This window comes from Marmota flaviventris, chromosome 7 (assembly GCF_047511675.1).
Source record: "Marmota flaviventris isolate mMarFla1 chromosome 7, mMarFla1.hap1, whole genome shotgun sequence".
Taxonomy (NCBI): Eukaryota; Metazoa; Chordata; class Mammalia; order Rodentia; family Sciuridae; genus Marmota; species Marmota flaviventris.
In genome coordinates this window covers 84,661,612-85,815,044 of record NC_092504.1, presented here as the reverse complement: position 1 = coordinate 85,815,044, position 1,153,433 = coordinate 84,661,612, and the positions used below count along the sequence as shown (strand labels likewise).

The 1,153,433-nt window shown below is 36.7% G+C and overlaps 7 protein-coding genes, 2 non-coding genes and 2 pseudogenes across 28 annotated transcripts; 6 read left to right on the top strand and 5 right to left on the bottom strand.

The window, feature by feature from the left end:
• Positions 1 to 26,559: 26,559 nt before the first annotated feature.
• Trnaa-ugc (transfer RNA alanine (anticodon UGC)) lies at positions 26,560 to 26,633 on the top strand. Its single transcript has one exon. It is a non-coding gene; the product is annotated as a tRNA-Ala (tRNA).
• A 15,310-nt stretch (positions 26,634 to 41,943) lies between these two features.
• Positions 41,944 to 78,996, top strand: Ap1ar (adaptor related protein complex 1 associated regulatory protein). The gene is made up of 10 exons (XM_027935437.2): positions 41,944 to 42,365; positions 61,227 to 61,275; positions 63,230 to 63,256; positions 66,188 to 66,213; positions 69,159 to 69,255; positions 70,383 to 70,481; positions 72,458 to 72,516; positions 73,316 to 73,389; positions 74,380 to 74,508; positions 77,135 to 78,996. Exons 1-10 carry the CDS (start codon positions 42,283 to 42,285, stop codon positions 77,398 to 77,400), a joined length of 909 nt encoding a protein of 302 aa, XP_027791238.1. The 5' UTR covers positions 41,944 to 42,282; the 3' UTR covers positions 77,401 to 78,996.
• Positions 78,997 to 81,508: 2,512 nt separating this feature from the next.
• Positions 81,509 to 93,072, bottom strand: Tifa (TRAF interacting protein with forkhead associated domain). Of its 3 annotated transcripts, none has more exons than XM_027935465.2 (2): positions 92,883 to 93,072; positions 81,509 to 86,800 (listed from the first exon to the last, which is right to left on the bottom strand). In XM_027935465.2, exon 2 carries the CDS (start codon positions 86,777 to 86,779, stop codon positions 86,225 to 86,227), a length of 555 nt encoding a protein of 184 aa, XP_027791266.2. In that variant the 5' UTR covers positions 86,780 to 86,800; positions 92,883 to 93,072; the 3' UTR covers positions 81,509 to 86,224. The 3 variants fall into 3 exon arrangements, with proteins under 3 accessions (XP_027791266.2, XP_027791265.2, XP_027791267.2); XM_027935464.2 differs by having other exon boundaries at positions 92,913 to 93,072; XM_027935466.2 differs by lacking the exon at positions 92,883 to 93,072 and adding an exon at positions 92,648 to 92,683.
• Positions 93,073 to 104,310: 11,238 nt separating this feature from the next.
• Alpk1 (alpha kinase 1) lies at positions 104,311 to 232,588 on the top strand. Of its 4 annotated transcripts, XM_027935383.2 has the most exons (18): positions 104,311 to 104,465; positions 109,784 to 109,884; positions 119,383 to 119,445; positions 167,631 to 167,752; positions 168,645 to 168,824; positions 173,727 to 173,881; positions 197,825 to 197,899; positions 205,031 to 205,229; positions 211,665 to 211,724; positions 212,470 to 212,556; positions 213,422 to 213,498; positions 214,380 to 214,475; positions 215,825 to 215,929; positions 217,069 to 219,178; positions 223,632 to 223,785; positions 227,887 to 228,049; positions 230,502 to 230,688; positions 231,929 to 232,588. In XM_027935383.2, the coding sequence occupies exons 5-18, from the start codon at positions 168,704 to 168,706 to the stop codon at positions 232,126 to 232,128; spliced, it is 3,789 nt and encodes a 1,262-aa protein (XP_027791184.2). In that variant the 5' UTR covers positions 104,311 to 104,465; positions 109,784 to 109,884; positions 119,383 to 119,445; positions 167,631 to 167,752; positions 168,645 to 168,703; the 3' UTR covers positions 232,129 to 232,588. The 4 variants fall into 4 exon arrangements, with proteins under 4 accessions (XP_027791184.2, XP_027791183.2, XP_071470568.1 ...); XM_027935382.3 differs by lacking the exons at positions 109,784 to 109,884; positions 167,631 to 167,752 and having other exon boundaries at positions 168,593 to 168,824; XM_071614467.1 differs by lacking the exons at positions 167,631 to 167,752; positions 197,825 to 197,899 and having other exon boundaries at positions 168,593 to 168,824.
• Positions 232,589 to 279,635: 47,047 nt separating this feature from the next.
• Neurog2 (neurogenin 2) lies at positions 279,636 to 280,451 on the bottom strand. Its single transcript, XM_027935371.2, has one exon. The coding sequence runs from the start codon at positions 280,449 to 280,451 to the stop codon at positions 279,636 to 279,638; it is 816 nt and encodes a 271-aa protein (XP_027791172.1).
• Positions 280,452 to 301,789: 21,338 nt separating this feature from the next.
• Positions 301,790 to 384,345, bottom strand: Zgrf1 (zinc finger GRF-type containing 1). The gene is made up of 27 exons (XM_071614466.1): positions 384,308 to 384,345; positions 377,875 to 377,961; positions 375,452 to 375,532; positions 368,376 to 368,435; positions 365,304 to 365,489; positions 362,635 to 364,900; positions 358,095 to 358,168; positions 355,303 to 355,353; positions 350,768 to 350,953; positions 344,347 to 344,467; positions 341,771 to 342,396; positions 340,183 to 340,321; positions 337,950 to 338,134; positions 335,147 to 335,343; positions 334,002 to 334,141; positions 328,270 to 328,413; positions 326,884 to 326,998; positions 324,846 to 325,108; positions 322,855 to 323,014; positions 317,895 to 317,972; positions 317,307 to 317,454; positions 313,698 to 313,825; positions 311,947 to 312,070; positions 304,136 to 304,312; positions 303,867 to 304,001; positions 302,923 to 303,184; positions 301,790 to 302,743 (listed from the first exon to the last, which is right to left on the bottom strand). Exons 2-27 carry the CDS (start codon positions 377,893 to 377,895, stop codon positions 302,586 to 302,588), a joined length of 6,225 nt encoding a protein of 2,074 aa, XP_071470567.1. The 5' UTR covers positions 377,896 to 377,961; positions 384,308 to 384,345; the 3' UTR covers positions 301,790 to 302,585.
• Positions 384,346 to 384,538: 193 nt separating this feature from the next.
• On the top strand, positions 384,539 to 405,492 carry Larp7 (La ribonucleoprotein 7, transcriptional regulator). Of its 3 annotated transcripts, XM_027935485.2 has the most exons (14): positions 384,539 to 384,684; positions 391,267 to 391,285; positions 393,036 to 393,233; positions 393,373 to 393,473; positions 393,551 to 393,634; positions 393,728 to 393,892; positions 393,996 to 394,089; positions 394,164 to 394,511; positions 394,617 to 394,758; positions 396,412 to 396,563; positions 397,018 to 397,136; positions 400,088 to 400,247; positions 400,411 to 400,502; positions 405,274 to 405,492. In XM_027935485.2, the coding sequence occupies exons 3-14, from the start codon at positions 393,038 to 393,040 to the stop codon at positions 405,352 to 405,354; spliced, it is 1,734 nt and encodes a 577-aa protein (XP_027791286.1). In that variant the 5' UTR covers positions 384,539 to 384,684; positions 391,267 to 391,285; positions 393,036 to 393,037; the 3' UTR covers positions 405,355 to 405,492. The 3 variants fall into 3 exon arrangements, with proteins under 3 accessions (XP_027791286.1, XP_027791285.1, XP_027791287.1); XM_027935484.2 differs by lacking the exon at positions 391,267 to 391,285 and having other exon boundaries at positions 384,540 to 384,684; XM_027935486.3 differs by lacking the exons at positions 384,539 to 384,684; positions 391,267 to 391,285 and adding an exon at positions 384,977 to 385,109.
• A 41,710-nt stretch (positions 405,493 to 447,202) lies between these two features.
• Positions 447,203 to 1,100,098, top strand: Ank2 (ankyrin 2). Of its 13 annotated transcripts, XM_071614452.1 has the most exons (51): positions 872,879 to 873,013; positions 903,256 to 903,357; positions 933,093 to 933,191; positions 935,614 to 935,712; positions 960,536 to 960,634; positions 964,810 to 964,995; positions 965,431 to 965,454; positions 968,701 to 968,799; positions 970,177 to 970,275; positions 977,644 to 977,742; positions 983,159 to 983,356; positions 985,444 to 985,542; positions 985,703 to 985,801; positions 990,723 to 990,821; positions 997,435 to 997,632; positions 1,000,493 to 1,000,591; positions 1,001,126 to 1,001,224; positions 1,004,453 to 1,004,650; positions 1,008,349 to 1,008,447; positions 1,009,149 to 1,009,247; positions 1,013,220 to 1,013,318; positions 1,014,250 to 1,014,348; positions 1,023,201 to 1,023,273; positions 1,024,537 to 1,024,590; positions 1,031,195 to 1,031,339; positions 1,038,371 to 1,038,473; positions 1,039,015 to 1,039,118; positions 1,042,517 to 1,042,552; positions 1,048,968 to 1,049,192; positions 1,050,715 to 1,050,813; positions 1,051,799 to 1,051,953; positions 1,056,442 to 1,056,653; positions 1,056,957 to 1,057,161; positions 1,059,265 to 1,059,361; positions 1,061,914 to 1,062,142; positions 1,062,998 to 1,063,123; positions 1,065,661 to 1,065,783; positions 1,067,900 to 1,067,932; positions 1,069,980 to 1,070,001; positions 1,072,796 to 1,079,038; positions 1,080,595 to 1,080,669; positions 1,082,870 to 1,083,001; positions 1,083,992 to 1,084,135; positions 1,086,510 to 1,086,780; positions 1,088,407 to 1,088,698; positions 1,091,234 to 1,091,326; positions 1,091,815 to 1,091,898; positions 1,092,020 to 1,092,184; positions 1,093,165 to 1,093,347; positions 1,094,693 to 1,094,784; positions 1,097,814 to 1,100,098. In XM_071614452.1, the coding sequence occupies exons 1-51, from the start codon at positions 872,879 to 872,881 to the stop codon at positions 1,097,995 to 1,097,997; spliced, it is 12,525 nt and encodes a 4,174-aa protein (XP_071470553.1). In that variant the 3' UTR covers positions 1,097,998 to 1,100,098. The 13 variants fall into 13 exon arrangements, with proteins under 13 accessions (XP_071470561.1, XP_071470563.1, XP_071470562.1 ...); XM_071614451.1 differs by lacking the exon at positions 965,431 to 965,454; XM_071614454.1 differs by lacking the exons at positions 872,879 to 873,013; positions 965,431 to 965,454; positions 1,024,537 to 1,024,590; ... (2 more) ...; positions 1,091,234 to 1,091,326; positions 1,094,693 to 1,094,784 and adding an exon at positions 447,212 to 447,812 and having other exon boundaries at positions 1,097,814 to 1,097,918.
• LOC114092804 (ubiquitin-conjugating enzyme E2 E3 pseudogene) lies at positions 512,323 to 515,357 on the bottom strand (annotated as a pseudogene).
• On the bottom strand, positions 632,492 to 632,635 carry LOC114092799 (large ribosomal subunit protein eL39-like; annotated as a pseudogene).
• Positions 932,695 to 932,767, top strand: LOC114092919 (small nucleolar RNA SNORD103/SNORD85). Its single transcript, XR_003582826.2, has one exon. It is a non-coding gene; the product is annotated as a small nucleolar RNA SNORD103/SNORD85 (small nucleolar RNA).
• Positions 1,100,099 to 1,153,433: the final 53,335 nt, after the last annotated feature.

Here is a 1,153,433-nt window from a genome sequence, read left to right as displayed (position 1 = left end):
GGATCTGGCCTTGGAGGCCAGACACATCCATCATGTCCTGTTCATTAAGAAGTGAGTTGTTAAACCCGGAGCGGTGGTGAATGCCTGTAATCCCACCACCTCCAGAGGCTGAGGCAGGAGGATCTGAAGTCCAAACACCAGCCTCAGCAAAAGTGAGGCATTAAAAAACTCAGTGAGACTCTCTAAGTAAAATACAAAATCGGGCTGGGCAACTGGATCAGTGGTCGAGTGCCCCTGAGTTCCACATCTAGTACAAAAAAAAAAAAAGTGAATTTTTAAGTGCTGTTCACGCTCAAAATGGGAGAGGGATTAGAGGAATGAATTTCTTTCTCTTTAGAAAAGAAGAATGACAAATTTGTGGCTGTATTTAAAAATCATCACAAACTCTTTTGAAAACAGTTGTTTGCTATAAGCACAGTTAATACTTAAAAATCAATCTCAGGTGTGTAGTAGTTCCAAATTTCTCTTAGTTAGAAGCTCCATGATGAGATTCAAGTTCTCTTGTCTGAGAGTTTTCTCCACTTAATGAGTCTTCTTTCTCTGTAAGAAAAAGCTAAGGATTAAAAATAAAAGCAATGTGACAGAAACTGTTAATTCTCATCAGATATTTATGTGCTTTTGTGTATTTCATAACCTTCCTAGAGTCAGGTTGGGGCCCTTTAGCAAGTTTTTGGCAAATAAAATGTAAGTGGAGTGTTTCCCCTGTGCTGAAACAGGAGCTAGGTTGTCTTTCCATCCTCCTTTTCCCCTCCATTGGCAACCTTGAACAACACATATTCCAGTTGGTGGATCTACAAGAAAAAAGAAAAAAGAGGGTGCACAGTCATTGGTGGAGTCTTAAAGTGCTAAAATGTGGGGATTAATTTTTCATTCAGCCTAGCATTGCATAAAGTTACTAGTTATTACTGCTACACTGTACTGAAATGTTTACAAGTAGAACTCTCTTATATTCTAAACAAATGTTGTTCTCCTTATTAGAAATTAAGATTGTCTCAAACAAATAATAATATAGCAACTGAGATGAGAATATTCAAATCCAGTTAGTGAGCCTCATTCTGGAATCCAGATATCTCTGATCTAAAGGTATAGACCAAAAGAAAAACAACCTCAGACACAAAGAAATTTTAAGGAAGAATTAATGGTAAAATTAAGTTCATGATCTTGTGTTGAATTCACTCTAAGTCATAGTGGTGAAAGCAACTCTAAGGCTTAACAATTAATTAAAGGAAGAAAGAAGAAGAAAACCAAGTAAGCATATGCCTAACCCCTGGAAGCTGAAATCTAAGATTAAATTGTATGTGTGACAGGGCCTAGGGCTATGTATATACCAAATATTCCATAATTGAATTCCTAGGTCTATTCTTTATTTTTTGAACAACTTGTCGCATGTCTTTGGTGTTCTGAAAGACTGAATGTAGGAAGTGAAGAGGACACAGTGTTCTTCAAAAGAATAAGTTAAAGACTTGGGAATTAAGCAAACTTAGACAAAGAAAAAGCAGGAAAGACTCATAAAGTGGTTGGCAGAAACAGGAGGTAAGATTATTTTATGTAAATAAAAACAAATAGTGATAAGGAATTCCATTCCTTGAAGGGAGGAAAAAAAGCCTAGTGAATTTATTATTTTACCTTTTTACCTGCCTGTGGCAGCTTCTGTTAAAGTCACTTTATAAGGATAATGTTCCTATTTCTGTACCTTCTTGGTGTAGGCAATCCTGAGGACTGAATCCCACCTGTCACCTAGGGAGAAAAAAATGCCAAAGTTATATTTTAGACACTTCTCAATATGATGCTAAATTAGAAATTTTTCAAAGTAACTTTGATTCTAAGAAAAATATAAAATGAATAACTTCCAGGGTATAAACAAAAAAATATCAGACATATATTTTTTCCAACATAGCAATATAACAATTCTCAGTTAACTTTTTGAACTTTGTAGTTGTTTCTTGTTTTGATTTATTTTATTGTTTTTGTAAGTTTTTAATTGTACTGTCTTTTTGGCCAGATCATAAAAGGCTAGAGTTGGGTGGATGGGACAGAGAATTATATTAATTATATAAAAAATATTCAGCATACACAAAGATTACTGTGGATTTTTTCAAAGACATATATATCTCTAAATAAGTATTAGGACAGTGTATTGAAAGGTCATTCATTCTAATGTCTGTTGCAGAGAAGAAATGGGATTAGAAATAGAAGCTGAAAGAAGAAAAATAGTAAAATACATTTAGATTTATTTCAACCATGTTATGGTTTTAGTTGCTTTTGTAAATAGTATTATATTTCAATTTTTAGTTCCTTGTTCTTAGCTTACAGGAATATGATTAATTTTAGTATATTGGCCTTATACTCTGAAATTTTGCTACATTTACTTAGTAGAATTTTTGTGGATTTAGTGAGATTTTTTAATGTAAATAATTATGTCATTTTTAAATAAAGACAAGAAATGTCCATAGCCAATTCACAGACTTGTTTTTTTTTTTTTTTTTTAATTTTTCTTGCTTTATGTCACTGTCTAGGATTCCTAGTTTAATAGAAATGCTGAGAGCAGACATCTTTGGCTGTTTCTTACTCTTCCCAGGAAAGTAATCGCTCTTCCATCACTAAGTATGGTGATAACTGTAAATATTTTATAAGCTCCCTTTATCAGGTTGAGAATGTTCCCATTGTAAACATTTTTACAATGCTTATATATCAAATTTATTGAATGTTGCTTTCTTTCTTTATTGATAGCATCATGATTTTTCCTTTTTTAGTCTACTGATATGGTAGATTATACGATTAATTATTAACATGAACCAACTTGGCATAATGTATTATCCTTTTTATGTATATTATTGGATTCAATTAGCAAATAAATATTTGCTGAAAATATTTGCATCTATGTTTATATGTTATGTTGGTATTTGATTGTCTTTCCTTGAAATGTCTTTGTCAAATCTTGAAATCAGAGCAATGCTGATTTCTATTTTCCAAAGGAGTTTGAGTAGAATTGTTACATTTCTTTCTTAAATATTGGGTTCAATTCACTGGTGAAGCCACCTGAAACAAGTTTTCTTTGTGAAAAAGTTTTTAAACTAAATTATAGCACTATTCAAGTATCTCTTCTTGAGTGAAGAAAATTTGTGGCACAGATTTTATATAAGTTCTCAAATACACTGGCAATATTCACAATGTTTCATACTTCAAATGTCTGTGAGATCTGTAGTGACTCTTTTTGACTTTTGTTCTACTGTATTTATCAATTAATTACTCAAACAGGAATGTTGAAATTCCAGCTATATTAGTGGATTTGTCTGTTTCTCCTTTCAGTTCTATCAGTTTTTGCTTCAGTATTTTCAAATTCTGTTTTGAAATGTGGATGCATTTAGAATTGATATGTCTTTTATTCATTGATCCTTTTATTTTATTATGTTTCTTTTCCTTATCTCCACCCCTGTCCACATGCTCCTCACTGTTATTGATTGGTGCCCCCTCTGACCAGACATCTGTTCTCTCTCTTTTTTTTTAATATTTACTTTTTAGTTCTAGTTGGACACAATACCTTTATTTTATTTATTTATTCTTATGTGGTGCTGAGGATCCAACCGAGAGCCTTGTGCGTGCTAGGCAAGTGCTCTACCACTGAGCCACAACCCCTGCCCCCAGACATCTGTTTTCCTATTGGATCCCCCTGCTTAGGAGCATGAGTAAGACCATGTCTGTCTGATTGGGTCCCTAACTTGTGTCCATGAGCACTTCTGTCAAGCAGGACGTTGACCTCATCAGAAGACTGTCTCCATGCTCCTTTGTTCTGGTCCTGCACCCCCCCACCTCCTCACTCGCCATCTTGCTCCAGCTGCCTAAACCCTTCTCTATATGTCCCTCATTTATCCATTCTAAAGTCGACTTTCTCTTATATTAGTATGGCCAGTAAAAGCTTACTTTGAATAAGCTAATGCATAGTTTTTCTCTTAACAGGTCTATATATTCAAATTTGAAGTGAGCTTCATGTAGGCAGCACATACTTGTATCTTGTTTTCATATCCAGTTTGTCAATGTTTGCCGTCCAAATGGGATATCTGATTCATCAGTATTTAACATAGTTATTTTAGGACTGGATTTAAATCTACCACCTCGCTATTTGTTTTCTGTTCCCTAGCAGTAGACTGTCATTGCTTGTTACTAGGGGGGGTATCTTAGGGTAGGATGAAGAATGTTCTCTTCCATTTTCAGCCTTAGGCAGGCCTTAGTACGTTTTTTTCAGTTGTTTCTGCCCTAGGGGAATCAAAATCTTGGTAGTCTTGGGCAGAAGCGTTTTCTACCCTCTCTCTAGCAGCATTACTCTTCTAGTTACTCAATGCAAGAAGCATGGTAGGGGCAGAGGTGTTTCCATTCCTCTGTAAAGCAGATGGCTTTTACTTCTACCCATCAGGCAATAGCATTGTATATTTGTCTGGGCCTAGGGAAGGAGGACTTCCTCCTCTCCTCCAGCAGCAGGCGATTTTTGCTTTGAATCTTTCCACTGAGGCAATAGATGTTTCACTGGGGGTAGAATACGTTCCTGACTCCTCCAGAGATTTTGCTTTGCATGTGAGAAAAGTCCAGAAAATAGAAAGTACACCAAGTGGTGTACTCTCTGAACTCCTGGCCTAAACCCAATCTTTCTTGTGCACACTTGATGGAACGCAATAGAAAATCATTGACAAACAAATGAGTACTGCCCTTGTGTCTAGCCCTCCCAAGGATCCCAAACTATCACACTAGTCCACACACTCGGCCTTTAAGAATTTGTTAAAATTTTAGCTATTTTCTTCTTTTTGCTCTTAACTCTGCAACCCCTTTTGTGCTCTGCCAAATGTGGAACAGATTGTAAATGCCATTTCTCCTTGAAGGGACTTGTTATCCTTCAGAATTTATCTAATTGCTTTGTATTTTCAGTTCTCTAACACCTCACTAAGAGTCATGATTTTTTTTTAGATTATCTGGATTTTTCTTGTTAGAAAGGGAGCAAAATTTTTTGGTGGTATGGAGTATCTTGGGAGATGAATGAAACAAGATGAGCAAAGTATAGATAATTGATAAATCTGAGTAATAGACAGATGGAGATTCATTATATTCTTTTCTAAATTTGCATATGTGTAGCAATTTTTAAAATAAAAAGGTTTGCAACAGTTGCCTGAAGATCAGAACACTTTAGATATTAGGCTTCATATTCTAGAGATTACTTTAAATTAATGTTTGTTCCCAAATAGAATAATCTATGACAAACTGGGTTTACAAAGGAAAGGATTTCACCTCTGAAAGCAGAACATATTGGAAACGATAAGCTGTGATTATTGCACTTCCATCCCATGACCTCTACAATTGAGCAGTCTTCTTGTTTGCCAATGTTGTTAGCTTCCCTCAAAAGTTAATTTTCTTATCAAATGAACTTTTACTAAACCATTTTATTATCTTTTTTTATTATCAGCTATTGTAGATACATCTGTAGCTTTCAATCCTATTTAAAAAAAGTACTCAAATGATGAAGGAATGTTATGAAATGTTTCCTGTCCTTAATAAAAAGATTCTCCTGCCTTTTAAAATCTCTTTCATTGGCCTTTTCTTTGCATAATCCTCTGTTTCTCAATTTCGATTCATTCTTAGCATTTTCCATATATAAGGTGTACAACATGTGCCAAGCCCAAGGACAGATACTTTATGTTAATTCCTGCTGTTTTGGGTATCGTCTAAGTGTTCTCTCAAGGTCTATTTTGATTAAAGGTTTGGTCCCCAGGATGGCACTCTTGGGAAGTTCTGGGGAAACTTTTGGAGATGGGACCTAGTGAGAGGTCTTTAGGTCACTGAAGGTATGCCCCCCAGAAAGTAGTTCTCCCAAGAGGGTTGTAGTAGAAGCTTGAGTTTGGCCCCACCCAGTCCTCTGTGCTCCTAGTTTGAGATGTTATCTCTTGCCTGCTCCCATACTCACTTCCACCATTGCTGTCCACCATGATACTATATAGCCAAGAATGTTGCCCATGCCAGCGCCATGCCCATGAACCTACAAAAATGTAAGCTAAATAAACATTTTCTCTGTATAAGTTATCTGGTTCAATTTATTTCATTCTAGCAACAAAAAGCTGACTAATCCAATTCCCTTTGCACCACACAACTTATCTGTTTCCACAAGTTTTCTTATTGGCCTCATTTTCTACTCTGCCCTCACTCTCAGTTCTATGTCTTTAGGCCTCACCTTCATCCATAGGTCTAATTTTATGTCTTCAATAACCTCCTGAACTTTTTCATGTTGTCATGTTGTTTTTCATTGGTCCCTCAAACTCAATATGTCTGAAAAGGAAAGCATACAATTCAATCCAATCCAGTTCCCATCCTATGTCACACCAGAAAATACATGCTAGAAAATTACCATGGAAAATAATGTAGCCTGAACACTGAAAAAATAAATCTGTATACCTTATACTATATAAAATTGTGTCTTTATGTGACATTTTTTTACCTCTGTCACTGACCATGCTAGGAAAACAAACTATATCACCTTTGAGCAAAAATGGTTAGAGAATCATCACAAGATATAATACTTATGATGTTGGCCAAATTATATTGTTGTATTGTGCATGTACAAATATGTAACAATATATATGTGTGTATATATATATATATATATATATATATATATATATATGTAAAATAATTACCCCTGAAAGCTAAAAACAGGATAATACAATACCTAAGAAAAATGAACTAAGGTGAAGAGTAAATAAAAGTCATTTTCTGAGTTAGTTATTTAAATGTTATTGATAATATGGGGGCGTTCTCCTAATTCAATTAAAAAGACTATAACTACTCCTTAATTTTATCAAAGAGAGTAAATAAGAAATTTCAGAAATTTTTTTGTTGTTATCTACAACACTGAAATGCTACATAGCTGAATAATAATGATCAACATGGGGTATGAAACAAGAGAACCAATGAGCAGTGTTTGTCAATGTTTATTTTCTTTATCCATAGCAAGCTTTCTAGTTGAATTTTTGTTTTGGTTTTTTTGTTTGTTTGTTTGTTTGTTTTTCTGTACTGGGCATGGACCCCAGGGCCACATGCACTTCACCCCTGAGCCACATCCCTTGCCCAAAGTTTCCTAGTTTCATGACAACAATCCACAGACTCTGTATTTACTCTTCATATATACTAAGCAACTTTTTTATAAACCAAGTGGGTTTTTTTACTGGGAAGAGTTATGCTCAAAAGTCAACTTCTGGATAACTAATAAGTTGAACCCCTGTGCCTCAGAAAATGAGACCTGGACCTTTAACCAGATGTGACTGAGCTATGACACAGCTCCTCCCTATGGCTGAACAACAGCATCTAATTTCTCACTGTCTACATCTTATGTCAGCTTCCTTTGTATACAATTTTGCTTGCATGACCTAATGATCTATTCCAATTTTTATTATAGGCTGAGAATCTTATTCTCCATTCACAAGGTAAATATGTTTGGTGATGCTTAAAGTACTTGGAAATGGTTTTTTTTGTCGTTGTTGTTGTTGTTTTTGTTTTTAAATATTTATTTATTTATTTATTTTAGTTGTATTAGGACACAATACCTTTACTTTATTTATTTATTTTTATGTGGTGCTGAGGATCAAACCCAGGGCCTCGCACATGCTAGACAAGTGCTCTACCGCTGAGCCATAGCCCCAGCCTCTTAAAAAGGTTTTTAATAAAAATATTTTCATGAAAATTTTAAGAATTCATATCAATGCCTTATCTAAATCCTTGAACTTGGACAAGAAGAAAAATTTATTTATTTTTTGTTTGTTTTAATGTAGCTATAACACTTTTTGTTTTCCCTTCTGGCAAAATTGCCTTACCAAAAGGTTACAACAGTTGACAACTCAGCAATGATATACATCCCATAAAGAGCTGATAGTAAATATTCTAGGCTCTGTAGACCATGCGGTCTCTAATGTAGCTTTTTGACTTTGCTGTTGCAGTATGAAAGCAGCCAATATGGAATGAATGGTCATTGTTCTGCTCTAATAAAACTATTTGTGAACACTGAAATTTAAATCTCATTTAATTTTAATGGATCAAGAAACATTCCTCTTTTTCCCTCCATCATTTTACCAATGCAAAAATTAGTCTTCACTTGTGAGCCAACCAAAAGTGGGCAGCGGTCTAGATGTCCATGGCCATAGTTGACCAGTCTATTTGAAACAATATCTCTGGTTTTGACCTATATCCTGAGCTCTACAGCCACATTTTCAATTTTTCTCTAGTTATCCTATTATGAATATCCCCAAAGCACCTCAAACTAAAGCCATTTAAAACCTAACTCAGAACATATGCCTCATCCAGACCATCTGCCTGCTTGTCTGAAATCCACTATTTCTGTTCATGGCACATCATCTTCTAGGCATCCAGACCTGAAATTTAAAATTCATTGTGGACTGACTCAGTACCCTTATCAGGTTCTATCCTGCTTCACATATGTCTTCACTTTCGTCCCCACCCCTAGCATCTGAGTTAGGCCTTCATTCTCTAGCCTACCTTGTTGCTGTGGGGCCTGTAATTGGTTTCCCTACTCCAATAGCTCCAGCACAGCTGTTCTCTAATACTCCTGACATCCTGATACTGCTATCAGAATAGATTCCTAAAATACTGCTCTAATTATATCACTATACTATTTTAAAACTTTGTGTAACTCTATTGCTTACCTAATTGAATACAAACTCTTCCAACTGACAATTAAGACTATCCAAAACATTGCCTCATTTATGTTTCTAGCCTGTCCTTATTTTAAACCTCATCCAACCAACATTAATGAACATTATTAGGCACCATGCTGGATACTCTGATATAATGAGCAAAAACAACATGACCTGCACTAATCCTACACTTTGAAAAAATGCATTAGTTAAATAATAAAAGATATAAGAATAAAACTGGCAGGCAAGAATAACATGAAGTAATCCTTTCAAAAAATTGGAAGAACTTTAAATCTAGAATTGGTTCTGATCCTAACAAAACTATAAACTATTATCTAAGTAAGTGGCTGAAATATAAGCACACTGACATGTAAGCCATCACAATATTTATTATACACAGAGCTTCCTGAAAATTCTACTGGAAGAAGTACTCCAACAATAAAACATATTTCCAGTGGCTTCAAGATATATAGGAAATAAAGTTAATCTGATAATAGGCTGGTAATATTTTTGCAGATGTGTACATATGTCAAGTCTTATAAAGTTGATTGCTTCAAACGTGAACAGCTTATAATATATCAATTATTCTTGCCCATCTCCTTCATGGGGAGGGAGTGGGTAACTCTTGGAGGTGTGGGATGGCTGGAAAGTAATGTTAAGAAATAAAGATGAAAAACTCAGTAAATTAATTGAAGCAGGGGTCTGATGGATGGAAGAGACCTGATGGTTCTGATCCTAACAAAAAGAAAAGTCCGGGAATGCCTTATTTATAGTGGTACGCACCAAAGGGATTCAGTAAGGAGCTTCTTGAGGAAAATAGGGTAACAGTGGGGGAAAACAGGTTGTTCAGAGTTTGGCAGGTTACACTGATCTCCAGGCGCCCATCTCCAGGTGGCTGCATTTGATCCTAGGCTGTGAGCTCAGGCAGGGTGCCAGAGTGATCTGGGCTTTCTCCAACCCAGGAATTTCACCCAGGAGTTCCCAGAAAAGCAGCTTCCCTGCCTTAATGGCTCAAACAAAATCCATAGTTCGTATACGGCTTCCAACAAATTACATACCAATAAAATGTGCACAAATTTTGATAGCAAATCATTTTTTTAATTTTGTAGTTATAGATGGACACAATACCTTTATTTATTTATCTTTTTATGGTGCTGAGGATTGAACCCAGGGCCTCACACATGCTAGGTGAATGCTCTACCACTAAGCCACAACCCCAGTGCCAGCTAACCATTCTTTTCAAGAATAAAATGAACACCTGTATAGTAAATATGTAAGTTTTAGGGTGGGAGTCACATAAATAATCATAAAACAATGTGACTAGAACTATGAAAAAAAAGGTGGAAAAGCCTAGAATAAAAATATTTGACTTAAGAAAGTTAGGGGAGCCTTTCCTGAAAAAGTGTTGCCTGATCTGGGAACCAATAATTGACTAATAATATTAAAATCCAACACTTACCCAGTAATGTTATGTGGCAACAAACCTATTTTGTATGTTTTACATTCACCCATTTAATCCTCACAATAGTGTCTTATGTTTTTTTTCTTTTATTATCCCCATTTTATATGTTGCAAAATTGAAGCCCAGAATAGTTATGTTTCTTGCCTAAGTTCTCATAGGCAGTAAGAAGTGGTACCATTAATCAATAAATGGACCACTGGAAAATAGGTGTGAAGTGTGTCAGTGCACTTGGTTGCAAACAACAGAAACTAGTTTTAGCAATCTGTATTAGTTTAGGTTTCCTAAAGCATAACCTGAGATTAATTGGTTAATATATTTCTTTAATATTAATTAATTAATTAATATTGGGGAGTTGAAACCACAAAGCAGGACTGATAGATGTTGCAGAGTAAAATGGGGAAGATAAAAAAACCTTAGTATGAGTGAGACCCTGGGTCTTCAGTGCAATCCCCAGCACCACTCTCTCTCCCCGCCCCCGCCCACCCCCGCAAAAAAAAAGAATAAAGGTGGATTATCGGGTCTTCTTTGTGGGAAATGTTTGCACCAGGACCTTCTGAAAAGTTATGGAAGTATCTGCCTGAATGTCAGGAGGAAGAAGCATTTCTCTATCTGCTATCTTACCCCTTTGGTTGAAGGTTATCCCCAGAAGCAATAACCCCACACTTTTAGGTCCTGCTGTATGTGAGCAAACAGATTCCAGTAGCATTAGAAAAGGTCCTTGGATAGAAAATTATGAAACAAGTGACTCCTCCTTAAGGGATGTCATAAAGAGAATACGTACTAATACAGAAATGTTCAACTTGGCTGAAGCTGACATCAGAGGTGGATTAAGATGATGTGCTATGGGATACTGGAGCATTACCTGTAATTTCTTAAGGAAAATGACCACTAGGGAAACAATCCCATTTACAATAGCATCAAAAGTAATAAAATAGGAATGAACTTAACTAAGAAATTAAAAGAATTGTTCACTGAAAACTACAAAAATATTGATGAAAAATTAAAGAAGATATAAACAAATTGAAAGTCATTTCATGTTCATGGATTGGAAGACAACATTGTTTAAATGTCCATACTATCCAAACCAATATTCAAATTTGATGTAATGCCTTTTGAATTCCCAATGGCACTTTTTACAAAATTTTTTTTAAAAAATCTAAAATCCATATGAAACCGCAAAATATCCCAAATAGCCAAAACAATCTTTAAAAGAACAAATCTAGAGGCATCAAAATCGGTTGCAAAATATATTACAAAGATGAAATAATTTAAACAGTATTGTACTGTTATGAAGACAGAAATATAACTAATGGAACAGACTAGAGAGCCCAGAAATAAATTCTGATCTTCAACATAGAAGCCAAGAAAACACAATGGGGAAAGAATCATTTCTTCAACAAATGGTATTGGGAAAATGTATAGTCACAAGCAAAAGTATAAATTGGATCCTTATATTATATACAATAATCAACTCAAGATGGGTTAAAGACTTAAATGTAAAATCAAAAACTATAAAGCTTCTAGAAAACATAGGGAGCAATCTTCATGACATTAACCTTGGCAATAGTTTCATGTATACGATTACCAAAATCAAGGACAAAAATGGACAAGTGGAACTATATAAAACCAAAAAAGTGGGGCTGTGGGCTGTGGCTCAGTGGCAGAGCACTTTCCTAACATGTGTGAGGGACTGCGTTCAATCCTTAGCGCTGCATACAAAAAATAAGCAGACAAAATAAAGGCATGCTGTCCATATACACCACAAAAAATATTAAAAAAAAAAAAACTACAAAGCTTCTTCACATCAAAGGAAACAAGAGAGCAAAAACACAACCTATGTAACAAAATTGTTTTCAAACCATATATCTGATAAGGAATTAATTTCCAAAATATATAAGAAACTTATTTAACTTAAAACAAATAAACAAATCAAAGTCTAATATCCGATTGAAAAATAGGCAAAGGGTTTGAATAGACATTTCTCCAAAGAGGATCATATAAATGGCCAACAGAAAAATGAAAAGATATTCAACATCATTAATCATCAGGGAAGCATAAATAAAAACTACAATGACATATTACTTTACCCCTATTAGAATGGTTATTATCAAAAATAAAAATAAAGAGACAAAAAGTGTTGTCAAGAATGTGTAGGAAATCAAATGTATGAAATATGATATGTCAAGAGCTATATAATGTTTTGAACAACTAATAAAAATAAAAAAAATAATGTGTAGGAATTGGAACATTTGTATGCCGTTAGAAAGAAAAAAAGGGCCCATTTACTGTGCAAAACAATCTGACAGTTCCTCAAAAGGTTAAAGATAAAATTTCCCCATAATCCAGTAATCACAGACATGGGTATTTATCTAAAAGAAATGAAATCAGGATTTTGAGGAGATATTAGCACTCCATAGTCATGGAGATATTATTCACAATAGCCAAGATGTGGAAATAACCTATACATCCATGGATGAATGAATGGATTAGAAACATGGTATATACATACAATGGAATATTATTCAGCTTTAATATATAAGGAATTTTTGCAATATGCAGTATGAGACATGAACCTTGAGAATAAACACTATGTTAAGTAAAATAACCTGGTCCAATAGGACAAATACTGAGTGATCTCACTTATATAAGGTATTAAAATAATTGAACTCATAGAAGTACAGAGTGGTGGTTGCCAGGAGCTGGGGGAAGGATAATAGGAGTTGCTAACCAAAATTTCAGTTATGCAAGATGAATAAGTTCTAGAGTTCTACTGTACACTTAAAAATTTTGTTAAATGGTAAGAGTACTTATTGCAATAAAAAATAAAATTAATAAAAATAAAGAGAAAGATTTGGGGAATTCACAGAACATCTTATTCTTCTCAGGCTGCTATAACAGAATATCATGGGCCAGCTAGCTCACAAATAACAGAAATCTATTTTCTCACAGTTCTGGGGATTGGAAAGTCCAATATCAAGGTGCTGACAGATACTGTGTCTGACAATGGCTCACTTCCTGGTCATGGTTATCGTCTCACTGTGCCCTCATATGACAGGGAAGGGTAAGAGAGTTTACTGGGGTGGGTCTTTTATGAAGCACTAATTCCATTTTTGAGAGCTTCACTGTCATGACTCAATTACCTCCCCAAACTCCACCATCCTAAACCATCATATTGGAGGGAAAGTTTCTAAATATGATTTTAGGGAGGACAAAAACATTTCAGTGAATAACAGAATGTAAGATTATAAGACCAGACTTGAAAACAGAAAAAAAAAAAACCAAGGCCATTCCAAAAGCACAAGGAACAATAATTGCTACAATTTATTTCTGTTAGCAAAAGTCTGGCAAGTGAGCTCAGCCTCCACAGGATAACACTGCTACCACAGCTTGATGCTGTTGGCATTGCTGGTACTACTGCTGGTTGATGCCAGTATCACTTCATATTACTTCTAACCATTCCTCCATCCTTTCCTCATTTATTCCAGATTTGAAGTCCTGATAGGATTGTATCAGTGATGGAGTCTATATTATGTGTCTACATTTTTTTTTTAGAAGACATGATCAGAGGAGGATTGGCTTCTATAATTTCTACGCTTACAAACAATTGGAACCACCGACTGCCACTGAAGAAAAAGATAGTCATAAGGGTAAAGAGCATGTGTTTAATTTTGGATGTGTTGAGACTGAAACATCTGAACTGAGATGTCAAGAGACAGCTGTATATACAGGTCTGGAGTATAACTTCCTCAACAGCCTCTGTGAAACAGGTTCACTAATTACCAACCCCAAGGAGGGCACCATTACATGGAAGATAGCAAAGACCATCAACTCTGACAGCCACCAGGAATAAGAATCCAAATATTTTAGCCTGCTTCATCTTGAGCTACACTTTATTACTCACCAGAATCCAGTGAGATAGAACATGCACGCACAACAAGTTACATGAAATAGGTTGATTATTTGCAGATAGGCAACAAGGGAAAACAGAATCCCAACATTCATAATAAGCCAGTTCCAGAAGGATCAGGAAAGCTACTCAGGGTGGATTGAATTTCATCTGCACATGCTGTACTGCAGCTAAGGAATCCTGAAAGCACTTCACTCTGGGTTTTACACTAGGTGAATCCCTGGACTAAAGTATTGTAGACAGACTGCTCTTGGAGGGATAGAAAGGGCCTGGGCTATTTTAGGCAGTTCATCCCTATCTCAGACATTGCATGTCCAGTTCATGCTAGCTATTCTGAAAACCGTGGGCAATAAGAAGGAGGAAAACCCTATGCTACCCAAGACTATCTGAGACCCATTCTCCAGTCTCCTGTGCAAAAGCAGCTCCTTCTCCTTCTCCTTCTCCTTCTCCTTCTCCTTCTCCTTCTCCTTCTTCTTCTTCTTCCTGTAGATGGACACAATACCTTTATTTTATTTATTTATCTTTTATGTGGTACTGAGGATCGAACCCAGTGCCCCACGTGTGCTTGGCAATCACTCTACTACTGAGCAACAATTCCAGCTTGTGTATAAATTCCTTGAGCTGAGGGACAACTCATTCACCCATCACCTACATAGTGCTGCCTACATAGTTATCACTAAATGAATGACTAGCCCATATTAAATTATTTTCCCTGAGCTTCCTTACATGTTGCATGATATTCCTTTGGCCATCAATGAGTTGTTTCACTCTCTCCATAGTTAATTAAATAGTATTCAACTTGTGTTGAAGAATGTAGTCTCCTTTCCTATACTACCTCTTCATAAAACTTTAATAATTTCCAATGCAGGTTTTAATTGTCTCTACCTTTGAAACTTCCTAGTTGGTTATTTATACATATAATACTTAATTCGTTGTTTTCTTCTCATTTTATCCATTCTTCTTGAGCAACTATTTTTATGGCTTAAAATAGACCTTCTTAATTTGCTTCCAAATTATATAACTTGGTGAAGTCCTAATACATTTGAAAACCTACAGCTAGAAATAAAATGTATTCAAGAAGAAACTTGAGAAGTGTTAAATCATAGCCTTGCTACAAATCCTAACTTGAAGTGAGAATATGAAAAAAGGATAAAATCAATCTCACAACATAATTTTTATAATTTAAATAAAATAAATTAGACCTACTCCTTTATTTGGACATGGAAGTAAAATCTAAGAAAGCAGTTACTTGTTTGGAAATATTATGTGTGTGTGGTAAGGGAAAGAAGAGATGAATGTGTGTGTGTGTGTGTGTGTGTGTGTGTGTGTGTGTGTATATATATATATATATATATATATATATATATATATATATAAACTTATCTACATTCGTACACATGCATAAACACTTTATATATGTATGTGTGTTTGTGTATCTTTGGTAAAATAGATATCTCTGTGTGTGTGTGTGTGTATCTTACCAAAGATACACACATCTGTGTATATGTATATCTTTCCAAATATATAGATATATATACATAGATATGTATCTTACCAAAGATGCATACATCAGTATGTGTGTATATATATATACACACAGATATATATATATATATATATTACCAAATATATATAGATATATATACACAGATATATATCTTACAAAAGATACACATATCTCTTACCAAAAAAGCTACTTGTAAAGAGGATTTCTATCAGTAAGTGTCAAGTATTTTATGAACTGCTGAACACAGGGTTATCATAAGTATATTCAGGCAAATAATGATGCAAAATTTTATTTCAAGTAACCATGTTGTTATTGATTATAAGAAAAGTAGTAGCTAGTGGTGCTAGATGAGGCCATGTTACAATCAGTCTATCACATCAAAGTTGTAATTAAAGTCAGCTTGCATAATCAGTGGGTTGATAAAATGTAGGAAGTAAGGTCAACTGGAAATAGAATATCTTATGGCAAAACCAAAAAATATTTTTCTAAATTCTGTTTTAATTAGAGGCAGACTAATATTGAAGGGGATGGATGTACTCTGAAACTGTCAAGGCAGTGGTAGCATAAACACACATGCACGCGCGCGCGCACACACACACACACACACACTCATGCAGAGGCAGATCTGTCCGTTAGAGAAGCACTGAACTGAAAGTAAAATAAATTTTATCATAGGGATTTTCACAGCATGACTACTGTGAAAATTAGCATCCAAAGCTTAAAAGCTTTTGTGGTTCAAAAACTCAACAAAATGTCATATATGCCTCATAGGTTTTTCCATTTGCTATAAAAATATTCTGGGTCTCAAGGAGAAACTGCAACCATATAATAGACTGTAAACCTAACCCAGCTTATTCATATTTTTTAATTCATAATTGGATATGAATGATTCATATTAAATCTCAAGCAGCAAAGCAGTTTCAGAAGACTATAAAACCATATAAGCTCAACAATATACATTAGGAATTTATACATAAGCTGGGCATAGTGGTGCATGCCTATAATCCCAGCAACTCTGGAGTCTGAGGCAGGAGGATGGCAAATTTAAGGCTAGCATGGGCAATGTAGTAAGACTATCTCAAAAACAGTAAAATAAAAGGGGCTAAGGATGTAGCTCAGTGGTAGAGCACCCCTGGGTTCAATCCCCAGTAACCACAGAAAGAAAGCAAGTTGAAAGAAAGAAAGGAAGAAAGAAAGATAAAGGAAGGAAGGAAGGAAGGGAGGGAGGGAGGGAGAGGAAGAAGGAGGGAGAGGGATAAAAAAAGAATTAAACTATGATGAAAAATGAGGGCAAAACCAATATTCAGAATTCTAGTTCTGTTGGTGGGACAGAGAAAAATGTGATCAGAGAGGGGCAAAGAGTTGTTCTCAAAGGCATTATAATGTTCTATTACTTAACCTGGATTGACTAATAACTTGGAATCATGGTTTCTTATATTGCTATAACAAATTAACACAAGTTTTGTATCTTAAAACAGCATTAATATATTAGCTTGCAGTTTTGAAGATGAGAAAACTGAAATGGGCCTTTTGGAGCAAAAATCAGTGTTAGCAGAGCTGAGAGCTTTCTGGAGGCTCTAAGGGAGAATCCATTCCTAGCCTCTCCCAATGTCTAGAGGCTGCCATGCTTCTTGGTTTAGGGACCCAGCAGTCCAACCTCTGCTTCATAATCACATTTTTTCTTACTCTTATCCTATAATCTACAATAATCTCCCCATTTCAAGATCTTATTGAGTCACATGTACAACATCCCTTCTGCTATGCAAGGTAAGAAAGCCACTGAGTTCCAGGAATTGGGCATGTACAACTTGGGGTGAGGGCAATATTCCTTCCAGTACAATGAGTGTTTGTTTTACTCTATATGTCTTATTTATTCATTATATACATTTATAGTGGACCCTGTGGGCTGCCACATGATCCCACTTCAGGGTTAGGGCACTCAATCTCCTGGCTTCTCAGAATATGGGCAGTTGACAATTCCTACATTAGAGACTCACTCCAGGGCTGGGGATATTGCTCAGTTGGTAGAGTGCTTGCCTTGAATGCACAAGGCCCTGGCTTCAGTTCCCAGTACCACACACACACACACACACACACACACACACAAAAAAAAAAATAATCAGGTTAAGAGACTCACTCCAGGAATGGTCTGAAACCAAAGAGAGTCACCTCACCCAAGGTCTTACTCCTTCCCCAGGAGTTGCCTGCATCCAATGACCCCTAGCTATAGGACCACAAAGGCCTGGCCTGCAAAGCAGCTCAACCTTCCTCTGCTCAGTCTCACTATGGTCCCTCTATAGGTGTTGATCCAGAGAACATGCCCCAATGAACTCCCTGAGCTAAACTCGTCCTCCTAGGGTACATTTTTCTGATATAATAAGATAATATTATTTTATAAAGGTAATATATTTTGTACATTTTAAGACAATTTAGGGCACTTTCTAAGTAGTAAATAAATTCACAACAAAAAAGAAAACAAACAAGAAGATGGAATAAAAACTGGAAGCATGAAGTCCAACCTAAAATATTATAGATATCTAAAGGTATTAAAATGAATGCTTGGTTTAAGGAATTAGTGAACCTTAAAATAACTAGATTGATTCTGCACTTTGAAACAAATTTCAATAAAAATTAGCAACTAAACTATTCAGGGAAGTCAAGGTTAACATAATTAATCTGGACTTTTATATTTAGTCCTATCTCCACATTTCACCTTCTTCTGATGTTAGATTCCTTATCTATGAAATAAAGTAATTGGTTGTGTAGTCTTAAGGAGTTTTTTAACTCAGTCACAAAAAATACTATTCATACCAGTTAGAAATTCTAAGAAATATAAGCAGAAGTAAACCAATAATTTCACATTAGAAAAAAATTCTGTATCTCTTGTTCTGTTAGCTATCAGGTACTCAACATGGTTCCCATGCTCTGGGGAAAAACAAAACAGCATGGAAAGGCCCAGCATTCCTCCTTACTGATAAAAATCTAAACAGACCCTGACTTTCATATTTTACAAATGTCAGATATAAGTTAATTAATAATCAATTGAATATATTCGTTTATCCATTACTTCATTTAGAATATTGATATTGTAATACTTCCTGTTTTGTAGCTCCATGAATGTATGTGTTCGTGTCATATCCTATTTTGGAATACCTTTCATATCTATTATGTCTTTAGAAAGAGTAAATAGCCAAGCACCTATAATCCCAGCATCTCAGGAAGCTGACACAGGAGGATCTCGAGTTCAAAGTCAACCACAGCAACTTAGAGAGGTCCTAAGCAACTGAGACTGTCTCTAAATAAAATACAAAAAAAAAGGCTGGGGATGTGGCTCAGTAGTTAAACGCTCCTGAGTTCAATTCCTGGTACCAAAAAAGAAAGGGGTGGGGAAGGGAGGGAAAGAAAGAGAGAGAGACTGCCATCCAAGCCAGCCATTTTCCAGGAAGTTTGGGCTTCATCTTACCTGGTCTCACTGAGCCTGTTTTCCCATCTGTAAAGTGAGGTCCCTGCTGGGAACCACAGAACATTCCGAGTTTTAGAGCCATGGTAGAGCCCAAGTTGTCCTTCAGCACATGAGCAGCTCAGTTTCTCATATTGAAAGCTTTCCTGTCTGACCTGTCAGCAAGACTGGGCTTCATTAATGGGATCCTGCTAAGTTGTTGAAGTTGGCCTAAAACTTGTGAATCTCATGTCTCAGCCTCCGGAGTCGCTGGGATTACACACTGTCGCCATTTGCATGGGATACCACCATGGCAGAGAACTGATGTCACCAGAATGCGGCGGAGGAGATAACTCCATTGAAACCAGCGGCAACAGGTGTGTAACCCCCTAGCCTTCCCTCTCCACACAGCGGGGAAACCTTAAGGGCCCCTCCCAGCTCTCCCATAAGGGCCCCTCCCAGCTCTCCCGTGAGCGCAATAGCCAGACAGAGGGAATCAGGAGTGGCCCGGGACCCGCTGTACGGAACTCCCGGCTACCGCTCCCACCACTGCTGACAACTGAGGTCTCTTGCACCAGCTACCGGGGTTGTGGCTACCGGAGGGCAAGCAAAATTCGCTGAGGGTTCTCAGCCCCAAGCTCTACAAACTTAGGGTCTGAGGGAATGGCAAACAGGGAGAGTGTGCCCAGTAGTTCATGAAAATAGGGCTCCTGGGAGTAGCAGACCTGGCGTGTAGCCAGTATTGTGGTGAGCGTCACCGGTGAGCGGGGCCTGGCTTGAGGAAAAGTGGGGAAGTGACTAGACACAAGAGAAGGCCCTAGGCACACAGGATTGGAGACCCGCCCAGTCTGGGAGGAAGAACTGCTGCACAGTGATTGGTTCCCGCATATTGAGAGGAGAAGCTTGGCCCGGTGGACACAGCTGAAGAGAAGTTAATCAAACTCTAAGACTGCATTTATTAATTTTTTTAATTTGTTTTTTTTTTCATTTTCATTTTTTTGTTGTTTTTTAAATTTTTTTTAATTATAATTTTTTTTTAAATTTTTTTCTTTTTTTATTTTCTATTTTTTTTGTATTTTCATTTCTTTTCAATTTCCTTATTCCCCCTTCCTGGAATTCTACTTGCTTACTCTCATTCTCTTTAGTGACTTCTTCCCTTCCCTTCTAATACCTTTCCTCCCAAGCATCAAATAAATTTATAGGAGTAAATAGTAACTCAGCAGTCAAACAGAACAATAAGTAACATGAGCAGCATGAAAAAGCAAGGAATAAAAGGAGTACAAACAATGAAGGACAGCCTAAATATTCAGGAGGACCTAGAGGCATCAGAAAAATGGTCAAATAAAGAACTCAAGGAATACCTTAGACAGATGGAATGGAACCTTAAAGAGGATATGAGACAGCAAATTCAAACAGTGAAAGAACACATTAAAAATGAATTACATAAACAGATAAAAGAAGAAATTAAGCATCTTTATCAGGAGATAGAGATTATAAAAAGAAATCAAACAATAATTCTAGAAATGAAGGAAACTATAAACCAAATTAAAAACTCAAATGAGAGTATCACTAACAGAGTGGAGCAAGTAGAAGCCAGAACGTCAGATAATGAAGACAAAATATATCATCTTGAAAAGAGTCTAGCCAACTCAGAAAGGCTGGTAAAAAAATCACAAGAAAAACATCCAAGAGATATGGGATAACATAAAAAAACCAAACTTAAGAGTCATCAGGATAGAGGAAGGTATAGAGGTTCAAACCAAGGGAATGAGCAACCTGCTGAATGAGATAATTATAGAAAACTTTCCAGAAATAAAAAAGGAAACAGATATACAAATTGTAGATGCATACAGGACACCGAGCATACAAAATCACAGTAGACCAACGCCAAGAAACATTGTTATGAAGATATCCAATATACAGAACAAAGAGAAAATATTAAAAGCTACAAGAGAAAGGAGGCAGATTACATTCAGGGGTAAACCAATAAGGTTAACAACGGATTTTTCATCACAGACGCTGAAAGCAAGAAGATCCTGGAACAACATATTTCAAACACTGAAAGACAATGGATGCCAACCAAGAATTTTGTATCCAGAAAAATTAAGCTTCAGATATGACAACGAAATAAAAATCGTTCATGATAAACAAAAGTTAAAAGAATTTGCAGCCAGAAAACCAGCATTGCAAAGCATCTTGAGCAAAACACTACACGAGGAAGAAATGAAAAACAATAACCAAAACCATCAGTGGGAAGTGCCTGAGTAAAGACAGAGGGCGGGGGAAAGCTAATCATGGATAAACAAACTAAATTTTAAAAAAAAAAGATAAATAATCAAACATGGCTGGAAGTACAAACCATCTATCAATAGTAACTCTAAACGTTAATGGCCTAAACTCTCCAATAAAGCGACATAGGCTGGTAACATGGATTAAAAAAACAAATCCAACAATATGCTACCTCCAGGAGACACATCTGATTGGAAAAGACATACACGGGTTGAAGGTAAAAGGTTGGGAAAAAATATACCACGCACACGGTCCTCGTAAGCAAGCAGGGGTGGCCATCCTCATATCAAATAAAATCAACTACAAGACTAAGTTAATCAAAAGGGATAAGGAAGGACATTATATACTGTTAAAAAAAAAACATTCACCAACAAGACGTAACAATTATCAATATTTATGCACCAAATAAGGGTGCTGCGATGTTCATAAAACAAACTATCCTCAAGTTCCAGAATCAAATAGACCACAACACAATAATTATGGGTGACTTCAACACACCTCTCTCACCATTGGAAAGATCCTCCAAACAAAAGTTGAATAAAGAAACTATAGAACTCAATATCACAATCAATAACCTAGACTTAACTGACATATATAGAATATATCAACCATCATCAAGTGGATATACCTTTTTCTCAACAGCACATGGATCCTTCTCAAAAATAGACCATATATTATGCCATAGGGCAACCCTCAGTAAATATAAAGGGGTGGAGATAATACCATGCATTTTATCTGATCATAATGGAATGAAACTGGAAATCAATGATAAAAGAAGGAAGGAAAAATCCTACATCACATGGAAAATGAACAATATGTTACTGGATGATCAATGGGTTACAGAAGACATAAAGGAGGAAATCAAAAAATTCTTAGAGATAAATGAAAATACAGACACAACATATCGGAATCTATAGGACACAATGAAAGCAGTTTTAAGAGGGAAATTCATCGCCTGGAGGTCATTCCTCAAAAAAACAAAAAAACCAACAAATAAATGAGCTCACACTTCATCTCAAAGCCCTAGAATAGGAAGAGCAAAACAACAGCAAATGTAGCAGAAGGCAAGAAATAAGTAAAATCAGGGCGGAAATCAATGAAATGGAAACAAAATAAACTGTTGAAAAAATTGACAAAACTAAAAGTTGGTTCTTCGAAAAAATAAATAAGATCGACAGACCCTTAGCCATGCTAACAAAGAGAAGAAGAGAGAGAACTCAAATTACTAACATACGGGATGAAAAAGGCAACATCACAACAGATACTACAGAAATACAGAAGATAATTAGGAATTATTTTGAAAACCTATATTCCAATAAAAAAGAAGATAGTGAAGACATCGATAAATTTCTTAAGTCATATGATTTGCACAGACTGAGTCAGGAGGATACACACAATTTGAACAGACCAATATCAATGGATGAAATAGAAGAAGCAATCAAAAGACTACCAACCAAGAAAAGCCCAGGACTGGATGGGTATACAGCAGAGTTTTACAAAACCTTTAAAGAAGAATTAATACCAATACTTTTCAAGTTATTTCAGGAAATAGAAAAAGAGGGAGCTCTTCCAAATTCATTCTATGAGGCCAGCATCACCCTGATTCCAAAACCAGACAAAGACACCTCAAAGAAAGAAAACTACAGACCAACATCGCTGATGAACCTAGATGCAAAAATCCTCAATAAAATTCTGGTGAATCGGATACAAAGGCACATCAAAAAAATTGTGCACCATGATCAAGTAGGATTCACCCCTGGGATGCAAGGATGGTTCAATATACGGAAATCAATAAATGTTATTCACCACATCAATAGACTTAAAGATAAGAACCATATGATCATCTCGATAGACGCAGAAAAAGCATTCAACAAAGTACAGCATCCCTTTATGTTCAAAACATTAGAAAAACTAGGGATAACAGGAACTTACCTCAACATTGTAAAAGCTATCTATGCTAAGCCTCAGGCTAGCATCATTCTGAATGGAGAAAAATTGAAGGCATTCCCTCTAAAATCTGGAACAAGACAGGGATGCCCTCTATCACCACTTCTATTCAATATAGTTCTCGAAACACTGGCCAGAGCAATTAGACAGATGAAAGAAATTAAAGGCATAAAAATAGGAAAAAAAGAACTTAAATTATCACTATTTGCAGGGGACATGATTCTATACCTAGCAGACCCAAAAGGGTCTACAAAGAAACTATTAGAGCTAATAAATGAATTCAGCAAAGTGGCAGGATATAAAATCAACACACATAAATCAAAGGCATTTCTGTATATCAGCAACAAAACTTCTGAAACGGAAATGAGGAAAAACACCCCATTCACAATATCCTCAAAAAAAATAAAATACTTGGGAATCAACCTAACAAAAGAGGTGAAAGATTTATACAATGAAAACTACAGAACCCTAAAGGGAGAAATAGAAGAAGATCTTAGAAGATGGAAAAATATACCCTGTTCATGGATAGGCAGAACTAACATCATCAAAATGGCGATATTACCAAAAGTTCTCTATAGGTTTAATGCAATGCCAATCAAAATCCCAACGGCATTTCTTGTAGAAATAGAGAAAGCAATCATGAAATTCATATGGAAAAATAAAAGACCCAGAATAGCAAAAGCAACTCTAAGCAGGAAGTGTGAATCAGGCGGCATAGCGATACCAGATTTCAAACTATATTACAGAGCAATAGTAACAAAAACAGCATGGTACTGGTACCAAAACAGGCGGGTGGACCAATGGTACAGAATAGAGGACACAGAGACTAATCCACAAAGTTACAACTATCTTATATTTGATAAAGGGGCTAAAAGCATGCAATGGAGGAAGGATAGCATCTTCAACAAATGGTGCTGGGAAAACTGGAAATCCATATGCAACAAAATGAAACTGAATCCCCTCCTCTCGCCATGCACAAAAGTTAACTCAAAATGGATCAAGGAGCTTGATATCAAATCAGAGACTCTGCGTCTGATAGAAGAAAAAGTTGGCTCCGATCCACATATTGTGGGGTCGGGCTCCAAATTCCTTAATAGGACACCCATAGCACAAGAGTTAATAACAAGAATCAACAAATGGGACTTATTTAAACTAAAAAGTTTTTTCTCAGCAAGAGAAACAATAAGAGAGGTAAATAGGGAGCCTACATCATGGGAACAAATTTTTACTCCTCACACTTCAGATAGAGCCCTAATATCCAGAGTATACAAAGAACTCAAAAAATTAAACAATAAGATAACAAATAACCCGATCAACAAATGGGCCAAGGACCTGAACAGACACTTCTCATAGGAGGACATACAATCAATCAACAAGTACATGAAAAAATGCTCACCATCTCTAGCAGTCAGAGAAATGCAAATCAAAACCACCCTAAGATACCATCTCACTCCAGTAAGATTGGCAGCCATTATGAAGTCAAACAACAACAAGTGCTGGCGAGGATGTGGGGAAAAGGGTACTCTTGTACATTGCTGGTGGGACTGCAAATTGGTGCGGCCAATTTGGAAAGCAGTATGGAGATTCCTGGGAAAGCTGGGAATGGAACCACCATTTGACCCAGCTATTGCCCTTCTCGGACTATTCCCTGAAGACCTTAAAAGAGCGTACTACAGGGATACTGCCACATCGATGTTCATAGCAGCACAATTCACAATAGCTAGACTGTGGAACCAACCCAGATGCCCTTCAATAGATGAATGGATAAAAAAAATGTGGCATTTATACACAATGGAGTATTACGCAGTACTAAAAAATTACAAAATCATGGAATTTGCAGGGAAATGGATGGTACTAGAGCAGATTATGCTAAGTGAAGCTAGCCAATCCCTAAAAAACAAATGCCAAATGTCTTCTTTGATATAATGAGAGCAACTAAGAACAGAGCAGGGAGGAAGAGCAGGAGGAAAAGATTAACATTTAACAGAGACATGAGGTGGGAGTGAAAGGTAAAAAAAAGGGAAATTGCATGGAAATGGAAGGAGACCCTCATTGTTATACAAAATTACATATAAGAGGTTATGAGGGGAATGGGAAAAAAGAAAACAAGGGGAGAAATGAATTACAGTAGATGGGGTAGAGAGAGAAGATGGGAGGGGAGGGGAGGGGGGATAGTAGAGGATAGGAAAGGTAGTAGAATACAACAGTTACTAATATGGCATTATGTAAAAATGTGGATGTGTAACCGATGTGATTCTGCAATCTGTATTTGGGGTAAAAATGGGAGTTCATAACCCATTTGAATCTAATGTATGAAATATGATATGTCAAGAGTTTTGTAATGTTTTGAACAACCAATAAAAAAAAAGAAAGAGAGAAAAAATAAAATACATTCTATGCTGCATATGGCTACTATCTATCCTGCAAAAATGAGATCTTATATGGCAAAGAAAAATAAATGAACTACCAAACATGGGCAGATGTTCCCTTCAACCATTTGGTTTAGAGCCAGGCCTAGCAGCAACGATCTAATTGTACCACAGGTCCCTGGATTGGAAAGAAGTCCATTGTCATTTATCTCCAAGTGTGTGCAGTGCAGTCTACGTGACAGACATTGTGCTTCATCTGAAAATCCAGCCTTGGCCCCAACATAATTTTGGAGCTCACTCGATATGGTGAACTAAAAATAACCATTCCAAAGCCAGAAACCCGAATCAACCTCCTAAGATCAGGAAGAGCACTAGCACTAATTCAGACTTGCTCTTCAATTTCTCATGTCCAATTTGATGTTAGCCCCCAGAGCTATTAAATAATATGTAATTTGGGGCCCAAATCAAAACATTGCCATATGTTGGTTTTATGAACTTGGATGGTACCTCTCTTCACTTCAGCTTTCCCATCCACAAATCTAACTTAGCTCCTTGAGAAATAAAAATAAAATGTATCATGTGGAACTACTTAAGGATTCTGAAGGGATATGCAATGTCTTTTTGTTCATGGTGGGGTTAGTATTTGTTCATGGTGGGAGTGATGGTGTTACCACCTTATCCATAATCATTAAGGTCAAGACTTTAGAAGAAAAAGAGCGCTAGAACAGTGACATGGAGAAGTTTGCTAGCATCTGTTCAATCAATAACCAGATAAGCAAAAGGTTAATACTGGGATAGATTACCAAATCATTCCACCTTCTAGTCAGCCGTCCTATTTAGCCAGTAAACTTAGCCCTTCTTCTCATATTTTTAATACATCAAACATGTCAGTCTCATAGGAGACAATTAACCAAACAATGTGTCCATTCTCATATATACCAAACAACAACAGGACTGGGGATATAGCTCAGTTGGTAGAGTGCCTGCCTTGCATGCAGAAGGCCCTGGGTTCAATCCCCAGCACCACAATAAACATTAAAAAATAGAAAGCATTAATTTGGTATTTTCAAGATAATTTCTGATAATTACAGAAAAATGCTAGACAAGAGTTTATTCCTTTCTCCTTGTTAATGATTCCCATCAAAGCCTTTAGTTCAATGAATAACAAACTGAAGGAAAGAAGAAGAGAAGGAGCTAACTTGTAATATTATAAAGGACACTCAACTACTTGTCGGTGACCTGCATCCACATACTAGCTCTTGCATAAGTGAATAGTTTCACTTTGAATAAGCCACTTTAAATGGCTGGGCTTCTGCGAGTTACAAATGCATTTATTATTCATTAGTTTGATCATTCCACAAATATTTATTGATCATAATCTAAGTGCCAAGCACTGAATTGGTAATTAGGGATTCAGTTGTGAGCAAATATAGATGTAATCCCTACCCTAAAGGAATTAACACAAAATCCTGTTTCACTGGATTATTGTGAGAATACAACAGGTATACTTGAAAGTATTTTGTTATAAGGAACTAAAGGTAGAATTTTAAAAGCCTCGGTGTCCACTATACTTAATTTTTCAGCTAAGCCATCAATGAAGCTTAGAGAATAACACAGCAAGCCTGAGGGTACCTGTCCTCCAGCTCTAATTACTATTTTCCCTTTTTGTTTAGACGCACCTCTCTCTACTTCGTCCTCATCTTATTTTTCTTCCTTCTTCTCTAATCATAATTACTATCCTGAATATTGTGTTTGTCATTTCAGTGTGAGTGTGGGTGTGTGTGTTAATTTGTTACCTAAATCATTACTTGTATGGAAGTGTTGCATGTTTTGGAATTTTATCTTTCTGCAGCATGATTTTTTTTTCATCATGATCTTATTGGAGATCTGAAAATGTGAATATAGTTCATTCATTTATTTTTAATGCTGTATAGGAATCCTTGGCAAACTTTGTCTATCAAGGGTCAGACAGAAAATACTTTGAACTCTTGCAGCACAATAGTAGACATAGATAACACAAACAAATGAGAATGACGACATTCTCAATAAAACTTTATTTACGAAAATGGGAAGTTGCGGGAGTTTGACAAACTCTGCTATGAAACAGTGATTCTCAAGCCTGAAAATAGCTAAATCACAACTAAAGATGGATCATAATACAAGTCAGTTTTTTTTTTCAATTTCTTTTTCTCAAGAACTTCCAATGTGCTATGAAGAGCATTTTACAATTGATAGGATGACCTAAACTAAAACAAAAATTAATATACAGATTTGAAGATGAACAATGTATTTCATGTTGTCTTCTAAAAAAGCTAAACTATTTTATATAGCAATATAAAACTACTTTGTTCTTAAGCTCATGAGGGCAGTAATGAAAAGGGGGGGGAAGGGAATTATTTGTATTTTTAATTTATTTTTGTGGTGGTGGGGATCAAACCCAGGGCTTTGTACATGCTGGCAAGCACTCTACCACTGAGCTACAGCCCCAGCCCCTTGTACAGTATTTAATGAAAAAAGTTATTATATGGAGATCTCCCACTTTAAATTGTATTTTTCAAAAGAGAATCCATATCAGCCTTTGTTACATAATAAACCATTCCTAAAATAAAAATTAAAAAAATACTTTCTAATAATCTATATACTAATTTGTTTCTGTAATACAAATTACTAGAAAGTAGTAATAATATATTAATTATACTAATTAAATATTAAATTATATTTAAATGTTACAATGTATATGATTCATCAAGAAATTCTAGTAACTTTTAAGTCACTTACCAAATTTTATATTTGTTGTTGAAATCTTAGATTTGACATAGAAGACCCTAGCTAAATGATGCCCCTCTTAGCTATGATTTGATATAGGGAAGTGTGTGAAACTATTTCCATGAATTCAGTAATCAATCAATAATATTTAGGTGACTTGTGGTCTCAATACATTCAGAATTTCTCCTAATAGTAACTTTACTTGTTAAAATATTGACCAACATTATATGATTTTATTTTTTTACCAATCCTCCTATTACTGAGATTTTCACATTGTAACTATCTCTAGTATCCCTTGCTGGAATATTATATTTAATTTTTAAATAACCATATTTAAATAACCATATTTAATTAGATTGAACTTAATCCCACAACACAAAAGAAAAATACAATAGTATTGCAATGATTATGACTGGCTTTGTGTCTAGGCTTCCTGGGTTCAAATTGCACTCTTCAACTCAAGTTTTAAAAATTCTTTTTAAGCTGGGTGCAGTGGCACACACCTGTAATTCCAGCTACCTGGGAGGCTGAGGCAGAAAGGTCACAAGTTCAAGGCCAGCCTTGGAAACTTAGCAAGACCCTGTCTCAAAATAAAATAAAAAGGGCTGGGGACGCAGCTCAGGGTTGGATTGCTTACATTGTGCAAGGGTTTTGATTTCAATACCCAGTACTAGAATAAATACACAAATAAATACTCTTTATTATGTTTTAATATCATCACTTGTAATATAAGAGTGATAGTGATAATTCTATTACCAAACTAAGTTAATACATGTTTATAATGATGCTTGGAACAGAGAAAGCCCTATATAATTTATTTTTTATTTTTAATAGTAAGATGAAATTGTATGCCTGTGATGGAGGGAATAAGATGGATCTCAACATAGTCATTCTATTTTTAAAAACTGAGAAATCAGTAGGAGTAATAAAAAGGCATCCTCTGGCCCTAAACCATCCAATAGTTTTCCCCTCCTCCACATCCTCCTGTCATCTAATGTCTTCTGTTCTAGAAAAACTTATACCCTCTGACCTGGGACAAAGGTGGACTCCATGACTATCTGATAACTGATTTCTGTGTTTTTCCATAGCTCTCTCAAGTCAAAGTCCTCAGAAGATTACAGTTTCCACAAGACGCCATTCAAAAACGTATCCAAAGGAATATCCAACTACAGTAGGTGGCCACAACATTAAGTTGGGGGTCAGACTGGTCCTGGGCATTTGTCCACCAGGGTGTAAGCACTGCTACCAGTTAGAAGGCCATTTTGGTTGGTAGAAGAGTGTGTGATTGGAGGCACACTGGGTCCACAGCAACCTGGCTTCCAGGCCTCTGGGTTAGCAGGCACCTACACAAACTCCCAATGATGCCCTCACACCCGCCCCAAACAGGTGACAGACTCAGACAAGAAGTAGGCCAGTCTTTTGGATGTTCCCTGGGACAGCAGGTGGCAGCGCCCAGGAGGTAGAATTTGGCAGATGGGCAAGGACCAATCAAGCAAAAGAGACACCGTTCATAGGGCTGGCACTGGATCCTGGAAGCTCTCTATATGCCAGGTATTAACCTTTTAGCTGCCGGATTTTAGAGAGATGAAAGGGAAGGCCCTAAGGGAATGGCAAAATTGTGACACCACAAGATGATGAGGACACCCAAAGGGCTTAGGGCCCCAAATATTTATTAATCAATGTGAAAGTATTTTAAGGTCTCAAAGGTAGTAGATGTCATAGTTGTGCCACTCCCTAAATGGCAGAGTAGATATATTTATCTTTCTCTCATTATTGAACAATTTTTTGGTTAGAAGTTTTGTTTTGTTTTTCCAGCACTTTGAATATATTCTTTCATGGTCTTCTGGGTTTTATTGTTGCTCTTGAGATTTGCGTTGAAAGTCCTTTATTTCTAAAAATATATTTGTTCTCTCTGGTTCTTTTTGAGATCTTTAACTGACTTGGATATTTAAAAAATTTTCATATGATGTATTTTCACATGGATTTGTTTTAATTTATTTTCCTTTGAGAATCCATATCTCATCAAATATCGGATGCTATGTCTATGAATATTTCCAATCACATCCTTCTTGGTTTTCCTTCTGGAATTACTATTACACCTTCCCATTCTATATACCAGTCTATTAACTGCTCTTTTATATTTCCATCTTTATATACTAAATCCTGGTTAACTTCTTTATAAATTTTTGTTTTAGTTCATAAGTTCTATTTATCTTTTAATTTTTTTTTTTACTTGAGGCAGGAAGGTTGTGAGTTCAAAGACAGTCTCAGCAACTTAATGAGGCACCGAACAATTTAGTGAGACCCTGCCCAGCAATGACCCTGTCTCTAAATAAAATATTAAAAGGGCTAGGGATGTGAGTCAGTGGTTAAGCGCCCTTGGGTTAAATTCTTGGTAATTTTTTTTTACTTGTATCAAGACAGTAAATGCAAATAATTATTTTTACTGGTTCCCTTAGTTATGACTTTCATATGACCAAGTAACATGCTTTTATTTATAGTTCTTATTTTTCACACATAGATATTATGTCCATTTTGTATTGTTATATAATCAAAAATTTAGTGGCTTAAAATCATGTATTATTTCTCACCATTCTGACAAGTAACAACTACTTCTTCTGCTTCATATTGTATTAGTTAAAATTCTGGACAATGAAAGCCCCTGTGACCTCACTTCCATAGGTGACAGTTTGTCCTGGCTGCCAGCGGGAACTCAGCTGTAACTCAGCCAGAACCCTTGGTTCTCCTTCACAGTGTCTTTGAGAGGGAAATTGCATACTCAGAGTCAATTATTAGGTAAAAATTTCAGATTATTATATCTTCTTGAGTAATATGCTTTCTTATCATAATAAAAACACCACTAAAACATTTTCATTTACCTTAAAACTTGACCATTTTTCTGCAGACTATCAATCCCTCCCCCCCCCAAAAAAAAGCAAAAAACAAAAGTCAAATGTTTTCCCTCATGTGTAGCTACTAACACACAGAAAGGAGCAGGGAGGAAGGATAGAAGTTCAGTGGATTAGACAAAGGGGACTAAAGGGAAGAGAGCAGAGATAGAATAGAAAAGACAGAGGAATGAATCTGACACAACTTTCCTAAGTACATATATGAATACACCACAGCGAATCTCAACATTGTGTACATCCACAAAACTGGGATCCTAATTAGAATAAAATATACTCCATGTTTGTATAAATATGTCAAAATAGACTCTACTGTCATGTATAACTAAAAAGAATAAATAAAAATTAAAAAGAAAACAAATTGCCATTTTCACTGGTAATGCTCCTTGGATTGATGTTTAATTGATCTGATGTTAGCAAATCATAACAGTTCTGTGACTATGATTCATGTTTGTATGGTTATATAATTTTCAATCATTTGAATCCATCCATATCATCATATATATAATGTGAATCACTTATGAACAATGTATTGTTGGGTCTTTCTTTCTTAAATCCAGTCTGAAAAAAGTCCCTGTCTTTTAATTATTGTGTTTAGTCCATTTACAGTTAAGGTAATTATATGGTTGGTTTAAAAGCCTCTCATCTTTTAATTTGTTTTTTATTTCTCCCATAAGTCTTTCTTATTGTTCTTGTTTATTGATTTCTTTTGGATAATTTATTATTTATTTACTTCCTTGCTTTTAATATTCTTTTACATATTGTATTGACTTTATAACTGCAACGTGTGTGTGTGTGTGTGTGTGTGTGTGTGTTTCCTTTACTATGTGTCTTTTAGTGATTGCTTGAGGGCAGTGTTCCTCAGCAGGGGGCGATATTGAAATCCAGACAACATTTGGCAATATCTGAAGAAATTTTTGGTCACACTAGAAAAGGTATATGCAAATTTAATCTAGTGAAAAGAGGCTAGAACACTACTAAAAATCCTGTAATGAACAGGGTAGACCCCTCAACCACTACCCACACACATACACAAAGCGAAGAATTATCTGGCCTAAAATGTTAATTTGCTGAAAGTAAGAAATCCTGCTCTCGGGAGTAATATATATTCTTAATTTGTCACAGAATATCTTGAAATTACATTAAACTATTTCCTTACTAATAGAAAAATGTCACAATTGCATATTTTCATTTAACCTCCTCCTTTCTTTGTGCTATTATCATATGTTTTACTTCTGCAACTCCCACAATACACTGTTATTTTTGCATTATAAGGCCAATTTTCCTTTGAAAATTTTAGAGAAAAAATAGTGTTTTGTATTGATACACATTTCTAGTGCTCTTCATTCTTTCTTGTAAATCTGGGTGTCCATCTGGTATTGTTTCCTGAAGCCTGAAGAGTATCCTGTAGCACTTTTTTTTTTTTTTTTTTTTTTTTTGGTAGTAAAAATCTGTTGCATTGAATTCTTTCAGCTTGTGTTTTTCAGAGAATGTCCTTGTTTTGCCTTGATTTTTGAAAGCCATGTTCCCTAGATTTTAGTTGACAGGGTTTTTCTTTTTTTCTTTAAAGATTATATTTCCTTAGAAACATTGTTGCATTGTGGTTTCTACTCTTTCTGAGGAGCATTTATTTATTTACATTGCTGGGGACCAAACCTAAGGTTTCATGCATGCTAGGCAAATTTTCACCATGATCTCACAAATAGCATTCTCATCCTTGTTCTCCCATAATGGATCTCTTGGGGTTTGCCCGATACATTTTTTTTTTATTTTTATAGGTTTTCTCTTTATTTTTTGTTTTCAACAATTTGACTATATTATGGTGTGATGCAGATTCTTTGTATTTATCCTATTACGATTTGTTTGGGATTTGGGGGATCTGTAGTTTGAGGTTTTTTACCAAATGTAAATAATTCTTTTACCATTATTTTCAAATACATTTTTCCTGTCCAGTTCTTTCTTTCCTCCCCTTCTGGGACTCAAGCACATATATACTGTACCACTTAACAGACTCTCATAGGCTACTTAAATTCTAATATTTTCCCCAATCTTTTTATCTCCAGATTGGTTAATTTTTACTGAATTATTTTCAAGTTCACTAATCCTTTTGTTTGCATTTTGCAAGTTGCTATTAAGCCCATCTGATACATTCCTTTATTGATGATCTTGCATTTTAGAAGAAAAATTTTACTTCTAATTTTTTTTTTAGTGTTTCTCTAATGAAATGTCATATATCATGGCCTATTATACTCAGATTTTCTTGTTTATGCTTTCACCTATTTATAATAGTTTCATTAAGGGTCCTACAGAGTCAAATACCAGTGTCTACATCTCTAGATCTACTTTATTTGACTATATTTTATATTGATTATGGGTCTCATATTTCTATTTATTTTCATGCTCATTTAAAAGTTAATTTGTAGACATTGTCTGTAAAGCAACAATAAAAGTGGAGTATAATTTTTGTTTTGTTTTCTTTTCTTTTAGTTATCTCCAAAGAGTACATGCTCTTTGTGAGGGTGATGGTGACTTTTCAGATTTTTCTTTCATTCATGTTGAATGGAATCATAGAGTCAAGCCATACTTTTTTGTTTTTAATTTGAATTGAATCTAATTAGCCTATTTCTCAATAAATTAAATGTCTGATTTCTTTTTTATTCCAACTGGTACACAGTTATCTTATAATTTCACATATTTTTGACTCAGTTTTAGGTTTTGTCAGGGTCAAGAATACAAGCACTTTGAGGATATGCAAGAATATATATTGTATCTATTTTCCAACCTGCTCTCCACCATTCCTTTTTTGGCAATTCTTGTGAGTAGTATTTTGGAAAGAGGATTTCTTTTCAAATCTGGAGTTTATTCAGGTTATTTAATGTTCTATCACACATAACCCCCAATTTAGCAGTTTAATATTTGAAATGAAAATATTCAAATTGAAATAAAACTAAGATTTGAAATAAAAGTGAACCCTTCACTATGGTCAAGGATTATGTGGATTAAGTTGAAGGTCAGTCAATGACAAAGAGCAGGAATTATCTGGAGGCAGCTCTGATCACATGCCTCCTGGCTGATGTTGACTGTTGACTAAGGATGACCCAGAACACCTGAATAAGCCCTCTCCTCACCATGGCGTGCAATCAGGTTGCAAAATTATGTATCCCAAGAGAACAAGGTAGAAGCATTATCACCATTTTTGACTTAGTCTCCAATTTAGCCTATCATTCTTTGTGCCAGTGTCACAAACTTGACCAGATACAAGGGAATGATCTTGGACCCTACCACTCATTGGGAAGAATGTCAGTGTCACAGTATAGGAAAGTGAATATAGGATGGGAGATATCATTGAGGCCATTCTGGAAAACTCAGTCTACTATAGGCTTCTTCTAGATTCCAGTGAACTCCATGAACCCACACTGCTAATACCTGGCTGGTTTCTCCTTGTCTTCCTCTTTGGCAGGCCCACTCTCCATCTGCCCATATTAAGACCAGGCACCTAATACTGAGAAGAGAGATGCTAGGACCTTCTATTCATGTCTTTGAAAATTAGTTCAATTTTCACGTCTTTTGTTCACCACTCCTTGCTGACCTCATAGAAAATATGATTTTAATTTTGTTGGAGGGTTTTCTTACTATTACCAAGTGTCCGTCATGTCCTTCTATATCTTAACAGGAAGCAGAAATTTTTCCCTAATTTAATTTCAATGCTCTTATTTTAAATTTCTACTAGTTATATTTTAATTAATATTTCTTTTGTATTTTCTCACTTTCTTTTAAATGACACTATTGTAAACATGTTTGTTTATAGTTTCCATCTGACTGTTTTACTATATTTATTCTATAAAATTCGTAGGGTACTTTGTCTTGCTGCTATTTCTTAATTTCTTCCAATAAGCATGGCACTTTGTTTGTAATATGTAATTGCAGGTTAATTATCAATGTGGTTTGATATTTGTAGGAATCCTGCACAACCTAAATGGAAGTTATGCCCCCGACACAGAATGAATTTGTTTTGCTTTCCAAGAAACCTCAACCACGACTCTGCCCCTAAGCCACTTTTTTTGTTCATTTCTTGGCCTTGGGTTGCAAAACCCTGAGATTAATATAATTTCTAGATCCATAACTAGAAAGAAAATAGGGCCTTTTTCTAACCCAGATCATATCATTATTAACAAACTTTCTTTTTTATCTACCAGTGTAGCGTGGGACTTTCTTCTACTCCTACCCCCACCAATCATTTCATTAAGGCTCAGTGAAATCCTCCGGTGTTTTCTGGCTTTACACAGAGTCCTGCCTCAACTCCTATCCTTGTATGGGTCCATGGTTTTGTCCCCAAGAGGATGTTAAAACCTGGACTAGTTCTTACCACCCTTCTTTGCTATGATCTTTGATGTTAGAACTGAACTCAGCGGATTCCCTTCCTGTAACTGGCCGGCCCCATGTTAGAGTCTTCTAATAAAGGGTTCTGTTTGCAGAGACACTACAGGCATGGAAGCAGTGACATTGTTTTTCCAATGTTTTAAGTCCTGGTCTGATTCGCACAGTGGCCATAGCCCGTCTGCATCAGAGGCAAGTGCTCCCTAACCCACTCAGGTGATTCAAAGAGTGCATCTTCTCCGTTACCACAGTGGCAGCCAGCGTGTTTCTATGGCATCCATGTATCTTCCCAGAAAATGAGAAGAATCTTCCTCTAAATTTCTAAATTCCTTCCTTGTTTACTTTTCCTTATTTTCAGGAATGGTAGCTACTCCCTACAGTAGCCATATCTATTTGACCTTAGAGTTTTCTTCTCATATTATTCACCATTGACCTACTTCATAAGTAGGTTTTCTGTTCAAATTTAGTGCAGTTTCTGAATGGGCATGAGAGATTTGGAACACGCTCCGCCCAGTGGGGACACTCCATATCAATCATGTAACTGTTCCTATTAATCCCTCTCTTTGTGAAATGTCATTGTTGTGTGAGCAAAGAAGGAAAAAAATCATTTTGTGTGCACTGTGTTCAGCAATATTGACCAACTAATGAAACTCAGCACACAGAAATGGTGATTGAGCGAGGAGTTAGGTAATTTCCCCCTTGTACTTTAAGCACAGCATTTTGTGTCTATTTTCTTGAAAAAAATCATCCATATGGTCTATGTAGCCATTAAGTTATGCAAATGTAAAGTAAAAGATCTTCATGAAAAACAAAGGGAGTTGAGAGTAGTAATTTTAAGGAGTCAAAACACTGATAATGTAAAGAGCTATTTGCACTATAGGTAGAATTGGTCCTCTTGGACCTTTCTTTGAGAAATGTTTGGTAGTTTTTTTTGTTTTTTTTTTTAACACAGCTTATTCATTTAAGCTGTGATGTGTCTGAATGTGTTACTTACATTTATGAAAATATCTCTTATTCAAGCCATTCTTAAGTGCTAAGGAGGTGAAACTAATTTAGTGCACTTGAATTCCACTTTATAATGTAAGTAAATATGTACAAAGGAATTAGCTGGGTCATTTTAAACCTGGGCTGCATTATTGGTCTTTCACATGGTATTATTTAAGATTAAATAAACAAGACTTTAGGATAATGATACCAGATTGTTGGGTTAAGATGAAGATTATTCCATTGAGTAACTAAGACTAGACACTGATAATTGGTAAGGAGGCAAGGTGTCCTCTTTACTCCAGGGATATTCTTACTTTCAACCATCTGCAAAGGGGAAGATGGGACAAACAAGGCCTGAGATTTGAGGATTTTTTTCCTCTATCTGGGCCACATGTCTTAGAGCCTGAATTCAAGTAGTGGTGTGGAGTGTGCCTGGAGACAGTCCTGAGCAGCGGAAGTTTTTAAAATCTAGCATTTTTTCCCCATAGGATGCCAGGGATATGGCTACAAAGGAAAGTATAACTTGCTGATGAAATCCCTTCAGTGTGGATAATAATAATTCACATTTATATTTGTGGTAATATAATTATAGTAAAAGTATATATAGTACATTATATGTATTATAGTACCTTATACAAGCACTTGACAGATGCTTGATCATTTATCCTGAAAACAAAGGTAAGTAAGTTTTATTATCTTATTACTTCTATTTTAGATTGATAATATCTAGCACTTTGTCAATTTTGTTAATCTGAATTATGTAGTGAATTAAAAGGATGAGTTTTTGTGTCTGTTTGGACTAGTGTGATAATGGAGAGCACAGAATTCTTCCCCTTACAGGGACTACCTATCATATCAGACCAACCTGATAATAACAGTTGATCTCAAACTGAAGACATGGTTAACAGCTCTTAGAGGATTCTGAGCAAACAAGAGAATCAAATTTGGAACCACATAAGCCAGAAGATGGTTGGAAATGCATCCTGATTGACTCCTTGAGTGTCTATGAGGGAAACAAACAAACAAACAAACAAAAAAAAAAAAAAACAACCTTCCCTTGACATGATAAAATACTACAGAAGGGACTTTTGAAGGGGTTAGAGAAGAGAAGTCTTGATACCAGGAAGCTGGGGTAGCAAACTGACTTTAAGGGGTCATCAATGCAGATAGTCTCTTACTGCTAAGATAGTCTCGAATATTCTCCTGGACCAATTATAATATAAACAAACTCTCAAGTTGTGATGAATTAAACACATAAAACTTGAAATACTCTTGACTATGATCTTTACTGGTTTTATACCTCTGCCCAAATTTAAGTGTTGGGGGAGTCTTACTGTCAGAAATGGTATTCTTTTTTTTTTTTTAATCACCCACTTCCAACACCTCTTCTCCTCTTACTGAGGCCCCAAAGAGGGTAAAGATGCCTCTTCAGATGTAGATTAGTGACATAGCTAGTGAAAGCTTACTTTCAGGACTTCTCACCTGCATGGGTGCCTTCCAAGATCCTGTACCTAACTACGGTTTTACACTTAGAGATGCCCCCCAGGTTTTATGAACTTCAAGTCCACAAAACCCAGATATACCTCTGGATATGGTCCTTGCTGAAAAGCCAGCGTGGGGGCTGGAATTCAGTACATGAAGATATTGTAATGGCTTACTTCCTTTCAGATTTTCTGGTCTGGAAAGCTAAGCTACCATACTTTCCTCAGAATTCCAGAAGAACTGGGTGTTCTTAATGTTACACTTTTAATCTATTATATGACCTTGCACAAATTATTTAATTTCTTTAGGAACTCTTTCTCATCTGTAAAACAAAACAAAGTACATCTACTTCACAAATATCCCTTATAACTGTGGGGTTTCTTCCTGGCAATTTTGCTTAACCAATAGCAGATCATCATTAAACTGAATGTTTACAAAAGCTACATTACAATGAAGATAAAATTATTAATATCAAATTGGTGAAATTTTGCAAGATGATAAATTCCAAAAACCTCTTATATTAGCATGGTAATTTAATACATTTCTAAAACTAAAATGTTAAGTCGTTCTCCTCAATTTATTATCCACCCACACTGAAGTAAGATATCATCAGTTTCTAAATGTCTGCATTTGTTATCAAACTTTAATTGAACTGGTTATTCACTAATCTTTTCTTCTGATGAAGCACATTAAAAGTTTACTAAATATTAATTGATCATTATAAAAAACTGAGAAAACAAAAATTAGGGAAAAAATCTCCCCAAATTCACAATCTTGAAATAACTCCTTTTAATATTATTTTTATCAGAGCATTATAATTATACACAGCATTTGGGTTCATTTTGACAAATCCATATAGGAAAGAAATTTTATTTCAATTCCTATGCCCCCTTTCTTCCTCTCTTCCCTCTCCCTATTCTCTCTCCTCTACTAAACTTCCTTTTTTCTACATACACATAAAGGTGAAATTTCCTTTGATACCTTTATATGCATATAACATAATTTTGTTAACTTCATTCCATTATCTTCCCCTTTCTCTTCCTTCCTAACTCTCATTCTTCTTCTACTACACTGATCTTTCTTCTAATGCATTCATCTATTGACAGGCATTTGGGTTGACTCCATAATTTGGCTGTTGTGAATTGTGCTGCTATAAACACTGAGGTGATTATATTGCTTTGAATAAATACCAGGGAGTGGGAAAGCTGAATCATATAGTGGTTCCATTCCTAGTTTTTTGAGGAATCTCCACACTGCCTTCCAGAGTGGTTGTACTAATTTGCAGACCCACAAACAATGTAAAAAGGTTTCTTTTTTACCTATGTCCTCACCAGAATTTATTGTTATTCGTGTTCTTGATAATTGTCATTCTGACTAGAGATGATATCTTAGTGTAGTTTTGATTTGCATTCTTCTCATATTTTCATATTTACCAAGCCTTTATTTTTCCTTAGGAATATATATAAGAAAGAAGTATGTGCTTTGATTTAAACATGATTTGTTATACATATATATACATATATATATATGTGTATATATATATAAAATTTTCTATCCTAACTTAACTTTTCTCACATATTATTCAGAAAGCTTTTTCTATATTACTAGTTTTTCAAAAAACATTTATGAGACTACATAATAAGAACATAGCAGCAAATTTCCCTATCCTTCTATGGTGAAGCATTTAGTTTGACTCTTGTGAAATATTTCCAAATGATTTTTCAGAATGAGTTTCACTGAACTCTTGCAAATACTTAACATTTCATTTGTAATTTTTTTTTTTAACTTGACAAGCGAACAATGACTTCTCATTGTTTGGATTTACATTGTTTTGCTTAGTGGAATCCTTTGAAAATGTTTTAGTCATTTATATTGCTATTGAAGATCATATCCTTAGTAAGAAAGCATATTTACTTTTTAAAAAAGATTAACTTTTTATAAGGTTTTACAGCTGTGAACTTTTAATTCAATATTGTGCATGTGTATTAATGAGACTTGAACCCAGGATATTGTACATGCTAGGCAAGGTTTCATTAAGTTGCCAAGGCTAGCCTGGAACTTGCAATCCTCCCCTCAGCCTGCTCTGCCACCACACCCAGGTACTTGAACTTTTTATTTTGCAATAACTGTGGTGTTACATTCAGTTTTAAGAGACAATGACTTAATCTAGTTATCCTCAAAGGGAGTATCTTTAAAAAATATATAACAGTGTCACAACCAGGATATTGATATAGCCAAATACAGGCTTTCATCACTACAAGGATACTCCCAACTCCCTGGGTACCAGAAATAGCCAGCACTCTGTCCTCCCATTTCTATCATTTTGTCATTTCTAGAACGGACTATAAATAGAATTATATACTGTGAGCTTTTCAGATTGGCATTTTCATTCTGCATAATTTCCTGCAGATTCATTGAAGATGTGTTCATCGATAATGTATTCCTTTTTATTAATTAGTATTTCAGAGATGTACCAGTTTCCTTAAATATTTATAAACTTTACCGACTATTTCATTAATATATTTACTTGATTCCAGAGACCAGGAAGGGCAAAGAGAACAGTCACTATTTAGGAAGTCATTCAGTCATTTCACCAACACTCATGGAGTGAGAGCAGACCACTAGGCGTACACTATCCTATGTATTTGAATACAAAGCTGAGTAAATTCCAAATAAAATTAGTTAAGTGGTGCTAATACTGAAATCCAAGGTGGCCTAGATTTCAGGAATAAAGTAATTGATCAAATCAAATAACATTTTATCATTAATATCAATTTTCTAAAATACAGCAATTTCACTAGGATTAATTAAAACATTAATTTATTGACATATCTCTTTAGTCAATAAAGCATCTCGCTCACTGAACTAAGCATTCACCAAGCCACATCTTGTGTATGATTTTAAGGCAACCTGCTGACAAAAACCTGCTTTTTTTAATGTGGCATCTGAAACACAGTGCGATGGCTCACGCCTATAACCTCAACAAATGGAGAAGTTGAGGCAGGAGGATTACCAGTTCAAGGCCAGCCTCGGCAAATTAGCAAGAGTCTGAACTAAAAAAAATAAAAAAAGGCTGGGGATGTAGCTCCGTGTTTGTTTGAAAACCTGGGTTCAAACAAACAAAAACAAAAACCATGTATTTGAACAGGGATGCCACAGATCAGGAAGCTTTCCCTACACTCCTCTCCAACAATTCTGGGCAGATCATTGGCAAGGTTGGTGACCCTGAAAGATCCTAGCACTCTTGCAGATTTCCTCTGGATCCCAACTTCCCCACCTGGCCAGTAGTGCACCATTAATAAACTCCCTTAGTACACTGACAGTGTATGGAAATTGTGATGAGATCCAGAAAAAGAAATCATTGGTGTGCACAGCATAATTTCAATCCATTTCTATTCCCAACGATGGTTGTATATTAACAAAAACGAAGCATATGCTGCAGAGAAATGCCTTTCACATTCATTGCTTTCCGGCCTGGGGCTCTAGGGAGACGCTCCCAGGGCTTTAGTACAAAGTTCGAAGGCTGAACCTTAACCATACGACACTCGGCGCGCTCGGGGCCCTGAGTCCAGAAACTGCAAGAAGAGAAGGAAACTTTCTAGTCCGGTCAAGGTCCGACAAATACAACACCTACACCGAGCAATCGAGCGGGTCAGAGGCTGAGGCTGGCGGAAGTGAGGCAAGGACCGGTCGCCGGAGGAGGCGGGGCTGCCGAAGAAGGGAGCCCAATCGGGGCCCTGGAGCGGCCGGGGGTGTGGCAGCCTCGGCTTCCGAGCTCGGGCCTGGCTCGCGGGAAGGCGGGGCCTGCGCGCACGACTCCCAAGGACTGGCCTACTGCGGCGGCCGGAGGCGGTCACTCGTCTTGGGCTGGGGGCTGAGGCGAGAAGGCCATGCTGCTGGCCAGGCAGTCGAAACCCCGCAGCCCGGCGCTCCTCTCTCGCGCGGCCACGGCTTGGGGGCCTCTGGACTAACCGCCGCCTTTGTTCCGAGCGCCTCGTCCCTCCCGTTGCCCCAGCCCCTCACGCTGCCGCGCTCCGGCCGGCCCGCCCTAGCTCCCTGAACCCACCTTCGGCTCGTGCCGCGCGGATGCGGCTGCCGGGCCTGGGTTTGGGCTTTGAGCGGGAGGAGGAGGAGCAGCGGCGGCACCTGGGCGGCATGCGATGGGGAACTGCTGCTGGACGCAGTGCTTCGGGCTGCTCCGCAAGGAAGCGGGGCGGCTGCAGCGTGTAGGAGGCGGCGGAGGGTAAGCCCGCTAGGGGACTGGCCCAGCCCGAGAGACACCTCTCCAGCTTCTGGCGGGGAGCCCTCTCAGTGTTGCCCATCTGTTAGGAGGGTCTGAGAGCCTTGCTATCCTTACAGCTTAACAGGCGTCGAGTAGGATGATGGTCGTGGAGGCCCTGCTAGGGGGCGGTCTCTGGGCCTCCTAGCGAAAGAGGTTGAGGAGGGGGCGGGGTGTGGCTCCTGCCACCTCCAGCAAGACTCCTTGTCACGCGGGGAAGCAGTCACGGGAGGCATCATCTCGAGGAAGCTGGTGCACTCTCAGACTGATGGGCAGGAGGACCGGCTCTACAGCTACCTGGACACACCCTACATTGAGTTCGGGTTTAATTCCAAAGTCGGTATTGCTGTATTTGATCTCCTCTTTAGTCCTGACAGAGGAGGTGAGAATTTGGCTCGAAAGTTAATGCCTCAGATGGATTTTAAGTAGAAGTCATCTGGATGCAGAAATAAAATAAGATTCTAGGCACTGGTGAACTTTTTGATAGAAGGAGTTGCTAAATTGCTGAGTTTCCATTGGGCATTCAGATTTTTTGGTACTGATGACAAGAGAGACAGTATGTCATTTTTTTCACATTATTTTATTTTGAAATTTGGAGAGGAATGCCATGCAGTGACTGCTACCCACACACACACTAGGTAAATCCAAGTGTTTCTGAACCTCACTCCTTGAGTGAAACTGCGGATATGCTAAGGTTTTTCTATCCACACCATAGAGTAAAAATTTTTATATTCCATTTTTGTGTTTTATTTAATAGAGTATTTAGAAAATTGGGGCAAATCCCTTTGGAGTTGACTTTGTTGTTGTTAACTATCTCTCAGGAATCCAAACCTACAATTGGAAAATCTGAACCAAGCCACTTTAAGGAATAAACTATTTTGCACTTTTTGAAACATTGCTGAGTTTTCAGCATCTGCCCCACTTAGCCAATATTATTAAGTAAGATGTTCAGCATAAACATGCGGAAATCAGATGATTATAATTTGAGCCATTGGGCAATGAAGGTCTCATAAAATATAATATGATTCACTTATCAACCAGACATTGTATCATCTCACTGATACAAAGTAGTTTAAGGTTTTACTCTGAATGTCCCAGGAATGGAAGTTATAAGGATTTACAGATTTTTCTGCCTGATTTAGTCTTTTGGTTTCCCTGAATTATTACTATCACTGTTAAGGGGAGCATGATTGCTGTTTTATCTTGTCATCCACAATCTTCTAATTTACCTCTAACTTTTGTGTGTGTGTGTGTGTGTGTGTGCACCCATAGAATTACGTTGTTTAAATAGGCTTCCCTAAGGACTACATGCACACAATAGTAGGATATTTGCCTTTTTTATTGTTTGTCTTTGTGTTGAGGAGGTTAAATTCTAACCTTTAGAAAGGAAGGAGGGTCTTAAATCTGAATGGGTAGGCAAAAATTACTGTTTACCTTTGGACTACATTATATAGATTTTGTGGAATTTTTGTTTTATCACAGAGATTTTACAAACTAATTATGTATTAAAAGTGTAGATTCTGGTCCCTGAGTACATGAGCTGGAGGAAATCAGTGAATCAGTGTGTTAAATGTCCATGTTTAAATGTCATTGAAACATGGGGTTTTTTTATCTGGGTCTTGTAGATGCTGTCATCTGAAACCATACAATCAATATTGATCCTATTTCTTTTAATCCAAAAACACAAGTTTTGACAGTTTCCTTACTTGAATCCTTTGATAATTTACTGTTTAATATTAATCTTAACATTTTTCTAGCAGCTTTTTGTAAACATTTAGACAGGTAGATATAATTATTTACACAATAAGGTTAAACTTTGTCTCTCGATTTGGTTGCTATTTTTACCCACCTAGTAAGTTTTGATTTTCCTCAAGGCATAGTTAACAAAAGCTTGATTTGGTTTTATATGTCATGGTAGTGACCACAGGTAGAAAAATAGGGCTTGCTGGGTTTTCTTAGGCTGATTCAAACTGGACTTCACAGGAGTGCTTTATGATGCAAAGCCTGGTGTCTTACTCTTGCAGATTTCCCAGGAGTACTCAAAATCAGATCACTCTTATCCAGTCTCAAAACCAGAGTTAACCAAGAATACTACAGAATTCTAATATTTTATATTCTAGAATATCTGTTGACTAATCAAAATATTAGTATCAGTGTTGAAGTATATATATTGGAAACCTTACTTCTAATAAAGTTATTTGGTGATAAAATAGGGTTTTAAAAAATATCTTTTAAGAAATAAAATTTAGACATAATGAGTTATCCTTCACTGAAATTTAGCCTGCCAACACATTCTAGAGAGCTCCACCTGCTGGTTAGTTGTTCTGTTTCTTTGGGCAGTATTAGAAACCTTTCATGGAGACTTTGTGTCCCTTTCTTAGTTTTATTTTTTCTCAGAGACCCCAGTTATGTTTTATTGTATTGTGTTTTAATTCCCATCTTTACTTTGCTTTATAATTGCTTTACTTTGCTTTATAATTTGCTTTATAATTGCTTTATAATTCCAGTTCTTATGTTCTATAGTTTAAGGGTACGATTATGTTCTTTATCCTCCTCAATATTTAACAGTTGTTCGCCCTTTTGGCTGCAAGTAGCAGAGTTACCTTAGGCAATAGTTTCCATGATTTCATGGTTTTTCCTTTCCCAGTAAAAATAACATTAATAATATTTCACTCATTACTTGTATGCACCAGGCACTGTTCTAAGTACTTTATATTTCCTCATTCATTCCTCATCATGCTCCTATGAAGAAATAAGTACTATCACATATTGAGTATCCCATAGCCAAAATGCTTGAAACAAGAAGAACTTCCAATTTTAGATTTTTGTAGATTTTAGGATATTTGCATACACATAATGAGATAATTTAGGGATGGGATCCAATTGAAAATACAAAACTTATTTATGTTTCATTTATACCTTGTACAGATAGCCTGAAGTTAATTTTTATAGTATTTTTAGTGCATCTGCATTTTGACTGCTGCCTATCATGTGAAGTCAGGTGTGGAATTTCCCACTTATGACATTGTGTCAGAGCTCAGAAAGTTTCTGATTTGGGATCCTTTCATGAAATATTTAGGATTTTGGGATTAATTATTTCAACCTGTACAAGTATTATAGGTTAAAAACTGAAGCTTAGAAAGTTTAACTTGTCTAATAAGATAGAAGAATGGGATTGCAGCCCGTTGAATTCAGATCCCTTTTCCTTTCTAAGGAATATCTCATGACTCTTTATTCTGTATATAATCATTTGGTTGTTATCTCTCCACACACTATCTTGTACTTTGTTACTGGAAGATCATTGAACATATCTCAACAACCTGACTTTATTCTGTGTGACGAGCTATTGAAATTGTGCTCTTGACCTCTGTAGCATCACTTTTATCTTTTTTTTTTCCTTCTGATCCTCTCCTAGCTATTCTTACTGTATCTACTTATTAATAATATGTAGTTTTCCTGTATTTTCCCTTTATTGATTCCCTTCACCTGTGTGCTAACATTTCCCAGAAGAAATTTCATCCATTTCTACAATTTTGAACAGCTATCACTTCCAAATCTCACCTGCATTCACCTATTTTCAGTTGCCTACTGAAGAGATATTCCTGCAGATATTCTGTTCAATCTCTGCAGAACTTGTTTCCTTCCACTGCGCTTGTGCCTTAAATATTGCTCTCCTTTTGCCTAGTTAGTAACTTCCAGGCTGCTTTCCTTATAGTATCTCTCTGCCCATCTTCCTTTTCTGTCATTGGAGTTAGGTTTCCTAAAACCCATATTGGATCATGCCAGTCCATTATTTATAACTGCTTTCTGCCTCCTGTTTCCTACAGTTAAAATTTCTCAGTTTTTTTTTTTTTTTTCATCCTGTGACAGCCATGACGAATTGCATAGTATTCAAATATGCAACGTAATGTCTGTTGGTATACTCAGGATGATGGCAGTTGTGCATTAGGGTATCTATAATCTTTGTCTTCTCGTTTAGAAAAATCATGTCAATACAAATCAGTGAGAAACAAAAGAATAACCTTGAAGCTATTCTAATTCCAAAAAATTAGCTCCTTCAGAAATCTTAGTATTTTAACTTTGTTGATTAATTATTATCCTTGAATTGAGTAATATCAAGTTTAAACTTCTGAAGAGGTAACTTAACTTTACCCTGTTTTGCTAGCCTTATTCTTTGCTGTTTGCTCACTTGCCACATCCTCAGTCTCCTCTGTACCAGATGAACTGTGAGTGTTCCTGTTCTCTTAAAATACAGTGTTCTCTCACCCTATGCTTTTATATGTGATATTTCTTCCTTCCTCATTTCCTGGTTTGGGTGCACATTTACTTATCTTTAAGTATTACTTTTCCTATAAAATTTGCTCCAGCCCCACAAGATAACATTTTCTCCCTGAGGAAATAATATTTTCTTCAGGTTCTACATAAGGGGTTGGTAAACTTTTCCTGTAAATGGTTAGATAATATATATTTTAGGTTTGGCAGACTGTACAGTCTCTGTTGTAATTTCTCAGCTTTGCTGTTTTAGTGCAAGAACAGCTGTAGCAATGTATCAAGAAATGGGTAGTGACAATATTCCAATAAAACCTTATTGACAGAAACAGATAGTAGACTTGATCATGGACCATAGTTTTCCAATTCCTGGTAGGTAGCAAGATATTGGCCGAGAGTCCTTACATTCCAATACTGTATTTTTATCTTTATCTCTTTTCATTCTCAGTATCAAATGTTTGTTGAAAGAATAGCATTATCTGTGAACTTATAGGATCTACAAAACAGAGATTTCTTCTGTCCTTCAGTTTCTTTTTTGGATCTCGAGATAATTCCTTAACTTTAGCAAAAACACCCCCATATACTCATGCCTCTTTATGTTGACTCTTTAGGAGACCATTTAGAGTCACAATGAAAAATTTAAAAATATTTTAGCATAATGTATGTCACTGAAGTACAGTAATTGATAGTGTTAGTTATAAGAGATTCATGTTGGTGTTTTTGCATGTTTACTAGCTTTGAAAAATACGAAAGTGTAAGACGTTTCTGTTGAAATCTTAGAAGTTGGGAAAGAAAGCAGTAGTAAATTTAAATGGATATGAATATCTTGTACTTTCAGGGTTATAGCTTAAAGATTCCCTAGGGCTCTGTTCTGAACCTTACTATATTCTTCCTTAATGTGTTTTTCTCTTTAATGTGCCTTTTGGGTAATGGTGTGAAAACATATGACTTTACCTCTACCCATATACTAATGAGCTCAGTCATTTCATGCTGAGCTCTGAAATATATAATTACCTCCTGAATATTTCCACTTGGGTATCAAATATAACTTTCAAAATTCATTTTACAAAGCCGAACTGTCTTTATTTCCTTCTCATAACCCTTTTCTCTTTGTAAGCCCTAACATTATGACTTTGTTTCTTCTCCTGAGTGGTAAACATTCTGTGAGCCTGACAATCATATTAAACTCCTCCCTTTCATTCACCCTCCAAACCCAGGGTATAAAGTCCTACAGATAATTCCTTCTGAATGTTGCCTACATCTTTCCATCCTTTCTGCCTCAGTAAAGATCTTGCTGTCTTCCGTATTGTAGTTCTGCACTTGTGGTGGTAACTTTTGAGCTTGTATCTTTCTACTCCAAAAAACAAAGAGAAGGAACCATTAGAACTTGGAACCATTAGAACTTAGTTAGATCTAAGTCTCCTGCCAGCTGTTTTCCTATCTGCTACGTCTTCCATTTAACAGCTTAAGATTTGTCTTGTCTTGTCTTCATGTTTCCATTTTCTTCTCACTTAGTCTTCAAGGTAATCTAATGTTCCCCTTTCCTGCTACCTCTTTCCTTGAATCTCTGTCCCCTGTATATGTTTATTTTCTTCTCAGTCATTACATATTGGAGTCCTTCAAAATGTATTAGACTCTTCTCACTGTCTGTACTCCTCAGGGTCTAGCGTGCATATAGCTGCTAACCTAGAAGTTGTCTTTGATGCTGCTCCACATCATCCCACACTTCCAGTCTATCTTCAGGACCAGGTGTTTTTTTGTCCTTTCTAAATAGCTTTTTAATCCACCCACTTCTCTTTCTGCTGCCATCTTAATCCAAGCTGTCATCTTGTGTTGCCTAGATTTCCAGTATCCTGTGTTAAAATAGCACTCTTCCTCCTTCACCATTCTCTGGCTGTACTTAATTTTCTTTGGTAGCATTTGCCATTCTATGACTTTGTAGACTGAGTACTTATTTGCTCTTGTCCGTTGCTCCCTGTAATAAGTGTATTAAGCCGGAGGTAGAGACTTTGTTTATTCCCGTATCTGCAGTACTCCACCAGTGCTTGCCACATAATAGGTCCTTAATAAATATTTCTTAACTGAGGGAATAAACTACCAAGTGGATCTACCCACATCTATTCCTGACTTTTTTCCTGCATCCTGGAGTTTATGAGATCTTAAATGCAAATCTGTGACACAAGCACAGCACAAAATTATTTTTAAGGCTGTCTAAAGACTGAAATCTTTAGAATCTTTAATGTAACATCCAAGACTCTACATTGTCTATTCCTTGCCTACTTTTGTTGTTGTTGTTATTATTATTATCTGTGTCACACTCTGCCTTGAATCCATTTTTATTTAAGTAACTTCTACTCTCTCTTCTCTTAGATGCCAGTTTAAGAATTATTCCCCACAGAAGTCTTTCCATTCCCAGCCCCTTAGGTGATAAGAGTTCACATTATCATGGAATGATGTTTTCTTCTGAGTATTTCCTCAGGTTATGATTATCCTTCAAATGATAAGATTATTTAGTTAATGTCTATCTTCTGCTCTCAAAATAAAGGAAGGAGTTAATGCTGGGTTTTGCTTACCCTTAAACACTCACCTCCTACTTAAGTGCCTCATTGGTAGTCCATTTTCAGTAAACAGTTGTTGATTGAATTAGTGAATACAGTTTTTTGAAAAGTGACGTTCTTTTCACTCCCCCTTGCTTTTAGTCCTTTCTCTATGATCCCCTCTTTCCCTTTCTTGGGACCTATCTAAATTCCTCTTCTTCAGTGTGATTTTTTTTTTTTTTTTTGGTATCCTTAATCTAAACATTTCCCTCTCAAAGCAAAATAGTTATTGATATATCTGCATGACTACCCTGTTCGACTATAAGCATCTTGGGCACATGGATCAATTTTTATTCATTTTTATATTTTAAATTCATAGTTATGCCTGTCATTCAGTAACCCAGTGAAAAATAGGAATAAGATTTAAAAATTCAGTATCATAGATGCATAAATGACAACAGTTTTCAAAAGAAGAAAGTGGTGAGTAATATCAGGTGCTACACACAGATTGTAGAAGGTGAATGAGAAATAAAAGACCTTTAAGGTCCTTTCTAGTTACTAAATTCCTCTAAATCAGGCTCTTAAAAGGCAATGACTAATTTTTTTAAGCCCATTCTCTGTCTTTGATATGTTCAATGAGAAGATTTGCTTTCTCTCTTTCAAGGCATAAAATTGATTTTCTGAGTATCTGTTCTTCCTAAATTTGTCTTCATTAGGAGGAGCTTATTAAACAGTAAGTATTGTTACTTTACTCTTACCACATATGTTAGGGTTTTCCAGAAACCAGAACCAGTAGGAGATACCTATATATCTGCCAATAGCTGTACCTTTATATGGATATAAAATGAGATTTATTATGAGGAAATGGCTCATGCTGTTGTAGAGGTTAAGTCCCATTGTCTTCCCTTTGCAGGCTGAAGACTTTGGAAAGCCAGTGGTCTAAGTCCCAGTCCATGGGCAGCAGAAGACCAAGGAAGGTCTTAGCTCAAGCAGTGCAGGAGAGAGAATTCAACCTTCCCCCACCTTTTTTTTTTTTTCTATTCAGGCCCTCAGCAGATTGGCTAATGCCTACCCAAATTAGAAAGGACCTTTTCCTTTACTAGGTCCACCAATTCAAATGATAATCTGTTCCGCAACACCCTTGCAAATACACACAGAAATAATATTTTAAACATACCTGGGTATCTGGTAGCCTAGTCAGGTTAACGAAATTAACCATGACACCACCTATGTTGATGCTGTTCCTGCCTGGAAAACTCTATTGATCTTATCTCTTTAGATTTGATTGGTTAAACCTCCACTGAAGTATTTAATAATTGAAAAATAATGTGTCCATCATTATCTTTCTCATAGTTTTTGCCAGGCATCTGATTTATAACCTTTCCAGTCTTTTGTTCAGGGGGGAAAAAAGGAGTCATGGGAAGCTTTTAATTTTTAATAAACTTTGGAACCATTTACCCTGATTCTTCATCATTTATTTATACTGTCAAATAGAAGATATAGGAAAAGACTTTCTTCCTGTATTTTAACAGATGCAGTATAGAAGAATGTGAAGAGAAGGAACAATAGCAATGTAGAATTTTTGAGAAATTTTTAGTTTTACATTAAAAAAGTATTTACCTGCTATGCAAAATAACATGAGAAGCATAAAAAAACTATACTTTCAGTCTGTTCTCAACAAGACAGATTTTAATCTTAAAAAATTATCTTGTTATCTACCTTGATAACATCGATAAGTAAATATGTTTATAAAAATCTCCACTTCTGTACCATATCATTTTCAAGCTCTTCCAAATTTTTTTATATGCCACCATTGATTAGAGGATAGGCCCCAGGAACCAACCATTACCTCTCTTTTCAACTCCTCTAAAATCCTTGACATGTTTTAAATACATTTTCACATCTCAGTAGTAGCAAAATGGATATAAAGAAACCTGTTTCATTTCATTTAAAGACAGCTCTTGAGGACATAAGGATTATATATAAATGAATGTCTATGGATGATTTTGGAGAGTTCCTGACTATTAATAAAAGGAAAATGCACTTTTACTTTTCTTAAGTCATTTTTGGAAGCCTTTTAGTTTCAGTTGCTCAACATTTACCCCAATTGACAACTGAATATATATACTCTAGAATAGAATGGTTAGTTGTTGCTCACATCATTTCTCACCTTCCCCTACCCTCCAGGGCATGTGACTGAATTCCTGAAAGTTAAATGTAACTAACTATACCATGTGACATTACCATTTTCTTCACAGCTGGCTCTTGTGATATGGCTATATTTCTAGAGGACTCTCTAGCATCTCACATCACTTTATATACCTTGTCCTTTCATTTCTGGAAGTGGTATGTCTTGGATTTACCAAATTTATTTTTCTCTTGTTCTTCCACCCTAGACTTCTGCTTTCATATTATATTTCTGTTGAAATTCTGCCAATGCTTCACATCATCTCGATTTCCATTCCATCCACAAAAACCTCATGATTTTTATCTTCTCATTTTTTTAATCTATCCACTTTTCTTACACCACCCTAATCCAAGCTGTCATCATTACTTACCTAGCCTCAAATTTGATTGCATACATTATTCATGCATTCACTCTATGCATTTATGCCCACTTATTTATCTAGGACTCTTGTGGTTCTTGGCACTTGCCAGAGCAACTAACTACTAAGGCTGGTTTATTCTCCTAAGTTGAAAGAAAGAATTGTATTCCTATTTTTCTATAATTATTCAAATACAATAAACATTGGTTTTATTTGCTCTATAGGATTATCTTTGATCAAGGATAGTGATTCTTACCTAGAGTGTTCATTCACAATTCCCATTTTCATGTGTATAGTTCCAGTTCATTTACTTATTTCTCTTCCTGTGTAGTGTTTCATAACATGAGTAAACCATAATTAGTTTATCCATTCTCCTGTTGATGGGCATTTCTGTTATTTTCAGGGTTGGTTTTTGTTTGTTTGTTTTTTGCTATTACTGCTTCAGTTAACATTCAAGTATATTTGTACTAGATTCCTTAGGTATATATAACTACAAGTAGAATTTCAGAGTCATAGCTTATACACATTCAAATGTACTAGAAAATGCCCCCAAACTTTTTCAAATTATACCAATTTATATTTTCACCAACAATGGATTTCCGTCATTCCCCTAACATTTGATATTATCAGAGAAGACTTCTTTTCTCCAACATAATTAATGTGAAATGCTAGCTCATATTTCCATTAAAACTTTATTATATTCCTATATACCAGCAACAAACAAATAATGCATATTTTTAAATTCTATGATAACAAGGAAACTAGGAATAAATTAGTGATAGACTAGAACAATTTTTTTTAAATCCTATTAAATAAATGGAGGGAATACTGTGTTCATGGTTAGAAAGACTCCCCATGCTTAAGATATTCTTTATCAATTGACCAGAAGTTCAGTGCAATTCCAGTGAAAATCCTAACAAACTGATTCCACAGATTTTGAAGAAGGTAGAATTGTCCTATCAGTTAACAAGTTCTAATAATTAAAACCCTGTATTATTGGCACAAATATAAACACATAGGTGAGCATAATAGAATATAGCCCCTGAGCTCTGTGTCAACCTGAGGGTGAATCTCAATAATATTCATTTTTAACAAGGTGATTATTTCTTACCCAACTATGTGAATGACTTCTTTATTAAACTAGAATTGTTAGGACTAAAAAATCTATTAGTTGAGATATTTTTATATATTGTATGTAGTTCAGGGACTCATACTTTTTTTTCCCCTCTTTTTCTACCTGAACTGCTAAAGGTATCACTGATAATAACTTAACTATTGAGTTTTGCCCAAGAGTTGGGGCTGGATGCCTCCCTAGATTTACTATTGTCATTTTCTTATGTTACTTCCTGCAATACTTAAAACATTCACACCTCCAAGAATATCTGGTGTAATGAACTTGGGAGTTTGCAAAAGGCATTGTTGTGTTATCATAGTGAATAAAGATTCAGTAACTTTAGTCAAATGTTACAAATATGAATCCAGAGAATAGGGGGTTTTAGCTTTCCATTTTTATTTTTAAGCAATGTTTACATAATAGAAAAATCTTAAACTGCTCTGTGCTAATAATTATTTTAAGTAAATTTAGGGAGCTTCGTACAGTATGACCTACTTATATGCTAACAATAGTTCTAAGAAAGTAGGATGGCTATTCTCCTCTATTTTTAGATCCTAATCAGTTATGATTGAAAATATTAAACCAGATTTTCTTTTGCTAATATTTTGTGAAAAACTCTTTACAAATAATAGTCATTTTATGATTAATAAAAAAATCATAAATGTTTTGTATATAATACAAAATGATTTTCTTTTAGAGTAGGCTAAGCATATGCTATGACCAGTCTTACATATAAAATGAGCATACTTTTAGATTCTAAACTGTATTGGAACATGCACAGCATTGTTTTCAGCTGCTGAAGTGTGATCGATTAAACTTGGAGAGAGGATTAATTGAAGAAGATCTAAAAGTTATTTTTCTGTATTTGACTATAGAATATATTAAAAAGAGCTTAGAGTTATTGGAGTTAGATATTTTACATTTTTTTGTACTCAGTCTTCAAAATCAGTGTGTTTTTGAAATGTATATAAAATACAAACAAAAAAAAATACAAAAATACCCTTTAGTTTCTGCCCCTTTTTAAGGGCCTTTGTAAGGACTCAGTAATGTAAATCTCTCTTTGCTGTCCATTATACTAATAGCTTGTTAATTTGATTTTTATAGCATCATATGTAGCTGAAAACATCAGGTCAATAAAGTACTGATTTTTTTTCCTTTAAATTGAAGAAAGGAAAATGTTCTTGTTATTTCTGTGAACTAACAATAATCAGGAGTCAAGTTTTTGCAATAGATATTGTACTTTTACTCATTTTGATTCCAATTTTTCCAAAACTCACCTTTCATTGAAGACCTGGGAGAACTGAATAAGAAAAGTCCTGTGACCCACCCTGCCCCAACACACCCAATAGCCAGTTTTGCAGTCCCATTTAAACTGTTCTTCTATTTCCTCTTCATAATGAAATTTTAAAGAAAGATTAACTTCTATTTTCATTTAAGTCTTAAAACCTAGGAGTCTTAAACCTTTTTCTTTAAGGTAACTTAGAATGCCAAAGTTATGGATTCATTAGGTATTGTTTAGTTTTAATTTTTGCTTATTGTTCTACTTTTCCATAGTGATTAGCAATAAAATCCATAAAAATAGTAAGCATTATGTATTTATTGGTGATAATATGAAGTATATGTATGGGAGGGGGAAAAGTGCTGACATTGCCATCTATGCAGTCAACATTCCTTGGGATAGGAAAAGAAAAATAAAGATGAATTTCCTGTGTTTGATGTTATTTATTTATTAATTGGCATGTTGCTGGGATTGAACCCAGTACCTTGCACATGCTAGACAAGTGTTATACCACTGAAATTCACCCCAAGCCAGGTTTTCTGGGTTGAAGCAAGGAGGAAAAGAAAAGTGCTTTTATTGATCTGGAATTGATAAGTAACACCAGGGTTAATTATAGGAAAGTATTATTAAGGAGTTTTGGGACTGATATTTATGTTAATTTATAGGTTTGAAATTTATTGTTAGAGAACTGTTACCCAAACTCTAACTTTGTAACAATGTCAGGCTCTAGGTATCCAAAACTACCTCCTTTTCTAGCCTTTCTCAACTCTGTAAATGATAACTTCACTCTTTGAAGTATTCAGTCCAAACATTTAGGAGACATCCTTGTTTCTTTCTTTTTACAAACACTCCTATCTAATACATTAGCAGATTCTATCAGCCTTGTTTTCAAAACTACTTATTACTGCCACTATTATTACTGTGATCCAAGCCACCATCATTTCTGTGCTGTACTGCTAACATCTTTCTTGTGGGTCTCTTAAAACTTGTCAGTTCATCTGTTCAAGATCCTCCAGTGATATTCTTAATAGAGCTAATAAATTACCAAAGAATAACAGAATTATAAAATCATGTTTTTTTCCATTTAATGATACAGTGGAGCTGAGCAATGATTATCAATGGATGCCATAAAACTATTTGGTACAAAGTTGATATGGATCTTTGTGATGGATGCTGACAATACTTGAAACTACACATCAATCTTAACATCAATAGAAGTAGGATAAAGTTCCTGGTCTGATCCAGTAGTAAGAACTGCATATGAAAAATTCTTGCCTGTAAAAATTGAACTCAGTATATCAGACTTTTAAATCAAATTATCAATTTTCAAGAAATATCAGGAATAGAGAAAAAAGTTAAACAACACCAAGAAGGAAAATATCAGCCAAAACCAGAAAATGAAAAATTACACAAAACAAAATGATACAATTTCTCTAAGGATATGAAGAAAGGCAGGGAGGAGTACAGAGTGTATTAGGGCTGCTAAAGACTAAAAGGGGTTTAAGATATCTAACAAGCAGTGTGTGGTCTTTGTTTGACTCTGATTCAAACAAATGATGCACAAAAAGATAATGGGGGTTGGGGGGGCTGGGTTTGTGGCTCAGTGATGGAACATTTGCTTGGCATGTTTGAAGCCCTGGGTTCGATCCTCAGCACCACATATAAACAAACAAACAAACTAGATATTAGATGATACTGAGGAATTATTTTTAATTGTGTTACATATGATAATGTGATTAGATTTTTTTAAGGTTTTTAATAATTAGAGATGCCAATTGAGGCCAGGATAAGATAACATGTCGAGTTTCCTGTAAGGTACTCTACCCAAATGAAATGAAACTAAAGAGATATAAGTGAAAGAAAAAATGGAAGATGGTAACTTTTTAAACTGGGTGAAGGATACAAAGAGGTTTGTGATACTCTACTTTTGTGCTTTTTTGAAATAACTCCTGGTAAAGGTTTAAAAAAAAAAAAAAAGTGACTGCCAAAACCAAACATCTCTTTTCATCTAATTAAGAATAAAATCCGGGCTGGGGATGTGGCTCAAGCGGTAGCGCGCTCGCCTGGCATGCGTGCTGCCCGGGTTCGATCCTCAGCACCACATACAAACAAAGATGTTGTGTCCCCCGAGAACTAAAAAATAAATATTAAAAAATTCTCTATCTCTCTCTCTCTCTCTCTCTCTCTCCCTCCCTCCCCCCCACTCTCTCTTTAAAAAAAAAAAAAAAAAAAAAAGAATAAAATCCAAAATACCTGCAAAGGCTTGTTTGTGATCTGACCCTCGCTGTTTATTTCTCATTTCTCATTCCTCATCTCCCTTTTTCATTCTAGCCATTCTGACCCCTTTGCTTTCTTAGAATGTGCCAAGGACAGTTTTGCCTCAGTGTCTTTGCATTTGTTTAGAATTTGTTTCCTCCAAATATCCTGGCTGGTTTCCTCATTTCCTTAGGGTCTTCATTCCAGTTCTACTTTATTTACTTATTTAGATACTGGAGATTGAACTGAGGGACACTTTACTGAGCTACATCCCCAGCACGTTTTTATTTTTATTTCAAGACAGAGTCTCACTAAGTTGTTTAGGGCCTCACTAAATTGCTGAGGCTGGCCTTGAACTTGATATCCTGCCTCAGCCTCCAGAGTTGCTAGGATTACAGGCATGAGCCACCTCACGGAGGTCTGATTCAACTTTAGCAAAAAGCCCTTCTCTGGGCACCCTGTATAATATAACTTCCTTCCCCCTGGCTGAGCCTTATTTTTCCCCAAATCTATTCTGCTTTTCTGTTTATCTTCCATTATAACTTATTTCTGGTTCATATGTCTCCTTTCTTGGCTTTCATGGCTAGTGCCACCCTCTGATGCATTCATTATCTGTGCATTTATTATCATTCATTCCCAAGAGTGTTCTCAAGGCCTTTATGTATTTATTGACAGTTATTACATTGCCAGCACTTGGAACAGTGTCCAGCACTTAGTGAAGGTACTGATAATGATAAGTTTAAAAACTTAAGCCTGCTGAGCACAGTGGTGAATAACTGTAATCCTAGTGACTCAGGAGTCTGAGGCAGAAGGACCTCAGCTTTGAGGCAGCCTCAGCAACTTACTAAAAAAAAAAAAAAGAACTGGAAATATGGCTCAGTGGTTGAGCAACTGGGTTCAGTTCCCTGTACAAAACAAAACAAAAATTTACTGATTATGTTTCTCCATTTCCCACCCCAGTTGTTCTGCTTACCTTTCACTTAGTTTCATCTTTACCTGCAGCAAATAGTGAAGAATTGCCAAGAGCCTGCTCCTCCCTTTAGAACAAAATCATGAGGTAGAAAATATAAAAGGTCAGGAATACATCACAGGAAACACTAAAAAGGTTATATTTCAAATTTGTTGGACTTTTAAGGATCCAGTAATATTTTAGTCTTAATTTCTTTCATTAGCTTTTTAAGTAGTTTAGAGCTCTCAGACATTTGAAATGGTACTTTCAAACAGTTGGCTTTCTAATCACTTTTAAAATATGTATCGTGAGAAAATAGAAAATACAGGAAAATATGGAAAAAAACTATGATTTTTATATGGCTGAAATTTGGCAAAATATCAGTGATCAAATTTAATATTTTTTAATACTTGCTGCACATTTGGGGGTTCTATACAGGTGCCAGCAATGTTCAAACAAATAAAAACAGACATCTATAATTCATAAAAACATATATATAAATCAATATTATTATATTGACCTTATTTTCAGATATATCTCAAATAAAGCTTCTTTGATAAAAATGTTGCCCAAGTTTGTCAAATTGAATATTTATTTGAACCTATCAATATAATCTTAGCATTTATGGTAATAGGAATCAATGTATGTGTCTTTGTGAATGAGGTCTCAGTCTACTTCAAAAGGAAAATTTGAGGGTTTTTAAATATTTTTTAACATTTTTAACATTCTGCTTTCTGGTTTATTTGTCATGGTATCTCTTTGAATCATGTTTATTTTTTAGTCAGGACTTTGTAGGAACAGAAGCCCAGATCAAACATTTTAAGCAAAGGAGTTTATTACAGAAATATTAAGTTTCTCAAGTAGTGAACTGTGAGCCAGGCAGAGATGTACCAGCTCCTTAGAGATGACTTCAGTGCTATCGGAGAGAGCACTCTTTCAGTTGATTTCATTCCTCTTGTTGCAGATTAATAGGAATCATAATCTCCAGCAGCTCTTGAGGTCTTTTAGGAGCACATTGTCTCTGTCTCTGAATAACCCCAAGCCAATCAAATGAGATGTCGGGGACGACTAGCTGGGTCAGATATTCAGAGGCAGAGCCATGTAATGACATGATTGTCCTCTCGGGTGCTGGTTGTGGATACAGGGGATGGATAAGGGAGACATTTACAATGAACACCACCTTTGGCTTCTACTAAAATTACCTTATGTATGTAAAATTTGAATAGAATAGCATACTGCCATCATATGTAAATGTAGTTGAGTAATTACTTCCCTGAGTTTTGATAGTGTTCTACATAAGCTTTTTTCGGCTTTATTTCATACTGATTGATGCCTTATATTGATTGGGCTACCTAGTATTACTGAACTTCATTTCACTGTTCATTTATACAGGTTGGTAAACCTGGAAGGGGAAATAGATTAATCAGAGACAGTCTTCATTCAAGGGAATAAAGTGAAGGTTGCAGGGAGAGAAGCTTATGTGACCCAAAGCTGGAATCCTAGTGCCAGAATACAGGGCTACTGGGAGGCTCAGCTCATTTATGATTTTGTTTGAGAATGAAAAAGACAGGAGTGGATGCACTAAATAGTAAGAGGATTAAGGATATTATGTTTGTATTTGGTATGTTCCAGAAGATCTGTGGAACAATACAGAATCTTCTACAGTTTACCAGTGATCTCTTGAGTAGACAAAAAAGAACTGTTTTGCATCTATCAGCAGATAAAGATTGTCACCAGAAAAAAAGAAGAAAGAAAGAAAAGATACATAAGTATAATTTCATTGCTACTTTTATCCTTTAGTCATGACAATATGACATTCTCTTTCACTGAACCTACTAACTCTTATACAAAGTATTCAGATTGGTCATCCCAGGGTCCTCCCCATTTCTTGAAGGGGAGCTTTCTGTCCAAAAATGCTGACTAATTAGCAATCCTATATGTGAATATGGATCCATGTATACATAATACAAAGCATTCAGACTGGTCCTCACCCCAGGGCTCTCCCCATTTCTTGAAGGAGTGTTTTCTGCCAAAAATTTCTTGACAAATCAGCAACCCAGGTGTAGACATGGATCCCCATAGGGAGCATCCCTCTCCTTCATCCAGTTTTGGTAGCTATAAAAGGAATCATAAGTGAAAGTTTTAGTTTCCTGAAACTTCCAGTAATAAAAGAATTTGAAGACTCTGTTCTAGACCAACTTTGATATTATAGTAGTTACAGTGTAGACAAATTGTTGGAGCAAGTATGATAATAAAGATGTTTATTTGACCATATGTAAGTTTCTGTAATAGAAGCAAAAGAGAATGATTAAAGTCAATAGTTGGCCCTACTTGGAAAATTAATGTAAGGAATTGTTTGATTGACATGTGTAGGCATTGTTTTTCTTCTTTTATTAATGAGGGCATAGGAAGAAAACACAAAGCCTGCATAAAGATACATGACTCCATTATCTAGAGATAACTTCTTTAGCATATTTTCAGAAATACCTTTTTAGATTTTTGATGTTTTACATATTTTAACAGAATTTGAGGACATACTTTTTGTGTATTACTTAACAGTATTTTTTTAAATTTGGGGGGTTTTTCTAGTGGGATTCATTATGCCATATTCATTAGTCTCCTTCCCCATTATCTTCCTTTCCCTCTTTCCCTCCCTCCCTATGATCTACTTGCTTTGCTGTACTGATCTCTCTTCTATTATTATTATTTTAATTAGAGTACTATGATTATATAAGTGGGATTCATTGTGATATATTCATATATGGACATAGCATAATTTGGTAGATTTCATTCCCTAGTACTTCCCCCTCCCCTCCCCTCCTGCCTCCCTCTCAGTCCTCTCTCTATACTGAATTGGTCTCCATTATCATGAGATTCCCCCCCTTTTTTTCCAACTCATTTTTTCCCCGTTTTTCCCACATATGAGAGAAAACATTGGACCTTAATTTTCTGAGTCTGGTTTATTTCTTATAGCACACATGATGTTTTCCAACTTCATCTGTTTATCAGCAAATGACATAATTTCATTCTTCTTTATCTCTGAGTAGAACTCTATTGTGTATATATACCACATTTTATTTATCCATAGCTGGTTCCATAATTGGCTATTGTGATTTTACTGCTATAAATATTGATGTGTGTATATCACTATAGAATGTTGATATTTCTTTTAGATGAATACCAAAGAGTGGGATAGCTGGGTCCTATGGTAGTTCTATTCCTAGACTTTTAAGGTATCTCCATACTGCTTTCCAAAATGGTTGTACTAATTTGCATTCTCCCAACAATGTATAAGTGTACCTTTTTTTACACATCCTTTTTGGCCATTATTGTTAATGTGTCCTTAGTGATTGCTGTTCTAATAGGAGTGAGTTGAAATCTCAGTGTAGTTTTGATTTTCATTTCCCTGATTGCTAAGGATGTTGAATTATTTTTTCATATAATTAATGGTTATTTGTATTTCTTCTTTTGAGAAATATTTGTTTTAGCTTATTTGCCCATTTATTGATTGGATTATTTGATTTTTCCTGGTTAACAGTATTTTTAACAAGATATTGAGACAGTAATAAAAAGATAAATTTTAAAAATGTAATTGTAATCTGTTTCATGTAATAATGACATAAACTAATTAATTAGTATAAGTTTAGTAAGTATTAATACCAGGAAAAAGAAATATCTGTTGACTAAACATTTAAACTCAATAAAGTTTAGACTATATTGTTTGGTAAATTTGTTTGTTCCTTTTTGTGAATATAAGGTACTATATAGTTGAGAATTTAAAGTTGCTCTTGAGGAAATATTTTTATGCCATCACTTTAATTCAGTTTTAGGGTCAGTTTTGATTTTTACGGTTGTTTTTCCGTTTTCCTTCCCAGATCCAAGTATTTTAGAACATGCTCAAGAGGTGAGCACTTAACTATAGAGGTAAGTAGAATCATGAATTTGATTGGATTAAAAATGCCTTCAGAAGAGCAGAAGAAACGTTCAATTAGGGAGAAATAATCTAGACCCAAATTTAGTTCAGACTGTTTACACTGCAATATTATTGATTCTAGTGAAGAGGGGGAAAAAATGGGCAACTAGGAAGAAGAGTGTGTAGGGAGAAGTTTATTCTCCTAATAGGTTTGTTTTCATTTTACCCTATACATCTCAGAGAAAGGGTGCTGTCCTATCAGTGATAGTGGCTCTGTTGACCTGCCCTATCAGAGAGAGATGTAGCAGAATCAAAGTAGCAAATTGGTTTTTAAAAATTTTTTTAATTTGTTTTAATTAGTTATACATGACAGTAGAATGCATTTATGCACTTTGATATATCACACATAGCAGAAGCACCGAGTGCTTTTTCTTTGCTTATAAAAATGCAAATAACAGTAGAAGCTCCTGAATCTCCTACTATGTACCAATCACTTTCCATATGGTTGAGAAATGTCACTGTACATAATTCTTACTATAGCTCTTTTGTAAACATATGATAGTTATCCTCTTTTATGGATGAGAAATCAGAGGCTTAGACAGATGAAAAAATTGGACTATAGAGTGCTACCTGGAAGTGGCAGAAAACAAAATCCAGTCCTAAACTACCTTGCTCCAAAACTTGAAAACTATTCTTCACTGCTTTCTATGTTAAATAAGGAAGTGTGTAAACTGAATTAGTTTTTTTAAAAATATCACAAACCAATACAAAAAAAATAATTTTTAATAGTTTTCTTTTCTTGAATTGTTTCTTCTTGATCTTTAAACAAGACAATGTTAACATTAAGACTTTTCTCTTAAGAGGTTATATATCAAAGTTTTTTATATTTAAATTACAAATATTAGTGTAGTTTAATAGTAATGACTTTCATTAGGTCACTTGACATAATAGCATTTGTCACATTATAATCAAATTGTTCACATTCCTGCCTCTATGTAAGGATAGTGTTTACCAATAATTTTTCCTGAAAATAATTATACAAATAAATAGATGGATAAATGTAAACGTTTAGAGAAATTCTTACTTGGGTATTTTTTTTGTCCCTGTTTCTTGAGTAATTTTTCTTTATGACATTGAGTAATTTGTTCTTAACTAAAGTAAAGTGAAAAATTCTGGTAGTATATATTTAAAATACCTACATAAAACTGCATAAGGTAGGAGGATCGTGAGTTCAAGGCCAGCCTGTGCAACAAGGTAAGACCTTGCTCAAAAAAATCATAATAAATAAATAAAAATAAAATACCTGTATGAAATATTCAAGTCAGGTGAAGATATAGTTTAGAATGTAGTTTCTCCTTTATATTTAATATTGCTATAATTCTCTTTTTATTTTTATATAGTCATAAATACAAATAGTATATGTTTGCTTGCCCATTTTGTAGACTTTTGAATATATTAAATGAGCTGATGTATAAAAAGGCAATTGACTAAAGTATCTTATTAAAGTATATTATTATTTTTTTCTCATGAATAGATTTGAAAACTAACAAAATAATTTTTTAAATTTTTATTTATTTATATATAAAAGAGGAATGCATTACAATTCTTTTTTTTTTAATGTTTTGTAATTGTAGATGGACAGAATGCCTTTATTTTATTTGTTAATGTTTATGCGGTGCTGAGAATTGAACCTAGTGCCTCACGCATGCTAGACAAGCGCTCTGCCACTGGGCTACAACCCCGGCCCCATTATTACAATTCTTATTACATGTAGAGCTCCATTTTTCATATCTCTGGTTGTATACATATTATACTGACTCCAATGATGATTGAATGTGATGATCATTATTATCTAAAGTACGTGTATAAAGTATATTATTTTTAAGGTGAGGAAATTACAATTTCTTGTGAGATATTCACCTTTGACAGGTATCCCTCTTAACACTTACTTTCTTGTTCTTTCAGTTTGAGAATCTAGTAGAAAGTGATGAAGTAAGTATTTCCATATTAGTATAACACTCATATTTGTTTGTCTCTTGAATCATCTGTTTACTTCTAATAATTATTTTTTAAATTTTATTTTAGAATATTTAGTTTTACTTTTTGTCCCTTCTATATCATTTCCTTCTTTTACTAATTTATGTCAGCAAAGAATTTAGAATTTTTTATTATATAACCCACAATATAATACCACACATGCACAGGTTTTAAAGCTTCTTGTAGAACTCAAGGAACTTCAGAAAGCAAAAATTCTAACCTCTTCACTTAAGTATGTAAAATACTTCAGCAATCTAGAATGGAACCTTTCTTTAAAATATTTTTCAAGGATTTCTGAGTATAGAATTCTATAATTTCTACAAAACATTCTACAATTTCCTTTCTACAATTTTCCATAACTATTACCTCTTTTCAGTTATTCTTAATATTGATCTTCTGTATTTCATTTTGTCCAAACTCAAATTTAAAATGTTTTGTAAGTACAGAAATGTTAAAATATGGAGAAAAAAGCATTCTTTAGAATCAGCAAAATGTAGTGTATATTTCTTATACAGGTATAGTTAGTTGTGCTAATTTTCAGCTTTACTAAACTAATTGTATGAGTTCCTACAAATTACTTAACCTCCGAGGGACCAACTTTCCACATCTCTAAATTTTAAACTATAAAAGCACAGCAAGCTCTGACTTTTTGTCCTTTTTATTTTCTAAAGAAAGAGGAAAATGAATCATACCTTTTCTTTAAATTTTTAAGTTGTTCTTTAGCCCAGCATTTCCCAGAGTATATATAAAATACTAGTCTCAAGATATAAATTGGCATATTAAAGATTCTGAAGACTGTTGTTAAACAAAATTATTTAAACCTGTTTAACTTAGAATTTCCCCAATTAATTTGCATATAAATCCTTCTTAAAAATCATATATATTTATCAACTTGTAGGACAAATTTGGGGAACTGTCTACCATTTTTTTTTTTTTGCCAGTAAAATAACATCCGAATTTCATGAACCTAGTTTCCTTACCTTCTCAAAGGTCACTTTCACCTCCATGTCTTTCCCTTTTAAAAGTTTACACAAACACAATACAACATTTTTAAAGCTTCTAATAAATAAGAGTTCTTTCCGCCTTCACAGTAGTTCATCTCAGTATTATATTGCTTTTCAAAAACACTTATAGTTTCATGTGTACTCCTAAGGTACTTTTTATTTGGTTGGTTAAAGGTTTTTTTGTTTGTTCTTATTGAACAATATTAACAATAAAATAGTTTTCTTTCAAGTGGTTATTGTTACTTATTTAAAAATATAATTTAATTGTTATAATGCCATATTAAGTACAGAAATGTTAAAATATGAAAAGAAAAAAATACACTTTAGAATCAACAAAATTTGTATATTTCTTATATATAAATATAGTTAGAAGAACTTTAGCTTTTGTGCTAATTTTCAGCTTCACTAAACTAATTGTAAACTAACTTTCCTCTCATTTCACATTTTCTATTTGTTGAAAATCATCCTGTTTTGTAGTGCTGTTTTCTAAGTTTATTTGAATTATTTAGAATTTTTATTTCTCATCTTGGGTAGTCATGTGTTTCAGTTGTCAAATATGACTAGTTTAAAAGTGTAAGATAAGCCAGGCATGGTGGTGCATGCCTATAATCCTAGTGATTTAAGAGACTGAGGCAGGAGGATCCAAGTTCAAAGGTAGCCTCAGCAACTTAGCAAAACCCTAAGCTATTTAATGAGACTGTGTCTCAAAACAAAAAATAAAAAGGGTTGGGGATGTGGTTAACCTAGTGTTTTTTTTTAAGCACTCCTGGGTTCAATTCCCAGTACCCCCCCCCAAAAAAAAAGTGTAAGATATATTCATAAGCCCAAATTAGTCTTGAAAATAATTATGGTTTACTTTGGAGGAAAAAGCTGTAGGTGGTTTCATAGCCTTGCAAAGGAAAACAAAAACAGTCAGATCTTGTCATCTGTTGTAATTGTGTTCCTTGAAGTCCATGATGCCACATTAGTGCATATTGAAGCATCATTCCTAGAGGAATAACGGGAGTAAATCCTGAGACCCTCTCGTCACACATGTTTTCATCAACCAGTCACTATATAACTATATTATATATGTTTCTCTTTAAAACATCTTATTAAATATGTATTGTTGACTCATTAACTTTGAACTCACTGCCACCAGCAAAAATTTATGCCTAAGTGAAGCTTATCTAATGAACTTTACTTTTTTCAGTAAGGCACATCACAACCTTCTTGCACTTAAGAACAATAGGACAGCACTTAGGCACTAGAGGTAGTGTTCATTTTGAAACAATGAAACCATATACAAAACACAAAAATGCAAACTACTTGGCACCAAATAGCTATGAAAGGTCACTTGTTCATAGCCTGAAAGTTGCAACGAGAATGCTGAGGAATGTCCTGTTCTACCTGTGCCAGGCATATGCATTGTTACACACACACACACACACAAAAAAAAAACAAATTTGCTGTTCTGTGCATATCTCTGAATGGCCAAGAAAGCATAGAATATTGAGTATTGATTTGGAGTTACAAATACATTTTAGCAGATAGGTAAATTTATGTATTTGGATTGAAATAATGAGGATCAACTGTAAATGATGAAGATGTTGTCTATCCTGATTGCAGAAGTTTACTTGGTATCTTAGAAATGTTTGTTGAAAAAAAAAAATTAAGAAATAAGCAAATGGCTGCTATATAACTAAATATAAATTTTAATTTTGCCTTTGAAAAATAGTAAAATTTTCAAGATTTTGTTTCAAACACTTTAAATAATGAAATTTGTTTGCCATGATAAAATATGTAAGTAGAAAATATTAATTAAATAAAAATTTTATTGGCTTGCCTTAAATATAATTCAGCTATTGAAATTTCTTTAATTTTCGAATTAATTTTTGTACAGGGGGAGAGCCCAGGAAGCAGTCATAGGTAAGCCTTTAAATAAATAAATAAATAAAAACTTCTATGTGAACTACAAGATGCTGTCTGAGAATTCAGGCTTTATTATTTGCTGTCTTTGAGACATTGAAAAGTTTACATTACAGAATGTTAGTTTTTTCTTTTCAGGAAATTGAAGCAAATAATGTATTTCTCAAAAGATTGTTTTGAACATAAAAGAGTTTAACAGTTGTCACTGTCTAGGTACTTTCCTAGTGAAGACTTTTTAAAAAGTTATTTAATATTGATAAATTTCTAAGTTTTTCAGTTTTATCCCCCTTTCTTTCTTTCTTGACATTCTAAACTTGTTCTACTAAAAGAATTTGACATCTTTCAACAGTAACTAGAAGCTCAATACTATAATTTTTTGAAGTAGCCTTTTAATGTGCAGTTCAAATTACATGCACTATTTGAGAAAGAAGCATACTGGGATTTAAAAACCAGACATGGTCCCTACATGGAAAGAAAGAATATCTTGGTCCAGGAAATAGATCTTATAAATGACATTTCAGTATAAGGCAGGAAAAGTCAGAAAAGAGCAGTTACAGAGAACACATTAGGAAACCCTAGAGAGAGGTCCTTTGCCCAAAATGTATATGGAGAATGTATTCAAGATACTCTTTAAGGTGATTATACCTGCACTGATTCCCAAAGGACTGGTTAGTGGTTACTATCTAGGCAGAGGAGAATGTGTCTGACTGGAGAAATTGCATACAGAGTGAGAGAATTGTTTGGAAGGGACCACAGGAAAACTATATGGGGTGATGGAAATGTTCTGAATCTTGCTTTGGGCAGAGGTCACATGAGTGTCTGCAGTTGTCAAAATTTTATGAAGTGAACACTAACGGAATTAGGAGATATTACCTTATACATGGCTCATTAGCCATGATAAGTATCTAGATCACTTTTAAGTCCAGGATTGAGGGAGAGATAAAGTAGGGTAGACAGAGCACAGAGGGACTAGGGGTTGAACAAACAGAAGAGTAGTCTGAAGATAAGCAAGTAGTCATCAAAAAGAACAAGGAGAGCAAGGGAAGCCAAGGGAGGAGGTAAAGACAGAGACAGATGGGCTAGAAGGAATGGTCAACAATGTCACCTGAAACATTGGTAATAAAATAAGGACTTAAATTTGTCTATTGTATTCGGCAACATAGAAACCAGTGATTAGCTTTGCTAGAGTTACTGGAGTGATGGGAACAGAGGTAGACTGTGGTTAGTTGTGAGTACATGGAGGTAAGAAAAAGAAGGCAAGAGAAGCACACCGTTGAGAACAAGTTGCTAGACAGACCTCCTGGGATTAAATTCTGGCTTTGCTTTATACTACTATGTTACTTCCTTAGACATGCTCTTAATCTGTCTTCATCCCACTGCCCTAATATGTAATTTCTCTTTATACCTTATAAGGTTGTTGAGGATTAAAATTAGTTAATGTGAGTAATATTAGTTAATATGTATAAATAATTAATATGTGTAATATTTAGAGGAGAGTCTGGCACTTAGTGCTGCATATGCTATCTATAATATTATATGTTTTAAGTTTAGGAATTTTGGTTTAAAAAGGAAAGAAAAAGGAAGCAGTAGCTAGAGGTAGAATCAGGACAAAGGGTTTTTACTCCTTTTTTTTTTTTTTTTTTTTAATTTTTTATTGTTGGTTGTTCAAAACATTACAAATTTCTTGACATATCATATTCCACACTTTGATTCAAGTGGGTTATGAACTCCCTTTTAACCTCTCTTTCTTTATATGGAAAAGAAGTAAAAATAGACAGAAGGGATAGGTTAAAGATAAGAGAGGTGCTAATTAATGGAGCAAAGTCCCATGGAATTCTCTGGAATGAGGGAAGGGAAGTGGCACTGGTGATGTTAGTCAGGAGTGTAATAAGCATAATGGTTGACCTTAAGCAGATTAAGGAACACTCGCTCTTTAGAAGATGGGAAGAAAACCAAACAGGACATACTTAAGTAAGTGGAGGGATGGAAGTGGAGAGAACTTTTATCTTTTAAGAGAAAACCATTTGAGAGCTGGGGTTGAAGCTCAGTGGTAGAGCGTGTGCCTAACATGTGAGGCACTGGGTTTGATTCTCAGCACCAAATATAAATAAATAAAATAAAGGTCCATTGACAACTAAGAAAAAAAATTAGAAAGAAAACCATTTGGGTAAAAAACTTACAGAGTATGTAAAGATTTTGAAGTTAGCATAGGATGTGAGAGGGAGTTGACCTTGTATGAGTAAATGAATTGCTTGGGGCTGAGAGCCAATGATGTTAGATTTTCTATAGTCTCACACAGCAGAAAGAGCAAATCATGGGAATGATCCAGGATCAGAATGTGAGTAATCTGAGTGAATGTGGTGTGTATGATACAATGATAGGAGTGTAAGAAGGAAAGTATTTTGGTTGGAAAGTAGTTCAGATCAGGCCCCCATTGGTTATAAATGAAGTGAGGCCAGGAGATTTCCTGGATAGATAGACTGGAAGGAAAGGAAAGGATTAAGGGCCTGGGAATGCCTGTGTGATTGAGCAGAATAAATAGGAAAGTTAAGAGTTCAGAATATCTGAGGGCTGGGATTAGAATTCGTGTACTAGAGTTTATATTTTATGATGAACATTTTGGGGTACCCTCCAGGGTATATATTCACAGGTTAGATGACTAGAGTGGACCCTGTGTAAGGTATGCTCACAGTTCTTAAAAGGTTCAGCAAAACCAAACTCAGATACTTCATCATCTTATTCAGTTTAAATACCAAAAGATAATGTGTTAGAATGTATACTTTTTACTCTTAACAGTTGAATCATAGTATCAATTGCCTTCATAACTTTTTGAGAGTAATGTTCAGAATTTCACTGGGTTTTATTGTTTGTGTGATTTTGGATTTTGTGTTTGTTTTTGTTTTCCTTTTTCCTGCCACCCTCCTACCCTCTCTTCTTTTCTGTAGGCCTCTTACAGAAGAAGAAATTGTCGATCTACAAGAGCGGCATTATGATTCTATTGCTGAAAAACAGAAAGATCTTGATAAGAAAATCCAAAAAGAGGTAAAATCTTTTATGTTACTTAAATGTGTTATCATAAAACCTCTTGCTTATAGGGGATAGTTGTCATTAAATAATTTATTACATATAGTCATTGTACCTATATTTTGATATATACAGTTAAAAATTATTTAAAGTAAAAACTTATTTCAAACTGTTATAATTTTTTTTTTATTTTGGTTCAGTTTATAGGATTATGTGAACCAAAAAATGAAGATGGTACATTCTTAACTAATCTTAGTTCACAGATAGGGATGTTAGTGAGAACATCTACCTTTGTGTTTAAAATGAACTTTTAAAATAATTATTCTGTTTCATAATAAGTAGTGTTTAAATTTTTGTCTTGGCTTTATTTGTTTTCAGTGAACCAAGTAATTTTAACAACTATAAATGTTTACATAATGTATTTATAGGAGTAGACTGTAATTATAATTTTGCTATCACTAAACAAAATGAAATTATTCATACTTCTTTATATATTTATTAAGTGTTCTTAAGGGTTTATACCAATTAGTGATTTCAAGTGCATTCACTTAATCAACACAGTAGATGCTAATATTAGTTTTTTAAAAAGTATAAAAATCTTTTTTTAACTTAGATTTGACATGCAATAGCTATCATTAAGTAAGTGTTATGAAAGGCAAGAACTTAACTTTGAAAGTAATTTTAAGATTACTAGTAATAAAATTAAGAAGACATGTGCATTGATGTCGATTAGATGCAAAGACATGGATTTGTGAAAGCTTAGTTCCCTTTTATAGAGAGTGATATGATCAGCCTTGGTATTAAAGATTTTTTACTTAAGAGAGTCAGAACCATTAAAACAGTCAGGGTGATAGGTGTTGGAATGATTGTTAAAATGAAGATCATTGCATATTCTAGAAAAGGATAGATTGGTACTTTTACAAATTATAATTCAGTTTCTAAAGAATTCCATAATGTCTTTCATATCATCTGGGTTATTTTATAAAAGGAGAAACTAAAATGAACAATCTCAAAATATCAATTTTGATGTTTTATAGATCACTTATTTTTAATGATTTATTTTTTATTTTATAAATAGAAACATTTTTAGAGCAGTTAGACAGGTTCTGATTTTTGTTAATCCTTATCGTTTTGTTCATATACAGTTAGCCATACAAGAAGAGAAGTTAAGACTAGAAGAAGAAGCTTTATACGCTGCACAGCGTGAAGCAGCCAGGGCAGCAAAGCAGCGAAAGCTCTTGGAGGTGAGGGGAAAAGACCCCAGCGAATATTAGGGTTACTTTTCTCCTTATTTTCTCTAACAAATCCTAATTAGGACTTTTTTCCCCTAGAATCAAGGGCTTCTTGTTTAACAACAAATGTATTTATGCATATTCTTAAGAATCATAAAGGCAAATTGGTCAATCTTTATAACAGCTAAGAATAATATAAAATTACATGCTTGATACCAAATCTTGTTTAGCTTTAGATTAGCAGAAGCTAATTTCTGTTTATTCTAAAGATGAATTTTAGTGCTCCAAAATTTAGAATTCTTTTGGAAAAGTAAATATACTTTTTGAGGGAAAACTAGTCTTGAAATAGAATTTCCAAAGCATTTTGTAGTGTATTTTTGTGAGGTTTTTTTGTTTGTTTTGTTTTGTTTTGTTTTAACAATTCTTTAGCTCCTCGAATTTTTTTAAACTTCCTAAAATCATACTAATTTTTCCCCAAAAGAATATTGTTTACTTCTTATCTTTACTCTTGTGTCTTTGAAAGATTAAAAGTTTAGGTCTTGAAAAATCATTGGCATATTATAGGGAAGGTAGCAAATGTACCATATCTTAAAATGCCATGTGGAAATGAGGCATTATCACAATGCCTCACAGTTATACAGTCATTTATGAAGCCCTGACTAAATGTCAGGAACTGTTCCAAGTAGTTTATTTGTGTTTAATCCTCACAGCAATTCTAGAGAACAAATTGTGTTGTTAATACCCATGAGGCAAGATGTTAAGTAACTTTCTTGAGATCCTACAGCTGATATATGGCAGAGCCGGAGTTCAAGCACATCAATGCTTAGCCAGCATACCTGTTTAGTATCTTCCTCCATATTTTGCCTATATGTATTCACTACTGTAGTGTTAATTGAAGCATTCCTAAGATCATCTCACATACTAAAACTAGAGGAACTGAAAAGTCATATCTTTGATATTGTTATGTGATTTGTGGACTGTGTCCTTTGTCTTTCTCTTCCTCCCTCTGTCTTTCTCATTCTCTCTTCCCTTTTCCCTCCCCTGCTCGCCTGGAGGAGAAGAGGGTCTTAACAGATAAACTTTATGAGCAAGTGTCTTTTTTTTTTGTTGTTTAGTGCATCCTAAATAATGGAGAAGTTTTACAGTTTCACCTTCTGAAAAAAAAAAATGATTTGGGGGTTAATGTAGGTACTTACTTTACAATAATTAAGTCTCTACTCCTTGCTTTTTAGAGACTAATAGCATTCCATATTTAGCACCCATTTGGGTGATTTTCTGAGTTAGCTGAGTTTTTCCTTCCCTAAGTATTTGTTATAGGTCCGTACAGCATACACTGATACACAAACATACCCAGACACGCACCACTTCATTTGCTTTCCATAATAACCCTATATTTGCTAGGACAGTAACATGCCATCTGTAATACACAGATGAGGAAGCAGAAGGTAAAGGCCATGCCAGGGACACACTGCAAATAACTATCAGAGCCACAATTCTGACAGGTCTTCTAAATTCTGTCTGAGCCCTAAATAATCAATCGCCTTTAATATTTGAGTCAGCTTAGCCAGGCCTTATAAATGCTTTGTTTGATTACTACTTATTTCAGACAGAATAGAATTCCAGGTACTGATTAAGCTATTCCTTTCCTGCCTCTCATCTTTCATCAGTTACTAGGAAGTACTGAAGTGTACTAAGAATAGACACTGGTACATATTCCTTTTAAAAATTATCTTTTTACAATACCATGAATATTCTAAGCACTGGGAGATTACACACCGGTAAATTCACAAAAATTCTACCCTTAAGTAACAAGGTATAGAAGTTGAGTATTGGTGAATTGAAGTAAAAAAAAAAAAAAAAAACTTCAAGAGAATCACTTTTTTTATTTTTAAAAACTAGGAAAAAATATTTTTCAACATTGCATGCATGGTTTTAAAAAGTATAATTTTCCAACAGAATGATTTTTGTATTATATTATGTTTCCAAAGCAAGAAAGGCTGAGAGTTGTGCAGCGGTATCATCCTTCTAGTAATGGAGACTATCAAAGGTATATATTGACATCTATTTCCTCTTCCCTTTGTGGTAGACAATGGTATTTCCAAAGAGAGCACTGTTTATAACAGGATATATGTGAATGTATTCACATTTATTTGATCCCTAAAAATGGTTGCTTCTCCAGGCTGGGCATGTAGCTCAGTGGTAGAGCCTATGTGTAGCATGCATAGACCCTGGGTTTAATCCCTAGCACCAAAAAAAAAAAAAAAAAAAAAGAAAAGTATCATTGCTTCTAAGACTGTCTTGGAAGAATACTGAGAGCATTTATTTTCTTTAAATCAGAAAGTGACCATTTATTTAAATTGACTTCAGGGCATTTTTAAGAGTAATCACATCTTTCATGTTGAAAGTGATGACAATAGCTTAATGCCTTTGGGTGAGTTATTTATAGCTTTACTTGTTTGTGTTTTCCTTAGTCTATCTCCTTTCTTAGAAAGTTAATGTGTTTTTTTGTTGTTGTTTTTTAGAAAAGTCATTTCAGTGTCATCTTTTCACAAGTAGTCCTGCTCATTCAAAGAACTAAATCATGCCTTGTTATTATAATTGTAAAGCTGGACTTATAACTAAGCTCTAGAGATTTGACTTCAGAATTAACTTGAATCTTATGTTTTCAGTTTCATGTTAGCATTAAGAAAATTAAGACCTATTTTCATTAGTTATATTGACTGTATGGCAATTACGAATTTTTGAAATAGGCCTTCAAACCAAAATGCCATCAACTTATGCATTTCTTCTGTTGTTTCTGCTATGCACATACTATGCATTTACAAAAAAATTCAATTTTGTTACAGTTCAGGACCAGAAGATGACTTTGAATCTTGTATGAGAAATGTAAAGTCTCAATATGAAGTTTTTCGAAGCAGCAGTAAGTCTTTTCACATATTCTTTGTTCATTTTAGTTTACTTTATGCCACATTAAACAGATAATTGGAAATCCTGGCTCTTTTTCTATAGAACTCCCTACCCTTCAATTTGTATTTTCCAGATAAATTAGTTAAATAGCTATTCATTATACAACATTATCTTTCCTTTTTAAAAAGGATTTGAAACAAAGGAAAATCTCAGACTATTTCTGTATAAGCCACATAGGGAGTCCAGCACTGCTTTTTCCATTTCTGTTCTGATCCTACCCCTACCCTTCCCCAGAAACCAAAGGAAAAGTGGGAAGAAATAGTAGAAAAGTGTACTTATTATACTTATTACAAATTGGTTTGTAAGATTAAAATGTTTCTTCAAGTATCAAAAGTTAAAACTGTGATGTTTCTTCAAGTCATCTAGTTGTGATGGTGCACACCTATAATCCCAGCAACTCAGGAGGCTGAGGCAGGAGGATTGCAAGTTTGAGGCGAGCCTCAGCAACATAGTGAGTCCCTAAGCAGCTTAGTGAGACCCTGTCTCAAAATAAAAAGAGCTGGGGATGTGGCTCAGTAACAGAGCATCCTTGGATTTAGTATCCAGTACCAAAAAAAAGAAAAGAAGTTCAAAAGTCAACTCCTATGCTTCTACTCCTGGGAAGCTTGGGGAGCTTAGGAGTGGTTCCTTTGGAGAGTATAGGCTGTCTTTCATGTGTTTTAGCAGTGTTTTTGTATTAGAAATATTACATACAGCTTGTTTATCCTATTTACAAAGCTTGTAATTAATTTAGATTTGCATGTTTGCTGTGCTTAGATGGCAAAAAAAAAAAAAAATGTACTTTTCTTAACAGAAACTTACCAATGTAATATTTTCAATAATTTATGTTTTGAAGTTTAAAGGAATAGTAGTATTTAGAAAAATACAATTGTTGCAAAAGAAAATGTTGTGGTAAAAGAGCACAGGTGGCAACATGTAATTGTATTTTATATATGTATTCTAGGACTGTCATCAGATGCCACAGTATTGACACCAAATACAGAAAGCAGCTGTGATTTAATGACCAAAACTAAATCAACTAGTGGAAATGATGACAGTACATCCTTAGATCTTGAGTGGGAAGATGAAGAAGGTATTTTATAATTCACAATTTTACCTTAAACGTTTAATTTGTTCTGTGTTGATTTGGTATTTTACTTTATTTAAACTGAATAAATACAAAGCCTTGCAAAAAAATCAATATAAAAATTTTCTGTACAGTTATCATTTGTTGATAAATGGTTTAGAAAGTTATTTAATTTTTAATGTTTCTTGAGATTCAGAAAATAAATGTTAATTTCTTGAAAGTTTTTATAATTTACTTCGTGAAATTACTCAGTGTAAAGGATTACTGCCCCCTTGTGGGCAGTCTAAAGCAAAAAGTCATTTGACTTTTTGGGTTAATTATAAATTAACAATTTAATTTTTAATATTTCTTTGGTGTGGAACAAAAGGCATTACTCAGATATGAGCTTGAATTTTAACTGCTGTGTCTTCATAGCTGTTGCAATTTAGTCCATTGTAAAAAAGGAAAGATAATTTTTCACTGTTAAATTTACTTGGGAGTATAAAAATGCTTGGCACATAGTAGGCAATCTATAAATATTTGAACAGAGTTGAGATGTGGTTGAGAGCTTACCAGCATTTATGAGATCTAGGTTCAATCCTCAGCACTGAAAAAAAAACAATTATTTGAACAAATAAAGGAATATTGTGAGGATTGAATATATAAAACACACAGTCCAAGGTGCATCACACATACTCAACAGTAGCTAAAATATTTTTCGTTTGGTTTTCTTTTTGTAAAAGCTATATCACTAAACAAGGCCTAAGTTTTCATTTTCATGTTAAGAAATAGGCAATCCAAGAAGGAAGACTCAATTATAGAACTTTAAGAAAAATAATAAGCATTAAATATTTTCTTAAGTTTTGAAATGGAATGGACCTTAGCTCTCCTCTAGTAATGCTGATTTGTGGTTCTGTCATCCACACCAAGCTAATAATATTTGTAGGTGGCACACCCATAATCCCAGCAGCCCAGGAAGCTAAGGCAGGAGGATTGCAAGTTCAAAGCCAGCCTCGGCAATGGCGGGGTGCTAAGTAACTCAGTGAGACCCTGTCTCTAAATAAAATGCAAAAAGGGCTTCAGATGTGGCTCAGTGGTCAAGGACCCCTGAGTTCAATCCCTGGTACCAAAAGTAAAAAATATTTGTAGCTAATTGACTTTCTAGGTTACTATTCAAGTTATTGAGAGAATTGTTAAAACCAAGTATAGGAAAAAGTCTACTAGAAACCTACTTTTTCATAGGTGTACGATCCTGCTTCCTTTAGACATAAATCCCCCAAAACAAACTACCAGCTACAAATCTACAAAATTAAATTAATATCCAGGGAATGCTTTTATATGAGCTCTTATCTGTAAAAATAACTGGCTTTACTGGATTTGGATTGAGTCTGTGCTTTTCAGGAACGACAGATAACAGTGATTCAAATTTAAATACTGTGGGATCTAATTCTTAAAGGTCAGAAAATGAAATTGTCTAGATATTCTCTTTAAAGTCTCTTTATCAATCCATTCTAATTTTAATTCTGTACCTACAAATTCAGATTTCTTTTCTGTGTTCTCTACCTTTAATTGCCAGTAAAATGACATTTTTTTACTTTAAGATTTTGACACTTTTCATTTTACCCATTTATTTCTGTTCAGAGTTAGATCTAGAACAGCTTCCTCTAGAAACATTGCTACTCTTTTGTGGTAGAGAGTAAGAATACTATGAGAGCACAGACTTTGGAGCCAAACTAAGTGAATTAAAACTCTTATTTCAGAGCTTGGGATGTAGCTCAGTAGTAGAGCAGTTGCCTCACATGCACAAGGCCCTGGGTTCCATCGTCATCACTGACCCAAAAAAAACTCCAACCATACCACTTTATAACTGTGGTATCCTGAGCAAATCATTTACCTTTCCAGTTTCCTAAACTCTAAAGTGGAGTTAATGATAATAATAATGTTAATAATGATGTAACTTAACTTCATAAAATTGTTGAGAATTAAATCAACATATTTTGAAGTGCATATAATATTAGCAGGAACCTAGTACGTTCTGGAAAAATATTTTTGTTATTATCATTGGAGTGATTGTCAGTCTCAGGGAAATGCAATTATCATCTAAGTAAGAAAGAACCTTATATCAGTTACACTGATTTAACAAGTAAGACTAATATCAGCTATGCGCAGTGAGGCACTCTTGTAATCCCAGCAACTTGGGAGGCTGAGGCAGGATCATAAGTTCACAGTAAGCCTCAGCAACCTAATGAGATCCTATATCAAAATAAAAAATTAAAAGAGCCAGGAATGTAACTCAGAGGTAGAGTGCCCATAAGTTCAATCCCTAGTACCCCCCCCCAAAAATACATTAGCAATCAGAAAACTCAGTGTTTGATTTATGACTCTTCAGAAATTTCATCAGATGATCAATGTTGTATCCAGACTGTCCTTTAGAATGAGGGAAGTAGGAAGGGAGGAAAAGCTGTGGGAATCTTTAAATATCTGTGGTGTTATCTCAGGATTAGACCCCAAAAATGTCCCATGAGAAAGCTTCCATTGGACTGGCTCCTTAAAAATTAATTCACAAATCAAGTTTGATAGTAAAAACCTGGGAATCTTTTAATATAGCTTTTTATGTTAACTGAGATTTTTTTAAACTGTGCTCAAATCCTAGGCATGAATAGAATGCTTCCAATGAGAGAGCGTTCCAAAACGGAGGAAGACATTCTCCGGGCAGCACTTAAGTGTAGCAGCAAGAAGACTGGAAGTAACCCCACATCAGCCTCTGATGATTCCAACGGACTAGAGTGGGAAAATGATTTTGTCAGTGCCGAAATGGATGATAATGGCAACTCCGAGTATTCTGGATTTGTAAATCCTGTATTAGAACTGTCTGATTCTGGCATGAAGCAGTCTGATATAGGTCAACAGACTCGATAGGGTGAAATTGTGTAACCTGATTATCCCAGTTATGACCAAATGTTAAAAACCAACTAGAATGTATAAATGATTGCATTGCGCCTTTTTGTAAAGAGGAGGTTAGAAACCACAGTGTAAATGATTATTTTGTTAGAAAGGAATAGGAATGATAGATCTGAATTGCTTCAGAATTAAGTGCAATTTTATCATCTGCCTTCTGCTTTTCAAGACCTATTTAATGGTTTTGTCATGTTATCAATTTCCTTTATTTTAACTCGTTATAGCATTCCTGTTTACTCTTATAGATTTACATATTTTAAAAATGTTCATTACTTTTACTTCAAATGCTTTACTAATAAGCCTATTCCATTACTGTGAAAATATTAAAAGTATTTTTTGTTAATTCTCAGCAGATGTGAAGGGAGCATGACCAGGGATTGTCAGATTTAGAACAGTATCCATTTTCCAGCATTATTTACTTCTATGACTTCTTTGGATTTTATTAACTAGTATTAAGCACAATTAATTTGCATAGATGACCCTAAGAAATGCTGAAATATCAGTTTCTTTCTGTATTTATTGTATAACTAGTATGATGATCTTGATTCAATCTGAACAAAAGATAAAAACAAACTTTCAGAGTTTGGACATTTAAATTGGTAATAAAAAATGATATTTAAGGAAATATGTATAATTTAGGTTTTTCACTTCCTTTTACATGCTACTATATTGACTTTAAATTGATATATTAAGTTTTTAGGTGTCATTATTTTTTAAAATTCTATATTTCCAATGAATGATCTTAGATTTTACAGAACATTCTCTGAATGATTTAAGAAAAGGAAACATAAAAAGAGTAATACGGGTATTTCAAAGTAAATAAAATCCTTTCTGGTATGAAAGGTTCTATTGATTTTATTACACTTTTCTTTGCCTTGTAGTACAAGGTACTTCAATGGGATGGAACTAAGTCTATCAATATGTATATATATATAACTGCATTTTGTGATAGTTAACTTTCCTTCTCATTGAAATTTGTGTATCAATATCAAAAGCCAGGGATATAAAACATTCCCTAATTGCTTTCTTTGATTTTGCTGAGGATGGAGTATGATTTAATAACAAACCAATTCTTTTTTTCCTTAGTGTATTTTTCTTTTCTTTTTCTTGCAACACGTGCATGTTCTCAAAAATATAGGAAGGTCCAGATATAAATAGTAACTTAAAGTTCCTGCTGTATTTAAAAAAAAAAAAAAAAAAATCATGTGGTCCTTTCAATATTTGAACTGCTAGGCAATGAATCTGTAGTTTTTTGTCCTTTTTTTAATCTCATAGAAATAAATATGATAATTTAATATGTAAATATAATACATTAGGAAATGCTTTTATGTACATCTGTCAATATAATTTGAGTTGTAGCTATGTCATTGAAAATATTTTAAAGGTACTCTATATTCACATTGCCTGTGTTAATGCTTTTTAAAGTTTATATACATCAGATGTATATTTTTGGTTTGGCATAAGCTACTATTGTAATTTTTCTTGGCTTTTTGTTCATAAAAAATTTTCTGAAGGAATGGTAACTTCTCAAGGATTGTGAATAAACACATTTTTACATTTAAAGATAATAAATTATTTGATTATTACTGATTTTACTTTATAAAGATACAAATATTATGACTCAACTTAAAATTATTAAATCTGATGTGAAAACAAAAAGGAGTAAATTAGGAAAGGAAGATGGAACTAAACTTGAAAATACGTTTTAACTTCTAAGAAAAAGAATGTTAATTTTTGTTTTATGTTTATAAAATACACTAGAAATAACTTATTTATTGAACAAACATTGGAGAGTCTGCAGGGTCTAGGAGAGTGTTAAGGACCTAACAGTAAAAAAACTTAGAAAGTCCCTGCTCTTGCTTACTTACCATCCTGGTGAGAAAGACAGATGATAATAAATAAATATAAGCAAATCAGTTAGGAAATACGCAAGGTGTGAGAAGTCAGATAACTGAGGGCCAGGTGACTACCTTTGATAGGTCAGAGGAATCCCCTCTGAGGAGACATTTAAGATGAGCTGGAAGCAAAAAGGCTTTGTGAAGCATGTTATAATCAAAGGGAACGGCAAGTACAAAGTGTCTGCAGTGGGAATGAATTTGGTATGCTGAAAGAATTAAAAAACCATTGGAACTGAAAGCATCAAGAATGAGAGGAGGAGTGGGATGAGTTGATGTTGGAGGGATAGTTAGGGGGCCAGATCATTCATATGCGGCCTTCTAGGTCATGGTTAAGAGCGAATTTTATTTGATGCATAAAAGAAAGCCATTGGCTTGTCAGGATGTATAGTGATCAGATTTGCATTTTCCAAAGATCAGCTGCTATGTAGAGAATGAATTGTAAGAGGACAGGAGTGTATGTATACAACTCCCAAAGGGACATGGTGTGGTTTGGAATTATGAATGGATGCAGAAATTAAGAGCAAATTGAGTGGTAGAAACTGTAGGATTTTCTGATGAATTGGATATGAGGATAACAAGACTATCCTATTCATAACTGCATATAAACCACACAGGCAAAAACTCTGATTCTTCCTGGAACATGCCAAATAGTCTTGGAGGAGTTGTCAAAGGGCAATTTGTCACCTGCCTCCCTTTCTTGAAGAAGGCTGCCATGAAGTAAATTCCTCATGCAATTCCATGGTTCCAGTGAAGAATGAGACTCTACCTCACCCCTACTTATGTACAGAAATAGGCTAGTAAACTGCTTGGCCACAGTTAACAGTGCTCCCCAATAACAGAACTACCCTCAGCTACACTTATATAGTCTGTCTTCTCGTTCCTTTGGTTCAGTGTCATCTCAGGGACATTTCTAAGGACAAGGGATTCAGGGAGATGACTGTGCTGCTGTTGTTTTTGCTATCAGTGCAAGTAATAAACTATCTAAATTTGTTTGAGCTCAGAGTCTCCCTAAAGGCCAAATCTGTGGGAGTGTGAGAGCCAACATAGCAGTTGTAACTGTCCCTCACATTAACTTCTTGGCTCTGACTTGACTCAGTAAATGTAATGGAAGAAACAGGCTTGGGAAAGTGGGGGACATGAAGAGTTCTGTTTGAAAGTTGAGTTTGAGCTGCTTATGAGACATTTGAATGAGGATCCTAGGGTGTATGTCTATAGCTCAAGGAGATCCTATGGTTGTAGGTCTATAGCTCAAGGAAGGAGGTCTAAGTGAAGTTTGGGAGTCATTAGTAGGTTAGTGGTATTTTAAGTCGTTCCATTATCTGAGTTTGCCCCAGGGAAGCATAAAAGCAGAGAAGGCCAGTTTCTCTAAAGTTGACCTTTAAAGAGAAGGAGAAACAGCCTAAAGAAGATTCAGAAGGAATACAAGTGTGGTATCATGCCAGGAGATGGGGTTCACCAATATCAAATGCCCCAAGAAGAGGATGGGTGAGTTAGGGTTGGGTTTGGGAACATGAAGACTGATGCATATCTGTTATACAAGTGAGGGGATAGAAACGGAGGAGGTAGGGGATAAAGAATGAAGAACAGCCGGTGTCGCCATTTTTTGAAAAGTTTTGCTCTCAGCAGAGAAATGGGGTAGTTGGAGCGGGTATGGAGTAATCTAAGGTTTTTATTTAAGATACCAGGAATACTTTAGGTACGTCTAAAATGATATAATTTGAAATTATTCCTGCTCTTTTTCAAGATAATATAATAATAATTTTGATATATTTTTTAAAATTTTGTTTTTAGTTGTATATGGACATGATAACTTTATTTTTATGTCGTGCTGAGGATTGAACCCAGTGCCCTACATGTGCTAGGTAAGCTACAACCTAAGCTACAATCCTAGCCCAATAATTGGATATATTATTTTAGTAGAGGCCCAAATTATCATTTTGCTCTATATAAAGATGTCCTAGTCATAAGTTTTTAACATAGCCATCTTAAAAAAACACACACGTGATATCAAATATATTAATGGTATCCTATATTTATTTTCTTGGTCCCTCTAGTTAATTATCTGATTGGTGAGATCACACAAGAATTATCTAAGAAATGGATTTCCTGAATCTAATTCTTATATCCTTAGGTAATATTAAAGGTAAAAATAAAATTAAAGTAGAAAAATATTAATATGAATATTTTTATTATTACAATTTATTTAAATGAGTGAATATACACTAACATCCTCTGTAGTTCAGAAATCTTTTATATGTGACTGTAAATATAAGGAGCTAACTGTGCTCAGTGCTATTCACAATAACATGCTGTGTGGAACACTGATAAGGGACCATATAAGTGTACGCAACTGATCTAAACAGAGACACTTAGAGGGAAGTACTATTTTAATCCTTATTTTTCAGAAAAGGATCCTGAGCTAGTGTCAGGTTACACGAGAAATAGATAAACTGAGGCAGTATGATTGAGAGCTCACTCTCAAGACTATAACTTCATCCTGTAGAAGTTAGGTCAGTATTATTTTTTAAGGGGTCTGGGAAGTTTGAGTTTTATTTGCTTAGCTGAGTGTTGAAAAATTGTTTAAAGATACCCAAAGTGATACTGTCATAAAAAGACACTTTGACCTAAAGTGAAGTTCCATTGTTGTACCTTATCATGACAGTCAGAAGTTTTCTTTTTGGCTTTTAAACAACAATGACAGTCAACAGTACCAGACTGGTTCATCTCTATCCCTGTGGCCTTCCATCAGTAACAAAGTAGTGAGACCATAAACAGCTGAAATCACTGTTGTCCAATTTTCTTCAGAGCTCCTGACCCTAAATTCCTCACTTAAGAGGTAGAAGTAAATATTTTCATGTAGAATGAATAGTTGAATAATGAGTGATTGGTTTTAGAACAACTCAAAGCAATTAGAAGCCAAATAAATTCCAATCACACTTTACATAGCTCTCATCCTTGGTCACCACCTGAAATTTAAGCTCTCTGATGGTTTCAATCATGGTCCACACAATAAAATAGTAGCCACAGTTATTTTAACACAAAACAATTAATACAAGGAATTAATTAAACAAGTGTTGACTGACAAAAAGGGCCCTGAAGTAACATGAAAGCAGCTACCACTTACACACAAAAAAATGTTAACAGTTATCCCCTGTTAGTAGGAGTATGGCTAATTTTTCTACAGATATAAATAATTTAAAGTACTGCATATCCCATCTTACCTTCATAGAAATGAATACCATCATTCATATAAGCCTAAAAGTTAGGCTTCTATAAGTCAATCCAGACATCATATAGTACACACAGAATTTTCTAGAAAATGGTTATAGAATCATATGGCATGAGATTTCACCAGTGGAAGGCACAACCATGTCGTGAAACTACAGACTCAGAAGTTACTATAGCACTGGCACAAGTTAACATACCTCTCAACTTGGCACAAGAAAATTCAATTCCTAGGGACAAAGGAGTCTTTCAGGTATATGTTGAAATTTTCACAGTTCAGCTGCAGAATATCAATATTTTGTTTGTCCCCACCTAGTCCACTGTGGCACTTTTGGTTTTGTTTAGAAAATGCTTTTTTTACCCACATGGTCACTGACCAGAGCAGCTATTATATGTGACCATGTTACCTAAGGAGAGTTGGTTGTGGAGGGGTAACAAGCTGACTTTTCCCTGGAACTGGAATAAGGAGATCAGTTTCTCTTTGAATGATCAATAACATGTAAATCTTGGAGTTATGCATGGTCTTGTGCCACCATGTATTAGGAGAATGGAGCTGATATTAGTTGTGGGGCAGAGCTGCAGGCATTTGAATCCTGACTAAGGTTTGCTGGTTTCCTTCCATGTGTTCCGTGAGGTACTTCAGCTTGCCTGTAACAACCCCTATTTGTGCTCAGGTAGCTCTGGCAGAAATTTTATGCTTTGTAATCAAAACAATTTTAATACTAACCAATTACTCCATTATTACTAAAAGAATTGGTCTATGGAAAGTTTCTATTATTTTGAGAATAGTAGTATTACTATTTAGTAACCCTCTCTTTTGCCAATCTATTAAGAAAAAAAACTTTTTTTAATTGAAGCTTGTATTTCTCAAATCAAACAAATCTTTTGCAGGTTAAACATTAGGAAAAATCATTAACTAGTTTATATGAACATAAGGTTTTTTCTGGATGTATCTCCTAACACATTTTTGGGTTCAGTAACAATGATACAGAAATTTCTTAATATTAAAACTTTGTATTTTAGCATTTAGCCATCAGCCTCAAAGACAAGAAACAAGTAGAAAGTTCTTTCAAAATGGCTGAATGTTATATAACCTACACATTAGAGTGTATACACTTTGCTTAGAGACAGCTTGTACCATAAGATCATTTGCACTATGAATAATTCTAACAGCCTGGGTGACCTACTTTGTAAATCCACCTCAGAAAGGAAGTTACAATCCCAGAAAAAGATAAAATAGTAAGCCCGGCGCCGTGGTGCATGCCTGTAATCCCAGCAGCTCGGAAGGCTGAGGCAGGAGGATCATGAGTTCAAAGCCAGCCTCAGCAAGAGCAAGGCGCTAAGCAACTCAGTGAGACCCTGTCTCTAAATAAAATACAAAATAGGGCTGGGGATGTGGCTTAGTGGCCCAGTGTTCTGAAGTTCAATCCTCGGTACCCCCCAAAAAAAATTTCTTTTAAAAAAGATAATATAGTAAAGGCAACTTAGTGATTAGAAGAGATAGTAGATAAATAACTTCAGGTCAGAGTATTTGCTGCTATAACGAATTATTGCAATTTAATGGTTCACAACAAATTTATCATCTTCAAGTTCTGTAAGAAGTCAAACACAAATCTCACTGGACTAAAATCAAGGTATCCACAGGATTTCATTGCATTCTAGAGGTTTCTCTGCCTTTTTCAACTTCTAGATATCAAGTGCATGATTTCTAGCTTCTAGAGACTACCTGCATTCGTTGGCTCACAGCCTCCTTCCTCCATCTTCAAATCCTGCACCAGCAGATCAAGTCCTCACATTTCATCACTCTGACATCTTGCTCTGCCTCTCCTATTTGTAAGGACCCTGTAATTATTAGGTCCAGAATAAGCTAAGACAATCTCTCTATTTTAAGGTGAACTGATGAGCAAACCTAATTCCATCTGCAGCCTTAATTCCCATTTGCTACATAACAACACATTCACAGTTTCAGAGGTTAGCACATGGACATCTGCACATCTTGGGCCAAGCCATTACTCTGCCTACCACAGGGAGTAAGCAAAAAAAAAAAAAACAAAACAGGACACAGGAACTGAAAGTTATTTGGGCCACTTTAAGTAGGGACAAATAGTTCTCTCTACAGCAATAGTTCCAGGGCTGAGGAGGAGCCGAGGTGTTGGACATCATCTTTTATAGCCAGGAGAAACTGATGGTCTGAAACAACAGAAGGTGTACTTGGGCTAACAATCATTGGAAGGAGGCCAGAAAGTTTAAAATATTATTAAAAATATTTTAGAAAGGCTGTTACAGGAATATGTTTATTTTTTTCAAAATTGGACCTGTTATAGCAGGACATTTCATTAACCTGGAAATTTCACTTCTTCTTTTTTTTTTTTAGTTGTCAATGGACCTTTATTTTATTTATTTATATGTGGTGCTGAGAATCTAACCCAGTGCCTCACAATTGCAAGGCATGTGCTTTACCACTGAGCCACAATCCCAGCCCCGAAATTTCACTTCTTAATGCTAGAATCTAATTAATCAAATGGTTCTTATTTAGGTAACATTCACTTTAACTTAGCTAAAAGAAGTGAAATGTGAATGTTTTAAATAAATACAACTTTATTTAAAGCTAAATTTTTAGAAATGTTTAAGCATTTATTATAAATATTTACATATATTTATTTATATAGAACATCCTAAGAATAATTATTTCCCTTTTTTCAAAAGTTTCAAAGAAATGGTTAAGGAATTAAACTTTGATTTTTATTATGTCCATGAATGCTGTTAAAAATTGAAATTTAAATTGGGCTGTGGCACACTTGTAATCCCTGTGACTCAGGAGGTTGAGGCAGGAGGATCACGAGTTCAAAACTAGCATCAGCAATTTAGGGAGGCCCTAAGCACCTTAGTGAGACCCTGTCTCAAAATAAATGATAAAAAGGGATAGGGATATGGCTCAGTGATAAACTGCCCCTGGGTTCAATCTCTGGTACCAAAAAAAAAAAAAAAAAAAATGAAATTGAAAAGTTATGTAAAGTACATAAAAATCAAACTTCAACTTTGGTAAGAAAGTAATTCTAAACAGTGGTTTTTAAAAGTGTTTAAATATTAGTTTTAGATAATGAATACAGACAAGGAGACTAAGGAGAACTGTTGTCTTAGGAACAGAATATAATTCCATAAAGAAAAATCAAGGTATTGTTTCTCCTTATATTTAAGCCACAATGACGTGCAGACAGAACTCTAGAACTCATTCCAGTACTCTGATTCTACAAGTACTAACAGGCTATAGACACCAGTTAATAACCTGCCTGGAGCTTTGACCTTGAAAATTAATGGCAGCTGTGAAATGATGTGACCAAACCAAGATATAATTCCTTACAAAAGCAAATCCCAACCGATATCAAGAAGAAAAAGAAAATATATGACCTTATTTTGAGAACACAATTTCATCACAAGGATATTTTTACACACTAACCCTCACAAATGTACACTTAATTCTTCATAGATCCAGAAGTGCAACAGGTGACTAAGACGATGAGTAACAACACGATGATAATAACAAATCCCAAACTTGGCAGCCTAACAGATGACTATGATGTACTAAACTAATAAACTTTTAATAAGCAGAATGTCTCCAATCTGTTCTTCGTCCTTCATGTTTCTCCTCTTAGACCCTCAGTTCACAATTCATTTTCATCCATTTCTGTAGGAAGAGGGCTTTGGGTAGAACAGGATGAACAGCTGCCATTCTCAGGTATGGGTGTCTGTGCTGGCCAGTTTTCCTGCAAAAGCGGTCTTGGAGAAAAAAGAAATCGTGTCTCAAACCATTCCAGTGACTCTCCATCTTCCTTCTCCAACAGGAACTGATACTCACCGAATCTGATCATGCACCGGTAGGGCAAGTCCATTTTATTTAGGTAGCCTAGCACCTGGCTGTCCACAATCAGACTGGTCTTCCTGCTCATATTTTTAATTTCAAAAGAGAGAACTGCGCTGTTAAATTGTTTAAATGGCTGCAGAGAAAACTGAATTCGTGAAGCCTGTTTGTCCTGAAAAACATAATGACAGATGTTGGAATTCCGTCCAAATTTTATCACTTCGGTGGAGGGGAATTTCTTTCTATCATAAAATGTTATGGATTGAAATATTCCACTTTGCAACTGGCCAGGGTGATAAACAGTCATGTGGAGACAAGTTACTGTCTCTTCTGTGTCGGCATCTTCAAAAGTGGACATGATGTGCACCAGAAGATCAGCCTGCAACAGTTAAGCCACCAGAGTTAGTTCATATCGCTGAGAACTTTGATTCTAGTATTCTGATGGAAACTTTTTATAGATCATAATACACAGGACCCTCTCAATTAGCTAATGCATGTGTGAAATCTTACACCAAGTCCTATCGGAATTGGTGTCTTACCTTTTGCTATCTCTACTTTTCATTTCTAGTTTGACCCTAAGACCATACATATAATCTGGACATCAGCAAGTGATGATTATTGACAACATGGTGACATGGAAATTTCAGATCCATTCTCATTGAAACAGAATAACTTTAGCCAAGATAAAATATGACAGTTGTACTTTAAAAAGAAAATTGGGAATTAAAAAAATCTCTGGTTTGAATACCCTGAGAGGACCCTGTACCCATAAAACCTACACTTTATTAGAAATTTGTTATAAACAAATAATTGAAATATTGTTCCTTATATCCTCACTTAGAGTTCCAATAGTTAAATGACTGAAAATAGTAAATGCTTTCAATGGTTATCATATTCTTTAATTTTAAATTTAGACATTACACACTTAAAATAAATCTCCACAAGGTAGTTCTAAATATCATGGTCTGCACTGGTACTGGAGTTGTTTATTTCTGTGCATGGTTTTTAGCAACTGGATGCTTTTTGGTCATTAACCACAAGCAACAAACCAACTGCTGTTAACCACATCCTTATAGCCCCGAGCCCTCGGGTGCCCCCCAACTATACTTCCCTATGTTCACTTTTGATAATCAGAGTATTTAAAGTAGTATAACCAGAGAAGAGAATTAACTGCTAAAATTTTTATGACATTATTTTAACATGAAACTGCCATTTCAAAACTAGTTTAGTTTTAAAATTACATGCATATGATATGAAAATTCAAACGATAAAACAAGAATTTAGAAATCTCTTTTCACACCCTAACCCTTTGTCTTTCTCTCCTAGAGTCTATCAAGATTGCTTTTAACCTTAAAAAAGTTGGTTCTTGACAGCATAAGCATACACACACACACACACACACACACACACCAGCATGAGCATGCACACATATGTGCCACATGTGCATGTTTCTCCCTAAGGTCTTTCACAAATATAAACATAGTAGATTTAGTTCTGGACTTTGCATTGTTTCCTTAAGAGTGCACATGGGTGATTTTTTTTCCACCTATACCCATCTCAATATAGCTCACTCCTTAACAGCTCCATAGAGTTCCTTTCATCTGTGTTGTGATGAGGTGTAGAGATATGCTAAGCATCCCCTGCTTTTCTTGTGTGCTTCTTTCTTGTATTGCTGGACCTCTGCTTATACTAGTTTGGGGTTTTGACACTAATAATCTTAAGTGAGGTTGATTTTTAGCTTAGATTTCATTATTTTTTGTTTGCCATCTACATTAGATGTTGGTATCAAAACTATACTGATCTGAAAAAGAAAAAAAAAGAATACTTTATTCCCTTTCTGTTTGTTGCTATTTACTTTTTAAATATTTATCCTTAAGTTTTAGGTGGACACAATATCTTTATTTTACATTTATGTGGTACTGAGGATCGAACCCAATGCCTCGTGCATGCTAGGTGAGCACTCTATCACTGAGCCACAACCCCAGCCCCCCACCTGCTATTTACTTTTAAAATAGAATCTTTTCTTCTGTTTTGCAATGTTATGCTGCTAAAACCAAAATTAATTCACTTCATTATTCAACAAGTGGCAGAGCTGAGCAAGATTACTATTTTTTACTTGGAAATGCATCTTTATCTTTACAGTTTCATTCATCACATAGTTCTTAGACATTGTAACATCATATTGGACTACCCAAAGAGAAAAGAAATGTCCAGTTATAAGTAGAAAAAGTGAGAGGAAACCCTCAAAATCTTGGGCCAAGAGTGACAAAAATAATCATGAAAACAAAGCCAGCAAGAATTAACACACAATGAATAGAACTGGTTGATCCATCCTACACTGTGATTTGAAGATGCTTTAATTAGGATAATAAAGTCTCATTATTCAAGAAGTAGACAGCATGAGAGAATAATTATAATAAGTCATGGGATGGTGCAATTAGAAATTGACAAGAAAAAATGTGCTATTGTGCTATCTGGGTAATTTTTACTTTCTTCCTAGGTTTTCCTGTTTGTTTTAAAATTTTCCACAATAAACATGTATTACACTTGCAATATTTAAAAATCAAAATTAAAGAAAAAAATTTAAAACAAAGAATTTGCTCTTAACATTCAGTAAATAAAGAAGAGCAAGAATCTGTCCATGACCTCCAGCTCTGTCTGGGATAAGCTGCCATTATTCATTCCTGGGCTTTGGACAGTTCAAAAAAAAAGAACTGGATTTAAACATTCTGTATTCTGGATATAAACAGACTTTTTGTAGACAGCCAATTTTTGGTTTTGGATTTCTACATAAGCTATTAGCTTCTAATTCTGTCTTTTGAGCAAATTCACCACCAAGAAAAGTTTGCTCCATGTAGGCTTTTACACCTTGTACCCAGGGCAGATATATTATCCAAGGGAAAAAACAGGCATTCTGGTTTGTAAATCAAGGTCTATAAGCAGGTCAGTGTGAATCAATTCTTATAGGGTTTGATGAACCTATGAGCACCCAGTAGTGACTTCTTCCAACACAGACTGTCAAGTATTTGCTACCTCTTCCTCCCAGGCCTACCCCTCCCAGTTCTGATCCATTAGAAAGATGACTGGTCTACTCCTTCAGAATGGTGATTCACCCCTTAAGAACCATGTCAACATGAATGGAAACATGAGTGGAAATTTAACGTTCAAGAAGAATTTGGGGGAGGGGAGTACCGGGGATTGAACCCAGAAGCGCTTAACCTCTGATCTACACTCCCAGCCTTTTTAATTTTTTATTGAGATGGGATCTTACTAAGTTGCTTAGGGCCTCACCAAATTGCTGAGGCTAGCCTCGAATGTTCAATCCTCTTGCCTCAGCCTCCAGAGTCCCTGGGATTACAGGTGTGCACCACCAGGCCAGGCTCCAAGCAGAAGCTTTAAAAGCTACTGTATATTTGCATCTTCTCTCTTTCCTTTGTTACATCAGAAGTTTCTAAAAGTTAATGATCAACCTGGGTCCTGGAGGGAAGGGCTAGAGACAGATACATAAAGAACATAAGCAAAAAAAAATCAACCCTTCTTCTCTGAGATTTTTGGGGTTATTTGTTACTGCACCATAAAGTAGCCTGAGCTGACAAATGCATTTACCTATCTTTCAAAGGTAAGAAAGGACTGACAACAAGGGTTCTTACTTACTATATATGTCTTACATGTGCCAAGCACTGTGCTAAGCCTCCACTTCATCTTCCTAATGTGCAAAAGAACCCTATGATCCATCACTTCACAGATGAGGGACGTGAATCTCAAAGGATTTAAATACTAGCCTATTCACAAATGCAGTGTCAAGGGCAGGTTTCAAACTCTAATGCTCCCTCACTTACCATTACAAGCTCTGCCTCCTTGGTTACCAGTTCCTTCACAAACTATAGCAGTTAATCTAAAAGGAAGGAGGACTTAGGAATGTGTGTTCTATAGCCAGCAAGCCACCAACCTAGACTCTAGTTTTGGGAAGGGAAATATGGTTATTAGCACTGCCTCGTTGGAGGAATATGCTCTGAAGCACCAGCTTACCATCAATATCAGTTATTCTGAAACCTGTGTGTAAACAATATGAGCATGGACCTAGTATACACCAGCAACTGTGGCAGGTTGTTTGGGGAGCACCAAAGTTGCTCTGGTCTCTGATCTAATCTGATTGAAGCTGCTCTGACCATAGTCTCTGATTTCAAGGAACTCAGAAACTAATATATTTGTTACAAAGTGGCCTGGATCCCTGGCATTTCAAAGTAGTCAAAAGGAAAACAGAAAAGGCAGAAACTAACAAATAACTAAAATAATAAATTTTAGATTAGTGGATTTTTACAAAAATCTCCTGTGCAGATGGTCAAAAAAGCTTTTTGAAATCTGCGAGACTACCAAATGAACAGAGGACAATGGAGCTTAGATAGTGAAAACAGTGGAATGGGTATCTCTAAGGAGGGAAACAGGTCAAGGAGACTTACTTTTCACCATATACTTTGAAATTTGGGGATTTTACACTAAGTGCATTAAGATCTATTCAAACACAGCCCAGCCAAGTGTCACATGCCTGTAATCCCAGTTGCTCTGGAGGCTGAGGCAGGAGGATCATGAGTTCAAAGCCAGCCTCCATAAAAGTGAGGTGCTAAGCAACTCAGTGAGACCTTGTCTCTAAATAAAAAAACAAAACAGGGCTGGGGATGTGGCTCAGTGGTCGAGTGTCCCCAAGTTCAATCCCCAGTACACACCCCCCCAAAAAATTCCACAAACTATTCAAACATTAACAATTTTTTTCTTTACAAAAATCATGAAGTCTTAGAATTTTAAGGAATTTATGGGAATTGGAGATTAGCAAAGCATCATTAATTGGCAAACTATGAAATCTGACATCACAAAGTTGAAGAACACTGATGATGTCTGACAAAGAGTATTATCTGTTTTAACAAAAGAGCTACAATAAAACAGGGCATGTGGGTTGCATGCTTGAGTGTCAAAAGAAGAGCTGACCCCAGCTGGACACCAGGAAGTGTACACTTAACTGGAGGTCTTAGGAGGGGGAAAGAGGGTTATATGCAGTTCAAGAGAAGGCTTCTGACTCCTCTGAAAGAAAAGAAGAATGGATATGTGCACAGGCCTTGAATGAAACAATGCTGTGGCCATCTCCCAACTCTGACCCCTCCCATACACACCCTACCCCCAAGGTCCTGCAAAACCAGTGAAGTGACATACTACCCTGGCATTGCAGAAGGATGTTTGGCCTTCAAATGTCATAAATAAAAAGATATTCAGAGATTTATCTTTGTTTCTTTTCTTTTTTTTTTTTTGCTAGAAATAGCCAGGTGTCCAAGCAGTTTAACAGAAAGTTTGGCACCCCTGGGTGGTCATGCATGCCAACAAAGTTTCTCAAGTTTTAAGAGTTTGGTCAAAAAACAAAACAAAACAAAGTTGACCATAATAATGGAATTCCTTGTGGATGATGTTAGGAAATGTACCCCTCTAAAATTTTTGCCTTCTTCTCTCTCTGCCTCAACTCCTCACTGATATTCTGGAGAGAATATGTGATTAAAAGTAGGAAATTCCCATTATTTTCCAAGTCTTTTCTCCCTGACAAATACCCCACTCTAAGCTTATAGGAGGGGAAGAGAAAGTTGGGAGCAAAGCTAGACAGTTTTCCTCCTGCCCAACCCGCTCGGCGGTCATCACCCTGCAGCGCCCCTTTGAAGCCATCAGGGAGGACCCTACAGTTTAGCAGAGCTTGTCAGCAGAATCAATATGTGCTGCGCTCACAGACCTTCCAAAAAGAGTGCTGAAAACCAGACTCAGAAGGAGCAGAACCTTAGAGAGCTCAGCGTTCTCAGGACTGTGCCTTCTTCCTCCCAGGCCGCTGGACTGGCCTGTCCCCTTGGAACCTGCGCGGCCACACTTGTCCGAGGCTGCGGACATCCGCTGTGAACAGTGTGAATTCAGGATTCCAGGGGATTTGGGAAATTCCGATTTCTGCTCTGGAAGCTGGGGAAAGTCCCAGAAAGCAACGGATATACTTTCCTAACGAACCGAACTGAAACAGGCAGGCAGAGGAACTCGCGCTCCGGGGAGCCTCGGGTGCCCGCAGAAAGGTCCCGCCCCCCAACGAGAGCGCGGGGCGGGGGCAAGGGCAAGGGACTCGGGCAAGGATGCTCCGTGCTCCTGCCACCCTTATACATGACACTTTTTTTGCTTTCTGGTTAGGAAAAAAAAAAAAAAAACTTACAAAATATAGGAAAGTACAAAGAAGGCAACCCACATCTCCAAAACTTTCCAGAAACTCCCCATTTTGTAAGTGTCCATGTTTTACAAGGCTGGGCTCAGACTATCATTTTTCCTTAGTGTTGTAAGTGTCCGCCTTCAAACCAAGCCAGCAGGCGCGTCTGGTGATGACTTCATGCGACACCCGAAAACTTCCTTGACAAAGCTGACATCTTTAAGGGATAAACAAGAGTCCCCACCTCACCCCTGGACTGCTGACCAGCAGGTACCTTGGGACTCAGGGGTCCGTGAACTTTCTCGAGCGGCTGCGGCGGGAGGGAGGCTTGGGATAGCTGTCCCCGGGGCCAGATGTGAGACGCAGAGGGTGGGTGTGCGCGACAGGCCGAGGCGCCGGGACAGCGCGACACGCCAGGCAGCGGGTGCGAGGGAACCCGGGCAGCCCAACCTCCCACCAGCGAGTGCTTATAAAGCCTGGCGGAGGCGGGAAGGTTTCAGACTCCGCCAGCCCCTCGCCAGCCCCTTCCTTCTTTTGGTCACCTCCGCCAATGACGTTCCCTGGAGAAGCCCGCCCCCGTTACCGCCTGAGTTCTCGTGACCCGGTTGGAGGCGCTGGGTGCCAGCGGGGACCACGCCTTCCCCAGCAGCCCACGCCAGAGAGCATGTGACTTGAGAGCTCGGTTTTGAAAAGAAGGGAACTAGATCACTTCAACATTAAGGGCTACTTCTCCCCACAAAGGAGGGTTGCCCTGGGGTCACAGCAGGCTGGGAACAGAACTCACTTTTTGGTGACTAAGCATAACAAGCAAGCTAGGAATGCAGGATCACAATCCCCAAGGGAGAGTAGGTCTCCTTCGCAACTGAGGACCCGCGGCAGGAAATTGACGAAATTATGCTGTGTGTATCCATGAATAGATCACAGTGAATTCCACCTTTATGTATACCTAGAAAGCCCCAGTTAAAATTTAGTTCAGTGGTAGAGTGCTTGCTTAGCATGTGTGAAGCCCTGGGTTCGAACCTACCACCATAAAAATTAATTAATTGATTAATTAATCAATAGAAGGACGATCTGTAGAGTAAGGGGAATAGGGGGAGGGAGGGAGGGAGGCACAGGGAAAAAGGAAGCCCTGAGGTTGAAATGGAGCAAAATATATTCCATGCATGTGTGATTGTGTCAAAATGAATCCCACTAGTAATGTAGAACCATAATGTACTAATGAAAACTTTTTTCTAAAAAAAAAAAAAAAGCACAGAGGATTCCAACCTACTCCTCTGTGTCTGCGCCTTACACCCACGCAAACAGGCCCTTCCTCTCCAGCCACATCCTTATGAGGGGGCTCTTCGCTTAATACCCAAGGGCTGGGATTCCGCAGGGAAAAGCTGGTACATGATGAAATGAGAAGCATCCCCTTAGAGTTCTTCATAATTTAGAGTGAAGAAGGTAATGCTTCTCTGCCCCCAAAAAGGTTCAGAATGAGCTAATCGTGGAGAAGGGCTAAAGAGGATAGGTGTCAATATTGGGACAGGAGCCAGATTCTGTATAAGGAGAGAATGGATTGAGAATACTGGAAGGAGGCCAAATTTAGCATGACTGAGGTCATCATAGCTACTTAACGTTTTGCGAGACGATGCACTGATTCTCATAGTCATCAAATGGAAGCCACTCGTCTGGATTCTCTGCTTGATTGTGGGTCATTTTCACTGGCAATAAAGTGACACGAAAGCATGCTTGATGCTTCCCGGTCTGAGAGGCGGTGTGGGAGGAGTGAAGTTTTGAACTTCTCTGACTGAGATAGGGATAGTCAGGAGCGTGATTATGACCAAGGGAGGGGTGCATCTACAGTGAAGTAGATTCCTGTAAGAACTGAAATTTTGTTAATCATCAACATTTATTATTTCTTGTTAAGAATAAAGACAGCCAGTGTATCCTCTTTCCGTTGAAGAATAATTAGAGCAGGTGGTAGATAAGAAGTGCAACTTGACTAGGCCAATAAACACATAAAATAAAACAATGTTATCAGAATTGGACTTTCTGCTGCATAATTTTTTAGTATTTTTTTAGTTGTAGTTAGAAACATTACATTTGTTTTATTTATTTATCTTTATGTGGTGCTGAGGATCGAACCCAGGGCCTCACACGTGCTAGGTGAGCGCTCTACAGCTGAGCCATAACCCCAGCCCCTGCTTTATAATCCTGAAAGGTAAATCAAAGAGGATGTGATAATATTTTATAAACTGCAAAGAACCAAATAAGTAGGTGTTATTAGTAACTGATAGAGAAAATGCAACAATTGCTAAAAAAAAAAAGTACAAAATGCTAGAGATTGTTCTGTTTCTCTTAAGATGATTGACCTATTTGATTTACTAAAGGACTCACAATGATACTTTAAATAAGCTATTATTTATGTGTTATAATCGAATTTCATTAACAGTCATTTCCCTCTGGCAACTGGTTAAAAATAATGGATCTTCAACCTGAAGATTGAGGGAATTGAAAAAATGTCAAAGTGTGCACTGGAGAGGCTTCTATTCTTTGTGTTCTTTGAAGACTTGAAGGGACACTTGGCAGAGTTCAATGTGATGCTTATCTCCTTTCAAATAGTGGGTATGGTCATTCCATCTTGGTTTTCCGGACTTCTTGAAAACTGAGAAAAGGTCCAAAAAAACTTCTAAAAGCTTGAACAGGGTCAGAGCCACAGAGAAATGTACCTATTTCCATAATTTCAATTTATTGAATTTTCTGAAGTTCCTTGGGAGTATTTACAAAAGAAGCAATTTTAAATCATTCATATCTAAATTAAGTCATTTGTTTTCATTGCTATTTCTGTTTGTGTAAAGCCATTAAAACAGTTATTTTTAAATGAAGAGCTCATTTTACAGATTTAATAGATTTTACTTGTTTATTTTTATTCAGAGTCAAATTTAAATAAACAGTAAAGATCATTTTTAACGGAAAAACCTAAGCATCATTCTTTGATCATGAAAATGTCTTCACTGTGAAAGGAACACAGTGGGACTTTATGCAATGAAAGTTTACTAAGCAAATGACTAAAATGTGAAAGTCCTCCAGCAGTCACATTAGACTGGAGAAATGTAAAGCTCTCACCAGGTGCTGCCATTACAAATCTGCTGATGAGAAAATGCCTGCTGGACTGCACTTTTGAGGCCTTCTTATTTGTAGTTTCCTTTTTTGAAAAGGAACAGAAAATTGATTCTTTTAGTTTCAATGTGGTCGTGTCATTTTAACAAACTTGTCCTTCGGTCCTAAAGTGGCTTCAAAGAATAAAACTTTCTCTTGCATTTATGGGCTGCTAACACCTTGTAAATTAGAGGTTAAACCACTTTTTTGTGACTTTCATGAAGACTTCAGCAGAGGGCTGGGGATGTGGCTCAAGCAGTAACGCGCTCGCCTGGCATGCGAGGGGCACTGGGTTCGATCCTCAGCACCACATAAAATAAAATAAAGATGTTGTGTCCACCGAAAAGTAAAAAATAAATATTAAAAAATTCTCTCTCTCTCTCTCTCTCAAAAAAAAAAAATTAAAATTAAAAAAAAGTCAAACCCTCCCAGGGGTGATGGGGTCATAGGAAGTACACTAAGTACTTTCAGGAAGATTTTAAAAGGAACTCTTTAGGAAAATGGATACCCCCAAAGTTGGACTTGGATTGTTCAGCAAATCAAAACAGAAGAAAACAATGGATATAAATGTTCTTGGTACAAAAATGAGAGACTTACTGTTTGAACTATCAGTAGCTAATCATTTAATTTGAAAATAATATAAAATGCCCACAATCTAACATATTTCTATCCAGCTTTGAACATTTTGAAATTACCATGTTGTATTGATACTAAAAGTATTTTTCCCCTCAGTTCTTCTATTCAATTGTCGTATTCCATAAATTAACTTTCCCCACCACCGTCACCCTCATCCCTATGATATGGATTCCACATAATATCTAATTGATACTTGGTTGTTTCAGACTACAAAAATATTTTTCCATGGAGAGAATCTTCAGAATAGTTTTTAGATACTTTCTCAAAATCCACAATTAAGTCCACTTTTTTCATTATAATTAGAAATAAAGGAAGCTGATTTATGGTAATACAATGACATCCTATAGAAAAAGTAAGACAGAGTTGCTTGTCTATGTTTCTTGCTGGTAACTGGGTTATGGGATACCTGCTCTCTATTCAGGATGCTCTTTGCAATGAAGATAAACCCTCACCTGACTCCCTTGTCCAACTCAGACCTTCAGATTATGTGTAACTCCACTCAGGGCTGCTATGCTAGTCTACAAAAACATTTGGCATTGTCTGAGATAACCTCACCTAGCTCTTCTTCCATTAATCCCAAAATGAGTGACAGGAAGAAACCCAAATTGTTTGCATGGAAACCCAGAAGTCTTAGTTTGGACTTCTTTTTCTTTTCCTGCAGTAAAGTTGCTGGAATTAAAACGGACAATTTAGATTTATGTGGAAAGAACTTCAGGATGCACTACTAAAGAAAAAACAAGTACAGAACAAAAATGCTACCATTTGTAGAAAGATGTATTTGAATGCATGAACTATCCGCAGAGATCCATGGAACTGATAATATTGATTAATCTGAGAAGAGCATGGTGGAGAGAGGGGTAGAAGGTGAGAGTGGGAGAGAGATTTCTCATTGTGTGCTTTTTCAGGCTGTTTGGATTTTATAATATTTTGCACATATTACATTTACTTACTTATACACACACGCACACACACACACATACTCAAACTTGATAAAAAGAGACAAGTAAGAGAATCTTTCAAGAGAGAAATCCCAGTGCTTCAGAGCCTCAGTATTTTTCATATGATGGAAGACTGATAAAATTCAGGGTCTCCAGAGAGTAGTTAGTGATAAGGAGAAAACTGGATGCCCTAGAGACAGGGTCTGTGGAGGGTATAAGGAGGTAAAAGAGTCAGCCTGTGTAGGGCCCTCAGTTCTCCCTATGGGCAGTGTGGGACAGTTGCTGTGGAAGACAGAGTTCTAAGATGGCCCCCAGACTCCTGCCCACTGGTGAACAAGTCTGTATCAGCTCCTCCTCTGAGTACAACAGAACCTATAGATGTGATGGCATGCCACCACTGTGATGGGTCCTAATCAGTTGTCTTGGTTTCCAAAGAAAGAAGATCCAGTTGGGCTGGACCTAAGAAGGTGAGTTTTCTTTTTTAATTGGTGCATTATGACATGTAATAGTGGGCTTGGATGTTACATATTCCTACTAAACTGCAAATTTTATATTGGATCCACAACAAACAGCCAGCCTCCTATATGCACATAACATAATTTGGTCCATTTCATTCCCCACTACTTCCATTTCCCTTCCCTCCGCACTTCTCAGGTCCTCCTACTCTACTGGTCTCCCATCTATCTTCATTAGTTTCCCCAGCTGCCATTTTTTGTTCATTTTTTTTCTCTCTAGTTTCCACACGTTCTCGACAAGCTGGTGAGTTCTTAAGAGGACAGATCTTTCAATGAAGTCAGAGGCACGTGCTCCTGGCCTGGAAGCAGGCAAATGTTTCACCAGAACTCCTTGCAAAGGCCACATGGCAGGGAATTTTGGGTGCCATCTAAGAGTGGAGAGCGGTCCAGCCAACAACTAATGAGAAAATAGGGACCTCAGCTCTACAACTGCAATTCTGTCAACAACCCAAATGGGCCTGAAAGGGACCTGGAGCCTCAGATGAGAACTGAGTGTTCTCAGCAGTAATGTGCCAGATTTCTGACAGAAATCTTGAAATAAGAATGGGATGTACTAGGGGCACTTGGCCACTGAGTCACATCCTCAGCCCTATTTTGTAGTTTATTTAGCGACAGGGTCTCACTGACTTGCTTAGCACCTTGATTTTGCTGAGGCTGGTTTTGAACTTGAGATCCTCCTGTCTCAGCCTCCTGAGCTGCTGGGATTACAGGTGTGCACTTGGTGCCTGTTGGGCACTGTGGTTTTTGTTTGTTTGTTTGTTTTGTATATCATAGAAACTTTATTATTCCTCTAAATTCTTAAAAACTTTAAAAAGTTCCTTGCTCTACTTATGGTACCATTTGTAGACATTTAAAATGCGTTTGCATTTATAAATAGTTTGCAGATAATTTAATGGATGCTGTTTTAAACTGGTCGGAATCCATGGCACCATGTTTTAAACAACAAACAGAAAACTAACAAGAGTTGCTTTTGTTACGGGGTCCCAGTCTATTATGAAGTTCGCCAATGGCCCTGGGGCTCCCAGTCACCCACTATCAGTACCAGAGGCCATGTAAGTAAGGAAAGAAGATTTGGGAGGTACACTATTTTGCTTGTCATATGTCTCCTAAACCAAGTAGCAATTTTCCTTGTTGATTCTAAATTTCCTCAAAAAGTACTCCTTGTCATCAGAAGAAATTTTTAGTACAAAAAAGAAACTTCACCTTAAATATTATATTTAAGTATTTACTTACTCAGCAAAAAAAAAAAAAAAGAAAAGAAAAGAAAATCATGGCATATGCAGGTAAATGGATGGAGTTGGAGAAGATAATGCTAATTGAAGTTAGCCAATCCCAAAAAACCAAATGCCGAATGTTTTCTCTGATATAAGGAGGCTGATTCATAGTTGCCGCAGTCTGGCTGGGCACAAAATCACGAGCCACTCTAGCAGGAACAAACTTTATTTTTGAAACTGCCGCCAATGCCCCGTAGGCTCCTAGGAAATATGCCAACCGTTTTCCCGGCCCCAAAAGGAAGTCCCTCCTCCGGAATTCCCTCCTACCGCACTTCCCCAGATTGTACAGTATTCCATCATTGTTCTCTTCTGCCCCTCCACTGATTTGCTCCTGTTAAAGTCATCCTGACCTTCTTCCCAAACCCATGGACACATTACACATTTCTGTTTTCATCCAGCTTCACTATTCTTTCCCACCCCCTTCCTTTCCCCTCCCACCCCTTTGCCCCATCTAAAATTCCTCCATTCCTCCCACGCTCCCCCCACCCATCGCCATTATGAGTCAGCATCCTCATATCAAAGAAAACATTCGGCCTTTGGTTTGGGGGGATTGGCTTTATTCACTTAGCATTATATTCTCCAACTTCAACTATTTACCTGCAAATGCCATGATTTCATTCTCTTTTAATGCTGAGTAATGTTCCATTGTGTATGTATACCAAAGTTTCTCTATCCATTCATCTACTGAAGGACATCTAGGTTGGTTCTAAAATTTAGCTATTGTGAATTGTGCTGCTATCAACATTGATATGGCTGTGTCCAAGGAGTGGGATAGTGGGTCAAATGGTGGTTCCATTCCCAGTTTTCCAAGGAATCTCCATACTGCTTTCCATATTGGCTGCACCAATTTGCAGTCCTACCAGCAACATGTGAGTGTGCCTTTTCCCCCACACTCTCGCCAACACTTATTGTTGTTTGTATTCTTAATAGCTGCCATTCTGACTGGAGTGAGATGAAATCTTAGAGTAGTTTTGATTTGCATTTCTCTGATTGCTAGAGATGTTGAACATTCTTTCATATGTTTGTTGATTGATTATAGATCCTCTTCTGAGAAGTGTCCAGTTCCTTGGCCCATTTATTGATTGGGTTATTTGTTGTTGTTTGTTTGTTTGTTTGTTTGTTTTTGGAGTTTAGCTTTTTGAGTTCTTTATATACCCTAGAGATTAGTGCTCTATCTGATGTGCTTGTGGTAAAGATTTGCTCCCATTCTGTAGGTTCTCTATTCACCTCACTGATTGTTTCTTTTGCTGAGAAGAAGGTTTTTAGTTTGAATCCATCCCATTTATTGATTCTTGGTTTTAATTCTTGCAATACAAGAGTTTTATTAAGAAAGTTGGTGCCTAATCCAACATGATAGAGATTTGGTCCTACTTTTTCTTCCATTAGGTTTAATTCCTAAGTCCTTAATCCACTTTGAGTTGAGTTTTGTGCATGGTGAGAATAGCTGGATATAAAATCAGCACCATAAATCAAAGGCATTTTTGTACATCAGTCAATTCTGCTGAAAGTGAAACTAGGAAAACCACCCCATTTACAATAGCCTCAAAAAAAAAAATAAGATACAAATTTAACAAAAGAGGTGAAAGACCTCCACAATGAAAACTATAACATGCTAAAGAAAGATATTAAAGAAGACCTTAGAAGATGGAAAGAACTACCTTGATCTTGGATAGGCAGAATTAATATTGTCAAAATGACCATACTACCAAAAGCACTATACAGATTTAATGAAACCCCAATCAAAATCCCAATGGAATTCTTTATAGAAATAGAAAAAGCGAGCATGAAATTCATCTGGAAAAAATAAGAGACCCAGAATAGCCAAAGCAATCCTTCGCAAGAAGAGTGAAGCTGGTGGCATTACTATTCCAGACCTAAAACTATACTACAGAGCAAAAGTAATAAAAACAGCATGGTATTGGACCAAAATAGACCTGTAGACCAATGGTAGAGAATAGAGGACACAGAGTGTAGCCCACATAACTTCAATTATCTCATATTAGACAAAAGTGCCAAAAACATACATTGGAGAAAAGATAGCCTCTTCAAAAAAATGGTGCTGGGAAAACTGGAAATCCACATGTTTTTTCTACATCATTCTAGGGAATATCTCCCCAGCCTCTCTGAGGACTCCTCTTTTTTTCTGTATAACTCCTAATATTACTGAGTTTCTTTCTCAATGATCTCTTTTCATCCTGTCTATTCTCACTCATTAATCTCTAACTAGTTAGTTTTTTTTTTTTTTACTAACTCTAAGTCATTTATCCAAATTCCTATGTGTCTTACCTAGGTCTGTTATTCTTTCTCCTAAATATTTCCTTCCCATTCTTTTTATTTCCACTATTATTGTTTTTAACTAAGCCCAGTCATCACTTGTCTAGAACATTACAGTAATCTTGTAACTCTTTTCCTTAACTATCTTGCCTTCCAATCTACCACCTACTGATATAAACCTTGCCTCATAATTCAATTTTCCCACTACAACAAGCATTCTCTCTCTTTTCTCCTTCTCCTCCTTTTATTTATTTATTTATTTTTTTTTTGCAAAACTTCATCCCCAGCCCTCAAGGTTACCTTCTAAAAAAAAGTTAAACGATTTAGTTACCATATACCTATAATTTCTTGTGAGTCCCCAGTGTTTTGGACACAAATTTACACACTTCTTAAAATGAAACAGATAGCTCTTACATTATGAGCTAATTGCTGCCTATTTTTCAAGCTAATTTCCACTGATCTATCTATCATTGTGATGGCTTTAAGGATATTGATTATGTGCTCAGTCTGGTCGGAATCCATGGCACCAAAAGAACACTTGGCACAAAGCAGATACTTTAAACTTGTTATTTATATTCAAAATTATAAAACTCAGAAAATCAAAATGAACATGATGCTGCAATCAGTCCTTCTCAGTGTGTCCCAATGCACTTCCTTCATAGGTGCACATGTCAAGCTTCTGCCATGGCTGAAGCTTGTGCTATTAAATTTTCACCCAAGGAACCACTATCTTTGCAAACTTCCCCAAACTGAATATGGTGATCACAAATGAGATATTATATGTGTGTTTCTGCGATTCTGGGGACTCTACCAGGAAATCTTATCAAAGACCAACTTGACTGTTCTCTAAGTATCTGGAAGATAAATGACTCATTAGGTCCCTCCTCTTCCATCCATACCCTTTCTTCTTTTCCAAGTGTCCAATGCTCTCTTCTAGGCTCTCAAATACCCAGTCCTTCTCCCTAAACACTCATTTTCTAACATTTTTACTCACTTACCTCACAAACAATTCTGCAAAACCAATTAGTCCCTCACATGTTTTTAAGTTGATATGCATTGTTTATCATAACTTTAAATAGTTGTAGAAGACCTTTAAGAAACAAAACTTTAACATATTCTAAATGTGCTCAATGAAAATGATATATCCCAGTGATTTGAAGCTCCCTATCATCCATTTAAAAACACATGTGCAAGTTCTTCAACAATAGGAAATTTTACATTATTCCTTTATCTCCTTAAAATTCTGTTTTCATTTCACTTTCTCCATAAAATTTTCTCCTAATATAAAATAGTTTATATGCCTCAAAGTTTGGATTGCATTTTTTTTTTCTTTTTGGTACTAGAGATTGAACTAAGGGACACTTGACCACTGAGTCACATCCCCAGCCCTATTTTGTATTTTATTTAGAGACAGGGTCTCACTGAGTTGCTTAGCACCTCACTTTTGCTGGAGGTGGCTTTGAACGAGAGATCCTCTTGCCTCAGCCTCCTGAGCCGCTGGAATTACAGCCATGAGCCACCGTGCCTGGCTTGAATGCATTTTTAATATAATGAAAATATGTGTATGTTGAAACTATTTTTGCTTCTTTTGACATTAGACAATAAGTATTAAGTTTTTTAAGATAAGTTATACCAATAATACTCATTCAGAATAATTATTCATTCAGAAAGACAAAATTATATAGTTTGATTAGTATTAAACAGAAAAAAAGTTTTATTTAAAATGCATTTTTCAGTGAGATGTATGGGGATTTTAAAAATTAGTTCATGGATGAATTTTATTTACAGTTAGAATAAAACAGTATTTCACAAAAATGAAACTCTGTTTAGAAATAGAAAGAGTTTTGTTATACAATGCTTTTTAGTTATGTGAACTTTTTCCATGGGCATTTATTAAGAATTATGTAGTCCTCTCTCACAAACAGTTTTGTAAAGTGATCTATCTTCTAACTACTCAGTTCTTTCATTCTGTTTTTTGGGGAGGCAGAGCTGGAAACCATGCAACTTGCCTGAGGTTTTCTTACCTAGTTATTAAAGTCCTTCACTCTCTCAGATTCTGGGAAGTACACCAAAGGCTTTACCAAAATGTTTCAAATTACCATTAAAGAAATCTATTCCTCTTCCATTCACATAAACTTCTTCAACCCAGAAGACTCAGAAAGGATTAAGAAAGTTTAAATATCATTGCCTTCAAAAACTTTTCCAATAAAATGCACTTTTTAAAATATTTTTTAAGTTGTTGGACATGATACCTTTATCTATTTATTATTATGTGGTGCTGAGGATCAAACCCTGTGCTCGCCCATGCTAGATGAGGCTCTACCGCTGAGCCCCAACCCCAGCCCCCAATAAAATGTATTTTGATAAATAATTTAAAATTTTCTCTTGTATTTTTGATTTGTTTTTGTTTTTTGGTCAAAACTTGGACTTTAGATTGTTTCATGGAAGGACAGTGCCCACCATATAACCCAGTTAAACCATCCTCACTATCAAACCAGTCAGCCTCACCAGATTTTCTATCAGAAAAATTCTAACTTCATTTTTGGTGTAAATAAACCAGGTAATGCGTGTGTCTCTGTGACATCAAGCTCACTTCTGCAGTCTGATTCTGAGATGCAGCACAGAAATGCAGTCTTAATAAGATTTTGTCCTTTAATAATAAATTTAAACAATGTCACATTCATTGTTTCTTACTGATCTTCTATTTTCTTGTAGCTCAAAGGACTCTCCATTCTGATTTAGTCCAAATAAGGAGCTTTTTGCTCTTTGATTAAGAGAAGGAACTTTCTGTAGTAATACAACTCCCAGCATACCTTTCAACAGAGTAATTCCTAAAGGGGTGTGTCTTGTGACAAAACTGCCGGGTGTTGAATTACACAACCGTGTTCTGAGACAGTGACAGCATTTGTTTTCTTTCAGATTCCAACTTCCTGAAACCAAGGCTGTTTATGAGAAACAGTATATTTCGGAGACGTTGTACTGGAATTAATTCTTTCCAGAGTCAGATTTGCTGGATCTTAAAGTGTTTTTCCTCTTCTTTGAGATAAAAGTGAGTATCAGCCTTCAAATGAGTAATTGCAGTAGATGTTGTTTATAAAGGATGGCATTATGTGTACGGAAGTACTTCCTCAAATTGTAAATTACTGTATACTTGCTGACCCTATTCATTAACATATCTTGTTTACATTTAAATGACTTTGGTACTCTAAGAACATCTACACTTCTGAAAATTCCTCAGAAGTGGGTGAATGGAGGGATGGGATGGAGGAGGGGTGAGGGGAGGTGGGGAAGGGCTACTTACCTACAGTGATAAACTTCAGTATTGTGAAGAGGAGAAAATGAGTAAGTTTTTTTTTTTTTTAAATAAGGCTTAATAATAAGGTGCTTACCTCACAGAGCTTGTTAGACCTGCTAATGAACATCTGACCTTATTTGTCACTGAATCAAGATGTTTGATTAAAGCTTTAAAGAATTGTTGAGATTACTTAGTTTAAAAACCAACCTTGGTACTTTTGCTTAACTACATAAGAAGTAACCTTAGAAACAACTTCTTTTTTGATGGAATCAATAACTTTGCTAAGAAGCATGTAGATAAAAGTTACTCTTGACACATGGGAAGAACTGGCAGGAATTCTGGATGTGGGCAAGCATTACGTAGTGAGAATGAAAATCTAAATTCCTTCCTGTGTCTAGTTAGAAGAATCCTTTCATTGAAGAATTTTATCATTTGCCAGGTCTGGTGGCCCCTGTAATCAGGAGGCTGAGGCAGGAGGATCATGAATTCAAAGCCAGCCTCAGCAAGAGCGAGGTGCTAAGCAGCTCAGTGAAACCCTGTTTCTAAATAAAATACAATAAAAGTGGGTAGGGATGTGACTCAGTGGTCAAGTGCCCCTGAGTTCAATCCAAGATACTCACCCCTCTAAAAAAAATTTAGAATTTGAATGGAGGACTCTAGCTTACTTTGGAAAGCCACAAATTAAAACCTTTAATATTATTTGAGATTTTCAGAAGGCTTATGGCAGAAGCAGGACCAGAAAACAGAGGACTTTATGACACAACCTAATGGCATCTCTATTTCTAATATTTGCTTTTATCTCCCTCTCGGTTTTTGTTTTGTATTTTTACTTAGCGTCTCTAACATTTTTACATATCGACTTTGGGTTGGGTGATATATCATCTTTAAGAACACTTTAAATTTCTCTTATGTATTCGCTGTCACTGTCCAAGCATATACATATACATATACATATATACATATACACCATCTCCCCAAACATGATGGAGAGAGCAAGTGTAACTGTGCCACAGATCCCAGAGGCCTCCAAGTCCGGGTGGTGTGCCACGGATTTCATGTCTGTAAGGTGTATATACTTTCTCATGGGGGTGGATGTCAGCAAAATTACCTCCTGGGGGACACTCCAGAAATGAACAAATGCCAAGTCAAGTCATTATGTCTGCTGAACCAACAATTAACTTCTCTCATCTCCTTCCCAACTCTGTCAACCTCCAGCCTGGAAAGGAGCAAAATACTTAAAATTATTCTAAAAATAACTTCCTCCCCACTTTAAAGATCATATGAATCTGAGATGGATCTAAAGTTCTTCCCCCCATAAGACACCAAAATGTTACAGCATCCCTACCTGCACAAGAAGGAAGCCAATAATTAATTTACATTTAAAAAATGTATTTAAAATTATTTTTTCAAAAACTCATGTAAATCAAATGACAGATGTTATAAAATCTTACATATGATAATACTGAGTGGTGAGCATGGCTGATCTGTTAATCTGGAATGGTACTTCTCCTATAGGATCTAGTTTGGGGTTTCAAACCTGGAATTTTCCTTAAGAATACATGTGTGTGTGTGTCAAGATATTTCTGAATTCCATGACTCCTACCATTCTAAAGAATTTTACAGATCCCTTTCCCCTGAACACACACATATCCTGCCTTTTCTGTCCCTTAATTTTTCAATAGAATGATGTTTGGGGGCATAAGCTGTTCTTTGTAAAGAGTTTTTCTTCTTGAAATTTTAAGCACCTAGAGGCTGAATAATTTACAGGAACTTGCATTCACATTTCTGGTACAAACACAGTCCCTATGCTTGTTATTGTCATTGACACCTCTCTAATCAGGGGAGTCTTTGTTTCTTGATATTAACTGTGACATCTTGGATGTTGCTATTTGCTTTATTTATAGTGTCTTAAGGATAAACAAACTTAAAAACAAGACTATTAGCTGGTGCTATCATTCTGTGTCTGAAAAACAGAAAGAGATGATTATAGCCTAAATAGCAGATAGATACAAATACAGTTTCTCTAAAGTATGACATACCTACTACTAACTATAGGTGACTTTTTTAACCATTAAAAATTTGAATTACACATTTAGTTTGATGTGAGCAAAAATTATAATTACTTCATAAAAACTCTGATTTATAGATATTATTGGAAGACACTAAATAAAAAAAAACTGAGATGATTTACTATTGATTTAAGAAACAAATAATACTACAAGTAACATGCAGATACAGCAAAAACAGTGACACCCAAATGTAGCTATGTTGCCCTAATGCATTTGAGACGTGGATATTTTCTAAACCAGTGCAGTGTCTCTGAATTTCACTGGTCTTGGGTTACATCAACCAGTTGATAATATCACCTGTCAAATTTCCTAGTTACAGATGTAGAATATATTTGATGAATAAAGAAGTACTACAAAGTGGCTGGGGTTGTAGCTCAGTGGTGGAGTGCTTGTCTCTCACATGTGAGGCACTGGGTTTGATACTCAGCACTACATAAAAATGAAAATATTGTGTCCATCTACAACTAAAAAAAATTTAAAAAAAGAAATGCTACACATTTCATTTTGAATTATTATAAAACTGATGGAATGCAGAAGGTGGCCAATATTTTTTGAAATAGAATCACAAAAATGGTGAATTGTCCCAGAATGAGAGCTATGGCTCCCTTCTGTTGGTCTGATTAAGACACACAAAGACCTCTACATTGAGGGATGGGGAACTCCAACATCATCTGGGTCAAGCACCATTGATGTATCTTATGACAAAGGTCATTGAGAAAATGGTCGTGTCCAGTAATTCTATTTCTGGGAATCCATTCTTGGAAGGAAATACTTCTAAGTAGGGAAAAAATTCACACAGGTATTCATCACAAAGGTATTTATAATAACCAAGAAATTCAAGCATTCTAACAAAGGGGAAAGTTTAAACAAATTATAGTCTACCTGTAAACCATGCTGGAATGAAGGATAGTAGTATCAGCACAGGAAATGTTGAGTGAAAAATTGATTAAATATCAACTATTATAATTAAAACTTTTAAATACATGCATAAAGTGGCACAGATAAAAATTCAGAAATTTATATGGTTGTTGTAGTGACAGATAATTGTTTTTCTTCCTGTCTCTATTTCTCTGAATATACTATGATTAAAAAAACTTTTGGGGCTGGGGATGTGGCTCAAGTGGTAATGTGCTCGCCTGGCATGCGCAGGGCACTGGGTTCGACCCTCAGCACCACATAAAAAATAAAATAAAATAAAGATGTTGTGTCCACTGAAAACTAAAAAATAATAAATATTTTAAAATTCTCTCTTTCTCTCTCTCTCTCTTAAAAAAACTTTCATTGGATTTTTAAAAAATGCTTAATGCATTTCATCTTCTATGTAAGGTTATTGGGCATATATAATTTTTTTAAAAAATTTTTTATTTGTTCTTTTTAGTTATACATGACAGTAGAATGTATTTGGACATATTATACATACATGGAGTACAACTTCCCATTCTTGTGATTGCACGTAATGTGGAGTTACACTGGTCATGTATTCATATAGAAAAGTTATGTCTGATTCATTCTACTGTCATTCCTATTCCCATCCTTTTCCCTCCCCTACATTCCCCTTTATCTAATCTAATGAACTTCTATTCTCCCCTCTCCCATTATTGTGTGTTAGTATCCACATATTTGGATTTTTGGAATTGGGTTATTTCACCTAGCATGATAGTCTCCAGTTCCATCCATTTACTGGTAAATTTCATTCTTCTTTATGACTTAATAATATTCTTTTGTGTATATATACCACAGTTTCTTTATCCATTCATCTGTTGAAGGGCACTTAGGTTGGTTCCATAGCTTAGCTATTGTGATTTTAGCTGCTATAAACATTGATGTGGCCATGTCAGTATAGTATGCTGATTTTAAGTTCTTTAGGTTTATGCCAAGGAGTGGGATAACTGGGTCAAATGGTGGTTCTAAGTTTTCTGAGGAATCTCCAGACCCCTTTCCAATAATAGTTGTACCGATTTGCAGTCCTACCAATGTATAAGTGTGCCTTTCCCCCCCACATCCTCACCAATATTTATTGTTACTTGTATTATTGACAGTTGCCATTCTGACTAGAGTGAGATGAAATCTCAGTGTAGTCTTAATTTGAATTTCTCTAATTGCTAGAGATGTTGAACATTTTTTAAACGTATTTGTTGATTGATCATACTTCCTCTCTGTGAAGTTTTTGTTTAGTTCCTTAGCCCAGTTTTTATTGGGTTATTTGGTTTTTTTGTGTTAAGTTTTTTAATTTTTAAATTCTTTTTATATCCTGGAGATTAATACTCTGAGTTGTGGAGGGCAAAGATTTTCTTCCATTCTGCAGGTTCTCTCTTTGCATTCTTGATTGTTTCCTTTGCTGTGAAGCAGCTTTTTAGTTTGATACCATTACATTTATTGGATCTTTATTTTCATTCTTACACAGTAGGAATCCTGTTGAGGAATTAAGTTCCTAAGCCAACAGATGAACATTTGGTCCTATTTTTTCTTCTACTAGGCACAGGGTCCCTGATCTAAAGCCTAGGACCTTGATCCACTTAGAATAGAGTTTTGTTCAGGGTGAGAAATAGGGGTCTAATTTCAACTGGCTACATGAGATAACTGTATTGATGTGGGTTTATGTCTGTAAACATTGATCTTCACGTCTGTTTTGGTACCAATACCATGCAGTTTTTGTTACTATAGCTCTGTAGTATAATTTAAGTTCTGGTATCTTGATGTTTCCTGCTTTACTTTTCTTGCTGAGGATTACTTTGGCTATTCTGAGCTTATTTTTCCAAATGAATATTATGACTGCTTTTTCTGTTTCTGTGGAAAAAAATCATCAGAATTTTATATATATTACTCTTTTGAAAAAGCTAGTAGAATGCATTAAGTAAAACTAAATATATATAAGTAAAACTAAAATATATATAATATATATATATTTATATATATATAAAATATATATAATATATATTATATATATATATAAATATATATATATTATATATATATAATTAAAATATAAAAATCCATTGTAAGGAGATACACCGTGGATTTTCAAGATGGTGGAAAGAGAAGGTGGCTTTCCTGGCTATTCCATGGCATGAAATCAAGCAAGCAGATATGCACTTCTGAGCAAGGTAGGTGAAAAAAAAAAAGAGTGTGTATGGGGGGTACTTTACTGGAATTTAATACTGAACATTCAAAACAGATTCGGGACTCAGGAAATTGGATATAATAAAATAAGAAATTTCCAAAAGCACAAGAAATAAAATCAAGAATCAATAAATGGAATAGATTCAAACTAAAAAGCTTCTTCTCAGCATAGGAAACAATCAATAATGTGAAGAGAGAACCTACAGATTGGGAGAAAATCCTTAACACATGCACATCTGGTAAAGCTTTAATTTCCAGGATGCAGAAAGAATTCAAAAAATTTAACACCCCCCCAAAAAAAAAACCCAAATAACCCAATCACTAAATGGGCTAAGGAACCAAACAGACACTTTTCAGAAGAAGGTATACAATTGATCAACAAATATATGAAAAATGTTCAACATCTCTAGTACTTAGAGAAATGCAAATCAAAAAATACTCTTAAGATTTCATCTCCTTCCAGTCAGAATGGCAGTTATCAAGAACATAAGCATTACCGTAGGTACATGTATGATTGCATAAATGGTGTATACATTGTATACAACCAGAGAAATGAAAAGTTGTGCTCCATTTGTGTACAATTAATCAAAATGCATTCAGCTGTCATGTATAACTAATTAGAACAAAAACATAATAAAATGGTCATATTTAAAAATAAATAATAAGTGTTGGTGAAGATTTTGGAGAAAAGGTACACTTGTACATTGCTGGTGGCACTGGAGATTGGTGCAAACACTCTGGAAAGCTGTATGGAGATTCCTTAGAATACTTGGAATGGAACCACCAATTGACCCAGCTATCCCACTTCTCGTCTATACCCAAAGGACTTAAAATCTTCATACTACAGTGACACAGCCATATCAATGTTTATATCAGCCCAATTTGCAGTAGCTAAATTGTATAACCAACCTAAAGGCCCTTCAATAGATGAATGGATAAAAAAACAAACAAACTGTGGTACATATACACAATGGAATATTATTCAGCATTAAAAGAGAATAAAATCATGGCATTTGCAGGTCAATGGACAGAGTGGAGAATATCATGCTAAATTAATCCCAAAAAACCAAAGACTAAATGTGTTGTTGGTAAGTGGAGGCTGATTCGTAATGGACGGGTGGAATGGGAAAAATGGAGAAATTTGTATTGAGCAAAGGGGAGGGAGGGGAAGAAGGAGCATGGGGGTAAGAAAGATGGCGGAATGAGACTCACTTCATTACCCTAGGTACATGTATGATTGCACGAGTGGTGTGTACGTCCTGTACAACCAGAGAAATGAAAAGTTGTGCTCCATTTGTGTACAATGAATCAAAATACATTCGGCTGTCATGTATAACTAATTAGAACACAAAAACAATAAAAAGGTCTATTTAAAAATTTAAAAAAAGAAAGAAAGAATAAAAGAAGTCCCACAGCTGCTGTTGCAGATGGAGGCACCTGCCAGAGTGGTCCCTCCATGAGCAAAGTGGAAGGATAGTAGAATTAAAGGAACCCACATTTTTAGGAGTCCTGAGGTGTGTTTGGATATGGAGAGTCTAGAGATCAAAGACATTGCCTGACTAAACTGAAAGGCACACTGCATAAAATCTTTATGCAGGAAAGAAGCCCAACTATCCCGACTGCATGCAGAGGACATTAGAAGGAAGCATTTTGCAGCTACAGTGAGGGGCTGGCAGCTGAGGGAGCTGAGTCCTGCAAAACCCAAGATTGCCCCAAAATATAGGCCTGGCAAACCCACACTGCATGGCATAGAATGCACCTAAGCAATCAGGATATAATCAAACATGGAAAGAGGTTTAAACAGGGGAAACTGGTTTTGGAAAGCCCCCCAGATCTCCCCTCCCCCTCCAATCCAGCTGCTTGCAGGACTGGCTGGGAGTGACACACCTGGCTGGGAATTTGAAAGGGGGTGGGAGAAACTGTTTTTAGAGACTGAGCCTGAGACAGGTGACATGGTGGACTAAGAATTGACTCCACCACCACATGAGTGGAACCTGGTGTGCAATTTTCCAGCATGCACGGGCAGTTGCTGGGTCCTGGAGTTGTGCTGATTTTATCTCTAGTTCAATTGGCATTCAGCAAAGAGCCTGGAGCCCACCTAAGCTTAAACCCCACCTCCAGGAGTTTTACCTAAGGGATTAGCTCTCCCACTCTAGCAACTTGACCCTGAGGGTGAAGCAAGCATCATACTCTAGTCAACCCCACCTAACTGCTGAGAAGGAAGCTGAGACTCTTTCGAACTCCGATAGGAACAATTCTTTAACTTTTCATCCAGATCCCCCCTTTTTTCTTTTTCTTTTTAATTGTAAAAAGGCTGGCCTTCCTTTTTTATTTTCTTTCTCAGCCCACTTCATACATTCCGAATCTGCTTTCCACCACTTTTATTTCTTATTCTTTCTTTTTTTTTTCCCCCACCACTTTTCTCTATTTCTGTATGATTACCTCATAAAACCATTGGGCTAAATTCCACCCAGATGCTCAGGCTGAACACATGGGGATCACCCTGGATCTCTCATTTCTTAACTTAATAATACCTAATGGATTTTGAAGTCACATTGATTCAATTCTCTAGATATCTTTTGACTCTACTCATACATGTCAGTTCTCACGAGGTTCAGGTCCTCAGCCTCTGATCTCAGCCCCTAGTCTGGGTTAGGGCTGTGTTCAGCAGTTTATATCACATCATCTTATTCAGATGCTTCTCATTTCTTCTGCACTTATTTTAATAGGCTTCACGATCTGCCAGCTGCATTTTCTCCAGCCATACCATTTACCTCTCTCCAATACTCCAGAAGAACCTGAACACCAGGGTGCTTGTTCTCAGACATGTCACACTCTTTATCACCAAATGCTTGGAAGACCATCTCTTTCTTATGTGACCTACTTTTTTTTTTTTTTTAAGACCCAACTGATGAATTCTTTGGGGAAAACTTCATTTACATTACTGCTCTCTACCAGAGTGGATGGCCACTTCATCCTGTTCGGTTGGCATTTCTTGGGAATGATAGCTTTCCTTTACCCCAGAATATAATGAAGTGATTTGTGATAATTTCTTCTTTGTCCTTGTACACACTTAATTCTCTTTGAGGACCAGGTTATAACTTTTATCTCAGAATCCCTAATTCATGAAACATTGTAGATGGCCAATATGGATTTCTTAAATAAAATTTCATCAATCTCTATTGTTCTGCCCAGTTTATTTATTTTTTTTAAATGAGACTTAGCTGAAGCTCTCTAGCTCACAAAGGAAGACATTTCCCCTAAGGATTAAGTAAAAACAAAAACTCATAAATTCATCAACCCAGCACTTAAAGAGCTGCATGGAAGTCTAGCAGGGAAAGGTAACTTGCACAAATTCATAGAGCTGATGTGACAGAGTCAGGGTTAGAATCCAGGTCACCAACTATGCCATGAGTAGAAAGAACCTGGGAGCAAGAAGTTGGGATCCAATAGGAAGTGATTAGTCACAAAGCAGAGAGAATTCCTGAGCAGGCAGCATCTATCTAAGGTAACAAGTCAAGGAAGTGCCTGCCTCTCCAATGATACTCCATCTGTTCACCTGTGCTGAATAATAACAGCTAATATTACAGTCCCCCCTTATCCATAGGAAATACATTAAAATACCTTCAATGGATACCTGAAATTGTAACCAATACAAAACTCTATGTATTGTATGCTTTTTCCTATATATACATACCTATGACAAAGCTTAATTTATAAGTTAGTCACAGTAAGAACTAACAATAGCTGACAATAAATAAAACAATTTTAAAAATATACTTTTGTGTGTGTGGTACTGGGGATTGAGTCCAGGGCTTTGTGCATGATAGGCACATGCTCTACCACTGAGCTACAGCCCCAGGCCTTTTTGTTTTAATTTGAGCCAAGTTCTCATTAAGTTGTTCAGGATGGCCTTGAACTTGCAATCTTCCTGCCTCGGCCTCCAGAGTAGCTGGAAGTACAGGTGTGCATCATGATACCCAGCTTACAATATACTTTTATAAAAATTATGTAAATATGATCTCTCTCAAAATATCTTACTTTATTGTATTCACTCTTCTTCTAATGATGATATGAGATTGTATAATGCCTGTGTGGTGAGATAAAGTGAGATGAATGATATAGGCATTGAGGTATAGTGTTGGGCTACTACATAAGGGTTATTTGAACACTAGCACTGATGTCCTGAGGGTTGATCTGATAACCTAGATGTCTACTAAGTGACTAGCAAGTGGGTAGTATATACAGCATGGATATGCTGGACAAAGGGATGATTCAATATCCTAGGCAGGACAGAATAGGATAGATGAGATTTTATTACACTACACAGAACAGCATGCAATTTGAGTCTCTGAACTTCTGGAATTTTCCATTTAATATTTTTGAACCACAGTTGACTATAGGTAACTGATGTTGTATAAAGTTAGAACTGTGGATAAGGGGGACTACTGTAATAGTAAACAGCATTTATTATTCATTAATAAACATTAGTTGAGCAGGTTCTATGGGTCAGCCTTTCTGCTACAAGTCGTACATGCTTCATCTTGCTTAATGTTCACTACTGTTCTATGAGTCAGGTACTATTATTAGCGTTTACTCAATAAAGGAAAGTGATTATTATTTCTCCCTCCTTGCTCTGTTAGGCTATTGGTATGCTCCACCTCCTCCATCTCTAATACCAGCCACTTATCAGAACTATGCAATTGCCTGTTGGCATCTCCTTTGAGATGACCTGCTAACCAGAACAGAATTTCCCTAGTACCTGCAGATTGTCTGCCCTGCAAAGTGCCTTACTGACTTGAGCAGCTAGCTCCAGACCTCATCCTGGCCTTATCTACTCTCCTCCATCCTGCCATCAATCACATGTTGCTGCACTCTACCTAGATATGAGGGATTGTTTCCTGACTTTGATAAAGGCTAGCACTCACTGATGATGGTTTACTGTGGGAGTCAGTCATTTGTGTAAGGGAAGGTGGGAGACAGGCACAGTACAGAGATGTCCAGTTCTAAAACAAGATTGAAAGAAAAACAGAAGTTAGTACATGCAGAAGTCATCTTTGAGTTAACCATAGAACATGAGTGATAGAGGATGCACCACCAAAATGATCACAATGCCACCAGTCTTGCTAAATCATTTCTGGATACACCTAGGCATCTCAACTTAAAGGCAAAAACCAGACTGCTCAATTATTATCAGACAAAGATTATTTCATTAAACTTTAAAAGCTTTCACTTTATAAAACTTCATTATGAAGAAAAACAAAGACATAAATTTTTTTAGAGAGAGGGAGAGAGAGAGAGAGAATTTTAATATTTATTTTTTAGTATTTGGCGGACACAATATCTTTGTTTGTATGTGGTGCTGAGGACCGAACCCGGGCCGCACGCAAGCCAGGCGAGCGCGCTACTGCTTGAGCCACATCCCCAGCCCAAAGGCATAAAAATTTTGTGATATTTATTTCTTAGTGGACCGTAAAGAGTTCTTACTCTCTTTTTTTATCTAATTTTTGTCTGCAAGTTTTCTATAATAATATTTTTATAATATAATAATACAATGTTTTAAAAATATGCATGTGTGTGTATGTGTGTGTGTATATATCACACAAAGAATCTTTATGACTTTTTTTTTTTTTTGGTGCCAGGAATTTAACCCAGGGACACTTAACCACTGAGACATATCCCCATCCTTTTTATTTTTTTAATGTATTTAATTATTCTAATTTGTTATACATAACAGCAGAGTACATTTCAATTCATAGTACACATAATTTTTCATGTCTCTGATTGTACACAAAGTAGATTCATATCATTCATGTCTTCATACATGTAGTAGGGTAATGATGTTCATCTCATTCCACCATCTTTCCTACCCCCATTCCCTCTCCCTTCTCCTCCCTCTGCTTTGCCCTATCTAAAGTTCCTCCATTCCTCCCATGCTCCCCCCCACACCCCCATTATGGATCAGCATCCACATTCAGCCTTTGGTTTTTTGGGATTGCTTACTTTACTTCACATGATATTCTCCAACTCTGTCCATTGACCTACAAATGCCAAGATTTTATTCTCTTTTAATGCTGAGTAATATTCCATTGTGGGTATATGCCACAGTTTCTTTTTCCATTTATCTATTGAAGGGCACAATTTAGCTATTGTGAATTGTGCTGCTATAAACATTGATGTGGCTGTGTCCCTGTGTACCTGTATGCTGTTTTTCAGTCCTTTAAGTATAAACTGAGGAGTGGGATAGCTGGGTCAAATGGTGGTTCCATTCCAAGTTTTCCAAGGAATCACCATACTGCTTTCCATAGTGGTTATACCAATTTGCAGTCCCACCAGCAATATATTAGTGTGCCCTTTTCCCCACAGCCTCACCAATACTTATTGTTGTTTGTATTCTTGATAGCTGCCATTCTGACTGGAGTGAAATGAAATCTTGGAGTAGTTTTGATTTTCATTTCTCTAATTGATAGACATGTTGAACATTTTTTCATATATTTGTTGATTTATTCCATTCCTTTTTATTTTTTATTTTGAGACAGGGTTTCACTAAATTGCTTAGGACCTTGCTAAGTTGCTGAAGCTAGCTTTGAACTTGCAATCCTCTTGCCTAAGCCTCACTAGCCCTTTCATGTTTGAAATGCTTCTTTTTAACCCTTTTCAGGAGCCTGGAAGCATTTGGTTGTCTGGCAATGCCTTTCTCTTTCTTGCAAGCCAGTAGCCAGAGTATATGTAAAAGGAAATTGCACTTAAAAAAACAAGCATTAGTTATTGTGCCACAGACAGACAGCAGAAATTCCACAGTGTCTCAACAGAGCCATTTCCCCTAAATCACAGCTGACAGAGGAAATGACTTTCTGGTCTGCAAATGCAGGTGCAGGAAGTAAAAGCTGAGTGCATGAACCAGCCCAGGCCAAGTTCCTTCCACAAGGTGCATCCCTTCAGGTTGTCCCATCTGCTCCTTCTCAGCAAATTCACAGCTCATCCAAGGGCTGACCTTTTATTGCACTGTGCAGGGAAGGTGGAGTCAGTAATTGAGACCAATCAGGATTTTAATCGGGGTGTGTTGGGAATGTAATGTTTATTTGGTGATCAAAGTGCAGATACCAAGCTAGAGTTGAAAATATGTCTCTGAAATTCAAAAGAGTTTGGGGAACGATAATGGTCAATGAATATGTGGTATTTAAAACCATTAATTGAATGAAAGGAGTGAGTGTAGAGGAAGAAGGAAAGAGAACTTGAGACAGAACTTTTGCATATTCTAACAGTAAGGAGTTCTAGAAGAGAAGAACAGCCAAAAAGGGTAAGAAGGGGTGATCTGTGATAGGAAAACCAATAGAGTATTGTGTCCTGGGATAAAAGAGAGAAGGGAGGGCTAGGTGCTGTTGGTAGGTCCTCCCCATGAGTGCTGTCTGCTGGGTTTGTCCATCTTTGGTAAGGGCAACCTCAGTGGAGTCATGGGGCAAAACTCTTAAGCTTGTTAAGAGGAAATGAGAAGACACAGTTCAAAGTTTGAGTAGAAACAATTTTCTCAGAAATATTGCTAAGAAAGGGCAATCACTGCTGATGACAGTGAATTCAAGAGAATTTCTTCTGAGATAGAAGAAAGACTGTCATGTTTATAAATAGGATTGAGCCAAGGGAGAGCAAAAAACTTAATGAAGGAAGAGATTTGAAAGAGGAGGGAGAAAGGCTGACGCAATATTCTCAAGTAGACAAGAGGTGGAATTACTGCAAGAATGGAGTGCTTGGTTTTAGATGACTTGTGCAGTTCAGCTCTGGTATCAGATGACAAGGCACAGTATGGGGTGCAGCTGCTGTTAGATTGAGAATGGTGAGTGAGAATGTGTGGAAGTCCTCTTCTGACTGCTGAGGATGGGAGTACAGGAGGAAGGGAGAGAAAATGCAAATACTTCACATGAGTGGGAGGTGAACGGAAGTGCCCTGTGATTGCCTGGGAGCACTAATAGCACATGAATGGTGGAGGTTCAAGTTCAGGAATTGAAAGTGAAGTCTGGGAAATATGGTTATTTCCACCTGCCCGCCCCCCCCCCGCCCCCGGCCTTCCCCTGGCCCAATATTTTTATCTGTGCCAAATCTAGATTTAACGAGACTAGTGATTTTGCTAAACAAGTACCACAAATGAAATCCAGGCTTTCGAAGACTAAAGGGGGGAATTTGAGAATATGGAGGAGTGAACATTGTTTGTAGTCACAGCTCAGCGTGTATGATCAAGGGAGTGAGTGGCATGGGGTGAAAGATGCATCTTGGAAGAAAGCATTTATAAAAACAATGTTTTGGATCACTGCATGGTTATTGAATCTCCAAGAACAGGGTGGGATGCGAGTGAGAGTTTTAGCAGTGACACAGAAGCTAAATAATGCCCTGAGAGTTGGCCCTTGACAGCAACCATGAGGGGCAGAGGGTAACATAATCTGGTGATATGAGTTTCAAAAGTGGGGAGAGGGGAGTGTGGATTAAACAAGAAGGTGAAAGCAAGGTCCAGAGTGGCCATGAAGACCAGGAGACTGCTCACCCAGGGGCTGGAGGAGACTAAGCTGCCTCTTGCAAGGGCTGCAGAGAGGCTATAAATGTAATCATTGTGAAAGTAATGTGATCAAGTAAATTCAGTGAAAATAAATAATTTTTTTTTGTATAAATATCATAAATGATTCCCTATATCTGGTGAGCCCAAGAGTAATAAATCGATTTTTTTTAAGTCAGTGAGTCTCAGAACATGCAGAGTCAAGTCTCTTCATTCTCTGCATAACAAAATGATCAGATATTATCACCACTGATGGTTTAGATTTCTGGTGGTGAGATTTCTCTCCTACAGAATTGAACTGCTTCAAAAGTTGAAGGAGAGTTTTGGAACTGCTTCCTACTTAAGGGGGTGGCGGGGGAGACCAAAAAGCCTTTGATGTGACATTCCTCCTCCTTATATATCTGAAATAATGGATAGTGATGATACCAATTGCAACTTCACTCCTATTTGACCCAATTATGAGAAATATTGTCCTATTCATTCTCTTTTTATAAAAAGTCTTCTGTGTTTAATGGCTTTATCTTGACCAGGAACTTCTAAATAAGTAATGAATTGAAATCTAATGGCCACAAATTTTGGTAAGTTTTCATATAAGAATTTTGAACTGAGTTTTTTTTCTAATTATATAGTAATACATAGTCATTATGAGAAATATGAAAAGACAGGGAAATATTTTAAATACCTTTTAGAGGAAAAGATGGTTAACATTTCATTGTATTTTTTTCTGGTTCTTCTTGAGTGATATTTTAAAATTATAGTAAGATAAACATAACATCAAATATACCATCTTAACCATATTTAAGTGTACAATTTGATGGTGTAAAGTACATTCAAATTATTGTGCTACTATCACTGTCATCTATCCACAGAACCATTTATAACTTGCAAAATTGAAACTCTGTAATCATTAAACAATAACTTCCTATTTCTTTCTTCCCAGGGCCTCCGGGAATCACCATTCTACTTTCTGTGCCTATGAATTTGATTACTTTGGATCTCTCATGTAAGTAGAATCATAGAGTATTTTCCTTTTGTGACTAATTTCTTTCACTCAGCACAATGTTGTCTATATTAATCTATGTTATGTAGCAAGTATCAGAATTTACTTCTTTTTGAGACTGAATAATATTCTATTGTATGTCTGTACCAATTTCATTTGTCTGTTCATCCATCAATGGAAGCATGAGTTACTTCCACCTTTAGGCTATTACAACCAATACTGTTGTGGACATGGTTATACAAATATCTCTTTGAGACCCTGCTTTCATTTCCTTGGGGTATATACTCAGAAATAAAATTGATGGATGCAATGATACTTCTGTTTTTATTTTTTAAGGGAAATTTCACACTGTTTTCCATAGCAGCTGCACCATTTTATTTTCTTTCCAAGAACATACAAGGGTTCCAATTTCTCCATATTCTCTTCCACACTTGTTATTTTCTGTTCATGATGGATGTGAGGTGGTATCTCATGGTGGTTTTGATTTGCAATTCTGCAGTGATTAATGACATGGAGGATCTTTCATGTTCTTATTAACTATTTTTCTATCTTCTTTGGAGAAATGTCTATTCAAGTCTTTTTTAAACTGAGTGGTTATTGTGTTGTTGAATAGTGGATGTTCTTCATGTATTCTGGGTATTAACTTCTTATCAGATATATGATTTGCAATTCTTCCCCATTCTACAGGTTTTTTTCTTTTCACTCTGTTGATAGTATTCTTTGATGCAAGAGGGCTTTAGTTTTGATGTGGACTATTTCTTTTCTTTTATTGTTGTATCCATGAAATCATTGCCACATGCAGCATCAATGAGTTTTAAAGTTTTAGCTCTTACATTTGAGCCATTGATCCATTTAAGTTATTTTATTTTATATGTTTTGAGGTAAGGGTCCAACTCCATTCTTTTTCATGTGGATATCCAGTTTTGCCAATGCCACATGATGAAAAACTGTTCCTATTGAATGGTTTTGGAAATCTTGTTAAAAATAATTTGAATATATATGAATATATATGTTTTATTACTATATCTTTGTGGTAAGTTTTGAAATCAGGAAGTGTAAGTCCTCCAATTTCCTTCTTCTTTTTAAAAATTGTTTTAGATATGCAGAGTCCCTTGAGATTGCATATGAATCCTATGATGGATTTTTCTAGCTCTGGAAAAAATGTCAGTAGTTTTTCATAATTTTTTACATAGTTGCTATTACAATATATGAACAATTTTATATTCTGCTTTTCTTACTTAACATTATTGTATATTTAAACCGTTAAAAAGAGAAGAGGGAAGGGGAGGGGGGATAGTAGAGGATAGGAAAGGCAGCAGAATACAACAGACACTAGTATGGCAATATGTAAATCAATGGATGTGTAACTGATGTGATTCTGCAATCTGTATAGGGGGTAAAAATGGGAGCTCATAACCCACTTGAATCAAATTGTGAAATATGATATATCAAGAACTATGTAATGTTTTGAACAGCCAACAATAAAAAATTTAAAAAAAAATAAAAAAATAAACATTATTCCTTTTTATTCAAATACTTCATAAACATACTTTACAATCGACTATGTAAAGAGAAATGTACAAATGGAAGTATAATGAAAGCTTTGCAAATATTTTGCCTCAAATCACATGATTTCTAAATACTTTAAATGCTATAATTACAAACATGAGAAGAATATGATTCAAGGCATCTCAGAATATGAGACTATAATATTTATAAGTAGGAAGGAATAACAAACAGTGGTACTACTTTAAAAGACTTCGTTAAAGTTTATACTTATATTACTTTTAACTAATTGTAACTCTAGAATGTGTTTATTTACTCAATGAATATTAACTGAATCTAAAGATTTTTGAAGCTCTGGGAATCTATACATAAATTATATAGGGTCATCACCTGCTGGGAAAGTGAATGAATACCAAAATGTAACAAAAGTCTGTGTCATGAACTTTTACTTTCTTATTTAGTCTTTGCATAAGTCCTATTGGGAAGTGGTATTAGCCACAATAGGGATGAGGAAATTAAAGTTCACTTCCAAAAAGCTGACCAAGTCATTAGAGGTGACACAGATAGTGAGTGGAAAGAATATAAGTTCAGGGTTGTCTGACTCCAAAGCTCATGCTGTTTTCACTCCTCCAGTTTGTTTTAGGCACTTATGATCTCATACACAGGGCAGAAGCATAAATAGCTCTCTGTATTGTGAACAAAATACTCTAATAGCAATTATTCTGCCTTATTTGAGTTAAAAAAAAGCTTTTGAGAATGTTTTAGTTAGCTTTTTTGTCACTGTGACCAAAAACCTGGAGGGAACAATTAAAGGAGGAAAAATTTATATGGGGCTCTTGATTTCAGAGTTCTCAGTCCATAAATGGCCAACTCTATAGTTCTGGGCCCACTGTGAGGCAGAACATTATGGCAGAAGTTCAGGAGTTTGGATTTGGTGGCAAAGAAAAGCCACTCAGAATATGGCAACAGCAAACAGAGAGTGTTCCGTTCACCAGGGTCAAAATATAAACCCAAAGGCATGGCCCCAGTGACCTGTCTCCTCCAGCCCCACCTTGCAGTTACCACCCAGTTGATCAATAACTGTGGATTAATCCACTCATAGTTCGAGGCTCTCATCACCCAATCATTTCACCTCTGAAAATTCTTTCTTTGTCTAACATATGAGCTTTTGGAGGATACCTGGTATCTAAACCATAACAGAGAAGCAGCATTATAACCTAAGACCTGAAAACAGGATTTCATTAGATAAAAATTGTAGAGAAGAACATTCATTCATTCATTCATTCATTGTCCATTAAGAAAAAACTTGCATTCAGTTTCTGCAGTATGCTAGACACACCATCAAATGCTGAGATACAGAAAAGAATGTTCAAAACACTGTGGAGACAGTTAAGTACCTGACTTATAACAGAGGCTGGTATCAAACTCTGGCACAGAGTTGAAAACTAATTGCCGGGGACACTCTTCCAGGGTACTAAGAGCAAGTTCACCATGGCAGAAGCTTCCTGGTGGCAGGTGGTGCTGAGCATAACAGATTGGACCCTCCATGTTGAGTTCAGGAATTTGGATTTCAGCCTCTGGACAGTCAGCCAGCAGCAATAAGTAGGGAAGTGACTGTCAGTTCTGGTATCTTAAGAAGCTATCAGGTAGCAAATAAAGGATAGAGTATGAGACCTGGCAAAGAGACAGGTAGCAGGAAGTTAAGAATCCAAACTGGAGACAGAGCTAGGCATTGTGGCATATGCCTGTATTCTCAACAGCTTGGAAATCTGAGACAGGGGGATAGCAAAGTTCAAAGCCAGCCTCAACAACTTGCTGAGGCCCTAAGCAACTTGGCAAGACCCTGTCTCAAAATTAAAAAAAAAAAAAATTTAAAGGGCTTGGGATGTGACTCAGTGGTTGAATACCCCTGGGTTCAATCCCCAGCACCAAAACAAAAAAACAAGAGATAGAACATGGAAGAATCAGCAAGAAGAGGGACTGAGAGAGCAAAACCATATTTGCAAGGTAAAGTTGATCAGTTTTGTCATCTGTAGGATGTGTGCTGAGAACAATAGAGATAAGAGAACAGCATGAACAATGGCTTTGGATCTGTCCACATCTAAAAACACTGTATTATTATTTTGGAGCAAAAGATCCATAAAGCATTAAGTAAAATATAAGTCTATTTTGACTTATCAGTATTTTGTATAGTATATTTAGCCATTCTAAAATACTCTGAATAGTTTCACTGACACCACACACACACACACACACACACATACACAGTTTAAACATGCCCCACAATGACATTGACACTACCCATTTGGTTAGCAGGCTCTTTCTCCATAGAAAGTACAGTTATAGCTGGGTATGATGGCTCACACGTGTAATTCCAGCAACTTGGGAGGCCAAGATAGGAGGATCACAAATCAAAGGCCACCCTAGAGAGACTCTTGACAAGTTGGCAAGATCCTCTCTCAAAAAACAGAAAGGACTGGGGATATAGCTCAGTGGCAAAGCAACCTTGGGTTCAATTCCCAGTAATAACAACAACAAAATACATAATGACAAAATCAATTTTGTCATTACTACATTGAAGCATAGTTTTTGAGACAGTGGACTAGTGAATTTTTTCTAAGATGAAAGTCAAAAGGATTATTTTTACTGAAATTAAGTTCCAAAAAGATTACTGGTCAGGTAAATAATATGTTTTGCTATTTTCATACTTCATGAAGATTTCCATTCCTTCAGGTCTTTACTAAGTCTTGTAAATTATTTAGACCTGTTTTGCTCTGTAGAGTTCCTCGTTTGTTTTCTTTTTTATGTAATTTTTTTCCCATTGTTTTCATTAATAAGTAATATACATCTAGTTCAAGGTGTTATTGCTGGTAATGGTGCTAATGCGTGCCACCAGAAGAGGGCAGCAGTGAGGTGCTTAGAAGAAGAACTAATTTTTTGGCTTTGAAATTGCACACCAGCTTTAAGACCAAGAATGATGTGACAAACAAATTTAGTGCTGACATGGTAATTTACATCCAGAATTGACTTATTTTTTGGTCAGAAACTATCTCATAAACATTGCCACAGAATTTTAAGAAAATCTAATGATATGCTTATAATGCAAGAGGGTAATACATTTGTGGAAATTTTTCTGCTGTCATATATAAATTTAAAAAAAAATTTAAAAAGATCGATGAAGATTGACACAAAGAAATGTTCTGAAATTTTTACATTCGACTGAAGAGGAAAGATTGGAGATGCACTAAAATGAAGCATGTTGTTTCTTGTCACTTCAAGAGTGTAGGCTGATAATTTAATACTTTACATAGATAATCAAAATATCTTTAAATATATTTTATCTTTAAATATAATTATCTTTAAATATAACTTTAAATATATCTTTTATCTTTAAATATAACTATCTCTAAAATGAAATGAAGTATCTTTAATTTGTCAATAGTAAGCAATGCATAGAATTTATCATCGAAGAGAAGTTTCCCAAATTCATCCTATATCTGCTATTATAAACATTTAACAACAATAAATATTTTTTGAGCACTAGTATATGCTAGAACTTATTCCAGGTACTGAGGCTATAGAAAAGAATCAGCTCATTCCCTGACCTCTTGGAGTTTATATTATAATAGAGAAGATAGACATTAAATCAAACTGTGTGATCATTGTACAGTTATAATCAAGAAAAACAAACAAAAAAGGAAAACAGTCTACCATAGGGACCCAAATAAAGGAGTCTGGGCTCAACTCCAAAACTGGAAATTAAGTGGAATTGAAAATAAGACTCAAGAAAAACTCAAGTTCCTGCTGGGGTTGTAGTTCAGTGCTAGAGTGTTTGCCTGCTATGAGCAAGGTCCTGGGCCCATCCTCAGCACCATAGCATGTGTGCGCGCACGTGCACACACACACACACACACACACACACACACTAAACAAAATACACTTAAGTTCCTTTTTAAGATGTTGATGGGCCTTTCTTTCTTTCTCTCTCCTTCCTTCCTTCCTTCCTTCCTTCCTTTCTTCCTTTCTTTCGCTGAGAATCAGTGCCTCACACTTGCTAGGCAAGCACTCTAACACTGAATCACAACCCCAGCTCCCAACATACTTAAGTTTTTAATGGCCATTTTTTGTGTTTCTTTCCTCTGGTAAAAAAAATAAATTGGATAAAATAAAATTTACAGATTCATGAAAATAGCATTGCCAAAGACAGTTCAGGTAGTTACTGCATGGCATAAAAACATGTTGCCACAACTTAAAGTGATTTACAATGTCATAGACCACCTGAACTGGACTAAACTTCAAGTCAGTCATCAACCGGTGACAACCTCAGCTGAGAATGTGTTCTCATGTGATCTACTGTAAATGCTGACGCCAAAGCTGAGAAACACCTGTGTAAATACAATTCCCTGCCACCTCTTGTTCACCCACCCTTACAGGCATTTCCACCATCCCTGATTCCCACTTGGCCCAGTCTGTGAGCTCAAATCCATCCTCAGTAGCCTTCCAAGTCTAGACTCCTTAGTTAAATAGGTTGCCTATCATTTTGATGAGAACTTTAGACTTTTGTTTGTCTCTTTTTCTTCAATCACATGCACTTCCTGGAACTGGGTTCCCAGCCAAAGCTGAGACATTTCCCAGCCGACTATGATCAGACGAACCATAGCTGGGCTTTCAGTGATGCACATCAATTCTTTTATTCATGCTTAATTGGTTGTCTTTCCAGTTCTCCGGAGCACCTGTTTCAACCCAGGATCCTTCTTTTCAAGCTTCATTCCTGCTGCCCTAACTCCCAGATTTCCATCTATTTGATTTAGGATACTGGGTTATCTATGGAGAATTCTCAGATTTTCTCAATTCTTTCCCCTTCCCTCCTGCTTCCAAGTTCCGGCTCTAATCCAAGCCTACTTTTTTCTATTTTCTTAAGCCTACTCTTTTCACCTCTTTTATGACTTTTTTCATTCTTCATATTTTCTTTCCTTCCTTCCTTCCTTCCTTTCTTTTTTATTTATTTGTTTTTTATCTGTTCTAATTAGTTATATGTTGACAGCAGAATGCATTTCATTTCATTGTACACACATAGAGCACAACTTTTCATTTCTCTGGTTGCCTTTCTTCCTTTCTTTCTGCCCTCTGACATCTCCTTAGCCTACAGAAATATTCAAATCTAATAATTCTTAGGAAATATTCATTGCCCTTGAGATTGTTAGTCCATCTTTTTACTTAACAGCAGAGCTTCTAAAAAAAAAACTAGTATGTATATTTATTCTTTTCACTTACTTGTTTAGGGACTAATTTCTTCTGGTCTGTCCTTTCATGACTACATACAAGATCAGCAAGAGCCTTCGAATCCTCTTATCTGGTTGCCTCTTCCTAGCCTTTTCCCTGGGTCTCCGGTAGAACTGGTTGCTATGCACAGTATCAAGTCTTTGCAATGTCAAGGTTCTCACATTTCTAAGAGATTCCTTTGGAGACTGCTTCCTTACTCTCTGGGCTTTGTGTAGAGGAATTCTTGAAAAGTCCATCTCTTTTTCATATCCCATCTTTGCCTCCTTTGATCTCAGATATTGATCCATGGATATGAATCCTAACTTCATCTCCAATTCTAATCTTTCCTGAGCTTAACTCACATTTCCCACCTCTTCAGAGAGCTCAGTCTCTCTACATGTTCCCATGGGGACCTTCAACAGCCTGAGTTTGAACTCATCATCTCTGAGTGGGGATTCCAGGTATACTGCATTGCGGTCATGAACTGCAAAACTCTGTGCATCTGCTTTTGCTGTAGTCCCACCAGTCCCGTCTGTCTGACATGCATCTCTTTGCACAGCCATCCCTGTTCTGTAGATCTGGTTTTCCCCAAGCTCACTCTTTGGAGTCCCTCCATCCCTCAGTGTTTAACTCCTATCTGGTCTTCTGAATAAGGCCTAACTTAATTACACCTCTTCTTCCCTGAACAATTAGTCATTCTTAGTCTTGTCTTAAAATTCAACTGTACCTGATCACCTTTAGTCTCAATTTTGAGATACACATGTTTCTGTCATCTCTGTTAAACCTGAGCACTAAACGTTCTGGTACTCTCACTCATTCTTATAGCCTTTATGGACTTTGTACAGAGGATGCAAGTACTGAGGAAGGTTTGGTTAATTTATATTCATTGATATTAAATTAATTTAAGAATTTATAATTTTGAACAGTGTGGAATTTATAATACGTAGGCTATAAATTTGGGAGACTATAGAAAGTTTTAAAAAAAAAAGAAATAAAAGGAAAGAAATTTATACCAATTAAATTGACATTCTTGTTTTGTCCTATTTCAGTTGAGATGGATATTTAGGGAATTCATGAAGTTTGTTTTGTATGATGCTTATTTAGGGTGATGAAATTCTTGGAAATTAAGAGTAAATTTTTCAGAGTATGGGGTTTGATTTTTACTCTCCTCACAAGCCAGCCTTTTATTGTTTCATGGATGTTGGCAAAAAACACAAGCCTCCTTAGTCAGAGACAAAGGACTTTATTACTCATAACAACAAGCAGCATAAGATACCATGTTGATGTCGGCTCCCCTTGTCTTCCTATTCTGTAGGAGTGATAGTGGTCCAGTGGATGCTGTGCGTGCCGGAAGTGGGTTTGTGTTGCAGCAGAGAAACATTTAGCTTTGGGAACCTGCTGCTTTTATAGCAAGCTTGTTCTTTGTCCCAGAGGGAGGCATTACCTTATCCCAAAATTCTGCTACAAATATAATCCTAATAAATGACTCAGAGAACAGGGCAAGAAGTTGGGCCTGGCATTCTTGACACACCCCACAATTTTCAGAGATATTCATGATGAATTTCCTAGCCCAAAAACATTCTGTGAGTGTAAGGATTGTGGTTTCCTGACGCATCAGAAGGACTAAAATACTTGTTGAATCACGTCAATTAATTAATGAAAAGGGGAACCACTGAAGAATGCCCTCCAAATAAGGGCAAATAGGGTGAATTCCTTAAGGGAACAATTCCAGATTTCAGACCTGATCAAGAGGAAAAATCAGAAGGATGATAAGAAGTACCTGGTTTTATAACAAAGTATCTAACTTCATGGCTGGTTTGTCTAGGCCTCTCTATGAGAAGTACTCAGTGATTAAGTCCAACTAACCTCACTAAATTAGTACTGTGGTAACTATGGTTCTCTCTATATGCAACTGTTTACCACTGAATTCCAAAAGTGGGCATTCGGCTACTTTACCTGAGTCTCAACCTTTGGGGACAGGGAAAGAGTAGAAACTGAAATTTAATGGAAAATTCAAGAATTATCCTCCAAAGTAAAATTTGATGGCCTTCTTAATTTCTGAAGGAAAATATGACAAAATCCTAATACACAGACGCAGGCATTGTTGATTAAACATGGCTTCATTTAATGTCCACCCAGAGGATCAGTTCTGATCAGGTAGCATTTGCCAACCTAAGCTCCAGGAAGAGGGTAAGTTTCACGTAGGGCTTCTAAAATGGTGATGGACTAGGGAGTGGCAGGAGACTTTTTTTGCAGTGTCTGGCTGTATTCTGGGTTATTGTGCAACAGATGGAGGGAAAGGATCATCTTTCCTGCTTACGAAACCAGTAGGGAAACACTCCCATGTATTCACATAAACTTCAAAGTGAGAAGGATGGAAAGTTGAAAAAGCCATAGGCAGTCATTTTATAGACAAGTAAAATATTTGAAGCCAGTAAAGTGAATTTGCCCAGAGAATAGTTGTGAAGTGAGACCCATCTGGATTCCAGTACCAATTCTGCAGCTTCCTAGCTAGCTCCATATCCTTGGTTAGACTGCCCGATCTCTGGTAGCCTCAGATTTCTCATCTGCAAAATAAGAAGAACAATACTTCATACATTTGCTCTACGTAGTAAATCAGAAAATATCTGTAAATTTTTTAGTTCAATCATAGAAAGCTAAGTACTCAGGAAATGGTGGCTATAATTAGGATTGTTACTGCTTTTGTAATGCAAACATTAATGAAAAGTGAGATCTATTTATGTTAATCAGAAGGGAGAATGGTTTTTTTAAATTTAAGAGACATAGCACTAAAATATATATTTAATAATTCTTTACTATTCTTTTTAAAAAAATTTTTTTTGTTGTTGTACATGGACACGATGCTTTTATTTTATTTCTTTATTTTTATGTGGTGCTGAGGATCAAACCCACTGTCTCACATGTGCTAGGCAAGTTCTCTACCACTGAGCTACAGCCCCAGCCCTACTGTTACCTTTTTAATATAACTTCCCGAGTGGTAGAGAAATTTAAGAGTCTCATAAATACCTAACCAGACAGTGGGTATGCAGTCAACAGTCATTGATTGTGGCATCAATCATCAGCAGTGTAAACTCCCAAGTAGGAGGCACCTGTGAATGAATCCTCCCATGCGATCTGCAGAGGACCTTAAATGCAATTTGTAAGCTGTATGGCCTGTAGATGGCGAGCTTGGATAGAGAGAATACTAAGCAATGATTACCTAGAGAAGAATGTGGGTTTTGATTTGTCGAAGAAAGGACTAATACTGATACATTAATAAAGACTGTTCAAGAGTCCAAGGGTTTGGGGGAGATGCATGAAGTTCCTTCTCTGATAGGAACTGTCAATCTATCTGTTGAAGTGAGTCCTCCCTCAGTCGTGCATGCTGTCAAGCAAACTGCATTAGCTTCTAGTCACTGATGCAAGAGAAAGGAGTATGGAGTATGGAGCATAAGCAGCTTTTCCCAGGAGTCTCTGGGAAGGTTCAAAAGCGCTACCTTCTCAAAATGTGCATATCCAGCACCGTTCATCATCTGAACCCAATCTACATGTCCAAAGTATCTACGCCTTTTTATCTAGATAAATAATCATACCCTTCCTTGCTTGCTCGTTGCCAGCATTGAGTATTCGTTCTTCACACTCTTCTTCACACTCTCCAAGCAACCCTTTAGGGACCAATTACCATCCTTCATTGACGTCATTTTACGGGCTGACAGAAATTTCTAGAGTGTCATGCTGGGCTTTCAGGAGTCCTCAGAGAGCTCTTTAGTACATGTGTATAATCTATGTGCCCTACTAGAAATGTGAGGATTATTTTCCCCCTTAAAATTCTACTTTGGAGTACCAGTTTTACCATCCCAGGACCAAAACTACATATATGTGGATTTGTGGGGAAATTAGAGTGACTTTCCAAAACTGCCTGTTCGTGCAGTGGCCTGAGAGGTTTTGCTGGTTCTTTCAGCCGTGAAAGAGCCCATCAGCTCACCCAACATGATAGATTAATGACCTTTTGCTGCATTATAAAGCGGGGTCACTATTCCCAAAGAGCCTCTCAGCTTGTGGGTCAGGTGAAGGGACATCTCTAGCCTTCCATGGTGCCTCTGCCCTGTCATTTATCACAAGGCTGTAATTGTTATCCACACATTTGGCTCCCATGAATGTGTGCTTCTGGAGTCCAGAACCTGCCGTATTCGTTCATTTATCTTTAGCATTGTGTCTGACATTTAGTAGGAACTTTTAAAATGCTGAACAAATGAAAAACTAAATATAAATCCTGAAGACGAAAAAGAATGCAGGAGTGAGAAAAGCTCAATTCAGGAAAAGAAGAGGGGCCTAGGAGCTAACCACTTATGGGGAACTGTATCTATAGAGTTTGGGAGATTGCAGTAGTTTGTATTCACTTTCAGTTCTGCCCTTGTCCAAATCTGAGTATTTCATGCGTTCATTTCCAAACAAAGTCCTTAGCTCTCAAGATAAGGTCATTTGGGTTTTCAGATAGCTTCTGAAAGTTATGAGGTTACAGTTAACCTAAGATATGGGAAGTTATCGGGAAATTTGGAAATTGTTAGTTTTTATCTGAGAGTGGATTTGGATTTAAAGACATCCTTAGTGAAAGGCAATTCCAGGGATGGGAGTAGAAAATAATTGGAATTTGACTCTGAAGGACACTCCAAATAAAAGCAACAATGCATACCCCAAAGTGTTCCCCTGGAGTTGACAGTGAGCCATTTGACATGAAATAATTATGATGGTCAAGGACACAGGATATACATAGCAATAGGGTACAGGACTGTTGTGTGTGCCCATGGTAAGCACTCAATAAATGCTGGTTGAACAGACAGGCTATTGTGTGGCTCAGCTGCTAAAGGGAGCCATGAACTGCCTCACTAAAGGCAAGGTTTATTTACTTAGGTATTTCCTTAAGTACTGATAAAAAGATATTGAAGTGACCTGCATTATTAAAATATCCATAAACCAGTGAAGGAAAAGCTAAAATGAAAAACTGATCACAAATCATTTAGAAGAAAAGAAAGCAATGTCCTAAACATGACGTGAGCAAATCAACATCACAGGGCTCTGAGCTCTCTTCTGACAACCAAGCCAGAAGAGAAACATGCTAGGTAGCACACTCCAAAATTCATCCATAAGTGAACACTCATTCTTGGAGCTTAATTCCAAAAAGAATTCATAGCCTATATGCTTAAAAGAGAAAGAAGACATTTGGTAACAGTTTTATAAAAGCCATTTACATGCTATTCATGAAATAAACTGTAAAGGTGATCAGCACCTATATAAATATAGCCTATATAAAATAATAGGTGATGAGTGGGGGCAGGGATAACTGAGTTAATATATGAATAATATACACACTACTGCACAAGCAAGAAAACATGAACATTGGCAACCGTCCCTATTTTCACAATTGATTATCAGGCTAGATTTATAGTCTTAAATATAGTACTTTAGTAGGGAGCAGGAAGGCAGGAAGAGGTTCCACTTCTACTTTTTCCTTGATTTCTGGGCCCATGTGATCTGTCTTTTAGTAAAACAATTGCATGTATGGATTACAGATTCAGAACATATACCATTTTCTTTGACCACTACCCTTGTTCTCCAGCTGGCTCTAAAACTGAGTCTTCAGTAGACTATTGGACTGCTCTGTAAGACCAGCTGCTCCTGGATTATGGTAAAACCAATGAATCCCATGGGAAATGGCCTGTAGCATCAGTGGCCAGAAGCAATGCTATATGATCACTGTGGGTGAATTAAGCTTTCAGCAACTCCACAGAAGGTATTGCTAATGGAAGCCTAGCAGGGAAGTCAAATATAGATCCAGAACAAATATCTATTCTAGGATGAAAAATTGCTACTAAGTCCATTATAAAAAGGGTTCAATAGAACCAGTCAATATTCAATAACCTGCCCCATTTCCCAGGTTTAGAGCTGTGTGGGCCATTCAGCTTGGAGCCTGCTGCTGGCATCCTAAACATCCAACAGTGGTGATAGCCATATCTGTTTTGGTAAAGGAAATTTGTGTGGTTGAGCCCTTGACTCATCTCCATTGTTGTTATCATAGTCACTTGGTTCTTACACCCACTAAGGAACATTAGTGAGACCTAGGAAAGAAGAAAACTCACATTGGCAGTACTATCTCCTTGCCCATTCTCTGGGCAAGCTTTCTTCTGCAGTGGGAACCCTTGGTGAAAGTGTACTTGGAGCACAAATTTCCTCACACCAGGGGCCTTTTCTGAGAAGTCCATGCATGACTTCTAAATGTCTTTGCCATCAATCTTTTATTTTATTTGTTCTTTTTAGATGTATATGACAATAGAGTCTATTTTGACATACATACATGGAGTATAACTTATTTCAGTTAGGATCCCATTCTTGTGGGTGTACATGATGTGGAGTTTCACTGGTGGTGTATTCATTTATGAAAATAGGAAAATTATGTTGGGTTCATTTTACTATCTTTCCTATTTCTATTTTGCCACCAATCCTTCAGTCTTGTTCCTTCCAGTTTCCTTATCATCTCACCAAACCTTTAGGCTCTATAAATGAGTCAGAATTATGGGCATCTCTTCTTAGAGGCAAAACATACAATTTGAGGAACTCTCCAAGTTCTGCTTATTGTGAAAACATCTTTCACTTGTCCTTCATGGCCAACAGTAAAGAGAGTTTTATCCTGGGTCAATTTACTTATGAAAGATACTATGCATAATCCTCTGTAAATCAGTTTTGAATTTTTTTTCTTCCCTGGCTAAAGAGAAACCTCCATTAGGCTATAGATTAGGTGCCGTGAGAACTTGAGCCTCTTTCTTATAAAACTATCTTGCACCTTTAGAACTTGATCACATCTGATCTTTCATATGCCACTACAGTTTTGGTTGATGGAGAGCTCCTAGGCACATCCAAGTTTAAAAGCCAGTCCTTCAAATATCATCTGATTCAGATGGGCAGCTCAGGTATCATGTAAAACCAGTTCATTTCCTGTTGACCAGATACTCATTCTCTACCAGAACCCAATAACAAACCCCAGGATATGATTCTCAAGGAAAGTAGTCATTTTCTAGAGAGATGGCTTTGCTCTCAATTCTAAGCTCTCTACTATAATTATTTTACTAGGGAATTCTATCAGCTCAATAAAATATCCCAGTCTGCCACAAACACTGTATGTACATTAGATTTCCTTGGTCACAAGGTCTAAGTGGCAAGGGTGGCTTATTCTTTAAACTAAACTGGCTGAAGAATATTCTTTTGTTCGGGGCCTTCCTTGAATATAGAAATCTTATGGTTTATTAAGTAAGTAGGAAGGAACAACACCTATGTAATATTATTTTGCTTATAACATTTTACTAAAAGTCCACCAAATATTTGTACCTGGAACTGAATGCAAAGTGCAGCAAGTTTTCTTTCACTGTGAAGGGATATCACAATATATCCAGATCTCTGGATTCCCCTAAACATGGGTGAATTAAAGACTTCTGAACTTTCATGGAATTTCTTTTTTCCTTAGTCACATGTGTCTTACCAAGGCATAGTATGTATTTGTTGCTTTTTGCTAGTAGATCAATTGACAAATTCATCAATAACCTGGCAATTAAAGTCCTACAAAATGGCAAAAATCATCAAGGTCCCTGAATATTAAATTATGACACAGACCTGTCAGAGAGTCAATGGAGAATTCTGCCAGTTGCTGAGCAGGTCTTCTCTAACTCTATACACAAGGACTTGGAAAATAAGCACAGGATGATGTTTGGATCCAGAATGACCATTCTGAGATGGATTTGGGCTCAAACTCCATTTACCAGCCAACTCCCTAAAGTCTTTATTCTGATTGTTGGATTATAGTGATGCTGCATGTTCCTAGAGTTAACTGTAGCTTGGAGACAACTGAAATGATCTCTAATATATAGAGAGATTTTCCCTAGAATATTACCACAGACCACTTTTGAGAATGCTAAAGGGAAACCTCATGATAATTTTCAGGGAAATTCCTCGAGGATGCACAGCCTCCCCTTCATTGAAGGCGCTCTATATCTATGAACTAAGGCCAATTCTAGGAAATGGGAGACAGTGATCCTCACGGTGCTCATACAAGTTACACTTCTATTTACCAGAACAGAATTTTCAATTATATTATACAGACTTATTATATAGCTAAGTGTTCCTGGAACACTTGATGTTCCAGGATGACATGGTAAAGTATTGAGTGAGTAGATCATCCCCAAAAAACCATTCCCATATTCTACCTTTAAGTGTCTGTATTTCTTCTTCTACATTACATTAATTTTTCAGGCATCTTTACTTCATTTGCTATAGGCTGCCACAAAGTCCAAGCATCAGCCAATCAACTGAGCAATTATTATAACCAAACCAAACCAACACAATGAATCTCTGGCAAATGAACCAATATTAGTAAGGAGCACTGTTCCTTTCTTCCTCCTCACTCTTAACTGTAGAATTCATTTTCACAAATATTTTTAAACTGGTTTTTGAAAACATAAATTAGGAAAATTCCTACAATTCTTTCATGTGTAAGTCCCCTCTCCTCTGGATATAGGTTGGCCACACTGTCCTTCCTATATTCAAATAGCCCCACAGATATAAGCGGGAAATTCTTTGAATCTCATTCTTTCTCTCTTTTCTTCTCTTCTTCTTTCCTTTTTTATTTTCGGGACAGGCACTGGTAAACACCATATATTGGCTTATTTTTAAACTTAACATACAGTAAAATTGATCTTTTGTTTAGTCTTTATTTTATAATTTTATAAAATTTATATCTATATAATTTATAGACCTTTGTAACAAACACCTCAACCAGGCTACAAAACAAAATTTCCTCCAAGCATCATTTTACTGACAAATGTCCTGAAGAAGAACACAGTTCCCTGTTCAGATGGCCAACAGGTGAAACTTTGTGAGGATCTTTGTGACAAGTGTCTAAGCAATACTGATTAGGATGGTATAGATCTTTAGTGTATAGGCTTTTAGTTTTAAAAAGTGGTATGCTTGCACAATTCACAATAGCTAAACTGTGGAACCAACATAGATGCTCTTCAATAGATGAATGGATAAAAAAATGTGGCATATATATACAATGGAATATTACTCAGCATTAAAAGAGGATAAAATCATGGGATTTACAGGTAAATGGATGGAGTTAGAGAAGATAATGCTAAGTGAAGTTAGCCAATCCCCAAAAAATAAATGTGAATGTTTTCTCTTATATAAAGAGGCTGATTTCATAGTGGGATAGGGAGAGGGAGCATGAAAGGAATAGAAGAACTCTAGATAGGGCAGAGGGGTGGCAAGGGAAGGGAGGGGGCAGGGGGTTAGAAATGATGGTGGAATGTGATGAACATTATTATCCAAAGTACATGTATGAAGACACGAATTGGTGTGATATACTTTGTGTACAACCAGAGATATGAAAAATTGTGCTCTCTCTATATAATAAGAATTATAATGCATTCCACTGTCATATATAAATTTATTTAAAAAAAAACAGTACGCTTGGTTCTCAATAGGGGATATATATCCCATAATGGAAAGTCATGGGAAGGAGGAATATTTCTTATCTTAACCAGGATGCTCAGAGGTCTTTTTATGTTAGATCAAATCCATGTGCTAAAGGCTTCCTTAGAATATGAAGTCTGGATTAAAAAAAAAAAAATCCTGGGATAATTTGTTTTATAAAATCCCAGTTGCTGCTTGAGCCAGGGAAGAAGACTGGATGATGAGGATCTTATATTTGCTTTTGCCACCCTGCCCCATTCTGGGAGGACTTCATACTAGTTACGTGAAGATTCTTTTTCAGTCAGAGCAGTGCAACTATTTGCCCTTGGAGATTTATTCTTGCAGTTCTAATCACTGAGATGTAGTCTTGTATAAAGGAAAATGTAACTCAAATGATGAAGATTCTTTTACTTTTGCAAAATGGACGATGATGATGCCTTTGAAGTGGGGTGTTTGGGTTCCTGGTTCCCTGTAATACTGGGTGCTCTCAGCAGGAAGTGGAAACTTGGAGCCATTTTGAGAAAGAAGAGTGAGAACTCAGTGGAGTCCTATTTGAGGGAATGGGGCAGGGTGGAGGAAGTGTCAGTGTGCAGTGAGTGGAGTTCTGAGTCCCAGGCTTTGAGAAACCTATATAGTGGATGTAGTATAATTGTCAAGAGGCAAAAATACAGCTCTTTATAGTTTTCCATGACTTCATATAATCTCTTGCACAGTATGACAGTTCACTTAGAAAAGTTTAATTTAAGTTCAAGCATATTCCAGTAATACAGGCTTTTCTCTGTTAATTCTGGGGTTTTACTGGACTTCTTCTAAAGAGGACAGGTACAGGGCCTTCTCAGAGAGATGACAGTCTGACATCTCTCCTTCATCCCCAGGATCTCTTGGGATATTTAATCTGAATTGATAGGAGAAGAACTTATTGCTTATAACATAAGTTCTCCGCTATAAGTCTTTCTCAGAATTTTGCATTTTGGAAAAATTAATAAGCAAATATAAAACCAAAGAACAAATCCATGCCCTTGTCTCGACTCTCACAAAACTATTAAATCAACTTTGCTTACTGCTGTATCCTTAATGCCTGCAATAGCATGGTGCCCAGTAAGTATATGTTGAATATCTAGATGAATGTACAAGTAAACAGATGAATGAATCAAAAGTCTGGATTTTTTCTTGTTCTTTTTAGACATAGTGACCCCAGGAGAAGAGCAATCAAATAAGTAATCACACACAGTGAAAATGGATAAGAAAGCCCTCTGGACAACAGGAAGTTGATTCATTTTATAATGAGTAAAGTGATTCAGATACGTGTTATTTAGTATTGAATCAGGGGAGGACAGGCAGGCAGAAACTGCATTTTGAGGTATGAATTCTAATGCTTTTTTTTTTAAGTTTTAACTGTAAGCAAGGTACTCAATATCCTTGAGTTTCATTTGCATCTCTTATAATGTGGATGAACAAAATTAATAAATAAAACTTGGCTGAATATAATTTTGACATCTTTATTGAAATATAATTTACATACGATGAACTTACCTGTGTTAAATATACAATTATTTTTTTTTCAATACATTTATGGAGTTGTGTGACTATCACCAAAATCCATTTTGAGAATATTTTAGTCACCCAAATAAGATTGCTTATTCTAATTTACATTAATCCTTGTTTTCATCTCAGCCCTGTTTTCCCACCCCATTCATATACTTTGTCTCTATTGCTTTGATTTTCCTTTTTTTTTTTTTTTTGGTACCAGGGATTGAACCCAGTGGCACTTAATCACTGGGCCACATCCCCAGCCCTTTTTTTATTTTTATTTTCTAAATTTTGAGATAGGGCATCACTAAATTGCTTAAGGCCTTGCTAAGTTGCTGAGGCTGGCTTTGAATTTGTTCCCCCCCACCCCGCCTCAGTCTCCTGAACTGCTGGGATTACAGGCATGTGCCACTGTGCCAGCTGCCTTTTCTTAAAGATGGAACCACAAAATATGTGGTCTTCTGTGTCTGGCTTCGTTTATTTATCATATTCTTGAGGTTCATCCATTTTGTAGAAAGTTCTTTTTTATTATTGAATAATATTCTATTGTATGTTCATGCCATGTTTTATTTAGCCATTTGTCTGCTGACAAACCATTTGAGTTGCTTCTACTTTTTTGGCTATTACTATAATGCTGCTGTGAACATTTATGGATAACTCTTTGGATGAAAGGATATATTAATTTCTCATGGATGAATCTGCAGAAGTAGAATTTTATGGTAAATTTACATTTAAATTTTAAGAAATTGTCAAACTATTTTTCAAAGTGACTGAATCATTTCATATTCCCCCAGAAGAAAATAAGGGCTCAAATTTTCCACATCCTTGCCGACATTTGTTATTTTCTGTCTTTTTTAGTGAAGTGAATATAAAATATAATGAAAAAACACATATTTATGCCAGTTTTATTAAAAATAAAGCAATGATGGCTAAGAAGATTGGGTTTATTTAAATTTTTGTAACAAAGTTTATAAAACTTGAAAAGAAGCAAAAGCTCACTACTGTGTACTAATCTTCCTAAAGTTTTATTTATTTCTAGGCACTCTTCTGTTGGAAATTTTTCATTGTTCCTCCTGGTGATATGCTAGGGTTTCTTGTATTGGTTCAAGAGATCCAATTATTGAATTTTCAGGAATTTTGTGAGCCATTTGGTAAACACAACCATCATTAAAAATTAAATATATAAACTTTAAATAAATTGCTTTAAAGGAAATACAAAACCTATTTCCTAATTTTTTTATGGTGTTCTATTATCTATGATCTTGAGGTTGCGTACACCTATTGTATCTCTGTGGTGGACATATCATGTAATGGTGGGTTGCAGCCCATTTCTCCCCAATTCCATTTTATCCATCTCCCATCAGTGGCTTGAAATCAGCCCAGTATAGGAACAATTACACCTCAGAAATGGGCCAGTGCTATTTTTTTCCTTCCTTTCTAGAAAACTGGTTGCTAAACACCAAGCAGCTCTAAATTTACCCTGTGGGTATGTTGTATTAAGTTTATCAAAGATGTCTTTAATTTTTATAAAGTTCACTAAAATTTATTAAAAATGATAGCATCTTTAAAATATTAAGGCTTTAAATCCAGGAATATTATCTGGATGGAGGTTCTTCTATGCCCCTCAGTAATGCCATTTTTTATTACATGTGTATTGGCAGTTTATGTTTCGGAAATGGGTGGGCTCTGTATTTATGTTTTTCACTGTCAGATCAGATCCCATCTTAATAACAGTACTATATCAGCATCATGAAATGAATTATGAGGTCTTTCATATTTTTCTAGTTTCTGTAATAATCTAAATTACATATATCTAGAAGTTTTGGTGGAAATTAACTGTGACAGAATCCAAATCTTTCTTGAAAATAGTGGACAAATTTTTCCATAGTTTTAATTATATCTTGCTTTTTTTTCTTTAACCTGTTTTTAGTAATCTGTCAAAAATTATCCTAGAAAACATATTCTTTCTGCAAAATTTCACACTTTTTACATTGGGTTTGTATATAATAGTCTGTTATACTTCAAAATTCTTAACCACATTCTTTACCCTTGGTTTAATAATAATAATGTTTATATCCCTGTTCTCATTCCTTTTTTCCATTAGATTTTTCCAAAACTACCTTACTGAACTTTTAAAACAACTAGCTTTTTATCTATTTTATAAATTATTATTTTTTTTAAAAAAATGTTTATCCATTCCCCCTGACTTTTAAAGGCTTAGATTGCTGCTGTCTTTCTAATTCTTTGAGATGAAAGCACAGTTCATACTTCAATTTTATCATGAAAGATTATAAAGCTATGAATTTTTGTCTGACCATAGTTTTGGTTGCATTCCTTAAGTTTGGAAATGTATTGAAAAATGACAAAGAGATGATTTCTGAGTGCTATTGAAATTTCCAAGTGACTTGCTTATAAAATTTTAATTTTTATTAATAATTCATGGTTTTGCATGCATCGTGGTCAAGTAAATTTTTTTCCTTTGGGGGATTTATGAAGTTTCTTTTGGGTTTGCCATATTATTAATTTTCACAAATGTTCAGTAGTAGCATGCATTTAATATATATCAGAGCTGAAAGGTCTGAATTTTAAAATCATCTTGATTAATAAGCTATTTAATATATTTTAATTTTCAATAAACTCATATTCAGTGTTTTTTTTCTAGGAAGACCAGTTTTTGAGTAAGATATCTTAAGTAATTATAAATATATTCAACTTCCTACTTCTTTTCCTACCTTGTTTAAATTAGAAGTATGGGAGAAAGGCGGTACTAAGCAGTAATCAGGGAAAGGTGTAAGAGGGAAAGGGAAAATCTTACAGAAGAGATGGATGAATTTCTTTTAAGGTGGCACAGCACCTGGAAAGGTTATTTTTTAATGTCTGAATGCCTGCAATCAAGAGCTCTCTCAGAGTATATTTTCCTTTGGAAGGAAGTAGAACATAAGAGCAAGCAGAGGATGACATTAATCATAAGTGAGACTTCAGCCTAGAGTTATATGTTGCCAGCATTAAAAAGGGGGCTACATGAAAACTGGCAGCAAAGTTTCTGTTTCATTACTAGAAATGCCAAAGTGACCCAGAGGAGCAATCACCTGCCCCATGGTCACCCCAGGAGAGCAGGTAAAAAGTGCCTGCCATGTAGCCAGCAAATCTACTTTACTCCCAACCCTGTGTGCTTTCCACTGTGCTGTAAACTCTCTCTAGCATATACTTGTGAAGAAAATGAACAAATTAAATAAATAGCATTATTGGGAAATGTACTTCAACTTGCACATGCTTTCAAAAGTATTTGAAATTGCCCACAAAGAGAGGCACAGATGTGTTTAGCATTATTAAACCAAGGGTAAAGAATGTGGTGTAAGTAAATAGGATCTGGATAACACCATTTGTACAATGGCATCTAAATGACAGACACCCTTGGAACCAAGCACAAAATCTAATTCTGAGTTTCCTGGGAGTAAAGGCAAAAAGGGACAATATGAGATTTAGGTGTTTATAATTGAATAAAAAGAAATATATCCATTTGGCATGAAAATCAAAGGGTCTCTTGCTTTGAAATCATAGGAGAATTTGCTATGTGGGGTTTTAAGTAAAATAACAAAAACCATGTAATGGACACCTTCAGTAGCAATTTTTATGTATAATTACTTTATAAAATGATAGTAAATTTTATGTAATAACTATTTTCAAAATTATAAACAATTTAGAAACCAATGATTTATTCATAAACTAGTTACCATAAAATAAGAAAAACAAAATCAGTTTTGTTTATAATATAATGATTATGTTTTGAAAGCACTCAAAGCATTATTAAGGGAGTGTTATCAGAAGAATAATGAACTTCTTTTATTTACCTTTGTTTCTAACTAAAAAAAAAAAAAATCCATAATTTTTCTGCAAGGTTGCACAATTTCTAATTCGCTTTACCTTGTTGAAATGACATCCCTGTGTTATTTAGGTGCCACTTAGTTGGATGACATCAGCTGAATTGTCTTTGTGGACAATGAGCTACCTAACAAATTCCTGCATCAAATGTTTAATGCTATCCTGTAAAAATGAAGCAACAGGGAAAAAAAAAAAAAAAAAAAGACCTGTGACATCACTGAGTCCCATTCCCTGATCACCCAGGATCGGTTCCCTAGACAGAAGATGTGGTTAGCACTTGATCCTAATCAAAGGACCAGAAATACTTGGATCTAGTTCATTTTAATCTTAGTTGAAAAGGTTGTGGATAGACACTTAGAAAGAAGTGAAATCAGCATAATATCTCCCCTTTGAGCGGAGACCAGCCTTCAGCATGCTCACGTGGACTTGAGCCTCGCCGTAATTCTCCTTGATGCAAACAGAGGATTTCACAGCACAGAAAGCAGCGGTTTATGAGGCTGGGTCCAGACAGCCGCACAAGGGAACTCTGTTCATCGTCTTCAAAGTGCTCAGCGATGGCACGGCTGCTGCTGTGGCCACATGTAATATAGCCTGTAGCTCTTTAAAGAGGATTAGCTTTAGCGCGCTGGGAGCATTCAACGCTGGATTTCACGTAGAGCCGAATATGCTAATGAAATGTTAATGTCTATGGCAAACATTGCGTAATATCGAAAACCCTCAAAACTCAGCTTTGTCTCTGGCACAGTGGGAATCCGAACTTTACCACAGCAGAAGAACAAGTAAAAATGAAACAACCTTGCACTTTTTTTTTGCCTTATGTGTCTGCTTCGATAAAAATGAAATTAAACATATATTTATATACATACATATATCCATACACACATACTTAAACTCGATTAAATTTCAACATCAGAAGAAGAAAATTGAAATTCACTCATTTCAAAATACATTTACTAGATCTGTTTCCGGAGTGGGTGTGAAATGATCCATCTTTATAGAAAATAACATACACATAATATTAATGAAAAAAAAAAACTATTGTTAGGATTATAAAGGGTTGTAGAGTTAGGTTTTCCTCCCATTTCAACCTCAAATTCTTTATTTGCAACTTGGCACTTTTTGCCTGCAAAATATTGGAAAAAGCTCTCTCTTTCTGATAATTTTCCAGATAGTATTTTTACTACCTCACAGGAAAGCCAATATGAGATTTGATCAGTTCCTTAAAACTGCATGTGTGCTTGGTTAATGTCAAAGTTCTTTTCGCTGGAGCATTAGAATTTCAGGATGCATTTGTCACTGGGAAGGTGAATTCATTCTTAGAGTGTGATTTGCAATCCATGTAACGATTTGTAGCATCTTTAAATACACATCTACATACACAGTTCCCAAAGATTGAAAGCCCCCTGAAGATTTCATCTCAATTGCTGGGAAATAAAGATCCCAGCAAATACACAGAACCCAGTCCCTCTGGCCTGATTTCCAACGCGTGATCTCTCATTAGTTACTAGCATTTCACTACACTCAACTGAGTAGCTTAGGCTCTCTTGGTTTTTGTTGGCCGGTGGTGTGTGTGTGTGTGTGTGTGTGTGTGTATGTGGGTTTTATATCTCAGTTTTGAAGGGTTTGTCTCTGTAGACACGGAGGGGTGGTGATACATATTCATGAAAGAGTGCTCTTTCCCGTCCCTGTTAGCTGTGACAAAGCCTTAGCTGTTTCACACAGCAAGCTGACTGAGATTGTGTGTGGGGGCGGCATGGCCAGATTAGTGCAAACAGCAAGCCCACTCCTCTGCTCGTTAGGCCTTGCCTTCCTCACAATTTCCCCAATTGTCGCTTGTGACAAGGCTGTCATTAGGTGATGGCTTCTTTTGGCCATTTTCAGATAAAGATAATTTCCTTAACTTCCATTTTATTTGACAACAAGCAGTTTGGGAGAGAAAGGAAGTGCCTCGGTAGTTTATGGATTAGGGTTTTGTCACTTCAAAGGCATCTTTGATCTAAAAATATGTGCTGTACCAAATTCATTATGTCTCTCCTTAAAGAGCTTTTAAATTTATTGATCTTCTCCTCAATTATTCTCCTTTTACGTCCAATAATGATGTGTGAGATGGCAGTGTTGGGAAAAGCCTAAGGAGGAGTGTGGGGGAAATGCAGTCAACTGGTCACTTCTAAGGTCATTACAAGAACGAAACAACAGGTGCTTTTGTTTAGCGTTGATTCTCCTCTGAGTCCCAGTGCCACAAAGACCTCTCTGCTGTTTATTGCTCAGCAGAGTGATATTGGGACCCACAGAGTAAGACAAGGGTATATTGGGCACAGCAGCTCAAAAAAGGAAAAAGTTCACTGTTGGTATCAGAAAAAAAAAATTGTTCTCACATCATTTTCACCTTCACCCTTAAGTCCCAGGGGGTTCTGACGCCAGCATATGAGTAGAAACAGAAAGTGACTTCTTTGTTGACCAACAATGCGGCTTCTCTATAAGCAAACATGCATGTGCTGAGGCTCAACTTGCTTCACTTCTTGCAAAAGGATCATTACAAGACCATACAGAGCCAAAAAAAAAAGAGGATAAAAATCTATGTGTGAAAATTTGTTTTAAAATTTACTGCGTGGCTAGTAGGTTCTCTCATTAGAAGGTCTGATTTGCCCTCCTTTTGTTGGTGGCATTTTGAACAATGTTTATACGGTATCACTGTGTTTTAAACAACACCTTGGACAAAGGGGTAAAAGGTTTACATTCAAACTACTACAACCAACCATCATCTTCTAAAACTTCACATATAATAATCAATTTGGGACCAAACACAACTTATATCCACTTCCATTCTGGCAATTAAGAAATGGGTTCAAACAAAAAGCTTGATTTTATTTTTCTTCATTTGAATGCATTTCTTTTTCTTTTGGTTGTTGTTGGTGGTGGTAAGTACTAAGGATTTCATGCAGAGGTGCTTTACCATTGAGCTACACCCGCAGCCCTTTTTTATTTTATTTTGAGAGAAGTTCTTGCTAAGTTACCAAGGCCACCCTCCCCGTTCAGCCTCCCTAATCACTGAAATTGTAGGCATGTGCCACAGTGCCCAGCTTTTACTTGCTTCTTGACAGTCTATCTTACAATTTAGAAATATCCTGATAATGTTGGCTTTGTTAATTTTAGCAAACAGAATTTCAAATCTTATATACATTAAAGGAAATATATGGTTTTTAAACATTTTGACAGTACTGGCGATCAAACCCAGGGCCTAACACATGCTAGGCCAGCACTCTACCACTGAACTGCCCCTCCACCCCCTGTTCAGAAATATCTAATTTTTAAAGCATGACCTCAGGCTACTAAAAATAACGACAACTGCTTCTTTGGGGGGGCGGGGGGAATCAGTTTTTTGAATTTCCAAAAACATAGTGTTGTGTAACATAATGCCTTTCATTTTGAAAAACTAGCTTAGAGCTTCCCATCTCTACTTTAAAACCCTTCATCATAAAATCAGGATAAAAATGCTCTCACAACCCTGTCAGAAAAGTTTTTCTATGTTATGTCAATTCTTCACTAAGAGATGCTCTCGTTAGCTTAGTTTACAGATGAGGAAATTGAGGCCCAAAGAACTGAAGTGACTTGCCCATTGTCTCAGTTCAGCAAGTGACAGAGCAGGATTCAGATCTGGGTCCCTTGGAATCAAGGTTCTGTGTTAATGCTAGGCCCTAGAGACAGACAGGACCTGGAATACCAAAGCAGGAGTTTTCTGATTCCTGCTGGTACTAAAAAAATAAATGCTAGTTCCCTGTTTACCCTCCTAGCCCTCCAGTTTCCCATTCCTGGTCCAGGCAAATGGACTGAGAGAGTACAGAAAAGGAAGAGATGGCAAAGAGGAATCCGATCCTCTGCCTCGGTTTCTCTAGCTTTCATTCTCCCTGCATGTTAAACACAGGGGAACTGATGCCCTGAAATCTGCCAAGTGTGGACCATAGGTTTCGTGATTCACAGTGCTGCGTCTTTTAAAGAAACCCTCCACCAATCACTCCATTAAAATGTCTGATATAATTTCCTTTGAGTTTATTTTAACTGAGAAATCTTGATTTTGATTTTCTTGTGAAATCAAAACATGCCACTTTGGAAGAGGAAAGAGATGATTTTAAGGAAGACTGTTTTAGGGAAAGATCTGTTTCGTCTTAGAAGTCACCTGCTTTGTGCCATGTGAATGCACCGCAGAAGCTGGCAGACAGCAGCACCCTCAGCCTGCCTCGGAGGAGACAAAAGTAAACACTCGTCTCAAAGAGATTGAGCTGAAATATGATATCAGCTGCAAGAGAGGGCCATCTCCTCCGGTCAAATGAGAAAAATCATATTATCCTCACTGTGGTATACAAATGGCTTGTAAGCCACATTCCCCATTTGAATGATGACAATAAAGTGGTAACCTCCCGGCTGCGGGCCAGCCTGATCCCATCTCCAAACACAAACACTTCTGCCTGGGTTTTGGCTGGGGGCTGTGCTGTGGCCTCCCAACCCCCACCTTTCCCCCCCTGTTAATTGGCTGAGACCACCAGAATTTGGAGGACACAGATGTCACTGATAGTTTTCCTAGGGAACACATTCATGCCCATCTGTTGCAGCCTAGAAGGCTGTTCATATATCCACAAGGCCTTCATTTAATTCTTGTCAGAAAGTAATGTAAATCCAGTTTACCTCAGAGGTCGCAGCCGAGATTTATGCCAATGAGCCCCCTGCAATTTACACACACTGTAGTTGTATAGGATGAAAAGAAAGCCTTTCATGTTGGTGCATATTAACAAGAAAGCCTGCCTTCCGAGAGAGGCTTTTTGATTGAGCTTTCTCCTGATTTTAATACAGCCCATGCCAGTTGGTATACCCAGCTTTAGAAAAAAAAAAAAAAAACTAATCTTTAAACTAAAGTTTCTTCTTTTATAAGAGGTGAAAGAGAAAGAGAGAAATCCTAGCAAGTGGCACTGCCATGTCTTTAATTATCTGTTAGGAGACAGAACTCCTCTGCACTTGGAGAAGCTAGAGTGTGACAGAGAGAGTGTTCCAGCCTGAATTACTGCTAGTCTAGGGGGAATGCTGTTGAAAGCAATTATCTTTCAGTGTGAAAATAGTAGGATTGACCAGTTGAATTAGTCTTCTGACTTGTCAGCTGTCTCTTTCTAGCATAGTTAGAAGAAACTATGGAATATGATTAACTTTATTAAAGACCAGGCTAGGTAGAAATTGATCTGGAAAGTGAGAGTGTATATAGAGAATTATTTTATTGGACATCTAAGAGGACATTTAAAAGGACTTCTGTTGATCCTCTTTTTCTATGCATTGATAGATTTTGAAATATTTACCAGTAGGCTGGAAGGCAAATGGTTTTGAAAACACCCCTGAGGTCCAAGTCTTCTTGAGACTCTGAACTCACCCTTTTTAAAGTATGTGACCTTGGACAAATTACTTAACCTCCACTACCCTCAACTTATCTCTGGAGTGGGGATAAAGACTACATCCTAAGATACTGCATCAGAGGTGCCTAACACAGTACCTAAAATTAAGTATGTAGCCAGTGACAACTGTCCCTCTTCATCTAATCTTTTGGTGGTACCTGTGATAGCAAACTGAGAGTAAAAAGAATTAACTAAATTCACATACTCCAAGCATTCCAACCACCAGACTACTTTTTTCTATTAAAAAAAAAAAATTTTTTAAAGAGACTAAGTTAGACATTCTCTTTCTCACAATTCAGAATTTTTGTTCTCAGTTGTTTTAACTTTTTGGTTCTGTCAAAAGTAGGATGATAGAAGTGTGTATGTTTTGGTAAGAGCAGGCCTGGGTTGCTCTGTTCATTCACAGTTGCAGCCTCTAATTTCCCAAGATGGTGTTTATAGGGGGCGTGCTTCTGGGGGTTTTGTGGACTGAGCTCATTTACTGGTGCTAATTAATGGCTTTGAGGTATATGGTATGATTATTTTTGCACCACACTTAACATTTTGCTTGTATTTTGTTTAAGATAATATTAAAATTCAGTTGTGATTTCTAAGCACACACTAACAAACAGAACAATGCAGCAGAGTAGCCTAGCAGTGTTATATGGTGGGGCTGTAGGTAGAATGGGGCCCTGATTTTAAATACAATGTTTTGTTGGTGACACATGAAGCAGATACTCCAAATGTGCATAGTATGGACTTATTTGCAGAACTGGAGGAAGCTGTAGCTGTGCTTTGCTGAGTACTAGTCATGTTAGGGAGGCTGTGATTTTGTCAGTTACCAAAAGCAGGGGCTGGGCAGACTTAATTTCAGAATGGTCTCTTCCTATTGTCAGAGGTCACCAAAACCATTCATTTTCATTTCCAGTGCTCCAAATATGTTTTTAAAAAAATTATATTACTAGGACTGGAGTTGTGGCTCAGTGGCAGAGTGCTTGCCTCACACATGTGAGGAATTGGGTTTGATCCTCAGCATCACATAAAAATAAATAAACAAAATAAAGATATAGTGTCCAGCTTAGCTAAATTTTTAAATTGTATTACTATATGTACAAAAACAGAGGCAATATAAGGATCCTTACATACTATTTAGCTTCAACATTTAAGGATTCATAGCCAATCTTGTCTAATTTTTTTACCCTTTCTTCCCATCTCTCTCTGCCCCAAATTATTTCAAAGCAAATCTCAGACTTTACGTCATGTCATCTATAAATATTTTAGAGTAATCCTGAAAGACATGAACTCCTTTAAAACATAGCCATAGTACTATTACCCACCTTAAGAATCAACATTTACTCTTAATATAATTTATTATGGCTTAATATCATCACAAAACAGGAATCTTTTTTAAAGGAATTTACTGCTCTTATAAATTAGTTATTTTTGCTTCCATGACACACGAGTTTTACAAAAACTCTTTTGTAACCACTTCATAGTGATTGTATGTAGTTGGTATATTTTATAATAGATGGTAGTGTCTTTTAGAATGAGAATTTATTATCTTACTGGAAAATAAAAGTCACATCATTATTATACTCCTTCCCTGCCTTCATTGACTCATTTGGATAAGTATTTTATGACTTCTTGGCTTCAACTGAAATTATATGTGGAAGGCCACCGTCCATAGCAGATGGAAATGAGACTGCTCAGGGGACCCTGCTGCCAACCACTCATTTAGTCCAGCCATTCATTCCCCACGTGAGGTATTGCAGATTTGGGTATGTGAAATGCATTTTTTAAGGGTACACATTTTCCTAGTATCATTTAGGGGCAAGATGGGTTGCTACTTGAAGCAGCATAGAGAATGGGAGAGAATGGCAAACAAAACCAACGTGGAAAGAAATGACCATACTGTACTTACTCATTAAGCTTCCTGCTAATAAAAAGAATGTTTCACTTAAAGGTATTAAAGTGTTTATTATAATGGGAAAAATCCACTCTACTCATAAATTATGACCCCAGTCCTTTGCTGACTACACTGGGGGCTCCAGGGAGTAGATACATTTGCCTCCTGTCAGAACCAATCTATAAACGCAATCACCACTTAGACCCCATCAGTCATTGATCCCCCTTCATTGGTCCCCCTGGAATCATATTGTAGCTTGAATTAGGCCAAAATTAGGATGTCTTTACCCCACAAAAAATACAGCAGTTATTATTTCAGTGCTTTAAAATTTGAGATTCAAGCAGAAAAGTTATTTCTTTAAATCGACTGAAATATACACTTCTGTCATAGAATCAATCATCTACCAAGGTACTACTTTCTGTTTTTCAGTGTGATTATTGGTTTCTTCCTCACAAAAATTAGAACACAAGGCGATGTTTTATCAAACTGCAGTGGAGTGGATATTTAAAAGCTGTGTCTAACTCCTGACACATAATTCTAGTGAGCTGCTGTTTGACCTTGGACAAATCATTCAAATCATTGAACTTTATCTCCTCATTGGGACCATCTCCCTTGCTGTCTTCCGCGAAGGAATTGTATACCAGTAAAATAATAAACCCATTCTTCTATCTTCTTTGTCAGAATCTACTTAGCAATATTCTTTAAAAAAAGACAGTATAATAGCAGGAAGGACGGAATAAATTCTCCAACTTGTCTAACTTAAGTAAACTCAGTAAACTCGTCCTGTGGGTCAGACTGTTGTCTAGAATTTTTCACAAATTGAATTATACCCTTACATTTACTTCCCAAATGACAGTCTTTGAGAGTTGAAAATGTTTATTTTGATTCTTTGATTACCTTCAAAAATATAGTAAGCCATGAATACTTAATAAATGCTAACTACCATCAATAAATTTGCAAATACAGTACACCTTACTTTATATTTTAAACTTCTAAGTTAGCTATTAAAGTCAAGCATTAAGGAAATTATAGGGAACAAGTAATTATTTTGCAGATAATAGATTGGGTAAAACTAATGTGTATTATTTGCCCATTTTGATTTATCCATTCTTAAAATATTTTTCTGTTCTTGAGGAAAATGGTGCTCAGTCACAGAGCAAATATGCTCAGAGTGTGGATCTTTGATTTGGAGATGACTTTATTGTTTTTGAGCCACACCACGTACTTTTTTTGGCAGCTCCTCAAGTGGAAGAATTCTCATTTTCTCCTTTCTGTGACAAGGAAGATGGAGCTCTAAGACTTAGGATTAATTCTAGCTTTTGCTTTTAGCTAATAAAGGAATATTTGCCAGGAGTAGAATTAATACCAAGTCCCAGATCACCATCCTCTTTATCACAGAAAGGAGAACAGAACTCTTAGAGAAAGTATAGAATCCTGCAATTCTAAAGCTGTACTCATTTTCCATATCAAACACAAAGCTGCAGGTTATGGAGACAGCAGGATTAGGCCTGGTTTTCCAATCAAGTCTTTAGCTCTTAAGATGAGCTGTTTTCATACTATGATGATATAGGTGCCCCAGTGTTTATAGCAGTGCAATTCACAAGAGCCAGGTTTGGAACCAGCCCAAGTGTCCATCAACAGATGATGGATTAAAAAAAATCATATATATATATATATATATATATATATATATATATATATATATGAATGATGAAGTTTTACTCAACCATAAAGAGAATGAAATTAGAATATTTGCCAGTAAAAGAATGAAACTGGTGAAATAAGCCAGACTCAAATGTTTCTCTCATTTATGGAAGCTAGTGCAAAATAAAGGGAAAAAGGGAGATATAGATCTGAGGAAAATAGAAGATCAGTGGAAGAGAAGAAGGAGATATGAGGGGGAGGGATGAGAAAAGGGAGGAAATGCAGAATTAATTTGATAAAATTATGCCATGTACATACATGAGTATATCACAGTGAATTCCACCTTTGTGTATACCTATAAAGTGCCAATTTTTAAAAAATGATACATAAATAGAAAAAAGACTAGTAGCCTAGAGGAAGGGAAATGGGGAGGGGGGAGAAGCAGCACTGGGGATTGAAATGAAGCAAAATAAATTCAGTTCATGTATGATTATCTCAAAATGAACCCCACTATTATGTATAAATATAATGCACTAATAAAAGCATTTTTTAAAAAAGATGAGCTATGTTAAAGACTCTACCTTTGTGTATAACATGGAATGCTTAGGAGTCATAATAAGAGGTATGCTATCTTTTCTTTGTAGACACTTTATTTTGGGGGGTTCTTCTTACATCACACAGGAGTAGTAAAATCCTGCTACAAATTCCTTGTCCAATAGAGTCCCTGTCACTGGGCCGAACTTGGTTGTCACGAAGTTAAAGTAGTTTAGTGGGTTGACATTGGCCTCACAGAAATGTACTTGTACCTATGCATCCTGAAGAGTTATGGAGATGCACATGATTCTCCACCTTAGTCACCTGCAGCTCTAGACATGTAAGTCCATTTTTGTTCCCAAGCCAGTAAGAGGCTTCCTGCCAAGATCCATGTTTGTGGTGATGTACACACGCTGTGTGAATCACAGAGGCAAATGGAGGATTTTGTTATGTCAGCCCAGGTTAGTGTGGACTGCTGGTCCCTAGTCCAGAGGCCCATTTCTGGGCACCTTTGACATTTTAAGTATAAAATAAATAAAGAGCTTTGTGTGTCAGAGAGTAGAAGATGAGGGGTTGGGGGTGTTTCTGTCTAATCTATAATCCATCCGACATCCTTCTTCCCTCTCAGCCACCTCAGCCTTCATTTCCTGACACCTCAGACAGGGGCCTGAGTACCTGCAGGCAGACAGCTGATTAAACCAAGCTGGCTGGGCTGGGGCTCTTTTATTTAAGCAAATAACCTTCATATCTCTCTATTTATCTAATAGGTCATAATATTTCAATTCTCTAACAAAGTTTCTATTCATTAATTGAATGTGGATTGGAGAATTATTTATCATTTTTATCATTATCTGGATTTACACTGGAAAAGCAAGAAGATTTTGCATAGCCAACTGATTTTCTTTCCCCAAAATATTAATGGTAATGAAGCCAACAAGGAAACCCAAATCCAAGTAGGGTAAAGGAAGGAGAAACTGGGTCCAATTAAAAATAAACATTATTTCTTGAAGATTTTATTGATGGCAATAATGAATATTTGGGAAGCTCTTATTACATGCTAGGCAATTTTTGGTGTTTTACAAATATATTAATTCAATCAACTTTTATAAAACTCTGTGAGATTGATCTGTTATGACTCCTTTCAGGAGACTGAAACATAATTTGCCTAAAGCTACCAATTAGCAAGTAGCAGAGCTGAACTTTAAACCTAAGAATCCTCACTGGAAGGAGCAGTTGCTTAACTCAGCTATCTATTGATGATGAAGACAGTGAAAGCACAATTTTTCATTTCTACATCTTTATTTTTCTGTTTCTATAATTTCAGAGCTTCCTTACCCCTTTTCTCCTTTTCTGCTCCTTTATGGGCTATCTCTAACTTCAAAATCTGCATGGTTCTGTACAACATAAATTAACTATCCAGACTGTGGAAATTATAATTATTGACTTGGAAACCCTTTGTTGCAAAACTAACCTTAATCCTCACATTTGCTGGCTTTGCCAAAATTATACAGTGCCAGCCAGGTGCAGAGGCACAGCCTGTAATCCCAGTGACTGAGGAGGCTAAGGCAGAAGGATTGCAAGTGCAAGGCCAGCCTAGTCAACTTAACGAGACCCTCATCAAGTGAGAGAGATCCTGTCTCAAAATAAAAAATAAAAATGGCTGGGATATAGCTCAAAGGTAAAGCACCCCTGGGTTCAGTACACAGTACCAACAACAACAACAAAATGTGGTGTTTCACAGCCCTGGTAATTTTATATCAGAGTGTGCTTCATGCCATTTCCATGTGTGTACCACACCATAACCAGGTTTCCTCCTATTCCATTCCTGGAGGCATGCAACATTTTGCCATTCTGATTTTGTTGGTAGAGAACATTCCCTTTGCCTCACCCATTGCAGCAAAGACTAAAGAGTCAAGGCTATTCCATTTCTTTCTCGGAAGATGAACTATTTCTCTTCCAACAAAATTACTCTTGCTGTATTTTCTCCAGAACTCTGATGCTATGTAATAGGAAGCAAAATGGCCATGTGTCTTGACGATAATTCAGAACCCTTAACTCTTACCCTGACTTCCTTTGCTTGATGTCTTTGGGAAGTCACTCAACCCCCTCTTCACCTCCGTAGCTCAATTTTCCCTTCCTCTGGCCCCCCTCCCCCGCTTTCTCTTTCTTCCCTCCCTTTCCTTCTTTATTTCTTTTCTTTTTTATCTTGTGATGCTGGGGATCAAATCCCAGGTCTCACACATGCTAGACAAGTTCTCCACCACTAAGCCACACCCCTGGCTTATCAAATTCTTCACCTAGAGTTTGGGTGGACAATATCTGCCTCTCAGAGAGTATGCATCAAATTAAAGGCCCTTCAAAGTTTGCAAAATCTTTTTTCTTCCTCTATGAATGCCTTCCTGTCCTCATAGAAGCTTTAGATTTGGGGACATGTGGAGTGAGTATATGTGAGTGCTCTTTTCTCATTTGGGGTGCCAAAATGCAAAGAAAATGCTCCTGGAAGTACCATTTTGAAACCATCAGTGCAGGAGCCTGGAGCCAGAACCAGATGGCAGGCTTGGCTCACCTTGACCTGAGATGTCGCTCTTCTAGCCATGGGGGCCAACCTAATAATTCATCAGATGTCACCATGGCTGATGGAGTGGGTAACTGTAGTCGGAGAACAGCAGCAACACCCCAGCAAATGTGGCCTTTTCTTTTCCCTCTTGTTTCTTCCTGAGGCAAGCAGATAACCCGTTAGTGACCCGAGCACTCTCATTGCACTTTCTGGCACAGTCAAGTTTGGTAAACACATTCAGAGCAGGGAACTAGAGAGGGTGGGGTGCAGGCAAGACAGAGGGAAGGGACAGCTTTGGAATCCAGTTTCTCTTTGTAATAAGCTGGTGGCCCTCTGGGCTGGGCATCTTGATATGAAAGAGACATCAATGAATTCTACTTTTATTTATAGAATTTCCTAAAATATAATTTGCTGGGTTTTTGAAACGATCAAATCATACTTCTTCATTTTCTGTGTAAATGGAATGAAAGTACAAATTAAATTTCCTAGTAACCTAGAGTTTGTCAAACTAACAGTTCAAACTATTTCATCAATGATTTCAGTAGCCTACGCTTACTCATGAATCCCCAACATGAGATGAGTATGGTCTCTGTTCATGTGGTTCCCCATTTCAAATTTGTTCCTCACTTTTCCCTCCAGCTAGTAAACTCTACCCACTCTAGAATTTTAAAGGAAGTGTCCCTCCCTGCTCTGAAAGGCTATATCTCTTACCATCTTTTAATGGAGTCACTGGTTCCAACCCTAAGGGCAGTAATTAATATCTCTCTAATACTCCTACTTGAATCCCTATTTTATTCCTTTTGATGTTTAAATTAAGTATCAAATAAATATAAAAATATGCTAGATGTAATATACGTGGAACATAATGACTACCCATAGAACAATCAATTTAAGTAAAAGAATGAAGCTGATGTGCATCTTCTTCCCATCTTCTTCCTTCTCCTTTAAAAAAAATCCATGGTTTTGGATTTATAGTTTATCTTTCCCTTACTTTTCTCTCTTAAAAATTTATTACTGTTTTTATTATTACTATTATTTTGGTACTGGGAATTGAACTCAGGGGTACTCAACCACTGACTCACATCCCCAGCCCTATTTTATATTTATTTAGAGACAGGGTCTCACTGAGTTGTCTAGCACCTCGCTTTTGCTGAGGCTGACCTTGAACTCACAATCCTCCTGCCTCAGCCATCCAAGCTGCTGGGATTACAGGTGTGCACTATCACACCCAGCAAAATTTTTATTTCATACAGATATATGAGTACAGTATGATAATGCTATGCAAGTACACAATGAATCCTTTCCTTTGTTACTATACCATATATATTTGGACCCTATCATGTTAGGGTCTGTAAACAAGTCAAGATGGCGCCTGGCATTTTGCCAGAGGGAGTGGTTTGTGAAGTAACGCCAGCGAGCCATTAAGTGTGGAGATTCCTTATTGGTTGACTGCTGTATCTAGTTTATGCTAATTAAGATAAGCTGTGTGTAATGTATATATACCCCTCCTGTCCTACAATAAATGGCTCCCACTCCTGCTGTATCAATCTACACAAGTTGCTCGTCACCCCCCGGTTATTTTGCTGCAGCCGGACTGCGGCACTATCACAATGCATTTTTTAAACTATCAGTTTGTGAATTTTATGCATGTATTATTCATCTGTGACTTGCTTCTTATCATTTCTAAGGTTCACCCATGTTGTTATGTGTAATTGTAATTCATTCATTCACTTGCTTATTCTATTCTAGTGTATGAATTTTCTAATCCACTCTGCTGCCTATAGATATGTGGATTCCTTCCTTTAGTTTGCTTGCAATTATAAACTGTGTTCATATGAACATTATTTTATATATATCCCCTCAGCAAAGATCTGAGAGTTTCTCTAAACTGGATTATATACCTGAGAGTGGACACTGGATCATAGTATATATATTTGATTGTCCTAAATAATGCCACACTGTGGATTTCAGTAGTGAATGGGAGTAAGCAACACTCACTATTCTTTGACAGTTGTTACTATGCAATTAAAATGTTTATACAACCAAGAAGTTGAAAGTAGTTTTTTACTATGGTAGGAACTTTTATTTCCTGATTATGAATGAAATTAGATACTTTTCTTATGTTATTAGCCATCCTGTTTCCTCTTGTGTTAAATAGCTGTTCAAGTCTTTTGTACATTTTTTTCCTACTGTGTAGTTGATCCTTTTCTCGTTGATTTATACGAATTCCTCATATATTCGGACAGAAATTGTTGGTCAGTTTCCAAAGTTAAAAATACTTTCTTCCAGTTTGTAATTTGTCTTTTCACATGCTTTATGGTATTGCCTTACAAATCAGAAGTCAGTCTTTTAATTAATTAAGTATATCAGTTGTTTCCCTTACAATTCACTTTTTTTTTGCTAATTTAAAAAAATTCTTCCCTAAACAGAAAAGATAAGAATATTATTTTTTAGTGATCTCTTTGAGATGTTGTATTGTTTTATCTTTTAACTTTAAGCTATGAGAACTGATTTCTTAAAACTAACCAATTAGTTCAATGCCATATATCAAGTTCTATTAAAAAAAAATCAAGTTTCCATAATGCGGGTCTCTCTTAAGATTCACAATCTTATCCGTAAGGTTGATTGTGTTGGTGCCAATGACTTTTGTATAATTTAATATAACTTTGCATTAATATTTGACATATAGTATAACACTCTTGTGGTTAGTCAGCTTCTCATCACAGTGACCAAATACTTAATACAACTTAAAGGAAGAAAGATTTATTTTGTCTTATGGTTTCGGAGGCTTCATTCCACAGTCTTGACAGACTTCTTGCTTTTGACCTGAGGAAAGGCACAATATCATGACAGAAAGGCATGGCGGAGGAAAGCTGCTTACTTCATGACAGCCAAGAAGCAGAAAGAAAGAGAAACAGGAAGAGTCCCAAGGGAATGCACCCAGTTACCTACTTCCTCTAACCATGCCCCACCATCTCCCAGCATTCCACTCAGCTATCAACAGATTAATCCTCTCATGATGTAATGCCCTCATGATCCAATCACTTCCCCAAAGTCCCACCTCTGAACATTGCTACACTGGGGACCAAGCCTTCAACACATGAGCCTTTGGAGGACATTTTTTATCCAAAGCATAACAAATCTCCTTTCCTTCTGTTATTTTTTATATGATGTGCCTGTGCTACTTTTGAACTTTATTTTTCCATATAAATTTTCTTTTTCTTTTCTTTTTCTCCTTTTTTTTTTGGTGGGGGGGAGGCAGTGCAGGGGGTAATGGGGATTGAACCCAGGGACAATTAACCACTGAATCAAATCCCCTTGTTTTGTATTTTATTTAGAGACATGGTCTCACTGAGTAGCTTAGTGCCTTGTTAAATTGTTGAGGCTGGCTTTGAACTCACAATCTTCCTGCCTCAGCCTTCTAAGCCACTGGGATTACAGGCATGCTCCAGCTGTGCCTGGCCTCCCTATGAATTTCGGAACCAGCTTGCTAGGTTACACATGAAACACACATACACAAACACACACACACACACACACACACACGTATAGCCCAGTTGAGATTTTGATTAGAGTTGTATTAAGTTCCAGATTAATTTGGGAAAATTTGATATCATAATAATATTGTGGTTTTGGCCACAAACATTGAATATCTCCTTAGATAATTAGATTATCTTAAGTGTTGTTCAGGGTTGGGATTATCTTAAATGTCTTTCAGGTAGTTCAGTGATAGAGCACTTGTTTAACATGAATTAGGCCCTGGGTTTTATTATACTTTATGTATTTTATGCCTTTGAAATAGTTTATTTTTATTAAATAACCTTCTTAGCCATTTACTGCTTACTATTTTGCCTAAAATGGGATTTTTGGTTTAATGAACAATTGACAAAAATTTATTGCTCAAGCAACATGTTCCCAGTGTATTTTTTGTAGGAAAATTTTTTTAACTACTGATTAAATTTCTTTAAGATTATAGAACCAGATGAGTTTCTTATTTCTTCTTGATTTCTTTTCTTTTTTTAAAAAAAGTGTTTTATTAGTTTTTGATAGACCTTTATTTATTTATTTGTTTATATGTGGTGCTGAGGATCGAACCCAGTGCCTCACACATGTGAGGCAAGTGCTCTACCACTGAGCCACAACCCCAGCCCCAACTTTTCTTATATTTTATAGGATTTGCTCATTTTATTGACCTTTTCAGTACCAAATGTTTCCAATATTTTATTAGCTCTGCAAAATATCTCTCTGTAATGTCTTCTCCACAAATTTTCACTCCTATTTGTGTCCTCTATCCCTAGATCAAGTTTGCCAGTAGTTTTCTGAGTTCCTTGCTGTTTTGAAAGAGTCATTATCTTATTTTGTTGATCATCTTATTAAATGTTGGGCTTTTTATTTCATTCATTTCTGTTCTATTTATTTTCTTCTACTTGGTTTTATTTTATTCTTCTATTCATTTTCTTACTTTTGTCATCTGAACTTAACTCAACTTTCCATCATTCCTGATTTATACTGTAAGTATGCATGCTATAAATTTCCTACATTCCACTTTAACTGAACTCTACACATTTGATGGTAGTATTTTTTTATTGTTTTTTAATAAGTGACAACAGAATGCATTACAATTCATATCACACATATAGAGCACAATTTTTTATATCTCTGGTTGTATATAACGTATGTTCACCCCAGTTCATACATGTACTTTGGATAATGATGTCCATCATATTCCACCTTGATGATATAATTCTGATATCATATGTTCTAATTTCCCTAATGATTACTTCCTTGACCCACAAGTTATTTAGAAGTATATTATTTCCATGCATATGGAGGGGTTTTTTTTCCAGGCATTTTTTGTTATTATCAACTTAATTGCTTTTTGGTTATACAGTGCCATCTGTACAATACTAATCCTTTGACATTTGGTGAGATTTTTTTACTCTTGTAAATGTCCCAGGTTTGCTTGAAAATCATGTTTAATTGTTGGGGATATTATTCTATAAATACATATTAGATCAAATTTACTACTTGTGATGACCAAATCAATTATTTCATTACTGAACTGTTTTTGTTTGTTTTTTGGTCTGCTTTGTATTTTAGTTTGTATGAGAGGTGTATTGCATTCCCACTATGATTATATATTTGTGTGTCTTTCTTTATAATCTTTTGTTTTTGAGGTGAGGTTCTCACTATGTTGTCCAGGCTGCCTTGAACTCCTGGGCTCAAGTGATCCTCTCTCCTCGGCCTCCCCAGTAGCTGGGACTATAGCTATGCACCACCATACCTGGCTTGTGGCTTTATTTTATTTTGTTTTTGCTGTTTTGCAGTGCTGGGGATCATGGCTTTGTAGATGCTAGACAAGCACTCTAACTGAGCTAACATACCCAGCCTGTGGCTTTTCAATTTTCACCTCCGATAAACTGCGGTTATACTACTAGATGAATACTGGGTTAGAATTGCTATGTCTTCCTGGCAAATTGAACCATGTATCATCATGATCTTTTTATCTCTGGTAAAACTTTTTCCCTTAAAGCCTATTTTGTCTGATAGTGATATAGCTACTTCACTTTCTTTTACTGTAATTTTTCTTATTCTTATATGTCTCTTGTGTATTTTTTGTATTCTTTTGGTATCCTTTCCATATTCTTATATGCTAGCAAAATCTATGTAGCTCTTTTTATATCTTTTAACTATAGAATTTAGTTCATTTGCATTTATTGGATTTAAAACTATTCCTACCATCTTATTTTGCTCTTTATATTCTGATTCTTCTTTATTATTTTTTCTTTTTTTATATTGCTTTGTTTTAGAATATTTTGTTTCTTTTTCTTTTTTCTTTTAATAGTTTCAAAGTTACATGCTTTATCTCAGTTTTAAACAATTTTGTTAGAAATCTTATCTCTCCCCTTCACCTGATTAATTTAAAGATCTTTTAGAACAATTTAACTTCAGTCATTCTCTTCATGACTTATTTGCATTTTGTGGTTGTATGTACATTTTATGTTTTTCAATTTATTACTTATTTTTAAAATTGCAAACAAAAACTCTATATATTTTCAGTGCTCAACATGGTATTTTTGTAGTTGCCAACCCCCAAAGATTTATTTGAAATTTATTTTTAAATATTTGGTTATTTGTTATTATAAAATTTGAGAATGCAAATTATACTTCCAGTTATATTATATTCAAATGCATTCAAAGATGAAATCATGCATGCATCTCATATTGCATTCATAGATATGCATTCAAGTGTAATTTGAAACTCACAAAATAACAATATTACATGTAAAACTAGACATAAAATAATTTTTTCAAATTGTATTTATTCAGAAATAATTTTCGTGGGCTTGGACTCAACTTGCAACATACTCTTAGGAGCACAAATCCAATCTGGCATACAGCTCACATAAACACCACTCCTTCCAGTCTTGCTGGTAGTCCAGCCACACAACATGTACATATGGAGAACTCATCCAGGGAGCAGAAAAATCAATCCTGCCACCATCAATGAAGCTAATCAGATTTTTTTTTTTTTTTTTGAGAACTGGTCATGAACTCTGTCTTCTACAACTACTGCTATTTGTTCTTGAGGCATTAATTTGCCACGAAGAGAGTCACACTGGCTCTGGTTTCCAAACATAATTTTTCTGGGATGAGGATAAATGAGATGATGTGTACTGGAACACTCTAACAGGTTGATAGTGTTGTCAACATTCATGTTATGACTTGCTTCTAGAGGTTTTTTTTCCTTATTCTTGTACTCACAAGAATACAAGAATATGTTATGCCAGTATGTTGAAAATGAGCAGAAAATTCATCCACAGTATGTTAGGCAGCTTTTAATTGCTGTGACCAAATATACCTGACAAGAACAACTTAGGGGAGGAAAAATTTATTTGGAGCTCACAGTTTCAGAAGTCTCAGTCCATGGTCAGCCAACTGCACTGCTATGGGCCTGAGGTACAACATGGTGTTTTGAAATAGGTATACATTGGCTAAATCAAGATAATTAACACACACATTAGTTTACATACCTATTTTTTGTGGTCAGAACACAAGTTTTCTTAGCAATTTTCCAGTTTAAAATATAATATTATGAACTATAGTCACCATATTTTATAGATTGCTTGAGCTTTTTCCTCCCTCCTTTTTTTTTTTGTAACCTTGAGCTAACATCTGCTCAAACTCCCCCACTACCAACCCCTGGTAACCACCATTCTTCTCACTGCTTCTAGAGTCCCACATGGTTTAGATTCCACATATAAGATAAATCATGTGTTATTTGTCTTTCTCCATCTATGTAATTTCATTTAATGTAATGTCCTCAAGCTTCGTATGTATTGTCACTGATGATGGAATTTCCTTCTTTTTTTTTTAAAGCTAAATATGATCCTATTGTACATGTGTGTACATATGTATATACCTTTTTATTGATTGATTGATTGATTGATTTTTATACATTATTTTCTTTAGCCATTCATCAACGGATACTTAAGTTAATTGCATATCTTGGTTGTTGTGAATGCTGCAATCAACATAAGATTACAGACATCTCTTCAATATATTGCTCTCATAGCTTTATACACTCTACATTTGTTTATATTTAACCAATCTGCTGTTTCTATTGCTTTTTATTTTTCCTTGAATTCCAAGCCCTTTGTCTGTGATAATTTTCCTTCTATCTATCTGAAGTACACATTTTAGAGATTTATTTAATAAGGATCAGTTGATATTTCTTTCAAAATATCTTTATGTTACAGGGTATTTCCCCCCAGTATTATTGAAGATACTCTTCCACTGATTTTGTAGTTGTTGTTTTGTTTGTTTGTGGGTTTTGTTTTGTTTTGCTTGGTTTCTACTGCTCTTTTTAGGTCATTAGCTACAAACTCACTGCATTTCTTTGGTGCTAATCCTTTTTCTCCAGCTGCTCTCAAGATCTTCATGTCTTAGGTTTTTCTAGTTTCACTGTATTTGTAGGTAGGGATTTTTATTTATTTGTTGTCCTGCTTAAGGGTCATGGATTTTTTATTATTTCATTATTCTGTTGTAGAAGCTCTTTGTCACTGTTTATCCAAATATTTCTTATGTCTTCCTCTATTATTCCCATCTGGGACTCTCGGTCCTATGTTACATCTTTTGTAAAAATAATTTCCTGTTTCTTAAGCTTCCTTCTGTATTTGTGACACCTCTGTCTTTTTCTTTTGAATTCTGGGTGATATGTTCTAATATATCACCCAGTCCAAAAAGTCTATCTTAAGTGAGAGCTAAAATTGATCAAATCTATCCATTGATTGAATTTAATTTTTTCAGTTACTACATTTTTCCTTTCTAGAAATTCTGGTTCTTACTCAATTTGCTATACTTTATTTATAATTTGTAGCTCTTTACTCATACTTTCAATATAATTGTTTAGTTTGCTAAACAATTTTAAATTTTTAAAATTTGTTCTTTTTAGTTATACATGACAGTAGAATCTATCTTGATACATTTATACAAGCATGGAATATGTCTTATTCCAATTAGGATTCCAGTCTTGTGCATGTATACAATGTCGAGATTCACTATGGTGTGTGTGTGTGTGTATGTGTGTGTGTATATATATATATACACACACATACATATAATAAGTCAGTCCTCCAAAAAACAATGGCAGAATGTTCTCTCTGAAGCTAACCCATAACAAGGAGCAGTGGGAAGAATAGAAGTTCAGTGTATTAGACAAAGGGGAATGAAGGGAAGGGAGGTGGAGAGGAATAAGAAAGAGAGTGGAATGAATTTGACACAACTTTCATACATATTATATATTTCATATATATATACATATTTATTTCATATATTTCATATATACATATATATGTGTGTATATATACACACATACCTTTGGTGTTATTTCATACTCTCCTATTCTCCAAAACAGTGAAAGCCAAAGTTTAAGTTCATGGAGTTTGGCAGATACCTCAAGGCAAAGGCTACCTTCTGTGTTGCAGTTAAACTTTTAGGTTTGAGTTTTCATTTGTCTTCTTTGCTTGCCATTTCATTGATACATTCTAAAGATTTAAAGATGTTTTTCAAATAATTTTAGTTGTTTTCTGTGTGTGTCAGAGAGTCTTCGTATTGCTAGAAACAGAAGTCTCTTCTTTGGTAACTGAGTAGTTTCCTTCTTCTTTTCCCTGCCTCCCCTCCTCCCTGTTTATGCAGTTTTAAAATGCTAATAAATGGCTGTAACTCGAAAAACATCTGAGCCCCACATTTGCCTTACCCTCCAATCAGATTTCTCTTTCTCCTTATTTCCCCATTTCTACCCTCAATCAGGGCAAAAGCATCATGGTAAGACTTTGTGCACACAGTGCCCAGGAGAGGGGGGGAAAGGTAGAAAAGGTTAGATTGTCATTGTTCATGCCTGATTAAAGAAATTCTTTTTTTTTTTTTTTTTTTTTTTGTACCAGGGATTGAGCCCAGGGGCACTTAACCACTAAGCCACTTCCCCAGTGGTTTTTATTTTCTATTTTGAGACAGGGTCTTGCTAAGTTACTTAGGGCCTCATCATTTGCTGAGGCTGGCTTTGAACTTGCCATCCTCCTGCCTCAGCCTTCTAAGCCTCTGGGATTACAGGTGTACATGCCTGGCTAGAAATTTTATTCTTACTGTTGTAAATTGGAGACCTGAATTCATTGCCTCACTGAAAAAAATTTAATAAATGATTTTAAATGTAGATGAAAAAGTAGTTTTAGAATACTTATTCATGTATATATGAATTACATAGGTTCTGTGTATTTGCTGGAGAATTTAACTAACGATTAATTAAATTCTAACACAGATAATTTAAATTGAGCTTTTGGAATATAATCATGTGTAATATGCCTTATGTAGTTAAGCACATTTGTGTCTTATCCCTCTGCTATAGTTTGGACCTTGAATATCCCCTGAAGTTATATCCCCCCAGGTGTTAAAGGCTTGGTCCCCAGGGTGGTGTTATTGGGAGGTACTGGAAACTTTAAGTGAGGTCTAGTGGGAGGTCTTTAGGTCATTTGAGGTGTGTCCTAGACAGGGATTGTGAGACTCCCAGCTTTTTCCTCTCTTTCTCTCTCTCTTTCCTCGTAATGAGGTGAGCATTTTTGCTCTGCATGTACCCTGCCCTGGTGGGCTGCCTCAACACAGGCCTAAAGTACAGGGGCATATCAATTATGAACTGGAACCTGAAAAAGTCTGAGTCCAAATAAACCTTTTCTCTGTACAAGTTAATTAACCAAAACATGTTTTCTGATAGTCATAAAAAGCGAACATACCCTCAAATTACAAACTCCTTGACACTATAGTTCATATCTTATGCTTTTTTATGCTTTTCCCACATCTTTTAGTTTGGGGATTCAGTGGATGATGAAGTTTTATAGAGGTGGCCGTCAGTGGAGCATGGAACTCCTTTGGAGTCCATTATTTTCCCTGATCTACTCCCTAATGGAGGAAAAAGTCTAGTGAAAAAGACTCAAACATATATGCCCAAAGAAATAAGGTTTTGAATAATCTACTTCCCCCTCCTCCTCCTCCTCCTCCTCCTCCTCCAACTCCTCCTCCTCCTTCTCCTCCTCTTCTTCTGTACTACAAATTGAACCTAGACTACTTTACCACTGACTTACATCCCCACCTCCTTTTAATTTTCAATTTTGGGATTAAAATTAAGAGTTGCCCAGGCTGTATCTCTAACTTGCGATCCTTCTGCCTCAGCCTCCTGAGTCACTGAAATTACAGACTACTTGCTTCTTTTTCATGATGGCTCATTTGTCAGTTATCCTATACTCAGCCACTCAATTGAACTCTAAATCACCAATGGAACTGAAGAATGCATATGTCAAAGCCAACCACAGACTGTATGAACACATGACTATTCAGCAATGCACGGCATGTGTACCTTAGGGTGTATGATTCTAACTTTGTTGGGTATTTAATGTTTTTCTAGAGTTTTCTGAATGTTTGATTGCTCTCTCTGGCCCCTTTTGGTGTGATTTTTATAAAAAACACAAGCATTTTAACACACACACAAGCATGTGTTAAAATATAAAAAAATAATCCATAGGTTACAAAAAATTACTGGGAAACTTCTCTTTGATTTTTAGAACAATGAACAGCTCACAAAAATGCCACAGTTCAGAGGAGCAAAAATTGTCTTGTGTTGAAATTGAAAATGATTCTTTTATAAATGAAGTTGATCAAAATTTCCAGCAGGACCATTGCCTGGAGGAAAGTGTCCTGGGCTCCAGCCTGTTATGCCTAACAATGAACCATACAAGTCTGGACAGATGGTCAGATTCCAAAGTGTTTCTCATGTTACACTATTTTCTTCCTATTAACTCCCCTGAATTGTGCAGGGGAAAGGGAAAATGCTGTAACATTTGAAAAGTATAAAGAATATCTTCAGTACATTTTGGAGAGTCACAAATATTAAACATTATCTTAGTAAACTCTTCTTTTTTAGAAATGTATTCTTGGGCAAAATATGTTTGCTTCCTGTGGATAGTATGATTTATCTTCCTTCTACCTAGAAATATAAAATAGAAGATGTATTTCTGTCGTTTACTAGACTGTCTCTTCTCTGTTTCCTTCTCTCAATATTAAGTAACATTATCCATTCGGTTTTGAACTCCAGTGAGGCAGAAAACCTGAGACTCGTTTTTAACATCTCACGCAGCATCCAGCATCAATACTGCCCTTGCTCCCTAAACAGTTCTCAGATATGTCCAATTTTCTACATTTCTAATACTATCATTCTGGTCCAAAGCCTGACAGCTCTCACCTGGATTATTGCAATAAGTACCAGTCTTATCTGCCTGCAGTGACCTTCTCCCATTCGCCCATCTGCCAATATGCACTGCAGCCAAGACACAGCGATCTTTTCCAAATGCAAATTTCTGGTCATGGGTCTTATGGCCATCAGAAATTAACATTATCACTTTTAGGGTCAAGACAAAATTCCTTACCTGGTGCACACAGCCCTGCATGGGCCTTCCTTACCTCTCCAGCCCCACCTTTTAACTCTAGGCTACCCAACACATCCCTTTTCTATTCCCTCTGATTTTCCTTCTCCAGAAGGGTCCTTCCCCACTGTTTTCAACTTCATTAAGCCCTATTCCTCTTTCAGAGAGTAACTCAGGCATTACGTCCTCAGGGAAGCCTCCCCTGACCTGCCCTAGCTTTATTCAAATAATTAGGTCAAGTCCTGTTGTTTGCCCCTATGGAACCACATATCTTATCTTTCACAGCACTTGGACAAAAAGGAGAGATTTATGATGCTTTGCCTCAGGACTGGGGGTTTCAAGTGAGGAAACAGGAGCAAAAGAGTATATTTATTTAATAATCAGCCCCCTAAAATTCAAACCATTATTTCTAAACCACAAAGAAAAATATACATAAACATATTGTATTTAAGATTTCTCGGGCTGGGGATGTGGCTCAAGCGGTAGCGCACTCGCCTGGCATGTGTGCGGCCCAGGTTCGATCCTCAACACCACATACAAACAAAGATGTTATGTCTGACAAAAACTAAAAAATAAATATCAAAAAAAAATCTCTCTCTCTCTCTCTCTTTAAAAAAAAAAAAAGATTTCTCAAAAGAACTAGGACAGATAGGGTTGGGGACATAGCTCAGTGGTAGAGCACTTGCCTAGCACATGTAAGACCCTGGATTCAAGCCCTTGCACAACAAATAAATAAATACATGAAATGGAATAAAGCCCTTCAAAAAAAAAAAAGCTAGGGATTTTCAATAAATAGCAGAAATTCTTCAGCAATAAATAAGTTCATCTGTCTGCATTGTGACTGAGTATATAATTTAAGAACAAGAAGCATCTTAAAAATTGTTTAAACCATGCCTCCTTGGAAAAAAATATATGAGAAAGGTAAATCTCAAAATTGACTCTCATGGGCCTCACAATTCAATGACAGAGTATGAAGCGGAAGAATTAGTCAACAAACTATTGAGCACTATTGTTTGCATTGGTATCCTTTTTCTATGTCCTCTTTACTATATACTGTCCCTGCTTAAACCATTTACATAAACACAACAATTAAAATGTAATTGTCCATTAATTATAATTTTGTTTTTAATTGACAAATTGAAACCATATGTTTCCTGTGTACAACATTATGCTTTGATTGTATTTATACACATACATCGTAGGATGGCTAAAACAATCTATAATATGAATTTACCTCACACACTTAATTTTGTGGTGAAAACACTTAAAATATCTTACTAGTTTTCAACTACACAATATATTATCATTAACTGTAGTTACCATGCTGTATAATATTGATCTCTTAAACTTATTTCTCCTAATGAAAATTTGTATGCTTTGAACAACATGTCCCCAACCCCACCACCCATCAACTCTCAGTACACACTTGCCTATCTACTGCTTCTATGGGTCCAACTAAAGACTGCTTTCTACCCTAAGAGGATGATACAGTACCAGTAAAACTTTACTGAGAGCCTTTGAACAAAGGGATGATGTGCTATTGAAATTATATTAGAATGCAGTCTGATTTTTTTGGTACACAAACCAGCTCTTCATATTCCTTTATTTCACCTCTCTTTGTATATTAATTCCTAAACAAGAGATACTAGGAAAGAAGAGTCTTCTTCTTATTTTAAGGCTTGAAGAAAAATGAGTGTACAACTCACCCACAGCACATGCCAAGAAAGTTTGTTCATAACTTTCTCAAACACCAGATGCATTTCTCAGTCTCTGGACTGTCCTCTCATTTAACCAGTCTCCCTCTTCCAAGGATCAGTGAGAATGGGACATTATTGTTACATGGCTGCTTGCCCACTGAGTCCACTAATAAGCTCTTTTCTTGGTAACTGTAGTACTCAGAAGGGATGGACATGTTCTCCTGTTCTTTGCAATAGCAGTACAATAATAAAATTCCATCTACCCTTTCTATTTCGTTCGTCTTATAACTAGGCAGACTAATGGCCAGATTGCAGCACAAAACTTTGTGACTTATATACATTCTAGTTAAAAGGGTCACTGGAAACCATTCAGTCCAACAACTCAATTTGTGCAAGAATGCTTTTCGAAATACCCTAAACAGAAAAGAGATTAAATTTATACTTATGCTTAAATCCTTCCAGTAACTAGTTCCTTGTGTGAAAGCTCTTTAAGGTAACAAGCACTTTAAATTCAAGAACTCTGCTTGTGTTCAACAACAAATACATGATGATTTTTAACAAAGCAAGCCTGTGATATCCTCAAGCTTTATTTTGGCAGTAAAGTGTATATAAATTCTTTAAAACCAAGGCCATTGGGTAACAGTGTACTTTTTAACCTTACACAATAATTCACTGCTTGTATATTTTCAGTGATTACATCAGTTACAAGGGTTAGCTCAGAAACAGAGGGACTGAAACCATCCAGGAATCTGTTACTGTCTTCTTTTTCAGATTCTCATACTTTGATAATTCAATTCTATGTGCACTAGAAGAGTGTCTAAAGCAGACAGAAGCTCCCCTATCCATTCTGGGAAAGTCAGAGAGAGGATAATTTCCTTTGTTCTGTTTACAAGGTACTACTTTAATTAATGAAGATGAAAAAGAGATTTATTAATCAAAGAACTTTTTTCTATTTTTTGATCGAGAATTTTTGTACTTTCAGTGAGTTATTTTGGTCTCAAAATTGCTATGACTGCAATAGTTCATTACATCACACTCATATTTACATGACAAATCTCTCCAATGTTTATAAGTTACATGGCAACATAAGTAGATTCTTCCATCTATACGATCGATTTACCCATAGGATAGTACTAGGAAATTGGGTTTTCTGGGATATCACTTCTTTATTTTACTTGGCAGTGTGCCTGGCAGTGAAGAGCTTTAAATTCGACATCTGTCATTGCCTATCTTGGTCCAAATTATATAATGCTAAATAGCATGAAGAAGTCTGCACAGTCAGGAAGTCAGTAGGGGGTTATAAGTGGTAAACTTCATATTACTACATGCTTATGGGTGAACATTAGAACTGTCAGCCAGGTGCTTCCTGTAGATTTCCAGAAAGGTAGAAAGTGTAGTGCCATTGGGATCCAGAGGCACTGACATACATGAAGAATGCAGAAGATACATAAATCATGGCAGACATTCATTTCATTTGGCCCCATGTGATTCCACCGACATCACTGTGGGTAACCGGGGTCTGCATGGGGACCCTCTCCCTTCTGCACTCGATGCTTCTGAGGTGCTGCCAATCTAGACCAGACCCCGCAGTCATTTCACACACTTCCCTAATAACGTCCTCAGGGGCTGTCATGTATTTTCATGCGTTTGCCCTATTATCCCTCCCTGCTTGAGTCTTACAGATAATTGATGATACTTCAGTTAATCATCTTTCTCCCTCTTTTGTTCACCAGGTACCTCAGCCTTCAAGGGTCTCCTTTATTGAGAATCGATGTCTTCTCCTAGGTAATTGATCACCATAGACCCAGGGACACTCGATTCATCGTCCAGGAAGGGTAATCATCATGAATAATCAAAAAGCTGTAGCTGCACTACTGCAAGAGTGCAAGCAAGTGCTGGACCAGATCTTGTTGGAGGCGCCAGATGTGTCAGAGGAAGACAAGAGCGAGGACCAGCGGTGCAGAGGTGAGGTTCTGCTGGGAGGCACCAGGGGAGAGCCAGCAGGTTCACTCTCCTCTCCCCTGCCTGCATGACACGTTCTCATCTCTGCCCTATTTTTCTTCTCTTGGCAGATGACCACCGAGAGATGAGTGGATTTCTAGGGCATGAATGGGATGTGGGCTACAGGCGGACAGGCAGGGGAGGAAGCCCACTTTGTCCCAGTGAATTGCTGTCAGTTCTAATTTTAGGCTTCAGTAAACACGAGGCTACAAGAAACAGTTTAGTTCAAGAAGAACAAAGGGTCCAAGTTGGCTGGTGCACGTAAATTTCAATTATTAAAAAATTGAAGCAACTTCTGAATGGTGGCACATACTTTTTTTCAAACAAGGATTTTGTGCTTCATCAATTTCCATAGACTTCTACAGTTTCCATAAATATGTCATCTCACCAGCCCAATCTCTCTTTTCTTGGTCACCAACACATAGTAAAATAAACCCACTCATCTCTACAAATAGCAATTGCATCATGCTCAGGATTTAAGATTTTGGCTTTGAGCTCATTTTGTACTTTGTTCTCTTCATCGTTGTAGATAAGTCATCATTTGGGAAGTCTCAATCAAAGTCTAGAAAGTTAAAACAATCTTTAGTTCTTCTTTGACCCATTGTGGAGAGGCAGCTCTCTGTATTTAGGTTTCCTTTTTATCATATAATTAGATTCTGATGAACTTTTCATATTTTTTGTATTTTTTAGGGTCTTGCTATTTCATGCAAAAATAAGATTCCCAAATGAAATGCACAGTCACCGGGTCCTTTTGTTGTTCATTATGTAATGGAGAAATGTTCTGAATGCTTTCTTCATCACTTTCTTGTATAAAAGCACATTTTACAGGGGTGCTTTAAGGCTCCTGTGGGATCGTTTATGGGTTTCCTTTTGTTTTACTAGCCAGGTGCCCCCACGTGTGACTTTGCTTGCAAGTGGCTTAGCCCGGTATCACCAACGTTTTTCGGTGTCAGACCCTTGTCAGGGAATGGCAGGTTCCTGGGCATCTACTGAAGATGCCTTGTTGCTGGTCCTAGTTCTCCCCCCGCCCCCCACGCCGGGGGCAGTGCGTGGTGAGGAGTCATTTCTTCTACTCAAGTTTTTCTCTTGACCAGTTACCCCCATCTCACGCTTTGTGTTCTCAACCCAAATTCCCTTAAGCTTTATGTTCTCCCTAGTAAAGACTCTGAGCCCCCTGATCGGGTAGCATTTTCTTCCCAAGTGTCACAGAATGGGAGAAATAATCAGTTTAGTTACAGATAAGGCAAATCACGGCTGTAAAATCACTAAATTAGACACGGTCCTCCAGGTAAGCTCCGTGGGGAGGTAAGTGATGGCAGAGGCAGAGGCAGAGGCGGCGGCTACCGGGGCCGGAGCTGACAGTCTGGTGATGGCTGAATCTGGTAAATCCATGGAGAGGAATCTTCCTGGGCAAAGCCACCCAGGACCGCAGCTTCCCCACCCCCGCGGCCGAGCCGCGTGCTGCACAGCAGCGCAGGCGGTTGACCGCGCGCGGGGCGGAACGCGTGCCCTTAGCCTGGCAGGTGGTTTCTGAGCATCTCCAGCAGGCGGGTCCTGCCACCACCGATGTCGTCAGCTCTTGTGCCCCCGAGAGAAAGGCATTAGTACAGGGTCACTTATGGCGGCAGGGCGAGCCAGCGGGCTCTGAAACACAAACAGTGTATTTTATGTTTCTCCCTTCCACCTCTCAACCACATCCTTCTCCCGGGGATGGAGCAGAAACTGAAGTCCAAAGAGATAATATTTTACAGATGTATTTTAGAGGCATCTTTTCTTTCAGTGTGTTCCACTGGACTGCTCATGGTCTGGCATGATCTGTAGGGAAGAGGTGGGGTGCAGGAGGAAAACCTGAGCTGTAAAGAATAAGCCTTCTCCATTTTGATGAAGCAATTTGGAAAGATTAAAGTCCAAAGGGCGATGAAGATCTGGGAACCCAGAGATTACATTTCTGCTGTCATGAGGCGACTTATGTTCATCACAGTGTCCAAATAATTTACCAAACTGGGACACTTTGGGACAGAAAGGGACACTATTGATAAGTACCCTAGGACGACGCAGGACCCTTCTAAGCAAACAGGACTGAATGGTCATCCTAATACCATTGAAGAAATTTTCTCTACACTTATGTTAGAAACATTTTCAGAAGCTACAATTTGGTCTGTGGCAGTAAGAGCCAGCTTTGCCAGCAGACTGTGATCCCATAGGTCCCAGATGTCAGGGTTCCACTTTCAATGTGGGAATTGCTGTTGCAGAGTATTGCAGAGTAGATGCTCAGGAGCCCCAGGCTGCTGAATACCAGGAGTGGGGGGTGTTCAGAGTGACACTTATAAGTCATTATAAGTGTCAATCAGTGCAGATAATTCACTGGTGTGGCCTACATGATATCCCCTTCAATGTCAAGCAGTCCTTTCCTGACAGGAAACTTCCTTTCCTTTGCCTAGTTGGCAAGTTCAAAAAAAAAAACATCAAGAACTAAGGTACAGTTAGATTTTCTTCCTTCTCTTCTTTTGGTTTTTGTTCTCTCTGTCATATCTCTTTTGCCCTATTCAGCATGCCTCATGTAGACACAACAGTAACCACATCTTTTAACCATGATGGTCTTTTACCCATCATGATGTGATTTACAAAAGGAATGGGACATGAGACATGATATCTGTTTGCAGGAAGCTCCCAGCCCAGTGAGACAGACAGGTGTAGTTAAGGAGGAGGTATGAAGGCTGAAAGGAGCAAGCACCTGTGGTTTAAGAGCACAGAAAGGTATTTTCAAGTCCTCTTTGAGGTTATGGTAGGCTGGAAAATGACAACCTTTGCATTGAAGACTGAAGGTAGTGGGTCTGAATTTGATCATCAAGGCATTGAGTGAGAGGGATACAGTCAGAACAGGATGTACAAAATTCAAGAATTGAAGAATTTTATACAAGACAATGGCCTGATCCATCTTGTTTTTAGGGGAAAAAGTGGGAGATCAAAAATAAAGAAGATGATCCAGAGAGGATATGGAGAAAAGGAATACTTTTACATTCTTGTTGGAATTGTAAAATTAGTACAACTACTATAGAAATCAGTATGGAGGTTCCTCAAAAGACAAAAAATGGAACAACCATAAGATCAGGCTATGCCACTCCTCAGTATTTATCCTAAAGAATTAAAGACATCATTCTATAGTAATACATGCTTACCCATGCTTATAGCTGCACAATTCACAATAGCCAAACTATGGAACCAACCTAGATGTTCATCAGTGGGTAAATGGATAAAGGAAATATGGCATATGTATACAGTGGAGTTTTAATCATAAAGAAGAATGAAATTATTTCATTTGCAGGAAAATGGATGGAACTTGGGAACACTATGTTAAGTGAAATAAGTCAAACTCAGAAAGTCAAGAGTCATTATGTTTTCTCTCCTATGTGTCAGGTAGAGAGGAAAAAGGAAAAGAAAAGCAGGAAGTGGGAAGGAATCTCAGGAAAATCCAAGGGAAATCAATAAAGAAGAAGAAAATAACCACGGGGAGGAAAGAAGGGAGGGAAAGGGGAAATACTGGGGAATAATATTGGCCAAATTATATTGTTATATCATGTCTATGTATGAATATGTGGCAATGAATCCCACCACTATGTATAGTTGTCGTGCCCCAATAAAAAATATGGAAAAATAAGGAATATTCGGTGAAATTATAAACAGCAATTCAAGCAAAAATTATTGAAAAAGAAGAGGAGGAAATGAGTTTTAGAAATGACAGGATTCAACAACCAGTTAGATTCAGGGAGACAGAGAAAGTAAATGTCTAGACTGATGTCTGGGCTTCAGACTTGGGTGATTTTGTGCATGGTGGTACCATTCATCAAAAAAGAGAATATGAGGGGAAATAAGTTCAGAAAAGAGCTGATGGGCTAAGTTTTGTACGTGTTCAGTGTGAGATACCTGCAAGATAAGTACCACGAGATTTATAGCTGGCAATCATGTATATAGGACCATGGTCCTTTATCCAGAACCCTGAAGATCACAGATACTTCAAAATTCAGACTTTTCCCAATGGGAGGAGGGTCTTTGGGTACATATGTTTCTATTCATTGTTGAAACAGAAGGTAGGGTGGCAGCTAAGACAGACATCAACCTTTTTTTTTTTTTTTAAGCAAAACTTCTAAGTAATCTCACTCAGTAGGATAATTGGGACTATAAATTGCCCTACCCAATTCAAGTCTAGTTTGGATTGTAAACATAAGGAAAATTTTCTACTTTCCAGAGATTTGGGGGTTTCTGGATTTTGGATAGGAGACTGTGAACCAGTAGAAATAGATTTGGTGTTCACTGAGAGATTTAAACATAGCCACTAACATGAAATTAAGGCTGTTTCACATTTAATTGATCTCTCTTCAAATCTCATCTGTGTTTTTCATATTTATTGTCTGGACTCAAGTGTTGTCCATGGTAAAAGAATGAGATGGGGGTCTTAAAGAAGCAAAAAGAGGTTGAACAAACTTACGGTCTACATTACCCAGCTGCCACAAGCCCACAATACCATTCCATTCCAGTCCCTTTCTCATTTTACAGGGAAAATAATATTTCCTCCATTCCTTTCTCTGATTCTTCATGCAGAGATAGTCACTGAAGTGCTTTACTTCCTGCTAAAAACCTTTCTTAATGCCTGACTACTCCAATTTACCTGTAGGGCAAAGGAGAGCAGGGCCACCCCTGACAGATAGCTCCTTGCTATTATTCTTTGAGTCAGAACCAACAGCTCAGACTAGCCACAAGAGCTAGGGAAAAGTGTTTTTGCTACTGAGGTGCTTCATCATAACACGGGGGAGTTCAACAGCCTTTTCTTTGACTGCAATTTCCTTACCTGAACTCTGACCTCTGCAGCTTCACTCCCCAGCGAGTTAAGGACCCTGATCCAGGAGGCGAAGGAAATGAAGTGGCCCTTCGTGCCTGAAAAGTGGCAGTACAAACAAGCCATGAGCCCAGAGGACAAAACAAACCTGCAGGATGTGATTGGTGCCGGGTTGCAGCAGTTACTGGTAGGAAGAGCTCCACCACCTGTCCCTCTGACATCCCCAAGTGAGGCATTTAGTCTCTAAGTGGTCTAATAGATTAAATTTCTTTGAAGCAAAAGACAGTCCCTATCTTTATGGTCTGCTCTGCCAGATTGACTAATGTAGGGGAAATTGCTGTTCGAAAAGCATCTGCCTGTAAGATCTGATGCTGGAAAGGCATACCTAGTAAAAGTGAACAAGGGCGGTGGGTGGGTCCAATATGAAACCTGTCATCCTGAACCATTTAGGCATCCTTGGTGAACCAAAGCAGTTTTGATTCCACTATGCCTCATAGCATTCTTATTTTAAAATGCCACTTTCTAAAAGTTGGGTAGCTTTAAAAAAATAAATTATTCACTGCCTCATCAAGGTGACTTGCTGACTAAACTGTTGAAGTTTAACAGTAATTGAAAACATAATTTAAGCCCTCCTAATTAATCATAATTTAATAGAGGCGATCAAAAACATATAATTCAAGTCCTTCTGTTAGAATTTTATTTGACACTTTTTCAAGCCTCAGGATATTTCAAAACATCTTTTACTATCTCTGATGGTATTTATGCTCAACATTCTTTATAGCAACAGGATTTCATGGTTTATATGAGATTGTTGGCTCTATTTTCTTAACAGTGTTTCTCCAACACCAATTGAATTATTATTATTCATCTAATCACCACTTCGGTTTTGAAGTCTCTGCTTGGTATTAACACTTGGTTGATGTAGTATGATTATTCTTGTATGTTTCTAACTATTGATGAAGGTCAGATTCACTTAGTATTAAGTGGTACTATTGACTTCCATCCAGTTTTCATAAAATCTGAAAGAGAATAATAAATGTAATAGTAACTATTTATTAATATTATGTTATCTATTCTGTTTGTCTCTGCCATATTTTGAATCCCATACCTAAATATAAAATCAGGTCCATATGAATATGGATTAGTTTATATCCCTTCCCTGGATTCCATTTTATTTGTTCCCTTAGCTTCTCATGTTTAAGGCTGTTTCGGAAGCATCAGGTCAAAGTCATTGACATGCTTATCCTCAACTCATCTATCAGAAATGAATTGAGTGGATACCTCTACCCCAGATAGGAGAGAACTTCAGGAACAGCATAGGAACCCTGGTTAGGGCTAAGAATTCAGGCTTAGATTAGGTTCTGGGGATTTTTTTTTTTTTTTTTTTTTTTGGTGGTGGTGATACTGGGAATACTAGGGCCTCATTAATTATTTTGTTTTATTTTTATTAAAATTTTTTTTCCTTGGTGGTACTGTAGATTGAACCCAGGGGCACTTTACTACTGAGCTACATTGCCCAGTCCTTTTTCAAAATTTTATTTTGACACAGGGCCTCACGCAGCGGCCGAGACCATCCTCAAACTTGAGATCCTCCTGCCTCAGCCTCTGGAGTAGCTGGGATTATGGGCATGTGCCACCATACCCAGCCCATTTTCCTTTTTAGTGACATTGTTTTTGTGCCTACATTCTTTCAGGAGGTTGTCAAGGAATCCTACTGGCTTGTAGGTATTTTTTTCATCACAAAAAGTTTCCTTTGTTTGGAGATCAGGCATTAGAACAATGACAACATCCTAAAATTTTTACTCTCTCAGTTTACATGGGATTGTGTTTTGGGATCATCCCAAAAATAAATGTATAGAAATTGTCCTTAACTGTTGAAGCAAAAATCTAGGAAAGACCCCTTGATCTATGGACATTCAACAGCACATTTAGGGACTTACCAGAAATAGTGAAACCTCCACTTCTCTCATACCCCCGACAAAACTAAGCAAAACAGGTTAAGCAGACTGGGGATGGCAAGCCCAGGAAAGTGAGTACTTGGAAAGAATGCAGTGTTGAGCCAGGAGTTTTAAATAAATGTGGTTGGTATTAGTAGAGAAGTGGAATGAAATAAGTATAATTTTTTTAATCACTATTGAGTCTGCAAAGTGTTTGCATGTGCATAATCTCATTTAATTTCTCAAGATAGCCTTATGGTGGTTATCACCGTTATTATCTTCATTTTACAAAGGAGGCAACTAAGGTGCAGAAAGACAAATTTGTCCAAGGGAATGGAGGAGTATATGGGAGAGCTTTGACTTTTAGCCTCCTCTTTTTTCCAATCCCAGTTTTCCATCAGGAAGCCCTGAGATGTGTTCAAGCAGACTGTTCAGGAGACCTCCTCTAGAAGGAGTCTGTCCAACAAGACAGCCACTAGTTGCATGTGGCTCTTGAGTACTTCATATGCTAGGCGATATATGATTAAATGGAAAACAAAAAGTTTCCCCCTTTTTCCCCCTGCAATACAACAGCATTAGAATATAAACTACCAATGAAGAGGAATTAAAATTCAAAGCCTAGAGGGAAGAGAAATGCAGTGTTTACAAAGTATTTTCCATGAGACATTAGAATGGATACTCACCCATCATTTATAGTTTTATTGACTTTTTATTAATTCCTATGAAGACAGCCACATGTGGCCAGGGCCACCATTCTATTGGACAGTGCATCTCTACTTCAATGCTTTTTACAGCGAGACCTCCCAAGCACAGTGTCAGAATCCCACGGGAACTTGGAAATTCCATATCAAAAATCCTCTACACAGTCAAAAATCCTGGGAGTGGAAACTCAGCACTTAGCATTAGACAAGGGCTCCAGATGATTATGAAGGCTGAAGTTTGAGAACTGCTGCCCTGAAGAAAAAAATAGAGGGGAGAATGAGAGAGAAAGGCAGATCCTTAATGGAGAGGTGAGGACCAAAGGGACAAGGTAAAAACAAAAGGAGAATCCCAAGTGAAAACAGAGACCAGCCAGGAAAGACATCTCTTCTCCATCAATTCTGGGAGTTGTTGCTTAAACGGGAGCTGCTCTGGAAGAGCCTGCCATAGCTTCCCTTGCTAAGGGAGTCCTTGTATGATTAGGCTGGTGGCACAGGGAATGCTACAAGCCTTCCTGGGAAAGTGAGAGCAGAGTGGCTGTGCTGGAAGCAGCCCCTGCTTTGACCATTGGGCGAGAAAGTTTCTCTGACTTGGAACATAGGGTGAAGCATCTTTGGGATGTAGCACATCACTGTTACCAGGCTTTTACTTCTCTGGTTTCATCCTGCAATCACCAGTTTCGCCTCCCTGTTTCCAAAGTGGGTAGCAATATTAGTTGAAAAATTGAAGCTGATGTTTTTAGACTCTTGAGTCTCGGTGCATCTGGGGATTAATGTGAGCTGGGAGATGAGCTGTTCAAGGTTGTTGAACTGTTTTTACAGCACATTCATCACTCTCTCACTATTCCTCTATGTATTTCACAACTATGGAAACAGAGGCACCGAGAATTGAAGAAGTTTGTGTCCGGTTCACAAGGTCACTCAGTGGCAGCTCTAAGAATCAGTCCATTAGGCCTCCTTTAGTCCCTAAGGTATTTAATCTGGGAGCTTTTTGAACTCTGAGCATCATTTTCTTTAGCTTACCCAGCAAGCTATAAATTAGGAACCACACCTCCTAAGACTTTTAGGGCACTTTCCTATTGTGCCATACCCCAAGTGCACAATTGCTAAACCACTCTGTTTGTAAATACAGAGAACTATAGCGCCCTGTGGGCCAGGCTCTCTCCAACTCTCACTGCTTTTAATATCTTAGCTTGTTAAAAAAAATAGCTTGAATAAATTCCATGGCTTGTTTTTGTCCCAGTACACCATCAGTTTCAACCTCACAACTTAATGAAGCTGAATGGCCAAGTTTTAATAATGGACAAGTTGTGAGTTTCCACTCTGACATAATAGTCAAAGGCCCATGAGTTGGTCTTTTCAGTCCTTATTTTTTTCTTATAGTTTGTTTATGACTTTGTGTTTTGTTTTGTTTTTAACCTTGACATGGAATCTTTCCCATAAAAATCCCCCTCCTTTAAAAAAAATTAATATTACACTTCGAGGATAAAATACTGTGTCATTCAGTTAATTCCACAAATAACAGTAACATAAAATACGTAAGAAAAAGGTTAAACATAAAATACATAAGAAAAAGGTAAATCAGAACTCTTTTCCACAGTTACCGAACTGGTGAATTTCATGGTCATTTATAATGTTCTCGCTCAGCCTGAACTTTATCAAGAAAAAAAAAAAATTTATGTGTTTTGTGCTTTGGCTTTCTTCTCAACACCCCTCCCCAGACCCTCCCCCGCCCCCACACCCGGCTCCCTCCCTCCTCCCCCACCCTCCAATCTTTTTCCCTTTGGTGTGTGGCCACAGACAGAAATTTATGGCAGGGGTCAACCTCCTTTACACTGCACACAAAGCTTGCTGACTTGAGAGAGTTTGTCCCCCTCTCCCAGAAAAAACACCTGCAGTACGCTCCCCAAGAAACCTGGAGAGATGGGAGATTAATGTGGCTGTAATAGCCGGGCAGTGTTCTGGGTATTATGCCCTCTCCCCAGGTAGATGGGTCTTTTCCGAGATGATACCAATTATTTATTGCTGAAACATCTGTTGATAACTGCAGCTGCCCTTGTAAAACAAAGCATATCGTAGGGTCACAGGCTATGGGGACCTAAAATCCTGCCTCATGCTAGCTTCAGTCTATTCAGCAACACCCCCGAGTCCGTGGGTTACCATCCTCTCTAATGTCTCATCGTGCCATGGAAAATACTTTGTAAACACGGCACTGCCCTTCCCTATAGGCTTTGAAGTATTATTTCATCTTCATCGGTAATTTATATTCCAGTGCCATTGTACTGTGGGAAAAAGAGGGGGAACCTTTTTGTTTTCCATTTAATTGTATATCGCCTGACACTTTGACCTGTATTATTAGTATTAGTCAGAAAAAGGATTTTCTCCCTCTCTTATTTAAAAATAAAATTTCAAGGGAAAGTAAGCACTCCTTCAGCTCTTTTCACTCAAAACAATGTTTACACTCTGAGAGGGAAAGATGAAAAGCAGGAGCAACTTTTTTCAAGTGCCGGAGAAGGGCATTTCAGTTTTTGAAAGAGAACAGTAAGGCCCTTATAAATATCATTCAGTAAAACCTTTGATGGATTTTTCAAAAAGTACTGAAGGCAGTTAGCATGGTTTCTAAGCCAGGCTTTGGGCTGCAGCCGTGCAAGGCTAACTAGTAAAGCCCATCCTACCTCCGAGGTGCCAGGGAAGGAGGGCACCAGTCTCCAGGTGGATGAAGAGGAAGTCTCCACCTCTAGGATGTTTTGCAATAACTTTCACTCTTCTGAAAGGAACAGTTCCTTTCACAATCAAAAGGAAATCTGAAAACAAAGCTTTTAAAAGGGCAAGAAAAGGCGCATTTGGGTTTCTATGTATATAGCAATTGGGAGCAGAATTGTTTGATAGACCTCAATTTTGAAATTCCTTCACAGAGTTGGGGGTCCTGAGGCTGGCAGGGGACTGGTGTTTCTCCCCAACCTGTTTCTTGGAGGAAGAGGCCTGCTCTAAGGCAGCCCTGAATTTCCTATGGCGCCTCCTCAAGGAAAAACAGAGGAATTAATGTCTATGATCTGACACAAAAGCTCATCTGAGGTGAGGGGAAGCAGGATCAGAATGAGGGTACTTTTTTCCACCGCCTTTTCTATTTCTGGAAATAAGTAATCTGCTGGCCTATGTGCCACAAATATTCTTAAAAAGTTTTTTTTTTTTTTTTTTTTTTTTGCTACCTAGAAGGGATTTGAATAGCGAATTCCCCTCCACATACACACAAATTAATATGTTTAGTTATTTTCTTTTGCTATTTGGAGTGGAAAGCCTTTGTGGATAAATACATTTTGATAAGTTCAGCTTTCAGAATATTTTTCTAAGGTGCTTCTTTAGATAACCTTGGTCCTTCCAACTTGATATTTTTATTTTAAACTACTTAAGATATAAAGGGGCAAGTTTAAAGCATATATAAGTGTGAATAAATATATGAGTTGGCCCATTGTAAGACTGCAGGAAAATGCTTCCCAAATGTCTAGTGTGACTAATTTGGGAGCTGAGAAGATGGAGGAAGACCTTCAGCAAAAGAACAGAAGTATGAACTTATTAGAAAATGAATGTGGATGACATGAGTGCCCATGACAAGAATGTTGTAAGCTTCTGAAAGAAAATTGATATGGTGAAAGAAGCTTATGTAACCCTGATCCTTACTTAAGCCATTTTCTGCCCCCAAAATAAGTCATGCTAGGTAAACCACTGCTTGACTCTACTTCTGAATACTGATAAAGAAAATATTGCCAATGGGAAAAAAAAAGAAAATGAAATGTCAAACTGAAGAAAGATGGTTACATGGTTGTGAGGACTAGGTAAGAATGTAAGACATTATCAATGGGGTCTAAAATCCTGCCTCATGAATAAAATACTTCCCATGAATAAGCTCTTGATTAAAAGATGTTCTTAAAACCAATGTACCTCATTTATCCCTGGTGCCAGTCTTCATATTAGTAATAGAGGATTCAAAAGCAGTAGCAGGTGCCATTTGGATTATGATTCATTCAGTAACTGATTTTCTCAAATGTGTTTCTCATTTTCAACTGAGTGACTTGAGGCTATAATAGGGGATGTAAACCATATATTTATTTATCCATTCAGAAAGATTTCATTAAGTGCCACAATGTGCCAGGTGTTTGATATAGAGTAATGAGATAAATGTAAGAAATGGAAGATACAGGTCATGTTATGGAAAAAAATCTACAAAAATGAAGAGAGTGGGCAACCCTTGCCCAAACCTGCTTATTAAAATAGTTATTCCCAGCATTTGTTCAACAGAGGGTTAATTATCTCTAAATGCCATTTTATCTGGGCTGATGGACACCCACCAAAAGCCAATATTTCCAGTATTACTCACACAAATGTAGCCATGAGACTAAGTTTATCAGAATAAAATGTGAGGGGAAGTCACATGTGCAACTTATAAGTTACTCACTCTATAGAAGATTGCTTGCCCTACATTTTAGCTGTGTCCCGCTTTCTAAGAATGGGAATGAGGATGTGGAGGTAATACATTTTCAACCACATAGACAAGACTTAGGGAATGTTAGAGCAGTACAAAGAATGAAACCAGAATTTAAATGATTTCATGAGCTGGGCATTATGACAAACACCTGTAATTCCAACAGCTCAGGCAGGAGGCTAAGGCAGAAAGATCTCAAGTTCGAGGTCAGTGTCAGCAACTTAGTGAAGCCTTAAGCAACTTAATGATACCCTTCCTCAAAACAGAAAATATAAAGGACTGAGAATGTAGTTCAGTGGGAAAGTGCCCCAGTATCCCTCCCCCAATAAAAAATAAAATAGTTGTTTCCATTTATTGACTATATAATATGTGAAAGGCACTCCATACATGTTCTAACTCTTAAAATGCTATTATTCCCTTTATATCTAAAAAGAAAAAATAAAAAGTTCAAAAAAGTATTGTTATTATTCCCTGTTCACAGTTAAGAAAATTAATGTTCAGAGAAGTTAAATAACTTGTTCCAGGTCATGACTTGAACTTTCCACCTCTCTAAGGACATCTCTGTTCTTCCCTCTAAGGGACACACCTGTAGGGCCATGCTGGCTTTTAAAACATTGAGACATCAGAGATTGGGATAGAGGGTACAGGAGGAGGAGCAGGTGTATTCCTGCTTGATTTCTCCTCTTGGACGTCTCACAGACACCTCAAACTCATGGTCATCTTCTGCCCTCTTTACAGACATGGTCTTCCAGGGTCCATTGAGAGGAACCACCACCATCCACTAGCACAAACTAGAAACTTCAGAGTCACCTCCCCTCCCTTGCCTACCTTATCCACACCATCACAAGTTGGGTTGGCTACACTTTCTAACTATCTCTCTCTCCAGTTCACCTCCACTACCATCACTATCTGTCTGTTTTGTGTTGCTAAAATAGAATGCCTGAGTATTTAGAAACAACAGAGGCTTATTTGGCTAATGGTTCCGGAGACTGGAAAGTCCAAGAACATGGTGCTAGCATCTCATGAGGGTCTTCAAGCTGTGTAATCTCTTGGCAGAAGGTGGAAAAGTAAGAGAGGCTGAGAGCAAGAGAGGGTCAAACTGGCTTTCATAACAAATCTACTCTCATGATAACTGACCTACACCCAAAATCATGACATTAATCCATTCATGAGGGCAAAGTCCTCATAACTGATCACCTATTATTAGGCCCCACCAGCCCCCTACACTGTTGTACTGGGGATAAAGTACAGCACATGATCTTTAGGGGACACATTCAAGCCACAGTATTATCCCTGTCCTCATGCTGTTATATTCACCTGGCCTCCTGTAATTGCTTCCTGAGTAGTCTCCCAGGTCCATGTTACTTAACTCTTTCACATCCTTTCTCCAGGCAGAAAGTGGTTTGTGCAATCTAAAAAACATAGTCATGTCACCCCAGTATGCCTAGAAATGCTAAGTATGTAATGAGGCTCACAGCCCTGCCAGATTCAGTCCATCCTTCTGCTGTGCCTACCCTGCCCTCTCTAGCCACATGTGTCTTTCAATTCACATTCTAACCATGACACTTCCATGCACATAGCTTTTCTCCATTCCTAAGACACACTCCCCTCTCCTCTTTGATTAATTTCTCTGTATCTTTCATCTCTCAGCTTAGGTTTCCATTCTTCAGAGACTCCTTTTCTGACCTATGTGACTACATGAAGTCACATCATATGGTTTACTTTGGTGTAGGTTTGTGGAACTTTTCCAAGTTCCTTCCCAATTTTTAAAGTTATTTTGTGGAATTTTTCCAAATTCCAGTTTGCATTTGTATGTGGTTCTTTATTTATTCCTGTCTCTTTCCCCCCATTGACTGTAAGATCCATGAAGACAGGGGCTTGGTCTGTGCTTACCTGTATGTCCCTCATACCTAAAATAATAAATCTTCAATTAACACTCTTAAATGAAATAACAAATATGGTATTTGATATGCATGCATAATGGCATAGAAATGAGGCTGTCCTGGGTGTGGCCCACACAGACACCTGGCTGGGCAGTGGCCAAGGTAATAGTGGCCACACAGCTCTCAAAAAAGGCATTTAAATAAATGCCTTAAATTATTCCTGATAAACAAAATAATAACGGAAGAAAACAACTTTATTTGTTGTGTGCACATTATGAGTTGATCTTGGGAGATTCTGTGTTTGTGGAGTACACTGAACTGATTAGGAGAGAATGGCCACATGGGAACACATGGAAATGTTGGGCTTGAGAAGAGAGAGGAAACATATGTAGAAGGTGTTACAAAAAAACAGCTCGAGGAATATGATCATTAGAGGGAGGAGCTAGGTTGTGTTATTGTTGCCACGTAGCCTCTGCTGCCCTGTGATCTGCATGCCTTCTTCTCAAAGAGATACACCTTCCCACACTGTTATCAGGCTTGGCCACATGACCTGTGTCAGCAAATGAAATGTGATTAAAAATGACATCCATCAGTACCAGGCAGGAGATTTATAAGCCATTGTGTGGTTCAGCACTGGAAATTTTTTCTTTCACTTCATGAACAAGATAGGGATTGTTCCCTCTGTCTGGATCCTAGAAAGGGCAAGACACGTACAGCAGTCTCAAGATTGTAGCAATGTTGCAGCCAAAATGAAATACGGACGACCATGAAAAATTTTTGTCATTAAAGCCAATAAAATTTGGGGTTATCACAGTTTCACCCATTGTTATAGCTCATGATGTGTAACCACCTGGTTACCCAAATCAAGATGTAGAAGTTGTCTTTGACTCCGTCTTCTCCCAACCCCTCATATCTCATTTAATTGCCAAGTGCTACTAATTTTCCTCTTAAAATTTCTCAGATGTATTTTCTTTTTCTCAATCATAGCTATACTGGTTCAGACCACATCATCTTTTCCCTACATTTTATCTAATTCCTCTCTCTCTCTCTCTCTCTCTCTCTCTTTCTCTCTCTCTTTCTCTCTCTCTTCATGGTCAGATGCCCTGTATTAGTAATGTTATTCTGCTGAAAAAACAGAAAAATAAAAATTCCCAAACCTTAGGGGCTTAGAGCACTGAATGTCCATCTGAGGTCAGTGTGGAGGCTGTGCTTTGTCACTCTCTCTCAGAGATTCCAAATTGAAGGAACACATGCCATCTAGAATATCACTGGTTGCTGTCAGAGGGAGGGAGCAGAAAGGAAGCACTGCACACTGGATCATAAGACACTTCCATACAGGTGTGACCACTGATCAAGAGAAGGCACATGGTCACACTTTTCTCTCCCCGAAATACAATCCTACCATGTACCCAGAAGAAGAAGACCAGGAAATATGTTGGCAGACAATGCTCATGAGCATGATGGCCTGCCAACTTTTCTCCACAATACAACCAATGCATCAAATAGCAATTTGACATTTTTTCCCCCGCACCAAATTCAGAAGGGGGATGTCAAGTAATTTTTTTAAAAAAGCAAAGTAAAAAATCATATAGATCTTACAAAAGCTCCTACCACTAATCCTGAACAAGAAAAATCTTCTAAACAAATTTGGGTGAACATTTTTATTAAGATGATGGGATTACTAGTTACTTCTTTGATTCTTCACAATAAACATCTGTTACCATTACAATAAGGGAAAGGGAGATAAGAAATGGGAAAGAGAAAACTGCTAAAGAGTTTCTGTAAATCTAGACAGGGTCAAATGTTCGAAAACAAACTCACCACTTCTCTAAGTAAAAATACTGAAGTTACCTTAACAATGGAGAAGCTAAAGTCATTAATTGACTCAGGCTATATTCATCTTTACACCAAGTAAAGTAAGGATTTTGCGTGCAGTGTTCTTTTTTCTGATTCTTTATTCTTCCCATTTGGTAACTTACTATAGGTTAAGTATCATTATCTCCCATTATCTTTTCAGAGATCATTTTAGCATGCATGTGTGCACACCTATACCCACATGTAAGTGTATATAGAATTAGTGCAGGACACAAATCATTTCTCTATCAAATGATAGAACTTCAAAACTGGAGAGGAATTAAGAGAATCTCTTTTTCAAGTCCATTGTTGGATACGTGGGGAAACTGAAATCTAGAAAGAATAAGAAGTGGCTCACCTGGTCATGAAGCCAGTTGGTAGAAATGACAGAATAACGACACTCAGGTTTCTTAATCCTAAATTTGGTGTTTCCTCCCTGAATCTTGACAATCCTATGATTAAGTGAGTCTTTATGCAGAGCTGTTGTAGGACCGGGCAGCCTTCCCTTTGTTGGACTCCTATTCTCTCTGCTGCCTCATAACCCACCCCTCTGCCCCTTCTGTTAATATAATTTGACTTTATTCAAGGCAGAATTAATTAAAACAGAAGTTTTAGAATTTCTAATCATCAACATTTAAAACTTTCATTTCTTCTACTGAATATTGTAGTTCTTGTTTTAAACAGAAGTCAGATGAAAGGTTCAGCTTTTTCAAAAATAAATTTCATTTAATAAATGAAAAGTAGGTGCCAAGAGAATGGAGCCTCGGGAGGATAAATATTAGCCCCAAGGCTATGTACTTTCAGACTTTAAGATAAGAGTATGATTAAAATCACCAAGGATTTAAACCCTGCTCTAAAACTCTGCCAAAAACTGTCCTTTTAATACGGTACTTTCAAGTTTCAATGGAAGATAAATTAAAATGGTGGCTTGTCCTTAAAATTCTACCAACAAAACTCTGGTTGCCCCAGCATCAGGCATGCGAGTTATCCCTTTGATGAGGGCTAACCCTATGGCATGAATTTCATGTCTCCCCATAATGAGGTCTGAAGGCTGAGCCAAGTCCTGGAGGAGTTGATTTGACTAAGACCTGTGGGCAGAGCAACTAGCAGAAAATGAACAAGTTGAAGTGTCGGGCAGACAAAAGAAAGCCATGACCTTCAGAAAATATGTAATCCTAAGGATGCTTGCCAGCAAGGAAGAATAATGTCACCCTCGAAATTTTATGTATTAACAAATAAGGAGCTTAAACATATCTATCTGACACTGTTTATATTGGGTCGAACCATATGGAAATGTTACCTGTGGATGTCAGCAAACATCCAATACTGACAATTTCATGATTCCATCTGACAGATTCTTCACAACATAATCTGAATGACAACCCTGCAAAATAGAATTCATTATGCCCATTTTATAGAGGAGGTGATTGGCTCCAAAAGCTTAAGAGAGGTTCCTGAGGTACGTCACAAAGTGTAGTTAAGCTGGGACCCAACCTCAGCTCTTCCCTCAGGCCTCCCCCACCCCTGTCTCCTGCTATCCTTTTAACACTCATTTACACCTTCACCTGCCTGCCTCATAAAACAGATTGGCCTCACTCACAAGGGTAGAAACTGAGTATTTTTAAACTCAGCCTGGTCTTGAACTCCTGAGCTCAAGAGAGAGCTTCCCACCTCTGCCTCCTGAATGCTGAGATTATAGACCTGCACCAGCACATTCAGCTTCCACTAGGAACAGCTTTTATGCAAAAGTTACACTATATATATTTACACTATATATACATACATACATATACATATATACACATATATGCTCACATATATATAGTTTGCTACTTTTCTATTTTATTATATGCATGTACTGTACATTGTTATTTAGAGTTCTATAGAATCAAAAATTTAAAATAATGACATGAAGATTAAATGAATATTTTAAAATAATTTTAAAGGTTGCACTACTGGCATGAGAACCTTTTTGTTTGCATCAACATTGTGATTGAATATGTTTAATTGTTTTTAAAATCTTGACTTAATACTTTGAATATGAATATTTCAATATGTACTTTTTTTTTTTTTTGTATCAGGGATTGAACCCAGGGGCACTTAATCACTGAGCCACATCCCCATTCCTTTTTATATTTCATTTAGAGACAAGGTCTCTCTGAGTTGTTTAGGGCCTTACTAAATTTCTGAGGCTGGTTTTAAACTTGAGATCCTCCTACTTCAGTCTCCTGAGCCACTGGGATTATAGGTATGCACCACTGTGCCTGGCTTTGTTTTTAAAGGCTTTGTGACTGAAAAAAAAAAATAATGTGCCAAAGATATGTAGATCTAAATAGAAATGGTCAGCTCTTTTTACTCATTATTCTATTTATATTTCAACCTATCCACTATCCATAATTATGAAAAATTCATTTGTTGAAATGCAGCTAGTTAGTCTACACATTGGTTAACACCTATAATCTCAGCTACTCAGGAGGATGGAAAGTTTGAGGTCATCCTGGGCAACTTAGATAAACCCTGTCTCAGAAAAAATTTTTAAAAAGGATTGACAGTGTGGCTCAAGGGTAGAGTGCTTGTGCAATGTACCGGGTTTAATCCCTAACATGCTGGGGGAGGGCAGGGGGAAAGAAGGAAGGAAGGAAGGGAGGGAGGGAGGGAGGGAAGGAAGGAAGGAAATTTTCACCTTCCCTAATGAAAAACTGCATGTTCTGCAAGTTAATAGAGGATACTATTTTTTTAAGGGGTATCAAAAATCCATTCGAACCATTTGGAAGATTTTTAAACAAGTTTCAAATTCCCCATTTGCAATTTTTTGTTTCTATGCAATACATTATTTTTAGTGTCAAAAATCACAATGATGCAAACACTTTCAGTCCTCATTATTTGAAAGATATTTTCCAAAATATCTGTTGGGTAGCACATTGTTGTCAGTTACTTGTCATCACTGAAAAGACTGGCAGATTTGGAGTACTTGTCTTTTTAACAAAGAAAAATGTCTAACTCCCTACATTTGACCAGTTTTGAAAGGTCTTTGTCTTGATTTTTGTTGTTTTTATTCCTCTCATTATGAATTATACTAAAGCATCTATAATTTGTGGGAATATAATCTGTAAATCTATTTAACCAGTTACTACAAACTATAATACACTACACTGAAAACAGTCTAATAAGAGTTCTCAAGTCAGTGCCTCCAAGATGAGACACCCTCCTGTGCCATGGATACCATCACACAGCCAGATACTGGTGTCAATCCACTTTCTAAAATGTTAGCAAAGCTTAATTTCTTTCTCACTTGTAAATTTCAGTTGAAACTTTTTGATTTTCTTTCCATTTCGAGATCTCAAGAGACCCTCAATCCACTCAAAATATGATTGTTATAATGTATTGAACAGCTAGTAAAGTACTTAATCTTCTCAGTAATGGTGTTAGTATTATTCATTTTGTAGATGAGAACACTGTGATCTAAAAGTTAAGTAACTTGCTAAAAAAATTATGTAGTGCTTCTTTGTAGCCAAAACCCCTTTTCTTTTTACTTTCCCACAATTATGTCTGTGTGTAACTGATTGGACTGGCTTCTTCATGAAAGTGGACTCATTGAATTGCCTTCTTTTTCATATATATGGACAATCTGTCACATTTTGAAAGTATTATCAGCTCAGTTCTGGGACTTTTTATATTTATTCACCATGTAAAAGCAAGAGAGGTTCATGACTATTGAAAACCTCCTATTGCATGAGGCAAGAATTACTTCTGGTCTTGGACATAAAACTGAGATCTCTGGGCCTTCTGGACTCATTGCCAGGTGGAATTGTAAAAGGGCTTAAAGGGTCAGATTCCCAATTTTTTCTCTCAATAGCTCTCCCATTTTTTTACCCAGGAACTGTGACAATTATCCTTCACTCTTTGTATAAAGTTAGACCTTTAGCTAATAGGTTTAAAGTGCATACAATTTAGGTCTGTTTATGACTAATGACTTATGTCAAAGATTTCCAGTGCTGGCCAATGGGCTGATTGAATCAGAATTACCTACGATGTATGTGTGCTAGCAGGAGGGAAGAGGAGGCAACTTGTAAAAATATATATTCTCAAGTCTTACCACGTCTAGAAACTCTGATTTAGTAGACCTTTACTGAGATCCAAGAATCTGTATTAAAGAAATGTCGCTATTGATTCTAATATATAACCTGTAACCTGTTTAAGATAGCACTACTTTATTCTCCCCTTTAATCTCTTGTCATTAAAAATTCACAATTGAATCATGCTATAAACAAATTATTGAATCTTTTTATTTATGAATCTTATATTGAGCCTTTCCACCAAATGAAACATTTTGGGACTTAAGTAGCCATTCCATAAGGAGATACTTCCTAGTTTAGTAGTTCTAAGATTATTTTTAATTTGAGGTTTTATTAAAGCAAAGCCTTCATTCATTGATTAAAAGCACGTATTTCCTCTGTGCTCATGTGAATGTGATTCTAAAGTGAGAAGTCAGTTCCATGTGTTTCTCTAAGTATGCCTGAATGTTAAAATGACAAGAGTCACAATTCACCCTTTGCTATCCTTTCAGTGACAATTACTACTTTAAGAACAAATAAAGATCCTTAGAGAAAATAGGGAAGAAACAGTTCTGTTGTATTTTATATCTGCCACCATCCCAGTGTGTGCTTTTCATACCCATGACAATCTGGATAAATTTAAGGCAGTATAGATAGAGATTAAGTAAGTCGCCTTGGAAATTAGACTATTAGAATTTAAATCCTAATGCTGCCCATTTGGCTTCCATTTTCCTATCCATTAAGGAGAGTAGTAACATTATTTATCTTATAGATTGTTTGGAGAGTTAAATGAGTCGGAGTTCACAAGGAATGTTTAGAACAATGCCTGGCACTCACAGAGTGGTGACTATTATTACTGCATGAGTAATTGACAAAAGAACGTGGTTTAGAGCCAGGTAGGATTGTTCTAGTCCTGAAGTAAGACAGACAGAAGTTGAGATCAAATAGAATAACTAAGCCTCTAACAGAATATTGCTATCAATAGCCAAAAATGACTGATATAATCTTAAAATTATTGATTAACATGTTTAGGCAATCTTTCAAATGATGAAAACAGCATTCCAAATAGTATACCTGTGAATTTGACTGTTCAAATTATGAGTTTCTTCCTCAGTACCAGAGAGAGAGAGAGAGAGAGAGAGAGAGAGAGAGAGGATTACTCATCACTAACATATCTATGGCAGAACCCCAGATAGCAAAATTCTGATTGCTATCAGATTGTCACTTCCTCTATGGTGATTACATTGACAGTCCCATTTGGTGGTAATCCAGTGCTCTGGGTTGTTTCCTGGAATGCCTCTGGGGAAAATACCGAGATCCTACTCTTGACCCTGACAGCACCCACTTGTTATTACAGGAATACTATTCATGTAGGGTGGATTTAGATCCCCCCAAAATAGAAAGACTGTCATCTTACCATCAGTTACAAAGGTCTTCTGATTACATATTAGATTTTTTTAAAAAAGGATTTTAGCCTTTCGATCTGATTTGGTACTCTTTGAAAGGAAGGCCATCGTCCCAGGAGTCCAAATGGTTGGGTATGTACTACATCATTCTCATCAGAAAACTTCTTATCTGGGGAGCTATATTTTTGGAACAATAGCCAATAGGTTGATTCAGATTAAAATCTAAAACCTGAGATCCACATATTAGCTTCCTATTTCCAACTCTGACACTAGTGTATTTTATAATTTCTATATTCTTCTCAATTCATTTAAGCAGGAACTTTTGTCTTCAAAATGTTTACAGATTAGATAATATCACATATGTCTTGATTATTAATTTATATCCAGTGTCTTTCAGATACATCCAGAAGATACTAATATTTTGTCAAATGAATGAATTCTCATTAAGTCATAGGCCTAGCATCAGTGGCTACATTGTAAAGTTTCAAGGGCAAAGTTTTCCCCCACCAATGGAATATATTGCAACAGTGAGTTCTCTCTCATTTTTGAGATTAATGCTCATGGCTCCAAGTGAGTTAGTTCTGCCCTCAGCAATGTGTTATATGAACTAACACAGATCTTTGATTTTGTTTTCTGTTTGGTAGTTACGTTCAATGAAGAGACCCTCAAAGATATAGTTTTCCTGTGGATTTATAGGCATATTCATAGTTAGAAAAATTCTCTAAATTTTCTTTGTATAATGCATATAATCATGAAATTGCCATGAATAATAAGTACAAAAAGTCTGTACTTTTAAAGCAAGCTATGTTGGAAAAACAAAATCATTTCTGTTTTCCTTATTGTCTGTTTTGATCTTCTTTAATTACTTGGTGTTTTACTGCCTGAGTTGGGGGACTTTGGTCCATCAGTATTTTCACTTATGCTTCATATAATGGAGAAATCATGATCTAAGACTAAAGTATCACTGGGACAGCTATACGTACATGTGTGAAAATAAGTGAATCAGCAAAACAACTAGAGAGCCATGAACTAATTCATTTTTTCACAACTACTTGCAACTTAAAACCTTATCTTCAAGGCATTGAGGTCCAGTGGTGAACAAGTCAGAGTGCCTGGGTGTTGAAACAATGTAAATGAAAAGCTTCCTGTGGAAAGACAGGAAATGAACAGATGGAACACACACACACACACACACACACACACACGAGTATATTGTATAATACTGTATATTATATGTATTATATATACATATATAATTTTAATAATATTTTATATGATGTTAATGATATATAATTAAATATTGGAGAGCATTAAGTGCTATGAAGAGAAAAATAAGCAGAGTCACAGGATAGCGAATGCTTGTAGGTGTTATTTGGAGGAATGGTTACAGAAAGCTTCTTCTAATGGGTAATTGGACCCCGGATTTGAATGGAGAAGCCATGAAAATAGCAGGGAAGGAGCACTGCAGATGGAGGAACAGCACAAGGACCATACTTCAAGGACACATGCTTGACTTGCTGGAGGCTGAGCAAGGAGGCTGGGGAAGTATAAGAAACCATGAGAATGGGAAGAAGTAGGTCAGTGAAACAGTCAGAGGCAATATCATGTAAGATCTGGTTGGCCATAAAAATAGATTTAAATTCCATTTTTAAATGTGATGGGAAGCCATGTTAAAGTGGAGAGCAGGAATCAACAATATTTAATTTACATTTTAAGGGGATCACTCTGGGTGCTGTGAGAGGAATCGACCAGAGGAAGAGTGACACCAGAGGCAAGGGCAGGGATTCTAGTTAGGAGGCTGTGGCTCATACTCGCGCAAGATCATAGTGGCTTGGACTGAAGTTGTTGCTCTGGGAATGAAAAATGGTCAGCTCTTGGACATATTTTGAAAGTTTTGCTATGGTTTGAATGTAGAGTATGAGAGTACAAGAGGCACAAACGTGGATTTAAAAAAATCTAAATTTTGTCTTAAATGAGTATATAACATGTCATTACTGAGCTAGAAAAGCAAGTATGGGGGATAATATGAAGAATTCTACTTTAGGGCTGAGGTTGCGGCTCAACGGTAGATCGCTCACCTAGCATGTGAGAGGCACTGGGTTCGATCCTCAGCACCACATATAAACAAATAAAACAAAAGTATTATGTCCATCTACAACTAAAAATATTTTTAAAAAATTTAAAAAGAATTCTACTTTAAACATGTTAAATTTGAGACCCTAGTTAGGCTGTCATGGGCAATTCCACATACAAATCTGCATTTCAGGAAATGCAGTGGGTTTTAAATTCATCATTCATCAACAAAATGGTGAGGCCATGAGGCCCTAAGGCTTTAGTTAGAGAACAGAAGCAGTTTTAAGACCTGGGGACATTTTTCCTCAGGGGAAATAGGGTGATCCAGGAAAGCAGAGTGAGAAAAGAGCAGGAAAAAAAACCAGGAGAGTATGTCATGCCAGAAGCCACATGAAAATAAAAGAGAAATCCACTGGCTTAACCAATGTTTCTGGGGTCTGGATAAGTTGAGGATTATTAGATGATCATTGGGTTTGGAGGTTGTCGGTGACCTTGAAAAAAAATGGGTTCAGTGGAGCATTGGGGGTGAAATTATGAGAAAGTGGAGGCAAGGAAGTGAAATCGGGCAGTGTAGATGAGTCTTCTTAGTGTGGCTATAAAGGAAGGCAGAAAAATGGGACAGGAGCTGGAGAGAGACTTGTGGCCAAGACAGGACTTTTTAGAGATGCAAGATATTATATGTTTGTATGGTGATGAGCTTGATCTAGGTGAGAAGAGGAAATCAGTGATGCTGAAGAGCTAGGAGGTCACAGGGCTCAGTAACACAGGCCTGTAAGCCCAGTGGCTCAGGAGGCTGAGGCAGGAGAATAGCTAGTTCAAAGCCTGCCTTAGCAAAAGTGAGGCACTAAGCAATTCTGTGAGGCCCTGTCTCTAAATAAAAATATGAAATAGGGCTAGGGATGTGGTTCGGTGGTTGAGTGGCCCTGAGTTCAATCCCTGGTACCTCCCCCCACAAAAAAAAAAAAAAAAAAAAAGAGAGAGAGCAAGGAGGTGATTACAGGAATAATGGAAGGAAGGGATAGTACTGGCTATATCTTTACCAATAGAAGGATGAGGGACCCGTGGGTTCTGATACAAAAGTATCAGTAAATGTCGGTACAAGAATAAGGACAATCTCTTCTCATTGACTATTTTATCTCAGTGAAATAAGATACAAGGCCATTAATAGACAGTGAGGAGGTGAGAGAGGTTTGGGCAGCCTGAGAGGAGAGCAGAAGGTGGAATAGTAACTGGGATGGCCAACCCATGCTGGGGCCAACTTCAGGTCATGGTCATAAATTGATGGTGTCATGCTTGTGTATTTTTCTCCAGCCAAAATCATTTGCTTAAGTAGAAGCTCAGGATAGGTAGAGAATATGATATAACATTGGAATTTTAACTGTCAATGAATAACACATCTTACCCCCTTGTACTCAGAATCAATTAAGAAATTGAAGCAAAAAAAAAGCAATCTTTATTATTATAAAATGGTCAGGATGTAGCTTCTGATATTCAGCCAATTCTTCACTCCAGACTCTTTCTGATGCTGGCAGGCACCTTCCTTCATGCAGAACAGGCCTGCCTTGCTCATCAGAAAACTCATTTTATCTCCAGAGGGGAGGAGATACTGAAGGTGGGGAGAAAGGCTGAAAGTCAGGAGAGCTCAGGGTTCTCAACCCTGGCTGCACATTGGGATTGCCTGGGAATCATTAAAAGAAACTGATGCTTAGGTACACTGCCAGGGATTCTGATTTAACTGGTTTGGGGTGCCATCTGGGCATCTGGAATTTTGAAAGTCCCCCGTAGGTAATTCTAATGTGAGGCCAGGGTTTTCTCCTAATAATAAACATGGTTGGAATTTTCCAGATAAATATGACACAGGCAGAAAGGGACAAAGGAACAAAGAATGCTTTTTCAAAAGTCATTACATTGAGGTACCATGGAATTTAAAGAGACAAGTGAGGATATGAGAGAATTGACGGAATAGCAAAAGAACGTAGGGTCTAGGGATTGGTGGATGTTTTGGAAGCTTTCCAGAATTGTTGAAGTTGGGCTATAGAGGAAGGGCATTAGTAGGACAGGAGATTAATATCAGAGAATCAAATGATTGAATTTAAATTCTGAGATGTTAAAATGGCAAGTTCTAAGGTATGATGTTATCTTAGTCCATTTCCTGTTGTTATAATCAAATACCACAGACCAGGAAACTTATAAATAATAAAGATTTAGAGTCATGCATGGTGATGCACTCCTATAATCCCCCAAACTCCAAAGGTTAAGGCAGGATGATTGCAAGTTTAAGACCAGGCTTAGTAACTTAACAAGATCCTGAGCAACTTAGCAAGACCTTGCTCAGTGGTAAAACACCCCTGGGTTCACTCCCCAGTACCAAAAAAAAAAAAGATTATTCACCTCATGGTTTCACAAGTCCAAGATACCACATCTCATAAGAGCTTTTTTTTTTTTTTTTTTTTTTTTGCTAGAGGTGACTCTACAGAGTCCCAAATTGGTGTAAGGCATCACATGGCAAAACATAAGGTCCCAGCTCAGATTTCTCCTCTTTCTTCTTATAAAGCCACAAACCCATTGGATTAGGACCCCACTCTTACAGCCTCATATAACCTTAACTATCTCCAAAGTTCACACCTCCAAATACCAGGGTTGAATTGTTTTTACCCTTCTAAGACCTGACATTGGGGATCAAATTTCAACACGTGGAGGACATTCAAACCATCTCAAGTGTAGAATGAGATCACTAAAGAGAAAGAAGGTCATGGGCAAGAGAGAGTGATACACTGGATAAATCATCAATGTGAATATTAAAAAAAGCAAGAGTAATGACAGGAACCAGGATGGCCGTAGCATCTGGAGTCCAGAGAAGCAAGTCGAGCAAGTCTGAGGTTCACAGCAGCCTTGAGGTTCACCAGTGTCCTGGTTAGGTGATCTATATTGGTACAACTTTCTGTGTCCTTTAACAGACAACCAATTCCTTCAACCATAGATCTGAGAGAGAGAGAGAGAGAGAGAGAGAGAGAGAGAGAGAGAGAGAGAGAAAGCCAAAAGAGATGACCCAAAATGTGATGTTTAGGTATAAAGAAAAAGCTTACAACTGTTTTCCAAATATGCTTGTATTTTGCATTTTCCATTGGTAAAAGTGAAGGAAAGACCAATATAATGTTTATAGGTCTTGGACATAAATCTTAAGAAAGTTCATTTTTCTCCCTCTTCCTTCTCCCATTTAGTGGATGGACAAACATGGAGCATGCCTTGCATGGGCTCCCTTTGAGCTTGAGCAGACCAGTTTGGTGGGTTCTATTCTTACTCTTTTACCATTGATGCATAACTATGCTGGAGTCAATCACTTTTCATTTGTCTTATTTTGCTAATTCCTCATCTCAGGACATGCCCCCCTTCTTCCAACTTTCCCTTCCCTTTTGCAATCTTCCAATTTGCTATGCAGCAATAATTTCCCTTTACACTGCTCCTGCCAATTGCAGTGCCAGATGGCTTTGGTTCTGAGCCCCCTCACCCAGCCCCCCTTGAGAACAGCTGCCATTGTCATTGCTGTGAACACGTCGTGGCTTTGAACCCATAGCGCAGGGACCCAAACTTGATGCTCGGCATTGGGAGGGGCTGGCACTAATGCAAGGAACCATGAAAACCGCACACACTTTTTCTTGCTGCTGTTCAGCAAAAGCCCTTAGAAAAGGCTCTTTAGCATTTTTTCAATCATCTGTGTATCGAAATCTCATTGTAGAGTTTAATTCCTTTATCACCTGACTCAGCTTCCTAGCCATGAAGTTCTCTTTTGTGCTTTAAACTCAGTTAGAATCCCGTATTTCCTATCCTGAAAGCAGATGTGAAAACACAACAACTGGGGGAGGGGGGTGTACGTGTGTGTGCACACCTGTGAGCACATGTGTACACCAGCCTGTGTGTTGGTGTGTTTGCATTTGTGAACCCATCTCTTTAGAAATCTAGCACATTCTCTTATCCACATCCAAATATTTGTGTTTAAAATTGATCACTCAACAAGAAAAAGAGTTTGGTGGCTTTCTGGACAATCTTTCCCTTAAGTCACCTTCTGAGGAAAGAGAAAGGAATAGAAATTCATGTTCGTTTTTTATCATGAGATGTACTCTGTTCATCCCAACACTTAAAATTCTGCTACTGTGACACAACTTTTTAAAAAATCATAATTTTGAGTCCTCTGAAATGGCAGGTTGGTGGTGGGCCTAAAGACCCAAACAAAAAACCCTGAATCGAATTCTGTGTGGACAAATATGCATTTCAAAGACACTGCCCATGTAGTCAGTGGGTTAGGGTTTTTGTGTTGTTTTCTTTTTCATTCTCTTTTGGGGCTGGGGGAGGGCGAGGGGCTCCCTTTCATGTTAATCTAATTGTGCACAACCCAGGCACATTTTGCCATGTAGGGAGACTTTCTTTTTAGTGTCCCTTCCCTACCACACACCCTGGCCTCTTTCATTTCTCCCCTTCTGAGGTCAGAGTGCTCCCCGGGGCTGTACATTTCGGGGAGATTCCCAGAATGGTGATGTATTCTGTGTTGCTGCCGAGGAATTTACTATCCCCTCACTTGGCAGCAAATGAAAGTGGGTATTAATTTCTCAGAGTGGCCGGTGGAAACACGGGAGAGAGGCCGCAAGAATGATGCTCACCTAAATCTGTATGTAGCACACAGCATGCGGCCAGTTTCAAAAGAGAGACAGCCAAGAGAATGAAAGGAAAGAAAAGATTCTCCTGAGTTGACTTCTCTGCATTTTGCATGGTTAGGTTTTGGAGAGAGATACGAGAGATTTGGGCCCTGAACTGGAGTTAAATTATGCAGCTGCGGAGATGCCAGGTCCTCCAGAATAGGATGCTTCGTTTAGATTTTCCACAATGCTATTGAAGTGCTTATTTTCCTCCTGAAGAGACACAAACAGATGCAAACTTCTGTAAACACTTTAGAAATGAATTCAGTGAGTTTGGCCTCTCAGCAGTGCTCAATAGCTGACAGAAAAATGTCTAATTAGTGCAAGTGGAAATAATAGGGCCACTTGGATTCCTTCCATCCTCCTCCAAGTCTACTTTTCCAAGGAACTCAAAGGCCCTTTTGTTTGGCGGGTCACCCTCTCTCAGGCTTTTGTGCTCCGATCTATTAAGAGTAGAAGGGGGAAAAATAGATTAGGCAATGTTCTGTGCTCAAATATATGGCGTGTTCATGCGGGGTGCAGAATAGCGTGTTTGCAGCCTCAGTTTACAGGTGCCTGGGGAGGGATTCCTGCGTTGGCAACAGCCAAAAGCAGCGCACACGTGCGTGCTGAGAGGGCTGCTTCCCTTTGAAGAGCAGCTTCCCTCCACCAAGGGCCATGGAGTGTGCTCGTTTCCCTTTTTCTTTCTCAGTTTCCGGGAACCTCAGTCCTCAGAGTTGGTGAAGGGGAAAAAAAAAGAGATTAAAAGAAGTTAGAGGTTCCCCCATTTTCTGAGATAAGCCTTATGGATGTGACCTGCATTATCATTTCTGTTTCGCTCAATTGAAAATTCCACTGAAACTTTTTTGGGGGAAGCCTGGCTTTGCCTATGGATATTTTTGTCATACAAGAAAGAGGGAATGAGTGACTGATTGCTTTTTTCTATTTTTTTCCCATCATACTCCATGTCATTTATTAAGCATTCAATCTGTCCAACTCTGTGCTGAGCACTGGACCCAAATAGCCTCTAATCTTGAAACAGCACCACAAATAAATATTATCCACATTTCACAGATGATGTCATCGAGACTAGAGATGTCAAGTGACCTGGCATGGGAAGAAATTAGTGAAGCTGGGAAACAAACCCAGGTATCGCTGATGTTATCTCAGATCTTATATATGTTTTTAATCTCTGGAAGTTTTATATCTTCCATATCTATACTTCATATACATAATTTCTATTCTACCTCATAGAACATGTACAATAAAGTTATAACTGTCATTTGGGGTCACTTTATATAGATTATTTATCTGTGCAATATGGGCTTCTTTCCTGATTGTTTTTGGGACTTTTGTTTGTTTGTTGTAACAGAGATTGAACCCAGGGGCACTTAACCACTGAGCCACGTCCCAGACCTTTTTTTAATATTTATCTAGAGACAGAGTCTCACTGAATTGCTTAGTACCTCACTGAAGCTGTCTTTGAACTTGTGATCCTCCTGCCTCAGCTCCCCAAGCCCAGCTTGATGGGTAATTTTTGATTCTATGACAGATATTGTAGATTTTGTCTTATTGTATAACAGATATTTGTGTGCCTTTGAATATTCTTGAGTTTGTTCTGGGACTCAGTCAAGTTAGCAAATAATTTGATCCCTTGCTTCTAAACTTACAGAGTTGGATAAATCTGAGGCTAATTTTGAGTCACTACTGAGGCAATTCCTTCCTTAGCACTTGAATGATGAGATTTTCTGTTGTGGCCTGTGGAAACACAAGCTCCCAGAGGCCTGAGGACTGTTTCCCCTGGACCTTTCAGATAATTCTTTCCCCAGTCTTGTGTGTTTCTTCATGCATGAGCTCACCTGTATTTGGCTAAAGACTCAGCCGGGGGACCCTCTGCAGAGCTCTGAACTTCTTGTTTTGTGCAGCTCTTTTCCTCTGATACTCTGCTGTGTGAACTCCACCTTGGCCTCTCCATTGGTGAACTCCACCTTGGTCTCTCCATTTTCTCATTTCAGGGAGACCACCCCACAGAGGGTACCCTGGACTAACACTGCTTCCTTTTAACTCCATGGGAGGAGAGACCAACTGGAGGAACTCCCCACTAATCACCAAATCATCATTTGCTCTCATGGCACTAACTTTTTTTTATTATGTTTTTAATACCTTTAATTAATTTATTTTTATGTGGTGCTGAGGATCAAACCCAGTACCTCACATGTGCTAGGCAAGTGCTCTAACCTAGCACATGACTAACTTTTACTAGAGAATTTCAAAGCATTGAAATTAAGGCCTCTCCTGGGAAATTTTCTTTCCTTTCTCTTAGCTTTAAATACATAACAAAAACACTCTTTTCATTGGAAGTTATTTTTCTATTTCTTCTTTTTCTGTCTTTCTTAGAATTTTCCTATCATAGTGAAGGATATGAGGTCCCAAAAGCTACTATTTAGACTCAGTAGTGGATTCAACCCAAAGACCCACTATGTCACAATTAGGCACTGCTCCAAATTACCTTGATCAACCACAGAGGAGAAGCAGAAGATGAAGTGAACCTCAAGAGACTTTTATTCCTTAAGTTTGGGCAAAGATGTGGAAAAAATGGAACTGTTGATGGGATTGTAAAATGGTGCAACCTCTATGGAGAACAGTATGGCGGTCCTCCAAAAATTAAAAATAAAGCTCACATGAGCCAGAAATCCCACTTCTGGGTATATATCCAAAAGAACTGAAAGCATTTCAAAGAGATATTTGCACATCTATATTTGTGGCAGCACATTCACAAGAGCTGATGGTCACCTAAGTGTCCATCGATAGATGAATGGATAAACCAACTGTGGTATACACATACAATAGACTAATAGTCACCTTAAAAAGGGAGGAAATTCTGTCACCTCATACAATATGAATGAACCCTGAAGGTCTCATGCTACATGAAGTAACCCAGTCATAAACAGACCAGTGCAGTATGATTCCACTTATATGAGGTACTTAAAGTAATCAAATGCATAAAAACAGAAAGTAGAATGGTGGTTGCCAGAATTTGGGGGTACAGGAGCTGTTTACTAGAAATAGAGTTTCAAATTTGCAAGGTGAAAAAATCCAGGAGACCTCTACCACAGCAATATAAATATGTTTAATACTACTGAGCTGTACACTTTAAAATGATTAAGACAATAAATTTTATGTTTTTACCACAGTACTATATATACTTACTTATATATACATGCATACATAATGAAAGAGAGAAACTTGAATTCTTGCCTGACTCTCACCCTTTTAATTTTGTATCTTTGAGAAGCCAGTTAGCCTCTCAGCCTGTTTCCTTTTCTTATTTAGACTTTAGGGTTACAGTAGGAATCAAACAAGCTCATGCTTATGAACATTTTTCATAAATTCGATGGTGCTACAAAGATGGAAACCATTATAATGAGGCAAGAGTCACTTCTGGAGAATAGCCTGCCTTGGAACATCTCATCCCAGTGGTAACTGCATCTACCTCAGGTGGAAGAGAGGCCCCAATGAGAAGGAGAGCAGGTCAAGCACCAAAGTGCAACATCAAAGAGAAGGCCCTCATTGGCTCGCTGAGTGCCATCCAACGTACACAGCCATGAGCAGAGCGAGAGGAATGGAGTTGCTCTTTTTAAGCAACCGTATAAGAGGGGCCGGCAGTGGAAGAAACTTCAAGTTCTATGGATAGTAAGCCTAAGTTGTTTACTTCAAGTTCTATAGATAGTTTGCCTGAGTTGCAAACCAAATGAATATACTTATGTAGTGCCCCATAGGTAGGACTCTTACTAAGAGACTGGCCTTCTTAGACAGAGCTGGGCACATGTACTACCAACAATTTGCTTTTCCACTTTTGAGTTCACATTTTATGAATGTCAAATGACTGATATTCATCATGAAACTGCATTTTCAGATTAATGATTTGTTTGACAAAACTCAATAGAAGTTTGAAGTATTTTAATTTTAATTAGGCTATATTTAGCTGGAAGGAAGAGAAGCTCAATCAGGTAGACTCATAAAAGGGGTGTACATTATCATGAAAGTAAATTTGGGACAGTACCGGAGACACATGACTCTAAGAATGCACCCAGGGAAGGTAGAGTTTGCTGTGGAGCCATTATTTTTTGATTTTCCTTCATATTGCCCATAAATGTGGCTCAGCCACACTCCACTTTCTATTTCTTTCTATCTTGCAATAACAAGCAAATTCTTTCTACATCTGTTAGTCAATTTTTTATTGTTGAAACCAAAATACCCCAAAATAACAACTGAGCGAAGGAAAAACTTATTTGGATTTATATAATTTCAGCCGTTCCGTTCATGGTCAGTCAGATCCATTGAACATAGCAAAAGAGCATGATGGAGGAAAGCTACTCAGCTCATGACAGACAAGAAGCAGAGAGTAAGAGGAGCTGGGAAAAAAATATATGATCCCATAGGCTCACCCTAACCCACCTCCTCCAGCCATGCCCCACCTGCCTACAGTTACCACACAGTAATCCATTCAAATTATTTATCCAATAAGTGGATGAATCCATTGTTTAAGGTAGTCTCTCATGACCTAATCATTTCATCTCCTCCATTAACACAGAATCTTTGAAGGATACCTCATACCCAAACCATAACCATGTCTTAGTTCAGATTGATAGGTTCCTTTTTTTCAAGCCAAGCCACAGAGTCATGGAGCCAGGTTTGAGAAGGCAAGGGGTAGAGAGAAGGTGTCAAGGCGAAGTGGCAAAATACATGGCTGCTTCAAAGACAGGGGCTGTGGGTTACTGTGTGCCTTAGAAAGGCAAGGATCTTGGGAGAGGGTCCAATGAATAAAGCTCTTTATTTCCCTAATCTGAACAGACTGGGAAATAAAACAGATAGGTAGACAAAAGATCAAATATTATCTTTAACTCTGATAACGAGTAAGTTGAATGATAAACCTTCATATTAGAACATAGCTGACCCCAGAAGTATGCAGACTTCCTTCTATATCCAGTCACAGTAATTTCTGGGCCAAACAGAACATCTCATATAAGATGGCTTTCTAGATAAAACTTAGAGAGACTGGGTTGTAGCTCAGTGGTAGATCACTTGCCTTGCATGCTTGAGGCATTGGATTCGAAACTCGGCACCACATAAAAATAAATAAATAAAGATATTGTATCCATCTACAACTAAAAATATACATATATAAAAACTTAGAGAAGAGCAGAAAAGAATCCCTGTTTTATTAACACAGTGTTCCCAAGAGGAAAAGGGAGGAGTGAAGCCATGCATGCCCAGCTTATTCTTCTCAGTACGATTAGTCACTCCTCCTCCTGTGTGGTGGAGTGGGTAGTAGAGTAGAGAGGCCAGGGGTGCTACAGTAATCCAGCCCCCTTTACATGGAAGGGAGCATCAAGAGGAGAGAAGGGATATCCTCCTTAACAATTGGCATCTCCAGCACAATAAGAACATGTATTGGCTTAGAACCACAAGATAGATTCAATACCTAATAAACACATTGATGGTTTAAAAATCTAAACAAGTTAAGACATTATCTCTTTGAAACAAGAAGGCTTATTGTGCTGGTTATCAATAGGCGTTACCTGATTAATGAAAATGCCCACAAAGATAAATGTTATATTCTACATGCAGTATATGGATCATTAGGTAGAAAAGCATAAACTAGAAATCAAATTATATGAACAAATACCATAGGTAGAATACAGAATGGGCCAGATGTGAAAGTTGAGGCCAGTTTTACTTAGAGATATGCTGATTATTTTAGTCAGCTTTCTAACACTGTAATGAAATACCCAAGATAACTAACTTATGAAGAGAAAAAAATGTTATTTTGGCTAACAGTTTTGGAGGTTCCAGTCTAAGATTGAGCAGGCCCATTGCTTTGGGCCTCTGGTGGGCATGTTGGATGGCAAAGGTGCAGAGCTCATGGTGAAGCACAACAGTTCACCTCATGACTGGAAAGCAAAAGGAGGAAGACAAGGTTGGGGTCTACAATTCCCTTCAAGAGCATTTCCCCAATTACCTGAGAATCTCCCACAAAGTGTCACCTCCTAAAAGTCCCCCTACTCCCAATGGTACCACTCTGGGGTACCATTGAACACATAGCCTTTTAGATCATTCAGCCTCCAAACTAGAGCATGAATTATTAAAACTCTAAAAGAACTGTACCCAATATATTTCAAGAAGAAGAGACTACTCTCTCCCAATGGGAATGAATACATTCTTTCTTATTTTGATAAGAGGAATATTCCAAGATGTCCTAAATTTAATTACGAGGGCTAGAGGACAGAAGGGAAGAGAGATGGAGGAGGTTGGTCAGTCAACATCTACAGGCTGAAAAGAACAAAAGACCATCTTGTATTCCTGAATGTACATTAAAACCTTAAATCAAATCCCATCACAACCCCCTCGGTGCTACAGTGGCTTACTTACAACCCCAACCAATCCAGAAGCAGCAGCTGCTTCTCCTTATGGACAGCATTCCTATCCCGGAACTTTCCCCACTTTGCTTTGTCCCATCCCTCTCATCTATAACCAGTGTGGGCTCAATGGAAACAGCTCGTGTCTTTCCACCTCAGATTTTCATTATAAAAAATAGTCTTAGCTCTGGTCCAACAAACATTTTCCAATAGCCACCTAGAATTGCTGCTAGAAGTGACAGGAGCTTGTCCCAGACCAGGTCCTCTTAAGCATCTATAATGGCTCATTAAACCTTCTATTTCAGAGACTCCCTCCTTCTCAAGAGTTTGTGTATAACACTTACAGTTTTTTTAATTAAGCCATGCTTAGACCAACAACTGCAATATTGACTGCACTCACTGTAACATCACTTAGTGTCCGATAATTGATGTCTAACTCCTGCAGCTTTCCTAATGCAAAGTGGGCACAGCAAGGCTTGTGAGCAGGGTAGATCTGAACCTGGCCCTCATGCTTGCACCTACATCCTGTCATGTGACCTTGGGCATGTTTCTTAACCTCTCTGAGTCTCTACAAATGGAGGTAATAACAGAACTTGCCTCGGGATTGCTGTGAGAACTGAGGGAATTAGTGAATATAAAGCACTAAAACGAGGTACACTGTGCTGTGTACCTAGTTTTGCCAGACAAGTTGAGTACTTGTGATTACAGGTGAAGAAAGCAGGGACTAGTACAGAAGTGCTGTAGTAGGAAAATGCTTGCAGGGCAGAGTAGACTTCATCTGTGGACAAACATGCTTAGAAAACACTCAGTTTGGCTTAGTTTAGCAGATGAAGGAAATCGTACTGGGGGACAGGCTCATTCATGCAGTTAGTTGTATGCCCACTGAATCAAAGACCTTGAGTACAACACACGGACAGATGATGTTTGTCCACAGAAGTTTGCCTCATTTATTCTTATTTCTTATTCACTTATACTTTCATTTCATGCCTATTTTCTTCCTTTTCTTATTGTGTTTATTAACTATATGTATAAAATGATAATATAAATTAAATTAGAATTGTCACCCAAAGTTCTGTGTTTCTTCTGAATTAATGTGTATGCAATAAATGAAGCAGGGTGTTATGAACTGAGTGGAAAGTTCTCCCAGATGTAATGATGACTGAAAGAAGAAAATGCAGAGTAACATGTTGCGTGTGATCTCATTTATGAGAGAGAGACAGAGAGGAAGAAAGGGAAAGAGAAAGCCAGCCCCCCCCCCCAAAAAAAAAGACTCAATTAGTGTCTGAGATTACATCAAAGGGTGCAAGAAATTCTGGAAGAATCTCTCACAAATCCTTATGGGGAAAGTGGGAACAAGATCAGGGGAAGGATGGGATAAGTTTCAGGGAAACTATGGGCTACATTTTGTTGTTGTTTGTTTTTAATTGTAGATGGACATATATCTTTATTTTATTTATTTATTTTTTTTACATGGTGCTGAGGATCCAACCCATGGCCTCACACATGCCAGGCCAGTGCTCCACCACTGAGCCACAATCTCTATTTTTAATTTTTACCCTAGATATATACCTATTGTTTGAATTTTTAACAACAGGAAATACGCATTTAGCACTTGGAACAGTTTGAGAAATATAGTGGGGGAAATGGAATGAACAAAATATATTCTTTCAAATGAATTGAATTTTCCTTATTTTTTCTTCTGTGATTTAGTTATCGAATACAATGTACTCCTAGATATCAGTTTGATGGTTATTGTTTGAATGAAAATGTCCCAAAGGTCAAGTCTGGGGCTAAGCCTGCCATCTTTGTCCGCGGGCTGCTGTGCCATCGGGTCCATTGGGTTCCCTGGCTGTTCCCGCAGGTGTCCTTGCGAGCCTCCATCGTCGCTCAGGACTGTGCCGCCGCGGCCGCTCTGGTCTTCTTGATGGACCGCTTCCTGTACGGGCTAGACGTCTCCGGGAAGCTCCTGCAGGTGGCCAAAGGTCTCCACAAGTTGCAACCAGGGACGCCAATCGCCCCGCAGGTGGTTATCCGTCAAGCCCGGATCTCGGTCAACTCAGGTGGGTTCTCTCCCGCGGACCCGGCTGCTCGTCCGTGCGGGCGTCGCCTGGTACTTACTCAGCTGCTCTTCGCTGCGACTCTCGGCCAGCCCCGCGCGCAGCCCGCGGGCATCCGCCCTGCGTGCCACCTCTCCGCGCCGCCCCGCCCCGCGCCTGCCCTTCCACCCGCCTCTTTGCCAGCACAAAAGCCCTGGCATAAAGGGTTTCAGAGCCAAAAGCAGTAGAGAAAATTGTGAAAGGGTGTGGAAAATACTAATTGGAGCTTTTGTCTTCTAACAAATCTGTCCTGCTGCTTTCAAACAGGGGTATCTGAATCGCTATACTTCGGACCAAGAGCCTTTAAAAAGCAGATTAGAATTCTACTATTTTCTCTTAGCGCTCCTGTCTCCTTTCTGTAGGGCCACTTGACTAAGCTGACAATGGACCTGACAAACCCACTGAAGCAATTTGAGGGTTTTTTTCATCATTCAGAACACCGGTACAGTACCTGATTAGGTCTGAAAGTATCTTTTTTTCCCCCCTGTCACTTTGAATGAAATGAAAAAATGAGGCTGACAGTCCAACTTAAGATGTGGAGCGGAGGGGGGAGTGAGAGGGGAGGGGGCCCTGCTATGTGTTACAGCATAGTCCATTTCCAGGGAATTCTTGAATTATTTAAACTACTGATAACCATTCCACTTAGGAAGTGGAATGCTATTCTCATTTCCAAATCTGAAAGACTGAAGCATGAAAAGAAGACAGGTTGTCCCTTCCAGAACAGGACTGGTTCCTTCATGATTGGTTTTACAATTTATTTAAAAAAAAAAAAAAAAAAAACCTCTGGTCTGTTAGAGGTTAAAATCTCTTTAACTACTTCATTTCCTTTGAAAGGGAACTGTAGTAATCAAACTAAGTAGGACAATCACTGAATGCCAAAGCGACAGATAAAAGGACATGGGAGAAATGGGTTTGTGGAGGTTACCTTTTCAAAAGCTCAAGTTCACTCACTTTCAAGTTCTGGCAACTGTGCATTAATTGAGCCCCGCCCCCCCCCCATCTTATTATTGACTTTTCTAGAGTAACTGTAGGGATAAAGTTGAACTTAGGAAAAATGTCTTCTTTCAGTTGTCCCTGATAACATTTATAATGTTTGAAGCTTGAGGGGAATCAAACAATTAGTGTTCCCTCTGGTAGTGTCAGATGACAGTGACATAAGCAGAGCATTCTCTGGGGAACAGAATGATTAGGCCTGGCATGTGCCACCAGGCTTGCAAGGTGAGTTCCATCAAAAAGAACTTGAAATAGGGCTGGGGTTGTGGCTCAGTAGTAGAGCACTTGCCTAGGATGCGTGAGGCACTGGGTTCAATTCTCAGCACCAAATATAAATAAGTAAATAAAATAAAGGTCCATCAACAACTAATAATTAAAAAATAACTTGAAATAGAATTACATCACATATTTACATATTTTGCAATATACAGAGCTGCTATGATGTGGCATGGAAATCCAAATCAAATGATAAGTGGGTATGTTTATAGTTTTGCTTTCACACAGCCACACTAAGTTGCTAAGTTTTCTTTTGTTGTTGTTGCTTTTTGTTTTGTTTTTGTTTTTGTTATTTCTCTCATATCTCTAACCAAGATGGTATAGTGGTTTTCTCCTGATAATGGACAAGCCTTGATAGCATCATGAATGGTACGCTTTTCTGCTCACATTGTCATGTGCCTAAGATGAAAGTCCTGGATCTTATTCCCCAATAGTTGGGGTTGGCTTTTCATCAAAGACACTTCCAAAAGTGTCACAAGAAGAAAAACTCAGCCTCAGAGTTAAGTCTTCCTTCTAAACTTCTGCCCCAAAATATCACTGAAGTCTCCACCTATACTGCATGTATGTAGGGATGGGGAGCTGGATTAGGGCTTGAGTGTAGAAAGGGTAAGGATGTGTAGGGGTAAAGGAAGAAGGTAAACAGCAAAGAGGGAGAAAGATGCTCAATCCCAGCCTTTGGGAATCTTGGAGTAGATAAATGAGAGGGATATTGCATTACAAGGAGTAAGAAGATCAATAAAAGGTGATAGGAGAGGACAGCAGTCTTCCTATGAGCCCCTTTGATCCAGCCCTTCCTGATATCCTCTCCGCACAAGTAACCAAGACAGCAACATAATGGGAGGTCAGAGTCAAGAGAAGACTCCCTGGGCCTGCCCAGCTCACTCTCACCTGAAATTAGGAGACAACCCTTTTAAATCACAGTGAGAAACAAAGGCTCAGACTTTCAATTCCATGAACATGAGCAGGTGCCAAGTCTTCTCCCACTACAAATACATAAATGATATATGTATATTGAAGATATATATATATATATATAGAAATATATATATATATATATATATATATATATATATATATATATATATATATATATATTTTATACCAGGAATTAACCACTGATTCACATCCCTGGTCCTTTTTATTTTTTATTTTAAGACAGGATTTCACTAAGTTGCTTAGGGCCTTTCGAAGTTGCTGAGGCTGGCCTCGAACCTGCTGTCCTCCTCACTTGGTCTCTCTCTCGAGTCACTGGGATTACAGGCATGTGCTATCCTACCCAGTAGGTGAAGATATTTTTTAAGTACCTGACCAAAGGTGTTCAAAATCAAAGCAGTAGACTACTGCAGGTGATACTTGTAGCCATAGGGGTTTGCAATTGGATATAGTCCTAAGGGAAGAGACTGTCATTTTAATCCCCGTGCAGAGACATGAGGCAGGGTGCCTTGGGCCCACATGAGGTGTGAAATACTTGCATAAAGCTGGAATTCTTAAATGATTGCATAGGTCATGAAAGGGGACCCAGATAGGAAACAAAACAAAAAAGCCTCCTAAAATAAAGAAAAATTTCAAGTCTATGCCAAATGTCAGTGTGGAGTATGAATTTACCTTTATCACAAGGCAAGAAATCCCCCACCAAATAATTAATTCTAAAAAAAGATTTAAGCCTGAAATTTCTGGGGCTCAGGGGAAAATCAAGTATAAACTATGCTCTGGAGAAACATCCTCACTCTTGGGTGTAGGAATCCCATTGGAAGATATTCTTGGCAGAGCAGGGCACTGTGGTGCATGTCTGTAATCCCAGCATTTTGGGAGGCTGAGACAGGAAGAAGACAAGTTCAAAGCCAGCCTCAGCAAAAGCGAGGTGCTAAGCAACTCAATGAGACCCCACCTCTAAATAAAATTCAAAATAGGGCTAAGGAAGTGGTTCAGTGGTCAAGTGTACCTGAGATCAATCCCCAGTACCAAAATATATATATATTTTTTGACCAAAGATGATCTTATATTAAATATTTTATAATTATATTATTATATTTAATATTTTAATAAGCAAAGAAAGAAACAAAACACGAGAGCAGCATCTTATCCTACACACAATGAAAGTGGGCTGCAACATTAAGGAAAGTACCTGCAGAACAACTTGACAGACTCATGGAGCTTTAAAAAATAGTATATTTAAAAGACTAAAACACAAAAGAAAAATAAATGAATTTATTCATGTGAAAAAGAACTGAACAGAACTTTCAGAAATTAAAAATACAATTGAAATTGCAAATTGAATTTATAATTGAAATTACAAATCAATGTGTTTCTCAGAAAACAATGGTCATGGATGAGGAATTATCCCCATAATGAGAAAGCATACAAGTTGTTGATGATGTTGTTGTTGTTGTTATTGTTGTTGTTGTTGTTGTTATTATTTTGGAGATACAAGATACTAGAATTTATTTGCAAAACTATGGATAGAGACAGCCAGAAAACCCAACAGTTATCTCACTGGGTAGGAAAAGCTTCCAGCATTACCAGTACTAAAAAAATAATTGCTTCATTAGGGTGAATACAATAAAATAACTCATTAGAAAAATGAATTAAAAAGATATTAAAATGCTGCTTTGAAGTATTTATTAGTGGCTTCAAACATTATAAAATTATCTTGATAAATGACTGTAAACATTTCTCAATGCTCACTGTCAGTTTTTCATTTAATCTCATCTCAGGCCATTAACAAAAAGGCACCTTGAGGAGCTCTCTGGAGTGGTGCTTCCCAATTTCCATGGGTCTGTGAATCCCCTGGCAATCTGACTAAAAGTCAGATTCTGATTCCTAGGTGTGGAGGAGGCATATAGACTGCATTTCTAGCCAGCTCTATGACCTGGCTGCTGCTGTTCGGACTTCACTTGAGTAGCAAGGGACCAGCTAAAGAGTCTAACAACGTGCCTGCCTGCCCACCTGGTACATATGACTGGCAACAACCCAAAGATCAGCACAAGTTTCCTGGGGCCTATCTCATAGGTGTGCAGTTCCCTACTGACCTACCTGAAAAGTATTGCTGCAACATATTTAAGAGCAGGAGAGAAGATCATGGGACTGGAAATTGTATTTGAAGAAAATATTGAGGCCAGGCACAGTGGTGCATGCCTGTAGCCCCAGCTGCTCAAAAAACTGAGGGAGCAGGATAAAAAGTTCAAGGTCAGCCTCAGCAACTTAGCAAGACCCTGTCTCAAAATTTAATCTTGTTTTAAAAAGTCTAGGGATGCAGCTCAGTAGTAGAGTACCCATGAGTTCAATCACCAATAACATGAAAAATAAACAAATGCCTGAGAGTAAAGCAGAGTTAAGCAGATGAGTGAGTATATAAAAGAAATTTTAAGCTCATAACCCACTTGAATCAAATTGTGAAATATGATATATCAAGAACTATGTAATGTTTTGAACAGCCAACAATAAAAAATTAAAAAAAAAAAAAAAAAAAGAAATTTTAAAAGTTCAAATAGAATGAGGATACACTTTTAAGACTTCTAGGAAGAACAAATAGATTTAGAACTGGAGAAAACCATAATTCTTTACGTTAAAGAAATATATCTAGCCTTGAGGAAAAAAAAGACCCACATTTAAAAAAAAAATCTATACCTGGACACTGTGGAAAAACTACAGAAAATCAAACAATAAGAAAATCTTAAAGGAAAAAGAGAAAAGACAGATTTTAGATTATTAATAATAATAAAGATTTTGTTGGTAATAACAGTCCAGAAAGCAATAGAATCTACATAAAATTAAGAGGAAATGACTTTCCACCTAGAATTTTATACCCAGCAAAAACATCATTCAGAACTGAGGATAAAATAGACATTTTCAGACACAACTAAAAACATTTATTACTCTGAGACATTGTGCTCTGTTGTAAACATACACACACACACACAGAGGATGCATTTTTGTAAGGAGGAAATTAAATCTAGAAGATGGACCTTCTAAGGCACAGATCAAACAAGGTACATTGTGTCACTTCTGCCATATACATTGGTCATAAAACAGGTCATAGTGCCAGTTCATGTTCAAGGACAGGGGAAGTAAAATCTAGATTGCATTCCTTAATGAAGGCCATGCTGCAAAAAAGCTGTGGATAGAGGCTACTGTTGGGACCTTCTTTGGAAACACAATCTACTCCAGGCAGGGTGTATGTCTGTGTGTGCAATTTGAAATTGTGTGGGCAGGAACAGCCCACACAATTGGGAGACAGTGAGATTTGTTCAAAGACCTGAAGAGATATTTGGGATCATGGCATTCCAGGCTGAAATAATTGTAAGTATGAAGACTATGATGGGGAGGACAAGCCTGGCTGGCTCCGGGGACAGTAAGGAGTAGTACTGAAGTAGAGGGAATGAGAGGGAGGGGCCAGGTCACCTGGGGTTTAGAGCTACCTGGAAGAAAGGAGGGTAAAGGGTAATTGACTGAGATTCCTACTTATGGAAAACAGCTGTTTATAGACAAGGCCCCTCCCTAGTGGTGGCAACCAAAATAAGTCAAAAGCTTTTAAAAACCCCAAACTTCCCCACTCTTGCACAAAAATCCCTTTGTGATAAATCTGTAAATAGTCCTGTTCATGAGCAATTCTATCAGATACAGTGTTCATAGAGAGGAGCACACACTTTTACAAAGGTTTGCCTCTACTACTTAAGCCCCCCTCTAAAGGAATATATATATATATATATATATATATATATATATATAGACATGTATGCATATATATGAGAAATTCCATATATATAACAATAGTCTCTCTAAATGTGTGTGTATATACAAAGTGGAATGAAATGCCAATTATATTTGTTTATATACATATAATCATACATACATTCACATGCATATATATATATATATATATATATATATATATATATGAATCTAATTACCATTTCAGATACTCTGTAATCACCCATCTTACCAATTTTTGAAAACTTCAGCTTTCTTTTTCAGTTTTATATATGAAACAGTTATTGTTTTTAAGTTTTAAAATAGAATATTTTCCAGAAAGGCGATGTTCTCTGTTACAATGCATCAACTTTAGAGCATTTGTAGTATTTAAGTACATGTTCAGAACTAACTGTGTAGCATTTGGTTTCTTCCTTTCAGGGAAACTTTTAAAAGCAGAGTATATCCTGAGCAGTCTAATAAGCAACAATGGAGCAACAGGTACGTACTGTCATGTTTCCCCAGGACTCTTACCATCAGACCCTATGAGAGTTCTAGTTTAATAACAACTTACTGACCTTAATGTTTGACCCCACAGGAGCTTAACTACTGAGGCACATTCCCAGCCTTTTTTATTTTTTATTTTGAGACAGGATCTTACTGTTTTTTAAGGCCTCGAGAAGTTACTGAGACTGTCTTTAAACTTGGGATCCTTTGCCTCAGCCTTCAGAGTTGCTGGGATTACAAGCATGTACCACTGCACTCAGATTTCAGATCCCATCCATCCTCATCTCCTTTTGCCCCACACCAGAGAGGTTGAATTTTTTTAAAGGGCTACTCATCCATACACCACAGCCTGACTTGTCCAAACCTTAGCTGTGTCACTAGTTCCTGTGGAGCCTTGTGGTTTGGACTTATTCTAGAGACAACACTGTCTCTCAAATCTGTGTCATAGTGCCCATGAAGGCTTCTGGGGAAATATGTTTATTTAGCCAGGCACCAGAGAACATGCCTGTAATCCCAGCAATTTGGGAGGCTGAGGCAGGAGGATCATAAATTCAATACCAGCCTCAGCAACTTAGGGAAGCCCTAAAATAAAAAAATAAAAAGGACTGGGGATGAAGCTCAATGGCAAAGTGCCCAGGGGTTCAATTCCTAGTACCAAAAAAAGAAAAGAAAATAGGTTTATTTCAGCAGGCCGTTTTCTTAATAAACCCAGGAAATTTTTTTCCTTCTTATATTTTAGGTACCTGGATATACAGAAATGAAAGTGATAAGATCCTGGTACAGTCAGTCTGTATACAGATCAGAGGACAAATTCTGCAAAAACTAGGTATGGCATTCCTCTCAAGGCTGATTTACAAAGTCTGGCTACAAGATTTTGCTGTGGAATTTTCTTATTATATATGGCTAAAATGTTGATCCCCACTTCCCTGAGTTTACTCATTGAAAAGATTATGACATTTCAAATCTCAGGAGCTGAGCTGGTGGTGGTGGCACAAGCCTGCTGTCACAGCTCCTTGAGTGACCAAAGCAGGAAGATCATCTGAGCCCAAGAATTCTAGACCAGCCCAGACAGCATAGCAAGACCCTCAGCTAAATAATAACAATAATAATAATAATAAAACCTGGAAGTGTTAAGAATATTAATAAAATAAAATATTTTTATTGATTTTGTTAGAGAAATTTACAGTTGTATATTATACCTGTTAGTGACCAACTTCTCAGTATTATTCCTAGCCTCTGACTCAGTTCAGCGGACTTGGTATATATAATTACACATCGTCTCAAACCCTCTGTAACACCTTATTTGTTTAGTCTTTGGGGCAGTCATGAATTTTTTCAAGTAAAGTTTATGGACCCTAATTATATTTTAACATGCAATTTTAAAGTTAAAAATTTGAAAAAAAAAATTAAGAGAAGATAATAATTAGTATTATTGTAAGTCAAGGAAAAAACTATATGTAACATGTATGAATATTAACATTTTATATTCAAAATATATATATAAGAAAATGGGAAAGTTTTCTATATTAAATCAACTGAAAAGACAAATTGTTGTGTCAACCTAATCTAGCCCTGAGTTTTCCCAACAGAACCTGACAAATCTTCTTTCTGTATTAGTTTTTAAAGGTATCTTCTAACACCAGAGCACAGGTATAAGCTGCTTCTCCCTGTTCCTTCTTTTTCTTTTTCAGGCATGTGGTATGAAGCAGCAGAGCTAATATGGGCCTCCATCGTAGGATATGTGACACTTCCTCAGCCAGATAAGAAGGTCCTTTGTCTCATGTTCTTTTTCTTCTTTCTCATAATTTGTCTTTGGATGATTATGTCCTTATTTTCCATTTAGCGATTCTATCTGTGTTGTTTGTATTTAGTCTATATGAGCACAAGACCAGAAAATTTAGTAACTTGCATCTGTATCTTGCTCTGTCCTTGCTCACAGTGAGCTCTTGGCATATATTTAGTGTCTCTGTAATAATTTATAACCATCGGTTTATTTCTCTCTCCTGGTCCATTCATCTGTTATTGTGCATTTAGCCTTTATTTGATTCCATAGCAAAGTTCAGCTGGAAGTTTGCTGGGGCCCCTTCGGCTGTGGCTCTCAACACCCATGCCCAAGCTGCTTATATGTAAAATCATTCTTTGAGTTAAGTGGGCACAGACTTCAATGAATTGTTTATGTAGCATCTTTAAGAAGTTAAGATACATTCTTTGCTCTCCGATTTGACCTTTTCATTTTCAATAATTTGGGGGAATATTCTCCTCCTTATCTGAAGCCTCCGGTTATTTATTCCATTTCCCTGAGCTGGGTCAGCAGTGTTGCTGCCTATGCTTTTACAACATGGCTAGGATCTGATGTGAGATCCCTTTCTTGGGCCAATTATTCGGGCCAGCAGTATAAGCAAGTATGAATCATGTGAAACCCAACTAAAAATAATTGTGTTTACAGTCAGTCCCTGTGTCTCAAGAGGTGATGGTCTTTCAAGCCCAGTGACATTCAGTTCACAAGTGTCTTCAAGGGCATAGTAATAATAATGATTATTATTAAAATAATAGACAAAGGTTCATATGGAGGGATCATTGTGGTCTGTAAGCCATGAGATGAGAGCCGCCCTGAATTCTAAGTCTGATTTGTTTGTGATTTCTTTACAGGGCATTTCCACATCACTTGGAATACTGGCAGACATCTTTGTTTCCATGAGCAGAAAAGATTATGAAAAGTTTAAAAACAATCCACAGATTAACTTGGTAATTATCATATGCCAAAAACATGGCTCAGACTGGCACCATCTAGGCACTGCCAATGTTATTCCTGGTGTTAAGCACTTTCTGAGGAGACTGAGGGTCAAGGAGCAGAGAATCTCCTCTTGGATTAACAGGAGAAGTCCTGGAGACAGATCCAGTGGTGTCTTGTTCAGCTTTATTATCCCAGCACCTAGCATAGAATCAGGAAACACAAGGTACTAAACATTTTTTTTAGTGAATGAGTAGAATGAATATCCTCAAAGTGATTTTGAGTCCAATTCATTTCATTTAAAATTATCACAAAATTCAGTTTCTAAATTTGGGTCATCTTGATGATAAAGGGGTACATATTTAAAACCCATCACTATCCATTCAAATCAGTTCACCCATCAGTCATTTAATCCAGGCTGTTATCATTAATAATAATGATGACTAATATTTACATATCACCTTGCAACTAAAAAAAAATGTGTATAGCCACATAAACCCAATGAGATAGAGCACAATGTATCATTCCCATTTTAAAGAGAAATAGACTGAGATTCAGAAAAACTAAGTAACATCTGCAGTTTGCACAACCAGTAAGAGAATGAGAACAGAGCCTGGGTCTCTGTCATCTGGAGCATTGGTGTTGACATTGAACTTCTCTCCAGGCAACATTGAAATGAAGATTTTTTTTTACAATTGCCATTTCTACTAAATACCCAAAATAACTATTTAAAACTGCAAACTTCCTTCCCAATCCAGACCTCTGTAACCCCTTCTCTACTTGGTTTTCCTCCAGAACTCTTATTATCTCAGACACTAGGCATTTTATTTGCTTTTTGTGTTGACAAATCCCTCCTCCCAATAGAAAGTAAACTCACAGCAGGCTCCCTGTTCTATGCCTCCCTGAGTCTAGAACAGTACCTGGCCTGTGCAATTATTCAATACATCTTTCTAAAATGAGTGAATGAATCCTCGTTGCTGTGAAGGTCTCTTTGCCAAGAACAATGCAAAATGCCTCAATTAACCTGACTGCAAAATATAAAGAGTTCATGCAAATGAAGAACTGCCCCCATTTTAAGGGCATTTGATTCACTTACACAGGCAGACACTATAAGTATTTTCACATCCTAGGCCCTCTCTGGAGTGGAGAGGTGGAATATGGAGAGTGTGTCAACCTGGGGGAAAGGACGATCAGTACCCTGGGGTCTTTAAATCCACTTACTCTTTCTTGGCCTGTTCTAAAAGGTTTGTGATGAGAAGCAAGGGGCCCTCAGGATCCTAAAAGAAAAGTAAAGGAACTCCGCCACCTGTTTTTGCTAATGGATAAATCATCACCCTCCACTTTGCCTCCTGTGTTCTTGCAGGGCTTGCTCAAGGAGTTTGACCACCATTTGTTGTCGGCTGCGGAAGCCTGCAAACTGGCAGCTGCCTTCAGTGCCTACACACCCCTGTTCGTGCTCACAGCTGTGGTAAATAGAGTGCAGCCCCCGCCCTAGTTCCTTTCCCTGGGGTGCTCCCCTCTGCAACCAGTGGGAGGGAAAGGTGTAGGCTTAAAGTAGGCAGTGTGCCTCATGATTGGCAGCTGTGATGAGACTCGCCATGGGAAAAAGCGCTCAGTTAGAGTGGCCACATCCTGATGGGAGCTAAATTATCCAGCCCAAGCACAGAATGTTTTCTGTTCTCGAATAGTGGTTTCCAAGCCTGACAGCACATTAGACTCACCCAAGGAGGCTCTTCAAAATGCATACTCTTGGGCTCTACCTTAGGTCCATTAAATACAAATCTATGGGACTGATATCCAGCAATCTTTCACTTTGAAGTACAATTGGTCCTCCATGTCTGTGGGTCCCAAATCTGCAGATTCAACCAACCTTGGATCAAAACTATTTATGGGAGCAAAAAGTTGAATCCATACTAAACACATGCAAACTTTTGTGTCCTTGCCATTATTCCTTAAATAATGGAGTACAGCAAGTATTTACATAGCATTTACCTTGTATTAGGTATTGTAAGTGACATAGAGATGATTTAAAGTACGTGGGAGGATGGACATAGACTATGCAAATTCTGTGTCATTTCATATAAGAGACTTGAGCAGGCACAGATTTTGGTCTCCATATGGGGTCCTGAAACCAATCCACCAATACGGAGGGATGACTCTTATTGCAAAGATGATTCTAATGCACAAATGGATTTGAAAACCTCTATTGTTTGGGCTATTGTTAAGTGAGTGATGTGTTAAAACAACCTTACTGCATAGAGAAACTTATTATGTCCATATTCCATGTATAGATTGTTTGTTAAAACAGCAATGGCCATACTTCTGCCATCTTTAATCAAAAAGTATCAGGGCTACAGTAGGAGGCCTTTAAAGCTAATTTCTTATCCCTTCATACCAGCTAATCCCTTACCTCCCCATCCCTTCTTCTCATTCACCAAAAAGACATCGGTCCTTAACTCAAAGTGTGCATTTGCCTCAGAAGATGTGCGTCATCTGTTTATTGTCCCATAATATTTCAAATGATTATCTTCTAGGAGGGAAAAGTTTATCCTGATGTGCTTCCAGTTTGCAACTCAGTATCTGATTCTGTGTTTGTATTTTCCACAGAATATCCGTGGCACATGCTTATTATCATATACTAGTTCTAATGACTGTCCTCCAGGAATGAAAAACTTGTATCTGTGTGAAGCCAAAGAGGCCTTTGAGATCGGCCTTCTCACCAAGAGAGATGATCAGGTAGTCACCGGAAAACAGGAACTTCATAGCTTCATCAAAGCCGCCTTCGGTCTCACCACAGTGCACCGGAGACTCCACGGAGAGACGCACGCAGTCTGTGCCGCGAGTCAGCTCTGTAATGAAGCCATGAAGAAGCTGTACACTTTCAGTACTTCCTCCAGAAGTCAGGACAGAGAATCTCTGTCTCGAGAGATCATGTCTGTTATCAGCCAGGTGAAGGATCATTTACAGGTCCAAAGCTTCTCAAATTTAGATGACAGATCTTATGTCCCAGAGAGTTTCAAGTACGGATTGAATAAACCTATCTTGCATGGACAAGTGGATTTCCATAAAATCCTTGAAACCTATTCACAGCACCACACCTCCGTGTGTGAGGTTTTTGAAAACATTTGTGGAAACAACAAAAATAAACAAAAAGACATAAAAACAGGAGTCTGTATCACTACTTTAAAAACAGAAACAAAAACCACAGATACTATGACTGCTACTCAAGACAAACCACGCTCACAAAAAAGCAAGGGTCCAGAGATACTCAGAAGGATAGGAAGGAGAAACTGGACCCATTCTGAGGCATTCCGAGTCTCCCTGGATCAAGATGTGGAGACTGAGACTGAACCGCCTGACCACAGCAATGTGGGGGGAGATGTCTGCAACAAGTCTCTGAGCAACAGCCAGAGCTCCAGTACTTGGAGCAAGTTATCAGGGCTTAGTTCTTCTTCAAGCTGGGAGGAAGTGAATTATCCTATCGATGACAGATCAGCTAGAAAAGAATCTAGCAAAGAAAAACATCTTGTGGACACCCAGTGTTCCACTGCCCCGTCTGAGGAGCTGGAGAACGGCAGGGATCACAGAGCTGTGCGGTCATTGTCTTCAGAGCTTCACAATGTTTCTCTCCAAATATCCCCAGATGACAGTTTAAAGCCTTCTCAGGGTCAACCACACAAACGCATGCCCTTAACAACCTTCTGTCCTCACAACACAACCAACACATGCTTGGTCTCTGAAGCAGGGCTATCAGAAGAAGCTCCAGAAGTTGTCCAGGAGGTCCAACTTGCAGGACCTGGCAATACTTCTGCTCACTTCCAACCCTCATGTGGTTCTGCTTCTTGGTCTTCTGATTCTGGTAGATTCAAGCACATGGCCTCATGTCCTTCAATCCAAGAAGAAGAAGACTTTGAAATAATTGATGATTTTCCAGAAACCAACTGTGACATTGAAGACAGACATGGGGAAGAAAAGGGAAAAGAACTCAATGAAAAATATGTGGGCCCTGTATTTAAAGAGAGCTTCTTCTGGGTGGACCCAGAAGGAGAAACAGAGGAAAGCGCAAAAGATATGCCTTTAGACTCTCGTGTAGTCGTGGGCAGTTCTCAGGGCCACAGTTCCATGTTAGCATGTAGCTCTTTCACTTATCAGCCTGATCAACATCCTGACTCAGAGAAGGTGGGTGGTGGCTCAGTCAGGAAGCAGGGCATTGACCCTGATGCCCCTACAGAAGATGAGGAGGGCCACCTCTTTGATAGCACAGATGTCTGCTCCTCAGGTGGACATGACTCTCCTAGACCGTGCACCATGGGACAGCCACCTGGTCAGAAGACTGAGACCCCCAGTTCCTCTGTTAACAGTAACATTCCCTTTCCTGTGCTCAGCGAGGATGGTGCCACCACAGAAGAAGGAAATGAACCGGGACACATGCTAAACTGCAGCCAGAGCTCCAGCTCATCCCTTTCATGGTGGTTGAAGTCACCTACATTTTCCAGTGGTTCTTCTGAGGGGGAAAGCTTATGGTCTTCTCTGAATTCCAGTGGAAGTTCTTCTTCTGTCTCATCGCTAGGAAAAATGAGGAAAGAAGTCCTTGAGGCTCGTACCCTGCAGCCCGATGACTTGGACAAACTCTTGGCAGGAGTGAGGCATGATTGGCTGTTTCAGAGACTGGAAAATACAGGCGTTTTTAAGCCCAGTCAACTCCAACGAGCTCACAGTAAGTGCGATCTTTTCAGTCTATACAGATGTTGGAATCACCTACTTCTGGGGCCCTCTGAAAATCTTGTTGTATAGACCACTTAAAGCTCATGACAGGGCTGAGTTGTGGCTCAGTGGTAGAGCACTTGCCTAACACATGTGAGGCGCTGGTTTCCATCCTCAGCACCACATAAAAATAAACAAAGGTATTGTGTTCATCTACAACTAAAAAATATTTTTTAAAAAACCTCATGACAAATGTTTTATTCTTTGTTGTACTTTGTGAGTTCCACAGAGAAATGTAAACTGCAGGGGCCTCCCTCACCCTTTGTGTGACAGACCTTAATGGTGACCAAGAATAGAGATTTGCTCAAGCTTCCTTCACATGCTCGAGGTTTGCTATAAGGACACGTGAGGCAGAAAGGGAGACAGGAATTTCAGAGGCCTTAACACAGCTATCATTCAGGATTTAAAACTGCTCTGGATAGTCAATCATTCATTCAGCATCTGTCTCCTCTTTTACTTCTCTTTACCAACCAGATGATTTCTTTTTTCCTTATTCAAATTCAAGAAGAAGGAGACTGAAGCAGGAGGATCTTGAGTTCAAAGCCAGCCTCAGCAACTTAGCGAGGCCCTAAGCAACTTAGTAAAAGCCTGTCTCAAAATTAGAAGGGCTGGAGAGAGATGGTTCAGTGCTTAAGCACCCCTGGGTTTAATCCCTGATACTTAAAAAAAAAAATCAAGGATAAGAGTCTTAGTTAAATATCATCTTTCTTGTGGACAGAGATTTTCACACTTGTCCACCTAAGCATTTTCTTGCCAGCCAAAGAATTGATTATGTGCCCCTTTCTCTTAGTCTCTTTGGGCCTCCATAATAAAAACTGTAAACAAAGGAGATTATAAACAACAGAATTTTATTTCTCATAGTTCTGGATCCTTGGGAATTCCCAGTGTCCTCATAAGGTGGAAGGGTCAAGGAGCCTCATTTATAAGGTCACAACCTCATGGCTTAATCACATCCCAAAAGCTCTACCTCCTAATACCATCATCTTGTGGGTTAGGATTTCAACATTAGAATTCTAAGAGGACACAGATGTTCAAACTATAGGACCCCTATGGTTGCAATTAGCAAAAACTTCTTATTAAAGTCATTTCCTACAGCAGGGACGCTGGGCTGGAGCCACCAGCAGTCAATATGTCTATCACAGCCTAAAAGAGAGACTGGGTGAAAGATAGCATGAAGGTTCTTCTTTCAGCCCAGAGAAACATAGTATATAATGCCTTTCCAATATACAGAAGAATCATTTGAATGAGGAAAAAAACTATTGTAAAGTGCATCTCAGAAGAAATAAGCTATGTTGATTACTAAATACTAGATATGAAGTAGTAGTTCTTAATCAGGGCAATGCAGTAGAATCTCCTGGAAGCTTTTTAAAACTTCCTATGCCTCATCCCAGACAGCCCCATCCAGTGGGTCTGGGGAATGAATCCAACCATCAGGATGTCCTGGGAACTCCCTAATGATTTCATATAAAGCCAATGTTGAGGGCTTCTGCTTGAAAGCATTCTAATATTTTGCCCACCCATGAAGGCACCTTGAAGTCAGACTAAAATACACATCAGGTTGTTGCTAAAAAAGCAAAATTTTGCTAATGATAGGGTTTTCCCTACTACTGTGAGATGCTGCAATTTCAGAATCACATTTCTTCTAATTAGGTAATTGCCTTATTGTTATTTTTCCCTCGTTTCATTTTGTCTTTACTTTTTACAATAAACTTAATGCATGTATCCAATACAACCTATTTCAGATGTACAGAACTGACAGTTATAAAGCAAAACTGTATATAGCATACACCCAGGCCCTCCGACCCAAGGGCTAGAACTTTATTCATTTAACTTTAACCTGCCTGTGTTTCTGTCTGTCCCCATTTATTGATCCTCCTGTGGAAATCACTGAGATAAATTTTGGTTTATCACTGTTATCTTTTTTTAACAGTACAGTTTTATATACATACCCAGACAATATGCTCTTTGGTTTTGCTTATTTTTGAGCTCATCAAAGTCCTGTCATAAAGCTTCACATACCATGTAATGTCATGGAAATTGGTTTTTTTTTTCATTAACATTTGAGATTCATTCTTATTGCAAGGTATAACTGTAGGTCATTCACTTTCATTACAGAATATCACTTGGAGTAAATATACCTAATTTATGTATCCATTCTCCATAGACAGATGTTTCACTTTTTCTAGTTACAAGCTATTACAAATGTCACTATGAATATTCTTGCATATTCCTGCATACACCAAAGCACAAAACTTTGTCATGAGTAGGAGTCCAGAGCTAGATCACAAGGTATGCAAAAATTTATGTCAGCGAAGTGTAACTGTTTTCTACAGGAGTTGTGTCTTGCACAACATGTGAGTTCCACAGATCTTCTCTAACCCCTGGTATTATCAGGCCCAATTTTTGCAAATCTTATGGCTATACAATGAAATTAAGACTATGGTTTTAATTCATACTTGCATAGTCAGTAATGCCAGGAACATCTTCCTATTTGTTTATAAGCCCCATGTGAAATGCCTTTTTATGTTTCTTCTATTTTTTCAAAAATAGAAACTATATAACTAATCTTTTGTCAGTTGTTTGTATTGTAAATATATCTTCTCTAGTTATAGTCTGTCTCTTCACTTAAATTATTTGCATAATATAAGTCCTAAGTTTGGTTGAGTTGATTTAATCATCTTTTATTTAGGACTTGCACTTTGTGTATCGAGAGATTTGTTCCTGCCTTGTGGGGTTTTTCATACAAACATTTACAATTTCTGCTGTCTGTACTTTTTATTATTATTATTGTGTGTCAATTTATGGACAAAAACCACCATAGAGGAGAGAAGGCCCAATGTTGCAGAAACATAAGTCATAAGCTCCCTCCTTTCTTCCCTCAAGTGACCACCCTCCACGAGTATGGACAAGCATCTCACCCTTTGTTTCCATCCCGGTTTCTCATTGAGTCATCAAACCCTGGACACCATCTCCACTAGCCCAGAGTCATCCCCTTCCATACCTGTGGGTTTATCTTAAATATCTTCTCTCCCAAGTTTTCCATTCATTCTTTCATTGTCACAACCTAGACACACAGGAGGTCTTTGTTCACTGAATTTTAACTTGGATACCAAGATGTTGCATTTCTTTCTTAGAGTTCATATTGGTCTTTTCCCTAGAAGAGATACTTTCTTTCCTAGCACTGTTCTTCCTGATTTTGTTTTTTTTTATTTTTTTTTTATTTTTATTTTTTTAGATAGGGTCTTACTAAATTATACTAGCTGGCCTTAAATTCACCATCCTTCTGTAGCTGTCCAGGTAGCTGGGAATAAGGCACACAGCATTGAACCCAGCATTCTTCTTCCTTTCTTTAAGATGGAAACAACCCTGGCTTTTTGCTCTAATCTTTTTTTTTTAAGTGGAGTTTGCATCTTTGTAGGGTGGCTACAATTTCTTAAGTAATTCCTAGACCTTCCTGACTTAAAACAAGAGAAAATAAGAATGCCGTTTTATCTGTAATCTAGAATCTCTAGAGTTGCTAGGAGCCTTTCAGGTAAAATTATTTAGTTATTTCTGTTTGTTCTGACAAAGGAAGTCAGCTCTTCTATGTAGGATTCCCAGATTGGATGAAGTTGCAAACATACCTCTTATCCCAACATGCTCTCTGGGATCTAGCTGCTTTAAAAGCCCCTCTATTTTCCATCTCTTTCATACAGAAACTCTGATCTTATCTTAATCATTTGCCTTCCCAAGCAAGAGATTTTGCAAATCAAAGGCTATTCATTCTCGAATAGCCTGGTCCCAGCCTATGAGAATTGGACCCAAAGTCCCATGAAAGAAAGTACCACCAAAGAAAGAGGCAGACAGATCCAGGGTTTAACAGAATGCAAATTACTGGGAGCTTATTTACAAAAGCATGGTTCTGGGCAACAGTAAACCAGTGGATCCTCACAATTTAGGGCAGAAGAGTTGTGCTTATGAAGTGTTCAGGAAAGGAGACTTCATCCCACCTGGTTTCTCTCAAGCTGATATCAAAAATTCCTGGCATTGAGAACACCAAGGTCCTGTCATAAAGCTCCACATACCACTGTGAGAATAGTTTCACTTATTTCCAGTATGCTGGGAAGCCTCCCAGGGTTGCTCAGGGGCAATCTTGACAATTACCAAGGTGCCTACAGTCTGCTCAAGCTGAATGCCTACACCACTCTTCACTGCAAAATGTGAAGTGTTACCTTTTTATAGTACTTCACTAACTTTTTAATAGTATCCATAATTTGAAAAGAGGCAAAAATTTGGGAGAAAAAAAAGTTTAAAAAAATTGAAGATTTCTGATGGGTTGCTTTAGGACTCATGTTTCTTCAACTTTATTCATGATTTGTAACATTCTTTTAAAACTTAGCTCTACTCTCTTCTTATCTCTTTTCCAGATGCTCTTTTGTTAAAATATTCCAAGAAGTCTGAACTGTGGACAGCCCAGGAAACTGCTGTGTATTTGGGAGATTACCTAAATGTGAAGAAGAAAGGCAAGCAAAGAAATGCCTTTTGGGTTCATTATCTCCATCAGGAAGAAACTCTGGGAAGGTATAACTGAAAAAAAAAAAAAAATACCTATGTCACCAATGTAAAATGGGCTCATCTTCCCATTCTGCTAAGTACTCATTCATGAGATTTTTGAAAGGGCTGGGAAAATGGCCAAAATGTATGTTTTCAGATTTCTACCCTTTTCTCTTTTTATCACTAGTTAGTTAATGGCAGCTACCATTATTGAAGATCATGTTATATCAGCCATTTTGCTGGATGTCCTATATTCATCATCTCAAATTCACTGGGAAACATTTTTAGGCCCACTATGCAGATAAGAAAAATGGAGTTCCTGGTCATATGGTAGGCCAGAGAGCCTTACTCACTAAAAATGCTGGCAAAGAGGCTAAACTGTGGAAACCACACTTTTAAATAAGTAGGTGAGTCTACAGAAAGAAAAAAAAAAGGCAGGAAGATTCTCTATCCTCTGGCCAGTAAAGAAGCATGTCCAGGGATGTAAGTATTCACTGGACCATTTAGGTACCCTCTATAGGAGTTTGGGGCAGGGTGGGATGGGGGACAGTTAGAGACAAAAGATATACACAAAGAATAGTGAGTTTAGAGACCACTCATGGAAAGCAGGGATTCAGTGGTGGCACTTTCTCCATGGAATGATTGTCTCTTTCTTATTTTTTTCCATTTTTGGTACTGGGGATTGAACCAGGGGTACTCTACCACAGGGCTACACCCTGAGTCCTTTTTATTTTTCGTTTTGACATAGGGTCTCACTAAATTATTGAGGTGGCCTCAAACTTGTAATCCTCCTGCCTCAGCCTCCTAAGCTACTGGGATTACAGGTGTGTGCTACCACTAGCAGCTTTCAGAAATATTATCTTTTAAAAATTCCACTCGTGCTGCATGCAGGGGTACATGCTTGTAATTCCAGCAAATCCAGAGGCTGAGGCATACATGCTGATGAGGATCACAAGTTTGAGGCAAGCCTCAGCAACTTAGCAAGACCCTAAGTAACTTAGTGAGATCCTTATCAAAATAAAAAAATGCTCAGTGGTTAAGTGCCCTTGGGTTCAATCCCTAGTACCAGAAAACAAAAAATAAACAACAAAAGTATGCACTCCACTTCACTGAGGAAAGTGTCTAAAAAAATTTTCTACTTGGCCTTAGTTATTTTTTTGTTCATAATATTTTTATACCTTTATTTTCTTTATTTATATGTGCTGTATGTAGCTTAGTGCCAAGCACTCTACCACTAAGCTACATACAGCCTCAGTGCTGGCCTTAGTTCTTGATGAAAACTTCAAACAGAACCTCATCTGAAAAATTAGTTCATTGATTTTAAGGCCTAACTTTATACTATTTATATTCTTAAATGACCTATAAGCCAAAACTTTAAAAAAATTTGTCTTATTCTTTATTTATCTAAATCCAAATAATGTAAGAAATAAAATGGGAAAAGCCGAGTGCAGTGGTGCACACCTGTAATCCTAGTGGCTCAGGAGGCTGAGGCAGGAGGATTGCAAGTTCAAAGCCAGCCTCAGCAAATTAGCAAAGCTATAAGCAACTCAGTGAGACTCTGTCTTTAAATAAACTACATAATAGGCCTGGGATGTGGCTGAGTGGTAGAGCACCCCTGGGTTAATCCCCAGTCCAAACCAAAAAGAAAAGAAAAGGGGAAAGAGAAGAGACACAGAAAGAAAGAGAGAAAGAAATAAGTTGAATGCCTCTTTAAACAGTAAAAGTTGAAAATTCTTGAAAAGTTGACTATTATAACAGTAAACATGCAAATGCACTTAACCAGGTACCAGGCCCTATTTGAAGTGGTTCACGGACTGATTCAGTTAATCCTCCAAAAACCTAATGAGGTAAATGCTATTATTGTCCCCATTTTATACATGAAGGAACTGAGGCACAAAGATGTTTAAAAACTTACCCAAAGTCACATATGTAAGTGGTCAATAAAGGCATTTTAAGCTGAACTGTATCCTGCAAACACCTTAAAAATCATATGTTGAAGTTCCCAGTACTCAGACTGTAAATCAAGTCATTTCAGAGGCAGTTAAGATGAGGCCACACTGGGTGAGCCCCTAACCCAGTGTAATTGGTTTTTTTAAAAAGGAAGACATCTGGAGATAGGTGCACACACAGAGAATACCACGTGAAAATTATAGTATGCAGCCACAAGGCAAGGAACTTCCAGAAACGATGAGGGGGGCCTGGAACAGATCCTTCCTTATTGCCTTCAGAGGGAGCATGATCCTACTGGCACTTTGACTTTGGACTCCTAGGCTCCAGAACTGTGAGAAAATCAAGTTCTACTGGTTAAGCCACTTAGTTTGTGTACCTTGTTACATCATTCTTAGGAAACTAATGTACCCATATATATCCTAGGAGGATCCAAGATGAGAAATAAATTGAGACTAAGAGACGTGGAGAATGGAATGAGAAGGTTTAATATGCACCTGATCAGAAGGAGATAACAGAGCCAATAGAACAGAAGCAATGTTTGATTAGAAAATTTCTGGTAATTTTCCAGAATTCAAAAAACACTAATCTTCAAATACAAGAATCACAATTAATCTCAAGGAGTATAGAAACAGAAACAAGAAGGAAGGAAGAAAGAAATGAAGGCAAGCAATCATAAATCTACTTCTGCATAATGGTCCAACTTCAGAATCCCAAGGACAGATCTGGAATGTAGAACATTCCAGTGGTAGAACACCTTTCTAGTATCCATAAGGCCCTGGGTTCAATCCCCAGCACTGAAAAAAATAAATAAATAAATTTCAGAATACCAAGGACAAAAAAAAAAAAAAGACTCTTAAAAGCAGTATATACTGGGGCGGAGGGCAGGGGGAAATGGAGTACATACAAAGAAATGTCAATTAGATACACATCTGATTTTGCACCAGCAACAACAGAAGTCAGGAACTATGGAAGTCATGCACTTGAAACTGTCTTTCATGGAAGGCAAAATAAAGACATTTGCAAATTAAAAGAAAAGTGACTGTGAGAGTCTACACTAATTCTCACCAAAGAGAAATGATTCCAATAAAATGGTTCAGAGTCCAAATGGAAGGAAGGAATGATTCTGTGCTCCCAGATTGGTGATCCCACACCTAGAGTTGGAGGTCCCCTGGCAGAATATTCAGGAAATACTTCAGTACTGGCACCCATAGGTTTTACCCCTTTGTGCACATCTCTATCCACAGTCACAAAGCAAAATTCTGAATTGCTCCAGATCTTTTGCCCATCTCGGGTTCTGTCTAGAGCAGAACTACATGAAGTACTGGACTACGGTGCTATGACCGCTGCTCCTCTTTGGGCTGCTTTCTCGTGTCATGAAGGCTGCTCTTCTGCAGCCTCCTGTCAGAGATGTTTCCTGATCCTCAGGAGTTTGAATGGCCCAAACTGTTGCTTCCTTAGATTCCATTATATATTGGATTCAGAAATTTCTGGAGAGTTTACTCTCATTGAGGTCTATGATTCTGACAATTTCCTTTGTTTTTTAGAGGTCATTCCAGACACATGTGAAATGGCTCATAAATCCACATCAGCTGATAGCGTGTGTAAGCTACAGTAAAATGTAGTGCTTACTGTTTTACTTAATCATTTACTGACTTGTACCTTTTTTCTTCAACTGTGATGTGAGCCCTGGAAGATCTACAAACCATGTCTCACACTTTCAAAGCACTTAGGACTAGCATAATGTTGTGAATGTAATAGGTGTTGATAACCAGTAAGTGTTCATTGGGATGAAATACGCATACAAGAAAGGGATAGAGAGAGGCTTTGAATTGAATAATTGGTGTGTATAAGGCCACACTGCAGGTACTGAAAGATCTGGCTCCAGAATCTAGACAACTTTCCCACCTACCATGTTGAATACCTTGGCTTACAAAAGAATCAGAAGACCCCCATTAAGTGGACACCTTTTATAATTGGTATTATTCTGGGTATTATTCTAGCATTGCTCAGGTGGTTCTGACAAAAGCATTTGAATAACAAAGTAAGTCAAGATAATTAATATTGACCAGATAAGAGAGAAAAAGTAATATTTTTGAGATCTCTTTTTAATCTTCTCAATTTTATTCTGTAGTAAAAAATATCACTTTACTATGTTATGTGGATTTTCTCTATTCATAGATATGTTGGGAAAGAGTATAAAGAGCAGAAGGGGCTCTGGCACCACTTCATTGATGTGGAGCGGCAGATGACTGCACAGTACTACGTGACAGAGTTTAACAAGAGACTCTATGAACAAAAGATCCCAACACAGATATTCTACATCCCCTCCACAATATTACTGGTAAGGTTTTTAAGAGAAAGGGTTGTGTTAAACAGACCTATAAATACATATTATGTTAGCCAGGTGCAGTGGTACATTGCATGGCTGTAATCCCAGCTACTTGGGAAGCTGAAGCAGCAGGTGATCTCAAGTTCCAGGCCAGCCTGATCAACTTGGCAAGTCCCTGTCTCAAAATAAAACAAAAAGGGGGCTAGGGTTGTGGCTCAGTGGTAGAGCGTTCAACTGGCACGTGTGAGGTTCGATCCTCAGCACCACATAAAAATAAATAAATTAAATGTACTGGGCAGGGGATGTGGCTCAAGCGGTAGTGCGCTCGCCTGGCATGTGTGCGACCTGGGTTCGATCTTCAGCACCACATACAAACAAAGATGTTTTGTCCACCGAAAACTAAAACTAAAAATATTTTAAAATTCTCTCTCTCTCTCTCTCTCTCTCTCTCAAAAAAAAAAAAAAATGTACTGTGTCCATCTACAACTAAAGAAAACAGGCAGGGAGCGGGGAAGTGGGGGGGTGAGGGGGTGAGGAGAAGGGCTGGATGTAGATCAGTGTTAGAGCACTCACCTAGCATGTGTTAAGTCCTGGGTTCAATCCCCAGTACCACAAAAAATAATAATAATAATAATTTTGATTTTTATTGCCAATCTGTCTACTTCTACCATGGTTCAGGTAAAAATCCAATAAACTCAGATTTCTAGAATCCTTCGTCTGTTTCATCAATTTCATGTTCTTAGACAGATATGTAAGAAATGTGACCCTCCATCCCCATCAGTGCATCATTTAGATCTTCCAAGTCACATTTGTATATCTGTTGATCCTGGTATCTGATCCCTCATGGTCAAGGTAGCATTTTTAGTAGACTTTCTTGTTGTACTGTCTCTTACTTTCAGAGAAAGAAGAGACCCTAGATATCATACCTAATGAGTTATCCCCTCAACACTACTCATAAATCCCATTTTACTTCTGTTTGTCCCCACCTCCTTCAACCAACTGATATCAAATTATAGCATAAACATCTTTATTTTTTAAAAAAATAATTATCCTCCTTTTGATTTAATTTAAATAATTGTGAAAGCTATTAGACTTGGCCCAAGTCTGTCTTCCTCTGTTTTCTGCCCATGGCTGTACCTTCTGGGGCCATTGGGATAACTCTCTTTTCACTAAATAGTCCTTGAAATAGATAAAGGTGGCCAGCATAATGGAGCAAGCTTTAATCCCACTATTCAGGAGGTTGAGGCAGGAGGATCAGAAATTTAGGGCCAATCTGGACAGCTGAGAAAGACCCTGACTCAAAATAAATTTTAAGAAAGGCTGGGAATGTATCTCAGAGGCAGAGCACTTGCCTAGCATGGGCAAGGTCCTGGGCTCAATGCCCAGCATTGCAAAAATTAATTAATTAATTAATTAAGGTAAATATCCCTACTGAGTTTTCTCTCTCTCTCTCTCTCTCTTTTTTTTTCAGTTGGCAGTGGACCTTTATTTTTATTTTTTATGTGGTGATGAGTATCGAACCCAGTGCCTTACACATACTAGGCAGGTACTCTACCACTGAGCCACAACTCCAGCCCCTGAGTTTTCTCTTCTTCGAATATAGAATATCCTCCTCCCTAAATATATTAGATTCTTAATACATTCATACTTACCATGATTTTTTTTCCATTTTGCCAGAGATATTTTTAACCTCTTTTATTGTTCTTAATAATTATAGCCATTGTCCAATTTTCACCATCTTTAAGTCACATACTGTACCAGGCATTTTGCAAACATTAACCTTTAAAACAACTCTGCAAAGTAGATCACATCACTCAGAGATGACCGAATTGATATTCCAACCCAGAGTCCCATAGCATGATCTGTTCTTATACCCTGGCAAGCTAGCCCCAAGGGTAGGTCACTTCATGATCTAATTTTTTTTTTCAAGTAATCCCAGCTATTCAGGAGGTTGAGGCAGGAGGATCAGAAATTTAGGGCCAATTTATTTATTGGTACCAGAGATTGAACTCAGGGGCATTCTACCACTGAGCGATATCCACAGCCCTGATTTGTATTTTATTTAGAGACAGGGTCTCACTGAGTTGCTTAGCACCTCACCATTGCTGAGGCTGGCTTTGAACTCACGATCCTCCTGTCTCAGCCTCCAGAGCCACTGGGATTATAGGTGTGTGCCAATGCACCTGGCTCTTCATGGTCTAATTTTTAAGTGAGCACTTTACTATATGAACAATAATAAATTTAGGTTCTGTTTTATACTACATACAATGCTGAGCACTTAACCACATTTTATCATGTAATCTTTTTAACAAAACTAAAAGGTAGTTATTGAATGTTAATAGTATACACTTTAGAGGTGTGGAGACTGAGGTCTAGAGAAGAAAAGTAACAAAATCCAAACTGAGAGCTATCCACCTCCAGAGGCCATGGCCTTAACCATACTGCCTCTGCTTCTATTTTTCAGATTTTAGAAGGCAAGACAATAAAGGGATGTATCAGTGTGGAGCCTTATATCCTGGGAGAATTTGTAAAATTATCAAATAATGCCAAAGTTGTGAAAACAGAATACAAAGCCACGGAATATGGCTTGGCTTATGGCCATTTTTCTTATGAGTTTTCTAATCATAAAGATGTTGTGGTTGATTTACAAGGTATGAGAAACTGGGAATAATGTTTTATTCCAAATATTACTTGCTTGTGAATGTAAGTTTTTGAAAGTTTTCCCTAATCATTTTAAGTAGATTATTCAGTATATAGGACATTATTTGGAATTAATTCATTTTACTATGTGTAGTAAATGATTCTTGAAAGAACACAATGTATGATACTTCTATAAGTGTATATTGTATCACATAATCAATGAGGAGGTCTGACTCATATTTGTTAGTTTTAATTCCAGGGCAAAATCCAGAACAGTATTTTTTTTACTTCACTCAAGCAGATTTGCACAATGTAGATTTCTTATTGATTTTTTTCACATGTCAAAATCATTTTTCCATTTTTATTTTCTCCAGCTCTTTACCCTTACTAAAAGGGTAGTGTGGAGTATCATAATTGGGACCATTATGGAAGAGAAAGCTGTGTGTACTTACATCCGACTTCTTTTAAAATCTGTACTAATGTATTTATTTGTCTGGTATTGCACTCATCAGAGGTCTTATTCTACACTTAGTGTAAATGGCAAATGTGATTTATAGTTCATAACCCACTTGAATCAAAGTGTGAAATATGATATATCAAGAACTATGTAATGTTTTGAACAACCAACAATAAAAAAATTTTTAAAAAATTATTTTGGTAATGCCCACATGACCACCTCAAGACCTTCCCTATTCTATCTCCACATGATTTCTTACTTTGTCATATTAAATGTTTTAATTATTTGTAGTTTATCAATCTGTCCTCCTTCACGAGATTGCTCGCTCAGTGAATACAAAGATTGTTAGCTTGTTCTCTGCCATATCCCCAGTTTCTAAAAACGATGTTTCACACAGAGTTTTCACTCAGTGAATATCTGTGGCCTAGACAGATGACTACATGAATCAATGACTAAGGCACTAAAGAAGCTTCCAAGTCATCAAAGTAAAATGCGATATTGTGATTGTCATCATTATTCTAAGTGTTTTATGTTGCTCTCTAATGCCTAGAAATTGGTGATCTCATATGTCAACTTTAACAAAAATAATTATGCAATATTCAGTTCTTCTTAAGCCAAGCATTGGATTATGCAGCCCAGACTCCTTAGCAAAAACTTACTAACATAAACCATAAGATGACCAAATTTTAAAAGCACCTCTTTAAGCATTTGTGTGTGTATATGTTTTTCCCCTAAAATGTTTGATTGGTATTTGTAGGGAATTTAATACTCAGATGCATCCATTTCTCTTTTAGGTTGGGTGACTGGTAATGGAAAAGGACTCATCTACCTCACAGATCCCCAAATTCACTCTGTTGATCGGAAAAATGTCACTACCAATTTTGGAAAGAGAGGAATTTTTTACTTCTTTAATGACCAGCATGTGAAATGTAATGAAATATGCCACCGTCTTTCTTTGACTAGACCTTCAATGGGGAAACTAAACAAGTCATAGACTGTGGATTGGCAAAGAGACAGACCTCTGTACTCACCAACATCAACTTCTCCTCTCCATCTAGGCAACAGAACATGGCACAGCCCCTCTCCTTGAGGCTAGTTGTGGCCAATGGTTTGTGAGAGGAACTGATGAGTATCACTTTCAGGCCTAGATTTAATTCTAGTACAATATCCTTCAGGGTTTCCTTTCTCTGTCACAGTTACCAAGAATGTGTCAGGAGGTAGCTACTTATGAACACAGGTCAGAAACAAAACACTGCCAAGAAATAAATTTGGTGCTTAAACCATTGAGATTTTGGAGCTTGCTATCACTGTCTGTTGAGACTGACACTATTGACTTTTTTCCTATTGATTTAGGCATGTTATATATGTTTAAAAATATTCAGGGCTTTGTGATATGAATTCAACATTTTGTTTGTATTTTGACATTTGACTTTGCATAAAACATTTGTCTGCAATTTTTTGTTAATGGTTGAATTTATCAATCTTTTCTTTGATAATTTCTTGGCTATAGATGATACTTAGAACTTTCTTATACTCTGAGTTTCTTTCCTTTTAATTTCCCATGTTTTCTTCTAGTGTATTAATAATCTGTGAAAGATATGACAGAGAATGGTAGATTATCATGGCCACCACAGTCCCCCCCTTTGCCCTACACAGATCTATGTTTTTACTCAGGTCTAGGCTGCAGCTTTTCCATGGTCTCACTGAAAGAAATATATAGAAGGGACACTGGTAAGATAAAACGATTCCATTTCACTTCCTCTCTGGGACCATAACTAGTGCTCACTCTCTCCCTCCTCCACTATTCAATCTAAGTTTCCCTCAGCCTTAACTACTATATCAGAAAGTGCGGATGCCTTACCTCATGGTGAGACTCTCTATAGATGGAGAGGTTGGGTACTTATTCTTCTCAGTTTGGGGTTGCTGCCCCTGTCTCTTCACAATTGCAGTTGGAACAAGGCAGATCTGATCTGCTCCAGGGAGCACTCTGACTGGCACTCCCATCTTCCACCCGGCTGGGTCTACCAGTGTTCCTGGGGAAGCCATGTTTTCCCTTGTATTCTCAGCCCACAGCCACGCATGGCAAGGATACTAGTCTCAAAATTCATCTAACAGAGGACTCTGGCACAAAACCTTCCTATTGACTTGATAAAACTTTCTTATTACTGCTGTGGTACAAGATTCCCCTTGCCCTATCCTCCTTTCTTTGTCCTCTCTTTTCACAGGTGTTGAGCTTGTTGCAGTCTTCTTGCCAACTCTAATGCCATCCTATTGGTTCTCTGTGATCATTTCACCCAAAAAATATCTTACATGTCTAATCTTTCCCTGGCATATACTTCTTGGAGAACATAAACTAATACAAGTTTATTTTTTAAAGTTTTATATATATATATATATATATATATATATATATATATATATATATATATATTATATATATATAATATGTATACATATATATTATATGGATATGTGTGTATACATATATATTCATTAATCTCATTATATATATTCATTCATCCTATTAACAAAATAAAGGGAGGAAATAATAATTTCAGCAGATGCAGAGAAGTAATTTAATAAAATTCTAGATCATCTCATGTTAAAAAAAAATAACTGAAAACTAGGCATAAAGGAAAACTTTCTGGGTCTGATAAAGGGTTTTTTTTAACTTGAAAAGAAAAGCAGCAATATTATCATTTATAGTGAAGCAATTTAACCTTTCCATTTGAGAAGGGGAACAAAAATTTTCCCACTATCCCAACTCTATTCAGTATTATAGAGGAATTCCAACTAATAAACATAATAGAAGAAGTGATAGAAGAAGAAAATCACAACTTTGCATCCTTTTAATGAAATAATTGATCTGGACAAAACATTTTAATAACTTCTAATACTATTGGGAGAAAGGTTGAAGAAGAACTTTATAATAGAGTTATTAGGCTAACACTACTTACATCTCAAGTCAATTTTTTTTTAAAGAAGGAAAACATCTTTGGACACTATTTTTATATTTATTTTATTAAGGCATATTATTTGTGCATATTAATGGAGTTTGGTGTGATAATTCCATACACGCATATAGCATGCCTTAATCAAATCCACCCACCCTTTTTCCATTGTCACACACACACACACACACACACACACATACATTTCCCAATCTCTAGTAATCACTAGTCTACTTTCAGATTGATATTCTTTCAGCTTCCACATATGAAAGAGAACATGTGTTACCTGTCTTCCTGTGTTCGCTTTATTCCATTTAACGTAATGTCCTCCATCCATTTTACTGCAAATGACAGAATTTAATTCTTCTTTATGACTAAATAATACTCCATTGCATATATCATCAATCCAATCACTAATAGTGGAATAACAAGTCAGTGACAAAATAACATTTGGGGAACAGTTGTGGATTTTTAATATGTGTTTGATGTTAGATAAAATTGGTAAAGTAATATCTTAAATACTCAAGCCAGAGATAGGGATGTATTTCAGTGGCAGAGCCCTTGTCTTGTACAAAGTCTTGGGTTCAATCTTCAGTACTCTAAAAATAAAATAAAATACTCATGCCAAAGCAAAAAAAAAAAAAAATAGGGCTAGAATTCAATTTTTGTGATGATGTGGAACCAGTGTTATGGTCTGGATGTGAGGTGTCCCCCAAAAGGTCATATATGAGACAATGAAGAAGATTCAGAGGAGAAATTATTGGGCTGTGAATCTTAACCCAATCAGTGAATTAATCATCTGATGGGATTAATTGAGTGTTAATTGAAGGCAGATTGGGTATGGCTGGAGGAGGTGGGGCATTGGGGTGTGTGGATATATATTTGTATTTGGCAAGTGGAGATCTCTCTCTCTACTTCCTGATCCCTCATGTGAACTGTTTCCCTGTGCCACACTCTTCCTCCATGATGTTCAGCCTCACCTTCAGCCCCAAGGAATGGAACTGACTGTCTATGGACAGAGACCTTTGAAACTGTGAGCCCCCCCCACCCCGCCCCAAAATAAACTTTCCTCCTCTACAATTGTTCTGATCAGATCTTCTAGTCATGAGGTGAAAAAGCTGTCTAAAACAACTGGGAAAATGCATACTTGAGAATTCATTTTACATGTTTTTCTGCTTCTATACATATTTCTAAGTCTTCATTAATTTTTTTCTTAAATATAAGGTAATAGGGAAAAAAAGCAAGTAAATCTTAAGAACAAAGAGAGATGATGAAAAATCAAGATCATATCAAACAAATTTGTCAGGAAAGAAATAAGGAGAAGTGGTCAACAATGTAAAATTCTATAGAAAAGTTAGAGAATTTTTCTAACAAGAACTGAAGACAGAGAAAAGAGGTTGCTGACAAAGCAGGTAGAGGCCATTAATTGACAGAGTGATTTTTCAGATGCCGTAGAACAGAAATCAGCAAAGTAGTCCATGGGCCAAACACACTATGAAAAGTCATCTGTTTTTATAAATGAAGTTTTATTGGAACACAGTTTACCTTTGATTGCTTTTGTGTTACAATAGCAGAGTGCAGTGGTTGTGACCTAGGCTCCAAGTGAAAACTATTTTTTCTTTGGAGGAACATAAAAAGTTCATCAATCCCCATTGAAGCAGATAAAATGAGGGGGAAAAAACAGGATTTTATATTTACAAAAGAATCCGGATATTTATTTATTTACTTATTTATTTATTTGACACTAGGCTTTGAACCCAAGGGCACTGGGTTACCACTGACCTACATCCCCGATCCTATTTATTTATTTATTTATTTAGAGATAGAGTCTAAACTGCTGAGGCTGGCCTCAAATTTGCAATCTTCCTGCCTCGGCCTCCTGAGTCACTGGGGTTATAAATGTGTACCACCACGCATGACTAGGAGTATAGATATTTCTTAGCCACATCCACAAAAGAACACCAAAAAAAAAAAAAAAAACACACAAAAGAACAATCATGGGTAAAGAAGTTAGAAATTGGATGTGATAGAGACATAAATTGATGGAAAGCACATATAAGAACATGCTTCTCTGTGAAGGCAAAAAGCTTAGATCTCCATCTGAAGTCCCTGCACTAGGGAGGCTGGAAACTGAGCCAGGAGGATGGCTTGAGCCTGGGATTTCAAGGCCAGTCAGGGTCACCAAGTCAGACCTATAGCTAAAAAAAAAACCAACTAGGATTTCTGCTAAGTCAGATGAGACTGACAGAGTCAGGAATATAAGGAAATAAAAGCTTTGTAGCAGTGCACATCTCTGTATTATAAAGAACAGAAATAGAGAATTTTTTTAAAAATCTCTTTACATTTGTATCTATGCAAATTCCCATCATCTTAAGAAATTAAATGTTGTTGAAGCCTCCAACCCTGATCTACCCCTTCCTCTATTCAAGAGGAGACCACGGCCCAGACATTGTGGGTCATCAATCCTCTTCATGATATTACATGATGTCACTTTTTATTTTATTTAATGTTATATATTTATATATCATATAAAGTAACAATAAATAACCAGTATTTTTAAATATTCTTAATAAAAAATCAAAAGTATTTTAAGCTTCATGTAAGTATTAAAAGGCCAACTGGGTTTTTTTTCTCTCAACATCAAAAATTTATTAAAATAGAGAAAACTTTTCTTCCAATACAGAAAATATAAATAATTGCCCTTTGGAGTGAGTTTATTGAGTGTTAGGATGTTTAATTTTTACTTTATGGGGAAAAATTCTGTCTTGATACAATAGCATTTTCACCTTCTTAGTTCTTCCAACATAGTATATATATATATATATATATATATATATATATATATATTATTCTTAGTCTTACCTTTAATATCATATAGACACAAGCCACTGATATTATTTGTCCTTCAACACCAGGGATGTCATAAATTCAATTTATAACATGTAGAGTCAATATTCTATTTTTAATCATTTTTAATTTAATTTTTTAGTTAGCAATATAATTTTGTGGGATTTCTATTTTTCTATTTATGTTTATTTGTTTTCATTAGCTATATATGACATTAGAATGCACTTTGATACCTCAAAAAGCCACATTATTTTCTAAAAAATGAAAAACACAGGCATTTAAATTTATAACTCAATAGAAAAGTTAAACTGTGGATTAGGCATAGTTCAACAAATAACTGTTGAAGTAAAATTTAAAAATGAATAAAAAATGCAGCACAAAGAAAAAGGGATGTGTTAAGGTCTGTAAACAAGTCTGGATGGCGCCTGGCATTTTGCCAGAGGGAGTGGTTTGTGAAGTAATGCCAGCGAGCCATTAAGTGTGGAGATTTCTTATTGGTTGACTGCTGTATCGAGTTTATGTTAATTAGATAAGCTGTGTGGAATGTATAAATACCGCTCCTGTCCTACAATAAACGGCTCCCACTCCTGCTGTATCAATCTGCACAAGTTCCTCGTCACCCCCCGGTTATTTTGCTGCAGCCAGACTGCGGCAGGTATGGAAAATACAAAAGAGAGAATGAGACAAGGAGGAAAGAAGATTTGATGTAACTTGGAATTTTTTAGAAGGAGGAAAAAAGAAAGAAGGAGAGGAAATTCTGAGTCAAGTATATAGAATTAATTAAGGAAGAAAAGATGGGCTGTGTCAGATGGTATTCGTGGATGAATAAGACGAGGACAGTGAACTAAATTGTTCAATTCAGCATGATAGAGTTCACTGGCGACCTTGATGTGAACAGATATAGTGGAGTCGTGGGAGCAAAAGCCTCACTGGAAAAGGTAATAGTTTCCACGGCTGCATATCTCAAACTTACCACCTTAAAACAACTCATATTTATTATTTTATAGTATCTTTGGGCAGGAGTCTAGGCACATCCCGGTTGGTCCTCTACTCAGACTCTCAATGACTGCAGTGACAACTGGCTGGATTATATTCTCATCCACAGCTGGAAAAGGGAAGTGTCTACTTCCAGGCCCAGGCTATTTCAGAATTCATCTAAATAGAAAAAATAATATACAATATATTGAAGTAGTCATAATGTTTTCCCTAGTGAATTCTTGAATGTGGATTTCATTTCTTCTATATCATTTGCATTTCCAAAAATTTTTGCAGTAATCATGTATTACTTATATCCAGAACTGTTAATAAGAACTTCAAATGACTCTCCTTTCCAGTAGAATGTAAACATTATTACATGAGCTCATGTAAGCTGCTTTTTCCTTGACCCATCACTTCTATTCTTGTAATAAACTCTGTAAGACAGAACTGACTATAGCTTAGTTTATGACCCACCTTGCTTCTCCAGCACACTATAAGATGCTTTATCATTTGTGACTATTTGTTTTTAGTACCTATAGAATAATTGCAGCTTCTAGCTTGTCATGCTTAAGAACCTTCCTGAGTCAACACTTCCTTCAAGAAATATTCCCTAGGGCTGGGGATATAGCTCAGTTGGTAGAGTGCTTGCCTTGATGCACAAGATCCTGGGTTCAATCCCCAGCACCACACACACACAAAAAAATATTCCCTAATAACCTTTATTCCCTTTTTTCCCTATCCTAACCTAAGTAAGACCCCTCCTTTAATCTCCCCCAAATAACTGTGGCTATCATTGCACAGTTATCATGAAAGCTAACATGGCCAGGAATGGTGGCACTGACCTGTAATCCCAGCTACTTGGGCAAGAGGCTGAGGCAGGAGGATCATAAGTTTGAGGCCAGCCTTGGCAACTTAGAGAGACCTTATCTCAAAATTTAAAAATAAAAAAGTTGTAAAGGGCCGAGGAAGTATCTCAGTGGTAAAGCACCCCTGAGTTCAATCACCAATACCACAAAAGCAATGAAGGAAGGGAGGAAAGAAAGAAGGAAGGGCAGGCAAGCTAATATGCAGTTGTTTCATATTATCTCTACTGTAGCTGAGTTACAACTATCTTTAGTATTATTTATCTATTACTGCATGATAAATTTCTCTAAAAACATAGAGACTTACAACATTATCACCCAGGCATGGTGGTGCATGCCTGTAACCAGGCTGCTCGAGAGGCTGAGGCAGGAGGATTACAAGTTTGAGGCCAGCCTCAGCAATTTAGCAAGATCCTAAGTGACTGAGTGAGACCCTGTGTCAAAATAAAGAAAAATACAAAGATCTGGGGATGTGACCCAACAAGCACCCCTAGGTTCAATCCCCAGTAGCCACTCCCCACCAAAAAAAATCATTGTTATGGTTTAGATTTGGAATGTCCCCCAGAGGTTCATGTGTTGAAGGCTTAGTCCCCAGTACAGCTATGTGCAGAGGTGGGGCTTTTAGAAAAAAAATTGGATTATGAGGATTCTAACCTCATCAGTGAATTAATCCGTTTGGTGGATTAGTAATTTGAATTGACTATTTGGGCATGGTGGAAACTACAGGCAGATAGGGCTGGTTGAAGGAAGTGGGTCACTGGAGGCATGACCTTGGGGGCTATATCTTGTCCCTGGCCCCTTCTTCTGTCCTTCTTCCTGGCTGCCATGAGTTGATCAGCTCTTCTCTACCACACCCCTGTGCCATGATGCTCTGCCTAGCATTAGGCTCACAGAAATGGAAGCAACCAAGCACAGACTGAAACCTCTGAAAATTTGAGCCCAAATAAAACTTTCCCCCTTTAAATGATCCATGTCCGGTATTTTAGACATAGCAACAAAAGCAGACTACACACTTATTATCTTGTAGTTTCTGCAGATCCAAAATTGGAGGAAGGTGACTTAGTTTGGCATTTTTTTTTAATTCCTTTTTTTTTTGGGGGGGGGGGTTCTTTTTAGTTATACATAACATTAAGATTCATTCTGCCGTAATTATAAAGGCATGAACTATAATTTGCTCTAATTCAGTCCCCAGTACTTTCCCTTTCCCTTCCTTCCTCCCTCCCTGTGTTTCCTTACCTCTATTCTACTGGATCTTTCTGCTATTTACTTACAGGGTTTTTTTTTTTTTTTTCGTTTTTCTTTTTGTTGTTGTTGTTTGTTTGTTTGATGGCGAGATTCATTGTGGTATATCCATATATATATATGCATAAGAAGGTTAGGTCAGATTCATTTCACTCTTCTTCCCTTATGCTGTTCCTCACCCACCCACCCCCCAATCCTCTTCCTCAACTCCACTGATCTTTCTTCTATTTTGATAAAATTCCTGCCCATGCCCTTTCTTTTCTTTTCTCTCTCTCTTTCTTGATTTTTTTTTTTTTGGACTAGTTTCCACATATTAGAGAAAACATTCAACCTTTGACTTCCTGGGTCTGGCTTACTTCACTTAGCATGGTGGTCTCCTGCTTCATTCACTTAGCCGGCTATTTCTGACTTAGAATGTCTATTATGGTTACTGTCAGGATGTCAGCTGGGATTTCAGTCATCTGAAGGATTGGCTGGGACTGGGGGATCCGATTCTATGCTCTCTTGTGTGGCTGTGGGTCAGAGGCCTCAGTTTCTTATCACATGGCCTGTCCACAAAACTACATGACAGCTGGTTTCAACCAGAATGAGAAATCCAAGGGAGAGAGAGAGAGAGGCCACGATGTCTTTGGTAACCTAGCCTCTCGAGCAACATGCCATCACTTCTATATTCTGTTGTTCACACAGAGCACCCTTGGTATAGTGTGGGAGGAGAACAAAAGGACATGAGTGGCAGCAGGTGGGGATTATTGCAGGCCACTTGAATATGACCCTGTCCATCTTCACCAGCCTGAGCTGGGCCTTGTGCCTCTTCACATCCATCAAAGCATAGTACATTTCTGTTCACGTGGATGAACGACTAAATGAATAAGGGAGACACCAGGGATAGTTCTGTGCATTTTAGATGCTCAGTAAGTGCTTATTAAATCCCTAATTCTTGCTACATAAAGTGACAGGCAAGAAGGAGAGAATGTCTGAACTCTTCAGGCTTCAAAAAACCATCGGCAGCAAGGTGGGATATGGGTAGATCTGTGGATGAACAGAAAGATGGAAAGTTAGAAGGAGAGAAAGAATAGAATTGTCTCAGTCCTACCCCTTCCTTATAAAGAAACTCCCTTTGCTCCCTTGTGTTTAAACTTTTCTAATTTTCTCCCTTCGTTCTTTAATATAGATTTCTCATAGCAAAATGGATATTGAGAATTTTTCAAGGAATTCTTAGGAAAACCACATTATCATTCTTCTAATTAGAATGAAATAATCCATTTTTATTTTTATTTTTCGCTTGTGGAGTGTGTAGAGTTGTGAAATGACAGTATTTAGAATGCTAAGTTTCATAAGCTGAATTCAAGCGAAGGAGACTTAATCTTTGTCCCTTCAGAGATCAGAAATGTCAAGCTTTTGTTATTGTCTTTCAGCAGTGCTATTGTTTTGAAGATGATGTTTGTTCTGTGTAGTTTGGATATACAGATGTCCTCTGCCTCAACAGTTCCGTAGAAACTAGGTGTAAAGTGTAAGAAGAGAGAGTGAAAGAAAAAAAAAAATAAATCTCTTTATTATGGTGCCTAAACCTTCAGTGTGAGGGAGCTTTGCAGCTGCACAAGGAGAAAATGCATTCAAAAATATAATGCAAGTGTGAATAATCCTTTCTCAAATGCTGCTTGCAGACTGCTCCAGCTTTGTCAGGTGAACTTGAACCGGGCCATCAGATTTGCCCCCATTCCCATTGCACACTCTGTCTATCACCCCGGGGCATTCACCATCTTGACTGTTGTTTAAAGAGAACAAGCAATCCATCATTGAGCCAGGGAGTCACTTTCTCATAGAAAAGTAAAATCAGCATGTGACACTACTCAGCCCTAGTGTTTTGCAGATTAAAATGATACATGGCGACTCACGTGTTACTAGGAAGATTAAGTCGGTTATCTTGTTCCGCTGCCCAGACAAAAGAATTCCCCTCAAGCAGTTAAGTGGGAGTTTTACAGAAACTGGAAACGTTGGACTCAACTACAACGGTGGTAAGACAGAATTTTAACAAGAGAAAAAGAATGTTTATTTTACATCTAAACATCATTTTTATTCCCTGCATGAGATGATAGAAAGGACAATTCACCCCAAAACGGGAGCTATTAAATCTTTGTCGAAATCTCTGCTGTTTGAGATGCCAAATTTATTACCAGAGATGGACACAATTTATTGTCTGACCGCCTCCACAATTGATTTAAATATGGTGAAATAAATGAGCAGCCGTTGGCCCTGGGGCAGTAAGCTTCACCAGCTTAGGTCGCAAATCCTGCAGCTACAGTATCAACTTATTAACACTGTTATTCCACTGTGTGATCTACACAGTAATAAAATTTTAAATGAATCTCATAAAAAAGTGAGTTCATAATAAAAGGCTAGATAGGATACAGCCTCTAATTCATGAAGCTGAGACAAATATTTATCATTACAGAAAATATTCTATATAATTGAACATTTGTTATATTTGTTATATTTGTTTTTAACAGCGATTTCCAAAAGGAAGAAGATAAAAATAAGGATCAAAGTATTTCATTTTATATTAAGTAATGCATTAGTTAAAATTAACCTAAGTCCATTTCTCTCTAGTTAACTATTTTTTAATTAGAAAGAATTTTAATTCATGTTTAACTTGTGTTTTTCATTTAAACATTACTAGGAAAGAATTTCGTGTTTTCTTAGATTCCCATTCATTTTAGAAATTCCTTCATTATTTATATTTTCCCCTTACTTTGCCATGCCAAGTTCTTTTAAAAAATACAAACCCAATTTTACTAGTCAGAGATTTTAAATCAAAGAGTGCCCTATTTTGTTTCTTTTGCCTATATTTGCAAATACCCTTTCTCTTAACTAGCTGTATGTTCTAGAAGTGTACTGTAAGAATAAGGAACAAAAGTGGAATATGTACATTTTCTTTGCTAAGGTCAAGCACCAGATTTAACTTTTCCTACACAAATCACCAAAAAGGAGATGGGGTGTTGAAACACTTTTGTTAGACATTTGACATGGTCATTTCCAAATAACAGAAGGACCCACAATGACTGGCTTTGAGGGGCCATGTTCCCAACGTGATTTCAATAGGGAACATTCTCTCTGAACTGAGCACCTGGATCATGCGCCGTGTTCCCTTGGGCTGGACAGCAGTCACTGAGCCACCTGCATCGGAGAGGATGGAAGATCAGGGACAGGAGCCTCTGTCCAGCTGTATTCTTCCCCAGCCTCCAGGGCATGTTCATGCAGAGGGGCCAGGACAGCACACAGGCATCCATCCAAGTTGCCACCCCTGTGCTCTACTGTTGACAAGTCAGCCAGATCCTTCAGTAGGTATCAATAAAGGTAAAGAGCAGAGGAGTCAAAAACTAAAGTCTGAATGTTCTCTGTTATGCGGATGCTAACACACAACAAGGGAAGGGGGTGGATAAAGTTCTGTGGGTTAGACAAAAGGGAGTGAAGGGAAGGAAAGGGGCATAGGAATAGGAATGACAGTGCAGTTAATGTGACGTAACTTGCCTATGTTCATGTATGAATACACCACCAGTGAAACTCCATGTCGTGTACAACCACAGGAATGGGATCTAATTAGAATAAGATAGACTCTGTGTATGTATAATATGTCAAAATACACTCTACTGTCGTGCATATCTAAAAAGAACAAATAAAAATTTTTAAAAAGGGCAGGGGAGTCATGAAACACGCCACGTGCAAAGGCTCTACAACTATGAACTGTTTTGACAAAGGCAATTTAAAATGCCGAAGACTTTCAGACAAGCACCATGAAAGATGACGTGAGATCAAACTGGATCTTAAACAGAGCTCTACAATTCAACACAATCTCAACAACATGATGCAAAATCTACCTGAGTTCTTCCCCGGCTACCCTTCTCCTCTCACCATCCTGCCATGCAGCCTCTGCTGTCTGAGCTGACCTGGGATACAGACTCAATAATCAAAACATTTTTCCTAAGTATCTTTAGACATGATCACATACAAAGATGAATTAAACGTGACTTCTCTAGAACTCTGAGTTGCCAAGTATCAGCTTTTATTATAGTCAACTCTTGGTTACCAGAGAAGAGAAGGATATGCAAATAGTCAAACAGGAGACTATTGTGTACCCCAGCCTAGCAGGTACTGTGTACCCAATAATAACTTCTGTTGTTGTTTGGTGACTGCATAGCAGCCAATGACTGGGAGACAGACAATTCCAATTTGCCTTAGATGATAAGAGAAGGTCAGACTCTGTCACCAATACCTAAAAAATTGGATTAAAACATAGCTCAAGATGAATTAAGTACATTAGTCAGTTATACATATATATATTGACTGTTTTACTTCCTAGATGGTTTTTGTAGATATTTCAAAATTGCAACCCTTAGAATATCTTCCATCCAGTATGCTTATCAAGTGCTAAAAAGATAAACTGAACAAGGTACTTGAGTTAATTTAGCATCTTATAAATGTTAACAATCATTCTAGTTACCAAGAAAATAATGTTTTCTATTAGGCATGGTGGTTCATGCCTGTAATCCCAATGCTTGGGAAGCGAAGACAGGAAGATACCAAGTTCAAAGCTAGGCACAGCAATTTAGTGAGGCCCTAAGCTACTCAGTGAGACCCTGTCTCTAAATAAAAAATAAAAAGGGCTGGGGATGCAGCTTAGTGGTTAAGAGCCGTAGGTTCAAGCCCTGGTACCAAATAATAATAATAATGTTTTCAGGAAGCATTTTATAGTTTGGTACAACTAAGACAGGCAATTACTAGAAGGAGGAGACCTGGCTAAGTGCCTGTGTATTTACTGTAATGTTTTCTGTTGTAAATACAATTACACATTTATTCCCATTCTGATAAAAATCACTTCCCTTTTGTCCAGGCAACAGAACTCCACCAGAGATTTTTTTCTTTCAGACCCTAACAAAATTATGTTCCTTATGGAAAGAGTTAAGACTCAGAGAGTTGCAGGCATCTCTGTGTAAATTCAAAGTGTGATCTGTAAGAAAATACACCTACTTTTTTTTTTTTTTTTGAGAAATCTGTTTTAAGATACAGGCTGAATGGTTGCTTCTCAGTTGAAAAGGTCACTCTGAGTGCACTGTCCACAACATTAACCAGAAATGACCCTTGTCATCACTCTCAGCATGTGGGACTGAAGGAACAAATGAAAAGGCACACCCGAAAGATGGTTTCTAGAATAGGCCACTTGGATAATGGATGAGATGCTGTGCCCAGGGATCACATGGAGGTACTGAGACATTGTTCCCCTGGGGATCGTAGTGTGCTGGGTGGCTTCTAGATTACAAAACCATCGGGAACTCTAGAGTCTCAACTGGACCACCACCCCAATGTGATAAGAACATCATCTAACTTCAAAATTTAAGAACACTCCCTTAGTAACATGTTTCAAATTTTCATCTTGTACTATTTTGTTCATTCCTTCAGGTGCACATCAGATGGGGGAACAAATTGAGGAAACTGCTTTCATCCTGTGATGGCCCCATTTCCCCCCTCCCCATGTAACTGTAGTTGGGAAGGACTTCACAAGCAGAATGTGCTTTGTTCTTGCCACAATAAACAAAGGGTTAAATTATAGAGCCAGCTGGTTCTTTTGCACTGGAGGGAGCCTGCCCTGCCTTCACTTTTCTTCCCATGTTAGGAAACTGTTTCTTATATCCCCACCCCCATCTTCTACATCTTGTTCTCTTTCTTCCTTCCCAAAGCAAACAATAAATAAATAAATAAATCCCCTAAAACTGAAAAGCCAGGAATTCCACAACTCTGAATTAATTTTTGAAGCTACACTCATTTTCTGGTATTTTCTATTCTGGACAATAGCTGTTCAAGTTCATTTATGGTCCTCTCTAGGTCTTGCAGTTGCTCTCTTAGGTCTCCTTGGAGGGGAATGTACAGAAGATTAGACAGAAATTGGTCCTAGTTCTACTACTGACTAGCACAGTGGCACTGAGCAAGTCACCTGACTTCTTGGAGCCTAAGGTTCCTGTATGTAAAAGGGTATAGAAAGACCCACTTTGGGATGTTGTGAGGATTTGAGATAACATCTATGAAGAGCTTAAGGCAGTAATTAGAACATTTTCTGTTCAATAAAAGATATTGGTTTGGTGCTGGGGATGGTAACTAGAACCTGGCACACGCTAAGCGGATGCTCTACAACTGAGCCAAGTCACCACCCCAAGTTTAGGGTATTTTCATCAATATTACCCCAGGTCTTTCCCCACTGTGATTCTGCTGAATTCACTTTCCTACTCCCACAATCACTAACTGTGGCAGGCAAGATTGCTTAGATGAATGTAAACTTAGAATCTGGCCCAGACACAGAGAACAATCCCGGTCCTAGGGAGAAGCCATTCTGATGGGATGGGAAGTCGTAAATACAAATAATAGTCACAATGACCATGATAATAATAATAGATCATGTGCATGGAGTGATAATAATGCCCATTCATTGTTATCACATCACCTTGAAATATTACTTAAATTGCTGGGGTTTTTTAAGAAAATAGTCTAATATCAACAAGTCCATCTGAATCTACTTAAATGATTCTCAAACCTGATTCCTCATTCCATATTGCTGAAGTTTCATCTCCAGGTGGTTCCCCATCTTCCCACTGACATATGACTACAGTTGCCCAGATTTAGACTATCTTCTCCTCCCTCCCCTGGGAAACTTGTATTTGTCCTTCAAGAGTCAACTCAGGTGACATCTCCTCAAAAAGACTTTCCCTAATTCTCCTACTACCAATCCCCTCTACTCACACATTCTCTCTCTCTCTCTCTCTCTCTCTCTAACACACACACACACACACACACACACACGCTCCATTACACCATTGCAGACCTTTATGGCGGGACCTCAATTGCACAATAATTACTTGTTTATGTCTCTGCCTCCCCCCATTAGATTGTGAGCACGTGAAAGCAGAGATTGTGAGTTCATTTTGGCAGTCCCAGTGCCTAGCCTGGCACTTCGTTGTTAATAAGGCCTTGTTGAATGAAAGAATTAAATCATTAAAAATTGCAAGATTAATTAAGAGTGTAGTTTTATGATTGGCCCATTGTGGTATAACTCTTAGTGTAATACAGTATTTAACATTGTGCCTTGAACATAGCACGTGCTCCATAAATGGTTGTGAACTGAATGAATGAAGGATGGCAGGTGAAAAATCTCTTAATTAGATCCAGAGGGTCCTCTGTATTTGTACAATCCAAATAAGAAAGGCGTTCTCAGACCCTGAAAAAAGCCAAGCCGACATCTTTGTTTTACAAAAGGCTCATCTGAATGATAATGAGTGTGGAAAATGGATTAGCTCCTGGGTGGACAGGTTTTTTTTGTTTGTTTGTTTGTTATTTGTTTTTGCTTTTTTGTCTAGATAAAAATGCAAAAATGCTTGAGTGCTTCATTGCTTAGGAAGATTCTTCCTCCATGATTTTAATTTTGGTTCTTATTTAATTAAAATTTAATCATGTGGTACACGAATTAAAATTGTAGTAATAATGGTTACTATTATTGTTGAATTTTATCATTCAATATGCAAGCCAGAGAACTCTAAAGAAATTGGTTACCATCTGTTCTCAGACTTTAGTGACATGGCACTATTATCTCTAGTATTCTAGTATTGTGTGGCCAAACTGCACTAAAATCTAATTTTTTGAGATGATTAGTAAATGCTACCTACATTATGTGTATTACTATATGCTATGCTTCAGATAAAGTGTGAATTATTTTAAAATAAATGATAAAGAAGCCCTAATTTATTAGTTCTGGCTCAGAAACCAAGTATTTTAAGTGCATTAAGAAGAGTATGATTCAAATTTCACATTAAAGAGTGTGGTTCCTCCTTTATATAGAACAGCTAGGGATTGAAACTCCAAGATTAAGAGGACATAATAGGGCTGAGGGTAAATCTCAGTGGTACTGCACTTGCCTAACATGGGCCCTGGCTTTGATTCCCACAACCACTGTACCCCAAAAAAGGCACATTATGAAACTAAAATAGACACTTAAGGGACACACCACCACACCTGGCTTTTTGTAAGAATTAGAAAGAGCACATTCAAAGTTACCAAAATAGTGACTGGCACAGAGTAGATGTTCCATTATTCAATTTAACAAGTGGTATTTGAGTGAAATTAATAATACAGGCTCTCAGATTCTCAGGAAGTGAAGTTGAGCTTTGTGCTATGAGAGATCATCTATCAGTGCCTGTTTCTACACTGGCAAAGCAGGGATAAGAATGCCACTTAACACAAATGACTACTTTGAAGGTTAAATAAGATGATCTGTAGAAATCCTAAAGAGAATGTAACTGTAGTCAGGCCTGTACCACCATGCCTGACTATAATCCCAGTGACTTGGGAGGCTGAGGCAGGAGTGTTCAAGACTAGCCTCAGCAACTTGGTGAGACCATGTCTCAAAAAATGAAAAAGGCTGGAGGTGTGACTCAGGGATTAATAAACCCTGGCACCGAATAAATAAATTAAAAGAGTTGAGGCACTTAAGTGTCCCTGGGTTCAAGCCTCAGTACTACTACCACCACGATTACTAATATTACTACTACTAATAATATAATGATACCTAACATAATAATGTCTCATCATTGAAAATGAAAAACATTACATATCCTTAACCCCTTACTATAAAAGGAACTGCTCTTTTCTGTTTGTGCTTCTTCTTTGTTATAATTCCAATTTTATAAATTTCAAGGTCTATCTTTGAGAAAATATAAATCTTTAAAACAACCACAGTTTTAAAAAAAATTATCAGACAGGAAAGGAGTAAATGTCCCTTTCCCTACTCTTGACAGATACACAGAGAATGGAAAACACTGTTCAATTTTGCATATATGTTCAAAGAACACGATTAATGAAGTGCTAAATATTAACAAGAAAAAAAAAAGAAGTTCCATTATTCATGGTAGTGGCTGTTGTCATTATTACTATTATTTGTCCACCATATTTTCTTTTTTTTTTTAATTTTTTATTGTTGGTTGTTCAAAACATTACAAATTTCTTGACATATCATATTCCACACTTTGATTCAAGTGGGTTATGAACTCCCACCTTCACCCCATACACAGATTGCAGAATCACATCAGTTACACATCCATTGATTTACATATTGCCATACTAGTGTCTGTTGTGCTCCGCTGCCTTTCCCATCCTCCCCCATCCTCCACCCTCCCCCCTCCCCACCTCTCCCCTCCACTCCCCTCCTCTCTCTCTACCCCCTCCACTGTATAACCCTGAGGGTCTCCTTCCATTTCCATGCAATTTCCCATCTCTCTCCCTTTCCCTCCCACCTCTCATCCCTGTTAAATGTTAATCTTCTTCTCCTGCTCTTCGTCCCTACTCTGATCTTAGTTACTCTCCTTATATCAAAGAAGACATTTGGCATTTGTTTTTTAGGGATTGGCTAGCTTCACTTAGCATAATCTACTCTAATGCCATCCATTTCCCTGCAAATTCTATGATTTTGTCATTTTTTAATGCAGAGTAATACTCCATTGTGTATAAATGCCACATTTTTTTTATCCATTCGTCTATTGAAGGGCATCTAGGTTGGTTCCACAGTCTTGCTATTGTGAATTGTGCTGCTATGAACATCGATGTAGCAGTGTCCCTGTAGCATGCTCTTTTTAGGTCTTTAGGGAATAGACCAAGAAGGGGAATAGCTGGGTCAAATGGTGGCTCCATTCCCAGCTTTCCAAGAAATCTCCATACTGCATTCCAAATTGGCTGCACCAATCTGCAGTCCCACCAGCAATGTACAAGTGTACCCTTTTCCCCACATCCTCGCCAGCACTTGTTGTTGTTTGACTTCATAATGGCTGCCAATCTTACTGGAGTGAGATGGTATCTTAGGGTGGTTTTGATTTGCATTTCTCTGACAGCTAGAGATGGTGAGCATTTTTTCATGTACTTGTTGATTGACTGTATGTCCTCCTCTGAGAAGTGTCTGTTCAGGTCCTTGGCCCATTTGTTGATTGGGTTGTTTGTTCTCTTATTGTCTAATTTTTTGAGTTCTTTGTATACTCTGAATATTAGGGCTCTATCTGAAGTGTGAGGAGTAAAGATTTGTTCCCAGGGTGTAGGCTCCCTATTTACCTCTCTTATTGTTTCTTTTGCTGAGAAAAAACTTTTTAGTTTGAGTAAGTCCCATTTGTTGATTCTAGTTATTAACTTTTGTGCTATGGGTGTCCTATTGAGGAATTTGGACCCCGACCCCACCGAATGTAGATCGTAGCCAACTTTTTCTTCTATCAGACAGCGTGTCTCTGATTTGATATCAAGCTCCTTGATCCATTTTGAATTCACTTTTGTGCATGGCGAGAGAAAGGGATTCAGTTTCATTTTGTTGCATATGGATTTCCAGTTTTCCCAGCACCATTTGTTGAAGATGCTATCCTTCCTCCATTGCATGCTTTTAGCCCCTTTATCAAATATAAGATAGTTGTAGTTTTGTGGATTGGTTTCTGTGTCCTCTATTCTGTACCATTGGTCCACCCGCCTGTTTTGGTACCAGTACCATGCTGTTTTTGTTACTATTGCTCTGTAGTATAGTTTGAAGTCTGGTATCGCTATACCGCCTGATTCACACTTCCTGCTTAGCATTGTTTTTGCTATTCTGGGTCTTTTATTTTTCCATAAGAATTTCATGATTGCTTTCTCTATTTCTACAAGAAATGCCATTGGGATTTTGATTGGCATTGCATTAAACCTATAGAGAACTTTTGGTAATATCGCCATTTTGATGATGTTAGTTCTGCCTATCCATGAACAGGGTATATTTTTCCATCTTCTAAGATCTTCTTCTATTTCTCTCTTTAGGGTTCTGTAGTTTTCATTGTATAAGTCTTTCACCTCTTTTGTTAGGTTGATTCCCAAGTATTTTATTTTTTTTTGAAGATATTGTGAATGGAGTGGTTGTCCTCATTTCCATTTCAGAGGATTTGTCGCTGATATACAGGAATGCCTTTGATTTATGCGTGTTGATTTTATATCCTGCCACTTTGCTGAATTCATTTATTAGCTCTAATAGTTTCTTTGTAGACCCTTTTGGGTCTGCTAGGTATAGAATCATATCATCTGCAAATAGTGATAATTTAAGTTCTTCTTTTCCTATTTTTATGCCTTTAATTTCTTTCGTCTGTCTAATTGCTCTGGCCAGTGTTTCGAGAACTATGTTGAACAGAAGTGGAGAGAGAGGGCATCCCTGTCTTGTTCCAGATTTTAGAGGGAATGCCTTCAGTTTTTCTCCATTCAGAATGATGCTAGCCTGAGGCTTAGCATAGATTGCTTTTACAATATTGAGGTATGTTCCTGTTATCCCTAGTTTTTCTAGAGTTTTGAACATAAAGGGATGCTGCTGTACTTTGTCGAATGCTTTTTCCGCATCTATCGAGATGATCATATGGTTCTTATTTTTAAGTCTATTGATGTGGTGAATAACATTTATTGATTTCCGTATATTGAACCAGCCTTGCATCCCAGGGATGAATCCTACTTGATCATGGTGCACAATTTTTTTGATATGTTTTTGTATCCGATTCGCCAGAATTTTATTGAGGATTTTTGCATCTAGGTTCATTAGACATATTGGTCTGTAGTTTTCTTTCTTTGAAGTGTCTTTGTCTGGTTTAGGTATCAGGGTGATGTTGGCCTCATAGAATGAATTTGGAAGTTCTCCCTCTTTTTCTATTTCTTGAAGTAGCTTGAAAAGTATTGGTATTAGTTCTTCTTTAAAGGTTTTGTAAAATTCTGCTATATACCCATCCGGTCCTAGGCTTTTCTTAGTTGGTAGTCTTTTGATGGTTTCTTCTATTTCCTCAATTGATATTGGTCTGTTTAGGTTGTCTATATCCTCCTGACTCAATCTGGGCAGATCATATGACTTAAGAAATTTATCTATGCCTTCACTATCTTCTAATTTATTGGAGTATAAGGATTCAAAATACTTTTTGATTATCTTCTGTATTTCTGAAGTGTCTGTTGTGATATTGCCTTTCTCATCCCGTATGCTAGTAATTTGAGTTCTCTCTCTTCTTCTCTTCGCTAGCATGGCTAAGGGTCTGTCGATTTTGTTTATTTTTTCAAAGAACCAACTTTTAGTTTTGTCAATTTTTTCAATTGTTTCTTTTGTTTCGATTTCATTAATTTCAGCTCTGATTTTAATTATTTCTTGACTTCTACTTCTTTTGCTGTTGTTTTGCTCTTCTTTTTCAAGGATTTTGAGATGAAGTATGAGATCATTTATTTGTTGGTTTTTTCTTTTTTTAAGGAATGAACTCCAAGCAATGAATTTTCCTCTTAGAACTGCTTTCATTGTGTCCCATAGATTCCGATATGTTGTGTCTGTGTTTTCATTTATCTCTAAGAATTTTTTAATTTCCTCCTTGATGTCTTCTATAACCCATTGATCATTCAGTAACCTATTGTTCATTCTCCAAGTGATGTATGCTTTTTCCTTCCTTCTTTTATCGTTGATTTTCAGTTTCATTCCATTATGATCAGATAAGATGCATGGTATTATCTCTACTCCTTTATATTGTCTAAGAGTTGCCCTGTGACATAATATATGATCTATTTTTGAGAAGGATCCATGTGCTGCTGAGAAAAAAGTGTAACTGCTTGATGTTGGGTGGTATATTCTATATATGTCAATGAAGTCTAGGTTATTAATTGTGTTATTGAGTTCTATAGTTTCCTTATTCAACTTTTGTTTGGAAGATCTGTCCAGTGGTGAGAGAGGTGTGTTGAAGTCTCCCATGATTATTGTATGGTGGTCTATTAGACTCTTGAACTTGAGAAGAGTTTGTTTGACGAACATAGCTGCACCATTGTTTGGGGCATAAATGTTTATGATTGTTATGTCTTGTTGGTGTATGGTTCCCTTAAGCAGTATATAGTGTCCCTCTTTATCCCTTTTGATTAACTTTGGCTTGAAATCTATTTTATTTGATATGAGTATGGACACTCCTGCTTGTTTCCGAAGTCCATATGAGTGATATGATTTTTCCCAACCTTTCACCTTCAGCCTATGTATGTCTTTTCCTATCAAATGCGTCTCCTGTAGGCAGCATATTGTTGGGTCTTGTTTTGTGATCCATTCTACTAGCCTGTGTCTCTTAATTGGTGAGTTTAAGCCATTAACATTTAGGGTTATTATTGAGATATGGGTTGTTCTTCCAGCCATATTTGTTTATTTCTGTTACTAAACATGGTTTGTTTTCCTCTTTGATTATTCCCCCCCCCCTTTACTGTCCTACCTCCCACTGTTGGTTTTCATTGTTATTTTCCATTTCCTCTTCCTGTAATGTTTTGCCAAGGATGTTTTGAAGAGATGGTTTTCTAGCTGCGAATTCTTTAAACTTTTGTTTATCGTGGAAGGTTTTAATTTCATCTTCCATCCTGAAGCTTAATTTCGCTGGATACACAATTCTTGGTTGGAACCCTTTTTCTTTCAGTGTTTGAAATATGTTATTCCAGGATCTTCTAGCTTTCAGAGTCTGTGTTGAAAGATCAGCTGTTATCCTGATTGGCTTACCCCAAAATGTAATCTGCTTCCTTTCTCTTGTAGCTTTTAAAATTCTCTCCTTATTCTGTATGTTGGGCATCTTCATTATAATGTGTCTAGGTGTGGATCTCTTATGATTTTGCACATTCGGCGTCCTGTAGGCTTCTAGGATTTGGGATTCTGTCTCATTCTTCAAGTCTGGGAAGTTTTCTCGTATTATTTCATTGAATAGACTGCTCATTCCTTTGGTTTGGAGCTCTGTACCTTCCTGTATCCCAATGACTCTTAAGTTTGGTCTCTTAATGTTATCCCATATTTCTTGGATGTTCTGCTCAGGGTTTCTTAACAGTCTTGCTGAGCTGTCTATGTTCTTTTCCAGTTGAAATACTTTGTCTTCATTGTCTGATGTTCTATCTTCTAAGTGTTCTACTCTGCTGGTAGTATTCTCCATTGAGTTTTTAAGTTGGTTTATTGCTTCCTGCATTTTAGGATTTCTGTTTGTTTGTTTTTTATAACCTCTATCTCCCTGTATAGTTGATCCTTTGCTTCCTAGATTTGTTTGCGTAATTCATTGTCGAAGTGATCTTTCATTGTCTGATTTTGCTGTCTAATGTCTTCCTTGATACTCCAGATCATCTGAAGCATGTATATCCTGAATTCTTTATCTGACATTCCATCTGCTGCAGCTGTTACCTCTTCTAAAGTTGCGTTGACCTGCATTGCTTGTGGTCCTTTCTTTCCTTGTCTTTTCATACTGCTTGCGTATCTTTCCTGCAGGCGTGGGCGGCGGCTCTGCTCTCTCCTTATTCCAATTGGGGTGTCGTGACTACCACGCCGGCAGGTCACTGGGCCTGTTCTGGGCGCTGGCGGCGGCTCTGTTCTGCCCCTACTCCAATTGGGGTGACGAGTGTACCACGCCGGCAGGCCACCGGGCCTGATCCACCGGTCGGTTGCAGGTTTGCCTACCCTGCAGGCGCGGGCGGCGGCTCTACTCTGCCCCTACTCCAAATGGGGTGACGTGTCTGTCGTACCGGCAGGCCACTGGGCCTGTCCCGCTGGTCGGTCGCCGATCTGCCCACCTTTCGGGCACGGGTGGTGGTTCTGCTCTGCCCCTACTCCAACTGGGGTGTCGTGACTACCCCGCCTGCAGGTCGCTGGGCCTATTCCTGGCATGGGCAGCAACTCTGCTCTGCCCCTACTCCAATTAGGGTGGTGTGTGTACCACGCCGGCAGGCTCCTGGGCCTGATCCGCCGGTCTATCGCAGGTCTGCCTACCTTGGAGGCGCGGGCGGCGGATCTACCCTGCCCCTCCTACCACGCCTGCGGACCGCTGGGCCTGATCTGCAGGTTTGTCACAGGTCTGCTCACCCTGTGGGCACGGGTGGCGGTTCCGCTCCGCCCCCACTCCAATTGGGGTCACGTGACCACTACACCGGCAGGGCCTGATCCGGGCGTGGGCGAAGGATCTGCTCTGCCCCTACTCCAGTTGGGGTGACGTGTGTACCACGCTGGCAGGCCACTGGGCCTGACCCGCCAGTCTGTCACAGGTCTGCTTACCTTGCAAGCGCGGGCGGCGGCTCTGCCCTGCCCCTCCTACCATGCCCGTGTACCACTGGGTCGCGGGTCTGCCCACCTTGCGGGCGCGGGTGGCAGCTCCGCTCCGCCCCCTCTCCAATTGGGGTCACGCGGTCACCACGCCGGCGAGCCGCTGGGCCTGCTCCGGGCGCTGGCGGCGGCCCGGCTCCTCCCCTCTGGCTCGACGACAAATCGAGAGAGACTCTGGTGTCTGTGCCTCACCCCCCCACCAGGAGACCAACTGTTTCTGTCGCCGCTGGTATTGATGAAGTTCTCTCCTCCGCCACTTTCTGATGACATCAGATCTCTGCCATGTTGGTATCCTATGCGAATAGCAGCATTTCGTTCCCCTTGCCGGGCAACCAAAGCAACGGGTGAGACCTGACCGGCCCTCAGCAGGACCCGGACCAAGAAGCAGTTTCCGCGGGCTCCTAGCCCTGGGCCAGGGCACGGCCTCTCCATGCTCGGTGTATGCTCCGATAAGAGCAGGCTCCAAGAAGCAGCCCCCGCGGGCTCAGTTCCGGGAGCCGGAACTCGGCCACTCCATGCTCGGTGTATGCTCTGATAAGAGCAGGCTCCAAGAAGCAGCCTCCGCAGGCTCCCCAGCCCTGGGCCAGGGCGGTTCCGGGAGCCGGAACTCGGCCGCCCCGCGCTCGGTGCTCGCTCAGATAAGAGCAGGCTCTAAGAAGCACCCAGGCACTGAGCCCGAGCAATCTGTCCGCAAGCCGCAGGCGAATGGCAGCCTGAAATTACCTGTTCTATGGCTGAATGAGCTGCGGTCAGTCGAAAACAGGGATGGTGACGTCAGCTCTCCAACATGGTGGCCGCTGGCCTCCTCTGTGGTCTGACCGGTGTGGAGAACCGAGATGGACCGCTTCCTTCCCCCGTCTCAAACCCAGAATTCAGCCCTGAGTACAGTGCTTGCACGGCTGGCAGAAACTGCAGCGCTGCATCCCTGCGTTGCTATCTCCTCGTTTCCCAGCGCGCGCGCTGCAGACTCTAGCCGCGGGGCGATTTGCTGAATAAGCAGTGTTACCCTCCGTGCGACAAACCTCTCGCGTTTGAGTCCCCGTAGCCGATCCTCATGCGATGGAAATCCTTCCTCCAGGTTCCGGAGCACCCCACTATTGCTGGAAATTCCTAACAAGATAGCCTTTAGCCGTCCTGACTTGTCATACTCCCACACAGTGAAGCAGCACACGGGGGCAATGCACTCCCCTGGCCGCCATCTTCCTCCTCTCATATCTTTTTTTAAATTAAATTATTTATTTATTCTAATTTGTTATACACAATGGCAGAATGCAGTTCATTTCATATTACACATACGGAGCACAATTTCTCAAGTCACTGATTGTACACAAAGTATTTTCAACATTCGTGTCTTAAACATGTACTTAGGGTAATGATGTCAATCTCATTCCACCATCATTCCTACCCCTTTGCCTCTTCCCCTCCCCCTCCCTCCCCTTTGCCCTATCTAAAGTTCCTCCATTCCTCCCATGTTCCCCCATCCCATCGCCATTATGAGTCAGCATTCTCATATCAAAGAAAACATTAGGCCTTTGGTTTTTTGGGATTGGCTTTCTTCACTTAGCATTAAATTCTCGAGCATCTATTTACCTGCAAATGCCATGATTTTATTCTCTTTTAATGCTGAGTAATGTTCCATTGTGTATATATAACACATTTTCTTTATCCATTCATCTACTGAAGGGCATCTGCGTTGGTTCCACAATTTAGCTATTGTGAATTGTGCTGCTATAAACATTGATGTGGCTGTGTCCCTATAGTATGCTGTTTTTTAATCCTTTGGGTATAAACTGAGGAGTGGGATAGCTGGGTCAAATGGTGGTTCCATTCCAAGTTTTCCAAGGAATCTCCATACTGCTTTCCAGATTGGCTGCACCAATTTGCAGTCCCACCAGCAATGTATGAGTGTGCCTTTTCCCCCCACATCCTCATTAAGACTTATTGTTTGTATTCTTTTTTAAAATTTTGATTTGTTATATATGACAACAGAATGCATTACAATTTATATTACACATATAGAACACAATTTTTCATATCTCTGTACACAAAGTAGAATCATATCCTTCTTGTCTTCTTATGGGTTCTTAGGGTAATGATGACCATCACATTCCACCATCTTTCTTACCCCTATGCCCCCTCCCTTCCCTTTTCCCCTTTGCCCTATTTAGAGTCCATTTAATCCTCCCTTCCCTGCCCCCCAACCTATTTGGCATTTGGTTTTTGGAGACTGGCTAATTTAGTTAGCATTATATTCTCTAGCTTCATTCATTTACCTGCCAAAGCCATGATTTTATTCTCTTTTAATGCTGAATAATATTCCATTCTGTATATATACTACATTTTCTTTATTCATTCATCCACTGAAGGGCATTTAGGTTGGTTCCACAGTTTAGTTATTGTGAATTGTGCTGCTATAAAGATTGATGTGGCTGTGTCCCTGTAGTATGCTGTTTTTAAGTCCTTTGGGTATAGACTGAGGAGAGGGTTAGTTGGGTCAAATAATGGTTCCATTCCCAGTTTTTCAAGGATTTTCCATACTGCTTTCAATATTGGCTGCACCAATTTGCAGTCCCACCAGCAATGTATGAGTGTGCCTTTTCCCCCACACTCTCGCCAATCCTTATTGTTATTTGTATTCTTAATAGCTGCCATTCTGACTGGAGTGAGATGAAATCTTAGAGTAGTTTTGATGTGCATTTCTCTAATTGCTACAGATGCTGAACATTCTTTCATATGTTTGTTGATGGATTGTAGATCCTCTTCTGAGAAGTGTCTGTTCAGTTCCTTGGCCCATTTATTGATTGGGTTATTTGTTTTTTTGGTGTTAAGGTTTTTGAGTTCTTTGTATACCCTAGAGATTAGTGCTCTATCTGATGTGCTTGTGGTAAAGATTTGCTCCCATTCTGTAGGCTCTTTATTCACCTCACTGATTGTTTCTTTTGCTGAGAAGAAGCTTTTTAGTTTGAATCCATCCATTTATTGATTCCTGATTTTAATTCTTGCACTATTGGAGTCTTATTAAGGAAGTTGGGGTCTAATCCACGACATGATAGAGATTTTCACCAAGATCATATCTATAGTGGAATAGGACATGCCTGACTGACAAGCAATAACCATTACTGATTTTTCCACCTTCATAGTCCTTAATCAGTTTTAATTTCATTTCTAGGTCAATTACTCAACATGGCCTCTTACTGAAAGCATTAGCAATGGATTTTGTATGCTTATGGGCCATGATGAACAAAACAATATGAGATTAAATTAAGTAAAAAAAATAATATGATCAAAAGACAATAAACACCGTATGTCTGAGGTAATTGCTGGTATAATATGGCATATTGTTTTACAGTAAATCTTAGAAATAGCAGGAATGTCCTTTAAAATAATAATGAAAAGCATAGTAAATTCATGGACAGCAACATGGTCATTTAGTATCATTATCAAATATTTTGTACCATACATAATTGTATGTGTTACACTGTCATATGACTGGCAGAGTGGTAGGTTTGTTTACACCAGCACCACCACAAACATGAGTGATGCCTCGAACTATGACTTTGGGACAGCCACAAATTCTGTCTGATGGAAATGTCATTATAGGGTGCATGACTGTATTTTTTTAATCACAATACCTTTATTCTATTTACTTATTTTTATGCAGTTCTGAGGATCAAATCCAGGGCCTCACACATGCTGGGTAAGTGCTTTACCACTGAGCTATACAGCCCCTGTCTGGTGCAGGACTGTATTCTTAGTGAATCCCATGATGATCTCTATTCATTGTTCTCAGAAAGAAATAAGAATCACAACACAGCAGCAAATGAAACACAAAGCTTACAAAATTCTTTTGAGTGATCTTTGTTCAAAACGTACCAGCTTGGCCAGGCACCATGGCACACGCCTGTAATCCCAGCAGCTCAGGAGGCTGAGATAGGAGAATTTCCAGTTCAAAGACAGCCTCAGCAAAGGCGAAGTACTAAGCAACTCGGTGAGATCCTGTCTCTAAATAAAATACAAAATAAGACTGGAGATGTGGCTCAGTGGTCAAGTACCCCTGGATTCAATTTCTAGTACAAAAAAAAAAAAAACCTTATACCAGCTTATTGCTTATTCCACCAAAGAAGAGAGAGTTGTGGGCTGGTGATGTAGCTCAATGGTAAAGCTATTACTAGCATGTGAGAGGCCCTGGGATCTGTCCCCAGCAGTGCATACACACACACACACACACACACACACACACTCTTACCTTAATTCAAAAGAGGTAATGAAAGTGAAATTGAATGCTATCATTGCCCACCTATTTGCCCAAATGGAAGGGGTGGAGTTGGCTATAGCTCAGGGGTAGAGTAATCGCCTAATGTGTGTAAGGCCTGGGTTTGATCTCCAGCACCACAAAAATAAAACAGAATCTATTTCCCCAAATGGGGACTTAAAGGTGATTTTGAAGCAGATGCCAGGTTGAAGCAAAAACCTACCAGGAAGTCTGGATTTGTTTAGATGAATGGAAAGGGAGAAATCTCCCAAGCAGGGAATGAAACTGAAGCAAGCCGAAGGTTGAGAAGCAGGAAATATATGGGGTAAGCCAGAAAGCCCCTTCCTTGGCTGATCTCTACGTCTCATGATATCCTGAAATTTCTGCTTTTGTTTTTAAATATTTTTTTTAGTTTTCAATAGATCTTTATTTTACTTATTTTATGTGGTGCTAAGAATCAAACCCAGTGCCTCACCAATGCAAGGCAAGTGCTCTTCTACAGAGCTACAGCCCCAGCCCTCTGCTTCTTTTTTGTTAAAGAAAAACCAAGCCCAGTTTAGAGAAAGGAGTCCCTCAATCTGGCAAGTGCCAAATACATACTTTGATAGAATCTTGAAAGGTTTGTAAATCATATAGTATTTAATGTTTTATGTTTTTTTTAATTCCCTGGGTAATACATACTTCTAAAATTTTATACTCAATCTTATGTAAACAATTCAAAAGAATCAGATCTCTTAAGTCAATCTCATTCCGCAGTGACTACTGTTACCATCTATTATATACCCTTTCTTAAGTTATTCTATATTTGTATGAACAGATAGATATGTTTTAATGGTAATATTTTTATTAAAATTGGATGGTGCATAATATAAAATAGTCTATAAGTTGATATTTTCATTTATTAAAATATTGTGAACAATTTTTCTCTGTCCAATTTTGCTCCAGACAGCAGATATTTTTTCCAGGACTCATAAAAATAAAAGCATGACCCCCCACTAATACAGCCATCCTTTCAAAAAAAAGAACAAATTTCATATATATATATATATATATATATATATATATATATATATATATATATATATAAAATAAATGTTTATATATATAATGTTTATAAATATTTATATATGTATGGATATTTATATACATATATTTTTATATTATATATAAAATATTTATAAATAATATACTATATTTTATATATTATATAAATAATATATAAATATATTATATATTGCATAATATATAATATAAACATATATATTATATACATATATACATATTATTATGTACTTCCAGATGACCTTGCTTAAAAGAGCATAACTATATACATATACATATTATATATGTTATATAAATATATGTGTACATATTATATATGTATATAATTATACATTTTAATTAATAACTTTTTATTTTACAGGGTCATGTGTGTGCACATGTCTGTGTAAGTGCATAAAAGCAGAGAAAGAGGGCTGGGGTTGTAGCTCAGTGGTAGAGTGCTTGCCTAGCACATGTGAGGCACTGGGTTTGATCCTCAGCACCACATAAAAATGAATACATAAAATAAAGATATTGTGTCCATATACAACTAAAAATTAAAAAACAAACAAACAAACAAAGATTTTCTGTAGGATAACTTTCTAAAAACCAATTACTTGCTAGGCCCCAAGGTGCATGCTTGTCATTCCAGCTATTCCAGGCTGAGACAGAAGGATCCCAATTTCAAAGCCAGCAACTTAGTAAGACCTATCTCAAAATTAAAAATGAAAAAGGGCTAAGGATGTAGCTCAATGGTAGAGTACCCCTAGGTTCAATACCTAGGACCAAAAAAAAAAGGAATATATTGTTTGAAGAATATATATTTTCTTAAATTTTTGAAACATGCCCTCTATAACCTCTCTGTAACACTGTAAAATATTATCAAAAAATGAAGTATTTTGGGCTGTGGTTGTGGCTTAGTGATAGCATACTTGCCTAGCATGTGTAAGGCACTGGGTTCAATCATCAGCACCACATTGAATTAAATAAACAAAAGAAAAAGGTATTTTTTTAAGATTAATTTCTTTCTTTTTTTTTATTGGTTGTTCAAAACATTACAAAGCTTTTGACATATCATATTTCATACATTAGATTCAAGTGGGTTATGAACTCCCATTTTTACCCCAAATACAGATTGCAGAATCACATCGGTTACACATCCACATTTTTACATAATGCCATATTAGTAACTGTTGTATTCTGCTACCTTTCCTATCCTCTACTATCCCCCCCTCCCCTCCCCTCCCATCTTCTCTCTCTATACCATCTACTGGAATTCATTTCTCTCCTTGTTTTTTTCCCATTCCCCTCACAACCTCTTATATGTAATTTTCTGTAACAATGAGGGTCTCCTTCCATTTCCATGCAATTTCCCTTTTCTCTCCCTTTCCCTCCCACCTCATGTCTCTGTTTAATGTTAATCTTTTCCTCCTGCTCTTCCTCCCTGCTCTGTTCTTAGTTGCTCTCATTATATCAAAGAAGACATTTGGCATTTGTTTTTTAGGGATTGGCTAGCTTCACTTAGCATAATCTGCTCTAATGCCATCCATTTCCCTGCAAATTTAATGATTTTGTCATTTTTTAGTGCAGAGTAATACTCCATTGTGTATAAATGCCACATTTTTTTTTATCCATTCATCTATTGAAGGGCATCTGGATTGGTTCCACAGTCTAGCTATTGTGAATTGTGCTGCAATAAACATCGATGTGGCAGTATCCCTGTAGTACGCTCTTTTAAGGTCTTCAGGGAATAGTCCGAGAAGGGCAATAGCTGGGTCAAATGGTGGTTCCATTCCCAGCTTTCCCAGGAATCTCCATACTGCTTTCCAAATTGGCTGCACCAATTTGCAGTCCCACCAGCAATGTACAAGTGTACCCTTTCCCCACATCCTCGCCAGCACTTGTTGTTGTTTGACTTCATAATGGCTGCCAATCTTACTGGAGGGAGATGGTATCTTAGGGTGGTTTTGATTTGCAGTTCTCTGACTGCTAGAGATGGTGAGCATTTTTTCATGTATTTGTTGATTGATTGTATGTCCTCCTCTGAGAAGTGTCTGTTCAGGTCCTTGGCCCATTTGTTGATTGGGTTATTTGTTATCTTACTGTTTAATTTTTTGAGTTCTTTGTATACTCTGGATATTAGGGCTCTATCTGAAGTGTGAGGAGTAAAAATTTGTTCCCAGGGTGTAGGCTCCCTATTTACCTCTCTTATTGTTTCTCTTGCTGAGAAAAAAACTTTTTAGTTTAAGTAAGTCCCATTTGTTGATTCTTGTTATTAACTCTTGTGCTATGGGTGTTCTATTAAGGAATTTGGAGCCCAACCCCACAATATGTAGATTGGAGCCAACTTTTTCTTCTATCAGATGCAGAGTCTCTGATTTGATATCAAGCTCCTTGATCCATTTTGAATTAACTTTTGTGCATGGTGAGAGGAGGGGATTCAGTTTCATTTTGTTGCATATGGATTTCCAGTTTTCCCAGCACCATTTGTTGAAGATGCTATCCTTCCTCCATTGCATGCTTTTAGCCCCTTTATCAAATATAAGACAGTTGTAACTTTGTGGATTAGTCTCTGTGTCCTCTATTCTGTACCATTGGTCCACCCGCCTGTTTTGGTACCAGTACCATGCTGTTTTTGTTACTATTGCTCTGTAGTATAGTTTGAGGTCTGGTATTGCTATACCGCCTGATTCACATTTCCTTCTTAGAGTTGTTTTTGCTATTCTGGGTCTTTTATTTTTCCATATGAATTTCATGATTGCTTTCTCTATTTCTACAAGAAATGCCATTGGGATTTTGATTGGCATTGCATTAAACCTATAGAGAACTTTTGGTAATATCGCCATTTTGATGATGTTAGTTCTGCCTATCCATGAACAGGGTATATTTTTCCATCTTCTAAGATCTTCTTCTATTTCTCTCTTTAGGGTTCTATAGTTTTCATTGTATAAATCTTTCACCTCTTTTCTTAGGTTGATTCCCAAATATTTTATTTTTTTTGAGGATATTGTGAATGGGGTGTTTTTCCTCATTTTCTGTTGGAGTCTGTAAACAAGTCAAAATAACACCTGGCATTTTGCCAGGGGAATGTTAGAGTTCGTAAACAAGTCTGGATGGTGCCTGGCAAAATGCCAGAGGGAGTGGTTTGAGAAGTAACAAAAGCAAGCCATTAAGTGTGGAGATTCCTGATTGGTTGACCGATGTATCTAGTTTATGCTAATTAGATAAGCTGTGTGGAATGTATAAATACTGTTCCTGTCCTGCAATAAACGGCTTCCACTCCTGCTGTATCAATCTATACAAGTTGTTCGTCACCTCCCGGTTATTTTGCTGCAGCTGGACTGCGGCAATTTTCATTTCAGACGTTTTGTCGCTGATATACAGAAATGCCTTTGATTTATGCGTGTTGATTTTATATCCTGCCACTTTGCTAAATTCATTTATTAGTTCTAGTAGTTTCTTTGTAGACCCTTTTGGGTCTTCTAATTGTAGAATCATGTCTTCTGCAAATAGTGATAATTTAAGTTCTTCTTTTCCTATTTTTATGCCTTTAATTTCTTTCGTCTGTCTAATTGCTCTGGCCAGTGTTTCGAGAACTATATTGAATAGAAGTGGTGATAGAGGGCATCCCTGTCTTGTTCCAGATTTTAGAGGGAATGCCTTCAATTTTTCTCCATTCAGAATGATGCTAGCCTGAGGCTTAGCATAGATAGCTTTTACAATATTGAGGTAAGTTCCTGTTATCCCTAGTTTTTCTAATGTTTTGAACATAAAGGGATGCTGTACTTTGTCGAACGATTTTTCTGCGTCTATCGAGATGATCATATGGTTCTTATCTTTGAGTCTATTGATGTGGTGAATAACATTTATAGATTTCCATATATTGAACCATCCTTGCATCCCAGGGATGAATCCTACTTGATCATGGTGCACAATTTTTTTGATGTGTTTTTGTATCCAATTCGCCAGAATTTTATTGAGGATTTTTGAATCTAGATTCATTAGAGATATTGGTCTGTAGTTTTCTTTCTTTGAGGTGTCTTTGGTTTCGGAATCAGGGTGATGTTGGCCTCATAGAATGAATTTGGAAGAGCTCCCTCTTTTTCTATTTCCTGAAATAACTTGAAAAGTATTGGTATTAATTCTTCTTTAAAGGTTTTGTAAAACTCCACTGTATACCCATCCGGTCCTGGGCTTTTCTTGGTTGGTAGTCTTTTGATTGCTTCTTCTATTTCATCCATTGATACTGGTCTGTTCAAATTGTGTGTATCCTCCTGACTCAGTCTGGGCAAATCATATGACTTAAGAAATTTATCGATGTCTTCACTATCTTCTATTTTATTGGAATATAGGTTTTCAAAATAATTTCTAATTGTCTTCTGTATTTCTGTAGCATCCGTTGTGATATTGCCTTTTTCATCCCGTATGTTAGTAATTTGAGTTATCTCTCTTCTTCTCTTCGTTAGCATGGCTAAGGGTCTGTCGATCTTATTTATTTTTTCGAAGAACCAACTTTTAGTTTTGTCAATTTTTTCAATAGTTTCTTTTGTTTCCATTTCGTTGATTTCCACTCTGATTTTAATTATTTCTTGCCTTCTGCTACATTTGCTGTTGTTTTGCTCTTCCTTTTCTAGGGCTTTGAGATGAAGTGTGAGCTCATTTATTTGTTGTTTTTTTCTTTTTTTGAGGAATGACCTCCAGGCAATGAATTTCCCTCTTAAAACTGCTTTCATTGTGTCCCATAGATTCCGATATGTTGTGTCTGTATTTTCATTTATCTCTAAGAATTTTTTGATTTCCTCCTTTATGTCTTCTGTAACCCATTGATCATTCAGTAACATATTGTTCATTTCCATGTGATGTAGGGTTTTTCCTTCCTTCTTTTATGATTGATTTCCAGTTTCATTCCATTATTATCAGATAGAATGCATGGTATTATCTCCACCCCTTTATATTTACTAAGGGTTGCCCTATGGCATAATATATGGTCTATTTTTGAGAAGGATCCATGTGCTACTGAGAAAAAAATATATCCACTTGATGATGGTTGATGTATTCTATATATGTCAGTTAAGTCTAGGTTATTGATTGTGATATTGAGTTCTACAGTTTCTTTATTCAACTTTTGTTTGGAGGATCTGTCCAATGGTGAGAGAGGTGTGTTGAAGTCACCCATAATTGTTGTGTTGTGGTCTATTTGATTCTTGAACTTGAGGAGAGTTTGTTTTATGAATGTCGTAGCACCCTTTTGGTGCATAAATATTGATAATTGTTATGTCTTGTTGATGAATGGTTCCTTTTAACAGTATATAATGTCCTTCCTTATCCCTTTTGATTAACTTAGTCTTGAAGTCGATTTTATTCAAAATGAGGATGGCCAGCCCTGCTTGCTTACGAGGACCGTGTGCATGGTATATTTTTTCCAAACCTTTCACCTTCAGCCTGTGTATGTCTTTTCCAATCAGATGTGTCTCCTGGAGGCAGCATATCGTTGGATTTGTTTTTTTAATCCATGTTACCAGCCTATGTTGCTTTATTGGAGAGTTTAAGCCATTAACGTTTAGAGTTACTATTGATATATGGTTTGTACTTCCAGCCATGTTTGATTATTTATCTTTTTTTTTTTAATTCAGTTTGTTTCTCCATGATTAGCTTTCCCCCCGCCCTCTGTCTTTACTGAGGTACTTCCCACTGTTGGTTTTGGTTACTGTTTTTCATTTCTTTCTCGTGTAGTGTTTTGCTCAAGATGCTTTGCAGTGCTGGTTTTCTGGCTGCAAATTCTTTTAACTTTTGTTTATCATGAAAGATTTTTATTTTGTTGTCATACCTGAAGCTTAATTTTGCTGGATACAAAATTCTTGGTTGGCATCCATTGTCTTTCAGTGTTTGAAATACGTTGTTCCAGGATCTTCTCACTTTCAGTGTCTGTGATGAAAAATCCGTTGTTAACCTTGGACAGGGTAAGAGGCAATAGTCATATCTTTCTGTATGCCAGCGCAGCTGAAGAGGTCAGAGACTTGATCTCTCCGTGCCCGCCGCCATGTTGGATCTGAAAAAAAAAATTTAAGTGAAGTATTTTGTTTCACTTTTTCAAAGTATTATATTAATTAATTATATACTTTAAAGTCTATAATACTGGCACTGTGGGGACAGGCCATGCTGGCCACTGATGCCCTCCAGTCACCCCAAGTTCTGAGACTCAAGTTCAGCTGTGAGGCAGTCTACCGTTAGGCGGTGATGTTGGTATTCTAACGTGGATGTGAGTCTTCTACACTCGCTGTACCCCCGGGTGTAAACAGGAACCCACTTCTGTGCCCAGGTGCAGACCCCGCCCAGGGTGAGCGTCTGCTGAGAGAAGCTGCGGTCCTGAGCATCCCGATGTGCGTGTGATAGCTTTCTTGTGGCGTGTTCCTTCACTTAAGTGCTTATTAGAAAAACAACTCCATATAATCCATGTCCTGACTTTTATTTAATTTTTTAAAGAGTGCTTTTAACTCCTGGAAACAAACATCAGCTCATTTTGTACATAAGAACTTTTTTTTAATCAAGCATCACCACCACCAACAATAAAAAGTCTATAGTACTAATGAATATTCTAGATTTCCTAACTAACCTAGATTTTTTTCTAGGTTACTTCAAGACAATTGACATTATTTTTAAAATAACTAAAAATATATATAATAGTATATATATACATATATATATATATTTATATAAAAATATATAATATATATTATAAATTTATATATAATTTTATATATATAATATAATAAAATATAAACATATATTTATATTTTATTATATATATTATATATTATGTATATATATAAAATATAATAACTAAAAATATATAATATATTTTATATATATAAAATAACTAAAAATATATATAATAAAAATATATAAGGCTATATAATATTTATACTTAAAATTCTATGTAGATATGATACTCACCTATGTCATACAAATTATTACAAAAGCAACCTTTTATTAGGGTTTACTAGGTACCAAACACTTTACATGTTTTAGTTTATTTATCTCTATTTATAAATAAGGAACTAAGGTAAAACTGAGGTGTTTCAGACCACAAAGCTTATAAATATTAGAAGTGGGATTTGAATCCCAGACAATTAACTCACAAATTCAGGTATGTAATACTCAAAGTATCAAGTTTAACTTTTATTTTCTGTTATGATAGAGCAAAGTGAATGGAGACTCAAGTGTATTACAAATACAGAAAGATATGACTATTGCCTCTTACCCTGTCCAAGCAATTATGTTTATAGAATATATTCTGACCCTAACTCTTACCTCATCCACTGCTTCTCAGTAAGATTGCAGGTGCACTTTTCTGAGCTTTAAAAGATTCTAGGTGCAGTTTGCAAAGACAAACTATCATATAAGGAAGATAATTAATTGTTTGAACTTCCCCCCGACCCCCGGTACTGGGGATTGAAGCCAGTAGTGCTCTACCACTGAACTACATTCTCAGCCCTTTTTATTTTTTCTTTTGATACAGGTGTCCCTGGCTGAGGCTGGCCTTGAACTTACAATTCTCCTGCCTCAGCCTCCGGGATTACAGGTGTGTGCCATTGTGCCCAACTAAGCAGACCCATTTAAGATGACATCCACTTATGATGGGATTCAGAGGAAGCTGAACACTCCACTCAGCTACTTTTTCTTGTCAAAGTAAAAACAGGTCACTGAAAAGTGGTTTTTAAAAAAATATTTTTATTTGTAGATATATTTTATACATTTATATATTATATAAATAATATATAAATAAAATATACCCTTATTTTATTTATTTTAAGTTTACTTTTTCTTTTTTTAAAAATTTTTTTAGTTGTAGGTGGACAAATACCTTTTTATTTTATTTATGTGGTGCTGAGGATTGAACCCAGTTCCTCACACATGAAAGAGGAGTACTCTACCAGTGAGCCACAACCCCAGCCCCTGTTTTATTTATTTTTATGTGGTGCTGAGGATCTAACCCAGTGCCTCATACAGGCTAGGCAAGCGCTCTACCATTGAACTGCAACTCCAGCCCTGAAAAATGTCTTAGATGAGTATGCATGTAAGTAGGATTTTAAAATTGATTATTCTAAGTCTAGAAAACATATTTTCATTATCTACATTTACTCAAACATTTCTTGAGCTCCTACCATGTAGGGGTATATTACAGATGCCTGAGTTAGCAGCATTTGACAAAGCGCAGGGACACACTTGTCCTCCTGGAGTTTACATTCTAATGCAGGGGAACAATAGAAACAGAATAAATTAATAACATGGTATGCTTCTTGGTGACAGTTTGAGAAAAATAAAAGATGACTGGGCATTTTCAAAATAATGCACATCATACCTGGAACAAGAATAAAAAATGTGTATATATTAAGTACAATGTCTCCTACCAAATTAATATCTTCTACAAGGCTATAAGCTTAAAAAGGAAAAAGAGATCATTTGTTGATTCAGATCTCTCAAAGTCTCTGTATCATGGAGAATATCAAACTTCCTGAGAGATCCATGCTTCTACAACTTTTCGTGAAGTTCGGTGACTTTTTATGAAGTACATTGGGTCTTTACAGGAAAAACAAAGCAAAATTCTAAGTTGGCACTAAGGAAACACTGGCATAGGAGTGAAGTAGAAATCCAAAGTGCCATTGCTTGGTGTTGGTCCTTTCGTATTTTACTAGCTCTCTGCTCTACAACTCTGCTCTGAGGCCACCCTCTCCCCTCCTCAGCACACCAGACCATCATGTTAATAAGAGCTGATTTGTAAATAGCGTCTCTCTCAACCCATCTCCACCCCCCTTTGGCCAAGCTCCTACTTTTCTGCTCAATGGCACAGATGCGGCTTTGAGCTGACTGGAACCAGGCAGCTATTAGCAGCAAATCCAGTGAGAGAAATTAATGAAGGGGACAACTAATAAAAGACAGCTCAGGACAGCCAGACTAACTTGCTCCCAGCAGTAATTAACTTTTTTTTTTTTTTTTGGTAGCTCATGAAGGTAAATATGCCATCGGCACTGGTCCAATCTAACTCTTCTTTATTAAAAAAGAGCAGAGCTATTCATGGGGAGCTGAGACTTAATCTATTTTTACCCCAAGAAGAACAATTTTAAATTACTGTGTGATGTGCTTAGAGGTCCATGATGCCCAAATCAAGATACATCTTTAAAAATCAGAAAGGAGATAGATGAAGAAATATGAGTCTCTGAATAAAAGAAATCATCATCCCCTTCCTGGAAGCAGCATAAAGAAAAAATTAATTTTAAAGATTTGCCTTTTCTCGGCACCTAAAATGATTGACCCCTGTGTAGTGTATGTGCTAAACAGAAAATAAGACTGAATTTAAAGCACATGTCAGTGTTAAATATTAGCCAAGTTTGAAGGACATTTCAGTTGCCTTCCTCAAGTTTCCAAGTTTCGTTTTAAAAGACATAGTTGTAAAGGAAACTTAAAATTGTTTTCTCAAGCTTTTGTTCTTGTTTTGTTTTGTGTTTTGGTACTGGGAACTTGCATATGCTAGGTAAGTGCTCTACTACTGAGCTACATTCCAGATCTTTTTATTTCATTTTATTTTAACATAGGGTCTAGCTAAAATTGCTCAGGCTGGCTTCAAACTTGCAATCTTCCTGCCTCAGCCTCTCAAGAAGTCAGGATTACAGGCATGAGCCACTGCATCTGGTTTCTCCATGTATTTTTTTAAAATCAATACGGATTCTTGGAAAATAAAATTTTTCTGAAAATAGGGTTGTGATGTAGCTTAGTGATGCACCACATGCTTAATTTGCAAAGGCCCTGGGTTCCATCCACCAAAAACCTTTCTGAAAATAATATTAAAATGAAACTGTTATGCTGTGTCCAAAAGTGTTGCTAGAAACAAAACTATTGTACTTTATAAAAACTTTGAAATTCAGAAAAGAAACTTTGGAAGTACTTGGTCTAATCATGAATATTTGGTCTAACCTTAGGCCTACCAGGCTGAGACTTACGGATGGCCATACGGCCACTCAGAACAAGGAAGGATTCTAACAATGAATTTAACCTCTTGACTCAATCCAGTGGTCTGGTTTCCCCAGAAAGCAAAAATAAACAAAACAAACAAACAAAAAACCTCACACTCTAAGTTAATAAGCTAATTATAGAGTGCTTTGGTTTAATGTGAAGTTTATTCAGTGTCCTCTTGTGGGCTTGTGTACAACAAGATTAAGACATTATCACAGTGAATTCTACCCATGACATCCCAAAACTCCATTCACTCTTCAAGAATTGGCCTTCAGACCTATTGTACTACCTCAGGCCCATTCTTTTGGCCAAAAACATAACTACCTATAGGACTTTCTTGGAGGAAGTGGCTTCATTTAGGAGAGACAGGGACACAGATATTGAGTGACCTCTTGCAAAACTTTTCTCAATGAATCAATAACACTATGTAAGAGAACAGACCCCCAATACTGTCAATTATTTCCCACAAGTAGCAGAAGAGCTAGGTGTAGGTAGAACTTTATACATGTTAATTTCTATATCAGTAGTATGGAAAATTAAAGTTTATTAAAATGAAATGGGAGAAAAATGGAAACAGGAACCCTACCATAGTTTGAAAATAATAATGGCTTCTATTATATGAGATATCTGAAGTAATCAAATTCACAGAAATCAAAGGCAGAATAGTCAGGGAGGGCAGAAAGTGAATAGAGGATCAGAATTGTTGTTAAATAAGTATAGAATTTCAGTTTTGCAAGATTTAAAAAAAGAGTTCTGGAAATCTATAGTATATGGTATATATGAACATACTTTGCACTATTAAATTGCACTGTAACCTTAAAATAGTTAAGATGATTTTATAGTAAACAAGTTTTTTTTCTTAGTTTTAAATACAAAATAAAAGCAAAGAATACACATACTTTTTAAAAGGTTAAGAAAAAAATAATGCCTACGTGGTAAGATGGCTCTTAAAATCACTCTTAGGATAGCTATAGATTTCAAGGCATCAAAGGTTTCTTGCATGGTCCAAAATTAAAATAAAAATCTTCAGCCAGGCACAGGTAGTGCACTCCTATAATCCCAGCAGCTTGGGAGGCTAAGGCAGGAGGATTGACAAAGTTCAAAGTTCAAAGCCAGCTTCAGTAAAGTGAGGTGCTCAGCAACTCTGTGAGAACCTGTCTCTAAATAAAATACAAAATAGAGCTGGGGATGTGGCTCAGAGGTTGAGTGCCCCTGAGTTCAACCCCTGGTACTCTCATTGCAAAAAAATCATCAGAGGTAGGCCACCAGTTTGGGCCAATGTATAAGACTTTATTTTCTTTTTTCTTTTTTTTTTTTGTTCTTCTCTTTTTTTCTTTTATTTTTTGCTGCAAATAAGTTACACACTCCTGAAGTAACTATATATTGCATTAATCAAGACAGACTAAGTAATTATGCAATAACAAGTATCCCTGAATCCAATTTTTATTTCCCTCACATAACATCCACTCTAAGTATAGGCGACACATGCATGAAGATTGCTGCTCTTTATGTGGTCACTCAGTCCAACTGACTTTGACATTTTGACCTCATTCTCAAGACAAGAGGAAGACAGAGAAAAGAGATGGAGCCTCAGCAGTTGTAGGAGGTCTGAGCATGCCCAGAAAGATTAAAAATCAGGTATTGATAAAGACTATCAATATCCTCCACAATATTCAACAGTAGCGTTTTGTTAGAAGGAATGTAACTGAACATCATGGAATGAAGTAAAATGGCAAGCTTTAGAGTCAAAAGACACTGTCAAAAGAATTGTGTTTCCTAGAACATGTAAGGACATAGCTTAGTGTGTTTGGGAGAACACTGTTAGGATATTGTTATGGTGCTGAAGGACAACTAAGTGAATGGTTCTGTGGCTGCAGATCCTGTAGACACAGACACTCTATGCTGTGATCATTGCTACCTAGTTTAATGTTGTTATAAAACTACTAACCCCTCAAATTTGCTGAAAACTCTTCTGGAACTTGAAAGTGCATCATGAATACAAAAAGGGTGAGAAGCTCTTTATGAATGCTCTCCTCTAGTTCCTCACCAAAAAGATCTGGCAATATCAGGGTCAGAAAAGCCCTGGGCAGGGTTTCACTCCTTTTACTGGGATAAGAACCTGGAAATCTGACCAGTAATTACCACAGAAATTTGCTCCAACCTCCTTTGTAATGAATTATGGTCCTCATGCTCCCATACATTTTGTTTGGAAATGTCAGCAAGATTCAGAGCAATGTGAAAGACAGGAGGTACACTGGTTCAACTTTACCAGTTCACCTTCACTTCCTGTAATGCGGAACTCTAGGACATCTGGAAAACTCTAGAGGTTGGAAAGCAGAAAAGTCTAACAGTTCCACTCCAGAAAATCTAAAGCCTTTTTATATTATTTGCTCACAAATGATAAAACACATTTTTCACCATACACTTTCTGACACTTCCCAGACTGAAGATGTCAGATGGAGTCTCCTAGATATAAAAATGACAGCTGCTAATAAGAAACTCACTGGAAATGTTTGCCTGTACACATGCCCATTGTCATGCAGTTATGGTCCCATATCATCCCTTTGTAGTTCAAGGGATACTCTGGATTTAAACCCAGGACCTTCAAGCTGCTTTACTGCTGTATCAGCAATCATGTTTCTTTCCTATCTGCTTTCAAGCCATTGCCAGGATCATTTTGAGTGTTAAGAAAAATACTGTTAATTTGGTGGGTTTGATTTAAATTTTTTTTAATCCTCTTCATGTCCTAGGAAACACAATTCTTTTGCCTCTTCTAGGCACTGTGACATGAAAGAAATATGAATGCATTCATATAATACTTATCTAAAGTTTATGGTTAGCTATTTTCCCAGGTGAGTTTGATGTTTCACCTCACTTATTTTCCAAAATTATCTAAAAAGTAAGGCAAGAAAATAAACACAGCCTCACATGGAATCAATCTTCTTGTATTTGCATGTGATTTCAGTAGATGTAAAAGGTAGAAAAAACACAAAATTGAAATTAAGTTATCCCAGAATTCTTCATTTTTAATTACTTAATGCATAGCAAGATTTATGTATTGCAGGAAAAGGGGAAAAAAAGCAGTGGCAAGCCTGTGGGGTTACTCTTTTGTCACATTGGCACTAGTTTGGCTTCTTTTGGCTATTCTTATGCCAAGGAGGCAATAAACCCCCTTGAGAGTCATAGAGCTGCACGTGGAGCCCTGACAGTGCAGAGAAGCTTTTATGCCAAAATACAATACACAAAGGGATCATAAACACGTTTGAAAAGGAAGATGACCTCTTTGTCACTTGGAATTAGGCTTTATTGCAAGTTGCTGCCATGGAAACCAGCCCCCAGTTCTCTCTCTGTTTTAAAGGTTCCTGTGTCCATTTTTCATGAACTTTAGCACTTTTATTTGCCTCTACACTAAATAAAACAAGTGAAAGGTTTGGTTCTTTACTCATTGTTTAACGTCCCCAGGTATGCCTCCAGCTACAGAGCAAAAGGGAAAGAAAGGGTGCAAATTTGGGTGCAAATGGACAAAATGAAGAAAAACAAATAGAAGGAGATGATGGAGTCATTAGAAAAGAAGGGGAAATTTGGGAAAACACTAATAATAAAGTCTGCTGTACAATCTGATACAAATCCATCAAGGACATATATACTACTTATTCCATCTTTTAAAGGCCAGCAAACAGCATTCTCTTGGAGATGTGTCCTGGGAAGTAACTAACTTTTGCCTCTTCATTTCTTACATCTTTGGAATTCAATGTGAATTGAGTGCCAAGTAAGTTGAGTCTTGAGTCTTAAGAGTTGCTTCCAAAGCCAAACCCTCAAAGTACGCCTACAGTGGGAAGAATTGTGAATCCAAAGTCCTTTTATTTCTTAAAACACCTGAAGAATCCTCCCCCATCCCCGCCTCGCTGTCAAGTTGGAGAGTTGCTGGCTGCCGAGGGGAAGGAATGGTTACAGAAGTATTTTGAGGAACCTCCTCCTTTCCTGCTTCCACCTCCTATTCCCGAGAGGCCAAGGGCCGCTCACGCAGGTGACAGCTACCCAGGGTGAAGCCTCTGTGCAGGTGCTCAGGATGGTCCAACCTTTTCACAGGGTGTCGCTAGTTAGTAATGCAAGTTGGCATCCCCCCTCCCCCGCTTTGCGCTCTGAGCAGCTGGAGAAGATGAGAATGCGTGCGAAAGCAGACAGAAACACCCCCATCTCCCCTCTCCCGACCTTGGCACCGAGGGCGGGGGGAGTCGTTTGTTGTAGCGCATACACCATCAGGATACTTTCCCACTCTGTCCTCGCGACTCACGCCACCTTGCAGGAAAATAATAGCTCCGGCCTCGCTGGCTTTAGCGTTCTGCTTTCCGGATGACTGGATTTCTTTGCTTGCTTCTCCTGTCGGGGACCCTCTGAAACTGGCCCCAAGCTGCGTTCCCAGGGAACTCCCCCCCACACACCCTCAGATTCCACTCGGGGACTAAAGAGCGACTCACTTCAGCGTTCTCCATAAGAGGAGCTCCATCCATCCTGGCTGTATAAACCAAACTGGGAAAAGAAAACTGGAAGAGGGGATGGGGGGCGAGAAGAATCTCTCCTGCAGACCTCGCCCCTCCTCGGCCTTGGGGGGACCCCTGCGGGTATCCACTCCGAGCCACGTGGGGCGGCCCCGAGGGAGACGCACCCCACCCCCACCTCAAACGCTTTGGAAAATAAACTGCAGAGAACAATAAACTCTGAAGGACAGGGAGACGTGGAGGGGGAAGAGAACACTTGTCTTTCACCGCCACCCCCTTTTGGACATTCCTTAAGTTTAATCATTAAAGTGGATCCTTTATAAAGGAGGCAGCAGCTTAAGGCTGCCGTTTCTGACAATCTGCCCCACACACTGTCAGTGAAGTGAAAGACCTGGATCTAGCTTTGTTGCTTCGCTACCAATAGCAGACTTGGAGAGACCAAACCTCTGATTTCTGGCCACATCAAAGCACTGATTATGCAAATACCCATTTTTTAAGAATAAAAGAAAATGGAGGGGGAATTATTTATCACACAATGAACCCCCTGCTGGGGCGGGAAACAATAGATCAGACCAGATAGCCCTTGTAGCCCCAGGCTTGGGGGTAGGCGGGAGGGACGGGTGATGGAGCCCTCACGTTTTATTGGTCTAACCTAATTTCACTAATTCTCTTTTCACACATTTCTTTTGCTGATTCGGAGGCCGGGACTTTCACGCTCCCAGGAGCGCCCTGCACTGGTGCGATTCAAGGGCTGCCCGCTTTATTTAATTAATACATTCAAAGCTCGTCTGGGAGCCCGAGGGGGTGGAGAGAGACCAAGGCCGAGGGTGAGGAGAAGGCGCTTTTAACTGGTTCCAGGTGTTGGTGCCCAGAAGTCACAACCTGCCCAAGGCTGGACAATGCAGGAGGTGTGTACCCGGCGGGTACAGTCGCCTCAGTTCCCCACCTTGCCTGCTGGCCGGGTCCTTTAGCAGCCCAGAGACCCTGCAAAGCCAACCCGCGAGTGAGCACCGCTGAAGCCGGCCTTGGGCCCGGACGACTTTCCTAGGCCATGGGAGTAGACTTTGGGAAGGACTGACTGGGCCCTCGATACCTGTGTCCAAGGCTGCCCGGTTCTTCCGGTGACCTCTCCTCGGTCGGTGCACTAGGGACCGCGGAGGCCTCAGTCACATCTTTCGCCTCCAGTGGGGTCTGGGCCCCGCTCCCAAGGCTGGCCTCACGGTTGGCAGCAGGCTTCTCTACTTTTCTCCCCTCCTTCTTGGCCTGAACTGGCTGTATTTAAAATCTGATGAAGGAAAAACGAGCCATAACAAAGCCTGGGCACTTAGAACACATCAATATAACCAACGCCGGGTCCCTGGTGACGCTAAATCCACGCTCCAATGAGTACAGGACAACCCTTGCGCCTCTAGGCGCTCAGCCAAATGCGCCTAGCCAAATGCGCCCTAGAGCACCCACTGGCACTGGAAAGATCTATCAACTCTGGTAGTGTGAATTATCATCAGAAGAAAATCTCTCATCAAAGAGCCACCAGAGACAGAATGGTGTACTCAGAGGCCCAATGGTCAAAACGTGGGGAGGGAAATGTATAAAATAGAAAAGCGAAATTGTTCCCTATTGCAGAAGACTTGGTTTCTACCCTGTAATTGTACTCATTCCTACCGAAAGGCTTAAAGGACCACTGGGCCTCAGTCCTTTAGGCTGAGGAGGTTCTGGGGGGTTGGGGAGAACTCCCAGGGCTAAGTGAGCAGTCTGTTCATTCTTAACTGCTGAAGATGATTAGATACCATAAAAACAATTGCACTAATTTAGTGTAAAATGAAGTGCACTTAGATGGACAAGGGAAAACCTGTAGATTGATCTCAGATGTAGACAGAACCCCTGGCATGTATGACATGCTTCTGGTGTGTATGAGGACCTGCAAGTTCTGGCTTTGAAAAGGTGGACAAGTCTCTGGTCTTGGAAAAACTGAGTAGAGATGGCTACCAGATGCTGCTAAACTGGGGGTTGAGTCATTAGCTGTATTACACTTAGTCAAGGCTAAGATTATTGGGTCATCTACCCATCCCTGCCTCTCCAACTAAGTCATTAAGATCACCTGTTTATAGGTTGACCTCACCAACTGGAGAGTATTTCCATGGCTGGAAAACTAACTACCCCCAGGATCTGCCCCAACAGACTTGTGCCATGAATTGTTTCATGAGCAAGTTTCCAGAGGAAGCACAATATTTCATCATAAGTATATTAATGGAACAGGCGTGGCTTGGCATCAAAACTGATGTTTTCAAACTTTCTTAAGTCCTTTGCTTGCTTGACTTGGATTTTAAAACACTTAAAACATAAATGTGAATAACAGAAATATCACTTTCTCCCCATAACAGATGATTTATTGTTGGCTGAGAATAAGTCTATCTTTAAATTAGAAGGGATTTTTCAACAGGTTCCTCTTATATTCAGTAAGAAAACTAAACAAAAACCTTGAGTTGTTTCTTCCTTTGATAAAAATTGAGTCATTAAAATATGAAACATTGAATATTTTCCCTATGGATGGAAAGAAGGAGCAATCCCAGATAGATATCTCAGGAAAAAAATATCATTGCTTTATGCAGAGGAGTGGAGGATTTCGTTCAAAGCAGAAGTAGATCTTCATGGGTAGTTGAGTACCTTGAGCTACCATCACTTTTTTTAATAATATGTTTTTGTTTTGTTTTGTTTTTTAAGTTGGTGGTTTCATAGACACCCTCCCCCAAGCAACCTAATCCTAGAATTGTACTCAATCCTAGAATGTGGTCCACTTTAACTTGGTCATTTTTAAACCAAGGTCAACCAAAGGTCATTCATTTCTGCATTGGAGATTAAGATGAAAGTTACATCATTTTTGCTTCCTCCTTTAAGAAGTTTTGAATACGTAATTACTTGGACAAATATTAGGGAGCAGAGCTATTTCTTTCAGATGTATTCTTTTTATTCAAGCTCACTCTTTCCTCCACCCCAGGAGTTTGTTTTTGTCACACCAACTAGCTTGTTAAAATAGCTAATGCAAAATCAACTTCCAATAATGAATTTATTTGTTCCATTGTGGATAATAGAGCTGGAAGTGGGATGCTTAAGCATCATTTTCCAATCAGTACAGTTTACAAATGAAAATTGAAGCCAAAAGAAGAGTATGAGCCAAATTTCTACACTCTCCACCAAGAAATTTCAACTTCATTATTTTTTAAAGCCAAGATTCTGAACTGTGGGGTTTATTGTGACTTAATTATCATTCAAGTTCTTCTCTACCCTTTTTTGCTCACTTTGTTCAGAAATCGATTTCTTATAAAGTTTGTGTTTGTATTGGGAGTAAGGAATAATGTTATTTCAGCTTCTCATAATTTCTTAGTGAAACACCACACCAAACATTGCCAACAAATACAAGTGCTATATTCAATTAACAAGGGGAGAAATTCAGGGGGGAAAAAACCCACAACTTATTCTGTATGTAAAAGTCACATAAGCCAGAGAAAGTTAGAATATAATACACAAAACTTATGAAAATTAGATACTTTATTTATAGCTTAATCACAAGAACAGTTTTCTTGTTCTTCAAGATGTAAATACATACTAGAATAAACTCTGTAGAATATACAAAAAATACATACTTTTCCCATGAAATTTTTCTTTATAATAAATAGAAGAGAACACGTGTGTGGCTGATTCAGATAATGCTCCGTGTCTGCTTAGGTTTTCAGACTGTTGATTTATTTCTAATCTCTTGAAAGAATGGAGGAGTTCCTTCTCCCCTAAAAGGTCGAGATAAATAATGCATGAAGCAATCCTCCCTCCCGATTTTTCCCTTTTCCTCCACATTTTTGCTTTTGATAGAGAGTTCAGCCTAAATTTCCACGCTTGCATTCAATCATTACAAAGCCTACAAATTATACAATGACTTCTAACCTGGCCCTCTAACAAAACAAGTTTTTCCCCCCTTATAAATCATAAGAGACAGATGGCAAAATGGGGAAGAAAAAGGAAAGAGAAGAACGGAACAATAGGCATTGTGACGAATCTGGGGAAAAGAACAAAGTGCACATCAGAAAGGGAAAGTTTGGTTTGACAGGTGAAATTCCCACAGCCTGCAGACAGCAATGGGAATAAAGCAGATGCCAGCCATTGCAAATCTGTGGATAATATTATTACCGATAAAATCATTCAGATGCTAAGATCCATGTCTTTTTACTCGACATTAACATCTCTATGTGGAAGCAAAGGTGAAGAGATCACAGGAACCAGTTGCATTCCCCTTGGGAGATTCACACGAACTGCACCGAGTTGCCCCTCTGGCGTTTCCGAGAGAGGGGAGGAGCGTCATTCCGCTCTACAAACTCGTTAGATATGCCACCCTCATCTCTTCACAGCGTCCTTTTAGTCTCAGGAAGCGCCCCCAAACGCCACTATCCTCTTTGACTCATCATACCTTCAATAAATCAGAACCCGACTGAACGAAGTTAACCCCAAAGCCTAGGAATGCAACAACCAACCGAGAAATCACAACGGCTACATCTGCTCTAAGTGAGGTGGTTTCCAGGGAGTGAAAAGTAGGGGCAAGGAAGAAATGGGAGGAGGGCTTGGTTGGAACCAGGAAAGAGAACCCACTATGGCCCTGGCGTGGGAAGCAGAGATGGCAGCTCTAGATACAATCCCTGGCTATGGGGAGGTGAGGTGCATAGCGGTGCTTGTCGGGAGGTGGGGGCTGCCAATAGTCCATGTCTGACCCTGTGGGGCTGGCGGGAGATAAAGTGCAGCTGTAAGGAGAGGTGGAATTGGAGGACGAAGAAGAGGACGGTGCGGGGCTGTTGGTGCAACTCCACGTGGAAGAGGGCGATGGGCTGTCTCCGCTGCTGCTCAGAGCGGCGCTAGCGCCTCCGGGACTCAGCAGCACCGCCTCCGAGAAGAGCGCCCCCGGCAGGCCCCCGCCCCCGCCCCCGCAGTGGTCGGCCAGGCGTAGGGTCTCGGTCAGCGCCCAGATATAGTTGTGAGCAAAGCGTAGCGTCTCGATCTTGGTGAGCTTGGCGTCCTCGGGGAACGTGGGGAGCACCTCGCGCAACGCATCCAACGCCGCGTTGAGATTGTGCATGCGGTTGCGCTCGCGGTTGTTGGCCTTCAGTCTGCGGGTCTTCTTGATTCGCTGCACAGTCTCGGCAGTTTTGGCGCCGCGGGAGACTGCCCGTGATCGGGAGGGGCGCCGCTTGCACTCGTGTACCAAACCCAGCAGCCGTGCGGGCCTGCAGCCCTCGGCACCCGCCGCTAAGTTGCCCCGCGCCCCCTGCCCGGCCTCGGCCCCAAGCTGCAGACGAGCCCCTCCCGACGCGCCCAGCTCCTCCTCCTCCTCCTCGGCGCTGGACGACAACGGGGTCAGGGAGGCTGAGGCTGGGGAAGCCGAGCCGAGCAGCACCAGCACATCCTCCTCCTCCTTCAACTCCAAGGTCTCGGATTTGACGAACATCCTACGGAAGAGAGCAGGGAAGGAGGAAAAGGCAAATGAGATGTATATATACAAACGGACACGTTCTCCCTGACACTGTGCGTGCCGGGTAGGCGCACCCGCAATGACAGGCTCCGAAAGGCTCAAAGGAGGAACATAATTGGGGGAGGAAACCTAATCTGTGCTCTTCCGGACCCAAGTAGAACTGCAGCCTTAGCAACAGAAATACTGCGGGGAGTAGAGGGCTTGCAGGCGTGGTTCGACTAAGTGGAGGAAACAGCCTCCGAAGTTGGAAGCCACGGCGTGGATACTTACCTAGTTGGTTCTAATGTGCTGCAGCGTAACTATTACTTTGGCGTGTGCCTGGAATCTCCCCGCACTCGGGAGCAACGCTGTGTCCTTCTCTACGCTGGAAAGAAGCGGGCCTGGCGCTACTGTGGCGCGGCTCTGCAGGGGACCTCTCTGACGGGCGAGTTTGCCAAGAGCCCCGGCGGCGGCAGCGGCAGCCCGCCCGGGTCTCGTGTGTTGTGGTGGTGGTGCGTGTCTGTCTGTCAGTCAGTCCCTGGCGGTGCGGCTCTTGGCACGCGACTTCCAGGCACTCCAGTTAAAGCGAAGCTGCTTGTGGTTCAGTGGCTGCGTGTCTGGCACACGACTCTCCTTAAAACCCCTTATATACCACCAAGAAAACAATCAGATCTGCCCCCGGGCCCCCACCTCACCGTACCCTCCCCCCTTCGCCGTCTCCTCCTCCCTCCTGTCCTGACCCCCCTTATCCCCCGCTTTTCCCTTCCCGGCTTATTCTTTTCATTGCATTATCATCATTCATTTCTTTCTCTTTCTTTAGCCCCTTCCCCTCCTCCCCCGGCCCTGCCATCCATCCTCCTCCTCCCACCTCCCCCGCCTCTCCTTCCCCCCTTTATCTAATCAGCATAAAATGGTTCTAAAGCTCCTGTTGGAGCTCCAGGCTGCATCCCGAGCTGCCGAAGCCGCGGCGGCGGCAGCGGCTCAAGCTGCGGCTGTTGTCGCGGCCGCTGTCCATTGTGATTGGTGGCTCGCGCTCGGCTGGAGCGTGCCGCTAATTTATTAATGAATGGAGGTCGCGAGGCGCAGCTGGCCAATCAGGGCGCCCCGGACTCCGGGAGGCCTTCGAGCCACGCGCACCGGAGCCCGCTCCCTTTCAGCAGCTCATTAGGGGCCCGAGCTCTGGGGGCTGATGGGGGGACCCGGGGTACCACCCCCGCCCCTGTCTCGCGGCCGCCACAGCTACCCCCGCCCGAACGCGCGCGCACACGCATCCCACCCAGCGCTGCTAGGCCTTCTAGCTCGCAGGCGATGGGAGCCGAGGAATTAGTTAATGGGGGTCAGAATCCCGGGGAAAGCAGTTAGCCTTGTGGTGCTGCCTGGAGTCTCTTGGCAAAGCCTCTTAGGGGCTGTATCAAATGGTCCACGATTTTTTAAACACATTCATTTTGCCAGGAAAGGAAAGGGATATGGATGACAAGCTGTGGGCACTTTGTGAGCAAGGAGTTTGGGGTCCAGATAAACTGGAGTGGGAGGGTGACGTGAGAGGACATTGGGAATTCACAGAGGCGTCTCCTAGAAGGGAAGATGTAGTGGGAGCATTTGATCAGCATTTAGAGAATGCAAGAATCAAGAGCATTCATGTTAGAACCTCTTTTACCTGAGGCACACTGAGGCTTCTGTCATTAACATAGTTTTTTTTTTTTTTTTTTTTTTTTTTTTTTTTTTTTTTTTTCTTGAGAGGGGAGAAGGTTAACCTTGGTTTAGAGAGAGGCGGGTAAGTAAAGGAGGCTTCCTGCGTGGGTGGTAGCCAGCAGAACAGGAGGAGTGGCGGAGCTATTGCTCCTGCGAGCGAATAGGCTGCGCTGACATTTCTGTGACCTCTGGTCCGCGCTGGGGGGCGTTGTAGGGACATGGGGCCCTTCCTCCCAATTCTCCCTCTTTTCAATGAGAAAAAAGAGCTGAAGGGCTACTGGACTTAGGAGGAAACTTGTTCTAAATTACACTTAGCCCTCCCCTATTCCCCCTAACTCAGGCTCACCCTCTTGTCACCGTGGCTGATTTTTCTTAGAGGCAGAACCAGAGACCCCTTAAATGTGCGTTGGAGCCAGTTTTACTTAGCAGTTACACTAGTGGCGGGATAGATCTGGACTCCAATAAACTATAGAGTCATCTCTTGAGATCCCTTTTGCAAATTAAGTTTACAGGAGGGGAAGCTGGAGTGTTAGAAGTCCAAGAAAGGCAAAAGAATACTATTTTCTGATATTTGTCTCCCTGGACTTGTAGAACTTGAAAATAAGTTGTGTTTCAGTGGGTTTTTAGTGTTTTTGACGTGGTCTTCTCTTGTTTAATGTTTCTGCAGGGAAGTAATGAGCAAGATTGGAAGGCACAAAGTGCAGAACATGAAAATTGTAATCTTGTGAAAGAGACAGACTTCTGTCTTGAAATTGTTTGAAAACTATAATAATTTTCAATTTGCTCTTTCATATTGATGTTTTCAATTCCTCCTCTTTTAAAACAAATTGCCTAAATTTAAAAGCATTATTTTCTCAGTCCTTCCTTAAATCCTTTCTGAATAGCTTGATTTCATTTGTTATAAGTGCTCAAATGAAAAGGAAGACACATTTAGTCTCCTTGGCATACAACAACTGCCTCTCTCAGAACTTCATAAAGAAATTTGATCAAGCAAAAGATAGGTCAGGAGTGAAAGATGGCAGAATTGTTTTACTTAGTTGCATGTACACATGAGCATTATTTTATAGGCAATGATCACTGATCCCAAACAAACAAATACTCTTCTCAAAGCCCTCCTAAAAGAAAATTGACCAAGGGTGTGGTCTTGTCTAGCCAAATAAGAATTGAAGGAACTTGTTGGAGTGAATGCAGGGTTTTTGTTTGTGAATTTGAATGAAATAAAGGATGAGAAAGCTAGTTTCTGAGGAAATGATCAAAGACTGCTAAAAATAAATACTGGGATAGTGGGAGGAACCATGGTGTGACAGTCTTTGGATATCTACATCTCTCCACAGGGGCTGCCTGCAAGGAGAGACAAGCCAATAGATTAATGCAATAGAAAACAAAGGAAGGTTTTCGTTAGTATCAGTAGAAACATATCTCTTTGGACAGGTTGCTTTCAAATTTTGATTTATCTAGGAAGTGCTAGGTTGATTTAATGACAAAATATTAAGAACAGAAAGAGCAGAACTGGAATCCAGTTAAGTAGAGACTTTAAAGGGAAGCCTCGGGAGACTTATATAACCACAAATAACAATGAGATCAAACTGGTTCTAATGCTTAGTGCTACTGAAACATCCAGTGGGTTTCTTTAGTTGACTGTTAACTGTATTTGGGTGCCTGACTCCTCAGTTTATATATTCTCCTAGGATTTTATGTTTTCATGATTCACTAAAAGGGCACATGCTTTCCTTTGACAAAATTCACCTTCCCTGCCATATGTGAGAAGTTAATAAAGCATATATGAGGGGCTGGGGTTGTGGTTCAGTGGTAGAGTGCTCATCTGACAGGTGTGAGGCACTGGGTTCAATTCTCAGCACTGCATATAAATAAATTAATTAATTAATTAAAGGTCCATTGACAACTAAATATATATATTTAAATAATGTATATATGAATGCATGCTGTGCAGATGTTTAGAAATAGGAAAATAGTATTAAGATAGACTGTACATTTCCTATTCTGGAAGTTTCCCTTAAAAGGAAACAGTATTCCAACACTGTAAATAACAAACAAACAACAACAACAACAAAAAAAAAAACCCTAGGGCTTTGTATGTATTCAAATATTGGTGTAAACCAATCTTTAAATCATTTAGCTACAAAGATATTATGTTTCATAGAATTTTTTTAAAATAACGGCTTCTTTGGATATGCACTGGAGTACTTTAGATTACTGTGGAAAGTACAGATGTAAAAAAGTCACCTTCAATATCAGCATGGAACTCTTCTGTGTTTATGCTGCAGCTTTCAAGAGAGCTGCCTCCCTCTTGATACTGGAACACTTCGGGAAATATGTACCACTATGCAAAATGCATAAGAAAAGAAAAGAAGCACAAGGACAAACTAATACCGTTCATGCAATCCAGAGACCAACCTTCCAGGCTCAGTTGCCTAGCTAGCGGAATTCTATTTGTTCAGCATTTTGCTCAGTTTTACTTGCAGTGGTTGGGGGAAAGATTTCGATTTGTACTCAGCTTTGCGAAGACGTGACCAACACCAAATATCCTTAGCTGGACCCTTCTAGCACTCTTTTAACTTAAATAAATTCAAGAGGCACTTGTGTGGTCTAAAAGATTGTCCAGATGAAACGAGGCTGAAATGTTATGTGAAGTGGGAGGGGAGAGCGTGAATAGCATCAGCGAGGATGGTGACCGAGGGCCGCTCCTGTCCATTGCGTGAACTGTCCTAAAGGGTCAAACTGTTCATCTTCAGCCCCTCTTTTCAGTATGCAATCCTACTTTAAGAGAACAAAAGCTCAAAGCAGGCGGTTATCAAGAAATGGGAGCACAATGATTTAAACTCATCCCCTAGCCTTAGAAAGAAAGGGGAGGCGAGTTCGTGTAGCAAGAGAAAAGTGAAGTAAGAGGAGGGGTGAGGGGGTGGAGATCTTTAGAAAGTCTTTGTTGCTTCTAAGAAGCTTGAACTTTAAGACGACCCAAAAGCCCTAAAGTTTAGGGTAGGTGTTACTGTGGGGCCATAGGCTACATCCCATCCACACTTCGACCTCACAAGTCGCAAAAGAGGCCAACTGGTCCCAGCCTTGCTGTTGCAGGTGAATATCTGGGGGCGTCAAAGAGGGCGCCCTTTCTCGAAAGGACAACAGCAAAGTTTTGGTTGCCTTCCCAGGATACAAGAAAAGAGTATGTCTGTTTAAAGAAGGGCTGACTGACGTTCCTGCACAGCTGGAGTTCATAACCTAAATCCTTATCCTCCGGATGATCTTTCAGACAGGCGCAAATATGGCGAGAAAATTCTCCCCTAGCCACTAGAAACGCAGTTTCCAGAGCAGGGAGGCTGGGGTGGGAACAGCCTCCCCTGTTTCTCCATAGAGTACCCCTTGCGATTTGGGGGTTCCTTATTGGTGATGTTAGAACTGGAAGCGAACGTGATTTGGGATTTGGGGGAAGCTCCAAGGAGCCAAGGAAACTAATATAAACTAACGCCTTGCCTTGGTCTAGGTCCCCAGAGGCCGCTACTACTTGGAACTCTTGGTCTCACCCTCGCTTTTATCCATGGATCCTGTCCGGGGAGGATTCGGCGTGGACTGAATTCTGGAGAGATCCGGGGTAGATCCCTACGCTAGCCCTTCCGCTTGTTGGGAGTCCCAGCCTGGGAGGAATCAGCTAGCGGAGATTGAGGGTAGGCAAGATCATCTCCCAGGCCAGAGCCCTATTCCGGAGACCACTGACTCAAACCGCACAACAGTTTCTGGTGTCCCAAGACAAACGTGCAGGGACTTGGGCTTGACACCAAGATCGGATTGATAGCAGGATCTGCCCCGCAGGTGCTGGGAGGCTCCCTGCTTTCTTCATTGACCTACTTTCTCCCTTGCCCCTACTGCGACCAGCTACCCCAAGCGCCCTTCTTTACCTCTAAGGAAAGAAAATCACTGTAGATTATGCCAACCTGGACTAGCTTTCTCATTGTTCTCCTCAGGTGAGGTTTGGAAAAGAACAGCCGGTGAGTGAGTGGGAAGCTGGGGGCCCACTAAGGAGGGAACCTCCTCTCCAAGCCTCTGTGCCTGCAAAAAGGGACATTGGCTATCCAGGGGAAAGTGCAAGAAAGAGAGCACTAATCGCTGAACCAGGAGACAAACACGATTACCAGCTCCGAGCCTTGAGTCAGAAAGTCTCATAGACTTTAAGATGTTAATCCCCAGCATAATCCTTCCTTTGGCGTGTAGGAATAGTGCAACCACAAGAGTTGTTTTGTTATTTATATTGGCGTTTAATAAAACTCAGCCAGTGGTGAATGGGCTGCCCACTCTCCAATGGTAATTAATTCCCTATTTCAGTGACCCAATTGTCCTGGGACAGAGCGGTGGGCCCGTCCCGGTGCCCCGATCCCCCTTTGTGCGGATACACTGCCCTCGTGCTTCAACAGCTATGGAAACTCATTCTTTTGATGTCATTCAAGGAGTTTTCCTTGGGCATCTTCTAAACTTCAAGGACCCTTTTCTTTCTCCGTTTCATGAAAAGCAGTGCGGGCTTGACCACCTCTGTAGAATTTAATGATTTGGTGAAAGGGCCCTTTGGGGTTTGTGTAAGGAGTTAGACAGAGAGAAAGAAAATTTGGCAGCCTGCTCCCTCCCAGGGTCTGTCCCGAACCCGGAAAACACAAAACTTATTCAGAGAAATGGATAAAGATCTTGAAAGCTGATTTCCCCCTCTCCTCTCCCCACTAAAAACAAAAAAACAACAACACTGAATTCTTTCCTGGAAATAAACGAATTGTTGTTTCTCACTGATATGTCAAAGGGCTGAGATTGAGGTAAATTCGAATCTTTAACAGAGAAACTTTCTTAGTCTATACTTTTAGGAAATGAAATATCAATTTATTACTTTAACTTATTATTTGACTCATCCCTCCTTCCTGCCCTTAAAGGAGCACCCACTGCGTGCCAAGTATTGTACCAACCCCGGAAACACTGCACACAACACAGGCGCGATTACTACCCGCATACAGCTTACATTCAAATAAATCGACTGAAAAAAAACAAGTTATGTACATCAGAAAACCAAGTATTGTGTAGACAATAAAAGAATGTAATTCAATACAGTGAGAGGGCAAGGATGCAGTCCCTCCCCCACCCCGCCCCACCTGCCCCAAGGGATCCACAGGTCCTTTAGAATGCATTCAAGGTCGATCCTTGAAGCGGAGTTATTCTTTCTTGAATCCCCTTCCACCCCTCCCAGTATTTCTCAAGCGCCTACTAGGTGCGAGGGGCCTTGCCAGGCTCACAGTACTCGCTTCCAGCGAACCACACTGCTGTGCCCTTCTCGGTTGTCAGTCATAACCTTGTGATAATGCGATTGCTGATATTACCCTTGGCGGAGGAGCTAGGGCTGGGTCTCCCGGCCGGGAGGGGGCGGCCGCGGCGCGTCGGGCAGCGCTCCTTGCACAAGTAGCTCTTCTATGTCTTTATACGCACTTCCAAAAAAACTTCGCAAGTCACAGAAACAATTCAGAATTCAACTAAGAAAATACAGAGTGAACCATATGGCCTGGGTGGCTCGAGTCGGCTGCATTTTCCTCCAGACAAAGAAGGGATTGAGAGTTGAAGGAAAGGAGAAAAAAAAACCAACTTTCCGGCTGATGAAGCTGTTGTCTGGAGGCAATGATCCCAAATCTGAAGGCTTTATTCCGGCTCCGACGGAGACGTGATATGTCATATGATTAGCATCTTTCATATTTACAAGAGTGGTATGGGCTGCCAGTCTTGAGAGAAAGGCGAGAGAAAGAAGGGGGCATATGCTGAAATGGATTTAGCATTTGAAAGAGAGAAAGGAGATCGGATAAATACACTTAAACGAGGATTTAGTTTTACTCCTGTTGAGTTCTAATGGATTGTTGATTGAGATTTTAGGGGCCTGGAACCGAGGTGTCAGCAGTAATTTAAAGAAGATATTCAGTCCGGGGCGCCTCTTTTCTGCATTTCCCCCGCCGCCCCTCCCACCCCTCACTCATTTACGCCTTCGAGCAGTACCAGGGCGGAGACAGCTTTTAACACAAAACACAAAACACGGTCTTACGCTAGGGCGGTGACCAGGGGAGCCCGAGCGCGAGGGGTTTGGAAGAGACACCCCTTGCAGCCGGATGCGCTTCTAGGGTCGCTCTCCCTTCCTGGCATACCTGAGTGTTTTGTGGACGTGCAGCGGGTCCAGGACTGGGAGCGCCAGAGGGTACCAGCCTTCTAATGGAGTGAAGTGAGGTCCTGGCGCCCCCTGGCGGGGTGCGGCGAGGCCTTGGATCCACCGGGAAACTCCTTGGCCCGCAGTCAGCAAACACCACGGTGGGCTTGGCAGCGCTTCGCAGACCCTCGCTCCCGCAGCTTTCACCTGCGGCTCCAGTTACAAACTCGCAGCGCCCAGCTGCTCCCTGCCTTACAGATTCAAAAGCGTCGATTGTGAGCGCCTTAGAGCCGAAATGAACACACAAAACATCTCTAGTGGTTCCGATTGCAGCCAAGTTTGAGAACAACTGGATTTAGTCCTCAAGACTTCTGAGAATTTCGCAGTTCTGCTAGAAGTGACGCCAGGAACCAATAGGCCGTGAACAGGGGCTATATAACTTATCTGAATAGTGTGTGTTGTATGTATGCACCCTGAGCCTCGTTCCAGATTCATCTTCGAATGTTTGTTCCTCCCCTGGTTCATTTTTATTCTCTTCCGGATTATATTTGATGTTTATTCCTAGCTAGGTGCCATGTGTATAAAATGTGGGGGTCGGTGAGGAACACAACTCACTTGCCTTAGGCCTCACCCCTGTATCAAGGCACCCAAATTCCTATCTGCCCCCCATTGTCATCTCCTTTCCAAATGTACTTGTCCTTAACTTTGTCAGAGAAATTATTGTGCTTTCCCAGGGGTCAAAGATAGTAAGTACAAGGACGTAATTTAGCGTTTTACCTGTGAGTCAGAACGAATTCAAGTTGTCCACTTTTATCAACAGTAGAGACAAACGAATAATAAATATTTTAGTAAATATTGTAGTCAGTATACCTTAGTGCCATTGATACCATAACATAAATGTCATGATGACTTCAAAATCACATTTGACAGACGTTTGGTTTTTTTGCATTTCGTAATGTTTAGTATGAGCCCAATTTGTTAGATAATATTAATATCTGAATGATTACACAGACATATAAGCACCCACATCCTGGAGACAAAATTATTTATAGTGGTCATCATTTTGGCATTGGGTAGTGGTAATTTAAATTTTTAATCAGACATTGTATTTAAAATGCTGACCTTGGGTGGTTTTTTTTTTTGTTTTTTTGTTTTTTTGTTTTTTTTTTTGGTGGGGGGAGATATTTCTCAAAGATTGGAAGGAAATTACAGATCAGGGATGTCTGAATTGGGTGAATTATTCCTTACAACTCATCCCCAGTTAAAATTAAGGCCCCAGGATTTGGATCATTTATTGTCACAGAGGATACTGGAATCTTAAAACAACCATTTAAAACTTGGTCTTGAACGATCTATGTCAACATTGTTTACAGAAACAATAAAGAGGGTAGAAACATACAGTGCTGATTTCAGTATTTTATTAAATGAAAATTCCTAGGGCTGAAAAGAGAAAGGAAAGTTCCTTTATGCTATTATTTTCTGTCTTCTGGATAGATCACATCTGTTTACAAAGTCGAGCCCAAATGGCAGGGTTTGGGTGGATTTCTAAAGAAAAGATTTTTACCAATGTCTCAGAGTAGTACACTTGCTAACAGGAAATCCCTTTGGGTCTAATCTTTCTTCCTGGCCTGACCTAGCAATGATAAAAAAATTTTTTTAAATAAAAATAAATAAAACTTTGCTCCTCTTTCTTTCTGTGCTTGAAAAAGTAGCACTTATAGCTTCTATTTTAAAATAATCAGGATCCAGAGAATAAATAATTCTGAGTTTCGTTTTCTTGTGTTTTCAGGTTTTAGGCTTTCTCTGCAACAGGAGGCATCTTATCCTAGAGGAGGCCACTGTGGGTTTCTTAGATGCATTTTTATAACACTAATCACCACACTGAAAGTTTGTTGTGTTATTGTCCATGCATGAGACAGCAGGACTGAGAATCAGAGAAAGGAAAGGATTTGCAAGAGGATAATGGCATTCTTTTCAGCAAATTCTTTTTCTCTGGGGTTTTTTATTTTTATTTTTTGAGGATTCAAGAGTTTATTTTCTCTTGAAGGAAGGAAAAGACTAACCTCATAATACAAGATCTTACTGGAAAATCAAGAGATTTTTTTAAAGTTCTTCATGGTAAAAGTCCACTATACGTTTTTTGAAAAAAATAATAGGTAAGGAATAAAAATAAATAAATAAAACTCTATGTCAATATTATCCCACCCCCAAACTCCTATTAATGTCCTAATTAGAACACAGCTCTTCCCCTCCCCTCACTGGGAAGAATACAATGTGCCACTAAAAATTAGAGAAAAATGGAGTTTTGTTATTTGCATGAATCTGGGACTTCCAGCCTTGTCCTAATGACTCCTCAAGTCCATCGAATTATTTGAGTTATGTTGTATTTAAGACCAATGAGATTTCTCAGGAAATGAGTGATACAAAGTGTTAAGGCAGTTGCTTTAGGACTAAGGACAGTTTCTCGAAATAAATTGCTATCTATTCCCAAAGAATCACATGGTATTTTGGTTTTTCCTCTGTATCTTCCTTTGTGTCTCAATGTATCATAAAGCTGGGGCATCAATAATGCATATTTTTTCCATACTAATTCTTGGAAGAAATTCATTTGTTCAAAATATGCTAATTTAAAAACAGTGTCTCATTGACACTTCTCCTTCCCTCCCATCCCAAAAGCTCAAAGTGCTTTTTTTCTCCCTCACAAAATAGAAATGAAATAAATCACATGAAATTTTGAAATAATAAAACTAAAAACATATGGATGCAGTCCCATTAAAGTCAGTAGTGTATTTCTTGGCTTCTTGCATTTGGCCAAGAAAGAATATTTAGATAGTAATTTCAATCACAATTTGCTGGCAATTGGGGTTTCTCTCTAATTTGATTTGGAAGAAGAAATACATCTATAACTACAGAACATAGTGACTTTTCTTTAATCATCACAGTAATTTGTTAAATGGTGAAAACTCAACCAAAATTTAGGACAGAGTTGTATTTATGGAGATGAGGATGGTAACTTTTTTCTCTTCCTCCTCTTCATCAATTAATATTGATAGGACAGTGCTTCGTTTATGGCTGTGTCATGCCTGTGTCATATCAACATCATTGTCCTCTAAAGGGATGGTTTCTTTTGAAAATTTCCTCCACTTAGTCTTTCCCTATATTTGAGGTTATATACAGTAGCTTATTTCATTTGCTCTTCACATGAATCTCAGGGGCAACATTTTTGTCATTACCATTTTCACAAATAAAGAAATTTTTGCCCAAGAGCATCCCAAGGGGCCAAGACAGAAATTGCAGTCTGGACTAGTCATGCTGTGTACCTAGGCTTAACAATTCCAACCTTGTACCCTTCCCTGGAGTAATGTGTTTACCCATCTGAAAAGTGAGACCCTTTTGTGGCCCCATCAGTGTAGACTGTGGCTATTGTTATTATGCTGTTATATAAAGATGTATAAACAGATCTTGCTATATATTCCTTATGTTTTTATTTCTTATACAACCTTGACAACAAAATCTACAAACTAAGCATAAAGGCAGTTCCATCCAAATTAGTATCAACTTGATGTGATAGATAATATTATTTTCTAATGACCTAAAGACATGACATAAATTTCATATAACTTGCTGCTGTGAAGTACTCCTTGAAGCCAACATGATCAGAAACATAAATCTAAACAGGGTGCTAAAATTCCATGTTTCCAGTGACTACAGAGAACAGCTCCATTGACTGTCCTTAGTTCCATAAGCTCCACAGCAGAGCCGGGGCCCACCCTATGAACTGATGGTTATTCAACTCCTTGAGTCCTTCAAGACATTCAAGGATACACACACACACACACACACACACACACACACACACACACACATATATATATCTCCATGCAGAATAAATGCAGATGAATACAGATACCTGTAAAATGAACTAGAATGGAAGAGATTGCTAATGGCCCTGTACTAGGCATTTTCTCCTTCTTCTACAGTAACAGGATCCCCCCACTTTTAGCTGGGCACATACAAGGCTGACCAGAATAAAGACTGCATTTCTCACTTTCTTTGAAGGTAGGGGCAGTCAGTGCAACCCAGTAAGATGCAAATAGAAGTGGCATAAGCAACTTCTGTCCTTCAGTGAAGGGCTATGCCTGCCATATTCCCTTTCCCTCCACCCTGCTGCTTGGAATATGGATATGAACTCTGCATCTCCAGATGGTGTCAGTTCTCCATTGCTTACTTTCAAATAAGTATGCCTAAAAGAAAGAGATTTTACTTGTTTAAGTCACTTTACAATGGAATCAAACACCCACACTCATGAAATGTAACAAAGACAAGGAGATCTCTTTGCTTCTATCCCAATCTCATTTTGATTCCTAGATAATCACAAGTGGCAATCGTGGTAATAGAAGGTAAAGTAAGGAACATCTTAACTAGTCCCTCATAATTCTAGATTAGACATCCAGTATACCTAGCAGATTGTATAACCAGAAAGGAGATAAATCACTTTAATGACCACTAATAACAATCTTTCTATCTTTTCATCATGTGAGATAAAATTTAAATGGTTAGTTGATTGAATATGGAATCAAAAGGAGGCAAAGATAACATTTCCCCATTAGAGGCACAATGTTGGAAATGAGTATAGTTGAATCTTAGAAGAATAATGGATATAGTGACATTGTGTTTTGACTTTTTAGCTGAATCATAATTTATGTAAAATAATTCAATTTTTATGCTCCAGTTTTTATGTGAAGTTCTGTGAGTTTGGGCAATTGTCTGCAGAATTACAACGACTACCACAATCAAGATATAAAACAGTTTTATCACTTCAAAATATTCTCCCATGCTCCTTTGTCAACAGTCCCCCTAATCCCTGGCAACCACTGATCTGCTTTCTATACTTATAATTTTGCTTTATCCATACTTTCATGCAAATAGAATCATACACTATATAACCCTTAGTTTACTGATATTATTTTCATGAATGAACTTTGATAGTTGCAGTTTTCAGAGAATTTTCCCATTCAACTAAATGGCTGGACTTACGCATGATGTTTTGTGTATTAAAAAAAAAAAACTTTTATTAGTATTGTTGTTGTTTTCTCAATCTATCCCCACTCTCCCTGACAACAATTGTCCAGACTCCTTGCTTTGACCAGTTGGAAGCAATGAAGGGACACTGAAAGGCAAGAGGTTGGTAGATGCCAACTTTGAGCTTCAGAGCAGTGTTTCTGGTAATGGCTGAATCTTCTTCATGTTCCAGCTCCAGTTGTACAACTAATCCAAGCTACCTTCCTGCCAGATTGCTTGCAGCGGCTCCCACTGAACAAACCCAACACTGGAACTCTGGGTCCTTCTTTTGCTTTGCTTTGATTAATCTCTGTGTTGCTTCATTGTTCTGCTTGGCTTTTTCAATTCTCACAATATCTTTGTAATTAGTTCTCCCTTAAATTCTTCTATTGGATTTCCGGGCTTGGACTGTATGTTCCCCCCTGACTTATGGATTTGATTTTAATTAAACTTAAAAATTAGAATTTTGCCTGATTCTTATTTAAATTGTTCATTAAGTTCAACCTTAACAGTACTTACTACTTAATAAATTAGAAGGGCCCTCTAATTGTACAAATGAATGTAATAATGTGGTATTTCTCATTCACACTTGTACTTACAAAATAAAGGGAATATGCAATTTCCAAAAGATATGCATTCATTCAAGCCATCATGTACAAGAGTGAGACTTTTAGCCCCACTCTGAAAGTCTCCCCGCATATATATACCTAGATAGCAATAGAACAACTAAATGGTCCCAGAGAAAGCACCTCCTGATATAGTCCTACAAGAGCTCCCAGTGAACATCTCGCTTTTGACCTGATGACCTGAAAGTGAAGCCTGGTGGTTGACCAGTTCTCCCCACAAACACTCCCACTCCCATACAAGAGCTTCAATCAATATTTCAGTATTTTTTTTCCTCTTGAATATGATTGTAAGGTTAAGAATCATTATATAGCTAGTCATGATGGTGCATACCTGTAATCTCAGAGACTCAGCAGGGTGAGGAAGGAGGATCATAAGTTAGAAGCCATCCTCAGCAACCTAACAAGATCCTGTCTCAAAAATTTTTAAAAAGGCTGGGGGGGGGGGGGGTGGGAAGGAATGTAGCTCATTGGTAAAATACCTTTGAGTCACTCCCCAATACAAAAACAAAACAACAACAAAAACTAATCCACAATTGTGAGAATGAATTAGTGACTACCTTAGGTGGAGGAGGGGTTGGTTCTATATCTTTATTGGAGTGATAGCTATAGAGATGTACACACAATATGCAAAATATACACTTGGCATATTTACTGTTGATATCTCAATAAAAATCATTTTTAAAAATAAAAATAAATTTCTTAGGATAAGTGACTTTGAACTTAGTGGTTCTACTACAGGTGGACGAATGGTCACATGTTGAAAAACAAATTATAGATGATGAGGTGCCATCAAAAAATTCTAGTATGGGGCTGGGGATGTGGCTCAAGCGGTAGCGCGCTCGCCTGGCATGCGTGCGGCCCGGGTTCGATCCTCAGCACCACATACAAAGATGTTGTGTCCGCTGAAAACTAAAAAATAAATAATAAAATTCTCTCTCTCTCTCTTAAAAAAAAAATTCTAGTATGATCTCATTTGCATGTTAGAAAAATCATTCTTGTGGGAAGAATGACTGGAAACAATGAGTGGAAGAGCTTATTAGAAACATGTAACTTCTGGGCATATGGGACATGTGAGATCAGTTATTGTAAATGTGTTGTGGCACCCATCTGCACATTAGTATAATTTTCTCTAGAGCACCCAGCATCCCAGGTGGACGAAAATGGAAAAAGATGTTTGGCCTAATCCATGGTTAGCTTTATCAGCTAGAAAAAAAAAATTCAGCAAAGCAGCAATATGCCAATGTAGTTGAGAATGGTTAAACAGGATGGTGTCCAGGCAGATAGGAAAACTTAACCAAGCAGATAAACTGGCAGAATAGTAATGAGTTGGAGGATGAGAGATCAGGATGAAGCCAGAAAGCACATATAGGAAAAATGAAGGAGAGGCTGTGGTTAGTAGCATGTTGAGATATTAATGATGACAACAAATCTTAGATATATCTATTTTTTTAAAACTGTAGACAACATGATTGGCACAGTGGCACACACCTCGTATCTCAGCAACTCAGAAGGCTGAGGCAGGAGGATTGCAAGTCTGAAGCCAGCCTCAGCAACTTAGCAAGACTCTGTCTCAAAATAAAAAACAAAAAGGGCTGGGGACGTTCCTCAGTGGTAAAGTGGTCCTGGGTTCTATCCCCAGTACCCCTCCAAAAAATGTAGACAACATTCAATAGTGCTCTAGAATATAATTTACAAAAATTATGTACTGTAGGTTACCTTGTTGAAAGTATTTATATGCGTTTACCTGTGTATTAGTAAAATATTTCTGAAAAAAAAATTTAAGAACTTTATTACACTGGTTGTGTCTGAAAAAAAAAACTGGGAGACTGGAGGATACAGGAGGGAGGGAGGGAGTTTTCACTGTATTCCTTTTTGTTACTTTTGATTATTGAATCATGTGAAAGTTATTATTTATTCAAAAATATATAGATAATATTAAATAAAAATAAGGAAAAAATACATGTGATATAATAAATAAAAACAGAATACAGAATGAGGCATCTATGCTTCAAGTTTATAAATTAGGCACATATATATGAACAAATATTAGGAGGTAAGAAAAAAAAAGCCCAATATGATTTGCTTAAAAATGTCTAAAAGAAAATACACAATGATTAAAAAAAAAAACGGAAAACAGATCATCTGGACTTTCCAAATTTTTATATCAATGGACAAACACTGAGCACCCCTCTGCTGGTGCCAATCCCAAATTATAAATGCAAAATATGATTCTGAAGAGCCATTGGCACTGAAGAAATAAATGTAGTTCCTTTTCCAATATATTGTCTGTCTTGTGCTTGGTCCCTAATATTTAGTTAGCGTGCCTAAGCAGCATGCATGGCACATAAAAGCAAGTCTCATATGACAATGGCTAGGCTTAGCAAATCTCCCTGGACTGCTTGCTGTTCATTAGACTTTGCTAGATGCCCTGGTCCTGTATGCATATGATGTTGCTCAGGGAGATCATCATCATCCATTCCAAATAATGGATGAGCCTATGATATCTAAAAGGAGTCACAGACCAGTGGGAGATGTCATCTATATTTGGTTACACAGACACACACACGGTGCTGAGAGACCTGGTACCTTTTCACACCTCAGAATTTGCCATTCAAATGGTTTAGTGATGTGTATACACATCCACCCTTCTACCTCTCACACCCTTAACTGGTCTTCAAAAATCTAGCCTTTACGTCATACCTCATAGTTCGACATTGATTCTAGAGTTAAGGAACCTGAGGCTGTACAGGTAAAATTATCTAAGTCCCTGAGGACATCATGGTATGTTAGTTCCTGGTTTATTAGAATTGCACATTTTTAAAAGAGCAGGCAAGGCAAAGGAGACCAGTTTTCTTACTTCAAGCATGTCCCCAAGTTTCTTCACCAGGGAGTGCTCTACCTTCTTCCACGGCAGGATAGGGTAGTACATAACTAGCCCTACACTCCATACCTGAGCAGACACATAAACCAAGCTGCATTTGTTATAGAAGACTGAATCAGCCTGCTCTCTAGTTAACAAAGGACTAGCTAGAGAATAGATGCTCAATGAATGCACCGACTTTAATTGCACCAAAGAAAGAAGTAGTTCTTGTTATGTCTTAAGAAAGGCTGGGTACTGAACTTTCACTTAGGAGGTCTTCTCTACTTGTTCTTTAGCCTGCAAGTTGACTACTTCCTGCTTTCTTTCTCTCCCCCTGCCAGCATGCGCCGCCCCCATCTCTCTCTCTCTCTCACACACACACACACACTTGTTCAGATTTACCTAATTAGAAAGTAAAATAGAAAAAGCAATAACTTAATGACTAACAGAAAAGTTTTTTTTAAATTATTAACTAGTGTTTCAGGACAAAAGGAGCTCAGGTTTGCAGAAGTATTTGGTCTATATTTTTCCTCTACTTTATAATCAACTCATGCTAATGTAAACCAAAAGCACAACTCAAACTAAATATAGATTTCACTCACGAGTAATTACAAAGCAGGCATTTCAAATCAGTGTTGATCTAATGTTTTTAGAACATCATTTTCAAGTCCAATATCTGCCAAGTAAATCACCAATTTCCAGTTCATTCTTATTTAATATAAAAAATCTTATTAGTATAAAGCTATTTCACAGCTGTCTTTAAACTAAACCATAGTCAAGAACATGAAGCATTTGGGGTTTGCCTTGGTAACTCCAAATTAAATATTCTTTTTTGTCTAAATATAAAAGAGCAATAATTATGTTTTATTTTGAAGTTTTAAGCTGAGCTAATCTCAGATTTTATTATTTTTCAAAGACAACTCCAATTTTGAAATAGATGTCCCTAGCACTGTAAAATAAAAAATTAAAATTAATAATATAAGTAAAAATAAAATTTTAAAAATAACTTTCCTTGCATTAAGTAGCATACCAGATCCAGTAGCGAATGTAGATGTTCAAAGAGCTTATTCTTTGTCATATGGATTGTTCAAACAAATTGTTACTCAATCATTAAATCCTAAATTAACCAAGGTAAAGTATCAGAACATGAGTTTGATTGGGTCAAAGAGGATTGTCAGATTTTTGGTGCCATGTCTATCACCCTTTGATAAATGCAGGTGGTGAGTTGTAGCTTCACCTCCAAGTTGGATTAGCCTGGGTTCCAGCCTTGCCTCATACTAGTTGTGGAAGATTAAATGGATCACTTCAATTTCTCTGATTTTTTTTTAATCATTATGAATTGCAGGAAATACTTGGTGGTTTGGAAAAAACCAAACCCAAAATATATACCATATAAAGGCAATTGAAGATGAATAGATTAAAACAAAGCCTAGAAATTTCAGTTTTGCTATGTGATGCATAAACTAATACTTTTTCTATAAATAACAGCTTCAGAACATTCTTATATAATCCTATTGTTTATTGAACACAAGATGGTAGGGTTTCAAGATTTTATTTATAGCTATTTAATGGCTATTATTGTAAAACTGACTTATTATTTTCAATATATTGTAACTCACTAGAGACTTTAATGTTTTGATTGTTCATTGAAAGGGATACCCCTTAAAGTTCAATTTGTGTATATCCAACCTTGGAATTTCAGGCAAAAGACATAAGGAATGTGTTAGCCTGGATTGGGGGTAGATTTTTCTATGTCAAATACTAAGGTCTTTTTCTTCTTGAAAAATATAAATAATAATATTCAGGGCTCAGATAAGTACATTTTCACTCAAAATACATGATAAACCAAAGACAACTCAGGAATAGTCAACACTACCCAGTCAGAAGAATGTTTTGATTTATTAATCTCTAAGAGTAATAAAGTAGATGAGCCAATAGATCCTCTGCTTCTAACTGGGTGTTTGAAGAAATGAGCACCCTTACCTCATTTCTATTGTAATAGTCCTGGGGAAAAGGAATGAGTGAAAGCTTAGGTTCTGATAGACAGGGAATGAGACAACATCCCATTGCACGATTTGATCACTAGGTATAAAGCAAGGCCTGCTGCAGTAGACATTACACCTTGGGGTAACATTCTGTAACCGAATTCTACTAGTCTCCCTGCAGGATGGAAGAGAGGAAAACTGAAATCACCAATACCATATCCAGTATAAGACAAGTCTACCTAGAGAGTAAGGAAGCCTGAAGAGCAAATCTCTACCATGAGGTAAGGGAATGGGGGAGGCAAAGGAACAGGAACTAAGCCATTTTCATCTTTTCCCTCACTCCCACCCCCATATCACCATTACTTCTTTTTTCCTTCTAAAGTGTCTAGTCCAAAAGAGGGCTTGTTATAGTGACTATGTAAGTGGACTAGAAAGAATGAAAAGGTTTAGGCCAGAAGCAATTCTGAAAGACTTGTTGTAATTATACTACAAAATAGAAAAAAGGAAAAAACAGATATGTAGTCAAAAGATAAAACCCATTAGCACAAATTACAGTATATTATCAATTTCTTGGCCATCTACTACAACATATTTGTATTAACTTCTTATGTTATAAACAAGAATATTGTTAAGTGGGATATTCTTTTAAAGATTTCAATGTGTTCCCATTTTAAAAGGTTTCAGAAAGCTAGGCATGATGGTGAACATCTGTGATCCCAGCTACTTGGGAGGCTGAGTCAGGAGGATCATGAGTTCAAGACCAACTTGGGCCAACTTAGTGAGACCAGACTCAAAATAAATTTTTTAAAACAGGATTGAGAATGTAATTCAGTGGTAGATCACTTGCCTACCATGTGTAAGACCATAGGTTCAATACCCAATATTGAAGAAAAAAAAAAAAAGATTTCATATTAAAAAAAAATGAAGACACATAAGATAAATATATTTGACCTTTATAGCTGATCTATTGTTACAAGTTGAGAGAAATAATCATGAATTGCCTGGAGGATGAATTGAAAACAATTGGTGGACTACTTGTACAATGCCATCAGAAACAAAGCAGGTATATGCTTATCTAAAAATTTTAAAAATGAAACAAATCAAAATATCCCTTGTTCTTCTTTTTTAATTGTTGTGTGGATTTAAAAAAAAAAAAAGTTTATACCAACTAAAACATGGAGGCAGCCATACTTTTAAGTGCAGTTGCTTTTGCCTCCCTCCATTCCAGTACTGGGGCTTGAACTGAGGTGCTTTACTCCTAAGCTACAACCTCCACTCCCACAACCTTTTTATTTTGAGGTAGGGTCTTGCTAAGTTGCCCAGGCTGGCCTCAAACTTGTGATCCTCCTGCTTTCACTTCCAGAGTGGATAGGATTGCAGTCATGCACTGCTGTGCCTGCCCAGTTGCTGCTTCTTGAGACAGATGGAATGCTGGGCCCATTGGCTCTACACCAGGATATTTGGCAATATCTGAAGACATTTTTTTCATTGTCACAACTTGGGTGTAAGGAGCTACTGACAGCTTGAGGGCAGAAGCTGGGGATGCTGCTAAACAACTTGTGAGGCACAGGACAGATGTCTACAAGAATCATCTGGCCCAAAATGTCAAAAGTGCCAAAGTTGAGAAATCCAGCTCTATACCATCAAGACCTAAATTGTTCCTAAAATGTTGTACAAACTGCAATTTCTGGAAAATTGACAAAACAAGAGGCAGAGGAGAAGGAAGAACAGCACAAGGGTGAAAAATCTTATTGGTCTTTGAGCAGTTCTAGATAAGCTGTGCAAACAGCTGTACAGCTACAGATGCAAATTCAACTCTCCTCCAAATGAACAGAAAATGAGGCCAAAGATATTCTCAGTGTTAAGACAGTTCCCTTAAGTATATGTAACAGAAATTCATCCTCAGATGTACAAAGGCTCAAAACAATATATCATCTACACAATCTTGTTGGGAAAACAATACCTTGACACCTCACTCGAGCTGGCCAAGAAGAGACTCAAAATTAAGAAATAAAGAACAGGAGAAGTTTGGGCAGCAAAGCTTGGGAATCCACTTTCAATATCCATTATTGTACAGCTCAAAGGGAAACCATGGCTCTGACACTTCTTTCACCTATTCCTTACCCACTGGAAGAACTTGCTGAGAATTACATCTTTGACTTCACTGTGCTCAGCAACACATTTGACACAAGGTTTAGAGAATTACCAAACCACAAGTTTTGTTTGTTGAATTAATTTTTCTCCCTACCATAAGAGTTCCCTGGAAATAAACAGGTAATTTTTTATTGTAAAGTAACTCAAGGAAGCAATTTTCTGCATCTTTAAAATTAATACTGAATGGCTTAGGTCACTGAGTTTTTGTTTTTTTTTTTTAATTGGTAAAGACAAATACTTGATTTTAACTATAATCAAGAACTTTCCTTTTTTTTTCCACCTAGGGTATATAAATGTTCCTTTGTTAATGTTGTCTAAAAATCAGTATGAAACCAGGCACAGGTGGCGCATGCCTATAATCCAAGCAGCTCAGGAGGCTGAGGCAGGAGGAACACGAGTTCAAAGCCAACCTCAGCAACGGTGAGGCACTGAGCAACTCAGTGAGAACCTGTCTCTAAATAAAAATACAAAATAGGGCTGGGGTTGTGGCTCAGTGATCGAGTGCCCCAGAGTTCAATTCCCAGTACCAAAAAAATAAAAATAAACAGTATGAACTTAAGGGGCTTAAAACTACATATATGTATATACATGTATATATACAGATATATGAAGAGAATATAAATATAGAAAGACTGAAGCATTATGTTAATCATTATCTCTGAATAGTGGATTAGTGAAATTCTAAGTAATTTTGTTCCCCCTTGAATACTCTTCTGTATTTTGTGAATTTTATATAAGGAGAATGTTATTTTTATAATAAAAAATTTTAATCCATATATATTATATACACCAATAACTACTGTGCAAGTAAATGTAGAGGGGAAAGACCAGAAGGAAGTGAGTCAAAGGCAGTCTTTCATCATTCATTCATTCATCTAATGGATACCTATTAAGCAGCTACTCAACCAGGTATGGTGCTGGGCACTGGCTACCTGGTTCACATCTCCAACTGTGAACTTTTGGTGTTTTTCTTTCTTCTCTTTTGTACTTATTAAAAGTGTAATTGTGAATGTCTTTGTTTTTAAAATGATGGATGTTGTATTTCTAAAAGATGAGAATACAATAATAGTTCAGAAAAGGGTGTGTTGGTGTATTTGTACAGATGCGTCCAACAGATGAACTTCTGAAATATTCACGTATTTCTGAAGTGTGTTGGCACTCCCCAGGAAGGCTTCTTACTACCCCTTGCAAAATTCCTTTTTTGTTTGTTTTTAGTACCAGGGATTGAAGCCAGGGCTGCTTAACTATTGAGCTACAGTCTTAGTTCTTTTTATATTTTATTTTTAAGACAGGGTCTTGCTAAGTTGCTTGGGGCATCAATAAATTGCTGAGGCTGGCTTTGAACTTGTGATCCTCCTGCCTCAACCTCCCAAGACCCTGGAATTACAGGCATATAACACTATGCCCTGTCAAAATTTATTTCTTTTGCAAACAAAGCATTTATTTGAGTATAAGTAATGCATGTTCTTTTTTGCAGAGTGAATTTTTAGATGTATTTACTTAGCATGTTTTTAAGATATTATAGAGATTTTTTCCTACAAGAGTTTTGAAAATGAATCAATTTACATTAATACAAAATTCCTAAATTATGTCTTTTTGTGAATGAGATTTATCTTTAGATTTTTCTTTTTCAGTCTTTTTCCTCCGTTTTTCTTCTGCTTGTTTTTCAAAATAATCTTTAAGGAGCTGGTTCAGGTGGGGTTCATACTGGCTTGCATGTTGCAATCCATTTTCACTTCCTTAAAAAGATACAAAACAGGAGACAATTATTCTTTATTTTATAGTAGTCTGCATATTATCATACCAGTTCTCTCCCACAATGACAAATCTAGAGCTATTCCTGCCCAAACCATCCCACACATTAACCCACAAGAGTTTTAATTAAAAAATGCTTGAAAGAAATACATTTCTATTTTACCTTCACAATGTTGGATCACACGCCCCCATAGTCGGTTTTTTCTCAAACAGGCTAAATTTCCCACAATCAACAAATGCCTCTTTCCTCTGGTCAATGCAACATTCATTCGTTTTTCTGAATCAATGAATCCTACTTGTCTTGTCCTTACACAGGAAAGAATAATGATCTCCTTTTCAGCACCCTGAAAAGCATCTACTGTGGACACCTGCACACTTTTAATATTAGGATGGTCAAAGTCCACAGCACTGAGTAAATGACAGAGCTGTGGAGGAAAGAAGGCAAGAATCATGCAGTGCAGAGACAGTGCAAAAGGTAAATCTACAGACCTACTCACAGCCACCATCTTAATTAAACTAACATTTCTCTTTCATGACTTACATAGACTTGGCTAGATATTTTCTAAAATGATAGATAAATGACAATGTTAATTATGAAACAAAACAAAATTACTTATCTATTGCTAGGAAACTCATTTGGATATGCTAATTTAGAGCTCATAAATAAGCAAACAATGAAAAAGAAAAAATACTAAAAGAAAAATCTACTTAGAAGTAATTGGCTCAGGTGTACATTAATATCTAGTATCTACCTTTGACTTACTGGTAAATGTAGTAATAATGAGAGAACATTTTAGAAAACAGATTCAATCCGATCTGTCTCAAAACACAAAGCATACACCATATTTTCTTCCCTCTAATTTGTTTATTTGCATTTTGCCCCAACAGCTGTAAACTGAATTTAATTAAACCTTGTTAGGTTTACATTTAATTATGCACAAAAAAAGCCAGGCTAGAAAAAAAAAATCAGAATGTTTCTTTTTTACTATATAAACTACAGTCACAAAAGTTTTTTAAGCAAACCAAACTACTACAAATGTAATATTAAATATTGTCATATATAAATATAATGCTTAACATGTGACAAATATAATATGTAACACAAACCTTATACATCTGGGATTTGTATAATGTTATCACTCCAATCATAGGGCTGGCGATTCCACTTGCTATCAATGATTGAATCAACTTGAGAGTAAAAGCAGCTTCTGCCACATTATGAAAGCTGTTATCTCTTTCAATCTGGAATAAGAAACAGAACCAAAATTATATTTCCCAGAAAGGCTACGGAAAGACCAAGTAAACCTACAAACAACAATAAAATTAAACGGAGAGACTAAATCGTGTTGACTTCCCTCAACACTAATGTCATTTACCTGTTCCAGTCCTTTAACATTATAGAAACACAGGGTGGGTAGCCACTCTAATAAAGGGCTCCTCTCTGTCTCTGAAATACCATTCAAGAGGTTTCCTTCATAAAATAGATCATTGGCAATAGCACTGATTGCAGGATGACAACGATACTGGGTTCTCAACAGAATTGGCTTGTGACCCTGAAAAATTTAAATGTAGAAAAACAAATTAAAACAGCATTTTTTCTCTTAAAAATGATAATATTTAAACATTTTTAAATACCACTATATTATATTCTTAGAGGATGAATTACAATCATGATACAATAAACCACAGATAAAAATATAAAAGAAGTTACTAGGAGATCTAGTTTCATGGTAGAGGGCTTGTTTAGAAATGTGTGAGGCTCAAGTTTGATCCCTAATAATGAAGAAAAATAAAAAATAAATTCATGGTAAACTATTACACTATAAAATTATAAAACATCAAACACATCAAATCTTCAACTTATGATTATCTAATAAGTTTAACACCTAACATGCTGGAATAAACCTAATAGTACAATTTTAAAATATATTTTTAAAAATTAGAAAATGCTATTGGTAATTTTTTTATTTATTAACTTTCCTCTGTGGGTAGAGCCATTTTTTCAATCTGAATCTTCAAAAATGTTTCAAATTTCATTAATGCATCATAATATCCAAGTCTCTTCCAATCTTCCAGATCATGTCCTTTATTTGCAAAAAGTTCTGCAGTATTGCTAGAACATACCAAACACCTACAAGGAACTCTAATAATAATACTTGTATAATTAAAACAATATTGATGACTACATGGACAAAATATCTTCCATGGGGGAAAAACACATAAGAAATCAATCCTAACTACTCTATGGGGCACAGATCTGTCTACATTGATAAGTCCAAATCAGTAGGCATGTGAAACTCTTAGCAAAAATCATTACGTAAAAAAATGCTCAAAGGATCATTATTTGTAATAGAAGCAACCAAATGTTCAATGTTAGAGAAGTGACTGAATAATATCCACACAATTTAATATTTAATGATTCTATATATTTATGACAAGAGATGGTTATAAAACTAATAATAATAAGGGGAAATGATTGAGTATAGTAGAAAATTTAAAAAGGCAGAATAGAAATTATGTTTATTTTGTATGGTTTCAACTGTGTAAAAATACATACATCTGATATTTGCATATAGCCCTAGCATAAAAGATGGAAGAGAAAAATAATAAAATATTACAAAGGGTTTTGTCTTGGAGTGGTGAGGTTATAGATGCATTATTTTTATCTTTACTTTTTTGCAATTTAACACTTCCTATAATGAATACTAGATATTACCTATTTCTTTTACTTTAATTATGAACTAGCTTACATATACAGAAAAGTAAATTAAATAATATGACATCCATGTGCCAAGCAACCAGACTTGTTATTAGCTTTGGTCATGTTTGCTTCACAACTCTCTTTGGTTAAAAATAAAGTATGACATATACAGCAAAATTCCCCCCACATTATTTTGCTCTACCACTTTCCCCAGAAATGATCTCAATCCTGAATTTGTTTTGTAGCATTCCCATGCACTTTTATATGTTGTGTATTACACTGGTATATGTCTATAAATAATATGTGTCATCTGACGTGTTTTTGAAATTCACATAAATGGCATTTTCAATAAGTATCCCTTTGCACCTTGCTTCTTTCAACATCCATTATATTTTTGAGAATTATCTGTATGGATCTAGTTCATTCATCTTAAAATTTCTATATTATTCTACTTGATGACTAAATCATTTTTCAGTCTATTCTTTATTTGCCCTTTAAAAATTTCCCCAAATAAAAATATACTTCACATTTTAAAAGGCATTAACAACAAATAAGTGGAAAAACAAAAAGCAGAAGAACATATATGTTACCATTTTTTTAAAACAAATGGGAAATAATTTATGTATTTGCTTCTACTATTATAAAATATCACTGGAAAGATATAAAAAAGGGATGACTATTGCTGTGGGGAAGAGAAATAGTGATTGAGGGACCAAAGTAGAAGCTTTCACAGCCTCCATACTTGTGGTTCTTATTGAATACTGAACTAAGTAACTAGTGCCTACCCCAAAAATGCTTTTAGAATTTGAAAATTATTTTTAAATTAAGATTTTTTTAAAAAAGGTTTTTAAAAGTCTGGTTCAAAAGAAGCCATACACTTATAGGAGGGATAGAAATTTTGAATCTTATAATTAAAAGCTCAAGACAACTGAAAGCTTGGTTCTTTAGAAAACTGACTACAACTCAACTAAAAATTCAATGCAGTCAAATGTGGCGGCGTACACCTGTAATACCAATGGCTCAAGAGGCTAAGGCAGAAAGGACAGCAAGTTCAAGGCCAGCCTGGGCAATTTAGCAAGATCTTGTCTCAAAATAAAAAATAAAAAGGGGTGGGGATATAGCTCAGTGGTAGTCTTCCTGAGTTCAATTCCCAGTATGGCGGGGGGACCTCAATGCAACCTAAACCACAAAAGTAAAGGGGAATTATGAATTAAGAAAGAAAAAAAAAAAAAAAAACACTGCCTTGAAGAATCCATTCCCTAATATCTAAAGAAACAATAATAGAAAAATAAATAAAAATAAAAACAAAACTAATAACAGTAATAAAGAACCAAATTTAGCAGTTATGCAACACAAAAAGGTACATGGCTAATCTAATGCCATAAACTTTAAAAAAAGGGCTCATCATCAGGAGTTAAATAAGATTCAGGGGTAAAGGGGAGAACTCAGCACCATGAGATTCCTAACCTAAGCTGCAGTGATATAATGGAAATGGCTCCTAAGTATAATAATAAAATAATAAATAAAATAAGAGATCCCCAAATCCAACCACTTGGAGTGAATTCTAGTACAGTATATTTAATGAAACCAACCTTATATACAAGAGTGCACACATAAACTAATAAAGACAGCTGGGTGCAGTGGTGCACACCTGTAATCCCAGTGGCTCAGAAGGATGAGGCAGGAGGATCTTGAATTCAAAGCCAGCCTTAGCAACTTAGTGAGATCCTAAGAAATTCAGCAAGACCCAGTCTCTAAATAAAATATTAAAAAGGGCTCAGGATGTGGATCAGTGATTAAGTGCCCCTAGGTTGGTTCAATCCCTAGTACCAAAAAACAAAACTAATAACGACATCACATATGGCTAGCTGTGGTGACGCATGCCTGAAATCCCAGTGACTGAGGAGGCTAAGACGGAGGATCATAAATTCAACGTTAACCTCAGAAATTTAGCAAGAGATTCAGAAACATAGTGAGACCATATCTCAAAATAAAATACATTGGCCGGGCATGGTGGTGCACGCCTATAATCTCAGCAACTCGGGAGGCTGAGGGATTATAGCCTCCATACAAAGTTCTGGAGTTCAAAGCCAGCCTCAGCATTGACAAGGCACTAAATAACTCAATGAGATCCTGTCTCTACATAAAATACAAAATAAGGCTGAGCATGTAGCTCAGTGGTTGAGTGCCCCTGAGTTCAATCCCCAATACCAAAAAAAAAATTTTTTTATTAAATAAGATACATTGCTGCTGGGACTGCAAAATGGTGCAACCACTCTGGAAAGCAGTATGGAGATTCCTCAGAAAACTTGGAATGGAATCACCATTTAACCCAGTTATCTCACTCCTTGGTATAAAACCAAAGAACTTAAAATCAGCATACTACACTAATGCAGTTAATTGATGTGGATATATTACATTGACACATTGATATGTAAATGTTTAGGAGAAGCTCAGTCCACAATAGCTAAGCTATGGAATCAACCTAGATGCCCTTCAATAGATGAACAGATAAAGAAAATGTGGTATATATACACAATGGAATATTACTCAGCCATAAAAAAGAATGATTTTACAATTTTGCCAGTAAATGGATGGATCTGCAGATTATCATGCTAAGTGAAAAAAAGCCAATCCCAAACACCAAAGTCAAATGTTCTCTCTGATATTTAGATGCTAACACACATTAAGGGCAGGGGGAGAATAGGAATTCACTGGTTTAGACAAAGGGGAATAAAGGAAAGGGAGGGTGGATAGGAATAGAAAAGATGGTAAAATGAATCAGATATAACTTTCCTATGTTTGTATATGAATACACCACTAGTAAAACTCCATATCACATACAACCACAAGAATGGGATCCTAATTAGAATAAGTTATACTCCATGTATATATAATATGTCCAAATATACTCTACTGTCATGATATCTAAAAATAATTAAAAAATAAAAATTAAAAATAAAGAGGGCTCAGGATGTAGCTAGTTGTAAGGGCCCTTGGGTAAAGTGCACCTGGATTAAATCCCTAGTACCCCCAAAAAGAAAAAAAAAGATAGTATATACATTCTTAACCTAGTTATCTTTCAATCCAACTTTAAACCCTTCTGCCACCAGGGTATCATAGAAATACAGAGAATATAGAATATAAATCTGAAAAAGCTTCCCTCCCCCGCCAAAATACTGTCTTTGTTGGCTTTATGCTATTATAACAGACTATCTGAGACTGGGTAATTTATAATAAATGGAAATTTACTTCTCATAGTTCTGGAGGCCAGAAAATACAAATTTAAGTTACAGCATCCAGTGAGCAACCAGTTTTTGGGGGTGTCGGGGGGTTACCAGGGATTGAACCCAGGGGTACTCAACCACTGAGTCACATCCCCAGCCCTTTTATTTATTTTGAGACAGAGTCTTGCTAAGTTATCTAAGACCTCACTAATTTGCTGAGGATGGTTTTGAACTTCGATTCTCCAGCTTAGCCTCCTGAGCCACTGGGATTCCAGTGAACAATTTCTTGATGCATTTTCCCATGACAGAAGGCAAGAGGGTGAGGGGTTCAGGGTGCCAAAGGGGGCCATACTCCTTATATTAGTAATCCAATCCTATGATAATAGCATTAATCCATTTATTCAGATACAGCCCTCATGACCTAAACATCTCTAAAATGTCCTACCTCCCAACACCTCCACATTGCAAATCAAATATCCAGCACATGAACTTTGGGGGACACATTCAAATCATAGCTGATACATTCGGAATTCATCTTAGACAAAGGCATAACCAAGGAACAGAAGAAAAATATCCATAAGTGTTTAAACATTAGTATCAAATCCAAATATAATCCAGTAAAACAATCTCAGAAGTAAGATAATAAAAGGGAAATTTCAACACTAAAGAAATAGATTGGTTTTCAAGACAATAACTTTAAAGAACTAATTAACTGGGGCTGGGGTTGAGGGGCAGAGGTAGAGTGCTCACCTAGCATGCACAAGGCACTGGGTTCAATCCTCAGCACCACATAAAAATAAAGATATTTTGTCCATCTATAACTACAAAACAAATATTAAAAAAAGAACTAACTAACTAAAGGAAGCCAAGAACAAATATAATTTTTTCACAAAAAAGTCACTACAACTCAACTTAAAATTCAATGATGAAGTCTCACACTTCTGTGCCTTAACATGTAAAATTTATTATGTTCCTTTTCCTATTAAAAAAAAAAAAAAGAAAGAAACCTCAAAGCAATTTGAAATTGAAATGTAAGAGAACAGAAATTAAATTTCTGATATAAGAGAAAGGTTCCATAGATAATGCAGATGAAAAATTAAATATAAATAAAAGACAGTTAACATTGGGGGAAATCTTAATGATATTGGATTTGGCAACAATTTTGTGGCTATGACATCAAAAACACAAGCAACACAAAATATATATAAATTGGACTTCATCAAAATTAAGAACTGTTCATCAAAGGATACTATGAGAAAGTGAAAATACTACCTTTAGAATGAGAGAAAATATTTGCAAATCACATATTTGATACGGAATTAATATCCAGAATGCAGAAAGAAGTCCTACAATTCAACAAGAATTAAAGCCAATTAAAACATGGGCAAAGGACTTGAATAAGCATTTCTTCAAGAAGATATATAAATGGCCAATAAATGCATGGAAAATGTTAAATATCACCATCATTTGGGAAAACACAATGTAATACCACTTCACACTCATTAGGATGGCTATTGTGAATAGAAAATAACAAGCACTGCAGAGGATGTGGAGAAAGTGGAACCTTTGTGACTACTACCAAGAACATAAAAGAAATGTAGCTGGTATGAAAAACAGTTTGACAATCCCTCAAAAAGTGAAACAGAATTATCACATGACCCAGGAATTACACTTCTGGGCAGATACTAAGGAACTGAAAGCAGGGATTCAAACAGATATTTGTACACCAAAGTTCACAGTGGCTATAAATAAATAAATATATAAATAAAATAAAATATAAATAAAAGTTCACTATTATTTACAATAGTCAAAAAGTGGAAACCCAACCCAAATATCTATAACGAAATGTAGAATATACATACAAAGGAATGTTATTTAGCCTTAAAAAAGGAATGAAATTCTGGCACATGGTACAACATGGATGAATCTTGAAAACATGCTAAGTTAATAAGTCAAAGACAAAAGGATATATATATATATATATATATATATATTTTTTTTTTTTTTTTTTTTTTTTACATGAGGCATCTAGATTAGACAAATTCACAGAGACAGAAAGTACACTAGAGGTTACTAGCTAGAGAGTTGGGGAGGGGGAATAGAGAATTATTGCTTAAAAATTACAAAGTTTTGTTTGAGATGATAAACAAGCTGTGGAAATGGATAGGTGATGCTTGTACAACACAAATGTACTATAGGGAAAAAAAGTAAAACATAGTCCTGATCTATAAGATGGTGAACCCCAAAGACATTGTACTGAGTAAAAGAAGCCAGTCACAAAAGATCATATATTGCATATTCCATTTATGTGAAAAATCCAGCATAGACAAATTCATATAGACCAAAAGCAGAATTGTGATCACCAGGGGGCAGGAGAAGAGGAAAATAACTGCTAAAATAAGACAAGGAAAAGTTCTGGAACTAGAAAGAGGTGATGGTTGTACAACATTATGCATGAACTAAACACCACCGAATTATTCACTTTCATGTTATTTGAATTTGAATTATTTACTTTTATGTTATTTGAATTTCCCCTCCATTTTAAAATATACTAATTATTTTTTAAAGAGCTCCACATGGATAACAGTAGCATTAAAAGTTTCTTACATTTTAAAGCAAGAGCAATGTACTTACTACCCACTACTGAAGTACATAGGGAAAATATCCTTTCTATAAAGTCATGTTAAAATCACAGGATTCTAGGTATATTTAAGATGATACTTGTCTGGGGAGCCCCCTTGAACAGGAGCTATGCACACACCTTTAAATCCTGAGTAAAGAGGAACTGGTTTGGTATTGCACCCTGCAATGCACGTGGACTTTACCTCTGCTTGGATAAGAAAGTTGTAGCTCGGGGAGTGGGCGTCACCGGATGGGGTTGACCTGTTTGTTGTAATCCTACCCTTTTGCCCTTTTTTGGATAGAATATTCCATGGATTAGCTCCCCCATTAATAAAACCTGGGTTTGAGGCGCATTCTCTCTCTTTCTTGCCTGCCTTGCCTCTTTTGTGGGAGTTGGGTCAGAGGGGCCATCACAGAATCCAAAGAAAAAGGTATTTCTTTGTGTGTTATTATTTCATGCCAGCCCAGTTCACATGAAGTGACCCTAATTGGTTTAGTCGTGTGTCACGACAAGTACTTTTAAGCTACTCCAATTATAAACTAATTAAGAAAAAGAACCAGGTTTTCTAATATTTCCATTCTGCTGTACCATGTATAATCATGTGTGATAACGCTGAAAGTACTTAGCAACATGTACCATTATACAAAGTCGATCAAAAAGAGTTTGTTCCAATCCATTTTCATGAACTGCATCAGAACCTTGAATAGTAGGAGGCAGCTGTTTGGGGTCTCCAACAAGAATCAGCTTTTCACATTTAAACCTTAAAAACAAAATTTCAAAAATTAATCTAAGCAATGAGAAAAAGAGTATATTGACAACATTTATTGGATTTTCCAAAACGTATTTTAAAAATAAAAATCCTAAGATGTGTATTGAGACCTGATAAGGCTAATAGTGCTAAAAAGTAGATTAAAGGCTTTGAAATGTTATCCATTAAAGAATCTTTTGCATAACTTATTTTTTTCCAAATAAACCCTAAGGAATATCCCTTCTCTCTGCATGGAGTTAGTATTTCAGAGAATACATACAGAAAACAATTATTTTTAGAATCCATAAACTCTTAGAATTAGAAGCTTTCTTATAATTGATTTTGCTTGTTTTAGAGGTGAGGTAAATTAGGCTCTCAGAAGCAGTCTTTCTAAATAGGAGTAAGATACAGTGGGAAAGAATCCAAGCTTTGTAAAGAAAGCTATTATTCAAATTTTAACTGTATAATATTCTATGGACATAGTGATTTATTTATTCTCTTTATGCTTCAGTATTCTTACCACTAACCTTATCAGTAATAACATCTTGCATGGCTGTTATAAAGATTAAATAAAGTAATAATGTATTCAGTATACAGTAGGTGCTATATTACCCCACTGTTCTCACCCAGGGCCTCATGATTCTTCCACCCCTGGCTCCTGGGTAGAGTGACCAACTCATTCTGGTTTGCCTTGGACTATCATAGTTTGAAAACACAAACCCCCATGATTCAGGAACATCCCAATTCCCAAGCAAACTCTGACAGCTGGTACCCTACTCTCTTATTAACTGGGGACTGAGCAAGGCCTACTGAGTCCTGAGTCCTAATCTGGTACTCTTTCTACTATCTGTAGGACTCCTCAAGAAGAAATGCTTTTTTTTTTTTTTTTTTTTTGTGTGTGTGTGTGGTTTAGACTATATCCCCTTCCCCTAAAGATGCTTTAAAAGCACAATGTTTTTCTTGGCTAGGACAGCTTAGAAAATTTCATAGTCTTCTAAATTTTAGGAGACAAATTTTCGTTTTCAACTTGTTCTTCTTTATAAACTTTTATACTCTTTCATAACCCAAAAAATATTTTCAAAATCTAAACACTTGAATTATATCTGAGTAAGGGAACTAAAAGACTTTCTTCATTGGAATTGGTTTCAAACTATGACTAAAGAGGAACTTTTAATCTGGTAGAGAAATCTGTAACATCCTAGGAGAATCCTAGCACTAAGGCTCTCAAGGCTTTAAGGGTTATGTGATTCAAATTTCTAAACTATACACTATCAAAATTTTGATGCATTTAATTTACTTAAAAAAAGTTTGCCTCTGTACTATTTTTAAAAATATGTCTATGTACTTGAATTGCTAGGAATTTTGACAAAATTTTGGTAGGAGTTTGAACTCAGAAATTTTTTTTTTTTTTTTTTTTTTTTTTGAGAGAGAGAGAGAGAGAGAGAGAGAATTTTTTTAATGTTTATTTTTTTGTTTTCGGCGGACACAACATCTTTAATTTGTATGTGGTGCTGAGGATCGAACCCAGCGCCAAGCGCATGTCAGGCAAGCATGCTACCGCTTGAGCCACATCCCCAGCCCTCAGAAAATGTTTGAAATAATTTTGACATGTGAGTTCTTTTGGAATTTTTTACGTTACCTTGCAATGGGAAGGAGAGCGGCTGGTTCTGTTATTTGACTACACTCATCCAGCACAACCACAGGGAACTGAAGGTCATTCATGCATGGGAATGGGCAGGCTGCACAGGTAACTCCAACTACTCGAACCTTTATTAAAATCAAAATGCTATTAGTTGACAACTATTAAAAGAAAATAAGAGAATATATTTACCAAAGAACTTGTAGGCTAAAATCAAAAATCATTTTATTTCTACATTTTTTATTATTCCCAATACAAAATGGAAATCACAGAATATAGGCTACTTAACTAAAAGCCCATTAATATGAACAAATAAAAGGTCCAGTTTGATATCCAGAAGGAAGGTATTATAAAAATCAATGATTTAAAAAACATCAAGGATGATGTATTTTACCTTCTAGATGAGCTTCAACAATACAACATGCATTATGACAACAGAGGCCAAAGTTCTTCACAAAGAACAATGAACATGCTAGTAAAATATCCTCTGCTTAACCTTGAAGCACACTAGGTACTTGTAAACTTTAGTATATTTGAATCTTGCAAATCTTAAATATTAAGCAGAATGCCATTATTCTCAAGCAAAAAGCCTGAAAATCTAATATTTAATCTCTATAGTTAAATAGAAAAATCGTTGAATTGTTTAAATGATGTGGCCATTGGTCTTGTAGCTTATTAGCTGTACACATGCACATACATGAGTACATAAATTTGTGTGTATGAGTATAAATATGTATATATGCATATTCCCTTCTAATAATCTCAAGTACAATTACACTTCCTCATAGCAAGGGCAATCCATATAAACTGATCATCTCTTCTTTCAACAAATGTGATTTACAAAAATATGATTTACAAATTACATATTGCTTCCACAAAGCCTATGAAACAAGAAAATAATATAAACACTTAATTTTCTTAATAATAAATAACATTACACAAAATAGCTCTGTAACAGGTTTACCTTCTTTTGTCAAAAAGAGAAACAAAGGGCTGGGGATGTAGACCAGTGGTAGAGCACCTACATAACATGCACAAGGCCCAAAGACTGCAAAAACCAACAACTACAACAAAAAAATCCCCAAAACAAACATCCTAAAGTCATACTTATATTAGAAATTCCACAGGATTTATTCAGTTCTTTCAGAATGTTCAATCCTTGAAGCTCATATTTTGCTTTTGGCACCACTTTGAAATATCATTTGTTGTCTAACTCTTGTAACTACATCTAACAACTTTAAAACAACTTTAAAATAAGGATCTTAAGTTTATAAATCAAGAAGCATTTTTTTAATGCTTTAATTTAAGGAAACATCTATGATGGGAATGTACTTAGTGGTAGATCCCTTGCAGAGCAAGGCCCTGGTTAAACCCTTAGCATTGGGGGAGTCGAGGGGGTGGAAAATACACACACACACACACACACACACACAAACACATATTTATACACACACAAATATATACATGAAATATACATACAAATATATATTACATGTATAAATACAAAAAGCCTAATTATGATTTTTCTTTAAAGAATTGTATTACTTTTATCTTTTAATTTATTATTATACTACTGAGACTCAAACAATAGAAGAGATTTTGTTATTGACCAGGGGTAGTAAGTAATTACGAAGCATTTTTATAAATTAGTTTTATTGTAAAGACATATCACTTTAGAAATGTGTCAGGCCTGATTGCTTTATTAGACTGAGAAATTTTAGCAAAGTATTTTTAAAATACTTCCTCTAAAATAGTTTTCATTGTACATAGGTAATAGCAATGAGCAATATATTATTATAACTGGACTTTTATTTAGAAAATTACCAAAGAAACCATTAGCAGTTATTCTGATATATCATTATTATATTGGGGGAGTAAAATGGTAAGAAGATTACATAAATGGTTAATTTGTATTCGCTGAACACAGACAAACTAAGCCCCTCTGGAATTAAAGAGAAAGCGGTCCAGAGTCAACCCTAAAATTCAGATCACAAAAAGTTAGTCTCAAGTCCTCTGAGAACTTTTAGACCCAAAACTTGTGTACTGGTTATTACTCCCAATATGTCCCTTCCTCCCCATGAGATTAGTCTTACATAACCATACCCTTTGCTGTGTGGCTTTGCAGTATTTCCCACTAGAGAGGTAGGCAGAATGTATTTCCCTACCTCATTGAGGTTGAACTTGGTTATATGACCTGTTATAAGAAATAAAATATTGGCAGATATGATGTGAACAGAAGCTTTAAATGTGATCTAATTTATCCTCTGTTGACTACTGCCATCTGTCAAGAGAACATCTATCATGCTGTAGGGCAAACCCAAGAAGACTATAGTTAGGGTCCCTTGTGGAGTCTTCCAGCAGGTTATGTTTTTAGTGTAAAGCCAAGGTCATGAGCACCCTGATTCAGCATATGCAGTCAAGTTCATAAGCATCTGCTTGTAAGCATGAGCTCACTTATGTAACCTGTTGGCAATGTGCTTTCTTTGGTTGCACAAAAAGAACGGCCTTGGGGCTGATGGCTGCTTCCACCTCTGAATAAAGCATGCCATGGGCAGTTTTCTAAGAATGAGAGACCAAAGCTGAGATAACACCAGTTGACCTGTAGAGTCAAAAGCTGTTGTCTTAATTTTGCCGGGCATGTTGGCATAGTCCCATAACCCCAGCTACTCAGGATGCTGACAAAGGAGGATCATCAAGTTTAAGGCCTGTGTGGAAAAATTAACGAGACCCTGCCTTGAAATTAAAAAAAAAAAAAAAAAAGGTATGGGGATGTGGCTCAGGGGTAGAGGGTAGCTGCACTGGTACTCAATCCCTAGTACCACACACACACACCAAAAAAGTATTGATAATTATATTTTATTTATTAAGTAGTATTTTAGAAACAATTATCTAATACAGGGTCTCAAAAGCAGGATGTCTTACAGAAAGTGACCAATGTTTGTGTGGTCCAGGAAACCAACAGTTTTCTTTTTCTCCAGTTTCCTTTCTTTTCCCTATGTTCTTTCACAGGAGAAAGCTATTACTACTGGGGGAGTAACAGCTAATGCCCAGGCTACACTGATGAGAACTTGATTAAGAGGATGATGCTCCTTGTTAAAGCTTGGAATCCTATGTGGCCAATTTTGGCTCCCAGTGCCTGGAAGCAAGTGTCTGTGCCTCCTGGATTCTTGGATATAGTCAGGCCCTGGAAAGCCTTGGCTTTCTAGGAGAGCATCAAAGACAAATTTTCACTTTGATAATTTGCCCATAGTCAGAACTTTTCTTTACTTCTAGAAAAACCAATTTCATTGAACATGCCAGGAATCTATTCCAAAACTCTTCTCTTTCCTGTTCAAGTTTATAAAAAGATATGCAAATAGGAAGAAGAAGAAAGAATGACTCAGGCCTAGTAAATAGAGTCTGTTCACAAGTTTGAAGACTGCTTTGTGGCAAACATAAAACATGCACTGGGTCAACTGCATCCAAGGTTACAGATATACAAACCTAATTGAATCTAAGCTACCATGTCAGTGTGTTTCACTGAAGAAAATATTCTTCCATTAACAGAAATTAGGAGAATCTGAGTAGTGTCTATAAATTAAGAAGCAAACTAAAGCTATTTCCCCTTACCTGCTTCAGCAGGGTTTTGTTGGTCCCCAGTTTATGCTGCTCAATACTTTTTCTTACATAGACTCTTTCCACAGGGGTCAGATCTTCTTTCATTAGTGCATGTAGTTCTTTTAACTGTTCATTTTCATTTTCTGAACCAGCATGCAAGCTAAAAAAAGAATTACATAAAAAAGTACTTCTTTTTTTTTTTTTCCCTACCAGGAATTGAACCCAGAGGCACTTAACCACTAAGCCACATCCCCACCCCTTTTTTATATATTTTATTTTGAGACAGGTCTTGCTAAATTGCTGAGGTTGGCTTTGAATTTGTAATCCTTCTGCCTCAGCCTCCCGAGCTACTGGGATTACAGGTGTGCACAGTGCCCAGTAAAAAAGAGTACTTCTCTTTATTTCATTTTTCATATATCACAAAACAGCAAAATATAGATTTGATATTCTAAGTTAGATTTTCTAATTAGACTTTCTAAGCTAACCAATGAAAAGATAAGGCTTTCCACTCTTATTTAAAAATCAAATTTAACGTAAGAATTATTTAAAATTATCATAATTCTCTGAATATCCTGTGGCTTTCAGAATTTAGCATCTTACCTATAAGGTAAAATTGGTTTGGCAATCTTTCTTACACTCCCAACTCTGATAAACTTTTCAAATCCAAGGCTGAGAAGGCTTTAAAGAAACAAAATAAAATAGATATTATTTACAAGATGAAATATAAAACAAGGTTTCATATAATACTTATATTAAAACTTATTTGTATAACAGTATATTTTAGGGTTATATAATTTAATGTAAAATTACTAAAGTCAAATCAAGTAAATGCTACACAGTTAAAAGAATTCTTTTATAAAACACATTTTATAGAGATTTCTGTTAATATATATATATTTTTTCCCTTTTGCAGTGATTGTGATAAAACCCAGGGATTTGTGCGTGCTGGGCAAGTGTTTTTACCCCTGAGCTACATCCCCAGTGCCATTTTATAGAGATTTTTTAAATATTTATTATTTTCTGCTGAGGGCTCATTTAATATTTGTAAAACACCAATGTCAGTATTTGTCACAAATAAAATTACCCCTGAATATAGTAATATGGAAAGCAACAGATATCATATATTTAGCATCAAGATTTAATAAGAAGAGCTTCATTACATATGTTATCTCAATTAATACTCACTACTGCTCTACACATTATCTCATGTTAAAGATTAGGTCAATGGCTGGGCACAGCGGCGCTGTAATCCTAGTGGCTAGGGAGACTGAGGCAGGAGGATTGAGAGTTCAAAGCCAGGCTCAGCAACACCCCATTTCTAAATAAAATATAAAAAAAGGCTGGGGACGTGGTTCAGTGGTTAAGTGCCCCTGGGTTCAATCCCTGCTATCAAAAAAAAAAAAAAAAAAAGAGATGAGGACAATGAAGCTCAAAGTTAAAATAACTTTACTGAGGCCACATCATTAAAAAGTGAATTCAGCCATGATTCAAACCAGGCTGGCCTGTATATGTCCACAGGCTATGATCTTATCCTATATACATTATCCATGACTAGGGCTTTGTGCGGAAGGTACCTTCATCTACCCGTCCCTCTTACTTATAACTATAGCTGTATGCTAAGAACAGAGTTGGTGCTCAATTAAATATCATATCCTCTAAGACACCTCTACCACCTCAAAGTGAGAATTTAAAGATCTGGAGGACGAAAGCAACTATAGCCCTCCAAAAAGAGTTTTCAAAAATAACACCAAAAAAACAAACAACCCAATCAATAAATGGGCTAAGGAGCTGAACAGACACTTCTCAGAAGATATACAATCGATCAACAAATATATAAAAAAAAGATTCAACATCTCTAGTAATTACAGAAATGCAAATTTTTAAAAAAATAATATTTTTTAGTTGTAGTTGGACATAATACCTTTATTTTATTTGTTTTTATGTGGTGCTGTGGATCGAACCCAGGGTCTCACACGCGCTAGGCCACAACCCCAGCCCCAGAAATGCAAATTAAAACTAAGATTTCATCTCACTCCAGTCAGAATGGCAGTTATCAAGAATACAAGCAACAATAAGTATTAGCAAGGATATGGAGGGGGAAAGGCACAATCATACATTGCTGGTGGGACTGCAAATTGGTGCAACCAATCTGGAAAGCATTATGAAGATTCCTTGGAAAACTTGAAATAAAACCACCATTTGACCTAGGTGTCCCACTCCCCAGTGTATATCCAAAAGACTTAAAAACAGCATATTACAGGGATGCAGCCACTTCAATGTTTATAGCAGCACAATAGCTAAACTGTGGAACAACCTAGATGCCCTTCAATAGATGAATGAATAAAGAAACTGTGGTATATATACATAATGGAATATTACTCAGCATTAAAAGAGAATAAAATTATGGCATTAACAGGTAAATGGATGGAGTTGGAGAATATCATGCTAAGTGAAATAATCCAATTCCAAAAAAACAGGGGGCAAATGTTTTCTCTGAGAAGTAGATGCTAATCCATAATGGGATGGGGGGTCATGGGCTGAATGGAGAAACTTTGGATGGGGCAAAGGAGATGGGGAGAAGGGGCAAGGGGGTAGGAAAGATGGTGGAATGAGACAGACATCATTAACCTAGGTACATGTATGATAGCATGAATGGTATGATTCTACTTCATGTACAACCAGAGAAGTGAAAAATTCTGCTCCATTTGTGTACAATGAATTAAAGAACTTTCTACTGTGATGTATAACTGATTAGAACTAATAAACTACTCATCATCATCTGGGAAACACTCCCAGTGAAGGATTCTTTTAGGCTTATATTTTCTCCATCAAATGTTTACCACTTCTCCTCAGCACCTAATTTGATTTTATTTCTGGTATTTTATTTCTGCCAGCTTGCCTTTATTGAGTCTTTCAAAGTATTTATCTTAGTTTTATTAGAAATAACCTGTTACATTAACATTTCTCTGGTTTATACATTTCATTAAATCGGGTGATAAAAAATAATAATTATGAAGAAATTTATTTAGTGTCAATACATAAATAGATATCATTTTTTTTAATTTTTCATAGTCCTCATTATAAAGAAGTCAGCTACTTTCAGTCTGAAATACTAGTTTACATTGTTTTTAATATGTTTATGTTAAATCTGTAACAATAAAGGGCACAGTATCCTCAACCTACTGCTACCACAGGGTAAAACATATGTGTATTTACCCATACTTCTTCATTTCTTCTCAAGAAACTTTGTCCTATCCTGTCCATTACAATAACAAAATATATTGTCTGTTCAAATGCACAACAAAAATGTTATCTTACTGTGAAGAGATACATAGGTTCAGCCTATCTGTGGCTGAGGCAACAATTCTAATTACAGACTTACATTTCTCAGGTCCTTTTTAAAGACTCAAACATTAAAGAATCTCTTTTAAGTGTTTCCTTTTAGTATTTAGTACTTACCCTTCATTCTAACTTCTTGACTTTTTTTTTTTTTGGTTTTCTAACAGTCTACTCTGATATTTTCATTGTAGGTTTAGCAATGTAATGTTCTTTCCTGTGTAGTCCCCAGATAACTTCTCAGTATCTTAGAAGTAACAATGTCATACTCAGCTACTCTTTTTTTTTTTAATATTTATTTATTTTTTAGTTTTCGTTGGACACAACATCTTTATTTTATCTGTATGTGGTGCTGAGGATCGAACCCAGCGCCTCACGCATGTCAAGCGAGCGCGCTACCGCTTGAGCCACACCCCCAGCCCCATACTCAGCTACTCTTAAATTTCTCATAAACCTACACAATGGTAGAACTTTTCTGAAGGGCAATTTTGCAAAATTTATTAAAAAATTTAAATATGTTCCCATCTTTTATTCTTGGCTTAGGCTTGTTTCCTAAGGAAAGAATCAGAGTATGATAAAGATTTATATTGAAGGATCATTGCCACAATATAATTTATAATGGTAAAAATTTGGAAAGAACTTATTGATCAAAATTGTTTAAATGGTACAAGAAAATCACTGAATATAATAGAATTATTAAAAATTATGTTTTCTAAGATGTAATGCCACAGAGAAATAACTTTTAAATAAAAAAAAAGTAAGACACAGAACACTGCATATTGTTAGATCCCACATTTAGAAAGTGTACATGTATAAAAAAAAATTGTGAAGAAATGTAACAAAATATAAACTACAAAATCTGCATATTTTAACCATAGCATTAATTTATGTGATTATAAAAGTTAAATTTTTAGGACTCAGGATGTAGATCAGTGGAAGAGCGCTTGTCTAGCAGCATGCTTGAGGCTCTGTGTTCAATCCACAGTACCATAAAAACAGAGAGAAAACAAAGTTAATTTTTAAGAAGACTAGACTTGTAAATAATGGATTATTTCTCCTATTAAAACTCATAAAATGACAAAGTTTTTTGGTGAAAAATTAAAAATGTAAAATATTCTGTGTAATTTTCTTTGCATTTTTAAAATCTTATGCAATCACAAAAATTTGATATCTGCAGAATAGAATGCTACTGTATTCTTTGGATCCCTCTCACTGAAATTAAAAACATAATCTACTTAAACTGTTCAGCTTTGTTAATAGTGTATATTTTAAGGCAGATGAATAAGATATTGTTGAATCCCAGACTGTTGGTTCTGAGATTTTAGTCAACTTCTAAGGTAACAGACCCAAGATTCATGGGTCAGAAAGGACTTTTACCCATGGCACAGAAAGCAATGTGGATATCATAGTATTTGAATCCCTTTGTCCCCAAGTTTCATAGGAAGATGAAGAGTATCCCCATGGATAACTGCACCTGCAGTGGATTGAGTTAGAGGACAAGAACACTGAGATGGGAGATCCACTATCTTTAAAAACAAGTAGTAGGCAAGTTCTTAGTCCTGAAGGATGATATTAACTCATCAGTTAAAACTGCTTGCTATAAAGACTACCCTGAGAAACGCCCATGGTGGATTACCTCCCCCGCAATACAATGTAGCCCTGCGTGTTCTTAATTGAAACTGAATTTTTATATGAATACCCCATCTTTTTTATTTTTTTTTAAGTTGTAGATGGACACAATATCTTATTTATTTATTTTTATGTGGTGCTAAGAATGGAACCCAGTGCCTCACACATGGTAGGCAAGTGCTGTGTCACTGAGCTACACCTCCAGGCCCATGAATATCTCATCTTGATGCCAAAATTATCAGGTTTGGTATTTGATTTTATCCTACTTATTTTTTTTAGTATTTATTTTTCAGTTTTCGGTGGACACAACATCTTTATTTTATTTTTATGTGGTGCTGAGGATCAAACCCAGCGCCCCGTGCATGCCAGGCGAACGAGTTACCACTCGAGCCACATCCCCAGCCCAATCCTACTTATTAATTAATAGTTTAGCTTGTTACTTAGCACAGATGCTAGCTTCTGGGTATAAGACAATAGCCTTGAGTACTTGGCATACCCACCAAGGATGTACATAGAAACTCAGGGCCTGTGGTGGATTGCCTCTCTCAACAATAACCTAAAACATCAGCTACTCAAATACACTTGTCATACCTACCCAAGAAGTACTCTGTCAACAGCTACATTAGTGGAAGAAGAAATCAGAAGTTTCCATGGCCTTGTATTTGCAACTGTAAGAGCTTCAGTCTTTTCAAATAGTTGTACAAAGAACAAAATCACCACTGCCAGCAAATAACTCTTCCCTGCTCCAAAAACACCTAATTATTTTAAAGAAAGAGAAAAAATTAAAGTGATATAATAAACACATTACTGAAAGTACAAGAAATATTTAATCTGTCACATTCTCCTTTATTTAATTATTTGAAAAAATTGACTGCCCACTATGGAATGACTAAATAATTAACAAAATACTTCTACCTTTAATGAGACCACAGTCAACCTAATAGGATAAGCAGATAAAGAGATAATACAAAAGAATATGGTAACACTGTTATGGGATCAGAGAAAGAAGAACATCTCCTTTGGTGGAGAGGGGGATGTTACAACAGAGTTCGTAGCTATTAAAAATTTTGTAAAAGAACTTTAAGAATTTCTATAAATAGCAAACAGGCAAGAGATGAGGCAAGGGACAAATCACAAGAGGTTAAACATATGTTTTTTATGACTGAAAAACCTGAATCTTAAAGGTTAGTGGAAGTCATTGAAGGATTTTAAGCAATATAACTGACTTATCAAATTGTGTGTGTGTGTGTGTGTGTGTGTGTGTGTATGTTTAGCAAGTGCCCTACACTGAGCTACATCTCCAGCCCTCAGATAGTTTTTGAAAAACTATTTGGAGCCAGGCATCATGGTGCATGCCTTTAATCCCAGCTACTCTGGAATTAATGGAGTCTGAGGCAGGAGTATTTATTGCAAGTTAAAGGTCAACCCTGGCAACTTATTCAGACCCTGTCTCAATATAAAAACAAAAAGGGCTGTGTACATAGCTCAGCAGTAGTATTAGAAAAAAATAAATAAATAAACAAATACAGAGAAAGGAAACCTAAAGGTGGATCAATAAGAAAATTGTGTGAGATAATCCCAACGTAATAAATACTAAATTTACTAAGCGTATTCCATTGTGCCAGATACTGTTCTAAGCATTCACTTACGTTGAGTTATTTAATCCCCCACCCCTCTGAGGTAGATGCCGTTATCATTTCCATTTTACAGAGCAGGAAATTAAAGCTAAGAGATAAGTGATGTGTTCAAGATCATATAGCTAATAAATGAAAAAGCCAAAGGCAGAATTCTAGCTCTAGAGACTACCCTCCACCGAGTAGGCCACGTGGAGATCTGATGATGGACTGGAATGTGTGGATTCAAGTAAACTGGAAGGAGAAAATCATTATGAAGGATGGATGGCAAGCAGTCAGATGGGACCCACCTCAGTGATTGTTCTGATGTGGAAAGATAAACAGTAAGAAAGTAGAAGATTAAGTAGAGAACTAACCTATGGAGAAATGAGCTACACAGAAGCCAAAATACAGAGAAAGGTATTAATTCTGAATAGAAGAAAATAGAGCTCCCTTCACCTGGACAGAGCAAAAAAAAGGGTAAGAATGAGTCTAAACTTACGTAAATTGAAGGAGCTCAGGACATTAAAAGAAGTTTCTGTTACAAATTTAATTCCTATTTTAGAGGCAAGATCAATTTCAGAGGGGTGGAGGAGGGGCAAGGATGGGGTTATGAGAACAAGGAAGTTCTGGAATAGCTGCTGTGGAAGATGAAAGAGTAAACAGAGTAGGAATATAAGCTTTGCTGATAAGGATTGAAGTCCAGTCTAACAGAAGAATACACAGATATCTAGACCAATCTGGACTCTTTAGCAATGACTAAATAATGCTGACCATTCATCAGATATGCTACCAATTTTTCGTTTCAAGGTAGTCAGATGTGCTCTAATTTAACAGTTTACTCAAGTGGGTTCTGGGTTCAAGTTTAAAAGTATTTACTCACAGTTATTCTGGACTAGGATATTACGAAAAGATTACTTTATATAAGTTTACATAAAAATATATTTACTAGGACTGTTTTCTTGCTTCTTACCATGTATGACTGTGATAGGGAGGGTATGGGTGTGCAGTTCCTTCCCTTCTTCAACACTTTCACGGGATGCCATCATTTGAGCTATCTGAATTAGAGCTGTAGCTTGGTCCTTGTTTAACTTGTGTGTCTGAATTAACTCACTAGCTAACTGCAATGTTTCTCCCAGGCTAAGTAGTTCAAATTTTGTACTGATATTTGCAAAGGCTGGTGGGATAAATTTTCTCTTATTTTCTCTCTTGTTGCTAACTGTAGTTGACGGAGACCTAGTAAAAAGGCAACAAATCACAGACTTATTCACAACTGGCCTTCATTTTATAAACACCACAGAAAACATTTTGTGGGTAAGATGGGGAGGACATATGGATACCAGCCTCAACTTAGAGGAGTGTGCAAGAAGACTAAACTTTGTTCAATATTTCCTATCTGTGGCGTGAGTCTACATATTTTACACATTACTTTATATAATCTTCAACAACAAGAGGAAGTTAATTATTTCAAATACAGATAGATATATACAAATATTAAAATGTTTTCCCAAAACTCAGCACTGTTAAGAATCAGATAATTAACAGTGTTTATTTCAGGTAAAACTGAAAATATATAAATGCTTGTATTTCTATTTCTATAAAGGTTCAATTCATTTCAATTGCACAAAAAAATAATGGAACCATAAGGATATTTTTTAATTAACCATAAATCTCTTTTGTTTTGACTAGGATATTACGAAATATAATATTTAAGTAAATTTAATTAAACTTGCAATTTTTAATATAATTTTTTTATTTTGGAATTTTTATTTGCTGGAGTTCCAAAGATAACAGAGTATTCCTAAATATTCCTCACCCACTTCTTCCCCTTATGTTAACTTTTTACAGTGCCAAGATATATTTGTCAATACCAAAAGACCAACATTTGTTCATTACTATTAAACTACAGTCTTCTTTCACATTTTATGTTTCCTAACTTCAATATCTTATTCTACTCTAAGATCCAAGTCAGATTATCATACTACATATAGTAATCCATAAGGATATGTTTTACCTAGAATTTCATTGGCATGAGAAAAGCAAAACACTCCAAATGAGTAATAACAATCCAAATTGGAAAAATGGACTTTTTCTATTATTTGAATGCATTTAGGACACTATAACTTTCCATTTTTTAAAAAGGATCTTGGTGTTTGAAAAATTAACTGGTAATGTTAAGAATAAAATCAGGGCTGAAGTGCTTGCATGGTATGTTTGAGGGCCTGGGTTTGATCCTCAGCACAGCATATAAATAAATAAACACTAAAAAAAATTAAAATTAAAAAACAAAGAATAAAATCTAGTCAAGTTGGTGGGGCATGCCTATAATCTCAAAGGCTGGGGAGGCTGAGGCAGGAAGATCACAAGTTCAAAGCCAATCTTAACAAATAGCAAGGCCCTAAGCAACTCAGTGAGATACCTTCTCAAATAAAAAAAATTAAAAGGGCTGAGGATGTAGCTTAGTGCTTAACCACCCCTGAGTTTAATTCTTGGTACCAAAAAAAAAAAAAAGAATAAAATCAGTATTGACATATGCACTGTATGCAAGCTGTAAAATAATTCTTATAAATGCCAAATAATATACAGTATCAAACTATAGATGAATTATTAAATCATCACTCCAAAGATCTTTAGAATATTATCCCTTGATACAGAGAAAAAATTCACAGTACTTATTTATTAGCCCAAACCACAATACATAAATAAATAAATAAATGGTAAATTTTGCATATTTCCCTTTCTCTTTTTATTTTTTCAAATTTTGTTTATTTGTGTGGGGGGATGTATTGGAGATAGAACTCAGGGACTTGTGCATGCTAAGAAAGTATTCTATCATTGAACTGTGTCCCCTACCCCCTTTCTCTTCTAATTAATGACAGTAATTTCATATTCTAAAAAATAATTAAACTTTTATTTGTAAAATTTAAATAATGTACTTTTATTGTATTTTTATATTCACTTTCAGTTATCATTTTTTAATACCAACAACTCAAAGATAAATGATGACTTACATTGTTAACAAATATGGCATTAGAGGTAAAGCAGCTGGATTAAAGTAGTCTTGAATATTTTTCAAAGTCGTCAGCTCTGTGCTAGCATTACAAACTAATAATGCATGGACCACTGCTATAAAGAAGATGAGAAAATGAACACTTGATGAAAATAAAATGACACATAAAAAACTGGATTAAATGTCTTTATACCTCAGAGTTCAACTACTAAATTAATCATGACATAAAATAAACCTTTAAGTACATGCAGAAATGTCTGTGAACTTCTATCCATTGAATTACTATGCTATCTACTCATTCTCTTTCTATGAGTATACATAAATTGCATAACTTAAATCAAATTTAGAGTTCTGCATATCAGTAAATGAATAAGAACACCTGTTTTGAGTTAGTGCACTGAGGCACTGCTTGATGGCCAGCAGTTCTCTTTAATCAGCATACCAGTTGAGCTGTACGGAAGTACTTGTGTAATTTTAAAATATTCTCTTGCATGTCTTTCTTAATTATTTTATTAAAATATATGGAAAACAGGAAATTAGCATGCTGATACTGGTAAGTAAATAACTGCAACAAATATGAAAATCTCCATATGAGAAGGATAAACGTTTATTAGTTTTTTATTAGATTTATGCTGGTTGGACTAGGTTTGTTCAGTTAAAAAAGGAAAAATCAAAATCTAAAAGCAACTATGAAATAATATGAATATGTCATTAAATGCTTTGTCTGGATCAGTTATGAACCAAATTCAACTATTAGAAATCATTAAGAGATCAAAATGTACAGATGAGTTTACAGATTCATAGAACTAAATATGAATTCAACTTACTAAAAGTTTCTTTATTACAAGAAAAATTTGGTGGGTAGCCTGCCTTATTAATAATTTTTCAAAACAGATAAGATATTCTCAAAGCAAAAATCATACTCTTCTGGCTCAATTCAACCTAAAATCTTCAGGACCTTCCCAAGGTGAAAATAAATTATTCACTAAATATATTTTCAAATAAACCATAAGGATTAGAACTTGATGCAAGAAGTTCTTTGAAAAAATTCTCATTTGTACGCCTATTGTTTGTACTTTTAAAAAGTCAAATATAAACTTGTAAAATTCAACTTTAACCTAATGCTTAAATGAAGATTCAAGATTTCATTATATTGCTTGCCCTATGGGACTTGAACCCCAGAAATAATGATGTATTAAATTTTCATACACATTTTCAGGAACTCATTGCATATAATAGGAGAAACCACTATAGCTTTAAACACCATTGGTTTGTTGGCTTTAAACAAACAATCCCACACACAGTTAGTTAGCATTAGTGCTCAAAGTTCATCATATGTCTATCAACCTTTTAAAATACAAATTAAGATACACATGGTAATACTTACTGTTAGTAGGCCAATTAGAAGGGAAATAACCTTTCAAGGGCAGTAGCTCCACCTCATTGAGAGATGATGGTCCAAAGAAAGCACTGCATGCAATAAAAGTATCCAGTTCAAAGTCTAGGGTTTTTGAAATCACCCAAAGATCATCTAAAAAAACAAACATTTTACCCCCAGCTTTATTGAGGTCTGAGTGACACAAAATTGTACATAATTAATTAGGTTGTATGACATGTATTCTTGAGGTAAGTAGGCTGCTGGGGAAAGAACCCTGGGCCTCACAAACGCCAAGCACATGCTCTGTCACCAAGCTATGATCCCAGGCACAACGTGATATTTCCACATAAGTATACCTTGTGAAATGGTTTCAACAATCTAACTAATCAACATGTCCATCACCTGACAGAGTTATTTTTGTGTGTGTATGTATAGTGAGAACTCTTAAAATCTATTCCCTTTGCAAACTTCAAATACATGATATGCTATTATTAACTATAGTTATGCTGTATATAGGATCTCTAGAACTTGCTTATAAGTAAGTTAGCACTCTTTGACTACTATCTCCCCATTTTCTATATCTCTCAGCTCTTAGAAACCACCATCAGGTGTTTCTCTAAATTCAATTTTTTTTTTTTTTGGTGGGGGTGTGTTTTGTTTTTGTTTTTATACAAGGGATTGAACCCAGGGTGCTTAACCACCAAGCCACATCCCCAGCCCTTTTTAATATTTCACTAGATACAGGGTCTACCTGAGTTGCTTAAGGCCTTGCTAAGTTGCTGAGTCTGGGTTTGAACTTGTGATCCTCCTGCTTCAGCCTCCTGAGTTGCTGGGATTACAGACATGTGCCACTACACCCAGCTAAATTCAATTGTTTAAGATTCATATATAACATTGCCAAATTTGTGTCTGCTTATTTCACTTAGCATAAAGCCCTCCAAGTTCATACATGCTATCACAAATATTAGAATTTCCTTCTTTTTCGAGACTGATGTATATTCCATGGTATAGACATATATATTTGTTTTCTTACTGAGTTGTTCTAGTTCCTTATATATTTTGGATGTTAATTCCTCATCAGATATATGGTTTGCAAATATTCTCTCCCATACTATAGGGTGTCTCTTCATTCTTTTGATTGTTTCCTTTGCTATATAGAAGATTCTAGTTCGACATAATACATTTGTCTATTTTTTTTTTTAGATGTCCATGCTTTTGAGTTCTTACTCAAAAAATCTTTGCCCATTGGACAAATACCTTAGATTGATTGTTCTTTGTTTCATAGATGGTGCTTGTTGCAGTGTCCTCACATGGTAGAAGGAGCAGAAGGCCATGTACTCAGATGGCAGAAGGGACCAAAGGGGCTAGGATATTTCTTTTTTATTTTTTTAGTTTTAAGTGGACATAATATCTTTATTTTACAATTATGTGATGCTGAGGATGGAACTCAATGTCCCTGCATGCTAGGCAAGCACTCTTGCCACCATTGAGCCACAATCCCAGCCCCTGGGATATTTCTTTCATGGGACTTAAGTTTCAATATATTAATTTGTGAGGGGGACACATTCAGATCATAGAAACTACTTTAGGGGAGTAAAATTTCTAATCAAGAGGCTGAACTAACTACAAAATGGGATCCTAATTAGAATAAATTATACTCTATGCATGTATAATATGTCAAAAATATATTTATCATGTATATCTAAAAAGAACAAATTTTTAAAATGGGGGGAAAAAATGAGTCTGAACTAGAATGATTGCTGGCTGCCTTCCTGCAGGGAATAGAGAGAGAAGTAGAGAAACCCTATGGAGCTGGAATGTTGTTTTGAACTGGAGTGCCTAGAGTGTATCACTGATGATTCTGTCCTCTTCCATTTACTACTCCTCCTTTTTTTTTGTGTGTGTATTTGGTGCTGGGATGAAACCCTGAGCTTTGTGCATGCTAGGCAAGTGCTCTACCACTGAGTTACAACTCCAGCCTAAGATTCTGTTCTTACTTTCCACTGGCCCTCTCCCCAGGCCCCAATGCCCTGGAACAAATAGTACCTTGCTATCCATAAGTTAATTCACATTTCTGGTCTAGAAATCCTCTGTGCTACAGTTTGGATACTGAATATTCCCCAAAGGTCTATGTGTTAAAGGCTTAGTTGCCAGGGTGGTACTACTGGGAAGTAGAGGAACCTTTGAGAGGTAGGACCTAGTGGAAAATCGTTAGGTCATTGGGGGCATGCCCCTAAAGCAGATTTTGACAACAGGATTCGTCTTTGTTTTTGTTTTTATACAAGGGATTGAATAAAATTTTTTCTGGCTCAGGAGGTCAATAGTTTATTTTTCTGTGTGCTCCTGCCTTGATATGCTGTCTTGTTAGAGGCCCAAAACAATGAAGCCACTTGATCACAGACTGGAACTGCCAAAACAATGAGACAAAATAAATCATTTCTCTTTATAAGTCAGTTTTCTCAGGTATTTCATTACAGTGATAGAAAGTTGACTAATATACTCTGGAAAAATCAGGGCAACAACAAAAGCACTGTGCTGTAATGAGCAGACAAAAACTGGTGGTAACTAACTGATCACAGGGCAGTCTCCATCCCACCTCAATTTCTCCAAACTCTGAGGGCTAAAGAATTTTGTAATACAAAAATATTATTCTATTTAATGTTGCTTTTCCCTTGAACCAAACCGTTTACACTTGACCTTATGGGTTATTTCATGGGTGACTGTGGTTTTCTGGTGGCTAGGTCTCTCCACACTATAGTTCAACTGCACCCCTGATTTCTGGAACTCACTGAAGCTGACAAGTTTGGGGTTGGTCTTCCCTCATAAGAATTTCCAGAAAGAAAAGCAGTATGAAAAAATAAAATAGCATGAAATAGCTCATAATGTTTACATTAATTACACATTGAAATGATATTGCTTTGAATATATTTAGGTTAAAGTTTATTATTAAAAATTTTAAAAAGAAAGCCTTATTGAGGATTCTCCCAGAAGGAAGGAAAAACTAAAACACAGAATATATAAAAGTTAAGCAAGCTAGAGGATAAATTCAGAGGTGCTAACATCTGAATAATAAAAGACATACAAAGAAGGAAGATTATTTGAAGAAATAATAAAGATCAATTTTCCAGAATTACAAAAAAGATTAAGAACCTCAGAGTTAAAAGTCTTATAGTGTGGCCAAGAGAAGAAAAAAAAAATGAAAAATCCACATTTAGACACAATTATCAGGAAATAAAGGTAAAATCATAGATAAAATTTTAAAGTTTCCTTCCCAAAAGAACAAATAACAGAAAGAAAGAATCAAAGTACCCTCAGAGTTTTCAACAGTAACAATGGATTCAAGAAGACAACCAAGTACATAATTACTAGGTTAAAACATATGAAATTGTAGTTTTTGTAGGTCACAAGTATTTAAGGGAAAAAACTCAGAGCCTAGAATTTTATTTCATTATTTTATTTCTTGCAGTGCTGGGGTTAAAACTCAGGAATTTGCCAATGCTAGGCAAGTACCCTGCCTCTGAGCTATATCCCCAGTCAAAAGTGAGAACTTTATAAAAAGTAGTCGGAGAAAGATAGATAGTAAATAGATCCACACTAACTCCAAAGTTACATTAGCACTACTCAAAGTAGCCTGACCTGAATGGTTCGTAATTGTATGCCATAAGTAACTTGTGCTAGAATGTAATTCAACAAATCAACTGTTTTAGTCAGCTTTTTCACTGCTGTGACTAAAGAATCTGATCAGCACAATTGCAGAGGAGGAAAAGTTTATTTGAGGGTTCAAGGTTTCAGAGGTCTTAGTCCATAGAAAGCCCGTTCCATTCCCTGGAGCTCAAGTTGAGGCTGAACATCATGAAGGGAGAATATGGCAGAGGAAAGTGGCTCATATGGTGATCAGAAAGGAGAGAGAAACTCGCCAGATACAAATACATATCCAAAGCCACGCCCCAATTCCCTCCTCCTCCAGCCACACCCTACCACTTCAGTTACCAGTCAATCCCTATCAAAGGATTAAATCACTGATTGGGTTAAGACTCTTACAAGCCAATCATTTTTCCTCTGAACCTTCTTGCATTGTCTCACATGTGAGCTTTTGAGGAACACCTCTCATCTAAACCATAGCATCAACATAATGTTTCTTCACTGAGAAAGTCTTGCAATAAATAAGACAAAATAACTAAACAAGTTTGCCTAATGACATAAGTGATTTAAATACTGAAGTAGCTGTTTCCCTCTGTTGAAAACTAGTAAGTTTGTGGATTGGAACCAGCTGCAGATGATACTCCAAATATTACTAGTCTAAATAATGTCACCCTAAGGAAAAAGGAAGATAGAAAGTGAAGGAGAGCATCTAGAGAAGAACAAAGGATTGTGAATGTTTTCTAAGAAGTTGTTTTACTGAAGGAAAGATTAACTATCACTTTTTAAGATGGCAAAAAAGGATTTAAAAGAGCAAAGAAAGAGTGGGATAAACGAATAATTTAAGATTGTAGGAACATATACAAATGTATCAATGATTATAATTTAAATCTAACTATTTGGGCTTGTTCTGTTTACAGGTCAAATTTTTTATAATTGACACATACAGTGTTTACAAGGAACGTACCTATGAGAACACACAAAAGTGTTCAAAAAAGATTTATCAAGTACATATTAGCAAAAACATACCTGGCATGTCTATATTAATAAATTCATTTTAAGAAAAAGGTATTAAAGTTGTAGAGGGTCTCTATATGATAATAAAATTTCAATTTATCAAGAAGACAAGAGTAACTTAAAACATATGTGCACCTAATAAAATAAGCCTAATATATGAAATGCAAAAAGTAAGAAAATAGCAAGAAGAACGTGAACCATTGAAGATTTCAACTATCACCCTGAATTGCTGATAGATGACTAACCAAAAATTGGCAAGACTAGAGAAGATCTGGAGAAAGCAATTACTAAACTTGATTTGTTTAAGAGCTCAGCATCTAATAAAAAGAGAAGGCATATATATTTCTCATTTTCTATACCATTAAAAAAACATAGATGAACTTTAAAGAATACTATTACGAAAACCATAATCTGCTAACTAGTAAGTTTGTAGACTGAAATCTGCCTGCAGATGATACTCTGTAGGTTAAGTTAAAAGTTAATATAGAAATTTCCTTAAAAACATGCTTACTAACTTGTATGCTAAAGATGAAACTATAATATAAAATTTAAATAAAATTAATTTAAATGAAAAAAAGTACTTCACAAAAGTAGAGTGGTACTTTGAGGGAAATTTACAATCCTAATTTTATATTAGAAAACAGAAAAAATCCTCAAAATTAGCAAGCTACATATCTGACTTAGGATGTATGAAAAAGAAGATTACACTAAAACCTAACAAAATAAGAGAGATCTTAAAAATAAGAGTGGAAGACAAAAAGAAACCAAAACCAAACCAAAATAAAACAAAGATACTTGCTGATCTTTTGATCCACAAAGGCAAAAGGTTGTTCTTTGAAAAAACTAACCAAATAGGCAAGCCTTAGGCATGTATAATTATATCACAATGAATCCTGTTATTATGTATAATCATTAAGTACCAATAAAAAGTTTTTAACAAAAATTTTAAAGTAAATAAATAAGCACTTGAAATATAGCTTAGTAGTAGAGGGCTTCTGGGTTCAATCCCCAGGAGGGGGGGAGGGAATTTACAGAGATATTCAGCTGTTTGTAAATGCATCATCACCATGATCAGACCAACTTACCTTTGCTATAAACCGAAGAACTTTCTTTCCGACTCAATTTAAGATAAAGTTTGCTTTTCTTTTCACTATAAAATTCAGGATTTACAGCAGTAAACTTTTTTAGTTTGCCGTACTGTTTTCTCTGAAAGTCAAATCCTTTCCTGAAAAAAAGAATAAAAATAAAAATAAATTTGAATATTAAAAAATTTTTAAATCTTTTTTTAAAACACAACATAAAAAGGAAAGGATCAGAGTTCTGTGCATTTACATACTTTCATACATGCATATGAAAAATAAATATATTCCATCAAAGGAAGAAAACAGCAATATCACAGAATTGTCATCAATTGATTGGACTGATTGCAGTGCTGGGGATCAAACCCAGAACCTTGTACAAGCATTCTAGGCAAGCACTCTGCCACCGAACTACATCCCTAGTCCCTATCATCAGTTTTAAAAAGATGAAGATAGGAAAAAGTATCTAAAAAATAGAGAATATCAATTTCTATCACAGTAAAATAAAATTAATACTTGTCTCCACTATCTCCATATCTTATAGGTTACTGTGATCTTATAGGTTACTGTGATGATTAAATGGAATAAGACAAAATACTTAGAAGAAAACCTAGCATCTAAAAATTCCCAATAAATTATTATTAAGTTACCATGCATATGGCATTTATACTTTTTTAGTAATCCTACTTCTATACCAGACATGCTTCTAAAATGTACCATTCTATCATCCTACAGGCTATACAGTTCAAGATTGTGAAAAATTATTATCTGGCACTTCCAAAAAATTATTCCTATGATTTGTTCAACAGAGTCCCCTGAGATTGTGAAGAACAGCCCCAACTATGCATAAAAATGGTTAGAAAAATAGCCTCCTTCCAGTTATTCTGATATTTCTGAAACTGCTTGATATTTAGAGAGGGTTAAAATAACCTTACAGACTCCTTTCATTTTAAACTTATAAAAACTAAAGTATTCTCTCTGTTAGATACTTTTCCATCTCAATCTCTTTTAAAGCTGTTGATAATCCTGTGAGGGTTGCTATCTTCTGATTTATATTATTTATTAATATATATTTATATATTACATATTTATTAATGTATATTATTTTCTGATAGTAATTACAGGCAATTATTTGGTACCATGAAACATACCTCACCAAAAGATGGCATTCCTCATAGAGTGGTATCTTTTGACTTCTTAAATATAAGGCAATACTCTTAATATCATTTAAAACCATGCTGGGTTGAGACTCTTCCTGTGTTAACCATCCAGGAGTTACTTCCTCAAGCCACTTGAAAAATTTACATTGATCCACTTTGGGTCTGTCACATGTATAAAAGAGACGACCCTAAGGAGGAAAAAAATATATTAAAATTTAGGGCTAGGGGTGTAACTTAGTGGAGGAGTACTTGCCTAGCATGCATGAGGTCCTGGGTTCAAAGCACAATACTTAAAAAAAAAAGAAAGAAAGAAAGGAGGAAAAAAAAAAAGATATTAAAATTTAGTAAGAAAGATATTTTTATTTTTATTTTTTTTAATTATGCTTGTCAACACTTATGAAGACTGCTTGGCCTTACTAATATACTCTACAAAGTCACAATACAACTTAATTTTTTAAATACTTTAAACAATATGATAAAACTTAAAACCATGTACTTTTCCATGTTTTCTCTTTATCAAAAAGAGAAAAAGATTATATTATTCTGAGAATGAAAACTTATTTGAAATTAACAATAAATTAAAATTTATTATTTCTTTGATAAAGTGTTCATTATAGACAATTTGAAATCTATCCAGAAAGAATAACAAGCAATATCTCTGCATTTCTTTTCCAGCTTTTTCCTCACTTACACAAAGACACATAAATGTATATAGTGGTCTTTTTAAAAAAAAACTTAGATGACACATTTTCTATTCTGTAATCTAATCATTACACCCAACAATATAGTATAAGCATGTACCCATGTCATGAAATAATCTTGAAAAGAAAACAAAGATTTTAGTAGCTATATGATATTTCATTCTTTATGGCTATGATATTAGTTATGAATTCTTGCTTTTGGTAACTAAATTTAAAATCAACTTTATATAATTAATGAAATAGGATATGCAAACAGGTTAAGAAAAAATAATAGGTTAAGAAAGCACAGTCTTGCAAATGAGTACAAGCTATCAATCAATACACATTTTACTAACCTGACTTTTTCCATGGTATTTTATCAGCAATATACATTAGGTCAATCTGATTTTCTATTCTTCTGGTGTTGTTAGGATTACAAAGTAGACTGATTACAGCTTTCAATTCTTTCTTTTTTAAATTTTTATTTATTTATTTATTTTTATTTTAAGGGCAGAAATACTGTGAATTGAACCCAGGGGTATTTTACCACTGAACCACACCCCAGCCCTATTTATTTGCTTTTTGGTTGTTTGTTTGTTTGTTTTAAGGCAAAGTTTTGCTAAGTTGCAGAAGCTGGCCTTGAGCTTTTGATCCTCCAGCCCAGTGTCCCAAGGATGGCATGTGCCAATGTGCCCAGACAACCTTCATTTCTTTCAGGCCCATTCCTGCATTCTTCTAAACCCTCATGTGGAACATATTCTCCTTCTCAGTGGTATCACTGTATCTTAGGCATATCCTCCCAGTTTACCAATTACAGTAATATAAAAAATTTTCTTTCATGTTATCTCTGTGTTCATTACTATGAGGTGAGTTCCAAAGTAATTTGAAAGTTAATCTTAACTCATATTTTTGTGTCCCAGAATACAGCTCATTCTTTTCTTTTTTTTTTTTTATTTTATTTTTTTTTTATTGTTGGTTGTTCAAAACATTACATAGTTCTTGATATATCATCTTTCACACTTTGCTTCAAGTGGGTTATGAACTCCCATTTTTAGCCCATATACAGATTGCAGAATCACATCAATTACACATCCATTGATTTACATATTGCCATACTAGTGACTGTCGTGTTCTGCTACCTTTCCTATCCTCTACTATCCCCCCTCCCCTCCCCTCCCCTCTTCTCTCTCTACCCCCTCGACTGACCTTCATTTCTCCCCCTTGTATTATTTTTCCCTTTCCCCTCATTTCCTCTTGTATGTTCTTTTGTATAACCCTGAGGGTCTCCTTCCATTTCCATGCAATTTCCCTTTACTCTCCCTTTCCCTCCCACCTCTCATCTCTGTTTAATGTTAATCTTCTTCTCATGCTCTTCGTCCCTACTCTGTTCTTAGTTACTCTCCTTATATCAATCAACAAGTACATGAAAAAATGCTCACCATCTCTAGCAGTCAGAGAAATGCAAATCAAAACCACCCTAAGATACCATCTCACTCCAGTAAGATTGGCAGCCATTATGAAGTCAAACAACAACAAGTGCTGGCGAGGATGTGGGGAAAAGGGTACACTTGTACATTGCTGGTGGGACTGCAAATTGGTGCAGCCAATTTGGAAAGCAGTATGGAGATTTCTTGGAAAGCTGGGAATGGAGCCACCATTTGACCCAGCTATTCCCCTTCTTGGTCTATTCCCTAAAGACCTAAAAAGAGCATGCTACAGGGACACTGCTACATCGATGTTCATAGCAGCTCAATTCACAATAGCAAGACTGTGGAACCAACCCAGATGCCCTTCAATAGACGAATGGATTAAAAAAATGTGGCATTTATACACAATGGAGTATTACTCTGCATTAAAAAATGACAAAATCATAGAATTTGCAGGGAAATGGATGGCACTAGAGCAGATTATGCTAAGTGAAGCTAGCCAATCCCTAAAAAACAAATGCCAAATGTCAGCTCATTCTTTTCATAAAAACTGAGTTTACTCTATTATTAGTTCCTAATGCTCAAACAGAAGGCTCCTAAATCAAGTCTCATTCTTCAAGCTTGCCATAAAGCAACAGTTACCCAATTATGCATAAGACAAGTATTAGGTGTGTGGAGGAACAATACCTTATTTGGACCTTCCTTTTTAACCATGACAAGTTTTGCAGGTTGATCATGATGACAGGATGGCAAATTATTTTCTACAGTTTTCATTTTCTCTCCTTTGAATGATGTGTAAAACGATATGTCAACTTTTGAAAGAGCTTTGTGTAATCTTTGTGCCAACTCAAACAGCAATATATTTAGATGTTCTAGAAAAAAGTAGATATAGTTGAAATTTAAATACAAAATAATTATGTGTTGTTGGAGGGGAAGGGAGGGGGCATGAGGTTAGAAATGACGCGATCATTATTATCCAAAGTACATGTATGAAGACACAAATTGGTGTGAATATATTTTGTATATAACCAGAGATAAGAAAAATTGTGCTCTATATGTGTAATAAGAATTATAATGCATTCCTCTGTCATATATAAATAAAAATAAATAAATAAAATATTAAAAAATAAAAATCCTTCTTTATAAAAAAAAAAATTTGTGTTTCTATCACATGTGCTCTATATTAGCCAAAATTGATAATAGCCTTTAAATAGAATCAAAATAAAACATAATACAAATATCCTTTGTTGTTATGGTGGTGGTGGTGGTAGAGGTACTAGGGACTGAAGCAAAGAGGATTCTTCCTCTGAGTTTCATTCAGGAATGTAACTATGAGACAGGGTCTTGCTAAGTGGCTCAGGCTGACTTTAAACTTGCGATCCTCCTACCTCAGTGAAGTGGCTGGGTTTACAGACATGAGCCAATCCAGTTTTTTAAGGTGGATTTGCCCTTGTATCTTGAAGCACTCAGACCTAATCATACATCATACTTAAATTTTTCCATTTAATTAAACAAGTCATGGAACACTTCTTTTTTGACCATATTTATCTCTGGTTGAAGAAGTTGCAAATGATTTTCCCCCTGATTTATACTTCTACATATGTTAACAAATTGCTGAAATGAACACAGAAATTTTATAATCATAATATCAATATCTTTTTTTCAAAAATGAAACTGAACAAATCAACATTAAGGGATCAGTTTTTTTTTAATTTTGATTTGTTATATATGACAACAGAGTGCATAAAATTCATATTACACATATAGAGCACAATTTTTCATGTCTCTGATTGTACACAAAGTAGAGTCACATCCTTCATCTCTTCTTACGTGTACTTAGGTTAATGATGACCATCGCATTCTACCATCTTTCCTACTCTTTTCCCTCCCTCCCCTTTTCCCCTTTGCCCCATCTAGAGTTCATTTAATCTTCCCATCCCCACTGTCCCACAGCATATTATGGATCAGCATCCTTAAATCAGAGAAACCATTCGGCATTTGGGTGTTGGGGATTGGCTAAATTTCACTTAGCATAATAAAGGAATGTTTTAAATAGACAAAAATAGAAGCTAAACAAGTCACTTATATTGTTATAAAAAATATTTGATTTTTCACAATTTTGCATCACCCAGGGCCAAACCACTACAGAAAGCCCTCTCTCAGTCAGAGTCCTGCTTTTCCATACTCTCTGGAAATACTTCTATTTTAAAAAATGAAAAATTATGAGGTTGGGGCGGTAGCTCCGTGGCAGAGCACATGGCTAGCATGTGTGAGGCACTGGGTTCGATTCTCAGTACCAAATAAAAATAAACAAATAAGCTGGGCACAGTGGCTCAGGAGGCTAAGATAGGAGGATTGCCAGCCTCAGCAAAAAGTGAAGCACTAAACAACTGAGACCCTATCTCTAAATAAAATACAAAAAAAAGAGCTGGGGATGTGGCTCAGTGGTCAAGTGCCCGGTACCCAAAAAATAAAAAAATAAAGGCCTGCTGTTCATACACAACTACCAAAAAGAAAGAAAAACTATAATTTTAAAAAGATAATTTTTAAAATTTTATAATTTTTCTGGTTTTTTTTTAAAGAGAGAGAGAGGGTTTTTTTTTAATATTTATTTTTTAGTTTGCGGTGAACACAACATCTTTATTTTATTTGTATGTGGTGCTGAGGATCAAACCCAGCACCTAGTGCATGCCAGGAAAGTGTGTTATCGCTTGAGCCACATGCCCAGCCCTCATTTTTTGTTTTTAAAGCTCTATTTTGATCAAAAGTTAGAATAATGGTTACTGTCAAAAACAAGTAAACACATGGAAAACAAATCTGAAGTGGAGAATTAATATACCTGAAAATTCAGAATACACTTTCCCATAATTCTATTACACTAAGTGGCCATCAGAATAAAATAAAAATATAACAGTCATACCTATGATGCAAGAGGTAAAGGTTTGCTTATAATCAGCTGGAGACTGAAAAACAGTTGGTATGTGAATCTGCCTTTTGGGAAGATAAGCACATTTTACTTTTTGTCCACTTGGGAAGCATAGCTCCGAGCGGTTTATCTCCTGAAATGAAATGATTCAATTATAAAAGCTCCAAAAAAAAAAAAAAAAAAAAACAGTTTATCATTGAGGAAATTATTTTTTATAGATATGTTTAAGAGGGCTGGGGATGTGGCTCAAGCGGTAGCTTGCTCACCTGGCATGCGCGGGGCGCTGGGGATGATCCACAGCACCACATAAAAGTGAAATGGAGACATTGTGTCCACCAAAAAACTAAAAAATAAATATTAAAAAATTCTCTCTCTCTCTTTTGTAAAAAAAAAACAGATATGTTTAAGAAAATATACTAACTTTACTTTTGGTTTCTTGAGTCCATGAAAATTGTTTTCTAATTTTAAATGAGAATACAAATAGAGCCAGAATAACAATGCATAAGACTTTTAATTTTAAATAACATTTTTGGCTACCTCTTAATAAGTCCTTGAATTTTTTTTTCTCTCTCTTTTATTTTTTATTTTTTTGTTTATATATAACATTAGGGTTAATTTTGACATAACTATAAAGACATGGAACATACTTTGCTCTAAGTCAGACCCTAGTACTTCCCTTTCCCTCCCTTCCTCTCACCCCTTGTTCCCTTCTCTCTACTCTACTGATCTTTCTGCTACTTACAGTTGCTGTTTTTTCCTAATTAGTGACTTGTATAATAGTGAGATTCACTGTCATATATCCATATATGTACATAGTAAAGTTAGGTCAGATTTATTCCACTTATCACTTATCAGATTTACTCCCTTATCATTTCCTCAATCCCCTTCTTCTACTCTTCTGATCTTTCTTCTATTTCGGTGGAATCCATCTTCCTCTTTACCCACCCCCCCCTTATTTTGATTAGTTTCCACCTTTCAGAGAAAACATTCACCTTTAAATTTCTTGGTCTAGCTCATTAATTTTTCAATTTTTTTTTTTAGCCAGGAAAATGTAACTGAATGGATCATTGTATATCTCTATTTCTTGTTATAACTATAATAAGAATTATAACAAGGGGCTGGGGATATAGCTCAGTTGGCGGAGTGCTTGCCTCGCATGCACAAAGCCCTGGGTTGGATCCCCAGCACCACACACACAAAAAAGGAATTATAACCAGTGTATTATAAATGTACCATTACCCTAACAATAATCCAATTGAAAAATTGACTTCATAGTCATAAATAAAAACAAGAATGGTACTATTTATATTGGAAGTAGTCATTTCTAATACAGAAATAAGAGCTAAATTTATCAAATACTTATTATATGGAAGACATAGCACCAGATAATTTCAAACATACAATTTCATTTAACGTTCACAACTAGTAGGGAAGACTTTAAATCAAAGGAGATGACGTAACTATAGCTAGAGCTCTAGATCAAAAAATCCATATATTCCAAAGGTGAAATTGCACCTGTGTTTCTTTTGTTGAAATTTAGGCAGCAACTATTGGAAAAAAAGAGACTGGTGCATTTCCTCACCTGTAAATCCTGTGCACTGTAGTTGTAGCAGGTGGACTTTCCTAACACATTTTGACCCTCCTCAGATTTGGAAGTCTGCTTTAAACTCAAAGAAAGTGCATTCTTTCTGGAAACCAAATCTTGACTGCTAAAACCTTGCTGCTGTTGATAGAGCATGCCTTTTATCATTTGCAAATGCACAGAGTCTAAAGAACTTTCATTCAGAGCTTCACTCTGCCCTTCACAGGAGTCACTAAAATGCATCCCAGAAATAGCCTCATTGAAAAAGCCATCTGTTCCTAGATCAACTCTGTTTGGAGTAGTCAAGTTACATTGGGATGTATTTTCATATTTTAGCCACTTGCTTTGAGATTTTGTATTGAGCAGTGAAACATCCCCTGGAGTCATTTTCATAGCTTCTTCAGAGAAAGTTTCACTTTGGTCCTCAGACCCAAAGCTAAAGGGAAAAACTGCTGACTCTTCCTGCAAGTTGAATGTGGGGAAACCAGAAGACTCTGATGTGTCACAGTTGAACACAAATGAATAAGAATCTAAGTTAGGCAGTTCAGGAGAAGGAACTCCGGCTCTACTTACTAATGGGGGACGTTGAAGGTTTTTATTCTTCAGAGAACTAATTTTTTTCATTCCTGAAAGAAAATAATGCTGATGCTGATTAAATAGAAAATGTACTACCAGTCATCACCAAGGCTAAAGTACCAACTTGCTCTATAAATAATAAATATATATATATATATGCATATACACTTAAGTATATGCATATATATTTTTATTTCATTTAAAAATGGTTTTAATCTCAAAAATAAAAATTTCAAAGATATTTTATAGATTTTAAAACTTTAAGACTGATAAACTTGAAGTACTATTTTTTTTTAACTAAGGATTTTTTTCCTAAAATTCTGATATTATATTTATATAGAACTAATGGTTTCAAAGCATTTCAAAGCCAAGAAAGGATATATCATTCTCATTTTACAGATGAAACCAAAGGGGCCCAGAAGTAACTTATCTGCCAAGTGGCAGGATCATGATAAGAACCCAGAAAAAGGTTTTAATATTTATTTTATATTCATTCTCCAGAGACTGAATTTCATAGCTCACTTATGACTATGTGATTGTAACTTCCTTTATATGTTTATTATATTCATGAATGATCATGTTACTCTTCAGCATAAAGATTTTAGCTTTATTTTGATCTATTAGAATATTATAAGAATACAATTCTGATAAACTCATGGCAGATTTTTGCCTGAATGAGTTTTATAATTCCTCCTATCATCAGCTTTGGTATAAAGAGGCTCCTAGAAATGTAAGAAGCAATTAATATTTGTTGAATACTTAGAAATATAAATAATACTGTGTGGAAACTATGAAAGCTTAAAGTTTTCATCTGACAATGCTATAGATTCTTGTTGTATACTAACGTACCTTTCAGACAACATTTCTGTTTTGTGGGAAATAAATTCTGGAGATCATTTGGGAAATAGTAAAGCAGTAGGTGAGTCAATGAATATTCTTTTATAAACTGCTGTGTTGTAATTCTAACAAGTTGGTCAAACAATACTGACAGAAAATTTAAAACTCCAATAAGGAAGTGAAAGATTGATGGCATAACTATAAAAATCATGTTAATCCCTTGCCATTACACTTATTGTAAAATACCTGCTCCTTCCATTCTGACTCCAAGCCACCTACTCATTCACATAAAACTTTTTTCCTCTTTATATCACCCACTTATAATCAAAAAATTTAAATATAACATCATCCTCACCCAACATAACTTCTGAATGAAGGGAATATATATTGATGAGATGATAAGAAAAGAGAGAGGAAGCCCAGCACAGTGGTGCATGCCTGTAATCCCAGCAACTCTGAAGGCTGAAGCAAGAGGATGGAAAGTTTGAGGTCATTCTGGGCAACTTATGCTCTATCTAAAAAATAAAAAGGCTTGGGGATTTACCTAAGTGAAAAAACATCCCTGAGTTCAATTCCCAGTATCATTTTTTAAAAAAGAAAAGGAAAGGAGAAAGAGGAAAATAAAAGTTAGTGGAAGACCTATAGAATAATAGTATACTTATTAAGAAGCAGGAAAGAATTTACAAGAATCAAAATATATGAAAACACTGAGGCCTGAGAGTGCAATGATGATATCAGAAGTTGAAGAGTTTCTTGATACTGCCAGAATCCCAAAGGAAACTAAGGTTATGCTAAGGTCAACCATCAGTGTTGAGGAGACATTTGCAATGAGTCATTCCTCCAAGAGAAAAAGTGGTCATAGAGAGGTTACACTGTGGAGTTACAACTGCGAGAAGTGTCAAAGACATTTTCAGTGGCATGTGATAAGACAGTTGGAGTGAGAAGTAAGAAGGAACTAGAAGGGAGTATTGTAATTGAGACCACTATCTAAAATAGAAAAAGTCAAAAGAAAGAAAAGATGTGGGAAGGCTTCAAGGGCTATGATACTGAATCTAGTTCCAAGATATTTTTGGTTAGTAACTATCTCTCAAATAAAAACTTCACTACATGGACTAATAGTGATTTGAGTAATATAGATTCCAAGCAGAGAAAGTCAAGGTCACCAGGTGAAGTTCCTGCTTTCAGGGACTCTTCAGAGAATTCTAGAACATCTTCATTTCTTGAGTTCAAAGAAAAAGTAGAAACAGGACTCAATGTAGAGAACTTTTGTTCTGGTGACTTCACCTATTCAGAAAGAAGAAACAAAATAACAGACAAAAATCTTAATACATTTTTTCCTTATAGTTTGAATGAATTTTAGTAATTTACATTATAAAAATAATGATTTCAGGGGCTGTGGTTGTGGGTGTAGCTCAGTGATAGAGCACTTGCCTTGCATGTGTGAGGCACTAGGTTTAATCCTCAGCACCACATAAAAATAAATAAATAAAATAAAGGTATTGTGTTATCTACAACTAAAGCAATTTTTTTAAATAACAATAATGATTTCAAGCACATTCTAAAGCTATGGTGAGGGCAAATTATCATAAAACTTCCTTCAAAAAGGACAGGATAATTCATTAAAATCAATAATAATAGAAGTAAAACAGAACACAGGGGCTGGAGTTGTAAACATGTGTGAGGCACTGGGTTCAATCTTCAGCACCATATAAAAAAATAAATAAAACAAAACAAAGGTATTGGGTCCATCTACAACTAAAAAAAAAATTAAACAAACAAACAGAGAATACAAAGTCTTCAGATTTATTTGAAGTGGGTCCAATTCTCATTAAGAGAGAATTGGGTTATGAGGATTTGGTTCTAAAGATCAGTTACTACCGTGAGAGACTCAGGTTTCATATTTGGACTTGTGAAAGTTTAAATTCCTACACATAGTTTTCTCTTATGTCCTCAGATCTGGGGTTTATCTATACTTGACTGAAACTTCAACACATTGTTCCTCAATAAGTGACTTTTTAAATATATCCCAATTCACTATTATTTTCATTAGATCGGCCTTTAATTTTGCTGATGCTAATTCCAGAAATAAACCATCTTAAAAGCTAATATGATGATCATATTTAATATGTTTGTATAAACAGAATTTAAAAATAGACATTTAGAGATGTTAGGAGTGGATTCTGATAGGAGTGGGATCAGAGGCTGTTTTACTTGTAATTTCATACTTTTCTGAATGGTTTGAACTTATAAAAATAAATATGCTTGTATGTATGTATGTTCATTTTGTTTCTTTTTTAATAAATATACAATATACATTTATACATTTAGGGTTGGGGTGTATCTGTGCTTGCCTGGCAGGTGCAAAGCTCTGAGTTTAAAAAGAATGGCATATTTAGTCAGTCATTCATTTAGCAGACATTTCTTTATGTTACACTATCAAGATAAGCATGTGAATAAAACAGGTAAATTCTGTCCTCATAAAGGAGGAGTAAAAGGAGACAGACAATGAAAATATACACTACTCAAGGTTTTGGGTGCTGAGGAGAATCATATAGCTATGTAAGAAAGTTAGGGAATGCAGGTGAGGATGGAGTTCTATTTAAGTAGGTAAGGTCAGGCCTCTTCAGTAAGATAACACCAAAAAAAAAAAAAGAAAAAGAAACCCAACAAAACCAGAAACTACACACACACACACACACACACACACACACACATATGTACATATACATTTTTTTAAAAAACATTTTCTTGATTAGCTACTGGGTTTGGGGTGTTGTGCTAGGAAGTAAGAATGAGAAAATGAATATTCATGGTCTCCACGAAAGGGGCTCATTCTAGTGAAAGATACAAACAAATGGGAAATTATAACTTGATCAACATGACAATAATAGCTTTTCTATATTATCAAGTTCTTACTATGTACCAGGGACTGTTCTGAGCACTTGCTATTGTTAACTTTAATCCTTACCATAGCCATATGAAGTATATACTCTTATTTCCCTTATTTTGCAACTGATGGAACTAAGAAAAAAAGCAGAAAACAGTAGACTTGCTTAAATTCATCCAGCTTATACACAGCAGAGTTGGGAATTTAAAACTGGGCAATTTAGACTGCATTTCCCATTGGATAAAAATTACAATAAGAGAAAATGCTGATTGAATATTCTACCGTGTTCCCCTACTCCTACTACCTTCTCCACAAACTTGCCAGAATTCTTTTTAAAATTTCAGTTCAAGTATTTAACCTCTCTGATCAAACCCTCTAATGGCTCTCAGACTCTTTCAAAGTACAAGGCAGATCTTCAAGTGTCCTCTGTGGCCCTATCTGACCAGTCTACTTTCTACTCTTTTGTTGGGGGTAGGAGGTGGTGTCAGGGGAAAGTACTGGGGATTGAACTAAGGGGTGCACAACCACTGAGCCACATCCTCAGCCCTATTTTGTATTTTAGAGACAGGGTGTCACTGGGTTGTCTAGTGCCTCACCATTGCTAGGGCTGGCTTTGAACTTGTGATCCTCCTGCCTCTGCCTCTGGAAGCGCTCGGATTACAGGCATGCACCACCAAGCCCGGCTTCCTGCTCTTTGACCTCACTTCTACCACTCTCCCTCTCGCTCATTCCTAACTCACTCCACGGCAGCCCTGCTGTTCTACAAACTGACCAGCCTTCTCTTGCCTCAGAACCTTTGCATTTGTTATTACCTGTGCCTGGAATATTCTCCCTTCCTTCACCTAGTTCTCTACTCCAATGTTATCTTACTGAAGAGGCCTGACCTTACCTACTTAAATAGAACTCCATCCTCACCTGCATTCCCTAACTTTCTTACATAGCTATATGATTCTCCTCAGCACCCAAAACCTTGAGTAGTGTATATTTTCATTGTCTGTCTCCTTTTACTCCTCCTTTATGAGGACAGAATTTACCTGTTTTATTCACATGCTTATCTTGATAGTGTAACATAAAGAAATGTCTGCTAAATGAATGACTGACTAAATATGCCATTCTTTTTCATGAGTTTGCCATAATGTCAATTTTCTTACCTCTCACTCATTCTTTGTTTCTCTAAACTGTTTTTTACAAAACCTTACCATTTAAATGAAACTGATCTTGCCAAGGTCACCAATGACCTCTGAGTTGCTAAATGAAATAGGATATATTTCTGTTCTTATTTTATTGGCTATTTCAATATTTTATTGATCTGTCTCCATTCTGAGAATGGGAGATAACCCAGGCTCTCTACTCTCTATACTTTTTAAATAAATCCATCCATTCCCATTGCTTTAAACTTTTCGTTGTGCAAATAAATGTACAAACATCTTCTCTGGAACAAATCCATGTACTCTAATATCTCTACTTGTCTTTTTCACAGGCATTCCTTATCTCTGTCTACATACTCACCAAAGCTGCTGCTCCCTACTATGGACAGAATTATGTGCCCCCCAAATTCACATGTTGAAGCCATACCTCTCAATGTGACTGTTCTTAGTGACAGGGCCTTTAGAAGAAAGCTCAGGCAAATGAGGTCATAAGTATGAGACCCTGATCTGATATCAGCAAAGACATCAAAGATCCCTTACTTTCTTCTTTATATGTGTTTGCACACATGCTCTCTCTTTCTCTCACCCTCCCATTGTTCTTCTCTCTCTGCCCTCTCCAAGGCACACAACAAGGAAAGGCCATGTAAGGACACAGCAAGAAGGCAGCCATCTGCAAGGCATGAAGAGGTCCTCACCAGAAATTGAGTCATCTGGAACTTTGACCTCAATCTTAGGAAAGTCTCTTCAAAAAATGATGCAGGAAAATGGATATCCATATACAGAAGAAAGAAACTAAAAACTATGCAACTGGTAAAATAAAATGGGAAACATTGTGGAACATTGGTTTGGGCAAAGTTTTTTTTGGATATGACCCTAAAAGCATAGGCAACAAAAGAAAAAACTGACAAATGGGGTTATATCAAATCAAAAAGCTTCTTCACAGTAAAGGAAACAAGAGAGTGAAGAGAAAACCTACAGAATGGAAAAAAATATAAACAAACTATTTATTCAACAAGGGATTAATATCAAGAATATATTACTCAACAGCAAAAAGTAAAATAATCTGATTTTAAAATGGGTAAATAATCTGAATAGACATTTCTTTAAAAAAAATAATAATCCAAATGGCCAACAGGTATATGAAAAAATCCTCAACTTTATTAACCATCAGGAAAACAAAAATCAAAACCACAATGGCATATCATCTTTGCCCCAGTTACAAGGGCCATTACAGAAACACACACACACACACACACACACACACACACACACACAAATGCTAGAAGGATGCAAAGGGGAACTCTTATCCACTGTTAGTGGGAATGTCAATTAGTAAAACTATTATGGAAAATATTAGAACAGAACTATGAGATAACCCAGTGATCCTATTACTGGGTATACAGAAAAAGGAATTGAAATCATTATGTCAAAGAAACATCTGTACTCCCTAAGTACTGCAGCACTATTCATGATAGCCAAGATAGGTATATACTGATGGATGGATGGATAAGGAAACTCTGGTGTACTCACACAATGGAATATTTTCAGCCATAATAAATGATGAAATTCCATCATTTGCAGTAATATGGATAGAACTGGAGGACATTATGTTAAGTGAAAGAAGTCAGGTACAGAAAAACAAATAGCACACATTTTCACTTATATGGAAACTGAAACATTTATTTTATAGAATTAGAGAATGCAATAGTGGTTACCAGAGCTTGGGAAGGGTTTGGGGGAGAGAAAAGGGGAGATGATGAGAGGATGGCTAACGTGTACAGAGGTACAGCTAGACAGGAGAAATAATTTCTAATATTCTATAACACAGATGATGATAATAGACAAATTAATTGAATATTTCAAATAGCTAGTAAGATTCTGAATGCTTCTAACACAAAGAAGTGATAAATGTCTGAGATGACAGATATGATAATTACTCATTATATATCGTATACATGTAATGAAATGTAACGCCAAACCCCATAAATATGTATAATGTCAATTATAAATAAAAATACATTTTCAAAAATGAATCAAAAATAAGTCTAAGTGAAGATGAAGAAGTTTTAGAGATCTGTTTTTAAACAATGAAAATATGCTTACTACCACTGAATTGTATACTTAAAAATGGTTAATATGGCCAGATGCAGTGGTATAGGCATGCAATCCCAGCTAATTAGGAGGCTGGGGCAGGAGAAGAGAAAGTTCAATACAAGCCTAAGAAATTCAGTGACACCCTATCTCTAAATAAAAAGGGATGGGGATGTAGCTCAGTGATAGAGCACCTGCCTATCACACATGAGGCCCTGGGTTTAATCCCCAGTAATACCAAAAAAATAAAGAAATAAAAAGAAAGGCATAGCAAATAATTATATAAAATGAAATAATTTAAAAATCTAAAACTGGAAAAAAGTGGTTAATATGATAAATTTTATGATATATGTTTTTGCCACAATAAAAAGGTTATTTTAATGTTTTTCAAAGTCTAAATAAGGGCTGGGAATATAGCTCAGGTGGTAGAGTGCTTGCCTCACATACACAAGGCCCTGGGTTCAAACCTCAGCACCACCAAAAAAAAAAAAAAGTTGAAGTAATAAGGTATTCTATAATGTTTAACTGACTACTTTTCTTCTGAGTGCCATATAATGATAGAGTCTTAAAACGATAGTATTTTGGGGCTGGGGTTGAAGCTCAGTGGTAGAGCACTTGCCCCGCATGCATGAGGTCCTGGGTTTAATCCCCAGTACCCCATATAAATAAACAAATAAAAATAAAAGATATTTTTTTTAAAAAAATGATAGTATCTTAGAATTTGATGAAACACAGAATATTTTTTCAAGTTCAGAGACTGCTATATGTTAGTAATACATCACACATATTTAAGAAGGCACTTATCTCTCTTGGCAGCTTTAGTTATTTTGCTTGAAAACATTTTTTTTATAGACTTAGGATATTTAACATATAACCATAACTGGTATTTGTGAAAGTAGTAAGAAATAAAACAAATGGGCATAAGTTTCTTTTTCAATATAGAATACTCTAATTTATTCATCTGTCAAAAAACAGACAGATTGAAAAACAGAAACTCCATCTTTGATTTATGGTTCCTGTCAATATACTCCTGTACTACTACTAGTACTTCTTTTTTTTTTTTTTTTTCTTTTAATTTCTTTTTTAGTTGTAGATGGACACCTTTGTTTATTTATTTTTTTAATGTGCTGAGGATCAAACCCAGTGCCTCACACATGCTAGGCGAGCACTCTACCACTGAGCCATAACCCCAGCCCTGCTGTACTTCTTTTTCTTTTTAATATATTTTTTTAGTTGTAGATGGATACAATATCTTCATTTTTATTTGTTTATTTTTATGTGGTGCTGGGGACTGAACCCAGGGCCTCATGCATGCAAGGCAAGCGCTCTACCACTGAGCTACAACCCCAGCCCATCTTGTACTTCTTTTGTACAAAGATTTAACTATAATCTCTTTATAAAATAATATTGACATAAATAAAATAATTTGCCAAAATACAACCATAAAAATATCTTTACCTGCAAGAAGTCAGTCTGCATACAAGTGCTAAGCAACTCTGGTGTCAAAAAACAAGTATCTGGCATGAAGTTTTGATATTCCATGCTACCTGGAAACTGGCTGTATACTAGCTGTGAGCTCTGTCCTCTGACCATTACACCACTAGTAGCTGATCCTTTCAGTTGGTGTCCTTGAAACTCAACAGGCTATAGGTAAATTGTTAAGAATAAGTATATATCAACATATATATTCACAATGTATTTACACAGATAACAACATATAACTCAGATTTTTATTAAATATTCTCTATGTAAATAAGTACTAGAGAGGACTAATTTTAAAAATTAGGATATACTCATTACTCTAAAACAAATGTTAAGGATAGCTAATTTAAAGAGCGTAGATTTAAAACTACATTCAAGTAAATTTAAATTTACACATAGATTTAAAACTACATCAATAAGTATGAATTTTTCATTATTATAGAGTATAATGATGAGAATGGCTAACTAAGCCAGAGAGACTATTTCTTTCTCTCTGTTTCACTATACATCACACAAATATGCAACACACACACATTATATATAACACATTATATATAACGTATACATGTTATATACTACAGTGAAGTTTTTCTGCATCTGTATATTAATATACTCTATTGAGAGCAAAGACCTTTTTTGCTTTATCTAGGTGTAACCTGCATTTATAATGCTTAGCATACAGGGAGCAATCAAACATATAATAATAGAAAGGGAAGAAAGAGAAGAAACACAGAAATATTTTCCTTTGCTTGATGGATTTGTAGACTATCAGGCTTCACTATAAGATGAAAAGTTTGTACCCTGCATCCAGCAGAAGATCCAGTCTTACTGCTCTCAGAGCAAAGGCTTAAGAGTATGATTCCAATGGAGACTTGATTCTCAGAGTCTTTGATCTCTTCAGAATTGTATGCAAAGCTTCAAATAACTCTCTGCTGCCCTCCTGAGGGTGTTAGCAATTTTTACTCCAAACAGTAACAAACCCACCCAGAATGTATGTGAAAATTGCTAATGGGGCCAAAGAAATGTCCATGAAGAGTTCAGTTATTTCTAACAATGAATTAACAAAATAACAATAATACATAATCTAAGTATACTGTTATTCAAAAATGAACATTCGAATCACAATTTAAAAGGAAAATCAGGGTTTTAGCTCAGCAGTAGAACGCTTGCCTCATACATGGGAGGCACTGAGTTCAATCCTCAGCACCACATTAAAAAAAAAAAAAAGAAGGAAAATCAAAGCTAAATGCCCTTTTATATAGTGTTTTTGTTGAGATATTCTTCTGAATTTAAAAACATACATGTTACAACTGTTAAAAATCCTGAATAGTTCTGCTTTGTTTGATGGGGAATATCCATTCCCCACAAGGAAACAGTTGCTTTGTCTACTATGTTGCCATACAGATCTCTTTCAGAGTTTTTAGAAAGTACACTATTTTGAAACCCAATCCTTTACATGCTATTGTTGCTGCTATTTTTCCCCCAGTACTGGGGATTGTCACTTTAAAATTAAGCTATATCCCCAACTCTTTTTATTTTTTACTTTGAGAGAGGGTCTTGCTAAGTTGCTGAAGCTGGCCTCAAACTTTTAATGCTCCGGCTCAGTCTCAAGAATAGCCTGAATTACCGGTGTATGTCACCATGCCTGGCCTGTTTCTGCATATTTTTGATGTAGAGAAGGTACACTACTTTTAGAGCTTGGACTACATGTATCTATATATCCAGTCAAAAGTAGAAGTGGAAGAGTGGACTATATGTTAAAGATTCTTGTTTTGTATGTCATAGAAAAGCCTTAATGTACTGTACCTAGCCTTAGGTTCATCCCCTAGTATATATTTATGGATACTGCTTACACTGTATTATTAGCTCATTAATATTACAGAGAAGGCTCAAGACAAAAAAAAGGAGGCAGCCAAGGAATCATTAAATAGTCTTTTATTATTAAAATCAGGCTAATTTATTATGTCCACTAATCTGCCTATAAAAATTAATACCTGCTTAACACACACACACACACACACACACACACACACACATATACACACCGGGAAAAGACAGAGTTACACAAATCAATGTTCTTCACAAATTTTACCTAGGGTCACAGGTTTTTCTTTCTATTTGTTTAGGAATAACAGCTAGAAATGCAATCTCTTCTTCACTTCCCAAGGAAAAGAACTAAGATAAAATATCAGTAAGTTCTAGTTATTTATCTAGTTTAGTAGACTAGTTCTGCAGGTGGTTCATAATTTTGATGGTAAAATACTTACCTAACTTAATGCTAAGTTTTTTTTCTTTGAAAATACAAACTATCCCTGGCAAAAAAAAAAAAAAAGGTTCTAACAGATAAGATACTTTGCCAATTAATTTTAAAACTCAGCATATTACAAAAGTCTGGTCTTAAATTTTTAATTAAATCTATTAATCCTATAAAGAATTATTAAGTATATAATAAGTTACCTATCAAACCTACTACTATGATAATATGGATCATTTAATTTAAAAATTAGTATGATCCTACCAGGAACCATGGTACATGCCTATCATCCCAGCTACTCAGAAGTAGGATCACAAATTCCAGGCCAGCCTGTCTCAAAACTAAAAAATGAAAAGGTCTGGGAATGTAGTTAAGTGGTAGAGTACTCCTGGGTTCAACCCCTACTGCCACACAAACAGAGAAAACATTTTTTCAATAGAATAGGTTAAATAATGTGTTTTTCCAAATAATGGTCACTCTTCTTTGCTAACACAAAGATAAGCACAATTGCCAAAAGAGTAGTTCTTAAAAATATTCAATTACATTTTAGAATCAGAATTTTCTGACAGTGAATTTTATTTATTTCTTATTTTACTTTTTCCATATTTTTAACTGGTACATTATAATTATACATAATGATGGGATTCATTGTAACATATCCATACATGCACACAAAATGTAATATAATTTAGCCAATATCATTCCCCAGTATTTCCCCTTACCCTCCCTTCCTCTTTCCCCCTCTTCTCTACTTTTTCCCTCTTCTCTACTGATCTCTCTTCAATTTTCATGAGATTCACCCCACATCTTTCTCTTCCTTTTTCATCTCCTTCTCTATAGTTTCTATATGTAAGAGAAAATATACCACCCTTGATTTTGACTCATGTGACTTAACATAATGTTCTCAAGTTCCATCTATTTTCCTGCAAATGACATAATTTCATTCTTCTTTATGGCTGAATCAATTGACATAGTGAATTTTAGAAATCAGCATAGTACTTTCTCTGATGAAACAGCTCCATTACTATGTGTAGCCAATTATATAGAAATAAAGAGGTGGCAATAAGTGTATCTTTGAAAAGAATCAAGTTTTAAAAGTTCCTTCTATCACGAACATACATGAAAATGTTATTTTCAGACAGCTGTAATAAGAGTCATTAAAAAATACAAATGAAGCTGGGCCCAGTGACACATGTCTATAATCCCAGTGGGTCAAAAGGCTGAGATAGGAGGATCCCGAGCTTAAAGCCAGCCTCAGCAAAAGTGAGGTGCTAAGCAACTCAGTGAGACCCTGTCTCTAAATAAAATACAAAATAGGGCTGGGGATGTGGCTCAGCAGCAGATTGTCCCTGAGTTCAATCCCTAGTACCCAGAAAAAAAAAAAAAAAAAAAAAAAAATGAACTTCTATTTAAATTCTAAAAACAGATTAATTTTTTTTTTTTTTGCTGTGAAAGACTGTAAGATCTTTTTCATTATTACTAGATCACTACAGATTTTTTTAAATGTGATATATTTATTTTAAATGGAAACTCATTCATGGGAAAAATAGTGATAGTGTTTATATGCAGTTTATACTTTGTAAAACTCCTTGAAAAGATTTAAAACTATTTTTTCAAGGGAAAAAAATAAGCATGTTATCATTTGTTAGCTAAATTACTAGTTGCTAGTTGTTCAAGATTTTATACATTTATCTTGTTATATAAAGGCGAACAAAAAATGGTAAGTCACCAAAACACAAATGTTTTTGTTTTGCTTGTTCTGCTTTAAGCAAGTGAGCTGCAGGTGCGATTATTAACAAAATTCACAATGCTTATAAAAGTAACTTTGTGAATTTGTTATTTAACCAAATGTACTGATTATGTGGAACCTTTATACAAAAGGCAGCAGGTTCATCTAACAAGTAAAGGGTAATTAATTACAAATGAATTTGAACACTGAAAACATATAATGCAAACTTAAAATATATGCTATACCTACTATACAAATATAATTTCTGAAGTTGGGGATGTAGCCAGTGGCAGAGAGCTTGCCTAGCCAACACAAAATCCTGGATTCAATTCCCAGTACCACAGGGGGAAAAAATATACGTGTGTGTGTGTGTGTGTGTGTGTGTGTCCCTGAGTTCAATCCCCAGTACCCACAGAGAAAAAAAATACAAAAAAACATATGTGTTGTATATATACATACATATATACGTGTGTGTGTGTGTGTGTGTGTATAATTTCTGGCTGTTTTACATTATAAAAGATAACTCACCTGCAGAGACCGAAATGGTTCACTTGGCTCAACTTCATCTTCTTTTAATATCTTAGAAATAGAATAATAACATAAGATTAATTAAAGGCAATAATAATTTACCAAAAAAATACAATTTTCTATGAGCATAAGAAATGCAAAATAACACCATTAACAATAAATAAAAACCAAAATGTTGGTAAACGGTATTTTCACTTAGCAAAAATTTTAAATTCTTTCACAGTAAATGAAGTGGAAATAAATATTCTAATTGTAAAACATTCAAGATTTTCATATTTGACAATATGAAGAAACTAAGAAAGTTGTTTCCAGCCTTCTAACTAATTCCATTTCTAGGAATAAATCCAAGGAAAGAACTTAAAGTGCACACCAGAAATGTTTTGTGAAATGTTATTTATTTATTTTTGAAGATATAGAACACTTTATTTCAAATTTTTTAATAGACAAGGTATGCATTATTAATAATTAATAATTTATAAAAGTCATATGAATAGATGATAGAACTGTAGAAAAATGAGGAACATGGTCATGAGGTGCTGCCTAAAGACTATCATTCCTCTTTAGAATTGCTGTACTCTTTACTCTTCTATCCTAAGACATTATCAATGATCTAATACAATGGAAGACAGACAATGAGTATCAACCAACCTTCTCCTTCATAAACCCTTTTGCCAGAGCAGCTAAAAATTAAAAATTAGAAGTAAAAAGAAGAAATTGCTATGCAAAGTACATGTATGAAGACATGAATTGATGCAAATATACTATGTATACAATCAGAGATATGAAAAAATGTGCTCTATATATGTAATAAGAATTGTAATGCATTTTGCTGTCATATATAAATAAAAAAATTTACTTAAAAGGTATTGTGTTCAACTACAATAAAAAAATAATTTTTTTTTAAAAAAGAAGAAATTGCATTTCTTTATTCTTGGTGTAAAGTTGAACTAATAATAATACCTACTTCATAATATTGTTCCAAGGGATAAATATTAAATACATTTTATAAGTGTAAAGATTAGAAGAGTATCTAGTAAATACTTCATGTATATTATAAATACCAATATTGTTATCATCATTATAGTCTCCACTTAATATGTTTATAAGTATAAATGGTGTCCTCTGATAATCTCCTTGTCTTTAGTCATGTACCCTAATAACCTTTTCTCCCACCTCACCACCAGAAACTACATAAAATACAAATACTATCATCTTTTATGCTCCAATTTTTTGAACGGTACTCTTACCCACAAGAGGCTTATTCTGGATCTACAGTATTGCTTTGGATCTAATCTAGGCCTTTAACTTCTATTCTTATTTCTACTGCTCACCACAAACTCCCTTTTTTTGTAATTTTTTTTTTATTTTGATTTGTTACATATGACAACAGAATGCATTACAATTCATATTATACATATAGAGCACAATTTTTCATATCTCTGGTTGTACACAAAATAGAGTCACATCCTTTGTCTCTTCTTACATGTACTTAGGTTAATGATGACCATCGCATTCTACCATCTTTCCTACCCCTATGCCCCTCCCTTACCTTCCCTCCCCTTTTCCCCTTTGCCCTATCTAGAGTTCATTTAATCCCCCTCATCCTCAGTGAAGTGTTATTTATTACTAGCAAAATGCTAGAAAAAATCTAAATGTCCAAACCAGTGAACAGTCTGTTTAAAGGATAGGAAATCCATACAATGGAATAATTAGTAACCTTTAAAATGTATATTTAAGAAGATTTTTTAGTAATGTAAGATGCTACAAAATGACATCAAGGATTTATTTATCTAACTGTATTTTTTTAAATGGACACACAAAAAAGCTGGAAATGATAATAATCATCATCTCTGGAAGTGGTACAAATTTAGTTTTTTCTTCGCTGTTTTCTGTATTTAAAAAAGAGAAATATCAAGATTTTTAAATAGGGAAAATATGGATCAGTAACATGGAAAATAAAGTAAAATATAAAATGAGGGCAAATGAAACATTCATTTCTTTTCTTCTAAAAATGTCTGCCATATAAAGAAAGACTTGTCCCTCCAAAAATGCAAAGTGCATCCCCATTGAGAAACACTTTGTTTTATTCTAAAACATTTATTTTAGAATTTTAATTTACCCTAACTGGTACTATTATTTCTGAAACTGCTATCATGGCTCCTAAACTATGCAACAAGGTATTTTAGAAAACCACAGCACAGTAAACTCACAGGAGTTCCATGAGATTTTTTTTCTTTTTTTTTTTTTTTTCTTTGTGTGCATAGTGCTGGGGATAAAACCCAGGGCCTCATGTGCTCAGCAATCACTCTACCACTGGGCCACATCCATAGTCCCACAAGTTATTTTATACTTAAGTAAATACAACATCACTGAACATCTGTCAGACATGAAAGGAACAAATTCAATGTAGTTCAATTTCAACATCAGCTCTCTGTGATGCTGTTTCAGAAACTGTTATGATAAAAAAGCAATTATCATGAGAAAAATCAATTTGTCATATAATCTATTCCAAGGTTAGAGAAACTGTGTAGTGCCCAACAGGGGCAAACATTCCATTAGTAGCTGTGTTTATTTTAAAATAAAATGCTTACTAAATTACTAGAACTTAAATACTTAGTGTTTAATGATACTAACTACTTAATAAATGCACTTGTTAGGTATTTCTTTTGACTGAGGAAATAAATGAAAAAATTACTGAGCTACACAGTGATTACAAACCAAGATAGCTTGGTACTCTGTTTTACTACAATTCTATTACAAATACAGCCATAAAAAAAAATACATATAGGTACCTGTTGAGAATCCTGCTTCTGATCAGGACACTTTGGTATTGTTTGTGAAACTCCTATAGCAAATGGTTTCCTAGCTGTAATGGATAAAATAAAAACAATTTTATGCATCACATGCATCCATATTGATCTAAAAATATTTAAACTTATTTCTAAGACTTAAAGAAATAAAGAACATAAGAAATTCAAGATGAAGCAAAGTTTTGATAATTGTTTAATCCAGATTTGGAGTATTTAAGGATTCAGTGTACTATTCGGTGACGGTTGGAATATTTTCATGATAAAAATTCAAAAATATTTAGAATAATAGCCTCTTTTGTTACTTTCTAAGTTAACAGTAGGAATGTCTCCTTGTACTTTTATGTTTTTTTCAAACTAATTAAAAAATAAATACTAAGCTAAAAGCTAATCACCTATATTAAAAATGTGCAAAATGAAAGTTCAAAGCCAGCCTCAGCAAAAAGCGAGGTGCTAAGAAACTCAGTGAGACCCTGTCTCTAATAAAAATACAAAATAGGGCTGGAAATGTGGCTCAGTGCTTGAGTATCCCTGAGTTCAATCCACAGTACAAAAAAAAATCCTATCTTGTCACAAGGTAATCTAAAACTATGTTAAGATAAAAGATTTTTTATTTTCAAATCATTTCAGTTAACTGTTTCATAGTATGTCTACTACTTAAATAACTTTACTTTTTGGTCAAAAATAAATATTATGCCTTTTGAATTAAAAAGTAGTGGCTTCCTTGAAGTAATACAGCCTAATCTCCCACTTAGCTTTTGTTTTCTATACAATAGTGGTATAAAACTAGTCTAACTTCAGTTTACTTTCTACAATGGGATGTGTGTCACTTGTTAGACAAGGAGATTCCAATCCCTGGAAAATGAATTCATTACTAAATGTAGTTGGAAAAATAGATCTATATTAAAGACTTAAAATAATTACTAGATTTTTTAAAATTGGTGGTTTACAGATATACATAAAGGTGGAATTCACTGGGTATGTATGTAGTAGAATTTTGTTAATTTCCTTCTGCTGTTTCTTTTGATGTGTGAGAAAATGAGGTTACTCTTACCTGGCATTGTATCATATGCTTGTCAGTAATTGTTGCTTTTTTTTTTTAATAATCCAAAATAAAATGCTGAGGTTTTTTTTGAGAAAAAAAATAAATAAAAATGTGCAAAATGAAATATTGACCAATTATAAAGAGCATTAAAGTCAAGATAACCATCATATGGTTGCACTGTATTACCATAGAGAAGGAACAGAGCACCTAATGGTATTTCTAAGTCTATCTTAAATTCCCTACTATGGCACAGAAAAAATAATTTATTCATTTAATTTTTTTTTTTGTACCAAAATTGAACCCAGAGGTGCTTTACCACTGAATCCCCAAGACTTTTTATTTTTATTTTGAGACAGGGTCTCACTAAATTGTTTAAGGTTTCCCTAAATTGCTGAGGCTCCTCCGTAATCACTGGGATTATAGGACTGTGCCATCAAGGATGCGCAATGATTAGTTTCTAAGAGCAGCGTGCCAACACTGGGGAAACAGCAATGAACAAGACAAAATGCCTTGAAGCTGGTCCAGTGTGTACCTGTATTGTCAGCTACTTGGGAGACTAGAGTAGGAGAATTCAACCTGAGCAATTTAGCAAAACTGTCTCTAAATAATTTTTTTTTTAAAGGGTTGGAAGCCATGCACAGTGGCACACACCTGTAATCCCAGCAGCTCAGGAGACTGAGGCAGGAGGAGCAAGAATTCAAAGCCAGCCTCAGCAAAAAGCGAGGTGCTAAGCAACTCCGTGAGACCCTGTGTCTAAATAAAATATAAAATGAGCTGGGGGGATGTGGCTCAGTGGTCAAATGGCCCTGAGTCTAATCCCCCATACCAAAATAAAAAGGGCTGGGGATGTAAGCTCAATGGTGGAACACCCCCACGGTTCAATCACCAATACCAGGAAAAAAAAAAAGTCACAGGAATGCAGTGTACCCAAATCCTACCTCAGGAGACCGAAGCAAGAGGATCACAAGTTCCAGGCCAGCTTAGACAATTTAGTAAGATACTGTCTCAAAACTGAAAAAAGGCTGGGGATACAGCTCAGTGGTAGAGTGCCCTTGGGTTAAATTAACAGTACAAAAAAGAAAAAAAAATTCACACCTACCAAATTAGTGGTAAAATTGATTCTTCCCTAATTTTGTATTAAGCTTCATGATTATTGTTAAGCTCCAATGAATTTGATTCTCTCAAATTTTATGAAGAAAACCAACTTATTCATTTTTTAGATAATTTGTACAAAGACACTTGTTAAAAAAAAAGTCAATCCTCATGGATTCTGCCAACTCCCTAAAGTTTACTTGTAACCCTAAAATCAATACTCATAGTGCTTTCATAGTCATTCAGACAAGCACTGAGCAGCAAAAACTGAGCTGCTTAAAGGGCACATTCCCCAAAAGGCAACACGTAGCCTTGTCTTAGCTCTTACTGTAAACAAGTATCTTTATGGTGGTCTATTTAGTGCCATATTCTTGCATTTGTGTGCTTTTTTATTGGTGACTTCATATTTAAAATGTCCCCTAAGAAGAGTGCTGTCTTTGTAAGAAGGCTATGATGACTGTTGTGAAGAAAATAAATGTATTAGATTAAGTTTTATTCAGACATGAATTAGCACTATTTGTGAGTCCAGTATCAATGAATCAACAATATATACTAGATAATTTCTGTCTTTAAACAGAAACACACATAAGTTATATGTTGATGAGTTCACAAAAAATGTTTTGACCAAAGGCTTGCATTTCCCATAGGAGTACATCACTAGTTTGGGATTTGTAATGACTTCACAGAACATAATTATTGCAAACAATGAGAATCAACTAATCCTCTTCCAACTTGATCAGAGAAAAGAGTAGTTTTTTCCAAAACTAAATTTTATAATTTCTAAATCTTAATATTAAAATTTTACATTCTTATATAGCATTATGTATTACCCATATTTATTTTCATTAAAGATTTTTCCTTATTATTAGCTTTTTAGAAAATAAACTATGCTGATGTGGTAGTGTACAGCTGTAATCTCAGTGACTCAGAGGCTAAGGCAAAAGGATCACAAGTTTAAGGCCAGCCTCAACAACAGAGAGGCCTGAAGCAATCTAGTAATATCCTGTCTCAAAATTAAAAAAAAAAAAAAGCACCCCTGGGATCAATCCCCACTACCAAAAATACATAAATAAACTGTAACATTATCAAATTTAACTACATTTCAAAGAATCACTTTAGTGGATACAATAATTTATTTATACTTTTCTCAGGAATTACTTGGGATATTCAAAGAAGGGTTCAATTTTAACTTTGAGAATATCATAAACTGCATTGTTCATTTACATTCATATGCATAATTATTTATCATTACATTCTTAAAAAGGACAAGGCTGTTGACAACATATCATAAGAAAAGGCAAAAGATCAATGACATACTGAAAAAAATATTTGCAACAAATATCATAACTGGTTAATACATCTAATATATAAATAACTTTCAGCCAGGCATGGTGGTACACATCTGTAACCCCAGCTAATCAGGAAGCTAAGGATTTAAATAAAATTCTTAGAAAGGGCTAGGAATGTAACTCAGTAGTAGAGAGTATGCTGAAATGTGCAAATCCCTGGATTCAATCCCCAGTACCACCAAAAGCAAAAGATAAAAAACATAATGCGAAGAGAACAAAATAATGCTTGAATATAAGAAAACATGCTCAATTGCATCTATATTTAAAAGTGATTCAGACAAGATCTGTGAACTTCACAAATTTGTAAAGGCTCTTAGTAGAAGTGATATTGGTATGCTAATATGGACAATCTGGTGTATACTGTAAACTGTGTAAGTAAATATAGATGTCTTAAGAGCTAGGGTTCTTTCATACTATGGGAATAAAGAAACATAAATTATACAATGGAGGGAAGAGAAGAATACTGTGGTGTAGAACCAGGAATAAAGGTATAAATATATAAAGGTTTATGTATTTAAGCACAACATTTTCAGATTAAGAATGTTTAACCTGCTAGATGCAGTGGCACATACAACTCAGGACAGGCAAATGTCAAGCTTGAGGTCAGGCTGTACAATTTAGAGACTCTGTTTCAAAATAATAGTTTTTAAAAAGCTGGGTATAAAACTCCGTGGTAGAGTCACTTGCTTAGCATGTACAAGGCCCTGGATTCAATTCCTAGTACCCCCTCCCCAAAACATAGAAAGCCTAACCTGTATATACATTCATTTACATGTGCCAATATACACACAAACCATACAGAGTATTTCTCCAAGTGTAGCCTAAGAGACTGCAGCTAATTCTGAGAAATGGATTGAGGTATGGTGACAAAAAGGACACTTAATTTTTCTTATATTATCCTCTATTAGAATTGGTTTTACCAAGTACATGTACTGTCTACTTAAAAGACTATGTAGTTCTTTAAAGTAGCAGAAAGCAAATATCTTCTCATCCTTCTAGCTACAAAGAGAAAGATCCAAAACAAATACATCATTCTAACCTTCAGGACTGCAATCTGGATCATATGTCTGCTGAATTCTTTGTTGTTGAAAGCCAGTATTTTTGTTTTTCAGTGTTTCCAAGCTTTCTAAAGCTGTACTGTGTTCAGACAGTGACTTTAAAAGAGAAATGTTATTTATTACACCAGAAAGTTCTGAAGAATTTCTAGAATTATTCCAGGATTGTTTGCTTTTTCTGGCAATTGCAACTTCAACATGGTCTTGGGGTAACTTTCTAATTCTTCCCAAGTCTTCAGATTCAGGAATATATACTTCATAGTCTTTTAAAATAGAATGCTTTTTTCCCAGAGGATAAAACAAATAATTAGAATCTTGGATATCTGATCTATCAAGTGTAACATGTTCACAGTGATCCTGATTGGTATTTAATAGTTGGATACTTTCATCACTGCTAGAAACTGGGAGTAAAATCTGCTCATCATTTTTGTCTAAGTCACTTCCCAAAATAAAAGTCTGAGGTTGAACATCTTCTGAGAATAGGGCACCATTTTTAGGACTCTGATTAGTGACTATGTCTAAAACTTGAGGAAAATGTAAATTCATGTTTATACCTTTTGACTTATCTGAAAGTGAAGCAAAATCATAGTTAATTCCAATTTTTTTGATAGATTTATTAGCATCTTCTTTATTATATACATATACATCATCATTCCATTCTAAAGATGAGTCAAAATTGCTTAATGTGTTACTATATTCTTCCTCTATTTCTTTTCCAGTGTTTCTATCTTTATAAGGCCCCATGTCAAAACCCACACAAGTTTTATCACAAAACTGTGATACAGTCTCTTTAATAGGAAATATCTCTGTAGGTTTGCTATCAATAGATGTTAAGAGTGGCAAACATACACTGCCAATTTCTTGACAGCTTGTATCCTCACTTTTCTTTTGAACACATAAATTGCCATCGTGAGACAAAATTTCCTTTACCCATCTCTCTGAATCCTGGGAAATTTTGTTTTCCTGTGATTCCTCTTCTGTATCACTGGTCTCAAAATTGCTCAGATTAAAATTTATCTCTAAAAATGGTTCTGTTACATTACTTATAGATTCATGAACATTATTTAGACTTTCACTATCACTACTACTTTTAGAAAGCACATCTGCAATGCCATCAGAGATCTTAGAATTGTTACTTATAGAAGATTCAATCTGTAGATGTTCTGATTCCAGCAGAGATGGCATTGGTTGATTATGCTCCTGTTGTGTTTTACCTGTATTTACGACCTGAGCACTTTCTCCAACGCAAACTGATCCTTCCAAGCACATCTTGTCACTTTGATTAACAGGTATTTTATTATTTCCTTGAATGTAAGATTCTGATAATAACCCATCATTGTCTGCACTGCTACAACTACCCAGTAAGCTGCTGCTTTCACAGAAAGAAAGTATTTCTACTTTTTCTTCCTGATTCCAGGATTGATGGGTATCATCTACTAGCTGGACTTCATTTCCCTTTTCATCACACGTTTCAAAGTCCTGCATCCTTTTTTGTACCAAAAGGTCTTTCAAATTCAAACTCATATCATCCTCACAAGATTTAGGTTCCCTTTTTACATCGCTCTCACCTATAGCAGAGGAATGTACGGGTGAACTCTGTGAGGATAAATACATGGCCCACCGGCTTTTATTTCTCATGGTATTTTCTGATTGATGCTGGTCATATAAATTTTCTGTGCTCTTCATCTCAGCACATGCTTCCGGTTGAATTAAGCACTTTGGGTTCACAGGAATGTTTAAACTTCCTTGTGGCTGTACCTGAGGTAAATGTCTTGTCATCTCAGAATTTAGGTCCTTATGCATATTGGTTGACTTAGATTTCAAAAGAGCTAATATCTGGGCTTTACTTCTAATATTTTGTGAAACTCTCAGATAGTGAGATGCCAAATTGTCTCTTCTTAGGGGCTCATTGTTCAGTGAAGAGTCTGAATGCTGACTTCCAGTACTGATAGGAGAACAAAAATAATTTTTTTCCCCTAGCATTTCTGGGTTAATCATGAAGGATGAAGTAGAGACAACTGAAGACAAAGGCATGCTATTTCTCTCTCTGTTCTCATAAGTAACAATATTTTCGAGATCTCTTGGTATAGTACTTATATCTTTCTTGCCAACAGTAGAAAACAAAGAAGGTATGCTGTTGAATGGAGAAGAGAAAGTATGGCCAGGTTCCTTAGACTCAAGTGATGCAGCTGATTCACCATTTTCTGTAACAATCATTTTCGCTGGGACCTGACGTGGTGCTTTAAAACCCTACAAATATTAAAACAATTGTTAGTGCTACCATTATCTATAAATAAAGTGTGAAATAAACTGGCTGAAAAATAATAAGGAATGTGTGTGCTTTGTCTAAGGTAAAATAATAAAATTTAAAGCTTGCTAAATTAAAATATAAACAATCATTTGTTAGCAAGATTTTTCTCTGTAGGATTTATTTTTTTTCTACATAAGTAGATTATGAAGTACCATAGGGTACAATAACTTTAAAATTCATTACTTTTGGAAAAAAAAATTTTTTTTTTTTAATGTGGTGCTGGGAATTGAACCCATGGCCTTGTGCATGTGAGGCAGGCACTCTACGAAATGAGCTATATCCCCAGCCCAGAAATATTTTATAAGTATATATTGATGTATTATTTTCCACAGAGAAACTTACAGGAAACTTTCTTTTTAAACCAGCAGGCTGACATCCAAGAGACCGGCCAGAGGATATGAACTTCCATGAATCTGACTGTGGTGCTTCTTTAATGATATTCTGTTTAATAGTTTTGCTTCCAGAAACTTTAACCTCCTCAACTGTGATTAAGTATCGTTCGCTTTCTAAGTCATCTCCAGGTTTCACCTAAATATTAAAAAATAAATGTTAATGGGCTGGGGGTGTAGCTTAGTGGTAGAGAGCTTGCTTAGCATGTGAAAAGCTCTGCACTTGATCCCAAACACCACAAAAAGAAATAAATATATGTTAAAATCTCATACATCTAATTATTTGATTCTATATGTGTTCAATAAACTCACTAGCACTTAGCAACACAAACACATATTCAATAAATAGAAGTTAGGTGAATTAATCAGTAAATAAATTCTTCAATTATTTATTATTGTGCACTAGTTAACTACCAACCACAAAAAAAGATAATACAACAAAACAATGCCACTTATTTGTTCATTCAACAATACATACTGGGTTCCTACATAATGTCCTCTGTTACATGCTAGGGATACAAAGACAAGCAAAAAACAAAAAAGCTTCCTCTCAAGTAATTAACTTAGAATTCATACAACTAAATATACATAATATTTTAATTAAAGCTATAATTATTAATTATATATTTTTATAAATAAATGTAAATTAGCCTGGCATGGTGGCTCACACCTGTAATACCAGCTACTTGAACACCCAATACAGCAAAAAAAATTTTTTTTTAATTAAATTAAAAATTAAATGAGAAGCTGGGTACAATGGTGCACGCCTATAATCTCAGCAGCTCAGGAGGCTGAGGAAGGAGTATTATGAGTTCAAAGCCAGGCCCAGCAACTTAGCAAGGCCCTAAGAAACTCAGTGAGACCATGTCTCTAATAAAATATAAAACAGAGCTGGGGATTTGGTTTAGTGGTCGAGTGCACCTGAGTTCATTCCCCGGTACCAAAACTAAAAATAAATAAATAAATACAATTATAAACTATTAGTTGCTTAAATAATCACATTCCAAAAAAGTATTTTTAATCCCTTTAATGAACAAATGTAGCTCTTGCCACCACTTCTAACTGAAGCATAACATTATGAACCTAGTTTGAAAATATACAAAATCTATCAGATTAATTTTTTACTAATTAAATAATGTAAGATGATATAACAACCATCAATTAAGCATCTACTAAAATAATCTTCTCAGCCCACATGGTGGCACATGCCTATAATCTCAGTGACTCAGGAGGCTGAGGCAGGAGAATACCAAGTTTGAGTCCAACCTCAGCAATTTAGTGAGGCCCTTAGCAATTTAGCAAGACCTTGTCTCAAAAACAAACAAAAAACATTTTTAAAACGTGGGGATGTAACTCGATGGTAAAGTGTCCCTGGTGTCTATGCCCAGTACCACACACACAAAAAAGGAATCTACTCCTCTACCTGGCCTGGTGGTGCCACCTATAATCCCAGCAATTTGGGAGGATGAGGGCAGAAGGATTACAAACTCAAGTCCCATCTGGACAAGTTAGAGCGATCCTGCCTTAAAATTTAAATAATAATAATAATAAAGGTGGATAGGGATTTAACTCTATGGTAAAGTGCCTCTGTGTTCAATCCCCAGTATCGCCAAAAAAAATAAGTACAACCACTATTAAGGTCATATAAAATACCAAAATGAATTAAATATAATGACCAAATATCAACATAATGACAATAAAAATATGCATTTTAACATCTTTAGAATCACTGTACTGAACTACTAAGTACTTTATTTCTAATCTTCAAACCAATCCCATAAAGTCTGTCTATGACCTAAATTTCACAGTTGAGAAGTTAGAGTCAGGCTAAGTTAGCTAGAAGGTGTCTGAAAGCAGGAAACGAACCCAGAACAACCAAGTCTGATATTCTTACTCATTTTTTTTTTTTTAACATTTATTCCTTAGTTGTAGGTGGACACAATACCTTTATTTAGTTTTTACATGGTGCTGAGGATCAAACCCAGTGCCTCACACATGCTAGGCGAGAGCTTTTTCCTCTGAGCCACAACTAATTAGAACAAATTAAAATATACATAAATACATAGACAAAAAGTTTTCCCATTTATAAGAACAAATTTCAAAAATACATCAAATAGAGCCTTTATGATAAAATTTACCTTTAGTTCCCTCCCTTTCCTTTTTCTAATAGGAAAAAAAACAAAATTAATACTTGAAAAAATACTTAAATGGAAATAATCTCAAAATATTTGTTACGGTTTGGATACTAGGTGTCCACCAAAAGCTCTTGTGTGAGACAATCCAAGAACACTCAGAAGTGAAATAATTGGGTTATGAGAGACTTAACCCAGTTGATGAATTAATTAACTGTAGGCTGGTAGGGTGTGGCTGGAGGAGGTAGACACTGGGGACATGCCTTTGGGGTATGTATTTGGTGAGTTTAGCCTAGTCTCTCTCTGCCTGCTGATCATCATGTGAGCAGCTTCCCTCTGCCACATTCTTTTGCCATGATGTTCTGCCTTACCTCGAGCCCTAAGGAATGGAGCCAGCTATATTATGAACTGAGACCTCTGAAACCATGAGCCCCCAAATAAACTTTCCCTCCTTAAAATTGTTCTTGTCAGTTATTTTAGTCACAGCAGTGAAAACACAGTGAAATATTTCCCACTGTAAATCTAAGCCTATCAAAAATTCATGTAACTGGATGTGGTGGAGGGTAGGGTGCCTTATAATTCCCGCTACTTAAGAGGCTAAGGCAGTAAGACCAATTAAGCCCAAGAGGAGTTCAGGGCCAGCCTGGACAACATAGTGAGGCCCTATTCTTACAAAAAAAAAAAAAAAAAGGAAAAAAATTCATTTCTTGAATTTGAATTTCAGCCTTCCACCATAACTCAACAATTGTGTTGCACTCTTAGTTTATGTTCAACAAATACCACCTATCATTATTAGTATTGGTACCAAGACTCTACTATTAATAATGTTAATAAAGGAAATATTTAAAGAGATTTTTAAATTACTTAAAAATAATATGAACACATTCAAATACCTCAAGACACTTAAGAAATAGATTTTCCAAACATACTCCTTTGTCATCATATAAAATTGCCTGTGTAAAAATAAAATAAGAATTAAAAAGGAATAGAATATAATTCTGCTTCTCTTAAATATCTTTAATAGTAAAGACCAGTATAACCCTACATCATGTACAACCAGAAGAATGAGAAGTCAAACTCTACTTACATATGATGTGTCAAAATGCATTCCACTGTCATGTATAACTAATTAGAACAAATTAAAATATACATAAATACATAGACAAAAATAGTTTTCCTATTTGTAAGAACAAATTTCAAAAATACATCAAATAGAGAATATTGTGAAAAATGCTATAAGTAAACCATGTAATGAAATGATTATATTATTTTATTTTACTAGATTTGAAATGAATATTTCAATGTTTATTATGCACCTACAGAGTCTGTACAAGAGAATGAAGGTATTCACATAAGAAATTCAAGATCTTGGGCCAGGTATGGTGGGGCACGCCTGTAATCCCTGTGTCATGGAAGGATGAGATAGGAGGATCACAGGTTCAAAGCACCTCAGCAAAGGTGAGGCACTAAGCAACTCAGTGAGACCCTGTCTCTAAATAAAATACAAAAGAGGACTGGGGATGTGGCTCAGTGGTTGAGTGCCCCTGAGTTCAATCCCTGGTACCCAAAAAAAAAAATCAAGAACTTGGGCTAGGGCTATGGTTCAGTGATAGAATGCTTGCCTAGACCTGAGTTTGATTGCCCCGTACTACAGTGGAAAAAGGGAGGTTTGGAACTGAAAGGAAAAAAAATTCAAGAATTTAATTCTTACCAGGAGGATCTTGGAATTGAATTGGGAAGGAAAACAGAACTGGAACACATTAGAGGGCACAAACAGAAGACAAGATCAATTAAAAGATTACTGTATTCTATGAAGAACTGAGAAGATTAGGGCTTGAAATAAGATGCTGTCATGGGGGATAGAGTTGTTTATGAGGGACACTGAATTAAATTTGTTGAATGTGAGGGTTAAGGAAGACAAAAGAAGCTAAGATAATCATCATCTTCTAGCTCCTTTTCTGTCCCTAGTCATTTCTCTTAGTAATTTCTCTACTAGCCCCTGTAATATTGGTATTTCCATCACTTTGAAAAACAGTTTGGCAGTTCCTTAAAAGATTAAACATAAAGTTATCATATGACCCAGCAATTCCACTTGTAGGTATATAGCTCAAAAGACATAAAAACATGTGTTCATAAAAATTTCCACACAAATGTTCACAGCAGCATTATTGATAATAGTAGACAGTAGAAATAACCCAAATGTATATCAACTGATGAATGGATAAAGCATGATACAATATGTATATACAAAGGAATACTATTCACCAATAAAAAGTAATAAAGTATTGATACATGCTTCAACATAAATGAAACTTGGAAATATTAAGCGAAATAAAATAGTCATATACAAAAGATTATATAATTTCATTCTTGTGAAATGTCCAGAATAGGCAAATTCATAAAGACCATGAATAGATTCATATTTGCTTAGGGATGTAGGCTCACTACTTAGGTTGTAAGCAGTAACTGTTCCTGGATATGAGATTTCTTTTAGGGGTGAAAAAAATGTAATAAATTTAGATTGTGCTGATGGTTGAAAAATTATAAATATACTAAAAATTACTGAATGGGTGAATTTTAAAATGTTTAAGTTATATGTCTAAAACTGCTGAAAATTTCATATTTTTAAGGACTCTGTTCTTCTTCCTTTATCCTTTTCATTCTACATTTTCTCCCTGAGCAATATCATCCATACAAATTACATATTATTACACATCCGCTTAAATCATTCTAATAGGAGCTGGGGTTGTAGCTCAGTGATAGAGTGGTTGCCACTCACTGTGCGAGGCACTGGGTTCAATTCTCAGCACCATATATAATAAATAAAAATAAATAAAGTTCCATCAACAACTAAAAAATTTTTTTCTGAATAATTCTAATGTCTCCATAGCTTCCTAAGAACAAGTCCCTATAATAGCAAATAAGGCTTACAGAATCCCTCTTTATCTCCATTCTCGCCCTTGTTCACTCTACTCCAACAGCTCTGATCTCCCTATTTGTCTTTTTTTTTTTTTTTAAAGAGAGAGAGAGAATTTTAATATTTATTTTTTTTTTAGTTTTCGGCGGACACAACATCTTTGTTTGTATGTGGTGCTGAGGATCGAACCCGGGCCGCACGCATGCCAGGCGAGCGCGCTACCGCTTGAGCCACATCCCCAGCCCCTCCCTATTTGTCTTATCCATGACGTACATATTAATCTAATTTACTGGTCTCTCTCCTCCATGTTATTTCTACAAAATCAGTGATTTATGTGTTTTGTTCCCTGCTGCATCCCTCAGAACAGGCATTGAGAAACCAAATAACTTGCCTAAGATTACAAATCTACTAAATGAAGGGCTAGGATTGAAACTAGGGTATATTTGTTTTTGATGTTAACTGCTCTTCTACTCTGCTTCCATGTGACATTTTTTTACTTTTCCCACTGGCTTCAATAAATACACATTTATTGATTGATGCCTCAATTAATAGAAAATAAATATCTGACAATTTCAATAGTTAGATAAAAGGCATTACTAAAAGAAAACAGTACAAGCAATAGGTTGGATTTGAAATAGTGCTATTTACAGTAAGATGATTAACTTTCCTAGGACTTTTCCTAAATTTCTGGAACTAATTTGAATTTCTCTATTTTCTGGTAAACTAACCTGTATGAGGTTTATAATGGGTACTTATATGCTATAGTTAAGTTCAATAATAGTACTAATAGGACCATAACATTATGATTTAGAACCAGAAGAAGTTATGAAGAGCCAGACGCTGTGGTGTATGTCTGCAATCTCAATGACTCAAGAGGCTGAAGCAGGAGGATCACAAGTTCAAAACCAACCTCAGCAACTTAGTGAGGCCCTGTCTCAAAAATGAAAAGGCCTGGGGATATGGCTCAGTGGCAAAAAGTGCCTCTGGGTTCAATCCCCAGTAACAACAACATAAAGTTATGAATGATATGCAGAATCCAAACAGATCTATCTTTTTTTTGTTTTGGGAATGGACCAAGGATTGAACCAAAGGGCCTTTTACTACTGAGCCACACCCCCAGCCCTTTTTATTTCTTTGTTTGTTTTGAGACAGTGTCTTACCAAGCTTTTAGGACATTGTTAAATTGCTGAGGCTGACTTGGAAATCCCAATTCTCCTCCTTCAGCCTCTCATGCCACTGGGATTACAGACATGTTCCACCACACCTGGCTCCGGTCAGATCTCTCTTTAAGATTTTGAAGATTGTTAAAAATCTTTAAGATTTTGAAGGCTTTGGCTCTAAACAAATAAGAAGGATATAAACAAGGGCTGAGGCTGTAGCTCAGTGGTAAAGTGCTTGCTTCATATGTGTGATGCACTGGGTTCAATCCTCAGCACCACATAAAAATAAAAAAAGATACTAAGTGTTCATCTACAACTAAATAAATATTTTTTTTAAAAAGTCTATTCCTTCAATCCAAGAAGGATATAAACAAAAAAATAAATAAATTTTTATATGTGTATGTGTGTACAAGGGATTTAAAAAAAATATAGACGTGGACAGGACCATACATTCATTTATTCAAAGAGGAAAATTTTGATGATATGACGTAAACACAGAAATTACCAACTCTGAGACCAAATCCTTTTAAAAAGCACAGATTGAGATCCTGTTGTTACTGCAACTGAACACAAATTTCAGCATTTCCTTTGATGATGGTAGAGTTACCCTGATTATCAATATCTCAAGGTCTCAAGTTCCAGCCCAAAATGTTAGCAATCTCAGGCTTTTCTTATAATGAAAACCCTATTTACTGAGATAGAAACATTTTCTTTATTCAATAGGAAAGTACCTTTAAAATCTTGAATCCTTTAAACTGGATATAGTAATAATAAAGTAATTCAAACCAAGAATAGGATCATAAATAGTTTCAATAACAAGGCAATCTGATGTTGGAAATTATAATCTGATATTTAAATATCTTCTGTTACTTTTAATTTTAAAAAGTTTTTATTTTGAAATGGAAGTGTCATTTTAGGCAGTTTATAATTTAAATACATCTAACAGATTATCTTTATGATTTCAATTTAAAATGTGTAATTGAGAAGTTGATTTTGAATATTCAACTTTTTATTTAGTTTTGTTGTTTTGTTTTGTTCTTGTTTTTTGCTACTGGGCATTGAACCCAAAGGCACTAGTCATATTTATTTTTTGTTTTGAGACAGGGTCTCAAAACAGCCCTGCTAAATTGCTGAGTATGGTTTTGAACTTGCAATCCTCCTGCCTCAGCCTCCCAAGCCACTGGGATTACAGGTATGTGCTACTGAGTCTAGCTTATGTAGTTATTTGTTTACTTACTTTGCAATGATAGTGGTTGAACCCAGGGCCTTGAATATGGTAAAAAAGTGTCTGCTCCAGTGCTATAACCCACCCCACTCAACTTTTTCATTGAAAGGAAGAGTAAGTAAATTTTACTAGGATGACAATATTAAACCAGAGTGGTGAAGCAACTCAGCAGACTGAGATAGGAGTATTACAAATTCAAGGCCAGGAACTTAGCAAAACCTTGTCTTAAAATAAATAAAAATTTAAAAAAGCTCTGTGAGGGAAGAATAGAAGTTCATTAGATAGACAAAGGCTAATGAAGGAATGGGAGAAAGAATGAAAATAGGAAAGACAATAGAATGATTGGACATAACTTTCTGATATTCATATATGAATACACGACCAGTGTTAACTCCACTCACGTATAACCACAAGAATAGGAAGCTGCCAGTCATGGTAGTGCATGCCTGTAATCCTGGTGGCCTAGAAGGCTGAGACTTTGTGAGTTCAAAGCAGCCTCAGCAACAGCGAGGCACTAAGCAATTCAGTGAGACCCTGTCTCTAAATAAAATACAAAATAGGGCTGGGGATGTGGCTCAGTGGTTGAGTACCCCTGAGTTCAATCCCTGGTGCCAAAAAAAAAGAATGGGAAGTTATACTCAATGTACATATAATATATCAAAGTACATTCTACTGTCATGTATTAAAAAGAATTAAAAAATAAAAATAAAAAGCTCTGGGGATATAGCTCAGTGACAGGGAAAAATAGCATATTAAAAAGACTTTAAGGGGGGCTGGAGATATAGCTCAGTTAGTAGAGTGCTTACCTTTCAGGCACAAAGCCCCATCACCACAAAAAAAAAAAAAATTAAAAATTAAAAGAGAAACTGTATTCATTTTAATCTATTAGAATTACAATAAGGGCTTAAGTACTTGGAAAGAATTTGTTAGCAACAACTAAAACATTAAAGAAAGAAAAATCAAGGCCCACACCAGTGGCTCAGGCCCACCCACAATCTCAGCAACTCAGGAGGCTGAGACAGGAGGACTGCAAGTTCAAAGCCAACCTCAGCAACTTAGCAAGTCCCTTAGTAACTTAGCAAGACAGTCTCAAAATAAAAAAGGGTTGGGGATGAGGCTCAGTGGGAAAGCATCCCTGGGTTCAATCCCTGGTACCAAAATAAATAAATAAAACATTAATTTTTAAAAAGAATTGTGAATAACCTCTACTGAAAAACTTCCCTCAGTGAAAACCTCACAATGACTGATAGAATAAGGATGAAATATGGAGATGTTAGCTGGTAGACTGAGGAGGAGGAACTTCATTCAGGAGGTCACAGAGGTAGTCAATGTATTATATAATAAGTTATACTCCATGTATGTATAATATGTTAAAATACACACTACTGTCATGTATATCTAAAAAGAATAAAAAATGTATTATATACTATCATCAATTCAACTGTAATAAAATCATTTTATTAAGTTAATAACATTAATAGACAGTATTACCCTAATACATGTATGATTATATGACTGGTGTGACTCTGCACCATGTAGAGACAGAGGAATGAGAAGCTGTGCTCCATTTGTGTACAATGTGTCAAAATGCATTCTGCTGTCATGTATAACTAATTAGAACAAATTTTAAAAATAATATTAATAGAGACAGTTAGAACATGGGCTCTGAGCGAGAAAGCCTAAATATGACTCCTCCACTCTCAAGCTGTGAGATCCTTGGGCAAGCTACTTCACCACTCTGTGCCTCGGTTTTATCCTCACTAAAATAAAAATTAAAAATAGTTTGAGGCTGGGGAGATAGCTCAGTTGGTAAAGTGCTTGCCTCGCATGCACAAGGCCCTGAGTTCAATCCCCAGCACCAAAAAAAAAATAGTAATTCTTGCCAGGCACGGTGGTGCACGCCTATTATCCCAGCGGCTCAGGAGGCTGAGGTTGAGACAGGAGGATCACGAGTTCAAAGCCAACCTCAGCACCAACAGATGCTAAGCAACTCAGTGAGACTCTGTCTCTAAATCAAATACAAAATAGGGCTGGGGATGTGACTCAGTGATCGAGTGCCTCTAAGTTCACACCCTGGCACCAAAAAAAAAAAAAAAAAAAAAGTAATTCTTAGGAGAATTATGCAGACTAAGTAAGTTAATATATTTAAAGCATTGTGCCTGACACAGTAAGTATTTAATGAATTTTTTTAGTCAAACAAATTAATACTTTTACTGTGTGTGTGTGTGTGCGTGCGCTTGTGTGTGGTGCTGGGGATTGAATCCAGGGCCTTGTGCATGTTAGGAAAGCACTCTACCAACTGAACCATATCCCCAGGTCCTAAATAATACTTGTTAAACTTTTATAATGTACAAATTACAGGGCTGGGGATGTGGCTCAAGCGGTAGCGCGCTCGCCTGGCATGCGTGCGGCCCGGGTTTGATCCTCAGCACCACATACAAATAAAGATGTTGTGTCCGCCGAAAACTAAAAAATAAATATTAAAAAAAAAAAGGTTTAAAAAAAAAAAATTACATACTGCAATATGGAAATCATTTGAAAATTTCTGTTTTCACATTATTAGTATATGGATATACCTAACACTTCATCATCTACAGTTTTCTTAATATTCAATAAAAAACCAAGAGCTTAGCTCTTAGACTCTGTAGTCAACTGCTCTGCACTTACTTTGTTTCCTAAGTGAGTGATCTTCAGAATTCCATCTTGCCACACTTTTGATTTCTTCATCTTTTGATGAGTATATAGGACCTTATTTCCAAAGTACAAAAGAAAAGAAACAGATTCTTTTTATATATTCAATGTCACATATTTTATATACATTTCCCACACATAAAAAATATTTAAGACACCTTTTTTCTTATTAGTGCAGTATCACAACAATATCAACATTAATGAAAGAAAGAGACTGGGAGTATAATTAAATGGTACAGTATGTGCTTAATATGTATGAGGCCCTGAGTTTTGTTTTTTTGAGTTAAAAAAAGAAAGAGGAGGGGCTGGGGTTGTGGTTCAGCTGTAAAAGTGCTCACCTAGCATGTGTGAGGCCATGGGCTTGATCCTCAGCACCACATATATATAAAAAAAAAAGGTCTTGTGTCCAACTACAACTAAAAAATAAATATTATTTAAAAAAAAAAAAGAGGGGCTGGGTGGTATTCTCTGGGTGGTATAGCTCAGTGGTAGATTGCTTGCCTGACTGAGTGAAGCCCTGGATTCAATCCCCAGTACCATAATAATTAAAGAAAGAAAAAAAAAAGTTAGCTAGAGGGGTAGATGATAAAAAGCAGAAAGAACAGGTAAAATATAAGGGAGAAACTGAAAAATTAATAGTACCAAAAATAATTCTGAGCTTTCAAGTAATCAGTTGGAAGGGGAAAATTACTGGGTACTCAAGATTCCTGTAGCCAAGCTAGGCACAGAGGTGCATGACTATAATCCCAGGTGACTTGGAAGGCTGAGATAGGATTGCTAAGTTTGAGAACAGCTTCAGCAACTTAATGAGACCCTGTCTCAAAATAAAAAATTTTTAAAAAGAGCCTGGAGATGTAGCTCTGTAGCTCAGTGGTAATATACCTGCATTCAATTCCTACTACTGGAAAACAAAAACAAAACAAAACAAAAAAACCCTCATGCACTTCTTCAAGTGAGGTTCAGAGACTTGTGGAGGTCTCCAGGACTTTTATAAGCATCTGTGCGGTCAAAACTATTTTCACAATGATTTTGTCTTTCCATTCTTATGCCTGTAGGTGCGGAATGGGTTTCTCAAGTTATATATGTGCAATGCTGCTAGATTAAACTGTTAAACAAATGCAGAAAAAGAGAATCCAGTTGTTTTCTACTAAATCAAATGTTAAAAAATTTGCAAAAAAAATGTATAACAATACTAGTCTTCTCAATGTTTTTTCCTGCAATTGTTCTTGTTCTAGAAAAATTAAGTATTTTTAATTTAAAATGCTATTCATGCCGGGCACGGTGGCACATGCCTGTAATCCTAGCGACTCTGGGAGCTGAGGCAGGAAGACTGCAGTTCAAAGCCAGCCTCAGCAAAAAGCTAGGCGCTAAGCAACTGAGTGAGACCCTGTCTCTAAACAAAATAGGGCTGGGGATGTGGCTCATTGGTCAAGTGCCCTGAGTTCAATCCCTGGTACCAAAAAAAAAAAGGGGGGGTGGGGCTGGGGATGTGGCTGGATGGTCAAGTACCCCTGAGTTTAATCCCTGGTACCCCCAAATAAATAAATAAATAAATTTTAAAAAATAAAACATTTTTTATGTTAACATGTAATGAGTTTATTATTATTACCTTTTAATGAATTCAGAGGTATTTTGTTTCTGTTTTAACTTCTGTCTTCCTTTCTCTCTTTTTCCCCCAATACAGGCACTGAACCCAGCTTTATTGCTGAGCAACATCCCCAGCTCTCCACATTCCATCCTTATTCTGTCTATAGCTGGGTTTATAGGCATGTGCCACCAGGCCTGCCTTGTTTTAACTTCTAATATTAAAAAAAAAAAAAAAATCAACATACAATAACTCTACATACAAAAGTTCTTTGGAGTCTGAATTATTTTTCTAGAGTATAAAAAGTTCCTAACACCATATAATGTGAGGAGCACTATCTAGACATAAGAGGCATATCAGGTCATCAAGAGAAACAAATTATTTCCCAGACCCCAAGCTTCCAAAGAATATGTTACATAAGGCTTTGTATAATCAAAATAGTGCAGTATTTTAGACATAACTAGAAAACTATTTATTTGAATTCAGACATAACTAGGTGTCTTGTTTCTTGTTTTGTTTTTTTTTTTTTTTGTTTGCTAAAACTGGCAACTCTGGGCTGGGGATGTGGCTCAAGCGGTAGCGCGCTCGCCTGGCATGCATGCAGCCTGGGTTCAATCCTCAGCACCACATACAAACAAAGATGTCGTGTCCACCAATAACTAAAAAAATAAATAAATATTTTTTTAAATAAATAAATAAAACTGGCAACTCTAGCAAGACATTTGAGTAATGTCAGGAAGGAAGGAGGGAAAGAAGAAAGCAAGGGAGGGAGGAGGAAAAAAACAAAAAAAATGTAAAAATTAGTAAGACTTACAATAAATTCTTGGTTTTCCATTTTTTCTTCTGAAGTTATAAACCAGTTAGATCCAGAAAATAATCAGTACTTATGCATTTATACCACCTAAAATAAAAAATGAAATAGAATATTAAACCTTGGTAAAAAGAATAAGTAGCAAATATAAATCTTTCCAATAAACACTTGACCAGAGGCCAGAATTAAAGATTCCCAAGAATAACTACTAAGGGAAAGAGAGGTGCATCAAATTATCTGTTACTAGGGACACAGAGTGATATCATGTTGTAAAAAAAAGGACCTACCAAGTCGGACATGGTGGCGCACACCTGTAACCCCAGCAGCTCAGGAGGCTGAGGCAGGAGGATTGCGAGTTCAAAACCAGCCTCAGCAAAAGCGAGGCACTAAGCAACTCAGTGAGACCCTGTCTCTAAATAAAATGCAAAATAGGGCTGGGGATATGACTCAGTGGTAGAGTGCCCCTGTGTTCAATGCCCAGTACCAAAAAATAAAAATAAAAAAAGGATCTGCCAAATAGAGAAAATGAAGTAGAACATATAAACATTGCTTTATATCTTAATTATAAGAGTTTACAAACAGTACTCCTGATATAATGTCTATCTAGAAATGGATTTTTCTTTCCACATAAAGAGTTTCCTCATAGCCTGATACCTTTTGTGAAATTTTCTGAATTGCTACAGTCACCACAAGATGGCCCCCTTGTGTTTTAAATTTTTCCTTTTACAATTTGCCCTCAGTGTCCAGTTGCCACTGATTCCGGGGACCCCCTCCCCCGCCCCTGCCACAGATACCAAAATCTGTAAGTGCTTAAGTACCTTATATAAAATGGTATAGATTTTGCATATAACCTATGCACATCCGCCCATCCACCCATATATTTTAAGTCATCTCTAGATTACTATAATACTTAAAACAATATAAATAACATGCAAATAGTTGTTAAACTGTATTGTTTATAAAAACAGTCCATACATATTCAATAGAAATGCAATTTTTTCTGAATATTTTCAGTGTGCATTTGGTTAAATTTACAGAGATAGAACCATGGATATGGAGGCCTGACTGCACATTAAGGTCAATATAACTGAGTATCCTTGGACCAAATATATATTATATAATACTTCTGCAAGGAAAATCTTCAATATTGCTGCAGAAGATACTATAGCTACTCTGTTTTACTGGATGAAATCATGTTGGCAAATTTGGAAAACGAAATCACTGATGGAGCTGGATGTAGTGCATGCTTGTAATTCTAAATACTCCAAGAGCTAAGGCAAGAGAATTAAGATTTTTTTAATCATTGTTTTAATATTTTTAGTGGTAATGAAGTGCTGAGGATCGAACCGAGTGCTTCACACATGCTAGGCAACCACTCTACCACTGAGCTACAATCCCAGCCCCAAGGCAGGAGAATTAAAAGTTCAAGGCTTGCATTGCCAATTTGGCAGGATCCTGCCTCAAAATAATATTTTTTAAAAATATTTTTTAGTTGTCAATGGACCTATTATTTTTATTTATTTATATGAGACACTGAGAATCGAACCCAGGGCGTCACGCATGCCAGGCAAATGCTCTACCACTGATATAAAATTTTATGAGCCAGGCATGGTGATGCACAACTGTAATCCCAACAGTTTGGGAAGCTGAGGCAGGACGATCTCAAGTTCAAAGCCAGCCTCAGCAACTTAGTAAGACCCTTTCTCAAAATTTAAAAAAATAAAATAAAAACGGCTGGGGATGTGGTTCAATGGTATAGTATCCCTGGGTTCAATCTCTGCCAATAATAATAATAATAATAGAATTTTATGAAAGAGCTGGGGATGTAGCTAAGTGGTAGAGTGCTTGCATAATGTGCAAGGCCCTGGGTTCAACCCCCAGTACTGCAAAAACAAATAACTAATGGTGAACTGAAGAAATAGAGATGTCGAAGGAAGTGTTTCCAAAAGGTATGCTCTCTGGACCAGTAACATTACGTAGGAATTAGAAATGAATATTCTCAGGTCTCACTTTTTTTTTTTTTAAGTACTAGAGTTTGAATCCAGGCATGTCCTATTACTGAGCTACATTCCCAGACTTTTTCTTAATATTATTGTATTTTTTATATCTTTATTTAATTAATTTATTTTTTTACGTGGTGTTGAAGATCAAACCCATTGCCTCACATGTGCTAGGCAAGCGCTCTACCACTGAGCCACAACCCTAGTCCCTCCCAGCCCTTTTTATTTCTTGAGACAGGATCTCACTAAATTGCCCAGGCTGGCCTCAAACTTGTGACCCTCCTAGTTTCAGCCTAACAAGCAGCTGGGATTATAGACATGCCCCACTGCATCTGCCTTCAGATCCCACTCTTGACCTATTAAGTCAGAAAGTCTAGGGTGAGGGCCCAACAGTCTATACTTTTGCAAGCCCTCTAAGTGGTGGTAATGCATGCTCAAGTTTGAGAATACGGTCCTAAAATAGAGGGATTCAATAAAACAAATTTGTGATTCTGGATTCAGTTCTTCCCTTCCATACATAAAATATGCCACCTACATATTATTTGTAAATTGGGTATATTTATTCAAAGCTTACTAAGTGCCATTCATTGTCTAGATTGCTATTAAATTAATGAAATGCTATCCCTGATCTCAAGAAATTTTCACTAAAGCTGAGTGATTAAAAAAAAAAAAAAAATAGAATAAAATGCAATAGGAATTAGGACAGAAAGAGTGTGCAACTTGGTCTAAAATATTAAATAGTTTCCTGAAGGAAGGGATGTCTAAGATATAAGCTGAAATAATCATTAACCAAGGAAAAATGGCAGTGAAGATCTTCCCAACAGGAAACAAGATGTATAAGGGCAAGCCTGATCAGAAAACTCCGGGTAGTCTAAAGAGAAAAGTGCTAGAGTAAGTGTTGAGAGAACAGGCTGGATTCAGAGAACTTTCTATGTTATGCCAACGTGTCTGGACTTTTATTGAAGACAGCAGAAGATACAGCAGTTTTTTAAAAAATAAAATGACATAATCTAACTTGGATTTCACAAAGATCACTCTAGTTGCTGAGAAAGGATGGCATAAGAGGTAGGCCAATGGGATATGCATACTTGCCTCAGGAGACAGGTCACAGGAAAGGACCCACTAACCCTAACTTTCAGAAATATGTTTGTTAGGGAGAACTTGACTTGGGCAACACCATTTTGGGTTTTGTTGTTTGATTTTTCATTTGTTTTACTTAGTTATACATGACATCAAAATGCATTTCGATTCATTGTACACAAATGGTTCACAACTTATCATTTCTCTGGTTGTATATGATGTAGAATCGCACCATATGTGCAGTCATTCAAGTACCTAGGGCAATGACGTCCATCTCATTCCACCATCTTTCCTGCCTCCACCATCCCTCTTTCCTTCCTTTCCCTCCCCTTTGCGCAATCAAAGTTCTTCCATTCTCCCCAGGACAACGCCATTTTGAAACATATCCTCCCTCTTAGAAAAATGATCACCCCACAGCAACTCTGACCCAGCCTAACCTAACCCCCAAACAATACTCCATCATTACACAAAAAAGGGAATCGTTATCTGGGACTGAAATCTTAAGATAATACCTTGTTATACATGGACTAGGGTCTACCACAAAGAATGAAGGTGATGACCAAAAGGACCCTTCCCTGACAACCCCTAAGCAATGGCCTAGTCACAAAAATTTCCCCATTCCCTCACTACTCTATAACTTCTGTAGGCTATAAGATGGGTTTGATCCTCCCCCTGGAATCCCACCGGCAGGTCTGTCCAAAATAAATCTGAGTTAATGTTCAGCTGCCTCTCCTAGCACCTTCTTTATTTCCTTTGTTCAGTTCTTTCCTTACAGCAACTTCTTTTATACCCCTTTCCTTCAGCCCACAGGAATTACTACATATCTAAGTATGCTAACAAAATTTAAGATTCAGAGAGGGCTGGGGTTATAGCTCAGCGGTAGAGCGCTTGCCTCATGCATGTGAGGCACTAGGTTCAATCCTCAGCACCACATAAAAATAAGTAAAATAAAGACATTGTGTCTTAAAAAAAAAAAAAATTCAGAGAAACATATCCCTGGTGGTTTTGGAGCAACTTGCTCCCACCACGAGAAGCTGTATATTATATGTATACAGATGATAAAATACACAGTATGAATACAGTGCATGCAGCAGTTAGTATATAGCAGTTATTAATATTGAACTCTTTAATAATAGCTATTATTATTCAGTATAATTATATGCTAGACACTGTTAAAATGCTTTAAATGTGTACAGCCTTATGATATAGATACTATTTCTGTATCCATTTAACAAAGAAACTGAAAGACATAATAATTGAGTAACTTGCCCAACATTATAAATGGCACATTTAGAATTCAAAACAAAATTGTGTACATCAAGTACAACCAGAGAAATGAAAAGTTGTGTTCCAATTGTGTACAATGAATCAAAATGCATTCTGTCATATATATCTAATTTAAATACTTTCGTTAATAAAAAACACACACAAAAATGTGTAAACATTGGTGCTCAAACTCATAAATACTAACTTATATAACTATTTATTAACTACCTACATGTTTTAGGCAGGAATTAGACTAAACCTTACATAAATTTATCAGTCTCATCATCCCAAACATTAGATACAAGAGGTAGGACAATGACTAACTTAGCATTCATGAAATCTTCTGTGCACCAAAAAAAGTAAGCATTATCATCATGATTTACATATTAGGAATTTAATATTCACTCTTTTAGGATTACTTTTATGCTATTATACTAGAAATTCCCCAGTATTGCAAAATAAATTCCCTACTATTTTCCTAAGTTAAAGTTAATACTTCTGGGATTTTTTTCTCCCCAGTGCTGGACATTGAACCCAGGGATGCTCTACCACTGAACTATATCCCCAGCCCTTTTTAATTTTTACTTTGAGACAGGATCTTGCTAAGCTGCTTAGGGCCTCACTAAGTTACTGAGATAAGGCTAGAATGTGGTATCCTTCTCCTCAACCTCCCAAGTCACTGGGATTATAGGTATGCACCACCAAGCCCAGGTGGAATTTATTCTTAAATTTGAATAAATATTCTCCATGTTTGTATAAATATGTCAAAATATATACTGTCATGTATATATAAAATGAAAAAAAAATTAAAGAGAATAAAAAAGAAATTGTGACGATTCAAATTCTCTAACAAGGTAAATTAGATTATGGGATTAAACCTAAAAGAAAAGCTAACTGGATTTTAAAATATTTAGAAGAGTCCTTATACTTATATTCAATGAGGGTCAACAACCTTAACTTGCTTTTTTTTTCTTTTTTGCTTTTTTTCTTTTTTTGCAATGCTAAAGATACAACCCAAAACCTTGAGCATGCTAGGAAAGTGCTCCATCACTGAGCTACAGTCCCAGGCCCTCCTTTCTTATCTTACCATCAAACTGGGGGAACAAAAAAAAAATGGTTTTAGCCAACAGCATTATATTCAAGTGAGATACAAGGGTAAAATATTTTCTCAAAGTGTTAATCTGTCCAAATTGTTCAGACAATTCAACTGTTGACCATCCTCTAGTAGGTGAAAGATTAATCTGAAAAGTTTTTAAAGTTGCTGTGGAAACTACAGATGTTCTCTGACAATTAAATATGCTCATACATATAAATATACATTTTTGTGCTGCTATATATACAAAATTACATATCCATGTTCTTAGTAAAATATGGACCATTCTTCCTATTATGACGAGATGTTTTGGGGGCTTTTTGTTTATGAACAAGCAGGATTTTCCAAACCTAAATGTGGGCCTCTAAGTAATTCAGGCTGAAAAGTTTCAGAATCAGGAACTCAACGGAAAGACAAGATTTCTGTTAAGAAACTATCCCAGCTGGGGGCGCAAGCCTTGCAATCTCAGCAGCTCAGGAAACTAAGGCAGAAGGATCATCCCAAATTGGAGGCCTGTCAGGGCAACTTAGTGAGACCCTACCTCATTAAAATAAAAAGGCTGGGGATGTAGCCCTGGGGTAGATCGGCCCTGGGTTCAATCCCCAACACACACAAAAAATAAGAAAATTAACATTCCAAATAACAACAACAAATCCATACATTTCATTAGCCAAGACTACTATGAAAAAAAATTCCTGTGTCGCCAAATTGACAATGAAAACTTGGTCACTTGATCTTTTGGCAGTCCTAAAATCAAAGAGAAAAACTCTCTCTGATCCTCATACTAAGGACCAGAATTGCAAAGCAGGGCCTAGCAAAGAGATGAAGATGAGGCACAGATTATTGGTAGTTGAAACAAGCTGTGTCGACTACCACTTCAATCTTGGTTTTCAAACAACAACTTCCCGATCTGCTTCTGCCTCGCCCCTCATCGTTCAAATTCCCCTGCCTGTCCACCCTTCATTCCCCGGGAACCCCAAGAAACACTTCATTTCACCTGTCCCATTGCACAAAATCCACTTTCGAATTTCTCCCGCGAACGAGTGTGACGTCACTAACCTGGGACCGCACCAGCTGAGGACCCAGTCCTTAGCCCGCCCACCACCGTCTCAGCCTGAACTGCCGTTTTCAATCGGCCAATCAAATTCTTCATTGGCTTCGCGCCTCCTCAGCTGGCCGTGCTTCCTGAAGCCCCACCTCCTTGGAAGCAGCCGTCACCCGTGACGTCTGCGACGGACTCACGGCCTCCGGCGGGGGGACGCGAGAACGGTGTCGCTCGTCATATGACGCGAAATAACCACGACTTTAAGGCTCTGGAGACGGAAAGGGCTGAAGGACGCAGTCTCTGACCCTGTATTTGGGGAATTGATCCGAGTAAGTGACAGGTGGCGTTTAGGGCGCTCAGGTTGGGTGAAGTCTAAATTCCTGTCAGTCCTTTTTCATGCCGTCTATTGTATCATCTGTCTCCTTCCTACCCCGCCCCCTCCCATCAGTTCGCTTGGCCTTGTACCCTGTGCGCACGCGCAGAAGTCCTGTGGCGGCCCACGTAGTTCCCGTTTTCGAGCTATGGGGGCGCGCAGTGACTGGCGTTGGGAGGGTTGGGGCACGCCCCACATTTGGCGGCGTCTCTGCGGAAGTACGGGTGGCGAGAGGAGCAATAGGGAAAGTGACTTATTTGCGGACGCTGGAGTTGACTTTTGGCTGCCAAAGGATAGCAAATATGAGGACTTGGGGGCGTGTGACTTCTTTTCGAAATTTCTAGTCCCTGTCTTCGGAGAGGTGAAGAAAAGAGCTAACAAGTAATAATGATAGAGTGTACTGAATCCTTTGGTAGAATTACATAGGGAAAACAAATGAGGAGGAGATGAGGAAAGACGTAGTGGGCCACAAGAGTAAGACGGCATTTAAACAGCTTTGGAAATTGAATAGGGATTTAGAAAACACCTTAGGCTGGAAGACTCATTCAAGGCAAAGACACAGGCCACTAAAGTGTTTTTGTTACCACTGAATCGGCTTTGACTAGAACAGTGATTCTTGACCCTTTTTGGCACACGCGTTGTTTTGAAAACCAGGAAAAAAGTTATTGATGAGCGTCCCAGGAAAATGTGTCTTTGAAAAAAACTTTTTGTGTAGAATTTCATAAGGAAAAAAAATTTTTGGCTGATTTTTGGCAAAAAGAAAAAAGCCTATCAACTTCACTGGTCCAAATACTATGCCTTTCATTGTCATTGAGTAATTTTACAACTGTGTAACTTGTAGAGAACCATAAAAATGGAAATTGGGTTTAGTCAAGGATACCATTAGTAATTGCCTCTGCTTGTATATGTTAATATTCATTTTAATGTACCTGTATGGGTGTTTGGTTTTTTGATTTGGTTAGGTTTTTGAGGGGTTTTTTTGGGGGGGAGGGGGTCCTAAGCAATAAAGGCTCTTGTTTCCTCTCATATTTTCCATTGGTGTATTATAATTATACATATTGGAGAATTCATTGTTAGCATATTCATACATGCATACCACATAGCAGTTTAATTTGACCTTTATTGTGTCCCAGTATATCTCCATTTCCTCCCCTTCTCCCTCCCTCTGGTTCCTGTCCTCTACTCTATTGGTCTTCAGTATTCATAAGAACACACAGACACACTTTTCCTTTTTCCACTCTAACTTCCACAAAGGAGAGAATGTATGACCCTTGACCTTCTGAGTTTGACTAGTTTCACTTAACATAATGTTTTCAACTTCCATCCATTTTCTTCAAATGACATAATTTCATAATTATTTATGTCTAAATAAAACCCCATTGTGTATATATATACCATATTTTCTTTATTCATTCATCCATTGATGAATACCTCTAGGCTGGTTCCATAGTTTGGCTATTGTGAATTGTCCTGCTATAAACATGAGTGTGCATGTATCACTATAATATGCTGACTCTAATTCTTTTGGATAAACATCCATGAATGGTATATGGGGTTCCATTTCTAGAGTTCTGAGGAATCACCATACTGATTTCCACAGTAGTTGTCTAATTTACATTCCACCAACAGTTTAAAGTATTTTTCACCACCTCTGTCCAGCATTATTATTGTTTGTATTCTTTTTTTTTTTAAGTTGATAGACCTTTATTTTATTCATTTATTTATATGTGGTGCTGAGAATCGAACCCAGTGCCTCACACATGTCAGGCAAGGCTCTAGGGTTGAGCCCCAGCCCCAGCCCTATTGTTTGTATTTTTAATGGCTGCCATTCTGACTGGAGTATGATGAAATATCAGGGTAGTTTTTTATTTGCATTTCCCAAGTTGTTAAAATTGGTGAACATTTTGTTTTGCATATTTCTGGACCATTTATATTTCTTTTATTTTTATATAATTATTTTTTTAGTTGTAGTTGGACACAATACCCTTATTTTAGAGGGTGGTTGCTTAGTTTTTTGAGTTCTTTATATATTCTGAATATTAATCCCCAGTCAGAAGAGTAGTTAGCAAAGATTTTCTCCCATTCAGTAATTCTTTCTTCACATTCCTAATTGCTTTTTTAATTCTTCATTGAGTTGCTTTGTAGCATGTAAGTTTCTCTCATTAACTAAGTAAAAGCTCTACCAGGTATTCATGTTATATTTGTACAAGCATCATGATTTACCCTTCCTTTAAAATTTATTATTTAGCAATTTCATGGATTCATAAGAACTCTTGAAACACACCTAAAGTTCCACAGAATTAAGGTTAAGAATCTATATAGATCAGAAAATACCATGTATGATGGCAAATTTCAGGTTTTACTAAAAAGTAGGCAATGTGAGACTCAAATATAACACGACACATTAACATTGCCATCTTTAAAAAGCCAAGTTCCTTAACCTTTCAGCCTCCATTAAAAGAGGATGGAAGAAACTACCTGATAGGATTGTGTGTATTTAGAACAGTGTGTTTAAAGTAACTGACATTGTTACACAATAACTTATAATCTTTGTTCAAAGCTCATGTTTAAAAGCCAGTTAGACTACTGGTTTACTTATATTTTTTAAATATAAATTATGTTACTGAGAAGTGATAAGGAATTTCTGAAGTTGCAAGTTTGTTTGTTTTGTTTTGTTGTGTTTTTGGTACCAGGGATTAAACTCAGGGGCTTGAAATCTCTGAGCCACATCCCCAACCCTATTTTGTATTTTATTTAGAGACAGGGTCTCTACTGAGTTGCTTAGCGCCTCTCTATCGCTCAGGCTGGCTTTGAACTCTCCATCCTCCTATCACAGCCTCTGGAGCTGCTGGGATTACAGGCGTGTGCTATTGCGCCAGACTGAAGTGGCAAATTTTGACATCAGCATCACAGAACCCTATCCATGTTTTGGGCAAGTTGCACATAGTTTTCTATGAAGAATGGATGATTTCCAGTAGTTTATAAATTGTTGCCATATTCTAGTGACAATAGTTGTGGAAAACACTGGAAATGAGAGCTCTTTCAAAGATTAAATTGAATGTGATAGATTGGTAAATAATGTGGTTATATGTTATTGAATGTTTTTTATAGCAGCAGTTTGATGTTCTTTATGAAATTTTGACTAATCCTTACAACCTTGTTTAGGTATGATTTTTTTCTTTAATCATCTTACTTTGCTTTCTGTTTAATCCATATCTTCCCTAAATGAAAGGTATATTTCATCATCTGAATCCTTAGAAGAATGAAGGAGGGTCTCTGGGCTATGATACAAGAAATATGGTTTCTGGGAGAATTGTGACTTTCTGTGCTTTTGTAGTTCTATCCACTATTCCTTAGATGGTAGGCTTCCATCAGGAAAGGAAATGGAGAGTAGGCAGCTAGCCCTTTGTAATGTGGAGCTTCCCTCAATGATAAGCATAGCCTTTTGTATTATATTTCTATCCTAGCACCTTACAAAAGAATTTGAAATACTTCACTTTACAGGTAATTTTGGTGTTTTGTTTTTGTTTTTGTCTTTGTCTTTTTTGGAACTGGCAGTCGAACCCAGGCTTTGCAAATGCAAGGCAGACTTTGCCACTGAGCTACATCCCAGCCTGATACTTTTAAATATATTTATTTATTCAACAAATTCTTAGGTAGTGATCAAGGTAAAGTCCCAACCCTTATAATGTCTACATTCTAGTAGGGTAGATAGACAATAAAATTATAATTCCAGGTAACATAAGAGAATATATAGAAAATAGTGACTGGTGGGTTGATAGCTTTCAGATTGAAGGGGAGTTCATTTTTTTCTTCCACATTTGTTTTTAAATTTTGTTAGTTGTCAATGGACCTTTATTTATTTATGTGTGGTGCTGAGAATCAAACTCAGTTCTCACACATGCTAGGCAAGTGCTCTACCACTGAACCACAACCCCAGCCCCTCTTCCACATTTTTTATTGGTGCATTATACTTGTATATAATGATGGGATTTGTTACATATTCATACATGCAAAAATTACATAATATAACCTATAATTTGGCCAATATCAGTCCCCGGGATGTCCCCCCTCCCTACCTTCCATTTCTTGGTCCCTTTCCTCTACTGCTCTCCCTTTGATTTTCATGAGATGCCTACTCTTCCCCGTACTTTTCTTGTCCTTTTTCCTCTCCACCTTCTACATGTAAGAGAAAACATACCATGCTCAACTTTTATTTCACTTAACATAATGGTCAGTAGTCCCATCCATTGTCCTGCAAATTATATAATTTCATTTTTCTTTATGGCTGAATAAAACTCCATTGTGTATATATACCACATTCTCTGCCTGTTCCATAGTTTGACTAGTGTGAATTGTGCTCTGATAGGGAATTTTTAGATTGGATAAAAAAAGAAAGTCTCGGGACTGGGGTTGTAGCTCAGTGGTAGATCTCTTTTGCCTTCCATGCATGAGGCACTGGGTTCGAATCTCAGCACTACATAAAAATAAACAGGTAAGGATATTGTGTCCATCTACAACTAAAAAATATTGGAAAAAAAAAAGAAAAGAAAGAAAGTCTAAGATAGTGACATTCACAGACATCTGAGTAAAAAAGGAAGTAATCCATACAGATGTGTCAGGGAAGGTAGAGAGCAGAAAAAGGAGAGCCCTTGAAGTAGGAATGGCCATAGCATGTTTAAGACATCTAGAAATGGTGTTATAATCAGAGTGATCCTGCTGAAAGGAATTGTAGAAGTTAGAGATCCTCCGGTGGGATCACATAGGGCCTTGTAAACAGTAGGGCTTTTTAATTTTGAATGTAACAAGCAAATCTTTGGAGAAGTTTGTACAAAGAATTGCCTGATTCAGTCGTGCATGCCTGTAATCCCAGCTGCTTGGGAGGCTGAGGCAGGAATATCCAGAGTTCAAAGCCAGCCTCGGCACCAGTGAGATGCTAAACAATTCAGTGAGACCCTGTCTGTAAATAAAATACAAAATAAGGCTGGGGATATGGCTCAGTGGTTGAGTACCCCTGAGTTCAATCCCCTGTACCCTCCCCCCAAAAAAGAATTGCCTGATCTGATTTGCATTCTTAAATTACTATTCTATCTGGAAAATTAGTTATAAGGAAAGAAGAGTAAAAGCAACTTTAAACCAGTTAAGAGGATCTTGCAGTTCAGACAAGACATGATAGTAGCTTGGACCAGGTGGTTATGAAGGAGGAAATGAGAAGAATTCACGTTCAGAATGTATTTTAAAGGTAGAGCTAATGGAAGTGCTGATGAATTGACTGTAGAGTATGAGGAAGAGCAGAGTTAAGGATCACTGTCATGTTTTTGCCCACAACAATTTTTATATGGTGTTTCTGAGATGGGGAAAACTAGGACAAGAAAGTGTTTGTGTAAACTTCAAGATTTCTTTTTGTCTCATATTAAATTTGAGATATTCTCTGGGTAAGCAATTGGAAGTCATAAGTGGATAGTGTAAGATTGGAACATGGAGCTGATAAGAGAATATATAACTTGTGAAATAAACCCCAAAAGCTTAAAGCCTCGAAGAATGAATGAGTAGATAAGAAAGGAGCACAAGACTCAGTCCAGTCATAGGCAGCATGTATAAGTATAACACATTCTAGTAAAAGAAAACTTTCTTGGAAGCCACATGAATAAAGTATTTTCAAAGCAGGAGTTTCTAGCTCCAAATCTTGCTGAGAAATCAAATAAACAATGGAATTCACTGATAACTTTACAGTTTCACCTGCATGGTAGGAAGGAAAGCCTGCCAAGAGGGATTAAAGTGAGAGTATGAGATGAGCATGTGGTTATGCAATGCTAAATGACATTTCTTATTTTTCTAATTATTAATTTATATGTACAGCTGCATTTTATGTTTTAAGCTAGCATAAACTAAATGTTTCATTACTTTTATCTTTTTAAAATTGATACATGGCTGATCAGCTGAAGTCTACTCTGAAAAATGCCAAAATTCTCTTCTGTTGCCAATGGTAAGAATGTATGTTTAGTTAGAGATTTGAGGTTAAATGCATGAAGAACTTTGCATCCCCTTACTGAATATCAACTTAAAACACATTAATCATTTCTGTTACTATCTGCAGCATCACTGTACCTGATTCTAGTAGGCACTCAGACTCAGGAGACACAAATAGGCTTTAATCTAATACTATATTTACTTAGCTTTAAAGAAGGATACATAGCAAAAGATAGAGTAGGTACAACAGCTTCATCTCATGCAGAGGCTCAGACCTAGCATTTACCTGAATACAGCAGTTACTCAAAACTTTTGTTTTTGTTTTTCAAGTATTTTCTTAGAATTTCTTTTTTCTTTTTTTTTTTAATTCTAATCCAATATAGATGACAGAATGTTCTTTGACTCATTGTACACAAATGGACCACAATTTTTCATTTCTGGGGGTATGGAGATAGGAAATATGGTGGAATGAGATGGACATCATTACCCTAGGTATATATATGATAGCACAAATGGTGTGACCCTACTTTGTATAAAACTTCTGTATTTTTTTGCCCCTCCCCAACAGGTATGCCTGACTTCCCTAGGTAAGTGTTAAGGTGTATGTAGGCCACCTTCACAGGTAAAAAGCTTTAGCTCATTTTGCCCATGTTGCCTAACAATCTTTTATGGCATTCTGGTCACCTAGGCCCAAGGCCTGCATGCTTATATTATAGGTTCTCCAACCCAGGTATAACAGAACAGACATTTACAACTAATCCCATTTGTTTTCACCCTTCTATTTTCTAATATGAGACTGAGATTATTTTCAGGCAGGCCTGCATCAGCCCAGGCTTGATTTTTAATCTTTTGATAATGCACTCATACATATATATATATATGTATATATATATATATATATATATATATTTGTATGTACCTCTGGTGATTCAGTTCATTCAACAGATTTTATATACAATTTGCAATTTGTTCAACAAATGTTTGAGTGACTAAATAGCCAGGGATGGGGATGACTCCATAAACAAAACAGTCACAGCTGGGGATTTACCTCAGTGGTAGAACATTTGCCTAGCACAGTGAAGGCCCTGGGTTTCATTACCAGCCCCCAAAAATCTGAGCAACGGGGGGAAAAAAAGAGAAATCTCTTATTTCATTAATCCTACATTTTAGAAGGATAAAAAATAAATAAATAAAAAGCAGGGCCTGTAATCCCAGTGACTCAGTAGAAGACACTGGGGCAGTAGAACAGCAAGTTCAGGGCAGCCTGGGCAATTTAGCAAGACTCTGTCTTTAAATAAAGAAGAGCTTGGGATATAGCTTGGTGATAGAGTGCCCCCAGGGTGCAATCCCTAGTAATACAAGAAAAATGGTAGGATAAAGAATAAAGAAAAATTAAGCCAGGCAGAGTGACGTACACCTGTAAGCCCAGTGGCTCAGGAGGCTAAGGCAGCTGTATCTCAAGTTCAAGACTAGCTTCAGCAATGTAGTGAGGCCCTAAGCAAATTAGCAAGACCCTGTCTCTAAATAAAATACAAAAGAAGGGGGCTGGGGAATGCAGCTCAGTGATTAAGCTCCCCTGGGTTCAACTCCTGGTACAAAAAAGAAAAAGAAAAAAAAAAATCACATAGTAATGTTAGAAGGTGATAAGAACTAGAGAAAAATAAGGCAGAGGAAATATCAAATATCTGTCCAGAAATTTGCTTTTTAAATATGATTGCCAGAGGAGACCTCACAGAAGTGACTTTTGAATAAAGACAGAGAGGTAAGAGAGCTCGCTATCTTATTTCAGGAGATATGTTTCAGAGAAAACAACAAGTTCAATAGACCCAGGGTCTAAGTTTTAGAATAGCTAAAATCAGGAAGATTGTAAGTTCAAAGCCAGCCTCAACAGTTAGAGAGGCTCCAAGCAAGTTAGCCAGAACCTGTGTCTAAATAAAAAGGGCTGGGGGATGTGGCTCAGTGATAAAGAACATCTGGGTTCAATCCTCAGAACAACAAGTGAGGAAAGCAAAGGAACAGAAGCATGAGGGAATTGCCTCCCAAGAAATATTCTACTTCTAGAAAGCAGTAATTGGTAAAAGTCAAGAATCAAATTTATATTTGGAGTTACTTGTGAATCTTGCACTTGCATCCACTGACAGTTTTCGGCGGACGCATCTTACTAATTAAAAACCCAATGCTTCACACATGCGCTACCACTGAACACAACCCCACTGTGTTGATGTTTCTGCAGTTTAAAAGGAATACAGGAGGTACATTATGTGCAAGGCCCTGGGTTCAATGCTCAGTACCAGGCAAAGACTATATATAATATACATTTTACTTTTTTGTCTTCAGATATGGAAACAGACAGTGGAAATCAAAAGATAATGGAAGAAAGCGCTGAGAAAAAAAAAGATGTAGAGAAAAAGAAACGGTCTCGGGTGAAACAGGTGCTTGCAGATATTGCTAAGCAAGTGGACTTCTGGTTTGGGGATGCAAATCTTCACAAGGATAGATTTCTTCGAGAGCAAATAGAAAAATCTAGAGATGGATGTAAGTTTCTGTTTCTATTACCTAAATTCCCACAAAGGCTCCCAATTATCACCCAGGTCACATAACATGTGACCCACCATTCGCAAATGTCCATTGTGTGTATAAAGAGGGAAATATGCTTATTCTACTTTCTGTCTAGATGTTGATATATCACTTCTGGTGTCTTTTAACAAAATGAAAAAGTTGACTACAGATGGGAAGTTAATTGCCAGAGCACTGAAAAGTTCCGCTGTTGTCGAGGTAAAAAATTAAAATTTATTGAATTGTTATGAATTCCCATAGCAATTTTTATTAAATTAAATGTATTCCTTTTAAAGCTGGACTTAGAAGGCACCAGAATCAGAAGAAAAAAACCTCTCGGTGAACGACCAAAGGATGAGGATGAGCGCACTGTATATGTGGTAAGACTTTTATTAAGGGGAGTACACAGAAGGACTTTTATTTTAACATTCATGTTAAAGGTATAGAATTTGAAAGCCTTTTTATTATCACAGGAGTTACTTCCCAAAAATGTTAATCACAGCTGGATTGAAAGAGTATTTGGGAAATGTGGCAATGTGGTTTATATAAGTATACCACATTATAAATCTACTGGAGATCCAAAGGGATTTGCCTTTGTGGAATTTGAAACAAAAGAGCAAGCAGCAAAAGCTATTGAGGTAGGTAGGTCCAAACCCTAAGGAGAAACAGAAAAAGCAAATTTAATGTTGTTGCAAAAAATAAATTACATTTACAATTATTTTATTAATTTTTAAATTTCAGTTTCTTAACAACCCCCCAGAAGAAGCACCAAGAAAACCGGGCATATTTCCCAAGACAGTGAAAAATAAGCCTATTCCAGGTTTAAGAGTAGCTGGTGAGTAATTTAAAGTTCATCAAAAGTATAATGTTACATGTCACATTACTTTTATACTTTACTTTTATTTACAGAAGAAAAGAAAAAGAAAAAGAAGAAGAAGGGCCGAATTAAGAAGGAAGACAATGTGCAAGCAAAAGAGTTAAATATGGACACAAACAATGAGAGTATCTCTAAGATAAAAAGGTCAAGGACAACATCCGAGGGCTCTGAAACAGAAACACCTGAACCTCAAAAGCAGCCCACAAAGAAAAAAAAGAAAAGGGAAAGAGAAGTATCCAGCTTACCTGAAGGCAAAACAGGGAAGAGGAAGAGAAGCAGTTCTGGAGATGCAGAGTGCTTAGCTCCCAAATCTAAACTGAAGAAAATGGCTCAAAAAGACATTATAAAAGAAGCTTCTGAAGTTTCAAAAGAAAACAGAGGTATTAAGTTTACAATCAGATATGCTGAAATCTGTTTGCGTTTAGATTCAATGGAAACCTGTTTCAAATACATTTACAGTTACAAATCCGTTTACATTTCTCTAGACTTAGAATTCTCTACAGAAGAGGAAAAGGATGGTGGAGACATAAAAGATGGTTCTCTAAAAACAAAGAGAAAGCATAAGAAAAAACATAAAGAGAGACATAAAATGGGTGAAGAAGTTATACCACTGAGAGTACTGTCCAAGTAAGTAATTTCCTAGTGTGAACAGACCAACACTCCATCACCATTGCTAAAGTGCAATTCCAGTTTATATTCAACAGAGTTGCATGTTAGCAACAGTGATGGCCTGTAGTCCCATACCTAATTCAAGCTGGTTTCTGTATGTGCAGATTATGTAGGAACCACCACACTCAAACATGGAAGCACTTATTTTATCATGTCACAGCAAGTGCCTCCATGTTAAAGTAAAGGTGACCCCTGAACAGATGTAAATATACTTCAAATGACAGTTTGAGTACTCCATTTTAAGTTACTGAATTGTAAAAGGAAGACTTACCATCACCAAAACATGGAAGCACTTACTTTCCCAGTTTCAAAGCAAGTACATCCACGTTTAAGTGGTGGGGAGCCCAGACTTAACACTATTAACCTGTAGCAAAGGTAAAAATGAATAATAGTCTTCTAAAATGCAAAATATTAGTAGTCGTGCCGTTCTGGAGACACCTCCACTGAAACATGGAAGCACTTACTTTGTTTCACACAGCAGGTACCCCCATGTTAAAGCAAAGAGGACCCCTGCAAAATCTTAGGGCTAAAAAGTCCCATTCTGGTGCAGTAAGTTGAATTCACTTCTACTGAAACATGGAAGCACTTACTCTTTTTTAAAAAGCACAGAAAGCACCTCCATGTTAAAGTTGAAGGGAGTCCACTCATACAAGAACTTCTCTTAGTACCAAAAAATTAAAAGCTGAAGAAAAAAAACAATTTAGAGGAAGTTTGTTTTTTTTTTTACCTTACGTTCGGCACCAGTTTCCAAGGAGTTCTGTCCTCATCTTCTGGAGTAGTAAAGAGAAGGACTTTGGCACTTCTATTTATACTGTTCTTACCTCCTGAATTCCTTTTGCTTTTTTATCTCAGAGAATCATTACAAGAGCCTTTTGTTATTTTAATGTGTCAGCTCTCAGGGAAAGTATGATCCTGGGAGGGTCTGGATACTTTTTTTTTTTTTTTTTGAAGTATACAGATGTCAATGTTAACAGTTAAAACCATTACCACAAGATATCCTCCTCTTGGGAAAAAAAAAAAAATCTCCTATCTGCTTGTTTGATGGCACAGATTAGGGTAACAATTGAGTACTCCCACAGAGCCAGGAGATGCATTGTGTTTTTATCTGGAGGAGCTCTCACAGTTTGAAGAAACATCTCCATGTTAAAATGTATGTAAATAAATTGCTTCCATGGGGTGTTTTTTTCTTCTCAGAAATTCCTCTTGGTTCAAGTAAGTACTAGAAGAATGTTATCTCCCAAATTGGAAGAAGTTTAACAACCTTTAAATTTTAATCTCTCACTTTTCCCCCAAAATAACTGATCTAGTAAATGTTACTAATTAATGAATTAACTCTAAAATTTGACATTCATAAAATGTTAAAAACAGTAATCTAATTTGGAAACTTAAAACATCTCTTCTGAATGCTGGGGCAGGAAGAACTCACTTTGATTTGCTAGATAGATTTAGGAACTAAGAAATAATTTGCCGCTAAGGCTTGTAGACAAAGAGAAAACCTGGGAGGAGTATATGCAGGACTCATTGTGAATGTACTTGTTTACGTTAATTTATATGTTTAAGTAAAAAAGTCAACTGTTGTCCCTTTTCCTACTTCACTTTTTTACCTTACAGGAGCGAATGGATGGATTTAAAAAAAGAGTATTTGGCATTACAAAAAGCCAGCATGGCTTCTTTAAAAAAAACTATATCCCAAATAAAATCAGAATCAGGAATGGAGACAGACAGAGGAGTTCCTAATAACTCTGAAATGAGAAATGAAAAAGGTAAAAATCACTATGGTACCAGAAAAGTATATGAGTTATATTTGATTTTGGCGGTTTATTTTAACAAATATTTGAGGAGCTGGGAATGTAGCTAAGATAGATAAATTTTCACATTTAAATATATTTAAAATATTCTAATGTAATACCTGTGATTATTTATTTATTATAATTCTTTTGTTCATTCATGGGAAAACATGTTTAAGGTTTTTACAAATGCTCTTCTAACATTAACAATTTGCATTGACAGTAACTATGTAGCATTCTATATTTTATTTCCTGGTTATCTGAAATAAGCAGTATGACACAATATAGCCTCCACAATTAATTCATTACTCCTTTTAAAATTAAGTGAATTGTAAATTGATTATTTATCAGCCAAAGAAATCTTGTTCTAAGAGTGGTCCTAAGTGTTAAATTATTAAGTGTGAGAATGTTTTGCTTTTCAAATCAACAGCTCACAGTCAAGAGAATCACCCTCAGGAGAAGGTTAATGCTCCAGGACCACAGTTTGTGAGTGGAGTGATTGTGAAGATCATTAGCACAGAACCTCTACCTGGCAGGAAACAAGTTCGGGTAATAACTTTTAAGCCCTTAAACTATTATTGGTTCCTTTCTCTTTTTTTTTTAACTTCCCTGTGTGAACATGTTTTATAATATAGAAGACAAAACAAATCAAATTACCTTATCTGAAGAATTTTGTTCTATGCTAACTGATCTTTAGGTTTTGCTTCAAGTTAAGTATAACTTAAAGTATAAGTATAACTTTAAGTATAACTTAAAGTATAACAGTCAAGACCAAAATTCTTGACTGACTCAGATTTGCAGTGATCACAGTTTGAACATCCTTCTTTTACAGGAAAATTACAATTTGTGTTTAATTTTATTTGTGTCGATAATGGCTGAGTGCTCTATAGTTTAAAGGAAATGTATTAAAGTGCTTCCCTAAGTTTTTTCCTGTTTTGTTTTCTGTGAAAACGTGATTTAGACAAATATTTCAGTACTTGATGCTATATTGTTTGTTTTTGAAGAATTAACTAACATTAGAGTTTGTCTAAATTTTTCTAAAAATTATAGTCATCTGATTGTCTGGTTCTGAAGCAAGACAAAGATTTTCTGAATTTGTATTATTAGCACTCTTAGCTTTCAATAGATACCTAAATTGTTTTGTTGCCTCTAAAAATAAAGCCAAAATAGATATGGAATAATATTTTAAAATACTTAAATAATATTTAAAATATTTTTTTCACTTTCCATGGATTTAATTTATTTTTCTCTTGATAAATCATTCTTGGAAATATGAAACTTAATTTTTGAAGAAATTAAAGATATTTTCAATCTGTGTTAATTACTTACAATTACAGAAAAGTATAACCTGTTTTTGAAGAGCTACAAAATGGACTTGGGCAAATCAATCCCATCATTGTATATAATTTACACTATCAATTGCTATGCATACTGGTATATAATCTGTTTTTCCTCCATACAATTTATCATTGTTCTGCAGCTTTTTATACCAGCAAAGATAGCAAAACTTCTTATTAATGAATGCCTATTCCTCCATATAGGAGTATCTTATTTACTCTTACCCTGTCACTCATTTCACTGAGAAGCTTTATTTTAAACTGTAAACAATATTCTGTGATGCACCAAATATTTTTGAAGTTCTGTCATAATGATATTCAGTACCATGAGGTGTTTTCTTTGGGTTTTTCATATACCCATGCCAGTCAGGTTTTTTTTAACTTGAAAACCAGTAAGGGTATAAAAGCACTCCTTATCTAAAACTGTATCTTTAAAATTCTGTAGCCCACACTGATATCAATTTAGTTTCTCTTTCCAATGTTGCTGAGGGATTTGGCCAATCCAAAAGGCTATATTACCACCTTATATTTAAGCAGTAGTAGCAATATAGAATTTAGAAGGATAGGCAAAAAAAAAAAAAACATGGGAATATAAGTGAATGTTTAGCATGTACAAGTGTTTGCATTCAATCCTCAGCACCAAAAATAATTTTTTTAATTAAGAAGCTTTTATTATCAAAATGGTAATTAAAACAATTGCATATTCTTTATTTGCAATCAAAATCATAAGACAACCTCATTAATAAAGGTAGGAGTTACTTACATTTTGCTGAAGGAAAAACTGGTAAGATGGTAGTTACTGCACTATGACTTGCCCCTGTGATTACCAGGCTAATTTGTCATTATAAGGGTTTTAAATTCTAAGGGTTCTAAATCAGGAGGTTAACCTGACATTATAATGGATATTTAGTAAATATCTTTTGAATTGTACTAATTTAACCAGTCTAGAAAATCAAGTATAAAAGTGAATGCATTCAAATTATAGCAACTGAATTGTTTTTCTTGCTTTATGTCTAAATTTAGTTGCAGTCACTAGATAAAGAAATGGAAAGAATTGGCATGTATATTTGTCTACATTATCTCTTTTTTGTTTTAATTGATTCAGCAAATATTTACAGTCCTCAGCTTCTAGAGATTCAGGGGGTTTTACTCCCTATTCTTTAGTGTATGTTAATAAATTATTTTTTGTTCTACAACGAAATAATTTCCAAATAAACTCAATTCTTTCCATAATTTAAGTATCTAAAAATTCACCATTTAAAACTAGTATTAAGTTATTTGTGGGCTGGGGCGGTAACTCAGTGATAGATTCCTTGCCTAGCATGCATGAGGCACTGGGTTGATCCTCAGCGCCACATAAAAATAGATAAATAAAATAAAGGCATTCTGTTCCTCCACAACTAAAAAAAAAATTTAAAAAGTAAATGGAAGCAATATAAATGTTTTCCAGTTGCAAATCTCCATTTATTTCTTCAGCTTTAGGTAAGGAAGTTGATGAATTAAGAATTAGTGTAACATTCCTGCATAAATGCATTTAGGTACTCCCTACTACCTACTGTGAAAAAAACTTGTTTAAGAATGCAGGAATCTTGCCCTCACAGCAGGCATTATAGGTAAAACTTTTCCCTTGCTGTTGACCAAAACCTGTTTAGAAGAGGTTATTTAGATATTTTTTTCAAAAACTGAGAGCTTGTGAGCTGTGTTCCAGTACAACTACTCAAGAACTCCCAAGAATTTGTAGGTTCAATAAAACTTTTTTCATGAATGTTATAAAAAGTTGAACAATTGTTACATGTATTTTAAGTCATGAATGATGATGTACAGGTGAGTGAAAATAAACTTCCACCAAATACTGTTTTTCTTTCCTTTTAATTTTATTTCTCATTTCTTATAATAATTGCTCCCAGACTGTTTGGTGGAGGTTGGGGGTGGGCACCTTTGTACATTCCATTCCACAAATATATATATATATATATCACTGAATATAAAATGATAAGAAAAGTAATGTATTTTTAATAACAGCTTTGTTTTAGAAGAAATGTTGGACATGGGATACTTAGTCTCTGTAATGGTATTTTCATATAAAATATTTGATAACCCTTTGAATACTTTTCAGATTTATTTTGAAACATCTTAAATTATTGATTTTAAATTCCAATGCAGGATACTTTGGCCGCAATCTCAGAAGTTGTTTATGTTGATTTGTTAGAAGGAGATACAGAATGCCATGTCAGATTTAAAACTCCTGAGGATGCTCAAGCAGTTATGAATGCATATACTGAAATTAAAAAAAAGCACTGCTGGAAACTCGAGGTCCTTTCTGGTAAAACTTAATAATTTTTAACAATAATTATTATGGGTAATTCTTTTATATTTTTCTAATAGAACTAGTATTTTTTTTTCCAACTAGTTTAGTTCTGTTGATTTGGATTTTGTTTTTTTATATGACCTTATATTCAGTGCTCAATTATTGTTTTGTTTTTAAGGTGATCACGAACAGAGGTATTGGCAGAAGATTTTGGTAGATAGACAGGCCAAACTTAACCAGCCTCGGGAAAAGAAAAGAGGCACTGAGAAGGTAATCAGTTCATTTTTATGTCTTATGTGCTAAACTTTTTTTGGAGGTTGAATATCTTCTTTAAGTCACTAATAGATGACTATAAAATAAGTTTTGCTTTGCTATTGAATAACAAAGGTTTTCCCCAGTGTTGTGTTTTTTAGAGCAGTAGGGAAATGCTCATTTCTCCTTTTTTGAAACATAGGAAATTGGAATTGGAATTGGTTCGTACAAGGGTACATAACTTCAGAGCTTTTTTTGTTTTGTTTTTTGTTAAATTTACACAATCTTGATTTGGGCTGCTGTGTTTGTATTCTGGTGGTAAATGATTATAGAAAGATTGTCTTGATGGTAGAAACCACAATTTATTTAGAGTGTAACTTATAAAGACACTTGATTCACAGATAAGATTGAGATGTCATTTTTATTTCTTTTCCTCTAGTATAGTCAGCAAGTGTACTAGCCAGCTTAAATATTTCATGTAAGCTTTTTTTTTTTAATAATTGTTTTGGTGATAATTAGAAAGATATTGATAGTATATAAAATATTTTGTTCCATCAATCTTTGAAGCTTATACTTTGAAAACAAATAATAATAAAAATTTTAGGAAAACCTAAAAAGATGTACATCCTCTTAATTTGATGAACACTTTGAAAATTATACTTCACATATTCTCAGCTTGCTAATTTGGGGTTATATTTATACATATTATTTATTTATACTTAAAAATTGAGTGTTTTTCACCAGCCTTTCCATTGCCTGACATTTCTTGGAATTTATGATGATTTATGGGTAGGTTGCCTACTGGTCTTCCTTTGTTTACTTGAATGTTGGCCCACCTTATTGAGATGGGGAGGACTTCCCCTTCCTCCCTTCCTAAAGACTCTTTCAGGTGTTAATTTCAGCGAGCCCATTTGTGATTGTTTAAATGTTAAAATTATTATTCTAGAGCTGACACCTGAAATCTGGTTCAGTTTGTTAACTAATACTAATCCTTCTAATTAGTACAAAAGTTATTTAAATTGTAGATATTTTGAAAACTAGGAAATAATAATTATTTCTTTTTTTGTTTTAGAAATTTAGAAAGGTTTTTTTTCCCTTTGGAAATTTAAGGCAGTGTTGCATTCTTGTAACTGGTGGTACAAGCATGAGTAGCAAACTCCCCTGCTTTCGTGAGGCTTACAAATGTATAGTATAGGTGGATAATAATCAGTGCTGTGTAAAGTCAAGTAACTTTACAACAAATGGTGTTCTGTGGGCAGTTCTGTCCACAAACATAACCTTAATCAGAGACCTTAGGAAAGTGGGCCAGCAAGTCAGAAGCATTTAGCAGTGTATCTTTCCAAGCAGGAGTAATGAGAATTAAGTGCTTAGAAAAAATTAGGTGAATGTCAGTGATTCCGCCAAAAGTATGACATAAATAACTTACTAACAAGACAGCCCGGTTTTCCCATATAGTATTTAGTCCATCCTTAAGTGATTGGAGAAAAAAAAAACTAATAAAAAATTCTGGTTATTAGTTTTTGTGTTGTGGTATAGAACCAATACTGGAAACAATCTCCTGTGCCCTGTTCAGTTTATACAGAATTAAATGGGGAAAAATGAATTTATGTTATTTTCTACATGTAGTTTTATATATAAAAATCAGATACTAGTAAATTAATGAGTTCTCACAGAAGATCATTAAGTTCTCCCCACCAGGGTATCACTTATTTTTTCCTATCTCAAATCTTTTGTTCTGCTATTCTGAGGATTAAACCCAGAGCACTCTCTCAAACTATTGCAAGCACTCTACCACTGAAATACATTCCCGGCCTTTTTTTCCCCCTTTTATTTATTTATTTATTTATTTTTGAAATGGGGTCTTGCTGAGTTGCTGAGCCTGGCCTCAAACTGGCAATCCCTTCCTCATCCTCCCTAGTAGCTAGAATTACAGTTGCACACCACCACTTCTGGCTCTATCTAACCCAGATCTTTGTAACATATACTGTCACTTTTTGACCACCTCCAATGCTTTGATCAAACCCAGGGCTTCATGCATGCTAAGGAAGCACTTTACTTTTGAGCTACATCCTCAATACTTCCATGTTACTTTGAGCACATTGGTAAAAGTACTTATGTTTCTGGAGACAAAATGAAACTGCTTTTGTTTCCCTTCAGTTTCAAAACCATTTGAATTCTGTGAAGGTTTGGGGGTGCTGAAGATTGAACCCAGAAGCACTCAACCACTGAGCTACTTCCCCAGATCATTTTATTTTGAGACAAGGTATCACTGAGTTGCTGAGGATTTCACTAAATTGCCCGGGCTGGCTTCAAATTTGTGATTTTCCTGCCTCAGTCTCCTGAGTTGCTGAGATTACAGTCATAAGCCACTGCACCTGGCTGAATTTTTTGTTTTATCAACATAGTCTTTCTTTGCAAATTACTAATGTCTGAAATTCAGCAGGTCAAAGCAGAATTCATAAAATTAGTGAACAGGATCATAGATATTGTAATGTTCTAAACATCTGTGATTTTAACTTACCTCAATTAGAAAGAATCTTAATCAAATAGTGACTTTGTGAGTGGTAAATGACATCAAACTTTAAACTATTTCAACGGGGGTCTAGGGTTGTGGCTGGGCTGTAGAGCTTTTGCTTAGCATATGTGAGGCACTGGGTTCAATCCTCAGCAACACATAAAAATAAATAAAATAAAGGTATCATGTCCATCTACAGCTAAAAATATTTTTTAAAACAAACTATTTCTGTGAATATCCTTTAGGATCAAATTTTTAAAGAAAATGATTTTTCATTTACTCCAAAATAAGGTGTTTTAAATTTATACAAACATTTTAATCAGTTTTCTTTTGCTTTGCACATAATTTCACTTGCCCTTTTTTTTTTTTTTTTTTTTTTTAAGTTGTTACTCTTTAAGACCTTTATTAACAGATGCTTGCTGGGGTTTTTTTGTTGTTGTTGTTATTGTTGTTTTTTTGAAAAACAATAACGTTTCAAGTTGTAATGTTATTACAAATTAAAAATGAAGTTCCTGGGCTGAGGTTGTAGCTCAGTGGTAGAATGCTTGCCTGGCATGTGTGAGGAACTGGGTTCGATTCTTAGCACCGCATAGAAATAAATAAAAAATAAATATTCATCAACAACTAAACAAAAATATTTTTTTTTAAAAATGAAGTTCTTAAAATTTTTGACTTTTGGGCTGGGGATGTGGCTCAAGTGGTAGCGCGCTTGCCTGGCATGCATGCAGCCCCGGGTTCAATCCTCAGCACCACATACAAACAAAGATGTTGTGTCCGCCGAAAACTAAAAAATAAATAAATATTTAAAAATTCTCTCTCTCTCTCTCTCTCTCTCTCTCTCTCTCTCTCTCTCTTTAAAAAAAAAAATTTGACTTTTAAATTATAACCTTTAAAATGTATGTTGAAAAAACAGGCTTTTTTTAAAACACAAAAGCCTGGTTTTGGTTTGTCATTATCCAAAAGAGACATTTTTAGGTAACAATAATAAAAAAAAATACTGTATAGATAATGCCAATAGTTCTAGTTATTTGGTCAGTGGGCAAAAGGCAAGCTCTAGGGCTGGGGTTGTGGCTCAGTGGTAGAGTGCTTGCCTAGCATGTGTAAGGCACTGGGTTCGATTCTCAGCACCACATATAAATAAATAAAATAAAGGTCAATTGGCAACTAAAAAATATTTAAAAAAAAAAAAAAAGGCAAGCTCTAATGGTCTTCAGGTCCAATCTTTTGTTCATTTTTTACTGCGGGAATTTTATTTTCAATTATTGTTGGATGTCTTAAACTGGATGGTAAATAAGCCTGCATTTTACTTGCCTTCTTTTTTTTCTTCTTTTCTTCTTCTTTTTTTTTGTGCTGGGCATCAAACCCAGGGCTTCACACATGTTAGTCAAGCACTATGATGCAAGCTACACCCCTGGCCTCCTTTGTTGTCTTTAAAAAATATCCAAGAATATGGGCTGGGGTTGTAGCTCGGTTATAGAGCCCTTGCCTTGCACATGTGAGGCCCTGGGTTCAAAGTACTACATAAAAATAAAGATGTTGTATTGTGTCCATCTACAAGTAAAAAAAAAAATAAATAATTATCCAAGAATGTAACATAACTTATTAATAGAGCATTTAGATACCGAGTGCGTGGCACATGCCTATAATCCTAGCAGCTCCAGAGGCTGAGGCAGGAGTTTAAAAAGGCAAGGCACTAAGCAACTCAGTGAGACCCTGTCTCCAAATAAAATACAATACAAAATATGGCTGGGGATGTAGCTCAGTGTTGGAGTACCCTTGAGTTCAATCTCAGTACCTTGTACCAAGAGTACAACAGTTGAGTTAAATTAAGAATATCATTAGGTAATGTCTTAGTAATTATCCAAGTCCAAGGGGATATGAAACAACAAATATAGGTCCTGAAGATTCCTAAGAATTACTAATGTGTGGGTTGGGTATTTAGCTCAGTGGTAGAGGGCTTGCCTAGCATGCACAAGGCCCTGAGTTTGGTCCTGGCCCCTGAAAAACAATTACCAATATGGAGTAGGTGTTCTTAATTAAAAGATTTTAAGCAATGTATAGCTTTAGTGGGGGAAGGTAGTAGTTCAAAGATTTAATATCTATTATACTTAATGAACCATAATCTTAGCAATTTTCTTTCTGATTGATTTGACCTAAGCATAATTATCTAATTTTTCTCCCACTCCTCTTTTGTTTGAAAAAAAAAAATTTTTTTTAAACTTAAGAGTTGTGAAATATCAAATACATTCTGATTTCTGATTTCTTTCTCCATAGTTAATCACCAAAGCTGAAAAGATCAGACTGGCAAAGACTCAACAAGCAAGTAAACACATTAGATTTTCCGAATATGATTGAAAAAATTAAAGTTCACCTCTTAATTTCACTGGATACTTACTTAAGTGATTCTGGGAAAATCCATTTTTATTATGGTAGTACTATATAATGAATGTATTTCTAAAATCTGCATTTAATTAAAAAACTTTGATCCTTAAATTGTGTAAATAAGCTTTTTTTTTCATAGACAGAAATGCACTATATGCCACAATTTATCATTAAATGCTTTATTTGTTGAAATTACATAAGTCAGCCTCAACTGGTTTCATAAATAAATGTTTTGGACATTATTGTTAATTGCTTTTATTTACAAAACAAATACATACTTGCAAAAATAAAAATAAAAGTACCTGAATATAAAGTTCAGAAAACTGTAGTATGCTCACTGTACTTACTATTTTGAACAATTTATTTTTCATTTCAAATACCTTGGATGTCTTTTCATGTTGATGCATGCAGACATGTATGTGTAATAAGTGAGTGTATTTATTGTTCTTTTCCATTGAACAAAAGGTCATTATGAACTGTTTCTAAAAAAAATATTGAGTTTGTTTTTCATAAATATGTGCTTAATTTGATAAACAAAATAAAATATTCCAGGCTTTTCATTTTGACTAAACAAAGTAAAAGGTACCAGGTGATATGGGGAAAGATCTAGGAATCAACCTTAGACACAACTGAGGTCTGTCATTTTCTTAATCTCAGTCAATTTAGAATTTTCTCTTGAAGCAGAGTAAAATTGGGGCTGAGGATGTAGGTCAGTGGTAGAGTACTTGCTCACATGCAGAAGATCCCTCCAAGTTTGATCCCCAGCACCAAAAGGTTGAGTCAAAATTCTGGGGGCTTATGCATTATTGCTTTGGGGGAACCCATTGCCCTCAAGTCACTGAGAAGGCCACCATTCAAAATAGTTCTGAATCAGGAGTTCATTTCAAGTGTGAGTGTATGATTGATATATATACACACACACACAATAAATAAAATATCACTTGTGCCAGGCACAGTGGTGCACGCCTGTAATCCCAGTACTGGGAAGCTGAGGAAGGGGGATCCTGAGTAATTTATAGAGGCTGCAAGCAACTTATGGAGATCCTAACCACATCCCAGCCCTATTTTGTATTTTATTTAGAGACAGGGTCTCACTGAGTTGTTTAAGCACCTCGTTTTTTAATGACTCTCCATCCTCCTGCCTCAGCCTCCCCATCTGCTGGGATTATGGGCATGGGCCACTGTACCTAGCTAGACCAGATTTCTAAATAAAAAAGAAAGAAAGAGCTAGAATGTGGCTCTGTGGTTAAGGTGCCCCAGAGTTTAATCCCTACTATTAAGAAGAAAAAAAAAAGTTTCCATTGTTCCTGCATAGTTGGCTTTTTTTTTTTTTTTTAATTGGGGATTGATCCCAGGGGTGCTTTGTGAGTGAGCTACATTCCCAGCCCTTTTTTAATTTTATTTTTTATGTTGAGACAGGGTCTCAATAAATTGCTGAGACTGTCCTCAAACCTGGGAACTTCCTGCCTCACCTTCCCAAGTCACTGGGATTACAGATGTACACCATCACACCTGGCTCTCATGGCACTTTTTTTTTTTTTTTTTTTTTGGTACTGAGGATTGAACTCAGAGGTGCTTCACCAATGAGCTACATTCTTTTTGTTTTTTATTTTGGGACAGAGTCTCATTAAGTCTTTCTTTTTTGGGAGAAGGGGATGTGAGAGGGTTCTGGGGATTGAATTTAGGAACACTCACCACTGAGTTACATTACCAGCCCTATTTTGTATTTTATTTAGAGACAGGGTCTCACTGAATTGCTTAGCATCTCGCTGTTGCTGAGGCTGGCTTTAAACTCGCAATCCTCCTGGTCTCAGCCTCCAAGCTGCTGCTATTACAGGGGTGCTCCATCGTGCCTGATTTTGTTAAATTTCTTAGAGTCTCACTAAGTTGCAGAGGCTGGCCTTGCTATCTCGATCCTCAGCCATTCCATTTGCTGCCATTACAGGCATGCACTACCATCCCAGGCCCTCATACTGCTTCTGGACCATGCTCAGGACACAAAAATAACTTGGGACTTTTTGTGATGTGGTGTAATTTACTGGGCTCATGGTGATTATTGATTCATTTATTTTCACCTGTCATTCAGAATAGGAATGGTTTTATACAGAACCCAGGAACATATTTAAAGAATGAAGTATGTGCCAGCATGGTGGTGTACGCCTGTAATCCCAGTGGCTCCGGAGGCTTAAACAGGAGAATCACGAGTTCAAAGCCAGCCTCAGCAATGGTGAGGCACTAAGCAACTAGGTGAGACCTTGTCTCTACATAAAATACAAAATAGGGCTGGGGATGTGGCTCAGTGGTCAAGTGCCCCTGAGATCAATCCCCAGTACCAAAAAAAAAAAATGAATGAAGTATGTTAGAGCAAGTGAAAAAGAAATCTTGTTATGAATCTTGGTTGCAACAAGTAGAAACCAAAGGCTGGGGGTGTGGCTCCCTGGTAGAGCACTTGCCTTAACAAGTGTGAGGCAGTGGGTTCGATTCTCAGCACCGCATATAAATAAAGTCCATTGAGAACTAAAAAAAAAGTAGAAACCAAAACTAGATGAAGCAAAGGAAAAAAAATATCCTGAGAATACTAGGGAGACAGATGAAATATAAGGGAGAACAATATCAATAATAAACCTCTCTATTTCAAACTATTTCACAAAGAGAGCAACCTTTTTTAAAGAGACCAAAGGTTAATTCAGCATCTACCCCACCAATACTTTTATAAATGTAAAGACAAGAAAATAGTTTAGGAGCCCAGGCTGCTGTAGACCTCTCAATAGAGTTCCTAAAGAGGCCACCTTGAGTTTCTGAGCAGTTGAGTTATCGCAGTGTTCTCCAAACTCACAAACTCAGTTTAAAATTCCTAAATTCCAGTCAGGTGCAATAGCACATGCCTGTAATCTCAGCAACTTGGGAGGCTAAAGCAGAAGGATCGCAAATTCAAAGCCAGCTTCAGCAACCTAGTGAGGCCCTAAATAATTTAGCAAGACCTGTCTCAAAATAAAAGAGTTAAAGACATATAGCTCAGTGGTTAAGGACCCCTGCGTTCAATCCCCAGTACCAAAAAAAAGAAAAATAGGACAGAATCTGAAGGATCAGGCCTGGGGCCCAGAGCATGATCAATGTGGCAAGAAAAACAGGCAGGGTCTCTGAGTACCCTTAACAGGACTACAGATTTTTGAATAATTTTTTTTTCTTTTTTTGTGTTGTTTTGGGGTTCAGGGCCTTGTGCATGTGAGGCAGGCACTCTACCAAGTGAGCTATATCCCTAGCCCCTTGAGTAATTTTTTTTAAAGGAGAGCAAAGGTTAACTCAGCATCTACTCCACTAATACTTTTATACATGTAGAGATAAGAAAAGAGCATATGTTGATCCCCAGTGCAGCAAAAAAAGAAAGAAAGAATGTTAAAGGGGAAAAATAGGTCAGTTTCAGAACAGCATGAAGAATCTCCGCAGCTGAAGAAGGCTGGTTTAAAAAAAGGTAGGAAAAGACAATGGGATAGGTTGAAGTATCAATCTATAGACACTATCATGATATCATACAACAGACTTAGGAATTTGCCCCTAGGCCATTGAAGGTCTTAACCCTGGGAACAATATCTTAAAATTTCAGTCTAATAAAACCAGCATTAAAATATCACTATTTAAAGAAGAAACAGGTATCAGTAAAGCAAGATTGGAAAGCCATTAGAGGTCTGGGTGTATAGGTCTGTGGTAGAATACCTGCCTAGGATGTGTAAGGTCCTGGGTTAGATCTCTAGCACCAAAAAAAAAAAAAAAAAAAAAAAGCCACTTGGATAATTCACTCATGAAAAAAATAGATTTCTAGTAAATATACCAATAGGTAAGAATACCTGGGGCTGGGTTGGGGTTGTAGCTCAGAGGTAGAGTACTTGCCTAGCATGCGTGAGGCACTGGATTCGTCTATCCTCAGCATCACATAAAAATAAAGTAAAGGTATTGTGTCCACCTATAAATAAATAAAATGTTAAAAGAAAAAAAGAATTTACCTTAATGAGTTATTCTCACTCCAGGGGTGTACATAGATACAGTATAGCTCACAAACAGTGAATCACTTCCTGTGGTCCCACTATTCTTACCAGAACCCAAAGAAAGAAATAAGGGTTAAAGCTGCACATGGTGGTATAATGTCTGTAGTTCCAGCTACAGGTTGAGACAGGAGGATTATTTAAACCCAGAAATGGAAACTAGCCTAGGCAACATAGTGAGACCCTGTCTCAAATAAAGGGGGGTAGAGTGTTATATATGTGTGTTCAAATGTTTGTGCATGAGAGATTTTACTTTTATAAAATGTATATTTATGTAAAAATGTTCAGTGAGGCTAGGAAAATTGTTCAGTGGTATAGAGATTGCCTAGAATGTGCAAGGCCCTGGGTTAAATCCCTAACACCACAAAAACAAATAAAATTGTATATATTATTCCATTGCATGTGAGTTGTATATAAATGTGTGTGTGTATAATGTGTTTGTATATTTACAAACATGAGTATCGAAAAACATTGATTTTTATGTACACCATTCACTGTGATACTGTGATATGTTCATTTCCTTTTTGTTTTGTTTTGTTTTTGGTGGGGAAGTAAGGTGAAATTCTAGTGATGGAACTCAGGGCCTTGCACATGATAGGCAAGTGTTCTACCACTGAACTATACCACAACCTCCTATGATATTTTTCTATTTAATTATTTCTATTTAAATATTGATTGTAATCCATGTTTTGGAAAAAAATACTATCTCAAACCAGCATTAAAATATCACTGTTTAAAGGAAGAAACATGCAAATAATGGCATTGCCAGGAATAATAGTCACATTCAACAAATCAATAATTTCCAACAAAAGAGAGAAAAGGAAGAAAGTTCCAAAGAAAAGGAAAATAATGTTGGGAATGCAAGGCCTGAGTCAGAGGAAGAACTAGCAAGCCTTGATGACCGATCAGATCAAATGCTAATGAGTAGAAGCTATTTGTGAGATTTTGGGCTACATGGTAAAAAGTGGCAGTTGATTAAAAAGTGGAAGGAAAGAAGGAAGAAAAAATGGTGGAGGAATGCTGACTTTCAGGAGGTGGGCAGCTGGTGGTTTTGGGGTGTGGTGTAAGCTCTTTGATGGACATAGTTTTGGAAGGGAGTTTTAAATGGAAATATTCTACAGGTTAGCAGACCTATAGGGAATCAGTCTGATAATGTTGAGAGCCAAGTACAAAGACGGTTCTCCCCCAAAACCTACACTTTTGAAACAGTTCTCTGGAGAAGGGAGTATAAGATTATATGTGTCATTTATTTATTTGTAACAATTTTATGTATTTAGTTATTTAAACATGCAAAAGTACAGAGCTTAAACTCAAAAGTATTCTTACTGATCACTCTATATTAAAGTATTTAAGAACTACAGAAAAATGATTGCAGTAACAACTATATTTTCCATTTTGTTACTGAAATAGAACATACATAGAAAACAGTTCATAAAAATTTAGTAGCCATCTGTCAAACTTTACATAAGGAGCATACCTGGGTAATTAACTCTCAAATCAAGAAACAGAATATTGTCAGCAATCCCCTTAGGAAACCCTGCTGTCTCCTTCAAGGAAGGACATCAAAATAGACTAGTTGCATCTCATTTGGGCTTTACATAAATAGAATTGTACATCTAGATGTTCTTGTATGTCACTGATTTGCCCGTTCCTGGATTCCTTCTAAAAGAAAAAAGAAATCATAAAAAAAAAACCCTGATTATTTATATTATGGTACATTAATTCAATGGAATTATCTGCAGTGGTTAAGGTCCAAGTGAAGAAAAGATGTTACAAATCAGTGTATACTACATATCAGCACATAGGGTAAACTGTTAGATGGACTATATATATTAAAATCACCCTCAGGACTGGGAGTGTAGCTAAGTGGAGTGTGTGTTAGCATGCACAAGGTCCTAGGTTCAATCCTGAGCACAAAAAAAAGGAAAAGAAAAACATCTCCCTTAAAGAGCATAAACATATATGTGCTTGTATAGACATTAAATACATTTCAGTATAATGTACAGGAAATTAACAGTTTTTTTTTTCCCTTTGACAAAAAAAACAAGCAAGGACAGAGGCTTTATATTAGTAAACATGCATTAGTTTATTCAATAAATTTTAAAAGATTTAAAAAGTTGAGAAATTATTGAAGTACAGTCTTTATGTTTAATATGAGAGCTCACATTCACAGCTATGCAGTAAGACATTGGTCCTTGAACCTACAGTGTTCAAATTGAAATTTTCTTTTTTTTTTTTTTTTTTTTTTTTTGAGAGAGAGAATTTTTTTTTTTAATATTTATTTTTCAGTTTTCAGTGGACACAACATCTTTATTTTATTTTTATGTGGTGCTGAGGATCAAACCCAGCGCCCTGTGCATGCCAGACAAGCACCTTACCGCTTGAGCCACATCCCCAGCCCTCAAATTGAAATTTTCTTGAACATTCTAGGAGGAATTGGTGACCCACTAAAATTGTTTTAAGCTTTGAATCAGGCCATTTTCACAGTCATCAGTTTCAAGCTTCTACAATAAACTTGACTGATAATTAGTATGCATATCTATTACTCAGGAAATCCAAATCTTTTTTTTTTTCAAAAAAAGAATGAAAAAAACAAGCAGAAAAGAATGGGAGCTTTAGCTGCATTACTAAGGAAACCAATTGTATTTGCTCAGTTGCTAGACTTAAAAAAATTTTTTTTGATAAATACAAAGAAAAAAAATTAAATAAAAGAATAAAGGTACATGTTAAAAAATCTCAAGTTCTTTTCTTCTTCTTCTTTTTTTTTTTTTTTTTTTGTTTTGTTTTGTTTTTGGTACTGGGGATTGAAACCAGGGGCACTTAACCACTGAGCCTCATTCCAAGTCCTTTTTTTATATTTTATTTAGAGACGGTCTCACTGAGTTGCTTCTGGCCTCACAAAATTGCTAAGGCTGACTTTGAATTCTTGATCCTCCTGCCTCAGTCTCCCAAGCCTCTGGGATTACAGGCATGTGGCACCTTGCTGGACTAAAATTATCTCAAGTTCTAATAAAATCATACAAATAAAATAATCCTAAATTTTAGTTAAAAATTATATCTTTTATTATTATATTTCACTTACATAACTAACCACAAATTCTTTGTGGGGGAAAAAATCAGAAAATACAGAGAAACAAAAAAGGAAATTAACAAAAATTTTATACATGCTATTATACTGTTTCATGACTTCCTTTGTTTGCTGCATAGTACTATACTGTAGTGTCACACACCTGCAATCTCAGTGACTTGGGAGGCTGAGGCTGAGGCAGGAGAACCTCAAGTTTGAGGCCATCCTCAGCAACTTAGCAAGGCCCTAAGAACTTAGGGAAAAGCTGTTGAAGTAAAACAAAAAAGGGCTGGAATGTGGCTCAGTAGTTAAGCAACCCTGCATTCGATCCATGGTACCAAAACAACAAACAAAACAAACTGATTTTTCTTTCAAGTGAAGAAAAGATGTTACAAATCAGTGTATACAGTATCAGCACATAGGGTAAACTGTTAGAAGGACTATATATATTAAAATCACCCTCAGGACTGGGAGTGTAGCTAAGTGGAGTGTGTGTTAGCATGCACAAGGTCCTAGGTTCAATCCTGAGCACAAACACATTATACCCAAGTTAGTTTTTTTTGTTGTTGTTGTTTGTTTGTTTATGTTTTATTTTTAGTTTTGGATGACACAATACCTTTATTTTATTTTATTTATTTTTATATGGTTCTGAGGATCGAACCCAGTGCCTCACACATGCTAGGCAAGTGTTCTACCATTGAGCTACAACCCCAGCCCCCAAGTCAAATTTTTTATTTGTAGAATAGAGATAATAATATCTGCCATATTGCACACATTTGGCAGATGGCAATCATTCATCAACTGTTCATCTGTCTCTCTTTAAAATAGCACTGGTATTTTTAATAACCATTTAGTATGCTATCATCATACTTATTTATTTTTGTGGTGCTAGGGATTAACTCTATGGACTAGAACATGCTAGGCAGGCACTCTACCAATAAGCTATAATACCCAGGCCCATAATTTTCGTTTTGTTTTGTTCTGAGAATTAAGCCTAGGGGCTCTTTACCACTGAGTCACATCCCCTCACCCCCTGTCCTTTTTATTTTTTATTTGGAGACAGAGTCTCAATAAGTCACTGAGGCTAGCCTTGGACTTGCAATCCTCCTGCCTCAGCCTCCCGAGTTGCTGGGATAACAGGCATGCAGCACAATGCCTGTTCAGTCTTATGATTTTTTTAAAATATATATACATATGTATAAATATATTTTAGTTGCTGATGTACCTTTATTTTATTTACTCACACATGCCAGGCAAGTGCTCTACCACGGAGCCACAGCCCCAGCCCCCAGTCTTGTGATTTTAATTAATCCATTATTGCTTGACATTTTATTTTCTATTTATTATTATTTTTAATGTGATATTTTACTTTTTTTTTTTTTTTTGTAGTCGTAGATGAATAGCATGCTTTTATTTTGTTTGTTTATATGTGGTGCTAAGGATCAAACCCAGTGCTCTGCAACTGAGCTACAGCCCCAGCCCTCACTTTTTTTTTTTTTTTTTAGTACTGAGAAATGAAGCTAGGGGTGCTCTACCACTGAGGGAGCTCATCCTTAGTCCTGTTTATTTTTTATCTTGAGGCAGGGTTTTGCTAAGTTGCCAAGTCTGGACTCCATTTTACAATCTTCCTTTCTCAGTGTCCTAAATTTCTGGTATCATAGTTGTGCACCACTGCACCCAGTTTATTTTATTTTATTTTATTTTGGTACTGAGGATTGAACCCAGGGGACCTTTACAACGGAGGTATATCTCCAGTCTTTTTATTTTTTTATTTTGAGCTCTTACCCTGATCTTTCAGGAGGACTACTTTCATTGCCGGTTTGACTGAATGGCTGATGAGATGACATCTCTGTCCTATAATGAAATGATCTGATCATGTCTTTCTCCTTCCACTTTAAAGAACTATCTGTGGTAGAGCGCTCGCCTAGCACAAGCACGGCCCAGGGTTCGATTCTTGCTACCCTCCATAAAAATAAATGAATAAAATCAAGGTATTATGTCCAACTACAACTAAAAAATAAATATTAAATTAAAAACAATTTTAAAATAATAATAAAGAACTATACTTCCACCTTCAAAATGAAATTGGAAAAACCGGAAGAAACACCTTATGGGTCCGATTTCCAAGGCACTGTCCTTTTCCCTTGCTTTGAATATGCCTGCCATGATTCTGAGCACCAGCTGACCTGTACTCTCTGTTGACATGGACACTCAAACATGCTATTTCTCCCAATTGTGTGTTCAGTGTTCAGTGATCTCATTAAAAACGCTGCCTTTCTAAGAATTAGCAGTCTGTACGCTTCCGTTCACATCCTGCCATTTACTTTCATTCCCCATTAATCCTACCCAGAATTCTAGTCCTCAGATCTGTTCTCTGCTTCTATGGACATATCTTTGTTTGCATGGATCTGACTTTAGTCTCTATTTTTATCTTTGTTTATTAGAAACAGTCCCTGTTCCTTCACTGGAAACCAATACACATAAAAATCATGTGAAAAAACGTCCATCTTCAAGCTCCAAGTCACTCTCAAATCTAATGATCATACTCCGGGAAGAATGTAGAAAATGAAGGGTCAGAGAAATGCATACTCCCATTTCCCAATTAAGTAGTCTTTCTCATACCAATTCAGTTATCATGCTCCTTCTTTCCCTCCACTTCCTTCCTTTTCTTTTCTTCTTTTTCTCCATCACTTTTTGAAGCTTGTAAAGTTCGCTATTTAAAGTAAATTTAACCAGAAGCAGTGATACGTGCCTATAATTCCAGCAACTCAGGAGGCAGAGACAGGAGGATTGCAAATTGGAGGCCAGCCTCGGCAACTTGGCACAACCCACAGAATAAAAAATAAAAAGGGGGCTGGAGATGCAGCTCAGTATTTAAGCATCCCTGGGTTCAAGCACTGATACCAAAAAAAAAATTTTTTAAGTAAAGTAAATGTGCACATTTTATGGCTCCACCCATAGTTGATAAGCCCACAGGACAAGAAGAAGAATTGGAATAATTGGAACAGAGAAGAAAATGTAAAATGTATACACATCCCTAGGAAGGTAGTTACCTAATGATTTTCTTTGGTTTTACCAAGTATAAAACCTTCCCACTTCTTTTATCACCATTCCAATTACTTACTCTCCCAAACCTCAGTCCTCATTTCTCAATACCAAACAGTTTGGGCCAAAAAGTTAGTGCTGACCCTTAAACATCCTGAGCTAAATCCATGGGTTCCTTTTCAATACTTCAATCTCCCTAGCTATTAGAGCCCTTGGCAGTTTTGGAAAGGTTTTACTTTGAAATTACTTCCTTGGCTCTCAACACTTGGCAAAATTCCTGCACTGATTAACTATCCATCAGGTCTGCTCTTGATTTAACTTCACCATGGTATCCCTGAGTTATGTGGACCCGGAGTGAACAATTATAGCTAATTATAGATGGCTTCTTATGAATGTCAGATACAAAACTTGAAAAAGCAGAACTCAGGGTTAGTAGTGGATAGTATACTATCACATTTCCTCTTTTATTTGCTATCTTTGGCATATTTTAAATCTCGTGATTTTTCAAAATATATTTCAGCTTTGTTACTGCTTTAGTTAAAGACAATGCAATGTAAATATAAACACTGTCATCTTAATGAAACTGATAGCATCTGCCAAAATATACAACAAGCAAGGATTTCACTGATGTGACTGGGGTTGAGTGATGCATGCTTTACAGCCCAGAGCCAGTGGAATGGGTTCAGAAATGTCGTTCAAAACTTGCTTTACAGGAAGTTAGGATTTGTCTGAGAAAACCTAAACTGTAGCAGTACACAGCAATATACCTGTAATCCCAGCAATTTGGGAGGCTGAGGCAAGATGATTGCAAGTACTAGGTGAGCCTCTGCAATTTAGTAAGACCCTGTGTCAAAATAAAAATTAAAAAATAAATTAATAACCAGAACCACTACTTTTGTATGATAGAACTTGGTATGTCAAGGGTTATTTTCTAGCAAAAATAATTAATTGACACTGGAATTCTTTCACACTATGATGTTGGCACAAATAAATCAGAGTTGTTAAAGCACATTAAGAATACAAACAAGCAGCCCAGTGTAGCACAGGCGTGTAAGCCCAGCTACTGGGGAGGCAGTCCAGAGAATGGGAAGTTTCAGGCCAGCCTGGGCAATTTAGCAAGACTCTAATCCCCATGGCTGGGGAGGCTGAGGCAGGAGGATCATGAGTTCAAAGCCAGCCTCATCAAGGGCAAGGCGCTAAGCAACTCAGTGAGACCCTGTGTCTAAATAAAATATAAAAGAGGGCTGGGGATGTGGCTCAGTGGTCAAGTGCCCCTGAGTTCAACCCCTGGTAGCAAAAAAATAAATAAACAAATTAAAAAAAAAAAAAAAAAGACTTAGGAAGGTGGCTTAGTGGTAAAGCACCCCTGTGTTCAGTCCCTAGTAGAGAGGGAGAAAAAGTAATACCAGCAATAGAAAATATATATATGACAGTGCAAATAATTATTATATATCTATCTTGTTTATAAAAATTCCTGATTTAAGGGAGACCTATAGAGCAGAGGAAAGGAACCAAGAGAAGGGAGAAGAGGAGGGAAAAGAGAAGTACTGGGGAATAAAATTACGTGCATATATAAATACATTACAACGAATCCCACTAACGTGTAATTATAATTCACCAGTAATTTTTTAAAAATTCTGCTTTAAATGCTGTATTTTGCCATCAACTATTATTCCATAGGATACCTAGTTTATGGCATCACATTTGTGACTGTATTAAGATTCCCTGTTTACTGGTTGCTATTATCTCTCAAGATTAGTGATCCAGGGCCACTGTCAACTCTCCAAACTCATTTTTGGTATTCCCTAACATGACCTTCTTCTTGAGCCAAGTTAGTTGGCAAACAGCACCTGGCACATGACTTGCCAGTTCCTCTTTTTCGGTCCTTGATAAGGCCATTCTCTAAACCTGGAATGGCTTGCCCACTCCCTGCCAATCTGTATCCATCCTTTCTTCTCAAACTTAATTTTCTTTAGGGGGTCCATTCCATTCTGATCACTTCTTTACTTCATATTCCCTAATCACTTCAGCTCTGTAGGGCTTCCTTATATGATCCTTATTAATTCGCTTAAATTATTTTCAAGGAATAAAGTCTCTACAGAAATAGGAACTAATCCTTTCTTTCTTTATTGTTTGAGCTACTTTAGTGTAGGGTGGCACTCAATGCTCTTCTCAAAAGGAGAGTCAAAAGTTAATACCACTGCTTGTCATAAAAATCAGTATTTAGCCAGGCACAGTGGCACACACCAATCGCAGAGATTTGGGAGACCAAGGCAAGAGGATTGTAAATTTAAGGCCAGCCTCATCTATTTAGTGAGATTCTCACCTCAAACTAACAAGTGTAAAGGGCTAGGGATTTAGCTCAGTGGTAGAACAGCCTTGGGTTCAATCCTCTGTACTGCAAAAAAAAAATAAAACAGGAAACAAAAATCAAACAAATGTAGTTTTTAAAAAGAGATTGAGCTGCATGCCATGGTGCATGCCTGTAATCCCAGGGGCTCCAGAGGCTGAAGCAGGAGGATTTGGAGTTCAAAGCCAGACTCAGCAATTTAGCAAGGCCCTAAGCAATGTAGTGAGAACCTGCCTCTAAATAAATTATTAAAAAGGGTTGGGGGATTGGGAGAAGGCTGGGGATTTGGCTCAGCAGTCAAGCGCCTCTGGGTTCAATACCAAAAAATAAAAAAATAAAATAAGAATACAAACAGCAAAACAGCAGCTCAGCAGTAGCTGTACTATTTATGTGTGTGTGTCTGTGTGTGCACGCGTGTGTGCACTTTAATTTGTGTTGCTGGTTGAGACTGGCTTTGAACTCTAGATCCTCCTGTCTCAGGCTCCCAAACTACTGGGATTATACCTGTGTACCACTACACCTGGCTGCTGTGTGTGTGTGTGTGTGTGTATTTTTTAGTTGTTGATGGACCTTTATTTTATTTATTTATTTATGTGCAGTGCTGAGAATCAAACCCAGTGCCTAACACATGCTAGGCAAGTGCTCTATGACTGAGCCACAACCCCACCCCTGTGTGTATTTTTAACGTGCTTTTACAACTCTGACTTATTTGTACCAGAATCATACCATGAAAGAATTCCAGTGTAAATTATTTTTGCTAGAAAAAAACCCTTGACACACCAAGTTCTATTAAAATATATATATATATATATATATTAGGGTTTGAGTTTTTTTGGATTGTACCCAGGGGTGCTCTGCCACTGGGATACATCTCAGTTCTTTTTTGAGACAGGGTATCACTAAATGGCAGAAGCTGGCCTCCTGCCTCAACCTCCCAAGTTGAGGTTGGGATTCATTTCAATCCTGTAAAATATCTATTACTTGGTACAATGTAAATGGTTTGTTTTTTTTATTCATCTATTTATTTTTTGTACCATGTATTGAACGCAGGGACACTCAACCATGGAGCTACATCCCCAGGCCTTTTTAATGTTTTATTTTGAGGCAGGGTCTCACTAAATCCTTAGGGCTCACTAAGTTGCTGAGGCTGGCTTTGAATTTATGATCTTCCTGCTTCAGCCTCCTGAACCACTGGGATTGCAGGTGTGTGCCATAGCACCCAGCTGTAAATAGTTAATTTAATGATTAATTTTTTTTCCTATAAATTTGTTGCACTGTAATAAAAAAAAAAACAATACATCAGAGATGAGTGACAAAAAAGTCGAGTGTTCTGGTTCTTGGGTATATTGTATAGGAATGTGCTCCTTCTTCTTGTAAGGCCACAAGAATTGATGAAGCACCTACTTAGCACAGGGCACTGAAAGTGGTACTTCATCACCAGATGATGATTCTAATGTTCATCAGTATTGGAGAACCACTGCACTGCAGCATAGGATCCTCTAGCTCCATGGTTTTCAATTCTGGTGAGCATGAATGACCTGGAAGGCTTGTTAAGCTTGCTGGTTTCTACCTGAAGAGTTTTAGATTTAACAGGTCTGGAGTGGCCTTGAGAATTTCCCTCTTCTGAGAGCATTGTGAGCATGTAACCCCAGTGACTTGAGTCAGCAGGATCACAAGTTTGAGGCCAACTTAGGCCATTTAGCAAAACCCTGTCTCAAAATTAAAAAAAAAGGGGGGGGGGAGTGGGCAGGGGAGGCAGCTCAGTGACAAAGTACCCTGGAGATTCAATCCTTAGAAATAAAAATAAAGAAAGTAAGAAAGAAAAGTTTTTCAATAAATTCCCACATGATGTTAATGTACTTTGAGTTTTGCTGCTCTAGTTTTTATCTGATGCTATGTGGAACAAATTATTGTACATTATTTAGCTGCTTCTACTTGTGCAAGACCTACATCGTATTCTCTCATGTGCTAACCTATTGTATCCTTCTAAAGTATATTTCCCATTTGCATTTGATTTTCCTTCCTTTACAACCTCCATGTAAAAAAAGACCCACATCCTCCAAAAATAGAAATCTCTCTCATCATTGCTTACTGCCTTAATTTACCTACACCAAGAGAGAAAGCTATAATTAAAAGTTTTCCAGAGCAAGTTTTTGATGATGATGTTTTACTTGGCCTGCAAAGCTGATGCTTAATCCATTGTGAGACCCTGGACAGGCCTGCAGAAGTATTTGGTTTCACTATGCCTCTGGCCCCAGACTGCATGTTATGAACACATAATCTCTATTGACTGTGTTCTTAACTTTGAAATGGTCTGCCGAAGAAGGAGGAAGACTTCAGGTGCCTTCATATTATTCTGCTCTCAAAAGGTGTTGGAAAATTGAATTCAGAAATACAGAGCCATCACAGAGAGCTGGGATACTGATTTGAGAGGGTGCCTGCTATCAGAAGTGAGAGGTATGCTGTTACCACATGACAAATGTTTTTGCAGCAGCTGGGAAGGCATACACAGCTCCCAGTATGATATAGTATATTTTTATCTGGAGTCACACAGTCCTGCCTTTAAATATCCAGGTTGCACTTTGAAAGGACAGTCCAAACACCAGGTCATTTACAATGGAATGGTGGAGTACGCCTGTAGTCCTAGCTGCTCAGGAGGATCAAATGAGTTCACAAGTTGGAGCCCAGCCTGGGCATCATAACAACACGCTATCTCAAACAAAATAATAATTTTAAAAAATGAATAAATAAATAAAATTTCAGATTTTTTTTTTATAAATTAGGAAATTGTGAATGTTAATTTCTCAAACATTCCTACCTCAAGGTTGAAACTTGGAACAATATAATATGCTCGTTGTTGATGGGTTCTTATTTTGGCAGACTTACACAGTCTTTATTTCTTACAGTATAATGTGGCTATATTTAGCTAGTTGTTCCCCTCTAGGCCCTTGAAGTAATTTCTTTTGGCTCTACAACCCGTGGAGGAAAAGAAGAGATCTACTAATATGAATGAGAAATGGCCATAAAAGGGTTTTAATAAAGCAATGGAATTTTTGAGATGGAGTTTAGATTTTCCTCAATTGCCAGAGTTAAGGCAGTATTGTTGATAACCCACTGAAGAGGGTCAGCCTTCTGCAAAAAGTAAACAAGTTTGCGTTCAGACCTCTAAGACTTCCACAACCTATCTTTTGCCTTTTTGCATGGCATATTGTTTTTCATCCCTCCACAGACATGATTGTATTTTTGTTAAAATATTTTCTTAAAACTTTCATCAGAAAATAAGGGTATATATGATTCTTTCATTCATTCGTCTGGTAAATAGTTAATGTGCAACTATTAAGGATCAAGCATCAGTAACAAAATAATATATTTACCCTGTTGACCTTATACTGTTGTGTAAACAGATAGCAATAAGCTGAGCCAGGCACAGTGGTGCATGCCACCTGGAGGCTGGAGAGGCTGAGGCAGGAGGATCAAGAGTTCAAAGCCAGCCACAGCAATAGCAAGATGCTAAGCAACTCAGTGAGACCCTGTCTCTAAATAGGACTGGGGATTTGGCTCAGTGGCCAAGGGACCCTGAGTTCAATTCCTGGTACCCGCCCCCCACCAAAAAAAAAAAAAAAAGAAAATGAAAGAGAGAGAGAGAGAGAGAGAGATAGCAATAAGTAGATAAATGTTTACATATATACTATATCAGCTGATAATACATTCTACATGGAGAAAAAGCCAAGAAGAGCACTAGTAGGGAGTACAAGGAAGTGATATGTGTACTGATGTTGCAATGTATTTTATTTTATTTTTTTGAGACAAGGTCTTACTATGTTGTCCAGGTTGGCCTTGTACTCAAGGGATCCTCTTTCTTCAGCCTCTTGGATACTGCCACAGTCTGTCTGGGCACAAAATAACTGAGCCACCACAAAGCCTTGTAGATTCAAACAGCAACTCTTTATTCCCGAACTCTCACCGACACTCTACACACACTACCTGGGAAATACTCTCCCTCCACCGGGCTCTGCTTACCAATTCTCTCAGAACCCAGGGAGAATTCAAGGGGAACTCCAAAGGAGCAGGTGCCTGAGACAGCAGGATTCGCCCTAATCCCAGCAGGATCCGCCCTAATCCTGGAGCCACCCTAATCCCTGAGCAGGGTTACCTTTCAACCCAAAATGCCATGCGTCATTCCAACTTGGCTATGGCTCTCAGCAGGATACCTGGGACTACAAACATGTGCCACCATGTCTGGCTTGGATTTTACAATTTTAACTGGAGTGTCAAATTTGGCCTCATTGAAAAGTTAACATTTTAGCAAAAACTTGAAGGAAGTGAGCTAGGCAGCTATCTGGGATGGGGGTGGGGGAGGGGAGGAAGACTTTCAGGCCAAGGACAGGAAGTGCCAGGAGTCTGTGAGTTAGGAGTGTGTCTCTGATGTTGAGTTATAATAAGGAGGCCTGCACAGCTGGTGGGACATGAACAAAGGAGCAAGTGGTGGGAGTTGAAACCAAACAAAAAGCTGGAGATCACATAATATAGGTAATTGTGGATCATGGTAAAATTTTCTAATTTTGATTCTGGGAGGGAGAAGAAGCCATTGGACAGTTTTAAGCAACAATGGCATGGCCTATATCACCTTAAGGTACTATCCCTTCCAGGACTACAAAATAGTAGACACACAAGAAAATAATGATAATATGTGATATTTTGTATAACATAATGGAAATTAAAAAGTAACTATGTTAAATCAAAAAGTGAACAATTAATATGTGTATTCACTATGATAAGACTTTTGTGTGTGTGTGGTAATGGCAATGTTGTTCTGCCACTGAGCAATACCCTGAGACCTATGATAAGCATTTTATAAAGAGATTTAAGACAGAATTTCAGTAAGATGAAGAGGGGGTGTCTTCTTTCTGAAATCACCTAACTTTCTCATTTCTCCTATCCGCAGACAAGACCAGTCATGTCCGCAGACAAGACCAGGCATGCAGTGCCGGGAATTTCTCTGTTGAAACAAGAATGAAACGTGTATGTGTGTGTGTGTGTGTGTGTGTGTGTGTGTGTGTGTGTGTGCCTTGTTCATGTGAGGCAAGCACCTACCAACTGAGCTATATCCCCAGTCCAAGAATGAAAATAATGTTTTATTGACAACAAGTAAAATTAGAAATTCAGAGAAAAGTTTCAGGTTACATTGTTCCAAAATTATTATTCTTACTGTAAATTCCTCATTAGAAGGAAATGCTTAGTTCCTAATAAAATGCTGACCCGCTCTTAGCACTTCAAATTCATTTTGATCCTGAGTTCCTTCCAGGATGAGGCATTATAATTTCTCCTCTTCTTTTCCCTTTCTAAATCCTCTGCTTGCACCAGACTTATGAGAATCTCTGTAAGTGATGGTTATTCCCATATAGGGGGACTATTCCTTATCCAAAATGCTTGAAATCAGAAGTCTTTCAGGTTTTATGATATTTGCATGTACATATGACCCAAATCTTTTTTTTCCTTCTTGGTACTGGGGATTGAACCCAGGGGTACTTAACTCCTAAGTCACATCCCCAGCCCTTTTTACATTTTTTTGAAACAGGGTCTCACCAAGTTGCTTAGGAGTTAGCTAAAGTGCTGAGACTGTCTTTGAACTCATGGTCCTTCTGCTTTAGCCTCCTGAGCTGCTGAGATTACAGCATTTGTGTTTTTTATACACCCTATACATGTCTTTTTTTTTTAACATTTATTTTTTTAGTTGTAGATGAACATAATACCTTTATTCTTTTTTTATATGGGGTGCTGAGGGCCTCACGCATGCTAGGCGACCCCTCTTCCTCTGAACCACAACCCAGCCCTATTAAACTTTTGTTTTAAGACAGAGTCTCTCAAATTTGCCCAGGCTGGTCTAGAATTTGTGATCCTCCTGCCTCAGCATCCTGAGTAGCTGGGATTACAGGCATGCAATATCCTGCCTGGCCTGAAGGTACTTTTATATACTATTTTTAGTGCCCCTGTGTTTTGACTACCACTTCTCACAAGAAGTGAAGTGTGAAATTTTCCACTTGTGGCCTCATGTGGATGCTCAAAAATTTTGGAACATTTTGGACTTTGAATGTTTGGATTAAGAATGTTCAACCTGTATAACTTTGTCATCAGTTCAATAGTGCCAGCTCTGAGGCAGCATGCTGGAAATCTATAGCCTCTATGTCCTAATGGCCATTCACAATTCTCAGTCCCTGGGTTGGGGCTGTGTAGCTCAGTGGTAGAGAGCTTGGCTAGAATGTGTGAGGCCCTGGGTTCCCTCCCCGGCACTATAAAATATAAAAATAAAATAATTCTCAGTCTCTTCTCTTTGACTCACTCAAGTAGACTCCATAACCTGGGATATGTATTCATGAATGGCAGTGCTATAAGCCCTACTTTGCTGCATTGTATCGAGACCAGGGAGGTTATTCTCTCCCTTGAAAAAAATTCTTGGATGCCTTATGTAGCAAAGAATTGGACTCATGTGTCATTTGTTCATTCATTTGCAACAAGTACATAGGAGACATTTTTCTAGGTCTGATAAGAAAATCAGATTTTAAGCTGGGCATGGTGGCCCATGCCTATAAACCCAAGGGCTCAGGAAGGTGAATCAGGAGGATCACAAGTTCAAAACCAGCCTTAGCAATTTAGTGAGGCCTGTTTCAAAATTTATTTATTTATTTATTAAAATATTTTATTTTAGTTGTAGTTGGACACAATTCCTCTACTTATTTTTATGTGGTGCTGAGGATCAAACCCACGGCCTCGCTCATGCCAGACGAGTACACAATCACTGAGCCACAACTCCAGCTTCCTGTTTCAAAATTAAAAAAAAAAAAAAAGTAAAGCTGGTCTATGGCCCAGTAGGTAATCACCCCTGGGTTCAATTCTAGATACAAAAAAAAAGAGAGAGAGAGAGAAAGGTTTTAAATGTGGGGAAATAAATAAATAAAATGAAAAGCCTGGCACTGGGAGGAAAGAGGTTTTTGTTGTTATTATTTTATTTTTATGGTGCTGGAAATCAAACCCAGGTCTTGCACATGGAGATAAACTGTCTGCCTGGCACAGTATCATTTTTGGGGAGATATTAAGTCATTCAACATTTACATTTGCTATTATCCCCATTTTGCCTAAGGAAACTAAAGCATAGAGAAGAAAAATTGATGAAGTTCTTACAACCAGTAAGAGGCAAAATCAGAAGAGTTCAAGTTTATCTAACAATAAAGTCCATGTTTTATCAACCAGAATGGTAACATTTTCTAAAATAGAATATAAATATCAAAAACACTCTAAACATAGCTTCATTATTCTACTTAACATTAAACATAAATTATTTACTTTGTGTACTCCTGTGGCAAGCACTGTGGGATCTCTTTTTGAAGCAAGAATTTTGCCCAAGCACAAGGAATTTCCCTGAGGCAATGCAGGCCACTAGAATCCCTAAGAAATTATTCCATTCTAGCTGGAATGTCTTGGGCACTTGCTTTGTAGGGTGAATATAGAAGGATGGGGGTTTAGGCTTATGTGTCTTAATTTGTGTCTCAAGAACAGGAAGGAGGAGGGAGGTAAAGGGCAGGCTGGGGTGTTGGGCAGGAGTCCAGGTGCAAAATGAGAAGCCAGAGCAGCTGAGGACCCAGTAAAAGGATCCACAGGCCCTCCCAATCCTGTCCTTCCTCTTTGACCTTGACTCATTTTGTCCCACTTTCTTTGCACCTTCTCTCTCTTTGTGTTATCTGTTCCCTGATCTAAATAGGTAAGCCCCCCTAAATACCTCAGAGGAAAAAGTCACTAGGATATGGAACTTCAGTTCAAGGAGGCAACCTTGGGTTTTTTTTTTTTTTTTTTTTTTCTTAAGAAGAAAAGTTGTTTTTTCTCCATTGTTGATGATAAACAATATAGACAAATGCAGTTGAAGTTCAAGTTTATTTATTTTTATTTTTATTTTTATTTTAGAGTCAGGGTCTCACTATATAGCCCAGGCCTGTCCTGAATTCCTCAGCTCAAGTAGTCTTCCTGCTTCAGCCTCCCACGTGCATGGGGTTACAGACACATACCACAGAGCCTGGCTCCAATATCATTAAAAAATTTACCTGTGGGCTGGTGACGTAGCTCAATCTGTGGTAGAGCTTGCCTAGCATGAGAAAAGCCCTGAGTTCAATTCCTGGTATTGTGTGAAAAAAAAAATTTTTTTTTTCTTATATTCCTACTATAAAAATAATGTAGTCATCTATAATATGCATAGTATATAGTTTGAGTAAAATGTTTTACTAGTTCTCTTTTTCTGTATTTCTAAATTTTCTAAAAGAATTGTGTCCCTTTTCAAAATGCATTCTACTGAAGAAAGACCACAAGTTCAAAGCCAGCCTCAGCAATTTAGCGAGGCACTATGCAACTCAGTGAGACCCTCTCTCTAAATAAAATATTTTAAAAAGGCTGGGGATGTAGTTCAGTGGTTGAGCACCTGGGATTCAATCTCTGGTACAAAACAAAACAAAAAACCTTAAACAGTTACCTTTTTATATATCAAAATCAAATAAATTGAGAAAGAGTGTTCTTATGGATTTTTAATTGATGATTTAAAAGCTTAGACCTCCACAGAATTTTTACATTCATGAAGTTTCACATTAATTTTCATCTTAGTTATGCAGATTTTGAATAGAGGGATATAATTAAATTAAATTTCAAGATACTATATTAAACATTTATTACTTTCAATTTAACAATCCAAACTTGAATTTTTGGCCTAATATTATAATCCAAAAGAAGGAGCATTTTGGGTCTGGGATTGTGGCAGACAGGGAGAGTGCTCGTCTCGCATGCATGAGGCACTGGGTTTGATCCTCAGCCCCACACAAAAATAAAATAAAGACATTGTGTCCACCTATAACTGAACAAATAAATGTTAAAGAAAAAGAAGCGTTTCTTCAATGTTGTTTATTTTATTTATTATAAGCGTAAGCTTTTCAGTGAAGCATGCCCAGAGCCCTTATTTATTAATTTAAAATTTTTATTTCAGAAACTGTTATTTTATTTTTACATTATCATTTATACCAAGAAATAACAGGGAGCAACTACAAGGAGAATAGTTATTTAAATTGTGATGTATATACTCTGAACCATTACGTATATTAATTTTGAGAACCATGTAGACAAAAGGCAAAACTGAATATGCAATATGGGAAATAGGCCATTCCCAATAATTTCATTATGTAAAACTATGTATACATCTTGCAAAGTACTAGGAAAGGACTATACAAAACTTAGTATTAGGCTTACAGAGGTGTTATGGAAGATTTCCCTCCAATTTTCTAAACTTCATTAAAAACAGTTTTTATAAGTATAGGGTTTTGTTTGTTTGTTTTATTTTTTGAATGCTGGAAATTGAACCAAGGGACTTGCATGCATGTGCTGAAGAAGAGCTGTACTGCCAAGCTACATTTTTTTTTTTTTTTTTTAATAGGGTCTCACTAAATTACCCAGGCTGGCCTCAAACTTGGGCTCTTCCTCCCTCAGCCTCTGGAGTAACTGGGATTGTATCTAGCAATGCAGTTTCAATTGGGGGAGGGTGTGGGGTGGAAGATGGGAGGTGGGCGGAGCTGGGGATTGAACTCAGGGGAATTTAGCCACTGAGCCACATCCCCAGCCCTATTTTGTATTTTATTTAGAGACAGGGTCTCACTGAGTTGCTCAGTGCCTTGCTAAATTACTGAGGCTGGCTTTGAACTTGCTAACTTTGTGTCTCAGCCTCCCAAGCCGCTGTCATTCACCATCTCACCCAGTTTGTAGTTTGATTTTAAAAGAGAAAAATTACCTAAAAATGTACCATTAAAAAATAATCCAGGAACTGGGGATATAGCTCAGTTAGTAGAGTGCTTGCCTCGCATGCACAAGGCCCTGGGTTCAATCCCCAGCACCACAAAAAATAATAATAATAATAATAATAATCCAAAGCAAGGGAGGTTACCTTAAATGTAAACAAATTTGGGCTTGGGTGACAGGGCTGTGTCCGGTTCTGCCACTTACTCCCTGTGTGAAGAGTAGACCTTTCCCAGCTTCAGTTTCCTCATCAGTACAAGGGGTGATAGTGGTGATAACTGTATCTATGTGGACATTTAATTTAGGGATTAACAATGGAGGACTTGGCACAGCATCTGACACATAGTATGTACAAGCAGAGAAAGACATTTGCATTAATCCTTTTACCAAATTTTCTTTTATTTGGTAATTTATTCATCAAACTTTCTTTAACTAAATACTTATTATTATTATTATCTTTATTTATTTATTTATTTATTTATTAGTTTTCCGCAGACACAACATCTTTGTTCGTATGTGGTGCTGAGGATCGAACCCGGGCCACACGCATGCCAGGCGATCCTGCTACCGCTTGAGCCACATCCCCAGCCCCCCCCCCCTTTTTTTTTTTTTTTTGTACCAAGGATTGAACTCAGGGACACTTTGCCACTGAGCTACATCCCTGCCCTTTTTATTTTTTTTATTTTGATACAAGGTTTCCCTAAGTTGCTGAGGCTGGTCTTGAACTTGAAATCCTCCTGCCTGAGCTTCCCAAGTAGCTGGGATTAGAGGTGTGATCCCAGCTGCTATTATTATTATTATTATTATTGTCATGACTATTATTTTGAGTAGTTTTTACCAGTGAGCTACAGCCCCAGCCCTTTTTATTTTATATTTTTAGTCAGGATCTTGTAAATTGCTGAAGCTGGCCTCAAACTTGAAATCCTGCCTCAACCTCCTGAATCACTGGGATCATAGCTGGGTGCCACAGTCCCTGATAATGATTGCTATTTTTAAGAAAACAATTTCTTGGGCTGGGGATATAAGTTCAGTTGGTAGAGTGCTTGCTTTGCATGCACTAGGCCCTGGGTTCAATCCCCAGCACCACAAAAAAAGAAAACAATTTTTAGCTGGGTGCAGTGACACATCCTAAAGGCACAGGACACTGAGGCAGGAGGATCACAAGTTCAAAGCCAGCCTCAGCAATTTAGTGAAGCCCCAAGCACTTTAGTGAGACCCTGTCTCAAGATAATCAAAAATAAAAAGACCTAGGAATGTAGCTCAGTGGCAAAGCCTCCTTGGGTTCAATCCCCATTAAAAAAAAAAAAAAAAGCTTCTTGAAGATTCTCCTAGAAATTTCCATTTTGACCTACTAACTCAATTTCTAAACTTTTTTATTTTGGGGTGTTGGGGATTGAACCCAGGGCCTTAGTGCCTAGGAAGCAAGCACTCTACCAACTGAGCTATGTTCCCAACTCTAAGCTTTGAGATTTTTTCCCCCCCTAAGGAAATAAATCAAAATGTGGCAATGTCAAGAAAAGTATAAAATACTTTTTATAAAAATGAAATATCATATAGCCAATAAAGATGATATTTTTAAAAAACTTTAAATGATCTGCTAATTATGTTGGATGAATAAACATATTGGGTATAAAACTATATTAAGTATAATCTCAATTATGTTATAATACATATATATTAAATAAGACATTATAAATTAGAAATAAAATGATAGAAAGAAGATTTGTCAAATATATTAACAATATCAAGGAGTAATACCTGTTAAAATTTCAAGACTTTAATATCTGGACAGGATTTTAATTTCTTTATATTTTATATTTTCCTTCAAAATATTTTCAGTGAATATAAGTTTTATAATCAAAATTATTTTCTTCTTTTTTTACTGTACTGGAGATATACCACTGACCTCTACTACTGAACTACATCCCTGGTCCCTTTCATATTTTTTATTTTGGAACAATGTCTTGCTAAGTTGCTGAAGCTGGCCTCAAACTTGCAATCTTCCTTCCTTAGCCTCCCAAGTAACTTGGATTGTAAGCTTTGTGCCACTGTATCTGAAAGAAAAAAAAAATTTTTTTTTTCTTAAAAAATGTGTATTTAAACCCCACTAGACTGAAAACTTCTCTTGCCTTTGTATTTCTAGCATCCAGCATATTTGCATATTTGCTGGCATTCTGTATCAAAGGATCAATGAATGAACAAACAAATGACATAAGGTAAAGTTGCATTCTGGTTTTTCTTTGTATGAACCACTGAGCCACATCCCGAACCCTTTCTTATATTTTATTTGAGACAGGGTATCCTGAAGTAGCTAAGGGCCCCGCTAGGTTGCTGAGGCTGGCTTTGAACTTGTGATTCTCCTGCCTCAGTATCCCAAGTTGCTGAGTTTACAAGCATATGCCATGGTACCTGGCTTATAAAGTTGTATTTTTTAGGTTGTATTCACAACTACTTTTTCCCCTTGTCTCATTTCCAGTTCATCCTTAGATTTTGTTAGCTTTATCATCATAAATATGACAAATCTGACATTTTCACATCACACATCATTGTTCAAAGCAACCAATGCTTGAACAACTGGATCATTACAACAGCATATTAACTGACACCCCACCCCCACGCACTTTTGTTCTTGCCTTCTACAACCTATTCTTCATAAAGCAGGCAGAGCATGACTCTGAACTTAATCACTCCTCTTCTTTAAAATTCCGCTCTCAATGTCAATCAAAATGAAATCTAAAATCCCTTCAGTAGATTATCTGTCCTTATATGGACACCCCTACCCCATATCCCTCTCACCTCATCTTCTACCCTTGTTCACTCCACTCTAGTTACTCTAGCTTTTTGCTCCTGCCCTAGGTCCTTTGCACCTGCTCGTCCTTTGCCTGGAATGCTCTTCCTCAAAATAACTGCAAGCCTGGCCCCATCACTTCATTTAGGTCCCTGTGCAAATGTCAGCATATCAAAGAGGGCTTCCCAGATCCTATTATTAAAAATAGCACCCTTCCCTTCCACCACTCCCCTGTCATACTCTGTCCTCTTATTACTCTGCCCCTTATTTTTTATATATAAAAGTATGTAACTACTAGCTTTAATATACATTTATTTGTTTAACATTTATCCCCTCTTCCACCCCTTGGCTGGAATGTAAACTCTATTAAAGCAAGGATCTGTCTGTCTGTCTGTCTTTTTTCTCAGTCTCTCTCTCTCTTCCTTCCTTCCTTCCCTTCCTACCTCCCTTCCTTTTCTTCCTTTCTTTTATTTTCAATGCTATATACAAAATTAATTCCTCACTAAATTGATGTTTAAAAATTAAAACTAAAATGATCAAAGGATTAAGAATATATTCTCCTCTCTGAATCATATCAAATGTTTATAATAAAGATTTTATACACACACACACACACACACACACATTTTTTTTCCTCTTTTTCTCTTCCTACTGAGGATTGAACCCAGGACTTTACACATACTAGGCAAGAACTTTACTATTAAGCTATATCCCCAGCCCCAGTTCATCTCCTTTTTAACCTCCACTCTGAAAGCTAAAAAGTTTCATAATTTTCAAGTGTTTACAAAATAATGTGTTAAACCTAGCTGTACAAAAGACATCTGGTGTACAAGGTACCATAACATATCTTGCAAACCAAATTATTATTTTTTGATCAATTGCATTTTGATTGATTGCATTATTAAAGTATTTTAATGTACTGATTTGTATTAATTTATAATGTACATATTCCAAGACCACTTGATCCCAATCCTGCCTCAGATACTAGTAGGTTGATTTTAAGCAACTTGCATAAACCAGCTCTATCCCATAGGAACACAATGTGGGATTCATCTGGAATATAAAATTTTCTAGTAGCCAGGTTAAGGAAAGTTAAAAGAAACAGGTGAGGGCTGGGGTGTCCAAGGGTAAAGTGTTTTCATAGCATGTGCAAAGTCCTTGGTATGATACTCAGCTTCACTAAAAAAAAAGTGAAAGGGGAAAGAGACTAGAGAAATTAATTATTAATAATGTATTTACAAATAGATGCAAAATTATCAGCATACAATTAATGTAAGCCAATATTAATGAGATAGTTTACATTCTTTTTTCTTGTACTGTCTTTAAAATATGTTGGTGCTTTACACTTAGATTTCAAGCCATATTTGCTAATGACTATTGGATGGTGTATGCCTCAGTTTTCTTATCTGCAAAATGTCTGTAATAGAAGTTATCTAGGGGCTGGGGATGTGGCTCAAGTGGTAGCGCGCTCACCTGGCATGCGCGCGGCCTGGGTTCGATCCTCAGCACCACATACAAACAAAGATGTTGTGTCCGCCAAATACTAAAAAATAAATATTAAAATTCTCTCTCTCTCTCCCACTCTTTAAAAAAAAAAAAAAAAGAAGAAGTTATCTATCTTGTCTAATTAAATTTGTTAGGGTAGACTCAGAATTTAAAGAACAAAACTTGGTTAATAGCAGCCGGGCATGATGTGGTGCATTCCTGTAATCCCAGTGACTCTGGAGACTGAAGCAGGAGGAAGCCAAGTTCAAAGCCAACCTTAGCAACTTATTGAGGCCTTAAGCAACTCAGAAAGATCCTGTCTCTAAATAAAATATAAAAAAGGGTTGGGAATGTGGCTCAGTAGTTGAACATCCCTGGGTTTAATCCCCTTTTCAAAAAAAAAAAAAAATTGGTTAATAGAATTATAAAAAAAAGAGCTCATGGATAGAGACTTGGGACTATCACTAATCATTTCCTTAGTATATCACAATTACAGGTTTGCTGTGTGCTGGAAGGTAACGCAAGACCTTTTATAAGAGTGGCCTGGTGATCTACACAAAAAGAAGAGTTTTGTTGCCACTCAAACAGAGCAGAGGAGGTAAGATCTCTTGAAAGGAAGATCAGCAAAGCTGAAATCAGCCAAAGTCACCTAGACTCTGATAACATACATTTGAAAGAAATCACTAGATTTGCTCAGTAAAACATCAATGGCTTTGCTGAGATGTTAGTATTCATCTTGTAATTAGTCATACCTATAGCCTTATCGCTTTTTGGAGGAGCTCTTTTCCGAAATAGAAAATGCTAAATAAGCAACTGCTTTTAATTTATTAGCTTAATCTACTTGTAAGCAAGTCAGTAAGAGGAATGTTTTTATCTTCATTTTTCAGGCCTGGGATTTTACAGGGATTTTAAGGAAGAATGGCTGTTACCCAAAGGTCACCTGGAGGAACAAAACTTTTGACCTGGTTCATCTGCTTTCCAACTTCATGTTCTTTTCATTTTATCATCTACTGAACAGTTCAATAGCTCCTGCCAGATATTTAAACCAAATAGGTTTGTGTATGTGTGTGATGTGGGGCACACATTCTACCCCTGAGCTATATCCCCCGCCCACAGACAGATTTTTAAATTCTGTCTTTTTTTTTTTTTAATATCAGGGATTGAACCCAGGGGAATTTAACCACTGAGCCACATCCCGCACCCTCTATTTTTTATTTTGAGACAGGGTCTCTCTATGTTGCGTAGGGCCTCACCTAAATTGGCTGATTTTGAAGTTGCAATCCTCCTGCCTCAGCCTCCCCAGCCACTAGGATTACAGGTATGTACCACCATGCCCTGCCAAAATTTATCTTTTTAATATTCCAGATTTTATCACTAATTCCTAAGGAGGCTTATGTTCAAATGCTAATTTCTACCTTTTGTATGTATTTATTTAGTAGTGCTACTTTATTTATTTAGCAATGCTGAGGCTCAAACCCAGAGCCCTTGTGCTAGCTAGGCAAGTGCTCTGACATTTGACTGTCCTTCCAGTCCCTATGTTTGTGAATAATATTTTTTGAAATGATAATAATCCCTGCAGCTTGAACTCAGAGGCATTTACAACTGGAAGGACAGTTACAGCCATTTAATTTTTTATTTTATTTATTTATTTAGGAGGAGTACTGGGGATTGAACTCAGGGGCACTAGACCACTGAGCCACATCCCCAGCCCTATTTTGTATTTTATTTAGAGACCAGGCTCACCAAGTTGCTTAGTGCCTTGCTTTTTGCTAAGGCTAACTTTGAGCTCGTGATCCTCCTGACTCAGCCTCCTGGGGTAATTTTTTATTTTGAGACAGGGTTTTGCTAAATTATCCACACTGTCCTTGAAATCCATCCTCCTGCCTCATTCTCCCCAGACACTGAGATTACAAGCATTTTTTTGCACATTAATACTATGTCTGTCTGAATCCCAAAGAATTAGGAAGAAAGGAAAGTGTTCTGAGTAAGAAAAATAGTTGTTATAAGGTCGAGTGTCATAGAGTTGGTAACTGCTATCAAAAGATAATCTCCCTGGGCATGGTGGCACATGCCTGTAATTCCAACAACTTGGGAGGCTGAGGCAGGAGGATTACAAGTTTGAGGCCAGCAATTTAGTGAAGCCCTAAGGAACTTAGTGAGACCCCATCTCAAAATAAAAAAAAATAAAAAAGGACTGGAGATGTGGCTCCTAGTGGTTAAGTATCCCTGGGTTCAGTCCATGGTACCAAAAAAAAAAAAAAAAAAAAAAAAAAGGATAATCTTCAGGACCTCAGTCTGAATCTATTTGTGTTTTGCATACAATTATAGCTTTTTTCATACTGTGGCTTCCAAATTTCAAAGAGATCAGAATGGCATTAGAGGAAAAACAGCTGCTTCAAGTGGCAGAAAAACAAACAATAAACAAAAAGTAATTTCCTGACAAAGAAGGAAACAGAAAAGTATAAAAAGGAAAAATTAAGCACCCCAAGGAAAATAAAAAAGAGGATAGAAGACTGAGTATAATTCGATGGCAAGGGGCTTGCCTAGCATGTGCCATCCCCAGCATTCCAATAAAAAGTAATAGACCTTTAGTAGGATCACATAGTCTAGTCATTTTTAGAAGGCAGAGAAGTTATAACATCTTAGAAGTTTTTCTGCAAATGATGATTAATAGAAACATATTTTGAGCCGGGCGCTGTGGCACATGCCTGTATCTCAGCAACTAGGGAGGCTGAGGCAGGAAGATCTTAAATTCGAAGCTAGCCTCAGCAACTTAACAAGGCCCTCAGCAACTTAGTGAGACCCTGTCTCTAAATAAAATATAAAAAGGACTGGGATGTAGCTCAGTGGTTAAGCGCCCCTCCATCCATCCATCTGTTTATATGTTCATCCATCCAATTACCCACTAGATAGTATATTAGAATTGAGTTCAGTATCTAGAGAGTCTATGTTCTTGTAGGAAGAAGTTACACATAAATCCTCACAGGAGACCTGGCACTCAATAAACATTTGGGGGCTGGGATGCTGCTTAGTGTTGGAGTGCTTGCCTAGCATATGAAAGGCACTGGGTTTAATCCTCAATACAGAAAACAAACAAAAGGAATGAATGAATGCATGCATAACGAATTACACAGGAAAAATGAGAGTATAAAACAGAAACATATATTTATTTATGGTACTGGCGTTTGGACCCAAGGCCTCACACATGGTCAGAATGTGCTCTTCCACTGAGCTATATCCTAGTTCCTATAAAAAACTTGTGGAAACATGCTGTAATTCTTGCTACTCAGGAGGCTGAGACAGGAGAATCTCGAGGTTAAGGTGAACCTGGATGATTTAGTGAGAACTTGTCTCAAAGTAAAATTAAGGGGGAAAAAAAGGAGTATATGTGTGTATGTGTGTGTGTGTGTGTGTGTACACGCACACACACGTGCATGCACTGGGAATGTAGCTAAGTGGTAGAGCATTTACCTAGCATGTGTGAAGTCTTGGGTTCTGATTCCCAGCACACCACAAAAGACCTATAAGGGGTGGACGCAGAGGTGCTTGTTTGCAAAGATCATTTTGGCCCACTCATAGGATCAGGCTCAGGGGACCAGTCAGGAAGCCCTTTAAGTTAAAGAAGGGGAAAAGGAGGAGGAGAACTTGAAATAAGAGTGGTAACTGAAAGAGAAGGAGACTATAAAAGAAATTGGTAAAGGGGTCATTTAATGAATGAGGTGGTGGGGGAGCACTAGGAGATTAGCATAATCCCCAAATTTCTGGTTTTCATTGTGAGGCTGTAAAGAAACAGCTGAAGTTAGTTTTGGATATGCGGAATTTGAGATGCTTAATGGACCCGAAGAATTGACCTACACATGACGCTTTTCCCTCAGTCTGCTTTCTCAGCATTACTGTTTTCCAAATTCTCAATTGTATCATTTTTAAAAAGGATACAGGACTGGGTTGGTAGAGCACTGGGTTTGATGTCCAGCAACACACACACACACACACACACACACACATTTGGAGGCACTGGGTTTGATGTCCAGCAACACACACATACACACACACACAAATAAAATTAGGAAGATGAAGAAATTCAAGAACACAAAACTAAGTTCATTTGTATGTCAAACTAAAGAAAATATTGAGTTAGTTAACATTTAAGGCATTTTTATTAAAAAAAGACACTAATTGTTTTTCTTTGCAGTCTAGAATTTTTTCTTCCTTATTGCAATAAATTACTCTCCATTTCTCTCCTGTTCTCTCTGATCTATTTTTGCAAAGTTACATTTATGTACCATCTGCAAACCAATGAAATTTGCTATTCAAAATTTCCTAGTTGTCTATGAACATTCTGCTCCCATTTACATATTCTTAAAACATATTTTAAGTGATAAAAAAATACATCAAAGGTTAATTGTATGTTTTCCCATCTATAAACCTATGTCTAACTTTATTTCTTCTTTTGTATTTTTTCCATAATGTCACCAAGAAGCTAACATCTTAAAGGAAAGAAATTCTATCATATGGCAGATTATATATATATATATATATATACACTCTCTCTCTCACACACACACATATTTGTGTAGTTGTTCTATATTCTAGTTTCTACTTTTAGAGAAGTGCCTCTTTACAGAATACTATTTCACATTTTCTGGGACACTTTATATAGCTGTTTCAAGGATTGTGAGGTTCAATGTGTCCTGAATTGACAGTGTTCCTCAATCTTCCTCCTTCCTTCACAGTTTTCTAGCTGCTCTGCATGGACAATATTATATTAACACACTAGGATAATCCTAGCCTACAAGAGGAAGTTGTCCCAAGCACTAGAGCAAGCTCATAAAAGAATACTTCACCCCTTTGACCTACTCAGGTAACTGGTTGGAACCCTGGCTCTGCATGTACCAGGCATGCTGCCCAGGAGGAACTGGATATTATCCCAGTGGAGAAGAAGGTCACCAGCCTCTTCTGAAGGTTTAATCCCCTAAGCTTACTGTTCTTGTCATTTAAGGTCAAATTAAATTGTGTTGACCAAGTGGTTAAGTATACACATAAGTGCAGTGGTATTTTCTAACTTTATTCATTTCCTATTGGAAAGACTATCCTGGGTTTTACCCAGGGCCACATTCAGAAAGTTATCATTGTGCTCCCCAATGCAAGGGTTGACCTATATTAACTTCAATGTCATTCTTCTTTTAGTATTTTTTTAGTTGTGGATGGACACAATATCTTTATTTATTTTTATGTGGTGCTGAGGATCAAACCCAGTGCCTCACACATGCAAGGCAAGCGCTCTACCACTGAGCAAAAGCCCCAGCCCCAACGTCATTCTTGACTATCACAGTCACTCATAGTTAGCTTCTTAAAATGAATTGTGATAAAAGTTGTTGTTGTGTGTTAGGATTGTAACTTACAGTACTCCACAATAAAGAGGAATGAGCCGGGCTGGGGTTGTGGGTCAGCGATAGAGCACTTGCCTAGCACGTGCAAGACGCTGGGTTCAATCCTCAGCACCACATAAAAATAAATAAATAAAATATAGGTATTGTGTCCAACTGCAACTAAAAAAAAAAAAAAAAAAAAGGAATGAGCCATTAATGCATGCAACAATTTGGTGACTCTCCAGGGAATTTCCCTGAGCAAAAAAAGCCAGTCTCAAATGCTCAAATGGCTACATACTCTGATTCCAGTTATGTAACATTTTTAGAATGAAAACATCTTAGAAATGGAGGACGAATTAGTGGTTGCCAGAGGTTAAGGAGGGGGTGTTTATTAAAGGGCAGCACAAGGGATTTCTGTGACATAGGAACTGTTTATTATCTTATCTGTATTTGTAAATACATGAATCTACACAGGTGGTAAAATTGTACAGAATTTAACACACACACACACACACACACACTCACATACACTTGCAAGAAGGAAGAAATGAATACAAGTAAGATTGGGGAATTCTGAATAAAATTGGTGAATTGTATGAATATCTATATTACGGTTATGGTATTAAACTGTACCTTTTCTATTACCATAGGGATAATTGGCAAAGTGTACAAGGGATCTTGCTCTATTATTTTTTATAACTGCATGTGAATCTATAATTATCTCAATAAAAACTTTAATAATCAAGTAATATCTAGAATTTGTAATATCATACTCACATAAGCTTATCATATAATTATTATATATTTGTAACAAAAGTTTTTTGTAGGTATCAAATATTATGTTTTTAAAAAGTGAAACTGGGCACAGTGGTGCACATCTGTAATCCCAGAAACTCAGGAGGCTGAGGCAAGAGGATCACAAGTTTAAGGCCAGCCTCAATAACTTATCAAGACCGTGTCTCAAAATAAAATTTTTGAAAAGGGCTGAGGGCTGGGGATTCCACTCAGTGGTAGAACATTTGCCTAAAATGTAGAGACCCTGGGTTCAATTTCTAGAATCTCAATCGTTCTCTTTCTCTCTCTCTCTCTCTCTCTCTCTCACACACACACACACACACACACATACACACACATGCACAAAAGGAGATTTATATGTAGTGATATGAAAACATGCACATAAATTCATAGTAGTTACTTTGGGGAATGGATCTAGGGGAATAGGGAACTGAGGTTTCTTATTTTTCTTTATACATAATTCTTTTTTTAATATTTATTTTTTAGTTGTAGTTGGACACAATACCTTTATTTTATTTTTTATTTATTTATGTATTTTAAAATATTTTCTAGTTGTAGGTGGACACAATACATTTATTTATTTCATTTTTATGTGGTGCTAAGGATCGAACCCAGTGCCTCACGCATGCTAGGTGAACGCTCTTCCTCTGAGCCACGATCTCAGTCCCCTTTATTTTATTTACTTCTTTTTATGTGATGCTGAGGATCGCTCTACCACTGAGCCACAACCCCAGCCCCTCTTTTACATAATTCTATAATGTTTCTGTGTTGTTTACCATGAGCATACTCTACCTTTATATGTCTAAAATTTTTACAAAATAGATTCCAGATTAAAAATAATTTAAAATGTTCAGTGAAACAATGAAATGTACTTGTAATATGAGGAGAGAAAACATCTGAAATAACTTCAAGCAATAAACTATCAAACAGCTGTAGCCTGAAATCCAGTGGATTCTTCAAACCTTGCCTTTCTACACACTGTATTATTTTGAAGAAGCAAAAGTGACCAGAAAGGAGAAAAGTAAACCTTCTTTTAAAAGTGCTCATGTAGCCAGGTGAGGTGGCACATGCCTGTAATCCCAGTGGTCTGGGAGGCTGAGGCAGGAGGATCACAAGTTCAAAGCCAGCCTTAGCAAAGGCAAGGTGCTAAGCAACTCAGTGAGGTGCTGTCTCTAAATAAAATACAAAATAGGGCTGGGGATGTGGTTCAGCGATTGAGTACCCCTGAGTTCAATCCCCGGTACCCCACCCCTCAAAAAAAGTGCTTACGTAAGCCAGGTGTGGTGGCACATGCTTGCAATTTAGCCACTTGGAGGTTGAGGTAGGAGGATCCAAAGTCAAGGCCAGCCTCAGCAACCTAGTGAGATCCTGTCTCGAAGTAAAAAATAAATATAAAAATAAAAAGGGTTGGGGATGTAGTTCTGTGGTAAAACGCTCCTTGGTTCAATTCCCAGGACCAAAAAAAAAAAAAAAAAAAAAAAAAACCAAGACATTTTTCCATTTCTGGTGAGTTCCTCAAGTCACCAAAAATCATCATTAATTTCCTACCTGCTATTCTAATAAATCATCAGGGGATGAGGTAATAGCAAAAGTCCAGGGAAATCCAATAATGCTTTTGCTAGAGGACAACATAAATTTGGTATTTTATTTAAGATGGAGTAGACTGATTCAGCTGAAAAAAGGTTTAGGGGGAGAAAAGATAGAAAATAAAATTGGAGAGGAAGGAAAGCATCTTGCCCAAAGAGCTTTGAATGTCCATCTCCTGACATTCAGTCTATATTTAATATGAATAGAACCTGGATCAAGATCCCTGTAAGCTAGAATATCCACATTTCAATCTATTGATTTGTTTTGTGTAGCTGAAACTCCTGCCCTTTTAGTTGATTAGTTTGAAGATTGTTTCAGACTTTATGTATATTGGTTTAAGATGGTTATTTGGAAGTGTGCCCAATTCTCTTTAGAGATTTATTATCCCTCTCAATTTTGTCTGGAAGCTGTACAGAGACTGAAAACCTTAGGATATAGTGTAAAAAGCAAAGTCTAGGGCTTTTTGATTACAAATCCCACCTAAAATGCCAAATATACATATACCCCACACACACAATTCTTTTTTTTTGAAGTGCTAGAGATTGAGCTCAGGGCCTTATACATCTCTTCCAATTATCTTCTATTGAAACTCTGGTCCTTATGACTAAGGAGAGTCTTTAGCTTCTTTTGGGTTTATATGTGGAGGCAGAAGAGAAGAAACCCCCTACAAACTAAGTGCAAATAACTACAGCCAGGTAGTATGCCAAGGATAATGAAGCTTGACATTTGTATGTCATGGCCATTTATCATTTACTGACTGCCGTCACATACACTAGATCCTCTGGAATGCAGTCCTTCCTTGATAACCATCAAAAGAGAGGAGAATGGCTTTAGTGGAAAACCCACAGCTTCCTGGGAAGTTGATTCAGCCTTTTTACATGATCTAGTATGGTAACAAATTAAAGTGTTCATTTCACGTTCTTCATGGTCTTTGGTTGATTTGAATAATCAGGGGAAGCAGGTAGAGGGAAATTAAACCTCAGAGTTTAGAAAAAGAAAAAGAAAAGAAAATGAGTGCTTTCTAGTCAGAGTAGAAAAATATGTGTGAAGTTTCGTTCGTTTTGTTTTGTATAGGGGTGATCTATCACTGAGCTACACTCCTAGTCCTTTTTATGTTTTATTTTGAGACAGTGTCACTAAGTGGCCAACGCTGCCCTCCAATTTGCGATCCTCCTGCCTCAGCCTCCCAGTAGACTTGTGAATTTGAATAAAGCTGCAACAGGTATATGACTCATCAGGAAGTGCTTGGAGAAGGCTTAGAGTAGCATTTACTAGCCATGTGACTGTGTCATAGATTTAAATTTTCTGGGTCTTATTTTCCTTATCTATAACATCAGCATATCACTGTCCTGCTACTTCATATAGTAGTTGTGAAGCTCAAATGTGAGTTCTGGGTATAGAAGGCTATAAACAAAAAAAAGTAATTGTAAATCAAGTGCGATGGCACATACCTGTAATCCCGGCAATTTGGGAGGCTGAGTCAGGACGATCGTGATTTCAAAGCCAGCTTCAGCAAATTAGTGAGGCCCTAAGCAACTCAGTGAGACTCTGTCTCTAATGAAATTTTTAAAAAAGGGTTGGGATGTGGCTCAGTGGTTAAGCACCCCTGGGTTCAACCCCTAGTATCAAAAATAAAAACAAAAACTCTCCCTAAGTTGCTTTGGGCCTCGATAAATTGCTGAGCCTGGCTTTGAACAAGAGTAAATTTTTATATAAAGAAATCCTACACTTCTATATAGGATGATCTTTCAACCTTTTCCTTTTAAAACTCTTTTATAGCTATTAGTCTTAAGAATATCCTGATACAAAGAGTGTATCAACATTTGGAAGGGGGATTTTACTTTAAAGCAAAGGAAGGTAGATTTTTTTCTGAAGGCAATGAAAAGCCACTGGGGCTTTGTAAATGGAAAGGTCTTTTTTTTTTTTTATTTAAGATATTCTTGCTGAATTATGCACGATGTTTCAGGATAGAAAGAGCTCTGCAGGGCCATTATTAAGAAACTACAACAATACACTGAGTAGCTGAAGACTAAAGCCATGGATATGGAAAACAAAAATGAAGCAGGACATTAGAATTCACAGGTTTGGGGGTATAGCTCAGTGGAAGAGCATGCACTTAGCCTGCATGAGATCTGGGTTTGATCCAGAGAACCAAAAAAAAAAAAAAAAGTATTTGGTGAATTATTAAAATATGGGAGATAAGGTAGAATGGTCCAGAATGACACCTGGGTTCAATCCCTAGTACCAAAATGCAGCAGGTTTTGAGCACAATCACACATTACATAATGATAGTTTGGTCAATGATGGACCACATATATGAAGGTGATTCCTTAAGATTATATTGCTTGGTGAAGTTATAGTTGTCTTAGTTTGTGCTAAGTATAATCCATGATGTATCCACAAGGTGAAATTGCCTAATAATGGTTTCTTGACTGTATCTACATGAGTATATTTGTGTATATGTATTATTTGGGGGGATGGATGAGAAAGAAAAGAGGAGATTGGGGTGAGGCTCAGTGGTCAGCACTTGGCAAACAGACCCAAGGCCTTGGATTTGAATCCCAGCACCACATACACATACTCAAAAAAATATTCTATTTTATTAATTTTATTTTTGAGTCTTGATAAATTGCCCAGGTTGGCCTCCAACTTAAGCTTCTCCTACCCTAGTCTCTACAGGAGCTGGGTTTACAGGCACGTACCACCAAGCTCAGTTGCATTGCATTTTAAATATCTCATATTTTAGAGACCGAATAATGCTTTTACTTAACCCATTGGAAACAGTTTACACTTAGAAGGAGCCAACTTTCTAAGACCTCTGAGCACTTACCATGTACCAGGTTGTATTTCAAGTGTTTTACTGACATAAGATCACTTACTCTTCTCTCCAGGCCTCTGAGTTGCAGGGACAAGATTAAGAGATGAGGTCACAAAATCCATAGGGTTGGGGGAGGGGTAAGAGATGATAGAGGGCCTTAGGGAGATGAATGACATGGTTGGGTTTACATTTTATTTTATTTTTTTTGTGGTACTCCCGGGGCTCTCTATCACTGAGCTACACCCATAGTCCTTTTTTTAAAAAAAATTTTTTTAGTTGTAGTTGGACATAATACCATTTATGTATGTATGTATGTATGTATGTATGTATGTATGTATGTGGTGTTGGTGTTGAGGACCAAACCCAGTGCCTTGCATGTACTAGGCAAGCGCTTTTTTATTTTTTATTTTGAGACAGGGTCTCTCTAAGTTGTTGAGGCTGACCTTAAACTTACAATCCTCCTGCCTCAGCCTCCCTGGGATTATAGGAATGTGCCACTACTCCCAGTAGTTTGTGTTTAGATGTTACAGGTAACTTTCAATGCTCTGTTGAGAATAAAGGCTAGGACTATAGGAATCTATTACAATAGTCCAAAAGAAGAAGTACATTTTTAATTTTGTACATGTTTAGTCTGAAACATCTACTAGATATCTTGGGGGAGATGGAAAGTAGCCAGTTGGCAGAAGGAGAGGCTGAAGGACCAGGCATCTGATTTGGGAGTTGTCAGCATATAGATGCATTTAAATAATGGAAATAATGCATGAGATCAGCTGTGGGGTGAACATAGAGGAACCAGGACTGAAGTTACGGATTGAAAAGGAACATCTCATGAGGAAGAAGGAAAACCAAGACAAATTTTGGAGTCCTGGAAGTCAAGTGAAGAAATAGATGTCAAACGTTGTTGAGAGAGAAATCAGATGACAACAGACCAAAACTGGCCGAAGCATATGACAACACAGAGGTGACTGGCGACCTAGACACAGTTTTAGTGAAAGGGTGAGGAGAAAACTTGAATGGAGTAGGTTCAAGAGAGTCTCAGGGGAGAGGAAGTGGAGGAAGAGGAAGTACCATATAGACATCTTTTCAGAGTAGTTTTTCCATAACTGGAGCAAAATCATAGGATAATAGAGAGATGGGGAATAATTCAGTGAGGACGGGGGAGCAAGAACAAGAGTGAAGAATTGCAAGAATCATGTCCACAGTCAGTTTAAGTGGGTGAGATCAAGAGCCCGCATGGAGGGCGTGACCTCCCATAAGAACATGCACAATTCATCCATGGTAAGAGGATAAAAGACATCATTTAGCACATGGGAAGATTTATAGAAATGGTGGTAGTGGTATATTTTGGTTGCTTCTGCTTTCTCTGTGAAAGAACAAGGTCATCAGTTAAGAATGAAGAAACCACAGGGCAAGAAGAGAGAAGTTGTTAATGATTATCTTAGGGAGTGGGAGAATGAACTGATTAGAGAAATGTGGTAGGATTGCCACATACCACATACCACCAAGAGTCTGCCTGAAACTAGCAGCCATCGGTACTGAGATCTCTCAGCATTTTTCTCCAGCCTGCATGGTGGCAGGCTTATAGTAGATGGAAAGCTAGATTTAATTAAGATCTATTTTGCCAGGCAAGTCTAGCAGAGGGAGAGAGAGGCAAATTGAAATTTATACAAGGTGGTTGTTATAATAATAATAAAATATAGTGCTTGGAAATGGAATAGTGAGATGGAATAGGGATATTGAGAAAGTAGTAGGGTTGATAGGAGGTTTAGGTGGAATTGAAGAGTTATTGAATATGGGTTGAAATAGATTGAGTCGGTTGAAAAGTCCTAGACCATGAAAGTGGATAGTGAGATAGGGAGGAGGTGAAAGTCATTGGAAATTTGCAGACACATTGTCCATATGATTTTTTTTTCTTGTGCTGGGGGTCAAACCCAGGGCCTCATGCCTACTAGGTAACACATAGCAATGAGGAAAATAGATAGTGGATATTATTATCTTATAGAGTATATTAGTTTCCTAGAGCTGCTACCATAACAAAGCACCACAAACAGGTGGCTCATACAACAGAAATCTCTTGCCTTGCCATTATAAAGGCTGGAGGTCTAAGATGGAGGTGTGAACAGGGCTGGTTCCTTCTAAGGGCTGTGAGAGAGATCTGTCTCCTGACTTTCCCTAACTTCTGATGGTTTCCTGGTGTGCTTTGATTTTCCTTGGCTTTTTGAGGTATGACCCTAATTTCTACCTTTAGGTTCACATGACATTCTTCCCATGTGCATGTGTATGTGTCCAATTTTTTCTGTTCATGAGAACTTCAGTCATATTAGATTAGGGACCCACTGTACTCCTGTGTGACCTCATCTTAACCAATTATATATGCAACAGTCCAAAGTCAGTTCTGAGTTATTGGGAGTTAGGATTACAACATATAAATTTGGGGAAGGGGCTGGACACAAGTCACTCCAAAACATAGGTAATCAGGAGGCCTCACTCATAAGGTGATCTTGGCATAGAGACCTAAAGGAAGTAAGGGAATGATCCATGCATACCTGGAGGAGGAAGGGTGCAGGTACAAAGGACCTGAGATCAGATTGGACCTGGAATATTCAGGAAATAGAAATAAGGCTAGCATGCTACAGAAAGTGAGCTGAAGAGATTGAGGGAGGTAAGCAGAAATGAAGGATAGATTATGGACTTTATAAACCACTGAAACGGCCTGGCTCTTATTCTGAGTGAGGAAAAGAAAACTCAGGAGGGCTTTGAGTACTGGCTGGTTGCTCTATTGCATCTTGACTGTGAAGAGCGAGGGTAGAAAAATGCAGACTTAGTAGAGACTTTAGCTAACAGGCAGGTGAAAGATGATGGCTTTGACTAGAGGGATGTAGGGAAATACAGCAATGGTTGGACTCTGTAGAATGAACAAGATTTACTGATGGATGATATACGGGGCATTAGAGCAAGCAAGGAAATGATATTTCTGACAATATTGAATTTCCTGAGCATTCCAAAGATAGAAAAAGCTGTATCTGAGGAGTTGGCAGATGGTAATTTAAAGTTGCTCAGTTTTGGACATGGTTAGTTTGGAATTCCTAGATATCCGGGTGGAGGTAGAGGCAATTGGCAATAGGAATTAGAATTTGAGAGGATGGAGACATATATTTGGGATTTATCACAATATAAATTCTATTTAAAGCAATGGGACTATAGGAGAGCAACAATGTAGTGGGCAAAGAGAAAAAAACAGGGACCAAGACACATTCCAAAGTTTAGAGGTCTTGAAAATGATGAAGAGCCAGCAAAGGACAATGAGACAAAGAAACAAGTGAGGTGAAAAGACCATCCAGCAAGACTTGTGTCCTAGAAACCAGTGGAAGACATTTCTGGGATGGAAGGAGTGATACTTTTTTTCTTTTAATAATGTTTAAAAGTCAAGACATGAAGATGGAGGCTTGATCATTAGATTTAGCAACATGGAGGTCGTTGGAAACCTTAACTGTTTGTTTGTTTTTGTGGTGCTGGGGATTGAACCTAGGACCTTGTGCATGTGAGGCAAGCACTCTACCAACTCCCCAGCCCTGGAAACCTTTTCTGGAGAAGATTTGGAAAAGTATATGAAGGAAAACTTGAATGGAGTGGGTTCAATGGAGAATCTGAGGACAGGTATTGGAGATATTGAAATTTTGCAGAGGATCTTGCTGAAAACAAGTGTAGAGAACTGGAACAGTAGCTGGTGGGAATGCGGGATGTCCATGATATAGGAAGGTGGGTATTTTGTTCTGGTTTTGAGAGTCATGCTGTCTCAAACTCCCAGGCTGAAGGGATCCTCCTGCCTCAGCCTCCTGAGTAGCTGGGACTAATGGCATGAACCACCACCACGAGTTGTGTTTTGGTTTGTTTTTAAAGGTGGATGTGTATGTTTGTGTGGAGATCCATAGGAGAAAAAATCGATGATGAATAAGATCTCATGAAGGTCATCTAGCTATCTGTAAAATGTCGTAATTCCTACCTCAATGGGGCAGTTGAATCAACGAAGAGAGATAACGATCAGGTCTTGCAAAGTGGTTTGCTCTAAATCAACCATAATTCCAGTTACATCCCTGGGAATCAGTAATACAAACTAGGTCAGCCCCAGTGTGGCATTCACGGTTCCTGCCACCGGCTCTTGCACCGAAAGTGCTCTACTAAACCTGTTCCTGTCTTTTAAGCTCTTCTCAGAGCCACAGAAGAGGAACACTCCACCTTAGTGATGATGGGGCCAAGTCACCACCCTGGATGGTAGCTGGAAGGTGCTTTCTCATAGTGATGAAGGTGGGAATGATAAGCTGGGTCTTGGGGTAAGGAGGAAATGCCCAAAGCATAAAAGGCACACCACCATGGTATTTTCTCCACCAGCCCACAACTGACAGGAGTTGAAGTTGCAGTGACATTTCATACCATGTTCTCTCCGTAAAATAACTCCTCCTTACCAATAGGGAGTGGTTGGCAGAACAAAGAATGTGTGTGTGGAGCCTAGAGGTGGGTGGGTGCCTAACAGAACGCTAAGGGAGAATGAGTGTGCATGGGGAATGTGTGTATGGGATGAATGGAAAGAGCCGAGAGTGAGTGCGGAGATGGGCAGGGAGGAGTTGGACGTGCCCCATCAGCTCGGGGCCTCCCGAGGGAACGTCTGCCTGTGATGCGGGAGCGCCCGCCGAGGAGCCTCCTTATCCCCACCCACCTCCCGAACTCCAGCAGTCAGTGGTGCATATAGACATATTTCTGGGAGCTGTCCATGAGCTCATCGCTCTCCTGGCGATAGCGGCAGCAGCGAGGGAAGGAGCCTTCTTTCTCCCGGAGCCGCTGCTAGAATAAGCCCGGCCGTTCGCTCATTCAGACACGCGCGGAGCGCGGCGCCTTCGGGAAGAGGCAGCCGCCCGCGCAGCCCCGCGGCCAAGGTCGCGCCCGACCCCCGCCCGCCATGGCCCCGAATCTCCCCACAGGGAGGTAGGTGGGCGCAGGCAGGGGCGAGGGGCTCAGTCCAGGACTCCGCGCGGGCGAGCAAAGGGGACAGCTGCCCCTTCCACTCCTGCGGCGGAGGAGCCCCGGCGCGTACACCCGGCGCGGCGGCTGCTGACGGGCCGCAGGCCCGGCGCTAAGGAGACTGAGGGGACGCGGGAGACCCGGGAGTGACAGGAGGAAGAAACCCGGAGCCGTAGGAAGATGGCTTCTCCCACCTCCCCGGCCCCGGAAGGCGGGGCCTCCACCCCAATGAACCCGCCGCGGATTCGTCAGGTGGGTGCACAAAGTACGGGGAGGGGCGCCCGCACCCCATTGTCCTCCCGTCCCCCTAAGGACGGGGACCTCGCCCCCAAGGCAGAGGCTGACCGGGGAGTGAGACCGGCACCGGCATGCTTGGCCACATCGCCTGACCAGGACCATTCTCTAAATCTCTTTTTCTCAGTCTCACTTCACACAGATTCAGACACACTCACGCCCTAGAAAAACACACGTCTTCCCAAACCAGACGTGGAACTTCTGCAGGCACACACTCACACACACCCCGCAAACTCATCCCCCCCACCGCGCCTAGAGGCACACACCCAGCTGTCACATGACCCACTGCAGAGCTATACCGTTAGAAGAAACTAAGGGGACTTTCTGGGAAAAATGTACCGTAGACCTAAATTCCCTGAGGACCTTAAGAGAGGTTGCTGGAAACATTCACTTGCAACCCAAAGGAGAAAAGGATCTTATTCTAGAGGTTTTTTTTTTTTTTTTTTTTTTTCCTTTAAACCAGTTCTCAACTTTGAACAGAGATACGCCCAACAATTGCAGCCCTGTACTAGACAGTACTAGGAGACATGTGTTCCTGTTCTTTCCATTTCTATAGAGACTCAAGAAGCTTGCCCCAACACTGCAAAGGGGGAATGCACATTTCTTTGGCTGTTTGGATAAACCCTGTCTTCTGTTTGTATGGTAATATTAAAACAAGGAGAGTACTCCATCTGGTTGTGATCTGTGATTTGGTATCTAGGGTCCCCCCTACCCCACCCCTTCTGCTACCATTGCCAGGAACTACAACATTAGCATTTTAGGTTGTCACAGTAGTAGCAACTGACCACTTGCTCTGTTCAGGGTAGTGCATGAGTGTGAGTCATGATTCACTATCTGCAAGTAGGGAACTTCTTTACCAAAAAGAATTGGGTTCCTGTTTAGAAATAGGATAAACTTGTTTAATGGATACTATCTGGCAGGAAGGACCTAGCAGTATGAAAATTTCGATGAACACCAAGGACACCAGAATTTATGAAAAAATGATAGGGAAATTTGGATGACACTTAACAAGCTTTTGTCCTTGTTACGAAAACACTATGTAGTGTAGTAATGCTACATTAGGGCAAACCTTTGTTTATGGGCATTTTTTAATGCAATGACTAAAAATTCATGTGTACATTTTTATTTTAAGGCAATCTTATCCCCTCCAAATTGTTAGAGTTTTAAATCCTTATAAGATCCAGAACTCTAATTTTATGACAATGCATTTTTAATTGCACTTGAAATTATTTTTTCCCCTGAAGAATTGTGATAGCAAGTAATATTAAATCTGTATTTCTGATAGATATGCATCTAGGAATGAAGGTGAGAGTATTGCTATTTACAGCAAAAGAAAAATCACATCCTAAGCAAAAAAAAAATCATTTTTATACCTGGATAAATATATATGTATTTATATATATTACATATATGAATATTGAGGAAGTAAAATACACTAAATAGAATGAATATAAGCACTCATAAAAACTGCTGTGAAATTTCATTCTATATTTAGAATATTTTTATTGACCTAAGATATACTATGTTTGAAAATAGTTACTAGAAAAATTTGCATTAAAGGTCATTGCTATTTTGCAATTTGCAGAGTAGGCATTCTACTTGGAGGAACTCATAATTAAAAACTGTGTAAAATGACATAATGCTGCAACAGTAAAGTTACTGACTGGTGTCCTCTGTTCAGGCTTTCATTTATATGACCTTATAGAAGTACTCTTTTAGTGATTGGTGCATTAATTTGCATAGGCTGTAGAAATAGGTTTCTTGAATTATTGGTTATTCCGGTCTACCTGATTCATCCAGTCAGGTGGAACACAAGTACTGACAACCTCTGGCTGCAGAATCACCATTAGTTTGCAACTGATTTTGAGCAAATTACAAATAGAAAAACAGAAAGGATAACTGTGCTGTCCTGCTAAGTGGTCCTAGTCATATTAGGTCCTAGTTATATTGTTACTGTTTTCTGGGCATATTTCTCCATGTGCTTTAATAATTATTTTTCAAATCAGTTCTGGATTGAATTGAAATTAACTTAAAATCTGAATGTTTTTCTTTTTTCCAAACCATGTTGTGAGAAAAACTATAGTTGTATTTTCCTAAGATTTTAATTAGACATTACTGGATTTCAGCAATAAATTAATTGATCATAATTTTAATTATATAATGGAAATTCAGGAAAAAAATGGTTTAGAAAGGTTTTGGTGCATACAGATCTATATTTGGATCTATTTGCTGTATTGCTATTCTTGTGTAATTATTTAATATATTGTTAGAATTACATATCAAATTGTATGTTATTTTTACATCTTGGTCATTTGGACTAAGATTTTTTTTTAAACTTTGGGAAAAATGCTTATATAGTATGAAATATTTAAAGTGGTAAAGTGGTTCAGTATCTTCACATAGTATAGGTAAAAATCTAAGTTTCAAAAAAAATGGGAAGGTCAAGGAAAATGACCTTCAATTTCATTCTGTTACGGAGAGAATAAATTTATCAACAAACCGTCTTCTCATGTACCTAAGAAATTAGCTATTTCCCTCCTCCTCCCCCTTTTTAAAAAAGTGCTATCTTTATTTTATATCTTGGATAATTAAGATGCAGAAGTTTTACCTATTTTTCAAATGTGAAAGTCAATTTAGTTACCAAACTGGAAAGAAAAATTTCCTGGACATCAGATCATGTTTATTCTTTATTCATTTTCTAACTGTGTGAAAGAAAAAAATAAGAAATGGTAGTTTTATCCCCAGCACCACAATAAGAAAAGAAAGAAATAAATAAGTGATAGTTTTGCAACTGAGTTTTTAATGTGCGTATCTTATATATTGAGACCTGTACCATTTCTATGCCATTACCAAAGAAATTAAATTAATTAATTAGGTAAGTATGTACTGAGATCTCCAAGTGCAAGACACATTGCTAGTGTTTCTCTGGCCCTTACTGTCTTTCTGATGAGCCCTACTGGGAGTTTCCATGGCATTGATCGGTGTAAGAGTTGGAGGAGCTATAAGACATCCTTTATCATTATGCCAATAAAATGTTAGTGTCTTCTTCTTGTTTCCTGATAAATCCTTCCCTGAAATCTCTGGGTAGTGTCATTTCATTTATAGCAGTAGAGTTCTTTCCTGGTTTGTTGTGGAAATTTAGTGACCTCCCATATGGTAATAATGAAATATTTACAATGAGTCATGCATGGTACTAAACCAGGCACAATAATCCTGTGAAGGAGATACTATTATTCCTATTTTCCATATGATACAACTGTGGGTTTAGAGAAGCTAGCTACATGTTCATCTTCAAACATATTAAATTGCAATTCAGGGATTTCAAACTTGGTCTTAATGATGCCCTACTTCACAATCACCATTGTTTACTATCTTCCTCTTCTAATTTTCAGGCATTGTTGACTATTAAGGGAGCTCCTCTTAGCCCTCTTCTTACTCCCAGCTCTCTATAATTATTCTTGTGGAGATTCTTTTGGGTTGCCTTAAATATAGGATTTACACTAAAGTTGATTTAATTACTCAAATCCATCAAATGAAAATAACTCAAGTTCCATTTTCATGTCTGTGTTCTCTAAGAGAGCATTTCTCCAGCATCACGGTTGCTGAGCACAGAGACCATGGCCCTCACTTTGCTTTTGCTTCTCCTGGGAGCTACTCAATTATTCCTGCTGTTTTCATGATAGTCCTGAAAAAAAAAAAATCATCCTGAGAATAATCTGGGTTAATGGAGAATCTTGTTGAACAAGCCAAAAAACAAAAGAAGGCTTACATTTTTAAGCTTTTCACTTTCTTCCATAATTAATCCCATTCTTGTTTATGCTTGTCAAGATATTATATTTTGAATTTTCATGTTCTGCAAAGCATTTGAGTTACAAGAGAGGATAATTTAGTTTAGACTGTGAAGGGTTGGGAGAGAGACAATAAGTGAATATAGTGATGTATGGACATTATTAAATTCTTAAAATTTGTTTTAAATTTATGTATAGCAGAATTCACTTTTTATATATTTTAATACGTTTTGACAAGTACTAAGAGTTGTATAACTATCATTGCAATCTTGGTACAGAATAGCTCCATCTGCTCTTAATGTTTCATTTGCTAAATCTACTGTAGTCAAACGCTTCTCCCACCTCCAACCCCTAGGATCCGCTGGTCTGACCCTACATTTTGCCTATATGAATAGAATTATCCAGAATATAACCATTTGGAAATGACTTTTTTCATTTGTCTTAATACCTGTAAGGTCCATCTAAGTTCTTACCTGTGACAACATTTGGTTCCTTTTGAATATTGAGTAGTATTCCACTGTATGAGTGTACCACCATGACCACTCACCAGATGGACATTTGGGTTGTTTCCAGGTTGGAACAATTATGAATAAAGTTGCTATTAAACATCTGTGTATAGGCTTATTGTGCAAACTTGTTTTTACTTCTCTAGGTGTATACTAGGAGTGGGATTGCTGGATCTTATGGTAAATGTGTGTTAATAAGAAACTACCAGCAGGGCTCAGTGGTGCATACCTATAATCCCAGCAACTTGGGAGGCTGAAGCAGGAGGATCCCAAGTTCAAAATCAGCCTCAGCAATTTAGCAAGAGCCTGTCTTGAATTAATTTTAAAAAAGGGCCCGGTTGTAGCTCAGTGGTTAAGTGCCCCTTAGTTCAATCCCTGGTCCAAAACAACAACAACAATAAACCCAGAAAAGAAAGAAAAATCAGATAGAAAAATAAATTCAAAGAAAGAAAGAAACTACCAAACTATTTTCCAAAGTGGCTGGACGTTTTTACATTTCTTCCAATAGCGAGTGAGAGTTCTTATTAATCTGCATTCTTTTTTTTGGTACTGGGGATTCAACCCAGGGGCAGTTTACCACTGAGCTACATCTTCAGACCTTTTTATGTTTAATTTTTTTTTTTAAAGAGAGAGAGAGAGAATTTTAATATTTATTTTTAGTTTTTTTTTTTGGCAGACACAGCATCCTTGTTCGTATGTGGTGCTGAGGATCGAACCTGGGCCGCACACATGACAGGCAAGCGCGCTACCGCTTAAGCCACATCCCCAGCCCTATATTTTTAATTTTTAAATTTATTTTTTTGTGGTCCTGAGGATCAAACCCAGGGTATCATACATGCTACACAGGTGCTCTACCACTGAGCCACATCCCCTGCCCTTTAATCTGCATTCTTGTCAGCATTTGATATTGTCTTTTTTGTTTGTTTGTTTCAGTCATTACAATAGGTGTGTAGTGGTATTTCTTAATTTGTATTTCCCTAATGACTAATGATGATAAACACTTTAATGTGTTTATTTGCCATTCTTATATATTTTCTCTGAAGAATCTGTTCAAATAATTTATCTGTTTTCTTTCTTTTTCTTTTTGTACTAGGGATAGAATCCAGGGGTCCTTTACCACTGAGCTACATCCCCATCCCTTTTCTTTTTTTTTTTAAAGAGAGAGAGAGAATTTTTAAAATATTTATTTATTTAGTTCTCTGCGGACACAACATCTTTGTTTGTATGTGGTGCTGAGGATTGAACCCGGGCTGCACCCATGCCAGGCGAGCACGCTACCGCTTGAGCCACATCCCCAGCCCCCTCATCCCTTTTCTATTTTTCATTTTGAAACAGGGTCTCACTAAGTTCCTTAGGGCCTGGCTATTTTTCTGAAGCAGGCCTCAAACTTGAGATCCTCTCCTCAGCCTCCTGAGTCTCTCTACCTATACAGGAATAGGTTAGTGTGCCACACTATTTTGTCCCTTAAATCGTGTTTTTTTTTTTTTTTTAATATTTATTTTTTAGTTATCGGCGGATACAACATCTTTGTTTTGTATGTGGTGCTAAGGATCGAACCCGGGCCGCACGCATGCCAGGCAAGAACGCTACCGCTTGAGCCACATCCCCAGCCCCTCGTGTTGTTTTCTTATTGTTGAGTTTAGAGAGTTATTTGTGTGTTCTGGATTCAAGTTCTTTGTCAGATATTTGATATTCTCCCTGTCTTTTCATTCTTTGTAGTATCTTTCTGAGAGCAGAGATTTTAAATTTTAAGTCCAATTGTGTGTGTGTATGTGTTGTGTTGTAATACTTAAGAACTCTTTCCCTAGTCCAAAATCACAATTCTTTGTCTGTTTGTTTGTTTGTTTGTTTCTTTCTTTTTTAAACAGATATAGATATAAGTTTAATAAGTAGCACTATATTTCCCACTTGATCTGAGGATTTAGGAGCACATACTTTATATTGAGTAGGATTATAAGATCAGAACATTCAAATATTTGCTTGTTGCTGTGGCTCAGTGGTAGAGCGCTTGCCTAGCATGTGTGAGGCATTGGGTTCCATTCTCAGCACCACATATAAGTAAATGAATAAAATAAAGGTCTACACATCTAAAAAGATATTTTAAAAAAATATTTGCTTGTTATTTGGTTGTTCAGTGAGGTTTTTTTTTTTTTTTTTTTTTTTTTGTACAGGGCATGGAACCCAGGTGTGTTTAACCATGGAGCCATATCCCCAGCCCTTTTTATTTTTTGAGACGGGGTCTCACTAAATTACTTAGGGCTTTGATAAATTGCTAAGGCTTACTTTGAACTTGGGATCCTCCTGTCTCAGCCTCCAGAGCTTCTGGAATTACATGCGTGTGCCACCAAGTGTTGCTGAGTTTTTTCTTTTTCTTTTTTTTTAATTCCATACTTTTTTTAATTGGTGCATTATAGTTGTACATATGAATGGTATTTGGTGTTACATATTTATACATACACACAGTGCACGATATTACAATATATTTGGCCAATGTCATTCCTCAGCACTTCCCGACCATTCCTATTCCCACCCTGTGATACCTTTTCCTCTACTGATCTCCCTTTGATGTTCATGAGATCCACCTCCACCTTTCTTTTCCTTTTTCCTCTCTAGCTTCTGCATATGAGGAAAAAAAAAAAAAAAAAGAAACACAAGATCCTCATATTTTCTTTTGAAAAGTTTGTAGTTTTTAACATTTTACATTTAAGTCAGTCACCCATTTTAAGTTGATTTTGTATTTTTGTGACTTATAAATCAAGGTTCCTTTTTATTCTATATGGATGTTGAAGTGTTCCAGAACCAATTGTGGAAAAGATTATGCTTTATCTATTAAATTGATTTTGCATCTTTATCCAAAATCAATTGATATATTACCACAAGTCCACTTTTGGATGCTCTCTTCTGGGTTTTGTATTTTGAATTTTTCAGATTTTAGGAAAACGTAGATTCTAAAGTAGAAAATCTTAATGACATTAATATGCTTTCGGCTTTTTAAAAATGTTATTTGCATAATTTAAACTTCACATAAAGATACAAAACAAATTCTTATGTCTGGAAGGGAAGCTGTTTATGAAAGTGAAATGCAAACAAAAAAATTATATCCAAAACCAAATGGAGCCAGGAATGGTGATGCACACCTGTAATCCCAGCAACTTGGGAGGCTGAGGCAGGAAGTTCGCAAGTTCAAAGCCAGCCTCAGCAACTTAGTGTGACCCTTTCTCAAAAGAATAAATTAAAAAGGGATGGGGATATAGCTCAGTGGTGAAGTACCCCTGGGTTCAATTCCCAGTACCAAAACCAAAAACCCAAACAAATGGACAAATGGTGGGACTGAAGACATAGCTCAATAGTACAGTGTGTACTTACCATGCTCAAAGCCCTGGGTTTGATGCCAAGTACTTGGGGTAAGGGGTGGGAGTTGTGGAGAAGGGAAAGAAAGAAAAGAAAACCAAGGAGTCATATTGCTTATATTATGCAGTGAATACATATTGCTCCCAGAGGCTTTAAGAAAACAAATTCCAAATCAGTTACATTGAATATTAGCAGTAAGAAAAGAAATAAACTTCATTCTCTTCAAATTTTGGAGAAGATTAGCATTCTATGTTTTTATAAAGAGTGACTACATGGGCAGATTATGGTACATTCAGGAGCTAGTTACCTATTTCTAGTATACATGGCCTTGAATTCAATAACCTGTCAACTTAGCTTTTATTTCAAGGATATATAAACATTTATGTATTGTTGCATAATAAACCGTCTCAAACATAGTGGCTTCAAACAACAATAATCATGGTTTTTGTTCATTAATTTGCAATTTGGTCTCGGCTTGGTGGGTCTATGAGGAGTCAGCTATGGTGACTGGAGGTGCCTCCATGGTTGGGGCAGGAATCATCTAAGATTTTCTCACTCACTTCCCACATCTGTGGCTGAAGCTCCTGTAGGTGTAGGACTTTTCCACATGGATGCTTGACGTCTTCAGTGCATGGTGACTGGGTTCCAAGAGTAAGAGTCCTAAGACATCTTTGCAGAAGTGACAGGCATCTTTATAACCTGGCCTTGAAAATCAACATAGAGTCCATTTCACCATACTCTGTTGGTCAAGGTAGTCGCAGAGTCTCATCCACATTCAAAGAGAGGGGACCTAGAGCCCACCACTCAGTGGAAGGGATGGATATTAACATCACATTATAAGAAGGCATGAGAGATGGGATCTGGCACACCTTTGAAAATGTGACCTACCACAGAGTGAGAACCAAGTTAATGTGGAGTAAGCTGGTATTGAATAAGACTCAGCATGTAATTTTTATCATTGGATTATTTTTATCATCACATCATTGCAGATGTGAGGAGAACTAGTTTAAAAAGCATTTCATGGACTGGGGATATAGCTCAGTTGGTAGAGTGCTTGCCTTGCATGCACAAGGCCCTAGGTTCAATCACCAGCACCACACACACACACACACACACACACACACAAAAGCATTTCAGGGCTGGCTACATTGGGCATGCCTGTAATCCCAGCTACTCAGCAGGCTGAAGCAGGAAGATCACAAATTTGCAATCAGCCTGGGTAATGTAGTGAGACCTGTCTCAATGTAAAAAAAAAAAAAAAAAAAAAGTTTTGAGGTATAGCTCAGTGGTAAAGCATACCTGAGCTCAATGCTCAGAACCACCAGAAAAACAACAACTTACTTTTATTATACTTTTGTTTTAAAATTGAAGACGTTATAGAAGACTGTGGTAATAATTTCAAATATTTATAGATGGATATATAGGAAAAGTAAATAATCTCTCAATGACTAATATCTGTAACAACTCAAAAATCAGGTAGTACATATTTTAGATTTCAGATTAGTTAAGTAGATATACAAAGTGTGTAAGTAACTTGCTCAAAATTGACAAGCAAATAAATGTCAGCCCAGATAAGGCCCTAATCCGTAATCATTTGCATTTTTCTCTTTTGCTACTAGGGCTTGAACCCACAGACACTTTATCACTGAGAAATATCTCAGTTCTTTTATATTGTATCATTTTTGAGATAGGTTCTAAGTTGCTGAGGGTCTCACTAGATGCTGAGTCTGGCCTCTAATTTGTGGTCTTCCTGTCTCAGGCTCTTGAGTCACTGAGATTACAGGCATGTGTCACCACACTTTGTGCCTTCTTTGCTTTTTAATCTGTAGAACTTTATGGCGTTTCAGAGAAGATAGCAATCAGCAATCACACCTTCAGATTTACCTATCATTTGATGGTAGGCCTGCTAATGATGTAAACCACCCTTCTGTTTTCATTTGGACATTGCAGAAGGTAGCTGTTCAAAATGAGGAACCAAATTTAACATTTCAGGTGTTGCCTGGAATATACCCCTTGGAGGTTATTTTAGATGATATGTCCCTCAGATGTGTCTGAAGATAAGTTTTTGAAAGAACCCAGAATATTCAAAAACTTTTATCAAAAAAGACATTTAGCTTGACTGGGGTGGGTAGCTCAGTGGTAGAGTGCTTTTCTGGTATGTATGTATGAGGTCCTACCTTCAATCCTGAGCACTACAATTAAAAAAGAGAGAGAGAAGAAAAAGAAAGAAAATTCAGAAAGAAAGAAAAGAAAGAAGAAAGGACATTAGCTTTATTCCTGCTCTCAGGGATCCTACAATTGTATAAGAGATTAAGTCGATCATTATATGCAGCTTACTAGAGTACAGATAGAAAGAATATGGCAAGGGCAATAAAGTGTACCAAATACCACAAGAGTACAGATGAGGTTTTTCTTTGGTTGGAGGAGATCACATTAGGTTTAGTGAAACAGTTGAAATTTGAGTTAAATGTAGGAGAATGGATTTAATTTTGAAAGGTAGAAATTGAATACAGAACATTTCAGATCCAGAATGAACATCCTGAAGAGACACATAGAGATGGCGAATATTGGAGGGTAGGTAGAAAGATTAGTGATCAATCCCAATTGACTACAGAGTAGGGGACAAGGAGGGAGTAGCAAAAAATAAAACTGGAAAGTTAATGGAATGACATCACAAAGAGCCTGCAATTTACTCAAGTTTGGTCTTTGTTCTTTAGAAAGTGAATAGTGCCACAAGGGCTTGACTCCATTAGCCACCTTCTTCCCATGTGCTGATAAAGCCACCTCCAATCTGGGCATGGTGGTGCATGCTTGTAATCCCAGCGCTTTGGGAGGCTGAAGCAGAAGGATTACAAATTCAAAGATGGCTTCACCAAGTTAATGATGCCCTAAGCAACTTAGTGAGACCCTGTCAATAAATAAAATACAAAAAAAGGCTGAGGGTGTGGCTCAGTAGTTAAGCACCCTGGTGTTCAATCCTTGGTATATTAAAAAAAAAAAGCCAGGTTCAAATACAATCATCATCATCACCTAATCCTGGATATCAGATTTTCACAATTTTATCTATCTATCTATCTATTTATTTTTGGTACTGAAGATTGAATTTAGAGGTATTCGACATTTGCAATCCTCCTTTCTCAGCCTCCGGAGCCTCTGGAATTACAAGCATGCTCCACGGTGCCCAGTACAATGTTATTTAAAATTCAAATAGAACTTTAAAAAATATTGCTATTTTCTTCAATTCTGTAACATGCAATCTAATAAAAACACTGTTTTCTCTGCATAAATAATTTATTCCATGTCCTCTTGGCATCTCTGTCTTCCCATCAGATTGCCTCCATTAAATCCTTCCTAAGTAGAAATTTGGGAGCCGCTCTGTATGTGGGGGTTTTAGTTTTATTTATTTTTTGGTGCTGGGGATTGAGGGGGGGCTTCATGGGTGCTGTGCTGGGCAAGTGCTCTACCACTGAGCTATATTCCCAACTCCTGCATGTGGGATTTTTAGAAGAAGAAATAATCTACTTCAAAGTCTGAGCAATAATAGATGTAAGATCATAGTAAAATCTATGATCTGAGTTATTGTCAGTTTTTATCTTTTGTGCAAATGAAATTTGTAGAATACGCAGAAAAAAAAAAGAGCATTATAATGGCTTTGCTGAACTGGTTTTGGCTCATTTGAGTACCAAAATCTTGACTAGTGCCCAGGTTTTGGATTGGATCTCTCTCTCTCTCTCTCTCTCTCTCTCTCTCTCCTTTTGGTACTGGGGATTGAACCCAGGAATCCAAGGGAGCTTTATTACTAAGCTGCACCCCCAATCTTTTTTATTTTTTGTTTTGAGACAGGTTCTCAATCAGTTGTTGAGGCTGGCCTCAAATTTGTGATCCTTCTGGCTCGGCCTCCCAAATCACTAGGATTAGGCATGTGCCACTGCTGCTGGCAAGATCAGGTACCCTCTTCTAACAATACATTGAAAAGTTCTTCAATGAGGACTTTATGAGGGTAATAAAATAATTCATAGGGAATAACAATACATAATAGAACAATAATTACATGCATTCAAAGATCACAGTAATTGAAGTATATATCTGTAATTATTAATACTATACAGTGGGGTATTATTGTTGTTTTTTTGTTTATTTTGTTTCCATGGGTTGAATCCAGGGGCGTTTAACCACTGAGCCACATCCCCAGCCCTTTTTATTTTTTTATTTTGAGACAGGATCTGGCTAAATTGCCCAGGGGATCATTAAATTGCTGAAGATGGCCTTGAACTCTCGATTCTACTGTCTCAGTCTCCTGAGTCACTGGGATTATAGGCGTGTGCCACTGCACCCTGGCTCCAGTGGAGTTTTAATATAGAATTCCTCTGTGTTCTATAGTAAGCCACAGTCCTGTCAGGATTTCCTTTCTTCAGTGTACAACCTGATTACATTCTGAATCTCAAATTGTTCTTTCTGACCAATGTTTGTATCGATGTTTGTAACTTCCTTGTTTTAGAGTCATTATTGTTATTTGTACATTAATCTTATTTGCTATTCATATGACTAAATTTAATTTAAATTACTAAGCTATATCATCTGATATCTGGGCTGTTTTGCTTCTGTCAATTTACTATGCAAAACTTCTGCCATTATTCCCCTACTAACTTGACAATAATGTCTCTCTAAGCACTGTCTTCTATCTTGAAAACATGTACTTGGCCATGATCACTGGTGAGCTGAGGCTGATAAGAGGGATATTTTAAGTTAAAGCCTCAGAAATCATTTCTGGATTCACGTTCAGGCTGAAAACAGAACCATTTCAGACTGAACTCACACTGGTGACACTTGGTATCAAATCTGACCAGAGGCAGTTCTTTTGGGGATGTGCCCAAGTTTCAGGGATGGGAGACAGATGAGCAGTCCAGCAAGAAGTCAAAGGAGATTTGGTCATGTTCCGTGAGAGTGGCATTTCACTGCCTGCAGAAATTAGAGGAAATATCCAGATCTGAGTTATTGTCAGTTTTTATCCCAGCCCCACTCAAATAAAACATAAGAATGCTTAATTTTGTTTAAATTAATTGATTCTTTTAAATGATTTATTTCACTAGACTGAAGTAGTGATGCATCTTCTTGACTCTTCCAATTGCCTTATATACAAGTTATTTATCACAACAGTTTTCCTTTGTAATGGATGCTCTTTTGCCAAGCACTTGTTATTAAAACCAGACTCTTGGAGATGCAGCTTTCAAGTTCGTTAACCTTTATTCAACTCTTATGGCAATAAATGTAGAAGTATCATGTAATTTTTCTGCAGTGTATGACTTCATATGAATTGGGTTTGTGTGACTCTTTTCCTGATTGTCTTTAAAGGAAGGGCTTGTCAAACTCAAATATTTCTGTAGGTTTATGAATACTTTGGCTTATCTGTCTTTGCTTTACTATAATGTTATTTCAGCTGGATGTGGTGATGCATGCCTGTAATTTTAGCAGCTCAGGAAGCTGAGGCAGGCGGATTGCAAGTTCAAAGTCAGTTTTAGCAATTTAGTGAGGCCCTAAGCAACTTAGAGAAGCCCTGCCTCTAAATAAAACATAAAAGGGGCTGTGGATGTGGCTCAGTGGTTGAGTGTCCATGGGTTTAATTCCTGGTACCAAATAATAATAATGTTATTAACAGTGTTGTTGTTATTGTTGTTGTTGTTATTATTATTATTATTATTTTACCCTACTTTATTTGGGATTGAACAAATCAAACCCTTTCTGGAACTGGGTGTTGGTTGCCTGGTTAAACAAATTTGTTACACTATGTCATAGCTGTAATCCCAGAAATGAAGAACAATGTTAGATGCAGGGTATTATAATATTGCTTAAATTGTGTGAGCTTGTAAATTTTAGAATAATAGACATATTTAACATGAATTATATGAACTAATCACATTGATAATTCTAGTTTATAAAGGAAAATACCATTGAGGTAAAACTAATATTCAAGAAATCAATATATTTAATGTTTTTATCTATCCAAAATTGTTACCAAGTATTTGCATAGATTTGTTAGCATGCTTATAGAATTTATTTAGGAGCTGGGGGTGTGGTAGAGTGCTTGCATGTGCAAAACCCTGGGTTCCATCCCAAGCACTTGAAAAAAGAAAAATAAGGTTTTAGGTACCAATGAATATTTACTTTGTGAAAACAAATTGAAATAAAAAATCTAAAATGTACAAGAGTATCAAACCAAAGCTGTTGACTAAATAAGACTTCTAATTGGATAAGAGACCTCATCTGCCAACTATCTCTTTCTGATAAAACCTTGGATTATTTGCACAACAAACTTAATTCTTTCATCTGAGAGTACAAAATATTTTATTCATGAATGCTTCTCTTATCACCATCTTCTTTGGTTATGAAAGAAAACCAGGAACATCAATGCACTTCTAAGCATCCCTATTTTTACATATTCCTTCCTTCTTTCTTTCTGTTCCAGAAAAGGAATCATCCTGACCTTGATCCCAATTCTAGGCCTTTACTCTGCCTGGAAGTTGTTTTCTTTTCTTTCCCAATTCTTTTATCTTCTTTAGTTATAGATCTGGGGACAAGGCTAAGCCTGACAGTGAGGTAAAAAGCAGCTAAATTGTTGGGAAAAGAAGGATGCTTAGGATGAGAATTTTGCCATCTGACAGCCCTTATTATCCTTTTGGCCTTCTCAGCAGTTTTGATTCTGTTGATCATTCTTTCCTTCCTGAAGTTCTTCACGCTGGGACAAGAGAGCACTATTCAGATATTCAGCAATTATATTGCACTCCTTCTGAAATTAAGATGCTGACTTGTACTAGACTGGAGTGTGTCAGACTCTATGACAAGTTCTTTATGTGCATTATCTCATTTCATTCTTTATCCATTCTGTGAAATAGGTACACTAGTATCCAATTTAAGGATAAAGAAAAGGGCTTAGAAGTTTGCTTAAGATCACACAGATAAGAGCTGGGCATGGTGGCACACACCTATAATCCGAGACTTGAGAGGTTTAAGCAGGAGGATTGCAAGTTTGAGACCAGTCTCAGCAACTTAATGAGGTCCTTAAGCAACTTAGCGAGACCCAGTCTCAAAATAAAAAAGTAAAAAGGGTAAAAAAATAAAAAGGGCTGGGATGTGGCTCAGTGATTAAGCAACCTGGGTTCAATTCCTACCTCCAAAAACCAAACAAACAAACAAAAAAAAAAAAGTAAGAAAAAAATTAAGATCACATAGACAAGTGAATGGCAGAGTAAGAAGTTCACATCCAATTGTATTAGACATCAAAATCTATATCCTTAAACATGTAAGTGCATGTAAGATTACCACCTATGCCAGATGTCATGTTGGGACCTTGAAATCCAGAGGTGAAACACTCAGTACACATGGAACTGTGGTATAGTGTTAAAACAGACTAAACAGAAGAATGTGATGATTTTGGGGGGGGGGTTGGGGTGGTACTAGGGATTGAACTCAGGGGTACTTAACCACTCAGCCACATCCCCAGCCTTTTTTTGGATTTTATGTAGAGACAGGGTTTCATCGAGTTGCTAAGGGCCTCACTAAATTGCTGAGGCTGGCTTTGAACCCGAGATCCTCCTGTCTCAGACTCCTGAGCCACTGGGATTACAAGTGAGTGCCACCATACCCAGCTAGAATGTGATGTGATGATTTTAATAGTGGAGGTATGATCCAGTGTAGTGGGGTCTTTTGCTTGCTCAGGGAATTCAGCAAAGACCTTGGAGAGGCTGATACCTGAAGGAAGAGTAATAGCATGCAGCATGACTAAGGTAGGGAGGGAATTCTAGGCACAGGAAACAGCAGGTGCAAAAGCATGGAAATAGGAAGTCTATTTCATTTTAGGGGTTATCAGAAGTTCTGAATGGCAGGAGTACAGTATCTAGGGAGGTCACAGGAGATGAATCTCACATGTCAGTAGTAAACAGCCAAATTGTAAAGAGCTGTATTTATTTATTTATTTTTGGTATGGGGTTGGGGTGGGGGGATTGAACCCAGGGGTGCTTAACCATGGAGCCATATCCTCAGCACCCTCCCCCCTTTTGAGAGAGGACCCTACTAAGTTGCTGAGGCTGGCTTTGAACTTGGGATCCTCCTGCCTCAGCCTCCTGAACTGCTGGGATTACAGGTGTGCGCCACTGCATCCAGCTAAGATCTATACTTATTATCGTGATTCATTCATGGTTTTCCCTCCAGTGTTTCATACTAGTGTTCTTCATTATTATCCCTCATCATTTCCTCATCCTTCAATTGTTATTTAGATATAAGTATCTTCCAGTGTTGGTTTCCATCTTACATTTTCATCCCACATATTTGTTTCTTCCCAGTCCAATTATCCATTCCTATATCTTCCATTATCACAATAAGATGATGTATCATCAGTCAGTGTCTTTAGTGCTGACTCCCTCTTCTTTTTTTTGTCTTTCTTTTTCTGCAGTATTGGGAATTGAACCCAGGGCCTTGCACATGATAGGCAAGTGCTCTATTATTGAGCTACGTCCCCAGCCTTTTCATATTATTTTGAGACAGGGTTTTGCTAAGTTCCCTGGCCTGATCTTGAACTTATGATCCTATTGCTTCAGTCTCCTGAGAGGTTGGGATTGCAGGTGTGTGACACTGTACCCAGCTCCAGCCCTTCTCTTACTCAATACTTTCATCTGATTTCTATAAATCTCCGGTTTTGTATCCATGAGCTCCTTCAGACTTAACCTGTCTCGAAGGATCTCACTGTTTGGACTCCTCCCTAAGTGCTCCTCTTTGTTTCCTGTCTCAGTTGATACCATTGTTCTGTCACCTGATCAGGAAACCTTGAAGAGTTTTTGGCTCTTATTCTTTCTTCTATCTTGTTCTTTCCTCTTCTCCAATCTCATTTTCACTGTCCAAGTTCAGAAGTGCCTTGTGTCTGATCCAGACTATGTTATAGTATTTTTCCAATTGATTTCACTCTTTGTAATCTCTTTGTTTTACAAACCCTTTTCTGTACAACCAGCATATAAGATCACAACACTTCCTAATCAATCAGTTGTGTCTTTACCTACTTGCTCTATTATGAATTGTCAGAAATAGAAGACATCTTGTAAGCATGGTGCCTAACCTGCTGCTGAAAAACTTGTTTTCAAAGAGTAGTGCAGCAGGGCGCATGCCTGTAATACCAGAGGCTAGAGAGGCTGAAGCAGGAGGATCGCAAGTTCAAAGCCAGCCTCAGCAACTTAGTGAGGCCCTAAGCAATTTAGTGAGAACTTGTCTCTAAATAAAATGTATTTTAAAAGGGCTGGGGATGTAGCTCAGTGATTAAGCTCTCCTAAGTTCAATCCCTAGTATAAAAAAAAAAAAGGGAGTAGTGCAATCTTATTTTTCATAATTTTTTTTTTTTTTTGCATAGACTGGGATCCAACCAGGGCTTCATGCATGCTAGCAAGTGGTTTTACTGTTGAACTATGTTCCCAGGCCAGAAGTTTAATCTTTTAAAACTGAAATTAGAGGGGCTGGGGATGTGGCCCAAGTGGTAGTGCGCTCGCCTGGCATGCGTGAGACATTGGGTTCGGTTCTCAGCACCACATAAAAACAAAATAAAGATATTGTGCCCACCTAAAACTAAAAAATAAATAGAAAAAACAATCCCTGAAATTAGAGTTTCACATATACAGTCAGAGAGAAGGAAACAAAAGAGTTTGGTTTTATAATGTATTTTTTTTTTTAAAGAGGGAGAGAGAGAGAGAGAATTTTAATATTTATTTTTTAGTATTTGGCAGACACAACATCTTTGTCTGTATGTGGTGCTGAGGATCGAACCCGGGCCGCACGCATGCCAGGCGAGCGCGCTACCGCTTGAGCCACATCCCCAGCCCTATAATGTATTTTTAATAATTAATATATTTCAAAGCACTTTACTGTGTAATGCATAACTCAAGCACTTATTGCCTCAAGATTGAGTTGGCAAATGTAAAAGCCATTCTGCACTGAAGAGTTTACATTTGGCTGAGACTGTTAGAGGAGGACCAAGGATATCATAGTACCATGAATCGAAGGTTTTGCCTAGCTGGGTTGTTTTTGTTTTTGTTTTGGTACCAGGGATTGAACCCAAGCATACTTAACAACTGAGCCACATCTCCAGCCTTTTTTATGTTTTATTTTGAGACTAGATCTCACTAGGTTGCTTACACCTCAACTAAATTGCTGAGACTGGCTTCGAACCTGCAATCTTCCTGCCTCAGCCTCTCAAACTGCTGGAATTACAGGTGTGTGCTATACCATGCCTGGCTGTTTTTTGTTGTTGTTGTTGTTTTTGGTTTTTGTTTGTTTGTTTGTTTCTTTCTTTTAGTGTTAAAAGTGCTATGGGATTATCTTCTACTTAGGAAAATCTATCACTCCACACCACCAACTCTATTGGTTCCTTTTATTCTCTTCTTGCTGCAGAGCAAATAGAATTCCTGAATCCCCAAGGTTCATAAATCCTGCTTCCGGCCCCTATCAGAGTTGGGCAGAGGAAAGGTAAGAAGGAGGAAGGATGCTGAGGAAAAGTGGTACAGAGGATCAGAGGATGGAGAATTCCTTCCTACTTCTTCAGGGGGTGGGGACTGCCATTGTGACAAGATAACAGATTCTCTTATTATCCTGGAGCTATCTAGGGTAGTGTCCTTGTAAACAAGGAAGAGGGCTGTCAGCTTCCAAATTGGAGTGTGGGAGAAGTGGAAAGCAGGGGAAAGGATTCTAAAGCTGCATTTCTTTTTCAAAGGGGAGATTAACAATGAAATTATGAATCTTGAAATGAAAATGTCAGAGTTTATTGTGTTTAGCTAGCAACTCATAAGCAGGTGTAATGGAAACGGCATGGTGAGAATTAATAGAAAAGACACCAAAAGCAAGTCATTGTTTGAACAAGTGAGTCACCTGGGAGCATGCTAATCCAAATTCATAGCATCTATCGTGAACTCTGAAAGTGAGTTTCTCTGGAAGAGAAATGAAATTATTGGAGAGGGAATTTACATCTTCTTTTTTTTTTTTTTTTTTTGCCAGGGGGATATACTGGGGATTGAACTCAAGGGCACTCATGTGGCACCACTGAGCCACATCCCCAGCCCTATTTTGTATTTTATTTAGAGACAGGATCTCACTGAGTTGCTTAGTGCCTCACTTTTGCTGAGGCTGGTTTCGAACTTGCAGTCCTTCTGCTTCAACCTCCCTAGGTACTGGGATTATAGGTGCCCAGTGGGAATTTACATATCTCGTATGTATTATTATCTTTATGTAAAGTTATCTTTTTCAAATTTAATATGAGAAAAAGTAATCTCATAATAAAATTCATTTTATTATTTTTTTGGCTCTGTAACACATTGTTTGAGCCATTTCTTTCTCTTTTTTTTAGTTGTAGATGGACACAATAGCTTTATTTGTTTTTATGTGGTGCCAGGAATGGAACCCAGTGCCTCACGCATGCTAGGCAAATGCTCTGCCACTGAGCCACAATCCCCGCCCCCGTATTCGAGCCATTTCTAAACAGCTATAGCATTTGGTATGTTTTAAATTGCTTCATGGGGCCAGGTGCAGTAGTGCACGCTTGTAATCTCAGTAGCTCAGGAGGCTGAGGCAATAGGATCGCAAGTTCAAAACCAGCCTCAGGAACTTAGTGAGAGGTCCTAAGCAACTTAGTGAGGCCCTGTCTCTAAATAAAATGTAAAAGGGGCTGGGGATGAGCTCGGTTGATAAGCCCCTTGGGTTTAATTCCTGATACTGAAAACAAACAAACAAATAAAAAATTTAAACTGCTTCATGGCTGTAGAGACAGCTCCAATAAGATTTTAATATGGTGCATTTTTTCTTATGTTTATGCTTTGAATTCTCTTTTAATTCATCCATACTTCCATCCCCCAAAGCAAATGAATTAGGACCACCTAATAGAACCTCTCTGTTAATTTCACCTAAAAACATGCAGACACATAGGCCCATGTGCTGCCTGCTCATGTGGACATATACAAACATACTTAAGGTGTTTCCATTAATTGTGGCTTAAACCATAGGACATTACTGTTTCCCTGAAAAGGAATCCAGAAGTCGTTAGCAGTAGAGTTGGTTTAGTGGCTCAATAATATCAGAGATTGAAGCTTCTTTGATCCTTCTACAATGCCATCCCCAGGAGATAGCCATGTCATCCCTTTTGTTCACAAGATGCCTGTCACAGTTCCAAACACCTAGTCTTCATATAATGATATCCAAAGCAGAAAGCAAGGTCAGGGGAAGCTGTCAGATGGTGGCAAAGATCTTTTCTCAGGGGCTCAGATATGGAGTATGTGTTTAGTAAAAGTGAGGCTCTGTGCACACCCCTTCTTGCCTCCCCCAAAATGATCTTCCTCTGTTCACATCTCTTATCAGGGAGTTAGGTCTTTCCAGTAAGCCATCCTGCAAACATTACTCTCACCTCATCATTAAAACTGAGTGATGTACCCAATCTTAAAAAATCCTAGCAATGAAGAACAGATGCCATGTGCCAAGGCTGGATTTGTTGGTGTCCAACCGAAACTGGGTTTTTGTGGGGAAAATTAGAGAGGGTGGTAGGCAGTCAGTCAACATTGTCTGCAATACCTATACAGAACTCTGCTGAATTGTGGAACTCATGAGCCTGGAGTTAACGTACTGGCGACTACCCCTGTTAGGCTTAAAGAATGACTCTTATGTTCAGTGGAAGGACAAGTGATTTTCAGTTCCGTTCCTACTTAGCTATCTCCATGAGGACTTGATAAAAACCTCATGGATAATGTTTCCATGGTGATCAAAAGCATCACCATCTAAGAGCATTTTTTTACAACCTAACAAAAAGGATATGGTTAGATAACAATCATAAAAATAAATGAATATCCTTGACAATTGACTTGAATGTGTTCTACAAGAATTTATTCTTCAATTGATGTGATATATGCATTGTATTGCTCAAATTATATCTGGGTGGGCTGAGGCAGGAGTATCACAAGTTTGAGGTCAGTTTGGGCAACTTAGTGAGCCTGGGGATGTAGCTCAGTGGTAGAGCACTAGCCCAGCATGCACAAGGCCCTGGGTTCAATCTCCAGCACCACAAAAATAAATACATATAATTATACCTAGGTTTACTTTTTTAAATGTCAATAGAGACAAGGGCTTCCTTTCAAAATCTAAAATTTCTAACAATCTGTTAGAGGTGTTCTGTACAACAATCCTTGCAAGAACTAATCGTTTATATTTTCGATTTCATTAGTTATGCTAAGGATAGAAAAAAATCTTTAAGATGTGTTATTATTGATTGATTCAACAAATATTTGTTGGATGCCTAACATTTGGCAGGCAGTTAAAAGTGTTGACTATACAACAGGGACAAAAACAAAAGTCCTGACCCTCATGAAGTTTCCATTCTAATAGAGGAGGAAGAAAGAAAATAAAAACATTTTTATATACGCCGCTCCACACACATATGCACACACACTACCCTGCACCCATTAGAATGGCCACTGTTAAAATAAAACAAAACCCTAGAAAATCATGTGTTGAGAAGGATATGAAGAAATTGGAACCTCTGTGCACTAGGGATGGAGTGTACAGTGGTGTAGCCATTGTGGAAAACATTACAGAGTGCTGTAGTTGAAGTCTTAGTGTCTCCCAAAGGTACGTATAGAAAAGGCTTAGTCCCAAGAGTGGTTTGTACTATGGCCTAGGGGTAAGTCTTTAGGCTACTGGGGTTGTGCCCTTGAAGGGGATTGTGGCCTCCTTCTCTGTCATTCAGTGCATGACCATACATTCTCCACCTCGATTTGCTGCTTTACTGAGGCCCCAAAGCAACTAGGCCAATTGATCATGGTCTTGAACTTCTGAAATCATGAGCCAAAATAAATCTTTTTCCTTATAAGTTTATTATCTCAGGTATTTTTTACAGTGACAAAAAGCTAACACTGAGGTTTCTCAAAAATTAAAACTAGAGGGCTGGGGATGTGGCTCAAGCGGTAGCACGCTCGCCTGGCATGCGTGCGGCCCGGGTTCGATCCTCAGCACCACATACAAACAAAGATGTTGTGTCCACTGAAAACTAAAAAAATAAATAAATATTAAAAAAAAAAAATTAAAACTAGAGCAGGGCACAGTAGTATAATCCTGGCAACTCCAGAGGTTGAGGCAGGAGGACTTCATGTTCAAGGCCAGTCTCAGCAATTTAGCAAGACCTTAATCTCATAATAAAAAAGTGAAAAGGTCTGGGGATGTAGCTCTACAGTAAAGTGCCTGTGGATTTAATTCCCAGTATCAAAAAATAAAAATAAAACCAGGACCCAGTCCAACAACCTCTTTTCTGGGTATATATACAAAGGAATTGAAGGGTCTCAAAGAGACATTAGTGGCTGGGCACAGTGGTAATCCCAGAGTCTCAGGAAGCTGAGATAGGAGAATCACGAGTTCAAAGACAACCTCAGCAAAAGTGAGGTGCTAAGCAACTCAGTGAGAGAGACCCTGTCTCTAATAAAATACAAATTTGGGATGGGGATGTGGCTCAGTAGTTTAGTGCCCCTAAATTCAATCCCTGGTACTCCCCCCTCCAAAAAAAAAAAAGGAAAGAAGTCTGACACATGCTACAGTACGAGTGAACCTTGAAGACATTTTACTAAGTCAGTCACAAAAAGACAAATATGGTGTGATTCCACATTCAGGAGGTACTTAGAACAGTCAAATTCAGAGACAGAAGAATGAGGATTGCCAGGGGATGGGGGAAGGGAGAATGGAGAGTTGTTTGATGGGTGTAGAGTTTGACTTTTGTAAAGGTCTTGGAGATTGGTTCCATAGCAATGTGAATTAACTGTAAACTTAAAAGTGATTAAGATGGTAAATTGTGTTATGTTATTTTACCATGATTTAAAATAAATAAATAAGCCCAGTGTGGTGGCGTGTGACTGTAATCCCGATGGCTCAGGAGACTGAGGCAGGAGGATTGCAAATTCTAAGTCAGCCTCAGCAACTTGGTAAGCCCCTAAACAACTTAGTGAGACCCTGTCTCTAAATAAAATACAAAAAAGGGCTGGGAATGTGGCTCAGTGGTTAAGTACCTCGGGGTTCAATCCTGGCACCTAAATAAATAAATAAATAAATAAAATTTAAAGTGTCAGACAGTAATAGGGCAATGAAAAAGATAAGACAAGATAGATGTGCAGGGCACATGGTAGGGGTGGGAAGATTGCCTTTTTATAGTTGGTGGTTAGAGAACACCTCCTTGCTGAGTAACAGTCAAGTAGAGGTCCCAGGTATAAAGGTATAAAGAGGAAGCACACACCTGAGAGAAGAGCATTTTAGGCAGATGTTAAAGCAAATGCAAATGGTAAAAGGCAGGGCCGGTGTGGTGTGTCCTAGGAGTAGCACTACAGCTAGCTGTGGCTCAAGCAGAGTAGGCAAGTAGGAGACTGACAGAATGAAGTTCTTAGAGGTAGAGGTGGACAGATCATATTCCAGGTTATGACAGTATGTATAAGTGCATCCTGGTATGAATAAAATATGGGTATTGTATTTCTCTGTAATTGTAGACTTCCTGTCTGTTTGTTTGAAAGCAGGTGCTTATATTCACCTAAGTCAGCTATATTTTCGCTCTCTATTCCTCTAAGCAATTAATGGGTGGATGTTTGTATGGGACCACATTACTAAAAACATTAAAAAAAAAAAAGCGCGGGGCTGGGGATGTGGCTCAAGCGGTAGCTGCTCGCCTGGTGTGCGCAGGGCGCTGGGTTTGATCCTCAGCACCACACAAAAATAAAATACAGATGTTGTGTCCACCGAAAACTTAAAAAATAAATATTAGAAAATTCTCTCCTCTCTCTCTTAAAAAAAATGAAAATGGGCAAAGAATATTGATGGACAATACAAAAAAAGTTTTAAAAAAAGAGATTTAGTGTGAAGAGACCATATTCAAAAACATTTTACCTTATTTACTAGATGTATAGCCTTTGGAAAGTTATAAATTCTTCTGAGCCTCGGTTTCATCACTTGAAAATCAGATGTAATATGGTTGCTGTAAGGATTGAGATCTTGTAAATATAGCACATGGTATACATTTAATTAGTTGTCATGGAGTCATTAATTTAAAAACAACAACAACAAAAAAAACCTAATGTTACACCTCAGCAACTAGCACAAGAACAAACCCAGCCAAAGAAAGAAGGCACTAATTGTGATCAGAGAGCAATCAATGAGAATACAAAAGCAATTGAAAAGATCCATGAAGCTTATAGTTGCTTTTTTGAAAAGATTAACAAAATTGAAAGCTTTAGCAACTAAGAAAAAATGAAGACACAAACGAAAGAGGAGATATTACAACTGATAATACAGAAATCCAAAGGATCATTAAGAAACTATTAAGAGCTGAGTACAGTGTTACATGTCTCTAATCCCATACGTTGGGAGGCTGAAGCAAGAGTTTGAGGCCAGCCTCAGCTATATAGTAAAACTCTGCCTCAAAATAAAAAATAAAGAAAAGGTCTGTGGATGTAGCTCAGTGGTAGAGCACCCCTGGGTTATCCCCAGAACCAAAGGGTACTATTATGAGCAGTTTTATACCATCTATATATATTAGAAAGCCTAAAAGAAATGAAAAAAATTCCAAGACACATATAACTTACTAAGTTATATAAGTTATATGCTCTACCACTAAATCATGAAGAAATGGAAAATCTGAACAGATTAATAACAAGTAAGGAGATTGAATGAATAACACAAATCTCCCACCAAAGAAAAACATAGGATATGATAGCTTCACTGCCAAATTTTACTAAACATTTAATTAATTAATTAATTGTTATTATTATTATTATTGGGTATTAGAAATTGAACCCAGGAGCACTTAACTACTGAGCCACATCCCCAGCCCTTTTTATTTTTTATTTTGATACAGGATCTCACTAAGTTATGTAGGGCCTCACTAAGTTGCTGAGGTGCTACTAAACATTTCCAAAGCTAATGTTAATCTTTCTCTCTTTCAAAAAAATGAAGGGAAGGGAATACTTCAAATTCATGAGGTCAGTATTACCCCAATATTCAAAGCCAAAGACACTCCAAGAAAAGTAAATTACAGGTCAATGTCCCTATTGAATACAGATGTAATATTAGCAAACTGAATTCAACAGAACATTAAAAGGGTTATTCACTGTGATCAAGTTGGATTTATTCCTTTGGTTGTAAGAATGGATCAACATATGCAAATCAATAAATGTGACACACCACAGTAACAGAATAAAGGACAAGAACCATATGATGACCTCAATGGATGCAGAAAAAGCATTTGACAAAATTTAGAATTCTTTCATAATAAAAACTCTCAACAAAATAGATATAGAAGGAATGTACCTCCACACAGTAAAGGACATACATGGTCAGCCAACAGCTAACATCATACTTAGTAGTGAAAAATTAAAAGACTTTTCCTCTAAGATCAGGAACAAAGCAAGGATGCCCACTCTTAACACTTCTGTTCAAACTAGCACTAGAAGTCCTAGCCAGAGCAATTAGATAAGAGAAAGAAATGAAAGAAGGGCTGGGCTATAGCTCAGTGGTAGAGTGCCTACCTAGCACATGTGAGACACTGGGTTGGATCCTCAGCACCACATAAAATAAATAAAAGTATTGTGTCCATCTACAACTAAATATATATATCAAGAAAAAAGAAAGAAAAGACTCCAAATTGGAAAGGAAGAAGTTAAGCTGTTTGCACATAACATGATCTTATATGTAGAAAACTCTAAAGACTTCACAAACACACATGCATAAGCAGGCACACACAAAACCAGACTGAGCTAATAAATACATTGCAAGATCCAAAATCAACATACAAAAATCAATATCAGGACTTGGGGTGTAGTTTGATAGGAGAGTAGATGCCTAACATGAATGAGGCCCTGGGTTCAATCCCCAGTGTGTACTTGTGCTTGTGCTTGCATGTGCGCGCGCATGCGCGCGCACACACACACACACACACACACACACACCTTCCCTTAGTGTTTCTATACATTAACAGTGAGTGAAAAATCTGAAAAAAAAAAAGAAAAGAAAAGAAAAGAAAACCAACAACTAAATTACAATAGCATCAAGAGGGTAAAATAGCCAGGCACAATGTGCGTGACTGCAATCCCAGCGACATGGGAGGGTAAGGCACAAGGATCATGAGTTCAAGACCAGCCTCAGCAACTTAGAGAAACCCTAAGCAACTTAATGAGATCCTGTTTCAAAAAAAAAAAAGGGGGGGGGGAGGGGAGGCGCTGGGGATGTGGCTCAGAGGTAAAGTACCCCCTGGTTCAATCTCCAGTATCAGGGAAAAAAACAGGGTAAAATATTTTAAAAAATAGATTTAACCAAGGAAGCGAAAGAAATACCTGCACGCTAAAAACTATAAGACATTAATGAAGGAAATTAAAGAAAGTCAAATTGATGAAATATCCTGTGTTTGGAGACCAAAAGAATTAATTAATACTACTAAAATATCAAACAATACAGGGTGTGGTGGTGAATGCCCATAATTCTAGCAATTTGGGAGGTGAGGCAGCAGGATCTCAAGTTGGAGGCCAGCTTCAGCATTCTAGCAAAATGCTGTCTCAAAAATAAAAAGGACTGGGACGTAGCCCAGTGATAAAGTGCCCCTGGGCTCAATCCCCAGTACCACAAATTAATTAATCAATCAATCAATCAATCAAAAGAAAAAAGGAAAAAGTTAATACAAACTTCAAAGTAAAAGAAATAATAAATTATTTATTCATAAAGTTGTCATCCAAGTGGGATTATTCATGCATTTATAGTGGCTCTAGACTCTAACTACAGGAATAAGGTTGAAAATCTGATTAGGAGAAAGAGAAGAATTTGGGGAACTCTTCTTTTATTTATTTATTTATTTTGGTACTAGGGGCACTTAACCACTGAGAAACATCCCCGGCTCTTTTTATTTATTTTATGTTGAGACAGGAGTCTCACTAAGTTGCTAAGGCTGGCTTTGAACTTGTGATCCTCTTGCCTCAGCCTCCTGAGTTGCTGGGATTATAGAGGAGAGCCGATTAAATGGGAATTTTTAATTGAACCAGTCATCTTTTTAGTTCATGGTCTTAAACTCTTTGTTACTGTTGTTTGCTTAAATTATGATTACTATTGATTGCTCCCATAGAGGTTTTCATTTTCTCTCTTACAGTGTTTCCTACAAAACAAAATGCAGCCTCACAATTGAGTGTTGGAGCCTCACCTATGTGGATTTTCAATACCACCAAACAATATGATCTACTCTTAGTTGAAAAGAATCTGGGTCTCCCTAAGTTTCTAAATAGCACTCACTATTGCTCCCTGATACTTGGATTCCTTACCTAAAAATAAAGAATTGAGGGTTGTGGCTCAAGCGGTAGCGCGCGTGCCTGGCATGAGTGCGGCCAGGGTTCCATCCTCAGCACCACATACAAACAAAGATGTTGTGTCGGCGGAAAACTGAAAAATAAATATTAAAAAATTCTCTCCCCCCCCCAATAAAAAGAAAGAATTGAGATTTGACCATATATAAAATCTTTGCCAGGTATAAAATTCTAACATACAAAAATTCTCTTTGTCCTGGTGTTTGGAGACCAAGCATCTGCTCCACACATAGCCAGCCTATAGTTCTACCAATTATCAAGAATTTAATCTGGGTGTGGTAGTGCACGTCTGTAATCCCAGCAGCTGAGGAGGCTGAGGCAGGAGGATTGCAAGTTCAAAGCCAGCCTCAGCAATTTAGCAAGGCCCTACGCAACTCAGTGAAACCCTGTCTGTAAATAAAATATAAAAATGGGTTGGGGATATGGCTCAGTGATTAAGCCCCTTTGAGTTCAATCACTGGTACAAATAATAATAATAATAATAATAATAGTAATAAATTTATCAGTAATTTTCCTTTAGTTACTTCATGCATGTATATATTTTTTACCAAAATTGTTGGATTAGATTAATAAATTGTCATGATTTTCACAATTAGACTTTTTTTTTTTTTTTTTGGTGGTGGTGCTGTGGTTTGAACCCAGGGCCTTGTGCACGCAGGGCAGGCACTCTACCAACTGAGCTATATCCCCAGCCTGCAACTACACTTTTAACTGTCAGAAAGCCTTTTGTTATTTTCCACTGATACAGAGCAATCCATCCAGCTCAAATTAAACATTTTTTGAATAAATAAATGAAATTTTTGTCATTCGGCAATTCACCATCATTTCAATCAATGTAGTTCGATTACGGTGCTGTGATGTGAGGTGATGTGTGTAAACACGTATCTGCATGTGCAGCACAGAATACAGAAGAAACTGGCAACCTTATATTGCTTTCCTTCATGGATGAAGAGTATGAATTCAGTGTCAACCCTACTCACAGTCTCTCCTAAGAGAAGATGCTGTGTCTTTACTAAGCCCCCTAATTGGCTCACTGCTGGGGCTTGAGCAGTTAGATATAGCACTCTCTTTAGCAAAGTTGAATAGTGGAAGCATTCTTGGACTTCCTTTTCCTAGTAATGTTCAGGACCAAAACGCATCCCCAGGATGCCTAGGAGCCATTCCTTCTTCCATTTCAGAGTCATTAATAGTCAAGAGCTACTTACTGAGAAGATATACTGTGAAGAACACAGTTAGGGGCATGTAAAATCAATTAAAGACAAGCTATCTGCCACTGCGAAGCTGGAATCCCCACTTTTCCTGTGATACAGACATGTTCTCCTCATTTTCTTTTAGGATTTCATGACAATTTCTCTTTTTCCAAAGTCACTTAAGATAATAACAATTAATTTCATTAAATGTTTTCTTTCCCTTATTAAAAGGTGTCATGTGTGTGTTAAATACAGAAATAAAAAGTAACAGAGAAGATGAAAAAAGTCTTTCTTTGTTTTACCATTCCCAAATGTCTCACCATTAGACACTGGTTTCCATTTTTACTTTTATAGTACTTTGTTGGTATGTGTAGGAAGTAATCTGGGCATTTTGCCCAGTTTGGTTTAATTTTTGTTTATTTGTGAAGTGTCTTAGATTGCATTACCCTTATTAGATTATTACTGTTATTAGCTGTTACTAATGTTATAATGTTTTCTTATCAATCCAAAATTGAAGCAACAAAGAATTCATTCCCCAGGATGATCTCATATGTTGTCTCAATTATGAAGAAATGATGCACAGTGGAAATATAACACTAACTACAGTGGATTTAGGATTCCCTGGATTGTGGTTCTTTAAGCATTTCTTTTCTGTGTGTGTTATTTCAGGCTGGGTTTCTTCCTATCTCCCAGCATACTGTCACCTTTTCCACAATGGACCTTTTCTGCTTCTACTTAGCTGATTTTTTTCAACTTCCCATCTCTTTCTTTGAAAAATCAAGTCATCTCAAAGGTCTGCCACCAATCTTACTTCCTACAGACTTTTCTTATCACACTGGCCTCATTTACTCCAGACAGAACTGAACCATTGAAGTCTTACTGTCCACATCATGTATATGGTATTCATGTTCAAATAGAAGTACTTTCTTAAAAAAAAAAAGTTACATAACATAAAATTTGCCAACTTAATTCTTTTTTTTTACTGGATGTTGAACTCAGAGACATTTAATCACTGAGCCACATCCTCAGCCATTTTTGGATTTTATTTAGAGTTGCTTGGAGCCTTGCTCAGTTGCTGAGGCTGGCTTTGAACTCAGGATCCTCCTGCCTCAGCTTCCCTAGCCACTGAGATTACAGGCATGAGCCACCATGCCCAGGCTAGCCTAATTCATTTCTAAGTGTATAGTTTGGTAATGTTAAGTGTAATCACCTTATTGAACAATCCTTCTTCTGAACTTTTTCATCTTGCAAAACTGAAACGCTATACTTGTTGCTCTGTTTCTCCCTCCTACAGCTCATAGTAGCATATTCTTTCTGTTTCTGTGAATTTGTCAACTTAGATTTCTCATAAGTGTAATCATATGCTATTTATCTTATTATTACTGGTTTATTTCATATAGTCTAATTTCCTTTATTATAATTATTCACCTATGTACCTTTTCTTCCCAATTACCTTCAGCTCAGAATAATCCATTTTTTTTTTTAAATGACATTCTGGTCTCTTACACTTTCCTACCAGATTTTAAGCTACTCTAAAGTTATCATGTTAATTTAGAAATTTTTTAATAAGCATGAAAAAAAATTTGTGTTGACCGAGTAATGCCAGATTTTGAAATAGGACCCATACATTGAGTTACCTTAATTTCATGCAAAACCTCCTTGAGGAGACTAGGATGGCTATTTGTGTGTGTGTGTGTGTGTGTGGTGCTGGGGATTGACCCCAGGACCTTGTGCATGTGGGGCAAGCACTCTACCAACTGAGCTATATCCCTGTCCTTTCTGTCCCCCGCCCCCGCCCATCTATTTTTAACTTTGTTGGCAGATTTAATGTGGGTAATTTGTCTGGACATTATTTCTACTAAATGTTCCCAGAATCCTATCTTTTCTTTTAGGTTTCAGAAAAGAAACAAAACCCATATTTTACTAGTACCTTTCAGGATAATTTATGAGGCCTTACCTGATTTAATTACTTAATAGCTGCTAAATTTATCTTAAATTTATATAAAAGCTAGAACTATAAAATCATAGAGGGTTTAAAAATATCAGTTCTCCACGTGTTAGGCCTTGGGTTCGATCCACAGCACCACATAAAAATAAATAAAAAGAATAAAGGTACAATACCTTTGTGTCCAACTACAACTAAAAAATAAAAATTAAAAAAAAAAAATCTCAGCAATTTGGGAGCTGAGGTGGGAGGATTGCAAGTTTGAGGTGAGCCTCAAATTGGATCCAGAAAATCAGATATACAGAAGCATATGACAGATCATTTTTCATTCCCACAGCCTCTGTGTGATGGTAAATTTTAGGCATCTATCTATTGGGGAAGAGATTTGTGGTTAGAGAGGAATTTCCTTGTAATCATACCATCTTAGTAGGTGTTACATGTAGGGAAAGCTAATACTCTGTGAATCTTTTTAGAGGTTATTGAATTATCCTACTTCTAGGCACTGTTTGGGAACTGTCCTGTAGTGAGATTGCAGGTTGCATCAGTAGAACACCAACTCTGTTGAAACTAGACAGAGAACAGTGACAGGTATTCTTTTAAGAAGCACAATTAAATGGTTCGGAGGATTGCACTACCAGTGGTAGTGGTGGTAGAAAGGCTGGTGTTAGGGCTGGGGATATAGCTCATTTGGTAGAATGGTTGCCTCACATGCACAATGCCCTGGGTTTGATCTCCAGCACCACAAAGCATGTAATCCCAGCTTCTGGGGAGCCTGAGGCAGGAGGATCCCTAGTTCAGGGATTGTCCCAGTAATTTAGTGAGACTGGGATGTGGTACAGTAGTAAAATTCCCCTGGGTTGTATTAAAAATAAAAATTGGGGCTCTGAAGATGCAGGATCTGAATTTAAATCCTAGCTCTGAACTTTGGTTAATGTAACCTTGGACTGATTACTTTATCCCTCTAGCCCTCAGTTTCTGTGTCTGTAAATTGATGAAAATATATATAGCACATAGCTATTGCGGAAATTAAGTGATGTATTATAGAGTGCTTTCACATAGTAGGGACGTATTAACATCAACTGATTTTTCTTTATTGTTTTTTTGGGTGCTGGGATTGAATCAAGGTCTTTACTAGTGACAAGTGGATGCTCTACCACTGGGCTACATTCCTAGCCAACATAAGTGATCTTTCCTGACTAAGAGAAAAGTACTACACTTCTTGATATTTGATTTAATAACACATTAGTATGTGTTCATAAAACAGAGTTCTCGATGTAAGTTTGCTGCCTTTCCTTGTGGCAATTTTCCAGTATACAATTGGCCCTCTGTATCCATGGGTTTCGAATCCATGGATTCAACCAGCCAAGAAGCAAAACTATTTTTGGAGCCAGGAGTGATGGTACATGTCTGTAATGCCAGCTACTCTGGAGGCAGAGGCAGAAGATCACAAATTCCAGGCCAGCCTGGGCAATTTATCAAGACACTGACTGAGAACAAAAAAATGAAAAGGGATGGAGTTGTAGCTTAGTGGGAAAGCATCCCCGGGTTCTACCCCCAGTACCTAAAAACAAATCAAAACAAAACTTTAGGACTGGAGGTATAGGGCGTATGTCTGTATCTTCAAGTGCCTGGGTTTAGTTCCCAGCACCAAAAAAAGAGAAATTATTTATTTATTTTTTTATGATTAAATGGGCTGAGGGTATACTTCATTGGTACAGTACTTGCCCAGCAAGTACCAGCCCTCAGTTCCATTGCCAGTCCGCACGCGTGCATACACACATACACACACACACACACAACACACACAAGAGAGAAAGTGAGAAGAAAAACAAAAATACCTTTTAAAAAAATGAGATGGGTATGGTGGCACATGCCTGTAATCCTGGCAATTTAGGGGCTGAGGATATAGCTCAGTTGGTAGAGTACTTGTCTCGCATGCACATGGCCTTGGGTTCAATCCCCAGTACCACAAAAAAAAAAAAAAAAAAAAAGAAAAGAAAAAAATTCAAACAAAGGGGTTGGGATTGTGGCTCAGCAGTAGAGCGCTTGCCTAGCATGTGTTAGGCCTTGAGTTCCATCCACAGCACCACATAAAAATAAATAAAAAGAATAAAGGTACAATACCTTTGTGTCCAACTACAACTAAAAAATAAAAATAAAAAAATAAAAATCCCAGCAATTTGGGAGGCTGAGGCGAGAGGATTGCAAGTTTGAGGTCAGCCTCAACAATTTAGCAAGGCCCTAAGCAAGTTAGTGAGACCCTGTCTCAAAACAAAAAGAAAAAAATCAAAAAAGGCTGGGGATGTGGCTCAGTGATTGAGCATCCCTGGGTTCAATCTCCAGTACCAAAAAATAAAAAGAGAAAAAAATAGAGTACATGAAATCCATTCATACAGACTTTTTTTTTTTTTTGTCGCCAAACAATAGCCTCCATTCTACTAGATAATATAATCAATTTACAGATGATATGAAGTATATGGGAGGATATGTGTATGTTCTGTACAAAAACTGTGCTATTTTTAAATTTTTTTGTGGTACTAGGGATTGAACCCAGGTGTACTTTATCACTGAGCCACGTCTTCAGCCCCTTTTATTTTTTATTTTGTAACAGGGTCTCACTAAGCTGCTGAGGGCCTTGCTGTATTGTTGAGGCTAACCTCAAACTTGTGACTTTCCTGCCTCAACCTCCCAAGTCACTGGGGTTAAAGGCATGAGCCACTCACTATACCTGGTGATACTATGCCACTTAAATAAGCATCCCCAGGTTTTGGTATGGTGGGGGAGAGATCCTGAAAATAATTTTCCACAGATACCAAAGGACAACTGTATACTCAAGGTTTTGAGGCTATGAAAGCAGATTTACAAAATTTAAATATTTATTTATCTGTTATCTATCACAGTTATCAATTGCTGCATAACAAACCATTCTAATATTTAATGTCTTAAAATATCAATCATGTATTTGTACATGATTCTGCTATTCTTACAGGACTTGGTCTCTGTTCCACATAGCATCTGCTTGGGGCAGTTTGACTGGGGTTAAGTGATTTACTTCCAAGATGGCCTATTCACACGACTGGCAAGTTGGTGCTAGTTGCACCTGAAAGTTTGTGGAAGGGATTCAGTCCTTGCTCAACTGATTTCCTTAGTTTCTGCTATTATGTGGATTCTCAGTCATCTTCTATGTGGCCTCACTAGATAACTTGGGCTTCCTTATAACCTGATGGTCTCAAGAGTAGTTAGATGATACATGAAGATTAGCTTCCAACTGGGCAAAAAGAGGCTTAAGTCTGAGCTGACAGAGGGAAACTTCTGTTGGATTCTATTGGTTAATCATGTCACATTCAAGAAGGGGTTGCATAAGGGTGTAAATAGCATAAGGTGCGTTTCCTTGGTGTCCACAAATAAAACTGACTGCTACACCATTCATTTAATATAAATATTTAGGTACTATTGCTATATAAGAGAATATTCACTTACTAATTCCACAGTCAGTTACCAAACATCTCTCTTGTGCTCTGGCCTGTAGCACAAAAGGATATAAGATCCTTGCCCAGATGGAGTATTCATAGGGCACTTAAGTGATTTCAGTAACTTGTGACTTGATGAGTGTTTTGAGAATGGTAAGGGCTATATACTAGCAGTACTTAGCAGGGATTTCATGAAAAGTTTGAATTGTGGGATAAAAACAATACATTCTAGTTGGTCCCAATGGTGCACACCTGTGATCTCAGTGAACTGGAGAGGCTGAAGCATGAGGATTGCAAGTTGAAGACCAGGCTGGCAATTTAGTGAGACTTTGTCTCAAAATAAAAATTTAAAAAAGGGCATAAGGAATTGGGTGCAGGGCATACTTGTAATCCCCAGTGACTCGGGAGGCTGAGGCAGGAGGATCAAAATACCAAGGCCACCCTCAGTAATTTAGAGAGGCCCCAAGCAACCCAGTGAGAGAACCTGTTTCAAAATAAACAAAGGAAAAGGACTAGGGATGTAATTCAGTGGTAGAGTGTCCCTGAGTTCAATCCCAGTACCTGCCAGGAAAATGCACTCTATGGGAGATTAATGAAGGGAGAAAAGTGGAGTGAAAATAGGTACGGAAGAGTCTGTTTTGTCTGGCTTTGAAATGATCTGAAATACTCAAAGGGGTCAATTGTAGTGGAGGAAGCACTGAGGTGAAAGAGCCTGGTATTGAGTGTGGAAGCCAGTGTGTGTGAGAGCCAGGTGCTGGGCCTGGGCTGCTTGTTCCCTGCTCTCTAACAGGGCCACTGGCAGGAGCTGTCAATAGCAAGGGAGACAGACATGCCCTTGATACCATGAATCTCGGGATTGACCTTCATTCTTGAGGTTATCAGCAAAATATGCAAGAGATTCTAGAGAGGGAGAGGCAAATAAGCTCTGCAGGGATACTTCTCAAAGCTATCATCCTGAATAATCAAATTCCTGAGGTCCCTTGGTGGGTTAGGGAGCAATTTCCCCCCTCCCCCCCATCTAGTCACTCTTCCTGATAAATCTGTGTTGTGCTCCCAGCTTGATAGCATAGGACTAGCCTTAAGTATCTTTTAACTGAGTAACTTTGGATATTTTGTTAGGGGAAGAAAATAGTAAAAGAGATCGTGATTTAATATGAGAAGTTGTCAGAAAAACATTTCTTAGTAACACCTTGTCATTTTAAATACACCCGAAATCTCATTTCTTATTCAAGGTAGAAATTTTCATTAATTGAATATTTGTGCTGCAAAGAAATAACAAGTAAAGCTGGGTTTGGTGACATGCACCTGTGGTCTCAGTAACTCAGGAGGCTGAGGCAGGAGGATCACAAGTTCGAGGCCAGACTCAGCAATTTAGACCTGTCTCATAATAAAAAATGAAAAGGACTGGGGGTGTAGCTTAGTCGTAAAGCACCCCTGGGTTCAATCCCTAGCACCAAAAACAAACAAACAAACAAATAAGTAAATAAAGGAAATGTCTAACCTAAAACCTGGATACTAGTGAAGATTCTGGTACTTAGCTTGGTGTGGTGGCATATGCCTATAATCTCAGTGGTTTGGGAGGCTAAAGCAGAAAGATTGTGAATCCAAAGCCAGCCTTAGCAATTTAGGGAGGCTCTAAGCAATTTAGTGAAACCCTGTCTCTAAGTAAAAAATAAAGGGTTAGGGGTGTGCTTCAGTGGTTAAGTGACCTGGGTTTAATCCCTGGTACCAAAAAAAAAAAAAAAAAAAAAAAGAAGAAAGAAGCTCAGGTGGATTGAATTATAGCTTTGTGATCAAGCTATTGCCTAACATGCTTGATGCCCTGGATTAATTCTCCAATACTGAAAAAAAAAATTATTAACAGTCCATTATCAAATTTTTTTTTTTTTGATACTGGGGATCAAACCCAGGGGCACTTTTACCTCCAAGCTATAACCCCAGCCCTTTTAAAAATATTATTTTGGGACAGAGTATCACTTAATTTACCAGGTTGGCCTTGAACTTTTGATTCTCCTGCCTCAGCCTCCCAAATTGCTGAGATTATAGGGCTGTACCACCCCACCTAGCTCTGAGATGTTTTTAAAAAATCAGTCTTGACAGCATGGTAGTGCATGCCTCTAATCCTAGTGATTTGGGAGGCGGAGGTAGGAGAATCACATGCTGGAGGCCAGCCTCAGCAACTTGGTGAGACTGTTAGCCATTTAGGGAGGGCCCGTCTCAAAATAAAAATTAAAAAGAACTGGGGATATAGCTCAGTGCTAGAGTGCCTCTGAATTCAATCAAAAAATCACCCTGGCTACTGTGTGGCGATTAGATGGGATGGGAACAAAAGCATTAGTCATACTAGGTAAAATAGCACAGTATTCTGTAGAGATAATTGTAAGTTGGATTCATGTGGAAACAGAGAAAAGTGGATGTTACAGAGTAAGTTTAGGAGATCGAGTGGACAGATCTTCTATATGCCTTAGTGGGTAAGGATGGAAGGAACCTAGAAGTCACATGGTTTGTCATTAATAATAGTTAGGATGAAGCTGGGCGCCATTTTGCATGCCTGCAATCCTACCTGCAATCCCAGTGGCTCGGGAGTTGAGACAGGAGGATCACAAGTTCAAAGCCAGCCTCAGCAATGGCAAGGTGCTAAGCAACTCAGTGAGACCCTGTCTCTAAATAAAATAGGGCTGGGGATGTGGCTCAGTGGTAGAGTGCTCCTGAGTTCAATCCCTAGTACTACTACTACTACTACTACTACTACTACTACTAGTTTAGATGAATATTTTATTTACCTCTTTATACTTTCTTCATTTCCCAAAAGGTGCCTTGCCTTAATGATGAGAAAGAAGTAACCAGTGTCATTTGCAGTGTCACCAAAGTAAATGCTGTTCTAAACTGTTTAAAAAGGAAAAGAAGGACTAGGAATATAATTGAATGGTATAGAGCTTGCCTAGCCTGTGTTCAGTCCCCAGCACTGAAAAAAAAAGAAAAAGAAAAAACTAGAAGAGATGAGTTTGAAGGTTGCCAACACAAAGAAATGATAAAGATGTACATGTTTTTGGAAATGGAAATGCTAACTACCCTTTATTTAATCATTACTCATTATACATTGTATACTTGTATCCGATTATCACACCAGAGCCCACAAATGTGTACATAATTATGTGTCAGTTAATAAAGAAAAGCCACAAATGTTCATTGTGTATTTAAAAATAAAAATAAAAATAATACATTTACCTTTTATAATCCTATGACATGATATTTTATAATAATAAAGATATTTTATAATACAATAAGAGAATGTACTTAAATTTTTTTGGTTCAATTATAAATTTCATGAGGGCAGGAATTGTTTGTTTCATTTTTTACAGCTTATTTACTCTGGTTGCTGATTGTAACTAGATAAATATTAGTAAGCAAATATACATATTTTTACATACATTTAAAAGTTCACATCTAAAATACAGTTTTAATTTTTCTGGTATACTTTTAGTTGTAGATGGGCACAACACTTTTATTTATTTATTTATTTATTTTTAGGTTGTGCTGAGGTTGGAACCCAGTGCCTCACATGTGCTAGGCAAGCGCTCTATCACTGAGCTACAACCCCAGCCCCCAATAAACAGTTTATTTTTATTTTTAATTTTATTTATTTTTTTATTAGTTGCTCAAAACATTACAATGATCTTGACATATAATACATTTGATTCAAATGTTTTGACAGATTTGCTAAATAGTATCTTTTCTAGGAGGACAATCTTCAATCCCTTCAGCATGAACTTGTGTCACTACATTTTCTTCTTTCAGAAGGATGTGGGAATCATGCTCTAAATAGATCATATCACTGTTAATCCTAGGGGATTCTTTTCAGCTCTTAAAGAGCCAAGTGAATGTCAGGTTCATTTTCATAATTAGTGGCTACCTTAATTTTTAAAAAATATTCATTTTTTAGTTTTAGATGGACACAAAACCTTTATCTTATTTTTTTAATGTGGTGCTGAGAATCGAACCCAGTGCCTCACGCATGCTAGGCAAGCACACTACCACTTGAGCCACATCCCCAGCCCCTAGTAGCTACCTTATTGACTTCTCTCCAAAGTTGACAGCTTGTCCTGAGTTAGAAAAATGGTCCACTTTAGATTTAGGTGCATTGTTAGCATGGGTGCTCCTGTAAGTCTCGAAAACACTGATACGATTTCTCATGAATTTGTCAGGGAAGTGTGATTAGAGTATAAAGTAATAGATTAAAATTTAACCCTTGCAGTATTATTATTTTTTCCTCCTCAGTGAGAATGATCAAGCACTATCTCTTCTGCAGCCCCTCCTTTTGGCTTTTGGCTTTTGTTCTTGTCTCTTCTGGGTTGAGAGATCTTTTCCTCCTCTTCTTTCCTGCTGACAGCGAGATCTTCAGGCACAGGTTTGATCCTGTTCTTTGTTGCCAGAGACTATCAATGATTCTTCATTGTCTTAAAGATAATGCCCTTTCTTTTTTGGGTACTGGGAATTGAACCCAGGGAAGCTGAATCACTGAGCCACATCCCCAGTCTTTTTTAATTTTTTATGTTGAGAAAGGGTCTTTCTAAGTCGGTTAGGTCCCCGCTAAATTGCTGAGGCTAGTTTTAAACTTGTGATCCTTCAACCTCAGCCTCCCAAGCCACTAGGATTACAGGTGTGCACCACTGTGCCTGTCGCCCCCATTTCTTTTTATTTTTATTTTGAGTCTTGCTAAGTTGCTGAGGCCGGCCTGAAACTTGAGATCCTACTGCTTCAGCCTCCTGAGCTGCTGGGATTATAGGCATATGCCACCAGGCTGGGCAAAATCCCCATTTTTTTGTGTGTGGTTCTGGGGCGCTTAACTACTGAGCCACATCCTCTGACCCTTTTTTCTATTTTATTTAGAGACAGCATCTTGCTGAGTTGCTCAGGGCCTCGCTAAATTGCTGAGGCTGGTTTTGAACTTGTGATCCTTTTGTCTTAGCCTCTGGGATTACAGGCATGTGCCACTATGCCCTGTTCAAAATCCCCATTCTTAACAAGTCTTCTAAGGTTTACTCCTATCTGGCTGGTCCCTCTAGAGCAGGGTCCCAGGTTCTTGAATACACCACGTATTTTTTCACTTATTCTATTGTTTGGTTTCCAAGCCTTCCCCATCTCTGTCAACTAGGGAGCATCTACTTCTCTTAGGCTCAAGAGTCCCACCTCTGTGGAGCTTTTCCTGAAGTCTCCAGGACTGAATTGATCCGTCTTTTGTGCTGCCTCTACCTATGCAGACTTTCAAACAGCTTTGGGGGCATGGTCAGTGTCTTTGTCTTCTTATCCATAGTGTCTGGTATGGTGAATAATGCATAGAAGACAGGTGTTATCTGAATTGCTAAATGAATAATAATTTTGGTGGAGAAGGGAACCCTTCAGCCTTGGTGGCAGGCTGGTACTTCTAGCTTATTTCATTTTCCAAGTTCTCCCCACCATCCTGCTTCTTTTAAATGTGGTTAGCTATCAGTATTTGTAGTCAAGGCTCTGTTCTGATGGAAAGGGGGTGGGGAGTCAAAGCAGAGACAAACAGCTATTATCAAGAAAGAGAAAGCATTATTCTCTTAAGGGTTATTATCACATATGACAACCACTTTCTCCCTAGCAACAACCATTTATCCTGTGCTTCTGTATCCAGCGATCCAGCTTTGCTTTTTCATGCAGGCACACTCAGGAGAGAGAGAGATGAGCTCTACTCTTATTCAGTGAGCTAACTTTTCCCACTAGGCTTCTCTCTAACCAATAGGCTTTTTTCTTTTTAACAAGTCTAGCATCCATGTACTTGGTCCCACTCAGAGAGCTTCTTTTTCTGCACATTGCTGTCCTGACTAAGCAAAGCATGCCCTGCCAACACTGTCTTTCAGGGCTGGAACTGGGCAGTGTGGCCAGGGTATACAGGGCCCACTCCATTGTAACCCTAGGGTGATGACAGAATCCGTTTGTCACACACCACAGCTGGTTCTCTTATGGCTGGATCCATACAGATAACTAGTGCAAGTATTCAGTAAGATGTTGTTTTAGAACCTAATAACTATAAGTTGTTATAACAACAACAACAATTACTATTATTAGTACTAGGGATTGAACCCAGGGACTCTTACCACTGGAACACATCCCCAGCCCATTTTATTTTTTATTTTGAGATAGGGTAAATTGCTGAGGCTGACTTTGAACTTGCCATCCTCCTGCTTCAGCCTCCTGAATTGCTAGGATTATAGGCATGCGTCATCATCATGCCTGGCACTATAATTTTTTATTTTTGATTCCACTTGGATTTTCTTGTACTTCCTTTGAAATAGCAGCAGGTTTGTGAAACTTTAAAATTGGCATTGGATTCAAAACATTTCTCAGGGCATTTTCCTGATTTATCAATATAAACCAGTTACTAGATATTAAATACTTAGCCATTTTACTCAAATAAAATGGTTACTGTTCAGTGGAGAAAATAAGCACTTGAAATAAAATGAAATGTGATAAATGGTTTATAAACTTGGGGAATGCTTCACAGCAGAGATGAAATTTAGTTTTTTGACACAGCGTTCTCATCAGACTTGTCCCTGAACAGTGTGTGTGTGTGTGTGTGTGTGTAGGTGGGGTATGGAGGTGGGTAAATGAAGGCCCTAGATGAGGCTGTTTAAGGTCGGTTGAGACCAGAATGTTAAGGTCCAGTGTTTGCCTTGATAAAGAGGAGTTGAGCATTATTCTTGACAATGATTACCTTAGCCGTTTTCAAGTAGAAAGGTAACATTATCAGTTTCATGTTGTTTCTTCTTACAACCATGGAAAACTAAAACTAAAGAAAAGTCTCCCAAAATGAAATGCCACGTGATTCAAAATCCCATTATATCAGCCAGGAGCAGTGGTGCATGCCTGTAATCCCAGCAGCTCAGGATTCTGAGACAGCAGGATCACAAGTTCAAAACCACTCTTAACAATTTAGGGAGACCCTGTCTCAAAATTAAATATAAAAAAGGCTGGGGATATGACTCAGTGTTTAAGCGCCCCTGGGTTTAATCCCCAGTACTAAAAGAAAAAAAAAATTTCCATTACATCAATCCAGACTTTGGAGAGTTACTTTCCTCATTTCATGTCTCCGGAGCTCTACCAGGACTACTAAATCAGACCCACACCCACAAGTGGACTCTGATCCTTTGCATGAAAAGAATGTGGGACTTAAATCTTCCTCAGGCTATAAAAGCAAATGTTTGCCTATATCAGCTCACCCCATCCCTAGGTTGCTGACACTGTTGTTTGAGAACCGGCCTCTTCCCTAGTCCCACCTTTTAATAGTGCTTTATAACCTTTACTTTCCATTTGAAACAGAAATGTGAAAATGCAGGCAGTTCCCTTTAGCTGATATCTGACAAATTCGTTAAGGTAGAGTCCTATATAAACTTTTTATTCATTAAATTAACATTTCTATATTTTCTTTCAGTTCTGCATATTGTTTTCTTTTGTGTGGGTGTATGTGCATGTGCACGCCCACACATACTTGGGGGTCAAATCCAGAGCCTCTACTTCTGAGCAACATCCCCCAGCACTTACATATTGATTTTTATTTTATTTTATTTTTTGCAATTGTAGTTTAACCTTAGAAACTACAAGGTAAGCAACATATGTGTACTTTCCATAGATTAAATAAATTAAACAATTAAATTGTGTCTTACTAAGATCCTTGTCTCTTTAGGTAGATATTTGTTACAAGAAAGACAAAATTCAATAAGAAAAATGATATTTAATTACTGGGGTAGTTTATGTTGAAAATGAATGAGAGGAAAAAGGGAAATAGTAATATCATCTTTGTGTTTGGCTTAAACAACAAATTATATGAAATAACAAAAATGTCTCAAGCAGAGATACAGATGTTTTATAATCAGATACTGATGTCAGCTCAGCTATAGTTATATCGAATAAAACCTAGGATAGCAGCCATTAAAGTAAAGCTCTTCTTGGTTTTCAACATCTTTTTTTTTTTTAATTTTTTATTGTTGATTGTTCAAAACATTACATTGTTCTTGATATATCATATTTCACACTTTGATTCAAGTGGGTTATGAACTCCCATTTTTACCCCATATACAGATTGCAGAATCACATCAGTTACACATCCATTGATTTACATATTGCCATACTAGTGTCTGTTGTGTTCTGCTGCCTTTCCTATCCTCTAGATTTTTATTTTAAAATATGTTTTCTTCATATGTGAAGTCTTGGGTTTGATCCCTGCCACCAAAAAAAAAAAAAAAAAGTATTTTCTGAATAATACAGGATCAGCTATAAAATGTAACATTGCAGAAATACAGTACGTTAAAAGAAAATTTAAATGTTTTATAGGTTTTTCCCCTCTACAGTTAACTTTCTTAGCATAATCTTCCAGCTTTTTGAAATGTCTATTATTAGCCAGGGTTAGTGATTCCAGCTTATCAGGGGGCTGATGGAGGAGTATTGTAAATTTGAGGCAACTTTCAGTGAGGCTTGTCTCAAAATAATTTTTTTTTTAAACATTTACTTTTTAGAAGTAGTTGGACACAATACCTTTATTTTATTTATTTATTTTTATGTGGTGCTGAGGATCGGACCCAGTGCTAGGCAAGCACTCTACCACTGAGCCACAGCCCCAGCCCTCAAAATAAAATTTAAAAAGCTGTTGGGTGCAGTTCAGCAGTAGAAGCGCCCTTGGGGCAGTCCTAGTAATGGAGGAAAAAAGTGACTATTGCCTAAACTAACAGATGTATGTATCTATCTTTGTGTAAGATAAAACTCGTATCTTGAACATCTTTTTAAATTTTTCCTTTCTTTTTTTCAGTACCAGAATTTGAACCCAGGAATGCTCTACTGCAGAACTATATCCCCAGCCCTTTAGTTTTTGGTTGTTGTTGTGAAATTTTTAAATTCATTTTTTTTTTTTCTGAGAGAGAGAGAGAGAATTTTTTTTTTTATATTTATTTTTTAGTTTTTGGCGGACACAACATCTTTGTATGTGGTGCTCGAACCTGGGCCGCACACATGCCAGGCGAGCGCGCTACCGCTTGAGCCACATCCCCAGCCCCATGTTGTGAAATTTTAAGACAAATTCTCCCTGGACTTGAACTTGTGATTCTCCTGCCTCAATCTCCCAACAGTGGTGCACACCTGTCATCCCAACTAAACCAAAAGATGCTTTTTTTTTTTTTTTTTTTTTTTGGTAACACTGAGCTATAATCCTAGGATTCCATTTATCATATTTTTTGTATGTTTATATATAAGTAACTAATTGATAGTTCTTTTCTTTACTATTTCTTTCCTAATTCTTTAATGTATAATACACATTCACAACATACCTAAATCAAATATAAATTCATACATAAAAGCTCTAATTTTTTTGCTACATACTTATTAATCCTGTCCTCTCATCCAACTTCATATTTACCATTCATATCTACCTTAAAGGCATTCACTGGATTTTTAACTATATAGTGGTCTTAAAAGTGATTTTGGAATTTTTAGGATTACACATTCTTGAAATGACAGGTTAGCATCTGTGGCCAATTTTTATTAATCATTAAAATAAACAAGAACCGGGCATGGCGGTGCGTACCTGTAATCCCAGGGGCTCAGGAGGCTGAGATAGGAGGATCAGGAGTTCAAAGCCAGCCTCAGCAAAAACTAGGCGCTAGGCAACTCAGTGAGACCTGGGGTTGTGGCTAGGTGGTTGAGTGCCCCTGAGTTTGATCCCTAGTACAAAAAAAAAAAAAAGAAGAACAAGAATTGGTAGTGGCACACACCTGTAATATAGTGACTTGTGAAGGCTGGGGCAGGAGCATTGCAAGTTTGAAGCCAGTTTCTACAATACAGCAGGACCTATTTCAAAATAAATAAAAAAGGGATGAGAGTGTAGTTCAGTCATAAAGCACTCCTGAGTTCAATCCCCAATATATTAAAAAAAGAAAAAGAACAAGAATGAAAAACAATTGAAAAATTATATTACTCCTAGGAGTAGGGCTTTGGTGTTGCTCAGTGGTGGTGTGCTTGCTTAGCATGTGTGAGGCCCTGGGTTTGATCCCCAGCACTCAAAGAAAATATAGAAAAAGAGAATTAAGTTCCAAAATATATTTTAAAAGAGCACTATTTATGTTTACTTCAATTAATACTTTTTTTTGGGGGGGGGGGCTGGGTTTTTTTTTTTTTTTTTTTTTTTTTTTTTGTTATTGTTGTTGGTATCAGGGCTTGAACTCAGGGGCACTCAACCACTGAGCCACATCCCCAGCCTGAGGTGGGTCTAAATAATTGGCTAGAGTTGTTGTTCAGTGGTAGAGAGCACTTAACCTAGCATGTACCCAAGCCGCTGGGTTGGACTCTTAGCACTGGTGAAGTTAAACAAAAAGAGGAGGGGGGCGGTACTGTTGAGCTACAGCCCAAGCTCTATGAGAGGGGCATTTTGAGCATCATAGATCATCCATTCCCAGAATTAGGTTCTGAGAAACATTAGGCTCAGTGTCATCTGCCCAGGAAGGGGAATAAGATCAAACAGGAATGTGTTATCTGTGCATGAAATTAACACAGTCCTCTAGGTTGACCATAAGATAAAGATAAAGCAACAACAAGAAAAGATTTTAGTAGAGAGGAATCTGTCATGGGAACCAATCCTCTCCAGGAATTAAGGATGCCAGGTCACAGACATTCCTAAAAGAAATACTTTGCATCAGGCTTGATGTTAAGGTTTTCTCTACATTTCCTTGATAGGCTCAAGTCTAGCAAGTCTGAATTAGATCCACTGCTGCTTGGCAGCTGTGAATTTGATTTCTGAGTCTTGCCACATTTACTTTATAAAATTCACAATGACTCTGAATTTGCTGTGTAACAATTGTCATAAGGTAAGCATGTTTGTTTATAAAGGCAAATATGGTATTGTTCAGTTTCACGGGAAAACTGAGTTTTGCCTAGAGTACCTTGGAAATTGGTACAGAAACTCAGGAACCAGACAGCCTTCCAGGAGATCTCTTTGGGGATAATGGGGATGTTGCTCAGTGGCAGAGTATATGGTTACATGTACAAGGCTTTGGGTTTGAACCCCAGCCCCACACCCCCCAACACACACAAAATTCTCCTAATTAAAAGTCGGCCCTTGACATGAGGGCTTGAAAAAAATAAAAGGAACTAAAAAAATAAAGAAGAGTCTTTGTTGTCCTCCATCATACAATTTTAATCACATTTTCCTTAAGTACTGTAGATATTGAATCACTGAGAAGGATGCTTTAGAAAAAAATCTGCAAATGAAAATAATTTTTCCTACATTTCAACAGCTAATAGTGTAAAACTTGAGACATTGAATGATAGGCAAATCTTATCAATAAAAAAATTTGAGTAAGTACCCATAAGATGGCATTTCAGGAAAAGCCCTAAGATAGAGAACTATTAACTCCTTGGGCCAGGATTATTCTCATAACTGCAGCAGGAATCAGGAAAAATAACAGGAATTCAGAAAACCTCTTCACCCTCTGTCTTGTATTTCTCCTTTCCAACCCTAAGATTCTGGAGCGTTAAAGCCTATGATCCAACCGTTTTTATTTTCTGTTCCTTCACTCATCCCACCTTCTAGTTCTCACCAGTAAGAAGGCTGATGGATTCCAGTAAGCAGAACTAGAAATTAGAGACCCACCATTAAAATTAATCACTTAAGATCAGAATCAGTTTGCTTAATTGACAGCACTTAGTCCTTAGCTTCAATTTGAAAAGAAATCTACTTTTAAATTTAATCCTTTGTGTTAAATTTTGCTTCCTCCCCCAAACCTGAAATACTTCTAGGAAAACCCCATTCCACCGAAGAATAGGTATTCAGCTAGCCAATTATGCACATAAACCACTCATTTTCACATGCAAATACCTTGCGGTTATCCTTTTGTTTTGTTTTGTTTTTGCATTGCTGGGGATCCAACTCGGGGCCTCCCACATGCTAGGCAAGTGCTCAGCTACTGAGCTACATCCTCAGCCCCACATTGTCCTTTTGCACATTTGAATGTGATTTTTACATTTAAAGTCCAGTGGCTAGCGAGGCTTTACAGATCCCAGCCGGTGGGGTATGGATTAAGATTTCTTTTCTAATTATCATTTCCTTTTGGTGCTAATGTGTTTGTTCCTTATTAGTGCCACTCACTAGTCCGGACCTAAGCCAGATTAAAAGAAATTCCTTTCATTTGCCTATTTTCAAAGATACAAAAGAATTTCTCACTTTGCAAGTCCCCAGAGAGTCTTGGTGAAGAATGAATCACCTTGGAATGTTGATATTCTTCACTATAACTGAGCCCATTAGGAATTCCTCAACCTTAAAAGATTGGTGTGACTCCCTTGTTTTTAGGCAATGAAAAAGTCATATCTGCTTCTGTGAGTCTGATACTATTGTTAATTGTGTTAATTGTGCTTAGTACTTGAAATAATACAAATTGAAATTTGGGGGATTTGTAAAAGTGACTACACTTTAATTATAGCCCTTTGGATTGCATAAAATTAGTTATTTGAGTATATTTGAAGCATTTGAAGGAAAAAAAACAAAAGTATGTCATATTTTTGTCAACAAATAAGTCAAAGAATAATTTTAATAAACTTCATTAGGGCTGGGGATGTAGCTAAGTGGTAGTTCTTGCCTAGCAAGCCAGAGGCCTTAGCATTTGATTCCTAGCACCCTCTTCCCCCTAAAAAAGTTTTAAGGTCTTCTGAAGCAAAGCCATTGAAAAACTTTTTCCTTGGAAGACATTTTGAAACACATTCTTGCTTTTAAAATGCTTTAAATTATTGGAAATAAGAGTTGCAGGTAACTTGATTTAGTAAATACAAGTTAAAGGTAGAGATGATCTTTTAAAAAGTCACTGGGGGTGGGAGGTTAGTTAGCTTAGTGGTAGAGCACTTACTTAATATGCAGCTAGACCCTGGATTCAATTCCAGCACAGCACCCCCCCTCCCCCCCAAAAAAAAAGACTTAGGATAATCTTACTCTAGATCATTTCTAATAGTTTTATTTGAGGTGCTGGGGATGAAGCAGAACTTCCTGCATGCTAGGCAAGTACCACTGAACCACACCCCCCACGGTATTTTCTAACTTACTTTTTTTTTTTTTTCTACTTAAAGACTCAGGAGAGATGTCTTCCAATCCAGCTTTATTTATTTTTATTTTCGAGTTGGGTTGAGGCCATGTACTTCAGGCTGGTATTGAGGTTAAGTGATTCTGGTGCTTCAACCTCCAGAATGCTAGGACTACAGTTTTAAAACCCCAACTTTCTTGATGATCCGTAGAGATCAAGAATGCGAAAGTTTCAACTAGTAAATAAGCAACTGTTTGTTTCCCTGAAGTAGAGGATGGATGATACTCGGCTCTATTTTATCTTAAGAATATTTTCTTTCTGTTAAAGGAAGCAGATATTGAGGGGTTAAATCTCAGGTAAACTGGAGAGTAATTACCGGAGCTGGTCTTCTTACAAAGCCCCCAGGACCCCATGCCTCACTCTATTGTCTTTGTGATTGAGCACATTAAGGAAAGACAAAGAAAATTGCAAAACCTTGGACAAAAGCTCTCTAAGTAGGAAATGCCCACCCCTTTGTTTAGGAAAACCACCCTTGAGGCCATTATTTACCTATTTCTGGATGAATTATCATAGCTGTGGGGCAGAATCCCAGCACACACTGCCCTTTAACCAGATTTATTGCTTACTATCATTTATATATTTTACAAGTATATATCTATGTATCTAATCTGCCTAACTCCATCTATGGGCTTGGGAGGTTCTCCAAAGCTCTGTCTGCACAGTCCTTCAAATGTCAGCAGAGGAAGAAGGCTCTCTCTGTGCAAGGGAGAAACATCTTGATGAAGCTTTGGGAGGGAGGGAGGAGGTGGTCTAAGAACCAGAGGGCCTGAGCTGAGAGGAAAAGGCAATTCCATAGAGACCTGAGGTTGAGGGGCCAACCTCAGCACTGGCGTTAAATGTAGGGCAGTGCAGGAGAAGAGCTAGCCGCAGTGGGACAGGGAGAGGGGGCAGAGAAAGGCCCATGTGTACCCGAGGGCTGCGGCTTCAATCCAGAGGCTCCTGTGGCTTATTATTTAAGCAAGAGTTTTCATCTTGTCCCCACCATGTTTATGGGTCAGTGGAGTGCCCAGCACCCCCCAACTCTCTCAAAGAGGGTAGTAGGGAGAAAGTTATGGTGAAGGGAGAGAATGATGTTAGTTAAAGAGGATAGAAAACCCAGAGGGAAATTTCTGACAGTGTTGGGCATAGGAAAAAAAAAATCTGAAGGGCTGTTCACTTTCTCCCTTAAATTTATCTTCTAACAAAAAACAAAAACAAAACAACAAATAACTCTAGTTCTTGGGAGTACGGATCACATTGTGCCCTGTGTGTGTAAGTACTGGCTTGGGCTGGGGATGTAGGTCAGCCTTGTGCTTGCCTGGCTGCCCTAAAGGGAGTCATATACCTTTAGGCGATAAGTACTGAGAATGTAGGAAAAACACTGGAGCTCGTCCGAAACTACTTTCTCCTACTTTTTGGACTGGCATTCAAAATAACCCGGTAAAAATTCACTGTCTGCACTAGGCAGGTTTCTCAGCCCAGCTGCAACAACCATAGCACATTGGCCACATCCCCCCTAAGGGAAGTTCCCCAAACTTCCCCCACTCTGCAGTTCTTAGCACCCCTTTGGTAGTCCATATGTAGATGGCCTCACCTCCCACCTTCGGGGATAAGATCCTGCCATCCGGTGAGAACTCCCCCCATACCTTAGCATATCTCCAGGGTGCATTGTTTACTGTAAATATTTTGCTAAAGCTGTTTCCTCCTGCCTCTCCCGTCAACTCCATCCCTTCCCCCATTTCTTAATCCTTCTCATCTTTTAGGGCCTAATCTAATCCCTAGCTCGTCCACAAAGTTTTCTCTGACATTTCCTGCACACAATGATATCTACCTTCTTTGAACTTAAGTGAAATCTGTCATAAAAAGTTTTAGAATCACCAAACTGGCAGAGCCTTATGTCTCCTTCCAGTCTGATCTCGCCTGTTTACATATTTACTTACTCCTTTAACTGGTTAATGGCTGAGCCCAGACTGTGTCTCTGCTTTCTGCTTCCAGTGCTGTGTTAGCTTTGCTACTCAGCCATCAAGGGCCCAGTGTTTTTCCCCTTGATAGGTTGTCCAAAACCGGGATATGGCATTTTAAATGCTGTCTGCTTAACTCTTAATTGCCAGCACTGTCACGTTTTATGTGGCCACATTTCCTTGAAGGGAAAGGCTGAGGTTGGTTTTGGGGACCAGGAAGCGGTATGGTTATAGCTGGTGGAGATTTGGACTGCAGAAGCAGGAGGCCTGGGTTCCTATGAGAGGATTTAAATGACTCTCAGAGAGTTGACTAGTTCCTTGTTCTATTTCTGCACCTAATCCAGTCCTCTATTATTGGATGGCATAAATAAAACTGCCTTCCAGCTGTTCTCAAGTTATCTCCTTCATTGGAGGGTGAGCAGCTTGAGGACAGGTCCATGCATGACCTCTGCTGAGCATAATATTTTGTTCCCAGTTAGCATTAGTTCAGCTGCATAAAGCCATAGCCTGTTCTGGGTCCTAATTTTCCCTTGCCAGTACGGGTGCATGATGATTTCTAAAATTGTTTCCAGTTCTAATTTCCTACAGTCAACTCAAAAGCATCTTGTTATTTTAAAAGCGGAGGTTGGGGCTGGGGATGTGGCTCAAGCGGTAGCGCAGCGCGCTCACCTGGCATGCGCGGGGCAATGGGTTTGATCCTCAGCACCACATAAAAATAAAATAAAGATGTTGTGTCTACCGAAAACTAAAAAAATAAATATTAAAAAAAAAAAGCGGAGGTAACTAACTTCTAATTTGTGTGCTGAGTTGAGTTCACATTATGTTTTTTTCGGGGGGATTTTGGAGGGGCTAGATTCATTTTATATAAAAGTATGAATTTCTAGCTTCTGTTCAAAATAAAACAAAGAAACAAAACCCCCATGGCCCTCTGAGCCCGCTTTCATGGCATGGTGCCTGCCCATGCAGACTCTGTTCAATTTACCAGGACCCTGGTCTCCAGGCCCATGTCACCTTCCGCTGTGCTTTGCCTTTGTAATTCCTGCCCCAAAGCTACTCAAGAATGCTTGCTAGAAAGGGAAAAGATAGAAATGAGGATGAAAAGTTTTGTGAAGAAAATCTAGGAGTCTATATTGGGAGGAGGAATGACAGATTCTCACATGAACAACTGTGGTCACTCACAGAAAGAGAAACAAAGGAGGAGAAAGAGAAAGCCTTTTGCTTTTTTATCTTAAACTCCACAAGTGGAAAAAAAAACCTAGATGCAAATGTCAGGGTTCATTAACAACTTGAAAGTAGCTCATATGTAGACCAATGTACATGCCGCATGGCAGAACAACTTCCTGCCCTGGTTTTCCCATCTCATTCCTACATAGTGAGCATCATTGATTTCTTACAGAAATAGAATGAATTGTCCTATAGAAAGTTTCATATCCTGGATGTATCCAGTGGCTCTATTATGTGGTTAACTTGTTCCACTCTCCCATCACACCAGTTTTTAAACTGATTTATTTAAACCAAATTTAAACTGAATTATTCCAATGAGTTGTTTGATTGGTAAGGGCTTCATGGGAAGTGGTTCTGCCCTGTATCATAATAATATAGTTTTCCAGTGTCAAAAGGCTTGAGCTGTGGGTTTGTTTTCTAGAACTGCTGATGAATTCAAACTGATCCCTTTACTCCCTTTGTCTCATACAACTCTCAGGAACATTTTTTTTTGACACCCCATGACAGAAGACAGATTGACAAGAGTGAAGTTTTGCAAATTTATTTAACCAAAGTTTTGCATGATGTGGGACACTTCTGCAATTAATATTTTTAAATAGTTTTTTTTTTTTAAAAGAGAGAGTGAGAGAGAGACAGAGAAAGATAATTTTTTTTTTCAAATATTTATTTTTTAGTTCTCGGCGGACAGAACATCTTTGTTTGTATGTGGTGCTGAGGATCGAACCCTGGCGGGTGAGCGCGCTACTGCTGGAGCCATATCCCCAGCCCCCGCAATGAATATTAAGGAGATAATCTGGCATTTTAAATGCTGTCTGTTAACTCTTAATTGCCAGCACTGTCACATTTTACATGGCCACATTTCCTTAAAGGGAAGGGCTGAGGTTGGTTTTAGGGACCAGGAACAGGTGTGGTTATAATTGGTGGAGATTTGGTGGAGATTACAACACACTGTGTACTCCCATAATTTGTATGGTTTCTTATCTGTGAATGAATGTGGAAATGTTTATCACAGTACTGACTTGCTATTGAATGTGTTGAATTCTTATATTAACTCCATGTGCCTTAATTAGCTCTAATTGCTTCCTAATTCAACAAATGGGAATTGATGGCTTGCTATCTGCTATTGATATGCACAAAATAGTATTTATTCCTTCATTAAGCCCTTTGTCAAATATGTAATTTAGCAATATCTTGTGCCAGGCACTGTGTGAATGTTGAAAAAAGGAAAAGCCGTAATTTCTTTTTTAAAATTATTAATTAATTTTAATTAGGTTATATGACAGCAGAATGCATTTTGATTAATTGTACACAATTAGAGCACAACTTTTCATTTTTCTGGTTGTACATGAAGTAGCGTCACACCATAAGTGCAGTCACACATGTACCTAGGGTAATGATGAAAAGACATAATTTCTGTCCTTTTTCTCACAGTTTTTCAGACTGAAGCTCTTGACAAAGTGTAGAATGGAGATGGGTAGATTTTGTGGGAAGATTTGGGTGTCATCACCATGAATAGTTCATTCCTATTACTAGATAAATTATATCTCATAATAATGCTAATAAAGTAACTGCTACCACTACTACCACTTACCATTACATTTGTGTTTTATACTTCTATACACATTTGACTTCTAATCCCTATAACAATTCTGTAAGTGTAGGGAAGAAAAAGGATCATCTTTTTTTTTTTTTTGGACACCCCATGACAAAAGACAGATTGACAAGAGTGAAGTTTTGCAAATTTATTTAACCAAAGGTTTGCATGATGTGGAACACTTCAGCAATGAAAACTCAAAAACCCAGAGAAAACTGTTTTTACTGAGAATTGAACCAAGGGGCACTCTACCACTGAATTCCATCCCCAGCCCTTTTTATTTTTTATTTCATGACTGGGTCTTGCTAAATTGCCCAGGCTGGGCTCAAACTTGCTATACTCCTGTCTCATCCTCCCTCCTTGCTAGGATTATAGGCAAGCACTACCATACTTGGTTAGAGAGAAAATGATTTGTATACTTAGGTTTGATGAAGAATGGACAGTCCTGTAGAAATATGATTGGACAAGAGGGGTATGACTTAATGCAAACTAAAGAGAAGGGACTATGGAAGTTCAGACAGACCTTTCTGTGTGGCTTTCTCAATTTCCTTCAGCTAGCTTTCTTGCCTACTCTTTCTATCTTGTACTGAGGGTAGAACTTATTGTCTTGCATATGCTAGGCAAGTGCTACTGAGTTATGTCCCAGCCTCCCTATTTTTTTATACCCACTGAATTTTATATTTTAAGACAGGATCTCTCTAAGTCCCCCAGACTGGCCTCAAACTTGGTGATGCTCCTGCATTAGCCTTCAGGGAAGCTAAAGAGGAGTATTTCTTCAGCCTAAAAACTCAGGATGCCAGGGTGCTATATTTTGGAATAGCATTTTCTGTACGCCATTACAAGTTAGCAAAAATAGTTAACATTTAGTGTTCTAAATAACTACAAGGTACTGTGCACATATTTTAGGTAGATTTCTTGGATTTTTTTTTTGGATGTGTGTGCTGGGGTGGAGCCCAGGGTCTCATGTGTGGTAATTAAGCGCTCTACTACTGAGCTACATCCCTAACCCAAATTTTTTCATTTATTCCTATGACTCTATGTAAGAGAGAGAATTATTATCCCCATTTCACATATAGGAAAACTGAGGCATGAAGAGGTTACATAATTTGGGGCTGGGGATATAGCTCAGTTGGTAGAGTGATTGTCTCTGCATGCCTCTGAAGGCCCTGGGTTCAACCCCCAGCACCAAAAAAAAAAAAAAAAAAAAAAAAAGATGTTACATAGTTTGTTAAGGGTCCTATAGTTAAAAAGATTTAGTGACATGGTAACATGTACCTGAGCAGCCTGACTCCAAAGCCTATACTTTTAATCTGTTAACCCATTTTTGAGAGGATAAACTGAGGCTTAGATGAGAACTGATTTATTTGCTGTCACTAGTGCTGTAAGAGTCAAACCAGTCCTGGCCAGTTGTAAAACCCAGTGCTCTTTATTTTTTTCTATCCCAGGCTGACTTTTCTAGATGTCATTTGTATCCATTATAAAGAGTAAGAATTACACTTTTTCTTTTATTTAAAAACTGAAGTGAAATATATTAAACTTAAGTTTTGTATTTTCTTGCAAATGTAGAGGAGTGTAGTGAAGCCTTCATGGGGGAGTCTGCCTGACAACACTCCTATGCCACTGTCTGTCACAAGATCAGCTCTGGAGATTTATCCTTTCCTTGTTTCTGCTTGACAGAATGTGAAGGATGGGACACTTGGCTGTCTCAGGATGCGCATTCCAGGGTATAGAGTTTTGCTGTCGAGTTTAATATTGATTTGGACATCATTTCACAAAGAATTAATCAGGCTTTGAAAAAACAGATCCTTTAAAATTTCTAAGACATTGATTTGTGAACAAATTCGGTCTATTTATGGTGTGGATTGTGTCTTTCCAGTATCTAGAATAAAGATATTTATCTAGTATCAGTTTTGTTTGGAAAACAAATTAGTCACTCAGATATTCCTTGGGAGAATTGACTGTGTCCTTGATGAAATCTGAGAAACTATGAGTGTTTCTTCATTTTAACACTCTAGTAAGAGATTCTTTGAGGTAAGCTGAAAAAATTCGGAAAAGTTAGAACTTGAGCAATTTTTCTACAATTTGGGCATGCCACCTTGTTTTTCTTTTTTCTTCCATTTGTGTTTACATCATCTTATAATTCTCAAATTATATCATTCTATTACTGACAGTTTACACTGCTGCTTTCCTGAGACCATTTAATGACAGCAGTGACATTTCTTTCTATTTTTTAACATTATATTTACATTCTTCAGAACAGAGTCCATGTTACATCTTTTTAAAAAATATTTATTTTTTAGCTGTAGTTGGGCACAATATCTTTATTTTTATTTCTTTTTATGTGGTGCTAAGGATTGAACCTATGGCCTCACACGTTAGGCGAGCTCTCTACCACTAAGCCACAACCCTAGCCCAGCAGTGACTTTTCTTATCAGTAGCTAACAGCATTAATGACATCTACATCAATGGAGCACCATGTGTCAGGCACACAATTCAGGCATTTTACATATTTTAATTTATTTAATCCTCACAGAGGTACTGGGAGGTGGGAGTTAGCATCATCTCTGGTTTTATAGATGAGGACACAAACAGAGTGGGTTTAGAGTAGATTACTCCTGGGCAGTTCATCAATTAATAAGTAACCTTTGGCTTGTGCGTTATGATTCTTAGGAGGTGAAGTCTCGGAGCATCTCATTCTCAATCTTACACTTTTCTCTGCTGCGCCTGCTAGATTTAAGGATGAATTTTATTTTCGTGTTTATAACTTTCTTATCATAAAACAGGAATAAAGCTTGTGGTAAATGTAAAGGAAAAAAGACTGAAATGTCAAAGGCTTCATATTTTGTGTTGTAATCCTTCCGAAGCTGTATCAAGTGTGTGGTTCTGAGTTACAAGGGTTAACATTTAGTTTGAAAAACAAGATTTTTACTTTTGTTTTATTTTTAAATTTCTTCTTTTTCATTTTACTTCCATTAAGCACTACATAATAAATTGCAGAACCTTCCAGCAGAGTACATGAGCATAACTGAGTCCTTTTTTCCATCAGTCAGGAAAATGCTTCCTTAATCAGTGTTCTCCAAGTCCTTTGACACCTGACAACAACTCCAGAGTCGTGCCTGTCTCTTTCCATCAAATCCTGCTGGATGGGCATTTATGAAAATAGTCGACCCTTTCCTCTTTGCTCCAGTTAGTGAACCTGTGGATGCATGTAGTGGCCCTTCTGGGGGTGAGCAATTAAGTACCTATGAGGGAGAATCTCTAACCACATCATGGTATAGTGACCTAAGCTATAAACCTCCCAGGCTCCATAAAGTCGACCAGCTTCCTACAATGTTATCCTATTGAAGTACATGCCTAAATGTATTTTACTCTCTGATCAAGTTTTAATGTAATTTCTTCCTAACAAGTCTTTCTGTTTTTAATTTTCAGAAAACAATACTATGGAGAATAGTCTTTACAAGATAATAAATCTTTGTAATTACCAAATTTGAATAGCTGTTTTTTTGTTTTTGTTTTGTTGGAGTAAGAAGCTGGGCCTTAAGCTGGCTAGGCAAGTGTGCTACCCCAACCATTGAATAGCTAATTTCTTTAGCCTCCTTGGGAATGTTTTCAGACTAAAAGAATGTAGAGGGAAATTGCATGAAAATAAGAGAATCCCTCGGGTTCTTTCCTCAGTGGTAAATTGCATCTCAATAATCTGGAGAGGTGGGGGGTGAGTGAATTAGCATGTGAAAGGAAGATTCACTTTCTTTCCCCTCTTAGTTTCTCTGGTTTTGGTTAATGTCAGTAGTATCACTGGGAACTCTTTATTATCTAGACTTTTTTAACCAGACTTGGTGAATAATGATTTTTATGACTGCATACATTGTAGAGGACTTTGTCCTTTTCAAAGTGCTTCAATATCCATGAATTATTTTTTTCCTCTCTTCCCTTCATCTTCTGCACCTCTGGTTTGTCACCAGGCTCCTATTGATTCCCTGATGGTTATGTCTGTTAGACTCAACCACTCCATTCCAGTAGCTGGCACCGTAAAAATCACAGCATAAGCCAGACGTGTTGGTGCACACGTATAATCCCGGCTACTCTGGAGGATCAGGCAGGAGGATTTCAAATTTGAGGCTAGCCTAGGCCATTTGTGACATATTATCTCACAATGAAAAATAAAAAAGGCTGGGGTTGGAACTCACTGTAGAGTTCTAGGTGGGGGGGTAGGGGAAACAGCATAGTGGAGCTGGGAAAATCCTTAGAGACTACTTAACATGAGATTCTCATTTTATAAGTGAAGAAACTGTTAAGTAACTGGCAAGATTATAGATTTCCCCCACGCCCTGTGACTACTGATTTGAAGGCCATGTATCAATGTCTGACAGCTTAGTTTCTCATCTCCTCACTCCTATTTTATTTCATTCTGTCAGAGTTGAGAGGAAGAAGCTTTTCATATTCCATTTTCTTAAAGCTGGGTTCTCTCCTCTAGACCTAATGGAACTTCTTATTTTCTTATACATTAAATCAAAAGTGCTTTAGGTGGGTTTATTATGTGTCCTTTTTTTCTTCCTGTTTTGTGACACTTGGATTAAATCTAGGTCTTTGTGCATGGTATAGGCCAGTACTGTACTACACTGTTTTATGCAGACCTTCTTTACAAACTATATGCATATGTATTTTTAGTAATAAGCTAATTAAATTTGAATGCAATGTTGCTTTTGTAATGTCCCAAAGTAGTGATTGTATGTTTTATTTATCCAGCATGATTGAAACCTCGAGTCACAAACCATGCCATTTATTCCTTTTGTACACCTCCTTATGTGTTTTATACAGCTTTTGAAGTTGGTGTTCAATAAATAAAACTGAAATTCTCTTTCACATTGAGTGCAAAAAAAGTGCCTGGAAATATTTCTTTTAATAATAAATGTTATGTATTGTTCCTGATCTTTCTCCTCCATATCTTTTCCGTTATTATACCCCTGCTTTTACACAAAAATTGCATTAAAGAAAATGTTACTCAGGGCTGGGGCTGTGGCTCAGTGGTAGAGGGCTCCCCTGGCATGCATGAGGCACTGGGTTCCATCCTCAGCACCACATAAAAACAAAACAAAGGTATGTATCCACTTACAACTGGAAAAGTACATATAAAAAAAGTTACTATGTTATCCTATTAACTCTTTGAGGGAAGGAACTCAGTCTCTGATAGGTTCTTAGGCACATAGTAGGTTCTTAAGAAATATTTCCTTCATTTAACTACATTGGGTCCACCAAGTGGTGGATTACAGAGAAGCCCAGAAGAGAGAATGATTAATTTTTCTGCACAGGCGATATGGTGCTAGAGAAAGCTGGACCAACATTTGGTTTGGGTCTTGATTTGCTGGACTTGAGGGAAATACATCCAGGTAAATCATCACAGGAGGATGTGAATTTACCCAAGGTGCCCCAGTCAATGAGTGCTTTGTAAGATTAAAAACACAGACCTCTAGTCTTTTTCTTTAACATTCAATTTTTTGTTTAAGTAAAAAATCTTACTCTTTTTCTTTTTTGGTAGGGATTGAACCCAGCTCCTCATGTATGCTGAATACCACTGAGATACACCCCCAGAGTAAAAAATATTTTTTTTATGTTTAAATAAATAATTGAAACATAAAATACATACTAAGAAATATTTTGCATACATTCTTAAGAGTTTAAAATATTTATTGGCAACGTTTAAAAAAATGAGCTTAAAAACATTAGTGGAAACAAATCAAGTTAAGCAACATGAATCTTCTAAATATTTTTGACCCTATAACTTGTACTTCTTTTTTTTTTAAACTTTAAAATTGCTTTGTGAAAAGTAGTTTTTTTGAATATGCTTCCAAACTTCTAGTGCCCCCTTGTGGCAGGAATTTGCTATTTCAGGAAAGTTCTTTTAAATTTTTTAAAATTTTTTTATTTTTTTAAAATATTTTTTAGCTGTTGATGGACCTTTATTTTACTCATTTATTTATATGTGGTGCTGAGAATTGAACCCAGTACCTCACACGTGTGATGCAAGCGCTCTACCACTGAGCCACAACCCCATTAAGTTCATTTTTAAAATGCTGTTTGCTACTTTGTATAATTTAATTCTATACATATTCAATATCTCATTAGGAGAATATTAAATTTTCAAATGACAGGAAGGAAGTGGTAATTGGATTAAAGTAATAACTCCTAGAAGCAGTTTTGGAAAACTTGATGAGTAGTCAGACTGCTCAGTTCCTTTATACAGAAAAGAGTGGTCCAACACTTGCCAAGTATGCACCAGGCCTAGAACTGGATTCCCAGCACAAAAAATAAAAATAAAAATAAGGTTGGCTGGGCATGGTGGTGCATGCCTGTAATACTAGCGGCTTGAGAGGCAGAAGCGGGAGGATAACAAGTTCAAAGCCAGCCTCAGCAATTTAGCGAGGTTCTGGGCAACTCAGTGAGACCCTGTCTCTAATAAAATACAAAAATAATGTTAGGGATGTGGCTCAGTAGTGGAGTGCCCCTGAGTTCAATCCCCAGTACCCTGCCCACCCCCCCAGCCCACCAATAAAGAGATTGGGCTATAGTTCTCAGAAGGTATAGAAGGCATTAAGGAACATACTTAGTGTGCTAATTCCATGACAATTTTATCTAGGAGCTGTATCAAATAAAAAACATGCAAACCGGGTGATAATTTACAAAGTTTTTTTCATCTATAGATTTCATTTTATTATTTTGATACTGGGGATTGAACCCAGGGACACTTTACCACTGAGTTACACCCCCAGCTCCCACCTGCTCTTTTAAAAAAAAAAAAAAATTAAGTTTTTGAGGAACCTTTATTTTTTTAATTTATATGTGGTGGTGCTGAGAATCGAACCCAGTACCTCACGCATGCCAAACAAGTGCGCTACCGCTGAGCTACAACCTTTTTTTTGAGACAGGATCTTCCTAAGTTGTGAGGGTCTTGCTAAGTTCCCTAGCTTGGCCTTAAAACTTCCTCCGCAGCCTCCAGAGTTGCTGAGATTACAGGTATGTGCCACTATGGCTTGCTTCATCTATAGATTTTTAGATAGTTAAGAAATATTACTTAGGGGAGGGGGAGTCTGCAGTAAGTACAGTGGAATTTGTCCTGACCTAGAAATCAGATTATTGAGTATAAAGTATAAGATAAATATACTTATATAAAGTATAAGATAAATGGAAAATTTTTAGTTTTCTTTTGGAAAATTTAAGGCAGAATCATCCAGTTGAACATGTTAAGAGACCTAGTTCAAGGTCATTGTGGCCAGCAGTCACTAGTGGAGGGAGGTACCTACAAATATTTGAAATGTCCTTGTTAACACTCCAGGAAGGAGGCTCTGACTGATTGTTGCCCTATATCCTCTCTGAGCTTCAGTTTTCTCATCTGTAAACTGGGGATACTAATACTTTGCCATTTATTACTTTTATTTTATGTATTAAGTGAAACATAGTTAAAGTATTGCTAACTTTAATATAACTTAGGTTATTATTGGAACTGAGGAAAATAGCTTAGTGTTAGAGCACTTGCCTAATATGCATGAGACCCTGGGTTCAATCCCCAGAATCAGGTTTTTATTGTTGCTTAAATAGTGTGAGGAGATAGGCTGAGATCCATTTCAAATTGGACTAGGCTTTTGGCAATTGCTAACAAACTTCACAAGTTTTGCCAATCCATTACAGTGCAAGATTGTAATGCAAAAAAGGAGGGTAGGCTTAACAGGTAAATAGAGGCATGTAGTATTCCTATACTGTTCACAAATAGCTCAAAGGGGTTGAGCTATTTGTGAACAGTGGTTATTTTATACTCTTTTCACTATTAGGCCTTCATTTGGGTCTTTGTTGGGGGACCATGGGATATTTTTATTCATGTTTGTGAACTGTTCATGAAATTTTGCAAAACACATTTTATATGAATTTTCACTTTGAATCAATTTAGATAGGATCTAGTCTTGGAGATCCAGGCTTTTGCTTATATCAGTCTGCCTGTGGAAGTTAGGACTGTCAGTGACTCAGATCCCAAGGTGGCTTCTAGAATGGAGGTTCCACTAACCTAGGAGTTAAGCTTTGATTAGATCTATCTGGCAAACAGGAAATTTGCAAACTTGTCTTCCTTTAATTTTTTCTGTATGTATGTATGGATTGTTTTCCTCATGGTACTGGGGATTGAACCCAGGTGTGCTCTGCCCCTGAGTGACATTTCAAGCCCCCCCCCCCCCTTTTTTTTGGAGGCAGGGTCTTGCTAAGTCACCCTGGCTTGTCTAGAACTTGTGATCCTCCTGCCTGCACCTACAGGCCTGGACCAGGTGCCAGCTTTCCTTGAAAGCATTTTTTTGGAATCTTCTAAGTTTTTCTGCTCACAGTTCCCTCTAATTTAGCAATTCCTGCTTCCACTAATGGAAAACCTCATGTACAACTATGGAAGCTAATTTCCTGAGTTCCAGGGATCTTAACTATTAAGTCAGCCATGGAAACTTTACTTGTGTTATATTATTTTTATTTATTGATTTATCTTTTTTGAGAAAGCATCTGTGTTGCTCAGGTTGATTTCGAATTTATGGGCTCAAGTGATTCTCCTGTCTCAGTCTCCCTAGCAGCTGGGACTAGGTGTCTGCCACCACCCTCAGCAGTTGTGTTATATTATTACAATGACTCCTCTCATTTACTTAAAACAGGGCAATTGCAAACATTTCTAGGCAGAGCTCTTCTCAAATACTTTGTTGCTTTTCCTTTCATTGGAAATTACCTTTCTGTTGCCCCCTCTGCTTTGGCTTCTTCCTCTCTGGGCCAGGGTCCCCATTTCAGCTCTAATTTGAAACCATAGGGAACAGGCAACAGTACTCCCAGGGCTGCGTCTCTTGAATTTCAGCACAAGCCTTGTTCTCTGAGGCTCTTCTCATTGATGGACAGTCTCCCTCTAGTGTCGATATGGAGCCATTTCCACCTGGTCCTGATGTAAGTGCCCCTACCCCCGCCACTCCTCTCCACCCCACCCCGCCTGGCCCCGCCCCACCGCTGTACTGGGAATTGAACCCAGGGCGCTTTCCTTTTTTTTTTTTTTTGGGTCTTTACTTTTGGCAACATCCGGCCCTTTTTAAAGTTTTCATTTTGACGCTGGGTATCACCAAATTTCCCAGGCTGACCTCTTATCTGTATTCATTCTTTTTTTCCTCCCCCCGCCCCCTCCTCCTCCTCCTCCTTCTTCTTTTGGTACCAGGAATTGAACTCAGGGGAACTCGGCCACTGAGTCATATCCCTAGCCCTATTTTGTATTTTTATTTATATTTAGAGACAGAGTCTCACTGAGTTGCTTAGTGCCTTGCTTTTTGCTGAGGCTGGCTTTGAACTCACAATCCTCCTGTCTTAGCCTCCTAGATCTCTGGGATTATAGGCGTGTGCCACAGTGCCCGGCTTATCTGTATTCTTAAACATACACTGTCTCATTTTATGGTGATCCCATTTTACAGATGCAGTCCAGAAACATTTAATTTACTGGCAAATGGCAGAACCTAGACAAGACTCCACATTTCTGTGATCTTCCTCCAGTATTCTCTCTACATAATTACTGTATCTCTTTTTATCTTCTGTGTCTGTCCACTCTTCTTTTCCATATTCCTATTTGTCTACAGAGATTTTTCAAGGAAAAACTGTTTAGTGCAGTATCCAACTTAATCCTCACAATTTTATGAGGAGCCCAGCCAAGGTGGCATGTGATTGTGGTCCCAGCTACTCAGATGGAAAGATCCCTTGAAGCCTGGGCAGCAAGGTGAGACCCTGTCATCAAGAAAAAAAAAAAAAAAGCCTTAAGAAGGAGGAGGTATCCCTATGAGCTTTATGAGCTTTGTTGCAGAGAAGGAATTTCAGCACAAGCCTTGTTCTCTTAGGCTCTTCTCATTGATGGACAATCTCCCTCTAGTGTCGATATGGAGCCATTTCCACCTGGTCCTGATGTAAGTGCCCCCTATCCCCGTCTTTGAATTTGTTCAAAGACACACACCTAGTATTTGGCAATGTGAAGATGTGAACCTGAGAAGCACACCTCTCAGTTCTTGCTGTCACCTGCGGTGCCATAGAAACTTCTGGACCCGTCAACGTGCACATCACCTTTCATCATTCAAGGCACACTCACTCTATTCACTTTACTCCCTTACTAACTACTCACTCTTCCATCCCCTGTGTTCTGGCTGTCTATGGAAAAACTTCTTTTGAAGTTCAACAACCACTAGTTGTCTAATGCAAGTTCTCTTTCTGCCTTTTTTTTTTGGGGGGGGGGTGGAGATTGAACTCAGGGATGTTCACATTGCTTGGCAACTGCTACACCCTCAGCCCTCTCCCATTTTTAAACCTTCCTTGACCTTTTGTCAGCCTTTGAGCTTTCTCTCTCTCTCTCTCTCTCTCTCTCTCTCTCTCTCTCTCTCTCTCTCTGAAGCTCTTTCCTTTATTCTGTGGACACATCCTTCTCTTGATTGCACTGCTCTTCTCTGATGGTTTCATCTTCCTCTTCCCCCTCCTCCTCCTTTTTTCAGTACTAGGGATTGAACTTGAAGGTGCTCTACCACTGAGCTACACCCCCAGCCCTTTTTATTTTTTGAGGCAGGGTCTTGCTAAATTGCCCTGGCTGGCTTTGAATTTGTGATTCTCCTGCCTCAGCCTCCCCAGTTGCTGGGATTTGGAGTTGCTGGGATTACAGGTGGGCACCACCCCATCCCATGTACAATGTCTCCATTTTGAATTTGAAGGATTGAAGTTGTATTTTGCCATTATCTTGTTTTATGTTGTTCTTGACTACAGATGACTTTAGACTTTTTTTTCTGTTAGTCTTTAATCATTTGCTATCCTGTACCATTTTTTTTTCTACTCACTTAGTCTGCTCTTTTAAGTTCATTGAAACCCATATTTGCTTTTTACTTTTTTTTGGTGGGGGGAGTACTGGGAGTGAACTCAGGGTTACACAATCACTGAGCCACATCACCAGCCCTGTTTTGTATTTTATTTAGAGACAGGGTCACTGAGTTGCTCAGTGCCTTGCCTTTGCTGAGGCTGGCTTTGAATTCATGATCCTCCTGCCTCAGCCTCCTGATGCTTTTTACTTTTTGTCAGCCTTTGACACAACTAGATACAACTCTGTTTTACCTTCTGGAACCATTTTCTCGTCTGTCCTTCCACCCCATCAGGACTTCTGACATGAGTTGGGGCTCAGAATACGATGGCTTGGCATGCTGAACACTTTTTTTTTTTTTTTTTGTGGTGCTGAGGATTGAATCCAGGGCCTTGTGCATGCAAGGCAAGCACTCTACCAACTGAGCTATATCCCCAGCCCCATGCTGAACACTTTGACCTGAAGGGGAGGGTCTCAAAAGCAAGATCTTTCTGCTCTTTTCCTGTACTTCTTTCTCTTGCTTCCCCATATTCATCAAAGATGGCCATAGAAACAAGAATTCCTCTTCTTCAAGTCGGACCATAGAAACTAGAATCCAACTCCCCAAAGCTAACTGTAAGACCTAGACATATTACTCTAACCTTTCTCCATCTTTCTGTGTAAGAGCTGGCCATAAAAAAGATCCTCTGACCTAATTTGTCTGACAGTAAGTCAGTCATAAGATCCTTGCTGCAGACGAGATCCTGCCCTATTAGAGAAGGAATGAATGGTGAGCAGATTCTAAGAAGAATCTGAACACACAGGCTCTACTGAGCCTCCCCAGCTCTTCAGTCTTTTACCGTTAGATGGCACCCATTTGTCCAATTGCATCTTTATATGATTGTCTATTCTTCATCAAATCTAAACATAAACAAGCCCCCCCCCCCTTTTGTAGCTGTAGGTGGACAGCATGCCTTTATTTTATTTGTTTATTTTTATGTGGTGCTAAGGATTGAACCCAGTGCCTCATACATGCTAGATAAGCGCTCTGCTGCTGAGCTACAGCTCCAGCCTGCTGGGTCTTTATTTATAAAGGCCCATGTCATATAAACCTTTTTATTTATGCCTTCAGGAGCGTGTTTATTGTTTGAGATGACACATCAGTACCCTTTGAGCAACAAAGAGTAAAAGGAAGTCCTTTCATTACAAACTGACAAAGGCAAAAGGTAAAGCATTTTCTCAACAGTATGAATCACATATTTAGAAATAGATCTGGGTTTAATACAAGTGACATAATTCCTAGTCATTTACGGTTGCTTTTATAACCTCATAGACATAATGAATTAGGCTAAAATGCCCTATAATAGTTTGGTAGACTTCAGGACCAGTATCCTTAGTACATGACAAAATACATTTTGATATCTCAAAAAAGCAAGACTTGCAAGTAAGCATTTTATTTATTTATTTGTGGTACTGAAGATGAACCCTGGGGCATTTTATCACTAGGCTACATCTCCAGCCCTTTTTATTTATTTATTTATTTTGGTACTTAGGATTAAACTCAGGGGTACTCAACCTCTTAGCCACATCCCCAGCCCTATTCTGTATTTTATTTAGAGACAGGGTCTCACTGAGTTGCTTAGCACCTCACCTTTGCTGAGGCTGGCTTTGAACTCTGGATCCTCCTGTCTCGGCTTCCTTTCCCTGGGTCCTTGGGATTACAGGTGTGCACCCAGCCCTCCAGCCCTTCTGCCCTTTTAATTTTGAGACAGGATCTTGCTAAATTGCTGAGGCTGACTCTGAACTTGGGATCATCTTGCCCCAGCCTCCCAAAATGCTGGGATCACGGGCATGTGCCACCTGTTCCAAGCATTTAAATCGAACTAATCTACAGCTATAAAGTTCTGCTCTTGATAACATTTGCCTTTTTTGTGAAGTCTCTCAGTTTCCAATCGACAAAAGCAGAGAGTAGAATCAGTATTATATATGCACAGAAGTCCGTATTGGAAAGACTGTAAAGATTTGCCATACAGGGAAAGGATGGATGCCTTCTGCTTTCTCACACTGCATACAAATCCTGTGAATCATGTTGTGCATTTCTTGGTCCACTGTCTGGCTATCCTGTCATGTTCTGCTCTGTTGGTCAAATACTGAGTGACTGTGCTTCCAACCAGAGGATCCGCAGGGCTGCAGTCTGTCAAAAGGGAACAAATAGATAGCAAATCCTTTGCAACAGTCAAAGCAGGACTCCAGTTGTCTTTAGGGATGTCTACACAGATAACTCCCAGACTGTTGATGTTGCAGTGATAGATTCTGGCATTAGTAACCTTTGGTGGTTTAAGTGAATTGTCTGATAAAAATATAATATCTAGAAAAAACAACCACTTTCACGTACAGAACTCGGAAGTACCATCCATCTCCATTCACAAATGTTTTCTCCTTTAGGCCCGGCAATTAGGAGGAGAAAGGGTTATTTTGGCTGGTTCCTTCTGAATTCTTTGAGCACTAGTGGATAACTTGGCAGTGGTTTTGCTACAGAGTTTGTTGTTTTTCTTCAGCTGGGTGCCAGAAGTTTTTCTTTTTTGTTCTTGAGGCTCTGTAGCAGCTGGGTCTTGCTGGTCCCCATCTGAAATGTCACTGCTGTTGCTGGGGCTTCATCATGGAACTTTTGCCTATTACTGAACTTATTGGTAAAGTTATCTCTTGGAAAATGTTTGCAAAATTCCCAATGTCACTAAGTTCTCCCTCAAGTTTTTTTTTTTTTTTTTTTTTGGTACTGGGAATTGAACCCAGAGGCACTTTACCACTAAACTACTACATTCCTAGTCCTTTTTTTTAAAAAAAAAAAAAAAAAAAAAAAAAAACTTTGAGACAGGCTCTTACTAAGTTTCTTAGGGTCTTGAACTTATGATTTTCCTGGTTCAGCCTCCCAGGTGGCTGGGATTACAGGTATGTGCTACTGTGTCTGGCCTCCTTGCTCAATTTTTACATTATGGACCAACTTTTGTTTTTTCAGTATTAGGGATTAAAACTTAGGGGACTTGTGCATACTAGGCAAGTGCATGGAAAAACATTTTAGCTGAATAAACAAATAAACAAATAAATAAATAAATAAGTTAGGGGGCATATTGTTGAGAAAAAACAGAGTCCCAAGAAGTACAAACAATTTTCATGCCAGTGGAGGTGAACCTGTGTTCTGCTTTTCTCTTGCAAACCTATTTTTTTTTTTCCTGTAGGGGTTGATGCATGAGGAAAGGTGTCACAATTTTCTGACCCTACACTTGTCTTTTAAAGTGATAGTTTTAAAATCCTTAGGTTTTGAATGTCACGGTTTAAGACCCCAATTTAGTGATTCCCAGTCAGGAGTAGTATTGCTCCCTAGAACAACTTCTGGAAATGTGTGACCCTTTCAATTGTCACAGTGACTGGGAATGCTACTGGTTTCCCAGGTTTTTGGATTTAGACTAGAAGTTACACCACTGCCTCTCCTGGGTCTCTAATACTTGATGGACTGCAAATTTGGGGACTTAATCACTTAAGCCAATTCCTCATAACGTGCGTATGCGCGTGTGCATGTGTAGGGGTGGATGGGTGGATGCATATCCTACTGGTTCCATTTCTCTGGAGAACCCTGCATTAATACCGTTTTCCTGGATTAGACAATAGTCTTTGCACTAGTATGTTTTTTCTTTTTTCTCATTAAGTTCTACATCAAATAACACCAAAACCAGTTTCTCTAAGTTCCTGCAGATTCTTATCCATTGGTTTCTCCCTTCTCTGGCAGTCCTGACCTTCACCTCCAGACCTGTGCCCAGTCAGGAGCTCCAGTGAGTGAGAGTGACGAGTTTGACTGAAACTTCTGTAGATTTTCTTTTTGTTCAGCCAGCAAGTGGCAGGACATCCAAAAGATCCCAATGGCTCAGGCTCCATTTTCCATAGCTCTAGTTAGGTAGGAGGGGAGCAGTTTTCACTACAGCCACGGGTGGATAGGACTCCAGTTTCCCATGGAAGACACAATAGCAGAGATGTGGAGGCACCAGCCTCAGGAGCGATTGTGGAGGGCTAAAATACTGGGAACATTTAAGGTCACTGAAACTGACCTTGGTTGGGAGGGCATTGTCTCCGTGGTATCTTCTCTTGTGAAAACCTCAGCTGATGCCTCAGAGAGGTTTATATCTTCACATTGCCTGTAAGAACAGCAGCTTCCAGCACCTACGTAACATTTCTAAAAGGAAATCTACAGGAGGTCTCTATGGACAAGATCCTGGATGGGATATTGGCATATTTCCATTTTGGTGTTGTCAGACAGACTTTAGGACCATTAGAGTGGGAACGAACTAGTCCTTATCCAGCACCGGTCTTTTTTTTTTGGTACTGGGGATTGAACTCAGGAGTACTTAATCACTGAGCCACATCCCCAGCTCTTTTTTATATTTTATTTAGAGACAGGGTCTCACTGAATTGCTTAGTGCCTCGCTAAATTGCTGAGGCTGGCTTTGGTCTCGCCATCCTCCTGCCTCAGCCAGAGGACTGCTGGGATTACAGTGTGTGTCTCTGCCTCCACCAGTGTCTTCTTTATGTCTGTGACCTGGGATGCAGGAGATGAATGTCAGTGTAATCTCTGAGACAAGCACAGGACAGAATCATCTGGATGACCCCTGGCCTACCAGAAGGGGGAGCTGGATGATTTGAGGGGACCTTGTTTTTTTTAACTTGTTATTTTTAGGGTTTACCTGACAGTAGAGTGTATTTTTTTTTATTTTGACATATTATACATATATGGAGTATAACTTATTCTAATTAGGATCCAATTCTTGCATTCTTTGTACATGATGGGGAGTTTCACCGGCTGTGTATTCATATCTGAGGGGAACTTATTGGAGCAAACTATATTGAGGGTTCCTTGGGGTCTGGGCAGAGACTAACTTATTGGTTTTCTGTCAAAATAAGACATAAATACCCACAATGTGACTGGTACTCAGTACTTTATAGATGCAGCAGAAATGTTGATTTCCTTTTGTTCTCCTGGATTCTATTTATACCATTTGAGCTATCTCGAAACATAGATGTAATATATAATTTCTTTAATTTAAATCACTATTCATTACCTTTCAGACATAGTTTTCAAAATTATGTACTGAAATCATCTTATTAAAACAAATTTTCTGATTTACTAAGTTAAGAGTGGGACAAAGCCAGGTATGTTGGCACATTCTGTAATCCCAGTGACTTGGGAGACTAAGAGAGGAGGATCATAAGTTCCAGGCCAGTGGAAACTTAGTGTGAACCTGAGCAAATTAGTGGGACCCTTTGTCAAAAATGAAAAAAATAAAAACGGGCTGGAATGTAGGAGAACTAGCTCAGTGGTAGAGCACCCCTGGGTTCCACCCCTAGGAAAAAAAAAAGAGTGGGGCCAAAGAATTACATTACTAATAATTTCCCAGAATGATGCTGATGCTGATGGTCTCATGACTGCATTTTGAAAGCTCCTTTATTACAAAATACAGTCCAACCTCCTCAGCACAGTAGACAAAGACCTCTAAAACTTGACTGTGGGTAGGAAAAACAGGAGATTCTGCCAGGAAGAAGTGACAGTGCAGGCAGCTCAGCAGGAGATGAAAATACCCTTTCCCTCCAACTTCTGAGTTCTTGGCTAGGACCCTTATAACAAAAGACAGATTACCAAGAGAAAAATATACAAATTTATTTAATATAGGTTTAACACAACAATGGGAACCTTCCTGAGAAAATGAGGTCCTGAAGAAGTGATTAAACCAGAGTGTTTTTATGCTAGGTTTGGTGAAGAGTGGAAAGTCGTGGAGAAGTATGGTAGGACAAATGCAGTATAAGTTGATGACAATAAACCGGGAGAAATTTAGCAAAGACTGTGCCTTTAGAAATAGGAAGATCCTTGGGCATAAAGAAGGCATCTCCTGATGGGCGCAGTGGCGCACGCCTGTAGTCTCAGCAGCTCAGGAGCCTGAGGAAGGAGGATCTCAAGTTCAAAGCCAGCCTCAGCAACTTAGCAATGCTCTACGCAACTCAGTGAGATCCTGTCTCTAATAAAATACAAAAAAGGGTGCAGATGTGGCTCAGTGGTTAAGTACCCCTAGGCTCAATCCCCTGTACTAAAAAAAAAAAAAAGACATCTCTTATAGGAGAGCTTTATGACATATTTCAGGGGAAGGTCAGAATGTCCTTTCTATATGTCATTTCTTAGATTCCTTCATCTTAAAATATTCAGTATGCCCAGGTGCCATATTTTGTCCTGAATGCCATCAGTCATAATCAGGAGAAAAGTTCTGCTGATGGCCCTGAGATCTTGAAGAGCCATTCAGATCACCTGTCACTTTTCTTTTCTGAGGTTGCTGTTTTTGTTGTTGTTGTTTTTTAAGGTGAGTCCTTTATGGCTGAGCTACATCTCCAGCCCATACTGCTGGAATCTGATAGCTGAACACACACATGGAATGGGGAAAAGCTCACGAGATGTAGTATTCCACAGTTTGAGGCTCATTTTTGCTGCCATCTTGGTGTCTTCAGGAAAGTCCCCTACAGTTTGGGTCAGTCGGGATAACCTTTATAAGTCAGGATAACTCTTCTAGATTCCTTTCAAGCTTACAGTAAGAAAGAAATCAGCAATGCATATGAAAGTACTTTCAAAAGAAAAGCTCAAATATACATTATCCTATCAATGTATGTTAAGTGCTCTACAAATATACATTATTTAAATTTTGTTAGCACCCAGCTACTGGAGGGGCTGGCTAAATCCAGATACTGAAATATGACATCCATTAACTGTGCCAGGAACAAATGTTGCAGAGGACACAAGATTCATGTATGCTAAAGATCTGAGAGACTGAAATAGAACAAACTGTCCCTCTCCTTCCCGGGTTTGTCTTATCTACCTCCTCTGGAGTAGGTAGGTAGGCGTGGGTGCCTCACTTGTCCCTTGGAATAATTGGGAACCAATTTTTGAGAAAGGACACCAGCCTGCAACAACAGTGTCATTAGCTAGATTATTCTTGGTTTGGTTTGGTGGTGGTGGTTGTGGGGCTTGAAACTGGAATGTTAGTCAGATACCCAAGCAGCACAACATTGCCTGGAATGGCATTTGTTTATTTAATTTTTGGTATGGAGGAAATTGAATGTATATAATAACTTCCTACTCTCAACACCACCATTACTGGCAGCCCCAGTAGTTACCACTGATTTCTGACCTGCCAAGTAGGCTTAAATTACCTGTTCTTTAAAGCAATTTCAACCTCTAGGGAAATCTAATTTGTACCAAAGTGGTCAGAAATTGAAGTCAGCCCCTCTGCAAGTTCATTATGTCATCATTCAGTGTGAGTGATCTGCAATCCTCACTTAGCAAAACTCTTTTTGAGGCCTACGGAGCTACTCTCTTGGAAAGATCCTGGTATATTCTCTATAGATGGGCACAGTTTATGACATAAATGTGGAATAAGTAATTTTGGGGATAATTCTACTTTAAAAAAAATAAGATACCTATTCTTATTGACAGCCAAGTACAATAGTCTGGAGATTTTTCATTTTCTTACATAATCAATTGTATGAATGTATGGGAGCAATCCTCAGATTATTACTACTGGATTTAGCATGTTCTCCAAATTCCTGGAGTATGGAATATTCTGTTTTATGTTAGGCATTTATATTTTAATTTCAGACCTTTTCACAATTATTTTATCAAACTCATTTCTTCTTGCCTTCACTTGAAGTAGGAGGAAAATAAAACACTTATAATAGTGCCTGACATTCTCTTTTCCCAGAGCCAGGGGTTTATTGCAAGGCATGTTTCAAAGTTTGTTTTTCCTCCCAGGAACTCTGCCAGAAGATGGCATTGTGCTCTCAGAGACCCCTCTGCATGGCTCTAGTCATCAGCCCTCAGTGAAAAACTGCAGTTGGAAGTGAAAACTGCAGTTGGAAAGCTCATTAGTCTCAGTGAGGCTGACAGGAAATGAATTTGCTTGTGCATCCCCAGTCAAGGATAATGCCATTAAGGTCGGCTAAACTCACAATCCCAGACTAAAGATTTCAAAATTCTATTGCTGGTGCACCAAGGAGACTTGTTTCAATTTAGACCCAAGGCTGAGAGTCTAAGTAACAGAGGCACAATAGTTAAGGAAAAAAACAATTATAATTATGGAAGAAACAAATGAATTCTAAAGGAATTTACATATTGAAGTAGCTGTACTGTAGCTAACTCTATGTAGCATAATCATCATTAAAATATAGTTCATAGACTAATAATTCATGAGAAATAATAATATGTAATTGAAAAATTGCTATATTTTAATGGACATATTTAATTTGTTTTTAGTTTTCAATAGTATTTTCTTTTTAAAAAATACCATCTGAGGGCTGTGGATATACTCAGTTGGTAGAGTGCTTCCCTCACATGCACAAGGCCCTGGGTTCAATTCCAGCACCACAGGAAAAAAAAAATGCCATTAGATAGTAATGCCACAAAAGATTGCATTGCCAAATTTTGTTTTGTCCCTGTATTTTTTATTTTAATCAGTTTATTTCTATATCAGTACATCTAATAAGTATGAATGGTAAAAAGGTAAACACTAAAGAGTAAAAATTGAAAACTAAAAAACTTGACATTTCCGACTCTCCTCCCTCCTGCCTACAGTGGTAGCTAATAGTGTTTTTTTTTTTTTTTTTTTTTTTCCAGTATTAGGGATTGAACCCTGGGCCTTATGCATGTTAGGCAAATTCTGTACCACTGATCTATATCCCCAGGCCACTAATAGTACTTTTTTGTACTGGGGTTTGAACCAGGGGAGTTTTACCAGTGAATTACATCCCCAGTCCTTTTTTATTCATTTTATTTATTTTTTATTTTTTAATATTTATTTTTTAGTTTTAGGTGGACACAATATCTTTATTTTACATTTATGTGGTGCTGAGGATTGAATCCAGTGCCTCATGGATGGTAGGCAAGCACTCTACCACTAAGCCACAATCCCAGCCCCTATTTTATTTTTAAATTTTGAAATAGGATGTAATTAACTTGCTGAGGATGGCTTTGAACTTGCAATCCTTCTGTGTTAGCTTCTAGAGACACTGGGTTTACAAGTGTGCGCCACCACACCCAATTCCACCAATAGTGTTTTATATATTGTTTCAGAAAACAAAATAACAACAACAACAAAAAAAACCCCTAAAAAAACCCCTAAACTGTCCAAAAACCAAAAATGAACTGATTCTTTATCATTTTAATGTTAATTGAAAAAGTTTTTTAAAGATTACTATGAAAATGGTTGTTGAGCAATTATAAAATAAAGCATGATCCTATTTGGATTCTGACTTTTTTTTTTTTTTTTTTTTGGTAGTGTTGGGAATCACATTCAGAACTTCACACAGGTTACATAAGTGATCTACCACTGAGCTATAGTAAAAAGAGTGAAAAATGAAAACTAAAAAACTTGACATTCCTGACTCTGGATCCTGATGTAAAAAAATTGCAATTAAGAAAAAAATGCCAGGCCTATAATCCTAGCGACTAGGGCAGGTGAGACTAATCTTAGCAATTTAACAAGACCTTGTCTCAGAAAGGAAGGAAGGAAGGAAGGAAGGGAGGAAGGGAGGAAGGAAGGGAGGGAGGGAGGAAGATTAAAAAGACTGGTGATGGCTGAGCGTGGTGGTTCCTTCCTGTGATCCCAGTGGTCTGGGAGGCTGAGGCCAGAGGATCACAAGTTCAAAGCCAGCCTCAGCAATGTCGAGGTGCAAAGCAACTCAGTGAGACCCTGTCTCTAAATACAATACAGAATAGGGCTGGAGATGTGGCTCAGTTGTGCCCCTGAGTTCAATCTCTGGTACCTCCCTTCCCCCAAAAGAGACTGGTGGTGTATCTCAGTGGTAAAGTGGCCCTGGGTTCAGTCTCCAGTCCGAAGAAGAAGGAGGATGAGGAGGAGGATGAGGAAGAGGTGAGGAGAAGAATGGGGAGAAGGGTGAGGAGGAGGAGGAGGAGGAGGAGGAGGAGGAGGAGGAGGAGGAGGGAATGCACAGTCCTTGTTTTTTTTCTAGGCATCAGTTACATTAGTATATTCATTTTGTAAAACATGAGCAAGCTGTCACTGGGCCTGTAATCCCAGTGACATAGGAGGCTGAAGCAGGAGGATTGCAAGGTTTGAGGTCAGCTTGGGCAACTTAACAAGATTCTGTCTCAAAATAAAAATCAAAAGGGCTGGGGGTGGAGCTCAGTGGTAGAGCATTCTTGGGTTCCCTCTCCAGCCCTGAGGGAGGAAAAGTCCTTATATTTCAAAGATATATATTGAAATATTTCTGGACGAAATCTAGAATTTCTTTAAAATAAGATAGCATATGTTTCTGGGAAGGGAATGAAAACAGAAGTGAAACATAATTGGCCAGGATTTGCTGACTGTTAAAGCAAAGTGATGAGTGCATTTGTGTTCATAATACTAATCTTTCTCCTTTGTTTATATTTACAGCTTTCTGTAAGTAAGAAAAATATTTTCATGAAATATTTCAACCACACAAAAAGCTATAAAATTAATAGTAATGATATCAAATAGTACTTACCCATGTGCCACGTACTAAGTCCTTTACACATACTAATTTTTAAAATTCTTACTGTACCTATGTGAGATATATATTATTATTATTATTATTATTCCCATTTTTTTCAGGTTAATAAAAACTAGGTCAAATAACTTGTGTAGAGTCAAAGAGCTAAATAGTTGATGAATCCTCATGGGTTCATGTGAATACATGTATATAAATCTCTCAGTTTGGGGCAGTGGCACACACCTGTAATCCCAGAAACTTGGAGGCTGAGGCAGGAGGACTGCAAGTTCAAAGCCAGCCTCAGCAACTTAGTGAGTCCCTAGGCAGCTTAGTGAAACTCTGTCTCAAGATAGAAAATAAAAAGGGTTGGGGATGTGGCTCAGGGGTAAGGCACCCCTGGGTTAAATCCTAGTACAACCCTGCTCCTTCCCCCAGAAAGAATAAAACCTGTTAACAAATTGAATACGGCTCATATGGTGTGTTGAATCATATGAGATTGTTGTTTTGTAGGTCAAAAATTAATGGACATTGGCAATGTCATGTGATCTAACCCAGTATTTCTTCTCAATTGTTTTCTCCTTCCAATCCCTGGGTAATAACCATATTATTCATATGCATTTCTTTTACTTCAAATGGTGTATATTTAACAGTAGACAGAGTTGATTCTCATATTTTAAACTTTCATAGTAGCATTCTGGCAATTTGATTTTTTTATTCAACTTATATTTATGAGATCCAGTTATTTGATATGTTTTTAAAATATATTGTGGGATATTCATATTCTGTCATACTATAGAATAGTGAAAATACATGAACTTAAACTATCTGCTTAGGAGCCACTCACAATATAAGTTATTTATTTATTTATTTTTTAAACACACATTTTTTTTTTTTTTAGAGAGAGAGAGAGAGAATTTTTTAATATTTATTTTTTAGTTTTCGGCGGACACGACATCTTTGTTTGTATGTGGTGCTGAGGATCGAACCCGGGCCACACACATGCCAGGCAAGCGCACTACCATTTGAGCCACATCCCCAGCCCTATAAGTAATTTATTAACCAGCTTCCAACTTTGACTGTCTCCAGTCTTTTTTTCTTTGTGATACTGGGGATTGAACCCAGGACCTTGTGCATGTGAAGCAAGCACTCTAACAAGTGAGCTATATCCCCAGCTCTGTTTCTAGTCTTTTATTATGACTGGCAGTTCTCCTATGAACACACAAAGCATACTCATAAGTGAAAATATGAACTTCTACCAAAATTATCATCATCAAAATATGAAATGAATCATCTTATTTGCCTTCTAGAACATATTTGATTGGATTTTATTTGACTCTCCCTGAAAATATTTCAGAAATTGATTATTATGACAGATGACATTTTATGTGGTCTTACACAAAAGTCTAGCACTCCTTAAGGGCAATTGGAAGTGCACTTAAATAAAGCAGAGAATGCAGATACTGTGTTGAAGTTTGACTATGTGGCCAATAAAAATAAAACAAGAAAACAATCAGAAGTATGGGAAGAGAGTGAGTCTTAAAATTTATAATAAATTATCTTGTAGCAAATGACTCCTAAGTAGCTTTGGTGAAACAGCTGCATTGTTTGTGGCAAGTTTATCCTTTTTTACTGTTCACCCTCCCATGCTTCTTCTGCTGTCTCTTTTTGATTTCTTTTCTTTTTTGAGATGGGGTCCTGCTATGTTGCCCAGGCAGGCCTTCTTCCTCCCTCAGCCTCCTAACTACCTGGCCTGTAGGTACATGCCACCATGCCTGGCTTTTTAAACTCTTAGCGTGTCTTTGCCTCAGATTAACAATACCCTTTCCTATGATCCTCAGTGGTGGAGGCAGTTGTGACGTTTTCCTACCTTCCTTTCTTTCCTTCTTTTTCTTTCTTTCTTACTTCCCCTCCCTCCCTCTCTCTTTCTCTTTCTTTCTTTATTCTGGATACTGGGGATTGAATTCAGGGGCACTCAACCACTGACCCACATCCCCAACCCTATTTTGTATTTTATTTAGAGATGGTCTCATTGAGTTGCTTAGGGTCTTGCTCTTGCTGGCTTTGAACTGGTAATCCTCCTGCCTCAGCCTCCCAAACTGCTGGGATTATAGGCATGCACCACTGTGCCCGGGCAGTAGTGACTTTTTATATAAAATATGAAAAGGTAAAACAAAGCCTGATATTCGAGGTGAAGAAACCCACAAACCACCAATAACGCGAATGTCCTCTGCCAAACCACAGTGGTCCTCATGCTATTGGTACACACGATCATAGAAATAGACACTGGGGGTTTTCTTTGGAAAAGAAATCATACCAATTAGTTTTTGTTGTTGTTGTTTGTTTGTTTCTCTCCTTCATCAGTGATTAATGTTCCTGAATGATAGGTACATTGTTAGTTGAGGCTTTCTTGGAAAACTGAATGTTTGTTTCTTTTTTTTTTTTTCCTGAATATTAAACTTGTTTTGGAAAAGGTTTCAACTCTTTCTTCAGGGAAAGACTAGGAATATATTTCAGATAAAGGCTTTTGGTTTAGAACTTTTAAAAGGCATACTACTAGACACAACAAATCATATTTTAGTATCTGATTTCTTTAAATCTTCTTGCTACTTATTTCTTTACAAATTCTTATAAAGCTGACCCACTTATACATTACTAATTGGAACCATAGAGCCTTTAATATCTAAATTCTACCTAAAGAAAGCCAATTTTAGGGGTGGGAATATTGTTCAGTTGGTAGAGTGCTTTCCTTGCATGCACAAGGCCCTGGGTTCAATCCCCAGCAATACCAAAAACAAAAACAAACAAAAAAGCTGATTTTATTTTGGGACACCCTATGAACTTTTTATAATGTTTATCAAACCATTATGGCTCACAAAGTTATTCTTTGTGTGTATAAAAATAACGGCAATATGATGCCAGGTGTAGATTTCCTTTTTTTTTTTTTGGTGATACTGGTGACTGATCTTAGGGCCTTGTGCATGCTCTACCACTGAACTACATTGAACTACTCCAGCTCTGATTTTCATCTTTTTTTTTTTTTTTTTTTTGTGTGTGTGTATGAAAAAAAAGATTTAGAAGTCCTTTGTTTATGTCAACTTGCCACTAAAATTTGTAATACTTTATGTCATCTGTGACAATTAAATGTAAAATCAAATATTTTTATTCATATTACTTGAGTGAGCTCTTGCAAATCAGTTTAATTTATGGTCTACAAGTACTCTTTTGATTTTAAGTTTTTTTTTTTTTTAATACAATGTCAAAATTAAAGCCACATAGATTAAAAAAAAGAAGTAAAAATATATAAATGTACCTTCTGCTCCTCCCCACAACAAACTGTCCATTCAGGATCGACTTGTATATGACCTGCTCCTAAAGATAGGTCACTTTTGGATTTTTTGATCATAAGGAAGAGATCTACTCATAATCTTTACATGGAGGAGTTTATTGTAAATATCCAGGACATAGACTTTGTCTTCTGCTGTCTTTTTGGGTGGCTGCTCTCTTCCTTCTGCCTTCCATTCAATCATCTGTATACTCTACTGTAGGTTCTGAAAGGGGACATCTGAGTGGATTGATTTCCATTGCCCTGGTAGGAAGAGTCCTTTGAGTAAGGCCTATGGGTCAAGGCTCTTGCTGAGGAGGCACTGCCTCTGGGTTATCCTGTATTATGTAGATTTATAGAGTATCTGAATATTCTAAGCTCCCATATATATATATATTTTTAAAAGGTTTATTTGGATCAATTTTTTTTTAAAGAGAGAGAGAGAATTTTTTAAATATTTATTTGTTTTTTTAGTTTTCGGCGGACACAACATCTTTGTTTGTATGTGGTGCTGAGGATCGAACCCGGGCTGCACGCATGCCATGCGAGCGCGCTACCACTTGAGCCACATCCCCAGCCCTAAGCTCCCATATTTTAAAAAGGGTCTTGACAAATTGGAAGATGTCCAAGGGAGGGCTTGAAGGATATGGAACAATTGTTAAAATAACTGCAATTATTTATTTATTTAATGTCAGTTTGTCTGTTTGTTTATTTATTATATTGGGGGTTGAACCCAGGGGATATTCAATCACTGAGCTATATCCCAAGTCCTTTTTATTTTTATTTATTTTGGGACAAGGTCTTGTTAAGTTGCTGAGACTGGACTCGAACTTGTCATACTCCCACCTCGGCCTGCTGAAGAGCTTGGATTACAGGCATGTGCCATCATGCCTGGTCCTACAACTCTTCATTTGAAGATATATTTGAGAAGAGTTGTCAAATTTATTCCATTGGCTTCAGAAGGTGGATTATAAGGTGGAAACTACAGGAAACAGATTTCTGCTTAAAATGAGAGTGTTCTAACAGGTGGAGGTGTTTGAAAGTGGGATTGGACACCTCAATAAGGCAGGGAGGATCCTGTGTTTGGAATGTCAAAGCAGAGGCTGGATGCCATTCATCAGGGATGTTGTAGAGGGCATCCCCATTCTAGCAAAGATTTTCCCATGAATCTGAAGGAACAGGTGAAATTGGATTTCTTAAGATTAACATCTATGAGGGTATGCATTCATAAACAAGTTTTGACTTTATTCTGGAAGCTTCTTAGGAAACAAGAATATAAGTGTTGGAAAATCAAGGTCAGGCAAAGAAAACCCCCTAGAGTTGCCTATACTTGTTTAAACATGAGAATTAAAAATATCTAATTTGGGCTGGGGTTGTGGCTGGGGTAGAGTGCTTTCCTTGCATGCACAAGGCCCTGGGGTTGTGGCTAAAGCTTTGGCCTAGCATGTGTGAGGCCCTGGCTTTGATCATCAGCACCACATAAAAATAAATAAATAAAGGTATTTTATTTAACTATAAGTAAAAAATAAATATTTTAAAAAAATCTACTTAGATAAAATATCCACATACATTTATCTTCATAAGCAACAGAAAAAAAAGGGCATACTGACATGTTTGTCATATGGTTGTTTAAATTAATAATGTTAAAATATGTTGTATAATCAATAAAATAGTGATAACTTTTAGAGAACATAAACCACATTTTATTTTATTGTTCAACACAACCTAACATACAGCACTTTTTTTCAGTGGGAATAATATAAATTTTGCACCAGGCATGGTGTCAGAATTGGGCATATCAGCAATAAAGCATCTGAAGAGTTTGAAAGCATCCTCAATATACAGGTAGTATTGCTATGGAATTTGAATTGGTTAACATCAGTAAGGATCCAGTTGGATGTGGTGATGCATACCTGTAATACCAGCAACTCAGGAAGCAGAGGTAGGAAGATATCAAGTTTGATGTAAACCTTAGCAACTTAGCTAAATGCTGTCTCAAAATGAAAAATAGAAAGGGCTGGAAATATGGTCCAATAGTAGAACACCCCTGGATCCAATCCCTAGCACTGCAAAATACAAAACAAAACCTGCAATGATCAGCATTGTTGATAACTATTAAATGGCTACTAGCAGAGGATGATTGTCATTTTGGGTGTTTGGTATTTAACTCTGAATCTCACAAAAGTAAACACTTGGGAATGGAGGTGTAGCTCAGTGGTAGAGAACCCTGGGTTCAATGCCCAGCACCAAACACACAAAAATAAATGGATACTTTATGCTAACTACAGCAGAAGAAAATGTTTGTCTGATATAAGATATGTATCAGACACTAATTTGGTTTAATATGTGTAACTAAGTTGAAACTAATTTGCTCTGATATGTGTAAGAAACAGAGATGTTAACTTTATATAACTTTTCACCTTTCCTGCTTTGTTGATTTACTACTATTAGAAACATGGAAAAATGTGGAACCAAATGAAGTAGATAAATAGAAAAGTTTTGCCCTGATATAAAGAAGGATGTGAATTTCATTTGCATAATTTTCTATTTTTTTAATTGTTCTGTTGTAAAACTGATACATGCTTATTATAGAATATTTTGGAAAGAAGTACATTATTTTTAAGCCTTGCATCTGTTACCCCTTAACTAGATTTATTTTTTCTTTTTGAAATAATAGGAGCTCACAAATCCTTTTGATCTACAGTTTTAAAATAAAAACATAAGGGTTGGGGTCGTGCCTCACTGGTAGAGTGCTTGTCTGGCATGTGTGAGACACTGGGTTTGATTCTCAGCACCACATATAAATGAATAAAATAAAAGTCCATCAACAACTAAAAATACATATATATTAAAAAAGTAAAAACATAAGAATGTGGTTCACTTTAAGGATAACTTCAATTTATACTGTTAAGAACTTGAAGGGTTCTGGGAATATAGCTCAGTTGGTAGAGTGCTTGAGGCCCTGGGTTCAATCCCCAGCACCACCAAAAAAAAAAAAAAAAAAAAAAAATAGAACTTGAAGGGCCTCATGTGGTACACTCCTGTAATCTAGCTACTCTGGAGGCTGAGGCAGGAGGTTCTCAAGTTTGAGGCCAGCCTGGGCAACTTAGTGAGACCCTGTCTCAAAATAAAAAATAAAGACTAGGATGTAGTTCAGTGGTAAAGCAAACGCCCCTAGGTTCGGTCTTCAGTAACCCCTGTTATGGTTTAGATGTGGTGTCCCCCAAAAGCTCACATGTGAGACAATACAAGAAGGTTGGGAGGAGAAATATTTGGGTTATAGCCTTAAGCTAATCAGTGAATTTATTCCTGATGGGATCAATGAGTGGTAATTGGTGGCAGGAGGGATGTGACTAGAGGAAGTGGTTCACTGGGGGCGTGGTTATGTATCTGAACAGTGGAATCTTTCTCTCTCTCTCTGCTTTCTGATCATCCTGTGAACTGCTTCCCTCTGCCACACTCTTCCACCAGGATGTCCTGCCTTACCTGAAGCCCCAAGGAATGGGACTTGCTGTCTATGGATTGAGACCCCTGAAATAGTGAGCCCCTCAATAAACCTTTCCTCCTCTACAGTTGTTCAGGCTGGGTCTTTCAGTTGCAGCAGAGAAAAAGCTCAATAAAACACCCCCCCCCCCCAAAAAAAAAAAAGAATTTTATACATTTAATGCAGTATTTTGATAGACAATTCTCCTTGTTGTGTACCAAAACAATTAGGTCATTTGTTGGAAGATATTTTATTGGTTAAATGCTTAACAGAAGCAAAGTATTTGGTTATCTTATTTATTGCTGTCTATTTGTAACCAATAAAGTAAAATTAATCCTGTAACAAATATTCCTGGAAAAGCAATATAATTAAGTCTACTTGTAGGGAAGTACAGTATACAAGTCTGAATTTATACTTAGCGATTTTCAGGCTTCAAGTTTTATTTCTTTAATCTACACAAATTAGTGCCTCTTTTCCTCTTTGTGCCAAGAGAAGTGCTGAATGAGAGGTAAGAAGCACTTTCTTCTCTCACTCCCATCCCTATTCTAGCTGGGACTCTTAAGTGCTTTCATCAAAGAACAGACTTCTTGCCAAGAGTACCATTTGTCTGCCAACATGAGAGTTTGGCTATAGATTTTTGATTTTAGGGCAATATAACTCTTTCTAAGGAGGAGGAAGAGACCGAAATCCGCTCTATAAGCAACTGTGACACATAATGGAACAATAGTTTGGGCTCTAGAGTCAGAAAATAAGTAGATTTGAATCCTTGTGCTGGCACTTGTAAGCAATGTGAACTTGGCAAACACTAATTGCTTTGAGTCTTAGTTTGGCCATCTATGTTTGTTATAAGAATCAAAGAGGTCACAAATGTCAAGCACCAATGGCAATAACAGGTACATTCTGTATAATTCCTAATTCCCTCTGTCCCCTACAAATCAAAATATTTTTTTGGGGAACTAAATTGCATAATCACAGAGGTGGGGCAGAGAGCCTTGGGTTGCTCCAGAAGTCATCTGATATGTGGATATAATTTCTAATGAATGAAGGAGAAGAATTGAGATCACATTCTCCACTGTGTCCCTTTCCTCACCTCAGTTGTAATTGCTGTTTGGGATCAGAACACGATACCCCAAAGTATGTTGTTTTGGTGTGCTGAGTACTTTCAAGAACATTGGAGAGACTCAGGTGCAAGGCTTCTCTGATCTTTTTCTGCCCACCTGTCTCCCTGCCCTCCTCTCACCTACCCCTTTTCTCATCCAAAACAAGTCATAGAAACCAGAATCCCTTTTCCCCAAACCAAGGCATAAAAGATTGAAAGGCTACTATCTTCTTTCTTGAAGACCCTCTTTCAGAACGGGTCCTGCCCCAAATGGAGGAAAAAGGAACACTTCAGAGAGAGGCCAAGATTAATCTGAACAGATAGACCTTGTTGGGTTCCCCCTCAGTCTATTACCATTAGATTTTTTTCAAAAAAGCTATTTGTCCATTCACATTTCTTCATAGCTGTTCATTCTCCATCAAACCTAAGCATAAATGTAGAGAGAATTCTCTGGTTTTTGGATCTTCATTTCTTTTCTTTTTTTTTTGGTACCAGGGATTGAACTTAGGGGTGCTTAACTACTGAACCACATCCTTACCCCTTTTTTATGTGTTATTTTGAGACAAGGTTTCGTTAGACTGCTCAGGGCCTCACTAAGTTGCTGAGGCTGGCTTTGAATTTGCAATCCTCCTGCCTCAGCCCCCCAGCTGTTGGGACTATAGGTGTGCGCCACCATGCCCAGCCTGGGTCTTTACTTCTGAAGTCTCCTGTGTCATGTAGACTTTGGTTAAATAAATTTGTTAAGTTTCTCTTGTTAACCTGTCTTTTGATTAAAGGGACATTATGATGGATGAGGAAAGGTATCACACCTTTCGGGATTGCAAATAGTGCGAATCCAATTCCTAGGAGTCTCATCTTTGGGCATATCACTCAGAGCCCTGACATAATGACAGCTAGCTCTGCATTTCAGGTGAGGCAATGTAAGAGTGGTCTCAATTGCTCCTAGAGCCCTAGTTCTCAGGGAGAGTGGGTAAATGTTTTGCTCTACGAATGTTGAACAAGAACTACAGACCCTAAAGTTTGATCTTAACATTCAGGGACAGAATCAGAAAGAACGACTAGATTGAATTTTAAAATTGTGGTAAAATATGCGTAACATAAAATTACCATTTTAGCCACTTTGAAATGTACTGTTCAGCGGTGACATTCACATTACTGTGCGACTGCCATCCCTCTCTGTCGCCAAAAGGTTTTCATCTTTCAAGACTGAAATTATTCTCATTTTTAAAACAATGATTCTCTATCTCCCAGCTCTTGGAAACCACCATTCTCCTCCCTTCCTCCCTTTCTCCACTTTCTTCTTTTTCCTTCGTTGGTGCTGGGGCCTCAAGGAAGTCCAGGCCAGTACTCTACCAACTGAGCTGCACTGAGAAACACCCTTGGCTCTGCCATTCTGTTTTGTAGCTCTGTGAATTTCACTGCTCTAGTTACTTCATGTTAGTGGAACCATACAGCATTGTCCTTCAGTGACTGGTTTCTTTTGTTTAGCATATGTCTTAAGGTTCATTCATATTATAGCATGTGTCAGAATTTCCTTTCTTTCAAAGGTTGAGTATATTTTATTATATGTGTCAATTCAACCCTTTTGGTTTATATTTTTCAAGCCACATTATGGTGAGTAATGATGCTTTACTGTAGGGTGTTTTTTTTTTAAACCAGGGATTGAAGCCAAGGGTGCTTAATCACCGAGCCACACCCCAGCCCTTTTAAATATTTTATTTAGAGACAGAATCTTGCTTAGTTGCTTAGGGCCTCACTGAGTTGCTGAGGCTGGCTTTGAACTCTCGACCCTCCTGCCTTAGACTCTCGAGCTGCTAGGATTACATGTGTATGCCACTGTTCCCAGCTTTATTATAGTTCTGATGCCATATATTTTCTTTTTTCAAATTGCTAGCTGTGTGTGTCTCATAGAAGTTTATTTCATATGAGTTAGTCCCTCTGGGTTTCTAGGAGTGAAATAAGCCCTAATGGCTGGCTATAAGGCATCCATTGTATGTAGGGAATTCACTACTCTTTGCATCTAGAATGGCATTGGTTATTTACCATTCTTGGGAGAATTGAGAAATAGTCACCGAAATAACTTTTTGTACTCTGTGTTCATATGAGGAACTCTGTCATTGAGAAAGGCAGCTCTGAGGGCTTTTGACTTTTGTTTTGATTTGTTTTTTGTGTGGTGCTGGGGATTGAACCCAGGGTCTTGTGCATGCCAGGCAAGCACTCTGCCACTGAAGTTCATCCTAAGCCCAACCTTTTCACTTTTGAGTAAAATAAAATGAGTTTTTGAACCTGCAAAGCTGAGGATATTCATTAGACCTTGGTAATGACAGAAACATACAGGACACCAAAGGAATCCTACTGGGTCTCCAGAGTGACAGTATTGCTTCTGTGTTTTCTGTGTATATTTGGAATGAGGAGTACATAACTGATTTCCTTCTTGTAGAGCTAATGGGCTTCTTCTTCCTCTTCCTCCTCTTCCTCCTCCTCTTCTTCTTCTTCTTCTTTCTTTTATTTTTTTGTAGGATTGATGTGTCTTAAGTGCAAGTTACTCATTAGTAGTCAACAAAATGCAGGAAATAATAATACTACCATGTTGTTCATTACACCTAAGGCATGTACTAAACTGATTCTCTGAACATAAATGTACTAGGTATCATGCGTTAGGGATCTGCATTAAATAATACTCATGTAACAATTTTTTGTCCCCAGTACTCTACTGGGTCCAAATAGTAGAAAAGCTAACTGATCTGATGGTCTAGTGGTAGTGAAGAGGCAACTATAATTGCTAAATACTAATTAATGACAGGATGATGTGATAATACAGAAAAGAAAAACTTTTTTCAGACTTGGAGGATTAGAGGGAAGCTTCTTGAAGGAACTGATATCTATGTAAAGACCTATGAATCCAAGAGGAGTTAACTAAGCAAAGGAAGGGAAAACCCTTTCTTGGAAGAAATAGCACATGCCAAGTCCTAGCATGTGTATTTAGGAAAACGAAAAAGGCCAGTGTAGTCTGAAGCCAGACTGTGAGGGTGGGAGGGTGAGAGGAATAGCGCAAGAGCTCTCTCAAGTAGAATATTCTATAACCTCCTCAGGATTCTATGCTGAGAACAATGAGACTCATTAAAGAGTGAAGACAGGGTATATTATAGTGAAATTTGTGTTCTGGAAAGATAACTCTAGCTGTAGTGTGGAGAGTATTTAAGCAGAACCTGGTAGACTATTCATGATTTTTTTTTTTTTTTTGCAGCAATCCAGGGATGAAGAAAAGTTTATAAATTTAAAGTGCTCTTTTCTAGGATTTGGTTACTTTTCAAAAAATATGGTGTGGGGGTAAAGGGTGACTTTTTGTTTCCAGCTTGGATCATTGGGTAAGATGGGGGGGTGGGGAAAGCACATTTCCCCAGGAAGATGATGAGATCAGTTTTGGATAATTTAAGACTGAGGTGCCCGTGTGACAACCAAGGAAGCTTTGGGGGTGGAACATTTATGGAAAGATTAGAGGAAGTTGTTGTTGATTTTTTAATTATTGCTCTTATTTCCAATTCTCTTTTAGGATGCTACTGTGGAATTAATAATTTATGGATTAGAGCTATTTCCTGTGGGATTGGATCCAAACAGCACAACAGGAAAGGACGTGTAACTTGCTGCTTCTTGAGAGTATGACAGGCCAAGAGCCTGTTTTCTGCTGAGAGCTAAACAAGTGTTCCTTCCCATTTATTTTATTTATTTATTTTTTTAAATAGGGATTTTTTTTTTTTTTAAAGAGAGAGAGAGACAGAGAGTTTTTTAATATTTATTTTTTAGTTTTCGGCGAACACAACATCTTTGTTTGTATGTGGTGCTGAGGATCGAACCCGGGCCGCACGCGTGCCAGGCGAGCGCGCTACCTCTTGAGCCACATCCCCAGCCCCTTCCCATTTATTTTAACTTTGTATTATATATACATTGATAAGGCTTTAGATGTGTCTGCTGATGCAATTATCTTTGAAAAGTGGGATTAGTTGGAGGAGAAAGGAAATGTTACTTTATATAATCTTATAAAAATTCTTTTTTTGCACAAAGTATTTTATTTTTATGAAAAAATTGCATCACAATTGTGTAAGTAATTTAGTAAAAATTTTGATTCAGTTGGACTGATAAATAATTGAAGCACTAGAGAAAATTTTCAGGAAATGTAGAAGACATAGAAAGAAAAAAAGGGATATTCTCCAAATTGCCTTCTTGCCTCCTTAGGTATATTAGGAATCATGTGTAAATTTTTTTTTTTTTTTTGTCATCCGTTTGCTTTCTCTTACTCTCCTGTAGCATGTCTCTTATTCTACATTTGTTATGAAGATCAGTGCTCAACTGGATCTCTCTGGTCTGCAGAAGTGTTTTATTTATAGCTGGTGTCTGTTCTGATTGGTCTGTTTCCTGGTTTTGCTGCCACTACTCCTTTAGCAATTTAAGTTCCCCAACACCACTGATTTGGGTGGCCTTTTTCACCATCTGTCTCTTCCTACATCTCCTATCAAGTTGAATGATGGCTCCTTCTCTGTTTTTCCAGTATTCCCCAGTAGGTCTCTATCATAGTAGCAGTGGAGTGGGCTTAATAGTGGCCCCTAAAGATAACAGATCCTAGTTCCTGGAAATCTTAAATGTTACCTGTTGGAAAAAGCATCTTTGCAGATGAGATCAAAGATCTTGAGAGGGGGAGATTATACTGGATTACAAAGTCCACCTCCAAAGAGACAGACAAGGGTCCATAGAAGAGATGGCAGAGGGAGACTTGACCCAGGCACAGAAGAATGGCAGTATAAGTGAGGAACAGATGGAGACTGGAAGATCTTGAAGACTGGAGCGATATATGGCTACAAGCCAAGGAACTCTGGTTGTGACCAGAGGCTGGAGGAAAACAGATTCTCTCCCTAGCGCCTCTAGAGGGAATGCACCCTTATCAACAATTTGATTTCAACCCACTGAAACTGATTTTGGAATTTTGACTTGCAAATATGTGAGAGAATAAAAATCTTGAATATATCATGGCATATACTTATACTAAAACATATTACTTGTTTCTCTGAAATTCAAATCTAATGGGCGGGCCTCCTGTATTCTATTTGGTAACCATAGACAGACATCATGTCTTAACCACCTCTGAATTGTATCGTATAATGTTCAGGAAATGAGTATTTTATGACTAAATAAATACTGAAATTTCCAAACATATCCACAATAGAGAGAAGAGTATAACGAGGCCCTTTATATTCATCATATAGCTTCTACAATCATCAACATATGACCAATCTCAAATATTTTTTTTCATTGCTGGGGATTGATCCCAGGTCCTCCAACATGCTAGACAAGCACTCTACCAATGAGCTACATATCTTTCTTAAATTTTTTATTTTGAGACAGGATCTTATGAAGTTGCCCAGGCTAACCTTGAACTTGTAGCCTTCCTGCTGTAGACTCCCAAGTAACTGTGATTATAAAAGTGTGTGCACTTTGCCTGACTCTCTGTTTTTAAAACAGTACTTTGGCTAGGTACAGTGGTAAACAGCTGTAATCCCTGGCTCAGGAATCTGAGGCAGGAGGATCTCAAGTTCAAAGCGGCCTCAATAACTTAGACCCGAAGCAACTCAGGGAGACATTGTATCAAAATAAATAATAATAAAAAAGGCCTGGGAATGTGGTTCAGTGGTCAAGCACCCCTGGATTCAATCCCTTTTACCAAAAAACAAGCAAACAAAAACATAGTATGTTGTTCAAAAGAAGCATCTCTGTGGTATTATGAGCGCATGTATGTGTTCATGGAGATCATAGCACTGCATTTGAAGATGCTACGTCCTTCCACAAGAATGGAGGAACTGGAGAGTGATGAACGTTTATATATGGATAACAGGAGAACAAAACTAAATGCATATCATTGAGGGAACTTGGCTCTAGAGTGCCCAGTGTCATAGAGAACATGGATGGTACTTTTCGGACTTATGATTTCTCCATATAAATTGCAACATAGGCACAGAGATTGGTAAATGTAACTTTTTTTGGGGGGGGGTTCAGTGTTTATTAACTATGATTTTTTAAATTTATTTTATTTATTTATTTTTTTTATTGGTCGTTCAAAACATTACAAAGCTCTTGACATATCATATTTCATACATTAGATTCAAGTGGGTTATGAACTCGCATTTTTACCCCAAATACAGATTGCAGAATCACATCGGTTACACATCCACATTTTTACATAATGCCATATTAGTAACTGTTGTATTCTACTACCTTTCCTATCCTCTACTATCCCCTCTCCCCTCCCCTCCCATTTTCTCTCTCTACCCCCTCTACTGTAATTCATTTCTCTCCTTGTTTTTTTTCCCATTCCCCTCATACCCTCTTATATGTAATTTTGTAAAACAATGAGGGTCTCCTTCCATTTCCATGCAATTTCCCTTTTCTCTACCTTTCTCTCCCACCTCATGTCTCTGTTTAATGTTAATCTTTTCCTCCCGCTCTTCCTCCCTGCTCTGTTCTTAGTTGGTCTCATTATATCAAAGAAGACATTTAGCATTTGTTTTTTAGGGATTGGCTAGCTTCACTTAGCATAATCTGCTCTAGTGCCATCCATTTCCCTGCAAATTCCATGATTTTGTCATTTTTTAGTGCTGCGTAATTCTCCATTGTGTATAAATGCCACATTTTTTTTTAATCCATTCATCTATTGTAAATGTAACTTCTGGCAGTTTTGTTCTGTGCAAAGCAAAGGCATTTGATGAACTTTTCCTAGGTGGGATGTTTTACCTGTGAGAATGATGTAGCAAGGAAGATGTATACAACAAAGAAGAATAATGATGTAACAAAGAAGTAACAAGGAGAGTTACTATTCTGAACTCTGAATACCAAGGAGGAACAGTTGGGAGAAGTGGAAGTGACTGTCACTGAAGAGGGGTCTGTGACCATATCATTTCTGAATGTGAAGTGGCCAGGGAAGAGGTGTTGGGCCTAGTCAGGTGACAGTTCATAAGAAAAATAGCCTTTCAAAATTTAGAGAAAAGACAGGTATAACTGTATTATGAGGATGTCGAGTGACAGATGCCAGAGAAACAGGAAATTCCTTCTTCATTTTTTTGGTCTTGAGGATCAAACTCACGGCCCTGTGTATTGCAGCATGTGCTTTGCCATGAGCTGTAGTCTCAGCTCAGGAAATTCTTTAATACGTTAAATTTTACAATTAAGTTTCCTACATTTTTTTTTTGAAGAAAAAAAAGCCAGAAGCCCTCTGTAGCAGCTGCAGTTGGCTGCCTACCTTTGTAACAGGTAAAATGATGCAATGAAATGGGCCAGACTGGTCAACATCCTTTTTGATGCACCAGGCACTGACCTAAGCACTGGAAGACCATCGTAAGACCATTATAGAAGAGCCTGACAAAGGGTCAGTGCTCCAGGAGCTCATTATTCTGGCAAGATTGTGACAAAGAAGATAGGCATGTGGATTTTTATATCTTTAAAATATATGTTTATTTTTAATTGACACTTGGTAATTGTACATATTTTAAGGGGTATACAGTGTAACATTTTTTTACCTATATATAAGGTGTAATGATCAGATCAGGGTAAATGGCCTGTTATCTGAGACATACATCATTCCTCTGTGTTGAGAACATTCAGCATTTGCTAGTTACTTTGAAATATTCAATTGTAGTCAACCATAGTTATCTGCTGTGCTACAGAACATTGGATAATATTCCTCCTACTGCTGCCCATATCATATCCTTCCCAGGCTCTGGTGACCATTATTCTGTTTTCTAATTCTACAAAATATTTTTTTTTTCATTTCCACATGTAAGTATAGGTATTTGTTTTTCCATGTCTACATTATTTCATTTAATATGATGACATCAAATTTCGTCCGTGTCACAGGGAGCAGTGGCACACGCCTGTAATCCCAGCAGTTTGGGAGTCTGAGGCAGGAGGATCGTGAGTTCAAAACCAGTCTCAGCAAAAGAGAGTCACTAAGCAACTCAATGAGACCCTTTCTCTAAATAAAATATAAAATAGTGCTGGGGATGTGGCTCAGTGGTCAAGTGCGCCTAGTTTAATCCCTGGTACTTCCCCTGCATAAAAAATTTCATCCATGTTACTACAAATGACAGAATTTTATTTTTTATGACAGGATAATATTCTGTTGTGTGTGTGTGTGTGTGTGTATTTTCTTTATCCTTTTACCTGTTGATGGACACCTAAGCTGATTCCATCATTTGTTATTGTGAATAGTGCTGCAAATAGACATGTGAGTGAAGATATCTCAACATACTGACTTCAGTTCCTTTGGATATAGCAATGAAATTGATGGATCATATGGTAGTTTGTTTCTAGTTTTTTTAAGGAAGCTCCATACTGCTCCCCATTATGGTGGTGCTAATTTGTGTTCTTACCAACAATGTATTTTGACTTCCCCTGTAACCTGGCTTGGGGGTGCATGCCTGTAATCCCATGGCTTGTTAGGCTGAGGCTAGAGGATCACAGATTCAAAGCCAACCTCAGCAACTAAGGCAGGCCCCAAACAACTTAGTGATACCCTGTTTCAAAATAAAAAGGGCTGGGTATATGGCTTAATAGTTATGTCCCTAGGTTTAATCCCTGGTACCAAAAAGAAAAAAATGAAAAAAAAAGTCCAATATTTGTTATTTATTGATTTATTTGTCTTTTTAATAATAGCCAGTCTAACTAGGGTAAGATGATATCTCACTGTGCTTTTGATTTCCATTTCCCTGATGATTAGTAATATTGAGCATTTTTCCATATACTTATTGGCCATGTATATTTCTTATTTTGACAAATGGCTGAGTCATTCCTCCATTTAAAAAATAAGGTCATTTGCTTGTCTGTTTTTGTTACCTGTACTTTTGGAGTTATAGACCCCTAAAAATCTTTGCCCAGGGTTGGGGATGTGGCTCAAGCGGTAACTTGCTTGCCTGGCATGCGTGGGGCGCTGGGTTCTATCCTCAGCACCACATAAAAATAAAATAAAGATGTTGTGTCCACTGAAAACTAAAAATAAATATTAAAAAATTCTCTCTCTCTCTCTCTCTCTCTCTCTCTCTCTGCCTCTTAAAAAAAATCTTTGCCCAGACTAATATTCTGAATTATCTCCCCTATATTTTCTTCTAGTAATCTTACAGCTTTGGGTCATGTGTTTAATTCTTTGATTTATTTTGAGTTGATTTTTTTTTTTTTTTTTTTTTTGGTACTGGGGATTGAATTCAGGGGCACGCAACCACTGAGCCACATCCCCAGCCCTATTTTGTATTTTTTATTTAGAGACAGTGTCTCACTGAATTGCTTAGGGCCTTGCCTTTGCTGAGGCTGTCCCTGAACTCCTGCTTCAGCCTCCCAAGCTCCTGGGATTACAGGTGTGCCACCATGCCCTGCTAAACTTTGTATTTTTATTTATAGTTGCATCTGACATTGGTCTTCAGAAAAATCTGGAATGAATTTAAAAATAGGTGTTAAAGGCTCAGGAGGCCGAGGCAGGAGGATTGAAAGTTTAAAGCCAGCCTCAACGATTTAGCATGACTGTAAGCAACCTAGTGATGTGGCTCAGGTTAAATGCTCCTGGGTGCAATCCCTGGTTCCCTAAAAAAATTAGTTGGTGAGCACTCAGTTTGGGGAGGAATAATCATTAGGAATCAGTTTGAATGTACAAAGAGCAAGTGAGATTTGATTAACCTTTTTTTTTTTTTTTTTTTTTTAGAAGATTCCTACCTGGTCAGGCAATGCTAAAGATCCAGAATTTCCAACTGGCCTTGAGCAGTGCACTGGAAGATTGTGTTTGATTGCTTTGTCACAGGGTTTGGTTCTTTGCTCTTTGTACAACTTTGTGAATGAGGCAAAAACCAAAACAACAAAAAACAAAACAAAAAATGTCTTTACATGTTTATTAAATTTGCAGATGCCTGAGGTTTTTTTTTTTTTTTTTTGGTTACTAGAGATTGAACTCAGGGGCACTTGACCCCTGAGCCACTTCCCTGGCCCTGTTTTGTGTTTTATTTAGAGAAAGGGTCTCCCTTGGTTGCTTAGCCCCTTATAACATTGCTGAGGCTGGCTTCACCATTGTGATCCTCCTGACTCAGCCTCCAGAGCCCCCCTGGGATTACAGGCATGCGCCACCATACCTGGATCAGATGCCTGAGTTTTGGTGCCTTGGAAAATAGAATTTACAGTTAGGCTGAATTGATAGACCCATATTGAAAAGATGAGATTTCACAGGGATACATATAACCAGATATACATACAAATAGATTCAACATTCATGTGCTGATGTTCCAGAAAATGAAGGTCTATTTTAAGAACAAGTAAGTGAAAAAGTTCTAGTGATTTTTAGTTGACTGCAAGTTCAATATGAGCCAACAGCTAGAGGACTGCCAAGATAAGTGGATACAAATCTAGACTGCATTAGTAACAGCTGAGTGTCCAACAGTCAGGGAAACAATAATTCCACTTCTTTGTGATTCTCAGACCACACACATTTGGAGTCCTAAGTCCTTAGATCCGGGTTCCCCATTTCAAGAGAAAGCACTGTCACCGTGGAGCTCTTCCAGAAGTGGTGAGCAGGACAATGAAGACAGTGAAAATCAAGTCAAATAGGAAATGGCTGAAGAAACTGGAGCATAATTGCTCTCCTCAATTATGTAGAAGAACTAGCACACACAAACTTTATGTCACCCCAGGAAGCAGAAGTAAAACCAGTGGGGCTGCAGAATTAGAAAAAAGCAAATTATAACTCAATACAAAGAACGAATAAAAACTAGGGGTCACAATTTGAATGGAATTATGTAAGGGGAAGGGACCAAGGACAAGATAGACCCTTTTAGTACAGCTCCCCATGACCTATTTTCTCCAGCTAGGTCTCACCTCCCAATAATCCATAAAAGTTTCAATCTGTCAAGTGGATTAATCCATTGATGAGGTCAGAGCCCTCCTGGTTCAATCACTTCCTTAAAGCCTTACCTCTGGGCATTGCTGCATTGGGGACCAAGCCTTTGAGGATATGAGCCTTTGGGGACATTCCAGAGCCAAATCATAACAACCAGTAAATGGGAAAATTACCAGATCTACTACAAAGTTATAAAGTAAACATTCTGTGTTTTAATTCAGCGGAGGCTCAATATCCAGTTTCTTGTCAACCCTATTCTCTGTTTTTAGCATCTCTTGCTGATTCTTGACTGAACCAATTATTCCTTTACAACTTGCAAAATGATGATTGTATCCAATTCTGCCAGTCCTGTTGCTTTCATTAACTAAGATTCTCTAGCGGAGTTCCCCTCATTAACGGAGTTATTTGTTCCTTTGAAACAGTTCCGCTTGGAAAAGAAAGAATTCTTAGTTCTCTCTACTAAATGTTTTTTTTTTTTTTTTTTTCCCTGATGATACAGGGGATTAAGCCTAGGACCTTGCACATGCTAGGCAAGCACTCAGCTATAGCCCCAGCTCTTTCTAAAAATTTAATTTTTTTAAAAAAATATTTTTTAGTTGTAGATGGACACAATACCTTTCTTTATTTATCTTTATGTGGTGCTGAGGATTGAACCGAGTACCTCACCCATGCTAGGGGAGTACTCTACCACTGGGCCACAACCCCAACTCCCTCTAAAATTTAATTTTGAGACAAGGTCTTGCTGTATTGCCCAGGCTGGTCTGAATTTGTAATCTTCCCCTCTCAGCCTCCTGAGTAGCTGGGATTACTGGTGCATGCCAGCATGCCTGGCTCTCTTTACCAGTTTTTAAGTAAGGAATTGGTATGATAGTCATGTCATTTAGTAGAAAATGCGTTGTTTTCCTTTTTTGTGTTAAGCATCTTTAATTTTTTAATATATTTAAGTATGCCAATCAATTATATTATTTTTTATGATGCTGTAACAGATTGTATTTACCAAAGTAGGCTACACCAATATATATGGACCTATATCTTCTTAAAATGTAATGTTGACACTTCTCCATCACTTCTGCCTGGCACTCTAGGGACATATGCTTTTAGTGAAATTCATCCACCCTGAATCCATCCTGTTGGAGAGAGGATATGGAAAGACAATATAATAGACAGATGATCGTGGATCCATACAGTCTAGGCACCAGATGCATGAGGGAATGAGCATTCAAAAGATTTCAGGGACTAGCTTTTGAGATACTTAATTGATGCTGAGCAGATTAGGAACCAGTTTACCCACTGAGTCCTGCCCAGACTATAGATTTGTGAGAAAAATAAATGTTTTTTAAGATTCATGTGACTTTTCACAGTAACTACAATGTATGTTGGATATAATTGGCCTTTGGGAGTCTCTCTCCACATTGGTTCTTCGGAGTTTTTTTGTGTGCATGTGTGGTGTTTCTTGGGACTGAAATCAGGGACTGGCATATGCTAGGCAAACACTTTACTGCTGGGCTACATTCCCAGTCCTGCATAGATTCTTGTGTCTTTTGTCATAACCTAGTGCTTTTAGATAATTTCCTTGCTTTTTGGGTATCAATGTCCTAAGCTCACTTTGTGTATTTTTTGCCTTAGATCTGAGATCAGTCTTTTTTCTAAAGAACCCTGATTCCTTTTAATGAACACTAATATTTCCAGTTCAAAATCTGGGCAGTCTGAGAGCTTTCTTTCTTTTTATTCCCATCCCCTACCTCCCCTGGATTGAACCCAGGGGCACTCTACCACTGAACTAAAACTCTAGCCCTTTTGATTTTTTTTATTTTGAGACAGTGTCTTGCTAGATTGCCCAGGCTGGCGTTAAATTTGTGATCCTCCAGTTTCAGCTTCCTGAGTCCCTGGGATTACAGATGTGTGCCAGCCAATAGGCCTGGTGATGGGATCTCTCAGTGGAACAAATTACAATGGAAATGTTACAAATGATGACAGTAAAACCCATTTTTTAAAAGTAGAATTGAAAGGCGAACAATGAAGCTCAACAGAATGATCAAGAAAAACATTACAAATCCAATAAAAATAAAAACATAAGGGGCTGGAGTTGTAGCTCAGTGGTAGAGCACTTGCCTCGCAAGTGTGAGGCACTGGGTTCGATCCTAGCACCACATAAAAACAAAGGCATTGAGTCCATATGCAACTAAAAAAAACCAAAAAACATAAGCAATTATTAAAAGGTGGTATACCAGGGCTGGGACTGTTGCTCATTGGTAATGTGTTTGTGTAGCATGCATGCAGCCCTGGGTTCCATCTCCACCAACGCCAAAAAAAAAAAAAAAAAAAAAATACCCAATGGATGGTAATTATTGAATCATGTTCAATTTCATCATGATAAAAAGGGAATGTAACTATTTTCTTTTGCTAAATTAGTAAATTTTCCTTGAAAAGAATAAGCCTCAGTGCTGAGAAGAAAACAAACTAATCTCATACACTGGTAAAAATGTCACCTGATTATTGGCTCTATTCCTAGTTACTTGGCAATATAAATTAGAAGTCAAAAAGTTCAAGGCATTTGTAATTGTTGGGATAGAGCCTAAGATAAAAAGATAACAAAGAGGTAACAAAATGAAGTACCTTAAAAAATCTGTAAAAAATATATATATATTATATAAATTTTATGCAACAGACAGGCATGAGTGGTCCAAGCTAGACGGACAGCTCTGCTTTCTGTTGTCATTGAGTGGCCCAGTTTTCTTCCATTCATTAGCTCCACCATTCCCTAAGTGTTAAAACTGTGGCTAAAGCTAGGTTGCAGACAAGTCTGTGTTCCAGCTGGCATAAAGGGAAAGAAAGAAGTTGAGGACAAACAATTTTCCATTCAGCAAAAGATGGGATTCTGTGCTCAAGGACACACCTACATGTAAGGCAGGTCGACAGCGGCAGTCTTAGGGCAAGCAGCCATCTGTCTTTCCTAAGCACTCTTTCTTTGGAACAAGAGTACATCCTTGGCTTCAGTAATTCAATTTCTGATAATCTGTCCTAATGAAATGAATTACAGAAAACAAGTGTTAATTACTCAATGAGACGAACCTGGTGGTGCACACCTGTAATCCCCGTGTCTCGGGAGGCTTAGATAGGAGGATTGCAAGTTCAAAGACAGCCTTAGCAATTTAGTAAGGCCCTCAGCAACTTAGTGAGACTCTGACTCAAAATAAAAAGTTTAGGGGCTGGGGATATAGCTCAGTTGGTATAGTGCTTGCCTTGCATACACAAGGCCAAGGGTTCTATCCCCAGCACCACACACACACACACACACACACACACAAAAGGGGTGTGTGTGTGGCACTGGGGATGTGGCTCAGTGGTTAAGTGCTCCTGAGTTCAATCCCTTGGTACAAAACAAACAAACAACAACAACAAAAAAAATTCAACAATAATTCAGCCAAGGAGAGTAATGTTTAGTACCTTGCTTACTAGAGAAGAGAGCTACTTGAAAATTTTCCAGACAGTATTACTGAAGGGTTTTAAGAGCCGTGGTAAGGAACTAAATGAGTGAGAAACCATGGGAGAATTTAGGAAAAAGAGATTGAGTTTGATTAAGGACCTTCTGCTTCCTATGGAGGACGAGTGCAAGCAGTGGCCATCGTCTGGGCAATACATGATGATGGTGGATTGAAGTAGCAGGAGCAATGGTAGTGACAGTCTTTGGATATTAAATTTTTGTTAGCTACATTGATTTTGGAGGAGCATTTAATTTATGAGGCCTAATTTCCCACTTTGCTTAACTCATAAAATAAGGGATAGATCATGATATGGGGTTGTTGGTACAGAAAACTGAAAAGTGTTATTTTTAAATGGCCAAAGCTAATTTTATCTATAAAGTTAAATATCATCAAGATCCCAAGATAATCAAAACAAAAAGACACTTTTTTTTTTTTTGAGATGTGGGGGGGGGCGTCTCACTATGTTGCTCAGACTATTCTTGAACTCATAGGCTGAAGTGATCCCTCTGCCTCAGTATTGTAGGTAGCTGGGACTACAGGCATGCACCTGGCTAAAAAGACACCTCTTAAGTAGAAAAATGTCATTTTAATTTTGTAATTTTAGCTTAATGATTAGTTCTTTCTATAGAAGGATCATAAAATATCCAATATCTGTTAGTTTTCATCATGTTGTCTTTGTTTCTTACATTTAAAGTGAACTGGGGCTGAGCATGGTGTCTTATACCTGTAATACTAGCAACCAGGGAGGCTGAGGCAGGAGGATTGAAAGTTTGAGGCCAACCTGGGCAAGTTAGCACAACCTTGTCTCAAAATAAAATAAAAATGACTGCATGTAGCTCAGTGGTGGAGCTCCCATGAGTTCAATACCCAGTACCATACACACATACATAAGAAATGAATTAGGGGCTGAGATATAGCTCACGGGTAGAGCGTTTGACTGGCATGTGCATGTGTCCTGAGCTTAATTCCCAGCACCACAAAAAAATAAATAAATAAAAATTAAAAAGTGAATTGTGATTGTGCTATTTTCTTAGATGTTTATTAAAGTTATAAGTTTTTAAATAGTATTTACCTAGCCTCTTTGTTATGGAGATAATCTAATAATTTATGTAATTATTAAACTAATATTTGATTTGTCATTTTACATAGAATATTTGTCATCAAACATGTGATATTTTCCCCTGAGAAGAGGACCAGGATGCTTTTGGACTGTGGAATTCAAAACGAGATTCCATGGGGCACCTAATTTTCATTTGATTTCTAAAGGAAATATAAACCACATAAAGAATAAAACCCTTTGAGTCTCTTGGTACTACCCACAGAGAATCTCTGACACCAAACTTATGGGCTTTTCACACCAAGAAATTCTCCAATTCTCTGTAGACACCAAGTATCCTAAAGTTTAATTCAGTTCTGACACTAACTACCCAGAGTTAACCCAGACACCATAGGTTAAGAGCTCATTCCCACAAGACTGGCCCCAACTTCAAATTCCAGTTGCAAGTAACGGGTCCTAAGACTACCTGTACTTCTGTGCAATTTGGCTGCAAATTGAGCCCCTGCCCGTGTTTGGTAATTTGCTGAAACAGCTCACAGAACTCAGATAAAGAGGTGTACAAGGTGGGGCCGGAAGACACTTAGTGCAAGGAACTTTTGTCCTCATGGAATTTGGAGTGTGCTGCCCTCCTGGAATGTGGATGCATTCATCAATTTGGAAGCTCTCTGAACCCTGTCGTTACAGGGTTTTTATGGAGGTTCTATTACATAGCACGATTAATTATATCATTGGTCTTTTTTTTTTTTTTTTTTCCCTCATGAGCAGATTGAACCTAGGGGTGCTGTATCATTTGGCTACATTCCCAATTCTTTTTACTTCATTTTGAGACTGGGTTTCAGTAAGTTGCCCAGGCTACCCTTGAACTTTTGATCCTCCTGCCTCAGTCTCCTGAGTTGCTGGAATTTCAAGCATGCACCGTCAAACCTGGCATATGATTGGTTATTGATAATTAACTCAATTTCCAGCCCCTCTTCTCTTTCTGGCGGAGAGGAAATTCCAGACCTCTATCACACCTATCCTAAAGGCATACAGAGCTGGATCCTGTCCCCCAACCAAGAGTCACCTTATTAGCATAAACTCAGGTATGCTTGGAAGGGTTTTTTTTTTTTTGTTACTGAGAGGATTTAACTGGGGGCAGGGGGGCACTCAACCCCTGAGCCACATCCCCAGCCCCGTTTTGTATTTTATCTAGAGATGGGATCTCACTGAGTTTCTTAGTACTTTGCTTTTGCTGAGGTTGGCTTTGAACTCACGACCCTCCTACCTCAGCCTCCCTTGCCACTGGGATTACAGGTGTTTGCCACCATCCCTGACTTGAAAAGGATTTTTATGAGTCACAAAATAACTCAACTTATTTCATCACCCAGGAAATTACAAAAGGCTTAGGAGATCTATGACAGAAACCAGAGATGAAGATCATTTATTTATTTATTTTATTATTATTATTTTTTTTGAGATGAGGTCTCACTGTGTTGCCCAGGCTGGCTTCAAACTTCTGGACTCAAATGCTCCTTCTGTCTCAGTCTCTGTAGTAGCTGGGAAAACAGGTTCATACCACCAACACTGTATTATTTCCTTTTTTTCTTGGAGCTGGGAATTGGAAGCAGGGCCTTGAGCGTGCTATGCAAAAGCTCTACCACTGAGCTAGATCCCTAGTCCCCTTATTTCTTATTCTACCACTATCACAGAGTCAATTGCCTGACTTTCACTATTTATTTAACATGTATTATATTTAAGTCACTAAAAATGATACTGACATGCATGATAAATGAGTTTATAGGCTGGTTAGAGACATTCTGGTTTTATACAAATATCTGAAATATAGTTCATAAATCAAATGCACAGAATGCAATGCAATTAAGACAAAAAAAGGTAAATTCTCTCTACTAGGGAAGAATGATGTTTTTGGTCACAGCTGTCTAACTTGGTTATGGTTTTGCTTCACACAGTTTTGACGATTTGGGTTACTCTTTCAAAGTTCACATTTATAACCATTTATCATAATGAAATTAAGACAAAACATGGTTTTGTTAATAGCTTGCAAATTCAGTATTAGAACATTTTATAAGAAGATTTGATAAAGGGATTGCTTTCTTTTCCTATCACAGTAGAAGAATTAGAATCTTTGTGACAAATATCCAACTTCTGCCCATCCACCCCCATGCGCTGATATTCTCTTTTGGTACTAGGTAAATAGTAGGTGATCAATAAATGGTTACAGAATGAACCATCAAATTTGCATCATTATTGAATTTGAGCTGATCTCCCTGCTTATCTGCTTATGTCTGTAAGTCTATTTCTGATTGAGTATATGTGAGTTCTCTCACAATGGGATAATTGTATGATGCACTGTGTCTAGTGGTTATGTCTAAGATTTTCTATGAACCAAACTCAATGATGATTCGCTTAACACCCACTCACCCATCTGCCAGTATTTTGACTTTAATTTATATATATATGTATATATTATGTGTGTGTACTTATAAACAAACGTAAAAGGTGATTTATTGAAAAGTGGTGGGATAGTGATGGCAGTGATTGGCATATGAAATTGCTCCCAAGGCAGGCATTGGCATCCTGGCGGTCGCTCATTCCTCAGCTTCCCTGAACCAGGCTTGGAACTCTAATGACTTCCTATATATATGATAAATTCAGGCTGCAAAGAAATCCAAGTGCTTTTTGTGCTTATTTTTCCCTCTGTTTCTAACAGAAGGAACCAGACCAAAAAAATATTTTGTGAGAAAAGGACACTCCTTACTCTATACCACTTGCTTAGATGCAAGCCCAGGCACCCGATGATGCAACTCGCGAGTGTGGAAGAGGCTGGCGGATGGGCTGTCACGTCTGGCTGATCTGATGTCAGAGCAGATCATGTGGTGCTCTGCGGGCAGCTGGGACTGGCCCGTGGAAAGCACATGGATTACAGTGTGAGGCTGTAATGGGAAAGTCGGTTCCTGGGCTGCTGTCTCATAGACGTCAGCCTGCAGGGAAGCTGGGGGCTCTCCTACTTGCCCTGCTCCGGGGCCCCTCCTGCTGCGTGACTCACAGGCAATTGCAGAGAGAAGCTGCTTGCTGCTCCCAGTAAGTGCTTAAAGACGGTCTTTGTTCAGAGCGTTTTGGAAGCGGGGAGGAAGTGTTGGTGTTGATGAGGGATGTTGGAAACCCTTTGTAAATCTCCCTCCCAGGAGCTGGGCTGGGCAGCATTGCTTTACATGCCATCCTGGAGTTCAAAGGCAGTGCCCCATGTGCAAATACCCACAGCCCTGATTTTGGTTTGTTCTCCACGTGATGTGTTTTTCTGCTTTGCGATTGCTATTTTTTTAATTGTAGGGAAGATTTTTTAGATCTGGTTAGAGTGAAGTGATTTCAGATTCCCACACCCTGAGTGGACTTGGTGTTCTCTGTATGGTAAGCAGGGAGAGGGAAAGAGGGTGGTGTCTCTTTTGGTCAGAAACACTGCTTTTGTATTAAGATATCTGCTGTGTTTGTGCCAGGGAAATATTTAGTGATAACCACTCCTTCTCTGCTTTGGATTAGTAGGTGATGAGAGAGAAAGGATGAACCAGGGGTAGAGAGAGATGATTCGTTTTTGGTAAACAGCAGTGCTATTAGTAATTGCCTTTTTTCATGGTTCAAATTTCTGTTAGATAGTGTCAGTTGGCAGAACAGGTGCTGGCAGTGGAAGAACGATGGGGTTCTCACTCCTTTTTCTAGCAAACGAATTATCTTTTCTGCTTTAAAAGCCCAACTAAGGAGTGGCAAGAAGTATGCTATGTACAGATTTCTATGCACTGTTTTTTTTTTTTTTTTTTACTTTTTGCATTTTTTGCTGGTATCAAGTACTGTATTCCCCACGTTCAGGAACACCATCTCTATGGTGTCTTAGGTGTGGCCTTTTTGGAGAGCAAGAGAATAAATCCAAAAACATATTACTCTTCCTTCTGGGTATATAACACTAAATCTGTTTTTGAGACTGAAAATAAATGTGAGTGGTTGGAAGAAAATAGAAGGAGAATTTAGAAGAACAGATTGTTTATTTGCCCTGGCACTTTTCTGTGAACACCTGATAGAGTTTGAGGTCAAGGCATATGGTGTCCCTTAGAAAGACAACAGGCAAATAGTAAGGCTATGAAAAATCTTTCTTTTGCTTCTTCATCTTTTTTTTCTTTTCTTTTTAAAGGAATAACCCCTTTTCTTGAGACATGGCACAAACTGTAGACTTTGGGGCCAAAGACTGATTCTAGAAATATTTAAGTATTGAAAAAACTTTTGGGTGGGAGAGGTGATGGGGATGGCAGGAAGAAGTTATTCTAATGAGGTCCCTTCTATTTTATAGCCTTTTGCAATCAATGGTTTAAGTCACAGAACAACAGACAAGAGCTTGCCCCACCCATGGTGTGGTGAACATGATCATTCATTTGCCATTTTATTTCACTGAACTGTGACGCTAGTGCAGAGACAGTTCTATAATAGGTTATCTAAGCCTGTGTATTACAGGTACGAGCCAAAGAACGCGAAGACTCCCTCCATCCCACCTTGTTCTCCCTTCCATAGCATTGAGTGAAGCTAGATGTATCCTGGAGACAGCCCGTACTGCTGCATGCCTTGTTAGCCATTGCCTTTAGGTGAGGAATGTTTTCTGAGCGCTCTTACTGACCTAGTTCTAGCTCTGCCTTTTCTGACCAGCCCAAGACCACACCCCCTTTTTTGGCTACTTGCCAAAGACTGTCTCTCTGAAGGAGAGTCTGATAAAATGCTGCCTGTACTTGGACACATTGATTCCTTGGTCAGAAAACCCAGGTAGACACACACCATCTGCTTCTCGGGGGGAAGTTCTCATTTATGGGGATTTTAGCTATTCTTTTATTAAAAAAATTTATTTCCAGCTGCTCAGGAAGCTGAAGCAGGAAGATAGCAAGTTCTAGGCCATCCTCAGCAACTTAGACCCTGTCTGTAAAACAAACAAACAAGAACAGGGCTTGGGATGCAGCTCAGCTGTAGAGTGCCCCAGCATCCAATCCCCAGTACCACACACCTACACACAAATTAATATGAGTAAAAATAGAAGAAAGTTATCCATTTTGTTGTATCACACAAGCTGTTTAACATGTCTGTCTTACTCATTAAGCTAAGTAGGCTGTATTCATTACAGAGGGGCTATCTATACCCACATTTCTATTTTTCAGGGAAGGCATTGCAGTTAGGGACTTAGAGCTGGAATAGATGTAAGGACTGACAATCAGTTCATCCCCATTTATATAGGGAGGAGAACTGTCCAGAGTTATCTATCTGCTGAGTGATAGATCAGGACTAGCACCCAGATCACCTGACTCTGGCCCAGTCCTCCTTTGGCATAACACACCCTAAGAGGGCAGACTTTAACTATAAAATTGGCATTTTTTCCTTCAGTTTCAGATTACTGCAATTTATTTAAAGTTCCGTGGTATTACTAACATAGGAAAATCACTGTGCTTTCATATCCCTTCCTGCAAAATGTCTAGAACTAGATGAGAAGGCCTTTAAGATGAAAAACAAGTTCTTTTTCCTGATGAGAATATATTCTTTGTGGGATATGTGATCAGATTGTAAATACTTGATCCTTAGAGTTTTCCAATCTTGGCTTAATGGGAATATGGACCACCGTAATTAATAAGGGGGAATCATTGTTATGCATGGTAAATCACATACCAGGAGAACATGCAGAAGTATTCCATTTGATATATTTGAGTCCTATGTCCTCCACTACCCCCCACCTCCCTGGGAGCTAATATTTGAATTCAGAGTCTCATGCATGATAGGCAAATGCTCTATCACTGAGCCATATCCTTAGCTGTTAATGTTTTTTTCTTTATACAGATCTATCCATGGTGATATATTTAAAGTCATTTTCATTTAAAAATAAGATTTCAGATTACTTTGTCTTTCTTAAAATTAATGCTAGGCCCATAAGAGATTTTAAATATATATTTGTTGATGGAATAATATATGGAATATATAAAACATTACAATAATACCTGTGGATATTTATTTGTTGGTTTGTTTGTTTTTGGTGCTGGAGATTGATCTCAGAATTTCGTGCTTGCTAACTAGACACTCTATCACAGAGCTACACCTCCACCCCTAATGATATTTAAAAGGTAATCCAATGTAGAGACTGTTCCATATGTTATTAGAATATCCATCTGTTAATTATTCAGTCTAATTTTTTTCCAGGGTGAAATTCATATATTTGCTTGAAATCATTATAAGTATGAATAAATATCATACACAATGCATCTGTTTCGATGCAGTTTGTAAGCAGTAAACACAAAATTAGATTGGGTGTTGTTTAATTACATTTTTTTTGAAGCCTTGACTATAATACAGAAACCCTCTAATATATCCTTAAAGTGTAGTAATCCGTTTCTACTGGTCCAGTGAGGGCATCTTTTCATTCTAGACATAAAATTATAGTGATATATTCAGAGAATTAGTTCTAGTGGTTTTGACTGGTTGCAAAAGGAATAATTAGAACACTGGTCTAAACAGCCTGCACTTGCTAGCTCAGAAACAAATGGCTGACTTTTCTAAATGGTGAAGATCTTCAAGGAAGCCTCCAAACAATTATTTATTTATATTCAGCTTCAGGTTATGGAGGGGGAAAAACCAAACAAAGGGAAATAAGGTGTTAATATTCCTAATAGGGACAGATAGAAACTCTCAATAAAGATTTATTCAAAAAAGATCTAAGAGAAATATAAAAAATAAGGCAAAAAGATTCTGTAGAGGCTCACTACAGTGAATAGCTGCTGTAGCCATTGTAAATTTTTGTTTTAAGGTCTTGAGTCCTTTAACTGATTGCATTTAGGCAGAAAGCACAAGAAAATATCTCTTGTTGTAAACAAAGAAACAGATTTAAGTTAATGCTAATGTGTTCACAGCCAGAGCCAAAAAGCTTTTCAGGGTTATTATAACACACTGGGCTCCTGGCCCATCCATCTAAATGTCTAAAGTAGACTAAAGTTATGGATCAGCCCATTGTATACACCATTCCACATGAGAGCCAGATGCTACTGTTTACTGTGCTAGTGACTTAGCCAGAGTCAATGTGAAATCTGAGATTACTATTTGGGGTCAATGGAAGTTATACATGAAAAAAAAAATATTTTTTTCTGTCATGGATTTAGATTCCTATAGTCCAGTCTGTTTTGATTAGTGCTGATTATTATTATTTTTTTGCAATAATTTCTTAAACCTAATATATATATCTTATTGTCTAAACTGCTTAGATGGATTTCTTCCTTGTGAAACTGTTTGCTTATTGTCTTTTGGACCTTGGGTGTGATATAGGTCTTCAACATATTTTTGTCCTTTGCCTTGAGCATAGAAAAGAAACTATGAAAACCTATCTGCATAACAACCACATTTGAAAATGTAGCTACCACACAGTCTCTGAGAAGATTTGCTAGAAAACCAGTTTTGTGTATATTGATTAAGAGAAAGACTCTCTGCTGTGCTCAGTGGGAAAGAAAATTCCATTATTTAGGACCCAGAACTGGGGGCTGGAGATGCAGTTCAGTGGTAGAGTGCCGGCTTCCTATGTGCCAGGCCCCAGGCTCAATCCCCAGCATGGCGACCAAAAAGAAAAAAAATTCCCAGTGTTGGGCTTCTTGATACTGTTTGATCCTTTATTCCTTCCCTTGCCCATTTGGCCTGAGCCCTTTTGTGTCAGTCAGCTTTGCTTTGCTGTGACCAAAATACCTGACAAGAACAACTTAGAGGAGGGAAAGTTTATTTCGGCTCCTGGTTCCAGAGGTTCAATCCAAGGTCAGCCTTTGCTCTGGGACCAAGGTAAGGCAGGGCATTATGGCAGAAGGGCATGCTGTAGAGCACTGTTCCATTCACAGAGGTCAGGAAGCAGAGAGAAAGGGGAAGGGACTGCAGGGAAGATGAACCCTTTCAAGGCATACCCCCCAATGACCCACCTCCCACAGCCACACCCCACCTGCCTGCACTTATTGCCTAGTTAGTCCATTCAAATTAGGATGGACTGATTAGGCTATAGCTCTCACGATCCAATCATTTCACCTCTGAACATTCCTGCATTAACATAGTTTTAGGGGCACATCTCATAACCAAACCAATACCCTTTCATCAGACTAAACCATGTTTTTAAGGAAGCATCACAATTAAGAGGGGATAGGCAGGAGAGTCCTTCCTGCTTCTGCTGTTTCCCAAGTACAAAGGTGCTGCATTTTGGGGGTAATGTGTCCTGTCCCCCATCATTGCCATATGCTGAGCACTTCCCATGTGTCAGACCATGTGCCGATGCTTCATTTATTTGTGGACACTTTATAGATGATAAGATGAACTTGCCCAAAGCACATAACTTGTCAATGGAGATGCCAGGCAAGTCTTTTAAATCACAGGCTCTGTCTCCTATGAGCTCTTGTTCTGACTACAAATTCCTATAGAGTTGTGGACATAGACATGAAGTCTGAGACAGAGTCCTCTTTATTTACAATACACAGACTTGGTGAAAGGGTTGGTGATTTGTAGAAAAGGAGAAAATATCCTTTATTTTGGATTAGATTTATTTATTTTAAATTTTGAATTAGATTTAAATATGCGAAGTATGGTGTGATATGGCTCCCACCATAATTATGGGAAAAGCTTAAAAAAATAATACATGCTTGTCACTTCTTCTAGGTATCTAGAAGACAGTCCTTACAGCAAGTTCCTTTTTCCCCCCTGCAGCAAATTCTTACTGCAAATATTCAAATTTTACAAAATTATAGGATCTTATTTATTTATTTATTCAATCCTCTCTGTTGTGCTGGGGATCAAAGACTATCACATGTGAGCTATATCCCCAGCCTGAGGACCTTCTTCTTCTTGTTTTTTTTTTTTAATAACTTTCCTACATCAATTTTATTTAAAACACAAAGAAGTATAATGGAAAATGGTTCAAATAGTGCTGAACATGAACCACTGACTAATACAAAACCTTTAAAAAATTATCAGTGTTTAAAAAAAAAAACAAATGAATAAAGGTTATATACAAAAAGAACCAGGAATCTATAAGCTGATTCCAAAAATGCAAAGACTTCATAAAATTTATGGTGAAACTAGAACTACCGCTGCTTTGAAGAAGGGCTGTCGTACAGCATTCAGTCAGCTGAAGACGGATTGGTAGATGTGAATAAATTTCAAGTCACTTTTTCTTGTGCAGAGTCATTCAGATTTTCCTAAGACTGAATGGGCAGTACTATGACTCTGTTCCTTTTCCATATTCCTGAACAAGCCTCTATGGAGTTCAACTCCCCCCGCCCCCATTTTTTTTTATTGGTGTATTATAATTATACATAATGGTGGGATTCGTTTATACATATTCGTAGATGCACACAATATAGCAATATAAAATGGCCAGTGTCACTCCTCAACACTTCCCCCCTCTGAAGTTCAACTCAATGAGACACTTACAATAGCAGTTCCTTAGGAGCCAACATGAGAGACAGGTGGTTCTAATTTCCTAATGAGAAACACAACTTGCCATCAACAGCAAAATATCAAAATGGACACGTCCTTTTTTCTTCTTCCTTCTGATTATGCACAATATGTCTTCTTTAAGACTGCTATCCTCAGTCACACTTGTTCCTTCACAAATCTAAACCTTGAGGTGACATGAAGGAGACCAACATCAAGAAAAGAAAATTCAGAAATTAAGAAAACTGGCAGGTATACAGTACACCTCCAGAGCATCTCAATGTCTGTGCTACAGTAGAATTCAGTGTTCTACTGTGGTCTGCAGATTAATAGTGACAGCCTGAATTTGGACACCAGCTTGGTTAACTTTCCCTTGGAGATTAATATGATTGGGTTCTATAATACAGGAAACATTAAGCCAATTCTAACAGAGATTGAAGCTGAGTTGAAAAGAAGTTTGGCATCTTTTTTATAGTCTCAAAAAACATGTTGTCCAGAAAAGAGTATTGTTTCTCCATAGTGTACATTCTAGGCTTACTAAAACTTAGTTGGTTTACATAAAACAGAGTAATTTGAAGTTACTAATTCTAATACCACAGAATTTTAAAGGCTTCTTCCTGATATTCTATGATATTCAATTTCAGAATAAACTAAGTCCTGTGAGAACATTTGGCCCAGATGTTACTAAAAATAATTGTTGCTCTAAGATTTCACACAGAGAATAACATTCCATGTGCTTCTACTTCTTGCTTCATTTTCCATTTGGGAATGAAAAGAAGAAATTCAGAAAAAATATTTTTAAAGGATGTGTATTGTTGCTTACAAGCTCCAGTATGTTGCTTCAGTTAATTTTTTTTTTTTTTTTTTTTTTTTTTTTTTGGTGCTGGGGATTGAACGCAGGGCCTTGTGCTTGAGAGACAAGTACTCTATCAACTGAGCAATACCCCAGCCCCATGCTTCAGTTAATTTTAAGTCGCTGGGTTAAAGAACCAACTATTATACATGCGTTCAGGCACTCATCTGTTTAAAAGTATTTGAAGCTTAAGTTGTAAAGAATGTAAAATCCCCTTAAGGACAGCTAGCAGCTATCTCAGTACATGTTAGTACTCAACACCTAGGTGGGACAAGCAGGTTGGAAGGACAGAGAGTGATTTGTAGTGGTTGTATTATAAGGGGAGTCTCCTCTGGACATAGGTCAGTTTAAAAGGTGTTCGTGATTTCAGCTTTAACTGCCAGAGAAATAAACAGGCTTATGCTGTTGCGACAATGAAGGGGCTGTAGTTCAATGGTAGAACACCCCTGGGTTCAATCTTACCACTGAAAAAATATCACGACTACAATTCCATTATCAAGTCTCAGAAAATTAATAGTGATTTTTAATATAATACAACATCCAATCATCTTTCAGTTTCCCTTATTTTCTAAAAAATGTCTTCTTGCAATTGTTTTATTTAAAGTCAAATTCAGTTTGCATGGGGCATCTATTTTATTTATTTATTTTTTGTATTGGGGATTGAACCTATGGGCGCTCACTGAGCCATACTTCTAGCCTTTTAAAAAATATTTTATTTAGACACAGGGTCTCTCTGAGTTGCTTAGGCAATGGCTAAGTTGCTGATGCTGGCTTTGAACTTGTGATCCTCCTGCCTTAGCCTCCTGAGCTGCTAGTATTACAGGGGTGCGCCACTGTGCCGGCTTCTTTTTATCTTGAGTAATTCTCTTCCTTTAGAAAACCATTTATCTGCTGGAGAAGTCTGGTCATCTGTGGAAGCCCCACTTCCTGGATTGGGCTGATTGTTTCCTCTGGGTGCTGTTAATTTTTCCTCTGTCCCTTGTAGTCCCAGCTTGACTGGACTTAGGTTCAGCACTTCTGGCAGGAGTCCTTCACAGAGTGAGTGGTGCTTTCCCATTCTTCCTGCTGTGTCACCACAGGGGGCCCTTTGAGTGATCCTAAGATTTAGGAGAGGAGTTTGATGGTGTCAGTCTGAGCTCCCCATTATAAAGTTCCCCAGCAATATTTCACCTGATGTTTCTGGCATCCAACAATTACTATGGCCTAAGTCCATTATACCCATTAAGGGTTGCAAAATGATTTTCTAATTCTTCTATTCTTTTTATTTATTACTTGAAGTTGTTCCAAAAGGAAGTTCCCTTCAAATCAACTAGTTGATAAGCCTAAGTACAGTTGGCTTATGCTTTTTAAAGACCACATAATATTCTATAGTACTGTAATTAAACAGGTCCCTTATTTAAGGATATTTATTTAGAGTGTTCTTTTGCTATGTATATATTTTTTGGTTTATTTAAATATTTTCCCTACTGTATTTATATATATTAAATAGTAAACTATAGAATTTTATTTATTTAGTAATTTATTTTGTGGTACTGGGGATTGAACCCCATATCAGAGCGTATTATCACTGAGTTATAGCTCAGGCCTTCGTTTTTTTAAATTTTGAGACAGGGTCTTGCTAAATTGCTGAGGCTGGCCTTGAACTTAAGATCCTCTTGCCTCAGCCTCCTAAATTGCTGAGATTACAGGTGTGCACCACCATGCCCAGCTTAACTGTGGCATTTTAATAGTAAAATAATGATTGGACTTTTTTTTACTCTGTGCATGTTAATATAGTAAGTATATGTATAAGCATCAGTCAGAACTCTAACTCTGAATTAATTACCTATTAATCATGCGACTGTAAGCAAATTATTCATTCTTTTTTAAAAATTATTCTTGCTAAACCTCATTTTCTTTAGTCATATACTGGGAATAATATTATCTGATTCCTGGATTATTTTGAGGATTAAATAAAATAACGAGTCTAAATGTTTGCTTAAGTGCCTAGTACAGAGTTAGTACTTGGTCAAGGGAGGAACTGGTGAAACAGTGCAGGCAAAGCCCCTGGATCCCACCCACCAATAGAGGTTTCCTCCTGTCTTCATCCCCCCCACCCCGTCTGAGCAGTAACAAAGATTGTTTCCCTAGGCTCTTTTTAAGAATTAAAACAAACAAATAAATACATAAAAATAAGTAAATCCCAGCTGCCCTGAACTTTTTGCTGTGAAAGGCCATTCTGTCATGAGTCTGTATGGAGGCCCACCTGGTGGGGCTCCCCATCCCTGGAGACTTTGCTGCATATGGGGAAATGCCTACTCTTCAGGGTGTCCCGTTCCAGAAAGGACCAGATAGAATACACACTGCACTGTGTCTTAACCTTGAGCTGTGGAAATAGGTGGCTGTTCCTCTCTCTCTTTGCCTTCCTTCCCAGCCTCAACTGTGGCTCCCAGTTCATTTTTGGGGTTAGAAAATTGTCCCGATGGAAAGCTGATGAATTACTCCTAGGGTTCTGTCTACACTAAATAGGATCATGACAAATTAATATTCTCATACTTTACTGTAGAATACGTGACATCTGATTTAAAGTGGCTAGGCTAAGTTATCTTTTGTAACCACTCCTGGGGATTTGTGTTTCTTATGTCTTGATATTTTTTGCTCCTATAGGTTCTTCATCTTTGGAACATCTTTGGCCTTATTTCTACTCCCCATTTCCCCTTTATCTGACAGTGGCCTGTTTTTCTTCCTTCGCCTGTGGACATCAGGCTGCTGCTATCTTCTCTTCTTGCTTCCTGCTTTCATCCTATCGTCTTTCACTTCTCAGAAGCACCATCTGTCCATGAAGTGAGGAGATGTTTTGCACCCTCCCTGGATAGCACTTTGTCCCTGTGATTGATAAAACCATCCTATACAGCATTACGTCATGGCTTTTCCCTGTGTTTCTGGGTAACACGTGACAAGCACTGTACTTGCATTCGTGGATCCCAGGTTTTTAGATAGACCAAATTCAGAAAGGTAAAGTGATTGGAAAAGGTTGTGCTGAAGATAACCTAGCGTTGGCTCAGGAGACTGGAAAAGGACAATTGGCTTCCTGATGCTTAGGATCAGGCTGCTTTTCAGTGAAATCTGCTGAAGGAGCCTGCACATATTTCAGGAACAGCCTGGAAAACAGGAGCTACTTGGGGTCATTCTAGTGGGTGCCTTCTGTCTATTTTGATGTAAGGTTATCTTGAGTGTGTGCTGACTCTTTCAAGAGATGCTAAATATTTTGACAAATTTGAATGGTTGTCCTAAACTATTAAAGTATCTTAGTTAAGATGAACACCATCCGGTATTAATTGAAACTTGGAATATTAGAAATTCTCGCAGAATGGCACAAGTTCTTAAAGGACTAGTGACATATAAATTAAAGGAGAGGGAGGGGTGTAGCTCAGTGATAGATTGCTTGCCCAGCTTGCACAGGACCCTGGGTTCTAGCCCAGCAGGGCAAAAAACAAAACGAACACCCATAAATTAATTAATTAAAGGAGAAAGATCTAAGAACAAGAACTCAGTTTATTTTTTTCAATTATTTTACAATTAATCCATGACAAGCTAACTCAGAGTTCAGGGGCCCAGTGTTAAGGCTAGAAAGACCCATGTATACTCTTTATCCTAAATGTAGAGATTTTTTTTTCCTTTGTTTTTGTTGAAGGATGACTTTTAAAAGAATTATATGTAGAAGTTGAAATTTACCTTCTACATCCTTTACGCCTGGGACTTTTTCACTGATATACCTCTTCAAAATGTCTATTTGTGATCTTTCCCTCTCAACATTGTACTTCTCTGTGGAGCAATAGGCTATGGTTCCCACATGTGAAGGGCAAGTGTTTTCCCTCCTGCATTCCCTCATTCATTCAACAACAATGTCTTAAGAACTAGAGACTACCATGCTAAGTGAAATAAGCCGATCCCCCCAAATCAAAGGCTGAATGTTCTCTCTGATATGTGGATGCTAACACACCATAGAAGTTCACTGGATTAGACAAAGGGGAATGAAAGGAAGGGAGCAGGGTAGAAATAGGAAAAACAGTAGAAGGAGTTGGACATAAACTTCCTATGTTCATATCTGAATGTACAACCAGTGAAACTCCTCATCATGTACAACCACAAGAATGGGATCCTAATTAGAATAAGTGATACTCCATGCACGCATGATATGTCAAAATATACTCTAATGTCATATATATTCAAAAAGGAATAAATAAATTAATAAATAAGTATTAAGCAACTACTATTGCTAGCTCTGGTGCCTTGGGCTGGAGGTACAGAGATGAGTGAGATGTGGTCCTGGTCCCTGTTCTTCCTCTAGCAGCTGGTACTAAGTTGAGCACCTCTGCTTGGATGAGCAGGGTTCCCAGTGTGGCTTGTATACCACCTGCAGAGGTTCTCCTGGAGCCCTGTCTCTGCTACTAAGTCAAAATCTAGGTAGGCTTAGGAATCTGCATTCTCCCCCAATGAGTCTTGTGCACTTGCCTAGAGCATGGCAGAAGTGAGGTGGATGGTGGACAGAGTGGCATCTGGCATGGATGGAGACAATCCAATCCTCAGAAGCAGCTTCACACTCAGCATTAATATGTATGATATAATATAATAATAATAATTTGGAATGAAGGTTACTCACCTCTTATTCAAACGTGTCTTCTTTTATTGACTTTTTTTTTTAATACAAAGTACATATTATTTTACTGGAAAAATAATTAGTCTAAATTAATAAAAGTGTACCCCTCCTTAAGAGGTGCAAAGACCTGAACAGACACTTCTCAGAGGAGGACATACAATCAATCAACAAGTACATGAAAAAATGCTCACCATCTCTAGCAGTCAGAGAAATGCAAAATCAAAACCACCCTAAGATACCATCTCATTCCAGTAAGATTGGCAGCCATTATGAAGTCAAACAACAAGTGCTGGCGAGGATGTGGGGAAAAGGGTACACTTGTACATTGCTGGTGGGACTGCAAATTGGTGCGGCCAATTTGGAAAGCAGTATGGAGATTCCTGGGTAAGCTAGGAATGGAACCACCATTTGACCCAGCTATTGCCCTTCTCGGACTATTCCCTGAAGACCTTAAAAGAGCGTACTATAGGGATATTGCTACATCGATGTTCATAGCAGCACAATTCACAATAGCTAGACTGTGGAACCAACCTAGATGTCCTTCAATAGATGAATGGATAAAAAAAATGTGGCATTTATACACAATGGAGTATTACTCTGCACTAAAAAATGACAAAATCATGGAATTTGCAGGGAAATGGATGGCACTAGAACAGATTATGCTAAGTGAAGCTAGCCAATCCCTAAAAAACAAATGCCAAATGTCATCTTTGATATAAGGAGAGCAACTAAGAACAGAATAGGGAGGAAGAGCACGAGAAGAAGATCACCATTAAACAGGGTCGAGATGGGGGAGGGAAAGAGGGAGAAGGGAAATTGCATGGTAAAGGATGGAGACCCTCATTGTTACACAAAATTACATATAAGAGGATGTGAGGGGAAAGGGAAAAAAAAACAAGAGAGAGAAATGAATTACAGTAGATGGGGTAGAGAGAGAAGATGGGAGGGGAGGGGAGAGGAGGGGGGATAGTAGAGGATAGGAAAGGCAGCAGAATACAACAGACACTAGTATGGCAGTATGTAAAAAAGTAGATGTGGAACCGATGTGAATCTGCAATATGTATATGGGGTAAAAATGGGAGTTCATAATCTGTTTGAATCAAATGTATGAAATATGATATGTCAAGAGCTTTGTAATGTTTTGAACAACTAATAATAAAAAATAAAAATAAAAAAACAAAGTACATATTATTTTACTGGAAAAATAATTAGTCTAAATTAATAAAAGTGTACCCCTCCTTAAGAGGGGTACACTTTGCCTGCCCTAAAAAAGTTTACCTCATGAGAGGTTGAGGGAGGTTCAAAGCGCCTGTATAAATTCTGGGAAAGTTATGAATTCAGTTCTCTAGAAAGTCATAGTCCAGGATGGAGGGGAAGATTCTGGATATTAGGAGTGGTGGGTAGAGGAATTAGAGCCCAGGTTTAAGTGCCTAGAAGGTTCATAAATGTAGCCCAGGGGTATCCAAAGGGGAGAGTATAGCTGACAGCTAGTATTCTTAGGATTCATTTAGGCAGAGAAAAATGCAAAGATAAAACAATAAGAACTAACAAACACATAAGCAGTTTCTTGCTATATGTAAAGTGCTGTACCAAGCACTTTATATATATCCATGTATTCAATCCTAACAACAGTCCTAAGAGGTGCGTGCTAGTACTATCATCCTCGTGTTCCAGATGACGAATCGGAGAAGTTAAGTAATTTGCTTGAAGTCACCCAGCAGGGCTGGGATTCCACACCGGGCAGTGTGGGGCCCAATGTAAACTCATCATCACTCATTCAGCTGCCTCTCAGAAGCATAATCATTTAAAATAGTCAAAGTAGAAGTTTGGTGGAATTTTAAACTCAGATCTTTCCTACAGTTCTATTTGAGCATTGATTTCTTTAGTTTTTCACCAAAATAATATTTTCTCTCCCCAAAGAACTGCACAAAGGACACTTCTGGAAGTACTGACAACTGCCCTCGTAAATGCCTTCAGGGCTGGTTTCTTCTCTTTTAGAGAAGAAATTACATATTCCTGTGTGCTCTTAACCTTATAATCTAGATGCACATGAAAACCCCCTTTATTGTAGATCTGATCCTTTACTGCCCGAAGTGAAGCCTGGATGCACTATTTTTAGAGACCCAGCCACCACATCTTAGTCTTTAAGCAAGTGTGTGATAAAAAACAACAACAACAACAACAAAAAAACTCACAATGTATATTTACAAAGCTGAACAACTTTTCAGGTTATTTTTTAAAATTTTACTTTTAGATTGAGGTTTTAAAGGTATTCAGGTTGTGTGGTCAGTAAATGTATGTAGTTAATAACAAATGAAAAATATGTTAACAAGGACATAGACATTTGAGCTGAAGCTGAGCTTCTGCCATGAAGAGTTATTCGACTTGAGAAGAATTTTGGAAACTATGGAATGTCTTTACAGATTGTCCCAGATGAAGATTGCCAGGCGGGAATCAGTCTTCAATCAGAAAGAAATTGGTGAACTATGAGATTACTCTTTTATTTGGTGGAATGAGGAACAAGAGATCAGCTGTTTCTTGGAAATATGCTCAGTGGCCTCATAACCTGGTTTCTCCCCTAGCTCCTTTGAAGAACTATACCCACAAAATACTCTATTTCCAATCAAGTCATTCTTAGGTGTAGGTTTGCTGCATAAAACCCATTATCCCACTCAGTGAATACCCTTGCCTAGCCATCTGCATGCAGCTTTATGAAGAATAGGTTATTTTGAACTGTGGGAAATGCATGAATGTGTCTCACAGGTCAGGAATGACTACAGACCCCCCTGAAAATCCAAACCCAAATGATTTTTATTAATTTAGACTAATTATTTTTCCATTAAAATATGTACTTTGTATAAAACAAGTCAATAGAAGAAGACATGTTTGAGTAAGAGGTGAGTGACCCTCATTCCAAATTATTATTATTATTTTACATTTTTGGATATCAAACCCAGGACGTTGAATATACTAGGGAAGTGCTGTACTACTGAGCTACACCCCCAGCCCTTAAAATTTTCAATGTAAACAGATGCATGTTGCATCTCTTAAAACACTGTTCAAACTGAAGAAAACAATAGCCTTTACCTGTGAAAGATAGATTTATGATTCATAACAATTATTTATTTACAAGCCAGTGGCACTTGCCTGTAATACCAGATACTCTGGAGGCTGAGGCACAAGGCTTGCAAGTTGGAGGCCAGAGTAGGCAATTTAGGGAGATCCTGTCTCAAAAAAAAATAGGAGTGGGGTGGGGATGCAGTTCAGTGGTAAAGCACTCCTGATTTCAATCCCCAGATCAAAAAATTATTTCTTTAACTATTAAAGTATTATATTAATATCCAATTGCTGCTGTAAGAAATTTCTACAAATTTAGTGGCTTAAAACAACACAAATTTATTATCTGACAGTCTGGGAATTAGACGCTCAAAATGAGTTTCACTAAGCTGAAATCAAGGTGTCTGCAGAACTGTGGCCTCTCTGAAGGTTCTAGCAGAGACCAGTCTGTTTCCTTGCTTTTTCCAAATTCCAAAGTTGCTTCCCTACCTTGGACCCTGGCCCTTCGGTTGTCATCATATCTTTGACCCCTCTGTGCCTTTCACATAAGGACCCTTCTGGTATGTTGCCTACCTGAATAACGCAGGATAATCTACCTTCTAGAAACTTTAATTTAGTCACATCTGCCTTATAAGATATAGTTCATGAGTTTCATGGACATCCTTGGACAGTTAGCATTATTCAGATATTCAGCTCCGATTTACTAAGGGATTTTGTGTGGGCAAAATTCATATTAAAGTCATACTTCCTCCTCAACTCTGTTTTCCATTAAGGTCTCACATTTTATTTATCTGAGAACTCCCTACAGGGGTATGAAGAAGTCCCAAGAGCAAGGTTTTCCAAATTAAAACTCTAGTGGCCCACAAAATGTTAAGACATATTCTGTGTTAGAAAGTGTTAAATAGGATAATCATTTCATAATCCATCCTATTCATCCTCATCTTTAATACACATTAGCATATGGGAAAGGTACTGAGAATTTTATTGTCTATGATTCTTTCTTTCTTTTTGTGCTGGGAATTGTACTTAGGGCCTTGAACATGCTTGTCAAGTGCTCTACCAGCGAGCCACATCCCCAGCCCTTAGAGCTGATGCTAAATATCTCCTAAATCACAATTTTCCTTAGTACTCTTTCTCTAATATCTTTGTGGAACTTAGTTTCTTTAGACTTTAGAGCAATCATCTTTCCAAACCAGATGGTAAGAAAAAGTTATGTTTCTGTCAATCCTGTTATGCTAACAAAATTGCAAAAGAGCTATCAAACACTTTTGGCAAAAATCTTTAATGTGGGTTTAAAATTTCATTTTATGTTAAAAAACCACTGCGTAATGCACTGTAACCTAATTAGTAAAATAAATAAATTATAATCAACTAGTAAAAACAAATATCTGAAGATGTGGTTCAAATATGGATGAACATGATTTACTTAGGTGTTTTTGACTTTGATATATCACTACAGAATTCAGAAAATAGGACAAGATATTGAAAACAAGGACAACTTAATTAAATATAAAATATATTTCTTCCTTAGGTTGCAATTTAAGTTCCTTTTCAGAAGAAGATACTGACCCTAGTAGAATGTATGGACACCAATTATCTTGGAAAATGATGACTTAAGAGGGAAGCGAGAGAATAGGACCCAATTAGAGGAGGGCATGCACCTGGAGCCCTGTCTTGGAGATGGGAAGGTTGGATAGGAGCATTGTGACTGCAGGGATGTGGTAGTTGGAAATATCATGTCTTCTGGGAAATTAACCACCACTACTTCCTTTCATTTGTGCCTTCATGGGATTTGTATAGTCAACATGTAATGGTGGCACCACAAAAGTCAGTTTGAAAATACCTATCGACATAAGAATTTAATGAAAAGAGTCTAAAAAATTTGGATTTCCAAGTTCTTTTTACATTTTTTTTTTGTCGGGGGCATGTTTTCTTAATATTTGAGGTTCCATGGTTAGGATCAAACCTTACCTTGACGTACCTTAAATATGGTGTTGTGGCAAGTGTGGTGTCAAACCCTCTTATTATTAAATAAACCCTTCTTTCTTCCTTTCCTTTCCTTTCCCCTCTCCCCTCTAACTCTCAAGTTCAGGAAATTGAACTCAGGAATGCTTAACCACTGAGCTGCATCCCCAGCCCTTTTTTCAGATTTTATTTAGAGACAGGATCTCGATGAGTTGCTTATGGTCTTGATAAATTGCTCAGGGCTTTGCTAAATTGCTTAATTGCTGAGGCTGGCTTTGAAGTCTCAATTCTCCTGCCTCAGCCTCCTGAGCAGCTGGCATTTCAGGATTTCAGGTGTATGCCACCATGTCCAGCCCTTATTTGGTTTCTGATTCCTTTGAGTCACCAGGTTTTCATCTGGCTTCATCGAAGCTTGACCCCTCAAGACACTTTTCCCGGCTCTCCTCTTTTTACTTCTTGAAACAGTACCTTTCCCCAATTGCATCTGCTCCCTTCCTTCCCTTTAACTTTTAATAAGCTGTCTGGTCACCCTTCTACTCACTGACATTGTTCTGGTGAAAGTCACCAAGTTCATTAGCTTGTTTTTAATCTTCATTTTAGTTTCCTTCTGCCCCATTTTGTGTTTCTAAATGGGCCTTCCTTTCTGAAGCCCTCTCCTCTTTCTTGATCTTTTACCCTCTCCGTAGCTATTTCTTTTCAGTCTCATAAAAAGAGCTCCACTCTCATTTTTTTTAAATTTAGAGACAGGGTCTCCCTGAGTTGCTTAAGGCCTTGCTAAATTGCTGAGACTGGCTTTGAATTCACCATCTTCCTGTCTCAGCCTCCGGAGCAGCTGGGATTATGGGTGTGGGCTGCTGTGCGCAGCACTCTATTCTCCTTTTAGAGGTTGCTGTTCATTATCTTGCTCCCTGTTATGGTTTGGATATGTGGTGTCCCCCCAAAGCTCCTGTGTTAGTGCAGGAATAGTCAGAGGTGAAATGATTGGATTGTGAGGGCTGTAACTTGATCAGTCCATCCTAGTTTGAATGGACTGACTGGGTGGTAACTGTAGGCAGGTGGAACAAAGGTAGAGGAGGTGGGTCACTGAGGGCATTTTCTGCCGTGCTGCCACCCCTTGCTTCCTGGTTATCTAAGTGAAGCAGCTTCCCTCTGCCACACCCTTCTGCTATAATGCTCCAGCTCATCTCGGGGCCCAGAGCACCATCAGCCAAGCATGGACTGAACTTCTGAAACTGTGAGCCAAAATAAGCTTTCCCTCCTCTATGTTGTTCTTGTAGGATATTTTGATCACAGTGATGTAGAGCTAATTAATACTGACTAATACACTCCCCTAAATTGTGTGTGTGTGTGTGTGTGTGTGTGTGTGTGTGTGTTTTGTTACTGGGGATTAAATCCAAGGGCACCTTTACCTCTGAGCTATATCCTCAGCCCTTTTTTATTTTTTTATTTTGATAGAGGGTCTTGATAAGTTGCCTAGGCTGGATTCAAACTTGTGATAATCCTGCCTCAACCTCTCCAGTTACTAGGATTATAGGCATGTGCCACCAAGCCTGGCTCCCCTAAAATTTTGTTTGTTTCTTTTCTTTTTTAATTTTAATTTTTGGTTCTGGGGATTGAGCCCAGGGCCTTGTGCATGCTAGCTACACCAATAGCCCTCCCTAAGTTTTCTTTCCTTCTTTCTCTGGTGAGTTCCTTCATCCTCATGTTTCAACTAGTAGGCTGATGACCCCAGCATTGGTCAGAGTGAGACCATGCTGCTGCAACAAGAGGTAGATGGGTCTTTCTGCTCTATAAGGTCATCAAAAAACTCAGTTTTCTCTTCTTTTCTTTTTTTTTTTTTTTTTGTTGCTCTACTATCCCCTAAGGTGTTGTCCTTATCTGCACAATCCAAAGTACTTTAACAGCATCATGACTGTGTGAAAGTGAAGATCAAGATTTCCCTTCTAAGGAAGCTCTAAAGAAGTTGTATGCAATGGTTCTGCATTGGTAGCATATAGTCAGGTGTAACTTCAAAAGAGGCTGAGATAAGAGTGGCCACGTCGTCTGCAAAAACTATTTATTGAATAACTACAAGGAAGAAGGGAAGAAGGTGTACGGGGCAAAATTATTTGTCTCTATGAAAATACCTTTAGCACCATTCTCCAGTGCTCCAGGTTTACAGATCCAGATACTTTGTCATACTTCCTTCCATGTGTCCTGCAGGTACCTCAAACTCAATGTGTCAAAACAAAACAAAGCTGAACCAAGTGTTACCTCTGGATTTTGCTTCTCCTACCACTTTCTCTGTTTTAGTGGTATCACTACTCAGTTGCTTGAATTCATTCATTCTTGATTCTTTTTTTATATCTTACTCCCCACAACACATTTACAACGGAGTTCTATTTTATCTTAATTCTTGGATCCATCCTACTATCACTATGTCTATCCAGACCCCAAAAGGCTCTATCTTGTATTATTTCAGAAACCTCCTGACTTGTCTTCAGTTCAAGAATTGTTTCCTTAGGTGTTGTTTTCTTCTACCCAGCTAACATATTTATCTTTAGAAAGTACAAATGGCCAGGTACGAGGTGGCACACGCCAGTAATCCCAGCAACTCTGGAGGCTGGGACAGGAGGATCGTGAGTTCAAAGCCAGCCTCAGCAGCAATGAGGCGCTAAGCAACTCAGTGAGATCCTGTCTATAAATAAAATACAAAATAGGGCTGGTGGTGTGGCTCAGTGGCCTATCACAAGTTCAATCCCTGGTACCCCCGCCCCCCCCCAAAAAAAAAAAAGTACATGTGGGATGCTTTCATTTCTTAAAATTCCTTCTAATTAGTTATGTATTGCAGTGGAATGCATTTTGATACATCAAGATGCTTTCATTTTTGTTTTTAAATTTGTAATGACTTTCCATTTGCTCCTGTTGGTCTTTTCTAAACATTATATTTACAAATATAATGTTATTTTTTATTCTTGAAATAAATCCTACCCAAACTCCTCCAATATACATATATATGTATATGTATGTGTATGTATGTATGTGTGTGTGTGTGTGTGTATATATATATATATATATATATATATATATATATATATATGATTCTTGAATGGATGTTGTCTTTCTAGTGAAGTTTGAAAATTGGGGCTGAGGTTGTGGCTCAGTGGTAGAGCACTTGCCTGGTATGTGTGAGTCACTGGGTTCGATTCTCAACACCATATATAAACAAATTCAAGGTCCATCAGCAACTAAAAATAGATATATTTAAAAGAAAAGAAAATCACTGGCATATTAGATTTTAATTTGGATCACTTGCAGCAATTAAAGGTCCTTCCCAACCTAGTCCCAGATGACTTTCCCAAACTTACCATTAGCCAGTATTCTCATCATTGTCCCTGCACTGGTCATGTTGTATTGATTACTTCTCTCACATGTAGCGGGCAGTTGTGGGTCTGTGTTGCTACTTCTCCTTCAGCCACAATCCCTGTTTCCCCACTGTCCATTGGGTTCACTATTAGTGAAAGAGCATAAGCTTTGGAGGTAGGAACACCTGGATTAAGAGCTCACCTGACATTCAGTACGAGAATCTGCGTAAAATACCCAGGTCAGAACGCAGCCTCAAAGTGTCAATTCTTTCCTTCTCAAATATTACTTCTATTCTATCATTGTCTGTCCATGAGCACCAAAGGCAGAAGTAATGTTTTCCACTGCTTTTTATATCATCTTATAATGCTTCTATTCTATAACTTTTGTTATTATCCTTATGTGTGAATGTGGTTGTCTCACTTGCTTGACTTTGAGCTTCTTGAAGGTAGGCATCTTGTCTTATTCGCCTTTGGTCCTTGGTGTCTGGCAGTAATAGACATCAAATAAATTTCTGTTAAAATTGAGTCGCATTGAATTGAATTGAAATGGATTTAGAGTAGAAAAATGAAGGTCAACCTATTTCTTGGCTCTGAGTCACCTTCATATAAGGAATGAAATAAGTTTGATGGATGTGCATATGCTGTTTTGTAATGAAAAGGATCAGTCTTCTGATTTTGAACATGAAATAGCAACTGCTGGACTGTGAAACAATCTGCAAAACTGCATTTATCCTGGGGTGTTTTGTTTTGGCATCAGTGGGATAGAATGTTGTTTCATAGTCCATGTTTATTGAACCATGTAAGGGATTTACAGGAGCATCTGTATGGAAGCCAAAGTTAAAGTGGGGCACTGTCCCAAAAAAGTGACATGTAAGACAAATTGATGTATTCAGGCATTTGGAGTTGACAACATAATCTGCTATTTTTATGGAGGACATTTTGGCACTAGGTGTGGAGTGTGTTATATATGTGACAAAATCAAGCTCAATATCAACTCCCTTCCACCCCCAACAAATTTGTCTTCTTTACTTCTCTACTTCTTTTAATGACATTTTCAGGTTTTTGTCTTACGGAAGTTCGAAGTCTTGAAATTATCTGTCATCTCCTATAATTATTAGTTGTCTTTGGAATTGAACTGACAGGTCTCCAACTTGCACATGGCATAATTATATGAGCCAATTCCCATAATAAATCTCTATTTATTATGGAAATATCTGCTTTTATCTGTCTGTCTATCCATCTATCTATCCTCTTAGTCCTCTTTCTCTGGAGAAACTTAACTAGTGTGAGGTTAGTTGTTTTTCTCCATACAACTCCCCCCTGACTACTTGTGCTGGACTTTTGGCTTGGAATGCATGAGAATCCTTTAATGACTTTTCTTTGGCCATTTGTCTCTCCACCATTGTTTGCTCTTTCTTCTCTGTACTTGCTCTTAGGGAATATAGTTTTATTTCTGACTTATGTGTTACTAGTTCTCCATTTAGCATCTCTGTGTGATTTCATGGCCTGAAGGACATTATTGAGGTTTCAGGGGACTGATGAATAGTGCTATCCTTCATACCTGAGTTCTGAACAGGGAGACACTAGGAGTAGGACCAGATCAAAATGCCATCTTTATTACTAGTAAAGCAGGAACTGGAAAATGTGGCTGTTAGTTGTGGAAAATGGACTTATTAGTACTGAATCTAAAACTAAACAGGCCACTTTGAAATGTAAAAACTAATTGCTATGAGTTTCCACCAGAGATTATGAGAAGAGGAAGGAGCTCTGTTTTCCCATTCCAGCTTTTGTTCCCAAATTCCTCAATTTACCTCCCATGGGGAGGAGTAAGCTAGTAGATGGGAATGAGACCAGGGGTTCCATTACTGAACCTCCACCCCATGGAGGAAGCTTGGTGGGCGGGTGGACACCTCCCATGCCTCCTGCAGGTATCTCCATCTAGATGACCCACTATACTCTTCTTTCAAAGCTCTTTCCTCCCAGCTGCTCTGCTGTGCTAAAACTTTGTGTCAGTTGTTTCAACTTCCCTTACAGGACACCAAGTTGAATATTAAAATATAATTGTTTTTCTTTGACATGTTTCTTTTAGTTGTGCCTTTCTCCATATTACTACCGCGAATTTTCCCCTCCCGGTACTGGGGATTAAACCCATGGCCTTGGCATGCTAGGCAAGTGGTCTACCACTTAGCTATATCTCTCCTCCACTACCACTAATTTTCCATGGACCCCTAACAACCTTAGATTTGTCAAATCTGTAAGTATTCTTGGCTTTTGATTTGCTTCCTGAAGAAGGTTTTTCATAAATCTGTGGAATTTGGATTAGCATCAAACCTGCACTTAGTCTCCCTCTGTTGCCCTAATATGCAATATTCTTTTGTAACATTCTCCTGCACAGCAACAGCACTTTAGAAAAAGCGATACTTTTGAAACACACCCTGATGATTTGCACCTTTGCCTAAACACACCCTGATGATTTGCACCTTTTCACTTGAAAAGCAAACCCTTGATCCTTTGTTTTCAACTCAACCGCCATCTCTCTCTCCCGGATGGCTCTGTGTATTCTCACCATATCTGTATGATTGCATCTTAAATTCATCATTTAAAATTAAGAATGTAGTTGTTCTCAAACTGTTCATGTTTAAAAAAAATCTTCCAAACCAATTTTATTGAATTTGGGAGGAATTCTATACTTCTACTCATCTTCTCTCTACATGATTAGTATACGCTAAACTTACAATAATTAATCAATAAACGTATGAATGGGTCAATATGGAAAATTAGAAGAGTGTGAGTTATTTAACATGTGTAAAGTTAAATTTCTAGGCTAAGATGTGAATATAATTTTTTTTTGGTGCTGGGGATTGAACCTAGAGTCTTGAGCATGCTAGGCAAGTGCTGTACTACTGAGACACATCCCCAGCCCTCTAGATGTGAGTCTTTTAAGAAAAGAGGACAATAACAAAAAATATTTCTCATATTTCCTAGTTTGGAATTTCTGTAAATAAATAGTGTTTATAAAATTCTACTTAAAATTCTTCTGATGCATTTTCATTGGATAATAAGACACTTTTCTTTGTGAATCACAAACAAGAGAATTAGAATGGAATGTTGACAGGAAAAAAAAAGTGCTCTTATGATAACACATGGCCTTAATCAAGAAAGCATCGGAAGAAATTAGGCAGGAATTTGGATAAAAGACACATTGTTGACTGGGCTCATTGATTTTAAAAAGAAAACATTTGTACTGTTTAAAGGCATTTTGTGGACGTAGTTCTTGGAAATAAAACAAGTTATTTGATTAAAATGACTCCAATTTGTCTCTGATACATAGAAAGGAACATTTGAATTGATTTGCACAACAGTATAAAACATATGATGAAAAGTCCAATAAATACTCTAGAAATATCTACTAGAATTTAGGTATTTTTCTAGAAGGAACTCTCTTACCTGTAAGAGACACACTTGTTTAATAAATACAGGACAACTGGAGAGAAGTTGATTCCCTCAGCTTTCATTGTTCTTGAATTTCATTATTTAAAATTTAGCTGTTCCAAGTTATATAATCAGTTGAGTCTTCATTTGGACAGTTATTTTGACAGTTTAGAAAAAGGCAAAATTCAGGAGAAACTGGAACTGTTCCTTAATTCATAGGTTTGAGGATTTTGGAGAAGTGCCATTTTAGGAATGGCCACAAGATGGTATAGAAATAAATGTCTTAAATATATGTAAATGTCATTCATTCATTCATCAAATAAGCTTTAATAATCTTCCACATGCCACGGATAATGTTAGGTATTGAAATGAGTTAGATAGAAGCTTCAGTCTAGTAGAGCTATTTTTACCCTTAAGAAAGGTAATAGAGTGGTATAGGGTCCATGTTAGAACCATATAGGATGAAGAATGGGAGCTCAAAGGAAGGCATGGCACTTCAGCAGAGGAGGGATGCAGTGTGGGTTTGTAAAGCCATCATGCAGGAAATGCCTCTTAAACAGAAACTTACTCACTTAGGAGTTTACTTGGAAGTAAGCATTGAAGTAAGGAGTATAGAAGCTTCTTTCAGGCAGAGGGAGATTTATGAATCAAAGACTCAAAACTTAAGAAACAATCTGGTATGTTTAAGGACCTTTAGGTAATTTAATATGATTAAGGCATAAAAGGTAGGAGAGGAGACTGATGATAATGCAGGTCAGATAATGGACAGCCTGATGTGTGTGCAGGGTGACATGATGGCTTGTTTTAGGGAGGTCACTTTGGTAGCTTAAATGGTGGCAGGAAGGGAGACTTATAGTTTCCAGGAGAGAAATGATGAAGGTCAGTAATGTGGGAATGAGAGGGACGGAAACCCACATGACTCAGTGACTGAATGACTGTCTGGATAAGGAAGAAATTGTATAAGAAGGCATAAGGAGTTCTGGCTTGATAAAGTGACATTGGAGCTACAGAAGGGAGATTGGTGTTAGGAGTAAAACATTGTAAGGTGTTCTTAGTGGACTTTGAGGGTTTGGCTGAGGACTAGCTGCCGGAGGTGGGTGCTGTGTGAGTAAAGAGAATGAAGGACCACTGAGCCAGAGATGGGTCTCGGAAGGGAGGAATGGAACAGAAGGGAGGCAGAGCGGTGTGATTAAATTTTGAATTTTAGTTATTTGTATTTTTTTTATATTTATTTTTTAGTTGCAGTTGTACACAATACCTTTATTTTATTTATTTATTTTTGTTTGGTGCTGAGGATCGAACCCAGGGCCTTGCATGTGCTAGGCGAACGCTCTACCACTGAGTCAAAACCCCTGTTATTTGTATTTTTGTATGATTTTTGTCTCTGTGGTTAGAGAATCAGGTTGGAGACACATAGCACATGCATACACACCCACACACCCACACCCCACACACTTAATTTGGCTTAATATTTTTAAATATTAAGCTCTTAATGATTCATTGCAAGTATTGACCTTGTTTAATTTCTTTTTTCTTCCTGTGGTACTGAGGATTGAGCCCAAGGATTTGTGCGTGCTGAGCAAGCGCTCTATTAAGCTACATCTCTAGCCCTGACTTTGTTTAGTTTCTTAATTCTACAAATACATTGATTGAAAGGCTTTCCTCTCTCTGGGCATGGGCTATGAACTTAGACTATACATGACTATATGCTGTTGAGCAAGTTCATTTTTTCCCCCTCATTTTCCTCATTTTAAAATACAAAAATTTATCTATGTTTATAGCAGCACAATTCATAATAGCTAAACCATGGAACTAACCCAGACACCCTTCAGTAGATGAATGGATAAAGAAAATGTGGTATATATACACAATGGAACATTATTCAGCATTAAAAGAGAATAAAATCATGGCATTTGCAGGTAAATGGATGGAACTGAAGAATATAATGCTAAGTGAAATTAGCCAATCCCAAACAACAAATGCTGAATGATTTCTCTGATTTAAGAATGCTGATCCATAATATGCTGTGGGAGGAGGGGATGGGAGGATTAAATAAACTCTAGATAGGGCAAAGGGGAAAAGGGAGGGAGGGGGCATAGGGGTAGGGAAGACAATGGGATGCGATGACCATCATTACCCTAAGTATATGTATGAAGGCATGAAGGATGTGTCTCTGCTTTGTGTACAACCAGAGATATGAAAAATTGTGCTATATATGTGTAATATGAATTGTAATGCATTCTGTTGTCATATATAACAAATCAAAAATTTTAAAAAAGTATCATAAAAAAGAAAGAAAAATAAATGATTAATTTTTTTAAATACAATTAAACTTAGTTAATGAAATAGAAAAATTAAAATGCAAAAACTTATTTAAGATGAGACTAATACATGATACATGATATTTCTCTTTCCCCCATGAATTATAAATGAGACTAAGGATTTGGGCTGATGGATAGCAAAATACTAACTTCAGCATTGAAAAATCCTGGGTGAAAGAATGTGGTAAAGCAGGAAGTTTCTTAATGTTCTTTCACTCAGTGTAGACCTTGTAGTAGATAAATTGTTAGCGGAAGCACTTTTTTGCTGTGTTTTGTGAATATTTAGAGCATGTGCCTGGACATGGGGCCTCCTTCCCAGAGGACTGTACTGGCCTTGCTTGGCACAGGATTCCTGGGGCATTACATTATCTGCTGGGATCCCCTTAACAGCAGTTTGGAGTTGTGTCTACCTGCATTTTCTCACCACCCACCAGTGTGCTCATCCCAAACTATTGCTAACATTTCCCTTCTATTGCCTTTGCATATTTTACACATCTGCTAGATAACTTTTAGTTATAGTAAGTTGACTGCTTGGGTCCTCCAAGCTGTGCCGGTTCTAGTTTTTGGTAGTACATTGACAACAGGCTTCATAGGTATTGAGAGCACGGTGCCTTAACTCCTCTTTTCCCCCTTTGCCCTATATTTTCAGAGCACAATTTTGTAGAATAATTTTTTTATGGCAGAAAAAATTTATAATATTCATTTATCTATTATTCATTATATGCCAGACATTGTCTCAAGTGCATCAGCGGTGGAGCGCTTGCCTACCACGTGTGAGGCCCTGTTTTCGATCCTCAGCACCACATAAAAATAAAATAAAGATATTGTGTCCATCTACAACTAAAAAAAGAAAATATTTATTTAAATATTAAATAAATATTAAGTAGTACTTACTTGTTGGGGTTTTTTTTAAAAAAACCCCAACAAGTAAGTACTATTATAGGTGAGAAAATAGAGGCACGGAAAGATTAAACAACAACATCCAAAATTCCACATTTGGGGAGTGACAGAGCCAGCTTCAGAATCAGGCAGTCTGGTCCCAGAGTCATGAGCTTAATCACTGTGTCTCTCATCTTGTCAACTAAACAGCAGATGGTGAGTAACAATGGGTGCACTGGGTAGTAGTAATGGAATAATATCAAGGTCCCAGCAGGACTCTGTTCTTCACAATCCATTTTAGTCATGGATTGATTGAAACAAACAGAAAGTTAGAAGAGAAGACCAACTTAGCAAAATGATTCTGTCCAGGCCGGTAGCTGTGAGTAACATCTTCCAGGACAAAGATCATTTAGAGGTGATTTAACTCTTTTTTTTTTTTTTTTTCCTTTGAAAGTTTCCCTTTTCCTGATCTCCTCTTCACATTGTAGATAAATATTCTTTTCCCCCTCTTTCCCCCTTTTGTGATGTACATACCCCAGAGCTATTTGGTTATTTAACAATTGTAGATTCTGTTGGGCAAGTATTCTTGGTAGCTTCTGATGGCTAATGCCCTGGGGGCCATGAGTCCTTTTCCATAAAATCTTTATGTGACAAAGAAAGCAAGTCTCAGATCACATTCTGCCATATATACAAACATTTATTAGCAAGAAGCTCAGAAACATTCTACAGCTTATTCCCGGGGTTACCCCCAACATCTATGCTCTTACTAGAACTTCCTTTCTCATCCTTTGAGGTAGGCACAAAAAAAGAGATCACATTAGCTGGGGGGGGACTGTGGTGTGGAACCTAAAATCTCAGCATCTCAGGAGGCTGAGGTAGGAGGATTACAAATTTGAGGCTAACTTCAGACACTTTGTGAGGCCCTACACAACTTACTGAAACCTTGTCTCTAAATAAAAACTAAAAAGGGCTGGGGATGTGGCTCAGTGGTTAAGTGCCCCTGGTTCAGTCCTTGGTACCAAAAAAAAAAAAAAAAAAATCACATTGAAAGGTGATTGAATGAGGCACTTAGAAACTCATTGAGACCCTTTCTCTAAATAAAATGCAAAATAGGGCTGGGGATGTGGCTCAATCTTCAGTACCCAAAAAAGAAAAGTAATTGAACTAACTAACCTCAGGGTGTAGATTAAGACCTGTGCATAACCATGGCATCCTGATCATGAATGGTGCTGAATGAAGTCTTTTAAAGTAAATAACAAGCAATGCCTAGGTTTTACAGTCACTTGATGAAATAGTTTCTGAATAAAGCGAAAGGGAGAACGTAGCTTTATTCTTGGTTGTACTCTCTTAAAGAATTCTAGTTTTACATGAGATGATGATTATTATTTACATTAAAATGCCATGCTTTTTAAACTACTGATTCTTATTTGGTGCCTGGTTCAAAATCTCATTTTGGATTTGGGCAAGTATAAGTAGGTGGAGCCCAGTTAGACCCAGTAACTGGCCTCTGCAGGCTCCTCCTAGCTTCCTGGAAGCCTTTGACCTCTAGAGAACTCTGGAGAATTGTCTGTGCCCAAGTTTTTGCCCTTCCATAGTCTTTATTGCTTGCCAGGGTATAAGGCAACAAATTTGCATTCTGTTGCTTGAAGTCTCTTTGACTAAGTCTCTGCTCAGGAGAAAGTTTGGGTGCCATTGGCATGCCAGCACATGTGTCACTATGTGCCTGTGACCACCCTGTCTAGGCCACGGCCTCTTTCTAAGGCTCCTTTTCCTGTCGCTGATTTTAAGTTACATTGTCAAGAGAGGTAGGGATTTGTTTCCTGAATTGATGACCTTTATTATTAAAAAAAAAAAAAGTAAAGTTTAAGTTTCTTACAAATTTGTCTTGGTTTCCATGGTGTTTATTTGTACCTCGCAGATACACATTGCTGATTGCTGCTCTACCAATAACACAGCGACCATTCTCTACAAAATAAGGGTGTTGTTTCATGGGATGGGTGGTACATACCAGTAAATCTGATTCATGCTATGGAGAAAATAGCTCTAGTGAAAGGAGGATTCATGTCAATGTGTCATGAGTGCAGTGTTCTGTCACTCAGAGAATACAACATTTATTGGATTAAGTGCCATTTACTGGGCTTCCTTTTTCTACTTGCTTTCTTATCCACACGGTCATTTGGAGCCAAAATGGTCATTTAGTGTAATCCAAGTTTTCAATAGAGGTTTTTCTTTTCTTTTTTTTTATCCTTTTCTTTTAAAATAATTTTTATTTGAACACTGAAAATAATTGAGGAGATTATTTAGCTGGATCCACCCTGCCACTAAACTGGAAAAGACACTCGAACCCTCTGGGCCTTAGATTAAGTATCTGGAAAAATGAGGCAGATGGAAAAAATGATCATGACTATCTTCAGGTCTAAAATTGTATCACCATTTATTTTACAAAAGAAGATAATACTTGCTAAATTGAGGGCTTGCTTAATCAGGTGGGTTGAAGAATACCAGTAACCTCTATAAAAAGTTCAGGTTTTACAGTGGAAGGATTTTAATATTACTATTTTGGGGACTGTAAGTCTTGCTTTTCAAGGTTGGGTGACTGGGACTATTGTGATGTGAGGCCCTTAGCCATAGAGGCTGCCAAAGGGTACAAAAGAATTGCTTCACTGTTAATTTTGCTGGACTTTTCTAAGGATAAACAAACTTCCTTTGACATGCACAACTTTCCAAAGCTGTGCTTTCCTCAGGGAAGGTAGTTGAAGCTAAAAGGAGCAAGGCTTTTAGATTTAATTCAATGGCTGAACATGAAAGCCATGCATAAATCTTAGAAGAACTATGCTATGCTGGGAGGCAAAGAACTGTGGCTACACTCTGATGTGGGGATATGCTGGAGGAGCCCAGGAGGTCCCTGTGAGGGTGCAAACCAATTAAGGAAAAGTCTTGAACTGAAATTGCTTTTTATCTTCTGGGTGAGAAGCCACAGATTTAAAGAAAAGGGCTATTGTTTGACAAAGACCTAATTAGCCAGGCTACTCTCAAGCTCTTGGGTTTGCATCTTATTATGGAAAGGATAGGGTGAAATTGCCTATGGCCTACTTCTTGGGTTGGAATTCCAAGGAATTTGGCATTTCAGAGTAATTCAGAATTGTCCCCAAAGCTGGGTGTATCTTACTAACTAGAATTTAGATTGAGACCTAAACTACATATGCAATCACTTTGATTTCCAGGGTTGTCCTAAATGTCTTCTCTGCAACAGGCTTGTTAGTGTAAGTGTGTTTTAACCTATTATGGAAAATAGACTCTGGAGTAAATAATACGTGGTTTTCAGACTCAGTGTTATAAAAGCTTTAGCCATACACTAAATGAGTATTTGCTTTGAGGCAAGTTACTTGAGTTTGTGTATAAAATGGGATGCACACAGGAATACTGAAAGGATTAAATTAAATTTACTGACATTGTTAGTGTCATAAGGAACCTGAAAGGGCTTCTAACCCTACCATGTTATAATGTTTTAAAATGTGGCTTTTTCAGTGTGACGATCTTTTATCACAAACATGAATTGAGCTACTTCTTTGTTAAACAAAAGCAAAACTGTGGTGAGACAGGGTGATGGGGGTAGCGGGGTTGGTTACATGACTAAAAAAAAATTTTCTGTAAGTGTCAAGAATTGGCACTAACAGAATAAACAATAGAAGAAGAAAAAAGAATTCGGCACTAAGTTCAAATCTTAGCTCATTGATTCACATCTGGAGCATGTCACTTGCTGAGTGATGGGGATAAGTTTGTTTCTTCATCTAAAAATTGTGCAGATAATAGTACTCCCGGTGGGTGTGAAGATGAAGGGAAAGAAATAAAGAATGTTAAAGAAAACATGTGGGCATTCACTCTGGGCCCAGTGAGTCAGGAATCATTATTATCTCCACCACTGTCTTTAAATTTCTGAGCATTCAATTTTTTAAAATAGGATCAAAGAGATTTCACTCAGTAGTATTTGACAGATTTAAGGAATAATGCTTTCCTTACAGTATATTTATTGTTTCATGGTAAATTTATTTATTACTCATTTGATTTGATAAAGAGATATCCATGGCTTGTCCATGGAGAACAGTTCTGAGTTGCACTTTTAAACATGTTCATCTTCCATGGGAAAGCTGGGTTTCGTTATTTCTGGAGAGTCCTCAGCCAAGGCAGATCAGAGCTTTGATTTTTGGAATGCTAACAAGGGCAGTTGTATTCCAGAATTCTAGTTGTTTTTATAGGATTCACAAAAAAAGGAGCAGAAACAAAACTAGTGGGAAAATGTTTCTAGACTTTGAGTCTAAATCCTCTGAGCAGGGTTATTTCTCTTTAAATTAGATGACAATAAAAGTAGTCAAGATGTAAGGTTTTTATGGCTTATAATTGTATTGTTAGATAAACTCGTTTTTCTTTGTAATTACCTTGTATATTTAATTTAGGAACATTTTTAAGGGCTGAGATAAATATTTCTCCTGTGAATAAAATAATTAAGTGAAAGCCATTTACTCTAGAGGATTCAGAGAACACCAGGGTATGAATTTTCTTAAAAATAGTTTTTATACATAAAATATCACCTTGTGTGCATTTAATGATGAAAGAAAGCACATGGATCTATTAATTGCTTTGTCACTTCATAATTTATTCCTATCTGTGTTTATGTCTTTTTTAAAAAAAAAAAAAACAAAGGGTTGGGAAACTACCTTACTTAACCCACTACCTCCCAGCATGCTGTATTTCATTTAAAAAAAATGATCTTTAAGAGCTATTAATTTCTATACAATCAGTGATTGTAAATATGAAAATTTAGAAGTTTTTTTTAACACAGAAAAAGATTGTTAGGAGCAGTGGCTATGCATAAGTACTAGAAATGATGATAATTTACAGTTTTTTTTTAACTTGTTCAAATATTCTTACTTTAAAAACTTAATGATCATATTTCTCTTAAATTTAAAAGTCAACTTCTAATTTTATGTAAGTTGCAATGAATTCAATAGCCAGAGATTTTAAAATTTATCTAAAAAGTGACCAAATTTGGGGTTTTTAAATTCTTACATAGTTTTGGGAAAATCACCTTAACTTTAGAGTGTCCATTTTATTTTGTTTTATTTTATTTTTTTGCATGCTGTAGATTGAACCTAAGGTCTCATATGTACTAGCAACACTCTATCACTGAACTACACCTCCAGCCCTTTTTATTTTATTTTAAGACAGGGTCTCCATAAATCCACCTGTACTCATCTTGAATTTGTAATCCTTCTATCCTCAGCCTCTCAGTAGCTAGGATTGCAGACAGGGGCCACCTTGCCTAACACCAGAGTATCTTTATATTTTTGTGATGCAGTGATGTCTATGGTCAATTCCGTTTTGTGCATGGCATGAAAAATCACAAAATATTTATAAGCACAAAATGTAAAAAATTAAATGACAAAATTCTATCATTAAAAGAATAAAGAATGAATGATACTAAGAGCCTTACATTTAAGTGGGATTTATATGCAAATAAAAGCACGTGTCCAAATGTGGAGGTAGAGGGAAGAAGAAACAGAAATCATGTAGTGTATTATGCAGAAGAGCCAGTATTTATTTGTAGAGGGGAGAAAACAGTTCCAAAATAATGGGGACAGTCTATAAAAAGACTCTGGTTAATAAATGAATATACTTCATTTATTTAGTGTACAACAAAGATTTTGCTTCAAGTACAGATACAACACTGATTCTTATCACTATGACATTATGACATTTGGGGAAAGACCAGTAACATTTTCATTAAATGGAAGGAATTTTTGTTTCTGTGATCCTGGAGACTGAACACAGGACTTCCTGCATGCTAGGTGAGCGCTCTGCCATGGAGCTATAACTCCAGCCCAATGGTAAGGATTTTTAAGGATACTTTAAAAAAAAAAATTAGTTAATTTGTTGGTCAGAAGTGACTTAACTCAGACTATGTTTCAGTATCATCATGGAATGCAACCAAGGGCTATGCTGATGACACTTTGATTTGAGTGGCTGTCAAGGGCAGAAAGCAGGAGTTCATTAGCTTTAGAAATGACATTAGTAAAACATGTGGATTAGACTACTCTAATCCACCAAGTTGTGTGTATGGATAAGTGGTTTGCTGTTGAAGTAGTGGAGGGAACTCTGGATTGGCAATATAAGTCACAGTCTCCTAAAAGCAGCCCAGAGAGTCATAAAACTTTATGTAGAGCCAGGCACTGCAGCATATGCCTATTAATTCCAGCTCCTCAGAGGCTGAGGTAGGAGGATTGCAAGTTTAAGGCCAGCCTCACCAACTTAGTGAGAACCTTTCTCAAAATAAAAAAAGGACAGGGGATGTAGCTCAGTGGTATAGAGTGTCCCTGGGTTAAATGCTCAGCACCATAACAAACAAATACCCTAAATTTAATGTGGAAATAGAGAGTTTTAAAAATTGCAGTAAAGAAACTAACTTACTCTCACTTTTCTCACATAAATTTGGAAACCTCTGTTCCTCTCATTATGGTGAATTTTGGTTTATACTAACCCTACAACTGCAGAAGGCCTCAATGATTATGGCTTTTAATTTAGGTTAAAAAAATTCTTTTAAAAAGGATTTTCTGACTTTATGAAAAGCATTACTATGCCACATAAAAAGGATATGTTTTATTTCAGTAATTTTATTCTCTTTACTGCCATGTCCACGAATGAATAATAGGTGAAGAAACTACAAACCAGGGCAGAATCAAATGTGGTATGCCGATGGAAGGGCCAGGGAACATGACTAGTCACATGAACGAGGATTTGAGGACTTGAGGACTTGTTGTATTAAAACTTTAAGAGGGTGTGATGATAGAAAAGCTACTATAAGCTATACCATGACCATGAAAACATAAATACTGTTGTTTACCTATCATGTGCTAGATAGGTAAATTTCCTTGCAGCTTGATAAAGATCTATTTTTGGTAGGGATGGTTTTCCAAATTCTTTATTTATTTATTCTATTACTCCAAATTTTAAATAAATCAAGCACCTTATTTTCCATATCAATGGGATTTTTCAATTGTTTAATACAAAAACTTGGTCTTGTATCAGCTTTTTGGTGAATAATTTTGCTAACTTTATAAAGCTTTCTGTTTTTTCTTTTTTTTTCAATACTGGGGATCAAACTTAGGGCCTTACTCGCACTAGGCAAGTGCTCTACCATTGGCTACATCCCCAGCCTTGAAATGTTCTATTTTTTTTTTTAAACCAGGGATTGATCCCAGGGGCACTTAACTACTGAGCCACCTCCCCAGCCCCTTTTATTTTTTATTTTGAGACAAGGTCTCACTAAGTTTTTGAAGTTGGCCTCAAACTTGGGATCCTCCTGTCTCAACCTCCTGAGTTTCTAGCCTTATAGATGTGCACCACTGCTCATGGCTATATTTTAAATTTTGATTTTTTTTCTGGGGCTAGCAATATGTATTATAATACTTTTGTGATGGTGGGTAGTGGCAACAAGCCAAAGTTCTGAGTCATCCATTTGATCATGAGGGTAGACAATAGAAACTCTATAATATACTGTGTTGTTAGCCGATGGTGTTTGGTAAACTAGGTATATTAAATGTATTTTCAACTTATGATGTTTTCAATTTACACTGAGTTTATTGGGGTGCGACTTCATTGTAAGTTGAGGAGCATTTGTATTTCATTGATAATTTTTGTATCTGTATTCTTATGGGATATTGAAGTGTAGTATATCATTATGTCCCTGTAGTTCATTTTTACTTCCTGAAAGATTGGTAGTAATATCATCTCCTCTTTTACCTTGGATTTTAGTAATTTGTGTCTTCTCTTTTTTTTTTCTTGATCATTTTAAACTAAAATGTGTCAATTTGATGATCTTCTCAAAGAATAACCTTTTGGATTTGTTAATTTTTAAAATTTTGTTTTTTGAGGCTGGGCATGGTGGCATATTCCTATAATTCCAGTGGCTCAGGAGGTTGAGGCAGGAGGATTTCAAGTTCAAAGCCAGCCTCAGCAACTTAGTGAGGCCTAAGTAACTTAATAAGGCCTTGTCCCTAAATAAAATATAAAAAAGGCTGGGGATGTGGCTTGGTGGTTAAGTGCTCCTAGGTTCAATTCCTGGTATCTCCCCCGCCTCAAAAAAAAGTCTATATTTTTAATTTCTGCTTTTTTTTTTTAATTTCCTTTCTTCTGTTTGCTTTCAGCTTACTTTGCTCTTCTTTTCCTAGTTTCTTGAACTAAAAAGTTTCATTTGAAATGTTTAATTATTGTGTAGACTGATTTCTGTTACCAAATGAAAATACTTGGTATGATCAAATTAGAAAGAGGAGAAGCTCATTTGGCTCCTGATTTCAGAGATCTTGGTGTGTCTGCTGGTCTTATTGTCTTTGGTCTGTGATGAAGCAGCATGTCATGGTGGGGAGAGTGTGGCAGAGTAGAGTTGCTCTTGCAGTGGCCAGGATGCAAAAAAGAGAGAGACTAGAGTCCCACACTTCCCTTTGAGAGTACATCCCCAAAGACCTAAAACCTCCCGCTAGGCCCCACCGCTTAAAACTTCTCACTGCCTTCTAATAGCACCAAGCTGAGAACCATGGGTCTGAACACATGGGCCTTTGGGGAACATTCCAGATCCAGACTCTAGCAATTATTGACTTGATTTTTTTTTTTTAAACATAGGCATTTACAGCGGTAAATTTCCCCCTGCTTTCATTGCATCCTGTACATCTTGGTATTTAGTATATTTTTTTGATTCATCTGAAAATATTATCTAATGTTCCTTGTGATTTCTTCCTTGACCCACTGGTTATTGGATTGTTTTATGTCATTTCTACATTTTAAAAAATTCCTTCCATTACTGCTTTCTAATTTCAGTCCACAGTGGTAAGGTAATATACTCATGATTTAATTTCTTTTAAATGTATTAAGATTCATTTTGTAGCATAATATATGGTCTATCTTACAGAATGTTCCATATACAAATAATGTACATTTATTTTAAAAAATAAGGAGGCTGATTCATAGTGGGATAGGGAGAGGGAGCATGGGAGGAATAGACAAACTTTAGTAGGGCAGAGGAGTTGGAGTGGAAGGGAGGAGGCATGGGGTAATTAATGATGGTAGAATGTGATGATCATTTCTATCCAAAGTACATGTATGAAGACACGAATTGGTGTGAATATACTATGTATACAACCAGAGATATGAAAAATTGTGCTCTATGTATGTAATAAGAATTGTAATGCATTCTGCTGTCATATATAAATAAAAATTACATAAAAATAAGCATTTAAAAAAATTCCCAGTTTTAATTTTGAATATATTAAAATTTTTTAATATTTAATTTTGAATATATACTTAATATTTTGATTTTTTTTCCTGAATATTAAGTATAATCTGCATATACAGAAATTTTTGGGATCCTCAATAATGTTTAAGAATGTGAACAGGTACCAAGTCCAAAATGTTTGATGACTACTGACCTAAAGGAATGGTGGGAAATGACTCTGGATAAAAATTTGACTCAGATTATGAAAGGTGATGTCGACCTTGTCTTTGAGTGTGGGCTTTCCTCTGCAATCAGCGAGAGGTCAGTGGAGGTCTTAAAGCAAATGAGCATGTACAGTATCTGCTACATCTCTAGGAAATAGAGCAATGCCTTGCCCTTGGTAGCTCAACAAATATTTGTTGGATGCTAGTTTGAAGTATTGATCAAAAAATTGAGAGACTAGAGGCAGACAACTGGTTTGTCTTTAGAATTTTAGGCAAGTGACACTTAAGATGACAGAAGGCCATTCTGAGAAATTATGTTTCAGTTTTATACTTCTAATTTCTTTTTAATTTTTTTTTATTTGTAGGCAATACCTGTATTTTACTTTTTATGTGGTGCTGAGGATTGAACCCAATGCCTCACACATGCGAGGCAAGTGCTCTACTACTGAGCCACAATCCCAGTCCTATACTTCTAATTTCTGCTTTTATTATTAGAGCCAATATCAAATATTCCCTGGATATTTTTTTTTTTTTTTGTAGAACATTCAAAGTAGTTTCAAAGTAGTTTTTTGAATGAGTAGAACCAATCCTTTTCCAGCTAAGCTTGTAGTTTGAATAAATAGAAAGGCAGTATAAAAACTAAGCACAAAGCAGCTTTTCAAGGGATTTACTGTAGTGATAATCACAGTAGCTCTTCTTTAGAATTGGGAATCCTGCTTGGAATTTCTATGTGTTTTGAAACATGTTCATTTAGAGCCATGTAATTTTGCATATATTGTGTGGGTATTATGAGATTACACAGTGGATCAATCAGGATTTCAACAGATAGCAGATGGCACACTCAATAGGATAAATTAGGAAGATTTTATTTATTTACATCTTTAAAATATATTTTATTTTTAAATGACATGTAGTACCTGTGGGGTGCCTTGTGGGATTTTCATGTATCTACACACTGTGTAATGATCAGATAAGGGTAAGTTACATATCCATCATCTCAGACATTAATCATTTCTTTGTGTTAGAAGTATTCAAAATCATTTTTACTAGCTATGTTGATATGCAATCAATTGTTGTCAACCATAGTTTTCCTACTGTGCTTCAGAACCTTAGCAATTATTCCTTTTATCCTACTGCACTCATGCCTGTTACCCACCCTCTCTCCTTCCCCTCTCCCCACACCATTCCCAGGCTCTAGTAACCACTAGTCTACCCTCTACCTCTATAAGACCAACTTTTCAACCTCCACATGTAAATGAGAGCACATGGTATTTGTCTTTCTGTGTCTGACTTATTTCACTTCACATAATGACAGGAGGATTGTTTTTTTTTTTTTTTTAAATATGGGAAGTATCTACAGAGGAGGGTAGGGAACCAAGGGAATGGAAGAGACTAAAAAAGCAAGCAAAGAAGCCAGTATGGGATGGAGGGTAAGGTGCAGGCTCTCCCTGACACAGAAGGTACCATTTCTCTGAGCCTACAGGAAAGTGTTAAAAAACAGATGTAGATAATTTTCCTATGTACACATATGAAAATACCTAAGTGAACCCCACCATTGTGTACATGGACAAGAATGGGGTCCTAATTAGAATAAGATATATTCCATGCTTGTATAATTTCATCAAAATGGATTCTACTATTATGTGTAACTAAAAAGAACTAATTAAAAAAAGAAAACAGATGTAGAAATGGATACATTGGAGCCCAAAGGTGATGGGAAAATAAGTGCTGCACATCTGGTACTAGGTTGGAGCTCTTCATCTTGATTCTCACTTCACAGGGCCAGTTAGCTACAAAGGGAAAAAACGTATCCTATCCTATAGCCAAAGAGGGAGTAGGGCAACATGTCGGGTCTACATAGCTAATGCTCATCTCCCTACACATCCAGGCATCAGAAACCACACAGTGCAGTGTCCAGGATCACTCAGGTAGCCTGTCCTCATTAGCAGAGATAATTTATTGCACCGAATAGGGGAGAATATGGTATAGTTGTATTGAAAGTAACAGAACTATTTACTCAACCCATAATTTTTAATAGCTTTATTGAGTTATATGCACTAAATTTAATATGTAAAATTCGATAATGTTGACACATGCAAACCATGAAACCATCATGACAATCAAGATGGTGAACAAATTCTTGCTGCTCATCTTCCTAAGGCAACCGCAGATTGGTTGGTTATCACTGTAGATGGGCTTGCATTTATAAGGTAGTATAAGTGGAATTATACAATATCAACTCCTTTTTTATGTGATTTCTTTTACTCATTAAAATTATTTTGAGATTCTTTTATGTAAGACCTTAAAATACAAGATGAGCTCTCAGTTTAACATTAAAACCTTCCGTTTTCTTTTTGTGGACATTCTTTCCCATTTCCTTCTGACGTTAACCGTGCTTTTACCAATAACTTCCTCTCCTTTTGTCTGATGAGAGGACATTTTTTCCCCTTCCCTGAGATAATGAGGCCTTCAGAACAAAACTTCATTCTTTTGTTATCTTTATCTTTTCCGCTATAGTCTCAGGGATGAGGTGTCCACCTGCTCTTCTTACTCCTTCATTTTTTTGCCCCTTTTTTTCCTATCATCTATCTTCTCTTTCTTCTATACTTTCAACTTCTTTCCTCCATGACCCCCATTTTCCTAAGTCTATAAGTCTTTCTCATGCTAAATTAAAATGCCAACAATAACTAGAACATCCACTATGATAATAAATTGAAGAATCACTGCTGTCTGTGTGTCATTCCTATTGCCTACTACCTTATTCCTCTTTCCTTTCTCAGTAATGTTTCTTTAAAATAAGGTCTAGAAAGGACAGAATACAGAATTTGTAGAACCCAATACTAAATAAACATTGCAAGGTCATTTGTTAAAAATCAATTAAAAATTCAAGATGGCAGCTTTCAAGTATTAAACCAAGTATGGGGACTACAGCCCTGTGTGACCACACAGGTTGCACATCGCAAAGTTCACCACACAAAGCTGACTCTGGTCTGCATGTCTCATTTCTACTTACTGAACTCCCATTCATCTTCCAACTCATTGCAGTCTACCTTTTAATTCCTCCTTAATGCCATGAACGATCTCTATCTAGTTGAAATCATTAGATATTTCATTTTGGCCTATTGACATCAACTTTATATTTCTATCATCTTTCTATACATTGTGGGTGCTTAAAAGTTATTTATTGAGTGGATTTGTGACCATTCTAGTACTCTTGCTTATTGAATTCTCTAGGTACTGACTATCTTACCACTCTACTCCATACTTTGACCCTATATGGTCCCTCTAGGTTTGCATATAACCTTGTGACTTCAAAACCTATATGTACATTGTAGACCTCAAAATCTATGTCTATCTTGTCCTCTAATTTTAGGCTTCCATCTAGTCATCTATTTGTATCTCAAGTTGCTGCCTTTGAGGTATATTCAGTTGGCTGTCAAATTGATATCTCAACTCAGCATGTTTAAAACCAAACTCACTGCTGTCTCCTACTAGAAATGCCGTCATTATTTTTAATGGTACATTTAGGTACAAAATGCTAGGGACTTATTGAGGGAGAGATTATATTTTCTGTAAGGAGCTCAGGAAAGATACCAAGTTCAAAATAGAACTACAAAGGTGAGTAAAACTTTGAAAGATAAAAAATGAGATGGTGTGTTAGTCATTTTTTTCTTTGCTGTGACCAAAATATCCAACAAGAATAATTCAGAGGAGGAAAAGTTTATTTGTGCTCATGGTTTCAAAGATTTAGTCCAAGGTCAGCTGGCTCTGTCACTCTGGGCAAGAGATGAGGCAGAACATCATGGTGGAATGGTATAAGTGGGAGCCATCAATGGATTGAGTCATTGACTAGTTCTCATCATCTCTGAACATTCCTGCATTGTCCATCATGAGCTTTGGAGAAGTCCAAAGGAACTGACAATAGCCCATGTGAGTGGCCCATCTTTGTTGCGGACCATCTAGCACAGACAAATCTTCAGATACTTGCAGTCCAGGTGTACATCTTGACTGCAACTTCAAGAGCCTCTTTCCTGATAACCACTCAGTCAAGCCATTCCTGAATCCCTGATCCATAGACACTGTGAACTAATGAATGTTTGTTGTTCTATGTCAGTTAAGTTTTGGGGTAATTTGTTATAAAGCGATAGATAACGAATGCAGTGGGTTTTGTTTGTATACATTTTAACGTATTAAACTTTGAGGTGTAACAATTTATTATTTATATAGACAAACATTAGAGAAGCAATCACAAAGGGAGCTCTGAAAATGAAATCACTGCTTACATTTTTTAATATTTTACCATTGCGATTCTTATTTAGAATTAAATATGAATTCCTTACACTTACAAATCCATTATATGTGGTCTGGCCCCTACCTCTTTCTTCTGTATCTCCAATCAGGAGACATTTATTACTGGTTCCTCTCAACTTCTATCAATGTTTTGACATTTCTAAATTCTAGCACAATTAAAATGATTTCTTGAAGTAAAACTCCAGTTGCAAACCCTAAAGCAGCTCTTTAACATAAAGTAGTATCTCCTGCATATTTCAAGCATAGTGCAACATATGTATACATGTGTATACACACACATATAGCTTTATACATGTATAATTATTATAAAGTGAACTGCATATTTAAAGTGTACACTTTGATAATTTTAAAACAAATTTTGAAATCATCACTATATTCAAGGTAATGAACATATCTTTTATGCCTGAAATTTCCCTGTGATCCCTTTTGTAATCTCTCCCTCTCTTTCCCACCCCCAACTATTTATCTAGACAGATTATAGAACACTTCCATTATTATCAAAAGTTCCACTGGAAAGTGCTTGTGTAATTCTTGGAAAGAATACCTCATTTTGTTTTGTTGTAGTTAATATACCAGTTGTTTACAAAGTCAAAGAGTACTGGAACCTTGTAGTACATGAAAACAGTTGTATCTATTGATGATCATAAATGAAATAGCTTTTGAGTTTTAGAGATCTTTCTGCTGGATCAGCTGAGATACATCAAGTTCATATCATTGCACACGGTGTGAAATGTCAATAGTGAAGCTTCCTCTTTCCCAAGAAAACTAGTTCCTGGCTGTAATTAGAGAAGTTAGCTTTACAAATTGAAAGGGAGATTTATATAGTCCCTAACTGAAGGAGACAGAACATAAAACAAAATCTTGCTCCTTTCATTTAACTAGCAGATACAGATTTGATCTGAGCATCCTCTATCTGTATTCTCCAATCCTCTTCTGTCTGATTATTTAGATCAGGGATTGGTAACTTCTCTATAGATCCCTCAGAGAAAAAAGGAATTAGGGAGAGTCTTATTCAGTCCAGTAAACCCTCACTTGGAGTCCTAGAGTGAGGAAAAATGGGAAAGTCTTTTCCTAAAGAATGGCTCTAATCATTTGCTATTTGTCACAAAAGTTTACAGTTAAAAATTAGATTTTGGACTGGGGATATAGCTCAATTGGTAGAGTGCTTGCCTCACATGCACAAGGGCCTGGGTTCAATTCCCAGCACCACACACATACACACACACACACACAAACACAAACACACACACACACGCACAAAAAGAATAAAAGAAGAATAGATGCATAGGTAACTCCACATCAGGTACCACTACAAGAATGGAAGGTATACTCCATGTATGTATAATACGTCAAAATATATTCTACTGTCATGTATAACTATTAGAACAAATGAAAAATGTACAGAACAAAGTAAAAATCATGATTATGCTTATTATACAAAACTTACTCAGTATTTTAGTAACAACAGAATTTCACGCTTTCTTCTTTATAAAAATGAAAATATAGTACACTTTTTAGTAAGACCTAAATGGTTACTCATGAACAGATTGTTCCATCAAGTATCTTCTTTAGCACAATTTAAAATACATAATGAGATTATTTACTCTCATTTTATGAATATTTAACTGTGTCAGCTGCTGTGTATAAAGACATTTTTCCTCTAAGCTTTGATCCTTTAATTTTTTTTTTTTTATAGTCCACATTTGGGGGTGGAGGGTGTGGAATAGAAGTAATACCTAGCAATGATAGGGACAAGATTTGTCAGTTTACAACAGAAGAAAAAAATCAAACCATTTTTTTAGGTTCTGAAATATTCATTAGTAGTTTAATACATTCATATTTTATGTCCTGAATTCTAAATGATGTTTACTAATTTGGAATGGTTGGAAACCTGATCTGGGGGAAAGAATGTGTGGCAGCTGTACAATGGCTGAGAGCAATACGAATGTAGATTTAGGATCAGAATCAAAGGATGCTGTCTAATTGAAATGTTGGGGAAAATTATGTCAGCAAAATGAAATTGGAATTAAACCAGAATGCCAGGTTTAATGCATTGGTAATTGAATTATTATAAAACCAAATTAAGCAAAAAAACTTAAGATTCTATTGATTTCATCAATTAACACAGGTAGCTAATATTTAATATAGTTTTAGGAACCCTGAGAATATGAAAAATATTTTGGGCACATTCCATTAAAATAATAGCGTCTTGTACAAAGGATAAAAACCTTGATTAGCTTGTAACAAAATATTATGGAAATGCTCACTAGGTCACCAGGTTGGATTGACCTAAGCCTTCCTTTCCCTGGTGAGTTCAATGTTGTTCCAACCAGAAAAGCTGTGTGTCTACTTAGAACCACTGTGTTTCTTTCCACTTATATTTGTTATTAAAATTATGCAATTTAATTAAATATTGCATAAGTCAATGAAATGTATTGGGAAGAAAAATGGTTATTTCTGTGAAAAGTAGAATGCTTTGTAAAGACTTGATAAAGGTGAATCAAGGTGGGCCAGGAAACTGTAAAAGATGAGGGAGAAATTCATCAAGGTTGTAGCTCAGTGGTAGAGCACTTGCCTAGCTCGTGTGAGGCACTGGGTTCGATCCTCAGCACCACATAAAAATAAATAAAGTTACTGTGTCCATCTACAACTAAAAAAAAAATTAAAAAATGAAATTCATCAGAGTATTGAAGGAATCTGTATTCATGTTGCCTCACATTTTTTTCACCACTTTAAAGAGGCTAACATTATTATCGTAGATTGTTTATTGAAGATGTAGTTTCTGCAAGGATGAGGAAAAAGAAAGGTCCTTAGTCTTTGCTCAATAAAATGGGGAATACTTATACTTTATTAAGCTAAAATGCTCTTTCTATGCTCCACCCCTCTCTGTGTATGTATATATAAAATAACTTTCAACCTTTTCCAATTATAAACCAATACCTGGACCCAATTGTTCTATAAGGAGCGTGAGGTTATACTGTATTTTTTTCCCAGTGTTGGGGATCAAAACCAGGGGCTTCTGAATGCTAGGCAAGTGCTCTAACTCAAACCCCACTACAAATATTTATTTTTAAATATTTAAAAAAATTCAACAATGGATCAATCAAATTTGATCTCATTTTATAAATTTCCCTGACTGAAAATGTTAGACCCTTGAAATCTTTGGTAATATATAAAAGAAACTCTAATAAAAGTTTTTTTTTTTTAAGTATATAGCCTGTAAAATAAAATTGTAGCTTTTGAAATTCTCTGTAGGTTTCTTATCACAAAAATGAAACAAACTGCTCTGCTTTGATTTAAATTATTGAATGTTTTGACTTGGTGTAATAGAATAGATCAGAAGTTTGATTAGGGGTTGGCAATTTTTTTTTTTGTAAAGGATCAGATAGTAAATATTTTCAGCTTTTTGGATTATATGGTTACTAATCAAATGTGCTCTTATAGCTAAAGCAGCCACAGATAGTCTATAAATAAATTCACATGGTCATGTTCCAATAAAATTTGTGGGAAATAAAATTGGAACTTCACATAATTTTTACATGTCATATAATAGTATTACATTTTGGTTTTCTTAGCCATAGTTCTGTGAAAAAAAAAAAAAAAACACGGCAGACTGGATTTGGCCCATAGACCTTTATTGCCTGCTGTTAATCTAGACCTCATCCCTAGCTAACTAGTGTTACCTTTCTTATGACCTTATAATCAGGTTGCTTTTATTATCACAGAAGCACACTGTTTTCACATTTACTTACACATCTTTTGTATCTATTTATCTATCGGAACATCTATTTTGTCTCCTAATCCAAAGCCACTTTATTTTCTCTGTCTTCCATCATAACTTTCACAGTTTCACTATACCTCAGGTGTTTCCTCTCTTCCAAATTCTTTTAAGTACCTTGGAGTTCTTTCACATGATTTGTGTTTGTCATTTCAGATATGTGAGCTTTGATTCTTTTTTTGGTTACAACTTCTTGGAACAGAAATTATTTGTTATGTTTCCTCCATTCCTCTCAGCATAGCAATAGTCACTTAGAAAAATAAATATTTAAAATATTGTCATATTTTTATGGCAAAACAAATATATTGTTGTTCTTTTATTAAATTTTGAAGCATTTTTATTTGGGTCTTTGGTCTCAATATTTGTGTCCCCCCCTCCACTGTGTCTTCTTTTAATCTTTCCTATTCATAATCATGCTCAAATCTCCTCTTTATGAAAAAGCAATGCCAACAAAATCTTTTATTGACATTGCTATTTATCCATTCCTTACTGAGTTAATATTAATATTTTTCCTTGAGACAATATTTCTTTGAACATTTAAAGGAGAGAGAAACACATGAGATGAGCCTCATTTTCTGTCTGGGGACACTTTCCTGCTGTGAAACATGGAAGTATAGCCCAAACACAGCAGTCTCACTGGGCTAATAAGGCAGGGATCAGAGTTTGAGCATGCTGTTGCAGCTGGAACTTTCATAGGCACAGAGAAGGGGAAGGGAGGCGCAGAAATCTTGTGGGAACTCACTGTGCACCCTTAGCCAAAAGGTGACCTTCACACACAGGACAAAACTCCATGAGACCTAAAATCAATTGTGTGCAGCATGGCTGAGAGCTGAATGTGATTCAGAGATTGCACTTGCTGGGAGATGAGCAAGTTCTGGATCAGCTAGAATAGGAATTCCACATTTGGCACCTTAGTCTTCTGTTCAGATCCCCAAAAGGCCACCCTTGAGAGTGAGGGTGATGCCCTAAGTCCAAGTTCAAAACAAACAGACCTTTCCCTACAAAAAATGTAAAACTGTTTGTGATGGAACCAAAAGGATTTGCCAGTAACTTAACTGTTTTCCGAAAGAAAAGTTCAACACATGTTCAAGATGACACAGTGCAGAATTCCTACAAGGTATTGCCCACAATGTTTACCATGCAATCCAATAGTACTAGCCATATGAAGAAGCAGAACAATGAGACCTATAATCAAGAAAAATGCAGTTAGTAGAAACAAAACCCGAGATGACTTAGATGTTAACACCCCAGGGAAAACCTATGTTTCTTTTTCCCATTTTAAAATTAATATTTAATTCATCCTTCAAGGTTCTCTTCCAGTGATAGATTTTTTTCCCCCTGAATTCTTCCAACTTGAGATAATTTATTGACTTCTCACTAGCTTATGCCTCTCATGATACTTAATTATATTATTGTTATGTTGTATTATATTAATTATATAGTAGTTGCCTGTGTATACCCTTTATTTTCCCAGGATTTGTATTTTTAAACCTTTTTAGCCACCAAAGTTGTATGCTAAGCATGTCATAATTATTTTGAATATATGAGTAAAAGATGTGTGTTCTAGATTTTCCTATTGTTTAAAACTATGTATACTCTGAATTTTTGTATTTATTGATTTGTACAGGCATGCATGATTGAAAAAATCCCTTCCCTGCTTTTTCCCAGTGCGGAAGATTGATCCCAATGCCTTAAGCATGCTAAGCTTGCATTCTTCTGCTGAGTTATACCCACACCCCTGGAAAATCATTCTTTTTTAAAAATATTTTATTTCTTAGTTGTGGATGGACAAATACCTTTATTTTTGCTTATTTATTTTTATGGGGTGCTGAGGATCGAACTCAGGGCCTCACATGTGTGAGGCAAACACTCTATCACTGAGTCACAGCCCTAGCCCTGAAAAACCATTCTTATTGTTAGTTTGGATCAAAAATTTTCACAGTGGTTCCCACAAATTAGTAGACCAAAGAGGTCAATCTTCTATCACATTCTCAATGGAAATTGAATGAAATGATGAAAAAAATTGCTTATTATTTTTACCCCAGATATTAAATATAAACTGACTTATGTCTATCTTCTTCACTAGACCATAGCTCCATAAAGATGGAGAATTTGTTTTCTATCTCCCTTTTTAAATTTGTGTGCTGGTGATTGAACCGAGGGTCTTCAGAATGCCTGGGAAATCTGTACCACTGAGCTACACCACCAACCCTTTTTAGTTTTATTTTGAAACAGGGTTTTGCCAAATTGTCCCAGGCTTCCCTGGAATTTGTGATCCTCCTGCCTAAGTCTTCCAAGTCATTGGGATTAAAGGCATGAGCCACTGTGCCTGGCTCTCTGATATTTTGAACAATTCCCAAATATGTAGTAGGTACTCTGTAAGTATTTTTTAAATGTCTGACATTGACTGGTATATGGTTACACTGTGATAAATATATTTTACCATTTCATAGTAACTTATTTGAAACCATTTTGCGTGCTCCAGAAAAGCCTTCAGCATTTTAAAATAATTTTTCTCAGAAATTATTCTGTAATATAAGTCATAAATACATAACTAAATAATATAACTAATATAATATCACAATATATAAATACATATATAAATCTATAAAATACATAAAGTAATATATAAATGAAATATATAAATATATAAATGATATAATATATAAATAATATAACCAAAGTCTATATTTTAACAAAAACTAAGGTAAGTAGTCTGCTTTTTGTGTGTTAGTTTCATTTTTTTTTTGTGTGTGTGTGTGTTAGTTTCTTTAAGACAGGGTTAGCTACTATATAAATCATACTGGTATATTTATATGATTTTTTTGATAACAACTCACCAGTTTTTAAAAAAGTCAATTAGGCAGGTGCCATGTTACACCTGTAATCCTAGTGGCTCAGGAGGCCGAGGCAGAAGAATCACAAGTTCAAGGCCAAATGTATCAATTTAGAAAGAGACTCTTTCTCAAAAAAAAAAAAAAAAAAAAAAAAAAAAAGCCAATTGGTGGGGACTTGTCTACTATAAGAAGATGACTATAGAAGACTTGTCTACTATATAGTGGTTAATAAAATGTTTAATGTCATCATATTTTATAGCTATAACAGATCCTAGAGATCATCTAATTATTAGAGGTGATTAAAAAATAAGCTCCAGAAAGTTAAATGGAGTCAGTCAGAGTCAGAATTATTGATACTCTGTAATAACAACTTTTGCAAACAAATACATAAAGAAGTATGTAAATAGTAATAACTTGCATTTTAAAATATAACTTATCAATATCAAAACATCTGTTTGGAGGCAAGTTTTAGCAGAATAAATAGCTGAAAACAGCTCTAAAGTATTTTAGTTTTGATATTTTTTTTTAACTTCACATAGAGGGAAAACTGTTTCCTAACCTCCCCCTCTTTCCCTTTCTACCCCCCAAAGAGAAAACCTAGCAGTGCTCAAAGAGATAAATCCAGCCTTTGTTCCACCAGATTCTTTCAATCTGGCACTGGTACCACCACTGCTTGGTCTGATTATAATTAATCCACTGCCACAACATGACAAATTTTTTGGTCCAAATTGAATGACAAAGTCTTTTCAAATGGGAAAAGCAGTTGTCAGCTGTCATTGTTGTGGTCCCAACATGTATCATGTCAGGACAGCCAAACAAAGACGGGATGATTCAGAATGCTGACCAAGGACACTGGACCTTATGAACTCTGGTGGGTTTTCTGGAAGGCTCGTTAATGGTGATAGAAAAAAGAAATCAGCACATAAATCCCATGTTATATTGGATCCTTTTTATGAATTTATCTACTTGATAAAATGTATCTATCAAGTGGGGTTTGTCATGAAAAGGAATTACAATTTATAGCATCCCTGTTAATGACACATTTCTCTTTCCTTTAAAATTCTCGTTTTTTTCCCCTTCTTTTTATTTTTTGGAGTAATATAATTGTACATTATAATGTTTCTCCAGTTTAAAAATGTTGTTTAGTGAAAACTTTAGTACTTAAACAGTTCTTGTATTCTCTGAGGCTCTCATTCCTGAAGAAAAGCCTTGGATTCACTTGAATGCTTTGTTTGTCATTTCTCATCATTTCTTTTATGGTATATGTTGTCCTCTTTTCTTTTGGGGATTAGTTTTGCATGATGTTGTTTCTGCACTAGACAGACTACTATGAATGAAAACGCACTTTAGGGATGGGTATCCTACACGGCCTTGGTCCTTCTGTGTACAATGAGCCCATACTTCTGAAGAGGTATACTGAGTCCTACAATAAGCACTTCTCTCAACTATATTTTTGGTGACTCACTTAAGGTTTTGTTTTTGGCTATTGTATATTTTTTATATTTGTCTTTTTTTTCTGATTTTTTTTGCTAGTGTCCTGATTTTTTTCTTTTTTGTTTTAAAAATTAGTGAGAAATAAAAGCAAAGCATATTTTCCTTATTAGTAAAGCATGTCATGATCCAATAGGTTTATGTTTTAATTTATCCTTGAAAAGAACTGAGTTTATGGTCTTTATTTCATACCCCAGCTGTTTGGGAATTGCAAACCCCTTAGGGAGTTTTGTGAGTTATATAATTGGCATGAATTATTTGAGTTTAAGGAAGAACAATTGCTGCTATAATGTTAGGTAGTGCAGGACGGATTTTCGTTCTTGGAGGATTCAGGGTTGCAGAGATCTGTGAGACTCTGATGCTTTTGTAATCGAGGAGAATTGTAAATTGATTTCTCTTTTTTGCAGTGTTAGAGTAAAAAAAAATACATATTCTTGAGCACCTTGCCTCATTACTGTCTGACCAAGACTTGCTGTTGGGAGAGATTACATAAATAAAAGATGAAATAAAGAATTGAACAGGCTTAGGACTTGTTAAGCTAATAATATTTAGAATTTAAATACATTCAGACCTCCTCCTTCACCTCTTTTTTTTTTTATCTTTTAAACACAGTGCAAGAAGGTACAAACATAGTATTCCTTGCCAAACAGTTTTGTTCTTTCACAGTTGAAGAAAGGGAAATAACTTTCTTTATGCTACCTTGTTGCTCTGGGATTTCCTTTCTTGGTCCCTCAAGAAGAGTCTGGAAACTTAGCTCCTTTGTCTTTGAATTACCAGATTCTAGAATATAAACAAGCATCCAAAAGCATAGTATAGTAGCTATGCGTGGTAGTGCATTCCTGCAAATTCCCCTAGACTTGGGAGACTGAAGCAGGAGGATCAAAATTTCGAGGCCAGCCTCATCAAGTTAGTGAGGCCCTAAGCTACTTAGCAAAACCCTGTCTTGAAATAAAAATTAATAAATAAAAAGGGCTGGGGATGTAGCTCAGTGGTACAGTGCCCCTTGGGATTACCTAGTACCAAAACCAAAAACCAAAAAACAAATTTATAGTGTGCTTCTCTTACTTCCACCTACATGTGAGGCCACCTACAATAATCAGATATATAGGCTACAGAATATTGCATGGCCTTCAAAGTAGGCATTTTGAATTAGGTTCATTTTTAGACATAATTTCTAATGCTATAACGGAAGAATAAGGACAATAGGGCTGGGGATGTGGCTCAAGCGGGAACGCGCTTGCCTGGCATGCACGCGGTGCTGGGTTTGATCCTCAGCACCACATAAAAATAAAATAAAAATGTTGTGTCCACCGAAAACTGAAAAATAAATATTAAAAAATTCTTTTTCTCTCTCTCTTAAAAAAAAAAGAATAAGGACAATAGTGGGAATTGATCATATATATTTCTATTGCCTCTGTAAGGTTAAGGTGCCTACCCAATGGCTATTTAAACTCTCTAAGAGCTCATTTTCATTAATAATAGAAAAATTACATATAGGGTTAGAGAAATTGTGTTCCAAAAAAAATAATAACTAAACATCTCTTTTTGAGAATTTAATCATTTCCCTGGAGCAGTTAGTTTCAGATAATTTCCTATGTAATCTCATTTGCTTTTCACCACAACTCTGGGATTTGGCATCTTTAACTCTATTTAATACATAAGGTTAATTGAGACTCAGGTTATGTGACTTGCCTCATGTCACATAAATAACCCGGAGCAGCTTCTGATCTTGGATCAAGGTTTATTTACTCCTGGTCTTTTGTTTTTCCTTCTTTCCTATACTCCTTTTGGCCCCAGTAAATACATTGTAGAATTAGTTTACCTGGTTACAATAAATCTACAAAATTAATCATCTTGTGCTGTTTTCTGTTCCAGCCATGTCCAGTTAGCAGTTACTCTTTTATAGGAGGAAGGGTGATAATATAATTTCTTATTATTTTTAATATATTTTATTTGTTATAATTAGCTATACATGACAATAGAATGCATTTTGACACATCATACATAAATGGAGTATAACTTCTCATTCGTCTGGTTGTACATGATGTAGAGTTACACGTCATATAATCATAAATGCACATAGAATAATAATGTCTGATTCATTCTACTATCATTCCTTCCCCCATGCCCCCTCCCCACCTTTCGCTCCCCTCTGTCTAGTCCAAAATACCTCTATTCTTCCCTCTACCCTTATAGTGAATTAGCATCCGCATGTGGTAGAAAACATTCAGCCTTTGGTTCTTTGGGATTGGCTTATTTTGCTTAGCATAATATTTTTCAGTTCCATCCAGTTACTGGCAAATGCCATAATTTCATTCTTCTTTAAGGCTGAATAATATTCCATTGTGTATATACACCACAGTTTCTTTATCCATTCATTTGTTAAAGGGTACCTAGGTTGGTTCTGTAGTTTAGCTTTTGTGAATTAAACTGCTATAAACATTGATGTGGCTGCATCACTGTAGTATGCTGAATAGTTTATTCTTCAAAGTAGAATGTTCTTGAGTGTGAAAGGGATTGCTATTAATTATGTTGGGAAATCAGACTTATACTAGGATTATCCCATGCAAATTAGGATGTATGTAGGCATTAATTATTATTTTAAAAGCTAGAGATGGTAGAGTTTTGTAGTTAGGAGTAGCAGCTATGAAGACTGACCTAAGTTCAAACCCTGATTCTACTCGTTTGTAGTCATATAAAAATTTTTAAAATGCCTCAGCACTGTGCCTCAGTTTCCTCAGACATAAAGGAGGAATATTATTAGTACCTACCTTGTAGCATTATTGTGGATTTTAGATGAGGTACCACATGTATGCCATTTGAAAAGACAAAATGCTTGATAAATATTATCTATCATTATACAGAGAAAAAGTGACTTCTGGCAAAAAAAAGAAAGAAAATGACTTCTGAAGTTGGGTTTTGAGTGTCATTCAAAGAATTGTCTAAAGATAAATACAGCTTCCTTTCTACAATTAGAATTCCTTAGAATTAAAGTATTATTTTTCTCAGGGAATTATATATAAAGTTCTCAATACACATTTATTAAATGAATCAATGAATAAGCTATCCCAGAGGAATAAAATGTACTATCATCAATTGACATAAGGATAATTAGATAATCTGTATTTCCAGGAAACCTAAGAATAGAGGTTGATTAAGGAAATTTTTTTTTTTAAATTTTGTGGTACTGGGGATTGAACCCTGGGACATTCTACTACTGAGATACACCCCCAGCCCTTCCTTCTTCCCTCCTTCCCTCCCTCCCTCCCTCCATCCTTCCTTCCTTCCTTCCTCCCTTCCTCTTTCCTTCTTTCCTTCCCTCCTTATTTCCTTCCTTCTTTCTTGACAAGTTCTCCTTGATTTACCCAGTTGTTCCTGAAACTTGCAATGCCTTAACCTCCTAAATCCCCAGGATTACAGGCAGGTGCCACCATGCCCAGTTAGTTAGAAAAACTTTGATAATGGCAGTTGGTGGGTGGGTATTTGGGTAGAATAAAATTTAGCACATGGAACTTATATAAGGCAGGCCCTGATGTGGTGTAAGAACTCTAGACAGCTATGGACCAGTGAATTTTTTTCTAGATTCCAAGTGTAAGGAAGGAGTGAAAATGGAAGAGGCTATTAGACAAAATGTTTTTTGCACAAAGATTTTATTGGCATCTTATGCTAGAAAAGGGAAATAGCTTTTATAGGGGAGGAAATTCTGATGGTTGATGTTAGACTACATTTATTAATCTGGGGTGAGTCCCTTGGATAAGTAGCTGAGCTGCTTCCTTGATAAATTAATAATGATAATTTGCTTTATAGAGTTGTTGAAAACATTAGAATGAAGTATGTGTGTATACAGGTATATTTGCATGTATATAATGTCCTGCTCAATAAATGGTAGCTTTTATAACTATTAAGGATTATAATAATGACCTGACTCAGAATTTTGAAATCAAGGGTTTGAAAGCTCCTTATGAATATAAACTGTTTTACAAAGATATAGGCTTGCTCTGAATGCTGACGTTGTCATGGTTAACAACCCTGGACCTTGAGTGTGCTGCTACTAGGAAATAGTAATATTCCATGTTCACAATCAGAGCTGCAAAGATTCAGAATCGAAACTGTGACTGATGTGTGTGTGCTCAGAGGGTACTGGGGTTAAACTTAAAAGCATAATTGTCCTTTTTACTCTTCTATTAATTTATTCTTTTTGAGTCCTAAGGTCATAGAATACAGGGGTTTACTTTTATGAATGATAGTGATTTTTGCAAAACCCGTTTGTCTGCACGTATTTTGCTATTCTAGTTGCTGCTTAAGTGTCCTTTAGGATGGGAGGAGGGTAGATCTTCATGCACTTACTGTTTAAAAAATTTCTTATTATATTTTTATAAGTTCTTTATTAAAACAGACACTATATCTAGAAAATAGTTATTTCAACTGTAGGTAATTTTATTTATTTATTTAACTATTGTAAAGTTCCCTTAAGGAGCCCATTCTGACATTCTAACTCTAATCTTGTGAATAGTCCTAGGAATGTTATCTTTACTTTTCTCATGTGTAAGGGAGATAATACAACTTTATATGGTGATTGATTGGATTAATATGATGAAGTTTATAAGGTGCTAAGAAAAGCATATTATGAAATGTTTTTTTTTTATTATCATGAATGTGAATGATCTTAAATCTTAACTTGCTATGAGAACCTCAGGAAATACTCTCATAATAATTGACATTTATCAAACCCTATTCTGTGAATGTTATATATTACAAATTCTCTATTCTTACAAAGTTCTCTTTCTAGAGATGGAGGAAACCTCCAAAGAGGTTGAATTCCTTACCCAATGTCACATAGACAGGAAATGGCAATGACAGGTTGCCAACACAGGTCCACTGACCCCAGCCTTGTGTCTTTTCCACCATACATGTTGATATCTCCTCTCCAGACTCCTTTAAGATGTCCTATTTCAAATGCTGTTGTTGACTAGTTATGAGAATATGAGCATATCCTTTTTTATACCAATTTCTTTTATTTCTTGAACACTTACTATCTGCCAGACATGTCCTAGTGGTGTAGAAGTGAACACAGGACCAGATATGTCTGAAAAATTCAGTTTAGTCAGGAAGGAGGACTCCACACATTCATGTAGGTGAAAGGTATGTCTTAGTCTTTTCTTCTCGAGACTAAAATTATTGATATAGATCGCCAACTATAAAAATATGTATTTATATATCATCAAAAACAAAAAATATGAAAATGTATATATCTCTATATATGCATACATATACATGTATAGGGAAATTACTTTATAAATGAGTTGATCTATGGCCTTGTACTATGTAAAATTGACTGTAATGGAAAAGGTGTAGATCTGGTCACACATCATTATGAGGAACTGAAAAATTCTTGAAGATGTGCTATATCATAAAATTTCCTAAGGGTTGGTTGTAGAAAACACAGTATAATATAAATACTCAAAGGTTCATGGATTCATGTCGTTTGTTATGGGAGGCATGATTTTCCCTTGGATGAAGTCATTCCTAGAACTCATTGTCCTAATTTTTCCACCATCTCTGGCTATCCAGCTTCATTTCATAGGAATGGAAATAAGAGGGGAGTTTATATACTCATATTTTAGCTGTGTTTTCTTGAGTCACATCAGTGAAATATGCTGAAGAGCTTATTTCATGAATATAATGAATTATATTCAGAGCCTATGAATATAATGAAGCTGCAGGATCTGAACATCAAATTGATATACAGTGTTCCTTTCCCCACCCCAGTCTTTGGCTATGACTAACAAATGATCAAATTTCCAGTAATTCTCTAAATGCATGGCAGGGTTTGGGAACATCTATCATTGGACATATCAGGATGCTGGTGTATATCATGCAGTAGTTTGTAAAGCCTCTCCCAGTGGAGATACTTAGAAATGAAGTATCCATGAGCTGGCAAATGGCCTAAGGGTATTTTTGTTATCCTTAATAGTTTTAAATGTATTTTATAGTGGAAATTTTCATTTTTATAAGCATTGAACCACTTAGCACTGTTGCTCCCACGTAGATGGCATCAAAAACAGGCATATTAGACTAATACCTTCGTGGCTGGCATCAGTGCAGTACTTAGAGAGAACTTGATATACTTCCCATAAAGCCTTGTAATTATCCCTATCATAGACTTGCCTAGAGAAGACTGTGTTCAATTTAAAAGCAAAAAGTTATCCTTCAAAGCAGGATTTTCAAAAGGAATTGTATTCATTTATGACAATCATTATTATTTTTCTCTACCATTTCTACAATCTTTTAGGTGCCTAATGCCACCACTTTCTCCAGAGAATGGCAGAAAATGATCATTGTCTCTTTTTGGGTGGAATTAAATAGATTATTTTCAATGCTTCATTGAAGTCACAGTTTTGCTATTAGGCTCATATAACACCAGAGCTCATAGATGCTGGCACTTCTGTGTTTTTTCAGAGGATACAATCACCCCCAAGAACCCAAAGGAACATTTTTAATGCATAAACAACTTCATCCCAGAGTTAGTTACTTTGAAATTCTGCCTAATGCCTCACAAAATCTGCCCCAAACTACAATTTGTTTTCCTAAATATTTATAAATTCCAGTATCAAAATATGAACAAAAGCAACTTAAAAATACTTTTTTTGTAGTTGACAATAATTTTAGAAAACTTTTCCATTCTGAGAATATATATCAAAATGAAAGCATTCAAACTGTCCGTGATTCAATGCTGGCACATCGTGACCTCTGCATTGCCCTTTAATTGTGTTGGATTTGTGAGTCAAACTCATTTTGTCTCAACAAGTCACACAATGGAAGCATTTGTTCTCATTCTTTCATCTCCTGGCACCCTACTGCTTCAGTTCCAGGCCACTATGCCCAAAGTCTCTGACCGAAAAAGCAACTTAGTTTAGGATTCTTGGAAGGGTCAGCAGGATGCTGGACTTGGAGTAAAGCTCTGACTTAATTTATGTCTACTGGTTATTTAGAGAGCTTAGTTGTTTATGTGTTGTTTTCCAGCTACAGGAGGAAGTTGCTGCAATGTAATTTCAAAAGCTTTTTTACCATTTGTGATGTAGACTATGGATTGTAGGTTCTGTTTAAAGCCAAGTCCTTTATTCACTAGGGGTATATTCTCAAGTGCAGACATGAATTTCTCCTACATTGAGTCTGTTGTCAAGTCCTTTGCTTTGCTTAAGCAAGCAAGCAAGCAACAATCCCAAGAGGGGAAAATATGTGCACTAGAAAAAGTACAAACCATTTTCACCAGATCAAAATGTAGAGGGGAGAAAAAAGGATTAACGAATGTAGCATAGCTGGGCACAGTGGCCCATGCTTGTAATCCCAGCACCTCTGGAGGCTGAGTCAGGAGCACTGAAAGTGTCAGGCCAGTCTCAGCAGCCTAGTGAGATGCTATCTTAAAAATAAAAATAAAGTTAAATAATAATAAATTAAAAGGACTAGGAATGTAGCTCAGTGATGAAATGCCCCCTGGGTTCAATCTCCAGTACTGCAAAAAACCCTCAAAACCTTAAAAAAAAAATCTCAGTTTATCGAGATCTCTCTTGCATAATGATAAATAAAAGTCTGGGAGTGGGTATCACTTTTCTCAAAGTAGAGAAAGATCTCCTTATTAAGACATCTCAGATGCTGAGAAAAGGGTTTTAAGAGCACAAACTGCATCTATGGGGCTGATTTGGTTACTCCCTATGGATACTTGTCTCACACTGCCTGCTTTTCAGTTGTCCTTTCTGTTGTCATCACCCTGAGACTTTAAGGGCCTATTCTTTTATTCCAACTTGGAACCACAGTCATGGCCACTCATCTGCTCCAAGCACAACCCTGTAGTCAAACTCTTCACAGAACACAACAATGAACTCCAGTGTGAGGTTGCTCAACTTATTAACTACCTACAGATATGCAAATTAAAGTTGCACTGTAGGTGAATATCATTCCTCAATCATGAATTCTCTTTTCAGTTTCCCAGGTTCAACACACAATCCCATCTCCACTGTTTGTTTTCCAGCTGGTGATCCAGCCTTATTTCTCTTATAGCTGAGGCTGGAGACTTGTCTCCCTGAGTTGTCTAAGAACTGTCACTGAGGAGATGGCCAGATCTTTAAATTCGTATTCAGACAAAAAACAAAACTGTGTCTGTCTCCAAAAACCTGAATGACTATATCTGCCGGTTCTCCAATGCTAGAAGTCATTCTCCTCTTCTGGGCTTTGCCCATGACCACCATGCTCATCATCCCCGTCTACCTGTTTTCTCTTTGTGCAGTGCTAGAAGCACTGGGTCTTCATCCTTGTTACTTTTTTTTCCCTTCAGTCCCCACCCCCCTTTTCTGTAATAGGAGTTAAAACAGAAAAGGTCACCTGTTTGAAGAAAAAAAGTTTTGCATCCATGGTTATATCCTTCTTAGGATTTTAACATCTTCGAATGAGCCTTTTTTATTTTTCGCATTTCATAAAACTGGTAAGAGAATTGTTTGCCAGAAATGAGTTAGCCATTAAGCACTCCTCATTTATGAAAATGAAGGGATTAGAGCAGATGATCCCTTAAGGAATTTTTTAGTCCTAATAATTTCCATGAACTGATGATGTTAAGTTTTCTTGAGGGGAGGCCAGATGGATACGCCTCTCTCCGTACTGTGCATCTTCTTGGTCAGTGGGTTGAACATCTGTTTGGGATCTCTCCTAGCAATACATTGCAATTCCCATTGCTCACACTTTCAGCAAGGAGAGCAGAATGCCTCTCCAGAAGGTGTCAGAACTCATGTCTTCGGAAGAACTTTTTATTTCCATCATTTCCAAGAATAATACATAAGACCTAATTTCTTCTATATTTTCTTTTTGAGGCTAGAAAATCTATTCTGGGGTAATGGAGAAAATATGTATAGTCTTCCCAGGTATTTCAAAAGAACAGGGATTTAATATCTAATCATGGCAATAATTTATAACATAAATCAAAATATAAATAAAAAGGATGAGGAATTATTTTGACTTGTTTTGGGAGATATTTTTTCTTTTATTAATAGACTATTTTGTAAAAGAGTTTTATGGTGATTTTTTTTTTTTTTTTTTGCTACCAGGGATTGAAACCAGGGGTGCTTAACCACCCAGCCACATCCCCAGCCCTTTTTAATATTTTATTAGAGACAGGGTCTTGATGAGTTGCTTAGCACCTCGCCAAGTTGCTGAGGTTGGGTTTGAACTTGAGATCTTCCTGCCTTAGCCTCCCAATTGCTGGTATTACTGGTGTGCACTACCACGCCCAGCAAGGGTTTTATGTTTACAGAAAAGTTGAGACCTTAGTACAGAGGGTCCTGATATTACCCCTCCCCTCAGTTTCTTCTCCTGTTAACATCTTAAATCAATTTGATACTTTTGCTCTAATTAATGATTCATTATTGGTGAAATTTAAGTTGTATTGTAATTAACTAAAGTCTACAATTTGTTGATATTTTCTTAGTTTTTAACCTAATTTCTCCTTTTTGGTCTAGGACATCAGCATTATACATAGTCATGCTTTTTTTTTTTCAGATGGGGTCTTGCTATGTTGCTCAGGCTGGCCTCTAGCCCACAATCCACCTGCCTCAGCCTCCTGAATGACTGGGATCATAGGTGTAGACTATCAGGCCCAGCGCTATTTTCATGTCAGTGTCCTTGGGGCCATGATAACTTTTCAGGCTTTCCTTGTTTTTTGTGACTTTGATAGTGTTGAGGAGTCCTGGTTAGGTATATTGTAGGACATTCCTCTACTGAAAGTTTTTTTTTTTTTTTTTTATAATTAGACTGGATTATATGCTTTTAGAAAGATGATTACAGAATGAAGTGCCATTTCCATTACACTACATTAGCCCATTTTGTCCCATTGTTCTAGATGTGGGACATCTATAAAAACTTAAATTGAAACAATAAATCACCAATGGTAACCTTGAAATAATACTTTAACAGTTATTATGTTTGCAGAATAGAGAACTTGGATGTCACGGGAAAAGGGCAACACCATTAACATAACTTAACACTGTCTATGTGAACCTTAGTCACTTGACTGAAATCGTGTTTGTAAAATTTCTCCTTTGAAGTTCACCATTTTTTTGAATATATATATATATATATATATATATATATATATATATATATATATATGTTGTAGATGGACACAATACCTTTATTTTATTTTATTTATTTATTTTTTAATGTGGTGCCAGGGATTGAACCCAGTGCCTCACACATGCTAGGCAAGCACTCTACCACTGAGCCACAACCCTGGCCCACAGCTGACCAATTTTAAACCAACTATTCTTCCAAATAAACATTATAGATTTCCAAAATCTGACCAATTTTAAACCAACTATTCTTTCAAATAAAAATTCTAGATTCCACATTTGGAAGTTAGTTTGGAAATTAACATGAGAAAATTGTCTTGAATAACAAAAATCAATGAAAAATCCATTTCTTTTTTTCTCTGAAGAATATAGATTTAACTTTCTAAGCTCATGACTTGGCTCAAAGCACTCTCCAAAGCAGGTACATTTTTGTGTATATAGTTGACACACCAGGAGATAAAAGGGGAAGAAGTCAAATGGTGACATTTTTTTCCTCTGGGATGTGTCAGCTCTGGGGAGGAGTCGCTGCCCTGTAGACACCAACCCATCCCTGTCAGCTCAGATATTTCATTCTGTCCTTAGACATTTAAAGAAGAGACCACAAGGGCATTTTCAGCCATTTTGGACACTTTGCTTAGAGAGGGAAAAGATATTTCCTAACTCTTGTCCGATTCATTGTAGCTTGACTCTACCTAGTTTAATGAAATTGAGAATCCTTTTCTATGGGTATATTATTACTTTTATTTGAAAATAAGTGAAAGAAACATTACCAATTTTATTTCAAATGTGCTGTTACTTGCATATCTTACCTCATATTTTGTATTAGTGAAAGTTAGGAAAGTGAGTTCCTTAACAGAATGCAGATGTGACCTTAGTAATTAGATACATGCTATAGCATTTGGATTCCAAATACCACAAATTTGAGTTTAGAACAAAGGAGTTCCCTTTAAATTAAACCCATTGCATAAATTAGTGTGTATTTATATATTTTCTTGGTTACATTCAAAGCGATTTTCAAATTATTTCTTTATGTACTTTATAAATTTTCCCCACGTTTTGTTAACCAATATTTACATTATTACTAAGATGAGCATGCTTATACAATTTCCTGTGTTTCCCCTCTGGCTCTATATATCAAAAGACTATGTGTTTTTAATCCATTAGCATAGACAACAGAATAAAAAACATGATTTTCTTTCTAAAACTGAATACAAAGTAGGTCCCTGATAGAGTTAGCAATTTTATTAATATTAGAAGTAAATTATAAATAGCATGAGACTTATATTGCTTCTTTTTAAATTTGTTCTAATTAGTTATACATGACAGTAGGTATATTGCTTCTTTAGGTTCCTTGTATACATTACATCTTTAATGTTAGTACTACTCGGTCACTGTCTGCATTTCCTCTGCATGCCTTCAACCCTTTAAAAATTTTGCAGTCAGAATGAGGTTTCAAGATAGTAAATTTAATCATGTCCTCACTGTAGTTTGTATGTATCTGTAACCACCGTGATTCTGGATTACTCTCATTAGTTTTCTATCCTGCTTCCCCTATGTAAGTATGAGATCTGTCAAGGCACGTGTCTCATTCACCTTTGAATAAACCCCTTCACATTGTAGACTCAAAAAACATGAGCTGAATAAATGAATGAGTATAACCATGTTTGTGCACACATCACTTTGCATAGACTAAAATTTGTGTCTTTATCTTACTGGTGAAATATCATAAGACTGTTAAAAAATATTTTATGGAAATTTTAAAAGATGGATTTAAATAAGGAAAATAACATAAGAAATCCCCATGGATCCACTCAGCCTCAAAAATCATCATCATTCTCTAATAAAAAATTTTTTAAAAAGAAAAAAAAATCCAATATAAAAAAATCATCATTTTGCTAATTTAATTTAATCATTTATTGATTAAATTATTTAATTCTAATCAATTAATGAATTAAGATGGAGTCTCATCGAGTTGCCCAGGCTGGTCTTGACCTCCTAGGCTAAAGCAAACCTCCTAGCTCGGCTTCCTGATTAGCTGAGAATACAGATGTGCACCACTGTGCCCAGCTCATTTTAATAATTTTGTTTCTTCAGTTTGCCATCCCATAGTTTTTTGTTTTATTTTGCTACAATATTTTAAAGTGGACATAAGATATCATCATATCATATCACCTGTAAATGTTTCATTACATCTAACTAGGAAAGCCATTTTTAAAAAGCATACCCCAAATGCCATTATTATGCTTCTTTTGGTGTGTGTGTGTGTGTGTGTGTATTTGTGCATACACATATACTTGCTTTATTGGGGATTGAACTCAGGGTGCTTTCCCAGTTAGATACATCCCCAGCTCTTTTGCTATTTTATTTTGAGACAGATTGGCCTTGGACTTGCAATCCTCTTGCCTCAGTCTCCCAAGTAGCTGGGATTACAGGCATGTGCCACTATGTCTGTTTTCTTTAATATAGTTTAATAGCAAGTATCTAATATCCATATTTCTTTAATTGTTGTAAGACAATTAATATGGATATTAGCTTTAAGCCTGTGTGTTTTTTTTTTTAACAGTTGGTTTGTTTCAAATCAATATGCTAATCTGGCCTACACATTGCCTTTGGTTATGATGAGGCATTGTTTAATCTTCACAAATAGGAGTGTGATTTATGTCAAAGCAGTAGTCTGCATAAAGAATACATTTCTACTTCTTTTTTCCCCAGACATTTAGAAACCGAGAATTAACTTTTACATGATGGTTTTGACTCATCTATTCAACAAATATTTATTGAGTGCCTCCTTCATGTTGGGCACTGTTCTAGGCATAAGAAATTCAACAGTTGAAACAATCCCCACTTCTTGCAGCTTACATGCTAGTGGCTGAAGTTCCAAATACTAACCTTAACCCTGACTTGGGGAGAGAAAAAGGATGTTTGCCAATAAGCCTAGTATGTTTAATTGATGCAGGTTTAGCATTTAGGGGTGAGGATCTACTTTTTTTTTAATATTCATTTTTTAATTATAGGTGGACACAATATTCTTATTTTATTTTATGTGGTGCTGAGGATCAAACCCATTGCCCCAAGCATGCCAGGCAAGCGCTCTACCACTCAGCCACAACCCAAGCCCGAGGATCTACTTCTTCTTCTTCTTCTTCTTTTTCTTTTTTTTTTGGTGGTGCTGGGGATTGAACCCAGGGCTGGCAAGCATTCTACCAACTGAGCTGTTTTCCCAGCCCAAGGATCTACTTCTTAAGCCTTGGGGTGTTCAGCTTGTTAGGTCACTATTAGATTATTATTGCCATTATAGCTATCTGTTTCTTCTTCCTGTTCAGCCTGCCCTATTCACTGGTTAGATGAATCTCCTGAAAAACATCCGTTGAGCTGGGGGCATAACTCAATGGTAGAGTGCTTGCCTAGCACTGCAAAACAAGCCAGAAAAACCTCCCCTCATTCATATAATTTCTTTACTCAGGAATCTGATCTACGTCTTGCTGTTTTCTACAAGTAATGGTCAAACTGTATAGTTTGACATTTAAGACTTATAAAATCCACCGCCAACCTATTTTTTTCAGTAATACCTTTCTGTTATCTGTACTCTGTAGACTGGTCTTTTCCTTGCCTCTTGAACTTGCCTTGAGAAGTCCTACTTTGTGCTTTGCTTACACCAACATCAGCCCATTACATTTTCCTTGGGTCTTAGGTTTCATTGCTTCTGTCAAGGTCATCTACCATGAAGCCCTTGCTGCCTGATCCACCAACATGCCACTTAGTCTATATTATCATGATTTGTAAAACCAAACTGTGGCTAAAATTTAAGCTTTATAAAGCAGAGAACCCTGATTTGATTTTTGTTTCTGCCATTTATTAGCAATATGATCTTGGACAAGTTCTTTTACTTCTCAGAGTCTCACTTTTTTTGTCTATAAAATGAAAATAATAGGGTGGTTCTGTGTTGTAATTTTGAAAAATAATTAAGATAATATAGGTAGGTTCACTTTAATTTTTGGTATTTAAGAATACACATAAGTTATAGATATTTATTATTATTAATTATATTTTTTATTTAATCATGTCATTTCGAACTGGATTGAGTCACACAAATAATGCCTTATACACTGCTAATACTGTGTACTTTTTTTTGTCAGGAGTAATTGAGGCTCATCTAAACATTCGTCTACTTGTGCAGATATGGTATTTTAGTAGTTGTGACTGGACTACTGTAAGTTATGAATGGAAACATACATTCTAGAAAATGTCTAGAATATGAGGGAAAGCAACTGCACCTATTATTACTACTTAAAAAGTTGTTAGAATTAGGAGGGAAAAATACAAGTTTGAAATTAAATCTTCATCTTCATGGGGAGTTTTTTTTTTTTTAATTAAGTTTAGGGAAGAAAGAAATGTTGAGAAACTGATGCTGAAAGTATTTGGTGAATATTTTATTTGTTGCAAATGTTTTCCAGTGCTGTTTCTTTGCCAACCTCAAAGCAAAATCTCTGCCGTGAAAGAATAAAATTCAAGAGATGTGAAGGACTTTACCATGGAAAACTATTCACAGTTGGAGATCAGGAGAACCAAATTGAATGGTGAATCTGAAGGAGGCAAAGAAAGAGCATTTTAAACAGAGCTAAGTGCAGACCACACCATTAAGAGGGAGAGGGAGAGAGAGAGAGTGAGAGAGAGAGTGAGTTATAGACACACAGTGAAGAGGAGAGCACTTAAATTCTCTCAATTCTCTTGGAGAAGAATAAACATGTATGCAAAGGCCCAGGAACTTGTTTTCAGTCGCAAAAGGGAATAATGTGTGTTCTGTCAGTAGAGCTGAGACTATTCAAAGGCTTTACAGAACAGCCCAACGGGAGCTGGAAGCAAGGACTTTGAGCAGTAGCTCTGTGTCTTTGGCAAATCTCTTGACATTGGAACTAAAATTAAAAGTAGTTGAGTGCAACCAGTTCTAAATGTCAGATGGAACACTCTGCTCAGCATGGAGTGTACAGTGTTGATTTTGCTGTTGTGTCCTGTGTTATTGTGTGAGATGTTGAATCAGGTCCCTGTTGGTGAATTCACTGATTGGAGGGCTGAAAAACAACTTGGTCTACAATTAATATTCTGTGATGTTATTATCTATATGGCTAGGACTTTAATTGGGCAAGGGTTTTGTGAACTTGTTTTATTCATTCGACACCTGGAGGCTATGTTCTCCTTTCATTTGATGGTCCCCCCTACCATGGAAACTTCTTATGAATGTTTTAATGAACTTGCTCAATTGGTTTCTAAGGAGTAGAGAGTGTTGTTCACCACATCTGAAGTGAACTATGGGAGGATTTTTTTCAAAAAAGTATTTTGCTAGCCATCTGAAATCCATGCTCATATATTATATTCCAGGGAATTTAAAATAGTCGTTGCAATTTAAGATTTTGAATGCCTGTTTATAATTTTGGTATCTTTTAGTAAGTTTATGTGAATGTGGACATATACCTGTTCAAACTGTCATCTTTTTTTTTTTTACAATTTTTATTAGTTATTGGTGGACCTTTATTTATTTATTTGTTTATATGTGGTGCTAAGAATCGAACCCAATACCTCACACATGTTAGGCAAGCGCTCTACCACTGAGCCACAACCCTAGCCCCAGAAACTGTCAACTTTTAATTTAGACATAAATGGACCAAATAATGTAAGGGATAGAAAGAGAAATGGTGGGCATTGAACATGGTTTTATGCTAGAGGGCTATTCCTGAAGGTTCAAAGAGCCTTCCTAGAAACTGAAGAACAACACTTTATTTTTTTCTCTTTCTTTTTCTCTCCTTTCTTCCCTTCTTGTTTGTCTTTCTTTTCCTTTCTCTCCCTCCCCATTCCCCCTCTCTTTTTTCTTTTCTTTTTGGTACTGGGCATCGAACCCAGGGGTGCTTAACCACTCAGCAGAATCTACTATGATGTAACAGACTTTGGCATTAAAAATTTGTCCAATTTCATGACATCAAGTACTATGTAATTAACTAAATTTTTAGAAAGGAAGGAAGCAAAATATAATGAATACAACAACAAAAAAACTTCAGAGATGGATAGACCCTGACTGGCACTTAACAATGTCTAGCAAGTACCTAACCTTTGTGGTGATTAGTCTTCTTGTTTGTAAAGGAGACTTACTAATTTCTGTCTTGCAACATGTTGGGAAGAATAAATACGTATAATATTTAAGATGGCTAGTATAGCTTCCCATTTACTGTAGATGTTTACTAAATGGAAGTTATAAAAAGAAGCCATGAGAAGCCACACACACCTCTCATTTCTTAATTTTTGTATTAGAAAATTAGGTGAGGTGTTTTAACAATTTAACACTTCTTGGTTAGCAATTTCAGTCAAATCTTTTGTATGAATTTATCCTGACTCTGTAAATACATTTCATCCCTCAAGATTCTTATAAGAATTATGAATATAATTCTTAGTGATATAAATTAAAATGGAAATAATTTAAAACTAACTGGATACTGTACAGTCTGAAAGATATCTTCTTTGACTAAATAGGTTATGGTTTGTGCATCTTTTCTTTAATGCTAAGGAAATATTTTAAAAGATGAGATGTATTTGTATATATTGGCATGGTCAATGTCCATGAGAAAATAAAGAAAGTTCCAAAAGAGTATTGTATAACTTTAAGACAATAACGGTATGTATGTATGTATGTAAAGAAATTGTGGAATTTCTTATTAAAATTTGGTTCTTCCAAAGGAGTATCTTTTTCTTTATACATTCCCTGTTGTTTTTATTTAATGAGAAGGTATAAATGGAATACTCAGCTTAAGTTATTGAAGAAACTTTAATGAAGATATAATTTTAAGAGAAATAAGTCATATTAAGGGAATCTATAAGAGGGTGTGCAGTACCATGGGGCAACCTCCATCTCTGGTAGGCTGGACACACTGGGCTAGATCTACTTGTAAGGTAAACACCAAAGTCAAGGAAACAGTGTTACATGAGAGGGGCCATGTAATAGAGATGCAGCCACTGCTAGAACCCTGTTAAAACAGAGAGGGAGCAGGAGGAATAAATATCTTAATCTTTCTCCTATTCTGTTTTGGAATCTCCTGCTTGGTCATACCCCTGATCAGACCCAATGGAATCCCCAGGGCAAAAAGGTCAACCTCATGGGAAAAGAGCAGGACAGAGAAGGAGAGTGCACAGGTAGGAAGGGATGTGGGGTGCTAGCACATACATGTATTTCTTTTATTAAAATTTATAAAAATGAATTGTGTTGCAATCAATTAAGGAATACAAAGGTGTTGATTAGATGTTTGCATGTACATAAAGAGGTATACAACAAAAGGTTTCGTCTGGTTGCAGAGAATGTTTGTGGGAGAGGAAGAAGTTTGAAGTAGTGGTAATTCATGTTGAAAAGGTATTTTAGGTTAGATAGTTGATAGATGGCTTTCAGTGACAGTTTCAAGATTACAGACATTGTACACTAGATGTAATTTAAAGAGATTCTTTTTCTACTCCTTTCAAGTTAAAAAGAAATCCTACTATTGAAAGGCTGGATCTTACTGAGATAAAAGAATAAAGATGAGAGACAAGATGCAGTAATGGAGAGAACACTGACTTAGCATTGGAGAGACAATGGCTAGAATCCAGATCAGCATTGATTAGTGTTCTGAACTTGTTCAAAGCAGACCTTGAACCCACTCCTCAGGAGCTAGATGTGCATGATATCTCACATGGTTATTGTGAGATTAAATGAGTTACTGTATGTAAAAAGCTTAGAATGAGGTCTCGACTTATCCTGATGTCAAGAAGTGATTATACCTACCAATTTTTGAGTGTGAAATGTTTGCCGGGCATATACTATTTACTATCTCTAATACCCAAAGTAACCTCATTTCATGGGGAGAACTGAGTTTTAGACTTTGGCAATTTGTGTAAGACCTGAAGTTACCAAGTGGCAGTTCCAAGCTTTAAAGTCAGGCCACTTAGATCCTAAAGCCAGATTTTTCCTGTAGAAACACAATTCACATTCTTTTCCTTTTCTCTTATAAAGCAAAGACTCTTAAAATTGCTTTCTGAGAGCAGTGAAAGGATATAAATGTGCAGTAAGTTTTCTTTTGAAAATCTGTTCAGGAGAAGTATTTAGGTTGATAAATACAGACTCCTAATAAAGGTAGAAAACATTTGAATATTATGTGCCAAATAGCACAATTTCTGAATTGATGCGTACACTAAAATCATAGCCTGCTTTTGTAATGTGTCTCAGTAAGTCATCTTAATCTCCTCACTGCCATCAACTCCAGATTGTTCTGCATATCATAGTCTGTCTGCCTAATTATATTAACTTGCATAATGGGAGTACTCAGGAAGAACTTTTGAATTTTCTTATGGTTTTTAAAGTTATGGAATCAGAGAAATGTTAAAAGCATTAAAGAGTTTATCATATTTCTAAAGAGAATAAACTCAAAATAAAAGTAAAGAGATTAGTATTATTAATGTGTGCCAGGGAGAAAATACAAGAAGATTATGTTGTCAGTTATAAGAAGAAAGTGTTAAATACTTAATAATGAGCTTAGCAAAGGGTGTGTATGGACTATACAAAGAAAATTGGAATTTCAGGGGGAAGAGAAATAAGATTTGAAAATGAGATGGATGGGAAGACAAATAAGTGTTAGGATGGCACTTCTTCTCAAGTCTATTTATGGAGTGAATGCAATACTAATTAAGTCTGGTTGAATTTTAAATTACTGAACTGAACAAATTGGTACTATGCTTCAATTGGGAAATACAAATTTATTTTTTGGGAAAAAAAAAGCAATGAGGAAGAATGCATCCTACCAGATTATTGGAACACATAAATCATCAAAAATTAGGATTATGTGCTTGGCATGGTGGCACACACCTATATAATCCCAGCTACCCAGAACACTGAGGTAGGAGGATCACAAGTTTGAGGCCAACTTAAGCAATTTAGTGAGACCCTCAGCAATTTAGCAAGACCTTGTCTCAAAAGAAAATATGAAAAGAGCTAGGAATGTGGCTCAGTGGTAAAGCAGCTCTGGATTCAATCTCCAGTGCCATAGAAAATGAATGAATGAATATTGATAAATGGAGTTGAAAAAAGACAAAGGGGACATACAAAAATATATATTTAAAATATTTTTATAGAGATTTAAAAAAATTTAAATGATTTTTTTAGACAATGGCTAAGTAAATTATGAAACAGCTGCTCAATGCACATATTTAAAGACATTAAAATGACAAGCATGAACACTAGATAGCAATATAGAACACTGTGGTGTATTCATAGTGTATTAATATGCTAAGCTTAAGAGTGTATTCATGGACACAGAGACTAACCCACAAAATTACAATTATCTTATATTAGACGAAGGTGCTAAAAACATGCACTGGAGAAAATATAGCATCTTCAACAAATGGTGCTGGGAAAACTGGAAATCCATATGCAACAAAATGAAATTAAACCCCTATCTCTCACCAAGCACAAAACTTAACTCAAAATGGATTGAGGACCTAAGAATTAAACCAGAGACTCTGCTTCTAATAGAAGAAGAAGTAGGCCCTAGTTTTCACCATGTGGGATTAGGCCCCAACTTCCTTAAAAAGACTCCTATAGTGCAAGAATTAAAACCAAGAATCAATAAATGGGATGGAATCAAACTAAAAAGTTTCTTTTCAGCAAAACAAACAATCTATGAGATGAACAGAGAGCCTACATCCTGGGAGCAAATTTTTACCCCTCATACATCAGAGCACTAATCTCTAGGGTATATAAATAACTCAAAAATCTAAACACACACACACAAAAAAAAAAAACCAAAAAAAACAAATAACCAATCAACAAATGGGCTAAGGACTTGAACAGACACTTCTCAGAAGATGATATACAATCAATAAATAAATATATGAAAAAATGCTTATCATCTCTAGCAATCAGAGAAATGCAAACCAAAACCACTCTAAGATATCATCTCACCCAGTCAGAATGGAAGCTATTATGAAGACAAACAACAATAAGTATTGGCAAGAATGTGGGGAAAAACGTACACTCATACATTGCTGGTGGGACTGCAAATTGGTGCAGCCAATTTGGAAAGCAGTATAGAGATTCCTTGGAAAACTGGGAATGGAACCACCTTTGGACACAGCTATTCTTCAGCTATTCCTCTTCTCAGACTATACCCAAAGGACCTAAAAACAGCATAGTACAGGGACATAGCCACATCAATGTTTATAGCAGCACAATTCACAATAACTAAACTGTGGAGCCAACCTAGATGTCCTTCAGTGGATGAATGGATAAAAAATATGTTGCTTATATACACAATGGAATTTTACTCAGCATTAAAAAAGAACAAAACCAGCTGGGGATAACCCACTTGAATCAAATGTATGAAATATGATATGTCAAGAGCTTTGTAATGTTTTGAACAACTAATTAAAAAAAAAAAAGAAGAACAAAACCACGCCATTTGCAGGTAAATGGATGGCGTTGGAGAAGATAATGCTAAGTGAAGTCAGCCAACCCCTCCCCCCCCAAAAAAAAATACTGAATGTTTTCTCTGATATAAGGAGATTGACTCATAGTGGGGTTGGGAGGGAGAGCATGGGAGGAATAGATGAATTCTAGATAGGGAAAAGGGGTGGAAGGGAAAGGGAGGGGGCAGGGAATTAGCAAGGATGGTGAAATGTGATGGACATCATTATACAAAGTACATGTAAGAAGACTTGAATTGGGTGTCAACATACTTTATATACAAACAGAGATACAAAAATTGTGGTATATATGTGTATTAAGAATTGTAATGCAAAAAAAAAAAAGAATAGCGTTACCTTAGATTAGGTAGAGGGAAGTGAAAGGAGGGGAAAGCAGGGGATGTGGGGATAAGAAAGAGTAGAATGAAACAGACATTATTACTTTATGCATGTATGTGACTGTATGACCAATGTGATTCTACAATATGTATACTCAGAAAAATGAGAAATTATATCCCATCTATTCATGATATATCAAAGTATATAACTGCATTCTACTGTCATATATAACTAATTAAAACAAAAAATTAAAAAAAGACATATATACAAGCAAAAAAAAAAGAGTTTATTCATGTTCATGTTAGGCTTACTCTCAGGTTTAAATGAACACATATCCATACTTAAGTATTTAAAGAGGAGCATGAATGAATAAAAGCAGAATTCATATATTGGAATATGAATATTTTTTATTCTTATAAAAATTCTTTTATTGTTTTTTAAACATTTGAACAATAAAATTTTAATATAGGCCATGTGAACATGTATGTGAAAGCATAAATATGATTGAAGTGTTAACTAAGGTGTGTTGGCTAAATGTTGCTTCTCGTACTACACTTGAACCAAAAAATATAACAGTGAAAATTTTTTAAAAGAACTTGATTAGAGCACACTACGAACTTATTTTTAGATGAAATGTAAAAGCTGTTATTGTTAAGTATAAATGGAAGTGACTTCAAACTTTTAATATTTTCTCTTTCTTTTTTTCTCTTTTAGGTAAGTAACTGAACAGGGACATGAAGAACTGATATTTCAAATGACAACCATGTTGCAAAAGGTACATTTGGTATTTTAATATTACTTTGAAGGAATCTTCTCAAAGTACATAGAAGAATATAAGTACACTTTTGGTAAAAAAAAAAAAAGCGTTTTTGCAAAAATAATTTAAAGACATTATAAAGATATTAACAATTTTTAAATTTATGAGTCATGTAATGCTTTTCTTTCTGTAGTTTGGCAATTATTATTATGAGATTGAAAAGATAAATAAATTGATCATCTTTCCCTCCAGATATTGACAGTGGGAAGAAGAGGTGGGGTAAAGACATTTGAATGTAATAGATAAAACAAATACATTGAGGTTAAGTCATCAAAGTGATTGCTGTGTTTTCTCCAAAAGCTTATAGTTTCTTTTCTGTGATCAAAATGTTATCTTCAGAATTACTCATAAAATTCATTGTGGTAAAGTTGTTAATAAGGTGATTTGCATCTTGATAATTCAAATACATTGAACTCATGAAGAGAATTCTCCAGAATATATATATATATATATATATATATATATATATATATATATATATATATACCAAAAGAAATTGAAGAAAAGGAGACGAAGGGAAGAAGGAAATATCACACTTAAGAAATAATAGAGTGTAAAATTCTTAGTATGGTATATATTACACCATGATTTATGGAAACCTGTTTTTTTTTTTTAACTTATGAATCTATCTAGAAGAATCTCTTCTCTAGAAATAATCTTTACAATATTGTGGAAATCATCTCATTTGGTTTCAGAGGAAAGAAACAATCACATCATTACCTATTAGACTGACTCTGTGACACCACTGGATTTCTAATCCAAGAATTTCTCATTTTGCTTAGAAATTTCCTTTTATATAATTTAGAGCATGTGCTATTGAAGAGACTTAATGGGAAGCAAAGTTTGAAAAAACAGTTGGGGGAAGTAACTTTATGTCAAAAAATTTGCACTCTTTGAATTAATGTAAATTTGCTATATTTTATTAAATTAGAATTGGACAGTTTTATTAATGGTGATGAGAGAATGCTAATTGGCCTATTTTAGGAAAACAGATATTACTTTGTCTTATTATATAATTAATATTATTATATTAATAAATTATAAAGAATTTGATTTACTTAAGGCACCAGTGAGACTTCTAAATGTAAAGGGTAAGTTGGCCGCTTGGGGGTTGAGTCTTACCTCAGAGAAGAGATCTGTGGTGGATTTGGGAACCATTGTTTCACAGTTGGTAATGAAGACTGCAGGAATAAATTAGACTGCTTCTCTGCAGATGATTGTGTGACAAATGATTTTAATTCTTCTGGGGAAAAGAATAATGGTTTGGCAGGCAGTGTCAAATATTGTGGATAGGTCAAAGATAAAGGCTTCAGTGACTTTGGTAAGGGAAGACGTGGTGGAATATTGGGCGCAGAAACCAGATTGGAGTGGGTTGAGAAATAAATAAGAGGTAAGGAAATGGAGTTAGCAAAAGAGATAGTTCTTGAAATTTTGTCTGTGAATATAGGTGCGAAGAATCTGAACAGGTCTTTGGGATAAGAGAGTCTTGAGCATGTTTAAATATTAACAAGAACAATGGCGATGAAGGGGAGAGATTGGAGGTTGGGGTTTTTAAGAAGGAAAAAGGGGTTGGCCTAGGCAGACCAGGAAGAGGGGTTATCCATAGTTGGAGGGAAGGACAGCTCCTTCAACATAGCTAAGGCAGGAGCTTGCAAACAGTTGCAGTTTGTTAATCTGATAGAAGTTAAAGGGGTTTCCATAGTCTATATGAAGATGTGGCCAGAGTAGTTAGTTAGGATTTGAAGAAAGAGCCAAGATTTGAAATAGTGTTGGTAGACAATGGGGAGAGAGAAAGTTGCATTGAGGACAGCGTTGGACTAGTCATGTATCAATGACTGGGAATTTGTAGTGTCATCAAACTCCTTCAAAAAATACTTATAAAAGTATTAGATGCATGAATATTACTTTCTAAAACTCAGAAATCAGGAATATTTGGCTTTGAGAGACAATATAAGAGAAATTTGATGTTTTTTCCTTTGGTGTTTAGATTGGGTATTGTTTCCCAGTGGCTGCATTCATGGCAAAATTTAAGAATGCTTTTGAAGCCAGGCATAGTGGCACATATCTGTCGTCTTGGCTAACCTGGGGATTAAGCAGGAGGATCACTTGAATCCAGGAGTTTAAGAAAGAATATTTTTGATCTTGAAGAAATGATTACATTTAAAAAAAATTTTTAAAGATGTTGATGGACCTTTATTTTATTCATTTATTTATATGCCGTGCTGAGAATCAAATCCAGTCCCTCACACATATTAGGTAAGCACTGTACCACTGAGCCACAATCCCAGAAAGAAAATGATTACATTTTAAATCTAAAACTTATAACTCGTTTGCCCCGAGTTGAAGGAAGCTGCTGTCCTTGCTCAGGTGTCATTAGCTTGGCATGTTCTTTGTGCTTTGGCGAGTATCCTTTGGATAGCAGAGTTAGATGGACAGTGTTAAACAGGCCCAGAAAATGCAAGACTTTGGTTTTGTTGACTTTGAACTATGAGCACATTAATATGCCCATTTCACTAGAAACTCTAAATTTACACTTCCCATTTTGAATTTTAAGAGAGTTTACCTAAGTGTATGGAGCTCTTTATTAAGACCAAAGAAATCTTTGAGTTAGGTGACTTTCAAACTTTAAAAAAAATTCTTACAAACATTTTGAAAAATAGAATCTGGCAAAAAAAAAAAAAAAAAGGAAGGAGAATTGTTCTGGTTGCATTTAGTAGGACGTAGCTGGAACCCAGCCACTTGCCTCTTCTTTTCCCTCCTCTTCATCCTCCTCATCCCACTTTCAGGAAAGTCCCTGAGACATCACCACTGAACCTAGTGTCTCCATGGAACATTGTTCGAAAAACACAATTGTAGATGATTATAGCAACACTGAATTTCATCAAGATATAAAGCCTTCAAGATAAATTAACTGTGGTTTGGAGGTATTTTTCTTTTCTCTAGAATAAGAGTCAAGTTAATGTCTACTTTGACCTGAAGTATTTAATTATGATTTTATATTGCTAATTTTAGTGATTATAGATACTAATTAAAGAAATACAATCAAAAACTATTGTTGAGTATATAATAAGTCTGGAGTTTAAAAAGCCAGGTGTTCTTTTTAATTATTTTTTCTGATCAGGATTACCAATGTCCGTAAACGTGAATCCCTTCACTGGGCTCATGAGTGAAACAGGTGTTCATTTTTCTCAAAGGATGGACACATGACAGTAGCAGGGAAGATTAACTGTTTTGATCTTGAGCAAGTATACATCACCCAGATGTTGCTCTACCATTAAAATATGACTTTGTTGAGGCATGAAAATATCCACACAAGTGCAACTGGATATTTTCAAGAAAACAACAGCTTTCCATTAAACTTGAGCATAACTGAGGTAGAAGAGCTGATACAGGGAATGCTAAATTGCGATATGAAGAACTTGCTAGGATAGTTATAATAACAAACCAACAGGGGATAGTAGTATTGAACATGAATATAATACCAAATTTTTTACTTGAATTATTTTATAGTTATAACTATAACAATACAATGGGGTAGATGTTGTGGCTCAGCTTTACATTAGATGAAACTGAGGTTCATAGAGTTTACGTAACTTGTCCAGCTTACACAGTAAGTTACTAGTAAATGTAGTAGAGTCAAAATTGAAATTTAGATTCATTTCATTTTAAATGAATTCAGACTCAACAACCAGCTGGGATTAAAAGTAGTTGAGATTGGGATTGCAAAATTCAAAATCATGATAACAAGAAAAAGGCTAGTCCTCTAGGTCAGAGAATGTTACCCAAGAAGGGAAATACCTCCAATGACCCATGAAGAAAAAAGGGGCTCTCTTAGGGTTGCATTCTTTAGAACCCACTGCTTTGTTAATTGCCTCTATGCAATCCTCTCTAAGTACTGTGGTGATAAGACTGTCTCTGCAGGACTCAGGCCACTTCGGCCTTAATGCCCCAGAGGTTTTAATATTGAGGTCAGAGGGGAAGATCTCTAGGATGTTGATTGGGAAAATTTTGTCCTTCATTCCAAGATTCACTTCCTGCTTAAGGAGAAGGAGCTCAATTCTGGCTTGTGTTCCTGGTATCTTCTTTCAGGTGTGCATCCTTGAGTCACTCAGTATAATCTCTATCTACAGGTACATGAAATCTTGTTCTAGTTATGTGGAAGCAAGTGATGGAAGGAAATAAGAATAATTTAAAGTGGTTACATATGAAACCATGTGGGTCACATGTAAAATTTAGAGCCTGCAGTTTTTAGAAGATTTTCTTCAACACTTGTTTAAATACATAAGATGACTAGGAGGAAATAACAAAGACTAAACTTTCCAGATACTAAAGAATAGAATACCCTACTGTTATTGTTTGGTTACAAGGTGTACCCCCCAAAGCTTTCCTCTATTAACACAGGAATGTTCAGGGGTGAAATGATATGATTATGAGAGCTGTAACCTAATCAGTTGATTAATCCATTTGATGGATTCATAATTTGAATGGACTAACTGAGTGGTAACTATAGGCAGGTAGGGTGTGACTGGGAGAAGTAGTCAGTGGGCACATGATTTTAGAGTTTATATTTTGTCCCTAGTACCTCCTTTACTTGCTTTCTGCTTCCTGGCCACCGTGAGCTGGTCAGTTTTCCTCTACCTTGTCCTTGTCTCCCAGAGCAATGGAGTGAGCTGACCATAGGCTGGGACTTTTGAAACTGGGAAGCCCAAATAAACTTCCTCCTCTAAGTTGCTTTTGTCAGATGTTTTGGTCACAGTGACAGAAAGGTAACCAACACACCTATATTGACAAGATTATTGATAATGACTATATTTTTGTTTGTATGTGATGAAAATATTTGTATACTTCAGTGATGCTAACTTCCTGTCTTTCTGTATAAATCAGATGTAATTTTTGATTTGCTTCCTGAAGTGATGGAATATTGAAGCTTTGTTCTGATCAATAACTATAGTTTGCTTAAATTTAGATAACTTATCCTTACAAAAATCTGTATTTTCTAGAGTATCTTCCCCTGAAGAACATATATAATTGAAAGTAATGATACATTTGTTCATATTAGACTTAGATTTGTTCATCTTAATCCATTTAAGTATTTCTAGCCATGAAATCAAATGGGAGCTTTCTGCTCTGTGTCTCTCGACTAAATTTAATAGATATATCATTTTTACATTATAGTAATTATATTTTACATATAGTTTTTAGGACTGCAGAAAATAATACTGTTCTGATGCATAATATTTCCTATTTTGTTAAAGCCACTTATAATCCATAGCCTCATTCTATTCTCATTGTGAAAAAAAAAAATAAAAAAAAATTCAATAAACCAAAGTATCACTGCCTTTTCTAAATAAAAGGAAAAAAGAACAGAATTTGGAGTGGGGAGTATATTCCTTCTTTGACAAGTTTTTCTTTTCCTTTTTTAATTTTTTTTTTTTTTTTTGGTACCAGGGATTGAACCCAGGGGTGCTTAATCACTGAGCCATGTCCCCAGCCCTTTTTATTTTTTATTTTGAGACAGGGCTGTCTGTAAGTTGCTTGGGGCCTTGCTAAGTTGCTGAGGCTGGCTTTGAACTTTTGATCCTCCTGCCTCAACCCTCTGAGGCACTGTGGTGTTTCAGAGGTGTGCACCACCATGCTCAGTGTTGACAAGTTTACCTGGTAGTTGTCCCTCATTGTGTGGTCAGTTTGTTCAACAGAGGGATAGTAGAAAGAATTGGTATCTGGTAAAGTGGACAAAGTCCTAATGAGTTCATTCATTGCTTGCTTTTTTTCAAGGTAAAAATTATTTCCATCTCCCACAATTGTTCCACTTAACTTTCATACACGAGTTAATTATAATTCTAAAAGTACTAGTAATGTAGTTAATATATTGGTCATAATTAACCAGAAGCACAACAGTAAAATTCATGTTAATTATTGTTAACAACTAGTATCTTTAGGGTTGAAAATATTGCAAACATGAACCCATTGGAAGGACATTTTTTTTTTCTCAAAAACTTATGTGAATCACAGCAGTCTCTAATGTCTGTCCACACACTTAGGGGCAAAGCATATGAAGAAAGGGGGACCTTAGCTTGATTAGCGAACTGAAGTTGGAAATACTGATCTCACAGGAAAGATCATGCCCTCCTCAGCATGCATCTGGCCCTCTTCATTTTGCTTTCATCAGCTTGGGCTGTTCAGTGGTGCAAAGAAAACATTGTAAAATGCTTACAGCTTTTAGAAGTGCTTCTGAGCTCTTTAAATAATGGTAAGAGTTGCAAATCTTATAGGAAGGGCCTATCACAGAAAAGCTTTATTCAGCTCCACAGGGAATGGTGGACTCCAGTTACTGAGAGCTGCTCTAAAGTGAAATACTTACAAGAAGGGGACACTGAAGTATTCATTGTTGTAATGCTTAAAGGGAACAAATGTGTGTTTCATTGCATGTCTAAACCTAATATCTGTAAAGGGGGTCTATGGCAGTCAGCAAAGAGAGAGTGAAGTCCTGTAGATGGATAAAAAGGAACTTTCAATAACCCAGCTTATTTTTTGGCAAAGATTCAATGTACTGGGAATTCTCCAGTGAAATAGGTTGAACTTGGCAGATCTGCAAATATGCATATTTCCACTCAGTACAATCAGGCAAACAGAGACTTCTAGAGGAACTAATTATCTTTCGTCTTTCTTACCTTAGAAAGTGAATAATATTTGGAAGACAATTAACTGCTAGGAGATGTTGGAGGCAACATTTGGAAAATGTTGAAAGAGAAACCCATATTTAGTCTTCTTTGAAACAATTTTTAATACTCTTTATGCCCCTAAAATTCTTTAAAATAATTGACAGATGTTCAAGTCAAATGGTTTATAATTTGAAGATTTTTATTAGTTGACATTTGCTTTTTTTTTTTTTGGTACTGGGGACTGAGCCCAGGGATACTCAGCCAGTGAGACACATCCCTGACCTTGTTTTGTCTCACTGAGTTGCTTAGTGCCTTGCCATTGCTGAGGCTGGTTTTGAACTCTGGATCCTCGATCTTCGTGCTTCAGCCTACGAAGCCTCTGGGATTACAGATGTGCACCACTGTGCCCTGCTGCCACTTGCTTTTTAGTAAAAAATAAAGTAAAACAACAACTTTGACTTCAGCATCTTTTTTTTTTTTGAATGTACTCCCACATTTTCATCGTTATAAAATCAATCAATGCAATCATTTTTTTAAGTATGTGTCTGTTTCAGACAAACTCTTTTGATGAACTCTGACTTTGCAGAAAGTGTAAAGTTAAAGTAGTGTTATAGAGTAGTACCGACAAACAGTTATTTCTTTTTGTAAATGTTACTCTGTAAAGAATGATATTAGGGAGCCAGAAAAGCATCCACATAATAAAAAAGATTGTATGAGATAGAGCTACAGAACATATCATTAATCATTTCTACTGAGTAGGAAAAAAATAGCAATTAGGATTTCTTTTCTTATAACATATGAAGAGTTCTGGATTGGGTCCATAAATCTGCTTTAAATTTTGTGTGGTCTAGATCCTCTAAGAACATGACTAATTTTAATTTTCTTATAGTGTCTGATATGGATAACCTCTTAAACTATTTTTATGCTTCCTAGAATATCTAAAATGTTTACATGCATGTGTGTGTGTGTGTGTGTGTGTGTGTGTGTGTGTGTAGCGATGTGTACACATAACCTATAGGTTGAAAAATCCCTTATTCAAAATACTTGGAAACAGAAGTGTTTCACATTTTGGATTTGGGAATATTTACATATATATAAGGAAATATATTTGAAATGGGACCCAAGTCTAACCACAAAAATTCATTTTTTTAAAAAATATATACCTAATACATGTACCTGAAAATAATGTTAAACAATACTTCAAATAATTGTTCCATGACATGGAATTTTCTATCTGTAGTATCAAATCAGCATTCAAAAGCTTCTAGAGTTTGGATTTTTGGGATCAGAGAAGCTCAACCTGTGTTCCAACTATAAGTCCTTTGACAAATACACTCAACTTACATTCTTTTGTACAACCCTAAAGAATAGTGCTTTCAACTGCATTGCTTTCTGGCTTATATTTTATTATTATTGTCATTATTTTCTGTTTAATAACATCTGTAAGAGACAAACTGGAAAAGTTACAGACTATCAATTGGGAGAAAAATTGAATGAATACAAAACTTGATTATTAAGATATAAAAATGAAGAACAATAAATAGAATACCAGCAAACATAATATAGTATATATTCACAACATAAAAATTTTTAATGTTTTGTATTTACTTATTTTGTAGAAACTAACGGAATAGATATTAGATATGAGGACAAATTAAAGAGTGGGGATGAAAATTCTCATTTTAATCCATTTAATTACCTATTAGCAATTAAATTATTATAATATAATTATGGTAATAGAATAACTAACATAAATATTAATAATATTAATTATTAATCTATAAAATTATATAGATTACATGGGCTAAGTTACTCATAGTTCTTAGACATTAAATTTTTGTGGTTTTTCAATGGATATTTGTATAATTGTTTTTCAACATGTGCTTTTTGCTAAGACTTGTATGTATTGGAGGCCAGATTAACTGGGAGATTGGTTAATTAATCCTGTCAACAGTATAATGATCCTATATTTGCTCTCAAATGCAGATACAAACCTTCTATATTTTGTTAATGACTTAGAAGTGAAAACACCATTTCAACAGTAAATCTATTTCAGTTGATGCATTTTTACAGAATATCTGTACTTAGGGACTGTGTCTCAGCATCCTCCAAGAAAAGCCATGGGATTTAAAAAAATTTTTATCATGTGACCCTTGGGTGGCAATTTAATATTTTTTTTCCCTTGTGATAAAAAGCATATGACATTATCAATATATTTTAAACAAAAAGAAACACTATAATTTGAACAGAATTCTAATATGACTCTTTGGTAAATTGTCAATGACACTAAGGAGAAGTTAAAGTTGCTCTATATAATTTGCTTTGTTAGATCATTCAGATTAAAAAAGGAAAAAATGATAAGTGAATCAAATCTTCGAAGAAATATTTGAATTGGCTAGAAAAATAATTTCCAAAGCAAGTTAGCTAAAAGTATATCTATTTAATTGATACTTGTACAAATTATTGTGTCTTCTTGGTCAAAAAGCTTGCGTGTGGCACTTTAAGTAGTAAAGATGGTGTGTACACAATCCTGAGGGTTCAATAGATTTTTCTTTTCTTTTCTTTTTTGATGATTTTTTTTTTTTTTTTTTAGCAGGAGGGAAGGAGAAACCAATCATGGGGACCTCCATGAACAGATGACCAAAACTTCCAATACTTTGATTTAAAAGTATTGCTTTGTAAATGATTGATTTCCATTTCAGAGTTTTCAAACACATTTTTACTGGTGTAATATTGAATAAGAAAACCATCTACTTTCCATTTTGTGGGGTATATATATATAGTGATTTTTTTTAACCCTTCCTCTTGTTTCTTTCCATGAAAAGGCATTTATCATTTAAGTGGTGAATCCCAAAGGAAAAAGATGTGTGTTTCTAGAAAAGTAACATGAAAATATTATGCAAGTAAGAGAGCTGGATGGTGGGTTTCCCATATTATGGTATCTGGGAGACCAAATTTGTGAGCAGCCTGGTTTATTTTAATATTACCAAGAGCAAGTCAGCTATGTGCCAGAAATGGAATAGAGATATGTATTTCTAAATTAAATAATTTCCAGGTTCTAGAAATGGCCACATCTAGGAAAACATGTTATTATGGGGGGGTGGAGGGAAGAAGGAATGAAGAAGAAAGAAAAGCACCAGACTGAAAACTCAATGATGCTTCTAAGATTTCTTCCAAATCTATAATTTTCTGAAATAATATGTCAATCAATAACTGGAATAAAATGTACTAAATAGGCCCAGGATGCCTGTGTAACAGTCTAAGAACTGCTACTAGCTTGGATGTACTTTACAAAGTTCTTCATATCTTTTTTGCTGGTGTCAATCCCATTCTCACTCTCCAAATGATTTGATAATACTAAAGTGGTGCTATATGCTGAGTATGGTGGTATATACCTGTAGTCTCAGCTACTCAGGAAGCTGAGGCAGGAGAATTTCTCCAGACCAGGAGCTTAAGACTAGCCTGGGCACATAGCAAGACCCTGTTTCAAAACTAACAAAAATAGTGCTATATTAAATACTGCTAAAGTAAGTATTAAATATATAAAAATCTAGTAATTGACGGCTTAATTCTGTGCTATAGGGCTTTATGGCAAAATGAAGTTTATTGTACTCCAGGAATTCGAATTACAGGAAAAAAAATGCAATTTATTGTAAAGAATTTTGACAATATAATTATTTTCCCCTGTTAAATAAAGAAATTATTATCATTCTTGCTTTCCTTTTTTTGTTTTTGTTTTTGTTTTGTGGTGCTGGGTATAGAATGGGGCGGCAGAGAATGCTTTGCCACTGATCTAGATCCCCAACTCTTTTTAAAGTTTTGAGACAGGTTCTCACTAAGTTGACCAGGCTGAACTTGTACTTGCAATCCTCCTGCCTCAGCCTCCTGAGAGGCTCTGACTTATTAGGTGTGCACCACTGCATCTAGCTGATCAGTCTCATCTTATAAGCAAGGTAATTAAGACACTAACAGGAGAAGAGATTTATCGAGTATAATACATCATTAATAAACACCTTTAACAATAAATATAATCTCTACCATTTTGAAAATAAAAGAGGCATAAAGAAAGGAAAAGAGAAAGAAAGAGAATGTGAGACTTGCTAGGATATTATTTCGGCACTCTATCACATTAGCCCCCTTTAATAGTATATTTTAATGTTGAAAAAGCAGATTTTACTTTGCACTTTTTGCCATCCTAAATTTTCCTAGTACTCCTTTTTTTTTAAATCAAAGTTAATTTTTGAGTAATGTATTTTGAAAAATATATGTTCTTAATTTTCTCCAGTTAGGCTTTAGAGTCTGTATATGAGTTGAATACCTTCAATCCTCTAAATGTTTCAAAACTTTATCTCCTTTATTCCCCTCATCTATATTGACCTCATCTATAAAATTTGTTCGACATGTTTCATAAAGCTGTACAGAGGGTCCTCTTTTTTGTTCAGTAGACTGAAAGCCCTATTTGGAAACCATAAAGTCATAATATACTGCACAGAATACAGTTTGGAAAGAGATCCCAAGTTTAATAAAAATGGGTCAATTTGCTGTGAACCCACTGTTTCCTAAAATTTAAAGCTAGATGGGAACTTAAAAAGCTAGTCTTGATGGGCATGGTGGTGCACACCTGGGAGGCTAAGACAGGAGGATCACAATTTCAAAGCCAGCCTCAGCAACTTAGCTAGGCCCTAAGCAACTTAGTGAGACTCTGTCTCAAGGTTAAAAAAAAAAAAAAAAAAGGACTGGGGATGTGGCTCAGTGGTAAAGGCTCAGTGGTGAAGCTCCTCAGGGTTTTTTTTTTTTTTTTTTTTTTTTTTAAAAAAAACCTGTCTTATTCCTGATATTTTAGATTCAAATTCCTTATCATATTTGAAATGACCATAAAGGGCACCTGAGGTTATAATGTTTCTTCCAAGGGGAAAAATATCTGTTGGGATACATGAAGGAACATGTGAGTTTAAAAATGTGAATTCTATTTTCAGAAAGTTTAAATTACTGAGTCTAATATTAATGGCAAGTGATTTCTGCTTCCAGGACTGAGTCCCCTTGACGGCTGCTTTCTTCTGCATAATTTCTGGAAAATACATCTAGACCAAAATCGGGGTCTGTGTTTCCTGCCTTTCTCTAAAGGATATATCTATGACTTCTACAGAATTGAATTAAATTACAGAAATTATATTTTCATGTCTTCTGTCATCATTATTCTTCTTCATTCTTCCTTGTAAATTTTCTAGAGGGGGGACCTTGTCTATTTTCTCAACCTCAGAATCTTCAGTGCCTTGAAACTCCTTATAGGAGCTGAGTAGGCACACTGAGATAAACAGATAGATGGTAAATATGTAAGTGAAAATTGATTTGAAGAAGTTTTGATCAAGAACATAGGACCAGACAGGAAAATAAGGCTCAGAGATTTTCTTTTTAAACAATGTTTCTAAGAAAAATAAAGAATGGGCTGAATAATATTTTGAGTTTTAAAAACTGGTGAAAAGATAGTATGAATTATTTTTCAGCTTGTGTTGGATTTCAGTTTTGCATGTGCTTTCATTATTGAGGCTTTGCAATTTTGTTTCTGTGCACATGAATTTGTTGGTATAAGTATTTGACACAGAGGAAATTGACCTATGAAGATCTGACGAATATTCAATGTATAAATAAGATTTCTACCTTTATTACATATTGAAGTTTTGGGAATAGGGATGTAGCTCAGTGTTAGAATGCTGGCTTAATGTGTGAGGCCCTGTGTTCCATCCCCGGCACTACCAATAAATAATAACACATATTTAAGCACTTCAGTAAAAACATTTTCAGTGTATGCGTATTTTGTACCAATATGGATAACAATGAGACTGAGAGTAAAAATGTAAAATTTCTACTAAGACCGTTTTATATATATATATATTTTTTTTGTGTGGTACTGAGGATTGAACCCTCAGGCATTCTTCCATCAAGCTACATTCCTACTCCTTTTTCTTTTTTATTTTGTGACAGGTTCTAAGTTGCCCAGGCTAGCACTGAACTTGAGATTCTCCTGCCTCAGCCTCCAGAGTCTCTGGGATTACAGGCATGTGCCACAGCACCTGGCTTAACACCATAATCTTAAGGTTTTAGATCGAGTTCCATTTTTAGCATAATATCTGGCATATTAAAAAGTAAAAGCAAACAAAAACCCTGATACATGTTTGTTAAATGAAATAAAAATGGATATTTATGAAAATATCTTCAGCGGTATAATAACATAGGGTTTTGCATTCAATGTCTTTTACCAAGTACTTCAGTGATCAAATTGCAAAGTCATCAGAGCTATGGGAGCAGAGAAGAGGCAAGGCTTGAGTCAGCCAGTGGGGGTTCTGGAAAGAAGGAAGAGTATATGAGAGTCTAGAAAGAATGTGGAACAAGACAAATTCCAGAACAGCCAGGCCTCAGGGTTTGTGCACAGCACCGGTTTCAACAGTGGGGTCCAAGAACCACCCCAAAGCTTTTAGGTACTGTGTTTCTTCCAAAGCACCAAGCACCACCATGAAACAGAGCTCATAACAGTCTCTTTATTGATAATAATAATAAAATATACATATTTTCATAGTATGTTCAGGTCACTCTTCAAACTTCTCATGCTCTCAGCTTCCTCATTCTCCTGTTTTGCTGTTCATCTTTAAATCTTGTGCTGAAGAAATATCCTTATCTTCCGCTACCAACACTGCCAGGGCTGGCCCTCCTCCTGTTAGTTTTAACTGTAGGACCATATTGAAGATTAAAAAAAAAAGAAAAAAGAAAAGAAAAGAAAAGAAAGAAAGAAAAGATGGGTCTCAGATCTCAGATCACGAGATAATTTCATTCCATGTGTTATTTATTGAGGATCTGGTGAAGCAGAAGTGGCATAGCAATAAACTCCAACTGTCTGATTGTTAAGACAGGATTCGATGATATACCTTGGGGAATTCATTATGATTCAACATTGAATGCATATTTTGTAGGCTCAGACAGTAAGTTTGTTAGCACACCAAAAACAGATCCATCACTTAGGGGCAAATTCACATTAAGTGACCTCAAATAAAGAGATGTTTAAAACAGAGTTTTAAGGTATTATGGCATAAAATTTGAATAGTAGTCCAGTAGGACTAGGGTATTGTGACTGTACGGATCAATCAAATTATAGGAGAACCAAATATTACCCAGGAGGCTTTTACATAAACATGCAACCAGAGGAAGGGGGAGATAATTATATAATTTGATTATCAGTGGCATCAACCTAGTACCCCAAAGCACCTGCATAAAAACGAATGACCTGGCCACCAGGATAGGAATCAGAGACACTAGGCCTGAGCATCCCTCCCCTTGCTTACTGGCATGACCAACACTGTTATTTTTCTTCTCTGACTCTGTGAGTCCTTCACCTCTGCTTCTAGTCAGAGCATTCTTCTGATAAGTAGTATATTCCGAGGGTAAATGTGTTTGATTTCATGGTCTATCTTGGCCTGTCTAGAGGCAGCTGTCTTGGGCAGTGTGGAGAAAGACTCTGAGACTCAGCCAAGCTCATTGGACTAGCGTGCGCTGGAGGTTGTGGGTGAGGTCTACGTCTGACTTGGGCAGGTAGGATGAAGATAGTTCCATGCATTTGCCATCCCTGCATGAATAATTCAGATTGTATGGAGCACCTGAAAAAGCATAAACAGGAAAATGCCATCATCTGATTTTCATCTAAATGATGATCAAGTCCACTGTAGAGATTTGCCACGCCCAGGATAGCTCTGAAAGTAAGCTGTCTGGGAGTGGCTGGGGATGTGGTAGAAATGTTCAACTCATGACTATAGTTTCCTTCCTTCCTTCCTTCCTTCCTTCCTTCCTTCCTTCCTTCCTTCCTTCCTTCCTTCCTTCCTTCCTTTTCTTTTTTTTTTCAAATGTTTCACATGTTTATTACGGAACCAACAGAAACCAGTACTACAGCACCTTTGGAACTACAGAAAGCTCACATTTCCAGTTAAATATTCTCAACTGACCAGATAGTGGTGACATTTTCAGTCTGAGGAGATAAGATGATCACAACCCTGATACAGCCCAAGTGTGTGTGCCATTTCATATAATTCCTTACAGACCTAGCTCGGTTCTCCTCTTGGAATTGTACCTGATTTTATTACCAGTTTTCATTCAAATCCACTGGGGAACAGGCGATTTTTGCTTTTGTTTCTTGGCCAGGAATCCCTTGATTCTGAAAGTCTCGTAAGAAGACATGATGAAGAACCGAATCAAGCACATGCACCACCATGACACTAGTTTTCTGATTACTTTCACCAAGGCTCTGGATTTTCTTGTCTGAGTGTGTGTGTGTGTGTGTGTGTGTGTGTGTGTGTGTCTGTATATATATATACACACACATATATATATATATTTTTCTTTCTGGTTTGAAGATTAGAGAGAAACATAGACTGAGAAGCCTAGGTATTGTCGAGCACAATCTAGTCATGTCTCCACCCCAATTATAAGGTGGAAAATGCTTGCTTAATTACTTATTAGTGACTAACTGAAAGCGGAGCGCATTGTATTTCATGAGTAAAGTCATCTTCTTGTGCCTTTTATCCTGAACACTGCTGGTATTATTTAGACCATTATGCTAAGTGCTTTTGTTGCTTCCCAGAGCACTTCCATATTTACATCAAAAGATTTATCATTTTATTTTTTACTTTATTTCATTACTAAGTGGAATCAATTTGATAAAGGTTGCTACTGTATAATTGATACAGAGAGTGATTTTCATCAGCTTTGCTGTGAGTGGGATTGGGTATCCTTGGTATAGCATGAGTTCAGTGCACACCTCAATAACGGGGTTGAAGAGAAGCCCCCCTCCCCATGCTAGCTGGGAATTGAAACCAGGGACTTGTGCATGCCAAGCACATGATCTACCAATGAGGTGCATCCACAGTCCCAAGTAAAACTTTCTTGAGGAGTTTATTTTTTGTTGTTGTTTTTTGAATATGGGAAACTTTGCAATGACTAGAATCTCATTAGAGTCTCATTTGCTCAAAAAAATTATGATTAAAAAAATCTATGTGAGGCACTATGGTGGGATATCATTTGTGTTAAGACACCATTATTTTTTTCAAGTAAGTGTAGAGTAGTAGACGGGGGCCTTTCATGTGCTAGGTGTTATGTAGACATCTTGAGAATGTAATTTTGGATTTATTCTTGAAGGAAGCATTAATAATAATAATCACTTTTGAAATGTATATTATAAGGAGATTATACAGAACTCAAATAATTTGTTCAAGTTTAGAGAGCTGAAGCTGACAATAGAATTTAACTCAGGCCTGATTTCATGATAAAGCCTATAGTCATACTAGACAGGAATGCTATATGAGGAAATAGAATTTATAAAATACAATATTTTTTTATGAGGGGTACTGGGATTGAACTCAGGGACACTCAACCACTAAGCCACATCCTCAGCTCTATTTTGTATTTTATTTGGAGACAGGATCTCACCAAGTTGCTTAGCACCTTACTTTTGATGAGGCTATCCACTTTTGAATTTGCTATCCTCCTGCCTCAGCCTCTCAAATCACTGGGATTATAGGTGTGCACCACCGTACCTAGCCAATACAATAATTTCAATGGTTCATGTTGGTTCCAAATGATTTTGTAGGATATAAATTGATTAATTCTATTTATTAATATCTCTCAAAACCTCTTAGCCCCCAAATGATGCCATATTCTCACAAAATTTAAAAGTATGGTGGTAATAGTACTAAGGATGTTATTTACTATCTTCTTAGGCATTCTGATTTGTTTTCTTAAATGTTTGTGTCTGTAAACAGAATTAATCATTTGGTATTATAAACAGTTTTTTTGTGTTTAATTTTCATGCTCTTTGTAGTCTTTTTTTCAGAGTTTGTTCAAGTTTTTTCCTCAGCAATTTGCTTTCCCATATTCTCACCTGTTTTTCTGTTTGTTACTATTGTTTATTTGGCTACATCTGGAAACCACGATTAGGGTTTCTTTGTCATTATTTCTGCATGATTATTTGAGTTTATATTTTGCCAGTCAGGGATGGAAATGTGCATTGCTTTAATTAACCCCTGCTTAATCATACTTTCTATTGAATTTTTTTCTTCTACTCTTTATTTAATAAACATTTATTGTTTTCCACATGCAAATACCCTTTTAGGCCTGGCTAAAGTAATACTCTTGTTTTTTTTTTTTTGTTGTTGTTGTTGTTCCAGAGATTGAACTCCGGGACCCTTAATCACTAAGCCACATTCCTAGACCATTTTATATTTTATTTAGAGACAGGTTCTCACTAAGTTGCTTTGGGCATCACTAAGTTGCCAAGGCTGGCTTTGGACTCATGATCCTCCTGCCTCAGCCTCCCGAACTGCTAGAATTACACGAAGGTACCACCACATCTGGCTAAAGAAAAACTCATTAACTTAGAAGAAATTTCTTGGCATATTGGGCCATGCATAGAATATTATAATAGCATCTTTTATATTAGGTGAGTTTTTGGGTGACAGTGAAGGCTTGTAACAGCAATATGAAGAAGAGAGCAGATTTAAACAACTCATTATTTTTTATTTATACTTCCAGTAGCTTTAATCAGATTTTATATCTTTATCACAGATGTTTTATTTGTCAGCTATTGTTTTAATGTATATAAAAACATGATATTTTTAAATAAATTAAAAATAATGTAAACTCATTGACTATCATTACTGTTGGATGAAGTACAATTTGTCAGGTAAATAAATAAAGCAATTAGTATGTTTTGAAGGTTAATAGAGGATAATTACCATGTATGCTAGTTTTAATATTTATCTAATTATCTTAAATTCAAAGTCATAACTGTGTGAGATGCACAGTTTAGTATTTTTTTTTAAATGAATGAAAGAGGCCAGTTGCCTTGGCGCATGCCTAAAATCCTAGCAGCTTTGGAAGCTGAGGCAGAAGGATCAAAAGTTCAAAGCCAGCCTTAGCAAGTTAGCAAATTAGCCTAAATAATGCAGTGAGACCCTGTCTCTAAATAAAACGCAAAAAAGGGCTGGGGATATGGCTCAGTGGTTAAGTGCCCCTGTGTTCAATCTCTGATAGGAAAAAAAAAAGAATGAAAATAGTGTATTCTCAAATCTCATTTCCTTAGCAAAAATTAACAAGTAGAAATTTCATAAACAAGCATTTTATAGATACTACTGTAACAGAAAATAATCATTTTTCTGGTATAATTGTACTATTTTACCAATGATGGAAATGTAGCATAGCATGGCTAAACTGATGTCCCAGTCGGGAAATACAAAAGCGAACTTTAAATGCATCGTAGTCTTTGTCATTAATGAAGACTGAACATTTTAATTACTGACTTTGCCTAGGCAAAATAGGTATCACTTTGATTAATGAATTTGTTAGTCTGCTTAGTTTTTTCTCTTGCAACTATTAATAAAATGTATTAAATTTTAGAATTGAATGAAATTATACAATTTTAGATTTCCTGGAAAGGGCCCTTATGAATCCTTTGGTCCAGTGATCTTATTTTAAGTATTATGAAGGTCAAAGTTCCTCCCATCTGTAGTTAATGGCCATGTTATGTCATAGCTCTTGCCTCTTAAACTGTTTTTTTTTTTTTTTTACCATCTGTATACTGTCTTTGATTTATATGGGATGTAATATTCACTAAACCTTTCTTTTTTAAAAAAAATTTTTTATAGTTGTTGATGGACCTTATTTTATTCATTTGTTTATATGTGGTGCTGAGAATCCAATCCAGTGCCTCACACATGTGAGGCACATGTTCTCCCACTGAGCCACAATCCCAGCCCTTCACTAAACTTTTCTTAAGACACAAAGTATATCTGTATTTCTAATGTTGAGGAGACAGTAGGTGCTGGCCCCAACCACTGAGAGAGTGTCAACAGGAGACATGATATCATGACATTTGATGGGGAATGTCAGTATGTACAGATAGCCTCACTATAGCTAAACACAATGGGTTCCCTATCAAAAAGAATTTATTGAAGAAATAACAAGTATTTTTGAAGTACCTTATACAATATAGGACACAAGACTAAGGAGACAAGATCGATTTTATTTTTATTAAGATCTATGTTTTTAAAATCTGAACAAAGGTTTAGAGGTGTAGCTCAGTGATAGAGCACATGCAGGATCCTGGATTCAATCCATAGCACCAAAAGCAAACAAACAAACAGACAAATGAACCAGGAAGTACAAGAAGTAAGATAATCTTTAAGGATCTTTACTACTAACAAATAGACTTCATTTTTTTTTTAGTTTTAAATAATATAATATTTTTATTTATCTTGAGTTTCTAAAGAATCTACCATATTACATATAAATAGTGTGCAGATTGGCACACATAAGCCATTCCTTCGCTTAAATAGCAGGTATAGAGTTTGTACTGCATCAGGGATGCTATGTTCTAGTCTTATTTAGTTGAATTGTCATATTCATTATGTAGATTTGTGATAATTCTTGTTATACCTTACTGTATGCACACATACTTGAAGATCAAGAATACCCTTTTATATCCAACCCCCTGCTTTCTGTTTAATATTACTACTTCAAATTCTAAGCAAAACACTGTTAAATCCTACATTTAAAATCTAAACTTTAAATTAAATCTTTGGATTGTATAGCTCAGGGATTTCTGGCTAATAAATATTCAGGGAATCATATTTACTTAAATATATCTTGTTACCAGAGTGTTTTTTGTGGTGATTAATCCAAATGAACAATTCTGTGTATTATTTCTTATGAGACAATGGTCTAGATTAGGTTTCTTTTATATTTTACAGTTATAAAGTCTGTTATAGAATTTGATACAAAGTAAAGTAGAGGTATTTTCAGGATTATGGGATAATATTTCTCCAATTTTATAATATTTTTTAACAACGAATTTGAAATACGATTCTACTTTTTTGCAATTAATTGGTTCCTGTGTTTAAATGTTTGTTACCATGGCAGCTAAGAAAAATGTATGACTTGTTCATTGCCAAATGTCAAATAGCAGGGTCTGCTGTGTATAGTTCTCAGAATTTACAGCAATTCTGTTCTAATTGCTTTGTCCTTGAAAATGTCTGGGAACCTTCACCTGACAGACAGCAGAGGGAAGAAACCTCTGGTCAGGGAGTCAAAGGACTGTTGTTGGCACCAACTCCAGGGCTGTTTTGAACTGTGGCTTTGGACTATAGACCAGCATTTTTGAATTGTTAAATGAAAAAGTAGGACTGGATGATTTTTAATATCCCTTTCAATTAAAATATCATAATTACTGAAATTGTAGAGCTATTGTAATTGATCTTGGGAGTACCCATCTATACACCTATCTCTAGCACCCTTGCTTCCCTTTAATTGGAGATTTCGAGAGGAGGGACTCTCTAAATCTCCAATTGTTTGAGAGTTTTGAGGAGAAAAAGCAATTTTTGAGTAGATCTGAATTGGACTGCACTTGAGTTATCTTTGTATGAACCATATCATTTTCTTGAATGGTTGTTCAATTCTCACTTCCATATAGCTCAAGGGCTCTAGATATGCTCATGATGCCACATTTAGTCTGTGATTGGATTTCTTACTACCAACATGAGCTGTATTTAACATAAAATGATTGTCAAGGACTATTCAACAACAATGAAATCCTGATCGTCTGATTTACCCTAACTGGGTTGTATGTTGGAAAACCTTGAATTTCAGCGACATTCTCAACATCTGTAGTAAGGTGGTACAATGAAGTAAAAGAAAACTTGACCTAAACATATTAGCCTCCTTTCTAAAAAATGTAGTTCTGCTGGGGAATATTTGAGATAACAGACTATTCACTGTGGTGTGATGATCAAAGATGGGATAAATCATTTACTTCAAACAAAGTTTTCCTAAAGAGCTTACTTGATTATGAAAAGGAGGACCTTGAATTCTGGTGCTAGGGTAGAGCCACAATCCAAAAGGACCTTGAATTCTGATATATAGATATAGATCAATTCAGACAGTTTATTTTTTATTTTGTATTTTAAGAATGTTGTATTTTAAGAATGGCCCAAACCAAATTTCTCAATAGAAGAAACACAAAAGCTAATAAATACATTAAAAAATGTTTAACATCTCTAGCAATAAGGGAAATGCAAATCAAAACTAGATTAATATTCCATTTCACTCTAGTCAGAGTGACTATGATCAAGAACACAAACAACAGTCAATGCTGGTGAGGTTTTGGGGAGAAATGAGCACTTATATATTTTCAGTGAGACTGCAGACTAGTACAGCCACTCTGGAAAGCAGTTTGTAGACTCTTCAAAATACTAGGGATGGAAGGATCATGAGACCCAGCCATCCCACTTCTGGGTATTTTCCCAAATGATCTAAAATTGGTATGCTACACTGACATGCCACCACAAAGTTTATAGCAGTACAACTCACAATAAATTACAGAAGCAACCCAGATGCCTATCAATAGATGAATGGATTAAGAAATTGTGGTGTGTACTTACAGTGGAGTTCCTCAGCCATTAAAAAGAATGAAATTATGGCATTTGCCAGTAAATGCATGGAAATGGAGAATATCATGTTAAGTGAAATTAGCCAAACTAGGGAAGTCAACAAATGTTTTCTCTCATATGCAGACGCTAGAGTAAAATAAAGGAAAGGGGAGGGAAGGTTAAGATTACGTAAAGAACCAAACAAATACAAATTAATAGATGAGCGAAAGAAGTCTAGTAGTTTAGAGGAAGGTGGTAGGTAAGGAAAAGGAATGATTATAAATTGAAATCAATTTCTATACAGGTTTGAGTATGTTGGGATGAACACTACTATGTATAACCACAAAGCTCCAAAACAAACAAACAAACAAATAAATAATAAATAAAAAATCAAGCAAGAAAGGAATTGCCCAAACCAGAAAAACAGGGATGGGGGATATAGCTTGGTGATAGAACATGTTTTTTAGCATGTGCAAAGCCCTCAGTTCAGTCATCCCCAGCACCAAACAAGGAAACAAACAAAACAAAAACTCTTAAAGAAACAAACCCTAGAAAAACAGCAATAATTAAAAATGACTGAGACCAACTTAGCAAAACCCAAGATGCATTAGAAGATGACACAGGGTTCTTATCTAATCTAATCTCTTTTAGATTTTTCTCCTCTTTTTCTAGTTTTATAAAGGGTAAGTTGTTTTACTGGTCTTTAAATTTTTTTTTTCATAATGCTAATTTTTTTGTAAGTATATCTTAAGTTTATATAAAACATATATCTTAAATTTATTGTTAGAAAGGCATAGATTTAAATGCCACACGATATATACTTCCAAAAAGGAGGTAGGGCTGTATTAGTCAAGTCACTGCAGTAGACACATTATTGTTTTTAGCATTTTTTTCCCTGACATTTTGTTGCACTACAGTCAACCAATCCCATTCAACACACAGAACTTAACTTAGAGATCAGTGAAGTTAAATACATTCATATTCCAGCACTTTTAAAATTTGCCCTAAGTAATAATGTTTTTTTTAAATTATTTTTTTTGAGAGAGAGAGAGAGAGAGAGAGAGAGAGAGAGAGAGAGAGAGAGAGAGAGAGAGAGAAACTTTTTAATATTTATTTTTTAGTTTTCGGCGGACACAACATCTTTGTTTGTATGTGGTGCTGAGGATCCAACCGGGCCGCACGCATGCCAGGCGAGCGCGCTACCGCTTGAGCCACATCCCCAGCCCAGTAATAATGTTTTTTTTTTTTAAATAATAATTTTAAAAAGTCTTGCTGGATGTGGTGGAGCTTGCCTGTTATCCCAACAGTTTGGGAAGCTGAGGTAGGAGGATTGCAAATGCAAAGCCAGCCTCAGCAACTAGTGAGGTCCTAAGCAACTAAGCAGGTGTATCTCAGAATCAAAAATTAAAAAGGCCTGGGGATGTGGCCCAGTGGTAGCATGCTCCTGGGTTCCATCCCCGGTACCAAAAAAAAAAAAAAAAGAAAAGAAAGAAAAATCTTTACAAGTTGTCACTTCATTGCTTTTTTAGATAAAATGGTAAAACAATTGGCCTGGTAGCAAGACTGTATGTCTGCTAACAAAAATGTTAGACTCTCTAGAACGCAATTATTATTTAAATGAGGCTGATTATAAAGTTAATTGTTGATATATTGCTTTAAATGAGACCTGACTAAATAAAACCCAACACACAGCAAGCTCAAATAATACATGACATTGGAAAATAATATGAGATATTTTTGAAAAGAAAAAAAAAGGGATTGTCTTTCTCAAATATATTTAGATATTAAGCAAAAAAGTTCATGACTAGTACAAGAGGAACTATTAGGGAAGGGAAAGGGGACAGGGGAAGGAGGGAGCGTGGACAGGATTAAAGCATGATCTGTGCATGTATGGAAACAATGCAGTGAAGACCATCAATTTGTATAATTAATATGCATTAATAATTATTATAAAATTTAGATTTAATAAAAAGAGTTCATGACTGCTCTAAAATTAGAATGTTCATTTGAAATACCCCCAAGGGCCAAGTGCTTGAATTTGAATAGTAAAATGAACAAAATGGGAATTAAAATACCACATTAAGCCATCTCTTGTGTATTGCTGTAAACGAAAGTAAGGGGCACTTTTACTATTTTGTTAAGCTTTAGATCTTGGAATAGGGAGGAAAGAGGAATTTGGAAAGGAAGGGACTACAATAAAACGCCCAAGTTCTTGGAATTTGATTCAAACCAAAAGGAAATGATCTCTGAAATTCAGTGCAGATTTTAAAATAATGACTCTTCCAGTCACACCTCCATTTTAATGACCTAAAAGATAATTCTCTAAGTTTTGGTGGAAACGCTAAAAAGGTTGTATGTAAAAATGATTTTAAATTAATTAAAAAGATGAGTACATACTGATATTTTAATACTAAGGACTTTATAGATTGCTTAAGACATCTCCAAAATATTTGAGCTTTGTATTTGTGGGAAACATTTCATCTTAGACAAATAGTGCATATTCTGGCTATTGCTTGGTAAGGAAACAGACTTTTTTTTTTTTTTTTTTTGATACTAGGAATTGAACCTAAGGGTGGTTTACCATTGAGAAACATTCCAAGTCCCTTTTCCATTTTTTTTTTTTTTAACTTTGAGATGGGGTTTTGCCAGGTTGCTGGGGGTTGCCCTTGAACTTATGATCCCTTTGCATCAGTCTCCTGGGTCTCTGGGATTACAAGTGTGCACCAGTATACAGGAAACGGTTTTTTAAAAGCTGACTCATCACCAAGCTTGGTTGCTACTGGGGAAGCTGAGACAGAAGGATGGCAAGTTCAAGGTCAGCCTGGACAATTTAGCAAGACTCTGTCTCAAAATAAAAAATAAAAAGTTCTGGGGATATAGTTCAGTGGTAGAGTGACCTGGGTTCAATTCCCAGTACTGGTGGGGTGAGGATTGGGGTGGAGGGTGGAAGCTGACAATTGAAAACAACCAAAATGTTGAATAATATGGAAATTGTTGGACATGTCATGAAACATCCATGAAGTGGAATATTATGCAGACATTTAAAAGTACTTTTTAAAGAAATTTCAATGGCATGAAAGAATGCTTACTACTTACTAATTTAAAAAATCAAAAAATTTAGAATGCAAAAATGTACATGTTCTCAACTATGTCTATCCATATGCACAAACTACTTTTTTTGGAGGGGGCCGGTGAGTACTAGGGATTGAACTCAGGGGCACTTGGCCACTGAGCCACATCCCCATCCCTATTTTGTATTTTATTTAGACACACGGTCTCACTGAGTTGTTTAGCATCTTACCTTTGCTGAGGCTGGCTTTGAACTTGTGATCCTCCTGCCTCAGTCTCCCAAGCCTCTGGGTTTACAGGCATGCTCCACCATGCCCTGCAACAAACTACATTTTTAAAAGCTTACTGGTTTCTAATGTTACTATAATCTACAATGGTGAAAGTGATCATTATCAATAGTATATGATAAAAAGTAGATTTTTTTTTCCTGAAATGTGTGGAGATAAAAAGAACAAAAAATACAGAAATATCTAGTTTACCTTGAAACTGGGGTCAAAGGGTTCAATTCATCTTTCAAGTACAGCAGTCACTGTCTTAGAAGAATAACATTCCATTCACTGTCTATCTGCCATGATAAATAGTATGATAGTTTTAAAAATACATCTGCTTTCCTTTTATCATTAATACAAAAGTGGTATCTGCCTAATATAGGCCCCATTAACTATATGAATTATGTTCTGGAAGAAAAATTTCACTTGAGTGAAAGAAAATGATCTTAATCTGGCAGGTCTCTGCTAATACAGAACTTGGCATGGTTGTGCAGGTACCCAATGACAGTGATAGTAAGTACCTCAAAGGAATTTTTAATTAATAAAATCAAAAGATGTAAGTGAGATTGGGGCTGTGGCTCAATGGTAGAGCGCTTGCCTAGCATGCGTGAGGCACTGGGTTCAAACTTCAGCACCACACAAATAAATAAAGTAAAGGTATTGTGTCCATCCACAATTAAAAAAATTATTTTAAAAAATAACAAAAAAGTCAAAAGGTGTAATTAATATTGTAAAAATTTTTGGACAACTAGAATGGAATAAACTTGAAGAATGTTGAGACATTACTCAGAAGAGTTAGCTGGTACAGAATATAATAAGTAGTTTAATTGAAGTTATAGACCATGAAATGAGTTTCTTTCCTGAATTTCTCTGTTAATAAATCCATTCTTCCACAGTTGAATGGCACTATGGTCAGTTAATGGAGAAAGTGTGTAGTGATTATAAAAATAAAATATAAGGAAAGTTTAAGTAGAGTACTTACAGAATATTTGCAAGTAAAATCAGGCATTAATGTATATTTTGGACCACTCACCCACAAAAAATTTCAGAAATAACTTGCTTGAATCTTTCTTTGCAGTCAACAAACAGTGTGTCCTTTCTGGCAAGGGATCAGAATGATTTTACAACTTTTTAAAAAAATTTTTTTCCCAGTGCTGAGAATTGAACTCCGGGCCTCACACATGCTAAGCCAGGGCTCTATCACCACACATACCCAGCACCAGAATAATTTTTAAAAGTTCAGAGAATTAGATTCTGCTCAAAATCAGTTTGTTTTCAGTAGTGTTAGGGTGATTGTATTTTAACAAAGCAAAACATAACCTTTAAAAATAATCTTTGACTATGTCATATTATATACTTATATTATACTTACAATTTTATCATCTGTTTTAGATAGTGTCCCTTGGCATTTTGATGTGCAGTTTAAATTGAGAATGACTGGACTATATTTACCAGCCATTGAGAAGGCAAAGGAATAGGGTAGTAGATGGGTCCTTCCATATGCAGTCTCTGAAAGAGCAGCTCAAAAAATACTCTTTAAAATTGGTAAAATATCATTTTTTTTCTAATGGAAATGATCTTTTCCTGTCTTGATTTCTTCTCCCACAAGTTGATAGTTTTTTTGTGTCTATTGTCTGAGGTTGTACCATGCCAAGAATTTATGGGCAAAGAACAGGCTGATTGATTGCATTGTGTCAGGACAAATTGTCAAAGATCTGAAATGGGCAGAAGCTATTATTAGATGTCTGTTCCACTGTTCTGTATGATATCAAGCAGATCTCCAGGAATTCTCTGATTCTCTTTCTAGACAATTTTATAATTATGTAGAGTTAGATGTTAATTTGTAGCAAACTGATAGTAATGCAAGTGAATTTTTCCATGGAAATGCTATTAAGTTTTTGTCCTGTAGAAATACAATTAAATGTCTTGCAGAAAAGATAATCCCAGACATATTTTATTGCCATATGGAATATTAAACAGTTTTACATATATTAGCAAAATTATTTCAGTATTTACCATTTATGACCGTCCATATGTGAATGTGCTGAACCCAGAGCTTTAAGCAGGCTGAGCAAATTCTTTATTACTGAGTTACTCCTACAGCCCTTCTTTGACTGGTTGTTAACATCTTACTGATCTTCTCATAACTAATTAGCCCCGCAGAATCTTTGGCTTCTGTCATCTTATATATTGATGTTACAGTTATGATATTTTTCATCTTGAAAATGATGCATTAGCAACTATAAATTCTTATATAGCTTTGATTTGCCTGTGGAACGGATTTTCTATCAGGGATATTTCTATACCTGCTACTCTTTCAAAAAGAGGCTACTTTCTGTCACTCATCACTACATGCCAGAGGATCTGAAGGTATGATATGCTGATGCTCCTCAACCTGTGATGGAGATACATGCGGATAAACCCTATTATAAGATGAAATATTATAAGTCAAGCATGCATTTAATAACCTAACCTTTCAATATAGCTTAGCAATTTGCTTTAAACATGTTTAGAATATTTGCATTAGTCTTCAGTTGAGCAAAATCATCTAACAGAAGGTGTATTTTTATAATAAAGTGTTGAATAGCTCATATCATTGATTGGATACTATACTGAACATGAAAAACAGACTAGTCATATGGGGATGCTTTTGCCCCACTGTAAAGATGAAAAATTGAAAATCAGGTCATCATAAGTTGAGGAATGTCAGTATATCCTTCTTGCCTGACACTGCTTCTTTTAGAAATCGAGATGATATACTGATAAGTGCTTCTCTGAGATCACAACACGTCAAAGCAGAAAAATATTGTAAATCATCTACTCTGGCTTTTTCTGAAACATCTATTCTTGCCAGGCTCAGTGGTGCACGTCTGTAATCCCAGCTGCTTGGGAGGCTGAGGCAGGAGGATCATGAGTTCAGAGCCAACCTCAGCAATTTAAGGAGTCCCTAAGCAGCTCAGTGAGACCCAGTCTCTAATAAAATACAAAAAAGGGCTGGGGATGTGGCTCAGTGGTTAAGCACCCTTGGGTTCAATTCCTGGTCCAAAAAGAAAAAAAAAAAAAAAAAAAAAAAACAGAAAGAAAAGAAAAAATCTATTATTGCAGAGTTATTGACAAATATTAAATGTTTTGCAGCTATTGGTTGCATCATCATTATTCTCAGGTCTTCTGCTAACCTATAGTGATGAACCACATTACATTACTACAGAAACATTCCTTGCTACCATGGAAATAGGCAAAATATGTCAAAGTCACATGCGATTTGTATGTATTTCTTTGACTTGTATGGGGATTTGACTTTGTTCTTAAAGTAATTCAGAGATAGTCTTTCCTGCTTTCCAGAACAACAAACTTTCTTATGCCAAATTAGCATAGCAAGTCAAGGCTGTCTGTAGATACTCTCCATAGTTAATTAAGAAAGACTATGCTGTCCCATTAGCCTAGAAAGTTCATAAGCATTTTCTGATTTTCTAATTGTTCATTAGGTTCATTTTTTTAAATAGAAAGATATTGACATGTACACCTTTGGAAAATATTAGAAAGAGTACTATTTTCCAAAGAGTAGAATTACCTTGCTTATTATATTTTAAAACACTGAATACGATTCCATTTTTAAATAGTGAAAATATAGAGAAAAGAATACTTAACATTAAAACCGCTGCTTCTCGCTGGGGAGAATCTTTCTACCTTAGGGATAGAACACTTGCCTAGCATGCATGAGGTCCTGGGTTCAATCTCTAGTACCAGAAAGTAAGTAAATAAAACATTTGCTTTTTGAAATTTATTTTTGTTTTTATATTTTTGCAGTGTTAGGGATCAAATGCAGGATCTTGTGAGTTGCTTCTTTTTAGAGTAGGTTTAAATTGCCAGAAGTGCTCTTTTATTTTCCTAAGCTGATACAGTTATTCAGTGTTTTTTGTTTGTTTGTTTTGTGGTGCTAGGGATTGAACCCAGAGCTTTGTGCACGCAAGGCAAGCACTCTACCAACTGAGCTATATCCCCAGCCCTTATTCAATGTTTTAATAGAAAAATATTCATAAATCATTAACACTTATTAAAGATAAAAGTGCCACATGAGACATTTTCACTGTCAACTATAAGACTATACATTTTTTCTTAAAAGATCTAAGATGGAATTTTTTTTGACAAAAGGCTGAATTGTGCCCTTCCCCAAGTTAATATGTTGCAGTTCTAACCTCCAGTACCTCAGAGTATGACTTATTTGGAGCCAGGAGCTTAAAATAATAATAATAATAATATATATATATATATATATATATATATATATATATATATATATATATATAATTATATATATATATATATAAATTAGGTCATCAAAGTGGGTCCTAATCCGATAAAATTGGTACCCTTTTAAGAAGTGAATATCAGGACTTAGATACTCAGAGAACATAATCATACATGGGGACACAGAAATGGCCACAAGGGGACACAAGAAGATAGCCATCTGTATACCTAGGAGAGAGGCCTCAGAAGAAACCAATCCTACCACCACTATGATCTTGAAATTCTAGACTCTTTGTTTGTGAGAAAATAAATTCTTATTGTTTAAACTACCTCCTCTTAAGTTTTTTTAATTGAGTTCAACATAGAATAGGACAAACATACTGATATATGTCTTAAGTAGGTGATTTTTACTTACTTAGCTCCTTTCTTGAAAATAAACTGTTAGGAAGTCCCTGATTCATATAATGATACATTGTTATGCCAGATTCATGGGACCTCAATAGACCTCCAGGAGCTGAATCCGATGCAATCACACAAGAGTCTTTATTGCAAGCTCGAGCCTGGACTCACAACCAATCCCGACACAGCGGTCCCAGCGAGTGAGTCCTGGTCCTTTGTTCAGTGAGATTTTATAGGTTTTGGGGGATACTCTATGTGTCACAACATCACACAGCAAATCATTCCATACCGCGGGAAAATCAAAAAACAACTCTTAACATTGATTAGCACATTCACTGGCGGGAAAAAGTTGGGTAGGGGTGATTGGTTAGGGGAGGGGGTTCCTTTGAACTGATTGGTTTAGGTGTGCGTGCTAAACTACATGGTTTCCCAACATGTTATCAACCACCATAAACTACTTGGGGGTCATCTGGCATTCCAGGTATTTTCCCTGTCTCATGCTGATTGGAGGTTGCTAGGGGGGTTGCTATGGGTCCTCACCTAGCCTAACTGAGTCAGGGACACCTGGCACCCCAGACCTCTCCTATTATTTACAGACAAACAACTCAGCAGGGTGGGTATATGCTTGGAGTGCTCTGTGGGTTTTTCCAAGGACAAGGGTCACACCCGCTTCCTTAGGACAGGCCTTGAGGTAGAAGCTGCAGTTATTTATTTATTTTTAAAAATGGAGTCACATCAGTTTCTCAACATCAGTTATTAGTTTAAAAATGATTGGCATGTTATTTATTCCTTAGGCACATATCTATTCTAACAAAGGTTTGCAATGAAAAAAATAAATTGCCTCAAGGATTATGAAAATATAATGAAAAGAGCTTTGTGGCAGAGAAGTTTCTCAAGTGGTTTGCTGTGACAAACACTCATCCTATTTTTGGGATTCATTTTGTTATTGTGTTCATGTGCAGCCAGTACATTAATCTTTCTTTTTGTTTCTGTCATGGCCAACATAGCCACTAGCCAGCTGGCCATGGTTATTGTTCCCTAAGAAATCTTCTATTTCTTGACCTCAAATGACTGGTCTCTAGGTGAACTCAAAGATAAATGAGGTCCAGATTACAATGCGTGATTGTTCTTGCATCCAGTTAGGCTCCTCTGTGGTGGTTCTCACCCTCATGATCTGCTTTGCAGACTCAGCCTTCCTTTTCTCTGTGGACCACAGATCTGATGCTATTTTTCTGTGGGATGTTGACTGTCAAGGTGACTGTTCTCTCTCCTTCCAGAATGTAGTGGCCTATTCAAATGTTGGAAGAATTCTCCTACGCGTAGTTTACAGTAAGTCAAAATTGCCCAGTGAGGAGACTGGGTTAGGGTCTCTGAATTATGGAGGGTGGCCTCTGAGTGATTATCTTGGTCACTAACAGAATAATGAACTGTTTTTTGCTTCTAGTCTTATATAATGGAGTTAGTGAACAGGATGTGCTAAAATGGTAGAGAATAGAAGTGGGAATGAAGCTGGGCACTATGGCCCAGTGATGCAGGAGGCTGAGTAAGGTAAAATTTGAGTGTAGGCTCAGCAACTTAATGAGATGCTGTCTCAAAAAATGTAAAAAATAAAAAAGGCTGGGGGTGTAGCTCAATGTTAGAGTGCCCCTGATTTCAATCTGTAGTGCCCCGCAAAGGGAGAGATGAGATCTGATGAGAGCTCCCTTTTCCACAGTCATTTTCCTTCTCAAGTATTGTCTAGGAGTACCACCTATGAGTACCAGAAAGGCTGTGAGAGTTTGAGGGGCAGAGAGGGAAGGCTGGATTGGATTATAAATATTGGGGTAAAAAAAACCCTCAAAACAAAAAAGAAAACAGGAATAGCAGGTGGGACCTCCAGACATTTACAAATGTAAAATATATCCTTGGAAGAAAACTAAATTAGCCAAGAATAAGAAAAACTCCCATGATTTGGTCAGAGAATACATGGAAGGGGACATGAACATCTTGAGGCATCAGAGTCGTGGGTAAGCAGGCAGCTCCATGATGTCTAAACATTGTCCTAAGTCCTTTCCTCTCAGTGATGCCCCAAGCTTTAATCCCAGAGTGAACTCTGCATGGGGGGCTAGGGTGAAAGCCTGGGTTCAAATGGTAGGGCAGCATGTCTGGCAAAATAGTTGAGCAGAGCAGAGCTATGGAGCTGCCCTCAGTGGTTGAAAGCAGGATGCTGGTGTTCAACAAAATTGATCTGTTCCTCAATTACTTTCTATCATAGACTCAAAGCATATATCTAAAAGATTCATGAAGCCTATGTTGTGATTTGGGTCTGAGGTGTTGTCCAAAATCTCCTGTATTAGTTTAGGAATATTCATAGGTAAAATGATTACATCGTGAAAGCTGTAACCTAATTAGACCATCCTACTTTGAGTGGACTAACTGCATGGTAACTGTAGGCAGGTGGGGTGCAAGAGGAGGTGGATCACTGGGGCATGCCCTTGAAGGGTGTGGCTTCTCCCATGCCCTTCTACAATGGTTTGCTGCCTCATTATGAGTCCAGAAGAATGGGACCAGCCCACAATGGAATGAACATCTGAAATAGTAAGCCTCTAATAAACTTTTCCTCTTCTAAGTTGTTCTCTTTGGGTACTTTTGTCACAGCAGTGAAAAACTGACTAACACACCATGTTTTTGCTGTAAGCTGATGACAAACTAGACAAGTACTACTTACTTTAGGTGCAATTCAAATATATATTTTTTTAATATTGAAAATAAAAGCATTTAATATCTCTTAAAGGGCAATTCAAAGAGTTTTACCCTAATATAAAGATTCTCCCCACTTGAAGTTACTGCTGGTTGGTCTTGATCCTTTGACTAGAGAATCATGTGATAATTATTTAAAACTCATTCTATACTGAATCCATTTGCCTTTAATTATCTTAATAAGACTGGCATATTTTTATATGAAAAATTAATTTTCACTATATTTGAGAATTGGTATAAAGTCAAACAGCGAAACCTTACTGTGTGACTCAAAAATTGGGAATTTCTGCCTAACATAGATCCTAGAGATTCAGTTCAATTTCTGTTTAAGGGCTTGATATGTATTGAAGTGCATTTGCCTGTCATGTGCAAGACCCTGGGTTTGATCCCCATCCCTGCAAAAATAAATGAATAAGTAAGTAAGTAAATAAATAAATAAACAAACAATAAAAACAACATAGAACATCACTAGAACATTCCTATTACTAAGAACTAATTATTTATCAATGAGCATTAATTTGTTGTTTAATAAGTACAAGAGAAAGCCTCTAGTCTGAAAAGGGTGATAAAAATGATATTTGGGTGAAGTGTTAGAGAATCTTAAACAAGCCAGCCTCATTCTGATGTCTATAGCTGTGGCTTTTTTCCTGAAAAGGATTTAAAGTTTAATTTTAATTCAAGGTTTAAGTTGTTTGTAATTAGTTTTAGTCAAAATAAAACTTATTTTGAAAATATTTTTCAGATTTCTACTTACGATTTCCCTCCTCAAAGATCTTTTAATTAGTTTTTAAAGTAATTTAATACTTTATAGAGTTGAAGTTTCCATAATATAAAGCTAAAGCTACGGGGAAATGATGTATTAACCACAAATATAATTTTCCCTCATTAATCAAGGGAGTCAGCTTCATGTTACTTTTGAAATCTTCCTATTTCTTCTTGTATTTGGGAAAATGTTAACATTAATTGACCAATCCACAATCAATTCATCTTTTCCTCTGTTAGCATATCTTTTTCTATTTGAGTATAATTTCCTTGGTAGAGCAGAAAAAGGAATGAATCTGGAGTTAAGAAATACAACTTATGTACAAATGAACTCTGGAAACATATTTTGAATATAGGCAGAAAAGTTTTTATTGGTACAACCTATTTTATTTATTTACATATTGTTGATGGGAAAACTTTCCCCAAACCAGGGAGTTTGAATATGGAATAGGAATTAGACGATTTTAAGAAATTGTTGATTTTTGTCAGATGTGACTAGTTTGTGTTTATGTAAGAAATTGTATTTATATTTTAGAGATGCATCCTGAAGGATTTGTGATGAAATGCTGTTGTGCCTGGAATTTGCTTTAAAATACTTTTGCAAAGGATAATAAAATTAGATGATTCATTTTAGAAATTTCTTCTTTTTGTGTATATCTGAAATTTTTCATAATGAAATGTTAAACAAAAGCAAAACCAGAGAATAGGTATTCTCTGCCCCCTGCTCTGTAGCTTTGGGTATGTCACCTAATTTTTCCGATTCTCAGTTTTCTAACTTTAAAAATAAAATCAACAACCAAAACCAACAAAACCCAGTAAAACACAAAAGCCCAGAACTACCTGTGAAGATCAAATGGTCTAATTCATATGAAAGAACTTTGAAAAAAAAGTAGAAAGTGATTTCCTAGAAGAAGGTACATATTATTATATAAACATAACCACCCAACTTTGTCCTATCCTCATGCTAATAATTTTTTTTTTAAGGAAGCAAATTTAAAAATTGTGATAGATCTAAAGGAGATTGACTAAGAGGATGAACATCTGGATGTCATGTCCTCTGAGAAAGGCCAAAACGCTGGGGTTCTTTAGGGTAGAGGAGGGAAGAAAGGCTTGGGGGATTTGAAGCCTGCTAGTTTTTTAAAAAAAGTATTTGAAGAGTTTTGGAAATAGAATCAGTGTCGTTCTGGAAGACAAAAGTATCACCAGTTTATGGGAGATAGCGTGGAAGGTCTGGATTTGGAATTTGGAAGAACTTACTGAGAATGTTCTCCAGATAGAATGGAAGTGTCTGTAAAATAAGACTTCTTCTGCTGGAGAAGTTTCTGTGGAAGCTCATGCCCAGCTGTGGAGCCTTGCAGAGGTGTTAGTTGTGAGTGGGAGGTAGATCCACTGGGCCCGAGAAACCCCCCAGCTGTCTGTGGTTTCGTTGATCCCTGTGGCTCCATATCTTTTTTATTTTGCATTTTATCCAGGACGATATTCTCTCTCCACATTCTCTTCTTCTCCCCCTGGTCTCCTAATTCCTTTCTTCTTGAATTTTTGGTCAACTTCCCTGTTTTGGGGTACCTTAGTCGATTCAGTGGTGTTTATTAGATTGCACTATCCCATTTTCTCTTTCTTCACATTTTGTTAAATACACAGATAGAAGTGGTGTAAAATTAATTTATAATGACGGGGGGGGGGGGGGGCGTAGCTCAGTGGTACAGTGCTTGTGTAGCATGTACAGCCCTTGGGTTCCATTCCCAGCACCAAACATACAACTATTGAGCATTTTCTGCAGGTCAGGCAATATTTTGGGGTACTGGAGATACAGTACTGAACAAAATAAGGAAAATATATTTGCTCTTATGATATTTATATTCCAGTGGAAGGCGACAGAAAACTGACTAGTAATAATATATTTGTTAGATAGTGTCTAAGAGAAAAAATTTTGAGAGTAAAGGGAATGGGGTGCAGAGTAGGGGATGTGTCTCTGTTAAGCATAGTAGAGAAGAAAGCCTTTTGCTTTGATGATGTTTGATTTAGATATCTGAGGAAAGTAAGAGAATAAACTGTGGATAAACTGTGGATATCAGAGGAAAGAATATTCCATATGTAGGGACCAGTGAGGACCTAAAAGAGTTTTTAGGTAGGACTGTTTTTTTTTTTTTGTACCAGAGTTTGAAACCACTGGTTAACCACTGAACTATATCCCCAGCCTTTTTTGTATTTCGTTAGAGACAGGGTCTCGCTGACTTGCTTAGGGCCTCACTAATTTGCTGGGGCTGGCTTTGAATTCACTACCCTCCTGCCTCAGCCTCCTGAGCTGCTGGGATTACAGGTGTGCTAGTTTTGCTTGTTGATTAACACCAAGGGGGTCATTGTGGCAGGAGTAGGGTAAGCAAGGGGAGCTATAGGAACTCAAGTCAGAGGTTTGTATGTGGAGGGTGCTACAGGGACTCTGGAATAGGCAGAGCCTTATAAGTGCTTTGGCTTTACTCCTAAAGGGATGGGTGCCCTCGGAGGGCTTTTAGTGAGTTATGACATGATCCAAATTGCGCTTTAAATAGGTTTTCTTTCACTCAGGATTTGCCACTTTTGGAGGTCAAAGTTTTAAAAACAATCTTTGAGTAAAGCTGTGAAAATGAATATGATATTATCTCTGGTTTAATTGAATAATTATTTCTTGAGCATCTACTAGAGGGCAGGTGTAGTACTCAATCCTGGGAGAAAGAAGTCTTAGTCAGGTCCTGGCCTTTGAGATCACTCATCTCATGTCTCGTCTTCTTGGTGCTGGGATTTTTTAAAGCACACAGTAAGCATAACAATGATAATAACAAATGTCTCTTGAGTGTCTTCCTCAGTCAGTACCAATATGAAAATACACAATACCTTCACTTCAAGGAACTTAAAATCATTTTAAAGCAGAAGATAAGACATATAGAAATTAAAAAATTAAAACGACAAAATATTAGCAATAATGTAAAACAGGGGAACCCTCTTTCCTGAGACAGGTTAGTCTCAGAAAGACTGTCCCTAAATTAATCTGTCATAGTGGTGTGGCCTTATCACACTTTCCTTCTGGGGTTTTGTTTTGTGTGTCTCTGAATTTATGCTAATTGAGAGTTTGTAAATGGAAGATCTTCAGTACTGTATGCACAAGATGGCGGGTTTGACACTAAAAGTGAAGAGCTTTTGTGATTTGAAAAGTAGAAATAACATTTACTGAGCACGATGTGCTAGGCACTATTATAAATATTTTCTTTTCTTTGTTTTTTTTTTTTTTTTAACTCATTCTACTCTTGCAAATCCGTGAGGTACTGTTATTATCCCTATGGACGTTAATAACTTTACAAAGATATTTACTTGGCAAGCAGAGGGGCTGGGATTCACATCAAAGCAGTCTGTAATCCAGAGAGATCATGTTCCAGAGCACCATACTAATAAAGTTTGTTTATAATCGAAAGACTTTTGCCCAACAGAACTTGGTTCTCAAGAGCTTACAGGAATCTGAGCATGGCTTTGAAGGATGGACAAAATAATGATAATGTGACAAAAATCTTACCTTTTATTACTTATCTTTTATTCTATGATGGAGCAACTTGGGAGTACTCAAGATAGACTTCATATAAAGGCATATTCTTGTCTCTTTCAATGTGGGAAATTTTAGGTCTCATGAATTTGATTTCCTTGCCTGAAGTAGTTATATTCATTACTCTGCCATACTCTGAAGAAATCCCTGTTCTTTAGTCCTAGATTACCCCAAAAGTCCATGATGTTTTAGTGGTTCAGGAGCTCCTCAAAATAGCTCATGTCGTAGGGCGCAGAGGCTGGTGCCTGCAATCTCAGCTCCTTGGGAGGCTGAGACAGAAGTATCACAAGCTGAAGGTCAGCCTGGGTAACTCAGTGAGACCCTGTTTCAAAATGTGCTTGTCTTGCTAGAACTGCAAAAACAAATCCAAAAAAATAGCTCATTTAAGCCTCATGTCTACATAGCTTATAGAAATGAGGAGGTCCTTGGGAAAAGATGGGCTCTCCCACCTAATATGTGACCTTGGACAAGTTACTGCATTTCTTTGTAATATGATTCACACAGGTATAAATGAGAATAATAATGGTATCTACTTCACAGTGTATTATTATTATGAATTAATATATTAAAGGACTTGGAAATTTTTTTTTGAGGGGGGTGTTGCTAAGGATTGAACTCAGGGGCACTCAACCACTGAGCCACATTCCTAGCCCTATTTTTTTTTTTTTTTTTTTGTATTTTATTTAGAGACAGGGTCTCACTGAGTTGCTTAGTGCCTTACTGTTGCTGAGGCTGGCTTTGAACTCTCCATCCTCCTGTCTCAGCCTCCTGAGCTTCAGAGATTACAGGTGTGTGCCAACCTCCCTGGCAGGACTTGGAACATTTTATGACACAAAGTAAATACTAAGTTAAAAATAAATTTACAAATACTATTTACTGTATTCACAATTTAAAAAATCAAGCATTGTTACTTAGGCAAAATATCTTGTAAGAATCATGAAACTAGCTGGTGTGGTTGAGAATACTTGTAATCTCAATGACTCAGAAGAATACCAAGTTTGAGGCCAGTCTGAGCAATTTAGCGAGACCCTGTCTCAAAATACAAAATAAAAGAAAAAAGGGCTTGGGGTTGTAGCGCAGAGGTAGAGCATCCCTAGGTTCAATCCCAAGTTTAAAAGAAAAAAAAAAATCACATAACCAAATGCGCCTAAAACAGAACCCTCACAGTCTTTAAATCACGTCTTTCAATACCCTCTTAGGTAAGTAAGGATATATTGCCCTTCATGGTTTTTATTGAGAAGCTAAGATTCAAGGTGCTTAAATGAGATTCTCCTGACCTCTCATCTGAAGGTCAGCTAAAGGTGAATTCAAACTTGGACTTCAGCACATAATTTTAGACTGTGTCTCTGGATTTTTTCTATCACTCTGGAGTGTCTTTATAGTTCTTCTCTCTCATGAAGTGGTAACTGGAAGCACTGTGGTATGGTTGCCATCTTGACCCAACTTGTCTGTATCTGAGAAGGTGGGGTGTTCCAGCAAACTTGGACTTTCCTATTTTACTTCTAAACCCCCAAATGGTATATTTTAAACAATATTTTTGTCACTTAAAAATCAAGCTCAAGGGGCTGGGGATGTGGCTCAAGCAGTAGCGCGCTCGCCTGGCATGCATGCAGCCTGGGTTCCATCCTCAGCACCACATACAAAGATATTGTGTCCGCCGAAAACTAAAAAATAAATATTTAAAAAAAATTCTCTCTCTCTCTCTCTCTCTCTCTCTCTCTCTCTCTCTCTCTCTCTCTCTCTTCTAAAAAAAAATCAAGCTCAAAAAATAAGGCCAAAGCAAACACAAAAAATACAATCTCATGAAAACAAGGGAAGTTACTTTTTATTCTAATCAATGAAATGATGCCACCTAGTGGATTTTGTGTAAGTAGCAAGGATGAGAAAGAAAAGCCAAGGAAGAATGAAGATACCCATAGAAAAAGCTAGAATAAATGGAGAATGAAGAGAGAAGTGATATTAAGACATGGGTCTATTTACCACTTCAGACTCTGGTACAGCTCATCAGTGGAATATTACATTGGAGGGTGACTTCTACTAAGGCAGGGATTTTTGTTTAATACTGTATGCCTAGAGTTTACAACGATGCCTTCTATAAATAGTGAGAATCAGTGAATATTTATTGAATGAATGAATTGTTAAAATTGACTTCCTATTGTTAAAAGTAAAACTACTACTCATATTTTTCCCTTTGCTGGAGAATCTTCCAAAGTTCATATATGAAAACAGGGCTGTCAGGTTTTTTGTTTATTATTTTTTATTTTGTACTTCATAGATTTGGACCCTTGCTCTTACTGTAAAATTAGTGTACTAATATTTTGTGAAAATTAAAACAATTCTTTTAAAAAGCGACAATTGTTTATGAAAACATTTTTATGGCCATCTGGTTAAATTTGCTTGCCTTCTAGAATTGGGAGAACTAACAGGCATATTAATAAAGAGAAATTCAGAAGAAACTACAAATTTCAAAAAGGATAAAAGAATGATCCATTCACTAAAGTTAAAATTTTATTTAAAAATTGGATATTTATTAAAAGATGTCTCAAAATTCCAAAAGTACAAAAAAAGCATGTCTCTGTCCTCTAGCTACCCAGTTCCCTTCTCAGAGTGTTATCACCGGTGTTATCTTTCCACTTGTCCTTCCCAAGACATTTCCAGGTGTTTGCTTTTCTATAAAACTAAACCTACTATTATAAAGAAAAAAAATGTACAAATCTTTCCTATTATTATAAAGAATGAACTTTGATAGAAAACATAGTTATCTCACCAATCATCATGTGCTTTTAATTATTAATAAAAATGGCTGTCTTTTCCAAATGAAATTCCTTTTGATATTCCCTTGATTATGTTTTAGTGGCAGTTTTTATTTGGACTCTGTCAATTTCTTAAGTTAGTTTTATAGTAGATTTTTATTTGCACATAAACTATTCACACAGATTCCTAGTAAGTTGGTTGACAATTTTATGAGGTTGTAAACTTCTACCAAGTCATCTCACGTTTATTGGGCCCTAACAGTTTGCTACAATCATAACAGCAGACAAGACAAATACAATTAAAGCAAATGTGTATTTGGAAGTCTAATACTCGCATGATGTAAGTATGTAATACATTTTGTGTTTTTTTTTTCCTTTGGTATCAAGGATTGAACCCAGAGTATTTGTTGTTGTTGTTGTTTTTTGGTTGTTCCAGGGATTAACCATGGAGCCACATCCCCAGCCCTTTTAAAATTTATTTAGAGACAGGGTCTTACTGAGTTGCTTAGGAACTTGCTAAATTGCTGAGGCTGGGTTTTAATTCATGATCCTCCTTCCTCAGTCTTCCAACTTGCCACTGCACCTAGCTAAATTTTGTGTGTTCGTTTCCTCCTTTTTTTTTTTAAAAAAAAAAAAACAAAACAAAGCAAAAATTAAAAACAAAAACATTTATTTGATTTTAGGTCAGTTCTTGCCTAATTTCTTTGTTTTTTGATTAAGAAAATGGTACAAAGAAATAAGATGCATATTAATTTGACAAGTCATTCTTAAATACTTGTACGAACCTTAAACTATGGTATGAATTGTAGAAATCACCTAATTACTTAGAACATTTGTGGGGCAGAATCTACCTAGGGACACACAAATAAAAGGAGTAGTGACATTGAATATTTGATTCCATCAGAAATACACAGGGAAGATCTAATTACTTAAAAAACATCACTGACACCAGATCGCTTTCAGTATTTGGTTTTAATGAGAAGTGGCATTATTAGCATTTTTAAGACTCTTACAAATGCCAGAGGCATTGTATAGAAAATTAGAATACCCATCAATAATGGCTAAACTTCATTTTCTATCAAGGCCTCTGAGTCATAACTGCAATCCTTGCTCAGTATTTACATTTCAAATAAAAGAACTCAAGAGAACAGGCGGACCTGCGACCCACCAGCAGAACAGGCCCAGCGGCCCACCAGCGTGGTAGACACATCGCCCCAGTTGGGGGAGGGGCAGAGCCGCCGCCCGCGTCTGCAAGGTAGGCGAACCTGCTACCTACCGGCAGAACAGGCCCAGTGGCCTGCCGGCGTGGTAAGCACATTGCCTCAATTGGAGACGGGGCAGAGCCGCTGCCCGCGCCTGCGAGGGAGACTTTGCAACTATACAAGAGCAATATAAATATATAGGGGGAAAATTCAATAACACAACAGTTTCACCAAGCAGAAAGAAACGCGAGCAGTATGAAAAGACAAGGAAAGAAAGGACCACAAGCAATGCAGGTCAACTCAACGTTAGTAGATGTAATATCTGCAGCAGATGGAATGTCAGATAAAGAATTCAAGATATACATGCTTCAGATGATCTGGAGTCTCAAGGAAGACATTAGACAGCAAAATCAGACAATGAAAGATCACTTCGAGAATGAATTACATAAACAAATCCAAGAAGCAAAAGATCAACTATACAGGGAGATAGAGGTTATAAAAAACAAACAGAAATCCTAGAAATGCAGGAAGCAATAAACCAACTTAAAAACTCAATTGAGAATACTACCAGCAGAGTAGAACATCAGACAATGAAGACAAAGTATTTCAACTTGAAAAGAACATAGACAGCTCAGCAAGGCTGTTAAGAAACCATGAGCAGAACATCCAAGAAATATGGGATAACATAAAGAGACCAAACGTAAGAGTCATTGGGATACAGGAAGGTATAGAGGTCCAATCCAAAGTAATGAGCAATCTATTCAATGAAATAATACGAGAAAACTTCCCAGACTTGAAGAATGAGACAGAATCCCAAATCCTAGAAGCCTACAGGACGCCGAATGTGCAAAATCATTAGAGATCCACACCTAGACACATTATAATGAAGATGCCCAACATATAGAATAAGGAGAGAATTTTAAAAGCTACAAGAGAAAGGAAGCAGATTACATTTAGGGGTAAACCAATCAGGATAACAGCTGATCTTTCAACACAGACTCTGAAAGCTAGAAGATCCTGGAATAACATATTTCAAACACTGAAAGAAAATGGGTTCCAACCAAGAATTGTGTATCCAGCGAAATTAAGCTTCAGGATGGAAGATGAAATTAAAACCTTCCACGATAAACAAAAGTTAAACGAATTTGCAGCTAGAAAACCAACTCTTCAAAACATCCTCGGCAAAACATTACAGGAAGAGGAAATGGAAAATAACAATGAAAACCAACAGAGGGAGGTAGGACACTAAAGGGGGAAAAATAATCAAAGAGGAAAAACAAACCATGTTAAGTAACACAAATAAACAAATATGGCTGGAAGAACAATCCATATCTCAATAATAACCCTAAATGTTAATGGCTTAAACTCACCAATTAAGAGACACAGGCTAGTAGAATGGATCACAAAACAAGACCCAACAATATGCTGCCTACAGGAGACGCATTTGATAGGAAAAGACATACATAGGCTGAAGGTGAAAGGTTGGGAAAAATCATATCACTCATATGGACTTCGGAAACAAGCAGGAGTGTCCATACTCATATCAAATAAAATAGATTTCAAGCCAAAGTTAATCAAAAGGGATAAAGAGGGACACTACATACTGCTCAAGGGAACCATTCACCAACAAGAAATAACAATCATAAATATATATGCCCCAAACAATGGTGCAGCTATGTTCATCAAACAAACTCTTCTCAAGTTCAAGAGTCTAATAGACCACCATACAATAATTATGGGAGACTTCAACACACCTCTCTCACCACTGGACAGATCTTCCAAACAAAAGTTGAATAAGGAAACTATAGAACTCAATAACACAATTAATAACCTAGACTTCATTGACATATATAGAATATACCTCCCAACATCAAGCAGTTACACATTTTTCTCAGCAGCACATAGATCCTTCTCAAAAATAGATCATATATTATGTCACAGGGCAACTCTTAGACAGTATAAAGGAGTAGAGATAATACCATGCATCTTATCTGATCATAATGGAATGAAACTGAAAATCAACGATAAAAGAAGGAAGGAAAAAGCATACATCACTTGGAGAATGAACAATAGGTTACTGAATGATCAATGGGTTATAGAAGACATAAAGGAGGAAATTAAAAAATTCTTAGAGATAAAAGAAAACACAGACACAACATATCGGAATCTATGGGACACATTGAAAGCAGTTCTAAGGAAAATTCATTGCTTAGAGTTCATTCCTTATAAAAAGAAAAAAAACCCAACAAATAAATGACCTCATACTTCATCTCAAAATCCTAGAAAAAGAAGAGCAAAACAACAGCAAAAGAAGTAGAAGGCAAGAAATAATTAAAATCAGAGCTGAAATTAATGAAATCGAAACAAAAGAAACAATTGAAAAAATTGACAAAACTAAAAGTTGGTTCTTTGAAAAAATAAATAAGATCGACAGACCCTTAGCCATGCTAACGAAGAGAAGAAGAGAGAGAACTCAAATTACTAGCATACGGGATGAAAAAGGCAATATCACAACAGACACTTCAGAAATACAGAAGATAATCAGAAATTATTTTGAATCCTTATACTCCAATAAAATAGAAGATAGTGAAGGCATAGATAAATTTCTTAAGTCATATGATCTGCCCAGATTGAGTCAGGAGGATATAGACAACCTAAACAGACCGATATCAATTGAGGAAATAGAAGAAACCATCAAAAGACTACCAACTAAGAAAAGCCCAGGACCGGATGGGTATTCAGCAGAGTTTTACAAAACCTTTAAAGAGGAACTAATACCAATACTTTTCAAGCTATTTCAGGAAATAGAAAAAGAGGGACAACTTCCAAATTCATTCTACGAGGCCAACATCACCCTGATTCCTAAACCAGACAAAGACACTTCAAAGAAAGAAAACTACAGACCAATATCTCTAATGAACCTAGATGCAAAAATCCTCAATAAAATTCTGGCAAATCAGATACAAAAACATATCAAAAAAATTGTGCACCATGATCAAGTAGGATTCATCCCTGGGATGCAAGGCTGGTTCAATATACGGAAATCAATAAATGTTATTCACCACATCAATAGACTTAAAGATAAGAACCATATGATCATCTCGATAGATGCAGAAAAAGCATTCGACAAAGTACAGCATCCCTTCATGTTCAAAATTCTAGAAAAACTAGGGATAACAGGAACTTACCTCAATATTGTAAAAGCAATCTATGCTAAGCCTCAGGCTAGCATCATTCTGAATGGAGAAAAATTGAAGGCATTCCCTCTAAAATCTGGAACAATACAGGGATGCCCTCTCTCACCACTTCTGTTCAACATAGTTCTCAAAACACTGGCCAGAGCAATTAGACAGACGAAAGAAATTAAAGGCATAAAAATAGGAAAAGAAGAACTTAAATTATCACTATTTGCAGGTGACATGATTCTATACCTAGTAGACCCAAAAGGGTCTACAAAGAAACTATTAGAGCTAATATATGAATTCAGTGAGTGGCAGGATATAAAATCAACACGCATAAATCAAAGGCATTCCTGTATATCAGCAACAAATCCTCTGAAATGGAAATGAGGACAACCACTCCATTCACAATATCTTCAAAAAAAATAAAATACTTGGGAATCAACCTAACAAAAGAGGTGAAAGACTTATACAATGAAAACTCCAGAACCCTAAAGAGAGAAATAGAAGAAGATCTTAGAAGATGGAAAAATATACCCTGTTCATGGATAGGCAGAACTAACATCATCAAAATGGCGATATTACCAAAAGTTCTCTATGGGTTTAATGCAATGCCAATCAAAATCCCAACGGCATTTCTTGTAGAAATAGAGAAAGCAATCATGAAATTCATATGGAAAAATAAAAGACCCAGAATAGCAAAAACAATGCTAAGCAGGAAGTGTGAATCAGGCGGTATAGCGATACCAGACTTCAAACTATACTACAGAGCAATAGTAACAAAAACAGCATGGTACTGGTACCAAAACAGGCGGGTGGACCAATGGTACAGAATAGAGGACACAGAAACCAATCCACAAAACTACAACTATCTTATATTTGATAAAGGGGCTAAAAGCATGCAATGGAGGAAGGATAGCATCTTCAACAAATGGTGCTGGGAAAACTGGAAATCCATATGCAAAAAAATGAAACTGAATCCCTTTCTCTCGCCATGCACAAAAGTTAACTCAAAATGGATCAAGGAGCTTGATATCAAATCAGAGACTCTGCGTCTGATAGAAGAAAAAGTTGGCTACGATCTACATACTGTGGGGTCGGGCTCCAAATTCCTCAATAGGACACCCATAGCACAAGAGTTAATAACTAGACTCAACAAATGGGACTTACTCAAACTAAAAAGTTTTTTCTCAGCGAAAGAAACAATAAGAGAGGTAAATAGGGAGCCTACATCCTGGGAACAAATCTTTACTCCTCACACTTCAGATAGAGCCCTAATATCCAGAGTATACAAAGAACATAAAAAATTAAACAATAAGAAAACAAATAACCCAATCAACAAATGGGCCAAGGACCTGAACAGACACTTCTCAGAGGAGGACATAGAATCAATCAACAAGTACATTAAAAAAATGCTCACCATCTCTAGCAGTCAGAGAAATGCAAATCAAAACCACCCTAAGCATACCATCTCACTCCAGTAAGATTGGCAGGCATTATGAAGTCAAACAACAATAAGTGCTGGCAAGGATGTGGGGAAAAGGGTACACTTGTACATTGCTGGTGGGACTACAAATTGGTGCAGCCAATTTGGAAAGAAGTATGGAGATTTCTTGGAAAGCTGGGAATGGAACCACCATTTGACCCAGCTATTCCCCTTCTTGGTCTATTCCATAAAGACCTAAAAAGAGCATCCTACAGGGACACTGCTACATCGATGTTCATAGCAGCACAATTCACAATAGCAAGACTGGAACCAACCTAGATGCCCTTCAATAGACGAATGGATAAAAAAAATGTGGCATTTATACACAATGGAGTATTACTCTGCATTAAAAAATGACAAAATCATAGAATTTGCAGGGAAATGGATGGCATTAGAGCAGATTATGCTAAGTGAAGCTAGCCAATCCCTAAAAAACAAATGCCAAATGTCTTCTTTGATGTAAGGAGAGTAACTAAGAACAGAGTAGGGACGAAGAGCATGAGAAGAAGATTAACATTAAACAGTGATGAGAGGTGGGAGGGAAAGGGAGAGAGAAGGGAAATTGCATGGAAATGGAAGGACACCCTCAGGGTTATACAAAATTACATAGAAGAGGAAGTGAGCGGAAAGGGGAAAAAAAAACAAGGGGGAGAAATGAATTACAGTAGATGGGGTAGAGAGAGAAGATGGGAGGGGAGGGGAGGGGATGGTGGATAGTAGAGGATAGGAAAGGCAGCAGAATACAACAGACACTAGTATGGCAATATGCAAAACAGTGGATGTGTAACTGATGTGATTCTGCAATCTGTATACGGGGTAAAAATGGGAGTTCATAACCCACTTGAATCAAAGTGTAAAATATGGTATGTCAAGAACTATGTAATGTTTTGAACAACCAACAATAAAAATTAAAGGAAAAATAAATAAATAAATAAATAAAAACAAAAAAAAAAAATGGAAATCATGAACTAATCAGTTAGTCCCCTGTAGCACGTAGGGTACAGTCAGGAAGCCAAAACTTCTAAGTGGCTTGGGATAAGAGGCTTGGTAGACCATTTGGCTATAACACAATGGTGAGAGCTGGCTAAAAAGTCTGCAGAAAGCAGTTGCCAATGTCCTCAGGTGGATGAATTGAACCACTTAAAGGACTCTTGGGCAGCAATTAGGAAGAAAAGCTGGCATGAAGGTGGGTAGAGGAAACACTACCTGGAACCTGTGACCAGACTCTTACTTGCCTCTTATAAACTCCAGTCTCAATTCTGATTGGTTACAAAAACATCTATTCCAGGAGTTAGGCAAGCTAAAATAGGAGAAGACTGGTAAGGACATGACATAGGAGGAGAGCCGGCACATAGCAGATACCAGAAACATGGCTGAGCTGTAATAGAGACTCGTGCCTGGCATCAATTTTCAGATCGCATAAGAAATGGCTCTTACCTTTCTTCTGCCTCCCATGTCTCTTCCCCATTTCTATCATTGTTGCACCCTAATCTGGAACCATACAAGGAAGTGTGTCCTGGGATATGTAGAGCTAGACAAGCCAAGTTGAGATGGTATAAAATCAGCAGTTTCCAAATGTTATTTAACACTGGATTATAAATCATATTCTGTATCAATACAAAATTGGAAAGAGGTAAAATGTTTATAAACCTGTGAGCCAAACAATGAATTCCTTTCCTGACTGCATAGGAAAAGATAAAATAGGATTCAATATGACTAGGCTGTGTTCTTTGTCATCAGCAACAGATATTTTTTTTTCTTTCTGTCTTGTTCCCTGATCTTCTGTACAAAGAGATAAGGAGCCTTGGGTTGTCTAATGGTGAGACTCAGCCAGTTATTCTCTTCCTGAAATAAAATCTGATTTCTCTACTTGTAAAAATGTCAACATTGTGAAATACGTTTTTGAAAATTCTAGAAAATCTTAAAATATGACTAGCAAGGTGTACAGTGATGATTCACAAATTGTCCATATTGACACCACAGTGGTTTAATTGGACTTTCAGTAAACACAGTGATTTTTTTTTCTTTCTCCTTTCATGTATTGTTTATTGCTTCAGACTTTAGAATCATGTCAGACTGTGTGGGTTTGAATTCTGGTTTTACCACTTAGTTAGCCATGGGATCTTTAGCAATTTTCTGTGAATGGACTTTTTAATGCATTGAATCATGACAGGAATTGCTTTGCATCTATTTCTTTGTGTTCTTGTGAAGATTGAATGAGTTAAAAGATGCAAATCAAAAAAAAGAAAGACATCCTTATGTAGAGGAAGTCCTCACTTTTTTGGGGGGGGGGCAGGGTACTATTGTAACTCTCTACCTAGAACTGAACTCTCTCTGCCCCTTGATATTAGAGCTCATTGGAGCTTCTGTGCCTGGCACAGCTATTAGTCTTAATGTCTCTCTGTTCTGGTACATTTTTAGCAAAACTGAACTAAATAAAAACGGTTTGGACAGTTCTGTTAAAAAAAAAAAAAAGAACTCAAAATGAAGGACCCTACTGCAAATCTTTGAAGGTTTTTTTTTTTTGGCATTGAACAACAACATTTTCAGTTCAGACAGCTTGAAGCATATTGATTTGTCCCTGAGGCATGGCTTCTGTCTTGGAGAAAGCAGAGCCAAACAGGGATTCTCCTGTCGAAGTGTATGATTTATTAATGTGTGGAGCACAGCTGCTAATGGGTTTCCATTAAGAACTTAAGATCAACGGGAGAAAGGAACAGGAACTATCAAGCCCCCCAAGTTTTTGTTTTAGCATGTTTTTAAAAAAATATTTATTAGTTATTTATGGACCTTTATTTATTTATTTGTTTATATGTGGTGCAGAGAATTGAACCCAGTGCCTCACACATGCTAGACAAGTGCTCTACCACTGAGCCACGAGCCCAGCCCCTGTTTTGACATGTTTTTAAAGATTGGGAAAATATACTGAAAAATTGACATACTGAAAAATAATTTGGCTGACTCTGGCATGCAAATTGTTAAATGCACCTTTAAGGTATTTATATTTCTTGTTTATAGTATACTAAAACCATTTGGCAGGATAGTTAATAATATCAGAAAATGTTTGTGTTACTGTGTTGAGTAAAAAAGTATATTAAAAAAGAACATGTGGCCAGGCATGGTGGTATATGCCTGTGATCCCAGTGGCTGGACAGGCTGCAGCAGGAGGATTGCAAGTTCAAAGCAGCCTCAGCAATTTAGTGAGGCCCTAAGCAACTTAGTGAGGCCCTGTCTTAAAATAAAAAAAAAATGGAAAGGTCTGGGGATGTAGCTCGGTGATCGAGTACCCTCAGGTTTCATTCCTAGTACACAGAAAGAGAGGGAAAGGATGAAGGAAGGAAAGAGAGAACATGAACTGCAAGGGTTTAATTTGATTAAAAAGAAAAACATATATATGAAAAGGGAAAAAATTTCAAGCTCTACATAAAAATTTTGATAGAAATTTCCCCATGCCTCAGTTTCTGCATTTTATGAATGAGGATAATGACAGAACCTACTTTGTAGGCATAAATGGTGGCAGTTATTATTATTATTGCCTTTATTATTATATGCAGTTTTTTACACAGTGATTTCTTTTGCTTCTTTTATTTTCTTAATTTATTAAAATCAACATTAATTAATTTTGTGATAGAATTATTTTTAAAAATATTATCTGCTTAGGTTCTCTAGTTCTCAAACTCTGTGTCATCCAGACATTAGAGGGGTAGGTAGAATGCTGTTATTCCCCTTTGCAGCTTGTGCTGATGTCAAAATTACCTGTTTATTTGGGGATTATCGTCTGCAGCAAGTCCAGCGGGTTGATTTTTGTTTCCTTTGTGCCTGATGCTTTTCCTGTCCCATGTCAGTGCTCAGTAAGTATTTGGTGAGTGGAGGAAAGCTAACTATATATTCAAAGCAATAATGAGTCGCTTAGTACTTTGTGGGTGAGTTTTATGTGTTATATCACATAATGATGTTACCCCCACATTGTAGATGAGAAAACTGAGCAGATGTACAATGAGCAAATTTTGGGGTCAGGATCCAAACCCAGGTAATTTTACTAAAGTGTACTCCTCCCATGCAAAAAATGATCAAAGTAATACTATATATTGGGATCACATCAATAATGTAGGATCTTTTCTGAAATAGTTATTGGATTAAAAAGTGAAAATGACAGGAATGTGAGAGAATGTATGGCACGTTCAGTTTCACAGACGGGTTTGTATGTGCACATTTAAATGCCCTCCTTATAAATCCCAGGTAATTTTTATGTTATCAAGTTTAATCTTATATTTATTTTATCTCTTTGCATTCCCTCTTCTTCATAAAATAAAATAAAAATTATTATTTTTTCTATCAATTTCTTACATACTACGTTTTTTGTGGGGAGGAAAGCTTTTAAACAAGCAGGAATTTAAAGTATTAGCAACATGACAAGTAGCTAAATTAAGTAGTTTTACCTGCCCAATATGTAACTGGTGCCCCTTGATAGCCGTCAGTTGTTCACTTCAAGCTCTGCATGTGAAAGCTGTGGTTCACAAGGTCTTGCTTTCACTCCCACTCCATTTTTTGCAGCCTTTATTCCTTCTCCTTTTTTCTCCAGAGTTTTGTGAACAGGAGCATGGAAGAGTCCATGTCTCTAACTCTGATAACATATATATATATATGTGTGTGTATACACACACACACACACACACACACACACACACACACATATATATATATATATATATATATATATTTTTTTTTTTTTCTCATAACTGGGGATTGAACCCAGGGGTCTCAACCACTGAGCTACATTCCCAGCCCTTTTTATTTTATTTTGTAACAAGTTCTGGCTAAGTTGCCCAGGCTAGCCTTGAACTTACCATCCTCCTGTCTGAGCCTCCTGAGTCGCTGGGATTACAGGTATGTGTCACTGTGTCCTGCCCTTGAGAACAGATTTAAGCAATGAGATGGGGCTTTAACAGATGGCTAATTCTTCTAATCCTACAGCATAGATGCTCATGTCCTATATTTAAGACTTGAAAGGAAAATGTATTCTCTGCAAGAACTCTCACTTACAATGAACTGAAAATTACCCGCTTCCTTTCTTCCTCCCTCCTTTCCTTCTTTTCTTCCTTCCTTTGTTCTTTTTCCCTTCTACTTGAAAATGTAGGCAGCCTCAATTTACAATTTAATCTAATGATTGAATATTTGCTGGAAAAAAATAGAGATGTTAGGAGAACCAGATTCATGTTATTGTTCTCCTTTCTGTTCATTGTCACTGGGGTTGTTGTAAGGTTGTGGCGGAAACCCTTGACTAGAAGTCATAGGATCTGGATTCTAGTCCTGGATCTGATTTCTGTACAATTGTGCCTCCTCATCTTCAAACCAGTGGTTTCAGGCATATAAGTGCCCTCTCAGCTCTGAACTCTTCTAGTTTCATTGTACATCATAGGTGTGTGTATGTGTGTACATAAGATGACAATGTCAGAATCAATGAAGTTTCACAAAAATAATAGTAAAATGGAGCCTATAATTTTTTCCGTTGTCCTTTCTCCCTCATTTTGCCATAAACATTTGTGGGGGAATGGATAAGGGTGGTGGAAAGACCATATTACTGTGAGAGAATATAATTTAATTTACCTTCTGGCACACTTGGGTAACAATTTTTAATTAAGGATTCGGAGTTGGTATTCCGTAACAAGCTTTATTGTTTCAAACCCAATTTACATGTCAGATGTAATTTAGATGACTTCAGACTATTTATATGAAATGAGGATGGGTTTTGACAGCTTTTGATTAGAGAAGCCTGAGGGCTATTTTCCATAATTTTCTGCCCTATTGAACTAATATTTGTATCTAGCAAGAACCAGAACACATGTCGAAGGGTTATCTACATAGACATCTGCTGTTAATCTTCTTCCTCTTCCGTGGTGGATAAGTCTTCTGCTTGTTCTAGAAGGGCCTGGCCTGGCATGCATCTCCTTATTATGGCCTTTTCCTAATTGTTAAGAAATAATATATCACATTAGCTGCTTAGTACTGTTTCTCATCTATTTGTTCACTCACAGAATACTGCAGAAGTATTTTCATTTCTAGTTAATAAACTGGGGAAGTGATTTTTGCAGTCAAACAGTATTTTCTTTGGCCTAGGTAAATCAAACTATCCATTCACTAAAAAATTTAAAAAATGCAAACATTTTACTTCTTTGTCATAAGAATAATGGGAAATTACTATTAATAATGAGGACTTTTAATGAATGTTACATAAGGGGTATTCTTTCCTTCTTTTTTTGGGGGGGGTACTGGGAATTGAACTCAGGGGCACTCGACCACTGAACCATATCCCCAGCCCAATTTTGTTTTATTTAGAGACAGGGTCTCACTGAGTTGCTTAGCGCCTCGATGTTGCTGAGGCTGGCTTTGAACTATCCATCCTCCTGCCTCAGCCTCCCAAGCTGCTGGGATTATAGGTGTGCGCCACTGTGCCGGGTTTATAAGGGGTATTCTTAACTTTAAGAGTCTAGGAGTTTATAAATGCAACTTTTGTCTTTTATGTCCATCTCCTCCCCCACTGATTGGGACCTCTTAATGGGTAGATCCTTGAATAGGATAGTTGCTTGCACATGGAATTGGGAATGTTCTCAAGCTTATGTTTTAGCATAGGAAAAGAAAGAAAGAAAAAGATTAGCTTGTTTGTAGTGAAGAGAGCTGAGGCAAGGGGTTGGCACAGTCATCACTGGCCTGGGGAGGAGATACCTTACCTTTTAGGAAAATAATATCTAGTACTTGTAGCTCTCCCTTTCAGGGCTGATTGAACTTTAGGAAAAGGAACCTCATTGAGAAAGTTACAGTCAGTCAAAAGTGTGATAATTAAGGATCAATACTAGTTATTCCACAATATTTATGCATCTGTGTATCAGTTAGAATGGACTAGGTTATTTTGCAGTAACAAATGACTCTAGAACTTAAAGGATTGAAACCACAAAGATTTGTCTTTTATCTCTACCACATGTGCATCTTGGGTTGGTGGGGGCTTTGATTTACAGTGTTCTCATTTGGGGTACAACATAGCAGAGCTCCCACCATCTAGAACATTGGCACCTATCATGACAGTGAGAAGGAACATGGCGAAATGTGTTCTGAGTGTGAAAACTCCCGGGAATGATTAATGCTTCTTCTACTCACACTTCATTGACCAAAGCAAGTGCAGAAAAAAGTAGTCCCACATTGTACCCAGGAGGGGAAGAACCAAAAATATTGGTGAATTGTGCCATGCACAGCCAAAAAGAGTTAGTGATATTTCTGATTACTATTTAGCATCAGAATTTTAAAAGTAATAAATTAGTTAAGAAAGTAAGGGCATAGTAATCAATCACAAAAAAAATCATTTGATCAATTGCTGGATGGCTGTGTGAAGACTACAATTTCTGATAGGTAACTACATAGCAGTCCATTCTACGACGTGTACCTAGGAACCGATCCATGAGTATCGGTTTAAGGAGACCAGAAATTAGAAACTAAAGTTTTTTTCTGAAGGTACCTATTAATTACACATTATCATTGCACAGGAAAAACTTATTTCCATTGTAAGTGGGTGAAGCAATTCATATTGAATTGATAGACGCAACACCCCTTATTCCCAAGAATTCAGCTTTAATTCCATTTGGAGAAATATAATCATATAATCCTTATGGTAAATGATGGCTGTATTATAATGCCCATTTACAGATGAGGAACTGAGGTTTAGTCACCTTTCTCAGGTTGCAACAATCCATGGTTATTTGACCTTGAAGTGCATATTCTCATTCATATTCTCTGAGAGTTAATGCAGCTGGTTGGCTAGAGGGAGCTACAGTTGGTATCACTCTGTAGTCATCTCAACCAGAACAAGAAAGTGTTTTAAATTAGCAATTTTATCGACTTTAGTTACAAACATCGTTATTATTTTTCCTGGGATTTGCAAGGGGTTTTGCTGAGGCTAAGAGCCAGGAATATCCTAGAAGACAACACCAGAGCCCTTCCTGGAAAGGAGCCCTTTCTGGGCAGGGCCCGCCTTCCTCTGCCTGGATGTGATGGGCAGAGGGTGGGTCGGCTTTTATGAGCAGGAGCCCTGGAGATGTGAACAGGGAAGCCATAGCCTGCTGCCTGCCAGAGTCCGAACAGGGGTGTAATGGCAGGGCTGTGAGAATTCTTGTAAATTAGATCAAGACAAAGACAACTAATGGACCTTAAAAGGAATGTTGAAATCAAATCACCAAATGAAGAAGATGGCACTTAGAAATAGAAGGCAAACATGGTGAGATTCTCTGATTTATAAATAAACAAGTTCTGTTCAGCAGTTTGAGAATAAGAGCAAATTGACTAATTTTAGAATTCATAACTAAAAATCTCAGTTTCCTTAAAATTGACTCCTAAATGCTGCTCTGTTCTTTGTCACACAACACAGATTGTGTTGTTGAATTCACAGGAGCCTTGGGAGGTAGGTATCATTATTCCCTTTTTAGCTAGATCAATTGAAACCTACAGAGATTACATAGAAAATTTTCCTGCACTATTAAGCTGGAAAGGAGTGGTAGTCTTCTTCAAGCATCCACTTTTTTAATTTTAATTTTTTATTTTATTCGTTCTTTTTACATCCACTTTCTTTTGAAACACACTCACCCAGGAGACTGTGTTCAGTGGATCAATTCTTTTCAGATTGAAGAATAATAGTTTTCCTCAAAGTCACCTTTCAAACACCCTTTCCAGACAACCTTCCCCATTAACACTGATACAAACTCGACGCAGAAACAACAAAATGGTAAATTCCCTGGCCTGTTTCTCTCTTATGAATGGAACTGCCTGCTTATTAAGTCCACATTATCTTCACAGAATATTTTATGCTCCTTGGGGGTAGGGACCATAACTAAACAGTTATTTAACCCCCATTATTCTTAACACGATGCCTTTCAATTAAGGGCTGATTTTATGAAGTGTAGTTATTTTATGGCTAGACATTTTATGTAGCTTATTAAGAGATGACATATGTCCAAAATTCTAATGAAAATTTTTGCTTCGTGAGCCTGCCATCACATAAGATGCTTACAGTTTGTTATGACTGATGGCCACAAAAATGACTGGAATCTAAAATCATTTAATAATATTTTCATAACCTTGAAATGTGGAAAGGAGAAGCCTAAAGGCATCTGGAGCGAAGCTACATAGAGGTTTTAATTTTATTGTTTCCAGACAGCAAGAAAGTATATATTTAACATAGATGTTATCCTGATGGAGTCCAAAACATTAATTTATAAATGAAAATAATCAGGTGTAATTTATAGAAACTAGCCAGAGCAATTGTGGGCATGTGATATAAGCTTGCCAAGCCAAGATGGTCAGGTAGAATTGGTTCACATCCAGGCTGTCTCACTGCTAGACATCCTACCTTCAGCAATTTGCACAATCACCTTGAAACTTACTCTAAAAATGTGATGTCATGGAATTTGTAATTGTTTCCTTGTAAGGGTCTCCTGAGGATTGATGTGTGTAAAACATCTAGACCTCCAATGCAGGCATGCACTAATCAGTGATTATTGTTATTCTGTTGTGGTAGCTCAACCATTTTCATAAGTAACAGATCTAATGCAGAAGATATCTTTTTGTATTCGTCAGGGCAAATAGGAAAATTTTAAGATATGCATTAATCTTATGGCAGGATTTAAGTATTTGATTCCACTAAATTCTCCCAGTTGCTCAGCCCTCTTTGACTCTTGCCTTTGTATTATGTGCATTTGCCAATAGATTCACATAGGCAGACCTTTATCACTTTTTTTCTTCACATTTTTTTTTTTTGGCCCTAATAAGAAATCAGAATTGAGGAAGTCAGGAAATGGAGATGGAGAAGTACTCATGTACTCATGGGTTATTGGTAGTTGATCACAGAGGATCAAGTCTATGTCACCTGGCATGAATAATGGCATTAGCAATCTACAAATCTGCTTAAGGGGCTGGCAGCTGCCTTTGCCTATTAACAAACAAATACATACACACACACACAAAAAAAATCAATATGTCCATTGAGTAAACCATGTACATATGAAATCTCATCTATGTCAACTTTCAACCTGTGGTTCATTTGCAAATATGGACATAAAATTTTAATGGGAATCTGGGCAGAGTGATGCACACCTGTAATCCCAGTGACTTGAAAGGCTGAGGTAGGAGGATCACAAGTTCAATGCCAGCCTCAGCAACTTAGTGAGGCTGTAAGCAACTTAGATCTTGTCTCAAAATAAAGAAAACAGACTGGGGATGTAACCAAAGGGTGCTTTACCTGGGTTACCAGAGGGTTCTACCTCCCATACCAAAAATAAATAAGTAATAAAATAAACGATAAAAATTTTAAAAATTATTGGGACTGTATTCATTTTGTGTTTGATCAGTGAAAAGAAATAGTTTTTCATAATTAAAGTTCAGTGGGCCCTAATGAAGGGAGAGACAAACAGATCAATGAGCCAGAATAGAATCCAGAAAGAAATCAAATTGTATGATAAGTGGGTAACTGCCTTGAGTCAGTGAAATGGTTGCACACAGAAACAGCCTTATTTTCTCCCGCCTTTTATTCAAACAAGTCTGCCATCTTTTTTTTTTTTTTTTTTCCCTAGCCTTGGAAATCATCTCAAGTCTTCCTACAGCTTTCTGATCACTTCCATGTGATCAAGTCGTCTCATTATCAGACATATATGTTAAACCTTTATTCTCATATCTAATTTAAAGGCATTGCCTCCTTTCAGCTAGATCTGACCTATGCTGACTCTGGCATCAATGGGGCAATGAGGAGTATGGCCTATTTTTCATACATCCCTCCCATACTCTCCTAGGTTTGAGAGAAAGAGGATAGTGATTAGAAAAGCGAAGGCAACAGCATCGTCACTTGTTGTTTGTGGTATTTTACTGGCTATCCAATATCCTCTTCATTTCAGGTATTGGGATGCTCTTTTGTGAGGCCACTGGAGTTTTTGAAGATATTCAAATATACAAATACACGACTGATTGCTTAACCATGTTTGTTTTGATAGGGAAAATCATTAGAAAATGAAATATTCATTAATAAATATGAAATTGATATTTTGTGAAACATTTCAAAGCCCAAATGTTACTTAGTCATGAAAAGTGATCCTATATGTATGTATTTGTTGACATAAAAAGGCATTTGTGACACACAAGGAGTAAAAATTAAATTAAAAAAAATGTGTATAGTCTTGGTATGTTTTTGCAAAAAGTCTACAACTTGACCATAATTAACTCCCATCCCCCCCTACTGGAGATTAAACCCAGGGACACTTTACCATTGAACTACATCCTCAGACCTTTTTATTTTATTTTTTATTTAGAGACAGGGCCTCATTAAGTTACAGAGGCTGGCCTAAAACTTGCTGTCTTTCTTTCTCAGCCTCCTGAGTTGCTGGGATTACAGACTTTACCACTGTGCCTAGCATCATAGTTAACTCTTGAGAAATTTTATGGATCAATTTAACTTATATGGCGCTGTTCATATTCTGAACATTTTATACTGAGCATTGTTTATTTTTATAAGGAGATAGTATAAAAATTTTTTAAAGAGTCAGAATTTTCTTTTAAAAATATTTAGTAAATCAAATTAAAAGAAAACAGATGAAGAAGTTATTTTGTAAATTCTTTTTCCTTCTAGTTTTTAAAAAAATTCTTCTTTACTGCCACCTAGTGGTACAGCATTTGTTTACTTTTTTACTATTTGAGATTACTGCTATTTCCCCTAAGGCTTAAAAAAAAAAAAAAAATTAACAGGGGCATGCTAGTAAATGTTTAATGACCAGTTTTCCAAAAGCAATGTTTATAAATTTATAATAAATTTTACCTAAATAAAGGATGCACACAATTTATTAAAAAAAATTGTATATAGCTGCCATGTATGTTGGCCCTTTAATCTCAGCTGTTCTGGAGGCTGAGGCAGGGAGTTCTTAAATTCAGAGCCAATCTTGACAATTTATCAAGAGCCTGTTTCAAAATAAAATAAAAATGGCTGGGGGTGTACAGTTCAGTGGTAGAGCACTTGCCTGGTATGTGTTAAATCCTCAGTATCACACAAACTCACACATAAGTTGTGAATAGCTTATTTATCAGAATAAAATGCTTTCATTGATTTTTTGATGAATTCTTGTATCTGTAGCCAAGCTATGACTGCAATTCAATCATGATTTGAGACATGAATTTATATCCCAATCAACTACACTAAACCTTTGCCTCTTGTCGTTAAATCTGGTATATGACTCTTTGACTATTTCTCCCCCTTGTAGAAATTATATCCATTAAACCAAAATCTCTCAGCTTTAACACTAACTTAAGCCTGTGTATGTGTGTGTGTACATGTATGTGTATGGTGTGTGTGGATCCCCACCCCATGCCTCAGGCATGCTAGGCAAACACTCTACAAATGAGATGCAGCGCCAGCTCTGTAAATTTCTATTATGCAAATATTCTCACCATAGTTGATTTCAGCTTTTGAATGTGGAAACACAGAAGGTGGGCTTAGGAACAGATGTACAGAAGTGCTCCATTATGTGGTATTTTTACTCTTACAGATACGATAGATAATGAACTCAAAAGCATGGATCCTAGTAAAATATAGCCAATAGTAAAACAAACAGGAAATGAGGAGTTTGAAATGTTATTTATTTTTAATACTGTTTATTTAACTATAGGGTTATATAACTTAAATGACTATTAATGACTGGCTTGCAAAAATTCTTGAAAATTTTAACACTTGGCTTTCCCAAGCTTGTGTGAGCATGCTCCACACACCACTGAATATGGCTGTTATCTTTGCTCTCAGAGTTGTCTTCATTGTTCTGGGAAAACTGCACAACCATGAAAGAGAACCATTCTTTGAGTTTCTACTTTGTGTCTTAGCAGCACATTATGGCAAGTTTTATTGTTACCTACCATTACTGCATGTTAAAGATGAGATTACTTTTCCATGATGTATATTTTAAGCCTCTGAACATTTTATTTGTTTTAAAAGGAAAAAGTGGAAAGGATATATGTAATGTTCTAAATTATTGAGCAAAATTATTGCCGTCCAAGTATTTGAACTAAAATATCTCTTGGAGATGATCCTTGGAGACGATAATATGATCCTTATACTTTTAAAATATCTCTTGGAGATGATCTTGGAGAGGATAATATGATCCTTATACTTTTAAATGTGCTTTCTCATATTATCTCATTGGTCCCTCCTAACAAACCTATGGGACAGTATTGTTTTTTTCATTTTACAGATTAGGAAATGGTTGATAGAGAGGTAGCTTGACCAAGCTCCAAGGAGATTAGAAGAGCTATGTTATTAATGATGATAACAAGAGCCGGGCCTGGTGCTGCACACTGTAATGCCAGCTACTTAGGAGAATTGAGACCACAGGGTCATAAGTTCCAGGGCAGCCTGGGGGAAAACAGTGACTCTAACTGGGGGGGGGGATAGATAATAGCAACAGCTTCTCTACAGAAAATGTCAACTGAAAGCTGGCATATGCCAAGCACTATTCTATCTATATTGTGGGCATTATCTCATTTAATCCCATCAACAGCCCTATAAATCTCCATTTTTCAAGTAAGGAAAACAAACCAGAGAGGCAAAACAATTTACTCAAAATGACAGAGGACTTGGGGGACCTGGAGTTCAGTGTCAGGTGTGTCTGACCCTACAACCTCGCTCCAGAGGCACTCTGACCTTCTCCCTCCCCCCCGCTTTTTTTTTTTTGGTACCCGAGATTGTACCTAGGAGTGCTTAACCACCGAGCCACATCCCCAGCCCTTTTTTTTAGTATTTTATTTAGAGACAGGGTCTCTCTGAGTTGCTTAGGGGTCTCGCTAAATTGCTGAGGCTGGCTTTGAACTCGAGATCCTTCTGCCTCAGCCTCCCAAGCTGCTGCCATTATAATCGTGTGCCACTACACCTGGCTGCCTCCCATTCTTAATGACATTTTATGTTCTTCCCATTATCCCCTGTACACACGGATGAAGAACTAGAAAATGCAGTGCAATAGTTTATCCATTCCATAGGGAGCATGATTTATACATTGGTTATTGCAAAAACTCTTCCAGGAAAATATCATTAAATAAAAAATTTCTTCTTAAATGAGATTTTTTTGTTTTATTTTGTTTTTAAATCTTTATTTTTTAGTTGAAGGTAGACACACAATATCTTTTATTCCATTTTTATGTGGTGCTGAGTATCGAACCCAGTGCCTCATGCATGTTAAGCGAGCACTCTACCACTGAGCCACAACCCCAGCCCTTGTTTTGTTTTTTAACTTCTTAAAATTTCTACTTTAAAAATCTACAGGGCTTATTAAAAGTGTTTTTCTTTTAAATATATATGTATATACAAATATATGTATATACATATATATAAAAGCTATGATGAGTGTGTTTTTAAAATTTGGTCTGATTTTGTGGTAGAAATAATTCTGAATGATACTAATTATAAACTATGATGAGTGTCTTTTTAAAATTTGGTTTCGTTTTGTGGTAGAAATAATACTGAGTGATACTAATTATACCATTTCTAAAACATCAGTACAAATTGTTGTTCTGTTTCTCACTTTGGCCATACTCTTTTTTCCTTGCTCTGACATGTTCTGCCTGCCCTGCTCATCTCTGACTTTATTTGAGAGTCTTTACAATTGACATTTAATTTGAGGTCGTGAGGTATCATAATATTTTGTGGGGGGAATTCACAATAACTGGTTTTCTTTTCTTTTAAGTGTATATATTTCAAGTGCATACCACTGTTTCCGTAAACATAAAGACGATTATTATAGTCAAACAAATGAACGCATTCAGAACCTTTGAGATCATATATTCCAAATTCCTATTTCTCATGCAGATATGAAAGCCATTGTAGTGAGGAAGGCTAGAATCTTGATCTTTTAATTCTCAGATCAAATTTTTTTAACCACAAAACATTTTATTGTTGACAAATTATTTTTAATGAAAGTGAATTTATGTATCCAATTCCTCTTGTATACATAAGAAATTATCAGTTTACTCCAGGAAATGCATAAAGCCTGATCCAATGGGAGTCAACAGCGCCATAAATATTGAAAACAAATATGCTGTATGTGGTACTATGCCAGGCATAAGAAAAGTCTACCAATATTTATGCACTGGTCTTTTGTAATGGGTTAGATTTGGAGGAGGAGGTAAGTGTAGGACTAATGTTTACTTATGTCTATGCCATTGTGTCTTCCAAATAAGATTTCTTATAGAAAGTTTGTGCATTCATTCATTCATTTACTTAGTCGGTGCTTATCAGTCACTTAATATGTAATTACTATACTTTTTTGCAGAGAAATAATAGTAAAAACACATAAAAGAGTTTAAAATAATTCCTTTTCTTCTCTAGCCCCTCAAAAGAACCATCACATTTTTTTAAAATATTGGGCATCCATAAGATTCATTGGGGATGAACAACAAGTCAATTCTCTCTTGGATCCTGATGCAGAAATTGAATGAAGTGGGTAAAGACACTAATTGCCCTGGGTATTAATTAAATTGAGCAGTCAAGGATAGGAAGGTAGGCACTGCCTATACTATTGTGTAATATTTATTGTTTAAATTGGCCTCTTAAATCATTGTTTTCTATGAATTATATGCAATATTGTCCTTGCCTTAAAGATTTAATATGTATTATATGTGGTAAAATTTTTTGAGTTAACTCTACCTGAATAAAATGTATATATTAATATGGAGACGAGTGTTTAGCTTTACTCAGTGATAATGGTTATCTCATGGGGTGGGGAGATTGAAAGTACAGAGTAGAATCCTAACCTAATCTTCACTGAAATAGTTTTTCTGGGAAAGAAAGTTTCACTATAAGGTTAGTGACACCCTCTCAATTTTCCTCACCTGGATAAGAGGATGCTCCTTAGAGATTCTAAAAGTTATTTTGAGTCTCTAATGCTTTAATCAATGTTTGCATAATTGAATTGATGTAAAGGTATAAAAGCAAAGGGTTGGGAATCTTATGAAGATATGGGACATAAACTCATGTGGATAGGTAGAGATTTAGCGGTTTATCTTACTTGAGGTAGTCTCTGCCTATAGTATAATTGCCCCTTATGACCAGAATTCCTACCTCAGGGGTGTGGATATGTAATAATATATGTGCATGAGAGTTTTCATGTTTATAATAGTAGCAGATATAGTCCTGCTGCAAACACTTGCAGTAAGAATAAAGAGTTGAGGTTAAAAAAAAATCTGGGAAGTAAACCCTCAGAAAATTGGAAGAGTTGTCAAATTTAGCTCAGAATACATGTTGGGCTCATGACAAATACTTTTTCAGTCTGATTGGATGTAAACTCCTTTCTTTGAAATCTGTCTTGGGACTGTCCACAGTGACAAAAGCTCCAGCAATCAGGAGGTCAAGGTTGAGCCTAACTTAATGTAAAGCAGCTGAAATAACCTGAAACCAGGAAAATGAAGCACATAAGGAAATCCCTGATGAGCCTGTGGTGACATTAGTAATAATAATACTTTATTTAATAATAATAATAATAAAGACTTTATTTAAAATAACCAAGATGGAGACAAAAATCTTTGGAAATCCAGACAAAACATTACAGAGATAAATAGCATCCTTAAGAGGCTCACTTCCAAGAACACCTTAATGACATCAATGTCAGTAATACCAGGAGGCACTAACAGGCTAGAGGACTTGCATGTATTGTCCACAAGTCTCCTTTTTGGGTGAAGTTGTGTAGATGGAGTGATTGTAGATGGAGTGATTGTAGATGAAGTATCTGCAGGGTGCATTTTTAAATGAGATGGAGTGGCACTAGTGTTGTCTTTTGATATCTCATTTCTAAAATCACTCAAATGACAGAAAATAGATGAATTGATTATGGCACAAAATTTTTTCTATTTTTAAAATTTTTTTCTGTCCCAAATACAATCACTGTGGATTTTTGTTGTTGTTGTAGTTATTTATTTGTTTGTTTTTTAAAAACTAGAACCTAAAACTTGCTTTATTTTAAAAGAATCCATTAGTCTCAGCCTTTGGAAATGTCATGAAGCCCCAAATTAGATTGTATTTAATTGGAAACTAGAATTAAATAAATTTAAAATTAAATGAATACCTGTTCTTTAAAATTTGTTTTTTTTTTCTTTCTTTCTTTTTTTTTTTTTTCTGTACTAAGGATTGAACTCAGGGACACTCAACCACTGAACCACATCCCCAGCCCCTTTTTTGTATTTTACTAGAGACAGGGTTTCACCCAGTTGCTTAGTGCCTCACCCTTGCTGAGGCTGGCTTTGAACTCATGATCCTCCTGCATCAGTCTTCCAAGCCCCTGGAATTACAGTCATATGCCACTGTGCCCAGCTTAAAATTTATTCTTGAACATAATACAGTTGTGATGATTCTTTTTAACATTAAAAATATCCCTCACCATTGTTTTCTTCAACTACAGCATTTTCATAGTAATAATCTGCTTTTTATTTTGGTTTCCTAAGTTTCCTCACATGGCTTTTGCTTTTTAACCTTTATAACATCCATAGGAGGATACTGAGGTGGGAATCATGGCTCCAGTATTACACAAAAAACTGAGGCTAGGAAAGTTTTTTTTTTCCTCTTAAGACATGACTTCCAGATTTTTCTGTGTGCCACATTGCCTTATGCAATGCTTATACAGACAACCATATTTAGAAGGAATTTTCAACATTCAATTTCTATATTAATCTTGTATGGCATTGTTATCCTTAAAGGTAAATTATAAATTATTTTATGTAAATTATTTAGTGACTATTGTTTTAATAGTGAGCCTAACAGAGATAAATAGGCTACAGATAAAATTTCATTACAAAAATGTCACTGCAAAGGAGAGTTCTATACAAAAGGCTATTTCCTTGTTTGGGCACAGCCTGTAGAAAGTATTTGTCTGATCTAGTTTCAGTGAATTCTGTATGAAAAAAAAAATGTGGATTCTGAAAGTCAACAAGAACAGTAAAACTGTGGACTGCTACTTTCATTGTAGGTACCAAAAAGTTGAATTGAGGTGTGACTGTTTAGGTATGTAAAGGAACAGCCCTTCCTTCCTTCCTTCCTTCCTTCCTTCCTTCCTTCCTTCCTTCCTTCCTTCCTTCCTTCCTTCCGTACCAAGGATTGAACTTAGGGGCACTCAACCACTGAGCCACATCTCCAGCCCCTTTTTGTATTTTATTTAGAGACAGGGTCTCAGTGAGTTGCTTAGTGCCTCACTGTTGCTGAGATTAGCTTTGAACTTGAGCTCCTCCTGCCTCAGCCTCCCAAGCCACCGGCGTGTGCCACCATGCCTGGCATCACCTATTTCTTTTTTCTGTCTCAAAAACACTGCCAAACAGAACTTTTCTTTACTTCAAAATTATCGAAACTAAGCTACAAACATAAAACTTTTGATTACTATAAGACAGAAAAAAGGAAAAGCACACTTTTTATTAGTTCCTCACTTCTTTTTTTCTTCCCCAATTTTTAAACTTGTGCTTTATGGTTGTATATAATGGTGGTATTTGTTGTTACATATTCAGACATGCACACAATATAATTTGGCCAATATCACTCCCAAGCTTATCACTACCCGCTTCCTCTCCTCTTCTCTCTCCCTGGACTCTTTCCTCTATTCCACTGAGCTCCGTTTGAATTTTGTGAGATTTCCCTACCTTCACCTTTCTTTTCCTTTTTCCTTTCTAGCTTCCACGTATGAGAGAAAACATATGAACCTTGATCTTCTGAGTTTGGTTTATTTCACTTAGTATAATGGTTTCAAGTTCCACCCATTTTCCTGCAAGTGATACAATTTCACTTTTCTGAACACCTGAATAAAACTTCACTGTGTACATATTCCACATTTTCTTTATCCATTCATCTGTTGATGGACACCTGGGCTGGTTCCATAGTTTGGCTATTGTGAAGTGTGGCTGCTATAAATATGGGTATTCACGTATCACTATAGTTGATGACTTTAATTCTTTATTATCCAGTGGCATTTACCCAGGATCATATGGTAGTTCCATGCCTATTCTTGAAATTCCTCATTTCTTTAATGGATTCTGAATATTTCATTTATTTATATATTTATTTTTGAGCTACAGGGTGTTTTCCAAAGGTGTTTATCACTGAGCTACATCCTCAATAATTTTTATTTTTATTTTGAGACAGGGTTTTGCTAAGATGCCCAGGTGGGCTTAGAACTTGTGATCTTCCTTCCTCAGCCTCCCCAGTAGTTAGGATGATGGGCCTGTGCTACAACACCTGTGTGATTCACCTTTTTGAGCAATCTCAAGCTGTACTGTTCTCTGAAAGCAATATGAGCATATTTTCAGACTTAATCTTTTATCTTTCAAAGCCAAATATATTTCCAAATATATGTTGGTTTTTCTTGGTTGGCTTTTTTTTTTGATACCTGGTATTGAACCCAGGGGTGCTTAATTACTGAGCCACATCCTCAGCCCTTTTTGTATTTTATTTAGAGACAGGGTCTCACTGAGTTGCTTAGGGCCTCGCTAAGTTGCTGAGGCTGGCTTTGAACTTGTGATCCTTCTCTCAGCCTCCTTAGCCTCTGGGATTACAGGCATGTGCCACCACACCCATCTCTTGGTTGGCTCTTTTCATTTTTAATGATCTCAATGATGCTAATGCCATTCCCACTTTTATTGCTTATACTGTACAACATAAGAATACTCTTTTCTGGGAACTCAATCTATTTTGTGTGTCTATTATTGCTTATCAACCTCTAATAGTCAAAATATCATAGAACCAAAGATAATTACAGTTCTTAGGTTGAGTGGTTTTGTATAAGATTGCTTAGATTTTAGTCATTCTTGAAATTATTGATGTAACTTTTAGTTTAAAATTTGATTACTAAAAATAATCCCCAGATCACATAGAACAGCTCTTGGAAGACCAGGCTGAATTTCTTTCCCAGTTCAATTACTCTTTCTCTCCCTGAAAACTTTTCAGTTTTGATGGTGCCTCTATAGAATGGGAATTATAAAGCATTTGTTAAGAAAAATACAGTTTAAAAAAATCTTTGTGAGTGTAGAAGCTGAACTGTTTCTAATGTGTGATTATTTGCAAGAATCAGTAATAATTCAAAATATCTGATATTATTTTGAAATAGGTGGAAATTTAAGAAGTGATACTAACATACAAATACAACTTTATTTTTTTGACCCTTTACAATCTTTACTGTATAATTTATGGTAACCAACTATTTATACTTGCTGATGTCTTATAACAACCTCCATGATTATATACAATCTCTTTGAATATATCACGTCAGTGGCTACATTGTATTTTACAAAACCATGTCCCTATTGTTGGATTCTTGTGTGTGTGTGTGTGTGTGTGTGTGTTTTCCAGTACTGGGTATCAGACCTAGGAGTGCTCTACCACTGAGCCACATCTCCTTCTTTATTTTAAAATTTTAACTCAAGCTCTCACTGTGTTGCCCATGCTGGCCTTGAACATGCAATTATTCTGCCTCACCATCCACAAATAGCTGGGATTACAGGGTCACAATAATGTGCCCAACGATTCTTGTGTTCTTTAAAATAAAGTATGACATTTTTAATTTACTATCGTTTATCTCTAGCTGATATTTCAAATTACATTCCTTGTGGTTAGAATATTCCTATTACAGCAATGTAGTGTTATATTTTACATACATTTAATGTATTTTATATTATAATGATTTTTACTGTTGATTGTACGAAACATCAGAAGAAGTTCAATGACATTTTCATTATGAATACATCACCAGTGGAGCTCCACAGCATTTACAACCACAAGAATGGTATCCCAATTAGAATAAGTTATACTCCATGTATGTATAATGTCAAAATACACTTTTACTGTCATGTATACCTAAAAATAACAGATAAAAAAATTAGTGACATTTTCAAGTTTAGAAAAATTCAAATTCAACATGCTTAAGTTGGATACCCACCTTTCACATTAAATGTAAACCTTTAAAAATTCCAAATCTATAAATATCCCTAATTATAATAATAGAATGATCTGTATCAGTAAGCTTCAAAATACTTTAGGTAGAAACCTTGATAATATGTTTCCATTGTCTCATGATACTATGAATCCAGTACATCATCAATTTTTTGTTAAATTGATACCTTCTGCTTCTTCCCAAAAGATCACATGGTTCATCAAAAAAATAAAATATACTAAAATTTTATTTTTGCTATTTTAGTATAACACTTTTAATATGTTTTTGCATTGTAAAAGTAATCTAATTAATAGTAGAACCTTTAGAAAATTATTTGTATTATTCATAGTAAAGAGGGTTAATGTTTTGTTTTTATTTCTAGTTCTTTAATATAATACACAAACATGTACTTTTGAAAAAAAATGATCATATCAGAAAAATTTAAAATTAATCTTTTAACTTATATAATAATTTCTTCATATTTCTAATTTAATAAAGAATTCTCTTATAGTGTTGATTTTTACAGAATTGGAGAAGTCCACATTTGAATATCACTCATAACCAAACCATATATATAAGATCATGGATATATGAAAAGACATTCTATATAAACCTTTTGAAACTTATGAGGTTGTTTTATAAACATTAAAAAAGTCTTCATCTGTGGCATTTGTCAATGCATAAATGCTGTAAAACCCTTATTAAGTAAAGTGTTTCTCCTGACCCTCTGCTTCTGGAGTAGCTAAATCCGATTTTCAGCCTGAACGAGCCTGTGGATAATGTAAGAAAGGTTGATGAGAGCCTTGAGGGTCCTGTGTCAGGGTAAATTGCTAAGTGTTTTGGCATAAGAGCCGTTTTGTGGTGTCCTTAAGGTACCTTAAGGAATTGAGTGGTAAGAGAAAATATATTCTCTAAAGAGAATTTAGAAATGTTCTCAATTGAACCCTGATGAAATAAGTACTTTCCCCCCTTTTTCAGTACTGGGGATAAACTCTGGGGTTTATCTAACACTGAGCTACACCCCCAGCCCTTTTTATTTTTTATTTTGAGACAGGGTCTCACTAAATTACCGTGGCTGGACTTGAACTTGGGACCCTTCTGCCTTGAAATCCCCAGTTGCTGGGATTACAGATATGCACCACCGTGCCCAACAGTAATCATTCATTTTTTAAATGCTGAAATAGGACAATATTGCACTTAGTTCCAAATAAGAAAGTAAATGCATTATATTTTCATCCACAAGAAAAGTGTGATTTGTGAGCTTTTGTGAATGGCCCTGGCTCCCTATTGTCAGGTAAAAAGACTGGATTAACCATAATTCCTTCCTGAGGTTGGAAGCCAAAAATCAAGACTAGACTAATCCAAATATTTCCTTGCAGAATGAGCAAAGTGCAGCTAAGAAAATTAGACAACTTTCTTGGGCCACATAATTCTGAGCTGTACTGAAACTTGCATCTGCAGAGCCTGGTGCTGTAACCTTTTTCTTTGGCTGTCATTCAATAAAAAGATTCAGACTTCCCTTCCCTTTGTGGACTACATGACAAAAGTCACCTGGTATTATCATGGCACATGCCTTTTGTTAATGCGAAAAAGGCTATTGACACGATGTATACTTTTATAAAGGTTTGTAAAAACAAAAATTACCATAGGTATAAAAAAATTCATAGTGAGTAAAAGATATTAAAGGATGGACTGTCTTCTTTATAAAAAATCTGTCAAATCTGTATATTTCTGATGATAAAATTTTTTTAACATCAATGTCAATTTTTATTTTAGTTAGAACCTTTATTTTTAGCTCTTTAATCACACTCAGACAGATCTAAAATGCAAAATCCTTGGAGTGGGTGGCAGAAACAGAGAGATAGCAGCTAGCTTATTTTAATATTTAATCATTTCCCCTCTCAGCTTGAAGTGAATAGATAAAGAGGCTTGGGGGTACATCAAGGAAGGTTGTGGAATCCATTGTTCCTCACAGAGAAAAATCTCCTAGTGTACCCAGTTCTTGTATCATACAGACATCTTTCCTTGGTAGCAGACAGTAGATTACTTCTGCTAGAAGGTAAAATTAGAAGATGATTTTTTAAAAATTGTAAATGTAATTTTTTAAAAAAATATTTATTTTTTTGTTTTAGGTGGACACATATCTTTATTTATTTTTATGTGGTGCTGAGGATCGAACCCGGCCACTTGAGCCACATCCCCAGCCCCAGAAGATGATTTTTATAATGTTTAATTTTTAATGACATACTTTTTTTTTTAAAATTTCAGGGATATTTACCCAGTCATTATTTAGATTAGTGTCATTATTTTTTTATTTTTGCAGTACTGTGGATTAGTATAAATCTTGAACTGAGATCTACATTACTAGACAGGGTTCAAAGAGAGAGTGATATGGCTGGATCGTGTTCAGATGCACTGATCCACGCAGCCACAGATGTTATGTTCAGATGTTGGGGCAATCTGGCTGGGACTTCTGTCACCTCACTGCAGAGAAGCCTCGTCTGCTTCCCATGTCATCTCTCCTATACTACACTCTTGGCTGCTTCTGCTGGGTGTGCTAAAGTAAAGAGTCAGTCTTTTAGTTGAAGAAATGCTCATGAAACCCTGGGCCAGATTTTCCTTTGCACTTGTCTCTGGTAAATTTTTCCTGCCACCAAAATTAAGAACAGAAGGGTGGGAATATGAACAAATCTTACAATGATAAATTCCCTAGAGAATTATCACTTTTCATTTTTTTTTCTTTGCTCTTTCCACATGTGACTGCTGTTGCCTATAGCAACCACCATGATAACATGGAATTTTTTTACTACAATGTGAGAGAATCCCAAATTAGAAATTATATGTCTTCTCTGTGCAGGGGCACAATCCTTCATTATTTAATTAGCTTAGTAGAAGGTTAAAGCATTAAATGATCTGTTCTAGAAAGTTTAATATTTTTGCTCTACTTTTAGTTGTCCATTTCTTTACTAATACTGATCTTTATCGATTGCTTGCGCCATTTTAGTCTGGTCATTGGACCCAGGAGAAACAAGAGTCTGTGTGTTTTGGCCTCAGATCTGACTTCACAGACTTAGTTCAACTCAGGAAGGCTCTCTTCCTTACTAAAAATTCCAGATCAGATATTCTTTTTTTTAAATATTTATTTTTTTAGTTGTAGTTGTCAATACCTTTATTTTTTAATTTATTTATTTTTATGTGGTGCTGAGGATCAAACCCAAGGCCTCGAACGTGCTAGGGGAGCACTCTACCGCTGAGCCACAACCCCAGTCCCCAGATCAGAAATTCTTTAGCAAGTACTTGGTATAGTCCAGGGACTATGCTGATGTCTCTGCATACATTGTCTATTCCTCACCATAATTTTGCAAGGTAAGTGTGATTCCCCATATTCTACAGATAAGAAAATGGAGACTTTGGAAGATGTTTGTCCAAAGCCTGACAGTTAATCAGTGTGGTATCTACATCCTTCAAACTTCAGGCACAGGAGCCCTTTCATGAATCCCCACTAAGTCGTGAGAACTATTTGCAGTCCCACTTAGCTTTACAGCCCGTAGAAATTCCCCGAATACTCTCTGACCTGGACATGTGACATCTATTTCTCCTGAAGAATGAGGCTGCTGTTTCCTGAGTATCTCTGGAGCAGGCATCCATCTTGGGGGCTTATTACTAAATTTTCCAAATCTAATTCTCATCCTTTCTGACTTTTTTTTTTTTTCCTTTTTGGATGCTGGGGATTTAACCCAGGGATAATTTACCATTGATTTACATCCCCAGCCCTTTTCATCTTTTATTTTGGGACAGGGTCTCAGTAAGTTGCTTAGGGCCCTCATTAAGTTGCTGAGGCTGACCTTGAACTTGGGATCCTCCTATCTCATCCTCCTTCCTGAGCTGCTGAGATTGCAGGCATATGCCAACATGCCTGGCTTCTTTCTAACTTCTTATGCTATTGGTTTTGCTCTAGAGTTTAATACTGAACCTTATCATGTTCCTACAAGAATTTCAGATTGTATAAGGGGAAGATTTAAAGGAAATGAGGAATAAAGAGGAAGAGAACTGGAGATTCTAAGGAAAGGAGGAAAGAGGAGGCTGCGTTCTGAGTTTAAAGCCAGCTGAATGATGTGGAAGAGAAAAACTCAAGCAAACCTTATCTGGTTGATTTTTAGAAATATTTTAGGATATTTTGTTTGTAGAATATTTGTTTTTATCCATGTATCCCAGCTGCTGCCTTGTAGAATAACTCAATATCCTCTTGTTTTGTTATTGATAGATATGCACAGCAGTACAACTATTATGTTAACCCCACCACCATCCCGTTTTCTTGTGAGCTGGGGATCAAACCCAGGCCTTGTGCATGGGAGGCAAACATTCTGCCACTGAGCTACACCTAACCTTATAACCATTTTTGTATTTAATAGTAAGTATTATATTTTCTAATGGCTGAGCCCTGACATAGAACTTCAGTATAGCCTCACTAGTGATAATTTGAGAGGGCTCCTTTCTTTCTTTCTTTCTTTCTTTCTTTCTTTCTCTCTCTCTCTCTCTCTCTCTCTCTCTCTCTCTCTCTTTCTTTCTCTCTCCCCCCTCCCTCCCCCTTCTCTCTCTCTTTCTTTCTCTCTCCCTCCCCTTCTTTCGTTCTTTCTCTCCCTCCCTTTCTTTCTCTCTCTCCCTTTCTTTCTCTTTCTCTTTCTCTCTCTCTCTCTCTTTCTTTCTTTCTCTCTCCCTCCCTCCCCCTCTCTTTCTTTCTTTCTCTTTCTTTCTCTCTTTCTTTCTTTCTCCCTCCCTCCCTCCCTCCCTTCCTCTCCCTCCCTCCCTCCCTCCCTCCCTCCCTCCCTCTCTCTCTCTCTTTCTTTCTTTCTCTCCCTCCCTTTCTTTCTCTCTCTTTCTCTTTCTTTCTCTCTCTCTCTCTTTCTTTCTTTCTCTCTCCCTCCCTCCCCCCTCTTTCTTTCTTTCTTTCTTTCTCCCTTCCCCTCCCTCCCTCCCTCCCTTCTCTCTCTCTCTCTCTTTCTTTCTTTCTTTCTTTCTTTCGTGATTGAACCCAGAGCCGTGTGCATGTAAGGCAAGCACTCTGTGTTATATCTCCAGCCCCAGAGAGCTAATTTCTAATTTTAAATACTGTTTGCTACAAACCCCTTTCATATTGTTTTATTTAACTCTACTATGAAACTATAAATGTATAAGAATTGCATGTTTGTATTATTTTTTCCCATACATCATATATGTTTATAATTGCCCATATATGGGTGTGTATGTGTGTGTCTATCTCATCTCATTTTATTTTTTTCCAAGTGACTCTTTTCAACAAATGATTCAGAGCACAGAAATACATGTGATAAGGGGAGCATTGGGAGATTTTGGTAAAAGGGTGCAAACTTATAATTAGAATAAGTTCAAGAGATCCCTTGTACAACATGGTGACTATAGTTAATGTTGTATACTTAAGGATGACTGAGAGAATGGATTTTAAGTTTTCTTTCTACAAAAACATATGTTTGTAGGGGTAATACACATGGTAATTCTGATTCATGAAAATTTTAAATGAACACATTAGGAGTTCAATCTGCCTTATTGATAAGGGAACCAGAGAGTACTCATCTTATTTAATTGACACATAATAATTGTACCTAATTATGGGTCCAGTGTGATATTTTGATATATGTATACAATGAATAATGATTCAATCAGGGTAATTAGCATGTCTGCCACCTCAAGCATTTATCATTTATTTGTGTTAAGAACATTCAGAACCCTTTCTTCTAGCTGTTTTGAAATATGCAATAAATTACTACTAATGACAGTCACCCTACTGTGCTATAGAACACTAGAACTCATTCCTCCTAACTGGAGTTTTGTACTCAATAACCAATCTCTCTGTCCCCTCCCACCCTTCCCAGCCTCTAGTAACCACTGTTTCACTCCCTACTTCTTTGAGATCAACTTATCTACTTCCAGATGAGTAAGAACATGCAATATTTGTCTTATACCTGATTTATCTCACTTAAAATAAATCATGTCCTCCAGGTTGATCCATGTTGCCATAATTGACAAGATTTTGCTTATTTTTTTTAATGGCAAAGATCATTCTATTTTTATCAGATTCATTGCAACTAATTATTGCTGGATTAGAACAAACTGGTTAATGCGCAATAGTACCATAAACCATAACCTTTGGGTCCTGCCAGGCAGACTTTATTTGCACTTCTACAGATGTCATAGGCATCTTTCCTTAGAGGAAAGCAATGATGAAGCAAGAAGGGAGTGGAAACAAGCTAAGTATCTGACTTGAAGATGGGTCTACTTGACCCATCTCTCACAACGATTCATTATCAAAGGGATATGAGAGAATCACTCAAGGGTCCACAGGCCCTGATCACTATCCTGCCAAGATCAGTGTTAAGTTGAAGGGAGAAGAGTCTTGGCAGGGTAGGAAAAATAAAGTGACATTGGGGAAATGGACTTAGCATAGTGCTAGAGGTTATTTTCTCTGGAACACCTGCTGTTGATGTTTTTATTTAAAAAATGGAAGCAGAATGGTGCAGTTTGATTTCTCGAAACTCTATAGCAAATAAATATATGGAGGGGTAGTATTTCTTTTTATAATTGGAAAACTAAGGTATACCAAGGTATAAAAGCAAAGTGATAAGTTCACTGTAATAAATGGCCGAGTTAAGTCTTGACCTCAGAGCTTACAGATAGCTCAGTTCTTTTCCATCTTATCTTCCCTCCTTACTATCTCTGTCTGTCCTCTTCTTACCGAGTTTTGTTAGGCTCCTTTTGATAAAGGATCCAACTGGACGTAGCCACGGTGAGTGATCAGCATTTTCTCAGATGCTAGCCCCTGCCTGCCTCCCCAGCCTGGTTTCCTATGCACACTTAATGAGCATGTTTTTTTTTTTTTTTGTGCCATCATTTAGGATGTTGATTGAAATATTAAATAGTGCAGGTGCAGGGCCACTTCTGGCCACTGTTTCTTCAGTCTAAATGGTCATGACCTTGGGTGATGGGTTGTGTAATATAGGTGGTTCTCCATTAAGGAACTGAATTAAAACCAGAAACTTATTTCTTACGGGCCACTGCACCATTGTTAGGGGTCAGTCATTGTCCGTCTGACTGGATAGATAACTGAGACAGAGTGTTTCACTGCAATCCTCGGAAACCTGGAACTACTCACACCACTCGCTATCCTACTCTAAAAATCAACATGTTAAAAGGCATAATAATTAAAGCAGTGCCTCACCCTGACCTCGTCACTCAATTCTCTAAAACAAAAATTGTTTGCAGCATCAGTCAGTTTTTGATTCGTGATGTTTTTGAAAAACAATTCGAATCACGTATTGGAAAGAGGCCAGGAGACGCATCTGCTGAGAGTTTGTCTTTCTAAATTGGGTGCAGTGGGTAGAGCTGAGGGAAAATGACACACCTCTCTTATGAATATTTTCATGAACCTCCTCAGTCTCCGGAGAATCCACCCATGTGCTGTTAAACTGTGTCAATTGTGGGAACACAATGACAAGGGCTTAAATTGGAATGCAATACAGATTTAGCAAGAAAATGTTTTCCATTAAAAGGGAGGCTTCCTAATTTCCTGTGTCCAATTTAAAGAGTGATGGCATAACATCAACATCAAGTGCTAATCCAAAAGGCTTACTCTCTTTAAACACTAAATTAACACACTACCTGGTATTCCATATAGATCAGGGCACAGTGTGAAACAGAATCCTAAAGAGCCTGTGAAGAGAGGGAGAAGGAAGTCAAAGGAAGGGAGGACGTGGATGAACCTGGACCAGGCCTGTGTCTCCTTCACACCCCCGCTGTCAGCGATAGCAGTGATATCCAGAAATTCTCATTGCTTTCTATGCATCAGGAACTACATTCGGATCATCTTCCTAAGGATAATGTTATCACTTCACTTCGTAGGTGAGGGTAGTGAAGTTTAGCAATTAATCAACTATAGTGCAAATAAATAGATACTTAAAAGAAAACAACAACAACAACACTTAATTGAATCCTAAAACTTTTTTTGGAAAACATTATGCAAAACTTTAAATGATTTTTTTTATGATTTGTTGTATTCAATATTGCAGAAAAACAGGTTTAATTAAACTGTAGGTCATAAATCAAATGAGAGGGCTGACAGTTTTATTCAGTGTGATCTATGACTTGAAAGCAAATCGATCATTCTAACTTTTATTCTTTCTATCAGTAATACACAAAAGGAGTGGAAACAAATAAACTTCTTTTTACAATTTACTGTTTTTTTTCCCTTTTTTTTGCACAAATTCTTGCCTTTAATATTGGGAAAAATCAAGCATGTGGCTCAGAGTCACTTCCTATCATGATTATTATATATTTATAATTTAAAATATCAGATTATTAGATTGTAGTACCAATTATTAACTTCTTAGGGAAGTCTTCAAAAATGGCAGATGCACCATCTATGGTATCATCCCAATGTACTCAGTGTATGACTAATCTGTATCTGGCTTTAGTTAAATTTAGTTTTTGTTGTTGTTGTTATTCAGAAAACCTCAGCTGTCTAAGTATTTGTTCCCATTTTCTATTTAATTAATATTTCTCAATTTGAAATTTTAATGTGCCAGCACAGGGTTATGACATTTCTTCATTTCACAGTACTTTTTTTCTGCATCCCCTGATTGGCTATGCCTTCCTTTTGTTAGCATGCTGATAAGAAGCCGCTTCAGTAACAAGGCTGTTTAGGGCTCAAGAGTACAAAATTTCATACAAGAGGAAGTGAGGGGAAAGGGGAAAATAATACAAGGGGGAGAAATGAATGACAGTAGAGGGGGTAGAGAGAGAAGAGGGGAGGGGAGGGGAGGGGGGATAGTAGAGGATAGGAAAGGCAGCAGAATACAACAGACACTAGTATGGCAATATGTAAATCAATGGATGTGTAACTGATGTGATTCTGCAATTTGTATACGGGGTAAAAATGGGAGTTCATAACCCACTTGAATCAAAGTGTGAAATATGATATATCAAGAACTATGTAATGTTTTGAACAACCAACAATAAAAAATTAAAAAAACAACAACCAAAAAAAAGAGTTGACTATAAATAGCCCTGGGATTTACTAATTGCCCAATTGTGAGTAGGTACCTTCTCTCCACACCTTCTTCATCTGCAATATAGGAATAATCACAGAGGACTGTAAGGCTGTTATATTCAGTAAATTAGCATGTGAGAAATTGCTTAATAAATTTAAAAATACAATGTAAGCTGATACCAGAAATGTAAAGTGATGTTCATGTTGGCAGGTGCTTTTATATAGACGTGCATTCCAAACCAGAGAAATTTGCAGTTGTTTTTTCTGTTAAAGAAAGCTCCAGAAACACCACAATTTAGCATTGACTACTTTGGCACCCTACCGTACTTTGAATTTACTTCTACTATAAAGTTTGTCTCTTACAGTCTCTATCCACAACATGGAAACACATTTAAGTATATGTTTCTACCTGCTTAGACTCAGTTCCTTGAAAGCAGGGAGAAATGGTCTCAATCATTTTTGTATGGTTCGCTTCTCACAGTGTGGTTTGTCAGTTGCAAGATCTTGTAAGTTACTGTTGATTTGGATTTAATTCAGAAGACTAGAAAGCAGAAAATGTATGTTCTATTCTTTTGCTTGGTTTTCTTAATCAGAGTAGAGTTTGCTCTTCTAATGGAATAGTTTATACTGGGTCAAATGTTTACTGATTTTTATGAAAAGAGCAAATAGTAGGAGTTAAATACTATTCACTATGATTTTCATCTTTGAGTCTGTGTGTGTGTATGTGAGTGTGTGTATGTGTGTGTGTGCGCACATGTGTGTTGCTGAGGATTGAACCTTGGGCCTTGTACATGCCTACCATCAAGATACATCCCCAGCTCTTTTTATTTTACTTGGAGACAGGGTCTCACTTGCCCAGATTGGCCTGGAACTAGTGATCTTCCTGCCTCCCTCAGCCTCCTGAGTAGCTGGAATTACAGGTGTGGTGTTGTCACCACACTGGGCCTCTTTCTTCCATCTTTATTGTAATTTTTGAAGAATCAAGGAGTTTATGTTAAATTGTTTGGTATTTTTCATCATAGAAAAATTTACATTTCAACTATTTCTCATGAAAAATCATTTTTTTCTCCCTTATATTGTTGAAAATAACAATAGCAAAAAAACTCTCTTTTCAACAAGGTACAAACTTGTTAGAAAGTATTTCGGGAAATTCAATTTAAGAAACATTTTATATTAATTTTGAAATATGAATTTGGGGAGGTGGCCCAGTGGTAGAATGCTGACTGCCATGCATGAAGCCCTAGGTTTGATCCACAGCACTGTAAGATAATAAAAGAAAAGAAAAATTAGTTTGACTCATAAGTATAACATCTTTTTAAAGTTTCTATTAAATGTGATTATAAAGACTCAATAAGCATTAATGCATTCATTTTTTTTCTCCATAAGATTTTATAAAAAATACTTGATTTTTAAAAAGTTTTTATGTTTTCTTTGATTTTAAAAATCTATTTACTCTGAGTTTGAATGTAATTTTGTTCCTTTTTTTAAAAAAAAAAATTCATGGTAATATATGCTTAATGTAAAATTTAACTTTTTAACCATTTTGAAATGTACAGTTCAGTGGATTAAATACAGTCACATTGCTATGCAACCATCATCACCCATCAATCTCTAGAATTTTTTCATCATCCTTACCTGAAATTCTGTACCCATTAAACAACTCCCCGTTTCTTCCTTCCTTCAGCCCTTGGCAACCAGGGACTACTTTCTGTCTCTATGAACGTAACTACACTGAAGTACCTCATGTAAGTGTAGTCAGACAAGAAGTTCCCTTTTTCTAAAGGCTAAATAGTATCCCATGTACATCATGTTTTGTTTAGCCATTTGTTGGCCAGTGGACATCTAGGTTGTTTCTATATATATATGTATATATATTAAAAAAATTCCCAGTGACTTAAAGCTTCTAAGACTATAATTTTAGCAAAATGAAAATGCTTCAACAATTATGAATTTCATTTAGTCTTTTGTCCCTATTATATTATAGAGCGTGGTCAGGCCACCTGGTAGATTCAACTCTCTACAGACTACTAGCCATTTGGCCTTCCGTAGCTTATTTAGACTCTTGAGGACTAGATGTCCATATTTTTGCAATAGAAATAATAAAAGCAAAACAGTAGATGATGTGAGTGGTGAGTGAAGAAGTGACAGTTTTGCTGATGAGAAGAGTTTTGCAAACTAGTGCCCTTTCTAGCCATGCCATTAAATTTCTTTGTGTCTATATGCACTGAGTGCTCCAACCGAGGTCGCCTGTAATGTGCTCTGCCATGTGCTAACAGGTGGTGTGATGGAGTGCTTTTGGATGCTGAGAACTGGAGTGGGAATGATGGTAGGAATTAATATGCACATGAAAGCAGAATGCAGTTCATGTCATTAAAGCTGATTATAAACTGCATTTTTTTTTTCAGTACAGGGATTGAATACAGGGCACTTTACTACTGAGCTACATCCACAGTCTTCCCCCACCTTTGAAAAATTTTTGAGTCATGGTCTCAATAAATTGCTAAGGTTGCCCTCAAACTTGTTGATCCTCTTGCCTCAGCCTTCCTAGTAGCTGGGATTCATGTACCATAATGCCCAGATAAACAGCAGTGTTTTGTTTGTTTTTTGTTTCTATGGCTTGAGCCCAGGGGTTCTAAACCTCTGAGCCATATCCCCAGTCTTTTTTATTTTCTTATTTTGTGATAATGTTTCACTAAATTCTCAATAAATTGCTGAGACTGGCTTTGAACTTGAAATCCTCTTGCCTCAGCTTCCTGAGTTGCTGAGATTATAGGCATGAGACACCAGGCCAGGCTAAACTGCACATTTTTACTCATGAAATCTCTTAATTTTGGAGAGATTCTTTCAGAATACAGGAAATTCAGAAAGATTTCAGTAATAATAACAGTAATGTTTATGCACCAGAAACTTATCACAGATGGTTTTACACGTGAAGGGACTAAAGATTAAAGGGGTTGTTCAGGAGTTTACAGCTGCTAAGAAGCGGAATTGAGTTATAAACCAAGATCTGTCTGACTACAAAGCTTGTTTAGATCTGTGTCACCATTTTACTACCCCATGTCTCAACCTGAAAGTGTAAATATTTGAGAAGATTCTGGGAGGATCTGACCTCTGACTCTATTATAAGAGTCAATCCCTGTTGGAAACTGTGTCTTGTAGATGAGAAAAGAGAAGAAAAGAAAAACTGGTCAAATTTAATTCTAAACCAAGAACCCACTGTCTGCAGCCTTCTTGTGAAGCCCTTCTAGAAAATCCTGCATTTAGTATACATTTTGTGGCTCCTCCTGGTGGTTTAAGAAAAAAGCAAAGATGAGAAAGCATTTGCAGTCTGTGCAGTAGAATCCTTTCTCTGAACCCTTGTTATTGATTGCCGAACCACTTCTCCTCTATTTGAAGAAAGCAACGTATATACCATGGCAACCAGTGCATCAGACCCAGACCACACTCCAGCACCCCAAAGAGACTAACAATAGTAATCCTTTCCATTTCTCTCATTACCTCTGAGCAGTATTTTTAGCCACCTTTAAAACCAAGATTCTCTTTGATTACCTTGAAGAAAAACTGTCATGCTGAATTTTAAAATAACTTGTGTTTTACACTATGATGAGTGTATTTTCTCACATTGTGTATATTTCATTTTATTCAACATGTTTAGATTCTTTAAAAATTTCCTAGTTCATATATACTTGTTGTAAAATAATTATCCATAAGTGACAAAAATGATTGTCCCTTTTGCTTCTGGGTATGCTAAGACTCTATCTGAATTGCATAGGCTTTTAACATTTATTGGGCAAAATATGTGCTCAAAAAACATTGAACTCCCTCTAAAAGTGTACCTGATGCGGTTTGCTTTTTTCTTCCATGTCTTAGTTGGTAACATAGGAGGCCGCAGGGTGTGGTGGAGGTAGGTTCTCCCTGACTCAGCAGCTGACTGTCCCCCCCACTTTTGTGTACTTACATGATTTGGAGGCTGTCATCAAATAACCCAATATCTTACTGTAGATGTAGAGAAGTTAATGAATACAGAGTCTGGTTAGTTTTTATCTTCAACATTCTTGATAAAGTGATAATGGTGGTAATTTGATGCCTAAAAGTGATTTAAAAAGTTCTCGACAATCTTTTGCCTGGGAAGGGGCTTAGCCAATATGGAATCCTGACCAAAGTTTACCTACAAAGTGTTCTTACTGTGCTTGGAATGATAAATAAATAAATAAATAAGATAAAAATTATTTAATAGTTTTGTCTACTGTAGTAAAGTCAAAATTAGTGTCTTGTTTTATGCATGGGGAGAGGATCAAGAGGCTTGATCAGTATAAAAACAGTGGAATCAAGATCTGAACTAGGTATCAAAGCTTGAGTCTTATTTTTTTATTTTTATTTTTTTAACCATGCCCCTTACTTTCCATGTAAAGGATAAAGATGCTGGACGTGGTGGCACACACCTGTAATTCTGCACACTCAGGAGGCAGAGGCAGGAGGATTGCAAGTTCAAGATCAGCCTCAGCAATTTAGTGAGGCCATAAGCAACTTAGCAAGACTGTGTTTCAAAATAAAAAATGAAAAGGACTGGGGATGTTGCCTAGTGGTGAAGCACACGCCCAGGGTTCAGTCCTCAAAACCAAATAAATAATAAGAATAAAAATGAAAAATAAGAATAAAGACCACTAGACCTATATACCACAGAAATCCCCTCAATCCACTGAATCACAGTAGGTTACTATTTTCATTCTTTTAAAAAAATATTATTTTAATAGTAGAAATTTATAGGGTATCATGTGATAATTCAATACCTGACTACAGTCTATAATGATCAAATCAGGGTAGTTAACATTTCTATCACCCCATAGTTCTGTAGAACACTAGAACTTATTCTACCTAACTGTGTAAGGATGACTTACTCTTCTCTAAAATGTTTTCCTGCTGAAGTTTTATTATTGCATTCAGGATTGAGCTGCTGCACCCTCACCTGGGGAGATCACAGACCATCTTTGAACAGGTGAAGCTCAATCACGTCACTAGTGTCTGTTGCAGCCCTATGTAGGAATGATAAACTGAGCTCAATGACTCATCTTTCTACGTAGCTTGAATTCTCCTCCACTCTCTCCAACATTTTGTTACGGAAAAATTAAAACATACATAAAAATTGAAATAATTATATAGTGATTATATAATTGCCTAGGTTAAACTTTTTTTTATAGCTTGCTTTTAAAAATAGAGCTAGAATGGAACTAACCCAGGTGCCCTTCAACAGATGAGGATAAAGAAAGTGTGGTTCATATACATATTGGGATATTACTCGGCCACAAAGAAGAGTGAAATTATGGCATTTGCCAGTAAATGGATGAAACTGGAGAATATCATGATAATTGAAATAAGCCAATCCCAAAGAAATAAAGGCCCAATGTTCTTTCTGATATGCGTATGCAAACCCACAATAGGTTCAGGGGACAGGGGTGAGGAGGGGAGGTTCATTGGATTAGACAGAGGGGAATGGGGGGATGGGAGGGGGCTGGGAATGGGAAAGACAGTAGAATGCATTGGACATAACTTTTCTATGTTCATATGTGAATACACAGCCAATGTAACTGCACATCCTGTACTACCACAAGAATGGGAAGTTATACTCCACGTATGTATGATATGTCAAAATATATTCTACTGTCATGTATAACTAAAAATAACAAGTAAAAAATATAAAAAAGTAAAAAGAGAAGGAATCTTGTGAAAATAAAAGGGAGAACAGTAGACGTGGGGGACTAAGGGGAAGGGAAGGAGAGGGGAAGGACTGAGCAATGAAGTCAATCTAATTATACTAGATTTTATATATGACTATATGCATTAATTAAAAAATAAATGACTAGAAAGAAGACCAATAGAGGAAGTGGGTTTGGGGAGGGAGGAGGGAAAAGAAGGGGCTAGTCTTGGGGATTGAAATGGAGAAAACTATGTTATATTCATTTATGAATATTTCAAAATTAATCCCACTATTTACACTAAAAATAAAATAAAATAAAAATAATGATGATTGTTTCATTCAAAATGATACTATAACCTGGTATCTGCTGATATGAAGATAGAAATGTTAGTATTTCTAGTCTGTCTACTAAATCATGAAAGGAATCCCTCAAAATATCCACTTTAAAACTATTGTTTTACACCTAACCCACTCCAACTGAGATATAGTTCTAGGTGTCAATCAATTGAATGTGGTAGCAGACTTGTCGTGTTGGGTTCTGACAGGGAAGAGATCTGCATTGCAATCGAGCCACCCACAACCCCTGCCTGTGCCAACATGTTGAGCTCTGTCTTTCCCCTCTTCACTGCTTTCAAGTCATTCTTCTAGGGGTGAAAAATAGGCAGTGGGCGCAGAAAGACTTGTAGGGAAGTCTCTCTCATAGTAGTGTGTTTCCCTTCTGCATCTCTTGTAGGTTTGTCAGAAAAAGAATTCTTTTAAGTTTTGATTGAGCACAGTCCTTTTTATTATTAGTGTTATTATTATTTTAATTTTTTATTTGTTCTTTTCAGTTATACATGACAGAAGAATGTAAATTTTGACGTATTAGGCATACATGGAGTGTAACTTCCCATTTTATGGTTGTACATGATGTGGAATTACACTGGTGTGTATTCTTATATGAACACAGGAAAGTTATGTCGGATTCATTCTACTGTCTTTCTTATTCCCATCTCGGCTCCCTTCCCTTCTTTCCCCTTTGTCTAATTCCATGAACTTCTATCCATACTACCTTATTGTGTGTTAGCATCTGCGTATCACAGAGAACATTTGATCTTTTTTGGGGAATTGGCTTATTTTACTTATCATGTTATTCTCCAGTTTCATCCATTTACTGGCAGATGCAATGATTTATTCTTCTTTATGGCTGAGTAATATTCCATTGTGTAGATAAACCACATTTTTTAATCCATTCATCTGTTGAAGGACACTGAGGTTGGTGCTTTATTTTCCTTTTTATTTTTCACCTGAAGGTTTATGAGGACATTTGTTATATCATAGGGACCTGGTTGGTTTAATGTTAATTCTTTGAATCTAATACTTCAGAGGACAACATCTGTATTTTAATTTAGTAATTTAGAAGCTTTCCTTTAGTCTCCTTATTCTGGTTGTCTCTAGACATTCTGATTATGCACCATTGCAGGATGTGAGACTGAAGATACAACCACACTAATCTCTTATTAAAGATATATACTCTGGTCCAAGTAATAGAATCAGAGGAATCAAGATTTAAGAAAGTTTGGGTTATGCTTTAGTTTCTATTAATAATTAAGCTGTAGAATACATTTAGAAACTTATAGGTTCTGTACATAAATAGCTTTTTCTAGTTGGATATTTCATGTTTGTATATATCATTTAAGTACTTTTTAAGTTTTAAAACACATAAGAGTCATGTATAAAACTGGAAGCTATTCAGAATTTGAAATGCTCGCGATCCTGGCTTTATGTGAAGGTATGCATTTGGTAACCCACATGCACATAAAACTGGTAAATTATAAAAACCAGAAAGATAATAATAGAGAGCTTTTTCATAAATTACTCAAGTCAGAGAACTTCATTGTGGGAGAAGGAGCCACATGCAAAGGAAATGGATTTGACTCTGGGAAAGAGTCCTCCTATAAACTCTGGAAAATCTTCAACACATTTAAGATGCCCTTCATACTGAATGACTATAACAGATACTCTTTGTAGAAAAAAAAAATAATATATATATATATATATCACAAGCAGAGTGTTTATTTTGCAGGCGTATTACTGCTATGCATTGCCAGTATTTTAGACCTGTGAAATAGCAAATGGGAAAAAATTGCTTGAGTAATAGCCTGATAGGTTTTGGAGTAGGTGTAGCAGCTTCAAGTGAACATGAAATGATTGCAGATGACAAGTCTATGTCATGTCTAAACTTCAGTGTTCAAATTTCACTTAACTTGTACTCTGGCAATTTAGGCATCGACACACATGGCATATGTCCCATCCAGTTTTTCACCTGTCAGCTTCTTCACAAATTCAAGATTCTGCAGCGTCTCTGGTCCCTTCCTCCCATCTCGTTCACCCTAGGCTGGCATCCGGGGCAGGTCTGCCTTTCTGGTTCCTGCTTCCTCTTCCTCAGTACTTCTGTGGGGGCAGGAGGAGGATTGGGGACGATGCTGAGTTGTGAGCGAGTATCAGTGCAGCTCAGCAATGGAGGTGGGGCAGGAGATAAGCAGTGACCTTCTATCCTTGTCTTTAGGTGCTAACCAGGTTCAGATGGAGTCTGACTTCCTGACTTGTCTTTTTTAGAAGGTGGCAGGTGTTTGGAAGAAAGAAAAGCCTGATTAATTGTGGCAGAACAAGGAAATGACCCATTGATTCCCAGGTCAGGAATTCCAGATATGTGCGAAGGTTATCACCCACGAGCAGGCTTGCGTGGCCCTGTGGGAGACCAAAGAAAGAAATCTGATTCAGGGGTTATTTTTTAAAAAATATTTGATTTCTTTGAACAATTAAAATATGCAGGTCTATTGTCCAATTTTGGATACTTAACTTTGTAGCATTTTTCCAGAAATACATTATGTACCAAAATAGCAAATTTCTTAAACATGGTTTCAGACTCCAGAAAGTGACAGTATTGGTGTGTAACAGCATGGGGTATAGAAATGAGAGGGGACTCAGACCTAGGATGATAAAGGAGGAAAAGGTATTCTAGTGCAAAGGAATCCCTGGTTTACACTAGAACGGTTGGTAATGATAGCTGCACAAACATGGCTGCTGTGTGAAAAAAGAAATCTTTTAGAAATTTTGGAAACGTACTCAAAGCATGTTAATCCATTCACTCAGCATGTATTGAGCATGTATGATGTGCCAGGCAACAACTGAATGTAGCTTTAAACAAAACAGAGAAATCCCTTTGCTCTCTTGGCATTAACATAGTGGAAACCAGTGTCCTCAATGGACTTTTGGGCTTGTCATTCTGGTGGCCATGTGTATTTCTTATAGGATGATGCCTGAAGTATTGTGAGGGAGCCACTTCTTACTTATACACACTTGTCATTACGTGTCCTACTTCAGCCTTCACTTAAGTAGGAAGCAAGCGTCTAGGAAATCAGTGGAAAGAAGAGAAGTGAAGATGAGAAAAATATTTTATTTATATATGTATATATACAAAAATTGTTAATATGTAATAAATAAAATATATAAATAATATTATATATATATATATATAAGTAATTGCTACAGGTCAATCACTGTTGTCACCTCCAGTTCCCAGGCATAGGGATGAAATGGGAGAACAGTACCTGAAGATACAGTGCCTAACGTGGGATCTAGTTCAGCATTCACATACTAACACGAAAACAGGTACACTGCCTCATGATTCACAGTCTTCTTTCACCTATCTTTGCTTATTCACCCATCTTACCTTAATAGTAGTCTGTCTTCACATGTTTTGTGCTGCTACTCGAAGCACCCGAGATTGGGTCAAGCCTGAGGGGTTGGCATCCTGTGAGGGCCTCCTTGCTGCATCACACCATGGGGAAGGGCACAGAGAAGGTGATCATCATAATAAGCTCGCTCCTGCAGTGGTGGCATTAATCCATTTGTGCCACCTGAAGACTCATGCCCTGATCATTCTTAAAGGTCGTCCATCTTCATATCGTTGTCATGGCAATTAAATTTCAATGTGAGTTTTGGAGGGGATAAACATTCAAACCATAGCATAATCCTGTGGGTAAATAGACAAGGTAACATAAGCCCAACTGTGTGTTTGAGGATAAGTAGATAGTCAAGTAGCAGGAAACAGTTAGATTTTGTTTTACTCATGGCTTTTTTTTGTAATTTATTTATTTATTATAATTAGGTTATATGACAGCAGAATGCATTTTGATTCATTGTACACAATTGCAGCACAACTTTTCATTTCTCTGTACAAGATGTAGTGTCACACCATGTGTGCAGTCATACATGTACCTAGGGTAATAATGTCCATCACATTCCACCATCTTTCCTGTCCCCATACACCCTCCCTCCCCTCCCTCCCCTTTGCCCAAAGTTCCTCCATTTTTCCCGTGCCCCCTCCTCCATTATGAATCCGCATCCACTTATCAGAACATTCGGCCTTTGGTTTTTTGGGAATGGCTTACTTTGCTTAGCATGATATTCTCCAACTCCATCCATTTACCTGCAAATGCAGAGTAACCATATGGTAAAACATTTATGATGGGAGAAAAAACAGCTTGATCTCAAAATAGTCTGATATGCAGGAGCCAATTTTTGGGTGTTTCAGCTCGACAGGAGTGATTCTGCTCACTCTGTGTAGACAACTACTACTTTAATTTATGTGGACACATAATTGCATTTTTCTTATAGTTGATAAAAACCCATAGTAGGATTAAAGGTCATCCTAGCTGAAACACACACACACACACACACACACAAACTGTTTGTTTCCCAAGTTAAAAATTCTTTCTTAATTATATAGTAGAAACTCATATAATGAACTTCAATGGGATGATTTAGGATATAATGCTGATGAATGTGTAGTCTGTGGATGCAAACATATGATAAAACCTGTGGTCTTACTAAATCATTGACTTCTCTTAGCCATAATATTTATCTACCAAATTTCCTTTTACTTGTTAGTAGTATTTTCTATTTATTGCAGCTAATCGATAGTGGGGATAAAAATAAGCCCCGGTGCCTCTGAAAAGCTCTGTAGCCGTGTATCGGGTATTCTCATTCTACTTTTTTACAGCAAGGCTCTGGATTATCAGATGTTAAGAAACAACACAGTGGGGAAGATTTTTAAATTAATAGTTTCAGAAAATATCCTGCAGCCTTATAGTATGGTCTTGTCAACTCTCCCGAATGGTGGACATTCATGAGAAGACTTGGAAAGAACGCAGTTTAAAAGGGAATGGCAGGAGGTCAGGAGCTCAAAGGCGTAATGGTAATATATGTTATATTAACAGTTGGCCTGGATAGTTCTGTAGGAGAAATTATTGCTTGTAAACCAACTGATCATAAGGAATCATGCACACACGTACACACACACTTTTCATTTTTTGGACTTTGGATAGTTCATGATAATATGCTTCCAAGATGAAATTAGGAAAATTAGCATTTAATTTCACAGCTCAGTATGTATTATTGAAATTATGATCTCACAGCAAATCAAACTAATAATTTTATAAAATAATGCAGGTATGGAGCCAAAGCAATAGCTTTGAAGCCACGAAAAGTCTAATGTGATAAGAATCTCTCACCAATAATCAAAATACAAAAGCCGCTTCCATCAGGTGTTAGATGACCCCCATTCTGAATATTCTCTGCTGAAGCTCATTTCTTCTCTTACACCTAGCATATCTGCTGGAGGGATTTTTCTCTAGTATGCATCTTGGTGTATCTAAGTTACATATTGGTGTGTGTTTCAAGGATTCCAGGCTGTCATCTCCAGTGCCTCCAGGTTGTTCAGCATTTTGGTGTCACCTGATAGGCCCTTCCAAAAAGGAGAAGACAGCAATCAGCGGGGCGCAGAGTAGGCAAAGAAGGGGAATGGCATGCTGCTTGTTTACATTTCCCAAAACAGAATATGCATGGTTGGTTTGATGGTCATTTGACATCTCCCCTTGGCTAGGCTACAGTGTCCCATTATTGAATCAATCTCAAAGTGTTGCTGTGAGAACATTTTGTTGATGTGATTAAAATCTACACTCTAACTTGAAGGAGGATTATCCTAAACAGTCTGGGTAGACTGGTTCACTCAGTTGAAGGGCCTTAATAGCAGGGCTGAGGTTTCCTGATGGAAAAGCTCCTCTTGATGCTGGCAGCTCCGGCTGCTCTATTCCCTAAGAGTTTTAGCATGTTTTCCTGCCTCCAAGCCCTGTGGATTTCAGATTTGCCTTTCCTAGCCCTGTAGTCCTGCAAGCAGATTCCTTGCAATTAGTCTCAATATATATCTCCTGGTGACGCTCAATATGTACCTCTGGTTGAATGTGGATGATACAGTTTGCAGTGAGTACAATATTCAAGGATTCCTTAACCTGGGCTCAGTGGTTGACTCCTGTGTCCCTGTCATGTTCCAGTCAAAGGAAAAGCAAAGGGTTGTGGTGAGATCACAGGATATCAATTTAACAGATACGAAATGTGAAGCTACCTAATATTTGAGTTTCAGTTAATTTATGTAATTTTCTTTTCCACTCACATTTATTATTATTATTGTTGTTGTTGTTGTTTTGGTCCATCAGAGGCACCTATTCTTACTACAGTTTATTTTCTTTGGATAATTCACTCTAGATCCTTCTAAGAAAAGCAGAGATTTCACTGTTATTGACCTCACTGTTTTATATTGCTTAGGATCACAAAGGGTGGCTAACATTAAGTATGACTTTTTTTATTAATTAGGAGATGTGAACCAGTATGAGGATGTTTGCAAGGTTTTGAATTTTTTATTTTATTTTTTTAGTTTTAGTAGTTGCTATAAACCATACATGCTCAGTAACCTTGAACATATCTAGTATAACACTTATTTCGTTGTTTCTCAATGATGAATGAACAATATTAACTTAAAAATTCTTTACACACGCTCATGATATTTTCTTTTAGGTGTAGTAAACAAGTGAAAGGGTCACTTTATATATCTTTGTTCATGATTTTTAATTGACATTCACTGGTAAATAAAGGATGTTTGCATCAAAATTTTCTAGCCTTTGGGTTTTGGCCATTCTGATATACTCTGTTGTCTAGAAACTAACACACTGATGGGCTAGGAGAGTCCCCTTGAGCTAGATGTTCCTGTGGTCCTGCTAGTTCTTCACCCATCTTCCCCACTATGAGAACCTCCATGGGTAGGAGAGGCCTAGAGCCCAGAGGGAACAACTTGGCTGGGGCTTGAAGAGGAGAAGTCCTGCTACTGGGTCATTTGGAGCAGGGGTACAAGGCTTAACCTTGTGCCAAGAGAAGCTTTTGTGGTACTACTTCAACCATAATATAGTCTTCTCTTCCCATTTTAAAAAAAAATTAATTTAATTTATTTGTTTGTTTGTATGTGATACTGAGGATCGAACCCAGGGCCTCACCTGTCCTAGGCAAATGCTCTACCACTGAGCCATACTAACCTCATCCCAAACTTCTTCCCATTTTTTACGAATCAGGATTGAGTGGTATTTTTTTAATATTTATTTTTTAGTTGTAGTTGAACACAATATCTTTTTATTTATTTATTTATTTTTATGTGGTGCTGAGGATTAAACCTGGGGCCTTCGCATGTACGAAGTGAGCACTCTACCACTGAGCCACAACCCCAGCCTGAGTGGTGTTTTTTCACTTTTTTCATATACCACTTTCACCTGATTTATAAGCCATAAAGAAGAATCAATTTATAATTAAGCAGTTTTTAAGCAATACTTTGTTTATAAATTTCCTCGGATGAGTAGCCAGTTTCATTGCTTGTAGGTTCTGTATTCCATAAAACACTAGAAAACCATTCAGCCAAGTTCTTTGCCACTATATAACAGAGATTGCCTTTCCTTCAGTTTCCAGCGATATGTTTCTCACTTCTGCCTGAGACATCACCAGGATGTCTCCTACTTTCTCTCCTCGACTTTTCTTGTGGTGTTGAAGATCAAACCCTGGGCCTTGTACATGCTAGGCAAGCACTTTACCACTAAGCTACAGCCCCAGGCCCAAAATGTCTCTTATTTTATTTTATTTTTTAATTCTAATTTGTTATATATGACAGCAGAATGTATTACAGTTCATATTACACATATAGAGCACAACTTTTCATATCTCTGGTTGTATACAAAGTATATTTACATCATTTGTGTCTTCCTACATGTACTTAGGGTAATGATGTCCATCTCATTCAACCATCTTTTTCTTTTAATGGCCATATTTTTATGGACATTCTGGTTCATGGTTATTTATATATTCTCTAGGAAAGTAGAAGCTTTCTCCATAGCTGTCCTCTTTTCTTTCTGAACCTCACCAGAATCACCCTTAAAATCTTTACTTTTTAAGATGCATCTCAAGACTTTTCCAGCTTCTATCAATTACCCAGTTCCAAAGCTACTTTTGAATTTTTAGGTAGTCCTGGGTGCTACAATTTGTATTAGTCAGCTTAGGCTCCCATAACAAAATACCATGGACTCAGTGGTTTAAAAAGCAGAAATTAATTTCTTACAATTCTATAGGTTAAAAGTCTGAGATACAGGTGCCAGTATGGTTGGGTGCTGGGAAGGACTGTCTTTCTGGCTTACAGATGACTAGACTGTGTCCTCTCATGGCACAGAAAGACAGAAAAGGAAGCTCTTTTGATCCCTTCTTTTTTTTTAATTGGTTGTTCAAAACATTACAAAGCTCTTGACATATCATATTTCATACATTAGATTCAAGTGGGTTATGAACTCCCATTTTTACCCCGTATACAGATTGCAGTACTTTTGATCCCTTCTTAAAAGAAAACTAATCCTACCATGAGAGCTCTGTCTTCATGACCACATCTACATGTACTTATTTGTCAAAAGTTCCATCTCCAAATATAATCTCATTGTGGGTTAAGGCTTCAACATATGAATTTTGGGAAAAAGTAATTCAGTCCATAGCAAGCAACAATTCTGATGCTTGTTCCTTAAATTGAGATCTGTTCTTAAAATATTGTATCTATAGCTGCCACTCCCATTCAAATGCACAAGTCTGAAATTTTTAATCATTTGGCCCTTTTCCTTATATCTGTCATTAAATTCATTTAAAATATTTAAAGTATGACTTCTATATTCTAGGCATTGTGAGTGCTGGGAGTGTACAGGTAAGAAGACGAAGACTACAGAAACTTGAAGCTTACATTCTAGTGGGAATTGCATTCTTTAGCTTATCCATCCACACAAACATATTCCTTAAACAGATAGAAGGAACATCTCTTTTATTGCCAGCAGGTTTAGATCCTGATGCTTGGGCCTGAATGAAATATGAATACATCAGTAAAAATAGGTATCAATCCAACCGATTATCTTTTTTTTTACTATGGAATTTATTTATATTTTTAACTGACAAAGAAAAATTAGTGCACAATATCCAACTGATTTTATTGTAATGGTTTTGTCACAATCTGAGAAATTGTGACATTTTATAGGTTCCTATTAACACTGAAGAAAAGATTGTGTGTGTGTGTGTGTATGTATGTGTGCACCTGTGTGCGTGCATGCGCTCTTTGACTACATATTTCTACAAGTAAACATAATTCCTTTCACTGATAGGGTTCTGGCAACTAGTAGCAAAAAGAAAAATAATGTGATCTTTTACAAACTCTCATACACTGTTGATAGAAATGTAACATGGTACAATCACTTTGGAGAACAAGTTGGCAGTTTATTAAAAAATTAAAACATACACCTATCATACTCGGCCATCAGACCATAGAGAATTGAAAGCATAAATCCATACAAAGATTTGTATGCAAATATTTATAGCAGCTTTATTTGTAATAGCCCCAACCTGGAAACAACTTACATGTCCATCAACTGGTGAATGGATAAACAAAAAAGAATAAACTATTGGTACATGCAAATAACATAGATGAATCTCAGAATTATAACTGAAAGGAGTCAGACAGAAAGAACACATAGTGACAGAAAGCAGATAAATGCCTGGGGACAGATTAGGCAGGGACCGATTACAAAGAAGCATGAGGAAACTTAGGAGAAAGGAATATGTTCATTATCTTTACTGTGGTGATGTCTTACAGGTATATACACGAATTACAAATCATCAAATTGTACACTTTAAATACATGCAATTTACTGGACATCTACTCTCAGCAATATTCAAGTATACAATGCACTTTTATCAACCATAGTTGTCATGTTGTATAATATATCACCTGAATCTGTGGAATTTCTGCCTTTTCTCTATTTTTATGTTTTGCAGTGCTGGGGATTGAATTTGGGGTCTTTCTCATGCTAGGCAACTGCTCTACCACTGAGCTACATTTGCAGTCTATGAATCTATGGAATTTCTGACTAACCAAATCTATGAGCCTCCTATTTCTTCCCTTCATCCTGTCCCTTCTTCTACCTCCCCTTAAAAACACTGACAGGCAATATATTTAAGAAATACACTAGCCCTCTTCAGATGCAGAGGTGACTGACACCTCCATCAAATCTCTTAGATTTTTCACTCCTGGGAGCTCATTTCTACAATTAAAAAATAAATAAATAAAAAGCCAAAAAATCTTAACAACTCTTCTGTTTTTGGTGAACATAGCATTTCTTCTTTTCTCACAGTGCTTGTACATAGAAATATTATTTATTTGTTTATTAAATGAAAAATCGCATACTATGTACAACATAATATTTGGATATATGGATGGGCTGGGGAATTTTTGACTCTTATTTTCAAATTGTGCCATCATTTTTCACAAAACTTTGATGTCACTGGTATTGTTTTATAATCATACAAGCATGTAGGGAATTGAAATCTACACAAAGATCATCCTTTAAGCATGTTATACAAATAAAATGGTCTTATTTCCTCAAACTTTATTTTCAAAAGTCACTGAAATTGTAAAAAGTCCATTAGTTGAGACTAATTTGTTTTTACAAAGTCTGACACAACTGAGATTTTCATAAATCTTAGATAATCCAATGCAATAAATAATTGCTATTTTCAAGGTATATTTGGCTCTGTTGCCATGGGCAAGCTGACTCTTTCAAGCAGAAGTCAATTATGGCTGTCCCTTGTCACTGCAATTTTTTCCTGCCCCCACTGGACCCTTAGGGTACAATTCAGAAAAGATTTTGTGCCCCAAATGAATGATGGTCTTTAACAACCATAATACTTTGTATCATTTGCCAGAAGCTTCATCTTTTTCTTTCTTTCTTTCTTTTTTTTTTTTCAATCTCAGTTCACATGGTGGCATCTATCCTAATAAATTTCGTTTCCTGGGTGTGTTTTAGGTAGAAATATTAGTGAGTGAGAAAGTGCTCAGTGAATGTCTTTAGTTAATGCTGGAATCTTACTTTGTAATGACTTGCATGTTTGAAACATGTTAATCGATCTGCTTTCCTCAAATTTTGTTATGCAAACATTAGAGGTTCTTGAAATATTAATAGGTGGGTGGATAATAAAATTAGAGTGTCATGGTTAAATACATTTGGGAAACAGTATATTAAAGTTGAAGAAATTTCTTTGCTGCTGGTTTCTCAGAACCTTGCAGATATCAGTGGGAATTTTCAATCTCTAAGATAAACATGTAGTGCACAGTATTCCTTAACATACTTGATCAAAGGTGCTTTGTTTTCTAACTAAAAAAATACTAATTTTCATCCTTCAGAATATGAAAACACTTCTAAATTAATTTGGAAAAACGTTTCTATATATGCTCTTTTGTGTATACTTTAATGGGAAATCTAAGAAAAATCAGAAAAATAATTATAAATTTAGCAAGAGTAACTCTTTCTCCATACTTTTATATGGATAAAATATATAAAGCATTGAGATATATGTATAAATATCACAAAATGCCATATATTTATACTTAATGCCTTTTTAAATCTTAAAAAAAAAAAAAAAGACATGTACAGTGATCATGACTATAATCTCAGCTTCTCAGAGACCAAGGCAGGATGATTGTGAGTTCAAAGCTGGCCTGGGCAATTTAGAGATTAAATAAAAAAATTAAAAATGACTGGAGATGGAGCTCAGTGGTACAGCACCACTGGGTTCAGTCCCTAGTAACACACACACACACACACACACACACACAATACCAGTGAAAACTCAAAATGCCAATTTTCAGTCATGTATTGTTTCTCTCCCATTTTCCTCTTCAATGCAGATAGATACTAAGAGGTCCTGCCTTCGTGGCTGAAAATATTTTAACAAAATTTTAAAAAAGAAAATCATGATAAGCAGCAATGCAGTTTCAAAGGGAAACTGTAATACAATATTCTACATTTGTATATCATTGTAAATTTGCCAAGCAGTTTCTGATTTAGTATCTTATTTGACGGTCATAGTTACCCTATAGAATAGAGACAAGTCCCATATGACTTCCTTTTATGTCCAGGAAATGGTGGTCAGAGAGGGTAAATGACTTACTGAAAGTCACACAGCTTTGTGGTGCCCCGCTTAGCCAGGCCTGCCATGTTGCATTGTATCTGAAAGAAGAATGAAAGGGGCAAAATCTCTAGTCTATGTATACTTTTGAAATATTCAGTGCTTTTATAAGCTGTTTTGATTCACTAAAGAACATCTAAAATTTTAGAATAGAAATACAGCAGGGTATTTCTAGCAATATACTAAGTATGGAGTGGGGGGGAGAGAGAGAGAGTGAAAGAGAGAGAGAGAGAGAGAGAGAGAGAGAGAGAGAAAGAGGCCTTAACCCTATCCTCCATATTCAGAATGACAGCCATGAAAGGTTTGGGCCATGGACTTTAGTTTTAATTTTATCTGAACCTCTTGGCATTTTCTCTGGCTTTCTTGGCAAGCATCATAGGAAAACTGATATTGGGGATGTGATCTATGGAACGTTGAGAGAGAGAAAGAACTTGTTCAATAAAATGCAGCTGCATCGTGGCAATTAGGAGTGACGGGGAGGAAGAACTTCCTCCCCTCTCTCAGGTTCAGTGGCTAGGGCCTGCAAACTTAACTGATAAAAGAAGACAGAGTAACAGAAGAAAAGAAACGCAGAATTTATTTTTATGTGCTTAGGAGTTGACAGAAAATAAGCAAAATCCAAAGAGGCCGTTAGACTCAGGGACCGTATGAACAAAGAAAAAGAGTGTGTTGGCTTTGTGGGGTGATAAATTGAGAAAGTGACGGAAGCAAAGCTACTGGAAGGTTAGGGTACTTGAGTGAGGGGTGTGTGTGTGTGTGTGTGTGTGTGTGTGTGTGTGCACGCATGCACAGACTCATCAGGCTGCCAGCTCTCTGTTTCTGGAGATAAGAGTTTCTCTCCTCTTCCTGGTCCAGGAGAGAGGGACACTTTCACAAAGGGAAATTTATGTCCTGCTTCTTAGCTGAATAAGGAGAGGGCAGAGAACTCTTCCTGCATCTCTTGCTTTCCAATTGTTTTCTGATCAAAATAATTCTCAGGCCAAAGTGGCATATTTTAGAGGGGCATGTCCTGAAGCCCTTTAGGAGTAAAGTCTGGGTGTCCTCATTCATCGCTCAGCGTTTTTCCATTTATACTACACTAGAGAACATGTTATAAAGATGATATAAGTGAATTGTATGTTTTCCAGGGATATAGAATGATATGAATAAAGTCACAAAAATAGAGAAAAGATGATAGGGTTATAGTTTGTGTACAAGACAAAAGAGTTGAGGGGGATCAGATCACCTACCAGCAAAAAGACCCAGAACTTTCTGTCCTCTCAGCTCCTTGTCATAGTCTTGAACAATAACATTAGGGGTGCTGATTTTATTACCATATTCTTATACGGAAATCATCATTGCTATAAACAGGAATGTAACCAGGTCATGACTGTTTTCCAAATCATTTACAAAAAAAAAAAAAAAACAGCATTATTTTCTGAGTTTGAAATTCTGCTTGAGCTGGTAAATATATCAGATGCATGTTGAACATGTTCTTTCCATTGCATTTTATTGCTTCCTTTTTCTTTTTCTTTAAAAATAATGTGAACCATTATGTGAATAAAATCCTTTTATTAGAATAACATAAAGCCAGGCCTCCAGAGGGAATGCAGCAAACAAAAGATTTATACATTCTTGAATATTCCGAGAATGTGTTAGCTTAATAAATATTTAACTAAGACTCCCTGCCACACACCAAAATTCAAAGCATTTCAGTGGCCCCATGTTTCAGATTAGGTAAAAAGTCACTCAAATATTATTTCATCTCTGATTCTAGTGACCATGCATTCTTCATGAATTTGATGGTGCATTGCATTCTGGGACACAAATGAATAAATTCCACAGTCTTGGACCGTAAAGGCAAGTTGAGGCACACCAAGTATGAGAATAAAGAGTTTATTTGAACCAACATAGGAATGGCTACACGGGAAGAAACACGAATTCTAGCTGTCCAGAATTAGTGTTCCCTCAGGTGGAATCTGAGAAAAGTCCAGATTTTTATGGATTAAAAAAAGAACAAGAAGGCAGTAATAGCCAACAGATTGTTATAATTGCATTGGTTCACAAGAACAGCAGAGAACTTTGGTTGGTGTTCAGTCACTTATATATTCCAGGTAAGAATTGGGACAAGAAGGAAAAGACTTTTACTGGGTTGTTTATTATCTTTATGGCACCAGCAAGTCTGCAGAAATCTGCTGCATTAAATCAGAATGACTAAGGCGACTTCCTTCTTCTGTATTTCTCCCCAGGCTAAAGAATTTCATGACCTAATTTTTGTGACATTTAAAATTCTTCCTCACAGTTCTATTCTTCCCTCAGTCAGTTTTAGTGAGAGTTCTCTCCCTTCCATGGGATGCTTTTAAGTTGGAGGTTTCAACTGGGGCATGGTGGAAACTATAGGAGGATCACGTGTTCAAAGCCAGCCTCAGCAACTTAGTGAGACCCTGTCTCAAAATTAAAAACAAAAAAGGCTGGGGATGTGGCTCAGTGGTTAAGTGCCTCTAGGTTTAATCCCTGGTACCAAAAAAAAAAAAAAAAGTTCCCCAGGTTTTGTCCTCAGGCTTCTTCTTTCACTCACTTTCTGGAATCGTTGGTGTTGAGATAATCCATCACCAAATGAGCATCTCAACTGTCACAGTGTGTCTTGACTACCCTCTCTCCAGCCCTGACCAGGCACATGCTAAGGCCAGACGCTGGGATCCTCCCTCTTACTTTCCACAATTGATTATTTAATAAGTCCTAAAAATTCTACCTCCTGAACATCTCTAATCCATTCCTTGAAGTCCATCCATATTGTAGACTCTTTTAGTCAACAGTTTCACTGCTGTGACCAAAAGACCTGACAAAGAACAATGAGAGGAGGAAAAGTATATTTGGGGGCTCATGGTTTCAGAGGCCTCAGTCCATAGAGGCTGATTTACATTTGCTCTGGGCCCAAGATGAGGCAGCACACCATGGTGGAAGAGCGTGGTGGGGGAAAGCGGCTTTGGACATGGCACCAGGAAGCAGAAAGAGCACGCCACTCAACAAGGACAAAATGTATACATCAAAGGCACACAACCAGGGATCCACCTCCTTTAGCCACACCCCACCTGCCTACAATTACCACCTAGTTAATCCCTATCAAGGGATTGGAGTACTGATTAGTTTAAAACTCTCATAAACTAATCACTTCATCTCGAATCTTTCTTGCATTATCTCATGCATGAGCTTTTAGGGGACACTGAATACCTGATTTTTATTTACTTATTTATTGTGGTGCTGGGGATTGAATCTAGGGCCTTGTACATGCAAAGCAAGCACTCTACCAACTAAGCTATATCCCCGGCCCTACGGAGACTCCTAATATCTAAACTATAACACAAACCTTTATCATTTCTTGCCTTGAAAATTAAAATAACCTCCTACCTTCCTAATATCCATGTTAGCTGGTTTCTGGGCTTCCTGTTTATAACCTTTCAATATCTATAGAATCCAAACCCTTGATAGGACATAAGTCTCTGTTGTGATTGGGCCCTTGTTCACCTTTTTAGCCTCCTACTTCCTCTAAGAATCTGACAGATGTGCTCTGGAAGCTATTTATAGTTCAACAAATCACCTGTTTCTCTCAAGTGTCTGTGGCCCCGTGTGCTCTTTTCCCTGTAAGCACTTCCGCTGCCTGGCCTGCTGGGAGGTGCCTACTCAACCTTCAGGGACCCTCGTCTCTGCATCCATCTTGGGGCATGTTTTTGTAGTCCTTCTTTATGACACATATTATATTTTAATGGTTTTAGAGACTATTACATTGGTGTAGTTCATTAAGAAAGTTTGAACCTTTTTTAATGTTAGTTTTTTATTTGTTCTTTTTAGTTATACATGAATGTAAAGAAAAAGTTTGAATACTTCTAGTTTGGAAAGCTTATCTTGTAATTTCCTTTGTATTTTCAGTTATAAGAGCAACAGAAAAGACAAAATACCGAAGTATAAACAAAACAAAAAATATGTATGCTTTTATAAAAAAATCATGTGTACACATTCACACATACTCCAAGGTCTCAAAAGAAGACACGAAGAAATAGAAAGGCATACCACATTCTCACATAGAAAAACTCAATGTCGTATAAGATTTTCCTAAATTATAATGTAAATTAATCTAAAATATTTCAAAAATAGTATTATAGCTTCTTTATTTTTTTTAAACTAGAAATACTGAATAAAACATTTAAATGAAAAAAATAATGAAGCAATTATTTACCAAAAAAAAAAAAATGCTGAGCAAGGAAAATAATGCATGGGAAGGAAGCCAGCCTGGCTAGACATTTTTGTTATTGGTTTTGTGATACTGGGCCTTGAGCATGCTAGGCAAGCATTCCGACACTGAGTTACATCCCCAGCTCCTGGGTAGATATTCTTAAATACTATGAAACATAGAATGTAGTATTGAAATATGAAAAGAGACTAAATCAATGGAACAGAATAAAGTTCAAGAAATAGGCTGGGACACATAATGAGGATTATGAATGTGATTAAGGTGGCATCACAAATTTGTAGGAACCAATCATTGGTATAGGGTCTACTGATTCCTTGTGAAAAAATAACTTTATGTTACACCACGGTGCACGGCTATGAATAGATTTAAATGTGACCGATGAAATAATAGAAAGAATACTATAATAAGCTACGGGAGAATCTTCTTATAATCTTGGAATATGGAAAAGCCTTCTAACTATGACATAAAAACAGCTATCCATAGGAAAGATTTAGGGGCTGACGATCTAGCTCAGTTGGTAGAGTGCTTGTCTGCCATACACAAGGCCCTGGGTCCAATCCCTCACCTCACTTCCCTACAGGGCAGTGTTTCTCCCTCCATTTTGTTTTTAATATATAGAACTTCCTCATGAATTCATTATGACCCTGACTAATACATTTTCCCTGAAATTTTAAAAATTGCCAAAAAATTAGTGGGAAATTTAGAACAAGGAAAATGATTGTTGTTCTTCTACTATGAAACTGGAACACTATCATTTTTTTTTAAAGCCCGAGAAAGTAATTATTCTCAAAATATGCCATCCTTTGCTTTTCCAAAAACAGCTAGATTTTCAAAAAAATCGGTGATGTACATACTCTGATCAAATGTTGTTTGTTTTAACTTATAAGAAAAATGAACACAGTATGTAATAGATGGAAATCCCTGATTTGAGTATTTTGTGCACCAGTTAGTATAAATATTTTGACCTTCATTTTGTCCTCTGGGGCGTTGAGGAAGCTCTAAGCTTTTCAAAAGGGAGTTTTCACACATATGGCCACATGCTGTGCTGTTCTGGAGAAGCAGGTGGCTAAGTCTGATTCTGGCCGCAGAGAGCCCAGAAATTTACCCTTACCTGACAACTACATGCAGAACTATAAATAACCAACAGTTCCATCACAGGATACCCAAAGTACCACATTCCAAGGGCACAGAAATACATTTTTTCCCCATGTGCTTTATTAAGAGTGTTTTATTCTTTCTACCCCAGAAAAACACACACTCGGAGAAAGGGCTCTCGAAAGACTTTGATGTAAGAAAATATTTCTTAGAATCACATCACTTTAATTAATGACTTGGGTTACTAAACAGAATACATACAGAATTTATTGATGGGGAGGATGTTTATACCTTGAAGTATGGCTCTGAGATCTAAAGACAGAAGCAAACAAGATAAAAGTGAATAAATTAGGCCATGTTATACAAATACAAGCATAACTAAAATCAAAGCCAGTATTGGAGTGGATTGCAAACTAATTGTGAGATTAATACTATATTAAAGTAGTGATATGGCTTCAAGAAATGGTAACCCGGCATGTGAGAATTGTAGAGAGCTGTTCTGAATGCCATGCAAATCCAAATGAGAGAGCTCAAGCATTCCAGTTTACCTCCTGAAGTCTTCCAGTTTCAAGAACATCATACATATTCCTTCTTGGAGTCATTGTTATTATTACCATCAGTAGAGTGTTAATTCTTACATTTTATAGTAGTTTCACCCTGATCATATGGTACCTGCAACCTTCAATTATTATGTTTTTCCATCTTTTTCCCCTGAGTGGAATTTTCTTGTTTTTCCTTTTGAACTAAATTTTTAATGGAAGTAACCTCAGGTTGTAATTTCAGGATTTCCTGATTGCATAGGAATGTAAACACTGTATGGAGGCTTGTGTGCTACATTGGATTGCCTTTTAAAGGCACCAGAGTGGGGTTATTTTACATAAGTTTTGCATATGTTGTTAGGGGAAAACCTCACATAATTACCATTTATTTGCTTTTGCAAGTGTTACCCTAGAATTGTTTTGATGTCAATGGAAATCTTGCTGTAGTTTTAGTTTAGACTGCAGTTTTTAGACAGAAAATTTCTTACACTAGAAAGAATATTTGTGAACTCTGCTGGTAGCCACTTTTTTTTTTTTTTACCAAAAATTTGAACTTTACTTACATTAGCCCAAATCTTCATCATGTCGGATTAGGCCCTGACTTCCTTAAGCGCAAGGAATAAAATCAAGAATTAATAAATGGGATTGACTCAAACTAAAAAGCTTCTCCTCAGCAAAAGAAACAATCAATGAGGTGAACAGAGAGCCTACATTTTGGGAGCAAATTTTTGCCACAAATAATGTCAGATAGAGCACTAATCTCCAGGATATATAAAGAACTCAAAAAACAACAACAATCCAATCAATAAATGGGCTAAGGAGTGGAACAGACACTTGTCAAAAGAAGATATACATTCTGCAAGGGCTCTCTCTCATCCAGGGAGGAGGTCCATGGAACAGGGTAGAGGAGAGTGTGGCTGCGGAGTCACTAATCAAGACCTCTGCAGACCAAACTGGAAGCAGGTCTGATTTTTACTGTGCAGTTACCATGTCTAGGTACTCAGGCAATAAATAGCTAAGCAGATTATAGGCAGCCACCACTGCAATGTCTTCCTAACTGTCCTTGCAGCGACAGTCCAGGAGCCGACCAATGGAGCAAATTCAGGGACTGCAATATATGGCCTCCCACCCAGGGCCGTGCCTACAGGGTAAGCTGTTTGCCACTCCCATGCCTACTAGCACGAGGGGAGTGGCCTGCCCCTCAGACTCCCTTAATGTATGCCATATATGCAGTACTCCATGCACTTGTCCCCACAACATTCGATCAACAAATATATGAAAAAATGTTCAAAATCTCTAGTAAATAGAGAAATGCAAATCAAAACTACTCTAAGATTTCATATCATGCCAGTCAAAATGGCAGTTATCAAGAATACAGACAACAATAAATGTTGGCGAGGATATGGGGGGAAAGGCACACTCATTCATTGCTGGTGGGATTGCAAATTGGTGCAACCAATCTGGAAAGCAGTATGGAGGTTCCTTAGAAAATTTGGAATGGAACCACCTTTTGACCCAGCTATCCCATTCCTTGCTGTATAGCTAAAGGACTTAAAATCAGCATATTATAGTAATATAGCCACATCAATGTTCATAGCAACTCAATTCAGAATTGCTACACTGTGGAAGCAGCCTAGAGCCCTTCAATAGATGAATGGATAAAGAAACCGTGGTATATATACACAATGGAATATTACTCAGCATTAAAAGAGAATAAAATTATGGCATGTTCAGGTAAATAGATGGAGTTGGAGAATATCATGCTAAGCAAAGTAAGCCAATCCCAAAAAACGAAAAGCCAAATATTATCTCTGATAAGTGGACACTGATCCATAATGGGGAGTGGGGATGCATGGGAAAAATGGAAGAACTTTGATTGGGCAAAGGGGAGGGAGGATGAGGAGGGTGCATGCGGGCAGGAAAGACGGCAGAGTAAGATGGACATTATTACCCTAGGTACATGTATGACTGCACATAAGGAGCAACACTATATCTAGTACAATCAGAGAAATGAAAGTTGTGCTCCAGTTGTGTACAATGAATCAAAGTGCATTCTGCTGTCATATAACCTAATTAAAATAAATTAATTAATAAAAAATGAAAGAAAAAATTTACTTACATTAAAAATATTAAAATTGGATAAGTGAAAAAAGACTTTCAGTCCAAGCCATTTTCATTCAATAAGAATGAAATAATGTCATTTGCCAGGAAATGGGGAATATTATGCCGAGAAAATCTTAGCTAGGTTCAGAAAATCAAGGGTCGAATGTGGAAACTAGAGCAAGATAAGGGAAAGAAGGCAGGGGCGGGGGGTGGGGAGAGGATATCATAAATACGTAGAGAAGATCAGTAGAGTAGAAGGAGGACTAGAGGGAGGGAGGGAGGAGGAAGGTTGGGAAAGAGAGGAAATAATGGAATGAGTTTAACAAAATCATGCTTTATGCATTTATAAATGTACCAAAGGAAATTTCTTTATGTAAGTGTAGGAAGTACCAATCAGAATAAATAAATGAGTAAAAGGAAAATCAGTAGAGGAAGCAGTATAGGGGAAGGGACAGGGAAAGCAGGGGATGGGGAATGGGAATTGAAATCAAATTCCATGTGTGTATGATTCTGTCAAAGTGTACCCAACAACTCTTTATAACTATCATGCTCTTATTAAAAAAAAAAAAAAAAAGAATTTCAGTTTAATTCATGTGGTGTAAATTTGGGGTCCCTGATATAAGCCTTTTGTTTTTGTTGTTTTTCATGTGAATTACAATAAATCAAATATTTATTTTGCAAAAGGTAAAGCATAAATGTATCCAAAATACTATTTGGCCAACTAAAGGAAAGTGATCGTTTCATGTTTTCTACCAAGAGTGGGATATTTTAGAATTTAATACAACAGACAAAGTCAGCACAAATCTTGCTGGCTGTGGGCACATGTGGCTCTGTGACTTGGTCTCTGTGTCTAAGTGGTGACAAGGGGCCGTCCAGTCCAGCTGCTCCACAGAAGCAGCCTGTTCATTAGGCAAAAGGGCTCAGTGACCAGAGCTAACAAAGACAATCAGGGAGATAAAGCAAAAAATCCTTGCAGCTGCTGATCTTCAGCTGTTTTATGTATGGAGCCTCAGAGAAAAAGGATTCAATTCGTCCTGAACAGCATGTTTTAAATGACAATATAACACACCTGCTGCAGAAACACACTGGGAAGGCTGTCAGGACCTGGTTCTTCCATGTTTCCCCAAATCAAAGATAGCAATTGATGAAGCAGATAGAGGAGAATGCGGTTCTGTTTAGTTGTTTGTTTATGTAAAACTGTTATGGTGATAGCTGTTTTTCTTTTTTAAAACAGAAATGTTTTAAACTTTTGAAACATAATTTTGTCAAATACATATATTAGGTAACAACTCCAGCAGTTGTTCAGGAGTCTAGGAAGCCTCCTCTAATTAAACACATTCATGTTTCTGTAGTGAGACAAAAACGAACATACTGTGTGAGATAAGCACTAGGACTAGCCTCTCTTACTTAGATTAGGTTTTAGTGTCAATTGAGTTCTGCTGCTAAATAATTTACCTCTAAACTTTCTATACTTTCTGGACTTTAAGAGCATAGATAAAGAGATTGTATAGAACAACAGTATTTCATGAGCTGGAACATCATAATTAATCTAGCAAATGCCAGGTTTTAATGTATTTAGACTGTTTCCACTTGAGTTTTTTTATTATTTGCTGAGATGAACATTCTTCTAGTATATATTTATGCACATTAATGATAATTTTCTTAGGACACAGTTTTTAGAGAAGGCAAAATTTTATCTCTGCTGCCTTGAGATTTTTGGCTGGGTTTGAGAGTTGAATTGACAGAAGACAGATGAACAGGAGAAAAGCGTGCAAATTTATTTAATGTAATTTTCTGTGACATAGGAGCCCTCATAAGGAAATGAAGACCCAAAGAAGCATTTAGAGTTGAATGCTTACCTATAGAACTGCACAAAGAGCAGCCAAGAGGGAAACCATGAGGAGACAAAAGGGCTTGGTCTTGGGTAGCTAATCATGAAGAATCGCTAGGAAGTGAAGAGATAGTTTAACAAGGTTTGTACAGATTTTTCTGGGTCTGGATTTACTGTCACTGGTGATAAGAATGTTATTTTCCATCTGGTAAAGAGAGAAAATTTTTCCAATGGGATTTTTTTTTTTTTTAATCTCCTGCCTTTAGGAAGAGAAAAGGGGAGTTCAGAAAGCCCTTCTTCTGCTTGTTATTTTTGTGTGTGATACCTTATCGTTAAATTTCAAGCTTAAATGTATATATTTTTTTCAAAACAGTTTCACTATTTTGCTCAGGCTGGCCTTGAACTCATGGGCTAAGGAGATCCTTCTAACTCAGCTCTGGTATAGTTGGGATTACCTGAGTAAACCACCATCCTGGCTGACCTTCCATTTTTTTGTGTGCCTTTAGCTCAAAATAATCTTTATGACAAAGTGGTATATTTTGAGGTAGCATATTCTTTACCTTCCACATTTAATTGTCACATAAAGGATGAACAAACTTTGTGTGTGTGTGTGTGTGTGTGTGTGTTTTACTGGGGATTAACCCAGAGGTGCTCTGCCCCTGAGCTATATCCCTAGCCATATTATTTTTTGTTTTGAGCCAGGGTCTGGCAAAGTTGCCTAGACTGATCTCAAACTTGCGATCCTCCTGCTTCAGCCTCCTGAGTCTAGAGGCCTGTGCTATCTTGCTTAGCTGTGTAAACATTTTTGATTCAGATTTTTTGAATAGAGTTGATATTTTAAGGTAATTTGTCAAAATTGGAGACCTCTCAAAGGGTTTCCCAGTTCTTTAGTTTAGCAGAGGGTAATTATTTTCATAATATCATCCATAGCTAAAATTTTATAATTTTTAAAGGCATCAACAACAAAAACTGGGTGTTTTCACTTCAATTTCTTTCTCTCTCTTCCACTTGTAATAGAAACTGTGTATATATAAAGACTGGGTTATTTACCACTAAAATGCAGTCATTCAGGGAGGAGGGGCATGCAATTTGTTTCTTTTCTGTTATCAAAACAGAATGATTCTGGATCTGGGCTTGTGGAAAAGCATCATTTATTTAATTACAGAGTCATGGGTCCTGTTGACAGATTTCTGGGTTGTACATGGCTTTTTTTGAGCCTGCAATGCACTCACCTTCCTAATTAAGATCTGCCTGGGGACAACTCCAGAATCTAGTCTTCAAAACTTATTCTGTTCGAAATGTAATAGATCTTTCCTTTCAAAGCAGGAACTCCACCCTTGGTGTCAGCTCTGGCCTAAACCTGTGTCTCAGGCCCCATGTTTGTTGTACACCCTCATAATTAATCACACCCTTGCTATGGCTAGTGCCTGTGGTGTTTCAAGGGAGATGCCAGTTCTGATGAAGGCTTTAGCATCAAAATGTCAAATCATAGTTGTTTATTGCAAACATGTAATGGTATTGCTTTCTCAGTTGATTCAGTACAAATAAATATATACAAATTTGAGAAGCTTGTAAAACTTGAGTTACCACAATATGAAATTTAAAGATTTTGCCATTATTTACCGAAACTTCAGAAACCAAATTAAGTCCTTCAAATTTGTAACCATACAGAGTATACTTTTATATGTGTTTATTAAACATATGGGTGATATATTCAAGGCCCAGAAGCAATGTTTATTAATTCATTCTTCCACTGGACCTTCACAAGCCTCTCATCCATAGATGTCTATCACTGAGATCTGTATATTTTAGAAATTGGAATGTCAACATTCTTCTTTTTGGAATAAATGAAGGGATTCTGTGGGCGTAAGTTGTGGCTGGTTGCTAAGAATATCTAATCAGGTTGCATTGCTATAGCAACAGTGTTGCTAGGACTTTAAAGTTTCCCTGCAGTCAGTTGGAATTCATAAGTGAAAGACATTGTTTATGTCAGTGGTATTTTAAAGTGATCCTAGCTAGCATAAGGGAGGAATTCCATACTTTGGAAAGGAATTGGTACCCCAATGAACTTTACTCCAGTTTACTCTTAGTTGACTGTATGCAATCAACAATATCAATGTTTTGATTTCACAGTCTGTATTTAGTTCAAGGTTATTCCCATCATAGTTTTCTAAGGTGTTATGGTTTATATCTAGATATGTTCCCAGAAAAGCTTGTATTTTAGGTAATGTAACAATGTTTTGAGGTAAAATAATTAGATTATGAGAACTGTAACTTCATCAGTGAATTGATTAATAATTTGAATGGACTACTGGGTGGTAACTGACAGCAGGTGGGATGTGGCTGGCGAAAGTAGGTCACTGGGGGCAAGCCTTGGATTATACATTGTTTCTGGCTCCTTGCTCTTGCTTTCGCTCTCTGCTTTCTGACTGTCATGAGCTGAACAGTTTTTCTTTGCTACACCCTTCCTCTATAATGTTCTGCCTCATCTTATACACAGAGCAATGGATTTCGCTGATCACAGACTGAACCATGAGCCCCAAATAAACTTTCTCCTCTAGGTTGTTCTTATCAGGTGTTTTAGTGATGAAAAGCTGACACACAAGGTTCAGAAAGTTGCCAGATCATCAATCATCACATATTGATTATTTAAAGGAAAAGTATTGTATTTTGTATTTTGGTCATATTGCAGAACACTTGAGGAATAAAAAAAAATAGCATTGATATTTATTTCTTCCAAAGTGAGAATAGCTTCCTTTTTCTAATTAGTCATATTTCATACTTGTCTAAAATGCCGGAGTTGAGAAAGCAAAAAACAGATAGTTAAAAATCTCTCAGAGTAACTTCTTTAATGTCTTCTTGTAAACATTATGTATTGTGACCCACGATCAAACGGGTCAGGGTCACTCCAAGTGAATTTGGGGACTAAATAAAGATACAAGACACAGAAAGTACCTTTTCTTTGGGTTCAGTGACCACTCCTCAGCTGCAGCTCCCACAAGGGGGGCAGGCAGGCAAGAAAGAGAGAGCATGCCTTGAACCCAAGTTTTATTGGGGATGCAAGAGGTAGGGTTACAATAATCAAGTGGGTGTAATCCAGCCCCATTGGGTGATGCCCACCTGGAGCTGCACCTCTTTTTCCCAGTGGAAGTAAAGTCCAAATTGTATTGCGGGGTATAATATCTATTCAGTACCTCTTTACTCAGGACTTAAAGGTGTGTACATAGCTTCTCTCCAGAGCAGCTCCCGACAATTATGTACATCTATAGTTGCTAAATTAGGAGGTATAAAACACAAACATTTACTTGGCAGTGTTTTTTTTTTTTAAAGACAACTTCATATTTTTAAATTGCTTTAAAACAGTCTTTATATGTGCTTATTGTAATTTAAAATACTTTTCTCTTCAAACATACACTCAAAACATTGACATGGTCAAAGGTCAGTCTTAAAGTGCAAATGCTCTCTATGTTTACTAAATATCTGCTCTGTCTTTTTCCAGGAGGTATTGAAAATATTTGGTTTAAGGATTTTGTAAATTACCATCTTAATTTAAAGCCAATGTTTTTTTTTCCTTCTTCTTCTTGTTTTAGGCACTAAACTTTTGAGTGAGGAAAGGAGATTTTGCTTCCCTCTTGTAACGTGAGATTTGATTTAACTTAAGAATTTAAAATAATTACATATTTGAAACAGGTTGAGCCCTGAAGCCTCAAGTTAGTTTTAGGTCTTGAATCAGCCATGAACTACAAGTAGTGTTCCCTGTGAGTTGTGTGTCATTTCATGGAGGCCCCCCAATAAAAAAGAAACAGAAAATCTTTGAAGATCCCACAGAATGGCTGGGTAATCAATAAGACCAAACAGCTTCTGGCCCTAAGAGAGAACCATTTCCAGCAGTTTTTGAGAATGAAGTATGTGCTCATCACTCATTAATCTACTTAAGCTTTACGTTTGCCTATGACAACACTATAAGGATTTTACTGATCCCATTTTGCTGGTAAGGACACTGAGGCAGAGTTTGGTCTTGCCCAAGGTTGTAGTATTTATTTGATCTTCTCTGGAGTCTACCTTGAGAGCCAGCTCTTACACCTGCTATACCTCCTCTGAGAGATGCTCTTTGTTGGGTTTAAAGCATTCTGTAGGGTGTATGACATGGCTCCTGGTTTCAGCCACAGTTTTACTGGTGAGGGGTACAATTTTTTAAACTCTTGAAGTTATTGTGATGATCAAATAAGAAAATGTGTGGTTGCTGAAAATGAATGTAAAACATATAGTACTGTACCCATCACATAGTGCTATAAATATATGGGAGCCAAACTCTAGTCATAATGATTGGATTTGGAAGATATTCTTCCTGGAGCTGTGGATCCTTATAGTATTTTATTATTCATGGAGCTGGTTAAAAAAAAAAAAGCTGTTTGAAATAGCCTTGCACATAATATTGTGTGACTTTTGGCAAATCCTTACTGTCTCTCTCTCTCTCTCTTTTTTTTGGTACTGGGAAATTGAACCCAGAGGCAGTAACCACAGAGCAATATCCCCACCCTTTTAAATATTTTATTTAGAGACAGGGTCTCACTGAGTTGCTTAGGGTCTCACTAAGTTACTAAGGCTGGCTTTGAACTCTTGATCCTCCTGCCTCAGCCTCCCGAACCACTAGAATTACAGGCATCTGCCACCATGGATGACCCTTACTGTCTCTTATGTCTTAATTTTCTCCTATCTGTGAGAAGAAAATATAATATTTGATTTTCAAGGTTGTGATGAAGTTTAAAGGAAAGATGAGAATAGGCTTAACTCAGATCCTCAAATAAATAGTAAGGACAGGGAGGGGAGGGGGAAAAAGTGTAAGAATGATAGTAGAATGAACTGGACATTATTACCCTATATGTATATATGATTACATAACCTGTGTAACTCTACATCATGTACAACCATATGAATAAGAAGTTCTACTCCGTTTATGTATGGTGTGTCAAAATGTGTTCTACTGTCATATAGAACTAATTAGAACAAATAAAAATGCAAAATTAAAAATAAATAAATAAATAGTAACGACTTTTTTTTTTTTTAAGTTTTGCTAGTTGAAATTTCAAAGGGGGACTGGGATTGTGGCTCAGCAGTAGAGTGCTCACCTAGTATGTGCGAGGTCCTGGATTCAATCCTCAGAACCACATAAAAATAAACGAATAAAATAAAGGTATTGTGTCCAACTACAACTAAAAATATAAATATTAAAGAAAAAAGAAATTTCAAAGGATCTTGCTTTCCTGATCACAAAGCCAAACCTGGAGAATATCTAATTTTTATTCCTTGATGAGTTGCTTATTGGATTTTCAATTATTGAATTACATGTTCTGATTTAATATGGCCATAAGGTCATTTAAAATATTAGTGTTATAAGCTTCTTTTTTTCCTATCTGCAGCTCTGTTGTTTTTAATTTTACTGAATGGATAATAAAAATACATGGGTTCCTGGATGTCACTGAAGCTGGTGCTGTGTTCCATGCAAATTGTGATTTAATCTTTGTCAGGTAGACTGCCATTTCACAAAAGGAGTTGTAAAGTTTCATAACGGTTTTATAGGTTTTGAATTCTCAGTTTTATAAGCTTTCTTTGTTCCATCATGTTTTACACTTTCATCAATTTTTTTTGTTAATGTTTCCTAGATGACTTAAAGTCAGCTTAAATTTAAGAGGTTTGATGAACAGCATCCAGCACATTTGAGGACACCAAAGAATGGTTAATAAGAAAGATACTGAGATGGTAGTTAATAATGGCTCAACACAAACAAAATTTTCCAGGGGGGAGGGAAAAGATGTAGAAGGATTTAAGATAATCATCCCTCTTGCCCTGGTGGTGGGAATGGAGTTCTCCTGGGTGGAATGGGCTGGCTGAGAAATAAAAGCCAGAAAAAATAGAACAATGCAAAAAACCACAGGACACAGAAAATAATTTCAAAAAGTGGGGGCGGAATGGGCAAGCCGATCATATGGATGGAACTTCTATATTCTGGCAAAATGCAGCCCGTGCATGCTTTATTTATATCTGGGGACATTAAAGGCCCTCCATAGAATGTTCTTCTCCAAAAAAGGTTAAAGGTGGGCTTTCCAGTTCCCAAAGGGTTATGCCCATCTCCAGAGTGACCAGGAAAGATCTTCCTAGCAGAGCAAAGATAAAGGTCATGTGCTCCGGGCAATCTATTGCTTGGGAAAGCCATGGATAGTTCCCACGGTTAAACCTAAAATCTTCCTGGCTACATGCTGAGAGAAGATCCTCATGTGTTTTTCACAGATGGCTCCCCGCACATCCCCATTTTCCTAGCAGATGGCAAGTTACCTTTCACTGGTGGCAAATAGGCAGAGAGAGGCTGGGGAGGCTGGGGAGAGCTCTGAGCCTCATCTGATATTTGAAGCATAGACCCTTCTGTGGACATTTTTAATGTCCGGAACACACAAACTGTTGCACATTCTTAGTCAAATTCTGCTGAGCAACTTGTACCAAATGGTGACGCTAGGTTGTTTTGGTGGATTGCAAGTGTCCCAATGTTTTGGGCAATTATACCCTTTTCACTTTCAGAGCTCCTCCCACCTCTTCTCAGCTCCAGGGATACTCTTCCCTAAGTCTCACATTCTTCCTCTGCCCTAAGCAGGGACAGAGAGCTAATGGAGGCATTAGAGGCTGTGTGATACCTTCCTCCACTTCCTGTACCAAGAGCCTTGACCCATCTCTCCCAACATGGGATTTGTCCTTCCTAAAAGAGCTGCCATTGGGGCTCAAAGAATGAAATTGTCCTGTAGAAAAATGGATCCCAGGTGGGGTTGGGGCAAGGAAGCTGATTCTGGTTTGTAGAGACGGCCTCCATGTTCTACTGGAAAGGCTCCTTGGAGGGGAGGCTGTGGAGAATACTGAGAAGAAGAATACATGGAGAGGCCAATTTGCTGCTTCCGTCATCCCCAGTCATACTCAGTGTGAGGCTGAGGATCTGGGCCGTCCTTGACTGCCCTGCCTCACATCCACTAGGAATGCTTGGAGACCGGTCCATACCTGCAGCCTGACTCCTCTCCCCAGCAGGTGAAGGAGTTTCCCATGATCATCCTTACCATCACCCTCACTTCATTTCTAAACAAGTTCATCCACCGAAACGTGGCATACCACCTCTGAAAATTCCGTGGTCACCTTCAGTGAGTGAACAGTCCTTCATTTAATTTAAAATTGCCTCAAAAGGCTTTGTTGCCAATCTTTGACCTCTATGCAAGGCTTTTGTTGGGTTTTATTTGGCTTAATATTGAAATTATTTCATAGTCCTGAGACACTTTCTATCTTAATTTTCCTAGGCACACATTTCTTTTTTTTTTTTTTTTTAGAGAGAGAGAGAGAGAGAGAAAGAGAGAAGAGAGAAGAGAGAATTTTAATATTTATTTTTTAGTTTTCGGTGGACACAACATCTTTGTTTTTATGTGGTGCTGAGGATCAAACCAGGGCCACAAGCATGCCAGGCGAGCATGCTACCACTTGAGCCACATCCCCAGCCCCCTAGGCACACATTTCACTTTCAAGAAATGTCTTGGGTATGTGGAAACTGGCTCACTTTTCATTTTGTGAATTTTATGGTTAATGATGTGAACTCTGCAAAAAAATTTTGAATTAAAGAAGAAAAGGTGAATCCCAGGGTGCTGCCTGTGTAGTATTATGATCTTTGATAAGAAAATTCTGCAAGTCTAAACCTCTAGTTTGGCTTATGATAAAAGAGAAAAGTTACACTAACATTGTTGAAATTTCAACATAATACATTTTCTGCAGACTCTATATTTAGTTAACCATTTCTCTGATGAATGTATGCTGCAACATAAATCTTTCAGAAACCCATATTATTTGGACTCCAAACCTTGTATTTGCATCTCTCATTAATGTGCAGATTTTCATATGGATTTTTAATGAATAGATTGTTTCAAGTGCATTTGAAAATGGATTGGAAAAACTTGGCTACTGAAGGTTGAATTTTAGCTCTAGCATGCAGTTTTTATGGAAGTTCCTATTAGCCAGACATTCAGTACCAATTGTATGTGATGCCATAGGATTCATATCAATTGCTCGGAAAAGCTTTTTCTCCGTACCTTTATTTCAGTGTCAAATGACCCATCAGACCTGATCTTCTGATATAGGAAACATTCATTTTCAGAATAATTGGATGTGGTGGATGTAAGAGCAGAGGGTTGACGAGGCATTCTTCTTATGTGGACTTAATGGGATACAAGAAAGAAAAGTTCAAAGTCATATGTGTGAAAGGAATGGAAATTCATCACAAGTCTTGATTATATTCCCCTTGAAAATAGCAAGATGAAATGTTTAGGGCATTAGATTTGTAAAGAGCTTTAGTTGTCAGTCAATTTCGACATCTCTGTGTTTAAACTGACAAGACCAGTGTTCTGTAGCCTGAGGCAACTGGCTGAAATTAATGATATAAAACACAGGCCACTCGACAGAAAGTCATTTTTCAAAGCTAGTGGTCGTGACTAGGAGAAAATTTGAAATTCAGTCTATCTTGGAGTAGGAGCGATGCTTTGAGAGGTATTAGTCGTTGACCATCAATCAAAATACCAGCTTACAATTAAAATGCATGGTTTTACTTTGAAGCAAAATCTCTAAGGAACCACTGTGTTAAGAATCAATGTCACAGGAGTTGGTCACATTCTCTTAAGAGAAGAGCTGATGTGAATGGAAGATAAATTAAATCATTCTTTACTATTTGACAGCTTGTCAGTTCAGAAATTTAGTTCAGACATAGGGTTACTATCCCTTTGCACTTTTTGCACATGTGAGATGATTTTTCAGGGTCATAGTCATGATCAACCCAAAGAAAAATTCTAAGGAATATGCTAGTATGTGTGTGGCTAGCATGTGTGTGGCTTCTCCTTTTCTCATTCTGAGAAGCATGGGATCACAAGACACAGGGTGTTTCTCCAGTGGTCCTGGACCACGTGTTAGCCAAGGGATTCAACTGCATCCCTTTAGATCTTTCTAAAGAGCTTATCTGTAAGAGGTGCTATTATTTTCACTTTCCTCCAGTTCCTTGGGTTATGAATAAGTAGAATTGGCTTAGGGATCCTGAAAGATTGCTGATTCTTACAATAATATCAATTTATTTTATTAATTCTACAATCCTCTGTGATCAACTGTTTTCCATTTAAAGTTGACACATACATCTAAGGTGAACTGAATCTCTTAAAATATTGGACCCCTCTTAAATGAATGAGGGAAAGGTAGCAATTATGCAATACTTTTTCCTTGAGCATTTATGATAGATTTCAAAACTTTTTACTTAAGGTAGCAATTAAAGAGGTAGGTACACACGTTTAAAAATATATATGTATATGTTTTGTGTATAAATAGGCTAGTTAAAAATCTACTACAAGTTGATTTTTATTTATTTATTTTTTTTGGGCGGGGTACTAGGGGTTGAACTCAGGGGCACTCAACCTCTGAGCTACATTCCCAGCCCTATTTTGTATTTTATTTAGATACAGGGTCTCACTGAGTTGCTTAGTGTCTCTCCTTCTACGGCTGGCTTTGAATCTGCCATCCTCCTATCTAAGCCTCCTGAGTCACTAGGATTACTGGGCCCAACTGATTTTTATTTTAACAAATATTATTAAAGTAGTTTGTATTTCTCAGTAGTAATTAAGAGTTCTTACCAATTCTTAATTGCTACACATATAAAATGAAATAGATATAATCACACATGTAAATTAAGTTGTGTGCAGGCCTTGAGAGCTTGTTTGGAGGTTCTAGCAGGGGAGAGCAGCTACTCCTATGCTCTTGATGAAATTACAGTCCTCTGTATAAGGGAAGGTGGTTCCTGAAGACTGACGGGCGCAGCTTTATGAGGGGCACAGCTTTATGAGGAACACACACGAAGTGGTGAGGGAGAACAAGGACACTTGCCTGGTCAGCTAGATCAGCCTAATCAGCCCTAGAAATCAGTGGGGTGATAGACATTCACAGCCAGACCTCCCTCACATTCATGTTGTGAGGATACCTTTAGCATATAAAATATGCTCTAGTAATATAAATATCAGTTCTACCAAAACAATACTTTTAGTTAAATGTTATTTGTTCTTTCATTTATATGTTGTTATTTATTTATTTTTTTTTTGGGGGGGAGGGTACCAGGGATTGAACTGAGGGGCACTCAACCACTGAGCCATATCCCCAGTCCTATTTTGTATTTTATTTAGAGACAGGGTCTCACTGAGTAGCTTAGTGCTTCACTAAGTTGCTGAGACTGGCTTTGAACTTGAGATCCTCCTGCCTCATCCTCCTGGGATTTACAGGTGTGTGCCACCATGCCCGGCTATATGTTGTTATTTTGACAAAAATAAAATAGGTACACTATGTTTTGGCAACAATGCATCAAGTTACATAATTTTTTTTTTAACTGAGGGAAATTTTGTTTATGGTTACCAATAAGAAGTGGGAAGGGAAATGGGACCAAAAGAGATACTAACCTTCTCTATGGAGAATTCCTAAGTATTTGTCTTTTAATTCTCTGTATGTACATATGTAAGTGTTCACTTGGATGTGTTTAACAATTAGTACAAAATTCTTAAAAATAAAAGAAGAAAAGAAAAATAAAACAGGTAAAATAAAATGCAAACAAAATATCCCAGAAAACTTATTGTACTTGTTTTTAACAATTGAGTAAGTATAACAACTTTTGTTAATATTAGTTTAAAAATTTTTTGAAAGAATAGATTCTATCTTAAAAATAAATTAAGAGGTAAGTAATTTATGAACACAGAATAGTAATTATGTTGAAAATAAAAAAAAATTGCCATCTAAAGGGATGTAGCTCATTAGTAGAGCACTTGCCTGGCATGTGTGAAGCCATAGGTTTGATTCCTATTAAAAAAATATTTAAAAAAAGAAAGAAAAGACAAACCATGTATACATGATAAAATTACAATGGTATTAAACAAAATTTCACAACTTTCCAGAATTCGGTTTGGGATCTACATTATATTTTAGGGAAAAACTGATTATTTCTGTTTGCTGAAAGAGATACTCATGTAAAATCTTTCTCCATCAAATTATTTGTTATGATTATAAAAATCCAGAAAATGATGTGTATTTCTAAGTATGCCTGAATATATGTATGTTGATGGATTTATTTCTAAACTAAGTCTTGACTAATGAGCCATTCCCTATCATCTAATAAATGTAGTACAACTACAGAACAAAAGGGACAACTTCAAAGTTTGGATATTGTTTATTGCATGAAAGATATATGAGTCTTGCTATGATTCAGAAGCCATGGGTAACTGATTAGTTTTTGTTAATTAGATTGATACCAGCTGTGCAGAAATTATTGCAAATGTTTATGATATTAAAATCTATATGAAGACATTTCCTATTTTCATTATCTTGTGTTTTGTTTTGTTTTGTTGATGCCCCTGAGCCAAAGGAGATCCTACACTTTTGTTTATGAAGTAGTTTTAGTAATAAAAAATTTTTCTGGTCTATATTCTGCCAAAACAAGAAAACATCTTGATGAATTTATTTTTTAAAAAATGGAGAGCATAATGTAGAAGTCAATTTAGAGAGTGCTGCTTTGTGTTAGGGAAATAGAGAAACATTTTTTTCTTCCTTTTTACTCTTTTAGGCTGATATTCTCTTATTACAAGGCCGGAATCATACAATAATTAATAAATAATAAAGACATGGAGCATGTTCTTTGGAATACAGTTCATGGCTTCCTGCCGGGGATTGCAGGACAGCTGTTTCTGTTGAATCATTGGAATGTGAGAAGCAGTGATGTAAACCCTTCAAACGCACAGAGACTAGAGGGGATTATTTTTCTCTCTTAAATCCCAATGAAAAGAATCTTTTATACAACAGAAAGAATTCAGAGTGCCCTATATTCTTTGAACGTGGCGTTTCTTTCCCTTCCCACATTCCCATCATTCAGCTGGGCCGTTAGTGTGAGTTCAAGGGTTTCTGATGGCACAAGACAATTCTGTTCTCCCACAGATCATCCAGCATCAAACCCCCCTACAGCCAACCTAGGGCAGACACCCCGCCTCTCACCGTCTCTGTGGGGTGAAGGCAGAGAGGAAGTTTGGGCACAGGCCACTGGGAGTAGAGGACTGCACTTAAGGGCCCTGGACTAGAGAGAACCTGAGTGCAGATCCCAGCTCTACCTCTTTCTATCTCTGGGTCCTTGATTGAGTTATGTACCATCTCTGTACCATGAATTTTGTCAACGAGACTAATGAGAGGACAGATCTCATGGGGTGAATAATAAATATTAAGGAAAAGATTATGTAAAGCAGGGTGGTCCATGGTAAACACTGAATAAACGGTAGCTATTTTTATACTTTATTCTAAAACATGCTGAAGTATGTTTGATATGCAGAGGGGGAATCTTTATGTTATTGAGTAATATCTGTTTAAAAATGTGCTAGAGTGGAAATCATAACAGATCCTCAATCATGGACCTAATGACAAAAGTCATTTAACTTCTCTAAACCTCAGTTTACTTATCTGAAAAATGGAGGCAATAATGGTCTACACTAATGCTGTGTTTACTACATGCCAGGTACTGTACTAGGTGCGTCAAAGCTTCTCGATTCCTCCTGATAACCTTAAATGAAAGAACTGTTATAACATTTCACAGAAGAAGAAACAAGTACAGAGAAGAGTCTGAATCTATTCATTTAGAAAGTATTTACTGAAGCAAGTGCAGTGGCTCATGCTTGTAATCCCACAGCTCTGGAGGCTGAGGTAGGAGGGCAGTAGGTTCGAAGCCAGCCTCAGCGGCTTAGTGAGGCCAAAAGCAACTTAGCAAGAACTTGTCTCAAAATAAAAATATAAAAAGAGCTGTGGATGTGGCTCAGTGAAAGCATCCCTGGCTTTAATCCCTGATATTAAGAAAAAAAAAGTATTTGCTGAGTACCTCTCATGTGCTGGGCACTTTTTCTTGGGGTTGAAGTTGTAAGCTGTGAGCGACATAGACAAAAGCCCTGCCCTTACTTGTTTTATGTGATGTTAAGGGAGAGGAATGAATAAAAATATTTAAAAAGAAAATATATTGTATATTACAGTGGTAAGCCCTAGGAAGAAAAGGAAAAAAGAGAGGGAAAGCAAGCCATCATGAGTATGGTCGGTAATTTTAGGTAGAGTCACTAAGGATGATTTTATAGAAACAAGGGACATTTGGGGGTTTAAAATTTTAACGGGTTTAAGGGAGTAAGTATCCCAAGAGAGCAAATAAGCTAGTGTTTACATTTTTAAATAATACCCTATGTTGCTAATATTTACACCTGTCCACTTCATGGGTGGCCCTTGGGAAGATCAAATGAAATAATGAGAATAAACTTTGTAAACAATAACCAGGAGGCTGAGGCAGGAGGATTGCAAGTCAGAGGCCAGCCTCAGCAGATTAGTGAGGTTCTGTCTCAAGATAAAAAATACAAGGACTGGTTGGGGATGTAACTTGGTGGGAGAGTGCCCCTGGACTCAATCCCTAGCACTAGAAGAGAAAAAAAGGAAAAAAAAAAACTATGATAAAGCACTGGTTAGATATAATAATTTTTATTATCTAAAAGAGGAAGGGAATGTTGCAATAAAATTTTGTAACAGACAGGTCTATTGGATTTTTTCTATGGTTTTTCCTGTGCTTTTGTTCCTTAAAACTACAATTTCAAAATATGTTCTAGCAAAGAAGATGAGAATCCACACCCTAAAGCAACTCTCAATAGAAAGGACACATCATTCTGCTGTTCCATTTGATGCAGACTCATTGCTGAATTTCAATAGCTCCTTAGGAAGCTACAGAACCATTCTCTAATTATAATAGAGACCAAACATACTTTACAAAACTGTTCATGAAGCCAGGCACAGTGGTGATTGGCACAAGCCTCCTATGATACCAGTCATTTGGGAGGATGAGGCAGGAGTATCAAAAGTCTGATGGGCTGGGGATGTGGCTCAAGTGGTAACGCGCTCACCTGGCATGCGCGGGGCACTGGGTTCCATCCTCACACCACATGAAAATACAATAAAGATGTTGTGTCCACCGAAAACTGAAAAAAATAAATATTAAAAAATTCTCTCTCTCTCTCTCTTAAAAAAAAAAAAGTTTGAGGCCAGCTTCATCAATTTAGTGGGATACTCAGAAAGTTAGATCCTGCCTCAAAATAAAAGTTTAAAAAAGCGGGGGGCTGGGTATGTAGCTCAAGACTAAAGTGCCCCTGTGTTCAATTTCCAGAACCAAAATGAAACAAAAACCATTCTTGATTTCTCAAATTAAGGCCATGTAGAATACCAGATATTTCTTGTTCTTCTTTCTGATATTGAGTTCAAATGATACAGTTTTTTCAAAGTTAGTTGCTTTTTTGTTTCCTTTTTTAAATGGTTCCTACTTATTAGATGACTTGTTTAATTCAGGCCAACCTTACTTAAAACTAATACTAGCAAATTGTGTTTAACAGCTTCCTGTTTCTCTAGCTACCCAACAGAAACAAGTTCATATACCATAGAATATTACTCAGCCACAAAGAAGAATTAAATTATGGCATTTGTTGATAAATGGATAGTACTGGAGATTATCATGCTAAGTGAAATAAGCCAGAAAATAAAAAAACCAAAGGCCAAATGTCATTTCTGATATGTAGATGCTAACAATAGGGAGGTGGGGTGGGGAGAGAATAGCAGTTTATTGGATTAGACAAAGGGGATTTAAAAGGGAAGGGAGAGGAATTGGGAATAGAAAAGATATAGAATGAATTGGATATAACTTTTCTATACTCATATGACTATATGATCAGTGAAACTCCCCATGGTGTACAACCATAAGAATGGGATCCTAATCCTAATGTTATACTCCATGTTTGTGTAATATGTCAAATATACTCTACTGTTATGTATATCTAAAAAGAAATAAAACAATAAGAAAGTTCATACGTATATTTGTAAAATATAATTTACAAAAAAAAAGTTCTACAAAATGATTGGCCACTTATTCCATCGACTAAGCCATATGTATCTTCACACTCTCACTTTCTAATTTTCATTTTTTTTTTAGTGCTGGATATGGAACCCAGGGCCATATGCACACTGGGAACGCACTTGGCCACTGAGTTACATAACTAGCGCCTAATATTCTTCTTTAAAGACAATGTAGCTTTGAAAAAGAATCCCCCCCAAAGAATTTATGAGACTCCCACAAAAGTAGAGGGGGAACCAGTAGGACAGAGAAAGGGGATAAGGGGGAGAGAAGAGAAAAAAATGTGATACTGAGGAATGAAGTTGACCACATTATATTGCTCTATGGTATACGTGTACAAATATGTAGCAATGAACCTCACTATTATGTTTAACTATGATGCACCATTAAAACATGAAAATTTCCCATGTATATGCCTTTATGTATTAATAATTGAAAAGTTTTAAAAGTAAAGGAATTGATTGATGAGAAACTCAGATGATGGAAAGAAGCTTTCTAGCAGAGGTGCAAGAATGGCAGGTTGTGTAACGTAGAAGCTACCGGCCTGTGCTAATTCTGACAATAGTGAGCTTGATCTCAGTTGAGTAACAGCTGATGGCCCCAGGTCATGTTTCATGCCTCATTTCTTTTTAAAAAAAATCTTCAAAAAATAAACTGTGTGTAAAATTCACATCAGTTTTTAGTTGAAATCACTTCCATCCTGTATGGGGGAAAATTATTTAGAGTACCTCTGGTAATGGTGTTGAGTTATAAAGTATATTGATGGCAAGGTCAGATAAGAAATCCAGATTGTAGTTTCCTGAAGAGCAGAGAGGAAAGTTTTTTGGATATTTTGTATTTATCCCTTTTGGACTGGATTCCCTATTTTCTATTCTGTGTGTGTGTGTGTGTGTGTTTAATGTCAAGAAACTTATCTTGGGAAGTAACTTGCTATTGTAGGAGTTGTGATACCTGTTCTTATTCATTGTAAGGGTCACAGTGGACATGCCTGTAATGTAAACAGGCTAACAAGAGAAAAGCGTAACTAATGCACAATTGTGCAAGACATGGGAGTCTTCAGAAATGATGTCCAGGGACCCAAGGAAAGCTGTTTATTTTTGTGTTTAGGTTCCATAAGGAATAGACAGCTGTGTGGGAATGTGATTGAACAGGAGGATTTGATCTAATGGTGTAACAGAGATGAGAAATGCAGAAAGACCAGCCTGTCTGCTCAGATTCTTCTCAGCCTCTCTGTGTAGAATCCCCCACCCCATAGGACAGACCCCTCTGGAAAGAGGGTCTCCAAGGGAGAGAAAGAAGGGTGGAATGATGGTCTTCAAGGGACAGAGTGACATTTTCATTACTTGCTTTAAGGGAGAGGGGTTCTAGTTTCTAGTACCCTTCTTGGAAATGAGGAATTCTGGTTTCCATGAATCTCTGTGGGGGAGAAAGAGGGATGGAGATAGGAGGATATAAGGTCAGAAGATTCTGAGGCCCTTCCAGTCTCCTTTTAGTTCAAAGTGCTCAGCATGCTAAGGCTTCAGACTTTAGGGTGCCATGTTCTAAGCCCCAACATTTATCTTTATAAGGACCTTACTTTCTTTTTTCTTTTTTTTTTTAAGAGAGAGAGAGAGAGAGAGAGAGAGAGAGAGAGAGAGAATTTTTTTAATATTTATTTTTTTAGTTTTTGGCGGACACAACATCTTTGTTTGTATGTGGTGCTGAGGATCGAACCCGGGCCACACACATGCCAGATGAGCGCGCTACTGCTTGAGCCACATCCCCAGCCCATATAAGGACCTTACTTTCTGAAATAAATACAAGTATCTACAATTCATCTAATGAGGTGTTCTATTATTTACTTACGGACACCCTTGTACTTCCCCGTGTATTATATCTATGTTATATATAAACCTGTTGTAGGTATTATGATTTGGGCCAAAGCTTTTGAGGAGCTTCAAATATAAAGAGACGGAACAGATAATTAGATAAAATTGGTTTAGCAATTGATGTAGCTCAGTGGTAGAGTGCTTGCCTAGTGTGAGTGAGGTCCTCAGTTAGATCCTATTTAACCCCAGGGCTGGAAATGCCTGGAGCATACTGTTTACTGATCCCAGTGAAAGAACCTGGAAAACTCAATGGAGAGGTTTGGGACCCTTTATTACTCACAGGCTCCTCTGTGATGGCAGTCTGGGATACAGTAGAGGGCCACACTGTGCCTGCAAGCAGGGGCACAGATAGGATGGGTTTTGTGTCCACTGCATAGGTGGATTTCGTCAGATAGTTTCTAGACACATTATTTTACTTGAAAGCCGCAGTCACTCTGCTTTGATACTCATCTTCACACTTGAGACAAGAAAGTGGCCAGTTTCTACTCTTCATTTTCTTCGTAGTCACATTCTTTAAAGTCCTTCTTATCCTACTTCCTAGAACCACAAACTTTCCAAGGCACTAACTAGTGTTTACCCCGACTGATCCCCAAAACCACCACCAAAAAAAAAAGAGATACATAAATTTTAAAAAGAGAAAAAAACCCTATATTTTAAAATGTTAACAACAATAAGAAAATTAATGCTTAAATAGCATGGCACCAAGCTTCCCACTTTGATGCTGACAGCTCTTAGATGGCTTTCTTCCTTTCTCTCATATCCCTTTTCTGTAAACTTTAGAGCATCTAAGTATCCTTCCTCCCATTTGGGCTTGTTATATTAATGTATAACAACACTTGACATAAAAAACCTCAGGATTCTTTGGTGTTCTGGGAATCCAGCAAGGCTGGGGGCGGGGGGTGGTGGTGGTGGTGGAGGAAACAGGAAGAGGGAGAGGGACAGGGAGAGGAAGAGAAGGAAGAAAAGAGGAGTGTGTTTCTCTCACTGGGAAGAGAAAACAGGGAAAATTACCAACTTTTCAAAATAGTGTTGCTAATCCTATGTATTTAATAATATAAATAAATGTATAAATTGGTACTTTTTTTGGGTAGTAAATTCAGCAATACAGTTTCCATTGTTTCTGAAATGCATGTGTTCTCAAATTGCAAAGAGGAAAAACATTTCTGTTAAAATATATTATAGTTTCTCATTCTTAATTTGGACATTTCTCATAATATGTGATATTTGGTTCCAAGATAAATAGCATTTTCCAACTGGAAGGGGCTGTAGTTCAAACCCTTCACTTTTTGCTGTGAATGGTTCAGAGATTTATCTGATGGGCCTAGTCAGATCTGCATTCTATTTGCACTTGACCATCACTTGCTACCAGGCACTGAATATATGTGGAAATTTAGGTTATATTTCATTCACTTGGAGTTAAACATGATAGAGAAATTTAAAAACTAAAACTGTAATTGCTACATCTTCTATCAGTCTTGCTGACACTCTAATTCACTTAACCTTGAGGGAATTAAGAGAGTGGATTTGGTGTAATAAGAATCATGGCCTATTTTTAGCAAAGACTTCATATCACTTTTCTTTGACTAAATGATGCAACGATGAGTCCTGAAAAATTAGCCAAATTCCTATCATTGTGTTTTTCCATACTGGTGGAAGTAGCATTGCTGAATTTCAAGAGGTTAGCATAATCAATACTATGAAGCCATAGCAAAAGGGTAGATCTCTCCTTCCATTACTTGAATTTTTATGGAAGCAATAAATGCTGGGATTGATTTTTTTTTTAAGAAACTTCACATAGTTCTAAGGGATGAATAATATTAAAAAATAAGCTAGAATATAGATAGGAAAGGAAAAGAGGAGTGAGCCAGTTCATAAAAGTAGCTTGGAGATTATAATGATATCAGACCACATTTTTAAGTTCACTAGTTTTTCTGCACTTAAACATTAAGTCCCCATCTCACTGCATAAAATCCCCACCCATAATCTAACCTGGCAAGAGCCAGACCCTGCATGGCAGCTCCAGCTGTCATCCTGCCTCACTCTCCCCTCCACCCTGCACTCCATTCTTGTCTGCCTCCTTGACTTGACTCAAGCATCTAACACATGCTACTCCACCCCCTGGGCCTCAGCACACGGGTGCCCTCTGCCTGGAATGCTCTGCATGGACAAACTCCTGGCTGACTGCTTGACTTCTTTCAGAGTCCTCAAATATGTAGCCTTTCTCAGAGATGTGTCCTAACACTGCAGTCTGAAATGCTACCATTTCTACCACGACTCCCTATCACCTTATCTTGTGTTGTCTCTGTGTCACAACCAGCCACATTCCACCTTCCCCCCCCTTTTTTTTTGTACCAGGGATTGAATCCAGGGGCGTTAACCACTGAACCATATCCCTAGCCCTTTTTATATTTTATTTAGAGACAAGGTCTTGCTGAGTTGCTGGGGCTGGCTTTGAACTTGCAGTCCTCTTGCCTCCTGAGTGGCTGGGACACCTTCTTTTGTTTGATTGCTGTTTCTGTCTCCATGTCACTGCCCTTCCACATCTGCTTCATGAGAGGGGTCTTTGTTTGGTTCATTGCTGTATCTCCAGAACCTGGATTATTGCCTGGCACTTGGTGGATATATTATAAATAATTGGAAGGAAAATTAGTGAATTTCCTTGATGTGAAGGCAGTTGGAAAGGCAACAGTGAAGGCTTCTTCATGAGTCTTGCCACATTCATTTTGTGTAAAAAGCTGATTTCTCTTTAAAGCTCTCATCGTAGTAAAGTTACAAATATTCAGGTTCATTAATATGGAACATATGTTCATGTTAGTCCTAAAGAGACCAGGAAATGAGATGAGAAACCAAAAGGGAATATGACATATTAAGGAATTCTTTAATTTGTTAACAGCATAAAATCATATATTTACCCAAAGAGCATCCTCCTCTGTTGCAGAGGTGGGGTTTAATAATGAAGAGTATATGTTCATTTGTTTTGCTTTAAAAAATTACTAACATACTAGGCTCTCAGACACAAGTGAGCTACCTTGTTGAACTTTAGGATAATAGATTTATTTTTCCTTATTAAAATTTTTCTCTATTTAGTGAAGTGCCTTATTAAAAAAAAAACTTGTTGAAAGGACACCAAAATTTTCCTTGATCTACAAAAAAACTAATGAAACTCTAAAAGGAAAGTAAAACAAGAACAAAACCTCAAGACTCAGGGGAATATTCCTCATAACAATCTGTCCCTGCCGGAGTTTTGTAACTAAGCAATGGTCACATGGTCTATGGCTAGTAGGATAATTGTGAGCCTAGTGAAGACAAATTGTTCCCTGGTGCCTTTGCAAGCACTGTAAAACTTGTTTCTTAAAGACTACAATGACATTGTGCAAATTTAAATACACCTCTACATCCCAGCCTTACAAAGAGCATGTGATGAATTCCATATAAATTATTGTTTGAGGTTAGATGGCAGTACAATTTAGATAATTTGTTATAAACAATTATTAATCACAAAATTAATCACAAAAATTAATCCTCATGATACCATAAAGGAGGTCTTTATTAAAATGTCTTTTCCATCAGTGCTTCCTTTTAGGTTTTGAACTAAACGAAGTCTACTCTTACATTTTATCGTTGTTTATTTGTGTAAATTTTAAAATATATTTCATTTTATCTGGGCGCGTCTTTTTTTGTAGCATAAAATTGGTTCATTGCTCTTGGAATTTTGTTTCTACTATAATTATACAAAAGTTAAAATTATTTAAGAGATTTTCTTTCCCCCCCTAATTCTTACACTCATAATGCTTAAACAAATTACTTCTCAATAGTCCTTTAAACTAGTTATTTTGATCTTTCCTGCCCCTCTTTTCCATAAATATAACTATGAACCAGGGGCTGGGGTTGTGGCTCAGAGGTAGAGCACTTGCCTAGCATGCATGAGGCACTGGGTTCAATCCTCAGCACTACATAAAAATAAAATAAAAAGATATTGTGTACACCTATAACTAAAAAATAAATATTAAAAAATATAGCTATGAACCAATCTTCAGATGCCACTCGTATCCTGTGGGCTTTTTTTTTTTTTTAACAAAGCCAAGTATGCAAAGTGGCTACTTCTATAGATTATACTGCCCCTCCCCCCTCATAATGGGACTTGAAAATCTTGACAGAGGGAAGGGACGGGTTATGTATGTGGACTTTGGATATCTCCCTTGGTACTTTTATCTACCCTTCCACTTCTTCTCCTTTTATACTCACATTGTTTTTCTTGATAGCCCCATCACCAATTCTATTCTTTGTTTTGTTTGAACAAATGTATATTTTACTTTTCTTTGTGCTTTAATCTCTAATCCCCTGACATATAATATTTCTTCTATTCAAAACTTTCTGAAAATTAATCTCTGTGACACTTTCTAAGGATCCTCTTTGATCATACCTTCCATCCTTCAAAGAGAGTACAATTCTCTCCTTATGCGGCTTTAATTATCTTTGTACATTATGCTTCTTGGTTTCTTGTAATTAACTAATGAGTACCTGTCTGTTTTCCTCTGTGAAATTCATAAATACTTAGAAATACAAATATACTGAGTGCCTAGTATATAGTAAGAGCAGAACAGACGAACATATAGCAACTCATGTGTTTCGAGTATCACTAAAGAGATCCAAGGGTTAGGGGAAAGAGGTGTCACTTTGAGATTGGGAATTGTTTTGTAATGGCAGCTTTTAAGAGGTATAGAGTGCTTCCTTTTAGGTTTTGAGCTAAAAGTTCATAGACTTTTAGTTCATAAACTGAAAGTCATATAGAGGTATGGGTGATACTTCTAAATTCTATGTAACTTTATGTAATGAGAAATGATATATAGGTGGGGCTTATGTAGATTATTTTGCCTATACATATGTTAATTTTTGAATTTATGTAATTTAAAACAGGACAGGCAGGTTAAGTAAATAGATATAGCTGGTTGGACTTTAGAAGAATTGCTTGGTTTCTTGGTCATGTTTGAATTTTCACATATGATAGACATAGGGTAAAAGATATGTCCCCCCCCACCACCACAAAAAACAACAACCAAAAAACCTGGCATTAAGTGCCTTGATAAATGGCTACTGCCACTTACAACCTGATACATGGAGAGCAAGTGCTCCATCTAAAGTGGGCCACTGAGACTTGGCTCCACCTATTTCTGCTATGTAGCAATGTGAGCACTATGTTGCCAGATCTGAGTTTGCAAAATAAATCAAAATTTGGATACAAAATCTGCTTTTTCTTTCTTTCTTTTTTTTTTTTTTTTTGGTACTGGGTATTGAACCCAGGAGTGGTTAACCACTGAACCACATCCCCAGCCCTTTTTATTATTATTATTATTTTTTATTTTTAGACAGGGTTTCACTAAGTCACTGAGGGTCTTGCTAAGTTGCCGAGACTGGCCTTGAACTTGTGATCCTCTTTCCTCAACCTCCTGAATTGCTGGGATTACAGGAGTGCACCATTGTGCCCAGCACAATCTTCTTTTTGTGAGTTCTAACAAAACTAAACCAAAATTGTGTGGGCCAAATAAACATAATGAGACCACACAGTGAGGTCATACCCAGCCCACATCCAGCCCAGGAACTGCCATGGTGCAAGTCCTGAAGACCTAATTACCTTTTAGATCCATTTCTGCACCTGAAAGCTATGAGTTTAAGTTCCTTGATAGCAGGAATCTTGTCTACTCCTTCTTCTTTATATCAACAAAGCATTTTTACTAAGGAAAAACAATGGATAATCAGAAATATTTTGTCATATCAAAACTTTCATTGGATTGACATTTTGTAGGGAAATGTGACCTCTAGGGATATTTTCAGTGAGTAGAGAGCATTGGTAATTCTGAAGGAGCCATTTATAAGAAAAGGTCCAAATGCTAAAGCATGGAACAGAGTCAAATCTGGTTAGAAAAGATTTAACAGCATGCAAAGAAAATTGACAGAAATAGATGGAGAGGATAGGTTATGGAAGTGCAGGATGATGAAGAATCAAGAAGAAGGGAGTTATTCATAATGGTGGACTCTGCTGACTGGCTTTTTGGAGGGCAGAAATAAAAATGATGAATACAGGAAAAAAAGCCATTTGATTTGGCTGAGAGATGGTTATTGGAAACCTTGGAAAGGGTGGCTCTTTGCAGTAGTTGGGATGGAAGCCAAATTAGAAAAGGTTAAAAGAGTTGGAGGTGAGAAATTGAAGGTTCCAGAGAGATGCCACTTTCCCAGGAGCTTGGATACAAATAGACAAGGACCAGGGCAAGAGTGGAAGGATCCATCTGTTTCAGTGAGGACAGTGTGTGGGATATGGGGAGCACATGTGCTGGCTTGAAGTTGGATGGTGACACATACCCTTCATTGTCACGGGTACCTTGGAAAGTAAGTGACTCTCTTCCTATGACTTGCTTATCAGGTAACATATGTGAACTCCTCTATGGTGTGAACAATAGAAATGTGAAATTTCTTGATAGCTTTTGGGTGGAATAATTAATAAACTTAGGGGTCATCATTTGTCCCTGTTTGGAAGTTCAATACCATCACTACCTCAGAAGTTACAGGAAATACATTACCTTGCTTATGTGTGAAAACCACTCTTGTTTGTGTCTCCACATCCGTGGAACAAATTCTTAAAAGTTGGAGTATACTTCAAGTAGTAGTCTGTGGTGATTTTTACTGATTGTGCAGAAAGCCATCTGTACCTGTTTACATGCAGCCTTTCTACTGAACTTGGTGACTGTCCCCTTCCTGAGGCTACCATTACCAGAGCTGAACAACATGCTTCTACCCCAGGGACTCCAGCATTAAATCATGTTACTAAGAGCTAAGAAGTAGGTCATCTCCCTAGGGGTCTTAACAGCCATTTTCTTTTATCTATATTAAATGGTTGGATATACCTTCACTTTCAAGAATTTAAACATTCTGCTCTGCTTCCTGTTTGTTGTGTCCCGAAATATTTCCCCCTGCCATGCCCTTTGGCCATGTTGTTCTGCCTTACCTTGGGCCTAGAGCTATGGAGTTGGTTGGCCGTGGACAATATCCTCTAGGTTGTTCTTGTTGAGTCTTTTGGTCACACGGATGCAAAGCTGACTAAAACAGAAGTTGGTACCAAGAGTGGGGTGGTTGATCTAATGATGGGGGGAAGTTATGATGAACGGTCCTTTCCTCTTAACCTCATAGGTGTTACTTCTATGCTCCACAGTGTCTTAGGGAACAGAGTATTTTGTTAGAGCACCACAGTGTGAGTGAAGTGTTACTATCCTTTTGACACTGATCATTCCAAGTTGAAAGTAAAAGAATATCTTGAGTATGATGGGGTCTTTAAAAGCCAAAAGTTATAAAAGACAATTGAATTCTAATTCCTAAACAAGTAAAGATCAGTCTCCATAATCCACTGATGCAAAAAGTTGTTGGAGTCCTTCCTTATTTTTACTATGAAAGTTGGAAAAGGTTCTGGAGCCAAAAAGTGAGATGACCATTGAGGGTTATGCCCAGGTGTGACCAGGATGTTTCTTGCTCTGACCTCATAGGGAGCCACTGAGAGGGAATTTTAAACACCAGCTGTAGAAGCCTTGCCTATGTCTGAGTCTTTGTCCATAAGCACAGGGAGCTCTTGGTGGAGACCTGTCAGACTCACAGATAGCTAGCTCATTTGGTGGTTTGGTGGTTCTGTTTTTTTTTTTTTTTTGTACTAGAGATTGAACTCGGGGGCACCTGATCCCTGAGCCATATCCCCGGCCCTATTTTGTATTTTATTTGGAGACAGGATCTTACTGAGCTGCTTAGCACCTGGCTTTTGCTGAGGCTGGCTTTGAACTCATGATCCTCCTGCCTCAGTGTCCTGAGCTGCTGGGATTACAGGCATGTGCCACTGTACCCAGCTATTTTTTTTATTTGTTTTTTAAAAATTTTGTTTTGGTTTGTTATAATAATAATAATTTTATTATCTGGCTAGCATCCTTAGTTGGTATTGCTGCTTAGGATTTTGCAGTGAGAGTAGTCAGAGTGGTGTAGTGCTGCAGGGGCCCAGCTCCTGCTCTGAGGCTGTCTTCACAGACCATTATCAAGTCCCAAGGGACATTGGGCAGCAGGAGGGGGTTGGATTTGTCCAGGTGAATCTAGTTCGCCAGCTCCTCACCAGAACATAGGTGGCTGTGAAAGTCCTGCCAAAAGTGGATATAACAGAGACCTTGGAACACCCAAATGTGGTCCAGCTGTTTCAAGTTGTTTAAACCACCAAAAATAGCTACCTTGTGATGGAGCATGCAGGTGGGGGACAGCTATTACACCACATCTTGGAGGTCAGTGCCATGGAGGAGCATGATGCCCAGAGACTTGGGGCAGATTACATATGCCATGTACTACTGTCATGAGAAGGGCATCACTGCATGGAAAGCTGAAGGCAAAGAACATCCCAATAGATGCCAGAGGAAATGTCAAACTTATTGATTCCAGCCTAAGGAGCAGGTTCACAATTGGGCAGAAGTTGGACAGGTTTTAGAGTACTATCCCATACTGTGCTCCAGAAATCATTGATTGGGAAGAATCTGAGGTCCCCCTGCCATGGATGTCTGGATTCTGGGTGTCATTCTGTACTTCATGGTTAGGAGGCAGAAAGGTAGCTGACCATTTAATGGGACCGGTTGAAGGAACAGATCCTGCCTGCAAGATTCCACATTCCCTCTCATATTTCTACTCAAGTGCAAAAGCTTCATCAATAGAATACTGACTGGGGACTCTACGCAGAGACTCACAATAGACCACATCATAGGGCATCCATGGCTGAGCCAGAGTAAGGAATATTCTCCAGAGTGAGAAGCCACACCCCAGACACCCTGACCCTGCAATAAAGACCATCATGTTTCACATGGGTTATGACCCATATAATACTGGGATGTCTATGGTAGACAGAAAATTCAAGGAGGTGATGGCTATGAACCTGATACTCCAGCACAGATAACTCAGTGGGCAGGCTGCATGTTCCAGGTGAAGCGGTGCATTGGGGTTTGGGGCCTCACCAGGCTCACAGTCCTTATGATTTCCCTACCCAAAGAGCAGTGCTGGTGAGCCTGCCTTTTGTACCTTCCCCTTCTTGCCCTGTGAGCATCAAGAGGTCAAGCAGTCACTGAAGAAGGGTAGCATAAGAGCCAGCCTACCTGCTCTTCCTCCCTGCTGCATGCGAGGATCCCCCCACTCCCAGTGTAGCCTCCCAGGCATGTCCCTGTGTCTCCCATACCCAGTTTTCAGATAATCACCCCAAGCTGCAGGTCCTCCTAGGGTACATGCTCAGAAGAAAACTCCCTCTCCACATAGCCTGTACCCAGCAAGGGCTGGAAGAGGGTGACTAGGAGGATTGCTACCTGCATCCAACAGCTATGTTGCTGCACACCATGTTTCTGTGGGCTGGCCCAAAAGATAAACCCAATGATGAGAAACAAAATGGCTCCAATGAAAATATTGAGTGGAGACCCATTCAAAACCAATGGATAGGCAGAGGAATGTGAGCTCCATGGATCCTGATGCCATGGTGTGGGCGTTGGTCAGGCACCGACTCAAACAGCTGCAGGAGTGAGATGTGCAAACTGGCTCAGGCTGCTCTGAACGATTCTACTCAGGAACACAGCTGGACCCACCTGGAGAGCCTCTGCTCCCACCCATAAGAGATATCAGAGCCTGGGACACTTTCCCTGCTCTTCTCTTGTCTTTTCTCCCAGGCTTTGGGGATAGCAAATATGGTTCTTAATAAATTCCTGTTTCTCATAAAATAAAGAATTTAAAAAATCCTGTTAGTCTATTTGTGGAAAATAAAAATATAATTACTATTTCTATTTCTATATAGAAAATAGAAATAGATTCATTGTGTTGAAATTTCCTAAAGCCTACAAAATTATAGTTCATGTGCAGGAAAGAGATGAGAGGATTTATTTGGATATAGTGACTTCAGTTGCAAAGACTGATTGCTTTTTGTTTACAAGGCAACATTGTGTTGTTCTGCAACATGGTATCAATGCTGGTGTATAATGTGAATTTCTTTGACTTGTTCATTTATTTATTTCAAATATTCTTTTACCCTGGTAAAACTATTAAAATAGGCAATTGGTGGTCATTCATCCAACATACATTTATTTAGCTTCTCCTATGGATTCTGTCTTAGTGTTGATGTTAAACAAATTGCACATTCGTTACCCAGCAGGGCACATGGGCCATTTCAGCAACTGCAATAGAGCAAGATGAGAGCCAAGGGAGGAGAATACAAAATTCTGTGAGAACACAGGTTGGGCAAGTAACTGTTCTCAAAGGAGGCAACCTCTGGTAGAAGACGTGAAGGAGGCACTAAGAGGTAGCTGAACCGATGCATGGGATTGAACACAGGGAAAAACAGGTAAGACTATCCAAGGTCAGTCAGGACATAGCAGGTTAGAACAATGAAGAGAACATCTGTTAACTCTCATTCATCCAACAAGCATATATATTAAGCACCTGTTCTGTGCCAGGCACTGTGCTAGGCCCGGGTGTTATAAAATGCAGAAGTGACTGTTTCATGATGTTTACTAGGTAGTCAGGAAGTTAACACATTAAATAATTACAAAATGATAAGTAACAGACATGTTCAAAGGACATGGTGGAACAAAGGAGAAATAACCAATATGTTGGAAGTTTGAAGAAAGGTTGTAGATTTATTTTACAATAACCAAAGTATAAGGAGACCTTTTATTACATTTTGTTTAGGGGCTTAATTCAGAATTCATCCTGTGCTATTCAGATAATGTCTTTGTTCTGAAGCAGATTCCAGGATAAGAAATCTAGAATAATAGAGAAACATAATGCTTGTGGCATGTCTTTTCTATCTGGGGACCAGTATGTTGTTTCCATGATGAAGAAAATAATTGACTTGCTGACAATTTACAGACATACCTCAAAGAATGGCCACTGCCATTATATTTTGCTGTATGTGGATCCAATATACATACTCGCTTCAGGTTGGAGACTGAACTACTCAGTCAACTCCATCAGTATATATATTAATACAAATTTATATCTTAAAATAGATGTTGCTATGTGTTGTGTGAGTTGAGCTCAACTTTCAAAGACCTGATCATATCTGTTGTCAATACAATCAAGAAGGTTTAGAAGACTAAAATAAAAATAAGTATAAATGGTGACCAGCACTGCCAATGGACAGTTAACCAACAAAGGCAATGTGCCAGATTTAGAAAATTATTAGAAATTATAGAAATAAGGCAAAGCCTCATTTATTAATAAAGAGCAGGGGCATGTGGGTGGCCCAGCTTTGATGGAGAATGGAGCTAACCACAAAATGGAGTCCAAGCAGGCACTTATATGAGTAGGTACACTAAAGGGATGCAGTGTGGAGAACTTCCTCAGGAAAACAGGATGAAAATGGGAAAAACAAGTTGTTTGGGGCTTGGGAGGTTATGCCCATCTCTTCTATATTTTTGAAGTAGTGATTTCCATGGCAACAGAATTCCCCCCATCAACAGGAATCATCTTGCAAATGTGCATTCCCTGGGCACCCTCGCACCACAGGGTTCCCAAGAGCAGTGTTTCACAGTCCAGAGTTTCGCATAGTTCAAAAAAATGATTTATCAATCACCCACGACAAATAAGGATTCAGAGTAATGAGAAAAACTCTATAGATAATATTAATATATAAATAAGAGTGGATTATATACTGCTTGTCATTAATTCCTAGAAATAATATTAGGGGAAAGCAAAATTATTGTAAAACAAGGGTTCTTATATGATGACTTGGGCATTTAAAAAAATACCTACAAATGAGTGTATTCAGATTTTTTTAAATGGATTTTATGGGCCCAAGAGACCTAGGGTTCAGTGGGTCTGTGGCTCACGGAGATTCAGTGACTTGGAGTGACCTGCCCAAGCCCACAGGGAAAGTCTGACTTATGCTCCTCTCTTCATTCTTACCTGGATTTTTTTTTCTCTGTACTTTCATGCCTCAGAATTACTTACTTTGGCAACCCCCCCCCCAAACAAAACAAAACAACAACAAAAACAGCCTGTTCTCTAAAAATGTCCTGGTACATTAAGGAGTTACAGAAATGTCTTTCGACTTGTTCTTAAATTTTAACTGAGAGAAATAATAAAGCATTACTTATTACTTGATTAACATCCACACAATTTTACATGGTTTTCTCACTGTTCTATATGAAATTGAAATGCATAATTGAGTTTACTTTTTTATTTACCTTCTAGTAAGATATGATTTTTCACATAAAAAGTTATATTTATCATCTGAAATAAAAATGAAAATTAATTATAAATATCATCAAAAGGCAACAGCATGCTAGTGTATGGAAAGGTAATATTACAAATGAAGCATATGCTTTATCTATAGAACTAAAATAAAATCCAGGTTGGGTGTGATGTTGCATGCCTGTAACCTCACCGGCTCTGGAGACTGAGGCAGAAGGATAGTTTGTTCAAAGCCAGCCTCAGCAACAAGCGAGGCCGTAAGCAACTCAGTGAGACCCTGTCTCTAAATAAAATACAAAATAGGGCTGGGGGGGGGTGTGACTCAGTGGTTGAGTGCCCTGAGTTCAATTTCTGGTGCCCTAAATAAATAAATAAATAAATAACACTAAAATAAAATCTGAAGGGAGTGCAATTAAGAAAACAAATCAGGTAATATAGTAGTGAGTCTCAATCATTAGTGAATGGAAGATCTTGTGTTTGGTTCACTTGATATTTTTCTGAATTGCTTAAAGAGGATGAGTTTAAATCAGGAATCTATTATATAATTTAGCTTGATTCCCTACTTGTGGAATCAAGCAAGGAGACTGTGCTTAGGGCCATCTGATATAATATATTTATGGCAAAAACAAATCTCAGTTATGCCCATTAGATTTATACCTGATGCTCCAAATTAGACAAGAATCTCAAAACTGGAAATAAAATTACTAATAGGGAATTAAAATTCTCTATGAAGAACTATGATGTCTTTTGTAATGTAAATACAGATTAGACTCAGCACAAGAGATGAAGAAAAAAATCTGGAAACTAATCTGTTATAAGCAAAATATAAATGTCTGCACCATATTGACTGTGACAATTTTTCTGCTTGTGAATGGCTAATGTACTTTAAGAACTATAAGGTAAAAACTAAAGATTCTTAAAGGTAATCCAAATGATAGAAAAGAAAAAATAAGAAGATCATACAGGTTTAAGAAATTAGGTTGGTTCAAACTGGGGGAAAAAAGATGAGCTGAAAAATAAGTAGTATAGGAAGGGATTTCTTAGAAGTGTGTTGATCATATTCTTTTTATTTTGGAATGGAGGAAAAATGGGCTCATTGACCTCAGAGATGTTCCAGTGAACTATCAAGGTGCTATATATTAGAAGAGATAAAGAGAACAGAAAGATTGGCATAGTGGTCACCTTGACTTAGATAATGGTCATTTTTTCCTTAAGTTTTGAGATAGTTACTTGCTTTAAAAATACTTAGCAGATGACTTGAGATTGTGACTGTAATCTGAAGGTTGCCAAGAAGTCTTTGAAATAGATCATATATCATATTAAAATAAATGCAGGAGTTTGGGCTGTGGCTCAGTGGTAGAGTGCTCACCTAGCATGTGTAAGGCCCTGGGTTCGATCCTCAGTACCACATAAAAATAAATAAATAAAATAAAGGTATTGTGTCCAATTACAACTAAAAAATAAATATTTAAAAATAAAATAAATGCAAAGAAGAGCTGTACAACATTATTATTTATGACTCCTATAGAGCTACCTTAGAAGAAAATTAATTTTATAATTTATTAATTGGCTCTAAAATTCTTTTTATTTCTTTTTTTGAGATATTTATTTTTCTTTAAATCATCCATTCATCTCCTCTTGGATTTATTTATTTAAGGTAAGAGTGATGCCTCAGGGACTGTTGCAGAATAACAGGCAGATGCTGGTTTCTCCCTTATTAGTTAGCCAGAATGATTTGACTTTAAACTTCTTCCTAAGGGATAGCAATCACTTAAAATGAGGTATGCTCAATCACGGAAATATAATTAAAAATAAAGATATTCTTTCATCTCCCCTCCTCCCACACTATTTCTACTTTTTGGCAATCCTGTTAGATTTGATGACTTGGTGTTATCACTGATGAAACCTTAAGTAGACCAGTGGTTTGTTCTTTTGTTCTTTTGCTATCAGGATGGGACAGATGAAACTGCAGCATTCAGCAGGGGGTAGCAGGAGAAGCTTCTCATTAAAGAAAAATTGGGAAATCCCATCTGAACACCCCTCCTCCATTTATTTAGTAAACGGAGAAAACATGAATAAAACAGCAAAATTCTTGATATCAGATGCAAAACTACAGTGCACCCTATGTGAGCTTTTCTTCTGTCTTTCCTCCTTTTTCTTTTCTAAACAAAACATTTGTATTTACTCTACTTAAGCCTAGTGCGTTTTGACATAATCGCAATTAGATGTAATTACTGTGTGGTCAAGTTGTAGCTTAACTCTTTTACGAGCCCAATAAAGTACTATAGAAATAAAGGACTTCTCAAACCAAAGCGTACCAAAAATCCATGGAAGGAATGTTAATGTTCTCACAAATGAACCCAAGCATTATTTTGACTTTAACTCACAGTTCTATTTACTATACCAGTTTTAGACTACACACATGATTCAAAAAATATCTGCAACTTAAATCATAAGTCTGTGTTTTGGGAGGGAGAAAAACATATAGAATATTTTGAATTCATTGATTCTTTTTTCCCTATTTTTAACAGGTTTCTACATATAGAATACCTATGGTAAGGGATGGGATAGGGCTCAGTAGAGCACTTGCCTAGCATGCACAAGGCCCTGGGTTTGATCCTCCCAGCAAAACACAAAGTAAGGAAGAAAGGAAGGAAGGAAGGGAGGAGGGTGGGAGGGTGGGAGGCAAAGAAGGAAAGCCTACCTATTATGAGTTGGGGGAGAAAGAAAGAAAAACTACCTATTATGAGTTGGATTTGTCCCGGACCTTGGGCATGAACTGTGTAGAGAGTCAAGGGCACGAGTTAAATATAGGAAATGTGAGACTGTGGATATAGGAGCTGGAGGATCTGGTTGCAGCTCCTTCTTTGCCACTAACTGGGGTTTACCTTGGTTAGTTCTTAACTTCTCTGAACAATAAATCAATTCCCATACAAAATGAGAGAACCAAGGACAACCTCTAATAGAGGGTTATGGTGTGGACTAAGGACAACAACCTGTCCAGGCAAGGACACCTCTGAATGTCAAGCAACACAGTACCGATTTGACTTTTCATTGAGGAGTCAAACTCCACTTTCCCAGTGGGGCTTAAGGCAGATTCCAGAGTAATGAACTATCAATCCTTTTTGTCTCTTTGAGTCTTTAAAGTGACAACTAATCTTCATTCTCACCTTCACCCTTTTTACTGTTATTCCAAAGGGATTCCATGCAGACAATGTAGACCCTTATGTTTCCCAGTCTGGTACTATTGGTATTGGGTTTCTGGATATAAAGTCTGTAGGGACATTTATATGGCCCCCAGATCTTTCACTTATAAGGCTTTCATGAATTAGGTTGTAACGTGTATGAAGTTTTACCCACAAACATCTCTTTCTATTTTCCAAGGTCAATGATAACAGCACAAGATCTAAGAATGTGCTTTGGGAGAAGGAAAGTGCTCTTTTATAATTAAATGAGTCCTATTTGTTTTATATTATCCACACAGCCACCATGTAGGGTTCTCATTTTGATAGAATAGTTTTTGTAGGCTGAGTTAGAATGCTATGCAAATACCTTCAGACAGATAGATCTATTCTGAAAATATTGATCATTTTGCAGTTGTAGCATTCTACCCAGGAGAGCATAGATTTCCTCCAGAGGCATCAAATTTTAGAGTTCATGGGTTTTAGAAAAGGGTCTCTTGAAATTCACCATACCATAAAACAGCTTACAGGAAAAGCGTATGTGCACTTGTGGAATCACAATACTGCTCTATTTGCCCACATTGTGCCATTTAAATTAGGTTACACTCGAGAAAAATTAAAGTCTCTTTCCTGTATTTAGAAAACTAATTATCTGGTTTTAAGGAACTTGATGAGTAGGGATCCAAGGAACAACATGTAGCTGCCAGTGTCACCTAGGCTATCCAGCCTAATCTTGTACTCCAGGAGGCAGGTCTTCACTGAGTATGGCTGAGTGTGTACTAGGATCACAATCTCAGAAATCATAATATAGTTTAACCTTATTTTAGAAATAAAGACACTGAAATTTGCGTAAGATGATTTGTTCGCAGTTACTAATCCAGTTATAGCTGATGCAGGAAGGTGACTCTTGGGTCCTACCTACTCATTCTATAGAACAGACCCCAAAATGCACAGTCTGTTGTGACATTATACAGGGAGAAAGTGCTCTCTAGGAAATTACATCTAAGAAACAGAAATATTTAACAAAACAAAGTTTCTCACTTGTATACCAAATGCTCACTTAGATTCTGTGTGGTACATTGCTTCACCCCTGTACCAGGCATGGTCATGGTTGTTCATCTGAATTATAGGGAGAAGGTTTTTCGTTGTTTTTTTTTTTTTTTTTTTTTTTTTTTGGTACTAGGGTTAAACCCGGGGCCCCCTGGAGGGACCTGCACTGCCACAAGGTCTCAAGATCTGGTGCTGAGCACTCATCTTTTTTCCTGTTCACTCTATCTATCTGTGATGTATTGCCACGCCTAATCAGCTAACAGAATGGAGTAATTTTTTGTGCATAACTTAAAAAGTTTAAGAGGAAGACATCTCCTAGTATGCTGCCATGCTGCCACTCACAAATGCCATAGGTGTAGAGTATCTGCCCCATTTAGGGTGATGCAATTCCTTCCAGTGAACACCCCTACCCCAAGGGCCTGAGGCCCCGTGGACACAAAGTTCTGCCTGACATACATGACATTCCAAGGTCCCTGTGTTTTATTTGGGCTAGTGGCAATATTGGCCTAACATGGGCCTACAGCAAGGGATGCCTTGCTTAGAGGCACTTATTTCCTTCCTTGACCCACTCGCCATCGTAGGTCTAATGGAAGGAGCCCTTCCTGAGTTGGATCTAGTAAGGATCTGAGCTTTGGTGCACTGATTCCAAGTGAAGACAGTGTGGACCTCTGTCTGTGGCCAGCAGGTGAGCTGAGGGCTTGGGGACCAGCTGTAGTCTCTGTCCTGCAGGCGCCAGGAGTTCCCGCACATCTGACCGCGGGCAGGTCCAGGCGTCTTGGACTGGCAACCTCTCCCTGCCTGCATCACCTGATGGTGGCCGCCGCCTATCTAAGCCCAACCCTGCCTGGAGTAGACAAGTTGCGCTGAGGAATTAGCGCCCTTGAGAGATGGCCGCGGAAAGCCCCAGGGGCTGGAGGGGGCTTCAAGTGCACAAGGAAGCAGGTGAACGCCAGAAAGCTTGGCCACCCGTTGGACATCAGGGCGGCAGACTAGGGTGATGGCTGGATGGCGGCTCTGTGTGGACTCAGTAAGAGCACACCTCGCCCAGAGCACTATGAACAGGTCCTTAATGTTGCTGGAAGGTGAGCAGAGCCCAGTAGATGAGATGGAACAGTCAGCCGCCATCCAGTGGTTGGTCCTCATTCTAGAGTAACACACCACATCTGGCCAACTGGAAGCGCCCACCACCCTTTGGTAAGATTTCCTGGCCATTTGTAGAAGACCTGTAATGTATAATATGAAAAAGCTGCTCTGAACTTCTGCCCCACCTTCTAAAAGAAAACTTTGCTATATCTGGACATGGTAAATCTAAAGAGGTTGCCAACATATGAGTTAGAAGATAACTTGTAAATGGCCATTTGTTTTAAAAAATTAGGAAAGAAATGTCTTCTGGAAGTGACTTTGAAATGCAGTTATTAGACCACCTCTGGAAACGCCTCCAGGAGCGACACTTGTCCTTGTGTGTTCAGTGGGTTAGAGGACATGGAGCAGAGGGCAATGAGGAGGAAGAGATGGAGGTCCTGGGCTGGACTGGTCATATTAAAAGACGTTTTTCATATTATAATGATGTTTTGTGTGTGTATGTTTTATTTCTCATTACTGTGTATATAAATTGACAATGCTAAGTACTTTTGGAAATACCTAGACTTTTCAGATATTCTGAAGTGCCTGATATATGTTAAAAGTAGAAGTAGTAAAATATAACACATTTGTAAATTTCTTCTTGTTAAAATTCTTATAAAAATTATAAAAATGTTATTTTGGAGAATAGCCAAACACCCTGTTGAGTAGTACATAGTACATATTGTGTGCCGGTTCTCTGGAGGAGAAGGCAGCGAAGAACAGCACCATGCTTGTGTGTTTACAATGAGGCAAGAGTAACCATGTTCCTTATGTCTATGGGTTTTATTTTACCTTGCTGTATACATAGTGTATTAAAGAACAAGAGTCCTAATCTACATGTAGTCTTTCTAGATGTTAAAAAGGTTGCCAGTGTATGTCAAAACTACAATTAATAAACAGATTTTGGATGCTTTGTGTTAAAATTCCTAGGAAATATTGTCTTCTGAATATTTGAGCATATGGCCCACTGGGATGGTGCAGGGCCAGAATGCTCATATTTTGAGGACTTCTTCAAATTAGAACCATTGTTACATGTGCAGTTTATTCAAAACCATCGTGTATATAGAGAACAAATTGAGCCCTTACTTGAAACATTTAGTCTGTCTAGAAGTGTCTGATGTATGTCAAATATGGAGGTAGTAAATCATCACTTTGTAAATATCTTTTTGCTAAAATTCATATGAAATATTGTCTTTTGGGAATGTAACTGTTAAAACACCTCTGTGAGCATACTTGTTCACTTGTTCACAAAGAGGTGGGAAGGAAGCAACAACTGAAGAGGTAATATGTTAGTGTGTTCATACTTGGACATTTTGAGACATCATTTTTCTTTATGTTTTGTGCATTTTGTTTTGCTGTGTATGTCGTGTATATAATGGACAAGTGAGTCCTAATTTAGCAACATCTAGTCTGTAAATATTAAAGAGGTTGCCAGTGTATGGCAAAATAATAAAATGCGCACTTTTTGTACATTTTGTGTTGAAATTCATAGGAAAGCTTGTTCTGCATAAATGACCTTTGATGTGAATTTGTTAAACCATGCGCAAGCATTACATGAACTTGTTCTTGTCCACTAGGCTGAAGGTAGAAAGAAGGAAGCAAGGAGGAGAAGTCCTCAGGACAAAATGGTCATATCAGAAATTACCTCAATTTTAACCATTTTTACATGTGCAATTTATTATTGCTGTGTGCACAGCAGACAAGTCCTTAAATATCTAGTCCTTCTAGATACTTAGAAGTGCTTGATGATTTCAAAGTAGAAGTAGTAGAATAAACTTTTTGTAGATAGCTTTTGAAAAACACAGATTATACCAAGAGGGGAAATCAAGATAAATTTTTACTGTGTCACGAATGTTCCTTAGACCAAGAGAAGGGAACCTGCTGTTTGTATTTTTGTTTAACTTATAATCGGATGGAGTTTTTCCAATTAAGCTAATAATAATAGTAATCTCGATTTATCTGCAGTCTCTTGAATTGATCAAGAAATACACACTATCTGCTGGGTGATCAGCAGTACTAGAAAGAAAATATTGATGAGAAAAGACTACAGCCAATGTGAAGAAATCTCCTGGGGGTTGTTTTAACCTTCTTATGTTAAAGTGAAAGTGGGAGCAGAGAGTTCTCAGTAAGAGAATACTTTTTAACACATATGTTTGAGGACAGGAATCATGTCTTAATTGTCTTTGTATCTCTGTAAGGGAGTGCAAAACACTGCACTTAGTGGGTGCACAAGAATGTTTGCTGAAGGAATACTGACATTCTTTCTGGGCAAATGTAAATGAGTCAATGATTTGATTCTTTTCTGTCTAATGAAATTCTTCTCTTCTCCCTCTGGAAGCTTAGGCTATCATGATGGGGAAATGATTTTGTCATCTCCCCTGGAGTCTGAAATTCATTTTCCTGTGCAAGAAATGTTTAGAATGATAGTTTAGCATAATTGAAAACTGTTTTGGGTGGTATGAAGATTTTTTTGTGGGTTGTCCAGGGTCTCATGAAGTAATATATAACATGATTTCTAGGACTAGATGTTTTTAAACTTCAGGAACTCAACCCATTTTCTAGATTGAGTTGATATCTATTTTTTTTAAAATAAACTTTTCTGCTATTCTAGATGCTGTGAGTCTGTGGAAAAAATAACGACAATGGCTTTTACTCAGAACACAAAGACACTTAGCCTGTCTGAGATGTAGTTCAATGGTAAAGCACTTGCCCAGCATGTGCCATGGATTTGATACCTGCACCCCCACCTCCCACCACACATATAAATACTCATATAAAAGATACACACACATGCATGTGCGTACATGCACATAAATACACACACACACACACACACATTTTTGGTGTGTTTTAGGGGAATGAGATAAATCCTGGATTTATCAAGATCCAGAAAACAGGCAGATACATAGTAATCAGTTAACTACCTTGTATGATTAATAAAACCAAGAAGTGGCATTGTGACCTAGAAAGAAGAAAAGTTTATTTATTTATTTTTTTAATTTGTTCTTTTTTGTTATACATGACAGTAGAATGCTTTTTGGCATATTATACATACATGGAGTATAACTTCCTGTTTGAGAGAAGAAAAATTTAATGCTGTTTGTCATTGTTAGAAAAAATGTCATTATCAAAATTGAGGACTTGAGAAAGTAGAAAGAAGGGGGAAAGAAGAAAATAAAAATAGGTATTTTTGGCTTGGGAATATTTTACTGTCCCATCAAAGTAGAATTTGATGCTTTTCCTGGAAACTCTGGTAACTTTTCCTTATCCAAAATTTGATGACACTATATTTTGACTTATCTCTCTTTATAGATCACCTTGAGTAAACCACTAGAAGACAGGGATGTATAGATGATTTTGAATAATAGTTGTAGATATTTGAACTTTATTCCAAGGATAATGAAGACTCATTTTTTTATGAACATTTAAAGAAACTCTCTCGAGGTCAGATTGGAGAACAAAACTTGAAGACAAGGAGACAACAAATCCTATGATTTTAATAGTTCAGATATGAAAGAAAAAGGGGTGGAACAGTACAGAACTAAAGGACTACAGTAGATGTATTTCTGAAGTGGAAATAAAGGGATGTATTTACTGCATATGAGAGATGGGAAAAGTGACTAAAGATTCAAGTCTAGTAGGCGTTTTATATCTGTCCAAATTGGTGGGTAAAACTCTACAGCATTTGTACAACTTCCAAAATTGTTTTCTAGGCCTAAATAACTTATATCATTACTGTCAGCATTTCTGTGTTACATCATTATTTTCCAACTTTATTTGTTGACCTTGAGAAAAATGAGGTTCTGTAGTCTCATATGTCTTCCAATGTCTGTGTTTTCCAGTGGAAAAAGGAAAGGAAATTGAAAACTAAGATAGCTACATTAGATTCTGTCTGATATTGAATTACTGGTCATTTAATCGGCTCAGGAAATTCTCTTTGAGTCATTTTTTCCCTCACTTTAAAGTGTAGGTTTATAGATTCAAGGACTTTTAACAGTTTAAAAGAGAGAGAGAGAGAGAGAGAGAGAGAGAGAGAGAGAGAGAGAGAGAGAGAAATATCTGGCAGGAAAAATAAGAGAGCAACAACACATTTCAAAAGAAACAGAAATTGGGGCGCAAGTACGTTACTTGATTTGTGGTGAACCATGTTGTCAGTTAGTGACAGCATGGGAATTAAAAACCAATGTGTACCCACTTTCAAACCATTGCTTCTTTTGTATGCCACAGCAATTCCAGTAAGACTACAGATAATGTGTGAAATTGTCCAAATGTTCATAAACAAGCTGTTATACAGTTATGCATATACATACATAAATATGTATGTATGACTACAGAGAATTTGACAGAAATATCATATATTTTCCATTTAAACTTCGACCATCACAAAGGGCAAGTTAGCATTGCATTCAACAATTGCAAAAGAACCTCTATTATTTGAAACTCTCCTTTGAGTAGATAATTTTCTGTAGGTTCCTTGCATTTCTATGTGTCTTGCAAGCAGATGTACTTTCTTTGATCTAGACTATCTTTTCAAATGTGTTAGTACAGCAGACGGCCTTGGAAAGTAAGAGAAGCAAAGGTCATGTATGCTTACTCTTTAGTAACAAAGATAATGGCTCCCTCTGGAGCAAACTACAGTCATGTTTGATGCCCACTGCAAAAGATTCAAGTTCTCTAAACTCACAATTGCTCTCTAGCATACAACCCATTGAATATGAAAGCATCCATCTAGGACAGTACAATTACCTCTGGAAGAACTGGGAACAAAGGAGACTGAAACTGATACTAATTCTAATGTTGCTTACAGTTCTGTGTGTAATAATACAGTCCTTTGTCTGAAACCCAAGAGTCTCAAAATTTCAGTCACCATCTATGAAATTGTAGCTGGCTAACTTATTAGCTTGCAAATTGCTATAGTTTGGATTTGTTTTCCCCAAAGGTCTAGGTAGTAAAGTGTTGTTCCCCAGGGAGGTGATATTGGGAGGGTGTAGAATCTGTAGGAGGTAGGGCCTAGTGAAGGTCCTTATGTCTTTGGAGGCTTGCCCTTGAAGGAGAGGAGACTGTGGGACCTTGATCTCTCAGTCTTTATCTGCTTTCTGGCTCAAGATGTGAGCAGTTTGCTTCACCATGTGCTTCCTGCCATTGCCTTTCAATGACTTCATGAGAGGCCTAAGACAATGGGGCTGCCCGATCTCCAACTACAATGTATAGAACCATGAATTAAATATAAGTCTTTTTTTTTTAAAGAGAGAGAGAGAATTTTTTAATATTTATTTTTTAGTTTTCGATGGACACAACATCTTTATTTTATTTTTATGTGGTGCTGAGGATCGAACCCAGTGCCCCGCGCATGCCAGGTGAGCGAACTACCGCTTGAGCTACAACCCAGCCCCTATAAGTCTTTTTCTTCATAAGTTAGTTGCCTTGAGTATTTCTTCCTAGTAATGCAAACTGAAGAATACATGAGTAGGATAGGATCTCAGATCCTTGATATTCTTTTTTTTTTTTTTTTTTTGCTGGGGGTGGGGAGGGTTACTGGGGATTGATCTCAGGGATACTCAACCAATGACCCATATCCACAACTCTGTTTTGTATTTTATTAAGAGATGGGGTCTCATTGAGTTTCTTAGTGCCTTGCTTTTTTTAAAAATATTTTTTTAGATGTAGGTGAACACAATACCTTTTTATTTCATTTATGTGGGGCTGAGGATTGAACCCAGGGCCTCACACATATGAGACAAGTGCTCTACTGCTGAGCCCCAGCCCCACAAAAGCAAGTGCCCTGCTTTTGCTGAGGCTGGCTTTGAACTTACAATCCTTCTGTCTCGGCTTCCCAAGCTGCTGGGATTACACGCGTGGGCTACCATGCCCAGCTTCCTTGATATTCTTGATAACTTTCTAGGTAAAAAGGTGTATGGTGCTGGAAATAATCTGATAAGTGGCAAGGTATATATGAAATTTGAAATGTTACATATCACTAGTAATAACTAAGTTATTACTTAGATTCCTATAGTTTTTAGGTAAAACAGCTTAAGATCAAGTGTGGCATTAATATCCTAGGGCATAACTGCTTGGATTTGTGAAATAGTACTTTTTGCTTTTACAATTTCAACTGTATAGCATTGAATGTATTACTGTTGTTACATTCTAAATGTTTTTGTAAATTGAGAGGCTGGCAAAAGTTATATTTTGGACATTTTTGCAAGGAAAAGTGGCAAGAAGATATTATGTAGTGATTATATCATAAATGTGACCAAAATGGATGGGTTGGCCATACTGTAGTTACTAGATTTTGCATGTCTGAGTTGATAAATTTGCTTGAGAAGGATTCTTCTTCCTACTTGAATTTGGATATCCTTTTTCTAGATCTGATTGTCATCACACTATCAAAGCCCAAGAAACAATTTGTTCTTGGTAGTTAAGTACATTAAATAATTAAAATATATATTCTGATCTAGTTTTACTATTAAACTAGAAACATGAAACAGGCCTAAATAGAAAAGCAGACCACAAATGTTGAATAACAAAGGGAATCCTTCAGATATACAGTCTTTATTAAGGTCCAGAAAAAATAATACCCAATACATACATATATCAGCACTAAAGACTAATTTCTGGACTATAGCATTAGAGTAGTTAAATTAATTATTAATCCTATCTCCAATTTTGTTATGTGTTTAATCAGTTTTCTAATATAGAGTTTGAAACTAACCATGAATACGCTTGCGCTACAAGTTTCTCTTTTTATATACTAACTCAGTAATTCTTACCTATAATAAATATAGTTGTTTCCCTTTTTAAGCTGTTTTCATTATCATGTTAGTAGTGTATGGTAGAGTTTAGAGCTGTTAGAAGGTCATACAGATGTTATAGAAAAAGAGGAGGGGTCAAAAAATATAAAGACAAAGACAGAGACTGCAAAGGAAGGTATACTTCAAATATGGAATTATTCCTGTTAATTTATTAGTAACAGTGGCTCCTATTGAGAAATATAACACATGAAACTTGTCTTCAGAAGTCAATGAAGGATTTGCTTTGGGAGGAAATAGAGTTCAACCCAGTAATATGAATTAATCATTCCATAAGTTAATACTGATAACTTTTTTTTTTAATTAAAAAAATGCAGGGCTGAAGTTGTGGCTCAGTGGTAGAATGCTTGCCTAGCATATGTGAGGCACTGGGTTCAATTCTGAGCACCACATAAAAACAAATAAATAAAATAAAGGTATTAAAAAATGCAGAATACTTCAGTTCTGGCTAGCAGAGTCTGATCATATGGGAAAAAGACATGGTGTCTGTGGTTTATAGCATGCAAAGTTGGCCCTTATACTTTCTCTTCCTCATGCTTGCTAGCCAAGTGTGGCAGAGGACATTTTCTGTGATGGCTCCTATTCTATATGTTCTTCTGCAATGTGACTTTTCTACTACCCTATCCAAAGGTGGAGTCTGTTTCTTCACTGTTCGAATCTGGGTGGGCCCTTTTGCTGCTTTGACCAATAAAATATGTCTGAGCCCTTGGTTTGTCTGCCAGCTTCTACTTCCTGGCTTCTGGAGGTCAGCTGTCATGGAAGAATGTGACTACCTTAAGACAGCTAATCAGAGATAAGCCCAGGCCATGGGGAGAGGCCCTGAAGAATGAAATGACACATGAAAAAAGAGAAAGTGACCAAACAGCACTAAGAACTAGGTAGTGACTAAGGACTGTGGAAGTGGATCATCCATCCCCGGCTGCCTCAGGGAACACCACGTGAATCAAAATGGATCAGTCAGTTGAACCTCACCTGAATCCCTAACCCACACATTCATTACCAAAATAAAATTGTTTTAGGCCAGTAATTTCTTGAGGTAGTTTGTAACAGCAATAGATAATGAGAATACCATCAGTCTGGAATGGACAGTAGTTGGAAGTTAGAAAGCACTCATAGATAATAAAGTCTTCATTTTGATCATTGTTTTTTACCTAACTGGAAGGAACAGTACTGGTCAATCATTAATGATTAATTCATTCATAGGAGTGATAAGATAGAAACTGATTTCCTTTACCATTTATTATCTTTTTTATTCCATCTGTTTAAAGCTCTTTGAAGCTTTAACTTTCATCCTATCATTGTTTTCCTCTCATTCTTGAGATTCTTTGACAAAGGGTAATATTGTGAAAACACAAGTTCATCTCCAAATTAATCCTCTTTTGTGTTTCCTACTGTGATTCTCTGCATTACATTGATTCCTGATCTAAACTTGAGGTATTTTGCAGCATTTGGGGTGACATCAAGATAATTTTATCTTATTCAACTCCCTACTCTATACTTCTTTTTTTTTCTTTTGGTACTGGGGATTGAACTCAGGGGCACTTGACCACTGAGCCATATCCCCAGCCCTATATTTTTTTCTAATATTTTTTAGTTGTAGATGGAAACAATACCTTTTTATTTATTTATCTTTATGTGGTGCTGAGGTCTGAACCCAATGCCTCACCCATGCTAGGGTAGTGCTCTAACACTGAATTACAACCCCAGCCCCCCTAATTCATATTTTATTTAGAGACAGGGTCTCACCATTGCTGAGGCTGGCTTTGAACTTGCAATCCTCCTGTCTCAGTCTCCCTAGCTACTGGGGAGCTACTGGGATTATGGGCATGTGCCACTGCTCCTGGCCCTACTGTGCACTTCTAATGTCTGAAATATTTCTAAACCTGGTAGATAATGATTCATATAATATCTTTTTTATTCACTCTAAAACCTCTTTGCAATTGCTGGGCCTATATGTGCCGAGGAAGAAGGATCCTGAAGTTCATTTCAGTAGAGACACACCCCATTAGAAGATATCAGCACTGGATTAGGTGTGAGAAAACTTGGACTTTAGTTCAAGGTGTCACTAACTGTGCTACCTTCAGTAAGTAACATAACCTTGTGGGTTCCAGTTTTCTTACTTGTTGAAAGGGAGGGGCTGGATATGATGGTCTCTAAATTACCATATAACATTGTGATTGTTTATGTTCTCATACGTATATGTCCTTTAAAGTATGACTTTAAAAATGGAGGCTCTGGGTGATTTCTATGTTGGGTTTTTATCAATGGATACAGATTTTTTCTTCATAGGTTAAAGAAAAAATTGTTATAACATTTGTAATCTGGTTTAAGATTAAAAATGTTTATGGTAATAAATTGAAGTTGCACTGGAAAAATATGTCTGTCAAGGACACAACCTGCTCTAACGTGCCATTCATTTGCATCTACAGGGAAACCCAATTATAACAGCTATTTTCAAGAACTAATATCACTAGAGACTGAATGCATAGAACAAGCAGATAACAACGCGTCCTAAAAAACTGACCTAGCCAGAAATGTGTATGTGGTGAGCTCACCCACATTTTGCTATTTTTTTGTGAAACTCTGCATTTGATCTAAAATATTGCTGCTAACATTTATTATAAGATGAGACTCATAATTAATCGCTAATATTAATTTTAGTAATTATGTGGCTCAGGTGAAATGAGATGCTAAAATGATGTCATGGGTTTCAAATACTCTTCTCAGGTTAAATGGGGGAAAATTTTGAAACCAAATACCTCTTTAGTAACCTTACATCCGACTGGCATAAAATGAAAGAAGATGGGTAACTAACTGATTGCTGCTGTTGCCTCTTTAAAATCCATCTTAACAGACCATTTATTGGCCTGCTCCAATCTGGGCAGGACATGCTCAGTATTTATATCAGAAACAAGGGTCTTTCTTTCCTTAATCATTTTTTAAGGCGAGTGGCTGACTCATTTCTTTATGGTCTTTTACACCTTAAGCAGGAACTGATGGTTTCTTAATTTCAAAAGTAGATAAATTTTGACACAGCCTTTAAAATTCACCCCTGTGAAAAGTAACGTGAAGAGGGCTGCTCTGTGAGGTGGCCATAGTTCTTGGATCCTGATCTTTCCTGTGCTTCTAAAATGTTGGAGTCTTGGGAGTGATCTCTAGTCTTTTTGAATGTTGTTCTTTCCTTTGTTAAATGAAATGGAAAAAAAATTAAGATTTTTTAAAAAATGTTTTTCTTTGAGGGCTCTTCCTGATAATGAGACCTTTATGAGGATGTGGTCCCTCTCTCCTTGCTCATTAGGCAGGTGCCTCCCTCTGTCTTCCTTCTGATTCTGAGTTCCTCTTGGGGTTTGGGAATAGTAGCATCTCTAATGGTGACAGACTAACTTGTGCACCTGTCCACTCCATCACAATCTTCTCTCCCCAGCTGCTGGTACACAGACTCACATACACTTCTTCACATCCATTCTCTGCTTTAGCTCCCACTCAATATTTTATTATAAAGAACACACACACATTTTGTCATTTTACTTTTCTTCTAGACTGTTAAATAGCTTCACATGGCTTTGATGTTCAAATCTGAGATCCTTAGCACAGACTGCCATACTCTACTTTGTCTTCCATCTATACTTTTAATCTGTTCTCAGGCCACCTTTTGTTTGAGTTTAAATGAGCTGCACAGGACACCTGGTGGAGCCAGGCTTAGGGATCAAACTTGGCACCTAATGAGCTGCACAGGACACCTGGTGGTGCCAGGCTGAGGGATCTACTTCTGTCTCCTCATTTCTTCATGGGAGATGTGCTTGGTCTGGTGTTCTAGGGTTAGGGCTGGCTTCTGTCCCCAAACTTGGTCCCTGACACTTTAGAGTAAGTATGTTATATGGCTGCAAAGTCTCCTTTTTTTCTAGTCATATCAGCCAGATCTAACTTCCTAGATGTTAGGAAATATTGGGGAAATATTTGGTGAAATATTGCTACATGTCTCACAAGTGATGTAATAATGATTAGCTATCCAACACAGGTACTGACTTAGTTTGGGCTGCTATAACAAAGCAGAGCTGGGTGGCTTTAACAATTTATTTCTAATAGTTTTGGATCTGGGACATCGAAGAGCCAGGTACCTGAAGATTCTGTTTGGTGGGGGCTTACTTCCTGGTTTGTTTTCTCATTGTGTCACACATGGCTGAGAGAGAAATCACTTTTTCACCCTTATGATCTGTTCCCTCCTATGACAGTTAAGTTGTGTTAATTTGACTGAGTTACGGAATACCCAGGTAGCTGGTAAAACATTTCTGGGAGTGTCTGGGGAAAAAAAATAGCAATTGAACCAGAAGATGGAGTAAAGAAAATCATTTCTTACTAATGTCAACAGGCACCATCCAATCCGTTGAGGGCCCAGGTAGAACAAAACATGAGGGAAGGTTGAATTTTCTCTCTCTTCTTAAATTTTCCTGCCCTTAGACATTACAATTACTGGTTCTCAGGCCTTTGGCCTCAGACTGAATCACACCACTAGTTTTCCTAGTTCTCAGCTTGCAGATAATACCATATGCAATTTCTTAGCCTCTATAATTGCACCAGATAAATCTCTCTCTTATCTATGTATATACATCTCATAGGTTCTCCCTCTCTGGAGAACCCTGACTAATATACCTCTTACAAGGACCCACTTAATACTATTACAGTGGGGGGGTTAGGATTTCAACATATGAATAGTGGTGAGTATAAATGCTCAGTGCATAGCAGATACTTATGTGGGATAGTGAGTCTGGGCACCGGCACACTCAGTGACTCTTTAAGGCTGAGCATAGATTCGCTATTGCAGGCCTGGCTTGGGGCTACCATACACCCACACAAGCTTTGTCTCAGTTCTGCCAATGCCACATTTCGTCCACTAGAGGGCACCCACCCATGCTGTTGACTCTGCTTGGTCATTTTCCCCAACTCCCAGAGGACCCCTTCTTTCCATTTAGATTTCATACCTCACAATTCAAGTGTTCTCAATTTGGAATTCACTTCCTTTCAGAAACATCACCTCTTCTTTCAGACTAGGTTGGAAACCTCTGTTTTGTGTTCTAAACATCATAATCTCTTCTGCAGATAGTCATTATACTTCTAGTTGGAGATCCATCTCCACCTATAGATTGTGAACTCTTTAGGGCAGCAGCAAGCCAATTCATGCCAAAGCCCCCAATCTAGTGTGGAACCTGGTATATGGCAGTCAGCCAGCTAATAGACACCTGTTGAATGAATAAAAAAATAAGTGAGGGACGGAAGGGGAAGATATAGGAAGGAAAGGATCATGAAAGGGAGAGGAGCTGCTTTTTGCTGACGTTGAAGGTGAAATGACAAAGAACTGGGAGAAGAAAAAATGAAGAAGCTCTCCTACTGAGCTGATGAGCCTGGCTTTAGCTTCCAAGGAGGTGTAATGTTGTAGTCTTTCCAGGTCTTCTGTGGAGGAAGAACAATATAGAATACGAGAGCAAAACAATATAGAATCCGAGAGCAAAACAACTGGCAATCCAGGAAGAGCCTGGAAGTACAACTGATTCCAGCTCTGTGTACATCCCACAAACCAGGGCTTTGTGATTGTGAACGTTGAGAAGATAAACTTTCCCTTTGTTTGCTATCTTTATATTTTATATCTTTCCTCCATTGGTCAAAAGTAGAAAGAGAAAACAAAACAAAAATTAAGAATCCTTAGAGAGCTTCTAGAAGTCTGTATATATTTGCTTATAAGAGAGGTGAGTGCTCCGTGTTCATATCCTCAGTGGGTTAAGAAGGGACATCACCAAGGTCAGAGCAGTGACTTCCAGCAACTGGAAAGGAAGCCAAGAATTTATCCGGGAAGTGAGGGGGAGAGTAGACAGAAGCTACTGTGGCATGGTGATCCCATAAACTCCTCAGGTATCCCTTTCACCTCTAAATTACGTATTCCTTCTCATATCTCTTCTGATCCCCTTGTAGTTCCTTGTGTTCCCTTTCTTATCATACTAGGGCCTTTCTGCAGGACATAGGCTCCATTTCCCAAGGCTGAAAACTTTGATAAACTGAGTATATCTTCATATACCAGGCATTCTTAAGTGGAAATGTGATTACAGTCCCTCAAAAGCACTAGTAGATGGAGTTAGTTACCATAAGCTAACAAATAATACCATAATAAGTGACTAAAGACTTGTGAGAAAAACATTTCTTATGTTCTACAAGGTAAACCTGAGGGAAGAAGGACCCGACCCCACACAAGAGTTCAAAGACTGACTTTTTCCAACCTGCTGCTTTTCCGCATTCTAGGTTATGTCTGCCTCTGTATTCAGCCAAAAGATGGGTAAAGAGAGAAGAAAATTATCCATGAGAGGGTCTTATTAGCTAGGCCTGAACGTGTTAAGCACTCCACCCACATCCTGCAGGTGAGAACAAAGACTCGTGGCTGCAAATGCTTGAAAGGGAGGTAGGAAAATATGATCGTACTAGTCTTCTACAGCTTTCAGAACAAAATTTCACAAATTGGATGTGTTAGAACAACAGAACTTTAGTCTCTCACAGTTATGAAGGCTAGAAGTTTGAGGTCAAGAGGTTGTCAGGGCTGTGTTCCTTCTGAAGCTCTGGAGGAAAATCCTCCTTGTTTCAGTCTGAGTTCTGGTGGTTGCTGGCCGTCCTTGCCATTCCTGTCCTTGTAGGTATGTCCCTCCTGTTTCCACCTCTCGTCCCCCCATAGCCTTTCCTATGTGTGTCTCCTTTGCCTCCTCTTCTCCCTCTTCTTCGAGGATACCAGTCAATGAGTTAGGGCCCACTCTAATTCATTATGATCTCATCTGAGCGTGACGACTTCGACAAAGGCTTATTTTTCCAAATAAGGTCACCTTTACCGGTACTGGGGATCAGTATGTGAAGATACCTTTTGAGGGACACAATATAACCCATAACACTGGTCCACCTATGTGCCTCAAAGGAAGAGAAAAATGGTCTGGTGAACCTGTATCCAATTTTGCCAAGTTGTGAAGATTTTTCTGCCCTCTGTAACCGTGAGTATTTTGAGGGTTTTATAGAACTGAGCCTTTATAACATTGTTTCTGTGAAAAACTCGAGTCTAACACCAGACAACTCTGACTCACCAATGAACTTTGGAAGATAATCTATCTGTAAAACATAATTGCTTATACTTCAAGGAATTTTACCCCACTCAAATAATTTTATGATTAAAAAAGTAGTATGTGTTAGATTTTGTAATATAATCATCTCTAATGGTTTAATAAAATAGAGTAGGCATATTAAAATTCATATAATCATCTATAAATCTCGATGCCTATAAAATGTGCTTGACATAAAATCAATAAAGGCTTCTTCCTCTTTCTTCCTGGGTCACTGTCATCGGACTGTGATTTCTGCTCTTGGCATTTTCCATCTCAGACTTTGCCCATCTTACTTCACTTTATTAAGTGGCTGCTTTTCATTGAAGCCAACTATGATTTAATAAAAGAACAAAAGCCTTCAAATTAGAAGAACTTAAGCTCTATATCTTATTAACTTTGTTACTTTGGGCAAGTTACCAAAACAGCTTTTTATTCCAGTTTTCTCAACTGTACTGTGATTAATATTAGCCTTATCCATATGGGGTTGAGAGAATTCCATCAGTCACTAAATCATTCTCACAAGTTTGCCATAGGATGATAGTGCTCTAGGTGCTTGGACATATCAGGGAGAACAGAGATCTCTGACCTCATGAAGCTTCCAACTCAGGAAAAGATGTTACAAATTATCAAATGCTTGAAAACGTAAGGTCTTATCATTATTCCTATCTTATATGCAACAACTGTAACTTCTTAAATATTTTTAAAAAGCTTTTTAAAATTGTTCTTTTTAGTTACTCACAATAGTAGAGTATATTTTGATATATTTATACAAATCTGGAACACAGTTTTAAATAGCTCCTTGATATCACGAAGTTCACAAAATGAAAGAAAGTTTAAGATTTAGAGAAACTTTCCTCTGAAGAAATTTTATAAGTTCAAATTCATGGTAAAGATTGAAAAAAAGTATTTATTGCATTTAAAAAGGGCCTAGGCCTCTTTTGCATCCCATGTACTGTTTTGGACTCCGTGTGGTATGTCAAGATAGGCATTAACCTTGCCCTAGAGTCCAGTCAAGGATGTACCTACTAAGACTATAATAGTAGGATAGAAATTGAACAGTGCCTGGCAGAGAGGCACGAAGAAGTTGATTGAGAGTTTAGATAGGAAGAATGACTGTCCAAACGCTTATAATATCTCCTTGACATTCTCAACATGTAAAAACATTTACCTTCTGGGATAATCAATAGAAGACCACCATCACCTATTTATCTTCTGATTGAGATTTTTATTTTTTATTTGAGTGTCCATGTGCAAGTATGGTATTTGTGCAGCTATGTTCACTCTGTAAAGCCAGTGTGTTATATAAAATATAAATAATATTCTAGAACAATGCCGGTATGGTTTGAATGTTTATGCCCTCTTTAAAATTCATGTTGAAATTTACCCCCCCAATGTAATGGTATTGGGGAGTGGAGACTTTAGGAGATGAGTAAGTCATAATGGGATTAGTGACTTTCTAAAAGGGAACTAGCTAGGTTCTCTCATTTGCCCTTGTGTCCCTTCCCCAATGCGGGTACACAGCATTCCAGATGCCACGTTGGCAGCAGAGACTGGGACCTCACCAGACACTAAACCTGCTGGTGCCTTGATCTTAGACTTCCTACTTTTCCAGAACTGTGAGAAATAAATTTCTATTATTTATAATTTTCATAGTCTCACATATTTTGTTTCAGCAGCAAGAAAATGGGCTAAGACACCGAATAGCCAGTGTTTTAGCAGGTTGTCAAAATTAAAGGCCTGAATCTGAGTGTTTACGTCCGTGCACATGAATGCACTGGATGTTGACAAAGAAGACACCGTTACAAGAGGCTGTCCACACATAATCAAAAGGAGCTAATTCATAAGTTGTTGCAGCCTGAAGTACATTTGCTTTCAGCTTTTATCATTGAAGTGATGTGAAAACAATAATTATGCTCCTACCTGGGACATGGAACTCATTGAAAAGCACATTCTGGAATTCATTGGAATTAAGGTTCTTACAAATCCAGTTGCTGTAAAGGTATTATCATTATTCCCATCTATTTCTTCTACTCCTGTTTTGATAGTATTATAGTTTTCTCAATAGATTTGCAGGAAGTTCTCATCTCAGGACATTAGAATGGCTGCTCTCTTTGCCTTGAATATCTTTCCTTCAGATGATTGTTTGACTTGATTCCTTACTTCCTTCAGATTTCTAGAAAGCATTCCCTGGCACATTGTATAAATAGCATTTGTCTCCTGTTACTCTGTATCCTTTCTTCCCCATAGCACTAACCACAGTATTGTTGTTTATCACCTGATTCTCTCCACGATTACAAAAATGTTACCTGTTTTGTTTGACTCTATGTCCCTGAGGGATAGGACAGCATATCCCTTGTGCTTAGTTCTTGGCACATGGTAGACATTCAATAAATATTTATTGAGTAAATGAATCCAGTTTCTAGGCTGAGGTTTCTCCCAAGAAAGGTCTAGTAAGGGGAGAGGTGAGGAAATTGCTGATGGGATGTGTGAGTGGAAACTGGAAGGATATGGGATAGCATAGGGGTTTTGATGAGCACTCTAATGACAGTGAAAGTTGGCTTCTGGAAGCTTCTATTGCAGTGCTTATGTTTTAAAGGAAAAAGAGGCTTAGTGCCTCTTGGGACTAGCTGTGAGATCCAAAGAGTAACTGAGACAATGGAAAGAGGGTAGTCTCAGCAGGATAAGTATGGAAGGAAGGTGGAAGGAGCCAAGGTGGCTAGACAGCATTGACTCCAGATGAGGCCATGGCACAGGGGAGAGGTGAGGTCTTAGGGACGAAAGGGCAGAGAGAAAGAGCACTGGAGAAAGAGGTGGATTTTGTTGGTGTTGTCTGCATGCATGAAACATTTGTAAGGTACACTTTTCTGAGTTGAAAACTGTCTATATTTATAATAACCATATGGAATTAACAATAGGAACATGTTTACAGAGACACCTTCAATTTTTAAAATGCATTTATATACATTATCTCCTTGTTCTCATCTTCACTTTCACCTCTACCAATTCTTCATATTACACTTGGGGTTTGTTTTCTAGGAATAGGGATGAGTGTTCAGTATGCATATGTGGGTACACGGCATATCAGGCTCTGGTTACATCCACAACTAATGTTTAAACATACAAATATGGCCACCTTTTTCCAATACGTGAAATTGGGTTTCTTGTTATATAAACAAGGTTCCTTTTCCTCTTCAGTCTCAAATAATTTTGCAACTTTATATTTCAAGGTCCTTGAGAGTAGGGATTATGTTTTATGCATCAGTCAATAGAATTAGGTTCAGGAAATTTCCAAGGTCAGTTATGAAAATTTTCTCACGCTTGTATTATCCATAGTGTCTTACTCATTTAAGTAACATTGATTAATTGCCATTAATGAACCATACATCATGTTTGGTTGAGAGAAACACAGTAATCTCTCCCCTCCTGAACACACACACACACACACACACACACACACACACACACACACCCCTCCCTGTCTTGTCAGGAAAAGACAGTTGTGCTGTTGTGCAATGGTGTTACAGGTGCTTTCATGAAAACAGGAGGCTCAGAATAAGGGAGTTTTCTGTGTCGCTTGGATACTGGGGGAACTGTTCTCCAGGCTTTAGGATAGAAGTCATCCTTGAATGGAGTTTTACACGATTATAATGTTAAGTCAAGCGGATAACGTCTTAAACATGTAACTTTCTTATATTCACTTTATGATATTCATAGCTGATCCATTTCCTCAAGTAGCATCTTGACCAGCTAAGATGTACCCCTTCAGGTTCAGAAACACATTTAAGAATGTCATTGTTTCCTCATTACACATTGTGTCTGTTCTGTGTTGAAGTACCTGTAGGAAGAAAATTAAGTGCAGGTTCTGTGCGTGGGTTGAGAGCTGATAGAAACAAGGGTGTGTCGAAAGCCAACCATCAGAGTCCCCAAATCATCCGAGTCCCCGGCATTCTTTTTTCCAAGGCTTTCTTCATTGTAGCCAGTCCCTGATGGTAATTGGTTGAATCAGATTTAACAATGCAGTCAGATAAACAGTTGTGGCAGCTGCTGCCATGGCAACGTCACCGTCCTCACTCTCCCAGTGCGCGCCCCTTCCCCACCCCTCCTCCTCCTCCTGCTTTCCTCCAGTAAGTACATACTTGCTAGTGGTCTGTACAGGCGGCAGGGTTTGATGGCACAGCTATTTTCTTTCCAAACTGTTCAAAATGATGAACGAAGATGCAGCTCAGAAAAGCGACAGTGGAGAGAAGTTCAACGGCAGCAGTCAGAGAAGAAAAAGACCCAAAAAGGTACATTGCCAGGATTAGGAATGTCTGTATATAATGTGTGTGTGTGTGTGTGTGTGTGTGTGTGTGTGTGTGTGAGATATCAATAAGGCTGTGGAAACCGTGGAGCTTAGGAGTAACTACAGCCTGCATCAGTGCCAAGCCTTGCTTTTTAAGGAGGCAGATGCAAACGGCTGCTTTCTGAGAATAGTAAAGGAACCCTGGTTCATCATGGATACAGTGACAGGAGCCTGGTGAAGTGCACACAGATAAGGTGTGTTCAGCATGTGGATTATTGGGGCTTGGAGCCACCCATGGATGCTTCAGGTGTTGACCTGGTACAGAGAGACTCATTTTATTTTTAGAGTGAGTGAGTTTAAAAGGCAGAGTGCAAAGCAAGGTGGATTGTGAAGTGAAAGGCAGGTTTTTGGCCAGATGCGTTTGCTCAGAGATGATCTTGAGATGGCGAGACAGCCAATGCCTTTTGGGTTTCGTGCTAAGTATGTTCTTCCCAAGAAGAAAGACTGTTGTGACAGGAGAAATATGATCCCCAGCATGATATTTCTTTGGTTTGCTTAGCATCTCTGCCGTTCTCCCGGACATTAGTGGAATAGCTCTTTCAATGAGGAAGACAAACAGCTAAAGATATTATGGGGTGGGGAGGGTTGGGCACACAAAGCAGTCTGTAGGATTTCTTACTCTGGCATACATTCCCACACCCTTGATTTTCATGGAAGTGATCGCGGTGAGAAATAGTGGGAAAAGATGCAAACTATTCAGCCCCACCCAGTGCCAGCACTTCTTTCTTTATGGCCTGACTCCTGGTAAACTGTTGCCGCCTCACAGGGCTCCTGAGCCCCATCTCTGAAAGAGATGCTTTGTCAAGAAATTCTCCTAAAATCCAGTTATGTCCTGGAGCAATAATATCCGGGGTGGGGATGTGTGTGAACATGATTGGAATGTAAATGGTTTCTATTGGTAGATGTTTTTAGATTTTGATTGAGCCGATTACAAAAATAAAAAAATCATAAACAAATGAACATTTTTCATTTTGCTAAAGTTGCATTATGTTTCAGAATTCTAGATCTATGGTGTATTCAGTGTCTCCTAAAAATCTAAATAATTTGGAATCTCTGATATTTAAAAGCTCCTTGTATCAGCAAACAAGAGAGTAGTGTGTTTGTATGGTGTCATATAATTCCATTGAAACAAGCATACCCCATGTGACAATTTTTTTAATAATAGCATGAAGGTAGTGATGCAGTCTGATAAAAGGCAAATGGATAATTCAGGGCAGACAGAAACATTGGTAGGATGTCTTTTTGTATCTAAGCATTCTGGCTCCCCCAGCATTGAGGACAGTTGTGTGGAATATTACTTAATTGATAAACATTAATGACAATAAAAAGAAAAGAAAACAATTTGCTTTAATTCACATTATCATTTTGAAATTCTCTTAATTTCTCTTTGAAGTACACCTGCGTTACCTCAGAAACAACATACTTAGGACTGCTAAAGGGGTCGAAGATGAATCTTGGGGTGATTTTAAGCTCTAAATGATGATACTAAATTTAAATTTGCATGCCCCAAACCATGTCAAAGTATTAGAGGGCATAGAGACAACAGAATCATCCTATGTAATAGCTATAATATTTTAAAGCTCTGTTTTCTCAAATTTATTTTAAAAGTATATTATTTTCCAAATTTACAGTTAAAATGATAGCAATTAATAACAACTTTTGAATGTGTGTGTGTGTGTGTGTGTGTTTTCTGGTGCATACATTCACAGACACATGGCTGATAAAACACTGTGAGATATTGAGTTTAAAGTAATTTCACCTAAATGGAATTGCTCTTGAAAAAACTACTAGTTACATGATAGTGGACACACACACACACACACACACATACACTCAGGTTGTCAAGTCAGATGTGAGTGGGTTCAAATTTCAGTTCTACCCTTTAATATTGTAGTTGGACCACATCATATTCAGATACAGATCTGTAAAAGGGGATAATACTTTTTTTTGGGGTGGTCATGCTGGGAATTGAACCCAGGGCCTTGTGCATGCTAGGCAACGACTCTACCAACTGAGCTATATCCCCAGACAGAAGGGGATAATTGTATATATTTTTTGGTATGTTGTGAGGATTAGAAGTAATGGGTATAAAATTCTTTGAACATTACTTAATATGTAGTTGATGATAGTAAATCTTCTGTATTCTTACTATTTTCTTAAATGGATGTTGTATAATGTAATACACCTTTCAGAAGAAAAGTCTATTTATATATTTGAGAAAAGCAGAAATGACAGAATATAATATTGGTGCTTAAAGGCTAGTAGTTGTTTTTCAAAATGTGAAGTTATATACTATAATTAGAAACTTTTAAGCTCATCCGACTTATTGAGATTTACATAAATGTACCCTATGGTTTCATATTATTTTGCACAGCAGGTGACTTAAATTTTTATATTTAAAAACTAGACCATTAAATATGAGACAATAATAATCAAGAGATAATATCCCTAATAAGCGTAAAATTGGAGCAAAGTCAATGCCACATTGCTTCAACTCAGTTGTGTGTTTTTCTACTAGAGGTTCACAGTGAATCCATTGTAATATTTTGTACAAGTATCAAGGGTTAGGGGGCACAAGGCCCTCTGTGGCCTAGGTGTACAGCTATCATATCGATCAAGTTCTTTGAAAATACTTCTCCTCTATTAAGTATAGAGAGATAAACCATAACTACTTGTTTATTCTACACTTCACAAAAGTAGTTCTTCTGAGGGACAGAACTCAAAAAATGGTAATTTGCCACATGATCTACAATGTGAAATAATAAGCTCAGAGAGGACATGAATTTTGGTGAGTACTTATTTCAGCTTTACTTAAGAATGTCTGTTTTTGCTTCAGTAATTGAGCTGTCAGTGACCGCCAGAGACCACCAGGAATACACTTGTGGTTGAACATGTTGGGTTTATGACTCACAGTAGCACAACGTGGAGAACCCTGGGTGCATCTCAGTAATTGGCGCTAGAAAGAACTCGTGGAATATGGGTTTTGGTTAAATGATTTGAAGTAGATTCCAAGATAGTGGGGGCTCATTCTCTGGATGGGGTATTCTTAGAGAGCAGGGACAAATCTATATGGATCTGATAAATCTCAACCATAGGAAGGCAGACCAGACTACTACTAAAGCTGTGGTTGCCAAAGAAGCGGAAATCTCTCATTTAGCAAAAGAGAGGGATATTTGGTATTTTTGTGGCTTGGACAATGTCCATGTTTTGTCTATGCTCAGACATAAGGGAGTTGTGCTATTTCTGTTTTGCTCCATCACGGTCATGGACGTTGTCTGAAGGGGAAGCTCTCTGAAATTGCGTATGTTCAACAGGAGAACATCAAGGCCTAGCTGACAGTACCAGGAGAGCTCCTGTGTGTCGGTGGCTGCTTATCTCTTTCTCAGGATAGACCACAATTTTGGTGAGAGAGAATTGTGTTTGTTATTGGATGCTTTTTAGTGTCTGAGGAAAATAAATTGTAGATAAAAGTGTTGCTAATATTTAAAAAAATATGATTTCCTTAAGGCTCAATCATTTCACAGAAATGATATTATTACCCAAGGTGCAGAATCAGGTTTGACATTCTAGTGGTGATTCAGGGAGAGAGGAAATGGGGACAACTCCATTTATTAACTAGAACCCTGGACTAGAAGAAAGCACCAAGAATTAGGAAAATAGAACAGTGTAAGAGTTTTGAGCTACTCTAAATCCCAGAGGACTCTATAAAAGCTTCTTATTTTTTCCCCGTCTTTCTTATTGCCATCCCCCATCCCTACCCTTCATCCCCCTTTGTCTAATCCACTGAACTTCTACCGCCACCCCCCCACACTGATTATGTGCTAGCATCGACATACCAAATCATCTGCATATAAACCTTTGTTTTTTTTAGGACTGGCTTATTACACTTAGCATGATATTTTCCAGTTCCATCCATTTACCACAAATGCCATAATTTCATTTTCCTTTATGGCTGAGTAATATTCTGTTGTGTATATGTACCACATTTTCTTTATCCATTCATCTGTTGAAGGGTATCTAGGTTGGTTTCACAATTATGTGGCCACAATACTATAGTATGCTGATTTTAAATCCTTTGGGTATAAACCTAGGAGTGGGATAACTGGGTCAAATGGCTGTTCCATTGCAAGTTTTCTGAGGAATTTCCATATTGCTTTCCATAGTGGTTACATCAATATGCAGTCCTACTAGCAATGAACGAGGGAACCTTTATCCCCACATCCTCGCCAACATTTATTGTTACTTGTATTCTTGATAATTGCCATTCTGACTAGAGTGTGATGGAATCTCAGTGTAGTTTAATTTGCATTTCTCTAATTTCTAGAGAAATTGAACAATTTTTCATAAGTTTGTTGACTATTATATTTCTTTTTCTATGGAGTGTATGTTCATTTCCTTTGCCATTTCCTTTGATTGGGTTATTTTAAAATTTTTATTATTTTGGTGTTAAGTTTTTTGAGTTCTTGATATATCCTGAAGATTAATGTTGTATCTTAGGTGCAGGTAGCAAAGATTTTTTCCCATTCTGTAGGCTCTCTCGTCACATTCTTGATAGTTTCCTTTGCTGTGTTTTGGCAGATTAGATTAAAATAATCCAGGATCATATTATTGTGTAGCTCCACACGCTTTCCAACTTTATACCAAGTCCCATGGCAGTGGATGTGTAGCAGAAGAGGTTTCAGGAGCCTTTGATAATGTACATACATAGAAATGCCCATTCAGCAATCCAGATGACAGTCATCTGAAACCTTCAGGCTTTCTGAGTTTTTCTAAGACAAGTAAACAAACAAATGGCTTTATTAAGAACTTTTTTCACTTGGTGAAATAACTATACAAAGATAAAAAGGAAATAGAAGCATTATTGTTTTTTATCAGAATAGTACAATAAGATGGCTTTGCAGTATACCTTATATTTATTTGAAGATACTTTGATTTGGATCATTAAAATATTCATGAGTATTACAAAATATTTTGGTTCTATGTATTTTTTTTATTGCTGTTCAATTGCCACTGCCTAAATAGAGAGATGAGAGACATCACTGGATGTGTGATTGAAATATGGCGCATGGAAAAATGATTGACAAACATATTAAAAGGTTTATTTTTACAGCATCCACAGAAAGTATGACCTTTTTAAGTGGAATTAGGTAGCAGACCCAATATTTGGATATTTAAATAGTCTCATCATCAAATTCGTTTTGAATTTAAAGTTGATCCCTTATCTAGTTCAATCAATTCTAGAAAGGCTTTCATGCATAATTCATCCTGAATAATATCCCCATTTTTTCAGCTTTCCAAATAACTTACAATTTGCCCTTTTTAAAAAACATCAGTTTATAACCCAAAATAGCATGTGTTGCCTGAAGACAGCAATTTCCCCACTGAAGGTGTTTAAAGTGACCATCTGTCAGGGATGATGAAAATTTTATTGGATGGAGAAATCCCTTTCAACCTGTATTCTGTGATTTTCTTTCTCTTTTTTTTCTGTTTCAATCTACTCATCTTTATGATATTGATTTTTTTTTTACTAAAAATTTCATGTGTAATTACTATTTTCCTACAATATCCTGATTTGAGCAGTGTTTTCCAAAGTGCTTTCTGTTGACCACAACTATTAGAATTACCTGGGTGGTTTCTTTGGACCCACTTCAGACCTGCTATATCAGAAACTTCCTGGACTTTTAAGAGCTTCCCAACTCTTTCTTACCCAGCTTGAGTTTAAAACTGTTGCCTTTATTTATTTATCTATTATTGATTTTACTATATTTTTTAAATACACGACCACAGTGGAATGCATTACAATCCTTATTACACATACAGAGCACAATTTTTCGTATCTCTGTATATAAAGTATGTTCACGTCAATTTATGCTATTATACATTTTTTTTGCATTACAATTCTTAATACAGTAGGAATGGAGCTGAGTGCTCTTAGAAAAATCTCTGATTTCCATTAGGTGGGTTACAGAATTCCTTGGATCTCACAGTTAATGTTTGTTTCTTTTAAGTCTGGATAACAGTGGCAATGACACAAGACAATAGAAAGGATTTTTTCTTTTTCTTCATATGTCTGAATCCTAGAATTGCTTTACATGTGCTGTCTCAATCTTCCAAAAAACTCTCATTGAGTATTATCTCAGTTTTATGGCCGAGACTCAGAGACTAGGCGGGGATAGTGCTGGAGAGATCATAGACATTTTTCATTCCCCGGAGTTATCTTGAGCCTTTTCTTCCATGGAACCAAGTAGGTACAAAAAGTACTCTTCTGAGTCTCCTGCAAAGATCTGTAGTCATCTTTAAGGATTCCTTCCTCCTTCCTTAGATGTTCCCTGAAATGCTCACTCCGATCTATGGGAATAATATATAAAGTCATTTTTTTTTCCTGCTTTTCTCTAGTATTCTCCCAAGCAATGCTCCTATTTCCCCTCCTTTTGTTTTTATATTTTGTGATTTGATGCTGTTCCTTCCTATTAGTCTATATAACGTATTAGATTTTGAAAAACCCCCAAAATAGAAATAACAACAACAGCAAAACGCCAAATAAGCAGGTAACTTCATGTGGCTTAGCCATGCTCAATTAGTACAGCATTAAAAAAAAATTCTGGTTTCACAATTTTAGCTCTAATTATTCTCCTGAGAAACTTTGTTACTATGATATTCTCAGTAATCATTCTACTAATGGTTCTGTTTCATCCATTCTGCTCTGAAGTGTTTGAGGTTTATTTTTCCTTCTTGATAAAGTTTGCAAAGAGACATGTGACCGCGTATTGAAATAGGCTTAATGTTTCTCATCTGTATTTGTTTCTGTCTTGTTATGATTCAGAGCCTGCTAAATTATAAATATCCTTACAGCTTTCTTTCTTTTCTGCTTGTATTCTATTCTAATTCCTGTTGGTAGCAGAAACAAAACCCACTGCTTATTTTATCTTCTTGGACACTCACAGGATTCATCACAGTAAACAAAGTTACCATTTCAATTTCCTTTTCCTGACTGGATGGAATTGGGATTGCTACCAAGACAACATTTTGACAGAAAAATTTAACTTTTTTTTTTTTTTGGTACTGGAGATTGAACTCAGGGGCACTTGACCACTTAGCCACATCCCCAGCCCTATTTTGTATTTTATTCAAAGACAGGGTCTCACTGTGTTGCTTAAGGCCTTGCCATTGCTGAGGCTGGCTTTGACCCCACCTCTGGTCTCAGCCCTGGAGTTACTGGGATTATAGGCATGTGCAACCGTGCCAGGAAAAATTTCACTTTTTTATACACTTGAGTTAAGTAAATGCTGTTGAGTATTTCTTTTTCTTTGAAATCCATGAATACTTTCCCAACCCTTGAAGCATGGCCAGTTTTTAAAAACAGGAGGAAGATAGTAAAATATGATCTAATTAGTATTCCACCTAATTCTAGAGAGAGATCTTTTGAATCATCAGATCTGGATTTTATTCCTGTTTTTCTGTTATCTCATAGACAACTATCATCTTTTTCTACAACACTAATTTGTGTTTAAATTCATTAAGACAAAGACCTTGATTTCTGACTGCTGCTTAACGAGCTTCCATTTCTTTAAATCAGCCTGTTTTCCTCAGTTTAATTAGATATTTCCTCCTACCCATAGGAAAGCTCCCTTGACTCGACATTTGATAATGGTCTGCTGTGTGTATGGTACTGTGTTGGTGCTATGGCATCGCTGGGCTGAACATTGATGATAGCTTTATGGAATTGATAATCTGAGCAGACATTTCTAAAAAACTAATAAGCAGTCCAGAGAAATATTATAAGCATTACATAACCCTCATATGATAAATAATAACAAAAGCATTGTTTTGTGCACTGTTAAAAAATAAACTCTACAGGAGCCTGCAGAAGGATGAGAGATCAGTGTGACTTTCTTAAAATTCTAAGCTCTACAAATGCGTGTGCAGTAACACTGAGCCCTGGATTGTGACAAATACTTGAACTTGAAGAAGGAAGATATGCAGGCAATTCTGACAGTGCACACTCAGCCGTGTAATTCCAAGTCACATTACAGATTAGGAGACTGCTGAGAGCTTTGGTGCAGCTCAGAGTTAAAATCTTTGTGGGTAAACTCTACACATTTTTCCTGTACTTTGAGCATTGTTCAGCTCCAGGGTTACATTTGTAATCCATCTTGTTTGGGGGCTTTATTCTATGTTCTCCTTTGGCACTTATCTCTTTCAACCCTCATTTTGTTTATGAGACTTTGTCCCATATAAATCTGTGTTTGTATATTATTTCCACAATCAGTAGAAAATTCCAGTAATCAAGCCTCCAGATCAACAAACATCCTGATCCAATAGAGATACTTTTTTGAAATCACCCCAATAATCAGCCTATTGCTTTCATCTTAAACAATACTGGTATGGGTAATCCAGGATGCTAATTACCTAGAACACTTGTACAAGAACTCAAATGACTGCATATTAGATGAAAGTTTTTTTTTCTTTTGATTTTTACAGTATATGCTATCATAATGTAATCTTTTTTTTTTAAACTTTATTTATTTTTATGTGGGTGCTGAGGATCGAACCCAGGGTCTTGCACATGCAAGGTGAGCACTCTACTGCTGAGCCACAACCCCGGCCCCATGTTTTCTTATTTTAACATTGTTAAGTTAGCCTTAACTTAGAAAGAGACATACTTAAAAAGTATGCTTTGTGGCATACTTTTATTTTGGGCGTCCTGTTGAATTTTCAGATCCTTGAAATTCATGACTTTTTCCTTCTTTTCATTTCCTGGACTGGCCACAGGTTTCTCAGTCTTCCCTGTTCATCTTCTCTGGCAGGCAGAGTGACTCATGGCCCACCATTCTACCTCTGGCTGCTTTTCACTTTTGTATCCACAAAATAGGACAATTGTAGCCACTGTCTCTTCAGAGAACATCTGAGATTAAAAAGAAAAAAAAGTAAGGGGTGTTTTAGAAGGAAAACTGGTGGACTAGAGCAAAGAGTTAGGTCTGTGTTCATATTGAGAGTTTGAAGACATTAAAGATAAGTAATGGCCTGGTGCAGTGGCACACGCCTATAATCTTAGCAGCTCGGGAGGCTGAGGCAAGAGGATCACAAGTTCAAAGCCAGCCTCAACAAAAGCAGGGTGCTAAGCAACTCAGTGAGACCCTGTCTCTAAATAAAAATCAAAATAGGGCTGGGGATGTGGCTCAGTGGCCTAGTGCCCCTGAGTTCAATCCCAGTACAAACAACAACAAAAAGACATGTACCATCCTAGAAAGTTCTATCAAGAGCTACTAAGCAATATCTTCTTATAAGTATCTTATAATGTAGTAATGTGATGATTTACTATAGTGTGGATCTTTATATTTTTAATAATAAACATTTTTTCTTTATTTTTCTCTAGGTAGTACTAGGAATTGCTAGGCAAGCATTCTACCACTGAGCTACATCCTCAGCCCTTTTAATTTTGAGATAGGGTCTTGCTAAGTAACCCAGGCCGGCTTTGAAATTGCAAATCTCCTGCTCTATCTCCCAAGTAGCAAGGATTTAGGCATGCACCACTAGGCATGGCAACATTACATATTTCTGTGTGGCAAATGGAACCAGTTTACGTGGCAGTGTTCTAAGTTTTGTTTGTTTATTTTTATGACTAAATTTATTTCTAACCTACACATAAAAACATAAAAATTGAACATATTAGTAGGGTACCACATGGCATTTCAATACACATGTGTGTTGTGTACAGAATTCAAGTAGGGTAAAACACTCAGTCTCCTCAAACATTCATCACTTCTTTATGGTGAAAACAATGTGCTATCAATTCAGTGTCTGGTAAGGGTCCATTTCCTGGTTCATTGGTGACACCTTCTAGCTTTGTCCTCATTTAGTGGAAGGGGCAAGGCAGCCCTATGGGATCTCTAAAGATCACTAAAACCCATTTGTAAGACCACCACACTCATGACCTAGTTACCGCCAAAGGCTTCACCTCCTAATGTCATGGCACTGGTGATTAGGTTGTGGCTATGTTGACCAGTACTTTTGAAGGGACACAGACATTCAGAGTATAGCAGTTTGCTTTAACCTTCTTCATTGAATCAAACATAGATTTTTTATAACCTGGTATGACTGTATAGTTTTTTTCTGTATTGTCCCATAGGAAATGATGTTTTTTTTTCTCTTAAATCAGTGAAATTTAGTATAATCTGTTTCTACTTATGAATTTGGCCTATATGCTTGTTGATGCCATGAACTATATTTAATAATGTTTTCTGTAATTTAGGTTTAGCATGATTTACCACATATTATCATTTCTGTAGAAAAGTTGTTCAAAAGAACCTGTAAAGAGCTATAAGAGTCAGTTCTGTTTGGCATAGAGAGGAGAGAGTTCTCATAATCGTATATGAAACATTCTTACAGGTCATTAATCTGTTCTAATACTTTGTACTAAAAGCACAGAGACTGTACTTTGGGAATTCAGAAATGGGCAACACTTTGTACAGCCTATGATTTAGAGCAGTGACTATGGAAAGCCTTAATGTGAATTATCCATTCATTTTCATGATTTTAGACTATATTAAGTTGTGGCTGTGTTGAATAGCACGTTTGAATAGCATTAATAAAATGTTCATAAGTAGCACATTATTTACTAAGCATTGAGATGCAGAATAAGTCCACATAGTGAGGTTTGGGGATGAGTGGTGATAGGGTTTTGGTCTGACTTGCTCAGCTATTAAGGGCATTATACTAATCTAGCCACCACTCTTCCATAAAAGCCCATTGTCTTCATTTAGTCTCCAAGTCATGGACTTCATTCTTAACTTCACAGTAGCTGACCTAAGTGAGACAACACAGAGGACCACTGCTAGATGAGCTCAGACCCAACTGTATCATCGGAATAAACACTTTCAAAAAACTAATATTCTGTTGACCCATTTATGTGAGAAGGAGTTCTGGTCATTTTTAGAAGGTCCATATAAGAAGCAACAATACCACTAAGATGAAAGTAAAAATGGAGGCCCTCTACAGCTTTGTGACAAAGGTACTTCACTTAAGCTTCTTGAAATACATTAGGTTTTGTTCAGTAACCTGAAAAATTTATGATAAACAATTCTTTATTAGGAAAAATAGTTCACTCCATGGGAATAGCATTTTTCCATAATAATAATAAACAGTAATAAGCACTGAGAGCTTAGTATATACATATGTTGGTCATTGTGCCGGGTTCTACATAGATCATTTAATTCTATGTGCACAATAATGTGATGTGTAGGCATTATATTATCTCTATATTCAAGATGAGGATACAGATGTCTACAGGGGTTAAAAACTTTCCTGATTGAATCCACAGAGCTTCTCAACGATGTACAGTGGCTCTTATCCCAGGTAAAACTGCACTGCCTATCTCCAAGCCACCCCTCCACACACATGTGAATGCAACAATATTTTACACAATTGAAATAGGCCTAAGAATGAACAAATCGGGATTTTCTTTATGTCCCAAACCCATTACACCCCATCACTGATTGGGCAGTGAATATAAAAAACTATTTACTTGTTTATTTAACTCTAGTCAAAACAGAAGTATAAATCCGAATAGGAAGATGTTTTTAATATAACTGTTGACTGAATTTATTAGATGCTTTCAGAACACTGAAGTCAGATATGAATTCTCAGACTTTGCAGTGGGACACTGATGAATGATGCTTTATGTTTTGTTATTTCCATGTGTACCTCAACTATTTTTGTCAAATGGCTGATACTCATCACATATCCTCTCTCGGGTAAGGGGGGAATTTGTTAGTGAGTTCATATTGCTTGTCCTAATTCAAAAGGTCACTAATCTATCATGTGCTCCATAATCTCATTACACAGCAGGAACCTCTTTCCAGTTGTTAAAAGAATCAGTGGGAGTGATTGGCCTATTACATGGGGGCAATCAGGCACTTGTCTCCTGGCCCATGTAGGGAGGTGCACTTTAAACTATTTTTCTAATGGGTAGGGGGAATGGATGACCTTGAGTGGCATCCATGTTTGATTCCCAAAGGTAGATCTGGAACCAACAACAGGTCATGTGTGATTTGGGAATTTACACTCTGACAGAATACCTTGATCAGATAACTAACTATTGTTGAAATAATTTTCTGAACCACTAGCCCTTATCTAATGGAAAAATGAAGTTCTTCTGAATTTGCTTTTTCATAGTAATACTTTTAAGGGATTTTTGTGGGAGGTGGTGGGTGCTGTGGATAGAACCCAGGGGAGCTTTACTACTGAGCTACATTCCTAGTCCTTTTTATTTTTAATTTTGAGACAGTTGCTAAGTTGCCTAGGGTCTCTCTAAATTGCTAAGACTGGCCTTGAGCTTGCAATCCTACTGCTCAGCCTCCCAAGTTGCTAGAATTAGGCATGTGCCATTGTACCTAGTTGGGATGATTTTTTTTGGTAAACTTTTTAATTCGTCCACATGTGAAGACAATCAGCTGAATGGAAGATTTTTTTTTCCTTTGCAGAGCATTAATTTTTCTCTACAAAAAGACTACATTTTGTATCTCAAGAATTTGTACATAAAGAATTTGGAAAATGTATATATATAAACACACATATTTGTATTATTTTGAGTTTTATATATTATACTATTATAAATGGCTTATAAACTTTAAGGTGTTTTAAAAAATAAAATATTGGCCTGGCATAGTGACATAGACATGTAATCCCAGCTACTGGGGAAACTGAGGCAGGAGGATCTCAAGTTTGAGGGCATCTTGAGCAGCTTAATGAGACCCTGTACACATACACACACACATACACACACACACACACATATTGGCTAAAGAAAAAGGAATATAAACTTTGAAATTCTAGCTACATGGGAAGAGAACTGGTAGAGAGCCCTTAGGTTCAACCTTGGTACCGCATTAAAAATAAATAAATAAATGCTGTAATCACATTTATATTTCTCCAGAGGTTGATGTGTCTTCATTATCATTTTTGCTATAGAAAGTTTCTACAATGAATTACCCTCACTCTAAAAACATAATGCCATTTCCTGTATAGGTTTTAGATTTTCTGAAAGCAGAATAGTTAATCTGGAACCCTTACACTGAATTTCCAAATATTCAACAGGCTTCTTTCCCCTGGGAAGATTTTGCTATTTTTCTGTGTCAGGACCTCTAAGAACAATCTCATGTCTCAACTCAGGAGTCAGAGGTTATGTGGAGACAATCATAGTATGGCCTAATCTGTCATTCAAATGGCATGTTTGTATATTTTAGTTTAATACTTTAGAATAAAAGTAATATTATTGTGCATTTTAGAATTTTTGCTATTTGAAGTGGGGTCTCAGGTTTATTTCAAGAAGATCAATGAGCAATGAGCTTTAGATCTCAGAGTCTTTGTATTTTCTGGCTGTATAGCTCTTTGACCATTTCTATATGAATACCTAACACTCTTTCATAGTTTATTTATATGCTATTTGTGTACCTTTTCTAACATCCAGAAGAATCATATTTTAGGCAGAGATTATTATATACTTGAGGAATTGCAGAACTGAAGAGTTGTGTTGAATTCAATAAACAGAATGTGTGGTCCATATGGACCTCTTAGAACCTTTTTTTTCTTGTTTTTCCTTTTCTTTTTCCTATGCTGCAGATTGAACCCAGGGCCTTGTACATGCTTAGTAATAAGAAAATTTTTAATACAAATAATTATATCACCATGGTGATTAATTTGTTACGGATATGACTATGTCTTCAATTATATTGACGGTTCATTGGATATGAGAATGGTTCCTTGTTTGTGTATAATGGCAGTTTTTTAGTAAACATTCATTTATTATTGTCCCACAATTACAAGGCTGTATGACTGGTATTTAATAATGGGGTTATATTTTGCCTTTTCTCTCTACATTACTAATTTGATTATTTTTCTGAGTGAAGACTAATGTGATAACACACAATTATGTCTGTTGACCCTCAAATGACCTTGAGGAAGTGAGTGGTAATCCCAATTTAGGTGACAGATGAAAGTGTCTCTGTTATAGCTGACCAATAATTTTAGTCCTACAGTGCAATTTCTATGTAGAATGTAAAATTCTAAATTTCACTTTGGATTTTGTCAAAAACAACAAAAGATACCACAGAATTGGTCATATGTTTTAAATGAGAGCATTTGATTATCATTTAGTGAAGAGTCTCAAGTTTAGAACTGTAGCCAACATGGCAAATAAGAAAATATTTGATAATAGTCATTATTTAAATAAAAATTTCACTTGAAAATGTGGAGGTCAGCATGGCCATGGTACTTTCTTGAGTTCATTTTCTACCTTACATTTAGCCAAAGTTTGTGTTCCTTTTTCTTTAGCCAAAGTGTGTGTGTGTGTGTGTGTGTGTGTGTGTATGGTGTGTGTGTGTGTTGGGGGGTGCATGTATGTGCAGTAATGGGGATTGAATCCAGGGCCTCATGTATACTAGGCAAACACTATACTATATCTGAGCTATATCTTCAGCTCCTTTTTCAATTTTGAAACAGATTCTTGCTACATTGCCTAGTCTGGCCTTGAAGTAGAGATTGTCCTGCTTCAACTTCCCATGTAGCTAGAATTTCAAGCATGAACCACACCCAGAAAGTTTGTATTTCTTTAATGATGTGAATACACACACACACACACACAACATTTTTCAATTTTAAAAAGTACTGCTTTCAGCAGGGTGCAGTGGAACATTGCAACTCAGGAGGCTGATGCAGGAGAATCACAATTATGAGGCCAGTCTCAGTAACTTGGCAAGAACCTGTCTCAAAAATAAAAGAGCACCCCTGGGCTCGATCCTCAGTTAAAAAAAGAATTGCTTTTAGCCAACATGAGAAAGCATTCATGTATTTTGTGTGGCCATTTTTTTAGTTGGGAGAAGACAGAAGATCAAAAATACCTGGAAAAGAGTAACATATATCCATGATAATAATAACAGGTTATTTTCATCTGCTGGCAGCTGTAGGTAGGTTTTTTTTTTTTTAAAAAAATACTTAATTTAAAGAATGCTTGGAAATTTATAGAAAATGTGGACTTCAAAGAGCTGAATTATAGAAAACGACATCTTGTTTCAAAGAAGTATATTTTTAAATTCTAAAATAATCAAACAACTCGGTATGAAAATAGAAGTGAAGCTGGAAAGCAAATCTCAGGGCATTTTTAGTAGACTTTGTATAAAATTCTTGCTGATTTTCAACTAACTACATTTAGCTTTATTTAAATTGCAACAGGAAAATGCTTTTCTTCTTTATTTCATTCGATGGCACAAATGGCACCACATTTATGGAAAACTCACTACAGAGATAATTTTATGATAATGTTTTTTTATTTAGGAGTTGGCCTAAATCATCGAACTGAAATTTGATTTTTCCATAAACACACAAAGGCAGTTTTCTTTAGGAGATATGTACAAATGACTTTGCTCCCATTGAAAGCTGACTTTGAAAACTTTCGTGATACAGTTTTGTTACATTACTCATTGCTTATAGGTATTAAAGGTGTGTATCACTTATTTTAATTTTTGCCTCACTAATTTTTTAGGAATCTGATGTCCTCTAGAGTTTGCTGTAAGTACAATTTGCCATGAATCTAATAGTAGAGAAAGATCCCTCCACCTTCCTCATCATCTCTCTGTGTAGACTAAGCTCCCCCAAGAATACTCTGTATGGCTTATCTGATGATGGTTTTTTTGTGCCTGTTTTAATCATGTTTCCCATATGCAGGTGCCAATTGTTGTGTGAGCCTACACAAAGCAGCAGGCGTGCCCAGCAGGATTCGGCCAGGATTCGGCCAGGATTCGGCCAGGATTAAGGAGGAGGGGCTGTGCATTTTGTATTGCCTGATGCCACCTTTTACTCTTCCCATAACAGAAATGCCCTCCTTCCCACCTGCCAGCCCAGCTTATCTCCCTAACTCTAGGAGCTCCTTTTGTGGTGGTAACTTTGCTCCTAGTATTAACCTCCCCTTTTTTAAAGAAAAATCCAAATTATTGTGTATATTATGCCGCAGATGGCTCTTTTGAGAAGTAAATTTTAACTTTGACTTAGATCATAGTCATGAAATAACAGTTTTCTTGTGTTTCCATAGAACCTTTAACAAAAATTTTAGAGTTGATCTGTAGTGCACGCCTGTAATCCTACTGGCTTCAGGAGGCTGAGGCAGGAGGATAGTGAGTTCAAAGCCAGCCTCAGCAATTTAGTGAGGCCCTAAGCAATTCAGGGAGACCCTGTCTCATAAAATATAAAAAAGGGCTGGGGATGTGGCTCAGTGGTTAAGCACTCCTGTGTTCAATTCTCAGTACCAAAAAAAAAAAAATTAAAGTTGAAATTTAAATTAATATAGCACTTCTCAAATTCTACAGAAGCATACCAGCATCATCCACTCTATATGTATAATAAGGTAATGACATTCAGATTATTGCAAAATCTATCTATCTATTATCTACACACACACACACAAGTGTGCATATGTGTGTGCGTGTGTGTGTGTATATATGCATGCAGGTGACTGTAATGTGTGATTCACATTAGTTTTGAGAGCATAACATTAGATCTGGATGTAGCTTGAAAACTCAAGATCTGTCTTATTTTATCTAAAGAAACTGAGACCCAGTGTAGTCAAGCACCTTGGCACAAATAACATACAGTTAGTTGGGAACATGGGCCTAGATGGCATGTCACATGACTTCTAGAACAGTCCTCTTTCTAGAGCTTAGAGATCATCTTAAAGAGCAATTGAATCCTAGCAACGTTAGAGAAGATCCAAGTGTTGATTCTGAGAGAGGTACCGCTATAGAAATGCCCCTGATCTGCTGCAGGAAGGACACTTAGTTCAGTCTGACAGTGAAGACAATACTCCTTTCTACTACAAATTGATGTATCGAACTTTCACCTGCAAGGTTGTTACATAAAAGCTAGTTTCCCGGCAGGTGCTAATCAATCACTCCGTAAGTGCCTGTCTTTCTGGTGCTCCCAACTAATACTCTTGTTCAGCTGTGATTTGCAGAAGGAGGATTATCTTTCTGGAGTCACTATTTTGGTGTCTGTGTAATTAGAGGGCTGTACCTGGTTTCAGGTGTATGTTTTACGGGACCTCAAGACCTACTTTAATTAGAACTATAAAACATACTGAAAAATTAGTTGAAATAAAAATATTATGAGGAAATAATATACCACTAATACCCATAAGGCTTATAAAGGTCTTGGATTTATTTAATAGTGTGAGCATATTATAGTTTTTGTCCCTTTCTACCTTGATTCAGTTTGCCTTCATACACACATGTGCTTAGGCCTCTGACAGATTTTGCAAGATGACTGCAGGATCTACTGGACTCATTCTCTGAAGTTCAGCTCCTATGGTAGTATTATTAGGAATTATCTTTTGTTATTGGTGGGGTACCCTTTATTCATCCACATATTCATTAGTTCTTCACCTAACACATTTAGCAAATCATTTTTAATAGCAGGACAGAATGTTGCATCAGATACAACAAAACGAGAGAAATATTCTAGGTTTCAAGAAGTTCATAGTTTATGGAGGAAAACCAGCACATAAATATGTGATCATTGTATTAGAAAATAACTGCAGTGAGGAAGCATGCACAGGCAAGGGGAAGAGACCCCTGGGAGGAAGGGCATGAACTCCTCAAGCTATATTATGGAGCATATTGAGCTTTAAGGAATGAGTTGGTGTGAGCCACACACAGATGTGCAAACTGAAACATTTCTGACTGAAGGATGAGAATGAGCTGTGTCATGGGAAAGTGAAAACCAGCCACTCTCAGGGAAGAAAGATACCCTGGGGGAGCATGGACAGCACAGCTGGACCACCTGCTCTGTCAGGTATATAGCTTTGGACAAGTCACTGAGCTTCTCTGTGCCTTGGTTTCCTCACCTATTAAAAATGAAAAAAAATTATAGGATCTGTACAATAAGGTTTCTGTGAGAAATACATAAGTTAATATGTGTGACATACTTCAGGTTTAGCAATAGTGAGAGCTATGTAAAATTTCTGTTAATGGATTATGAAGTGAAAAGTAAGCAGGACATATGAGAAATAAGTCTGAAGACATAGGCAGGAGTCAGTTTATCAGACCTCACGTTGATGATGAGCTTGGATTTTATGTTGAATAGTGAAAGAGGGGTCTTTGAAAGCCTTTAAGAAATGGAGTGATATGGCCAGATTTATGTTTTTTGTCACTTTGGAGACTGGAGAATGGGAAAATGTGGAGACTTGATTTTATTCAGGGAGCTATAGTGCGAGGGATACATGATACAGGAATGCACTAAGATACAGCAGTTGGTGCAAAGGAGGAGACAGATAAAGGGGAGTTTGTCTGATTAAGCCTCTGAGTGGACATGGAAATGAAATGGAGTCAAGGAGAGGCATGACTCATACATAATTCCTTGGTGTCCAGCCCTGGTGATTTGGTAGCTGGTGGTACAAGCAAATGACAGAGCTAATAGTAAAGTAGGAGCAGATACAGAAGGTAAGATAACTGGATTCAGATGTTCACATGTCAGCCTTGAGGTTTCCCCAAAGTCTGGCAAACATTTGAATTTTGATACTTGGAGAAAAGGTCAGGATGAATATAGTTTTAGGAATCATCAGCAAGGTGTGGTCAAAATCATGGGAAGTAATGAAATCTCCTACAGGTGGAGGTGGAGTTTTGGAATGACATTTAGAGTTACAGGAAAAGTTAAGAAAAGATACTCAGGATGGAGACAATGAAGACAGAACTCTTAAGGAGAACTAGGAAAGAGACATGAGTTTTGTTGTTGTTGTTCTTGTTTTTTGTTCCCAGATCTGATTTCCCCACACATTAATACCAGGCGTAGATTCTGACAAGTCCACTTAGGCTGCAACCCATGCTTGTGGCCCCAAGCATGAGTCTAAGGTTGTCTGTTCCTCCAGATTGCATGGCCAAGGTGAAACTAAGCAGCCATGTTTCTCTCTGCTCGTGGACCAATCCTGCTCTCCACTCTCTCTTGGTCACGCAATCATCGTGACTCTAGAGCCAGTCAGTAATGCCAGTGTTCCATTCTTACATCTATCTAGTTTCTGGAATCATTTGAGCAACCATTCCCAAGGAAAACCAAAACTTTCCATCCCTTCCCCTGAGTGTTGGAAAGTTGTGAGATTGATAGCCACAGTTTTGCACCAGATCATTATTACCTAATTACAAGATAAATATCTTTAAACTTCTCTTGCCCTCTTTTGTGAATTTCTCCTACATAATGAAAGATACACAAAAATCAAGGTAATTAATTATGTCTATACCAGATGTTTTGCTTATAGGAGATAACTCAATTTATGACAAGAAAATTTCCTTGGTTATTTTTAAGTAGTTTGCACACCGAAAGTACCTGGAGGATCTTTTCTTGTATGTTACCCTTGTTTTCTTCTACTATTGAATGTATTGTGAATGTTACACAAATTCACATCCCATAGAAGAATTCTGGAAAGTCTCAACTTCTTAAAGTAGGAAGAAAAGCAAACAAAAATATAGAACACCATTTCAGTAATTAATCAGCAAACTGTGAAGTGTTGCGCTTAAATATATTTTTCAGATTTCAGATACAGAGTTGGATATCACATCAAGGCAAAGAAAAGAATCAGAAATGACTTATATGATGGTATGCATTACAGGGATAATAGTGACATGGCTGAGAATAAAAAAGTTGTGGACAATAAAGATAACAAACTTCCACTTTAGGATTAGGGAAACATAAAAAGTAACAAAGCCAAGTAAGAGATGTCAGACTGAACAGATGCAGAGAGCTGGAAAGGGGGTAAAAGTTCTGGAAGTAATAAGTGATGTAAGCAGATCACAGAAGAGACTATAAAACAAGGAGTGAAAGACGACTGCTGGGGCAGGGAAGCCGTGAGGAGAAAACAAGCAAGGTCAGGCAGGAGCGAAGAAAAGAACATTTATGCCCTAATTAGCTGGCAGTTTGTTATAGGACAGCCTTGCCACCTGGAGAGCAGAATTTAAAAATTTATTGGCATGAACCATCAAATCAGCCAAATTAGAGCAGGCTGTCTTCCAGGTCTCTAGTGTGGGCTGCAGTCGACATGTAGCCACGGCGACACTTCCCATGCAGGGCAGGAGAGAAGGAAGTGTGCTTTGGGGAAAGAGAGGAATAATGCCATCATGGAAGATCAGTGTGAGTTCATAAGGATTACATATTGCAGGAAGTCTCTTAAAAGTTAAAGACTACATCTGAGGCAGGAGTATAGCCCAGTGGTGGAGCACTTGCCTAGAATGTGCAGGTGCTTTTGGCTTAGCTTCCTGTCTTAACCTGAGTATTTTGCTACAAAAATGAAACTAAATAGGCCTGTGTCTACATTGCATCATGTATACTCAACTTTCCACGAAAGGATCCTGTTTCTTTTCAACCTTGGAGCACATGTGCCTCATTGCTCTTTCTGATCCTGAGCATCCTAAGGGCCACAGTTCAGCCCTCCTCCTCTCTGGCCTACCCCAAGGACAGCATGACTCTATTTAACATATAGCCCTGTGGCTGAATGTTTCTCTTCTCTGTGTCTCAGGAATCTCCTTCTTTCATCTTATTTTCGAGGCATAGCTTTATCTCATTTTGTAAATTGCTATCATCTCCCCTGTGTTAACACTTGATCAGAACAATCCAGCCCATCCACCCCAAGCCCTGTGGGATGTTCTGTTCAACCTGTCATTTCACCCATGTGTAGAGGGTCGGTCCACATTTCAGTCTGTACACCATTTGTCTCTCTTGTTCCTGATCCAGGGTGGACACTGCAGGGAACTGGCACATTAGCCCTCTTCCATGCCTTTCTGCTCAGATACTACATCTTCTATTCCCCAAATGTAAATGGGGAAGGTAGCTGCTTTTACTTGTTTCTTGTGTTTCTTGGTATGTTTTCTTATCTTTCTAGACAAAGCTGATCATTATTCTTTTATACTTTGCTGCAACCTGTTCCTAGAATGCCAACATGATTGCTTCATCTTTTAAAAAAAATCTCTTAATCAACTAGAGACCATCATGTTAAGTGAAATAAGTCAAATTCAGAAGGTTAAGGGTCATCTGAGAGGAAAAGGGAAAAGAAAGGTAAAGGTGAATCTCATGAAAATCAAGGGGAGATCAGTAAAGAAAAGAGCCCAAGGGGTAGGAGGGTGGGAGAGAGGAAGAAATGCTGGGGAGTGATATTGGCCAAATTATATTGGTATATTGTATATCGTGTGTATGAATGAATATGTAACAACAAATTCCATCATTACATACAACTATAATCTGGCAGTGAAAATGTGGAAAATAGAATCTCTCCATCATTGAAGTTCATGAAACTGAGTACTCATCAGAAAGATAGTGGTGATTCTCCAAGTGCATGATTACTTGGCATCATTTACAGTATAAATGTATTGTCCCATCTTTGAAGTTGTTCTTCTAATTTTGATTGAACATGGTGAGTCTGAGTTTCAATCCAAACAAAATGTACTTACTTTTATTTCCTGATTTGTGCCAATCAGGAGAGAAGTATGTTTAGAAGATAGACTATTAGTTTGTCCTGCAAGTCTTATCAGTACAGTTTTGAAACCAACCAATGGAACACTGTTCTGCTGGATAGTAACCATTCCTGATGGTCAGACTATATTGCATTGTCTTCCAACACAGATTCAGCAACTCCATTCTTCTGGGTGTCTTCCCTTTTGAATTAACTTATTAATTAATTTATGATATACATCACTTACTTCCCAGTCTGCCTTGGTCTTTTCTGCCCAAAGCAATAAGCCCCTGAGACATTTGACATGCTTATATTGAGTTGCTTTGTAAATTCTTAGGACCCATCATAGCATTGAATTTTGTTGATAGTAATGGTGATAAATAAAGGAGACTATCACATCCCACAGAAGTTATGAGTCAAGAATGTCTAGTTAGATTTTTTTTTTTTTTTAAGAATGAAGAAACAGGATAAAGCTCTAAGAATATGACTGGGTTCATTTTAAATTGAGATGACAACTTTCCCAAAGCCCTAAAATAATGAGTGCTTCTAATATATTCTTTACATAACTTAATTGCCTCACATTGATTTAGAAATAAAACTTAAATGCATAGGAAATGACAGAAGCTTAGGCCTGATGCCTTTTCAGTCAGGAAAGGGGTGAGATTGGCAGATATAACAGCATCATTTCAAATCCCAGTTGGCTGACTGAAGAGTTGCATTTTGAATGCACCGCTGGGAAGGTTATAGTATTAATAGAGAATGCTATAGAAATGCACAGTAGGGGTAATTAATGGTGGTTAAATGTGATGATCATTATTACCCAAAGAACATGTATGAAGACACAAATTGGTATGAATATACTATGTATACAAGCGATATGAAAAATTATACCCTATATATGTCATAAGAATTGTAATGCATTCTGCTGTTATATATAAATAAAATTTTAAAAAATGCACAGTAGGGGTTTCCTCCTTGGATCAGGACATGAGACAGGATTTGCAGGCCTATCTTGTTTCTCTTCCTAGACTCAAATCCACCTTTTCCTTAAGCTTCCTCTTTCTCTGATTGGCTAACATGCTTGTTCTTCCCTATTCACGGTCTTCAACTCTGGCAGGATCCTGTGCGCTTCCTTTTAGTTGCATAATATTTGTATAATCTGGGCCAAGTGTAGATAGTGGTGAGCATTGCTCTTTCTCCATTTGGAATAAAATCAGCACTGTAAGGCTGGAGAGATCAGACAGAAGGGCAAGAACCTTGAGTTGGCATTTAAAATCCTGCCCAGGTCTGTATATTTCTCCCTAGCACTTTGGCATTGCTTATTGATACATAAGAAGAATGGAGCCCCCACTCCATGACTACCTGAGGGTGACTTGGAATGGGAAAGAGCCCATAAAACATGGCTTTTGTAACCATTTTTACATGTTCAAACTAGATCCCCTTTCCGGGGCCTCTCAGGAAGGACTGAATGAATCAGTCTCAGACATAAGAAGTCACATAACATGCTGTTACAGTTTGGATCTGCAATGTCCCCTCAAAACCCATGTGTTGGAAACTTAGTTCCCAATGCAGCAGTACTCAGAGGTAGGGAGTTGGGAGGTGATTGGATCATGAGGGCTCTGACCTCATCAATGGATTAATCCATTAATGAATTGATGGCTTAGATGACTCTTGAAAGATGTTGAAAACTTCGGGAGGTAGGTAGGCCCTCATTGGAGCAAGAAGGTCACTAGGTGTGCCCTTAAAGGGTATATTTTGTCCCTGGTCCCTTCCTCTTTCTCTGCTTCTGGCTGCCATGTGGTGAGAAACTTTACCCACAGAGAAATAGGCAAACTTCAGCCGCATCCACAGTTGGGAATTCTTGGGGGAAAACTCTTTTTTGAACAATAGCAAGTTTGGGTGCCTGTTTACTATCTTCTTGTCAGGTTGTTCTGTGTGATGGTCAGATAAAGCCAGCATGAGATATTCTCAAAGTTGGAAAGAGTCTGAGACCATTATCTTAGGATTAATATTTGGGGTCATGGTGTCAGCACTTCAGCTGAGTTGCGTGGGGAGGTCCAGGGAATTTTTATGCCAATAGCAATGTCTTTGCAATGCTTGTCCAAAATCTAAGTGGAAGAAATTACCAGGGTGACCTGTCTGGTACTAGCTATTGTTCTTAAAATAGTTACTTCACAATTTTTTTTTTCTGTCTTGCCTTTTCACCACCCAGAGTATGCTTTGATGGCTTTTTGGGTGCTGTAATGAATAGAGATAGGAGTGTCCCTACTCAAACTGTCTCCATTACGGAATTTATGACAATTATATTGTGTTGCTGGTAGAACTGCCTGTTTTCTCAACTGTGTCACTGGCACTGTGTCTTTTAATTTTTGGAGTTTTGCACAATGCTTGGCACATAAATGTTAGTTATTTTATTTTTCACAAGTAAAGGACTGCTTATTATTGATTGAACATCTACACTTTATATCTCTACTAAACAATTCTGAAGAATACGAGAAGAGATAAAGCTGGATAGTACAGCCAGGTGAAGCAGTTACCTGGATATTTTATGTAGTTCAGGTGAGACTCAGACGTCAGCCTTAATTATGGAAATGTTCCCCCAAGTCCTCTGCAGAAGATTACAGGTCAGAGGCAGAACAAAGCAAGGAGAGTGGTATTTTTTCTACAGTCAGGTTTTAAAACACCCCACTCTCTTGTTTCCATGGCAAGAATATCTCCTGGGTGCATTGCCAGGAGATTCTCCCCTAGAAATTGAAAAGGAGAAAGAAAAGAAGGGAAAGAAGCAACCCATAGCTGTGTTTTCTGAAAACAGCCTGGCTCTCCTGCTGATCACCAAGGGCTGTCATGCCACGGAAACACCTCTTCCAATGGTGCCCAGACCGCCTGTACTCAGCATGCTGGAAGCCTGTGATTAATTTTGTTTGACAGCAGCAAAAAGTATGCCCTACCTTGGATGCCAGCCGATTATTTCCAGTATGTTTGCTGCTGAAAATTCCATTAATGATTTGTAATATCTATGCAACTAGAGAGGAGAAAAGTGCTTTTCTGAAAAAAGGAAAAGTAAATTGGACCCAGTCTTATGGAAAATCCTCATCTACAGAGAGAACATTGGACGGCAGAGGAAATTATCAGCAGTTTCAAAGTTTTTTTTTACACAAAGGACTTGGCATGTTATTGACAATATGGCATTACAGAATGTGTTGTGAAGAATAGAAGACTTGGATTGATGTACTTTGCTTTTCTTCCCAGAGTACAAATATGGAAAACTATAATGTTCAACTTAGTGTGAATTTAGTAACAACCTACTGTGTTCAAGACCCTCAGTAAATGATTTAATGGAGTTGAGTACTATTATGAGACCTACTACAAGTCCTGGGGGAGTGTACCATCTAAGATGGTGATTCTTAACTGTGACTGCACATTAGAATCTCCAGGGGAACTTCAAACAACTTTCTAACCACCCAGAAATTCTGATTTAATTGGTTTGGAGTGGGTCCTGTGGCCCCAGTGTTTTTTCATGTCTTCTCATATGCATATGTACAATTAGATTTGAGAATGAACAACCCATATAAAAGGAAGTGAAAAGTTCTTATAGGGCCAGGTCCCAGGTCCCTGCAGATATACAAAGGATACTGTGTTTTAATCATTTATTTACAAAATAAGAGGCCTTAAAAGGATGAAAAGTACCTTTCATCTAGGCTGCTAGGCACAACTCTATGAAGGAAATTATATTTCAACAGATTTTAAACATGTAAACTTTTTTTTTTCCTGTGCTAGGTTAGAGCCCAGGACCTCAAGCATATTAGAAAAGCACACTACCACTGACCTACAGCCCCAGACCTTTTAAATTTTATTTTGAGACAGTGTCTCACTAAGTTACTCAGGTCAGCCTCCAATTTGTGACCTGCCTGACTTAGCCTCTTCAGTTGCTAGAATTACATACAGGTGTGTGCCACTGTGCTTGGCAAAAATGTGCACACTTTTTTTCTTTTTCTTTTTGCACTGCTGGGGATTGAACCCAGGCCTCATTCATGGTAGATAAGTACTCTACCACTGAGCTACACCCTTTGTCCAAAATGTGTGAAGTTTTAATTGGCAGAAATAGGCACTTAGGAAAATGATCAATAGCCAGGATGGGGGCAAAAATGGGGTCAGCTATGTGAACACTGGGTAACTAATGATTTTTGAGAAAAGGACACATGGTTGATTCCCATTATTAAAGCATTATTTGGATTTGTAATTTCAGCTAGGTCTTAAAATACACTCATGAAGGAATGTGATATCTCCACAATTTTTTTCTCAAGCTCCAAATATGACTTCTTAAATACCAACATCAAATATAATAGAGGAGACATAGTTTGAATAATGTACCTTGTTATTCAGAGTGTGTGGTTCTCAGATCAGAAGCATAGGTATCATCTAATGCCACTAGTGCAGAATCTTGCCCCCACCTAGGAATCAGAATCTATATTTTAACACAGTTTTCTAATAAGCACCAAAGTAGTGCTTCCCAGGAAGCACTATTTTATTATCCAAATTGTTGTTCCATTGTGAGCTACAATCAGTTGAGGGATGCAAAAAAGTTCACCTATTTCAGTAAATTAAATTTCTACTCTGTTCTTTTAAAATCAAATATCTTCATATTTGTCATATATCCCTGTATAATATTATTTATATATTTATATATCCCTGAATAATATTTTACTTGGATATGGATTGGTACACATAAATTCTTGTGACTTTGGCTAGGTAGCATTACTATGTGGTTCTAATCCCCATGTCCAAAAGGTAGCATCTTTTCACTTTAGACCTTGATAATATTTCCTGTGCCTCTCATGAATGTCCTCAGCATCACCTCTGAAAATCCATTCTGTATCTCTGCCATCCTGCTCACACAGGTTTTGGAGACATATGGCAGATGGGAAGAAAGACATAGACCTGAGAAACTCAATGGATGCCATAGGAAACATGAAGCACATGGGAAAACGTCTGAGTTTGGGTGTTTAGGCATTATTCACCTCTTCGAGTGAATTATACAAATAGCAAAATATGATACAGAAAAGTTTTGCTAAGTGGCAGAATATTGTGTAGATTTCTAGCATTTTTTCTTTTGCTGTGTTTTGGATTTGGGTATTGTGAATTGAAACCAGGGGCACTTTACATTGAGCTAATCCCCAGTTCTTTTTAATTTTTTTGTTTTGAGACAAGGTCTTGCTAAGTTGCTGAGGATCTCACTAAATTGCTGAGGCTGGCCTTGAACTTACTATGCTCCTGCCTCAGCCTCCCAAGTTACTGAAATTACAGTTGTGCACTACTATGCCTGACTAAAAGGGCAGTTTGTTAGCAAATAATTATTACCTTTTCTTAAATGATTAAGGTTCTATGATTAAACATCCTTAGGTGATATTAGCAACAAAAGCTAAAATACCAAGGCTGGGGTTGTGGCTCAGTGGTAGAGCGCTTGCCTAGCATGTGCAAGGCTCTGGGTTGGATCCCAGCACCATCTAAAAATAAATAAATAAATAAAGGTATTGTGTCCAACTACAACTAAAAAATAAATATTAAAAAAGCTAAAATACCTAATTGAAAAGTAATCTGCCTTTCTCAAATTGTAGTGTAATAGTAGAATAACTATGGATGTCATTCATAAATAATATTCCAGACCCCACAAAGATTCTAATTCAAAAACTTGAGGTAAAGCCTAGGAATCTTCATTGAAACAAACATCCCGGGAGTTTTCATTTAACATTCTTTTAGGAATTTATAACTTCCTTGTAGTATCATTAATATCTAAAACCCTATGATCAGCTTATTGTTTAACTTGATCTATCCATCTAATTAGGCAAGCTTTATGAAGGCGATATCAGAGATAGTTTTCTTCACTATAGGATTTTACATTTTAAGTGTTGACATATGCAATATATTAGATTTGATTGACCATTTTACATTTTTGTAGAATAAATTCACTAGCTAACTATGAAGTTTTTATAAAAAATTACCTATAATTATTATCGGACTTTATGGGTGCTGGGAATTTTTTCCTCAGCTACTTATCATTAAAGAAAGAAAGGAGGGAACAAAAGAAGAAAGGAAGAAGGAAACAATATCTCTGAAGTATTTGGTATTTTTGGATTATCAAGGTTAAACATAAAACGATATTCAAAATTAGTGAGAATAAAGTATGCCCCTCACACTTTGTGTTTTCTTGAAAACAATTTATATTGTATTAAAGTCATTAAATCTTAGTACTCCCTTACCCAGTATTCCCTGTCAATTTGTCTTAAATAATCAGAAACATGAACAGTGACTTATGTAGATACATGATACCATTGCATTATTTATCAATAGTAAAATGAACCTAACTCTTAAACTGATGGAACATAGTAAATGTATTTTGACATATCAATAGCCAGTTAAATTAACTGCTGCTAAATTAATATTTAAAAGATATTGTACACAGAAATATTTTCACCATGTTATGTTAAAAAAATAGAATATTAGAAATTTTTGACAATGATTAAAACATTAATAAAAATATTAAAAGTTGGATAGAAAACAAAAAATTTATTTGAGTTCAGGTCATACCTGAATTCTTGAATTGTAGGTGATTTTAATTTGTTCATAATTTTCTGGATAGTTCAAAATCTTTTCAGTGAACTTATGTTACTTTTATAAGCAGGTAAAAACATTTAAAAAAATTTTTTTTAGTTGTAAATGGGCACAATACCTTTACTTTATTTATTTTTATGGGGTGCTGAGGATCAAACCCAGTGCCTCACATGTGCGAGGCAAGCGTCTACCACTGTGTTATAACCCCAGCTCCAGAAAGTAAAAATTTTAAAGGAGCATAACTTTAAAAATCTGTGTTGTTTTAAGGGTGGTCTTGCTTAAGAACAGGTGGTTGGACAAAATGAACCTTTAATGTCCCTTAACTGTCCCATTCAATTTTAAGGGCCATCTGCCCAGTCCTATCAACCAGTAATCACTGAAAGAACCGAGATCCAATTAGTAAAGGCAGAAAGCAACAGTGCCTTTGTGAGTTCTGCCTGCACCCTCTGCATATCTGCCACCTGAAACTAATGGAGCTATTCATTGAGCTCAAGCTGTCCCCAAGGAAGCCTGCATTTGGTTTTGCTTCTGTGAAAGTGTTGTTCACTTTTTACAACTAGCAACTGAGTCAAAGCCAGCAGCTGGCCACCCATGCTATTGCACAGAACAATAGTCGAGTCAGTCTTTGCCAGAGTAGGCCTGCTCCCTTATCTTGAATAAGCCTGCAGTAAAGGAAGATACCATCCTGGATGGTCCTATCTGCTTCTGCTCCTGTGCTTCTGCTTCTGCTCCCGAGCTAGATACCTAAAATGTGAAGACAAACCCTCATACTCCGTGGTGCCTTTGGGAAACTCAATTGGACGTCAGGTTATCTTTAAAATAGGAATCCTAATGGCTTTCTCTGATTATCTTCTGTAAAGTATGTAAGAACACAAGAAGTAAACAAGCTTGAAATATTAATTGTTAGATGATCATATTCACATTTTTCATGTGATTTTTCCTTTTCAAGTGCATCATGATGCTAGAGGGACAAAAAATAGCAGGGGTTTCCTTGCCTTGCTACAACTTGCCTTGAACTTCATGCCACTTTGTATTGTGATCTCAAAATGGACTGTAACTGGAAGGCCCGTTACTATTTATTATCACCACTTAAAGTGAACCCATATGCCAGTGGCATATTGAGCTAACAAGCTGTGATGTCATTGGCAGGAGCAGCACTTCCAGAAGGCAGCGTTGCTGAGGATTGTTTATGACATTATTCTACCAGCATATTGGGTGCTGCTGGTCAATAGGAGCAGAGTGGCTGGGGAGATAACAGCAAAATAAATGGGAAATTACAAGTGATTTGGGGTTAAAATCTGTCAGAGGAATAGACTGTGACACAGATTTCGGTTTTCCAAAAATGAAGCTTAACTCTCACGGTTATTAGTACTTATTTCCTTGCCTTCAAAAAGTCTATTCATTTTGTGGAAGATAGACTATCTTTTTCTTGTCACCTATAAAAATATCCAGGTGGCCAGGTGCGATGGCACACGCCTGTCATTCCAGCTACTCAGGAAATTGAGGCAGGAGGATCCAAGTTTGAAGCCAGCCTGGGCAAATTAGCAAGATCCTGTCTCAAAATAAAAAATTTTAAAAAGAACTGGGGATGTCTGAGCAGTAGAGTTTTTGCCTAGCATCTGTGAGGCCTTGAATTCAGTCCCCAGTACCACACACACACCAAAAAAAAAAAAAAAAAAATCTAGGTGTAAGATTATCTTGCCATGTTTTCCTTTCTTTTAAAAAATTTTTTATTTTTCCTTTTTAATTAATGAGAGTAGAATGCATCTTGACATACTATACATACATGCAGTATAACTTCCATTCTTGTGGTTGTACATGAGGTGGAGTTAACACTTGTTCCTGCCATGTTTTCTTAAGCTATTTTATTGCTGAATTTATGGATCACTGTTCTTTTGTGAAATAGGAAAGGTGTTATTGATGTATTTTTACAGTAGGTAGTGCACTGCTCTGATTCTCTTTCTAACTTACTGATAAAACATTCCCTGGTTTCCTTCATGAGATCATTTTTATGATGTTTTTCCATCTTGCAGACTGGTGAACTAAGAAAAGTGGGTAGTCCTTATGTTTTTACAGCATACTACATTATGCTGTAAGTAGTAGAATTTTGACCCAGAGAGGACATAATGGTAATAATTGTAATGCAGGAAAGTCCCTTTGGTAGGTATGTGGCCTGTAGGCTGGGAGACAAGTGAAGAAGCTGTAATAACTCAGATGATAGATGAGGATTTCTTTAACCAGGGAATTGGTAATGAGGGATAGGAGGAAAAACTGAAGAAATACTTTGGAGGTGAAATCAGCCAGTATAGGTTAGATGTAAAAATGAGTGCAGGATTCTAGGCTGGGTGCCTTGGTGACACACAAGAAAGTATCTCTCAGTGCTTTCTGTATACTTACAACCTAGAAGAGCAAAAAAAAAAATCACAAAAATGTACAAGTTGCAATTCACCAAACAGCTCCAATCTGCCAGGCATTATGTTACATAGTCTATGTACTTTAACCCTTTGGTTCCTCTCATTGGTCCTATGACATGCTATTATTGTTGTTGTTTTAAAGACCAGGAGACTGAGGCTAGGAAAGATTATGTATGTGAACTTGAGCACATGATTTAAAAATTTGAAATTTTCTAAGTAAGCTGATTGCAAAACTGCTCTGCAGCTCACACTTTTTTGCTATTTATCCATAAAATTTTCTGAACAAAATTGAAAAAAAAAACCAGGAAAGATTAACCACTTATCAGAAACTATTGTGATAGAATATTTGAGGGTTAGCCATTCACACAAAAATAATGCAGACCAGTTGAATTCTTCGAAAATTCATGTTTTATGTACAAATGAGATTTCTACTTTCCAAACTACAGGGTTTTATGGAATTGTTCAAAGATGAAAAATTATAGTCTGTTATGTAACCCACATGTTTAAAAGAAAGAGGAAGGGGACGGGTAATTAGAATCTAGAGAAGTTGACTTGCTTTTCAAATTCTCACAGCAAACATGTAGACACTGCACAAGAACTCAAGGGTCCAACCTGCTATCTTTTGGTCAAGGTTCCTTCACATTTCCTGGTCCAAAGCTCAGGTAGAGGTGAGAGAGTCAAGTTTGTATCTTTTCAGCACAGCTCTCTTTGGACTCTAGTAAATCTCTATGCACTTCCATTGCAGATATACTGCCAACCTCAATTATTTCCTGAATACAATTGTTGCTTGATTTTTTTGTCCCAGGTCCCTCTTCAAATTCAATTCAAGAGCTAAAGTACTTGAATTATAAGCAATTTTCAGAGCTTTTTGCTTCCTTGCTTATGCACATGTACTTAGGGGCTATTGCTATAGCTACTCTCTCAGGTAGAATTGCTTTCCAGTTATTCCTTGGAGTTTTAATTTCAACAGCATTAAATTGCACTTATTATTTTCTTTCTCTCCTTCTTTTTTTCAGTGCTGAGATTGAACCCAGGGACTTGTATTGCTGACATCCCTAGCCAACCCCTCCCCATTTTTTTTTTTTTGAGACAAATTCTCACTAAGTTACTGAGGCTCGCCTTGGACATGCAATCCTCCTCCTCAGTCAGACTCCCAAGCCATTGGGATTACAGGCATACCCCACTGTGCCTGGTTGTACTTTTAATGCTTGCTTTTCTCCTCTAGATTTTATGTTACTTGAGAATAGAAATCATAACTCACGTGTCTTAGTTTTGTTACTGTTTAGCATACTACTTATTTCTGTTAATGTTTTTGAGTAACCTTGAAAATAGTTGTACCTTTTTTTTTTTTTTTCTGTTACTTTTGCAGCTTTCCTTCTTATTTACCTATATCCTTGTGTCATTATTGCAAGAAATCTGGTCAGGAGAAATAAACATTTCACATGTATCTTGGTCCTCCTCTTATTCCTCTTATTAGTATTTTCCCCTCCGAATCCAATAAAACAAAAGTAATCAAACCTAATCAAAGATGAAAACATAAAGAGTTTATTAATTTAAATGAGGAGAGCCAGTTGCCGCCCTGACATTCTTAGTGTCTTGATTCTGGTGGATGCAATTCTAACTAACCAGGCTGTGACCCTTTGATGTAAATTTAGAGACCAATTGATGTGCCATGTTAGTTGTCTCCAAGATGACTTGTATAGCAAAACAGTCCTTTTTTCCTTGTGTGTGGTTAATTGAAGTGGAATGGTGATAGAATTTCAACTTGTGATAGTTTCAACTTGTCGTTTCACAGTCAACCTCTAAAGGTAGTATTTTCTAGTGTTGTTGTTGTTGTTATTATGTTTATGATGATGATTTATCACTAGAAGACTTTAAAAAAATCAGGAATAATAGTATAGAAAAGTTCTGGGAAGGCTTTTGAATTGATTGGTGGGAAAACAGCTTTCATTATCCAGTGCATAGTCTGGTAGACCTCCTTGTTACATAGCTTCAAGAATATGCTCAGTGTGATGGATATAGACTTTATTATCTATGAGCTTTAAATTCTAATATCATTCATTTTCTAAATTGAGCCATGTCCACTTTTTATGCAACTGTAAGTTCTAATTGACTTAACTTTTACAAGATCAGTTTCATGTCAGGAAGGTAAACCTGGAATTGCTATACACTGCACATACTACACGGCTATTAGAGTCCCTTCAGCAAAAGGTATAATTCTGCTACTGTTACATTCATCTCTGCTTGGCCTCCTTACTAGGTTTCCTAAATCTGCATTTTGCTACCTGTCAGTTTCTTGAGGAGTTAACCCATCAAGTTTGTTTCTTATACTTTTCTTTGTCTCTGTAGAATTGGGTTTGGAATCAGGCTCCCCAGGACAGAAAGACAAGGGGAGTGTGAAGGAAGGTTGAAACCAGGAATGCTTTGGAGAGGACACAGCAGAGATGGGGAGGGAGAGGAAAAAGACACAGGAAAGCCCTTTAGGGATAGTGGAGAAACCTCCATGTTAATCCAATAGTCAGAAACGTGTTGAGAGTACAAACAAACTTGTGAGGGAATGCAACTCTATAAAATAATACAAACTATTTTCAAGCTCTTTAAAGATATTATTTAGAAAATATGTATGATTCTTATCATCCTTCAGAAATTTATCATTTTGTATATTTTATAAAATTTGAATTTCCTTAGAAAACTATAATAGTTTTCACTAACTCAGACTATCTCCTCTTTATTTAATCCTGTTATTAATATTTGACTACTTCTGTCTACAAATACCTCCTTGCATCTTAAAACTCAGCATTGACTGTATAGGGAGGCTCCTATGCACATTAATGACCTTTAATTTGGAAAGGAAGTACCCCTCTAAATGATCTTTAGTTATTCGAGAGCATGATTCCATTCCAGCCTAATAGCCTTTGATGCCTGTATAGAGTGACTGGGCATTTTCTTTCAAGTAATAAGGCTGGCTTCTGTTTATATGAATTAATAACTAATTCAACTATCTTGATCCTAGCAGTATGAAATTTGGGACTGTATAGCAATATAGGTATGAGAAGCTGCCTATATAATAGAAAGATCCATTTTTGAATGTAAAAAAAATCATTATCATTTACAATTCTTAGGGAAATTTTTGCTGTCATGACAACTATCCTCAGCAGAATCTCAGTCTGTTCTGCTTTGGAATCAAAGTGTTTAGATGATATAACCCATGGATAGTGTCCTAGTCTGGGTTGGGTTACTATAACAGAATACTATAGACTAGTAATTTACAAAGAAAAAAAAAGATTTCTTACATTTCTGAAGACCAGGAAGTCCAGGTTGGAGGGGTACACATCTAGTAAGGGCCTTCTTGCTGTAGCATATCCTGATGGAAGGCCAAAGGGAAAGTGGGTGAGACAAGAAGGCAAGCTGGCAAAAGGAACCCAAATTCCCTTCTATAAACCCACTCTTGCAATAACTAATCCAGTCCCACATCAGTAAGATTCATCTATAAATGACATAATCACCTTCCATAGGCCCTACCTCTGAACACTATTGCACTGGTGATTAAATAAATTAATCACTGATTTAATTATCTTGATCCAATACATGAACTTTAGTGTATACATTCAAACCATATCAGATAGGAATCAACTTCCTTTGAAATAATTACTGTATTACATGTGGAAAATACGTATTTGTTGTTGATTTAGGCTTCAAGTAGTTTTATGTTTTAAGTGATGGGTGCTCTTAATGGTGATGTAAAGTATTCATTATTAACAAGCAAAACCAACAACACATTTGTCAAGACTTAGCTTGCATATTATTTCTTTAGGGACATTTTTCTACTTATAATTAAGGAAACTCAACCATTATATTCTACACTTTTCCATCTTGTTCCTTATAAAGTAACTTATACCTTCATTTTAGTTAGCTTTACTTAATCACTTTTTTCCCCCAAATTAGTGCAGAGGCATCCCATTCTAAATGCTTAGTAAGTATTTTGCATATAATAAATACATGTGCAATAAATATTTACAGTAATTCAGCTTCATTTGGTATAAAACGTGTTACTTCTTAATTCTATAGAATCATTTATTTCAGATTTATTGACAGCTATACATTTTAATTTATTAAATAATTAGTTTAACATAACTAATCATGATAAAATCTCTCTGCTGTAGATAATAACTTTAGGTGAGAATATTATGTGAGAAGAAAAAGCATGATTCAAATATTCTGACCAAATACTTATAATCTTGTGAATATCACAGGCAGAATGTTTTGTGATTTATTTCCACTCCCCTCTTTATATTTTACATATATAGTGTTTATTGTTATGTTTTCAGGAAGAAAATATCATGAAAATTCTCATACAAAGTTGAGCCTTCTTTGTGAAAGTGTTCCTGTTTAAAACTACCAAATCTGTCTGAAAGTCATTTATGAATATACAAATGTATCTGGTAGCTTGGTATAAGCAGTCTGAATTACTACCTGGTATATATTTGGCCTTATCTGAAGAGGACTATCTATGTCTTCATAATTTGTTATTTCCTTCCCAAGCTATAGAGCATAATTGAGTTGCATCTGTTTCTCAACTCCTTGCTTTTTCTGATACAAAAACCAGATCAAATCCACCAAGGGGCATAAGAAGTGGGAAAGGATAATTACTATTTATTCCTCACACTATGTAATCAATATCATCTTCTGGACTAATCAAAATCATTTGGGCTTAGTAGTTCAAACCACATGTAAATGTATTGATTTATAGCAACATTGTTCCTTAGGCAACATGAAATCTCAATCTCCTATAAAAAAACTAGCCAATTGCAAGTAAATGTATCTGGTATTTTTAATTAATTCATTTGAATTATTATTATTTTTTCTGAGAATCTCTCTCTAATGAACATTGAGTTGGTATGCAAAATTTAGATGATCTGAGTTATGCCTAATAGCATCTGTTGTGTTTTAGCCTGAAATGTCATGACTTAAAAAAGATGCTTAATTTTGCTCATACAAAGTTTAGTGGGATGATGGTGGGATGAGGAGTGAAGCTCTTGTATCTTTGATATACCATTGTTGGAGGGTCTGGTTCATATAGTTATTTAGAGGTTCAGGCTGAGGCTTGATAGGAGCTCTGCTTCTTCTAACATTTAGCTTCTGAAGTCTTCCTGCCAGTGGACATCCAGCTGGCTGAGTAAGTGAAAATGTAGAAGACAGTACAGAAGACTTTATAGGCCCAGCAGGAAGGGGTGTACATCTCTTCTACTTTATATTCTGTAACCTGTTGTATGGTTAAGCCAAATGCAAAAGAACCAGAAAAATGAGGCCTTTCATGGGAGGTACAACTTTCAAAAATAGCACTTCTCTGTAAAGGACAGCTTGGATGTTTGGAGGATAGCTATCTACCTCCACTATGGGAAGAGAGTGACTGTGATTGCTATATTTAAGTAGCAACTAAAATTTTCTGCACAGTAATGGTATTGAAAGTAAGGCTTTTTTAAAATGGAAACTAAATACTATTAAATTCATAAGTAGAATAAATTTAGAAGTATTGTCTTTGAAGTAGAGGAGATATATGTCATTAAGTTGAATATTGTGTTAACAATTAAGGAGATATTCTTAAATTTCTGAAACTCAAAACAGTTGTTTTTTTTTTTTTTTCTTTTTTCCCTCTAGTGATGCTTCTCAAGTAAGGAGCTAAAACTCCCTTTTTCTATGGTTGCTCAAATGAAATTGCTGAACAAGATAATCATTTTCCTTCAAATTTATATGCAATACATCATTTTGTTATAGTGATTATGAAATATAAACATTCTATGATGCTAAATTACATGTCTGTTTTTAAGAATAGCTATGCCTTGCAGTATTTTACAAAGTACTTCTAAGTCCTTACGACTCTTGAACCCCTCAGTGACCTTTAGAAAAGATAGAACAGATATTATTAGCCACCTCTTTTGACAAAGAAGATGAGAATCTCAGTGTTTTAATGACTAGCTTAAAATCCTTTAGATGGTAAAGGTCAGATGAGTGAGAACTAAAATCCTATAATATCCTTTTATTTCATTAGTCACAATGATGGTATATATCCAGATCCTGGTAAGGATCATTAGTTTAGATTTTTCAGTTTGTACAATCTGTAACAATGACCACTGCTGCAGGTGATACAAGAATGACCAAGATGTCTAAAGAAATAGATCAGCAATGTTGGTTTATTCTTTTTGCTGGTGCAGCCATAATTTGTGTATTGGTTTTTAAATATTTATAGAGTAGAATTCCAAAAGTAGACAGATATTAAGCTTTTTTTCTCTTAGAATCCACAAGGCACAAACCATCAAAACTGTACTTTATTCTACCTCTAAACGAACCCAGGAACTTCATACTGTATTTCTAAGTGAACTCAGAGTTTTGTTCCACTAATCTTCAATATGCTTTCATTTAGTATGGTTTACTTCTTACCTCTTTATTCACTACCTCTTGCTGAGAGTTGTTTGGTACTGAGATAAATGACAAAGTCCTATTCCTCAAGAGGATCACAGGTCTATGAGAAGAGACCTAGTAAGCAGAACCTTTCAAAGTCACTAAAGGCATGAGGAAGGATGTATAGGAGCCCCTGGGACCTAGAAGTAGAGAATAACAGCCTCAAGTGAGGAAAGAATGGAAGCTACGAATGAGAGAATGACTAAGAGTTCAAGTGGACATGTACTACTTTTTAAAATGTAAAATACAAAGTGTTGTTATATTATTAATATTTGACTTAAAATTCTATAATAATACTACAATGCAATATTTATATTTGGGCTTCCAAAAAGGAATTTAAAGAATCACTCAGTGGAAAAATCATAAACATTGGAGAGAAAAAACTAAATAAAATATAAGTGCTATAGTGTGCATGTAGTATGTCTGGATTAATAGTTAACTGGAACTTATTCTGTGCTTCCTTATGCATTGCAACCTACAGATGGTGCTTGATTTGTAAAGTTTACCCTTCTCTTTACTCTGTCCTGGTTCTACTTCTGGCTATTCCTCATGATATTAGTCTCCATACCTATTGTGACCTACTGATTTTGTGTTTTCATTTCCATGGTGATTGTATATGACTAGTCTTCTCACATAGATCTTTATCCTTCATAGATTTCATTGGCACTTATATTTCTGTAGGTCTTTCTTTCTTTTTAAAAAAATTCTCTTTGGCATTATTTATTGCCTGCCTAGAAGTGAAGTATGGTTACTCATTGTGAATTTGCATACTAAGACTATTTGACAGATCAAAGAATGGCCTGGGGAAGGTGTGTCTAAGAGATAAGTCTTAGATATGTCCAATTATATAATGGCCTCAGCAGGACTGTGCTTGGCTAGGAGGAACCCATTGGGGAGCAGCCACCAACACACACCTTGATGTCAGCCTAAGAGATTTAGAGAAAGGAAGACCTCTCCTGCCAAGTTATTAAGATTCTGATCTTAATCAGAACAGTTCATTTGATGTGATGGAAAAAATGAGAACCTAGGAAATGGTTTTTTATAGCTTTGAGTCCCCGCATGCTTTAAGTCAGTTGATTTTGTAAACTATAAAAATCATAGTTTGTTTTAAAAGAAAAACAACTATTCAAACTATTTTTTTCCTTTTAGATGCCCCCAAAGCCGAGCTAATATTATATATTTATTGGTCATTGATCACAATATTGTACAGCAATAACATATTTAATATAAATATCAAAATTGCCCCAGAACACATTTAAGAACCATTGTGCTCTACTAATTTCATGAACAGACTTTGCTGACTTCAAAAGTATAACTGTCTCAGAAGTTGATTAAAGGCAGCTACAGCTGTAAGACTCTTCTTTTTTTGTTCTTGTTCTCACTTTTTGCATGATAAAACTTTATTTTTTTTGTAAAATCAATATAATAAAGTTAAGCAAAAAATTTGAAGAGGTTTAATATTTATTTTGTCAATAATATTTATGTTCTAGTCTCATAGACATTTCCATTTAGTTGCCATTCAATTTATTGCATACATCCATCTTTCATTTATCCATCAAAGGCTGATTAAGTGTCTACTCTGTGGCAGGCCCCATTCTAGAGGCTGGGGACACTTGAGAAAGAAACAAAGTCCTGAATTTAGGTCATTTCTATTTTAGAGGAGTCTAGATGGCTAACACAAACCAACCGGTAGATCATGTCAGGTAGCAATGCATTGATTCAATGTTATGAAGAAAAAAGCATAGCAAAGATTCGGGGGGTGGGGGCAACTATTTAAACTAGGGTAGTTAAGGAAGCCTCTTCTGAGTGGGTGATATTTGGTCAGAGGGCTCAGTAAGTCCATCCCTGTCAGAGGAGCAGCAAGATTATGGTGCCTGAGAAGGGAACTTCCTTGGTCTGCTGGATGAGGAACTAGAAGATTAGCAGGTCTGGAGTTCAGGGAGTGAGGAGAATGGTCAGAGATGAGGTCAGAGGTATAATGTTGAGTGACAGAAATGCAGAGGTGACTAAGACTTCCTTCAACTCCAAGAAGTCTGCATTGAAGTAGGCACATGTAGATGTTGCAAAAAATTACATCCAATTGTGGTTTGGTGATTTTATAAAGAAAGGAACAAAGTGTAGGGCACAGTGAACTACCTGCCTCAGCAAGGCAATGATGCTGAAGTGGGACTTGAAGGGTGAATAGGGTTTTCCAGGAAGGAAAGAACAGGAGGAAAGGATATCCCAAACAGAGAGAGCAGCACATGACTAAGTCGAGGAGTTGTGAAACATCCTAGCAAATGTTAAGTTAAGCAAAATGTTTAATATGATGTAAAAAAAAAAATCAAGGATGCATGTTTGAAAGTTAGAGGAAGTGAGTGTGGAAAATAAATTAGAATCAAACTGTTAAAGGTAAAGGTTTCAAGTTTTAAAATCATTTAAACGTTACAATAAAGTATTTCAGATAGCTTTTCCTTTGTTATTTATTCTGTAGAAGTTTAAAATTCTGATTCATTGTACTTAACTTATTGATTTTCTCTGCTATTTTTTTTTTTACCATTCTTTTAAGCAAGGAAAATAATTAACAATGGATCTTATAAAAAGGAAATGGCTCATCCATTTTCTCAGTGGAGATAAGTGGTGAATTTCTAGGCTAATTTAATTTTTAGGTTTTCAGAATAAAACCCCAAGATCTCCAAGTTAGACCAATATTATTTAATAATTATTTACTTTTTAAGAACAAGTAGGCTTTCCAAATTTCCTCACAGTTATTGACTTTCTATAAGCTTTAGAGTTACGGTTATGTATTTTAATGACCACCTTTTTTGTTCATGTAATATAACTTCTCAGATTTTCAATATTTTGAATGACTGTTATTATTTAAAACTTATTCACTTTATTATCTTACATCCTAATTGGAAATTTTACAAATGAATTATAAATAAATCCTAGATTCTGAACACAAGTTTTCCCAATGTGTTGTTTTAATCTGTGAGCCTCAAAAGATTTCATTTCAAACTGATTTCTTTGGCCTTTTTTGAAGATTGAGATGCTTTCATAATTCCTAGGAGAACAACTTAAGTTCTCTATGAGAAATCAAAATCAGCTCATGAATGTTAGCCACTCTATTGGCTTAAGGCTGATGAATTGCAATGTCAGCGGTCCCTTGATGCTCTTCATTAAAAATAAAGGTACTGTGGTGAATTACTGCCATGGGAACCTGGGGCTTTGGGGTTCTGCAGAGGAGCAGGCAGCGCCCTCAGAGATGTCGTTGGATCTCTGGGAGTTTTCTCAGGTCCTTCTCTGGCTATATTAGTGGGCCTTTCATTAGTGGTTGGAAACCTTCACAGTTCATGTAGATGGTCAAGGGGACAGCTGGGAAGGTAGTATTAATGTTTTAGAATAGACATGTTCATGTGGACTAAACATCAGCATCACCCTTATATTCATACAAAATTTTAAAGAGGAAGGGTTACCTAAACAAAGTGGGGATTTGTGGAGGCCTCCATGACCAACAGTTGACTTCACATGTCTGATAGCTTAAAGGGTCTTATGTAACAAAGCTTGAAAAGTTTGGTATATTAATCCTTTTGTGATATATTATTTAGAAAGGAAGAACAGTGAAACAGAAGTCAAATGACCTGAGCTGGGCAGAAACTATAATTTATCCACATAGGGGCCTTTACACATCAGTTCATTTGAATGCCACAATTGTTACAGAGAATAACTAGCACTGTATTTTCCTGATGAGTAACCTGACCTCATAGAAGCTGGATTTCTAGACCTTTGAACTGGAATCTAGACCTTTCTGGCTCCAGTGTCCCTGCTGTCATCTCTTCCCCCTGTCACAAGTTCCGTCCCTGCTGGGACTTGATCTTTCTGATCCATGGTTCTGCTCCAGTTATTGCCACAGCACAACAAACACCTCAGCACTTAATGGTTTAAAACAACAATTTTCATTCTCACAGTGGGCCTCATCGACTTACTTACATGGCAGTCTCAGACTGACATTCAAATACCCAGGCTCTAGAGACCCCACAGTGGCACTTCACCACATTCTATCAGTGGAAGGAAATTACATGGCCAGCCCAGACTCAATGATTGGGAAATGGACCCTGCCTCTTGACAGGAAGCCTGCAAATGTCTGATGACCTATGGAATCAGTCACTCATCTTTTCTGTCTTTAACTTTTTTTTAAAGCCTATTCATCTTTTAAAAAATATCTTTATTAATTTATTTTTATGTGGTGCTGAGGATCGAACTCAGTGCCTCACATTTGCGAGGCAAGTGCTCTTCCACTGAGCTACAGCCCCAGCCCTGTCTTTAAATTTTAATACATTGAATTATTTTCTATCATGATCAAACCACTGAAGAATGTTAGAAAATGAAGCTTTATATTCTTTAATCTGTAAAATGTGTCTCCTAATTTTATCCTGCATTACCATTGTTAAGAAGGTAATGGTTTGAAATGAGACAATGAGCATGAAGGTGCTTCAAAAAACATAGACATGGAATTCATCATCTAAGGTGTTATTACATATTATAGATGTTAGGATTTATTTTGAAAGGAGCTATCCAAAAATGTGTAAAAGTAAATGAAAAGGTGAAACAATCTGTAATTTATAGGACATGCTATATTTTCTTCTGTACACACAAAAGCATTCTGTACATTAATGGTTTTCTTAAAATCAGTTAAGCTGTGATTTTTTAAGAAAAAAAAATAAGTGCTTTGTTGTTGTTTGTGTGTATAAAACCCAGCAATGAATAAAATTTGAAAGAAGTCTAGGTCTCCACCCTGTGGGCAGCAGGTAGTAGTAGAGCCAGATGCTCTCATACAAAGATCATTCTAACCTTGAATATAGCTTTTTTGGTGGGGAGAGTACGGGGTATTGAACTCAGAGGCACTTGACCACTGAGCCACATCACCAGCCTGATTTTGTATTTTTTTTTTATTTATAGACAGGGTCTCATTGACTTCCTTAATACCTTGCTTTTGCTGAGAGTGGCTTTGAACTTGCAGTTCTTCTACCTCAGCCTCCTGAGCTGCTGGGATTACAGGCATGCACCAATGTGCCCAGCTTGAACATAGCTTTAAAAAAATTGTGTATATATAAAACAGTAGAGTATAATTTGACATATTATATAAACATGGAGTGCAACCCATTCCAATTTTGATCCCATTCTGTGATTGTACATGATGTGGAGTTACAATGGTCATGTATTCATATATGAGCATAAGAAAATTATATCCAATTTATTTTACTGTCTTTCCTATTCCTATCCATTCTCCCTTCCCTTCATTCCCTTTTGTCTAACCCAATGAACTTCTGTACTTCCCTTCCCTACCCTTCTTTGTTAGGATCCACATATCAGAGAGAACATTTGGATTTTGTTTTGGGGGGGGACTGGCTTATTTTACTTAGCATGATAGTCTCCAGTTCTATCCATTTACTGAAAAATGCCACAATTTCATTCTTCTTTGTGGCTGAGTAGCTTATATTCAAAAGACATGAATATAGTTTTTAAATTTTTTTTTCTTTGTAGTTGCAGGTAGACAGAATGTCTTTATTTTTTTATTTGTTAGGTGGTGCTAAGGATTGAACCCAGTGCCTCACACATGCTAGGCAAGCACTCTGCCACTGAATCACACCCTAGCCCCTTGAATATAGCTTTTATAAAAATCCTAAATTATTGATAAGCTACCATTTTATATAATACATCCTTCTTCTTAACTCCTTCACCTTCTAAAATCTAATTCCATTTGATATCTCCAGGAATTATTGCAGTGTGCTAAAATGAGTTCTAAAATGGAAAACCTAAACAGCTACAAAACAGATACGCTCTTTGAGATTTCTTTTTTAAGGGAGAGGTGAGACTTTAGGACTCTTCTTAGGAAAAGGTTCTTAAAAATCAACCCTGAGCAATCTGTTCTTAAATCGCTCTCGTCACTGATGACATCATAAGAATAAAAAGCTTTCTTTTGTGGAGTTTGGCTCTGATTTGGAGTTGTTTTTATGTATGCATATTTATTCAAATTGCATCCTATACCATGAAACACAGGGATGAGAAAATACTTAAACCAAATCATAGGCATATTCTATTTAGCACACTGAATTAGTTGTAAATTTATTTTCAGAAGATTTGATATGAAAGTCTGAAATTCTAGCTTCTCTATAAGAATATGATAATTTTGGGCCAAAATTCTCATTTGCACATAATGGTTTGAAGCGCAATAGAATTTTCCCTCTTTAGATGGAGCATGTTCAACCTGGTCCCCATCACCCTCACTTCCCATATTTATATAACCTGCTTTGCTGCATTAGGCACTTGAATTTGAGCCAATGACAGAATGGTGGCTGAAAGAATCTAAACACTTCTTTCATGTTTGATAATCAAAGACCATTTGGGGGCTGTTATTGGGCATATCAATGGTACTTCAGTAACAAAAGATGGAGATTCTCAGGATGGGTGCAGTTCCATCTGCCTCCTAATCAAGCTCTGAATGGCAGTGGTACAGACTCTGCTCATCTTTGAACCATATCATAAAACCTGATTTTGGCAGTAATACTTTAGCACAGATTGCACCTGCTGCTTTAAAAATACTGCTTATCAGTCATCTTTAGCATCATATTGATATTGAGGCCAACACAGCCTGAAATTTTGACTTCCCTCAATGCTGTTGTTGAGTACAAAGAAAGGAGAAAAATAATTTTAATTCCAGATTACCTTGAATTTGGAATTCAAACACATAGGCAAACTAAATAATAGTAGTTAAATCCTTTGATCAAGTTTTGGGTTGGCACAATCTTTATGATCTGTATTTTTTATTATAAATATGAGTCCTGCAGTGTTTGGCATTATTAAATTTTTCTCAAAATGTAGTTATCATTTTCATTCTAATTGACAATTTTATTTTTGCTGCAGACATATAAATATGTTTGTATACAATGGCAGGCATATATATTTTATTTTATTAGTGTGTATTAGTATGCAGAATAGTGATTTCACTGTGGAATATTTGTACATACAAATAACATTTTGATCATCCCCACCTCTGTTACTATCTGCTCCCCCATCCTCTTTCTCTTCACTAATAGTGGCAATTTTGATGTCAATTAAGAGACAACCCAAATGATTGTAGTTCTACTTTCTAAAACAAAAAGGGAGTGGATAAACACCACTGAAAATCATTGAAATAATAGCTTTTAATGATAGTAGTCAATATTATCAAGTATTTATTATGTACCAGCTCTATGAAATAGATATTCCCAATTTTAGATGAAGACAGTGAAGCATAGAGAGGGAATGAAACTGTCTAAATTTTCAGAGAATGGTGATTTGTTTTGTGGCAGTTTTGTTTCCAGGTCTGTTTTTCATCACCAGGCTCCCCACCTCTCAGTCTGGGATCTCTCAGACACATGTCACAGTTGCCACCAAATTTCAGAGGTCTGTTTCAGACATTATAAGAATGTGCAGGAGTTAAAGTTTAATGGGCTTTTGGGACATTCTGTGTGAAACTTAAGGACTTATATCCAAAGATATCATAACATCAGATAAAAGGAAAATTAATCCAGGCAAAAAATTGGTGGAAACTGAATTTTCCTTATAAAATAAAATCATGTGTTTCCACTTGAAATTGCCTTTCTCTTCTGAGACTGTTTGAATCGAGCCAGTGTGTGCTCCCAAAGTTATTTTTAAAATGTGCAAAGATGAAAATTAGGGTGAGGATATTTGGGTTTGCTTAGAACGGCATCTGGCCACAGAGTTATAATGCACACACTGTACAAAACAGCATAATACATCACAGCACTGAGCACTGTGTAGACTGTCTTCACTCCTGATCGTGAAGAATGGAACATGAAAAACCTGAGGCGGATTAAGTAGTGAGAAATAACTTCACAGATATGCAAGCAGGAATGATAGTATAAGTCCCTGATAATTCAAGTGCCCAGGGCTTTATGGACCAATGGCTTGGGCATCGCCTGGGAACTTGTAAGAAATGCACAATCTCAGACCCCAGGATCTATAGAAGCAAAAACTATATTTACATCAATAGCTAATTTATATGCATGTTGAAGTCTGAGTGATTGGATTCTGCCAGCATTTAGCTGTGCAACCTGAAATAAGTTGCTTATTATTGTGTCTTATTTTCCTCCATTCCTTGCCATTTGTTGTGTGTAGATTTTGAACAACCTGATTCATGCCATCTTCATTTAGTTCCTTATGAAATGGGGAGGGTGATAGTAACTATCTCATTATTGTAAGGTTAAATAAAGTAGTAAAGTATATAGAACATTATCTATAGATAGTATATGATTAATAAATGCTTGCAGTGCTTATTTTAGTTATTGTCTCTCTGGTGTTGTATATTATCTTACTGATTACATGGCAAGTGGTATAAGAATTTCTCCCAAAACTTCTTATATAGAAATATACATATGCTTTTAAAAATTGAAAAGGTAAGTGGGGATAAATCTTCCCAAAGTTAAACAGTTCAGTGGAAAAAACACTGGAGTGGCAATTTGGAAAAAACTAGTTTTAGTTCTTTTGACCTTGAGTCTGTCATTTAACTCCTTTGGATTTCATGGCCATTATACGAGAATATAAAATGCTTTATAGTGCTTATAGTAGTATTTCATAGATTTATAGAGATGGTAATAACCAATTACTATGCATACATTATCTTTATGAGAATTTGTGATAGGGTACTCAGGTAATTCTTTTGTGGCACTATAATGGGTATTTTTAGAAGCTTCAGAAGATCTTTCACATTATTACTGTTGTAGCACAACCATATGCCCTAATTGCCCATTTCTAATCCCAAGTTCATTTTTTCCAAAAGAAGTAATTTCCTATTTGAAAATCTGTTCATTATGTGATGGTGCCAACACATTTATTAAAGCACCAATTCTCTCTTTATGCCACCTTTCTGTCCGGGTGTCTGCCTGATTCCTTGTAGGCAACTCCACAAATTTTTGCTGAATGAAAGATAGTGACTTCACCTAATTTCCGTTTCTCCATCTTAAAAATTTGCTGAAATTTGTTTCTTACCATTTTTGGTAGTAGAGTTTATAGCAAAAATATCAACTACATAATAACCAAGAACTTTGTGTTTGGCCCTCTCTGGAATTTTTCTTTGCCTAGAAATCTGTCCCCAATTCCTAATTAGCTTGGCCACTGTTTATGTTGGATTGAAGTGTATTATGAAACTTTTGTACATGAATAAACCTTCTTGGATCCTCTTTTAACTGCTGCTTTTATTTCTCTTTCTCAATTGGTGATGATAAATTTTCTCAGTGAACATGCAGCCAACACATTGAATAAATATTTAAATTGAGTTGGGTATTGAAGGGATGTAAATTAAATTAGGCCATCCCCCCCACTTGTTTAAATATGTCTTCAAATCATATCTCCACCAAGGAGGTTTGTGATTAAAAAGAAAAAGGAAGAAAGGGAGGAAGAGGGAAGGAAGAATGAGTAGTTTCTTCAGAAGGAGGGGTATCTATTTTGCTTAAGCATCAGATTCATAAATAAATAAAGACCTTTCTAATCAACATATCTCTGAGACAAAGATTCAAGTCATTAGAAAAGAGAACAGTCTCAAGGGAACCATGTTCATTTAATAAGGTTTAAAAGTGTGGACACTTATCTAAAGAGAGATCTTTGATTATAGATTCAAAATAATTACTTCTAGCACTAAGAGGGCCAGAAGGAATTTACTATTATGAAGAGGAGTTTATACTTTTGTATATAAAATTGGTGGATTTCAGTTCCCTTTCCTTTATTAGTAGCTTTTATAAGATATATTGGCATAGGTATTTAAAGTATAATTAGTGTAATGTACAATTTGATAAGCTTTAACATATGCATAAAATATAAAGCTATCACCACAGTTAAGAAAACTATCCAGTTATCTTGGGATTGATAGAGATATTTAATTGGAATGTTAGAATCAGATTCCATCTCAGCAAAAATGAACTCTTATGATGAATTTTGAAAAGCAAAGTTAGATTCGTGTACATTTTGTGTGTGTGTGTGTGTATGTGTGTGTTTAGTCAAAAAGTAATGTTTTTGTAAGTGTAGTTTCAGGTTTTTGTTTTGTTTTAAAATATAGGGTGTGGCTGCAAAACATACTGTAGCATGACTGGCCTCCAGTGGTATCATTGAAGAATAGCATCACTACTGAATTCACAGCCATAGTAGAAAATTAGAAGAGCAGAGCCGTTATACACCAACCAAGGTCATGTGCCATACTCTTAATTGGCTGAGGTTGGTGAGATGGAACATCAGTCTTTGGATCATCCCAATGTGGAAGAAGTGTTCTGATGCTGGGTAATGCTTTAAAGTAGTTGCTCCGGAGTTTTTTAGAGAAAATATCCAGGTTTACACTGGTTTCATTTTCAAGGAGTAGAAACTTGCTTCTCTCTGCTGTGTTGATACTTCAAAACAAACCTCTTTATTATGTCATATTCTTTCTTTCTTCTTGTGACTTTTTTTCTTATAGCTTTTAATTTGGGTTACATATTCCAAGTACTCTGAAATTATACTCATATGAGGAAAAATTAAGGTTGTGCATAAAATGGCATCTTCAATTTGAAGCTTTTTTTTTTTTTTTTGTAGTACTGGCCTTTTGAACACAGAGCCTCACACATGCTAAGCAAGTGCTTTATCAGATTGAAGCTGTTTGAATGAATGATATGTTTGGGTAAACAAAAGGTTTGCTTGTGATTTGTATCAAACACAAAGAAAATTATCAGATCTTGAACTCTTATGTTTTGGCATGTCTTTTCTCTTTATTCTTTCTATTAATCTACTGTCATCCTCAGTAGAGAAAACAGGAATCATAAATTAAATGATAGGGACCAGGGAAAGAATCTAGGATAGAATAAATGAAGTAGATATATTTCTGTTTATAAGCATATTAATAATTCTTTCTATTGAAAGTCAGTTTTTCAGCATATGAAAAGGAGAATTTCAAATAATTGGGTTGGTAAAGACCAGCTTGGAGTTGGACATGAAAATCTGCACCACTACATTATTTCTCAGATTTTTCTGCCCACCTTTCCCCCAACCTCCAGAAGTCACTTTATCTTCGACCTTAGTGACCAAGACTGATGAGCCCCTCATCAGCTGCCACATGGTGTCTGAACACTCTTTCTTCCACTGCGCACTGCTCTATCAGAGGCTCTCCTGATGTCCCAGTGCCCTTGAGGAGCCAAATATCCATGATATCTGCTTGGAACTCATCTTCCTCAAGGTGCTATTTTGAAAGGCTGTGATTAGGGTGTCTTGTGCCTATGTGTGTCTTACAAACTTCATCCCAAATCTTTCTACAAAGTTCACCTATTGAGCGCTTGGGAGCTGACCCGGAGGTAAATGTCTATGACAGCAACCAGCCTATCCTGTTTCAGAAAGATCTGTAGCTTGCTACCTCAGTGGCCTTATGACTTGATCATTTGTCTGTTTGATCGAGTTCATTACCAAAGGACTACAGCTCTCTTCATCTATTAGGATTAATTGATTAGGTAAATAATTAATCGATCACTAGAATCAATGAAACCCCAAAGTAACAATGGTTTAAATGAGAGAAAATCCAGATGGAGGTAATCTGGGGCTGGTAAGGCATTCCGCAGAATCAGGAATCGAGGGTCCTTCTATCTTGCTGCCCTGCATCACCATGATGAGTCTTTCTCTTCACTACATCATAGCCTGAGCTGATGGCTCAAGATCTAAACATCATGCCAAGCAGAACAGAGAGAGGCAGGAAAGGGTATTCACGCTTTGTAGGACACTTGCAAAATTTGCAAATGTCCTTTTTAAAAATTCTACTGGTCATTACAGGACCACATTTGCTTTTAAATGAGGCTGGGAAATATAACCTTTAATGACACATGTGCAGCCATATGCCCGACTATTATTATTGTATTATCATTATTATTATCCAAAGCAAGAGGGGAGAATACCTATGAAAGAGCAACCAGCCAACTTTGCTACACTATCCATGTGAATAAGTTTCTGGAAGGCCTGCCCTGCCTGCCCACCCACTTGTCTATATCTGGGTTTAAATTCAGTCTAAGACTTCACTACATCTACCCATTAAATTTTATTTCTTTGTACAATAGCATGTGCCTTGGCCAAGCCAATATTATTATTTCAAAGCTATCATGAGCTATTTTACTTTTTATTTTTTTAATTTATACATGACACTAGAATGTATTTTGACATACTATACGTACATGGAGCATAACTACATAAACTATTTTATTTGGTCTTATCTATGACAAGTATTACCACTCTTTCAATTTTATCTTCTGGCTCATATTGACTATCATCTGTATAATTGTTCTGTGTCATTATCTCATAGTATTGTCTTAAAAATGAGAGACACTCAGTCTGTCTGTTAACTACAATATTCCATATTGTGACCCTTTGCACCAACTGTGCCAAATAGTATATTTAGATGACAAGTATTTATTTTCTGAAATTCTGCCCATGGAAGGGTATAAGCCTATGTCAATTTCTGATGGGTCTTTCTACTGGAGTTAATAGAACTCATACAAATTGTTTAGGGTTGACTTTAGGACATTCAGCAATGTGATTTCTTTTTTTCTTTTTTAATTTAAATATATTTTTATTTGTTCTTTTTAGATATACATGACAGAGTGGTAATTTCTATTTTTTGAGTGAGTCCTGGCTGGTTCTCTAAGGTATAGATCTGGCCACTTTGAGATACTGTAGTGAGAATAATAGATTTGGTTATACAAATTATGCCCAATTTATACAGCTTGGAAGTGTGTTTTATAATTAAAGTTTACTCTTTCTCCAATCAAATTGGAAAATAAATCAGGATTGATTAGTGTTAGCTGATTTTCAGAGCTGTTTGGTATACTTTTATTTCAGGAAACACTATATGGAAAATCCAAATTTTGCCCAGGGTTAACCCTGTTTGGAGAGGTATTGATTTTAGATGCAATCAAAAGAAAATGTACAAATATATTCAGGGAAATTAGAGCCCTGTGGATATGTGTGCACTGTCAATTATTTTAGTTTCTATAAAGCTAACTTTGAAATTAGTGTTAGTCATTAGCTCAAACAAAAACCAACATAGCTAAAGATGATTTTGTCTTACTCAAACACATAAACACCTATACTTATGTATGATTTGAACAAGGTGATCATTAAAGCCTAGTGTATCTTGGGTCAATAAATGCTACTCATGTGATTTTTTTTTTTAATTTTGGAGTTGACATTTCCCTTTTGTATTTCCCACAGAGGGAAATTTATAGCATTGAATGCATTTTAAGAAAGGAAGAAAAATCCCAAATTCAAGCATCCAAGTTTCTATTTTAGGAAACTAAGAAGAGCAATATAAGCCTTCAGTTAGCAGAAGAAAAGTGTAAATAAAACTAGAGCAGACATTAATACAACTGAAAACAATAAAACAACAGAGAGCATTAACCAAAAAGCTGATTGTTTCAAAAGATCAATAAAATGGATACATCTCTAGCCAGACTAACCAATAAGGGAAGACAGAAATCGCTAATATTAGAAATGAAAGAGTAATCATCACTAACCTCATATACATAAAAAGACAATAAATAAATATGGTGCATTACTTAGATAAAATAGACCAGGTCTTTGAAAAACATAATCTGCCAAAACCCATAGAAGGAGAAACAGATTGTGTGTAAGCTGTGTTTATGAAAACAATTGAGTCAGTAATTAATCTTCCAATACAGAAAGCATGGAGCACAGATGATGGCACTGATTCGTTGTAACAAACGTTTAAGGAAGAAATTGTCTACAATCTCACCAAAAAAATTAAGAAGAGAACACTTTCTAACTCATTCTATGAGGCCAATATTATCTTAATATCAAAACCAGTTAAAGACATGACAAGAAAGGAAAGCTACAAACCAGTATCTGCCATGAGAAAGATGCAGAAATCCTCAGCACAATATTAGTAAATGGAATACAAGAATGTATAAAAAAGATCTATATTATACCCCATTATCAAGTGAGATTTACTTTGGGTATAGAGGGTGGTTTAACATTTGAAAGCCAATTCATTACAGCAATAGGCTAAAGAAGAAAAAACATCTGATCAGATCAATAGGCATAGGAAAAAAAATTGACAAAATCCAACACTTTTTCCTCATTCTTTTTTTGGTGCTTGGGATTCAACTGAAGGGCTCAGGCATGCTAGGGAAGTGCTGTCTCACCAAGCTATGCTCCCAACCCCCAAAACTATTCTTTATTTTTTAAAAAGTCACAGCAAACTTCCTTAATTCAATAAATAACATCTACAGAAAACTGACAGCTAACATCCTGCACAGTGGTGAGGAACTAGCTGCTTTTCCCCTAAGATTGGGAACAAGTCAAGAATGTTCCCTCTCACCATTCCTATTCTATGTTCCACTGGAAACGTAGAATGGTAAAACTGTTCAGTGTAATTCCGTAATGGACGCACAATTCTATATATTTGTAAAACCCATAAAACGTCACAAAAGAAACTCTAATGCAAACTGTGGACCTTAGTTAACTAAAAATAAAAAATTAACACAAACAAAAACACTTTCCAAATTCCAGAGATAATTGCTGATTACTTATATATGTATCTTTCTCCAAATGCGTATGTATAAATGGATTGTTATGCTCGAATTCGGGACCCCCCAAAAGACCACCAGAGACCGAAGATCGATGTAAGCAGCAAAGAGGTGTTTATTGCGAGCTAGCTCGGTCCTCCTCGAGCACACACAGCAACTGGTGGCGCTGAGAGGCCCAGAGCCCAGGGTTTGCAGCAGTTTTATACATTCTTTGGAGAAGGCAGGGACTTCACATATATCATAGCATCTCTTAGCAAATCATCACACACGGTGGGAAAATTAAATAACAACTCTAAAACATGATTAGCACATTCACTGGCGGGAACAAGTTGGGTAGGGATGATTGGTTACTACAAAAGGGGTATTCATTTGAACTGATTGGTTTAAGCCAAGAGGGGTGTTCATGCTGAATTACATGGTTTCCCAACAGGTTATCAACCACCATAAACTACTGGGAGGGTCATCTGGCATCTCAGGTATTTCCCTGTCTCATGCTGATTGGTGGCTGCTAGGGGGTTACTATGGGTCTCCACGTAGCCTGACTGAGTCAGGGACACCTGGCGCAGCAGATCTCTCCTGTTATTTGTAGATAAACCACTTAGCAGGGTGGGAATGTGCCTAAGAGTGCTCTGTGGGTCTTTCCAAGGACAAAGGTGATGTCCCTCCCTTGGACAGGCTTTGCTCTGAGGTAGAGGCTGGTTCTTCAGGATCATAATTAGTTTTTACATTTATCAATGAATTTTCTATTTCCATAATAGCACAATAAATCAGGCTTTGACCCAATTCAAAGATACTACTTCTTCTACTATAAAAATGGAAATACTTAAATTTTCCAGGAAATTCAACATGGACCCCAAAGGAAATGTCAAATTCTAGACATTAGTGTGGTGATAGGACTCCAGAGATATACAACTTCAGCATTTTTGATCATCAGCATTCCTCCCACTCTTCTTAGCCATCAGCAAATCATACATTCTTTCATATATTTATGCATTCATCCACCTATAAGGACACTATTCCAGGCAGAGAGAAGCACACTTCAAGTCCTGATATGTGAAAGGCCCCTATCACTGGTGTGTGGTCAGGGAAGAAGACCAAGGGGAAGCCAGATTGCAAAGGCTCTGGGATTGCTACTAAGTTTAGTGGAAATTCATTATTGATGAGGCATTTGCTAAGCAGAATCAAATTTATAATTTACTTTTGCACTGAGAAGAATGCAGGATGGATGGAGTAAGTAGAAGTGGTGGAGTTAATGGAAAGCTTTTTTTGTAGAGTTGGTGAGATGGGTTGGTGTCTGTGGGGACAAAGTGAAAGTATAGGTAGAAGACATTTAGGTAGAAAAATTTATAAGGTTCAGAGACAGATTGAATGTGGATAACTCCTACATTTTGGGATGGGTACTATTTACCCAAATGCAGATATTGGTAGGAGAAACACAATTGGGGTGAAAGATCCAGAAATATCCATCAGACTTCCAGGTGAATCTGTCAAGTGAGTTGCTCAGAAGAGAGATCGGAGAAAGAAACTTTGCATTTTAGCTGGGCATGGTGGTGCATGCCTATAATACCAGTACTTGGGAGGCTGATGCAGGAGATTACAAGTCTAAAGCATGTCTTAGCAACTTAGTGAGACCCTGTCTCAAAATAAAAATATGAAAAGGGCTGGGATGTTGCTCAGTGAACCCCTGGATTTAGTTCCCAGTATAGGAAGGAAGGAAGGAAGGGAGGGAGATGAAAGGGAAGGGAAGGAAAGAGAAGGAAAGGAAAGAAGCTTTGCATATGGCACAGACAGGAAATTTAAAGCCAGGGGAATAGATACTGCTGCTGAGGAGTTTATATAGAGTGAGAAGAAAGGAGCCCCCAGGACAGTTCTGAACTTCTGAATTTGCTGAAAAATGAGACTGAGACATAGCTGAGAAGATAGGAAAAAGAATAAGAGAATTTTGAGTGGCAGAACCAAGGGAAGAAAGTTTAAAAAGAGGACAGAATATTCAACTGTGAAGTAGTGTTAAAAGATTTGGTAAGATGAGGACTGACAGATCTCTATTAGATTTGGTCACCTGAAGGTCACTAGTAACTTAGTAAGATATTTCTAGGTATCTTGAACCACATAATGAGACTGAGCTGAATTTCTAGTACATCCTTCTCTTTATCTTTGCATTGTCCCTGAGACTGATTTCAATTTCTGTTTCTCTCCCCTTTCTCAAGTTTTTTTTTTTTTTTTTTTTTGTGTGTGTGTGTGTGTTTTCCTCCCTACCCATGTAGTTTTTCACCTTTCTCTGGTCCAAAGAAAAATACGACACAGGGAGGGGACAGGTGGAAAGAAGGAAACAGGATAAAAGAAAAAGTGCAACATGGTATTTAATTTTGTGTTATTCTTCACAGAATCACTTTTCCTCCTTGTTACATTCATGCAATTTGCTTACCTTTATCTACTTAGAAAAATCACTATGGTTTTATTTAAAATATCTGTTTCATTAGGTTCACATAAATGTGACTGAATCATAAACAGAGCTTTACAATTTAGTAGCTGTGATCCATAACATAAAATGAAATTGACCCTAATGTGGAATGCAGATATTGTGATATGGCCATGTCAGGGTGACTGGAAACTTTTCATCCTTTTTCCATTTTATTTCTTATAACATTCACATAAGAAAAGACTTGGCATTAAATGCTAAGAAACAAATGCTTAGATGATCAGGATCTGAGAATTTGATAGCCTTCATGGCACGAAAACATCAACTGTCTTAAAAACAGTATTGTCTAAGACTGAAGATTTATTTTAAGTGGTAAATGTTTTTTTGAAATAAAGGGAAAAATTAGTGATGTTTTAATGGCAATTTTTAAAAGTAATCAAAAGTCACTCCAGTATATGTCAGTATGAATTTATTTTAAACAACTAAAATAATTTAGAATCCGGCTTAGCAGTAAGAAAAATCCAGTTAAAATATTGCTTTAGTATCTTTGAAGCAGGTAGGATCCCTGGAAATGCAATACTGAATATTATTTGTGCCTTAAATGATTCATCAACATTTAGGAGTATAAGATTTTTATTTCCAGTATCTTAAAAGTTAGCTATATAAACTTGATAGCGTATACATATTTGATATATCCATTAGTCATTTTTCAGGAAATGAAATATTAATGCCCACTTGAATGTTTATTTAAATATATAACAAAAGTTAAGCTGGTTAAACCTATATTTATAAAAAAGACTGATAATTATGTTTTAGCAAGTTAGAAAACATATTAGCTATAATTTTTGTCTCCTTCCTTCTCTATGCATTGTTTTTCTCAGAAGAAAATCCTAAATTAGGCAGTGTGTGTGTGTGTGTGTGTATGTGTGTGTGTGTGTGCAAAGGGCCTCACAAACCTGGGGATATAGGTTGGATGCTAAACCTCCATTTCTACATTATCATTCTCTATCCCATTCCATATTTTAGTAATAAGAGTATGTTTTAGTCAGCTTTCTGTCACTATAGCAAAATACCTGAAATAAGCAATTTATGAAGAGGAAACGTTCATTTGGGTTCACAGTATTGGAGTTTTCAGTTCTCGATCAGTTAACCCTATTTACTCTGTGCCTATGGTGAAGCAAAACATCATGGCGGAGAGTGTGTGGCAGAGAAGAGCTGTTCACCACATAGGGGAGAAACAAAAAAAAAAAAGAAGAGGAAGGGGTAGGGACCCCAATATCCTCTTCAAGGGTATTCTCCAAATGATCTAGAGACCTCCCATTAAGCCTACTTTTCAAAGGTTCCATCACTCCCAAGAGCACCAAGCTGGGATAAGCCTTTAACACATGGGCCTTTGGGTACATTTACCATCCAAACTCCAGTAGATTGAACTCCCACTTAGCATTCCCGTTCCATAGGTGAAATGTTATCGTCTCTTTTCAAAAATTAGATGTTGGATTTTTTTTTTTTTTGTGTGTGTGTGTGTGTGTGTGAGAGAGAGAGAGAGAGAGAGAGAGAGAGAGAGAGAGAGAGAGAGAGAGAAATTTTGATGGAGACATGGTGGGAATTCTGTATTGGGAAATAAAAATAAAAATTTGTTTGTTCTTATAAACATTTTTGAAAACATCATCATTACAGAAAGACTTTAAATTATTTTGATAAAGACAAAAGAGTTGTAGAAAGCATGTTTATCTGGGGCAAAAAACTGAAAGAGAAGGTGGGAACCATTAAAAAAATAAAAAGCAAGTGAAGTGTGACTTAAAATTAGTGGAATAAATTACAAATAACAGGAAAGGAAAAAGAACATGATTTTGGTAACAAGTGTAGTACCTTGTGACCCTACCTAATAGTATCTAGTTACAGAAAATAAACAACAGAAATGGGAAATAGCTAGACCTAGTATACTAAATGGTTGGGGTAAAAGCAGCTCTAGGAAGTAGATGATAATCCAGTCACATTGAGAGGATCTAATGTGCCTCTGGAGGGTTTCCCAATAGATAGGCAAAGCTTGGAGATGGAGAGGAGAGGAATTCTGGATATGCATTAGTATTATTGATAGTGGTCAGAGGCAAATTTTATCAGGTAGCACTGTTCCCCTCCCGGGGATGTTATTAACCTAGATTGGAATTTGCTTTTGACATCAAAACATAAACACAGTTACCTGAACTGCGATGCCTGAGTGATTTGGTCCTGCATTTTGGACAATTGCAAAAAAAAAAAAATTATTTAGTCCCAAGGCAGAATTTGGAAGTGAATATAAAGACAAGAGTTTGTGTTTGTCAAATTTCTGTCACTATGGCAAAATATCTTAGGTTACCTATCGATGAGGAAAGATTTACTTAGTGTACAGTATTGTAGGCCTCAAGGACTCCAACACTGTGAGGTTTCAGCCTATGAAGCCTCCAATGCTGATTATATTGTATTGTGTATTAGGATATAACTTAAGCCTGACTTACCGTATATTAATATACAATTTGAAACTGTATAAATAAATGTATTTTTAAATTAGTTATAAATATTGTGATCTAAAATGAGGTTAAGAAAAATCCTAGGTAGGGATCTGACAACTAAGAACCTATAAATATCTTGCTTATGCATGAATATTGCTTCCTTTGTTTTTTTAATTTCTATTTTTACTCAGAGGGAAAAACGCTGCATACTGCTTTAAATTATATTTTGTATTAGATGCTTACACTTAAATTTGGTTTGACCAGAGAGGACATTTTTGTTGCCTCTATTCTGCAAAACAGAAAAATATCAATTAAAAAACAACAACAACTACAAAAATGTAGTAAGCATTAAAATAGTCCTCCAAGTCTTCTGAACATTTAGTTTCTTGAATAGTACTTTAGAGCTACTGGATTTTGATATCTTTCATCCAGCAGAGGGCTACCTATCTCTATTTCTATGAAAGTACATGATGATAAATGTGTGTAGTTTACTTCAGTAGTTTTCAGATATTATTTTAGCAGCAGATCCTTTCTAAAAGTGGAGTTTTTCAATATGGAAGTGAGATACACGGGACCTGTTCTAAGAGAAAAAGTTCCCTTAAAGCTGCCTCTCCAGAAGGCCTGGTGAGGTATGGAGGGTAATGGAAACCTTTTGCTCTGATTTATCCAAAAATTCCCCTCCAAATCTAAAGTCAGCTCTTCTTGGATAGAGTCGTATATTATAAAAGCCATAATGCTGACACTGCAGGAAAAATATATAAGCAAAATGATTTCTGAGTTATGAAAGTCCCTCTCACTGGACTTTGTCTTCGACTGTCATTGCAGTCTGACTGTTGTGTGGTTGTATGTGTTATTTGTTTGTTTTTGTTTTGTTTGAGGGGAAGGTGGCATTTTAGTCCAGTCTTCTGAGTTAAATAATAATAATAATAAAAAAAAAAACATTTGTATTGACACATTTTCTTCACAATTTTTCATAGGTGTGCCCAACTAACGGGCTGGTTGCCTTGTATTTCTATATTTATCCCTGTAACTGGGCCAGTTTCTGCCCTTTACTAAAACTGGATTTTAGGGATCAATTATGGGAATGAAAAAGCATTCCATCTGCCTGTGCATTACTGGGCCTTGGTGATAAATCTATTTGTGAAAGAACTTATTGCAGAACCTTCCATTTGGAATTATGCCTGCTTGGTAGTCAAATAGTGATTGTTCTTTGTTTTGTTTTTCCACTCAAAACAAAGCCTTTGTGAGGGGCTTCTTTACTCTGACTGAGGCCTCTCCTAATCTTTTATACTGACATCAGTTCGGTAATGTGACTATAAAGAGCTGTACTTTCATCGGAGCTAGTAAGCTTCCTTTCTCATGCAGGTTTTTTCAGGTTCATTCCATAGTTTCTGTTAGATTTCATTCTCTGCATGTGGTCTTCAGAAGTATGAGTTTATTAATGATGCTGACCATCCAAAGTGATCAGCAGTCTTTTCCATTTGTAGTATTTTGGGGAGGTGATTCTGTCATACTCTCGGTCCATCCCTTGTATTTCTGTCTTATAACTCTTTTTTTAAGCTTCTACATTTATGGTTTTTTTTTTCAGAACAATAATCATAGAAGTCACTACTTACTGAGCATGATCATATCTTCTACATGGGCTATTTACTTGGTTATATTAGGTAGGCATTGTTAGTATCCCTATTTATGTAAAAGAAGTTTGAAGCCCACAAAGACTAGGAATGCACCTGACATATGGCCCAGGTTGAGATTCAAAACCCAAACTCAAGATCTTCCATTACACAAAGAAGTTTGATTGCACAACAGAATCAAAACTGCTATTAGACCAATTAATGAAAAAGGTGACTAAAGGATCATAAAAAATGATACATACATACTTTAATCATTTTATTTTAACCTACACTTATACATAGGAGATTCTTTGACATATTATTTGCTGTAGGATCAAGATCTTTTGTTTAAGCATGTTCTATTTGGGGTTTAACCTTGGTGTTGTTTTTCCTACAAACAATACCTACTTGTATCTATTATCTCACCTATATTTTCTGGTTTGTTATCGATTAAGTGTAGTCAAAACTTAAAGACACTTGCAAATCAATCTGAGTGTGAAATTCCCAGATTTTTCCAGTTTCCTCCCCAATCTTTTACATTTGTTTCAGCCATACCTATACTTCAGTCACTGTGTTTCTAGGGACCCATGTTTACAAAGTCCTTATAAAGCAGTTGCATTACTTTTCATAAAGCAGCAACTCTTTTGTATTCATATTTCATTAGATTATATAAGATTTGTTTATGTAACTGGAATAACAAGTACAACAGAGAAAAAGAAAAGCTCTGAAATAAATATACCTGGTTCTTGGTAAACAAACAGCTTTATTAGTGGAGAAGAATGTATACACAGAGTAGCTAGAAGGCTATATACTCTTTGCCTGAATGTTGGGTGTCAGTATTCATAGAGGAAATGTTCTGGTTTGTTGATGGAGCTTCTGCTCCACTTTTTAGTAAATCAGAGAAAGAGCTAACACATTTTCTGTGAAGACATGATATTGAAAGCTAAGCATAACACTGGTCTGGCAACAGAATTTTATTTTTACTTTACGAAGTTAGTTGGGTTAAATATTTCTCAAAGTTTCTACATAAACCCTCAAGTTTGTAGTTCTTGTAAAGTTACAATTTGTGAAAAAAACCCTATTGTATTTTTTGCCTCTTATTTATTTTAGATTTTGGTGATGTTTTTCAAATCTCAAAGGTTTAAGGTTACAGATTATCTATTATGATTTACTTATCATATATATATGTGTTGCAATATTATACTGCACCCCATGCATATGTACAATTATTATGTTAATTAAATTTTTTTAAAAATCAGAGGTGCGTTTTTATATTGCAGTATGGCTTCATATTTACTTCAAGAAAAATCCTGAACTTCTTGGCATGGTTGAAAGTTATCTTATAATTTATTTTAAAAAATGGTGATGCAATGAGATGTTGGATGGATGGATATTTATAAACAAGAGACAGTCAGTTAATGGTTCAAATTCCCTAATGAAGAGTTCACTGCCTTTAGCTTGCTTGCAAAGAAAGATCCTCTGCAGGTGCCCATCCTCCAGAAACTACTATACCGAATCCTGACTCTTCTATGGGAGGGAAATAAACTTCTACCTTATTTGGATGAAAAAAAAAAGTGCCTATTCCATGACAGCCAGACCCCCTAGGGGATGAAGCATCCTCAAAACAGAAGGAACCTGAATCCCTGAATCACTCTGTGAAGGAAATCTGCCTGCCAGCCTGTCATGGTGTAAGACCTAAAATGAAAGCCTGATATTATATGCTGCTTTGACATCTGGTAAATTGGAGCACCTCAAATGGCCTAACTGCAAGTTTACTTCCTACTCTGCTTTTTTTGATAAGGAGCTTTGTCCAAACAACCTTCTTTATCGAAGGGACCAGGCACAGTGTCTGCTCATCCCTGAGCAATGGGTTTCAGTTCCCTGTCAGCCCCAGTGAGTTACTCCAACAAGCCAATCACATCCTCTACCAGGAATCCAGGACCACCCTGCCCCCTGGACACCACAAAACTTGACATCCATAGTCCTACTTGTTTACTCTGTTCCCCACTAGAGCCCCCAGACAACTATACATTGCATGTGCTTTCCCAGGACTGTAAGTACATGTGACTAATAATAAATAGCTCTCAATATAAAAAAGTCTTTATTACATCATTATTTAAACTTTATGTTTGGTTAGTGGGGTTTGAACCCAGGGATGTTGCTTTACTGCTGAACTACATCTCCAGCCCCTTCTTAAATTTTTATTTTATTTTGAGAGAGGGTCTCACTGAGTTGCTGAGATTAGTCTCAAACGTGAGATCCTCCTGTCTCAGTCTTCCTAGTAGCTGGGATTACAGGCATGAGTCACCATGCCCAGCTTTTAAAAACTTTTTATTAAGAAAGAAGTATAACTTTCTGCAGTCCTGGAGTACATATTTTTCTATGATTCACTATAAACATTTCTACCATGTGTATATTGCTTACTTCTTTAAAATCATCTGTTATGCAGTGTGACTTAGTGGAAGAGTGGAGGAAAAAAAAAAACACAAAAAAACAAGACATTAGTCTGTGCTCAAAGAGTTGAAATTGCTTAACTTCCCAACTGAGTGATACAGCTTTGGGAAACCAGAACCATGTCTTTGACTCTGTCCCTTTTGTGTCTCAGTGCCTTGTTCAGAGTTCCAGTATTTGAAGGCTTTATAGATCTGTTTCTCTGTTCTGTTATTTGTGCTGTGTGTCCAATAGTCTTTGTTTATTGATCACTGTACTCAAAAAATTATGTAAGCAGAGGAATTTGGGCCATGGATGAATGTAACTCCTTTAGAGATGTACATTTGGTTCGGTCAGGTTTTGTGATCAAAAGTGATTTGGGAAACATAAACCAAGTTCAAGTTTTGTTTAAAGTCCAGGCAGTAAAACCCAGGTTGTTAATCTGCTTGGAGGAATGGTTGTTTATTATTCTACCCTAGCTTAATAGTATTTCTTTTTGTAGTCTCAGATGACTGGGGAGAGGCCTCCCTATTGGACAAAGCACCTTATATGGACATTGACCTTTGGCTTCTGCCCTATTGCCTGGAGGTTTACAAAATCCAAGTTCAAATTTGCTGGGGAAATGCACTAAGGAAACAAAAGCAATTTCCCCGTTTGCTTCTTTCCCAATGGTTTAATTTCCCCTCAGTTTTGTTTAGTAATTCTGTATTATCATGTCATCTATTTGTTGTTTTTAAGAAATTATTTACATTTTATCCAGCATTTCTGGCTCATTCCAGTAATAGTGTTGGTTTAAATGACCTGTCTTCAAATAGCTGGAAACTCACATTGTGAATTTAGGTGCTTAGTGTTTTGGTTACTGATCTGATTTAAAAGTGATACATAGACCATGTCACAGAAAATTTCTACTTTCCTTTTCCCTGAAAATGGTTTTCAATGAAGGCTTAATTTGGAGATGGGGTTGTGGCTCAGTGGTAGAGTTCTTGCCTAGCATGTGCAAGGTGCTGGGTTCTATCTTCAGTACCACATAAAAATAAATAAATAAAATAAAGGTATTGTGTCCAACTACAACTAAAAAAAGTACATTTTTAAAAAAAGAAGTCTTAATTTATCTTTCTACTTTGGTTTCCATATTAATGGAATACGAGTTTGCTTGAATCAGTATAAAATTCAAAGGCTGATCTTATCTAAAATAACAAGCAATGAATGGCAAGAAATCAATTTAAGGTGTGGGTTAATTAAACACAGTAGTGAGAAAAAAAGAAGATTTTATGTCTGGTGGGGAAGAAATGAAAAAGGATCATAGAAGCTCTTTGGGGGGGGGGGAAGGACTGTTCAATGTGGTCACATCCAGAAGAGTAATGATCCAGATGTTTATATCTTCATAAAAGTTACTAAGTACAACAGTCATTTGTACAAGTTGAAAAATGACCAGACGGTGACACTTCAATTTTCTGGTACCAACAATGCAGCCATGAGGGGATTGTTTTTAAGTGGTTGTGTTATTGAAACAACATGTTTTATAAGCCTTTTATATTCACCAAAGTATCTACTGCACAGAGACTCTGCTGGGGATAAAACTGGTTGTGGGAGTTGCCTTGTTTATGTCCATGTTTTAAAGATAAGGGTTTTGGATTAGAAAACTGGAGACCTGAAACATCTATTGTAAATTTCAATATATTTAGATTTACTCTACGACTACATTTTGCTGTCTTCCTATTGTTAAATTTGAAAAATAAAATATTTTTTCTAATATTTTCTGTGTTAGAGAACTATAATTCATATTTTATAAAACTATAGAATAATGGCCCAAGGACTTTAATCTACATTTACTGAGTTTTAAACTTTACTAATTTGTATGCAAGTTCAAATTATTTCAGAAAAACTTAAAATACACATGGCTTAAATTTGGAGTCACATAAAGAATTACAATGAAAATAGCTTTGCCCCAATAAACCTGCTAATATTTTCCTCTTGCAAATAATATAATTAAAAAATGTCCTATCCAACTACTTATTCAAATAATACTTCTAATTGACATTTTGTAAATTTATAGCTTTCTAGCATTAATCGTGTTTCTTTTTTCCTTATCAAAAAGTTGTTTTCCTTGAGATGTTGAAGCTATTAACGCATCATTTCTGAGTAAAAGTATGATTTCTAAAGTAAAAAAAAATTTTTTTGGATAAAGACAAGTCATAAGTGCATAAAAACATCCCCATGATCTTTAAGCCTAACCAGACCTGAAATTGACTTCTCACAATTTAACCACAAATTCAGTTCTTTTTATTTGACCATAGTAAAAGGATTAAGAAATACACCCCGGAGCTTTTATGAAAAGCTGTTATGAACCAAAATGGGGCGTTATGTGTGTTTTAAAGCACAACAGTAAATCATCAACAGGAGTTAAAGTTAACTTCAGTGTTTCAATCCTTCAATAGACTATGGGGCCTTTTTATCCAAAATCAGTACATCTTTTGGGAAAAAAATATTTGTAAGCCATCGAATAAAATATCATTTATGGGAACATAGAAGTACTGAGAAGACATTTGAAGATATTTATAAGGATTTTGAAACTTGAGAGCAAGTTTTTAAAGATTCTGAGGTGGCTTTCTATTGAAAATCTGAATGTCAGTAGTTATAGTCACTGCAGATTGTAGGAAGTGGCTGAGATGACCCAAAAAGTCAGTACATAATCATTTACAACTGGATTTCCATCTCAGTGAGGGCAAGCAAGAGCTTTGCTGTTTTTATTACTGCATCTCCAAATCTTAGAACTGGTTTAGAGTAGGTCTTCTGGGACTAGATTCCATCAAAAGAGAGCACCATGGATAGAAGCTGTACAGCACTGAGGTAAAGATAATGAGAAAGCCTTATGAGGGGTGAGGATGGTATTTTCTGGAGACTTAACCTAGAGACACTTTACCACTGAATCACATCACCAGATCCCCTCCCTCCTTTTTTTTTTTTTTGTTGTTGTTTTTATTTATTTTGAGATGGTCTCACTAAGTTACTTAGGGCCTCCCTAAGCTGCTGAGGGTGGTCTTGAACATGCAATCCTCATGTCTTAGCCTCTCAAACCTCTGGGATTATAGGTTTGTGACACTACACCCAGCAGAAAACTCCTATTTTAAACAAAAGAATGTTTTAAAAGGCAAATTTAAAGATTAATCCCTATATTTTCAATCTAAGTTTTAAAAAGAAAGATAGTAACATTGTGGAATTTTTCTGATTCCTGAATGAACTGATTTCTTTATTTCCTGTCAAAATAAGCACAGGAAATAAAGAAGCTCTAGTGAAGCTCTGTTTTTGTCACAGGAGTTTTGCACAGTGAGCAAATCCAGTGGTTGTCTCAGGCAGATCCAGTTCACACAGGCTAGGCTGGGTCCCCCTCATCAGGGTTCATACTTGGGGAAGGACTGAGGCGGTTTGGGGGTAGAGTTGGGAGGATGCAGGAAGAGACAGACTGCAGGTAGAAATCTCTTTTTCTTCTGAACTGTGGCCTTTTCAACTTTGCCTTGTGGGTTCCTTCCCCTTCCCTCTGCTGCCTGTAATCCCCAGAGCATCCACCCTGTCATAATGGAGGGAGGTCTGTGGTGACAAAACAGCAACTATTTATGACCTACACTTTGTGTGGCTTTTATATTCTTTATATAAAGGGCCTCCAGAGGGAAGCTTTTCCTCTCCTCCTCTGCTTTCCATTGTTACCAGCTAGAAAATTTCTGTGAAACTCCAGCAGTTTTGGAGCTTAGTTCTGAGGCAGGAAGATGGGGGACTGGAGACTGCTGCTGCTTCATCCCTCCCTGAGAAGCCGCCTGGGTTGGGAGGTGGTCTGTCCTTGCTTCCTTTCCTCAGGCAGACATAAAGGAAGATGGCTCTCATGTTTAGCCAAATCATCTCCTTATAGAAGCATTGTTATCAAAATATAGTAGGATCTCTTACATTATTAGCAAGCTCTGCTTTAGTAATTTTACACTATCAGATTAGTTTGTTCCTTGGTTTGGTTTCAGGTAATACAAATTGGGGATGGAACCATTGCAGTCATTTAGTTTGCTTTCCTATCCTTTGATCTCCGAAAACACACAAAATTCTCAAATATGAATTAATACCATTGACTTGATTAGGAGGAACTCTTGTCTCAGAGCTCAAGGGAGCACATTCTTCTAGTTTGTTTTGTTTTCTTCCTTCCTTTGATTAGGTGAGTTTTAACTGCCTTTGTAGTGCATCTGCTTCTTTTCCCACATACCACCCACACTCTGTGGTGATAGAGTGACAATATATGCTGTTCAATTGCATGGCTGCTCTTCCTGGGTGGGGCCAGGGAGCGAGAAGGGGGATTAAGTTGCATATGGCTAGGTCAGTTGTTATTGAACACTACCCTGACTGATGCCTGATGTCTGCAGAGGATTTTCTTTGGATTCTGATCAATGGAGTGCTGAATAATGAAGACAGCAAATGACCATTTTTGCTCCTGTCTTTAAAAATGAAGTGTGTCCTCTCCGAAGGGCAATCTCTCTATGCTGGCTCTCAAGTTTAAACGTAAACGACAGCGTGTTCCTTACCTTTGATGGCAGACGCACGCTTTGCCCATTGATGGTCAAGATGCTTTGTGGCAGGAATCAGCTCTTGTTACAAATCCAGAACTCAGCCAGTGTTATGTCTCTGCTGGAGGCTTGATGGGAAGACCCCCTTTAATGTGGTGCATGCATCATTTAAATGGCTGTGAGTTCCTGGGACTGGAAACTGGTGCCCTGTCTGTGCAGAGGTCATCTGGTGAGTGAGCACTGCTCTCTTTGCTGGGAAAACTGATACTGATTTTTTTTTTCCTATCTAAACAGAAATCATAAGAAGGTGTGAGCAACAGAAATAGGCAAGAGGAGATGATTTTAAAAAAATCAGTTTCTCGCAGTTCACTATTGAATAAGTTAGTTATAGAGAGAGTTATCACTTTGTGGGAATGTCTACTCAGCCTAGCTTTTGAAAAAGGATTATGAACTGCTAAACATCTCATATGGGAGCAATCTATTCCTTCATTGGGGAACAGATTAATTAAAATAGCACACCCGGAAAGAACTTTTCAAAATTGATTCTAGTTTTCTGAGATTTTTTTGTTCTGTGATTTGGATAGTACAAGCCACAGTGGGGACTTTCTGAGTGGGTTCCTTTCAAGGTGGGTTGATTTAAGAGTCCTGAACTTCAGTCCTCCTGCCTTTAAGTTGTCCTAAGAAAAACAGTCTGGAACAAGTCATTTGCCTTCTAGCATCCTCATCTGTAAAAACACAGTTCCTTTGCTTCTCTGAGGCACATCCAAAAATGATTTGAGAAAAGTAAGCTAAGTTTTTAAAGATTTGGCAAACACAGTGCTTTGTACAATATGTGTGTCAGTCAAGCTAATATCCAGCTAACATCTGATTCATTATCTTTCTTCATGAGATGAATCGATGCAAAGAACTCTCATATTTTTTTTGCGAAAAGTTGAAGGGAGTCCTGGAGACAAGATTGCTTCAAGCATGTCTAAGCATTTTGTTGTTGTTGTTATCAAATTGAACTTTAAAACTGTGAAATTTTATTGGCATTATAAAACAGCATAATTAAATTGAGGCTGCCCAATTTTACAATTGGGTCTCTATTGAGCTCATTAAAGGCTAATGAAATAAGTACTTCTTAAATTTTAAGAAAAATTTATAACGGACACTGCTTACTTTCTTCTCTAGCTGTGCCTGTGATTTTTCACTTTCCTACTGAGAAATCAGATGGGTAGATGATACTATGAGATACTGTGAGCAGATACTATGAGATAGGGGGAAGAGCCTGTCCTAGAAGAACTCTCCCAGTCACCCTCATCAACAGAAAAAACACTGTAGGAGACTCGGCCCCACATTCTATTGGGACTCTTGTTACTAAACCAAAAAAGGATATTCATGAATCACATGTGACTTGCTTGTTGCAAACATTTTTTTTAAGTACTTAGAGAAAAGAGACTGGCAGATGGCATTGAGAATGCCCCATGCTCCAGTCTTGCTGCCTCCCTGCATTACTTTTGACTAATGACAGTTTGGGGTACCACAATAGTTGGTTTTCTTGTGGTGCCTGGGAGAAGAAAACACATGCCATGTGTTCAGGGGGTAAGCAATGGTTAAGGAGCTAGAAGAATCCTAACAATCCAGGTTATCCTCCCAAGAAGCCCAAGTAACCAGGTGTGTTTCTGTGTAAACATGTAAGACTTTCCAGAGAAAGGAGTTAGGTAATAATGAGGTTGATTTGGTTTATTTTCTTTTTGGAATCTGAATTCTCAGCTGTTCAGATCTGAGAAGAATGATACCCCAAACATAACAGAACTTACTTCCCTTTCTCCCTTTCTCAACCTGCTGCAAGTTGCATGACCTGTGACCAATTGTATTCCAAATGCCACACTGCCCCTGCCCTGGTGACTGTTCTTTCATTTGACCATTACTTGCATCAGGTGAAGTGCTGGCTTCTCTGTACTGCCATGGAATGCATTTTACTTGCTTGTAGGATATTTTTTATTAATTTACTATTTTCTACCTAAAAATTTCAAATGTTACCTAAGCTAAAACATCTAGGGCCTACCCAGAGTAGAGAAAATTAGTATTTTTCCCTCTGAGAAGAGTTACTATTTTACTATCTTCTTACAGTACAGGAAATGAGACTTGATATTCTTCATTTAGCTACAAAAACCATCATTTTCTAAGAGAACACTTTCAATACTTAAAACAATTTTCAGTAATAATAGGATATATGCAGACTCAAATACATTAATTGATTTGAATTAATAATTTAAATTAATAATTTACATTACGATTTTTCTCCTGAAATGTAAAAGTTGGAGTGGTGTCCACGATCCACTTTGGGTCACACAGTGCCTCCAGCCAAGAGTGAATTATTAAGAAGCGAGTGCCATTCTTGACATCCTATTGGCCCTTGATAAAATTGTGGCAAAATTCTGAAAATGTAGTAGTATATGCAGTTGGGTTATGATGGAGAATTTCATTTTCTTGAGTTAACAGGCTGGATCCTCTGTCTTCTTTCATTGCCATTCCCTACATGAACATCCAGAAATTTTAATCTTGCTTTACTCCATCACATTGCTTTTCCTGTTAACTTATCTATAACCAACGCCTTTGGTAATGAATTTCCAGAGCCTGTGTGCCCCTCTTAGAGAGAGAGCGGTTTAGGCGGTGTGTGCTTTCCCTGTCCCCTTTCTCTACCCCTGCCTTCCTCTCCTTCTTTTGAGCGCCCCCCTCTTTCTCCCAGGATTACCCTGCTGAGCCCAGATTACACCCTGTGCTCACTGACAGCTCCTTTCGATTCCTTGCTTAATGCAGCTCCCTAGAGCAGCCCGCGTGGGTCTGGAAACCACACAGCCAACACCGGCTACTCCCTTCCCAGACCTGTTCATCCCTGTGGTTGCCACGGGAATGGCAAGTAACTCCAACTCTGCGGGGCTTCTCCAAAAACGGCAGCATTGATTCTTTTCTTTAAATGCACCTTGGAGAAGGGAAGTGCTGGGAGATTTAAAAGGCAGGGATTCCTGTCATGCGCTACAGCAGAGCCGTCCGTAGCAACAGCAGAAGAAGCAGCAGCAGCACCGCGGCGGCGGCAGCAGCAGTGAGTCCTTTAGCGAGAGACTGCACCATTTTCTTCCCACCCTGCATAGAGGTGTGGTTGGAAGCGGCAATAAACTACCCACCCCTAGCAGTTTCACAGAGGTGGCCTCTTCCTGGCTCCAGTCAGAAGACACAGACTGTCTGGAGGAGTCCCCAAAGACTGTTCCAATTGGTGATGTGTGTCTAAGGAAGGCTTTTTCAACTAGTAGGATGCTTGTCTGCACTTGCGGCCACCCAACTGCTGAAGAGCTCCAAGTCTAGTGCTCCGCCTTCCCCTGGGACCATTTCTGAGTGTGGGTGCACACCTATGCCTCTGTGTGCGTGCAGGTGTGTGCGGCTGAGGGACTCCGCTTGGGATCAGGGTACCCTGTAGTGAATTATGGGTGCTGCAGAGGCTGGAACAAGATTATGACCGAGCTCGGGGGCGGAGTGGATTATTTTGTGAGTGTTCTGGCTGCCAGCCATTGCTCTGGTGGGGAAAATCACATCTCCATATAGCTCTCAAATCACCTGGATTGCTGGGGAGTGGAAACTGATCCTCTGCAACTGCTTCTGCTGATTTCCCCTGCAAAATGGCTCACGCTGCTGCTTCTATTAAAAAAGTTCGAGAGGCTGAACTGGATGAAAAGGAAAAAAATCTGGAGAGAGAGAGAAAAAAACAACGGAAAATCCCCAGAGACCGTATGGAACGGAAAAGAAAGGTATGAGGAGCATCACTTTAACCTTTTCCCTCTGTAACTCTGTGTGGAACCATCAGCCTCAGAACTGGCAACTTCATCCTCCCTTTCTCCATCATTCCCCTGCACCATTTCCAAGCTCAGTTTGCAGCCTAGAGCTCATGCCTACATTTGCTGCATTGGGAGGAGATGCCTGAGCAGAGTGAATTCCCTTTGCTGTAACCAAGCAAAGCAAAATATGCCTTCGTGTCATTTACCCCTTTTTTACCCACTCAATTAAATTTATTCGATCTCAGAGACAGGTGCTTTCTCCCTCCAAGAGATTCAGCACTTGTCATAGAAGAAGGAAAGGGTTGATTTATGGCTAGAGGGTTAAGATATTTTCCTCCTTCCCTGCCTCTACTACTCAATCATTAGCACCTGTCTCCTCAGTGACTGTATATTTGATGTAGACCTCTGGTAAAGAACAAACCACAGGTTTTATGTACTCTTTTCCCTTCTGACAGTTGACACTGTCAAAATGCGCTCAAAATATTGATGCAGTGAGCTGTGTCTCTGCATTTATAAAACTCTATTTTTTTGTTTTCTATCATTAATACCATAATTTTCTTTTCTGAGTTTGACAATTAAACAAAAACGCCAAGTTAAACAAAGGAATGAAATTCCCTTTACGTTAAATTCCCTTTACGTTATAGAATTGTCTTCTCTTTCCCTTAAAGTGATTTTTTCTCCTTTAAAATATAAATAATCTCATAAATTGATGGAACTGAGTTACTCATTTACCATTGGGTCTGGATCTATAAAGGAAGAGTTCTCTGTTAAATGCTTTAATTAACAAAGTAGGTCACTGAATAATTTCAGAAGATGATAAATGGCATATTACATTAGCAGATCATAGATATAGTGGTTTGTACACAAGCTGTTGTTAAACATAGCTCTGGGATTAAGGATGCACCAGGGATACATATGCTTAGTAATCCATTTGCTCAATGGATTTTTCTTTGTTTTTTTCTTCCATAACAGACATGTTTACCTTTGCATTTGGGGAATATTGTTTTTGCCTCATTTTTAGAGAGATACTCGAGGACCCACACTGAGTTGAGATCTTACTGCATAAGGATTTGCACATTTCAATTTTACTACTGGTTAGATCAAATTGTTGTTAGTGGGCTGTACAAATAAAATTAGCAGTACATAATGATTTCCCTTCTGGGGAAAACTTTAATACTGTTTGACCTTTAAAAGGCCTTGTTTCAAGGGTGCATTAATTCTCTTTTATAATATCAAAAGTCTTTTGACCATTTTTATGGAAGTTGGTTTCTTTCTTGACAGCTACTGCAGTTCTGTTTCTAATCCTCCAAATGGAACATGACTACATAAAGTAATTTCCTATGTTTGTGTCTTTTTTATCTTTTGTTCTCCAAAACATAGTATATTATTTCTTGGTCAGGAGTGCTTGTTCAGCATCCAGTTGTGACCTAGCAACTTTGATTAGTTGGAGTACCATGCACACACCTGAAAAGTATGGCCTCATTCTGATTTGTTTCTGCATCCAGTTCCATGTTATTCCTTTTCTATGCCTTGTTAAAACTGAAAAATTATATTGTTAAAATGCAAAAGTGCCAGTAGTTTTTGGGAGTCTCAATTGCTTGGGTGCTGCATTGCCTTAGCTTGACTCCGGCTCTGTAGGCAAGATCATTGGCTAGTAATGTGGTCATATGACAGAATCATCTGGTCTTCACATTTAGATGTCATTAAGCTAGAACCAGAGTAAATGGGGGAATAAAGGCATAACTACTATTTATTCTTGTTTTTCTTCTTTTTCATATTCCTCCTCCTCCCTTTTCTACTGCAGATGCATGTGGTATCAGATAGATATTTACAGAGCTCGACAAATGCTTGATAAAACAGTGGGTGTGTTTTTGTGCTGTATCAGATTTATTTTTTAGAAAGACAACCATCTCTCCCACCCTGCCATACAAATACTCACCTGACCCAGTTTTCAAATTTGATTTGAGAGAAAAAGCTACCTCATTATTATTCCATAAGGTGTATATAATGATAGTGCATGGAAAGATGAATAAAAGGGTGGTTGCCTATTAGTGGAATTCTAGAGCATCGTCTCCAAAAATAATATAAAAATTATCATTCTATTTTTTTTTTGCCAAAGGCATTTTGTAATATAAAAAGATATATTAAAGATACAGGTAATGGAGTATATCGTGTATCTTTTTCATATCTATTTGAAAAACTTCTTGCTAATGAACTTGTTTAATCAAAAAATCCAGATGAGACCTATCCCAATGAAGGTAAAATTTAATTATGGAGCTTGAAAAATACATAAGCTGATTTTGAAAGGAATTCTTTAAAAGCAAGGTAAAGATGTTGATTCTTAAAATAATTAATTTAAGCAGCCTCAGATTTACACTTTTTATTTATTTATTTTTTATTTTTTGGTACCAGGGATTGAATTGAACCCAAAGGTGCTTAACCACTGAGTCACATCCCCAGCCCTTTTTGTTTTTTCTTTTTCTTCTGAGATGCTGTCTCACTAAGTTGCTTACGGCCTCACTAAATTTCTGAGGCTGGCCTTAAACTTGCAATCCTCCTGCCTCAGCTTCCTGAGCTGCTGGGATTACAAGCATGTACAACTGTTCCTGGCTGAATTTCACTTTGATATACTTTTGTTAACCTGCTATTAGATAAAAGAATATTTGCTCTATTATTTTTATTCCATAAAACATTTAGAGCCAATTTCAATTATTTGTAATCCTGAAACACTTTATATGTTTGATTAGTCAAACCCTTATACCAAAGTTTTCAGTGGTGTGATTTTAGAAAATGCCTCTTTGTATACTAAGGGATCTCGTTTCAACCTCATTATAAGCAGAATTTATTTTAAGATAATATGTTCATGCTTCCTTAGGCTATACTCTGCATAGCTAATATTTAAATGCTCGTTGTATTTGTGTCATGCTGCACACAGCTAGAATGAAACCAAGTTTTAAGCAAATGGACCAAGATTTAAGATTAGTTGAAACAAATTAACTTGTATTTGTTTGCACAAAAGGGTATATTGATCTGGCTTTTTATAGGAATAAGATGATATATTCTGTTAACTTAAAGTGTTCTCTTTCTATGTCCAATTTCTAGTTCCTATATTAGAATCTAATAATTTTAGACTTAAGAAGGGTACCAAAAGGAATGGCTAAGTGAACTGTCAGAGTTTTAACAAACGTTTAAGACTTAGTGACTTCAGGTCTTTCTACGAATAACCAACTACTATTTCTAAGCTTTTTTTTTTTTTAATATGGGAAAAAATTTTCAGGGAATGAGTAAAATCAAAAAACAACAACAACAAAAAATTGCATCCTTGAGAGTAAAGCATATATTTATTTGTTTTGAGTTTTTAATGGTGTATTATAACTATACATAATAGTGGGATTTGCTATTATATATTTGTACATTCACATAGCATAAATTAGTCTATTTCATTCTCTGTACCTCCCCCTTTCCTTTTTCTCCTCCCTCCCCCCAATGCCCTTTCTCTACTGGTCCCTCTTCTATTTCCATGAGGTTCCTCCCTGTCTCTCTCTCTCTCTCTCTCTCTCTCTCTCTCTCTCTCTCTCTCTCATCATATGAGAGAAAACACATGACCCCTGACTTCTGAGTCTGCTTTATCTCACTTAGCATGCTGTTCTCCCATTCACCCATTTTCCTGCAAATGACATGATTCCATTCTTCACGACTGAGTAAAACTCCATTGTGTGTATAGACCACATTTTATTTATCCATTCATCTGTTAATAGACATCTAGGTTCATTCCATAACTTATTTGTTATGAATTGAGCTGCTATAAACATGAGTATGCATGCATCACTATAGTATGATGACTTTAATTCTTCAGAATAAATACCGAGGAGTGGAATAACTGGTTCATATGGTGATTACAGTCTTAGTCTTTTGGGAAATCACCATATTGATTTCCACAGAGGTTGTACTAATTTGCAGTCCTACCGACAATGTATACTAATTTACAATTATTGTAGTTTTGATTTGCATTTCTCTGATTGCTAAAGGTGTTATACATTCTTATATATTTGTCGGTTGTTTACATTTCTTCTTTTGAGAAATATCTGTTTAGTTCATTTGCAAATTTACTGATTGTGGGGTTTTTTTTGGTGATTTTTGAGTTCTTTATATATTTTGGATATTAATCCTCTGTCAAGAGAGTAGCTAACAAATGTTTTCTCTCTGTACACTCTAAACTGTTTTCTTTGCTGTGCAGAATTAAAGTATATATTTAAATAACCTTTTTCATTAAACATATGATAATGAATTTTCAAATAAACAGCTATAATCTCCATTTCTCAGCTTGGACATACCATTCTCCAATCAATCACAATGTTTCCAACATTTATTAGAATCATAAAAGACAATTTGACCATTTCTTAGCAATACTGATGCTCAAGAAATTCTTCCTATTATTTTAATTTATACTATTAAAATTCCAGAGTTTTCACTTAGTGAAAAAATATTTATAATAATTTATTAAGTACCTATAGGAGCCTAAATCTGACATTTTCACACAGAGTGCCATTTAACCTTATTAATAATTCTATATATGAGGTACTATTCTGCACAAATAAGGAAACCAAGACACAGAAAGTTGTGGAACTTCTTTAATCATGCACAACCAGGTTATGACAGTGTGAGAATTTAAACCCTGGTTCTGTTTGGTTATACAGTTGATTGAGGAGTAAAGGTAAGAGGATTTCTTGATTTTGTACCAACAGTGAAGACAAGTAAATCATTTAATCTACTAATGTTTATATTTCTTTACCTCCAAAATGCTTTTCTACTGCTGAAATTTAAGTATTGTGAAAATAAATGAAATAATGTATAGAGGGAAACTATATAAATTGAAGATTGTGATTCTATTACAATTGCATCAAAATATTTCATGAGATTTACTGGAAAATTACTGGCAGTCAACATTTACTCCTTAAATTGTTGCCAGTTGCTGGCAAAGATAAACTCTCAGGTTATCATTCTTTATTACAATTTCTTCAGTATTTTAAAAAATGTAACTGCATACTTACATTTATTAAAGTACAATGTGATTTTGCATGGGATTAAATGAAATCTTTCTTCTACACCTTTTCATTGAATCTCACAAGAAAAGATTCTGATTGGTTCTTTGTTTACCTGTATGTAGTTATTCTTTTGAAGGAATCAGGATTAACTATTTCTAGGATAGCTTTTGTGGGACACCCCCACCATATTCTGTGTATTTGTTTTTTTAATTGATGGCAATAAGAGTTATTACTGAGTCTATATAATGGATGCCTCACCAAGTTATAAGGGGACATTGAGAGGTAAAGATTTTTAAAAGTTATACTGGTAAGTTTTTAGTGGAAGAGTATTTTACTTGCAAGTTGAGAGAATATTTTCTATCACTTTTGAATTATAAGAATTATAAGAATTCATTGGTGATTCAGTAGTTGCCCCTTGTCTGAGGTGTTGCTTTCCATGGTTTCAGTTTCCTGAGGTCAATTGCTATCTGAAAATAGTCTAGAGGAAAATAATTCATAAGTTTTAAACTGTGCATTATCCTAAGTAGTCAGATGAGATCTTCTGCCATTCCAATCTGTCCCACCCAGAATAAGAATCCTCCTTTTGTCCAGCATACACTTGCTGGACATGTCCCCTGCTGTAGTCACCTAGTAGCCCTGTCAGTTACCAGATGATTGTCATGGTATCACAGTTCTTGTGTCCAGCTAACCCTTTTAAACATCATAGTGGCCCCAAGGGGCAAGAGAAGTGATGCTGGCTATTTGGATATACCATGCTTCCTTGAAGTAAGAAGGGGAAAGTACAAGATGGTTCGAGAGAGACCACATTCACATAACTTTTATTAGAGTTTCTTTTTCCTTTTGTGACATTTTATTATTAGCTTTTGTTGTTAATCTATTATTGTGCCTACTTTATAAATAAAACTTCAACATAGGTTTAAATGTACACATAGTATTTGGTACTATTCACAGTCTCGGGTAGCCACTGGGGTCTTGGACTGTGTCTCCTGCAAATAACAGGAGACAACTATAAATGTGAACTATGACAAGTGACAAGCTGTGCCTGCTTCTCCCTGTGGTCTGTGAGTGAACCCTGCTGTGTAGGAAGAGAGTGGGCAGGCTGATCATCCCTCCTGTCCTTGAGCCTTCTGCTTGGGGACTCAGCAGCCTGATTCCAAAGGGCAGTGCAGCTTTGGAAGCAGCAACACTTAGTCAAGAACCACGTATGTACGAAGATTTCTGGGCACCAAACCAAATACGATGTGATTAAAAATACAAACCATAACTGAGTAATGTGGCCCTGTATAATGTATTACATTCTAGACCTCTCCAAACATGGAAAATTCCTTGTGACATTTTTTAGGAACTACATCAATCTGTCTTTATGTGACTAACTCCCCAGAATTTCTTTATCAATATGTTGATATTTGCAGAAACCACACTGACACAGGTAGATGTGTGATGTCTTGAACTTTATCTGGACAGATGTCCTTCCCAAGTCCTAATGTTCATTTGTAAATGAGAAAGTTTTGATCATTAACTTATCCCATTTCAGTCTAAATAAACGTGTTGAGGTACAGTTATTTGAATGTGAAAGCTTCCATAAAATCATCATATTTTAAACCAGCTTCTTCCTTAAAATTCCTTCCATTCCATTTTCTTAGCTCAATTCACAAATCCTTTCTTGGCTAGAAGAATTATTTTTATGTAAATTTTCTAACACTATTAATGGCACTCTTTACCAGCACCGTAAATCTGAGTTTTTATTAGTTTTTTAATTATAAAGAACCTCTTTCAACTACTGAGTGGGTGACTAACTACCAGATTGGGGGTACAGCTGTCAAATTTGTGTGATTGTGGCAAAAATAGATAAAATTATATGCCTTGAGATGTTTTTAAGAAGACTTTTGAAAAAAAAAAGGTAGATCTTAATTTAAAAAGCTACTATGAGTGAGTTTGATTTATTTTTGGCATTTAAAGTCTTATATACAGCCCAATTAATATTTTCTCTTAATCTGCATTCATCTAAACATTTTAATCTTTTAAAAATCAGGAGGAATTCATTGGTGATTTTTATTATAAAAATTTTAATATTATTAGACATCTTATTCATCGATTATATAAAAATAATAACATTTACAGCATATTTTGACAGCAAAAAGAATACTTAAAATACTTTGTAGAAGTTTTGCAGGAATCAGTGGAAATACAAAGCCATTGGAGTATGACCCTTTCACTCCAAAGGTGGATTGTGATTTTAAATGCTTACTGTGGCAAGTCTCATCAGAATCATATGGCTCTACCCCATTCAAAATAATCAGAATCCTGAGGTAGAAGGGGAAGGAAAGCAGAGCATAATCTACATATTTTTAAAAACTCTCTTGATAATTTTAACCAGCATTGGAAACAACTAAAATAAATATTTGTGTTTGTTCACCAACCTCTAATCTACTTCATCTTGAAATATGGAGCAGAAACAGATTTATGGATGATAATAAGAATGACTCTAAATTGCCATGAGAAAATTTTTTCCATGTGTAGATAGGAAACACTGGCAACCTTTTGAAACTTTAATAAGAATAATTAGTCTATATAATAACCAATTAATTCTGAGCACGGAGAGGAGGAACAGGTGTTTAAGTTACCTTGTCAGGCTTCACGATTTGCAGGTTGACTACATTTTCCCTCGTGAGATAATCTTTCAGAAGGAGACTTGGGTGTTTCTGAGTTTTACATAAACTAAATTGAGTTTGAGCACTCATCTAAACCTGAGTTTTTGAAGAAAAGTACTAGATTGTGGTTTTAAAGTTACTTCTTAAACAGGCTGTGCTGTTTTGAAAGAATGAGACTAAATGTCCTAGGGAATTAATTGGTAACTTAGCAGCCATGGAGGCCTCAAATCTTTGGAGATGACAGCACTTCTAGAAATTCTAATACAGGTCAGCAGCTATTTTTTTGTTTCTTGTACTTGACTTTGGTCGATCTCTTTGATCTATTCACACAAAATGTCATTTATGGGAAGAAGAAGAAGGAATAATAAATGAATAATCTCCCCTGAATCTTCAGATATTTCCTTTTAATATTTTTAAAAATTTTTTATTTGTTATATGTTTTATTTGTTCTAATTGGTTTACATGACAGTAGAATGCATTTTGACACATTGTACATAAATGGAGTATAACTTCTCATTCTTCTGGTTGTACATGATGTAGAGTTACACTGGTCATGTAATCATATATGCACATAGGGTGATGATGTCTGATTCATTCTACTATCCTTCACACCTGCATATCCCCTATCCTCCTTCACTCCTCTCTAATTCAAAGTGCTTCTATTCTTCCCTAGTCTCCCTCACCCCCTTATTGTGAATTAGTGTCAGCATATCAGAGAAAACATCCAGCCTTTGGTTCTTTGGGATTGGTTTATTTTGCTGAGCATAATATCCTCCAGTTCCATACATTTACCTGCAAATGCCATAATTTCATTCTTCTTTAAGGCTTAGTAATATTCCATTAGTAATATCTCATTAGCTATTGTGAATTGAGCTGCTATAAACATTAATGTGGCTGTGTCATTGTAGTATGCTGATTTTAAGTCCTTTGGGTATATGCTGAGGAGTGGGATAATTGGGTCAAATGGTTCCATTCCAAGTTTTCTGGTGAATCTCCATACTGCTTTCTGGAGTTTGTGCAACAATTTGCAGTCCTACCAGCAATGTATGGGTTACCTTTTCCCCCATATCCTCGCCAACATTTATTGTTGCTTGTATTCTTGAACATTGCCATTCTGATTGGAGTAAGATGAAATCTCAGTGTAGTTTTGATTTGCATTTCTCTAATTGCTAGAGATGTTGAACATTTTTTTCATATATTTGTAGATTGTATATCTTTTCCTGAGAAATGACTGTTCAGTTCATCTATTGATTGGGGTTATTTTTGTTTGTTTGTTTTGGTGTTAAATTTTGAAGAAAAGATAGCCTCTTTACCAAATGTGCTGGGAAAACTGGAAATCCATATGTAGCAAAATGAAATTAAACCCCTATCTCTGACCCTGCACAAAACTCAACTCAAAGTGGATCAAGGACTTAGAGACCCTGTGCCTAATAGAGAAAAAAGTAGGCCCAAATCTTCACCATGTCAGCTTAGGAAATGACTTTCTTAAAATGAGACTCCTAAAGCACAAGAAGTAAAATCAAGGCTTGATAAATGGGATGGATTCAAACTAACTTCTTCATAGGAAAGGAAACAATAATGGGAAGAGAGAGCCTACAGAATGGGAGAAAATCTTTACCACATACACCTTGGATAGAGCATTAATCTTTTAATATTTTTAAATTCTCAACTTCGTATGGTATGAGGGTCTTTTATTTGTTTTGTTTTGTTGTTAGTTTGGCATGAATATGTGACCAGTTGAGGTGTCACTCTCTTGTTAGCTAACTGTCAGTTTCTAGGACATCAGAAAGGAATCCCTTACTCAGTTGAATAGAATTCTGGAATAGTCTTTTTAGCACATACAGTTAGAACTACTCCTTCAGTTTTCCCTATTTTCATTAGAAGTTCTGCTATAGAAAGCACCCATAGAGCTTCATTTATATCCAACTTAGACTTCTTCTAGATATATCCTTTCATTGTATATTATTACTATGCTACTTATAATGGGGAATAGAAAACACTATCAGTAATATTAAGGAAGAGAAATATAAGGGGGACAATCATCATCATAAAGATATTAATCAATTTATTCAGTTAGGAGTAATACCATTATTTTACATTTATATCTATTTCTCGACTTTTTACTTTTTGCATGGTGACCTGTTAATTACCAATTTTAACTCACTTGTTTCTAATCTGCTAAAAACATGCCGATTGTAAGAGTGACAGTGACTTTTCTTTGTGTATTTACATATCATTAATGATAGTTTTGCTAAATGTCTGCTTTTTAGGGCACCATTTAATCTCAGGACTATTTTTTAAAAGCAAATGATATAAAAATTACAAACATGATAATATAAAGATCAAGCTGGGCACAGTGGTGTACACCTATTATCTTAGTGACTCTGGAGAATGACACAGGAGGATCGAAAGTTTGAGGCCAGCCAGAGCAATTTCAGGAGATCCTGTCGCAAAATAAAATAAAAGAAGTGCTGGTAGTAGCTCAGGGTAGAGTGTTCCTGGATTCTATCTCCACTACTGCAAAACACAAAAACAAAAACAAAACCCAATCAAATATTGCTGGTGCATTTTAAACAAAGTTTAACTACTTATCCACATGGAACAGGATTAGAGATGGGAGTGGAATCTAAGATTATGAAGAAGATATAACATACCAGAAAGAAGCTATTTCAATTTCCCTTTTTTTCCTTTTTATTATACTAGAGACTGAATCCAGGGTGCTTAACCGCTGAGCAACATCTCCAGCCCTTTTTATTTTTTATTTTGAAACAGGGTCTCACTAATTTGCTTAGGGCCTCACTTAGTTGCTGAGGCTGGCCTGGAATTTGTAAAATATCCTTCCTCAGACTCCTGAGTTGCCGAGAATTCAGGTGTGTGCCACCATGCCTGGCCTAATTTTATAAGTAATGGTTACACAAAATTACCAGACATTACTAAACCTTCCTAAAAAAAGACTTGAGCTTAATTCTGTATACCAACTGTGACCTTGGGTAAAAATTCATCTGACCTCAGTTTATATTGCTCTAAAATGATGAGGATCTTAGCGCTGTTAGAATTATTTCTGTTCTTATACGATGCTGTGTTTTATTTTTTTTTTAAATCATGACTTTGCTTCCCTTCATTATGATAACTGAGATACTTTGGTGGAATTCCCAAGGTTTTCTTCACTCTGTGAATTATTTTGAGCTGACTCTCTGTCCCAGACATAGTGACCTCCCACAGAGCTCACACACCATCTGAGGTGTTAGCAACTTTCACAAATAACAAGAATAAAATATCATTTGGGCCATTAAGTTGGATTTAAGGTTGTCTATTTTTTAATATATGATGCAAATTTTCTTACCTGGCAGATGAAATAATGGAAGGACATAGTTCCTGTTGTGGTGTTTACACTTTTCTGGAAGTTATTAAGGCAGTATATATAGAAAATGAAGTAATCATATGAAGCTATGCGGTGGTTGTTTTGTATTTCACACACTGAGTCACTGGAAGGAAGAAGTTTATTGTGGTTCCCTTATTTTCTATTAGGTACTTTGTACACTGATAGCACCAGGAATTAGAAACCACAGAAAAACATCAGCATGATGCTGTTAATCATTTTGCAGACACAAGGGCAGTGATGGTGGCCTTCTGAGTTGTAGGGTGCCGTGATGGGAAGTGCCACATAAACACTGGAAGAAAACTCAGCAATTCACACACCATTCAACTGCACAACTTGGCAAAAAATAAAAACTCTGCTGAGTTCTTCTAGGGGCTGTAGTACAAATTTCTTCCTTATTTATGGCTCTTGCCTCAAACTGGGCCAGAATGCTTAACTAAACCACATCGCATTCTAAAATGCCAGAGACCCACAGAGTGGGTAACCTGGAAGCTGTGAGTCCTTTGAAGATGGAGGTTACTTGGGAGGTGAGGGGCTTTTGTTCAGGGTGGTCACATACTAACCCCAGGGCTCAGTGTGGGCTCTGGGACAGGAATCAAAGCCTGGGTGTGGGTGGGAGAAGAAAAAAGCCATCTGTGAGATACAATTTATCGTTAGTGTGGAGAAGGCAGATGACAAAGGACCAAGGAGCAGATGCCAATGCCCTTGCTACAAACCCTTCATTGAATCATGTAAGGGGCTTTGTATGTAACACGGAGCACACATACCCGGTCATTTAACATAAGATCTAACATTTCAGAATTTTTAGCTTTCATACTAGAAAGCAGCGCTGAAAGGTATAGAAGAAGAATTTGAAGTAAGCCAATGACAGAAATGTTTTGCCTTTAAATGAAACTTGGTAATTAAGCTGCATGCCTTTTAAATCAATTAATTGGCTTTCACGCAGAAGCCTTCTGGGTCGTGTATTCTACATTAAGTTGAATAAGAGCTTATGAAGCAGTTTGGTCACCCTAATGATCTTAAAATTCTTCAAAACTCAATTTATAATCAGGAAACTCAGATAATTTTTTTTTAATTTTAATTGATTTTAAAACTTAGAATCAATGAGAAGCTATTTTAAATAGAGCTTGTTTCGTTTCTTTTCCTTCTTGTCTTGGATGAAAATTTGCCATGCTTCATTTTCCATGAAGCTTTTGGTCTAATTCCAAAGTGGGTTCAGATGTGTACAATACACACACATTGTAACTATGGCTATTGCAGTCTCTTTGATCAAACACGTATTAACTGAATAACAACTATGCACTAACTCTTTTTCCTGTTGAATGAATTTTATTTTATTAAGAAAGTTTGCGAACACCAAAATAAAAACAAAAAGTACAAGAACAACAAAAACCCATGATCCTGTGAGCTGTCATCAAACTTCAGGACAACCATATAATTTTAATTATCTAAGAATATGTTGAAATATGATGAAATGTATAGAAAATTTGTGTACTGTATTTTAAATTGAGATTGGCAAAGATTCTTGAGTTAAAAACTATTTCCTCTCAACTAATTTCTCTTTTAGATTGGTATTTAAGATTAACCTCAGTAGAAAGAATAGAGGGTATACTAGATTAGGTGTAATAGCTGGTTCTTTGAAATCGAGGTTGGACTTGGAGGATGGTTAAATTTAGCTTGGGGTGGAGGGAATATCTCACATGTTGGATATGGAAGTTGGTGAGCAACATGGCATGAACAAAGAGGAAGGGAGAAAAGATTTGGAAATAAAGTTGAGGGGTCTTCAAAGCAATGAATGAGGAACTAAACTCAAGCAAAAAAAATTAGAAATTATGGAAGGCTTTGTTAGAAAGAAAGATCATGGGGAGGAAGTAAAGCTAGCAAGGTCATCCGGGAGACTGTTACAATAAACCAAGAGAGATAAACAGAGCTTGGATTGAATGGCTGCCCAGGAAAATCAGCAGGGAGGGAAACAGGATGGATTAGCCCTCAACTAGAATATAGAAAAAAGAGTGACTCAAAACAATTTCAGGGTTATTCGATAATATAAAAAATGATAGTCAATTGACAAAAACAAATGTCAAATACATGTCAGGGGAAAATAAAAATACATTGCTTTATATATGGAAAATTTGCATTGGTGGAATGATGATGCAGAGACTTTTTGTATATAAAAGACCAACAAATGTTCTTTCTCTTTGGATGTAGTAGAAATTATATGAAATGTAGAGTTGGAAGTCCTTAACTCAGATCTCACCTCCACCAAATTCTGATGTCTGATGACTGGCCTCAGCTTTTTTAATCTGTAAATTTCAGTTAATAATGCCATATACATAAGATGTATCTCATTAATATGATACACACACACATATAAACATAGTTCTAGGGACTTAAAATGATGCAGTGGTTTTGAAAGAAATATGTACATAGAAATATTAGTTATTTTTATCAACAGATTTCTCCCTTTTTATGTGACAGAAGGAGAAAAGGAAATACTGTCATTGCTCAAAGGTTAAAAATGTCTATGCAGTATTTTGTTCATGATAGTACAATTTTTCAAATATCTGTAATTTGCTTTATTGGTCATGTGTCTGAATGAGACTGCATTCTTAATTTAGATGATATTGGCACAAATGCAGTGGCTTTTTTTTAAACTTTACCATTTTATTCCTGTTCCTTTTTTGAGTAAACAGTCATTTAAAAGATTTTTTTTTATTCTTTTTTTGGATAATGGGTAAAACTGGGTTTTTCCCTTGCCAGTGTGTTAAATATATGATACAATATTTGTTGAACAATTTCCATCTTCTTATTGGCTTGCAAAATTCTAATTTTATTTACCTTGAATTACATAAAGAACTATCTATTCTTTCACCTCTTTTGTAATAAGACTTGCCATGAATCTGTGCAATATCTGTGTATAATATCTGATGACTGGCCTCAGCTTTCTTATCTGTAAATTTCAGTTAATAATCACATATACACAAGATGTATGTCATTAATATTGCATACACACACATATATAAACATAGTTCTAAGGACTTAAAATGATGCAGTAGTTTTGAAAGCAATATGTACATAGAAATATTACATATCTTCTCTTTTATAAATCAACAAGGCAACTGAAAATGTTATGAAGAATAATTTCTTTTTTATAGAGAAATATTTTTCTTCCTTTGTACCACTGATCTTTATGTATCTATTAGTACCACTGAAACAAAAACAGCTGTTCACAGGAGCATGCAGTTACTTTCCATATACAGATAGTACCCTTATAATTCATGAATTGTGAGTCCCTTGTCCCCTCCCAAAAGTTACTCCATTTCTCATTTTAATTAACTTTGCTACAACAGCATGATCAAACTCAGTGAAAGTCTTCCTTCCTGTCTTTGTTTTTAATATTTCACTTGCCTACTTCAATTTTTCTTAGCAAAATATTCAGATATGTAATGTACATTTACTTTGTAAACCAAATTCTCAGTTATAATTAAATGTATAATGATATTGTAAGTTGAGCATTCATTCTTAAACAGCTTGTACAGCACTGTAATACTGATGAGAGACCATGACAGTATCTACATTGGGTTACATGTACATTCTTTATATAAATGACCAAATGGTATAAGGATAATCGAACGTGTTTACTTCAAAGAGCTTCTTTCCTTAAACCTGTGCACTTTGAAATTTTAATGTGCCAGAACAGCATCTTGCCTAGAACAGACAAATGCCCTGATCCCACAGGACTTGACCAGCTTGCTGTGCACAGAATGTCCACTGATCTTCTTCCTATAGCGCATCACCATTGCCTAAGACACAGTAGTACACTACTGATTCTAAACAAGCAAATACTGCTTTTGAGTCCTAAATTCAGACTTGTCATAAGTTAGTCTTCTGAATCAAACCAAGAAAGAGAAGTTTTCTTAGGCAACCTATGGATTGGACCTAGCATGAACAGTTGTTTCATAACTGGATCAGAACTTTTAAAGATTTTGTAAATAGGACTTCTCTTTTATAAATCCACAAGGAAACTGAAAATGCTATGAAGGATAATTTCTTTTTTTTCTAGAGAACTATTTTTCTTCCTTTGTACCATTGATCTTTAAATATTAATACATTGTGTTTGTATCTTAAAAATCACACTAAGGCCAGGTGTGGTGGCACAAGCCTGTAATTCCAGCAGCTTGGGAGTGGGGGGCAGGAGGATTCCAAGTTCAAAGCCAGCCTCAGAAATTTAGTGAGGCCCTCAGAAACTTAGGAAGACCCTGTCTCAAAATAAAAAATAAAAAGCCTGGGGATGTGGCTCAGTGGTTAAGCACCCCTGGGTTTAATCCCTGGTAATCCCCCCCGCCAAAAAAAAATATCACACTAAGTTTTAAAAACTGTAAAAATTTTAAATTAATAGTTTTAAAGCTATAAATTTTCTATGCAATACACATTTCTTAGTCTGCAGGATTGAAACTTTCCTCTGGGATACTTGAAGTATACTATATTGGGTCAGCAATTCCTTCTCAAAACTATTTGTACTGTTTTTCTTTCCCATTAACCTTGATTCTTATTCACAGTCCACCTACCCGTGGCATGTTTAACTGCCCTAAAGCATGGCCAAACTCTGTAACTTTCCTTGTTCTTTTTCTACTCTACTTTGATGAATGTCACTCAAGCTCCTGTCATGATTTATCTGTATATGCCATGACCCAGGTATACAGAAAGTCTGGGTAAGGGCTGATTACTGAAATCTAGATTTCATTCCTCACATGACATTATCAGTGTTCCAGTGACTTGTAAAAATTCGACTACCTGGTATCTGTAGGTTTCTCACATTTGAAAGTTGCTGGAGAGCAAGCACATTATTGGAATACAAGAGTGAAACAGGGAACAGAAGTGTGAACCTCATTTAGGCTTAGTGGTGGGGCCTGTCACTGTGTTTATAATATATTCCCAAGTGAAGACAAACCTGTGAAACAGAATACCAAGGGCTAGCTTCTGTTGCAACAAGCAGCATATTGTAACTGGATTGAAACCCCCCTGACATTCCTGCACACTAAAGCACAGTAGATTTAAATGGGATCTTTGTGACTCCACATATCCTGAAGAAGTTTTTCTCTGTGTGAAACCACATACATTTTCATAGAAAATTCAGAGATAAAAACACATCTGGCAAGATATTAGAGTGAAATGTATAGACACAAGGCTGAGCATTCAAAGGCTTTTTTCTTTCCTCCTTCCTTTTCCTCTTTGAGCTCAATTATCATTTAAAGCCATGGAGTGGCTAGGTCAAGAATTTGACCAGAGTGATAAAGTTGACTAGGAAAATACTTCACCATATAAAAGAAAAAACAAGAGACTATTCTGAAATGTCACAACCTATCAGACCATAAGCCCCTTTGCAACTCGATTATAGAGTTTTTGTTTTGGTTTAGTTTGGCTTTTGATGAGCTCATTTTGGAGAAGGTCTTTTGAGAAAACCTGTACTTATAATTCTGTTCGTATAGTATGATGCTTACGTATATGTTCACACATACGAACATATGTGTCTATATTCTATTTTTTTTCAGAATGTGCTTCCTTTTTATGTGTGTTCTAATACATTTCTTCCTTTGGTTTTTTTCCCCTTGAGTTTTTAACATATCAAAGGTACATTATTAAAGTTTTATTATAGTGTGTACTTTAAATATATTTATGGGCTGGGCACGGTGGTACCTACCTATATGCAACTCAGGAGGCTGAGTAAGGAGGATCGCAAGTTGGAGGCCAGCCTCAGACACTTAATCAGACCCTGTCTCAAAAATAAAATAAAAAAGGCTGGAGGTATTGCTCAGTGGTAGAGGGTTTCTGGTTTAATTCCCAGTACTGGAAAAAGTAAAAGTACTTATGGGAATGATCATTTTAATAAGATTTGACTCTGAGGTAGATCCTTTTAGTAAGTTTATAAAATTAAAAGAACATTTTTGTAAGTTTAAAAATTATTGAAATTTAAATTATAGATTTCTTCCACAGAACTGCTTTCTATAGCTTGAGGCCTGATGGTACTTCATTGGCCCATCACAGTCTGTGAATTGGAGGAATTGTGACCTATGGATGGGGTGAAGAGAACCGACTAGAGAAGACAGTGTACCAGATGGGCATGTCAGGCATGTTGTCACAGGATTACCTCAGGCTCACGGTGGGAAATAGTCAACACTGGGGTTTTCATTCAGGTGGGGGAATAAGGCAAGGGGGACTTCCAGAGACCATTAGTATTTTGGGATCAAGTAAGGAGGGGCTTCACATCGGCCAGCCACTACCCATTGATATTAATTATGGGACAACACGTCAATACTGGGAAAGAGAAATGTAGTGACGAAATACCCTGAGGGCTGTACCCACCACCCTCCTCACAGCAGCGCCCCCATCAGGAGTGGGCAGTAGTGTTTTGGTCATACAGGCCAAGTTTAAAAATAAAGGTTGATGTTCAGTGACAACATGAAGAAGAAAATGAAGTTATATTTGGGGACAACTTAATTATTGGTTGTCCCTAGACAAAGGTGAAGGCACCAAGTGGTGGGTGAGTAAGAAGGGGGCAGGAGGAGCTGTTTCCAGGGTGACTTCGCTGTGAGTCACCACTAGGTGGAAGCCTGAGGAAGTCTGACCCTTTTATTTTGAAATCAGGGATGGGAGGCAGCAGGTGGGAAGCCTCAGAAGACCCAGGTGTGAGGAAATGAGAAATAAGAACATGAAGGCTTTCTACTTGGCTTCTTGCAATTGTTTATTAAATCATGTAGTTCCTACAATGATGTAGATATTTTTAACCTCATTTTTTAGGGGCGGAAAATGGGGCTTAAAATGATTCATTTCCCCCAAAATTTCACAGCAAATAAATGCCTTAAGGGACAGATCCCAGGTGCTGGATTCCAGGCCCATGCCTTTTCTCTAAACCGTGCCTGTCTGTATGATGATACAGTATCTGAGTATTTTAAAATTAATATATCACTTTTTTGGGGGGTGGTACTGGGGATTGAACTCAGGAGCACTCCAGCACCGAGCCACATCCCCAGCCCTATTTTGCATTTTATTTAGAGACAGGGTCTCACTGAGTTGCTTAGTGCCTCACTTTTGCTGAGGCTGGCTTTGAACTTGCAATCCTCCTGTCTCAGCCTCCTGAGCTGCTGGCATTATGGGTGTGCACAACCATGCCAGGCCAGATATCACTATTTTTTAATTAAACTGTAGGACAGATCATAAAACTTGGAGCTGTCTGATTCAGAAAGAAAAAGGAGTGAAGGAAAATGATTATGGCAAACTTTCTGAGCAACGCCATGTGCCAACAGCACTGTCCTAAGAACTTTAGATGCAACAACTTTTTTAATCTCCTCAGCAACACCAGGGGTGGAAATGACGATAACTCCCTTTTGCGAAATAGGGAAAGTGAGGTTAAAGAAGGAAGAAAAAACCATAAGACTCTGGACAACTTGTCCCTGTATTTCTCCAAATGACCTTATAATTCTTTAAAGAAAAGCTGTGATGGAGAATATGTATCACTAAAATATGGAAAAATATTTTTACCATTTCAAGGAATGGAGCAAACAGAATAGAAGAGAGTGTGTTAGGAGTTGTCTCCAATAACAAGAATGGAGGACGGAGGAGAACAGAATACTCCAAACTACTGAAGGCTCAGGCCATCCATACTGCTAGGACTTCTGACAACCAAAATGGCGTCAAAGCAGATGTCAGAGTTCTAGATGTCTTCAACAAGAAGTTCTTGTAAAGTGGAAGAGGGTCCCCCGGGCCCAAAGTGTCACATGGTTGATTAGTTCAGAGACAGTTCATCAAACTGCAGATGGAGATACTTCTAAAATTTCCTGAAAATTGTTTTTGTTTTGTTTTTCTTTCCATCTCTTTCTTTTTGGCTGAAGCCACAGAGAAAATGCAAGAACAAATAAAATAAAATGAAAAAAAAAAGAAGGTCCCTGAGATATTTCTGAACACAAATACAAAAACCTAGGCAGCTAGTGAAGGTCTTTGAATGCTTTCTCTGCTGAACCACAAGGTCAAGGGTCTGTATGATGCTTCTGTACATAGGAAGGTGATCTTCCTTTATCGTAATATGGGATAATAATAAACTGAACTATATCAGGTTTCAGAACAAGAAGGAAACACCTTCTCAGAGAGGGTTTTTAACCTTTGATCACCTGCTTAGCTAAAATTGAATGCTATTAAAATAGAATGCACAAATATTTTTAAAGTTGACATTTAAAAATGTCAATAGTTAATGGAAGCTACATTCACTCTTATTGATGATTCTTTTAAAAGAAGAACTTAGGGTAAAATTAAATTGTCATGACATCCTTCTTGGTCAGCTAAATAGAATATGACCCATTTAGTGAAACCTGACCAGAACTTTGCCATATAGTCTGAGTTGTCAAAATATAAAATCAGAATTGAGTGCTGTGGTGGATGCTTGTAATCTCAGCAACTCAGGAGACTGAGGCAGGAGAATTGAAAGTTTGAGAACAACCTCAGAAATTTAGAGAGGTCCTCAGCAACTTATTGAGACCCTTTCTCAAAACAAAAAGTTAAAAAGGGCTAGGATTGTAGCTCAGTGGTAAAGCACCTCTGAGTTCAATCCTCAGTATCATCCCCCCCCCATATATGCGTGTGTGTAAGTGTGTGTGTGTGTGTGTGTGTGATAAGTTTATAGGCATAGAAATTGGAAATTCTAATTTCCAACATTAGAAGCATTTAGAATAATGAAAGTAAAATTTTGGTATCTTATGGTTCTCATTGTTTTAGGATGCATAGTTATTGCGTTAGACATTCTGAAGTACAAACATCTGATAATGGCAAGGAAGGAGAGGTCACCTGAGTACTTTAGTTGGTTGTTGACCATGAGAATGAGGAGGAATGCATTTCTTTCTCTGAGGATTTAATGCAGGCTCATAACTGTGAGGTATTTTTGCATTTATGCATTTGCTATATTAATGGTGGCTGTTGTCTGTAAAAGATTAATATTTATATTGAAAGTTGTTGGGAGTAATGATACATATGAAAAAATAAAATGGCAAATTAAAATATATATATAAATGGTGGAGAGGAAGAGAAGGAAGTGGGTATCATAGGTTAGAGGCAATGTCATTGAAGGTGGTGGACATGCAGAAATTATGGTTGTGAAGAGCATAAGATGCAACAGTAAAGACACAGTAAGGGAGCTCTTGATGATCCAACAGTGGGGAAAAACAGAGCCAGTAATGAAAGAACAAGGAAAGCTCTACAAGTGGGAAGTGGGATGAAAAGAATTTTCTAGGGCTGGGATTGTGGCTCAGAGGTAGAGCGCTTGCCTAGCACATGCGAGGCCCTGGGTTCGATCCTTAGCACCACATGAAAATAAATAAATAAAATAAAGATATTGGTTCAACTGCAACTAAAAAATAAATATTTTTTTAAAAAGAAAAGAAATGAATTTTCTATTACACAGAATACTTTATAGATCCATGATGGCCAAGCTGAAGGGCAGTGTGTGTGTGTGTGTGTGTGTGTGTGTGTGTGCCCCTTTATTGTAAGAATCCATTTGTACCTCTAGAGAACAAACACTTTATTTCTGGCATTAGTAATGATTACTCAGTTTGTTTTATAACCATATCTATAAATACCCTGAACCATCCATAGTGTAGTCAGTAGTCTTCTCCTTACCTAATAAAAGATCCTCTGTTTGTGGCTCTTATTACTTTGCATTTGTTCTTTTCATTTCTCTTCATCTTCAGATAATTACTAATAGATTCAGTGCCTGGACCATTTCATAAAAAAATCAAACATCTGAAACAATAACCATACAGGAACTGACAGAATAGTAATAAGAACAAAACAAAGGAATATTTAAGGGTGATTGGATAAATTACTACAGATAGCCATTTTCAGAGACTCACTGAAGCATGTACATTGGTAATATTACACGTTTGCCTCTTTTTATTTAAATGATGTGTTTGGGCCTGGCATGTAGTGCTAAATAAATATTTATGGGATAAATTAATAAATGTAGAAACCAATCATATTTTAAACGTGCAAAGGAAGATTTTTTTATTGTTCATTTATTCAGTAATCAATTATGGGTGCCTAACATATAGAGGCACTGACAGGAGTACTAGGGACATATTAAAATAAATATCTGCCCAACATATAAAAAGATAATTACAATACAGGGTAACAATCACCATGCTGACTCTGTATCCACAGCAGATCCTAAACTTGTGGGACAAGCAGGGCTTCACAGAGGAGTTTTGTAAATATTGAGAGGGAGGGAGGTGATCCAGATAGAGGATTAGTTATTAATAAAAGCACAGAAGAAATTGCAATAAAGAAAAAGCAAAGATGGGGTGATGTAGACTAGGGTGAGGGGGATCAGATCTACACCATGTTAGAGTTTGGCTTTTATCATGAAAATTCTATGGAGTGCCCTAAACAGGTCTGAGCTGTGGAGAGAACACACTGGCTGTAGTGTAGGGAATGAATTGGAGGTAGTGCAAGGCTAGAAGCAATTAGGTGATGGTTACAGTGATTTCTGCCGGAAATGAATTACTGGCCTAAAATAGTGGCAAAAGGATAGAAAGAGTAAATTCCACAGGACTGGGTGGACGGGAAAAGGAATATTAAAATCTTTAAGATATCCAGCTTAGACAGCAAAGTGGATAGGGCAGCTGGATACTAAGCCAAAGAAGACTGGGCCAGGAGCAGGTTTGAGGAGGACCTTAGGAAAGAGAGTTTTTATTGACCCGTGAAGGCTCTGAGCGTGTTTAAGTATTCTGAAGAACTATTAGAAAGGAAAAACATTTTTCTTAAAAAATTCTTTACTGCTCTTAAAAGAGAAAACAAACAAACAAACAAAAAAAAACCCTTAAGATTTAGAGATAGATCTGCATTAACTTATATTTTCCTCCCTCCCTTCTTCCTTCCTTCCTTTCTCCCTCTCTTATCTTGCTATAGAGAAGATAAAGTATATGCTGACCTCATAGCAGGATTTATAAACTTCTAATTTTAAAGATTAAACACACACACACACACATTAGCCTAAGAGGCTCTTTATTATAGCTCATTATTATACAGATGGGAGTACTAAAGTTCAAAATGAATTTACAAAGTATGTAGCCAATAGTATTTTACAAAGGACATAAGAGCACACTAACATATTTTTAGAAGACTAAGTTAATAATATTGATTTTATAATACTTTTATGATTATATTCCCAGAATTTTTGATTGCCTGTGAAGTAATTCTATTTCTGAAAGAAAAGTAGGACATAATTGAAAACTTAAAAATAATTCTCACATATGCCAGGGAGAAAAAAAAATACATAATCAGAATATTTACTCCAGCATGAATAATATATGAAGTATTATAAACAATTCTTTATACTTTAGGATACATAGAAGAAATCTGCTCTAGAGAGATCTTGAAATAGAACCCAAATAAATGTTTAGTTAAACAATGGAATTCGGACTCGTTTTGGAAGTTTTCTCAATCTTTGCAGTAAATTGAATTGAGTTTATCTATCATTCATAATTGTATGCAACTTGTCTTGATTAAATGCATAGTCAACGTGCATTTTTAAAGGAAACCATATTTTTATGTTACTCACTGAGTAAATTCAGTTCAGCTGAGTGAACACATTTGATTCATGTTTTATCATAGAACCAGGAAATATGTTACTATCTTCATAATAAATCGGGTTTAATTGTTAATCTTAAGGTAAATACTCATATCTTCTCTGGTTTGAACTAGCATTAGATATTTACTTTGAATTTGAATTTGTTCTTGATTGCCCAGTGCCTGGCTGCTGCCTCACAATGTAATTTAAATGTCTATGTCTTTTGCTTATTTCACATGTTGTATGTATATTTAGTTAGGAAATTATTATCTTAAAATACTTTGAGACCAATAGATTAAAACATTTGTGTCTATGATTACTTGGACCTGGGTTTTACAGTTAAATAATTTTTTTGGTAATGACAAACGTATCAAAACATTAACTCTCCATATTTTGTGTTTCATGGACCAAAAAAGCTTATGAAAAATTCTCATTCTAGAACATCTAGACTAAACGTTCAAACTGAGCATATGTATGTAGCTTCATGCCTATTAACCTTCAAAGGAAAACATTGGCCAAATATTAAGCGAAGTGGGAATTGAAAAGCACCGCAAGGATAAATGGATCTTCATTTGCTGGTTGTAGTAATGATAATTCATCTTAGCGCAATGGTGAGGTTTGCTATACGCCTAATAGCAAGACATCATTTGGGGAGATTAATTACAAACTCTCCCTAATACAATACCTCCGTTTATCTTGTCTAGATGCTCAAGCACTTGTTTACTACCGTGGCATGTGATAGTCTAGACAGCCTATGGAGCAGTAGCTTCTCAGCTTTCCCCCTAGCCTCCCACAAAGAGTCATTTCCCCTAAGAATGTTGTTCTTTTGACCCCCAGAATCCCTCACTAATTCATCAACAGTTATGCTATGCACTATTAATTTTAAATTTACCTTAACTGAATACTTTTCAGATCATCATTTGCTGCCTCCTTTAGTTCAGAAATGAAAACTAAGAAGAAATGTTAGTAAACTGAAACAAAACAAAACAACCACATCAAAAACCGAAAAACTCACTTAGGTTTCAAAGCCAGACTGTTCACAGAGCCCCCTTCTGGCCTTTCAATTTTAATCACTTGCCCCTCTTTTCATGCAGAGCTTGTAGGGAGCCCCTGCTTCAGTAGCTGGCCATTTTCTAAGTATTATGAATACACAGATTTTTTTTTCTTCAGAAAAAGTAGGAGTGTACAATGGGTAAATTGTTTTATTTATGTTGCATTTCAAAATCCCGTTAAATATGAAAGAACATAGAATTAGTCAAATGGCCCTTTTGGCTTTGGACACCCTACATTTCTTGACTCATGGTCTCTTTAATGTCAGTCAATGACATTTATGAGTGCCCTTTTTGTGCTGGGCATTGTGTGGAGTAGGCTTTAGAAAACTTCACAAGTTGTTAACACTGACTATTAAAGAATGTTGTCCTTGATTTGCCAGAAGTCAAGAGGCAGCAGGCTGGAATGAAAATAATAGCTGGGAGGAATGTAAAATTAAATTGGTTAATTGATGTTTGTGGGCCATGAATAGCTCGGCAGTATCCATTTTGGTTAATTTGTGTAAAGCATAAACAGTAAAGGTCATTTATACTGACCTCAATTAGAAAAGTTATGCCATGTGTTAATTTGGGAATCCAGTGTAGATCCATAAATCATGCAGTTTTCCTGATTGATCAATTATATAACAGATCCAATTGGCAAAAATCATTATGTGCATAACTTTTAGCCGAATAAATTATATTGAATGTACTCAAACATGGAAGAAGAGAGCATGCTGCCCTAGTTGTGGCATAGAATGTTCCAAATTTATTTCCATAAGCAAGTGATTCCCAAAGTTGGAAGAACTCATCCTTAGTTTCATGTGATGATGTTGGCATTGAGAATTTTGCATGCAACAGGATAATCACACTTTAGTTTAATTAGTTAAATACATTTGACTGAAGCGGTGAGTCTAGAATTGAAGCTATCCTGGTAAAAAGTGGTAAGGGTATAGGCTATAATCTACGTGGATTTTTATTTTCTTATTTTTCTTTTATTTTTTTAAATTCTTTTTGTATGTACATGACAGTACTGTGTATTTTAACATTATATATACATGGAGTATAACTTATTCTAATTAGGATCCCATTCTTATGGTTGTACATATTGAGGAGTTTCATTGGTTTTGTATTTATATATAAACATAAGAAAGTTATGTCTGATTCCTTCTACTGTCTTTCCTATTCCTATGCCCCCTCCCTTCCCTTCATTCCCCTTTGTTTACATGGATTTTTAAATTCAACAAAGGTTACGTAAAACTTCTCTATTAACAATGAACTGAAAAATACCAAGTGTGTAACTAAACATGGTTTAGTTTAGATTGAAAAAAAATCTACATTGCATTTTTCATTTTTGTAATGTTCTTGAGTAACCTTCTTAAACTCAGAGAAAAACAAAATAAATCCCAGGGTTCCGAGGGAAACTTTCTTTCTAATTTGACACTGTAGATTTGTGATGAACTATTTTTTCAGCATTTTTAATGTGATAAAACTCACTCTTTAAAAACATGTTTATGAACATATTTAAGAGGAAGTAAGAACCCTGCTAACTTACGCAGCTTGTTTGCAAAGATCTATCTTACTGAGTTCTATAAAACTGCCCAGCAAAATCAGTTTGGGAGTAAGATTATTTCCAGGTGGAAGTCATATAATTATGGGATGTAGAAAGCTATGGCAGGAGATGGGTTCCAAAATGTTACAAGTTTATCAGTGGGGCTAATATTCAGGAAAGAAAGAGCACAAGGGTCCTTACCTTGGCAAAGAGCTCCTGGATACCAATAGAGTTTGTCGTGTGTCACAATGGTCCTTTCATCTTCCTCGTGAGTCTGCCAGAGAAACAAGACTGAACAAAGCCAGCCCATAGAGGCAGAAAGCATGATGCAATGTGCCAAGTAATTCTTTTATCCTCCCCGCCCCCACAATCTAATTATCTAAATAGATGGTCATCTTGGATTCTCACCTCAAGTTAGGTGTATGTTCAAATGTTAACAACTTCTATGTCCTAGAAGCAAGAAACTGCAGACTTGGAAGGGACCTGAAGCAATCATCTAGTCTAACTCCTAAAGAGATAGATAGATAGATAGATAGATAGATAGATAGATAAATAGATAGAGAATTGAAGACTAAATTTGATAAAGGTTACATAAGTCCACACAGGTAAATTAATGGTAGAACCAAATCCTGGTATTAGTAACACCTTGCTAAGAGAGCTTTAGAAAACTGCACTATCAAGAGCCGTGATCTCACTCTGTAGCTGTGATCTCTTTTATGTTACCTTTGCAGAATTTAAATTACGGAACTGAGACAGTTAACTTCTTCTCCAAGGTGTTTGTTTCCTGATGATTCTGTAATCATTACTTCTTACTTAAAAGGTGAAGTTTAGAACAGCAGTGAATGGATTTCAGATTTGCTGTTTTAAGGACTTAAGCAGCAACTTTCAAAAGATTACAGCTGAGAAGCCAGCCTTTGTTCCCAGTCCTTAATCGCTTTTTTCTAGCGATGGATTTGAAACAGCAATACAGACCCAGTCCTGACAGTAAATGCCTGGGAATTTAAGAAGATATTGCAAATATGCCACATCATGGGGTGTTTGAATTTCACCTTCTAAGTCGTAGATCAAGTTCATGTATCCTGCTCTAAGTGTGGTCAAACATGCAAATATTTGCTTTCTGAGTAATTTGCCCTAATGACTTTGAAGCATTTTTGAGGAACAGTGGTGACATTGTTCTGCCCTGGCAGAAAACATATCCCTTGTCAGATGTCCACAGAGATCCCAACCATATACAGGCTTATTATTAAGACATGAGTGCTGCACAGCATTTGGTAACCTTGGCTTCAACTTGACAATATGTTATGTATATAAGTTATCACTTTGCCCAAGCTTTTGTGACAAACCTGTCTGGATCTTATCTGTTAGTTAACCACTGGGAGGGAGAACAAGAATTGTTTTAACTTTTTTTTTTCTTTTTTTTTGATACTGGGAATTAAATTCAGGGCTTCCACATGCTGGGCAAGTGCTCTATCATTGAGCTACACCCCCTTACCTAGGATTGTTCTAACTTCTGAAGTGCCCATGGACCCTCACACTTTTGCATTTGATTAGGAAGTATTAGATCATTGGCAAAGTTTGGAGTGATCATAGCTAGGAAGCTTTTCACTGGAAATTCTGTTTTCATAGTTACTGATATCTTCTGAATTTTTCATTTAAATCTGTTCAATCAGAAAATAGAAAATTTCAGCCATCCTAGGAGTGCCAGGGTTTGTATTTTTCCCCTTTTGCCCAATCTGGTTCAGCACTGAGCAGCAAGGTTTGGGGACCATCACATGGTATATTTTGGATAGCCCTAAAGATAGGAGTATGAATAGTATATTCAAGTTTCTCTGGAGAAAGTATGAGAAAATTTCCCTGAAATGAAGAAAGGAGAGATGGGCAGAACGAGCATAATGGCCAGTTATTTATAAAACAAGTATTTTTCTAGCCAGACAGGGTGGTGCACACCTATAATCCCAGTGGCATGGGAGGTTGAGATAGGAGGATCATGAGTTCAAGGCCAGGCTCAGCAACTTAGCAAGGCACTAAGCAACTCAGTGAGACCCTGTCTCTAAATAAAGATAAAAAAGGACTGGGATGTGGCTTAGTAGTTAAGCACCCCTGGGTTCAATCCCCTCTATCCTCCTCCTCCAAAAAAAAAAAAAAAATTCCTTCTAGGAGTTGCGACCCTATTACTTTTTTGGTTCATAGTGTCAGTTTTTTTTTTTCTTTCTTAATAAAGCATTATAATTTATTTTCTAGGAAAAGTCATCTTGAACAGTGTCAAACACTAAAAGGAGTCTTTGTTTTAAATCAGTAAAGGGAGTTAAAATTTGTCATGCTTAAAGATGTTTAAAATAATTAAATGGTTATTGTTAATGCATAAGAGAGAGAAGCTCAGACCAGCATAGTCCAGATAAATATTGATGCAGATAGATGAATTGTACATCTATCTGCAGCTGCTTTTGTTCATTTATTTAGCAAACATTTAGTCCTAGTGTGTGTAGTTAGATCTATGAGGAAGTCAGTGAGAGAGACCAGACATATCATGCAAAAAGAGGAGCTGATAATAGTCCAACTTTACCACTAAGGTACACCCCAGTCCTTTTTATTGTTTGAGACAGAGTCTGGTTCAATTGCTGAGGTTCCCCCTAAATTGCCAAAGCTGGCTTCAAATTTGTGATCTTCCTGCCTTGGCCTCTGAGTCACTGGGATTATGACGCCTGCCACCTTGCCTGGAGAGTCCCAACCTTCATCAAAAAGACATTAGAAAAAATTTAGGGATTAATATAGAGGTGATGCAGACTTTTAGGGGAAAGTGAATTTTAAGATGAACTTTGAAGGAGACAATGAACAAAGATGGTGGAGGAGGGGAGGTGCATGCTTGACTAAAAAAGAAGCAAAATCAAAGGCGTGGAGGTAGAATGGGTAATGTATTAATGAGACAGAGAGAGGCAACAATTCATGCATAGAAGAATTATTCATCTAGCACCTAGAGACATTTCTCTAATCTGCAGTGGTTAAATATCTCTTTTACATGTGTCAGTACGGAGTTTCAGATCTCAGTTCCATGAAGATGTAGGGAATTTGCTTCTAGCATCTTAAGTTATGTAAGTGCGTGTTAAGGATTCTGTCAAATGTTGTATTGTTATGCTTTAGAGATGGTAAATTAACTCTGAAAGTATAAGGGAAGTGCAGCTGGAAAAATGTCAGTTTATGCTGTGAATAAAATAGCTCACATATGTTCAAGAAGCAGCACCCACTATTAGAGTTTGTGGACAATAGACCTTCTCTAATCTGTAAGAACCTTGGAGAAGAAGAGAGGAGAGTAAAACCACATCTTTCTAGAAAAGTTTGTAAACATATATCATTAAGCATCAGAGCTTAGGTAATTCCTACATCACACAGATGAAGGATATGGAACATTTGATGAGAAATCACCATGTTATGACAAATTGACAGCTTCTTCTATATACAATGATCTTCAATGTGAAAGGTTTTGCTTCATCCATCTCAGCCAACAGCCTGATCTTATTGCTGGTATGGAAGCATTGTCTTTATGCATACTTTTACTTAATGTTTTAACATCCAAAATGTTTAGATTATGCTCCTCTTGGATATGAAAGGAGAATTTGTTCCTTCCCTTGTTGTGATAATATTGTTGGCCCAGTCAGTAATTTTTTTTTTTTAAGATGGTTTAAACAGATGCCTGAGAAGTAAAAATAATCCCACTAAATACTGGTGATGCCTCTCAGAAACTGGAGGGTGGGGATAGGATCTTTATAGTAAGTCACATACCCTAGGATCCTAAACACTAGAATAGATACTCAAAACCAGATTGGTTAAAAAGCAGCTTGAGATCCTATAGAAACCAACCCAAATATGCCATTCTCCTTCAAATTTGTCGAGCTTTATGAACTCAAATCCTGAGAATGGAATTTCAGGAATGTTATTTTTAATTTTATTTTTAAAAACAACAAATTGTTTTTAGTTTTCTAAAAATAATTACAGGACTGTGTGTATATGTGTGTGTGTGTGTGTGTGTGTGTGTGTGTGTGTGTGGTGTAGGGGAGTGTGGTTCAATGGTAAAATGCTTGCTTAGCATCTGAAAGACCTGCAAAGATGTAAATGCCAAATTACAAAGGTAATTTTAGGTGATCAAATGTATTATGATTAATGTCTAAACTTTCACATACTATTTTCTTCAAATGATTGCTTTCAATTCATTTCTTAATCACTCAGTAGTTAATATATAACACATGGATGGATGATACAAAAATCTAAGTCTGGATCCTAGTAGTTTTAAGCTATTTGAAAGAGAAGATATATATATATATATCCACATACATACACACACACACACAAAATAAATAACAAATGTGAAAGGACAGGACTAATATTCAAATAAAGTTTTATAGGACCCATAGCAGTCTATAATAAAACCTGATTTCTACCACAGTTGGCTTCCTTAATATAGTGTGTATTTGATGGGCTCATCTCAGTGGGAACCAATTTCTTTCAAAAATCTATAATATGATTCCATTGTATGGTGTTGAAAGCCATCTTAATTATTTTTGTAAGGTTAGAAAATGTTTTTAAAATATTAAAAGTTTTAAAGTGAAAATGTTCTCTGTTTTGTGACCCTTATGAATAATGACAAATTGCATATGATTTATAATATCAAAAATTTCACTGGTACAATGGCACAGGCTTGTACTACTAGCAACTCTGGAGGCTAAGGCAGGAGAATTCCAAGTTCAAAACCAGTCTTAGCAACTTAGGGAGACCCTGTCTCAAAGAAATAAAAAGGATGGGGCTATAGCTTAGTAGTAAAGAGTCTGGGTTTCAATCTGTAGTACTGGGCCTGGGGGTGGGGGGAGAAAGAAAGGAAAGGAAACCTCCATACCAGGTATAAATGAGCTATATTAACTGATATATTTACGATGAATATTAAATGCTAAAAGGATGGCTAACTGATTTCTGTAAATGATAATGAAAAAGAGTACATGTCAAGTATGTGAATGCAACTTAAAACAACTAAAAATGATTTTTTAACTGTAATACTAAGAAAGGAAGGTTATTCACAGACTTAGTATTCTGTGAAAGTTAGAGCAGCAGAGAGGAAAATCAAAGGATTCAAAGGAATTTATTGAGTAATGCAAAAATTCTCTTATGCAGAGACATTTTACACAGCAGGAACTTAAGTCCATGTGTGAGGCAGGCTGCTAGCATAGTAAAAAACAAAACAACACCGCCCCCTCCCCTGCTCTCCTTCTCCCTCACCCCCCTCACTCCATTGACATGCATAGCTGGCCTGGTAGGTGTAAAAATAGACTGGCAGTGCCTGAACTGGAAATGGTCACTGAAGGCAGCCTGCAGTTGCTGGGGTTTTGAGTTCTCTGACTCGATCAAGCCAGCCAGCAGATGGGGAGGACTGGTGAGGGGCGTGTAGGGGAACTGAGCAGAGGAGCCAAGGATCATCTGGATGAATTGTCCACGTTAGTGTACCCCTGGGAGCCCTGGACAGAGTGCAGAGGGCTAGGACGGGCCCACTGACAGCTGAAGCCCCAGAGCTGAGATGGGGAATGCAGCTCTCTGCTCGTCCTGCCATGCGGATAAGAGTGTCAGAGCCCAAGGCAACATGCAGGACTTGGACAGAACTCCAGACTACTATGGCTATAACAGTGAGGACGTCAAAGAACCTGGGGTACGGGTAAGTTTTAGGTCACAGAGGAGGGAGCAGGGAGGATGGTGGCATGGGAATCAACAGTGGAGCCCATTGGTCAAATCTCTCAACTTCCTGGAAGGAAGTTTTGGAAGAAAAACCAATGTGATCAACCACCTGACTGCCTCTGATTCAGCGGCACACTGTTGTTCCCTCTTAATACTACCCAGAGCCACGTGTTGGTTTCTTCTTAGCTATCACTCACTATGAACTGGCATTTGGGGATGAGCAATGACAGTGTCTCTTTAATTTGGAGCTTTGTCCAAAGCTGAACCTGTATATTATTATATTATAGAGTGATGCTCAGCAATATTTCAGAAACTCACTCATATCCAGGCTGCCAAATTCTTTTGCTTATTTATGTATTCATGTACAGTTTGTTTTTCACTAGATCACACAGTAATTTTAAGAATGTGCTTAGAATCCCAGTTTCAGCCTATAAGGACATTTTACTTCTAGTATTTCAATGAGAAGACCTTTAAGTACCATTCCGATTATGATAGTGACAGTTTGTGAAAAGGCTTGAAAGTTCAGTAATCAAATATTTAAAATCATATTTCAAATTTTTAATAATTCACTAGTATGACACATTCCTAAAAATGAAAACAAAGGTTTATTGTGATTTTTAAAAAAAGTTTTGCTTAGGAATTTCTTTCTGACATAGGTTGATTTTTAGATTTGCTGGATAATAAAAATTTATCTTTGATCTGTCTGATTTAGCCTCTTGACCTTATTGCAAGTTGATGTATTTCAGACAGAAATTATAACACTATGATATGTAGAATTTCTGAGTATAAAAAGGTGAGGGCTTTGCCCTTGTCTTATAATTGCCTGATGTTTCCCAGGCTGACTAGAGGGTCTATAAGGCTTGTGAGGTGGTTTCCTTTCCTAGATGAATTGCATCATTGAACTTGTTAGACCATGGTGACAATGAAACCCAAACTTAGAATTTGTGAATAAAAGCACATGCAAAGTAATGTGTGCAGACAGCAGAAGTGAACATAAAGTAATGGAGTAAAGAACTTCCATTCTGGAAGTCACCTCTGGTAAAAACAGATCTGAAAGGTGAGCAGGGAGGCAGTCCCTCTGGGCAAGGGAAGCCACTTACCTGTTTTAACAACCTTACAGGCAGGTTTGTGGCCAGGAGCAGTGAGTTTCTCTTTCCAGATCATAGTTTAAATGACTACATCCTAGGACATCCACTGTCGATCTCTCACATCAGTCACTTCTAATGGAGCTGAACTTAGGTGGGAAAAAAGGTGAAGGTCTCCACAAGCTTGCCTGTTGCAGTATATAAACATATTCTCTATGAAATAATCACCTTGTTTGAAAGGTAATTTCTATGTTCATGAAATTTAAAAAATAGAGTTTAGACCATCCTTTACAATGTTAGTTAATAATTCCTTCAGTGCTTTTAAGTTGCCGAATATACTCCATTTCTTCCACCTTTTAAAAATCATTAAGAGAAAAGTGAGAGACACAGTCATGACATGATCTAGGCAAGGAAGAACAAAGAGACCCTTGAACCTGGAGCATCATTACGGAGGAAGAAGCAGTGAAAATGAAGATAGATATTTGGGGTCAAATAAACTTTGGCCTTATTAGTCATATTAAGAGATTATTTTCAGTGATAGGAGACTGCTGGTTTTGAGCACAGAAGTGTCAGTGTGACTTGTTTGTTGCTACTATGTAGATAATAAAATGTGGGAGATCAAGGATGAAAACAGAGACAATTAAGAGATATCCACAATAATCTAGGGAAGAGAATGTGGTCAAACAGACCAAAATTGTGGTGGTGGAGGTGAGGGGAATGCAGGATAAATAAGCTAGAGTATGCAGAGTTTATGGACAGATTGTATGTGTGGTTTAAGAGAAAGAGAAGAGTCAAGTTGATTTCAATATTTTTGTTTGGACAACTAGAAAAAATAATTCTTCATTACCAAATGAAGAAGATTCAAAGAGTAGCAGTTCTGAGGGTGACAACCAAGAGTTAGCTACATTGGAGATCACTGTTAGTCTGTCAAATCATATGGGGCATAATTTCCTAGAATTTATGCTGGGATACAAAAAGTTGTGAACATAGACGAACTCAATCTCATGCCTTTTTGATTTTTCTCTAACTTTCTTTATGTCCTCCATCCTCATATCAAGATTGATGATATTTAGTTATCTGATTACATTAGGTTCTTTTGGGGAGCCATTGAGAAAATATATCCCTTATTTTGTAAGAAAGTCCCTCCCTTGAAAATCAAAGTAAAAAGTCTTTCTTAATGATACAAAAACTTGGTAGTATAATTGGAATGACATTATGTTAATTAGAGGGGATTCAGGAACAGTTATGAAGTAAGAAGAGAGGAATTTCTATTGGAAGAGAGAAAAATTGCTACAGAAGATGGGTAACAGTTTACATGAGACGCTGTCTCAAAATTAACTCACCCTGAAAGATACACAGTTTGACATGCTCTGCAGATATGTGATGATGTCATACTTCTGGAAAGAAAGCAGAACATTTCATTAGTGAATTTAAGGAGCAGAAGAAAGAATGATAACTAAATTTGATAGTTCTCCAGAGGGACAAAAAGTAGCTCTGTCAGGCCCTGAATAACTGATTAGACTTATAAGAAAATCTGGGTTAGGATTGGTTTTTGTGTTTTAGACATATCCCAGACATCTGAGTTAGGGACCAGAAAGGAAATTTGGAGGCAAAGAAGGAAAAGGAGGAAGGGAAGGGGTGGGCTCATTTTCTGGTTTGTGATATTCGGTCTACAATTTGTCCACTTTGGGCTATAGGACATGGGGAAGAAAAAAAAAGAAAATGATGTTTAACTTAATATTAGGGGTGAAAATGGTTTTATGCAGATGAAGTTTCCCAAACTTAAGAAATCTACCATCTTTTCTTTCTTTTACGTGTTCTGTAAGACTGAAATTACTCCTTGAATTGTTTACACATTGCTTAATTTACACATTTTCCAGCATTCATGCTTGTCACAATTGATGACAAATAATTGCTAAGAGGTTCATAACTTTTAATTGTTATATTCTTTTAAAATCATCTTTATTTATTTATTTTATTTTGGTCCTGAGGATTGAACCTATGGGCACTCTTCCACTGAGCCACGTTCCCCACCCCTTTTTATTTTTTTCATTTTGAGATAGGGTCTCCCTGAGTTGCATAGAGCCTTTCTGAGTTGCTGATGCTGGCCTCAAACTTGTGATCCTCCTACATCAGCTTCCTGAGTTGCTGGGGTTACAGAACTATGGCACTATAATATTCTTTTGTTGTGGGAAAAAGTAGACAGAGGTTTTGGCATATCTTTTTCCTTCTGGAAATAAACTCAGAACTTATTTATAGAGTTTATTATATTCTTGGGTCAAAAGTCTCAAATTTTCCAGTTTTATTCATAATCACAAAAACTAACAAAATATTAACTGAAAATACTAAAACTACTGAACTTTATATAAATTAGTATTTAACTCTTTTTCATACATTTTACTTAAAGTTGTGTATACCTGACCTTATTTGTAAAGATCACTGTAGTAGTGAGTAAAAAAATCAGTCAGAAATGGTATTGGAAATAAGTGAACAAAAATAACTTCTCCTTGAACAGTATTATTGTACATCCACTTTTGAAAATTCACATGTAAGCTTTAAGAAAGATAAAGTAAATCAGCAGAATAATTCCAGATACATTATATAACTAAAAACAGAAATTACACAAAACACTTAAACAAATGAAACTGGATATCATTTTGACGGCATGATAAATTTTAAATTTAAAACACATTAAAAATATAGAGAAAAAAGATGAGCAACAAATATGACAAACATTTAAAAATTCCATAATGAATAATAGTATATTATTTTAATAATGTATATACACATTAATGTTTAAATCAAGAGCAGAGTTTATCAAACTGTGAAGGGTCAGAGAGTGAATGTTCTAATTTGTGGAGCACATGGTCTTAGTTGCAGCTACTCATCTCTGCTATTGGAGAGTAAAAACAGCCAGAAATTATAGATAAACAAATGGGCCTATAAGGGCCTCTATATGAAAAAAATGGGCTATATTCCCATAATGACTTAATTTTTTATTACTACTGCCAATTGTTTTAATTACTAAATTTGAAAATAGTGATTTTAGTTATTTTCACTAGTTTGTAAAAATATAAATTAACATGATAAATTACATTGAATATTAATTTAAGACAGATACAAAATATAACAATGTTCAATCTTAAGAAGACTGTTGAGACTGATAAACATTCTGAGGCATTCTATAAATGGTTCTAATTATTTGGAAAGCAATTTGAAAACATATTTCAAAGTTTGGTTGTAATTTCTATTTTTCATTTTACCAATCCAACAAGGACTCTAGTAGCAGGATTTGCATGGAGAAAAAAAAATCATTAGCAATCTTTCTGTGCAGAGCTCCTCATCCCCAATTCCAAATAACTGGGTGTGCCTGAACTCAGATTCACCATTGTGAGTGTCCCCATACCCATCCCTCCTTCACCCAAACCCTCAAGGGCCCTACTGAATTCCTATCCCCAGAGATCTTACTCCACATCCACTGAGAAATGTCTATCTTTCTAATGAAAACGTAACTCTCAGCATATGTCAGGGTTTACCTCTGCCATGTGGTTGCCTCTTTCATTAACCCTTAAAGCACTCAAAGGTCTGCTTTTATTGCAATTGGCTTGGCAGCTCCAAAAAGAGGAAATGTTCAGGTGAGGATCAAGAACAAAATTTAGCTGTTTTTAAATTTTTATTCAAAATATGTTCTGGGAGTGCTTCTATTTTTTTTTAAAATCACAGAGGGGAAAACTATATCATCTCTCAAATACCTTTCATTTTCATTTATGCGGCTACTATTGTATATATTTTAATTTCACTTATGAAAAAAGTAGTGCCCTGGATCCTACGGTAGTTCTGCCTGGGACATGAGTCAGTGAGGTCTTTCAGTGTCCATGTGGGCAGCATAGAGAGGGACTTAGTTAACTATGTTCATGTAAGGTGCAATCTAGAACAGTATCAGAAAGGCATTTCTATTTTATTTTCTTCTCTTGGCTTGTATTTTTATTATGGCACCATTTGTAAATTTGCACATTGTTCTAAGTGTACTATGCATTTTTCTTACATTAGGATTATTTTTATTGTCGTATCTTTTCATATCAAATTAATTTGCTTTGTTCCAAAAGGAAAACAATAAATGTGATGTTTTATCATAAACATTGATTAAATTATCGATCCTAGCTGATTTTCTAATTACCATCCTTCTCTTTTTATCAGTTTACACTCAGAGATTTTTTTTATTTCCTTGCCTTATTTATTTTTAATAATTTTCCCCTATGGTAGTAGAGGATTTTCAGCTCTTTATATCAGCTTTATCTTTATCCTATCAATTTGTTTATTGCCTCAGACCACAAATAAATAATGAATCTCAGTGTCATGATGAAAACAATTCAGTACTTCTGCTAGGATGTGTCAAAAGACAGTCACTTGGCTCTTTATTGATCCAAGTATACTTATAGGTGCTGGCCACACAATGACAAGAAGACCAAATTCCTACAGTAAAGAGAAACAAACTGTAAAAATGTAAGGGAGGGAGGCACCCTGCCTGTCTGAGGGGTGTGCTGAGCCTGTTTAAGGGAAAGATGGTCTGAAAGATGGTCCCTTATTCAAGGGAAAGTGTGGCAGAAGCATCCTGAACAAACAGAAGTGTGGCAATGAGATATGAGAGTGAGAACTGGCTCAACCATGGCAGAAGTTTGGGGTATTTTTCTAAATGTCATTTGTCTTGGTAAAGGAATTTAGTTTTTCTTCAAAGTATAGTGGGAAGTCTTGAGGATTCCAGTCCAGGATATAAATGGTGAGCTTTCATTTAAGCTTTGAAAAGATTCATATTAATATTCTCTCTCTCTCTCCTTCTCCCTCTCCCTCTCCCTCTCTCTCCCTCTCTCTCCTTTCTCCTCTTTCACTTTAGTGGAGAATGGATTGTGGCTATAGCAACACGGGAAGAGAGATCAATTAAACTAGTCTCAGATTAGATTAGGATGTTAACAATGAAAATGAGACATGATCAGACTCAAAATGTATTTTTGTTTCTGTAAAATAATTGTGTTGAAGTTTTAAAAGAAAAAGAAAAGAATGGGTGTTTTGGCTTAAGCAATGACAAAAGATAGTACTATTTACTGAAATGTGTGTGTGATGTCAAGAGTTACATTTTCCTCTGTTTTATATGCTAAATGATAGAAATAAAACTTTAAATGGTATAGGGTGTACTATCTTCTGAAGCAGTTATATAAAAGATAAGGAAATTGTCTTTATATAGTTAGTTTTGATGTGAACTCCAGTGAGAACTAAAAGTGTAATGGAAATCATTTTGCTACAGCATTTCAAAGAATATGAAATGGCATAGAGTGTGGTTATGTAACTATTGGATGATTGATTTAAAGATGAAGATTGAGGGCTAGGGCTGTGGCTCAGTGGTAGAGTGCTCATCTAGCACATGTGAGACACTAGGTTCGATCCTCAGCACCACATAAAAATAAATAAATAAATGTCCAACTAGAATATATATATATATATATATATAGAGAGAGAGAGAGAGAGAGAGAGAGAGAGAGAGAGAGAGATTGAAAGAAGATACAGCTTTTTGGTCCCTAGGAGCTTACAGTCTAATTTTAGAAATGGAACTTATCCACATGTAATCAATTAATTATCAAACACGATAGAATTAAGTGGCAACATGAATGGTAAAATGGGTCTCCTAGGACACCCAAGAAGGGGAGGACTAGAGTGGGCCATGGTGCTCAGGAAATGTCTCTGGAACAGGAATATTCAGCCATTTGTGGCAGAAGAGCTTTGCCACCTGTTTACAGTTTGAAATGCTTCCATGCAGGCTAATTAACTAGATAGCTGCTGCTCTGAGCTCACCAAGCTGTCCCTTCTAGTGAGGCTGAGCGACCTCCATCCCCAGGATTTCCCAGCCTGCCACCATTGCTCAAAGAAGCAAACAGGGCATAATGTCTGGACTTCTGGGACCACCCTGACCCTTGATTGTTATAGCCAGTGTTCATTATGATTGGTTGGCATCTGAAACGTTTTAGTTGTTGAATTTTTTGAATATTCCACTTGCTAATGGAAAAGGGGAGCTTGAAGTAGATTCTGGAAACAGACTATAACCGGGGTTCCTATTTGGAAGAAAAGATGCTTGTGCATTCAGTAAGGATTTAATGACCAGGCATTGGACTTACCAAGATTAATTGAGACATGCAACCTTGGCTTGAAGGAAGTGCAACCTAAAGATGGACAAAGCTGGAGTTCGATATCATGTCACAGAGTTGCAAGAAAGGACAGGGTATTATAGGGTATTATGGAACTCCTGAGTTTCGAAGAGTTGCAGAAAGTTGAGTCTTGATGCATTAGGGGTACATCACATATTGAATCTTGGAGTAAGGAGTGATGTGTATGATTGAGAACCATTGTGTAAATCTCATGTCTATAATACCTAGTTTCTATGGGGCATGTTTGGAACCCATGACATTTGGGTAAAAAGCATGGGATCAGATTATCAAAAGCTTCATAAGCCAAGATTTAGAACTTGGACTATATTAAAGTGAAAGACCAGCAATCAAAAACTATTTTAGGAGAGTCAGTTAGGTTGTGGTTTGTATGCCACAAACCCTGTTCTTTTTGATATGCTTAACAAAGTGTCTACCATCTCCTAAATACTTAGTAAAATTTGTGGGAAAGATAAATGAATTGATGACTCAGAAATGACTCAAGGTAACAAATCTAGTTGTGGGCATTTTCCAGCTGCAGCTGACACATCCCCGGAGTATGAGACTGTGAAAAATGAAAAGGTATTGGAGGTATAAACAACATTTCTAAAAACACTTGAAGACCTTGTTGTCTAAGAAGTTTTAATTCCAACGTTTTGTTCCAGAAAGGAATGTGGCCTTACTTCAATGGCACACATGACTGCTATAAAATATTAATGTATTTATAATAGAAACTAATGGATTTTCTTGAATTGTTATCCATTTTCTATACTAAATTTTATGTAAAATGTAATAGTCACATTTTATGGAAAATTTGTTAAGATTATATTGTGATAAGAGAAATAATTATAATTTAAACAAAATCTAATATATTCCTATTAGATTTTTCTTGCAGTGAGGAACATCCAAACCAAAATTTTTATTTATTTGAGCCGTATAATTATTTTAAATAATATTTATTCTGCTGCGTCTTATAGGATATGTTCCACTGTACCCACAGTGGCTTTCAAGGGTACATGTGTGACAATGGAACTGAGAAGCCACTGTAGAACCAGCTCCCTTTTCAACATTATTTTGTTTCCTTCCCACACAGACATCTGCTGTGACTCTTACTCACTCTCAGTTGCTGTTTTGGATTTAATGTCCCTCTAGTTAAATTTATTACACCACAAGAAATATACTTGTTTTCCGATTCCTCCATTTTTACTTAAGGGTTTCTCTTTGAACTTTTAGCTAAATTATATCACATTTGATTGTCAAAATTTCAGAGGTTCGACATTTAAAAGCGTATGTTTACGTCAAATTTGTGAAAGCTTATGTGGCTATAGTACAACTTGTTTCGTAGCTTTCTATAATATTTGCTTATAAGAAGTAAAAACAATGCAATGATTATTTGAAGAGTAATCATTTCACTGGTGTCTTAAAGCTTGTCAATTGTATCTAAAAGCTAGGTGAGAGTTAAGTGTTTAATAATAGAAATTGTACATTGAACGTGTTTTGATGAATTATTAATGTTGCTGACATATCGTTTATTTCAAATTTCTCTCCACTCTTTACTTATCTCAGTCATCACTGAGTTACAAAGGAGGCTATGAAGTAAAGCTTAGATTCTACAAGATTTTTGTAGCAATTTCTATATTCTAACAACTCTTTTATTAAATAAACATACGATGTACTTAAATTTAGGTCTCTAAGATTGGTATGTTGTCTATTGAAAAATTCTTACTTTATCAAGGAAAAAATACAAGAAATTAGATTTCTCATAAGGTATTGGAACTAGAGCTGAAGCTTCTTTGAATTTGCTATTATAGTATCTTTCTAGAGTGCTGACCTTTTGGAGGAAATTTTTAAAACACCTACTAAAACATCTGGTGAGGCAGCAAAATATAGAATTGGTAAAACACTTGCCTTTTTGAAAACCATTGGCTGTTACATATAGATTTCCCCCAAGAATGATAAAAGGAAAATAATGCCTTTCAGGATAAAAGACCTTCAACAGTTTTCTGTTAATAAGGTGTTATGTTTCAAAAATTTGTTTATATGTCTATAATACCTGATTGTTTCTTTTTAAAGTGGTTTATGACTTTCAGCTTATTTGTTGTAACAGCATACATTTTTTTAAAATTAGATAATAAGTGGTGATATAGAGATAGAGTATATTTGGGGTTATGTGATAAATGCATGGGATAAAAGTTCTAGTCAATCGTGTATGTCAGTACTTCCCAAAGTGTTCTGTAAACTACCTGATCAGAAGAATCATCTGGGTGTTTTTTTTTTTTTTTTTTTTTGTAGTTGTTGTTTGTTTGTTTGTTTGGGGGAGGGGGTTTACTTTTAAGAATGATGTAAATTGCAAAGCTTCACTCCAGACCTCCTGAATCTCAGAGGTGGGAGCCAAGAATATTTACTTAACAAAATGAAGCATGATCTCTGAGTTCTGAAGTGTGATGGCCCCTGCTTTATGTCTTAAGGAGTTGACTTTACTGAAGTGATGGGTCTGAATATGTAACAGCAGCACATAAGGTCACAGGAGTGAAAAAAAAAAGTCCTTCACATTTTATTAAGTCTTTTCTGTCCAGATTAGTTCAACTAGTTGCCAACACTCTATTTGGCAGCAGTTAAAGAAGCAAAGACCACACAGGACATGTGAGAACAGAGGATGTTCTGCCAGCAAACAGGCCCTCCTGCAGTTCCTAGCATCACCTTAAAACTAAGCAAGTGTCTATCCTGTATCGCAGGGGAGTCTGAAACTCCTGTACTTAGAATAAACTTAAGTTCTACTTTCAAAAACTAATAATCACTGTTTCCCTATGTAGAGAGCGTTCTTTTATTCATTATTCAGCCTTGTCAACTCCCATCAGAAATCTGGTCACTGAGGGACTTATACGAGGTTGTTATGGAAGTGTGTTCCCAATTTTTAAAAGGCAGAATTTCATTCCACTGTTGAGCAGCCAGCTTGAGCAGCAAGATTGTTCAGAATGATCTGTTACTCACTTGGAATTGAAGTCCAGTACAATATCCTGGCTGGATTCCAGACTTCTGCCTAAAAAGTCATGTAGCACATGAGAGATGATTAACAGAATTCTTCTGGACTCATTAAAAGTTCTTAGAACATCAACAATTAAGAGACAAACTTTAGACAAATTAAATTTAGCAGAGTTTATTTATGCAAAGAACAATTCATGATTCAAGCGGAACTTAGAACCAGAGCTCCACTCAGCAACATGGGCAGGCAGCAATTAATAGTCAGAAAAAAGGAAATGACCTACAGAAACAGCTTGACTGGTTCAGCTCTGCATTTATCTTAGTTGAGCATGGTGTGATGAGGCATTTGCCTTATCTGGATATGATCTGATCAATTGGCAGCCTGTGATTGGGTAAAGTTGCAATTCATTTTCATACTAAGTTAGGTTGCTGTCAAAGTATAAAGTACTGAGATAGATTCAGGCCAAATTTTATTTAATTTGACACAACTAGTGCAAAATATCAAATATGCAATACTCCATATATTTAAAAAATTTACATAACAATTATTTTAATTATTATCTGAAGTATTAAATAAATTTTTTTTCAAAAAAGTAAATAATTAAATTCTATAAGTCTACATGTTTTCTCTCTTTGTTTTTTTTCTGTTATATGATATATAACTACAGATCAAAGAACTAATCTTTTACTTAGTGATTGATGATTAATTCTCTAAAGAACTAAGTAGCCATCCAGATAGACATGCCAATAGCCATTCCTATTTTAAATGTGACCCATGCAATTACAGCAATGTGCCATAACCTCGTCATAGACATTGTCAACTTAGTTATGGATGGTAGGTTTCCTGCTGGTCCATCCTGGACTTAATCACATGATCTGACCTTGAGACCAGATCTATCATATTCAGCATCATCAGTGACTTAGAGGTAGAAAATAAGAAAGGAATAAAAAAAGGTATATATGAATGCAATATAAGAATTTGTATGCTTGTTTCCATATTAATTATTAAAAACATAGTTATAATTTATTATTCTCTGTTTTCTACCAACTTCTATAATTTTGCTCTGTATAGCATTTTTAGAATATAATTTTTGTTTACTCCTTATAATAGCTTTGTGAATCAAGTACTAAAATATATTTTATTAAATGACTGCTATCCCAATACACTATTCTCATGGATTTGCGTATATATGAGTAAGCTAAGACTTGAATTCACTGTCTTTCAATGTCACACAGGTCATGCTAAGTCACAGAACCATAATTTAGAAAGTTAGTTCTAAGCCTATTATGTTATGTTGGCTCTTTAAGAAAAGAGAATAAAAAGTGTCATTAGAGAAAATGAACAGCAGTCTGTAAGATTTTTGACACTTGAAAACTTTCAAGTAAGATTGCTCCCAAACAAACAAATAATTCAGGAAATTGTAATAGTTAGATGAAGAGGGAGAGAAGAAAAAAAAATTTAAATCTAGAAGAAAATAAAGAGAAGTATTTCATTGACTTCAGCATTAGAGAGCATAAAAGTAATGGAATAAAATATAAAAATATTGGCTTATACTTTTTACTTCATATAACAAACTTCTAAAATCTGGCAAAAACCCCACAACAATGTTATCTGATCTGTATGCAGAGTTTAAAAACACATTTGAAACTCTGAAAGGACAAAAAAATATGAATTGACAAATCAAAGAAGGAAAAAAATATAACTATATGCCTAAGTTTTTGAAATCTTCAAGAAATGACAAAGGAAAATCAAAACCATGATGATAAACATATGAATTGAGCAAAGCAAATCTGAGCTTAAGAATTGTGTTGGGATGTCCTTCTGCATTCAGTTGAAGGGCAGTTTGGAAAGGTTTATAGATATACCAAGAATTTTTATCCTTTGACATGATTATTCTACCTTTAGGACACCATGGAGACTGGGACAAAGATGTACAAAAATTTTTACAATAACATAAAATAATGAAAATGGAAGGAACTAGTTCTGTGCAAATCATTGGGGAAATCTAAAACAATGATAGTCCATCCACAACCATTACGAGATTTAAATTATGTTTCAAAAGTTTCCAGTGGTAAAGGCAATACTTATTTTGTGATGTTAGTTTTTAAAAACAAAAGACAGAATATTATCCCAACTTTATAAAAGCATTATCTAAACACACATACACATATTACTGTGTATACAGAAAATTCTAGAATCAAACTGACAAAAATATTCAATGTTAAGTTTAGGTAATGGGATCATGGTTGACAGCCACAATTTTTTAAATTCAAGTTTTAAACATTTTACTATGAGACTGTATATAAATATATATGTGGATGTGTAAGTATGTACATGCATATGTGTGTGTGTAGATTTATATGCATATAAAATAATCTCCCTGTCTTTTATAAGAGAAGGGAAAGCAAAAATGGAGTGAGAGAACATAGAAATATGTGTAGTTTTAGGCAAATACTCTAATGGAATATACATATTTCTATGTTTCTTTGGGTTTCATAACAGATTTACATATCACATGTATTTAGACTTCCAATCAATTTGGAAGAGAGGACTTATGGGTACATTTTTTAGTACTTAACTTTTACCAAGAAGAGAGACTTTACCATTATCATTTCTTAAAGGTGTAATCAATGGTTAAACAACAAGTGTAGTGATTGATTAAGAACAGCTGAGAAAGTTTCTGGAAGCATCTTGGAAACAGTCCAAGTTTAAATCCCACTCAGGGAAATATGTCAGTATGCATGAGTAAAAATCTGCATGCTGTTTTAGAAATAGAGGAACAAATGTTTTCTTTGAAACCTACCATTTCTGTGGAGCTTGAAAGTTTTCTTCTTTGCATGTTAGTAGTGACAACTGTGATAGAGACATTGCTCTTGTCTCACAATATTACTTTGAAACAACATAACTATGTCCTTGAAAGTCACAGCTTGTGTGTTAGAAACATTAAAGAAATCTTCATATTCTGGAGGTGTCAGTGTTATAAGTTCAAACTTCTGGTCCTTTCCCTAACACAAGAAAGGGATTTAGGCACCAAGGGGGGATCAAAATCTGAGTTCTGAGCCAGGAACATGATCGCCAGAGGTTTGCTCTGGGCAGGAAGAAGCAACCACTCTTATAAGTCAATGAACAGTGAAAAAATATTCAGCACTTTTGGGGGGGAGTTGGGAAAGTAAAAATGAATGGTGGCAATGAATGGCAGTCTCTTTAGTAAGACTGATTGGGTACCAATCTCAGCACTGCCGTTTATTACCCCCAAATCTCTGGACAAGAGGCTTAATTTGAGTTGCTCATTTGGGAGGTTTATGAGGATTAAATAAGATTATGAATATATTTGTCCTGTACTGTTATCAATATTGTAGTAGAAGATACAAGAAAGAAATATAAAGAGTGCAGATATTATTCATCCCTCCAAGGTTCCGAGAGTCTAGTTGAATAGTCGAATATCTATACACGAAAGCAAATTACATCTTTATAGAATCTTATGAGTAGATAAATGACATAAAAGAAAAAGTCAGCCTAGATAGCACGTAGAATCCTAGTATGATGTGTTATGCCGTTCTCTATTCTGTAAGAAAACATTTGACATTTTTAATAAGTAATCACTAAAACTGCATGGGTGTATATAAATCATGTAAAAAATGTTGAATAGACTTGTTTGCCTGATGTCCTTTTTGGCAAGTCTTTAATCTTAAAACAAAATATACTAGATAAAACTATAGTAAACCTAATAAAAACAACAGAAAACTATAGTAAACCTAATCAAAACAGAGAAAGTATTATATTTCAACCCAGTTAAATTTGGTGGATGTTTTTCTGGCTATAGTTAATTCTGCCTTGTGAAAAATAATTTGAATGTTTTTATATGTGTAAAAGTTACCAAATTCTTGCTTTAGCAATTTTCTGGGTTTTTTTTTTAGCAATTAAAGTGGTTGTCACTTGTATTTTATATTATCTGTTTCCAGCTTTACCTAAGAGTAAAATATATGATACTTTTCTTCCCAAAGTTCTTTTACCATCATAGTCATCTTTATTTTAGGCATTGAGCTAGGTTATGGTAAATCTGAAAAATTTAAGACATGGTTCCTGCTTTCAAGTGAATTAAAATTTTGTTCTAAAAATAGGCTGCATGACTTTTGCTCTCTCTCTCTCTCTCTCTCTCTCTCTCTCTCTCTCCACACACACACACACACACACACACACACACACACTCACCTGTTGAAGGAAAATATTTGTTAAAAAAAAAAAGGAAAAGGGGAATTAAGTATGTAAGTTCCTTATGACTGAAGGGAAGTAGATTTTATGTGCATAATAATTCTTAAAGAAAATAGCCTCCCTCCTCTTTAAAGTCAACAATTTAGGCATACCAGCGGTCTCTTGTACTTAGAAGATAATTCTTACTCTAACTACTGTGAATATTGAAATATTACTTTTTTATTCTAAAAAAATGAGTAGTCATTAATTCCTCTTCTTTGGGAAATATATATGATTACTTTGTGGCAGATACTGTGTTGGGCAGTGGACACAGAATGATATTGTGGTCTATATCTACCCTGCAAGGCCAGGCCAGTAGGAGACATAGACATACATGCAGATAAACTGGGGACCTTGCTACAGCTAAACACAACAGCCAGCATAGTATCATGCCTGTAACTAGTAGCCAACAAAAATTTATGAGTAAGTGAATGCTCTTGGTGGTAAGGGAATTAAGAGAAAAGGAGCTTGGTCAAACTTGAGGTAGATTCTAGGGGCTGTCCTAAGAAACCATCCCTCAAGCTTCCCAACAAATCAAGAATTTGTTTTGAAAGCCACCTCAGAAGGAGTTCAGATATTATTAGGGTTTTGACTGAATTCCAACAGAAGGAGTTTGCAGCTTAAGCTAAAATGTTGATAGGGGAGGCAGGTGGGGAGTAGGGGAGAGGAGGGAAAGATGGAAGAGGGGAATACAGTGCAGGGTGAAAGCTATGCATGCTTGATTTCCTAATCTTTTTTCCACTGCATGTGCTGTGTACTGTAATTCACCAGATACATTCCTTTTTAAAGCCATTTTCCATCCTAGCTCTTACATTTCAGTGTAAAATTACACAAACCCTATACCTTGCATATAGTTTAAATTGGATTGCTCAAACCATTCTTGACAATTGCAGTTCATAGCACAAGGGTAAATTTTAAAAAATGTAGCAGGTCACATTGAGGAGCATTTTATCCACTGAGGATAAAACAACATCCCAGTTGTGCCCCTGGTCTTATGGGGAAATATCAGCCACATGGTATCAAAAATATGAGCTCATGAGAAACTTCCTGTACAGGATTCTGTTCTAGTTTCACTGGTGTTCATATGCATGTGTGTTCTCTCTCCTCGCCGCCCCCCCCCCCACTCCAGCAGTTTCTATTTTGTCAGCATTCCTGCATTTCATGATAGATTGACAGTATTTTCTTCCCCAGGCAGCTGCTTCCATAGCCCTAGCAGTTTCTAGGACAGTGTAAGGAGTGAAAGAAAAATCCATTATCTGCAGAAACATGAGTCACTTCCAGATGTCTCTCTATGACCTATGTTTTTAGTCCATGAATCGCTCCTGGACCTTTTAGTCTTCTATTTTCAATTTCTTGATTCTCAGTCATAGTTCTTCAAATTTAATCAGTCTAAAACCAAATAATTGTCTTCTTCAATTTTAGGGTATTCTGTTCCTCCAAATTCCTAATCCTGATTAGAAGTGTTGTATGCCAAAGCTAAAAGTCTCCAGGTTTGCAAGTGATATAGCCTTTTTATATGACAGACTTTTCCCTGATGGCATTGCTTGCCAAAACTATTTCAGTAGTCTCAGTTTGACTTAGGAACCTCATTCTATGTTTTTCTGCAACTCTAAATATTACTGGAGTGACCATTTTAAAATAACATTCTGATCTTTTTTCTTCCTATCCATTTACCTACAGGGTAACAATCTTCTAATCATACAGAGCATTCCTGGTCTTCTTGAGTTTCAAAATTTTACTTCTTTCCCGTTTCCATGATTTTTATAGCTCACACATACCAACTTATAGTTTTCTCCCTTCTGAGTTCTGTACATCATGACATTGAACCTGCTGGAACCTGTGCCAGCTATGTTTTGCAACTGACATCACATGAAACTTTTATCAAACACTATGCTATGATTTGTAATCTAAGTGTAAACAGGAAAATATGAATCTTTGAAGGAATGTATCATCTTATTTCTTGAGTCCTAACATCTAGCATAATGACAGGCATACAACAGAGCTTCAAAAATAATGGACTGATTCTTAACAAAACAACCTGTTGTCAGAGCCTAGTTAAGTTATTTTAACTATTTGTTATCAAAATTATTTGTTTGACAAACATTTTCTTTTTTTTTCAAATTGAAAGCTATGATATATACATACATATATATTTAAATAGGTCCAGTTATATATAGGTCTTTTGAATAATTTAATCAAATTAATTCAGTGAGTCAAACCTGAAAGTAATTTTCTCAGAGAGTTCATGTGCAAATATTCTTTTTTTGTTGTTTTAATTAACATTAAATTTATTGACACTATTGCATACCATTTGGCCAGCATTATGGGGTCAGGAAATGACTGTAAAAATAATTTAACTTAATTTTGTTGCATATGAATTTCCAATTTTCCCAGTACCATTTGTTGAATAGGCTATCTTTTCTCCAATGTATGTTTTTGGAGCCTTTGTCTAATATAAGATAACTGTAATTATGTGGGTTAGTCTCCGTGTCCTCTATTCTGAACCATTGGTCTACCAGTCTATTTTGGTGCCAAAACAATAATGTTTTTGTTACTATTGCTCTGTAATATAGTTTAAGGTCTGGTATAGTGATACCACCTGTTTCACTCTTCTTGCTATGGATTGCTTTAGCTATTTTGGGTCTCTTCTTTTTCCAGATGAATTTCATGACTGCTTTTTCTATTTCTATGAGGAATGTTATTGGGATTTTGATCAGAATTGCAATAAATCTGTATAATGCAAGTATGTAGTATGATCATTTTGACAATATTAATTCTGCCTATCCAGGAACAAGGTAGATCTTTCCATCTTCTAGGGTCTTTTTAAATTTCTTTCTTTAGCATTCTATAGTTTTTGTTGTAGAGTTCTTTCACCTCTTTTGTTAGGTTGATTCCCAAGTTGTTTTTTTTTTTTTTTTGAGGCTATTGTAAGTGGGTAGTTATCCTCATTTCCCTTGCAGAGGATTTGTCACTGATATACAGAAATGCCTTTGATTTATGTGTGTTGATTTTGTATCCTGCTACTTTGCTGAATTCATTTACTAGTTCTAGAAGTTTTCTGGTGGCATTTTTTGGGGTCTTCGAGGTATAGAATCATATCGTAGGCAAATAGTGCTAATTTGAGTTCTGCTTTTCCTGTCTGTAGCCCTTTAATTTCTTTTGTCTGTCTAATTGCTATGGCCTGTGTTTCAAGAGCTATGTTAAATAGAAGTGGTGAAAGAGGGCATCCCTGCCTTGTTCCAGTTTTTAGAGGGAATGCCTTCATTTTTCTCCATTTAGAATGATGTTGGCCTGGGGCTTAGCATAGATAGCTTTTATAATGTTGAGATATGTTCCTGTTATCCCTAGTTTTTCTAGTGTTTTGAACATGAAGAGGTACTGTATTTTGTCAAATGTTTTTTTCTGTGTCTATTAAAATGATCATATATGCAACAAAATGAAATTAAACCACTATCTCTCACCATGCACAAAACTCAACTCAAAGTGGATCAAGGACCTAGGAATTAAATCAGAGACCCTGTGTCTAATAGAAGAAAACGTAGGCCCAAATCGCCATCATATTGGATTAGGCCCCTACTCTCTTAACAAGATTCCTATAGCACAAGGATTAAAATCAAGAATTAATAAATGGAATGGATTCAAACTAAAAAACTTCTCAGCAAAAGAAACAATCAGTGAGGTGAATAGAGAGCCTACAGCTTGGGAGCAAATTTTTACCACTTGCACATCAGATACAGCCCTAATCTCTAGGGTATATAAAGAACTCAAAAAGCTAAACTCCAAAAAATAAATAACCCAATCAATACATGGGCCAAGGAACTGAACGGACACTTTTCAGAAGGTGATATACCATCAATCAACAAATATATGGAAAAATATTCAACATCTCTAGCAAGTAGAGAAATGCAAATCAAAACTACTCTAAGATTTCATTTCACTCCAGTCAGAATGGCAGCTATTAAGAATACAAACAACAATAAGGATTGCAAGGATGGGGTGGGGGGAAGGCACACTCATACATTGCTAATGGGACTGCAAAATGGTGCAGCCAATATGGAAAGCAGTATGGAGATTCCTTGGAAAACTGGGAATGGAACCACCTTTTGACCCAACTATCCCACTCCTTGGTTTATACCCAAAGGTCTTGAAAACAGAATACTACAGGGACACAGCCACATCAATGTTTATTGCAGCACAATTCACAATAGCTAAACTGTGGAACCAATCTAGATGCCCTTCAGTAGGTGAATGGATAAACAAATGTGGTATATAAACACAATGGAATATTACTCAGCAGTGAAAGAGAGTAAAATTATGGCATTTGCAGGTAAATGGATGAAGTTGGAGCATATAATGCTAAGTGAAGTAAGCCAAGCCCCAAATCAAATGCTGAATGTTTTCTGTGATATAAGGAGGCTGATTCATAGTGGGGTTGGGAGGGGGAGTATGGGAAGATTAGACAAACTGTAGATATGGCAAAGGGGAAGGAGTGGGAGGGAGGAGACAAGGGGGTAAAACAAGCTAGTTGAATGAATTGGAGATAACTACCCTAAGTACATGTATGAAGAAGACACAAATGGTGTGAATATACTTTGTATGCAAGCAGAGAGATGAAAAACTGTGCTCTACATATGTAATATGAATTGTAATACATTCTGCTATCATAATAACAAATTAGAATAAAAAATTATAAAAAGGCAAATCAATTTATTTAACATACTGAATTTGTATAATGCTGACTTATCAGAGTTGAAATTTTGCCTTCTTAAGTCATTGTTTAATGCCGTGCTTGGGAGTGCTTGCCTGTAGTTCCAGCAGCTCGTTAGGCTGAGGCAGGAGGATTGCAAATTCAAATCTAGCCTTGGCAACTTTGCAAGGTCCTAAGCAACTCAGTGAGATTCTGTCTCTAAATAAAATAAAATAAAAAAAAAAGGCTAGGGATGTGGGTCATTGGTGAAGTGCCTCTGGGTTCAATCCTGGTACCAAAAATAAGTAAATAAGATAAACTTCATTGTTTATATTCTGGGTCCATGGAGTTCATCACAGATGTGCAAAAGAATCTGGGAGCTGTGCATGACCCTTTGTGCCCATGTACTTTGAAAAATGGGGTAAATGGAAACATTCTCAAAAATTATGTGTACATTAGAAAAAATGAACCCTCCACATCTTCTGGATGACAATGAACTGAACAATTTAATGAAAGGATTAGAGATACACAAATGATTTCTAATAAACAACATAATTATCACGCTAGAATTCTTGATACCCAGTAATTAGAAAGACTTTTCAAAAAGAAGTAGAAACTCCAGGGGTAGCATAAGCAGAGTTCTTGAGCCTATTATTCCCCAAAATTAAAATATTGCCTTGGGACAGGAAATGATATTAGAAAATAATAGACTTTAATTCTTATGTTATTTTGGAATCGATGTTAATATTGCAAAAACTATATGCTGGAAAAAATGAAAATGAAAAATGTAAATTGAGTGATACATTTACTCTAATTTTAACGATGGATAGATGAGTTCAGAATTATATTTAAACAAATAAAATGAGGTTGTTATCGTGTGTGGTTGTTCAACTGTAATTAAGAGATATGCCCTAGGAAAAAAATCAATGTGACTGACAATTATAACTGTATAGTAGGTTGTAATAAACAAAAGAACTTCTATATTTCCATGTGCATCTTGATGGGCCAAATAAAATCAACAATGTTAGGAAATGTATCAAAATAGAAAAATATATGCAAGTTCTTTTAAAAGAGAGGTCTTATTATAAAACAAACCATTGGGAAGTTTTCATTTGGAGAATTGATTTTTTTATTCAGTCCTGAATAATTCTATGCTAAAGCACCTATCTATTTTTTAGTGCATGTGGTCCATGGGGTATGGTCAGTGCCTCATTTGTGCTGTGTCATGAAGCTGCTTCTGACTGAGTGATGTCTGCTTCTTAGCAGATGGTCTCTGGAGCTGAAGAATATTCAGACCAATGGGGTAAAAATGCAGGGCCTACCTCAAGGGGGCAATAGTAAATTAACACTGTAGGATGCCTAGCAGAAATAAAAAATTGATGAGAGATATTTTCCCTTGGGTTCAAGAACTCTGCTTATGCCACTGGTTGGGTTTGTTTTTTCATATCCTGACAGTTCTAAAAGCCTTAAAAAGAGATTAAAACTTAATTCAGGTTCTTTTATCCTGATCCTTAAGTAATACAATGGGGTGAACTCTAATACATCTTTTCCCCCTAATGTCCTTAATATTTTAACACTTGGATTAATTAGGGAATGAGGAGTTTTGCAGAGATTTCTTTCTTTTGTTTTTTTTTTTCCTAATTCTTTTTTGCCTCTTTCTTTAAAAAAAAAAATTGTTCTTTTTAATTGTACATGACAGTAGAATGTATTTTGTCATATTACACATACATGGAGTATAACTTTCCATTCTTGTGAATGTACATGAGATGCAGCTACTGTCTTGCCATTCCTGTCCCCTCTCTCTGCCCTCCATTCCCATCTGTCCAATCTGGTGAACCTCCAGTCCCCCCTCCCATGACTGTACTATGAGTCATGTGCAGAGATTTCTTAAGGAATGAAATAAACCATTGTTATGAAGTGATTTCAAAGCTCTGTCTTTTTCCTCCTGACCCAAATGTTGTCATAGTTGGTTATTATTCAACTCTTTTTAAGATCAGTGATGATCCAAAAGGAAATTCCTTTGTAAATTCGTGTACACGATATGAAAGTTTGATAAATTCTTCCATGTTTTGGCTTGTATTCATTTGAGGCATTCTGGTGTAGGTGGAACATTCTCAAGAAATGCAAGAAATGTCCAGCTAATTGGATATTAGTAGCAACATTAGGTCTGGGATATGTATTGCATATGAAAATAGTATTTTCCTTATCATCCACATAACTAATACCAGTTAGAGATACTAAAGCAACAATTGAGAACTGTTTAGAATTGAATTCAATCGAACATAGATATATATTATTAAATGTCGAATACGGATCTCTAAATTCCATTATATTTATTGTTAATATGTGAAATACAGATTTCCATATTCTTTAGATACTGAAAATACTGTATAATATTATAGGGGAACCATAGTATTCAGCATAGGACTTTTTTTTTTGGTGCTGGGGATTGAACCCAGGGCCTTGTGCATGCAAGACAAACACTCAACCAACTGAGCTATATCCTCAGCCTTCAGCATAGGACTTGTATAGTATTTTACTTGCTTTTGCATGGTCACCATTATGAAGATAAAATGTAGGTAGAACTTTGCAAATATATCAGTTCAAGAATTACTGTTAGGAGTTGCATATGGAATGAAATCAGGATGCCACATCTATATTTTAAGAAAAACCAGCAACAAAAGTGATAAAATCATGTTCCCTAAATAATATACCATTTTCTGGAACTGTGATATGTGAATATTAACTGTAAAGTGTGAATATTAACTGTTGCTAAATAATTCAGTGATTAAAGCAATCACTGAGATGCCTACCTAACTAAAGTAATAATGCCTTAAATTTGTTCATTAACTGGGGCCTCTAAAAGATGCCTATCTCTTGAAAAAATATGAAGCATCAAATAGCAGAGTTCTTTAACTTAGGTTTAAAGATGAACCTAAATTCAAGTTGTTACTTATTCTAACATCTGACCTATACCTACAGAAAAATGTTTCCCTTATTACCCCAGTTTTCTTAGATGTTCATAAATGTTGTAAAATGAACCACAAATATTTTCATCTGCAAATTTACATTTTCCCATTCAAAGTCAGAAAATATTGACATGTATTTGGTGATGGAACTTTTGAGTTCTGGAGATATTTGGAGTCATAGTGCCTAAAATACAAGCAATCAAAATCTATTGATCTTCTGCCTTCTGAGAAGCTGCTTAAAATTTAAATTCTCTCTAAAGTTCAATAGGGCAAGATATATTGTAAACACTTAGGAAATTACCCAGCTATCTTTGTGAAAGTTCTTATTTTAGAGAAAGTTCTGGTATGCCTCATGGTTACAAATCTTTAGCAATGAGATTGGCAATAGGTTTGATAAAGCCAAACTAATGTCAGCAAAACAAAGATCCCTTTGAGTCATATTTTTCTTGTGCCATGAAATCGCAGCTGAAGAGTTCATATTTCTTCTGTACCTTTATTCTTTAAAAATGAATGTACATGTATGTATGTGTGTAATATATAAATAATCTCAAAAATTTCAAAATATAGGGAATATGAGTATAAAGTCATTAAATGTACATTACTACAATCTTTTCTGGTGGGTTGGTTTGTATTTTCTCGACTAGTTGAAGTCTGTGTGCTGTGTGTGTGTGTGTGTGTGTGTTTCCATGGTAGTAATTTTCATTCATTCAGGAAGAATATTGTCACATTATTAATATTTTGATTGAATGTAGAAAAGCGAGTACCATAGAAAAGTAAGTGTCCTGAAATTTTTTCATGTATAAAATTGTCTCTGACAAATGACTTCCCTTAAATTTATTCTAGAAAATTTGAACTGAGATCTCTGAATCAGAGCTGGTCTTCTTGGATTAGCATTAAATATTTTGAAGACCAGGGATGTATTATTTGTATAATATTTGTGAAGAATAATTAAGGTAGAATAACCTTATTAATGTTACATGAAGAGTATAATTCATGTATGATCAAATAGAATCGTGAACCTTTTATAAATACAGATTCAATGGATGTTAGAGCAATTAATTACTAAGTTCTAAGGGTTTGATGCTTAGTTAACATTTTTTTTAAAGCCAAAGAACCAAATTGTGTATATTTGGTAATCCTCATTGTCTTTTAGATTGTGTGGTTACTTTAATATATGCAGTACAGTTTTCACTGAAGGTCTAGCAGAATGTAAATAATCTGTATCAGAAAAATTGCCTCTAATATGAGAAAAAGATACTGATTTTGCATACTGATTTTTAGTTAGTTTACTCTTTGGTGAATTTTTGTCACCATTGTATGAATTAGGAATACCTTACTTTTCTTAGGGTTACTATCTTTTTAAAGTAATCTTTAATTTATATGTGGCATATATACAGAAAAATGCATAAATTGTGAATGTTCATCCCAATATTGCTCTCAACATACACAATTCTTGAGCAACTCTCAGAACTAGAGGGTAAAACTGGCTCCCAGAAACTATTCTGACTTCTAACTCTATAGGTTAGTTTTGTCTGTTTTTTAAATTTTAGTAAGTGGAATAAAAAGGTGTCTTTGTGTGTGTGTCTAACTTCTTTTGATTAGTACTCTCTTTGTGAGATCAATGATACATGAAGTTATGGTTCATATATTGTCATTCCTACTGCTGTATAATATCTTTCAAAGCTTAAAAATTGTATAGGGGATTCTTAAATCTCCATATGGTATTGCAAAATAATGCATTAGCATTTAAAGGGAGAGAACTGGTATGTTATAGGTGGCTCTTACTGTTTGTGGCTGGTATTGTAGGGAAAGCATTGATGAGTAAAGTGATTTATCTAGTACGCTAGCAAAGATCAATGTCAACATGTAATACTGAGTTAATGAAAAGTCATTGTCTATATAAAAATGAAATTTTAAGTCATCTAATAGAATAAAGATACTTAACATATGCAAGAGGAATTTTTCTACTGAAACTTAGATATTGTTCTGATTTTAATTCTCAATTTTCTGTGTTTATAATTATCTCAAATGTTACATTTTAGAAGTAAAAATGCAAACATCTGAATTTACTCTGCCTTTTTCCCTTATCTAAAGTGATTATTGGGCTTACTTTTATGTTAGATCCAGTTTTCTTAACACATAGGTCATTGGATTAAGAACACTCTTTTGGGTCTTAGCATTAACTCTGAATATTAGAGCACCTGTCAGTAATCTGCCTGAGTGCAATTCAAAGACCTGTTTGTGACACTAGAAATGTAGGGTCATTCATCTACATGCTTGAGCTGGAAAATATAAATTTGGGGTTTATAGAGTTTTTATTACTGGTAGCAGCTGAATAGAAATTGTCAGTGGTTCTTACGGTGGGAAGTGTTTCCTGGCATTTAAAATATTCCATGCAGTTTTTGATTGTTTCCAAATTTTTGATTTTTTGAGAAAGTAGCAATAACACTTTGAAGCTACTGAAAGAGCTGAATTAATCAAACAATCCAGTAGTCCGTACACAAAAGCATGACTATATAATAAAAACCTTCAGATGTCATGCTCTACAAAATCCTCAGCATCTGCGCTGGCGACAGACCCTACCCATTCTGGTTCTCTTTTTGTCCTTTCACATGTCCAATTAACATGTGGCACAGCTGCTCTTTGCATGATCCTGCAGTATCTTCAAGTCCTCTATTTTGGTTATGACCTGCTTGCAAGAGAGTAACTGCCAACACCCTTCACATTTGAAGATCATGTGTCTGTATCTATGATTTGCTATTGTCGTTTGGCATTTATACCCTACAAGAAAACCCACAAAAATAAAACAAGCTCAGTAGGTGTCTTCTGTGCCTCTATCAGGTTCAGTTCTTTTAAATCATCACACTAATCCATCTAGTAATTCTAGAAAGTACGTTTATTTTTTGATAAGAAAATGGAAACTTGTAAGACCATAAAAGCTAAGATCAGATGACTCAGGAATTTCCCGAAAGTAGATCATTATCATTATTATTATTATTATTTTTTTTTAACTGGGGATTGAACTCAGGGGGGCTTAACCACTGAGTCACATCCACAGCCCTTTTTGTAGTTTATTTAGAGACAGAATCTTTCTAACTTGCTTAGGGCCTCACTAAGTTGTTGAGGCTGCCTTGGCACTTGCAAACCTCCTGCTTCAGTGTTTGGAGTCACTGGGATTACAGGTGTGTGCCTACAAGGGAATAGCTACTTACTTCCTAAGGAAATAAGTGAATTCCTCAGATTCCACAGGAACATGTGCTTTACTTAAGGTTAATCAGCCAGTAAATATTTTCAGAGAGTACGCCATAACCCAGTGTTCTGCTTCCTTCTGTTAAGGCTCCTAGACTCCTGGCAGATTCACACTTAGACAAGTGCCTCTCAAACTTGAATAATGCGTTGATCCCTTTGAAAGCATACAAGCCTTTTATGACCTCCAGTGTTATTTTTATTTACAGTGGTAACTTAAATATTAAAAACACAAACTACATAAAAATTCTCATACTACTATAAAACAATTTTTACTAGCAATTAAATTTTACAAATAGTCTTCTAGTAAATGACACCAATTAAATTCAGTGGATAAAAATGTCTAAAACTGACTCACAGATACTGGGTGTAATAATAAAAAGATATGACCTCAGAGTTCCACATTTAATTTAATGTTTCTGAATTTGACTTCAGTGAAAACAATATAAAGAATACCTTGTTTTGTAAACATGTAGAAACTATTGTTAATAAGTTTAAAGTTTTATTTCCTACTTCAGGATAATAAAACTTAGGGCTATTAAAGAGATTTGCTAGTGTCAATTTTAATGGCATGGTATTTGATAATCTTTTAAAGCTCTATTGGAGATGAAACTGGTATTGTGATAGAGATGGTTACTTAATTCAGTAAAAGCTAAAATTGAATTAAAAGCTATAATCTAAACCTGAAAAATGTTCACTGTGGATTTTCTACAACAATGCAAGCAGGATCATTCAAAGAGCATCTGAGCCACATGTTAATTGGACATTAACTTGCTGCTGCTTGCTATTGTTCAGACTCTTGGTTTATCATGCTTTTACCATTCTTGCCATGTCCCTCTCTGTACTACAGCAAAACGTTTTGCATATCCTGCCTCTGAATGCCACTTATACTTCACTTGTTATGTATGCACTGAATTATAAATACAAATGCATATACCAAAATCATATATTTGTTCTCTGTTTTAGGGTAGCCATCTAGATGAACTGGAATATGCTTTCATTTTCTTTATTACATTACTATTGAAATATAAGCATAAATTTTTTAAAAAACCTTGTAGCAAACTCAGATACCTGTGAGTGTGCCCCTTGAATGCATGTCCCTCCTGGCCTTTCAAGTCCACCCTGCTGGGTGCTAAGAAAGTTGTCCTGTTTTTATAACATTCAGATTTTTTTAAAAAAGAAGAAAGAAAGAGAAAAATAAAAGTACAAAATTGTGTCAAGAAAATTTTAAGAGGAAATTTTTCTTTCTTGGCTTGAGATATGACACTAAGGTTGTAAAGGGCAAGCTTTAACGGCTTCCATCTGTTGCAAATTAAAATAGGTAGGATTTGGCATTTGAATTCCTTGTCCAGAGTCAGACTTAATAGGCATAAGCACAATTGGTTTTAGGGTTTGAGGGTCCTAGGGACATAAAGCAGCAAAGCAGAGAGAGGTTAGTTTTACATTTGTCTGAAACTTTCTCCCAAAGGTATTGCGGTTGCCTTGTCTTAAAAGATTTTAAAAGGCGAAATCTCTTGGCTGAGCAAAGAAAATGGTAGTTTGAAAACATACTTCCCCCTTCCTCATTCTTGATTTAAAAACTTTTGTCATAATCAGAGGGAAATACAGAATGGTGAACACTACTGCATCTCTCTCCATCTCAGCATCTGAGTTTCTTTCAGCTCTTTATTGAGTAAAGATAACCAGACTGTTTAACTGTTTATCCAAAGCTCTTTTGTCAAGAACTTTAATCACAGATTGACCTCATTGTAGGGGAGCATGTGTGTGTGTGTGTCTATGTGAAAGGGGGAGAGGAATGTAGATTTCTATGTAAGAAGACAGGTTTGACCACAATGTTATCAATTCATGTATAAATTTTGAAACCTCATTTTAATTTCATCCAAGATAGCCACATTCTTGAAACATTTTACAATAACATTTTCATTTAATGCATTTTCTCACTTTGGAAAAACTAAATCCCTTAATGGGGTTCTAGAAGAATTCATTGTGCACCAAAGTATACTCTGACTCAACTGCAGAAGAGGTCCCTGGCAGAATGACTGGGATATTACTTTTCCACTGGGTCCAGCCCCTCCTGAACACTGGGAACATTGTTTGCTGAAATTCCAGGGATTAGCTGTAACTATTTGACTTGCATTCACATTATAAATATTTGATTCAGAAAAGAGAAAAACAGTTTTAAAAAACGTCTAGTTACTATGTATCAGCAAAAGCAGTCCTACATATCTACCCTATCCCTAGGAAGGTTCAAAGAGGGTGTGTGTATTGGGTGCTGCTCTATGATGCCTGCAGCCCCTGCAGACCCTGTGGCCCCCTCTAGGGATTTGCAGTGGTGTCTCTAGGTGTCTCTTCATCCCTCTGGGGTTAGTCTTTCCCTCTATTTGATTATAACTTTCTTTTTTGTAGGAATACTAGAGCAACCTGCTCTTATGCTAAGGTTGGGTATGTTAGGCATGTGGAGAGAGAGTGTGAGAAAGAGAGAAATGTCTTTTTCATATGGTGGCTACTTTTTCATTTCTTTCCTCATTCCCAAATGAATAAGTTTCAAGATAGTTTATCCCAGTCAACTAGATTTTTCTAGTTGCACGTAGATGGCCAATAGATTTGAAGGTAGAGATGGCAGCTTAGAATTCTTTCTCTACCTGAGGCATTCTATGTAGCTAGTGCTGTGATTTACAGAATGAATATGTAGACAAAGGGTGTAGTGTGGTCAACCCAAATGAAACACTTATTGCTCATAAGTCAGGAATCCATGGTAACATCTGCTTTGATACTTTGGAAGAGCGGAGATAGAATAGCAGATAGATTTCTAGCTCCCAGTCTGATGAGCATGAATTAAATCTTAAATCTTCCACTGAGTCAATCTGAGTGATACTGGAAACATTCCAAACCTCTCTCCTCACTTAATAAATGAACATAGTATTAGTTCTTTCTTCTTAATATTACTGTGAGTATTGATAATTTAATGCATATGACTTCTTTATTCTAGGCCCACAATTAACACTCAATAAGTGGTACCTATAATTATTTGTGTACAAATTGGAAGTCTTTTCTAGGAACAACCTTTAATATGTTGCACATAGATTTGTTTTGGAAATAAACCTGTTCATACAGGAATAATACGTTCATATTTTATACCTGTGATATAGTATTATTTTATTTGTATTGTTTTATAGTGAAAAGATAAGATTTTTTCGTGAGTTGTTGGTGTAACATAGCCCTTTCACTTGTAAGGCCTATGGCAAGAAACCTCCTGGAATTTAGCATTTGCTGCAAACAGCAAAATAATTTCATAGATTACACATTTTATGATGAGTCACAATTCAGTCACTGCAGCATTGCAGATCTACTTAGGGCACTCTGCCAGGGGCACAGCTTTCAGGAAGGATGAAGCGTGAGGTGTCGCAGGGAAGTGGGGAGGGAGAAGAACACTTTTTAGTATTAATCATACCATGATACATTTCTAAAGAATCAGAGCATGAACTCTGGATGTGTAGATTTCCGTCACATCTTTCAACTCTTAATAAATATCTCTGATTTGTAAGCCTACAAGCCATTGTGGTGTTTGGGTTAAATGTGAGGTTATTAGTCCTAGGGCCTTTCAATCTTCCCATGTGTAAATCATTTTAGCAGTATGCAAGTAATTCCATATTTGAAACTCCCAGAGAAAATACTTCCATTTATCTATCTTGTACATCACCACAAATCATAAATAAATAGTTCTGACAGAGTGTGCTGAGAGTCCTTGCAAAGCACGGGCTTCCACAGAGGGAGACAGGGTACCCCAGGGAGGAGAATGCAGTAAAAGTCATCAAAACCTCATCTCACTTCCAAATGTGTAAATTAGATTCCTCTTCATGCTACCATTTTCTCTTTAGTGTGACATTATATCACAAGAAATATTATAGTAGTTATGCAAGTGGCCCGGACCCTAGCAAAAATTTATCATCAGTATTATGTTAAAGGTTAAAAGTTAAAAGTTGGGCTTTTTAATCAAGCTGAGGGGATTGTAGCTCTGTCCCTGGAACAACTCTTCTCAGGACTTTTCAGGAGAATTCAGCTGATTCTCCCAGTATCAGATTTTCAAGAGTGTGGGAAGATGAAAAACTTTAAAAAAAAAAAAAAAAGCAGTCTCCATCCAGAGCGATTGTCTTTACCAAGAGATGGTATTATGTCAGCTGGTTTGAATTTAGTCATGTTTTTCCAAAATCACAGGAATCATATAATTTGCATCAGCCCAGTCCACACCTGCCAAGGAATGCTATCCCCTTCCTTCAAAGCACCCTTGGAGCTTTCTATTATTCTCTGATAATGAGGACTGATGACTCTTCAGTGACCTATACTCAGTTCTTTGGCAGACCCATCTGAAAACTGACAGTAGAAAAAGACAGACAGAAAGAAACCCAGGTTCTCCTTTTTTTTATTTTCTCTGATTCTTTTTGACTCGACACTAGGCTTAATATAAAGTCATCCAAATCCTGACACTAAAATAAACGGTAATAGTGGTTTTTGGAACAGTATAAATTCATTTTTAAATGTGGCTGAAGATTTGGAATAAAGCAATAATAATTTTCATTTTAATGTCCTTTTATACTCTTTAATATAGCAGAACATATTTCCCAATGACTTTTATATTCTTAAACAACATCTAGAAATATTGTGAAGTTGTTACCTTCTACTGTGAATGATATTCAATGTTTTAAAGTTAGTATTAATTTTTTTTGACTTGCAGTATAAACATTCTTCCCTTTCTTAATGGGATGTTTTCTCTTTATCCATCACTCACAGAGGTCTTTTCTTCTACCCACAGTCTGACAGCAATGCAAGCTTCCTGCGTGCTGCCAGAGCAGGCAACCTGGACAAAGTCGTGGAGTATCTGAAGGGGGGTATTGACATTAATACCTGCAACCAGGTAAGAGGTGGTGGTGGCTCTGGACAGCATCAGGGCAATGCAAAAGCAGCCCTCCAGAGTTAGACTCAGAGCCCAGGGCTATTTTTTGTTTTCATTGAATTTCCTGGTACCAAGGACTTGGTCTTATGCAACCCCATTTTTGACTCTTACTAACTTTTCAAGCATCCGATGTTTGTTTCTAGAGTTAATATTGTTGGCAAAGTAGACAGATCAAAAATAACAATTGAATATCATTTTCCCTATAAAATGATCTGGACCACCCTAAGTTGAAAAATGAACCAAAAACGTTTTACTCCTCATTTATCATCCTCTAGTAATCTAGATCTGAATTCTTTCCTTTTCTGTTAAATGTGCATTTTAGTCAGGAGTAACTGGTGGTGAAAAATTTGAGGTAGAGAAATAAAAGGATAAAATCAAAATTTTTCTTCCTTTTTACCTGAGTTAATTTGAAAATGTGGGTTAGAATGAGAAGAATTGAAACTACTGTGTTGGTTTAAATGAAGTATTTGAATTGTTCATTCATCACATCTATTGAACAAATACTTTAGAGTATATACTTTTATATTATTTGCTTTCAATAATATTAATATTTCGTGCCATTTTGGAGTACGACTTTTATACCATAAATTATCTAGAGGACCCTGGTGTTCTCTACATTTTGCTCAAAAAAAAATTTTTTTTTTTTTTTTTTTGTGTGTGTGTGTTTGACAGAGATCTAACTGAGAAGTAAAGAATCCTGGCCAATTTTATGTTAATAGGAGGTAAATTCCATTATTTGATTCTAAATCATCTATAGAATGCTTATTTCTATATCCCAGTATATATTCAGCCTAGTTATATTTAATTTATAAGCCACCAAATTTATTAAATCTCTCCAATGTGACATTTCAAAAGCTTAACTTGGTCTTTTCTTATCCCCAGACTTATTCTCCCAATTTCCTACCCTCTAGTTTATCCTCTAATAGGTCAGTTCCAACCCAACTGCTCCTCATCCCTCATCTCCCCTCCTGCAGCCAGGGAGGTTTTCTTCTATGTCCAAACTCACATTGATGCTCCTCACCTCATGGTCACTTACCAACATGGTCATCATAGCCTCCTTAATTAGCTCTGTCTTATCCATTCTGGACAGTTCTCTATACTGTCTTGAGTGATCTTTCTAAAATGAAAATATGATTATGGCACTTCCCTTTTCCCCAAACTTGCTACAAATGCCCAGAATAGTGAGGTGGCTGTATCAAGGTCATCTCATCTGGAGGCTAATTTTACAAAGGGTACAGAACATCTCTTGCACCTCCTGAGAATCACTGGCATGGAAAACATTGTCACTGATAGCAATACTTTTCATCCTTTAGGAGAGTGTGTCTCTTTTCATGAAAAAAAGTTGAGAGCTATTTGCCCTTGAGAAAGGCATCCTGCTGTGGCCCTGAGAATTCCTGCAGATATTCTTGGAGATAACAAGAATAAAAGGCATGGGCCTGGGTTTCATCTGGGCCATTTCTCAGGGTGATGCCTGCAGTGAGGAACTGAGGGATTAGCAACACCTCCCTCTAGACACAAAGCAGGCTGTCTGAATCCCCCAAGATCACTGCTGTCATGCACAGGCACCCATCATTGGTCCTTTGTGTCCACCAAGTTAGTTTTGGTGGAAGAAGGGCATAGGGAACTGGTATAAACCAGTGCTGATGCTAAGCAGCTGCTATTGCTATGAATTAAAAATCCTTTTTCTCTGACCCAGATTTGTGTCTTATACTCACATCATGAAATAGTAACAGTTTAGTTTTAAAACTTGTAGGTCAAATAAAATCTCAAATAATTTGACCTTAAAATATACTAGTTGCCTTAAGAGAGAAAGAACATCCAAACTCCCATATGGGTATATGTACTCACGCTATAAAATCACCTTAAGAGATCATTATCAACCTAAGAGGTTGAAAATGAAATATTGTCTAATCTTGAAATGTTACCCTAGGTTTCTTTAAGTAGATTAAATATACTTCTCAAATTTTGATATCAATTTTCTAAATTTGAAATAAGCTGGAGAGTGGACCATGAAACTATTAGCTCATTTAGGGGAAAAGTTTTATAAATAATGCCAAAAAAGGGAACCCAAGATAAATGAAGCTAACCTCATTTCAAACTGTTTACTTCACCTTCAAATATAACAAACGTGTTAATTTTGCGAAAGGTTTTAGGTTATTTTAGGAAACAATACTCTTTTGGTAGTAAATACTTACTTTTATCAAATTTATAGATCAACCTAACTTTTTAAGGTAGCTCAAGGTGTTGCTAATAGGCCATTTTTTTTTCTTTTGTAGTGGCCGCCAATCCACTAACATGTCACTGTAAACAAGAACTTTTATTATTCTGAGAACTCAACATGATATTATAAAATCCTTGCAAAATTTATATCCCACAGGCTCAAATTGGAGTCTCACAAAGTCATTTCAATTCAGAAAGTGGAATAACAATATACACAATGGTTACATCCCTGGTTGCAATGCAAGTTAAATTGTGAAATGGTAAAAGATATTTTTTTGTTTTTGTTTTTGTTTTGTACTGGGGGTTGAACCCAGAGGTGTTTTACCCCAGAGCCGCATCCCCAGCCCCTCCTTTTTATTTTTATTTTTTTATTTTGAGACAGGATCTCACTAAGTTGCTTAGGTCCTTGCTGAGTTGCTGAGGCTGTCCTCAAACTTGTGATCCTCTTGCCTCAGCCTCCTGAGTTGTTGTGATTACAGATGTGCACCACTGTACCCAGATGGTAAAGGACTTTCTAAGGTGTATGCATTCTATTTGCAATTTCTGTGTATGATTCACTAAGAATCAGAAAAATCAAAACCTCTATACAAACTATGAGATTGATTTTTCTAATCACCTGAATTTACTAGGTATAGTCTATAGGTCTGGTGTTGGGTCTTTATTATTACTATTCAGGAATGTGTATTAATTAAACAGATTTGGGACATAAAGTGAATAATATTAAATAATTAACTATTTTGTATCAAGTTTCGTGCTGGGGCTTTTCATATGATATTTTATCCATCAGCTGAGAAAATAAAGGTATGAGTTAAGGGTTAGCACAAGTTTACAAATGCAGAAATTGAGCCCACAGATGGTTAAGTGATTACTCTCAGAGTCACAGACATCTGTTTCTCACGTCCTGGTTTATCTATTTCAGGTTATCTCTTTGAGGAGATGTCTGATACTGTCCTTTGAATTATACAGTGGCAGTGTGCTTTATCTTGAAGCTCAAACTTACTAATAATCTACCATTATTAATATATAAGATCTTTATTCTCCTTAGGTTAATATAAAAGGTAGTTTAAAAAACTTGTGAGTCAAAGAGCACCACCACCAGGATTTCTCCTAAAACTCCAGTAAAATGTAGAACAAAATAATTTCCAAGTACTCAGGAGGGCAAAAGAGAGAAAGTATTGCTATTTCTAATTATGTGTAATATTCAATGAAAATGTATCCTCTATTTTGCTTCTAAGCCTGAGTTTCTAAGGAGCATTATGATATGTAACATACAAACCAGAACTTTCTGTACCCTGTTGTATTTCTCAATGAAAGACAATCTGGGCTGTACTAGCTTTCCAAAAATATCACATGTGTTGGCATGCTAAGATTTTTTTTAAACTGAATTCGAATCAGAATTTTTTTTGTTATAAAATTTGTCTTATAACTACCATGAGAACTTTGAAATTTAATCCAAAATTATCATGTGGCTTGTAATAACTTGAAGGACATGGAAATAATTCATAAATTTGGCACAGTATCTCCCAAAATCTGCAGGTTTTCATTTTTCTTTTTACTAATGACTACAAACATATTTGTTACCTTTTATTTATAAGATTAGACTCGTAATTTATTTACCTTGTTCTACTTTCAGAAAAGAGTAAATCTTAGCTTTTACTTAATTTATGTAACTTATAAATATTTTATCTATTTAGTAATTACACATGATCTAAGACTGTTACAAACAAGATTAACATCATAGCATTAAAAATAGACTGTCTAACATTTTCATAAAAATTTATTGATGGTTTAAAAGTCAATAAAATCTCTGGAAGTTTCAGATACTTTTATCATCTATGAAATTTATCAGTTTCACTCTAGAGATTTTAAAATGAAGTGCTATCACTTAGCATTTATTGGCTATAATCCAAATATGACACCAACTAATGATTAATACTTCTTAAAATGTCCTGGGGTTTGGTCTTGATCTTTTACCACTAAGTTGTAAAGGTACAAAAATCATCAGTTGAAGCTTATGTTTCCTTTCTCAAAAACAGAAAATGAAGTAAATGTACCATTTTTAAGACAATACTAATGTTCCTAAAATACTAGGCCTCTTGTTCCTAAAATAACAAAGGGATAAATTCAACAATGACTTTAGCATATGCTCACATACTATGACTCAGACCATAACACATTTTTGGAAGTCTTGTTAAAATATGGGTGGTGGAATCCAAATTCTCATTTTCTGCACTCTCCAGCTAAGAGATCCTGGGCAGTCAACTTCTCCAGACCTGAGTATTCTCAACTGTAATGACCATAGCAACACTGAAGTCATGGGATTGTGTTGATGATTAAATGAACTGTTTGCAAAGTGCCTAGCAGAACAAGTACTCAGTAAATACTAGTGAAAATGACAATCCATATTACCATAATATAATCTCTTGATATGGATTTTCAACCTAAGCTTTAGCAAAAATAGTACAGATCCTCACAGGCATGACAGAACATTAAATGGTATTACCATAGCCAGTTTCATCAAATAGGAAAGATTATGTTTAATAGTAGTTTAATAATGGTTACTGTTTATCTGGGTTACATTAAACTGAAATGTTTTTTCTGAAACTAAACTTTTTTGTTCACAAATACAATTTGGATCCATCTGGTTTGAACCTCTCTAAAAAAAATGACAAAACCAATTTTATTAACCTGAGACTAAGATAAAAGAGATGGAGAGAGAGAGAGAGAGAGAGAGAGAGAGAGAGAGAGAGAGAGAGAATTGAATTTATGGAATTATTAGACCACAAAATGAACTATATTCAGTATTCTAACCAATTAAATCAGGCACAGATATATACATAATTTACATAGCTAACTACCCATATGTTTATTATTGGCCCTTTGTTTAGAAAAAGCAAAGGGTGTTTGGTTTGTTCTGGCTTTGTGTGCCCTTTTGTTTTTGCATTATGTACTATCCTGTGATCTTCTTTGGTACATTCATGCTGGAACTTGCAGTATACTGTGTAGTGCTGATTCAGATTAAGATTGATTAATGCTTGCCTAATATTTTCAGTTCTTAGATTTTGAATTTCAATATTAATATTTATTCGATGTAAAATGAGGTCAGTGAGACATTTGATTAACTACTTGTCCATAGCTCTAAAAAGTTTTGATCATATTTGCAATTACACAGATTTATGAAGATCTTTGAAATGTGACTCTCCTTTTATTTAAAACTGCTTCATGCAAATTATTTCTTTGGCTATCTTCTAAATTACTCTGTGGTGGTTCAGATTAGACCAGAACACTTTATATTCTGGGATTTCTCTTGAACACTCTCTACACCCAAAGGCATGGACCATAATTCCCAGGCAGCCACGCAACTCTCCCTAACACATTTCAGATACTATAATTATGCATTCTTTTCAACCAATCTGATCCTAGGAATAATATTTGTGCATCTATTATTTATTTATTTAGTAAAAGAGAGAGAGAGAATTTTTTAATATTTATTTTTCGGTTTTTGGTGGACACAACATCTTTATTTGTATTCTTTATGTGGTGCTGAGGATTGAACCCAGAATCCCGTACATGCCAGGCGAGCGCGTTACCGGTTGAGCCACATCCCCAGCCCGCATCTATTTATCTAAATATATATTGTATGCTTCTTCTGTAGCAAGCAGTGTCTTAGTACTGGGAATGGAGCCGTATAGATTTAGGCAAAAACCTTGCTCTCATGTAGCTCATGGTCTACGGCTTGAGAGAGAAAAGTACTAAGGGAAAAGGTAAGATATGTGAAAAGAGGCTAGGTGCTGTGGCACATGCCTGTAATCCCAGCAGCTGGGGAGGCTGAGACAGGAGGATCACGAGTTCAAAGCCAGCCTCAGCAATTTAGTGAGGCCCTAGGCATCTGAGCGAGACCCTGTCTTTAAATAAAATATATAAAAAGTGCTAGGGATGTGGTTTAGTGGTTAAGCACCTTGGGTTCAATCCCTGGTACGTATACACACACACACACACACACACACACAAGATCTATATCTATATATCTATATATCTATCTATATCTATATCTATATATATATATATGAAATGAGGAAAGGCAATAAATGATATGAAGAAATGGAGAAAAATACAGTAGGAAGGAAGGAGAGAGTATTAGGGGAGCTGTGTCATCGTAGATAGGATGATCAGACAAAGCCTCAAAGGAGCTAAGTATGGGAGACACTATTTTGGGGGAGTACACTTTAGAAGACAGACGAGAGAACCCCATAGAAGGAGCAGGGTGGCATATTTAAGGACCAAGGAGGCCAGGCTGCCTGGAGTTGGAGGAGACTGGGGAGGACAGAAAGCAGCATTGAGTCATGTAAGACTTGGTAGCCTATTTTAAGAGCTTTGGCTTTAATTCTGAATAAAAAGTGATTAGAAGAGCTGGGGATGGGGCTCAGCAGTAGTGCACTTGCAGCGTGTGAGGCCCTGGGCTTGATTCTCAGCACTGCACTTAAATAAATAAAATGAAGGTCTATCAACAACTAAAAAAACTAAAAAAAGAAAAGAAAAGATATGATTAGACAGTTTTTAGCAAAGTGACACAAACTGACTTGTTTTAATAGTAACACTCAGGCTGAACTGGAGCAAGGGCAGAAGCAGGGAATGCTATTATAATCCTTTAGGCGAGAGATGAAGTGTTTTACACAGGGCGAAAGGCAGGAGAGATGGTAAGAAGTGGTTGGATTCTGGGTGCACTTTAAAGGGAAAACTGATTTTTCTGATGGATTTATGAAGGATGAGAGCAAAAGAGGATGTGGTGATGACAGTTGGGGTTAAGATTTCATGAACTGTGGTGCAGAAGACTGTGTGTCAAGGTTTAAAGGAATAATTGGGAGGTCCGTTTTGAACACAGTGTTTGATTTGTCTGTGTGATCTCCAAGTAGGCAATTGGATAATGAGTCTGAGGTCTAGAAGAGAGGTTTTAGTTAGAGATAAAAGTTTTGGTGCACTCAGAGTACACAGATTGTACTCAAAACCATTGTGCCAGGTGAGTGTCTATGAGAAACAGAAGAGACTCAGGGGCTGAGCCTCACTGCATTCCAAGTTTTAGAGGTCAGGAGGATGAGGAGCCAGAAATGAGAATGGGGAAGGGTGTCCAGAGATGTAGGAGAAAGAAAACCTGGAGAATGTGGCTATCTTGGAAGCCAAATGAAAAAAAAAAATTATTTTCAGGTGGATGAAATGATCAGCTATTAAAATGCTATTGAGGAACTGAATGATAGCTTTAGGCTGTGGTGGTCACTCGTTATTTGATTAAAGCAATCTCAGTGGAGTGGTGAGTTGAACTCTGGATTGAGGCTCATTCAATGGACAGTGCACAGACAAAATACTGCTTTAAGGACTCTTTCTATAAAGACAGAGAGAGAATAAGGAAGGTAGCTGGAAGGGGAAGTGGAATTAAGAGAGGACTTATTTTTTTTCTACAATATAAAAGAAGTGATAGCATTTTCATTTCATTGATGGGAAAAGCATCAACAGGGAAAGAAAATCAATGACTCAAGAAAGAGAGAAGGGAGACTTACTGGCTGGTATCCTTGAGTGGATGGTGAGGACAATAGGGCCAGGGCACAAGAAAGGGAGAGTTTGACCATTGCTAGAAATTTCTAATTTAGGGAAAGAAAGGCTATGTGAGTAAAGGATCAGGAAGTGTGGTGTGTGGTTCTGGGAGTTGGGTGTGGGGTGAAAGTTCTCTTTTAACTGCTTCTATTTTTTCAGTGAAGTATGAGTCAAGATCATCAGCTAGGAGGGAAGATGGGAGAGGAAGTGACAGAGGTTGAGAAGACAGAATGTGTGAAATAAAAATCTAGAATAGTGGAAGAGTGATTAATGGTAGCAGGGTAATTCCCAGGCAGCGTAAAGGGCCTGCCTGAGGCCCATGATCAGGAATTAAAGGGAGTCCAGGTAGGATGTGTGTGTGTACTTCCATAGTCACATTTCGGTCTGAGATTTTATATATATATATATATATATATATATATATATATATATATATATACACACACACACACACACACACACACATATAAACATATCACATATATAATCAGTTATAGACAATCAGAATGTGGGTTAGCCAACAATTTATGGTAAAGCTAGAAAAATACAGAAGAATTGAGGATGCATAGAAGGAAATGTATGCAATGATTATAAAGCATACATAAAATTTTATACTGAATGTGGAGAAATGTGGATATGCTGAAAAAGTAATGGATTCTAGGAATCGGGTGCAAGGATTACTGGAGTTGGCTGAATAGGTTGGCAAGAGAGGAAGTGGTGATCAGAGGTTTAGATGCTTAGAATTGAGAACCTGGAGGAAGGTTATAATTATTGGAAACAAAAAAGTCTAGAGTATGGCCATGCAAGTGGATGAGGTAGAAAAAAGGAAAACTCCTTTGGCTAGAGAGAAATGCAGGAACCTGAGTGTCTGGAGAATTCATGTATGTATATGTCAAGAACATGGACGTAAACTGGAAACTAAAATCTTCAAGGGACGAGGAATGGGAGCTGGAGGTTACACACTGAGGACAACTGGAGGTTTATGAAAGAGGAGGAGGAATAGTATGTAGAGCAGTGAAGAGTAGGGAGCACAAATACAGCTCCAGCTCTATTCCAGATGCATAGAAAGATGAAAGGGTGTATACATATCTATCACTTGAGAGAACTTTAGAGAAGCAGTTCCTTCAGATTCAATTAGAGCAAAAACGGTTAAAAGCAATGTTCAGAGAACAGATTTAACAAGAGAGATGTTACTAATAACCATGCTCACGAGTTCCAAAGGGCTTAGTGTAAACGTTTCAGGAAGTAGTAAGAGACAGTCAGAAAAGGGGTACTCAGTATTTGGAGGGATGAGCGTTCAGTTGACTGGGTCAGATACGGATAGCAAGTGTGATAACTTTAGCCCAAACAGGCCCAAGCAGATAGTAATGGGAATGGTATAGGGACTGTCTGGAGAAAGAGGTAGAGAGTCTACCCAGGAGCCTGAAGAGTTCTGGAGTCCCACCTTGACTTCTACTGATGGAGGTCAATAGAGGGAAGATCTTAATGTACATGAGTATTCAGTATAACTCTTTAGATGTGAACTACAACCAGAGGCAAGAGATGTGTGAGATGAGATCAAGCTGCCATTTCTGCTTAGTCATCTTCTCCTTGGTTATTTTCTTCATGTCATTGGAAATCATCCAGACCTTCTGCAGTGGCTGAGATTTTGCCCATTCATATTTTAGAATTTTCTTTCTTCAGCTGGCCGTTTATTCTAAACAGTCTCTTCCCTGTATAGAAGTTTCCTGGGCTGGGTGTGGTGGGATACTCTTGTAATCCCAGCTGCAAAGGAGGTTGAGGCAGGAGTTTTGAGTCTAACCTAGTTGTGACAATTTAGTGAGACCATGTCTCAAAACAACAACAACAAACAAATAAAAGAGAAGTTTCCAGTCATTTCCTATCCACTATCTATCCCTCTCTGCCCCCTGAATTTCTCACTCCCTCTGCTTCTCTCTGTATGTGTGTGCAATTTTAATGAGTCCCCAGATTCTATCATCTCCAGTGTTTCCAAGGCCTTTCTCTCTTGGAGAAAGTAACAGAAAAGAAAAAGGAGATCTTGTTTTCAAATGGTACTTCTTCAAATTGAGGGATCTCATTCCAAGAAATTAATGAAATACATGTATATAACTGAATTTGGCAATTCTGCATTAAGGAATGCTTTCAGTTTGAAGGGAGCATGGTCAGGAGCTACCTAGTTGTTAATGAAAACACATATACACACACATGTATATGTGTGTGTGTGTGTGTGTGTGCGCGCATAAATTAAAATAGGCAATTGTTTTTAATTCCATACTCTGTTCCTTTTTGGCCTTCTCCATCAGAAATAAAAGGTCTTAGGGTGGGATGAAAGTGTCTAAAATGCAGGTGATCAAGAGCTTATAAATAAGGACACACCTTGGAGCATAAGGGTGTGCTTACACATATGCACACAATTGACATCAGTAAAATAAGAAAGGTCTTTTTGCAGTGTGGAGTGGACAGTGGGTAGTCTAAAATGAAACCCTGCCTCTTAGTGGATGTGCAAAATCATTGCTGGGGTGAGGAATGGTGTTTCTGCCATTGGAAAAGAGGCTTATAGTATACTACTTCCTTTGAAGAACAAAGGAAGACAGTAAGAGTGCCCAGGGGGCGCAGAAAGGAGAAGTAGGGAAAGAAAGAAACAAGTTTTCAGGGAGTTGAGAATATTTCATCTAACAGAATAGCCAGAACTTTCTTAAGATTATTCAAGTTTCCCTTAGAGTAACTTGTTTGGAACCAGACTAATGATAGTCCGTGAAGCCCCTTTTAACAACTCTATTTTTGGTGAGTTTTTTGTCTATGAAGGAAATATGTTCTTACTAACCATTTGCATCCAGAGTTAAAAATTTATCAATTTGCAGGAAGTAATGCAAGTCCCACACACTGGGGACTTGGAGCACAGGAAGATTGAAGGACTTAAGAAGAAAAATATATATACTAATATAAGTATGGTTAAAATTAAACTGGTGGGGACAGAGTCTAGCACTGACTGACATGAACCAACTCAAAAAAAATTATAAAGTAGAATTTATAAACTTGACCTCAGTCTTGTGTAGTAGAAAAGAGTATACTGTTGGAAAGAATAATAATAGGTATCCATATAAGGTTTGGTAAATGAATGATCTTTGCACGCAGGGCCAGCCCCTTAAATCACTGAGTGTCATAGTATATATTTATGCAATGGGAAGTAATAATACCCATGATATCAAGTAGTAGTTACCTTTTTTGGAAGTCTACTACAGGCTCATCATTGTATTGTACACACACATATAATCTTTACAATATGTTTCTCTACCTCAAAGGGAGACTATTGAGGCCTGAAATGTTACAACAACCCATTATGTTGTCTACTACGGTTTCTTAGGGACCAAATTATGACCTTGGTGGTTGTCATTAGATAAGAGTTTATTAACAAAAAGTTGGGTTATACAAATGATGATTTCACCGAAGATAGAGTAACTGGAAGGACAAGTTTGGACAAATACTAACAAGTTTATTTCTTCTGATTTTAGCTAGAAATCTTCTTAGTCAAAATAGTCATTATTTCTTTCAGACCATTGGTAGTTCTGGGGGACGTAGCACAATTCCTAACACTTAGGAACACTAAGTCATACTACTCTGCTTTCTAGATGCAAAGACTCAAGTCTTATCATTTTCTGTTTACAAACCACCTGTGAAGGCCGTATTTCTTCTACTTAAGAGTGGGAAATTGCTGAGAATACATCTGCGTGCCTCAGCTTGAGAAATGCTGCTTTAAAAATTGAGTGTTCCCTGTAATTGATTTTTTGAAATCAGCACAATCACAAACATGACAAAGAAGAAGAAATTAGTAGATGGTACCTAAGTAAATGTGATTATTCAGATGATACAGACTACACTTCTATTAACGTGTTTTAGATTGGCACTCAAATGAAAGAGTAAAATTCAAAGATTCTCATGGAACTCTGTTCCTTAAGAATACATCCAGAGATCCAGGCTAACAAAGACCATTTTAAAATAATGTTTCTCTCTGGTCCAATTCCTACTTACATATGTTAACAAGGCCCAGCTTCAGACTATAAGAGTAAATGTCTCCTGATAGTGTTTCCAAAAGCTGGAAATGGATGCATCTGTACCTGACTTGTCAATAAATACTTATCGAATATTTTTTTTCAATAACCCGGTTGTCCATAACCTGATTCCATTTACTGACATAATGGATGAATGAATCAGATTCCTGTTTTCTTCCATACTGTACATACTATTCATTAGCTCATTCATGATGCAAACATTAGTGAAGTACCCTCTTTCTTGTGCCAGGTATTATGTTAGATGTGAAGGTTACTACTGTGAATAGGATTTATTGCCTGTGAGAAGTCTTATTGGGAATATACAGAGGAAATGCACAAATACAATAACTTGGTGAACAGAACCAAATTTTGTAATTGCTCAGAGTATGAAGTGGCTAAGGAGCTTGTGTATCTCAGTCTAACTCAGAAGTATATATTAAATGTTATTTAGAGGAATTTGTTTTATAATAATGGAAAATAGATAAATGATATGCTATTTAGACAACACTTAAAAGCTAACTTATATTATTCAGTGGCTCTCTCCTTTCTCGCTCCTTTCTCTTCCTTCTAGAATCCAAATTTGACTTATTTTTAATCAATGTTGTAAAAAATGGGGAGAATATTAGAAGTCATTGTAATTCTTTAATAACATTGCCAACTTTTGTATGGATACCTTGAAATACAGACTTGGTTCTTACTAGAATGTTTGGTATAAAACAAATATTCAGTAAGCATTTTGTTGTGTGAATTCTTTTTTTTTTTTTAATTTTTATTGTGGGTTGTTCAAAACATTACAAATTTCTTGACATATCATATTCCACACTTTGATTCAAGTGGGTTATGAACTCCCACCTTCACCCCATACACAGATTGCAGAATCACATCAGTTACACATCCATTGATTTACAAATTGCCATACTAGTGTCTGTTGTGCTCCTCTGCCTTTCCCATCCTCCACCCTCCCCCCTCCCCACCTCTCCCCTCCCCTCCCCTCCTCTCTCTCTACCTCCTCCACTGTATAACCCTGAGGGTCTCCTTCCATTACCATGCAATTTCCCTTCTCTCTCCCTTTCCCTCCCACCTCTCATCCCTGTTAAATGTTAATCTTCTTCTCCTGCTCTTCGTCCCTACTCTGTTCTTAGTTACTCTCCTTATATCAAAGAAGACATTTGGCATTTGTTTTTTAGGGATTGGCTAGCTTCACTTAGCATAATCTGCTCTAATGCCATCCATTTCCCTGTAAATTCTATGATTTTGTCATTTTTTAATGCAGAGTAATACTCCATTGTGTATAAATGCCACATTTTTTAAATCCATTCGTCTATTGAAGGGCATCTAGGTTGGTTCCACAGTCTTGCTATTGTGAACTGTGCTGCTATGAACATCGATGTAGCAGTGTCCCTGTAGCATGCTCTTTTTAGGTCTTTAGGGAATAGACCAAGAAGGGGAATAGCTGGGTCAAATGGTGGCTCCATTCCCAGCTTTCCAAGAAATCTCCATACTGCTTTCCAAATTGGCTGCACCAATTTGCAGTCCCACCAGCAATGTACAAGTGTACCCTTTTCCCCACATCCTCGCCAGCACTTGTTGTTGTTTGACTTCCTAATGGCTGCCAATCTTACTGGAGTGAGATGGTATCTTAGGGTGGTTTTGATTTGCATTTCTCTGACAGCTAGAGATGTTGAGCATTTTCTCATGTACTTGTTGATTGACTGTATGTCCTCCTCTGAGAAGTGTCTGTTCAGGTCCTTGGCCCATTTGTTGATTGGGTTGTTTGTTTTCTTATTGTCTAATTTTTTGAGTTCTTTGTATACTCTGGATATTAGGGCTCTATCTGAAGTGTGAGGAGTAAAGATTTGTTCCCAGGGTGTAGGCTCCCTATTTACCTCTCTTATTGTTTCTTTTGCTGAGAAAAAACTTTTTAGTTTGAGTAAGTCCCATTTGTTGATTCTAGTTATTAACTTTTGTGCTATGGGTGTCCTATTGAGGAATTTGGAGCCCGACCCCACAGTATGTAGATCGTAGCCAACTTTTTCTTCTATCAGACGCCGTGTCTCTGATTTGATATCAAGCTCCTTGATCCATTTTGAATTCACTTTTGTGCATGGCGAGAGAAAGGGATTCAGTTTCATTTTGTTGCATATGGATTTCCAGTTTTCCCAGCACCATTTGTTGAAGATGCTATCCTTCCTCCATTGCATGCTTTTAGCCCCTTTATCAAATATAAGATAGTTGTAGTTTTGTGGATTGGTTTCTGTGTCCTCTATTCTGTACCATTGGTCCACCCGCCTGTTTTGGTACCAGTACCATGCTGTTTTTGTTACTATTGCTCTGTAGTATAGTTTGAAGTCTGGTACCGCTATACCGCCTGATTCACACTTCCTGCTTAGCATTGTTTTTGCTATTCTGGGTCTTTTATTTTTCCATATGAATTTCATGGTTGCTTTCTCTATTTCTACAAGAAATGCCGTTGGGATTTTGATTGGCATTGCATTAAACCTATAGAGAACTTTTGGTAATATCGCCATTTTGATGATGTTAGTTCTGCCTATCCATGAACAGGGTATATTTTTCCATCTTCTAAGATCTTCTTCTATTTCTCTCTTTAGGGTTCTGTAGTTTTCATTGTATAAGTCTTTCACCACATCAATAGACTTAAAAATAAGAACCATATGATCATCTCGATAGATGCGGAAAAAGCATTTGACAAAGTACAGCATCCCTTTATGTTCAAAACTCTAGAAAAACTAGGGATAACAGGAACATACCTCAATATTGTAAAAGCAATCTATGCTAAGCCTCAGGCTAACATCATTCTGAATGGAGAAAAACTGAAGGCATTCCCTCTAAAATCTGGAACTAGACAGGGATGCCCTCTCTCTCCACTTCTGTTCAACATAGTTCTCGAAACACTGGCCAGAGCAATTAGACAGACGAAAGAAATTAAAGGCATCAAAATAGGAAAAGAAGAACTTAAATTATCACTATTTGCAGATGATATGATTCTATACCTAGCAGACCCAAAAGGCTCTACAAAGAAACTATTAGAGCTAATAAATGAATTCAGCAAAGTGGCAGGATATAAAATCAACACGCATAAATCAAAGGCATTCCTGTATATCAGCGACAAATCCTCTGAAATGGAAATGAGGACAACCACTCCATTCAAAATATCTTCAAAAAAAATAAAATACTTGGGAATCAACCTAACAAAAGATGTGTGAATTCTTGATATCCAGTTATTTTTATTTATTGAATTTAAGAAATTGCTTATTAATATTAAAACTTTGTACCATATTTTAATCTGAGTTTGATGTCTTACGTCCAAAAATGTTTCTTCACTTGTGTCTCATTAGAAGTAGAAGAATAGAGCACAGACTAGAAATAGCTTCAGAACTTTTTGAGTTCTGTTTCCTTCTTACTTCCTTTCCTCTGAGATCCTGAGACTCTTTCTCCCTCTCACTCTGATTTTACCCTTGGCCTCTGGAGGCACCTTAGGCTGTCCCACTACAGAATTCTTTTGTTTCATTGGAAAAAAAGTTACTAGTTGATTTTGATACACACTGCTCCTCTGCTTGATAAATTCCATGTTGGGGGGTGAAATGCAGATTTTTAATGCCTTCTTTAGAAATGGTTTGCTTGAAATATAAAATAATCAATATACAGAGATGAAACCTCTTCTTTTAATAGTATCTGTAAAACTGAAAATTATGCTTATTAATTGTCATTTGGTTTTAGAATCACAGAATTTTATTACTGTAAAAATCTTGAGGGATCAACCATTGTAACCCATTCTTTTCACTTTTGCTTTTCAAATAAAAACTAAAAGAATTAAAAAAATAAAAATAAAAACAAAGCCATGTTTGAAAAAAAAGAGACTATCTAAGCTTGATATGCATATGACAACATAGCATTTTAGAACTCTAATTTTCACATAGGTCTAGAAGCTTCAAAAAGATAATTTTCAGAGACTGATATATTTTCTATTCCACAGGATAATATATAAGTCTAATAAGAAGTTAAGGTCTAAATAACGTGAAGTAGAGTTATAATGCAGAATCCATAGAATCTTTTTCCTTTGGTTTCATTTTTTTGTTAAGACAAGGAGAGTTAAGAGTGCAGTTTGAAAGCTAGAATCACCAGTTCCTAATTTTCAATATTCAATTCAGGATTACATGATTTAATGCAATTAAATGCTTAAAGAGTGCTTGACTCATAAAAATAAGCCATAATAACTTTTAGCTATTATTTAAATAATTTGCTGCTTACTTTTAAATTTAATGTTTAATCCCTTTAAAACATGAATATTATAATAAGCAGTTTAAATAATTTTCTTTTGCTGAGATTTATATGACCATTTTCCTTAATATATATATTAAATTAACTACTAAAAAATAATTTATAATTTCTCATAAAAATGAATTTAACCAAAAAAAAAATGAGACTGTGTGAAAATGACACTGGAATTAGGAGAGTTAAAACTTCAGAAGCCAAATAGCAGTTCTTTGAATTACTGATAAGGGTGGCTATTAGTGGGTCAAGTTTCTTTTACACACCTGCTTCCTAGGTTTCATTGGAATTCAAAATGCTTTTTAAAATGTCATTTCTGCATCAATTAATACTTTACTAGCCCAGGTAAACATTATATATTGAACTCAAAATGCCTAATTTAACTCATCATATTTAACCAACTTTCAGTAATAGAAAATAGCTGTATATGGGGCTGGCTGGGGTTTTGGCTCAGCGGTAGAATGCTTGCCTAGCACATGTGGGACCCTGAGTTCAATACTCAACACCACATAAAAATAAAATAAAGGTATTGTATCCAACTACAACTAAAACAAAATATTAAAAAGAAAAGAAAATAGCTGTATGGAAGGACAGAGTTAAAAATCTATGTTTTATTATCTCTTGAATCTAACTGAAAAATAATAGCTTATAATTAGTTACTTTATAGATTCCAGACAACATTAACATGCATTAAATTAGGCTATCTTATAAGTAGCTATCGCCAGACTGGAACATTTCTCCTTTGTACCAAGGGATAAAATTTGTGTTATGCCTTTAGTAATGGAGAGAAAGAATAGGAACTGAAGCTTTCTGTTGCTTATGTTGTGTTCTCTGCTAGACCCCACTCACTCTGTAGCCCCAAATGTGAATGGTTTCATAGTGATTTGGCATAGATCTGCAAAATGAATATTTTTGCTTCATCTCATTGTCAGTCTTCTTATTTGCATTGCAACACTTGTTAAAATAGAAATGAGTTCAGAAAATTCAAATAAGCACACTATAAAAACTATTCCTAAGCATCCATCATCTGCTCTTAACACGATCTATGGGAGCACCAACTTTATTTATTTGGTTTGAAAGGACATGTTGTTTCCACAAGATGACCTCATGTCTCAGGTCTCATCTAAACATCTTTAGTTTTTTTGTGCACATGTATATACACATGTGTATGCAAATGTGTATGAAATTTCACAAAATTGAACACTTGCCATGCACAGTGCATTCTATTTTCTTTTATTCTAGTTCATGATTTGAAATATGCTGGTTGACAATATGCTGACTTTATGACCCTGCTGTGTCCTACTGTTTGAATCACTGATTTATGGCTTAGTTATTTTACCTTACAGAGCATGGATTTATGAATCAGACAGATCTATGTATAAATTTTTTTGTTTGTCCTCTTATTAGTCTAGTGGTAGGGATCTTTGAAGGAAATTACTTGACTTCTATCACCTATAAAATATAATATATATTTAAGTTATACTATGATTATGTAAAATATAAACTATAATAATGATTGTTTCTTATTCTTTCATTCATCAACTACTTATTCCTCAGCACCCATAGACTCTTCACCTCTTGTTTTTTTTTTTTTTTTTTTTGTACCAGAGATTGATCCAGGGGCTTAGTCACTAAGCCACATCCCCAACTCTTTTGATTTTTTTGAGACAGGGTCTCACTGAATTACTTAGGACCTCACTAAGTTGGTGAGGCTGGTTTTGACTTGCAATTCTCCTGCTCAGCCTCCCAAGCTTCTGGGATTACAGAAATGTACCTCTCTTGTTCTTAATAAGCTTCTGAGGATAAATTTTATAACTAGTTTTTCTCTGAAGCTGACTCAACTGTCATTCTTTAAATTTGAGGGTTATGTGATAGAAACATTTTCTGGAACTAGATAGGAGGAAAGACCAGTGCCCAAAAGGGAGCAACTGGCCTACAGCACTCGATGGAATGCCCCAATGGAGAAGTGACCTGGAAGTGGACAACGTAAGGTGGTGTACTTCAACGCATTCTTGTTCTAAATTCCCTATGAAATGATCAGTGATTTACCCAATTCCAAGTCTTATTGCAAATATTTTTAAATTGACAAGGTCGTAGCAAATAGCTCATGAAATATTCATCATTTGGGAATTAAAAAGAAAACCTTAAACACTTAAGAATAATAAAAAGTCACCCATAAAACAAATTTACTCCTAGATCACCTACAGTTTATACTTTATTAAATCAGAGACCTTGGAGACCAGCCAAGGACACAGCTAAATCATATTTGACAAAGATGACACAGTGTTTGCTCTGTCCTTCTTTATCATCACAACTAAATAAATACTTAATTCCATCACAGGAAACAAGTTGTCTTAGTTTAAGGAGGCTACCATGAAGAGGTAAGAGAGGTGCACATAAATTATGGATGGATACAGAGAGAATGGATGGAAGAAAACTAAATGGGTTATTTTGTTGGTTTTATTTTTCCCCCATTATACAGATTATTCCTTTTTTTAAGGTCATTTGTGCTGATGGAAGATGGAGCTGTAAATAGTATTTCATAAATATTTGTATTTGTGTCATCTACAGATGTGGCTTCTCTTGGGAAGTCCTGGTTTAGGGGTGCCTCTGACACAAGAGCCCCAAACCCAGGGGGAGGGGGCTTGGATTTCTGGGGTGCCAGTTTTCTCTATCACTGCCCTTAAATGTGACCATTTTCTCTCTATCTCTTACTTCTGAAATATTTTAGGAACTCATCTATTTTAATTGCCTCCATCCAAATTACATTTTAATACAATTAAAGAAGTTACAGAAGTTAATTGGACTTTTCTAATAGTATAAGACTTAGACTGAGGGCCTTTCATTCAACTTGTAAGATTTATAAAGCAAGGTAGCCAGAGATCTGAAAAGTAAAATTGTTGACAAGTGTATATTATTTTTCAGTGGTTTAATAAGAGTATGTGTGGGCTGTTTAGGGACAGAAACTATGCCATGTGGCCTTTGCTTCCCTTAGAACCTGGTAGCTAGAGCTGAGCACTTGGTGGGTACCTTGCAAATCCTTGCTAAGTTTGTATAAATTATGAATTCGTACTATGGTACAAAACCATATTTGTTTTGTTAAATTGATTTTGACACAAAATTTAACCTTCACGTAAGTTTAGTTGCATCTTTGTTTAGTCAGCTTTTTTGCTGCTGTGACTAAAAGATCTGACTCAGAACAATTTTATGGGAGGAAGAAAAGTTTATTTCGGGGCTCATGGCTTCAAAGGCCTCTTTGTCCATGGACAGCAGGCTCCATTCCTCGGGGCTCGAGGTGAGGCTGAACATCATGGTGAGTGTGTGGCAGAAGGAAGCAGCTCACATGATGATCAGGAAGGAGAGAGAGAGAGAGAGAGACTCCACTCTCCAGATGCAAAATACATAGCCCATAGCCATGTCCCCCATGGACCACTTCCTCCAGCCACACCCCACCTGCCTCCAGTTACCGATCCAACCCATGAGGGATAAATTCACTGATTAGGCTAAGGCTATAGCCCAATCATTTCTCCTCCAAACCTTCTTGCCCTGTCTCACACGTGAGCTTTTAGTGGGACACCTCACATCCAAAGCACAACACCTCACATATAAACCATAAAAATCTTCTTGATTCTGTTCTTCAACTTTTTGGAATGGACAACTCTGTGGCTTTTCTGGATGTGACAGAAGTTTAACTAACACTCAAACGACTCTATAAAAATTTTTATTGCATATCTGCTGTACCTGGGGTTTCATCTTCTAGTTTTATATGAGCTTAGGAAAATCCATCAATGGGCAAAATATATAATAAAATCAGCAAGGGAAATAGAGACTAGAGTATCATAAATCTCATTGTAAACAATTACAATATTGCTTCATAAAATTTTGATAGAAGTACTAAACAAAAAAGATAACTTTTTTAGGATTGATATGCTCATTATTGTTTCAAAGTAGCATTAATGACCTTGTTTTTTAACTACTTGGTCTGTTTAGCCATTTTAACAATATATAGAAATAGCATTATTCTAAAGTTGTAGTATGAAAAGTGATACCTTGCCTGGTACTCAAAGATCTATGAAGCCCAATATCTTGCTTACAATAAGGGCTCAGTGGATATTTGTTGATTGTTTTAAAAATTCAAGTTTATATTTTTTATCAGTATTAACTTAAGTAAACCAATATCAAGGACCTATCCATAGTAGCTGATTTGGTTGGTTTCTGTTCAACTTGTGTAATTGACAGATATTTAAACTATTGCTAGAAATTAGTCTATATCTGCATGTAGAGAATCTAACACCTGTGTTGATCATTGCTAAAGTGGATCTATACCTCAATGCATCATATCATCATGCTAAAATGCTTCCCTCCTAAATTCATATTTCAATAGAAGGCTGTAGGTAACACATCTCTGTACGACAAATCTGTTCATACTCTTTATCAGCTTCATGTTTTTTGCCACTAAACTTGAAGGGAGGCCTTATCAGCAATATCAGCACCCTAAGATTATCATATTTACTAATTTCAATACCATGGTCAGGACCAGCTGGAATTAAGAATGGATCATTACTGTTATTGTGATTTAGTGCTACAGTGTACAAGGAGGACAATTTCTATAACTTTCATATTTAGTATGACTTTTTCTGTTTTATGCTTAGAATATCACTAGATCATTCTTGAATAAGTACTCTTCTATAGATACAGTATATAAAACAAATGCTTCTCTAACATATGCAATGATACTATAGTGTAAACCATTTCTGTATTCTTTTCCAATATCAAAAATAATTATAATGAATCTCTGAAATTATCTATGAAGTAACATTTTCTAGAAGGACTTGGGTTTACATGAAATGTACAAGACACATCAAGACATGTATACTTCAATTTGCATGTGGAAAGCCTTTAATTTTTCAGTATTGATATTAAAATATTTTCTGGTATGGCAAGTAGGATATGAAAACTAGTAACTGGTACCACATACCATCTGCCAAACTGTTTTTTTTTTTTTAATTTATTGTTTTGTTTTTGCTTTACTAGAGCATCAGGTGAAGACCACAGTCCCTTTCTGAAGATGCAGGGACTAGTGTTTACTCAGTGGGGAAATGGCAGGGAGGGTTTGGATTAGTATGCAATGCTAATTCCTGTAAAATCTACACTTTTTCCATCTCATCACTCTACATTCTAAGAATATTCCTTGGAGAGCATTCAATGTCAAGTCTGGGCTCTTATGACTCATCTCACATTTTCAATTCTAGTGATGATTAGGAGAGTGGGTTTCATTCTCCATGTTGACCTTAGCTAGGTACTCACTTCTGAACTCTGTTTGCTCATCTATGTTATTTTACCAGATATCCAAGATCCTTTCCAGTTTTAAACTCTATACAGCTTGAGTTAATAATTTTTTTAAGATCATTAATTGGTAGACACTCATATCCAACAGCCTTTTTTTTAGAGAGTTGTTATGAGAGTAAAAAAATAATATATGTAAAGTAGCTTACACAATGTTTAGTACATAACTGATGCTCATAACTATTCATCTATTTATCTGTCATCATACTGCCTTAAATAGACATTTTCATCCATTGAGATGATGATCATTGTTACCATTATTGTTGTTGTTTATATGATATTGGTAGAGGGCATTGTGGGTTACTCACCTAAAACTTGTTTCTAACTACTGGTTAGTAGCAGAGCAAGAACAGATTGCATTTCTTATAGTTTCCAACACCATGTTACTATTCCTGCAGTTGGCCACACTTTAAAGAAGGAAAAAAAAAAAAGGAAATTAGAAGAAAATGAAAGAGAAAAAAGCACAGTCAATTGCATACAAATAATACTCTTTTAGCACCTAAAAGGAAATATTTCCAATTCTCTCTAATTAACCCAATTGTTCCATAGGCTTTCCTTGTTTTTTGCAAAATTTTTAACTTTATATTCATCTACTTTCCTTCTATTTATTCAGTAGAATTATAACACAAATGGTGTTTTATTCCCTCTAGCATACTAAGAATATTAACTGAGTGCTTAGCCTACTATTTTTCAGGTTTAATTAATTCTTATCAATTCATCTTAAATTTTTAACCATAATACATTTCTAAGTTTTTTCCCCAAATTGTTGGTCAGTATTGTGAGACTGAGTAGCTGATTAGAATCAGTCATCATATTGATCCAAAGTATAATTAGGAGGTAGGGGATCACCTATTTTGACACATGCTTAGTGGTGTCAAAATAGGTAATCTAAGTGTGAATGACACTTAACTCAGTGCTGTTTTGAGGTCAAAAGGAATGAATTTTTTTTTCAATAACTTATTGGTGGCACAGCACATGTTCACATATCCTGTGATTTTGACATTGTCAAAAATGAAACTATACATAGGAAAAAGAATAGAGAACTAGAGGATAGAGTAACTTAATTCATATGGATATTGAATTTATCCTGTGTCTGCTGGAAACTAGCAAAAAACGACAGTAAATTACATGATTTTTTTTAAAGTTTAGCAAAAGGAAGAAAAGAGCTTTTTTTTTTTTTTAAATAAAACTTTTTCCTGTTACTGACTTCAGTAACAGTTAATCCAGAGAATAGATATTCTATAAACACAAGGCCATAAAATCTTGCTCAGATGGACATCTCTTATATCCATCTTACATAAAAACCAAACGGGTCATCATGTTTCATAATTGAGTGAAACCATTTCTCTAGGGAATAGAAATAATGTGTTCCAGACACATTGCTTTCTGGTGATCTAACTGAGTATCAATCCTGATATTAATCTAGGGAGTGAAGAGTTAATGTCTCTGTTAAACACAAATTGTTTCAGATACACTTTGGCCAGAACTCAGTAAGCTTATGATGAATGTTCTAATGAATGCAGAGACTTAACGTCTTGAAATGGAAAGGACTTTAGTTCCTCAAACACCACATGTGCAGAAGGCACTACTGGGAATTGCTAGAGGGTGCCCTGTTTCTCCACTCAGATAAAGAGGCTGCCCAGTTCTGCATGTCTGTCTTCTTTCTACTCCTTTACCAGACAAAGTAAAAATATTTAGCAACAACAACCTCTTTTGAACTTTGGGCCAGTATTATCAAGTGACTACTCTCTGCTAAAAAGCATCAATGTGGCTTCTGTGGGAAGTTTGGATTTTTAGAAATTGTTACCCATAGGACTTCCCAGAATGGGCTAACCAAAAACATTATATATCTTATTCTCAATAAATCAACTTAGTTCTATCCTTAAATAGTATTGTCACTCTCCATTTTCATGTAATTTATTTTAGCTCATGATCATAAAATAAAACATTTTAAGTCCTGTTGATACAAGTTGCTTTTCTGATAACTATCATATTTGCATGTGTGTGTGTATGTGTGTGTTACTGGGGACTGAACCCAGTATTTCATACATGTGGGGTAGATGCTCTAGCACAGACCAACATCCCAGGCCCTTCTATATTATTCTTTATTTTGAGGCAGGGTCTTGTTAAGTTGGTAAGTCTAACGATCCTCCTGCCCCAGCGTGTCCTATGTAGCTGGAATTATAGGTGTGCACCACTACACCTGACAACATATTCCACTTCTAGTTAAAATTATTTGTGGTCAAAAATTCCCAAACCAAGACATTAGCATAAAGAAAGCTGCTAATGGACATGTATTTAGAAATATGACTGCAATCCCAAATGTTTCCATGTTAAAAGAAGGCAACAGAAGAATTTATATATAGTATTTGTAACTAGAATTTCCCCCATCTGTGTCTTTAAAGCCACTCTAGTTTCAGTAGTAGTAGTACGTATTAGTATTAAAAAATTTTGAACACACATGTGTATCCTGAATTTGATTTGCATAACAGTTTTGTTTTTTAATTATTTCCTCAAGAAGAAAATTTTAATCATATTCTTTTAATCTTCCAATAAAATGTGACTATACTATAGTGATTTATAATGGGCACTTTGTGTCTCCCCTCAAAAAGATAACTTTTCCTTAATTTTTTTTTTTTTTTTTTTTTTAAGTTAGAAGGTCAGACTTAGTTACAAGAAAGCTGGCCATTTGTTGAGAGAATACTCTTTCATATGTTGGAGATTTAAATGGCTTCCTTTTGTGAAAATGAGGTAGGCTACATTTGGAATACATAAAGAGTAAACTCCATGGAGTCAACTAAGATAAGTAATATGTCACTGGGGTCCTCCTGAGGATACCCTCTCCTGAAATGATTAATTAAAAATATATTTGGGTTTCATAAGTTTCTAGATTGAAAGTCATGTCTTTGTACCTTTGTTAATTTTTAACACATTTTTCCCCATATTTATGGAAACAAAAATAAGAAGTTTGGGGTTGGGGTGGTGGCTCAGTGATGGAACACTTGCCTAGCATGTGTGAGGCACTGGGTTGGATTCTCAGCACCGCATATAAAATAAAATAAAGGTCCATCAACAATTTAAAAAAATACATTGAAAAACTTTTTTAGAAATAAGAAGTTTGGTGACTCTCATGAGCTGGTCTTAAGCAAGTGGAAGTTTTCAGATGAGCTTCTACTGTAGAGTGCAAGGGGAAATAGATATTTCCACATCCCCAGATGTGATGGAGCAGAGTGTTATAAATGCTCTCGACCTCGATTTGTCATTTGTGGGATTAAAGAGACATTTTACACCTTTTTAAAAAACATTTTATTCCTCAACTCTTTCTATTTTGAGTCTCTAAAGTGGCATTCAGGGTACTACTGTGGAGGAGATGATTTTTCAAGCCACTTTAGAACAATCATTTTAAGCAATAAAGGATTGATGAATAATTAATAATGCCTGACTGTATATTAGAAATATAAACAAGATTTCCTATTGGTAGATTCCATCTGTTATCTGTATTTTAGAATTTTAGAGCTAAGTAAAGAACAGATTGAGGCTACTCTACTTTAGAGAATTTGGCTTTTGAGGAGCCATCTTTCCAGCTCATATTTTTTAAAAAATGTCAAAGCACCTTCAACTTTGCCATTCAAACAGTGATATTGTCTGTAAATGTTTAACCACTGACAGTCTGGGTGCAAAAGTCCTGATTTTTAATTTTTGTAGTAAAATTAATTTTCCTATGCCAGGGATATGATAATGGGGGAAATACTAAAATTAAGAAACTGGAAGGGAAATTACTGGCAAATATTGTGAAGATGCTTCCTTCTTTTCCTCCTTCAGCTGATAATAGCTCAGAGGCCAGAGGCTTAACCACAGAGTTGAATCTGTTTGGAGTAATTGCTTAGAGTGCTCTGATTGTTCTAGATGGGAAACCCTTCTCCATCTTCCCTCAGCTGGTTGGTGATTTCAATTTACAGGTTAAACTTTCTTTTTCTAACATCTAGTAAACATTGACATCAGATAAGACCACTTTTTAAAAAGCTAGTTAGCTGGGCATATGGCACACATCAGCAGCTCTGGAGGCTGAGGCAGGAGGATAGCAGTTCAAAGCCAGCTTCAGCAAAAGGCACTAAGCAACTCAGTGAGACCCTGCCTCTAAATAAAATACAAAATAGTGCTGGAGATGTGGCTCAGTGGTGATATGACTCTGAGTTCAATCCCCTGGTACACCCTGCCCTCCCCGCAAAGCTAAAGTGATCACTTTGGTTATCTAATGAGGCATAAATGATCATCAAAATGGTCCATTTTTTAAACTAAAAGAGAGTAGAGGAGATAAAATAATTTAATACCTCATTCCTCTTGTCTTAGAAAGGACATTCATAAAATGTGGATCAACAGCTTTGAAGATGTAGCTCAGTGGTAAAGCATTTGCCTAGCATGTGCAAAGATCTAGGTTTAATCCCAAGTACCACAGAGAGGAAGGAATGGAGGGAAGGAGGGAGGAAGAAAAGAAGGAAGGAAGGAAGGAAGGAAAGAATGGAGGGAGGGAGGGAGATTGGTCAAGCAGTGTGGCACATGCCTGTAATCCCTGTGACTCAGGAGGCTGAGGCCAGCCTGGGCAATTTAGCAAGACCCTGTCTCAAAATAATTTGAAAAAAAAAGGGGGTGGGTGGGATATGTCTCTTGGGGATATAGCTCAGTGGTAGAGAATCCCTGGGTTCAATTCCTGGTACTTATTTAAAAAAAAAAAAAAAAGAGTGGATCAATACAGAAAGTCATCCATGTAGATTTTGTCACTTAACCAAGTTTAACATTTGCCTCTAAAGTTAGAAGACTCCTGAATTATATGACATGAGATTTTAGAGAGATGATATGTTCTGGCAGAATAAATCTGGTGTTTCCATCATGCCTCAGACACCTGGAAAAAAATATCTCCAAATCAAAAATGTCTAATCCCATTTGGACAAAAGCCCTGATATAAGCAAGTTTATAAATCATAGAGACCATTATCTTTTTATATAAAATGCATTAAATAGTTTTAATTTTTTTTATAAAAGTAGTCTTTACCAAACATTTCCTCTTTAGATTAATTCATTTATCTGGCAGTATTTATGGAGTAGATGCTCTGTCTAGGGCCTGGAGCTGAGTAGGAAGTGAATCATTACCATGGATAATCTAAACAGTCCTTTGAAATTCTTGGGTTCTAAAACCCGATTGAAGCAGAGAAAGGAAAGAAGCCTACTGCTAACCACAGACATCTTCAAATGTGACATTCCTTACCTTTTTGCTTCCTGGGCCATCTGGACAACTTCCATTTGCTGGAACATTTGATTCTTACTGAAGTAACTGATCCATACTCCAAAACGTTTACACAATTCTCCATATACAGAGCCAAAGACTTCTTTAAAAAGTGTGGGAAAGTCAGTGATGGCTATGCAGAAGAATATGTAGCAATCAGAAGGTATCAGAAAAGATTAAACTCTTTTTTTTTTAATTTTTTATTGTTGGTTGTTCAAAACATTACAAATTTCTTGATACAACAGTTAAGATTAAACTCTTAAGTACCTTAACTATCACCTTTAAATTCCTACCTTATGGTCATTCTGCTTGTCCCCAGAATAGGTGTATATCAGTTATAATTACCTATTACCAAAGAGATTAGATGTTCAATAATTAGATCAGAAAACAACTTTATAATGTAATGCTTTCCTTGATCTGGTAGTAGGAGCAAAAACCAATTTTCATTTGTGAATCACCTGTCTGTATTTAACATCGTTAACATTTTCATACTGCTTGAATGCAAGGGGCAATCAAAACCTTTTTCAAGTTTTTATTATCTTTTTGATTCATTTGTTAATTTTTCTAGGAATGTAATAAAAAATATTAGAAGTTCTTCACTTTCTACCATTTGGTGTCAGTAAATGGGCCCAAACCATACAGGCATGTTTTGTAGAACAACTTTATTGGCTACTCAAAGTTAAATGTGGATGAGGAACCAGGGCTGTTTTGCAAAGGAAAAAAAAAAGCAAACATTACCTATTTTCTTTATTGAAACATAAAAGGCTGACTACTTTCTATATCAAAATCATTAAGTAAGGGCTGGGCTTGGGGCTCAGTGGTAGAGCGCTTCCCTCACATGTGTGGGGCCCTAGGTTCCATCCTCAGCACCACATACAAATAAATGAATAAAGGTCCATCAGCAACTAAAAAAAAATTTAAAAATCATTAAGTATAATTACTGTACAGCAAATATATTAATATGTTTCTTCTTCTTCTTTTTAGTATTGGGGATTGAACCCAAGGGTTCAATTGGGGATTAACCACTGAGCCAGACCCCCCCCCCCTTTTTTTTTTTTACAGTTTTTTATTTAGAGACAGGGTCTCACTGAGTTGCTTAGACCTTGCTAAGTTGTTGAGGCTGGCTTTGAACTCGAGGTTCTCCTGACTCAGCCTCCTGAGCTGCTGGGATTGCAGGTGTGGGCCACCACACCCAGCTATGTTTCTTCTTCTATGTATGATCAGATCTACTTTCAAACTTCATATGTAGTTGCAAATATTTTCTGTCTTTTTAAAATATTGTCTCTCACTCTGCTGACTATTTCCTTTGCTGAGCAGAAGAAGCTTTGTAGTTTGATGTAATCTCATTTGTCTATTTTTGCTTTTGTTGTGTGTTATTGAAGTCCTTTCCAAAAAAAAAAAAAAAAAAAAAAATCCTGCTCTGGCCAGTGAATGTCACAAAGCATTTGCTTTGTATTTTCTTCTAGTAGCTTTATAGTTTGTGGTTTTATATTTAAGTTTTTAATCTATTTTGTGTTGATTTTTGGAATTAGTGAGAGACAGAGGTCTAGCTTCATTGTTCTGCACATGGATATCAAGTTTTCCTGGCCCCAGTTCTTGAAAAAGGCACCCTTTTCCAAATGTGTATTCTTGGCACCTTTGTTGAAAAACAGTTGGCCAAGTGTGTTGATTTCTTTTGGGGTTCTCTGTTCTATAAGTGTATGTGTTTGTTTTTACACCAGGGGCATGCTGTTTTGGGTACTATAACTTTGTAATATATTCTGAAGTCAAATAGTATGATGCCTTCTGGGTTTTTGTTTGTTTGTTTAAGATTGTTTAGTTTTGGGGGTCTTTTGTGGTATCATGAATTTCAGGAGTGATTTTTGTATTTCTATGAAAAATATCATTGATACTTTGGTAAAGATTGCATTGACTGTATATTATGTTAAATAATGATGTGCTAAATGAGTTTTTTCAATGCTGCAGTAAAAAACTTTTTACAGATTTATATAGATAGGAACCAGATGTTATAGTTTTAACAGATAATATAAGATAAAATTTAAATTTTTGCTTAAAGAAAGGCTGTTTAGTGCCATACAGCAAAATGTATTTTAAGTAAAGTGTTATCATTGAAGAGTTGTATTGCTTTAAAAATTGTCCTATGGAAGCTAGAGAGAAAAGAAGAGGTGGTGGGAGGATAAAGGATTTTATGAAAATAGAAGGGAGACCAGCAGGGTAGAGGGTAGGGATTTTGGGGAGGGAACTGGGAGGTACATGGATATGCATAAGACCAAATTATTCTATGTGCAGGTACAGATATATCACAATGAAGCCTACTATTATGTGTAATTATAATTCACCAATAAAATAAATTGTCCTGTGGTTTTAACTTTATAAAAGGAACATTTTTCTCCTACTTGTTAAAAAGTAAGATTAATTTAAAGCTCTATATGTTCTAGGAACTTGGCAAAATTTTATTTTTTGCCCAACAAAATAAATGTTGTAGAATTATTCTCTTTATTTTCTCATTAGAAAAAGTAGAGATTCCTCTGGCAAGGATGATATACACTTGCCCTCACTTAGATTATAGTTGGTTGATGAGAGCATTATTCTGATCCAGTTTTGAGTAAAAATAAAATAAAAATAAAAAAGAAGAGTAGAGATTCCTTAATTAAAGAAAAAAAAAGATGTTTTGTTGAAATGAAGTTGCCAAATTCATGTTTCTGATGAATATTTACTTTTTTGCTTATCGGAATCAGAAACACTAAAAGGCAGTCTCTGAACTGAATAGATTAAAGAGACTACAAAGAGGAGAGAGACAGACAGACGGGCAGGCAGACCGACAGACTCACCAGAGTCTGTGTGTTCTCTGGGTTCTGTGTTTGAATTCGATGGGCACACTTCATCATAACTCTTCTTCTGAGATTTTGCTTGTTCTTCTCTCAGAATGGACTCAACGCTCTCCATCTGGCTGCCAAGGAAGGCCACGTGGGGCTGGTGCAGGAGCTGCTGGGACGAGGGTCCTCGGTGGATTCTGCCACTAAGGTAATGTTCATGCTGATAGAACTTGTCTTCCTTAGAAAAGAGGACTTACTTTGGAGCTTCTTTTCCCAGTGTGCATTTCAGAGGTTCCCTGGAGCATTGAAATTCATAACTACACGACCACAGTGGAAGTCCTCCCATTTAAACTAGTTTGAATCTTTTGTTTAAGGATTTATCAGACATGAGACTGAAGACATTAATAAATCTAGCATTGAATATTTTGTCTTTCCTGTTTTGATTCACAAAGAGGACTAGATCAATATATTCCTCCGTGAATAATACCATTTTTCCCTAAGATTAATTCATTTTTTAAAAGTAAATTGATGTGGCAAACTTGTCAGTGGAAATGAACAAGTAATTTTCATACTTTAATTAAATTGACATATCTTGTAATGTATTCATTCAACATGGTATGGGAATATACAGAATCCTTTAATGGAAAAGAGCTTTTGGATTTTGGATTGAATTACTAGAGTAAGATTAGATTTTTTTTTCACTATAAATGTGTGTTTATAAAGAACTTGGAACTCACTTTTTTTTGAGGGGGGTACTGGGGATTGAACCCAGGGCACTTAACCACTGAGCCACATTCCCAGCCCTTTTTCATATTTAGAAACAGGGTCTTGCTGAATTGTTTAAACCCTCACTAAATTGCTGAGGTGGCTGGCTTTGAACTTCTGATTCTCCTGCCTCAGCCTCCCTAGCTGCTCAGATTACAGTGCCCCACCATGCCCAACTGGAACTCACTTTTAAAGAAATACACAAGATGCTTGGCATTACTAGAAGCTATGATCCCTTGTGGATGCTGTTTTTGTTAAAATACATTTGAACTTGTTGACATGTCTGTTATAAATAATAGACTTTAAAAAAATATCATCAGTGGTGACAGATGTTTGTCTGTTAAAAGTAAACTTTTTATTTGGAAAACTAAAATCAGTAACCAGCTATAGCTAACCCTGTTGAGAGAACTAGAGTGTGACAATACTCTGTGGTAGAGGGGGAGAGACAAGTTACACACTCAGGTGTAGGCCCAGGCTTAGTGGACAAAGAGTTCAGGAATAAATTAGAAATATGGTCAGATAACCTACATTTCCAATGCTTCATGCATAACTACCAAAATGTACATTAGTCCGACTTATAGTATAGTAAAGAACAATTCCTGTGAAAATTTAAAAACAACTATCAGGCAATTCAAAAGAACTTAAAATATAAGTTCACTTTATGTAGTAAATTACCTACTTTGAACATATAAATATTTCTCTTAAGCACATCAAATAAGCGTGAAACAATTACTTAAACAATATATATTTGAGGGTAAATAAAATTATTTGCCTCCAAAATTGCCCATATTAATATAGTGTATTCATTAAACCAACAACTTTTTGGTTGTTGAAGTGTTATTATTTTCATTTTTCCTTTCTTTTAGACTCTATTGAGATTTTAAAATATAGGTTTTCTTTTAATCCTAGATTAGAGTTGTAGAATTTTCCAGGCACCTCCCTCCCAAAAGAAATTCCTTTAATAAGAAGGACACTGAGTCCCCGCATAGTAAGTGAAGGGTTAGTGGCCTCACAAGTAGCTTGGTAGCAGAAATTGAACTATTGTCTGAACTTTGTCTTGGAATCTATAGATATCTGGGGTTTTTTTCCCCATTTTTTGTTACTTATTTTGATTACATCACAAGTATTTTTAATCTCTTTACCTATATTTTATTTTCACAGAAGGTTTAAATTATTTTTCAATGACAATTGGTTTTGTGAATGATAAATTTTTATGTATCAAATAGTAGAATTCAGGGCTTGGGCTATAGCTCAGCAGTAGTCACTTGCCTGGCACATGTAAGGCACTGGGTTCGATTCTCAGCACCACATATAAATAAATAAAGGTCTGTCAACAAAAAGGTATTAAAAAATAGTAGAATTCATTGTCAATGTTATGATTCATGTAAGATTTATTTTTTTTATTCTCAAAATATTTTTGAGTAGTGTCCACATGCTCTTGTATCTAGAATCACAACTACCACTGAGAATCCCTAGGTTTCATTGCAAGGTGAAATACATTCAATGTTTTAGTAAACTCTTTTTAAAGTTAGAACTTCCTTGTAGATGCATTCTTTAGTTGTTGATTAACTCCCATGAGTGTCATGAGATATTGTCACACACATTCATGCACCCACATCCCAATTTTTTTTTATTCAATGAGAATAGTCTTCCTATGTCTTAACATTAGAGCAATATTATGAAAAACAGAAATGAGAGATACTAGAGAAAATTGTCAATTTTCAATGGTAGAAAAATACAAGTAGGTGGGAAGACTACTATTGTTATAAAATGATAAATTGTATTCATTTGAAAATGCCTGTACATTTTGATTTTTACAAAATTGGAGAACCTCTAACATTTTCTACTTTATTTCTCCAAAACAGAAAGGAAATACTGCTCTTCACATTGCATCTTTGGCTGGACAAGCAGAAGTTGTCAAAGTTCTTGTTAAGGAAGGAGCCAATATTAATGCACAGTCTCAGGTATTACAGATTTTTCTCTAATGGAGATAAATTTATTTTGGGATGGTTTTGTGAAGTTGCTTTAATATGTTTATCTAGCTGCTGTGCAGGGATGTTTATTATAAATCCTGTCATTTATTTAAGCAAATTATTTTATTAACTCATGCAATTAAGTTTTTTACTTCTTGACATATTGTAATCTCCCTTTTGATGTAACTGAACACTTGACAAATGTAAGTCTATCATTATTTTTAAGTATTTTATAAAAGAATAGTGATTTTTTAAAGAATCACAGTGACATCCGTGAATATGAATTACTTATGCCAGTTCTGTATGGCTCTATGAAAGTATTCTTTCTCCTTAAATTTAAAAAAATTCTCAAAAGATTGACATTCTACTGGGGAAGTCTGCTGTTAAGTGGGAAGCACACTATTTTGGTTTTCTTAAACTTCAAATGTGGGTTTTACTAAAACCTGAAGGGAAATAGGCAGAATTCACTCCCATAGCCTTCTGATGCACACAGTAATAAAGAGGAAATGCAGGTTCTTAATGAACTTAAGAAAACATTTAAACAATTCTTATTTAATCAAAATTTTACTATTAAGTTGGCTCCATTTTTCTTTTTTGTTTTGTTTTTTTTTTTTTTTTTGGTAAAGAGAGAGAAAAAAATGTTTTACCCAAAGTTTTACTCTTGGTATCTATAATGCATATATTCAGGATTTGATTGTGTATATTACTAATGAAATGCATTCCTTCAGCATACACAAGGCCTTGGGGCTAGTGACCTGCACCACCCTACCCCGCTGTCAATAAAAAAAAAATGCACAAAAATATTTCTCTTATTTTTTTCAGGTTTCTCAGTAGATTTTCTGAGTACACAGGCCACATCATGGGCAATATTGACAGAATAAGCCAGCTTCTTTTTATCCATTCTTTGAGATAACATCACCATCTTACCTTTGTTTAGAAACATTTATTTCTTCTTTTTTCATTTATTCATCACATACACGTGGTCCTGGTTGTATAGACTACACAAGTTCTAGACCCAGGAAATACTAAAGGCAAAGGTTAGAACCAGCCATGTTTTCTTTTAGTTTGGTTACAAGGGGAAAAAAATCCATTAAAATTGTGACAGGTAGGACACTGTACATTAGTGTTTTAAGTGGTGACAATTCTTTTTTCTTACAACTTTTAAATACACATCAATATTTTCATATGAATTAAAAATATGCCTTAGCCTGAAGTCTTTATTACATAAAATTTCAAAATTTGATACCATCTATAATGAATACTAGTATGTCCAATAATGTATAATAGCATCTTAAGCTTGGAGACAAAAACTGTACAAAATTCACTGCTCCAAAGTAGGAATAAAGACTGTCTTATACCAAGGGAGCATCTTTTTCTGTTAGAGCAGAGGTTTTCCAACAACATCCTTGCATCACAATCACCTGCTAGGCTTGTTGAAACACATTTCTAGGTCCTACCTCAGAGTTTGTGACTCCATTCTGTGATGGTACCTGAGAATCTTAATTTTTCACAAGTTCTCAGATATTCTGATGCTGCTGGTCCAGAGAACTATTGCTTTAAAGAATGTGAGAGAAAACTGGGTGTAAGATGTTGCAGTAAATTTCATTAAGTGTAGATTTAACTACACGTCTCAATCAATAGAATTCTTACAAATCACAGAAATGAAGGCAGGTTAAGTTCAATTGTTCAGAGAACGCTTCCCTTACTTTAATAGGAAATTTACATATACATCAGCGCTGTTAGTATTTATAAAAATAACAAGGTTACATTCTCAAAATGGATAAGCTGAACATAGTAATGTCATAAAAGTTGATAGATTGCCAATGCTGCAAAATAAGTGCTTGTTAAAGCTATAATATCCATTATTCCACAGTGGTTATTGGAAATGCACATGCTTAGGCGACTTTTCAAGGAGAATAAGCTAAAGCTTATCTTATTATAGTCACAATCATACCAGAGTGTAACATCTTAAAAACAGATGTATATCATCATTAAGAGATCACAATAATCCTTATTTGTACATATACTATTAGATCAATTTAAAATTTATGTTTTAGGAAATCCTGGTAAATAGTTTCAAACTGATTTTTATATAGCCAGAAGGTTTTTGAGTAAGAAAAATCAATCAAATTTTAGGATGGTTTTCTAAATGCCTAAATCATTTGATAAGACCTATGACATTATTTGCTATTATTCAATTTCGGTAACCATCATTATCAATTGGCAAAATGTATAATTACATAGAATTATCAGTAATTCAATGATTGAAATTAAAATACATGAGTTTATATTAGCAGATTGATTATTTTATTACTATGTACAAGCAAGTCCCCAAAAGCATGATTTTAAGGCCACTGAGAGCTGATATGAATTCTTCCTCATATTTGATTCCTCACAGTTCTATCTTATTTAAAATACAAATTTATTTTTTCTATATATTTCTAGGTATTTTATTAGTATATAGGGTAAAATGTAAAGTTTATTTCATAAAATTTTGGGATTGCAAATATCTTCATCTATATAGGAAAATATTTTTTTAATGATGTTTTTCTTTTTATTTCTTTTAACTAGAATACAAATTTCTTTATGTGATATCATGAGGTTTTGGGTAGATAGGCAGGCTCATGACCATGGCAGATGGACAGGCACTTCCTTTTGGGAACCACAAAAAAGACATAGGAGTCTGAAATGCCCAATATAAATTCTGAATTTTGTATTGAAATTATGCCTTCCTCTACATCTTTCTAAGAATATATTATATAATTCAAAGCACTGAAATGCAGAATAGTCTGAAATTATACTTTTAGGGCATCTGAAGTAGGCTACTAAAATTATTTTTTTAAATAAGAATGTAAAAGACTGAAAATTTCCAAGAAATAAACATGCAGTAAAAAATTTGGGGTCCATAGGTTATAAGAGAAGCAAATGTTAATAGTTTTATGTTTTAGCATTCTCTGAATAAATTATAAGTTCCACATGTGTTAAAAAAAAGAATTATTGAGTGATGCTTGCTAATGAATGGTAAGGAAGACTTTCATCAAGACCATTGCAATAAATGGAGAGGTCATTGTGATGTGGTCCATCAGTGGAGGAAAGAGATTGGGCTTGACTCTGAATATAACATGGGCAAGTGAGAATTTATGGCCGAAGAGCAGTGTGGGGGCAGTGGAAGGAAAATTACTCAGAGGAAGCATCAGAAATAAGGAAGATTTTTATGAAACTAACTATCAGGATTTTTGCAAAAAATATACCAGGGTGATCAGACGCAACTTGGGGAATGGCGTAGGATTAAGAACCTGATCAGATATTGAGGATGATCACATATGACGAGACTGATTTAGCAGGGTTCTTTTTGCTAAAACTGGATTTTACAAGGAAGTGCACAGATGGGTCTCCAAGAAGTTTCAGAAACTTGACTGAAGTTTGGCCAACCAAAGAATCTTTGTCATTTGTCACATGACATAGTGCCAATTTTGGTAGGCAGTATCCTTAATTCATGAGAGTCCTGAAATGCCATCAGAATCAATTTACCTATTTTAAATGAATTATGTAATTGTTATTGTAACAAAGAACAAATGTTTACTTACATTTCTGTATTCAGCAGTGTCAGCAGTATGGGCTTTAAAGATTACTCTTGACCATGTAGCTCTCTGGCTTGGTTCTTTGGTCTCCTGAATTTGGTGATATGGAGGTCTCATCTACCTCAATGAAAGTTGTCTTGGTGAAATAATGGGACTGAACATCAATCAGATCAGAGTGAATTGAGGAATATTGTTTGTTCTGAGGATAACTGTAGCTTTCTAAAAACAGGCACACTCAGGAAATCTTTACTAGATGTATAACATGCTCCACACAAGTATGAATGCTTTCCATCTGTCTGCATGGGCATTTGTTGGGTTACTTTTGTAAACTGTAAATCTATTAGACTCAAAGACATGATTTAAAAAATTGTTCTAATTCTATCTTGTAAGCAATTATGCTTTTGAAAAAAAAATTTAAATATTCTGAGCCATGATTCCTTAAAATACTTGCAGTTTTTGTTTGCTTTTTGCCCATTGATACTGGCTTATCTTTGGCTTATTGTGTATCTACAGTTTCTCCAAGATGGTAAACTTCTTGGGAGAAGATTTTTTTGGTCATACTTTTTTAAGAAAAATAATTTTAGGAATTCACAGATATATGATTAAAAGCTGAACATATGCACACACACTCTTCATATATTAAGAATTAGCTTTGTTGCAATTTCTATCATTCCTAACAGTAGATGTTAATATAATAATAATACAAGTAATAATATTGATGACCATACTCCATCTGTGGCCCATTGTGTATGTCTTTTGATCTTCATTTACTCTGTCATTGTTGATGGCAAGCTGGGACTCAGATGGTCCCTTTGCTTGTTCCAGTGCAAATCTTCATTCCATGCGACATTCCTTCTCATAGTTCCTATAACAATTCTACCTTTCCTTAGACCCAAAGAATGTGTGTGTGTGTGTGTGTGTACAAATTTTGGTACCAAGGATTGAGCCCAGGGTCCCTTAACCATTGAGCCACATCCCCAGCCCTTTTTTGTATTTTATTTAAAGACAGGGCCTTGCTAAGTTGCAGAGGCTGGCTTTGAGCTTGCTGAGCCACTGGGTTTATAGGTATGTGCCACCACTAATTTTTAAAATTACTTTTTTTTCTAGCTTAAGTCATATTCGGGTCCATATAAGCTGATTCTCCTGAAGTAGAATTTATGCAAAGAGTTAAGATGGAAAATTTTCACTTAGTACTTTTTATGAACTATAAATGCTATAGCTCTGCAAAATGTTCAAAACATGAAAGAAAACATTAAAAAATTGTTCTAATTCTATCTTGTAAACAATTATGCTTTTGAAAAAAATTTTAAATATTCTGAGCCATGAATTCCTTAATTGGTTTCAAGAAAACCATGAATTCCTTTTGATATTGGTTTCAAGAAAATTTGGACTTAGGGTCCTCCTTTTTAATATTTTTTTTTCTGAAAAAATTATGAATTTTAGTTATGAGAATATTTTTCCTTTGGGTGTCTAATATATTGACTAAATATAACATCATTAAAATCAGAATGACCCCTGTACTAATGCAAAATTACCTTCAAAGTCTCTATCCTTTTGATTTTACAAAACAGACCTTTTTATGTTGCATACATTTTTTGACATTTTAAAAATAGCAAGTTAGGGCTGGGGATGCCATTCAGTGGTAGAGCATTTGCCTAGCATGCTTGAGGTGTTAAGTTTGATCCCCAGCACCACAAAAAAATAAAATAAATAAATAAAGTAAATAATATCCTAGGATATTGTTTTTCAGATAGCAGAAGCTAAGCTAAATTTTGGAGGATGGATACAGTAAAGTTTCTTGCCCTTTAGGAGGACAGGAAGAAGGAAAGTGCTAAAAGCTCTCATGAGGCTCCTCAAGAAGTATGTGTCCACAGAGCTCAGTCATTGGAACAGATTCCAGGTGTCATAAAGCTACAGCCCAGTGATAGAATCTTGCGTTCAGGGTCTTCTTTTTTAATTTTTTAAAATTTTTTGGTGGTACTGGGCATTGAATCCAGGCCTGCACACATTCAACACACTAAGCAAGTGCTGTACACTAAGCTACATGTACCTTAGCCTTTTTTTATTTCATTTTGAGACAAGGTCTGAGTAAGTTACCCAGGCTGGCCTTGAATTAGTGATGGCTTTCTTTTCAGGTGCAGCTTCCAATAGTTTTCTCTTCATTGGCCCTAACCCATTGTCACACATAATTTGAATTGGACTGTGAAGGGGAAGAAAGCCCACACAGTTGGCCAGCATGCCCACTACCCTGAATTGCTTCCATATGGTCACAGGCATCCTTGGATCTTGAAGCAAAAACTCAAAAATGAAACATTCTGTTCTTTCTCTCTCTCTCTCTCTCTCTCTCTCTCTCTCTCTCACACACACACACACACACACACACACACACACACACTTATATAAAATGGGATCCATGGTCTAGTTTCAACTAAGAGTCCAAAAAAAAAACTTTCTATCTTCAGGTTTTTTCCCCTCCAATATACATATGGTGCTTTCTTAGTAATACTCTTATTTTTTTAAGGTGGGAGCATCACTATCTGTAGTAGAAATTCCTGAAGTTCAGATGAAGATAGGGACTCACATTTGACACAGAATAAAAAGAAGTCAGGACACTTGTGTTATCTCTTTGACTCTGAATGTCAGCCTATTGGGTCATTACGAGTTTGTTAGAGGGTCTATTCCACCATGCTCCAAGTGAAAGGAAATATGCTTTCTCCAATTTTCCATTTCCCAATGTGCTTGGCTAACTGAATTGAATATTTTTAGAAAGACATGGCTATCCCCTATTCCAGTAAACTCCAACTTGAAATTAGCAGTACATTAAACAATCACATACATATCTGAAGATACATGATGTTCTGATTTTAGTTTTTCAACTTTTGAAGCAAAATTAATATCAGAACATTTTGTCTGAATGCTCATTTATCTTAGAAGAGATGATTGGGAAAGGCTGAATCCTAGTTGTTATTTTTTTTCTTGAAAATTAAATTATGTATGATATGTCAAGATCATTGTATTGTCATGAGCAACTAATAAAAAAATTTTGTAAAGGCATAAAAAAAGAAAATTAAATTATGGCAAAAACATCATCAAATCTAAAATCTTTGGTTGGTGTCCTATTTATCATTTCATAAACTTATCTTAGTACAATATTGTTGTCTTCTTAAGGAACCTAAATGTGTAGGTAGGTAAGACTTGTAGGGAGAAAGTTAAATGGCAAAGAAGGCTTTAAAGTTTCATTAATAGAAATAAGAGGTCCAATTTTTCACCGAAGGCCCTTTCTTTTCTCTTCTTATGAGTTAAAATAAAGGATGAGGCATTCCAGCAGTAAAAGGAAAAGTAGAACTACAGCATACACCTCAAACCTCAGCTCTCATGGCACCAATGCCAGGTGAAATCACCAGGAAACACAAACCACAGAACAAAGAAGGAAAAAAATGACACTAAATACAACTTGCCAATACAAAACGATAGAAATTAATCCTCACTCACTCAGCAGATTTTTGTGTATCCAACAGGTAAATCAGGGTTTTGTTTTGGATTCTGCAAATATCACCTAGTGAAGCTTAGAAAATTGGAGGGAGGCCAGTGAGGGGTGCAAATCCAAACAGTGATGGATTCCAGGTGAGAGGGAATGTTAGCTGGGAATGGAGAAGTGGTGGTTTGGTGGTGGGAAAAGTGGAGTGCTTTGAGAGGTTAGTGGCCTGTTATTGAGCACTTGGTGGTGACCTGTGGGAGAAGCGTAGGAGGGTGGTGTCCAGGATGACCATGGGCTTGCTCCCTTGTCTCAGGGTACAGATGGTGACACAATCCACTCAGACAGCTGTGGATAAGGACAGGTTGTGTTGGGTTTTTGATGAAGAGGAGGGTAGACATGGAGAATTGTATTTTAAGGGCTTGTTAGACTTTCCAAGAGGAGGTTTTAATAGGAAGTTTGATCACAAGTTTGGAGCTTCAAGGGAAATTGGAATAAAGATATTTCTGGGTCATCTGGTGTAAATGGTTATTAAAGCAGTGGACTTGATTGAGACCACAAAGCAATGAAGCCAGCAAGAGGTAGGAGAGGGTCCACATTTAAGGGACAACACTCTCATGGAAGAAAAAGTTAGATGAGGAAGAAAATATGAGGCATATGTCAAGAAGTGAAAAAGTTATAGTAATAATTATCCAGAGGACTCTAGGTCCTTAGTGTAAAGTTAGTCTTTCTTTCTTTCTTTCTTCCTTCCTTCCTTCCTTCCTTTCCTTCCTTCCTTCCTTCCTTCTTTCTTTCTTCCTTCCTTCCTTCCTTCCTTCCTTTCTTTCTTTCTTTCTTTCATAGGCTTGAAAGAATGAAAATGAGAGCTAATCAGGTCCAGGGAAATAAGCATTTGATTTACATCTGGACAGGTAACAGCTTAGCAGGGGTTAGGAGCAAGGGTTCAGAGTCCGATAAGCTGGAATTGAATCTTAATTCCATAACCCACATAACCCATAAGTAACTTGAATAAGTTACTTATTTTTGTGCCTATCTGTAAAATAGGTAAGGGGTAATCACAGTTCACTCAATTTAAACTTAAAATTTAGAGTTGTTTTGAGGATCAAAAGAAATAATAATATAATTATCACAATCCTTAGAATTGTTGTGAGAATTTAAAGAAATAATAGTGTAATTATCACAATCTTTAACACATAGTGAGCTCTCTATGTTAGTTCCTGTTGTGATTTCTATTTTTTTTTAATTGTTAGCTCCCTGGGAAAGCTATTATTCTATCTTTGTGGGAAGCACTAGATCAGTGGTTATTGTTTCCTTAGATCCTGAATTACTTCCACTTCCTACTTATTAGATGTATTAATTCTTAAAAATAAGAAGAAAATGTGAGCTTGCAATTGCAAGGAAAGAGTGTTAGGAAGAAGCAGAGGAGAGCAGTGGAGATAAGAGTTGCTCTTGAAAGCCTGTGGGGACTGTGATAGAAACCTGGAATTTAACTCATGAAAAAGAAAGAGCTGGAGAAAGTAAAAAACTATTCAACTCTATCAAGATCTTTTAAGCAAATCAGAGATTTGCCACTTTTAGTCACATGCTATTATGATTTGTCTGACTAGGAAAAGATTCTTGCATCAGTGGTCCCTTGATGTTAAGCTAGTGATAAACATTCCAAGTCATGAATCTGATCATGCTTCTTTATAGATGTGACAGCTGGACCATGGAGGTAGCCTTTCTCCTTTCCTCTAATGTGCAATTGATTAATAACCAAACAGCTTGCATTTTAGAGCAAGGCTCCACATATTGCATCATCTTAGATGGATATTTTTGTGTTTTTCTTATTTTATGAAGCTATTTGAAAAACTTTCAGTCTTCTAAATTAGCAATGGGCTTTGTGTTTTTACAATAACAATAAAAAGTTGTAGAAGCAATAGGATATAGACAGCGTTTGAAATGTCTTGAAGGTAAGTCTTCCACAGATGAACACTTAAATATTTTGTTTTATTTGGGGGGGGCACATGTCCCTTACATTCTCCATATATTTGAATAAGCTGGAATTGAATCCTACTTCCATAACCCACACAACCCTGTGATCTTGGGAAGGTTACTTATAATTTTCTTACTGGAAGTGGGTATTAGAGGCATCATATCCATAATATTTATTATAGGAATCTGAAGTCCACAGAGTCAAATATCTTGCCTGAAGTCATGTTGTTAACTTTTATTTCTTGATATCTGGTTAAATTTTCCACATGTTTTGAGGATTTATCTCTGTTTGCCTGTTCATCTGTCTCAATTTCATGTATAAGACACCAACAATCTTGTTTTAAATAATCAAAATAATGCAAAAATGTGAGGAATAAAAAGTATAATTCTCTTTTCATAGCTCCTAACTAGCATGGCCTTCCTCAGAAGTAGTCATTTTTTATTTCCCTTTGATTTATTTAAATTCTCTTTATTCTATGTGATGTTTTATAAACAATTACATCATTATTGTTCCTTAATAGAATTTTTCAGTATGGATGTCTAAAATGCTGATAAGCATAGTGAATTTATTTGCAGTATTTCATTACTGTTCAATACATAATTTGCATAGAGATCAGGCATTAATTTTTCCATTCTATTAAGAATTTAAGTAACTAACCAAAGCTTCACAGTGATTGATTAATTGCATAATCACTCTTGAGAGATGAAAATTAAAACTGTATTATGTCTTTATTTTTTCTAAGGCTTCATAGTTGGTGAAATTCTTAATAATTTCTTTCCAAGTTTTATTCTAGCCCATATCCTTAGTATGTATTTCTTTTCTTATTTGGGAAAATGGGCAGTGTCCAATAATTGTCTGAATATGTCAATATAAATTTGTATGCAAATGTATTACAGTTAACTACAGCTTCTTAACTCTATGTAATAATTGGAATCTCCTGATAACTTCTGCTCTTTATTTCTACTCTTTAAGACGTGAAAGAAAAAGGGAAGTTTTTTTGAGACTGTTTTAATACTGCCCAAGAAAGGCAGCATAGTAAAATGGATAAGAACACAAAATTTAAAGCATGCTGGTCAAATTCTAGCATTCAGATTCCAACTAGTCCTGTGTTTGTGCTCAGTGCCTCTTTTTGTAATATGGGATTATAATAATAGCACCTCTTGTAAGGGGTTGTTGTGAGATTGATCTGTGTGTAACATTTAGAATACTGCTTGGCAATTTTATGAGCTTCATGACTGTGAGTAATCATTGTTACCAAATTTAGTCAGAGTGCATTTTTGAAAGACCAGCCTTTCTTCATGCCCTCTGCTGCCTATTCTTGGCACAGTGAAGAATAAAACAAAGTCAGTTTGTGTAACTGGTTTGTTTCACAACCTTCTTAGAATGCTGTCAATTTGGGTACAGAAAATTACATTTGTCTAAACACCTCTATAAATTTTTAAGGAATTTGATAGGACATTTAGAACATAGCCATCCATGTCCTAGAGATCCTTACAGCTTCCTCGAATGGGGAAAAAATGAGCATTCCCATCTTGGATATTCTGAGGGGTAAAAACTGAAGTCATTTAATTTACAAAATGTGGTTTGGCCAAGTACTATTTTTAAAAATCACTTTCAGAGGACAATTTCAAGCTTGGAAAGTTCTAAATAAAATATTATAAACCTAAAATGTATTGTTTATATTTGTTTGTATACAGTAATAAAATGATTTATATATATATATATATATATATATATATATATATACACACAGATACATATATAATATATAAAATATAGTGTTAATATATCTTATTTAGAACAAAGTATCAGTGAGCATAAAGTTGCAAATATGAAGCTATGGAGAATAACTTTAAATTGCTATTTAAAAAAATACTCAGTGTTCTTAATCTATATAGGTTAGTACTTTTTTTTTTTTTAATTCTTGTGGTTGTAGATGGACAGCATGCCTTTATTTAATTTATTTTATTTTTTATGTGGTGCTGGGGATAGAAATCAGTGTCTCACACATGCTAGGCAAGTGCTCTACCACTGAGCTATAATCCCAGCCCCTGGGTTAGTTTTTTTTTTTTTTTTTAAGTTCCATGTAACCATTATTTGGGAAGATATTTACTATCTGGGAATCAATCTCAAAAATAAGTCTTAAGAAGAACTAGTTAGTGGCACTTTTATGAGTTAATATAGTTCTCCATGATACAACTTTTTCCCTTAGCATTTTAATATTTTTTTTAGTATTTATTTTTTAGTTGTAGTTGAACATGATACCTTTATTTATTTATTTATTTTTATGTGGTGCTGAGGATCGAACCCAGGGCCTCGCACAGGCTAGGCGAGTGCTCTACCACTGAGCCATACCCCAGCCCCACATTTTAGTATTTTAAGTGATAATTTAAACTAATAGATTTCATTTAAATTTTAATAACATTTTCATTTAAATTTTAATAAATTTTACCCAACTAGGTATACTGATATACTGCTTCCAGAATATATCAAAAACTACTTCGTTATTCTCATTAGAGCCACTAACAAGAATTCTGATATACCAAGAATACTGATGTTTGGAGAATTCTTGTTAGTGATACTATTTGACATTACACTTCAGCCTTAGCCAATGTGAGGAAAAGAAATGAGAATCTGAATAGAAAAGGAAAAGACAAAAGAATGGTATACAGAAGCAGTTATTAATTGACAATCCAAAAATTCTACAAATCAGTTATTTAAATATTTTCATGTTTACCAATTTATTCAGAGCTCAATGCCTGCATAATTCTATCCTATGTATCAAATAGTTGTCCTCTCCTATTATTGGGCTGAGATTTTCTTCGGCTTAAAGGCAGAAATGAATTACTCTTTAAAAAGCTAACACTGTCTTATAAGTACCACGCGCTAACCGATTGTGTGGCTCAGTTGTAGAGCACTCGTCTGGCATGTGTGAGACACTGGGTTTGATCCTCAGCACTACATAAAAATAAATAAATAAAATAAAGGTATTGTGTCCATCTACAACTAAAAAAGCTAATACTGAATCTAGGTAGTAGGATTCATATCTAAGAGTGGCATATTAGACTTTAAATATCCCACACAAAATTGCATGCGTGAAGTCCAGGTTGAAGCTTCATCTGAATGTGCTTGCAGGACTGACCTCAATGATATTATCTGTTCTTTTCAAGTCACTGGGGAATATTTTTTTAAATATTTGAAAGATCACAAAATCATATTATGATAAAAGTATCTCTCTTTTCATTCACAAACAGCATCCCTTCAAAATTGGATTTTCAGGAATCGAAATACATGTAAATCAACAATATGATCAAAAGATATTCATCCACTATCTGATTGTACAAAACACTCTCCTGTACATTGTCTGAACAGAACTTGGTATAATTCTTATGTTTAAAAATTTACATTTAAATGCTATATGGAATTGAAGATGTTAACAGCAAGAAAGTGATAGAACAAAACCTTGACATTAAAATGTAAAGCAACAAAGATGTATCTTTTCAGTGAAGAGCAAAATAAAGACATCAGTACTGGAAACAACAGCAAGGCTGACTCCACTCTACTTTTGAGTAAGAGAGAAAAGATAATAAAATAATGTTGAATTACTCCAGGGACACTATGGACAGAGATGTTGATGTGGAAGTCTGTATGGTCTAGCAGTTAAGAACCCTACTCTGTCACTTGCCACTTTCATGACCTTAGGCTCATTACTTAATATCTCAGTGATTCCATTCCCCTTATTACTATCCCTATCTATTTAGATCATTGAAGAATAGATAATGAGTGGTTTGGAGTTGAGGACAACATCATCTGTTATTTTGGTTAATTGTTAATTGAAGCTTTCAGATCATTATTATCTGAGGGTGGGATGGGAAGAATGATAGCAGCATACAACTTTTCCTTGGTATAACATAGTTTGGGAACTGGGGGCTTCATGCTGAATGGTTAGAAAAAGCCCTTGCTACAAACAGCCCCAAAGAAAAATGAATGTGTTCTTTGTACATGTACCATGTGCCAAGTGCTAGTCTAGGCTGAACATGCAACAGGCAGTTTGAATTTACATTTCTTAATATTTATTTCAAGTCTCTAGCTCAATACTCTCCCTTACATGAGGAGCAAGCAATTTCTGGTAAAACTATTCCATTACTAATATTTGTAACAATCATTTAGTTTATTGAGAAAGTGGCTAAAACAATATAAATCTCAGTGAACAATTTAGCAGTTTATTGTCACCTTCTGATTTTGCAGTTAGGAATTGCATGAGTCCAAGCTACAGGACCCTGTCAGCAACCTCAGACAATGAAAGCTTACTCAGACCTACACTTAGCATGGTTTATAGCATCAGGAAGGAGAAGTACTATTCATTGACAGATTAAATTTGAATTGTAGACTTTTAAAGGTACTTACATCTAAATAATCTGATTCTAAATTTAGAAGGATTAGTTAATATTCATTTGCCATACGCAGAAGAAAGATGAAAATGCTTCTGAATGGCAATGACCATGCCAATTCAGCCAATTAAGCCATCATCATTTGAAAACATTGTAATAATTATCCCAGAGGCCATGACAGTTACTATTTGGGGCAGTCGTGTTAGAAAATACATCTAATAGGTTAGTCTAGTATTTGGGGGGCCTCATAGGGTAATACATTTTGGAGCCAATACATCCAGATAGGTTAATCATGATATATTTACATCAAAAGTCTGAATTTCAATAGGATAAGAAGTAGGTAGCGTGTTGGATGGCTTTTATGGATGAGCTTTGGAGGTAGTATTTTCCTTTAAATTTATTGTAGCTTAAATTGTACCTTTTATATTTTGGAAACAAGAACTATATGCACAGATTCTTTTAAGCTGATCAAACACACATTTTAAAGGAAAAGTTTGCTGTAAGATGTCTTTCCATTGGAGTGAGCCAGCCTCAGTCTCTGAAAGGGTACATCTTGAATCCATCTTGACACCTTTCAGAGCTTATTTCCTTGAATGGAAACTCCCCTTCCACTCACTTGTTGGTGATTCTTCCTTCAACAGGCTCTTCCAAGGAACAACCTTGGGCACATTTAGACAGTCAGCTTCTGTGTTTCTGGCCTTTGTATGGAATCAACATTCTAACCAATAAAAGGCAAGTTGCCTTTTCTTAGAAATTTGGGAATTCACATCATCGATCACATTTCCTTTTTTTATGGTTGCCAAGATCCAATTGTTCACTTATTGAACCAATTTTTAATCTGGCTTCTGCTGACCACTACTGGAGATCAACTAAATATGTTAAGGTCCAATTATATATATACGTGTGTGTGTGTGTGTGTGTGTGTATGTATAAGCATAAATGTGCATAGATATAAAATACATTTATATGTATATAAAATACTAAATGTATTATTAAATAATATATTTATTACAATCAAACTATTAATTAATAATAATTTAATATTAATTATATAATCGAAATAGTTTTAAGTAGGCTTATATCCTTTATAAATGTGAAAATTATAAAGTTATAAATTCCAAATAAGTATTCCAAAGGACGTACATCTGTCTATGTGACTCAGTGAACCCATTAGTTATCTACATATGTGTTTGGATTATTACACGGAAAATATTTATTCTTTGAAGTTGTATCTTTGGCAAATGGTGAACTAGAGTGTGTTAAGCAGCTGTTAAATATTGAGTGTATCACTCGGGTTACTTCCCTTCTTGATCTCGGCACTGCCTGGGAGCACCACCTGTTCTAACTCCCTAGAAGCTTTTGAAAGAGCTCTGATAAGGGTAAGTCAGCACAGACAAAACCCTACTCTTAGAAATAGAAGAGTTTTATATTAATGCTTTCAATGTGCTTAACTCCTGTGTTACTCAAAAATTACTGAACCTATTTATATCCCCAGGTCTTGTTCTAATGTTCTATTCTCTATATACATCAAATTCATGTAAAATGATTTGAAATGATACCTTGTTTGTATCCAAACTGTGAATTTCAGACATGGGGTAAAAATATCCTTATAATTCTTCCCACTATTGAGTGACTGAGAAAACTTACAGTAAATATTATGGAATTTATGGAAATGAAACTTTTACTTTGGGAAATTTTAAAAAATCTTTGAATCCCATGAACTATGTCAGTGTATTTGTGTCAGCATGCCGTCAAACTACATGTCTTTTGACTTGACATGCAAAGTACTCTATCATCTTAACAGTAATCATTAATGACAAAAATGATCGACTTGCTGAAGGAAGCAATAATTTCATCTGGTTAAAGATTTAAACTTTCTGGTTGGAGGTCTTAGGCAATAAAAAATGCTATACTGTTACCTTATACATGGAGTAACAAAGCCAAGCCTACTAGCTGTGGAAACAGGTGGCTTTGGATGAGTTGGTCTAAATGAATCATATGATATTTTTATGATAGATGTGTTTTTAGAGACATGGAGCAGCAGTTCATTTTCTCAAATCAGTGGGTAGAAATAAGAAAACTGTCTGGTAATCATTCATTAAAAATATATTTTTGGTATAATATACAAGAGAGGTAAAGAGTTATAGCTTATTCTGTGTAGTTTAAGGAAAGTCAAAGTTCTTTCATTCTTATATTTAATCAACCTCAACATAAAAAAATGATCAGTTAAGTTAGGACTGTGGCTTAATTCAAGATAATTATTCATATTTATGGACTTTACTCTGTTGGGGAAAAATTAAACACCCCATGATGATTATTACTGACTTGATTTTCTCAGGGTTGTGGAACTGTGCAGAGTATTGTTATTTTTGCCTTTCGAGGTAATACATTTTCTCTTGCTTCTGAGTTATTGGGTCACTTATGAAATTGTTCAATAATATACATTTTTAAAGCACTTGCTAGTGCCAAGCAAATCATACTACACATTGAAGATCTGAAACTTATAATCTATGTTCTTTAGCAATTTGAAAGTCTAGAAACATATCAGGGAATTAATTTCCACCCAGTTTAAAAATTCAAATATTCATCAGTCTGGTAGCTTCCTCTCTGATAGTCAAAAAAATTTATTGCTTCTATAGAAATTTGTCCTGGTGTTACATCTGCAAAATTTAATTTTAGTTTGTGTTATTAAAATTATTTATTATATGTGGATCATAAAGGCATTATTATAAAATTTTATGTTATATAATGAGAAGGACTTAAACTTAACATTTCTATTGGCAATTTAAATAAAAGTTAGCATTGTATATGCAGAAATACCAATGGAAGAAAATCTACTACTGGATACCTCATTTTGTATTTTCCACTTACACAGGAAAAAAAAATATTTTAGAATCTCATCACTTGCAGGACCTAATTTCTTGAAACTGATCCGTCTGCTCTTTTGTAATTTAAACTCATTCTTTTTAAAAAATTGGTTCTTAGTTATACATGAGAGTAGAATCCATTTTGATAAAACTATACAAGCATGGAATATATCTTCTTGATAAACCTATCTTAGATGTTTTATGCAGATCTCTTAGGATCATAGAATAATGTTTTAACCAAAATAATAATAAATTAGCTTTTCATACTATTATTTCTGATATGTTTATAACACTCTACCAAGTTCTTAGGAAGTGCTTTAAAAAAAACTAATGCTAGTAATATAAGCTCTATTTTGCTTTAACTATTATATCAACTAGGATGCCTTTGACTGCAAATAAGGAAAATACCCACCTCCTATTTGGATAAATAAAAAAGGCAATTTCTTGACTTTCTAAGTAGAAAATTTAAATAGGTTAGGTGAGCTCCAGGATATATTTCTGTATGTCCCCCTACTTCCACCATGATGGCTCATTTCTAACCAAGGACTCAAATTCTTTCCCTTTGCTATAATTTGTAATGTAAGCTTTATTCTAGTCTGGCTTTCTTTGTGGGCCCAGGATTGGAACCAGATTTTTTTTTTCCTTATTCACAGTTAAAATAAGAGAACAGGTCTGTCCCAGTTTTCCAAAAGAAAATCCTGTATTTGATTGATTAGAGCAGCTTAATTCTCTTGCGCAAACTATAACAAGTCATTGTATTAAAGAGAATGTGATGTGTTGATTGGTTTAAGTTATTTGATGACCTGCTTGCTGTTAGATGATGAGGAGAGTGGGTTTCATTAACTACCAATCAAGTATATAATCATAGTTTTTGTTCTTTTGTTCTAAGTACATCCCCAAAGTACAGAAAGTAGTCTTTATTTTAGTGACTACAATTATTATCCATTGGGTTTTTTTTTTTTTTTTTTTTAGAAAAACATCCTTTGTAGCTGTGTATTCACAATATATTTAGGGAAATAATTTGAATCATCCCGATCCTAAAGCTTGGCGATAATTTAGGGATGTTGTTTTCTCAACCTTATCTCTCATAATGCTAATTCAAAGAAGAAGATGATGCATAGTTTCAGGGATGGTACCTCGAGTAGTTACTAACCAGTTCTCAGTCGCATCTTATGAAAAGCTTCCCAGAAGGTCATGGTTAAGGATGCTGAAGAATTCTGCTCTATGTAAAAGCCTAAATCATTAAGCCAACTTGCCTGCAAACGTCAGGAGACATCTTTAGAAGGCAATTCAGGTTTTACTAGTTTGAAACCCTGAGCTGTCTACAACCATTCCCACTTTTCTATTGTTTCAAATGGTCATGAAATTTCTTGATGGTGTTTTCCAGTAGGTGCAGAATATACATGATACTTTCAGAAAACTGGCAAATATTAAGGGTATTATAAACATTCAAAACTGAAATTGTTAAAGCTCTCTTAGGCTACATATTGCTTCATCTAGGCAAATAAGCACAAGCTACCTATTGCATCTTCTTTTTTTTTGCAAAGACCTAATCTTTCCTGCTTCTGAAGCACTGTCATGAAAGCTAACACTTGGTGACAGCTGCTTTGTCATTGTGCTTTCCCGCCCTGCTAACTCTTAAAACAGCATTCTACAAGGAGGATCCCTGATGTGCTCCTTGATACATAACACAGTTTAAAAACAGAAACAAAACTGTCCTGGTAATTTAGGGTTAGGGAAGACCTTGCTGAAGAGCCATAACTCAGTCAACTTCAAACAGGGAAACCCCAATAAATCTTTTATTTTTAGACTTTCCAGGTTAGATAGCATTTTAAGAGGTATGTGACTGCAAAATTTGAATTTAACTGCCTAGGATGTAAATTTCTTTCCTAAAGAAAAAGGAAGTAGCATGGAGTGAGAGTGGAAAGAGGTGTGGTTGGCAAGGTGGACAAGGGCCTGATCATGTAGAAGCTCAGTGGAAGTTAGATTGGTTAGCAATTATCACATAGTAAGTTGTTCCCAAACTTAGCAGTTTAAAATAAAAATCAACATTTATTATCGTCACCATTTCAGTGGATCAGGAATTCAGTGGTAGCTTAGCTATGCACTTATGGTTCAGCATCTGTCCGGAGATTATAGTGCAGATGTTGCCCAGGGCTAAAGGTTTTGAAGCTAGAGGATTTACTCTCAGGTTGTTCTCCCAGTTAGTATGTTGGTTCTAGTTGTTGGTGGGAGTTCTGAGTTTCTTCTCATGTGAATTTCTACATGAGCGGCTGTTTGAGTGTCATCTAACACAGCAGCTCATTTCCTCCAGAGAAGATAATCCAAAAGAGAAAGCGATGCTAAAGGGCTATAGATTTTAAAACCCTAGCCTTCAAAGTCATATACCAACCATCCCACATAATCAATACCTTAGACGCAAACTACTAAGCTCTCCTGCATTTAAAAGATGCGGAATTAGGCTCCACTTTTTGAGAGAAGTGTTTAAAAATTTGCAAGATGTATATTGAAACCACCACAGGCATTTAGAGAAATTTGTATTTCATTCTATTTTATCTGTTTATCTTTTAAAAATATTGACTGAGCACATACTATGCTAAAATTTTTATAAGAATTAAATAAAGCCTCTCAGAATGACAGAATAACACTTGTACAAAAGAGAAGAAGGATATGGTAAGAGTCTCAAAGCATCTCTGCCACTACTATATCTACTCACCTCCAATTTTCTCCTTTACCTCTGTAACTGGTCAGTCCACTTGGCAATCAGTCAGTCTCTGGGTTAAAGATTATTTAAAATGTAAATTGTAAAATGACAACTTCCTTTTCATCTGTAGCATTTCCAACTAGAAAAACAAGACAATTTCTTAATCATTGAAAGGTACTTAATGAGCTTTGCAATATTGAATTAAAAGTAAGAACAAATAACATAATAATAGGCAATTTGCAGATATATTAATTTATAAACCATTAGAAGTTTTCATAATTTCCATGCTTGACTTCAGAGTAGTATATTTCAGAGACTATGATTTAGTTTATGCTTGATCTACAAAATTATCTAAGGAACAGCTTTAGCTGAATGGTAATGTGTTAGGATTCATTGACATTTTTTATGTATCTATCTAGCTAAGAGATTTTCAATTTAAAAAACATTTTAAGGACTTGAGAATTATTTTCAAATGCATTCTTAAATAGGCTTTTACTCATGTTGGGCAATGTGTATTATTGATTCTGTATGAATCTATTTTATGTAATGTGTTATATTATCTGCTCTTTGGGGGCAGGATCTATATTTGTTTCTTTCAAAAAACCTAGTCTAGTATGGCTCATAGTTATATTACTAACATAACTGGGAAAAAATAATATTATGTGTTTAAATTTTCTAAAATACAGGAAGATTCTAAATTTGGAAAAAAGTTATACCTATTTAATAAATCTATAAAAATAACTATTATCAATGACCTATAATATAGACTGAAAGAAACCACATCTAATCTTTTCAATCATGAAGTTTAATATAAATGCCTGAATACTAAATTATATTTTGAAGTACCAAAGTCATATTAATATTTCTAAATCTCACTTCTTCTCAGGATTATGATGAAAATCTTCTTTCCACTCTGCTAGACTATAGTCTGGCCACTTTCCATGTCATCCTCTCCATTCTTGGCAATGTCATTTCCTTAAAATGCAGATGTGTTCATGGTGAACCCCTGTTTAAAACCCAGTGATTCCCAAGGCATTAAAAATAAAATCCAGACTCCCCAGCAAGGCAGATGGGACTGTTTTCTGCCTATCTTTTACCTCCTCTCCCCTCTAGCATTGAATTATTTGCAGGTCCCCATTTGTTTTACGTGTTCTCATCTCATACTGTTTCTTCTGTCTGAAACACCTTTTCTGCTTCTGGGTCTAACTTAGGTGTTTCCATGACTCAGTTCACACTGAGTCACTCCCAGTAACATCCTTCAGATACAATTTCCTTAGAAAGTTGAGTTCTGTGTCCTTTATCTATGTTTTCCTTATATCCAGTATATCACTTTAAAAATAAAAATTTATTTATTTAATCAATTATTTAATTATTTAATAAACTAATGTGTTCACTGAACTGTAGTTTGCTAATTTGTTCATCTTAGCTCTGGACTGTGAGTTCTTACAAACAGATATTTTTATTTTTTGTCTCTGAATCACTAAGGCTAAACAACAATTTCTGACAGTGAAGAGTCACCAAACACATTTTCTGTTGAATAAATATAAATGAATGACAGATAATTAGTAATTTCCTACAGGCAGGGGTAATGTTCAAAAATATTTAATGATTAGTTTCTAGAGGTACTTATGGGTTATGTCAGAATGCTCTTAACAATTGCTGATGCTGTGCTTCTTGTACCCACCAATATCAACTCCAGCTATAGGGATCTTTGACTTTTTTTTTTAGTATCAACATAAGAAACTATATATACTTTCATACCTACTTGCGTTCGGACTATTTTAGAAAAACATTGAGACATAATATATGGCCAAGTACCTTAATGCATGTACACAGAGACCAATTATGCTGTGTGGTTAAGTCACTTATGTGTGAAGATGAATGCTTTCCTGTAAAATTTACAATGGTGTTAATGTGCTGCTGGGCTTTGTCTTAATTACTCAGAGGAGTGTTCACATTCTCCAGTGGGATATTTCTTGTTAAGTAGCAGTATGGTAAGAAAGGATCATTTGCACATCTTTAGAATCTGCACTAAATCTTTATTGTCTCATTTCATGTATTTTATATCAGTAAACAATTCCCTCATCTCTTAACCAGTGTTGCCTAAGCTCATGTTTCCTTCTTTTATGTACCCTATTGCGAATTCTGCAAAAACTGATTAATACCATGTTTCCATTCTCTTCTCCTACCATCCCAAGCCAAGGTATTCATTTTAGAAAGAGTAAACTTTATAAAATACAGATGCAATCATGGTACTTCCTACCCCAAACCAATCAACCATTCTGCATCACTTATAAAAAAATTTCTTTGGGTGCTTTCAAAAAAATGAGTTTTGTAAAAAGTGCATGTGTTTGGGCTTTGTACATGGAGACTCCAGTTTGGTAGGAGTAGGGTGGTAGAGTGGTACCTAGACATTTTTAACAGTTTCTAGAGGAGATTCTATCTCATAGCCAGGCTGAGGACTCCAGAAAAAGTCCCAACTCCATTACAAGAAGGTTATTCATGAACAATAATTAGCTGAGATTTTGGCCAAATTGCCTATGTATTGGACCTTAGCTGCTTCATTTTAATAGGGGAAATAGTGCTATTGTTGCAGCACTATGCTAAGTATTAGAGATAGGGTTGGGTCATTAATCATCCAAACTGAGATACTCCAGGGCATTTTGCATAAATGTGGGCTATTCTAGGCAAATTGGGGCATGTAGTCACTATAATTTGAGAACATATATTGAATGCATTTCTCACAGTGGCTAATGTAGCAGAAGCTCAGTGGATCATCTTTATTTTCATTGTTCTTAATATTTGTTTTCCTCCTCTGTTGGAAGCCCTGGCACACAAGGTTATGATACAATGCACACAAATGGTATTTGTGATGTATTGTCACCAAAATCTAAAGTTTCCTATCATGGTCCTCTCCCCTCTGTTTACTATATTTTGTAAGCCTTGATTTCTCTCCCCTACCCTCTCCCTTTCTCTCTCTCTCTCTCTCTCTCTTCTTTCTACCACTCTACATTCCTTTAATACTTGCAGGTCCCAAGGTAAGAGTGCAAAAGGGACCCACTTATAATTTTTAAAATTATAAAATATAGATTGAACTAACAAACTTTTAAATAAGTGTTCTATTTTGATAACTACTACAACAACATGGCAAATCCATATATAGACTTGGAGTCTGCACAGTTCCGCACAAGAACTATGGTGAGAGGAGTGCCAAGCCTGGACCTTGACCTATGGCCGGCCCCTCTGCTCTTCTATCCCTGGCTTCATCTGCATTTCAGGACCACCAGCCTATTCAAGCTCTGTTCATCTCCTACTTCCACTCTCCCTAGTCAGCAACTCTTAGGGTGTGTATTTGATTCCTGTTGCTGCTGTAACAAATTACTACAAGTTCAATGGCTTAAAACAACAACGAATTTATTCTCTCCTAGTTTTGAAAATTAAACTTACTGGGTTTAATCCAAAGGTTGGCATTGTTGTTTCCTTCTGGAGATGTTAGATAAGAGTCTATTTTTCTTGACAGTTCCAACTTCTGGATCTGTATTCCTTGAATCATAACCCTTTCCTTCATCTTTAAAGCCCAAGGTGTAGCGTCTTCTTTCCCTCTGAACTCTTACTTTCCTCTCATGAAGACCCTTGCAAAGGCATTGAGCCCATTTGGCTAATCCAGGTGTCGAGGTCTTTAATTTAATCATGTCTGCAAAGTACCTTTTATCATATAAGGTAGTTTACATGTCCCAAAGATGAGGATATTGATATATATGAGGCCCTTTATTCAGCTAACCAAAGAACCCTTGGGAGGATGACAAGGAAGAAGTCTGAGGAAGCATTGGGAACATACTCAAGGACACTTAGGCAGACATTCTGGGCAACCAGGTGTGTGAGGGGTGGCCTGGAAGTCAGGAAGCATTGGGGTCATAGTGGGCATGTCTCCTTGGCCCTCAGCATTTGCTGCCTTGCTCAGCCAGAGGAGGTTCTGCTACAGCTCACCACTCAGGGCTGGGGCTGTTGTAGAGGCACAGGCCAAAGGATGGTTCATTTCCTTTCCCCTGTCAATCTGGAAACCACTATTTTCCTTTCTCCTTATTCTAGCTATAAGATTCAGTTGGAGGAAAAATGTCAGCAAATTGTTGTACTCGATTAAAAGTTCTTTTTCTCTTTTTGCATCCCTGCCTTTTACTTGTCATGAAAGATCCCATTCCACACCCACTCATTGTTTTTAACCATCTTCCCTGGCTTTCCCTTCCTTTGAATCTCTAATTCCATCCTTCCGCCACCTCTTCATTGTTCTTAAAATATACAAGATTTCACCTGCTTGCTATGTTTTAAAAAGTATGCTATCGAGCCAGCAAATTATTCCTGAATCCTACAACATTGTTAATTCACTCTTCTTATAATATTTCTTTTTTAAGTTTTAAATTTTCTTCTACCATTTGAAGCCTGCAGATTTTCTTTTATAATCAAATTTAAAATTACTTATTCTGCTTGTACACTCTGTATATATTTTGCTGGATTTGGGGCATTTGAATACTATTTCCACAGTCATAGCGTATATAGAAGAATTTTTATGTCAATAAAATAATTTTACAATGCTATTTTTCTCCTTTTAAGTTAAAAAAATCTCTGAATACTCACCTCTGTTTTTACGCATTCTTGTTAATGCATGGAAAATTTGAGAAAATTATCAATGTTTTAAGATTCTTGTGGTTTTGAGAGAATTGCTAGGTTTTGAGAGTTTATGAACTATTATACAAGCTTTATTTTTAAATAATTTTTTGGTGTTTCTTCTTTTCTTAATGGGGCTTATATTATTCCTAAGGATCTAATGAAAAGGTAACCTGCCAATTTAAACTTAGTTTTAGAATAATGTTGTAAATTTAAGTGAATTTTTGCCCAAGTCCATAATAATGTAATATTCCTGTAATGTATGCTCCGTGAGAACATGTGTGTTCCTCTTGTTCGCTGTTTTTCAGTGATGACTTAGCTACTAGCAGCTGGATTTTGATAATTAATTAATTAAATAATTACAAAAATGGTAACATTTCAGAATGATTTTAAAATAATAAAATCATGTTCAGTACAGGCCATCAGGCCATGCTATTTCAATCAGAATGGTAAAATACAGATTTTTTTTTAACTTTCAATCAAATTTGCAATTTCTTCTAGCCTATTCTGGTATAAGCAATAATTTATACCCATAAGAATACTAACTAAATTGTTTATATTCAAGGCAATATAGGCCTGTTTAAATAGTTTATGAATTGGTAAATACAGAGGACATTATATATTATTTTATGTATAGTAAGAATTCTATATGCTCTATAGAATATCTACATAGCCCAGAACTATGTAGATTAAGATAAATAAGTATCTTCAGCAGTTTTGGGAGATGAAAAATGTGAATCCCTGGTATTAAAGTGAGAAAAATATTTTCACTCTGTTCTTTTCTCCTCATTTCTTTTTTTCATGACATTTTTTAATTTTTAATTTTTTTGAGTAAAAGAAGATTCTAATTTATTTGGAAATATTTCATGAATTTGCTGTTAGAATTGCAAGCATAAATTCATAACTATAATAGAGAAGTAATAGTTACTTCTCCTCATTTATTTATTTCTTTATGAATTGTTTGTGGGAATTGGTCAACTGTGATCTAGTCTCATAATAGTAATGACATATATGATTTATTCAGTGTGAAAGTATGCTATGTAGCTTCGTCATTTGAAAGGTTTACTTCATAATGTCTCTTTCCTTGTGCTATTTTCTTCCATGGCTTAAGCTTTATAAATGATTAAAGCTGTCATCTTTTTTTATCATTTGTTCTTAGAATGGCTTCACTCCCTTATACATGGCTGCTCAGGAGAATCACATTGATGTTGTAAAATATTTACTGGAAAATGGAGCTAATCAGAGCACTGCTACAGAGGTAAGACTGCCAGTCCAAGTCTTGAGTTCTTTGATTATAATGTCCATGTTCTTTATACCAGTTGCAAAAGCTCTCCATTAACTTTTCTAAAACATGCTGGCAATACTTATATTATAATTACATCTACAGAGTGGCTATGAAGAAATGACCCAGGCTTGTGCACACAGTTCCATGAGTTTATGCCTTCACTTTAGATTCACGGCCACTTATTCTTATATGAAATCATGCCTGTGTCAATTTGGGGTATTCTACTTTTGCAATCTTTATACCATTTTAAAAGTAGATTACCATGAATCATAATCATTTCTTTTTATCAATATTTTATCTGGTTAAATTCAATACAATTCCTTGAAGGAACAATTTCTCACCATCAGAAATAATTCACAAGTATTTGTGTTAGCATAATTTTCTGAGGAAAATGTCACTAAAATGCTATTTATACTGAAACTGGAATATGACATATGTGTGTAACTCTGTTTATGGCAACCATTAAATACCATGATTGACATCAGTCCAGTTTCAAAGAGTTCATTCAGGACATCTAATCATACGAGGGATTGGGAGGGGGCAGGGACTCTCAGAACATCACTTTTCTTTCCTACACATGTCCACCTCATAAGAAGATTTTACTTTGTATTTTCCATCTCATTTTAGCCTAGGCAGATGCAGGGGCAAGTCCAGTGACTTTCCAAGACAGTAGTTTCTAGGTGTTGCTCCTGAAGCCCTTGAGCTTGGAGAAAATGCCTTGGGGACTCCTGGAGAGCTGGGAGTTGGTGATGTGGGAGAGGAGAGGAAGGAGCCTCCACTTGGACATTTCCCTCCTCACCTCTTTTAACCAGAGTATTCAGGCTTTGTTTTTCCTGTTTCCTATTTTTCTAGTTCCACTGATACAATTTTACAACTCCAGCCCTGAAGTGAAATAGGATTGCTTGAATCTTGTAACCCAGAAACCATCTTGATAATTTTTAATGTTGAATATGGCTTCCTTTCCAGACAATTAAATCTTTAGGTTAAATGAACATGAACTTCTTTCTACACAACAATGGAAGTCATTAAATCTATTAAATCCACTTCCAGGCTGTTTGGGAGAAAACTTTTTATGGAGCCAATCAAAATCACTTTCTGACAGTTTATTTCCATTTAAAAAATCCCAATAAATCACTCTTAATAAGAACACATTTCCTACTTAGAACCAGAAAACACAGCTGCCCAATATGAAATGATTTCTTTGTTCAGAACAGATTTTGCACTCTTGCCATAGGAGTACAAAGTGATTGTTATGATTTGGGGCCTTTTTTTCCTGAGACACTAATTCTGTCCATGTGAATATCTTCAGGCAAAGCTTGGGTAACAAAGAGACTGTATCTCTGAAAAATATACCAAAACAAGGAAATCTCTCTAATGTTTTATTCTTTTACTTTATAAAGACAATATCACTTACCAGGTGAAACTTGTACACCAGAGCCCTCTTAGTCACCATATAGACTTAATGTCCCTAGTGGAAGATTTAGGTAAACTCAGTTTGCCCACATTCTCAGCTGACTCAGGCTCCTCTGGTCTAGACCTTTGCAGCATTTCAGTCTGATTCCAAAAATACCCCTTTATGTACTCTGCTTTGGTAGAGGCGATGTTACATCATGATCCAAAGAAACTTAAAACCCTCTCTGGTTTCTGTACCAAGATGCAACTTTTGCAAATGAATGGGATTTTTGAAACTTAGCTTAAACACATGCATACCTTATTTGTTTCATTTTAAAAATCACCTTAATAATTAAATTTAACTTTTCCTGATTGAATGTATAAAAGTTTAATTCATTAATACACTAGCACTGACCCTTATGATTATCAAAAAACACACATATGGACTAAACTTTACACATTGCATTTTAAATCCATCATTTCTGTTAAAAAAAATGTTTGTAGTGGCATATGGTTGGTTGTCATTTGGTATGTTATGCTGCACTGCTAAATATCTGCTATAATCTCATGGGCACAGATGTGGTTATGCCTAAAGGAGACACCCTGAACTGGTTGTTAGTACTAATTTGCAAAAATTAATTACTAATCAAGACATTATGCCCACTTTAAAAATCAGATAATTATGGAATCATTGAAGATGGCAGTGAAACTCATGTGTATGATGAAATATTTAAAGTTGCAAATTTCTCATGATTATAGCAGTTAGCATTGATAAATAAATGATGAAAAATGAAGCAACTGAAATTTAACCTGGATTTCCTTGAGTTAGTTGAGATATTTCAACATATCATTCCAAATGAGGTATAGATTGGAATAAAATCCAATAAAACTTGGATGGAGATCTAGAATTAAATTCTCCAAAGAGAGTTCTCTGTCTCTCCAATTCCATTTTTATATTTCTCTGCTCTTCCTTCTTCCTGAATGTTGCCAAAATTGAAGGATGATATCTCTCTAATAAAGTTCCATTCTGAGAGCAAATGCTTCATCTCCAAGAAAAAAAAAAAATCAAAGTTCACAGTTTTAAAAATATAAGCTATCACAGTGTTTCAAGAGGTAATAAAATTAAATATGTATATGATAATGACACTATGTTTTCCCTGTTCAACTAGTGCTTAATCTGTGCCTAAATTCTAAATTTAAGCTAGCTGCTGTTTTTCATCTTCAGACACAACATTCTTTACTCTTCTATTCTGTTAAGTAATCAGTTATACTTAAAATTCTAATCTTATTAAAAAGAAAAAAAATCACTTATTGGGGTTAGTACTGCATACATAATGTGATACATTTGAGAAAAATTATTTTCCTTCAAAAGGCTTCACTTAGCATTCTAAAATTATTATTGAAAACAAATTTAGTAGTTACATTGTGGTAAATTACCATTGTCTCTATAATGCAATCTTTAAATGTATACCCTCCTTTTCAAATTTTTTCTTTCTTTCTTTCTTTCTTTCTTTATTTATTTGGTATCAGGGATTGAACCCAGGGGAGCTTAACCACCAAGCCACATCCCCTGTCCTTTATTTTATTTATTTTTTTATTTTTTAAACTTTGAGATAGATCTTGCTAAATTGCTTAGGGCTTCATAAAATTACTGAGGCTGACTTTGAACTTGGAATATTCTTGTCTCAGCCTCCCTACCTGCTAGGACTACAAGTGTGCCCCACTGTTCCTGGCTCTTGACCATGTATATACCTGTATATCCTCTTGACCTCTCTTCTGTATATGAATGGAAACATTTAAGATTTGTTTCTAAACTTTTGGGAATTAAGGAGGTTTTTTAACAGAAATATAGCCCAGAATATCTATTTTTTTTTTCTATTTACCGATCACCTTTCCAGGAACTAAAGACTTGTTTTTAAAGAGAAAACATGACCTTCCAAGTTGTCTAGCACAGTTGTCTATTTACCCCTAAGCTCCTTCTAAGTTTGCATTATCTGTACTGTTGTTTGCTTAGCACTCTTCTTAACTTTAGATTTCAAAAATCAGTTTATAAATGTTTTATAGAATGTATATTTTATATCTAAATGCTCTTAAATAAAATTTAGTTTAGAACAAAATTAATGATTATCCTAATTTGCCAAAGAGTTTTAGATCACATTATGTCCAAAACTTCCAAAATTGGATTGGTAATAGCCTTCCATCCACAATGGTTATCATTTTCCCAGCCAATACAGAGACATTGAGCAACTTGCATAGTTGATCTTGTGTGTGTGTGTGTGTGTGTGTGTGTGTGGTGGTTACCATATTTGTGATTCCCAGTCAGATTTAAGTTCCACTCTAAAGTTCTACTCTTGTCTTCTCACATTTTCCTTCTCATAACCAGGCATTCCTTAGGGTTTGTTCTAATTTTTATTCCCATTAAAATCATACAAGTGATCAATAAAAAAAAAAAAAAACACAATTACAACAACAAAAAAAACATACAGGTGATCACATTCCGGCTTCAAAACAATCACACCCTTTAGGTAGTGTGCTTTGTTAGGACACATTTTTTAAAGAAATCTATAGAACAGAATTTAGGAAAGAAATCTGATTAACTTAGTCCACAGTGTGACAAATGACTAATTATGATCTGCTTCTGATCTTGCTTATCAGTGTTCATCACTACCTTAAAATTTAGAGACACCACTGCTTGGAGCTGAAACCTAAGAATCTGGATGTTAATGGAAGATATTTTTCTTCCTCGATTTTGCCAGGATGGCTTTACTCCTCTAGCTGTGGCCCTCCAGCAAGGACACAATCAGGCGGTGGCCATCCTCTTGGAGAATGACACCAAAGGCAAAGTAAGGCTGCCAGCTCTGCACATTGCAGCTAGGAAAGACGACACCAAATCTGCCGCACTCCTGCTTCAGAATGACCACAACGCTGACGTCCAGTCCAAGGTAAAAGCTGAGTGCATCTGTTTAAAGGAACTCTGTGCTGCCAGATTCTTCCTGGGGAGTGATAAAGAAGTAGGCCCTGGTGATAATGCAAAATTACTCCTGCTCATGAAAAGAGATAAAATTACTTTCAGAGGTATTTCAGAAAGATGGGGTATTTGGGTACACTAGAAAAAAATTAAATGCAAGATAATTTTCTTTAAATGATGAGGATTGGCTATTGAGAAATTTGCTTCCTTCTGTTTACAGTCATAAATAATAGAAAAAAAGAATCAGAAAGAAACAACTGTATTGCGTAGTGTTTTGGGACTTTTTTCTGCGTAGACTGCATTTTGGCATGTTGGAATAGTATCCCCAGTTCAGCAAGCAGATTGACTGTTTCCTTAATTTTGCACTGTGTAATATTTTCCCTCTTTTTCCCATACAACACTGCTTCAGATGATGGTGAATAGGACAACTGAGGTACAGTATTGTGATTATACCAAAACTTGCCTTATTTTTATTTATTTTTAATTTTTACCCAGTTAGAATAAATGCTCACTAATTCATACTAATGATTAAAATTTCCGTGAATGGGAAATCATTTAGAAATTTTTCTTATAATTAAGGAAAATTGATAGTTCAAATATATTTAATGCAACATCTATTTGACGTGTTATTAAATCAACGAAACTATTTAAATACAAATTTAAAGTTTATGAGACTAGACCATGAAATAAAACTCTTCCTTAACATATTTTAATAAATGAGCTTTACTTTTAACTTTTTGCAAAGAAGAGATGTGATCTTGATTTCTTAATGAGAATTCTCAGATTAAAGTTTAGAGAAGTGAAAATGAGAGAGGTTTCTCCGTTACCATGTTTTATATTTTTGTCTAATTGCAATTGCCTTTTACCCCTGTATGTTTTTTTCTTTATCACTTTGTTTGTAATCAATAATCATATCAAGCATATCATGTGCAAAGCAGTTACTTTTTTTATAAGTCTTAAAACACTTGCCATTAAATCATTTTCCTCATGTGAAAATAGATGATATCAAGCAACAAGAGTAATAAGTTTTGAAACCTCTCAGGGTGGGATATGTGTGTGGGGGGGTCTAGTCTCTCCTTGGCCATTGCTGCAGACATGCCCTAACAGAAACATTGTTGAAAGTATATTATAGATATTATTCTATACTCAAAGGCAAGTGGCTGATCATGTAGCTTGACTTTCACTGGAGTGAGGGAATTCTTTTATTTTTTATTTTTTTTGGTGCTGGCGATTGAACTCAGGATCTCGTGCATGGGAGGCAAACACTCTACCAACTGAGATATATCCAAGCCCCTGAGGGGATTCTTTAACATCTTATTTGATTACTGGATTATGGGCTCATGGAGATTATGAAGCCTTGAACATTCACACTTAGTGTTGAACGATAGAGATGTATTTCTAAAACTATAATTTTCTTTATCAACACATTTGTGTTTTGAGATGGCAGTAGACTTGAGTTATTTGTGTCACTTCTTTTGGTCCATATCTATGCATGGAACCTAGGTCAGAGACAAAAACAAAAAACAGCAGAGGCCCCAAATCAATACTTTGGTGAAATTATTCAAATAGGAATTGTACAAATTGATCTTTATTACTGATTACTGATTTTAATACATTTAATTTTTTAGATGCTCTTTGGTGAATATGATACGTTTTTGAAAGCAGTGTTAGCTCTAAGTATCATATTTGAAAGCAGCAGTTTGGATTGAGTTGTACTTGGTCATAAATATTTCTCTTAAGTTAATCGAGCACCAAGAATAGGAATCATTCCATCTGTAGTCTTGTGGAAGGGTGAACTCTGCCTCCCACTTCTCTGTTAATCAGGGAAGAGTCCTCTGAGAGGGCTTCTGTTAGTCTTGTGCTGTTCCAAGACTCACAGGCTGAGGCATTAACCTGGATGGTCAATGAGGATGTATCAGACGATAAATTCATTTATTTTTGCAAATGAGAAACTAATATTATTATACTTGAATAATTTGAAAATGTTCTACCAGCAATCAGTATGTTTTTCTGAAATTATATTATAACTTGAATAATAGACATACATTCAGGATATGCCTGGGTGACAGGAAATATCAAGATAAAAATGAAAAAATCAATTATGTTTTAAAATACAACAATTTGACATTTTATAAAATGATATACGGAGTATACTGACTTTTTTTTTTAACATTTTGACATCACTTTTTGGCATTACCTAAATGTAAAATAAAAATATCTTGACTACAGTTGTGGAATTTTGGATTGATAATTACTATTCTCATTTTGGGTCTTGCTTCTCTACAGTAAAAATTATTTGCAGTTAATGTTGCTGATAGCGCAGAAAAATTTCTGTTACCTAAGTTATCTGAGGACTTATTCAGAGTGTTTTAAAAACAAAATCACTAAACCCACATATCAACTCAATAGAAAAACAATGATTGTAATTTAGAAAATATTTCTTTAAAGTAATATGGTACACATCAAAGTTCAGTTCAAATAATAAAGAACAATAGAAAATAATCAGAAAACGGCAGGATGTCATAGCCACTTAATACTATTTTAAGTAATGAAAATAGAGTGAAGAAGATGATCAGATCTTTGTGTAATTTAATAAGAGTTAAGACATCTATTGTGATAATTAATGTCTTTTGGGGGGCAGAGGTTACTGGCGATTTACCCAGAGGCACTTAACTCTGAGCCACATTCCCCCTTCTTATTTTTTTATTTTTTGACAGGGTCTTGCTAAGTTGCTTAGGCCCTCACTGAATAGCTGAGGCTGACCTTGAACTTAGAATCCTCCTTCCTCAGCCACCTGAGTTGCTGGGATCAAAGGTGTGCGCCACTGTGCCTGGCCAAAAGTTTTAAAGCAAATTTCATCAAAAATAAATAAATATATAAATAAATATCTACTTTTCTTCACTTAAAAAGTTCAGATGTTATTTTTTGAACATTTTCAGAGTAAATAATTTTCTAATACTTGTATAATTGATCTAACCTGGTTGCCTTAATCATATTTTATTAATAAAAATTAGTTTAATTAGCATTCAAAATTGGACTATGCTGAACTTTTATTTTGTATTCTTATTACTACCAAGTATATTATTTAATTTTTGTTTAAAATTTTTTTTTCATTATAAAACATTGCCTGATTAATCAGTTGTAAGGATATGGAAATACCATGACAGGTATTTGTAAGAATTTTCAGTTCTTACAGTTCCAAAGACATAATGTCAACCAATGCTATTTTACAAATCAAGAATAAAAACACAGGTTTGAAACCTCCCAAGAAAACCACATTTTTTAAAATTCACAATGTGTTAATTCTATGGCTGAAACTTTATGTTTTTTAATCATATTTTGTTTTTCTCTATTATGCTAAATCAACTCAAGAAACATGGTTTGGAATAAGCAAATCTGATAAATAGATAAAAATTTGTGATAATTAAAAATAATGATACCAGTGAATGTAGAATATTTATTTCTTTATATAACTATATATTGCGCATTTACCTCTTTATGTAACTATCACCACATAACACTACAATTTGAAAAGAGTCTTATTAAAGCATTTATTATCTAAATTATGTTTTTCATATATTAGGTAAGCTGTAAAATAAGTGATTTTCTTCATTGGTTTGGTGACCATAGCATAAAAAGTGAAATGCATTGTCAACTGCCATTTCTTTCCTTTCCACAGAGTGGTTTTACTCCTTTGCACATAGCTGCACACTATGGAAATGTCAATGTGGCAACTCTTCTTCTAAACCGGGGCGCTGCTGTGGACTTCACAGCCAGGGTACGGATTGAAATATTTTCATATCTTAGGCAGCAATAAACTGGTATTTTATGAAAGTAAAAGTGAACACCAATGGCTTTCTTAAAGATTTTATTTTTATTTTTTCCCCTTTCTTGGAACTTCCTAAAGGTACTAGATTTTCCTTTTACTTTTTTTTCATATCACAGGAAGTTCTTGGGATTTAACAAGTAAAAAACAGGAATGTCCTAAATTCACATGCACACAAATCATTTGCAATAGTTGAGGAGACTATTGGTTTTGACAACAATTTGAGCAGTTATGTTTAAAGATCATGCTGAAAATGATGAATAATCAGCTTCAAGTTAATAAACAATGAAATATTATACATAAAATATGTAGGTAGTATGTGTTACAGTAATAAGAGGGCATGCAATTTGACAGAAATTTTTTGTTTAATGAATTGAGAATTCATTCATACGAAGAGTCTGACTAAGATATAGAAACAGAAATAACATGGAGTATTATCTGCTTAATGGTATGGAAATAATTCATTTACATGAAAGATATAAAATTCACATGTGGTAGTATTTAGTATAAATCAATTAATGCAAGATTTGAATATTCAAAAAAGTATGACAAAATAAGGTACATATTCTCCTAAGAAGTTTTCTGCACTGGAACTATGTTGTGCTGTTTTCAAGTTGCCTTTCTTACTGCATGATTCTAAAAAATATGTTTATAAGAATCATTTTCCATTGGATATTAATATGTGTATTTGTATGCTATTTAAAAAAAACTTGTTCTTTTTAGTTACACATGACAGTAGAATGTATTTTGACATATTATACATACATGGAGTAACTTCCCGTTCTTTTAGTTGTACATGATGTGAGTTACACTGGTCATGTATTCATATATGAACATAGAAAAATTATGTTCAATTCATTCTACTGTCTTTCTTGTTTCCATCCTCCCTCCCTCCCCTTTATTGCCCTTTGTCTAATCTAGCTGTACTTCTATTTCTAAGTGTAAAAAACTTTGAGATCCCAGACTTTTTAAGAGCCTGGATGTTATCAAAAGATTTTATCCTAGGGATCTATGTTAGATAGAATTTGAGTTTTTGTTTCTACTACACCAAAGTTCTCCCTTTTTCTACTCACTGTAATGTGTACGTTCAATACATTCATAGCTATTGACTAATTTATGCTGTTTTATTCCATTTTGTATTCTCTAACAATAGTGCCTTGTAGTTTGTGTGCTTCTTTGGTCCTTAAAAAAATCAAAGATATTGAAACAGTAGAAACCATGGGTCAAATTACCAGGTGGTCATTTGTGCCCTTTGTGCCCTTTGACACCAAGTCCCTGCTATCATGCCGTCATACCCAACTTGCTCTGTTTTGTCTTTCCATGGTGTAGAATGGAATCACTCCTCTGCATGTGGCTTCCAAAAGGGGAAACACAAACATGGTGAAGCTCTTACTAGATCGAGGTGGTCAGATCGATGCCAAAACTAGGGTGAGTGTCTCTGTTCTTTGATTTACTTCCATTATAATTTCTTTGTATCCTCTTACCAATCACCTTAAAACACTAGTCGGTAAACACAGACAATGTGTTTTCAAGGAAATTGCTACCTTGGATTTGATTTAAATCTCATACAATATTTAAAGCTTCATATCATAAAGTGAAATTAATGTTTGTTCAGAAATGCCTGAAAACAGAATGTTAGCCCCTCAATGTAATAGTTTCACTTTTTTTTTTTTTTTTTGGTCTTACTGATTTTCTGGGAACAAGGATCAAAGATTGGACTTATACATCTCTCTTTTGGATAATTATAAATAAGAACCCAAATTTGTTAGAAAATATTGGGCTATGAGAATGTGACTTTTACATAAAATATTTTAATACATGCTGAAAATCTTGTTTCTAACATCAATTCCTAAGTCATTTTTCTTTTTTCTTTTTTTTTTAGTTGTCAATGGACCTTTATTTTATTTATTTATATGTAGTTCTGAGGATCAAACTCAGTGCTAGGCAAGTGCTCTACCACCGAACCACAACCCCAGCCCCTTAAGTCATTTTTCTTAAGTGATTTTGTTAGACTAATCTGAACAGGAGATTTGCTATTATGCTTATTAAAAAAATACAGTTGTCCAATCTCCAGGACAAAAACAAACAGACAAAACCCCAAAACAATAACAAAAAAAAACCACATTTATTTTGTACATTTACTTGAATATCATCTTGATGGATATGCTATCCTTCATTAATTTCAAACTTGAGTAAAATGTCATTCTGTGTTTTTAATGTATTCCCAATAAATCAGATAATATGATGAGAAGTAGAGTACAATTGTTACTAGGACAGATTCTGAAAAAGACACTGATTAATTTCAGTCTCTACTTCCATCATTTTCTAATGTACTAATTAATGTACTAATCTTCTCTGAATTTAAGCTAATACTACTTTCTACCTCATAAGGTTGTATGAGAATTAATTCTTAGCTGTTTATTTGCCTTCTTTAAAAATGTGGAGTGGGTAAATGACTTAGCTACTTGTAATTTTTTTTTAATAATATTGCTAACATTATTTGCTTAAATATAATCTAGTGGGTTAATATTAGGTTTATTGAAGTAGATTAGGTTAACCATTGACTTTAACAAAAAACTTTAAATATTCCTATAATATGAAAATTTTGAAATATGTCATATTAAAAAAGCTATGGAAGTTAATGGATAGAATGTATAATTTGTGCCGGGCATGGTGGCGCACATCTGTAATCCCAGCAGCTCAGGAGGCTAAGACAGGAGGATTGCGAGTTCAAAGCCAGCCTCAGCAAATCAGTGAGACCTAGTCTGTAAATAAAACACAAAATAGGACTGAGAATGTGGCTCCGTGGTTAAGTGCTCCTAGATTCAATCCCTGGTATCAAAAAAAAAAAAAAAAAAAAAAAGAAAGAAAGAAAAGAAAAGAAAAAATAAAACAAAAAAACCATGTCCCTTGTAATATTTCTCTTTATTTTGATAATTCTGGAACTTCATGTTCTCAGTCCAAGCAATAAGGATTACATCTAGTACCCTTGCACATCTTGAGGCAAGAAAATATTTTTAAATAAATCTCACCATCTTTAAGTCTCCAGAATGTACGCCCATCGTGGACTACAAATTCTGGTGTTGGATACTCTTGCAGAATATTGCTTTCTAAATCTCATTTCTCCAGGACATTTGGTTCAAGGTGGCTGTGTCAAATTACATGGGAATTCTGGAGTAGTTTGTTTTATCTGTCAGAAGCTCTGTTGTGGTGTCCAGTGTCTTTGCTTCAGTGTTTCATGTGGTTCCACCCTTTGCCTTGTAGGCATGTCACTTCCCTTGCTATGCTGTGGGCACATACAATTTGGAACTCCCAGAGCTGCATGCTTTATACCCTTGCTCTTTATATTTAAAGCAAAAGAGTTTCTGCATATTCCTCTATTACTATCACCATTACTAACATTCCTAACACAATGCTATATTACTAACATAACCATCAACACTGTTTCTCCCTTATTCTTTTTTTTTTCCCTATGAGACACTTGAGATTACTTAGAGGAAGAGCACTTTGCAAATGCAAAAATTTGTTACCTTGGCCAATGTGCTAAGATTGTACATTCCTTTTATTAATGCTTTTCTGCAGTATTCATTCATTATTCAGGCAGTTTGATTTTATTATCATTGATTACCACAATATTTATTTAGCTCTTTAAAAGATGCTCCAATTTATGTAGCTCATCTACATTCCGTACAATTAAAAAGTTTAACTTCAAACAGACAATTCTTAGTACTTACATAAAGAGGACTAAGAAATGAAGAGAAATGGATTCTTATGCTAGATCTGCCATTTAACTAATTACCCTCATTTTATTCATTTTTGCCAGTTAAAAATCCACTGTGTTAGGAGGCACTGGGAATGGAATATTTGGATCATTTTTTACTTGGCATAGTTAGATATAGCAAATAAATTACTTTCAGGGTTTTAAAAAGAAAGATTTTCTGATTGTGTGGATTGTGAGGACATTCTATTCTTTCATTCTTTCAAAACATAGTTATTGAATTCCTGGTACTGTGAACCCAGAAGATACAAGTTAACAAAATAGACTAGATCTCTGTATTCATAGAGATGCAAAGTTCCCAATACCCAAGAGACGAGGTTAGCAGTGTGCTGTTAAAAGTTTTAATCACAGGTTCTCAGAAAAGCAAAAGGAAAACAAAAATCTTGATTTGCAGTGTTTCCTGGTTTTTTTTTTTTTTTTTTTTTTTTTTTTTTTTTGGTATAAATAGCTCCACCATGGTCAATTTAGCTACCAATATGGTATCTCTAAATGCAGAATTGGGAAGAGATATACAGAAATTAGCTCTCTCTGCTCAGTGTGAGCTAGTTGGCTTCAGCACATGCCAAGATTGTGCACAATATGGAATAGTACAGTATTGGGCACAATATGGAATAGTACCAAAATGTTTCCCCCTTAAGTTCAAATACTTACTCTACTCTAAGTGGTAGGATATTAAAAGTACTGTTAAATTATTTTCATTCTGGCTAAAGCTAGAAGACCAATATCCCTGTTATCAAAGACAAACTCAAATAGGAGGTAAATAGTGGAAGCAAGACTATGGTCTGGAATTGAGGACAATTCCAGAGATATACTATTTGATTACTAAAATAATGGACTGTAAGGTCCAGGGGTGCAGCTCCATGGTAGAATGCTTGCTTAGCATGCACAAGGCCCTCGGTTTAATTCCCAGTACTGCAAAATAAATAAGTAAAATAAAAATTTTAAAAAATAAAATAGTAGTTTGCTTTTTCTTTTGTCCTTTGAAAATGTAGTTTTAAATAAAAATATTTAATTTATTCCTACTTTCATTTTAGATTATATAATAAAATTTCTATACATGAAATTTAAGATTATATCACTTTCTCATTTTTGTCACAGAGTTCTCAATTTCCTCTAGCAATCAAATTGACCATGAATACTCTGAAATTTTATATATCACATTTGCATCTTGATGACATTCTCATCACTGACAAGGTTCTACTATGTAATTCAGAGAAATTTTAACCAGATCCCTTTGGTAGTGTCTAAAAATCCTCATTTTAATATTGAAACATAAATTTTAGAAATAGTTAAAATGAACTTGTTAATTCAGGCTTTATTAAGGGCATTATTCTTTTTTGTTGTTTTTTAACTTATTTATTATTTAGATGTGGAGAGGCCCCATGTGAAGATTATGTTTAAAATATTGAATTATGGATTTCAATGAAAACAATGAAAGTATAAAAAATTAAAGGATAATGAACAAAAAAATCATATCAGAAAGAGGGATCGCCCTTGCTACTATTAAAATGATAGCAATAATGGCCACCAATTGTCACAGGCACATGATGTTCTAGGCACCCTACTAAGCCCTCTACGAATATCATCTTATTTCATCTTCCTAACAACTTGTGAAGCATATAATTTTTTTCTTGGTAAGAAAATATGCTGAAATTAACAGGTATTCATTTGAAAAATGAGATTACCAGAAGGGAAAAATGAGTTTCAACCTAGTTAAGTCATATGACCCGGATGCACAGCTTAGTTATTAACATTTTATTATAATAAAAGGACTTTAAGAGCTATTGCTACAGTGACCTATGCAGACAGGGAGAAAAGGAAAAGATAAGAAAGAAATGGATGTAAAAAGCTAGTGCTGAGTTACCAACTAGATAGGTAACCCAGCAATGTGGATTGATCGTCTCCTGTCAGAGTTATCCACATCATGGTGGTAGCACATTCATGTGGAATGAACCTAGTGAAAAAAAAAAAAAAAGGAACAACAGGAAAGGGACTTTGGAGAGGGAGATGAAAGCATAATTTTCAAATTCAGGATTAAAAATTTAAGTAAAAATATCAATACAAAACTAGGGCAAGATTTTTTTCAGCATTAACTCAATACTATACTTTGTAGAAAAGATTCAAGTTCTATTCGGATTGAGCATGTTGGGCAACTTGAATTTGAGATCATCATTCACTCGTCTTTTATAAGAACAGCCACATTGCATCATTAAACATAAGATTTAGAACTAATCTAATCCATATTGTTCCTTAATGTTCTTCCAGGCATCTTAATGTTCTCCATGATGTTCCCATTGTTATCCTGGGATAACAATCATGTTGAGGTTTCAACATGATTACACAATGACCATTCCATGGAATTCACAGAAAACAACATTCCACATTTTCTAAAAGTGATGTAAGGCACCATCCTCTACCTTATCATCCATACAATGCTGTAAGTTAAACAGGGCAGGAAAAATCATCCCAGTTTTATATGTGATGAAGCTGAGTCTTAAGGAGAGGTGCCCCAGGCATCTGATCTGAGATTTTCCCCAGGTCTCTGTGACTCATTGCACTGGATGCTCCACTTACTACATGGAATTCCTCAAACTCAAGATATCAATTGCAGCATCCACCAGGAATGTGAGCAGTCATACTATATCCAGTTATTGTATAGCTTTTATAGCAACTGTTGCTCTGTAGTTTCAGCAGGGTACTGTTATCAAGACACAAAAGCATAATCATTTTGCCAGCACAGTTTCCTTTATAGACTCCTATCTGGTAAATTCATTAAAAAAAATGTGGAATCCCACCTATGGTAAGTACTTTTTTCTGGAAAGGAAATCTTGTCATGCGAGTTCTCCTGTACCCCAAGTTGCAAAATCTTTTAGTTATTCAGTGTCTTCATACGAGCTAAATACATTTAAATACCAGACAAGGTCCTAGCCAACAACAGATGGCACATTCAAACTGATCATTTGATTAGAGTTTATTAAAGGGTCTATTTATAATGTCATGGGTAGTCTGTAGGGAGGGCACAAAGAATAATGTAGACTCTAGAAGCTAGTCACCACAGACCTGAAAGAAGAGAAGTAGAAGAGGCCCCCAGACCATGAAGGAGAGACACATGTGAAAAAGCTGCTTTGGCAGGAGTTTAACCTTTGGTTATGGTGGGGTGCTGGGTGCCCTGCTAACATAGTTTCCTGCTCAGAAGGTGATGAGCTACCTGAGAAAAGGAAAGTTTGAAATAATTAGTAAAGAAATAAGAGACAAAACCAGAAATTAAGTTTGAAAGGGAAAGCGGAATTCCTGATAGGTTCTCATAGGAGCTGGAACTGAATCACTAGAAAATGGCTCTGATCCTTTATATAAGGGAGAGTACATCAAAGGCAGGGATAAGGTTTCAGTGGGTGGAGTCTTGCTTCATGGTGTCTTGCAGTCAACAGGTTTATTGGCATCTTGGCAAGCCACACCCGTCTCTGAGAGGCTGTGTGGCCATGTGGCTGCAGCAGGTCACCCCATCTCCAGTGTAGTGCAGAACCTGACAGAACTAGGTCGGATATAATATGTAATGGGTGGTATCAAACCAGCAGGAGTGAGGCTGGGAGTGCAGCTGGGAATTGCCAGATACCAGACTTTCCCATCCAGTGGCTTTCATGCCCACTGGGTTCATTCACGGGTGGCTTCCAGCATCTGGTAAAGGCACACAGCCAGATTTGGGAGATCCCTTGGAGAGCCCCATCCATGTCTTGCTGCCTTTCCCATTGGCCTGGCAGATGCCAGAGGGTAGGGTAGCCCACTGATGCAGCCTAGAGTCAGTCAGGATGCAGCAGAGCGTGGATCTGGAGGGTCAAATGAAAAATATCCAGCATGGAAATCCCAGAATATTATATCAGAATGAAATGTTGTAACTCAGAGGAATTATTTTTATTAAGAGTAAAGCATAACCTGGAAAGGTGGTCTTGGAAGAAGAGACAAAAAAGATAGCCTGTCACAGTGCTGGATGAATTGGATCCTTCTGGAGCCTCAGAACTGAAGCCTTGGAAATACTCTTACTTTCTCCTGTACTTGGTTCTTTCTGATTGCTACTTGCCTTCTCCATCTCTTTCAAGGGATAATCTCTATTTTTTTTTTCTTAGTGGGTTAATTATACATTCAGGATTCCATTTTCTCTCTCACTTCTTGCTCTTTGTTCCTTACAATGCTTTTGCCTTGTATTTTACCTCATATTTCCTACATACCCTGCCTTTTGGCCTTGCCACACTTCTGGAGGAAAATAAAACAGAGACAGTACATTTGAGAATTGTTCTGGAATCAGAACCTACCTCGAAAGTTTTCATGTCAGAAAATTTTATAAATAATATATGGTTGTATCACATTCGATTTGACATAGTTTTAATTCTATTATTAATAAATTTTATCTTTGGGAAATAATTATTTAAATATTTATGTAATGATGTAAATAATCGTGTAATTATGTAAGATATGTTGGAAATCCTTGGAAGAATCTGACAAAGGCAAACATAACAAACCTTCCCTTCCGATTCACAAGCATCTGGTTGCAATTTAGGAAAATTTATTAAAGTAGTAGGATATATATGGACAAATTGTAAGAATTATCAGGTGAAAGTTTTGTTAGGATAACCAAAATGAAAAGAGTATAACTTGATGTCTTCCTGAGTTGTGATTCCAGGTGAGCAGGGTTTTCAAGTTCAACAATTGCAAAATGTGTTATTTCTCCATGACAAAGCAAACACTTGGCCAGAAGTCGGTTTTGTTCCAGTGAAACCCCACACATAGGATTTCTCCTGCCCTCCTCCTGCTTGTTTTGTCTTTGGTTTTCTATTTCTCTTTGTGAAATACCCTTTCCATCTTGTTTTCTCTTTCACTCATCTCTTTTTCCCTCTTATAACTATTTGCAGTTCTGTTACTTTAAGAAGCACCAAGAGAGGGCTTCTTAAACAATAAATGTAGTCTCCGTTTAAAAAGAAAAGAAAAAAGTGAACTCAGCCCTAATTCTTTAATTCTTTTGGCAGGATGGGTTGACACCACTTCACTGTGCTGCGCGAAGTGGGCACGACCAAGTGGTGGAACTTCTGTTGGAACGAGGTGCTCCCTTGCTGGCAAGGACGAAGGTGGGTCATTATGGGTGAGAAGGGATCCAGGATACCCTTTGTGTCACTTTGTAGAAATTTATTTTCTTTTTGAAGTTAAAGAATCAGTTAAGCATTTTCTAGTTACTCAATACATATATACTCAAAATAAGAAATATAAATCCAATCAATTTAAAGTTAATGAAATGAACATATCCATGCAATTAAGTTGTGTTAAGTGTGTACCTCCAGGTTCTTCCTATATTTTGCTAGTTTTACTACAGGTGAAAACTAGAATATAATTATACATAAATAAGAGTATCATATAAAAGTTAGAATATATTTTATATTCTCTGAGTCTAAATTTTTGACACTCTGAGATAATCATAAAAACATATATAAATATCTTTTAAAGGAACACAAATAGCAATAGAAGATGGATCTTTTGCATATCTAATTTTTATCTTTTAGGCAATACTAGTAAAACAATTACTTAATGGTGTTGGTTGATTACATTTGGATTAGGAGTGGTGATACAGAAAACATAAATTAAGATTGGCCACCTACAAAGAACCAATCAACAAGCATATTATTCTTATGGCATAATACTTCTAGTATTTTTGTCTCATTTTGTTAATATGCTTAAACATGAACTAAATTCTTTTCTATATAAATAAGAACCACATGGTTAGTTGGTTTGTTGGAGATTTTAATTATCAAATGTAGTTTAAAAGCTTTATTGTGGTGTAGTTCCCCATTATCTAGCCTTACTTTGGGTTATCAGAAAATATCATGAAACAGATTGATGTTAATCATCCAGAATTATATAATGGGATATGCAACAACTTTTGGATCATTAACTATAACACCAATTTAGACCAAGTACACTTCTTATGTTTTTCCTCATTTCTTCCCCACCTCCCACCCTGAAACAGGATTGATATCAACTGATGCTTGTACTTGGTTCAATTAAAAAACTAAAGCAGCTGACACAAGCAAATATTTTTCAATTTATACTATATTTCAATTGACTATTTAGTTAAAATCATTCAGAACAAACTAAATTACTCATTTAAATATACATCTAAATATTTATATTGTATTGGAGAAGATGAAGTAATCAGGTTGAAGTGAGATGATACTTCTAATCTAGGAGGTACCAGACCGCCCTCCCTTTTCCTCCATAAAAGCTCTTGGTTTTGAATCACCCACAATTCCTCCTTGAAACAACTCCCCCTCAGTCTTTCAAAGTTCTAGCTCTCAGTTAACTGAATCTTTATCACAATTCATTTTGAATTCTTGGTAGTTTTAATGACCTTTATAAGAGCAATAGATTTAACAAATTATTTAAAATATTAATTTTGTGTGTGTGTGTGTGTAGACAGAGAGAGAAAGAGAGAATCAAGTCTTTAAAGATGTGTCTAACCAGCCATGGAAAGGTGGATTGAAATCAGAAATAAAAAAAGAGAAATAAATTATCTGAATTAATTAATTACATTATCATGTTGATACTGCAAGTATTATAAAAATATATTTTAAAATGCAAAATTTGGGGATGGATAATGCAGAGATAATTATGAAAAATTTGGTTGAAATTTAATTGGAAATAAAATTTTTGACTGATCATTTTATAACCAACAAAAACGTATATCAAATTTAGGATATGCAGATATTTTATTCCACAAATCAAAAAATCTTGTCTATGATGTTTTCCCATAACTGTCATATCATTAATGAAGACCCTGGATAACCAAGAAGGGGTTATTTTAATGGCCTTCTGTAAAATCAAGTGATATTCAGATGTAAGGATCCAACATAAACTGTTCATGACATGATTATATTCATTCACTCAAGCATGCATCCAACTATAATATTGAGATAATACAGTGTGCCAAGCAGTGTTCTGCACACCACAGGACTATTAAGATGAATAATACACAATTTACATCTTTAAGATGTTCAAATTTTGGTGGGAAAGATAGACAAGGAGATAATTACAAAGAGTAGAGCTATGTGCAGGATTAGGAACATGGAGAAGATGAAGTAATCAGGTCAGAGTGAGATGATACCTCTAACCTGGGAGGTACCAGACTGCTTTCCCCACCTCCTCCATGAAAGCTCTCAGTTTTGCATCACCCATGATTCCTGCTTGAAACAACTCCCCTCCCCCCAGTCTTTCAAATTTCTAGCTCTCAGCAAAATGAATCTTTACCACAATGCATTTCAAATTCTTGGTGATTTTAATGATCTTGATAAGAGCAATAGATGATTCTTCTACCTGGCCTCTTGGTGCAATAACTGTAAACCTTCTATTATTTCTGTTTCTAGCCTTCCCAACTTCAAACCATCCCCTTTTATATTTCAGCTCACTTTATCCAGAACCCACTTGCCCAAATTTTCTTGTTCTGGTGGGCCATTCAGTCATAGCTTCCCTTGTCTCTCTTCATCTTATGCCCTCAGTTCTCAATCAGAACCCACACAGTCTATGTTCTCTTCTGTTACTATCATCTAACACAACTTCTTACTACTCCTTTCTCAAAACACCTTCCTTATTTGCCTTCTAAGAAATTACATTCTTCTGGATTTCCTTCTGTTTTTCTGGCTTTCACTTCTTAAGCTCTTTAATGAGTTCCTCCTCAACTCTCAGGTCTCTGAACGTTAGAACTTTTGGAGCTCAGTCTTTGTGTCTTTCCTCTGTTTATCTGTACTCACTCCCTATGAACTCTCATATAGTTCCATCTTTAGATAGCATCTTCATGCTGATGAGACACAAGTGTATATATCTAAAATTCCATATGTTGATGTCAAGTCACCAAGACTATCAACTGGGCATCTCAAATTTAGTAAGTTCAAAACTGAACTCCTGGTATTTTCCCCACTCCTAAACATATCCTCCTATAGTGTCTCTTATCTCAATTCATAGCCATCCCTTTCTTCCAGTTTCTTAGGCCAAATGCCTCACATCATGCTGGAACCCTCTCTTACTCTCCACATTCAGTCCCTAAACACTATAGCTTTCTCCTTTAAAATGTGTCATTAAGCCAGGAGCTTCTCAACAATCTCACTACTACTCTACTACTAGTCACCATCCCACGTGGATGGTTGCAAGAGGCCCCAATTTGACCTCCCTTCTTTTCCCTCTAGCCCAGTCTATTCTTTTTTTTTTTTTAATTTACAAACCAGACAATGGTATTCTTAACACAAGGATCACTGCAATCTTGTTGCCCTAATTCTTTCAGCAGAATCTCATCTGAATAAAGTCGAATTCCCTGTTCTGACATGCAAGGTTTCTCACCTCTCTGAATTCCTCTCCCTCCTAAATCATGTAAGCTACATGATTCTTTTCTTTGCTGCCTATTGATCTGCCATGCCAGCTGTGGTCCCAAAACAGCATGTTTCACTTATTTTTATTCTGCCTCATATGCTCTTTCCCCAAATCAATAACACCAGCTCTCTTATCTTCATCTTGTCGAAACTCACCTTCTCAGTAAGGCCATTTATGGCCACCCTAACACTGTTTCATTCACACCCACAAACTCTCTTGGCCATTTTCTGCTTTGGATTTCCCTGATGCAATGATGATTCAACATGTGAAATATTTTAATTTCAATTTTCATTGTTTTTGAATTATATATCTATCTCCAACCCAGAAGTTAACCTTGATGAAGATGAGCATCCCTGTCTGTGTGTATATCCAGTACTTGAATAGGGGCTTGAGTAGGTTCTCAATAAACTAAAGTAAAATAAAGGATTATAATGGTGAATATTTTATTTTCTACATATCTCAAGTGAATAAAGTAGCATCAAAGAATAATAAAATTTTGGAGAAATATTTAAAACTGCAGTCCAAATAATAAGACTTGTATTTGTCCTTCACTTAGACGTTATCTTTGTCTCTAATGCATGGTTAAATTCTTATTAATGTGCTTCTCTTTTCTCTGTTCATTAATGGCTTTCTACATATAGAAGCAATAATTTTGGATAAAGATTATTTTAGAAACAATGAAAAATATTATTTTTAAGTCACCTGAACTCTATCACCCACTAACTATGGTAATCAGGACTTTAATTCATTTATTTTTAGTCATTTCTCACTGTTGAAATTGTCCTCCTTATTGAGAATATTGGAGTGTGGGTCTCTTCTGGCATCTTATCCAGACACAATTTTTACTTTCTTGAATGTAATTATTACCAAAGTGTGGTTACTTCATCAACAATCATTTTTCTAGTGACTATATTAGAGTTGGTTAATAAGAAAAATGAATAGTACAGTCTCTAGAATGGGCAAATATTGCTTAAATCTAGTTTACTTCCTGGTTTTGCATGTATTTCATATACACATGTATATTACATATACAGTTTATTTATTTAGTGTTTTCAAAAAAAGGAGAGTCTTACTTAGACTGGTAATTAACAGTGCGTAGCACTGCTATCTTATATTTCTGCTGGTGGGAAAGATAGACAAGAATTAAGGTTAAAGTTGCTTAGGGCGGTATAGATGATGACAAATTCAGATCCTCAAATTCAAAATTGTGAAGTCAGTACACATGGTCCACATTGGCTTCACGTTCCTCTAGGGTTCAAGCCCCAAATAAGACTCATAATTGCCGCAGTCTGGCTGGGCACAAATCACGAGCCACTGAAGCAGGAACAAACTTTATTTTTAAACTGCAGGAAAACACTTCACACAGCTCCCGGGGAATCCTCCCGAACGCGCCACGAGGCTTGTCCAGGAACCCCCAGCCGGAAATATATCCCCCGGAAATCCCTCCTCCTGCACTTCCCCAACCAATGGGAACTCTCGGGGAATCCCTGGAAATCCCCACGAGAACTCCAAAATAGTGCGAGAACTCAAAAGTTGCGGCAGAGGCGGATAGTAATGCCTCGCCTGTCAATCAATACTGTTGGCAAAATGCCAGGGGCCATACAGACTCAGCCGTGCCTCTCAGCACATAATATTATTGGAAAATGGAATCACGGAATTTCAGAGCAGCGTAAAACCAAGAGTTGATCAGTTTCTTTACCTCCATGAAGCATCCACTTGTTCCTCCTTCACTTACCTCCCCCTCTATAACAAATGAAGTGCTGGCAGAGAGATTAATTGAATGTCGACTGTTGTGTATGGAACTGGATGCAAATAATTTAAACATCAGCTATCACTTATTTTTATAGATTTAATACTGCCCTAATAATTATAAAATCAGGCTGCATTGCCACATATATTATTGCCATATATATTACTCATGAAAAGCATGTTAATATGTGTTTTACCTAAGAGTAGTACAATTATACTTTCCTTTCCATTGAACATAATCTGTTATTTATGCAGACATCAAATCAATATTATTTTCCCCCCTATCACTTATGTTAGAGATCAAGGATTGACTCTGCTGTGTTTCACAAACTTAAAGTCATTTTTGAAATGGTAAACATAGTTCTGCTTTGTTTTAACATACAGAATGGGCTGTCTCCACTTCACATGGCTGCACAGGGGGACCATGTGGAATGTGTGAAGCATTTGCTACAGCACAAAGCACCTGTGGATGATGTTACTCTCGACTACCTGACGGCCCTCCACGTTGCTGCACACTGTGGCCACTACCGTGTAACCAAACTCCTTCTGGACAAGAGAGCCAACCCCAACGCCAGAGCCCTGGTAAACCTGGCCCAATCCACATTTACCGAATACAGATTGAGACAAAATCCACATTGATTGACCAGTGGTGCCTACACCAGCAGTTATATAGTTACAGATATATAATTAGTACTGCGAGTTTGTCAGTTTGTCACCTCCCACAAGTTGCCTGCCGACTTCATGCCTTCATAGTTTGCTGTTAAATGATGGTAAGCAAGGATAGATTTAAGAGAACACCCAGGTAACATTCCTGAGATGAGTGAATTGCAAACAGATAGTTACAAAGTTCTGGAGTAATAAGTTATATTAAATGGAAAATAGAAAAGAAAAAAAAGGAAAGTTCTAGATATCTCTAGATATTAAATAGAGTCAGAATACAGGTGTGTTGAACTTTATTAATCTCTTTTGAGAAAAAGAAAAAGTGATGACTGTATGTAATACATAGGATAGTATAAAATAAAAGCCTGTGAAAGTTCACATGCAGATTTTCCTTTTTGACCTGATTACCCAACCATAGGTTAATAGAAAAGTGATGCCTGGTGTACTGTCTCTTTGGGAAGCATTTTATAGAAACCATTCCAAGAATTGCTCAAGAGAAAACTGCAAGAGGCAGTCCTTAGATTAGCTTCTGTGTCTCCCAAGATCTAATATTAAATAAATCTTCCTTGCTTCACTTATATTCTAACAGTAATCATTGGAAGTTTTAGGCATGTACTAATTCATGCAACTTGTATCCTAATTCTCAAACTAAAAGCAAATCCTTTTTTTTCCACACGTTTAAATGATTTATGTCAGTGCAGATTCCTCTCTAATTAGTATGTAAGTTGAGAAAAATCATTTATATCATTGAATATGAATTATTATTTTTATTTGAAATTTTCCATTGGAATCAATTTATTAATAATTACATAGAAAATAAATATACCCCAAAGGTACAATTAGGTGATGGTATTCATTTTTTCATAGGGAAATGAAGTATTAATTTTTAATTGAATAGAGCTCAATAAGCTTATAAAATGCCACAATCTAATAATTGCAGATATATTTTAAGTGCTACATGTTCATGTGGCTATTTATATCTGGCTTGTTATACAGTCTATAAATAGGTGAAATGACTCAATGAACTAATTATGTTTATCACTCCACTGTGAAGGATAAGAAGTCATTAGCTTAAATAAAACCATGTGTTTTCCTGAGAACTGCTAATATATAAAAATGTCCATAGATGATCATTACCCATTGGGACATGTAAAACTGTTAACTGGCAGAATAGATATAACTCAATAAAGGATCATTGTTCAAATAAAAAGATGACAAATATAACATAATGTTTAACCTTGGGATTAATTAAAAATTCACATAATTTCTCCAGTTCCTGGACATTCACCTAGTTTGCAAAGTTACAAAGTACCTCATAATCATCTTCCCACCTTCCCTTGCCTCTCAGAGGTATCTGCTTGCAATGATCCCAGAAATTCTCCCTTTTTCTTGAAAATATTCAGGAACTTAGTCATTTCTTTATGAGATGAAATGTGTCTGATTGGCATATATGTGATAAATATTTTCAATAGAAAAACAACCTCAGGATATAAATTTATAACATAAATAATAATTTCTGGTAATTTGAAACACTTCTTCTCTAAAGAAAAGGATAGCAGAGCTGAAATATTATTTTAAAGGCAGTTGTCAAAGATTTTCAAAGAAAGATAAGCAATTCTTATGCTCTAAGAATGACCCTTCATCATGAAAACACATTCTTATTTTCAAGGCATCTTCAAGTCATTTCATCCAAGAATATCTAAAATATAATTGCCCCTCTATTTTTCCTTCTCTGAAGAGTAGGCCTGTGTATTTTTCTTTCTCTTTTTGTTTGCTTTGTAAGCACACAAACAGAATTAAGAACAGGCCCGACGACACAAGGAAGCAAAATTCAGTGCCCACAGGAACACACACCGCCCCCTTTCTTTCCAAATTCAGACACCTACAAAGTTTGAAGAAATGGTGACATTTTGTGACGATGTAACATTATTGCCTGCAATGTGCCAGCATGGAGTTGTGTGAGAATCGTTTCTGCATGTTTTCAACTAACTTGATTGTCTTTTGCACAGAATGGTTTTACTCCACTGCACATTGCCTGCAAGAAAAACCGCATCAAAGTCATGGAACTGCTGGTGAAATATGGGGCTTCAATCCAAGCTATAACAGAGGTAGAAAAATGTTTCAGCTCATCACGAAACATTCCTTCTCTTACTCCTTACCCTTCCTCTCACCCATCTTCTGTCCTCTTCACCAAGTTGTATTTATCTGAAGAAGCCCCAAAGCCCCACTGGTGCAGAGGAGTAAAACTGCTGTTGCTTTGTTTCGCAGTCTGGCCTCACACCAATACATGTGGCTGCCTTCATGGGCCACTTGAACATTGTCCTCCTTCTGCTGCAGAACGGAGCCTCTCCAGATGTCACTAACATTGTGAGTATGGCTTGGGTCAGAATAACCGCAGGGACAAAGAGAGAGGAGCTGAGAGTGTGGGTGTATGTAGGTGTGTTTGCGTGTATATCATCAGAGCCAGCAACCTAGCTTTGAGAAGGGCCCTCATAATAACATACTGTGAAATAATTGCTGGAACATCCCTGAAAAGAACCTCGATAGGTAAGAAATGGGCTCAACAATGAAATGGGAGTTTTTTTTGAAGTGAGACAGCTTGAGCTACCCAAAGTAGATGGATTGAACATGCACATAACATGCATTTACTCAAACTACATTTAAAACACTCCTCTGAGAGTGAATAGATGATTGTTGGGAAAAAAAACAACAAAACTTCTGGGGTCATCCTAGTTGCTTGAGTGAATTATATTCCAGATATTTTTCAATAAAATATCAAATCAGTTCCATAATCAGTCTTATCAAAAGATTAACTAGAGATAAACCAGGGGTTAAATAGGGATTTTTTTTTCCTTGATAACAACTTCTTCCTCTTTTCAATGACATGGATTTTCCATTTCCTAACCTTCCTTTGATTTTTAAATTTTGATTTAATTTCCTCTGCTGGAGTGGAGACCTGTCTTACTTGAAATAGTTACACTCTCCCAAAATGAACTTTGATCTCCAGACAACTTTCCTTCTGTCAGGAAATACTGGTTATCCCAGGATCCTTCTATCTAATCTAAATTAGGATTTTTTTTACTTCTGAGTTCTTTATATTTCTCTCACTTTCGTGGGTTCTGCCCCCTTTAAACTCTGACTATTATATCATGGAAAACCATCTAATTCAAATTTCCCCTGAGCAAGGGCACTGTTTTACACATGTGCCATCATGTATCAGAAGCTCAAGAGTGGCCACTGGAGTATTGGGATTTTTAAAAACATTTGCAAAAGAAATTACTATCCCTCAATACATGTTGGTCACATTAGTAAAAAAGAATCATGTTTACAGAAGCATTTGTCTAACTATTGTTGCTGATTTTTAGTAGCTCCTTTCATATAAGTTGTGAAACAGAAATTTCCAATTTTGCTTTTTTTTTAATCTCCCCTCACATTACCGTTTTAAACATTGCTTCTTTGCTAAAGTTTTTGATGCCTAGGCAAAATCCATTGTGGAACTAAATTTATTTGATTTTAAATATTATTTAATGCTCTATATTATCCAAGAGTTGATGCATAAAACTATTAAAGTCTGTATTTTTGTTTTCCTAATTATTGATTTTTGGTCCTAAGTTTACACTATTATATGCTAATTGTTAACTGTTAAGCAGATGTAATTTTATAATGTGCCAACTTGAGTTTAATTTCTAGTCTCTTTAAGAACTCTAAAAGAAGGCATATTTTATTCTTTATTAAGATATGATCAAAAAAAATTTTGACTTGAGCAGGTTTACATACAGGCCAGTAACTTAAAAAAAAAAAAAATACTGTGTATATTCTCCTATTCTTCCCGCCCCCACCCCCGACTTTCATTATTTGAATTCAATACTCAAAAATTCACAGGAGTAATAATGATAACATGTTAAATCGCTATCATATTACAATAATAACACATGCAATTATATTCCATGGGGTTGTTTGATTGAAGTCCCCTAAATTAATCTTTTTTAGGGGAGATATTTTGTAAAATCTTCTAGAATAATCCATACAAAATGGTTGTGGGATTCTGTGACCATTCTTGCTTTGCTTCTTAACTGACCAATTCCAAATCTTTGATGGCTATTTCCTTCCAATGTGCTCCCCTAGGGATGGGAGAAGGGAAATTATATAGAAGACATGTAGATTTTTCAATAAAAATAAATAAAACACTAATTGAAACAATAAAAATGTTTCATCTCTTAAAGACTCCCAAATCTGGCAATTAAACATAAATCTATTAAACATAACTCTCAATTAGTCTTTCTAAAGTTCTTCATTTTGTTCTGTTCATTTGTCCACTACATTCTCTTCCCCTCCAGCCCCCTAAAAACAAATTCTTGAGAAGCACCTGCCAATCTAATCCTCTTCTCAACAGGATTCCTAGTTGGTTTTGTTTGTTCATTGACTTTTAGAAGATGTGTTCTTTAGGAAGTATACATCTGTAGTTAGAGTTGCTAGATAAAATACAAGATTCCCCATTAAATTTAAATTTTAGATAAACAATGATTTTTTTAGTATAAATATGGCCTATGCAATAATTGAGACATACTAAAATAATTATTCATTGTTTGTCTGGAATTAAAATTTAACTGGCCATCTGTATTTTTATTTGCTAAACCTGGTACTCCTACATTTAGAGGAATTTAACTTTCTCTAATGGTAGGATGCCTGTGAATATGAGGATATAGCTACTCAATCCAGAACTCTTTGCAAGTTGATTAAGAAGCCGTGTGAACACTGATTGCCTGCTTGCTGTGTTAGAGTTGGTCATTTCCTGACCCCAAAGTACCCCACCCTTGGAGCCTCTGTGTGCTGCCTGAAATCATGTTGCATTTTTGAATGCAATGCTGTCTGTTGTGCTTTGATGCTTTCCAACTTGATGCAGCCAAAGTGGAAGTCCATGTAGCTGTCTGCAGTCGATTTTTAACAACTGAGAAGAGGAGCATGAAACCTAGTACCTGCTTTGGACTTGAGCATATCCATTCTCTTGCTGGTCTTGTTTTTGTCTGAAAATTCACTCCAATGTAAAGTGTACCAGTAACTCAATCAAGTGCAGATATTTTCCCTGAAAAGCTTCCCTGCAGGAAGCTTATAATGAACCCTTGAAAACTGCCCTACCAGTTACAGTACACTCATAAGACGATGTATTCATTGACAACCACAGAAGTAGAAAAGCAAGCAGTTTTAGGACTATTGAGAGTACAATCATTCAGGTTATTAAAAAAGCATCTCTTCTTCCTATAAGTCATGGTGAAGTTCACACTTTGCATTATGTTTAAAAAATTTCCCCCCAATTCTTAAAGTTAATTAGCTTACGATAATGAAAACAGGCTAACAATCGAGAAATTGAAATTATTGAGGTAAACAGTATATACTTCCTTTTATTTTCTTATTTATACCTATGCAGAAACAATGGTAAAAAGTAAATAATAAAGGGCAAGGGCAATTTATAATAAATGCCAGTTGGTCCAGAGTTATTAAACAAGAATTAAAGGCCACTTTTTAATGTGGAAGGACCAGGTCTACATACATGTAACTTTTCTTTAAATATGAAGTTTAATACTTTAGGTTCATATCTAACTCATCAATTTCATATGTGTAAAAATCATAAAAATAACTTATTTTATGTATAAAGTAAAGCTTTTCAAAATATTAAGGCTAGTACTGAAAACATTTTTAGATTTTGACAACTCCTATTGATAAAGCTTGGCTTGTAAAATAAACATGTAAATTCACCATTGAGTAGGAACTCCTGGGGCCTCTTTGACTTAACCTCTTATCAAGAAATAGTTTGTTCTTGCCTTTGTTTTTACCAAAACTAATAAGATCGCTAACCTTTTATCAGATCTAGAAATGAAGATTTGTTCTTTTTTTTTTAAAAAGCAGTTAGAATCAGCCTCATCTATTGAGACACAAGTTTTATATGTTATAGAAAACAAGTTAGAAATCATGGTTGTCCAAAAAGGAAAAAAAAATTGCCATATGTTTAAATTCTGAAGACAACTATTGCTACTCCAGTGATACATCACTTTATAAAATAACATATTCCAGATTTACTTTACAAAAGTCACGGTTTGCTATCAGATAATTACTAGAGATAAGTGAGTCATCAACAAAGAAGAGAAAATTAGAGCAGACATTCAGTTTAATGCATTCACAATTAAATCATTTGACAGGAATTTCTCATAACTTCAAAAGGAATGGGTCTCAGAAGAGTGGGAATGAACTGTGAGCCACATACCTGAAACCCTCTAGATTTAAAGGTTTGTTGTGCAAAGCATCAGAAGACATTAATCACAGGAGTTTGTCAGAAATATGCAATTACCATAGCCAGATTTAAGATCCATTCAGTGTATTTGGAATGATTTGCTTTAGTTGGTTGGAATCAGCCTTATGTTCTAGAAACATCATGGCAAATCGACATAGAATAATTTTTATTCCACTATCTTGTTCTCACTGTAACATGATTTGATTGAAGGAAATTCTGCCCTCTTCAGAAATAACAGGCTTCCCAGTGAACAGATCCTCTTACATCTAACCCTCATGCTTCCCATCTCCCAATGAGTGTGTCAGATACTTGAGCACTGGTGTGTCATACTTGAGCACTGATGTGGTGCCCGGTGCTGCCGACTTCCACAGTTGACCCTGTGAACAGCTGTTTTGCTCCTCTCTCAGGAGCTTGCTCAGATCACTGCCTATAATTAATGTAAATAGGACACCTCCAAGATAAATCAGACTTCTTGTATGAAGCGTTGTTATCTAATCTCATAATACAAAGACAAATGAGATATCAAATAATAGTGTATTATTATTCAAAAGTTAAGTTTGAAATTTGAAAATAAATATGCATGGTACAAGTTACATGATTTTTTCCCCCTGTTACTGCGTCTTTTGTATTTGAAGTGGCTGATTGACATGGGATCCATGACAGATTTTAGATTTGTAGGATGAAAAATAACTTTATCTCCAAACCAGTATAAGTTATGGCAGCTTGATTGTGAAGTTAAACCTTAAGGTATCCTGGATGTGTGGGTAAGTTCACTAGTTTGTCAAAGACTGAAAAACAAATAAATAAAATATTTGCTTTATCCTTATGAAGATGGAGAAGACACAAAAAACTATATTTTTTCCAAACTCAATAACTATGACTCTTCGTAGATTTCTTAAATCCTTGGATGTATTGCTGAATTTCGTAAAAAGGGACTCTTTATTCTTTACCATCATCAGCAGAGGGTTTATTTATGATTGGACGATTTTTGTTTCCTGGCAGCGTGGGGAGACGGCACTGCACATGGCAGCCCGGGCAGGGCAGGTGGAAGTGGTCCGATGCCTCCTGAGAAATGGTGCCCTTGTCGATGCCAGAGCCAGGGTAGGTTCTGGGGCTCCCAGGTTCTCTCCTATCGCAGTGCATGGTCTCATCTTTAATAGATGTGTATTCTTCAGTTCCTTGGTTTGGAAATGCCATAGGACCTAAGTGAATGCATCAGTAAAATGACAACATTTTCAGGCCAAAAAAAAAAAAGTGACACACAATATATAAGTATGAACAATGAAAAATGAATCCCAGTTTCAGAAACACTTGAAAATATGTACAATTTGGCATCAAAGACATTCAGTATTGACTTAAATCTTAATATAATTGTTTAACCCAGGACAGTACACTCATCTTTTTATTGTCATGAACTTAAAAACCTTATACCTGCATTATATAGATGTTATACATATTAAAATTAATTTCTTACTACCACCACCAAAACCAAATTTTTATAGTCATTCCTTTCAAGTTACTTAAAAATCAAAATACCAGATTAAGGGAAAAAAAAGAAAACACAAATTATCTTCAAAATTTTAATGTTTCTCTTTTATCTGTTTCACTTTCCTTTCTTTTATGTTGAGATCTACTTTCCTTTCCACTCTGGACTTTATACATTTAGATGTTCTACATTTTTGCTATTTCAGAATAGAAGAATTTAGGCACTGGAGATTACTTGATAAGACTTGATCTGTCTCTAATGACTTCAATTTCCTCATGGGTTGATTTTACCTTCTTTTTTTTTTAAATTTTATTTCCCAATTTCTTTTCTTACCTTCTCTCTTTCTGCTGAACACACTAGTAATGTCTCTCTATTTCCCTTTCCTCATTGTTCCATTAACTTTTGCACTACTATCATTGAGATCCTTATGGACTACTTAAACACTTTCTCTCCTTACCCAACACTGGAAACCTAAGTTAGGACTCACTTTAACTTGAGTCATACCATTGAGGCCCTATTTAAGAAGCCATTGTCTTGGAATGAAAACATCTGGCTGGAGTCATCAGAATTTTCAGGGATGTTAGTTACGTCACTTCATTTCTGTCTTTATCATTAAAATATGAGGACTGGACTCAGAAACCTCTAGTCTGCTTTCTAGACTTCCTCAGCATTCTCTGACTCAGTGACTTTAATAGGCTTTTGCTTATAGCAGGTCCCATGGATCACCATGCAGAATTCAGTGGTATCCACACAGCCTTGACATCACTTAAGTTGTTTTAGGTTTTATCTGACTTTCTATTCATTATGCAAGTAGTGTAACTTATATGTTCATTGATAACAATCATGGATATTTCATGTTTTTATATTTTTAAAGCTTTTGTTATTCAATGTTTCCCCATGCCACAGTATTTTTCTCATTTCCTTTTAAGGTCACCTGGCATTCTGCTATTTAAAAAATATTTCTGTTGTCAGAATATTTCTGAGTACCATGAACTTCACTTTTTTTTTTTTAATCAGAAATGGTCATAATGTTCTCGCTGTATTTTTGTAATCCATGAATGCATTGCAATTCTTATTACTTATATACAGCATTAATTTTTCATATTTCTGGTTGTATATAAAGTATATTCACACCAATTCATGTCTTCATACATGTACTTTGGGTAATGATGTCCATCACATTCCACTATCCTTGCTAATTCCCTGCCCCATCCATATTTAATAATAAAAATTTCCAATTTTCCTTTTAAGATAAAACCCCTTAGTATTTTTCTGATATTCAAAAATTTTTAAATAATTTATTCATTTTCATGTTTTTAAACTTATTTTCTACATTGATTTGACCTATCATTATGGGCATACACCCTTTGGATACCATCTGAAACCCCTTCTTTAAAAACACCACTGGCTACATATTTTTTCCTTTGAACTAGTGTAACAATCACTCATTTATGTATTTATTTATTTATTTGACATGCAGGCTCTCTTTTACAACTACATTTAGTCTTGTAGGCTTCATATAAAAACAAATATCTCTTAATTCTTCATTCCGTCTATTATTATTATTATTATTTTGGTACAAGGATTAAACCCAGTGGCGCTCAACCATTGGGCCTTATCCCCAGCCTTTTTTAAATTTTGTGACAGCATCTCACTGCTTAGGGCTTTGCTAAGTTCCTGAGGCTGACTTTGAACTTGTGATCCTTTTGCCTCAGTCTCTTGAGCCTGTGAGATTACAGGCGCCACCATGCCCAGCTATTCCTTCTAATTTAAATATTAAATTTCATATGTTTTCTTTTCTCTTTACCTTACCACTTACTCTAAAATGCAGCTGAAATCCCTTCAGAATAGCATCCTTCTATTACGAACAGGAAAAATACCATGCTTTATAGAGCAGTTCTCCCCAAAGGCCAATGTGCATAAAAATCACCTGGGGCACATTGTTAATTGAAGATTTGAACTCAGTTCTACATTTCTAACTCACAGGTGATGTCATTTCTCCTGTTCTGGGATTATACTCTGAGAAGCAAGGAACTAGAGTTTTCCTTTTCATGTGTTCTATTTTTAGTGGGGGCAGGGTTCTGGGGATTGAACTCCCCAGTGATTTACCACTGATATTCACATGTTCTATTTTAAGGCAAACTTTGCCATGAGTTTTTTACTTTAATTTAACCCTTTAAGGTTTCCCTGAAACTCTTTAATTTTGTTAACATTTGTGCAGTGCTTTATAATTCATGAAGCATTTGTAACAAAATATCCTATTTGACACACAGAGTAGCCCTGTTTTCAGGGTGGTTTGGGCCTCCTCAATGCTGACTTGGCTGTGGCCACAATTACGATAAAAAGGATTTCTCTGGTGGTTCTGCATCTTCCTCCTCACTTTGCCTACAGGCATTAATCCCTCACCATAAAGCATCATTGCAAGGCAGCCTGGACCAGGAAGTAGCTGAGCTCTAATCTACTTGATTTCTTTACCTCCTGTTTTAATGTAAAGAGAGCTTTTCTCTGTCTCACCCAAACAAATCGCTGGTTTCTAATTAATCACATCCCCTTCCTGAGCAGGTGGCCATGACCAGGACACAGAGCAAGCCTGGGCCCATTCCCATTCACAAGGCCCATTCATGAGTTGGGATAAATGCTCTAGAACCTCTAGATAAACCCTCTAGAGCCATATGTAGTGCAAAGGAAGGAGGGCTATTCTCAGAAAGAGGTGCAAGGGTACTGGGCAAAAAAAATGAACATATATCTGCTGTTTACTTGGTTTCCCCTGAGAACTTCCTTTCTTAACCTAATACCATTGCTTTAGAACTCACCCTCTCCCAGATAGGAGATTAAAAAATTAGGTCTACATTAAACTCAAAAGTTAAGATCTCTGGGTCACCTGTCATTCTTCTCAACTGAGTTTTGAAATGAATACCTCATGGTTATATAATTCAGGATTAAATCATAAATTTTTTGCCTACTGCCAATATATAACAAAAAAAAAACCCTGCATAATCACAATAATATTTCTAACTTTAAACTGCAAGCAGCATACTCTATTTATTCAGGGGCATGGGACATATTTTTGCTGGACAGAGTGGACAGCAGGGGCTACAGTGGCATAAGTTCCTTGGTCAACCAATCTGTGGACCTTATCTGAGAAAGGTACTTCTTGTTCAGGATTCACAAGAGAAATGACCAGGAGGACCCACCAGGGCCAAGTTCTCTTGCTTTAGGAGCTTATTCTGTTGGGGCTCAAGTTTTGCTTTAGGGATCCAGTGATCACAGAGACTTAACCTCACTTGCAACTTAACTCATTCAAAATTTTAAATAGCTACCAGTAGACTTAGTTCCTGGGTACCCTGTTACCTGGTAACCAATAGCAGAAATATCATCAATATTTTCTATTTATTTTTGGCACCAGGGATTGGATCTAATAGCATTTGATCACTGAGTCACATGTGCAGGTTTTTTATTTTTTATTTTGAGACAGAATCTTGCTAACTTTCGTGAGGTCTCACCAAGTTGCTTAGAGCCTCACTAAGTTGCTGAGGCTGGCTCTGAACTTCCAATCCTTCTGCCTCAGCCTCCTGAGAAGCTGTGATTAAAGATGTGTGTCACTGTGCCTGGCTCATCAATTTTTTTATAACTATGTACCAGAAACTGTTATTTCTGTCTTTATAAAAGAAGTTGGAGCTCAGCAAGTCTTCCTAATTTTGGTTGCCTCTAAGCCAAGTAAAACAGTAGGCTCTGGAGGTCAAGCAGGGTTCACCTACTTCCTTGACCAGGCTGTATCACAGTCAGTGATACTTTATAATGAATAATTGTTGCCTTTCCTAGGGTACCAGGCTCCCCGCAACCCCCTGCATAGCTTTACCTCTTCCGACCAGTCTTCTGCACTTTTCCAGTTCTTTTCCTTGGCTTTATTTAATTTTTAGTTTGAAGCAGCTAATTCAGCTTTTGCTATTCCACAAAGAGATAACTGCCCAAACTTGAAAAGGTCTGATATCCTGGTTACAGGTTGCAAGATTTTCTTAGCAAAATCTTTGTGCCCTTTCGTTTCCCATTTTCTTATAGGACTATATCAAAAATTGAAAAAAAAGTGGGCAAGACTACTTGTTTATCAACTGAAAAAGCAAACAAAACAACAAAAACCTTAATCCTCAGAGCAGAAATAGTTGAGCATTTACCAGTTATCCATAGCTACCGCCAGTCAAGGGTCAAGGATTGCCACTTCTTATCCGTAGATGAGAGTTGTCCTCACCTGCCTGCCAAACACACTCACTGAAAAACACTTTTGAGAGTGTGTTGCTTCTATACCCAGCTCTGTCGAGTTCTGTAAGTTGGAGGTCTGAGAAGGGAAACCCATCAACAGCGTGAATGTTCACTGTAGCTATTCTCAAGTTCCTTGATTTTTTGGTGGTTGTATGTTTTGCTAACCACTTATTTTTGTAAATGTTCAACTCTTCATTCCTATTGAGAGTCAATCTTTCTTTTTGGGGGGATATTGAGGATTGAAACCAGGGGTGCTTATCCACTGAGCAACATTCCCAGCCTTTTAAATTTTTCTTTTTTTTAGACAGAGTTTGGTTACTTTGCTTATGTCCTCACTAAGTTACTGAGACTGACCTTGAATTTGTGATCCTCCTGTCTCAGCCTCCCAAGTCACTGTGATAACAGCTGAGATTTGTTCTTCATGCATCTTATTTTATCTATTTCTGTAGAATATGTAGCCAAGAAACATTATCTCAAGAATTCAGTGCCTTCATTCGAGTTTAATAGTTTAATGACCTTGTATAATCCTTGAGAACTTATTAAATTCCTTTTATTCTCTTCATCTGGAAAATGGTTTAATAATACATTCTATGCCTTCCTTTCAGGTCTCTTACAAGGATAAGTCACATGTGCCTTGTACATAAAGGAAATTTATAAACTGCAAATTTTTATGAAACTTCAGTTCTAATACTGAAATAATCATTACTATTATTTATTATTTACTTCTGAATAATAATTACTATTACTTATTATTTACTTCTGAATGAGAAGTAAATAACAATAATATGATTATTTCAATATCAGAAGCAATGCAATTTCATCTTTCCTATGGTTTCTTTTTTTTTTTTCTTCTCATTACTTTAAGGTACTGCATTCCTTTAGACATATCCATCATAACTTTTCTCCACTCATTCTTAGTCCTGGAAGCTGGCCCAGTTTTTCCTTCCTCGGTTTCATTATGAGATTCCCTGGACAAATTATAAAGATAAATCCCCTTTCATCACTAAGGTTACACCCAGTTTTCTTTTTACATGGGACAGTGGTTTGGTCTGGTTCTCTTAGCTCTGAAAACTTGATTCCTGACTGCACATTAGAGACAGGCAATTTCATGATCCTTAAATATGTCCTTCCTCTCATTTATACCCAGCTATATCCTCTCTCTGTTTTTAAAATAAAGCATTTGGCTAATCATTCATTCCATTTGCTTCTTGCCAGAGTTCCATTTCATCTTTGAAGTCCTGGATGTAAATCCCAGGCCCATCTTCGACATTTCTGTAACAAAATCTCTTTAAAAATCAGATTATAATATCTTCTTTATCCACAGTTCCTCTTTGAAGGAAATGACCAGCATTTGTGTCCTTGGCTTGTGGGTGAAGTAAGCACAAAGTTTTCCAGCTTCTCTGGTCTTTTTCTCTTGATACAGTTTCCAGAATAAATTTTGCCTCTAATTGAAAACTCTTAGAGGTGAATCTAGGTCTTAGGATGTCTGGATTCAGTTTCTTTCTTCTTCAAAACCATGGTTTTCTATTTAAACAAAAGTGAGGACTAAAGCTTTAATGAATTTAGAAATATTTTGGGGTGCCCAGCAAATTGTGAACAAGTTCATGAAAGTATGTACTATTTAAAATCTAAGGAATAGGGGCTGGGGTGTGACTCAATGGTAGAACACTTGCCTAGCATGCGTGAGGCACTGTGTTTGATTCTCAGCATCACATATAAAATAAAATAAATAAAATAAAGGTCCATCAATAACTAAAAAAAAATTTAAAAAGTCTAAGAGAGATTTTTTAGTTCAACTAGGTCATTTGATAGTAAAAGTACAAATGAAAGCATGGTTCTAGTAGTAATGATTTTCTTCTTGAAAGAGGTCAGTGGAGATTCCAAGCAAACATCATGAAACCTCTGAGTGAAACATAATATCAATGAAGTTTGGTGTGCCTGCACTAACATTTTGCTTGACTTGAGTTGTAGGAGGAACAGACACCTTTACATATTGCTTCTCGCCTGGGTAAGACAGAAATTGTCCAGCTGCTTCTGCAACATATGGCTCATCCAGATGCGGCCACTACCAATGGGTACACGCCACTGCACATCTCTGCCAGGGAAGGCCAGGTGGATGTGGCATCTGTCCTCTTGGAGGCAGGAGCAGTACACTCCTTAGCTACCAAGGTAAGAAGAATGCCTTAATACTGGTAGGACTAAGAGAACTCCTAAGTCAGGATCCCTCTTCTCTGCTATACATAGAATCATGGGCAAATCTCTGTTAGGTCTGTGACTTACTTCCTCCTAAGAATATTTTAGATTCATTGTCAAAATGATCAAAGATGGTAAGATTTTATATAATATTTTTTAAAAAGAGTGCTGGATTCTGTTTTATCATTTCCTTAATGCAAAATATACTTTTCCTTCCCTTTTCACTATAAAATCTATAGTGTATTCTCAAGAGAGAGAGAGAAAAAAAGATAAGATTCCCAAATACATTGAATTTTGGTATTACTAATGAGGAAGAAAATGTCAAATTAGATTGAAAGTACATTTATGTGTTGTAGTACTACGTAGGACTTCCCTTGACTTAATCTTGCATTTTCTCAGTCCTGGGATGAGCCACCACCTATTTCGTATCTCATTCCTTTTCTAGTCTCTACCGACTGCACTTTTGTCTGAATATTAATGGGCTCAAAAATCATACTTTATGATTTGTTGTTGACATTAAACAAAGAATATACATGAGCCTGAATTTTACTTGTACTCAAAATTTCGTGATAGGATAATTTTTCCTTTTCTTTTTGCATTCTATTTAAATTCACTATTTGGAGGTAACTTAGGGTGAAACACAAACACACCCAGTTAATTGGAACAAAAGACTTTGAGAAAGTCTAGAATAAGTGAATTTGTCACAGGGCTAAATAATTTCCACAAGCACAATTGTAATTCATATTAATTTTAACAATCTCAATTTGTTTATAATAAATAGGAATAAATACTGCCAACTGAGATGAAGAAGGCTTACAAGTATGAGTTGAGGCAGGGAGGTGGCCCTTAGAAGAGGAAACTAATCACTTGTGCCTTTAGGGCTTAACTGGTGGCCCATGGCTATAAAAATGTTCCCATATAAGAAATTGATTATTATTTAAATAATAATCTGAACAATTGAAAGGACTTTTAAAAATCTTTAAAGAGAAAAAAACAGAAATTCAGAAACTAAGCAAGAAACATATAATAATAGTTATTTTAACTCAAGGGAGACTGGATGATTGTCTTACAGGTGAAGAAGGTATAAATAAATAGAACTAAGATATGTGAAAATATAGAAACACAGGAGAGTCCCTTGTATTTCAAGGATTATTATTTTTTAAATTTAAAAACATATGCTAAATCCGTACTCAATCAGGATGGTAAAATTGGAGGAACTATTAACCAGGGCAGTTTAACAGTGCAACTGAGGGTTGAGCATAGGTGACTCCTCATCATTAAAGCCATGTAAGTGTTTATAAATAAGGGAGGGTAGATGGAATCCTGATGAGGTTGACATGGGTGAGAAAGGGCTGGGTGACTAAGAGGTGCTTTCTAACCCCAACACTGTGAATCTATAATAATGATTCCAAGTGGTTTCCTCTGATGAGAGTCTCCAAATTTATAAAGGGATTGCATCACTACCCAGAAGGATAAGGAGTTTATTTTTTCTTCTTCCTTCATGGTTTGCCTCAAAAAACCTCACCTTCCTCCCAAGCACTGTGTGCACTGGGCCTGGGCAGCAGAGCTTTGACAGTGAATGTGGATTTGTATGGACAAATGCCAGAAGGAAGAAATATTTCCTACATTTGTCCTACTCTTAGAAAAACCCAGAAGATTCACTCTCTTCCAAGATCTTATTAATACCAAATGTTAAAAAACAAAACAAAACAGAAAGAAAAAAAAGTCATCTTAATTAAAAATAATTGGTCTGGTGATACTGTGAAATGGCAATATTGATTTTGGGGGGATATTTGGTGTTTAGGGCTTGAATAGTCTGAGAATAAACCAAGTCTTAGAACACCTATTACAAGCATATTTGCTGTGTGTGTTTCAGGGTTTCTGGTCAGTGTTAGAATCTTTTTCCCACTCCCCCTGGGGTGCCAGAAGAGCATGTGGTTGAAGTGTCTGGCCAAGATAATGGATTTGAGATCATAGTGTATGAGCTATGTCATCCTCAAGATCCTCATCCAGGAACTTATCAATATTTATAAATACTGCTAATTACAGAACATGGCTATTGGTTGGACACAGAAGCCATATGTACATGTATGTATTAACATGTATATATAAATGTGCAGGACAGCTAACTTTTAAAAAAGCTTTAAAGCTCCAGTGTGTCTCAAAGCCTGGTGTTCATCAGCCCAACATCATACTAGAAGTAGAATGTGTTTTACAAGACAAATTGGTCTTTTAGACAGTGTGGGTCTTCTGGGACAGGAAACAAAAATCAGGATGTGAGGAGCTTTTTAATAGTGAGAATTTTTTTTCTGCAAACCATTTATCTTGCACTTATATTTCTACAGCAAATACGTCAAACTGAATCTCAAATAATTATTCATTTTTTCCATAACCCCCAAAATATCCTAAAACTTAAATAAATTGGGAACTAAGGTGTTATAAAAAGGATTGTAAGAAATAGAAGGCAGCTGTTGTTTCAATCCTATTAATTTTAGAGGCCAGAAAAAAGGCAGGCCTTGTTTTTCCACTCACAAATCACAGCCAGTTTCCTGACACTAGTGGTTATTACAAATCCCAAACCTATAAAGTGAAATTTCAGTCTCCAAACACTTAAAATAAAATTTTCTTTTGTCTTGCCTATTAAACCAAAACTTTTAAATGTTAAATTTCATTCTTTTTTCTTGTCTTCTTGTCCTTGTTTATGACTAACTGATTTCATTCCATTTTTCCCAAATAGAGAAGGAGCAAAGCTTGTTTAGCATGTTAATAAATAAAGATCTTGATAGGTGTTAGAAAAATAAATATTAAATTTTGCATTTCTTCTTCACATTTTCAGAAGGGTTTTACTCCCCTGCACGTAGCAGCCAAGTATGGAAGCCTGGATGTGGCAAAACTTCTCTTGCAACGTCGTGCTGCTGCAGATTCTGCAGGGAAGGTAAAGGTTTTCAGTAGTATGTTTTAATTGTGAAACTCTCTTGGGTCGATAAATCTGGAGATCTGTGAAGATATTTTTTCTCAGTGTTCAGAAAGGAATGTGAATCCAACTGCTGCAACTATGCCAAGTACATGGTGTGGATTATCTGTTCATGATTTTCCTCGTACACACAGATTCAGAAAATGTTTTGAGCTGAGCCTCTAGTGTGTGTTCTCGTCACGACAGGGCCCACAACTTCTCTATGTTGAGAAGAACCCCTGTGATGTCAATGTGGCATTTCTTACATAGCATTTGAGTTCTTCATTTGTTGTGACCATTGAGATGCCCTTTGCTATTTGTAAGCCCATTTTCAATTTTAGTTATATGTCTAATTTGAAATTTATTATGTATTTGTTTATTTATTTTGATTCTTTTCTATTGACTATATTAATTAATTAACACAGACTTATCAACATCAATTTCCATGCATCCTAGTAGCTTCAGGGCAGCTAATGCTAATTTCTTAATGCTGACACTTAAACACACCCTTTACAGAATGGCCTTACCCCGCTCCATGTTGCTGCTCACTATGACAACCAGAAGGTGGCGCTGCTGTTACTGGAGAAGGGTGCTTCCCCTCATGCCACTGCCAAGGTGAGGACTACAGGAGAGGATTTACAGACACAGGGCGTAGCTGTAATCTGAAAGCGCATGGGAATTGCTTTTTAAACACATGGTATTGTATCATTGCAACTAGCTAATAATAGTAGCGTTTGTTATCGACATTTTTTCCCTTCTATTTCTACCAGTTGCTTCTATAAAACCTTTTAACTGTTAGAGTCAGCAAACATTAAAGCGAAGGCCCATAAACCAGTAGAGATGAATCTTATTTCCAGTAGTCAGTTTTGAATACTGATATCTGAATTTTTAGAAACGAAACAGGATAAAGGCATGACACATTTTTTCCTTCTTTCCTATAAAACATAATATGATACAACCATCATTTTATACTTCTGTTCCTTCAGAGACCTCATTGTGCTGTATGAAGAACTCTTGTTTTCTTGGTCTCTTAAAATGATTCAACCACGTTCACTGTAGTGTGGATCCTTTTAGGTCCCTAGACTAGCAATGGCAGTCTAGACTACCAAAACAGCTCCAGCTGAGTCCAATACCTATGGACTAGGCATTTCCACCACTGGAATTGTCCTTTGTTATAGAATGAAAATATACATGAAAGTCACACAATATATAAAGTCATCATTATATCTTTCATTTGTTTATTTATTTAGCAAACATATTTTAAAAGAAAAAAAAATTTGTTGTGTAGGAAAATATCCATGCCACATTAGAAGAAATAATAAGACAATAATTAGCATGTATGTGACACTGTACCTAGTCCTTTACATTCAGGATCTCATTTAATTTCATAGTAATCCTAAATTGATATTATAGTGATACCCATTCTATACCTAAGAAAGTGAGATTTAAATAGTTTGGTTTTTCCAAAGTCACATAAATGGTCAGTGCTAGAGCTATTGTTTGACCTCAGGCTAACTGACAGAGCTATCACTCTTCACCACAAGGTCCATTGTGTCCCAAAGCACTAGAGGAAGATTTCTTCCACTGTCACTTTACAAATATGTACGTGTATACTCTCATGTCTATTTAAATGGTACATATTATATATAAGTAATAAAATGGAATACTATGTATATACGTATATTCTACAAAATACCAGACATTTTGTATATAAATGTTCCCTCTACAAATTATTACAACTTACATAACTTTATACACACACACACACATATATATATATCTTTCTACGATTTCATTATAATTTCCCCTGCCCCTAACGCACAGTCCCTTAATCCTGCAAACTCCTTTTTTCTTTCTGTCAGAATCCAATACCTTCCCTGGGGGTAAAGTAGGATTGGGTGAGAGGAGTTTCAGTTACTTAGTTCCGAAAATGTTTATTCTTTTTGGAGTAGAGGACTCTTCAGATCTTCAGGTTGAGTATCTATCAGACAGTCAGACCTCTTACATTGCCAAAATCAACTCTGTCTTCAATGATCTCATGTCTTGTTTTGTTAAAACATCTTTGTCTTCCTCTACATCAGTCTCATTAACAAATGCCCTGGTACTTTCCTACCTTGGTAGAGCTTATGCTGCAGGAATGGGGGAAGTTGGGACTGAAGAAGCTCTTTGTAGCAAAAAGGAGATGACTTAAATTTATATGGTCCACAAAAAATCTGTGTGGTATTCAGTCGAGCCCCTGGAGCCAAGTGTGATATTGTGAAGCAACTGGGGTACCTGGGACCTATGATCAGCACCTGAAAAGACTTTCAAGGATAGTGTCTGGATTTCCTTCAGCAGCTGAAAAAGAAATATTATTTATAAAAACAAAAGGTGCTTATTTTTGCTTGGGAAATGGGAATAGTGAAGATACCATAGGGCCATTTGAAGATTGAGATTTGATGATGGCACAGAAAGACATTTAAATTCTCAAATCTGCTTTTCATGTTTTGGTACATATTTGAGGAAATAGCATGTCCTAAAAATACCTCTTAAGGTAGTCTCACAAGGAGCACTCCATCAGTATGCCACCTGTTCCTTCAGAGTGTCACAGTTAATGGCAAAACTACTGTTTTTCATCTTTACCACACACACTTTTTTTTTTCATGGAAAATTTTACCAAGTTTGATAATGATAAGGGAAGAAAACAATACATGTTCCAGAAACGCACTTGTTCCAGCGATTTTGCTTTTTATTTTCTTTTGACTAAGTATGAGGATTAGTATTTGGTTCTTCAATGCACAAACTCCCGCATTAAGCAAATAGCCTCATGTGTCTACTTTTGAGGCAGAAGGCTATGGAGAAGAAGGGGAAATACTGGATTTAAAGTGACCCCAGGATTAATATAAGCCTATTTTGTTGGTTAATATCTTTTTCCATTAAAATGCAACCTCTTAGAGACAGAGAGCATGCCATGTGCACCTCTGTGTCCCTTCATTCTGCCTGGCATCTGTTTGGTACACTTGCTGAATGTGCAAGAGGTACAATCCAATCAGAAACATGTTAGCAGGAGATCAGAAACAACCCCATTTTATTCTGTATAATTAAAACTATGTCTGAAGGGTAGCATTCACTTCCAGCTAGCATGACTCAAGAGCAACATTGACAAACTCTAGTCAGCTCCAGACAGTTCACCCTTGGTGGAGAGAGGTCTCAAAAGGATGTCTTCTATCAGGAAGAGTGAAGGAATAGGAAGTTTAGCTGGAAAAGAGAATCTAATAGGAGATATGAAATGCACCCTAGGGCCAGGCGTGGTAGTGCATGCCTTGTAATCCCAGGAGTTCCAGAGGCTGAGGCAGGAGAATAGCAAGTTCAAAGGCAGTCTCAGCAACTGAGCAAGGCCCTAAGCAACTTAGTGAGACCCTGTCTCTAAGAAAAATATAAAAAGGACTGGGGGCATGGTTTGGGTGGTTAAGCATCCCTGAATTCAATCCCTAGTACCAGAAAAGAAAGAAAGAAATCCACTTCAGGTACTTAAAAGACAGTCATGTAGAAAAGGTGTTGACTTATTTTCTCTACTGTTCAGGTGAGAATCAATATTATAAGGGGAAGATGTTTAGCTTTAGGATTTTTGTGTCTGAATCTGTATTATAGTGTAATGTGGCACTTTTTGACTTTGGTTGCAAATATTGGTTGTGGTTGGATGGAAACTTGTGATAGGTTAGAGTTTGGATTAACTGTCAGCTCACTTTTAACTTTTTTGTTGATTACAGATTCTTATTTCCTTCAGAGATACATATAAGGTCAATGATTAAGCTTACTATATATATATATATATATATATATATATATATGTTTTTGTTTTAGAATGGCTACACCCCTTTACATATTGCTGCAAAGAAGAATCAGATGCAGATAGCTTCCACACTCCTCAACTATGGAGCAGAGACTAACATTGTGACAAAGCAAGGAGTAACTCCACTCCATCTGGCCTCACAGGAGGGGCACACGGATATGGTCACCTTGCTTCTCGATAAGGGAGCCAATATCCACATGTCAACCAAGGTATTCTGATCTCTCATCTCTTCTTGCATCAATCAAGAGATGCTTGGATGACTGTAAACAAAAACCAATCAAAGATAACTTGGAACAAAAAGGGGGGATGTATCAAAAGGAAAAAAGGATGTATTACAGACCCCAAGGACACAAGGGAGACAAGCTTTATGAGGAACTAGAAAGCCATGAGAAACAAAGCAGTTAGTCTTAGATTCTCTGCTTGTGTGACTACATTTTGCACCTTGAATTTTCTCTGAAAGTCAGTTTTATTCACCTCTTCCTATAGATCTGCTTCCTCAACTTCTCTGTGTAGTGCCTGAATAGGCTATGCCATAGCTCCCCAGAGTTCATATTACTGTAGTTCAAAGACTTAGCTCAAATTACTCTAGTTGGTGCTGGTTTTAATCCCAAATCCAGAGAAAGGAGGAGGTGTTAGGGAGGAATGGAGAGAGATGATGGTTCCATTTGGAATTTGGCTCAAATAATTGCATGTAAGCTGGCCAGCCCACATCTATCATTGAGGTTATCTTTCAGCACAAATGCCAGTCACCTCTGGGGTGGTGGTAGTGTTGGTGGTGGGAAAGTCATTGTTATTTTTAGTTTATAATAATGATAAATATGTATCTGAAATCAGTTCCCTGTGTCTGCCTTGATGGTATTCTTTCAAATGTATGGTATTCTTTCGAAACTCTCCTTGTGAGAGAGTTTTAGCAGTCCCTCAGCTAAGATAGAATGAGTATTTTTGAGTTACACTCTCAGCAATGAAAAAGAAATGTTCAATTTTGAATCACAAAATAACTATATTATCTTTATAAAAATGATTTCAGTGTTGTATTTGAGCGATGTTCTAAAGATAAAGCCATGCTGGGTGTGGTAGTGCATAACTGTAATCTCAGCAGCTTAGGAGGCTGAGTCAGGAATATCACAAGTTCAAAGCCAGCTTCCATAACTTATTTAGGCCCTAAGCCATTAAGCAATCTAAGAAAATATAATAAAGGGCTGGCTCAGTGGTTCAACCTCAGTACCAAAAGAAGAAGGAGGAGGAGGAGGAGAGAAAGAAGGATAAAGCCATGATGTATTTATCACTAAAGTAAAATTTTCCTACACATGATGTTTCAATATATTGGAATGATAATATAATATATAAACTCTCTGTGTAAGAAGTATAACCTTGCCTTTTAGTTGGTATTGTAGTAAGATAATGCAATTATAAAAATACTTCAGATAAGAAGCAAAACCAACGACAAATTTTCCCATTGATTTTGAGACCATCTACAATCAATACTCTCATCCCTTCCAAATGATTATTTCTCAGTAAGAACTGTAATATGGAAATGATAATATATTCCTTAACCAATACTATATAATAATAAAACACTTATAGGTCCTCTAAGTATATTTAGGCAATACCTGACTTTTTTTAAAGAAAAAGAACCCCATCAACATCTTCACTTTATTTAATGATCACTTCTATAATTTTTTTTTTTAGAGATGTCAGAACAGAATTTTTATTGCTCATTTCCAATAGATACTTGGTGGATTTAGTCTGACCTAGTGAACAGGAGTGATATCCACATTTGTTTTAGTATGTATTCCTGGGAATCTATTGCAAAAAATTCCAGAAAAATCTAATCAAAAGCTGCTTTTGTCATTTCAAAAGATACTTTTTATTATAAAACATAGGCAGTAATTTTTAAAAATGAATATTTTATCTATACCTATCTATAATAATTTTAAGGATCAATCCATAAAATCTAAGTATCTGAAATAAAGATAGTTCGAATTTTGATCAAAGAGTGCCTGGTACAGATCACTGATGTTCAGCTCCAGATTTATATTCATCTTTCTGTGTCAATATTGGGATAGACCTACTATATCTGTAAAAGAAATAATCTTCTATTTGCTGTTTTGAGGTAGAGAAATCAAAGTAAAGAAGAACCTGCTATTTTGTCTTAATATGCAGATTTCTTACACTTTAGGATTAAATAATATTTATTTAGATGTGATGAGATTTTAGTACAAAAGGATGTCTTCTATCTTACCTGATGTTTTATTCACCTCAAAGCTGAGCTCAGCCAAAGTTCTAAGGATTAAAAATCCCAGATCCTGAAATAAAAAACACCTTCTCTCCACTTGTAGAATGTTTTTCTCTTTGTAGATATTACTGATATATATATTTTTTAAGATCAGAGAACTTATTGATTTCTAGAAATAGCACCTTGGCTGTAGATCATGGGTTTTCGTTTTAGTTTAGTTAAGCATTGGAATTTATTTTATTTTTTATCAATTCTTTTTTAAAAAATTTATTTATTTTAATTAGGTATATATGACAGCAGAATGCATTTTGATTCATTGTACACAATTGCAGCACAAGAGATCATGGGTTTTCAAGAGTACAGCTTAGCCTTCTTGGCTCATGAAGAGGCCTGCAAGGTGATAGTCAACAGGACCTGCCAGCTTCAGCTGGATATGAATTGAGGGTGAGAGAGTGCACAGGTAGCTACTCAGTATACAGCTGTAGGATATGGAGAAAGAGGATGAATATATAAGGTCTTGGAGGAATAGTTGGAGGAGAGAAACATTTGGTATGAATATGCTATAAGCTAGAATGCAAGTTCTGTAAAGGGGAGCTTTTGTTCATGGCTATATTCAAGTGCCTAGAATAATTCATTATATAGGAAAGGAACTAAAAAAATGCCTATTAATACAAATGACTTAACTTTTAAAGATATTCTTTTGATCTCAATTTTGCTGAATGGAAGCTGCTTGTATACTGCGAGATGCAAATCACTTCTTCCTCTCCTTTCTTGATGCCTTCATTTTTGATTAATTTATAACTGTATTTTTTAACCTCATCTTCAAATAAACAAAATAATTTCTTTGATTAATACATGTCAAATATTTTTACATAAAACTGACCCATTTATGTTGCTGTGCAAATTATAGTTACATTTTTAAATTTAGTGTCAAGAGGAACTCCAGACACACACACACACACACACACACACACACACACACACACACCCCATTATACTCTCTTTGGGTGCTGGGAAAATTACTCTGAAATCATTTCCTATTATCCAGTACATTTTTTTAAACATTGATATGATATTTTATTGGTGAACATATTTTATTGGTGAATGTATGATATTTTATTGGTGAAGCCAAGGTAAATTATTGTATTGCTATGGTTATACAACAGCAGTAGTATTTAGTTGATCAATTATTTAAGTAAATAAATAGATTCAGCAGGAGTAGTCTGGTTTGGAATGAATATTGTTTGGAGACTTTGAAGGTAAGTTATTTTAAAGTCTTACATTATAAACACTTAATATAGAAAATAGAACATGTGGGGCTGGGGTTGTGGTTAAGTGGTAGAACATTTGCCTAGCATTTGTGAGGCACTGGGTTCAATTCTCAGCCCCACATATGAATAAATAAATAAATGGTTCTTCGACAACCAAAAAAAAAAATTATAAAAAAAGAAAAGGAAAAGTTTAATTTGCTGGAGGTGTTGATTAGCTTAGACAATAAGTCTTGAATGAAAAATTATATTAACTTAAAGTGTTTGTCTTAGAGATATCAAACACTGCAGTTTCTGGGAAGAAGCTATGCATCTTCCAGGGGTTTTTTTCAAGACATTGATGTAAATGTTGCAATACATTTTCCTCTTCAAATATACTTCTTTCATTCCATTCTCTCCATAGAGTGGACTCACCTCCTTACACCTTGCAGCTCAAGAAGACAAAGTAAATGTTGCTGAAATTCTCACCAAGCATGGGGCTGACCAGGATGCTCATACAAAGGTGAAATTAATCACTATCCATCTTGCAACCTATTCTGACGTGAATGATTTCCAGTAATCTTCAACAGTCCAGCCCCTGCCCTACTCCTCATAAGTCCATTCTAAAGTATAAACCTTCAGAACAGATCTATAGTGGTTCCTGGTTTTTGAAGAAATCAAATCCAAATGGATAGCATGGTATCCGGACCCTTCATAAGAAGATTCTAGTTTTGCAGGCTTAAGTCCACCTTCTCCCTTGTTGCCTTAGCTTGTCCAAATGGCTCACTATTTTCCTCCTGTGCTTGCTCACCTCCATGCCCTTGAAATGCATTTCCCTATTCAAGCCACTGAATTCTTTCTCTTTCTTTAAGCTCATCTTAGCTTCACCCCCCGGGTCTCCTCCTGAATGTCCTATCAAAGTCACCCTTTCATTTCTGTTTTTAGATGATATCATTTTGGGCATCTCTCTTAGCTTCTTTTCAAATTAAATCACACAAGTCTGATCTGCCTTGCTGATATAAAGTTCCCTGTGCTCCGGGGTCTGGTCATAACCATATTGGCACCCATGGGATACATATATAATCTGCTAAATAATATTTATATAATCAAATTGAGTTTCAACCCATCCTATAATAACTGAAATTCTACCCAGTTCCTCTCCTTTTGAGTATTAACCACTAGAGTATTAATGCTTCTACTTTATGATTTATTTATTATTCACAGCTTGGTTACACTCCTTTAATTGTGGCCTGTCACTATGGAAATGTGAAAATGGTCAACTTTCTCCTGAAGCAGGGAGCAAATGTTAATGCAAAAACCAAGGTAAATTATTGTACACATTTTCCTTTTCTATAAGCAAAAGGGTTCTGCCATCTAGATATTTCACTTGCTACCATAGCTACAAATATGTCTTTTTTCTTTTCCTTTTTAGTTTTCTTAAAGTGATTTTGAAGAGGCAATGTAGTTTTGTATTTGTTTGAGACTTTTCATTCTAATAACCTTTGACAGCCATGTGGGTTAGCTTCAGAATTGCTTCTGTTACAAAGTTAAAGTAGCTGACGCTGCTTTAACAATTTACTGCAGGACACAACAGATGCCTGCTAGGACACCCTGATGTTCAGGCAGATTTCAGAGCCTTGGCCCCCTTACCCCTAGCTCCTTGTCCACTCCCATGAAGAAGGGCAGCCAGGCAACCTAGATTGCACGCCTTTCATTTTTAATAAACTCTGTCATTTTGGGAACATTGTGGGGTCATGCTCAGTAGGACAATAATGTGTTAAACCCTGAGCTGGAAGTTCTCAAGGATAATACAGAGCTGACTTGAACCAACGGCTTTCCCCAGAGGAATTTGAAGGCTCCTATGTAACAAAGCAAGGTCAGAACATCACCCCACAATTCAGTTCACTCAACTTGATTGAAGTTGAAGAGAAATCCACCATATAAGCACTGCTGTTATGCATAATGTAACTTGCATCTCCAGGTCCTTTGGTCCAAAGGAATATCTGCATGTTGTTGCTGTAAGTTCACATATCAGAAATTCCTAATTGCAGCTCAAGTAAATTACTGTAAGCACATTTAGAAGTTTTCAAAGCCATCATTCAAGATGCTACTAATTAGAAATACATAAAAATTTTATAAGTCAGTGTTTCTTTTCATATCCTCTCAGCAGCAGAAACAAAATCATGTCTGTACATAAGCATATTATAGCTAATTTTAAACAAATTTATTTTGTAAATTACAAAGAGTTCTGTAACATTTTAGATTAAAACCTATAGTCTTACCCTAGCAAGAACAGTTGCAGTCTATTTCCTGACCAATTCTTGAGTTTTCATGAAATTTGACTTTGAAACTTATTTAAAAGCTCTCATATGAGTTTTTAGACATTAGCTCCTAGACCATTTTTGCTGAGCTAGTTCACATTTAAGCATTCCAGGAAAGATATTTTTGTTGAAATGAAGATATTTCCCAGAAATGTACAAATGCAACAATTCAATGAAATGATGGCAGGGCTTGAAAATATTTAACATACCTTTTGTTATGTGTTTGGTTGTTGAGGTGGTTCTGACATTAAAAACAATCATTATATTGTCTAGACAATATCTGTGGTCTCCCTGGAATTAGATCTATATCAAATGGACTTTAAATTGAGAGAAAAAATCTCATTTTAACGTTTAATTTTTTAAAGGTGGACTATGAAATTTTCACTGTTGCATTTGGAACCATATATGTCAGGTATTTAGATAGATACATACCTCAAAGTAAATCTTTTAATAAACCCTGCAGAATTTTTTCATATAGAATGATCTCTCTGAAGAAGAAATTACATTTTCTTTCTGACATTTCATGTGTAACCATAGTTTCTAAAGAATTGTTTTATTGCTTTGAAAAAGCAAAAATATGTATTGCTTTTATTCCCCAACTATTCATAACTTGGTATAAAAGATTTACAAAAGTACACTTGCTTTTATGGAGCTATTAGTTGCTTAAAATTAGAATTAGAAACCCTGTCACATTGGCTTAAGGCAAACCAAACTTGGTTAGTTAACTTGAGAAGAAGGTTTAGAACTACAGCAATTAAAGAATATTTTCTTCATAAAATATATTGCAAAGATTATAGAGTTCTTTAAAAAGCAAAAATGCAAAACAAAACAATGTTTGCTAGCATTTTCATATAAATTTGTAACTAAGAAGTAATTCACGGACAACTTATTTGCTCCTTCATCAAACTTGATATCTTGGCCATATTTATTTTACAAATGAGAAAATTGGTATTTGGAGAGGTTTGGAGATTTGCTAATTAGGGGGTATGTCTACAGCAACTAGCCAGAAATAGCCTATGAGAGTGTATTAATCTTCAACCTAATATTCTTGTAAATATTTCTAAATTGCTGCAACTTTCCTGGCAAATGGCCTAACTCAGCAGAGGCTTTAGATAAAGATTGGTTTAAATCAGGCCTGAGAGACATTTCCCTGGTCATAATGTCCATTGAGGGCTCCATATACTATGAATTACTAAAGCAAGATTGTTACTTCATAATTATTAATCTCAGTTTGGCATTATTTACATATGTACAGATAATATATATTAATTTATATTATTCTAATATGTTAATTCATCATACATAATGTTAATTTATATCCTCCGTTGTTTGGTTAGTAAATGCTTGTCAAATGAACTAATTTGGGTGATACTGAAGGGATAAACTCAATTTGTTGGGTAGAACATTGTAAACACAATGGAAAGGAAGAATTTTTAGGAAAAGAAATATCATTTGCTTAATGCTCCTGAAATATCTATGGATTAGCTCATTTGGGAGCAGGATCCATGCAATAACTATAGGTTTCTTAAAGTTCCTGTAATTGGTTTATATTTCCAGATTTCCCAGGATTATTCCATTGTAAGGCTATAAAGCAGGCTCAAGACTTCTATCTAACACAGCTGTGCTAGACTTAAGACACTCAGCCAGCAAGACTCTCACACATATGAACATTCCTATGGACAGAAAGGCCATGGTGAATGTACAGAAGGAATCACGTGACACCCATGTATATAAATAAGCACTTTGTATTGTCAGGATAAGCAGATATGCATGTTGATCATGAGGTCACAGTGACATTGGATAAAAGGGATGTATGTACTCCTACAAGCTTAGGATATGAATGGGCCTCTCAGCACTTCTAGTCCAGCACAAGTGCATCAGAAGTACATAGGTAAAAATTTGTCAGTGATGAAGCAAGTAGACTTAAAAAGCAGTTCTGATAACCACTGCTTGTCATTGTCTGCCATGTAGGATCTAAACCTGGAATGACTAGAAAAATTACCTAACTGTTATTTTCAGTTTCATTATCTTTGAAATGAGTAGAAACATCTACTTATTCAGTCATTTGTTCATCACTCACTTAATCCACCATTATTTATGAAATGCCTACTGTGTCCCAAGCACTCTCATTTCAGAGTGATAATGAGACAAAACTTTAAGGTCCTGTATCTGGCACAAAATGAATGCTCAATAAATGATAGCTATTACTGTTGTATTTCCTGAGATTCTAGTGCAGCTTTTAAAATTAATGTGAATAAGTAACTAACCTGTACTACTTAACCACCCACTACAGTTCTGAGCAAGACTGGCCTCAAACCAAACTTAACAGCAATTCTTCACAAATCCTAGATTACAGAGTTTTCATCTGAGTGAAAATTTAGACCTGAATATTATAAACCTAATTTTCAAAGACTTTTTGCAGGGTGGGGGTAGGAGGGTGGTTCACTCAGCTTCCAGTGATGTCTTATTACCTCCAAGAACATGTGTTCTCTAGCATATCCAAAGCTGTACACTAAAATGAATATGAGACTTGAATTTACTTTTATTGATATAGAATCTCAAATGTTAACCCAAAGGTTCTCTGTCAGGGAAGTCACAAGCAAACAGGGTTTGTGTGACCCTTTGCTGCCTTGGTTTAAAAACAAGTTTACTTTCCTGTTGCCTAGGGGAGAGATCATGGAGACAATGCCCTTTCCTATTTTAAATCTCCTCCCCACCCATTTTTAATGCTAATTGGTTAAAATGTAATAATAGTTATAATTTGGAGTCTGTTTATCTTGTGTTTCATAAGCCAGTCTCTTCTCTTTGTTCGGCAGACCATAAGGTGTGAGGGAGGGTTTGCTGCTGAGAAATAGGTTGCTGGGAATATTGGCTCCAAATAAACAAAGTGTCCTAATAGTTCTGTTGTAAATAAAAATGAAGGCTAACCTACTTTTCTTCTTCCTCTGCAAATGGATGCCATCATTGTCCACAGAATGGCTACACACCTTTGCACCAGGCTGCCCAGCAGGGTCACACGCACATCATCAATGTCCTGCTACAGCATGGAGCCAAGCCCAACGCCACCACTGCGGTAAGACAGGCACCACTGTCTCTCACCAAGCTTTCTTCTTCCTACCCCCTTGTCCTGCTGTCCTCTTGTCTGACCTAAGATCTGATGTATCCTCCCTAAATGAGCTCCCGGACTGTGGAAAGTCCCAGATTGCTAGAAAACCCTTCCCAGAAATCAGTGTGACTTCCTGGGAGTGCTGGTCCCAGGAGGGAAACAGTTTGGCCAGACTCAGTTGACTCTCTGGAGAGTGGGGCCCTCCTCTTGGGCTGCTGGAAGGACTCTGCTTACAGCTGGCTCTCAGATGTGTGAGCAAATCATCCCCTCCCTCTCTGCCTTCTTAAGGGAGCTCAGTTTCTGGGCTGCTGGCTTAGACAAAGCTCATTGGGATGTGGAGCATTGAAATGTAAACTAAGTGGAGCAATTAAACAAACTGGGATCCCAGGAGTTGGTCTCCAGGCAGCCTGAATTGCTTGCTTCTGTTACTTTGCTGCATAGTAAGCTCCTCCACAGCTGTAGCTTGAATATGTTACTGTGTTCCCTATGGTAGCATCTTACCTGCACCAGATGGCCTGACCTCAGTGAGGAGCAAGTGTACCTGGTGTTCCCTAACAATTCTGGGAGGCATTGTCTTCGATCTAAGAGGTACTTTCCTAAGCCCAGTCCCGTTTTGTAGAAGGCATTTGACAACCTCAGGGTTAAAACACCAAGTGCTTCTTATTAAAAAGAGCAGGCAGATGCAAAGTTGTTGTGTTACCATGGTGACCTGGGCTATAGTCTAAAGAAGTTACAAAGACAGATTTAGATGTAATGGTAAAAACTAGTGATTTTCCTAAGCTGTGCCTTGTTTTGGAACGAAATGCTGGCTCATGCAGAGCTGCGGGTGATCTCATTGGCTCACATCTCAGTCCTCCCTCTCATTTCTCACTCTCTTCCCCTCTTTCACTCTCTTCAGAATGGTAACACTGCCTTGGCGATTGCTAAGCGTCTGGGCTACATCTCCGTGGTCGACACCCTGAAGGTTGTGACTGAGGAGGTCACCACCACCACCACAGTGAGTACAAGTGACAGATGGGCTTCTGCCCTGTCTTCTTGGTTTTCCAGCCACATACTTTTCCACTCATGCAGTTTGAAGCTTTTAGAGTTGAACTTTGGTCGAATGCATTGCAGAACATACACAGAAGTATGCAGATGCAAATGCTTTACACAAGGGACACGGGACTTTTGGCTTCTTTTACTCAATGTAATTCCACGCAATGTGTGTGAATATAGTTTTATAATGTTTAGTATCTTCTTTAACTTTTTTTTTTCCTGGTGCCTCTGCCCTTTTCCTTGAGTTGTGTGTGACACCTACTGCTGGCAGAGTGGCAGCACACTCTGAAGCAAACTTCTTGAAGCAAACACAGGAAGTCAGGTTGCCTATGGACAGATCCTGACCCTCCTGTCCATTGTGCTCCTGGCCCTGGCGGAGTCAAATGCACTGTCAGTGAGAACAATTGATCCTGACTTTTCTTCTTATTTCTGATTATTTTATTCAAAAAGAAAATTCCATGTTCTTAGTAGATTTTTAAATTTCCACCCTTTTATCACAATAACTGATTTCTTTAGCAAACAGTGATGATTACTGGCCTTTGCCAGAGAAACTCTGGAAGAGTGAACACCCGACAATCATGAGTCCCAATGCTCTTGTACAGTTCAGCTGGAGCGAAGCCTAAAGGAGGCCCCCTCAGAGGGGGCTCCTGGCAGGAAGTGGAAATGCTATTATATTTGCATTTATTTGCGTATTAGCTTTTTCACTTCAGCACAAACTCTAAGAACAATAACTTTTCAATTTATCTTTGTAAAATAGAAAATTAGAACAACAGTAAAACATTAGATGTAGAGACAGTAAAACCATAAATCAACAAATAAAGGATTCTGAAGAAGGTTCTAGTAAATGATGCAAAATGAGTTTTGGAACGCTTGGTTCTTTTGATAGATGGGAGGAAAAAGAAAGGAATTTTGCTTTCCAGGGTGATGGAAAGTCCCTATTGACATCCACTGAAGTAGATGGAATAAGTTGGTTTAACATGCAATTTTAAATAGAGTGGAGTATGATTTATTAATGAACTGCAAGATACAGACTGAATTTAGATGGGAGAGAATAGGACTGCTCATTTTCTCCAGCAGAATCTTAAAGCCTTTAGCCAGTACACCACAATGTTTTTAAAGATTTAAAGTGTAGCTTTAATAAATTATATAGGAGTAAAACCATCTTATCACTGCCTAACAGCATATTTTGTAGGTCATTACATATGGCTGAATCCTTTTTTAATGTTAAAATTTTATTTTTATTTAAAACCATTTTTGAAGATGCTTTAAAAATGTCCATATTTATGGGGTCCAGGTAATGTTTTGATACATGTATACATTCTGTAGTGTTCAAATCAGGATGAACCTGTCTAGCTGGTAAAAACATTCAGAATTCTTTTTGTATGACTAAATCTTAATTTGAATTTTAATTGCTTTTTCTTACTATATGACTTATCATCCCAGGATAATCTTCACGTTAAGGTTCAATACACTTAGGCCATTTTATTTGGCACATTTTCAGCATTGTGCACATCCCAAACAAATGAAGTCTTTAGTGGCAAGATTACCCAAGCACATCTGTTGTGAGAAGTGTTTTTTTGTCAACTCTATTTCTTTTTCCATGCTCTGGGAATCATGTATGTACTTTTTTTTTTTTTTTTTAAATCAATTCCACTAGATGGCAAACTTGCATCTCTTTTGCTGTCTTGGACCTGCTTTTCTTCCACTCATTAAGTAATTGATTCCTTCGTTGTTTTTTGGATATAAAATATGCACTAGGCTCCTTGCTGTACGAAAGTCATTCATAGTAGCAGGAATAGAGAATGAGATTTATACTCCACAAGGAAGTAAGGTTTTTTACATCAAGAGCACTATGCAACTTACAGCTTCAGTTCCAAAGTTTCAAATTACTTTAAACATAAAGATTTGAATTTTTAAAGAGGAACAATTAGCTTTCTTCATTTGGCTCTAAATATTCTAATTACTGTCTCCAAACAAGTTCTCAGATACCTTCTCAGAAATCAGACTGTGAGGTGTACTGAGAGGTCATCTCCAAACCACATTTAGGTCTAGAGAGAGATGACAGCTTCCTATACAACCCTCTGTGAGTTTTTTGTTTTATTTTTCCTGTTAACTGTTATTCTCTACACATTCTAGCTGAGCACAGTTCAAAAATCAAGACATCAACAATATAACCCACTATACTCAGAATTCAAATTTATAAGTAAAAAGCCAATAAACAAATATAAATCATGACATAATTTCTGAGTTCAAGTAAAATAATAAAAAGTCATTGACAGCATTAAATAAATAAGTACCCCCTTTAATCAGGTGTTTTTATGGATACATATTTCAATACTGTTGTCTTTACTTTCTGCTTCTCTGATTTCTTATAGAATGGTGAGTTTGTTTTGTGAAATGGAACCTAGGGTAAAGAGTTGAAAATAAGAATTTATTCTTTTCTATAAAATCTCTCATATTACACTTCTTTTTGGGAAGAGATTTTCAAGCATTCTTTTCCACATAATTTATTTTCCATGTAAGCTGTTATTAAAAATAATAGTTAATACTTAGGGTTAAAAATATGCCAGACATGGAGGGCAGATTTAGGATTCAAGTTTAGGTCTTTGGATCCCAAAGCCCTCATTTCTAACCACTCTGGCTAACTGATCTTGGTTTTGCTGAAAAATAGCCTAACAGGAATTTTGTACAGGAACTATTTTTTTACATAATTTTTTATTAAAAAACTACCCCCCAAAACAGCATCCTTTCTTGATTTTGGTAGGAGCATCATATTCAGTATCATTTTCTCAAGTCTGTAGATTCACCAAAATTAATTTAGTATGTGGTGATAGCAAATAGCACAAGACTGTTTAATAATTAGGTAAAATTAATAAAATCTATTTTGATGTTATTACTATTTAACTATACTAGCTGCATTACAGCTACACAGCTGACGTACGGATTTCACATCAGTTGGATTCATATGATGTGCCATTTGAGCAGCCATGTGAGTTCTCTTTGGATCAGAAAAAAAATATTCCTTTGCTTTTCTTCCTTCCAGAGTTCTTTACTCCAAAGTATGAATGAAATCATTGTGCACAAGGCAAAGTAAGGCATCAGTTTATAAAGGAAATGTTACTGCTGCAGGGATTTCTGAGACATTTTGGAATCGTGGTTTGTTTCCTTAACCTTTGCTTTTCTAACTTTACTTTGAAAAACACAGCAGGGAAGATGAGACCGTTTAGAATTCTCCTGAGGCTACAGTCACTCTGAGTTTGCCAGAATAGACGTCAGAGTGGTGGGGACACATTTCTGGCAGCAGAAGCTGGCAAACCCAATCTTCTAAGGCAGCTTGGAAAAAGTATGGGATATGACTCATCCCTCTACTTATTGATCAGCTATCAATTCCTTTTATTTGTATAGAGTCATCATGTTTTGTGTTGCATATAATCATTGGCAAATAGAGCATAAATTACTTAATCAATTACTGAAATAAAAATATCAGATATAAGTGATATGATATATATTTTCATTTGAAAATTGGAGCAGTCTTTTAACAAGCAATTAGGAAAGTGTAAAGCACCCAAGTCCTAAATCTTATCTGATACCATGTCCATTAACAAGATAGTCATAAAACTGGCAATGTAATAAATAAATGTAATGTCATTTGATACCTTTTTATGTGACATCATTTCTGTGAATAAGGTTCTGGACTCAATGGCTGAATAATATATACTATATTATGTATATTACATACTATATACTATATTACACTCAATAATATACTATATTGTACATGTGTATATGCCTTATATCTATATGCATATGATATTTACATAACATATGCATTTTTTAAAGGAGACATTATACTAAATGGAGAAGCATTTTAAATGTTTGTCAGATTTTTTCCAGTATGTTAGAATTATCCCAGTCACACTTATTGGGTGGCAGTTATTTTTGGTGACTCACCTTTGTTGAGACTTTGCAGAGTACTTACCTTAGTTTGTATAGAAAAAAGTTTGCATAGTATTTAATTTAATCACAAAAGTTATATCCACATGTGTGATTGGTATAAGTAGATTTGAAAACAAAAACAAGTTTAGCCTGTAAATTGATGGGAGGCAATGATTGTGAGCATTAGAAGGTGACATAGTGGTCAAGATCAGTCATTGTATTGTGGTCTAATGAATATGTGACATAAAAGAAATGGTTTACTGGGGAATGGCTAAGTAAAGGTCAATTAAGCACACTTTTTCTTTTCATAGAACAAACCAGATATTAACCACCATTTATAAAACATCATGTTAAGGGCTCATGCTTTATTTTCTACATTTTCTGTATATTATGGTAAGTAATAAAAACTTGTCATCTGATTTAATTATATCCCATCAAATTTGTACAGAGCATACTACTCATTTTAACTTTTAAAGTAGTTTCTAATCTTGACCATAGCATCTTTGTTTCTACAGCAGAAGGAGAGGCACATGATCATTTAATTATAGCTTTGTTTTGCATGTACTGTTCAGATGTAATTGCATACAATCATATTTATGTTTCAATAATTGAGTTTTCAGAGGATACTTTGTTTAAAAAGAAAACACATATTCATTTCTCATTACATTACTCATGAGTAGGAAGTCTTATTTGTCACCCATTCAACAACACTTATTGATAGCCTTCTAAAGGCCAAGTGTAACATTGTGTACAAATGGGTATTATCTTTACTATATTGCAAGAGGGAGTTTTGAATATACAAAAAAATACCCTTGGCAAAGATGATTACTGTGTTCTGATTTTTATCTTTCCACATACATTTGCTTATAATAACTTTGACAACATTCAAAGATCAGACTAAAGCAAATTAATTATTTCAATTTTTGTAAGTACAAATACAATATAATCCCATTATCAGCATCTGAAAATAGAAATTGAGACTGCCAGGAGGCAGTCATTCAAGAAGTATCTCCATCAATTATTTTTGAATGGGGAATCATCCTCTTGAAGAAATATTTACCTGGAAGGATGAATACTCTAGAACATTTCTGAAAAAAAAAAAAAAAAAAAAAAAAGGACTTTGTGGTGTAGTTGAATTCAATAGATATAAGTTCACATTTTTTATTATTTTATTTGCCATTAGATAATTATTATTAAAGAATAAAAAACTTTTAGCAAAACGTCATAATATAGCTGTCTCCATCCCGTATTTCATATGAAAATCATTCTTCCACATACACTTTCTCCAGTCCAGGAAAATGAATCTCAAATTGAACTACACAATACACCCAAATGAAAAAAAAAAAAATTACCGATGTGATAGATGACCATTTTACTTTTCTTCAATTTTTATTAGTAGATGATCATTCCTCTTGCAAATTCATTCTTTGGCAGTTTTATATGATTATATTCCTCACAGCATCTGAAATACTGCTGGGTGTATACATGAATCATAGAATGTCTTCAGGAATGTGGTGTTAAGTAAGTTGCCTACCTAACTGAGGAGCTTAAAAAAAAAATACCCATAGCTGGACCCTATCCTCAGGGATTCTGATTCAATTGGTCTGTAATATGATCCAAGCAACAACATTTTTTTTTAAATCCCTCTAATAATTCTAATATGCAGCTAGAGTTGAATACAACTAATTGAGAACATAGGTTATAATTTATCTGTGTTAAATTTATAAACCCATATTGACAATATTAAAATAATAACCAAATGGTATAACAGTCTTTTTAAGTTCATTCATTCAACAAATCTTTATTCAACACCTATTCTTCTCCGGAACTTTGGATGCATGGTTTTGTCTTTCCTGCAACATTTGCTTTCAGTGAATAAGATGCTATGGAATTATTTAAACATCATAAGAAACATTCAGGCATGCTGAATTTGTTATTCTGTGCTTCAATTTTTCCTTCTCTGGATATTGTAAGATTTTCTTTAGTTATTCAGTTTCTTCCTAGTCATTTAACTATGATTCTACCCCAAAGAAAATCTATTTAATCATTTTTATGGCTCTTAACTATATTTTTTGCATAATTTCATATCATCAATTTTTTCAATATGTATTGGGGAGGTACATATTGGAAATAATTTCCCTCTTAAATGACTCATAATGTTATGTGGGAGCAGATAAATAGATAAGGCTCACACAGTTATATGATGTGGTCACACGATGTTCTAGGAGTACATAGCAACAGATGAACAGAGATAAACAAATGAATTAATTGGTGAGGGCCAGGAATGTTTCTCTAAGGAAGTTTCGTCTAACATGAGCCAAGAAAAGATGGGGAAGAAGAATCCTGGTAGAGGAAAAAGTATGTGGAAAAACTGAGGCATAAGAGAACATAACCCTGTACTGTCTTATACTTATAAAAAGAAAAAATTAAAAAAAAATATATATAAAAGGTTTCAAAAGGGCTGGTAGCTCAGGGGAGAAGTGCATGCTTAGCATGCCCAAGCCCTAAGTTCAATATGCAGCACTATTAAAAAAAAGAAAGAAAAAGAGAAAGAAAGGAAAGCAAATAAACAAAATTTTCTAAAATAACACAGCAAAGAACACTTGATAGTAAAACCATTAAAATTTACATCTTGGATTGGAGTGTGGCTCAGTGGTGGAGTGCTTGCCTAGCATGCATGACATTCTAGGTTCAATTCCCAGCACTTCAGTATTTACACACATAAATTGAATGTCTTTTTTTCTACCTTAATGGTTTAGAAAACCCTTTTGGAATAGCTCAAGTTCTTGCTTGGTTCAAAATGATGGATTACTTGACAGTTATTACTGTTAGGTTACAATGCAGCTTGTAAATAGTAAAAGCAATAATAAAAGTGTGGTCATTTAACTTTCGGTGTGGCAGGGAGAGAACCTGACCTGTGTGTCAGTGACACAGGCCTTCCAACATGGTCATAGTACGGAGTGAGACATGGGGCCTCCCTGTCAGTCCCTCTTCACTACATCACAAGGGGTCTTGTGAGCCATTTTATTTTTTTATTTATTTTTTCTGAAGAAAATGGAGAGCCACTAAAAGACTTATGCAGTATCACATAAAGATTTTAATCAATCCCTCTTAACACACATATTATATATATATATATTTCTAATTTCTCAGTTTAATTTGACAGTCAATTGAATTCTTCATAAATATATTTGAAGTTCTCTGCTGCTTTTGGACGAGATCGGGCGCGTTCAGGGTGGTATGGCCACTCTCTGCTGCTTTTGGAAAGGAAAGAATTGGTGGTAGGATTATTATAGCCATTAAAACAATCTCTGATACCTATGTTGTGAAACCTAAAGAAAATATAGACAACTTATTCATTGTACTTCTGTGCTTTAGTTGAAGATTTTACTAATGTCATGGAATTTTCCTTTTAAAGTTCCCATGACTGCCAAGTGGTACACTTAATACATTTTAAATGGAGAAACTAGAGATATAGGTTTGAGACTCAGGAATATTTAGTGATATTTAGGTGACATTTAGTCATGAGATTTAGATTTTTATTCTTTTTTGTACATGTGTTTTATTTATTTATGTAAATTGTCAAAAATGGTACCTGTTAATGGTGCACAATGTGAAGCTTTGATGTGTATATACATTCTGGAATGGCTAAATCAAGCTAGTTTATATATCCATCATTCCATATACTTATCCTTTTTGGTGATGAGAATGCTTAAAATCTACTTCTTTGGCAATTTTCAAGAATACAACACATTGTTTCTATTGCTATAGTCACCATGTAATAAATCTCAAACTTACTATTCCTGTCTAACCGAAATTTTGTGTTCTTTCAACATCATCTCCCTAATCATCCTCATCTGGCCCACTCAGCCCCTGGTAACCACCATTCTACTCTCTGCTTCTATAAGTTGGACTATTTTAGATTCTTCATATAAGTAAGATCATGAGGTATTTGTCTTTCTATGCTGGATAATTTATTATTATTATTATTTTTAATCACTGTAGTGTCTTAGGTGTTTAGCATGATTATTATGCAATCTGCACTCAAAATGTTTCATGAGTACATGAGTGCCTGAAACTTCAGAGGACCATGAGAGGTGGCACACACACCTAGTGACTAGGGAGGCTGAGGCCAGAGGATGGCAAATTTGAAGCCAGCCTCGGCAACTTGGTGAGACCCTGTTTCAAAAAATAAAAAGGGTTGGGGATATAGCTCAGTGCTAAAGCACCCCTGGTTCAGTCCCCAGTACCAAATAAATAAATAAATAGGTCTCAACCTTATGCCACACATCAGGAGGGAAAGGCAGTACATCTGACCACTCTGGGTGCTATCTTGGAAGGCAGATAAAGAACATACCAGAATTGTGGTGAAATACAGAGAATTTGACTGATTCTCTACCGTTGATCTTCTAATCCAGAAAGGACATGTCACATTATCTGCTCAAGTTAATTTATGTGGCTCACATTGTTTACAACTTCCTTTCCCAAGGCTTTGCTTTTAATAAAGTGCATGTTTTCATTGCTTCCTTTTAAAGCTTTTCTAGAAACGTCACTTAGTTCATTTTAGAGAAGCCTTGAAAGCATTAATGTGCTTTCTCAGTATGACTAATTATTAACGCTATCACTAAAGAATTTACTTTTTAAATGAGAACTCAAATAATAAACCTTCTCTTGCATAATTTCACTGCAAAGATCATTTTTCTTCTGAAGGAACAGATGAGTTTTCACAGGAAAGAGAGGTTTCCACAGGGTACACTTGGATAAGATGGGGCATTTGGGCCTGATGCTGCTATCGAGTATGATCCATTCCATTGTTCTTTGCATCTTCTGTTTGATTTTTTTTTTAACTTGAAGTCCTAATGATTTTTGTCTTTTCAGACCATCACAGAGAAACACAAGTTAAATGTTCCTGAAACGATGACCGAGGTTCTTGACGTTTCTGATGAAGAAGGTAAGACTTATTTGAACTGCTATGACATCTGTCACATTATCACACAGAGACCAACCCAGTGCTGGGGATGGCCACCTCTTAACACTTAGATTTAACATTCAAAGTTCTTTCTACATCTTGTTTCAATATGTTTACTTCTGCCACTGTGGGGGAGCAGGGAGGAAAGACTGATCAGTCTATTTTCTCCTTTCATTGTTTTTAATATATGTATTAAATGACAGTTGGCAGAAAGTGGAAAGAAACAAAACTGGTCATGCTTTAAAAGAGCTACCTGGTAATACAATTATTAATAATGTGTATTTTAATTATGTTAAAATATTTTTTATTCAAGTGCCTTAAAGTCTTTAAAGTATTCTTCATTAATGATATATTAAGAAATCTCTGCTTTCTGATTGATTCAAATGTACAGAACAAATATTAAATCCAGAGGAAAAGAGCCATAGTGAAGGCTTAAAAATAGCACTGCAGCAAATGGTATGAATCCAACATAAATAAGCAGCTCTTTAAGTAAAAAAAGATGCATCTTATAGTTTTAAAGTTGATAAAAATTATCTAAGGCAGTAGATTGCAAAGTCCTAGGAAGCTCATTTTTCTAAAAGGCGTCCTAGGATCTGCCTAGGGTAAGTTTGAGGCATCTTGCCAGAGCTGGAGTTCTGGCCCCTCTACTTCAAACCAGAAAGTCGACTTTGTTTTATATTTTGAATTTTCATATAATAGTCCACTTGAATAAAAAAAAATCTGCTACTAAAAAATCACAAAGGCAGTTTATAAAGTATGTAACCTAGCCTCAATGGTGCCACTGTTGGTCATATGTACATGATTGAAAAATCATTGCCAAATGTTTATACATGAAAAATGTATATGTTTGAAAATTATTGCCTTAAAAGGTGGTACTAGGCTTAATACTATAGTTTTATGAAGAAATACTAAAGCATTTTTTAGGTTCATCAACATAAAATCAGGTAAAACTTTAATTGTGATATTTTTCTTTGGAACCAATTTGTTATATCACCTATTGACTGATAGGTATTGAGTTGTCTCAATTTATAAAAGAATCAGGACGGACAAGAATGAACAAATGTTGGGTAAATACATTATTATAAGTAAGTTAAAAAGTATTGTCAAAGTTATCAGATGCACATATTTATCATAATTTTGTGTTCTATCCTTATACTTTATGAACTAATTTTCCAGTATCCATGTATGCATACCATATTTTGTTTTGAGGATCATCTTTCTCATCTTCACTTCTATGTTGTACAGCTTTAAAACAGTTTGGGGACCATTTTGTTGATGGGGAAACACTTAGTGATTCAGGTACCATTAGAGGAACTTGGAGTGTAAGCTTTTCTTTGCTTTTGTTTTTTTCTTAAATGGATAAAAACAACTTGCTTAATATTTAAATCTGTGTGCCTGTTACTAATGTTTCTTTTGAAATAGCATGTGTAATATGGGTGGAATTGTATATGTGTGCTTATGAGTGTGTGGATTTTATTAACCTAGAAGCTTAAAGCTGTAAATAGTTTATGCTTTCAATGATTTTGCAACTACTATTGAGACTTACTAACATAACTTTATCTGATGATATTATATAAATATTTTTCTCAAACTAATATCTTTTCATAGGATATAAATTTAGAGAAGAAGTAATCCTTTGCTAAACTGATACTAAACTAGCATGATCATGTTAAAAATATGTTATTAGTTACTAACTAAGCTATCAGCTAAGACTGCTTGTAATGAATACAATTCACATCATCCTTCTTGGATGAAGACATACTTCAAGTTTGGTAAGAGAAAATATTAAATTAGGAGCTGGGTATAGTAGCAAGAGCCTATACTATAGCCCCAACCACTGGGGAAGCTGAGGCAGGAGGATTACTGGAGCCCAGGAGTTCATCAACTATGTAATATAGCAAGACCCTGGCTCTTAAAAAGTACAAGTATATATAATATATATTAATTTTTACTATATAAATTAGTGATTGAAAAAAAACTAAAAATTAAAAAAATATTTTAAATAATGTCATTTTTTTAAAAAGTTAAGAATGGAGATAAATGAACCCTTAAAATTATTTAGGGTAAACTTGGCATTTAGGGGAAAAAAATGAATGTTATAGATATTCTATAGCTAGAAATTTCAAAAGTACATGTGGTACTATTTTAATGCAACCCTACTAAATGAAAATCTAAATTTCTAACATGAAAAAAATAATGATTATTTGATTTAAAAATAACTTTATTTACAAAATAATTGTTAAAGAATTCCATTAGCTAGTGCATTTAAAGCATATATTATTGGATCTTTAGAAATTTCGTTTATATGAAACAGCCTCTCAGACTGCACAATAAGGTCTAGCTATAACATGTAATTAAAAAAATTAAAACCATTATCTATTAAAAATTATTAGGTATAAGAACTGTTGATTTGAGAAGCATATTGGCTAATAATCAAGAAAGTCTCTTTAGTAAGAAAAAATTTCCATTTTTAATAATAGCCCAAAACTTAGTAACTTTTTATTCCTAGCAGGCAATTCAAGTTGAATAATTTTTATATAAAGGACATATTAGAGTATTATAAACTAACTTTTTCATTCAGGGAAAGTATAAAGAGAGTTGGCTTTGACATTGCCAACTCTTTAATGTTTTGCACAATTAAAATGTTTTCATGGAACCTGACATCACCCACGTGGACATATTGCATCCACATGTGTTTGGAAAGAACTATCCAATTTCATTTTTGCTACAGCATCTATTATTTTAATAGTAGTAACACTGTACTACAAAACCAAAGAGTAGTCAAGACAAATACAGATGTCTTCTAAGACTAACTTGCTATTTATTATAGCAATCAGCATTATCCGTCCATGAATCTATGAACAAGTAGTGAATGTGAAATTTTATGGTGGAAAGGTCTATAACTGGTACTATGGGGGAATCAAAGGTGAATATGGGGTATGCCTTTGAGAAGCATGAATGGAGAGATAATGTATAAAAGAAGTATAATTTAGGGCAACATGTCAGGTTTTCATATTTGCTTGGCAGGATGGAGATACTTAGCAATTTCATAGATGATAGATGAATAAGAGAGTAATTTGGGTTTTAGGGAGTGAAGAAGGGATAGTGTGAAAGTCCCAAGATGCGAAAAGTGCAAAAGAGACGTAGAGTGGTCAAGTAATACAGTCAATTGATTTGGCTGATGCATAAAAAATGGGGTCAGTTGTGGAGTGTTTGAATTCTTAACTGAAAAGTGTGGGAAAATTAAGATACCTTAAAATGTCATTTAAATCTGTTAATCCAATTAAATCTGTTAATTAAATCAAATTAAATCTGTTAATCCAACAGGGGTCCACAGAAGGCATGTACTAAGAATCTGGAAAGAAACAGATATCAAAGGAGAGACAAATAATTTATTGAAGCATTTAGATGTGTTATCTTATTTAACCCCCACAGCATCCCTGTGAGAGAGGCTATAGATTTCCCCCATATTTTTTTTTTTTTCAGGTGAGGACAGGCTTATCTGCAGGTGAGGAGAATAAGCCTTAGAGACATTAAGTAGTTTGTTCAGTGGCACACAGCTATTAAGTGGTAATAGAATCTAAATAGTAGTAGAATCTAAATCTAACATGAAAACTGTTGTAACAGCTTGGTTGTGTTAGAAAGAACATCTTCATGGAGGAGCATGGCAGGAAATACAAGAAGAGGACAGAAGTGGGAAGGGAATTATAATGTCCAGACTTCATTGAAGCTGTAATGTAATCCTCGACATCTCCTAGAATCATGTGCTGATTCCTGTCTTTGCTGACTCAGCTCCATAGCCATAAGCTGTAAGTGGGAGCTGAGGAGTTATAACACTAGTGCAGTGGGGAAAAAAAAAAAAATGATCCAACAGTTGAGAACTCCAGCATGGCAGAGCATTGTATGAAATACCGAGGCTCCATCTGCTTCTGCTTTGACACACTTCACTTCTATTGTGAACACTTGACACTTAGTGAAGCCCTTATCTCAGAATTTGGTCTTTTCCCCATATATCAACAGCAATGATAATTTGAATGGGAGGGAGCTTAGTGACATTTCAGATAATCATCTTCTTCCCAGCATCAAGAGAGGTTGTCAGAGGGGAGGACTCTTGTGACCATTCCATTTTATCTTAATTTGTGTCTATGCTCTTCAGATCTGTGTCCTACAGAGGCTGGTTATTTTAGTTGGGTTTATGTGATTGTGATCAAAAGGCCCAACAAGAAAATCTTAGAGAAGGAAAAGTTTATGTTGGCTCAGTTTCAGAGGTTCAGTCCCTGGTCATCTGAGTCCATGGCTCTGGAACCCAAGGTGAGACAGAACATCATAGAGGAAGGATGTGGCACAAGGAAGCAGCTCAGGATGTGACAACTAGGAAGCAGAGAGCACTGCTCACTAGAGACAAAATATAACCCCCAAAGCACACCCCCAGTGGTCCACTTCCTCCAGCCTCACCCTGCCTGCCTACAGTTACCACCCACTTAATCCACATCAGAGGATTAATCCACTGATTAGTTTACAGCTGTCATAATCTTTTCACCTCTGAACATCTTACATTGCCTCCCCTATGAGTTTATGGGGGACATCTCATATCTATACCATAACACTGTTCATGGTTAAATTCCACTATCACTATGGAATCTTGTAGTTTCCAGCTATCAAAACTTCAACTCTGCTGTGATACACTGATGCTTTTACGGTTAATAGGAAAGCGTTGTCACAACATTGTTTGGAAAGAATTGGAGAACACAACAAAGAAAAGTAATTCATAAACCTGGGAGTCATCATTTCATTAAGTGAGGAAGTAGGTAATGAGGGGGAGGTGTCATCCTGAGTATAGGCAACAGTAAGGAAATTTATATAAGGTTTATTATATGATGGAATAAAATAGGTTTGACTATTTTACATTAAGTAAGTAAGCTGATAAAAGGAAGTATGTTGGTGTATAATAATCCTTTCACAAGCTAAGTTACGTAAAAGTTTTTCCAAGTATACTGGAAGTCTACTTAAATAAGAGCTAAATGTATTAAATCAAGCTATTGTTTTAAAACACTCATCCCCACAGACCTGATCACCTTGGGCAAAGAAGTAGTTGTTTTGTTTGCTCATATATGGAATTTGCAAAGAAGTATGGTGGTTAGGGGTGGGATAGGTAAAGAAGATGAGTTCTGTTTGGGACAAGCTAAATCTGAGTTGCTTGTAGGAATTTCAGTGCCCCAAACTAGGATTAGGACACAATTTCCATTGTGTAGATGTGGAGTTTTCGAGCAAGGTCTACGATGGATATAGATTTGTGTATAGATAATGTAAAGGGGGTCCTTGAACCATTCAATAATCTTAATAATGCATGATAATATATGACATAAGAAGAAAGATTAGATGGGAAATAGCAACATTTATGAGAAGTAGAAGCTTAGAAGAAAAACTCAAAGAGGTAAGGGGAAGACAAGGAGAGATTTATGTCAGAGAAATTAAGAAGAGTAATTTTCTAGAGAAAAAAAGCTTCTTTGAGTCATCTCTCTCTGAGACATAGTCATCATGATCATCATGATCAGAGAGAGAAAGCAGGAGGGAAAGAAGAAATACAGGGAATTGAAATAGAGTAATTGTGTTATATGCATTTGTGAATGTCAGAATAAACCCCACTATTATGTATGACTATAATACATTAATGAAATGTAGAAAATAAAATTTTTTTAAAACACTAAAAAAGATTAAAACAAACAAACAAAAAACCCTGTGATGTTATATACCTAAGGCCATCATAGGTGTCTCTAGAACTGTGAAGTGCTGGGCGTGGTGGCTTGGAAGTCAGAGGCAGGAGGATCGTGAGTTCAAAGCCAGCCTCAGTAGTTTAGCGAGGCTCTAAACAACTCAGTGAGTCCCTGTCTCTAATAAAATACAAAGTAGGGCTAGGAATGTGGCTTAGTGGTCTGGTCGAATGCCCCTGAGTTCAATCCCTGGTACCACCCCCCATCCCCCACCCTACTTCACTCCCCCCACCCCCACCCCACCAAAAAAGAAAAAAAAACTGTGAAGCTTCTTTGTGTGTGTGTATGTGTGTGTGTGTGTGTGTGTGTGTGTGTGTGTGTGTGTTTGTACTGGACATCAAACCTAGGGCTGCCTTACCACTGAGCTACATCCCCAGCCCTTTTTATCTTTATATATATATTTTTTTATTTTGAGATAGGGTTTCATTAATTTGCTTAGGGCTTTGTTAAGTTGCTGAGGCTGGCCTTGAACTTACAATCCTCTTGCCTCAACCTCCCAAGTTGCTGATATTACACGTGTGTGACACGTGGTTTTTAATAACACTAAACATAGCAGCTGTCAGATAGAAAGCACCATGACAAAACCTCAAAATGTAGAGAATGAGGGAGAATGCAAAGGAAATCAATGTCTCATTAACTCAGTATAATCAGAGGTTTTTAAATTTTATGCCTTGATTTGTTACTAGAGGCAAAAAAATTTGACGCATTTGATTAAAAATGTACTCTTAAGTGGCCTGCTTTCTGTCTTCTAACAAGATTCTGTATTCATAAGAGAGAAGACAAGGGTTGGATCCTGTGGTTCTTTTGCATAACCTTCAAGATGAAACCATGAAGCTGCATCTTGCGCCTGCCAGCTAGACTCTTTTCTCTTTCTTTCTCCCCTTTTCTTTCCATCACATTTTTTTAACCTTATTCTCTCCACAAACACATGACAAGAGGGAAAGATGGGTGGAATAAGGAAACTGGAAATTCAAGACCTATTTGAGTAAGGAGTTTTTGGTATTTTCTTTTCTTTTTTGGACTGGTGATTGAACCTAGGGGTGCTTAGCCATTGAGCCACATCCCAGCCCTTTTTATTTTTTATTGCTGAGACATGCCTCAAACTTGCCATCCTCCTGCCTCAGTCTTTCTGGATTGCTGGGATTACAGGCATGTGCCACCACACCCGGCTAATTTTCAAGAATTTTAAGAACCAAGAAATTAAAGCTTATTTTGAGTTGCTTTTGTTCCCCGTCACCACCGTGACTTCTGAGAGAGTGAACTGAGAACTGGCAGATTGGGAGAATCAAGTTGAAATGCAAAACCAAATTGATGTGGCAGAGGGAGGGGATGCCCTATTTGTGGATAATATTAGGAATGTTGTGTTAGAAAGCAAAGCAAAATTGCAGTGGATTCTTGGGGGTGGGATAGTAGAGTGGGGGAAAGAAAGAAAAAGAGAGTGAGAATGTACCAGATGACATTTGGCTTTTTGTCAAGCAATCCCCAATAGATAGCCTGTGTTATGTGACAGTTCTACAGTCTACCAACCCATCACTTTTTCACAAATAAGTGTGTATGTTGTCCTCTCAAACATTAGCAAAAGTCACTGAAAATAATTTAGGCTTGTACCCAAACTATATAGTGTGTTTTGTTAGACCTATTCTTAGAATTCATCTTAGATTTTTTTCTTACTTTATTCAAGTGTTCTTCCCCTAATGTATGCATTTTATTAATCCTATAAATTAATTATTCAACTTAAAATTTGTTTGAGAGGAATAGACATTTTTAAAGCATATTGTCAAATGTATGAAGAAACTATGTACAAAATTATTGAAAGTACAGATAGAAGCCAAGTAGTCTATGCATTGGATTAATTATTAAGCTAAACAATATAAGCTAAAAACCAGTTGTCTTGATAAAGCAAATTGACGGGCTTGAAAAGAATTATAAGTCAGGTAATTATTTATTCTTTATATATTTTAGTATGTTTTAGCCTCTTTCAAGTGTCTGCATGCCTCTGTGTTCTACTAGAGTGCAGTGTTTCATGTATGTCAGGGCTGTATATGGAATGCATTCTGCAATCACAATCATAATTTGTAGTTGATACTACATCCAACAAATAAATTCCTCCATCTTCCTCTGCTTGTTTCAAGGGGATGACACCATGACAGGTGATGGGGGAGAATACCTAAGGCCTGAGGACCTCAAAGAACTGGGTGATGACTCCCTACCCAGCAGTCAATTCCTGGACGGCATGAATTACCTGCGATACAGCTTGGAGGGGGGACGATCTGACAGGTATTCACGCAAAACTTGATGACCATTGAAAGTGTATGCAACACAATTTTTATGATGATAAAAAAGTAGATGCAATTATTGAACACTTAATGGGCACCTCACCATTTTCAGCAATTAGTATTTCATCTCATTCTGTTCTCTAACAACTTTAAGAAGTGTCCATTTGCTGGGCATGGTTGTGCATGCCTGTAATCCCAGTGGCTCAGGAGACTGAGGCAAGAGGATCGTGAGTTCAAAGCCAGCCTCAGCAATGGCAAGATGCTAAGCAGCTCAATGAGACCCTGTCTCTAAATAAAATACAAAATAGGGTTGGGGATGTGGCTCAGTGGTCCGGTGCCCCTGAGTTCAATCCCTGGTACCCCCACCCCGCAAAAAAGAAGTGTCCATTTTCAAGAACAGACACTGAGGCCAAGAGAAATTAAGTAATTTGGTAAAATCAAACAACTACTAAGAAGCAGAACTGTGATAAATAAGAGTCTTTAATGGTGGGTTTGATCATCTGCTACTTCTTTTCCTCTTGGTAAATTCAAAGGGCCATTTTGCATATAGAACCTCTTACCAAGTGGCATCTATAGATATCTCTTAATCCCTTTTTTTTTTTTTTTTGGTTAATCATATAGTTTCTGTGAACAAAAGTACATTATGAAGAATAATTAAAACGATTCAAAAGAAAACTGTGCCTGGAATTAGCTTTTTCATAAAACAAATAAACAAAACTGAATAGATCTTGGAAAAACTGAGGTATATTAGAAACTATCTGAGCAAAACCTTAAGGAGCCTCACTTTTATAGAAAAATCTGGAGGGCTGGGGCTATAGCTCAGAAGTAGAGTGCTTGCCTTGCACATGTAAAACACTGGGTTCAATCCTCAGCACCACACAAAAATAAAGATATTGCATCCATCTATAACTTTTAAAAAGTTTTAAAAAAGAAAGATCTGGAGAGGTTTATATAATATCTGAAATATATGCTCTGTGTTATTTTTGGTTATTACTGGTAAAACTCGTACTTGTTACTTTCTGAGGCAAGCTGATTAAGAACACTGGAGCTGGGTATGGTGGTACACACCTGTAATCCCAGTGACTTGGGAGACTGAGGCAGGAGGATCACAGTTCAAAGCCAGCCTCAGCAATTTAGCGAGGCCCTAAGCAATTCAGTGAGACCCTGTCTCTAAATAAAATACAAAGAAGGACTGGGGATGTGGCTCAGTGGATAAGTGCACATGGATTCATTCCCCAGTACCAAAAACAAACAAAAAAATCTGGAATACCTCATCAAAAGCATGACTACTAATTTAGGTCAAGCATATCGTTGTCCATGTAGTTCTATTTCCTAATCAAGACTCTCATGTTTCTTCCTATCTGTCTGTCTGTCTATATATCTATTTATTTATCATGGTACTGAGGATTGAAACCAGGGGTACTCTACCACCTGGTTTATATATTTTATATATATATTTATATTTTATACCCCTAGCCCATTTATTTTATTTTGAGACAGGGTCTCATTAAATTGCTGTGGGTCTTGCTAAGTTTCTGAAGGTGCTCTTTAACTTGCAATCCTCCTAAATCAGTCTTCCGTGTGGCTGGGATTACAGATATGCATCCCCCACCTGGCTTTGTCTATTACTTTAATGTTGCTTCTGTTCTAAGCTATTTTATGAATAGTCCATATATTTACAGTTTAAGAAATAATTACACTAAAGAGTAGTCAATTCTAAGGAAACAACTGGCAAAACTGAGTTTTTCTTGGGCTTTTTCTTTGAATATCAGTGCTTTCTACCTTTTTTTTTTTAAATTAACATTCCAATGGGGATACAATAAAATGCATTTGTTTCAGGCTTTGTGGTAAGGACTGAAGGTGCCAACATGATTAAGATATGCTTGCTAAACTCATAGCCTAACAGGGTGGGAGACAGTAGATTAGCAGTAGACAAAGAGGGCCACTGGAGCCCTGTGGCTTGAGCTGCCTGGAGAAGAGCCCAAACTGAGATGCAATGATGATAATGATGATGGGGAAAGGTAGGCTGGGCACCTGAAGCCTTAATAGGTCACAGGCAAAGGCTCACAATGTGTGTGAACAACAAAGAAGTGTAGCATTTCTAGAGAATAAGTGTAAAAGAGGAATCATATTTATATTTTTAGAGGACTCCTTCTACTAATGAGATGGAGGATGAATTTTAGAGGAGAGTTGTTTATCTGAAGGACTAGATCTCTCAGTTGTAGTCACCTGAGAACCTACTGCAGGGTTATTAACCATGATTGTTATGGAGGGCTTCAACTCTAACCTTTGAGATGGTCATGGAGGGAATTAAAGCAATGAAAAATCTAAGACATATCTCAGAATATGTCTTAGCCAGAATATGAACTAGCCAGATTTGGTGATGGATTTCATGGGGTGGTTGAAGTGGTTGGTAAGTTGACTGCTTGGCCTTAGTGGCTTAGATACAGGATGGACCTTGGGATCAGGATACAGAAGGAGGAGCCCATTGGGAGATTGTGGGGGGGATGATGGGGGTCAGTATATCATACATTAATTGGAACACATTTTGAAACATTGATAGATTTGGAACTTATAACCTGAGATTCTTAGAATTTCAATAAAAGGAGAATTAGGAGATGTTTATAGTTGTGCATCACTTCATCATAATTATGAAAAACTATATTACTATAAGCCAGAAAAATCTTTATTTTCAGCATAGTCTCTTTTATTAAAAATACATACTTCATTCAGTCATTTTCCCTTCTTTTAAAAGTGCTTTAACCTGAGAAAGAATGTAGAATATATGTTCTATAAAACAGGGGTGGATGGTTTGATACCTCTCCTTAAACTGAATTCTTATTAGCATGTAAAGACAGGGACAGGAAGCAAACCAACACATGATTGTCCTTCAGGTCCACATGTGCCTATCTAGAGTCCCAGATGTGTTCACAGTCTCTTAAATGGAACCATAGGCAGCATCTCATTTTCATGGTTTTCTTGTTCATTTTACTTTCTTTAATTTTTAAAATTTTGCTCAGGCAATTCAATATCAGTCACCTTTTTTTTGGTAACCATTTTTCCCTTTCATTATTTCTTTATTTGGTATGCTCTCAATAGTACCATGCCCAGGTAGGTATTACACAGCATGAGAACATGGCCTTCCTGGTTTCATCCACATCTCCCTGCTCACTGCTCAATGTGTGTGTATGTGTGTATATGTATGTTGGCAAGAGGTGCTTATATTCTAGAATTATGGATCTATTCTCGAAGTAGGATTTTTTTGGACTAAATTGAAAAACTGTTTGAGCTAGAGAGATGAATCTATTACTGGAATAAAGTGAGCTACAGACCCAAGTGTGACTTTAACTGTCACAGCTCCACCTTGTGGTTGACAAAACATGAACATAGCTTCCTCTAAACTAACCCAATCAGCTTGTGTGTGCTTGGAGAAGACAGAAAAAGGATTATGATGCCTAAAATAAACAGAGATGCAAAATAATAAAAAATACGCAATTTAATTTATGTTGAAAAAAAACCCAGATAAGCCTTGAGGAGTTAGATTTTGCTTCCACTTTATTTTATTAGTGCTTACAAATTTTAAATTCTGTCCAAATCCAATATAAAACACCAAATAACAATGAACTGCAGAAGCTTCTCCATTTATTAAAGCAAGCAAATTAGATTTTTTGGATATTCACTTGTTAAATAAGGTTTGAAATTCCACAAATCAAATGTCTAATAAATATTGTAGTTTACTAAGAGTAATTATTACAATTTTCAGTGAACTTATACTTTCATATTAGCAAATATGAAAGCAATTTCACCATAGTGAAAAAAGTATAAATTGAATCCATAGCAAATTCTTGGCAACCAGAATGGACAGTAAAAATGTACCCTTCTATGGAGATATAATTATATATATGTTTTAACTGAACAGAGGCCCTCTGACTTAATGGAAAAAAGAGGAATCCTATTGCAAAATACTGAAACTTGTCTGTAATGTTTTAAATACATTAAAACAATTTAATTTAAAAAAAAAATAAATCAAGTCCCTGGACAATTTCTGATCCAGGGACTTGACTTATTTCAGAGCTTTGTGCTAGTTATTCAGAGAAAATAATTTTTCTGTCCTTAGACTATTCCAATCATAGTCATTTCATTTAAAGAGATTCTATAACAGCATAAAAACAAAACAATTAGAACCTATAAACATTCATTAAATAACCAATTAGTATAGCAGAGGGCAGTAAACAGAGTGAGCTAGAATAAAATTCTTACACAGAAATACTTAGAGACACGTTTCATCTTCCTCATTTTGCCACATTCTCTCTGTCCAATTTTTCTCATTCTGTCCACATATCCTAACATTTTGCCTTCTTTACCCATGTCATTTTGTCTCCTTTATCCTTCTTCCTGTCTTTTAGGAAAGACAAAAAAAAATTATAACAAGAACAGCAGCAGTATCTCTTTACTCTTCCCAGTTCAAAACCAATTGAGAGACCCAGTTATCAGGTAACTGGATATCAAAAATCCACCTCAAATACTGATATCAAGTGCTGATGTGGCTTTATATTCACAGCCCAGTGGGATCTTTCGTACCACATCCCTGAAACAGACAGATGAGTTTACCTCGTCAACACCACTCCTTGAGAGTGACAATTGAGACCTGGTGACTTTTTTGAAAATTTAGACAGGTATAATGCTGACAGGCATGTCACTAGGTTTTACTTAGGGTAGCTTTATTTACCATTCAGTTTGCCCCCATCCAGCTAAATTCCATTTACCCTTGAGACCAGTGTTTCTGCTATTCTTGTGCTGCATTCAAGGGTTGGTTTTGCCTAGTGACAGTAAAAAGTTACCCTTCCATGGAGAAGGGTAAATGTTTTCTCTATGATCAGACTAGTTCTAGTCATGGACTGTGTGCCTCTTGTTCCTTTTGTAGTGTTGATGAATATACATCGAGCAACTTTAAATGTATAAAGTCAAAATCTGAATCTTTTAAATCTAAAGTTTTGGATAGAGATTATGTAATTAACAAATCTCAGCCCAATAGAAACCCCTTGATGGGGGAAGGCAGTTGAACCCATAGACAACCCATGTCATTTTTATGGGTTGGTTCCTCTGCTGTTTTCCCTTTCTTGGCTAACTTCAAAACAAAGTTGAGAAGAATAGTATTTTGGAACTGCTTATCTAGCACTGTCTGGTACAAAATACATCCAAGTGGATCTTTTCTATCTCTGGGGTTTAAAGCAGGCAGGAGTTGGGATGGGGGGGGGGGGTTGTTCATTCCACCAATTGAGAAAAGCATTTTCTGAGATTAAAGACCCCTTTCTCAATAATTTAATCTCTGTCCCAACTTCAAATTCAAGATCAAGTGAAGACTAATCACAGCAGCCTATAGCCTGTTGATGAAGTACACCATCAAAAGCCAACAACACAACTCTAAGCCAGATGTAAAATATGCTGTCTCCAGCTGCTGGGATTTAAAACCCTAAAGCAGGGGCAGCTTTAGCTTTGTCAGGAGACTCAATCTGCCTCCAAGAGCCTATTAAAAAATAAAAAGCTAATTCCCAAATTATATTAGATTTTATTTTATTATAAACCCATAGATTCATATAGGGATACATGCCTAGGTTCATATTATCAATTCCTTTGATTCATGTCACTCACCCTTTCAAGATTTGAGATTCATAAACCTACCTATAAAATAGGAGAGGAGAGGTCTTAGATTACTATGAATAACCTCTCAAGAGAGGATTTCTTCAAAGACAATTGTAGTTGTGATGTCTCATAAGGAGAATAGCATATGGCTTATATAATTAGATGTATTTTCAAAATTAAAATAATTCCTACTAATATATTTGCTACCTTGCCATTCAGTCCATAATTCTACTGTGCTTCACTGGTCAAATGCCAACTAGCTACAAGTAAATGAAAGTTTGCTTCTATCAATATTATGAGAATTGCATACCTTCTCTCCTCCCCGACTATGGGCTTTGGGCTAATATTTTGAATGCACGTCTTTAATTTATGGACTAAAGTCACATAATAAGCTATAGTATTTAAAACATCCAAATTAAGATATTTATTATATGCAACTGATTGAAGAATTAAATTGTCTATATGCAAATGTTAAGTTTTGTTTGAGTGTATAACTCAGAACTTTGAGCTGCAGATTTATCAAAAGTAGATCATTTTTCAAGGCCTAAATCCCATTTTGAAGCCCAACCTCAGTTTCATCAATGTCCATTAGCAATTTGTCTTTGTGCTGGCAAGCGTGTCTGTGCTCTGGGCTGGTGCTTAGAAACCGTTTCTTGTGCTCTTGCATCTCATCCCCACGGCAACCAACACTTCATTGGTGCTTCACTCACCACACGCAGGACACGCCAAGGGGACAGTGCTCTCCTTTGAAATAATAGCATTGTTGGAGTCACCAGAGAAAAACAGGAGGAACTGCACTTCCACAGGAAGCATGCATCTGACCTCAGTTCATTTCACTCTGTACCTTCCAGGGGAGTGGACCAACATTCAGTCATTCAGTTTAGAGAGGAAGAGAAAGAGGCATGCAGAGAATGGAAAATAATAAGCGAAAATGAAACCTGCGCTTTCGTTTTGTTCTTCTCTCTGAGGGGCTGCCTACTTTCCCTCTAAGATTTTTCTTAGTGGCAGGGAGATTAACATTTCACACAGATTGCAGCAGTTTATCCTAGAAGTAGTTCTTGTGTGACTTTCTTGTACTGGCAGCAAGTAAACTGCAGTTGCTGGTTTCAAAGATTTCTGGGAAGAAAATGAATCAGATTAAGAGTATCACATTTTAACTTCTGGATTCCCTTGTGCCTTGGTCATTGAGCAGTAGGAACCAGTCAAAGGAGGTGTTAGTTTAGCTGCTGGACAGAGAGGTAGGGCAACGCAGAGACCTTGTCCCCCTGGAAGTTGCACGGTTAGCTAATAGCACGCTTTTTTTCACTTCCCTGCTCGGCTCATCATTTCATCCTCCCAACCCTACTACTGCTGTTGGTATATCACCATGGCCTCCTGCCAACCTACCAGCCTTCGATCCTTCAGTTCCGACAGGTCTCACACTCTGAGCCATGCATCCTACCTGAGGGACAGTGCCATGATTGACGACACAGTTGTGATCCCCAGTCACCAGGTATGTGACCTTTTGCTTTTCTGTCTTTGCTTTCTGGATAGCTTTGAAACATTACCTGATGCTAGAAATGTCCTGAGAAAGCTTTTAATCTTAAAACAAAAAAAGCCTTAATTCAGTCGGCAATTTAGGATGCATATATGGTATAAGATGAGTAGTAGCTAGCTTAAAATTTATATATCTTTGAGTATTTAAAATTGATAGCTATGAGAAAAGGCTTACAGTTTATGCTGAAATATTCTTATTTAAAAATAGTTTTATTTTAGGTATGATTTTATCACTTTTGGTGGATAGGATAAAGGGAAATAGATGGACACTTAATCCCTTCAAAAAATTATACTAAAGTGATCTTATGTCAATAATATAATTTTAAAAGGGAATGCATTATAAAAGATTTCATTGTAAATGCATTGGTCTTATGTTCTTAAATGAAAATCTTTCCAGGAATCACCACCTCCTTGTGTTGCCATTTTAAAAATTTCACCCTATTTTACTTTAATTGAAGCAAAGTATTTTTATGAAATCCAAGGTTCTTTGTGTTTAGGTGTCAACCCTAGCCAAGGAGGCAGAAAGGAATTCTTATCGTCTAAGCTGGGGCACTGAGAATTTAGACAACGTGGCTCTTTCTTCCAGCCCTATTCATTCAGGGTGAGTAAATCAATATTATGTATCCAGATCAAGAGGTAAAAAAGAGATGAGAGTGAAAATAACAGCTTTGTCCAATAGCTGTAGCTGATGGCTCGCTCACAGTGCAGGTGACCTTCATCAAAACCTGTGAATAACATTGCTTTATCCAATCTATACAAATAGAATAGAAAAAAGGTTGAATTCAGCATAGGAAACGGATTATTGTTTTAAAATAACTAGCAGGACTGCGTCAAATAGCTTGCTAACTAACCAGAACATCCCAGTGGCCTCCTTTACAGAAGTTTGAATCACATAGATATGCAGATAAGTCCATTACTGCTTGAAGTAGGGATATAAATAAAAGGACAAGTTTGCATGCAACTGTAAGCTTCTCAGTTGTCTTTTTAGAGTCATCCAGAATAAGTATGAAACAATTTAAGCAATATTGTCTATTTATACTAACTCATTAAGAAGCAGGACTTGAGTCATACTTTCAAACATAAAATCATTCTTAAGGTGTAAGAATTCAATTAGGTATAATATAAATTCTTTAAGAAGTTTTAAATTGTAACATTATTCCAATTTTTTTAGTAGCTTTGAATATTGTGGTAATTTCATAATTATATATAAAATCCCCATATTTTATCATTTAATTACTTTTTAAAAAGCTCTACCCCTATTTTATTTAATTGCCAGTAATATTATGGTTTAAATTATTATCCCAAACTTTTTATTTATAATCCCCAGGGCTATTTGGAGTAGCAGATCTTTTCTTCTTTTACTCTAAGATAATTTCCTTTTAGGAAAGTATTCCATGGTATTGTAGTTAAACATTTTGAACTTCTTAGTCTAACCTTCTATGAAATAAAGACCATAGAATATAAAATTGGTTCTTTAGATATTCAAAACAATCATCACATTTTCTTTATTAAATAACAAAAGCTAGCTTCTGATAAAGGAATTGTATCGAGGAATAAAAAAAATTAAACCTAATCTAAATTTCCTTACATACTTTTAAGTATAAAATGAGATAACTAAAATCTCTCAGTTGTAAAATATTGGAAAACCATAACATTGCATTCTGCAACTAAGTTTCTCAACAATGATGTATAGGAAGGAAAAGAGGCATAGAACCAGAGGAATAAAAGATCATATGCAAGAATCCAGAAACTATATTAAGTATTTAAAATCCATATACACACTAGAGTGTGCAAAAGATTATAGTCACTACTACTTATGCAATCCCCATCCCATGTTCCAAATTTTTCACAAATTGCATCAGTTAAGCAAAACATATTCTGAATCCTCTAAATGACAATACCAACACAGTTCAATTTATAATGGTAATATTTGACTTGTTATTTTCATTAGGTAATTTACTATCTGTTAGTGTTTCTACTATAGTATTTGAACAAACCTAAAGCTACAGATGACTCTAAAAGCATGGCTGGTCTGGAAAATTTGGTTCCGAGTATTGTTGTATTTGAAAACTACCATGATATTAATGTATACGAATAATATTCCTCATACTGTATCATTTAACAATGATTTCTTGTAATCTTGTACACAAGATTCCTGAGCAGTAGTTTTTTTAAGGAACTGAGTTTCCATTTAATTCATTGGGTAAATTCCTAAACAACTTTAAAATCTGAAAATGGAAGAAAAAGAGTGCTTTTTTTTTTTTTTAATAAAGAGAAAGTAGTTTCTAATGCACATGTCACTGACTTGTGTATATAATGGTCTAATAGAGTTATGTTAGATTATTAAAAGATCCAGCTTCTACTAATAAGAAGTATTGGTGATTTTATTTTACCTCTATGGTTACGTTTTCAAAGACTGATGACCATGAGCAGAGGAGAATAGGTACAATATTTAGAGTTACTGGGGCTGGTATGTGGCTCAAGAGGTAGCATGCTCGCCTGGCATGCGCGGGTCGCTGGGTTCGATCCTCAGCACCACATAAAAATGAAATAAAGATGTTGTGTCCACCGAAAACTGAAAAATAAATATTAAAAAAATGTATCTCTCTCTCCTCTCTCTGTCTTAAAAAAAAAAACCATAGCATTGTATTCTAATACCAAGCTTCTCAATAATGATGAGTAAAAAGGAAAGTACTCCTAGAACCAGAGAATTGAATGATCATAGATAAGAATCAGAAACCATGTCCAAAATTCATTTTAAATATTGTTATTCCCAAAGTTTTGCTTTTGTAGTGATTCAATAGCCAGGAGCCATGAATTAAATGCCCACTTATGATGTTGTGCTACAAGATAATATGAATAATATGAGTCCATAAGATGATGATCTTTTAAAAGAACTTCATAAAAACATTTTGAAGATGGTTTTGCTGTGAAGGTCACATTACTCTAAGGAATAAAGTCTATTTTAAAAAAATGTGTTGAAGACATTTGCTCAAATAATGGAGTATTTGAAATGCAAGGAATCCAAGGCTGTTTTTCAGGTCACAACATGAAATGTTTATCCAAGTACTTATAGTGGTGATTTACTTGTTCATGTGTTTTATCACACCCTATGGTCTCTTTTAGATATATATATAGGCAAATTCTTTTGGATAAACAAAACTTTTTATAACTAGCCAAACAACCTGTTTTGTAGGATTGGATTTCTAGTCCATTAAACGTGTATACTTCTGTATGTCATCAAGTGTTGAAAATACAAGTGAACTATTTGAAAACATATGGAAAGTTTCCAAGAAAAGCAGATTCACAGGTAGAAGAGAAGTGAAGGGTAGAACCATAGAGTGGGATTTAACATTAGGTCCAGTGCAGAAGACTACAATCTCCAAAGCAGGGAATTAAGTTATTTTTTAAAAAAAAAGCACTAAGAATTCATTTGCTTAGTATTTTGTTACAGACTGGTAGGTAATTAATGTTTTCTATTTTGCCTTAGAGTTTATGCTGTTTGTCATTGAAGCTATATTTTAAATTATGCATTTTCTGTTTGCATTTCTTTTGTGGTAGCCCAAAATGTATTATCATTGTTCTAAAAGTTTTAGAAGTATGAATGAAAAAATTTTTGAGTCAAAATTATGTCCATCAAGTCAAATGTATATTTTTCATTATAATACCCCTTGACATGTCATAGCTTCTTGAACACTTAGACTTTAAGTGTTCCCATGAACCAATGTTCAATAATGCTACAAAATCTACATCCAGTGATTTTATAACATCTGCAGTTTCCTTAACTGGGAGTAGCTACAAAGCCCCCACACCTTGTCTTTCTTTCAGCATTTGCATAGAGCTGTCTCATTGTATTTCCATCTTTTTAAAATTTTTTTTTAGTGAATACTGTATTGGTATATAAGTTATATATTTCAGTTGAAAGTCGCTTCTGATTTCATTCTTTATATTTCACTTTATCCATTCCTTCTCTGTGCTAAAGTATCTATTCTATTGCAGCCGCACCTCTCCATGTCTTGATCGTGACAACAGCAGGTGAACTTCTGCATAATTCCTTCTCTGAATCTGTTGCCTATTCCTCTCCCAATTTCACCATCTCCTTCCGCATATCCCCAACCTCAGGATGCTTTAGTGTGGAAGATACCTAGCCAAACAGATAGGTTTATGTTCTCTAAATCATGAGCATGGTTCACTTTCCCATTCTCTCTCTGCAAAGGGAAAGTTGCTTTGTTTACTGTCAGTGGAAATAAGGTGGGGCTGTGCCCAGATTAATATGGGGTGCCTGTCTTGGTCGTGGGTCTCCACATCTCAGCTTCTTTTTGTGAGAAAAAGTGCTACACAGAGCTAAAATATGTTGTTCCCTGCAATTATGCAAATTAATTGAATTATTTTAGAGTTTTATTGAAGATTATCATTTTAAGTGGCACTTAGCAGGCTTTTTGATTTTGTTTTAGCTTTGTTTGGTCTTACCATATTTTAGGTGAGCCAAAGGCTGAAAGTTTATTAATAGTGAATTTCCTTGCTAGTACTGCTTTAGGTATAACCTTATGATATTTTGGAAATTGTACTATAGAATGATTCTAGTCCGCTTTCTAAAATAAGCTATTATTCTATGTCATTATAATAAAGTTATTTTTAGAGGTTGCAGACTGCTGATTAGAGGATAATTCTTTAGTCATCCATGATGATACTATAGATCAAGAGTCTACAATTTAGACAATATTAGCATTTTTGAAAACGTATCCCTTTACTTTTTCTCAAACATCCACTAAATATTATCTTTCTGTATGTGAACATATAATGATTGACAAATAATTATTTGGTGATGGTGATTTTAACAAATTGGAAACATATTTTCAAAGCCCATTTTTTATCAACTTTTCAGTTTATGGAATTCAGAGAATTAGGAAGGAATCAAGGGACTTATAGACGAGAAAAAGCTCATGGTGTGATTTTCTCACAGTATCTTGGAAATTGAATTTAATTTGAGACCCTCTTGCTATGTATATGTGGATCACTGAAGCACCCTGACTTATTTTTTCCTTTTCTTTCACCCAGTAACTAACTATGAATGTTGCAATCTCCTTGTCCCTACCCCCATCGTCCTGGATGAATTAAAAGTAAAACTAAGTATCAGTAACTTTTGGGGTGCAGATATAGTCCTCAAAAGACCAGATCATTGTTTTCTGCTGACTCTGAAGCATGTACCCATTTAGCTAATCAAATTGAATATTTGTAGGCAAGTCATCTGCATAATAATAGTGGATTGCTTTTGCTTTCTTTTAAAATTGTAATAACATTGTATCTCACAATTTAGAAAACTTCAATAAGAATTTCTACTTTGCATGACTGCTGAATTTTATTTGGAGAGTAAGATATGCTATTAAAGCTGAACATTACCTGGTATTTTTTTTTTGTCTGTATAGTCTTTAGTTGATGTTTGTGTAGTTCATATATACATTTCAGCAAAGCAGCTATTTTAACTGTAAGGCAAAAATAATACAAAATTCTTATTTTCCACTTAGGAATTCTTCCAGAACATCTAAAATGGAAGATTCCAGTAGGTTTTCTAACCTGCTCAATAGGAAGCTACACATAACATTTTAACCTTTGGGAAGCAACTTAGAGTTTGTTCATTGATGTCTCTCATTTTATGGATGAGAAAACTAAAACTTATGAAGATGTTAAGTGACCTTCCTGTGGTTACAGTGATAATTCAAGACAGAAACAGGTCTACAACCAGTGAAGAACATGATGTGCGTTACATTATCCTGTGCCCTGCAATAATAGCATTTTTACATTTTATTTAAATAGTAAATTTCATAAACAAAAAAAAAAACTCTATAAAATCTTATTAAACTACTTAGCACAGATCCAGGTTCATTGTTGGGTCTCAAAAAATTTTAGCTTTCCTATTTTTATGTGGTCATAACTTATAAGACATCCAAAATATATAAAACTCTGTGGCTACAGGTAAAAGAAGACGCTGGAAGCAAGCATTTATTGAATTCTGTATGTTTACCCATACGACTTAATTCTCACCATAACCTTAATATGTAATAGGATTACCCCTCACTGACAGGAGGCTTCAGTCTTAGATCTCATAGCATGTAGAGCTAAGCTTTGATCTATTTGTCGTCTTTTTTATACATATCTAATTATGTGTTTTTTACTTTAATTCTTTTCATCTCTAAATGTTTACAGGCATTATCTTGTCTCATTTTTAATCTTCCCAACACTTAAGAAAATCATATTTATTTGATCAACTCTAACATGGTGACTGACTCATCTCATGGCTCACACCTTCCAACCTTTCTCTTGTTCTATGATACATAAAGGTAAAATAGTCTCTTATGATCTGCTTTCTGCAGCTTTTTTGTACCTAGAAGAATAATCATCCCCCAATTCTACTACCTGTCTCAATAGTGGCACTTTTTGATACTCTGCTACCTTTAATGAAAACTCTCAATGCTTACCCAATTTTGTATTAGGAACTATTGGGCTTAACTGATTATATATTGACCTTTACCAGTAGACTTTTCATCAGTAACTAGATATAAACTAGGGTCATTATTTCTCCAATTCCTTCTTATTTAAAGAAAAAGCTTCTTATACTTTGCAACTTCATAAGTTCAAAATTTTTATTAGTCATTTGGCAATTGCACTATTTGAGTCTCATTTGTTTAGAGTATTTTCTTGCTAGACTTACATTTTTATTCATTTTGACTGTCAATATTTAGTTCTTTCATGTCTTACAAGCCCTTTTTCTTGTCATCTTTCTACTTGACATTTTTCTCTGTTCTCTCTTCCTGAAGAAATTGCCTCACTACAAACTACGGTTTGTCATTTTCTGTGCCATTTCTTTAGTTACTTGATAAAAACAAAAAGCTTTATTTTCTTTAGAAATTCAAGTCGCCTCCCAAATTATGCATTTTTGCATTTTATTTTTCCAATTTGATTTGCATTTGGTGCAATACTTAAATATTATTTTCCTGATTTATGATGATACAGAGATACTTACAGGTAAATTTATTAGCTTGCAGCTTTAGTCCTTAAGAACTTTTACTTTGGATTCCCTATCTTTGGTCTTTCTTCATACAATTTTTATTCCTAATTAAAGTATTTGCTTCATTAAATTCAAATTCTTGGTTTTTGCTTAGTACCATTTTCTACAAGTTCTCTGCCAAGGGAAATAAATACATTAGATATCTCATTTTGGAGCAGAAATAAGCTGACAAACTATAATGAATTAAAAAGGCCTTTCAAACTGCTTTGCTACATGTGAGTGGAGTAATTGGAAAGAGTTCTGGAATAATTGTCTAGAGACCAAAAAAATTAAGTTACCTCTTACTTCATCCTTCCTCATTAGACACAAATTTAGACAATGTCTCATAACTGGCCTTTTCACTCTTCCATTCATTTATTGATTCAAAAATTACCTACCACATGTTGCAGGACCCACACTGTTCTAAGCACTGACACAGGAAGAAATATGGAGAACATATTCACTGCCTTTTATGGCATTTGGGTGTTTCCTAAATGGGGCTGTAGTCCATTTCTCACTGATCAGGAAGTTAGCAGTTCTGAGCAACGATGAAGCCATCAGGAGACATCTGGGCTTAGACCGTGAGCTTCTTGGCAGCACCACCTGGTTCTTAATAGGAAGGTAACAAAGACATGAAGAGGAGTGTGGAAATGGAAATCATGGAGCAAGGAGAATAAAAAGAGGGTTTCAGCTACACAGAATCATGGAAAGTAATTGAACATGTGGTTATTTAACATTGTTATGGTCAAGAACACAGCTACTGCAATTCACTGTTTAGACAAGGGAGCCCAAGAAGGTAGATGTTATCCATGTTCTTCTAGATGGAGAATTGATATATAGGCCATATGCCTCCACTGTGGCAAATACAGTGGAAATGTGATAGCAAATAATATGAGCACTGAAACTTCTTAAATGCCTTCAAAAAGTACAGATACTATTGAGGATTCATAACATTAATGAGATATTTTATAATAATCCCTTGACTAGCTTTAGTCCCTTTTCTCTTTTTGCCATACAGATAATAGTAAATAGATTTTTAAAAACAGAGGACGTAATACTGTTAATTATCAATGAGTCAAAAATGTTATAACTAGTTTGGAAACATTTTTAGTTAAAATGTAAGCTTTTTTCCCTACTTTTAAATGAAAATCAATACAAATATCATAATCAAATAAAATAATAAAATGGAAAGGAAGCCTTTATCTTTATGTTACCAGTTCTTTTTATTCTTTTATATTTAAAAGTTAGATAAAAATTAAAATTGTAATAACATTGTATCTCACAATTTAGAAAACTTCAATAAGAATTTCTACTTTGCATGACTTCTGAATTTTATTTGGAGAGTAAGATATGCTATTAAAGAAAATTTTAAGAATTTATATTAAAGACTAATAATAAGAGCCAATATTTTCTCATTGTTTTTTGATAAAGACCAGAAACATCAACACTTCAGTATTGAAATGTTGATTGTATTCCCCAGTTTTCTTCCTTTCCTGGGAACTCCAAGGCTAGGGAGGAATGGCAGATCTGGCCTGGCTCGTGCATGTGGGAGGACTGTGTGCCTCTTCCCATGGTCTCATACTGCATGACGTGCTTCAGACGGGCACACTGGGCTTCTTCGCACCCGTTTTTTATTACTAGCAACAGATTTCTGTTTAATGGCATGCTTAATGAGTTCTATGTTCTGCTATGAAGAGGATGCTAAGATATTATTCTTCACTTGTCTAAAAATAACATAAGTGTATTGTGTTTCTATCCTGTAACTTACTTTGATAAAATACCTTTCAATTGTTTTCAATGTTGTCTTGGAAGCAATATCTAGGTGTGTCAAAGCTGGTTCTTTGCTGGTTAAGTTATAAGTAGATCCATGAAACACCTATATGTTGCTTTCCTATTTTTTTTTTTTTTTGTCTTAGTGTAATGATCTTGCAAATGCAATGAAAATAGGGAAGACATTAGTGCAATTGGGTAAGAGCCTACACCCTATTGGTATGTATCTTGGCACAAGTGTGCATGACAATTAGATTGTCATGTTATATAATTTTTGCTCCTTGAGAAAGTGAGTGCCTAAGAAACTTTCATAAGTGTTATGTCTAACAGATGTCCAGGTTAAGCTGGAGCAGGATCTATAACCATCCCAAAGGAAACAACTTCAAAGATAAGACCACTACTTTCTCTTGATACACTTAAAAAAGCTGAGTCACCTTAGGTTATAGATCTCTTTGCCGTGAATGATTGACTTAGTAGGCAAGGAGCAAAAGTAATAGAGGTGCTTTTATATTTGTAAATTATGACTTGCCACATTCAATTTATTATACTTTGGGGAAAATCATGATGCACAAATATTCTCCACTAACAGAGCTCAGAGTTTCCCACTTGTGAAATGATGGTTCAGAAACAGAGCAAAGGAGCCAGGCATCCTGGCGCACGCCTGTAATCTCAGAGGCTTGGGAGGCTGAGGCAGGAGGATTGTGAGTTCAAAGACAGCCTCAGCAATGGCAAGGCACTAAGCAACTCAGTGAGACCCTGTCTCTAAATAAAATACAAAATAGGGCTGGGGATGTGGCTAAACGGTCCAGTGCCCCTGAGTTCAATTCCCAGTAACCCCTGCTACCAAAAAAAAAAAAAAAGAAAGAAACAGAGCACAAGGGACTCAGCTGCTTCCAGTGCCCATCTTCTTTGTTTCAGTCAGGTGGCCTGGCAGAAAGACTCCTATTTAAAAAGTGAAAAAGTACATTTTATCTAGCAAACTGGTTCAATCCAAAACATTTAGTCATTTTGCTTTTCTCCTTTTAGAATGCAATCATTAAAAATCTGCATCCTGGGTAAGATGATGTTGGCGCAGGATGTGTTGGCATGGATTTGACCTTGGAAGACAGCTATGGAATATTTTTATCAAGTCATAAGATCCTATCAAAATGAGCTGGACAAGATTTATTTTGAAAAATCATCTTGAGTTAACTCAGAAAAACTGTTAATTCAGTCTTTCCTCTCTGATCTAGCTTCACTGTATTTCAACATGTGGATTATTCAACATATGAGGAAACAAGTCTTCACGCTTTTACCAAAAGGAGACTTCTCAGTATTTTTTATATAATTTCATTCCAGTTACTTTAAAAATCATTTGGACATATTTTAATCTTACAGTTTATGTTTAAAATCAACATTGTCAACAAAATTATAATTCTTCTTTAGTAACAGATGAAAATTATACAAAAAAAAACATAGCAGAAATAAAGACACTGGTATATGGTAACTTTTGAAAACAAATGATTTACCACCATCTACTTAAATAAAAAAGAAAAAGTTCGAGGCCAAATTATTAGGGAAAAAATTAACTTCACAAAACTTGATAATTTGCTCTAATATTTCAAAACCTACCTGACATTCTATTTTAATTTTTAGCTTCCTGGTTAGTTTTATGGTGGATGCCCGAGGTGGCGCTATGCGAGGATGCAGACACAATGGGCTCCGAATCATTATCCCACCTCGGAAATGTACTGCCCCAACACGAGTCACCTGCCGGCTGGTCAAACGCCACAGATTGGCGACCATGCCTCCAATGGTGGAAGGAGAAGGCCTGGCCAGTCGCCTGATCGAAGTCGGACCTTCTGGTGCTCAGTTCCTTGGGTAAGGGTTTCTGATAAGCCTCCCACTTAGACACCGATGAGCTTGTGTCCTCTACATGAAATCACTAGGATGGAATGAAAACAGGTACGTCAAACCACTTTGAAAGAGGATCGGCTCCTATGAAATTTTTAAAAATTGGAAGTCAGACCTGAATGCTCGACTCCACTTACATGCCTCTTCTTTTAAGGCATTTAGGAGTTAAACACTCAGGCTGATTATTATTCTTTCTCTTTGGATGTCATCAGACCTGCCAGATTCCCTTTGCAAGTAACCATATTTTAGTTGATGGTAGGTATTTTTTTTTTTCTCACCTGAGACTTAAGTGGCAAAGTATAAAGAAAAAAAGAAAAATACTGCTCTATTCCAAACAAAAATGTATTTATATTCTCATGTCGTTTTTGACGCAGAATCATTATCTTCATTTTGAAAAGCAGTGTTGCCTTTATGGAATATCCAAAAATCAAACACATGTGATTTGTTTTTTCTGATATCAAAATTGCTACCTTGAGCCTTAACATTAAACTAAGCTGTCTATTTAGCCACATCGTGTTTTAAGGTGCAATCATCAAGACTAACTTCCACCTGAGGTCATTTTGGCAATTTTGAGCAGAAATTAGCATTTCTCATTTCTTCTGTTTGTCTGTACGGCTGCTATTATTTTAAGTGGCATCTCAATGTGTCAAGAAAGGAATAGCTATCCCTGAAAGCGGACCAAAGGATGAAGTTGTGGAGGGGGACACGTTTCAAAACATATTGAAACAAATCAATTGTATTTAAGTCTCCTCATATCAAGTCTTGGTGCTTTAAAAAAAAATGGAGAAAACTTATTAATCATGAACTCTTTCATGTTGTCGGTGTCATACTGGGGAGAGGATTTCTCGCTTTAGAACTCAGGAGAGGTTCTAAAGCCTGTAATTTGGAGCAAACAGTTAACAGGTTACTCCAAATTACTTTCACACCTGAAAAAGGGTGTGTTAGTATTTCCCAATTGTAGAAACCACCTCCCATGTCCTTCTGTCAGATGGATCAGAGCCTTAGAAGGAGCCTGTGAAGTTCTGGGTTGCATCAGAAAATGCCCTTATGTTTCGAGTTTTCCCTGATGATTCTTTTCATACTTACCCTCTGCTCAGGTAGTTTTAGGTTTTTAAATAATCTTCAAATCTGTTGGGGAATATCCATGAAAACATCTGGCCTCTGTACGGAGCAGAGTTTTTATTATATTCCCAACACCTTTGTCTTTCCCATGGAACATTTTTTTCTATTTTTTTGGCTAGTGCCCTGGCAGTGAACCTGATAGGGACTGATCTGACAGCCAGGTGCTGTCCTTGCACAGATGCGCCTCCATTGTACACTCTGGGTCTCGGTTCCTTGCTCATTGTGACCAATGGAGGGGGCAGAACCAAACGCAGAGTGAAACCAAAGTTCACCCTGTGGATCAGCTGGCGACGCTGGGGTTCTGTGGAAAACAATACCTAAAGCTTACTTATGTTCTTTCTTTCACTGCTGCTTTGGATGTACTCAGTAAACTTCACCTGCCAACGGCTCCTCCCCCACTTAATGAGGGAGAAAGTTTGGTCAGCCGCATCCTTCAGCTGGGGCCTCCTGGAACCAAATTCCTTGGGTAGGAGTGACTTAAAACAAATTGATGGCTGCTGGCCCCCCATTCTTCTCCTTCTTCTGCAATATGATTTCTCTTTTCGTCATTGTGCCCATGACATGTCCCTCTCTATGATTTAAACTCTGTATAACCTATCTTTAGTGGACCATTTCTGACCCTTGTGGTATGTGACTTTTATTTTTGAGTGATGTTTTTATATCTTTTCCCTTAAAGTGCTGTGACCTTCATTTTCGTTTAAGCATGAGATCTGCCTAGTTGTACTATGTGCTAGTTATGATGTTGTTATGACAAGTTTGGAGTCTGTATCAAAGCAACCTGGACTCAAAAATCAAGAGCCTCTATATATTTTTGAGAATGAATTTGACCTAAAAATTGCAGGATGGTGCATGTTCCGAATCCTGAATATAATAGGCATTGGACACACTTGGGTTGCCAGTGGAGGGGCTCAATCAGGGCCACGCTGTGTGCACATGCCTATTGTTTCCTTGAATGAAGACAATACAAGCAAAACCCATGAGTGCATGGCTCATTAGCACACGTAGTCTACCTTTATGACATCTCCTCATTTACGACACATCGAATTATGCAATGTATGAGCCATTTTTCCTCTTAAACCATTTTGTCATTTTGCACCTTGTAGAAAATGTTTTAGGAGATTGGCATACATCGTAGATATGCATGTACATTTCTTTTGGTTAAATGTGTATACTTACATTTATCAAAGGAGAAGTTCCAGAATGCCACATGCACTCACAGGGAAACATTGGCTTAAGGTAGCAGCATGTACGTGAGGATCGGTGCCCCTGAGGTGGAGTGCCACTGTGCGACCATCTATCTGCTAACTAATGGGCTCCAGAGGATGGCCCACTATGTTCCTGTCCCCAGAAGAGCAGAATTCCAGGTCACTTTGCAACAGACAGAGTCGAGGTGCTTGTCTTGCTGTTGTTTGGCTCCTGTCCACACTAAATGTTCTGCATTGCTATGTCAGGCCTGTGATCGTGGAGATCCCCCACTTTGCGGCCCTTCGAGGAAAGGAGAGGGAACTGGTGGTCCTGCGCAGTGAGAACGGGGACAGCTGGAAAGAGCATTTCTGTGAATACACCGAAGATGAACTGAATGAAATCCTTAACGGCATGGATGAAGGTACCTTCGGATTAAGAGATTTAAAAGAAAGGAAAAATGGAAGCATGAATATATTGCATTTCTTTCTTATAGTCCAGTGATTTGTGGTGTGTGTGTGTGTGTGTGTGTGTGTGTGTGTCCCTTGTGATGTTTTTCTACAGAAGCTATCTGCTGTGTTCCAATGGTGGTGAGGCAGGGTACTCAACACATTTGCCTAATTCTCCTCCTGTTACATTCAGACAAGAAAATCCTTCAAGATAGCAAGCATAGCATTTTAAAAGGAGATACAGCAAGCTTTCATCTTTAATGCAAACTTCTTTGAATCTAAAACTAGTGGTAGAACAGACATTGTTGCCCCATGACAGACTGAAGTGATATTAAATGGTAAAGTATGTTTTTTTTTTTTTTAATGCCTAACCTGAAAAACTATATATTTAAGATACTGGTAAAAAATGCTAAGCTCTTCGGTTGGAAAACTTGCATCTTTCCATCACTAGTACATTCTAGAATAATCTAATTTCTTTTTAAACTTCCTATTATTAAAGCAGTAGGAAAATTAGGTTCATTCAATCTTCTACCTATAATTCAAATAAGGAGTTAGCTAGGATTGAATTGCATACATGCACATACATATCAACTTGAGGAACTTAGTTTTTTTTATTTCATTTTTTAAAATTTATTTTAATTTGTTATACATAATGGCAGAATGCTGTTTATTTCGTATTACACATATAGAGCACAATTTTTCAATGATTGTATACAAAGTATTTTCACACCATTCATGTCTTACACATGTACTTAGGGTAATGATGTCTAACTCATTCCACCATCATTCCTACCCCCTTTCCCCCTCCTTCCTCCTCCCTCCCCTTTGCCCTATCTAAAGTTCCTCCATTCCTCCCATGCTCCCCCCACCCGCCGCCATTGCCATTATGAGTCAGCATCCTCATATCAAAGAAAACATTTGGCCTTTGGGTTTTGGGGATTGGCTTGTTTCACTTAGTATTATATTCTCCAATTTCATCTATTTACCTGCAAATGCCATGATTTTATTCTCTTTTAATGCTGAATAATGGTCTATTGTGTATATATACCAAAGTTTCCCTATCCATTCATCTACTGAAGAGCATCTAGGTTGGTTCCATAATTTAGCTATTGTGAATTGTGCTGCTATAAACATTGATGTGGCTGTGTCCCTATAGAATGCTGTTTTTAAGTCCTTTGGGTATAAACCGAGGAGTAGGATAGTTGGGTCAAAAGGTGGTTCCATTCCCAGTTTTCCAAGGAATCTCCATACTGCTTTCCATATTGGCTGCACCATTTTGCAGTCCCACTAGCAATGTATGAGTGTGCCTTTCCCCCACCTCATCCTCACCAACACTTATTGTTGTTTGTATTCTTGATAGCTGCCATTCTGACTGGAGTGAGATGAAATCTTAAAGTAGCTTTGATTTGCATTTCTCTAATTGCTAGATATGTTGAACATTTTTTTTCATGTTTGTTGATTGGTTGTATATCCTCTTCCAAGAAGTGTCTGTTCAGTTTCTTGGCCCATTTATTGATTGGGTTATTTGTTTCTTTGGTGTTAAGGTTTTTGAGTGCTTTATATATTCTAGAAATTAGTGCTCTATCTGATGTGCTTGTGGTAAAGATTTGCTCCCATTCTGTAGGCTCTCTATTCACCTCACTGATTGTTACTTTTGTTGAGAAGAAGCTTTTTAGTTTGAATCCATCCCATTTATTGATTCTTGGTTTTAATTCTTGCGCTACAGGAATTTTGTTAAGAAAGTTGGGGCCTAATCTGATGTGATGGAGATTTGGGCCTACTTTTTCTTCCATTAGGTACAAGGTCTCTGGTTTGATTCCTAGGTCTTTGATCCACTTTGAGTTGAGTTTTGTGCATAGTGAGAGATAGGCGTTTAATTTCATTTTGTTACATGTGGATTTCCAGTTTTCTCAGCACCATTTGTTAAAAGGCTATCTTTTCTCCAATGTACGTTTTTGGCGCCTTTGTCAAGTATAAGATAACTAAAGTTATGTGGGTTAGACTCTGTGTCCTCTATTTTGTACCATTGGTCTGGTCTACAGGTCTGTTTTGGTGCCAATACCATGCTATTTTTGTTACTATTGCTCTGTAGTATAGTTTTAGGTCTAGGATAGTAATGCCACCAGCTTCACTCTTCCTGCTAAGGATTGCTTTAGCTATTCTGGGTCTCTTATTTTTCCAGATGAATTTCATGATTGCTTTTTCTATTTATATAAGGAATGCCATTGGGATTTTGATTGGGATTGCATTGAATCTGTATAGTGTTTTTGGTAGTATGGTCATTATGACAATATTAATTCTGCCTATCCAAAAACAAGGTAGATCTTTTCATTTTCTAAAGTCTTCTTTTATTTCTTTCTTTAATGTATTTGTTGTAGTTTTCATTGCCAAGTATGAAAATACTTATCATACAGATTAAGGATAGAATTTTAAAGGCCTCAAGAGAGAAAAATCAGATTACCCATAAGGGAAGACCAATTGGATCTCAGCAGAGTTTTCAACCCAGACTCTTAAAGTTAGGAGATCCTGGAACAACATATACCAAGCTCTAAGATAATGGATGCCAACCAAGAATCTTATATCCAGCAAAAATTAAGCTTCAGATTTGATGATGAAATAGAAACCTTCCACGAGAAACAAAAGCTAAAAGAATTTACAGCAAGAAAGCCTGCACTACAGAACATTCTTGGCAAAATATTCCACCATGAGGAAATGAAAAACAACAATGAAAATCTGCAAAGGGAGGAACTTAGTTTTTTTATTAGAATTTAAATCTCTAAATCCCAAATTTGCCTTTGGCCATTAATCCATAGGTTGAAATGTCTCTGTTTGACTAAAGGGAAGTTGCTCATTATTAGGCCACCACAGGTTGCACAGAGAAAATGCCCATGTCCTAAGATGAGGCACAATCCACTTAAAGAAACTAGAAGAAATAGGGCAAGTTCTTTGCCTAAGTGACAACAGCATTTCTTATGCAAAGAGGGGATGGAAGAAGAAATTATTATTATCTTCCAAGTAAGGTAAAAAGGATCAGAATTCTTATTGATAAAACTTATTCCTACCTGGGCACCACAGTTGCACAACTGTAATCCCAGTGGCTCAGGAGGCTGAGGCAGGAAGATCTCAAGTTCAAAGCCAACTTCAGCAACAGCAAGGTGCTAAGCAACTCAATGAGACCCTGTCTCTAAATAAAATATAAAGTAGGGCTGGGGATGTGGCTCAGTGGTTGAATGCCCCTGAGTGCAATCCCCAGTAACCTCCCCGCCCCTCCAAAAAAGCTTATTCCTTGCAATATTTAGGCCACCTTTACTTTTTGGGACCATTTCTTTTGCTAGCATGTAGATTTAGTATATTTTTCTCTGAGATGTTTACAGGTCACTGATCTAGCCTTGAACACTGGCATCTTGGCCTTGATGGGGACCCACTCTCATAACTTTATGTATGTAAAAAGTATATTTTAAATGAAGAATCATATTTTCATATGTTTATGTTTGTCTGTTTTTAAATATATTCTTTTGTAAGTATATGATAGTATTTGCCAGTGTATTAGTCTTTAATTATATCTGTAGGATCGAATCCTGGGACTTTTATAGTAACTAGTTATAATCAATAGTCAAAAAACATACTTTTTCTGCCTTGTATTTTGAATTGTAAATGTGTTCTAAAAGTGAATGACTCTCCATAATCCCTTAAAATTCAGTGATCCACTTAATTCAAATTTTCTACATTGTAAATCTGCCTGATTTTTTGTGTTGTCCTAAATATCTACACTAATGCAACTTATAAAGAGTACACGACCCTATCCCTGTGAAGTTAGATGACATATTTGGTAAGTTGTTGGCATTGGAGGAATATTGAGACTCAGAAATCATAAGCATGCATCTTTTTTTATAGCCACAGGAACTATCACAGAGACACCCATCTCACTAGAATAAACACATAAACACAAACCTTACCCTTTCAAGACAGATTTTATTCCTGTACCACTCCCTTGAGAATCCAAAAGGCCATATTATTTCTTAAAACCACAATAACTGGTCATGAGCTAACTTTGAATTCTGCAAACAAAAGGAGTTCATACACAACTTCCTCTCCATCACACGAACCAAGAATAGAAGAGGTTCGTTGTCATTCCAGGTTTGCCCTCATATGCCCTCATTTACAAAGGCAGCCCTGGAGGACTGCAGCTGGTATGAGATGCTTTCCTTTCACAGTGCCCTGGAAAGTCCTAGTTTTCCCAAAGAAAGAAAAGGTACAAGCTGAATGCTGACAGGTCTTAAAAGACTGCAATGTTTATTTATTTTTTCTAGTGTCAGAGTAACCTTGCTTAATAAATTTTTCTATTACTTGAAAAAAAAAGTTTTGATTCCACTTCTATTCACTATTAACTATGCCAATGAGTTTGCTAGAATGCTATCAGAAGGAAATCCTTGCTGCATGAAGATGGGTATTTCTTGTCTCAGTGCTGGATAGCCCAGAAGACCTAGAGAAGAAGCGAATCTGCCGCATCATCACACGTGACTTCCCCCAGTACTTTGCAGTGGTGTCTCGAATCAAACAGGACAGCAACCTGATTGGCCCAGAGGGAGGTGTGCTGAGCAGCACGGTGGTACCCCAGGTGCAGGCTGTCTTCCCAGAGGGAGCACTAACCAAGAGGATCCGTGTAGGCCTACAGGTACACCCATATCGGATGCAGTTGATCCTCATGTGGATTTATTCCTTTGATTAAAAATGAGCATTTCAAATGGAAAGTAAAATGTTAAATAATCAAATTATTCCCAGGGGTGCCAAAGTAACTATGGGAGATCATAGCTCACAAATTTACATGAGTGCTTGGTAATAATATAAAATTTGGAATTGCCATATTTGAAGTCTCACAAACTGATTTGTGAAATGAAAAGCAATGCTTTAGATAGGATATTGACATTAAATGTAATAATATATGATTTATTTTAATATTTTTCTTTATTTTGAAAAGGCTCAACCTATGCACAGTGAGCTGGTTAAGAAGATCCTTGGCAACAAAGCTACCTTCAGCCCTATAGTCACTTTGGAACCTAGAAGAAGAAAATTCCACAAGCCAATCACCATGACCATTCCTGTCCCCAAAGCTTCAAGTGATGTCATGCTGAATGGTTTTGGGGGAGATGCACCAACCTTAAGATTGTTATGCAGCATAACAGGTGAGTCATATATGACCATGTTATAGTACAGAGTTCTGAAAAAAGAAACTTAGATAATTGTAAAAATTAAATTGCCTTTGTCATAAGATGCCTCCTGGGTTATATGCATTAATTCAGGAAAAGCATTTTTAATTGATTAGGGAAGCGAAATCCAAAAGGAAATGAATTCTTATTTACTAGATGTAGTCTGTATGTGAGACTTAGATACTATATATGAATAGTCATTTCCACCCAATTAACCCCTTAAGTAAACTTTAACCCCATGTTGGCAAAAAAGAAACCAAGGTTGAAGGAAGATCTATAGCATACCTGAGTTATGCCTTAAATATTTGGAAGAGTTGATATTCAAACCCCAGCCCAGATATCTCCCCAGCCCAGGCTTCAGGTCTTCACTGAAGACATTCCCTTATATCTACTGGGTGGAAAAGAACATTCTGAATTTTACCCAGTGGTTCAACCCAACTGGTCTATCTAGGGTAGCTCATGTCTTTATCACTGATTTACTGAACTAGCTTTGGAGAAACAAAGTAAAGGTTTTCTAATGATTAACTGATTTTTGGTCTCTTCAATTGATAGTAATAGTAGCTGTCAGACAACTATCAAACTCTCCAAAGATATTCCCTAAAACACTGGTTGTCTCTTCATAATAAAACTACCACAGATAGAGGCAAAAACGTCCACACAAATAATTTGTTTTAGGGCTATGTAATTTGATAATTTCCAAATATATCAGTAATTATAGTGTTGGCATTCAATAAAATATCAATATTATCATAAGAAAGAAAAATAGCCATTCATGGTTGTTTTGGTATTGTTCAATTTTTTTTTTCATTTCTCCTTCGTATTGACAGAAATGTTCACCCTTATTTATTTCTCCCTCTCTATTTCTCCCTTATTATTGTGTTTTCTATACTTAAGAAGGAGAAACCATCAAGATTATGCCATAAGTTTAGTAATGTGACAAAATTCAACTCTCTGTGGACTGTAATGAGTAGAGGGGGAAATGATCTGCTTCACGTATCATCCTTTTTTCCAATTGCTTATTTCCGGTTATCACTGAGTATTTCTGAGTGTCTTTCCCAAACTTTTTGTAGTGTGGGTGTATAATTATTCCCACTATGGTATGCTACCTGATGCTGTGGATGTGAAATGGGAGAGAGAAGTTGTCTGTGGTGCACCCTGAAGGTACCACATGGGCCTAGATACCATCCACCATGTCTTCCAATGAGCTTTTACTAAACAATTTTTTAAATTTAAAATAGTTTGAAAAATTAGTACATTTATGTGTTAATTTCAAAAATATGTAGGTGCGTGGAATTTTGTATTTTTCTGTATTATATAATTCTGATAAGAATATATATCTTAAAGGCCTAATGGAGTAAACATCTGTAATCTTTCTTTGATAAGCCATTTCCCTCTTAGAGTCAAGGTCTGTCTCCATTTCAGACATATATTCCTCCTCACTGCTCAGTAGAAATAAGAGGTTACTGGCCCTCATGATGATCTACCTATATACATAGGCTGATCTTTGCCATTCATATATTTGTTCATTTGTCCTGCAGTATATATTGAGCTCTTAATATTTTTGAGGCATTCTTTTTTTCCAGTCTTCAATTTTAAGTGGATAGGAAATTTCATCTTTTAAAAATGGTTGTACAGAATGTGAAGTTCAGGAATAAGAAAATACTAAATATTGGATATTTCGTATTTATAGATATTAAAATAATAAACAATATAAATATTCTCTTATTCCTGAAACTCTTTAATTGAATCTTTTAAAATAAGTGTATATGATCTAAAACTACCTTCAAAGCCTAGCAATTATGATAAAAGCTTCAGAACATCAGGCAGAGAATGGAACACTTAATAAACAGTTATTCAGACAACCTCCCTGAAATTTAGTTTCTTGAATGGTGGTGTCTGCTGCTTGTGTTCCACGTATTGTTTTTTTAGCATGTAGTTTTGCCATTTTGTTCTCAATATGTCATTTTGAGGGGTGGGTGGTATTACGTGCATGAACACAGCCAGAAACACAGAGACTTTATTTTATGACCCAGAGTCTGGAGTTTTGCCTAACTTTCTTCCACAATCGTGTTATTTCAGGTGGAACCACCCCTGCGCAGTGGGAAGACATTACAGGAACCACACCCCTAACATTTGTCAATGAATGTGTTTCCTTTACAACTAATGTGTCTGCCAGGTAAGCTGTGCAGGCCAGAAAAACCCATTGGACTCCCCCTCCCCCTCAAATTATTCCTGTTGTTGTTGTTTTATTTGGCTTCTTAATTCTTTAACAGTGATTCTTATTTTTTTTAAATAAGTTCAACATTTTCTTTCACCTTTTAAACTAGATCTACCAACAAATGTAATAGTGGCACTACTATAACAAAGTCTGAAAGTCAGATGAAAATCTAAGCAAAATGAGTGACTCTGCTTGGGCTGAATGATTGTGACTCTGGCTTTAGAAGCCACTGCTGTTTTTCCAGCTCAAAGGTCTTAGGAATGAGATATTTCCTGTTGTCAACAAAATATCCTAAATTACTTTTTTTGTCTTTCTTTTTTTCTTGGCAGGGGGGTGCTGCGGATTGAACCTAGAGGCGCTTGATCACTGAGCCACATCCCCAGCCCTATTTTGTATTTTATTTAGAGACAGGGTCTCACTGAGTTGCTTAGCGCCTCACTTTTGCTGAGGCTGGCTTTGAACTCATGATCCTCCTGCCTCAGCCTCTGGATCCAGTAGGATTACAGATGTGTCCACCATGCCCAGTCTAAATTACTTTTTCAACAAAATAACAAAAGCACAAAGCCTGCCCTGGTTTGCTTAAATGGCTTAGTAGTTTTAGAGTCTCTCTTGCATCCTAATACATTTGCATATTACCTGTTGTTGTATTGGATATCTTTAAAAAGCTGAAGCTATCTTTCTTATTCACAGGTTAACTCCATTTTTAATATCAGTTCCCATCTGAATAGTCTTTGTTAAGCCTCTTCACATTTCTTTAATTTGATATTATAATAATGCTGTGACTTAAGTAGGGCAAGAAGCATTATGTCTATTTTAGGAAAACTGAAGTTGAGTGCAGTTAAAACTTAAATTCCTATGGGGACAAGATAAAAATGCATGAATTGTTAAGTAACAGTTCCAGCAATAGTCTTATAGTTCCTTCTCCAGAGGGCCCAACTATTTAGTTTCCTGCCCATGCTTCAGTGTGTTCTGCCAGTCTGGCACCTGTACTCTAAGGCCCCAAGATTACCAGTTCTGAATGAGAGAGACAGACCAGAGGTACTAAAAGAATTTAGAAGAAGGTATTGTACTAGTAGTTCCAGAGGACCTTTGAAGTATGTGTCAGAACCTCACAGCCGCATGAAATTGGACAAGAATATAACATGAGTAAAAATGCAAAGACAAAATGCAGAGGGTGCATTGGGGAATAGAATAAGGATCCATATCAACTCGAATTCAGAAATAATGCTGGAATGTTGCTGGCAACACTCATTATATAGAAGCCTTTAATAATGTAAAGAAATGAAGAGTCACTGTACAATCTGTACTTCTCAGTTAAAAAATACCAAAAAAAAAGAAAAAGAAAAGAACGCACAGTTGTGTCCAAAATGAAAATACTACAAGAACAACAATAAAACTAAAAAAACTGTTGCAGAAGAAATAAACTCTTTTGTGAGAAGATGGGAGAAATAAATATATAAAATTAAAATACCACAAAATGACTCTTTGTAATAATAATTTAACTCGTATGTTATAAGAAACAGTGAGTATAGTTAGATTAGTAGAAAGAGGAAGGTAATTTTGTGTCCCTGCCATGAGCCAAGAACTACACTGAAGTTTAAAAACATTATGCCAACTGAAAATCCATAGAGACAGGAAGTAGAATAGAGTTTATCCGGGGCTAGAGTGAGGAGGAAAATGGGAAGTTATGGTTTAATGAATACAAAATTTTTATTATGTAAGAAACCTTTGGAAGGGTAGAAAGGACAAAATTGAGAAAATATCCATCTGATGGCCTCTACTTTCTGCTTCAAGTTCTCCACCCTGCGGTAAGGGTGATGCTCAAGGAGAGTCATAAAGGGTTAGCAACCTCGCTGTACTGGGAAAAGTGATATCTGAGCAAAAAGCTGCCAAACAGCACAGATTTATGAGAGTCTGGAAATCATAAAATCATGGAACCAGTAATTTATTCTATGATCCATTTGAATCCATTAGTAATTAAAGCATTCAGGAGCCAAATTTTTAAATGGTTGAATCGATACAATCTTAGTTATTGGAGAGTCGCTTGGAAAGGAATAATGAGATGAAGAAACACAGCAAATGTTGTGGAAAAGCTTCAGGAAATGCAATGAAGACTAAGAGGGGAAATAGGAACTCTTTCATTGAGATCCCTGTCAAATCTGAGGCTGAGGCTGGGCTTACACCACTAGAGAATTCTAAAACACCACAGGTGTGTTTCAGAGGATTGAATACATAGAATTGTTTCCAAGGAAGGAAAACACAAACAGTATTTAATAGTTGATCTCAGAAACCTGGTCTAGCTCCCTTCCCCTTGCTCCCTCTGCCCCCCCCCGCCCCCCCGTCTATCCTGCCATCCTTGTTTCTTTCCCTTTCCTTTTCCTTTCATTATTCATGCTCTCACCGTCTTCTTATTCTAAGAAGTACTTGTTGACTACTCTGATCATATTAAAGGAGCTGATTTTTTTCCCAAGGGGTACACTTTAAATAATTGTTTTTATTTCTTTTTCTAGGTTCTGGCTGATAGATTGTCGACAGATACAGGAATCCGTTACCTTTGCATCACAAGTGTACAGGGAAATTATCTGTGTACCTTACATGGCCAAATTTGTCGTATTTGCCAAATCACATGACCCCATTGAAGCCAGATTGAGATGTTTCTGCATGACTGATGATAAAGTGGATAAGACCCTTGAACAACAAGAAAACTTCGCTGAAGTGGCCAGAAGCAGGGATGTGGAGGTACTGTATTAAAAATACAGATAGGCTATGTTGCTGTTCTGTCATTAGACTTATATTTCAAATATAATATTATGAACAAAGTTATTAAAAAAAAAACATTAAGGTAAAATCAGCCATTTTCTGAGGCTGGGGATGTAACTCAGTGGTAGAGCACTTGCCTACCATGCACAAGGCCCAGGTTGGATTTCCAGCACTACAAATAAATAAAATCAGCTCTTCTCAGCCAATTTAGACCCGTCCTATAGAGATGATCTCAGTGAATGTGAGAAGATAAAAGGGTTCCTTTGAAGATTATTTGAAGAACAACTATGAGTTATTGATAAACTCAAAATATGTGACTGTAGCAATTGAGATTATTTTAGTTTTCCTGGATGTTCTTTTTATTTGAAATAAATAAATTAAGATTTTTATTTTTTTAGTAAAGAAAACAGTCTGAGAATTTCTTCCTTTTGTGTAAATGTTGACATAGGATACCCAGGGCTTTTTTAAATTACTTATTCTTATTTCAGAATTCTCCATCAGTTTGATGTTGAAATCCAGTAATCTGACTCATTGTAATGTCAAAAATTAGCCAATTAGAATTTTAAACTTAAAAATTAAATATCTATTGGTTTGTGGTACAGTGATAGAAATGAAAGCATTAATGTTTCCTTGCATTTGAAGATTTCCATTACCAATAAAAAGTTCTATACCTTGTCATATATAAGACAAATTGTCATTTGGCAACGTAAAGATTATTATATGTATATTTTAAGAATGTAAAACTCCAAGTAGTAACACTGCTGCTTTCTTTGTGTAAATAATAAACTATAATTGCAACTCTTTTATTCTGTTCTTTTTCTCCATTTCACCCAGGTATTAGAAGGAAAGCCCATCTATGTTGATTGCTTCGGCAACCTGGTGCCATTAACCAAGAGTGGCCAACACCACATATTCAGTTTTTTTGCCTTTAAAGAAAACAGACTTCCTCTCTTTGTCAAGGTAATGTATGCATGGAATTTTGTAATGTATTTTATTCAAGATCAAGAAAAGATTTGACTTCCTTCATAGTGGAGAATATTTGCCTCTCAATTATTCACAGATTTTTTTTTTTAGTCTGTGTTTGTAAAATGTAATGGTTCTAGAAAACCAAATATTTTTATTTTTGGAGTTCAAAGTCAACTTTAAGTTTTAGTTATAGACCATGTTTAAGGAGGAGAATAAGAATAAATAATAGCTGACTCGTTAATTAGAAACACTGACTACTCTTCAAAATTTGAGGGGGAGTCTATTTTTTAAAAAATAGACTAATGACTTTTAAATATTTAGGCTTAAATTTTAAAAATATGAGTGAATTTCAGAAGTGTGGAGACCAAAAGAGTTCTGACAACTTTTTTGTTGTCAAAAAAAAAAGACCCAGAATCTCACTTAGGCTAATAAGAAATCATCCCAGATAGAGCTATTGATTTGATGTATTTTCGTATATTCATCCAACAAACGTTATGATGACAGGTCAGTGCACCATCAATGTGCTGTCTGTGTTTTAGGAATATCAATTCAAGTTAGGGCCTAGATACCAATTCTAAAGAGGATCACAGCATATGAATGACACATTTATGAGATAAAATAAAACTAATAACTCCTCTCTACTCTGTTTGTTCCTTTTCTTTCCTATTTCTCACAACTTATTTCACTATTGTAGAGTTCTTAATGTTTAGTCCTCACAAGGCATAGGCTAGTCTCTGCTCCCCCCCCCCCAGTCCTTCTTCAAGCTTTGACTTCCCAAACTGTTCATCAGCAATGACTCCTTTTGTTATTTTTAACACTTCATGATTTTTCAAAACATGCATCTGCAAACCTATTTAATAAATCTGCCCAAGATCTCTAAAGATTATCCATTATGCTACTTCTGCTTCTATTGTTTTACTTGATGAATGATGGGTTCTTACAGACTACCTCATTATACAGTAGTGCTGAAAGGTATTGGACCCACTTAGTAAAGACATCTGCATAATTTAGCTAATATTTGATATTGTGGATGTGCAAAAGTCATCCAACAAGAAACCCAATATGAAAATGTTCTCCAAAGAGGTATAAGAATGACCAATAAGCACATGAAAAAAAAAATGTTCAACAAATTAGGGAAATGCACATCAAAAGCACAATAAGATACTACTTCATACCCATGAAATGGTTATTATTAAAATAAATCCTATCAAATAAATAAATGTTGGCAAGGATGTGGACCTTACACTGTTGATGGGAATATAAAGTAATGTAGTCATTGTGTAAAACAGTATGATATTTTGTCAAAATATTAAGTACATATGATCCAGTAGTTTCATTTCTAGGTATGCTCCCAAAAGAACTGAAAGTGTTAATAACACACCAGTGTTCTTAGCAGCATTATCCACAATAGCCAAAAAGTGGAAACAACCCAAGTGGGTAGATAAATAGATAAACAAACATACACACAAATGGTATTATTTAGCCTTTAAAATGAATGAAGTTCTGATACATGCTACAATATAGATGACACTTAAACAATATGCTAAATGAAATAAGTGACACAGAGAACAAATATTGTATAGTTTTGCTATATGAGGTACTTAGAGTAGTCAAATTTCACAAAGACAGAAAATGCAAAGGTGGTTACTAGGAGCAGGGGGATGGAGGGAATGGGAAATTATTGTTTAATATACACAGAGTTTCAGTTTGGAAAGGTCGGCAAGTTCTGAATGAAGACAGGTAGGGTGGTAGTGCTTGGTTATACAACAATGTGAATGTACCAAATGCCACAGAATTAAAGATCTAAAAATCTAAACATGCTAAGTAAAATAAAACAGAGAATATTGTATGACTCCACCTTTACCAAGCAACTGGAATAGGCACATTCACAGAGAAAGGAAGTAGAATAGAGGTTATCAGGGTGGAGGACTGGGAAGTTATTGTATAAAGAGGACAATTTTATTGTAGAGTAATGAAAAGTTGTAGATAGTAGTAATGATCACACAGCTCTAGAATTGTACTTCACGCCACTGACTCATCTGCTTACAGATAGTAGCAATAGTAAATTTTATGTTATATCTTACCATGGTTTTTTAAAAAGCTTAATAAGTGATTGAGATCTTATGTACAATTTGGTGACAGTAGTTGATAATAATGTTTTGTATTTTGAAACTTCCCAAGAGAGGTCTTAAGTGTTTTCAAGACAAGGGGGACAATAACCAGATGAGGTGATAGGTATTTTAATTAGCTTGATTATAATAATTATTTAACAATACATACATACATCAAATCATCACATTTGTGTACTTTAAATATATAAAATTTTTATTTGTCAATCATACTTCATAAAGCTGGATATAGCTAAATGTTTTTTTAAAAAGTTATTCTAAATGAGTGTGGGGAGGAGGAAGACCTTTGAATTTTTACTGAGCATTAACAAATGAATTTTATTTTCCCCCTTTAAATATTGCCTAATTGAAATAAATAGTAAATGTTAAATATAGGTGAACATAATGTTGTTCTTGTTCAAGGTACGCGATACAACTCAGGAACCTTGCGGACGACTATCATTTATGAAGGAGCCCAAATCCACAAGAGGCCTGGTGCATCAAGCTATTTGTAACTTAAACATCACCCTGCCGATTTATATGAAGGTACGTAATGTCTGTTGTAGTGTGATTCTGACAGAGTAGAAACTGAATTCAAATCCTTCAAGATGAACAAAAATAAAGGCAGTGAATATAAGCACATGTAACAATCACTTTTGTTAACCTGTTGAATTTATGATTTTTCCATTCAAATAAAGGAAGAAGTAGTTTCTTTTTACTTTGCATTAAATGTACTTTGATGAAAAATTTTATCAACATATTGAATATAACATATTAATATAACATATTAATAAAATGATTAGCTTTATTTCCATGTGCTGTCTTGAGACCACTGTAGTGCAATTAGCCCTACCAAAATACTGGAGTCTCTTGGCTTTGCATACAACCAATTCACATGTAGATAATACATTATTAAATTCAGGATAACCTCATGATATTTTATTTTTGTTCAAATAATTACCATAATCTATCCTGTTTTAGGAGCAATAAATTAATTTTTCAATTATTTTAACATGTCAGTATAAAAAATATCCCTGTTCTACAAGAAATAACATCAGAAACACTGATGAAAAGAAAAAAAAAATAACTCACTTCTGACACAAAGTCTATCTAGGCATTACTTTCTTCTCAAACCTTTCCCAGTTATATAAAACTTTAAATACTCTGGTTATATCAAAGATGACAACTGAATTAGTTAAATGTTGTAAATAACTTTTAAAAATTATTTTTAAGTTTTTCAAAAAAATTTTAAACCAATATCCCTTTATAAATAGGAAGCTCCCAATGGCAATCTGTAGGTGGCTACAGTAGGTTGTCAGTGTGCACATTATAGATCATGGCTGCTGAGAAGGAGGGATATATTTAAAATCCTAAGTCTTCACTCCATAAAACAAAGAATTTTCTTTCTTATTTTACCCGCCATGATTGTCAAATTATATATTTTGCTTAATTAATTATGTAAACCAAAATAACATAGAGAAAAGCTAAAAGCATCATATTTGACATTGTAAAGTATTATTAAATGACTAAAAAATGAAATATTTACATATGTAAATATACATGTTATTCCCAAAATTGGAATGTAGCATTGCTATATTGACCCAAATGGATGTAATCTAATTGTACTCCAGTGATGCAGAATGTACTCTTCAGATTGTGGTACTGAATATTGGTGAGTCACTGGAAGCAGAATGCCAAATAGGAACCATAAAAAAATATATTCAAGCCACCTGAGTGATACACAAAGAGAAGGAGCTTTATGTGATACAATATAAAGTTGTATTGCTAGACAGGAAAAAGGAAAAGAAAGGTAGGGGTGGGGAGCTCATGAAAATCAGAAGGAAATCAGTGGAGGAAATGTCCAGGGGGGTAGGGAGAAGTGCTAGGAAGTATACTGGCCAAATTATATTGCTATATTGCATGCATGAACAAATATGTAATAACAAATTCCATCATTATGTATAACTATAATACACCCAAAAAACTGTGGCGAGACAAAAAAATAAAAATAAAAAAGATGAACAAACTTTGGTTTGCAGTAAGCTTTCAATAAGCTGTATGAGAAAACATTGACTTGGTTTTGTATTAAGACATCAGACACAGTTATTAATGCCATGATGGTCAAGAACAATTTTTTATTTACTAACTTATTTACTAATTCAGTTTTTTATATACTAATTTCAAAAAGGAGAAAATGCCAGCATTGCACATTTAAGATCTACTTTGGAATTTAATAGCATGCTATTATAATAAAACTGCTGTATATTGCCTGTGTATTGAAAATGTTTTCATCATCTGCATACTCACGGTTTTTTGACATTTTCAGTCAATCTCTGTGATGATTGGGGTTATCATCATCACTATTTATGTAGACAGATGCCATTGAATCCATTAAATGTCAATCTGAGGCTACTTGATGACCTAGCATCTAAAATTAGTATATTTGTATTTTTTGTTCTTTTGTCTCGCAAATATACAGAATTAAATCAGTCCTCTTTGATTTTCTGTCTGCCTTCTGTAAACTTAATAAGAAAAAATAAGAGTATGCTGGCTCCAAGGGTGCCTGTTGATGTTTGTTGGTAGGGTATTTACTCTTCTCTTCTAAACACTCTACTCTTCCTTCTCTCTTTTTCCATCTTGCATGGCATGTTGGGGCGGCAAGGAGTCAGAGTCAGACCAAGAGCAGGAGGAAGAGGTAATTTTATGATGGTGTCACTAATTAATGGCTGTGTCATTGCTACAATCACATGCGTTCTTAGAAGAGATAAACCAATGTTTTTAGTAATCAAGGGGGCAGAATTTCATTTAACCTCTCTGAGCCTGTTTTCTCATCTTGTGGATTGACTTCAGAGGATAGTTAAGTTTCCCTATAAATTTCAGTCCTTTCTCTATGCCAAATGTACATTTCTCCAAAAGCTATTGAACTCAATGGTTCTCAAAGGTTGGTCTGAAGTTGCTTGAAGGTCAAAATTCATTTTATAGCAGTGCTAAGGTATCACTTGCCTTTTTAATTCCTATATCCTACCAGGCCATAGAGCAGTACCCAGAGGCCATAAATATGTGATACCATAGTAATGGGATGTATGCTTATATATTATTGGATCCTAGCATTTTCTCAGCTGTAATTGGTAATGCAGATATTTGTTTATGCATATCACATATAAACAAAAGTTCTTCCAGGAACTTCAATAATTTTTAGGAGTGTGGTTGTCCTAAGATCAATAAGTTTGAGAATGACTCAAACCAAAAACTTTTAGGAGCATATGGTTCATTGATTACACTATAATAATGTTATAATAGAGAATTATACACCGAACATTTCTCATAAAGTATGATCTTTATCAAGTGCTCCACGTGTGATCTCTCTTAACCACCCTATGAGGTGTGTACTATACCACAGATGAGGAAAACAAGTCTTTGAAGTTACCCAGAATAAATAGCCATTTGATTATATCCATTTTAGTATTTAATTCAAATAGGTATTTGTCTTGCTTATAAAACGTAAAAATGTCCAAATATTTTAACAGAAATGAAATAAATCATTGGAAAACTCCTTATATTTACTTAAAAATGGCAGCTGATAGAAATGGGGAACTACTAATTACAAGATAATTGTAATAATTACTAGTTATGTTTTTTTTTATTTTTTTGGTACTCAGGATTGAACTCTAAGGTGCTTAACCACTGAGTCACATCCTCAGCCCTTTTTTAATTTTTTATTTTGGGATGGGAGTCTTGCTAAATTGCTGAGGTTGGCCTTGACCTTGAGATTCTCCTGCCTCAGCCTAGGATTATGGGCGTGCACCACCATGCCCAGCTACATTATTTTTAATATACTTGTTTCTTTTATAAATGTTATTCTAATGCTTTTGAAACAAAAATATAAACAAAAAATATAATTAATACCCTGTACTCCTCAGCTTAACCTATAAGGCCTTGGTTCAGAGGATTCCCAGATTTCCCTTTGTCTGGTATCTTGGCGGTGAAGTAGAACAGGAGGAAGGATTCTAGACTCGCTGTCCTGTTCCACACAGCCACACACACGTATCAACCGATGACCGGACTGAGATCATTCTTTCCCTAACTGCATATGCGCTTTCATGTCCTCAACTTCCTTCCTGTACACAGTGGCCGTGTCACCACTGCTACTGAAAATGGTACCTGCATATATTTTAAAGAACAATAAAACCATGAAACCAACTTTGCCATGTTCACAAAAGAATTTTACCCATTAGATGTATGATTTTTTAATCGAGTATTTTCAGAAACGAATCAGGACAACAGACCCAGTTCATATTCTTTTTAGGGTTGAGAATGCTGACTTATTTTTAATGACAGTACAGCTATCTCTGTGGGACCTATCACCCTGGCATACTGTTGGTTATTTTCTTCTTTTTTCCACTAAATTGACACATGTTGTTTAATGTCGACTCTATCCTTTGCCTGGCCTTTTTCCTAATATGTATTTCTCACATTGATCACAACCTGGGTCATAGTTCCCCAAGAATAATAATTAGGATTTTTTTACCCCTAATATCTAGAAAAGAGATTTATTTTTTTCAAAGTTAGGATAAAAATCACTGAGACCCTCAGGAAAAAAAAATGTAGCAAACAACTCCAACCTTCCAGCATGTGGTGTCACCCCAGGTACATAATTACAAATAAGAGCTTATTATGCACATCAGGGGCTATAAGCAAAGATGCTATTTGTAACCATTCAATTTATGTATGTTTTCTTTCAGATCGATATGACATCTGAAAAAAGTAAGATTTTTAAATAAAATTGAGTTTGTTTGAAAGCTGGCTACTATAAAAAGAAGCATGAGTTAAAAATGCAAGCTAGTTGTTATTACTAACCACTGTAATAATTATATTTTATATTATTAATCATTAATATATATTTATAAAAGCAGCTTGGCCAGTTAAATTACAAATATGCCTAATTTGTGAGCTAATTAGCAGTAAAATGCAATGATTATTCATCTAAGCATTCACTTTCTTTTGACATCCCTGTTAACCCTGGTATGCTGTTATGCTTGTTTAGAATGCCACCCACTGTTTTGTCCATTTGTTAGCCTAACATTATCATCTCATTATTTTTTAAGCATTGATATGACAGTATCACTTTTTATATAAAGCATCAGGGACTTCTATAGAGACGGTTTTTTTGTTGTTTTGTAGGCTGCACCAGCAAAAGTGATACTGTCTAACAGTTTTGAGCTGAAGCTAACTCCACTCACTCCATCCCTCCCTTGCACCCCTTACTGTGGTGAAGTGTAACTAAAATCCTTAGGTGGAGATCTGACAGACTTCTGTGAAAAGTTTCTGAAAAAAGAGAAATTAGAAAACAACTAGGGGTCAACAGTGCAACGATTGAAACCTCCTGGATGAAATCATGAATCACAACAATGGTTTATTATAGGGCTAATTTTAAATAATGGTGCAAAATCCCAAACCTGACCTAGAACAGACAGAACTGATTTTTATAGACTTTAGAAGAGTTACCTTGAATTTATTTCAGCTTTATAATATTCAATTAGCATTTTAGTTTGTTGGCCTAGTTCCAGTGGATACTCTAAATTCTTGTGTGGAAACTCAAGTTGAATTTAACCATTTTTTTTTTTCTTTTATGCCCCAAATGCTTTAGAAAAAGATACTAATTTTTAATGTTTACTGATTTTAAGATTTACATTGATTTACTTTATTTTGGATGATAGTCACAAAAGGAGAAAACTCAGAGTCATGTTCAGTATGGTCACTTGGCCCTATACTATATCTGTGGGCTTTTTTTTTTTTTTTAACTGCTAGCACAATATAATTTACTACTAAATTCTTGGAATGGCTTTAAGTGAGACTTACCCTCATGTTAAATCATTATTCAAAACTAGAATATTTGAGCCTCTGGATGTGGTTTAAAAATAACTGAACAATTCTGTATTGATACAAATTATCTTGATATATTATGCAGATTCACATTTCATATTGCCTTACCAAATAGAAATTCCTCTAAGAGAAGGCACTTTTGTTTCAATGACATATTATTGTTGCCTTCATTGACTCCTTTTTTTTAAAAAAAAGGTGATTTTATTTTTTTCTCTCTTATTCAGGACTATTGTGTTTATTTAAATGACCCTACTTTTTGTTCCTGTGTACAACCTAGTAGGAATCAAAATTTTATCTGACTCAGTTGTTGCAAAAGAAGAAAAAAATGTAACCATGCTGTTAGAAAGCCCTGGGTTTTCCTGAAGAACTCCTAGATGTTGTGAATGTTTTGCAAATCTCAGATATACACTCAATACTGAGTTTTGTTTTAGTTTAAAGACAACCATTAAATAGTCTTCGTGTAGGTACAAAATAATCTTCAAAGAAGGTCTCTGTTGAAGGGTCACTTTCCTAGAGTCTTTTCAGGATTAAATCCTAGAGGTTTGACCAACCCTTCCTCCTCACCATTAATGATGGTGGACCCCTACAATTTGGGCTTCAAATATACTTCGTTCAGCGTTTGTTGTAGGGAAACGAATATCCTTCACCACAGTAATGTTTTACATATTCGTTCTAATTCCTCACCATCCTCCTGCCTGTGCTTTCCCGCAAGGCCGCCTCTCCCAGCAGTTTTACTCCACCTTTGCTTTGCATGGAAATAACTTGGCTTACATAAACTGTGCGTGTGTCCCGTGTGACTGTCTCTGATTTGGGTTGCCATGCCTCACATTTTAACTCTGGACTCACATATACGTTTAATCACAGTGTTTTTTGGTTTTGTTTTGTTTTTCTGTTGTTTTTCTTTCCTTTCCTTTATTTCCCTCCTTGGTCTGTCAGTTCCGTGTCTAAACAAGGAGGTTGCTCCAAGGAAAGGACCATGCCTCTTAGCAGAAGACTGTTTGTGTCATTGTTAGGTGTGAAATTCCCTTAGATGAAATGCCAGTTTGCAGCCAATTCAGATGTTTCCTATCATCATTGTGTACTGGCAGAACTAAACATGCTGAATTCCAGAGATACATGATTTAAAAAACGTATGTACACCATTGGACGCGTTAATTCTGAGTTCGCTACTACTGGCTTTCACCTAGAGGAAATCAACTCTCTGCAATTTCTAATGCTTTTTTTCTTATTTTTTTCCCCATGGTATTTTTCTTTTCTTTCTTTCTTTCTTTCTTTTTTTTTCCAACATTGATCTGTAACATCTGAACAATCTTGAGATACCTCTGTGTAATTTCACTGCGTTGTTTCTTTGTTTTGATCTGTGATGGGTTTTTTGTGAGTGTCTCGGTTATTTGTGATAGCTTTGTTGTATGTGTGGATGTGCTACAAGTGAGAAAATTAAGCAAGTTATTTCCTGCTCATTTTTCCTTTTCAGTTTTTTTTTTTTTTTTTTTCCGTTAGCCTTGCTTTGCTCTTGTACCTTGAGACCTTGTGGATCCACCATCCCCAGCCCATTCTGTTGCCCCTCCCACCACGGCAGGAAAAGACGCTGTGTCGTTTCAAAGTCCTGATTTACATTTGCCAATATCTTTTTTGATTTCCATTTTACTTTCAATGTTTTTCATTCACATCAAAGATGATGAGACAGAATCTACAGAAACATCTGTCCTGAAAAGTCACCTGGTTAATGAAGTTCCTGTCCTAGCCAGTCCGGACTTGCTCTCTGAAGTTTCTGAGATGAAACAAGATCTGATCAAAATGACCGCCATCTTGACCACAGATGTGTCTGATAAGGCAGGTTCTATTAAAGTGAAGGAGCTGGTGAAGGCTGCGGAGGAAGAGCCAGGAGAGCCCTTTGAAATTGTTGAAAGAGTTAAAGAGGATTTAGAGAAAGTGAATGAAATCTTAAGAAGCGGAACCTGCTCAAGAGAGGAAAGCAGTGTGCAGAGCTCTGCTCAGTCTGAGAAAGAACTAGTGGAGGAAGGATGGGTTATTGTCAGTGATGAGGAAATAGAAGAGGCCAAACAAAAAGCACCTTTAGAAATCACTGAATATCCATGTGTAGAAGTTAGACTAGAGAAAGAGACCAAAGCCAAAGTAGAGAAAGATGCCACTGGGTTAGTGAACTACCTTGTTGAGGACCTAAATTCATATGTGTCTCCTCATGGAGAGAAGCCACAGACAGGTCACGATGTGGCCAGGGAGAAAAGTGAGGCTCCATCTGTTGGCAAAAGCTCGGAAAAAGAAGGGAAGGCTGCACCCCCCGATGAGAAACAGGGCCTGCAGAAACCGCACAAACCAACCCTGGGAATAAAGAAGCCCGTGAGAAGGAAATTAAAAGAAAAGCAGAAACAGAAAGAGGAAAACATAAACGGGAATGAAGAAAAATCAGAAGTTAAAAAAGGTAGTTCGGAAGAGTCATTAGATGAAGATGCAGGTCTGGCCCCAGAATCTCTTCCCACTGTGAAGGCCACCTCTCCTCTGATAGAAGAAACTCCCATTGGTTCCATTAAGGATAAAGTAAAGGCCCTTCAGAAGCGAGTGGAAGATGAACAGAAAGGTCGAAGCAAGTTGCCCATCAGAGTCAAAGGCAAAGAGGATGTGCCCAAGAAGACCACTCACAGGACGCATCCAACTGCATCGCCTTCTCTGAAGTCAGAGAGGCATGCCCCAGCGTCGCCCTCCCCTAGAACAGACAGGCACTCTCCCCTGTCCTCCTCTGCGAAAAACGAAAGGCATCCTCCAGTGTCACCATCCAGCAAAACCGAGAAACACTCACCTGTGTCACCCTCAGCCAAAACTGAAAGACATTCACCTGTGTTGTCATCAGGTAAAACTGAGAAACACTCCCCTGTATCGCCCTCCACAAAAGCTGAAAGGCACTCGCCTGTGTCATCCACAAAGACAGAAAGACACCCACCTGTCTCTCCTTCCACCAAAACAGACAAACGTCCACCTGTGTCACCTTCTGGGAGAACGGAGAAACATCCTCCAGTGTCACCTGGGAGAACAGAAAAACGCTTGCCCGTTTCACCCTCTGGAAGAACAGAGAAGCACCCACCTGTGTCAACCACTGGGAAAACAGAGAAGCACCTCCCTGTGTCACCTTCTGGGAAAACAGAAAAGCAGCCACCTGTGTCCCCCACCTCAAAAACAGAAAGAATTGAGGAAACAATGTCTGTTCGGGAGTTGATGAAAGCTTTCCAGTCAGGTCAGGACCCATCTAAACATAAAACTGGACTCTTTGAACATAAATCAGCAAAACAGAAACAATCCCAAGAGAAAGGTAAAGCCCGAGTAGAAAAAGAAAAGGGGCAGACAGCAACCCTGAAAGAAACACAGAGAACAGAGACTCAGACAATCAAAAGAGGCCAGAGATTCCTAGTAACAGGAGCTTCCGAATCCAGAAGGGGGGTCCGGACTTCCTCGATAGGATTTAAGAAGGAGGATGCAGTTGGAGAAAAGGAGAAAGCACCCAGTCCCAAAACACCTGAACCCGTTCACTCAGCCCCTGAAGGAGAAAGCCATAGAGAGAGTGAAGTTTCCAAAGAAAAAATGGTGGATGAGCAGGGAGACATGGACCTCCAGATCAGCCCAGACAGGAAAACCTCCACTGACTTTTCTGATGTCATTAAGCAAGAATTAGAAGACAATGACAAATACCAGCAATTCCGGATGAGTGAAGGGACCGAAAAGGTGCAGCTTCACTTAGACCAGGTCCTCACTAGTCCTTTCAATACAACCTTTCCACTAGATTACATGAAGGATGAATTCCTTCCGGCTCTGTCTCTGCAGAGTGGTGCTTTGGATGCCAGTTCTGAAAGCCTAAAACAGGAAGGGATAGCAGGCTCTCCATGTGGCAGCCTGATGGAGGGGACACCTCAGATTAGTTCAGAAGAGAGCTATAAGCATGAGGGCCTAGCAGAGACCCCTGAGACAAGCCCAGAGAGCCTTTCTTTCTCACCAAAGAAAAGTGAGGAGCAAATTGGGGAAACAAAGGAAACCAAGTTAGACACGCCCCCAGAAACACATTCAGGAGAAGAACATCACCCAACCAAAGACATTACTGATGGTTCTGAAGAGCAAGGTGCTGCAGTCACTGAGGGCTCAGAGCCCTCTACTGAGTGCTTTCAGAAGGTGACCACCCCAGACCCTTCCAAAGACATAAGCCCCCAACAAGAAGGCAGCAGTAGTGTATCGTTAGGAAAAGAAACACCCAAGGCATTGACGGAGGAAATGTCTTGTGATGAAAGTCAGCTTACACTTGATAGTTCAGCTCACAAGACTCAAACTGATGGTGAGGCTCGGGAATCTACAGATGAGACAAAGTCCTCACCTCTGACTGAGGCATCTGTAAAAACAGACACAGGAATTGCATCAAAGCCTCAGGGAGGCATTAGAAGTCCCCAAGGGTTAGAACTTGCACTCCCTAGTCGTGATAGTGAGGTCCTCAGCCCAATGGCTGATGAATCATTAGCAGTAAGCCACAAAGACTCTCTGGAAGCCAGCCCTGTTCTGGAAGATAACTCCTCACACAAGACTCCTGATTCTCTGGAGCCAAGTCCTCTGAAAGAATCCCCCTGTCGGGACTCTCTCGAAAGCAGCCCTGTTGAACCAAAGATGAAGGCAGGAATTCTTCCAAGTCACTTTCCTCTTCCTTCAGCTGTTGCCAAAACAGAACTCATTACGGAAGTGGCCTCCATGAGGTCCCGGCTGCTCCGAGACCCTGACGGCAGTGCTGAAGATGACAGTCTTGAGCAGACATCACTCATGGAGAGCTCAGGGAAGAGCCCTCTTTCTCCTGACACCCCCAGCTCTGAAGAAGTTAGCTATGAGGTCACACCCAAAGCTGCAGATACAAGTACACCAAAACCAGCCGTGATTCATGAATGTGCAGAGGAGGATGACTCAGAAAATGGGGAGAAAAAGAGGTTCACACCTGAAGAGGAAATGTTCAAGATGGTAACCAAAATTAAAATGTTTGATGAACTTGAACAAGAAGCAAAGCAGAAACGGGACTACAAAAAAGAACCCAAACAAGAGGAATCTTCCTCATCCTCTGACCCAGATGCAGACAGCTCAGCTGATGTGGATGAACCAAAACAGGTGGATGAACCAAAACAGGTGGAGAACATGGCAGGTGAAAGCCATGTCCCCGTGCTGGTGACTTCTGAGAGCAGAAAGCCTTCTTCCTCTTCAGAAAGTGAACCTGAATTGACACAGCTGAAGAAAGGTGCTGACTCTGGCCTTTTACCAGAACCAGTTATTCGAGTGCAGCCTCCTTCCCCACTCCCATCCAGCATAGACTCCAGTTCCAGTCCAGAAGAGGTGCAGTTCCAGCCTATAGTTTCCAAACAATATACTTTCAAGATGAATGAAGATACTCAGGAAGAGCCAGGTAACTCAGAAGAAGAAAAAGACTGTGAATCCCCTTTAGCTGAAGACAGTCACCCTTTTTCCACTGATGATGCAGATAGAACTTATGATGATCTAAGCAGAGACACTGATCAGCCAAAAGTCTGTGATGGCCATGGATGTGAGGCTGTGAGTCCTACCTGCTCAACCACCCCCATCTCTTCAGGTCTCCAGAATTCTGCTGGTGATGATGTCGATGAGCAGTTAGACACCCACAAGGAATCATTTGCTCCCCAGGATACTCATGAAAATGACACAGGAGAAGAGCTTGATACTCCTGCTGTGAAATCGCCACAGGGAGAATGCCCCAGTGAAAGCTATTCTTCTTTGTCCTCTCTGCCTCATCGTCCGGAATCTGAAGGAAAGGAATTAGATGATGATATATCCTCCACATCTTCCACAACAAAAGTGGAGGTCACAAAAACTGATGAAACATTGGAGAATATACCAAAGGACTGTTCTACTCAAGACTCATCTATTACCACTCAAACAGATAGGTTTTCCATGGACGTTCCAGTTTCTGACCTAGCTGAGACTGGTGAAATCTACGATCCACATGTCATAAGCCCTTATGAAAATGTTCCTACCCAATCTTTTTTCTCTAGTGAAGAAAGCAAAACCCAAACAGACACAAGTCACACCTCAAGTGATTACTCTTCTGAAGTATACTCTGTGACTACATCCTCTGTTGAAGATGTGTTAGTAACTAGCTCCTCTAGTACAACTGCTTCAAGCAAAGAATCTAATCTTGAGGGACAGAACCTAGAAATCGAATCTAGGCAAGAAAGTACCTTGTGGGAAATGCAATCAGATGGAGCCTCCTCTTTAGAGCCTGGTGTACCAAGTACACCAGCAGTCATTAGTGAACAAATAAGCAAAGTCATCATCACAAAAACTGATGTGGATTCTGATTCCTGGAGTGAAATTCGTGAAGATGATGAAGCCTTTGAAGCTCGAGTGAAAGAGGAAGAACAGAAGATATTTGGCCTGATGGTGGACAGACAATCTCAGGGTACTACCCCTGACACCACTCCTGCTAGGACCCCAACCGAAGAGGGGACCCCAACAAGTGAGCAAAATCCATTTCTCTTTCAGGAAGGAAAATTGTTTGAGATGACCCGAAGTGGGGCCATTGATATGACTAAAAGGTCCTATGCGGATGAAAGTTTTCACTTTTTCCAAATTGGGCAAGAATCTAGGGATGACACTCTCTCTGAAGACATGAAAGAAGGGGTCACTGGAGCTGAACCCCAACAGCTGGAGTCAACAGCTGAGTCACTAGCACTTTCAGAATCAAAGGAAACAGTGGATGATGAAGGCGAATTACTTCCAGATGACTTGAGTGAGGAAGTAGAGGAAATATCTGCTTCAGATACTCACCTTAACTCCCAAATGGGAATTTCAGTTTGCACGGAACCATCCACAAAAGAGGCCATTGCTACAGGGGGTGAGGACCTCCCCACCATGCAAAGGGGTGATACACCTTCTCTGTCCAATGTGAAGCAGACACCTTGCTCTGACTCTCCAGAACCAGTTGTACAAGTTCAGTTAGATTTTTCCACAGTCACCAGATCCATATATTCAGATCGGGATGATGATTCTCCCGATTCTTCCCCAGAGGAACAGAAATCAGTGATTGAAATCCCAACTGCACCCATGGAGAATGTGCCTTCCACTGAAAGCAAATCCAAAATTCCTGTAAGGACTATCCCCACTTCAATCCCAGAACCTCCATCTGTAGAGGATGAAAGTACATTTTCTGAAGATGTTCTGTCTAGTCTGGATGAGGAAAGTAAGGAGGATGAAGCAAAACCAAAGTCCAAAATCCCCATCAAAGCACCCATCCAAAGAGTGGAGCAGTCGCTATCACACCTCGATGCATCTCTTCAGCAGTCAGTTGCTCCTCAGGGACAGAATGTGACAAGCAGAGCACTAGATAATAGAAGCAAATCCGAATCTGATGTTAGTCCAGAGGACTCAAAGACCAAATGCCCAGTGAAGGCCAGAAGTGACACTGAGACAGAAACAGAGAGCAGAGAGGGGGCAGAGGAGCTTGAGTTAGAATCAGAAGAAGGGGCCACAGGACCAAAGATATTTGTATCCCGTTTGCCAGTTAAGAGCAGAAGCACCACATCATCCTGCAGGGGGGGCATGAGCCCCACAAAAGAAAGTAAGGAGCATTTCTTTGACCTTTATAGAAACTCCATAGAATTCTTTGAGGAGATTAGTGATGAGGCTTCCAAATTGGTGGATAGACTTACACAGTCAGAAAGGGAGCAGGAATTAGTTTCAGATGATGAAAGTAGTAGTGCCCTGGAAGTTTCAGTTATTGAAAATCTGCCACCTGTTGAGACCGAGCACTCAGTTCCTGAGGACATCTTTGACACAAGGCCCATTTGGGATGAGTCCATTGAGACTCTGATTGAACGCATCCCTGATGAAAATGGCCATGACCATGCTGAAGGTATTTGACAGCCACTGGGATTCCCTGTGCTACGCATGTCATAAATTTGATAGTTTTTTTTTTTTTTTTTTTTTTGTACCTTTGTTTTATTTGGTGATTTGTGTCTCATTTTCTTTAAGCTTTCCGTAGTGGTTAATGTGTTTGTGTAAGCCCTTTGTGTTTTGTGCTTTCTCTGTATACTCTTGTCTATGAAAACAATCTCAAGATTGAGTAATGAGAATGCTTATGGAAAACATAAACATATCCAGGCAATGAACTTGCCTTTCTTTATTTGCTGCACGTAAGGCCATGCAAGCTTTGAGTTTTGTTGTTCTGAAGTACCCAGGCTTAGCCTCAAATTAAGCACTTTTGCTATTGTGCATGAACATTTGGATTTTTGTTTCATGATATGAGGACTCACAACTTTTTTTTTCTTTGAATACTTCGAAATAATTTATACTTACAATTTTGTAATTATTAGGAAGCCATTTGCTCAAGAAGATTTCACATATCCAAAAATTCCAATTGTTGTGGATCTGTTTTTAATGCAGAAAGGTGGGATTTCAGATACGTTGGTAAACACTTTAAGCAAACAAATATAAGGTAAAAATATGCTTTTCATTTACGTGGTAGATGAATGGAGAATGTACTCAGAAAAGATGCAGCAGACAACAAAAACTCAAACTTTGCACCATTTAAGTTGACTGTGAGGGAATGATGGCTCTTTGAATTGTAAAAAAGGAAACCACAGATGGCTTTGAGAAGTAGCCTCTGGTCTTCCAGTATCTCTACAATGAAGACTATTATTCTTAAATTTGGGTTATAAAAAATTTCATGGTACCATGGTCTAAAATGCTGCCCATCGATCGATACATAGAATTTTAAAATAAATGGGAAAATTATAAATTAAGTAAGATATAAGCTTCCTTGGTAGCAAGCAGGAAGAAATTTGTCCCAAAGACATATATGCATACCAATCCAACAAACACGAACAAATGCATTTTCTTTTTTCCTCTCCTCTTCCAAGGTCATAGGGACCAAGGTAAATGTTATTTCTGGCCACACTCGATAAATCAGAATGGTCTGAGCAGCCATGACCAAGATCTCTTGCAAATTTATGATGAGATTTCTTTCAGACAAGACCTGGAAATGGTCGATGCCTCCATGAATAATACTAGATGGCTCTAGCCAATTATTCTACTTCTGCATCCCATTTATGATCACTCTGGTGTTTCTTGAGTAAAGAGGAGTGTCTTCTGGTGGGCAGTATTCACTCAGATAATTTAAAAGAAAAGTCCTACAATGACTATAAATTGACAGTTTATATAATTATTTCCAGTAAGTAGTCTTGATTAAAGAGATATGGAAGCAGATGGTTTTCATGAATCATATTAGATTTATTCCCCATCTCACCCCAGATATCAGACAAACACACAACTTAATATGATCCAAATTGGAATAGGTAATATGTGCTATCAAATATTTGGACAAGTAACTTCCTTCCTTTGGATGGTCGGTACATCGTTCCTCCCCTGTCATAGACAACCTTTGGCCCTTCTGTCTTTGACCTTCTGTAGATCCACAGGATGAGCAGGAACGGATTGAGGAGAGGCTGGCTTACATTGCTGATCATCTTGGCTTCAGCTGGACAGGTAAAACCAGGGTGACCTTTTTTTTTTTTTTTTCTTCTCCCTGCAGAAAGCCTGCTTAGTTTAAATGATACAGGTGCAGTAACTAAGTGAGAATGGTTTTTTCCTCCTCCCTTTTCTTGAGAAAGACCACATGAAATAGTGAAAAGAACAATGAACTGTGAATTAAAAATCCAACTTCTGTATTGGCAAGGCAGGTTTTTCACCATCTCTGAAATTTAGAATGACTTTAGATTTGAAGATCTTGAGAATAAACTGAAACTTCACCACTCCCCTTTGCAGTTGTAGATGGCTAAATTGAGGGAGATTATTATGTTTCAAATGATTTTATATGATTTTCATAAAATTTAATTTGAGATTTAACTAGGGCTTCTTATTTTAGATATTTTGTGTCAGGTATCTTCAGAGTAAAGGCACTAAAATTTGTTTGGGGTGAATATTGCAACATATATGAATGAGATGTTTCAATAACTTTTTGAAAAATGGAAATGTTTAAGTATAGAAATTGTATGTTAAATAATTTACTAAGGGAGAGTAAATTATTAAATCAGTGTGGTTTATTTACAAATCATGATTCATAGATTCTAAAATGATATGCTTTCATCTACTTGTGATTCACTACATTACAGCAGGATTATATAGTTTGTTCCTTCATTCCTTTCTGCCTTCCTTCCATTCTTCCTAAAGTCTGTTTTGATTTCCTTTTATGTCATTTGTGACTACTTCATTGAGACAAACAGTATAAAGTTAATATTCTTCTTTCAATTTCTTAAAGATTTGCTAATGAATAGGATTGCTAATGAATAGAATTCCATGTGCTAATAATTGATAATTTAAAATAAATTACTGGAAATGGGAAATAGCATTGCCTCATTTTAAACCATTTTAAAGTAATTTTAAATACTGATCAGCCTTATTTAATTAGAAAATTTAGAGGAAGGTATGTTATCAAATTGTCCCTGATTGACTTATTAGATAGGCAACATTCAATTTTTTTGTTGTTTAAATAAATATGCCTATGTTTGGTGAAAGTTCAAGCCTTTATAACATCATATAGAAAGATATAAAATGAAAAGTAAGTATGTCTCTCATACCTACTCCTGGTCTTCTCGCCCCATGTCTCAACAGTAACTGTTAACATTTTCTCTTGTTTTCAGAAAAAAAAATACAATATATATATATATATATATATATATATATATATATATATATATGCCTACCATTTAAAAGTTAGCAAAATTTTATAAATTTTGCTTACTAATACTCCTTATAAATTTTCCAGCAGCATATATGAGCAGCAGCTAGACATACCTGTTACATTTTTAAAATAGTTTTCTAATTCTACTGCATGGGCATCCATCATTTTATCAATGGCCTTTGTTCATGGAATTTAGGATGTTTCCTCTTACTGGCAATAAATATTCTTGTGTCTTGGTATATTTTTATGAGAATGCCTGTAGAGTATGTCCTTAGTAGTAGAAATGCTGGGTCACAAATAATTTTTATTTTAAATGGTATTATCAAAATGACAATAGAAGCCATCCCTTGTGCACACATACTACCACATATGTGCTACCACATACTCACACAGTCATGCAAAAGCATCTGTATAGATGAATATGGTAGAATTTTAAGGAAAGCATTGTGGCTTTTTCCCTGGGCAAACTAATGCTTTCCATACCTATTATTCATATAACATGAAATCAAAGAAAGAATTTTATCCTACCCCTATAGTTTAGACAAAGCTATTTATATTTATATTAGACAAAGCTAGGTATTTATATCTAAGTACCCAGAAACAGGATTTATAGTACTTAAAATATCACCCAGAATGATTAAAAATGAGAAATAGTCTATTTCTCCCGCTTTCCCGCATTTATTTTCTATTACTTTGGTAAGAGCATTAGTATTAATGGTCTCCTCTGCACTTTTGAATCAAATGAACCTGAATTATACACATTTTATTATCACTGCTTCATATCTGCTATTTCCATTATGGCAATGACCAATTCTATACCCAGTTTTAAGGAAAGACCCATAATCAGGAGTAGAAAAGCAAAGAAATATGAATCACTTCTACTGTGTAGAAATAAAAGAACTCAAATATAGCACCTACAAAAACACATGTATAAAATCACAAAGCAAGGTATAGATATTCAAACTGTGAAGTCAGTGTGTTTACAAAGTGTACCTTCTCCTCTAGAACTAGCAAGAGAATTGGATTTCACTGAAGAGCAAATTCATCAAATTCGAATTGAGAACCCCAACTCCCTTCAGGACCAGAGTCATGCACTGTTGAAGTACTGGCTGGAAAGGGATGAGAAACATGCTACTGGTAGGTACAGAATTCTAAGTAAAAAGTGGTAGGCTAAAAGTGGAAATCCTGGGGCTGGGGTTGTGGCTCAGTGGCCATCAACATTTAAAAAAAAAGAAAGTGGAAATGCCTGTTCAACAACCCCATTCTTGCAAATTTGGTAAGACAATTAATTACCAAATACCATCCATTTGAAGTACTAACAATGAATGAGAACAAACTGTTGCCTTTTCTAAAACATGCATGTGGCATAAAATATCTTGCATTTTATTCCTGTGATTAATGGGAAATGACACCAGTACTAGCTGACAACAGGGATATTATTCAAGTCTTAAAATTATCCAAATATTGGTATGGGATATAGTTTATTTATTAGTTTATTAGTAGCATGCTCAGTTCCTGCTTCCTTTATTCCTAAATAACGTAAGTAGGGAGAAATATTAAGTACATTTTTTAATGTTATAATTCCTATGTGATATTCTGACCACATGGAGTAAAATGGGAGTGATATGGACCAGAGGTGCTTCTCATCCTTCAGCTGGGCTAAATTTGACACTTCCTTTAATGTCTCCCTGCAGATCTACCTTGAGACCTCTATGCATATCATTTCTTCTATCTATATGCTTTTTAGTAGCACTGTCATATTTAGCAAATAATAAAAGTAAATTTATTTAAATTTAAATTTCTGATAATTAGTTTACACTGAGTTGGTATAAATCCATCCCATGCAGTATTTTGGATAAACTTGTACCAAAAAAGTACTTTACCTGCAACTCAGATTGGACTGGGTGTCCTATATGTTATCATCAGCTCTACTTTTAGGGCTTGTGCCTATGCTATACCATCTTTTTTGTGTGCATGTCTCTCTGTTTGCTTTTTACCAAAGACACTTAATTTAGTCTTTGGCTGTTTCCTATGTAAATATCAGAAATGTAGTCAGAAATTAAATGAAAGAGATTTTAAAAAGATAACCTCTCATCTACAATAAGTGGATTTTCTCTGCCATCTTAGATACCAACCTCATTGAATGTCTTACCAAGATCAACCGAATGGATATTGTTCACCTCATGGAGACCAGCACAGAACCTCTCCAGGAACTCATCAGTCATAGCTATGCAGAGATTGAGCAGACCATTACACTGGACCATAGTGAAGGTAAAACACTGTGTATGTTGGCAGTAGAGGTATTGGATTAGGTATTGGATCTTCTCTCTCTCTCTCTCTCTCTCTCTCTCTCTCTCTCTCTCCATTTTTTGTTCTTAATTTGTTCTTTTTAGATATATTTATGATAGTAGAGTATATTTTGACATATTATATGTACATGGAGTATAACTTATTCTAATTAGAATCCCATTCTTGTGGCTGTACATGATGTGGATTACAGTCATCCATTCACATATGAACATAGGAAGGTTATGTCTGGTTCATTCTGCTGTCTCTCCTTTAAGAAGATAGACCGCAGCCTTTGGTGATCATTCATTTCCTTGTTACTTCAACTTTCCTGCCTGTTTAACACCCCCACCCCCCAACAACTCATAAACACTGTTCATTCTTTGTTTTTGTGCCATCATGGGTGACCCATTCAATTTACTTTCCTCGGTTCCTTGATGGCATTTTTGATACTAGTCTTCCTCAGACACTAAATTCTATTCTCACAACCTAGACTGTATCATGACCAATAACTGTTGTACTTCTGAGAAGCACACTACTTGAACCATTATACTTCACTTCCTCTTTTACCTCCACACCAACAATTCTTCAGTCCCACTGGGACCTCCAGGCTTTGGCCCTACCACCTTTTCAGAATTAAAGTTTCTCGAATTTATTGTCATTCCTTTGCCTGCTCAATCTCTTTCTCTCTTATCTCTATTTTATTTCTTTTCTTCTTCCTTCAGACCTCCAATACTTCTCCTTATTTATTCCCAGCTGATACCCACACTTCAGATTTCTTAGAAAGATAGGTTATAGGAAAATGTCGGTATTTTTCCATCCCAAGATCCATCAAGAGGAGTGCATCATGACGCACATTATACCTTCTCTCCTCTTACAGTAGATTAAATTTCCTTGCTTTTCTAAAGCCACTATTTTTTTCTTTTGTCCTGGATTTGATTTCCTTTTACCTAATCAAGGACTTCACTCCTGCCAGTACCATTCTGGCTTCCTGCAACTGGACTATGCCCAACTACATTAAACCATGTTTTAACAGGTCTGTTCTTAAAAAACAAAGCAAATGGGGCTGGAGCTGTGGCTCAGTGGTTGCGCATTTGCCTGGCTTGTGTGAGGCACTGGGTTTGGTTCTCATCACCACATATAAATAAATAAAATAAAGGTCTATCAACAACTAAGAAAAAATATTTTCAAAAAATCAAATAACCTCTTTCACCCTAGATTCCCCTCTATATTTCTCCATCCATTTTATAGGAAATTTCTTCAAAAGAGCAGTCTGAGTTTCCTGTCTCTCCTTCTCTTCCCACTCTCTCAAGAACTGTTTCTATAATCCACTCCAGACCAATTGTTTCTCATTGCAAAATTCAATGGGAAATTCTAAGTGTTCGATTACTTTATCCTTTAGTAACATGTGCACAATAATTAATTCCTTCTTGTTCTCTTTGCTGTTACCTGAGCACCTCCAGCATTCTGCTTCCTCTGGTGCTTTCTGTGTCCTCCAACCTGGATCCACAGAACCTTTTCTCTCTCACTTTTCTTTGGGTCACTGCTCAAATATCACCTCCTAGGGAGAGTCTTTCCTGCCTAGTCTATCTAAAATAGCAGCCCTATTTGTTCTATTCTTTACCCTGGTTTGCTTTTTCCTAACATTTATCATATGTACAGATCTACAGAAATAGAAGTTCAGTAAGGGCAAAAGCAGCCTTTTCTGTCTTGTTAAAATCTGCAAGATATCCAGCCTCTCAACAGCCCCCACTACATAGTTCATCTTCAGTATACATTTGTTGAGCAAACAAATAAATAGGTGAATGTCATTCACTCCTCTGCTAAAACTTTTTCAATGACTCTTCATTGCCTTGAGTAGCATGAAATGCCTTAGCCTGGCATAAGACTCTACAAAAAAAAAAGACACCCTACTAACCACAGGGTGTTGTGGTGAGTATTAAACAAGTTAATACTTACAAACCACTGAATTAATATTCAGAATGTATTAGTAATTTACTATTATTGATTTGTACTCTTTTTTCAACTAGATTCTGTGCCTTGACTATATGGTGAATGTCTATTTATCATAAGTATTTCAAACATTACCTCCTCTGTATTTCCTTTCCAACTTCTCAGATGCTGAGATGAGGATAGTGCTCCCATATTTAGTGACTGCCAGCTGTGACCCTGTCACTCTGCATTTGAACTGACTTCTCCTCCCTTTATGTGATCTACCCCTTGAAGGGAGACACAGCATCTTATTCATCTTTCTAACCCATGGGCCTATCTCAGGACATGGCACATAGTAGCTACTTAATAAATGCACATTTAGTATAAATGAGTTTTGATTAACCACTTAAATCATTCTCCCCATCAGGTTTCTCAGTACTTCAAGAGGAGCTCTCCACTGCCCAGCATAAGCAGTCAGAGGAGCAAGCTTTTTCTAAAGAGAGTGAGTCCAGTGACCACCCTCCCATCGTCTCTGAGGAAGACATTTCTGTTGGTTATTCCACGTTTCAGGATTCCATCCCTAAAACTGAGGCAGACAGTGCAACAACAGTACTTTCTCCCCAAACACACAAGGAACAAGTTCAACAAGATTTCTCAGGGAAAATGCAAGACCTGCCTGAAGATAAGCAGGAATACTTGTGAGTTTCAAAAGCAAGTCTGCATGCCAATACCATGGGGGGGCCAGTTTTAAACTATTACCAGTCATACAATACAGTTTTCAATAATTTTAAAATATCCCTCACCTATAACAAATGACAGAGCTACATCAAAAGAAAAGAAAACCTGAAACATTTAAAACATTGTGACAATGTGTGTGGGACAGACCTATTTGAACTTCTAGTTCTGTGGCCTTAGACAGTCCCTAAGTGCTTTGAGCCTCCATTTCCACATCTATAAGCCATGATAACAGTAGACACTTTACTTATTTCACAGAGAAAGGTCCAAGACATGCCTGTGAATGCATTGTTTGAACTGTAAACTTTTGTGTCGACAACACAGTCATCACTTGTACAATTGCTGCACCTTGTCTGCTCTAGAATGTTTCCAGTCTGGCACTCATTGTGCCTTGACTGGTCTGGAGCACGAAGAGTGACGGCAGAGGTATGGCAGCATTTATAAAAATAAAAATACACACAAATGATTCACACAGACCAAAAGACCATTGACACAAGGATGGGGTGAGAAGGGAAGTAAAAAGAGGTTTTCTAGAGAACTTCTGGCTAAGGAAGCTCCAGAGTATAGTGCAGCTCAGAACCTGAGCTCTTGGCTTTATGGAAACAAAGGAGAAACGGAGCTGTCTGAAAGACACTGTTGTCCAGAAAAAGAAAACTGATCATGAGAAAGACAAATGTGTCCCTAACTCTGAAATATGAGAATAGTGTGTCACGAGGCAGCATTACAGCATTTCCTTTGTCATTATGTGAGTGTTGTTTGGTGGCCCTGGAATGTGAGAAGAGGGTAAAGTGGGTAATGAAGTGATCTCTCCTTCCAGTGAGCCACCCCTCCCATCTGCCTGTAGGGAAGAACATAAAGTTGAGGTCAGGAAAAGATGGGAAGAAAAGAAAGTGCTATCAGAGAGGCACTGGATATTTGACATCAATGCCCAAAGGGCAAAACAGAAATTATGCTAAAAATAAGGGAGCAAAGAATTTTCATATTTCAAAATTGGAGATTAAAATGGTTCATTGGAGTAACTCTAAACTGTCAGTAGAAAAAAAGTTTCAGTGTCAACAGATCCCTCTGTTAGTAATATTTTTTTCAGAGGCCCAATAAAAATTTCCCTTTAGTTATGATAATTAGATTAACAAGGGGATTTATTTAATTCTGTCAATGTTTCATTCTTACTTTAGAAATATTATTTACAAAGCATTATTATGTGAAGCTTCTCAAATCCTCAAAACTGCTGACTTATTGAAGAAAAAATAAAAGTTTAATTTATACTACTTTAGAGGTTAGAAAACTGTCATTCACTTTTGGATAATTTTTACCTTTGGAATACATCACTTTCCATCAATGCTACATCAGTGAGCCATATCTCTAGGCTACATCTTTATATATATATATATATATATATATATATATATATATATATATATATATATATTTTTTTTTTTTTTTTTTAATTATTTTCTTGGCCAAATACACAAAACCCATCTTGGCTATCATGGACTATGAATACTAGCTTCACCTTTTCTTCCAGTCCTCTTCCTCAAGCAGGGGAAATGTAAATGCCCCATATGTATTATTTGGCTTTTTTGTTCCAGTGTGACCACCCCAGGTACAGAGGGGTCAGAGACTCACAAGGCTACGGCAGAGCCTGGCTCTCCCAGCAAGACTCCTGAGGAGATTAGTACCCCTCCTGAGGAGGAGAGGCAGTACCTTCAGACGCCAACGTCCAGTGAGCGGGGAGGCTCTCCCATTGTGCAAGAACCTGAAGAGCTCCCAGAGCCCAGGGAGGAGGGTTCCCCACGGAAGACCAGTCTGGTGATAGTGGAGTCTGCTGATGACCAGGCACAGATGGTGGAGAGACTCGATGGAGATGCAACTTTTGACAAGGCAAGACTTTCCTTCCTCTCCGTTTTCTTGCCCATCTGTAACAAAGCTACAAACCTTCCTCCAGTTTCATTTCTCTGATGGTTTATTTCTTATTATTTCAAAACAAAAAAATTTTGCCAGATTACTTAACCTAAGCTTTGGGAAACCCTCAGTTCTTTTAAAGTCTGAGAAACAATATATCTAGGAGAAATGGCACACAGGTGCAGTGCTAACTACTGGACCAAAAGTCATAATTTTATCACTGGAAACCTTTTGCTAAATGAAAAATGAGTACCATGGTAAAGTGATAATCTTTGCAAAATTAGTAAACATGTGTGGGCTAGTGATAGAGATTAGCAGTTAGGTAAGTTTGACAGCTCTGGGATGTGCTGGGCCAGCAGTCTTGTGACATCTTCACTGTCTGGTAATGAGCAGACAGACTGAATATCTGGTGGCTTTAGCTCCCAAAGCAAACTTTCCTCAGTGGAGGACAGATAATTTCCAAATTAGATTTTCTTAGATTTATTTTAGGACTAATTTAGCAAAAGAACATTTTGTCTAAATTTTGCTGTTTCTGAATGTCCAAATGGCTGATGGTGGCATGAGATTTTTCATAACATATCCTTTGTTATTAAATGAGGTTTAAAGTTGTGAAGATAGGTGTGTACCATCCTAAGAAATTTATTCTCAAAATGCGGCCTATATGGTTCACATATTTCAGAATTAATTGGGAGCTTGATCTCCCCTTGGAACCCCAAGAAGTGAAGAGAGAGCAAATCTGCATTTTAAATAACTTCCCAGATGATGCTCGGGCCCAAAGAAGTATGAGAATCTGTCTGAATTAAACTTAGTATAGTTAAACTTAGTATAAAATAAATTAAATTAGATGTTGTTTTTTCCTTTTAGAAAGTAACAGATTTTAAAAGCATTTTATACTTAAAAGTATTTTTCATCATAGGCCTAGTAATAAAAGATTTGTTATATAAAAGAATTGAAATCTTTTTGAGGGAAAGGAAATACAACATCTTTGGATTCAAGATCTACATTTGTTTTAATTCACTATCAGGGTAACAACTGCTACTAGGATTTATCTAAAGTCATAACTAAAATTAGAAAAGATCCAGGCAGATGAGAACTGTGTCCTGATTTTGGCAGTTGTTTCAAAGAATGAATTCATTTCATGAATGGATTTTTATTCCATGTTTGCTTTGCACAGAATTATTCATCTCAAGTTCTTGGCTTCAATGCATACTAGTAAAAATATTTCAAACATGTTCTCTGGGCTTAAAAATTACCAAATTTAGCCTGAAATTCCATAGGCAAATAAGATAAAGACTTAAAACTATTATTTGGATGAATTATGTACTTAATCTATTCTGTGCATATAAATAAATTTTTATGTCATTTTGCATTCTACACACTGTATACAGGCCCGTTCCACTTATTCTTGATGAATCTTCAGGTATCTCTCATCAACTTCATATGTTGACTCATATGGTCATAACTTGGGCATCAATTTTGGTTACTTTTCTTGTAGATTATATTTCTAGGCAGTAGGTTTCTAATTGTATTTCAAGTAAAATTTGGCTTGAAGATATATATTCTTCCTTAGCAGAGAAAAATGTAGAGCTATAATCTGGGTATTTTAAAATATGTGTTGTGTTGTGTGTGTGTGTGTGTATTTTTTTGTTTGTTTGATTGTTTGTTTGTTTTTGGTACTGGTAATTGAACCCAGGGGCAATCCACCACCAAGCCACTTCACCAGTACTCCCTCCTTTTTTTTTTTTTTTGAAGAAGGGTCTTGCTAAGTTCCTTATGGCCTGGCTAAATTTCTGAGGCTGACCTTGAATTTATAATCCTCCTGTCTTAGCCTCCCCAGTTGCAGGGATTATAGGCATAAGTCTGAGGAATTTTCTCTTTTTTAAAAAACATCATTCCATTAGGAAAGAGTAACTTCATATATGACTCTTAAGACATATGTTCTTATTTAAAATTATGTTCTTAGCCTCAACTGGCTTTAGGTCAAACTCATTAAATCTGTTCTCTTCATTCTTGACTTCTTCAAAAAATAATTGTTATTTGTAGCTTGCCTTTTTTGATACCAGGGAAGTACACTACTGACTAGACAACAGCAACAGGAAATTTTGACTTCCTGCAAAAAGTTCTGCGACAAACACCAGCTATTCCTACATGTGTGGGTTACTCATCCCAAGTTTAAACACAAATGTCCATGACACAACTTGGATCCTATGCTTACACTCAGTTGTTTATGTAAAAGAAGTCATGTGGGCAAGATTCATCTCTTCAGATAGATTTTTGAAAGATGGGTTCTCTGACAGTTCTCAGAATTACAGATTTTTTTTCAATCATTGCCCCCCAAAATCTTTGTTTTTGTTGAAGCCTGAGACTACCGCACATTTGCTTTTACCTCTGCTAACTTTTCTACCAAAGCCTCCATGAACAACATTCTCAGAATACAGTGGGAGCTAAAGGAGAAACCAGTAGGGAAGTCATTTCTTAGAATGTTAAAAAACAATGCTTCCATGCTTCCACCAGGAGCTAACAGAGGAATTAGGTGAGCTGGAGGCCAGCTCTGATGAGGAGGCGATGGTAACTACCAGGGTTGTCCGCCGGCGAGTCATTATTCAGGTACCAGTTGTTGAATTACTGCACGTCAGGGACGGTTCTGTCCTTGTACCCATAGAGAGTAACCCACCCAAAGCAATAAAAGCTCGGCATGCTCCATAGGTAATGCATGGCGACTTGGAAGCGGATCCCTTTAACTTTCTTATTTTATTTGTAAAGAAATGCAGTGTTAATGACATTTGCAGCCTACCTCCAAGAGCGGGAGCAAGCAAGAGCAAGATCTGGCTTCTTCAGTTCCTTCCACCTCACCTCTCGCTTATCTGTGTTTGTTTTAAGTTTTACCTAACTTTGATCAGATTCTCCTAAGCATGTTATTACCCACCTGCTTCTGTTTTTTATTAATCAAACTATTTGACAGGAGTTTGCATCTCAGCAATACTTTTCCACATTGCCTTTGGTTTTCTAACATTCCTCATTTTATAAACACTTGGAAGTAGTTCCTCAGAATTTCAGCCCAATGCTGAAATGACCCTTTTCTCCCAACTGTTTAGGGAGATGATATGCCTGACATCCCCCCAGAAACAGTCACAGAAGAAGAATATATTGATGAGCATGGACACACCGTGGTGAAAAAGGTACTGTCTAGGGTCTCCTCACATGGCTATTTAAAAATCTCCTCAAATTTCCTGTTTCAAATCTATCAGTGTTGCTATTCCTTAACTCAAAAATAAGATACACAAATGAAATATATTTCAGGTTACTAGGAAAATCATTAGGAGGTATGTATCCTCGGATGGCACAGAGAAAGAAGAGATTATGATGCAGGGGATGCCACAGGAACCTGTCACCATCGAGGAAGGCGATGGCTATTCCAAAGTCATAAAGCGTGTTGTATTGAAGAGTGACATCGAGCAGTCAGAGGTGAGGCCACACCATTCTTCAACACTCATAGAGAGGAGCACAGCAGAGTTCAAACAAGATGGAGGACATTGCTCATATTGGTCTCACTTCCTTTTATATGGCAGTCTGCTTATAGTTGCACATTCCTTTTAATTTTTTCCCCCATGATTTGTATAATAGCCATGAAGAAGCTTGGCAGCCATTGTACTCATTGTCTTGTGTCTGATCCTTTTCATTTCTGTTGTCTTTTTAATTTATAGTTGACCAGAACATAAATCTAAAAGTCAAGTATTAAAGTCCCTTTTGCTGAGCAAGGATGTTAGGAAGAGGCATTACATACAACTATGGTGCTAGTGTGTGATTGGGACACCAGCCTTCTGAAGGTCACTTTAGATAAATATTTGATCTTCCAACTTCTACATTTCAGGGCCACTAAAAGCAGGATCCAGAAACTCCTTGATTCATAGTTTTATTTCTTTCTGTTTAACTTCCCAGTTTCAGGGACATGTTTACTCTCTTGGACATGTAATTTGTGAAATTCTCACCGTTTTACAATCCTTCATATCCTCAAAATATAACTATAAGGTTATCTGGAAATCTACATGTCAGTTTCTCATGGTTTTTTGAGTTCCTCCTTTGGGGATTAACTTTATCTTAATGGGCCAGATGAAACCATTTGAACGTGAGAAAAGAGAGTTCATCCATAGATTGCTCTGTCTACATTACACTATGTAACCAGTCTTGCTCACAAAACTGATTGATTAATTTTTATTCAAGTGATATTAAGTAGGGGCTATGGAGATTTATCCATTAAACAGACATTGCCAATTGATTATAGTTTACTTTTTCCAAGCTTCCTCCTCTTTTCCACATACTGTTTTCTAGCAGGCCAGCATATAATATTGTAGTTACTGTGCTTTGTTTTTTAGAACAGAAAAACTAATTATTTGTTACATTTTAGCAGTCAGAAAACGTATTTTGTGTGTCCTTCATTTCATTAGGTCACTTTGTCTGAACCCAGCATTTTGTCCAGTACCTCACAATTTCAGGCTGAGCCAGTAGAAGGCCGTAGAGTCAGCAAAGTTATTAAAACAACTATGGTGCGTGGAGAAAGGATGGAGAAACATCTGGGGGATTCTAGTTTAGCCACTGATCTTCCTTCAGCCAAAGATGACTTTGAAGAGGTATTAGAAGCATCTTTTTGTCTTTTACTTTTTTTTTTTTTTTTTTTGATGTGCATTTTACATTTACTTTGTGCTTCAAAAGAAAATTGCTTGTCATTATGTCATTTCATGCACAAATTCATGGAAGGGAAGAATGCAGCATAATCAAGAAAGCAGATTTCCTGTTTGAATAACTCGTATGGTGAAGTGATGTTTCCTCAGCTTAATGGTGTTCATCCATGTCACCCTAAAAGCTTTTAAAAAATCTAGGTAACCAGGATGCACTTCTGCAAAATTAGAGTCAGAATCTAGAGCTGGAGCATGGTCATCTGTAGGTTGTATAAAGGTCTCAGAAATGTTCTGTACTCCTAATAAGGGAAAGAAATAAAGATGTTGCAAATTATCTTTGCTAGCTAATATTATCAACACTGCCAATGATAGACATTAAAAAATTTGGATATGTTTTATAATTGTTACTTTAAAAATTATTTAAAGTTACTTATATTCTGGTATCAGCAATGAGGAAATAGGTCCACAGTGGCAGATCCACAGCAGTAAGCTAATTTGACTTTACATAAACTGCCTTAGAATTTGATATAACCCTTGGCATGAATTGACCTGAAGCTATTTTGACATGAAATCTACTTTCTTAGAGTGAAAATCCATATGTTTTTCTATTGGTAATCATTGGGTTTGATTATAGGATGCTATCTCCACCTCCTCTGAGATGCTAGTTATATATAGTTTATATATCATGTAACCTTTCTAAAATCTAAATTCTGAAGCACATATGATGAAGAATTGGTTGGGCATGAACAAACACCCACAAGATATTTTTACTGTTGAAATACTTAGAAGTGAAATGCTGTAGGTATATCGTCGAATACACCTGCAACATATATTGAGATTACCTAGGAAGACGTTTGTATACTAAAAACAAACCTTACTTAAATACTTTTAGTTTTTCACATTTAACAACTGGAATCCTAAGATGATAATCCTCGGATTATCCAAAGGTAAATTCTCTGAGTTATATCCTGGCCATTGTTTCTGTGTTTGTCTCTGGTCATTATATTTATCCTCAGCATCTTTTCAGTAGGAAGGAATGGGGTGAAGGGAGGACATTAAGAGTCAGTCAATATGGGTACAGGTAAGTTTCCTAAAGTAATACCAAAAAATCTTCTTCACAAATGAGAGAAATTTTCAGGAACTTGTTAAGTAAAACTCAATTAGATCTGCTGCTAGGAGTTATTTCTACTTATCCTTTCATATGTATCTTTTCATACTATGAATTGCAAAGTTGTAGATCGTGTAAAAGTCTATGGTTTATACTGAGTTGTGTCTTATTCTTTTTTTCTTACCTCAGGCTTTGAGTTACACAGGTAGCCACATGAAAGTCCACTTTCCCAGTTTAGTTGAGAATGAAATCCTGAAAGAGGATGGATCAATAATTAAAAGGTTTGGGTTAGCATGAGGTGATGTTTTGCCAACTAACACCATAATTTTTTTTCAATTTTAACAAAAGAAGGGCAGAGCCCCTGTGTAACCCTAACCCCCACCCCCCACAGGAAGTGCCAACTCTCCTATATTATAAAGCTTTGGTCAGGTGGTAACTGCAGTGCACGCTGATGCTTTGAAGGTGATGTTGAGGCCTAGCGATGGTGAGGTGAGATGTGTGCTCACACAGTCTGATGCTCTGGGTTTTAGCAAGTTGTCAAAGTCATTGAAGTCAGCCAGCTAGGTTTCCCATTGTGTTGATAGATTTGGAGAACAAAGGACGGGGGAATCTCATCAATTGTACACACAGTAATTTTGTGTCCAGGTACCTGCTGCTCAAACTTAGTAAATCATTACTTTAAATGTGTTTTGTGTTTAACAAACTGTTCATGACTCTGCATGTGAGTGGCAAGTAACATGAGCATGAGTTTGATGCCCATGAACCTGAATGCACCTAGCGATGCTGAAACCAGGGGCTTTTGAAAGTGAAGAAAATGCATGACCATAGGAAGCTGCACTTCTTGCCTATATAGAAGGAGGCTGGCTGTGGGGCACTCTGGACTGCTGGTCTCTATTAGGGATCTGATGCATAAACTTGGGTGCCATTGCTATAGTCTACTTTCAGTTCTCTCTGGTCCTCTAGCAGCACAGTAAATATCTGTATTAAAGAAATGTTCTCAGCCTCTCAGTGAAAAAACACGATGGGAACCCAAGTTACTATTGTGCTTTTCACTTCATTGAAAAGAAGAGAAAGATTGTCATTTCTAGTACTCTACAAGGCTATTTTAAGCCTCTGGAACATAATAATTAGAACAGCAAAATTAAAGGTTTTGTCACAATGCTACTCTCCAACCAAATGTGAAAAACAGCAGCAGCTAGGAATTTAACAGAGTATAATTGTTCTCTTAGAACTTTAAAAATGCTACAAGAATTAAGGACAAAATGCTTTTTATATTCTGAACTTTAAAGGCTTTTATCCATGTACTCAGATGAAACTATATAACCCTTGCCTGTCCTAACATCACAGGATCTTTAATTTGGAATAGATTTGGAAACCAATTGGTTCAAAGTTCTCCATAATAGCTATTGAATTTGAAGTTGAGAATATAGAACTATTGAGTTCCCCCAGCCAGTCACTGAACTCTATTTGTGGTATGCAGCATTTAATCTTATTCATTACTGAAGCATCTTATTATACATCTGCATATACCTGCAAAATATACAAAAAATATTCTATGACAGAGGACCTCCCTTGCACCAATGCTATCAAAGCTCCTCCTAACTCTTGGCAGAAATCGTCAGATATTTGCCTTTTTTTGGAGGAAAAAAGTAAATGGATGCTGAACAGAAAAACATGATCTGATTTATTCCCTTCCCTCCCCTCCCCTCCCTTCCTTCCTTCATTTTTGGTAGTCGGGATTGAACCCAGGAGTGCTTAACTGAGGCCACCTCTGCAGCCCTTTTTAATATTTTATTTAGAGATAGGGTCTCTCTGAGTTACTGAGGGCCTTGCTAAGTTGCTGAGGCTGCCTTTGAACTCATGATTCTCCTTCTCAGCCTCCCCAAGCTGCTGGGATTACGGGCTTGCACCACCATGCCCAGCCATAATGTGATTTCAATCATTTGAATAAGATTTGACCATTTCATCAAGATTAATAAATTTTAGTTTGCCTTCAAATGCAAAGTTAGCCGTGTAGTATCAAAGGAAAGGAGAGATGAGAAAGATTAAGAGAGAAGGAAACAAGGATGTCTAAAAGAAAGCTGAAAGTATTTTTGACTGAAATAAGTCACCTTTTAAAAATCAGAATGATCTTAACAAATGCATAGAGGTGTTGGGAAGAGGGCATATCTCCTAGCTCCTGAACACTGGGGAGAAATGTAAGGAAAATGGTGGCTCAAGCTACAAGTTTGATCCTTTCTGACTCTGGTTCTAAGTGAAGATGTGTGGCACAGGAGTTAAGGACTCAGGCTGTGGAATCTTGGGCTCTCGTCTGCACTGCAAGTCTCCATGGCATGCTAAAACTGTTATTGTTAAATTTCGGGACATTGCTCAAATTCCCTAAAATTGAGTTTCCTTATTTATTGTAATAATTGTGCCTGGCACACAAAACACTTTCATCAAATATTTGTGGCATGAAAAAATTGTATTTACAAGTACAGAGAGAGAAGAACGGAGAATGAACAAATTATGATACAATCATTTTCAGGCAGGGATACAGAAAAATAATAGTATGAAATATAATGATAAGTAATAGTCTCTGTTCTCAAGTAATGTCCAGTCTGATGGGGGAGGCAAGGAAGCAACAGACTGTTAATTGCAATAGGATGCACTAAAGAACAAAGTATATGGGGGTTTTGTCAGGGCAGAGGAAGTGTCTGTCTTTCATGTTTGTTTTTTCCCTTTTCCTCTCTCTCCCTCACTATCCCCGGATGAAGCTCCAGAGAGGCCCATGTTGGTAGTTAACTTTCTTTTATATTAATAGGATACCATTTCAGTTTTTTAACTATGTCTCATAAAAAAGTTCTCTTACAGAATAATTTGGGGAAATTTGATGGGAATGTGACCCTAAAGTGTAAGTTGGCATTTAAGATGTTTTGAACAAATTGAATGAAAAACTCTTCTTCTTAGCCTGTTAAAAGTTGTTTGTGGAATCACCATTTCAGGACAAACTGGGCCCTTTTAGATGGATGTGAGTTAATCAAAACATGAGTGTTGTATGGTTTTCTTTTGAATCATAATGAAGCCTTGTTTCATTTATTTGAAATACTTCTCCAAGATTTCAACAATACTCCTTGTCCCCCAAAACACTTTTCAAAGTCTCATGAATCATTTCATATATGGTAGCCATATTTAAGAGACAAGAAGATACCGGTAGCTGTGATACTAATGGCTTGGTGTGGAATCATCGAGAAGTAATGTCATGGTTGGCTTCAGACCATGTTAGCAATGAAGAAAGAGCGTAACTCTCTCCCTGTCTGCTTTCCTCCAGGACAACCATGAGTAAAGCCAGCACACAGAAGAGGGCTGTGGTGAAGGACCAGCATGGAAAGCGCATAGACTTGGAGCACCTGGAGGATGTACCCGAAGCATTAGACCAGGATGACCTCCAGCGCGACCTCCAGCAACTCCTTCGGCATTTCTGCAAGGAGGACTTGAAGCAAGAGGCCAAATGAGGGGCTGCCCAATTCTCACACCAGAAACCACACATTCACTCAATACGCAATTCCCATTTCCTTAGAGGAGTGACCTATCTGGCCTAATTGATGGGATCCCCTGACATTTCCACTGTTAGCAAACATACAGCATTTTGTTTTAGTTTTCCCCCATCCTTTTTAACTATAAGCTAATTTGTGACCAAAGATAGCATCCTTCATTCTGGATGCTGTATCCACTACTTTGTGTGTCTGTGCTAACCTGGGAACTGGCCACCTCCATTGTTCTTGCTTCTGCCCAAGCTCCATGAAAATCCACCGCTCAGAAGAACTTCACCTATAGACCTCTTCAAGTGACCATGCAGAGGAATCCTCCCAAGGGATATCCATGTACAATGTATATAGCTGAAATGCTCAGATGAACACCATATTAAAATAAAAACCACTGCCTATCATAACCACACTGGGCATCATGGAATAAAAGGCCTCTAGAAAACGAACAATGGTTAATTGAGATATTGCTAACACAATCGAATGATAATCCAGTTCTACTTCAAAAGAAGCACTTCAGACCTATCATGTCCTTAGAACTTGCAGAATAGCCATTGCTCCTAGGTAAAGATGGGTTAGTAATCTTGAACTGTGCTAAGAAGTTATAGCTGGTGCTGGCCAGCATACTTTGTGACTCTCCAACACCATTCTGAGGGAGGGGAAGGAGGGAGCAAAAAGGTGAAGAGATTCAAACAATGAGGTATTCAGTTGCTGGAAGCTACATCCCGTGGCCTTCTAGCATCATCAGGTCTTGTAGATTTTGAACACGTTGGCAGGGTATTTTAAAAGCTATAACTACTGTAGTTTTCCAGTTTTCATTGCTGCTTTAGCAAACCATGCTGTCTTACTGGTGGTACTTTCTTCTGGCCACTGCACTGTAGATACTCCATTGGAAACAAGATTTACCCACTACACAAAAGATTAAAACTCCTTCACCATGTTGGAGTGGTTTCTTTTTTTCCATTTTTTCCTCCAGATTTATATCTTCTCTAATACCTGCATGTGGCATTGAAAAAAATCAAAACCACAGTCAAAACCCCTCTTCTAATCACATTAATGGTTTTTCGTTCCTTTTGCCCTGAGTGAGCACTTTCCATTCTCCAGCTAGGTCTGTTTTTCAGCTTGCAGACAAGATTGAGAAATCCTTTGAAAATTTGGTTTTGGTTAAAATTTTTCGGTTTATTTATTTGAAATCCAAACTCCCTTGGAAACTCTTAAGTGCATTTGTGCACTTTACTGTTTGTTTGTTTCAAAGAAGGGACTGTAACAACCTGAGTGATTTCCATGTCCTCTTTCTTATTCCTCTAGTGGTTGAAGCTGTGTAGCATTTTAACATATATATATATATTCACAAATATATTCATATAAACAGTATACATTTTGAATCAGTTATTTGTTAAAGAAAAGTATATTCAATGAAGATGAAATTTTAAAAAAGAAAAAAAAAAGAGTCTATCCTCCAGGGATTGAGCTTTCTCCAATTCTATCTGGTCTTTTCCTGTTGTGCAAAAAATGACTCATTGCTCCGAATGTCAAAAACAAATGCGACAAACAATGGCACTTCATCATTTATAGTATGTTGCCAAAAGAGAAAATTTCCTGGGAGGGAGGTTTCCCATAAGCCAAATCTCCTAAGCCTCAAATACTAGCACTTTTTGGCAGTTGGATAGGAAATACACGCATTCTTTGGCAGCCAAAAGGAGAAAGGCCTGTGGCGAAACTTTTTGAGACACGCCATGGTCTTCTTGTCAAAACCTTCACTGGAGCTCAAGAAAAGCATTTCTGTTGTGTTATTTGCAGTGCAGATGGTGTCTGTGTAACAACATAATGGTTAATCACCTTCTTTTGATTTTGATTTTTGCTGTGTTATCAAAAAACTTGAATACTGTGAGAAGAAGTGAATTTTCAGTTGATGAATCAGCATCTTGTTCCCATGGTGATAACACTAATTGAATATATCTATGAGGGCATGTATTAGTTAATGGAAAAAAAATACAACACTAACAATACATAGCTGCAATGTTGTACAATGGCTGATTTAATTAAATAAAATGTACAAGTGTTAAATGTGGCAACAGTGATTTGTTCTTCTTTATCACAGACCTGTAGTTTCAGGAAAATGAGATTATTAAAGAGATAAGATAGGTCTGAAGCCAACAGAAAGACACAAATTCCTGCTTTCTTCAGTTTTATATAGAAACTGAGTGTGCTATATGTGTCAAGCACTGGGATAAATAGAAAGACTCAGTCTTTGCCCTCCAGGAAATTTTATTGCTTTTGCTATGCAACAGAGAGAAGTTAAGCGTGTATGTTTAGTTTGGGGGTCACTAGTAAACAGAAAATGGGAATCTAGGGACTTGGTGGAGATGAGAATGTGGTAACCAGGTGTCAGCATCATAGCAAGTTTACAGGACAGAACCGTTGGGTTCTTTTCCATAAGGTCAAGGTTATCAGAAAACACCTGCCTCTGGGAACAGCTTTTAGATTTGAGCTTTTATTTCTCTTTTATTGCCAAAGAACTGAAAATTAAATGAATATACTAATATAAGTAAAGACAAGACCGGAATTGGCAAAATCAAAATCAGTTGTGTTTGGAGTGTCTGGTTTTGTTATGTTTTTTGAAAGATCTTTTTAATGCCACCATAATATTTTTTTGCCATAAAAGCCAAAGACATAGTTTAGGAATTGAGTAGGTTTTGTTTAAGTCTTATCTAATATGTGATATGAAGCTTACTGAATCTGTTTAATCAACCTGGTTGACTAATACATTCTTCTGAAATTAAAATACCTATTAGTACTGAAATATATTTCAAAGAAAACACAATCAAAGTTCAAAAAATTTTCCAAAATGGGAGTTGCTGTACTCCTCATTTGCTAAGTATTTTGCACTTTCTACTTATAGGAACTCTCGTATTGCCTTGGGTTTGATGAAGGCAATCAAAAAATCAGAGAATAAACCATGTCTTCTCATGTTGAATTATTTGCTGTGCAAACCCTATTTCTTTAAATGAGCCTCAGTGACTCAGATGCCCTTTTACAGAAATAAATTTAAAAGTAGGATGGGGCAAACGCTCCAGCCTGAGGAAAGATTATGCACAACTCATAAATGACTTGCATTAGTCAGAGAGAGGTGTAAATTACACACAAGCACATGGATACAGGCTTGAATTTGAAATTAGGCTGCTTGTGAAGTCGTTCACTTTATGTCAGCGTAGAGTATCTGGGTGTGGGTAAGTGGGCAGGCACAAGAATAAACCAGATAAAGAGAAGCTAAATATATATTTAATGAGAACCAAAATCACTGCACATTTTTCTTGAATCATGGAATAAAGATGATCTTCTTGCTTTCATTATGCTTAAAGGAAAAGAAATTGAAAGGCTTTGTGTTCATTCACCACTTCCACTTAAAACCTACACACTCCTTCCCTCAGTTAAAGAATGATTTGTTTCTAATCTAATTGAAGCTAGAAATTCAAGCTTAGAATGAACCAGTAAATATGTAATACCACTCCATCTCACCATGATACTAGAACATTTAAGAATATCTTATAATTTCTGAGAATGAAAACGAAACTTCATTTCTACCTCCTGCACAAAAATTAAAATATTCCTGTTTGGTTGTACTCAGACTTTCTGGGAGGAAAAAAAAACCTCTCTGGTTTTAAATTAGCTTCACAACATGGAATAAATGGTATATGAGAATACATTTTGGGAAGAGCTGTTAGATATGATGGACAGACACATTTGACAGTGGTATTTGCCACAATTCAATAGATCCAACAGAGTCCATCATTAGAAATATTCAATGGGTAAGTTCTTGAACGATTTCAGGGAGGAAATATGATCACTGGGTAAATATGTTGATTTTTGAGCAAGTCCTGGGTGGGAATCAGTCTAGCTATGTTCATACTTATTGGGTGACTTTGTGAAAGTCACTCCGGATAGATAATTTCCTCATCAGGAAAAGATGGTAATAATTGCTTCAGATGGGTATCCCTGTGCCAGATGCAGGTGAGGGTGGCAAGCCTTGCTCTATGTGTCACCCTTTAAAATAAAAGTGCCATGGCAGCTAATGTGTCCTTGGTGTTCATTTGTGATCCTATTTGTGATCATCCCTCTCTCAGGGAAGGAGTGAGCTCAGGGTAGGTGTTGGAGGCCATAAGTTAGTCCTCTAGGTTAGAAAACTTAGTTAAGTGCTTCCTGTTAGGGAAGAGCAGGGACATGGTCAATTAAGCCCTTTTGTCCTCTCCCTATTCTGAGGAAGGGTGCCTCAGGAGCTCTTGGTCAATAGGTCGTTAGAATTCAGTTCTGGTTTCTGTTCCTGTTTCAAGCTTCCCCTCCCCCCTCTCCCATGCTCTGTTTTGGGTTTTGTTTTTAATTTTTTTTTTCTCAAAACTGACTGCAGAATTGGATGGAGCCACCAGACTCCCTTACTGAGTGACTGTTCCCCACAAGGAACAGGTCCAGCAGAGAGACAACTGAGAAGAGCTGTCAGGGCCTGGGCTTGGCTGAAGGTGGGTGTGAACACAACAGCTGTCTTTGTACATGCGCAGGAACAACAGAACACAATGTCAGCATGGCGGACACATTGTGCCTGTTTCTCCAGGGTGTTGATCAGAGCCCAGTAGTCTGGTAGAGAATTTACATAGTGCTTGTAAAGCCACAACTTCTGCACAAGAAAGTCAGCATGGATTTTCAAGTCACTCAAGTATAGGAAACCTTAGGGAACCCACCACCAACAACAACAACCCTACTTTCTCAATCCTCGGAATCAGAAGGACCATGTGGAAGTCTGTAGTTCCAAAAGTCCAGTTAATATTTAGAATGGTATAGTAGTCTCCTGGGACTGCCATCCAAAAATGTCATAGTCTGCATGACTTAACATAAATTTATATTCTCACAGTTCTGGAAGAGGAACATCGAAACATCCAAGATCAAGATTTGGCAGGGTTGGTTTCTTCTGACCCAAACTCTCTGGCTAGCAGATGGCAACCTTCCCATTGTGTCCTCACATGCTCTGGCACACACATCCTCTGGCCTTTGTGTGTCCAAATTTCCTCTTCTTTTAAGGTCACCAGAGAAATTGGATTAGGACTCTCCCTTGTGGTCTTATTTAATTGAATCACCTCTTTAAAGATCCTATCTCTAGACAGTCACATTCTGAGGTAGTGGGTATTAGGACTGCAACATGTGAAACTGAACATGTGGGGGCCCAATTCAGTTCATAACAATTAGGTTTTGTCCAAAAACAAAGGCCTTTTTGCAGGAAAGGATTTAATGCAAGGAATCAGAAACTTACATCAATGCTGGAAGGGTTAAAAGAATGAAGGCAAGGAAGCTGCTGCTGCTTTGAAAAAAATCAATAGTGCAGGGACCAGAAATCCAAGCTGCCACCTATGGGCTCAGCTTCGTAGTGCACGGTGGAGAGAAAGACAGACAGACGGACGGACATATTTATTGCAAGGAATTGGCTCATATGATTATGATTAGGGAGGATGAAAAGTCCCATGATTCGCTGTCAGCAAGAGAGAGACTTAACGGTGTTATCTAGTCCAAAGACGCTTTGAGGCCTGAGAAAAGCTGATGCTTCAGTTTGAGTCTGAAGGCAGGAAAAACCCAAATCCCAGCTCAAAGCAGGAGTTACCTCTCACTTGCAAGACAGCCAGTCTTTTTGTTCTACTCAGGGCCCCAACTGATTGGATGAGGCTCACCCACACTAGGAAGGGCGATCTTCATGACTCAGTATACCCTTTTAAATGTGAATCTCATCCAGGAACACCCTCACGGACACACCCAAAATACTGTGTGACCAATAATCAGACACCCCATGGCCCAGTCAAGCTGACACGTAAAATCAACTTCCATGAATGCTTTTCTTCTCCCTATCTCTAACATTACCTGTATTCACCCGAATACATATTTTTTTCCACAGAGTGCTCTCTTGCTTCCCTGTCCTTGCTGTGGTTTGAATTTTTGTGTCCCTACCCTTCAAAGTCCCATGTTGAAATATCTCCCACCCATGCATTAGGAGGTGGGGCCTTTGGAAAGAGATTAAATCCCCTAAGTGGACCCCTCATAAGATGAGTGCCCTTATAAAATTCCCCCACAGAGCTAGCTGTATCCCTTCTGCCACACAAGGACACAGCGAGGAGATACCATCTGTTTCCCAGAGGCAAGTCCTCACCAGACACCAAATCATCAGCATCTTGATCTTGGAATTTTTTTTCGCCTCTAGAACTAAGAGATAAACATCTGTTGTGTACAAGCAGCCCAGCCCACGGTGTCATAGCAGCCCTGTGACCCAGACAGCCTGGCTCTCACCTCTGCATCCTCTGTAGCCTTGTTCTGCAAGTGGCACCCTCACTGTTACTATCCTCCATTGGCTTCTCCCAGCCTGGTTTCCCAGCTTACCACTTCTCAATTCTTCTACAGTTAGGTTTCCAAAAACCTCTAAAAATTAAACATATTAGAAGTTATGGGATATGGCTAAGCAGGGGCCAGAGAAAAACTAAATGCATTAAAATCAGGTGATAGCTTATCTGCCCAAAAGTGGCCAGAGAAGAAAACAATTCTATGAATTGTCATAGAAAATAAGGAGCAGGGCCCTGGGTTAAGTGAAGAGACCAGGCAACATGCTGTGGATATTGAGGTGCACAGAAGCCTTCAAGAATTAATACATTAATTTAGGAGGAAAAAAATGTAAAAATACAGCCAAGACCTCTCTTTTGAAGTACTGATACAATTACCACTAACAAAATCAAGAGATTTTAAAAAAAGAGAGAGAGAGAGAAAGAAAGCAAGAAAGAAAAGAAGAAGAATGTTAGAAAATAGAAGAGTGAAGCAGGAAGAAAATGTTTTCTAATTTTAGGTAAATAAGTGTAAAAAATGAAGGGGTTAATTTTTTAAAAAAAACTGAATTTGCTATAATTTGCCTTAGAGGACATAACTCCAATAACCATAGAAGAAACTGAGAAGGTAACCAAATATTTAAAGAGTGCCAGATCCTATAGGAAGGCCCTAAGCACTTAGTGAGACACTGTCTCAAAAAAAAAAAAAAAAAAAAAAAAAAGGACTGGGAACGTGACTCAATAGTTAGGTACCTCTGGGTTTAAACCCTATTACAAATAAATAAATAAATAAATAAATAGCACCAGATCTTGGTCTGTTGCAATGGATTCTATTAAGCTTTCAATTCACAGATAATTATAGCAACTTACACTACCAAGAGCCTTGGGAGAAAAGTTCCTAGTTTTTTTCTTTTTTAAACACAGCAAATCATTGGTACTGAAACTGGACAAAATGCAACAAAATAACCATGCAAAATAATAAGAGAATAGATCGATTTCATTAAGGAATATCTATGTAAAAATCACAAATAAAAAATAAAATGTATTTCAGCACACATTAAAAGTAAGAAACCATGACCATGTGGCTTCATTCCAAGATATAAATATGGCTTGTTAAACACAGCAATTAATAAAATTTCTCACATTAGAAGGTTAAAGGGGAGAAAGCAATATGCAATTACTCCCAGTGATGATCAGCATGCATTTGGTAAACTCTAGCATCCACTCTTGATTTTTGTACTTTTCTAAGAAAAGAAGAAAAGAGATATTTCTTCTTAAAATGATCAAATTATGGGGCTGGGGATGTGGCTCAAGCGGTAGCGTGCTCGCCTGGCATGCCCGGGGCGCTGGGTTCGATCCTCAGCACCACATACAAATGAAATAAAGACGTTGTGTCCACTGAAAACTAAAAAATAAATATTAAAAATTTCTCTCTCTCTCTCTTAAAAAATGATCAAATTATGTATGCATATGTGTTTGTATAAACTGTACATCTCTAATATATATATGTTCAAATGAATTTAGGTTAGCCCTTAAGTCATGTACATTTTAGCACAGCTTTTGCAAAATTTGCAATAATAGACAAAAACTTAACTCTGACTCCACCCTCCACACAGCCACCTCTTCCTCACCTGCCTTGTGTTAGCCCTGGGCATCTCCAATGACACCAGGCCCAGTGTGCTTATTGCTAAGATATTGCCTCGGTTCTTTATAAAGGGAGATCAGTTATGGGATACTTATGAAACTTTTCTGTAAAAGTACCAAAATCAATACACTAAATAAATTGTTCCTTTTTTTTTAGAAAACATAAGGAAGAATATGCTACAAATAGAGGATTCTTTTGTCACATAATACAATTAGAAAGAATTTATTTTTAGAATGTAGTTTCCAAGTGATTTTAATTTTAACTAAAATTTGTGCACCATAAGATTTATTTATTGTCTTTCTCTGTCTCTGTCTCTCCCTCACCCAACACTCTACTGGGAATTGAATCCAGGGCTTCACACATGCTAGGCAAACACTCTACCACCAGCTGTACCTCCAGCTCTTTTAAAAATTTTCACTTTGAGACAGAGTCTCATTAAGTCACAGAAGCTTGTCTAGAACTTGCAATCCTCATGCCTCAGCCTCCCAAGTCACTGAAATTACAGGTGTGTGCCACTGTACCCAGCTAGGAAGTACCTTTTACTTCATGCCTTTTGCTCTGTAATCTGGATTTTTAAAAAGTGAACTAAGACCTCTAAGGTAAAAAGTGAACTAAGAGCTCAAAGGAGGAGACATATGCCTCTTACATGAAAATTTATCTTGCCTAATACCACTGGGAGCAATCCTACATAAGACATAATGTCCACTATTTCCAATGTTATCTGGCCTTGTTAAAGAAGCATTGGTCAATGCAATTTGAAAAATCGAAGAAAGTATGAATGTTGGAAAAGAAGAATCAAACATTATGTTTTTGAACTCAGGAAAAACAAAGACAAATACTGTCAACAATTGGGTACTCCTTTTAAATCATACTAGAAAATGTATAACTTTTCTTAACACGCTCACGCGCATACACACACACACACACACATACACACACAAATATCCAAATTAAAAATAAAAAGGAGGAAGTGATTTATACAATTTACAAAGGAGATTTCATTGATTGTTTTAAATGCAATAAGAAAGGTGCAAGAGTCCATTTAAAAGTGGTTTAAGATTTTACCAAAATAATGAGCATACACTACCTTGTATAGAATAATACTTCAGTAACATCATTTCTTTATTTTTAGATTAAATTGATCACAAGAAAGTTGCTTGTAGGATTTTTAACTGGAGCTCACATTTTTTTTTTAAGGAGGTGAATTTATCAGGAAGGTTCTATATGTTAAAAAAAAGGAATGTTGTTACTTGACCTGTAGTTTTACCAGATGTTAAATGTATTTTAAGCTACTGTTTGTAAAAGTATTGCAGCAATAGACAGTGAGAGCAAAGAAATAGAATGGGAAATACAGAAAGAGAAATTAATCCATAATAATTGGAAATTTGTCATAGAAATAAATGTAGCATTTTAACTCAGTCAGAAAAGAGCAGACCACTCCATACAGTGTTGGGTCAAATGGCTAATAATCTGGAACATGAGATAAAGCTAGCTCTCTATTTATTCTTCCTTATCAAGATAAATTCTAGCTCAATTACTTAAATGTACATTTTCTTAAAAAAACTTTAAAACTAATAAAAGGAAAACAGAGCAAACTATTACTTTAGTGAGGAAGATGTTTATAGACAAGAAAAAACCTAGAAACCTGGATACATTTGACTATATACATATTTTAAATATTCATATAGAAAAACATATTATAAAACAAGTTTAGAAAAAAATGGAAAAGTATGAATATATTGATTACATAAAAAGATCTCAAATGATATAAAAACAAGAAAGGATACGAACAAGCTATTCATTTAGTCACACAAAAAAGTTCAAATGACTTGTTTACCTGGCAACATATTCCAGTTTCACCTACAATAAGATAAACAATAAATTAAACAATAACATGTGACTTTCAACCAATCAATTTGTAAATAATTAGAATTTTCATAAGACCAAGTGTTTAGTCCAAGCATGGAAAAATGAGATATGTTATGTCTGTGGAAACAACATACAGATTTAAATATGTTTAAAATCCTTCCACCTAAAGGAATTTATTGAGAGTCTCCATGTGAAAGGAAAATATTGTATCTTTTAAATTATTAGTTAGGCTGGGTGCTGTGGTGTCTTCCTATAATCCCAGGAACTTGGGAGGCTGAAGTCGGAGGATTGCAAGTTTGAGGTCAGACCGGCTGGGTAACTGAGCATAACCTGTTTAACCTTCAAAATAAAAAGGGCTAGAGTTCAGCCCAGTGGTAGAGTGGCTCTGGGTTCAGTCCCCCATGCTGTAACAATAAATAAATAATCAGAAACAATAGTTTTAAAACCTTTAAGACAGTTCATATCTATAATAAGCTGCATAATAATATGTAACTGTTGACTTCATACCGTGTCTTATATGAATAAAAAAGAGCCAGAGGAGAGGGTAGAGGATGCCTACATCTGTGTAAAATTCATTTATATGTGTCAGTGTAAACAGTAAATCTATTGTCTACTGCTGGTTGTCCCCAGGATGTGTGTAAAAAGGGTGATTCACCAGGTATGCTGTAACCTTTAGCTGTGTTTAATTTCTTCCTTCTTATCTTCCCTCCCAGCTTCCCTCCTTCCTTCCTTCCAAGTCACGTAATATTTGAATCAGGAAGTAAGTATGATCTAGTTATTATATAGATAATTAAGCCCAACTAGATGGTCATGAGGTACTTTAACACATAACCAACACTCTAGTTATAAACAAGTGGGGAGGTAAGAAATATTTTCTTACATAAGAAAGTTGTAAATACACAGTACCCCCAAAGAAGCACATCAATTATTTGTATGAAAATAATTTTAGCTACATGTAAATATAAATAATAAAATATAAAATATTATATTTTTATAATAAATAATAATAAATAATTTATTGTTTTTATAATAAATAATAAAATAAATAATAAAAAAACCTAGGAGTTTTAAGTTTACCTCATAGAGACAGTATATGGAGTCTGAATCTCGACTGGTGAGCCTTCTACAAATTAATGGTTTTTGTGATAGCACTTTCATTATTTTGCATACGAAAGTTTCCCTAATTTGCCACTAGAGGGCAGCAGGTGATCAGGCATTTGCCCAAGGTGGCGGCTTCCACCGTAGAGTGGAAACGCCCACAGAACTAGGGGTTTGGAACTGGAAAAACTGGTGAACTTTTCTAGATGGCAGTTTTACCTACAAAATGTGAAAGGGGTTGATTGGATGACTCTAAGTCCTTTGCCAGCTCTAACAGGCTGTGATTTTAACGCCAAGTTGCATTCTTGTAGTGACCGTTTTGTTAAAGTTTAACCATTAAACAACAAAAGTATTTAAGCCCAAATCAGTTTGGCTATAAAAGTCTTTTTAAAAAATTCTAGCAGTTGAGAACTTACTTTGAGCCAGACACTGTTTTAAGCACTTTTTTTTGTTGTTATTTACACAACAATTTACTTATTGAGGCAGGTAAGGTACAGAAATAAAGTTAACTTGCTCAAATAAAAGAATCTGAAATAATAGGGTCAAAATAGTGGGGCCACTTTTGTCCCTGTCCCACTCTACTGAAAGCTATCAATGCAATGAAAGGCAATCCACATGGCTAACAAAATGGTAACAGTTGCATCTGCCTGGCAATTCATAGTTTTACAGAAAATGATTTTCTTAGGAGCTTTTCAAGGGCACACAATTATCCTATATATTGCATCCTATGCTTTAAAACACTGCAATGCATCCATTACAGTGGCCTTTGATGGCTACCCTAGTCTCCACCCTCCCCTCCACATACGCATGCACTGGTGCCTATGCAAGCAAACCAAGCACAGGCAGGTGGGGCAGTGTCCCTGCTGCAGGCTCCTCACCCATCCTTGCTGCCTCCCACTCCACTGCAGTTCATACCAGATGCTCTCTGCTATGTCCCTTCCTGTTCCTTGTGGGAGACTCTTTCAAGAAAGACAAGTATACTGGGGCTGGGGTTATGGCTCAGCGGTAGAGCACTTTCGATCCCCAGCACCACATATAGATAAATAAAATAAAGTTAAAAAAAAAAAAAGATTACTGTTCCTTAAAAAAAAAAAAAAAGACAAGTATAGTTTCCCCAGAAACTTTTGCTGACCTTACAAGGCAGTGGAAGTTCCTATTTTATTTTGTTTTGGGGCACATTTTTCTTTAAGTATATTTATTTTGTTGTTTTTCCAACGAGATTTAAAGTCTTTTAAATCAGATACTTTACTTTCATCTCTCTACCATAGGGTGCAGCATAGTACTTGGAGTATAGTGGGTGATATTTATTTTTAGAGAGAGTAGGGAAGGAAGGAGGGAGGGAGAAATGAGGGAAAAGAGGTGGGGAGAGGGGGAAGAAGGAAAGAGGGAAAGACCTAGAGAGGGAGAATAGAAGATCTTTAAACTTTTGCTTTGAGAAACTTTAATCAAACTGCCTTTTACATAGATTTCTTTTTTCCTGAAAATGACCTTAATGGTTTTGGATAACTTCAATTAATTCTCTGACTGGCTTCATTTAATTGTTTGCAATGACAGATCTTTTGTTTCTCTTTATCTTTTAAGTAATTCTTCCCAGTTATTGTTAGATGCTGAAATCCTTATAAACAGTTTCTTGTTATAAGCAAGCATTTCTGAGAACCAGAATTAGCTTTTAATTGAAGAATGGTAAGATGCAAAAAACGAAAGCTATGTGGGAGAGTCTCAGTCCCTCAAAGGGACTTGACAACTGATGGGATGGTGGACAAGTAGTGAATAGACCATTGAAGTCAGAGTCATATGACAGCTTGTCTACTTGAAGCACCCTGCTGAGTCTCTAACTTGATCCTTTCTCCCCACAGGTAGGCAGGAGTGAGGCTGCTATGATGCCTGGGTGTTAATCGTAAATGTCCTATTTTGAGTTAGCTTGTCACTAGATGAGATCCAAGGGGCTGAAATGAGACTCAGGACAAATGAGGCTCTTGACAAACATTGCAGAGGAAAACAGCTCACATGATGATCAGAAAGCAGAGAGAGAGACTTCACTGCTAGATACGAAATATATATATCCCAAAGGCACGCCCCTAATGACCCACAGCCTCCAGCCATATCCTGCCTGCCTTCAATTACCACTCAATTAATCCGATCACAGGATTAATTCACTGATTTGATTAAGACTCTCATAACCCAATCATTTATCCTCTAAACCTTCTTGTATTGACTCACATGAACATTTGGGGGACACCTCACATTTAAATTGTAATATCTTCTATGCACAAAGATATATGAACACAATGCATAAAATGGTTTATCCCTTCACAATATTCTATGCGTAGAAGTCTCTCCTTGGTTATTTTTGACAGCATCCTATCCAAATCCCCTTCGTCCTTTTGTCTCTCTGTTATATGAATTTCTCCTTCTTTAGCTAATAAATATGCTTAAACTTTTTCTAGACTAGGTTGAAACAACCTTCACCAGAATCTACTATTTCCCTGAAGTAAATACCTGCCTCCCACCCCTTTCATGCCAGAATTTTTAACTAACATTCCTAGATAGACAGGAATGGCCTTGATCAATGGGAAACCAAAAAAAAATAGTTTTTTAAATTAAGTTCTGAGAATTCTTGAATGCCAAGCTATGGAGTTTGGGATATTGTGTTATTGGCCATGTGTAATCACAGGAGACACTTACTCAGCAGAGTACAGGTTAGAATGGATCTAGGTGGTCTAGGCAGAGACAGAGAGAGGGCTGTAGTGTGGTCTAGGAATAGGTCTTAGCAAACACTAACAAGAAAATAAAAAAAGCCTGATGGTGCTCTCAAGATCACACTTCTTGAAAATAAGATTATTGGAAAATAGAATTCAGTTTACCAAGGACAAGTTTTATAAAAAAAAAACAACAACAACTAGTATTTTAAAATGCGATTGCACCTGGACATCACACACAGTTGAAATTTTTAAATGAGTATTTCTAGTATGTGAGGGAATGTTATTTTGAAATGGAGAAAAACATGTACAAACATATGCTTAACTAAGGTTCTAGAATAAAATCAAGTAGAGGGGATTAAGAGGGACAGGTTTGTCTTCTCTACTGTGTGTGTGCATGTATGTGTGTATGTACATGCATGTGTGCATATGTTCATGTAAACACACATGTATGTGAGATTTGATCTGGGCCTTACCCATCCTCTGCCTTTGACTGCTGCTTCTTCCATTTGGAGCCTTCCAACTGGCTACTTGCAGACTGCACCTCCCTGAGCCCCAGTCACCACCCCTCCCTGCCATGTCCTCATGGTGAATCCTCTGGCTAACTCAAGGTCAGTCACATTTTCTTGTCCACTTGGCTCCTCTACATTTTGCCCTCCTAATATGCGGAAGTTCATTTCATACTGAAGAAGACTTTTTTCTTGTTGCTTTGCCAACCACAGACCACTCTGGAATCTTTGGCCCAAATCAGGGGATCCTCATCTCCCTAACCTCAGGAGACATATGCCTAACTCTGGCTTCCTTGAAGCTCCATGTGCTTAGTTGGGGGCACAAGAGGGAAGCATACAGGACATCTGCAGATGTGTCTGGAAAGTACTCCCCACCACCAGGCCCACTGTTCCCCTACCTGCTCCTTTCAATTAGCTTCTTCCAAAGTAGGTGATGGCTTGGGATTGTCAAACTTGCTTCTCAAACTCTTAGCCTGTTGTGTTGGTCAGCTTTGCATCTCTGTGACCAAACTGTCCAACAAGACCAACTCTGAGGAGGAAAGGTTTATTTTAGCCTTATGGTTCAGTGCATGGTCAGCTGACTCCATTACTCACGGCCCAAGGTGAGGCAGCACATCATGGCAAAAGGGAGGCAGAATAAAGTTGCTTTCTTCATGGTGGCCAGGAGGCACAAAGAGAGAGGAGGCAAGGCTACAGGAAAGATGCCCCCTTCCAGGGTGACCCACCTACTCCAGCAACACCCCACCCACCTGCAGTTACCAACCAGTTAGTCCATTCAAATGAGGATGGACTGATTTGGGTTACAATTCTCATAATCTAATCACGTCATCTCTGAACATTCCTGCATTAACACAGGCACTCATATCTAAACCATAATACTGTCCTGCGTGGAGGGATGATTAACCTCCTACAGTTCTTAGTCTTTAAGGAGCCTCAAAGGCTCCCAGCTCTTAGTTGGCAGGAAAAATTTTCTTTAGCATCTGATACACAAACACACAGGAGCACATGCACACACAGAGAGAGGGCAAGGCTGGATGGACAGTAGTCATCTTTGAATACAAGAATTAGTTCTTAGTCTTTCTTTGAGTGTTTCTGTGTTTTCTGAGCTTCTCCCTTGAAAATATATCATTTTTGCAAGTAGAAAAATAGTTAAATGTTGTAAAATGAGAGAAAATATGAGCAAAATAAATCTTACATAATACATCTCATTCCTCCATTTAATAAAACTTCTTAGAGACAGAATAATTTCTCTTAAAATGTCCCATTGGATTAATTTCTATTCATTACACTCAATAATTTTGTTCTTTACCTAGCAGAAATACTTAGTAATTTATGTATCAAACTCAGCGAAATATTTATATATTTCAGTTTGGCATACCTTTAAAAGGAGACTGGAAGAATGCTGATTTTTCATTTGCTTGAAGTTCAGTTTGGGGCATTATATTGCTTTAGAAATTGTTTAGGTTCATAAATATTTATTTGGAGATCTGATTAATGCATGAATATTCTTCTTTTCCTATAGATAATGACAAAATAAGCTTCAGTCACAAACATATCAACAAAATAGATGAATCATACATCCACAAAAGGCCCTCCCCTTCGCAAGTTCTGGAATTTCTCCTGGTTTTTACCTGATGTACCCCCATGCTATCGCTTGCAAATTCACAAGTGATCCTAAATCTCACCAAAAAAAAAAAAAGAAGAAAGAAAGAAGAACAGATAATCCTAAAAAGATATTTCCACATTCAAAATAATTTTTTGAAAATAATTTTCATAACCAAATCTGCACATGAATACCTGCTTCTGATCCAAAGTGGGGGGAAGTTTCAGGATTGAATATCAGATTTATTTTGGTAAATTAAGATGAAACTGGGGTTAGGCATGGATTTGGAGTTGAAATTGGACTCCCTTCTCCATCTCCACTTCATTAAGCAAATTTTCCACTTATTCCAAAAGCTATCCTGTTAGGCAACAGGAAGAATGAGGTAATAAGTATCATGTTTGCTGTTAAACATGTCTGAAATCTCCTCTGCAGATAAAATGAGGTGATGGTTTGGTGGCCACTCTCAATGCTCATGGTAGTTCTCTTAAAGTGCTTTACTAAGGAATAAGTATGTTTTCTTCTTATGGAATGAATGAGTGGAATTAATCACCATAAAAATTAAAAGTAGATCATGAGTATTTTTTATGTAAAGAACTCAAGTTTGAGAAGGCAGCACAACGGTGTTTATTGATCTTCCTGTTTGGCTTAGGAATGAATGGAGTAAACAGATCCTTAATGGCATCATCTCTTTCCCTATCAGAGGAAGATCTGGTAACTGAGCTATCCCGAAACAACTGGAGTCCTGCAACAGATGGAAACTGCTGAATAGAAGTCTTGTTTTTTTTCTGGACTGGATTTCCCAATAATGGTCCAAGATTTTGTACAGAGACCAAGATTTGGTGCTGAGCCAGGGTTTTATATTAGAAGCGAATCAAGAGCAAAGAGCTGTGGAGAGGTCAATGGCCTCTTGTCGATGGGGGAAGAAGGATGGGAAGAAGTAAAAGACTTCTCTGTTCTATCTCTACAGTGGCTTCTGTTGTTCTTAAGCCTCCACTACTGTAGTAATGGAGGCTAACCCTGTCCTTCTGAATTTAAATCTCTCAGAACGTGGGCAATCCAGATTGAGAATATGAAGGTAAAATTTTTCATCTTAAAAGAAGAAGAGTGAAGTACAGGCACTGGGAAATACTAGTACCCTGCACACAGTAGGTACAGTATAACTGCTGCCCTATGAAACTGAAGTAATTTAAAATGACTTTTTGGGTCTGAGAAAGAAATCATAGGACATTAGAGCGAGAAGAAGAGTCAACTGGGTCTAATAGGCCAAAGCTTCTCTGAAAGAAGGTACAGTTCAAAATGTATCAGTCATCACTTTATTCAGTGGGATCCTCCAGTCACAGTGACCCTGAGCTTGATCTTTATCTTACTCCATGGTAAACCCAGCTAAAAGCATTGGAGGTCTGTTGACCTTCGGAAGGGAAAGGCCAGCTGGCACCTAGTGCAAGCTCAACCCATAAAGTGGGCCTCCCTTACCCAGGCCCCAGAGAGCAGCAAACATTCATGTGATTCATTCCCCCAGTTGGTTGAGAGAGGTGCCAGTACATCTGTCCATATAAACATGTAAGGACAGGATTTGGTCTTACTGGCTTCATCAGATGCTTAGAACTGGTTTATGCAAAGCTGTGAAGCACAAAAAAGTCACTCTCCTCTTTCAGAATCCTGGCCATTTCTTCTCTATTTTTATATATTTCTACTGCAGCATATGTCTTCTCCTCCATGACCCATGCCATGATGGTTTCCATAAATTTCTGATGGAATCATCTCACTAATGACAAGTTACTAAGAAAGTATTATATTCTATATAACCCAGATATATTTGTCTTGGTGGGGAGTATACAAAGGGAAAAAGCTATATTCCAATGAGTACGTTTCTGAAAGTGGCATTTAAGGCAATGTGTTAGAATAGGCTAAATTCTCTGCCCCAATGGTCCCAAACCAACTGAGCTTTATTTCTCATGCATACAACATCCCAGCATGGAGGTGAGGTTCTTGGACAGCTTTCTCCCACATGGTGATTCAGACACCCACATGCAGGGCCAGTAGTTATCTTCAGCTAGCATTGGAAGGGAAGGCCATGTGACTCTGGGAGAAGCTCTCTTCGGGAAGTGATGCAATCACCTAACACTTCTTTGGAGAGAAATTGGTCACGTGGGCACACCTGTTGGCTAATTATAGTTGTCCTATCCTGGGAGAAAAGGACCACCAAGTGCCAGCCAGAATGATTTTCTCGGAATGTGGGCACTTGTTGCTCAGGAGTGTGCAGAAGCCAATCTTCTTTCTAGTGCTCATCAAACCACATGCTATAGCCAGTCACCAGGTCCACCTAAGCAGAAGCCTGATGTTGTTGATGAAACTAGATGCCAGAAATTTTCAAACAGACTCACTAACATCACTTTAAATAGATTTGTAACAGTACAAAAGTACAATGTGGCCCTGTGTGAGAGCAGCTCATGGGCTGCTCCAAGTAGATGCCAAACTGAAAGAATAAATCTCCCATGCTGTCGGACTGGACGGTGCCTTGCTCTTGTTCACTGGAGCAAGCCTTGGCTTTGCTGTGGATCAGCCAGGTTTCTGACTTCTTTGCTGATTTCTTCCTGTTTCCCTTCACAGTTTGCATTGCTGATTAGCACCTGGATCAGGTGGTGAGGAGAAGGAGTGAGAGATGGAGAAATAAACACAAGCCTGTTAATTGCTTCTTAAAATTGATGAGAATAGAGTTGACTGGTTGCAGCTGAAATGGAATTAGGACCAGAGATAAGCACCCTTTATCCTTTCCTGATCCCGTAGTCACTGATAACTTGAGAAGTATCCAGGATGCTAGGTAACACTAAATTTTATTACCTGTTTAAGAAAAGTTTACTGCATTTTTTCTCAGTGTAATGTATAATAAGAAATAATTATAGCAGTAAATGTTTGCTGAAAGATTTTGCATCGGGTGTGGTCTTCAATGCTTAATGTACATGGTTGGGTTTAGTTTTCATTATAACCCTAGGTGGTAAGTATTTTCATCAATCCTATTTCATAGTCAAGGACATTGGGACACAGAGAGATACTAACTCGCCCATGCACTTTCACCTCAGGGGCCAAAGCAGTGATTTCAGAGTCCCAGAGGTGAACATTTACATTTTTCACACATCCTTCGTGAGGTGTAAACTATGACATGATTATTTTTAAAGAAATCAGGGCAAATATTTTTCTTTTTTTGTAGTTGTAGATGGACAGAATGTCTTTATTTTATTTGTTAATTGTTATGTTGTGCTGAGGATAGAACCCCAGTGCCTCATGCATGCTAGGCAAGTGCTTTGCCACTGAGCTACAGCCCCAGCCCAGGGCAAACTTTTTTTTTTTTTGAGGAAGTGAATTAATCTGTGAAATTCTTCTTCTCTCCATAGGGTTTGAATGGAACACATCGTCCAAATGAGAGTTAAGGGGTCCTATTCTGTGTTGGTAACTCATGTCATTAAAGCAACATTCGCAGTCTTCATCAAACGACTGGGCAATCAATTGTCTTGGAATTTAGACCTCCCACATCCCACAGCCTACTATAGGGGGAGAAGAAAGCTAACAGTAAATGACAATGCAAGTGGAAGGAGGGAGCCATACTGTGAACCCCAGGGCTGCACAGAGGGCGGAATAGATGCTGTTTGTATTGTTCCTGTTGACTTAGTTTGTGAAGGAGACTTCCTGTGAGATTACACAGCAACTGCAGGCTGCCATGATATATTGTACTAAAAAAATCCTTTTCTGCCCTTTCTGTTCTGTATGCCACAAGTTGTACACATTCCTCTAACAAGTGCCAAAGAAGGCAGCCATGAGTGCCGAGCAGGCAGCTAGGTTCGCCCGGGGACACACCAATAGCTGTGCCTAATGATGGAACTGGAAAGCCTAATTAGGCTCCAGAAAGTTCCCTTGAGCAATCTCTGATATGGAGCTGACTTTTGTGAGCCCCAGCAATGCAGAGCACCTGCAAAAGGGCTCGTTAGTTACAGGAAACATCTTTTACTGTTCAACAGCATCACCAGCTCAGAAACAGGAAAATCTTGGCAGATTTGTTGGCAGCTCAGGGGAATCTTTCCTTTGGTTTCAGTTCACAAAGTTTGGCAACCTCTTCTGTCACCTGTGAAGGAACTGAAACTCCACAGTAAGACACAACCACTCACCCATATGTGAGTTACAGACATGAACGCTATTTATTGTTGTGGCATTTCAAGCATTGTAAAACATTTTTGAGAACGTGCTACTCAAATGTAGAATTTTGTGGCTTTTTTTTAACCTCTTCAGAGATTGCCCTTTCCAGTGTTTTGTTTCATAACACCCCCACAAAAAATCATATTTAATATCACTATTTGTTTTAGCACATTCTATTTGTCCTGCAAAGATCTTTTATGTATTTTCCTAGATATATAAATGAACTAACTTCATTCATAGCAAACTGGCTTCAGAGATGGTCTCAAAGGAAACTTTAAAACACACAAGTCTGTCTTCCTTCAATCATCTTTATTTACCATCTACTTCATGCTTGGTACTCTTAGTTGCTTTGTATCAGCAAAGAGGCAAAGGTCCCTTCCATTATGGAGCATGGAGACCTTCACAAATATAATAAGTGATTGAAATATATAAACTAGTCCTATGGTGAAGTCCTATTGAGGTGACTAAATCAGGAAAGTTCAATAGGGGTGAGCTTTTAGTTTTGCTTAGAATGGGCAGAGAAATTCCCACCAAAGTGACCTGTGAGTGAAGACTTCAAGAAGGTGAGGAGTGAGTCTTGCAGCCAGATGGCTCTTTGAGAGAATTGGTTGAGCAGAGGGAACAGTAAACGTGATATGCAGACTTTTTTTTTTTTTTTGTACTGAGAATTAAATCCAGAGCACTTAAACACTGAGCCACATACCTAGCCCTTTTTATTAACATATTTATTTTGAGACAGTGTCCTCTCTAAGTTGCATAGGACCTTGCTAAGTTGCTAAGGCTGGCCTCAAACTTGTGATTCTCCTGTCAGCCTCCTGAGAGACTGGGATTACAGGCGAGTGCCACCATGCCCAGATAGCAGTTGTGTAGTGTCTGGTCACATTTATGACTAAAACCTATACAATTGACTTCAGTAATTGCTTTTGAAGAATACAATGCTGTGAAGATGTCTCAAAAGATTCAGTCTAAAATAGTCATTATATATATATATATATATATATAAATTTAAGAGCATTGCATTTTGCAAGACTCAAATGATACACACCTCTGACTCCTCTATTAATTACTGAGAATATCCCTTAAAAACTTTTTGTGTGTAAAAGCAAAATTTCTGGCCTTCCCCTCCATATCTGGATAAACCCACTGGGAAATCTTTCAGTGCATGTATAGTTATTACTCTATCCTTGGATATGACAAACTGTGGAGGAGGGATAGGGCAGAAAGCTAGGAGACTGCAACCCATTAGCTGTTTTTGTTCAGTGATGTTATTGCTGAAGGCCTAGAAGGAGAAGACTAGACCTTCTTTGGAAGGTCTATCTTACCTGTTCAGAGAGGGGACTCCACTCTGTTCTGGGCTTGTAGTGGGCACATCATACTCTTATTCTTTGAAGATCAGTACAGGTTCTTCATGCAGCAAGAGTTCAGGAAACTTTTCCACATAGTGATTAATTAATTCAAAGTTCAAAGGCTGCTCTTGTGATTTTGAGTGACAGCACAAAGAAAGCCAAAGGAATGAACTCAGGGCAGGGCACTCTGGCACTGAACAGCAAGTTCCAGATAGGGCCTGGCACTAGGAGCAGAACTGATTTTGCAGGTTCTACACCTGCAGAAGGAAGGATCTATGCATTTAAAGTCACAAATGTTGAGAGCAACCAGACATTTTAAACCTCTCATTTAAATATTGCCAAATTCCAGCTTAGAATTTGTCTTCTTTTCATTTCCCTAGCTCCTTGTAAACACACTTAGCATTTGTTATTGGTTTGGGACAATAACATTGAAAGGATCTCTTTTATGTGAAGCCTTCGGGGATCTGCCAGGATTCTCAGGGACTCTGTGCTCTCCAGCAGTAGTTTTAATTTTTTGCTCTGTTTTTTTTTGTGTGTTTGTTTACTTTTAATCCAACTGCATTGTGTGGTTTGTCAGCTAAGTGGGTTATCTCTATCTAGTGGGTTCTTAATGATTCTCTGTGGCATACTTTCCATTTCTCACTCCCTGATCACCAGAAGTTAATAACAGTAGAACTCGAAACAAATGAGCCACTAGTTCCAAGGGACCATTCCTGCCAACATTAGATTATTTTTGTATTGTGTGAGATTGTTGCCTAGGAGGTTTTTATTTTCTGTAAGCACACTTTTTTTCTTTTTACAGTTCCTTGATTTCATAGATAGTAAAAAAAAAGAAAACAATTTGGGATTATACATAGAAAATTTGTCTTTTAAATTCCCAGGTGCATAGCATATAATTTTCCTCTTACTGTGAAAGATGGAAGAAGAGTCTTTTCATGGGATTAATCACAGGTGCTTCAATATAAAGCTTACACTAAAGAGCTTTTTTTTTTTTTTTTAATAAGCTAAATACCATATCCTAGGGTCCATTTAAAGCTCAGTAGGTGAGCCAACCATAATGATATGGTTTTAGTTTTTTTTTAAAATAACATTCCCAACCTGTTTATTTACTTAATAACGGGGAGATATTTGGTTAGACACTACAAAATAACAACGTTTTGCCAGTTAAAAATGATGGAATATCAGTAACTTCATAGAGTTCAACTTTAAATGGAAGACCAAAAAATGTCAGAAGGAATAAAAATGAAAGGAAAAAATATGTAATGACCTTGTTAGTTCTTTGGCCCAGTTGTGCCATGGCAGTGGTTGCCGAGAGACCAAAAAAAAACACCTGGAGATGAAGGATAAGACATAGGGCTTTATTAAGAACTGTTCACAGGGAAGGTCCAGTTATGATAGGCTGAATATACATAGCACCTTTGTCCCTCATAGCATTTTGTCCAGTGTTGACCAGCTGGATGAATGACACATATTATTTCCACAATGCCCTCAGTTTTGCACCAGTTGCCACTGGGGGAGAAATTTAATAAATTAGGCTGCAGAAGCAGTGACATCATCAGCATGGCTTGTTTTGTTTGTATGACCAGTTTCCTAAGAAGCAACTGTTCTGGTGTATGTGCAAAAAACAACTTTCTACAGAAAACAAGGAACTCTCTCAGGCTCCCCTGGGGACTAGGGCAAGTTGGTGTCCTTCGCGATAACATTCACTAGTCATCCTAGTCTGGAAACTCTCTTTATTCCCTTGGCTTGACTACATTCTTGGGAACTGAAAGGTGCATCTTGAGATTATGGTGTTTAATTGTCCTCCTTTTCTTTAAGGATGACACAGATCTGAATCTGTATAAAGACCTGGGGAATTAGAAAACAAGATTCTATAAGAATAAAATAGTCAAGTGGGCAACCAGGGACCAGTTCTCCATTCTGGGTACTCTACTGTACTTGTTCAAAACTTAATGGCACCTCCTTTGGCAGAGCATTTAAAATGAGCACTGTAGTAGTTGATCTCTATATGGCCTATTTTTTATATCTAGACATACATTATTCATACTGTTAAAATCTCTTAGGTATTTTCACCTTTATTTTCCTGAGTAAGGGAATTGAGGTTCTCAGAATTGAAGTAAATTTCCCAAGGCAGGAGAACACTCACATCAAGTTTTGCCTTATTCTCAGCTTCTGCTTTGAAATATTAGGTTATTTCATTTTGTGAGCAGAAAGCAGGAGAAAGCCTAGGTGTTGTAGAGTTTTGTGGATGTTCCATTTTGTGTTAATAGCAAGATCAAATTTATACCAATGAAAAAATCCTACACTGTTCTTCATTTTCCAGCATCTCCAAGGTTTAGTCTGAGTTTGTTTTTCTTAGAAAACAAATTTAAACCACCAGGTGTCAGAGTCATTAGACTTTAAAAGAATCATTCCATTTCCTGCTGTACTTCTGAGATCAGACTCTGTTTTATTTGCAGTTAGGCTCTCAATTATAAATGCCATTCTTTATTATTTATTTATTTTTTTCTAAGGATGTATCAAAAGTGGAAAATTATCTCAGCTTTACAAGAGACATGATGACTGGGGAGGAGGTATGAAGATGCTGTGGTGACAAAAAGGTATTCTTTCCCTTTCTTGGGGGGTGGGGATGGGGAAATGTCTAAATGTTTCTTTAGTGTGTATTGAGCACATTTTAGCAGATGGTCAATGATAACTCTCCCAAATCACCAGATTTCCTTTTCTAATTTTTATCTGATGGATATTTTAGAAAATAAATACAGCAAGGGGGTGGGGAGGCTCTTTAAAGATGTTTAAAGTTTTGAATAAGTCTAGACAGTATGTAGTTTCACAAATGTAGCATCAGTTGTTGTGACGGGTTAGATTCAGAATCTTTATAAGGTGTGAGAATGCCATTAACTCCTCCATGCCACACACATGCACACTTTAGAACTCTAAGTTTGCCCTTTACCATAGACATGAAATATTTGCAAGCTTAAAGTAGATTAAAAAAAATCTCTTTCTAACCATTCCTTTTAGAACAAATCTAGTGAAGCAAATACAGTGCAGGTTTGAGCCATGGTTGGAGGCTGTCTGGGCTATGCCAGGATGAGTTCTAATGTGGATCTGACACCACTAGAAAGATTAGAATACTCCCAGAAGCTTGTAGGAGAAACTAGCTCTACTTTTCCAGAAAGTTAGTTTATTGATTCATTTATTAGACTATTGTTTTTTTCATTGCCTACTTTAGGTCAGGCATTTTGCCAGGAGCAGTAGATACACAGATGGTTTCAACATAATTCCTATCCTCAAGGAGAGATGAGAATGGGATTCTGACAAGTAATCAAAATACAGTACTGTGTTAGGCCTATGATAGGGGTAATAATAGGTCTGTAATAGGGATAAAAGGACTATAGTGTGTTATGCTACATTGAAGGCAGTCAGAAAAGGGTGTCAGCTGAAAGTTCTGAGATTAGGGGTCTGTTCACACTGGAAACGAAGCCCTAGAGGCCTGGTATTCTTATTTCCCCTGCCCATTTGGTGAAATTTTACATAGTGTGGACACAGTCTGCTATGATTTTGTTATGAAGTGTTCTCCAAAAGCTCCTGTGTTCATGCAAGAATGTTTGGATATAAATTGATTGGATTGTGAGAGCTGTAACCTCATCAGCCCATCTGAGTTTGAATAGACTGACTGGATGGTAACTAGGTGGGGAGGCATGATTGGGGGAAGTGGGTCCTTGGGGCATGCTCTAGTAGGGTGCATCTTTCCTGCAGACCCTCCACCCTCTCTCTGCTTCCTGGCTCCTGTGAATGGAGCAATGCTCTTCCACCATGCCCTTCCACCACAATGTTCTGCTTTATCTTGGGCCCAGAACAATGGTGTTGCCCTACCACAGACTGAACCTCTGATACTATAAGCCAAAATAAACTTTTCCTCCTTTAAGTTGTGCTTGCCAGGCATTTTGGCCACAGTGACATAATGCCAACTAATGCACAGTGCTTCTGTCCCTAATGGAGTACTTCCCTGCACATGCAGTATTTCTATGACTGATAAAATAAATGCATCTTCTTCAACTGACATTAAACAAAAGAGAAGAGAGATGATGGACAACAGGGAGGAAGAAGTGAGTACATCTCTACATGTACAAACAGTTTTTCATTCATATGGTGTCAACCACAGAGGAAATAGCCTTCCATAAGACCTGTTATAGTCAAAGGGATTGTGCGCATCCAAGAAAAGAGGGAGTTTTAGTAGCTTGTTAAGAATTGATGATCATCTCCATTACTCAGGGAACATATCCATCAGCCCTCATTCTGTTTCTCAGTGCCTAATGAAGTACATAAAATTCAATTTCTGTTCAGCAATTTGGCCATAAGGAGTACTTAGTTGGCAATTATCAGAAGCAACAACTAATAGCCACTGGCATGGGGTGACCTCCACAAATGATATAAATCATCTTAAAGGAATTAGTCTCCACTCTCAGTTTATATTTCTTAAAGTCCAGCATGAGCTTCATCAGAACCTGAGAGGTTATTTTTTACAAATAGAAGTTCTTGGGTCTTTATCCACATTTACCAGTTCAGAATCTCTTTAGGTAGGACCTCCAAGTATGCATTTTTAAAAAATAAGCTTCTCAATCTATCCACAGTACCATTTCTGAATTTTTCAATCATAGAAAACAACCTGAAATATACATATGTAAGACCATATAAAGAGAGATACAAAGATTATATTTAATCCATGACAATAAACATGGATAGAAAGGGAGTAACACTCCCTGATACTATAGTCTCAGAAATCAGTGAAACAATTAGAATGTTACTTGCTGAAAAGCATTAAGTTCACAGATGCTAATTGCTTACCAGTCACAGACCCAGAAATATAAGGTAAATTTTGCAGGACTTAACTGGCTCTTTTAGTAGGTATATCAGTTTACAGGTAAGTTCAGGTTCTATTTTGGAGGCACCAAAGGCACTTAGGCATAAATACACACTTCCAGCCAGAGCCAATTTTACTCTATGATAATAGCCAGAATGTGGTATATAGAGGTAATCCCATCTCGAGAAGAAATACACAGATTTTATCAGAAGCTTTACAAGTCATTTTCTCAATTTTCCAAACTTGGCTTAATGGACTTGCAGATTCAGAATTCCATCTTCCTTTGGCCACTATTCATCTCTTGCTGATTTTCCCCTCTCTTTCAATGAGTCCCCTTACTCTTTCCTAGGATTAACGACCACACATTCCTAGGAATCCTTGCTAAAACAGGCAGTTCCTGAATATGATCCACATTAGCTACAGCTAAATTAATTAATGAGATATTTAGAAGAAAATAGTCAAAAGGCTCAAGAGTCATCATCAAGTTCTTAGATTTTCACATTATATAGAAATAAAATAAGAAGGAAAAATTGATCTTGGAAGTAATTGGATTGTGAGGGCTCTGACCTCACCAATGGATTAACCCATTAATGGATTAAAATTTGATGGCATTATTGGGAGGTGATGGAGGGTGTAGAAGGTGGGTCCTTGTTGGAGGAAGTAGATAGCAGGGGTCGTGCCCTGGAAGGGTTTACCTTTCCCTAGTTCCTCCCTGCCCTTCCTGTCTTCCATGAGGTAAGCAGCTTCCCTTTATCATGCCCTTTCAGCCTTGAAGTTCTGCCTGGCCTCAGGCCTAAAGCAATGGAGCCAGCCATCCCTGGACTGAAACCTGCAAAACTGTGAGCCAAACTTCATCCTCCTTTAAGTTGTTTTACTCAGGTATTTTGGTCACAGTAGAAAAAAGGCTGACATGCATGTATTTAATAGGGACAAAATACAAAGCCCAGGTCTTCAATCTTTCTCAGATTCATAGAGCTGAGGGGACTCTCATAAACTGGAACAACCTCTTCATTTTCAATTGGGGAAACTGAGGCACAGAGAAGTTAATTATTTGGCCATTTTTAGCTTATAAAAGTATTACATTGAATATATGAACAGAAGCTTGGGTTTGATCCCAGCACCACATATAAAATAAAATAAGATAAAACCCAAGATCATAAGGATTTTCTCCTCCTACAAGTTTTATAGTTTTCTTCTCAAAGTGCTATAGCTTTTAATTTGACAGCTTTTTTTTTTTTTTTTTGGTACATAAATGTTCAATTATTTCACCATCATTTATTGGAAAAACTAGTGAACATGTTTGTTTGGGTCTATTTCTTTGCTTTGTAGTCTGTTCCAATGATCTGTTATGTCTATTCTTTCACCAATACAATGCTGATATTGACTACTTGACTAATGGAACTTATATATAAGTGTAGCAATTGGTAGTGAAAGTGCTACAACTTTGAGAAACTTTTGATGATACCTATGACGTAGCTTCCCAGGGATTTGATTGGGATTGCCTTGAGGACATAGAACAAGTTGGGTAGAAATGACATTTTAACAATATTGATTCTTCAAATTTATGAACATGAAATATCTGTTAATTTATGTCTTCCTTGCTTTTTTTCATCAGAATTTGTATTTACTGCATATAGATTTTGCATATACTTTGTCAGATTTGTGCCTAACCACTTCATTCTTTTGGGTGCTATTGAAATTCTTTTCACATGTTTCAGATTCCTATTATTGCTAATATATTGAAAAGAAATTGAATTTATTAACCTTGTATTCTGCAAACTTTCTCTGCTAACTCATTCTAGAAGTTTTCTGATGATTATTTGGAATTTTAAACACAGGCCATCTTGTCTGTGACAATGTCAGTTTTCTTTCTTTTTAATCTGTATACCTTTTATTTTCTTTCTCATCTTATTCGCACTAGCTTGCACTTCTAGTGTGATGTTGAAAGGACTTGTGAAAGAACATCTTGACTTGTTCCTTATATTATAGGTAAGTGCCCATTTCTCACTATTAAGTATCTTAGCTGTGAGTATTTTGTAGATTAAATAAAGAAAGGTCACTGTGTTCCTACTTTGCTGAGAGTTACTATGATGGCTTGGTGTTGAATTTTGTCATATGTTTTCTCTGCATGATATGTCATAATATTTTAATTTTTTGCATACCAATGTGATGAATTTCATTTTTTATAATTGTTGGATTTAATTTTCTAATTTTTGTTGAGGAGTTTTGCATTTATGTTAATGAGGAATATTGGTTGATAGTTTCTCTTTCTTGTAGTGTATTTATCTAGTTTTGGTGTTAGGTTGATGCTGACCTCATGGAATGTGTTAGAACATGTATACTCTGCTTCTATTTTCTGAAAGAAATTATACTATTTCTTTTTTAAACATTTGGTAGAAGTAATTCAATAAAACTATCTGGGCCTGGTGCTCCCCCCTCCTTTTTTGGGAAGGTTATTAATTATTGATTCAATTTCTTTAACAAATATAGGGCTATTCATCTTATTTGTTTCTCCTTGAGTGAGTTTTGGTAGTTTATATTTTTGAAGTAATTGGCCCATTTCATCTCAGTTCTCAATTTTGCAAGCCTAAACTTGTTCAAGGTTTTCCTTTATTAGGGTTTTGCTAGCCAGAGAATTAGTAATGATGAGCACTCTTTATGATGTTGGTAAACTATGTCTTTCCTCTTTTTTTAATTTTAATTTGTTATGTATGACAGCAGAATGCATTACAATTCATATTACACATATAGAGTGCAATTTTTCATATCACTGGTTTTAAACAAAGTAAAGTCACACCATTCATGTCTTCATACATGTACTTAAGGTAATGATGTCCATCTCATTCCACTATTTTTCCTATCCCCATGTCCACTCCCTTTCTCTCCCTTTCCTTTGCTCTATCTAGAGTTCATCTAATTCTCCCATGCTCCCCAACCCCAACCCCATTATGAATCAGCATCCTTATATCAGAGAAAATATTCAGCATTTGGTTTTTTGGGATTGGCTAACTTCACTTAGCATTATCTTCTCTAGTTCCATCCATTCTTCAAATGCCATGATTTTATTCTCTTTTAATGCTGAATAGTATTCCATTGTGTGTATATATACTACATTTTTGTTATCCATTCATCTACTGAAGGGCATTTAGGTTGGTTCCACAGTTTAGCTATTGTGAATTTTGCTGCTATCAACATTGATGTGGCTGTGTCCCTGTAGTATGCTGTTTTTAAGTCCTTTGGGTATAAAACGAGGAGTGGGATATCTGGGTTAAATGGTGGTTCCATTCCCAGCTTTCCAAGGGGTCTCAATACTTCTTTCCAGATTAACTGCACCAATTTGCAGTCCCACCAGCAACGTATGAGTGTGCCTTTTCCCCACATCTTCGCCAACACTTATTGTTGTTTGTGTTCTTAATAGCTGCCATTCCGACTCAAATAAGATGAAATCTTAAAGTAGTTTTGATTTGCATTTCTCTAATTTCTAGAGATGTTGAACATTTTTTTCATATATTTGTTGATTGATTGCATATCATCTTCTGAGAAGTGTCTGTTCAGTTCCTTGACCCATTTATTGATTGGGTTATTTGTTTTATGGGGTTTAAGATTTTTTAGTTCTTTATATACCCTAGCGATTCCTGCTCTATCTGATGTGAGTGTGGTAAAAATTTGCTCCCAAAATGTAGGCTCTCTATTTACCTCACTGATTGTTTCTTTTGCTGAGAAGAAGCTTTTTAGTTTGAATCCATCCCATTTATTGATTCTTGATTTTAATTCTTGTACTAAAGTAAAAGAGTCTTATTAAGGAAGTCAGGGCCTAATCCTCACATGTTGGAGATTTGAGCCTACTTTTTCTTCAGTTAGGTGCAGTGTCTTTAGTTTAATTCCTAGGTCCTTGATCCACTTTGAGTTGAGTTTTGTGCATGGTAAGAGATAGGGATTTAATTTCATTTTGTTGCATATGGATTTCCAGTTTCCCAGCATCATTTGCTGAAGACACTATCTTTTCTCCACTGTATGTTTTTGGCACCTTTGTCTAATATAATATAACTGTAGTTATGTGGGTTTGTCTCTGTGTCCTCTATTTTATACCATTGGTCTACCAGTCTATTTTGGTGCCAATACCATGCCATTTTTGTTACTGTTGCTCTGTAGTATAGTTTAAGATCTGGTACACCGATCTTACTGATCTTACCTACTTTACTCTTCTTGCTAAGAAATGCTTTAACTATTCTGGGTCTATTATTTTTCCAGATGAATTTCATGATTATTTTTTTTCTATTTCTATGAGGAATGTCATTGGGATTTTGATTGGAATTGCATTAAATCTGTATAGTGCTTTTGGAAGTATGGTCATTTGATAGTATTAATTCTGCCTATCCAAGAACAAGGTAGATCTTTCCATCTTCTAAGGTATTCTTTAGTTTCTTTCTTTAGTGTTGTTTTCATTGTAGAGGGGTCTTTGACCTTTTTTGTTAAGTTGATTCCCAATTTTTTTTTTTTTTTTTTTTTTAGTCTATTGTAAATGGGGTAGTTTTCCTCATTTCCCTTTCAGAGGATTTGTCACTGATACACAGAAATGCCTTTGATTTATGGTGTTGATTTTATATCCTGCTGCTTTGCTGAATTCATTTACTAGTTCTAGAAATTTTCTGGTGGCATTTTTTGGGTCTTCGAGGTATAGAATCATATCGTAGGCAAATAGTGCTAATTTGAGTTCTTCTTTTCCTATTGGTAGCCCTTTAATTTCTTTTGTCTAATTGTTCTGGCCAGTGTTTCAAGAACTATGTTAAATAGAAGTGGTGAAATAGGGCATCCCTGTCTTGTTCCAGTTTTTAGAGAAAATGCTTTCAATTTTTCTCCATTGAGAATGATGTTGGCCTGGGGTCTAGCATAGATAGCTTTTACGATGTTGAGATATGTTCCTGTTACTCCTAGTTTTTCTAGTGTTTTGAAATGATGGGGTGCTGTAATTTGTCAAATGTTTTTTTCTGCCTGTATTGAGATGATCAAATGATTCTAATCTTTAGGTATATTGATGTGATGTGATTTATTGATTTCCGTATGTTGAACCAACCTTGCATCCCTGGGATGAACCCCACTTGATCATACTGCACTATCTTTTTAATGATGTTTTTGTATTCAATTTGTCCAAATTTTTTGAGAATTTTTGCATCTATGTTCATGAGCCATATTGATCTGAAGTTTTCTTTCTCTGATGTGTCTTTGCCTGGTTTTGGAATCAGGGTGATACTGGCCTCACAGAATGAGTTTGGAAGTGCTCCCTCTTTTTCTATTTCACAAAATAATTTGAGGAGTATTGGTATTGGTTCTTTGTTAAAGGTCTTGTAGAACTCACCTGTGTATCCATCCAGTCTGGGCTTTTCTTTGTTGGTAGGCTTCTGATGGTATCTTGTATTCCATTGCTTGAAATTGATCTGTTTAAATTGATTCAATTTGGGAAAATTATATTACTCTAGAAATTTTTCAATGCTTTTGATATTTTTCTATTTTATTGGAGTACAAATTTTCAAAATAATTTCTAATTATCTTCTGTATTTCTGTAGTGTCTGTTGTGAAATTTCCTTTTTTATCATGTATGTTAGTACTTTGAGTTTTCTCTCTTTCTCTTCGTTAGCATGGCTAAGGGTTTGTCAATTTTATTTATTTATTTTTCAAAGTACCAACTTTTTGTTTTGTGAATTTTTTCAATTGTTTCTTTTATTTCAATTTCATTGATTTCAGCTTTGATTTTAATTATTTTCTGTCTTCTACTAAATTTGGTGTTGGTTTGTTCTTCTTATTCTGGGGCTTTGAGATATAATGTTAGGTCATTTATTTGTTGACTTTTTCTTCTTAAGGAATGAACTCCATGCATTGAAGTTTCCTCTTAGTGTTGGCTTCATAGTGTCCCAAAGATTTCGATATGTTGTATAAGTGTTCTAACTTACCTCTAAGAATTTTTTAAATCTCCCCCTTGATGTCTTTTGCAACACATTGTTCATTAAGTAGTAAATTATTTAGTCCCCAGGTGTTGGAGTAGCTTTTATTTTTTATTTTATAATTGTTTTCTAGATTCATTCCATTATGATCTGATAGAATGCAGAATAGTATCTCTACTTTTTTGTATTTGCTAAGAGTTGCTTTGTGGGATATGGCCTATTTTAGAGAATGTTTCATGTGCTGCTGAGAAGAATGTGTATTCAATCATTGAAGGATAAAATATTCTATACATATCAGTTAAGTCTAAGTTTTTGATTGTATTATTGAGTTCTATAGTTTCTTTGTTCAGCTTTTGCTTGGAAGGTCTATCCAGTGGTGAAAGAGGTGTGTTAAAGTCACCCAGAATTGTTGTGTTGTGGTCTCTTTGACTCTTGAACTTGAGAAGAGTTTGGTGAATGTAGATACTCCATAGTTTGGGGTATATATACTTATAACTGTTATGTCTTGTTGGTGTATGATTCCTTTGAGAAGTGTGTAGTGTCCTTCTTTATCCCTTTTGATTAACTTTAGCTTGAAGTCTACCTTATTTGATATGAGGATAGAAACCCTGCTTGTTTCCATAGTCCATGTGAGTGATATGATTTTTCCCAACCTTTCACATTCAGTCTGTGGGTATCTTTTCCTATGAGATGAGTCTCTTGGAGGCAGCATATTATTGGGTCTTTTTTTTAAAAAAAATTTTATCCAATCTGCTATTCTATGTATTTTGATTGGTGAGTTTAGGCCATTATCATTCAGGGTTATTATTGAGACATGATTTGTATTCCCAGTCATTTTTTGTTTATTTTTGGTATTTAACTTGACTTGGTTTCTCCTTTGATTAGTTTTTCCTTTAGTGTAATCCTCCCTCTGATGATTTTTGTATTTTTTTTTTTTCATTTACTCTTCATGGGATATTTTGCAGAGGATGTTCTGTAGTGCAGGCTTTCTAGTTGTGAATTCTTTTAACTTTTGTTTACCATCGAAGGTTTTTATTTCATCACAAATCTAAAGCCTAATTTTACTGGATATAAGATTCTTGGTTGGCATTCATTTTCTTTCAGAGTTTGGTATATGTTGTTCCATGATCTCCTGGTTTTGAGGGTCTGGGTTGAAAAATATGCTGAGATACAAATTGATCTCCCCTATATGTGCTGATTCTTCTCTCTTGTGGCCTTTAAGATTCTGTCCTTATTCTGTATGCTAGGCATTTTCATTATAATGTGCCTTGGTGTAGATCTGTTGTAATTTTGTACATTTGTTGTCCTGTAAGCCTCTTGTATTTGATTTTCCAATTCTTTCTTCATGTTTGGGAAATTTTCTGATATTATCTCATTGAAGGGATTGTGCATTCCTTTGGTTTGAAACTCTGTGCCTTCCTCTATTCCAATAACTCTTAGATTTGGTCTTTTGATGCTGTCCCATAATTCTTGGATGTTCTGTTCATGGTTTCTTACTATCTTCACTGTGTAATAAGCTTTATTTTTCAGATTGTATACTTTGTCTTTATTATCTGATGTTATGTCTTCCAAGTGATCTAGTCTGTTGGTGACGCTTTCTATTGAGTTTTTTTATTTGGCTTATTGTTTACTTCATTTCAAGGATTTCTGATTGGGTTTTTTTTTTCAGAGTCTCTACCTCTTTCTTGAAGTAATCTTTTGCTACCTGTATTTTCTCTCTCTCTCTCTCTCTCTTTTTTTTTTTTTTTGTTGGAGTGATTGATTTTTGCCTGTATTTGTTCATTTAGGTCATTCTTTAACCTCAGATCATTTTAATTATGAACCTTCTGAAGTCCTTCTCTGACATTTCATCAACTTCACTGTTCATGGTTTCTGTTACCATAGTATCATGGTTTGTTTAGGGCACTTTCCTCCCTTGTTTTTTTTCATGTTGTCTATGTGTCTTCCTTTCTTGCAGTGTGTATCTAAGATATTACAGTTTCTACCCTATAATCTTGTAGTATCCATGCAGATTATCTTTTTCTCACCTTCATCTTGGGCTTCCAGACCCTGCAGGTGTCCCTCGAAGTATGCTACTGCAACTAACGGTGGTGGCTGCAATAGTGGAGGTATCTCAAGATAGCAGTGGAGGTGCCCTAAGATGGATGAAATGCCTTTCAGAGATGGGGATGAAAGGGTAGGCCTTACACTATCTTTGGGATGCCTTCTCTAAGATGCAGCTGCTTCTAGGCTCTCTCTGTTGTCAAGAGGTAGAGGCTACTGCGTGGGAAAGGCTATGACAATGTCTGCAGTGTCCCAAGATGGAAGTGGGTTAGGTCTCAGCTCCCAGGTGTGTGTGGGGGTGATGGACCTAGACCTACCCTGGGCCTGGGTCCCATCCAGGTGGGCAGAGGCAGATCTGGGCTGGGCCTGAGTTCCAATGGGTGTCTGCCGGTGGCAGGATGAACCTGGGCCTACCCTACCCTCTTGTTTCTTGGTGACAATAACTTCATGAGTTTTCAAATTTTTCTTACTTTTTTCCAAGAATCGTTAGTTATTCATCTTTTTGTCAAAAATGATCTTTTATTTTTAAAATAAATCTGTTTAGAGTATACATTGGAATGCCTTCCTCTGGTGAGATTCAAGTTCCTCAGATAACTAGTTTGCTTCCACCAAGGGATTCCACCAGAGATGGATTCTGAACTCATATTTTCTAATCCATGGTAGATGAAAAGCCTCCTACTTGAAGAATGAGAGTAAAGTGACCAGGGCACATTTTTTGAGGCTGCATCACATGAAATCATTTGTTTGTAATCTTATTTTCTGACATAAGATCATGGTGTGAGGAATGTTTTCATGCCATGCCTCAAGAAGTCCGCTACTCATCTATGAAAACAGTCCAAAACCCACTGATCTTCAGGTTTGGGAAAATCCAATATCACACACATATTTTATTATCCTCCTAGTCTCAGTATCCTTGTTTCTTCTTCAATTTGTCATACTAACATTCAAAGAAAATGTAGTATCTCCCTACTGGGTCTTTACCACTGCCTGATTATCATCAGATTTCTGTAGGTGCCAGTAGGTAGTGATTTTACTGGAGAAGGATTGTTAATCTGTTCCTCCAGGTAGAGAAATAGATTAAAACTTGATTGTCCAAATCAAAGCAAAATGAGTTATTAGGAAATATGATTTAAACTCTCAGACTTTATAGAGGATAGGGCACAAAAAGTATAAAATCATCATATCATCATACAGGATTATTTTTAGAAAGCATCACTAACATACAGGTGTTTTATTTCTAAAATACAGAAAATAAAGTCACTAAGCAAGTCTGGAATCAGAAGGAGAGATTGAATCATAGTTCTGACATTAATAAATCTGTAGTTGTAGGCAAATTATTCAGTTCTAAGAGTCATTCTATCATATATAGAATGGGACTAATAATGGTTATTATAGAATGAGGTAATTGAGGCAAAGCACTTTAAATGAGTGCCTGGTACAAGTGCCTTATAAATATTAATGGTGATGATAATGTTGACAACGACAATGATGAGCATATTTCATCATTGGAAGATGAGAGCAGAAAGTACATTTTCCTACCTCACTTTAGTGCTGACTTTAAAGACTTTATTGAGATCTATTTCACATATCATAAAATTTACCCACTTGAAGTCAGCAATTCAGTGATTTTAATCTATTTAGAGTTGTGTATTACCACTATGTTTAGAATATTTTCATAGCCCTAAAAGAAACCTTGTGTTCATTAGCACCAGCTTCCATGCTCCCCCACCCCAAGTCCTAGGAATCCACAAATCTATTTTCTTCCTCTATAGACTTATAATTATGTAAATGGAATCATATGGTATGTGGACTTTTATGACTTTTTCATTAGGATCATTCTTATGGTTCATCCATATTGTGGCATCCAGCAGTATTCCATTACTTTTTATTGCCAAATATTATTCTAGCACATGGATATTCCATTATTTATTCATTTAATCATGAATAAAATCATTTAATAGACATTTGGGCTGTTCCCATTTTTTTCCTTTTAATACTGTTTTAAACATTCACGTACAAATTTTTGTGTGGACATATAAATAGGGACCATTTTCAGAAGGGAAATTTACAAATTTCTTTAGTAAACATGAAGAAGTACTTCCCAGATCCCTTCAAAAGCTCATTTTCTGGTAAGTGTGATCTTCAAGCATCCTCAACTCTCAACTGCCTAGACTCACCTCGCTCAAGGTCATGCCCTTCTTGGAGCAGCCTACATAGAATGACTGACTAGGAGAGGAGTATCGAGACTGGCCATTTCAATTTGTTGTGGGACACTTATGGGCTGGACTCTGTAGACAGCTTCCAGTCAGGTTGTCCACGGTTTGTTCCGACTCTATTGGTATTCAGTTTCTCCCTATGCCCAGTTCTGCTTTCTCCCCTTTTCTTCACAAGTGTTTATCTCTAGTAAATATCTGTACTCCCGACTCCATCTCATCATTTCTTCCATAATCCAGTCTGGAACTCTCCTGAATGGGAATAATGTTGGAGAATTAATGATGGTGATCACTTGATACTGGTCTCGGGTATTTCCCATCTAGGACATTGATTTTAAGATTGTTTTGGAATTATAAAACAAGGACATCCCAAATGGTGGTACTTTAAGACTCTTGGTGTAAAGTTAAAATGAGATATTCAGAGAAATACATCCTCATATATCTAATAGCAATGTAACAAGTATGACTAATAAAAGAACCTAGAAAATTAAAAAACCAATCTGAAAGTGGAATAACTCAAACAATTGCTAGCCTGTGAAACAATCTTTGACAAACCAGGAATTTAGTACAGCTTAACTCTCCATAAGAATAAATCCTTATTCTATGGATTTACAAATCCTAATAAGATATCAAGAAAGAAGGGAAAATATAATAAAGATTACTAAATGTCTCTCAGATTTTTAGCCCTGTTTCACTTGGGGCTTATACTAGTTCAGTTTGTGAAAAGTTAAAATGAAAATTCTAGATAACTAATTATTATTCTAATATCTGAATATATCTCATGGATGGAAAGATTTCTCCTCCCCCCTCCTTTTTTGATACCAGGAATTGAACTCAGGGGCACTCAATCACTCATCCTCAACCTTATTTTGTATTTTTTTATTTAGAGACAGAATCTTACTGAGTTGCTTAGCGCCTCACTGTTGCTGAGGCTGGCTTTGAACTTGTAATCCTCCTGCCTCAGCTTCCTGAGTTGCAGGAATCTTCCCTTCATCTTTAAACATGCTTTTTTTCCTAAGGTGGAATATGGAGCAAATTCAACATTCACAATTTAATCATAGCCTCTGTTTTCTGAACCCCTTATTTAATGTAATGAACATTTAGAGACAGAAACATGAAGAAGGGGAGCAGAGATACAGACATTGCTGAGAAATTTCTACCTGAATTTCCTAGAAGGGTAGATGTCACAGAGAAACCAGAATAAGTCAGCCAGTATCCTTGAATATGGAAGATGGGCATGGGGTTGTTAGTAGATCTTTTTTTTTTATTTTTTTATTGGTTGTTCAAAACATTACAAAGCTCATGACATATCATCTTTCATACATTTGACTCAATTGGGTTATGAACTCCCATTTTTACCCCAAATACAAATTGCAGAATCACATCGGTTACACACTCATATTTTTACATAATGGCATATTAGTGACTGTTGTATTCTGCTACCTTTCCTATCCCCTACTATCCCCCCTCCCCTCCCATCATCCCTCTCTACCTCATCTGCTGTTGTTCAATTCTCTCCCTTGTTTCCCCGCCCTTTCCCCTCACATCCTCTTCTATGTAATTTTGTGTAACATTGAGGGTCTCCTACCATTTCCATATGCTTTCCCTTCTCTCTCCCTTTCTCTCCCCCCACTCGTCTTTGTTTAATGTTAATCTTCTTCTCATGCTCTTCCTCCCTGTTCTGTTCTTAGTTGCTCTCTTTATATCAAAGAAGACATTTGGCATTTGTTTTTTAAGGATTGGCTAGCTTCGCTTAGCATAATCTGCTCTAATGCCATCCATTTCCCTGCAAATTCTATGATTTTGTCATTTTTTATTGCTGCGTAGTACTCCACTGTGTATAGATGCCACTTTTTTTTATCCATTCATCTATTGAAGGGCATCTAGGTTGGTTCCACAGTCTAGCTATTGTGAATTGTGCTGCTATGATCATTGATGTGGCAGTATCCCTATAGTACGCTCTTTTAAGATCCTCAGGGAATAGTCCGAGGAGGGCCATATCTGGGTCAAATGGTGGATCCATTCCCAGCTTTCCCAGGTATCTCCATACTGCTTTCCAAATTGGCCTTACCAATTTGCAGTCCCACCAGCAGTGTACAAGTGTACCCTTTTCCCCACATCCTCGCCAACACTTATTGTTGTTTGACTTCATAATGGCTGCCAATCTTACTGGAGTGAGATGGTATCTTAGGGTGGTTTTGATTTGCATTTCTCTGACTGGTAGAGATGGTGAGCATTTTTTCATGTACTTGTTGATTGATTGTATGTCCTCCTCTGTGAAGTGTCTGTTAAGGTCCTTGGGCCATTTGTTGATTGGGTTATTTGTTATCTTATTGTTTAATTTTTTGAGTTCTTTGTATATTCTGGATATTAGGGCTCTATCTGAAGTGTGAGGAGTAAAAATTTGTTCCCAGGATGTAGGCTCTCTATTTACCTCTCTTATTGTTTCTCTTGCTGAGAAAAAACTTTTTAGTTTAAGTAAGTCCCATTTATTTATTCTTGTTATTAACTCTTGGGCTATGGGTGTCCTATTAAGGAATTTGGAGCCCAACCCCACAGTATGTTAGTAGATCTTAAGTATCATAGATTTTTAAAGAAAAAATTTGTAACTTCTACAGGTATTTTGCCATCAATCATGCCTTGTTATTATGCATTCTGTTACTAACAATTGCCATGTTCATTTAGGTGGAAAATCATGTATCCCTCCAACCCAAGCAAAATCAAACTGCTTTAGGGAACGTGAAATTCAATTGACTAGCACATTTCAGACTAAATCTGGTCAGTAGCTCTTTATTTCCTATGTTTGTTTACTTTACAATTCACATTTGGGCATTTTCTCCTTAGTAACCCTATTTTGTTGGAGGTCTCTGGAGCCTGAATCTATTTTGTTTACTTTATTGGATTTCTCTCAATGCTTTGTTCTGAGAAATCAAAATGGCTTTTGCTCAGAGCTACCAAGGATTCACTTGCTGTAATCCATCTACAGTGCACCTTGAACCTAAGGGTACCTCTGACTCGCCCTCTAATTAATTGCACATGGAGCTGTGTTTTTCATCTTGCAGTCTATCTTGGATGAATCTCCCTTGGTTTTGCTGTCTTATTATCCAACTGCTCTACATTGTATTTTTTTTTAACAATGCATTCATGCTACACACGCTAAAGATGCTCTTAAATCTTCATAACTCTTAGGGACAAATTAAATTATTAGCCTTTCTTTTCATGCCACTGAAGAACCATGATGCTGTCATTTCACAAAATTCCAGTGATGCTCTGTTTAGAACTAGAACCTTCAGCACAAATTTTCACACAAGCGTATTGGCAGAGTTGCTGTATTAAAGATTGTGAAATTTTAGAGTGTCCTTTACAAAAATGATGCTTCAATTAGCTCTTTGCTCTGAAGTCTGCCTGTACACGTGGGGAGTTGGGGAAGGAGAGAAAATGTCTAGATTGCTGGTTATATTTTTTAATGCAGTGCATATGTGTGAGAGAGAAAATTTGATCATGACTTCTTACTTTGACAGATTTGAATTGAACAGTCTCTTCTTGTGGTCTAGCTTAATCTCATGTTCTTTCTCTAGGCAAAATATGTCTATGATTTCAAAAGCCACATGGATGCTTCAGAATATTCCCAACTGCCTGATCAGCTGCTCTCCACACAAAGCCGTTCACTGGGGCTTCTGTTTCTGTCCACTCAATCCTTTGTTTCAGCAGCCTCCTTTCCTTGGTCTCCAGTTCTCTTCTGAAGAGGCCACATTCAAGCAATAACTTTTCAACCTAACAACTTGTTTGTTCTTCATTTCGAGGGGGTAGACAGATTTGACTTCCTACGCTACCTTTGACTTTAACTGAACTTTTTCTCTAACAACCAGATTGGTTCTGAGTCTTGGAAAAACACACAGATTTTTAAAGGGTTAATGGGGTTTCCTATAGCTTGCTTTGTTTTGCTTTGCTTTCTTTTTTAGTTCACATTGTCTTCCAAAGCAAAGCTAGGATTTGGAATTGCTTGCTGGAATTCGCGTTGCTTGGTTGCATGGTTTTAATCATCAGGTTAAATGGTTTTGTTAGCAGACAGAAGGGCTATACTCTCCTAATGAGGCCAAAAGCAATGACTCATCCTGTGTCTGGAAGTGAAGATTTTACCCTTATTGGGACTCAGAACAGAAACCTGTTTCATCAAGATGACCAGTCTTGCTGCCATGGTGATAGAAAGTGTGTTTTCACGGGTAGTCAGAACTGGATGGCACTTCAGCTTGCCTCTGGGGAGAAAGATACCACTGCCAGCAACTCCACTAGGATCCCAGGTGACTTCAGGAACCAGTTTCTTACCCTAATTATGGTTCTTAATTGTGAATCACAGCACTATGTCAGTCATGTCTGGGGAGCCAATGTTTCAGCCTATACTTCTTAAATGGCCTTTGAAGGTTTATAATGATGCTACTTACTGGATATTAAGATTTTTAAGAGTAGACTTTTAATAAAATTGACTTTTTGAAAAAAGAGCATCTTCAAACCCAAACTTGAGTAAACTCCTCAAGAGCCCTCTGTGACATCATCAGTTCTGGAAAACTAGAAGTTGTATATTATCATAATTATTAAGTAAGTATTTCTTGAGGCCCTATTATATATAGGACTCAGAAATTATGATTTATGTCTTAATGCTAGTCATATCTGGCTATGAAAAGCTACATCTTTTAAAAAATTCTTCATTTTCCTTATACCAAAAATAATTCACTTTAATTATAGAGCATTTGGGAAAACTCAGGAATGTGTAAAGAATAAGATGAAAATAATCAATGTTCAAACATTTTATAATTAAAAATGTAATGGATATTTTTAACTATTTCTTCTATTTATAGATGCTATTTTTGTTTTTGCAAAATGTCATAATTCTATAAATACATCTTTGAATTGCATTTTTAATCACTATTTCAACTGTCAGTCTATGATCTTATTTATATATATGTATAGTCCATGTTTTATGATCATCCACATCACAAGTTAGGATAATGCTACCTACTGTTATAAATAAATATACTGTCAAATCTCAGTGCATTAATCTAATAGAAGTTTACTTTAAAAAATGTTGTAGGTAGGTCTGGTCTGTGGACAACCTTTCACATGTGGAAACCCATACACCCATGCTCCATCCATTTGTGGTTTTGCCTCCCCCTGCAGTTCCAAAATGATCTGCCTTCTGTGCCAAATGGAGGAAGAGAATTCACATCTGTTTTACAGATTTTAGGTTTTGAAGTGACCTACATCATTTCCATTCACATTCTATTAACACTGCTGGTAACTAGTCACATGGCTCTACCTGATTACATAAGAAGCTGGGAAATGTGGTCCCCAGGAGATAATTCCCAGAGATAGTCCTATACAATGCAAGGGAAGCACACAATTTTGGTGATTAGTTGTTTTCTACACTGTCCATACAACTGTACAGCCAATATTCATGTACAAACGTCTTTCTAAATACAGAGCACACCTACTTTCTCCTTTAATCCCAGGTCTCCACCAGACATGGATGTGGTTCCTCATGGTTTTGGCAACATTTGGATTAGAAGGCCTCTCCGACAGCCATATCATGGTGTCCAGGAGGAATCTGAAGAGGATAGCTCAAATAGTAAGAATTGAGACCATAGGTGTTGATACAAGGTAGAAGAATATTGTGGACCACAACTTTGTTGCTTTTTCAGCAACATTTTGACCAAGAAAGACAAAGCCATAAAGCAAGAAACAATTTAATGGTTACCTCAGAAAATTTCCACAGATCATTTTTTCCCCCCAGACACAACAGTCTGTTCACCTGGGTAAATAGCTCACTTATCAACAACAGCTTACCTAAAAAGGCTTTGCTTCATGACATTTCTTTCACTTGCATGGAACAATACTAAAGTCTTACATCATCTCAAACAGTTCCTCACCTTGAATGACTTGCCTCAAACCAATTGAACCTAGACTCTGAAACCCTACAGATATTCCACTTCTGACTATTTTCTTCTGGGTACTGCTGGGCTACGATCAAAGTAGTGTTCTTTCTTATTGTAGTGAGTTCTGAAAATTTTAGTTCTGTTTTATTAATAGTTTATTTGTTGTCATTTGGGGCATTCAACAATCTAAAAGGACAATGGGGACCATACAGTAGTCACTGATGGCTGGCAAAATTGAAATCGTACTTGATTAGGTATTGAACCAGCTTTCTGGTAGGAATTCCATAGCCTGTTGTACCCTGTGATACCAACTCCATACCTAGGAGGCTCTTTCTTGTCTGATGACCATATCTGGAATGGACACTGAGGCATGTTCATTGATTCTGTAGAGCTTCCTGTTTGTACAAGTTTTATGGTTTGAGGATGATGCTTAAACATTCATTAGCATTTTTGCTCAGGATTGAGAATTATTTGGCAACATAGCTTCTTCAAGAACCTCATGGGTTCCTGTTCTGTGTGCCTCTAGGTAGTTCCTTATGCCAGGATATTGGTTTTAATCTTACACATTGTCCCTTATTTCTTCAATTTTTTGCCCTACATTTTTCTTTTAACTGATGCCTATCCTAAAGTGGCTTAAAACAATGGTGTTCAGATGGGAAGAAAATATCTTTAATCTGATGTTTGTTTTAGGACAGAGTCACTTAATTGAGAAAAGATAAGTTGAAGGGTCTTTGTTGTTCAAACCTTCTAAATCTCATTCATTAATGTTTGAGTTCTAGAATGATGCAGATTTCCTGACTGCAAAATACTAGGCTACTCCTACCCCTTTCATTTTTGCTTGCATGCAAGTCAATGCATAACTGAGCTTATCTTTATTCTAATAACTTTTTAAATACAGTCACTAACAAGCTAATCCAACCAACCTTCTAACTTAGAGCTATAAACTCAATAGGTACTTTGCTATTGTCAGCCAAGTTTACTCAAGTCTCTTGCCACTGTATAGCATGAATCTCCATCTTTTCAAAACTCCTGTATCAACTTCTGCCATTCCCTTAATGATGGTACAAATTTTAAATATTTTGTTAAAACAGCATTCCATTTGTATTCTAATTTTTAGAATGAAAATAAATTCTCAAAATAAGTGTCTTAAAAAAAAGAAAGAATTTCTTATTTTGCTTAATAAACCGACCCATGTGTGTATCACTGCCCAACAGATAATCTTCCATGTGAAAATTTTGGGACCTCCATTGATATTATGGCTTTTCACCCATTAGCTGTCCTGCTACCCAGAAAACCTCAGAATCCTACATTTACCCGATGAATGAAGAAGGAGAGGTAAAGATGCACACCCCCTTTTTAAGGGATTTGACTTCAGAAGTGACACACAACATTTCGGTTCCCATTCTGTTGGCAAGAACTAAGCATAGGACCATTAGTTAGAGGCAGATTGAGAAATGCAATCCCTTCCCAACAGTAAGTTTCTGGCAACATGTTTGTATTTTAGAAAGAAAAGGATGATTTATGGTGGTAAATTAGTCATCTGCCACATCATGTCCTCTTTCAGAGTGAATTTCCTTTTGAATTAGGCACCAGAACACGACTTTCCCATGGTCACAACTCTAAAAAGTATGCAGTGAGCTCATCCTTGCTGTTCCCAATCATTGCTCAGGAGTCACTATCATTTACCTAGATCACGGCAATAAACTCCTAGTTGAAATCCCATTGCTGCTGTAAAAGATTACTACCATCTTAATGGCTTAACACAACTCCTGTTGATCTTACAGTTTTGAGCGTCAGAAATCTCACTGGATTAATACGATGGTGTTGGAAGCGCTGTGCAACTTCTAGAGGCTCTTGAGGGTTGCGAGTTCCTTGTCTTTTCCAGATTCTGGAGACCGCCTGTACACCCTGGCTTTTTTTTTTTCATTGTAAAATCAGCAGTATAGCATCTTCAAATCTCTCCTTCTTCCTCATGTCTGCTTCTGTATTCACATCTCTTCCCTTTCCCCCCATAAGAACCCTTGTGATAACACTAGGTCCACCCCCAGATAATCCACTTATCTCAAGATCCTTCATGGCATATGCAAAATCCCATATGCCATGTAAGGCAACAGGCTACTAGGTTTGAAGGACTGGGAGGTGGGTATAATTATAGGGCTATTGTTTTGTCCACCACAGAATGCATATCTCTAATATTGGCCCTCTTCAATATAGGCTCCACACTATTGCCAAAGAAATCTCTTCTGAATACAAAACCAACCAAATCATTCTTCTCATTAAAACACTACAATGGCTCTCTATCTGTTGCCCACAAATAAATTCTTGCCATATATGACATTGCATGCTTTTGCTATCTGATACTTTTGTAACTTTACCTTCCAATAACAATAACAACAACAACAACAAAATACTAAGCCACTGATCTTTCTAGAATTGTCTCCTGATACCCTCCCTTCCTTTTTGTCCACGTTTTACTCCCCAAACACTAAACTACATGCAGTTTCCTGTATGCACTATGACATTTTTGCTTGTATTGCTTCATACACAAATCTGAATTTCCTTTCTAGTCCTGCTGGCAAACGTTAATTAGTGTTTCAAAATTCAGCATATTTATCTACTTAATTGAACTTTTACACAGTTGTCTTGATGACTGACTTGCTCAGCACTAGCCCCCAAGTAGATGAACATGGAGGGAGAAAAACATTCCACTGTGCTGACTTGTCTTCTTTTAAAAATCTATAACCACAAACTCCAGTAGGCTCTCACAACTTCCCACCAACCCAACCCTGGCCCCCTCACACTTACTCTCCTCCCTAATATTCTCTGCCTTCTCCATTCTCCTCAAATGCCTAAGTCCCTCCTTCATCCCCACACTGAGCTGAAGACTTGACTTCCTCTTCTGCATTGTCCACCCAATTTCCACTTCCTGTCTGAGTGAGGCACTCTTTCCCACCTTTCTCTGTATTTTATGGAAGTCTTCCAGTGCTCCCTTCTAAGGCAGCTCTTCTGGGGCAGTGGATCCCACTTCTTCCTAAAGACTTTACTCCCACCATTGTTCCCTCCCACTCCTGTGTCACCACTTTCTGCTATTCTTAAGGATCATTTCTATCAGTCTAAAAGCATACCACCTATCCTAAAAACAAACAAAACAAACTAAACCCACACAAACAAAACACACTGTGCTGGGTGCTATTCAATCACTGTACCATTTCTTTGCTCCCTGTTATAGAAAACCTATTCAAAATGAAACACAGAATTCAATAGTAATAAGAGAGTCTGGATCTAGGCCTGGCCTCCAGGTTGATCAATACTGTGTGACCTTGGGCATGTCACTGTTGGCTCAGTCACTCTGTGTGTATCAGTTTCATCATCTCTCATGTGGGAGAACAATACGACGACTTCACAGGATTGTTGTGACAAATATATGAACATATACCCAGAGAAATGCATTTTATTTTCTTTATCTATTTCTATTTATTTATTTATTTATTTACTTACTTACTTATTTTTGAAGTACTGGGGATTGAACCCAGGGATGCTATACCATTCAGCTACATCCCCAGCCCTTTCTATTTTTTATTTTGAGACAGGGTCTAACTCAGTTGCCCAGGCTAGCCTCAAATCCTGCCTCAGTTTCCCAAGTAACTGAGATTACAGGTATGAGCCTGCAGGCCAGGCTCCTTTGCCTATTTTTAAACAAAATAAATAAAATATTACAGATAAGTTCTATTTGATCACTTACCATGAATCCAAGGTGCATCCTACTCATTTGACTTTTATACTTCCACATAAATACAGATTTATCAATAATCAATATATAAATTGGTAACTTCTTTTCATTTCCAGAAGTGATGTGCTCTATTTTTTTTGGAGCTTGATTTTTTTGTGATTATGCAGTTTTCCCCTGTACTTCACCGTCACTCTGGAGCTCATGTTTGACCCAAATTCCTTTTCTCACTTACAGAATGCTCTTAAGCAATCTTCCCTTTGAACACATCAGGTGAAACTTTATAATCTTTAGAGATGTGCTGTAAAATTAATAGCTAGAAAAGGTTCTTACAGGAGTAATGGTCTACATCTCAAGTTAAAGAGGATATCCTAGAATAGTTAACATATAATTCTATTTCTAAAAAGTGTAATTTCCCAGTAATATTTCTATTATTTAAGGTGAAAGTCCTGAATTTTAAGAAGATGATACCGTAGCACCATAGATTTTTTAAAAACTTTAAAAATTAAGATCAAATTCAAATAACATAAAATTCATCATTTTAACCACTTTAAAATGTACAAGGCAGTGATTTTAGTTTATTGATATTGTGCAATAATCGCCATTATCTCATTCTAACACATTTATAGTACCCCAAACAAAAGAATTCCTGTATCTTCCAATTCCCCTTTCCCACTGTCCCTTAGAACCCATTTAACTATATTCTGTTTTTATGGATTTACTTACTCTGGATATTTCATATAAATGATCTCACATAAAGTGTGGCTTTTTGTATCTGGCTTCTTTCACTTAGCATAAAATTTTCAAGTTTCATCCATATTTCAGCATGTATTCATTCCTTTTTATGGCTCAAAAAATTCCATTATTTAAATATATCTTATTTTGTTGATCCATTAATTGATTTGTGAATATTTTGATTCTTTCTACATTTTGGCTATCATAAAAAATGCTGCTGTGAAAAAATTATGTACAAGTTCTTTTGTGCATATGCATTTTCATTCTAGTTATGAAATTGCTGGATAATACAGAGTCATAAAACTCTATGTTTAACTTTTAATTAACTGTCAAACTTTCTTCCTCAGAGGCTGGGCCATTTTATATTCTCATCAGCCATTTTTGAGGGGTTTAATTTCTCCACATTCTTGAAAATATTTACTATTTTCTGGTTATCTTCTTAGTATAGTAGGTGTATCATAGTATCTCATAGTTTTGGAATGTATTTTCATAAAGGTATCTTTTAAGGTGCTTATTAGCCATTCATTTGGAGAAATATCCACTCAGATAATTTGCCCAATTTTAAATTGGGTTATTTATTTTTTCATGGTTGTGTGTGTACACACACACATTCTGTATCCTATACCCTTACGAGATACATGATTTACAAGTTATTGCTTCCATTCTGTGTTTTTTTTTTTCCTTTGTTAATTGATAGTGTCCTTTGACAAACAAAAATGTTAATTAATTGATGAAATCCAATTTATCTATTCTTCCCTTTTTGTTGTTGTTGTTTTGTTTTGGTCTTATGCAAGTCATGTTGCTTTTTACTCTGCCCTACAGCTCCACCAAAATAAATTAATAAATACATATATCCACACAGAAACCAGATATCGCCACTAGGCTGGCATAACCTAAACCACAGCAAAACATCTATAATGAAATTAGGTAAAGTTTTATCCACAGAAACCAAAAATTAAGGGCACAAACTCTTTTTCTAATTATAAATCCCTGTGGCATGATCATCATGAGGAAGGAAGTAAAGGGTAATAAATGCACATCAGACAGGCCTTGAGAAAGGAAGAGCCCCAAATCTCTTCACAACGATTTTCCACTCAGGCTGGTGAAAGCACAAACTATTTCTGGGTTTAGGTGAACCCTGAAGATGTATCATTATAATTCTTTCACATGTTTTTTTCCCCTAGTCTTACTGATCAGTACTCAGCTGAAGTCTCAAGGAACATCTTCTACAGATCTCCATAGCATCCTCGCCACCGTGTTCTTTCTGGCACATTGTCCTGTGAACTCTTGCTGCCTGGTTCCCTCTGTTCTCCCACTTCTATGTCCTCAACTCAGGACTCTGCTGAGCAATGCCTGGATTCACTGTCCTGTGCTGTGGGCTAGAAACCCTCTTTAGGCAGCACCTTGGGATGAGTACAGGGCTCACTCACCTGGTTACTTGCTACCTCTCAGAGATCAATGTCCTATGATGCCTGATAGTCAATGTCTGGAAAACATTATTTCAAGTATTTTTTTCTACATTTAAAACTATTTCATGCTGAGTGCAGGGTGCACGCCTGTAATCCCAGCGACTCTGGAGGCTGAGGCAGGAGGATGATGATTTCAAAGCCAGCCTCAACATCTTTGTGAGGCCCTGAGCAACCTAGCAAGACCCTGTATCAAATAAAAAACAAAAAGGGCTGGGCATGTAGCTCAGTAGTAAAGCACCTGTGGATTCAATCCCCAGTACCAAAAACCAAAAACCAAATAAACCAAAAAATAAAAACAAAAAACAAAAAAATCCCTACCTCAGGCATTCCGTTGTAATCCATCTTTGCCACCTCAAATTAATTTTGGATGCTCTGTTCTTCTCTACTGTTTCCCCATCCTCCAGATGCCATATATTTATGGTCAATTTCTATGTTTAGCTATGTTTTCCCTTTCTGTTTCTGTCCAAATCTATTTTTCATTCTGTCATATTAATCAGTGATGGTCTGTACTCACTGTTCTCCTATGTTTATCTATTTAACATCCCTGATCGTTATTTGTAGTCAATCATCATAAATGTCTTGGAGGAGGGTGGATTTCAAATGGTCTCCAGGTTGTTAAGCTTTCAGGAGCTTTACTATATTTCTGATTAATTACTCCACACTTCTTCCTCATATTATCTAGGTCAGAAGTGTTACCCAAGAATATCTTGAGGGTTTCTAAGACATTTTCAAAGATTCATAGGGTAAAAACTATTTTCACAATAATACTTGTATTAGGTAGCTTTTTATCATTAACAAAATACCTGAGATAATTAACTTACAAAATGAAGAGGCTTATTTTGTCTCACAGTTTTGGAGGTTCGAGTCCATGACCTTTTGGTCTCAGGCTTTAGGTGGGTGGTGAAGCAGCTCATCATGGCAAAAATATACAGTACAGCAAAACCACACTTTTCTCATCCAGGAAACAAAGACAAAGAAGAACAGGCTGGAGTTTCACAATCACCTTTTAGGCCACGCCTCCAATCACCTAAAGACCTCCCATAAGGCCCCACCCCATAAGTTCTCACCACTTCCCAAAAGCACCGCTCCTGAGACCAAATTGTCAATATGTGGGCCTTCAGGGGATTTGCAACATCCAAACTATAGCAACACCAAAACCTTAACAGCCTGTTTCATTTCTCTTATCTCATGAGAGTACAGTGGAGTTTTCCAGAGAATTCATAATGTTCTGAGGTTGAATTTTTGTGTTTTCAGACTTTTTCAGTTTTAATCTTAATATGACAAACATCAATAATTATAACCTACAAAACCAAAAAATCTACGAGGTTATCAATTATTTTTCAGAGTATAAAGTGGTCCTGGAACTAAATTATTTGGGAGACATTTTTCTAGGTTTCATAAATTCATCTTGTTTTCATTCTAGTTTTGTGGGGGTTTGTTTGTTTTAGATAGGGTCTTGCTAAGTTGCCCATTCTGGCCTTCATCCCCTGATCTTCCAACCACAGCCTCCTGAGAAGCTCTGATTTCAGGTACACACCATTACACCCAGCTCCATTCCACTTTTAAAGTGACAGTGGCTATTTTAGTTCTTTGAATTGCTTACTCACAAGATGGCCTATTGGACTGGAAAGCATCTATAACCTGTTCATTTGCCTGGTGTTCCTGCAAATGAGGCATAACCTTTTATTTACTTTTTCTTTTTTTTGTATTACTGTTAATACCAGTATAACAAAATTAACAGCTAAGGGTAGGGGGAGTTATAAAGAATAAAGGATCCTTTTGGGGTCTCATATCATTCTTCCTAATCTACAGTTCTAAAATGGATGCTCCAGGAAGAGGAATTCCATCACGACTTCCTATGCTTGTCTAGGGCACTACCCAGCTGGGGTAATAATCAAGCACAACATAATTGATATCTAGGAAATAGTTGTGTCAATTTTAAAGGAGTGAAGAGTGAAGGGAAGAAAAAAAAACAATTAAGAAAACAAAACAAAACAACAACAACAACCACCCAAATAAAACCAAGCCTTAACAGCAAGATCCAAGGACAGAAAGATCTGGAGATGAATGTAAACAAGGACAAAGAAAAAGCCGAGAACAGTACCTCAAAACTGTGAAGAGCAACAACATTCTGGAAGCTCTTCCCTGTGTGGTACCTTGTACTCTTTGCCTGAGAAAAGCCTGTGGCTAAAAGGGTGCACATAGGTGACTGGACATGGCAAAGTATACAGGGCGTTAACAGGATTTGAGATGAAAATCACCACTGAGTGAGCGAGGGGAGGGTATGCGATTTAATCTCTCAGATAATTTCTTTCCTATAAATCATAACTGTCTGTGAGGTTAAAATTGACTCCATGACTCAGTATTTTCTCCTTTGGCAATTTCCTTAAGGATGTAATCAAGAGTCTGTACAAAAAAATTAGCTGTGAGAATGTTCCTTACTTATTGTTGATAGCATAAAAATAAGAAAAAAAAAATACATGTTCAACAATATGTGGTTGATTATAATAAATCTTTTATCATTTAGGTGAATAGATTAGTATGGAGCCACCAAAATAATGTTATAGGAGTAATTTTTTTTTTTCAAATGAACTTAATGATATGCCAGCAGATGAAAAAAATCAAGTTACCTAAGCGAATCTGATCTTGTTTTTGTTATGCTTATGTAACTGGAAGAACAGAGCAATACACTTTTCCTTTCCGCTAATTAGGAATTATAGCATTTCCAAATCTCTCTTGTGCTAGATAATAAAATTAATGATCTATGGTTTTCCCGGTAAGTATGAGGGGAAATAGAAAAGAAAGCAAGTGAACTAAGAATGAGAGAGGGCCTTGGTGATCATGAGGCAGCCAGGACAGTGTTTTCTTTCTGTGAGCTGTGTTTTTAACGTTGTGACCAAAAGACCTGACAAGAACAATTTTTGAGGAAGCAAAATTTATTTGGCACTCACGGTTTCAAGAGGTCTCAGTTCATAGACAGCTGACTCCATTCCTTGGGGCTCCAGGTGAGGCAGAACATCATGGCGGAAGAGTGTGGCAGAGGAAAGCAGCTCAGGATGTCACACCAGGAAGCAGAGAGAAAGATCCCTCACCACAGACAAACTACAGACCTCAAAGGCACCGCCCTCAATGGCCCACCTCCTCCAGCCTCACCCTACCTGCCTACAGTTACCACCCAAGTGAATTCCCTTTAGGGGATTAACACACTGGTTAGGTTTAGACTCTCATAACCCAATCACTTTACCTTTAAACTTTCTTGTGTTGTCTCTCCCATGACCTTTTGGGGACACCTAATATCTGAACCGTTAGAAGCTGGAAGAGTTAATATTTGTTCTTGGGTGATGTGTTTCTCCATCTTTTTAATGAGTATGTATGTACACTTTTTTTTTTTTAAAGAAGACATGTTTGAGGACCACAGTGATGAGATTAAACTAGAAGAGAGAGACACTTGAGGTTCCATGCTACTGAGACCTGTGACTTCAGACTTCCTCTCCCTGGGGCCCCCTTTCCCTCAGTCCCTTTTCGTCCTCTCCTGCTGAGGGAATCATAGCATCGATGCAGAGATCACATTGAGTAAGGCCTGGATGTTTCTCCAGCTCCAGTGCCTCAAACCCCACCATGGCTCTTGGGGAATGAGTAATGGATTAAGTGGTAAAAGCCATCTCATAGCTCAGTGTGACTTTTCCCCAAAGTCAAGCTTGTTTACTTGGATAGTATTAATGGATTTTTTGGCATAAGCATCAACCTCTCAGGGGCCAGAGGGGCCAGGTTAGGAATGAAGCATAAACCCGCAATTAAAATCTGCTGGGAAGGGGCCTTGTCCTTTTGGGAGCGTTTTTATCACAGTGCCCGTGACACAGCAGACGCATGGTCAGTATTTTCCTTCTGTTCTGGTTCCCTGCTTGTAAGGACATTGTGTTTAATTTTCTTTCCTGTTCGTCATCTGTCAGCCAAGCGCCTGTTGGCACTCTAAAGCCCTCCTTTTCTTTACATAGTACCTATGTTTGCACATGTTGTTACACATGTTGACACATTTTGAGTCTTTCATCTTTTAGTAGGAGTGGACTGGCTCATTTTCTTAGGAGCCTGATTGTCCCTTTTTTAAAGTCATTTCTTTTAGATCTGTGCCTCAGGGGGAGTTCTCTTGATTTGGGGGTAAAAGGTGTTAATGATAAGATTAAAAGAGCAAGTGGGAGAGGAAGGTGAATTCTGAGAATGAAGGCTTCCTTCAAACTCTGAGCCATCTGAGTCATCCATGAAGATCAGCGGCTGCACCGACAAAAAGAAGCTTTGTACACATAATGCCATCTAATCACAAGTCATTTAGCTAAGCACTTCTTCCCACACAACAGCAAACTGTTTCTTCAGACTGTGGGGAACAGGTTCTGCACATGAACTAACTGCTTAGTCTTTTGTTCCCTTTGCTGTGGCAGAATCAAGTGGGTGGATGTGAATAAAATCCTTGGTGTTTACTTGATTGCTAAAGCCCCCCACCTCCCACTTTCTTTATTTATTTAAAGTAATAAAAAAAGAAGAACTGACGAAAAACGATCACTAAATGTGGTTTCAGGCACCAAACCCTCTCTCTCTTTTTTAAAAATGTGTTCATTGACGTTGGGGCAGAGGAAAGAGGGTATTCAGAGTGTGCACGAAGCACCTCTGGTTTAATAGACCCTTCTTGGGGTTCGAGTTCCTTCAACAACTTTCAGTTGAGAGAAATACCTCAACTTTCCAATTCTAAAGAGGTGATGTGGTAAAAGAATTTTCCAACACTGGCAGGACATGTCAGAAATACACAGCAAGAGGAAAGTCATCAGTGGATGAGAGTCAGACCTAGAGAGGAAAATAACAATTTATCCCTTCATATATACTTTTTTTCACACTAAAGGGGTCAACAAAAACTTTTCTGACTTCTCCTATGTACTTATTCCAGACAAGTTCCCAACTCTTTCTTTAAAAACAAAGCAAAAAAACAAAACCAAAGCACAATCTAGCCTACAAGCCACCCTCTCCTTAACACCCGTGACCCAGGGAGAGGGGCCCATTTTTAGCTCAGGACAGATCCTTATGGGTGATAGCCATAGGCTATGGCGTGTGATCCAGCTCCCTGGAGGGAAATCTTTCTTTGCTGGAGGCCAGAGGTAGTTGTGGAGGAGAGGAAGAGCTCCTGTTTCTGTGGATGTGTCCCTTCTGGAGGTGACACTGGGACCCAAGGCCCTCATTTTAGCCCTGGAGCCCTCTTCCCCTGCAGGATACTCTGCCCTCACTGAAGGGCAAAGTTGAAAAAGGAAAGTACCTGGGTCTGTTTTTACATTGTTGCATCATTGAAGTAAGCATACCTAGACCTGACTCACCTCTTTCTTGTTCTGTGAAGTAATGTATTTTTTCATATCATTTGAGCTATTGGGACTTAGGTTTTTCTTCTCTGCAGCCTTAAAAAGTTCTATGTTTGTAACACGATGCCGAATGTTGTTTTTCTTCAGCTATAATAGTTTCTATTTTTTTCCCCAATTCCTTTTTTCAAGTCATTATAATATAAGCAATTTACAACCTTAAGATTACTTTGAGGCAAGTCATGTATGTGCTTTCCCAAGCAGAACAGTGAATTCATTTAGCCATTCAACCACAAATATTTATTAAACACCTATATATATTCCAGATACTCCTAAGGACTGGGAACATATCAGTAATAAGAGACAAAATTTCCTGCCCTCACATATATTTTACTGGAAGAGAAAATGAATAGATAATGTAAAATCAGGAAAGCAATATGTTAAATAGTATGTGCTAAGGAGAAAAAACAAAAATCAAGAGAGTATGAAATGTCCAGTCGGGGAGAGAGTTTGAAATCTCAGGATCAATCATCAGCAAAAGCTTTCCCAAGAAGGTGACTTTATTTTTTAAAGGAATAAGAAGATGAAGGGCTGGTTACTTGGATCTCTGACAAAGAGTATTTTAGGCTCAGTAAATTGAAAATGCAAAGACCCAGAGACAGGAATTCCTGGGATGTTCACAGGAGAGTGGGACAAGAAAGGCCACGAGAAGACATGTCTGGCAGGGCCGCACAGGCCAAAGGACCTACTTTTGGCTTTTATTTTGAGCAATAGTGGAAACCACTGGATGGTTTTGAGCAGAGAAGTTACATTCTTCGACTTATTATTTTAACAAGGCCTTTTGGCTGCTACCTTGAATAGAAGAGAAACTAAAGCAGAAACCAGTAAGAGGAAAATTCTGGTCCTAAAGAAAATATGATGGTGATTTGGCCCAGAGGAGAGGTGTTCACCTTCTGGTTATATTTTGAAGGTGATGGGATTTCAAGTAGAAAAAGAAAACTCAAGAATTAAATCAAGATGGACATGGTGGCAACTTGGGAGGCTGAGGCAGGAAGATCACAATTTCAAGGCCAGAAACTAGTGAACCCCTATCTCAAAATTCAAAAAATAATAAAAATTGCCAATTCTTGAGATACAGGGAGGACTCTCATGGGAAGAGTGTTGGGCACAGATTAGCAGAAGTTCAGTTTTGGACATGTTAATATGAGATGCGTGTTAGATCTAGAGTGTAGATTTCAAATAGGCAGTGGGGTATAGATGTTTGGAGTTTAGGGGACTGATTTAGGATGGAGATGTGTTTGAGAATCATTAATATAACTAAAGTCATTGAGATTAGATGCAATTATCCTGGGAGTGAGTGAAGATAGAAAAAAGAAGAGTTCCAAAATTTCAAAGGAGGTTGAAGAAAAAGGACTACCGAGCTACAGGGACTGGGAAGGAACATCTAGAAAGGTGGAAGGAACAGGTAAATGACTTCTCTAGAAGACAAAAGCAGCATGTGTTTCAAGACGGAGATAGTGAACTATTGTCAAATGCTGCTGATCCATCAAGTTGAGTGAAGGCTAAAAACTGATCCTTAGATTTAACAACATGCTGGTCACTGGGGTCTTTGAGGAAAACTCTTTTGTGGAGTGGGGAATTAGATTGGGTTTAGGAGAGAATGGGAGGAAACTGCAGAGAGCAAATACAGGTAAGTCTGGCTATAAAGGAAAGAAATGGGGCATTGGTAGAGGTAGGTAGGATAGAGGAAATGACTTGTAATGATGAGGTGAGCTGGAGAGAGATGCCATACCCGTGGGCAGCAGCAAGGAGGTGGGGAACTGGTGTACAGAGGTGTTGGTCTCTGCCAGGT

Bases quoted from the DNA above. Each gene is read 5' to 3' on its own strand.
- Ank2 (XM_071614452.1), top strand. From the start codon at position 872,879: ATGGGGAATGCAGCTCTCTGCTCGTCCTGCCATGCGGATAAGAGTGTC. The intron at 977,743-983,158 runs GTGGGTCATTAT...TTTAACATACAG, and splicing joins CCTTGCTGGCAAGGACGAAG to AATGGGCTGTCTCCACTTCA. The intron at 1,057,162-1,059,264 runs GTGAGTCATATA...GTGTTATTTCAG, and splicing joins ATTGTTATGCAGCATAACAG to GTGGAACCACCCCTGCGCAG.
- Alpk1 (XM_027935382.3), top strand. From the start codon at position 168,704: ATGAATAATCAAAAAGCTGTAGCTGCACTACTGCAAGAGTGCAAGCAA. The intron at 212,557-213,421 runs GTATGGCATTCC...TTTCTTTTTCAG, and splicing joins ACAAATTCTGCAAAAACTAG to GCATGTGGTATGAAGCAGCA. The intron at 230,689-231,928 runs GTATGAGAAACT...TTTCTCTTTTAG, and splicing joins TGTTGTGGTTGATTTACAAG to GTTGGGTGACTGGTAATGGA.
- Tifa (XM_027935465.2), bottom strand. From the start codon at position 86,779: ATGTCCACTTTTGAAGATGCCGACACAGAAGAGACAGTAACTTGTCTC.
- Ap1ar (XM_027935437.2), top strand. From the start codon at position 42,283: ATGGGGAACTGCTGCTGGACGCAGTGCTTCGGGCTGCTCCGCAAGGAA. The intron at 70,482-72,457 runs GTGAGGGGAAAA...ATGTTTCCAAAG, and splicing joins AGCAGCGAAAGCTCTTGGAG to CAAGAAAGGCTGAGAGTTGT. The intron at 73,390-74,379 runs GTAAGTCTTTTC...TATGTATTCTAG, and splicing joins TGAAGTTTTTCGAAGCAGCA to GACTGTCATCAGATGCCACA.
- Zgrf1 (XM_071614466.1), bottom strand. From the start codon at position 377,895: ATGGAAAACCAAGAATTTATT. The intron at 355,354-358,094 runs GTACCTATATGT...TCTATTTCTAAG, and splicing joins AGAAGCAGGATTCTCAACAG to ATATTAAAAGAAGATGAAGT. The intron at 304,002-304,135 runs GTAAATGACATT...TTCTTATTCCAG, and splicing joins ATGTTAAAGGACTGGAACAG to ATTGAAAGAGATAACAGCTT.
- Larp7 (XM_027935485.2), top strand. From the start codon at position 393,038: ATGGAAACAGACAGTGGAAATCAAAAGATAATGGAAGAAAGCGCTGAG. The intron at 393,474-393,550 runs GTAAAAAATTAA...TTCCTTTTAAAG, and splicing joins AAAGTTCCGCTGTTGTCGAG to CTGGACTTAGAAGGCACCAG. The intron at 397,137-400,087 runs GTAATAACTTTT...ATTCCAATGCAG, and splicing joins CTGGCAGGAAACAAGTTCGG to GATACTTTGGCCGCAATCTC.
- Neurog2 (XM_027935371.2), bottom strand. From the start codon at position 280,451: ATGTTCGTCAAATCCGAGACCTTGGAGTTGAAGGAGGAGGAGGATGTG.